General features: G+C 47.3%; 2 protein-coding genes across 2 annotated transcripts; both read left to right on the forward strand.

Moving 5' to 3' along the window:
* The first annotated feature begins 10,588 nt into the window (after positions 1 to 10,588).
* Positions 10,589 to 665,450, forward strand: HARS1 (histidyl-tRNA synthetase 1). The gene is made up of 13 exons (XM_069654217.1): positions 10,589 to 10,746; positions 99,036 to 99,125; positions 191,756 to 191,875; positions 298,607 to 298,702; positions 350,358 to 350,483; positions 405,404 to 405,511; positions 405,768 to 405,866; positions 470,340 to 470,433; positions 495,756 to 495,883; positions 495,967 to 496,233; positions 577,039 to 577,155; positions 642,789 to 642,935; positions 664,760 to 665,450. Exons 1-13 carry the CDS (start codon positions 10,729 to 10,731, stop codon positions 664,817 to 664,819), a joined length of 1,470 nt encoding a protein of 489 aa, XP_069510318.1. The 5' UTR covers positions 10,589 to 10,728; the 3' UTR covers positions 664,820 to 665,450.
* A 365,255-nt stretch (positions 665,451 to 1,030,705) lies between these two features.
* DND1 (DND microRNA-mediated repression inhibitor 1) lies at positions 1,030,706 to 1,100,330 on the forward strand. The gene is made up of 5 exons (XM_069652851.1): positions 1,030,706 to 1,030,807; positions 1,069,829 to 1,069,946; positions 1,070,209 to 1,070,670; positions 1,084,298 to 1,084,723; positions 1,098,965 to 1,100,330. The coding sequence occupies exons 1-5, from the start codon at positions 1,030,778 to 1,030,780 to the stop codon at positions 1,098,979 to 1,098,981; spliced, it is 1,053 nt and encodes a 350-aa protein (XP_069508952.1). The 5' UTR covers positions 1,030,706 to 1,030,777; the 3' UTR covers positions 1,098,982 to 1,100,330.
* The last annotated feature ends 53,103 nt before the right edge of the window (positions 1,100,331 to 1,153,433 follow it).

Below are 1,153,433 nucleotides of genomic sequence, written 5' to 3' on the forward strand. Positions count from 1 at the left end.
TTCATTTTGCAAATAATTATTTTCATCATTCATTTTATTAATCACCTCCTGCATATCGCACATTTGCATTTGGCATTCATTGAACTCTTTATTTCTCTTGTCTCTTTCTTGAATCATTTTAATCATTTCTTGTTCTGCACTCTGGAGATCACCTTCTTTTTCGCAATGTTCTTTTTGTAAAATCTGCATTTCTGAAACAACCTCATCTTTATCCTGCCTAATGTGATCCACTAAGGCTTTTAAGTGTGCCAATTCTTGCTCACTATCTTCAAATTGTTTCTTGCTTTTGGATAACTGAGTATCAAAGTATCTGCATTTTAATTGCATGTCTTTTTGGCATACATCCAATTCTGCTCTCAACATTTCCTGATTTTTACTTGCCCCCTCTAATTCAGTCTTTAACCTGTTAATTAGCTGAGTATCATTCTCTTGCATTCGCAGGGATTTGTTTAAAATAAACCATATTTTGCCGCATAGCCGTATTAAACAGTCTTTCTCTGCACTTTTATCGGCTGCATTCAATAATCTTGTAAGACAGACCTGAATTATGCTGCCTTCTGCAAAAATATTGTCTAGTTTTTCTTTCTGCACCTCACCCTGAATGCGGTTACTCCATTCTAACGTGCTATTCGAAGACCAATTCCCATGTGCAAATAACTTTGCCTCTAAATATTGCACTAGATCTGAGAATGTGGTTTCCCTTTGTGACATTCTGAAATTCGTTTTTAGTGGCACACTGCTATTATAAAATGGGTTCCCTTTAGTGTGCAAATGGCAGTGTGAGACACGCTTGCCACGCCCAGTAGGTACTCTAGGATCACTTTCCCGGCCTGCAACGCACCATAAATATGTAGGGTATTTTGTGGAGATTTGGGGCCTGACGGTATTTTATTACCGCCGAAAAATAACTTAGCAATAATCACTCTTTGTATTCAGATTTGGCCATGTGCAACAATAATACAATGGACATGCATTATTTCAGCACCCAGACCTGCATATTTGGTATACGTGGTTGGTGGTATTTTGGTGAGCATAATTCCCTTGTTTTATTTGTGGCCCCAATGTCCAGAATCCCTTATCTTTGCTTAGATTTTTCGTGTGATCACTAGAGAGACCCCAGACCTACATTTTAGGAATACCACATTTTTCAGTGATAGTGTTGGTGTGCCACCATGGGCGAACTCACTGACTTATTTACGACAGAGAGCTATATATGGTAGTCTTGTGGTAATTTCCACTACCTTATATACGGTAGGGAGCTATGTTCAGAGAGTCTCTCTTCCCGTTGGCTCATGTACCTCCAACGAGCTATGCTACAGTCACTCACAATTATTCATACTGATTCTGACATGCACACATCTGTCTTAAAATGACCATTGGACTGTTTAAAAATCTCCCCACATCATCGGCATTGTAATGGTAAATAGTAAATACACCACCCGTCTGTTTTCAACTATTTTTCTGTATTATACAAGTTGCATTTAAACACGATCTCATTCTTTACAGAAATAAATAAAATGGTACAGTAAAAGCATTGTCTATGACACACTGCAAAGAGAGTGGCGGAGAACAGAACTCAAATTGCAACATTGGTATTTGATTAAGACACGCACAGGAATCCCCTTTCCTACACTGACTGCATATTTTCGTGCACACACGGCTCCCACGCTCATGTAATTACCTTATCTGTTCAGAGTTTTCTTTAGCTGTTCTCCTTCGGAATGTGGTTCCCTTGAAGATTAACTCCAGCAAAAAGGAACGCTTGCCTTCTCAAACCGGGGTCATTGCCTGGAATTCTCAGCTTTTGCAGATAGGAACGCCTCGGCCAGTGGAAAGGTCCTTCTTTCAGCTCTCCCCAATCTCGACTGCAGCAGGACGCAGGAATCTGCATTCAGTCAGGAGTCCCACAGCCAGGTCTTCTCCCCAGTAGTGCAGAAAAATGTGTGCCTGTCTTTTTCCCCGATACTGCCCACTAAAACTTTCATCTCAGCCCTCTGTATGACGTGTCCCAATGAAATCCATCATCTCTCATCCTCCTACTCTCAACAATAGCTTCGCTTATACATTTGCAATTGTTGCAAATCTGACTTCCTTCTTCCTGCAGTTACTGTGCACAAAAACACGGAGAAGCAGGCAAAGAAGAGAAGAAAAAAAAATCTGCACACACATTTAAATGGCTTTCAGAGTATGCCTAATTCTGCAGTGGAGAACACATTTTATTAGTGGGTTATGTTAAATAAGGTTTTATTAGTCAGGTTAATGGTTAATAGGTTAGCTGTTAATTTTCAAATGTGTCTCTCGCACCATAGGCATTTCAGGTGAAAAATAGTGTGCATTTTTAAATGAGCATGTGTGCTTTTAACTGTAAAAATAGATTTGCATCTTATATGTTAAAATCGTTTTTGACTGAATAGCCTGTCTTTCCTTGTTAATCTGGTAACCCATATAGCAATGCACCGCACCCTTGTGGTGGTGCTGCGAAAAAAAATTGCTACCTGTGCAGTAGTGCTGTACTCTGTGCTGTTTGCTACCTGTGTAGTAGTGCTGTACTCTGTGCTGTTTGCTACCTGTGCAGTAGTGCTGTACTCTGTACTGTAACACGCCAAATATCCTTACAGTCCTCACATCCCGTCAGTTGCTTCTTTGGCCTTCATCGACGTGTTCCTTCACACGCAATCTCCTGTAGCTGCCTTCAGCAGATTTTGTGAGCGTGTCTTCTCACACGCGGGTTCCTGTTTCATGTGTATGCTGTTTTCCTGTCCGCGTGTAAGTTTCCGCTTTCATTCCCACGCGGATGCTGAAACTCTTCAAGCGCGGCTGTCCTGGCTGCGTGTACTTGGTTCGTGTGTAAAATCACACGCGGACACTGGAACTCTTCAAGCGCGGCTGTCCTGGCTGTCTGTACTTGGTTCGCGTATAAAATCACACGCGGACGATGGAATTCTTCAAGCACGGCTGTGTGTACTTGATTTGCGTGTAAAATCCTACGCGGACGCTGGAACTCTTCAAGCGCGGCTGTCCTGGCTGCGTGTACTTGGTTCGCGTGTAAAATCCCACGCGGACGCTGGAACTCTTCAAGCGCGGCTGTCCTGGCTGCGTGTACTTGGTTTGCATGTAAAATCACACGCGGACGCTGGAACTCTTCAAGCGCGGCTGTCCTGGCTGCGTGTACTTGGTCTGCGTGTATCCAGCACACGGTTGCTTGGATCCTGTGAGGAAATAACAGGTGGACTCATTTCAATTTGTTTTGTTCCTGGTGGGAAAGGAAGGTGTATCTACAACTTTTATTTGAAGGTGTCTGTGCACAGAACTATGGACGCTATCCTGTGGTGCACCAACCCGGTATCTAGCGAGAGCCTTGTGCCGTTCGGGATAAGTCTCCTTTACTAACCTTCCCTCCTTTGTCGTTGGTTTTCTTTCCTGGATTTCTTCATTGACTTTGGTGGATACTCCAGTTCTAAGCCTACAGGTTAGTGTTGGAATTTGCATTATTGCCATTCTATCAGAGAGGTTAGTTGATATAGTTTCTCATGATGCTTTATTGTTCCTAGGCTGCCTTCCTATTACTCTCCCACGCCCTTTCCAGTGATCCTTCTCTCTGCCTGTTTTACCAGTCAGAGAGCTGTATCATTTGGAAGGTCTAAATTGACATCACTTCTATCAAATCGTGTGAATTCAAGGATCCGTAAGACCCCTATCAATTGTATCCTTTTTGGTTACTGTATCCTTTTCATAAGATACTTTGGGGATTTATGACATCCTCTGCCATTTCCATGATCTTTGCAGTGGACCAATCACGTCCAGCATTTAGTTCTGGCAAGAGCGCCAGGACCTGGCTAAACCTTTTTTAATGTCTTTAACATATCTCCCCATAAATGTAACCATGCGGTCGTCAATATCTGGGGTCCCTGCTATGCCTTCCGGCAGATGTGGCCTAGGGCATTCCGCCCTCAATTTACTTCTGGCCTCCTTCTCCAATGGTGTTCTGAGTCTTCTCTTTATGTATGCTGCTATTTTAGTCAGCGGTTCCCATTCTGAGGAACGTGGATGGACCAGGGCATCCGGGACGAACTCGTCCCCGGCTTCTTCCTCCTTGTCCTCACCTCTCCTTTTCTTAGAAGCTCTAGTACTTTCTTCTTCATCTGAGGATATAACCTAGACTTCCTCATCTGACGATTGGCTCCCCCAATCATCCTCTTCATAATCTTCTGAGCTTGCATCTCGCCATCTGTGCTCTTTATTTTTAAGGCTTCCTGCCTTTCTTTTGCCCTTTCCTTTGTGCGGCAAGCCCGTGGGGGTATTGGCCTTTTTTGCCTTACAGGCTTTCTTTCTTCCCCCTTTTTCAGTTCCTTGTCCACTCGCCCCTCTGAGTTCTTCCATACCCTTGGAGAACTTTAGCCATTCCTCCATAATTGCCAGCAGTTGTGAGCTGTGTCCAAGACTCTGTCCCAGAACTTGATGGAGTACTGACCCATACTGGGTTCTAATCTTTTTTGACTCACTTGAGCACATCCCTCTTCACTGGAGCTGGAAATCGCAGGGCTTATAATAGGACAAAGGTACCACTGTTTTAATAATCAACCAGGTGTCTCGGGCCTGTGCCCATCAAATGTATGATAATAGAGCAGAAAAAACTTGTAGCACTTTATTTGTTAACAGTTTTTAGATTGCCAACCTCTGCCTCACGATCCAATCTCTCTGGCCACCAGGTGGCGCCGATCACTGCATTGATAGACATCTGAATAGTCTCTACATGCGTAACGCTCCGTGTATTCTGAGACTACTAATACATCTATATCGTTGGTGCCTCTCCGGGGGGCTGTACACTGAGATACCGGTCACAGAATTTAGAATGAGGAGCACCAGAAATATGAGAGGTCCCGTCTCTCGCTCATCTCACTTCTGTGACTGCAGTGCCCCCTTTGTTGTCAATTACCTATTGCAGCCGCCGGAGCTTTCCTTCCCGTAGCGGGCCGCTAGATGTATCGTTAAAATACTTCCTAATCTTGCGGATATGCTCCGCCACACCTGACTAACGCTGCACTCTCGCACTAGTGACGATATCTGACAAAATTAGTATTCCCAATATCATAACGATTAACATTCTGCACAAACAATGAAGTGACCAAGGATTTATAGAGATGGACAGGGGCTATTGGTTTATTAAGATCACATGTTTGGAAGACAAATAACACTACCGACAACAAAAAACTCTGAATTTATGGGGTTTGTAGTTTTCGCATTTTTTATATGTTACTGTTATTGTTTGATGATGCTGCTCGAACAGTAAATTTGAGAGAAAAAGCATAATCTGAGCCTCTGGGTCTTGACATAGAATTAATTTCTCTGGATTTCTGTAAAGAAATGCCCCAGGTGCTTCTGAATGTTGCTATGTATGTGATATGCAAAATAATATTTCTCCTTAGGGAAAGGTACAGTGAGCTAAAATGTGGTTGCAGACCCTCCTGAGTGGAAACCTACCCATACTTACTCTGTGTTCTCTCCTCCTCTCCCTTTCTCCCTTTTCCTATCTCCTCCCCTCCTCCCCTTACTTCTTCTATGCACTTACTCTATCAGAATTGTCCCTGGACCTAGTATGATAGCAACCTCGTCTTATATAATTGTGTATCTATGGCTTATGTGATGACATGATCCACCATCAACCCACCCACAAAAACACTCCCAACGGACAAGCACTCCAGGTAAGCCAGCAGCTTTAGCTGTGGCACACTCGCAACACTCAAAACACTCTTTTTTGGGGGGGGGTTTAAACTTCGATTTTTATTGGCATTCTGTTTAAACAAAAACGTTTACATTAATTATAGCCACATAACTGCAATTGTCCCCCCCCCCCATCCCTCCCCTCGGATGAGACTTTCTACTTGGGCCCGGCCTTGGCCATCACTGTGCTGTGGTCCGTTGACTAGGAGTCATATTACATGCGTTATTATCACTGCTGGCGCTTGGGTACTTTCCCGGATGGCATATTTTCCATTGTTGCTTTTAGACTTTAGCTTCGTGCTTGGCTGAGGCTCCTTCTCTCTGGGCATATCCCTCTCGTACCTTTCCCCTTTGCTCAATCTTCATTGTCAATATCTTCCTCTGATCCTACCCCTCCAACGGAGGGTCGATTTCAGTACACCTCCCAGCTACACCTCCCAGCCCCAGGACTGTTTCACCCCATCCCAATTTGTTCGGAAGGTCTCCTGGTCATCATTGACCATCGCTGTCAGTTTGTTCATGAGGAACATTTGTTTTAATTTAGACTGCCATTCTTTTTTACTGGGGGCGTGCTCACTTTTCCATTTTTGTGCTAAGGCCACCCTCCCTGCTCGTAGCATTGTTTCCCACATCTTTGGGTACCTATATATGTCTGAATCCTTCTGCAGGTGGCCCAGTAACATGGTCAGTGGTTCTTGTGGTAGCCGTGCCCCAGAAACCTTCTCCATCCACCCCGCTAAGTCTTCCCAGTACCTCTGTATCACTGGGCAGGACCACCACATATGTTCACTAGTCCCCGTCTGGCCACATCCCCTTGGGGACTTCGGCGAGGCCCCTCCAAACATCATTGACAGTCTCTGTGGGTCTCTGTGCCATCCTTGTAGGACTTTGAAATTATGCTCCATGTAAGCCGTGAACAGATTTCTGTGGAAGGCTATCTGGGACACTTTCTTCCACGCCTCCTCAAAACACTCTTAACCTGCATCGCTCACTCAAGGAAGCTCTCAACACTAGCAACTTCCCACTACTAAGGTATTCCCAAATATAGGTACAACAAACCATCAATTTCTGTACTATAGGCTGAAGCCTACAGCACTGTGAAGCCTAGATGCCCCCCCACGCCCACCATGCAGGATTCTCAAATCTAGGTGTATCCTCCTCCCTGTTTATTATATGATGAGACCTACTGCATTTTGAGACCTAGGGTTCCTGCACACTATACAGGATTCACAATTATAGGTGTAGGCTCCATCTCTGTTTACTTTAAGATTAAACATGCTGCATTGTAATACCTGGGCCTCTCTTCCCACTGTACAGGATTCTCAGATCTAGGCGTAGCCTCCGTCCTTGTTTACCATATGCCTAAACCTACTGCACTGTGAAACATAGGCCTTTCTCCCACTATACAAGATTCTCAAATATAGGTGTAGCCTCCAGCTCTCTTTAATATATGCGGATACCTGCTACAGTATGAAAGCTAGCCCCCTTGGTATAGGACTCTCACTTCTAGACCTGGACATATATTGCCCCAGCCGAACAACCTTGCAGCCTACGATAGGTATATCTTCACTCCACTAGTGTGGACACAGGCCGCAGGCACAGCCAAGCATCCATGCACGATAGAATACACCTATGTCCAAAGACATCCGGTCTAGTGAACACATAGCCATCCAGACTGAAACACCTGACGTACCTCAACACTTCTGCCACTAGCATACAGCGACCACCACCCAAAAGGAAACCGGTATAGCTGGCCACACATAGACTCTCTCAACAATAGCAATCTATCTTTAACCCTCAACAGCACCCACCCATGTGTCTGACCTCTCTTGGGCTGCTTAGTCGAGCCTTGCCAGCCACCCAAGTCCTAGAACAGCAACATGCACACATGCATCTTCTAAGCTAAACTCTGTAGAATTTCCAACCACATCGACTACGGTCACTAAGGGCGTTCAACCGAGGAAAAAAGAGTATTGAGGCCACACAAGTGGGGAAAGAGTACTATATAAATAGCCAAATACAATACAATACAATACAGATCTCATGTATCTAATGTAATTATTTCATTGTAGTCTTCCATAGCTCCCAACACACCCGCTTTTGTCGGGTGTCACCCTCCTTGAAAGCAGATGAATCACCGCCAAGTCCCTCATACGCCCATTCACTTCTATGGGCCTCTCACCCGCCAAAAAGAAAATCGGGTGTTTTCACCCGCCTTGGTGACAAAAAAGGTTGGGAGCTATGAGTCTTCATACACACGCCTTAGTTTAGCTCATTGAAATATTGCTTTTGCAGTTATGATTAATATATTTATAGTCTATTATTCATTACTTCCACGTCCACTCTTCTTCGTCCCAGTACTTACCTCATGAGGCCCCTGCCTCCGACACAGGACCTTCTTTTATTTCTTTTTATTTCTATAACTCCTCCCCCACACCCACGTTACTTAGTTTAATTTTTCCTGCCTCTGGCAGGTTGGGCTTGTTTTTTCTTCCCGGCGCTGGTTCTTGGGGAGCTCCGGATGCTGGCCCCTGGTGGGGCTGTGTGGCGGGGCCTTCGGCTCCCTCAGGTGCGGCGGGACTCCTGGGTTCCCTGCGGGGCTCGCGACCCAGTCGATTCAGGCTGCCTTGCCTGGTTTCTGCTGGGCTTTGGCCGGTGCAGGGCATCGTGGCCCGGGTCCTTGGAATACGGACCCGGGTCGAGACATCTGCCGCTGAAGACTGCCTTTGTGATTGCCATAACTTCTGCCCGTAGGCTTGGGGAGATTGGGGCTCTGTTATGTCACCCCCCTTTCCTGAGGGTTCTGCCGGACTCGGTGGTGCTGAGGTGTGATCCAAAGTTTCTCCCTAAAGTTGTTTCTCGTTTTCACACCTCTCAGGATCTGGTTCTCCCTGCCTTTTTCCAAAATCCGCAAACGCCAGAGGAAGTGGCTTGGCATAACATTGATGTGCGGCGGGCGGTGTTGGAGTATTTGGCTAGAACTGCCCCTTTCCGCCACTCTGACAGTCTTCTGATTACTTTTGGCCCGGCTGGGGCTGGGCGTAAGGCTTCTGTAGTGTCCATTAGCCGATGGATCTGTGTTGTGGTCTCCATGGCCTATGTGGCTTCTGGCCTGCCTGTGCCTGCGCACGTTCAGGGGCGGTCCACCAGAGGTTTGGCGGCCTCATGGGCCGATGCAAGGGGGGTTTCTCTACAGGAGATATGTAGAGCTGCCACTTGCGCTGATCAGAGCACCTTCATCAACCACTATAGGTTGAATGTCTCCCACTCAGGGGTTGGTTCCTTCAGGGTTGGAGTTTTGTCTGTGGGGATGTAAATTTGGAGTTATTAAAGGTGTGTGTTTCTGCACTGTTTTGACTCTGTGTCTCATTGGGACCTTTTCCCTGTTTGTTGCTTTGGTATACCTCATGAGGTAAGTACTGGGACGAGGAAGAGTGGACATGGAGGTAATGCTCTGATTACTTACCAATGATCTTCTTTACTCCTAGACCTACTCTTCCTCATCACAGTACTGACGACCCTCCTCACCCTCCCTGCGGGGAAGGTCCCATGCTATGGCTTGGTAATATGAAACTAAGTAACGTGGGTGTGGGGGAAGAGTTATAGAAATAAAAAGAAATAAAAGAAGGTCCTGTGTCGGAGGCAGGGGCCTCATGAGGTAAGTACTGTGACGAGGAACAGTAGGACTGGGAGTAATGAAGATTACCAGCAAGCATACATGCCAGCATTCAGACACAGCTGGGAGGGAGATTTCCAAAGGGAAATCGGGAGACCAACATTTCCCGATAGGAATGCATTGGGCTACAGCTATTTCAGGCGGGAAACAGTGAAAAAGAGCACGATTTTTCGCTAAAAAATCGGGAGTCTCCCGCCTAAATCGGGAGGGTTGGCATGTATGCCAGTAAGTAATCCGAGCATTACTAGTGACAAAGGGTTGGAGCTTGTGGGAACTGTGGATCTCTGTGCTTTATTGATTGCTCTGTTGTTTGTATGTACTTCCTTCTTTGGTCTGCTGCCTGTAAGGGGATCTCAGAGAGACACAGCTCCTGCTGCCCCAGTGTTTCCTTGGTAATTGCTATGGTACCTGAGATCCAACAATCCTACTCATGCCTACAAAGTTTGGAAAATAAACGTATTAACACCAAGCACCACTTGGCCAGAGCCAAAGTAGTATTGTTGGATCTCAGATACCATAGCTATTATTCATCACTGTTTGTGATACTTTATTTCTATCGCGCTCTGAAACACTTGTGTACAAGCGCGATCGAAATAAAATATCAATTCAATTCAGTATTTCTTTTATCGTTTGTATTGTACTAGTTCATAATTAAGCACTCGAAGGTGTTTTTATAAATGCGGCTAGTTTGTAAAAATATAGGATGTATTTATACGATAGGAACTGCTTTTAAAATATTATTGTAGGATTTCTTATCTAGAGGTATGTCAGATGACTCATTGTAACATGGCCGCCAGATTGATCACCAAAAGCAGGCACGAGCGGAGGTATCGGCTACTTGTAAAATTGAGCGGCCATCTTGAAATCTATTTGTAATATATCTCATTTGTTGGCCTCAGCTTCAACTATAAATTCGTATATTATTCAATTAGATTTGAAATATTCTCACGAATATACTGTTTTATAGGTTGTGCGCTACAATATTTAAATAGTTCACATTGTATCTTAATTATATAACACATTAATTTAATTTTACTCATTTGTGACAACTGATTTTTTTTTATTTGATCATCATTTCATTATCGACTTCGAGCTGCGTTATCGCTAGCCGGGTTAGAAGCCTGACATTATGGATGAACAAGGGAGGCAGGAGGACGTTAAAATATATAGTGTTGTCCCTTTTCTGTCTCCAGTGTGAAGTTGCATCATAGTGCGTTAAGTTGCACTATTCGCTACGGTTTGGTTTGCATCTGCTGTGCCGAGTCCGCTCTATGGTTCAGCGGGCTTCCTTTGCTGCACCGGTTTTCTGACAACCTTTTTCAGCCCTCAAGATGGCATCAGTTAGCGAGGTAGGCTCGGGGGCTCACACGTAGGGTGTGAAGGGGCAGCAGGGGAAACTGTCCAGGTGACACTACAGCACATGTGGTGTCATCTGCTGTCACCGTGGGCTTCAGAGAAATAAATAGCCAGTGTAATGAATGACACGTGTTCTCACAGCTTAGTATGTTGGGCAAATTGTACTGCTATATTATGTATTACTATCGTAGCAGCAGTGGGAGAGCATCCATAGCTATTTGAGAAGGGCTAATTCACGCCGCATGGTGCCAGGACACTACGCCCCACCCCTTGTCAATTGTCGGCTGAAGTGGACTTTTACAACCACACCACTGTATTGGATGTATTCTTGCACCGCAGCGCGCAGAAATAATTGTCTTAATAATGTACCATGAAACATGTGTATTGAGTTTCTGGGACTAGGCGTGATACTACACCGGGCGTTAGTAATACAGGTACATCTTGCCACTACAATATCTCACGTTTACCCTTACTGTAATTCCCCATTACCTCCACGTCCTACTCTTCCTCACTTCCCACTCCGCCTCAGTTGCTCTGTCCCGTCTACGGTTGTGGGAAGATGCTGTTTTGCACTGCCCACTCTTTCTGCAGGTATCAATGGACACTAGTATACCGCATTCCTAAACTATAGATGAGTGAGGAGTGCCACCGCTCGTCCAACATGCAGAGAGAACCCTCTCGGAGGGATGTGACACTACCCGCAATTTTAATAGCGGGTACAATGCGGCATATGTTGTAGGTACACTTGTAACATCCACAATATTTTCACAGCTGACTGCGCTTTTTATCGGGTGTGCTAAGAAAATCCTTCTTAGTGCGTGGGGGCATCGTATAGCTTAATATTTTTGTTTTCTTAATCATTTGTGATACAGCCTAATAGTCTTTTCATACAATCACAAAACCGGCACACATCCTCATCAACAACATCTTGGATTTCCTCTCATTATCTCACACTCAACACTGCTAAAACTGAAGAACTCCTCTTCTCTTTTTTTTTCTTTTTTCTTATGCTACTATTCCTTTCCCCTTCTTAACCCCAGCATCTATACACTTTCCACCCTCTAACCTCCCCATTACATCAACTGTTTGTAATCTGGGACTTCACTTTGAGTCTGCTCTATCTTTCAAACATCAAATTTCAAGCTCTTGTTGTGCCTGCTGCTTTCACTTATTCAATATTCTTAAAGTTCACTCCTTCCTAACTTTCAATGCTACCAAAATAGTGATGTGATATCTATAATTTGTTCACGTCTCTTCTATTGTTCCACTACGCTTTTTGGTCTTCCAGTTTCTCATCTTGTCCCTCTGAAACCTGTCTTCAATGCCTCGATTCGTGTACTTTTTGTTTGACTTCACATGATTCTATTTCCCCATCTCTTCTCACTCTTGGTTGCCTTCCTTTCCAGGCTCAATTTTAATTCAATTTCTTATGTCTTGTCTTCAAATCACTCTATGGTCTTGCCCCGAATTATTCATCCTTACTTGTCTCATTTTATACCCCTTCACTTCGTTCTGCTCTCAATTTCGTCTTATAGTACCAGCCCCTCTTTGTGCCCAGTCACGATTCCGTACATTCTCTTCTCACTCCCCTACATTGGAATGCTCTTACTCTTTCACTACAGTCTATCTCTGTCTACTCTTTCTTTCGTAAATCATTGAAAATCCATCTTATCCAGCAGGGTTGATATTGGCTTTTTATGTAATTCCTCACACTATTGTACTTATGTAAAGCGCCTTGGATTAGGGCGCTATATAAATCATAAATAAATACAAAAATACAAATAGCTTGAAATGTTGCATTTTTTACAAAGCTAACAATTTTGCTTTGCATATGAGAACAAACCAATTTCTGGTCCACCCATTGCCCCCTCTCCTCGTACCAGGCAGTCCATTGAAGCTGTTCAGTGTGTCCATTCGTTTGCAAAGAGTAGTTGGTGAGTGGAGAATTAAGTTAGGGTGCTGGGATATTTACAGTGAGCCATGAGGTAATTGATGATGCACAAACCAGCTGCTGATTGAAATGTTGAGACGTGATGAAAGAGACCTACAGTTTATTTATTATTGTGGATTTGTTAGGCGCTTATACATCAAGACAGTTGTCCTGATTCATGGATTATTTGCGCCGAAAAAAACGGGATTTGTGCGCCATTCTGCCCGCAAATCCCCATTTAACAAATGGGGATTTGCGGGCAGAATGGCGCACAAATCCCGTTTTTTTCGGCGCAAATAATCCATGAATTACCCCCAGTGTTTCAAAGCATTGTAGATATGTACATAGTATCTAAATAGCATGCTTTTGAATACTGCAAAGTCCTGTGCAAAATAGTGGACAACTTGGGCGTTACAAAGCACACCTTTAATGTACTGAATTAAACGCGTAGTTGCTTTATGGTATGGCTGCCAATGTGGTGGCAGTGGCTCCGTAGAGGGGGGAAGGCTTGGAGGCTCAACGCCCATTTAAACTGAAGTGCATGAAAGGGGTGTTGATCCATGGATGGGTTTAAAGACTAAGAGGACGTTTGAACAATGTGTAGTGGTTACAGAGGGTCATGGAAAAGTGTGACTTTTGAAGGCAAGTCCTTTTTTATGCACACCCCACAATAAATACATCCCTCTAGGGAAATAGGCCAGGAGATAGCGTTGCAAGGATAACACGGTTTAATTGTACAGATTACAAATATCAGCAAAGGACTCTGCTGCTCGAGAGAAATTTGGTTAATCTAACGACAAGCAGAAACTTAAAAGGCTTTGTGGCATCATCACATATAGTAGAAACTGGCGCTACTGATTGGCAGAACCCTATAGATGGGCCAGCTCCATAGGGGATGCCAGGCTACAATTGGTTGGTTCTGTTACCTTCGATCAGTATTTACGTGGGTCAGCTGGGCTCATCTCAGACTTGGAAGAAGGTCAGGGTGCTCGTATAATACTTTTACAGCTAAATTAACTGGGCGGCACAGTAACTGGTGCCAGGGGGGAAGGGAGGATAACATAGTCCTGCTGACCCACACATTCAGGGCTTCGTTGATACTGCATTTCCCGCACTCAAGGTCTCCACCCTGTGTTTGATCTTTAATTTATCCCTCCCTGTACCTCGTGTTCCAAAGGTTGTGTTTTTTGCTGGAAGAAATACAGTTGCGCATGCTTGGATCTTATATGGCCATTTGATTTGTGTTATGACGGGAGGGTTGCTTGCTTATCAGAGAATGCAGAGGTGTGGGGGTCGAGTCAGTGGTGTGGGCCTTGCTTTGGGCTCGCTGGGTGGGAGGTAGGGGCCTATTGGCAGTTTTGTGGAGAAGAATGGATGCTTCACGGAGCCTGGTGATGTCTCGCGCTCTTGCAGGGTGCATTCCTTTGAAAGATACTAAATGTTTGCAACGGTGGAGGGACAAGGGGGAAGTGAACTTTGTGAGAACTGGTTGTCTGAATTCATGTTGTCTTACTGAGGTTGGGTCTACTGAACTGGGTTCATGGAGTTTGGCGGATGCAGCGCGATCATGCAAGCATACGCTTCATGGCCTACTACAAAATGGAGTTTTATTCTATGTGTTTTATAGTGCCTCTCATCTACTGTTGACGCTACGTTACTTCTTCAGTGTATTTAATATTACAGCTTTCTCCTCCTTAAACACTACATCACTTCATATGGTTCGCCTCACCTGAAAGCGCCTGGGGGGGTGGGATATACTAATTTCCATCCCAACAGTCCCCCCTTTCAGTACCTCTACAGTAACAAATCCTCCTGCCCCGTATTTACGCTCATTTGCGTGCCTTTCTGCTTCGTCCCATGCTGGTGTTCCCTTAATTGGCATCCACGCTCTACACACATGTTGTAATCTTTCCCCTCGTGCATATTGTTCAGGTGTACATGTCGGGTAGATGCACCCTCCACCACCTGCCAGATCCTCCCATACTTCCTTATAGTTTCTGGGGTCAAGAGGAGGAACAATGGTTGTGTGATATGAATTATCAACTATATCTCCAATAGGAATAGGGACTATCTGGTGAACAGGGCGGTCATTTTGCTCAGTTTGGATCTCTACTTCTTTTTATCACGAGGTACCTTTTAGTATTCCCGATATTAACCATCCTCATCGTGCTATTTGGCACAACTATGGCACAAAAACAGAGACCCAATTGGCACGTGCAGAAGATCACTAGAATAACCACGATGATGAGGACCAACATCTTCACCAATGTTCCAAGCCATGATGAGACCCAGCTGAAGGCCAGGTTCAACCAGTCTTCTTCTTGGACTCCAGCTTTTTTTTTCATTATCACCCCTAGTTCATGTACTATTGCAATGACGTGTAACAATGACCAATTTTCAGCGTCTTCAGAAGGTACGAATGGGAAAAATTAACCCCCGATCTTTTTGTAAACACCTCCTTCCATGGTTGTCAGCAGATCAGCACATAGTGGTTCTGCATTGTCATTAGTCTAAGGGCCCTTACTTCCACTTTTATGACATTGAACCCTTGCTCAGTATCATTAGCCAGCTGGATCAGCTCCCATCGCACTATTTGGAGCCATTTTGCATTGGCCTGTGTCTGGATGCTCAGTACTAGAGATGAAAAAAGTCTTTGCTGAATTATAGAGCTTATATTCGTCAGGTATTTTGCGAAAGCAGTTCAGACGAGTCGTTGGATATGTAATTTGAGGCTCTCTTCGCAGCGGGTCATTGGCTCTTTCTTAGGGAGGATGCGAAAGGTTGGTGGTGGCATTGTGTGTCGTGCTTCTACTGTCGAGGGCATGGTGGGAGTTTAGGATAGGAGTCCCCCCTTCAGGTACTACCAACAGGGCAGAGGGTACCTTTGCTAGCAAATAGTAGCCCCTCCAAGAAGGCGGGATGTGCAAGTATGCTTGCTGGCCGCAGATCCAATAATATCACAGCAGCACGTTTCTTGAGGTTGGATACTATGACAGTTCAGTTACATTGTTCGTTTGACCCGATAGAAATGTTTCACTGAAAAAACACAGTTCATCTATGATTTTTGGTTGGTGCGCCTTTACTGGTCTCTCGAGGGCTGCAATCCATGTTAGTTTGGTGATGTGCTCTGCCCAAGCTTGTGCACATGTCTGCAAATTGGAGATACTTATGCAAACATTTTCGACAATTTCACCGGGTCCCTGTGCCATGCCATTAATTGTTATGTTCTATTGTAGAGGTGAACAACCTTCTCTGGAAGACCACTCTATATATTTTTGCCCATTCCTCCTCTGGGATCTCTTCACCCACTAACTCCACCCAATATCTCTGGAAAGTTTGCCTCCCCTGTAGGCTGGTCTCGTTCATCGCCTTGTATAATTTGGACAGTATACCCTTCCTTGACACTGACTGGTCCAGGACCTTTTCCACTGGCGTTAATACTCTATCCACCCTTCCCCCATTTTGGGTCTGTCAGGATACCCTTAATACAGAGATATTCAAATATTATAATTGAGTCCCCTCCCAGTATGTCCCGCACCTTACCCCATTCCTGGAAGCTCCCTCCCTCAAAGAATTGTCCCACCGTCTCAAGTCCTGCATCCGACCACATCTGCGAGTGCTTGAATCTGAAACGGTGGCCCCCTTATTGAGGACATAGGGGAGGGCCACGATGTATATCCCTGTGCATCTCTAGAGTCCTGCCAGACTGATCCAAAAACTCCCAAAGTAGGGTAGGACCGCATGCGTTCCGGTATTGATCTGGGCGGGGACCAAAAGTAGTCCCTAACCTTCAGAGGATGTGCAGCCAGATCCTTCAAGTAGGTCCAGTACGTCCTCAGAATTCCTCTGATCTGTGCCACCTTGTAATATAGGCGGATGTCCGGAAAGCCAAACCCCTCCACCCCCACTTTGTCCCTTGGAAGAGTAAGGGTTGCCATTTACACCCTTGGGGTCGTATTTTCCCCATATAAACCTACAGAGCTCTCTTGTAACGTCCAGGAAAATCTTTTCTAGGCGCTCACTCGGGATGGCTGCACACAGGTATTACAGTCTGGGGAAGACATTCATTTTTATAGAAGTCATCCTTCCGTACCAGGTCAGTATCAAAGGGAGCCACCACTTCAAGTCCGCCGTGAGCTGGGTGCGGAAGGGATTATAATTAGCCACCACCATTTCTCCCAGATTCCTCATTACCGAGGTATCGAATGCTTCTCTGATTAACTGTCATATCCAGGTAACTCTTTTTCGTGTCTAGGAAGGGGCTTTGTGCCAGTAGCGGCAGGATAGCAGATTTTCCCTCATTAATTTTGAGTCCCGAGAGGCAGCCTTATTCAACAATCTGGGCCATCAGGGCTGGAAGGGAGACCGGAACGTAGGCCAATATATCGTCCGTGTTAGGGAGAATTCTCTCTTTAGGCTGAATTTCCTAACCTAGTGAGTCCCCCAGCAGCTTTGCTGGATTTCTGGAGTTTGTTTTTTTCTCCTGCCAAGAGTGAGACTCTTTTTCTCCCACTCTTGGACATGATTTATGGTGTTCCTTTGACTGTTGTGTTTTATGGGCTATGGGGTCCTTTACTCCATAGGGTCTCATGTGTTTTTCTTATGTGTGTTACACAGCACCCTCCGTGCAGTAACACAGGGGTGTCATAGTGACACCCCACCATAGACTCCATACCCTGGGACTGACTACTGTCTCCCAGGGCATGTAAAGTCACCATTGCCTTTACTAGTCCCAAATTATTAACAGAAACCAGTATGAACCATCATATTGTGGACATACTGGTTGGGGCAATTCAATTGCCCCGGGGTCTGTTAGTCGAGGGGGCACGTCTCCGTCCCCCCTGATCGAGTTTTGGCTGGTGGCAGTGGATACTACTTTTTATATTCGACCGCGAATATATCCCTATGGGATTTTCCCATTGTTCGAGACTACCAACTTTAATGATTTAATTCTGATAGCCTCGAACATACCGCCGGTTTATTTATTTAATATTAATTCGCCGGTTGCTATTTTTTGCCAGGACTCTATTCTAAAATGGCGTTTGTGTTCTCTTCTGTGACTCCAACCCAAGCCGAGCCCTTTGTTCCACTTTTTGGCGGGCTTCTCCACAGAAGCCTCCAAAAGTGGTGCCACTCTGTCTGGGTACCACAGGGGGGTGTGGGAGGGGTTTTAGGCACCCTGGACTTAGTTACCTTGGTAACTCAAGTCGCACTCTTGTGTGATTGGCCCAACCACTTAGCATGTTTGATTGACAGCTAGGCTGAGTAAATGCGGGTGTGCTGCATAAAAGCAGGGCTTTGGGGACTGGAACTTCAGAAGTCGCCACAGGACCTGAGAATCCAACGAGGGAGAAGCTGAGCCGACCTACCACGACGACCGGTGGAGCCCTGCGGAACCGACTCACCACTTCCCGACGACAGAGAAGATCTCCCGGCTGGAGAGCCTTCTTCCCCTGACTGGTGGGCACAACCAGTCTACCTTCTTCTCTTCGCATCCCAGGCCGTCTTGTGGTCGAATTGCCCGTGCCAAGCACCCCGGCAACCGGATAGCCACTTGCCACTGGACCGCGAATAAAGGGACCGCTCCTTTTACCTGAGAACTCCACGGCTGGTTTCTTCCCTGGCAGTGCAACGGACTCCTGTCTTCCTCCCCGACGAGATCCTCTCTTCCCCCGGACGAAGCACCGACTTGCATCCGCTGCCAGGAACAACTGCCCCCGCTGGAGTATTCTCACCACTTTAAGGTACCGTGTCCGCCAGGCCTCCCTTTCTAAAGATTGCTACAAGGTAATAATAATCTCTTAACCTTCTGGACTGGGCTGGCCGCCTTGACCTTCTAACAGGTCCCTTTCTTTGGTCCAACTCTTTTTGAACCTTTTCAAGACTTTTGTGCACTGCAACCGTGTGATCTTGGACACATTTCGTTTTGATCCACTTAAAGTGGATCCGGCCTACTGAACTCTAAACTCACGGTTTTACTTTGCCTTCCTCTCTTGTTGTGTTCTTGCAAAAGTGTTGGGATCTGTTTCAATTTATACTCTGCCTTTAGTGCCATCTGCGCTAAGCGCTCACCGCTGTCTGAAAATAAGTGGGGCTTTACTAAAGAATTGTCTAATATTCTCTTAAGGAGTGTATATCTTTTAGTGACCGTGTTTTTGAATTGCTTACTATTAGTGCCTGTGTGTTTTTCTAGATGTGGTTTTAAATAAATAATTATATCTCTTTTACACCAAGCTCTGGTCAGTGTTTACTTGTTCTACTGAGTTCTTTTGACCTATTGTGGATACTCGGTATGCTGCCTAACTCTTCTTGAGGGAGGTCTGACTGCTCAGCCACAGCTACCAAGTGAATCTGTGTGGTCCAAGTGGGTTTACTGCCAAACACCTGTAGTCTTAAATCTTTTGCAGTGGTCCCAGAGGGAACTGCACAGGTTTCTGCCTAACAGTCCGCAAACAGTGAGATTTTACATTCTAGTTCTTCCCCACGATACCCTTGATCTGGTCATTCATTTGGATTGCAATTGCCAACGGTTCCATAGCGAGGGCTTACAGTAGCGGTGAGAGTGGACATCCTGCCTGATCTCTCTCGTGAGCTCAAAGGTCTCTCTAAGCCCCCATTTATCCGAGCCCTCGCCCTGGGCATGTTGTATAGTTGTGTCACCCATTTCAGGAAGTTTGCTCCCAGCCCCATCCTCCCCAGGACCTCATGAATAGCCACTCAACCCTATCTCCAGCGTCACTAAACCTGCATCCAGGCCTCCCATCTGTGCCCCATGAATCAGGTTGAGTGTCTTCCTAATGTTGTCTGATCCTTGCCTTCCCCTAATAAATCCCACCTGATTCCCCCATGCACTAGTAGTGGCTCACCCTCCTCCAGTCTTGTTCCTAGGACTTTTGCCAATATCTTCACATCACCATTAAGGAGGGAAATGGGCCTATAGGAGGAGCATCTGGTAGGGTCCTTCCCTTCCTTTGGAATCGCAACAATTACTGCTGCAATCTTCGTGGAGGGGCGGGTTCGCCCTCCAAGCATGTGTTGAATACCTTAACTAGCATTTCGGTGCTGGACTGCCACACCCTAAGTTACCAGGGGACTCCAGACGTGGACCCCTTGCTCACTGCTCTAAGAGAGACACAGCTTCAAGGTTGAAACACGTGTATGGGATTGCTGTGGTACTCTTGTTCGGAGGAGAATTGCCTAGCATTTCGGTGCTGGACTGCCCCTGGGCAGGACAAAGACTGATATGTGGGGAAATTTCCTCTCTGTGAAAAGAACAGTGAGCTAAAGACTTGGTTGAGACTCTCCCAGGGGCCATCCACCCAAGAACAAGTCAATGGGTTGTGTTCGTGTTGGTATTGAGTTTCCCAGACGCCCCCCTGTTTTGAATACCTTAACTAAACATAGAGCGAGTAAGGATCTAAATAGTTTATAAAATGTTATAGTAAATCCATCCTCCCCCCGGGGCATACCCCCATTTCTTTCCCACGATGGCCTGCATGATTTCCTCTCCGGTTATAGGGTTCTCTAGGTTTTCGCTATTTCTTTGGGGAGCCCTGGAATTGGTAGCATATTCAAGAAATCATCTTATTTGGGTCTCGTCCCCCGCCCATTCCACCCAATAGAGGGTTCTGTAATACTCTACAAATTCACTTCCTATACTCTGGACGTCATGTAGGCACCTATTATCCTCCGTCCTAATAACCCCAATTGTCCTCCTCCTTTTTCTCTTCCCTCAATCTCCATTCCAGGATCCTGTCTGCTCGGTCCTCCCTCTCGTGATATTTCTGTTTCAGGAACAGGATTTTTTTTTTCCCATATCCTGCGTCAATATAGCTTTCACTTGAGTCTTATAAAGTCAGAGCTCTGGGCACCTCCCAGTTGTATCTCCTCTATTTTCTTACAGAGCTTAACCTCCTTCTCCTCTTTCTCTCAGAGCCTATTCTCATCAGGGTCCCTACTATGGTTGCCTTGGAACTATCCCAGACAGATTGAATCCCCACATCCCCCGTGTCGTTGAAACAATTACTCCTTGATTCCCCTAAGCAATTCCTGTTGCACCGCTTTACCCTTTAGCAGGAAATCTTTGCATCTCCAATTCCCCTAGGGAATTTTCAGTCCACCCCCCCTTCATCCCCCCCCGTGTCAACCGAAATTGTGAACATATCATGATCCGATCACAGAATCGGTGTTACTTGGGATTATAAGACCTGATCTGTGTCATCTGTAAGATCGAGTCTATACGCGAGAAGGAATCGTGGACCGCAGAGTAGAAAGTGAATGGCATGTCCCCTTCTGGCGCCGGGTGGAGGGAGTCACATAACCCTAATACCTCATTAACCGTTTTAAAACGCTCTGAATCATTTACGTTGGTTCTGCTAGTTTTTTTCCCACACCCCATCCTCTTACGATCCCTCAGCGGGTCCAACACCATGTTAAAGTCCACACCCACCACCAGTTGACCTTCAACAAATTGAATTCATTTATCTCGGACTTTCTTCCAGTGCTCACATTGCTGCATATTCGAGGCATATACTGAACTAATCGTAAACTTTTTTTTTAAACAAACAACCATACAAACTTTTAGGACATTCACAATCAAGATTAATGCGTTCTGTTATTAAATACACTTTACTGTCCTCCCCCCGTTAACTCGAGCCGTTCCATCTGTGTCATCCACCTGAGCCTTTCCCTGTGGCTCTGCCCTCATCCCATCCATGTTATCTGTTTCACAGTCAGCCTGGTGCGGGTTCACCATTGAAGCCACCATTTGCCTCCAGGCCATCAGTGGACCCACCTCCTCGTCGCCACCTCTAGTGGCTGCTTCATACCAGGCCACCGATTCTGCCTCTGCCCATTTCAGGAGGTCCGCCCACCACATCTCTACTCTGGGCCGGTGAGCTGCCTTCCAGCCCATAGCAATTCTGTGCTTGGCCAAGATATAAGCCAGATCCTTCATCTTGCTAATATGCCTTAGGTTACGTGGCCTGGGGAAAATCCCTAGCATGCATGCCCATGCAGATCCCACTTCAAGCAACACCCCACTGCCAGCCAGTCTTGTTTTCAGTTCTATCCAGAATCTGCCTACCTCTGGCCAGGCCCAGAACCTATGCAGCAGCCCAGCCTCCGCCTCCCCACACCTGGGGCATAGCTGTGCAACCGAGCCCCCAAATCTGGCTATTCTGCCGGGGGTCAAGTACGCCCTATGGGTGACATATAGTTGGATCTGCTGGAGTCTTGCATTCCGGGAGACCTTCATATGGTACCTTTTGGGCCCTGTCCCATTGGCCGTTGGTCATGGGCTCTCCCACCTCCTCCTCCCAATCATGCCTCAGTTGGAGCAGTTCCCTTCCCGCCTTCGTGCTCATTAGCTCATATATCCGGGATATTTCGTGCCCACCCTCCGAGACATCGTACATCATTTCTATGGTAGCATCGGGTTGTTCTGCCAATTTTGTCTCTGGCCACCTGTCTCTCACCCGTTTCATAATTATGGAGTACGTTATGTGTTGGCCTTTGTGCACCCCGGTCTCCTCCATCAGCCTCTGGAACCCTATCGCCTCCCCCTCCTGCCACACGTCACCCAAGGTGGCCAGGCCCACCAGTGCCCACCGGTTCCCAGTATCTGCGAACTCAGCTGGGAGTCTCCCCCACACAGCGCCACTAGCGGGACCTGTTGGGAAAGCGGGTCCGGGTCACCCACGGTTCGCCATGCTATACGCCAGACCAGCCCAGCCCCAGCAGCCTTCCCTTCCCCGCCACTTTCGTTTTAGGCAACCACACTGTCTCTCTAAGAAAATACGGAGCCAAGTCAAAAAGCGTTTGGGGATCAAGTACGGGATATTCACGAAGAAGTGCAGCAATCTGTGCAACACAACCATCTTAAGCAGCGCTGCTCTTCCCATCATGGCTAGGGGTAGTCTAGACCAAAACACCATGCTGTTTCTAATGCCTTCATTGCCCTCTCCGTGTTGCCTTTATTCTCTGCCTCAATACTATGATATACATTTATGCCCAGGTATCGGAACGTCTCGGTCTGCCAGGGTATCTGCAAAATGGGTAATGTATCTGGTGGAATGCCCCTATATCTCCCCAAGGGGAACACACTGGACTTCCCTGGATTTACCGATACGCCCGAGAGGGTGGCGTAGCGCTCCATCACCTCCAGGACATACTGCAGGTTCTCTTCTGGGAAGCGCAGGTAAAGGAGAATGTCATTGGCGTATAACGATATCAAATGTGTGCCTCCTGCCGTTTGAATACCTACCTCCCCGTATTGTTGCCTAAGGCAGATTGCCAGCGGCTCCAGCGCGAGAATATATAACATGGGCAACCATGGGCATCCCTGTCTGGTCCCTCTACTAAGCTGCCATTTGTCTGAAATTATGGCGCCTGTCTTGACCCTGGCGATTGGGGAGCTATAGAACATCTTGACCCATCTCATATACCCCGGCCCCATCCCAAACCCACTTAGGGTCGCTATAAGCCAAGGCCACCTAACTTGAGTCGAAGGCCTTGACTGCGTCCAATAACACAATGGCCAGGTCACTCGGGTCCCTCTCTGTTTGGTCTATAATATGATGTAGCCTCCTATGGTTGTCAGTAATATTTCTGCCGGGGACGTAACCCGTTTGATCTGGATGTATCAACCTGCCAATTACTCTCTTAAGTCTGTTAGCAAGCACCGCTGTGAGTATTTTGCTATCCTGGTTGAGCATCGATAAGGGCCTATATGACCCACAGTCTGCCTCCGGTTTGCCTGGTTTCAAGAGCTGAATAATCACAGCTTCTCGCAAGGTCTCTGGCAGCTCCCCCCTTTCATAGGCCTTGTTAAACGTGGCCAGCAGCGGCTGGAGCAGCTCCTGCCTATACGCCTTGTAAAATTCGCTGGGTAGCCCATCTGACCCTGGCGCCTTACATGTAGGCAGATGCTGGATCACTGTGTCCAGTTCGCCCGCGGTGATTGGGGCCTCCTAGGTCTGCTCGCTCCAGGTCGTCCAGAGTAGGCAGGCCCATATACTCTAGTGTTTCTGCTATTTCTTGGCCCATGTCTCTGCCTGTGCCCTCGTACAGGTGTTTGTAGTACCTAAGGAACTCTTCATTCACACCGTCTTGGGTATCATGAATCTGGTCATCCCCCCCCTTAATTACTCTAATCACTGATCGGGGTGTCTCTAATCACTGATCGGGGTGTCTCATTTTTATATAACCAGGCCAGCAGTCTGCCTGGCTTGTCCCCGCCCGCATGCTGCCTTTCCACGTATTTCCTGTAATTCAACTTGCATAGCCTGTTCCATAGCTCAACGCTAGCGCCCTGCAACTCCCCTATCCTTGCCAAGTCTTCTCGGGTGGTCCCCCCCCCCCTTTCCGCATCAAATCCTCTAGCTCCTTCTCCGTGGCCCGCAACTCCCGTTCTATGCCCCCTTGGAGCCCCTTGGACTTGGATATGGCAACCCTTCGCACCACAACTTTGAATGCCTCCCATACCGTTCCCATTGATTGCACGCTACCAGTATTTATGTCAAAGTATTCCGTGATGGCCTCTCTCAGTCCTCTCGGAATCCTGAGTCCTGTAGGGCCTCAGCTCTAAGTCTTCACGTCGGGATACGCATTCTGAAGGGGTGGTATCGCCACTCTAGTACCAGCGGAGAGTGGTCGGAAAGCACCCTGGCCTTATATTCTGCTCCCACCATTTCTCCTGCTACCTCTTCAGGGGCGAACATATAATCCAGCCTAGTATGCAGGTCGTGTGGCGCTGCGTAATGTGAATAATGCCTATATGTTGGGTGCAACCTTCTCCATACGTCAACCAGTTTGAAGTCCGACAACAGTGCCCCGAGCGCCCTAGCCGCTGGGGTCGGTTTATCCAGCTTACTGTCTGACCTATCCATCTTGGGGTTCAGGGTGCAGTTGAAATCGCCTCCCCACAGTATCACCCCACCTACCACGGGGCTAATTTTACCATATAAAGACCTAAAGTAAGCCGCTGTGTCTTGGTTGGGGGCATACAGGTTTATGATGTTCACTTCTCGATTCTTCAGGAGCCCCTCCACCACCACCATTCTATCTTCCGGGTCTATAGTGGACCTAAGCAGCTGAAACGGCACTTGCGGCGCCACCCATATAACAACTCCCCTTGCGTACGCTGAGTATGTGGTTCCTGTGACACTTCCCTTCCATTTTCTCTTAACCATCTCCAGTTTCTCTTTGGTGAGGTGGGTTTCCTGTAGTAATGCAATGTCGACCCTCATTCTTCTTTTTTATTTTTTTAAACATTTGAATTATTTCCGAACAAACAATACAAACCAAACTTGCAGTGCATACGTGACATTTCAATTATACGTCACTTTATCATGTCCACTGCAGCCCTTAACCCACCCCCCGTACGATCCTACTTCTATACACCTTCTGCTCCTGCATCTTGTGTTAGGGTATCTCCTTCTATGAGTTCCGTTGGGTCTTGCCTTGATCCAAATAACTCTGCTATTAACAATTTCCAGGCCATCAGGGTCTCTGTCTCTTCCTCCCCCCCTGTACTGCTTGATCCTTGCCATACCATAGTTTCTGCCTCAGCCCATTTCTGCAAATCTTTCCACCATACCTCTAGCCGTGGTCTGTGGCATGTCTTCCATCCCATGGCAATTCTCCTCTTTGCAAGCACGTATGACAGGTCTTTTAATTTACTCACATGTTTAAGTTTTGGTGATCTAGGGAACCCCCCCCCCCACCCCAACAAGCAGGCCAACACTGTATCAACCACAATCTTAATGCCTGTTTCTGCTAGCTTGTGTGCCACCTCGCTCCAAAAACGCTGGATAACCGGACATGACCAAAACCTGTGCACCATGCCAGCATTCTCTTCGTCACATTTGGGGCATGCTTGCCGTCCTACATTTTTAAACCTGGCTATTCTCTGGGGTGTCGTGTACGCCCTATGCGTGATACACAGTTAAATCTGTTTCAATCTTGCATTTCTCGACACCTTCTTATGATACCCTTGGGCTCGTTCCCACATCCCATCATCCATCGGGGCACCCACTTCCGCCTCCCAGTCTTGTCTCAATTGTACTACTTCCTTCCCCACTTTAGACATCATCATCTCGTATGTTCTAGATATCTCATGTCCCCCCTCAGCTATATCATATATCGTGTCTATGGAAACATCCGGTTCTCCCTCCAATACCACTTCAGGCCATGTTAAAATCTATTATAGCCCCCTCTTGCCAAATATCCCCCATCGTTGCTATCCCAACATATTTCCAGTGGTTTCTGATTATCATCCTAAGTTGCTTATCTCCCCCCGCCAGTGCCACTAATGGCACCCGCGGGGAGCACGGGGAGCACGGGGTGGGATTTTGTATCATTTGACATGCCCTACGCCACATCTTCATCCGACTACCATCATCCTAGGACGCCTCTCCATTTCTGCCTTGGGCAACCACATAAACTCTTTTAAATAAAATGGGGCACAATCTTGTCGAAACAGCCTGGACTCGGAGGTTGTCTCCTCTGAGAGCCATTTGGCCACATATTGCAGCTGGCTCGCCACATAGTAAGCTTTGTAATTAGGCAGTTTTATACCCCCTTTCTCATAGAAATTCTGCAGCTTTCAGAGGGCCACTCTATTTGGTGTGCCATGCCAAAGGAAGTCTCTACACATACTGTGCAATCTAACGAAGAACTTCTTAGGTATCAAGTACGGTATATTCCCAAAGTAGTGCAGGAGCCTAGGCAGGACCACCATCTTCAACATCGCCCCACGTCCCATCATTGCTAAAGGCAGTTTCACCCAAAACCTCATACAGTTTCCGATTTTCTTAATGGCTACCTCTGTATTGCCTTCGTGCTCCTTCTACCGTGTAGTACATATCTATCCCTAAGTAGCGAAATGTGCTAACCTCCCATGGTATCTGCAGCACCGGTAACTGTGTCAGTGGGATCCCCTTATAACCACCCAATGGGAACATACTAGATTTCTGAGGATTCACCGCTTTGCCAGACATCCCTGCGTATCTTCCCATCACTTCCAAAATATATTGGAGGTTTTCCTCCGGATATCGCAAATACAACATGTCATCCGCATTTAATGAAACTAGATGGCGTTCCCCTCCCACAGCAATGCCTATCGTGTCATATTGTTGCCTCAAGTATATCGCTAAGGGTTCTAGGACCAATATATAAAGCATGGGAGACCATGGACATCCTTGTCTGGTGCCCCAACGGAGTTGCCATCTTTCAGATATCCCTGCTCCTGTTTTGACTCTCGCCAGCGGTTCGCTATATAACATTTTTGCCCACTGCAGATACCCAGGCCCCATGCCATACCCAGCCAATGCCGCCAGCAGCCATGGCCACTTGACCGAATCAAAGGCCTTTATTGCGTCCAGTGATACAATTGCCATTTCACTTTCATCCCCATTCCCATGCTCAATAACCCGATGGAGTCGCCTAAGGTTATTGGATATGTTCCTATTTGGCACATAGCCCGTCTGATCTGGATGTATTAATTTGCTAATAACCCTCCTCAGCCTATTTGCCAGAACAGCCGTCAGTATTTTGCTGTCTTGATTCAACATTGATAGAGGTCTGTATGAACCACAGCTATGCCCAGGCTTGTTGGGTTTGGGCAGCGGTATTATAACCGCTTCTCTAAGTGACTCTGGCAGTCTGCCCAGCTCATATGCCTCATTCAACATTTCCAAAAGCGGGGGGAGCACTTCTCCCCTAAATGTTTTATAGAATTCGCTTGGGAGTCCATCAGCCCCTAGAGTCTTGCAGATGGGTGACTGCCTCACCACTTCTTCCAATTCTTCCAAAGTAATTGGTGCATCTAGCTCCTCTCTTTCCTCTGCACTGATCTGCGGCAATCATATGTCCTCCAATGTTTCTACTATCTCTGTGTGATTGCTCACCCCGTCATCCTCATATAATAACTTCTAGTAGTCAGCGAATTCTTGGTTAACTCCCTCCTGGGTATCAACTACACTTCCATCTTCCTTTGTTATCGTTCTAATCATGGGTCTGGGGGTTTCACTCTTGTATAGCCATGCCAAAATCCTTCCTGTTTTATCCCTTCCCGCATGCTGTCTTTCTATATATTTTTTATAGTTTAGGTTACACAGCCTTTCCGACCCTCATTCTTCTTAGATACATCATCACTTTATTCCGTTTAAGGTAACTATTGAGGCCCCGCACATTCCAGGTCACCACCCTGAGATTACCCAGCGCCATTGACATGGTGTCCTGCCTCTCCTCTTAGCTTCCCGTTTCGCTCCTGATAACACTGAGTCTGGCTCTTCACCCTCCCAGCCCCAACAGCCTCCCCGTCCCCCACTATCCCAACTACCCCCCCACTGCACACAACCCTCCCCCGTCCCCTCCCAAATGCCCAGCTCCATCCCTGGATCTCAGGCCCACCCGCGTTTGGCCCCTCCTCGGAATAGCCGAGGACAAGAACCCAGCAGGGTGTCACTGCACTACCGGCGACCTAACTTAAGCTTAATGCTATGGGGGTATAAGGGTTGGTTCCCAGGAGCTAATATATAATTAGGATTATTCAGATCAACCAGATCTTATGTGCATGTACATCCTCCATCAACGCCTTCCCTGACTATATTCCAGTCCCAGTGTCTTGCATAATGCCACCCTAGGTGCCACTGTTATATGTTACTTCTCTCCTTCGCCAAAAAATAGGGTTTTGTTCTTGTGGAACACCTTCAGTTTGGCTGGGTAAAGCAGCATGTATTTGTGGCCTGTTTCTCGCAGTCTTCTTTTCACTGTCCCAAAGTTCATCCTGCTGCGCTGCACTTGCAAGGTGTAGTCTGGGTATGCTGTTATCTTTGCTGCCCCCTTTTCGATTGTTCCGCCCTTCCGGAAGAATTCGAGGATCTTTTCCCGATAATTTAGGATCTTCGCAATCATTGGCCTGTGGGGGATCCCCGGTGGCGGTTTCCTCATCAGGGCGCCTTCTCAACAGCAAACCCTTGGGACACAACCCCTCCAGTTATTTCCTGCAGTAACATAGTTTCAACGTATTCCGTTGGGTCGGGCCCTTCGGTTCCCTCAGGCAAGCCGACAATGCGGATGTTTTTCCGTCGGGCCCGTCCTTCTTCCTCCTCAGCCCTGCATTCCAGGTTGCCCACTTGCTGCACCAGGGCATGAAGCTCCGATTTGTGAGTGGTGCAATCCACTGTATTCGGGGCCATCTCCTTTTCCAGGTCCCCCGGTGTGCTCTTCCAGTGTCCTAACATCTTGCCTAAGGAGGTTTTTCTTCCTGGACCGCCCCTACCTTAAGGTCCAGGGCCACCTTGAGCTCGTTCATGGCCAGTCCCAATTTAGTTTCCCAGGCAACTTTCAGGTCCGCAATCGCTGCAAGCACCTCCTGGATCGTGCCTGGCGCCTCTGCGTTCCCTGCGGCCTGTTTATCTTTACTCCTGGCCACCTCTGCCCCTGGCGATGTCTTGGCGTAGTCATCTAGTGTGGGCTGCTTGCTCTTTGGTCTGACGGGCTTGTTAGACATCGTGCTGTGCCGACCAGGTGTGGGCTGACATGACAGCCTTTTATCTTGCAATCTTGCTCCGTGTTGAGCGGTTCCCAGTGTTTAAGGCCTATCCGGCCGTACCAGGGGTATGTCCTGATTGCCTGTGGCCCACACAGGGTGGGCTGTGACCACACGCGTGTTAGTGCAGGCTTGGTTAGTTCACTTGGGCTATGATCCCGGTTCCTCCAGTCTCTTGTGCCCAGACACCTAAATGGCCCCTCTTGCGGCAGCTCAGGGCCCCGACTAGGCCCTCCAGCTACTCAGCCGGCCGTGATGCTCGTGGCAATTTCTCCGCACTTCTTGCAGGTGCAGGCTGCTACGGGCGTGCCTCCGAATATGTGGGGGCCCGTTACGCAGTGTTGGCAATATCCGTGTCCCCTGTGTGGGGTTGGGCTCTCAAGTATGCCCCGGCATACAATTTGTAGCGTTGCTGGCCCTGGGACCTCTGTTTCGTTCTCAGTCCCTGCACCCATTCTCCCCTTCCAGCCAATGTCCCCGACCATTTTCACTTGATTGCTGCCGAAATAATATTGTATGGGTCTATGCCCTCAGGGGCCCACTCCGTGCAATGATTAGGGCTGCGCCGCGTATCACAAAATCCCTCACCGTTTGGTAGGGCACTACCATCGGGACCTAGCGGCACAGCTCTGGGTGTCTCAGATCATGGCCCGGCTCGCTCCTGCACTCGCCGGGCTCCGGCGTGTCCGCCACTGTCACAGCAGTGCGGCGCCACCCGCTCCGTCCAGCCCGCTCGGAGGCTGTGGGGGCCCCCTCTCTTCCTCGAATCTTAGGGTCCGTGTGCGGGGCACTGGGCGTTTATTATTTTAATGCGCTCCGGCGATCCTTCCCGGCTCTGCGCGTCGCCACACGGCCGCCCAGGCTGAACTTCCCGTCACTCCGCCTCGCGCCACGGGCCGCGGTCTTCACCCCCTCTTCAGCGGGGCCCCCCTCCGCTCGGGTACACCGGGTGGCTCCCGAGCTGGACGCGCAATGTGCTGGGCATTCACTGCTGGCGTGATTTCCACCTTGCTGGCCTGCCCTATCCACTGAAGGGTTGCTGCTATTTTATGGCCCTTTGTCCGTCTCCGGCCATCTTGTGGACTCTCAAGTCCCAAGCTCTTCGTTTCTTCCAGCAGCTACAGCTTTGCCATCACGCCGTCGATCGGGCTGTAGTTACTCTCGATCCATGCCCTCAACATTCATATGTCCTCATGTGTGCTGTGGGCATGCACATTTTTCATAAAACCATAGTTTTCCCCAAATATCAATGACGGATCCTCGGGAGCTCCGCCAAGGCACGTCTCTTCAGGCAGCCATCAAGCCACGCCCCCACCCGTTCCGAACACATACCTCCCGTTGTGGTTAGTCAGAACCGCCTCTATCGTGAAGCTCAGCCGGTTTGATACCATTACAGCAACCCCCTGCCTCTTTTTTGCATCAGAGGCCATAATCACCTCCCCCCACCTCCCGGGAGCGCAGTCTGGGTTCCCTTCCCTTCTTCCAGTGTGTTTCCTGTAAACACATCCAACCAAGAATGGACCTCTTGAGCTCACGTAACACCATAGATCTTTTGGAGGGTGAGTTGAGGCCCGGATATTTAGGGAGCCGATCTGCAGATCACCCTTACCAGACGCCACCTTTTTCCTAGTGGAATACTCTATTCCCCTCTCTCCTGAGACAAGACACCATTTGGCACACTATTAACCGGATCTCAACACCACACCATTAATTTAGAACATGCACATCTTGAACATAAGCCCCTCTCCCCCCACCCCCTCACTCTCTCCCACCGCCCCCTCACTCTCTCCTCCCATCCCTCCCTCTCTGTATCCAATCCCACCCAGAACCATCTCCCCTGACGAGATTGAATTACCAGTGGTCCCCCCCCCCTTCTCGGATGGGCCCAACCAAGCTCTATAGTTCGAGCCCCAACACTGCTCTTTCTACTATCTACGTCTACTTCACCCAATGATCTTACCCCCCGTCCCCCTTCTTAATCATTGAAACACTATGCAATAATCCCCAACCGGTCGCACGGCTCGGGAGGGGCCCGCCTGGGGTGATCCATGCTTCCTGAATTTCCTGTATCCCGGGACTTTACGTCTATTCGGACCCTGTATGCGCCAGCGTCCGTCTTCCTGGCCTTTGTATTTGTCAGCCTGTTCTGGCCCGTCTCCTCCCAGTAGCTCTTCCGTTACCCTTCTAATATCTTCCTCAGTCACCAGTTTATAATTGTAGCCCTCAACTTCAAAGGATATGGAAAAACCCCCATCAATATCTCTTCCCCCCCCTTCTAGTTAAGCTACTTCGTGAGGGGGGCACAAAGGTGCCTCTCCGCCAGGGTAAGTGTCAATAAATCTTGATAGATTGCCACCTTCCTGGTGCTCAGGGTCAAAGAGCTCACCCCCCCCCTTACCTTCTCAAGAATTTCTTTTCTATCTGGGAACCGTGCAAGCACTGAGCGCGGGCTCCACCCAGTCGCTCCTGCTCTATGGACCCTCTCATGTTTTCCATCGCCAAACGGCGTTTTCACCACCTTGTGAATGGTTCTCTGCAGGTCTCCTTTCGTTTCACCTTTTTTTTCCTGAAATCCCAAAAAATATCGGGTTGTTCCTTCTCTCTCGATTTTCGAAATCGTCCATCTTTCAGGCTACCTCGCCCTCCTTCCTCTCAATTTCCGCTAACCTCATGTCCATCTGTGTTTCCAAAGTTTTGAGGGATGTCTTATTGTGTTCGACCGCCTGTAACCTCTCCATGTTGTCAAGTCTCACATTTATTCTGTCTACTTTTCCGCCAATGTCTGCCCTCATTCCTCTAATCTCCTCCAGGAGGGAGGTGATATCTCTCTTGGTGGACATGGCGTCGCTCCCTGCCTCCGACATGCTGGGGTTGGATTTTGCACTCCCCACCTCTGATTCTTGGTGCTCAGTGTTCCAGTTTTGCCCTCCAGTCCATGAGCGGGTCAAGGGACTGAGTTATTCTAGTGGGTCGTGTCACAGTCCCAGTTTCCTCGTGATTAGTCTTGCTTGTTATTGAGGACCAGCTCGCCCTCCTCCGAGGGTCCACTCGCTGTCGTCTGTCTCAGTCGCTGTCTTTCGATCTTACAGTCCGGGTTACATGGGTGCTCGTAGTATGTGAGGGGGATTGGGTGCTGCGGCCACCTTTTTCCTTCCTCAGTTTTAGGTGTGCAGGTTATCGTCTGTTCCCGTACTCTTCCCCTAGATGTAGGACACCAGGCAACTGACTTCTCAATAGGGCGGGCACACGCTCCACGAGTGAGTCCTGGGACCCTCACTGTACCTGGTTCCATTTGGCCCCACCAGGGCCCCACAGGTTGTGCAGAGGGGGGGGTGCACTCCGATCCTTCTCTCGTGGCGTCCTCTCTCTTTCTCCACCATGTGACTGTGGCTGTTTCTCTCAGAGGGTAGAAGCCACCTGCAGATGCTCCCTAGAAGAATTGGGCTCTCAAGGTTCCCCACTTCATTTCCCGGCTTACTTTGGATTTATTTCCCCTAATCGAGCGCTTTCTCTGGGCCTCACTCTTCTCCCCCTAGGCCTTCCTTTTTTCACCATATAGGGGGGAAAAAGGTGTCCCCTGGCCTGCCTAGCTAGGGCCCCAGCAGGGCGGATGTTGCGGGCACCTCTTGTGGGTCGCTTCTAACTATGTGGGATTTGGGACCTCCCCTATGGCCACCCAATGGGGTCCTCCCACTGGCAAGTGGAGTGTCTTCTTTACTGCTGGGGGGGGCACATCGCTGTGTACTAGGGCCCCCGTGGGGGTGGGGGGACCTCCTCTTTCTAAATGCCCCTGGGTCTTTTCTTTATCCCCCTCTTTGTCCTGCTGGCATTCCTGGCAGTGTCCCTTCCTCCTTCGTATAGGGCTTTGTATCAGGCTGTGTTAGTGCCCGCTTATCAAGGTCTGTGCTTCACCCAGGGCGGGGGCCCCCTTGTGCGGTGCCAGGTACAGGCTCCACAATCCCTGGGTCCTGCCCAGAGGAACCCCCTGCCTCGGAATTGTTTGCAGGGCCTCATGCCTGCTTTACTATGCAATGGGGGGGGCCCTTACAGGGCTTTTGTGGTCTCAGCCCTGCTCCGCTAACCCCGCTGGCTCCTTCCTTGCTCGTTTCTGCAGGAATCCTGTGGTCTTCCTTAGGTGCCCTTGGTGGCGCAGAGCGGGCCTCCGCACTCGCTGCTGCTTTGATGGAGGAAACTCCTCCCCCAGGTGACAGATTTTGGGGGGGGGGGGAGAGCCTCTCCGCCCCAACTCCTGTCTCCTCGGGCCCCTCCAGTCTCGACGGCTCCTCCATCCCTCACGCTCCGGACTCCCACGGTCCTCCGCAGGTGTCTTTAGCGGCGTGGAGCAGGCCTCCGCTCCCGCCGCTGGTTTGATGGAGGAAACCCCTCCCCCTGGCGGCCCTCACCGCCTCAACTTCTCTCTCAGGCCAGCCCACCGAGTGGGGGGCAAGGTGTTTCCTCCCCTCCAGTCTCAACGGCTCCTCTGTCCCTCACGCGTCGGCTCCTCTCTTCTCTGTGTGTGTATCCTGAAGCGCCAGCAACACTGTGTGGACTGCCTTCATTTCTGCTTGTGGCCTTCTCGCTTGAATCTCCACAGAATCGGGCCAATTTCGCCCTCTTTCGCCCACAGTTGCCACCAGTGTCTATCTTGCTGGGGGTAAAATCTGTGAGATGGGGGTGGGGGCCTCTAAGTGAGGGCTCAATCTACTTTTCCGGGCCCTGATGCGGGAGAGCTACGCTGCTGCTGCTTCCATCAGCGCACCCGCTGGTGGCCTCCCCTTTCCCACCCTTAATTGCACATCCCTTTTTGCGTGCCAATGCTATTCTGCTGAACCTTTCCCTTAATCTTCCATCTCATAGGCTCTCTAATCTCGGTGTGGTCTGAGGCGCCTGCTCGGCCCTCCCTCTGTGTCATCAAAGTCACTCCAATATTCCTCGTCCCCTCTTCGGGACCCTACATTCTCATATCCCAAGCTGTCTGTTTCCCCAACCTGCTCTACATGCACTGTTCTTATGGGTGCACTGTCTATTCTGAACAGGAAGTCGCCTGAATTCCATTCATCCCCGGGTGGCTGTTGCGGCGATCCTCTGCCACCTTTGTTGCCTCACATGCCGCCCGTAATCTTGCCAGTTTTGTGCCCGTTGAGGCTAATGCTACCTCCAGGTCTCTTGCGCTCACCCCGGTGTGGGCCGATACCTCTGGGGGTGAGACGTATGGTGGGGAAGGTGCCGTACCTGGTGTGGCCAACATTGCGCCCGCCAACACATATGTCGGGCGCGTTGCTAGCGTGTATATTCCCTTTTTCATCTCCCCATTTTTCCCAGTCTCCTCTGTACTCTTCTTCTTATCACTGTCGGACGTTGCCCCCTCCCCTTTGGGACCTCTGTTTCTTCGAACACTCTCCAGAGGTCTAACATTTCCCATCTATTCTGCAATGGTGTCCCCTTATACCTTGCGGTCAAGTAAGTGGACATATGGTCCAGGGCGCATCGGTCAAAAGACCAGTGATCTGGCCAGGAGTAGGGCATTCCTTCCCCTTTTGTCGCAGTTACCCACTGATTTTGGTACTTTTTAATTTTCTCACAGTGTAGGGGCAAGGCCCTACATATATGGTCTAGGGCCGTGTCCGTTCCCATGATCGTGTCCGGAGAGTGTCTTGTGTCGGGGCTATGCTTTTACTGCTGGGCCACAGTTAAAGGAATGGTTCGGTCAAAAAATGTTATTGGCCCTACGGGTCGGCCATGTGTTTTTAAGCCTAAATCGCACGATTTTAGAGAAATGTCCTATGGACCATACCCGGGTTTTTGTCCATTAAACGCATGCGAAAACAGGCACCAGGGCGCTGCCATTTTGTGATAATCCTATCACTTGCCCCATCGCCCTGACTGACCTGCTTTTGCTGCACTAAATCATATCCCCCACCCCTGAGCCTGACATTATCAAAACATTCTTATTCCCCGCCTCTCTCCGTGACGTTACTGTGCTGCGTAGGCAAACGCGCCCAGTCGTCTTCTACAGGACTTCACACAGAACCCGAAAACCAACACAGATCAACTCGCAACACAGCATGCCACAATTCGGAATATGAAACTGTACTTTAAAATCAAACAGCAACACGGTACATTTGGTAAAGTACATTTATTTGACATTAAATGTTTATAGAATATTCAGCAATTGGCATATTAAATCGGAATGTGATTCTTTTTTTTTTTCTGTTCTCTATCCGCAAATGCTGTTCCGTTTTATCGTGAGTCACGCGCTGTTCCTTTATGGTACACAGGGTGTTGGTTTTCGTTGAAAAAAGCACTTTGGTCGCACGGTGAACCGCAAGGCTGTTCCATCAACTAGGAACTAGGCCAGCGTAAAGGTTGATATGTTGTTTATAGCCGCTAGTACCGCGTAAGAGCTTATGGGCCCTTGGCGATCGTCCCATAAGATTGTCAAAGTGGATGTTTACGAGAAGCTGCAGCTGGCGGTTGAAAAAACCATCTGCCGGGGTCTGAAACTGTAGCAGTAGGGTAGGATATACCTGTTTTGAAAACATAAAAATTATAAATAGTCTTGCCAGCCGATCTTTATTACTATTATTTATTTTATTTATTATGGCCGATCAGAAACTATTTGCTTGCAAGGATAGTGCAATGGCGTATGTTCGGCTCTAAAATCAATACGAAAACTAACGAAATAAATCGAGGTTAACACACAATGAGAAACGACTGTTTGTCTACATGCTTGTGGAATGTGGACCTGCATGCCCATGTGCCCGGTACAAAGACGATCCCACAAACGTTTTACTTGCTATTCATTCATTCATCCATTAATTAATTCTTCATTCCGGTATAATAGTGTCTAAAGAGTTACTTTCATTATATTTGCAATTTCCATTGTGTCTCTGCTTAATGCAGTCTGTAAATCCCACTGTGCTCGTGACAACGATTTTTCATATACTGAACTAACATGAAACTCGGTCTAGTTTCCGAATTTTCTGCCTTATCGTCTCTTACGTTATTGCACCCCTCCTTCAAATGATGTCCTTTCGGCATGATCTCTGTCTCTCAAGGTCAAAAAACAATAGAACCTTATAATGCCAGTGCGAGTTGAGGGCCTCTTCAGGCCGTGAGCTGAAAATCAAAGCCGCTGACCTTCACTCGAAATGAGCATACATTCTTACTTTGCAACATCCCGTAGTAAAGCCATCTGTGAGAACTTGAAATTTCGAATCCATCTATGTACTGGGCCTCAATGTGCAAATGCGAACTGGCTTCTCTCCCATCTGCAACGGCTCGCTTGGCGCGTTCTAAGGCCCCCAATTTTGTCCTCGTTGTCCGCGAGCTTTGCAGCCCTAGAGAACCATACCTATGGGGATATTGACTTTTTGGGGGAAGGTCAGGGAAAGTATAAAGTACCCGAGGAGTTGAGTTGAAAGTGAGATTTATTGTTTGTTTGTTTTATTATTTGCAATACGCAAGCCTCCCCTCGGTTAACCGTGCGCAGCATTTAAATGAGATTGCGAAACTTAGTTACATCAACAAAAATATATACATACACATATTGACAAGGTCAGCGATATGAGGTGAATAGAGAGAGAAGTCAAAGATGACACCCAGGTTGTTCGCCACCCAGGATGGTGAAGGTAGGGGTTAGGGTTTGCATACTTTGTATGTACACTGTACAATAACATTTTTTTACAAAAAGACAATCGGATTATAATGATTTAAACCGGGATTGGTACTTCTCAACGAGTTCTTCTTTGGGTGGACATGGCACAGTGGCAATGTTTGGTGGCAATGCATCAGTGCTCTGCACAGAAATGCTCAAAATTCCATATCTGTGCTTCTCGAGTACAGCAACAATAAGGCCTTTAACAAAGTCGAACTCCATTTCCTCATAGACTGGTTTGATCACCCATTGCTTAATTCTTTTTGCAAAGGCCGTAGTGTAGCGAAGCATCCCTACATTACCTGTAGTTCTAGATTGTTCACGGCACACATTCTCGTCATGGGCCAAGACCGCAAGTAGAGTCCTATGTTTCATGCCCTGGATGCTGAAATGCAAGCGCTTTGGCCTGTACTTTAGGCACATATTGTGGAACACTTCCAAAGCTCCTGTGTGACAGAATTCTGTCAGCCCCCTCAAATCTCTTGATAGAGTTTTATCGAAAACAATCTTCTCAATGGCTTTGTGTGTGGGTGAAGATGGAACCAACCACTTCTTCTTCCGTGCCTCCTCTGGGGACAAAGGGCCATGGTCACATTGGTGGAAATGTAGGTTTTCTGTCCAGCGGTGAACGTTGGCACAGTGGTGCATCAGTGACTGCCATTTTTCAAGTAGGATTTCCACTGACCCTTCACAAGTTTTGGAGCTCCACCAAAGATGGTTGCTGATAGACTGGGACCACTGTGAAATACTTTCCAAACCTTTTATTTTCCCTGCAGCCGAGATTTTCTTATTGATTGATTTAGCAAGATGCCATACATCAAATTGATGTTTAATATGTGGGAACTGCTCTCTCATTGTCTTGGCAATTGAAACGTGTCTGTCCGTGGCTATGAGGTCGTTGTGCATTCCCCTCGATTGAAGATATTCCACTGATTTTATAAATCCTAGTTTCTCCATGGCCACTGAGGATTTACATTGGGACACCTGCACGACCACCAAACTCACAATTTTCTTACTATCCATGTCCTGAAAGTGGTAGGTGCAGTACTTGGCAGAAAATCCAGGGCTGTCGCACTGCCCATCACCGGCTAGCCTGAATTGTTTGCCTTCGAATGTACTTGCTAGAGACAATTGTTCAATTTTCCATGCATCACTAATGGCTGGAAATGGATAATCATGTTGGAATTTGTAGTACTGTGTTTTAGAAATGAAATGGAGTCCCACAAACTGAAAGACTCTAACTTTCTAAAACTGGACCCACTAAAAAGTGAGGCAGCTGCACACAGTAGATTGCCTGCTGGCAGCTTCCCCAGCATCGGTTGTGCAGACCATGAGAACGCATGATTTAATCTACAGGCGGCATGTATTTTGACGTTACTGCCTTGTTTGTGATGAGTCACATGAATCAATGGCTCCCCTCCAACTGAATGCCCACATTCCAGCATACTTATAATATCCATCAAACAACTGTCCAATACTATGTATTTGCCCTCTTTCATTAGACTGTCATCCGGCGTGAAAGTTGTTTCGGACTGTGCCGTTGAGGACATATCAACACATTTGAAAGAAATATCGCCGATATCAGGCCCTGATGCGTCGGTGAATGCTGCTGCTGGTTCATTCTCTGTTATTTCAACATCTGTTAATTCAACATTGATGGGAGAACACAACAATGTGGACAGCTTTTTTGGTGGCATTTTTTTGGCGGGTGTAGTTTGTGTGAATTGATCTGCGACTACTTCAGAGCTATCTTCAATGCATTCAGTATCATCTGCTTGTGGTGTTGCAGTCGCACTGTAGCAATGGTCCTTTACAACTTTACTGGATTCTCCGGACACATTCATTTCATGTTCTGGCCATTGGACATGAGCATCTCTAGTCTCAACATGCGGCGTCTGAATTAATAGTTCCTCCATAGTGTAAATGGTCTGGCAAGCAACATCTCTCATTCGCTTCACTGTCTGTGTATGTATAGTTCGTACACCCACGGGTAACTAGAGGACATATTGGAAAAGGATTGTTCAGTTTAAACACAAGACAAAGTGTAGTACAATTGACTGGAAAAAAACATAAAATAGTCCCCAGCACAAAAACATTTCTAAAGTTATAACCTGTTTGTAACTAACCTTATTTTTGTTTCTTTTCTTTGCAACTTATTTGACTCGACCTTCAACATCTGCACGCTGTAGCTCCGATTCGTTTCTGCATCTCTTCCCTTCCTGTTGCGCTGACTATATTTTCTGTATCCGCATAGACAGCACGGAATGAGGCTCCATCGACTCCCTGAAACACAGTACTTTCATTACTATGTATCACAATATTGTTAGCATAAAATACACGTGAGGACGAACACACAGGTACATCTCAATAGCTAAACACGATTTAAACATTGTGTAGAACAATCAAACAACAAGTATTCGAGCTCTGATGACCTGGTTCGATGGAACTGTCAGTATCCATACCTCTGGCTCTGCATGGACTGCCATGAATGATTGTATTGGAGAGGATGCATCAGCAACTCCCTGAAACACAGTACTTGCGTTAGTGTGGTTTTCAATATTGTAAACATAACACACTCTTGGGGTCGACGGCACAGGTACATATAAAGAGATGACCACAAATGATGCTTTGTCTAAAGGAGTCAAGGAATATTTAAATATGATCAGATTTAATCGACTTATTTCTCCGATTTCTTTACATCTGCATCATCTAAATTGGATGTTGTTATTGTAGTGGAAGCTCCATCGTCTCCCTGAAACACAGTACTTGCGTTAATAGGGAAGAAAGTATAGCAAATGGAATCACGTTATATGATCACGGTCGATGGAGCTGTCAGTATCCATACCTCGTGCTGCTGAAGAACATCTAGGGCTGTTGTCAATGTGGTGGACACTTCAGCATCTCCCTGAAAGATAGTACTTGCATTAGTATGGCTAACACTAATTATAACTGAAAACAAACACCAGGGGACGACAACTAAGGTGTATATCAATTGGAAAGCACTAACCAAACAATTGGTAAAATAATCACACGATACATAAAAACTATTACTTGACATGCATAAAACAAGTCTGTAGCGGAATAGCCAAGTAAGATTACCTGATACGCGCTAGAAGTGGTTGATGACTGCGAGCACGTCACGGAAGTAGAATGTTCTTGCTTCAGATTCAAGGGATAGTCAAGCAGTTGTAAAGGTAAATTATTGTTTGATAATGAAATGCCAATATTTAAAATTGCCATGTAAGGAGACAGAATACTTGAGTAATGCTATTGAAAATGGGCAATATAGCACAGTTCCCTGTGCCCATATATAGATTTCGTTTGTGGGTTATGAAATCTAAAAATAATATATTGATGAATGTCATTATTCAAAAAGCTATACACTCATATCAATGTCGAAAGTATTGGAAACAACACCTAAAATATCAATTAATCCGTTCGGCTACCTACACACTACCGCAAGGCCTAAAGCTAAAAACGGACACTTGAGTCACCAGTGGCGGAATGTGGACGAATAGAGTGGGAATAGCGTTTGTGAGCAATTTTCGTCTCATTTGCCGTTTATTCTTCTTTATTACCCAAGATGTGGCGTACATGTTCGAGGGAACGTGCCGGCTGCAGATGCGGCATCGATCACCCCTCTTGTCCTCAAAGACTTGTTGGACTCTACTTTCAAGCTCATGCAGTGGATATCCGCAATGTCTGACCCATTCTCTTATTCGATCAACAGTTTTCAGGAATACATGCATTGTAGTGCCTTCAGATTTAGCATGGGTCTTCGAAGGGCAACCGCTAATCGAACAGGCAGGCATTGTTGAAAATTCTGAAAAGTAAATATCGACATTATTAAACAATCTTGATGAATAAAAATGTGATACAAAAGTAAATGAACCATACAATGTTCAATGCAAAGTTTGTTTTACTCGCCGGAACTATACCAGTTCATCATGTGCGGCTTAGTGTTTGCATAAATTGCAGAAATTTGTAAATGATGTGACTAAACTCTGAACATGTGACTCGTCCCTTGGATGTTCTGTCTTGCACGAGAAGGAAACATGCTTACATTATAGACTGGACCCTCGAAGGATGCAATTTGATGACAATTGACACACATGAAAATAAATAGATCTATCGATGGCATAACAATTGAAACTCAAGTCAATAGCAATGAGCCAAATGAACATAGCACTATTGGGTACTCTAATCGCAAATAGATAGAAATTTAAAAATGACCGAAATATGACTAGGATACATGGCCTTACCTTGACCAACAAACAGTTGGATTCAGCAGGCCGAGCAGTATGTTGCAGGAGAACAGGTAGATGGCCATAGGTAGCACACTGACGAGTTTGCTCGAAGCGGTCACAGATAGCACGACAACGAGCAGATTAGCATAGATCTCAGTGCTTCTCAGGTAGAACGTTCAGGAGTTGACTTGCAAAGCACAAAGATGTTCTCATGAGACATATCAAGTGGTTTATAAAGTATTAGAAACAGGGGTTTGTTAGTGAATGAATGACGTGTGTATGTCGTTGTATTATGTGGTTTGCAGGAGGGCGGCCAGCGGCAGGCGTGGCCTGCCTGGAGACACGGGGTCTGATGAGGCCATGTGAGCGATTGCCCCTGGGCGTGGGATACCTTTTGAAGTGTACATGGTGTTTGGCACCTTGGCCGTTATCGCCCCTGACAGAACACCATGGCAGCGCTCATCCACAGGTGCGAAATGCCTTTGATAAGGGAGGGGGGGTGGATGGATGGGCCGGTGGGCGTGCAGGCAAGTGTGTGGCAGCGAGGGGCCATCAGGCCCCTCTCATCCTTTACTTCTCAGTAGAAACTCGGACCAAGTGCCTCCAGTAGTGGGTTCGCCCCTTGCCCTTATGTGATGTTAACTTTGGTTGACATTCGCGTAGATGGGACCACTGAGCAGGACACGGGGCATCCATTTTTGTACCCCCTTTCGACTCCATCTTGGTGACCAGGCCTCACTGCGATAGTACAGTGCGCAGAGCACATGGCCCCACCCTCGGCCCCACTCTGACTGGAAAACTCCAGAGGTATTTACAACAGCTAATAAATGTAACGCATCACTCTTCCTCTGAGATCACTGTCCTGCATGTGAACCAGCCTGAACTAAGCACATAGCTCGTTCATCTCCACAAACGTGTCCTTGCCCACGCACCCTCGCCAGTGGAAACTTACATTCTGACCCTGTGTCCCTGCAAGGTATTCTCTTCATGTGCCAGACCACTGACCACGCCATGATGCCCACCTAGCAGATCCCCAACTAACATTAGACCCCTACCACAGTATATCGTTGCCCATCAATAACAAATGACACATACCGGAGATTCTTGTGAGCACAGACCCACACTTCAACCAGTGTATTATAGTGGTCAAGACCCTTCACCTAAGGCCTGTATAATCCAATGTTAATTGATAGTATAGATATATGTGTGACTTTTATAGAAACATAACCTAGTGAAAGACTTTGAACAAGTGTTATTTAGTGCATGCATTATTGAGAATATATTATGTTAGCTTAGATAGTGACCACCCCGCTTCACAGCGACCTGACCTTCACCCATTCAGAGCACAGATGTCTGACGTCCATCCTTGAATGGAGACACACTTCATTCATTTAAAAAAATCGAAACAACCGTTGTTGAAATATGTGGTGTTTTATTTTGTATCTTATTTTGATGGCACAAAAATTCAAGACTTTATGCATTGTACAGGTCAGGTTGCAGCACAGCGAGGGGAAAATTCCCCTGTACTGACCGCTGTCACTCGGGAAAGTTTCTCTTATGGCACGAACGGCACAGGCGGGTATTACTCTTCGAACACGGTGTCCAAGCCTCCCGTGAAGTCACCATGTAAAGGAACGATAGGCCACCAGCCGGTACCACCTGTGAAAAAGAATGATACAAACTGTTTTTAAATGAACAAGATAAGTTTATTAAACGTTTGTTGTCAATGACAATTCTTGTAACTAATGGCATTCTGCTTGGACAAATGCTATCTAGAGACTGCACACTATTGAACGACTTTCATGCGTTAACATAAGTATATGTCATTTTGGATATAGTAGAAGACCATGAAATAGGAGTGGCATCACAAGCAGAGTATACTTATTTGTTACTCGGATTATGAGGACGAACAGTTGCGCGAAGTTCGTGCATAAGCACCATTATCCTCAACACGGACCGTGTGAGGCAGGCTGCCCTGAAGTCTGGCAGCTTGGTGATGCATTGCAGCCGTGGCTCGACTTTCGAAATGTAGGCCACGTATCCTGAGTTTTCACAGCAGCAGCAGTTCTCGTCCTCGGTTGGCATTAGCTCGCACCGATTGCATGTGCACCAGGTGGAAACACCGTCCATGCGACTAGGTCCAGTGTCTTCATCCGTTGATTCGTCCTGCCACCTGCCGTCCAAAGCCCCATCGTTTTCGCATGTTTCCCTTTCCAGTAGTTCCTCCTCGGTATACTCGGGCTCGTACATGTAGGGCATTATTGTAGCCATTGTGTGGTAAACCAACGAAAATAATTTATAGCGGTGGTACTGGTATCTGTTCACACGGGCTACAAGCAACGAAGGTAGCTGACCAGAGCACAGAAACGAGTCTCAGAATACTCAAAGTAACACAGAGAGAGGAATGGAATCGAAAATCTGCTGCTGTGTTGTGAAACGGTCTGTTTATACTTATTGAGTAAAGAGGCTTCCTGCCGTTTCCATGGCGACACGTCATTAGCTGAAGCGCAGCGATTGTTGACACTTGACGTGCTTTGGCGTTGTGAAATGGGCGGTACCTGTCTGGTGATGACAGGCTCAGGGGCGGGGATATGATTTAGTGCCGCAAAAGCAGGTCAGCCAGGGCGATGGGGCAAGTGATGGGCACCACGGCGCTGCCATTTTGTGATAATCCTGTTTTCGCGTGCGTTTAATGGACGAAAACTCGGGTAAGGTCCATAGGAAATTTTTCTAAAATCGTGCGACTTGGGCTTAAAAACACATGGCCGACCTGTAGGGACAATAACATTTTTTGACCGAACCATTCCTTTAAAACAGAACTTCGCCCAATACTAGTCAAAGCATATACACCTTAATCGTGTCTTTGGTACAAGTCAGTACAGTCAATAATTTCACAGAAAAATAATCCCTTCCCTTTTCCCCCTCCCAAGTTTCCCACTAGAGCTTCTTCATACCCTCCCTCCACGCTTCCCTGATGTGCTCACACACACCCCTCCTGGGCCTCCTCCATGCATGTTAAAATACACAAACAAAACAAACTAAAATAATAAGCTAAAATAATAACCACTACTTTTCCTGAGCTCTCTAATTATATGAAGCTCTTATATTTATCTCCCACACTGGTCAAGACCGTGCACGTGGCTTTCCCTCTGAATCCCCCCTTGTTCGGGGGGATTTGGAGGGGTGTGCCGTATTATATTTTCCTTATCCTTTAAAAAAGTAAATTAAAAAATGGCCATAAAAAATCACCACAATTTACAAACCAAAATGCACTCACTTTCATCAACAAGGTTGCGTACAGTATTAATAGAGATTGAATAAAAGTTTTTTTGAGCACATGCTAAAACCATCTTCTGTGTATCTTGATTCGCCCACAAAGCATGAGCTACCTCTTGGAATGAGGAGACAGTGCATAGTGTGCTGCAGATCTCACTTGCACATTAGATGCAAAACTATCACTTTTGTCAATTATTTGTGAGCCAATATGTGTTTAAACGTATTTTCCTACGTAATGCCCTTTTTATACACGTTCCCAAGCACACGGAGCGAATGCCACAGAGGTCAGTTTGTAAAGCACCAATTTGTCTGGGGAGTTTAAAGTACCTCCTGTTAACTGTTGATTTTGAGGTAATTGGGCTCTTCTGAGCTATTTATTTTATTCTTTAAAGTGCGGAGCTAGCTCCAGAGCAGCGGAGCACTGGTTTAAGCGGGAACTTAACATCTCACAGCAATATCGATTTATGACATTACATTACACAACCTTTCCTTTAATACTGACACCAGTGAACTGTGACATTTCACACCTGTGGTTATTGCTACCCGGGGAGGCCAGTGGGTTTCCAGCACGTACTTTGAGACGTTCCAGTGAATTCCGATTTTCAACACATTCCTTAAACAAAGTCATAATTCTATTAAAGACATAGAGGCGAAGTATTATGCTTCTCTTATACTTTACTTAACTCGAGCAGCATAACAAAAATAAACAATTTGAACAATAAAGCGAGGAAAAACGACATGCTCCATGAAAATTGATTCTTTAGTAGTTCTCATGCGGGCTGTCTGTCTTTTGTCCCGTCTATATACGCTTGTAAACACTGTACCAGACATAACTTTGGTTGACCCGTGAATGATGCAAAATCTATTGTTCTCAGAGTTGTTTTAGTTCTCCTAGATATATAGAAAGTCACTGCTGTGGGTGTAAATGTTTTCCTATCGACCTCTAGTGCTCTTACGTCAGATACTCGTTTGCATGATAGTAAACATAATAGCATTGTCACCGTGGCTGATAACGCCTTCCTGGATAGCTCACCGTTGTCCAGCCGTGTCGTGAACAACTTTAATACTATCTACATCCCATTACTGGTTGTATTTTGCGTTGGGAGGTCTAATCAGTCTGACATATTTCAGTAGTCTGCATGTCCGTGGCTGCCCCCCCTCCACTGCACGCCCTTCTAACTATATGTGCCCCGCTGAAATCTATCAGCGGGCAGTATTAATCGTCCTATATGCCCTGCCGTGTGCTGCCATCTGCGCCAAAAAATCTTTACATGCACTATATGATATATTTTATTTGTATCGCGCCCATACATGTTTCAGAGCACGACGAAGCGAGGAAGGGGAAACAAGGGAGGACAAAACAACTATTTTACTAGGCCCAGTGACAATGAGAAAGTGCAGGGGAGAAGAAAGGGGGGTGTGAGGCACGTGATGGAATAAAAAAGGTAGCGCAGCTAGCAGGTGATAAGTGCAAGAAAAAGGTGTAGACAACGGGTGTCTGATGGGCTGTAGGGTAGCAGATATAGACCCAAGTGCAAGGGTTGCCAGGAGGCAGTGCGGGTGTGTGGCTGGGTGGGCAGGCATCTGGGCCCAGGCTCACAGGGTAACCAGGTGCCTGATGCCAAAAGCAGACAGATTAGCAGGGGAGAGGAAGAGCGAAGGCAGAAGCAAAGAGGAAGGTCTCGAGGTGTTTCTGGAACTGAAGATGGTTCTCCTCAATTTTCAGAGAGGCTGTTCCAGAGGGAGGCCCCAGGCGAGGAAAGGGATCTACCCCCAACTTGTTGCTTGGAGAAGCGACTGACCCTGAGGGAGTTGGAGGTGAAGGAAGAGCTTGAGTAGGAATGTATCTATGGAGGGAGAGTTGAAGGTATTGTGGACCCAGGCCCCAGAAAGGGACAATGCAAAGGGTCTTGAATTTAATCGTTGCAGCCACTGGGAGTCAATGGAGAGATTTCAGGGCTGGAGAGCTACAATTCCAGGGCTTGAAGCCCAAGGACAAGTGTCGCAGTCCTGTTCTGGATGAGCTGCAGGGGGCAGAGAGTGGTTGCAGGCAGATTTAGAAGAGGCTGTTGCAATAGTCCAGCCTGGAGAGAACCAGAGGTCTGGAGACAGCAAGCTTCTGGGGGGAGGAGAGGAGAGGAGAGGAGAGGAAGAATACCTCTTAGGAGAAGTTGGTAGTTAGACTTTTTTGAGACATCAGAGATGTGTGGAGAAAAGGAAGTTGTGGAATCGAAGATCACCCCAAGGTTCTTAGCCCTGCAAGTGGGAGCAGGGAGAGGGCCAAGGGAGGCCGGCCAGACAGTGACAGGAAAGGAAGGTGCAGGTGTGCTGATGAGGAGGATCTCTGTCTTACTGGCATTAAGGCAGAAGTCGTTGGCGCTGCACCACTCCTGGATTGCAGACCGACAGTCGGAGATGAGGGTGAGAAGAGGCAGCAAAGGGGAGCCTGAAAACAAGTTGGGTGTCATCTGCATAGCACTGAAAGTTTGAGCAGAGAGCAGTAATGCAGTGGGCGAGCAGTGCCAGGTATTGGTTGAAAAGCCAGGGAGAGAGGTTAGACCCCTGGGGAACACCAAAGGTAGAAAGTGAGATCGAAGAAAGGAAGGACCGAAGTTGGACCTCAGAGGGTCGATCAGAGAGCAAAGAGGCCAGCCAGGCCAGGGCCTGATCAGTGATACCCAGGTTATCACAGAGGTGATTGAGCAGGATGACCTTGTTGACCGTGTCTAAGGCAGAAGAAAGATCGAGAAGGATGAGGAGGGATGGGATATTAGAATCAAGGCTGGAGAGCAGGTCTTCACAGATGTTCAGGAGAACAGTTTCCGTGCTTCTGGCAGCTCTAAAGCCAGACTGATGGTCATGGAGACAACCAACAGAATCGATGTGAAGATTAAGCTGGGAGATGGCTAGCTTTTCCAGCAGTTTGCCCAGGAAATGGGTGATGGAGATCGGTCGATAGCCGGGCAAGAGGGGTCGGCTGTGGGCTTCTTGAGAAGAGGGTGCACAAGAGACTGCTTCAGAGGGGAGGGGAAGGCTCCAGAGGAGAAGGAGCGGTTGCAGAATTCGGCCAGAGCAGGAGCAAGGGTGACGATGTGGTCCTTGATGGTTTTAGATGAACAGGGAATAACCTGTTTTGATGGGACTTTCTTAGATCAGACTTGCCTGGAAAGCTTGTCAGGGGAGAACGGAGGAAAAGATGAGAAAGAGGGAGGAAAGGCGGCTGCAGGGGGGCCAGAGGTAGCGGAGAGAGAAGAGGCAGGAGGAGGAGAGGACGAGGGGGTGGACAAGATGTCCTGGGTTTTCTAGACGACATGAGGCAAGATCCGTGCCGAGGGCCTGGGAGGTGACAGCAGAGGTGGAGACTGCAGCAGGGCTGGCCAGCTCCTTTTTAGATTTTAAAGAGTTCGGCCGAGTTGTTAGATGCTGCAGAGACGCAGGCTTGGATATGGGCTCTCTTCTTAGTGCGGACAAGGAGCCGGTATTGCCTTTGGAGCAGGCGACAGGCCAGTTTGTTAGAGGATGCACAAGAAGCCCGCCATTTCCTCTCAGCCACTTGTGTTTAAGGGTAACTAGGTCAGAGTCGTACGAAGAGTTGCACTTGGCTTTGGGCTTCAAGCGGATCCTCATGACAGGGGCAAGAACATCAAGAGTATCGGCGATAGAAGAGTAGAGAAGGCCGGGTCAGAATGTGAGTCAGGCAGGGGAAGAGAAAGTGGTAGTGAAAGCCTCAACTGGTTCACGCTTCATGGGCTGGATGACCGAGAAGGTAGGTGGCAATGCTGTAGTTGGCTTGGCATAAAGGGTAGAGCGGGAGAGATGGGAGGAAAGGAGAGAGCAAACACTCCAAGAGAGAATAGTGGTCAGGGGCATAGATGGGGCGAGGTCTGAAGAGATCAGAACATCGAGTGTGCCCAGCAAAGTGAGTCGGGCCAGAGGGGAGAATAGAAGGAGAGTTGCAGAGGTCGCAAAAGAGTCCAGTTGAGGGACAGGAACCATCCGGGTGGATGTTGAAATCTACAAGGAGGAGTTGAGTGGTCGAGGACAGGAGGGAGGAGGAGAAGAAGTCCGCCTACTCAGATGGGAAGGAGGTGATCTGACCAGGTGGCCGATAGATAGTAGCCACGGTAAGAGAGTGGCAAGGAGAGAGCGAGAGCCTGCAGACAAGGCATTTAAAAGAGGAGTAGGCCTGCATAGGAATGACAGAGGCAGGAATGCACTCCGGGAAGATCAAGGCTACACCCCCTCCAGAGCGGTTGGATCTGGGCGAGGAGAGGATCTTGTAGCCATCAGGGAGGAGAGTGTCAAAGCTTGTGACAGAGCTGGCCGTGAACCATGTCTCGGTGAGATCGAGGACATCTAGGTCAAGTTCTTCCAGGAGGCGGCAGGAGTGTTTAACAGCTGAGCGAGAGTAGAGATTGGCAATATGGAGAAGGTTGCCATCCTTGAAGGACTTCCGCGGAGGGGTACAAATCGGAGGTACACCCTGCAGAGGTGTAGAAGGAGCCCGAGGGGAGGGGAGGGCAGAAGGAGGCAAGGGCAAGGTAGCCAAGTAGGAGGTAGCGGGGTGAGGCAAGGAAGCTGAAGTAGAGAGACGGGACAGCAGGAGAAGGAAGGAAGTTGATGAGGCGCAGTAAGTGTATCAATGATATGGCATTTGTAACGCGCCTATACACAAGTGTTTCAGAAGGAGGAGGTTGGCCCGAGGGCCTTGGACCATGACAGTGCCATTAAAGTAGACATTAATGATGACCTTAGAGGAGTAGAAGAGGTCAGGAGTGCCTCCCACCGGGTGCCACCATTAATGGGTGAAGAAGAGCAGGGAGAGATCAGAGACCATATGAGGAGTCCAAAGGTCTGGCGAAGGAATGACCGAGGATGTCGGTGAGGGTCTGTCTGGAGGAAGCGCTGGAGTAGGTGTCGGCGATAGGGAGACCAGGGTTCGCGGCCAAGCTATCCTTTTTGTACTACTTCCTACCGGACCTAGTGAGGATAGGATAGTCAATGGAGAAACAGTTAGAAAAAGTAGGAGAGACGGAGCATGCCATAGGTGTCGTGGAGGTGGGGGAAGAAAAGAGCGAGTAATGAAGAGGGAGTGGGGAAAAGGCAGTCACTGGGGACAGCCAAGGTAAAAAAAAAAGCAGAAGATGGTACAAATACTGGCAAACGGCTAACTACAAACAAAGCCGAAAAATGCAGCAGATGGTACTAACATAACTTTTTTTTAAATGGCAGCGAATTATACAAAATGCAGACCAGTCACAGGCAATAAGCGTGAGAGCAAGGGTGAGATGGGGTGAAGGTGGAAAGTAAGGAGTGTAGAATGTCAAGATAGGGTGACTAACGCTTGGTTGCAGAAGTGATCCTGGCACAATAGTTTGGGTTCTGGGAAATTGTGAGGGATGCCACCTTCAAGGTGCTCGAGAGGGAGACCTCCAAGGAGACCTCGGGCCCCAAACTGGCAGCAGACAGGGGCCTTAGGTAGTGGGCCTCTGGTGAGGGGGGCTGGCTAAAGCCTGTCGGTCCTCAATAGGCCACTTCAACAGTGTCCAATGGTATGCGAGGAGGCAGGAAGAGAAACACACGGCCAGCCTTCCGAGCAAGGCAGATAACTCGGCCATTTTGAAAGTTGCCACGAGGATGGCAATGCAAAGTACAAAATGTTGCAGCCTCAAAGCAGCAAGGCCCCGGAGAAATGAGGGCATCAGAAAAAATGAATTCGGAGCAGCGCAGCGAAAACGTGCATCGTTTCAAAGTGGTTTGCAAATTTAAAAGTGAAAAAGTACAATGTGGTGCTATGTCTCCAGGCTCCACAGATCCTCCTACCTCTTTGTAGGGTGGTTGGCGGCAGGCACATTCTCCATGCATACTACCAGCCGGTCCAGATGGAGGGAGCCGACATCCTCGAGCTGCAGCAGGTGGGAATCAAACATGTCACTTGATTGTCTCTGTCTTGACACATTATGCAAATGTCATCTAAATAGATAATCATGCGGACCTATATGCCTATTCTAGCTGGAAGAATGTTCCTCTCCATACACTAGCTGTGCAATTTCAACCATGCTGACCTATATGCCTTTCTGGTCCCCGGAGCCCAGGATTCCTCAATGATGTGTTCAGCCTTGCTCGATAGTCCCGGCCTAGCCCAGGCTCCCCTGAGATCGCCCACGCAAATAAGGCTGAGGATGGTTGTCCTCTCCACCCCCCCCCAGACTCCCCTTGGTTCCGAATGATCGTTGTGATCATCAGCAGTGCAAACAGAATGTCGTAGGCCATCCCCAGTAGGTCTGGGAACCATGCTTGACCCATCCATGCCGGCGTCCACAATATTATTGATACCCGTTGCCTCCTCACCTGCGCCAGAGTTCTTGCTATCATCTAGAATGGTGGGAACGCGTATTCCAGACTTTGGCCCCGTATTCACAGAAATGCATCCATTGCCTCTGGGTCTGGTCTCCAGCTGAAAAATGAGGCATTTGTCTGTTCAGCCTTGATGCAAATAGGTCCCTCTGAAATGGGCCCCACTTCGACCACAGTCCTAGGGACACTGTCTCGTCTAGCTTCCAATTGCTGGCATCTCTTAGGAACCAGGGGTTAAAGTCTGCTACTTCGTTCAGACTGCATGGCAGGTATTCTGCCATCACTGATATCCTTCTATGGAGACATAAATGTCAGAACGCCTTTGCTAGATCCGCTAGCATTTTGGATCTTGTGCCGCCTAACATGTTTATGTATCTCACTGCAGACACGTCCATTATTGGGAGAATGCTACATTGAGCTCTCCTGTGTCCAACATCTAACTGCAAAACAAGCCTGTCGGAAGCTCTAGGCAGTCGATATGTAGATCTAATTCTTTCTCCGACCATCTCCCTCCAGTTGTGAAATTTCCGCACCGGAGTCCCCAGCCCCATCTGCTAGCATCAGACTCTGTTATCAGGTCTGGGATGAGCCAAATATTGCCCTCCCGTTGCCTCCATATGCTGTAACCGCCACTCCATCTCGTCTCTGACCTCCTGAGACAGGGATACATTTTGCTTGCAAGACGCGCCCCTCCTGAGATGTTGTATTCTTTTTTCTTTTTTCATAATTTTTATTAATTTCATAACCAACAAACAAAACTTGCAGTACATGTCACAATATTTCAACATTTTAGTTATGCCAATCAATGACTACTGCCTACCCCATTCCCACCCTCCAACTCGATCCTACTACATTCCGTCCATCTCTGTAACATTCAATTTGAGTTCTCTTCCGCCGAGTCCTGGTCTATAGACCAGTCCCGGGCGGGCTCATACAGGGTGGCTATCAGACATTTCCAGGCCATCAGGGATTCTGCTTCCTCTTCCCCTCCTTTGTCACCCGCCTCCTGCCATACTGCTGTTTCAGCCTCAATCCATTTCTGCAGATCTCCCCACCAGACTTCTACCCTTGGTCTGTTACATGCCTTCCACCCCAGAGCTATTCTGCGCTTGGCAAGTATATGATATGATATGATATGATATTTGTAACGCGCCTATACACAGGTGTTTCAAGGCGCGACGAGGCAGGGAGGGGAGGGACAAGGGGAGAACAGACAACGATCCTACTAGGCCAAGTGTCATTCAGATCGCGCAAGTGCAGGGGTGGGGGAGGGGGAAAAGTGCAAGGGGAAGGGGAGGGGGGGGGGGAAGTGCAGTACAAGGTAAGTGGCGTAAAGTAATAAATAAATAGGGCCAGCTGGTGGCAAGTGCGAGGTAAGTGCAGAGCAAGTGCTGGGGAAGGGGGGGGGCTGTAGGGATACAGAGACAGTCCCGCAGTGCAAAGGGGTTCCAGGGCATCAGTGCAAGTGGAGAGTGGCTGGGCCCAGGACCGAGGCCGTTTAGAGTGGTCCAGTTGCAGGATCAGTGCAGTTTCAGTGAAGAATTAATTAGCTGTTCAGCAGGGGAGAGGGAGAGAGAAAGCAGAAGCAAAGAGGAAGGTTTTGAGGTGCTTCCGGAACCGGAGATGGTTCTCCTCAAGTTTCAGGGAGGCAGGAAGGCTGTTCCAGAGGGAGGCCCCTGCCGCGGAGAGAGATCTACCCCCAGCTCGTTGCTTCGAGAAGCGGCTAACCATGAGGGAATTGGAGGCGGATGAGCGAAGGGCTTGGGAAGGAAGATATTTGGGAAGAGAGAGTTGAAGGTATTTAGGACCCAGGCCCCAGAAGGCCTTGTGGACAATGCAGAGGGTTTTGAACTTTATCCTCGCAGCCACTGGGAGCCAGTGTAGAGATTTCAGTCCTGGAGAGATACGGTCCCTGGGCTTGAGGCCAAGGACAAGTCTCGCAGTTCTGTTCTGGATGAGTTGCAGAGGGCGGAGAGTGGAGGCAGGCAGGTTAAGATAGAGGCTGTTACAGTAGTCCAGCTTCGAGAGAACCAGGGCTCGGGAGACAGTGAACTTCTGGGGGAAGGAGAGGAAGGGAAGAATACCTCTGAGGAGGTGCAGCTGGTAGTGTGACCTCTTGGCGACGTCAGAAATATGAGGAGAGAAGGAGAGTGTGGAGTCGAAGATGACCCCAAGGTTTTTTGCCTTGCAGGTAGGAGCAGGGAGGGGGCCAAGGGAGGCAGGCCAGAGAGCTGCAGGGAAGGAGGGAGTGGGAGTACCGATGAGTAGAATCTCAGTCTTACTGGCATTAAGGCAGAGGTCATTGGCGGCACACCATTCTTGGATAGCAGACAGACAGTCAGAGATGAGGGAAGGAGAGGGGGAGGCTGAGGGTAGCCTGAAAATGAGCTGGGTATCGTCCGCATAGCACTGGAAATTAGGGCAGAGAGCGGCGATGCGGTGGGCAAGGAGTGCCAGATACTGGTTGAACAGCCAGGGAGAGAGATTAGATCCCTGGGGGACACCACAGGTGGAGAAAAAGATGTCGGAGAGGAAGGACCCCAGTTGGACCTGGGAGGGTCGATTTGAAAGGAAGGAGGTCAGCCAAGTCCTTCAATTTGCTTACGTGCTTCATTTGGCGAGGTCTGTGGAACCCTCCCATCATGCATGCCCACACTGATTCCACATTTAACTTGACCCCTTTCTCGTCTAGCCGTTGTGCTATTTCTGCCCAGAACTTACCAATTTCCAGGCATGCCCAAAACATGTGCGTCATCCCAGCATTTTCCTCTCCACATTTGGGGCATGTTTGTTGTTCTGCGTTTTTAAATTTGGCTATTCTTTGGGGCGTCATATATGCTCTGTGGGTTACATATAATTGTATTTGCTGTAGTCTTGCATTTCTGCACACTTTCTTATGATAGCCCTGCGCTCGTTCCCACATCCCATCACTAATGGGTTCCCCTATTTCTTCTTCTCAATCGTGTCTTAATTGGACCATTTCCTTCCCCACCCTGGACATCAAAAGCTCATGTAGTCTGGAAATCTCATGCCCTCCTTCCGCTATGTCATATATTGTTTCAATGGCTATATCGGGTTCCTCCCCAAGTCTTATTTCGGACCATGTCTCTTTGATCCGCTGTGTTATTCGATTATATGTGATATATTGTCCTGCCTGTAGCCCAGTTTCCTCCACCAGTGTCCCAAATTCCTTTATTTCTCCTTCTTGCCATATGTCCCCCATTGTTGTTATCCCCACTGGTTCCCAGTACCTTTGGGTCATTTGCATTAATTGCCCATCTCCTCCCATCAGCGCCACTAACGGCACCTGCGGGGAACACAGGGTTGGGTTCTCCATCACCTGACATGCTTTCCGCCATATTTTCCATCCCAATATCATCATCTCTGAGCGATCTTTCAATTGTGGTTTAGGGAGCCATATTATTTCCTTAAGGAAGAACGGGGCACTCTCTCTTCTCAGCAATCTCGATTCTGAGGTCGGGTCCTCCGACAGCCACCTCGCTACATATTGCATTTGGCTGGCCAGATAGTAGACCTCATAATTGGGTAACTTAATGCCCCCTTTATCATACATATTTTGCAGCTTCCAAAGGGCAATTCTGTTCCTAGTTCCATGCCATAAGAATTCCCTGCATATACTCTGTAGTTTAGTAAAATAAACGCTTTGATATCAGGTATGGTATGTTCCCAAAGAAATGTAATAGCCTCGGCAGTACCACCATCTTCAACAGTGCCCTCCCTCCCCATCATTGCCAAGTGGAGCTTGGCCCAGAACATGCGATTGCTAATGTTTACTACCGCCTTTTCCGTATTGTGTTGATGTTCTGCCTCCACCGTGTGATAAATGTCTATTCCTAGATATCTAAACGAGTCTGTCTCCCATGTTATTGGCAGGACTGGCAGTCGTTCACTGGGGACCCTCACGTACCTACCCAAAGGGAATAAATATACATGTTTTTTGGGATTCGCTGCAATGCTGGATAGTGCCGCAAAGCGTTCCATCACTTCTAGTATATATTGGTTTTCCTCCGGGTATCTTAAGTATAGTAGCATATCATCTGCGTACAGTGAATTAGATGCCGTTCCCCTTTCACGTTGATCCCTATTTCCTCATATTTCCATCTCAGGTATATTGCTAGCGGTTCAAGTGCTTATATGTATAGCATCAGTGACCAAGGGCATCCCTGTCTGCTGCTCCTGCCTATTTGCCATCTCTCCGAAATGATCGCTCCTGTCTTGACTCTGGCTAGCGGCGCACTATACAGTAATTTGACCCATTTGCGGTACCCCGTCCTATCCCTTAGCTAGTCAAAGCTGCACTTAGCCAAGGCCACTTGAGCGAGTCAAAAGCTTTTATGGCATCAAGTGATACAATTGCAATCTCGCTCGAGTCTCCCTTTGTGTGCTCTATAACCTGGTGTAGTCTTCTAAGGTTGTCAGAGATATTCCTGCACGGGACATATCCGGTCTGGTCCGGGTGTATCAGTTTGCTTATGACCCGTTTCATTCTGTTCGTCGGCACCGCCGTGAGTATTTTGCTGTCTTGGTTCAGCATCGATAGCGGTCTGTATGATCTGCAATCCTCGCCAGGCTTATTGGGTTTGGGGAGTGGGATAAGAATTGCTTCTCTAAGAGATTCTGGTAGTCTCCCTATTTCGAATGCCTCGTTTAACATTGCTAGCAGCGGGGGGAGCACCTCATTTCTATACATTTTATAAAACTCACTGGGGAGTCAATCAGCCCCCGGGGTCTTACTGGTGGGCAGTTGCACTACCACTGCTTCCAACTCTTCTAGTGTGATTGGGGCCTCTAGGTCTTCCCGTTCCTCCGCGCTTATTTGTGGCATGCCTATATCCTCCAGTGTGTCAATCATCTCCCCGTTGTCGCTCCCTCCCTTATCCTCATACAAGTGTTTATAATATTCCAGGAATTACTCCCTCTTGAGTGTCCACTGTTTGCCCGTTCTTCCCCATTATTGCTCTGATCGGTGATCTGGGGGGTCTCGCTCTTATACAGCCAGGCCAGCATCGTCCCTGGTTTGTCTCCTCCCGCATGCTGTCTCTCTACGTATTTTTTATAGTTTAAGTTGCATAGTCTTTCCCAGTGTCTTGCGCATTCCTGTTGCAGTTGGTTTATGGCTTCTGCTTCTTCCATGGTGCTGCCCCTATCATTGTCTCTAACTCACTCTCCGCCTTTTGCAGTTCTCTAATTATCCCTCCCTGCCGCCCCTTTGAATTGGCTATAGCTATTCCTCTCACCACCACCTTGAATGCTTCCCATAATGTACTGGCCGAGTCCACACTTCCAGTATTGTCTTCAAAGTAGTGTGTTATCTTTTCTCTTCAGTCCTCCCTAAACATTGTCTTTTAGTGCTTCTGCTCTAAGCCGCCCCGTTGGGATCCTAGCTCTTGGGGGCCGGTATTGCCATGTTACAACCAGAGGCGAGTGGTCCGACAGAACCCTTGCTTTGTATTCGGTTTGCGTTATGTCTGCCAAGATGTCTTGTGTGGCAAACATATAGTCTATCCTAGTATACAAGTTCTGAGAGGCGGAATAGTGCGAGTACCGTCTATCTTGTGGGTGTTGTACCCTCCATGTGTCCTCTAGCCGGAAGTCTGTCAGCAAAATCCTCTTTGCCCTGGTCGCAGGGGCAGGCTTATCTATTTTCTTATCCGACCTGTCTAGTGTGCAGTTGAAATCGCCTCCCCAGATCATCGCTTCCCCCAGGTACGAGCTCGGTTTGTTATATAGGGTCTTGAAGTATGTCACTGTATCTTGATTCGGGACGTATGCGTTTACGATACATAGTTCTTTATTTTCCACCAGCCCTCGTATTTGCCACCATCCTCTCCCACTGTGGATTGCAATAACTGGAATGGGGCATGCAGTGCCACCCATGTAATCCTCCCTCTGGCATAGGCCGAATACGTTTTCACCATAAACCGTCCCCTTCCACTTCTTCTGTATTACCCCAAGCTTTTCCTTTGTAAAACGAGTTTCTTGTATTGGGGTTGTATCTATTTTGTGCTGCCTTAAATACATCATTACCGTGTTCCTTTTTAAGTAGCTATTGAGCCCTCTGACATTCCAGGAAATGACCTTAAGGTCCCCCATCGTTCAGCCTTGTCCCGCCTCCTCCATGGTGTTCCTTCTCTTGCTGCTTAAAGTGCCACTTTCCATACACGTAGGCTCGTTCCCCACCCCTAACTACTCCAGACCCCCAACACTGCAACTTTCCTAACTTTCATCCCTCTCTACCCAACCCCAACTTCCCTTCCCCAACAGTTGCCCAGCTCCATCCCTGGATCTCAGGCTATCCCGCATTTAGCCCTGCCTCGGCTAGCCCGGTGCCAGGACACAGCAGAGGGTTGCCACTCTAATGGCAATCTACCTAATCTATCTACTGGGGTATTAGGTGGGTACACTGCATCTCCTGCATCAATGCTTATATATGCTTGCCTGCCTTCTACATTGCCCTCATGCTGACTGTCCAGCACAAGTCTATATTCCAGTCCCAGTGTCATTGTTAATACAGCACCTCAATCTTGATGACCGCCGCCTCGTTTGCTCTTTCCGCCATCTTGGTGGTCGCTCGTTTCCAGCGGGCCATTCTGTGCATCCAACCATTCCATGGCTTCCTCCGGGGTTTCAAAAAATAAAGCTTTGTTTTTGTGAAATATTTTCAGTTTCGCTGGATACAACAGCATGTATTTATAGTTTGTCTCTCGCAGTCTTCTTTTCACCACTCCGAAGTTCAGTCGGCGTCTTTGCACCTGAAGCGTGTAGTCTGGGTATGCCGTTATGTCTGCTGATGCCCTCCGAATCGTACCTCCTTTCCGAAAGTGTTCTAGAATCTTTTGCTTGTCCTGGTAATTTAGTATCTTGGCGATGATCGGCCTTGGGGGGGTGGGGCTCCCGGTGCAGGTTTCCGCATCAGTGCTCGGTGGGCTCTTTCCACTGCAAATCCTAGGGTCAGTGCCCCTCGTCTATTTCTTGCAGCAGCATGTTTTCAATGTAGTCTGTGGGGCTGAGGCCCTCCTCGCCTTCCGGGAGCCCTATTATGCGCAAGTTATTTCTTCGGGCCCGTCCTTGAGATGTTGTATTCTTAATCTCTGTAGGGCTCTGTAATGGAGCGGACCTGGGAAAATCGCCTGTATCAATGACGCTAATTGTCCCACTATCCTGGCTATCTCTCGAATCAATATGGCTTCTCTTGCTAAAGCATTCTAGATCTCCTTTTTGATGTAGTTTACCTTGTGAAGCGGTAGACTCACTGTACCCCGAGGGGTGTTTATCAAGAATCCCAGAAACTCAATGGACTTTTCTGGTTTCAATATTGACTTTCCCAGTCCAGGAAACCCAGCCGTCCTAGCAGCTTCAGAGTAGTGTCCACCTGTCGCTTGATTGTCTTTCTGTCTTGACACATTGTGGAAATGTCTAAATAGATAATCATGCGTATCCCCTGTTCTTAGATACGTCTCTACTGGTTTCATCAGCCCCATTGGGCTGACGCTAGCCCAAAGGGCAAATATGTGAATTCCCATATCTCCACTTCCATCTGAATCTTAGAAATTCTGTCTGCTCTGCAGAAATCTTCACCGTCGAGTGTGCATCCCTGAGATCTATCCTTACTAGCCAATCGTCATGCTGCAATATGTCTCTCAGGAGGTGAATACCCTCCATCCTGAAGTGTCTGTACAGCACAAAGCTGTCCAGTTCCCTTAAATGTATAACTGGTCTCAGCTTTTATTTTCCTTTCACCAAAAACATATTGCTTTACAAAGCTTTCTGTTTGATCTGAAATCTGTCTTCTGGCCGCTTTTTGCACAAATGCCTTCGTTTGTGTCTAGCAGTACTGTATGCTGCATTCTGTACCAACTCGTTTGGCCATCTTGTTTGCCTCGTGTAGGAGTGAAAATCGATTCAAAACCCTTGAACTGTATTTATGAACCATGTGTCGGATGATAAATCGTGCCAGTGTTCTATGCATTGCGCCAGTCTCATGCCTACCGCTGGCACTTTCTATCACACAGGATCTCTGATTCAATGTTCTCACCTGAGTTCGGCTGTTGATGGCGTTTTGGTTGCCTCCTTCCTCAATGGGGAAAAAAGGGTTGAGTTTTTGGTCCTCTTGCATCCAGTGACTTCTGTCATTGAAGAACCTGTTGTGGATATACCGGCTGGCTGAGCGGCCGCTTCCTCTGCCATCCCATCCAAAAATGTTACCATCTTTTCATCTATTTCAGGGGTTTCAGCTTTACTCTCTGCAAGATGTGGTCTTGGAAATTCCGCCCCAAGCTTGTTCCTGGCCTCTTGTGTTAAAGGGGTTCTCGGCCGTCTCTTGAGATATGAGGCTATTTTCACCAGTGGCTCCCATTCCGCAGAACGTGGGTGTATTAGTGTATCTGGGTCAAAATTATCCCAGGTGTCTTCCTCTAGTTCTGTTTTTTCTTTTTCTTAGAAGCTCCCTCTTCACTAGATGAAGATATTCCACCTCCTCTGAGGATTGCTCTTGCCACTCGTCATCCTCTTCTGTGCTTTCAGAGAATGTGTCCCGCCACCTCTTCACTCTTCATTTGGATCTCACTGCTTTTTTCACTTCTTCTGTGGCATGCCCGGGGGCGTCTTGGTATGTTTAACCTTACAGGCTCTCTTTCCCCTTTCTCTGTCCCATGTCCACTTGCTCCTCTGAGTTCCTCCATACCTTGTGAGAGTTTTAACCAATCCTCCATAATGGCCAGTTGGTGGGGTTCGCCAACACTGGCCCCCAGAGCCTTGTGAATAATCTGACCCATACCTGGATGGCTCCTTTTCTGGCTCACTTGAGCTGTACCCTCGTCGCTGGAGCTGGTCATTGTAACCTTCACTAAATATTTGCCACAGATTAAAAATAGCTATATAATTATATAGGAACAGGTTTCTTGGGTCTGTACCTGTCACAATCCACCCACAGCAGTGTGTGCCAGTCAATTCGTTGCTTTTATGCAACTATTTCTTTCGCCACTAGCTGGCACTACTCCGCTCTGTCGAGCGTTTAAAACAACAGAAGCTCACAACTTCAGGCTTGATTGTGCGTACTGTGCGCCGCTCTCATCCCTTCCAGCAACTAACTGCTGTCGGGCTGGGGGACAATAAATCTTTCAAAAGCGTTTCACTCCCTCGTCGCTGCAGGCTATGATGTAGACACGGTTTGCTCGGAGTGGGGGCGCAGCGGAAATGCGTTTTCCCGACGCGCGTCTCCCAAATCATGTCTACTCTGCCCCGTCTCACGGAGCTGCTTGACCTGCAAATTCAACTGAAACCTCTTCTAACACTGCAGATATGCTCTGCCTCCTTCAGTAAAGTCGAAGCGCTCGCGGGAATAAACCTACACGTTTGTGCTGCTTTTAACCATATAATACCAACATTAACTTTTTACATACCTCTCAACCTTTTTTGATACCAAGGCGGGTGAAAACCCAGAAAGGCCATAAACATAAAAGTAGGACTGCCGTAAAAACATGAAACGGCAGTCCTACTTCTATGTCGCTGACCTTTTACGGGAAGGGGGTGGGGAGGAATGCTCCCAGGCACAATCCTCTCATTGGAGGAGAGCGCCAGGGAGGGGAAGGGGGAGGAAATGGGGGAGTGAAAAGCATGACACTTGCTTTTCACGCCTCCATTCGCGCAGGAAGAGTCGCGCCGGGACCCGATTTCGGGATCTCGAAATCGGGTCCCGGCAAAAATATGAATCGTAGCTCCCACCTTTGCCAAGGCGGGTGAAACAGATGAGCTGGCGGGTGGGCGGGTGTGTAGATGCTTTGGCGGGTGACACCCGCCAAAAGCGGGTGAGTTGAGAGCTATGTCAAAATATCAGTAAGCAAAAATGTCACTTAACTGGCTACCCGAGCAGCAAAGAGAGAGGAGGTTCTAAAGATGGTGGACAGATTTATGGATGCGATGGACTATTGGCGGAAGAAGGTCACATGTTTGTTTAAGGACCAATAACATGAGATCTACTAACTCGATTTTCATGCAACATGTTGTTTTTCTCACTCTATTGTTCAAATGGTTTGTTATTGTTATGTCCCTCGAGTTAAATAACATATAAGAGAAGCATAATCCGAGCCTCCTGGGTCTTGACAAAGAAATGAGCTGTGAGAGAAGGTGTTTTATTATACTGCCCACTAGCGTAATGCAGGCAGCCGTCCACAATGTAATATCACAAATATTTTCACAGTGGAGTGAGAAATATTTTCCTCCAGCTGTGCTATGATGCCCCTGCTTTGAGATGTGGTTAGCTTTGTTATTAAATACAATTGGGCTTTGCAATATCTCATGTACTCGCAGGTGCAATTATATTGGAAATTCTCTTAAGGATCTCCCACAAATCCCATTATCTGTGCTGTGAGTTAGTGCAGGTGTTTTGTATGCAGTGCACTTTTCTTGTCTTAGTGCAGTTGTAAGCAGCTAAACAAAGACCAGAGTATGGTAACTGGTGTATGGATGAATGGTACCCTCCATGCGCATTACTTGCATGTGTTGACTAGCGAGCGTGAGGTCTGGTTGGAGGGATGCTCCAAAATGGTGCAAAATTGATACTGCAGCTAGGTCGCGATGAGATTGCCTGTGAAATAAGTAGAGCGTGCAGTGTACAGTGTAATGTGGGCCAGAACTCCTTTGGCGTGGTTGATAACCTTCCAGTTTTAGTGCAGGGGTAAAGGGTGTAGTTAAGAGGCATGTGTGGTAGAGAATCTGTTATTTGGAGAGTGTCTAGTACAGAATATATGTAACCAACGGACGAAGATAAAAGCATATGATACAGATGTGCAACTGTGCGGGACTGAGCATGGTAAGCAGCTGTCGCTGCATATGTTTGTTATTGGTATAAGAGTGAAATTAGCAAAGAGCTTTATGGAATTGTGGCATGATTCACAAATCGCTCATTGAACCATCAAGAAGACCGATGATAGCAGCTGCGTGGTGCTTAATGGAACCCGTAGCACATTAGGACTAGAAGGGTTTATTCTAGAGATTCTAGTGGGAGTAGAGAGAGTAGATGCGAGTCAAGTATTGATGGGAAAGGAGAAGCTGAGTGAGTAGTGGAAAGATGGAGATTAAAGTCTACAAGTAGAACATGCAATTTAAAGCAGCTGCAAGGCAACATGTACCAATCCACATAAATAAACAATACGTGTAACGTGATCTATAGTCCATCACGATCGCCTTAATGTCCAAATGTAAAACTGCAAATGTGGAATAAAACATGGCTCCCCCAGCAGCGTAACTCAATACAAAAACTTAAAATAGCTCAAACTATGTAATACACATTGAAAAAGTGTCAACCATTTGCTTTTCGGAACTTTCAGACTTTAGCAGTACCCCATCCCTCACACAACCCCTTTGCCACGCTCACAGCTTATAGCAGAACCCACGTACTTCAAGGCAGCTCAGTCCAAGGGAAGCCACAGTTTGAAGTCCATCCTTATTTATGAGAGCCCATAGTTTCCCACTCATAGGACCCGACTGCTCATGGACTAGCGAGTAAGCAGTAGGGTACTGCCAGACTCAGCACAGTCCTTTGTCAACTAACAGATGGTTTGAAACTCATGGCACACATGATATGATAGGTTATTTATAACGCGCTTAATACCCAGGTTTCTAAGCGCAGACCATGGGATCGAACCTGTTTTGCTCTGTCGTCTTGCTTCCAAGGCGAGCACGTTGCATCTGAGCTATCCTCCGATGATATCAAGAGAGATTCCACATTTCATTTTTTGTTTCGGCCAATAACTGTCCTATCTCTAAGAGTGCCAAATTTTGCAAGCATGAAAACTGAAGCCCATCGTCCTTTATGGTTGAGGGACCAGGCCACCACCAGTAAGGGAACACTCCCGTAGGTCGTCCTTTCAAATACAAGACATAATAACCAATCAGCCGATCAGACAGCGAGTCCAGGCTCCCACCCTGACATACTTTAAGGCACACAAGTGCTGTGAAGTACCCCTGCACTCTTCTTGTAAACCCTTGGGTGAATCTTCTATGTACAGCACTCTGCTGATTCAGAGCTAGGTTTGCGTTTTATAAATCCCATACATGTAATGCTATGCAAAACACCTCAATAAACCAATAGGAACGCAAATGAATTTGCCCCGATAGCTGAGCCGACCTTTATAGACCAAATTAAGAAAATCAGTTTTGTAGAACCATACCTAAACAAGCTTACTTTCTAGCCATATTTACTCCGTAGCCAACCGTGTTTCACTACTTTGAGCTTTCTCAAGGCATAAACGGGTGTGATCTGTGCATTCTTACATTTCATTAAAGGATAGTTCCGGGACTTTTTTTTTATTGTCCCTACGGTTCGGCCATGTGTTTTTAAGCATAAATCGGTAGATCGTAGAAAACTTTCCTATGGACCTTACCCGACTTTTCGTCCATTAACGCACTCTGAATCAGCCGCCATTTTGTGATAATGCTATCACTTTCGGCATCGCCCTGGCTGACCTGCTTTTGCGGCACTAAATCAAACCCCCCGCCCCTGAGCCTGACATCAGCAGACGCGTACCGCCCATTTCCCAACGCCAAAGCACGTTTCGTGTCAACAATCGCTGCGCCTCAGCTAATGGAGTGTCGCCATGGAAATGGCAGGACGCCTCTTTCCTCAATAAGTATAAACACACCGTTTCACAACACACAGCAGCCGATTTCCGATTCCATTCCTCTCTCTGTGTTACTTTGAGTATTCTGTGACTCGTTTCTGTGCTCTGGTCAGCTACCTTCGCCGCTTCTAGGCCTTGTGAACACCTGTACCATCTCTGTAAATTATTTTACTTTCTTTACCACACAATGGCTACAATAATGCCGTATATGTACGAGCCCGAGTACACCGAGGAGGAACTACTGGAAAGACAAGCGCGCGAAAACGATGGGGATTCGGACGGCAGTTGGGAGGACCAGTCAACGGATGAAGAGCCTGGACCATGTCGCATGGGCGGCGTCTCCACCTGGTGCACGTGCAATTGGTGCGAGCTAATGCCAACTGAGGAGGAGAACTGCTGCTGCCGTGAAAATTCCGGGTGCTTGGCCTACATTTCGGAAGGCGAGCCAAGTCCGCAATGCATCACCGAGCTGCCAGAGTTCGGGGAAGCCTGCCTCTCACGGACCGTGTTGAGGATGATGATGGTGCTTATGCACAAACTTCGCGGCACTGTTCGTCCGCGTAATCCGAGTAACGAGTAAGTATACTCTGGTTGTGATGTCAGTGATGCCACTACTATTTCATGGTCGTCTCCCACATATAAAATTACATCTACATATCATTCGAACGCATGTAAATTGGTTCCATTGCATCTTTCTTTTTCACAGGTGGTACAGGCTGGTGGCCTATCGTTGCTTCACTTGGTGGCTTCACGGGAGGCTCGGACACCGCGTTCGGAGAGTAATACCTGCCTGTGCGGTACTTGCCATTAGACAACATTTCCCCAGCGACAGTGGACAATACCGCAGATTTTCCCTGGATGTGCTGCAACCGGAACTTTACAATGTGTAATGTTTATTATTTATGTTCAATTGAAATTAATATCTAAAATAAAACCCAACATATATTTTAACAATGGTAGTTTTGATTTGATTAGATCCTGCAGCCTGCCTCTTACATGCAGTTAGATGGCCTCTCCTTGGTGAGGCCCTGCGGCAAACGAGTCTTGTCTGCACGACCAGCGCCCCAATCCACCCCCCGCCCTATCAAAGGCAGTTCGCACCGGGGTACTTGCGCTGGCAAGTGGAGCTGTCAGGGAGCGATAAAGGCCAAGAGGTGCCAAAGACCATGTACACTTCAAAGTGGTCTATAGAGCATGGGTTGTTGTTCCCATGTCTACCTCCAGACCCCGTGTCTCCTGCCAAGCATCCCCTCTCACGCTGGACGCCCCCCTGCAATCCACATAAGTGTGTCTCCATTCACGAGTCTTCCTGTGTCTTGTCTGCACGACCAGCGCCCCAATCCACCCCCCGCCCTATCAAAGGCAGTTCGCACCGGGGTACTTGCGCTGGCAAGTGGAGCTGTCAGGGAGCGATAAAGGCCAAGAGGTGCCAAAGACCATGTACACTTCAAAGTGGTCTAAAGAGCATGGGTTGTTGTTCCCATGTCTACCTCCAGACCCCGTGTCTCCTGCCAAGCATCCCCCCTCACGCTGGACGCCCCCCCTGCAAACCGCATAATGCCACGACATATACACGTCATTCATTCACAAACACACCCCTGTTTCGAATTCTTTATAACCCACTTCATATTTCGAATGAGAACTTCTTTGCGCTTTGCTAGTCAACCCGTGAAGGTGCTGGTTATCTGCTCTTCGTCTCTGTGAACTTCCGTGACCACTTCGAGCAAACTCGTCAGTTTGCAACCTGTGAACTGCTCCCTATTCTACGACAAGAAACTACTCTGATCCCTGCATCTAACTGTTTGTTCGTCAAGGTAAGGCCATGTACCATAATCATTTTGTGTCCAATTTTTTAATTTATATCTATTTGCTAGTAGTCATCAAATTGCATCCATGTTTTCTTTTCGTTCAAGACAGTACATGCAAGGAACTAGTCACATGTTCTGAGTTTAGTCAAATTATTTTTCTATTTTTTTAAAGTTATTCAAATACTTATCCGCATGTGAATAACGTGTATAGTTCCAAGAACCAAAACGAACCTTGCATTGGACCTTTTATGTGTCATTTAATTTTTTAACACATTGGTATTCATTGAGAATTGTTGATCTTTACTTTTCAGAAATTTCCACAATGCCTGCCTGTTCCATTGGCGGTTGCCCTTCGAAGACCCATAATAAATCTGAAGGTACTATAATGCATGTTTTCCCTAAGACAATAGATCAGATAAGAGAATGGGTCCGATATTGCGGATATCCACCGTCTGAGCTTGAAAGTAGAGTCCTAGAAGTCTTTGCGGACAAGAGGGGTGATCGATACCGCATCTGCAGCAGGCACTTTAGCTCAGACATGTACTCCACATCATTGCTAATAAAGAATAAAACACCGCGAGCGAGGCGAAAATTGCTCTCAACCGCTATTCCCACTCTATTCGTCCACATCCCTCCACTGGTGAGTCAAGTTTACGGATCTAGCTCTCGGCCTTGCGGTAGTGTGTAGCATTAGCTAACAATAATTTCCCCATTTATGTATCCACTCAATATGAAGGCGGAAGATTCTCCATCCGTGTCGTTATTGCAGTCATCAGCCACTTCAAGCGCCTATCGGGTAATCTTACTTGGCTATTCTGCCACTGACTTGTTTTAGGCATGTAAATCAATAGTTTTAATTTATCGTGTAATTATTTTACCTAATGGTACACCCTAGTACTCGTCCTCTAGTCTTTGTTTTCAGTTATAATTATTGTTATCCAAAATAATGCAAGTACTGTCTTTCAGGGAGATGCTGAGGAGTCCAACGCATTGACGACAACCGTTGATGTCACTCAGATGCTCGAGGTACGTTTCTGGACAGGTCCATCGATGGAGATCATCAGATCTTGCATTCTTGTAGCGTGATTGTTACACACAATGTTTCTTTCGTTTTTAGCCATTGATATGTCCTTCTGTCGTCGCCCTCCTATGTGTCTTCTTTTTTCAATATTGTGTTCATTACTAATGAAAGTCCTTTGGTTCAGGGAGTCGATGGAGCATTAGTCCAAGAAGAAGGGGGAGCATGCAGTTACGGGTCGGCGCAACAGCTTGCAGAAGTGTGCACCGCAGTTACAGCGTCCCTTGATGTTCTTATGCATTTCGAGGTATGGATACTGACAGTTCGATCAAGCGAGATCATATGACGTGATTACATCCGCTATACTTCCTTCTTTATTAATGCAAGTACTATGTTTCAGGGAGATGACGGAGCTTCTTCTACAACAACATCACCCCTAGTAGTCGATGCAGATCTCTGGGTGGTGACACTTCCAACGATCGAGCAAATCGAATCATATTTAGATATCCATTATTTATTTTTGACAACTGATCATTTGTGCAGGTCTATTTAGATGAGCCGTTGACGCCTGCACAAAGTTTGTTCTTTCCATACTAATGCAATTACTGTGTTTCAGGGAGTTGCTGAAGCGTCATCTTCAATAATATCATCAATGGAAGTCTATGCGGAGCCCGAGGTATGGATCTTGACAGTTCCATCTAACTAGATCAACAATGCCTGAATAATTGTCGTTTGAATGTTCTACACAATGCGTTCATTCGTGTTTTGCTATTGAGATGTACGTGGGTATTGGTCCCCAAGTACATTTTGTGTTTTCAATATTATTATACATACTAATGAAAGTTCTATGTTTCAGGGAGTCGATGGAGCGTCAGTGAGTGATGGATGTGCTTATCGTGAAAATATAGTCGTTGCATCACTAGAGGAAGTGGAGACATGCACACACGATTCGGCGCAACAGCGTCCAGATTTTGAAGTTCGAGGCAAGAAAGTTTCAAAGAAAAGAAAGCAAAAGAAGGTTAGTGTCCCGGTCACTATATTATGTTGTTTTTCACTGTTAATAGTTCAATACTGTAAGTTGTGTTTAAACTGAACATCCCTTTTCCAATCTATCCTCTAGTTGCGAGTGGGTGTACGAACTAGAGCTACACAGACAGTGAAGCGAACGAGAGATGTTGCTTGTCAAACCTTTTGGCAGGGACTTGAGACTGGAGATGCATCGTGCCAATGGGAAGAATATGAAGTGATTGACAACGGAGCTATACCACCACCAGCCATTGATAGTGAATGTCCTCCTGGTAGTTCGGATGCAGTCGGAGATAAATTCACAGAATCCACACCCGCAAAAACTAAGACCGCGAGAAAGTTGAAGAAATTGTTTTATTCTCCCATCGCCGGAGAAGGAACAGATGTTTCAATGGAAGAGAATGTAATGGACACCAATGAAACACCATCAATATCACTGAACATAGCGGAAGACGATATCAGAGATTGTACCTTTACTGTGAGTGACATGTCGTCAACGTTACAGGCCGAACCAGCTGGGATGCAGAGTGACAGTATAAGGAAAGAGGCCAAATTCATTGTATTCGATAGTTGTTTGATTGATATTATTATTATGCTGAAATGTGGGCATTTGGTTGGTGGGGAAGTATGTGGGGAGCCATTGATTAATGTGACTCGTGCAATTCGAGGCACTAACCTTAAAATACATGCCACCTGTACACAATATCATCCGTTCTCATGGTCTGCACAACCCATGCTGGGGCAACTGCCAGCAGGCAATCTACTTTGTGCAGCGGCCGCACTTTTTAGTGGTTCAAGTTTTAAAAAGTTACAGTATTTCTTTCAGTTTGTGGGAATCCATTTCATTGCGAAAACTCAGTTCTACAAATACCAAACCGATTATCTATTTCCAGCCATTAGCGCAGCTTGGAGAATTGAAAAAATGTCTATTGAAAGTACATTCGCGGGCAAACGGTTCAGGCTAGCCGGTGATGGACAGTGCGACAGCCCAGGATTTTCAGCCAAGTACTGCAACTACCACTTTCAGGACATGGAAAGTAAGAAAATTGTGAGTTCGGTGGTCGTGCAGGTGTCACAATGTACATCCTCGGTGGCCATGGAGAAAGTTGGCTTTGTAGCATCATTGCAAGAACTACAATCGCGGGGAATGGTGATCGACCTGATAGCCACGGACAGACACGTTTCAATTGCCAAGACAATGAGAGAAGAGTACAAAAATATAAATCACCAATTTGACGTATGGCATCTTGCAAAATCAATCAATAAAAAAATGTCGGCTGCAGGTAAAAAAAAAGATATGCAAGGTATTTCACAGTGGTCCAAGTCAATCAGCAACCATCTTTGGTGGAGCTCAAAAACATGTGAAGGGTCGTTGGAAATTCTACTGGAAAAATGGCGGTCAGTAATGCTACACTGTAGCAACGTTCACCGCTGGAACACGAACCAACATTTCCACAATTGTGAACATGGCCATTTGTCCACAGAGGAGGCACGGAAGAAGAAGTGGTTGATTCCTTCATCACCCACTCACAAAGCCATTGAAAAGATTGTATTTGATAAAACTATAACAAGAGATTTGAGGGGGACTCACGGAATTCTGCCGCACAGGAGATTTGGAGGTGTTCCACAATATGTGCCTAAAGTACAGGCCAAAACTATTGCATTTTGGCATGGAGGGCATGATAAATCGGACTCTTCTAGCGGTCTTGGCACATAACCATAATGTTGGCCGACAACAAAGTAGGACGACCGGAACTTTAGGGACGCTTCGCTACAATAAGGCCTTCACTAAAAGAAGTAAACAATGGGTGATCAAACCAGTGTTTGAGGATATGCAATATGAGTTTATTGAGAGACTTATTGTCGATGTCATAGATAGGCACATACATGGAGTTGTGAACGAACCTGTGCAGGGAACAACTGCATTGCCACCCAACATTGCCTCTGTTCCATGTACACCTAAAGCAGAGCTCATTGAGAAATACACATCACGGTTTAAATGATTGTAATTTGATTGTCTGTTCTCTCGAGTCTCCTCATGTCGCAGGCCCATTGAATATGTGTATCTATGTAATATGTAAATAAAAGTGATTGCTCAGTGTACATGCAATGTGTCTCTCCACCCTTGCCCCTCCCTTCACCGTGCAGTAGTGCGAACCACCTGGGTGTCACCTGTGACTTTGCTCTCGAGTCTCCTCATGTCGCAGGCCCATTGAATATGTGTAGCTATGTATTGTGTAAATAAAAGTGATTGCTCAGTGTACATGCAATGTGTCTATTCCACCTTGTTCATTTGCGCATTAAGTTAAACCAAACAGTAATATAAATCATTTTTCAAAAAATATAGAATGTCTCCGTATTTATGGTTTTCTGGGGCTGCAAAGCACGCAGACAAAATGCAAAGATGCAGTGTAAATTTCAAGTCCTGTGAGATGGCCTTACACTGAATGTAGCTAACTAGGAATGTGTGCTCGTTCAAAGTGAAGGTCAGCTGCTTTGATTTTTTGCTCGGGTGCCGGAATGGCCCACGACTCAGTATAAAGTTCTATTGTTATTTGACCTTGACAGGCCAGGACCATCCCGAAAGACTTCTTTTTGGGGGTGTGGTGCAATAACGTAAGAAACGATAATGAATAAAATTTCAGAAACGATAGCCATTTAATGTTCGTTCATTAGAAGAAATAACGTCGGCATAGAAGGAGTGGTATTTCGGGGCTGCCCTACGCACAGACACAATGGAAAATGCAAATATAATGTAAGTAACTCTTTAGTTGAGTTTATACCGCAATTTAATTACTATACAGTAGCTTTAAAGACGGGTTAAGTTGTACTTGTTCGTTCTATGTGGCATATTGTTTTGTACCGCGCACTATCTTGAGGAGAACCATCTCCTTTTACGGAAGCACCTCAAAACCGTCCTCTTTGCTTCTGCTTTCTCTCTCCCTCTCCCGTGCTACAACTGGTCCACTGTCTGCGACCTCGGTCCTGGGCCCTTCCACTCTCCACCTGCACTGCCTCCCTGTCAACCCCTGCACTGGGGGACTGTCTCAGTATCCTACAGCCCCCCCTTCCCAGCACTTGTTCTGCACTTACCTTTCACTCGCCACCAGCTGGCCCTATATATTTATTATTTTATGCTACTTACCTTGTACTCCACTTCCCCCCTCCCCTTCCCCTTGCACTTTTACCTTCCCCCTACCACTGCACTTGCGCGATCTGAATGACACCTGGCCTAGTAGGGTCGTTGTCTGTCTTCTCCTTGTCCCCCCCCCTCCCTGCCTCGCCACGCCTTGAAACACTTGTGTATAGGCGCGTTGCAAATGCCATATTATATCATGTCAGTGACGAAGTGGTCCACTGGCGCTCAGGCGGCTCTGAAAAAGGCGGAGGAGAGGGGGTGGGTTACTGGAAATGACGTATAATACCCAGTTGCACTGTCCTAGCTATGAAATAATTTCCCGACCTAATATATAAAATGAATAATTTTAATAAAGATCTGATGGTGAGACTAATTTCATTTTTTATGTTTTTAAAACAGGTACATCCTACATTATTGTCCGTGTCACGAGTACCAGACACCGGCGGATGGCTTTTACAGCCGCCAGTTGCTTCTCCGCGTGAACAACGTTACCACCCTGACCATTTTATGGGACGATCGCCAAGTACAAGTATGCCCTTACGCGGTACTAATGGCTAGATGCAACATACATACCGTTGTGGTGGCCTAGTGCCTCGTTGTTGGAACAGCCATGCGATTATCAGTGCGACCGAAGAGCTTATTTTATCGTAAACCAACACCCTGTGTACTGCACACGAACATCGCTTGCCTCAAGACGAACTATTTTGGATAGAGAGCAACGAAAAATGCAAATGCTGAATATTCTCTAAACATTTGATGTCCAATAAATGTACTTTACCAAATGTACCGTGTTGCTGTTTGATTTTAAAGTACAGTTTCATATTCCGGATTGTGGCGCGCTGTGTTGTGAGCTGATCTGTGTTGGTTTCCGGGTTCTGTGTGGAGTCGCGTAGAAGACGCCTGGGCGCGTTTGCCTACGCAGCACAGTCACGTCACGGATAGAGGCGGGGAATATGAATGTTTTGATAAAGTCTGTTTCAGGGGCGGGGGATTTGATTTAGTGCCGCAAACGCAGGTGAGCCAGGTCGATGGGGGGAAATGATAGGATTATCACAAAATGGCGGCTGATTCCGAGTGCGTTAATGGACAAAAAGTCGGGTAAGGTCCATAGGAAAGTTTTCTACGATCTACCGATTTATTAAAAACACATGGCCGAACCATAGGGACAATAAAAAAAAAGTCCCGGAACTATCCTTTAAACTGACCATTTTTACTCTTGTAGTTCACTTTTGTGGAAACCACAGTTGAAATTTAAGTAGGCATATGTTGATATTGTTTGTTTCAGAGGTTTCTGTAATAAAGAAACACATTCTCGTTTAGACACCCTACAACACTAATGTGAACACATACACAATATTGTGCACTTGATTTGTAAAAATGGCACAACGTGGGGGCGTGGCTTGGAGCGCCAGCGATATGGTCGCTCCGCTGAAGCTGCCCGTGGATTGCCCGCTGCCGTAGCAGAATTCATGCGGTTCCCTTGGCTGAAATGACTCGCCGACATTAGCAATAAGGAGCGGAACCGCCAGAGCACAAGCGGTCTGAAGATGAAGGGCCTGCAAGGAAGCTCTGCGCCCGAATTCGTCGTCTGAAACATAGCTCCCTGCACCCCTCGGAAGAAGCAAGATGGCGGCCGCACCCGCAAGCTCAGACACAGCCAAGAAATGGAGGCGGATCCTACGCTGACCCAGGACTCGAAACGGAGAAGAGCCCGGGTGCCGCCTGCAGCCGGAAGCCGGATGCACAACACGACCCAGACCTAACATAACGGTGAGGGGGCCAGCGGAGCTTTAGCCGGAGGGAGCACCCCCGACGCCCAAGCGTGACGCGCAGCAGTGGAGCTCGCGGCGAGCCCGCACTCCATAAGCATCTTGGAGCCAGCGGGGCGAGTGCCGCCTGCCCCAGGGCACCGGGCACCGAAAAACAAAGACTCTGGACACAGAAAACCCTGGCCTCCCCCACCAGCCTACTCCGCCGGAAGACACCAGGACCCCGCTCCAGCGGGCAGTCACCCTCAGCTGCAGACCCACACGTGTGGACTGGGAGCACCCTAAAACCACGCGCCCCACATAAGGTCCCCCTGGCTGTACAACGAAACCGCCGGTGTAAGCCAACGACCTCGCCGCGACCTGCCTCCCGTGGGTTTCCTGGGGCGCCCCGGCCCACATCCCTGCCCAACTTCATTGCCTGCAGAACCTCTGCCGCAGCCGCCATGACGAAACAAACGAAAGCCGGCAAAAACTCGGACATAGCTACTATGTTCTCGACAACAGAAAAGGGTAAGAAACAGGACCCTCCCAGACTTGCCCCGCAAACACCCCGTGGAGGAGAAGAAGCCCTCGCGACCAAGGGAGACCTGGTGGCTTTTATGGCAGACATCAAGTCCGAATTACGCTCATGCCTAGCAGAACTCTCCACCAAAGTGTAACAGACCGATCAGAGGGTGACTGAGGTAGAGCAGAGGCTGGGCGAGGTCGAAGATCGCTCACTGGAACATACGACCACACTAAAGGGGGTGCAGCGCTCAATCGGAGCCCTACAAGATAAATACGAGATCCTAGAGTATAAACAAGAGGACCTCGAAAACAGGGCCCGTCGGAACAACCTCTGGATCTGAGGAATTCCGTCCTCTGTACCCGACAAAAACCTGGCGGAATACGTCGGAGACTTCCTTCGGTCCTTGCTCCCAGATCTCGATAAAACCCAACTCGTATTAGACCGCACCCATAGACTGCGCCGACCCCAGGGAATAGACTCGGATCTCCCCCCAGACGTCATCACCAGGGTCCATTTCTTCTCTACTAAGGAGGCCATCTCGGCGATTAGCCGTACCGGGGACAAACTCTCTTTCCAGGGCTCTCCACTTCAAATTTATCAAGATCTCTCAATGCTCACCCTCCAGAAAAGAAGGGCGCTCCGACCCCTGGCACTCTTTCGCCAAGACCAAAAGGTGCGTTACCAATGGCTATTTCCAACGGCCTTGCAGTTCTCATTCAAAGGCGTGGTGCGACCTATCAGTCACCTGGAAGATGCGCATAAAATCATGCACCCAACCTCACCTAGAGAATCCGCCTCACCAAACTCGGAGCCAACTGCAGGCACAGACCCAGCCCCTCTCCCCCCGAAGCCAAGGCGGCCATCATGGTCAAAGGTGCAGCGGAATCACCGGAAGAGATAACTGAAGATATAGGCACTCACCACACATTTCTCACCAACCACTTGACCCTGCCCCGCAAGGAACCATCATCTCTGGAGTAAGGAACATGCGCCATTAACTACGGCAGCGGGCAATATCCACGGCTCATGCCCGTTCCAAGAGACGTTCCAACTCTGAGTCCTTGGAAATTCACAGTACTGTATTGCTTGTTGGCCCCGTTGGCCAAGGGTGGGACCACTCACACATTGTCGGCCCACCCGCTAGTTAAAGTTACGGCCCCCCGTTGGGGGCTCGTGTTAAAATCCCAAGTGCAGGTTGACCCCTTCTTATCTCTCACAAGCGATGGCGGTTGACCCAGGCGCCATCGACCCTCCCCCCTCCACACCCCCAATCCAGTTAACGGGGGAGAATCTGGCCCCGGATCACTAAAACCTAAGACTCCTCTCCCTCAATGTCAATGGGCTGAACTCTCCCGCCAAACGGAAGAATATCCTGCAAAAACTCCGAGGAGGCTGCGGTGGCCATGCTGCAGGAGACCCACCTGCTACGAGCAGACTTTGGGCGTCTCCGCTCCCGGATGTATCCACTCCAATTCTTCGCCTCGGGAGAGTCTAAAAAAGGAGGCACTGCAATCCTCTTCAGGAGAGACCTACACCCTCAAATCCTGGACACTAAAACGTGCTCAGTAGGCCGGTTCATAGCAGTCAAATGCCTCCTCCTTGGTGACTTATATACCTTTTGTCTCCGTGTATGCGCCTAACTCTGGCCAATCCAACTTTTACGACTCTTTGAGCACGTCTCTTTCACGCTTCATAGAAGGCCAGGTGATAATAGGAGGGGACTTTAACGGAGTACCAGACCTGATAAGAGAGAAGTCACACCCTCCGACTCCGAACGACTTCACCCAGGCTCTGAGCCTCCTACACCTCTTCAGATCCCTGGAAGTAGTGGACTCATGGCGGGTCCTACACCCCACTGAAATAGACTCTTTCACTCCTACGTCCACCGAACCTTTTCGCGGATCGACCTCCTCCTGGCGTCCCCACAAACTCTCGCCTTCGTCAAAGAAGTGTCCATTGGTTCAAGAATTCTATCTGACCACGCTCCAGTGATCATGGAGATCCGGGCCCAGAACCCCATCCCTAACGCTGCCCGTAAATGGTCATTATATGACCCGATCCTCAATGACATTTCGGTGAGAGACAGAATCACGAAGGCGATCAAGAAGTTTCTTGAAGAAAATCCAGCTTCTGATACCTCCCCAGCGAATAACTGGGACGCCAAGAAGGCAGTGATCAGAGGCGTCCTGATTGTACAGGGAGTAGCCTATCATCGGAACAGGCGGCAGACCAGGACAACCTTGGAGGAAGAACTGAAAGCGGCAGAGGAGATCCACAAAGAAAAAGGCTGGTCCCCCAAAACGCAGCGAGCCCTACGCATGTCCAGAAAGAAGCTGGAAGCCCACTACGCGGAACAGACCGCACAATTAATGGCCATGGCCAAGGCCAAACAATCCTACTACGCAAAAAATAAGGCAAACAAATTCTTGGTAGCCAAACTGGCCAAAATAAAACAAACTAACACCATCTCTGGCCTGCGCGACCCCCAGGGAGTTGTCCAATATTCAGAATCTAATAAACAGCAACTGGCGGTAGCCCACTTAAGGCAGGTCATGACGGCTACTCCGCGAGACCGGCTCAAACAGAAGGAATACCTGCAGAGCGCAGCACTGCCCCAACTCTCCACCTCGGCAAGGGAATCTCTGGAGGCACGGATCACAGAAGAAGAGGTTGAGGAAACCATCAAATCGCTCCAGACACGGGCCCCAGGCCCAGATGGATTCTCGACGAGGTACTACAAATTATTCAAGCACCAGCTAACCCCCCCCCTCCTAGTAACTCTCTTCAACTCCTTCAGAGATTCTGGCTCGGTGACCCCCTGGATGCAGGAATCAACCACTGTTGTTCTACCCAAGCCAGGGAAAGACCCGAGAGACCTAGCCTCCTACAGACCGATAGCACTATTGAACATAGACGCAAACCTGTATTCCAAAGTCCTCGCGAATCGTCTGGGTCGCATCTTACCAGAGATAATCCAGCCAGACCAAGCAGGCTTCATCCTAAATCGGTCGGCAGGGGACAATATCCGGAGAACTCTAAACTTGGTGGACATTGCCGCCCGAAACGCCCAAAAACTAGTATTGATGGCACTGGATGCCACCAAGGCCTACCAAGGCATTTGACAAGGTGGACTGGCCATTCATGAAACGCACCCTGGGGGCCTTTGGCTTTGGAACAGCTTTTCAGACAATGGTCCTGGCCAACTACAAAGGACCCAGACCATTCCTGAGGACCAACGGATCCATCTCGGCCCCAATCTCGCTGTCCTGTGGTACGAGGCAGGGCTGCCCATTATCACCTCTGCTTTTTGCACTTACCATGGAGCCCTTTGCCCAGAAAATGAGACAAAACGCCCAGATCACAGGCCTGCAGGTCGGCCCCTCCCAACACAAAATCGCCTTATATGCTGATGATGTCCTGCTAACGATCTCAGAACCCGGTCCTCCCCGAGGCATGCCCTGGCAGAAATAAGCAGCTACTGTGAGGTATCCGGCTTTTCGGTTAACTTTGCTAAATCAACAGCCTTGAGCATTGGCCTCGCCCCGGAGGAGCGGGAGACACTGATCAAGATGAGCCCGATCAAGTGGGAAAGCAGAGCCATCCCCTACTTGGGGGTCTGCATCCCGGCGGACCCAAAAGAAACATACCAGACCAACTTTCCCCGGCTATTTAAAGAACTGGAGGGAGACTTGAGACGTTGGACGACCCAGGAGATCTCCTTAATGGGGCGAATAACAACCTGCAAAATGAACCTTCTCCCGAGGTTTCTCTATGCCTGCTCCTCCCTCCCAGTGGCAATCCCCGCACCAGCCCTTCTAGACCTACAGAAGAAAATGGTGAAGTTCATATGAAGGGGTAAAAAACCTAGAATTCCTTGCAAAACTCTACTGGGTGCCTCCAGATTGGGAGGGCTCAGAGTCCCGGACTTACAGGCCTACAGAGTGGCGGCCCAATTGGCACACATTCACGCAAGGCAAACACTCACAAACCGCCCCAGATGGGTAGAACTGGAACAGTCACGGCTGCCCCTAACCCTGCGATTCCTGCCACACATCCCGGCCCCCCTTAGGACACATTGGGGAGATCTCCTGCGGGCAACCAAACACACCCCGAGTGCCTGGGACTGGGCACTAAAACGGAAGGGCGTCCCGAGAGGCCTGAATCCGCAATCGCCGATTTTCCACAATCCAGCTTTTTCACCCGGATCAAACCCGCGCAATTTTCAATGCTGGATAAAGGGAGGCCTTGAGACCCTGGCGCAGATGTACGAGGGGAACGCGCCATGCACGTTCGAAAGATGCAAGGAGAAGTTCCAAATTCAGGAAAAGGACAGATTTACCTACATACAGCTGCGCCACTGGTGCTCACAGCCCCAAATCCTACAAGCGGCAACGTGCGCCCCGACTTCACTGGAACCATCGCTCAAGGACCCCCCATCTCGAGGTAGGATATCTACCTTTTACAGGCGCTTTTTGGGCAATTTCCTGGTCGAGAGAACCCGCTGCATGGCCCAGTGGGAGGCCGACCTGGGGCACCGATAGACCAAACATGGGTAGACATTTGGACCGAGCACACTCCTCGTCCTCCTGCGTCACCAATAGGGAATGTGCATATAAAATCATGCTGAGGTGGTACTACCCGCCTCTTAGGCTGCATCACATGAATCCCACGGTGGACCCCTCCTGCTGGAGAGGATGTGGCCACCCAGGCTCCTTTTTCCACATGTGGTGGACGTGCCCGAAAATCCAGCGATTTTGGAGACAATGCTTGGGGACAATTACACAAATCACGGGGGCAACGATTCCACTGGAGCCAGGACCCGTTCTGCTGGGGGTTCCAGTCCCGGCGATCTACCCACGCTTCGGGAATAAGGCGAAACTGTTGACCCAATGCCTTTTAGCCGGGAAATCGGTGCTGGCCCGCTACTGGAAGTCCCCGGACAGCCCCTGTTTAGCTCATTGGTGGACAAAACTATGGGACATACCGATAGCGGAAAAGGTGACGGCAGCAAAGGCTGGGGTCCTTCACCGGTTCCAGAAAATTTGGGGGCACGGTACTGGAATATGACCAGCGATTTCCCGCCCTGACCTATAAGCCTATCAATGCCCGATGGACCCTGGAAACCCGGGAGTAACCCGAAGGGGACACAAACTATGGGGCCGCAGAGAGAAGGGCACGGAGAGTGGAGACCTTGCAGGGGAGTGGAGGGGAGGGGGGCGGGTACAATGGGAGGGGGCTGGGGTAACACGACTTTGCTACTATTTACGATGTATGCTTGTCAACCTACCTTGACTTAAAATAAATGTTAACATTTTTTTTAAAAATGGCACAACATGTTTGGAGAACAACCTATTTATATTGTTTGACAACTCGTTATTTTAGAGTCAGAATAAGTGTTTGGTATAAAGCTGCATTGTTCATACTTCCACCAGTATGTGCGGGTAAAATTGTGGGTGTTTCGAATTTGAAAAGAAATGGGGGAGAGCTATAAGAGTATCCAACATCCTTAAGGTCTTGAATGAGCCATCACAAAACGTTTTTTCATAACCATTAAACCCACTGATGAAGGAGGAGCCATGGTCATCATGATATTCAATATTATGATAAAGAATGTTACAGACTTTTACATGATTGGACAACCTATCTTCAAATTGAAACAGATCCTACCAGTACTGTTGCTGAGTTAAGACTGTTAATTGAGCCAGAAACCAATGACTGGATTATGGAAAATACCAAGACATTTCCAACTAATTCCAATCCGATTATGCTGGTTTTTTACATCTTACTGAAGATTCACAACACCTTGTGTTCCCCTTATTCTGTCTCACCTTATTGTTAAGAAGGGTGGGCTCTCCATCCTGCGTCGGAATGTAGGGGTGTGTTGAAACTTGGGAATCCAGTTAACTTCACGGATTCCGTAATCTTATGGCAGAGTCCCAGACAACAATGACTCAGAGGTAATTCTTATGCCAATCCAAAGTAGCATGCCATGCTTTAGAGTTCAAGTTGTCTTACAGTTCACTCTTGTACCTTTTCTTTGTTTCTTCATCTTGCAGAATTGCCCAAGACAGGTGTCTCTTCTCCGAAAGAAACGAGGTAGCGCCAAGGTAAGATTCAGTATTTGCACCAAGCAAAAAAGTCTTAGCACGCGATATTGTTCATTCGTGTGATTAATCAATTGTCCTTTCTTTATTCTGCAGGTGCGGCGCTTCCCTAGAGTGAGGAACGTATGATGGTGACTTGCGAGACCTCGAGCGAGTATTGCCTCGGGTAAGTATCTTGCGGTGCGAGGTCTAATTTCTTTTAGCGAAGCGCAGCTCACCTGTTAACTTATCTTTTGCGGATGCTCCGAGCGGCGATCTCATCAGAGTGCCTCGCTGGATCGCATGGATGAATGGAGCATCGGTGAGTACCCCGTGGCGCTGCTGCTGACTGTATAGCGCGGTAACTGGTGTTCCTTTTCTTGCAGGTGCGGCGACTCCCGGATGATTGCGATGACGAATGCTAAGGCTCTTGTTCTAATCTGCTTTTCTTTTTCTTTGCAGGTTCGGATCGTGAAGAACAAGACGGGCGTAGCGGAGGACTGGATACTGGAGCTGCAGGCACAGTGAGCGTTACGCTGCAGGAGTGCAGAATAACGCGAAGCGTGTTCTGTTCTCAGGGCGTGGTTTAAATAGCCACCCAGAAGTAGTCCCCAGGTAAAGTAGTCCCAGTACCACATCCAAGGCAATAGTCCCTTGAATAAAGTAATCCCTTCAAAGGCCTCAAGGTGGCCTGTACATGATTTCTCCACTTGATGACCTAATTTGCCTGAAAAAGGCAATATGGGCCTGGCGCCAACAGCGCCAGGACTGAGTCCAGGAAGCCCTTAGGCAATCCTTTGGGGCCTTACAGGTCTCCATGGGTGCCAGTACTCTGGGCAGACTGGTCTGCTCCTGATGTCTGGGGGCAAGCATCGTGACAGCTGCAGTAGGGTTGGCTAGTTCCTTGCAGACTTTGAAAAGTTTGGCCATGTTATTGGGTGCTGTGGAGATGCGGCCTTGAATAAACACACTTTTCTTGGAGCGGATGCAGAGTCTCTACTGCTTTTGGACTAGGCGGCAGGCCAGTTTGTCAGAGGGTGCACCCGAAGAATCCCATTTCCGTTCGGCTGCCATGCACTTGGGTTTAACGGCAGCCAGTTCGGAGTCATACCAAGAGTTGCACTTTTTGGTAGACTTCAGTTGTATCCTCATGACAGTGGAAAGAATATCAGGAGTGTTGGAGATGGAGAGGTTTAAGTTAGAGAGGGCTGTGTCAGGGTGGGAGTCAGCCGCAGGAGTGGAAGGAGCAGAGTAGGTAGAGACAAAGGCAGCTACTGGCACTCTTTTCATGGGTCGGATGACCTTGTAAACGGGAGGCAGTGCAGGGCTTACTAATGCAAGAGGAGAAGAGAGCTTCAAGTGAGGAGAGAGTGATCAGTCCAGGAAAGAGAGGTAGTGAGAGGGATAGATAGAGGAATGTCAGTTGAGATGAGAGCATCCAAGGTATGGCCAACGCTGTGTGTTGGACTGGAGGGTAAGATGGAAAGAGAGTCGCAAAGAAAGGTCCTGAGGAATCTGGTGAGTCGATATGGATGTTTAGATCACCCAGTAGGAGGAGTGGGGAAGAGGAGGAAAGGAAAATGACCAGGTGGTCGATAGGTGGCCGGCAGGAGTGAAGAGCTAGCAGAGAGGGAGCGCCTGCAGTCTAGGCACTGAAAGGATGAGTAGGCCTGAGTGGGAATGACAGACACATGGATCCACTCAGTGTAGGTCAATGCTACTCCCCCACCTGGTCTGTTTGGTCAAGGAAGAGAGAGTATATTGTAGCCTTCTGGGAGGAGTGTGTCCAAAGCCATGACAGAACTATCCTTGAACCAGGTTTCATTGAGGGCAAGAACATCAAGGGCCTACAGTTAAAGGAGGTTGCAGATGTCTGATGCGTGTTTGACAGTAGAGCGAGTGTTGAGCGCGGCAATGTGTAGCAGATTACCATCAGTGAAAGACTTACGGGAGGGTGCAGGGGACCAGTGATTCCCCCCCCCCCAATAAGTGTTGAGAGTGCCAGAGGTAGAAGGGGCGGAGGAGCCAAGGCCGGCAAGGGAGCCGGGACCGTAGTGGTTGATAAGGGAGCCAGTGCGGGAGGGGCTGCAGGGGGCAAGGGAGCCCCAGGTACAGTGTTAGTGAGTGGCCGTTCGCAAAAAGAGGAGGAGGCTGTTGGGGTAGTCGGTGTGGGAGGTGGCAGCAAGGAGGCCATGGCGCATGGTAGAAGGGTGGTTAGGAGCTGGCAAGGGAGCCAAGGTGGGCACAGCCGACAAGGGAGCCAGGGATGCCGAAGGAGCAAGTGCAGAGGGGGGAGGGAGGTTGATAAAGCAGGGTAGGAGCTTTTCAAGGAGTAGAAGGCTGGGTTGAGGACCCTTACCATTATGGTAGACTTTGATGATTACCCTGGAGGTGGAGAGGGGAAGGAGGACCTCCCAGTGGGTGTCACCATTGATGGGTAAGGAAGAGTAAGGAGAGAGAAGAGCGATCATATGGAGAGTGCATAGGTCGGGTGAGGGAACGAAAAAGAGGATGTCAGTGAGAGTCTCTCTGGCAGAGGCAGTGATGTAGGTGTCTGCACTCGGGATGCCTGGGTTAAAACCCTGTATGTCCTTTGTTTGAGAAGATAGGAGAGATAGAAAGTGTGATGGCAAACTGCAGAGAGTGAGGTACACTTAACCAGGCTGAGGCCCCACAGGCACGGGCAGAGCAGTAGGTTGGGAGGGGATGGGGCACAAGACAGGGAGAGAAACACTGGGAGCTTGGAGGAGGTAATATGTACAGAAAACAGTGACCCGCAGAGGAAAGGGGGTAGCGAGTGTAGGGCTGAAGGGAATAACAGAACAGACAGTGGGAATTGAGGGAGGGTGAGGGAACAGGTAGCAGACTAAACCGGGTACAGAGGGGGTGAACTTGCCAGCACATTCTCAAGAAGCAAGTTATGCACACAGCTAAAAACGAGGGGAGGTAAGTCCATGAAGACGTGGGTGTTAGGTTTGGTGTTTTTGAAATAAGAGAGGGGAAAGGAAAAGTGTCTTCTGAGGATAGTTAATGGAGGTTATCAGGAGAGGCACGAAGTCCAGAGGATGTTGCAGGCAGCATAGACAAGGGCCACACTTGCGTGATCTCTGAGCGTGCCAGGTTAGGGCCCTCAATGTCCAAGTGCATAATGAGGGGTTGGGAAAAGTGGGGGGGGGCGCAATGCCCAGCCAGGCCTGGATAGGCACAGACATAAGCCTTACAGTGTGGGCCTTGGAGGAGAGGGCTGGCTGTCGCCTTCCCGGTGGTCCTGATTGGGTGAAGTAGCCAGGGGCTACCAATCGGAGAGGCTGCAGCCTCACTGTATGTTGGAGTCTCCCCACGAGGAGAAGGTGGCCATCTTGGGAAAGGAACCTCTGCTAATGCAAAAAGTACATTTGAATCAGGCTGCAAAGGTGTAGATTTACTGTGGTACACCCATGAAGTTGCTGTGAGGGTGGAAGGACTGCAGTTGTGATCACACCTTAAAGTAGCGGGTCGGGTGCGCTACAGCAATTTTTCCAAAATGAATTTTTAATTTTTTAGAATGAGCATGATAAAAGCCCTACAGGGCTTACTTTTCATGGGGGGTGGGCCACGTTGCTCATGTGGTGCGCATAGCAGCGCACAATGCCGGTGTATGTCCTCTGGAGCTGCAATGAGTGATAAGGCATCTACGTTTATCAGGGCTATTGGCCTATACAATGTGCATTCAGTGGGATCCTTGTTGGGCTTCAGAATTTGAGTTATTTTGGCTTCTTCCATTGATGGAGAGATCCTACTTGTCCCCCTGCCCCCGGAAGTGGTTGAATACATTTGTTAGATGGGAAACTAATACCCCAGCATAAGTTTGATAGCACGATGCTGCGAATCCATCGGGGCCCGGTGCTTTATTTGGGGGAGGCCTGCTATGATCCTCCGACCAACTTCCATTATAATTTCCTGGTCTAGTGTCTCCCGCTCAGCCCCTTCCATCCCCCTTAATAATCATGCCTTAAGCGCATTCGCCTTGTTGGCCTTCGTGTAAAACATCTGCCGGACGAATAATGGTGAACCTTCTGCTCTTTGTCCCGAGGACACCCAGTTGTACCACTGCCCGTCTATACACACTCATTGAGTTCCTAGATGAAGCCTCCTCCAGTTGTACCTCCAGGGTCCTCAGCTGCCCCTCCCTTTGTGCCTTTGCAGATATATATTCCCCCCCTTATTGTTGCCTTAAATGCACCCCAACGGATGCTCTCTCCACTGTCCGAGCTCCTTTTGAGCTACAAAAAAAGCCCTCCAAGTCCTCCCTGACAATTGGATCTTGCAGCAGCTCCCTCGGGAACCTCCACCTCCAAACCCCCATCTTGGGCCCCGGTAGGTGCATCTTCATAGACACTACCTCATGGTCTGCTATTCCCAGGGGCCTTACCTTGACCCCCTCCACTGTTCCCATCAACCGGGCAGAGACCCATATATAGTCAATATGGGATTGTGTCCTGTGAACAGTGGACAGGAATGATTATCCCTCATTGTCCCTGATCACCCCTCTCCAGACATCGCGTAGTCCCAAGGTCTCAAACCTCTCTTGTAGGGCAACTGAGTCCCCTACCGACCTCTGCACAATCTGCCACCCGAGGACCTCCGCACAATCTGCCACCCGAGGACCTATCCCGAGCCCTATCCCAGGCTAAATTGAGGTTTACCATTAGTATTGTATGTCCCCTCGCAAATCCTTCCAGTGTGATAAGTTCCCTTAGGAATGCCTCCTGCCCCCCGAGGCCATTGCGTGTCATTCCCAGAAGATCCCCTACTATTAAAATGTATATACCACCTTTATCCACCTTAGTATCTTTCACCTTAAAATCTACTCCATTCCGGATGGCCAGGGTGACTTCCGCTGTTTTGTTTGGTCCCGAGGCCTGAAAAACTTGGGAGAACCCCCTCAACCTAAGTCTTGCCTGATCCTTTTTCAGGAGGTGAGTCTCCTGAATCCCCAAGACATCCGGTTCAGAGCCTCTAACAAACTGCGCCTGTTTTTTCCTCTTCAAATGGGTGTTTAACTCCCTTGCATTATGTGTTGATCACTTGAATAGGAGCTAGTCTCATGCTCTGCCTTTTCTCGTCCCTCCTCCCTTCTCTCCCTTTGTGATCCTTGGTGCCTCTGTCCCTTTCTCCTTCCATGTAACCTTTCCCTTGTGTCCCGGACCCTAAACCCCATGAACCCATCACTCCCTCCCCTTCCCCTATTCCAACCCCCATACCATTTCCCAACTTGGGAATGTCTGCCGCCCTCCCCTCCCCTACACTGCTGAACTCTCTCTCCCCATCCCCTGGGTCACCCCACCCTTACTGAAGCCAAGATGGGGTGTCCTCCTGCACTCCCTCCGCCCAAGATCAATCCTTTGCTTCCACCGCTCCCTTGCATTTGTATATGTACCAAATCCATCGGTCAGACCCCTTATCCAACTGTCGGCCACCCCCCTTTGTCTCTTCTCCAGATTTTGCATGTGGACCTCGCACCGTGGCCCTCCTACTACCCTCTCTGCTTGCGTTGATCACTCCCAAGGCTCTGGGCCTTGGGCGGTTCTCATTTTGGGAGGGGCCTTCTCCTTGCCGGTCCAGGGTCGCGTCCAGCTGCAGGAGGTTGGCTTCGTCCTGTGCTGAAGAGATCTGCTTCTGGACCCCCTCCCATTCAAACAGCAGGCCAAAATCTGCATCTCCTTCCACGCCAGGTCAGGTCCCTGACCACCGGGCCCATCTGCCGTCTCTTGAGTAGGGTACTGGCGGCCAGATCCTGAAATGGGGAGATCTGAGTACCGTTATACTGCACTGGTTATACAGCACTGGCCCTTTTGCCCTGGCAGCGTGTATTATCGCTTCCTTTTGTCCATATCTTGAGAAGGCTGCCAGGACGTCTCTCGCTGTGTGTTGGAGCCTTTCGCCAGTCTGCCTGTTCTGTGGATCCGATCCAGTTCTATCCCTTCCGGCTCTTCCCCTTCTAACAAGCCGGCAAATCTGGGCTACTCCCTTCAAGTATCTGTCCCTCACAGTTTTTTGCAGATCTTTAATCCGTATGTTGACCCTCCTTGATCTGTTCTCCATGTCCTCCATTTGTATCTCTAAATTCTGGGCAGCCACACTGAGACGTTCTATGGCCTCTGTTCTCCGTGGCATCTCCGTCCACCTCCTGAAGGCCCCTCTCTAGGAGATCTGTCCTCTCCCCCAGCTGGCCCACCTCCTGCCTCATTTCCACCAGAGCCATCAGTTGGAACTGATCTTGAAAGGCCTAGTAAGTGTCGCTTGAGGTGTCTGGTCATTATGGAGGTCCTGCCTCATTATGGATGACCCAGTCTCTGATTCTGTGGGCTCCCTTTGGTAAGTTGGACTCGGGGGTACTCGTGCCCAGGTCTTTCGCCTCATTTGGGGCTCATATGGTAGGGGGAGTACCCGGCACACCCCCCATTGTTGGTGCTTGCTTCGAGGCCCTCAATTTGGGCTTGGACATTTGCCTTGGTGTTCCTGGGGGATGCCACCCGTCAATCGTTTCCGGTGGTGGGCTCTCCCCCACTTCTCCAACGTTTCCCGCTGTGTCCCTCCAAAGTGGAGCTGGACCCACAGTCCCTAATGCTGTACTAGGGGTCCGGGGAGTTTCTTCACCTCAATGCTACCAATTATGAGTCTGTCCTGGTTGGGGCTCAAACCTGGTGTCTGTGTGGCCGCCACTGGCAGGTTCCTCACACTGGGCCTAGATGCAGACTGTGTAGCCTGCCCCTGCCAGTCTTGTGTCACCGGCACTCCGCGTCCGGGGGCGTGTGTGCACTCTACCTGGACCCCCAACTCTCCCTACATGGGGTACCCCTCACGGTGAGTTGTTACGCAGGGGGCCCCCTCCTCCTTTCCTGCCCCCTACGAACCCCCCCCCCCACCCCCCAGGGACCTCACTGTATCTTCTTCACCTCTGGTAGTGCACCAGGAAGGACCTGCATGTTGCCCTCCCGGGGGCCATACTACTGCTTCCTCTTCTGCCCCGGTGACAGGATAGACGCCGGGTCTCCTGCAGCTGCCTCCATGCTGGCCCTCCAATGCCCCTTGGTGCCACCGGGACACGAGCCAAGAGCGTCCCTCAGGCTCCAACTGCTGCTCCAATAACCCAGTCTGTTTCCCTCCCCGCGGGGTCTGCTCCGCTCTCCGGTCTCACCTCCTTGTTCCTCCAGCCCTGCTGCTCAGTAGTGCAGGGCACTTCCAGGCCCACGGCTGGTGGCATCTCATGGGGCGCTAGTCCCCATGCATTCGGGTCGGCCCATTTCCTCTTCAAGGGGACCGCCCCCTCTCTGGCCTCCTCTCAGCTTCACTTCATCGCTCGCACTGTGGGGGACGCAAGTGTATCCTTGCATTGCCCGCGGAAGATCCTATGTCTCTGCTGTTTTTAATTTCTTTGGAGTCACCAGGGGGACTCATTCCCCCTGCTGACTCAGCTTCACCGCTCTCTGGGGGTGGTGGATCTGCCGTTCGTAATTCGGGTTCTGGAGCACCTGCCGGCATGTCTATCTGTTGTCAGCAACCATCTTGGAATCCACAGATTAAATATTAAGTGATGCTTCTATGGTTATCCCTAGTAAAGGTACAGGCAATGTTTTTGTAATATTTCTGAACAAATTGTTCGAGCAAAGAGATGCTGCACAAGATAATGAGGATATAAACTCGTATCTTGATAATCCTGCCCATTTAAAAAATAACTTATGGTATCAACACATAAAGAAGGAGGGAGATAGAACATCAGATGAAAGCTGCTACGTGTGTTCTCTCATCCCCTATGCCACGAACGCAGCCAGAAGGTTTGTTGCAAGACAAATACCTGCATATGATGCAAAGCGCCTCAGCCATCTAGCAGCTTGCACAACCTGAGGACAATTCGATGGAAGGTGGGCAACCCTATGATGGTGATCAAGGAGGACATTTCCATATGAAGATGCTTATGTGAAAACACAAAAGATGGAAAAAGAGAGAGGCTGGACGAGCAAGATGCTTATGTATTCTTCCCTGGCTGGAGAGCAAGTAAAGGTTGTTGAAGAGGCTGGATTGTTCAGACATGCTGGAAAAATGAGTACCACCAGGATGCTGGGAGAAACCTCAGCTATTGGTATATGGACGAGTTGCCACCAATACAGGATGGGAAGAAGGAATGTTATCTTGCACCGCACGCTTATTAAAGAAGGAACCAGTAAGCATAGAATAGTAAATGACATATGCCTAAAGTCATGGGCTAAGTATTCTAAGCTGCTAACATGGGTGTTCATAATACCTATACAGAATGCAACAACATGCTTCAGGAACAACGGCCAGGTTCTAGTTGGAGAAAATAAAGGATGCAAACAGGTACTCTAAGTGCCATGAGTGAATGGTGGAACTGCTGTACTAATGAATCGCTTTTGGTCCTGTGGATCCAGAGCTTACATGCAGCTGCCTAAAAACTGCGGAGGAATATGCTCTATAGTACTCATACATGTTCCTGCATTAGTAGTTCCCTAAAGTGATCTTCAGAGTGAAAAAATGTTTATGAAAATGGATGAACACCAGAGAAAGAAGTCACTCACCCTTCTTCGCCTGAAAAGAGAGAACAACTACTCAGCAAAATCAATACAAGCTTTTGATCGTATTCCAGATGAGCATAAACTTTTTGGCAAGACAGCAATGATACTTACATCTATAGTTATGCCAGGACTCCAGACTGCACTGAATGCAAAGTCATTACAAATCACCAGATGAGAGCTGCTACAATCAACATGACAATAAAAGGATTCAGCGCGATTTGAGAAGAACTGAGGGCCATTCGATGGATGACCCCCCAGAACAGGTATGTCCTGGACTTGATTACAGCAATGGAAGGTGGAGTGTGTGGCAAGATTGGGCCACCTTGCTGTACATTCACACCTGCCCTTGATGGAGAAAATGGAACCTTGTCCGAAGCAATAAACATGCTGACAACTCTGCATATGAAAATGGAAGAAGTAGACGAGACTGAAGGAGATGACTGGTTCTCATCCCTGGTTTCATGGATTCCGACCTGGATAGCAAATGCTTTCAAATTATTGGGAACAATACTAGTGTTGATATTGCTGGGATTCTGCGTTGTGATAATCCTCATTGGACAATGTCAAAAGACAGCACAGAAAGCTATTGGGATGAAGATAATGATCGATATAAATGCTGAAACTGTTGAGCACATGCAAAATGAGAGCAGCACCTGTGAGAACATAAAAGGAAATCTCCCTGCCAACCCCAGGAACGAAATTCTATTATCCTAAGGATCATAAGACATATGTAGGACGGTGGGTATTCTGTCTACCATCCGTGGAGTGCTGCTATATGACTTGGAGTGTGGATGAAAACGTATAAAGCATGCAGGTCACCTAAGAAGGGTGATGAGGATATGGATCCTAAAGAAGCCACAGTGTGAAGAAAAGGTGATGAAGGTTGAGGAGGTGGTCAAGGACTTGACCAGAGGGGGGAATGTAGAGGAGCATATGAGAGCATCTCTAGTGCCCACCTCCTCACATCCGTCATACTGGAAGCAAAGCAGGGAGACTCTGTGCATGGCACCAGGTATCGTCCCAATACCACACCAAAGATATGAGAGACGTTATGCACTCAGACAACTGTATCGAATGTACCCTTGCACTGAAGTGGTGGAAGCATGTCAGCATACACCATCCGACCTAGAATAGATACAAGTGCTAATGGACAAGAGTAAAGTGATGTCATAGAAAAAAAGACACAGTGACGCACAGAAACGATATAAGAATACTTAAAGAATGAAAGTGTCTAATCCAAGTAACGAAGTAATCCGTTATTAAGAGATGAAGAAATCTTCTATGCCGAGAAGACAAGTGAGATGAAGCTCATTGAATGTATATATGCAAAAACGCAAGGTAGATGAGTTACATAAAAGCTTACTGCAGTAGAAACTATAACATGAGTAAAGCGGCCGTGATGGAAAGATGGACGTCGGATTGTGTCAAAACTGCCTCAGAGACAAACCAGTGCCGCAGATCAGAAATGCTGCAGAAAACATCTTTCTGCGAGGAACAAAGAATATCTGTTTTACTAAGACTTTGGATGACACAGCAAAACATAATTGGAAAGTATAAAGGGAGTAAACCAGGATAAGCTATTACCGAAGGGCACATTTCTCTTCGATTTAAGCACAAGTGAAAACATCTTCATGGGCCAAGTATTGGACAATTAAGAGTGCAAAAAGCACGAGTATGACGGGGCAACTAGAGCCCAAGAGGAGTAATGGCACCCAGCATGATTAAATCAAATAGCAGTAAATAACAGACCGAAATGGACAAAATCGTGGTCCCCTCACAAGTCAAAAACAAGGTCTATTCATTAAGCTTCAGACAAAGTCAGTGGTGTACCCTGACTCCCTTAAAAATTTCAGAGAAGAAAACCGCCAGCAAGGTCATCTACAAAGGAGAGCCACTGGCTCATGGTCTAGCTGATGAGAGACGGTAGGCTAATGGACTAATGTGGGCAGTGGTCTGACGTTGTTCTCTGGACCTGGGTTTTGTTCTGTTCACCTGCTGCTAGCAAACCGAATGTCCAAGGCTGGGAGAGTATGCCAACTCATCATGATTGGCTAAGTAGTGACATGCTATACAATGTTGCAGAAGCCAGTCTGCTGTTTCTATTTGTATATTCAGTATTATACATATTTCGAGGCGTGCCTACCAGATAAGGGGCAGCCACTCATGTTATTAACACTTGTACATACTATTGGTATATATGTTCCCCTAACCAATCCCTCCCCTCAATAGGTTTTACTGTCTGCCACGCAGTATGACGCCATAGCTGGCGTACATCAAAGTATAAAGTCTTTGTGTAAGAGAAAAGTAACTGTGAGTGTGTGAGCAGCGACTTATGTTTGCCAGATTTCCCTACTTTATTTGAGCTGACAATAAAGTACTTTGCCATATTCTTTGAGTCTGTCCGGTTATTTGGGTCTGAGGTAATTTATTATGGTAATTCCATTCTGTGCATGCGATACGCTCCAAGGTGCAAGTGCACACTGTGCTCCAGATAAGATTTTGAAGTGAGAGTATTTTTATATTTTTGGGAGTAAAATGATTTTTTAGGGAGTAAAAATGGAAGTCCAATTCCCAATGGGAGTATTTTAAAAGCGAGTACAAATATGTTTTAACTGGGAAATGGAAATGTTTTTGTATTCATTATTTATTTGCACCTTGTTGTGCATACAGAATAAAAGATACATGTTCACTTCTTTCGATCATGCAGTAATAATAGCAATTTATTCCTGTGGTACTACGTGCACTGCTGGTCCTAAAATATCCATTGAGCTGTGCGAGTGAAAGCAGGGGCACAAGGTCATATGTGTCTGTTTCCCATTTTTTGTTTGGAGTATTTGCCTATTTTTAGGGAGTAAAAGTGGCCAATACACCCCTTATTTGCAGGGCTGGCATCTGGTTAACTGCTGGTGGTCAGTGTCGTTCCAGGACCATCCGGTCCATCGCTACGGTCACACCACCATCCGGGTCCTTCTGTCATGATGCCTACCCCCGGGCATCCGGATCGAGTCCATCAGCCCCGGGAGCAGGCATCCAGATACTCATTAAAACCCCAACAGCCGCGGCTGGGGGCTGTTTGGATTCAGTCCTGGCGCCTTAGGCGCCAGGCTCATCATAGAAATAGGTCCTGGCGCCAGGCTCATAGACTTTACTTACCTTATGCAGACCATGCTGCAAATGAGTCCAAGCCAACGTGAGGCCTGGATGGGACTATTTTATTACAGGGACTATTTTTTACTCGGGTGTGGTTCTGGGGAACTTCTTACCTGGGACTACTTTGCAGGCTATTTAAACCATGCCTGAACAGCAGCTCATGCTTCGTGTTATTCTGCATCCCGCAGCGTAACGCTCACCGTGTCTGCAAGTCAGCATCCAGTCTTCTGCCACGCCCGCCTCGAATCCAGAGCTCCTAGACAAAAGGAAAAGAAAGGAGAAGAGGTTAGGTCACGGACATTATTTGATTCCTTACCTGATTCCGGACCCAGCACATCTCCGAGCCTGGAAAGGACATTATTTCAGCACGCGTCGCTTCGCCAGCAGCAGCGCCGCGTTATATTCACCAGTCCACCGCATCTTTCAACTCGGCGCTGCCTCCATCATTTTCTTCGTCAAAACCCAGCACCTGGGGGGGAAAACAAAAGGAATAACAAGGTGAGCCGAGAACATCGACAAAGACAATCTCTTTGCCACGATAGGCTTACCTGCTTTACCACCGGAGGTATTATCCTTTAATTCGCTGCATCTTTCTATGCCGCACCTATAAAGGGAGAGAAAACAGCAAGTTAAACTCATGCAACTTTTACCGGACAGTGTTTGGTAATACAGACTCTTACCTGAACGCCATCAGCTGCCTCCAGGCAATATTCTTTTGGACCCAGCTGCAACCTAACGAGGGAATGGAACAAGAGTGAACATCGGACATATTGAACTCTTTGATCTTTATAGACACTGGAGTCAATATTTCTCCGGAATTCCTCCAGTACCTTCAAACCAGTGAAGTAACTGGTATCTACGCGCCCCTGCATGCCATGCAGGATGGAGGGCTCATCATTTAAAAACATAAGGTGAGGTTACCAAGAGGGGATATCGGAGGTGATTAGTGGGGAGAACGAGAACAGTTGGGGGGGCCATCACTAAAGTCCACGGGTGGCTAAATCCCTTTCTCCACTTGCAGGAGAATACTTCTACGAGTCCAGCAGACAAGATTAGGTGGGCCAGTCCAGACTGTCATCTCTTCACTAAGCATCATGTTGGTGGAGACCGCAGCTGTCCGGGTGCGATCGATGCCCCTGTGGGAACCAGGTGAGCTTAACACCTTCTCTGATCTCAGCATGTCTGCTCATTTCAGAAACCGTTCGACCTGCTACTTGTCTCCCTCGGTTTGCTTTTTCCCTCTCGAGGACTTGTCCGGCTTCTGCTTCAAAATGCCCAGTTCGTACTTAACGGGCTTTGCTCGGGGATTTGCGTCTTCCGCAATGGGTCTCTTTCTCTTTTATGTTGCTGACGCCTTTGTGTAGCGTCAGTCTTGTTGTGAACTGTCTCTTTGGTAATCTTCATGCCTCTTGTGGGCTACCTCATCACAATACTTTTACAGGTTTGCATACTGCTATTCCATAGGGTTGTCCTGCTCTTCCTCGTTCCAGTACATTCTCCACTAGGCACAGCCATGGTTTCACAAAAACGCATAGTTATACTATAGGACAAGTGATGACCATGAAGGAAGGGGATTATGTGATAGGGTTTGTAAGAGACTTTTCCCCAGGTGGATGTCCTTGTCCTCCCGCATACTACCACCCCTAGGTGGTATATTGGGTAGCGTCCTCACCTCTCTAGTCTCATAGGAAAGGACTTCCCCCTGGGGAGAAGTGACATCCTCCCATGATTCGTGCCCCAGTTCATTGGAACTCTCTTCCCATCCCAAACAGACATCCCGACTGGGCATCTCTTCAAAGACTGGTTAAACCTCTCCTCTTACCAACGAGGAAGCTCCCACCACTCCTCTCTTTTTACACCCGGCCCCATCACTCTTTCTCCAGTGCTGCACAATGTCGTTTTGCACATCTGGACAGTACTCCTCTTCAGTTTTCAGCACTTGACCCACTAGGTTAATATTACGTTTGTAAGTCACCTATTTATTTTTTGTTATGGTTCACCACTTGTTCTCATCTTTGTACTATCGTTCAAGAACCGTTCCTGTGAATGCCTTTGCCATCTCTAAATGTGGTATTGCAAGTCCTTTCTGATCAGAATTGACATACCAGTTCTTCACTTCACATAAAACCTTATACAAGGACACATTTGAATTTCCCAAATGTTTTGGATACAATGGAACCCTGGACCCTTCTCTGCTGTTTGTTCTTTCGAGATTTCTTCTAGAACTAGAATTTCCTGCATTGTCAATGACAAACCTCTCCTTTTCATGTTCCTCTGAGATGGGTTTTAGGACATGACCTGATTGAGATGGGGGGGTGAGAATGGAACTCCAGCTGATATCCAAACCAAGCAGTTTTGCTGCCCCACACCTCTGAGGAGAACTCGGACCAAGTCCTGAAAATAATTATGAAATCTGCCCACCCACTGGTGAAACACGGTTGTCAGGATTTCTGCAACATTTTAGGAGGCTTCCCTGTGCCTTTGTTGTGCTGGAAGATATTCTATTGTCCTGTGACCCAGATTGAACCTTGATGGAGGACACCTGAGGCTTTTCAGCTGTAAGTACACGTGTTCTTCTTTTGAAAATGTATCCATGTGTTTGGCAGCTTTGAACACCATGTGTACTTTCACCAAGATGTTCCCAATAGATCTCCTCAGATGCGCTTGTCTTCTGTGCAAGATTGCCTTTGATGCCCATCTGACTTCATCAAAACCTGGTTCCGACAACCTCTCCACCTGTTTCTGCATGTCACATAGGATCGGGGCACAGGCTGTCCCTCCTCAAAGCTTTATGAATTTTATTAAAGACACTATACTAAGGTCTGTCTCAACAATGCATGAACCATATGTGTTGGCCCTGAAGTATAGAAAAGCCTCAGCATTTGATCTATTGCAGGCTGAGTCTACTTTTCTGCCCACTTGATTCCGAACTGCTACTTCCAGCTGCCATAGCTGTTTAACCCAGCAGGCTTGATTGATAGAATCACACAGACTTCATTGAACTCCCAAAGTGAAGCGGTCTCCGCTTTCAGTGGGTGGAGCTAAGACAAATCTATGCATCACAATATGCTCCAGCTCTCTGCCGCCTTCATTATCTTGTCCTGTCCTTCAATATTTGTGATCAGTGGAAGGCCAGACTTGCGAAAGTGTTTGTACAGCCTGTTTTGTATGATCTGCTTATGGGCTGTGATCCACTCTTATCTGTTAATCCCACAAAGTTGGAGACTTGCTTCAGGACTTTATTCACCTCCTCTCTAGCCAAATATTTTCCTCATGGATCATTCTCTTCCCACGAGCCAGAGCATGGTGTAGAGGACAACGAGGTGCAGGATTTAGAGGAGGAGGTGGTTGAAGAAGATGGGCATTTTCTCTTCCTTCTACCATGCTTTTGATTCTGAAATGACCGCCTAGCAATCTCCTTTACTTCTTTTCTTGACATGTCATGCTTTAGTCTTCCACTTTTATCAGACTTATGCGTCTTAATCCTGTTCTTTTTCTGAGGTTGAACTTTAATTGAAACACCTCTTGTGCTACCTTTTCCTATACTCTAAGGCTTTTATTGTGCTATAAGTTCTGCACCAGTCAACAAATTGGTGTTCTGGTTTGGAACAAACGCACTTCTGCGTTTCAAGCAATTTTTACAGCAGGGACCACCCACCTATGCTCTGCCATCCCAATAAAACATAATGGCCACTCTCTTATCTGACAGTTGCCAGGCTGCTGGCCATTGACATAGATTCTATTCTGTAGGGCAATCTATATGGAAGAAACATATGCAAAGAAAGAAGGCACCAGTTTTGCAAACAAACATGTGATCTACGGCCGGTGCACAGCATCTATGAAAAACACTGGTGCAAGGAAATGTACATTGTTTGCTGCCCATCTACATCAGAATGTATGTCCTAAGTAACTGAAGCCAAGAAAATAAGTCCTTCCACATTACCAGAAAGAATCCAGCAAACTCCTAATAAAATGGAGAACTGTTCCATCTTAAATGAAAAGCACAGCATTTGAGGAAAAAAAGGAATGGGGCCTTGCACTGTGTTTATTTCCTTTACATGATTAAGGATGTTTTTTTTTTTTTTTTTAAATCTATGGATGTTGAAAATGTCTTTGTAAAAAGAGTTTTTTTGCAAAGAAATATATACATTGCCCGGTTTTGTGAAAATGTAAAATCAAGGGGGAAATAAAATGTAATTTTAAAGGCTATAATTGTGAATGGAGTTAGGTTTAATTTGCCAAAAGGTACGCTTTCCTTCCTCAACTCATAGCAACACCAGGACTTAAGGTGGGGGATGCAGGTTTGCCTTCACACGAGGACATGAAACGTAAGGCTTTAGAAACTGGGCCATAAAACCTTATGATGGCCTGAAGTTACTTCACATGATTCAGGCCCTGCAGTAAAAACAAATGCCACCATTTACAACTTCCATCTGTTTCTGGGCTTGGACTAAATGCCTAAAATCTAAATTGGATTAATTGTGAGCATAGGTCAGTAGTGGTCACTACTCCAATAACCACATCTCACAATCAGTCATGCTTTTCCTGAAGGAAGGAATTTAACACCTTTCAGAACTGAATGTCTCCCTCAAAGGGGCCGCCAGGTCCTGGAATCACCGAAAGAGGCAGGATTGAAGCCTGACCGCTTAACTACAGTGAACATTTGCCATGTTCACCAAGCATTCGCAGGAGTTATAAACTCCCTAACGGGATGGAACACCAGATGTTCTGTTGCTATGTAGATTAACTGGGGTTGCCATATATTATTTAGTAAATAAGAAAAGAAATGCATTTTTGAAATTACATTGGATTTACTTTATCGCTTATAACTTACAGACAAAAGGTCGTACAGACTGCATTTTGTTAAAAAGAATTCAGCTTAAAAACGCTATTAGATGGATTAAAAACTTTTTTTCCTTCAGATTATATTAATTATGTAAATTAGGCAAATGTGGATTATTTCACGCAGTGTTGGAAATATGCTGTTTTAGGAAGTTGCAAACGTTTAATGCAGAAATCTCCAAATGGCATCACATCAGGTAGGAGGTGAACTGGGTTTGGAAGTTACACCCATCAGAGTGTCCTTCATTAATATGCCCAATGTCCACAAACGGGTTGGCTTATTGTGATGTCACTTTTGGAACACTATCCAATCGCACACATTGATGATTAGACTAGAGAAATGATGCACACCTTCAAGGGGTGTAGTTTCTGCTCTATAAAAGTTAAAACCCATAGATTCTGGGTACAGACACGCTCACTTAATCAATGATGCAGAGGAAGAAGGCGAGAAAGGAGAATTGATAACAGAAAGGAGAATGGAATAGATTGTCTTCCTTTTTTCGACCAAATTTTATGGATTAGAATTAGAGCAATGTGGATTTAAAGACCCATGCCTCTTTCAGTAGAAGAGACACCAGGCGGGTGAGTCCCAGTACAGAAAGGGGAGACCAGGCTGTGGAGGGAAGCTGGTTCCATCCTGCTGACTGATGCCCACTTATTTGTAGAAGGTGAGAATTGAACCAGCGAGGTTGCCCTTCTATCTGGGATAACCGCCAAAAGAAATTCATATGCAATCATAAGATAAAGGAGAAATTATCCTGAGGGGCGTGATAGTATGTAGGGAATATTGATTAAACTCTGGCCCCTGTCATTTTTAAGTACTGAGGGGGAGATATACAAGTTGACTGTACATCCTGGGAAATTATTTCAGAAGTTAATTTGTTTCTGGAATTAAAGATTTGATTAACTAGATTTTATGTTCTGTACACTACAAGATCCCTAGACTCCTTTCTGTATTGCACAAGCACAGAAGAGTGAAGGACATCTCACTGTGTGCATGCCTAGAAAAATAAAGTAATTGAAGTCCTTTCCTGGTTTCATCACCAAGCAAGGTTCTGTTAACTGGTTCTGATCCATTCAAGAAAAGAAGAAAGGGTTATTAACCGCTACCAATTTTTCTGACTAGAAGGTGTCCATTGAAAATCAGAAATGTACATGTCATGTTTTTAGATTAATGCAATACAAACAACACAGAAGTAAATTTAGCAAACACATTTTTTTTGTCTTGTAAGTGATTCGTATGTGGGAATCATATGCAGCTTGTTTTTACTTTTTTAGCACATGGTTTGAATTTCTCATAAGTTAATTGAGTGGGGGGGGGATATTTATTTGCAATGATTAAGAAGTAGAGGGATTTGGGTAGGCAGGGATGGTTTTCTATAAAATGATAATTTTATCCGTAGTTCTCATTCACTGTTCAACACATTGTGGATGCATGCTCAGGATAATTCAAATGGACACATGGTTATGCGTGTGTTTTTAAAAGTTACTTTTATAACGCTGTTTGGATCATTTGTTAGGATTTCATGGATGCATAATTTGTGTTTACCTAAATTGATAAAATATATTGGAAAATTCCCCTGAATTACATGGCACCAGATTAATACATCCTACAATTCCAACATGTGTGCATCCTCGGCGACTGATTCAGCCTGCTATTGGCCAGAGCTACGCTCCTGGTAAGCCGATTGCATCTGAATCAGCAATGTTTGCTCCTGGCCCCCAGACTGTGACTGTGAGCATAGGGAAGCTTGCCACCATAAATCGTGCTATTGTTGCTAGCTTGCCTTATTAAGCCAGTTGACCCTCCAGCATGCCCTTACCTCATGTCTTGGCTCATAGCAATTTCCTGGCACGGATGTGCAGGCTGATGTCCCGCATCCCACCCCCAGATTATTCATCATGGCTACAGCAGACCTCCACACTTTACCAACCAGGCCTCCTTGCTCCACAGGAGTTCCAAGGGGACGTCCTTAACACCACATTGCCCCATAGGAAGGATCCAGAACCTTTCCTCTCCAAAAGCCCAGATGTAGGACTTTGCAAAGAATTTACTAACGGGCAGCCTATCTTGTTCTCTGTTTGGAGGACAGGACGTTTTTAACAGGGTCAAGAAGCAGGACTAATTTGATTTAGACTAGGTCCTGTCATGGAGGTTGATGCAGTGTAGGCAAGTGCTGGGACGAGGAAGAGGGACATGGACGTAATGTACCATGGGTGTCTCAGTAAAGGCAGAGACATGAGTTTAATCTTCCACTGTTGTTCAAATTAAAAAGTAATGTCACTTAACAATGAATTGCTTGCATAGTAATTATCTATTTGTATTCAGCCTTGCTTTTCCATTAAAATCAATTTTGAAGTGTTTTATGAAAACGTTGAAATTGTTTTTTTATTGTTTCTATTAAAATCACTCAACATGTTGACTAAGGTTGAGGCTTGTGAGAACATTTTTGCACAGCACCTCCTTCAGAAACTAGCGTTCATTCACTTTAAAGGCCATTATTCATCACTGTAACGTGTTACATAGAGAAGTCATTGGACAGGGGCATTGGCAAACACAGCACTGACCTAACCACATTACTGTATTCATCTTAAAATCTATGAATCTGTGTAAAACTCGTTTTGTCCCCCCCAGTAGTGTCTTCCTTTCAGCATGCCACACACTACGGTTATACTGTTCTATGCGGTCTGTGGCTGGCTGGTGCAATGACACTAATAAGAAAAATAGCTTCTGCTATTTTATCTTTTTTTATTTTTAAAACAGGAGGTTGTGCACCCTCCTGGGTGATGTGCAGTGAACCACCACATTAGTGGTCATAATTGTCAGCAGTGTCCCTGCTGCAATAGCACTGTGACCTACCCTGGAGCAGAAGATCCTCCTGTAAGGACCAACCTCTAATAAGAACGGTCTATTGTGTACTGCTAATTGGTAGCTGCTATATCCAATGGATCAGTTCTCCTTTTAAATAGTTTAGAAAGGTAAAAAGCTGGGACTGGCCGTATCCAGTTTCAAACTATTCCAATTTCTTGCGTCACTTTTTTAGCATACCATGCAGGGTTTGAAATTGAGATTCGATGAGCAGGAGCGAAAACTGGCTCCTGGGTGTCGGGCATCATCCTGTAGGTAGGCGCTACTGCAGGGGAACCAGGAGCCACCAGAGATTCTGCTTTAACTTTTTGTCCTTTTTGTATGAACCATTGTGTTTAAATGAGTATTAGATGTGTTCTCATTCTTCTTTATTAACATTCTCAAATACTCTGTCACATTTACATGTTTGGAAGGCACCAGTTGTGCCCTAGCAGCCAAAAGTAGCTCCTGGTGGCTGTTGGTTTCAAGCTAACCAGGCACTACTATGCTAGAAGCAGGAACTAAATAGCTTCCAGCTTCCCTCAATTTCAAACCGTGCCATGTCATTTAACCATTGTTTGAATACCAATAAGGGAGATGGGGACATTGGATGTTGTTGCACTTCTTTGCAGATTGATAAATATTGGGCACTGTAGATCGGACAATCTAACCGTCTTTGATTCTGAACCTCCATGATTTATATCCTAGCAGAGAAGTGTTTGTCTCTCTGGAGCTATGTCTCACAGCCTTGGGCACACCCCAGACTCCCTGCATAGGGAGGATCTTCTATATTTGCTGTTTTTTACATTTGAAAAGTTCATTCGTTTTCAGTTTGTGATTTCTTTATATTTGTAGAGCATAGACGACGTTGCAAAGCTTCTGGACCGAAAGGCAAGCGTGAAAGGCGATGAAGGGAAACACAAATTTGTTCTCAAAACGCCAAAGGTAAGCTGCACGTTTTGTTCAAACAGTAACACGTTGAGCTCCTTATGGAGCTTAGGTTTTGAGTTGTAATTGTCACAGAGAAAAGTGAACATAATGGTCAGCCTGATGATTGTGAATGTAGTTTATAGGCAACAATGCAGTGTTTGGTGGAATGTACCGGGTGGCAGCTGCCTTCCACTGAAGTTAATAGGCCAAAGTGTCAGATGGCTGTCGGGACAGGGAAGTGTAAAAGCGGTGCCATATGGTAGGAGGCAAACAGTGATAGCATGGAAGCTGAGGCAAGAGTCAGAGGAGCCAGCAGGGTGCTGTGACTACAGGCATGTACCATTCATTGCGTGAGGCATGTGATCTGTGCACTGATTGGCTAAACGCTCCTTATCATGTGACAACTATGCAATAATGTCATTTTTCATGAGCTGTAGCAGGTGGTAGCAGACTGAGCTTCTTTAATGTGGTTGGCTGGGCATTTCCACTCTGTACTACGTTGTACCAAGGGCCCTTTTTCTCTCACTCGCTTAAAAGGATCAGGGTGTTACTCACCAGCTCGCAGGAGGGAGTGATGAGAGAACCGACGTTCCTTGGGATTCAATCTATGAGCCAAGGTTTCCCTACACCTGGGCCTCCTCAACTTGAGGGAGCTCTTCTCTAGGATACGCCCCTCTGCTGGACTAGTCAAAACAGACAGAGGGGTAAATCAAATAAAAGAGCGGGGAACACCCGCACCGTCAGGAGACCAAGCAGAGAGAAACAGGTCAACAAAATGTGTAGTGGGGAGATACTTCCCATTTCCTGTTCTCCCCTTTTGGTAATTACCTTCTTTCTCTTATAGCTAATGCAGGGCTTGAAGGAATTCGGTTCTCCTATGGGAAATTAACAACCAGAATTAAACCCTTACACTAGGAAGAGGAGTATGATTTTACAAGGAGAGCTTACCACTGTAGAAGAAGAAAAAGAGCCACTGGATGTAGTCTGGTAACGACGACAGAAGAAAATAATAAACTTGGCGGTGCACAATTGACCTAATTATAGTGGTCCTAATTGACCTTCTGCACAATTGACCTTTTATATTATTTTAGTTCTTTTATATATGTATTGTGTTTTTTTTGGATTATAAATAATATAAGGGGATTGGGTGAGGGGTTGCAGGGGTTTTTGGATTGGGTGTAGGGTTGCGGGGGATTTTCTCCCCCGCATATATGTCCTAATTGACTTTCTGAATTAGGTCAATTCTCCTGAGGTCAATTGTGAAAAGGTCAATTAGTATACAACCTAGTAGGGTAGACACCCGGGCAGCACGAGGGTGTAGTCCAGTAGTAGTATAGATGGAAATATCCCTTTTTGTGGAGTCTGAAGTTAAGTGTAGTTGAAGGTGGGCGTGGAACAGAGGAGTGCTTGATTCTGCAGTGGAAGATGATCAGCGTGAGCTGATGGTAGGCGGTATGATGCGGAGTGCTGTACTTGGATGCGTGATAAGGTGAGGAATACGTGACCCCCAATACAGTGAAAGAATCAGGAAGTCTGAAAGCAGACTGAAGCGGTACAGACAATGTCTAACAGGTACCTGGGAGAGGCAGAGGAATCCGGAAGGCAGGCTGGAGTCGGCAATGGCGAAGACCAAGCAAACAAAACGTCAGGCAGAGGAAGTCTGAAAAGCAGTCCGGAGTCAGCAACTGCAGGTCAGAAAGGCACCAGGCGTTGGGCAAATAGGAAGTCCAATAACAAAACAAGGTTTGCACCGGAAAGCAAGGATTCAAAGGCAATAGTGAGGTAACTCTACAAACAGAAGCAGCGAGTGTTAGAAGGATGCTGTATTTAAGCACACCACCTGGGGCGGAGCCTCTGAGGCCAAGTAGCGGCCGTGGTCTCATGACGCGCCGTCCCTGTAGACGCTATGGAAATGGCTTTCCTCGCACGGACAGACGCCGTGGTTAGTTGCCATGGCAAACGCCACCGCTGCAGTAATGGAGCAGCCAAGCGACGACGTATACCATGCTTAACCGAGGAAAGTAGTGGAAATGGGGTATGCACACGGGAGCGGAGAATCCCGAGGACCCCAAGGTGTAACACAGGGCAGAGCGTGCAACCCACTTTTTTCATTAAAAGAAAATATTACAAGCTAGATGGCCACCACGTATATTGTGGTCAGGAACTCCCCATGAATCCCTTCCTCCACTCCCATGGCTGGTCAGCATGTGCGTGGCGAGTGTAGAGGATGGTGTCTGCGCAGCCGAGTCAGGTAAGTGGGTTTTTCATTGTTGGCAAATGGCATGATTGGGAGAGTTTGCCGAGGCTGGCTCGGAAACTGGGAGCTGGTCCAAGAAATTGAGTAATGCTTGTGATCTGAAAAGCCTGATTGGCTGAGCATCCTCTTCAGGGCGCTAATTGTTATAAAGATCCATATTCTTCCTTTGGATGGTACCATGTTTTAGACCCAATAGCCTGCTATCGGTAAAGAGGGAAGTTACTCCAACCAAGTTGTTTCTATCTTATTCTAACCATCAGAATGATTCGTTCTGTTAAAAGATCTTGGTGTTCTTTGTACCATGAACTCGAGCTCAGTTCCAAAGGTATGACTATAGTAAACCTCCTGGTCCAAATGATGGGACATCTTTTGGCCATGGGATATCCGTAGTCGATATTACATCTCACAAGTATTGTGCCACTGGAGCTGTGGTTGTTCTGAAGAAACCCTAATCAACAACCTCATGGTCGGGTGATACTTGGACCAATAGGAACAAACCCGTTCCAAGCCTCCTAGCTGGCCAAACAGTATTTTAAATTACAGAAAGGTGACCTCTTAAGTTCTACAAAACACAGTAAAAAATAAACTAGCTTTCCTACAGTGATCACTTTGATGTATATATGTTAAACTGCTTTTCTGAGTAAACTAAGTGGCCTTCACCGTTTGCAAAAGGGGGGTTCGATTTTTTGCATACTTAAATGCCGCAATAGTAATTAATCTCTTTTATAGTGCTTGTATGATATGATCATTTTCACCATTCTAGAATTCAGACCATCAGTCCCTCTTAACCATCCATTTTGCACAACTTTTTCCAGGCATACCGCTTTTGTGAATTCATGCGTTTTCTATATCTGATGCTTAAGGAAATTGCAATGGAGTAATACCACAGCGTGGGTGATGTGCATTTCAGCTGGTTCAAAATAGTTTTTATGCAAGATTGATGCATCTTTGCGATTTGGTGACTATTGTTTACAAATAATCTTACTGTGAGAAGCTATGGAGTTTTAGAGCCCAGACATGGATGCAGATGTTTACCTCACCTCCTTTCTCTTTAACCTTAGGCTGGAAAGGCACTATACACTCGATATACATTTTTACATACAAGTACGTAACAAGTTAAATGTGTGGTTCTTGTGCGAAACACAATCCACCTGAAGGTAATCATAAGGGCCACTGCGGGTCAATGTTGTTCTAAGAATGAAGTAGTGCAATACATTGAAATATTGACTGAGTTGCCTCATGAGGATTGCCAACCATGGCTATTTCTTAGCTGTGCTTTGACCGTATCCACTGACAGATTACACATATTGACTACATAAATATAGAGACAATGATGTCCACTTCTAAAATATAGAATACAAAATGTGGCTTATGTTTGGGTTGTGGGGGAGAAGGCTGCTGCCTTGAAAGTCTGAGGGACCCCAACTTGGTTGGCTAAGGGGGAAAAGTGGAAGGCTGGGAGACGTTTGATGACAGAGTTGGGGAATGCTTGTATTGATAGCTAGAGGGGCAAAGTAAAAACTTGATTATTGGCAAGTTTAGGCCCTCTCCTGCTGCATGCATTGCCAGTACATGCATTCAGAGGGTTTGCTTTTTTCTTAGCACTGGGAACGTGGTGTGTTAGATATCTTGGCATTTTATCCTTGACTTGATCTTTCAGGGACACCTTACCGATTTTAAGTCTTTTTGAATTGTCTGCAAGTTTTTTTTTTTTTTTAATCCACTATTGTGAGGAGGTTATTCCAAGTATTTACTGACTTTCAATGGGGTGCCAGACTGGAAAATAAGATGCCCACAAAATAGTGGCGCTTGGGTGACTGCTACAATAATCCTGACTAAATACTCTAATCTACAGCTGGTGAGAATAAAGTGCTTGCCCGACCTAAGACTAAAAATGCTAGATTGACTGCCGCAATGTCTCTGGAAAACTCAGCTGAAAAGGAATGTCACACTGGTTTTTCAGAGTCTCCTGTACGGGAGGTGCTCCCCTGAACGTCTCCGATAGATCTGCTTGCTGCTAGTACTGCCTATCTATCAGAGGAGGCATTGGGTCCTGGTGATGTATGCTGGATAAGGGCATCTTTACATCTGTTTGGGACCCACGGGTAACTGAGGGGGGAATTGGCAGAGAGATGTTAGTGAATCGACAGAAGCTGATCATAAATGGCACGTGAGCTTCAGAGCTAGATTTGGCTTACATCTTGGCTATCACTCTTGAGCTGTGTCTGGGCGCCCCCACTTCGGGACGGGATAGAGGAACCACTGGCATTTCAGCTATGGTATGAGGCGGGCCTCAGCAGGGCGGGTCAACTATGGGTGGGTGATGCTTCCATATCTCTGGGTGATTTGGAGGAGGCCCGGAGTCTGCGTGGGCTGACGCTTTTCCGCTTTCTGCAACTAAAAAGGGCCTTGTCAGAGTAGAGGTGGGGGATGAATCTCAGAATGGAACTAAAGTATTTTGAGAAATATGGCAGAGAGAAAGGGACCAAGTTGGACCTGGGAGGGGCGGGCCAAGAGGAAGGAGGTCAGCCACTCCAGTGCTTGATCCGTGATGCCCAGGTTCTCATGAAGTCGATTGATCAGGATGGCGTGGTTGACTGTGTCGAAAGCAGAGGAAACATCGAGGAGGTGAGGACCGAAGGAATGCTGGAATCAAGGTTGGCGTTTACTTTTTCTCCAACCCTTATGTTTTCTTGCTACCTCTACCTGTGTCTCGTCGTATCCCTACTGCTGACTATTTAAGTTTGAGTGTTTAAATGTGAGCACAGTAACACATTAATTGCGTACATCAACACATTACAAGTACTTGATAGAACATCATTTTAATGAACTTCATCCTCTGTGTCCTTTTCTACTGCATCACTTTTAGGGTCCATGTATTTCAATTTTACACTATTATAATCAAAGCTAGCGTCCGCTCACTGTGGATGCAAAGATAGTTCATGCGGTTGTGCTCCAGGTAGCACCAGAAGCAGAATGAGAAAGTGAAAAGAACTTTAATAGCAATGGGCTTGATTATTAGTTTGTAAGAATCTGCCGATTTAACCCATTGAATTTACTTGGCATGTCACGTCAAATGTAATGCAAAGGGGGGACCATTCGGTGAGCTATTCCAATGCCTTTTTCTATTGATTAAGCTTGACTTTTACTACATATAAACCATTTTATTTTGCATTGGGCAGTCTTTGCATCACTGATAGCAATTTAAGTTCTCCCCTTAATGGATCAGCGCAGCCCAATCAAAATGTAATTTATACTATAAATGTTTTTCGTAGTTCATTACAGCAGACCAATCCACTATCATTCTCCATCCTGGAACTTGGAGGGGTTGGGGGGGAGGGGTGACTGTGTTTTATTTCTGTTCTCCTTTTACTCTGCTCTTTCCACTTCTCCCCCTTTCCTTGCACTTTCCCCCCTCCCATACACTTGCGCGTTCTCAATGTCACTCGGCTTAGTAAGATTGTTGTGTTGTTTCTCCTCTGTTCCCCTCCCTCCCTTGCCTTGTCACGCTCTGAAACACATGTGTAGGAGTACGATAGAAATAAAATATCAATATCAAATTTGAGCTTGTCTTTGTGGTGCACGCAGCTCTCATTTAACAAACATGTTGTTGCCATTTGACATAAGTCCCAGCAGACTCTGCCTGCGACAGTCAATATGTGATCAGTCTTTTCCTTTTCCATACATTGGATTAGCAGAGGCTCTTTCGGCCACAAAGATAATTCTGTCTCTATTCTGTTCAACAAATCCAACATCCATTTCAGGTACACTCTGCATGTAGCGACTTGCATCACCTGGAACCTGCAAATGTCTTTATACAATACAATCCCATTTACAGCTAGCCCAAATTCCTAGCCACCCAATATGTCAGACACATTCTTCATCCTGGCCCCTATGCGCTGAACAATCCTCCTGTTCCCTCGATATCAGTCCCAGCTTGCAAACTACCATACATGTCTCCATGGCCACAGCGCTTATGGGACTCCTTAATCTTCCTGTGGCGCTCTCATCCGGGACTTGTGGCTGATATTGCAGATTGATCTCCGCTTTTCGTTCAGGTAATCTTGTACTTCTCCACAAGCGATATCCCATTCATTCTTCCGACTGCGTCTGTGATGTTAGAAATAAAACAATGGCACATTTTGCGTTATGCTCCGATGTTCAGTAAGGTACACTTCTCCTAAACTTGCATCCACATTGGTCAGTTGTGACCTTGTCACAAGTCTCGTTATTTATTCCAATTCTGTTTTTTCCCCCATCATATATGCTTCCCCAGTAGATCTTGAATTGGACCTGTCCCAGAGTCTATGCTTCTATGACTTTACTTTCTTTCAGACATGTCCTTTTGCAGGGCTAATCTGATTGCAACACCTGTTGCAAGTATTGTTTTAATTTTCAAAACTGTTCAAGTTCAATTCCTCTGATCAGTCCTATTGTGCACATTTGTAGACCCCTGAGGTTGTATTATGATTACATCTTCCAGGATTTGTCTCTCTAGTATGATAAAGTACTTTCTGAATAACAGTACATATGTTTGTTCTTTACAACGACCACATGTACCACTCAAATTTCCAATGTCCCTCCATCTCAATCCCCGTCAGATTGGCCTCTTCAAACTCAGTCCTATGCAAGGTTCTCTCATTTCTGTCCCTCCACCCTCAATCTTGTTTGTGCACATGTGGTCGCATCTGCAATATTTGGTCATCTGGACTATTGCAATACTCTCTCACTCAACCGGGGTTTTTGCTCCACCAGCTCTTCAGAATTCTACTGCCAGGGTGGCCTCTGCTTCCCCGTATCGTACACGTATTTCTCCCATTCTTCATGGCCTACATTGGCTCTCTGTGGCTGGCAGAATTAAATGCAAGACCCTCTGAATCATCCATTATGCCTTTTATGGTCACGTGCAGAATTCATGCAGGGCAAACTCCGTCCTTATGCATTCAGGTTCCTTGGTTCTGCCGCACTAGAGTCAGTGGGCGGGCCTTTTCAGTCACAGCATCCACCCTCTGGAAATCACTCCCATTTTCTATCTGCTCCATTGAAGACCACCTTGTGTTCCGTCGCCAAGTTCAAACATTTCCCTTCTAATTTTATTTCACTCGCTGCCTGTGTTTATCCTGCTTCAGCGCCTTGATTTGCTCGGGCGACGCCGCTCTTATCAGATTCATATAACATATGTTATGTACCGTAAGTAAAGAGACGGACACAGGTTGGCTTTCTTCAAAACGAACTAATGTGACCGTCATCAGGATGTCAAAATAGAAGTCCACAGTCCTGTGTCCCAAAACCTATTCTGACCCTTTCAAACTGCTACTACCAGGGAAAATAATATATATACTTGTCTGCTTTATGGCAGCGTTCTCTACTCCTAACTAAAAAAAGTTCCAAATAGATGAATGAACCCATAAAGTATTTCAGAAGAAAGTGCCAAGGGGGACCGTCCACTTCCCCAATGTCTTCTTAACTCTGTTCTCAGTCTCCTAAATACTGTCCTCTAATATCTTGCTTTAAACTATTTGCAAGGGGGACAATCCTCATCCCTGGTCTTTTTCCTGTTTATTTTAAATGCTATCGACTTAATACTTTTCTGTTTCTTTAACAAAAAAGGATTGGGGTTTCTTATTTTTCTCTGTGCCTGTATTATCAGCCCTTTTACTAATAGTTCCACCCAGCTTTACTCATCACTGGTCTTCCCTACAGACACGGGCTGCTTACCTGTTATCGCTCTCATCTGAGCAAGATGCTTCTTTGCTGTCTCGGTACTTCTTGGGAGCTTTAAGCTTCCCTGCGACCGCTCCGCTGCTTTTCTACATTTCTCTTCCGGAGCCTGTGGGACGAGCTCTTTCCCGGCACCACCCTCTGGAAGGTGAGGCCTTATTCTTCCTCCAAACGCTGGCTTTGCTGGCATTCACACCAGTCGGCAAAGCTGGTACTCTCACAAGGTTGTGTGTCAACCTCAGGGTAAACGGTGCTTGCTTTTAGTGATGTGGCTGTCTGAAGCCAGCGGTGCTACAGTTGCGGGAAGCCCTGGTTTCTGCCATCACTTGTGCTCCCGCAGCGGTTTTCTTCTCGGCTCAGTTTGTAAACTGGCTTACATGCTGAACAGCTGATTTTCTATAGCCGGCTCCTCTCTTTCTTGCCTCCTCGTTCCTAGGCAGACTGGAGGCTCTTCTACACCCTCCTGCATATTTACTATCCCTCCAAATGTGCCCGTGCTCCTATACCGGTGTTCACACTGGACCACGACGCCCCAACTCGTATGACTCTTTGCCACCTATGAACACTATCCACGTTCCTGCATCAGCCCTGTGCCTCTTTTACTGGTGGTGGGCTGTTCGCAAGCCTTTCGGTTTCCTTTATTTAAGCTTGTCCTTTCAAGTGTTTTTCTCCATAACTTTGCCGGCCACTCCAACAACTGTTTCTATTACGTCCATAGCGACCACTGCTGCTGCTACCACCTGGACTTCAACTACTACTTCCACTACACCTAACCCACTCTGGTCCTTCTTCTCTTGCATGGATCAGATGGTTGTGAGGCACAGAAATAGGACTATAGTGTTTATTCTGGTCCTGTGCTCTTCTCTCCTCTGTAAGTAGTTTCTTCGTCCCAGTTCCAACTACATGTAGTTGTACTTCTCCAGCATGGGGTCTGGCTTGGATTCACATGCTCATGAATATTCCCCGTCGTCAGGCTGGGAATCCTCGGTAAAGAAAAAATCAGTATCAGTTTCATTTCTGATCTGTCTTTCTTAGTAGTAACCAATCACTGATCTCTGGGTCATACTGCCCCCAGCCAATGACTGCTCTCGAGTTTTTTTACTGCGTTTTCACGCTTTTTCAGGAGAATTTCTCATTTTTTCGGTTTAATCGAGCCTCAAGCTCCACCGTTTCTACTTCCGATAACGGGGACCCGCTTCGGAAATTCTTCTACGCCCCTCAAGGGTGAAGTCTTCGTCGAGTTTACACTTCTTGGAGGATTCCGGAAGATCTGCGGCCTACTTCAACGGACATGGCCCAGGACAAGGGGAGCTCGACGCCCAGATCCAAGCTTTTCAGGAACTGCCCTGGATGCAGATTATGTAACGTTTTCAAGGAGGTCGAGCATTTGCGATGTCTCTACTGCCTCCATGGGGACAAGACGCATGTGGAGAAGGACTGTGCGTTCTCCAAGAACCTTTCGGAACGGACCAAACAAGATCGTCGTTCCCGCCTCGCCACCTGGCTGGAGAAGGGCACAGCAAGTGAGAAGACGAAGAAGTCTGAGCGGGCTTCTAAGTCCTTTGAGGGCGCCGCAGTGACGGGGGACCAACAGAAGGCCAAGCACTGTGAGTCCGCTGGCTCCGGTAGCGCCGAAAGGTTGGGGCTCTTCGGTTGCCAAGCAGGGCGCTACTTCCCTGGCACGTTCAACCACGAGTCAGTGCTCTGGTTTGGGGAAGAGGAAGTCCGAGAACCCGGGTAGGCCGCTGGAGCGGACCCGGTCGATCTCGAAGGGGGAGCGAGGCGCTGACCCCCCAAGGCGAAGGCCCAGGACGCACCCAAGCTGGTGAGGGCTTTGATCCACCCGGCTAAGGCCTCTAGCGAAGTGGTCGCTGCGACCCTGGCGGAGCCGGCTGAGACTACGCCAATGGAAATGGCCTCTGGGCCCAGAGTATCCCTGCCGCCGCGGAGGGAATCCTCTTTCCAGCCCATCGCTAAGACCCCCGTGAAGCCCCCGGCTGAAAAAGAGGGGGGGGGGGTGGGCGGTGGCCATTACAGATTCGGAATCAGCCTCTGAGGAGGAACTGGTGGAGACCGAGAAGGGCCTCAACGAAAGGTCCATAGGCCTGAACGAGAGGTTCATAAACCTCAACGAGCGGTTCGAGAAGGTTCGATCCCAGGGGGCTGTCCCTGCTGACCTGATCGAAGATGGTGACGACGACGAACAGGGCCCAGTGGAGCAGCCATCCCGTCCGTCGCAGCCATTGCCCGAGCCCCAGGATAGCTCGGCGGCCATTTTGTTGGCAATCCAATCCTTATGTACCGAGATAAGAACGAGATTACCACGCACCCCGACGGAGGAGCCAGAACCAGGCCCATCGGGAAGCCCTCCGAACAAGCAGAGGAGAGTCCACCCGCTCCGCCCTTCGTGCCTGCGAGACAGGTGGAAACCCTCATCCCCCCTCGCCGGACCCTAGAGAGGATACGGCGACGGGAACGGACGATGACAGCGGCATGACACATCGCACATCCCGTCGTCACCCCCCCCCCCCGCGGGCGTCCCCAGCCGACGAGGTTGGCTCTTTCCACGCCATGATAACCAAGGCATCCGAGCTCTTCCAGCTCTGCCCTGAAGAACAGAAAAAGGAGGGGTTTCTGTACCAACGACGAGAGGCTAAGAGGAAGACGGTCCTCGCGGTGCCTTTACTCGACGACATCTGGGACGAGGGGCTTGCTGTGCTCAAGAACCCTGCCACGACACCCGCCAAGATGGACAGATACGAGAAGAAGTACTGAGTCCCCGATGCCGCCCCCTTGTGCCTCGGGGCCCAGCCCACGCCGGACTCTGTTGTCTCGGCAGCGGCTAGGAAGGCAGCGGGCGCGGCGGCTTCAACTTCCACTTCCCCGCCGGACAGCGAGGGCAAGAAGTTGGACTCTATGGGACGAGTCATCTTGTCGGCGGTGACGACGATTTAGGCGGCCAACGCCTTAGCGATCGCGGCCCACTACGACGGGGAGCTCTGGTTCAAGATGGCTCCCCTGCTATATTTCCTGCCTGATGACAAAAGGGCCGAGGCCCTAGAAATTCTGCAGGAGGGCGAGGTGGCGTCGGATCACGCCATAACGGTGGCAACGGACATTGCTGATACCGGATTTCGCCAACTGGGTAACAGAGTTTGCCTCCGACGACGAGGATGGCTCAAGGCGACAGACTTTCGCCAGGACGTCCAGACCAGAGTGTTGGACATGCCGTTCGACAGCAACAACCACTTTGGTAAGGTGGTGGATGAATCTCTACAGGCCATCAAGACCGACTCGGAGACGGCCCGGGCCCTTGGGGTGCTTCAGCAGCGACGGCCCTTTCGGAGCCCCAGAGGCAGACAGGGTGCCTCCAATGGATCCAGCGGTGGCTCCTCCACTTACCGCCAGGCGGCCCGCTCCTCTTCCCAGGAGGCCTACAGAGGTCACGGCAAGCAAGGGGGTTCCCGCCGTCGTCGCCAAGGAGGCAAGGCCGCTTCCAAGCAAGACTGATCCGGCCGGGTTGTCAGGCCCCCACCAAAGCACCACTGTGGGAGGCCAGCTGACGAAGTTCATTAGAGTGTGGGAGTCCATCTCCACCGACCGTTGGGTGCTGGACACCCTGGCCAAAGGGCACTCGCTGGAATTCCAAAAGAAGTGTCCTCGCATTCCTCCCGTGGCAAGGAAGGAGAATCACGTCCCTCAACTGCTGTTGAAGTAAAAGCGATGCTCAAGAAAGGTGCCATCGAGCTCGTCCCCAGGAGGCTCTGGGGCTCCGGAGTGTACTCAAGGTACTTCCTCGTCAGAAAGAACACAGGCGGTTGGCGGCCCATCTTGGACCTGCGTCGGTTAAACAAATACATCAAGGCACAGAAACTCAGGATGGTCACCCTCCAGCACGTGCTGGGACAGCTGGAGGAAGGCGACTTCCTATCGATGTTGGACCTGGAGGATGCTTACTTCCACATCCCCATTCTAAAAAGGCACAGGAAGTTCCTCAGGTTCGTGGTTCAGGGACGCCACTACCAATTCAGAGCCCTACTGTTCGGATTAAAGTCGGCACCCAGGGTTTTCACCAAGTGCCTGGCACCAGTGGCGGCGCGGCTGCGCCTGCAGGGGATCCACGTCTACCCCTACCTGGACGACTGGCTAATCCGGGCAAGGTCAAGGGAACTCGCCGTCGATCATACGGCGAGGACCGTCCGGTTGCTCACGGAGCTGGGGTTCGCCATCAACTACCCCAAATCCCACCTGGTTCCATCGCAAGTAGCACTGTTTTTGGGAGCGAAGCTCGATACAGTGGAGCAATTGGCCTCCCCTTCAGAGGAGAGGACCAAGACCATCCTGGGCAAGGTGCGGCGCCTGTTAGCCACGGACCTGGCCAGGGTGAGGTCCATCAAGTCCCTTCTCGGGATGATGTCCTCATGCATCTACCTTGTGCCCCTTTGCAGACTTCGGATGCGTCCGCTACAGGAGTTCCTTGACGCCCGCTGGTTTCAGGCGAGGGGCTGCTTCGAGGACAGGATCCCTCTCGACGAGGAGTTCCGTCGGGCGATCCTATGGAGGGGAACCCGTGCTCCCCTCACTACAGGCACAGACTTTCAAACCCCGGCGTTTCAGGAGACGGTGACGACGGACGCCTCTCTGGAGGGTTGGGGGGCCCACACCGGAGATCTCCACGCAAGAGGCCTTTGGCTCCCAGAGGAGAGGTCTCTTCACATCAACATCTTGGAGCTCCGAGCAGTGTTCTGGGCGCTCAAGTCGTTCCTCCTGTCCCTCAAGGACAAAGTGGTGAGGATCTTGACTGACAACACCACCACGATGTTATACATACGGAAGCAGGGGGGCACCAGATCCCCAGCCCTATCCAAGGAGGCCCAGGATATGTGGCACTGGGCCGTCGCCCAGGGGATGTTTCTGGTTCCCTTCCACCTGGCAGGAATAAAAAACACCATCGCCGACTCACTCAGCAGGGAGCTGCGCTCGTGCCACGAGTGGGAACTGCGCCAGGATCAAGTGGATCGGCTCTTCCAACAATGGGGCAAACCCCAGATCGACCTGTTCGCGACGGCGACAAACTCCAATTGCCGGAGGTTCGCCAGCAGGTTCCCACAGCCGAGGAGCATGGGCGATGCTTTCTCGTTCCCTTGGGACAGCCGGTTTCTATACGCGTTCCCTCCATTGCCGTTTGCTTTTCTGCCTCATCAACCAGCTCAAGAAGTCCAGGTGCAGGATGATCCTCGTCGCACCGGCGTGGCCGAGGCAGATCTAGTTCCTGGACCTTCTGGACTTGTCAACGTCCCTGCCAGTCAGGCTGCCGGCGGACGTGGATCTTCTCTCCAGAGAAGGAGGCGCCATTCTTCACCACGACCCACAGTCGCTGAACTTGCAGGCCTGGCTCCTGCAGCACTAGAGTTTGGAGGGTACGATATCCCGGCTGATTGCAGCGAGGTTCTTGCAAAGGCCAGGGCGTCCTCAACTCTGAAGAGGTTCTCTGTCTGGTGCCGTGCACAGAAGATGAACCCTCTGCGAATTACGGCCCCTCAAGTGCTGCCGTACCTGCTGTCGCTGGCCAAGGCTGGACTGGCTCACGCCTCCATCAAAATACATCTGGCTGCCATCTCCCGATATACCAGGACGACGGGACGGGCGTCCTTGTGGTCTCATCGCCTGGTGAAGGAGTTTATGAAGGGACTATTCCGATCATTCCCTCCGGCAGGCCCTATCTTGCAAGCCTCCATACTTGACTTTTCATGACACGAGGGTGGTGCTGAGGACGCACCCCTCCTTCATGCCCAAGGTGCCGTCGGACTTCCACCTCAACGAGCCCTTGGTGTTACCTGTTTTCTATCCGTCGCCTTAGACGCCGGCCGAGAGGGCTTTGCACTCACTGGATGTAGCTAGAGCGCTGAAGTTCTACGTGGACCGCACAAAGTTTTCGGAAGACGTCACAACTGTTTGTGAACTTTGGGTCTGTGAATCAAGGGAAGGCTCTCTCGAAGACTTCCATTTCCAGATGGCTCCCCGGCTGCATCATGCATTGTTACCGGTTGGCAAACCGACCGCTGCCCGGCCGTCCGAGACCCCATTCGACCAGAGCGATCGCTGCTACCACAGCGTTCCTGTCTGGTGTGCCCCTGCTGGACATCTGCAGGGCTGCTACGTGGAGGTCGAAGCACACCTTCACAAGATTCTACTGCGTTGATCGGGACTCCAGGGAGGAGTCCAGGGTCGGCCAAGCAGTGCTGCGCAACCTGTTTGCTTAAGGTGAGCCTGGTGAGGGAGGAGGTAAGAGATGCTTAATGAGTTGTTGTATTGCTTAATGTTGAGCCTGTTGCCACCTCCCGTGGTTGTGCATGTGTATACTGCTATGTATTCTTTTATTCATGGACATGTGAATCCATGCCAGACCCCCATGCTGGAGAAGGAACAAGTTACTTACCTGTAACTGTTGTTCTCCAGCATGGGTCTGGCATGGATTCACATGCAAGCCCTCCCACCTACCCCTCTGCGGCTCTTCAGTTGGTCATACTGCCACTTGGCGTGCTACCAAATCTGAGGATGGCTGCCAGGGGCGGGGCTTGGGGAGAGGGCAGTCATTGGCTGGGGACAGTATGACCCAGAGATCAGTGATTGGTTACTACTAAGAAAGGCAGATCAGAAACGAAACTGATACTGATTTTTTCTTTACCGAGGATTCCCAGCCTGACGACGGGGAATATTCATGAGCATGTGAATCAATGCCAGACCCATGCTGGAGAACAACAGTTACAGGTAAGTAACTTGTTCCTTGTGTGGTTTTTAAATTGGTCGAAGTGGCTTGTTTTGATATCTGCAATACTAATGCTGTGTCTAAAAGAGAAAATGTAGCGACGTAACTCCTGGGTTTGTCACACATAACATATAACATCTTAAAGTAATGACACACTGTGTTGCGTGTCACAAAAGTATTTGCATTGCCCTGTGATTCGCGGACACCACTTCCACAACCCCTTCATTTGGGTTTCAAAGTTCCTCTCGCAGCCACTGCCCCCGAGCCACCCACAATAATGACTCCTCGCCAACACCAACCCTTGCTGTTGCTACTGCAAATTCTTTCATTGAAACGTCATTAGTTTGCACTCATTCATTGCTTTTTCTCTTGACAAACTCTAATTCGCCATAGAAATCTGCTCCAAGCGGAGCTTTGTTTGCCACCCCACACATGCTGCTAAGCTGCATTTGTAACTAGTGCAACAACCCTTGTACAAAGGCAGTCGGTACAGCGTTCTGTGTTGTCTCTGCAGGCTGGTTTATACCAGAAAGATGCACAAACACAACCTTCAAATGATCCAAGTAATCTGCAACAGTCTTCTTTCTTTTCTCTGCAGTTATTAATTTTGGCTCAGTCGGTCTATCGTGTGCAGACTATGGCAATCTTCTTTATCCATGCATCTCTAGCCGGAACCAGCTTCACACCATGCCCATGTCCTCAGTAGGCCGCCATTCTCTTCATTGAACTGCTGGTGTACCTCCGCAGGCATAAACGCTCTCACAAGCTCATTCATATCAGCCCATGAGGGATGAAAGCACTGCATCACAGTGCTCCGTTAACCTTTCTTGTTCATCTCTCACTAGGACATTCCTTACAGAAATTCCTCAGATCCTCAGGTGTCAATGGCACATGAATCGCTACCAGCCTCGCCTGGAGTAGCGCCTGAGGAGGAGCAGCACATTGATCGAGTGAAACTGAAGGTGATTTCATCGACATCATGAACGCTGTGTTGTATCCACAAAGGAGGAACACCAAGGAGGTAAACCACTACCGAATGTAATTGTATTGGCAGAATTTAAATAATGACGCTCACTCGGACGCATGCATACTATTAGATGCGTGCATCATCTACGCATGACAAGTCCGAGGAAATGACCTTGCTGTTCCGAACTAATTGCTTGGCAACAGCCTCAGCATCCCCATCTCCATGGTGCGGGCACTACCTGGCAGTGCCAAAATTGACCGCAGTCAATAAAACACGCTGCAAGGAGGAATATTGTTTAATAATTGCCCAACTTTGAAGACAGTAGCTATAAAAGGCACAAATGTGGATAAACTGCTACGCAAGATTTTCCGGGTCCTATGGTATTTATGCCAACGCCAGGAACTCAAAGTAAAATGGTGCCAATGGAAGAAAGGGTTCCTGCATTAATTTAGAACCACTGTGGAAGTGGGTTCGGAGTAGATGTGGGAGAGGGAAAGTGTCCCTCCTGATCCATTGTTTGGGGTACGATGGTCAAAGAGTCGCTACCTGACCTGTTGGAAGATGTCTCAGCTGGGGAAGGATTCATGTTGCATTAAAGAAACTATGCACTCAGTTTGGCTTTCTATTCCTCTGACACCATTCCAATCACAGCGTTCTCTGTCCAAACATACTATTTTATTCAGAAGCAACCCAACCTCTAATATACACAAATGTGTATTCAATTATAACATATATGCATTATGTATATTACATTATTACATTATATACATTATGCATTATAACATAACATTGATGCATTTCACATAATACAATAACAGAAATAAATTATTTTAACAGCTTTGTGATGAAGTTAGTAAAGTGCTCCAATAGTATGATCTCATTAAACTAATTTCTTCCTTGGCAGAATTCCACTAACGGAACACCGCATCGGTCTGCACTAAAGTGCAATATCACTCATGGATGACTGTTTTAAGTGAACACAGTCAAAACAGTCACCTGAATCGTCTAGCTATTTTGGCCAAACCTGGTTGGCACACACAGAAGGCCAAAATACAATGATTGGCTTCCTGTTTAATGTCTCAGACCACTCTAACTTAGTTATGCAATGTGTTTTTAGAAAATGGTGTCTCTTCATAGGGGGCACGGGATGACTCTTCCCCTGCATTTCCCTATTCACACAATGTTTTACTTCACGGTTTCAAGGAATATGACTCCTCCCTTAATTTCCCCTTAAGCACACAGTTCTTTTGAATGTTTCAATCTCTCGCACTCTGGATCTCCGTTATCCTTAAAGGGGTATGGTATGGTTATTCCCCTTTTCCATTGATGGTCACTGTTTCACAATTTCAAGGAGGGGTTTTCACCCCTACGCTTTCTCAATCCTTTTTCTACTCCTGGTGTACCCTCCTGCAAGGGTACTTGCAGCTTTATTACTTATCTCGTTCTCTTTTAAATCTCTCATTCTCTGTTATCCTTTAAGGGGTATGGTTCTTCCTTTTTCGTATTTGTATTTGTATTTTCCATTCATTGTCACTGTTGCACATTTTCAAGGAGGGGTTTTGACCCCCTGACCTTTCTTAACCTTTTTTTCCACCCCTTATGTACTCTCATGCCAGAGTATTCACAACTGTTACCTGGTCTTAAAAGGGGTAGAGTTCTTCGCTATTTTATATAGGTTATCACTGTGCAACAATACCAGGACAGTGGATTAACCTCTGACTTTTTCTCACTTCTCTTCTTACCCCTGGTTTACTCTCCTGCCAGGGATCGCACTTGGGCACGGGTCCCAGACCTGCAAACTGACTGGTTTACATTCCTGCCAGGGACTTTTATATCCTCTCATGGTGCGAGTCCCGGTCACTCTCTTGCATCCAGGAAATAACGCTTTTCAAGTATTGGGTCACTGACCCTTTCTTAACAATGTTCCTGTGAACTATTCCAGTTCCTTTTAATTGGGCTATCTCGCGCTGTCAAATCCCCTGCTCTGGAGTGTGCAGCCCAGTGTCCCGCTTACTGGATTTCTTGTATTTTTAAAACTGCATATATCACCTTACAGTGAAGTGCATTTAACTGCTTTGTATCCTTACCTTTTCTTTTGTAACTTGTGGTTACAAATGCAATGTGTCCAGGATGGGCTGTTACCAGCAGATATTTTAATTCTTTTACTTGTGCACTTTTGCTGCATAATGCCATTAAGAGTACCATATACTCTAAAATAGCTGTGTTATGAAAAGTGTGCCTCTTCTTTGACCATGTTGTCCTTTGGCCTTCTTCCTGCCCTCTCTGGTCTGTAATTGCCATATATGGGAAGCCCTTTCCCGGTAAAGCTTCTGCTTTCCCGGGCAAAGTGACTGACTGTGTGTGTCGCTGGATGTGCGTGCTGGGACTGTTCTGTGAGCTGATTTTCCGTTGCTGGGCAGATTGTGTGACCAGTGGCTATTCATGATTGGGTAGTGTGAGAAAAGCATGGTATCAAGAGATTGACACAGACAACAGAAGTATAGTTTTCAAAACTTGTATTTAAATTGTCAGGATGGTGTAACTCCTATCGTGCCCTATAGCTATGGTGGGGATCACCCTACCTAAATAAACGAATGAATGTCGAAGTCCAAAACAAGTCTGTGTGTCAAAACATATGCTTTCCCTCACTTGCAATATGTAAATGTTGTGTAGGGGTGGTCTAACTAAAATGGCGACCAACATAAAGTCTGGAGCTATCTCTAGACTCCCTTTTGAAAGTTCAGACTACAGTCCATTTTCGATGTCAGCTTTTGAAAGGTTCCTTCTTGAAGTATCATGTTATGAAACGATATTCCACAGAAGCTCAGGGGTTCCCTTTCCCAAGCTTCTTGTCAATTTAACAACTATTCTCAAGTTCATCAGTCAGTGTCTTTGTAGGCCTTCAGTTTGCCAACTTTCACTTCTTGTCAATATTGCCCATTCAGCGTTTTGCTCACTTTTCAATGGCTCCCCTCGGGATTCTTATGCACTTTTCTTTTTCTATGTTCGGACGCTTTTGAAAATGTTCCCTCTGCCCACGACCACTCCGCTACTCTGCATTAGTTCCTTTCACACACCCACCGGGTTTCTCTCAGACTTAGAAACGCACCGGTAGCAGTGTTCGACGTTCTTCATTCCTTGCTGCAGTCTGCCCCAAAGACACCCTTAGACAGTTGCTTCCAGTCATGGGGACGAGCATCTGTCAGTCACAGAAAAGGGACTGCCTGCTTACAAGGCTCCCTTTTCCCTCGTTCTCCGGCTCCCTGGAGACACGGCTCCATTGACACGCAAGAGCACTCTGCTAAAGTGTGTCTTCCTCCAATCTCTCTGCGTCCCGTTCTCCTTTGTTTTCTCTGAGGGTGTGCTGACCTTTCCACTCTATTCTCTTCAGCTCACTGTGCTGGAGGTTCCCACACCTGTGGCCGCAATATGACCAACCTGCCTTGGGCCTCGCATGTCTCCTGGTATCTTGGCTGGCGACCTGGCTCGGGTCCCAGTCGCAACACGGCTGCCTCCACACAAAAAGGGATCCTCCTGCTGGACTCGGTGACGCAGCCTCCCTGTTGCTCTGCTGACTGACTCACTGTTGTGTGCTACACCTTTTATACACCTGAGCCCTGTCAAGGGGTTTCAGGTGTGTCCTTGGCCTTCTCTGCTTGACTTGCCTGACTCCAATTACACCAATTATTGGGACATGCCTGACCTGTAGCTCTGTAGTTTTCAGGACCCCACGCCGAGTTACAGGCCCGAGTAATGAGAAGGCCTTAACGTTCTCCCTCTGGCATTACCAGTCCCGTTACTGCCACCTCCCGGAACAGGTTTATTGCAATTTAGCATCCTGGATTAAGTGTTTTTTTAAAAAAAATGTTTTAAGTTGTTGAGAAACGGTGTAGCATTTCTTAAGTTAAATATTCTTTTTTTTTTTTTAATTTTTTTTTTTACAAACCATTGCCATGACAGCGGAAGTGCCAGGAACCTTGAGGGTAAAGCCCCCAGTTCCAAGCTTCCTGATAGGCTGGGAGGCCGTCAGACCCCAACCCTACTAATCCCACCCCCCCCCACCCTTTGTCCCAGGCTGTGAATTTGTAGATTGTGTGTGTGTGTGTCTCTCTCTCTCATTATAGCACTAGACCACACTCGTACCCATCCGGAGTATAAGCCTTGCTGCTCTGCAACCTTTGGCTGGACAGTGTCTTTCCTGTTCACCATAAAAGGTTGGCCTCCCAAAATCCACCAAACGGTGGATTTTGGAAATCCCTCTCAACATAAGCCATGCTCCTCAAAGGGTAACGTGGCAGACCACCCTAGGCCTAACTCTTGAGGTGAGAAAGGTGCTTTGAAGGCACAACAAACAGTTTAATAACTACACAATAAAAGATTGTCTGCTCAGTGTATTCTTAGACGAGAAATATAGATGTAGCAAAAAAAGAGGATGGAGAGCACTTTTAAGAGGCAAGTAAAACGTTTGCTGTCTTCTTAGAATGGAGTAAAAAAAAAAAACAGTTCAACTGACGTCTTTGGGACAAAGGCTTGTGAAAAATCTATGCTCTTTGAAGAGGAAGGTCTCACCTATTCAAAAACAAGTTAGTCCCTATATGCCGGTCAGATCTGAAGCCATGGATGTGTAAGGCAGTCCAGTGGACCAGGGGTTTGCACCCCAAATCACAGCTTAGACACATGGCCCATCAAACCCTCCCCTTGCAATGACTGAGGACTCAGCCATGGGGGAAAGCAGAAATGTCTTTTATTTTACTAACAGACGGGGATCATACAGAAAACACAATCTCCAGCAATTACAGCAATTACAGCTCCTGTCACTAGTTTTTATCCCGTAATGACATCACAATCTCTAACCCTTCCCCAAAACCTGAGCGGGTAATAGCACCTATTTATGTCCCCTATATGGGTTGCCTAACTGGTGCTGCCATGTCGGGTGGGTTTGCCATAGACTTACGATCTATTACATTGTGGCAGGGTCGCAGGACTACCATTGGCCCATGCCCCATTACAAACCATCCCAGGATTTGTGCACTCTGATTGGCTGGAGTGGGTCTCCTCAGGCCTTGGACCATAGCGCTCTGTGTACCTTTGCAAGGTAATGACAAAGACCCTGTGTCCCCCTCCCCACCTCTTTCCATTGTTGCCATTGGTATAGCCACCTTGCCTGGGAGAGTGCCTGCAGGTTGCAATGTTCAGTGGACAACACATGTAACAATTCTGTCTCTTTGCTGGGGACCGCTTCTCTTCCCACCGCGGGTAAATGGCCATTGTTCGGCTTGGCTGAGTAACGTGGTTGAGGACCGCAAAACTGAGCTTTTCAATCTGCAATTAGTGAGGATTTATTATGCTATTATGCAGGTGGCTCCCTTCCCCCGGGAGCAAGGAATGTTCCACTCACCCTTGTCCTTGGCTGCGAGTCCTGGCCCTGTGCTTCGTGCTGCATTCTGCATCTCTTCCCTTAGTCCGAGGCCTGTGGCTTCACTAAAGTCATTCTATGGTTTCCCTACATAATATATTGTATTATTCTCCTTGGGAGTTAGTAGTATTCATCTCTTCCAGGTTCTTTAAATGTCCCTGTAGTTCTATATGGTTAGTTGCAATAAAGCGGTTGCAAGCCTGTGTGACTCTTGCTTTCTTGCGTTTCTGCGTTTGGCTAATGAAGAGGAAAGGCTTCTAACAGTATGCAAATATATCTGTCCTCTATCTCCAGAGCTGTGAATGCATGTTCTTCGTGTGTGCACGTGTAACTTCGTGCAGGGATGAGAGTTTGCTTTGTGACTAACATTGCTATGTCGTGTTGTCACTAATGACATCAGCACAGCTGGATATTTCTCATTAGTCACCATGTTCCAGTGATGGGGCACCTGTATCCGTGAAGGCATCAACTGGATAGGGTTTGAACGGTTACCTAAGAGAATATCTGCTCACATACGTGGAATGCACCGGTCCACCTGGGGGTTGGCCAAACAGTGACTGACATCTGTAATTTCTCGTCCTTCGGGCAGCCATGCGAATGGGGACCACGAGGGACATTCCAGAGACCCTTTGTTCAGTCCCCCCTCTGTTTGATCTGTCGACCACGTCTCCAAACCTATTGACCATTGCCCTTGGCAACCAAATGTTCGTCATTCCTCCCAGGTGTCCATAGAACCTCACATGATCATCTAAACTCCATTTGACGTACCAGCAGCCTCCTTCCGGGTTGTACTACACCCATATTCCCCAATATTCTTTGTAGTTGTTAAGATCTTCAAACACTATTCCAGTTGGGAACAGTGGACACCCTGTTATTTGTGTCCTCATGGTATCTTGTGCTTCTATTATCTTCTTCAGAAGTTGTTTTTACTAATACTTTCATTCCTACATGTTTCTCAGTCATCTTTTGGCATTGTGTGATGCATATCCTGATGTCACAGTGTCAGTAGCACCAGTATTAATGGTGCTTGCAACACCTTCAGTACGTTCTCCATCCATATAGGTATCCATTAGAATATATGACAGCCAACCCTCCTCTTTACCTCCACCATTTGCTTCTTCCTACATTTTGGCATGAATCTGCGACAATCTGGTAACTGCCTCAGTAAGGGTCCTGTTAACTTGGCGCAAACTCCACCGTCCATTGCTGTGAGGAGGTCCAGTGCCATCAACATTACTGCTCGGAGCGCTTCTTTGATGGCGTTGAAGCCGTTAACTGTTGAGTTTGTCTGCATCAGCTCCCACCTCGTAATCTTGAGCCATTTTGCGTTTGTGTATGTCTACTGCAGGAACTACTTATGCGAATAACATCTCTGTCCTACTGAACAACCGGTGCTCAGTTGGCATGTCATTCAGAGAGTCTTCCATTGCTGGGGCTATGTAGTTCCCCCTTTTCACCCCAGTTAATTCTACTGACCTCTTCATTCTTCTCTCATCATCCATTTTAGGGAAGTCCTCCGTTTTGATGTCTTTCTGTGGAACTACTAATGCTGGGGTGTTGATGTGTGCCAGTGAACATACTCCTCCCCAGTTGGGTGGCAGCTTCTCATATGCCTTTGATCCACAGGCCCAGTAATGATTCATTAATACTGCTGTCCCCGCTTTCATGCCTGGAAACCCTACTGTCTGTTTGCATTCCTTGTTTTCTCCAACTTTTACTGCTCCATCATTCTGGAAACACAATACTGCTTTCTTCAGTGGTATTATGGGTATTGGTCCAGCTTCATTCTACACCCAGGTCAGTAACTTCGCACTTGCTTCCCATTCCTTCTTCTTGAACTGTAAGAACTGGAACTGTTAGTGTATGTGCCTTCCTCCCCACTACTACTTCTTTCCATCCTTCAGCTGTGTGTACTTGGTCATATGCAAGCATCTGTGGTCTTTTCCAGCATCCTGGTACTCCTCCTATCTCGCTCCGCCCTTTCTTAGGGCATGGGAATTCTTTCAATGTCAATGTTTTTGTCTCCCCCTTCTGTGGGCCGTCAGTGATATATTGTATAGCCTGGTCTTTTTCCAATAACTGTCCATCACGTCTGGTGCCTTTTATATAGGGAAGTGTTACTTTGGACATCCATCTTAAGGTTGCTGTCTTCCCTTGGAATCTTCCTCGGGTGGTAAACATTGCTATGTACATAAGGCGCTGTGCTCTTGTTGCTGGTATTTGTTGCCACAAATGTTCTGGAGGCACTCATGGCGTAGGGGATAAGAGAGCAGACATAGCAGCTTTCCCCAGTGGTCTGCTTTCCTACTTGGTTGTGTTTGTACCACATGTTATTGGATTCTCGAGCAGTATCCGTTAGAGATCAACCCCACCTACATGTACATTAACACTGCGTCTACCTCTCCTTACTGATCTGGCAGTGTTTACCTCACCACCTGACATGGTAGCCATACCTGCCAGAATTGGGGTTGTTAGTATGGGTCACAGGTTTATTTTCTATAACAAAAAGACATTTGCCAAAGAATAAGGGCAAAGATAACAAATTAAAAGAAAACACAAGACCCCATTAGCCCACTTTTAGTAATGGCATTCGTTACTTACTCTGCTTCGGAACCTTGTGCAGCTTTGAAGATATTGATGAACTGCCTGAAATGCTCTACAAATGCATTATGTTGTTAGTACGTATTATTTTTAAGCTCTGCGGTCACTATGTTGGGCTAGTGCAATAAAGAATAACTGTTCCCACACTGCAAGTACCAATGGATTCCCTCTATTCAGTTGTGGGTCTGTTTGGGACATGTAGGCCAGGAAAACACAGAAAAATAGGCTGAAAGAGGATCTTCCTACACAGTTGGAATTCCTAACAAAAAGGACAAATTGGCCTTGGAAGGTCGCAGGGAGAGGATCTTCCGGAAGCATGGGACAATGAAGGAAGAACGCTTGCAACTTTCACGATGAATGCTGCAAGTGTGCGAAAAGAAAGATAATAAACTAACAGTGAACCCTCACTCTGGATGTGTAGGAAGTCCTTTCCCTGTCTCTCTTGCTGAGGAGCAAGTAAGCATGGGTTGGCCTCTGCTGGACTGTGACGCTCCTAGGTGATTCTTTTGCTCTTCTTGTGGATCGTTGGCCCTTTTGCTGTCTTTGCTAGGCAAGGTCGTTGCTCGATCGGGCTTGACCTCCCGATGTAATTCCGCACTCTTTTTCCATTGGAGCTTTGCTGCTCGATCTGTTACTTCCTCGATTGTGTGGGGTCCTGGAAATCTGGGCTTAAACCATGTTCTGGTGAAGTCTCGCAAAAGGACTTTCTCACTGGGATAAGGTTGTGGAGGCTTTAGTCATTCCTCATTTGTTTCTGTATTGTTGCTCTCTTCTTTCCCTTTGGGCCTCTTCCGTTGTCCCTGCAGTTGGCGAGAAATGAGGTACAAGCCATCAAGGAAGCTGTGCACGAGCACATTTCTTGTCCCAATACATCACACATTTTTTTCTGCATCCTTTAGCGCCCTAGTGGGAGGAGCCAGGGGAAGTCACATGCGCTGCCCGGTTACCACCTAATGTGGGGTTGAATGGTGGTCGGACCCTGGTTTGTTGCGCACTACAAATAAAGCCATAGGTGAACAGTGTAGACGGCATTTATTCAACATTTTCTTTATCTTGGCAATGTTTTCTTTGAGCAGCCTGTTGAGGCGATCACACACCCTGTTTTCCTGTGGTGATACGCACACAAGAATTTGTGTTGTATACCTAGCAAGGTTTTGATATGATGAAAAATCTCATTGGCTAAGAGAGGGCTGTTGTCAGACCGCAGGACCTCACACGTGCCCCATCATGGGAAAATTTCCCGAACCAGGAATTTTGCCGCCCTAATGGCATGGGAACAGGGACTGGCTTCGATCAATCGGGAAAATGGGTGCCTAACTACTATCCTGTAGGGAAGCCTTGTCCACATAATCGACATGAATGTGTTGGAATTGACCCATCGGGTGAGGTATGGCTACTATTTGTGTATGGCCTGCTGTGAATTGCTTGCAAACAAGGCAATTAATCATACTTTCTGCCACATGTTCCGCCAGGTTAGGACAAAAACAGTCTTCTCCAATATGAGCAGCAAGTACATCTTCCCCATGTGGGTTGGATGGCGCAGTTGTGCCAGTGCTGTGTGTGTGATGATGATTATGGCATCACCACCTTCTCTGTGTTAGTTTGCCGCCATAGGGCGTCTTTCGGGGAAGTGGAACATCCCCTTCTCAACCATAATTCCTTCTCTTCTCTTGGTACAGCTCCCTGTAATTCCATAATTTGTGTCACTGGTAGTGTTATACCCCTGCTTCAACACCATATTTCGTATATGGTTACTTGCCTAGGATGGGGTGTCCATTTCTAAGATGTCATTAGAATATTCACCGCATTTTGCTTCCACGTCTCCTGCCTCATTGCCCCTGGAGATGGGATGCCTCTCTCCCCCCCCCCCACCCCCTTGTGTGGGCTTGGCACTCCGCAGTCTCTATCCGCAGTGGGAGTTGGAGCTATTCCATCAGTCTGCCCAATAGGAGCGCATGCTGCACCTGTGACACGTCAGCACGTCGGAAGCCCCTCCTTAACCAGTGTGACAGCCCAGAATGCACTGTAGACGTCACGCAGGCAGAATCTGAATATATTGTCACTTCCTTGTCTATGGGCTCGGCAACGAACGTCGCCGGGTTTACAAGTTGGCACCTCACTACCTTGCTAGCTGGATTTGACAGTATCGCCTCATATATCCAGAAGTGTAACGCTCACCTGATTCTCGCAGAGGCGCCGGTCTTGACTGGGCGACTACCGTATCTTCAAAAGTGATGTGTAGCACCCGGTTGGCTCTTTGGGCTGGACCTCTGTGCACTGTATGCCTGACTCGAAGAGTAAGATGTCTGCAGATAGAAAATATGGGATTAATGAACTGGGGTTATTTGGGTGTCCATATCTCTTTCCTTTTCTCCTCTCCTGTAGAACCCCAAAGGTTAACGCTCTCACCTTAGGTAAGTGAACGCCGAGCTCTCCATCTGCCTCGGGGCAGGGTGCTGTAACCAGTTTCTTCACTGGATAGGTAGCGCAGGCCTCTTGACTTCAGAGGACTGCTGTCCGTCGTTTACTTCACGAACGGTGAGTTCCGAGTATTTCAAATGTCTTTAAAAGTCTTTTGTAATGCTGTCTCTTATTTTGCAGGGTTCCGGCGATGGCGGTTGACTGGCTGAAGTGAGTTGAGGATGGACCCGTATGCGGAATAGAAGCGCCTGGAAGCGCGTAAGTAAGCGCTTGTTGCTTGCTTCACGAGCGTGCGAAGAGTTGGTAAGCTTTTGTCTTTCAGATGCCGGAATGCAGTGCGATGACCTCCGGAGCGCGTGAAGAGTAGGTAAGCCTTTGTCTTTCAGATGCAGGAATGCTGCGCGAGGCGTTGATGACAGCCAATGGACCAGGTAAGAGCTGCGCTGTCACTGAAGACCGTAGTGCTAACCTGTTCTTTCTTGTCTTTATAGATGTTGCTGAAGACTGGATTCAGGATGGTAAGCCTTTTTCCTTTAGGCCCAGGATCAGATGCAGAAGACACGATGAGCGTTCTGCTGCAGAGGATGCAGAATAATGCAAAGCAAGATTCATCCATCGGGTGTGGTTTAAATAGCCTCCTGTAGTGCTTAGGTGTCTCCTTCCACAGCCACGCCTAGGTAAGAAAGGAGTTCCTGCTTTCCAGAAGAGTTCCAGTGTTCTGAACCTAGGGAGTGGCTCCTGCCCCACCCAACAGGAAAAGTAGTCCCAAACAGAAGAGGATCAGGGGTTCAACTGGCAGGTAAGTAAGCAGCATGGTCTGCTGCAGGTAAGTCCACCCAAGCATTATGAGCCCGGCGCTTGCAGCGCTGGTTCTGGGCATATTTATGAGCCTGGCGCCACTGGCGCCAGGACAGGGTCCAAAAGGTCCCAATTGGGACTGGCTGGCACTCGGAACCTGGGTTATGGGTCTGCTTCCAAGGGAGTTGGGTAAGTCCTGGCCTTTTGGAAGCAGAGATCATGGCAAGAAGCCCTTTATGTTGTCAGTGTACTTTTTGGTCACTCTAGTATTGCGAAGAGAGCATGCTCCACAAAAAGAGTGGTGTTGCATCCCATGGTAATACCTGCTGATTTCTCCACTGCAAATGCAGTAGCAGCTATTGCCTGCTCGCAAGAGTAGTGTGCTCTTATCACTGTCTAATTTCTTGCTGTAATATGCTAATGGTTTGTGACCCATGGTTGTTTTCTGCGTCAGTACTGCTGTCATTACTACTCTGTGGAGTGTGAGCATAAGTAAAATTCCCTTTGATGGTCTAGGATCCCTAACACTGGAGCTGTGCATATTGCTATTTTCAGCTCTTCAAATGCCTCAGTCATTTCTTCTATTTCAATGTACTGTCCCACCTTTGTGCTTCTTTCAGTGTGCTCAACAAGGGTCTGTTGTATGTGCTGTAATAACACCCATGCTCTGCAGTAATTACAGATGCCTAGAAATTGCTGCATTTGTTTTATGGTTGTGGGTTTCAGGGTCTTACGAATTGCCTCTGCCTTTTGTGGTGTCACTTTCCTTGCCTCTTGTGAGATCATTTGCCCAATGTATAATACTTCTGGCAATATTGTAGTTTGACCTTGTCTACCTTGTTTGTCTTGTCTGCTAATACAGTCAACATGTGCACAGTCATTTCTACACTGTGCTTCTGTTGTGTTGCAAATTAAGATGTCGTCTACTTATTGTATAATACTTTCTAACTGCACATTGCTTAAGTCCATCTGGAGGACCCTGTTAAATATAGACTGAGTCTCGCAGTACCCTTGTGGAAGACGAATGTGTTTCCACTTCTTATTTCTGTATAGGAACGAAGTCAAATCTTGTGAGTTTGGATGGAGTGGTATGGAGAAGAAGGCATTCTTCAAATCTATAACCGTGAAATGGTTGCTTCCATAGGAATTTACACACATTTGTCGCTGGTTTCGGAATGAAAGGAAACTGTCTCAGCAATATGGGTCAAAGGGGGTAAGTCTTGTATAAAATGCTACAACCCCCCGTTGCCTTTTTCACAGTATACTGTGAGAAACCAGAAGGTGTCTTACCCACTAGTCCCCGGGGATCTGTCATCCAGGTGGCCAGGACACGGCATCGCATTTGGATCCAGTTCTTGGAAAAGTGCAGGAGGATCAACTGGGTGAGGGGTGGGGACACCGGATGGCGAGACGCGGTATCCCTTTCCCTGTAACACCTTTACCCCATCCTACCAGGTAGGATATTTAAGAACTCCAGCACCCCCCCTCCCCCACCCCCCAGTCCCTCGTCTGCAACACAAACACTGTCTCACGGTCTGCCAGCTATGATAGAAAATAGACTAACACCCAAGCCGTATATCTGACGTGTCCCAATACACTTGTCAGGCAATTACTGACCATCACACACACCTGTCTTCGATTAAGCTTCCCCACACGGATAAAAGGTAGAGCACGAGAGCACACTCTAAGCGAGGCAAAGCACACAAGGAAACAGCAGTTTATAGACGACAGCTGAACGAGAGAGTAAAGACAGCAAAACAGAAGGGGATCTCAAGGAGGGAAGTTCCCTTGACCTTTTTGACAAGGAACCGTTACTGTCCAGAGACTTGGAGAATAGAAAGCATAAGACCAGGAAACCAGGCTGACGAATCCTCCATTGTGTGTCGGAGATACCCAGGACCCTCCTGCATCAATAATCAAGGTGGGAGAAGTGCCAGCCACCGTGGTACCGTCCTTGACTCCAAGAACAAAGCATCAGGGAATTAACACAGTCGGTGAGTTGGGGAGACCGATACAAGACTGGTCTGTGTTGAGGCCAAGGTTGCAAGCAGCAACATTGTGTGGCGAGTGCTGGAACGAACTTTGTTAAAATGCATGTGATAAGTGACGCAAGTAAAGTTGAACTTCTGATGAGTGACTGAACTTTAAAAAGCAAGATAAAATACCTTTGACAGAGTGGTCTGGCGCCGTGTGGGTGCTCAATCGAAGGTCTCTGTAAGGTATCCAGCTGAGAAGTGGCAAAAGGGAAAGTGAGAAAAGTTATACCAAGAAGAGAATGAGTAATTGTGAATTGAAGTGGTCGGGTCAAGCAAAATCCTGTGCACAGTCGAAAGTCTTTGATTTTGATAAAGTAGAGAAATTTTGTACGAGCCCGGCAGAGGGGGGGGCCAAGAGTGAACAGTAAATCACCCGAGAAGTTGCAAGTGAAATTCTATGAAGTAAGGAACTTCGTGTTGCATCAGGCCCTCAGGAAATAAGAGACTTTCAATGGTAAAGATACTTTGTCACAGAAGGCCCTGATGTTGAAGTTCTGAACTGCATCCTCTTGCTAGAGAAGCCAGAGAGTATGCTAAGCTCAAGTGTGCCGCCTTGTCCCGTGCTGAAAACATGGTGAAGGGAAGCCAACGGCTTGAATATCCGGACATATCATTTCTTGAACATTTTCTTTTGCATAACCTTGTTTCCAACACTATTTGTATTTAGAAGTAGATTGCCAATAGGTTTATTAGTATAGGCCCTTTTGCTTTGACTAGGGCTGCGTTATTTGATGGTCGTAGCTTGCTCTCATCTTTAGATGGAATGCGCCATAACTTTCCCTGTATCCCCCGGGGCCATGCTATTATCACTTCAGCTTCATATCGGAGTAACTTCATCTGCTAGCACCCCCCTCTGTACCTTGCATCCGCAGTAGGCTTGAATAATTTCTCTCACGTTTAGCAGGTGAATCCCGGTGTGGATGTTACGCTCACCTGGACCACACAGGGGTGTCGATCGGACCCGGACAGCTGCGGTCTCCTTCAACGTGATGCGTAGTCAAGAGATGACTGTGTGGACTGGCCCGCCTAGTCTTGTCTGCTGGACCCGAAGAAGTATTTCCCTGCAAGTGGAGACAGTGATTAACCACCTGTGGATTTTAGTGATGGCCTCCCAACTGTTCTCGCTCTCCCCCATTAATCACCTCCGATATCCCCTTAGTAACCTCAACCTCACCTTATGTTCGTAAAAGATGAGCTTGCCATCCTGCGTGTCTTGCAGGGGCGTAGATACCAGTTACTTCACTAGTTTGAAGGCGTTGGGAGAGTTCTGGTAAGTATTGACTCTGAAGTCCCTGGCGGGATTGGTAAGTATACGTGTTGTTTTTCTCCCTCTTTACAGATGCGGCATATGAAAATGTGGAGAGTTATGGAATAATACCGCCAGTGGTAAATCAGGTAAGTCTATGGTGGTAAAAGGTTGTATTTGTTGATTCCCTTGGCTCGCCTTGTTTTTTCTTGTGTCCCCTAGGTGCCGGATTACGGCGAAGAAATGATGGAGACAGTGCCGGATCGAAAGATGCTGTGAGAACTGGAGAGTATGGCGCCGTGCTGGAGCTGGCGAAGCGACGCGTGCAGGACTGATGTACTTTCCAGGTCCGGAGATTAAATGGTTCCGGAATTAGGTGAGGAATTTGAAATAAGTTCGTTTTCTAACCTTGTCCTTTTCTTCTTCGTTATTCTAGGAGTTCCGGATTCGAGGCGGGCGTGGCGGAAGACTGGATGCTGGCTGCAGGCACGTGGGCGTGGCAGAAGACTGGATGCTGGCTGCAGGCACGGTGAGTGTCACGCTGCTGGATGCAGAATAATGCGAAGCATGTGCTGCTGTTCGGGTGTGGTTTAAATAGCCTCCAAAGTAGTTCCAGGTAAGAAGTTCCCTAGAGCCACGCCCGAGTAAAAAATAGTCCCTGTAACAAAATCATCCCATCCAGGCCTCATGTAGGCTTGGACTCTTTTGCAGCATGGTCTGCATCAGGTAAGTAAAGTCCTAAGGCGCCAGAACTGAACCCAGACAGCCCCTAGCCGAGGCTGCTGAGGTTTAAACAAATGTCTGGATGCCTGCTCTCGGAGCTGAGGGCCTTGGTCCTGATGCCCCGAGGTAGGCATCATGACAGTGGAATACACTCTTGGTCAATGAATGAGCTGGTCATGTTGAGCTTGCTTGCTTGTAATGTTTACCGGTGTCTGTTGGGAAATACAAGAAGGGTAAAGCAAAGTCATGCTTCCCTGTAGAAAGTGTAAGATCGTCTGTGAAAGGAACCAACTCTGTTGCCCCAGAAAATCCCTGCACATTCATGGCGTTTCCTGACACTGGAGACCTTCCCTGCCTAATATAGGACCTTGTTGCCTCTGTGTTTATAAGAAAGGAAAATATCTTGTCATCTTTCGTCACCCCTACACGTGGTTCCTCTGCCGGATTGGGTGTAATCGATAGGATGGAACACATCAGGTCTGTCTGTGGGCTGTCCTATTGTGGGTATATTTATTTATGTACTCATAGCCAAATGGCTTTGTATATGCCGCACAGTACAATATTAACACAAATAAGTAAAGATACATAAAACAACAATCCCATAATCAATATCATCATCAATAATTCATCCGATTAGATTAATTATCTGCGATAAAAACATGAATGGGAATTTACAGTTAAGATCAACACCATAGGAGGTTAAAAATCTCAACACAAAACCAGTAAAACTTCACCATGTAAAAAATCTAATTGGTCTGATGCTTCTTGGAAATAGAACCAGAGAGAAGACATGTCAGTACAGTAAAAATAATTGTTATAAGATTTCAAATAACTGACTCAATATGGAATAAGCTCTCACATTTGATTACCAAGTGTGCCAAGGTATCAATGTCACCCGAGCCATATAGACGGCATAACCGATCGAAGCGTACAATGCCATTGAATGCTCCATTTGTTGCAAGTGTAACACTTATGTTGAACTTGAGGAGTAAATACTTCCTGATAATGGCACTGTTGAGAAATGCAACACAGTAAGAGGGTTTTAACAAGCGTTGAGAAATATACTCTCAGAAGGAGCCACTGTTACTTTTGGTGTGCAAATTCACAGGATTTCGTTCTTTGCTAATCCTAAATCATTTCTGTTTCAGCTTAGTCGTAGCAAGGTAGACCCTCTCTCCCCCCCCCCCCCCCCCCCTGAGATCGAGTGAAACAACCTGCATTCCACTTGGAAAAGGTGATAGCAATGAACCCAAACTGGCCACTGATTTACAATTCAATTATCAAGTTCTAAGAATGTACACCAGAATGACCATCATCGTTCCGTTATGTAGTACACAGAGATGTTCATATGACATTACAGATTTGAGATATCAGTTATGCGTTATGCAATTGATTTTCAAAATCTAAATAAAGCTATTCAATGGGCAAATCTTGGGCATTCGAAGGAACTTGCGCAACATGGAACCTTCAAAGCTTTTCAGTGTCAATAGGTAATGATATCCCCACACCTCAATACCATAATACAGAATAGAAAGCACTTTTGTGGGATAAAGCGTTTAAATTGTTGCGATGGAGTAGCCTCCCTGGCGTCCAATAAAGTGACCAATTGCACTGATCACTGCCGCATTTTATTTTTGTTTCGGTCCAATGCAGAGACCATTTCATGGTATTCTGGACATGTAGACCTAAGTATTTATGAGGTGGCACATTCGAGCGGGATTACATGGGCGGCGGGAAGGATAAAATATCATAGTCTTAGTTTTTGCAATATTCACTGACAAACCGTTAAGGTCTGCAAACTCTCCCAGTGCCATGATCAGTGATTGTAGCCCCTTCGGGGTATAGTTAATTAATAGTAGATTGTCAGTGTAAGCCAACCAGCTAGTCTGGTGGCATCCCACTTTCAGTGGGTTAGTAAGTAGATTAGTAAATGCCAACGGGAGACCTACTAAATAGAAGTTAAAGAGTCGCTCCCACAATACATCCTTGCTTTACTCCACGGTACGTAGGTATCCAGCTTTTGCTCACCATTCAATCCAGTCCTGACTGTGGTTTCAGTGTACAACATGAGCATTCTAAGGAGACCAGGAGGTATTTTCCATGGCGTCAACTTTTGCCACATTCTATTCCGGTTGACTGAATCAAATGCTACAGAAAAATCAATGAATGCCCAATATACTGGGCACTCTCTGCGTAGCCACTCATATTCAACTGAGGATACAGAATCGGGTGGTTGTGATTTTAATAAAACCCATTTGATTGGGTGGGAGAATTTCCTTCTCCACTATCCATTGATTTAATTCTAACAAGAGTACCTTGGCGAATATCTTAAGCTGGAATATCAATCATGGCTAACATTCGATAGTTTGTTGCCAGATTCCAAGAGCCTTTTTTGTGTACAGGTAGTATATGGCTTTCCCGCCATGTATCTGGAATGATACAATATGAGCCTATATGTGTGAATAGCAGATGCAACACATGCACCCACATGCCTGGGGATAATTTAACCAAGGGTATAATGACATTCTGCTCCCTGTGAATAGGTTGCCCCACCACACTCGCCCCTCCTAATTTCCAAATGGGAGTCATTCCCATAGGGTCTGTTTGCAGTAATGTCCCATCATGCTTCTGTCGTATACAGTGACTGTGTACTATTCTGCAACTGGGATGCAGATGGTGCCTGTGGGTATGGATGTGCGGGCGCCTGCATCTGGGGTGTCTTTGTCATGGGTTGGTATGCCTGCTGGTATGTGTTCAAGATCTGCAACCGTCGAACACGTGTTTGGTCCTGAGTGTAGTACTCAATCTATTCTCCCTGATATGTGGGCTGATATTGTATCCCTCCCGTCTGCTTCTATAAATACCCTGTCCCATCTGTCCACACACCCAGCACTGGGGTGGTTTCCTCATTTGTTTAGGGTACCCTCTAGAAAATCCCTCTGGGGCTTGTTGTATGGGGTGCCCATACCCTCGGCCCCTCAGTGCCCCCCCTCTCCCTAGGAACATGTGATGCGCATTGCTCCACGAAATTTCCCCCGTGGGCAGCGGTTCGTACTGCGCATGCAGTGCACTCTGTCCTTCCGCCCTTCTCCAGCATGGGGTCTGGCATGGATTCACATGCTCATGAATATTCCCCGTCGTCAGGCTGGGAATCCTCGGTAAAGAAAAAACCAGTATCAGTTTCGTTTCTGATCTGTCTTTCGTAGTAATAACCAATCACTGGTCTCTGCGTCATACTGACCACAGCCAATGACTGCCCTCTACCTAAGCACCGCCTCTGGCAGCCATCTTCAGATTTTTACCGCACGTTCATGTGTTGGGATCCTCGTGCTATTGCTCTCGAGCGTTAGTGCTATTTTTTTGCGCTTTTCACAAAAAACTTCGATTCTTTCGGTCAAAAGAGCCTCAAGCTCCACCGATCCTACATCCGATCAACGGGGACCCGTGTCGGATTCATCTGTGCCCCTCAAGGGTGAAGATTCGTCGAGCTACACTTCGGAGGACTCCAGAAGCTTCTCAGGCCCGGTCTCGGAGATGGCCCAGGAGAAGGGAAGCTCGACGCCCGGAAAGCTGTTCAGGGTCTGCCCTGGATGCCAGCTGCAGAACGTCTTCAAGGAGGACGAACACTCTTTCTGCCTTTACTGCCTTAATGAGGACAAGACGCACGTGGAGAAGGACTGTGCGTTTTGCGGCAACATGTCGGAACGGACCATGAAGGACCGCCATCAACGTCTCGCCAACTGGCTGGAGGGTAAGAGCCCGTCTGGCGAGAAGAAGAAGAAATCCGAGCGGTCTTCTAAGACCTTTGAGGGCGCCCCGGCGACGGGGGCCCAACATAAGGCCAAGCACCGCGAGTCCGCTGGCACCGGGAGCGCCGAACGGTCGGGCTCTACGGGCGCCAGGCAGGGCGCACCCTCCCCGGCACCATCAACCACGAGCCAACGCTCTGGGTCGGGTAAGAGGAAGGCCGAGCACCCGGCGAAGCTCCTGGAGAGGCCCCGGTCGAGCTCTAAGGCAGAGGAGGAGCGTGGCAGTGCCCCCTCCCTCAAGGATAAGGCGGTGAGCGCACCTAAGGTGGTGAAGGCCTTGATCCATCCGACCAAGCCCTCTATCGAAACGGTCGCGGCGGCCCTGGCTCAGCCTGTGGTGGCTGCACCAGTGGTGGCGACCTCAGGGCCCAGAATCTCCCTGCCTCCTCGGAGGGAGTCTTCCTTTGTGCCCATCGATAGGACCCCCGTGAAACCCTCCGTGGGGAAGAAGAAGGGGGGGGGCAGGGCGTCGTCGTAGAGTCGGCCTCAACCTCAGAGGAGGAGCTGATCGAGGTCTTAAGCCACGGCCTAGGCGTGGAAGAAGGCCAGCCCGTCGGAATGGACCCCGACGCAGGTGACGACGACGACATGGCTCGCCCGTCGGATTCCCCTCTGCCAGCGCCGCAAGACAACTCGGCGGCCATTTTGTTGGCCATACAGTCCTTATGCTCCGAGATAAGGACGAGGCTACCGTTACCGACGGAGGAACCTCTCCCGTCGGGGGATCCAGAACCGGGACCTTCTGGTGTTCCCCCTACCAAGAAAAGAAGGATCCATCCACCACCTCCTTTTCAACCGTCGCGCCCCTTCCAGCCCTCCTCCCCGTCCACCCGAGGGGATGATACGGGGACTGACACGGCAGCGACGGGTACGGACGACGAGGCATACGACGAGGATTTTCCGTCGTCGCCTCCCACCAGGGCCTCTCCGCCCGACGAGATCGGATCTTTCCACTCCATGATCTCCAGGGCTTCCGAGCTTTTCCAACTCTGCCCTGAGGAGAAGAAAAAGGAAGGCTTCCTTTATCAGCGGCGCGAGGCCAAGAGGAAGACGGTCCTCGCAGTGCCTCTGTTGGACGACATTTGGGATGAGGGCCTTTCCCTCCTCAAGAACCCTTCCACGACGCCAGCTAGAAGAGACCGGTACGAGAAAAAGTACCGGGTCCCGGACACGGCCCCCCTATGCCTCCGGGCGCAGCCTACCCCGGACTCCGTCGTCTCCGCGGCAGCCAGGAAGAAAGCGGGGGGGGTGCGGCCTCCACATCGACTTCCCCGCCGGACGGCGAGGGAAAGAAATTGGATACTATGGGACGTAGAGTCATCTCGTCGGCAGCGACGACGATTAAAGCGGCCAACGCCTTGGCTATCGTGGCCCGCTACGACAGGGAGCTCTGGTACAAGTTAGCTCCCCTGCTGGATTTTCTGCCGGACGACAAGAGGGCGGAGGCCCTTGAGATCCTGCAGGAAGGTGAGGTGGCCTCGGACCACGCCATCACCGTGGCGACGGACATCGCCGACACTGGGTTCCGCCAGCTGGGCAACGGCGTTTGCCTTCGACGTCGTGGATGGCTCAAAGCTACGGACTTCCGGCAGGACGTCCAGACCAGAGTCCTGGACATGCCCTTCGACGGGAACAACCTGTTTGGGAAGACAGTGGACGATTCCCTTCAGGCCATCAAGGCGGATACTGAGACGGCCCGGGCCCTTGGAGTCCTGCAACGACGGACGCCCTTTCGGAGCGGCGGAGGCAAGGGCGCCTCCAAAGGTTCCGGCGGCGGTTTCGCTTCCTACCGTCAAGCGGCCCGCTCGTCGTCGCAAGAGGCCTACAGAGGACGAGGCAAGTCTAGCGGACCCCGCCGTCGTCGCCAAGGAGGTCAAGGCGGCAAGGCCGCGTCCAAGCAGGATTGAACCGGCCGTGGGGTCGGGCCCCCACCGAAGCACCCCGGTGGGAGGCCGGCTGGCGGGCTTCGTCAGCGTGTGGGAGTCCATCTCCACCGACCGTTGGGTGCTGGACGCCCTGGCCCGGGGCCACGCGCTCGAGTTTCAAAGAAGGTGCCCGCGCGCCCCCCCCGTGGCCAGGAAAGAACTTCACGTCCCTCAACTTCTCCTGGAGGTAAAGGCGATGCTCAGAAAGGGCGCCATCGAACTCGTCCCAAAGAGGCTTCGGGGCTCCGGAGTCTACTCGAGATACTTCCTCGTGAAGAAGAAGACGGGAGGATGGCGCCCCATCCTAGACCTGCGACGTCTGAACAAGTTCATCAAGGCGCAGAAGTTCCGGATGGTCACCCTCCAGCACGTCCTGGGTCAGCTGGAGGAAGGAGACTTCCTATCGTCGTTGGATTTGGAGGATGCCTACTTCCAATTCACCAAGTGCCTCGCACCGGTGGCGGCGCAGCTGCGCCGCGAGGGGATTCACGTCTACCCCTACCTGGACGACTGGCTCATCCGCGCCAAGACGAGGGAGCTCGCCGTGGTCCACACGGCAAGGACCGTCCATCTCCTCACGGACCTGGGATTCTCCGTGAACTACGCCAAATCCCACCTGGTGCCCGCGCAAGTCGCACTGTTTCTGGGAGCGAGGCTCGACACAGTGTCCCTTCTGGCCTCCCCGTCGGAGGAGAGGACCAGGACCATCTTGGGCAAGGTGCAACGGATGTTGGTGGCCGACGCGGCCAAAGTGAGGTCCATCAAGTCCCTCCTCGGGATGATGTCTTCCTGCATCTACCTCGTTCCCATGTGCAGGCTCCGGATGCGCCCGTTGCAAGAATTCCTGGATGCGCGCTGGATCCAGACGACGGGCAGCTTCGAGGAAAGGATCAAGCTCGACGAGAGTTTCCGACGAGCGATACGGTGGTGGGGCACCCGCGCGCATCTGACGGCGGGCATGGACTTCCAGACCCCAGCTTACCAGGAGACTGTGACCACGGATGCCTCCCTGGAAGGGTGGGGAGCGCACACCGAAAATCTGCACGCAAGGGGACTCTGGCTCCCGACGGAGAAGTCCCTGCATATCAACGTCCTGGAGCTCCGTGCAGTGTTTTGGGCCCTCAGGTCCTTCCTTCCGTCCCTCAAGGGCAAGGTGGTGAGGATCTTCACCGACAACACCACCACCATGTTTTACATCAGGAAACAGGGCGGAACCAGGTCCCCAGCGCTGTCCAAGGAGGCGCAGGACCTGTGGCATTGGGCCGTCGCCCAAGGGATTTTTCTGGTGCCGTTTCATCTGGCAGGGATAAAAAACACCATCGCCGACTCACTCAGCAGGGAGCTGCGCTCGTGCCACGAGTGGGAACTACGGCAGGATCTGGTGGATCGCCTCTTCCGACGGTGGGGCACACCCCAGATCGACCTGTTCGCGACGGCGACGAACACCAAGTGCCGGAGGTTCGCCAGCAGGTTTCCCCAGACGAGGAGCATGGGCGATGCTTTCTCGTTCCCCTGGGAGGGCCTGTTCCTCTACGCGTTCCCTCCCTTGCCTCTGCTAATCCGGCTCGTCAACCAGCTCAAGAGGTCACGGTGCAGGATGATCCTCGTCGCACCTGCGTGGCCGAGGCAGATATGGTTCCCGGACCTTCTGGAGTTGTCAGCGTCCCCGCCGATCAAGCTGCCGGCGGACGCGGATGTACTCTCCAGGGAAGGAGGCGCCATCCTCCACCACGACCCGAAGTCGCTGAACTTGCAGGCCTGGCTCCTGCAGCGCTAGAGTTTGGAGGATACGACATACCGGCCGATTGCAGAGAGGTTCTTGCAAAGGCCAGGGCGTCCTCGACTCTTAAATGCTACGGACACAAATGGAAGAGGTTCTCTGTCTGGTGCCACGCACAGAAGATTAACCCTCTACGGATTACGGCTCCCCAAGTACGGCCGTACCTGCTGACGCTGGCCAAAGCTGGTCTGGCACACGCGTCCATCAAGATTCATCTTGCTGCGATCTCCCGATACACCAGAACCACGGGGCGGACGTCCTTGTGGTCTCATCGTCTGGTGAAAGAGTTCATGAAGGGACTGTTCAGATCGTTCCCGCCGGTGAAGGCTCCGGCCCCGGCGTGGGAGCTCAACGTGGTGCTGACCAAGCTCATGGGACCTCCGTTCGAGCCTCTGCACTCGGCCCCGTTGAAGTTTCTATCGTGGAAAACAGCTTTTCTTGTGGCCATCACCTCCGCACGACGAGTGGGAGAGATCCAGGCCCTTTCCTGCAAGGCCCCGTACTTGACTTTCCACGACACGAGGGTAGTGCTCAGGACGCACCCCTCCTTCATGCCCAAGGTACCGTCGGACTTCCATCTCAACGAACCCTTGGTGTTACCTGTGTTCTTCCCGTCGCCTTCGTCGCCGGCTGAGAGGACTTTGCACTCGCTGGATGTAGCTAGAGCGCTGAAGTTCTACGTGGACCGCACGAAGGGTTTTCGGAAGACGTCACAACTCTTTGTGAACTTTGGACCTGTCAATCAGGGGAAGGCTCTCTCGAAGGCTTCCATCTCCAGATGGCTCTCCGGCTGTATCATGTGCTGTCACCGGTTGGCAAACCGACCGCTGCCTGGCCGTCCGAGAGCCCATTCCACCAGAGCGATCGCAGCTACCACGGCGTTCCTATCTGGTGTGCCCCTGCTGGACATATGCAGGGCTGCTACGTGGAGGTCGACGCACACCTTCACGAAATTCTACTGCGTCGACCGGGATTCCAGGGAGGAGTCCAGGGTCGGCCAAGCAGTGCTGCGCAACCTGTTCGCCTGAGGTGAGCCTGGTGAGGAGGTAAGATGCTTAATGTTGAGTTGATGTGATGCTTAATGTTGAGCCTTTGCCACCTCCCGTGGTTGTGCATGTGTGTACTGCTATGTATTCTTTATTCATGAGCATGTGAATCCATGCCAGACCCCATGCTGGAGAAGGAACAAGTTACTTACCTGTAACTGTTGTTCTCCAGCATGGGTCTGGCATGGATTCACATGCGAACCCTCCCGCCTACCCCTCTGCGGATCTTCACTTGGTCATACTGCCACTTCACGTGCTTCCAAATCTGAAGATGGCTGCCAGAGGCGGTGCTTAGGTAGAGGGCAGTCATTGGCTGTGGTCAGTATGACGCAGAGACCAGTGATTGGTTATTACTACGAAAGACAGATCAGAAACGAAACTGATACTGGTTTTTTCTTTACCGAGGATTCCCAGCCTGACGACGGGGAATATTCATGAGCATGTGAATCCATGCCAGACCCATGCTGGAGAACAACAGTTACAGGTAAGTAACTTGTTCCTTGTCAGCATTGCCCCTCTATTGCATATTTGGACAACTTCTTCTGCACTAACTTTGCCGCTTCTTGCTTCCTGTCCTTGTTCGTTTTTCCTTTTCTTGCATTAGCCAATAGTGTACTTTAGTGAATTGAATTTCTGACTACGGTTTCTTGATCTGTTTTTGCACCTGCTCCGGCAACCCGACATAATATATGCTAGAATAATACCACTGTTTGTCCCACAGTTCTCAAGTTTCAAGTCTCCATTTCTCTTGAATGGCTTGGATATATTGCAAGGGGTCTTCGTGTTCCCTCATTTTGCGTGTCATGATTGCACTAATTTCTGAAGTGTCCAGATCCTGTACTCGTAGAGCGCTCCACAATACTGACGGCAGTTGTTAAATGGTGAACCATTGTGCGCTGTGTTCTTGACGGTTACTCCTGGGTAGCCAGCCCTTTTCCATACGTGATTGGCAACCTCCCTGAGAATTGCCGAAAACGTTTTATATCCCCCACCGCCAGTGTCGTGCCTGCTGTTAGTCTTTCTATCTCGTATATCCATTTCCCCGCACCCGCAGTCAACAAAGGTAACTTACACATCAAGTTGTCTTTGTCAATATGGTATGTATTGAGGTTGTCCCCCTCCCATTTCCGATGAGGGGAATTGCGTAAATCCACTCTTCCCGCCCTGTCTCCCTGTTTCTTTGGTGGCAGTGAACACCCGTGCCAATTCCCCCCTTTATTTCCCTGACCCTCTGCGTATATGGAGTTAAGCTATCTGCGCTGCGCAATATAGCCCTAGAGAGATGCATCCTCTCATCCTTGTCAACAGGTAGTTCAACAGTGCCCTTGTTGGTTTCCCATGTCGTTTGTTGGTCTGGGCTCTCCCTATAGACCGCTGAGCAGGTCGCCCTAACTCCTAGTCCTCACTCCCTACTAAGTCATCGTCCGACCCGGTGTCTTCACCATCGGTGTTATCCTGGAAGCTCAGCCTCGTTAATACTGTGCCTTCCTGCTGCCCTTCTCCTAGGTCAATCGCGCTCCTGAGCCCCCCAGCTCCTCATGGAGGACCCGGTGTCTCCGACTGGCAGCGTGGCTGCCCTACCATCTCTCCTGCCTTGGTCTTGCTCCCCTTGCTCCTCGTTGTCCCAAAAACATGCTAAATACAACTTTACTCATACTTCCCTCACAGCGCGCTCATCCTCTTCCCTGCGCAGTCGCTCTCTAGCGAGCCATTCCACATCTAACTTCCTCTTCTCCTTCTTTATCTGCACTTGCTTTTTCCCTTCTGCCCTTTTCCTTGCCATATCCTCGATCTCTCTCTGCCTCTGCATCTCTCGCTGTTCGCTCTCTCACGCTTCTGCCTTCTGTTTTTACCCTTCACATTCTTTCACGTTCCTCCCTTTCTTCCTTGTCTCTCTACTTCTTCCATTAACGCTGCCCACTCCCTTGCTTCACTATTGCTTATTGGGAGCTTATGCTTCTCCCACTACCTTCAGTCTAGTTTAAGCAGTATTTGACCGCATACTCATTTGTTCGATGTTATATTCTCTGGTCTTTCCTGTCTCCCTTCCCTCCCCATGTCGCCCTCTTTTGTACGTGCCTGGATCTCGCTGCACACTCTTTAAAATAAAAAAAATAAAAGTTTTTTTTTTCCACCTCCTGCACTGCCTGATCCCTCTACTGCCTGTCCAGCCTTGCTCTGCCCCTGCTGTATGCTGCATGTGCAAATATTGGATTTGTGTACCCTGCCACCGCTCTCAATTCCCTTGCTGAGTAAACCCCTGCTGTTGCACCTCTGATTTCATGTTCAGGAGGTGGAGGGGTGGGAACCGAGGGGGTTTCGCCCGCGGCCTCTTTCAGCTTCGTGATGCCGCGCCACATCCCCCTCCATCGTCCTGAAAATGTTCCACAATTCATATTGCCATTCGCTATTCAATTTCTTCCCCTTGTAAATCTTGTGTATATGCATGTGTAATGGTTGCTACTCCAATTTGGAGAAGCTCCCACCTTTTGGCCATGGCTTAGGCAGTTTGCCCTCTGTGCTTAGTGTCCATTTACAAATGTTGCCCTTGTATTGCGGAAGGGACCTGCACATATGCTGTAGGGGTGTGCCCCCCACATTGCTCCCACAAGACATTACTAAAATACTTACTTGACCCCAGGTCGGGGCTTTCGACACTTCAGCTGTTAACAAACAAATGCGCTTTACTTTATATTAACCTCAAACTTCCAAATAACCGTTAAATACACAGTCACAAGCCTCCTCAAAAACTCCACATCTTCTTCATTCCTTGATCCTCAAAAAAAGGTTCTGCACTTCCTCATGCTCTGCGTTATATACACATCTCCCGGGTGATGTCACCTCTATAATACATAAGTGAAGGACACAAAATCGCTAATTCCCGTCCACTTACAGCATTGCCAAAAACATTTCTCAATGACAAGACCTCGATAACTACAAAAAACATATATCCACAGCAGTCTTCCCGCCTAACGGGATACCAATATTACACATGCTCAATCTGTACCTACAACGTCGCCTTGGTGATAAAATGCCTCTACGAGACTTAACCTGAGGCGCGCCTTCCGCAATTCAAGTTAGCTTTAATTGCCAAGCCCTATACAAAGAGGATACCATTATCTATGACCTGAGCTACAACACCCACAGGAAATCCAATATTTACATAACTTCTGTCATCCATACCCTTCAGTCGCTAGTCTAGGCCACCTGCCGCAACTAATCACCTCAAGATCGAATACTCGCTAGCCACAGATAACTAAAGTCCACCTCCTTTTCATACCACCCAATAGTCAACACCGCCCGCACCCAACAGTTATTTAGCACTTCCCTTAAACGCTGCCCGGCCACCAGATCTGTCGAAATCTGCCACTCCAACCTTCTGCTCTGCTGGGAGTTCCACGGACCGCAAGCAGGATTTCCCCCAAGGCGGGTACTGACGGCCTCTTCACTGGGTGCACTCGCCGTGTGGTCCTCGTTTTCCGTGGGTCACCTCACAGCCCTCCAGGCATTGCAACGGAAGAGGCGGCTCTGTGCTGATCGAACGTAGCAACCATCCTCTGCTACCAATTTGTAAAGAAGTCCAGAGGACTGGGGTGGGGGTCGCACCACAAATCACAGCTTAGCAGAGTGCCCAGGGCGGTACGACGTCCTTTCATCGCAAGATCTTTTTTCGCAAGGTTTTTTACCGTGAATTTTTTTTACGAAAAAACCCATCAAATTTTTTAGGGGGGGTTAAAAAATTATATATATGGGGTGTGGGTGTTTAGGATACATCAAACATTCAACGGAATATGGGGGAAACCACCCCAAAAATAATTTCACAAAATTTGATGGGTTTTTTCGTAGAAAGAGATCACGGTAAAAAAAACCCACGAAAATACATCCCACGATGAAATGACATGGAACCCCCAGGGCCCATCGAACCCTCCCCAGGCAATAACGGAGGACTCAGCCATGGGGCAAAGCAGAAGTGTCTTTTATTTTTCCAAACAGACAGGGATCATGCAGGAAACACAAGAATCTCCAGCAATCTCGGCTCTTGAGCCTGTGTGATGAGCTTTTATCCCGTAATGACATCACAGTCTCTAACCCTTCCCCAAAACCTAAGAACTCCTTCTATTGAGTAGCTCAGGTAATAACACCTATGTATGCCCCCCATATGGGTTGCCTAACTGGGCCTTCCGTGTCAGGTGGGTTTGCCTGAGACTTCCCCAAAAACTATCTTTATTTATTTATGTTTGGTTTATTTCAAACCTTTCATTTCAATTCCATCCACAATACAAAAACAAAATCATTACAGTATGAACCAACAATTTCCATTCCCAATTAGAAAACCAAAATTAAAATCACAATCATAGCCTTGTTTAAAATTTGTACGGTTATTGTTTAAAATTCATATTCTCCAATTAGCTCATAGCCACCCCCTCTTAAGGTCCAAGGCCTAGTCTATGAATTTCATTACCCCTATGATGGCCGGTTGGGTATCGCCTATCAGCAATTTAGACCACCATTTCTTTGGAGACAGGGACTTAGTCTTTGACTATCGCCTCCATGTAATTCCACCTCAGCCTTATTAAGACTTTACAATCTAAGAACATGTGTTCGAGCGACTCAATCCTGGACCTCTGGGCACAGAATCTACAGTCGGAGGAGTGTTCTTTCAGCATCCTTCTTTGTCCCAATACCTCTTATAGGTAAAATATTCAACCTCAACCTTTGATAGAGGTTGCAATATCGAGGACAGGGGAATTGTATCAAGCATATCAGCAGTTGATTTAATCCTCTACCTTCAAGTTCCAGGTTTCGCTCTAATTTATGTCGATCTCTGGGTCAACGTGTCGATTCAGTCTTGACATGAAATTTGGCATTTAATTTTCCCGGGGTTTCACAGCAGGGCCCTATTGGAGCGATCTATCTCTCCCATCCAGGAGGTAGAATTCTTTACCCACACCGCTAGGTAAGCCCCCCCATTCCCAATTAGCCTCTAGTTTCAGAATAACAGAGGGTGAGGGGTAATCCCTATCTATGCATTTAGCATACAATGCCAAGGACCTCCACTTGATCATCAAACTGATAGATTGGAGCCCCAATTTGAACCTGATAATTCCATTAGGTAGAGAGTTAAGAAGTCGCAGCACTCTTTGCCAGCAGTAGCCCTCCTATATACTCCCAGAAGTTTATTGGCAAGCTTTGTATGATTTCAGCACCATAAATCAGAATGGGAACCACCTTTTTATTAAAGAAAGTCACAACTGGTTGTAAGGAACATTTCCCAAATCTCTTATGGAGAATGATCCCCTGGTTAGTGAGACGCTTAATTTAAGTTTGACATTCGCCATCCTTTGTTTCTCACGGGTGCTATGGTTTACCAAGTCCCCCAGATAAGGCAGTGAATCAGCCTGCTCCAAGATGTCCTTGCCCACACACCATCTGAATCTCGCACCTCTTTTCCCCTTTTTGTGTGTCAGGATCATTATTTTGTTTTTTTGGTATTAATCTTTACACCATTCAGCTCCAGGTATTTGACTTGTTGAGTTGTAGTCCACGCTGGAGTTCATTTTGGGTCTGGTCTAAAATGACAGTGTTGTCTACATAGGACATTATTGGAACAGGTTGATTTACTTATTTTAGGGGGGAAAGTCTTAACCGCGTCCTGCCCCTCCTGGATATCAGTCAGGCAAAGATTGAATAAGGCAGGGGCCAAGGAACAGCCCTGCTTCAATCCTCTAGAGGTAAAGATTCCCTCAGACTATTGGCCCTTGGTAGAAAGTCTCATTCGTACAGAAGTATTAGAGTGTAGAGCCATGATTACTTCAACCAAGTCTCTCTGGCAACCCCTGGCCAAGAGCTTCCTCCATAACCTTTCTCTGCTGATGCTATCGAAGACCTGCTCGATGTCAATAAAGGCCACAAACAGCCTAGATTTTGTCCACAATGTTTACGTCTTTAGGATATTCAACAGGAACAAGTTGAGGTTGGTCCCCACTCCCTTGATAAATCCTGTCTGCCTTGGATGGAGGAGCCTGGCCTCTTGTGCCCATTTAAATAGGTGCCAAAGCAAGATGGAAGAGAGTAGTTTCCCCAACGTATCTAAAAGGGCAATTGGCCTGTAATTTTTTTGTTGTCCCGACTGCCCTTCTTATGTAGCAGGACTATCAGGGCAGATTTCCATGATTCGGGAACCACCCTGTGTTCTAGAATTGAACAAGAAGCAAAAGTCAGCCCACATCAATGGATTTTTGTTATAGTGTTTGGTTATTTAAGCCATTTCGTCCAGCTGCCCTAGACCTATTCAATTTTTTTATTAGGGCCACTATGAGGTCTTTATCGAAATCGATGTCCCATTTGGAAGGGGTCTCCATGTTTTTCTCAAGATCTTTATTCCCCTCTTTTACCTCCACTGAACCAGACGGACAATACCAGATAGTCAATCTCCCTTGAAATCCTTCTGGCAAAAAGCTGAGAAAATGATTGAACCAGTCGGTTTCCTACACTGAGGTCAACATGCTAGCAAATTGGAAGACCTTGTTATTATTCAAGAAGGCCCAAAGATGATCTGTATTACTTTTGGCAATGACTTTAAGCATTTCTTCTGCATCTTGCTGGAGGCGCAGGCCTTCGAAACGAGTAGCCAGTTGCAATATTGTTGCTTCCTTTTCTTTATCGCATCCAGTCTCTCCTCTGTCCCCATCTGGCTAAACTTTTTCAGATCAGCACGGTACAGCTTTCGTTGATCTACAAGATTTTTTATTCTAGAAATGGAGTCTAGTTACACCATGCCTCGGGCCTAGATTACATTTTACCTGAAATTGTACGAGTAACCCCTCATAACGCAGAAATGCTCCTTCAGCCGAAGTCAGCTGCTTCAACTCTTCCACTAACAAGGTGACTTCCTTCTGCTGGATTCTGGGTCTAATACCGGAGAGTATCAATGACCTTTGTTGGCATAGAGGTACCCACCCAACTCCATTGTAGCATCACTAATTATTATACCCATTTATGAATACTGCTGGAAACAAAATAGTCTAAATAAGAGTGCTGGCCACCCTGAGCCCATGTATAATTAGCTGGTATGTCTCCACTGGTTTGCCCATTTAACATACGGATGTTACGCTCTTTGAGTTTGGTTACCCATAGTAGAGCCTTTTGCTCGATCCCGGGCAAAGAGAGCAATTTGCCTGTCTCATCGAAGCATTTTATGTTAAACTCACTGCACAATTGTAATGGGCATTGTTGTTTTTCATTTAAACATTGTCAATCAGTCCTAATCATGTTTACAAACAAGCTGTCTGCAATTAAAAAAAGTGGTTACAGTATATTGTTAAGATGGCTAAAGTGGAGTTCTTAGAGCCCCCCCCATTTCCTTCCAGTTTATTCCAGTTTAAGGTGGTCACTTGGACATATGGGTTTGGATTTATAGATCCCATTATAGTCATGCCTCTACCCAGCTTTATCAAAGTAAGCAGACCAGATGACTTCAAACCCATTGCATATTGGTGGGACAGAGAGCCACGTCTCTTGTAGGCAGATGGCCTCATACTTTTCAAGTGTCAGTCCATCCTTTTGAAATAGATGGTGGTGGCCCCTAGTATTCCAAGAACACCAGCATATGGGAGGACCTTATTCTTTCCATCGACATTAATCCTCTGTTTTTCAAGATAGAGTGCCTGCCAACCAAGACCAATCATGGCCATTTTATTCTTGGCACTTGTGCTCTTGGTCCATCTTCATCTGCCTTTTGCCCTGCATAGAGCAGTCCGTAGTGATTTGTAACGATGGAAAATCTCGACTTGCCAGGAGATGGGTAAATCCTTGAGTATACTTCTTGGGGCCGGCTCCGAAATCCTGGAGAAAATTACTTCTCAAGATTTTTGCTTTTCCATAATCCTTTTGGGCCTTCCACACTGTGGAGATCCAGATGTACTGGTCCTCAGGAACCAGAAGAGGCTGACCCCGAAATTTCAAATCGCGAAGGAAGCAAGTCTCCTGCAGATTCCAGCAGGACACTTTGCACCAATCTGGAGTGTAAGTGCAGTATGAACCAGTCCATACTGGACTTGTTTACAAATTGCACTATTTTGAGATCTTCTGATGTGATGTTCCTCTGTTTCGGGGCATGATGCAAGAGTCTTAGCACGTTTTCCCGATTTAATATCAAACCATCCTTGCCTGGAATAAGTCTTTCAATTGTCACTATTGGATTGAGTGTATTCTCAGAGGCCATTGGTTTGATCACTTTCTCTTTCAGTTCCTCTCTGGGATTATGAGAAGATTGTTTTCCAGCTACCCATGTAGCGCCCCCTTTAGAACAGGTTGTCACTTTCTTCTTTCCTCCAAAGTCACTGGGAGACGGACTGCCCTCCAAGTTTGATTCACGTAGTTCATTTAAGGCTCTAGCGAGGGAATACGCATGGTGACCATTGGGAGGTAGAGATTGATTTGAGCATTCATCGCCTTGTACTATTTCCTCCTCTGTAACCTCCGCATTGATTGGATCGTCGGAGTAGGTGGAGAGATCTAGGCAACGAAGCATCTCTTGGTCCATAATCACATCTTTATCAAGCTCACTAGTTGGATCACCTTTTGCCATTTCTTTTTCAGTAATCGATGGATTTACTTTCAAGGTCCTTTCTTGCCTTATTTTGGTCAGCGGGATTGTTGTCCGTTTGCGCATAAAGGATCTAGATCCATTCAATTTGAGCTTTCTCACATTGGGTAGATTTTTTGACTTTTTCGATGTTGTACCTTTGCCTTTTTTTGCCCTTTCTTTGTTTATAGATTTCTAAAAGATTATAGGGTTTATAGCCTTGACCCTTGGCTTGCAGCCCTGGAGATGAGTCCCACCCCATCCTTTCTTCTGGCACTTAAGTTGTTTCAGCGGATGCAAGGTCAATTTCTTCTGGAAGGTGGTTTACCACAACATCCTCAGATTGGATGGTGGACAAGTCCATGGGTATAACTGGCAGTTGGATAGGTGGAGTGGGGACTGCCTGTATAGTTGCAGGGATGGAGACCTTTAGGCCTTTCGGCCAACTCCTGGGACTTCCTAGCCCAATTCAGGGTTTCCAGGATCCTCAACAATTGGACATTATTTTTCATTTGCTTCCCGCCTTGCAAGGTCGAACAGTCTTTCCTGCCACTGTGAGGAGGTTTCAGCCTCCCTATCCAGTCGGCTTTTTACCACTTCTAAGAATGATTCGGGGAGTAGTCGTTTTTTATTGGATGTTGACAGTAGGGTGGCTTGGTCTTTCATACCTTCATTGAGGGTCTCATAGAGCTTGACAGAGGGATTTAGGGACACTGTCAGACTTGATGTTATAATGGTCTGGATACTTTCCAGGGAAGGAGCAGCCATGTGATGGCTCCTAAGAGTCATATTTTGGCTGTGGAAGGAGCAGTCCAGATGTTCCGGGTCCGAAGAAGACGAGGCAGGTCTCAGCAGGCTTACTACTTTCTCAGTAATGGTCGTGGTGGAATTTAGGAATATCAGTGTATAACTCTGCCTCATTGCTTCTTATGTGGGGCTACAGTTGGTTCTACCCATATTGAAAGAGACTTGTTTTTATACCACATTCCTCTCCTATTTCCCACCAAGCCTTCCCTATCCAGGTTTATTTTAGGTGGGCCTGGGGTCAGAGGCTGTAAATTGTGAATGTCGCTAAGCCTTCTCTTCCCTTCCAATGTATTTTCCATTGCTGCTCTGTCCCCCGCGAGTTTTGCAGCTGTAGCTGAGTGTTGGAGCTCCAGATCATCAATCTCAGAAAACATTGGTGGCAGGTCCAGCTTAGAGATGCTTTCAACTCGGGATTTTGTTATCAGGGACTCAGGGTGAGTAAATACGTCCTCCAAGTATGCCGGATCCAGGTCACCTTCGGATATGTCATGCCACTGTAGGGTTTTTGGTCCGGTAACCGCATCATCTGGGTACTTTGAAGCCTCTGGGTCTCCGCCATTCCCAGTCCAGTCTGGCTGGCTTAGACAAGGGAGGAAGGGGAGTATTTATTGGATCGGTAGGTGTTTCTGCTGCCACCAGGGTGCTATTCCAGTTTCTGGCCCCTCCACAAATGGCTTCTCCCCACTCCATATGGATTTTTTTCCCCCTGGAAAGACTCCCCTCCCAGTTTTTGATGATTAGTCTCCAGGGATTTGGGATTGTGGCAGGTTGGTGGATCCAACAGATATAGTACCGCCTTATTAGATGCTTTGTTGGATATTGAAGGACAGATGTGGGACACTTAAGGATATTTATCTTAATCGTTGGTAGTATTTACGTCAGCGTTTGACTCTCTCAAGATGTAAAATCCCTCCTTTGCATTTGCTCCTTGAATCGATTCATCCAGCAGAGGGGGGGGGGAATTCAACGGATTATGAGTGGAGCCAGGGATGCCAGGAGCTAATGTCAGGGAGAGCACTTCATCACGTGTTCACCCCTGCCTGCGCGTACAAGGACGCTTTAGAGTCATGTGCAACACCAACTCAAAATGTTGCATGCAACAAGTGGGGGATATGGGGGGCCCAAGCCGGGGTCATGAAAGAAACCGGGTAATGGGTAGGTTGCGTGTGGCTGCAGAAGGAGAGCATCAGGTGAACTGTGGATTCCCGGTGCCGGTATCAAGGAGTCACTGGGTCACAGAACAGAGGAGAACAGGGAAGCAGACGAAAGACATCAATCAGGAGTCCCTCACCAATGTTGGCTGTGGAAGGTCCATTGCTTGTATCACATTACATCATGGGAACTCTTCTTTACTCCCTCGAATGGCGCCTTAGCTGCACAGACTGCTGACACTGCACCACTCTGCGGCTCGCTCAGCGAGGACAATGCCGTTTTGTACAGAGATCCGCCTCCAATGCAAAAGAGGGTAAACTGACTCTCTGGGTCGCTGCTGAGACTAAACCACTCTGCACACACTCCGCCTACTATCTATTACATTGTTGCAGGGTCGCAGCACTACCATTGGCCCTTGCCCCATCGCATACCACCTCAGGATTTGTGCGCCCTGATTGTCTGGAGCAGGTCCCCTCCGGCCTGGGAACCTGTTCTGTTCACAGCGCTCTATGTACCTTTTCAAGGTAATTAGACTGTGTCCCCATTGTTGCCACTGGTATTGCCACCTAGCATGGGAGCGTGCCTGAAGGTTGCAATGTTCGTTGGACAACATATGTAACAATTCTGTCCGTCTCTGCTAGGAACCTCTTCTCTTCCCACGGCAGGTAAATGGCCATTGTTTGGCTTGGCTGAGTCACATGGGTGAAAACCGCAAAACTGAGCTTTTTTCAGTCTGCAATGTGAGGATTTATTCTGTTATTTTTCAGGTGGCTCCCTGCCCCGGGAGCCAGGAGTGTTACATCTGCCCTTGTTCTTGGCTGCGAGCGCTGGCCCTGTGCTTCGTGCTGCAGAGTCTGTATCTCTTCGTCCCTTATTTCTGAGGCCTGTGGCTTCATGCGACTTCACTACAGTCGTTCTATGGTTTCACTACATATATATCATATTATTCTCCTTGGAGGTTGATCGTATTCGACTGTTCCAGGTTTCTTGTATGTCCCTGTAGTTCCATATGGTTAGTTGCAATAAAGTGGTTACAACCTGCTCTGTGTGACTCTTGCGTTTCTGCGTTTGGCTGGTGAAGAGGAAAGGCTTTTAACACTATGCATATGTATCTGTCCTCTATCTACAGAGCTGTGCATGCATGTCCTTTGTGTGTGTGTCTGTGTAATTTAGTGCATGGATGCAAGTTTACGTCGTGACTACTGTTACTATGTCGTGTTGTCACTAATGACGTCCGCACAGCAGGATATTTATCATTAGTCAACCTGGTCCAGTGATGGGGCACATATATCCGCGAAGACATCAGCTGGATAGGGTTTGAACAGTTGCCTAAGGGAATATCTGCTCACATACATGGAATGCACCGGTCCACCTGGGGGTTGACCAAACGACGACTGGCATTTGTCATTTCTTGTCCTTCGTGCAGTCATGTGAATAGGGGACACGAGGGACATTCCAGGGACCCCCTCTTGAGTTGCAAAGATGGAAAACCCAAATGAGGACGAAGACCGCCTCCAATAACGCCAGAAGAAAGAAAAAGGAATCCCAGAGTCCAGGAACCAATTCCAGCACTTGGGCTGCGTTTGGTTCCACAGGCAGTTGTAAGGAAGACATGATATCAACCGTAAGACCGGCGATAGGGACACAGTTCAAGGGTGTTTATTGAACTTAAATTGGGTTTGAAAAGTGCCCATCTAATCCTAAATCTAAAGATGGGAGCAAGCTACGACCATCAAATAATAGCGCAGTCCTAGTGGTGTCTTGTCAAAATAAAAGGGCCCATACTTCTAAACCTATTGCCAATCCTTACCTCTAAATGCAAATATTATGGGAACTAATGTTATACAAAAGAAAAGTGTTCAAGAAACGATGTGTCAGGATATTCAAGCCGTTGGCTTCCCTTACCCACGTTTTCATCACGGGACAAGGCGGCATACATTCGCGCTTAGCACAGTTTCTGGCTTCTCAAACACGAGGGTGCAGTTCAAAACTTCAACATCATGGCTGTCTGTGCCAGTCTCTTTGCCATTCAAAGTCTCTAATTTCAGAGGGGCTGATGCAACAAAGAAAGTTCCTTTCCTTTATGTATTTCACATATACCCAATTTTCTTAGATTTACTATTCACCTCGGATCCCCCTGCGCCGGGCTCAGAGCCACTTGATCCACTTTTAACACAATGTTCTCAGGATTTCAGGTTCTCAGGATCGTATCAAATTTCTCATGTGATTCACGGTTCACCCCGGATCCCCTTCCGCCGGGCTCAGATCCACTTTGACACAAAATCTTCAATCAGTCTCCCTCTGCTGGGCTTGAACCAATTTATCTACTTTAACACAAACTTGCTTTAACACAAAGCTTTCAATTGATCTCCTGCTGCCGGGCTCGGACCAACTTTATCTAATTTGCCATCTACTTTCTTTACTGTATCAGCATCAAAGATTTTCGATTGTGCACAGGATTTTGCTTGACCCGTTGAAGGACCACTTGAATTCACAATTCTTTGCCACTCTTTCACTTGCTCTCAGCTGGATACCTTACAGAGACCTTCGATTGAGCACCGACCCAGTGCTGGACCACTCTGTCAAAGGTATTGTATCTTGGTTTCAAAGTTCAATCGCTCATCTGCAGTTCAATTTCACTCATGTTGGTTATCACACGCGTTTCATACAATGTGCATTCCAGCGCTCGCCATACAATGTTGCCGCTTGTAACCTTGGCTTCCACACAGACCTCTTCTATCGGTCTCCCCAACTCACCGGCTGTGTTGATTTCATCGACTCTGCTTTATTGTTGGGGCCAAGGAAAGTACCACAGCAGTTGGAGATTCTCCCTGCCTTGATTATCGTCTCAGGAGGGCCCTGGTGACCTCCCAACACACAATGTACGATTCCTCACCCTGGTTTCCTGGTCTTACACTTTCTTTTCTCGTGGCTTTGTGAAAGTAACGGTTCCTTTTCGAAAAGGTCAAGGGAACTTCCCTCCTTGCGATCCCTTTCTGTTTCGCCGTGTTTCTCCTCGTGTTAAACTGCCATCTTGGAACTGCTGTTTCCTGGAGTGCTTTGCCTCTCTCTTTGTGCTGTCATGCTCTGCCTTTTATCCGTGTGGGAAAGTGTAATGGAAGTCGGGTGTGTGTGATGGTCAGTAATTCCCTGACCTTGCCTGACCATTGTATGGGGACATGTCAGGTATACGGCTCGGGTGTTAGTCTGTTTTCTCTCATAGCGGGCTGTCTGTGAGAAGGTGTTTGTGTTGTAAAAGGGGAGGGGGCTAAGTTCCTAAATATCCTATCTGGTAGGATGTGGTCAAGGGGTTACAGGGAAGGGGATACTGCGTTTTACCATCCGTGTCGCACTCCCCAAAGGAACCTCTCCCAGGTGATCCTCCCGCACTGGTTTACCCCCAGGACCTGGTTCCAAAAGCGATGGCTGTGTCCTGGCCACCTGGATGACAGATCGCTGGGGACTAGTGAGCGAGACACCTTCTGTTTTCTCACACAGTCCCGAGGTGTAAGGTTCGCCACAGACCACCGAAGGCTTCAGTGATGGTGCCCCTGCGTGGAGGCACCAGTAAACTCCTGGGAGGACGAATGATGAGAACTGTAGTTAACAGTTACTGGGGATGCTTGGTTTCTATGTTGTCCACAGGCTCCGGAGCAGGATTCAAATGATTGAGGGGGTTGGGGGGGCACTCAGCATCAAAAGATCTGAGGGAATAGTAATAATTATAAGTGAATCCTCCTCTGGGTCACACTGTAGAGGAGGCAAAAACCAATTGAGTCTTCGGGTTGCAGGGTTGATGAGGCAGCAAAGGGTAGCACAATTCCCTGGAGCTTCCCACATTGGGGGGATATGGAAGCAGGGCACTGGCTAGGTGTCCCCAGATAAAGAGATTCTGGTCCAGGGGTCGTGGAGGAGCATCTGAAGCAAAGAGTGTATTACTTCTGGCACTGGTGATAAAGGCATGGATGAGAGGGAAGGAGTGACAGTCGGTTCCTTCTTGGCCACTGAAGAAACCGAACTTTGCCATCTGATTCTTTTGAGTGCCTATGCTGGTGCATGCCTTCAGTCCCCCTTCTTCGAGCACCGGGCCTTCCAGGTGTACAGGTTTGGATTTCAGCAGCAAGTACAGGTGAGTGGTTAAGGGGTCCACCTTTATCCCCACCTGGGAGGCTGAGGGTGCTCCCAGTCTATCTCACAGCAATCTACATTCAGTCATTTGGTGAGTACTGATCTGCTTGTCCTGAGTACTAACCTGATCCACTTGCTGTGACCTGTAATGCAGCCTGGTAGGACTCACATGGAGCTGGAGCTGGCCTCTGTTCTTTATTCTAGCGCCGGATGATGCTTCTCGTGACCTTAGGGTTCCCTTACTGTATGGTTAGGGCCACGCTGTGGCCTGGGGGTCACACACTGCCAAGATACAATGTGGTAGGCTTATGTCGCATATCAGCTGCCACGGACCCTGCTATATCCAGTGGACTGGCTCTGCTAAACTCCTCTGATCTACTGGTTCTGTGCTGCAAGGCAAAGACCAGCGAGCCCTGAGGAGAAGAGTCAGGCTCTCGGTGTGCTCTTCCTGCCCTGCTAGCTACCAATTAACGCCTCACGTGAATGACAGTAGGAAAAGTGCGCCAGGCCCCAGAGGGTCGATGTCCAAACTTTCCTCAGATTCATAAACGGAGACCATGACACCTCGTACTGCTCCACTACATCTCCCATAGTGGTTCATGCGATGCTGAGACACAAAGGGTATCCCAGCACCGCTCCAGGCCATTCTGATGGAGATGAACAACACCGGATGGCGCACACGCGACTCATTGCACGTTCCAGGATATGATGAAGGAGCTCAGGGATATTAACAGCGGACTTGACTTGCATGCTGAACTGACCACAGACCAGGGGAGGTGCATCAGCGTGCTCGAAGATGACCACGAAACCACTGCCACGTATGTCCACGCTCTCATTAAGGAAGTCCAGCGGCTAGGAGGTAAGGTAGAGTCTCGGGGAAAATAGTCCCCGCTGCAACAATCTGCGCCTGGTCAGAGTCCGTGAGAACATGGAAGGTGCAAACATTGAAGCTTTCTTGTATGACTTCTTCCGGGACAAGCTAAACCTAGCTGATTTACGCAGCCTCAATATCGATTGAGCCCACCAAGTGCCTCTTCCCAAACCACAAATTGGTGAATGACCCTGAATTATCGCACTCCGCCTCCTCAACTTCCAGCACAAAGTGACTATCCAGAAGGCATACCATGCGGTGGGCACAGTGCAGCTGGACAAGGCAACGATCTGCATCTTTCGAGACTACTTCATAGAGGTCTCGAGGCTTCGCAGAGGCTTCAACTCCATATGACGTTTTGCATGGCTTGGACATCCGTCACTAACTGAAATTCTTGGCAGAATAGAACGTCCAAATGGATCGTCCGTGTCACTCTTTTGATGACCCTAAGGAGGCACGGCAATTCCTAAAAGAAACCAAACTGGTCACCACAGACTCCATCCTTGAGCAACCTGAATGCTTCACTGCTCAACCCTCTGAACCTCTTGCTCGTACTCCTGGCAACATGTGCAGCCGTTGGAAGTGGGCTGGTTGGCGCCCAAAGGGGCTGGTGCAAGGCCCATTTGAAGGAGGGACGAGCTACAACCGGACACTGGCCCATGCCCTATGACCTTCTATTATCCCCTACAGTCTGATTCCGTCTGCCCTTGCTCAAGGGGTTTTACCTTGTCTACTTCCAGTGCCTGTGCCAGCTGGTGCCATGCCGCTGCCATCAGTGCCCCGCAGGTGTGCCACACACTCGGCTATCATGTTTCTTGCCTCTCAGCACATCTTTTCGCGATCTCGCATATCGATGAACAGACCTTGCGTGCTTCCCATCCTTCACCCCTCATTTGAGCCCCATTATGGGGTGAAATAGCTGCCCGGGTCTTGGGATTGTCCCTAGGTGGATCTGTCCGTTCCTACGGCACTGGCTCAATTCAGATTATATTGGGTCAATTTTCTTAGGCCCTAATGTTCCTATGTTTTGTTTACTGGTTATTTTTTGGGGGGTAATAGTTTATCTGACAGTGCACAGATTGCAATTGCAAGCTGGATTGGACACCATGTCTCTCATCCTCGGTAAAGAAAAAATCAGTATCAGTTTCGTTTCTGATCTGTCTTTCGTAGTAGTAACCAATCACTGATCTCTGCGTCATACTGACCACAGCCAATGACTGCCCTCTACCTAAGCCCCGCCTCTGGCAGCCATCTTCAGATTTTTACCACACGTTCAAGTGTTGGGATCCTCGTGCTATTGCTCTCGAGCATTAGTGCTATTTTTCACGTTTTTTCTCTGAAAAATTTCTCTTTTTTCGGTCAAAAGAGCCTCAAGCTCCACCGTTTCTTCATCCGATCAACGGGGACCCGTGTCAGATTCGTCTACGCCCCTCAAGGGTGAAGATTTCGTCGAGCCACGCTTTTGGAGGACTCCAGAAGTTTCTCAGGCCCATCTCGGACATGGCCCAGGAGAAGGGAAGCTTGACGCCCGGAAAGCTGTTCAGGGTCTGCCCTGCATGCCAGCTTCAGAATGTCTTTAAGGAGGACGAACACTCCCTTTGCCTTTACTGCCTACATGAGGACAAGACGCACGTGGAGAAGGACTGTGCGTTTTGCGGCAATATGTCGGAGCGGACCATGAAGGACCGCCATCAACGTCTCGCCAACTGGCTGGAAGGAAAGAGCCCGTCAGGCAAGAAGAAGAAGTCCGAGCGGTCTTCTAAGACCTTTGAGGGCGCCCCGGCGATGGGGGTCCAACAGAAGGCCAAGCACCGCGAGTCCGCTGGCACCGGGAACGCCGAACGGTCTGGCTCTACGGGCGCCAGGCAGGGCGCATCCTCCCCGGCGCCATCAACCACGAGCACCCGGCGAAACTCCTGGAGAGACCTCGGTCGTGCCTTAAGGCCCCATCGGAGGGGGAGCGAGGTGGTGACCCTCCCCCCAAGGAGAAGGCGGTGAGCGCACCTAAGGTGGTGAAAGCCTTGATCCATCCGGCCAAGGCCTCTATCGAGACAGTCGCGGCGGCCCTGGCTCAGCCTGTGGAGGCCACACCAGTGGTGGCGACCCCGGGGCCCAGAATCTCCCTGCCACCGCGGAGGGAGTCCTCTTTCATGCCCATCGACAGGACCCCCGTGAAACCTCCGACGGAGAAGAAAAAGGGGGGGCAGGGGGTTGTCGTGGACTGGGCCTCAACTCGCCCGTCGGATCTCCCTCAACCAGTGCCGCAAGACAACTCGGCGGCCATTTTGTTGGCTATACAGTCCTTATGCTCGGAGATAAGGACAAGACTGCTGTTACCACCAACGGAGGAACCGCTCCCGACGGGGGACCCGGAGCCAGGCCCTTCTGGGAGCCCTCCCCCTAAGAGAAGGATTCATCCTCCACCTCCTTTTCAGCCATCGCGCCCTGTTCAGCCCTCCTCCCCGTCCATGACACGTGGGGATGATATGGGGACTGACACGGCCGCAACGGGTACAGACGACGAGGTTTACGACGAGGATCTCCCGTCGTCACCTCCCACCCGGGCTTCCCCGCCCGATGAGATTGGATCGTTTCACTCCATGATCGCCAGGGCATCCGAGCTTTTCCAGCTCTGCCCGGAAGAGAAGAAGGAAGGTTTCCTTTATCAACGGCGCGAGACCAAGAGGAAGGTCCTCGCTGTACCTCTACTAGACGATATTTGGGATGAGGGCCTCGCCCTCCTCAAGAACCCATCCACAAAGCCGGCTAGAAGGGATCGGTACGAGAAGAAGTACCGGGTCCCGGACGCGGCCCCCTTGTGCCTTCGGGCACAGCCGACCCCGGACGTCTACGAGGCGGCCAGGAAGAAAGCGTGGGGGGCGCGGCCTCTACGTCAACCTCCCCGCCGGACGGCGAGGGAAAGAAATTGGACACGATGGGACGCAGTCATCTCGTCGGCAGCGACGATGATTAAGCCGGCCAACGCCTTGGCTATCATAGCCCGCTACGACAGGGAGTTGTGGTACAAACTGGCCCCCCTGCTGGACTTCCTATCAGACGACAAGAGGGCGGAAGCCCTAGAGATCTTGCAGGAAGGAGAGGTGGCGTCGGACCACGCCATTACGATTGCGACGGACATCGCTGACACTGGATTTCGCCAGTTGGGCAACGGCATGTGCCTTAGGCGGCGTGGATGGCTCAAGGCTACTGACTTCCGTCAGGACGTGCAGACCAGAGTCTTGGACATGCCGTTCGACGGAAACAACCTGTTTGGGAAAACAATGGACGATTCCCTTCAAGCCATCAAGGCGGACACGGAGACGGCCCGGGCTCTTGGGGTTCTCCAGCAACGGCGGCCGCCCTTTCAGAGCGGCGGAGGCAAACAGGGTGCCTCCAAAGGTTCCAGCGGCGGATTTTCCACCTACCGTCAAGCGGCCCGTTCGTCGTCACAGGAAGCTTACAGGGGACGAGGCAAGTCAGGCGGCCCTGCCGTCGTCGCCAAGGAGGACAAGGCGGCAAAGCCTCGTCGAAGCAGGACTGAACCGGCCGTGGGGTCGGGCCCCCACCGAAGCACCCCGGTGGGAGGCCGGCTGGCGAGCTTAGTCAGCGTGTGGGAGTCCATCTCCACCGACCGTTGGGTGCTGGAGGCCCTAGCTCAGGGTCACGCGCTCGAGTTTCTAAAGAGGTGCCCGCGCGTCCCCCCTGTGGCCAGGAAAGAACATCACGTCCCTCAACTTCTCTTGGAGGTAAAGGCGATGCTCAAGAAGGGCGCCATCGAGCTCGTCCCAAAGAGGCTTCGGGGCTCTGGAGTTTACTCAAGATACTTCCTCGTGAAGAAGACTGGAGGATGGCGTCCCATCCTGGACCTACGACGACTGAACAAATTCATCAAGGCACAGAAGTTCCGGATGGTCACCCTCCAACACGTCCTGGGTCAACTGGAGGAGGGCGATTTCCTGTCGTCGTTGGATTTGGAGGATGCCTACTTCCATATTCCCATCCTAAAGGGACACCGAAAGTTTCTCAGGTTCATGGTCCAAGGGCGTCACTACCAGTTCAGAGCCCTTCCCTTCGGATTGAGGTCGGCACCCAGGGTGTTCACCAAGTGCCTCGCACCGGTGGGGGCGCAGCTGCGCCGAGAGGGGATCCACGTCTACCCCTACCTGGACGACTGGCTCATCCGAGCAAAGACGAAGGAGCTCGCCGTGGAGCACACGGCAAGGACCGTCCAACTACTCACGGACCTGGGATTTTCCATAAACTACGCCAAGTCCCACCTGGTGCCCGCGCAAGGCGCACTGTTTCTGGGAGCAAAGCTCGACACAGTGTCGCTTCTGGCCTCTCCGTCGGAGGAAAGGACGAGGGCCATCTTGGGCAAGGTGCAGCGGATGCTGGTTGCGGACACAGCCAGGGTTAGGTCCATCAAGTCCCTCCTCGGAATGATGTCTTCTTGCATTTATCTCATCCGCCTGTGCAGGATCCGGATGCGCCCGTTGCAGGAGTTCCTGGACGCGCGCTGGATCCAGACGACGGGCAGCTTCGAGGAGAGGATCACACTCGACGAGAGTTTCCGACGAGCGATCCGGTGGTGGGGCACCCGCGCGCATCTGACGGCGCGCATGGACTTCCAGGCCCCAGGCCACCAGGAGACAGTGACCACGGATGCCTCCCTGGAAGGGTGGGGAGCGCACACCGAAAATCTGCATGCGAGAGGCCTTTGGCTTCCGACGGAGAAGTCCCTCCATATCAACGTCCTGGAGCTCCGTGCAGTCTTTTGGGCCCTCAGGTCCTTTCTTCCGTCCCTCAAGGGCAAGGTGGTGAGGATCTTCACCGACAACACCACCACCATGTTCTACATCAGGAAGCAGGGCGGAACCAGGTCCCCAGCCCTGTCCAAGGAGGCGCAGGATCTGTGGCATTGGGCCGTCGCCCAAGGGATGTTTCTGGTGCCGTTTCATCTGGCAGGGATAAAAAACACCATCGCCGACTCGCTCAGCAGAGAGCTGCGCTCGTGCCACGAGTGGGAACTACGACAGGATCTAGTGGACCGCCTCTTCCGACGGTGGGGCACACCCCAGATCGATCTGTTCACGACGGCGACAAACTCCAAGTGCCGGAGGTTCGCCAGCAGGTTTCCCCAGCCGAGGAGCATGGGCGATGCTTTCTCGTTCCCCTGGGAGGGCCTGTTTCTATACGCGTTCCCTCCATTGCCATTGCTGATCCGGCTCATCAACCAGCTCAAGAGGTCACGGTGCAGGATGATCCTCATCGCACCTGCGTGGCCGAGGCAGATATGGTTCCCGGACCTTCTGGACTTGTCAGCGTCCCCGTCAATCAAGCTGCCAGTGGACGCGGATCTTCTCTCCAGGGAAGGAGGCGCCATCCTCCATCACGACCCGAAGTCGCTGAACTTGCAGGCCTGGCTCCTGCAGCGTTAGAGTTTGGAGGATACGACATACCGGCCGACTGCAGAGAGGTTCTTGCAAAGGCCAGGGCGTCCTCAATTCTTAAATGCTATGGACACAAATGGAAGAGGTTCTCTGTCTGGTGCCACACACAGAAGATTAACCCTCTACGGATTACGGCTCCCCAGGTACTGCCGTACCTTCTGACGCTGGCCAAGGCTGGACTGGCGCACGCGTCCATCAAGATTCATCTTGCTGCGATCTCCCGATACACCAGAACCACGGGGCGGACGTCTTTGTGGTCTCATCGTCTGGTGAAAGAATTCATGAAGGGACTGTTCAGAAGGCTCCGGCCCCGGCATGGAAGCTCAACGTGGTGCTGACCAAGCTCATGGGACCTCCGTTCGAGCCTCTGCACTCGGCTCCGTTGAAGTTCTTGTCGTGGAAAACAGCGTTTCTTGTGGCCATCACCTCCGCACGACAGGTGGGAGAGATCCAGGCCCTTTCCTGCAAGCCCCCGTACTTGACTTTTCACGACACGAGGGTAGTGCTCAGGACGCACCCCTCCTTCATGCCCAAGGTGCCGTCGGACTTCCACCTCAATGAACCCTTGGTGTTGCTTGTTTTCTTCCCTTCGCCTTCGTCGCCGGCCGAAAGGACTTTGCACTCGCTGGATGTGGCTAGAGCGCTGAAGTTTTACGTGGACCGCACAAAGTGTTTTCGGAAGAAGTCACAACTTTTTGTGAACTTTGGACCTGTCAATCAGGGGAAGGGTCTCTCAAAGGCCTCCATTTCCAGATGGCTCTCCGGCTGTATCATGTACTGTCATCGGTTGGCAAACCGACCGCTGCCTGGCCGTCCGAGAGCCCATTCCACCAGAGCGATCGCAGCTACCATGGCGTTCCTATCTGGTGTGCCCTTGCTGGACATCTGCAGGGCTGCTACGTGGAGGTCGACGCACACCTTCACGAAATTCTACTGCGTCGATCAGGATTCCAGGGAGGAGTCCAGGGTCGGCCAAGCAGTGCTGCGCAATCTGTTCGCCTAAGGTGACCCTGGTGAGGAGGTAAGATTTGCTTAATGTTGAGTTTGATGTAATGCTTAATGTTGAGCCTTTGCCACCTCCCGTGGTTGTGCATGTGTGTACTGCTATGTATTCTTTATTCATGAGCATGTGAATCCATGCCAGACCCCATGCTGGAGAAGGAACAAGTTACTTATCTGTAACTGTTGTTCTCCAGCATGGGTCTGGCATGGATTCACATGCGAACCCTCCCGCCTACCCCTCTGCGGCTCTTCACTTGGTCATACTGCCACTTCACGTGCTACCAAATCTGAAGATGGCTGCCAGAGGCGGGGCTTAGGTAGAGGGCAGTCATTGGCTGTGGTCAGTATGACGCAGAGATCAGTGATTGGTTACTACTATGAAAGACAGATCAGAAACGAAACAGGGAATATTCATGAGCATGTGAATCCATGCCACACCCATGCTGGAGAACAACAGTTACAGGTAAGTAACTTGTTCCGTACCCCTGCCCCCCCGCCCCCCTGCCCCCCTCACCTGCCCATGCTTGGTTGCTAAAGGGATTGCTGTACCACGCTACAGGTCCAATGTTCTTCGTATTGGGCTGCTGCACACTGTCGCTGTTTTTATTTTTCTTGTTTTATGTTGTAGAGGGAATTTTATTTATTTGTGCACCATTTCTCGGCTCTGCTGCTACCCGCAACTACCACCGCATGATATTCTCTCTCAGCCTACCCGTGCTCGTTGGCACAGGGTTTTCTGCTCCCCACAATGCCTCAGACGTCATGCAGGGTTGTGTTGTCCTCTGGCCCCCGCTACATGCACCGGGGGGCTGTGTTCACGACTGTATAATAAGGTCCAGTTCTCGCTCACCAGCCCTCTATGGGGCGACCTACTGTTTCATAGGGCCTGATGGTATTGCTTAACTGTATTACCCTGAATATGTGAGGCCTGGACCCCCACTTTAAGCAACAGCGCCTCCTTAATTATGTTACAGACCTTAATGGTGATGTTTTGTTGCTCCAAAATACATATTTGAATGCAGCAGAATCTAACAGGTTGGTTCGGGGTGGCCGTTCATTCCCTGTTGCCCTGGAAGCATGGCGTATCCATTCTTGTACACAAGCGAATTCCTTTTACTATTGTCAGTACTAAAACAGACAAGGAGGGCTGGTTTGCCCTGCTCCACGGCACGGTCTTTCATCAGCGAATTACTCTCCTGAACATATATACGCCCTGACCACGAATACCCCTGGCTTTTTCACCCACACTCTAGCCATCTGTGGGCCCTTTCTTGGACACCTGACACTAATCAGTGGTGACCTTAATGTTGTTCTAGATCCGACGATCGACAAACAAGGGATCACCCACATTATACCACAGCCAATGAGACAAATGCACTGACACTTCTCTCAGTAATGACCGAACTCCGACTGACCGGTGTTTGGCGCCACCTACGTAGGGAGACGAAGAACTATACTTTCTTCTCACACCATCACTAAAGCTATCCCAGGCTAGATTACTGGTTCCTTCCTAGCAATACAAAGAGGGATAGAAAGTGCACACTCTCAAATTTATGATTAAGAAGTTACAAGTTTTAAGGAAAAGAGGTGGAAACTTATGGGTGCGGGGGAGGAAAAGCTGCCCTGGCACAGGGCCACCTAAATGTACAAAAGCGAAGAAAAGAGGATCCAAACTGGAGCCCTCCCGTCCCCTGCAAACCTTTATGTTGCGTCGAAAAGACGCATAAGTATCTATTCAAGGAAATTTATTGGCAATACAATTAGAAATATTCAATTGAAAAGCAGGTTTAGCCAATTATTGTAATACAGTCCATTGTTCGAGTATAAAAAACAAGTATTGTTTATTCCAAACGCAAATGACAGAGAAGGTTCAGTTCATTGAGGACGGCTAACGTGTTTCGAGAAGCAAATTCTCTTCTACATGAGCCAAAGATCGTGCAAAAGAACTAAATGTAGAGAATATAAAAATAAAAGATAAGGGAAGAAAATCAGGATTGTATAGCTATCAAGCCAATTCAACAACATGTTATATTCATAATTGCACAGTTGCATTTTATCGTTATGCTGTATGTCACAGTCTGCTTACAGTCACAGAAAAAAAACATGATTGAGTTTAATTTTTACAGTGTTTGTTACATTATATCCAAAGCCACAGGCACCCCAATCTAAAATGGTCTCACTAGTCAATTGTCAGAGGAATTATAAATAGTACAGTTCAACGAAGGAATACAGGGTATTTGAGGAAAATAAGAGCTAAAGGTACGCTCACCATGACCAGAAGGTCCCTTTGTGCTGTTGCGTTTAGAAATTTCTTAGGGAAAAAGGAATTCGATCGAACACGGAACACTTAATTGATCAGGAATGAAGTTGTGCAGGAGCCCAGTGCCCTGCAATAGACAAAGCAGGTAATTAATTATATGAATGGCAAGACAGAGTGGCAACAGAGTAGCCACAAACTAAGTAAGGTTAACAAAAAGGTAGGGACTCACCCTGGCGCGGTGAATATCCGTCAAGGTACAATGAAGTCCTGGAATCTAGGTGCTGAAGATAGCGTACAGTCTACGATCAAGGCTGGCTGGGACACGGTGCCGGGGTCTGTGGACGGCCCGAAAGAGCTAGGAGTTAGTCTAGGTGAATGATTGAAGGGACAAACAACGATTAACAACAACAGTATATGAGTGAAGGAGCTTACTGTAGTGACAATGTTGCGCGGACTCCAGTAGCAGAGATCTGTGCACGGCGTGGGGTTTTATCTTCAATACGGATCGCGCATCCAGGCCGAGGGTACTCGTGCTTGGATAGGAACTGTTGCTAGGCCAGGGACGCTCTGAGTGGAGCGAAGGGTCCTCCTGTGCGCATTAGACTGAACGTATGGTGCGTTGTCCATGAAGACAAATGACGGACTACCATTGGAACTAGTAAAAGGTATATAACTCACAGGAACATGTACATAGCGGCGGCCATGTTGTAACATATTCTAAATGCGAATGGAAATCAATGAAGTGAACTATGTGGAGGCTGATAAGGGAGTGGGCTTACAGTGGCATATGGTCGATAGAAGACAGGTCATTCAAATTGTAGTTGGGTGGCTTTGGATTTACAGCATAGAAAAAAGAAGTGAAGGAAGGGAAACATAGTTGGTTTCACAGATCCATATCTGCTGTGCATAATAAATGTTTCACAAAGTGCTGAGACAAATGATCACTGTCTGTATAATTGCATGATTATACAGCGCATCCCAGTTTGTAAAGTTCATAAATAACAACGCAACCTTCTTAATGTTGCTATAAGATAGGCAGACTACACAATAGATACCTAATTTTTTAAAAAAAGTAAAACGAATTCCTCATGCCTCTTTAGATGAAGCATTTCAATGAAAATTCATTGTTGAGGCCCCTAGGGAGTAGTGTGTTCATTGTATGGATCCAGTATTTCTCTCTACGAGAGAGTATTGTATGGTAATCACCACCTCTATAGTGTTTTTTGACTACTTCTAAGACCTGAAATTTAACCTGGGCCACAGTGTGGTTGTTCTCCGTGAAATGTCTCGAGAGGGGTGACTTCATGTTTTTACACCTGATATTCGATTTGTGCTCTGTGAGCCTGTCTTTAACAGATCTTGTCGTTTGCCCCACGTAGAGTTTGCCGCATGGGCATTTAATCGCATAGATCACACCAGTGGACATACAGGTGGCATAGTGCCGTAGTTTGATTTTTTTTTTGACCGTGTATGGATGAGTAATACTGTCACCTTTGGTGACATTGTTGCAGTGTGAGCAGCAGAGGCAGGGGAAAGTTCCCATTGTTTTCGTTTGTAGAACCATTTGTTTGTCCTTTGGCAGTATTTCTGCTCTGACAAGTTTGTCTCGAGGGTTCTTGCCACACCTAAAGGCCATCATGGGTGCTTTAGGGAATAACTCCTTTAGTGTATGGTCATTGTGGAGAATATTCCAGTGTTTTCTGATGGTTTTCCCTACTTTAAACTCTGTCTTGAATATTTGGTAATACGTAGAAGTGGTGTTTCTTTGGTTTTTGTTCTTGGGATGAGGAGGTGTTCTTTGCTGATAAGCTCAGATCTTTCTTTGGCTTCATCGAGAATTGTGTCTGGATATCCTCTGGCTTCAAATTTCTCCAATAATTTAGTACTTTCTATGTCAAGACCTGCAGGGTCCGAGATTATGCGTTTAAGTCTCAAGATTGGACTAAATGGCAAACTTTTCAACATGGATTTGGGGTGATGACTTGTAAAGTGTAGCAAATTGTTGGCATCGGTAGGTTTGTGGTAGACGGTGGTACTGATGCGATTGTCTTTGATTTACATGTCCACGTCCAGGAAGTGTAAATGCGGTGTTCCTACCTCCATGGTGAATTTAATGTTATCATGGATAGTATTCATGTAATTAAAGAAAGAGTCCAGTTCTTCTCGTGTCCCACACCAAATACCGAAAATGTCATCGATGTATCGTTTCCACATTAGAATCTTGTACGACCATTCAGGGTGGTCCCAACACATGTTGGTGTTCCAATTTATACATAAAAGTATTGGCGTATACCGGGGCCATAGAGGAGCCCATAGATGTGCCAGTAGTCTGGAAATAGAATTTGCCCTGAAATCTAAAATGGCTATTGAAGAGTATGAGGTCCGAAAATTTCAAAATCAAATTGGTATTCCCTGTGCTGGTTGAAGTATTCGAGATTAACCATTGTACTGCTCTTATGCCTTCTTCATGGGGGATGGACGTGTATAGACGTCCATAGTGAAGATTATGCACTCGGGACTCAATGCTGTGATGTCTTGAATACAGTTTAGAAAATCTGTCGTATCTCTCAGATATGTTGGAGTCTCTTGAACCAGTTTTTGAAGTGATCTGTCCACGTAGATAGCCAAAGGATCGAAGATGCTGTCTGATCGAGCTACTATAGGTTTTAGCGGAGGGTAAGTTGGATTCTTGTGAATCTTCGGAAGACCGTAAAATACCTGTGTAATCGGATGTTGATTTATTAAAAATTTGCCTGTCTGAATATTGATCCAGTTATGTTCTAATGCTTCGAGGACTACCTCGAGGACTAAGGGTTTATCTACGCCCAACTCTATGCAGTGAAAACAAACCGTTGAAAAATGGGATCAAATCCTAAATAAGTGTTCTCTCGACTTGATACTCTGTCAATCTCTGACACCAATTGACACAGAAATCACGACATTGAAAACCCAACTAAGTGAATTCAAAACACCTGACAAACTTTCTGAACTTTTAATTGACATCAACTCTAAACTTTCAGGGTATAAACAAGATATAGAACAGCGTAAACTTAGGAAATTCAAAAGTGACACTTTTGATTACCTCAACGAAATTGTATATACGTGGCAAGAATATTACCACCACCGTGACCAACAGCGTAAATCCCATCACCTGAATAAAACCAATTCCGACCGTGACAGCAGTACTAGCAGTATTGGGGAACCGATTCAACCTGAGGAGAGACGACATCCCACTGATAGGGAAACTGATAACACCGACACTGAACTTAGAGCCTCTGCTCCTGCAAGCTCAGTAACCCCTCCAACACCAGCCAGCCCAGGGACATCTGGTGTTTTTTTAGGAATAAGACAAATCGAGAGAAAAACGAGGAGAGGGAAAAGGTCCAAACAAAAGAAAAAACAAATGATTGAAAATTTGGTGGTCAATATATCCAGTAAAAATCTGACTAGTGGTCAGTTAGATATGCTAAACCGTGTATTATCATGTGTACCAACAAGCAACACCACACTCTTTGAGGAAAAGGTGTGTTTTTGCAGACTATTGAGAAAACTAAGACTCAAACTCTTTTTCAACACAGATATGGATGTGGAACAACCCAGCGCAGAAACTGACACCCTTGAATTTCGTCCAAAGAGCAATTTTGATCCTATACACAAAATTCAATGCTTAATCTATTCGAGAAAATGGTGATCAATGACCTAGAGAGAATCAATTACCAGAAGACTACTCCATTCAATATTAAAAAATGTCAACTCGAGCACATTGAAGCATTAGCAAAGGACGAAGAGGTAACTATCAAACCTGCTGACAAAGGGGGAGCAATCGTAATCATGGACACAAAGGACTATACAACTAAATGTCTAACCCTCCTTAATGACGACAACACCTATACCAAATTAGATGGGGATCACATACAGAAAATCAAGCTTCTCATTAAGAATACGATTGAAGAAGCATTAGAACATAACTGGATCAACAATAAGACAGGCACATTTTTAATAAATCAACATCCGATTCCACCGGTATTTTACGGTCTTCCGAAGATTCACAAGAATCCAACTAACCCTCCGCTAAGACATATATAGTAGCTCGATCAGACCGCATCTTCGATCCTTTTGCTATCTACGTGGACAGATCACTTCAAAAACTGGTTCAAGAGACTCCAACATATCTGAGAGATACGACAGATTTTCTAAACTGTATTCAAGACATCACAGCATTGAGTCCCGGGTGCATAATCTTCACTATGGACGTGTGTAGTCTATACACGTCCGTCCCCCATGAAGAAGGCATAAGAGCAGTACAATGGTTAATCTCGAATACTTCAACCAGCACGGGGAATACCAATTTGATTTTGAAATTTTTGGACCTCATACTCTTCAATAGCTATTTTAGATGTCGGGGCAAATTCTATTTACAGACTACTGGCACATCTATGGGCTCCTCTATGGCCCCGGTATACGCCAATACATTTATGTATAAATTGGAACACCAACATGTGTTGGGCCACCCTGAATGGTCGTACAAGATCCTAATGTGGAAACGATACATCAATGACATTTTCGGTATTTGGTGTGGGACACGAGAAGAACTGGACTCTTTCTTTAATTACATGAATGCTATCCATGATAACATTAAATTCACCATGGAGGTAGGAACACCGCATTTACACTTTCTGGACGTGGACATGGAAATCAAAGACAATCGCATCAGTACCACAAAACTACCGATGCCAACAATTTGCTACACTTTACAAGTCATCACCCCAAATCCATGTTGAAAAGTTTGCCATTTAGTCAAATCTTGAGACTTAAACGCATAATCTCGGACCCTGCTGGTCTTGACATAGAAAGTACTAAATTATTGGAGAAATATGAAGCCAGAGGATATCCAGACACAATTCTCGATGAAGCCAAAGAAAGATTTGAGCTTATCAGCAAAGAACACCTCCTCATCCCAAGAACAAAAACCAAAGAAACACCACTTCGAATGGATGGTCCTCCCACGTATTCCTCATCTTGTGATAAATCGTTATCTCCAGCTTTGCTGCTTCGGAAACATCTTTTCTCGGCAGAGGGCGCTGTGCTCGAGCTCGTGGCGTTGATTGTCCCTCGATGTACTCCGTACTCTGTCGACAGCACCGATGGTATAAGTAGCTCGAGCCGCGCCCGTTGCTTCAGTTCCGTTTTTCCGATCGCTTCGCTATCGAGAACGGCGCGCTTCTATTTTCTGTGAAGAAAATGTCATCATCTTCGACACCTTCGACACCCAGAACTGGGTTTAAAAAGTGTGCAGATTGTGGGTCTAAGATGTCGATTACTGATCCCCACCGGATTTGTCTCTGGTGTCTCGGTTCCAGTCACCGAACCGACAACTGCGGGTCCTGCCAATCGATGACCGAAAAAGCTCTTCGTGAGAGCAGAGGTAAACTGTCGGTGGGGAGGGAGGCCTCAAAAAAGGTTTTGTCAAAAAGACATAAGAAAGCGACTGATTCTAAGGGATCGGATCGCCATAGGCACTCGAAGAGATCTCGATCTAGGAGTATATCGAGACATTCTTTGTCATCGAAAAAAATGAAGAGGAGACATAGATCTCCCTCATCTTCTTCAGAGTCGACCGAAGAAATTCGTTGTCCGACTAAATCGGATTCTCCCAGTAAGTGGGAAGAATTCCGCAAAAAGATGGAGGTTTTCGAGAATGCGGCCTTGACCCCCTCGAAAGAACCTCAAAAAAGCCATACCCCTTAAGTCGCTCCATTGGACCACAAAGGGAAGTCCAAGGCTACTATGGCCAAGACCAGTAGCGTCGAGGAATACAAAATAACCTCGAGTCAACGTAAAACAGTTGAAGAATCTTCGAGAGTCGAGCACCTCTCCAGTGCCGGCCAAGGAACAGAAATCGTCGACTTCGACAACTTCGTAGATGCCCTCGACGTCGATAATTTCGACACCAAAGCCAAATGCGTCATCGACGCCATTATCGAAGTCATCTTCGAAAACTTCGAAGACACCTTCGAAAACTTCGAGGGATTTGCCATTTCCTTCGAAGCAGATGGAAGAGGAAGAAAGGAGATTCACTCCTTTGCCCAGATCAGACTTTTACAAATCTGTCTGCAATCTATGAAGAGTCTGCTTCACAAGAAGACGAGGTTACTCCTTTGGGAGTTACTTATGGTACAAGACAAGTTCCTGAAGAACTTATTGACCAGGAATCTAGAATGAGAGACCTGAGTGATACTCTACATTCTGCCAGTGGAGTTGACACATCCCTAGAATTGGAGTTCGCCAAACCTGATCCTGCAGAGCATGCAGATGCTGGGTACAGGGGTCTTATGACCAGGGTAGTTGAATACATGTGTTGGGGTAATACTTCACCCATTTTTGAACAAGATGACATGACGGATATTATCGTCAAGGGACCTCAGAAGGATCCTGTTCTCCCTTTTCACAGGGCCCTTCAAAGGACTGTGGAGAAAAACTGGGAGAAACCAGAAACCATTGCTGCTGCAGATAGCACTTTTCCAAGAAAATATAGACCAGCTGGATCGGATCCTGAATATTTGAATAAACATCCGACTCCAGAGCGTTTAGTCATTCAAGCAGCATCCACTTCAAAACAAACTGCTTATCCAACTATCCCTCCAGATAGAGAGGATAAAAAAATGACGCCTGGGCACGTAAAGTTTTCACGTCAGGCAGTATGGCACTTAAGTCGGCAAATGTCACCTGTACCCTAGCCAGGTTTACCCATACCCTGTGGGACTGTATTTCGGCGGCTGCTGATCATATTCCGGAAGACGAGGAAAGGGAAGGCTTCCTGAATATAGTCAAAGACGGGAAGGAGGCAATGGGGGAATGCCTCCAGTCTGGACTGGATACTGCTGATAGTATCAGCAGATCCATGGCTGCAAGCGTTGTGCTACGCAGATTTGCGTGGTTGAGGAAGTCGGGATTTGCACCGGACGTGCAAGCTAGACTCCTCAACATGCCCTTTGATGGCTCGAGGCTCTTTGGCAGAAAGGCTGATGAAAGCCTAGAAAAACTTCTGACCTCGAAAGCGGCAGCTAAATCACTTAGCGCCTCTTTGCGCCAGCCTCTAAAACCCTATTCCGGCTTATCTTCCTGGAGGGGTCGTTCTTTTCGATACTACTCCTCTTTTGGTAGAGGAAGAGGACAGGCTTCTCAAAGGGGCAAAAGGAACTTCCTTCCTGGAGCACGGGGAAGAGGTGCAAAATCAGCCTCAGGAGCGGCATCTGTACCCTCAGCCACTCCTGCACCCGCCTCCAAATCCCTCTGAGACCTTGTTACACAAAACACCAGTGGGAGGCAGGATCTCCATCTGAAGGAATTGCGGGGCATTAGCTCAGATGCTTGGGCACTGGAAACAGTAGCCCAAGGTTACTGTCTCCCCTTTCTAAAAAGGCCTCAGAATCATCCACCGGGAGCCAACTCCATCAAAATTCCGGATCCGCTCCTGTTGCAGGAAATTTTAACCTTGAACAAGTTCCTCAGGAAGGACAAGTTCAAGATGGTGACTCCTTCTCAGATCCTTCAGGCTCTCCAACTCCAAGATTGGTTGGTATCATTGGACCTTCAGGATGCTTACTTTCTGTGCTTTGAATGGAATGGCACATGAAAGTACCTGAGGTTCGCGATTGGCAATTCTCATTATCAGTTTCGAGTTCTGCCATTCGGGTTGACCTCCGCCCCAAGGGTTTTCAACAAACTGTTGGCGGTTGTGGCAGCAAGTCTCAGGAAAGGAGGTATTCACATATATCCCTACCTGGACGACTGGTTGATCAGAGCAAGTTCTCCAGAACAAGCTCAGGAACATCTTTCGATCACCTGCCACTTCCTCCACAAACTGGGCTTCTCCCTCAATTTCAAGAAGTCCCACATGATACCAGCCCAGAAACTCCAGTTTATCGGAGTAGTCTTGGACACTTCATCGGGAAAAGCCTCGCCTCTCGAAGTGAGAGCTCTCCACAACCAGCAGATGGTAACAAAATTCCAGAATGCCCAACGTCTACCGGCCTTCGATTTTCTCAGGTTGCTCGGCCTCATGGCATCCTGCATTTTCTAAGTACCAGAGGCCAGGTTGAGAATGAGATCCCTTCAATGGGCACTCAGAACTCAGTGGTCCCAGTTCTCAGGGAATATGTCGGATCTTCTGCAAGTCCCGAGCGCAGTTGCTCAGGATCTTCTATGATGGGCTTGCAACAACAACATTCTCAAGGGAGAGTCTTTTTGGCAACCATGGCCGGAGATAACGGTAGTGACGGACGCCTCACTCACGGGGTGGGGAGCACACACCAACGATCTGACAATCAGCGGTCGTTGGTCTCCATCGGAGTCCAAACTACACATCAACCTATTAGAGCTGAGGGCAATCAGACTAGCTCTGAAGGCCTTTCTGCCCTCTGTACAGGGAAAGAATGTTCTGATGATGACGGACAACACAGTGGCCATGTACTATCTCAACAAGAGGGGAGGTGTAGGGTCACTGCCACTGTGCAGAGAGGCAATGCAGCTCTGGTTCTGGGCAATACGAGAAGGAATCTCTCTGTCGGCAATTCACCTAGCCGGAGAGAAGAACACGGTGGCAGACGCTCTGAGCAGGCAGAGCACGGTCTCTCACGAGTGGGAGCTGGCTCAGGAAGTCCTTCTAGAGATCTTCGCCCTTTGGGGAACCCCTCAAGTGGATCTGTTCGCCACCGCAATGAACCAGAAGTGCGATCAGTATTGCTCAAGGGAATTTCCTCAAAGAGGAGCTCTGGGAGACGCATTCGTAGTGGAGTGGAAGTTTCCACTGCTGTACGCGTTTCCCCCAGTCCCCGTGATTCCTCAAGTAATCAGGAGGTTGAGAAAGTTCAGGAAAACCATGATCCTAATTGCCCCGGATTGGGCCAGGAGGACGTGGTATCCGGACCTTCTAGACATGTCCATCTGCCCTCCAATACGTCTTCCGCAAAGAGAGGATCTTTTCTCGCAAGAGGAAGGTCGGGTTCTCCATCCAGAGGTCAAGACACTCAACCTTCACGCATGGTTTCTGAGAGGTTGAGATGCAAGGATTGAGATCTTCCGGATGACGTAATGGAAATCTTGCTTTCGGCCAGAAGACCAGCAACAAAGTCTTTGTACCGATGTCGCTGGAATAGGTTTAGTAACTGGTGCAAATACAAGGATGTGGACCCTTTTCAGTGTGGCACCCCAATGGTGCTTTCCTTTCTGCTACATCTAGCTAATCTGGGGCTCCAGATAGGAACAATAAAAGGATACCTTGCTGCACTGTCCATTTTCAAGCGCTCCTCGGAAGAGGTTTCATATTTCAAAATACTGTTAATTCAATTCTTAAAGGGGCTCACTAATGTATACCCTCCAGTACCTTTTCATGTACCAGCCTGGGACTTCAATTTAGTATTAAAATTCTTGACTTGCATACCTTTTGAGCCTCTGCACTCATGTCCATTGAGGCTTTTGACTCTAAAAACTGTCCTCCTTGTGGCCCTATCATCAGTCCGCAGGGTTAGCGAACTTCAGGCTCTCTCATGCAAACCACCATATGCTATTCTTTATAAAGATAAGGTAGTCCTTAAAGTTAAACCTTCATTTTTGCCAAAAGTAGTCTTGGACTTCCATTTGTCACAAAAATAGTACTTCCTACGTTTTATCCTCCTCCTCACCTGGGCAAAGAAGAGGAGAGATTACATAGATTAGATCCCAAGAGGGCTCTTAGTTTTTACATCTCTAGGATGGCTAAATTGAGACAAGATGACCAACTGTTTGTGGGTTACACTGGTCAAAAATTAGGCTTACCTGTAACAAAACAGACCATTTCCCGCTGGATCATATTAGCCATAGTCGAATGCTACAGACTAGCGGGAAAAGAACCACCAGATGGGCTCCGTGCCCATTCTACAAGGGGAATGGCTACTTCTGCGGCTCTAAAGAGGGGAGTCCCGGCAGCAGACATTTGTGCAGCTGCAACCTGGAAAACACCTTTGTTAAACATTATTGTTTGGACACTGCCTCCTCTAACGAGGGTTTATTTGCAAAGGCAGTTCTGCATTCTGTCCACGAAAACTGAAATGGTACTCCCACCTCCCTAAAATTGATACTGCTATGGGAGCCTATCACAAGATGAGGAATACGTGGGAGGACACAATCCATTCGAAGAACAAGTTACTTACCAACTGTAACGTTCTTTCGACTGGATGTTCCTCCCACATATTCCTCATTGACCCTCCCATCCTACCCCACAGTACAGTTTACTTTTTCTTACTTTCCTCTCACGAAGAATGTATTGGTTATGGGACACGCCTTGGTGTTCCTCCTATATATATTTCATCGAAAAAACAGAACTGAAGCAACGGGCGCGGCTCGAGCTACTTATACCATCGGTGACGTCGACAGAGTACGAAGTACGTCGAGGGACAATCGATGCCACGACCTCGAGCACAGCGCCCTCTGCCGAGTCATTTTTTTTCCGAAGCAGCGAAGCTGGAGATAACGATTTATCACAAGATGAGGAATACGTGGGAGGAACATCCAGTCGAAAGAACGTTACAGTTGGTAAGTAACTTGTTCTTCTACATATTACCAAATATTCAAGACAGAGTTTTCAAGTAGGGAAAACCATCAGAAAACACTGGAATATTCTCCACAATGACCATACACTAAAGGAGTTATTCCCTAAAGCACCCATGATGGCCTTTAGGCGTGGCAAGAACCTTCGAGACAAACTTGTCAGAGCAGAACTACTGCCAAAGGACAAACAAATGGTTCTACAAACGAAAAAAATGGGAACTTTCCCCTGCCTCTGCTGCTCACACTGCAACAATGTCACTAAAGGTGACCGTATTACTCATCCATACACGGAACAAAAAAATCAAACTACGGCACTATGCCACCTGTATGTCCACTGGTGTGATCTATGCGATTAAATGCCCATGCAGCAAACTCTATGTGGGGCAAACGCTCACAGTGCACAAATCGAATATCAGGTGTAAAAACATGAAGTCACCCCTCTCGAGACATTTCACGGAGAACAACCACACTGTGGCCCAGGTTAAATTTCAGGTCTTAGAAGAAGTCAAAAAACCCTATAGAGGTGGTGATTACCATGCAATACTCTCTCGTAGAGAGAAATACTGGATCCATACACTGAACACACTACCCCCTGGCGGCCTCAACCATGAATTTTCGTTGAAATGCTTCATCTAAAGAGGCATGAGCAATTAGACTACACAATAGATACCTAATTTTTAGAAAAGTAAAACTATCTGCCTATCTTATACCAACATTAAGAAGGTTGCGTTGTTATTTATGAACTTTACAAACTGGGATGCGCTGTATAATCATGCAATTATACAGACAGTGATCATTTGTCTCAGCACTTTGTGAAACATTTATTATGCACAGCAGATATGGATCTGTGAAACCAACTATGTTTCCCTTCCTTCACTTCTTTTTTCTATGCTGTAAATCCAAAGCCACCCAACTACAATTTGAATGACCTGTCTTCTATCATCAGGCTACCTGATTTCTATCGACCATATGCCACTGTAAGCCCACTCCCTTATCAGCCTCCACATGGTTCACTTCATTGATTTCCATTCGCATTTAGAATATGTTACAACATGGCCCCCGCTATGTACATGTTCCTGTGAGTTATATACCTTTTACTAGTTCCAATGGTAGTCCGTCATTTGTCTTCATGGACAACGCACCATACGTTCAGTCGAATGCGCACAGGAGGGCCCTTCGCTCCACTGAGAGCGTCCCTCGCCAAGCAACAGTTCCTATCCAAGCACGAGTACCCTCGGCCTGGATGCGCGATCCGTATTGAAGATAAACCCCACGCCGGGCACAGATCTCTGCTACTGGAGTCCGTGTAACGTTGTCACTACAGTAAGCTCCTTCACTCATATACCGTTGTTGTTGATCGTTGTGTGTCCCTTCAATCGTTCACCTAGACTAACTCCTAGCTCTTTCGGGCCGTCCACAGACCCCGGCACCGTGTCCCAGCCAGCCTTGATCTTAGACTGTACGCTATCTTCAGCACCTAGATTCCAGGACTTCTTTGTACCTTGACGGATATTCACCTCGCCAGGGTGAGTTCCTGCCTTTTTGTTGACCTTACTTAGTTCGTGTCTACTCTGTTGCCACTCTGTGTTGCCATTCATATAATTACCTGCATTGTCTATTGCAGGCACTGGGCTCCTGCACAACTTAATTCCTGATCAATTAAGTGTTCCGTGTTCGATCGAATTCCTTTTTCGCTAAGAAATTTCTAAACGCAACAGCACAAAGGGACCTTCTGGTCATGGTGAGCGTACGTTTAGCTCTTATTTTCCTCAAATACCCTGTTGCTGGTTCCTTCGTTGAACCGTACTATTTATAATTCTTGACTAGTGAGACCATTTTAGATTGGGTTGCCTGTGGCTTTGGATATAATGTAACAAACACTGTAAAAATTAAACTCAATCAGCCCACGACCTAGACGACCTACTAGAACGTATCCCTATGACTCATTTCCCTAAACACCAGAGAACAATTGGATGCTCCCTTCACCTTGGATGAGATAGTCCAGGTGACTTCCGACCTTCCTAAAAACAAGGCCCCGGGTCCCGACGGGCTCACATCTGAGTTTTATCAGGAACATGTCGCCATTTTGGCCCCCATATTGTATGGGGTCTGGTCCGACTCGCTCCGTTTAACTACTCTCCCTCCCTCTTTGAGAGAAGCCCTAATAACAGTCCTTCCCAAGCCAGGGAAACTCCCAGATGAATGTGGATCTTATAGGCCCTTATTGCTCATTAACACAGACATGAAAATATTTGCCAAAATTATAGAGAACCGGTTCCTCCCAATCATGCCCCATCTGGTCCACGCAGACCAAAGTGTATGTGTCCCAGGCCGCTCTACTGCACTTAATATCCGCAGGCTTTTTAATGTGATGTCCAGAATTGACTCTAAAGCTGATGCAGTGGCAGTCACACTAGATGCCCAGAAGGCATTTGACATGGTCTCATGGCAATACCTATGGGCCGTATTAGAGAAAATGGGAATAGGACCAAATATGATCTCCTACATAAAACTGCTATATACAGGACCGATGGCCAGGGTGCTAGTTAATTCCACTATCTCGTCCCCATTTGAATTACACAGGGGCACCTGACAGGGATGCCCGTTCTCCCCCATCCTTTTTCGCACTCGCCATTGAACCCATGGCGGACTACGTCAGGGATCGACACACCCGCAGAGGTATCCTCCTACAGGACACACCGGAAATCATCTCACTGTATGCTGATGATGTACTCCTGTACGTCAGAGACCCCTTAGTACACCTAGACCCGATCATCTGCGACATTACTAAAATTGGCACGTACTCCGGCTTCACCATCAACTACTCTAAATCGGAAATATTCCCCCTCACTGCAGCAACTCAGCAACCGTCATGTGAATTCCCCCTATGCTGGTCCCCAGGGGGTATCCGATACCTCGGAGTGCAAGTGTCACTAACTAAAACCTCCCTGTTGGCGGATAACTACCAGGCCACGGCACAATTAATTGAATCCAAGATGCTCAAATGGCGCAACCTCCCACTGTCCCTGGCGGGCAGACTGTCTCTAATTAAAATGATTGTGGTCCCTAAGCTCCTCTACATTTTTGCCAACATACCAGTGTGGCCCGGGAAGCACTACTTCAAAAGGCTCCACTCGGCGGGTGCCCAGTTTCTGTGGCATTCGGGTGCTGTCTTGAAGAAGTAGCAATACATGACCCTACTCTATGAGTAGGGGGTTTCAATGCCCCAGACCTTACGTTGTACCGGATCGCAGCACAGGCCCAACACGCCACACACTGGTACGCTCACTCTAACCCGCCCCCTCACGTCAAACTGGAGAAACTGGTAGGGGACGGGACCAACATCATGACCTAAATACTTCATCGAACATTCCAAACAGACGCCCCGTCAGACCCTGTGGCTACCATGATTAGAGCGTGGAATTACATTCTGAATTCGGATCAAGAACATTGCCCATACTATAAATGGCTCCCCATATGGCAATTTCCTGGACTCTCCCCCACACACGACCAACATTTTCTGCGTCACTGGAAGAACCTGGGCTATTGGGCACTTACTGATCTATATCCCGACGGTAAATTCATCACCCCTCAAACGTGGCGGCCCGGACCTTCCATCTCAGCACTGGAGCTGCTACAATACTTCAGGTTACGCGCAGCGGTCCGTGCAATGTGGCCCTCCTACCCAGACGAGCCCCTGACTCTCCTGAACTTCAATACATTGCAAACTCCGCAGGCGGCAGTGGCATAATATCCTCTCTGTATAAAATGCAATTGGAAAAAGTGGAGTATGGGTCCCTCAAACCACGGGAGGCATGGGCCAGGGAGCTAGAAATGGAAATCACTGATCTGATGTGGAAGATAATGTGTGCTCACACATGCAAAATTTCCCTGAGCCCCAGATTCCGCTGCATACAATATAAACTCCTTACCAGGCTTTATTATACACCTCAGAGAGTAGCAAAGTTCACACACACCCCGACCCGCACATGCCCGAAATGTAAATCGGAAGCAGCTGATCATATACATAAGTTTTGGTCTTGCACCGTGCTAAACGCGTTTTGGACAGAGGTGACAACAGCGCTATCGGAGATAGTCGGATCCGCTGTGGACCTCGATCCTTTGGCCTTGTTGTTTGGTACATGGGCTGGTGAAAATGCAAATAAAATGTCAAGATTTTTATATGAAAGTGCTGCTGTCGCTAAAAAGTGCATGTTACAGTGTTGAGATGTGGTTGAAGGCACTCACATGGGTACAGGTGTGTGAGGAGGAGTATATTGGATCCCTGCCCATGCCTTCCCGCCTACAAAATGGGTGGACCGAGTTTTGTAGCTACCTGAACAATAGACTGGGTGGAATGGAGCTCCACTCCCCTGCCTGCTCCGCCTGATCCACCATAAGGACTGATCATTTCGCCCTTTTTCGTGCTATCAATCCTCCTTCACCCCTTACTGAACGGATTGTTATGTTACATAATGTAAAGTCTAAATATGTGATTGTAGTTCCTGGTTGCCTGGGTGCAGTGTGTGCTATGCCTGTCTTAACTTTCTGCCAATAAACAAAAGTTAAAAAAAAAAAAAAAAAAAAAAAATTAAACTCAATCCTGGTTTTTTTCTGTGACTGTAAACACTGTGACATACAGCATAATGATAAAATGCAACTCTGCAATTATGAATATAATGCATGTTGTTGAATTGGCTTGATAGCTATACAATCCTGATTTTCTTCCCTTATCTTTTATTTTTATGTTCTCTACATTTAGTTCTTTTGCACGATCTTTGGCTCATGAAGAAGAGAATTTGCTTCTCGAAACGCGTCGTTCAATGAACGGAACCTTCTCTGTCATTTGCGTTTGGAATAAACAATACGTTTTTAATACTCGAACAATGTGACTGATTTACAATAATTGGATAAACCTGCTTTTCAATTGAATATTTCTAATTGTATTGCCAATAAGTTTCCTTGAATAGATACTTATGCATCTTTTCGACGCAACATAAAGGTGTGCAGGGGACGCCAGGGCTCCAGTTTGGATCCTCTTTTCTTTCCTTCCTAGCAATGCCATACATATCAATACGAAATGCCCTATTCTCCCTAAGGTACTGTCCGGTCATGGACCTGTACTCATTAATTTCACACTATCAACCGAGGTCCAACGCACCCCGTCCTGGCATCTCAACCTAATGGCCCTTAACCACCCTGACGTTATACAACTTCTTATAGACGATGCAGAAGAGTTCTGGTGCACCAGTCTCGCTGACGACTTCCCTGTCTTGCGGTGCTGGGATTCCTTTAAGGCTTACCTACGAGGACAGTGTATCTCACGATGGGCATTCAAGCTACACATCTGGAAAATCGCAGGAGAAATTGCTCTGTGCACCTCTGTCAGACAAGCGCACACACAAAATCTCTCAAAATACGTATGGTTTGTACCAGATCTGAACTTCCACAGCTGTATACACTGAGAGCTCAGAAAGCATTTAGTAAATGGGCCCATATGATGTACACGGAGGGGTACCGCCTGCTCCGCCTACTGGCCCTAGCGTTGCGGGGGAGAGCAGCACCCACAAATGGACATCATAAGAGACAGCGCAGGAAACTCCTTGGTAAGGGATAGAACCATTAACGAGCGATTTGCAGAATATTATAGGGAAATATATGCTTCTCCGGAGAGGGATATGGGTTCAATCAATGACTTCCTACGCCCACTCAGACTCCCGACTGTCACAAGATGCCCTGCAGGTGATCAACACACCCAAAACGGTGAGGAGTTTGTCCATACAGTTAGCAGACTTACAGGCAAGCGTCGGTCCCTGATGTCCTGCCCATTGATATATACATGCAGCTGAGCAATGTTGTTGCCCCTAAACTAGTTTAGAGAGGCGACCGAAGCAGGGCATTGTTGTTTTCCACAATAAGGGTTGTGACCCACAACACTGCAGCGCATACAGGCTCATCTCTTTAATAAACGCTGATGTAACAGGCTGCTGGATAAGGCACAAGTGGGGGACAACCTTTCATACATGGACAATTGGGCAACGGATTTGAATGGGCTCAAATTTGGAGGCGAGCACATAAAACTTCCAGATGCACTGCCATCAGAGAAACGGCATACGAAATATGTTTTAGGTGGTACCATCCTAGCATGCTGGTGGATAAAAATTCGGAATGTGGGGGCCATGAAGACGGACAGGCACCAAAAACTTCGGGCGGTATGGGACCTCTTTCTTGCGTTTGTCAGAGAGAAGGAAGGACAATTCTATAGACCGGCACTACTGAGAGCACCGACGGTGTTTGTTACATCTAAGAAGGCACCAATCTGCCTATTTTTTAGCTTGAGCAAACCGTTTTCGTCCTACTTCCCGTTAGTAAAAATAAGTTCTGTATGGGAAGTCGTGACTGTATTGTCTTTGTGTTGTCGGAATAGGAATCTGTCCTCTTCCTTTTTGTCATTTTTAACCCTAGCAACCCAGGGTCAGTGTGACAATCAATGGGTTATTAAAGAATTGTCTATACCATTAGATGCCACACGAGTCTCTAAAGAGGAAGAATCTATCCTCTTTACCCCCCCTGGAGTGCTTCTTTTACTTGTATTCTCTTCCGATTTAAACTAATCTGGAGGAGAGTGGTATTGGATTTACAAGGCTGAATGTATTACACATCATAGAAGTTGGTAATTTCATTCTTATTCTGTCACTATTAGACGGGCGTAACACCGCAACCTAGTTGAGAGCGCACTGTAGGCAGGGATAGCATTTCTTTTTCGCTCTATCCTTCTGTCTTCTTTCACAGCCTTGTTACCCACTCTACTAATAATAATCAGGGCCCATACCACAGTAACTCTTGGGTTTTGTTTTACCAACTGGAACTCTCTTGGGTCCCTTTTTTGGCTGCTAATAACTTGTAACACAGATGTGTGTTGCCTACTCCTTTTGTGTTAACATGATCTACTAAGGGCTATACCCTTAGTAGATAATGTTCTCCAGCATGGGGTCTGGCATGGATTCACATGCTCATGAATATTCCCCGTCGTCAGGCTGGGAATCCTCGGTAAAGAAAAAACCAGTATCAGTTTCGTTTCTGATCTGTCTTTCGTAGTAATAACCAATCACTGGTCTCTGCGTCATACTGACCACAGCCAATGACTTCCCTCTACCTAAGCACCGCCTCTGGCAGCCATCTTCAGATTTTTACCGCACGTTCATGTGTTGGGATCCTCGTGCTATTGCTCTCGAGCGTTAGTGCTATTTTTTCGCGCTTTTCACAAAAAACTTCGATTCTTTCGGTCAAAAGAGCCTCAAGCTCCACCGATCCTACATCCGATCAACGGGGACCCGTGTCGGATTCATCTGTGCCCCTCAAGGGTGAAGATTCGTCGAGCTACACTTCGGAGGACTCCAGAAGCTTCTCAGGCCCGGTCTCGGAGATGGCCCAGGAGAAGGGAAGCTCGACGCCCGGAAAGCTGTTCAGGGTCTGCCCTGGATGCCAGCTGCAGAACGTCTTCAAGGAGGACGAACACTCTTTCTGCCTTTACTGCCTTCATGAGGACAAGACGCACGTGGAGAAGGACTGTGCGTTTTGCGGCAACATGTCGGAACGGACCATGAAGGACCGCCATCAACGTCTCGCCAACTGGCTGGAGGGTAAGAGCCCGTCTGGCGAGAAGAAGAAGAAATCCGAGCGGTCTTCTAAGACCTTTGAGGGCGCCCCGGCGACGGGGGCCCAACATAAGGCCAAGCACCGCGAGTCCGCTGGCACCGGGAGCGCCGAACGGTCGGGCTCTACGGGCGCCAGGCAGGGCGCACCCTCCCCGGCACCATCAACCACGAGCCAACGCTCTGGGTCGGGTAAGAGGAAGGCCGAGCACCCGGCGAAGCTCCTGGAGAGGCCCCGGTCGAGCTCTAAGGCAGAGGAGGAGCGTGGCAGTGCCCCCTCCCTCAAGGATAAGGCGGTGAGCGCACCTAAGGTGGTGAAGGCCTTGATCCATCCGACCAAGCCCTCTATCGAAACGGTCGCGGCGGCCCTGGCTCAGCCTGTGGTGGCTGCACCAGTGGTGGCGACCTCAGGGCCCAGAATCTCCCTGCCTCCTCGGAGGGAGTCTTCCTTTGTGCCCATCGATAGAACCCCCGTGAAACCCTCCGTGGGGAAGAAGAAGGGGGGGCAGGGCGTCGTCGTAGAGTCGGCCTCAACCTCAGAGGAGGAGCTGATCGAGGTCTTAAGCCACGGCCTAGGCGTGGAAGAAGGCCAGCCCGTCGGAATGGACCCCGACGCAGGTGACGACGACGACATCGTCGAGGATACCGACGGGGCCCCTGCTCGCCCGTCGGATTCCCCTCTGCCAGCGCCGCAAGACAACTCGGCGGCCATTTTGTTGGCCATACAGTCCTTATGCTCCGAGATAAGGACGAGGCTACCGTTACCGACGGAGGAACCTCTCCCGTCGGGGGAGCCAGAACCGGGACCTTCTGGTGTTCCCCCTACCAAGAAAAGAAGGATCCATCCACCACCTCCTTTTCAACCGTCGCGCCCCTTCCAGCCCTCCTCCCCGTCCACCCGAGGGGATGATACGGGGACTGACACGGCAGCGACGGGTACGGACGACGAGGCATACGACGAGGATTTTCCGTCGTCGCCTCCCACCAGGGCCTCTCCGCCCGACGAGATCGGATCTTTCCACTCCATGATCTCCAGGGCTTCCGAGCTTTTCCAACTCTGCCCTGAGGAGAAGAAAAAGGAAGGCTTCCTTTATCAGCGGCGCGAGGCCAAGAGGAAGACGGTCCTCGCAGTGCCTCTGTTGGACGACATTTGGGATGAGGGCCTTTCCCTCCTCAAGAACCCTTCCACGACGCCAGCTAGAAGAGACCGGTACGAGAAAAAGTACCGGGTCCCGGACACGGCCCCCCTATGCCTCCGGGCGCAGCCTACCCCGGACTCCGTCGTCTCCGCGGCAGCCAGGAAGAAAGCGGGGGGGGGGGGTGCGGCCTCCACATCGACTTCCCCGCCGGACGGCGAGGGAAAGAAATTGGATACTATGGGACGTAGAGTCATCTCGTCGGCAGCGACGACGATTAAAGCGGCCAACGCCTTGGCTATCGTGGCCCGCTACGACAGGGAGCTCTGGTACAAGATAGCTCCCCTGCTGGATTTTCTGCCGGACGACAAGAGGGCGGAGGCCCTTGAGATCCTGCAGGAAGGTGAGGTGGCCTCGGACCACGCCATCACCGTGGCGACGGACATCGCCGACACTGGGTTCCGCCAGCTGGGCAACGGCGTTTGCCTTCGACGTCGTGGATGGCTCAAAGCTACGGACTTCCGGCAGGACGTCCAGACCAGAGTCCTGGACATGCCCTTCGACGGGAACAACCTGTTTGGGAAGACAGTGGACGATTCCCTTCAGGCCATCAAGGCGGATACTGAGACGGCCCGGGCCCTTGGAGTCCTGCAACGACGGACGCCCTTTCGGAGCGGCGGAGGCAAGGGCGCCTCCAAAGGTTCCGGCGGCGGTTTCGCTTCCTACCGTCAAGCGGCCCGCTCGTCGTCGCAAGAGGCCTACAGAGGACGAGGTAAGTCTAGCGGACCCCGCCGTCGTCGCCAAGGAGGTCAAGGCGGCAAGGCCGCGTCCAAGCAGGATTGAACCGGCCGTGGGGTCGGGCCCCCACCGAAGCACCCCGGTGGGAGGCCGGCTGGCGGGCTTCGTCAGCGTGTGGGAGTCCATCTCCACCGACCGTTGGGTGCTGGACGCCCTGGCCCGGGGCCACGCGCTCGAGTTTCAAAGAAGGTGCCCGCGCGCCCCCCCCGTGGCCAGGAAAGAACTTCATGTCCCTCAACTTCTCCTGGCCCTCCAGCACATCCTGGGTCAGCTGGAGGAAGGAGACTTCCTATCGTCGTTGGATTTGGAGGATGCCTACTTCCACATTCCCATCCTAAAGGGGCACCGCAAATTCCTCAGATTCGTGGTCCAAGGGCGTCATTACCAGTTCAAAGCCCTTCCCTTCGGACTACGGTCGGCACCCAGGGTATTCACCAAGTGCCTCGCACCGGTGGCGGCGCAGCTGCGCCGCGAGGGGATTCACGTCTACCCCTACCTGGACGACTGGCTCATCCGCGCCAAGACGAGGGAGCTCGCCGTGGTCCACACGGCAAGGACCGTCCAACTCCTCACGGACCTGGGATTCTCCGTGAACTACGCCAAATCCCACCTGGTGCCCGCGCAAGTCGCACTGTTTCTGGGAGCGAGGCTCGACACAGTGTCCCTTCTGGCCTCCCCGTCGGAGGAGAGGACCAGGACCATCTTGGGCAAGGTGCAACGGATGTTGGTGGCCGACGCGGCCAAAGTGAGGTCCATCAAGTCCCTCCTCGGGATGATGTCTTCCTGCATGTACCTCATTCCCATGTGCAGGCTCCGGATGCGCCCGTTGCAAGAATTCCTGGATGCGCGCTGGATCCAGACGACGGGCAGCTTCGAGGAAAGGATCAAGCTCGACGAGAGTTTCCGACGAGCGATACGGTGGTGGGGCACCCGCGCGCATCTGACGGCGGGCATGGACTTCCAGACCCCAGCCCACCAGGAGACTGTGACCACGGATGCCTCCCTGGAAGGGTGGGGAGCGCACACCGAAAATCTGCACGCAAGGGGACTCTGGCTCCCGACGGAGAAGTCCCTGCATATCAACGTCCTGGAGCTCCGTGCAGTGTTTTGGGCCCTCAGGTCCTTCCTTCCGTCCCTCAAGGGCAAGGTGGTGAGGATCTTCACCGACAACACCACCACCATGTTTTACATCAGGAAACAGGGCGGAACCAGGTCCCCAGCGCTGTCCAAGGAGGCGCAGGACCTGTGGCATTGGGCCGTCGCCCAAGGGATTTTTCTGGTGCCGTTTCATCTGGAGGGGATAAAAAACACCATCGCCGACTCACTCAGCAGGGAGCTGCGCTCGTGCCACGAGTGGGAACTACGGCAGGATCTGGTGGATCGCCTCTTCCGACGGTGGGGCACACCCCAGATCGACCTGTTCGCGACGGCGACGAACACCAAGTGCCGGAGGTTCGCCAGCAGGTTTCCCCAGACGAGGAGCATGGGCGATGCTTCCTCGTTCCCCTGGGAGGGCCTGTTCCTCTACGCGTTCCCTCCCTTGCCTCTGCTAATCCGGCTCGTCAACCAGCTCAAGAGGTCACGGTGCAGGATGATCCTCGTCGCACCTGCGTGGCCGAGGCAGATATGGTTCCCGGACCTTCTGGACTTGTCAGCGTCCCCGCCGATCAAGCTGCCGGCGGACGCGGATCTACTCTCCAGGGAAGGAGGCGCCATCCTCCACCACGACCCGAAGTCGCTGAACTTGCAGGCCTGGCTCCTGCAGCGCTAGAGTTTGGAGGATACGACATACCGGCCGATTGCAGAGAGGTTCTTGCAAAGGCCAGGGCGTCCTCGACTCTTAAATGCTACGGACACAAATGGAAGAGGTTCTCTGTCTGGTGCCACGCACAGAAGATTAACCCTCTACGGATTACGGCTCCCCAAGTACTGCCGTACCTGCTGACGCTGGCCAAAGCTGGTCTGGCACACGCGTCCATCAAGATTCATCTTGCTGCGATCTCCCGATACACCAGAACCACGGGGCGGACGTCCTTGTGGTCTCATCGTCTGGTGAAAGAGTTCATGAAGGGACTGTTCAGATCGTTCCCGCCGGTGAAGGCTCCGGCCCCGGCGTGGGAGCTCAACGTGGTGCTGACCAAGCTCATGGGACCTCCGTTCGAGCCTCTGCACTCGGCCCCGTTGAAGTTTCTATCGTGGAAAACAGCTTTTCTTGTGGCCATCACCTCCGCACGACGAGTGGGAGAGATCCAGGCCCTTTCCTGCAAGGCCCCGTACTTGACTTTCCACGATGCGAGGGTAGTGCTCAGGACGCACCCCTCCTTCATGCCCAAGGTACCGTCGGACTTCCATCTCAACGAACCCTTGGTGTTACCTGTGTTCTTCCCGTCGCCTTCGTCGCCGGCTGAGAGGACTTTGCACTCGCTGGATGTAGCTAGAGCGCTGAAGTTCTACGTGGACCGCACGAAGGGTTTTCGGAAGACGTCACAACTCTTTGTGAACTTTGGACCTGTCAATCAGGGGAAGGCTCTCTCGAAGGCTTCCATCTCCAGATGGCTCTCCGGCTGTATCATGTGCTGTAACCGGTTGGCAAACCGACCGCTGCCTGGCCGTCCGAGAGCCCATTCCACCAGAGCGATCGCAGCTACCACGGCGTTCCTATCTGGTGTGCCCCTGCTGGACATATGCAGGGCTGCTACGTGGAGGTCGACGCACACCTTCACGAAATTCTACTGCGTCGACCAGGATTCCAGGGAGGAGTCCAGGGTCGGCCAAGCAGTGCTGCGCAACCTGTTCGCCTGAGGTGAGCCTGGTGAGGAGGTAAGATGCTTAATGTTGAGTTGATGTGATGCTTAATGTTGAGCCTTTGCCACCTCCCGTGGTTGTGCATGTGGTTACTGCTATGTATTCTTTATTCATGAGCATGTGAATCCATGCCAGACCCCATGCTGGAGAAGGAACAAGTTACTTACCTGTAACTGTTGTTCTCCAGCATGGGTCTGGCATGGATTCACATGCGAACCCTCCCGCCTACCCCTCTGCGGCTCTTCACTTGGTCATACTGCCACTTCACGTGCTTCCAAATCTGAAGATGGCTGCCAGAGGCGGTGCTTAGGTAGAGGGCAGTCATTGGCTGTGGTCAGTATGACGCAGAGACCAGTGATTGGTTATTACTACGAAAGACAGATCAGAAACGAAACTGATACTGGTTTTTTCTTTACCGAGGATTCCCAGCCTGACGACGGGGAATATTCATGAGCATGTGAATCCATGCCAGACCCATGCTGGAGAACAACAGTTACAGGTAAGTAACTTGTTCCTTCGTAGAATTTGCCCTATTGTATGGTTATAATACTACTGAGAGCACTACAAAACTGAGGACACAAATCCAGGTCTAGAGGAAACCCGAACCAACGAGCTATGCCTACTAAAAAGTCACATTGTCTCTACCGAGCAATGAACCAGACCAGATCAACCAGGGGACGGGTTGGAGGGGGAGGTAGGGACGGGGATAAGTTGTTGCAATGTTGGATTAAGGCAGATCAATTCACAGTCGGCAACCTAAGGGTGAATATGTAAAAGTGACTAAAATAAACAGTCTGTAACACCAAGGCACCGATGTCACTGTTGATACGAAACAATGATTGTGATAGAACAAATAAAGTTTTGAAAAAATAAACGCTGATGCGAAAATCCTAGCAAAATGCATAGCAAAGTGCCTCGAGAAATATATGCCAGCACTGATGCATCAGGATTAGGCAGACTTTATACATCACTGTCACTTGTCGTACAATTTAACAACCATTAACTTCATGTAATCAAGGGGCCCTTCAAACCAGATGACATAGTCCTGTCGCTAGGTCCTAAAAAGGCGTTCAATCGGGTGCAGTGGGACTATATGTTCATGGTCCTCAGGGGTGTGGCCTAACCGGACCAATCCTGCCCATGATCCAACTTCTATATGACATTCCTCGTGCCAATGTTGTCATTAATGGGCATACTTCTGAGCCTTTCCTCTTTTGTATGCATTAGCGTTCGAGCCACTGGCATTGAAGCTATGGGGGGGATGGACTGAAGAGTATTGAATCTCCCTCTATGCAGATGACCTATTACTGTATATTAGCGACTGTGCCTGCTCCTTACCCCGCAACCGAGCAATATTGCTGGAGTATGGGCCGATGAATTGGGGTAGAAGGACGAAGTTAATGTTTGAGGGAGAAAAGATAATTTTTTCGAAATAACCTTTGTTCTTTTCTCCCTTGAGCATTTCTGACTTTGCCACACACACCACACACACACACCACACACACCACACACACACCTTACCTTGCCTCCAACTCGCTGGTCCCTGCAATGCCTGTTCCCTTTCACTTCAGTGATCGGGGACCGCGACTTTTTTTAAAACACATTTATTTTTGGGACAGCTGCGGGGGGGACACACTCTCACAATACAGCGAGCAAAGGTGCGGGGGATACCCCGGCAGCCCACAGCACTGAATGCGTGATTTGTTAGAACTTTTCAGTCGCTCAGAATTGGGCTAACTCACGCATTCGGGCATATTTTTTTGGTAATTTTGGGTGAACCCTGGCCGATTGCAGGCTGTGTCAATTGGGATTAAGCCCTTATGGTCTGACGTACCCTGGGGCCAGCCCTACAGATAAGGTGTGTATCATCCACCTTTTCTCACTACAAATAGACAAATACTCCCAACAAAAAATAGGAAGAAGACATGTACAACCTTGTGCTCCTGCTTTCACCCTCACAGCACCATGGATATGTATGGACCAGTAGTGTATGCAGTACCATTTGGAAGAAAATACTTTTATAACTGCCTGATCAGAAGAAGTAAACATGTATCTTTTAATGTGCATGAATAACTAGGTGCAAAGAAATTACTACAAAAACATTTCCATTTCCAGTTAAAGCATATTTTTACTTAATTATAAAATACTCCCTGTTAGGGAGAATTCTCTGTTTAGGCTGAATTTCCTAACCTAGTGAGTCCCCCAGCAGCTTTGATGGATTTTTGGGGTTTATTTTTTTTCTCCTGCCAAGAGTGAGACTCTTTTACCCTCACTCTTGGACATGATTTGAGTGTATTCCTTTGACTATAGATGTGTTTAATGGGCTATGGGGTCTTTTACTCCATAGGGCTTCATGTGTTTTTGTGATGTGTGTTACACAGCACCCTCCGTGCAGTAACACAGGGGTGTCATAGTGACCCCCCAGTATAGACTCCATACCCTGGGTCTGACTACTGTCTCCCAGGGCATGTAAAGTCACCATTGACTTTACTAGTCTTGAATTCTGAACAGAACCAGTACAAACCATCATATTGTGGACGTACTGGCTGGGGCAATTCGATTGCCCCGGGGTCTGTTAGTCGAGGGGGCACGTCTCCGTCCCCCCTGATCGATTTTTGGCTGGTGGCAGTGGATACTATTTTTTATATTCAACCGCGAATATTTCTCTATGGGATTTTCCCATTGTTCAATGCTACTATCTTTATTTATTTAATTACGATAGCCTCGAACATACCGTCGGTTTATTTATTTATTATTAATTCTCCGGTTGGTATTTTTTGCCAAAACTCGGTTCTAAAATGGCGTTTGTGTTCTCTTCTATGACTCCAACCCAAGTCGAGTTCTTTGTTCCACTTTTTTGGCGGGCTTCTCCACAGAAGCCCTCCAAAGTGGTGCCACTCTGTCTGGGGTACTTAGGAGGGGTGGAGGGGGATTTAGGCACCCTGGACTGAGTTGCCTAGGCAACTCAAGTCGCACTCCGTCCTGATTGGCCCAAGTGGTGAGCCGGCCGGCTCACCACTTAGCATGTTTGAGTGACAGCTAGGCTGAGTGAATGGGGTTTTGCTGCATAAAATCAGGGTTTTGGGGACTGGAACTTCAGAAGTCGCCACAGGACCTAAGAATCGGACGAGGGAGAAGCTGAGCCGACCTGCTACGACGACACCACCGGTGGAGCCCTGCTGAACCGTCTCACCACTTTTCCCAACAACAGAGGAGATCTCCCGCCGGATAGTCTTCTTCCTTTGACTGGTGGGATAACCAGTTTCACCGTCTTTTCGCCTTCCCGACGCATCTCGTGGCCGCCTTGCCTGTGCCAAGCACCCCGGCAACCGGAATACCATGTTTTACCACGACCGCGAAATAAAGGGTAATACCTTTAACCGGGAAACTCTGCGGCTGGTTTCTTCCCTGGCAGTGCAACGACCTTCATCTTTCCTCCAAGTCGAGATCTTCTCTTCCTCTGGACGACGTCGAGACTTGCACCCGCTGCCAGGAACAACTGCCACCGCTGGAGGATCCTTCCCACTTAAGGTACCATGTTCCGCCTGGCTTCCCTTGCCACCGACTGTACGGGGTAGATTTAGCCCCCGGCTTTCAAACCTGGGTTAGCCTGGGACACCCTGGCTAAACTTTTCTGAGCATCTCTAAACTCTTTTCGAACTCTCTGCAAGACTTTCAAAGCCTAGTGTAACTGTGTGATCTTGGGCGCATTTGTGCTCTGCTCTCTCTAAGAGTGGGCCTAGCCTATGGACTTTGGCTCGCCAGTGACTTTTGCTCTTCTGCCTTGCTAAAAGTGTTCCTAAATCTTAGAGTGGTGTATCTTCACTTATTCTGTCTTTTTCCCTCCCTTTTTCGTGAACTTATTGGAGTGCCATCTATAGTTAAGCGCTCACCTCTGTCTGGAAATAAGTGGTGTTAACTAAGACTTGTCTGATAAGGAATAAGGGTTGTATATATCATAATAGTAACTGTGTTTAGAGTGTTTTACAATAAGAGTGCTGGAGTGTTTCAAATAGTGTGTTTTTTAAATAAATAATTATATACTTTGATACCAAAGCTCTGGTCAGTGTTTGCTTGTGCTATTGTGTCTGAGTGCCTATTGTGTATACTTTGCATACTGCTTAACTCTTCTTGAGGGAAGTCTGACTGCTCAGCAACAGCTACCAGGTAAATCTGGGTGGTACAGACTGCTACCAAGTGGGTTTACTGCTAACACCTGTAGTCCTAAATCTTTTGCAGTGTTCCCAATGGGAACTGCACAGGTTTCTGCCTAACACTCCCATTGGGAATTAGACTTACATTTTTGCTACCTAAAAAATCATTTTACTCCCAACTTCAAAACAATAGGCAGTAACATACTCCCACTTCTAAATCTTAACTGGAGCACTGCCTGGGACCCTGGTGGCATTGCACCTTTTAGGCTGCAGAGCCAACATGTGAAATACTTGGGAAGCAACGTGAACACACACCTCTCTGATTTAGCCGATCTGAACTATCCCCCAATCCTGCTAAAAATAAAAGCATAACTTGACAGAAGGCAGGCTTTCCTGCTCTCTCATTGGGAGGATAAACGCCATAACATGAATTTGATGCCAAAATGTATCTAGCCACTATGATACCCTTGCACCCTCGTAAACAGCTTCACAATGACTTTGACAGGATGGTGGTGAGATTTATTTGGCGGTGAAAGAAAGCGCGCCTCAAATCCGTTCTCCAGACCTCTAAGGCCAAAGGGGTGCTGGCCCCTTCCTTCATGGAAAGCCTACTACAATAGTGGCTCAGGTATCTTGGGCCAAGCGCTGTCTCAACCCCTCGGTTAGCTGGCGAACCATTGTGCTCCAGGTATTGAGCCCCTACAAACTTGAGGAAATAATTGCCATCTCACCTAAATGGCTTCCGACTGGGATCAAAACCCACCCTATCATAGGCCCCACAGTTACCCAGTGGCATTGAATGCGCACAATGACCGTGATCAATGTTCACAAATTCCTGCACTGGCTTAACCTCAAGGCCTTGATGTGCTTTGGTCCCTCCTCGCAGACAGTGGCCGGCAAACCTCTTCCTGGGGTGACATACGAGATATGGACCTATTTGAAGATGAGACATTACGCCCATTCCCGGCAGTCGGGGATAAATTGCGTCTTGCCCTTTAGGACTGGCTGACCTACTACTCCATACAGTCCGTGCTATCCAGATTCACTATGGCAGAATCTAGAGCTAAAGAACAGTCACCTTGCGGAGCAGAATTCGGATTGGCATGTGTCGGAGTTCCCTAGACTTCGAATCTTCTATGACTTTTTTTCTTACCACACAACCTTAAAAGGAATGTCTCACTAGCTGGATTGTGGGCTGAAAACAACTTTGCGCAGACAATATGTATAGCGTTTTCGATGCAATTAGAGTGGTGTCCTGTAGTCTCAAACACAATCCATTAACATTTTAGTTTAGGAAGGTAAACCCCTCTGTGGGAAGGTTAGCTTTTCTCTTTAGGTTCATCTCAAAAACGTCTGTAAACCGATGTATGCCACCTGTGTCGGTCTCCCCATGCTGCACCCGTAACCGTGCCAACCATCAGTGGACTGAATGCAGGTTGAAAATACTGATTGTGCATTGTCGTGTCCTAATGCTGGGTCTTTGATTTCTTTTTTTTGTTGTGGTTTTCAGCACTAGAAGTAAGAGCTGCATTTGCCCTAGTTTCCTTGATCTTTTCCTCTACAGGTGGTTTAGATGGCAGACTAGTGTTTGAAGGTTCCTCGCATGGGTGGTGAGCATGGTATTGAGCAAAAAACAAATGCACAGTTTGAAGCGGTAACGTATTGAAGTGCTTTATAAAATGTTTATTTGTACATTCCCGGTTATAAAACAATATGCATTTCTGTTTCTTTTCTATAGGGCACTAGGGATTACAATCCCAAGCAGATGGCTATACGAGAACGCGTCTTTAACACCATAATCAACTGCTTCAAGCGTCATGGAGCGGAGACCATAGACACACCGGTTTTTGAGCTAAAGGTAGGGTCTTGATTAGTTTAAAAAAACAAAAATTGAATAGCCAGTATGTACCGTTTTTCATTTCTTCAAAGTGCATGTTGAGTTCACTTAGTTTGCACAGGGTCGTCTAGCTTTGGGCCTTCTGTGACTCTTGGGCGTCTGTTGGTGTGAGTTTGTTCATTTTTATGTTATCAGTGAGTGGTTCCAATGGCCATGCTGCTCGGGTATGGGTCTTCTGCAACTTCGGTATGAGATGGTTTCATTTGTAGCATTTGGGTCTCCAGTAGAGAACATGTGCAGCTGTGCTTCTCCATTGGTTCAGCAGGGGACTGGTTTAAACAAGTGGCAGTCAAGGTCATGAAATGCAACATTGCCAAAAAAGGGGTGCTGAGGAGAGGCAAAGCTACACAAATAAAGACACCAAGAGTTATGGGGTCCCACCTGTACTCATGCACGCAAAAAAAAGGATTTGAACAGAAGACTGGGTTCGCCTAGTAGCATAAAGAAATGAGACCTGTCAAGAGATTTGGAAGAGCGAGAGGGTGAGCGGTGCAGGGAGCGGAGAACAGGGTAACAGACGGAGGGCATGCAGGAAGGGGCTTGTTGGGAAAGATTTCTCAATTGATAACTTTCACTCCATAGTGTTTTATGGACCCCCCAATCTTTTTGCTTTGTTTTTTAACCTGTTCTGACTTTTTGAGGGCAAGTAAAGCCTTCATCGTCCCTTTCACTGCCTTTATCTCATTTGTTATTGGGAAACCTCATCAGTCCTTCGGGCTATCACTACTTGGAAAGTGTTTCCATTTTATTGTTTACGTTCGGCTAACCTTTTAACGTTACTCACAGCATCTTGAAATGCAGTGCAATGGGGATACTTTTGTATCACCCTAGCTTTCTACACTTGGGATTTCTGGTTACTTTTATGTCCCTAAAGACAAGCTGGTGGCAGCAGATATATATTTGTACCATTTGTGCGTTCTTTCCAGTGTGTACATTCACGTTTACTGCATATGGCTACTAAATGTAGCTAGTGCCACAAGATTTTTGCTTGTTCTTTTACCATATTGTAGTTTGGCCTTCTACCTGCCTTGCCAGGTCAGGAAATCCTATATAAGGGCATGCACATGCTTGGGGAAAGCTGCTGCTTATGTGTGTGTGTGTGTGTGTGTGTGTGTGTGTGTGTGTGTGTTAGTTGTTGTCTGATCCCACTTTACATCCGTGGTGCCAGAGAGTCTAGGTGTGGGGCATTAGTGAGACCCATGGTTCTATGATTGGGCAACTACTGGCTGTTTGAATGGTGCAGAGCCTTACCATTGGGGGGCTTGGACTTGCTTCCAGGCTGGATTTTTGATAAGAAGAGGACTCCTGCAGCCATTTCTTAAGATCAGTGTTGGAGCCAAGACTCCCTCGTAGACGAACAGCCGACTGAAGATCCGAAGAAGACTCCTGACGAGGCCTGGCATCCCTTCTTCCATCTGGCCCATTGAAAGCCTGTTGGACTACTTGATCTTTGAAGACCCGGAGTGGTGCCTCAGCCGTTGGACTAGTGGGACCAACTAGTCTCACCGCCTTCTTGAGAATCCAGCCATCCTGAGACTTTGGAAGTGTCCCTGCACCCAGAGGCATAGCCAGGATTGTTTACAAATGGGGCTTGAAGCTAATGTAGTTGGGCCACCGCAGAGACATTAACCTCTGTTGTGGTGGCAAGGAATGAAGACTGACCAAGTGGTGCCATAGTGGTTGCTATTGACTTTTATTAAATAGTAAACCAAACCTATCTTTCGAATGGATTGTGTCCTCCCACGTATTCCTTATCTTTGATAAATCCACTTCCAGCTTGCTGGCCTCAAAACATTTTTTCACAGTAGAAGGCGCTTGCACATTAACGTCCCTCGAGTCAGTGTCCCTTGAAGGCCTCCGTATCGGCACCAACGTCACCATAGGTATAAATAGTCTTGCGCAGCGTCCGTTGCTTAGTTCAATTCTTCTGCACTTTGTATGCCTCAGATGCAATGCTCGGTCCCTCAGTAAACTCTGAGGAAAAAAAAGCTTGGATTTCCTTGAAAGAAATCTTCAATTCTACGATGGCATCTTCGTCCGCTTCATCGACACCATGATCTGGCTTAAAAAAGTCGGGATTGTGGAAAAAAGATGTCGTTAACCGATCCTCGCAGGATCTGCCTGTGTTCCCTGGGCTCAGAGCACCAGTGTTCGGAATGTGAGGAGTGTATGTCCATGATGGCGAAAGCCTTGAGGGAGCTTAGGGGGAAGCTGGAAAAAGGTAAGCCCGTTAAATCCTCTATCCCTTCGAAATTGTCCTCGGTCGAGACATTCGTCTCCTCGCCATCGGAAAATACATTCCTGCTCGAGATCTCGAAAGGGGTTCTCACCACTCATCTAGATCGACATACTAAGAAGAGGCGTCATAGATAATCTTCCTCTTCATCTTCTAGCTCTCCAGAAAGGGTCACCTGCCCCACTAAAGACAGCTCTCCAGCTAAGTGGGAGGAATTTCACAAAACAATGCTAAGGGTCTTCGATAACGCGGTCTTGTCCCCCTCTGAGATGCCTAGATGTGATGCCCCGGGTGAAAAACCCAAAAGTCGACCTCAGCGACTAAAAAGTGTCACAAACCCTTGAGTAAAGACAAGGACCCTTCGCATAAAACTGCGTCATCAAAGCCATCGTCGAAGGTGCCTTCGACACAAGTCTGTGTCATCGTCTACGCCGTCGTCGACCCCTATGAAAGAGATGCCTTCGAAGCCTCATGCCCCAACTGCACCATCAGCACTCTGGGCATCTAACAATCCTTCGAAGACGTTGAAAGTGGCGTCGACCATATCGACAACATCGAGTAGAATTCCGATTCTCTCGACGACATCGAGACCATACTCGAGTATATCGACACCGTTTGTAAGTTTGTCGAGACCTATGACGTCTACATCGACAACTACAACCCTATCTCAAGCAGCGTCGACCAATTTGGCTCCCTCATCTCTTGAAGTGGGTTTTGCCCCTTAACCACACTCTGACTACTTCAGAGCTTTGTCATCTATCTATGAAGAAGAAGACTCTGATAATGAGAGGCCTTTTGGCTTAGACTACAAGGATTCCTATTCCGGAGGAGCTAATATCTGAGGAAGTTAGATTAAGAGATCTTCAGGAATCTTTACAAGATGCCAGTGGCATAGATACCTCTCCAGAGTCTGATTTTGTCAGACCAGAACCTGGAGAGCATGCAAAAATGTCTTACAGGTCTCTTATGGCAAGAATTATGGAGTTTATGGGGTGGTCAACACCTGCACCCTCTTTCCAAAAAGATGACCTAACGGACATCTTAGATAAAGGGCCTCAAGAACGCCCTATAGTCCCTTTTCATGCAGCATTACAGAGGGAAATAGCTACAAATTGGGAAACACCAGAGGTTATCCCTGCAGTAAATAAAAATATCTCTGCGAAGTACAGAGTGTCGGCCTCAGATCCTGTATACTTAAGCAAGCATCCAACCCCAGAGAGCTTAGTAGTGCAGGCTGCGACATCGTCAAGTAGTAAATCGGCATATCCCACTATACCACAAGATGGAAACGACAAAAAATGTGATGCCATGTCTAAAAACATCTTTTCGGCATGCAGCATGGCACTAGAGTCTGTTAACGCCACTTGCATGCTAGCGAGACTCAGCCACACCCTTTGGAAGTGCGCTTCATCGGCGGCTGACCGTCTCGCAGAAGGGGAGGAATCATACGCATTCTTGAATATCATCAAGGATGGGAAGGATGCGATGTGGGAGTCCCTCCAAACAGATCTTGACTCTGCTGACAGCATCGGCAGAGCCATGGCGGCGAGTACCACAATCCGCAGATTTGCGTGGTTACGGAAATCTGGTTTTGCTTCCGACATACAAGCCAGACTTCTGAATATATCCTTTGACGGCACCTCTCGATTTGGCAAGAAAGCTGATGACAGTTTGGAGAAATTGCAAAAATCCAAAGCGGCAGCCAAATCCCTTGGGGCTGCAATTTGTCAAACTCCAAATTGCCCCACAGGTACGTTCTGGAGGGGGAAGCCCTTTTTGCTGCTTTACCCTCAGCATCTGCGTCAGACGCTCCTAAACCCCTCTGAGGTCTCTCCTCTCAAAACACCAGTTGGACGCAGGTTAACTCAACATCTGACGGAATGGCAGGCTATTACGTCAGATGCTTGGGCATTGGAGACAATTGCCTAAGGTTACTGCCTGCCTTTCCTACATACTCCTCAGTCATCCACCGGGGAACAACTCTTTGAAGCTTCCAGGCCCACTCCTTATGCAGGAGATCTCAGACTTGCTAGAGAAAGGTGCCATAGAACCGGTACCTATAGCGGGGAGGAACAAGGGTTGGTACTCCCGCCCCCCACCTCCTAATTCTAAAGAAGGACAGAGGATTGAGACCCATTTTGGACTTGCGAGAATTGAACAAATTCCTCAGGAACGACAAGTTCAAGATGGTAACCCTTTCTCAAATCCTTCAGGCCCTCCAGTTTCAGGATTGGTTGGTATCTCTGGACCTTCAGGATGCTTACTTTCATGTGCCAATACATTACAAGCACAGGATGTACCTGAGGTTTGCCATTGGCAGCTCACACTATCAATTTCGGGTTCTGCCATTTGGGCTGACCTCCGCCCCGAGGGTCTTCAAGTTAATGACGGTCGTGACAGCAAGTCTGAGGGAAGGGATTCATGTCTACCCCTACCTGGACGACTGGTTGATCAGAGCAGTGTCCCCGGAAAAAAGCTCAGATCCATCTAGATTGTTTGCCACTTCCTCCACAAGCTTGGCTTCTCCCTCCACAAGCTTGGCTTCCACCTCAACTTAAAGAAGTCACAGATGATACCATCACAGAGACTGCAGTTAATTGGAGTAGTCCTGGACACATCCCTGGGAAAAGCCTCGCCACCAAACATGAGGGCTCAAGATATTATTCAGATGGTGACCAGATTTCGAAATGCCCAGCGTCTTCCAGCCTTCGACTTTTTGTGGTTGCTCGGCCTCATGGCATCCTGCATTTTTCTAGTGCCAGCAGCTAGCCCGAGAATGAGATGTCCCAGTGGGCGCTAACGACCCAGTGGTTGCAATTCTCAGGAAGAATGTCAGATCTCCTACAAATCCCGAACAGAGTAGCACGAGACCTTCATTGGTGGGCCTGTCGGGTGAACATCTTGAAAGGAGAACCGTTTTGGCAACCATGGCCGGAGTTAACAGTAGTCACGGATACCTCACTCACGGGGTGGGGAGCCCATGCCAACGACTTAACCATCAGCGGTCGTCGGTCTCCATCCGAGTCCGGACTACACATCAACCCATTAGAGCTGAGAGCGATCAGGCTAGCACTGAAAGCTTTCCTGCCATCGGTACAGGGAAAAAAATTCTGATAATGATGGACAACACAGTGGCCATGTACTACCTCAACAAAAGAGGCGTAGGGTCACTGCCACTGTGCAGAGAGGCAGTGCTGCTCTGGTTCTGGGCAATTCAAGAAGGAATCTCTCTATCGGCAGTTCATCTAGCCGGAGAGAGAAACACAGCGACAGACGCTCTGAGCAGGCAGACCAGTCTCCCACGAGTAAGAACTAGCTCAGGAAGTCCTTCAAGAGATCTTCGCCCTTTGGGGAAACCCCTTAGGTGGATCTGTTCGCCACCAGGGTTAACCGGAAGTGCGATCAGTATTGCTCAAGGGAATTTCCCCCGAGAGGAGCTCTAAGGGACGCATTCGTGGTGGACTGGGAGTTTCCACTTCTGTACGCGTTTCCTCCAGTCCCCGTCATTTCTCAAGTGATCAGGAGGTTGAGGAGATTCCAGAAAATCATGATTGTAATTGCCCCGGATTGGGCCAGGAGAACGTGGTACCCAGATCTTCTAGACATTTCCATCTGCCCTCCAATTCGTCTTCCACAAAGGTAGGATCCTTTCTCGCAAGAGGAAGGTCAGGTTCTCCATCCGGATATCAGGACTCTCAACCTTCATGCTTGGTTTCTGAAAGGTTGAGATACAAAGATTGGGACCTCCCGGATGATGTAATGGAGGTGTTGCTTTCAGCCAGAAGACCAGCAACTAAATCTTTATACCGCTGCTGTTGGAACAAATTCTGCAGCTGGTGTAGAGAAAAGGATATTGACCCTTTTTCATGTAGTGCACCGATGGTGTTATCTTTCCTACTATATTTGGCAAATTCAGGCCTTCAAGTTGGCACAATAAAGGGTTACTTCGCCACGCTATCAATCTTTAAACGCACTGCTGAGGAACCTTCATATTTCAAGTTGCCCCTAGTCATTCAGTTTCTGAAAGGGTTGACTAATGTCTTTCTCCCAACTCCTTTTCAAGTTCCCCTGTGGGATTTAAATCTAGTATTAAAATTTCAAATGGGTACTCTATTTGAATCTCCTCATTCCTGTCCGTTAAGGTTTCTCACTCTAAAGACAGTCGTCATAGTGGCTTTAACTTCTGCCAGAAGAGTGAGCGACCTACAAGCTTTATTTTGCAAACCTCCACATAGTCTTTCACAAAGATAAGGTAGTTCAAGTGAAGCCAAATATCCTCCCAAAGGTTGTCTCAGAATTCCATATCACACAAACAATAAACTTGCCTTCATTTTACCCTCCTCCTCACCCAGGGAAAGAGGAAGAGAGATTGCACAGGCTGGATCCAAGGCGTGCCTCGAGTTTTTACATTAACAGACTTGCAAGGATTAGACAAGTCGATCAGTTGTTTGTGGGGTATGCAGGACATAAACTAGGTTTACCTATCACGAAACAGACCATCTCAAGATGGATAATACTGACTATCATAGAGTGCTATAAATTGGCAGGAATAGATCCTCCTCAACACCTCGGGGCTCATTCAACCAGGGGTATTGCAGCCTCGTCAGCTCTCCAAAGAGGAGTTCCAATTAAAGACACATGTGCGGCTGCCACATGATTGTCTGCACATACTTTCACCAAATCTACAGTCTAGATTTCTCCACTAAGCAGGAGATCAAATTTGGGAAAGCTGTGTTGCACTTTGTGCATCTTTAAAGAAATCATTACGTTTTACTCCCGCCTCCTATACACATTACTGCTTTGGGAGTCTATCAAAGATCAGGAATACTTGGGAGGACACAATCCATTCGAAGAACAAGTAACTTACCAACTGTAATGTTTTTTTGACTGGATGTTCTTCCCCCCCCCCCACGTATTCCTCATCGCCCCTCCCATAGTTGCAGCCTACGCTCTTTCAAGGGTACTAACCATCTCATACTGGGCAAACACAGCACCTCAAAACGGAACTGAGCAACGGACGCTGCGCTAGACTATTTATACCTGTGGTGACGTCAGCGCCCATACGGAGGCCTTCGAGGGACACTGACTGTGAAAAATGTTTTCCGAGGCCAGCGAGCTGGAAATGGATTTATCAAAGATAAGGAATACGTGGGATGAACATCCAGTCGAAAGAACGTTACAGTTGGTAAGTAACTTGTTCATCCCTAACTAACTAAAGAAAAGCTGGTGCTCGTCAGGAAGTCTGTGTGAGTCAAAACAAAAAGTCCCTGTCACAAAGGCTCCTACTCTATCCCTGTCACTACAACACAACATCATAAAGTCCAGCTACTGTTCGTAATCCAGGAGAATGACTCCGTTCTCCTGGCTGAAAAGCATCCAAACGCCTCTCAGATTGTTCAATACAAAAGTTCCATAAAGGTTCTGTGTAGTCTGTAACCCAACTGAAAATCAAACAATCACATTGGGCTAGGAGAATGACTCCCTTCTCGTAGCTAGTTCCCCAATGTCTTTCACAGTTATCAGTAAGGTTTGTAGCTCCCTTAGGAAGGTTTTCACAATCTTTTTTGCCCAATTCTTGATCCCCCCCCTACTGGGACGATGAAGCTGTTCCTGAAGTTCTCCCCGATGTTCCGGCACCACACATTTGTGGAACTCGTCTGGGAACTGTATCACAAAATGATTTAAAATCTGTTTCTTTATGGTTTGTAGCCTTGTAACTTCCAGGCCCCCTCCCGGACTTGTGCATGTTCCCGTTACCTTCCCAAGGGGAATCTTGACCAGTTTCACCAGGGGGTCACAGGTTCACTTTTCCTTCTTCAACTTCTTTGTTCTGTAGTCCTCTGTGTCTCACCTCTCTTCCTGGTCTTATTGTAGACTGCCTTGGCGTAGGTTTCGGACCTGCTGCTGTGATGGCTTGACCCTCCACGTCAGTCTCTCGCTCACTCCTGATGGTCACCTGCGTGGTTTGACTGTAGGCTACAGTAGGCGGTCTCGGCACCATTGTTTGAACCAACTTTCCACCCACTACTGGTCATGCCACCGCCTTTAAGTCTCTGTAAGTCTATTGTGCTGGTTCCCAACTGAATTGCAAGACATTTCCTGGGTGTGACGCTATTTTTCATCTCTGCCTCAGAGACGACTCTGGTTGCCATCTGAAGCCCTGCTCCAGCTTTCCAGGCTTCAATGCAGCCTCCTCGAACGACTGGTTCTCCCTCTGGTTGTATCACAGCTTCCAGCTTGCCTGAACCACACAGGGCCATTGCCAGAAAGGTAGAAAGATGACGAAGAACAGTCCTTCTTTGCTGTTCAGTTTTAAACAGTGGGAACAACCCCAGCGTATCCTCCTTCCAATTGACAGCAGCTGCTCTATCCTTCATCCCGCACAAATGTAGCATTTTTGAGCGCTTCTTCGTCTTATTACTTATGTCATCAGGTGGATTTGAAATTTCACAATAACACATAGTTTCGGAGGAGATATTGCGTTGATGAGATTTGGGTGTCGATGTCATCCTACGGTGTGGGATCGTAGTCTTGCCACCCAATTGCGTTTTTTATAAGAGAGGAGTCCCTCCCCATGAGATCCTCCCACACGTTACCACCCCTAGGGGGACTATTGGTTAGCGGCCTCGCCTCTCTAGCTTCATGGAAAGGGTTTCTCCACTGGGAGAAGTGACGCCATCTGAAGGATAGTCGCACTGTAAATGCCCACACAGCTCTGCTGAGTGGTGTGAGGGGTCAGAAATGTGAGGTGGACAACTTTGTGAAGATTTTTCAAAAGATGCCTTTTTATTAACTCAAAAGGTTGCATACACACCTCACTAGCCCTACACTGATTTCCCTGCCTAAAATAAACTAAAGGACACATTCTGACAAAAGAACTGTCCCTCACACTTATACATACAACAACTTAATACAGCAATATATGTTAAATGTTAATGGTATTTGTACCGCGCACCGTCACCAACGGAATTGGTCCCAGGCACTCATATGGCAGGTCAAACCAAACAAATGTGTTGGTTATATTCACAACCTGATAACCGTCTCTCCTTATAATCTGGGTGAATTCCCAATCCGCCAGATTTAAGCAGGGTTTGTTTTATCAGTGCCAAAAAAATAAGGAAATGCTGTTTTGTAACAAAGTTCCACTTCAGTCCTTTTTTGGTTCCAACTTGATACTATAAAGTTCCAACTTGAGTTCAACCAACAGTTCATAAATGCTCAACAATGTTTTTCCTCTTTTCACTTGTGACAAGAGTTCAAAAATAACTTTTTCTCATCAACAAAGAATACTTCTCTCCTTCATTGATTTCAAACAAATTGTCTTTGTCAAAATATTATGCACCGTTTCACAAAATAATTTTATATAATTCTGCAGCAGTTGATACAACACTTGCTTCAGTGATATAAATTGGTCAGCATGGTTCTGTATCCGCTCACAAAAACATCTTATTGATTCTGCCACTTCCTCTTTGAGACGCAAGGTTCTCTGGTCTGGTATACTTTCCTGACAGGACAGAATAAACGAACTACAAGTAATTATCTTCCAACAAGTTGGCAATGTCTTTTGCTTCACCACATTGTTTATTTTTAGTCTGGGAAACAAACACATCGGTGCTATTTATTAAACACTTGTGATTGCCACACGCAATGCACATTCTGATGCTTGCTAATCTGCTTAGAATCACATGCTGTGCATATGGTCCGACATCCAGTGGTAACCGCAGAGTATTTCATCTTGTCTTTCGGGGACCGAAAGGGGACGTCGGCATAGGCGTGTCTGTAACACTATCCCTATTGTGACGTGTGTAGTACCCAAAATCCCTCACGTGCCGAGGTCCCTCAGATTGTTTTTTTCCGCCCGGATAACTGGTCGACCTACAGCAGAGCTCTTAAAAGAGACATTGTTTATCTTACCGAATTGTCGGTTTATTCCCTGTTAAGTCACTTCGCCCAACAAGAACATCTTCGACGAAGACTAGGGGGAATCGTCTACGGCTGTGGATTCCGACGCCTAAGATCCGGCGTCCGGACTTCCACGTCATCGGGCCCTCTCTCCGGCCTATAGAGTAGGGAGAGTGGGCTCGGGGTAGCCATATTGTTATTATGTCTTTCCTGCTTTCCACTGCTTTCCCTTTTGGTCTGTTCACCCTTCCCTTCTGCTATGGAAAGGACTCCATTTAGATTCTGCCATGTGTGTAGGGTCAGATATCCTTGGAAAGACGAGCACCCGACGTGTAATGCTAGTCTCCCCCTACAGCACGACGAAAGGCGGTGTTGGGCGTGTAAACTCCTTAAGCCTAAAACCCTTCGGGGCGCCGGTTAAAGCAGTGGGCCGCGTACGGCATGTCACACATGGAGCCTCCCCCCCCTACCGCGACACCAGCCGAAAGTGACGGGGGTACTTCGGATGACCAAACGTCCAATGCGGATGTTATAGACCTTGAGGTGGACACTTCTAGGTCTGCCACCCCCGTTCCCTGACCCTTCCAGGCTCGACTCTGGTCTTGCTACAGGGACCACACCCGGCAACAGGGGCGTACAATCGCACCGCATCACTAAGCACACAACCCATACGCCGTCCTCGACAACATCGACGAAAAAGGCGAAGCGCTAACTGGCCCGCTGGAAATTTCGGCAGTGCCCTCGGATCGTTCCGATACAAAGCCTTCCCCGCATCTGCAGCAGCGCATGACGACTGGGCATTACAAACCTTCCGAGGGGATTGGGTCCTCCGACGTATTCCATATCTATGACAGGTAATCACCACAGCTGTGCTGCTTCGGAACATTTTCTGCTTCATGCGGCAATGATGTCGATACGCCGTCCTCGAGGACCTCCTCCGACGGCCGACGTCACCGGATGTTATAAGTAGGATGCACGACGCCCGTAGCCTCAGTTCTGTGTTTCCGCGAACGTGTTCGCTTTGTGAATCTCGGTACGCGTCGACTCTTTGGAATTTCGGTTCTTCTAACCCTGTTCGTTTTTGTGAAGTTTTTCTCGGGATGTCTTCCTCTTCTTCCACCCTGCGCCCGGTCTTCCAAAAGTGTGGAGAATGCGGGTCCAAGATGTAGGTGACTGACTCACACAATGCCTGCCTTTGGTGCCTCGGGGAGGCCCACAACGCAGATGATTGCGTCGACTGCCTGTCGCTTACGTCCAAGGCCTTGCTGGAACGTAAGAAGAAGCTGTCGGTCGGTAAGGTGTCCGAGCCCCGGAAGTTGAGGTCCACTGGACTTTCGACGGACGATTTGAGGGGCGACTCTTCGCATCATCGTCGTAAGTCTAGGGGATCTCGGTCCCGGAGTGGGTCCCGCCACTCCTCTGCCTCTTCGAGGCATTCCCGGAAGCGCCGTCATCGGTCGCCTTCCCCTACCTCGTCCGAGGACTCCACCCATCGGCGGGTTTCTTACCCCACCAAGCGTTTCTCTCCGGAGGAATGGGCTTCCTTCGGGAAGAAAATGTTGGCGTTTCTTGAGTGCCATGGCTCCGGTCAGTCCGCGCCTCCGAGTGGGGTCGGACGTGTCCGTACTAGAGACACCGCTCGTATGCCTTCGGGCTCGGGTGGTCGGCACGACTCGCGGGAGCGGTCCCGCTCGGACAAGGGGAGTCGTTCTAGTCATGCCCGTTCCAGGTCCCGGTACTCGACACCCTCGAGACCGCGTGCACCTGTGAAGTCTTCGAAGAAGACATAGATGCCTGTGGTGCCGAGGTTGTCGACGGTCTCTCTCGAGGCCCCGCCTCCGAGGAAGTCGTTGATGTCATCGACGTCTAGGTAGTCGAGGGACACGCTCCGGCCTCGAGGACTGTGTCGATGCTGTCAGCACCACGCTCGACGTCGACGCCAATTCCGTCGACGCTCTCGACGCCTTTCGAGGCTGTGATGTCGGAGATTCCCCGTGGCACGGTGGATCCTCTGAGGAAGGCTCTGGCCAAGGCTAAACATGTCCATTCGCATTATTCAATGCCCACTTTCCAGCCAATGGATTATATTTCAGAGGTGGAAGAGGGCTCTGAAGATGGGTTGGTTCCTCGCATGGTACCAGATGACATTTTTTCTGGTCATAGCCAGTTTGAGGACCTGAGACAGACACTGCATGACGCCAGTGGTCTGGACACCTCTCCGGAGGTGGAGTTCTGTAGGCCTTAGCCTGGCACCCATGCCGAGTCATCGTACCGGCGCCTTATGTCGAGGGTCACAGACTACTTGGGGTGGTCCGCGCCCCCAGTTGATTTTGTGCAGGATGACCTTACGGATATCCTCGATCAAGGTCCACCCACTGACCCGGTTCTGCCTTTCCACATGGCTCTGCAATGAAGGGTGGCTCCGGCTTGGACTGCCCCGGAGAGTCTCCCGGCACTGAGCAGGTCTTTGCCACGAAAATACCGTCCGGCCAGTGGCAACCCCTGCTACTGAACTACACACCCCACTCCGGAGAGAGTTGGTGGTGCAGGCGGCTACGGCCCCAGCAAAGCGGGCGTCGTATCCTACCATCCCTCCGGATAGGGATGACCAACGTTTTGATGGCTGGGCGAAGAAAGTGTTTTCTTCAAGGGGTATGGCCTTCAGGCAGCCAACTTAGTCTGTGGAACTGTATCTCTTTAGCGGCTGAACATATTCCCGAAGGGGACGAACGGGATGGTTTTCTTAATCTTATTCAGGATGGCAAGGATGCCATGTGTAAGTCCGTTCAGTCGGGTGTGGACAATGGCAGACTTGAAAGGGGCCCCTAGGGGTCTCTCACGTCTATGGAAACAAGGCAAGTCACCACACACGATTGATACGGCAGACACGAGGTTGTATTCCCAAAGCTAGGGTTTATTGCAAAGCAAATAGTCTCAGTTGGCCAACTCGGTCTCACGCCCGGGACATGTATCTCTAGACCTCGAGGGACGCAAGAGAGCGAATTACGTACATCAGTTACATATAGACAAAATGCATATCATACAATCAGCTGTGACATGTTTAACACCCCCCCTTATTGGGTTTCTTTGAACTTGGTTTGATGATGGACACTTTCGACGAATATGACACCTTCAAATGTCTATTCTAGTAACAATATGCAACTTTGCAAGTGCGGAGACATCTTTTCTTTGTTAAACAGAACATAGTGCTTCTGTTCTTGGAAGCAAGCTACATACGGGGGAAGAGTCACATTCCAGACCTTGCTATTTATGAGGTGCTATTCGCGTCCTGGGAGCCGACACGCTCTACAGGGCTCGGAAAAGGGGGGGGCTGTAAAAAGAGCATAATTCAAGCCTTTAGCTGCTTTATTCTAACATATTCTACCATATAACAAGACTGGCTGGCAGCTGTGAAATGATTAAATGCCCTGTGGCTCTGCTTCAAGGCTGCATTTGGCAGGGAGCCGGGCATTCCTTCCCGGCGCTGCCTACGTTGTGTTTCAACGAACTCTTATTAGCCTCACGGCCCTGCGGCCTTGTCCTTTCACATTCAGACAACGTTAACAGTCGAGCAGTGTAAGCAGAAAATGTGCTGCGAAGCAATTTGAACAGAAAGCAATGAGCAATTGTTGGAAAACAAAATGGCGATCCTTGTAACATCAAAATGGCCGTTCATTGGTAAACTAGGAAACCTGTATTTCTATCGTTTTGTGCATGAGACGGTTGGCCTTCGGCCACCAAAATACGTTTGCCATCAATAATGAGAGGTATCCATTTTTCTAGACACTGTTTCAGCCGGTCCATGGCGGCAAGCACTGTGTTCGCAGGTTTGCGTGGTTGAGGAAGTCGGGGTTTGCTCCTGATGTGCAGGCCAGGCTCCTCAACATGCCCTTTGATGGGGAACATCTTTTTGGCAGCAAGGCTGACGAGAGCCTTGAGAGGTTGCAGACCTCCAAGGCTGCAGCGAAATCGTTGGGCGCTGCAGTCCGACAACCTCCGCCTTTTCATCCTAGGGGACCGCAATGGAGGGGAGGTTCCTTTCGTTATTACTCATCCTTTAGTAAAGCGAGAGGAGCTGCGAGTCAAAGGGGCAACCGTAGGAGTGCCAGAGGTGGTAAACAAGGTACTCGGGGTGCCAAGGCCGCGCAAGCTGTTGCCTCTTTGCCCTCAGGCAACGCCGCAGCCGCTACTGCTCAGTCATGAGGCCCATTCTTCACCGGTTGAGGGAAGGCTGGCGCAGCATCTTGTAGAATGGCGTGCCATTACTTCAGATGTGTGGGTTCTGGAGATCATAGCCCACGGCTACTGTCTTCCTTTCCGGCAGAGACCTCACGACAATCCACCAGGGAATCTCTCTTTGAAGAGTCCGGATCCGCTCCTTTTGCAGGAAATTCAATCCCTGCTGGAGAAAGGCGCCATAGAACTGGTGCCTGTAGCGGAGAGGAACAAGGGATGGTATTCCCCTTATTTTTTGATTTCGAAGAAAGATGGGGGATTGAGACCCATCATGGACCTGAGCGGTTTGAACAAACTCCTCAGGAAGGACAAGTTCAAGATGGTTACTCTCTCAAGTCCTCCAGGCCCTTCAACTTCAGGACTGGTTGGTGTCTCTCGACCTCAAGGACGCTTATTTTCATGTGCCGATCCATCCCAAGCACAAGAAGTACCTGAGGTTCGCGGTTGGCGACTGGCACTTTCAGTTTCGGGTCCTGCCGTTCGGATTGACCTCTGCCCCGAGGGTTTTCACCAAGCTCATGGTGGTGGTGGCAGCGCATCTCAGGCAAGGGGGGATTCACATCTACCCCTACCTGGACAATTGGTTGATCAGGGCGAGCTCTCCCGAGCAAGTCCAAGATCATCTGTCCATCACCTGCCACTCCCTCCACAGGCTGGGCTTTTCCCGCAATTTAAAGAAGTCCCACTTGATGCCAACCCAGCGGCTCCAGTACATCGGAGCAGTGCTCGACACATCCCTGGGGCAGTGTTTTCCTCCCCAGGTGAGGGCTGTTCACATTCAGCAGATGGTACACAAGTTTCGACATGCCCAGAATCTCCCGGCGTTCGAGTTCTTGAGGCTGCTCGGTCTCATGGCATCCTGCATTCTTCTGTTGCCAGTGGCTCGACTGCGGATGAGATCTTTGCAGTGGGCCCTCAAGATGCAGTGGTCACAGTCCTCCGGCAGGATGTCAGACCTCGTTCAGGTACTGGCTTCGGTCGCCCAGGACCTTCTGTGGTGGGCCGAAGAGAGCAATCTGATGAGGGGGGGCTCCATTTTGGTTGTCTTGGCCGGAGGTGACGATCGTGACGGACGCATCCCTCACAGGATGGGGAGCCCATGCCAACGAGTTGACAGTCAGCAGTCGTTGGTCTCCGTCGGAGTCCAGACTCCATATCAATCTGTTGGAGCTGAGGTCCGTCAGGCTTGCCCTGAAGGCTTTTCTGCCGACTGTGCGAGGATCTGACGGACAACACAGTGGCCATGCACTACCTCAACAAAAAGGGGGGGCAGGGTCACTTCTTCTGTGCAGGGAGGCGATGCAGCTCTGGTTCTGGGCCATCCAGCAGGAGATTTCGATCTTGTCAGTTCATCTGGCCGGAGACTAAAACGAGACGGCGGATGCTCTGAGCAGGCAGAGCGCGATCTCTCACGAGTGGGAGCTGGCTCAGGAGATTCTGCTGGAGATCTTTGCCCTTTGGGGGACCCCTCAAGTGGGTCTCTGCGCCTCCAGTGTCAACCGGAAGTGCGAAAGGTTCTGCTCGTGGGAATTTCCTCCAAAAGGAGCCTTAGGAGACGCGTTCGTGGTGGAGTGGTCCTTCTAACTGCTGTACGCGTTTCCTCCAGTTCCCGTCATCCCGCAAGTGCTGCAGACGTTACAGAGTTTCGGTTCCCGGATGATCCTCATTGCTCCGGCGTGGGCCCGGAGGACGTGGTACCCGGACCTTCTTGACTTGTCCATCTGCCCTCCACGTCGTCTTTGTTAGGAAAGATTTCTTAATTGTGGGTAATTTTCCTTCCATGTGGCAACCTCTAAACATTTTGCTGTTGTTTTCACCAGGATCTAGACTTTGCCAGAGAAGTGCAGCCTTCTGACGCACTCCTCTGGGCTTTTGCTCCATTCTTACGGGGAAACTGACATGCCCTTAAGACAGTCAGTACCGGGAAATGTTGTTTTCCATAGTTTCTTTATCATGTTGCAGCTTTCGTGCAACATGACACAAGAGGGCACTGTAAACTAAGTTACTGCTCTCTTGGGTCTCTAGTCTTCTACAGGCCCTAGATACTCTTTTTGGATTGTAAATGATCGGTGCAAGTGAATCACGGACGGGACTGGTGGCAGCGATCGTTTCTTGTGTTTTTTGAGCTCCTTTTGGTGTTTTAAGCGCGTTTCTCGCACTTAACCCAAAATGGTGGCCTGGCTCCCAAAATGGCCAGACCACGAGGCTCTTTGTCCTGTCCGCTGACCGGCATGCCCCCTTCACCAGGTCGAGCCGACCCTGGGCCTTCCTTATTTGGGCATGTACTTTCCTGCGAAACACAGATGCTTTCGCAGGCTTCTACAGGCCTTGTGTGTGCCTCCAGGATGTGGGCTGGGATGTCTGGTCCCAATACACATCCTGGGTGCCAGAGAGTCTAGTGTGGTATGAATGCCTGGGACCACAGTTGTCGTGATAGGTCCACGTATGGTGTGAGTTTTTTGTGAGCAGATCTCCCATTGGGTCCTCTCCGTTTTGGCGCGAAGGGAACCGTGGATAAGAGGAGGCCGGAAACACCACTACGAGGTCGATCTCCTGAGTTCTTACGAACAAAGGGATACAGGAGCCAAGTATCCTGCAACCACGAGGCTGAACCAAGGAATCGATGGTGACCCGCTGAAGTACTGCTCCTCTGCACTGCTGTCGCTTTGTGAAACCCTTTCTACCTCAGATCGAACAAGAAGGCCTGTACTGGTACTTCGACCCTTGGAATAGCGGGGACAGCTATTCTCGGCACCTTCACCATCTCCTGCACGTTAGCCTTCGGAAGTGTCTCTGGGCCATCCAGCAGACTGACCAGCCTACCCAGGAGTCTGGCTCTGTAACCGCCGTCAGGTTGTGTTGTATTTCGAGTCCTTGTCACTCTCACACGATTCGTACACTTGCCATTCACAGGTCTGAAGTGAGTAGTGTACATTTGGCGGAGAAACACACGGCCGCTCCGTTGCCCTGCTGTGGTAACAAACTGTGCGGGTTCACTGCGTTTGGGACGCCCTCAACTCAACTCTGCTGTTGCCGAATCTAAACGATGACGAGGCGTCCCCTGCTCCTATCCGAACCTGCCAGCACTGAAACTGACGCGGAGAAGCCTGGGTCTGCCTGCATCGGGGACCGGTGAGTAGCATAGCTAGGAACTGGTCGCCCTCCTGCAGTAGCCCATAGCCTATCCTCGCTGTGTCAAACAGCACGCCTTTCCGTACTCGCGCTCTGCTTCTGCCCACAGTGGAGGCGGCGCTTGAGTCGCGGAGCTCTGTTCATCTTCATTTGTTCACTGAACTGCCTGATTCCCTCGAAGAGACTCCCCTTTTTGCCCGTTAGCACCAGCGTGTGTAGGTACTTTTGAGCACAAGGCTCCACTCTTCGTAGGGTTTGGACTTCCTTTTAGTTAGGTGCCTCTGAAGGCAGACTGGGTCTGATTATTATTCGCACTGCCTGTTTTCCTCCCCATCTAGGTGGTCTACACATTTCGTGCGTCTAACGCGTTAGACTCGTTTGTATTTGTATATATATTGTATTGGTTTGGTATGTGTTGGTTTACTAAAGTTTTATTGTGATTTCTCGCTACGGTCATTGTTGCAAAGGCCTTGGAATAAATGTGTCTATTTTTAATATAACACCTGTTTGGAGTAATCTGTAAGTGTCCTTGCTGTGTGTGTGCGCTCATTGTGGGCTTTCAGTCACCCTCACCCCTCTTGAGACCTAGTCTTGACCGCTGCGATCGCTACCCTGATTGGTCTGGCTTGTCCAGAGGTTACCCTGTTCCAAGAAATTTGGCTGCCCTTCTGAACCTCTGCCCCTCCCGGACAGAGTTCAGAAATCCGTCTTAAGTCTTCCCTACCGAGACGATCTGCTCTCACGGGAGGGGGGGGTCAGGTTCTCCATCCCAAGGTCAGATCCCTCAACCTTCACGCTTGGCTTCTGAAAGGTTGAGGTATAAGGATTGGGACCTCCCTGAAGACGTGATGGAGGTGTTGCTTTCGGCGAGAAGGCCAGCAACTAAGTCCCTGTGCCGTTGGAGAAAGTTCTGCGACTGGTGCAGGGTTAAGAATGTGGATCCTTTTTCTTGTGACATTCCTATGGTTCTGTCGTTTTTGCTTTCTTTGGCCCACAGGGGCCTGCAAGTGGGTACCATCAAAGGTTACCTGGCGGCGCTGTCTATCTTTAAGTGCTCATCGGAAGAGTGTTCATACTTTAAAATTCCGTTCATTTCTCAGTTTTTGAAAGGGCTCACTCATGTTTTCCCTCCGTCACCTTTCCAGGTGCCCTTTGGGATCTGAGCCTTGTTCTCAAGTTTCTAATGGGTGCTCCGTTTGAGCCTTTGCATTCTTGTCCTTTGAGACTGTTGACCCTTAAAACTGTATTTTTAGTTGCGGTCACTTCCGCTCGCAGAGTGAGTTACAGGCACTTTCAGTTAAGCCACCCTTCACTGTGTTTCATAAGGACAGGGTTGTCCTTAGAGTTCGTCCTTCCTTTCTTCTGAAGGTGGTGTCGGAATTCCATTTAAGCCAGAAAGTTATTCTTCAGGCATTTTATCCTCCTCCACATCCTGGTAAGGAAGAGGAGAGACGCCATAGGCTGGACCCTAGGAGAGCTTTGAGCTTTTACATTTCACGCATGTCCCGGGTCAGAGTGGACGATCAACTCTTTATTGGTTACGCCGGAAGCCATTTGGGTCAAGCCGTCACGAAGCAGACTTTGTCTCGATGGATCATCTTGCCAATTTCTGAGTGTTACCGCTTGGCAGTTAAGGACCCTCCGGTTGGCTCACGGGCCCATTCCACTAGGGGTATGGCTCCCTCTACTGCCCTGCAGAGGGGTGTTCCTATTCGCAACATCTGTGATACAGCCACCTGGGCTTCGGTCCATACATTTGTACGTCACTACTCCCTCGATTATATTCGTGGGCAGGATCTGGCCTTTGGCAAGGCGATCCTTTACTCTGCAATTTGATTGGGCATTCTAAATTTGTATATTCTTAATTCTTTTCCCACCTCCTTACGTTGGTACTGCTTTGGGAGTCTGTCATAGATATGGAATACGTCGGAGGACCCAATCCCCTCGAAGAACAAGTTACTCTCTTACCTGGTAACGTCCTTTCGATGGGATGGTCCGACAACGTATTGCATATCGCTCCCAGCCTGCCTTCTCCGCTACAGAATTTCTTATGCGATTGCAGCTTACGTTTCCGCAAGGCTTTCTGTGGTCAGACTGGCAGATGATTGGTGCCACACGTTCTGGGAAAAAACTACAACTGAGGCTACGGCATTGTGCGACCTAGTTATAACATCCAGTGCCGTCGGAGGAGGTCCTCGATGACGGTGTATCGACGTCATCAACGCAGGATGCAGCCGCCGAAAATTTTCCGAAGCAGCACAGCTGTGGTGATTACCTGTCATAGATATGGAATACGTCGTCGGACCATCCCATCGAAAGAACGTTACCAGGTAAGAGAGTAACTTGTTCAACAAGGGCACTACCCCCCCCAAACGACACGCGTCTAAGTTTCCGGACAAGAAACTTAGACTATTTCCAAGGCCCTTACTGGCCTGAAAACTATGACTAGGCTTCTACCCGAGAAACCGTCCGCTGGCCCTTCTGGCGCTGCGGAAGGAATTTCCACTGCCGACCAATCATCGGAGGCTTTGTCTCTCGACGATTCGGTTACTATCCGTAAGAGTATCAATAGGATCGCAGCGGCGTTGGGTCTAATGCCGGTTCCGCCCAAAGTTATGGGCCAACCCGCCGAAAAGTTTTCCATGGATTTGGGCCACGATCCCGAAGATACTTGCAAGGGCATCCAGGAGCCCCTCTCAAGCACCCTGAGAAGATCCTCAACGCCTTAGAGCGGAGAACGTGGTTTCTACTCACCCTGATCCATTTGGGTCCTCCAAATGGACTACGGAGAAATTCGAGGGGTGTATGGATCGGCTGCAGCACTTTTTCAGGGCTTCTGATCAGCCTCGCCGAAAAAGGCTCAGGTAGACCCCAACCCTCACACACAAGATGTTCAGCCCCACGCCACCGATTAGGAAGATGTCCAGATGGACACATATAGGGACATCTTTACGGAAGAAGAGGAGTCCTCTTTTCTCGACAATTATGGAGAAGATCAAGATGCAACGGACAACTGGGAGGAAACCCAGCAGGATACACAGGATCCTTGGTCACTTCAGGATCAGGACTCTGATATCGTGTGCGTTGATTCTTCCCCGGCTTGACAGGCCTCCCCGGTGGATGACCAAATGGCTTTCAACTCAATGTTGAAACAAGCAGCGGAATTCTTCAAAATTGCCACGCTAGAGGCCCTGCCCGAGCAGGATTTTGTAGAGTATATTATCATGGAAAAACCTCCGGCAAGCCAATCTATTCCTCTCCTGAACTCTGTAAAGAGACGAATAGCTACATCCTTAGTCACACCCGCTCAGACTAGAACTGTGAACCCGATGGTCGAAAAATTATTCCGGCCCTCCCCCACCGACTCTCTCTATATTAGAGGACACGCCGTCCCGGACTCGCTGGTGGTGACAGTGCAGGGGTTCCCCTTGCCATGGGAGTCCAAGAAATTGTATGCCTTAGGCAAACTGGTCACGTCAGCAGTGGCTTATACTGTGCGGGTTGCTAAGAACACCACACTACTAGCAAGCTATGCTGACGCCCAATGGAACTTGCTCCAGGAAGGCCTCCAAGAGGTTCCTGAACCAGCCAGAGCTAAGCTTCTCGCCATTGTTTCAGAGGGGAAACTTGCCAACCAGAATGTGGTGAAGAATACACTAGACACCGCAGAGACAGCAGGCAGGTCTCTTGCACAGGGTACTCTTCTAAAAGAGCACGTCGGCTTCAGGCCTGAGACCCAGGCCTCCCTTATTAACAAACCCATTAAGGAGACTAACCTCTTCGGGAAAGCGGTGGATGAAGCGTTGGAGACAGCCAAGAAGGAGCACGAGACTAAAGTAGAAGCACGGCAAAGGTAGAGGCAGAGGCTCCAATTCCAGAGGTGCCTCAACATCAAGTCAGAAATGACCACCAAGTCCAGGTCTCCTCCCATGTCTCCCCGGTCGGGGGTCGATTTACATCTTTCCTCAAGGCATGGGAGGGGATAACTTCAGACCAGCGGGTCTTAAAGACGGTTGCCCATGCGTACTGCGTGGAATTCGCCCGACCTCCACAGTTCAGACCGCAGCAACCACGACGCCTTTCACTGGAACATCTGCAGAGCCTGATCTAAGAGGTGGAAGCGCTGCTGGGAAAGGACACCATATAAGCCGTCCCGATTCTTCAGGTAAATGATGGTATCTATTCAGTGTACTTCCTTGTACCCAAAAAGGATCTCGCCATGTGTCCTGTTCTAGACCTGCGCCCAGCAAACAAGTTCATAAAACCCCAGATGTTTTGCATGGTAACACTGCAGGAGGTGATTCCATTGCTGAAACAGGGGGACTTCATGCCAACATTGAAATATGAAAGTATGCATCTTTCATGTCCAATGTTGCCAGCGCACAGGAAATACCTATGGTTCATGATTCAGGACAAACTACCAGTTCAAGTTACTCCCCTGCAGCATCGCCTCAGTGCCAAGAGTTTTTACCAAAGTCCTGGCAGTGGTAGCAGCACACCTGCGCAGAGTATCAGTTCCAGTTTACCCTTACCTCGACGACTGGCTCATCACGGGGGACTCGTTCGACGCTTGTTTTTCGAACACCCAAATAACAGTAGATCTCCTTTTCAGTCTGGGATTTTCTATTGACGAAACAAAATCGAGCTTAGACCCCAGCCAAGTAAAACAGTTCCTGGGGGCACTAATTCGGACGGAAGACGGTCTGGTCTTCCCTTCCAGCGAGAGGGTTCAGAACATGCTCTCTCAGGTTCCTCAGTATGTAGCCGGGCGGGAGGTGACGGTACTCGAAGCCATGCGTTTGCTAGGGATGATGGCGTCATGCATATACTTTGTTCCCCACTCGCGGCTGCGCTTGCGTCCCATTCAAGAGTGGCTCAACAGCCAGTGGTGTCAGGCCAGCGGACAATGGGAAGATCTGTTAGTTGTTTCGCCAGCCCTCGTTCTCTCTCTGCAGTGGTGTTCAAGAGAAAACCTCTTGATGGGGAAGACCTTCACCACCCCTGCAGTGGAAGCCACTCTCACTACAGACGCATCTCTCATGGTGTGGGGGGCTCACCTGCTTCAGCAGACAGCACACGGAGTGTGGTCCCCTCAAGTAGCGGTCAACCATATAAACTTACTGGAGCTACTAGCAGTGCTCAAAGCATTGAAATATTTTCAGGAGCAACTGCAAGGGAAGACTGTGCTGATCCTAACCGACGGCACTACAGCAATGTATTACCTGAACAAACAGGGGGGAAATCGCTCTCCCGGGCTATCCAAGCTGTCCCAAAACATTTGGATATGGGCTCTCAAACACAGGATGTTTTTGTTGTCCCAACATGTTCCAGGGGAACTCAATCTTCTGGCAGACGTACTCAGCAGAGATTTTCCTCTGCCAGAAGAATACGAATGGCAACTGCACAAAGACATTGTCTCCAACGTCTTCGCAGAATGGGGGTTTCCAGACATCGACCTGTTCGCTACTCAGGAGAATGCCCAATGCCAAGACTATGCCTCCAGGTACCCCCAGAACCGATCCAAGGGGAACGGTCTCTGGATAACTTGGTCGAGGAAATTTGTCTACGCTTTTCCCCCCCGACTCCCCTTCTCAACAAGATGGTGCACAAGATGCACCAGGAACCAGTTACCATGATACTGTTGGCCCCCATGTGGGCCCGCCAACCCTGGTTCGCTCACCTGATGGAGATGTCCCTCTCCCCACAAGTCAAGCTGCCCTGCCTGTACAACATGTCTGATCTTAGCAGCCTGGCTCCTGAGGTCATAGAGTTTGGACATCTGCAACTCCCTCAAAGATGCATGGACAATCTGTGGGGGGCGAGAAAGCCTAACGCACGTTACTGCTATGCCAGCAAATGGAAACGTTTTGTCATCTGGTGCACTTCCAAGGGCATCAATCCCATTGATTGCTCGCCCTCACACATTGTGTTGTATCTAACCCATCTGTTGGACTCTGGGTTAGTCTTCAATTCCTTAAAGGTTCACCTAGCTGCACTGTCAGCCTACACCACATTACAACAAAAAGTGTTGTGGTGGAAGATGCGAGTAATTAAGGCCTTTATGGAAGGGGTTAATAGGATTTATCCTTCCATCTCTCACCCAGCCCCGGGGTGGGATCTGAATGTGGTTTTAACCAGGCTCATGGGACCCCCCTTTGAGCCTATGCATAAAGCAAGTCTGAAAGACCTGACTTATAAGACAGCCTTCCTAGTGGCTATCACTTCTATCAGAAGGGTTAGCGAACTACAGGCTCTTTCTGTTTTAGACCCCTTTGTTTCAGTCCACAAAGATAAGTAGTTCTGCGCACACATCCCAGGTGTGTGCCGAAATTTATTTGGAAGGGCCATGTTAACCAGTCAATCTAACTACCCACGTTCTTCCAGAGACCTACTAACATGGCCAAAAGAAGCCTTCACACACTAGATGTGCGCAGGGCAGTCATGTTCTACATGGATAGAACTAAACCACTGAGAAAAACTAAACAATTATTTGTTTCAGTGGCAGCTGGTAGAGAAGGGAATCCTGTCTCTAAGTCAGCAATCTCAAGGTAGATTGTCAAATGCATCACACTATGTTTCTCTCTTGGAAAGAGAGAACTGCCCTTCAAGCCTAGAGCACACTACTCGAGGCACTGGGGCATCCATAGCATTCATTGCAAATGTTCCCCTAGAGTCCATTTGCAAAGCGGCAACCTGGAGTTCTGTACACATTTTTACAAAACACTATTGCCTAGACACTCATTCTAGGTCTGATTCTCAGGTGAGACGAGCAGTACGAAGACATCTTTTTTCTACTGTTCCTTCTCACAACCCACCTCCAACTCGGGTACTGCTTGCTAGTCTATGCACAGCATGTGATTCTAAGCAGATTAACAAGCATCAGAAGACATGCATTACTTACCATAAAAGCATTTCTGATGATTGTATCTGCTTAGATTCACATGCGCCCTCCCTGCCTCCCCGCATGGGGTGGAAGGAACATAGACTTCTTACTACTTTCTCTCTTCATGTACTCACTCACTATAGCCTTGGGCTCCCTCATGGCAGAAAAAATACAATCGGAGGGACCTCGGCGCGTGAGGGATATTGGGTACTACACACGTCACAATAGGGATAGTGTTACAGACACGCCTATGCCGACGTCCCCTTTCGGTCCCCGAAAGACAAGATGCAATACTCCGCAGTTACCACTGGATGTCGGACCGTATGCACAGCATGTGAATCTAAGCAGATGCAATCATCAGAAATGCTTTTACGGTAAGTAATGCATGTCCTATGCTCCACTCCTCCTGAATACTCTGCCAGAAGGGCAGCCACCCTGCCACTCTTGTTTCCACACTTCTGCATTAACTAAATGCTGATGATGATTCTTTCACACTTTCACACTTTGTTGGCTTTGGCAATGTGCGTTTTTAAGCCATTTCTTAAGACCTTGTTAACTTATGGGCAATAGTGTTTATAAACACTGGAATTCTTAATTACCCTATTTTGGCTTGGGTAATAGTGGTTCTTTATACCTTGCCTTGGTATAGTTCTCTTGTGGCTTTGGCAATATCTGTTTGTATTTGATTCTCAGGTTATTGCCCTCCCCTGTTGTTGGCTTTTCATTTTCCCCACAAAGTTACAATCACATATTTCTGGTCTGAAAGTTAAGTTCTTGTTCTGCCACCTGCTCCAGTTTGTCAGCTTGGTTTTCCACAGAATAATTAGCCTGCTTTAGATCAGTTCGGTATTAATAATACATACTTCTCCAGCATGGGGTCTGGCATGGATTCACATGCTCATGAATATTCCCCGTCGTCAGGCTGGGAATCCTCGGTAAAGAAAAAATCAGTATCAGTTTCGTTTCTGATCTGTCTTTCTTAGTAACCAATCACTGTCCTACTGCCCCCAGCCAATGACTGCCCTCTTCCTAAGCCCCGCCTCTGGCAGCCATCCTCAGATTTTTACCGCACGCTCAAGTGTTGGGAGTCCTCGTGCTTTAGCTCTCGAGTTTTTGCTGCGTTTTTGCGCTTTTTCAGCAGATTTTCTAATTTTTCAGTTTAATCGAGCCTCAAGCTCCACCGTTTCTACTTCCGATAACGGGGACCCGCTTCGGAAATTCTTCTACGCCCCTCAAGGGTGAAGTTTTCATCAAGTTTACGCTTCTTGGAGGATTCCGGAAGATCTGCGGCCTACCTCAGCGGACAAGGGAAGCTCGACACCCGGATCCAAGCTGTTCAGGTGCTGCCCTGGATGTGGATTACAAAATGTTTTCAAGGAGGACGAGCATTCCCAATGTCTCTACTGCCTTCATGAGGACAAGACGCACGTGGAGAAGGACTGTGCGTTCTGCAAGAACCTTTTCGGAACGGACCAAACAAGATCGTCGTTCCCGCCACGCCGCCTGGCTGGAGAAGGGGACAGCAGGTGAGAAGGCGAAGAAAAAGTCTGAACGGGCTTCTAAGTCCTGTGAGGGCGCCCCGGCGACAGGGGCCCAACAAAAGGCCAAGCACCGCGAGTCTGCGGGCACCGGGAGCGCCGAAAGGTCGGGCTCTTCGGCTGCCAGGCACGGCATGATTTCCCCAGCACGTTCAACCACAAGCCAGCGCTCTGGTTCGGGGAAGAGGAAGTCCGAGAACCCTGGTAAGCTGCTGGAGCGGCCCCGGTCGATCTCGAAGGGGGAGCGAGGCCCAGGACGCACCTAAGGTGATGAGGGTTTTGATCCAGCCGGCAAAGGCCTCTATCGAAGTGGTCGCTGCGACCCTGGCGAAGCCAGCTGAGACTACGCCAGTGGAAACTGCCTCTGGGCCCAGAGCATCCCTGCCACCGCAGAGGGAATCCTCTTTCCAGCCCATCGTTAAGACCCCCGTGAAGTCCCCAGTGGAAAAAGAGGGGGGGGGGCGGTGGCCATTACATACTCGGAATCAGCCTCTGAGGAGGATCTGGTGGAAACCGAGAAGAGCCTCAACGAGAGGTTCATAGGCCTCAACGAGAGGTTCGAGAAGGTTTGATCCCAGGGGACGGTTCCCGCTGACGTGATCGAAGATGGCGACGACGAGGGCCCAGTGGAGCGGCCATCCCGTCCGTCGCAGCCATTACCCGAGCCCCAGGATAGCTCGGCGGCCATTTCGTTGGCGATCCAATCCTTATGTACCGAGATAAGGGCAAGATTACCACGGACCCCGACGGAGGATCCAGAACCAGGCCCGTCGGGAAACCCTCCGACCAGTATGACCCAGAGATCAGTGATTGGTTACTCCTAAGAAAGACAGATCAGAAACGAAACTGATACTGATTTTTTCTTTACCGAGGATTCCCAGCCTGACGACGGGGGAATATTCATGAGCATGTGAATCCATGCCAGACCCATGCTGGAGAACAGTTACAGGTAAGTAACTTGTTCCTTCTTCACTTTTACTTCGTTTTGATTATTTAAGTGTTTGAGGCCCCTGTACTTGGCCAGTGGGCGGTTATGGAATGCTCCAGGGTCACAATTTAATAGGGAACAAATTGGTCTGGTGTGCGTGTCTGTTCGCATCGCTGCCTTCAGGTCCTCTGCGTCTGTTTTCCTGTGTGGCCTGGCCACCTCTCCTTCACGGCTTCCTGCTTATCGCACCAGTCGACCGAGGAGCTCTCCTTGCTCCTACAGCTCTCCGGTACTCAACTGAACCAGGGGAAAGCTTTCAAATTGTGTGCTTTACGCTGCGCGGCCTCTGCAGCTGCGAGCCTCAGGGGGAAAGCCTTCAATGTCAATGCTTCCTGCTGAGCCCCCTCAGCATTCAAGGTCTCAAGCATAAGAGACCCTCTCTGGACCCTCTCTGGACTGGCATCCGTTCAACAGACGATAGTGGTCCCGGTATCTCTGCTAATAATAATAATAATAATAATAATTTCGCATTTATATAGCGCTACGAACCCTCAGGTATCTGAGCGCTGCTTATTATTACCCACGGTGTGTGGTGCTCATTTATCGACCTCGGAAGGATGAAAGGCTGAGTTTGGCCCTGCCGGGACTCTGCACGGATACCAAAGTGAGCGCTCTACTCGCTGTGCCACTTGACCGGCTAACTTCTGCTTGTGCTGTCACGTGGGGGTGTTATAACTACCCCACCTCATGCTACTGTTCTTCTTTATGGCCTGCACCTGATGGGGCCTTTTATGCCTCCAAGTCTCCGTCAGGTGTTGGTCATTACCACTAATAGGCTGTCACATGCAGTCTCGTACCTCTGCAGCCCTCGTCTCAGTACTTTTGGAATTATGGTATTTGGAGTTCACGGTGTAAAACTCGGCTTTCTCCACTTCTTCAATGTTACAGTAGTCCATCAGAAGGGTAGCATCTCTGGGGGAAGTTTATTTTCCCATTCCTCTTCACCTGTTAACCCTCCCATGTGATCCTCCCACAGACCACCACCCCCAGTGGGCATTTATAGATTTTGGGTGGGCCTTGCCTGTTCAGGCCCTACCCTGGTCTACTCCTCTTCCTGGACTACCTGATGAACTGACCATCTCTCTCTCGTGGGCTACCTCGGCCAAAGTCACCGCCCTGCATTTGCACCTGGAACTTTGGTAGTAACCAGTTTGTGGAACAAGGTTTGCGTGCCTGCAATTTCAGCCTCTCACCCTGAAGGTAGCCTATCCTGGAGAAGCTTCTTCAACCGCAAATGGAAGGATGTCTACTGTCGTCTGTGTGCCGTGGCCATCGCTGGAACTCTCCTTACCCCGTCCTGTGAAGTATCCTGAAAGAGGTCTGCATCAGTGAACCTTGCATTTCTTCATCACCATGGCTTTCTCGCCAGGGGTTCCATCTGGACCCGACCGGAAGAATCGTTGCATGTGCAGCTCCTGGGCATCTCGCCAGAACCAATGGTGAGAAATCCAACTTCCAGCAACCTCCACCCACAGTCGACCAATCAAGTAGGGGGTTAAGTTAAACGCAAAGCATTTCTCTCCCCACATGACCCCCCTAACCCCCCAAGTGTCCACCATAGGAAAACATTGGGAGCAACTCACTTTTGAATCTTAACATTTCATTCCACTGCCTTTTGGTCGGCGACCAAGGGTAATGCCATCTGAAAGATGAGTTACAACCAAGAAAGTGATGCGTGGAAGGTTTTGAATAAATCTGAACCACTGGCACTGCTCTGGGCAACCTTCCACACCACTGTTCTTTAGTCCGTCTGTGCCATTGCAGAAGGGGTCCAGCCATATGCAATCAGTCAGGTGCTGCCACCAATGGTAGTATCCCAGCCCAAACTGCTGCTAGTCCGGGTCCCCTCTACACGGAAACACAAGCAACCCCAGACTTGCTTGTGGTCTTGTGCAGAACGGATGTGAACAAGCAGTTTGGGCTGGATTGCACCTTTTGGGGTGGGACCAAGCCTGGTTTGCATATGGTCTTTCCCCTTTTGTAATGGCTTGGCAGGTGAAGAACGATGGTCCGGAGGTTTGCCCAGAGCAATGCCAGAGGTTAAGATTAATTCTAAACCTTCCAGCCATCGCCTCTTTTTTTGCTTTGCATCTGAAAGGTAAGAACACAACTTACCCAGTAACCGTTGCATATCTTCTTTGAACTCCCCAACACAAGTACAATTATAACTTACTTGCTATGGATACATTGAGAAGCATAGTGGCTCCTGTGACTTTTGGGCAAAAGGTCACATTCTTCTTGGACTGCTGAAGTTATGGAAAATCTCTTGTGACTTAGTTTAATCTTTTTAATGCATTATTTTGCTTACCTCGTGGTGCTTAGTGAGTTGAAGGAGTTTTAAGAACTTATGGTGAATGTATATATGTTTATTATTGAGTATTGTGTAATAATATCACCTGCTAGTTTCATTTTTGTTAGTGTGTAAAGGCCTAGACTAAATATTTGTATTTTTTTCATTCCTGTCTAAATAATTTGTGTGGGCTCATTGTGGAGCCCTGACCATGCTCGCACTCCTGAGAATATCCTTGACGGGTCTCCACGTTTAACTTGATTGGGTTTTGGCTAACCTCCAAGTTCCCTGTTCACTATAACTAGAGTGGCCTCCTAAAATCTGTCAACCAGGCCAGATTCTAGCAATCGAACATAATGGGTCAATGAGGAATAGCGATGGAGATGGAGAAGCTGGGGAGGGGAGGGGAGGGAGCGGCCGCGCATAAGACCCAAACACTTTTCCAAGTGATAGCAAGAAATGTGAGAGGCCAAGGGCAGTAGCACAGAATTGCTGGCAGGGAGGAAACAAATGCTGTGAAAATGTGTCAATGCAAAGTTCATGGAAAGTGTGATGGTGAGGTATTTCGAGGGCGATTGGAAGTGAGGTAGAAGCAAAAAGGTGTTTAATGTATTGTGAGTCAGAGTGAGTTACAATGTGAGGTCAAAGAGGTTACTGTTGTGTGAAGTAATAAGTGTGCTGTGCGTTATGATTGAGCTGTGGGACAGATATTACTGTGGCTAGGGTGGGACTAGAGAGGGTGTGCTGGGAGTAGATGGTGTAGTAGGGAACCACAGTGGCAATAGAAATTGCAGTGTCGAAAAATGTAGGTGTAACTGGCGGAGAGGTGCAGGAGTGATGAGGGTTTGGGAAGTCACAGGAATGCAGGATGAAGGTAATTTGGTTAGTTAAGGTCTTGTGGGCATGATGGCATTGGGAGAAGAGGTGTGGCATGGAGTATGATGGTGTGGAGGTGAAGGTGTGAAATGGTTAGCACTGGATAGCCTAGAGGTAGTTTGTTATTTAGTAGTAAAATGAAGCAGGTAATTTGTTTCTCAAAGGTAGGTCTGCTGATCAGACCTTTTCTCTCCCCCCGCCACTTTTTCATAATGTTTCATGCCAAAATCCTAGTGCACTCATGTATGTTTTCTGTGAGCAGCCTCCTGACTAGCCTACAGTGACAGCAGGGTTGCTACAGAGGTAATGTGCGTTCCTGACCGCTGCTGGAATGCAAAGTTCAAACAGTGAGCATTGACTTTTGACCTACTACCCCTCAGATTAAAAATTTAACATTTGTGTAGCTGAGCTAGCCTCATGGCACATTAAACTATAAATATGTCATGCCTGTTAACTAGATACACACAATTTTACAGCCACAGCATTTGAATGTCATTTTAGTGTTGGCTCGTGAGCAGTGTTTTAGTCGTTAAAGGATTGAATTGCATTAGCAGTCTGGTCCGTGTGTCTTAGCAACAGCCATGTGGGGAAAGGCCCATGAAGATACTCTTGATCCCCAGAAGGAAGGCAACACCCTCCTCCCAGGGCAGAGGAACCCTGAACAGGAGGTTCCCCAGGAACCAGTGCTTTGAAGACTTTTCCGACTTAGCAACGCCACTCTATCAGGGTGGAGCCAGAGGAAAGGTGAAGTGAACCCTGCTCTGGACATTTTTGCTGCTGCCTGTGCACTGGAACCAGGATCCTGCTTGCTGGAGTTGAAGGGCACCCTTTAGGGGCCAGGCAAACGTCCTGAAGTGCATTACAAGGGACTTGCCTTGTTGCTGGAGACCCTTCATTGGGCCTAGCAGCAACTCTGAAGTCCTGAAGCAGCCTAGAACCCGGCTTACCCCCTCGATACATCTTTGAGCCAGCTCAACCATGCTCGACTCCCTTTGAGCAGCTGTGAAGTTTTTCTTCCACTCCTATCACACATTTTTGATTTGTATTTTTGTCCATATATTGCAGATTATCATTCGCTAGTGATCAAGTAAAAATTACATGTTTCTGCTGTTCCACGCATGCCTCATTAATTCATGTCCGTATTTGTTGTTGAATTCTGTGTTAAGGCTAATTTCCCAAACCTAGTGAGTCCCCCAGCAGCTTTGCTGGATTTTTGGGGTTTATTTTTTTCTCCTGCTAAGAGTGAGACTCTTTCTCCCACTCTTAGGCATGATTTGAGAATGTCCTTTGACTTTGTAATGTGTTTTATGGGCTATGGGGTATTTTACTCCATAGGGCTTCATGTGTTTTTGGTATGTGTTACACAGCCCCCTCAGTGCAGTAACACAGGGGTGTCATAGCGACCCCCAAACATAGACTCCATACCCTGGGAATGACTACTCTCTCCCAGGGCATGTAAAGTCACCATTGGCTTTATTAGTCCAAATTTGTGAACAGAACCAGTACAAACCATCATATTGTGGAAGTACTGGAAGGGGTTAATTGGATTACCCCTGGGTCTGTTTTCAAGGGGGCACTGTGCAGTCCCCCCTTGTTGAGTTTCTGGCTGGTGGCAGTGGTTACCACGCAAAATATTCCTTAAGAATATTTACTATGGGATTTTCCCATTCATTTTAAACTTTTTTTGGTGCAATGTTAAAGATACCGCCGGGTTATTTATTTAATATTTATTCCCCGGTTGGGTCTTTTTGCCAGGACTCGGTTTTAAAATGGTGTTTGTGTTTGCCTCTGTAACTCCAACCCAAGTCGAGCCCTTTGTTCCACTTTTGGCGGGCTTCTGCACAGAAGCCTCCAAAAGTGGTGCCACTCTGTCTGGGGAGTAGGCACCCTGGACTGAGTTGCCTTGGCAACCCAAGTCACACTCTTGTGTGATTGGCCCAGTGGGGAGCCACCCGGCTCACCACTTAGCATGTTTGATTGACAGCTAGGACTGGTGAATGGGGGTTTTCTGCATAAAAGCAGGGCTTTGGGGACTGGAACTTCAGAAGTCGCCACAGGACCGAAAGAATCGGAAAAGGGAGAAGCTGAGCCGACCTGCAACGACGACACCACCGGTGGAGCTTTGCTGAACCGACTCACCACTTCCCAACGACAGAGATGATCTTCATCCAGGAGAGTCTTCTTCCTTTGAGCTGGTGGGGTTAACCAGTTCGCCTCTCTTTCGCCTCCGGGACCATCTCGTAGTCGAATCGCCCGTGCCAAGCACCCCGGCGGCTGGATAGCCACGCTTCACCACTACCGCGAATAAAAGGATCGTACCTTATAATCGGGAAACTCTGCGGCTGGTTTCTTCCTTGGCAGTGCAATGACCTCCAGCTTTACTCCACGTCGAGATCTTCTCTTCCCCTGGACGAAGCACCGACTTGCACCCGCTGCCAGGAACAACTGCCCCGCTGGAGCTTTCTCACCATTTCAGGTACTTTGCCCCGTCTGGTCTCCCTTGCAACAGACTGTCCAAGGTGTCCCGTAAATCCTTGACTCTCTATCCTGGGGTGACCTCGGACCTGTTAACTAACTTTTCTGAACTGATCTAACTCCTTTTTGAACTATCTGCAAAGACTTTTAAAGTGTACTTCAACTGTGTGATCTTGGGCACATTCCGCTTTGCTCTCTCCAAGAGTGGGCCTGGCCTATGAACTTTTTGCTCTACAGTAGACCCTGCCTTACTTGACTTGGTGTGGTTCTTTAAAAGTGTTGGTATTGTGTGCTTTCCTAATTCTGCCTTTTCCCTCCCTTTTTAAATAATTCGAGTGCCATCTTGGTTAAGCGCTCACCTCTATTTGATAAGTGGTGTTCTTTTCCTAAGACTTGTTGAATAATTAATCAGGGAGGTGTATATATTTCTAGTGACTGTGTTTGAACTTACTTGACATATTAGTGCCAGTGTATTTTTTACAAGTGTGTTTTTAAATAAATAATTATATACTTTTATACCAAAGCTCTGGTCAGTGTTTGCTTGTGCTACTGTATTTTTGTACCTAATGTGTATACTCTATATACTGCCTAACTCTTCTTGAGAGAAGTCTGACTACTCAGCCACATCTACCAGGTAAATCTGGGTAGTACAGACTGCTACCAATTGGGTTTACTGCCAACACCTGTAGTTTTAAACTTTTTGCAGTGGTCCCTAAGGGAACTGCACAGGTTTCTGCCTAACAGTCCTGTCGACCTGAAAGGATTGGATACAAATACAGCACCTTTATATTTGCCAAAAGGTCCTCCTCCTAACTCTTGCGGTCGCAGCCAAAAATAAACCTCTTTCGTCAATACCCTCCTACTGATTAACAACACCTCGAAACAAGGGAAGTCTCAGGATGAACTTGATGTGCAAAATAGTTGTAATACCATAGCACCAACAATCAAAGTTATTTGGCACACTAAGGGCAATATGGTGTTTTCTTACAGGGAACAGTGGAAAGGATTGATATTTGTAGTGTAAGGAAGGCGTGGTATCAAACAGTGACACAGGAGATCACAGTTCAAGAGTGTTTATTGATTTTCAATGGGTTGGTTGAACGACTATCTAACCTCAATTTAAGGATGGGAGCAAGCTATGACCATCAAAACATAACGCAGTCCTAGTTAAGTCCTAGTTAAGTCTGTCAAAATAAAAGGGCCTATACTAATAAACCTATTGTCAATCCTTATTTCTAAATGCAAAACTGCGTGGGACAATTGCACATGCAAAAAGAAAAGTGTTGAAGTAATGTCAGGATGGTTGAGCAGTTGGCTTCTGTTACTCACCGACAAGGAATGTCAGTAGGCAGCATCTGGTCCAAGGGCAATGAATGGGGATGATCATAAAGTGCGGAAAAAAGGCGAGATGCCAGTCGCAGAGTGTACAGAGTTATTGTACGCAAACTGCATGGGTTGTAACACAGATAACCATGTTTCCTGAAACAGCACGGCACAAGCACCTTAGGTACTGCTCCAGAATGGCATTGACCCTCTCGTTCTGCCTGTCTGCGGATGGTGGGCAGTGGAGTACCTGTTGATGGAAAACTTTGAACTCCAGGTCCTCCAGAAGTGAGAGGTAAATTGGGTACCCCTGACCGTGATGATGATCGACGGTAACCCCAAGAACCAGAAAACGTGCTTCAGGTAAAGATTAGCCAAGATCTGTGCCAATGGAAGACCCGCACAGGGAACAAACAAAGCCATTTTTGTGTAGTAGTCCACTACGACCCAAATCGTATCGAAGCCCCGGATAGGCGGCAACTCGAAGATGAAATCCATAGATGTCATATGCCAGGGCTTGTGTGGCACTGGGGGAGAGGCTGTAAGAGACCCACCGGTTTGTTCCGTGTAGGCTTACACTGTGCACAAACAGAACAGGAAGAGAGGTGATCAATGACGTCTCGGGACATGGAAGGCCACCAGGACCATCAGCGTAGGAGTTTCAGAGTCTTCTGCCTGCCCGGATGTGCCGCAATCCTGAGACCAGCGGAGGGCATGAGCATGGGCTTCCCCGGAGGAATGAGTAATCTGCCTTGGATGTATGGCAGGCCCTGAACGACATCCAGGTTCAAACTCAAGACCTCATCCTGGTGGGTGGATACCCAGTCCTGTATTAGCACTCTGAGGGAAGGCTGAGGGGTACAGCCATAGGCAACCCGACTGAGAAGAAGCAGGGGAACCTCCCCGCCGCCAGTGCGGGTCTCGGGATGCAGACAAAGTGCGTTCGCACAGGCGTGGAGATAGGCAGGATGGTAGGTGATCGTGAAATCAAACTGTGAAAAGAAAAGATGCCTGGCTGTGAGGCATTTCATAGACTTAAAGGACAGGAGGCTTTGATGGGCCAAATTGACCGTGACTGGGTGACGGGCCCCCAATAGATGATGCCTCCACTCAGAGAAGGCGTCCTTGATGGCCAGCAGCTCCCGTTCTGTAACGGTATAGTTCAGTTTGTATGACGTTGGCTTCCTAGAATAGAAGGCTGCGGGATGTATCTCCCCAGAGTCGGGACACAGCTGGGAAAGGATAGCACCCACCTCTAGACTGGATGCATCAGCTTCCACATAAAAAGGGAGCTTGGGGTTGGGATGCTGCCGAACCGGGGCCGTGGAGAAGGTGCTTTTAGGGTCCCAAAGGCTTTCCATGCTTCGGGATTCCAGTGGAAGTACTTTTTAGCACCCGTTAAGACCGTCAGTAGGGCAGCAATGGAGGAAAACGAGTGAATAAAACAGCGATAGAAATTAGAGAAGCCAAGGAAAGACTGAAGAGCTTTGATCGAGGTAGGCTCAGGCCAGTCCAGTACTGCTTTGACCTTGGATCGTTTCATTCAGATCCCATGGTTTGTTAGATCATACCCCAGGAATTCCACTTCCGTAGTGTTAAAGACACATTTCTCAGCCTTTACAAATCCCTTAGCCATTGTAGGACAGAACGAAAGTGCGTGATGTGCCGATCGTAGGAAGGAGAATAGATGTCGTCGAGGTAGACAACAAAGTATGGGTTTAGTACATTGTGGAAGAAGTAATTCATAAAAAACTGAAACGTTGCGGGAGCATTGGCCAGACCGAAGGGCATAACAAAATACTCAAGCAGCCGGAAACTGGTCTTGAAGGCGGTTTTCCGCTCATCCCCCTCTTTTATGCAGACCAAGTTGTAAGCGCCTGAAAATGGCAGATGAGCCTAGATGAAACAGAAAAACCGAAATGAGGGGCAGACGGTATTGGTTCTTGATGGTTATCGCGTTCAAGACCCGGTAGTCTATACAGGGCCTGAGGTCCCCCCTTTTTTTGGAACAAAGAAAAGGGGCGGGGCTGCAAGGGATTTGGAGCCTTATCAATCTAGTCCTTGAGAACCCGATCTTCCTGAAGTGTGAGGGAGTACACCCTGCCGGAAGGGATTTTGGAACCAGGGACCAGGTCGATTGACAAAAGGTAAGGCGGAAACATTACTGCCCCACCGACCTTACGATTGTCCAAAGACGTCCAGAAACGCAGAATATTCAGGTGGGATGTGAGGTACTGGCTTGGCCGAAAACAAACGCTTGGCAAGGTGCCCTACTAGTAATACCATGTGACTGGAAACACTTGTCATTGCAAACAACCGAAGGAAACTGGAAGGTCCTCCAGACCCAGTCAATGTTTGGGTTGTGTAGATGCAGCCATGGAAGGTCCAGGATGACCTTCAACTGGGGGTTCAGTGATGAGGTCAATGGTGATGTCTTCAGCATGCCCTCCATTCGTCCTCACGTGGATCGGTGTGGTCTGCTGGGTTACCAAGCCTGACGCCAAAGCAGTGCCGTCCACGTTTACTGATAACTGGTTTGGATTTGGCCATGATGGGAATCCCACAAGCGAGCATGTATTGGAGGTCCATGTAATTTCCAGTAGCACCCGAGTCGATGACCACCAGGGCCATAAAGGACTTGTCGGAAGACACTGAAAAGACCACGGGGAGACAAAACAGAACAGAGGGAACAACATCATGGGAGTCCAAAGGTGGCACTCCTGGCATAGGGACCCCTTCTATTGCCAGGGTTTTGGTGTTTCCCGCCTTCCGTACGGATTTCCTTGTGCAGTCCTGGAGTAGGTGTTCTGAGGACCCGCAGTACATGCATAAATTATGTGAATGGCAGAGTTCTCTTTGAGCAGGAGTTAAAGGTCCCTGAATAGCCCCCACCTGCATGGGCTCAGGCGGAGGATGCTGAGGGACCGCCGAATCATGAGCCGGGTTGACGGGTAGTACCGGCTTCCTTTCACCTTTTTTTTCGGCTCTGCAGGTGTCTGTTGCAAGATTGGATCCAACAATTCCGGAAATGCAGTGGGGACAACTGGAATGGTGGCCAATGTGTCTTTCAGGTCTACGGTGAGACCTTTGTAGGAAACCGCCACCTTGTTCTCCTCGGGCCAGTCTGTCTCTGCGGCTAGCTGATTGAACCTGGCCAGATAAGTCAACAAGGGCATACTCCCCTGACGGAGGTTCAAGAATTCCAAGTCTGTGGCCTGGGTTTTGTAACGGGTGTGATCAAAGCATCACAATTTTATAAGACAAAACTGTTTGTTTCCAGTAGGGGATTAGCCCAGGCAGCAGCGGTATCCCCAAGATTAGAGAGGACAAATGCTGCTTTTGTGGTGGAGTTCGGAAAGGAGGTAGGGCGACCCAAGGAAGTGCAACTTGCATTGGTTTATGAATGTGCAGTAGTATTTGGGATACCCAGTGAAGCTTTTGGGGGGGCGCCAAAGGGAACTGGCTAGACATGAGAACTGGTGTTGGCTCCTGTCTCGGTAAGGGATAGCTGGAACCACAGGCAGCCACCCCGGACTTCTCACCCACCTGGATACGGGATTGGGCCAAATCCTGTAGAAAATCGATCCTGTGGTGTAGAGCATCGTGTGCATCGGATACATCTGTCAGGAGGTCGACAACCTTCTGCATCAGAGTAGCCAGTGTGTCAGATAGGTCCATGGCTTCTGATTCTGTTACTCAGCGAACCTTTAGGAGAAGGTACCAGCTGAGTACTGTGGTCCTGGCTAGTCCAATTTGATTGAAGAGCATGGGTTATTCCCTAACCCAAGCCTCTTCACTTGAGGGAACTCTTTTGCCTGATACACACCTCTGAAAAGGGCAGGCAGAGGAGCAGATCAAATGAAAGAGCGGGGAGAACACACCGCCACGATACCAGGCTGCAAAGGAAAAACACAAAGGTGAATGGTATTCAGTGGGGAAGATATCCGACTACTCTCTGTGTATGAATTAACCACCTGTTTCTGTTCTCTCGAGTGTTCAAAGAAAAGCTGGAAGATAACTGTTTCAGGACCCAGATTCCTAATGGTAACAAGAGGTATTTATTACCTTGATATGCAAGGATGCTATGAATACCGTATGGGTGTAGAGGAGAGAGGTTTTCTTACTAGTGCCTAGTGAGGATTAAGGATGACTGTTGGAGGAGGACTGTAGAGGGAAGCAAATCCAGCAATACAAATAAAAAGTTGAACAAATACGAAAAAGGGAGCAAACAATAAAAAGGAAGGTTTAATAAGGTTCTGAGCCCAGGCGGCATGAAGCATGCACTAGTGCTGAGGTGGTGCACAGATATGGATGCAGAGCTTCCCGACAGTGCACAAGGTCCCAAAGATGAAAGTCCCCAACAGTGAGCCGTCTGATTCCGTGAGGATGTCCCGATTTGGCAACGGCGTGCAGGAAGGTACAGTATTGAAATGTGGAAGAAGTCAATGAAGCATGCGACAGTCGGTAACTGGTTAGCAGGCCGGTACAGAATCAATCTGCAGAAGGAGTCCGTGAGGCAGGCGAGAGACTGCAACGGCTTGGCAGGAAGGTACAGAATTAATATGCGGAAGGAGTCTGTGAAACCAGGCAGAAGTCAGGGGAGCTCACAGGAAATATCAAACAATGAATGAGTACAACCGAAGCGAGCAAACTGCAATCAGAAGCAGCGATTGCTGAGAGACCTTTAAGTGAATGCAGGAGGCAGAGCCTGCTGCACTGACCAGCTGACTCGATCACATGACTGTGTAAGCGGTGAAGCTATGGTACCATGGCTCTCTGAACGGAGCGTTGCCGCTGTGCATTTCCAAGGTAGCTTCCAGCGGTGGTAAAATGGGGAAGCCAAATGCTGTGTCCTTCGGGAAGCGGACATCCACACACGTGGTTGTGAAGCTCGAATATGGTTCCACGCTCCCGTGCCCATAACAGCTTTTCTTCCCCCATGTTTTCAGCACGGGGCAAGATGGCAGGTTCGAGCTTCGTACACACTCTGGCTTCATAGCCACAAAGATACAGTTCAAAGCATAGGAATCGGGGCCTCTTTTCTAATAAGTCTCTTAGTATAGAAGGCCTGTCGTAACAAACAGTTATCAAAGTTCAGGATCTTTACATGCACAAGTTCTTGATTCGAGTGTTCATTATGGGTCTCCCTCCTTCAGGCTTGGACCCCCTTTTTACCACAGTTTTTTCACTTGGTCTCCCTCGTTCGGGCTCGGACCATGTAATCTCACTTTCTCTGGTTTCCTCTTGATATCAAAATCACTTTCGAATGTGTGATGGGTTTTGCTTAAACCGTCGCAGGACCACTTAGATTCACTGCACACAATGTTCTGATAAATCTTCTACTTTTGTTTCTGCCACTACCTTAGCGAGACCTTCGATTGAGCATATTCTCAGAGCCGGACCACTCTTGTTAACGGTATCGTACCTTTCCTTCTCAAGTTCAAACATTAGTCTTTCATCACACGCGTTTAACAATATTTGTTCCAGCACTCGTTATACAATGTTGCCACTTGCAACCTTGACTTCAACACAGACCTGTCTTGCATCGGTCTCCCCAACTCACTGGATGCGTTGATATCTTTGGCGCTTCTTTGTTCTTGGAGCCAAGGACGATACCACAGCGGCTGCTGGTACTCCCCGCGCCTTGGTCGGTTACGCGGGAGGGCCTCCAGTATCTCCGACACACAATGCAGGGTTCTTCGGTCTGGTTTCCTGGCTTTACGCTTTTTGACTCGAAGCTTTCTTGAAAGTAACAGTTTCTTGCCAAAAAAGTCATGGGTGTTTCCCTCCTTGCAAACCCTTCTTGGTTTGCTGTCTTTCTCCCCTAGTTCAGCAGCCGGCCCAAAACTGCCGTTCCTTTGTGTGCTTTGCCTCGCTCAGTGTGTGCTCTCGTGCTCCACCTTTAGTCCGTGTGTGGAAGTTTAATGGGAGCCGGGTGTGAGTGATTGTCAGTAAGTGCCTGACTTCCCCTGACCATAGTAGCGGGACATGTCGGGTACACTGCTCGGGTGCGAGTCTGTTTTCTCCCAGAGCGGGCTGTCGGTGTGAAGTGTTTGGGAAGGGGGGGTAAAGTTGCCATGTATCCTACCTGGTAGGATAGGGTAAAGGTATTACAGGGGGAGGGATACCGCATCTCGCCATCTGGTGTCCCACTCCCCGAAGACCCTAACCCAGGTGATCCTCCCACACTGGTCCACCCCCAGGGTCTGGATCCAAAGGTGATGGCCGTGCCCTGGCCACCTGAGAGAGCAATCCTCGGGGACTAGCGGGTGGGACCCCTTTTGGTTTCTCACAATACCTATAGATGAGAAGCAAGATCTGGCAGTATTCATCTTTCAGTTTTTCAGTGATGATGATCTGTGCTGTGATGTCTGTCTTTATGCAGTTGCATATACTGCATTTTATTCTTATTATTAGAAGAATATTTATTGAGAGCGGACCTACCTTTGGGAAGCAACAGAGTGCTTTCCGGTCATAGGGGGAAGAATACTGTGAGGGAAGTGTAGAAAAAGGTAGCGGGGAGCTAACAGGAGGGCGAGGGTGTGCAATTGGCAGCAAGGGGATCTACAAGCACCAAGGGTGGGACACAGTGCTGAACAGATCAGATTCTCAGGTAGGGTATGGAGTGCAGGCCGTGTGGACCTAGGTGTTGGGAAGGAGTCCTGCCTTGAAGTTGAAGGTCTTGAGCCCTTTTCTGAAGAGTAGAAGCAATGGGGCTAGTCTGAAGTTGATGGGGCGGAGGTTCCAAAGTCTTGGGGGGTGTGGACCGAGAAGGCCTGTCTACTGGTTCTTTCCTTTCTGCACCATTGGAGTTCAAGACTGTACATTTTCTTACTTCTGGTGGATTGCAGGCCACCGGAGATGCTGAGTTTCTCAGTGAGGTAGCTAGGGGACTTCACGGGGACAGCCTTGTAGATGATGCAGCAGGAGCAGTGCAGTTTACTGAGGGTTGAGGGATGATGTTGCCATATTTGCAGAGTCCTTTGAGCCTTGCTGCAGCATGCATGCAGGACACACCTCAAGGGGTGCCAGGATAGTCACCAGAAGGCCTTCCAAAAGGGCATTGCCACAATCCCGGTGGGAGAGTACCAAGGCATGGACAGAAGATCTGAAGTTTTCTACGATGAAGGGATTGATTTTCTGCAGGAGAGTAAGTTGGTACCAAGCTTTTTGTTGTCTTTGCTAAGTGCTGTTTGAACATGTGGTGTCTGACGATGTTGAACCCAACGGACTTGGCACAGGTGGCCAGATGGGGTGTGAAGCCCTTGGGTTTCATAGCAGAGAGCTAGGTCTGGATGTCTGGGTGTTTTGTGGTGTTGGTCAGCAGTAGGAATTTGGTCTTGAGAGGTTGAACTGCAGGTAAGCACTGGACATCCAGGACTGGATCAATGGGAGGCAGGCAATGAGCTTATGAATGTCTTCAATGGAGGCAATCCTTAAAAAAAAATGTATTTATTTATTCCCCCCCATTTTTTTTGTGTTACAGCAATAAAATGAAAATTATATAAACAGGTAGGCATACCAGCAAGCATGATTCTTCATATCACATACAATAATATATACTAAGTGCGCGACACAGGGCACCGTACAGGCCCATACACCAATCTTATCACCTGCATTTATTTATCACAGACTTCCAGACAACTACTTGTTAGAGGTATACATGTCTACATCAACTATCATGTAGGCACGACTACAGTAAACAACAATAGACCAATAGGATAGAGGATGACAGATCATATGCATTTATCTTTTTACATATACCAATAAATGTCCCAGTACAAATTAATTTTACTTTTTATTATTGTAATCATAAAGATTAATCACATATTATGTAATATATCTTCACAATAAAATTCAATATATTCAAATTAGGCCCACACACATTCATTCAACCAGTTATTCACTTTCACACTCTCTATCAACAGTTTATTTCATATGTGTACCATTGACCAATTTGGTCACCATAAACGATATTCAATATAAACACTTTTCAATTCGCTCTGCCTGTTGTCAGGTGATTTAATCTGTATACAGTTATTTCCACAGATATAATCGTCGATACTTATTTCGGTTGTCTATAAGGATTTCAACAATGTCCACTTGGTAACACAACCTTCGTCCGGACAAAAACAGGAAATTCAATGGTTCCCATTTCGCAATGTAGGGTGAGCCACACCACTTGTATTATGCCGCAAGGTGCCTTAGGTCGCCTTCTGGTCAACAACGGATCCTTAGTGAAGAAATGGCTCTTATTCCAACCTCCATCTATACTTGGAGTGTTTTTACATTTCCAATGCAAGCACCATCTGTTTAATCTCTTCTCCATTTCTTCATCACCACTACTATATCAATATAGATAGGGCAACTTCTAAACCTCTATTTAGGTTGAATCATCTACTTTTCAGATATAAGACCTGGAGTCACTCTCCATGGTGTCCCCTCATTATTTTCACTGTCAGTCTCCTCCTGTCACTTCAGTTTTGTTGCTCCAATTTTCACACCCGCCTAATGTCTCACGATACGGACTGGATCACATCTATTGCTTCTCACAGGTTATTTCCACTGCCATCTTGGTCGCGGGCGGTCGTGTGCACTACCTGTACGTCGACCTAAATTGTTGAAGAAACGAGAACAGTGCTATCACAGATTAAAGTGGACAGCAAACTGGATGTGATTAACAGGACAGTTCAGCATATATGTGTATTAACTAGTGTATCTATACCGCTACTGTAGAAGTTCTTACTCCTGCTGTGAGTCTGCTGTAATAAGGAGATGGGCTCAAAAAAGGGTCTGGTAATCCCTTAGACATGCCGATGGGACCACCAATTCTCTGTATGTGCCCTCTTCATTGCACCAGGCAAGATCCTTCAGCCACTCGTCTACTACAGCGTTGGTGATCTTAAACAAGTGAAACATGTGCCCAACCCATGTTTTGCGGTGGATTGCGATGCCGTCCGTATACTAGCCACGGAAGTGGGTAAAGGGTTGAAGTATCTGGTCCATCAGCCACTGAAAGTTTGCTGCGGCCCCATGAAGTCTTAAGGGAAGGACTTTGAAGTGCAATAGTCCTTTTGGGGAGGAGAAAGCAGTCTTTGCTTTATCAGAGGGGTTCAAAGGCATCTGCCAATAACCCTTGGTTATATTAATTGTGGAGATAGACAGCCGATCCCAGTCTAAGAGGTCGTCAATCGGAGGCATCGGATAGTTGTCGAACTGGGACACAGCATTCAACTTCTGGAAGTCTGTACAAAACCTCCATGACTGAGCAGGATTGGTCACAAGGACTATTGGCAATGATCATGGTCTCTGTGATGGTTCAATTATATCTGAGGCTAGCATTTTGTCCACCTCCTGTAGGACTATCTCGATTTTCTTTCTTTATTTTTTTTTAATTTTTTTTTTTTTTTGCCTCCAGAATTCGATAAGGCCTCAGATTAATCACTTTGGTTGGGGGTGTGAAAATGTAATGTTTAACCTATTTCACTCGCCCGGGTTCACTATTGAAGACATCCGGGAATTAATCCAGTAAGTCTTGGATGTCTTGTTATCGCTTGGGTAGATCAGAGGGGACCAAGCTACATTCAGACTTTTCTTCAGATAACAAGGTGGCCATTAGGACCGAAGAAGACTGTACTGGGTCCACCTTCCACTCCTTTAGGAGATTGACATGGTAGAAATGTGTTTTTAGCCTTCTGTCTGGCTGAGCGACTTTCTGGTTGTAGGGACCTGTCCTTTCTAATATTTCATAAGGTCCATACCATTGCTAAAGCATTTTCTGCTCTGAGGTGGGTAAGAGGACTAACACTTTTTGTCCGATGGAAAGGGACTTTGGTACCGCCTTCTTGTTGTAAGGGGTCTTTTAGCATTCTTGGGCCTACCCTATATGTTTGTGCACTAGGTGATGCACAATGGTCATGTGCTCTTTGGGACTTCGGTAACACTGCCTCTTCCCTTTCTTCCATGGTTTCCCAGAGCATGTCCACTACATCTCTGGGGCCGTGTTTGTATAGGAGCTCAAAAGGAGAAGACTCTAAGGAGCACTGGGGCGCTTTTCTGATGGTAAAAAGGGCCCATGGGATCATTTATTTGTTTATTTGTATAGCGCCGACCGCTCGCAAGCATCAGGGCGCATATGTAGAGACAAAGACAGACAAAAAAATGACGAAACCAGCGACGGGACGTGACAATTACAGAGGGATTCAGAAAGCGGTGGTCAGGAATATTACCAGTGCTTATTTAAAGGGTATACACGCATTTCACCGCAGTATTTTTCATCGCATGTTTTTTCATCGCCGTTTTTATTTCGAAAAAACACTCATTGTTTTTTTTTGGGGGGGGGTTAAAAATTCAAATTTTTTTTTAATTTGTTTTTGGTTTATGAGAAAACCTTTACAAAAAAAGAATATTAAAAGTTCACATTTCATACAAAAAGCAGCATTTCCTGCATATTTAAGAGTACAGAAAGTGAAAGAGTAAAGCAACAAGATAAAATAACAAAGTAAAATAAAGGCTCAGAAACCAAGGATTTAACTAAATAGACTGATCCCCTTGACTGGAGGGTTCAAGAACATGGCTAGTCTGTTGATAGTTCCTTAAGATAGTAAGCTTCTCCAAAATGTTTACTATCTCAGCAGTTAGCATGACTTCTTGGCCAGAGATCAGTCTGTCCCAAAATGCATCCTGAACTAGGCTCTCCTCTATAGTTACAAATCTCCCCAGTGATGATACCCTGATCGCCCATGTGCCTTCGCACTCCAGCAGTAGGTGTTTGAGGGATTGTAAATTCGGAGAGGCACAGATCTTGCAAAGGCTTATTGCCTTCTCACCCTGGTTTCTTTAGTTCAGTATTTCACCCGTGTGGGCTATATTCAGTCTGAGCCTAAGAAAATTGTTTCTGATTCTTTGGTCCGGGAATTTTTCCAGGTAGTGCGGGATGGTGCCAAGCTTTCTGTCCGCTGTCAGGAATAGGTTTGGGGGGCTAAGCCTTCTGATTCCCTCGATCGGTCTAATCCAGTCCTCCGTTTCTAATGTTTTTTTGACTTTCTTAGGATTTTTTATGAGAGTTTCTATTGTTAATTCCAGCCTATGTAAAATGCAGCCAATCTTTTCTTCCAAGCCGAGGAGTTTTTTTTATTTTGACTTTTTTAGATGTTGGTTTACATCGAAGAAAAGGGTGGATACATTGGCTGTAATTATGTTACGATAGAGGGACAGTAGATTCCACTCCGCGCGGCAACTCAAAGAGGTCAGACCCAACGCAAATCTCAGGCTAGCGAGATGAGGGCACGATGGGAGATGAAGAGAAGATTTCCACAAAGAGCCCTCAACTTTGCTCCAGTCATAGTTCCACAAAAGAGGCTTTGCCTCAAGGCCGTAAAGAAGGACCGGGACGACTTTGCCTATGTAGAACTTCTTGAGCGGAATTATAGAAAATTTGCAGAATCTTCAGTTCAGATTTTTCATTTGTGCAATAATTTTTGATTTCTTCCCAAGAATGGAGTGTATCACCTTGTTTGAGGTTGGGTGAGCAAGGATTTCATATCCCAGGTATGTTAACTCGTCCACCCGTGGGATTGCTTTGCTGTCCAAAACCCAGTTTCTTGAGGTCACCTTTTTTTTTTTTTGCATGTTTAAAAATAAGGACCTTAGATTTGGATGGGTTAATTATGAGGCCGTTCAGTTTGGCATAATCGTTAAGTTTGGATAGGAGTTGTTGCAGCCCTATCGCTGAGCCACCAGTAGCACCAAGTCATACGCATAGGCTAACCAATGGAGTTTTCTTCATTAATTCTCGGGCAGATTAATGATGCAGATGCTAGGAAGTCTCCAATGTCTGAAAGAAACAAATTAAAGAATAACTGTGCACCCAAGCAACCTTGTCGCACTCCCTTCAGGACTTGGATTGTTTCATATAGATTGCCTGGTTCGTCCAATCTCACTCTGATGTAATGTTCTTGTGGAGTTCTATGAGCATTGCAAGAAGGCATGCCGGAATCCCCCAATTATTTAGTTTCTGCCAGAGGAGGGATCTGTCTACAAGGTCGAACGCTTTTGATAAATCGACCCACGCCCCGTATAGTGGAGAACCTTCTTTCTCATTTGAGCTTTCGCTCAACAGGTTCAGGATGAGTCCATTAAGACTGGTAGAAAGGCCTTTCCTGAAACCTGTCTGCTGAGGGGGAAGGATGTGTCTAGAGTCCACCCATAAAGTAAGTTCTTTCAATATTAGTCTCATAAAGATTTTGCTGTCTATATCCAAAAGGGTGATGGGTCGATAACACGCTGGGTTTCGACTGTCACCCCCCTTGAAAAATGGAATAATAAGTGCGCTCTTCCACGATGGTGGGAAGACTTTATTCTTTAGAATTTCTTGAAATAAATGGAAGAGTCATTTTGCCCATAACTTTGGTTGGTTTTTAAGCACCTGATAAGTGAGGCCATTCGGACCTGCTGCCTTACAGACAGAGGAGGATGTAATAAGGTCCTCAATTTCTTCCTCAGAGAATGTCAGTGACCAGGTTACGTTTGGGTGAGGATGATCTCGGAGTTCAGTTGCTTCAAAGTTTTTGGACAAATATTCCACCCACTTGTGCTCATGCACTAAATTGCAGAGTGTGCTATTTTGGCCGGTTTCCAGTTGGTTTAATGCCGCCCAAAAGTTCCTGCAATTATTTGCATTGAGGAGGAAAAGCATTCTCTCCCCGTCTTCTTGACGTTTTTGATGCTTGTGATTCTTTGACCGATTCCGATATGTTTGTTTAGCCTTTTTGAGCTTTTGTATACAGCTGGGCTGGTCTTCTGCTTCATTTTGTCTTATGTGGCGTAATGTTTGGTGCAGGATTCTCTTCTTGTTGAATGTTTCCTCATCGAAATTGTGAAGGTGCATTTGTTTCCCTGCAGTCTTTCCTTCACTTGGCTGGAAGGTGTACCACACAAATTTCCCAAATTTTTCTGGGTGCATTTCATTTGCCCATATAGCAGGAGGAACTGCCTCCAGAAGTTTGTTTAACTTATTTCCCCCATTTCTGTATTTGACCACTTTCAATTTACCTTTGTGACCCTCCAATTCCTGTGTGATATATAGGTTGGAGGCTCTCTGAATTTTGGGGAAGAGGAGTTCCAGCCTGGCGTGATCACTCCCCCCTTCCCAATCCAGAGTAAGACTGGGACAAAGTAGGGTAAGAGATGATGAAATGAAGATGTAGTCTGAGGTTGATTGCAAAGCCCCTTGACGCCAGGTTGGTCCAGCCACTTCCACAGACCTAATTGTTTCATTCATCATGTCCAGGTCCCATGACTGGAAAAAATCCCACCATTACTTGCCTTTCCGTATAGTACTTTGTTTAGTTTGGCCAGACCTCACATTCCTTGAATTAATACAATCAGTATTCAGGTCCCCTGCAATGATGATATGAGCTCCCTCATATTTGCTCTTAGCCGTTGACAGTAGGGAGTGTAGGGATTCTATGAAGTCTTGGAGTTTTGACCTAGCAGGGTTCCAGTAGACGTTAACCAGGATTAGGGTAAGCCGAGAATCATTCGGTCCTATCTCTGCTTTGCAGGCTTGAATGCCCACCATGTTAGTGCATAGTGGAATGATTTCTTTGACAGTAGAGTTTTTGGTTGCTATTAGAAGGCCTCCTGCTGGTCTCCCTTTAAGTTTTTGTGTGGCCTTAAGATTTAGTATTGTAAAGCCTTCTATTTCAAGACCCCTTTGTCTAAAGACTGTTCTGCTCCTCGCCTAGTTTCAGGAAGATTTGTGTGATAATTTCTGGGATTTTTGCTAACAGGTTCTCATTTAATTTGGGCCCGGGTGAAACTTTGCTTTGGGGCTCTCTTATCGCTCTGGTAGTGCCCATAGAAGAGGATGCATCCTCCACTCCTGTCTGTTTAGGACCTGGGCGATTGCCATACCTTCCTTCCTCCTTTGATTCAAATACCCAAAGACCTTCTTTAGCTAGATCGTGTTTGTTGGTGATGAGGGCCTGTTTCGCCTTTCTAGAAGTGAGGGCTATTTCCACAAAGAATTTATCTTCTCTGATCGGAAATGAAAGGTACCCGATGTCTTCTGAGGCAAAGAGAAACAAATTGTAGTTCTTTTTAAACTCTGAAAGTAGAACTGATATGCTAAGTGATGTTTCCTTATTTTGTTTTTCTAATCTCAGCCACACTTTTGGAATGGTAAAATTAGGCTTCACAGTTTCTTCTTTTCTTATGGGGGAGCAGTACTGTTTTCTTTCCAGTTTCTCTCTGCTATCATCCTGAGGAGGAATTGCAAGATTTATGAATTTCCCTAATCCATTCCGACAATCAACTTCATTAATTGTGGCTCTTGGTGGAATTGCTTCTTGGGCAGCTATTAAGGGAGAAGCATTGGTGAGAGCGAAGGTAGAGCCTGTTTTCCCCATCGGTTTTAAGAAAATTGGCGCTAATTTTACAGCAACTTGTTTTTCCTCCAATTTACCCTCATTTGCTTTTCCCTTGTTCGATTTTTGTTTCAGAAATATTGGGGCAATTTTGATGTTTGTATGGGCTGATTTTTGATTTTTGTTGTTAAGGGCTGCAGATGGAGATGTTATAGAGTCCGTTTGCATACCAAAGTTTAAAGTTTGAATTTTGATGATACTGGGACCTTCCTTACAATTTAGGCCTGCCTTTTTCTTCCCTTTTTCCCCCGTTACACCCTTATTGGCTTGTGAAGTAAGCGAATTTGTGGTCTGAGAGGAATTGGAAAGAGGCAGAGCAGCTATGCTAGTTTCCGCTGTCTTTTCACCAGACGGAGTGGTCAGATTTTTCAGAAATGTGTTCTTTCCTGTTTTTTTAGGAACGTTATTTCTCTGGTTCTTTGATTTCTTCGTATTTTTGTCATGTAAAGTATAGAGAATGATCTCTTTAGACCTGCCCCCTTTTTTCGCCACTTTTTGCTTTTGGTTTTCAAGGATTCTTCTGGGCTCTGGCTCCCACTGCCGGTCAGTTGGTTTTGTATATTATCTCCGTCAGTTTTTTAGACGCTATCGCCAGTGTCTTCAATGACGTCAATGTCGACATTTGCCAGTCTTCGAAATTCTTCCAGAATAGAGTCTGAAAGCGGAGTGTCCTCAAAACAATCTTTTGCACCCTCCCCTGTTGGGATCTCATTCTGGTTTTGGGAGTTTTGTATTTCCAGAGGGAGCTTCTTTAAACGTTCTTGAGTTGTAACACTGCTTTTTGCTCCCTCTTTCAGTAGATTATGGATTTGGGCAATATCTAACCCTTGTTTGACTCCCTCAATTTGAGTTTCTTTCAGAATTGGTATCAAAATTGCGTTCAAGATGATGTTTGTGGCGACCAGTGCTGATTCATTCTTCAGGATTTCATTATCTCCAAGAGGATACCTGCTTGTGTTTGTACCTCTGTTTTAAGAAGGTCAAATACTGAGACCAAAGAGTTTAAAACAAAGCTCAAAGCTGCCAAAGTACTTTCTCATGGTGGGGGAAATCTTTCAGAAAAGATTGCTGTTGGATCTTCCAGTTGGTCTTGGTGGATTGGCGAGCTCGCCCTATTATCTTGAATGGTATTTACGGGCGTTTGATTATTTTCTTCACTCTCTATTGATGGGGTATTTTCCAAATTCGTATGATCGTGGGAGGGTGGCTGCCAGATGGAATCGATAATGTCAAGCAGGTCGTTGGCACTCTTGTTTCTTTTTCTACAGAAGTGGTCATTGATTCTGCTCTGAATCTTTCGTGTCGTCAGGGTATACTCCAGCCCTCGTTTCCAACCTTTCTGGATATGGAGGTTTGGGAACAACCCCTCAGGGGTTTGCTGACTCTCTATATTACTGAGAGCGTAGTTGGTAGCGCATACCGGCTGAGCTATAACAGGGTCAGAAGTGGTAGATGCCCCCTGCCCAGCCTCGCTCCCTGCCTCCAGATATGACCCATCCTGTCCAGCCATCTCTTCCTCAAGAGGTGAACTCCGTAATCTCATTACAGGCCTCGAACAAGAAAACATGCTTATAACAATTAGTGGAGAAGCTTTTGGATTTGTTTACCTTTTTGGTGCGGCCCCAGTGCGCTAAACAGTCGCTCAACAGTCCCTGGGCTTTACTCCTACCGGGCTTAATGCCGCAAGGGTGGTAGCCTGCCTTCTTTGAAGCGGCCCGTAGTCATGTCACCGGGTCACGTGTCCCTCTCGCCCCGCCTCCTCCAGGAAGCGTGATGTTGCGACGCCTGCAAGAGCCCAATGTTGCTCGCAGTGCAAGGCACACAGAAATCAGCCTCTGCACAATCAAGAGTTCACCTTGCAGAGCACGTAGCAAATTCAATATATGGTTGTGGGTGTAAGGGAATAAAAAAAATTAAAAAAGGGGGCTTCGGTGGGTAACCCCCCCCAAAAAAAGATGAGTTTTTCGATGAAAAAACAAGCGATTAAAAATACCGCAGCGAAATAACGTAGAACCATTTAAAGAGCATAGTTTTAAGTTTTTTGCGAAAGGAGTAGAGGTTTGTTTCAAGCCTGAGACAGGTCGGTAGTTTGTTCCAGCTAGCTGCCGCGCAGTTAGGGAAGGCTCTATCCAGTCCGAGTTCTTTGTTTCAGTGTTGTTATCAAGCCCTTAGCTTCTGATCGTAATGTTCTGGAGGGGTTGTAGGGTGCGAGTTTAGCCTTTAGATATGCGGGTGCTTTGCCATATAGACACTTATGTGTTAGGCATAGGGACTTTAAATGTACGCGGTCCTCCATTTTCACCCAGTGGAGGTTACGTCTGGCTTCGCTGATATGATCTTTCCTTGATTTTTATTTAATTACCCTGATCGCATTATTTTGGATCAGTTGGAAGTTGTGAATGTTTTGCTTGCCAGCACCTGCAAGGAGTGCATTTCCATAATCTAGACACGATAGAATGGTGGCTCTAGCAATAATGGCGCAATTCTCTTCAAGTAGGGGTCTGATTGCTTTAAGAAGTCTAATGTAGTAATTACAATTGTTACTAACCTACATTACTTGAGCATCTGCATTAAGAGATGCTTCCGGGGTCATACCGAGTGCTTTGACCTTAACCACTACTTCGATCCGGGATTCGTTGATTTGAAATGCCTGATAGTCGGCGGAGAGTTTGGCACGTGCCTGAGTGGATCCGAAGACCATTAGCTCGGTTTTATTGCTGTTAAGGCACATCCAATTGTTGTTCATCCACTCTTCTATGTTCTTGTAGAGGGTGTTCAGTGTCATACTATCTTTTGCGTAGTCCCCGCTTAGTTCCAGAATCAGCTGGATGTCATCAGCGTAGTTGGTAAAAAAACACCTGGCGTTGTTCTAATAACTCACACAGGAAGCGTATGTATAAGTTAAAGAGCAGGGGTGACAAGCTAGCTCCTTGTGGAACCCTGCATAAGATGTTGTGTTCAGAGGAGAATTTGTCTCCCCAGTGGACTCGAGAGATTCTATTTTCGAGAAAGGAGGATAGCTAGCTTATTGCTTCCTTGGAGCAATTTGCAATTTTGGCTGGTGCTTGTTGTGGTAGCTGGTGATCTAACAAGTCGAAGGCAGCACTTAGATCTAGAAGCACTAATAGGCCGGTTTTGCCCTTGTCCAAGATTTCCAACATTTTCGTTAGTACAGAAACAGCAATGCTAGACTTACAATGTGCAGCTCTTAACCCAGATTGTTGTGGATGTAGGATCTCGTGTTTCTCTACGTATTCCTGGAGTTGTGCTGTTGCTATGTTATCCATGACTTTGAGTGTGAAGTTGCAATTCGTGATTGGCCTCAGGTTGTTAGGGTCACGTTGGTCTAAATTGATTTTTTTTTACAAGCGGGGTAATGGTGACTTTTTTTATGTTTTCCGGAACCGTTTTATCACGGAAGGATGAGTTAACAATTTTAGTCAATAGTGGGGCAAAGATGTCCGGGTGTTCGAGAATTATCTTGGGGAGAGGGGGTGGTGGGGAGCTTGGTTTCATGGATACTAAAGTTTTCATCATGGCATTGTCAGAGATTTGTTGGAATTGGAATTTCTTTTCCCCTTGATAGTCGTCAATTCGACTGGGGGGTAAGATTGGGATTTGATCTCAAGAGCGTAGGCAATTTGTTCCCTAGCTTTGGTAATTTTATTAGCAAAAGCTATCTGTGTGTTTTCACATTCGGTTTGGGATGGAGTGAAATTGGGAGCCAAGGCCTGAGGTTTATCTATAGATTTAAGGATGTCAAAAAGTTTACTAGCTGAGTTAGAAGATGCTTCGATTTGGCTATTGAAGTAGTTCTTTTTGGCCTCGTTAATGTTGTTCTTATAAGATTTTTCTATTGATTTCCATCTGATCTTATGGTCATCTGTTGGATTTTTTTGCCATTGTAGTTCACTGTGTTTTTTTTCCTTTTTTTGGTTGGCTAGCTCTGGTTTGAACCATTTTTGATGGTTGATATTAGGCCTGTTTTTTCGCGACTAGGAGCTTTCTGGTTAATCAATCTGAGCATCTGTTGGTCACTGGAGCATCCAGTTACGTCCATCTGCTTCCACCAATTTATTTTTTAGAACGTTTGTTTTATTAAAACACTCTACTAAGCTGTCTGTTTGAGGATGACAAACAGATGTGCATATCTGTAAGATCTCCTTTAGTTCCAGCATCAACTTCGACATAAAGGTACTCCTTTGATCAGTCCATATTTCCCTCGGAAAGCCTACCAGTGACAGAAAATGGTTAAGGTGTTTTAAGAATCTGTTGTGAAGAGGTATTTTTCAACGGGAAAGCCTCTGGATACTGGGTAGCATAACCTAGAATTACTAGAATATACTTATTCCCTAGTTTGGATGTTTTAATGGTCCCACTATATCCATGCCAATTCCAGAGAACTGTACCTGTGTTATAGGGAGGGGTTGTAGCGGTGCAGGTGGAGGGGAATGCGGAGCATTTTTCTGGCATATTGGACATGTGGCTATGAAGTTTTAATATCACTGTAAACCCCTGACCAATAAAAACTGTTGATATTCTGCCCCAGTGTTTTTGCCATTTCCAAGTGTCCCGAAGTCAAATGGGCATGAGTCATTTTGAGGAAAATCCTCTTATGACTTCTTGGATTGACATTCTGGGTCCTGGTTAAACCTTCTGCTGTAAGATCTCTCCTATGATATGATGAGGCATTTATAACGCGCATATACACAAGTGTTTCAAGGCGCGACAAGGCAAGGGGGGGAAACCGAGGGAAGACAGACAACGATCCTACTAGGACAGGTGACATTGAGATCACGCAAGTGCAGGGGGAAAGGTGAGGGGGCAGTGCAGTAGATAGGATAACAGTAGTAAATAAAGACAATAAATAAGGGCAGCCAGCTGCTGGCCAGTGCAAGGGTAACTGCAGCCATCAGGTGTCAATTGCTAGTAAGGGCTGTAGGGATACAGAAACAGTCCCAGAGTGCAAGGGATGCCAGGGGGGCAGTGCAGGTGTGCAACTGGTGGGGAGGGGACCTGGGCCCAGGATCAGAGGGTAGCCAGATAACCAGTGCAAGTTCAGATTCGGCCAGGAGATCAGCAGGGCAGAAGAGGAGAGAAAGCAGAAGCAAAGAGGAAAGTCTTGAGGTGCTTCCGGGACCGGAGATGGTTCTCAAGTTTCAGAGAGGCAGGGAGGCTGTTCCAGAGGAAGACCCCAGCAGAAGAAAGATCTGCCACCAACTTGCTGCTTGGAGAAGCGACTAACCCTGAGGGAGTTGGAGGCGGATGAGTGGAGAGGTCAAGAAGGAAGATATTTAGGAAGAGGGAGTTGAAGGTATTGAGGTCACAGACCCCAGAAGGCCTTGTGGACAATGCAGAGGGTTTTGAACTTAATCTTCGCCGCCACTGGGAGCCAGTGCAGAGATTTCAGTCCTGGAGAGATACGATCCCTTGGCTGGAGGCCAAGGACAAGTATCGTAGTCCTATTTTGGATAAGTTGTAGAGCGCAGAGTAGAGGCAGGCAGATTTAGAAAGGGGCTGTTGCAGTAGTCCAGCCTAGAGAGAACCAGAGCTCTGGAGACAGAGAGCTTCTGGGGGAAGGAGAGGAAGGGAAGAATACCTCTGAGAAGGTGCAGCTGGTAGTGTGACTTCTTAAAGTATAAAGAAGACCGTAAAAAGAAAAAGTGGCCCGTCTTTAGACCTTCTATCTTGTTCTATTGCCCGAAGGCTTTGGACAGAATAGGATCATTTCGCTGAGCGAAAGCTAGGTCGGGAATTAACGGTCTCTCTTCCCCAGTGTTTCTCACGGTTACTGGGGTTACAAAAGAAGGGGGTTCTTAATCAGCCTCTCCAAAACATAGTGCCTCTTTCTGTGAGCTCTTGTCCTGAGCCTCTACGGGTTTAGGAAAGAGAGCTGCTTCTAAGATTCCTTCAGTGATTTTTCTCCCCATTTTCCACATGGTATGTTTGCTTCCCATTATTCTCCATCAATATGTTTGTCACCCCTTTAGTCTGCATCTATTACTTAAGCCATTACCTCCAGGCCAGACCGGATTTGGACACTAGGCGGATGTAGGTACCCTTGGGAGGTGACCGAATTAGTGGGGATCAACTACTACTGTGAAAGTCAAAACGTATAGATTCACTAGTAGCTACAGTGGGACCAGTGGACTGACTACTTGGAGTATTTCAGGCTTCCCCAATTTATATCAGCTGAGCCAGATCTCACTAATGACACCATATGTAAGGGTGTTGAATGCATGCAGCTGCCACAAAGGTGGCATGGTTGTGGATATAAACCTTAATTTGTGCAGAAAAAGGCCCTCACTATCCCCATCTTCTGTGAGGGGGTTCCCTGCCTCCAAACTAATACTAAAGGTTCTGTCAGAATATGCAGCAAAATCAACTCCACCGTCCTGTGTCACAACCTTCTTCTATCCCTCATACTACGACTAAAGAATAAGCTAGCAAAGTTCCTGTTCCAGGGGAATCTCTCCCTTATCTTGATGCTTGGATAGTGTTAAAGTTCTCTTGCAACAAAAATGCCATGGGAAATGACTCCCTTCCCATGGCTTGCAGGTTTCACGCGGCCTTTATACAATTCCACATCAAAGAGAGTGGCTCCCTTCTCCTGGTATAGATCTATTCAGTTTCCAATAAAGTCAGGGAGAATGCCTCGCTTCCCCTGGCTTCTTTCCTACAATCTTCAGCTTGATGTACACTTTGCTGCTCTGTTTTGGTTTGTTTTATTTATTTATAGAGCGCTCCACACCCGGAGGTATCTGGGCCCAATTACAAGAATATGCAGTTTTTTTGGTTACAATAGAGGTCATAGATCTACAGTTTCTTGGTTACAATACATAGAAATACAGTGATAAGACTACGTGGTGAGAAGATACAGAAGGAGGAGGATGCAGGACATTGAAAAAAGTGGTAACATCTATAATATATAAGAGCAAGGGGATACAGTTGTATGTATACTACAGCTGGTTTCACAGCAGTTAAGGGAACAAAAACTGCCAGTAGCAACAAGTGCCTTGTGTGATAGTTTTTTTCAATGGAGGTCTTGTATGTACAAGTTAAAAATCAAACAAAAATTAAACACTGGAATATTTTCAAAAATGACACGAGTACAAAACTTGTTTACCGAATTACCTGTGTTTGCATACCAGAGGAGTAGGAATCTCGGGGACAAACTTGTACATACAAGACCTCCATTAAAAAAACTATCACATAACGCACTGGTACATTTCCCTGCCACACTGCATTAATTGCAACTCCGTCATTAAAGGCAATGTAATCTTCCATCCACGCAGAGGCAAGAAGATCATCCTCAAGACATTTGGCACATGCGACAGTGCCAACCCCATATATGGCATTAAATGTCCTTGCGGAAAATACGTCGGCCAGTCAACTAGAGCAGCCAAAATCAGATGGAACGAACACCGGCCATGCATTCGTAATTCCAACCCTAATTCGGCCGTGGCTCGCCACTGGGCCTTGAACAATCACAATCTTTCACAAATTAAGTTTCTGATTCTGGAAGTTCTCACAAGAAATAATCCTCATGAAGATTCAGGTCTGCGCCTCAATCGCAGAGAGGCATTTTGGATTGATAAACTCTGCAGTTTGGTCCTGACTGGTTTGAATGAGGAAACAAATTACCACGGTTATATTTCATTGTGATACCACTGTTTTTTTCTGTGTCACAGGTGTATGCTTTAACATGTTTTCATACGTAGGGGTCTCTTTGCCCTGTGCTCTAATTAGACTTTTTATTGCATTTGCTACTTCGTATGATGCTCAGAGTAATCTGTGAATGATGTTCTGAACATTTGGATACCATCTTTGTTGTATGGTCGCCCCATGTTGACACCCTTTGAACTTTAGTTGAACTTGACCTTTGTAGCAATGTTCGAATCGCTCCACCTTACGTGGTCTACTCTTGTGTAACGTAGAAGCCTTTTTGCTCTATTTCTTAAAGGATAGTTCCGGGACTTTTTTTTTATTGTCCCTACGGGTCGGCCATGTGTTTGTAAGCATAAATCGGTAGATCGTAGGAAACTTTCCTATGGACCTTACCCGACTTTTCGCCCATTATCGCACTCGAAATCAGCCTCCATTTTGTGATAATCCTATCATTTCGCCCCATCGACCTGGCTCACCTGCCTTTGCGGCACTAAATCAAATCCCCCGCCCCTGAAACAGACTTTATCAAAACATTCATATTCCCCGCCTCTATCCGTGACGTGACTGAGCTGCGTAGGCAAACGCGCCCAGGCGTCTTCTACGCGACTCCACACAGACCCCGGAAATCAACACAGATCAGCTCACAATACAGCGCACCACAATTCGGAATATGAAACTGTACTTTGAAATCAAACCGCAAGATTGTAAATGTGGTAAAGTACATTTATTTGACATCAAATGTTTAGAGAATATTCAGCGATTTGCATTTTTATTTGCTCATGTTCCAAAAAGTTCGTATTGAGGGAAGCGATGTTCGTGTGCAGTACACAGGGTGTTGGTTTACGATAAAAATAAGCTCTTCGGTCGCACTGATAATCGCATGGCTGTTCCAACAACGAGGCACTAGGCCACCACAACGGTAGGTATGTTGCATCTAACCGTTAGTACCGCGTAAGGGCATACTTGTACTTGGCGATCGTCCCATAAAATGGTCAGGGTGGTAACGTTGTTCACGCGGAGAAGCAACTGGCGGCTGTAGAAGCCGTCCGCCGGTGTCTGGTACTCGTGACACAGACAGTAGTGAATGATGTACCTAAAAACATAAAAAATGAAATTAGCCTCACCATCAGATCCTTATTAAAATTATTCATTTCATAGCGAGGACAGCGCTACTGGGTGTACACAAGTGTTTAAAGGCGTGGCGAGGCATGGAGGGGGGGGGGGAGTGGAGTACAAGGTAAGTAGCATAAAATAATAAATAAATAGGGCCAGCTGGTGGCAAGTGCAAGGTAAGTGCAGAACAAGTGCTGGGAAGGGGGGGGCTGTAGGATACTGAGACAGTCCCCCAGTGCAGGGGTTGACAGGGAGGCAGTGCAGGTGGAGAGTGGAAGGGCCCAGGACCGAGGTCGCAGACAGTGGACCAGTTGTAGCAGGGGAGAGGGAGAGAGAAAGCAGAAGCAAAGAGGAAGGTTTTGAGGTACTTCAGTAAAAGCAGATGTTTCTCCTCAAGATAGTGCGCGGTAGAAAACAATATGCCACATAGAACGAACAAGTACAACTGAACCCGTCTTTAAAGCCACTGTATAGTAATGAAATTGCGGTATAAACTCATCAAAAGTTACTTACATTATATTTGCATTTTCCATTGTGTCTCTGTGTAGGGCAGACCCGAAACACCACTCCTTCTTTGCCGACGTTACTTCTTCTAATGAACGTGGCTCATCGTTTCGTTTCTGAAATTTTATTCATTATCTTTTCTTAGTCTTTCGGGATGGTCCCGGCCTGTCAAGGTCAAATCACAATAGAACCTTATACTGGGTCGTGGGCCGTTCCGCCACCCGAGCAAAACATCAAAGCAGCTGACCTTCACTTTGAGCGAGCACACATTTCTAGTTTGGGCCTGCAACATGAGGAGACTCGAGAGAACAGACAATCAAATTACAATCATTTAAACCGTGATGTGTATTTCTCAATGAGCTCTGCTTTAGGTGGACATGGAACAGAGGCAATGTTGGGTGGCAATGCAGTTGTCCCCTGCATAGGTTCGTTCACCACTCCATGTATGTGCCTATCGAGGACATCTACGATAAGTCTCTCAATAAACTCATATTGCATATCCTCAAACACTGGTTTGATCACCCATTGTTTACTTCTTTTAGTGAAGGCCTTATTGTAGCGAAGCGAAGCGTCCCTAAAGTTCCGGTCGTCCTACTTTGTTGACGGCCAACATTATGGTTATGTGCCAAGACCGCTAGAAGAGTCCGATTTATCATGCCTTCCATGCCAAAATGCAATCTTTTGGGCCTGTACTTTAGGCACATATTGTGGAACACCTCCAAATCTCCTGTGTGGCAGAATTCCGTGAGTCCCCTCAAATCTCTTGTTATAGTTTTATCAAATACAATCTTTTCAATGGCCTTGTGAGTGGGTGATGAAGGAATCAACCACTTCTTCTTCCGTGCCTCCTCTGTGGACAAATGGCCATGTTCACATTTGTGGAAATGTTCATTTGTCGACCATCGATGTACGTTGCTACAGTGCAACATTACTGACCGCCATTTTTCCAGTAGAATTTCCAACGACCCTTCACATGTTTTTGAGCTCCACCAAAGCTGGTTGCTGATTGACTTGGACCACTGTGAAATACCTTGCATATCTTTTTTTTTTCCTGCAGCCGACAATTTTTTATTGATTGTTTTTGCAAGATGCCATACGTCAAATTGGTGATTTATATTTTTGTACTCTTCTCTCATTGTCTTGGCAATTGAAACGTGTCTGTCCGTGGCTATCAGGTCGATCACCATTCCCCGCGATTGTAGTTCTTGCAATGATGCTACAAAGCCAACTTTCTCCATGGCCACTGAGGATGTACTTTGTGACACCTGCACGACCACCGAACTCACAATTTTCTTACTTTCCATGTCCTGAAAGTGGTAGGTGCAGTACTTGGCTGAAAATCCTGGGCTGTCGCACTGTCCATCACCGGCTAGCCTGAAGCGCTTGCCCGCGAATGTACTTTCCATTGACATTTTTTCCATTCTCCAAGCTTCGCTGATGGCTGGAAATAGATAATCGGTTTGGTATTTGTAGAACTGAGTTTTCGCAATGAAATGGATTCCCACAAACTGAAAGAAATACTGTAACTTTTTAAAACTTGAACCACTAAAAAGTGCGGCCGCTGCACAAAGTAGATTGCCTGCTGGCAGTTGCCCCAGCATGGGTTGTGCAGACCATGCGAACGGATGATATTGTGTACAGGTGGCATGTATTTTAAGGTTAGTGCCTCGAATTGCACGAGTCACATTAATCAATGGCTCCCCACATACTTCCCCACCAACCCAATGCCCACATTTCATCATCATAATAATATCCATCAAACAGCTATCGAATACAATGAATTTGGCCTCTTTCCTTATACTGTCACTCTGCATCCCAGCTGGTTCGGCCTGTAACGTTGAGGACATGTCACTCGCATGAAAGGTACAATCTCTGATACCGTCTTCCGCTATGCTGAGTGATATTGATGGTGTTTCATTGTCGTCCATGTCATTCTCTTCCACTGCAACAACTGTTCCTTGTCCGGAGATGGGAGAAAAAAACAATGTCTTCAACTTTCGCGCGCTCTTATTTTTTGCGGGTGTGGATTCTGTGAATTGATCTCCGACTGCATCCAAACTACCAGGAGGACATTCACTATCAATGGCTGGTGGTGGTATAGCTCCGTTGTCAATCACTTCATATTCTTCCCATTGGCACGATGCATCTCCAGTCTCAAGTCCCTGCCAAAAGGTTTGACAAGCAACATCTCTCGTTCGCTTCACTGTCTGTGTAGATCTAGTTCTTACACCCACTCGCAACTAGAGGACAGATTAGAAAAGGGATGTTCAGTTTAAACACAACTTACAGTATTGAACTATTGACAGTGAAAGACAACATAATATAGTGAACAGGACACTAACCTTCTTTTGCTTTCTTTTCTTTGAAACTTTCTTGCCTCGAACTTCAACATCTGGACGCTGTTGCTCCGACTCGTGTGTGCATGTCTCCACTTCCTCTCGCGCTGCAACGACTATATTTTCATGATAAGCACATCCATCACTCACTGAGGCTCCATCGACTCCCTGAAACATAGAACTTTCATTAGTATGTATAATAATATTGAAAACACAAAATGTACTTGGGGACCAATACCCATACGTACATCTCAATAGCAAAACACGAATGAACGCATTGTGTAGAACATTCAAACGACAATAGTTCACGCATTGTTGATCTAGTTAGATTGAACTGTCAAGATCCATACCTCGGGCTCCGCATAGACTTCCATTGATGATATTATTGAAGATGACGCTTCAGCAACTCACTGAAACACAGTAATTGCATTAGTATGGTTTTCTATTTTGTTTAAAAGAACATAAACTTTCTGCAGGCGTCAGCGGCTCATCTAAATAGACCTGCACAAATGATCAGTTGTCTAAAATAAATAATGGATATCTAAATATTATTCGATTTGCTCCATCGTTGGAAGTGTCACCACCCAGAGATCTGCATCAACTACTAGGGGTGATGTTCTTGTTGAAGAAGCTCCGTCAGCTCCCTGAAACATAGTACTTGCGTTAATAAAGAAGGAAGTATAGCGGATGTAATCACGTCATTTGATCTCGCATGATTGATCTGTCAGTATCCATACCTCGAAATGCATAAGAACATCAAGGGACGCTGTAACTGCGGTGCACACTTCTGCAAGCTGTTGCGCCGACCCGTAACTGCATGCTCCCCCTTCTTCTTGGACTAATGCTCCATCGACTCCCTGAAACATAGGACTTTCATTAGTAATGAACACAATATTGAAAAAAGAAGACACATAGGAGGGCGACGACAGAAGGACATACCAATGGCTAAAAACGAAAGAAACATTGTGTGTAACAATCACGCTACAAGAATGCAAGATCTGATGATCTCCATCGATGGAACTGTCCGGAAACGTACCTCGAGCATCTGAGTGACATCTACGGTTGTCGTCAATGCGTTGGACTCCTCAGCATCTCCCTGAAAGACAGTACTTGCATTATTTTGGATAACAATAATTATAACTGAAAACAAAGACTAGAGGACGAGTACTGTGGTGTACCATTAGGTAAAATAATTACACGATCAATTAAAACTATTGATTTACATGCCTAAAACAAGTCAGTGTCAGAATAGCTAAGTAAGATTACCCGATAGGCGCTTGAAGTGGCTGATGACTGCAATAACGACACGGATGGAGAATCTTCCGCCTTCATATTGAGTGGATACATAAATGGGGAAATTATTGTTAGCTAATGCTACACACTACCGCAATGCCGAGAGATAAATACGTAAACTTGACTCACCAGTGGAGGGATGTGGACGAATAGAGTGGGAATAGCGGTTGAGAGCAATTTTCGCCTCGCTCGCGGTGTTTTCTTCTTTATTAGCAATGATGTGGAGTACATGTCTGGGCTAAAGTGCCTGCTGCAGATGCGGTATCGATCACCCCTCTTGTCCGCAAAGACTTCTAGGACTCTACTTTCTAGCTCAGAGGCTGGATATCCGCAATATCGGACCCATTCTCTTATCTGATCTATTGTCTTAGGGAAAACATGCATTATAGTACCTTCAGATTTGTTATGGGTCTTCGAAGGGCAGCCGCCAATGGAACAGGCAGGCATTATGGAAAGTTCTGAAAAGTAAAGATCAACAATTCTCTATGAATACCAATGTGTTAAAACATTAAATGACACATAAAAGGTTCAATGCAAGGTCCGTTTTGGTTCTTGGAACTATACACGTTATTCACATGCGGATAAGTATTTCAATAACTTTCAAAAAATAGAAAAAGTAATTTGACTAAACTCAGAACATGTGACTAGTTCCTTGCATGTACTGTCGTGAACGAAAAGAAAACATGGATGCAATTTGATGACTACTAGCAAATAGATATAAATTAAAAAATTGGACGCAAAATGATTATGGTACATGGACTTACCTTGACGAACAAACAGTTAGATGCAGGGATCAGAGTAGTTTCTTGTCGTAGAACAGGGAGCAGTTCACAGGTTGCAAACTGACGAGTTTGCTCAAAGTGGTCACGGAAGTTCACAGAGACGAAGAGCAGATAACCAGCACCTTCACGGGTTGACTAGCAAAGCGCAAAGAAGTTCTCATTAGAAATATGAAGTGGGTTATAAAGAATTCGAAACAGGGGTGTGTTTGTGAATGAATGACGTGTATATGTCGTGGCATTATGCGGATTGCAGGGGGGCGTCCAGCGTGAGGGGGGATGCTTGGCAGGAGACACGGGGTCTGGAGGTAGACATGGGAACAACAACCCATGCTCTATAGACCACTTTGAAGTGTACATGGTCTTTGGCACCTCTTGGCCTTTATCGCTCCCTGACAGCTCCACTTGCCAGCAGCGCAAGTAACCTGGTGCGAACTGCCTTTGATAGGGCGGGGGGTGGATCGGGGCGGTGGTCGTGCAGACAAGACACAGGAAGACTTGTGAATGGAGACACACTTATGTGGATTGCAGGGGGGCGTCCAGCGTGAGGGGGGATGCTTGGCAGGAGACACGGGGTCTGGAGGTAGACATGGGAACAACAACCCATGCTCTATAGACCACTTTGAAGTGTACATGGTCTTTGGCACCTCTTGGCCTTTATCGCTCCCTGACAGCTCCACTTGCCAGCAGCGCAAGTACCCTGGTGCGAACTGCCTTTGATAGGGCGGGGGGTGGATCGGGGCGGTGGTCGTGCAGACAAGACCCGTTTGCCGCAGGGCCTCACCAAGGAGAGGCCATCTAACTGAATGTAAGAGGATGGCTGCAGGATCTACTACATGGAAGGCAGGGGGGTGAGTTTATAAATACCTCACCCTCCCAGGAGAATATATGGGGGTCATCTCTGTACCCGGTGCCCAAAAAGAGGATTTATTATGATCAACCATATTTATTATTTACCTATAACCATGTTTTGTATCAATAAAATCCAACAGCTTTTTATTGCCAACGCTTGATGCCAACCCACAAAATAATATATGTATGACTGCTGCATATATGGGTTCAACGGTTATGTGGATTGAAGGTGTGCGGCCAGCGTGAGGGAGGATGCTGGCCGGAGACATGTGGTGTGACAAGACAAGGCACTGGAAGGCTATTCAACCGAGACACACTAGATTCATTTAAAAAATCAAAACAACCATTGTTAAAATATATGTTGGGCTTTATTTTAGATTTTAATTAAACATAAATAATAAACATTACACATTGTAAAGTTGAGGTTGCAGCACATCGAGGGAAAATCCGCGGTATTGTCCACTGTCACTGGGGAAATGTTGTCTAATGGCAAGTACCGCACAGGCAGGTATTACTCTCCGAACGCGGTGTCCGAGCCTCCCGTGAAGCCACCAAGTGAAGCAACGATAGGCCACCAGCCTGTACCACCTGTGAAAAAAAAAGATGCAAACTGTATTAAACTGACCAAACTTTCTTATCAATGTCGATTCAGGTAACATGTCATTTTTCTTAGAAAAAAATTATATCTAGAAAATGCACTATATGGAACCAATTTACATGCGTTCGAATGATATGTAAATGTAATTTTATATGTGGGAGACGACCATGAAATAGTGGTGGCATCACTGACATCACAAACAGAGTATACTTACTCGTTACTCGGATTACGCGGACGAACAGTGCCACGAAGTTCGTGCATAAGCACCATCATCATCCTCAACACTGTCCGTGAGAGGCAGGCTTCCCTGAACTCTGGCAGCTCGGTGATGCATTGCGGACTTTGCTCGCCTTCCTGCAGACTTTGCTCGCTTTCCGAAATGTAGGCCAAGCACCCGGAATTTTCACGGCAGCAGCAGTTCTCCTCCTCATTTGGCATTAGCTCGCACCGATTGCACGTGCACCAGGTGGAGACGCCGTCCATGCGACATGGTCCAGGCTCTTCATCCGTTGACTGGTCCTCCCAACTGCCGTCCGAATCCCCATCGTTTTCGCGTGCTTGCCTTTCCAGTAGTTCCTCCTCGGTGTACTCGGGCTCGTACATATACGGCATTATTGTGGCCATTGTGCGGTAAAGATAGTAAAATAATTTACAGAGATGGTACAGGTGTTCACACGGGCTACAAGCGGCGAAGGTAGCTGACCAGAGCACTGAAACGAGTCACAGAATACTCAAAGTAACACAGAGAGAGGAATGGAATCGAAAATCTGCTGCTGTATGTTGTGAAACGGTCTGTTTATACTTATTGGGGAAAGAGGCGTCCTGCCATTTCCATGGCAACACGTCAATAGCTGAGGCGCAGCGATTGTTGACACGAGACGTGCTTGAAATGGGCAGTACGCGTCTGCTGATGTCAGGCTCAGGGGCGGGGGATTTGATTTAGTGCCGCAAAGGCAGGTGAGCCAGGTCGATGGGGCGAAATGATAGGATTATCACAAAATGGAGGCTGATTTCGAGTGCGATAATGGGCGAAAAGTCGGGTAAGGTCCATAGGAAAGTTTCCTACGATCTACCGATTTATGCTTACAAACACATGGCCGACCCGTAGGGACAATAAAAAAAAAGTCCCGGAACTATCCTTTAATTACTGTCTGGTACATGCCACTTCGCATTTTGTTTAATCATGTTTAGAGCATTCTAATAACAGCCCTAGTGCATGTGCCGGACGGTGTCTGGGACCCAAGGGGCCGCCTCACAGCGACACCTTACGCACTGACTTCAACTGTTTAGCAACGTTTGAATAGTCCCACCTTTTGAGGTCCACTGGGGTCCTTCCCAGTTTTTCTACTGTTTCCCATTGCCCACCATGTTTGTTTTTACCTTACATTACCTTTGCTTAATTTCATTACGTCTTGCTGTCCAGACAGCCACAGGACCTGACAGTATTTTTTCCTGTGTGACCCAGTATTATTACTTGGTCTTTTGCATGTGGGTCAAGAAAGACACCTGGATCACAGACTCCATAGACCAATTAGCATCTGCAGAACTCTTCAAAGCCCACCCCAAAGAAAATTGCAGCAAGCTCGTTCACTGAAGAACTGAGGGAGCTAAAAAGAAAAACTTAAAACTAAATCACTACAACCAATCGGATACAAACAAATACTGATGACAAATCTGACTTTACAAATCAGCAGTCCTGAAACCAAAAAAAGCATAATACATTACAAGAATCCAATCTGTAACAAACTCGCAAAAAGAATTATTCAAAATCATCAAGGAAATTAAAAACTCAACCTCATGCAACAAATGCATCGAATATCACAATCCTTAATGTGACATCACAACCCAACGAAGAACAAAAATAGAAGTAATACAACAGACCATCAATTCAAGCCGCCCCACCAAAACATGCTCCCAGAACTGTCAGAAACCAGTGTGCCGACAACCACCACAACACTCAATCTTTTGGCACTTATAAGCGAAGAAACCTTCAACAAACTAATAAGACACCAAACTTTCTGGATCCCCCAGTGACCCATGCCCACCGAACATCTTCAAAGAACTCTTCAACCACAGAACGCCAACCTAACAACTACAGACTTATATTGAATATACCTTATCCAGCAACAATCCTTGAGAACCACATCTACAAAGTGCTACTCAACCATGTAGAAAGCAACGGAATACTCAACCACTCCCAAGTCTGCTTCAGCACATTAGAGGAACTGAAACCGTTCTTCCCTCCATATGGGACGATCTAAAAATAAATGCAGACAGCACCCAATCATCCCTCGTGCTACTATACATATCAGCTGCATTTGACAGTCCGGCACACAACATAATACACATACTGGAGGAATGCGGCACAAAAAACTCTGCACTACAATGGCTGAATTCTTTCCTCAGCAACCGAACAGAAAGAACACACTGCCATTTTCACCTGCGGCGTGCCACAAAGATCAAACCTCTCCCCGCTCCTCTTCGATATTTACATGTCCCCCTAATGAAACTCATTCAAACCCATGGACTGACCGCCTACAACTAAGCAGACGATACTAAACTCATCTTAAGATAACCTCCGACCAAGACCTAAACACCCTCCACAAATGCATCATGGACATATACACCTGGATGACAAACGGAATATCAAGCTAAATCCAACCAAAACAGAAATAATGATCTACCCTCCAGAAGACAATGCAACACAGACTTACCTGAGCATGGCACCCTGCGTGGGAACCCAACCGGAGACATCCTCTCTGATCAAAATAAAAAAACCTGGGAATCCTCATGGACAACAGACTTTCTCTAGATCCATAGTCGATGGAATAGCAAAAGAATGCTTATACCTTCTGCGACTAATAAGAGGGATGCTCCACTACCTCAACTTCCCACACAGAACCCTTGCAATCATCTCCTTGGTACTTTCAAGACTAAACCTACGCAACAGCCTCTACCATCGAATGCCAGAACACCTCACAAAAAGAATGCATCCAAAATACTGCAGCAAGACTACTCCTGCGACTAAATAGAAGAGACCACATCATAGCAGCCCATAGAAGTTTAGTAAAAAAACGGATTAACTTAAAAGCCCTCTGCATCACCCGCAATCCCTACAAGGACAAGGAGTTGAATTTCTCCAAGCTAAAATCAACCGCTGTTGAGATGGATTTATGAACTCTGACCTGGTGGACAGAAGTTCAGAAGGCCAGCCTAGTTTCTTGGAACAGGGTAACCTTTTGGACAAACCAGACCAATCAAGGTAGCATTGGCGGCAGTCAAGACTAGGTCTCAGGAGGGGTGAGGGTGACTGAAAGCCCTCAATGAGCACACAGAGTAAAGGACACTCCCAAATCACTCCCACTCAAATATATTTATTTATTTATTCAAGGCCTTTGAATTTCAACACACAGTAATAATCACAGTAACACTAATAAACCAATACAATCCTACCAAAATAAATACATACAAGACCAATGGGCCTAAAGGGTTAATGCACGAAATGGGTCCACAACCTAAAAAGGGAAGGAAGTAGGTAGTGCAAAGAGTCTTAGGCAATTCTGCTGTAGTCACAATCCTAACTGAAAGGCAGTCCAATCCCTACGATGAGAGGAGCCTATTGCTCAAATGTACTTCCAATGCTGGCCCACGCAGTAGTGCATATGGGCGAAGCAGGGGCTCTTGTAGGGTCTGTAGCAGCTCAGGAAGGTGGGTGAGGTGATGCAGAATAAGTTCCCACTATTTGAGGAGGGTCTCCCCAAAAGGGCAGAGCAGGTTCCAAGAATCGGGAATGGTTTGATAGCACAGGTTATCTGGGAAAAGGTGAGTGGCCTTCAGGGGACATTCGTGCGTAAAAATGAATGGATGTGCTAGGGGCCACCGGTAAGGGTTGCTAGTACTCACCGACCCCTGGCGCACTCCGGACCAAACTTCGGCATTCGAGTCCACTTTGTTGCAGCTTCAACTGCAGCAATTCTGCGGCTTTCAGCAATGAAGTTACATCACGATTTCCAAACGGGACAGTGGCGATTTCTCTGCTCCTGGTGGATGGATCAGGCCAGTTTCACTGTAGGAGGCTTCAGGGGCAAGAGGAGCACAACAGCAGCACACCTGCAAAGTTTGTCACCACGGCTGGGCGACACGGTAACCACGTGTACTCTGGTTCAGGCTCTTTTTTTTTACTCCAGACCTGGGAACGCCAAGTTTATGAAATTCGTTGCAAGAGTGCCGTGACCACAGAGCTTGCAATGCACCAAGTTTCAAGGGCCCCCTCGAAATGGCAGAAGTGACGGAGAAAAGGTCTTGCGCAAGCTGGTCAGCCCACTGGTTGGCTCAGAGACACTTCTGAGAAGGCTTACTTGCAGGGATTGATGAAGGTGCCGAAAATAGTTGGTCCCACTATTCTAATGGGTTGAAGCGTCTTCGCAGACCCTCTCGTTCGATCAGATGCAGAGGGGTCCAGCGGGACAACATCGGGCTGGGGTGCCAAACCTTCCAGTGGGTCAAACGCTGTTCCTCGACTCGGCTTCTTAGTTTCAGGATACTTGTATCCTATCCTTCGTTCAGTGAGAACTCAAGAGATCGAAATGGTATGGGTGTTTGGAGCCTTCCAGGCATTCAGAGCACACGAGACTCTCCTGCGGGCACACACACACACACACACACACACACACACGAAACATGTGAAAGCTGGCCGTCTCGCAGGAAAATGCATGCCCAAATAAGGACTGCCCCGGGCCGACTCGACCTGGGGAAGGTGAAGGAGCAAGATGGCCAAAGGACAGGACAAAAAACCTTGTGGCATGGCCATTTTGGAGCCAGGCCACCTTTCTGTGCCAAAAGCGGTTAACGTGGTTTGCATGGCAAGAAAGGGTTAAAAATACATGAAAAGATAAGCTGCCACCAGCCCTGTCCAAGGCAAAATCCCTATGAGTGTCTATGGCCCTTGAAATTGACTAGAGGACCCAAGCAAACTGTAAGGTATATTGCAGAAAAGTTGAAACATTAGCAAGGACAAAGTCGCTGTTACGCTTCGGCAGCGCTGCTCTCGCCAATCTCCCTCTGCATTTACACCGGCTTACACAGTCCGGGGAAAGACATCGGTGTGGCAGCGTTATCGGTTTCCATGGAGACTGTATGGACGTTGGTATCAGCCGTGTCAGCTGACACGCTCATTACGCACAACGCGTACACCGATGCTCTGCCCCTTGCCTTCTTAACCCGGTTCCTCTCGGGGCTCGGTGCTGCTAATTATAGACTACACGTACCCTTACATGTTTAGCTCCCGAGCTAATTTCCTTCTTCAACCTTCCAACGTGTTTTCCCTGGTTTCGACTTTGCCTTCCACTCGGACTGCTTACGGATTGCCCTGTTGTCTTTGGTTCTCCATGCTGTTACGACTCAGAACGTTTCCTGGATTGTTGTCGGCTTCCTGTCAGAAGTCGTTTTCCTACGCTCCGTAGCTTTTTGGTTCCTTCCGCAAGGGCTGTATCGGAGCAGTCGCCCCTGGCTATAACTGCCTTCAGTAAGTGTTCCTTCATTCTAAACTGTGCTCATTGCTTCCTGTGATTGCTTGTTCTTGGATAACACTGCCTACCCTCGCTGTGAAGAAAACTACACGTTACCTTGGACATTGTGCTGGATTTGTACTCTTATCTTACAAGTGCTGTTCAGGACGCTTTCCAGTTACTTGCACCAACCCGTACCTAGTGCGTCCCTCGTGCCGTTCGGGTGTATCCTCCCTCACTAACTTCCCTGTTTATTATTTTCTCCTGTCGTTGGGTCCTTTCCAGCAGGATTTCCCCTTTTGCTTCTTAACCATCTCCTTCCAGGTTAGTTGTGCATTCTCTAGGGTTCAAGGGGAGTCCTTAAGTCAGTTAAGCTAGTTCCTTCTGGTCTTTTGCATTGTCCTTCTAGGCTCTATACATACACTGCTACTCCAACCAACTTGTTTTTCAGGTATTCATGAATTGTTGATTGTCCTACAATTGCTATTCTTATCTGTACCGTGTATAACCCTTTCTGTGGTTTCTTTTCAGCTGTTGGTCTAGCGGTGTGTGTGTGCGTTTACCCCGCTCTTTTATTTGATTGATACCTCTGTCTGTCTTATCAACACAGCCGAGGGATACATCATAGAAAAGAGCCCCTCTTCTTGATTAAGCCTGATTCACTGAAATCAGGGTAGCTGAGGTTCAGACTGGTTGCTCCGAGAATTCCACCACTACTGCCTTTGCGGTCCGGTTCCAATCTTCCGATCCTTGGTGTGGTGAGTAACAGTCTCCCAGTACTGACTGTCTTTAAGGGCATGTCAGTTTCCCCATAACGAAAGTGAGCGAAAACCCAGTGGAATGCAGCAGAAAGCTGTGCTCCACTGGTAAAGTCAGACTATGGTGTTTAAACAAAGCAAAAAGTTGAGAGTGTACACAACTGGAGGGAAAACCACATAAATGGGAATCTTTCCTAACAACCAATACCAACCAGGAAGAAACCTAAGATCGAGCAACGGCGTGGGCTCGGGGTTGGGGGGGATGGGGCGGATGGCTCAGGGGCAACATGCTCATCTTGGAAGCAAGATGATGCGGACCAACACAGGTTCGATCCCCGGGTCTGCCCTTAGAAACCTCTGGGTATTAATTATAAATAACCAATTACAAAATAGAAGCAAAACACTACAAGGCAGAGCAATGTGGCGGAACCGCATTCTTCTATTTGATAGCCAAACTATGGAACTCGGTATCGAAGAAAATAAAAATGACAGACCACCACCGAACTTTCAGATAAGGACTGAAAACCTGACTATTCAACTCACCAAGGCAGGCAGAAAAACACATACCCTCACAAATCAAACTCTACCACCAAAGCAAAAATGGGAGAATATGGATTGAAGAACCAACAATAAAACAACCACACACCCAGAGCCAAACGCAAACCAACTAACCACCCCCTCTGCTTTTCCCCACCTGCATACCTCTCCTGTACTACACATGCACAAAAGGGCCAACAAAACTACACACAAAAACACGCATCCACTGCTAACCACGCCACAAGTCTGCACAGTTGCAAACCACCCAGACACTGGATAATACCCCTATGTACACAAACCCAGTGCACACAATAAAGCACACCCAGAAAGCTGACGGGCACAGACACCAGTTTCCCCTGGTTCTGCAAGCATCAACAGAAGAGCACAAGTTATATCCTATCACTTTTCCCTCACTTAACAACCCCACTCACTTTTCTTACAGGGACACGTGAGCACCTGGAGACCATGAAAATTGCAACAGTGCGTGGTGTAAATTATCATAATATAAGTGCTGTATGGTAAATGTCCGTAAACACTTTCGCAGATCCGTACATACAAACTCTCATAACACCCCCTGGACACCATCTGAACTTCAAGTTGGTTTGAACCTGGGTAATGCAAGGTGTAAGTGGAAAAAGTTCAGATCTTGCCCAGTAAATCAGAGTCCAGAAAACAATCTAAATTTCAGAACTGCTTCAACGATCGAGTCGATATTGTTGGCAGCGTCTGAAATATAAATCGAGATCTGCATAGACTGAGACCAAGACTTTCTCTGTATAAAAGATATGGCCTCTAACTGTTCCGTACGCAACAGGCAAGCAAAAAGCTCAATAGCTAATGCAGAAAGCAGATGCAACAGGACAGCCCTGCCTCGTGCCTCTATAGAGTTCAATGGGAGCGATAGTCACTCCATTGATCAATAGTTTAGCTACAGGTTTAGTATAAAGCAAATTGATCAATGAGATCAAGTAACACTCCACTCCCATGCGCTGCAGGATGGTAACTGAAAGGGACAGCTCGAGGAGGCAAACGCCTGCTCAGTGTTTTAAAGCATAGCGACTGCTTGGAACTCTGGGGCCCATCTGTGAAAGTATTGCAAATAAAAGCCTACTCATCAGAGGGGATAGTTTATTGGCCAACAGCTTGTCCAAAATTCTGTTGTCAATGTGATCGGCCTGTATGAGACACACATGCAACTGTCTTCCCCCGGCTTCGGTATTAGTGTAATGACTGCTTCTTAGACTGCGTACGGCAACATTTACTTACCCAGGGCTTCTCAGTAAATATCTACAAGCAATGGGGCCAGTGAGGTGCCAAATTCCTTCTAATACTCTATTTCTATACCATCAGGACCGGTTGTCCATTTGGTAGATCTCTCATAGCTTGCATGATTTCATCAGTCGTGTTAAGGACATTGAACAGTTCCTGGTGTCCCTCAACTACCCAAGCCAATTCGACCCTCTCAATCTAGCAGCCTATCACTAGGCACCTCAACAGGATCACTATATAAAACTGAATAAAATCTAACAAAAGCCTTCATTATGGAGCTCTGATCCCGAAGTATCACTCTGTCCTCCTCAATTTCTGAAATCTGCAACAAGGTTTTCTCAGCACTGAGTGCCAAAGAAAGGATTTATCCTGGCCTGTCTCATTCACCAATGCCGCTTGGCTGAGACTCTGCGTCCAAGAAACCGTAACTCCCTGTTAGCAGCATTCCAGAGCTTACAAAGCTTGACCTTAATTGCAGCCAATGTAGAGTGGTCTCTAATGTATTCAGTTTCTAGCATTTCTTTAAAAATGTTGCCTGCTCAGTACTGTCAAGAATGCTCCTCAATGCCCGAGCACACCATTTTCCTTAGAAATACAGACCCCTCTCAAATATTCCCAGAGTGATGCTACCTTGGTTACCAAATCCTAATTTATGGCCAAGATTCCTGACGTCTCTATACGAAGGTCAATTAGGAATGCCATGTCATGCAAAGAATCTGGGTTACATTTCCAGTTTCTACTAAACTGACAAACGTCAAGGAGTAGTAGTTTCAGTGTTACCTGGGAGTGATCAGAAAGAGTACATGTTAAAATATCACATTGTTTCACCCAAATCCCCATGCATTTAGATATGAGCCATCTGTCTAAATGGCTATGCACCTAATGGATAAGACGTGTAGTTCTGAGTTTTCCTGGGTCTGCTTCGCCACACATCCAGCAGGGTATATTTATCACTGAGGTTGAATAGCGCTCTTGCAGCACAGCTCAGGGGTCTAACTCTGTCTGTGGATCTATCTACTGAGAGATCAATCACTGTTACTCCTACGTCCCGTCCTCTTTCCTCCATACTTATGGGAGATCTCTCTGTCCTGTGGGACGGGACCGGAGCACTTTGTAAAAAGCATCCAAAAATTTTGCAAAAAGTGGTGTCCTTCCTCTCTTTCTTGCGCGGGGCCCAGCATGCGGCCGTAACCCCGCCCACCTTGGCTCTGCCCCACGCATAGCCCATCAGTCCTTTTCGCTGCTCGTTCGGGACTGGACGCACTTGCATCCGCGGAATATTTTGTTCCCTTTTTCCTCTCTGGCTCCCGCTAGCGATCATGTACTAGTTTGTCTGTCGTTCAAACTAGACTTTCCTGATTGTTCATCGTGTCACCGACGCTTCGCGAGGGCGGATCCCCATCCTCTTTGTTTAGACTGTTTGGGTCGGGATCACCGTTGGGACTCCTGTTTTTACTGTGATTCCCTTTCGGTCCGGGCTCTTTAACGTCGGTTGGAGCGTTGGGAGGAGGTGTTCCGATGAACTCCCCCTTCGCATTTTCAAGCGTTTATCGACAAAAGAAGAAGCACCCGGTACGTTCTTTACTTTTCAGAGCACCCCGGCCGGGAGACACCTTTCTGGGTTCTTCCCGAGCCGGGAGGGGCGTTGATTGCTCCGTCACCGGGGATTGTCCTGAGGTGCCCGTTGGGCCTAATAATTGTACCAGAGTTTTCTCCGAGGGTCTCCGTAAGGGGCCTGTGGATACCGGAGCACGCTCCGAGGCCCCCTCCTGTGGGGGCTGCTTGTAGACCCAGTTGTACTGAGTCGTGGGGTACCGGAGCTCGCTCTGAGGCCTCTCTATCAGCTTCCCTCAAAAATAAGACCGGGGTGCGCCCCGAGGCCTTGATTGGGCTTGGTGTTACCGAACGGATGTTCGAGGCCCGCGCTAGTAAGGCTGTTACCGGACCTGGGTCCGAGGTTCCTCGTACTGAGGTTAAAGCTACCAACATTTCTGAGAGGCTTGGCAAGGCCTTATCGGTGAAGGTTTTCTCACTGCTCCTGCGGCAACACCAGATCTGTTGAGGGGGCAAAGAAGGAAAATTCTTCTTTTACCGGCAGTGCCGAGGTCCTTCCTGGGAAGGCTGATTTGGCAGTTGGTATGTCGCAGAAACATTCCAGGCCTCATAGTACCGGCTAAGCCGAGGATCCTTACGTTAAGGCTAAACTTAAGACCCCTGATACATCGACAGGGACCCCTGCCTCACTTCCTCACGTGCCGCAGTTCCCCTCAGGTGATGACAAAATGGTGGCTGTTCCTGCCACGACTGCGGTGGCCATTTTGGGTGCTACTCCTACAACTACGCCATCGGCCTCAGGTGTAGGACTTGGCTCTGGGAGTGAACCTAGAGTTCCTTGTGCGCATCCTTTTCGGCCAGTCTATGACTGGAATACTCGGATGCCCCTTCCGCACAATGTTTCGTTGCCTGTGGGGTCGGCACCTTTGATTTTTGTGGATACTTCGGGAGATGGGCCGGTGTGGCAACCTTCCCCGTTACGTCCCTGGAATTATCCTCCTCATGAGAGGCCTCCTCCGGTTCCGAAACAGTCCTCGGAGGAAGCCTTTTTCGGCAAATTTCAGACGCTTATGCGCACCGACCCCATGAGTGAATATTTCAAAGGGCTTTTCAGAGAAATATGTCCACCTGCGCCTCCGGCTCCACCCGTTCCTCCAGTGGTTCCACCGGCGGTTCCGCCGGCGCCCCCACCGGCGGTTCCGCCGGCGCCCCTTTTCCCAAGGTGCCTTCTCCTACTCTTCCCCCTTTGCCTCCATTGTCCCACATGGGCAAGGCAGCACCTGACACGGCTCAGTAGGATCCTGACCTGTTGGATGATGCGCAGGGCGATCAGGACAACGAGGACCTGCCCCGCTCCATTAGAGCTTTTCATGACCGGGTACTGGACATGATATGCTTCTTGGATGTTCCGGTGCCCGAGGCACCCACTCCGCAAGAGGGCGTGCTTTCTGGGGCGTTGACCCTGTTTCCTTTGGAGCGTACCGGCTTGTTCTTGCAGAAGGGCGTTCTGGCCGAGGTCCGCAGGGTCTGGGAAAAGCCACCCTCTGGACTTTTCGTCAATAAGAAAATTGACGCGCGATACAGGCTGCATTCTTTGAAGAGGTGGCCCTGTCGTCTTGTCCGCCCCACTCCTCCACAGTGGTGGCTGCGGCCACTTTACAGTCCAGGCCTGCAGCATCCTCTTCCACAACGGCTACTCGGGTTCTGGGAAAGGAGGATAAACTCCTTGACTCCTTTGGGAGGAAGATTTTCGCCAACTCGGCCTTGCAGCTCCGGCAGGCCAATGCCGAACTGGTGTAGTGGGGGCTAATATGCGGATGTGGAAAGGTCTGTCGGAGTTTGAGGAGTTCATCCCGGTCGAGAAGCTGGAAGACTTTAAAGCGGGATTATCCGACGCCAGGGTCTTGGCGCAGGATCTCCTGGAGGCTGCGGCTCATCACGTAGACACCTCGGCTCGGGGACTTATGCTGGGGGTTGATACCCCACGACATGCATGGCTGCATGCCACCAAATTCTCAAAGGAAGTACAGGACAAGGTGTTGGACCTTCCGTTTGATGGTAAGGAGCTCTTTCATTCTACAACAGATGTAGAGCTGACCAAGACGAAGGATAGCACTCAGACAATTAAGTCCTTGTCGGTGCTGGTCAAAACTCCTTTTAAAACCCAGAGACCGTTGACGCAAAGTCGACCCTCCTGGCTTTAGGGGCTTCCTAGACCGGAAATCTCAGAGTGGATAACCCTTCCGGGAATAACCGCTGGAGGCAACAACGGACTTGGTGTTTCTCCCGCTCCTCAGCCTCCTCCTCAGGTGGCAACATCACCGAAAAACCTACAAAATTAGGGTTCTCCGCGCTCGCACGAGACCCCGGTGGGAGGACGCATTGCGTCTCATTGGGAGGCGTGGCAGACAATCACCGAAGACAGATGGGTCTTGTCAGTAGCTCGGGCGGGCTTCTGCTTACCCCCTACCCCACCCTTCAACCCTCCTTTTCAGCTGTCGGGATCGCCCTCCCTCAAAGCCGAGGTTCAGAAACTTCTGGACCTCAGAGCTGTAGAACCCATTCCCCTTGGGAAGCGAGGGGAGGGCTTCTACTCCCGGCTGTTTACGGTGCCCAAACCCAACCAGGCTGGCCTGCACACCATCCTAGACCTTTCCCAGTTCAATCTTTTCCTACCCCAAGAGAAATTCAAGATGATCACGCCCAGCCAGATACGGTCCTCCTTGCAGATGATTGGCGATTGGCTCAGCGTGGTGGATCTTCAGGATGCGTGCATGCATATTCTGATTCGGAAGCCACACAGGAGATATCTCTGTTTCTCTTTGGGAAAGGAGCACTTCCAGTTTCGAGTGCTTCCTTTTGGCCTCAGCTCTGCGCCGCGTGTCTTCACGAAGATGATGTCAGTGATTGTGGCCTATCTTCGTCTGCAGGGTATCCATGTGCACCCTTGTTTGGACGACTGGCTCTTACGCAGTCCTTGCCCGTTGAAAGCAGCGTGCACTCTTCAGTCTCTCCTTCAGCTCCTGTTCCATCTTGGGCTGTCGGCGAACTGGTGGAAATCTTCCATGACGGTCTCGCAGGACTTGATTTTCCTGCGTTTTTGCTGGAACACGATCGACTGCAGAGTGCACCTGACCGGGGACAGAATGGCGGATCTGTTAGCCACGTGTCAGATGTTTGCACAGTCGGAGAGCATGTCGGCCTGGTGGTTCCAGAGGCTTCTGGGCCTCATGGCCTCGTACGTGTTGGCTCTTCCTCTTGCCTCATCTCAAGATGAGGCGGACTCAGATGGCTCTTCGGAGTTCTTGGCGTCAGGCTGTGGACCCGGATTCCAAGTTGATAATGATTCCGGCTTCCATGAGAGTGGACCTGGAGTGGTGGTCATCTCTCAGCAACCTGTCGGTGGGTGCGGGGTTCCAGGACCCAGCTCCTATGGTGACGATCACAACAGACTCCTCCCTTGTAGGGTGGGGTGCGACGTTAGATCCTCTTCAGGTGTCGGATCTCTGGTCACCTCAGGACAAGCTCCTCCACATAAATCATTTAGAGCTAATGGCGATCTTCCTAGTGCTGAGGGCGTTCAGACCGATCATAGCCAACAAGGTGGTCTGCATACGCACAGACAATGTGGTGTCGATGTATTACATCAAGCAAGGGGGAACCCAGTCTCCCCCTCTCGTGGACCTGTCCATCCAGATTTGGGAGTGGGCTGTGCTTCATGGTGTTTGGCTGCTTGCAGTGCACATCCCGGGCCAGCTGAATGTCGCAGCGGATGCCCTCAGCCGGCGGACAGTGGTCAGCTACGAGTGGGAGTTGAAGGCGAGGTCCTCTCATGGATATTCTTGCGTTGGGGCACACCGGAAGTGGACCTCTTCGCTACGGCGGTAAACAAGAAGCTATCTCAGTATGCCTCCAGAGGGGGTGCTGGGAGCCTCCTTTCTCGGGGATGCTCTCGAGATTCCATAGCACAACATGAGAGCCTACGCCTTCCCGCCTCTGCCTCTAGTTCACCGAGCAATTTGGAAGCTGAAGAACTCTGTGAACTGTTCCCTTCTACTCATAGCCCCATGGTGGCCGGCCAGGTTTTGGTTCTCAGAACTTCAATACCTATCGGTGTATCCGCCGATCAGGTTACCAGTGACCCCCGATCTTCTTCATCAGGGGGAACGGCAGATGTGGCACCCCTCCCCACAATCGCTCAGCTTGGTCGGCATGGTGCCTGAGTTCAAGTCTTTAGAACATCTTAACTTGTCTGCGGATAACATGCATATTATCCATGCAGCCAGGAAACCCTTGACCAGGTCCCAGTACAGAAGTAAATGGCTCAGGTTCTGTCGTTGGTGTTTGGACAAGCAGTTGGACCCAAGGGGGGCTACAATTGACACCGTTTTGTCCTTTGTATCCTTAGCAGAGTCGGTGTCCATGTTCTGTCATGCAGAACTTAACTTTCAGCGGTTTCCGCTTACCTTTCTACGGACCAATGCCCTTACTCTCTGAGTAACCCAGTGGTTAAGAGGCATTTTGCAGGCTTGACACGCCTCTATCCTCCAATTCGTAGTCCGCACCCGTCGTGGGATCTAAATATAGTCCTGACAGCGTTGTCATAAGCCTTTTGAGCCAATGGCCACAGTGGACCTCAAGTACCTGTCCTGGTAAGTGTCCTTTTTGGTCGCCGTTACGTCAGCAAGGCGGGTGAGTGAGCTCCAGGCCTTGTCGGTGGAGCATCCCTTTTTGGTCTTTCACAAGGATAAGGTAGTCATACGGACGAATCCTGCTTTCCTGCCGAAGGTGGTATCTGAATTCCATCTGAATCAGTCGATCTTCCTGCCGGTCTTTTTCCGAACCCTACCTCAGAGGCAGAAAGGGTTCTGCATTGTCTCGATGTCAGAAGGGCTCTTAAGTTCTATCTGGACAGAACATCCGAGTTTAGGAGTTCTTCTCAACTGTTTGTGACTTTTGGTAACACTCAGGGTAAGCAGGCATCTAAGGCGACTATTTCTCGGTGGATCGCCGCCTGCATTAAGGGAGTCTTTCACCGTCCAAGGGCTGAAGCCTGCTAAGGGTATTCATGCACACCTGGTGCGGGGCAAGGCAGCCGCAGTTGCTTTTCAGAAATATGTCCCGTGGGAGTCCATCGCTAGGGCAGCTACCTGGGCCTCCCATCTGCTTTTTGTAAGCATTATTGTCTTGACATGAGCTCAAGAGCTGATGCTCAGTTTGGTCAGGCTGTGCTGAAGAGCCTGTTTAAGTAAGGGGTATTTCCATCCACTCGTAGTTCCTGTAAGGAGTGCTTGGGAATCTCCCATAAGTATGGAGGAAAGGGGACGGGACATAGGAGTATAACCAGGTTACTCTCCGTAGTGACCACCTTACTCCTTGTCCATAGTCCCTTTTCCTCCATACGCTCGCCGTCCCCTCTAATAAGGTTCCTCTGTTATTGCTAATAGGTCTTAGACCTGGCGATAGAAAAGGACTGATGGGCGATGCGGGGGCAGAGCCAAGGTGGGCGGAGCCAAGGTGGGCGGGGTTGCGGCCGCGTGCCGGGCCCCGCGCAAGAATGAGAGGAAGGACACATTTTTGCAAAATGTTTGGATGTTTTTTACAAAGTGCTCTGGTCCCGTCCCACAGGACAGAGAGATGTCCCATAAGTATGGAGGAAAGGGGACTATGGACTAGGAGTAAGGTGGTCACTACGGTGAGTAACCTGGTTAATTCATATCACCAGCAAGAAACACAATAGTCTAAGAATTCATGCAACCTGACCGATGTTATAAACAAAGCTCGGGTCATCTATGTTAAGAGCATATAGGTTAACCAGGACAAGCTGATGACCAGAAATGCAGCCAACAAGATTGATAAATCTCCCCTCAGGGTCAAGTACTACTTTGTGCTGTTGAAAGCCTAGAGTTTTGCACAAGTGTCATGTCATGACTCCCCGTCAGTAAGTGGTGTATGAGAGAGCCATCTCGAGTAAGCCTTGGACTTCCAGAATTTGGGATATCCTTGCTGAGTAAGGTTCGTCTCCTGTCATATAATGATGGAGATTTGATGTCTCTTAAAGTATGCTATTATTTTTTTTGCTGTGTAAGGGTGCAGACGTAAGAGTCTGACACAATTGTGCCATGGTGATTAGTAAAGGCTTTTATTCAGGCAAAAATAAAGAGGAAACCTAACTCTTAAGAGGGGTTTCCCTGCCTCTAATTAGCAACTACTGAGTCTGTTAGAATGTCCAAGTAAATAGTCTACTGTCGTGTCACAATACCTACTTCAATCCCTCACACTTTTAAATAATAAGAAAAAGGGTCGTCTTCGTCCAGAAGAATGACTCCCTACTTCTGGACGATGAGCCACAGTTCCAATCGCAGGGGGATATCGCTTGTCAGAATGACTCCCTTCTCCAGGTCTCAGTTCCTTTCTGAGGAACATTTTTTCCAGCTTGTAGCTTCTTAAGGGTTCAGTTCAAATGCAAAAGAAAAAAAGTCCCAATTTAAACATTTCTTCTTCTCCATGTATATGGTTCTCAATGTCCTCACAGAGCCCTGGGAATGACTCCCTTCCACTGGCCTTCTTTTGACTGGTTTCACAATACCCAATCTTCTGGGAAGAGAGCAGGAGGTATTGTCTCCTTCTCCTGAGGGCTCCTTACTTTCCAGTTCACAAGAGCTGGGCGGAATGACTCCCTTCCTGCAAGCCCTTCTTAGACTTTCACAGTTCATATACAATCTCCTGGTCAGGAATATGTTCTTAAGGATGCAGGTCCCAGCCCTGTGTTCCTTCTGACTGGGTGGTCAGTCCCTGGTTCTGTGACTCTGAAGATGACTTTGGTAACTCTTCATATAAGGATGCAGGTCCCATATCCTTGGAATTCTCTCTCCTTGGTGTGGCGGTTCCTTTTTTCGCTAGGGGTCTTAACTTGTACCTGAGGGGCTTCCTTTAGGCCCTAATATCATAGCTCCAGCATCTCCCAGTGCCTTCTAGTACCCCTTCCAACCAACCCGGTAGCCCTTGTACCTTTAGGGTCTCTACCTTCCCGGCCCAGTTGGTATTGGGATTCTCTGCTCTTCCAGTGTGCTATGGTGTCTCTGCGGCATTCGCAGATTCTCAGCGGATACACCTTCCTGCAACCGTATGGCCCATCTGCTTGGCTGACCAGGACGTCCGCTGCTCTGCTTCTCTGGATGGGAAATGATGGACCAGGTAAGAGCCTCTCCGAACCCCCTCCTCAGATCCCCTCCCCATAAGCTGCCCTGCAACAGCTCAAGTCCTTTGCTCAGCTGAGTGTTCCCCACTCTCGTGGTTCCTCCAGGGAGCGCCTTGCTCTATATCCGGGTTTCCCGCTTCAGCTTTGAATGGGTCTTGCCCAATTAACTTTTGCGAACAACTAGAGTTTTCATTCAGGTTCCCATGAATGCTCTCTATGCTTCCCTACTGCTGCTTTGTCCCAGTGCAGATCTTTAGGTCTTCCAGTGAGTCAATCGGTCTCTCCCTCGTCTCAGTACTTAAGGGATACATGCTCCTTGAGGAGTCAACTCTTCCTCGTCCAAGTACTTCCTATACTGGTGGAATGACAGAAACCTATAGGAACACTAGGGAAAGGGTTGGTGAAGGGGGTTAGGAAGGTGCGTTTAGGGTTAGGTGGGCTATGGAGAAACCATGTTCTCCCCAGGTCCTCGCTAATCCCATAGGGGCTTCCCTCCCCATGGGATCCACCCAATGAGTACCACCCCTCGGCGAACTATCGGGTAGCAGCTTGACATTATTCAGCCCCCTGATGTTCCAAGTTCATAGAGTGAGGTTGGATCTATTTGTTACATCATTAGGAGCCATAGTAGTAGCTGATATCGTCCTGGCTACACTACTAAGAATACCATATCAAAACAGGGTCTCTTAAAGTACGAGCATGCCGGCCAATCATCGGCCTAAGTAAAATTTCTCCAGTAACACTTAGTAAACAATAGTTTGCCCCCAAACAAACAGCACAACCCCGTCCCACCACCCTCACTGGAACAACCCCATCCTCCAGTGCAGCATCCAATAATTCCATCTTCGAAGAAAAAAGTAAAACCCCTAATAAATCAACCAAAATAACTAGTGCAACTCGCTATGTGGGTGGGCGCATTATGCAAAATCCCACCCAGAGAACCATTCACCATATAGGGTTATACAGTAGTGACTGCAAGGAGCATGTATCACCCACACCTGGTACTGGGTTGCGAAGAAGTTACTCTCATCCAGTGAATATCAGAATAGTAGGACTGTATCACAGTTGTGAGAAACCTGAAGTGTCTCCCGTGACCAGTGCCTGAAGATCTGTCATCCATTTGGCCAGGACACGGCCATCTCTATTGGATCCTGTTCCTAGGGGTGGACCATTGAGGGAGGATCACCTGGATGGGGGTGGGGGGGTACTCGGGGAGTGGAAGTGGGACACCAACAGGTGAGACGCGGTATCCCCCTTCTTTCAACACCTTTTCCCCATCCCCATAGGACATTTGGAAACACTTCTGCCCCCCCGCTTTCCAACACGAACACTTTCGCACACCACGAAAGACAATGGACTAACACCTGAGCCGTTTACCTAACATGTCCTGATACAAGGGTTTGGCAAAGTCAGGCAATTGACCACAATCATTCACACCTGATGCCCTTTCCCTTCCCCACAGGGATAAAAAGTGGAGCACGAGAGCACACTACGAGCAAGGCAGGACGCACGACGAGACCGATATCCCAGTCCGGCAACTCAAGAGGAGGAGAAAGGCGGCGAGAACCGAGAGGGTGACAAGGAGAGAAGTGACCTTGCCCTTTTCGAACCAGACCCGCGAAACCTCCAAAAAAGGAATAGTAAGACCGCAGACAATAGCCAGCGCGTGTTGCAGCAGATGCCAACGGTACATGGAGCATGTCTACGCTGATAAGCACGACAGAGAAAGATGCCTGTACCGTGGTACCGTCCTTCGCTCCAGATACAAGAAACGCCAAGCGGTTCATCACAGCCGTTAAGTCCAGGGGAGAGCTGATAAGAAACCGAACTGTTGAATGACGGCCGCAAAGTAGTACCTTTAAGGGAAGTTCAAAGAGCTGTTAACATTAAGGGAAAACCAGCTGCAGAAAGGTCCCGCACCACGTTGGTGCTCACTCGGGGGAGACTGGTTGATCCCGTGGTTGTTGAAACTACTGATACCAGAAGGCTGTTGGGAAAGCCGCAAGGAATTGTATGGTGGGCAAGAGTGAACCAGATGGAGGGATGCCCACCGTGTGTGACGTAAAAGGACATAAGGTTTGGGAATGACCCAAGAGAAAATGTACTGTGAAAAGCCGCAGTGAACCTGACAGTGGGAGGCTAACAGTAGAGAATACCAGCAGACCTTAGGAGGGTTGCAAGGGAACGGTCAAAGTGGTCGTATAAGGGTCTAGCAAAATCCTCTATACAGTCGAAAGATATGACCGACAAACCAAAGAAGGTACGGGAGACGAATCCCTTGTCATGAGAAAAGTGATGGCACTGTGTTTGGCAAGAGTGAACCCGACGGAGGGATGTCAACAGTTCATTGTTTAAAAAGACATTAATATTTGGGATTGTAACAGGTCACAAGTGTTTCGGGCAATAGCTAAGTCGAGGCGGGTCTGAGACCGGCAGATGGGGATGCTGGGTTAAAAAGCGATCACCCAATGATACATGGAATAAAGGCGGTTGTGACCCCAATAGAGGGAGGCTGACATTCGAGATGGGTCTGCGCTAGGAAGAGGGGGGATCCTAGGCTGAAGAATCATCACCCCAACTACAACTGGATAGTAACTTTTTATTTATTATTTTGAATACACCATATCCTCAAAGGCAAGAGACTTTTACCAGAAAAGAAACTTGGCCATTGAGGCTCCTGATAGGTGCGACCGGAATTGTCGTCTCGTGCTGGGAAAGTTCGAGAGTGTGCTGTGCTCAAAGGTCCCACCTTGTCCCGTGTTCAAAACGTGGGAAAAGGAGACCCCGGTTACTGCAGCCTGACATATTATCTGTGAACACTTCTTTCTTTATCATATCATACACTCTTTGTATTTAGTTGTAAGGTTTGGCAATAGTTTTTTATTTAGTATAAGCCCTTTTGATTTGACAAGACTCCACAAGGACTGCCTTATTTTTCATTTGATGGTCGAAGCTTGCTCCCCTCTTAGATTTAGGTTTAGATTAGGCGTTCATCCAACCTGCATATTTAGTTTAATAAACACCCTTGAACTGGGATCACTTGTGTCTGCCTTTACTGTTGCCACCATGAGTTTCTTACACAGTGAATCTAAACATTTTGAGGCATCTTGTGGTGATGCAAAGAAAATGTGATTTGTTCCCCTGGATCACTTTCAACTTGAATGGAAACAGCATTTTATATTTCAAGTTCTTCTCTCTTAGCCTGCACTTGACATCAAAGAAAGTTTGCCTTGTAGTCTGGACAGCAATACTGAAGTCGGGATATAAAAAGAGACTATCATTTTTCGAATCGGAGCTCCCCTTTTTTCTCTGGCAACCATGAGTATTATATCCCTGTCCCTATAGTTTAGGACATTTGCGAGAACTGTGTGGGATGGGCAAGACTGGGTACCCCAGAGTTATTAGCAGCTGCTTTTCTAAGATCTCTAGCGGGCCCTTTGCAGCCTTTTCCGGCAGTCCAACGATTTGTATATTAATAGGGAGAGCCCTGGATTCCAAATGGTTATTTCCTGCACTGCCTTCCTGTGTTTTTCCACTCATGCTACTCTCCCTTCCATGATAAGTTTTCAGTTACGCCGACGCCTCTGACATATGGCCACAGAGCAGTTAAATCTTGTGTTGGGAGCTCTCCATGCTACTCGCAAGCATGTCCATTTTCTGATCCAGCGTTCAAAGGGCTCCTTTAATCTCAGCATAATATACTGTAAGTCAGCCGCCTGCTGCTTCATAGGATGTTTGGGTTTACTAGTGACTGATTCAGAAATAGGTTTATGCTTCGTACTAGGGGTACTCTTGGCAAACTCATCCAGTGGGCTCTGCTTTTTGGAGTTAGATCCATGCATTCCCCCTGACACACCGGAGGTGCCTTTGTGGAGCGCAGCATTCAGAGAGCCAGAATGCCGGGAATAATACTGTTGCAGCCCAATGACAAGAGGCTGCTCTTTGCCTGCTCTTATGTCACGAAGATTAGAGGCACAACAGATTAGAAATAACATCACGTGTGAGGTTACAGCACAGGGGTCAAATACATAGTCTGCAGTACCTTCGTATCACAGAAGGGATCATCGATATATCAGGGCTGTCAGTCACAAGAGTGCCAGAGTCATAACGGGGCACAGCAAATGAAGGGAGACGGCACACAAAGCCCCCCCACCAGTGATTCAATGCATGTGTGAAGTCAGCTCTCCATGGAAACAGCGCGTTGACAACCAATGCATGAGAGCTGTCTAGCTGGAAACCGAGCAGTCCCAGCTGACAAGGTGCAGTTAGCCCAAGGAGGGAGCCTCCAGAGCAGCCACGGGCCACCCTCTACAACACGCACCATCTACGAGAGGAGCGCTGCAAGGCCTATGGTACCACCACCTCGCGCACAGCAATCCGTGTACTGACATTTTAATGAAGGATCAGGGAAGAAGCGGGGCAGATATGGTAAGAGGAGCTGCACCATCTGCTCAGTCCCTCCTCTCACCAACTGCATATCAGAGGCATAGAGCAAGTGGCGCCTCAAACTAATGTAGTTGGGTCCCCCACAGTGACATTAGCATCTGTAAATGGCCACACAGTGCTGCTGAGTGGGCATTTACAGATTTTGGGTGGGCCCTGCACACTCAGACCCTACCCTGTCTACGCCTCTCCCATAGATTAGCCGTCTCTTTCCAGTGGCTGTACAGCTACCACGGTTCCCGACGCCCCAGAAGGAGTCGGGGATGCTGGCGGCATATCGCGCAATATGGCTAGTGCGGACCGTCCAGGTCCAGTGTATCCAGCCAGCTGAATTCGGGTGGATTTTCACTTACAAGACTGATCTTCGATCCTGTGCAGATTTCCGCCTTGCGTACAATTGCAACAGGTGGATACATTCAGTCCCTGCTTCGCAGAAGAGGATGATTGCAGGTTCTCTAGCGGGCCCTTTGCATCCTTTTCCGGCAGGCCAACAATTTGTATATTAATAGGGAGAGCCCTGGATTCCAAATAGTTTTTTCCTGCACTGCCTGCCTGTCCTTTTCCAGTCATGCTACTCTCCCTTCCATGATAAGTTTTAGGTTAGGCAGCCATTACAGCTTACGCTCTTTAGCACCTCGCCCCCTCCCACTCCAAATGGAGGATATCTTGAGGTAGATATGTGTGTCATCTGCGTATTGGTGGATGTGGTGTGGAGCAACAAGGGTTCCATGTGGTTGCATGTAAAGATTGAAGATCACAAGGGACAGCATGCATTTACATCTATTTTTGTTCATTTTTCTGGAAAGAAGCAAAATAATAGGAGTAACAGTTAAAATGTAGGACACGGTATAGGCTCTTTTTTGTTTCTAAAAATAAAATAAAAGGCAAATAGGATAAAGATGTAAATGCAAAAACATTGATGCCCAGTCTTTGTAAAGCACATCTGTCACAGTCCTGCAGTGAATGCCTCTTTCCCTTTTACAGTAGTGACATCCTTCTTGGACCTTTTTTTCTCATGCCTGAAGTGAAGGCAAGCTACAAAGTGCATTGAATCCTGTCTTGCACTCAGGGTCATATTTCATTAGTAGTGCCTTGTTCTGTGAGCGGTCAAATTGTTTTAAGAGCTGTAATGATTCACTTGTCAATATTGAATTTATTAGGTCCTTACCTGCAGACTTGTCATGCTCATCTGTGAAGGTAACCTTTCAGTATTGTCATGCTTGGCGTCCTTTCCTGGGTGATGATCTTTTACCTCAGAGCTGCAGTGAGGTTCCCCTTTTAGTGTTGCATTGGAGGAATCTTGTCTGATGTGTGGTGCACCAGATTCAGTCCTGAAGCCATTCTCTGTGTTTCAGTCCTGAAGCCATTTTCCAGCTATAACTTTTCCAGTGGTTGTGGCCTGTGCATCTCATTTCCACAGTGATGGTCTACCTCAGTATTGCAGTATGAGGTGTACTTGTTGTAGAGGCCACCTTGTAAATTGAGGTGGCTAACAGGTGTGATGCGTGAAATACCACTGTCTGACAAATTAGAGGTTCATTCCATTATGATGAAGAGTTGCATGCAAAATTCCAGTTGTGACCTTCCCACAATGCATATTCTGATACCTAAAAGGCGAGTATTGTTTGAACAAGTGTACGTGCACGCACACATATACACTGTGCTGATGTGCCCTGGCTGCTTGTGTGTGTGTTTTTTTTTTTTTGGGGGGGGGGGGGGAGAGGAGCAGGTGGTGCGGTGACTCAAGCTGCCAGGACCCACCACTCGCTATGTGAGATTTTGCCTCATCTGCCCACATCAATGGGGACTGGGGCACTTATATTAAATCCACTGCCACTACTGGCCGTTTAAAGAATCTGAAACAACCTGCAGCATTGAAATCCACAGCCATTGCCCATTTGAACTCACTGGGTTTGCATACTGATAATGGGGTGGTAGAGAGGGCGAGTTTACTAACCTTTGTCTCTGTGAATAAGTCACTGCTGCATGTGCACCAACCCACTGGCAGGATGCAGAAGAGTTGACAGTCCTGCCAACTGTACACACATTCAGAGTGCAAACACAAACTAATTATCAGACAAAGGAGCAATGTGTAAGAAGATCCACCCAGAATGATGGAAGGGAACAAACCCCTATAAAAGCCTGGGCAGAGAAACCGATTGTGTGAGCCTTTTTGTAGTGGAGCGATGATGAGGCAGAGATGAGGAGTTTGGGGGTGCTGGAGGAGTTGGGGATTGTGGCAGGGTACTGGAGATGGTGCAGAGGGTGGTGACAAGGCAGGAGAAGTTGGAGAAGGTTAAGATCTCGGAGCGGGAAGGGAGGAAGAATGCAGGATGGTTTGGAGGAGGGTAATATTTGGAAATGGAGGGAGATGGAAATCATTTGCAGAAAGGAAGGCAGAGCGGTTGGGAGGAATGACCAGTAGTTGGAGGATGTTAAAGCAAAATTCAATTTTTGGAGTGATATTTTACCTGACTTGATGGGTCCCTCCTCATTTTTGTTGGATTCCTTTGCGTTTTACTGCCTTGTTCTCCCAGCCGGATTTAAAAAAGGGGCCATTCTCCCAGTCAGGTTTTGGATTGCGCTCTGTCTCACTAGCCCTTTAGACTTGTAAGGTTGGGGTACCCAGAACGGTGCAACCTAGTGTACCAGTAAAGGTACGCCTTATCTATTACTTATAACGCTAAGCTAGTGGTGGATTTTTTGCCTGTGTAAGTATGGCTCCACTAGGAGGAATTATTTTACCCGTCTGGTTTCTTTTTGACCCCCTCCTCCGTTTCATCAAAATGGAGGTTGTCTTTGTCTCCGTTAGGGAGATTTTTATATTTGCAATTCGAGGGGATTGGGTCCTCCGACGTATTCCATATCTATAACAGGTAATGTCCACAGCTATGCTGCTTTGGAAAATCTTTGGCGTCTGCGTCCTGCGTCGAGGACGTTGATGCGCCGTCCCCGAGGACCTCCTCCGATGGCTGACGTCACCCGATGTGATAAGTAGGACGCACGACGCCCATAGCCTCAGTTCCATGTTTTCCGCGAACGTGTTCGCTTCGTGAATCTCGGTACGCCTCGACTCGTTGGAGTTACTGTTTTCTTTCTCGGTTCGTTGACCCTGTTTGGTTTGTTTGTGGCGATGTCTTTGTCATCTTCGACCCCGCGTCCGGGCTTCAAGAACTGCGGGGACTGTGGGTCCAAGATGTCGGTCACGGACTCGCACGACGCCTGCCTCTGGTGCCTCGGGGAGGCCCACGATACGGACGACTGTGTCGACTGCCAGTCGCTCACTGCGAAGGCCTTGCGTGAACGCAAGAAGAAACTGTCGGTAGGTCGGGTGTCTAAGCCCCGGAAGTCGAGGTCTGCGGGGTGTCGTAGGGGCCCCGTGGCAAGGGGTTTGCCCCTAAAAAGGCTATGGCTAAGGTCCGGCACTGCTTTGGTCCGCAGAGGTCTTCCTCTCCCCACCTGGAGTACATTTCAGAGGGTGATGAAGGCTCTGATGGCAGTCTGGTTCCGGTTACGGTTCCAGATGAACTTATCTCGGGCCATAGTCAGTTTGATGACCTGAGGCAGTCCCTGCATGATGTCAGTGGATTGGACACCTCTCCAGAGGTGGAGTTTTGTCGGCCGGAGCCTGGCGCTCATGCCGATTCGTCATATCAGCGCCTTATGTCTCAGGTTACCGAGTACTTGGGTTGGTCGGCTCCCCCAGGGGAGTTAGTTCAGGATGCCTTGATCTCGGTCCACCCACTGACCCGGTTTTGCCTTTTCATATGGCTTTGCAGAGAAGGGTGGCGGCCGCTTGGACTGCTCCGGAGAGTCTCCCGGCAGTGGGCAAGTCTTTGTCGCGAAAATACTGTCCAGCCAGTAGCGACCCCTGCTACTTGTCTAGGGACCCCACCCCGGAGAGTTTGGTGGTGCAGGCGGCTACGGCCCCGGCAAAGCAGGCGTCGTATCCTACCATCCCTCCGGATAGGGACGACAAACGTTTTGACGGCTGGGCGAAGAAAGTGTTTTCTTCGGGGGGGTATGGCGCTTCAGGCAGCCAACTCCATATGTGCCTTGTCTCGTTTCACACACACTCTGTGGAACTGTGTTGCATTAGCGGCTGATCATATTCCCGAAGGGGACGAACGGTATGGTTTCCTTGCTATGGTTCAGGATGGCAAGGATGCCATGCGTGAGGCCGTTCAGTCGGGTTTGGACTTGGCGGATTGTGTCAGCCGGTCCAATGGCGGCGAACACCGTAATGCACAGGTTTGCGTGGTTGAGGAAGTCTGGGTTCGCTCCTGATGTGCAGTCCCGGCTCCTCAACATGCCCTTTGACGGTGAACACCTTTTTGGCAGCAAGGCTGACGAGAGCCTTGAGAGGTTGCAGACCTCCAAAGCTGCAGCAAAGTCGTTGGGCGCTGCAGTTCGCCAACCTCCGCCTTTTCGTCCTAGGGCACAGCAATGAAGGGGGGAGGTTCCTTTCGCTATTACTCGTCCTTCAGTAAAGCGAGAGGAGCTGGCAGTCAAAGAGGCCATCGTAAGGGTGCCAGAGGTGGAAACAAAGGTACTCGAGGTGCCAAGGCCGCTCGGGCAGTTGCCTCTTTGCCCTCAGGCAACGCCGCAGCCGCTACCACTCAGTCATGAGGCCAGGTCCCATGGTTCGCCGGATGGGGGAAGGCTGGCGCAGCATCTTGTAGAGTGGCTGGCCATTTCTTCGGATGTGTGGGTTCTGGAGATCATAACCCACGGCTACTGTCTTCCTTTTCGGCAGAGGCCTCACGACAATCCACCAGGGAACCTCTCTTTGAAGAGTCCGGATCTGCTCCTTGCGCAGGAAATTCAAGCCCTGCTGGAGAAAGGCGCCATAGAACTGGTGCCTGTAGCGGAGAGGACCAAGGGATGGTATTCCCCTTATTTTTTGATTTCAAAGAAAGACGGGGGGATTGAGACCCATCATGGACTTGCGCGGTTTGAACAAACTCCTCAGGAAGGACAAGTTGAAGATGGTGACTCTTTCTCAAGTCCTCCAGGCCCTTCAACTTCAGGACTGGTTGGTGTCTCTCAACCTCAAGGATGCTTACTTCCATGTGCCGATCCATCCCAAGCACAAGAAGTACCTGAGGTTCGCGGTTGGCGACTCGCACTTTCAGTTTCGGGTTCTGCCGTTCGGATTGATCTCCTCCCCGAGGGTTTTCACCAAGCTCATGGTGGTGGTGGCAGCGCATCTCAGGAAAGGGGGGATTCACGTCTACCCCTACCTGGACGATTGGTTGATCAGGGGGAGCTCTCCCGAGCAAGTCCTGGATCATCTGTCCGTCACCTGCCACTCCCTTCACAGGCTGGGCTTCTCCCTCAATTTAAAGAAGTCCCATTTGACACCAACGCAGCAGCCCCAGTACATCGGAGCAGTGCTCGACATGTCCCTGGGGCAGTGTTTTCCTCCTCAGGTGAGGGCTCTTCTCATTCCGCAGATGGTGCACAAGTTTCAGTTTGCCCAGACTCTCCCAGCGTCCGAGTTCTTGAGACTGCTCGGCCTCATGGCATCCTGCAGTCTTCTGGTGCCAGAGGCTTGTCTGCGGATGAGATCTTTGCAGTGGGCACTCAAGCTCCAGTGGTCTCAGTCCTCCGGCAGGCTGTCGGACCCTGTTAAGGTGCCGCCCTCGGTAGCCCGGGACCTTCTGCGGTGGGCCGTCGAGGGCAACCTGATGAAGGGTGCCCCATTTTGGCTGCCCTGGCCGGAGGTGACAATCGTGACGGACGCATCCCTCACGGGATGGGGAGCTCATGCCAACGAGCTGACAGCGGTCGTTGGTCTCCGTCGGAGTCCAGACTCCATATCAATCTGTTGGAGCTGAGGGCCGTCAGGCTAGCCCTGAAGGCTTTTCTGCCGAATGTGCGCGGGAAGAGTGTCCTGATTCTGACGGACAACACGGTGGCCATGCACTACCTCAACAAAAAGTGGGGGGGAGGGGCAGGGTCACTTCCGCTGTGCAAGGAGGTGATGCAGCTCGAGTTCTGGGCCATCCAGCAGGAAGTTTCGATCTCGGCAGTTCATCTGGCCGGAGACAACGAGACGGCGGACGCTCTGAGCAGGCAGAGCACGATCTCTCACGAGTGGGAGCTTGCTCAGGAAATTCTCCTGGAGATCTTCGTCCTTTGGGGGACCCCTCAAGTGGATCTCTCCGCCTCCAGTGTCAACCGGAAGTGCGAAGGTTTTGCTTGTGGGAATTTCCTCCAAAAGGAGCCTTAGGAGACGCGTTCGTGGTGGAGTGGTCATTCCCACTGCTGTAGGCGTTTCCTCCAGTCCCCGTCATCCTGCAAGTGTTGCAGAGGTTACGGAGGTTCGGTGCCCGGATGATCCTCATTGCTCCGGCGTGGGCCCGGAGGACGTGGTACCCGGACTTTCTAGACTTGTCCATCTGCCCTCCACGTCGTCTTCCCTACCGAGACGATCTGTTCTCACGGGAGGGGGGTCAGGTTCTCCATCCATAGGTCAGATCCCTCAATCTTCATGCTTTGCTTCTGAAAGGTTGAGGTATAAGGATTGGGACCTCCCTGAAGACGTGATGGAGGTGTTGCTATCGGCCAGGCGGCCGGCAACTAAGTCTCTGTACCGTTGCCGTTGGAGAAAGTTCTGCGACTGGTGCAGAGTTCAGAATGTGGATCCTTTTGAATGCGACATTCCTATGGTTTTGTCTTTTTTGCTTTCTTTGGCCCACAGGGGCTTGCAAGTGGGGACCAGTAAAGGTTACCTGGCGGCGCTGTCCATATTTAAGCGCTCGTCTGAAGAGTGTTCCTATTTTAAGATTCCTTTAATTTCGCCGTTTTTGAAAGAGCTCACTAATGTGTTTCGTCCGTCACCTTTTTTGGTGCCAGGTTGGGATTTGAACCTTCTTCTTAAGTTCCTTATGGGTGCCCGTTTGAACCTTTACATTCTTGCCCTTTGAGGCTGTTAACTCTGAAAACTGTGTTTTTAGTTGCGGTTACTTCCGCTCGCTGAGTGAGTGAGTTACAGGCACTTTCAGTTAAGCCACCCTTCACTGTATTTCACAAGGACAGGGTTGTCCTTAGAGTTCGTCCTTCTTTTCTTCCGAAGGTGGTTTTGGAATTTCATTTGAGCCAGAAGGTTGTTCTTCCGGCGTTCTATCCTCCTCCACATCCTGGTAAGAAAGAGGAGAGGCTCCATAGGCTTGATCCTAGGAGAGAGTTGAGCTTTTATATCTCGCGTATGTCCCGGGTCAGAGTGGACGATCAACTTTTCATTGGTTGCGCTGGAAAGCGTTTGGGACAAGCTGTGACGAAACAAACTTTGTCTCGTTGGATTATTTTAGCTATCTTCGAGTGTTACCGCTTGGCGGGTAAGGATCCTCAGGCTGGCTTGCGGGCCCATTCTACAAGAGGAGTGGCTGCGTCTACTTCCCTGCAGAGGGGAGTTCTTATTCGTCACATCTGTGATGCAGCCACCTGGGCTTCAGTACATACTTTTGTACGTCACTATTCCCTCGATTCCATCAGGGGGCAAGATCTGACCTTTGGCAAGGCAGTTCTCTATTCCGCTATTTGATTGGGCATGCTAAATTTGTATTCCAAATTCTTTCCCACCTCCTTGCTTGGTACTGCTTTGGGAGACTGTCATAGATATGGAATACGTCGGAGGACCCAATCCCCTCAAAGAACAAGTTACTTTCTTACCTATTAACGTTCTTTCGATGGGATGGTCCGACGATGTATTCCATATCGCTCCCTCCCTGCCTTCCCCGCTGCAGAATTTCTTTTGCGATTGCAGCTTGCGTTCCACAAGGCCTTGTGTGTCTGACGCGCAGAAAACTGGTGGCACACGTTCTGGGAAAAAACTATAACTGAAGCTATGGGCGTCGTGCGTCCTACTTATCACATCGGGTGACGTCGGCCGTCGGAAGAGGTCCTCGGGGACGGCGCATCGACGTCATCGACGCAGGACGCAGACGCCAAAGATTTTCCGAAGCAGCACAGCTGTGGACATTACCTGTCATAGATGTGGAATACGTTGTTGCACCATCCCATCGAAAGAACGTTACCAGGTAAGAAAGTAACTTGTTTATCTCCCCCTTCTGCCCCACGACACTAGTGGTGGACGTTCTGGATTTATTCATTGACTTTGATGGTGAGCAAGGTTTTTCAACCTCACTCTCGTTGGCTACATTTATTTTTGTTCTTGGGATACTTGGTCACCTTTTTAGGTTACCAGTACTGGGGGATCTTGCCCATTGCTCTGGCATCCACTGTTCTTATAGCAGCACTCCTCACACTCTGAAGTTGCGTTAGGGGCTATGTTCCTACGTTGTGTTGGTTGCACTGTGTAACCCATGTGTGCACAAGTGTAGTGGATGCCAACCCCTCATTATGGCACATGCATTTTTCCTATGCAGCACAAGCCCTCTACCATGAAGTGCTGTGAGGACATTATGTCCCCTTTATATTGTTAGACGTAGCATGTATTTTACCTTCCATGCTTCTACTGAACAGGCTGGCGACAGTTCATAGATGTTTTGCCTTATTCTCACGGAACATCACATGCTGCCTTTTTTAGTTTTGATAAGGCATTTAAGAGCACTATATACTCAAAATGACTAATCATGCTTTGAGTCCTGTTCAAGATGGCAGGTGGGCGAGGGTCTCCGTCTTTCATGCATCCATGTAGCTGACAGGAGGTGGAGAGTGGGCCTGTCTGCCCACACACCACATTCCTCCAAAGACATTACTGTTGTTGGGCCAATCCTGGGATGCTGGCTGTCCATTGTTGGACAGCCACCTTCAAATTGCAATGTTGCAAAGTCCCTTATTGGAGCGATGGGCTAACACCAGCCTGATTACTGCATATGAGGGAAGTTGTACCCATGAAACAAGCCGACCATTGGAACTGGAAGAGATCCAAAGAAGATAACTAACTGGAGGACTGCTGCAGGAACAGTATTGGCACATCCATAAACCACTGAGTTTTGGACCTCGACTTTCTGCTCAATAGGTGAGCTCTTTAGACTGGTGGGGCTAACCTGCATTGCCCTTCCACACCATAGGAGAATACATCTTAGCAATTTGCCTGCAACACGTGCTACCAACTTTGTTTTTGCTGCAAGGACATCTGTTCATCCTGGGTGCCGGAATCTCTGTGGGCATCCACAGTGCTCTGCTCGACACTAAGGCCATTCTGTGCCGACCCTCACTAGAAGAGGAGCATGTCAGGAATCCAAAGTCTTAACTGCCAAGATCCTGCTGGCAAGGTCCGTGGTCAGTGCAAGACTCACATCTACACATTAATTCAGGAGCGTCAGTGCTATGTTGTGGGACTGATCCTGGGTGCTTCCTTCACTGTCCGAAGTCACGAATAAACAGAAGACAACTGCTGGTGCATTCCCTTGAAACCGTGGCATAGCACAATGCTAAAGACTGTCAGGCAGGTCTTCCCTGGCGATTCTGCTTCAACTGTTGGTGTTCCCTACTTTTGTGGGGGCCCGAAGGGCTGAGATTCCTAATCTCCTGGACCACCCCAAGCTCATTGTGTTTGCACTAGGCGCAAAGTCCTGCTTACCTTTTCTCTATCTGGGGATGACCCAGCAACATCCCCTTGTGAGTAATTATTTTGGCTATAAACTGGCTTCATATTAGTTATGGCCACCCTACCAGAGGTCTCTGCTTGAACTGCTCACCTGGACTCTAAAGAACATTTTGGGAAACGTAAAGTCTGAGGCTTTATAGGGATTGGACTTCTCAAGCTAACTACACTGTTTTGTGACTTGCCTTATAAAAGTAAGGTCTATGTGTCTGATGTTCTAACAACTTTTCCCTACTAATAGTGCAACAAGGTCAGCAATCTGACCTTGTCAGGAGAGGATGGGTACCCTCTGACCCTGGGTTGGGAGGCATTCCAGGGTGCAAGCCAGAGCCATTCCTACCCCATAAGGGGCAAGATGGCAGTTCCTGTCCCCTACCTAAGTGCCTGCATGTATGGCCGTAGTACCATTGTAGATCATCCTATACCTCCGGAACGCATTGCTGGCCAGTTTATTTGTTTGCCTTTCAGATCACACCAGCATCCAACCAATCCATCAGCCCACCAGAGATGTTCAGCCAACAACTCCAGTCATTCCATTTGTACAGGCAGCAAGAACCGTAAAAGCCATAGATCCTAAGGGCAGAGAGCCTGCAGAGCTGCCAGGGATGCTCCACACCGTTTGCCACCTTTAATGGGCACCTTACTCTTACAGCCACAATGCAGTCTTCTATATGTGGTCAGGAACTTGCACCAGAGTGGTTCCCAAACGTAAAGAGACATTCAAATAATCGCCTCAGACTTCGCTGCAACGCAGCGCCATAACACAAATTGCAAGACTCTCCAATGTGGGCTGCTGTGATTTCCACACAGCGGCTGCTCATTGAAGAAAAAGGGTGTGGCTTGGCACCTATTTGTTTATTTTGACCATTGTAACACTTCCTGATTGGGAAGTTCAGGGTGAGATTGGTTAGGGGAAGAGTCCCAGTGAGAGAAGGAGAAGGGAAAATGAGAAGGGGGGAAAGGCAACAGGAATTTTTGGGCTGTTTGGGTGAGGTCAGAGGAGGAGGTGGCAGTCCAAGAGACTAGAAGGAGGAAGGATTGTGGACATAAGTGTGTAGGTGTCTTGGAGTAAAGGTGAGTCATTGGTTGGTGAGAGCAAGTGATACTGTGTTGTAAGTGTAAGGTGAGTGAATTTGCTAAAGTATAGGGAACAAGTAGGAGGGGCAAATTAGTGGATAGGGGGAGTAGTGGTGTAGTGGAAAAGGGGGCGGGAGTAGTGGTGTAGTAGAAGAGCGGAGACGGAGTGGAGGGAGTAAAAGAGTGCAGCATTGGAGGATGGAGGATAGATAGATGGAGGGAGAAGAGAGACCAAAATCATAGGGTTAGAAGGAAGCAGTACTAGGCGAGGAGGTGGGGGTCCAGTTGGAAGGAAGGGAGTTGTGGGAGGAGGGTAGGATAGTGGTACGAGATAGGGAGGGGAACATCAATGTGTGAAGGGAAACGGATAGAGTGGGGCTTGAGTGTCAGAAAGGAACATCCCTACAACTCTGTAGAACTAACATCAAAGATAGAGTAGGTCTAGTCTTGGAAGGCTTGGAGGAAGATTAGACCGGTAAGGCAATTAACCTTAGGCCCTCATTTATGGAAAAGTCAGAGCTGTAGGGGTCAATATGTTCTAGATACTAACCTGGGAAGTAAGCACGCCTTGTTTAGAGAGTAAACAGATTATTTAAGGTGAGTGATTGAGGGACACCCCGGAGTGGTGTTAGTAGAAACCATTGAACCATCTCTGGGAGTTGTGACAATAGAGTACATGTGTGATCTGTGTGCAATCCTAAAGTAGTGGGTAACCCATAATAGGTTGCCAAACTGTTTTATTTATATATATATTTCTGATGTTTGTTAATCTGCTTAGAATCACATGCTGTGCATAGTCCGACATCCAGTGATCACCCGGAGTATTGCATTTTGTTTTCCGTAGTTGAAAAGGGGACGTTGACAAGGCGTGTCTGTAACACTATCCCTATAGTGACGTGCAATGTACCCACAACCCCTCACGCGTCGAGGTCCCTCAGATTGTTTTTTTATGCCCAGTTATTGGTTGCCTTTATGCGGAGCTCCTCGAGAGACATTGCGAAATCATTTCCTCGACCATTGGTCGTTTATTATTATTAACTAGAACACCTAGATCCCTCCCTCGACGTAGCTGCCAAGCTGTTCTCCGCCGAGCAAGATCTTCAACGGAGGGACGAGCGGAGGAGATCCTTTGGCGCAGCCGAACACGTGGCCGGGCCTCGTCGGCCTAACGCATTAGGGAGAGTGGGGTTGTTGGTCATTTCTTTAACACTCTGAGAATGCCTTTCTTTCCCCTCCCTCTCTTTTGAGGTCGTAACCACATTTCATGCCCTCAGCAATGGAGAGGGCGCGCCTTAGGTTTTGCCCGCGTTGCAAGGGCAAGTTTACCTGGAAGGACAAGCGCAAACGGTGTAACCGTTGCTTGCACCTCGATCACAAAGAGGACAGCTGTGCGGCCTGTGAATTACTTAAACCTAAAACTTTAAAGGACCGCAGGGTCAAAAGGTGGGCAGCCTATGCAATGTCTAGGTCTGACTCCTCGCCAGCTGCCGCCGATTGTGACGAGGACAGTCATTACACGGCCTCCGCAACGGAGGTTGTAGACCTCTCGAAGGAGCGCTCCCTCCCTCTCTTCGTCGTCCGTCCCCGGCCCCGCTTATGGGGATGAACACCCCGGCGACAAGGACGAACACAGGAAAACACATAAGCACATACCCCACGGCATGCATTCGTCGAAGACGAAGGCAGCCATAGCGTCAACGGAGCGTCGCAAGCCCTCCCCGCCACTGCTTCCGTGACTGGGCTTTCTGTAAATAAGGGCGCTAACCTCAAATCCTCAGGCGACGCGCCTCGCAAGAGTGCGTACTTTGCCAGTAAAGACTCGGCACCGCCTAGCGCGACGGCGAGCGATCCCTCGACGGAGAAGCTGATCGCCGAAAGCCTCGCGCGTATAGCTTCTAAAGACGGCCAGAGACGGACGACGGTTGACAGGTCGAAAACCGCTCACAAGGCCAAAGAAACGCAGAGGACGCCGGAGGGTAGGCTGGGACAGTTCCCACCGTCGACAGAAGACCCTAGCCAGCGAGAGGGTTTCTCAGAAGGCGAAGGGACTCTATCTTCGACGCTATGGGACAGAACTAAGCAACTACAGGGAGAGGGAACTCCCTTTTCACTCCCAGACCGCTCTGGCCTACCTTACTGGACTGCAGAGAGGTTCCAGTCATGTATGGACAAGCTAGACAGGTTCATGGCCATCCCAGAAAATAGGACACCCAAGAGGCCAAGCGAGGTACTCCAGGAGGCGCCATGGGCTAAATACCCAAAGCTCTTTAACCCCCTACAGGAAGACATGAACTCTTACGACCTCACTGAAGAGGACTCTCACTTCCAGGAAGAGGATGAGTTTGTGAATAATGAAGACCAACAAGAGGGAGAAGGTTTTCATGATGACACTAACCTAGGTGAGGAGGGCTACGAGGATGACCCAGGTGAAGGTGGCTTACAGCCTGGCAGTCTCCATTAGGGTCTATAGATCTCGACATTATAGAAATTTCTTCTCCTCAGACCACACCGGTCAGGAACCCGTCTCCAGTAGACGATCAGCCCACCTTCAATGCGCTACTGAGGAAGGCAGCAGCGCATTTTGAAGTTGAAACTGGGGAAGTCACCCCAGATACTGATTTCGTCGAAAGGATTATTCAAGGAAAACCTCCCACTAGTAACTATTCCTATCCTATCCTCGCCTCGGTTAAGAGACGACTCACCCAATAGCTGTCCACCCCCGCGCTGGTAAGAGGGGTCAATCCAAGAATCGAGAAACTGTTCTCACCCTCTGTCAGACCCATTATATATCGGGGGTCACTCAGTCCCGGACTCCTTAGTGGTGACTAACACAAGGAAGAGGGCTTGGGTTCCACTGTCAACCAGCGAGGCACCCCCAGATAAAGAAGGGAAAAAGCTTTATGCCTTGGGCAAAAGAATTTCGACCTTGGCAGCGTTTTCAATTAGGATTGCCAATAATAATACATTGTTGGCAAGCTATGCTGATGCTCAATGGGGAAAGCTTAAGCAGGACATCGAAGAAGCCCCTGAACCTTTAAGAACTCGCTTATTGGCTACAGTTACAGAAGGAGCTCTGGTCATCCAGAGCATCATTAAGAACACTCTTGATGCGGCAGAGACTGCTGGCCGTTCTTTGGTGCAGGGAATTATGCTGAAGCGTCACATCTGGCTTCGCAATTCCGGTTTCAAGGCAGAAACGCCGGCGTCACTCATTAATAAGCCAATAGAAGAGTCAAATCTCTTTGGAAGGGCAGTGGACGATGGACTGGAAAATGCGGAGAAAGAATTCGACACCGTAAAGACCATAGACCAAATCTCAAAGCCTCCAAAAAGGCGGGGATTTGGGAACAAGCGCTTTTTTCATGGCCAACGCCAACAGCAGCAACAGCATTACACTGCGGGCAACTGGCCCTCTAATCAGGGTACCAGTAACCAGTATAACCAAAGAGGACAACGCCGTGGCAAGGGCAGAGGCCGAGGCTCCAGCCCCAGAGGCACCCCGGCAAGTAACACCAAATGACCCGAAGGTTCGGGTCCCCTCCCATTCGTCTCCGGTTGGGAGACGGTTAACATTGTTCCTTTCAGCATGGGAGGGAATAACATCAGACCGGTGGGTATTGTCAACCGTAGCCCACGGGTACTGTATAGAGTTCAATCGGTTCCCCACCTACAGACCTCCAAGGGGACGACGCCTGTCACCAGAACACCTCGTCATCCTCCTGCAAGAAGTAGAACAGCTGCTACAGAAAGGAGCAATAGAGGTCGTGCCTCTATCTCAGGTAATGGAAGGTATTTATTCAGTATACTTCCTTGTACCCAAAAAGGACCTAACCATGCGCCCTGTACTAGATCTGCGCCCACCGAACAAATTTGTAAAACCACAAAAATTTTGTATGGTAACATTACAGGAAGAAACTCCCCTGATATCTCACGGGGACTACATGACAACACTAGACATGAAAGATGCATACTTTCATATTTTGATGTTGCCAGCGCACAGAAAATTCCTCAGGTTCATGATAGACGGCAAACACTACCAGTTCAGAGTGCTACCCTTCGGCATAGCGTCTGCACCGAGGGTATTCACAAAGGTACTGGCAGTGGCAGCGGCCCACCTGCGCAGGTTGTCCATACCGGTATACCCTTACCTCGACGATTGGCTCATAACAGGGGAGTCCTACAAGACATGCTTCTCAAACACCCAGAAGACAGTAGACCTTTTGTTCCAACTGGGCTTCTCCATCAACGAGAAGTCCAGCTTAGACCCCAGCCAAATCAAACAATTCCTAGGGGCTCTAATTCGAACAAAGGACGGCCTCGTCTTCCCCTCCAATGAGAGGGTCCAAAATATGCTGTTTCAGATCCCTCAATATGTGGCCGGTCGAGAGGTGACGGTACGCAAAGCAATGCGCTTGCTAGGAATGATGGCGTCCTGTATTTATTTGGTACCTCACGCGCGCCTTCGCATGCGCCCAATGCAAGAGTGGCTCAACAGCCAGTGGTGTCAGGCCAGCGGACAATGGGACGATCTAGTGGTGGTCTTGCAGGCCTTGGTTCTCTCGCTACAGTGGTGGTCGAAGGAAAACCTGGTAATAGGGAAACCATTTGCCACCCCCGCAGTAGAAGCCACTCTACCCACAGACGCATCCCTCACAGGATGGGGGCACACCTATCCCATCAGACTGCTCGTGGAGTCTGGACTCCGAGCGTAGCTTCCAAGCACATAAACTTATTAGATCTACTTGCAGAGTTCAAGGCACTAAAAGCCTTCCAGACACACCTACAAGGGAAGACAGTGATGGTCCTCACAGACAGCACCACAGCCATGTATCAACAAGCAAGGGGGCACTCACTATCCAGGACTGTCCAAGCTGTCTCAGAACATCTGGAAGTGGGCTCTCAGACACGTGTTCCTATTGTCACAACATGTACAAGGGGAACTCAATATGCTAGCAGACGTACTCAGCAGAGACTTCCCTCTGCCCTCAGAGTACGAATGGCGGTTACACGAAGACATAGTCTTCGACGTCTTCACCCAATGGGGCTTCCCAGAAATAGACCTGTTCGCAACTCTGGAGAACTCGCAATGCCTAGGTCGAAAAAAACAATCTGAGGATCCTAGACGCGTGAGGGATCTTGGGTACAGTGGACGTCATACTAGGGATAGTATTACTGGCACGCCCTGTGTCGACGCCCATTTTCGAGTTTCGAAAAACAAACTGTAATACTCCGCAGCTTCCACTAGATGTCGGCCTATGCACAGCATGTGAATCTAAGCAGATACAAGCATCAGAAATACGATTACGGTGAGTAATGTATTATATATATATATATCGGGAGCTTGTAGATCTGCTTAGATCACATGCTCTTCATAGTTTGACATCTAGTGGAAGTCGCAGTGTATTGCAAGATTTGTTTTCCTAATTCGAAAGCGGGCGTCGACAGGGCGTGTTAGTAATACTGTCCCTAGTGTGACGTGTACTGTACCCATGGTCCTTCACGCGTCTAGGTCCCTCAGATTGTTTTTTTCCGCGATCGAAGTCGATCGCAAACACAGAGTTCTCTTCCAGGCTAATGCCTTTGAATAGATAAAGTTGTAATTATAGACTTTCTTTCCTTTATTGTTCGCTTCGCCACAGACCACCTGACTGCTCGACGGCTTTTGACGAACACCCTCATCATCGACGAATGACTGATCGACCAGATGTGGCCTTCACGGGCCTCTTGTGACTTCAATCCATTACAGTCAGGAAATAGGGGGGGGAGGTTCTTCATACTGACCTCTTTAGAGAATGCTTATTCTATTATCCTCTTTCTTCTTCTCGCCAATCTGCCCTTTTGAAATATAAAGGACAAAACCACTTTTAAATTTTGCCCCTCCTGCCACCGAAAATTCCTGTGGAAGGACACGCACCAAGTGTGCAATCAGTGTCTCCCGAGCCATCACCCGAAAAGGATTGTAAATCCTGTAAACTTTTTCGGCCAAGGATCATAAAGGATCGACGGACCAAACGCTGGGCTGCTCACACCATGCAGGCCGAGGCCTCCATCGACGTAACGGAAGACTCCATTGAGGGTAGAATCAGGGTTATGAGTGATGCCGAATTTGAGCGGGGTCTTTCGGAACCCTATGTGCGGCCCGGCAGCTCTGTGATGGCGAAGATACCCAGCGGCCAGGGCACACACAAACACACTTGGAACATACCCCACGGCCGACTCTCAACGGTACCGTCACGCGTCGAGGCCCATGCAGTTTCCAGGGACAAAACCTCAGGTTCTTCACTGTCCTCTGGGCCATCGCGTACGCTTTCGCCTCCCGACAGTTCCCCAAGACCGAAAGTGAAAATCGGTTCAGACACCGCACATAAAAAGGCCCTCCTATTGCATGCCGAAAAACAGGCAGCGAAAGGCGTTCCGGAGTCCTCCAAGAAAATGCAGGAACTAATTAAGAAGAACGTCCGTGCTTCCCTGCTTAAAGCTAGGTCGCCGAAAAAGACACATTTTTCAACGCCCATTGCCCCAAAAGACACACACAGGGCTTTCCACCCCCTAAGACACCCTCCCATTGGCCATGCACCACAAGGATGTAACTTTCTCCCAGGCCACCCCCGTCATGTCGGGCTTCCTGCCCTCATGCGAATATACACCTGAACAATTCCATTACATTATAAGGAGAATCTCTTGTTTCGTAGACTTCATGGACAGAAATCCTGACCAATTGACAATTCTTAAAGATGCCTCACAGCCAGGGCCATTTTACCAACATGTCTGGTTTTTTCATAATGTCTTTGTGACGTGTCAGAAGTAGAATCACAGACCCAGGCTTGGGGTGTCACCCCACACAGCCTTCACAGTGGCCTCTGCTGCACAACTGACCCCTCCTGTAGCCACCTCTTCCTTTCTCCCAAGGATAATGACCTTTCCACTCCCTCTATGGGTACCCAAGTCTCCAACGATTCTGGAGAGTCTACCTTCAGTCTACCTTCAATTGAGGAAGCCATGGGGGACAGAAATCAAAGCTAGAGAAGGATGACCCTGTGCCTATGTCAAGAGACTTCTCTCCTTCAAGGAGAAGTAATCAACAAAGCTGAATCCCTTTTACACATCAGGGTTAAACTCAATTTGATCACAAGAACCCTGGAGCTGGATCCCGTGTAGTGGTGAACAGAAATACCATAAAGCGGTTATATCGGCCAAAAGCCTGACTTTTCTGTGTTGAAGGACAGCCTATCATAGACCAGATGGAGGATTCATCTTCTAGAAGTTCTGAACATCTGGCAGGGCTGAAGAACCTGTGATCCTTGAACATCCTGAGTAAAGTGGTCAAGGTACAACTGGCTGTCCTAGGACAGATTTAACACTGCAACCTTCTAACAAGGTCCCTTCTCCAAGAATTTGTAACGGGCGTGGACCTGAAAGCTTTTTTATGTACTTTGAGCAAACTGCCAAAGATGCTCATTGGGAAAGGACGTGCTGGTCGCAATACTTCACGACTTTGAGCAGGGATCTGCAGACCTATCGAGTCTTGATGCAGATGCTCAGACTGATTATAAAACATTACCATCTGTGTGCATTTAATTCCCTACACCCTTACTTGCAAAGACTAGTCCGCGGACTCCACAAGCCCAAGGTGGAACAGGCCATCCAGACAACTACCAGCTTCCAGAGAGCTTAGCAGTGCTGGTCCTTGGGACAGGGAATGTTCCATAGGAAGACACTTGTTGGAACCACTCCGAAGGAAATTGGGCAGAGGTCCAAGGAAAACCATGGCAGAAGGTCTGGACCATCAAAAAAGATACCAACCCATCCGAACCCACTTTAATGTGGATTAACACCTGTAGCAATCAAGTAGCCCCCATTGGCCGTGATGGACAAAGCCCTGATGTTCTCTTTTGCCTGTGGGCAAGGGCGAACGTTTGTCCGTACATTGCCTCTCTTACGGAGCTCAATGGAACTAGCAATTGAGCCTTGACAAAAGAACAAAAATGGGGGAGGAAGACATCTTAGTGGATCCTGAGCCCAGTTCATGGAAATTGCGTCTATCGAGAAAGGTAGACAGAATACTTGCTCTTTATTGGATTCTGGGAGTTGACAGTTGGCAAGCTGAAAACCCGAATAAGTGTCCTAACACCTGTGTCAATTGTGATGGAGAAGTCATTAAGAACTATAGTGTGACGAGGCCAGTACACTGGACTCGATCAAGAGGGGATGTGTACCCCTCTAAGCTGGGGGGGTGGGAGGCTTACAGGGAGAAATCAAGAGCCATTCGTATCCCTGAATTGGACGGTGGCAGTTAAGAGGGCCCGCTTCCTGTCTCTTCCACTCATTGTGCTAGTCTGTTTTTAAGCAGTCCGTCTCCTACCATACTTCCAATATCATATGTTTGCCAGTCTTTTCAGATTTATCCTAGTGGCAACTATCTGGAAAGTAGAAATCAAGACCAGCAAAGCAAGAGCCTGCACCAAATGAAGCACACCACACACAAGGAGCCGCCACTCGTCCATCATCAAGCTGTCCCCTAGAATCCAGTGACTGGATGCCGACAACGGAGACAAAAGAGAGCAGCACAGCCGTAACACCCACATGCAGTGAGAGGGGAGACAGAGCACTGTTGCAACGCAGTGGCAAGCTGCTAACTTCAACAATGAATGCACTACATTACCAGAGACCAAATAGTTGAAAGCCCCAACAATAGCAATAATTACCTGTGGGTGACCAAGCCCCCTAACCATCTTGGAAAATGTGCCCTTCTGGGATGCCATTGCCGTTCTCTGCAGAGGAAGTGCGTGGGGCTTGGCACACTATTCATAGGTTTTGGCACCTGCACCATGTCCTGGGAAGGGAAAACTGGGCCAGATTGGCCAAGGAGAGAGGCCCTATGCTGACGGGAGGGTAAAAGACTGCAATAGGAGAGGGCAAGTGAGGGTTAGTCGGTTCAGAGGAGGAAGAGGAAGAGTTTTCAGCAACAGATGAGGTATCGGCTAGCGAGTGGAAATGGTAGGGCTCTTTGAGTCAGGGTGTTTGTGTGGCGAAAGTACTTGGAAGAACTAGAGCGCTGCGTGACTGAAGTCGATGTAACTGGGCGAAATGAGGGTGACTGAGTAGCAGGTGGGTGGAGGAGGTAGTAGTGTTGAGAGAAGTAGCATGGAGGAGTAACGCGTGGAGTTGTGAGGATTTCAGAGTGGAAGTAGTCGGAGGGAAAGCTGATGGGAGGGAGGAGAGTAGGAGAGAGAGAGTGGGCGTGGTGGAAGGGGAATGATTCTAACCGAGTGTAAGGCACAATTTCCCAAATCACTGTAAACCACTGAAAACTGGTTAGAGTAGGGATAGTTAAGTTCCTGAAGGAGTTCACAGAGGTGAGGCCTAGGATCTTTAGGTTAACATATCAGTTCATTTAGCAACAAGCATTCAGAGGGAGGAGCACTCACTATATACCAACCTGGGGTTAAGGACGTCTAGGCGTGGGAGGAGGTGGTTTGAGCCCAGGGAGGGATTGCCATAGGGCCCATTGAATTATCAATAACAACCATTGAATGCCTCCGACACTTGTAGTGGTTCTTGTGAAATCTGTGACACCATGCTGGGAGGGCCTTATTGCAAAATACGTAAACCTGTGCTATTAGAAACTGATGTTCTGAAGTTTCAGAGTTGGTTTCAGCAGTCTTAACAGGAAGATGCTATGGCTGGCTGTGAACAAAGCAGACATTTTATCAGACTGGCACCAGGGCAATGGTGTGATGGCTGTGAGGGTAGCTAACATTGACTTTTTGATTTTTATGGGCAAAGTTCCAATGCCCCCTCTTCCCTAACTACTAATCAATTAGAGAAGGTTTGGGGCCCTACAATACCTGGGCAGTGCTCCCTAAACAGCTACTTATCCTGAGAAGCTACTCTCCCAGCTAGTCTTTATTCACTGCAACAAATCCTTGCTTGAGACTGTCTGTAGCACCGGTGAGCGACGCTGAGAGAGACTATTTTGAACCAAAGACGACATCTTGTGGCAAAATGGAAAACACTAAGTTTGCCTCGCATCTTGGACAACACGCTCTGTAGAGTAATTAGCTAATAAAGAGACCCTGAGAATTAATTACCTGAAATTCGTGGGGAAATTTGAGAATTAGACATTGAAACTACAGCTTTATGGGTGAGACGTTTTACAGACATACTAATACAAAGGGGGCATGGTTGCTTGGTAGAATGCATACATGGCAAAGGGGAAAACTAAGGTATACTTGTTTGTGATCATGCCTTACACGGAACTGTACACGTTCAAGATTTTGTATACGCGGTTTATTAAAGGTAAAGATTGTCCATGTATCTGTATTTATGTCTGTGTCAGTCGATCTCTGTGTGTCTCTCGCTCTAGTTTACATTGTTCATGCAAAAGCTGGTCCATATTGATCCAAGAGTTTCCATTTGCATTGTAAACTGTCCAATACAATACTGCATTATTTATATAGCGTTGATTTATAATGTACAGCATTCATACTCTGAACACTTTGTGGCAACCCAAGTGAAGGTGGGCTGGGGTGGTGGTGGGTAACGGTGTTAAGAATAGAAGCAAGTGGCAGGCGGAAGAGGGATAACGAAAAGGTTATCTACCCAGAGGGGAAAGGAGAGTGAAGAAGAGCTAAAGTGAACCAAATATGTTTGCATAAGAGTAGACCGTTTGAGGTTCAGAAAGTGTCCAAAGGTGCCATCAAGACAACACCATAAGGTGTTGATACAGGCAGAGAACCAAAATCACAGCGCATGTTTACCAGGAAGAAGGGGATTCGGACCGAGGCCATCCTCAGCACCTATCCATGGTCCCGAACATAGGGGCAAACCCGATCGGGAGACTGGGTAAACCTATTTGAATAGGTGAGTCTTGAGCCTTTTTTCAGAATTGTAGGTGGGTTTTTTTCTAAGATTTAATGATATACAGTAAGTTATTCCTGAGAACTATCTGAAGTACCAAGGCAAAGTTATGAACTGAACACAGACTGCTAATCTAAGCAAAACCATGTCTTCATCCCACATAAAATGGCACTACTTACGTAAGAGCATTGCTGCAGACTTTAGGGCACTGAAGTCGGGCAGAAATCTTCACTAAATTGGCAGAGGAGAGGGGAATAATTTTGTGGAGCCCAGGGCACCCACACTCCCTTTCCACTTGCATTAAGACATCCCTACTTTAGCCCGTTTACAAATTCAGTGCCATGATGATACCAACTTTTCCCCCTGTTCAACAGCCATTCAATTCCCTTAGCCCTGTAACCTTTTCTGGTTGCAGGAATTGAGCTTTATGCTTACTGCCTAATCCTTGTTTTCTGCAGGAGACGCTGACGGGCAAATATGGAGAAGACTCAAAGCTCATCTATGACCTCAAGGATCAGGGTGGAGAACTACTGTCCCTGCGCTACGACCTGACTGTATCCTTTTGCTAGTTGATCTTTTTCTACCCACTTTATTCACTAGGCATTTATCTATCCGAAGGTATTTCCTTTCTTTTCTCCGCATCAGAGGCATAAATGCTCATTTGCTAGACAATGTGTGCTTATGTGTTGTATCACAGTAATTGGCTTTTAATTGTCCTCATTGTTTCGAACATTTTCCACTTCTATATATGGCAGTAACATATGACATACACCATCAATTTCATCAAACTATAGTGCTGTATCCAGCTGTGGTTTATGGGTTTTTTCTATAAACCATGGTCAAATAATATAGATGCTGTTGGTTACACAACTTTGAAATAGAGGTTTGGAAAAGAGCGAGTTAGCAGGATATTTGTACCAGCGCACTACGAGAAACTGGATGAAAACAAAATGTCAGCAGTACTGCCAATTGTGGAAAATGCCAAGAGCAGCTTGATGTGAGAAAAGATTTTTCTTTTTGCAAAATTGAACCCCCAGCTATTTGGTTGTGACTTGAACCCTGACTTGACTGCAGGTACGTATAGCCTTTTTGCTTACTTGGCTTGCTAAACTCATTTATTTTGGAGCACTGGTCAGCCTTTATGGCCACCAGTGCAGGGGACTATGTCCCCTTTCGTAATTCCGGTGTTAATGTTTTGCACATAACCTTACAGTGAAGTGCTGCAGGGGTACTTTGTATCATGTTTTCTTTGTCTTTTGTAACATCGTGTTACCTTTGGGATATGCTTGGGACAGGCTGATAGCAGGAACCTTGTTTTACTTTTTTTTCCATTGTACTCCCTTGTACGATCATTTATTTTCACATTATGCCATTTTGAGACCATGTAGTCAAAATGGGCGTTCCGTCTGGGTTACACCCTGTCCCATCTTGCTGTTTGGCCTTCTTCCTGCCCACTTAAGTCCAAAAAAGCCATATAATGTATGCAATGTTGTGCTATCCAGCTAGGATTTCCAGGCAGAGTGCTGGGTGTATCGGACCTGGCAGAATTCGAGGTTGGGGCTTGTCTGGTCCCAATCAACATTCCTACAATAGCATGTCTGTTGCTGGGCAGACGTGGGTTTGAGGCAGTCCAGGATTGGACAGCCCTTACATTTTTCAATAGTGCATGTTCTTGCCTTTGGTGGGTGGGGTAGACCCCAGTGCAAGATTTGGATCAGAGTGGGGTGTGACAGGGGTGGTAGTCCAGCAGCTGTGCATCAGTTCATCCACTGTGGTCAACACCCAGAAGATGATTCCATGCTGAAGACCTGGAAGATTGCTGCTATGAACAACATGCATTACCAATGCCGTCCCTCTGGAAGGCCCTGCTGCAAACCTAAAAGTCCTTGGCCAATGCTTTGACACTTGTACTGGAGCAAATAATCAGTCAAGACCCCTACAACAGAAGCATGCCATCAGTGGCCCTTGGACATGTCCTGGGAACATCCACTAGGGCTACCCATCCTTGCTGAGGCTTCTCTGCTCCATAGAGTTCCTGTTCCAAGCTGAAGCTTGCCACTCTGCAGTTCATTGACTGGCGGCTGTGAGTCTGTCGGAACCTTCCCAGAACCAGAGATTAGAACCACCAAGTATCTGGACCCACTCCGACGACCTCTTTAGCCACTGCACCCGAGGCCCCTCGACCTCTGTCGACATCGTCACTGACAAAAGTAAGTGTCCCCAGTGACTGAGTACCCTAGAAGTGGTCACTCAGAAAATCTGCATACACCTTTCGAGTGTACTTCTTGTTTGTGCCCCCCCCCCCCCACCATATGGATTTTATGGGCACAGTTGATTCCCTAACACCCTATTGCATGGCTGTGATAGGTGGGGTTTAGCCAAGGACCCACACCCAGGGAAGCCCCTAGTGTGGTGGGAATGAGAGTGTACCCCTAAAATTCATACCTATCATCCTAATCCAATGGCGCTTATAAAATACATCCTCTTACAACCTGTTGGCTTTGCCAAAGATTGTGCAGGATAACTCTTGAGACTTCCTACCACCCTCTCAGATACTCCCCAGGAACTTTGACTCTGATACACTAGGCCTACATTCCTGATACGGAAAGACTGTGGAAGTTGGGCATCTGCCTTTTTAAGTCATGACACATGGTTGTTGGTTTAATGCATCTGGCTTTCCACTTCACTTGCTACAGTTGTATTGCTTTACTTCATTGAATTGCTTTACCGTGCTATTTTAAAAATAAATTAGTTATAGCTGAAAAAACAGCCTTTCAAATCTACAAAATTATATTTCGAATGAATTGTGTCCTCCCACGTATTCCTCATCTTGTGATAAATCGTTATCTCCAGCTTCGCTGCTTCGGAAAAAAAAATTCGCAGCAGAGGGCGCTGTGCTCGAGGTCGTGGTGTTGATTGTCCCTCAACGTACTCCGTACTCTGTCGACATCACCGATGGTATAAGTAGCTCGAGCCGCGCCCGTTGCTTCAGTTCCGTTTTTCCGATCGCTTTGCTATCGAGAACGGCGCGCATCTATTTTCTGTGAAGAAAATGTCATCTTCGACACCCAGAACTGGGTTTAAAAAGTGTGCAGAGTGTGGATCTAAGATGTCGATCACCGATCCCCACCGGATTTGTCTCTGGTGTCTCGGTTCCAGTCACCGAACCGGCGACTGCGGGTCCTGCCAGTCGATGACCGAAAAAGCTCTTCGTGAGAGGAGAGGTAAACTGTCGGTGGGGAGGGAGGCCTCAAAAAAGGTTTAGTCAAAAAGACATAAGAAAGCGACTGATTCTAAGGGATCGGATCGCCATAGGCACTCGAAGAGATCTCGATCTAGGAGTAGATTGAGACATTCTTCGTCATCATCGAAAAAAATGAAGAGGAGACATAGATCTCCCTCATCTTCTTCAGAGTCGACCGAAGAAATTCGTTGTCCGACTAAATCGAATTCTCCCAGTAAGTGGGAAGAATTCCGCAAAAAGATGATTGAGGTTTTCGAGAATGCGCCCTCGACCCCCTCGAAAGAACCTCAAAAAAGCCATACCCCTAAAGTCGCTCCATTGGACGACAAAGGGAAGTCCTAGGCTACTATGGCCAAGACCAGTAGCGTCTAGGAATACAAAAAACCTCGAGTCGACGTAAAACCGTCGAAGAATCTTCAAGAGTCGAGCACCTCTCCAGTGCCGGCCAAGAAACACAAGTCGTCGAAGACTTCGACAACTTCGTCGACGCCCTCGACGTCGATAATTTCGACGCCAAAGCCAAATGTGTCATCAACGCCATTAGCGAAGTCCTCTTCGAAAACTTCGAAGACACCCTCAAAAACTTTGAGGGATTTGCTATTTCCTTCGAAGCAGATGGAAGAGGAAGAAAGGAGATTCACTCCTTTGCCCAGATCAGACTTTTTCAAATCTATGTCTGCAATCTATGAAGTCTGCTTCAGAAGAAGACGAGGTTACTCCTTTGGGAGTTACTTATGGTACAAGACAAGTTCCTGAAGAACTTATTGACCAGGAATCTAGAATGAGAGGGCGCCTCCATGCGTCAGCCTCAGAAACCCTATTCCGGCTCATCTTCCTGGAGGGGTTGTTCTTTCGTTCTTTTCGGTAATACTCCTCTTTTGGTAGAGGAAGAGGACAAGCTTTTCAAAGAGGTAAAAGGAATTTCCCTCGTGGTGCACGAGGAAGAGGTGCAAAACCAGCCTCTGGATCAGCATCTTTGCCCTCAGCCGCTCATGCAGCCGCCTCCAAATCACTCTGAGACCTTGTTACACAAGACCCCAGTGGGAGGCAGGATCTCTCAGCATATGAAGGAATGGCAGGGCATTACCTCAGATGCTTGGGCACTGGAAACAGTAGCTCAGGGTTACTGTCTTCCCTTCCTAAAAAGGTCTCAGAATCATCCACCGGGAACCAGCTCTGTCAAAATTCCAGATCCGCTCCTGTTGCAGGAAATTTTAACCCTGCTAGAGAAAGGTGCCATAGAACAAGTAGCTGTAGCGGAGAGGAACAGGGGTTGGTACTCCCCATACTTTTATCATCCCAAAGGAGGACAGTGGATTGAGACCCATCTTGGACTTAAGAAACTTGAACAAGTTCCTCAGGAAGGACAAGTCAAAGATGGTGACTTTCTCAGATCCTTCAGGCTCTCCAACTCCAAGACTGGTTGGTATCATTGGACCTTCAGGATGCTTACTGTCATGTGCCAATCCATCCCAAGCACAGAAAGTACCTGAGGTTTGCGATTGGCAATTCTCTCTATCCGTTTTGAGTTCTGCCATTCGGGTTGACCTCCGCCCCGAGGGTTTTCACCAAAATAATGGCGGTGGTGGCAGCGAGTCTCGGAAGAGGGGGGATTCACGTCTACCCCTATCTGGATGATTGGTTAATCAGAGCACGTTCTCCCGAACAAGCTCAGGAACATCTTTCGATCACCAGCCACTTCCTTCACAAATTGGGCTTCTCCCTCAATTTCAAGAAGTCCCACATGGTACCATCCCAAAAGTTCCAGTTTACCAGAGCAGCCTTGGATACTTCCTCGAGAAAAGCCTTGCCTCCCGAGGTGAAAGCTCTCCACATTCTGCAGATGGTAACAAAGTTCCAGAATGCCCAGCATCTGCCGGCCTTCGTTTTCTGAGGTTGCTCGGCCTCATGGCATCCTGCATTTTCCTAGTGCCAGAGGCCAGATTGAGAATGAGATCCCTTCAATGGGCACTCAGAACTCAGTGGTCCCAGTTCACAGGGAATATGTCGGATCTTCTGCAAGTCCCGAGCGCAGTTGCTCAGGATCTACTATGGTGGGCTTGCAAAGGCAACATCCTCAAAGGAGAATCTTTTTGGCAATCCTGGCCGGAGATAACCGTAGTAACAGACGCCTCACTCACGGGGTGAGGAGCACACACCAACGATCTGACAATCGGCAGTCGTTGGTCTCCATCGGAGTCCAAACTACACATCAACCTATTGGAGCTGAGGGCAATCAGACTAGCGCTGAAGGCCTTTTTGCTCTCTGTACAGGGAAAGAATGTCCTGATAATGACGGACAACACAGTGGCCATGTACTATCTCAACAAGAGAGGAGGCGTAGAGTCACTACCACTGTGCAGAGAGGCAATGTAGCTCTGGTTCTGGGCAATATGAGAAGGAATCTCTCTATCGGCAGTTCACCTAGCCGGAGGGCAGAACACGGCGGCAGACGCTCTGAGCACGCAGAGCACAGTCTCCCACTAGTGGGAGCTAGCTCAGGAAGTCCTTCTGGAGATCTTCGCCCTTTGGGGAAACCCTCAAGTAGATCTGTTCACTACCGCAATCAACTGGAAGTGCGAACAGTACTGCTCAAGTGAATTTCCTGGGAGACGCATTCGTAGTGGAGTGGAAGTTCCCACTACTGTACGCGTTTCCTCCAGTCCCCGTGATTCCTCAAGTAATCAGGAGGTTGAGAAAGTTCTGGAAAACCATGATCCTAATTGCCCCGGATTGGGCCAGGAGGACGTGGTACCCGGACCTTCTAGACATGTCCATCTGCCCTCCAATAGGTCTTCTGCAAAGAGAGGATCTTCTCTCGCAAGAGGAAGGTCAGGTTCTCCATCCAGAGGTCAAAACTCAACCTTCACGAATGGTTTCTGAGAGGTTGAGATACAAGGATTGGGATCTTCGGGATGACGTTATGGAGATTTTGCTTTCGGCCAAAAGGCCAGCAACGAAGTCTTTGTACCGATGTCGCTGGAGCAAGTTCAGTAACTGGTGCAAAGATAAGAATGTGGACCCTTTTCAATGTGGCACCCCAATGGTGCTTTCTTTCCTATTGCATCTAGCCAATCTGGGGCTCCAGATCGGAACAATTAAAGGATATCTTGCTGCGCTGTCCATTTTTAAGTGCTCCTCAGAAGAAGTTTCCTACTTTAAAATTCCATTAATTATTCAATTTCTGAAAGGGCTTACTAATGTATACCCTCCAGTACCTTTTCATGTCCCAACTTGGGATTTAAATCTAGTACTTAAGTTTCTAACTTGTATACCTTTTGAGCCTCTACACTCTTGTCCCTTGAAGCTTCTAACATTAAAAACTACCCTTCATGCGGCCTTAACATCAGCTCGCAAGCTTAGTGAACTACAGGCTCTCTCATGTAAACCTCCATATACTACTTTCTACAAGGACAAGGTAGTTCTTAAGGTTAAACCTTCCTTTTTACCAAAAGTAGTTTCTGACTTCCATTTGTCCCAAAAAATGATTTTACCAACATTCTATCCTCCTCCTCATTTGGGCAAAGAAGAGGAGAGACTGCATAGACTGGACCCTAAAAGGGCTCTCAGTTTTTACATTACAAGAATGTCAAAATTGCGTCAGGATGACAAACTTTTTGTAGGTTATACTGGCCATAAATTGGGATTAGCAGTGACAAAACCAACCATATCCCGCTGGATCATTCTGGCCATCATTGAATGCTACAGATTGGCGGGAAAGGAACCTCCAGATGGGCTGCAAGCCCATTCTACTAGGGGAATGGCTACTTCTGCGGCTCTGAAGAGGGGAGTTCCTGCAGCAGATATTTGTTCAGCTGCAACATAGAAATCGATGCATGCTTTCATCAAGCATTATTGCTTAGATGCTTCCTCCTCCAATGAGGGGTTATTTGGCAAGGCAGTACTTCATTCTGTCCATGAAAACAGTATCTAGTACTCCCACCTCCAAAATTGCCACTGCTATGGGAGTCTATCATAAGATGAGGAATACGTGGGAGGACACAATCCATTCGAAGAACAAGTTACTTACCAACTGTAACGTTCTTTCGACTTGATGTTCCTCCCACGTATTCCTCATCGCCCCTCCCAACCTACCCCGCAGTACAGTTTGCGTTTTCTTACACTTTCCTCTCACGAAGAGTGCATTAGTCATGAGACACACCTGGGTGTTCCTCCAATATTTCATCGAAAAAACAGAACTAAAGCAACGGGCGCGGCTCGAGCTATTTATACCATCAGTGATGTCGACAAGGTACGGAGACCGCCGAGGGACAATCGACGCCACGACCTCGAGCACAGCGCCCTCTGCCGAAAAAAAAATTCAGAAGCAGCGAAGCTGAGGATAACGAATTATCATAAAATGAAGAATACGTGGGAGGAACATCCAGTCGAAAGAAAGTTACAGTTGGTAAGTAACTTGTTCTTCTCGGGCCGGTTGCATCATGTTTATTCACCAGTGAAAAGAGGCGATGTAAGTATTTGTCTATCTCCTCCCTCCAGCACTCCAGGGTGGGTGGTTTATCTAATTTGGACACAGCAAATTCATTGACCAGTGGGTCAATAGCCCGGACCGCTATCTGCGGGACTATCTTCAGGACCGGGGGATAAGCTAAAGAATCAGCAAGCTCACCTCTTGCTTCTTCATTTGAAGGGACGTTTTCACTTATAATCTGTATTTCGCCCATAAACCAATCACTGTCCACTGGGTCATACTGCCCCTGGTCAATGAGTCGTCTCCCTAAGCCCCCCCTCTGGCAGCCATGTTCAGATTCTTGCATCATGCTTCAGTTTTGGGAGTCCTCGAGTTTGCTCTGCGAGCTACTTCTACGTTTTTTAAAATATTTTTTTATATACAGATAAAGGTTGTATTTTTGTTCCAAAAGAGCATGTGTGCTCTTCTCTCCATCTGCAGGCATCTGTTGTCGGCGAAGTCAGCGCCCCTCAAGGGTGAACATCGTTTAAGTTTCCAGAAGGCCATCGGGCCTACTTTGTGCCCTCCGACCATGGCACAGGAGAAGAAAGAAGGAAGATCCCTCTTCAAGTCCTGCATCAAGTACGGGCTCCGAAATGTGTTTGTGGAGGACAAACATCTGCAATGACTCTACTGCCTGCCTCTGGACCACAAGGAAGGAGATTGTGAAATATGCTGCAGATTCTCCAAGAAGATGACAAAGGACAGGCACAGTATACTGGCGCCATGGCTGAACGCCAAGGCCTCTGCCCCGTGCAGGGGCATGCTTCGCCCAAGGCCAGTCGGTCCGATGAGCAGGCTTCGAAGTCCTGTGAGGGTACCTCATCCGTGGGGGCCCGAGATAAGGCCAAACACTGCAAGTCCGGTTCCACCAGGGTCACTGCGGCAGCAGGCCCCACGGCGGACAGGGCGCAATCGACATCACCCTCCGCCTCCATTGCCAGCCGGCAATCAAGCTCCTCCTCAAAGAGGAAGTGTCCAACACGGCTAAGCTGGGGGCGAAGCCAGAGAAGCCACAGACCGAGGAGAAGGCAGAGCTGCCCAAAAAGGCCCAGGCAGCAAACAAAGTCTTTGTTGGCGATAGAGCTGGTGGTGGCTGCTCTCTCCAAATCTAAGGGGGCTGACCCTGAGACAGTAGTCCCCCACAGTGCTGAAGGAATCCCTCCCTCCCAAGGTGCAAAGCCACCGTGGTGACTTTGACAAGGTCTGCAGGCACGCCAGAGAAAGGGACTCCGCCTAACAATCCAGTCCCAGCCATGGAAATTTCATCCACGGACAAGTGCTCGAGTCCCTACACATGGTACACAAAAAGACATGGAAGAGGACAACGGTGGCACTGAGGGCAACGGCAGAGCTGGGCCTAGTGTTCGGATCACAGTTCCGACGAAGGATGTCTATCTGGACATCCCATCAACCGCCCACACCATCCGACGCCCCCGTATCAGTATCCACCTTGGCTCCCATCTCTCCCAGTATACCCAGACACAGGGACGGAAACGGCCGCGACGACGGATGACGACGATATCGTTGGAGCAGACAGTGGGTCCCGCAGCCTAAGGCGTCCCCACCGGACGAGGTTGGTTTGCTTCCATGATCGCCAAAGCCGCCGAGCTGTTCCAGCTCATGCCCGAAGAAACCAGGAAGGAGTGTTTCCTGTACCTAAGGCACAAGGTCAAGAGGAAGACCATCAGGGTGGTGCCCCTCCTGGACGACATGTCGGAGGAGGGCCTAGCCCGCTTGAAGAACACTTGCACGCCTCCAGCCAAGCGGGAAAGGCTGGAGAAGAAGTACCGGGTACCGGAGTCCGCACCCAAGTGCCTGAGGTCTCAACCATCGCCGGATTTGGTGGTTTCGGGGACCGCGAGGAAGCAGTCATCTAACCCGTCATCACTCCGGCCATTGAGGGTAAGAAGTTGGATGCCATGGGGAGGAAGGTGATTTACACCGCGGCACCCACCATCAAGGCGGCCAACGCACTGGCAATCCTAGCCAGGTACGACAGGGAGCTGTTGTACAAGCTGGGTCTGATTGTGGAGTTCCTCCCTAGGACAAGCGGATGGAGGCAATCGCACTCTTCCAGGAGGGAGAGGTAGCGTTGGATCACGCCATCACAGTGGCGCTGGACGTTGCCAACACAGGGTTCCTGCAGTTGGGGAACAGTGTCTGCCTTCATCGCCAAGGCTGTTTGAAGGCCACAAATTTCCGCCAGGAAGTCCAAACGAAGGTACTGGACAGCACCGCGCTTTTCGTTCCTCCAGAAAAAAGTCAGGCAGGACTTTGAAAGGTTTCTCGTCCTCGTACCATCATCCTTCCAGATCCACTACCAAGGAAGGCCACAGAGGCCGTTCCCAGGTTTACAGGGAAGGGGTGCAGCACCGTCGCCAACAGGGTGCCGAAGCAAGCTTGAAGCAGCCTAGACATCGGGCCTCCACCCATGCACCCCAGTGGGAGGATGGCTGACTATGCTCTTCCGCGAGTGGGAAAAGATCACCACCAACAGATGGGTAATGGATGCTCTCGTCCATACCCTGGAATTCCAGCACAGGTGTCCGCGGATCTCGCCGGTGGCCTGTTTGGCAGAGCACGTCCCTCAGCTTTTGGAGGATGTACAGACCATGCTACGAAAAGGGTTGATAGAGCTGGTTACCCAGCGACTCCGGGGCTTTCGAGTCTACTCCAGATACTTCTTGGTAAGACAGAAGACTTGGGGCTGGAGGCCCATTCGAGGCCAATTCTGCAACATCTGAACGAGTACCTCAAGTCTCAGAAATTCAGGTTGGTCATGTTGCAGCACGTGCTCGGCCAACTGTAAAGGAGGGATTTCCTGATGTTGGTGGACCTGGAGGATGCCTACTTCAAGGTCCTCATTCACAGGAAACACTGAAAGTTTCTACGCTTCGTAGTGCAGGGACAGCACTACCAGTTCAAGGCCCTACCCTTCGGCTTGCAGTCGGCCTCCAGAGTGTACACGCAGTGACTTGCACTGGTGGCGGCCCATCTGCGCCTACCAGGGATTCATGTTTACCTCTACCGCGACAACTGACTCATTCAGGCATGTTCGGACACGCACAGACTTCCGTCAGGCTGCTGGCAGATCTGGAATTCTCTATCAACTATACTATCCAAAGTCCTGCTTGACACCATTGCAGAACGCGCTGTTCCTGGGGGCCAGACTAGATAGTGTCCTTCCTTGCATCACCCTCGGAGGTGAGGGTGGCGACAATTAAGTAGAAGGTGCAGCGGCGGTTGTCGATGAGACGGCCACGGTGCGGACCTTCAAGTCATTGCTCGGCATGATGTCCTGCATCTGGCTCTGCAGGTTACAGGTGCAACCTCTTCAGGAGTTCCTGGACGCTCGCTGGATACAATTGTCCGGAAACTTCGTGGACAAGATTACTCTGGATGACGAGTTCCGTCAGGGGATAAGGTGGTGGGGCGACTGCTCCAGAATGGCCGTGGCATGGGGGTTTCAGAACCCTCCATTCCAGGAAATGGTCTCAATGTACGCCTCCCTGGAAGGCTGGGGATCCCACACCGGACATCTGCACGCCAGAGGCCTGTGGCTACCGAAGGAGAACCATCTCCCTATCAACATCCTGGAGCTACGGGCAGTGTGCTGGGCCTCTCAAGTTGTTCCTTCTGTCTCTGAAGGGCCAAGGTGGTGAGGATCTTCACGAACAACGTCACCACAATGGTCTACATCAGGAAACGAGGGGGCACTCGATCCCCAGCGCTCTCCAGGGAAGCGCAGGGATTGTGGTGCTGGGCCATCGGACAAGCAATGTTCCTCGTCCCCCTTCACCTAGCGGGAGTCAAGAACACCGTTGCAGACTCCCGCAGCAGGGAGTTGCGGTCCTGCCACGAATGGGAACTTCGGCAGGACCAGGTGGACTCCATCTTTGCTTAGTGGGGCAGGCCCCAGATCGATTTGTTTTCGATGGTGCAAACTCCAAATGGCAGAAGTTTTCAAGCAGATTTCGCCAGCCGAAGATAAAGGGGGATGCATTCTCCTTCCCGTGGTAAGGGTTGTTTCTTTACACGTTTCCTCCGTTGTCTCTCCTGCTACGAGTCAACACACTCGGACAGTGTCAGTGCAGGATGATACTAATCGCCGCAGTGTGGCCGAGGCAGATTTTTCACCCAGACCTGCTCAGCCTGTCAGCGTCGCCACCGGTCAAGCTACCAGCGGTCCTGGATCTTCTCGCTAGAGAAGGAAGCGTAATCCTGCATCAGGACTCATGATAGCTCAATCTGAGGGCTTGGCTCCTGCAGCCCTATAGTTTGGAGGATATGAGTTGCTGGCATACAGCAGTGAGGTCCTCGCCAAGGCCAGGGCATCGTCGACTCTGAAGTGCTACGGTCATAAGTGGAAGCGTTTCGGTATGTGGTGCCAATCGCAGAAGATAGAGGGTCACGGCCCTGCAGGTTCTTCCATACTTGCTTTCCTTGGTCAAGGCTGGACAGGCGCACACCTCGATCAAAGTACATCTGGTGTTTTTATTTTTTTTCTTCAATCTTTCCCACTGGTGAAGGCACCTGCCCCGGCGTGGGAACTCAACGTGGTTCTGACGGGGCTCATGGGGACTTCCTTCAAGCCTATGCATCAGGCCCCTCTCAAGTTCCTTTCATAGAAAACTGCTTTCCTTGTGGCCATCTCCTCTGCCTGGAGGGTGGGTGAGATCCAGGCCCTAACCTGTAAACAGCCACAACTGACTTTCCACGAATCGAGGGTGGTGCTCTGGACGCATCCCTCTTTCATGCTGAAAGTTGTCGGAATTCCACCTCAACGAACCTTTGATGTTACCTTTTTTTTCTTTTTTTCTCTGAAGCCTTCATGTCCGGCTGATAGGGCCGTGCACTCGCTGGATGTTGCTCGTGCCCTGAAGTTCTACTTAGAACGCACAAAGTGTTTTCGAAAGACTTCACGGCTGTTTGTGAACATTGGTCCTGTGAGCCATGGGAAGGCCTTGTCCAAGCCTTCCATTTCAAGGTGGCTCTCTGGCTGCATCATGCACTGTCATGGGTTGGCCGCTGCCCGGCTGTCCGAGCCCACACCACCAGAGCGATCGCTGTGATGACGGCGTTCCTGGCTGGTGTGCCCCTGCTGGACATCTGCAGGGCTGCTATGAGGTCCATGCACACCTTCACAAAGTTCCCTGCGTCGACAGGGATTCCAGGGAGGTGTCCAGAGTCGGCAAAGCAGTGCTACGCAACCTGTTTGTTTGAGGCAAGTCTGTTCTAGAGGTAAGAGTGATTTGCTTCTGTTGAGCCTTGCTACCTCCCGTGGTTGTGTAATGTTGTACTGCTGTGTATTCGTTATTCATGAGCATGTGAATCAATGCCAGACCCCATGCTGGAGAAGGAACAAGTTACTTACCTGTAACTATTGTTCTCCAGCATGGTTCTGGCATGTATTCACATGCAAACCCTCCCTCCTTCCCCTCTGCGGCTCTTCTTGGTCGTGCTACCACTAGAGTAAGTGCATAGAAGAAAGTAAGGGGAGGAGATGGGAAAAGGGAGAAGGGAAAGGAGGAGAGAAAAGAGATTAAGAGTGGAGAAGCAAGCGTGGAGAACGAATACAATTGCAGAAGTCAGTAGTAACACATAATGTTGCAAGCCAGGATACAAGATGAAGATGGGAACAGCATGATTCAGGGTCACCATGAGTACAAGATGCAAAGGAAGTCCAGCATGAGAGTTGAGAAAGAGTGATGCCCCGTGAATGAATGAAGTCCATAAAAGTCAAATCCAGCATTGGCCACAAGACAGTGATGGTGAAGGAAGGCACCAGGTGGGTGGGGCTTGCTAAGTGGTGAAAAAGAGCAGCAGACAGGAAGGTACCAGGTGGGTGGGGCTTAGGCCAGGTGACCTAGATCCACTTGCATCTGCAGAGAGTAACTTGTTCCATCTTGTATGTAAACTTAAAAGCTTGCAAGTACCTGGGCCGGAGGGACTGGCTAATATTGCACTAAAAAAGAGCCCTGGAATTTGGTCTAAGCTACATCAGTACTATGAGAAGATATTGGGTAGGTCTGTTATCCCGTGCTCCTGGAAGCACTCCATAACGGTCCCCGTACATAAAAAGGGTAGCAAAGCAGATCCACTAAATTATCGGCTCTTGACCATCCTTAATGTCACAAGTAAAATGTTTGCGAGCATATTATGTAAAGAGAACAATCAATGGATAACTCAGCCGACATACTATCCCCTTTTCAAACAGGCTTAGGAAAGGTTATAGCACTACATAAATGTTCTTATCAAGAGGACGCTTATAGCTGGCACTCGCCTCGCTACACCACCCCCCGCACCTCATATTTTCTGCATTTATAGATTAGACCACTGTTTTTGATCATGTTTATAAATCCCTAAACAAAACTGCTGATGGGTTCGAAATGGTACCTGTGCGCTATTGACCACTCTAAAAGTATGGTCTAATATAGAGACCGGCTGTGGTCACCCTTCCACAATAACCCACCCAACTGGGGTTAGAAATGGTGAACCCAAAAGAAAAGCTGACGAGGGTGAATCGTCCACTGGTTACTAATATTCCTGTCATGTAAATATTCAAGCTATAACGACAGGTATCTATAATAGAAAATTATTTATTCTTGATGAGAACAGCCGACATATGTTTCGACCTTGTGGCCGTTATCAATATCAAGGCTGTACGATTAAAGCAGCAAGTAATTGAACAAATTGCAAAATGAAAGCAAAAACACAAAAAACTTGAAAAACATGGATACCATGGGTACAATTCAGTCATTGCGAACATATAATAAGAATATAAAAAGGACATACCATATATCCATTTGGCAATGTGGGATATTGCAGGAGACATACAACAATATAAAGAAAAAGCATATTAACATGTTCAGTACATTGTTTGATGTAACAGCATGGTGCCTTCAGGTTAATTAGCATCTCTAACCACATAATGTCTTCACCTTAGTAAGAACCTCCTAACATCATACCAACCGATAAGCACACAAACCATTGCATTGAGAAAAGAAAATTGTTCAAGCATCAAAATGATGCACTCAATCGTCTCCAAGAATAAGAGGTGATTCAACCCTGAATTAAGAGTATCTGTGAAAAACCGAAAACGTGATGGTGTGGAATACAGATGTTTTGTCCCATGTCTGCTAATAATCAATGATTTGTGAATTTAATTATTACTATGCATCCTCACCGGAGTACAGAGTGGCCAATAATCAGAATAACTTACCCTTTCCATTTTGAGGGCGTAAAGACCACCTAAATTGCAAAGCAGGAGTCTAAATAATTGGGAAATGCTCAGCACCCAGTATATAATTGGAGAGTCAAGTTAAGGGGGACTGAAATTGGAGCCTACCATATCAATCCCGAGTTACTCTTGGGATGATGGAGGTAAGTTTAGGAAGTACGAGTCCAATAGTTTGCATTCAGTCAATAAATGATATGAAATTCTTGCCAATGTCCTGTGATGGGTTACAAGAAAAACATAGTCAGAAACATATAATGGGTAAGTGTGGCAACCATTTACTAAAATGATTTCTACTCTCAAATTGTATCTAGAGTCATCCCCCTTGTGTATTGTTTAGCATACCTAAAAGCAAAACAAAAAAAATACCTTGTTAGACCTGGTACAATCCTGGGTCAGTTCCTGAACAAAAATTGTTTGAACGTGCTCGCATTGGCGAGTGCCTTAAGATCAGTACTCCCATTTTCGGTTGTGGTTAATCAGTGTAAATCAACGGTGATTAGCGCAGATAACCTGTCGGGACTAATGTGACAGAGGAATCTCAACTACTGCTGTTAACACCTTGAAAAAGTGCTTGTGAAAAAGGAGCCACTGCCACTGTACTCCCCTATATAATGTGGAAAATATAACAGTTTTAAGCTTGTGTGCGTTGCCTCTGTGCAAGAAAGAAAATACATATATATATATATATATATATATATATATATATATATATATATATATATATATATAAATGTGTGTATGTATAAGGCTTCCCCATGTATAATAGAATGCTCAGAATCCACCAGCTTAACTACAGGAGCAATACCCTTTTCACTAGCCCACTCCTCACCCGAGGTATCTGAGATGTTGTCTTCGGAGGGTTCCTCAGAGGATGTCTACGCTCCACTCTCTCCAGGCACTGGTAGTCCTCTTCTTTGATGTTTTTCCTTTCTTTTGGAACAAATGAGGACGGGCTCCCCCCGAGTCCACTTTGCTTAGAAGGCGATTTGCCCGGCAGCGGGGACTCTGGGGAGCCCACCCCTAACCAGAGAAAAGCAAAGGCTAAAAAACCCTGGGGATGTCTATAGTGGCGGCTGGTGGTGGCTGGAATGTGCTGTAGCTGTGCCCGTCTCTTTTGTTTTTTCTACTGGGGTATCGTCTTGAAAAGCTGGTCTGACACTACAAGTTCCTGCATGCCTCAGGAGCCAGTAGAGCGAACGTAAGGTAATTAAAGTCCAATTCTGGAAGAAAGGTCTGTATACTCCCAGAAGAGGGAACGGAGCAAACTATGAGAAGTCTGCTTCAGAAGGAGGGTAGCAGCGCGGTCAGGATGCCGGAGGTGACCGCGCAGACACAGTAATCCAGGAGGGAGAGAAAGGCAGCCACGTGAATGCGGAGGGAGAGAAAAGGTGCCATATGGGTCACGGAACAAACAGAAGGTAGGAACGGGAACAGGGAAGAAACAAGGTTAGCAAACAAGTAGGACAGGTTGAAAGAACAGAAGACTGTTCTACCTGAACGAAGCGTCAGTATACACAGAGTTGCAACGCACCGGCATGTACTCGCGGTGACTAGATATTCTAACGGTGGCCATGTTGAAAGACTAGCCCGCTGCCCCGCGTTCTGGAAGTAACGTGGTGGAACACTCAGTAACCCCTCCAGCGGTCCCATACTTTCCAGGGACGGATTGTGACAGTATGACCCCTTCTCAAGCCCATTCCAGTTTACCGGGATGCAGCCTGTGGAATCGTTGGACTAGTCTGGGAGCATGTATGTTCCGGACTGGTTCCCAAGAACATTCCGACATTGGGTACCCTTTCTATAACACCAGATACTATAGTCCCCCTCTCTTTTCCAGGTGGAATCCATTAGTCTGGAGACCTCCTATTCTTTGGTAGGATCTGCTGACGAATACAGTGTATTCTTGATTCTCCTGGCATGAGGACCCGGCAGATAGACCTTCAGTAAGGCCGGATGGAACACCGGATGTATGCTTCTAAGTCGATGAGGAAGAGAAAGCCGGTATGCCACTGGGTTTATTCTTGTCTTGATCGTGTATGTACCAATATACTGAGTTGAAAACATCCCAGGATGGACCCACCTGGATAAGAATTTGGTGGATAACCACACTTTTGTGCTAGGTTCCCATGCTGGATTGGGTATTCTCTTTTGATCCACCCATCTTTTTTAGTCTTGGCGGTTCGCTTGTAGATTGTATTTTTTTCTTGTGCAGCTGTCTTAGGTGTCCAAAAGGTGTTCAACCGTGAGTAGTTTGGCAGATAGTGGACCTGACAAAGGTATATGTCTGGGGTTGTACCCATAAGTGCAACAGAAAGGGCTCATACCAATGGCAGAATGTTTGGTGGTGTTTGCCATGGGAAGAAGGCTATACCAATCACTCTGTTCTTGGTTACACAAACACCTGATGTACTGCTCCAGTTTGGCATTAAGGCATTCCGTTTGGCCGTTGCTTTCTGGATGGAAGCCGGATGAGAGCTCATTGAATGTTCAGTTGTTTGCAGAGGGTTGTCCAGAACTGGGAGGTAAATTGGGTGCCTCTGTCTGAAATTATCGTTTGAGGAAGACCATGTAGCTTAACTACGTCTCTTAGAAATACTTCAGCTGTAAGGCAAGCAGAGGGTGTACCTTTCAATGGTGAAAAGTGTGCCAGTTTGCTGAACGAATCAACAGCGACCATTTTGGCTGAGTACCCCTGGGAAAGGGGAAGGTCGACTATAAAATCCATCGAGGTGTGTTGCCATGGTCCTGCTGGTGGTAGTTCCTGCTGCAGTAAGCCTAAAGGTTTCCAATATGATTATTTGTGCTGGGCACAGGTGTGGGGCATGTTGCAACGTATTCTTTGACGTCCTTGGTCATCGTAGGCCACCAAAAGTGGCGAGTAGCCAATTCCAGTGTGATCGACTGACCCCCATTTCCTGCAGTGGGGAGGTCATGACACTAGGACATGGCTAAAGTCTGTCAGGACTTGGTTGGTAAATATAACAATTCGTCCTGAAAGTTTCGCCCTTCCAGGTAAATTGGGATCTGAGAAGAGGATTCTGTGCCTTCACTGCGGTTTGTACTTGTTGGAGGAAGGTATTGATGGCACCGATTAACCTCTTTCCAGCTAGCAGTATTTCATGTCCCTGGTATCTCCCAGAGTCTTCTCCCACACTGCGGGACAGCGGGTCCGCCAGCAGATTCTGCTTTCCAGGCAAGTATGTTATCTCGAAATCAAACTGTGAAGAAAAATGAAGCCCATCTAGCGTGCCTGTAATTGCGCCACTCCTTTTGTTGCAAGACACGGAGATTCCTGTGGTCTATACGTACTTGGAACGGGTAGGCATCCTTGGAGCAGATGTCTCCACTCCTCACAAGCCTGTCGGATTGCTAGAAGTTCTTTTTACAACACTGATTAGTTCCTCTCACTGGTGTTCAGGCTTGTGGAATAATAGGCAAAGGGTGCTCTAGGTAGTCTTCTTTGTTTTGGAGTAAAGCAGCTCTAATGGCTCCTCCTGAGGCGTCTGTTTCTACGATAAATGGAAGTGATTGGTCTGGTTGTCTAAGAATGGCTGCTGATACAAAAGCTCTTTTGAGTCGACTGAATGCCTGTTCAGCTTTCTGGTCCCTAGTGAATCTCACCCATAGTAGGGCGTAATCGGGAGGACTATGTCAGAGAATCCGGGTATAAACTTCCTATAGAAGTTGGAGAGTCCTAGGAATCTCTGTACCTCTTTGACTGAATTAGGTGCTGGCCACTGTGTGATCGCCTTCCTCTTGTCGGGATCCATTTGTATTTGATTGGCTGAGAGGATAAAGCCCAGATAGGGTACTGTGGAAGCCTCAAACACCAATTTTCCGTGTTTAGCCAGTAAACGGTTCTGGCGGAGTCTGTGAAGCACTTGCTTGACATGACCGGTGTTCTTAGAGTGTGGAGAAGATCAAATTGTCGTCTAAATAGATGACGACCGGTGAGAAGAGTAAGTCAGCAAAGATCTTCTCCATAAAGCGTTGGAACTGGGCTGGTGCGTTGACCGAACTGAAGGGCATGACTCTATTCGTAGTGGCGTAATGGTGTTCTAAAGGCCGTCTTCCATTCATCCCGCTCACGGATCCGCAGCAGATGATATGCCCCTCTGAGGTAGAGTTTTGTGAACAAGCGAGCCCCTTGTACTGCCTGTATGATGTCTTTCATCAAGGGCATGGGATATCTATCCCTGATCGTCCGGCTGTTTAGACCCTGAAAGTCTATTCAAGGCTGTAGTTCCGTTGTTCCTTTCTTGGAAATGAAGAAGAGTGAAGCGCCTGCTGAAGAGACAGATTCCCTTATCAAGCCATTCTGAAAGTATGTTGCCAGGTACTCCTTCAGTGCTTCCTTCTCTGGTAGGGACAGTGGGAATATCCTTCCAAATGGAACAACTGAATCTGGTAATAAATCAATCTTCCAATCCTCCTTCCGATGAGGGATAAGCTGTATGGGTTGTACGTCCGCAAAGACATCCGCGTATTGCTGATAATGTACTGGTAGTGAGTTGACACCTGGAGTGGGTACCGGTATTGTGATACCTATCCTAGGGTTTTCTTCCTCAGAAGAAAGGCAGTTCTGAGAGCAATAGTGGGACTGGAACTTCACAGTATTGAGTTCCCAATCAATACTCTGGTTGTGCCTTCTGAGCCACGGAATACCCAGTATGACTGGAAAATGCGCTGCTCTTATTAAATCAAAGGTTAGATGCTCGTGGTGTGAAGCCATTCTGACTCTTAATTCCTGGGTCTCGTGGATTATTGGTTCTGATTTTAAGGGTGTGCCGTCAACTCCTTCAACTGGAATGGGCTGATCTTGAGGCGTCTCGGGATCAGATGGTCCATAGCCCATTGGTCGTCCACAAAATTACCTGCAGCACCACAATCCAGCATAGCCAGGCATTCCACTGGTTTTCCCCCATTCCAGTCTAGTAATACGTTGATAACCATGAGATGACATAGGTCTTGGATATTGAGCTGTGTATTCTCACAGGGACTAACTATAGATACCCCTTCCTTGTCCCTGGTCAGGGTCGGGGCCTGTCGTTTCCCTGTCTCCTGGGAGGATGCTCTGGGCAGTTGCGTAGTAGATGGACGTCTGAACCACAGTAAATGCAAAGTCCTAGGTCTTTACGTCTTTTCCGTTCTATGGCGGTAAGCAGACCTCTAGCTGTTCCAATCAGCATCGGTTCATCGGCCGGTGCCTTCTCGGGTAGTGAGGATTGGCTAGGGGAAAAGGGCAGACTGGATCTTGGTTTCCTCTTCTCTGCCTTTCTTTCTGCTGATCTAAACTCTATTTGTAGTGACAGGGAGACTAGTTCCTGAAAAGAGGTGGGTCTTTTGGCGTTGCAATCTTTCAGAACCCACCGGCTTAACTACAGGAGCAATACCCTTTTCACTAGCCCACTCCTCACGTGAGGTATCTGAGATGTTGTCTTCGGGGGGGTTCATCAGAGGATGTCTCGGCTCTTCTTTCTCCAGGCACTGGTAGTCCTCTTCTTTGATGTTTTTCCTTTCTTTTTGAAGAGATAAGGACAGGCTCTTCCGGAGGCCACTTTGCCTCGCGAGTGCCTTCGCAACATGTAAGCTGGGATTTGAGCCAAGGACTTCCTTCATGTGCCTTTTTATGGTGTTTCAACAAGTAGCATCTATTCCTAATTGTGATGCCGGCATTTTCTTTGTACAGGATAGTGTTTATGAACGGGTTGATCACTTTTTTCAGGCCCAGACAATGCTATTGTACATAGACGGTTTGTTCATTGCACAATGGGAGACGTCACCATATCACTTAATCAATGATGGTCTTTTCTGAATCGATTGGAGATATATATATATTTTCTGAGGCTTGTTGAATCTGCTTAGATCACATGCTGTGCATAGGCCGACATCTAGTGGAAGCTGCGGAGTATTACAGTTTGTTTTTTGAAACTCGAAAATGGGTGTCGACACAGGGCGTGCCAGTAATACTATCCCTAGTGTGACGTCCACTGTACCCATGATCCCTCGCGCGTCTAGGACCCTCAGATTGTTTTTTTCCGCCATACTGGTCGGAAGCATTCCGCGGAGTTCCCTGGCTTTAGCCATACTTTTGCTAAAATATTGTTATATTTCCCCATTTCTCCACCCCAATGTCGAGTCACAGAACATCCATACTCGACGCCGGCATGGAGAAGGAATCGCCGTTGAGAGCTGCACGACGGATTTGGGCCTTGGAAGGCCTCTGGCCTCAGCCCGGGCCTAGGAAGGCCTCTGGCCTCGGCCCTGCAAGTAGGGAGAGTGGAGGATGGACATACTCTACACTCTTTTGGTATATAGGTACATTCTTATATATTCCTACACTTATTAGCCCGCTGCCACAAGGTGCGTGTGGAGGGTACCCCTTTCCAATTTTGCCCCAAGTGCAACCCCAAGTACCCTTGGGTTGACAGGCACGCCACGTGCAATCTCTGCTTACCGAGGGACCACCCCGAGGCTAACTGCAGAGCGTGTAGTAGGTTCAAACCGAAAACACTCCAGGACCGTTCGATCAAGCTTTGGGCCCACCACGCCAGGTGTCAAGAGGCCATGGCAGCGGAGGGCGCCTTCAGCGATGGCAGCGACGCCGTGCTTTCGGACGGCGAGGGTAATGTGGCGTCAATTGACAGCCAAGACCAAGTCCCCGACCTCGGAAGGTCATCCGGCAGGGCGGCTATGGGGAAGACCCCCGGCGACACAAGCGCTACCCACAGCACTTCCACAAAACACACAAAGTCCAACCGAGACTCGACGCGCACGCCAAGTACTCGGAAAGAGGCACATACAGAACGGTCCGATTCGGTGTCCTCTGGGCGTTCTCGATCTAGATCGCCGCAGGACTCCAGGCATCCATCCACTGTTGCCAGAAGTGCCTCGCTCCCCAAGGTAACGGAGGTCAGAAGACGAAGCCGACCTCTATCCCCAGTCCGCACTCCAGGAGTTGGCGTCTACAGGCCGCGCAACGGCTGCTCCCGAGTCCCAACCTCCACTACACAGCGATAGGGACACTACCCCCGAACCTCGGCGCCAGGCGTCGAAGGACTCCGGAGGGGTGAAAAAACAGGGTAAACACTATTCCACACAAATGGGGAATGTGGAAAACAGAGGAAGCAGTCTCAGCCTACTTCCACACCTCAAAGACTTTCTACCCCGCTTAAACAGATGGACAAGTCTCGGTCTTCTGTTACCCCTAAAACCCCTGTTCAAACAGTAGGCCTAGTCTAGATAAGACAGGGAAAGGCCTTCAAGAAAGAATCATTCCCAGTTCAAGAGAGTGGTCTACTGAGGAAATGGACAGAGTAATGTCAAAAACCCTGAACACTTTCTCTCTTTTACTCCAGACGGGTCAACTCCCTCAGGCTCTAGGGATCCGATTCCCCCAAGTAAGAAGTCCCGGGTCGAAGCTCCTACTTCAGACCCCTTCAGTATACAGCCCTATTCTCATTATCAGGGAGATCCATCCCTTTATGAGGATCCAGATTTGGGCATGTTGGAAGAACAAACTGGGACAGGCTACTATGGGGATGACGAGGACCAAGAGGAAGAGGAGGAGGAGGAGGAGGAGGAGGACAACCCAGAAACCTACAGGCTAGATTCCCCAGTAGATAAAGAACCCCCGGTTACCGACTCCCCTGTCGATAACCAGCCTCTTTTGAATGAAGTGCTCTCCAGAGCGGCAGAACACTTCCACATTGACACCCAGGGTGCACAGGAAGAGAGGGATTTTGCCGAGGAGTTAGTGGGAGAAAGGAGACCTGTTGCCCAGGCCATTCCTATCCTTAAGTCTATACAAAGGAGGCTAGACCCTTCCCTTGTTAATCCCTATCTCACTAGGGCGGTAAACCCCAGAGTTGCGAAGCTTTTCAGGGCAGCCCACACAGACCCACTGTACATAAGAGGGCATCTGAAACCGGACTCCCTGGTAGTTACAAACACCCGTAAGAGGGCGGGAACACCCTTGTCATCATCCGAAGCTCCTCCCGACAAGGAGAGCAAGAAGATTTATGGCTTGGGCAGGAAAGTAGCCTCCACTTCCGCCTACCAGGCAAGGAATGCCAACTCCACCACCCTGCTGGCGAGTTACAACTGCCACCAGTGGGAAGAAGTCGCGGCACTCATAGATTCTGCCCCAGAACCCTTAAAAAGCCAGTTGGCACGAGTTTCGGCGGAAGGGAGAGCCGTGTCCAGTTGCATATTAAAAGCAACCTTTGATGCCGCGGATAACGCCGGCAGATTGATAGCAGAAGGTACTGTTATCAAAAGGCATGCTTGGTTGCGACAGTCTGGGTTCAAAGCCGAAACCCAAGCATCATTGATAGATAAACCGGTGGAGCCGGATCTATTGTTTGAAAGCCAGTCGCGGACGCGCTGAAAAACGCCAAGGACGAGTATGAGACACTCAAATCCCTAGGCCAACTAACCAATAAACCCCCTAATCAGAGAGGGAATGGCAATTTTCATCGCCCACGCGGACGAAATTCCCAGAGAGGATCTAACTATTCCCAAGGGCAGGGTACACCATGGAACAATAACAACCAGCAGTCTACCCAGGGTTATGGCAGGGGTAATAAAAGAGGATGTGGTAAAGGTAGATGCAGCCCCAGTAGAGGCGGCGGCACGCCTCCACCAAAACAGTGACGTTCCGTTCAGGGTCCCTTCTCACACATCCCCAGTAGGGGGACGCATTTCCAACTTCACCCAAGCTTGGGAAGGGATCACATCAGACAGATGGGTGCTGTCCACAGTATCCGCAGGGTACTGCATAGAACTGTTAGTGTCCCCAAAACCACCCTCCACGACAAAAAATACATTCTTTGGACCACCAGAAGATCCTCCTCGAGGAGATCTTCAATCTGCTAGCAAAGGACGGGATAGAACTCGTCCCAGGACACCAGGTAAACAAGGGTATTTATTCAACTTACTTCCTTGTGCCAAAAAAAGATTTGACAATGTGCCCAGTATTGGACTTGCGGCCTGCAAACAAGTATGTCAAGCCCCAAAAATTTTGCAGAACTACTCTCCAAGAGGTAATCCCCCTCCTAAAAAAGGGAGATTACATGGCAACATTGGACATGAAAGATGCCTATTTTCATATTTCCATGTTCCCAGCGCACAGAAGATTCTTGCGCTTTAAGGTGGACAGTCGGCACTACCAGTTCAAGGTGCTGCCCTTCGGGATAGCCTCAACTCCAAGGATATTTACTAAGGTACTGGCGGTGGCGGCGGCACACCTACGCAGGGAGGCAATCCCGGTGTACCCTTACCTGGACGACTGGCTCATCACGGGGGAGACCCCATTAATTTGCAGAGCAAACATTCAAAGAACAATCAGCCTCCTCCTCGAATTGGATTTCGCCATAAAGGAGAAAAAATCAAGCCTGGTGCCAAACACCTCCAAATAGTTCATAGGAGCTGTCCTAAACACTCAAGAGGGGTTGGCCTTTCCATCGGAGGAAAGAATTTGTAATCTACTACTGCAGATTCCTCTATATCAGCCCGGTGCCAGATAAGGGTGCGCAAAGCGATGCGTTTGCTAGGCATGATGGCGTCATGTATTTACCTGGTCCCCCACGCGCGCCTGCGCATGCGACCCATGCAAGAATGGTTGGCGAAACAGTGGTCTCGGGCAAGTGGTCAATGGGACGATCTAGTGGTCGTTTCGCCAACACTTGTACAAAGTCTTCACTGGTGGACAAGAGACAACCTGTCAAAGGGGAAACCCTTCTATGATCCAGAGGTACAGGCTGTAGTCACAACAGACGCATCCCTGTCAGGGTGGGGAGCACACCTCCATCACCACACAGCTCAGGGTCTCTGTCATGATCCCTGCTTCCAAGGGGTCAGGGCTTGCCCCACGACCTTGGAAGCAGGCCCATGACTCTGATCCCAGGAACCAGCCAGTCCCCATAGGGACCCTCCGGACCTTGTCCTGGCGCCAGTGGCACCAGGCTCATGATGGTGACTGGTCCCGGCACAGGAAGCGCCGGGCTCATATTGGATAAGAGTGCTTGGTGGACCTACCTGTGGCAGACCATGCTGCTTACTTACCAGCTAACTGGTCTCCTGATCCTTCTCTGCCTGGAACTACTTTTTCTGTCTGGGTGGAGCAGGAGCCACTCCCTGGAAGCAGAACACAGGAACTCTTTTAGAAATCTGGAACTCTTTTCTTACCTGGGTGAGGCCGTGGAAGGAGACGCCTAAGCACTACAGAAGGCTATTTAAACCACACCCGATTGGTTTCACGTGCTTCGCGTTATTCTACATCTGCAGTTCTGCATCTGCAGCAGGACGCTCACCGTGTCAGCTCCAGGAAACCTCCAGCTCCAGATCCTGTGAACACGAAATAACCTGCTGGAATCCAATCTTCAGTCTTCTTCAGTCTTCTGCAGCTCCTGCAAAACAAAGGCACAGGTTAGGCTAAAGTAAAGGCAGTGAATCTACTTACCTAATCCAACGGCAGCATCCAAGGCGCCTTTTTCTGCCTTTCTCTTCCGGCATCCGACATCTGCAAAGAGAGAGAACATCGGTCAGTAATATTCGACTACAAGTTCTGCTTACCTGTGTTACGCCCGTTCCAACTCAGCTCGCGCTGCATTCCGGCACCTGTAAGGCAAGATACATCGGTTAGTAACGCTTAGTTACAAGACTGCTTACCTGTGTTATGCTCGCTTTCAATCTGTTCGCGCTGCACCTCAGCACCTGCAAAGACAAAAGAGACATTACGGAGCATTCTCCAGCGCTAGTGCAGTCTTTCTACTTACGTGCCATTAGAAGGATAATCTTCATCGTCACAGCATCTGAAAAGGGAAAGACATAGACTTTACAGACTTAAGACTTTTGAAAGAGAAGAGAACAAGGCAAAAGGAACTTTAATACTTACAAGGCACGCTCGTGCATTAACGGCGTCTTCGCTCTCAGCAAATCCTCTGCTATCAAGAGGCAGAGCTCGCATCCAGTGAAGCAACTGGATCCAGCGCCCCTGCATAAGACGCAGGATGGAGAGCCCGGCATTTACCTATATAAGGTAAGCGCAATATCACCCCAGTTCCACGGGGAAAGAAAGGGCGAGAGGGGCTAGGAACTTTCCGAACCTTCCAAACACTAATACCTTGGTTTACCCTTGCAGACACCTCACTCTTCAGCTTAAACTGTCGGCGGGAAGGGGGCCCAGTCCGGGAGCAAAACGAACCCTGCGCCTAACACTGAAGACAGTATCCTCGCCAGATCAAGACCTGCGCCTCCGGGGGCACCAGGTGAGCGTTACAGTCTCTGGTCTCGCACAGTGGCCAAGAATCATATCAATCTGCTAGAGCTTCTGGCAGTATTCAGAGTGCTTCAAGCGTTTGAGCCCCACCTGTTGACCTGTCAGTGCAGATCTTGATAGACGGCACAACAGCAATGTTTTACCTAAACAAACGGGGAGGGACTTGCTCGCCAAATCTGTCCAAGCTTGCCCAGAATATTTGGATATGGGCACTCAGACGGAACATTTACCCGTCATCTCAACATGTTCCAGGGGATCACAATTCGCTAGCGGACGCTTTGAGCAGAGATCACCTCCCAGAAGAACACGAATGGTGTCTACACAGAGAATTCGTAGAAGACATCTCACAGTGGAGGTTCCCCACTACAGACCTATTCGCCACAAGCGAAAACGGGCAATGCCCAGGATTCGCATCCAGGTTCCCTCAGCCAGACTCCAAGGGGAACGCCCTGTGGATGAACTGGTCAGGGATGTTTGCCTATGCTTTTCCACCAACCCCTCTCATGAGGAAGGTGGTCAACAAGATGCACAGGGAATCGATGACGCTCATCCTAGTTGCTCCCATGTGGGTGAGGCAACCGTGGTTCCCACACTTACGCAGACTAGCGGTGTGCGAGCCCATCAGGCTTCCATGCTGGTACAACCTTCTGTCCCAGCACCAAGGTCAAACAGTGCATCTTCAACCCAGCTCAATGAACTTGGCAGCATGGCTCCTGAAGTCATAGAGTTTGGACATCACAACTTACCACAGAGGTGCATGGACATCCTAAAAGAATCTAGGAAGCCAAACACGAGGCACTGTTACTTTGACAGAAGGAAAAGGTTTGTTATCTGGTGCCAGAATAAACAAATCAACCCGGTTGATTGCACTCCCAACATTGTCACCTACATGCTCCACTTGCCGGATGCAGGGTTGGTATTTAGTTCACTCGAGGTACACCTGGCGGCGCTGTCAGCCTACACCACCTCCCATAACAAGGTGTAACGGTGGAATGTGCCAGTTGTCAAAGCCTTTATGGAAGGGGTGAAGAGACTCCACCCTCATGTCTAACCCACCACCAGGTGGGACCTTAATGTGGTGCTTGCTAAACTCCTTGTAAAACTGCTTTCTTAGTAGACATTACATCCATAAGAAGGGTCAGTGAAATTCAAGCTCTGTCAGTGCAGGATCCTTTCTTTACTGTACATAAGGATAAACTGGTTTTACGCACTCACCCTTGGTTCTCACCTAAGTTCATTTCGAAATTCCATGTTAACCAGTCCATTGAGCTACCGGCCTATTTCCAAGAACCCAAAAGCTAGGCTGAGTTGAAACTCCACACACTAGATGTGAGGAGAGCGGTCCTCTACTACGTAGACAAGACCCGACCGCTAAGAAAGACAGATCAACTGTTCGTCTCCATAGTTACAGGCAGAGACGGAGATCGCGTCTCTAAAAGTGCCATCTCTAAATGGATAGTCAAATGTATCCAGCTGTATTACTCCCTTTCAGAAAAGACACTGCCGTTTACGCCAAGGGCCCACTCTACAAGAGGTACTGGGGCCACTCTGGCTTTCATTGCAAGTGTACCCCTTGACACCATTTGCAAAGCAGTTACATGGAGCTCAGCACTACTGCATTGACACTGATTCCAAGACAGATGCTCAAGTGGGACAAGCGGTTCTAAGACATTTGTTCGCTCATGACCCTTCTCACATCCCACCTCCTTCTTTTAACCCTGCTCACTAATCTATTCAAAGCATGTGATCTAAGCAGATTCCACAAGCCTCATAAGGGATACATTACTCACCATAATCATACTTCTGATGCTTGTATCTGCTTAGATTCACATGCGCCCACCCTTCCTCCCCTCTGAGAGAAGGCGCATGGATGCTTGTAGTCTTATCTATCTTATCTGTTTGGATACTCTGTACTCGCGCTACTCCTCATGCTACCTCATGTCAGAAAAAATACAATCTAAGGCTCCTACACGCGTGAGGGATCATGGGTACAGTGGACGTCACACTAGGGATAGTATTACTGGCACGCCCTAGTTCGACGCCCCTTTTCGAGTTTCGAAAAACAAACTGTAATGCTGTAATACTCCGCAGCTCCCACTAGATGTCGGCCTATGCACAGCATGTGAATCTAAGCAGATACAAGCATCAGACATACCATTACGGTGAGTAATGTATCATATATATATATATATATATATTTATGCACACTTATTTTCTTTCTTGCACAGAGGCAACTCACGCGAGCTTAAACTGTTATATTTTCCACCATATATGGGGATTACAGTGGTAGTGGCCTCCTTTTTTTTTTCACAAGCACTTGTTCAAGGTGTTAACAGCAGTAGTTGAGGAGATTCCTATGTCACATTACTCCAGACAGGTTATCTGCGCTAATCATTGACCTTTACACTGATGAACCACGACCGAAAACGGGAGTACTGATCTCAAGGCACTCGCCAATGCGAGCACGTTCAAACAATTTTTGTTCAGGGACTGAACCAGGATTGACCCAGGTCTAACAAGGTATTTGTTTTATGTTTTGCTTTTAGGTATGCTAAACAGTACACATGGGGGGAATACCTCCAGATAAAATTTGAGAGCGGAAATGTTTTAGTAAATGGTTGCCACACTTACCATTATATCTTGAGGACTGTTTTCTTGTAACCCCTCACAGGACATTGGCAAGAATTTCATATCCTTTATCGACTGAATTCAGACTATTGGACTCATACTTCCTAAACTTACCGCCATCATCCCAAGAGAAACTCTGGATTGATATGGTAGACAATTTTATTTCCCCTTAACTTGACACTCCAATTATATACTGGGTGCTGAGCATTTCCCAATTATTTAGACTCCTGCTTTGCAATTTAGGTGATCTTTACGCCCTTGAAATTGAAAGGGGTAAATTATTCTGATTATTGGCCAGTCTGCACTCCGGTGAGGATGCACCTAGTAATAATTAATTCACAAATCATTGATGAGCAGATATGGGACAAAACATCTGTATTCGAAACTATGACGTTTGCGGTTTTTCACAAATACTCTTAGCTAAGGGTTGAATAAGCTATTTTATTCTTGGAGACGATAGAGTGCATCATTTTGATGTTTGAACACATTTTCTTTTTCTCACTGCAGTGGTTTGTGTGCTTATCGGTTGGTATGATGTTAGAGGTGCTTACTAAATTGAAGACATAATGCGTTTAGAGATGCTAATTAACCTGAAGGCACTATGCTTTTACACCATACAATGTACTGAACATGTTAATATGCTTTTTCTTTATATTTTTTGTATGTCTCCTGCAATACCCCACCTTAACAAATAGACATATGGTATGCTCTTTTTATAATCTTATTATATGTTGGCAATGACTGAATTGTACCCATGGTATACATGTTTTTCATGTTATTTGTGTTTTTGCTTTCATTTTGCATTTTGTTCAATTACTTGCTGCTTTAATTGTACAGCCTTGATGACGACCACGAGGTCGAAACACGTGTCGGCTGTTCGCATCAAGAATAAATCATTTTCTGTTATAGATACCTTTTGTGATAACTTGAATATTAGTAACCAGTGCACGGTTCACCCTTGCCAGCTTTTCTTTTGTGTTTATAGATCCCTGTTGTGGTATACATTTGGAATATGGGGATTACCAGCAGGAATACTGGATCTTGTGGCCCAGCTGCTGTTGCTGTGAAATTGGACAAAGAATGCCAGTGCACTCGTACAATAGATACCGATAAAGGGTTAAAGCAAGGTTGTGTATTGGCCTCAGTGCTATTTAAACTTTACATGGCAGAAATAGAACTGGCACTGAAGAACATAATTACCTTTCCACGTAAACTGGGGGATCAACATTGGATTAGTTACGTTGTGTTTTTAGATTATACACTATTGGACAAGCAGGGCATTTCAGGCATTTGGTCAATATTCTAGGGAGATCGGCTTCAATATAAATATCGCCAAATTGAAGGTAATAAGCTTTGCCAAAGGGAAAAGGGGCTCTTCCTATAGATGGTATATTGAACAACAAGAACTCATGCAAGTGGCCTCATATAACTACCTGGGAGTATTACTATCTAACTTAATTGAAGGTGCACAGAGGGAAGTTTGTAATTTAAAGGTAATGACAAAGGCGGCTACTTTTAGAAACTATGTAAATCAGCATGGTGGTTATAGCCTTAGTGGTTTCCTTATTGTCAATGGTCCGTCAAGTGCCCCCCAATTTTATAGGGGTATGATGCCTACTCCGGCAGTGAACACACATGGCTCGACCAGTTAGAAGCCAAAATATGGAGCTATTGGCTGCTAGTATCTAATTCGGTACTGCTGGATTTCCTTAGATTTGAACTGGGAATTATGACCTTAAGCACACAGTCCATTGTAAGTAACTGTATTCTATACATCAAAATGAATGTGCAATCTTATTCGTACTAAGTATTCTACGGTTCTAAATGACTTTCTTGCTTTGGTAGGTGATTCTTTACATAAATTGAATATTAAACAGACTGGATCATTGATGATAATTACCTTAGAAGTAATTTGGTAACCAAAAGTTGCTCTTGAGATTATTTACAGAACCTAGAAAAAGCCAATAAGAAAAAAAGCATTCAAGAGGTGGTTACATGGACCTACATTTTTGGTTCTGCAAAGCCGTATACAAAGAGGTTCTTGGCGCCGCACATTGGGAAGATGTACATGCTGCTCAGACGTAACCAACTGCCACGTTTGTTGGTATTGAATCCCTTTTGGGGTGTGCCCCTGGAAAAGAGGATATGCTGAATATGTAAAAAAAAGGTGGTATAATTGAATCTGCAAGGCATCTACTAATGAACTGCGATAAGATTTGTGGTGGAGCGTTGTGACCTATTTCATACATTTGTACACAGATATGAAATTGTTCTAACAGATGAATGTTGCGTACGCTGTTGGCAGGGAACCAAATATCACGTATTGTTGCTGCAGGGGAGATGTGATATATAATACATAAGAGATTGAATGATACAGCATGAAATAGAAATGTCTATTAAGGATCCATTTAATTTTAAATTTGGTTGCTACTACATTCATAAGAATAGATATTATATTAATAGTGTTTTATTGTTTTGTATGTGATATGTGTTAAGATGTATTTCTACACTCTGGCCTGGTGGACCGTGTTTAGGAGGCCACCCTAGTTCTGGTGAATAGGGGAACTCCTTGTTAAGCCAAACCAATCAGGCTAAGTGTGGAGAGTGGTCAAGGCCAAGTCTCAGGAGAGGTGAGTGGGGTCAGAAGTCCACAATGAGTCCACATAGTGCAATACACAAAGATTACACTTGGTAAGTAAGTAGAACAATACTGTATTTATTATAGGCCCAAAAACACACTAGAAAAATGAATTGAGCCAGTAATATTATCACACAACACTCTAAATATAAAACATAAATACAGTCACAGTCAATACGATGAATACAATTCACCACAAATACCTGAAAGAGGTTGCTGCTACTCATCGCCGATACTCTGTTTTTCCCAAAGGACATGGCAGGGTGACTGGTGGTTGGTGCTGGTAGGTTTTCCCACCGTTGGTTCAAGTAGAAGATACCCAGGATCTGCGGGTGCAAGCAAGGTTCAGAGGGGGTCCAGGAGTGGAGTGCAAACCTTTGAGTGGAGAAATGCAGCAGGCACTGATGCAAGAGTCTTCAGGACACACTACCAGACGGGGCATGGCTGGTTCCGGCGACAGTCACTGTACACGGGTGACAGGAGGCATCTCAGTTCTCGCGAACAAAGGAAACCTTCCAGAACAGGACCTGTTGATGCTGGGACGCTGAAACTTGGGCTTTAAGGCGACTTGCAGGACTAGCTGGAGACCCCCGAAGTTCTGGGCCAAAACATGGAATGGTGACGGTTGTAGCACGGTAGCCCAAAACTGAGCTGGTTAGTCCACCGGGCGGTCCAGGGACACTTAGAAGGCTCCAGGCTGCAGGATCGTGAGAAGGCGTTGAGACTGGTTGGTCCCACCAGTCCAAAGGGTCGAAGTGTCAGCAAGGGTGTTCTGAAATCAGGTAGACCAGCACAGTGTCACCGGGACAGCAGCAAGAATGGTAACCAGGCCTCTTCGGGATTCGTCCTCCGATCACAGCTACATAGGATACTTGGCTCCTCTTCTGATCTGCTGGAGTGGCCGCAGGACTCCTCTTCGTATTCTAAATTTAGGTGAGTGATCAAGCTCAACCCTCCAATAGGAAGATCTACACTACTCATGTACACCAGCAGTGGTCCAATCGGGGACCACTGTGGAGCTGGCTCATGCATGCATTCTAGACCTACTGGTTACCAGTATGTGGATTGGGACCAGACAGTCCCAGCCCACTTCCTGAGCCCATACACACATGGCATGCACTAGACCACAAACCGCTGCTTTCCCGGGCAAATGCATGACCATAAAAGTTAATTCCTGACAACGGAAGGCAGGAAGAAGGCCAAAGAACAAAATGGTCATTCAATGACAGCCCTTTAGGATAGTCCTAGGAAGAGATCCTTCATCAGGCCTCCACCAACCAAAGTGGGGAAAGAGTGATTTAGGGATTGACATTTACACCTATGTAACCCTATGGAGAACAGGGGGGACAGAAAGAGCTAGGATAACTTACGCCCCTGATTCAGAGTCTTCCAAAGACCGCTGCTTATGTTCAGAAACCCTTTGGGGACACAATCTTCTGTTTGGTTATGTTGAGGAAGGTCCAGGGATTGCGGATGCAGAGGTCACTTTCGGTGTTGGGGATTTAGCTTTGATCGGTCGCAGTGCACGGAAATCTGTTCCAGGCAGCTTCCAGAAGAACAACCAAATTAGGAAAGATGAAGACTTCTGTGGGACAGACCAGCCCAGGAAACCTCACAGGATTGAAGGTGTGTTGCAATGGGAGTCGCTGTTGGAAAAGATTTTTTTTTGCACCTTCCGCACCATACATTTCTATGGGACACTTTCTTTTTGCTTGTTTTGAACCCTGCTCTGACTTTCTGGATAGAAGTAACACCTTCTGCTTTACTTCCCTTGCCAGTTTTGCTAATTCTTATGAGAGACTGTCTCTTTCTATGAATGTTTGTATTGTTACTATGATATGATTGGTTATTTATAACGCGCTTAATACCCAGAGGTTTGTAAGCGCGGACTCGGGGATCAAACCTGTGTTGCTCCGTGTCATCTTGCTTCCAAGGCGAGCACGTTGCCGCAGAGTTATCCTCCCAAGACTAAATTGGATCGATGTGATCACTACAACCCCCAGAATTCCGGTGGCCGAAAATGCTGACCTTTTATTTTTTAAACCCCCTTTAAACTACATACATATACGGGGGTAGCCCTACTTCTCTGTCCTTATGTCAAGAAGGCCTTTGTTGGTGCTTCGACTCCTGGACTGGTGGGAACAACCAGTCTCGACCCCCTGCTTGAGGATCTATGCCTGCTGAGCCTTCGGAAGGGTCCCTGGACCAACCGGTGGACTGATGTAAGGAAGGCATGGTATCAGACAGACACAAGTGATCACATTTCAAGGGTGTTTATTGAACTTCTAGTGGGTTCGAAAAACGCCTTTCGAATCCTAAATCTAAAGATGGGAGCAGGCTATGACCATCAAATAAAATAACGTTGTTCTAGTAGTCTGACAAACTGAAAGGGCCTATACTAATAAACCTATTGGCAATACTTACTTACTTTTAAATACAAATAATGTGGGAAATAAAGTTATGCAAAAGAAGTGTTAAAGAAATGATATGTCGGGATATTAAGCCGTTGGTTTCCCTTCTTCATGCTTTCAGCATGGGACAAGGCGGCATACTCCAGTTTAGCGCACTCTCTGGCTTCTCTAGCACGAGTATGCAGTTCAAAACCTCAACATCAGGGCCTTCTGTACCAAAGTCTCTTTGCCATTCAAAGTCTCTTATTTCAGGGGGCCTGATGCAACACGACAAAGTGCCTTTCTTCTTAGGATTTCACATATACAGCTCCTGGGGTGATTTTCTATCCGCCCGGGTCCCCCTCTGCCGAGTTCAGACCCACTTTGACACAAATCCTTCAATTGGTCTCCCTGCGCCAGGCTCTGACCAAATGTATCTACTTTTTCAGACCTTCTCTACTTCATCAAAATCGAAGACTTTCGACTGTGCGTGGGATTTTGTTTGACCTGTCGCAGGATCACTTCGATTCACAATTACTCGTTCTCTTCTTGGTATAACCTTTCTCCCTTTCACTTTTGTCTCTTCTCAGCTGGATACCTTACAGAGACCTTAGATTGAGCACCCACGCAGTGCCGGACCACTCTGTCAAAGGTATTGTATCTTGTTTTTAAAGTTCAATCACTCATTACACAAACTTTACTTGTGTCTCATCACACGTGTTTTAACAATGTCCGTTCCAGCGCTCGCCATACAATGTTGCGGCTTGCAACCTTGGCTTCAACACAGACTGGTCTTGTGTCCGTCTCCCCAACTCCCCGGCTGTGTTGATTTCACTGATGCGTCTTTATTCTTGGAGCCAAGGACGGTGCCACAGCAGCTGTTGTCTCTACCCGCCTTGTTTAATGACGCGGGAGGGCCCCGGGTATCTCCGACACACAATGCAGGATTTTTCTGCATGCTTTCCTGGTCTTATTCAATTCTTGAGGTTTCTGGAAAGTCCCGGATCCTTGTCGAAAATGTCAAGGGAATTTCCCTCCTTGCGATCCCCTTCTGTTTTGCCATCTTTCTTCTCTTGTTCGGCTGCTGTTTCGAAACTGTTTCCTCGTGTGCTTTGCCTCGCTCAGTGTGTGCTCTCGTGCTGCGCTTTTATCCGTGTGGGGAAGTTTAATGGAAGTAAGGTGTGAGTAATTGTCAGTAATTGCCCTGCCTTGCCTGACCAATGCATTGGGACATGTCCGGTATATGATAAGATAGTTTATTTATATAGTGCCTATAGACAATGTGTTTCAAAGCGCTTCAAGGCAAGTGAGGGAACAAGGGAAAATACAATGACGTTCTTACGGGCCATGAACAGTAAGGATGTAAAATTAAGTATCGTACTCGGCCTGACGGCATTTCAGATAGTGCAAGAGCTAAGACATAGATAAGGAAGGGAGGGGGAGAGTGGGATGGAAATGGAAACAGACAGGCGACTACCGTACTAGGCCTGACAACATTTCTGGTAGAGCTGGAGAAAAACAAAAGGTGAGCGAGACGGTGCAGAAAGGGAGGGTAGGAACAAAACAAGCGACTATCGTACTAGGCCTGATGACATTCATATAGTGCTGGAGAGGGAGGGGGGGGGGACAGGAGATGGACAAGGTTGCTGTCATACTAGGTCCAGGGACGATTCAGATACAGTAAGTGCATAGAAGAAAGTAAGGGGAGGAGTTTGGAAAAAGGAGAGAGGAGAGAACAGAACAGAGAGTAAGCAGTCAAAAAGAGTGAAGAAGCAAGAGGGGAGAGCAAATACAATTGCAGAAGTCAGTAGTAACACAAGATGAAGATGGGAATAGCATGATTCCGGTCCACCATGAGTACAAGATGCAAAGGAAGTCCAGCATGAGAGTTCATAAAGGGTGACGCACTGTGAATCAATGAAGTCCATAAAAGTTAAATCCAGCATTGGCCACAAGACGGTGATGGTGAAACCAGAATGTATCGGGACAGACTCCTACAGAAGTAGGTCGGAGTGGGCGGGAGTGGGAGCAGGGTAGAAGAATCGAGCAAAACAGGCAACACCTGTGTGCGGGAAGGGGGCGGTACAAGGGAACATCATTGGGGACCAGAGGGGGCGGGGATGGCCTGTGAGGACAGAGGAAGTAAACACGTCTTGGTGCATGCTTAACTGCTGTCCGAGCACGGGGTCGGGCCCTGGGTCCTCCTTGTCCGGACAGGGCCAAACAGGAATTGCCTTTTTCTTCATCTGCCCTTCGCTTCAGACGCCCCGGTGAGAGACGCCCTTGGTCTAAGAGTTAAGAGAAGGAAGGAAGAGGCAGGGCTAAGAAGGTGGGTGGTGCTTAGGTCAGGTGATCTAGATCCACTTGCACCTGCTCCCCATCTGCAAAGGAAAAGAGGCGGGAGGGCTCCTTAAGTAGGGAAAAAGAGCGACATCCAGGAAGGCACCAGGTATAAGGCTCGGGTGTTGGTCTGCTCACTCCCATAGCAGGCTGTCCGTGTGAAAGTGTTTGTGTTGTGAGGGGGGGGGGTAGAGTTCCTAAATATCCTACCTAGTTGGATGGGGTAAGGGAAGTGGATACAGCGTCTCACCATCCGGCCTCACACTCCCCGAAGACCCCTCACCCAGGTGATCCTCCTGCACTGTCCACCCCAGGAACTGGATTCAAGAGCGATTGCTGTGTCCTGGCCACCTGGATGACAGACCCCCGGGGACTAGTGGGTGAGACACCTTCTGGTTTCTCACAGACCAACTCTCTCCTGGGATACCCCGCTTCAGCCGTCGTTCCGAGTAGAGCCTTGAAACTTGGCAGATCATCCTCTTGTGCCTCTGGTCACAGGCTCCTGCATTTTCAGCTGTCTGACTCCAAGGGACACTGTGGTGGGGCTGCTCCTGTCTTCAACACTCGACGGCCACCTGTTGCCACCTGTATGTTGGTGACCTTCATTGGATCTTGTCCTCTTTGGGTCCCTGAGGTGTCCTGTGGCCACCTCTCCAACAGATGTCTTCACTTGATGTCATTTGGGTCTTCAACTGGGAGCTGTCCCGAAACTATTCCTGTGCATTGCATTGGACCAAAACGAAATCCCATGAAACCAAGTACCTCTTCTGTTAAGACATCTAGATGACCCTTGCGGTAGGAACAAAGACGCAAGAACAAACTTGGAGAAAAGTCTGGCACCTCCAACCGTGGAGGTCTATAAACCGGTCTATATATACCTGTTGAGTTCTCACCCGGTCTCCCAAAGGGGAAGTAGGGCGTAAAGTCACGATCATAACTCAATATGACCAGACCTTTGGTGGTAGAACCTATGTTATCCATCCTTATATAGGTCTATTCTAGTGTGTTGGAATGAGTTGATTACTCACCTGAACTTTACTTAAACTTTTGCCTAACTTTCGAAATCTTTTTTTTAAATTTTTTTTTTTTTTAATCAGAACAAAATTGCCACTGCAAATCTCTAAATAATTTTACCTAAAGTAGTGCATGCTTTGGAACTGGTGACTTATAGTCACAAGGCCCCAAACCATTTTATGGTTGGCGATTGAGGGAAGCTGTTTTGTGTTAATTCTAAAAGAGTTCTGACTATTTCTATACATCAGACTAATCTCCTGTATTGCACTGGAGTTGATTCATATTCAATTCTATTTCTCCGAAGGGTGGATGTGTGTTTTATAAGGTTTTGTGTGACAATCTGAAAGGTTGCGGGCTAGTACCTCCATTGAGCCAAGGTCTATGTATTAAGAGGAAGCTATTCTGTTACTGTGGAGTGTGTTTCAGCCTGCTTTGGTCATATCGCGTCTTCCTCAGGGCTAAATTGGTACTTTTTAGCCCTGAGGAAGACCTGAGATCTTTTGGCTACCTATTTAAAACCGAAGTGCCCCACAATTTCAGTCATTGTTGATATTAAATGTGATTACCAATGAAAGGGCACTTAACATTTTAGGATGTAGCGCTCTGGTTTCATAGCCCTTCATATGCTTTTTTATGTGACACTGCTTACCATTCAATTTTATCTGCTTAGTGTGTAAACTAAAGGCCTACAAAATGATTTTTTGTTTACTTACTGTCTAACTGGAATTAGTAGTGTTGCTCTTTGTAGACTCATTGTAGCCCTAGACCTAGCTCACACCTTCCTGAGACTAAACCTTAGCCGCTATGCTACCTCAACTTGATTGGGTTTGGCTGACCTCTGTGTGTTCTCTGTTCACCATAATAGGGTGGCCTTTAAAACTAGGCTTTAAAGGTTGTAGGCCTGTAGAAGTTACACAACCTATATTTCAGTATGGAGACATAAACTAGTACAACTCTTGCTATGCACAAAGTTGAATACTTAAAAGAAAATGTGTATAGAGAAGGGTTTACCTATCCCTGGTTTAAAAGCCGATCTTGTGCAGAAAGCTAGGAACACATCTTTACCTGGATCTAGTTGTGTAGAAGATGGAGGGAGAGGGCCTAGCAGTAGTAATGGTCCTGTTCTAGATTCCATAAATGGCACACGTGAGGAAGAAGAGAGGGCTTCTCAAGCCTCTATTACAACATCTGAAGCAGAAGTTACTTTTGAATTGATAAAGGTGGAGCTGATAATAACTCAGTTATAACATTGCCCCGATGGAATCTGATAAAATTGAGGAAGAGAAGGATTGAGCATTACACCCGAGTTGGCCAGACTACAAGGGTCTTCAGGCTCCTCCAGAGGGTCTGGCAATGGTTCTGGGTCCTCCTCTAATCCAAGATTTCCTAAGGATATGTTACATGTTTGATGAAGAAGTGGCATTGATTGGTTGACTGCTTTTGAGTACGCTTGTGAAGAATGAGCCTGATAAAATTGCAAGGTTGCACAGCAGACGTCCCCAAAATGGCTTCAGTGCTATTATGGAGTTGTCGCAGCCTGAGAGAAAAGACTGACAAATTAATGCAAGGTGTGCTCTTAAAGTTTACGAAGACTGCTACCCAATAGAGGTTTAGAGATCATAAGAAAAAAAGGAATAATTCCTGGGTGACTTATGTGAATGATTCTTTAAAGAACTTCATTGGCTAGGTGTAAGGCCATAAATCAACCACTTGTGATGGCAAGATAAATCTCGTTATGCTTGAACATATTTGTGATTCTAGTTCCCCTAATCTGAAACGGCATTTGGCAGATTCCAAGGAATTGAATACAACGAAAACTGGCCATTGCGGCTGATTTATGGGCATCACATATTGTCCCATACGGACAAGGGCGATTCTGGTACGCATGATCGGGGAAAAGCAGAGCAAGGGTGGGTATACTGAAGAGCCTGCATTCTTTAAGGCTCATAAACGTTCCATAACGGGGGTAGGTCACATGGAGATAGCATCCCTACATACAAAGGTCCTCAGGATCTTCTGTAACCTGTGGTGCAAGTTATCATGTGAAGGGGGACCCCAGATGTAAGGGTAATACTTTGGGGGTCCATTCTGTGAATCTGGCATTCCCTTATGACGAGGGAGAGATACCCACAGGAGCATCCTTCTCCTTGCCCAGTGGCATTGGATCAGAAGTAGTTTGAGTATCCCTGTGATCCTGGGAATGTAGAGTTACTGTAACGTATGCTTCTATACCTGATAATCGTATTATTTCAAGGATAGTGTACTGCTATCAGGGACACTAGGGCCAGTGGAACTGTGGTGGATTCCACTCTGGTAAAATCAGAGGCTCTGGCGCCCATTAAGTTGGTCGATTGTCCCCCTCTTAACTTCCCAGTAATGGCCGTCACTCTAGTATATGATATGTTCTTTATAATGCACTTACTACCCAGTGGTTTCTAAGCGTAAACACAGGGTTCGAACCTGTATTGCTCCGAGTCGTCTTGGTTCCAAGGCGAGCAAGTTGCCCCTAAGCTATCCTCCCAAGTGTAGTAATTGGGGGAGTGATCAGGATTGTTCAGAGGCATGTGCCCAGTAGTATTCAGTTGTGTAAGGACCTCAGAGACTTTAGTCTTGTGGGGGATAATCGAGCAGAGCTAGCACGTACTAGGTTTCAAACAAAGAAGACTGTCTTAGCCAAGCCTTAGGGGAAGCCCAAGCCAAAGGGGAAACCCAAGACATTGAAGATTACTAAGAAGGGGGAAGAACAGGTCCTCCCTTATTATATCTACAACTGAGCTTGAAGTAACTTACCAAACCTTTAAACTTGTCGAGGAAGAAGGGTTCCCTGAAGTGTTCAATCCCCATGAGAACCCTGATCTGCAAAGTTTGCTTGCAGAAGGGGGAAGGGGGGAACCTTCTACCAATTTAATTTAGGAAGGATCTGAGAGAGTGTCCATCTATAAAAGGTGTTGGGCGACAGGCCTGCCCCCAGTTGGAGGTTGAATCCTCTGGGAAGCAAAGAATCCATTGGGAGGGTGGAGGTGTGGTTGCTGTGCAGTGAACCATAGTCCACAGGAGGCATCCATAGGAGGTTGGTGGTCTTTCGGTATGCAAGGCCCTTCCTCCTGCAGTTGGCACATGCAGTCCCCTTGCAGTTCATCTTGGTGTTAACAGGACTAAGCAGAGGTTATCCATGCATTTTTGCTTGCATAAGATGGGGGTCCAGATAGAAAGTCACTGCAAGAGTTTCACAACGTGTCAGTTCTCTGGCAAAAGTGGAAGAAAAATTCAAATATCCAGGGAACAGCTTCATCGTCCCAATGGGGACGGATCAAGAATTGTGAAAAACCTAGAGATTGTGAAAACCTTCATAAGGGAGCTACAAACCTTATGAACTGTGAAAGACATTGGGAAATCAGCTAGGAGAAGGGAGTCCTTCTTCTAGCCCCACAAGAACTTATTGATTATTTTGATTTTCTGTTGGGTTACAGAGACCCCAGAACTGTTATGGAACTTTTGCTTTGACCAACCTGGGAGACGTTTGAATGCTTTTCATCCAGACGAAGGGAGTCCTTCTCCTGGATTGCGACAGTAGCTGGACTTGACAGGGATAGAGCAGGTGCCTTTGTGACCAGACGGTGCCTTTTCTTTTTGACTTGCACACATTTCTTGACAAGCACCAGAGTTTCTTTAGTTTAGGTAGGGAAATCCTTAGAGTTAGGGCTAGATAGGTTTGTTTTATAATTTAATAAAAGTCTGTAGCAAACACTATGGCACCACTTGATCAGTCTCTTCCTTCTTTGCTGCCATGCCAGTCACAGAAAAAGGTCCCACAGTGAAGACTACAGTGGTGCCATCCAGGATGGTCCTGAATTACCATACCTTAATTCACCAGGGAACATTAATTTTCTTTAGAAAATGAGACCATGAGTGCCAGATGGACGGCCCCCTTCATTTGTATCATGTTAGAGAGGTCTGTTCTTCAGTGTGAGTCTATGTTTGGAGTTAGCTTCTCTAGTGCACAAACCATTCATGTATGTCTTATTGTTAACAAGATTTTTACTTTCCTCAGAAAACAGTTTTTCTTGTGGCTATAACATCAGCCAGACGAATTTGCAAACGCCAGGCTTTCTTCCACAGAGCCTTTCGTGCCCTTTTCCAGGAACGTGATGGTAGATCATACAGCTCCATCCTTTTTTTCTAAATTTCATCTCATTTAAGAGCTCATTCCTCCAGTCTTTCAATCCAGCCGCCCTGCTTCCTCTGCTGAGGAAACGTAAGGGAAAGCCAAATTTACTTTTTTGGTCGCTGGTATGTGGTGCTTCAAGCATGCTTTTATTCTTCTTTGAAGCTTCTTACAGTGAAGGGTAACTGGACATTTTTTGTTAATGCTCATGGAATGATCTGATAGCTCAACTGAGCTTTGAAGGGTAGTAAATGAAACCAGGGGGCAGATCCCTGCCATATCATGACAGCACTTCAAACAGGAAAAGAATAGGCCATTTTAATGATACAACTTCTCCTGACGGGACAATGGTGCATGCTGTGCTTAAAAGAAAGTGAGAGATTGCCATGAGTACCTTTACTGCTGGTTCATGTCTAAATACAGTATTTGCCAATACCTGATCAGGTCCGACAGCATCAATCTCTCAATTTAGAGCAACAAGTCCTACGGCAAGCAGTGGACCATGCCACACAAACCGGTATCCTTTCTCGATAACCCACCATTGTAATGTCAGAAGCATGTCATGAAATGGAAGAGACCCCAGAAGTATATGTAATGCCAAAGGGCAAGAAAATGAACCGCCTAATGCAGACAACAAGGTCCTGTGCACTTGCCTGGGTAAATTACTGCACTTTGCAAATGCAAACTATTATGTTATCTTTCACATTTACAATGCCATTGGAAGGATTTGAAACTATAAGTGTGTACAGTACCATCTTGTGTTCTTGCTATTACAGCTCTTTCACTTCCAAAAGGCCCATTCATTTTTTATTGTATTAGAAGGACTTTGTTGTACTGTTGTATTATTCTCATTTGTTTCAGCCGTGACATTAACGTATATTTATTTTAAAGCTATTAAGACAGAATTCCTATTTTTCTGGACTGTAAGAAGGCCACTTTAGGACACCTAAACCTTTAGCTTTTTTCCTATTTTTTTTTTTTTTTGCATCACTGATTTATTTATGGTTGCCAGTGGGACTTCTCCTGTCCGGATGTTTTTCCAATGTTTAACTCTCATTTAGCCATAACGGCTGAATGTAGTAGTTGGGGCATATCCCATTTTGGCTATTCTGCTCCTGGAGGTCCTTCCTGAATTCTCCTGCCTTCCCTCATGCGCTGGGTGGGCTGGTTTGCATTACAATGAAGAGGCGGAAAGCGAGGCCACCGGGTTACCAGCTCGAAGCTTATCCTGCTAACTAGCTAGGACAGGGAGTAAAGCAAGACTGACCATGTAGGCATGTTGCCTTGTTTTGCGCCTACTCCCATAGTTCATGCCATCGAAGCGCTTTTACCTGTCAGAGGCAAAGGAGGAGTATGACAGCAAATCCAGCCATGAGGGAGGAGTAACGTCAAAGTAGATGGTTGGGATGAGGGTGAGGGATAGAGAAAGATTCGCAAGAAGGTATGAGAAGAAAAAGGTGGAAGACCTACGAGTATGATTGGACCGGCACCGAAAGGAGAGCTAGCTGGAGAAGTGGTGTTCGCTGCGCCGGGGGGTATGTTTGGAATCTACTCGCTGCATGGTGAGCTCGGGCATGTTCAAGCCATGCTCAAGAAAACACAAGCGGCAAAGTCCTTCTACTTACTTCCAACAACATTTGGCAGAGGTTGTAAGACAGAAATCCGAATTTGACAATTTTGCAACAGCTCCACCTTTCATATAGCATGTGTGAACAAGTTTCTTCTTGACGCATCAAACTTTCTTTCTGATTTCATTTGAGTCAGTGTGACTTCAAAATAACAGCATTTCTTTTAGAGGATTTAGGGGTTTATTTATTTTATTTATTTATGTAATTTGTGAAATGCCCAAACCCAGGCGTATGTTAAATTTTATGCTCAATTAGTTACATACATGTTTGAGCAATTGCATACAGGAATAATCAGTTACAGGAAATGTTAAAGAAAACGAAGTACATTTCAATCCGGTATAAAAACAATTACAGGCAAAATAGGGGAGACAGACCGTGCTTAGGAAAAGTAGAACTAGTAGTAACCTAGTTGTATTGATCGAAGAGCTAGGTCTTAATCTGTCTTAATCTGTCTCTTGAAATGCTGGTGGGATGGTACGTTTCTAATGTGGGTTGGGAGGGAGTTCCAAAGCTGCAGGCCTACGACTTCTTAAGGTTGTTCGGTCTCATCGCATCCCCGCATCTTCCTAGTGCCAGATGCACACCTGAGGATGATATCCCTTTAATGGGCTCTAAACACTCAATGGTGCCAGTTCTCTGGTCAAATGACGGAATTTCTTTAGATTCCGAACAAGGTTCGGCAGGATCTTCTGTGGTGGATTTGCACAGAGAATATCCTAAAAGGAGAACAGTTTTAACAACAATGGCCGGCGATTACAGTAGTGACGGACGCCTCACTCATGGGGTGGAGAGCTCATGCCAACGATCTGACAATGAGCGGTCGTTGGTCTCCATCGGAGTCCAAACTACACATCAACCTTTTAGAGCTGAGAGCAATCAGACTAGCGCCGAAGGCTTTTCCATCTGTTAGAGGAAGACATTTCCTGATAATGAGGGACAACACAGTGGCCATGCATTATCTAAACAAGAGGAGGTGTAGGGTCACTACCTCTGTGCAGAGAGGCAATGCGGCTCTGGTATTGGGCAATTCAAGAAGGACTCTACTTAACGGCAGTTCATCTAGCCGGCGAGGAGAATATGACGGCGGACGCTCTGAGCAGGCAGAGCACGATGTCCCACGAGTGGGAACTGGCTCAGGAAGTCATTCAAGAGATCTTCGCCCTTTGGGGAACCCCTCAAGTAGACCTGTTTGCAACCGGAAGTGCGAAAGGTATTGCTAAAGGGAATTTCCCCCGAGAGGAGCCCTAGGGGACACGTTCGTGGTGGAGTTGAACTTCCCACTATTATACGCGTTCCCTCCGATTTCCGTCATTCCTCAGGTCATCAGGAGATTGAGATGGTTCGGAAACCGCATGATCCTAATTGCCCTGGATTGGGCCAGGAGAATGTGGTACCCGGACCTTCTAGACATGTCCATCTGTCGTCCGTTACGTCTTCCTCAGAGAGAGGACCTTCTCTCACAAATGGAGGGCCAGGTTCTCCATCCAGAGGTCAAGATTCTCAACCTTCATGCTTGGTATCTGAAAGGATGAGATACAAGGATTTGGACCTTCCAGATGACGTCATGGAGGTGTTGCTTTCGGCAAGAAGGCCAGCAACAAAATCTCTATACCGTTGCCGTTGGAAAAGGTTTTGCAACTGGTGCAGAGAAAAGAATGTTGATCATTTTCTATGTTCCATTCCAGAAGTATTTTCATTTTAAAATTTGTTTATTGGCATTTATGGTTAAAAGCGTTTTACATTATTACTGGTCAGGGCCTTTATTCAGGATACCTGACATACTTATTGCAGTTATGCCTTGTTATGAAACAAATTAACAGCATTCATACAACAAACTTAACATTAACAGTCTCCTTACAATGGGCGAATGGTGGTTGGTATTGTCGGGAAGGGTGAGTGTAATTTCCACAGGTGAGTGGGAGGAGTTCTTTCTGGAGTAATTCAGAGTTTGGGGGGTATGTAGGTGCGGTATAATACATTGATTTGTATTGATCGAAATCTTTGGTTCCTGGAGACCTCTTTTGGGAAGGACAGTGCTCTGAGCCATTCACTTTCTGTCATTCCGTGTCCCATGTCCGTTTCCCAGTGGGTCTTTAGTGCAGCACTGCGAGGGTTGGGGATGTCCCTTAGAAGACTATATATTTGAGATATCGCTTTTCCTCCTTCATTTAAGTTGTACATCAGTGTCAAGAAGGGGTCCTCTTCGGGTTCCTCTGGCCAGCTGGACCATCTCGTGCGGGCTATGTTGCGGATCTTTTGATACTACAGGAATTGACCAGCCTGGATATCTTCTACCGCCTGCAGCTCGGGGAATTCTCTGAATGTACCGTCGGTATATAGGTCACCCCAAGTATATAATCCCTTTCCTTTCCCATAGCCTGATGTTGTATAGGTTGGTGTCTGTTTTGTCGAGCCCTGAGATGATTGGCACTTCTCGGGAGTATGGATGTTTCAGGCGCAAGACCGTTATGGTTCTGTGCCATATCTTCTTGCCTAGGGTCGCCAGTAATGGTGGTCTATGTATCAGTTTCTGTGGGGCCCAAAGCCATTCTTTCAGCTGGATCGGGGCAATCATGGCCTGTAGCAGGGGGGTCTCGGATGTGGCTTCATCCGCTAGCCATTTGGACACATCGCACAGTTGGGCTGCCAGATAGTATTTTTCTAGATTTGGTAGTTGGATGCCACCTTGGTCGTATGGTAGGACTAGCGTGGATAGGGCTACCCGGTGTCTGCCCTTCCCCCATAGAAATTCCTTGATTATTGTGTCAAGAAGTTGGAAAAAGGGTTTTGTGATATAGAAGTGGACATTTTGGAATCCGTACAGGAATCTGGGGAGAATGATCATCTTGGCTATCGAGGCCCTCCCTAGCATGGATAATGGAAGTTTCGCCCAGAATCTTATGGATTTGCGTAGTGCGGGTACTGTAGCCTTCGTATTGTGTATGTGCATTAACTCTGGGGTGTGCATTATTTGGATCCCTAGGTAGCGGAAGGAGGTCGTTTGCCATTTTTCGCCCACTTTGGGGAGATCTTCGCTGCTTCTGTTTTTCAGTCCTGCCAGAGGGAACAAGCAGGATTTAGTTTTGCTAAACTTGATGCCAGAGTATTTGGCGAAATTGTCGAGGACTTCCAGTATTGTCGGCACATTTAGGTGGGGATTGTTGACATATATTAGAACATCATCAGCGTATAGTGAGATGATATGGTCGATTCCCGCCAACCTGATCCCTGCATTGAAAAATTGCTGTCTGAAATAGATTGCTATAGGTTCCAATCCTAAAACATAGAGCATGGGGGAGAGTGGGCAGCCCTGCCTAGTACCCCTCTGAATGTCCCATGTTTCAGACACGTATTTCCCAGATTTCAGCCTGGCCTTAGGTTTGTGGTACAGGATCTTGACCCATCTGATGAATCCCTGGCCAATTCCGAATCCCTCCAGGACTGCTATTAGCCACTCCCAGTATACGGAGTCGAAAGCTTTAATGGCGTCTAAGGATAGTAGTGCTAGTTGTTCGTCGCATGTGTCAGTCTGGGCTATGATATGTTGGAGCCTATGCAAATTTAGGGATGTGTTGTGGCCGGGTATGAAGCCGTTTTGGTCTGTATGTACTATTTCTCCTATCACTTTGGATAGTCGCTTTGCCAGGATCGTCGTTAATATTTTAACGTCGTAGTTAAGCATGGCGAGCGGGTCGATAAGAGTCGCATTTGTCGGGAGGCCTATCAGGCTTGAGCATTGGGATCACTAGGGTCTCTCTCATACTGTCTGGAACGACGCCTCTTTCGTATGCCTCTGAAAAGACTTGGTGTAGTAGTGGCGTTAGGGAGGGTTCGAATGCTTTATAGAACTCAGGGGGGAGCCCATCACTTCCCGGGGTTTTACATTTGGCTAGTGACCGAATGGCGTCTGTTATGTCTTCTGGTGTGATGTCGGAGTTCAAAGTGTCGGATTGTGCTGGTGATAGCTTAGGTAGGCCTATTTCCTCCAGTGTATCCGCTATTTGTTCTGGTGGGATCTTGTCCGCATGGAGTATAGATCTGCCTAGTAAAGTTTAAAAGTGTTGTTGATACTCTGCTGGGTTCTGTGCTCCGTGTCGTGTTCGTCCCTTAATATTTTGGTGATCTGTCTGGGGTGTTCTTGTTTACACAGCCAGGCCAATAACCGGCCTGGTTTGTCTGCTTCTGCGTGTGTTCTGTCGGTCCTGGCACTAAAATCAAATTTGGCTAGTCTGTTCCACGCGCCGGAGCAGGCATCTCTAAGGGTTCTAAGGTAGTCTTCCCTCCCGGGGGTTTCTGTTGGGGTGGCCTCTAGTTTCTGGATCTCGCCTTCTCTCTGTTCAAGTTCAGCTCTTAGTGTCTTTCTGATGCCTCCCGCTTTCGCAATAACTTCCCCTCGGGTGACTACTTTTAAGGCCTCCCAAACCACGCTGATGTGTTCTACGCTACCTGAGTTTTCTGCTATGTAATTCTCTATGGATTCTTGCAATTCCTCCCTAAAGGCTGTGTCCTTCAGGGCATTAGTAGGCATTCTCCACATGGGGATGGGTGGTCTGGGACTGTTGTGCTGCCAGTCCATCAGGAGTGGGCAGTGGTCAGAGATAGACCTCCCTAAATATTGCATGCCCCCTACTTGTGGCAGGTGCTCCTTGCTTATGAAGAGGTAGTCCAGCCTAGTGTGGAGTTTGTGGGGGGATGAGTAGTATGAATAGGCTCTCTCGTCTGGATGTAACACTCGCCATGCATCTGTCAGGTCTAGTTCCTTGACCAGGGTGGCTAGGGACATGGTGGCTGTGGAGGGGCCTTTCACTGGAGGCCAGGACCTGTCCAGCACAGAATCGTGGACACAATTGAAATCTCCACCCCACAGGAAAAAGGCCTCTAAATTGCACCATCTTGGCACTTAGTGTTTACAAGTGGGAAGGGATGTTATTGTTGGGGAAATATGAGTTCACTATGCAGATCTCCCTTTGCTCGAGAGTGCCCCATATTATTAGGTATCTGCCCTCTGGGTCTTTTTCCATATTAGTCAAGTGGAATGGCACTTGGGGGTTGATCCAGGTGTAAACCCCTCTGGCGTATTTGGAGTAGGACGCTCCGAAACCTTGTCCTCCCCAGTGTTCCTTCAGTTTTGCATTGGTTTCTGTGGTGCAGTGTGTTTCCTGCAGTAGGGCAATGTCCACTTTTTTCCTGCGTAAGTAGGATTTTATCCTATTTCTACAAAGATAAGTGCCCAGGCCCCTCACATTCCAAGTTAATATCTTAATGTGCTCCGCCATCTTGGTACTGCTGGAGGGTTCAGGAAACGCTCGCTTTCCCCCGAAGTGCTTGTAGCCTCGTCTAGGGCCCCAGGGTCCTCGCCAGCTCGTGGATTCCAGCCCTCCTCGACCGCCATTCCAGCCCGCCAGATCCCTGGTTGCATTTTACTGTATGGAGACTTACTGTTTTAACTGTTATTCCGTGGAATGAATTAACTAGGAAAAACAACAAAGAACTGCCCCAGCAGTCGTTTCGAACTGACAACGCTCGGGGGCTCCCGGGCCTTCCAGTCCTGTCCAGGTCTTTCGGCTCAGGTAGTGTGTAGGTTTTTTGCCTACTCCTTTCTGGTGTGGGGGGGGTCATCAGCGGTCTTGCGATTGGGCTTCCAGTTTCCTGCCCAGTTGTGATATTTCCTTGATGCGGCAGTAGATTTGGTCTCGATATTTAGGTGCATGTGGGGCCTTTGTGTGGTTTCATCCTTTGTTGTGTTTCATCAATTCCTCAGTGTCTTCTGCAAGGTTATTGTGTTCAAGCCATAGATTTGCTGCGGCCGGGGTCTCTAGGAAAATGGCCTTTCCCTTGTATAGTATTTTAAGTCTAGCCGGGTATAGCAGCATATATTTAAGGTTCAGTTTTCGTAATCTGGCCTTTATGGGAATGTAGGAGTTCCTTGCCCGTTGTACCGCAGGGGTATAGTAGGATATATGACTATTGATGCATTGCTTCTTTTGATCTCACCTCTCTCCCTCGAGAACCTCAGTATAGTCTCTTGGTCTCTGAAGTTCAATATTTTCGCAATCATTGGTCTTGGGTAAGACCCGGGAGGTGGTCGCTTCTGAAGAGACCTGCGGGCCCGCTCCACAGAGAACCCCTGGGTGAGATTGCCCGTTCCAATTTCCTGCATCAGCAGTGTTTCTATGAACTCTGTGGGGTTTGAGCCATCCATGTCTTCCGGAACTCCCAGAATTCGGACGTTATTTCGTCGGGCCCGGCCTTCCGCATCCTCGGAGCGTGCTTCCAACCGAGCCACTGTTTCCAGCTCTTTAACTTTCGCTATTAGCTCCTGTGTGGTCTCTGTGGTTTCCTGTAGCGTGGCTTCTGTGGCAGTGACTCTCTCGGCCAAGTTGCGGGCGTCTTGCCTTATTAGTTGTAGTTCCGATTTTATTTCTCCTCTCATGTCTTCAACAGTTGTTTTTAGTGCTGCAATCGCCTGAAGGATCTGAGAGTCACGGGGGTCCTCTGGCAGGGTCGGTGGCTCGGTCATGGTGTCCCCTTCTTGTGGCATATGTGTCTTCGGTCGAGCTGTAGTGAACGAGTCCATCGTTACGGTTCTGGACCTGTTTTTGGGGGGAGACATCGTACCATATGGGGTGTCCGGGTTCTCGTGTAGTATGATGTTAGCTTTGGCAGTTTTGGTCTGTGGCCTTAGTTTGATGTGGGGAGCCCACCTCTGGGGGACTCTGCGAGTGTGAGGTTGAGTCGTGCGCTGATCTGACTCCTCGGTGGCTGACCCTATGCGGTAGTTAATCGGAGGCTGGCATGAGGCGCTTCCCTTAGCACAATACCTAGTTCGCTGGCCACGGCCTGCGCAGGGAGGATAGTTGCCCCCGTATAACTGGTGACAGTGTGGGGTAGTGAGAACTTAGATGGGCAGCCACTTACTTCATTTTGGGTTGGGTGGGTCCACAGGTGTCGTCAGGATTCATTTGCTTGTGCCTCGTGGTGGCCGTCGAACGCCGCGTGGGTTCCTGTCTGCTCCCTCGTTTGGATCTACCCGTACTTGTTACTTGGCTTGTCTCTCGAATTGTGGGGCTTCCTCCGCAAGCGGGCTAGGATGGGGGCCCGCAAAGCTCCAGCCGGGGTCCACGGTCACACTGAGGTGGGTTGCTTCAGGGGCTCGCTCTCCCAGGAGAGCCGGCGGGTCCGGCTGCCTTCCGCCACCCACAGGCCACCGCAGGGATCTTTCCCCTTTTACCCACCGCAGGGTGGGGTAGTGGGAGCCTGATGGGGGTATTGTTCGCTTCAGTTGCTGGGTCAAGCTGTCCGTGGAGGCCTGCAATCTCCGTTAGCCTCCGCGATCCGCTCTGTCACAGGCCGCTCGGTGCGACCATCATCTTAGGTGTCGTAAGGGGGGAATCTTAGGGCGCTTCGTTTCAGGCGCTGGGCGAGTCGGTTCCCCCGTGGCTCCGTTTGATTTCTGCTCTACCAGGCCCTCGGCTCCCCAGCCGGGCCTCCCGGTCTCGTAATGGCAGGTCACCCTCGGGAGCACTCCCGCCGAACGGCCCAACAGTTAACCCCCGGGTCCCGCCGTCCGCTGCCTCTCCCGGGTCACCTCTAGCGTCTCTGCTCCCCCTTGCCTTGGGATAGAGCTGTGGGAGCCCGATGGTGGTGTTTCCGGTCGAGGGGAGGCAGGTTGTTGTGGCGTTCAGCGGAGGCCTGCGGGTCTCGTTTCTGTCCCGCCTCGCCTAGTGGGTCTCTCCGTTGCGGGCCGCCATCTTGGATGTCGCAGGGGGGAAATCTCAGGGTGCTTAGTTTTCAGCTTTGCCTACACCGATTTTCTCCGGTATTTCGGTCGGGTACGCTTGAAAGGTTCTGTTGTGGCTCGGTCAAATTTCAGCCCTGGAGCTTCAATATTTTCGCCGTTATTACTTGTGCTGCAGGATCGTGGGCAGGAGCTCTTTGGAAAGCCGCCTTCACTACATGCGTGCTGGCCACGCCCCGGGCTCCATTCCAGAAGTATTGTCCTTCCTCATGCCCCTAGCACATAGAGGTCTAAATGTTGGGACCATTAAAGGTCATCTTGCATCGCTTTCCATTTTCAAGCGCTCGTCGGAAGAATGCTCTTATTTCAAAATGTCTTTAAATAGTACAATTCTTAAAAGGACCCACCAATGTGTTTCCTCCTTATCCCTTCCAAGTACCAATTTGGGATCTTAATCTGGTTCTAAAATTCTTAATGTGTGCCCCTTTTGAACACCTTGCACACTTGTCCATTAAGATTACTAACAGTGAAAACTGCTTTCCTAGTTGCTTTAACATCTGCAAGAAGAGTGGGCGAATTGCAGGCACTGTCTTCTGGGCCACCCTATACTGTGTTCCATAGGGACACAGTGGTATTAAGGGTTAAACCCTCATTTTTACCTAAAGTTGTGTCCGATTTTCATTTAAATCAGAAAATTATTCTACCCGCATTCTACCCTCCACCTCATCCTAGTAAGGAGGAGGAAAGATCGCACAGGTTGGACCAGAGAAGAGCTCTAAGCTTTTAAATTTCTAGGCTTTCCAAGCTTAGAGTGGATAATCAACTTTTCATTGACTACACCGGAAGGAAATTGGGTCAATCGGTGTCAAAACAAACCATATCACGTTGGATTGTGCTTTGCATTTCAGAATGCTACAGATTGGCGGGAAAAGACCCACCAGAAGGCTTAAGGGCCAATTCCACCAGAGGCATTGCCTCTTCCACAGCCCTTCAAAGAGGTGTTCCCATAAAATACATTTGTGAGGCAGCAACTTGGTCATCGCTGCACACTTTTTCAAAATTCTATAGTCTGGATGCTTCCCAGTCTAAGGAGCTGGCTTTTGGTAAAGCAGTGCTATATTCCGCCATATAATGGTATAGAAAATCTACTCCCTCCTCCAGAGAATTTTCTATACTGCTTTGGGAGTCTATCTAAGATGAGGAATACATTGGAGGAACATCAAATCGAAAGAACGTTACCAGTTGGTAAGTAACTTGTTCTTCTCGCACTACAGTAGAATATTTGTATTGAGCTTTGCCTGCATTGCATGGGCTATCCATTAACTGAAATGACTTCTATTGGACAAAACTAGCTACATTATAGTAAAGGATTTACACCTGATTATCTTTGAAGTGTCATTTAATCCTTCCTTGACTCCTCTGCTGCCAGGTACCCTTTGCACGATACTTGGCCATGAACAAAATCACCAACATTAAGCGTTACCACATTGCCAAAGTTTACCGTCGAGATAACCCAGCCATGACGAGAGGACGCTACAGGGAGTTTTACCAGTGTGTGAGTAGTTGCAGTACCATGTTTTTGAGGTCTTCTTTGCAGATGGTATGAATATTATTTTGGCTCTGTACTACTCTTGTTTATGTCAAAGGTTATCTGTGTGCTGAACTCTTCCTTCGCATTGTTCTGCAATTGGTTGAGTAGATGACTCTTCTACCAGCATATTATTTGAAGAGTATCTCCTACTGTAGAGTGAAGGTGCACTTTTAACTGTCTAATGACTTGAGAAAAAAAATCATACATGCAGACACGTATACATGGCTCTTGGCATCATGCTCATCAATGCCATGTAACATTCACACTGGTTTAGAACATAAGAAAACAATATAGGTTGCCACTCAGTAGTTTAGACTGCGCTTCTCCAGTTAATAATATTCTATATAATAATTAAAACAGTGCAGTTATTAGCCAACAGTTATTACCAATGAATCGTATTACAAAAAATATTCATCATTGTGGATTATTATGGGGAGGTAAAAGCACCCCATAAACACAGTCGAAAAAACATTGATATTATTCAATTTCAAGCATAATTTCAACGTGTCAAATTATAATTAAATAAAATCATCCATTGTTGACATGAAATGTGTTTGAACAGAAAAATAATCATACATACTAAATTATGGGTAACAGTTGTAGATAAAATTAAAAGTGCGAAGAAAAGAATATGATCTAATATTGGGGCTAAGACATTAAAGGAAATTACAAACCTTACTTTGGGTCTTAACCAACAGATTCAAGCAAATTCGTGGCTGTATAACTGACAGCACAATGAATCATCTTTCTTTATGATACAGGCTTTATTTGTCCTGAATATCTAAAATACCTGGACAAATTATCACTTACAGGACATGCGTATAGGGTGAATCAATAATTCAGCTATTATAAGCATCACCCTACAAGGGATACTGGTTGATCAGATATACTCTTTCATGCTGGGTGGAACTTGACATACTGGATTAATGCAATTTGATTAATCACCTGGAGGCGCGGTTGCACAGCTATATTGCTCATAACTAGATTACAATTTATTTAGTTGAGATCATGGAATGACAAGGTACAAAGGTGATTGATTTATCAGGAATTGTACGCAAACATTAATTGATTCTGTTGAGTAAGAAAATGATGTTCAAATTCTAAAATAGTTCATATTCTTTTCTTCCCCCTCCCATTTTTTTCTATTGTTTTTTACTTTTCTTTAATTGTGTCTACAACTGTTACCCATAATTTGGTATGTATGGTTATTTTTTCGTTCAAACATATTTCATATCAATGGATGATTTTATTTGATTATAATTTGTCCCATTGAAATTATGCCGGGTATGCTTGAAATTGAACAATATCAATGCTTTTAGACTGTATTTATGGGGTGTGTTTACCCCCCATAATAATCGACCATGATAAATATTGTTCGTAATATGATTTTCATTGATAACTTTTGGCTATTGTTAGCGCATCTGTGAAGCCTTTAGAACGACTAGATGTCGAAGCACGTGTCGGTTTAGCGCTATTATTGACAAATATTTCTTACAAACAGCACTGTTATATTCTAATTATTATATAGAATATTGTTACCAGGAGAAGCACAGTCTAAACTACTGAGTGGCAACCTATATTGTTTTCTTACCATGTATTAGGGCATCGGGGCAGAATCCCTGCCACTCACGGACTGCAGCTATCCCAATCGATTGTATTTCATAACTGAATTTCAACATAACCTAAGCGAACCAGACCCAGTTCAGCCCCAAAACAGACACACTGGGTTAGAACATAAGTTAGGCTAAAAAACACAATCTAACCTTTGATTCTAATATGTAGAACGTCGCACCCGACTGTCCAGCTTTCAACATGAATTTATCCATTAACAGCTACGTGCACATATTGAGAGGTGCTAGACCATTGATTCTCATATGTAGAATAACACACCTGGCTGTCCAGCTTCCCACACGCATTAATCCAGTTATGTACACATATCGAGAGGTGTTGTGGCAAGGTTAACCTCTGCAAATAAAAATGCAGCAGATCTTCGAACGTACACAGACCAGTCTAGGGATGGGTGTATGATGTGAATGCAATATTGCACAGCAGTTTATTGGCAGCATGCTGCACCTTTGGGAGCTAGATGGGGATAGAATATGCTTTGTGTATTGTGGCTAAGCGCCGCTTTTTTAATTGTTGGTAACAGAGAAGTCTTTCTCTGTCCACCTAACTGGAGATGCAGGCACTTAAAATAGTGAGCTGGTTTAAAAGTACATAAAATTACCTAAATTAACAACCAGCAGGGGGATGTCCCCATAATACATCTGTAACCAATGCATTCATTATAATGACGTTATAGGTAAGAATTAACTGAACAATATGGCGATATGTTCACAATAAAATAACTTTCAGAAAATTGATAAACTACCCCCAACTCCTAATAAGTCTATGGGCTAATAGGAAATAATGGACCAATGTTATTGTACGGAATCAAGTGACAAGTCTGCACAGGGCACTGAAAGTTCGGACTCAAAGAAGACTCCAAGTGGCATCTGAAGAATCCCCAGAGGCAGCCCAGTTCAAGAGTTGCGCAAACCACATCTCAGGTTGGTGGCTTGCAGAGCTGAGTGATGACATGACCAGCTTACTTTGTGATCTCCGGCCAAAAAAGAACGTTTGTTAGGAAAAGTACCCTACATAGTCATTCCCAGTAGCCACCCAATGTCACTGACAGGTAGCAAATCACAGTTGCCGGATTACTGGATTTAACACTAGAGGCTCCACTTTAGAAGCCTCCTGGAAGAAAATCCTTCTTTTGAGCCAAAAGGGCTACAACTGGTGAAACCACTGTATTAGAGTAGCTCAACGCAGGAGCCCAACATTCGCAAATTAATGAATGAAACGTACCCTCAAAGGTGAATTGATGGACTTTCAACCGGATTTCCCAATGAAGGAAATACATTCAGATGGTCCAGGGTAGTGTCTACAGTTTGAAGCCCTTGGATCAGCAGCAGGGATGGCTGCGTTTTGACAGCTGGATGGGCTGGATCTACAGCAGAAGCTACTGACGCCTGACCCTCGCGGAATGGACACCATCTGTGGTCAGAGGGACCCCTTAAAGAAGTACAGACAATAAAATGACGATACAGCTTCCGAAAAACAAAGATTTGACGACAGTCGTGAGTCACAGGTCGCAAAGTGCAGCAAGACACTTCATTGGAGAGCTCCACATTGGGAGTATAAAACAAGGGTCAGAGTGTACATACGAACCATAGTTTTCAGCATGGAGGATGCCGTGCTCGGCTCCAGGGGTCGGAGAGTAGAAGCTAGTCCTGAGAATGGAAGTGCCAAAAAACACCTCTTGGAGAACTGATTCCACTGTCCCCATTGGATTGGAGGGAAGAGGCACCAGACTTTTTCATGCTGGTCAGGAAAAGCGAGAACGACATCAGAGGTTCTTAGAAAATACACTGGTTAAGAGCTTCCATGGTAGTTCCTAGGCCAGTCATGCCTCCTGGATGTTTGAGGGTGGAATCCCAGCAATTGATAAAACTGGTGCAGAGTATCGCATTTATGCCAAAACAGAAAGTATAGGGTAATTGTTTGGAAAGATGTTCTTTTTGCTGCTTTCCTCCCATAGACTTCTATGGGACACCCTTTCTTTTTGCTTTGTTTTGATTGCTGACCTCACTTTTTGGAGGTAAGCAAAGCCGTCTGCTTTACTTCCCTTGCTTTGTGCTAATTGATATGGGGAACCTGATCAGTCCATAGGGTAATATTGGCTGTTAAGGTCCATGTACCTAACTCCCTCTGCCCTGCTGTCTGGTAGTCGAACCTGGGCTAAGGATCCTTTCCTAGGTCATAACTTCTGAATAGTATTTACCAAATCTGATCTTTGGTAAATACTTATCTAATTTGTAAAAATGTTATTGTACGGAATCAAGTGACAAGTCTGCACAGGGCACTGACAGTTCGGACTCAAAGAAGACTCCAAGTGGCATCTGAAGAATCCCCAGAGGCAGCCCAGTTCAAGAGTTGCGCAAACCACATCTCAGGTTGGTGGCTTGCAGAGCTGAGTGATGACATGACCAGCTTACTTTGTGATCTCCGGCCAAGAACGTTTGTTAGGAAAAGTACCCTACATAGTCATTCCCAGTAGCCACCCAATGTCACTGACAGGTAGCAAATCACAGTTGCCGGATTACTGGATTTAACACTAGAGGCTCCACTTTAGAAGCCTCCTGGAAGAAAATCCTTCTTTTGAGCCAAAAGGGCTACAACTGGTGAAACCACTGTATTAGAGTAGCTCAACGCAGGAGCCCTACATTTGCAAATTAATGAATGAAACGTACCCTCAAAGGTGAATTGATGGACTTTCAACCGGATTTCCCAATGAAGGAAATACATTCAGATGGTCCAGGGTAGTGTCTACAGTTTGCAGCCCTTGGATCAGCAGCAGGGATGGCTGCGTTTTGACAGCTGGATGGGCTGGATCTACAGCAGAATCTACTGACGCCTGACCCTCGCGGAATGGACACCATAAAAAGCTTTATAAAGCACCACCAACAACCCACTGCATAATTTCTGAAGAGGCTATATATTGGAACTTGTGACTTTTGTGCACAAGGCCCCAAACTATTTTAGGGTTGGCCTTCATAAGATTGAGAGAAGCTCTACTTGTGCTTTATTCAGACTACTTCTAGCTGTTTTCCTTGCATCTGGGTAATCCCCTATTACACTGGTAACTAATTCATATGCAATTTATATTCTCCTATTGGTGAACGTGCATGTAAGGTGTATATATGGTTTTGATTGACAATACTTACCTGTGATTTGTGTAACCAGGCCTAATATTTAATTGTATTTTGAAATAGTTACTGTCTAACTTGAATTAAATGTTGCTCTTTGTGGACTCACTGTAGCCCTAGATCACTTTTGCTGAGACTAAGCTTTGACTGCTCACCTACCTTACCTTAATTGGGTTTTTGCTAACCTCTGTGTCTTCCCTGTTTACCCTAAATAGGGTGGCCTCCCAACAGGGATGATTTTGGAAATCCATTTTAACAAATGTATTGCTGATTACCTTTAAAACTATTAAGCATTAGTTAATTAGAGATAAGTGTTGAGGTTCTTCTTGGAACCCACAAGTGTGAATGTATATATGTATTTCAATGCCCTGGTGATTTCTTAGAGGTTGTATAGATGTTCTTCCCATCTGCTGCTATGAATCATGATTTCATCAAGGTAGCCCCCCACTCCCACAAATGCAGAAAAGGGTTTTTAGCACCTTATCCATCAGTCTTCAAAATGTGGCTCTGGTACCCTGAAGGTCAGAGGGTAGGACAGTTAATTGAAACCGCCCATGAGGTGTTTGGAAGGCTGTCTTTTCTTTGTCAGAGGGATTCAGAGGGACCTGCCAATAACCCTTTGGTGAATTCTAGGGTGGTGATATATTTAGCATTTCCCCACCTCCATGAGTGAATCTATTTTTGGTATTTGATAATTATGAAAGTTAAGTCTTCGAAATTCAATGCAAAAATGCCAAGAACTATTTGGCTTGTTAACCAGCACAATTGGGGATGATCCGGGCGACTCTGAGGGCTCTATCACTACCCAACGTTGGCATGTTGGTGATTTCCTCCCTGATCTTTCCACTGCTTCAGGGATACGATAGGGCTTGGCATTAATAGTTTGCCCATGAGCGGTTTGACTACAGTGAAAACATTCTTTAATGCAAGTGAAGATGCCATTGGTCCGGATACCTTGTTCAACCTGCATGTTACCCATAAACAGTGAGGATGTAATGGGAGGTGGGATGAAATTGTTATTCTCGTGCTCCTTGTCCCCAGAATGGGGGGCGGGGGTCTTTCTCTTTTTCATTCTTCCTCTTGTTCTTCGGCTCCTTCCCTTCCCTCCTCTCTCCCCTCCTCTCTAACCCAAATGCCCCTGACCCCATATTACTAGATATAGAAAATTGACCCCTACTGTCTACATCTGCCTCATATTAGTTGAGATTACTTTAAGGCAGATTGCCTTCTCTTAACTCCTTCATGGGCTTCCTAACTGTCCCTACTCCATCTATTTGTTGGTGTTCTATAGGGTAATTGTACCTTACAGACACCTTGCTGGATTGAGTCCTTCTACCACGCTCACTCTCTGCTCTCCCTCTCCTGTCGTCTTGCTGCTCTCTTCACCAGCTGCACCTCCTCTGAGGCATTCTCCTTTTCCTCTCCTTCCCCCAGAAACTGTCTCTCCCGAGCTCTGGTCCACTCCAGGCTGGACTTCTGCAACAGCCTCTTCCTCAATCTGCCCAACTCCTCCCTTCCCCCCCTTCAACTAATCCAGAACATGACTTCAAGACTTATCCTTGACCTCAAGCCCAGGGACCACATCTCTCCAGCCCTAAAATCTCTCCACTGGCTCCCGGTTGCTGCGAGTATCAAGTTCAAGACCCTCTGCGTCATCCACAAGGCTTTGAGGGCTGGGACCCCTCTAAATTCAACCCTCTCTCCCTAAATACCTCCCTGCTAGAGCCATTTGGCCGTCTAGCTCTAACTCTCTGCAGATCAGATGCTTTTCCAAGCAGAGTTTGGTGGGTCGATCTCTCTCCTCCACGGGTGCCTCCTTATGGAATGGCCTCCCTGCCCCTCTCAGACTTGAGCTGGATCTCCTTAAGTTCTGAAAGCTTCTCAAGACCTTCCTTGCATCTTCTTTCTTCCCGCTCCCCCTCCTTAGCTAATGTCCCCGTCTTCCTCTTGACTGGCTACCTGGTTCCTTCAGGGTGATACAGGGCACGAGCCCCCCTAATCAAGTCTACCTCTGCATTTGGTCTCCCCTCCCCCACCTCAACCTGCACCAGCCTGTCTGGTCCGCACCCATGTATCCTTTCCAACTGCTACCTCGCACTTATCTTGTGGACCTTCCTTCCCCTGCACTATCTGCTTTCCCCTGGCTCTGTCCACCTGGCCTCCCCTGGCACTTACTTTTTCTCACAAGCTTTTCTGCCCTAACCAGCACTCTCTAACCCCCTACAGCCCCCACCCACCACCACCACCTCTCTCCTGCACTTCTCTTTACTACACTTGCACAAACCGAATGTCATAAGGCCTAGTAGGATCATTTTTGTTTTGTCCTCCCTCTTGTTGCGGCTCAAAACACATTGTGTATAGGCGCATTATAAATAGCCTATTATTATTATCCTATCTCTTCCCTACTGTCCCTCAGATATCTCACTCCTTCAAGGCCTCACCTCCACCCTTTGATATTACTGACTTCTTTAAGATCAAACTACTCCCCCCTCCACACTACTACTCCCCTCCTCCACAGGACTCTTTGGTAACCCTCCTTTCACCTAGTTGGATTCACTTGATTATCACTCATTAGACTAAATTGTTTAACCACACTTGCCATGCTAAAACGCACACTCACACTGCAGTACAACTGCCAGACACTAACCAATACCTCACCTTCTCCAGAAAACTCCTCCACAATCAGCTCTTGCTGGTCTCTTGGTCCTCCACCTCTTCTGACCTGATCCAAACAACCCACCCTTCCCATTGCTCACTTTTATATCCCCCCTCCTCACTCCATTGTTCCACTTTCCTGGCCAAAATGCCCCGGTCTTCCTCACCAGGCAGGTGAGACAGTCCACAAAATCTTCAAATAGCAGGCCATGCCCCGTCCCAAGCCTCCCTTTTCTCCACATAGGCCCCTCGCAAAATACTGATGGCAGCCCAGGGCATTCAATGTCTTTGTTCATGTTTAGGTAGTTCAGTTCCAGGTTCCCCCATGTAAGTGCCAATGCCTTGAGGGTCGGAAACCTTTTTTCCATGTACCGGGTGGTCTATGGAGTAATCCACCAGTGGCGGGGTACTTCTTCCATCGCCTGGGTGTGTTGTGCAACTCTGTTCACCACCTTCTTACAGTGGCACTGCCGGTGGGCTCTCTTGTCCTCAGTCTCTCTTGTCCTCAGTTTCTCTTGTCCTCAGTTTCTCTTGTCCTCAGTCTCTCTTGTCCTCAGTCTCTCTATTAGCGCGGAATGAAGGTAGCACTAGGAGCGGCAGGGTTGCTGCTGTTCACTCTTGTCTAGGCCTCTATTGATGTTAGCATCGTGGATTGTATTGAACAGTTTCTTGCATTCTGCAGTTGCTAATTGTTAGGGGAGTTTTCCCAAAGTCCACTGTGAGGTAGACTCTTTTTAAAAAAAAAAAAATATATTTTATTGCTTTCAATACAAACCTTTCAAATATTACAAATCATTAATCACATAACATCATAATACATTCCATGTCTCATATTCCTACATATCCGTGTTCGGGGCCCAGTCCTTAAGGATGTGATAAGATTTATTCTCATGTCATCATAAGCCTTAAAGGCCTCCGAGATTTGTACGCCAAACACCGGCGTATTCCCTTTACTGTTTATCGATCCTTAGGACTAAATCGACATTGACTTTAACATGGTTTCAATCTTCGCAAACAGGAGTGTCCGTGGCATTACTAATTTCATGTCAGTGCCATTGAGCATTCTTTGCCACCAATCATCAGCACACAAAGATGAATGTTGTTCACTCCAAGGACCCAAATTGATTCATCTTAAGTTTTTCATTTTACTGCAAAACAGCACGAGGTGTTTCAGGGACTCATTTTCACATGCGTAAAATCGACAGACAGGGTCTATGGCTGCATTACAAGCCCATGTGCTAAGCCGTTCTTTGGTTTTGAAGGCATTTAAACGAAACAGCATAAAAAGTCTCCTAGCATTGGAGTCTGGAAACAGCTGTATGTATTTCTGTAACACATTGAAGCCTCTTGCTTCCATGGGCAGGTTAACCATCAGGCTATTCGCAGATCTCTCGGCACATGTCATCTCCTAGTCCGCGCACCAGATTTTGTTTTGCTGCATTTGGCTTATCATGTAATGTTTCCAAGTTAATATCAAACTCTATCATCAATCTTTCACAGCGCATGACCCACATTGATGTAGTGTTGTCACCAGCGGAGGATGCCCCATGCAAAATTTGAAATTGCAGGATTTTCTCGCGTGCTCTAGTTTTACGATACAGAGCCAGCAAATTCCAGGTAATTCTGGCCTGTAAGGATATTAAGGCTAGCTCATATCTTATGCGCGCCGTTGGCAGGCCCTTTGGTAAGCCTAACATCTTTGACCAAAACGTGTTCTCAAGCGTAGACCAGAGCATATGAGAACATCCTAAGGCATTTTCTGCTCCATAGGATAAGATTGGAGATGCTTTTTGTTGGTAAAAATTCTGAAAACTTTCCAAATTTTTTTTGCAACAAACGTGCTTGACAGGCCAATTGCAAGCATTTCCGCTCGGTTTCACCCACCCACGACCGTCACAGATACTGGCGCTTATCTGCATGTCTAGATATTTCACGCTGCTAGATATACGCAGGGTTTCTTCCCCCAGTTTCCAGCCAAAGTTTTTGTTTCGTCTAAGAGAGGCAATTCTTAGATCTTCGAGCAGCAGAATTTTCCATTTTGATGTGTTGATTTCTAGTTGATTTAAAGTCACATAATTCTGTACTGCTTCCAGCTTTCTTTGAAGCCTGATTGGTGTTACGTCTAATATGATTAAATTGTCCGTGTATAGTGTGATGCTGGAAATGCATCAGAGGGACAGGGCCTCTGAATCCTTGTCCTTTACTGCTTTTTATCGTGTGTTCTGTTGTGTTTTCTGCCCAGGAGTCCATGTGGGACTCCTGGCAGTGCAGCTCTCTTTTGGTTTGGTGAACAGACCCATGGGATACCCTTATGGCACCCATGGGTAGGGGTACAACCCTGTGCCCCTAGTGTATGTTTTTGGGCACCTGTGGGTGGCCCACAGAGCAGGGTATGGGCTGGTGGCAGCTCCATGCTGAATTTGACAGGTGCTCTGGGTGTCCTCCATTTTGGGATACCCAGGCCCTGCCATTGGGATCAGTTGAATCCTGATAGGAAACAAGATGGCCCCTGTGGCCTCTTGCTTTCTATTGCCTGTTACCTTGTTTTCCCAACGTCCTGGGAAGCCCTGACTCTGTCCCTTTCCCTGACTGGCTGTTGGGTGGAAGTTCCATATATGGTGGTGTTGTGAAGGCCCAGCTAGACTGACTGGAGCCTTCCCAGTGACTGTATGTTGTGGGTACCTCCTGTGGGTGGGACCTGGGTGAATGGAGTGTGTGACCAATATACACTCCTTGTTGTGGTTGTCTGGTTTCTGGCATGAGAGACAAAGACTGAGACAGCCCTGCCCGAAACTGGCCTGAATGCAGTGTGTAGTGTTGAATGGCTGTGTACTTGTCCCAATCCACATTCCTTGTTGTGAGTGTCTGAGAGGGAGGAGTGTGGCCTGAATGCACTGTGTGCCTGATTGGCTGACTGACTGCATGAATGCCCTTCTGTATGATTGGCTGCTGAGTGTGTGCCAGCAGTGTGGATGAGAGACAGAATAGTATATCTGGGGACCTCTCACCACTGTTAATTGTTCAGAAGCTGAGTCTCCACTCTAAGAGTAACTGGAACTGCTGATCCTTGACGCCCAGCTGGAAGAAGAAGACTTGCTGTTGCACTTGCTTCGACCGATCTGAAAGCTGTCGAATTCGTCGAGGACTGACCCGAGAGAGGACCTGGTAAGGCACCCTCTTCCTGTGCTCCGAGGGATCATCGAGCACCGCTACATCTTCGCCGAAGCGCCCTAGAAGTCAGACCCTCGAAAGGCTGCCGACCCGAGACGGGACCACCGAGGGGATCGAAGTGAAGCACCCGGACATCGCCGCCGTCGAAGTCCATTGCCGTCGACCAGGGTCCGCAGGTCTGTGTAACCGCTGGAGGCCCGTCGAAGTTGTGTTGCCCAGCCGTGGGAACCACTTGACGCCGTGCCGCCGACGACCGGAGCCGTCCGCTCCTTGCCTAAGAACATTTGAATCGAAGGACCCCCTCGTCCGCACCGTCGACCGCTTTATCCTGCCGGAGAAAGTCGAGGACGACCAACGCGCCGACGAGAAACCTGCCGGTGGGTTTCCCGCCACCCGAAGACCACAAAGACTTGAACGACTCAACGCCCTTGCTGGGCCCCCGTCTTCACAATCTTTGCAGTCCAGAACAATTGTCATCGAGGTGCCCCGCACGCCTCTGCCTTGCAGGACGCCAACGCTCCGTCGTCGACGAGCACCGCTTGGATCGAAGCTGCCGCCTCATCGACGCCGTTCTACCCTGTTTGTTGTCGAACGTTCGACGCCCCGTGTCTCCCGCTTGAAAGGGAAGGCATTCAAGAAGGGCCGTCGATTCCCCGACGCCGAGTTCCTCGACGGACGTTCGACGCCCCGTGTCTCCCGCTTGAAAGGGAAGGCATTCAAGAAGGGCCGTCGATTCCCCGCCGCCGAACGCCAAGTTCCTCGACGCTTCTCGACGCCTCTCGACGATCCGTGACTCCCGCTTGAAAGGGGGTCGCTCAAGAAGGATCCGTCGACGCCTCTTCGAAGAACTCGACTCCACCAGGTACATTGGGGGGGTAAAAACATTATAGGAGGGAATAAGACTTGCAGAACAATATATGGACTGGGCTTGTGCTATATCTTTATTTTACAGGTTGCCCAGGTGGGGGGGGGGGGGATCTCCACACAGAACTGTGTCTAGTGGTAGGGGCCAGTATTCTGCCTATTGCTCAACCATCTTATTTTCTCTCCTCTCTCTATTGCTGGTTTCACTCTATTGATCTGTGTGACATTGTTACAGTATTGTTGATGCACTTTAATGAGATCTAATACAAAGGGTGGTACCACTGTAGAATTGTATATATTTGCCATTGTTGATTTTCCTAAGTACAAAGTGAGTTATTATGATAAGTGTACATAACCTTGAATATTGATTATATAAAGACTGTGTTCTAACCAATACAGTGTGTGGACATTCCTTTGTGGAGGCTTGGGGACTACACTGTACTTAAGAACCAGCCTGCATCACCTCCTGAGAAGCTAGGCCTTGATTGCTCGACCATAGCTACCGAATAGAGAATCTAGGCTGGGGTCCTCTGTGCCTCCCCTCTACCATATAGAGAGCAGAAGTACAGACCACCCCCTACCAGTCTTTACATATAGCAGCCAACTAACGTGCGAAGTATGCAATTTAGGAGGAAATGATTGCACGAATTTATGGCTGCACCAATATCTGAGATGAAAAGACTAAACATTTGCCGCAGCTAAGGGGCATCCTTGCTTTACCCCCTTATAGGTCTTAATCTCTGCTGACAAAGTGCCTGATTGATCTAAGCGAACTCTGATGGAATAGCGGTTAGCAGGTCAGGTGGACAGCCCCAGGCTTGCAGTTTTTGCCAGAGGATTTCTCGGTTGATGGTATCAAATGCATAAGAAAAGTCGATAAAAGCAAGGTAGATTTTTGTTTTTGAACGCAATGCCTCCATCTTCAATAAATTCAAAATTAAAAGATTTAAGGAGCATCCCACGTTTTTGACGAAACCAGCTTGTCTTTCGTCTATACATTGCGCTTGTGTCGACCATTCAATCAACCTTCTTTGAAGTACTGTTGCATATATTTTACCCAGCACGTCCAACAGTGTCACTGGCCGATAGTTTTTTGGGCAGGCTCTGTTCCCCTTTTTGAAGATGGGCACGATTATAGCAGATTTCCATGATGTCGAGGTCTGTCGTTTTAAATTTATTCTTGCGAATATCTCCATGCAGAAATCGGCCCAGACTTCCGGGTGCTGTTTAATGGTGAAATTTGTGAGACCATCAGGTCCCAGGGCCCTAGAATTGTTTGCTTTTTAATTATCTTCATAATCTTATCTTTTACGAATTACAGTTCCCATGGTGAATCGTTTGAGGCCGATGATAGTAAATCAGCGTTAGTTTTACTGTATAGGGTCTCAAAATGCGTTATCCATTTAACCTCTGTCACCAAACATGCTTGTACAGCATTTTGTGGGGCCTCCATGTTGTTGATGATTCTCCAGAACGCTCCACTGGTCTTATATTTTAGGGATCTCATATACTCAAGCAGCATGCTGTAGCAGCAGATGTTTATGCCCCTTTAACCAGTTTTAAAGGTTTGTTTTGAGGCCTGATTTCTGGATGATCGAGCCTGACAGGACAGTTGTTTGTTCTGGCGGATCTCTGCATGCATCAATCTTTTCCTCCTTATCACCTCCAAGTCAAAGCAGTGAGACTTTTTGAGAGATAGTTGTCTGAGTCCAGTATTTTTTGGTTTGAATTGCATTAAGAGTATTACGTATTCAATGGATGATCTTTCAAGCCGAAATTGGGTGGATAAATGAGCCACCTCTGTTACATCCAAACTTAGTCTGATTCTATTAGGTTCGACCTGCACCTTTGTCAGCCATTTTGGGCCGGTCCGAAAGTTAGCCATTAGGAGCTCCATTTTTACCATGTCATGATCACTGTCATTCATTTTTGAAACCATCAAGGATTTCACTCGCGGGTGGAGGGTGTCGGATGTAGATGCAGTCAATTGTGGACGCTTGTTCACCCCGGTGCCAGGTTGGAGCCAGAGGTATGTCACCGCATGTGCATCCATTTAGCGTCAATAGGTCTCTTTCGTTTCATTCGGCCAACCATTCTTTTAATAAACTGGCTTTCTCAGAGTGCAGAGGCTTAAAGTGATCCATATTTATGTCTCCGCGCACTATCAGACTTACACCTCATGTGGAGTCTATCAAGTTGTCAATAATTGATGCGACTTGATCTATAAAGTAGTACGTTCCTGCCCTGTCGTGGTTCCAGTACAGGTTTACTATTTTTATAAGATCCGCACCATTCTGTGAAAGGTTGATCTTTCCGATCTCGGAGACTTGAATATAAGGTGAGTGGTTTGTTGATTTTAGTAAGTGATAACCAGAGGAACGTTTAATCAAAGTTAAGAGGCCAGCCATTGGACGCCCCTTCTCCGATTTAATGGCAGGGTTAAAGGCACACTCAAGCTCTGAGACAACTGGTAGTACACTCATCCAGGTTTCTTGTAGACAAGCGAAATGGACATCCAGGTGGAGTTAAATAGGTGAATTTAGCCTTGTGTATTCCATGACACAAAGGTACAGACCTGCGCGGGTTCTTTTGTCTGGCATTAACTCTGGGATTTAGAATTTAATGATCTTGCAAGCCAATTCCACTCTCCCTTTTGATCTGTTGGAACGAGGCTGCTCAAGGAAACCACTCCGGAAGGATCGACCCCATTTGATCCCTTTATAGTAATACTGATGTTATCCATGGAACCAAGCATAAGAGCTGAATGGTTGTCAACAAATGACAACCTTAGTTGGACGAGACTAGAAAGTTTCATTTAATTTCCGAGGTTCAACTGTCGAGTTAGCTGTTTCTAACGTTAGATCGACAGGAGAGAAATGCTGAGGTTTTTCGGATGCGGGCTTTTGAATGCCGCTGGGCCTTTTTACCAAAATAGGAAATGTCAAGGGCTCGTCCGCTTTCTTTGACGAATCATTTTTGATTTTATATATTTCAAAGCCCAATGAAAGAAGCGCATCTGTAGCGTCCAAGATGGTGGCAGCAATGATGTTCGAAGCTAAATGCAGCACCACTTTATCGTTACTTTTCATCAGGGAACTCAACGATGTTTATATCCCATGATCCCAGAGCACGTAGACGAGGAATGTGATGCAATAGTTGTATCACATTTGTGCGATTCAAAATCAATTTATCACACAAGTCTATTCTCTCCAGCATAATCTTGGGCAACATTTTTGGGTCCCTATGTTTTTCCATTATACATGCTGAACGTAGTGTGGCAGTCTTGCCGACTGTTTTCATTTGTTGACTTTCCGAGTTCTGATTTATTGAAATTTTTAAGGGTCTTGAGCTTCCTGGGAGATCTCTCTCACCTTAGAGTCGGACTTCCTCTAGTGAAGTTTGAGTAGTTTTCAAGATGCCTGCGTGGTTCCTTTGTAGAGATTCTGTTATGAGATCTCTTTTTTTCTTGTAACGTAAGAAACACTGGGCTCTACGGGGCTTGCTCAGGTGGCAATATTACCGGAGGCTTGAGAATTATTGAGCATGTTCTACCGCTATTAGCGGCCATGGTGCTCTTTCACAGGTTTGTAGGTCGCAGGAGCATGCTATTCTCAGTGTTTGCGACGGCCCCATCTATTAGAGATTTTGATGTAGCGTTTCTGCGTGCTTCATTTTGATTGAGTGGGTTAGGATCGTTGGTTCTCGATGACCCGAGTCCAGTGTCCACACTTTCATCCCCAATTGAGTCCTCATACACTGATAAATCCAACAACTCTTCCAGAGTTTCAGGTCCAGCCTCGTCACTAAGGACCACCACGTCCTCGTGCTAAGACAGAAAGGACTTTTGGGATATTTGTGCTCCCATTAGTAGGAGTCTGCAGCCTTGGCTGCTCGGTCTCTGCTTTATCTGTTATACGTGTCACTTTGATGTTACTCAAAAATTTGCAGGCCCCTCTTATTTGAATCTTCTTATGACCTGGAAGGTTTTTGGTTTTCTTTATTTGGGGCTGCTGTTGTCGTTTTTGTTTTGTAGATTCCTTGCAATATGTGTTGCACCATTAAAGATAGAGAAAACTTCTGTTGTTTTGGTGCTCCCAACTAGAGGGATATCACTAGCGAAGGTAGTGACTGATGGCTGGGTTTGTGTTACAGAGGGACCTGCGATTTGTTTGTCCAGACATGCCATGTTGTCTGCACTCCTTGCTTGTTGAAAAGCGGTATTAAATGAAATCTCAGCTGCGTTTAATTTTGGAGCGTTTTCAGAATCCGGGTCACCTATGCTTGATGGCAAAGGATCAATTTTTGGATCATTGGTTTCTGATCTTTTCTCCAAACCAGGAACTGTTGGAAACACCCTTACAATTTCTGCTGGTTTGTTGGCATTAACAGCCTTGCTGTTAGCAAGAGAAGCAGAGTGACATTGTAAGGTGGCAGTATCCACATCCAGCGCAATCGTTTGCATCTGAAGCTGTTCATTAGGTAATTGAGTTGGATCTTTATCCACTAAGCGTGTGACCTTTGACTGGTGAAGTTGGTTGCTCACTGGTGTTTCTGTCTAGGTATTGCGAAAGAGGGCCAACGCCTCTTTTGCTACTCCCGCAAATAACTTTTTGTCAAAGATATCATTACGACGATCTGTTCACTCGCCGAAGAGAGTGCTGCCGTCACCTTCTTAGTAACCTCGTCCTGTCTGTTGTTAATCTTATGTAGCTCTTCAAGATGCAGTAATTTTGAATTCATCAAAGCTACTAAGGTCGTTAAATCCTTTGTGGTATCATTGAGAGACTCATAAAGTTTACTAAATGGTACCAGCGAGATTGCCATTGAGGAGAGCAAGACTGCTTGTAACTCATTGATAGGCACATGTTCACAAGAGGGTACACAAGCACTGTTATCAATCCTTACTTCTTCAATAGGTCGTGATTTTCGAGAACCAGCTGGATTAAATCTCCTTATTTTTGGAAACGGCCGGTCCACAAACGAGGAATCTGTAGATGTACTGTTGTCAAAATTTGATTCTGAGCTAGATTGTTGGTGTATTTTTTTTGTGGATTGATGGCGACTTTGGAGGTGAGTCTTCAGGTTAGCGTTGTTTCTTTTCTGAGATTCTAGCAAATTTGTTGGGGACCCCTGGGTGTTTTCAGTGTTTTGAGCAAGTTCGCCAGTTAGGCCACAAGTAGGCAAGTTATTGCTAAGTCTCGCGCGTTTATAATTGACACTCTGCCATATGTCCTCATTGGCATCTGTTAAATTAGTACGGTTTCTTTTTAGCAATGTTTTTACAAGAGACTCCTTTTCTGTAATTGGCTCTTGCACGTGGTTTAGATTGCGTGCTTTATTGATAGAAAGCAGGTTTTGTAAGACGTTATTTACCACGTCTAATGAGTTTCGCCTGCCAGATTGCACCTCACGTGGCAGCAATAAATCTTGTGAGGGGCTCATGCATTTGAGTGTAGAATTAAGTTTCAATGTAGGCAGCTCAATAGGAATTGGTGCCGAGTGTGAAGATGAAAGCAGGACTATGTTGAACACCTCATCATCACACTCTAACTCGCCCTGATTAGCAGGCACGTAGCTCACCATAGGTGGCGCTACTGTCCCAGTCGGAGCAGAGACTCGAGATTCTCGGTGCACGGCGTCCTCCATGTCAATCGCCAAGTCCAATACGGCATGACCATGGGCGGCTCCGTACAGCCATGAGGCTCCGAGAGTCAGCTCCCCCGCGGTTCTGCTGACACCGCTGACCTCCGTCTCGGGGCCCCCCCCAATATTTGTGCGCAATGGATTCACAGCGCACACCGGGCGGACGGCACCAGCAACCAGGGAGGTCGCCAGCTGCGCCAGCTCATGCAATGATTCAGGCGTTCCACCGCGCAACGGGACGCCAGCCCCAATCGCAGGCCGTGGGTCTGCCGCGGCGCTTCCCGCAAGTGAAGGCAGTCGGCCCTCCCCTACCTCAGAGGTAAGGAGAGGCAGTGAGAGCGCCTCTGGATCGCCGCTAGGATACGTGCTATGTATGATATGAATGTTAGATACTTCGCCTCCATTAATGAAATCGAACACGTTTTCCACATCGTCGTTGTAAGAGACTGTTACGTCTGAATCTGTGGGCAGTATAGAGGCATGGGTTTCAACCATCGGAGAGTTGTCATTTTCTGAGATACAAGAATAGTATCGACTTACTTGGGCCTGTCTTGAACGCCCCAAACCACATTCATCCGACCTTGCTGAACATTTGATGTGTGCTCGTGTCCGTGGTGAAGCCATCACAGCTTTCTGTCGCTCCGCTTTCCTCCGTGACAGTATGAGTTATTTACCAGGCGGCACACGCCGCACTCGCCACAACCAAACAGGAAGCTTGCCCTTTCTCCTCAGGGCTTATGCCGCAAGGGCGTATGAGGTGGCCTTTTAAGGTCAGCTGGTTAGAGACCTTGAAGGCACAGGCACACGCACCTCAGAGCAACAAAGTTCCAGGAAGAAATGGATCTTCTCAGTTCACTCGCCACAGCCAAACAGGAAGCTCGCCCTTTCTCCTCAGGGCTTTCCTGAGGTAGACTTTACAAAACTATCCCAATGGTTTGTAGATCCCCAACTCCTAATTAGTCAGTATTACTCATGGAGCCTTGTTAGTAGCAGAGCACTCGGGCTCACCATAAGAGGAAGATGGGAGCTGTAGGTAAGTACAAAGAAACCTAGTTAGTAATGCACATCAAAGAAACTTACACATACATTTTATAGTAAAATATAATTTATCATTTTCACACAAGAATCACTTTTAAATACTTAGCACAATAAATCAAAACACTTGGGATAGAATACGTTTCAAAGGCCACTGCTTGTAGTTGCTTGCGGTTACAATCATTACAGCTTTTGACAGGAATTACAGTTCTGTAATATCAGTAATAACTCACGCTCTCGTGAATATGGCAAGAACATTAACTCTGCAAACGCACATAAGATAGTGACTTTTAGGAAGGAAAATAGTTGGTTAGTGTAACACTAGCAAGGCTTAAGTTTCTAGAGGCAGTTTCTTCGCACAGCAAGTCTTTTAAAGTCCAGAACGCAAACCCTATCTAAAGGCATTTCGGAGAGGGCTCAAAGTCGAGCAGAACGACGACAACTCCTGTGGATATTTTCTAGTCCCCAGTCTCTAAGATACAAGAGGATACTACCAATGTTGGAGACCCTGTTAAAGGACTTGCTAAAGGGACACAAGCAGTGGCTTGGTCAGAGGTAATAGGTGGTTGCCCTGGACACCTCAAAAACTTGGAACGATTTACCAAAGAACATACCTAACACAAGAAATCACCTACTATTCAGAAAACTCCTCAAATCCTGACTCTTCACCTCCTAACTAGAAGAACGCCTGCAAGGCATATACACAGCTGAAATGATGAAGGAAGAAACCGATTCCGGATCCCCCCAAGCTATCGTCTATAAACCGAATCTAATTAAGACATTCTATGACATGCCATACTTACCAACTGAGAGATAGATATGATAGGACGAACTAAAGATTGAATACACAGCTAGATTGTGCCAGAAGGACAAGGGCAATTTATCAATGGCACCCTGGCCTCAAAATTACACACAAGCACCAATAGAACACCAAGGGAAATAGATAACAAAGGAGTAGGTGACTGTTAATTTACAGCACCAAAACCAGAGGGTGGGGACTAGACACACCCTGTCCCTCTACACCAAGTCCTAATACAACACAACCGGGAACGCGCCACTACTCGCAACAATTAGATCAACAAGAAAGAAAAGTGGAAATTAAGCCTACCTACAGGAATGCTGGAAACAGAACAAAATCTGCAAGAACTGGGCTATTTAACCCACTAACCCCAAGCTCAAATCTCTCCATAGCTAATTCTCCCGAAAATCCACACAACCATCTTCTCGCTCAGCAAACCACACGCTCCTCACCACACCACCACAACAAACAAACCACCAACACATAAACTGCACCAACAGCACAAAAGGTCTTGCATCGGTCCGATACTCGCACCAAAGCTCAGTGCACAGTGAAAATGGAACTGAAGCCGCCAACAGCACACAACTTCTCTCACTTTACTACTCCCTCTTCACCCGACTAACCTAACCTGCCTTCTTATTTACAGATCCGCCTGGGCACCAATTTCGTTGGTGACGCTGCGCAGTATAAATACCTTTTAACATTTAACCTCTACGTACACTCCCACGCTCTCTAGCGACTTTTCGGATTAAGGTAAGCAATACCTTCTTTCCCACATTGCCTTTGGTTTGAAAAAAAGTGTGTGGCTGGATTCTCTTCGATGTGGCAGCGCTAAACCCGACTTCCGGGTTCCTTGATCTGGTGACGAAAGGCAGTACAATGGACAGGATCTCTCAGCAGTAGTCTTGAGGGAGGACCTCTGGCAAGGATTTCAGCAACTTCTCTGTTCACTCTGCGGTTTTGGTGCCTTTTCTGCAGCACCAACAAAGGACGCTATTTGCCCGGTCGATCTTCTTCGGTTCCTGAAGTCCTGCACTCTGCTGAGGCGACTTGGACAGTCTGGATTGTGTCTCTGGAGGTTCACCTGGAGCTCAGCAAAGTCTTGGCCGGATTCATCCTTTCCACGACTATGCACTTCAATTGGGTCGGATGTCTCCTGGTATTGGGGTTCCACAGCTCTGGAAAGTCACAGGACCTCGGAAGATGGCTCTGATTAAAGTTCATCTTGGGACTGGTTGTTCCCACCAGCCAAAGGGAAGGAGTCCTCTTGGGAGGTCCTCTATCGCACAAAAAACGGGGTCAGGACAGCAGTGATCGCTTCAGTGTTGCGAAGGGTCTGCAGGCATCTTTGGTCGTCTTTTTCTTCGGTTGCTTCAGTTTCCAGTGATAGACCACAGCTATCGCGAGTGCGTTTTTTTTCTCCACTCATTGAAACTGCCCAGCATTCCTTTGCGCTAACCGATGGAAATTGTGACAGAAGCTGTCCAAATACTTTGGTTCTCTCCTTGGTCAAGCCTGGGCAAGAGGATGTTTCAAAGTTTCAACACAGTCATGATCTTTGCAAAATCAGCATGAATTGGCGTCAACTTTGGTTTGTATTGCGATGATCTCGTTTGTAGGTAGGTTTAGCGGTATTCGTAGAAATTGGTCACGGTGAAGTCTGTTGCGAAACTTTGCCAGGTATCCTGGAAGTGTGTTTAGTTTCCCTTTTTCCAAAGGAAGGTGTGTTGACTGGTAGCCAGCAACGCTGGCGAGAGTAGTTATCCAGTTGCTTTCTCCTAGCTTTTTATTTTACTCACTAGGTTTATTTCAGGTAATTTTCAGTAGTCAATCATCTCCAGTGTGTGTCTGTTTTATTTTGCCCAGTTCTCCAGCGTTAAGTTAGACTCTCCAAGTAGTTCTTTGTTAATAATCTGGAAGACTACCGCTGTGGAAATAAGATGATTTTACGGAACAGTTAAGCTGTTCCATTACACCAGCTCTAACGGACCAGCTCACCGGTCCAGATCATACGGACTCTAGCTCTCTCCGTATGATCTGGACCGGTGTTGGAAGTGGGGACACCCAGCACTCTCCAAGTCTGGGACATGCTTTCTACAGTATGTTTAACATGGCCTCTGCACCGTAGGTCAGCGAGGGGATTACTTTTGATTTATAGAATTTCAGCTCTGGCTGTATGAAAAGCAGCCATATTTCTTCAGGGCCACGGCTTGACTGGCCAGGTTCTTGGCTTTCTCTGAGGTGGTCTACCATCAGTATTTCAACTGTGCTGTTATTTAGTAGCTGATTTTGGTGCGGCACAAGAACCCTGGTAATTTCTCATTGTGTTTTTTGTTCTTTGAAAACACATCATTTTTGTTTTCCCTATGTTGATTTCCAAATCGTTCTGGTTGATGTTTTTGAAGGCTATCCAGCTGACGTTGGAGGCCCACCAGAGTCTGATCAATTAAGACTAGGTCATCAGCGTACAAAAGACGATTCCCCCCTATGGTTGGGGTTTCGGGGGGGGATTTTATCGAAGGCTCAAAATGCTGGATGTCTGCCAAGAAGTTGTTGAACAGTGCCAGGGCAAATGGGCATCCTTGCTTTACGCCTCTGGCTGTAGGGGTTTCACTTGATAGTAGGCCAGATTGGATAAGTCGCACTTGGTGTTTTTAGAGTGAAGAGCCATCAGAGGTTCTAAGATAGTTTGGACAGTTCTGCTCGGCCAGTTTCCCCCGCAGGCGTTGTTGATTGACTTTGTTGAAAAGCTTGAACCAAGTTGGTTTGCCCGTTCGCACCGCTACCTTCAAGATGCTCAGAAGAAGGATTTTTGCAGCTGTTCTGATGTCCTTGACGAAACCCGTTTTAAATGGGTCATTACATCCCACCACCTTAGTCCAGTCTTGCAATTGTTGCAGAATGAGGGAACCATAAACCTTCCCGATCACATATACGAGGGCTATGAGTCGGTAGTTCCTTGGGTTCTCTTTCTCCTTTTTTTAAAATTGGGACAACTGTTGACTTCCTCCAAGAACTGGGGATCGAGCGGTTTTGGGTAATTTGCTCCATCAGTTTGTGGATGAAGAGAGCCCATGATTCTGGGTTTTCCTTCAACATGCCATCGTGTCCGGGAGCCCGCGAGGCATTTAGCTTTCGTAGTTTCTCCCTAGATGTTCTACGCCATGAGGGTTGTCCCATGGTTCGATCTTACTCGCTGAAGGGAAGGTCTCCTGATCTGCCTTCATGTAAAAAAAGGTTAGTGAAGTGAGTCACCCGGACCTGTTCTTTGGCATTGTTCAATGTTTTGGCCTGCAGTGGACTTGACTAATGACCAAAAATCCTTCAGCTTTGTTCCGCATATCATTCTTAACATGGTTTCTGATGCTTGTTAATTTGCTTAGAATCACATCCTGTGCATATAGTCCGAAATCCAGTGGTGACCGCAGAGTATTGCATCTTGTCTTTCGAGAATCGTAAGGGGACGTCGACATAGGCGTGTCTGTAACGTGACGTGTAGTGTACCCAAAATCCCTCACGTGTCGAGGTCCCTCAGATAGTTTTTTTTCTGGCCAGTTTACTGGTCTCCTTATGCAGAGCTCTTCAAGAGACATTGCGATATTTACCAAACTTGAAGTTTTATTTTTTTCATTATCGTCCTTTCCCTCGACGGCTGATTCCCGACCTCCGCCGAAGCCTGCTACTACGGACCTTTGACGGCAGTTGATCCGGTCGGCGCTGCGAACCACGTGGCTGGGCCTTCTGGCCGGCCTACTCAGTAGGGAGAGTGGGGAAGGGGAGGACATTTCCTTTTTAAGAATGCCTTTCCCTTTCCTCTTTGTTCCCTTGGTCTTGTCGTCACTGTATTATTCCTGCGCTATGGACAGGACTCCATTTAGATTTTGTCCTTCATTCCTGTGGAAAGACAAACGCCTTAAATGTAATAGGTGTTTTCCCCTTGAACACAACGAGGGGGCCTGTGTGGCTTGTAATCTCCTACGTCCCGAGACCCTAAAGGAGTGCTGTGTGAAGGGGTGGGCAGCCTACGGAATGTCGCCGGCCGAGAGTATTTCCACAGCCGCCGAGTGTGATGAAGGGCGTAGTGATGACCAGGGCTCCAATTCGGAAGCCTTTGACCTCACGGCGGAGTTCTCGCGCTGCGTCGTCCGTCCCCGTCCCCAATAGGCACGACGTGAGTCCTGCTATGGGGACTGTACATCCCGGTGACAAGGATGCACACTCTTCCCACACTAAACACACGACCCCCGGTCTGGCTTCGTTGAAACAGTCGAAGCGTTCCAAGAGCCAACGGGCACACCAGATAGTTTGATCTGTGTTACGCTCACCTGGCTCCCACAGAGGCGTCGATCTTGCCTGGACTGCTGCGGTCTCCACCAATGTGACGCATAGGGGCGAGATGACGGACTGGACTGGCCCACCTAGCTTTGTTTGCTTGGCCCGTAGGAATATTCTTCTGCAAATGGAGAAAGGGAATTAACCACCCGTGGAGTTGAGCGTAAATCCCCCCACCCCGCTGTTCACCCCACTGATCACCTTGGATGTCCCCTCTTATAGTCTCACCTGATGATTTGAAAAGATGAGCTCTCCATCCTGCATTGAGCACAGGGGCGCGTAGATAACTAGTTGCTTCACTGGTTCGAAGGAATTGGTGAGTTCCAGGACAATATTGACTCCGATATTCCCGGCAAGACGCCATAAGTGTGTTGTTCATAAGAGTTCAAATGCCTGACTTTCACTCTTGTCCGATTCCTTGCAGGTTGCAGCTTGACCTGTCAAGGATGGCACTCTATGAAGAGTGGCACAGGACACCCAGGAAGGGTTTGGGTGGTTGTGCCAAAGTAAAGTGGACAGCGAAGTACACACACAGCTGAAAGAAAGGAGAACGAAGAGTAGGCAAGTGTAGTAAGGGAAAAGGTACAGAATGGATTCCCTCTTGTGGTGTATGCAGATATAGGAAAAGAGTATTCCACGAACATAGGAAAACTCTAACCTTCTGCACAGTTTGCTTTAACAGAGGCCCACGCGGTTTGCTCATGGCTTGGAACAACAGCTATGGGTGTCTGTAACGTAGAAACTAGACCAGGAAAGGGGCAGAGGTTGCCTGACGGAAACCAACAGACAAGCTCTGTACAAGGGGTCTACAAACAGTACAAGAGAAGACACTAACAGATAAATCCAAGGAAAAGGAAGTCGAATAGCAAACTAGCAGAAGGAAATGAAGGGAAAGCCGTATAACAGGATTGGATAGGGAGAAAGAACTGAGGGTTGAAAACAAGGAAGAAAGCAAGGGAGAAGCAGTCAGGAAACGGGAACTGTAATAACTGAAAGTAAATAATGAAGGTAAACTGATGTGGATAGCAGTGGACGGTAGGGTACAAGGTAGAAAGCTCAGAAAAGCAGGGAAGCAATGGGCAAGCCCAAAAGGAGCAGGGCTGTAAGGAAGGAACCCCCGAGGGAAAGGGCTTAGGGCAGCGGAGTGAAGCAGGCTGCATGGCAAGGAGCCCAGAAGGGCCGGGCAGCAAGGAGAGAGCCCAGAGGAGTAGGGCCGCTGACTGTAGAAGGCTGCAGGAGGATTGTAGAAGGCTGCTAGACTGGAAGCCCAGCGGACGAAGACTGTAGGTTGAAGGCAGTAGAGCGTGATCTGCTGTAAGGCAGGAGCCTGGGAGGCAATGGCGGAAGGTAGCAGCGGAGCGTGATCGGCTGCAAGGCAGGAGCCTGGAAGGCTATGGCGGAAGGTAGCAGCGGAGCGTGATTGGCTGCTTGACTGGAGCCTGGAAGGCAAGGACGGAAGGTTGCAGCGGAGCGTGATCGGCTGCAAGGCTGGATCCTGGAAGGCAGGGACGGAAGGTAGCAGCGGGGCGTGATCGCAGGCATGACATGACCCTACTGAAGAGTTCCTCGTGGCAACCGGTAATGTTCTGGTAAGGATTTGTATTATCCAACACAGTTCGATAAAATAATGTCCATATGTAACCTGTTGCTTTATCCCTTATTCAGGCGCTGAGAGAAAGTATGAAGTCTCGGGGAATAATGCCTCTGGTGGTAAAATCAGTTAAGTCTTTTGTGGTGAGGAGGGTTCCCCTTGTTAGTCCCTTGTTTCACCTTGCTGTCCTTTTGTTTCCCCTTCGGAGCCGGGGTTCGGCTAGGATGCAGTGGAAGCTGCGCCGACCTGTGAAGAAGAATAGTACCCCCGGTGGTAAAATCAGGTAAGTCTATGGGGGGTATTCCTCTGTGTATTCCCTTGGCTCACCTTGCTATTCTTGTCTTCTCCTTAGGTGCCGGAGTGCGGCGGGAACATGCAGAAGGGTGCGGTGAAATGTGAAGATGCTGAGAAAGGCCGGTGAGTTCAGCGCTGCAGCAGGCGACGCGCATAAAATAACTTCTTTCTTCCAGCTCGAAGGCGCGATGGATCAGGAATTCAGGTAAGGATGAAAGGTATTGCTCTTGTTCTAACCTTTTCTCCTTCTTTCTCCCTTTTTCTAGGAGCTCCAAACTCGAGGCGGGCGTGGCAGAAGACTGGATGCAGACTTGCAGGCACGGTGAGCATTACGCTGCTGGATGCAGAATAACGCGAAGCGTGTGCTGCTCTTCGGGCGTGGTTTAAATAGCCTCCAAAGTAGACCCAGGTAAGTATTCCTCCCCAGCCCCACCTGAGTAAAAAAAATAGTCCCTAGGTAAAATAGTCCCTTCCAAGCCTAGTTTGGCTTGGAGCTCTTGCTGCATGGTCTGCATCAGGTACGTTTGCAGCATGGTCTGCATCAGGTAAGTTTTAATCTATGAGCCCGGTGCCTATGGTGCCAGGACTGACTCTCCATATGAGCCTGGAGCCATAGGCGCCAGGACTGCACCCAAATAGCCCCTAGCGGGGGTTGTTGGGCTTGCTTGGGGTAACTTGATGCCTGCTTCCGTGGTTGCTGGACTTGGTCTGGGTCCCCGGGGGTAGGCATCATGACAATTGGCAGCCCTCCCCGCAACCATAGGTGCGGCATGCGTCCGGGCAGTCTAAAATCAAAGGGCGCTGCCACCAATGTTCATGGGACCGTCGAGACTCATCAGAAGAAGGTACCGGCGCCGCACACGGCCCCTGTTGCACCGAAAACAACCGTGCAACCGCCGGCCCAGTCCAAACATTTTCCTGTGACCCCTGAGTATTACCGAAAACATCGCTAAGATCGTTGAGGCGGGGAAACAAAGAGAACTGTCGAAAGACTCGTCAAACCTAAAGATAGGCCTACGGACACGTCCAAAGACATGCCACAACCGCCCGAACCGCAAAGACTTTTCAGAAAGCTCTGTGTCTTTCTTCGACGTTAGGGGAGAAATCTCGGCGTTCTAGAGAAGGAGATCAGTTAGAAGAGCCTTTTCCTCCCCTAGACTCCTCTGGTTCCTCATTGTGGACCAGTGAGAAGTTTGGGGGGTGCATGAATAGGTTGGAGAGATTTGTAGAATTCTCAGAGAAGTTCATACCCAAAAGGCCTCAGGAAGAGAGCCCTTTTACTCCTGTAGCAAAATTTCAAAAGACCTTTTGATGCCTCTCAGGAGGAAGAGACTTATGACCTCACTGAAGATGAGATCCCTCTAGACCAATTCATTAAGGATGAATACCCCTTTGGGGATCCTGTGGATGATCCCATCGTCCCCGCAGAGGGTTGTGAAGACGACCACGACCGGCCAGTTGACCTTCAGCCTTGGGCATCACCTACCCCAACACCGGACCCTGCCGCCCTGTGCATGGTTTCCCCTCCTACCACGCCTCTCCAGTTGACGACCAGATGGCGTTTGACGCTATCTTAAAGAGGGCAGCGGAACATTTCCAGATTGCCACTCAGGAGGCTGTGCCAGAGGCTGATTTTGTCGAGGACATCCTAAAAGAATAGTCACCTGCCAGCCAGGCTATTCCATTGCTGATTTCTATCAGAATTGGCTCCTTCATTGTTGATGCCCGCCCAAACCAGGGCTGTCAATCCCAGAGTGGAGAAACAGTTTTGTGCCTTCCCCTTCTGATCCCTTCTATATAAGGGAGCATGCTACTCCAGATTCCCTGGTGATAACTACAACCAGGAAGAGGGCGGGGTCCCTCTGTCCACAGGGGAAGCACCCCCTGATAGAGTGCAAAAGGTGATATGCACTGGGGAAAAGTCGCGACTGCTGCAGCATTCTCCAGTCGCATAGCTAACACCACATTGTTGGCTAGCTATTCAGACGTACAATGGAACATGCTACAAGAGGGCCTTCAAGAAGTCCCAGAACCATTGCGGGCTCGCCTGCTTTCCATTGTAGCTGAGGGCAAACGGGTTAATCACAGTATTCTCAAAAACACTTTAGATGCTGCAGAAACAGCTGGCAGGACCCCTTAGTACAAGGTACCCTCCTAAAGAGGACGCCTGGTTATGAAACTCTGGTTTCAAACCAGAAACCCAAGCTTTGTTGATAAATAAGCCGGCGGAGGAGACCAACTTATTCGGGAAAGCCGTTGATGAGGTGCTTGAAGCAGCTAAGAAGCAACACAACACCCTCAAGACCCTCAATTAAATCTCCCAGAGGCCTTCCCAAAGAAGAGGGGCCGGTTCTCTGTGTTCCTTTCGTGGCCAATCTCGTTCGCCTCACAACTAATGTGGCTCCGGAAATAACTGGTCCTTGCCTTAGGGAACCAGCTACACCACTCTGTATCCCCCAAGAGGTCAACGATGTGGAAAAGGAAGCGGCCGGAATTCCACCCCTAGAGGCTCCCCAGCCTCAGGTCAGAAATGACCAGCAGATCGGGTCCCCTTCCATGCCGCCCCGGTCGGGGGACGTCTAACATCATTTCTTTAAGCATGAGAGGGGATAACAAGACCAGTGGGTACTCCAGACCGTGTCCCACAGGTACTGCATAGAATTCTGCCGAACCCCCCCAATTCAGACCTCCAAGATCCAGATGCCCGGAACATTGTGCATCCCGCTGAAAGAGGTCGAGATTCTGCAGGAAAAGGGCGCCTAGAAGTCGTACCTCTTTTATAGGTAAACAAGGGTATTTATTCAGTGTACTTCCTTGTACACAAAAAGGATCTCACCATGCACCCTGTGCTAGACCTGCGCCCAGCGAATAAGTTTGCCAAACCTCAAAAGTTTTGTATGATAACTCTGCAGGAAGTAATTCCCCTGCTCACACAAGGGGACTACTTGGCAAAATTGGACATGAAGGATGCATACTTTTATATTTCAATGTTTCCAGCGCACAGAAAATACCTCAGATTCATGATAGCAGACAAACGCTATCAGTTCAAGGTACTACCCTTCGGCATTGCCTCAGCACCAAGGGTATTTACAAAGGTAGTGGCAGCAGAATACCTGCACAGGCTATCCATCCCAGTTCATCCTTACCTCGACGACTGGCTCATAACAGGGGATTCCTGCGGAACATGCCTGTCAAACACTCAAAAGACGATAGACCTCTTATTCAGCCTGGGATTCTCCATCAACAGGAAGAAATCCAGCCTAGACCCCAGTCAAGTCAAGCAGTTCCTAGGGGCTCTAATTCGAACAAAGGACGGCCTCGTCTTCCCCTCCAACGAAAGGGTCCAAAACATGTTTCAAATCCCTCAATATTTAGCCAATCGAGTCGTGATGGTACGCAAGGCTATGCGACTGTTAGGAATGATGGCATCCTCCATTTACTGGGTTCCTCACGCACGTTTGCGCATGCGTCCAATGCAAGAGTGGCTCAACAGCTAGTGGTGTCAGGCCAGCGGACAATGGGATAATCTAGTGGTTGTCTTGCCAGCCCTCGTTCTCTCTGCAGTGGTGGTCGAGGGAAAACCTCTTGAAGGGAAAGTCCTTCACCACCCCTGCAGTAGAAGTCACTCTCACGACAGACTCATCTCTCACGGGGCTGGGGGGGCTCACCTGCTTCAGCAGATGGAGCACGGCGCTTGGTCCCCACAAGTAGCATCCAACCACATAACTCTGTTGGAGCTGTTGGCAGTATTCAAAGCACTGAAAGCCTTTCAAACACAGCTGCAGGGAAAGATGGTCCTAATCCTCAGACAGTACCACGGCCATGTACTATCTGAACAAACAAGGGGGCACTCACTCTCCAGGGCTGTCCAAACTGTCCAGGAACATTTGATATGGGCTCTCAAACACAACATGTTCCTGTTGTCACAACATGTTGCAGGGGAGCTCAATCTTCTGGCAGACGTACTCAGCAGAGATTTCTCACTACCCATGGAGTACGAATGGTGATTACACGAAGACATTGTCTCCGACGTTTTCGCAGAATGGGGCTTCCCAGAGATAGACCTGTTCGCAACTCGGGAGAACGCTCAATGCCATGATTACGCCTCCAGGTACCCCCAGAACTGTTCCAAGAGGAACGGTCTCTGGATCACATGGTCAGGGAAATTTGTTTATGCTTTTCCCCTACTCCCCTACTCAACAGGATTGTGCAGAAGATGCACCAGGAACCCGTCGCTATGTTATTGATGGCCCCAATGTGGGCTCGCCAGCGCTGGCTCGCTCATCTGATGGAGAGGTCTCTCTCTCTCCCCCAGTGAAACTACCCTGCCCATGCAACATGTTATCTTAGGACAGGGGAGAAACACTTCACCCGTGCCCGCAAACTCTGAACTTAGCTTCCTGGCACCTGAGGTCATAGAGTTTGGGCACCTCCATCTCCCTCAGAGATGCATGGACATACTTAGAGAGGCAAGGAAACCTAACACCCGATATTGATACTCCAGTAAATGGAAGCGCTTTGTCATCTGGGGGAATTCCAAGAGCATCAGTCGCGTTGCCTTCTCTCGTACCCACATTGTATTTTACCTGACTCACTTGCTAGACTCTGGCCTGGTTTTCAACTCACTAAAGGTTCACTTAGCTACTCTCTCAGCCTACACTACGTCACAACAGAAGGTGTCGTGGTGGAAGATACCAGTTATTAAGGCTTTCATGGAAGGGGTAAAAAGAATTCAACCCCCCATTACTAACCTGTCTTCCGAATGGGACCTAAATGTGGTGTTGACTAGATTTATGGGGTCTCCCTTCGTGCCCATGCATAAAGCAAGTCTTAAGGGTCTTACCTACAAGACCGCCTTCTTAATAGCTATCACTTCTATAAGAAGAGTCAGTAAAATACAGGCCCTTTAAGTTCTAGACCCCTTTGTTACAGTTCAGAGATAGCAGTTCTGCGCACTCACCCTAGACTTGCGCCTACATTTATTTCAAATTTCAATGTGAACCAGTCCATTGAACTGCCAACCTTCTTCCAGAACCCCTCTAACGTGGCAGAAAGAAGCCTGCACACACTAGAGGTACTCAGGGCAATCGTGTTTTACCTGGAAAGAATGCGACCACTAAAAGACAAACCAGTTTTTCCTTTCAGTGGCAGCTGGTAGAGCGGGAGACCCTGTCTCCAAATCAGCTATCTCAAAGTGGATTGTCAAATGCATCACACTCTGCTACACTCTTGCTAAGGGAGAACTGCCCTTCAAACCTAGTTCACACTCTACTCGAGGCACTGGGGCTTCCATAGCATTCATTGCAAATGTTCCCCTAGAGTCCATTTGCAAAGGGGCAATCTAGAGTTCTGTACACACCTTTACAGAACACTATTGCCTAGTCACTCATTCTAGGTCCGATTCCCAGGTGGGACAAGCAGTACTAAGACATCTTTTCACTACTGTTCCTTCTCACAACCCACCTCCAACTCTGGGTACTGCTCGCTAGTCTATGCACAGCATGGGATTCTAAGCAGATTAGCAAGCATCAGAAGACATGCATTACTTACCGTAAAAGCATTTCTGATGATTGTATCTGCTTAGATTCACATGCGCCCACCTTTCCTCCCCGCTCGGGTGGAAGCAACATAGACATCGACTGCTTTTCTCTCTTTTCTGTACTCAATCACGATAGTCATAAGGCTCCCACACGGCAGAAAAAATACAATCGGAGGGACTTCGACACGTGAGAGATTTTGGGTACACTAAATGTCACGTTAAGGATAGTGTTACAGTCACGCCCATGTCGTCGTCCACTTTTGATTCTCGAAATACCAGATGCAATTCTCTGCGGTTACCACTGGATGTCGGACTATATGCACAGCATGTGAATCTAAGCAGATACTATCATCAGAAATGCTTTTACGGTAAGTAATGCATGTTGTCTTGGTACATTTGTGCTTTGTGCGTAATTGACCAGTTTTTATAGGTCTTAATTGCCACGTTTGCCTTTTTTATATTGTCAGGGTAATTTGTCTTGGCTGCTGTTCATCTTTTTTTGACGATTAGGGCATCGTATATGTGAGGATTTTAGGTATCCGGATCTGTGGCCCTCGTTTGGTGATGTGAAAGCATTCAAGCAGGGGGCTGTATTCCACTTTTGACTCATCTTCATTAATGGCGTTAGACCTTAGATTTTCTATGAATTTCATGGTTAACTCATCAATTGCAGGCTTAGCCATTTTCAAACAAGTGCCCCGGTTGCATACTGTTACTGATGATGTAATTCTTGGTCTTTCTCGTTGCATCACGGCAATCCAGCTTGTACACAGCAAGTTGTGGTTACTGTTAGCCATCCTCACTACTTCAAAAGAGGAAACTAATGGCAGGAGATTCCTTGATACAAAGATGTAATTGATCACGGCTGACTGGTCCTCTATTTCCCAGATCTCCCTCGGGGGGTATGTCCCCTGCGATTTCACCGTTTAGCATGTGCAAGTCACGTGAAGCCATGAATGACATCCACAAAGTTCCTCTAGCCACGGAGGCAGATGTTCCTTGAATCCCCCCTCTTCTACAATCACCCTTTATGCATCTGGCATTGAAATCTCTGCATAGAATGATGTACGAGTTGTGCTGGTTAGTCTATGCATCATCGACCACGCTGGCGGTCTTGTCCAGAAATGCCAGTTTTGAGATGCCATGGGGGTTCCAGTAGAGCTGTAAAATTACCATGGTAGTTGGTTTGTCCTGAGTTACTAGAATCACTGGGTTGCTCCATTCCACCAAAAGCTTTTGGGCTAAAAGATTAGAGAATGTTATTTCCCTTAGATTTAGGTCGCTGCCAGATCTTAGTGCTGTAAATATGCCTGATTAGGGTCTTCCTTTCTCCCCCTTTGCTGCGGGGCTCAGTCCTACTTTGCATCCATTCTTCGTAGATTTCTCGCTCAGCCAGGTTTCCTTGAGACATACCAGGTCAAAGGCCCCCAGATTAGTGACACTCTGTAATGTAAAGTGTTTAAAACCTCTAGTGTTCCAAGAAGCCATCTTTAAACAATTTTGACGAAGGCGTCCAGAGGTTGTAGCAGACTGTATTTGTCCGGAGTGGCATAGGCAGCAGGAGTGGCTATGTGTGGTCTTGTTGGCCCAAGGCTTCCGGGAGGCCAAGACCAGTTACATTTGTTCAGGCCATGGTTCTGGGCGATTGAGGTAGTTATCTCTCTGCCTTGAGTCAGCTGCTGTTCCAAAACGGATTTTCACGCTCAGGTTGGGTCTGCGGCCCTCCGGGGCACATCCTGTCCCCAGTGGATCTTGCAGAATTTGTATTTCCTTTGTTCTTTTCTCCGTTACCGCCCCAGTGGAGAATGAATCATTAAGACCTTCAGCTGTCATACTGGTAGCCCTTGTACCCCCTGCTGTTTTCCATCGGTTGGGCAGGGAGACTACAGGGTCTTTGACTGGAGTTATTTCGAGGCCTAGCATTAACAGGCTTTCTTCTGCATCCAACAGCATCTCTTTTACCACAGGTGACGGTATGTGGAGAAATATGCTGTGCATCCTCTGTTCTTCCCAAATTCGATGATCTTTAGGTCTTTTTATAGGACTTGACGTAGATTTGGGACGCAGTGAAAGTAGTTCCATGACGGTTGTCCTGTTTAGGATCAAGTCATCCCCTTTGTCCTGGATTCTCTCAAGTTTTAACGATCGTAGGCTGTGTTGTTTGCGGCTCTAGGTTGCATTGCTCGATTTACGAGGGCCGAAGCCTTCGTCCTTGGTTGCCCCCACAGCTGAGGCTCCTTGCAAGCCAAATTATCTCCTGCCATTTCGAGGCAAGTCTGTGGTAGAGTTAAAGGCGTCTTCCCGATGATGGTTAATCCGTCTTCGGTTCTGGGCTTGTTGGAGCAGGGTCAAAGCCCTTTTCCTCCCCTCCGAGTGGGTGAGCCATGAGAGTTCTGTGGTGAGACTTTGGTCTGGGTTAGATGACTTATGTCCCAAGGTCTTTACTGGGTCTCCTCCGCACTTTCTTTTTTCCGAAAGTGTCAAGAAAACGGGAGACTCTAGAACTTCAGAAATAGGCATAAGGGTGAGTATGTACATTCCGTTTTCCTGTGCTGACACTGGGTGCCCGGGAGTCTGTCCTCTGCGACCAAATCGGATTCAGAGGCTTCTATAGAGTGTAGGGATAAATTCATCAGCTCCTGCATTGTTTTGTTTTCGTCACTTGCAGGTGGTTCTGTGGCCTCCACATTTCGTGCATATAAATTTTTTGGAGGTGATAAAAGTGCTTGAGAGGCTTCTTTACTCTGGACTTTACTTGGAGCGGGTTTGGGAACTGCTTTGGCTTTTGTATTTGATTGGGAGTTCTCAATATTAATTATAAGGTGGACGTTTCGGAGTTTAACCAGCTTCATGGTTAACGTGCTTGAATTAGCTTTCTTCTTATTCCTCTGGAGGAAGATTGAAAAGTCTTAGTTGTTTGTGGGAGCGTTGGGTCGTTTCTGACTTTTGTTTGCTTTCCTTCCCCATGGGGTTGGTAGCTGTCCAGAGTCTGATGGTTCTGCAGTTCCAAAGGCCCCGTCTTGGGTCTTATAGAGGCGACTGTTAAGGTTTCCCTGTCCCTGAGGAATACTGAGGAGACATCCCCACGGACCTGTTCGTTGAATTAGTTACAATAGGGTTCATAGTGACCTTTTCTTCACCTGTGAGGTTCACTTGTATCTGATCGGGTGCTTGCGTCTGCGTGGATTGAGGACATGTTATGCATGGTGGGTGGATGACCCTCTTACTTATAGTTTCCGGGTGAAGGGAGCTTATTCTTGGATTAGAGTTCCTTGAGTCTTCGGTTGTTTTATACCCTTCAGAAACAGAAGTTCTGAATGCTTCATTGCCATCAAAGTCGTGTGGTCCTTTAAAGTATAGTTTAGTGATTTGTATAGTTTAGTGAAAGGGGCCAGGGCGATGGTAAGGGATGACAATATAGTTAAGTCTGGTTTGTGTTTGTTTTTTCCCACTGACTGCTTGGTTTGCTCAGGCCGTTTGTTCTTTTCCTGGCAAAATGAGGTAGATATCCAGTGAAGAATCGGATATGTGAGGATCAGATAAATGTTCTTGTAGAGTCCCGGTTTTCTGAAAGCTAAGGTCACTAACGAAAGTACCATGGCCAGGTCTTGTAGTTGTGGCTGGCTCGTTGAGGTCACTGGTCCACGAAAGCTTGCTGGCCTTTGTGTTCTTCTCGGTCTGTGGTTTATCTCGTGGGTCCTCATTAGTGAGTGCTCCACCCGTTCTCTTGGGCACTGGACCCAAAGGGCCATTTAGATGTGTTTTCTTCACAGGTGTTACATTGTGGATAGTTGTTTGTTGAGGAGCCGTCTCGTTGGAGGGGTTTCCCCCCCGGCCTCTTTCCTGCACATGTCTTCCCCTTCGTACAAACAAGTGGGATGAGGGTTTATGGGTGCAAAGGTTCTCGCAAGGTTGACTCGCGGCGGGGAGTTCAATGGACTGCCGTAGCGCATCGCGTGGGCCGCCTGTTGGGCTGGTCCAGCGGAGTCGAGTGAGAGTGTGTTGTCAGGTGGATGTAAAGCTAAAGTCTTTTTAGCAAAATCCGGCTCATACAAGTGAGGATTGTGCACCTCGGCTTGAACCATAATCTCGGGTTTAGAGGGCCCCACTGTAGTTTCAAACGGGGTGCTTGAGAGCGAGACAGCAGAGGTACTCGGAGGTTGCATCGATGGAGGGTGTGGGGCCGAAAGAGTCAGCATGTTGGTACCACGAGCCGGAGATGAATGGGCAACCTACCTGCCACTCTGTTTCCCCTGTTTCCCCTCTGATGTTTTCATGAGCACCTTTTGAGATTGCTGCTGGAGTCATTTTTTTGGATTATGGTCGCAGAGGATATTTGGGTTGGGGTGACCAGCATGTGATTTGGTGCATCCCGATGCTCCGAGTCTCTCAGGGGCTATAATTGTCAGTTGGTCACTTGGCCAGTTTCTTTTCCAAAAATAAATAAATCTGATGACACTGTACTGCCGGCGGGCTCCAGACCGTTTTCTTTGACTATTTCAGTTGGAGAAGAGTGGATGGGTGGAGTCGGTGATAACCGCAACGCAGTGGGGGGTAGGGGTTTAACTGGATCTCGGTTCAAGGAATATAGGCGGGAGTTGTTGCTAAGAGACAACGAAATATTAAGAGGTGGTTCTGTTTTTTCGCTTACCCAAGGGGTATGCTGATTTGCCTTTGGGTAGGTGAATGAATGGTGGGACTGCTTGAGTGACCAGATGTTCTCCTTCCTCTTTTCTACGAAGTATGGAGCTCCGGAGATTGCATCCTTCTACCATCGTGCGAGACATCCTTGTCCCGCTTGCTCTTCACCATTCTGCAAACTTGTCTGCCAACTCTGCGGTCGCTCCCCAGGAGAAACCAGTATTTGTCAAATGCTCCTCCCCTTCCACTGCGTCAGCACAGCAACAGCAGGGTAGAAAGACTGCAGCAGACTGCAAACTCGTCTGCCAACTACGCACATATTTGCATGCTCACTATACTATGTACTTGACCTTGGTAGCAGACACTGAGTTTATGGTGAAGGTGGGCGCATGGCATATGGGCAATGTTTTCGTGGATGGCACATGCTGAATCCCTACTAATTTACCTGTATATGACAATATTATTGAATTGCTGTCTTAGATGATTTTTAATTTTATATCATTATTTTTCCTCATGTAATTTTTGTTTGCAACTATTAATTGCAAACATTGTGCCTCTGCTTCAATGGTAATGACATTGGATACATCTGATTATGTTCTTTGTCCTCAATGTTGCCTACCCGGTTTTCTTCTTTTCTGGTGAACCTAATCACCAACTTTGTATTGATTCATGGGATTTATTGAACAATTATCAAAATAGTGATTTGGGATGCATCACTAATCGCGTATGTATTTTTGTATTTGCTAATACATAGCCTTGAAAAGGCTGCATAATGTCGAAACACGTGCTGACTGAGTTAGAAGACAGCATGGTTTTTGTTTGAAAAATTTGTATTTTCTATTGACTTTATACCAAAATTAAAATTGCTGAGCTCAGCGCATGTGTTGGATGTTATCATAGTTACATATTCTCATTAATAATTACATATTCTTAATTCTTATTACTAAAGAGGATAGGGCAATACATCTTGAAAACCGAGACAGGCTGCGATCCATCAATATATAGAGGTGCGATAAAACCTAACAAAATAATGATTATACATAGGCATGCTAGACACTTGACTTACCCTAATTAGTGATAATCTGATATCAAGGTATGGTGACTATGGATTCTCCCCATACGACCCTTTGTCCAGCGGTAATCACCCCCAGAACGTCAAATGCGCATCATTCGTCACAAAAAATAAAAGCCGAATCCCATTGTACGGAACAAAGGTTCTGTACAATGATTCCATCTTTAAAACAAATGATCCCATCTTTATACAATGGGATTCGGGGACTGCCAGACTCCCTCAATTTAAGACGGAAGGAGTGCGGCGCAGGTAATAACAAATCACTGGTAAAAAAAAGACCCTGTGGCGGAAGTCCCGACTCTCTTTAGGGTTGGGAAATTTCCACTGCAGGGACTTCCACCACAGGGAGACTGGAGGGAGAATCGAGGTTGGGGAGTGGGGAAGCGGAGGAACAGGTACGTTCGCTACCAAGGGTAGCCGGTAGGTTTAAAGCTGGGACCAGGTGTTCCATGTGATGGAGCGCATGTTGTTCGTTGGTGTTTTTTTCATTTTTCGTTTGTGCTTTGGTGTTTTCGTATGCAAAATTTTGAGCCGCATAATTTTAACGTAGAACCTGTCCAACATGCACTGTCTCGCGCTGGCACCCGACCTACTGAGTTATCACTTTGCTCGCTCACAGAACTAAGCTGGGTACTTATTACACTTGTGTGACTGGAGCCTGAAAATGCCTGGACAACCACCACAGTGAGTGTTAGGGCAGAATTCAATTTTTTGGGGTTCTGCTGTCCCATTTCATGGGACCACTAAACGTTGCAGTGGGAAGGCTGCATCCACTTTTGACCTACAATCATTGGCCCATGCTTTTGTGGTGCTGTGTTTAGATGAGGGAAATGTGCTTCATAGAAAGCTGCCTAGGTGACTAGCACGCAAATAGCAGCTAGTACAAAATAAAGCTGCTCGAATGTTGCAACACGTTTCGTGCTGCAAGCATTTCGATTTGATATGATCTGTGAAGTACAAGCTAGCCTTAAATGCATTTAAATGTCAGCACTGACAAGGGCCACTCTGTCTGCACTGATTTCACACAACCTTAGGTCCTCGGAGATGCCCATCTAGCCATACCAAAGGTGATTAATCTGACACTAATAGGTTGCATCGTCCCAGGTGTGTTCAGAGGTTTGGAATGTTCTGCCTTCGGATGCACACTGATAGCGTCTCTGTTTCAGACTCATAACGCATACTTTTTTTCCTGATGTTTCTTTTGTAGTATTGCTACCCTATTAAGTAGAGCCATTTTACACCCTAAAATAATACATTTAAATTACTCCTTAATAATGCCAATTATGTGTTTTCATGGATTCAAGCTTGATATTTCAGAGGCCAGTCCCTAAAACAATACTGAAATATCACATTACAAAAAACGCAGGTGCGTATAAAGAAACTAAAAATAATTAACGTTCATTGAAACATCACAAAAATACCATTAAAATGACAAAACCTCAATAATAAATGCAAGCTCAAATGTACAAACTATATAAAAATCAATCCTATGAGTGAATTAATGCAAGTTAACCAATGCAACTGAGATGTAGCCAATGTTAGGTTACTCTTTCTCTTACCCGAGCATACTCAAAACTAACTTACACTAAAACATCCTAGTAAATCTGAATGTTTTAAATCAAGTAACTTATGAAAGGGTTTAGCAGCAAACCGGTGTAAATATCGCCATTTTATCATGTGGGATACAAGGGGCCCGAGTTCATAAATTCCCCAAATTCCTTTATAAATGCTTCGGTATCTAGACCTCAAGGTCATGCCTTACTGAAATATTTAGCTACCCCAAAGGTTACATAGTTGTCTGTGGCACAGCAAAGGAAACGTGCCTTGTGCAATTTTCTCATAACAATCTCAACACTTGTGTCAATTGGGTGATCCTTACTCTGCCATATAAAACGCAGACATTACTAGATCTTCCCGGGGTTATACAATTACTGCGCCGCGTTTACTGCGACCCTCAAATGTACATTTTTAAAAAGTCGGCTCCCCCTTGTCAATCCATATATATGTCGGAGAGATGATTACAGTATATAATGGGTGAAGGGGGGCTGCAGGGTTCTCAGCCCGCATATATATGGGGTGAAAAGGGGGGTCGAAATAAAGTCTGCATTTTCAGAGGTCGCCGTAAACGTGGTGCAGTAATCACATAGGTCTGATCTTCTATAACATTTGTACGATATGGACACCTGTTAGCAGATCATTGACTTCATATTGACGAAAAGGCAGCCAAAGGTGGAATCCCTACATAGGATTTTGTATAATGTGTTTTGGTAGTGAATGGTATAATGATGTTTCTTTCAGCTACCAACTCACTTTGTCTCATGATAAACAGATAAACTATCTTTCCAAATACTAGTTGTCATTGTTTTCAATCCCCCTTTCATAGTATGCTTTGTCATTCTCTTTTTTTTTTAGTATGTGGCCCTACCTTGGGTGGATCCTCCCATATATAGCTGTCTCTCCTCCCTCCTCCAATTATTATAGGCCGGCAGTTGCAAGGGGTGTTTGGTAACAAATGAATGGTTTGACGTGGCCATGGTTAATGGACCCAAAAGAAAGATATTGGTGCAACATGCTCAGATGCCACGGCCGAAGGCCATACTAGTGTGACGAATCTCCAGATGTTAGGAGGCCAGAGAGGTGAGATTGCTACCCGATAGTCTCCCTGGGGGTGGTACTCAGCGGTGTATCTCATGGGGAGGGAAACCCCCTATGGGACTAGTGATGACCTGCGGAGAACATGGTATCCCCATAACCCACCTTACTCCTGACACACCTTCCTACCCCTACGACACCAACACTATCCTATATGTTTTTGTAGATCTATCAGTATAGGAAGTACTGGGACGAGGAGGAGTGTAGGCTTCACCAAGGAAGAGTGTCTTTAAGTACTGAGGCAAAGGAGAAACCAATCGACCCACTGTAAGGTCTCAAAGTTGGTACTAAGATGAGGCGCAGAGCCACGCAGATGGCCCCGCAGAACAAAAGAGAGCATTCTAGCTGCAACAGAGGAGCTATGAAACAATCTGGCAATAAAAGAAAGACACCCATTGTTGTCAGACCCACCCTTGAACAGAGAGATCTGAAGCAGACAGACCAGAGAAGCAAGGAGAGCGGAGACCAGGATGCTGTGGACGAACTGGCAAAGGAGGAGAAGCAACGGGTGACACATAGCCTCAGAACAGAGGAACACTGCAGAGCCGCTGCAGCCTCTGGAGAAGCAAGAGAGACCCGAACGGGAAGGCGGAGAAGTACACAAAAGACCGGAGGACGACAGTAAGCACCCTACAGAGCTCTGGGTGGCCGCGATGGTTGGTGGGCCCCCCAAAGGGTGGAAGACCAAAGAAAGACTAGTTTGGGACCCACAACCCATAAATTACAACCTACTAAGCCAGCTTCCTCGTGTCGGTACCTGGCAGGCTAGTGAACCAGGTATGCCAAAACCCTGAGGTGGAAAGACTGGTCTGGGACCCGCACTCCAAAGAAAAAATCTCTTAAACCATCTTCTTCACAGTGCCTGGCTAGGTAGTGAACCAGGTCTGCCCACAGCAGAGCGAGAAAGCAATACCGGTCTGGGGACGCACACCCATAGAATTGAGAAACCAGTGGGAGATTTGCAAGCCAAAGCAAAGGGCCAGGGTAAGGGAGGCATTCCTCCCGGCATTGTGGACTACTTTAAAAAATAAGACCGACCAGTGGCAATGAGTCATTCCCCCAGCCTGCCTGAACGGTGTTAAACAGCCAGGGAAAGGCCTGGGGAAGAGGGTCATTTACCCTACCACAGTGAAACTGCAAGCCAAGTGTAACCGGGACGGAAGCCATACCCACCTCGTATTATGAAACCAAGCAGAGGAAGACCCGGGGGAAGGTAGTCCTTTCCCTGGCACAGTGAAAGTGTTTAGAACAAGCTACCTGGAGATGGGAGACTTTCTCTAGGAACCCAATAGGAGGAAAACTATGGGCAATGAGGAATGATTTTGATTCGGAACTTTCATTTAAACTGAGAATTTAACAGCATCTCAAGCTGGAACTTTTTGTTGTCTCATAGGCGCAGTTCCCACCTGCCAAATGGAACTTTAACCCAGTGTCCAGGGGAAGGGAGTCATTCTTTTGGACCAAGAAGATCCAGTATTTCTTTAGTTGCTAGTGTAAGGTCTAGAGGTAAGCATTTTGACACACAGCGGTGGACTCTTTTTTTTTTTTTAATTTACTTGGACATTCTGACAGATTCCTTAGTAGAGGCAGGGAACCCCCTATTGGAGTTAGGGAGAGAGAGGTTTCCTCTTTATTTTGAACCAATAAGTCTATGCCAACAAACATGCTACCTGTATGTCAGTCCCCTCCTTCTACACCCTTACATTAGTGAGACCTCAAACTATGCAACATGTCCAGCCGTGGCCACTGGCCATGGCTGAAGGCCAAGGCTAGTGGGCCCTGAGGAATCTAAGGCATATCAAAACTTTTGGAATTCAGTGAAAAACCATTTAAGATAGAGAGGGTTATGGTGACCAGTTTTAACACAAAAAAACCCTGAAATTCAGCACTCACAATTCAATCAAGTCCACCTCGGAGAAGAAAATGCGTGGCGCGAACCAAACAGTGATAGGGTTTGTCACGAGAGGTTCGGGGAGGAAAAAAAGCAATTGAGGTGAGTGGGGGAACCATTGAAAGAGGAGGTGGGCACTTGGTTGAGTGCCTGTGATGACAGACAAGAGGTTTGGATTTTTGAAAGTAATTGGGGAGAATACTTGGGAATCCTGAGGACATGGGTAGTTCAATGGCGCTGTATGTGTAGTTTGTTGCCATTATTGGGTGAATTCCATGGGACGATGGTGAAAAGAAAGTAATTTTACACTTTAAGTGATCACATCTCCTAGGTAGGGGCTAATGGGTCTCTGTGCCAAAGGTCATGCCTCGTGGGGCCCAAAGAAACCAGATTGGTGCAACATGTACAGTGGCCATGGCCAAAGGCCCCCAAAGCAACCTATTCATGCAACATCTACATTGGCCATGGTCGGACGAAACTTCCTAAGGGAATCCAACTCTGGTAAAAATACCCAGCAGGGCCTTAACCAACTGCCTCTGCACTAACAGTGGGATGGCTTTGAGATATCTGGTGATGTGGCCAACTCCCACCCGGATATACCTATACCTGAGGCTGTAGGTGGGTCCAGGGGACAACAATGTCAATACCCCACCTTCTCAAAAGGTATCCCACCACAGGGAGGGGCACCAAAGGCATCTGATGTGGCTTCCGGGTGCAGTCATGCCTTGTCGGTCCATGAGCATGCTCCCACTGAAAGAGGTTGAGGTCCTTTGAGAATGCCCCTTCCAAGGGCATTCAAAAGAAGACGCAACATTACACATCTGCCCCCATGAAGGTCATCGCTGCTGCAGCATCTCGTTCGGGAAGGGCTGGCTCCCCTTGGAATGGATTGTGTCCTACCACGTATTCCTCATATTAGATATTCGTATCTTCAGCTTTGCGGTTTCTGGGAAAAAAATCGCAACGGGGAGGCTGTGCTCGAGGTCGCAGTGTTGATGTCCCTCGAGGGCTGCCATCGAGCGTCGACTTCATCCTCAGTATAAAGGGCTCAAGCCGCGCCCGTTGGCTTCAGTTCTGTTTTTCCGATAGCTTTCGCTTCGTGTTACGAAAACAACGCTTCAGTTCTTCTAACAATGTCTTCCTCATCGAATCCTTCCCCGCCCAAAACTGGCTTTAAAAAGTGTCAGAAATGCAGGAAGATGATGTCAATCACTGACCCCCATCGAGTTTGCCTCTGATGCTTGGGTCCGGACCATCGGGTTGACGAGTGCGGTTCCTGTCAGGCAATGACCAACAAAGCTCTTAAGGAACGAAGAGGTAAATTGACGGTGGGGGAGGAATCCTTGAGGTCTTCTTCGAGAAAAAAGAAAGACTCAGTTGAGTCGAGTGGTAAATCGCGACACAAATCGAAGAAATCGAGGAGTCGGTCTAGGAAATTGTCCTCTTCTTCATCAAAACAATCGAAGAAAAGGCGTCACCGATCTCCCTCTCCCTCTCCCTCTTCTTCATCGTCTGATACAGGGGTTATCACCTGCCCTTCAAAGCATGATTCCCCTAGAAAGTGGGAGGCTTTCATCAAGGCCCAGACTCCCTCGAAGAAATCGTGTGAAGACCATGCCCTGGCTCTTTCTAGAAGTGACAGAGGGAGGTCAGAGACCAAACGTATAAAATCTGCAAAAGATCGTCAAGGGTGTCGTCTGAAGACATTTCTCAGATACCTCCATTAAAAAAGCAAAACGGGCCTACCGGTGCAATAATCTGAGGCAAGACCTGACAAAATGACACAGAGTACCCATCCGCCATCAAAGTCTGTGTCGAAGGCCTCCTCAATGCCACTGTCGAAGGCTTACTCGACGCTCGTATCGAAGGTGGCGTCGACAGCTTACTCGACGGCGCTTACATCGAAGGCTCCTTCGACCGCGTTGACGACATCGTCAACGCCTTTGTCGAGGCCAGCGCTAATTCCAGCACCCAAATCGACTCCTTTGTCGAAGCCAAGATCTATGCTCACAACATCCTTGAGTAAAATGTATCACCCTGAGCCTAGACAAGATTTTCTCAAATCTATGGCGTCCATTTATGAAGAACAATCCTCGGAAGAGGACATTTCCCCTTCTGGTGTAAGATTTGGGACAAGAGATGTTCCTGAGGAAAATGGCTGAGTGTCTACAAGACAGCAAGTGGTCTGGACACGTCTCCTGAATTGGATTTTGACAAACCTGACCCTGCTGACCATGCAGACTCCGGATATAGGAGACTTATGAATAAGGTGCAGAATTCATGGGGTGGAATAGAAATTCCCCTATTTACCAGCAGGATGACATGACGGACACTCTCAGCGAAGGTCCTCAAAAGGATCCTGTCCCACCCTTTCATGTAGCAATTCAAAAGAAGGTTATGACTGCTTGGGAAGCCCCTGAATAGGGACCAGCGGTAAATAGAAAATTCACAAGCAAGTACAGGCCCTCTTCTTCTGATCCTGAATATTTGATAAAACATCCTTCACCTGAAAGTTTAGTGGTCCAGGCAGCCACATCCAATAGACATTCGGCATACCCTTCAATTCCCCCAGATAGGGATGACAAAAAGATTGATGCATTGTCTTGCAAGATATTTTCTTCGGGAAGCATGGCCTTAAAATCAACAAATGTGTCTTGCACCCTTGCAAGATTCACATACACCCTGTGGGATTGTATGACAGCGGCTGAACACATTCCTGAGGGCGAGGAGCGAAAAGGCTTCCTTGTGATTGTGAAAGATGGAAATGAGGCTATGGGGGAATGCCTTCAATCAGGACTGGACACTGCTGACAACATCAGCAGGTCCATGGCATCTAGCACAGTGCTACAGAGGTTTGCGTGGCTGAGGAAGTCTGGCTTTGCACCGGACGTGCAGGCCAGACTACTCAATATGACATTTGACGGCTTGAGGTTGTTCGGCAGCAAGGCGGACGAAAGTTTAGAAAAGCTGCAGACCTCAAAGGCAGCGGCTAAGTCACTTAGCGCCTCCATACGACAACCTCAGCAACACTCCTACTCAGGCTCATCTTCCTGGAGGAGTCGTCCCTTTCGATTCTACTCCTCATTTGGGGGAGGAAAGGGGCACGCCAGTCAATGAGGACAGCAAAGAAAATGTCCTCTGGGTGGAAGAGGAAAGAGTGCTAGATCAGCCCCAGCAGCTGCAAATGTCCCCTCATCCGCTGCTGCAGCCGCTGCAAAGCCACTCTGAAGCCTTGACCCACAAGACCCCCGGTGGGAGTCAGGATCTCTCAGCATCTGAACGAATGGCGGGGCATTACTTCAGATGCTTGGGGTTCCATGTGTTAATATGCCTGCAAAAATATTGCAATACAAAAATTGCCATATTTTTGTGGTGATATTGAGCCATGGTCCCTGCGGGGGGTCACCCCCGCAACCCCTGAATTACTCCCACAAATTACCCCCCCTAAAAATATTGCCTATGGTGACACAGACCATATATACGGCAATATTTTTGGTGGGGATAATATGTAGGGATACCATGCTTGGGCACTTGAAACAGTAGCACAAGGTTACTGCCTTCCTTTTCAACAAAGACCTAAGGACCATCCACCAGGAGCCAACTCGACCAAAATTCCAGACCCACTCCTTGTGCAGGAGATTTTAACCCTGCTAGAGAAAGGTGCAATAGTACATGTACCTGTAGCGGAGAGGAACAAGGGTTGGTACTCCCCTTACTTTCTCATCCCAAAGAAGGACAGAGGATTGAGACCCATCTTGGACTTGAGAAACTTGAACAAGTTCCTCAGGAAGGACAAGTTCAAGATGGTAACCCTTTCTCAGATCCTTCAGGCTCCTGAACTCCAAGACTGGTTGGTATCATTGGACCTTCAGGATGCTTACTTTCATGTGCCAATCCATCTCAAGCACAGGAAGTACCTGAGGTTCGTGGTTCTCACTATCGGTTTTGAATTCGGCCATTCATGCTGACCTCTGCCGCAAGGGCTTTCACCAAGCTGATGGCAGTGGTAGCAGCGAGTCTCAGGAGAAGGGGATTCACGTCTACCCTTACTTGGACAACTGGTTAATCAGGGCGAGCTCACCACGAACGGGCTCTGGAACATCCGACCGTGACCTGCCACTTCTTACACAGACTGGGCTTCTCCCTCAAATATAAAAAGTCACAAATGATAAAATCCAAAAAGCTCCAGTTAATCGGAGCGATCCTGAATACTTTCTTGGGGGTAAAGCCTCGCCGCCCGAGGAGAGAGCTCTACACATTCTGCAGATGGTGACCAGGTTCCAAAATGCCCAGTATCTGCCGGCCTTTGATTTTCTAAGGTTGCTCGGTCTTATGGCATCCTGCATTTATCTGGTGCCAGAGGCCCGTTTGAGAATGAGTTCCCTTCAATAGGCCCTCAGGACGCGATGGTCCCAATATTCAGGGGACATGTCAGATCTTCTGCAAGTTCCGGCCAGAGTGGCTCAAGATCTGTGATGGACTTTCAAGAACAATATCCTCAAGGGGGGAATCTTTTTGGCAACCATGGCCGGAGATAACGGTAGTGACGGACGCCTCACTCACGGGGCGAGGAGCCCATGCCAACGATCTGACAATCAACAGTCGTTGGTCTCCATCGGAGTCCAGACTACACATCAACCTGTTGGAGCTAAGGGCAATCAGACTAGCGTGGTGGCCCTTTCTGTCCTCTGTACGGGGAAAGAATGTCCTGATAATGACGGACAACACAGTGGCCATGTACTACCTCAACAAGAGAGGGGGTGTAGGGGTCACTGCCTCTGTGCAGAGAGGCAATGCAGCTCTGGTTCTGGGCGATACAAGAGGAAATCTCTCTGTCGGCAGTTCATCTAGCCGGAGAGAAGAACACGGCGGCGGATGCTCTGAGCAGGCAGAGCAGTCTCCCACGAGTGGGAGCTAGCTCAGGAAGTCCTTCAAGAGATCTACACCCTTTGGGCAACCCCTCAAGTGGATCTATTCGCCACTAGTATCAACCGCAAGTGTGACCAGTATTGCTCAAGAGAATTTCCTCCAAGAGGAACTCTTGGAGACGTGTTCGTGGTGGACTGGCAATTTCCGCTTCTGTATGAGTTTCCTCCAGCCCCCTTGATTCCCAGCGTAATCGGGAGGTTAAGAAAGTTCAGGAAAACCATGATCCTAATTACCCCGGACTGGGCCAGGAGAACGTGGTACCTGGACCTTCTGGACATGTCCATCTGCCCTCCAATATGTCTTCCACACAGAGAGGATCTCCTCTTGCAAGAGGAAGGTCTGGTTCTCCATCCAGAGGTCAAGACACTCGGCCTTCACGCATGGTTTCTGAGAGGCTGAGATACAAGGTTTGGGACCTCCCGAACGAGGTAATGGAGATTTTGCTTTCGGCTAGAAGGCCAGCAACAAAGTCCTTGTAACGGTGTCGGAACAAGTTCAGTAACTGGTGCAGGGACAAGAATGTGGATCCTTTCCTATGTAATATTCCTATGGTACTTTCTTTCCTTTTTACAGTTGACCAATTTGGGGCTCCAAGTTGGTACGATAAAAGGATACTTAGCAGCGCTATCTATTTTTAAGCGCTCCTCAGAGGAAGTGTTTTACTTCAAGATGCCTTTGGATACTCAGTTCCTTAAGGGTGTCACACATGTGTACCCTCCAACCCCTTTTCAGGTACCCGTTTAGGATTTAAATTTAGTTTTAAAGTTCCTTGCATGTATTCCATTTGAGCCCTTGCACTCTTGCCCGCTTAGGCTCCTTACTTTAAAGAAAATCCTTCCAGTGGCAATTACATCAGCCCGCAGGGTGAGTGAGCTACAAGCACTCTTGTAAGCCTCCTCAGACCATTTTTCATAAGGACAAAGTTATTCTTAAAGTCAAACCCTCTTTTTTGCCTAAAATAGTCTTTCACCTGTCTCAAAAAATCATTTTGCCTTCCTTTTATCCTCCTGCAAGTAAGAAGGAAGAAAGACTGCACAGACTGGACCTCAAAATGGCTCTGTTTTTATATCTGTAGATTGGCAAAATTTTCGACAAAGTGACCAACTGTTTGTTGTATATACTGGACATAAATTGGACCTGCCAGTAACAAAACAAACATTATCCAGATGTATAATTTCGGCAATTACCAAATGCTACAGGTTAGCTGGGAAAGAACCTCCAGATGGACTAAAGGCTCATTCAACTAGGGGCATGGCAACTTCAACGGCTCTTCAGAGGGGTGTCCCGGTGCAGGACATTTGTGCAGCGGCCACCTGGTCATCTAAGCACACTTTTGTGAAGCACTATTCTCTAGAGTCAAACTCATCACAAGGGGGTCTTTTTGCTAAAGCCGTCCTTCTTATACAGTCCTTGATTAATAATATCTGTACTCCCTCCTACAAATTCATACTGCTTTGGGAGCCTATCTAAGATGAGGAATACGTGGGAGGAAACAATCCATTCGAAGAACAAGTTACTTACCAACTGTAACGTTCTTTGGATTGAATGTTCCTCCCACGTATTCCTCATCAACCCTTCCAGCCCTACCCCGCCATACAGTTTAGGTCAATTGCACTCCATATTCCTTGAGAGTTGAGGTCCAAGAACGCCTGGTCAACTACTCATCTGGGTATATCAAAAAAACAGAACTGAAGCCAACGGGCATGGCTCGAGCCCTTTATACTGCGGATGACGTCGACGGCAGCCCTTGATGGACATCGACACCGCGACCTCTAGCACAGTGCCCCCTGGTGTGAATTTTTTTTTCCCCGAAGCCGCAAAGCTGAAGATACGAATATCCAAGATGAGGAATACGTGGGAGGAACAGCCAATCGAAAGAATGTTAAAGTAGGTAAATAACTTGTTCGTCTACGGTAAGCCTACCAGCTAGTGGGGTTTCTTCCGCAAGGAAGACCCTGACCCCTTCCAAACACAAGTCCTCTTCCAAGGACAAGTCTTCGGAGAAGAGACCTGCGGGTGGCCCGTCGGCGGCTCACTGGTCTTGGTCAACTTCACTCCCAAAGACCCTGTCGATGACACCCTCATCAGCCAGGGCCACAGCCTTGTTATCGACTACTTAATCGGCTAAGACCTCCACCTCGTCGGCGCCCCCTTCATTGACATCCACGACTCTGACTACTACCACTTCGGTGATGACCTTGTTGACGACCCCGTCGACATCTACCACCACTTCATTGACAAGAGGTTCATCGGCGACCGTCATTTCTACAGTGAAAACGACAACAGAGGTGGCTTTTCCTCTGTGGCCTCAGTCTACTGTACTGCTCCGATTTTGTAAATTCCAATCATCTCCCCCTTCCCGAAGGATTCTGGTAGGGTGAGGGAGTTGCTACCTCTGTCAGACCCATGAGGGTGTCTCCACCTGCTTCAGTGGGGTCCCCAAGGAGACTGCAACTGCTCCAGCTCCTGGGCCCTCCGTCCTCCCATGCCTACTACCAGGAGTCCCCCTACGCCAAGGCCTCCAAGGCCACAGCGTCAGCCAAGACGAAGAGTCAGCCGACACCAGTGGAGGAGGAACCACCCCGTAGGGCCATGGTACCAGTGGAGGAGGAACCACCTTGTGCAGACACTGACAGACACCACAGCAACTGATACGGGCAAGTTTCATGATTGTGCCTGCTGACACAGAGCCTTTGGGTACCGATGAGCCCATCACGGCTTCTCAACCGGATGAGATTGGGTCCTTCCATGCCATGATCACACGGGTGTCCAAATTCTTCGGTTTGATGCCGGAGGAGGAGGACGAGGAGGAGGAGGAGGGATTTCTCTTTCAACGCTCGGGAGTCCTCGAGAAATACTGTTATGTCAGTCCCATTGCTAGATGATATCTGGGAGGAAGGATTAGCCCTTATGAAGGTGCCAAGTACCACACCTTCCCAGAGGGACCGCCTGGAGAAGTAGTATTGGGTCCCAGACTCGGCACCCAGGTGCCTGAGGTCGCAGCCCTCTCCAAACTCTGTGGTGTCAGCCGTCGCCAGGAAGCGCTTGTCCAATCCTTCACCCTCTTCCATGGTGCCCCCGGACCAGGAGGGCAAGAAACTGGATGCTGTGGGTAAACGCATCATTTACATCGCGGCTTCCACCGTCAAGGCCGCCAATGCTCTCGCCATCCTGTCGTGTTACGACTGGGAACTTTGGTACACGCTCAGGCCGATATTGGATTTCTTACCGGATGACAAGAAGGCTAAACCCCTGGCCAGGTGTTGTCTCTGATCATGCTATCACGGTGGCGCTAGTCATAGCAGACTGTGTTCCGCAAGATGGGCAATGGAGTGGCCCATTCGATGCCAGGGTTTGCTGAAGGCCACAAACCTCTGAGAAGACATCCAGTCCAAGGTGGTGGACATGCCTTTTGATGGGGACAGCTTGTTTGAGAAGGCAGTAAATGAGACGCTCCAGGCAATCAAGACTGATATGGAGACAGCACGCTCTCTAGGGACCTTACAGTAGAGGTCGGCCTTTCGTTCCTCTAGAGGGGAGGCCCCCAGGTCATCCAGGGGTACACCCTCCCCCCCCACCTCCACCCTCCCTTTTGACAGCCCTGCCGCTCCACCACCCAGGAAGGCCAACAGGGGCTGCTCCCAGGCCTACGGCAGCAGAGGCCAGTGTTGTTGCCCACAAGTCAGGACGCAGACCCCCAAGCATGCCTGAACTGGCCGTGAACCCGAGCCCCCACTTTCGCACCGCAGTGGGAGGCCGGCTATGGAACTTTGTCGAACAGTAAAAGGCATTATCACAGAAAAATGTGTGCTGGACGTTCATCAGCAAAGGCACACCTTAGAGTTTTAACACAGGTCTCCCCACAGTCCTCCTGTGGCACGTCAGCAACTGCATATGGCTCAACTGTTGCAGGAGGTGCAAACCATGTTGAAGAAAGGGGCAATAGAACCTGTCTCTCAGCGATTCTGGAGTGTATTCCAGATCTATCTGGCTCGGAGGAAGTCAGGAGGGTGGCAGCCCATCCTAGACTTAAAGGCGCCTCAACAAGTACTTGAAGTCCCAGAACTCCAGGATGGTCAAGTTGCAGCACATGTTCGATCAGCGGGAGGAAGGAGATTTTCTTGCAACTCTGCACCTGGAAAACACATACTTTAACATCCCCATTTACCGGAAACCTCGGCAGTTCCTGTGTTTTGTGGTCCAGGGGCCAACACTACCAGTTCAGGGCTCTGCCTTTCAGCCTAAAGTTGGCTCCAAGAGTGTTCACAAAGTGCTTAGCCTCAGTGGCGTCACATCTACGTCGCAGAGGTATCAACGCATACCCTTATCTGGACGACTGGCTCATCCACTCCCGGTCGCGTGCACTAGTGGACCAGCAGACGACAGAAACCATTCTGATGGCTCTCAGATTCTCCATTAATTATCCAAAGTTCTGTGTAGTGCTATCACCGAGCCCTCTGTTCCTGGGCACCCGCCTCAACACGATCGCATGCCTAGCAACCCCCTTGGAGGAGAGGGTAAAAGCCATCCTGTGGACACTTAAGCGGGTGTCAGCAGTACCTGTCGCTGTTGAGCATGATGTCCTCCTGCATCCATCTCGTTCCCTTTTGAAGGCTCCACATCAATGCGTCTCCATGAGTTTCTCTATGCCAGGTGTCTGCAGGTCCCAGGTGCTTGGACAGACCAGGTCGCCCTCACCTAGGGTTTCTGACAAGCTCTGCAATGGTGAGGAATGCACCCACATCTCATTCATGGAGCCCCCTTTCAAGCTCCACCTTACCAGGCCACGGTCACCTCAGATACCTCCCTGGAGGATTGGGGCCCATACAGGGCAGTTTCACGCCAGAGGAATCTGTCTCCCAGAGGAGGTGGACCTCCACATCAACATCCTGGAGCTCCGGGCAGTCTTCTGGGCTCTCCAGTCATTCCAACCCCAGCTGTGAGGGAAAATCGTGCGGACCTTCACGGACAATACTACCGCCATGTTCTACATCTGGACGCAGTGCAGGACACGCTCTCCTGCTCTCTCCTAGGAAGTCCAGTCCCTGTGGTGCAGGGCCATTCTTCAGGACATGTCACTTGTCAGGTGAAAAGGGACGAGGAACAAGAACACCATAGCAGACTCGCTCAGCATGGTGCTGTGATCCTGCCACAAGTGGGAGTTTCAGCAGGCAAATGTGTAACCCTTCTCTTCCATAAATGGGGTCGACCCCTGATCAGCCTATTTGCGACGGTGGCTAACTCCAAGTGCCAGAGGTTCACCAGCAGTTATCCTAGCCGGGGAGCCTGGGGGCTGCCTTCTCGTTCCTGTGGGAGAGGTTCTCCCTGTATGTCTTCCTGCCAATTCCACTGCAGCTATGTGTGATCAACACTTGGATATTGCCATTGCAGGGGGATCCCCATTGCTGTGGTGTGGCCACAGCAGATCTGGTACCCGGACCTGCTCAGTCTGTCAGTGGCTCTGTCCATCCGGCTGCCTCCACTTCCAGACCTTCTCTCGTAAGAAAACTGAGCAATACACAGCCCAGCGTCCCTGAGCCTCACGGCCTGGCTCCTGCAGCCCTAGAATTTGGGCATTATTCCCTGCCGCTGGAATGCAAGAAGATCCTGTCGAAGGATGGAAACTGGTTAGTGTGGTGCAGGACTGCAGGAAGATTACGCCTCAGAAGGCTGCAGCTCTCAAGGCTGGGCTGGCTCACGTCTCTATCAAGGTGCATCTAGCTGCCATATCCAGGTGCACCTGGGCACCTGGCAAGTCGTCCTTGTGGTCGCACAGGATCATTAAGGAGTTCCTTAAAGGCCTCTTCAGGACCTTTCCACCATTGGAGGCTCCTGCTCCGGCTTGGGAACACAACATAGCTTTGACTAAGCGCATGGGGCCTCCAATTGAACCAATGCATCACGCCCCTCTGAAGTTTCTCTTGTGGAAGACTGCTTCCCTAGTTGCCATCACCTCGGCTAGGTGGGCCAGGGATATCTAGGCCCTCTCCTGCAAGCAGACGTACTTGACCTTCCATGCTACAAGGGTGGTGCTGCGGACTTACCCCACCTTTATGCCGAAGGTTCCCTCAGAGTTCCATCTCAACGAGCCTTTGGTTCTGCCAGTTTTCTTTCCGAACCTGTCTATGCCTGCTGAGAGGGTGTTGCATTCGCTGGACATTGATTGTGCCTTGAAGTTTTATGTGGCACACACAAAAGATTTTCAAAAGTCTTCTCAGTTGTTTATCAATTTTGGACCTGTGGGGCATGGGAAGGCCCTCTGTAAGGCTTCCATATCCAGGTGACTTTCCGGCTACATCATGCAATGTCATCGTGTGGCTAACAGACATCTTGCAGGTCGGCAGAGAGCCCATTCCACCAGAGCCATGGCAGCAACAATGACATTTCTCTCTGATGATCCTCTGTTTGACATCTGCATGGCTGCTACGTGTAGGTCCATCCACACCTTCACAAGTTTCTACTATGTTGACAGGGATTCCAGGGAGCAGTCCTGGGTTGGCCAAGCGGTGCTACGCAACCTGTTTGCGTGAGATGAGTCTCTTCCATGGGTAAGTGTATTGCGTCTGTTGTGCCTTGCCATCTCCCGTGGTGTACTGCTGTGTAATCCTATTCATGAGCATGTGAATCCACGCAAGACCCCATGCTGGAGAAGGAACTTACTTACCTGCAACTCCTGTTCTCCTGCATGGGTCTTAGATGGATTCACACGCAAACCCTCCCTCCTTCCCCTCTGTGGCTCTTCTTGGTTCATACTGCCACTTTACATGCTCTACCAAATCTGAAGATGGCCACCAGGGGTGGAGCTTAGGAGGATGAGTGTCATTGACTAGGGGCATTATGACCCGACAAAGTTGCCATGGTTCATGAGGGCATTGTCAACAGGGTCTTTGGGAGCAAAGCTGACTAAGACGAGGGAGCCGCCAACAGACCCTCACGCAGGAATCTCCTTCAAAAACCTGTTCTTGGAAGAGGACTTGTGTTTGGAAGGGGTCAGGGACTTCCTTGCAGAAGGCACCCCACTAGCTGGTAGGTTTACCGTAGACTGTGCCGGAGATGGGGAGCTAACCTTTCCCGAACTAGATCCCAAAGCAGCAGTGACTTTCGTGGGGGCAGATGCGTGAGGTTTCGTCTTCATTTGTATCCCCTCTGAAGGAGCATCCTCAAAGGACCTCAGCCTCTTTTTATCATAGGGAGCACGCTCATGGGACTTGCCGGTCCTCGACGAGGCATGACTGCGTCCGGAAGCCACGTCAGATGCCTTCTCCTCCTTGAGCCAAGCCACCAACCTGTGATAGCGGTCTCTTGACCTTTGCTGGAAAACCACGGCAGATCTCGCATCAGTCTTCATTGTGGTCCGGGTGTAGACAATACAGGCGCTTTAGGTGCCGATTCTCGACATAAACCTTCAGGCCACAGGATACACAAGCTCTGAAGAGACTTCTTTTGCCCGTATCGGAGATAGTCGAGGTGCGATGTAGGCACGCTGGAACTCACTTTTGCCTGACAACGAATCCACACTGCCTCTAGTCAACGCGCATGGTTGACAAGGAAAAGCTTTGAGAAAACTTATCAAAACTAGCAAAACATTCAAAATTCTCAAGGTGAAAAGCAGAAGGACTTCCAACACTGAAACGTGTGGGAAAAATCTGAAGATGGCCACCAGGGGTGGATCTTAGGACAAGTGTCATTGGCTAGGGGCAGTATGACCCGAAGGACAGTGCGTTTTCAGTCTAAAGCGGAACTGCTTTCTTTTTACTGAGCGTTCCCAGCCTGACTGGGAATATTCATTAGCATGTCAATCCATGCAAGACCCACTCTGAAGAACAGGAGTTACAGGTAAGTAACGTGTTCCTCTTTATAGTTGTGTGATGTTTGCTGTTTGAAAGATTGGTAACATTTCAACATTTCATCTTCAAAAGCATCAATGGGGATAATTTCAACTATTCTGTCGGAAAGCCAATATATGATTGTCTATGTAAAACGAAGTTATTGCAAGATTTTATTTTTTTAATAGTCCCAACTTTTAAAATGTATTAACTCATAACTTTAACAATAGTTGGAGGTTATTTAGATTTTTAAAGCTGTAATAAGAATTTTAGAAAGGGTGGGCCTATTTGTTAGGCTTGCATTATGTCATCAGTTATTTCTGACTTTTTTGAAATGCTAGCCTGACTTTTAAAAAAGTTGCTCAATGTTGGAGAGGTTACGCAGCCGGGGGTACCCTGTACCACCTAGTCTGGTCTTGTCCAAAAGCAGAGGAATACTGGAGGGAGGTGACCACCCATATCGGAGCAATCACCGGGCTGGCGATTTCATGGGATCCTGGGATTATACTGCTGGGAGAAACAGGGGAAGGGGCCTTTCCACTCTCGGGCGGCTGTCTCATTTATGCACTCACCTCTTGTTGGCTGCAAAAGTTGCAATGGCACGACTCTGGAAAGACAAGGACGGCCACTCTGCCCCGCTATGGTGGTCAAAGTGCAGGGAAATAGTAGTGGCAGAAAAGGTATTGGCGATCCGCTCGGGTAACCTGAACAATTTCTTGAACACTTGGATACCCTTCATGGACTATATTTACAGGGCGGAATGGACTGAGCGCCCATGGAGTGAGACAGGACAAATCCGGGCCCCGTGCACTCCCCCGTCGTGAAATAATACGGAACGACTGCACCAATAACGCTTCTCCCAGTGGGATAACCTTGTCCTTTGCTCTGTACGATAGTATGTATTGTTTGAAAATTCTATGTTGATGTCGATGTGTATTGAAATCTGAATATTCTAATAAAATGTTTATTTGGGAGATTTGTTATTGTAGCTACCAGTTGGAATTCGATGGACCCTTCTGAACCCCTCCCCTTAACCAAATAGAATTTGGCAGTTTCTGTTAGCAATGGAAGCAAACACTGTTGCTTTCTCTATGCTTTCCATGCTAGTTCTACTGCTTAGGGGGATTGTACCTGAATCTTCACTGAATCTTCATAAGTTCTACCTTTTCACCTCTAATGTACTGATCTTTTGCTTCCAGGATTTTGACATTGCAGGTCAGTATGACGCCATGATCCCAGATGCTGAATGTCTGAAGATTGTGCATGAAATCCTGAGCGAGTTGCAGCTGGGAGATTTTCTCATTAAGGTAACTACTCAAGATGCTTGCCCGTCAGTCTACCGCTGCTGCTGAAAATTATAGAGCTAGCTTTTCTCAGAGAACTGGGAAGTTTCTTGGCTGATGTCGAAGTTCCCCAGTTTAGAATCAATGTAAGATCAATGGCTATGAAATGGCTCTGTGGAAGCTGTGTTTGGCTTTGGTTACTAACTTTCAGTGGTGGTTGTGCATGTTTACAACTGTCTAAGTACAGAGCCATGCATCTTAAAAACGTTCTCCATTTTAGGTGAATGACAGGCGTATACTGGATGGGATGTTTGCAGTTTGTGGTGTCCCAGACAGCAAGTTCCGAACCATTTGCTCCTCTGTTGACAAACTGGATAAGGTAACATTCTTCAGTTTGTAGTTTGTTTGCTGGGTTGGGAGCCAGGTTTGAGTTTGGTAGATTCTTTCCTTTCCTAATAGTGGCCAAGCAGAGCATCACCAAGTTAGGTTGAAGAAGGCAACATTTTATGGCTCCTATCAATATTTCATGCAACAGTGTTCATGTAATTCCTCTTCTCCATCTTCCTTGTGAACATCCTAATGCTTGGGACAAGCGGGTTAGAGTAGTCACAATGTCTAAAAAGAAAAGCTAAAACTGAAGTTGTCTGTGATGTTAGTTTGTAAATGAACGCACATGGAATACATTTTCTTATTGATTCAGTACTTTGTGGCCCTAGTAGAAAGCAACGTATCGCCCACCCAAGAAGACTGTGGACACCAGCCAGTGATTTTTCTGCATGGGTTACAGGTTCCGTCCTTTCATCAGACACACCTGTAGCACTTGAATCAATTGTATTAGAAATCAATGTTTCTGCCAAATGTATTTAGCGCATGTGTGAGATGACATATGGTTGACATGGTAAAATCATGTCCTATCCTAATGGTACCCTCTACATAGTGAATGTTTCTATTTACACTGATATCGTCAGTACAATTTGTATTATAGACACATTGGTATTCCAGGACTCTGTGTGGTTTACAGTACCTAACTTGTAACAACACTCAGGTCTTAATTGGTGTTCAAATGCTTTTCTTGTCTGTTGCCATTGCATGTTTATTTAATCATCATGCTGCATCTATTAAATGTTTCTAAGTACAGAGGTTAGTGTGGGTTTGTGTAATTTCAAACCATCCCAACTTCTGTCAACCATAGGCTCACCCAATAATGTTAGGCAAGTTTCAAGTGCCAATTTCTCCATCACCGGTTCATGTTTCAATTCATCTTTGTGATGCTTGCATTTAATGTATATGCATAGGTAACTACCTCCAATATTGCCCCTGGTGCTCCTATACCTTACAGAAATGCTGGCCATGCCTGCTCCTTTCCAGTGTGCTCGCTGTGTGTGGGTTTGGTAAATCTATCCCTGGGTTTTCTTGTGTGCTTTATGAAGAAGGAGGTATTACATCATGTGCCCCATGTTGAAAGGAGGGGGGGTGTTGCATCCTGTGAATGAGTGCTGCTGTAATGCACAAATGGGTCTGCATGGAACGGGTCAGAATATTGAATGGTTGCCTGGGTGAATACCTAAGTGTATGTTGTATGAAGGACAATTAGTGCCAGGGAACTGAATGAGGGCGTGGCTGGTTTGTCCTTTCCTAGGGTATCCTTCCAGTATTTACCAATTCTGTCTGTCCATGAACCATCCTGGACCTACCACTTGTGACATGTACTAGAAAAAAAGCAACTTGTAAGAAGAACTTTGGATACTCAACACATGATGAAACCAGTGTATGTGTAAAAAAACAGCAGTGGTTGGTTAACGATCCACCCTGACTACTGCATGTGAGAGACCACTTTCTGCTGATAGTTCTACGCATTTAAGCAATGGGGTGGGGGCAGACAAGGGAACCCAAACATACCAAAACATACCATTTACACAGTCATGATCACTCTCACGATGCTCCATATACAATCACAGTATTCCTGACCCTCCAGCACATAGTACCATGATTAATCTAAATACATTCTATTCAGTAGCACATAGTCCTAGAGCGATAAAAGGCAGAACTGCAAAAATCATACCAAAAGGCCCAAAGGATAAGAACGTGTTTAGTTTTATTCTACCATCACATTACACTCCTAGGAAAAAGGGATAAAGTATACTCTTAAGTAATACAATGTAACCAATTATTTCACATCGACAGGAGTGGAATGAAATACTTAAAAATATGGAAGTTGTAACGCTCACCTGGTTCCCACGGGGGCGCTGGTCTAGTCTGGATTGCTGTGGCATCTTCTAGCGTGATGCGCAGGAACCGGAACACCGATTGGACAGGACCTCCAAATCGTGCTTGCCTGGCCCGTAGGAATATCCTTCTGCAGATGAGAAAGGGGATTAACAGTCTGCAGAATAGTGTGCTAGCTCCCCCCTTTCCCCCTTGGTTCCTCTCTAACTTCCTCCAAACCCCGGTTTAAGGTCACCTTATGGTTTGGAAGGATGAACTCTCCATCCTGCTTCTGGTGCAGGGGCGCGCGTTCGTCCAGTTACTTCACTGGTTTTCAGAATGGCGCTGGCAAAATCCACTTGACTTTCCTGAGCGATGCGCCGTAAGTATGAAAGTTCAAAGTTCAAGTGAGGCCCCCTTTATGTTGTCTTTCTAACCTGTGATCTGTCCTTTATTTCAGGTGCAGAATGAAGGCGATGCGTCGAGGGGTTAAACTGCCGAGGTGAGTAGTGATGAGGGCGATCCCTCTAAATGTCCTTATCATTCCCCAGAAATGTCTCTTGTCCTTTCCCCATAGGGGCCGGGGTACGGTACCTGCCAACGGGGCAGCGCCAACCCGAAATGTGGAAGAAAAGCCGGTAAGTATTATGGCTGTTAATCAGGCTTTCCTTCTGTGTTCCTTCTGCTCACCTTTTGTTTCTTCCTCTCTCCCCTAGGTGCAGAGATGTGGTGTCCGATGCTGACAGCCGCGATGGAGCCGGGAGATGTCTCGAGGACAGGTGAGCGAAGCGTGGCACTGCAGCGAGCAACGCGATGCTTTTAAATGCAAGTCTTTCTTCAGGGATGCTGGCGAGAAGATTCCGGATGCAGGTAAGAAGTTTGAAATAGTCCTTGGTTTTCACCTTTCTCTTCTCTTCCTTCCTTGCAGGTCTTCCAGGTTCGAGGCGGGCGTGGCTGGAGTCCAGGAGCAGGAGCAGACAAGGTGAGCGTTAAGCTGCAGGAAGCAGAACAACGCGACATGAGCTGCTGTCTGGGCGTGGCTTAAATAGCCCCCAAAGAAGTCCCAGGTATGTATCCTTCCCCAACTAGGTATGTATCCTTCCCTGGCCACGCCCGAGTGAAAAAATAGTCCCTATGAAAAAATAGTCCCTTTCAGGTCTCAGGGAGGCGTGAAGCGTGCAGCATGGTCTGCATCAGGTAAGTTCACAAAACACCTCCCTTTATGAGCCTGGCGCCTATGGCGCCAGGACTGAGTCCAAAGAGCCCCTATAAGGGGCCGCTGGGCTTTTACCCGAGGGCATGATGCCTGCTTCCGGGGGTGCTGGGCCTGGCCTGGTGCTCCGGGGGTAGGCATCATGACCGAAGTCAAGGGGAAATGCTAAAAATCCAGTCTTTGGTTTAAAACTTGTACACCAGGAAAATACCCAGAGTATCTCTAAAGTCACTTGCAGGAGACAAGCAATTTCTTAAATGTCATTGTTGAGATGGATTTCTAGAATCTGGTCTGGTGGACAGATTTGTAAGGCCACCCTAGTTATGGTGAAAAGGGAGCTCTGCGGGTTTAGCCAAATCACAATCCATGAGTCAACACAGAATGGCACTGCGATGAGGCAGATGAAGTTGAGGTACCTCGGAGTCAATTGAATAGTTAAATCCCATCGAATCCTTCTGTTTCCAGGAAGAGTGAGCTGGTGATCTGATGTCATAAAGGGTCTTGGAGGGAGGGCCTTCTTTATTGAAAGACAAGCAAATGCTCCAATGAGAGAGAGAGTGGTGTTGGAGGAAAAGGTGCTCTTCTTTAATACTGGACTTTTGATGTTCTCTGATTTTCTAGATGATGAGGGGCGAGGAGAAAAGGCTCCCTTCTGAAGGAGAGGCAATTTATGAGTGGTCCTATTGACTAAACTTGCCCAGAGTTAAGGCGAGGCATGCTCCTGTTGAGCGTCTCGTGAAGTTGCGTTTTATTTAGTTCAAGGCGTGTTGAAAAGTGAGACAGAGAAAGGAAGTGTGCAGAGGCCAGGAAGTTAACTGTCAAGCGTCAGACGCTAGACACCTCCGAACAGCTGCCAGCACGATCAACTAGCCTCCAGAGGATTGGAGGGGCGGCCTGAGCGGTCCGGAGGCCTGAGGCAGTACTGGCCCAAGCCCCTAGTCAAGAGACTGTCACCGCGGACCAGACAGAGCCGACTGAGCAGCTGAGAGGAACTGCGGTACGGTGCACGCATTGGTGCACGCATTGGCCCAGCCCCTTCCGAGAAAGAGCCGGTCATCGCAAACCCGGCTGGAGCTCACAGATCAGCTGGAAGGAGCGGCGGAGCGCTGACCCAGCCCCCACCGTTGCGGGGGCGGAGCCTGGCTGGAAGCGAGTAGCCAGCCCTCCAAGAGGCTCAGCGGAGCACCGAAGCAGCCCCAGCGCCTCGCATGAAAGTACCGCAGGGCCTGAGTAGGCACAGAGATCCGAGGAGGAACCGTTGTTGCTCTGACGGACAACGAAGGAGTCCGAGAGCCATCGGATGAGGTGAGAAGCTTGTCGATTGATTTAGCAAGAGCAGCACCGCTTCAAGAGTCAAAACTAACGTATGAAAAGCAGAGAGTAGGAATGAGAGGGTTCTATTAACGGAACTTTGAGACAGTATTCATTAGGCTCTATACATGAAGAAAGTAACCCGTAGAAAGTGAACTGATCTGCAATTTAGTCTTTAATTTCCCAAATGATACACCGTTTGGCTAGCCACGCTAAAGACAGCAGGGGAGTTTACAAGAAGGCAAGTCCTCTTTTTGTCATCTTCTATAACCAATCAAAGCATAAAGACTCTCTCCTTTGAACAGCACACCTGATGGCCGTCATAACAAAGCAGAGGAAGTCTGCCTGATGAAGTACAGGCCCAGAAGTAGCCAGTGATCCGTTGAACACTGTTGTCATAAAGCTAAAAGAAGTTAATTAATAAATACAGTTCAAAACAAAGCGTATACTGTCTGGTCTATCTCTATCTGCTCTATCATAGGCACACAATAATTGCACGCTCTGTCGACGTCCCTTTTCGAGTTTCAAAAACAACAACTGTAATACTCTGCAGCTTCCACTAGATGTCGGCCTACGCATAGCATGTGCATCTAGGCAGATACAAGCCTCAGAAATACGATTACGGTGAGTAATGTATCCCATATACAGGATGAACAATGCTCTTTTGATCACAAAAAAAGTACAATAGAAAATAAATCCTATTTGACAGGAAACAGTGAGCTTCTTACAATGTGGTGAGTTTGAGGGACATTCTGATCAGGTTGTGGAGGGGAGGAAATGGAATAGTCACCAGGGACAAATAGGTAGACATACATGGATTAAAGACCATGAACATTGGACATTTTTAAGTGCAGGTAAGCGGTACCGCCAGCTGTGCTGGGTATTTGACCATGATGGGTTAAGTGCTAGAGAGGAGGCCCAGGAAGTGAGGGACAGAAGCAGGTTAGCGGTGAGAAACAATGTTGGCCAGTAGGCAGATGAGGTAGATTAAGATTGCAACTCTGAGTGAAGGAGGTAGGCTTTTAGTTTGGTTTCAAACAAATCTGTGTGGACTGTTTCTCGTATGTCTGGGGGAAGAGAATGCCATGCAAGTGGAGTAGGAGGATACAAGGAGTGGAAGTGAGAGGAAGCACAGGAAGGGCGAGGAGCCACAGGTGTAGTTGATGATGCAGAGCAGAGATTACGAGAAGGCTTGTAGAGTTGGATAGAGGTGAATACACTGGTGCATTACCGTAGATACATTTGTGAACCAGGTGAAGAAATTAAAATCCAGCCCTCTTTTGCATCGTCAGCCATCCATTCCGGTGTCGGTAGGAGGAAATAGGTGTGAAGTGGGGGAGATCGACGAGAGTCCTGGTAGCGAAGTTAATGATCTTGTCGAGGGGATAGAAAGCATAGTTTGGGAGACCAAAGAGGATGCTGGACGAGTGTTTAAGAGATGCTTGGCGGTGTTGAAAGGAAAGTGGTGTGTTTTTCTAATATTCAGGAGGTTGAGGCGAGCTGCTGTTCCAGGTTTGGAAATGAAAGTAGAGAAGGTGTGAGAAGGGTCATAGATGATGCTGAGGTTGCTAGCTGAAGAAGAGTATGGGAGAGTGTCTGGTGGGAACTGGATAGACGGAGGAAGGGATGAGAGAGAGCTTTTGGCAGGGAAGAAGAGAAACTCTGTTTTGGTAGAGTTTAACATCAGAGAGTGCAAAGCCATCCAATATTTAATAGCAGAGAGACAGTTTGATATTTTGATAGAGCGGTCCGGGGATAGTTCAGGAAAAGAGAAGATGATTTGGGTGTAGCCTGCGAAGAGTTGGTATGAGAACCCAAAGGAGATAAGTGCCCCAAGAGCAGAGGTGTAGAGTGTAAAGTGGAGCGGACCCAAGACAGATCCTTGTGTAACACCAACAGTTAGTGAGTTGAGATGTGGTGTTGCGCCAGGAGACAGGGAATTGACGAGGTGAAAGGTAGGATTCTATCCAGGCAAAGGCTTGTTCACAAATCCCAATAAGAAAGAATATTAAGGAGATCCGAGTGATGGACTGTGTCAAAGGCAACTGACAGGTCATGGAGAATTATGATAGAAGTTAAGTTGGAGTGCTTAGCAGAGGCGATTCATGAGAGCAGTTTTTGTGGAGTGACAGGAGCGGAAACCTGCTTGTAGGGTGTCTCGAATGTTATGGATGTCTATGAAATTGGAAAGACTGTTGAACATAATCCGTTTGAGCAATTTAGAGTAATTCGGAAGGAGAGACACAGGGCGAAAGTTAGCCAGCAGCTTCAGGTCAGCCCCTAGCTTTTATTTATTTTTTTATTTTTATTTTTTTTAAGGAGAGGGATGACCGTGGCTGTTTTCAAAACAGAGGGAAAGCAAGCAGAGTTGAAGGGCAGGTTGTAGAGTTCAGCTAGGTCCAATGCCACTAAACTGGCAATAGTCTCAACTTGATGTTGAGCAATTTGGTCCAGTGGGGCACAAGAGAGGTTAGCCTTCCTCAGTAAAGATGTCACTTGGTCAGTTTTAGTGTGACTAAAGTGGGAGATGGAGGCAGAGGATGATGGCGTAGGCAGGGTGTAAAATGTTGGAGGAGGGAGAATGAGGAAGGTCGGGAGAGAGTATAATTTTGGAAATGTGTGCAGCAAAATATTCAGCTAGGTCATTAGCTGTGAGAGTGGAGTTAATGGTCATAGACTTTGGAGGAGTGAGTCCTAGGGTGTCCTGTTGCCGGCGAGAGTGGTTGGAGTGAGTCAATTAGGGTTGGGTAAAAATCTTTTTTTGCTCTATCAAGAGTGGACTTAAGTGAGTTCAGGGCAGATCGGTAGAGTTGCAGGTCCTTATGTGAGTGGGTACGCCTCCATTTGTGCAGCAACCAACACATGTGTGCGGAGTGCATATGAATGGGATGGCCATGGCTGAGGATGCTGAGACCTAGGGGTGAAAGTAAGCAGTGGGAAGTGAGAGAAAAATGAAGGTGTCTCCCTGGCTAGTCCCCAGGGAACTGTCATCCACTTGGCCAGGACACAGCCGTCTCTATTGGATCCAGTTCCTGGGGATGGACCAGTGAGGGAGGATCACTTGGATGGGGGCGTCCTCGGGGAGTGGGACACTGACGGGTGAGACGTGGTATCCCCCTTTCTTCAACACCTCATCCCCATCCTACCACGTAGGACATTCAAAATCCCCCCTTCCCCCTTTCCACCATCAAAACTTTCACACAACACGCAAGAGAACGGACTAACACCAGAGGCGTTTACCTGACATGTCCCAATACAAGTGTCGGGCAGTGTCGGGCAATTGAGCAGAATCAGTCACACCTGATGGCCCTTTCCCTTCCCCACAGGGATAAAAGGTGGAGCAAGGGAGCACAGTACGTGCAAGGCAGACCGTACGAAGAGACAGCTGTCCAAGCCCGGCAGGAGGAGGAGAAAGGTGGCGAATATCGAGAGGCTGACAAGGAGAGACTCGACCTTGCCCTTTTCGACGCAGACCCGCGAAACCTCCGCAGAGGGAATTGTAATATTGAGGACAATAGCCCAAGTGTGCTGCAACAGATGTTGATGGTACACAGTGTGTGTGGACGCTGATAAGCGGGAGCGAGAGAAACTCCTGCTACCATGGTACCGACCTTGACTCCAGTTACGAGGAAAGCCAAGCGGTTCATCAGAGGCGGTGAGTCGAGAACCGATAAGTGCCGGGCTGTGGTGAATGAAAGTCGCAAAGTGGCAAGTTGAACCAGTTGCAGAGGGAACCAGCACCACGTGGGTGCCAACGAGAGAGACGCTGGTTGACCCCCATCTAAGTGAAACTACAGATACCAGAAGGCTGTAGGAGAGCCGCAAAGATGGGTCAAAGTGGTCATACAGGAGGTCAAGCGTAATCCCAATCCAGTCGAAAGCCTTTTACCTAAGAACTGTGGAGAAAGTAAGGGTAGTGAATCCCGCAATCATTGAAAGCAAAGTGAATTTGAAGTTGGCAAGAATGAACCCGACCGAGGGATGCCGATAAAAAGGGGGCAAAATCTAAAGTCCCAAGAAACAGTGTGTTGACAAAGGTGAACCCTGCAGAGGGATGTCGACGAACTGTTTAAAAAGACATTAAGATTTATGAAAGAAGGATAAGCCTTAGTAAACCGGCAGGAGGGAGGCTGAAAGTACGTCAGGACCTCGAAGGCAAGAGGCTTTCAGGAGAAACGAGACCTGGCCATAGACCACCCTGAAGGCTACAAACGGAACGGTCGTCTCGTGCTGGGGAAGCTCGAGGGTGTACTGTACTCCAAGATCCTACCTTACGCGATGCTCAAAACGTGGGGAAGGGAGACACAAGCTACTGCATCCTGACATATTATTTGTGAACACTTCGTTCTTTTCTTGAAAACTATCCCACACCCTTTGTTTTAGTTGTAAAGTTTGGCAATAGGTTTCTTAGTATAGGCCCTTTTTATTTGACACAACGCCACTAGGACTGCCTTATTTTAATTTGACGGTCGATGCTTGCTCCCACTTTAGATTTCGTTTTTCCAACCTGCATTCAGTTTAATAAACACCCTTGAACTGTGATCACTTGTCTCTTTACTTTTGCCACCATGAGTTCCTTACAGAAGTGAGAAGCGAATGAGTCATATAGTAAGGATTGGAAGCTGGAGAAGGCTGTGCTGGTGGAAGAGGAATCGGATGTGAAGGAGGGGAGGGAGAACTGTAGGTCAGAGAGAAAGGGGAGAATGGCAGAAGGTTTACATTTCCTTATTGTAATGGGTGAAGCGAGTGGCGAGGAAAGGTCAGAGGGTAGAAGGGAGATGGTGATGGAAACAGTTGAGTGATCAGACATAGATGGTGTGACAGTAGTAGTAGTAGTAGTAGCTGAGAGAGAGGTTGAGATGAATAAGAGATCCAAAGAGTTACTACGTGTGTAGGTAGGTTATGGTAGAGTGTCGAGGAGAATCAGGAGTTGCCCAAGATCATCAAAGAATGGTCCAGTGGGACCAGGAGGATGAGAGATGGAGCTGTGAACTGAGTAAGGCAGACCAATAGTAGAGGTGGTGAATTCAAAAGAGGTAGGAGAGGACATGGCATTGAGAATTTGTGAGGCATTGAGGCAGGAAGAGAGTAGGTGTCTGCTTCCACCTCTGCCAGTCAGTCGAGGAATGTGAATGAAGGATAATTCTGAAGTTGTATAGGGCCGCCAGAGTGGCAGTGTCAGATGGAGGAATCCAGGTTTCAGTGATGGCAAGAAGGTCTAGGGGATGAGAGCTGGCATGAAACTCAGTAATAAAGGAAGTTTTGTTGCATACAGACCTAAGCATTCCAGAGTGCAATGTTCAGTTGATGATGTATGGAAGTGTAGAAGTTGAGTCTCAGAGGAAGAGATAGGAGGATTGGTTAGCTCGTTGATTGTGTTTGTTGGAACGAGGTGGAAGAGAGATGGTGTAGTGGGAGTTTAAAGTTGTGGGTTTTATAATGGGGCTAGGAAAGGAGGAAGTTGTAGCGTGATTGAAGAAAGCGTAGGGAGAGATGAGTAGGAGGAGGAGCAGGAGTTGAATGCATTATGGGTGAGGAAGCTGGGGGTGCCCACAGGTGCAGGTGTATGCAAATAGTTGTTTTAGTGGAGTGTTGGAGTTAGAGTTTAATGTTAGTGTACTGTATGCAAAGCATTTGTGTGGCAATCTGTGGCTAACTGGCAACAGAATGAAATGGAGAAGGATATAGTAGAAACCCATGGCTCTGTTTTCCCTTGACAGGGAACACAGACTGAAATGGAGTAGGATATAGATGCAACCCTTAGCTCTGTCTTACCTTTGCTGTGGACGCCCAGGCAAATGGACACCCAAAGGATAGTGCTTATATACCCAAAGTAACCTGGCAGTAACTTTGTCAGAGGTCACAGGGGCGCAGTCCCTATATCGATCCTGGATGCTTCTCAGAACTCTTCACCACTGCAGGCAACCCCATGCAGATGGAAAGAGGGCTTCTGGTGGTGTTTGGGTGAGCTCTGGGTTGCTCCCAGCCCAGTTGAAGCCCCTTTTGGACGGGGGGGAGAACCATTAGGTTCACCTAATAGGCATCATCAAATAACGTATCTGTCATGAGCACTACTCCCGAGGAGCCAGGACTGGCCCAGCGCCCCCGGAAGCAGACCCTTCTTCCGCATCTCCGGACCCAGCAGACCCGTACAGGGGCCCTTTGGACCGTGTCCTGGCGGCTTTGGCGCCAGGCTCATAAAGGACTATGGCGCCGGGCTCATATTGATAAACTGTGTAATAATGCTTGGGTGGACTTACCTGAGGCAGACCATGCTGCATACTTACCCAGAACAATCCAGTCTGGCTGAGTCCCCAGCCATCAGGGCTGGGAGGAACTATTTCCTCTATTCAGGAACTCTTTTCTTACCTGGGTGGGGCCGGTGGAAGAACACACACCTGAAGCACTTCTCTGCTATTTAAACCACGCCCGATGGAATACACGTGCTTCGCGTTATTCTGCATCAGCAGCAGGACGCTCACCGAGTCGGCTCCTGCATCCTGGCTCCTGACACGCCCGCCAGCACCCCGAACACCTGCAAACAGACAAGAAAAGAGAAGGCGAGCATTAGAAATTATACTTACCGGAATCCGGCCTCAGCAATCCTACCTCCGACGATCCTGCAAAGGAAAGGTACAAGATTAGCAGCGCTCTCAAACGCTCGCAGCCGCGCCGCCTTGCCTTACCCATCCATGGCCTCGCCGAACTCCACCGCGGCCACGACGCCAGCAGCATCTCGGCACCTGAAAGACATAAAAAGACAATCATTAGAAGTAAGCAGTCGCTTTTCTTTCACTTACCTTCCTCCACCGCGGCCACGACGCCAGCTACATCCCAGCACCTGCATAAGAGGAATACATGGTGAGCACTAACTAAGCGCGGAGAACAAATACTCACCAAGAGCCTTACCTGCTTTAGGTTTCTGGGCCCCGGATCCTGTGGAGAAAAGACACTCATACTTACGGCTACCGCAGGAGAGACGAAAGGACACAGTGTCCGCAACTATTACCCATCCAGTGACGTAACTGGATTCTACGCACCCCTGCACCTGAAGCAGGATGGAGAGCTCATCTTTACAATACCTAAGGTGAGAGCTTGCAGAAACCAAGTTGGGGGTCAAGAAGAGTGAGAAACGGGAGATTGGTGGGAACACATATCCACCCCAGCTGGTAATCAATCTCCTTTCTTCCACCTGCAGAAAACTTACTCTACAAGCCAGGCAATCCAAATTCGGAGGCCCCGTCCAGAGCATCTTCCGGGCCCTGCGCCTCACCATAGAAGAAACGGTAGCAGTCCAGTTCGGGTCAGCGTCTCTGTGGGAATCAGGTGAGCGTTACAGTATCAAGCAATGCAGGTAAGTACAGTAGATGCAATGAAATGATGGGAACCAGCATCAAGCATAATATCCTAACTTTAGAAGTCTAAACCCTAACATGAATGGGGCCTTGTGTCCAAAGGTCTCACAGGGTCCAACACGGTTTCTCACAAGTATGTGTTCTCTTTAGAAATGAAGTTCAATAGCAATTTACCCAAGAATACAAAGTTCTCTCCTTTTCTCCAGACTCAAGAAGGGCAACCCCAGGGCAGGGTTCCAGACTCTCGTTCAACCAAAGGTGAGTGGAGGCAAGACTGTAGATAAAGGGACGTGTCACAATGTTATTCTATGGCGGACAGTCGGTTTAGGGCATACGCACACTGATGCATATCAATCGTCCACCCAAGACTCAGATTTCCCCAGCTGTCATCGTGGATTATCTGGGGTTTCTGGGGGCTTCATCTTCCAGTCTTTGTTTCAGTGAGAGGTGCGCAGGAGTTGCTGGTTCAAGGATTCTACCATTCGTGGGCAATTGCAAGATACAATCGCTGCTGGTGAACCAATTCAGAATCCAACATTGCAGACCTCTTTAGAACACTTCACTGGACGGAGGAAGGCGAGTTACAGTGACGATTAACGTTTGCAAGTGACAACAGGCGTCCTTCCAGTTGCAGTCACAAGAGGTGGTCCAGGACAGGTTCTGTTGAAGATAGGAAGTTGGAATTTGGGGAGAAGTAGACTTGTGGCACACGCTGGCGACCACCAAAGGTCCAGGCTCCAACTTGGAATGGTGCCTCTTCTGATGAGGTAGCCCACGAGAGAGCTGTTCAGTCCACTGGGCAGTCCAGGGACACTCCCGAAGGTTCTGAAGGGCTGGATCCTCAAGAAGGCGGCGAGACTAGTAGATCCTCACTAGTTCATGGGCTGAAGCACGCTGAGGGTCTTCAGGGATCTGGTAGAGGTGCAGGGCTTCAACGGGCTGGACACTAAAGGGGATGGTGGAGCACTTCAGGAGTCGTCGTCAGATCCTCAACAGTCTGCTCTTCAAGGGATTCTTGCCTCCAGCATAGATCTGAACAATGTCTGCAGGAGTCCTCCTGTTATCCAAAATCCAAGATGGAAGCAAGTCCAAGCACACCAATGGTATGGTTCTCCAGCATGGGGTCTGGCATGGATTCACATGTTCATGAATATTCCCCGTCGTCAGGCCGGGAATCCTCGGTATAGAAAAAATCAGTATCAGTTTAGTTTCTGATCTGTCTTTCTCATTAGTAACCAATCACTGGTCTCTGGGTCATATTGCCCCCAGCCAATGACTGCCCTCTCCCTAAGCCCGCCCCTGGCAGCCATCCTCAGATTTTTGCCGCACGTTCAAGTGTTGGGAGTCCTCGTGCTGTAGCTCACAAGCTTTTGCTGCGTTTTCGCACTTTTTTCAGGAGATTTTCTCATTTTTTTGGTTAAATAGCGCCTCAAGTTCCACCGTTTCTACTTCCGATCAACGGGGATCCGTTTCGGAGTTTCTACGCCCCTCAAGGGTGAAGATTCTGTCGAGTTACGCTTTTGGAGGATTCCAGAAGTTCCGAGGCCTACCCCGGACATGGCCCAGGAGAAAGGGAGCTCGACGCCCGGGAAGCTGTTCTGGACCTGCCCTGGATGCCATCTTCAGAACGTTTTCAAGGAGGACGAGCATTCGTTATGCCGCTGCTGTCTCCATGAGGAAGGAAAAGGACTGCGCGTTTTGTGGGAACATGTCAGAGCGGACCATGAAGGATCGCCACCTCAGTCTCGCCAACTGGCTGGAAGGTAAGCGCCCGCCAGGCGAGAAGAAGAAAAAGAAGTCCGAGCGGTCTTCTAAATCCTGTGAGGGTGCTCCGGCGACGGGGGCCCAACAAAAGGCTAAGCACCGTGAGTCCGCGGGCACCGGGAGCGCCGAACGGTCGGGCTCCTTGGCTGCCAGGCAGGGCGCATCCTCCCTGGCGCCATTGACCACGAGCCAACGCTCTGGCTTGGGTAAGAGGAAGTCCGAGAACCCGGCGAAGCTTCTGGAGAGGCCCCGGTCGATCTCGAAGATTCCGGCAGAGGGGGAGCGAGGCTCGGACCCTCCCCCTAAGGTGAAGGCCCCAGGCATACAGAAGGTGACGTTGGCCTTAATTCACCCTGCTAAGACCTCGATTGAAGATGTCGCCGCGGCCCTGGCTCAGCCTGTGGGGGCTACACCAGTGGAGGCGCCCTCAGGTACCAGTCTCCCTGCCACTGCGGAGGGAGTCGTCTTTCAGGCTCATCGAGAAGACCCCCACAAAGTCCTCGTTGGAAAGGGTGGGGAAGGGGTTGGTGGCCGTCGTGGATACGGACACGACCTCTGAAGAGGAGCTCATCCAAGTTGTGGAGGAGGCCCAGCCCATCGGGAGGGATCCCGGCGAGGGCGATGGTGACGCAGACGAGGCTCCTCAAGAGCCCTCGCTCCCGTCGTTTCCAGCGCCGCAGGACACCTCGGCGGTCATTTTGTCAGCCATCCAGTCCTTATGCTCGGAGATAAGGACTAGGTTGTCCCTTCCCCCGACGGAGGTACCTGAGCCAGACCCGATGGGGGAACCGGAGCCAGGACCTTCGGAGAGCCCACCACTTAAGAGGAGGAGGACGCATCCTAGGCCTCCTCTCCCGCCTCTGCGGCCTTCTCTGCCTTCCCCCCGGTCCACTACCCACGGGGATGATACAGGCATGGATACGACTACGACGGGTACGGATGACGACGGAGGCGACGACGGGACGTGTCACCCCCTGCCCGGGCGTCCACGCCCGACGAGATTGGATACTTCCATGCTATGATTTCCAGGGCATCCAAGCTCTTCCAGCTCTGCCCCGAAGAAAAGAAGAAGGAAGGGTTCCTTTACCAACGGCGCGAGGCTAAAAGGAAGACGGTCCTCGCCGTACCGCTTCTTGATGACATCTGGGATGAGGGGCTTGCCCTCCTCAAGAACCCTGCCACGGCTCCTGCGAAGAGGGACCGGTACAAGGAGTACCGGGTCCCAGACGCTGCCCCCTTGTGCCTTAGGGCGCAACCTACCCCGGATTCGGTCGTTTCGGCGGCGGCCAAGAAGAAAGCGGGGGGGCATCGGCCTCGACTTCAACCTCCCCGCCGGACGGCGAGGGTAGGAAGCTGGATGCGATGGGACGACGGGTCATATCATCTGCAGCGACGACCATCAATGCGGCCAACGCCCTGGCCATCGTAGCCTGCTACGACAGGGAGTTATGGTTCAAGATCGCCCCTCTGTTGGACTTCATTCCGGACGCCAAGAGGACTGAGGCCCTGGAAATCTCACAGGAAGGTGAGATTGCCTCGGACCACGCCATTACGGTGGCTACGGACATCGCCGACACCGGTTTCCGTCAGTTGGGCAATGGCGTTTGCCTGAGACGACAAGGATGGCTCAAGGCGACGGATTTCCGCCAGGACTTATAGACCAAGGTTTTGGACATGCCCTTCGATGGGAACAATCTTTTTGGCAAGGCGGTTGATGAGTCCCTTCAGGCGATCAAGACGGACACAGAGACGGCCCGTGCACTGGGTGTGCTCCAACAGCGACGGCCGTCCTTTCGGAGCTCCGGAGGCAGACAGGGTGCCTCCAAGGGAGCCGGCAGCAGCTCCTCTACGTACCGTCAAGCGGCAAGATCTTCATCGCAGGAGGCCTACAGGGGACGCAGCAAGTCAGGTGGATCCCGCCGTCGTCGCCAAGGTGGTCAAGGAGGCAAAGCGGCCTCCAACCAAGATTGAACTGACCGTCGGGTCGGGCCCCCGCCGAAGCACCCCAGTGGGAGGCCGGCTGATGAAGTTAGTCGGCGTGTGGGAGTCCATCTCCATCGACCGTTGGGTGCTGGACGCCCTGGCCCTGGGTCACGCCCTAGAGTTCCACAAGAGGTGCCCCTGCATTCCTCCCGTGGCCAGGAAGGAAAACCACGTCCCTCAACTGCTGTTGGAAGTAAGGGCAATGCTCAGGAAAGGTGCCATCGAGCTCGTTCCAAAGAGGCTTCGGGGCTCCGGAGTTTACTCAAGATACTTCCTCGTAAAGAAGACAGGAGGATGGCGTCCCATCCTGGACCTGCGACGACTGAACAAATGCATCGAGGCACAGAAGTTCCGGATGGTCACCCTCCAGCACATGCTGGGACAGCTGGAGGAGGGCGATTTCCTGTCGTCGTTGGACTTGGAGGATGCATACTTCCACATCCCTATTCTAAAGAGACACTGAAAGTTCCTCAGGTTCGTGGTCAAAGGGCGGCACTACCAGTTCAAGGCCCTCCCGTTCGGATTAAAATCGGAGCCCAGGGTGTTCACCAAGTGCCTAGCACTGGTGGCGGCGCGGCTGCGCCTGCAGGGGATCCACGTCTACCCCTACCTGTACGACTGGCTCATACGGGCAAGGACAACGGAGCTCGCCGTGGAACACACTGCGAAGACCGTCCAGCTGCTTACGGACCTGGGGTTCTCTATCAACTTTCCAAAATCCCACCTGGTCCCGTCGCAAGTCGCCCTGTTTCTGGGAGCACAGCTCGACACAGTGGCGCGGCGGGCCTCACCGTCGGAGGAAAGGATAAGGACCATCCTGGGAAAGGTGTAACGTCTGCTGCCCACGACGTGGCCAGAGTGAGGTCTATCAAGTCCCTCCTCGGAATGATGTCCTCCTGCATTTATCTGGTGCGCCACTGCAGACTTTGGATGCAGCCCTCGCAAGAATTCCTCGACGCCCACTGGATCCAGACGACGGGCAGCTTCGAGGACAGGATCCCGCTCAACGAAGCGTTCCGTCAGGCGATACGATGGTGGGGTGTCCGCTCTCATCTGACGGCGGGAACAGGTTTCCTAGCCCCAGCCCACCAGGTGACGGTGACGACTGATGCCTCCCTGGAAGGTTGGGGAGCGCACACCAGGGGTCTCTACGCGAGAGGCCTTTGGCTCCCGGAGGAGAAGACTCTCCACATCAACCTCTTGGAGCTCCGTGCAGTGTTCTGGGCCCTCAGGTCCTTCCTTCTGTCCCTCAAGGCAAGTTGGTGAGGATCTTCACCGACAACACCACCACAATGTTTTACATTCGGAAGCGGGGCGGAACCAGATCCCCTGCCCTATCTAAGGAAGCCCAGGATCTGTGGCATTGGGCCGTCGCCCAAGGGATGTTTCTGGTACCCTTTCATCTGGCAGGGATAAAAAACACGTGCCACGAGTGGGAACTGCGCCAGGATCAAGTGGACCGACTCTTCCGACGATGGGGTGAACCCCAGATCGATCTCTTCGCAACGGCGGCAAACTCCAAGTGCCGGAGGTTCACCAGCAGGTTTCCCCAACCGAGGAGCATGGGCGATGCTTTCTCGTTCCCTTGGGACGGCCTGTTCCTTTATGTGTTCCCGCCGTTGCTACTCCGGCTCGTCAACCAGCTCAAGAGGTCCTGGTGCAAGATGATCCTCGTCGCACCGGCGTGGCCGAGGCAGATCTGGTTCCCGGACCTTCTGGACTTGTCAGCGTCCACACCAGTGAAGCTGCCGACGGACGCGGATCTTCTCTCCAGAGGAGGAGGCGCCATTCTTCATCACGAACCAGAGTCGCTGAACTTGCCGACCTGGCTCCTGCAGCACTAGAGTTTGAAGGATACGACATCCCGGCCGACTGCAGAGAGGTAATTGCGAAGGCCAGGGCATCCTCAACTCTCAAGTGCTACGGACACAAATGGAAGAGGTTCTCTGTCTGGTGCCGTGCACAGAAGATTAACCCTCTGCGGATTACGGCCCCTCAAGTATTGCCGTACCTATTGTCCTTGGCCAAGCCTGGCCTGTCTCACGCTTCCATAAAGGTACATCTGGCTGCCGTCTCACGTTACACCAGAACTACAGGACGGGCGTCCTTGTGGTCTCATCGACTGGTGAAGGAATTTATGAAAGGACTGTTCCGATCATTCCTACAGGTGATGGCTCCTGCCCCGGCGTGGGAGCTCAACGTGGTGCTGACCAGGCTCATGGGGGTGGCCCCATTCGAGCCTATGCATTCAGTGCCGTTGAAGTTTCTGTCGTGGAAGACAACATTCCTCGTGGCCATCACCTCTGCACGACGAGTGGGAGAGATCCAGGCCCTGTCTTGCAAGCCTCCATACTTTACTTTTCACGACACGAGGGTGGTGTTAAGGACGCACCCCTCCTTCATGCCCAAGGTGCCGTCGGACTTACACCTCAACGAGCCCTTGGTGTTGCCAGTTTTCTTCCCGTCGCCGGCTGAGAAGACTCTGCACTCGCTGGATGTAGCTAGAGCGCTGAAGTTCTACGTGGACCGCACAAAGAGTTTTCGAAGACATCACAGCTGTTTGTGAACTTTGGACCTGTGAATCAAGGGAAGGCTCTCTCGAAGACTTCCATTTCCAGATGGCTCTCCGGCTGCATCATGCACTGTCACCGGTTGGCAAACCGACCGTTGCTAGGCCGTCCGAGGGCTCATTCGACCAGAGCGATCGCTGCTACTACGGCGTTCCTGTCTGGTGTGCCCCTGCTCGACATCTGCAGGGCTCTACGTGGAGGTCGACGCACACCTTCACGAGATTCTACTCCGTCGACCGGGATTCCAGGGAGGAGTCCAGAGTCGGCCAGGCAGTGCTGCACAACCTGTTCGCCTAAGGTGAGCCTGATGAGGAGGTAAGAGTTGCTTAATGTTGAGTTGTTGTATTGCTTGATATTGAGCCTTTTGCCACCTCCCGTGGTTGTGCATGTTTATACTGCTATGTATTATTTTATTCATGAGCATGTGAATCCATGCCAGACCCCATGCTGGAGAAGGAACAAGTTACTTACCTGTAACTGTTGTTCTCCAGCATGGATCTGGCATGGATTCACATGGGAACCCTCCCGCCTACCCCTCTGCGGCTCTTCACTTGGTCATACTGCCACTTCACGTGCTACCAAATCTGAGGATGGCTGCCAGGGGCGGGGCTTAGGGAGAGGGCAGTCATTGGCTGGGGGGCAGTATGACCCAGAGACCAGTGATTGGTTACTACTGACAAAGACAGATCAGAAACGAAACTGATACTGATTTTTTCTATACCGAGGATTCCCGGCCTGACGACGGGGAATATTCATGAGCATGTGAATCCATGCCAGACCCATGCTGGAGAACAACAGTTACAGGTAAGTAACTTGTTCCATCTGCACCATTCAGACTGCCAGTAGATGTCCAATCGGGGACAACTGGTTACACATCCGCCCCAGTAGCGGGCTTTCTGGCACCAGTAATGTGGCCTAGGACTAAACGGCCCCACTGCCCTTCCTGGGCCACAAAATCACAAAGGCTCACTAACCCACGAAAGCGGCAGCTTTCCCGGGCAAGTGCATGACTTTCCTGACCTGAGAAGGGCATTTTAGGGCACTCGCCACGTTTAGTAGTCATATGCACTAAAATATGAATGTGCACACCAGAAATAATGCAGAAACTTAACTGCTGCCACCACCACCAGCTTGTCTTTAGGCATATATAAAAGTAACTAAAAGTCCCATCTGTAAAATGATAGTGATACAAGTATTCCCATTTTACTGCATTGTAAGGTGCTGTGTGCAATTGTAAAAATACAAGAATTCAAAAGGGAAACCGTGTTTCCCAGTTCTGATGGCCTGAAGCCAAGGGGCGGGCTTGAGATAATGTAACGGAAATTAGTCAAACGTTCAGGAGTAAGCCTTTTAGAGGAAAAAGCACGATGGCGAGAACAATATGGTTTGACGCAAAATGCAAACTGGCTAAAGAACTGCTTCTTCCTGTCCTGCACGCTCAAAATCGATCTCGGGAGGATATAGCAAAAGCCACAGTATCTTGTAAGAAGATGAGAAGGTTTTAAAAACTAGGAAACTAGAGGGATCTAGGAGGGTGGCAATCCAAGGTGATTTAAAAGCATACTGGCAAATGATTGCTGCTGAATTAAGAGCTAATGATATACTTTTGTACACAAAGATAACGTGGGTGAATCCAAGCGGACTCAGTACTTTTCATTGCTATACAACAAACTTAATGGCGAGGTGCAGACAAGTAGTCTAAATCATAATCAGTAGCAGCATAGTGGTTCCAGTTTGGTGGTTTTAAGAAATGAAGTAGAGCTCTTCCGAGGATGGTTAATGGCTGCAGGACCAGACTATTCTGATGGAGTTGAAGAGGAATGGGGACGTCTACCGCCACCTCGCCATCCCATGAAATTCATGACCCGGAAGGCCAGGAAAAACGCAAACACCCATTCTATTTCAGACGAATCCCCAACGGACTGATGGTTGACAAGTATGTCGAAGTATACCCTCAGCCAGTACAGACCAGGTGCGGTACAAATTTACCCCAGAGTGGAAGAGGAGCCCCATGCTGCAACTAAAGACACCTCACTTGACAGTCTCGATTAAATTGCCAAGAAGCCATGTTGCTGACGTCATTGGAGACACCATGACTTAGCAGCGTTGGACATGAAGCACACGTGCCATCCACACTGCGGGACATAAACACACTCGAATACATGAACACGAGCGTACAGTTCTATAGTTAGAGGACAGACACATATACATACTGTCATTGCTTTTATTATTTTTGCCATTAGCCAGACGCATCCACGCAGAAACCGCAAGAAGCAAGGGATCCGGAGCGAAGCTTGCAGATGCTTACATGCAAATAAACTTATGGAACTGCAGGAGCACCAATGGGACCAGAATCAAGTGTGACTAACCTATGTAGAATATAGTATAGCACAGACACTGTAGAAACCGTATTATAATGGTTTAGGAAATTACAGCAGGCCACAGCCCTCTCACCAAGAGCGGAGCTGAATTCAGGCTGGACAAAGAGCAAACGTGTCAGACAGGACCCGCTGCCAAGGCCACAAGATAGAGATGACATTCCATTCCATGAACGACAAAAGCACTAGCTGCAGTAAATACGAGAAATTCCTCATTATCAGAGCTGCACCGCGCAAAAACATGGTCTCGGAAGCACGTGACCCAGCCGACGCAGACAACGGACAGCGACCAGCACTGGGAAAGGGAGACGATCTCAGGCTACTAGACAGAAGACGGCAACAAAGATGCTACAATGTAAGACTAGTGTTGCACCGAGCAAAAGAGCACTCTAATAGACTAACGCGGTACATACAAGTTCAAATGCAGACATAGTATTTCTTATTACCTTCAAAAGGTACACCAAGAGCTGAGAACCTTTGCAGATCCCAGGCCTGGGGATGTCAGCTTTAGGCAACCACAGTTCAGTATCCTAGGGGTGGGTAGCCACGGGGAAGAACCAATGGCAAGACACACTGCAACATTATTATAGGTGGGGACTCGGGGCTGGACCAGGCCAGCCACCTGACATGTGAGAGCCAGTAGAATAGCACGTATAGGTGACCATATGGATTATTAGGCTTCTGACGGCCCATCCCACACGTTGATAGGTTTCTGGAAAGAGGACGAAGTAATGACGGAGCAGTGACGTAATTTTGCATCCGAACTAGCCTGCGAGCCAGGAGTTGAGTTGGGCATGGATTCTTCCTATTTCTGTGCTGATCCCTGTTGGTTTTGTTTTTAATAAACTGCAGTTTGAACTTGCCATTGAATGAGTCCTCCTTTTATCCTGTGGAAGGTGTTTGGCCTTCCGTGAGTCCGCAAACTCTTAGTGGCCCTCTGGCATACCTGGGAGTTTTTCCCAGCAAGCTGGTAGCAGAGGCTTGGTTGGCTGTGCCAGCTCAGCACCAGGTCGTCTCCTTTGCCGCAAACCTGAGAGGCTGCAGGACCCTCGCATATTTCGAGAAGACAGGAAAACGCATGCCTGTGTACAGGTTGTCTGGAGCCCCTTGAGAATCATCCTGCCCGAAGCAAGTGAGTTGTCCACGCAGACCAAGACGGGGAGGCGAGCACCTTGATGGGGAGCCAGCAGCCGAGCAGCGCTAGCAAACCACGAAGTGTAGGTATTGACTCAGTCTAACGGCAACTGTGGGTATGAGGGAGGGTGTTGAGCATTGTGGAGTATTGTCTAGTACTGTTGAGTATTGTCAAGGTATTGTCTGGTATTTTTAGAGTGAGTAGGGACGGGAGCAGAGGTAGAAGTCCTTTTTCTATGTTTAAGGCACATTCGGTCTTGGAGGTAAAATGTTCTGGTGAATAACCTAGACTATTGACTTGAGGACTTGGATAACAAAAAGATATGTAAATAGCAGTATTCCTGTGGGTTGTGTGATTTAGCTCGGGCCATAGATTATGGTATCCCTGTGAGGTTTAGCAAGGGAGCTGGCCTAGATTGCGGAAAGTTAGTTGACTGGTTAAGTCCCCTGGAGTGAGGCGTTTTGCACGTTAGGCGACGCAGCAGGTACAGTTCGATCACAAGAGAATATTGGTATACTCTGCCTGGAGTGCAGGAAGACAGTTGTGGGGTGTTTGTGTGGGTTGGGAGTAACAGACTAGTACAGTGTGCATGCGATATTTGATTTTCCTATGCTGTTCTGGTAGCTTGGTGATGTCACCCTAGGGTTGGACATAGGTCACGGAGAGCTTGAGACATTGAGGCGCTAGTATTGGAAACTTGGGATTTGCAGAGGTGGTGAACCACTGGCGGTATGTGGAAGGCGCATGCGCAGGATTGCCTGATGAGGCAGTAGTTGTGAAGGAGGGGCTGTGCACGGAGCACGCCGGATAAGTTGTGGAAACAGAGATGCTTGTAGAAACGAGAAAGTATTCTCATTGTATTGTGCTTTTCTCCCTAAACAGCGGACTATCGAAACCCTCGACTTGTGGTCAGGTAAACGTATTGAGATGCATCCGGGCAAATTCGGGGGGATACGACCCTCAGCACTTGTGTAAGATCCGTCCACCCTATAGGAAAAACATTTGTAAATATCGCATACAATGGTCTAAAAGTACAGAGGGAAAATTAACTAAGCCATGGCTTCCTTGTGGAAGTTTCTCCAAAGACGTGCAGCAATCACTATTGGCACAAATACAGGGTACCTACAAGGGGAAGAAATTGACAAAATGCATGGCCGTATTCGAGCTGTGGTGCATGTTCCAGGAGGGCGAGGGGACCGCAGCGAGGCGTCAGCGGATTCTTAGCCAGCAGGAGGTGAAGGACCAAGTTGCCCATCACTCTGCACCTCCCATTGCCCCTCCAGTGTAGCATCCGACGATACAGATGAACAGGGAATGTATCCAGTGAGGAAACTAAGGGCAGCAGAGGGGTATTCAAACCCGACATACAAACCACCATGTTACAAGTGCGGATAGGAACAGACCATTCAGAAGACTGGTTAACTTGAAAACTAGGTTTATTCTTAACAAATAAGGGTCTTCAACAAGATAGGATAAACCATAGTTCAATAACAAAGGTTTATGAAAGTCTCCTTAGCTCAGTAGCTGTTGGCTAATATTCTTCACCTTAGCAGGACTGCCAAACAATGTTGCAACATACCAAGTGTCTTTTACCAAGTTGAAATTAGCCGGATTGGGCTTTTCTCCACAGGTTCAACAACTGTAGAAGTATTAGCATTATGACCTAATTCGTAGTCTTTTTATATGTTCCTCTATTTGTGCTGGCCAAGGGATAAAGTCACGTGTGACAAAAGGACTATATTCACAACTGTCTTGCTCTTATAATAGTTTGTATCAGCTTTGCTTCTCTGCTTTACTAACATCAACTCGAGTTGCCAGCTGCCTTCACGTTCTATGGTTCACTCTTTTTCCCAACCTGATAACGTTGAGTCTCAATGCTGCTCATCTTTCTTAACAGCTCGTCGCTCCTCTCGGTGCTCCTCGGAACTGCTCCGGCCCCTCCTCCGCAGACCAGACTGGGCGCGTCAGCTGTTACAATTTTAGCTACCGCCTCAATGATTATTGGTTGATTCGGTCGGGCCCCTCTCTGTAGCCGCTACCCAGGGGGTGTGCCGCTGCAGCTCCTCCTCCGGGAAGGTGGGGTTAGACGCGGATTCGTGTAATCTTTCCCTGCTGTTCGGAAGAACGGCAAAGGATTTCTCCTTGTTTGCTCCTTCTCTGGGAAGGTGGGGGCTGTGAGGGTAGCCGCGTACACGGACGCAGCTGATCAGCCAGGCTTCCGAAGACTTCCACACTTCGGTTAGGCCTCAGCAGGTTCTCGATTCGCCTCGTCAGTATCAGAAACGCTTCAACTCAGACACAAACAGTGCCAACAGAAATCTTCATGTTCCGCCCAACGGGTGCAACGCCTGCCTTATCTTTCACGGCAAGTTCTTCTTCAATAAGCCCACTCATAAACAGCTTCTTCTTCAGGGGAACACCTCTCCTGTTCGTTCTTTTTAGAAAAAAACATAAACATACACAAGTCCAGTATTAGAGAAAGGTACCTTTCAGAAAAATCCTTATCCCTCATTGGAGGAATCGCATGTCTTTCACAACAGAAGAGACTCTCCGTCATGATATCATTCACTAACCCTTCCTGGTTTGATGATCCAGTAAAAGGGGCTTTAATTGGCTCTGATTTTCCTTTTCTTCCACCTTATCACCTTATCGCGCACCACCATACTGTTAAATGACTTCAATTCAGCACTCCAACTAAGTGAATGCCTAGTCTGAGATGCCCAAGGGAAGCCCTTATTTATATATTTTTATGACAAGTTCATAGATCTGGATGATAAACCCTTGTATAACGCCCCTCTCTTTGAATCCCCCTGACCTCACTGAGCCAAGAAGTAGGTTTATTTTGAAAATTAAAAGATTTATTTGAAAAATTAAACCATATATATATCACACTTTTATGAATAAATAAATATTTGATAGCACAGTTATGAATATAATGTTGATCAACAATGGGAAATGTTACAATTCAACACTCTTTTCAATTAGTGAGGAGTTAGTATAGAAAGGATAAGGTAGAAGAGAATACTTTTATGGTTTCAAGGAAAAGCAATGATGGAAAGAATGCAGCACAGAAATAAACTGATATGGTTTCAACAAGAGATAATATGATCACTTTTTCTTTTGACAATTCACACCCCCTATGCAATATAAGGAGATGGAAGGAGAGCACACAGTTTTCAGGAGTACAATCAAATGCAATACAAATTCCAGTTCCCCCCTAGCAAGCTAAGAGCAACCGGTATGCTTTATAACAGGCAGAAATACTTTTAAATGTGATTTGCAATGAAGTGAAAAATATGCTAAAAATGATTTTAATTCCCTATAGGAGATTCAGGGTGGGTTACAGCTACTTTGAATTAGTTCAGGTCAACACTAGCAATTAATCAGGAGTGATTATCAGATTGAAAACGAATTTCAGCAGTTGCAAGCAAAAGGACAGCTATTTTTGACAGGTGGAGAAATTTAGTCAAATTGCAATTCGCTGCACTTTTTCCGAGCGCGTCGATCGCGATTACGGAAAAACTATAAGGAGTAGAAAGTCCTTTGGGCTTGTTGGAAAGCTAAAGTTCTTAGCTTTAAAAAGAGTTAAATCTCGCTCCTAGGACATGCGGTTCAAAAGATACGGACAATTTAGTGGAGGTAGATTCTCTGAAATAAAGTAAGATTCTAATGACAAATGACACTTTCACAGGTTTGAAATGACAGAATGGACACACAATTTCTATGCAGTTCTAAATAGGTTGAAATGGATGGGATGAGATTATTTTAGACTAAGAGATTGGTTCTGCCCAATTCTGGCTGGATACTCGCACTATAAATTTGAAATAGGTCGTCAAGATCTGGTCAACAGGTTTAGACTGGACTTCTAGAGGGTGGTTCTGAAGTCGCAGCTATCTGGGTCAGCTCTGCTGGTCTGGATCTCTGGTTCTGGCAAAATTTCTTGGCACTGCACAGCGGTCTGGTCTGGTCTGCGGTTCTGGATACAGCACTGCTCTCTGGGTCTGGCAAAAGTTCTTGGCTAGAATCAAACAGCACAGCCCGGCTGTTTTATTCTGATGTGCCCCCTGGAAGTCTCGGATAAATCAGTTTGCAAAATTGTAAGGCCAGCTGAGAATACTTTTAGCTTGCAGTAGGCCTTCTGCTTCAAAGTTCTGGAATCTGGAGTCTTGTTTTCTAAGTTCTGGTCTCTGAATTTGAAGTCGTCCGTCAAAGTGCTTCGCAAGAAAGTGGAAAGAGCCGTCCCTACCTAGGACTCAGTGGCTCTTTTTATGTCTTTTGAAAATGGGTGGGAAGGCTAACTTTCTATGCCCAACCCACTAAGGATCCTGATAGGCTAGAGGATTTTCTGTCCTTTAACTGGATAACTAAGTTGTGAGTCAGAGTGATGCTACCCTTTTACAATCTATTGAAGAAACGCCCCTTTCCTTTTACTTGGAAAATGAATTTTTCATAACAAACAGGTTTCCCAGATACACACGTGGTTCATAATACATATACACATCACAGATGAATTAAGACAGGTCTCTGTTCAAGCCCCATGTTCCTGTGAGCTTGGGTTCAGAAACGACAACATTTTGCGCTTTCAGTGGGTTTTGCGTGGTCGGTTCGGCATCAAATATTCCCCGGAGGTACACCCACTCTCTGGGCACCTTACAATAAGTTTTCAATTTTCTGAGATAACCACAGTGTCTGTAATATTAATAATCACGGGGTTCGGTCTCAGAACATCACACAGAGTTCAGCTTAGTCTCAAATTGTGGGTACATTTCTCATATTAAGAATCCCCAAATTGTACATTTCTGTCAGCTTAATACAATATTTTATAAGCAATTTAATAAAACCTACATTTGCTCTCAATTCAGTACACCCATTTGTTTGCCCCCGCCCGTAGCCGGCTGAGTCAGATGTCACATGGCCTGTCTCTCCCAAAGCAGTTGTTGTTGACAGTTCACACCCAAAATCAGCATACCCCATTCAGCTGAAGGCATCCTTCGTCTGTTTTTTCCTGCTAGCAGGGCATCAGTCCTGGGTGCCACACTCCATTTGATTAACAAACTTGTGATTTCCTCCCTTCTGGTGTGGAGTTCTGAGGTGTGACAGCTTCCCATGGACAGAGGCCTCTTGAACTTTTAATTAAATCAGACTGCCTTCTAGTATAGGGCCCGGGAACAGTAGGTGTTAAGAATTCTCATTAACCAGCAAGGCTTTGAAGTCCCAGCTGGCTTAGGTTCCTTTTCAGCTCCTGAAATACCGGTCTCCTGTCAGTTTAGATCGCTAGCGCCGGTTAGTGTCAGACACCGGTACTGCACCTATTTTTTTTGGCAGCTGTGTTGAATCAATGCATTTCCAAAAGGGAATTTTTACTTGATGGCATATGATCCTTGCTAACATTGTATTGATGTAGATTCTGCAGTAGAGTACTGTAGAACACCCAACCAGAAGTTGGATTTTTGTTTTGTGGTTTTGTGCCCATGATTTTAGCAATTTATTTACATCAATTAAAACGGATTTTGAACAGCACCATATTCCTTTGCACTGATTTCGCTCTGTGTGCAGCCAAGGGATAGGGTCTGCCAATGGTCTCCTGTATTAACTATCTTGCAATGTTTGAAATATGCATTTTGAGCTTGCATTCAGAGAAGCAAAGGTGATTTCAAAGTGCTTTTTGAGCTAACAGGCACTGCTGTTTTTCCTTCGGCACCACGTTTCACTCATGGCGCTTCTGGACCATCATGCTCGCACTGGTGGGTGGTAGGTCAGGCGACCATTTTGGTGTGCACAAAACTGCGCGGTTTTCCTAGATTCTGGCGCAAATGTGGGCATTTCGGCCATCTTGGATTTTCTAACCCCACAGCACCAAATGTTCTAGCATAATAACTCGAACATGGGTCAATACACCTGACAATAAACAAAGGAGGAGAAGCCAAAAGGCACAGAGCACCCAGTTAGTGACCCAGAGGCGGGCAGTGAGGCGCAGCAGGTCATGAAGGAGGTGCTTGAGGGCATAACTGCGAACAAGTGGATAGCGGCACAGGTACTCCCGAAACCTCAAGGGAAGACAAATGGAAAGGCAGAAGGGGCGACCAAGGCGATAGAAAGCCTGAAGAGGAACAGCGACACATCAGATTGGGCAGAGACAATGAACGAGGAGGATAGGAGCTAGAAGGACAGGGAGGTGAGGTTGGAGTGCAACGACAGAGAGAGGAGGAGGGAGGAGAAACTGGAACATAGGGAACGAACGAAGTAGGGAGGAAGAGAAGGAAAACCTGGAACGGGAAGAGAGGATTGAGAGAGATCTCGAGGAGCGGAAGGGGGCGGAGAGAGAGATGAGGGAGGAAAGGGAGCTGGAGAAGGCAGAAAGGCTGAGAAAGATAGCAGAGCAAGAAAAACACAAGTTAGCAGAAAGGGAACAGAGTAAGTTACAGTTGGACAGACTGGCAAGGGAACGAGCGCGCAGGGAGGAAGATGAGCGAGCAATATGGGCGTTGAAGACAAAGGTAGCTTTGATAGGGGACGGAATAGATTTGAGGAAGACAGATGGGCAGAACCAGACAGCACAAACTCACGGGACAGGGGCGAAACTGAGTTAGGAGGAGCAGGTCTAGGGGCCTGGGCAGGAGGTAGCAGGTTTTTAACGTGAGAGACATCGATCTCAGCGTGAGGCCCAACACAGACTTGACATTGAGGAGACTGAGTTTTGTGGACGATTTCTGTAGCAACATGGACACAGGTCTGAAAATGAGGACAAATGCAGTGGGGACGAGTGGGGGAGCCGGATCGATCTCAGTCAGCAGGAATGGGGACAGACAAACGGGTGTCTTGAGAGTTTAGGACGCATACAGAGGGAGAAGGGGAAGGGGCTCAGATGAGCAGACAGAGCAGGTGCCTCACACAGCTCCTATATCAACAGACTAAGGGATCTCCCAGGACGAAGGGGAGGGGAGATGGCCATAGCTTGTTCGAGGGGACGACTGACTAGGGCTTCTGAAGACAACAGGAGAGTGCCCACATTGGAACCCTTAGATGTATGCACAGGCATTGAGAGCGAGAGGGGGGGGGATCGACGAATTAGACTGACTAGGAGGACACACAAGGAGGAGACGGCATACACACAGATGCCCTCATTGGAGAGAGGAGGGGTAAGACTTCAGTACGTGCCATGGAAGCACACAGACAAGGATAATGTAAAGTGCAGGCTACCATTGTTGCGTGCGGGGCCAGGGAAGTAGATTTATGAGATGGAGAAAATGACAGCTGGCCATAGGTTGGCAGTGGGTGACGTGATGGGACTGTTAGTATCGATATTAGGAGACGCAGCCGATGATGTATGGAAGAGGGCGGGTTTCCCAGAGGTGACGACACAGAAAACCGCACACGACGGGTCGCCATTTGCAAACTGCAGGGCAGCAGTATGGCAAGAATTGAGAACACAATATCCAGACACGTCAGGCATATGGGCGATTACGTCACGCAAAATGAGGGAGGATGAAGATTCTGTGCAGTTCATTCAGGAGATGAAAGAGCTTTGGTGCCTCGAAACGCGAGAGCCTTGTGACAAAACAGTAGCAATATTCTACCACATATTAGTGCAAGGACTACCAAAGCAAGTTCAGAAGAGTTTGAGGAATTTGGGAGGGATGGAAGCGAAAGGATGGCCTGAGGTACAGTTCACGATGGTGCACCATTGTAGACTATGGCAGGAGAAGGTTAAGCAAAAAGTAGAGGACAGGAAGGCACATGAAGCAAAACTAGTACAGAGGAAGCTACCGAAGTAAGTTTACACCAACCATGGGAGGAGGGTACATGGGGCGTGGCAACCCGCAACAAGGGTTCCAAGGAAGGTGGGGGTTCCAGCAGGGTTCCGGGGATATGGACAACAGGTGCAGCAGAACCCAGGGGACTTTTCCGGGGGTTTTCAAGGACAAAGGAGGGAGCCACCAGAGTGTTGGACCTGTTGGCAGCTAGGACACATCTCAAGGGTATTTCAGTTCAGAGGGATGCAACAGAATTGGGGAGCACAGGGTCAGCAGCCATATCGCGGGAACCAGGATGATTAGTATGCACAGGACCAGCAACCACAAGGGCAGACAAAGGGTACATATCAACAGATACCACAAGCACACCAGCACAGATGCCAGCAGCAATACCACAGTATCTACATGCATCACAGATTAGAGGCACACAACAACTAGCACAGATACAGAATGATGACTCACCAGCCCACGTGGACACAGTGGCGACAGTACCCGGCAGACGACTGGGGGGGTAGTTACCATGGTGGGAACAACCCCTTTACAGGAAATGGGTTGCCCCTGTACCCTCTATAGGACAGCCCACAGACGAACTTGATGTGTCCCATCCTGTTGTTCACACCCAACCCTGCGGAGGAACCTTGCATAGGGGTGGCAATAGGTGACAAAACCTTTTTTCTTTCTTGTTGACACTGGGGCGACTAGGTCATGCATTCGGGAAGGAACATTTACATTGTCGGGGGATGCCATGAACACTCAAGGATTTTCTGGGGCTCGGGAAGTGGTTCCTTTTACAGATAATATCTGACCATCTATCGGAGATCACACTATATCACTGCCTTTACTTTACTCTCGACACCTGTAAACATACTGGGACGAGACATTATGAGCAGAGTGAACATGACCATCTCATTCACAGACAAAGGTATAGTGTGCACAACCCCAGCTATTCACATGCTAAATGTAAGGCAGATTGTTCAAGCATATTGTGTACAAAGGGGGGTGCCAGTGGACTCAGATGTTCCAGTATGGGACTGACCTTGCCATTGCATGGCTTACAGGTATTGCGGGGAAAGTGTGGCAAGTTCCAAACGAATACCTGTTCAGGCCAGAAACACCATTGGACGAGCCAGAAGGATCATTAGTGCCCATAGAAATAGAGGCAGTGGTGGCAAGAGAGGATTGGATTGCAGTACACGGGATGGATGACACAGGGTGGGCATGGAGAGCAATAATTGCAGTTGCCGAGGGATACAGGCTAACCACAGTGACGGACAACATACTATTCAAGGCGGAGAGAAATTAACTGGAGATGGTGTTTGAAATGAGTGTAACATATTGCTTACAGAAACACTACAGAGAGGTGCCACCGAGAATGGCGATGGCACTGGAAGCGCTGCCCTCATTCTGGGAGGAGGACATGGCCAAGGTACCCAGCAGTTTATGGACCACAAGTCCTTATGATGTGGAAGGCATAACGAGCATACGGGAGTGAAGATCTAATTGAAGCCAGGATCGATTTTGCCAAGAGTAAAACAGTGCCCCCTAACAAAGGAAGCAGATGAAGGTGTTTGAGACAATGACCGCTCTGATTGAGAGAGGCATTCTGGTACCATCAGAATCACCATGTAACACTGCAGTGCGCAAGGCAAATGGGGGTGGGGGGTCATGGCATTTCATTCAGGATTTAAGACTGCTTAACCATATTGTAGAAGCAGAGTATCCTTTAGTTGCAATCCCAGCGACAGTTTTGTGCAGCGTTCCGGTTGAAGCTGCCTGTTTCACGGTCATTCGTTTGAAGAATGCATTCAGTGCCACTGCACCCAGACTCACAAGACTTGAATAGCTTGATGTATAGAAATCAGAAGTGGAAGCACACTCGTTTACCACAGGGGTACTGCCAGTCACCATCTATCTTTAACAGAGTGATACAGATGGATCTAAGCAACATACAGACGGAAAGCACAGTTTTACAGTATGCAGACGACATTTTGATTTACTGGAAGACAGAAGATCAGTGCGGGAGGGAGTCCATGCATATGTTGACAGTGTTGGCTGACCAAGAGTACAAGGTGGACAAGGCCAAATTACAATACTGTCAGAAGGAGGTGCTATACATTGGACACACGATATCCAAGGACAGCTGACAGTTCACCCCACATCGATCACTGACAATACGCAAAACACCTCAGCCAACCACAGTGGGGGAGATGTAACAGTTCTTGGAGTTATGCAATTATTGCAGTGCATGGGTCTTTGACTACAACACATACACAAGGCCACTATTGTGCTCCCTGAAAGAGGCACAGAGGGGAACACAGACACTGATGTGGACCACAGAGATGACTGAGGCCTTTGAGGAACTGAGGGAAGCAATAGGCACTGCCCCAGTGCTACGGATCCAAGACTACAAAAGGGGAATTTTGTTTATTCTCGCACACTGACGGTGTTACGAAGGTAGTACTGACACAGAAGACAAGGCTGGGTCATAAGCCGATAGCTTACTATAGTGGACAAATTGACCCAGTGATGACGGGACATTATCCGTGCGAACAAGCTTTGGCAGCTGCAGCCTTCGCAGTGGAGAAATCAGCCGTAGCAATGGGGTGCACCACTGTTTTTGTGGAGCACGCCTTCTTTGCGATACTGCAGAAGCCAAAGAGCACACTGACCACACAGAGAGCATCAGGGCACGAGGTGATACTATTGAATGTAGGCTTGAAGATAGTAAGATGCAAGACTGTAAACCCAGTGACATTTTTGGCAGATGTTCTCAAGGCAGACTATGCACATGACTGCACAAAGAACATAGAAATGTTCAGTGAGACACGCAAGGTAGAGGATGACGCACTTGAGAGGGGAGACGCGCTCTACATTGATGGTTCTTTGACAATTGATGAAACTGATGGGTCAGACACACTGGGACTGCAGTGGTCAGACTGAAGGAGGGTGGGATAAGTGAGGTGGTCACAAGTGCACAGCTACCATCTCATTATTCAGCACAAGCAGCAGAACTAGTGGCTTTCATATTAGCACTGGAAAGCAGCGTAGAGAAGGTGGTGAGATTTATTCTGACTCTGCCTATGTGGCATCAACAGTACACCCAGGACTGGCACGATGGTTCAGGCGAGGTTTCAAGAGGGCAGACGGGACCCCAGTGCAGCATGCACTGTTATTGGACAGATTGATCGAAGTGAATGCCTATCCAACAAGGGTAGCAATAGTGATGTGCCAAGCCCACACAAAAGAGGAAGACCCTATTTGAAGAGGAAATGAAGCAGCAGATTTCGAGGCAAAATGCACAGTGTATTTTGGGCAATTGTGGGAACTTAGAGAGACAGAAGGCTCAGGGAGGGGTGACAAATATGGTGCTGAAAGAGGGTAAGCACAAAAGTGATGGGTGGAAGGTTTTGAATGAAACTGAACCACTATCATTGCTCTGGGCAACCTTCCACACCACCATTTTTTAGCCCGTCTGCGCCATTGCAAAAGGGGTCCAGCCATATGCAAATCAGTCGGGTACTGCCACCAATAGTAGCAGCCCAGCCTGAACTGCTAGGCCAGGTCCCCTCTGCACAGAAAAACAAGCAACCCCAGACATGTTTCGGCCTTGTTGGGCCTCCTCGGTGAGGTGCAGCTTGGTTCCCTATGGCGCACCGAGCAAGGGACCCACGTCTGGACATACCCTCTCTCACATAGTGAGACAAACAGTAAGCACAAAAGTGATGGGTGGAAGGTTTGGGTGGAGGGTTACAATGTATTACCAGAGACACAGATTATAGAGATGCACGGAGCTGGAGGAGGAGGAGCCATGGGTGAAGAGATGGTTCTCAATGACTCCGACAGATGCCCTATGGCGACAGAACAACACCGGGAAAGTGGTCATGCCACTAGCACTACTGAAGACCGCATTAGCACAGTTGCACTTTCCCACGCTCCCAGGGAAGGAGGTCATTGCTACACACATTGGAGAAACGTGGTTCTCCCCAAATTTGAATGTACTTGTTACTGAGTTTGTGAGTAACTGCTTGACATGTCAGCACTTTATAGCAGGGCATACCTGTAGAGGGGTGAGAGGAGCCATGCCAAAACCTGTATTTGCCCATATCGGCATCTGCACGTGGGCTACGTGGATATGATCCAAGTCTGCCAAGGATACCGCTACAAGCTGGTGGTTGTCTGCCCATTCTACAGGTTGATCGAGGCAGGCTCCCGTTCACATGCTGATGCCCTTAGAGTGGCCAAGTTTCTGGTCAGGGAGGCTTTCCCGATATGTGAGGTCCTGCGGTCTGACAATGGCCCTCACTTCGCCAATGAAATGTTCAGGCACATCACAAACCTGCTAGGCATTCAGCATAAGTTTTCCTGGGCGTAGCACCCACAAAGCAAATTGGGTGTGTGAACGTCTGAATAGACTCCTAAAGGAGTGCATAGCCAAAACACAGCAAAGCACCAAGAAAAATTGGTTGACTGTTTGCTCCTTGTCTTGTTTGTATTGTGAAATAAGCCAGGGTCAGACCACCATTTAACGCCCCTTGACTTGATGGCGCATGCACCTTCCCCTGGCTCCTCCCACCACGGCACCGAAAGATTGTGAGTATAGCGGGGATGTGTTGGGACAGGAAATGTATGAGTACATTACTTCTCTGGTTGCTAGCGCTTCTTTATCTCTCGCCACATACAGCGAATCCAGGGAGGCCCAGAAGGCAGCAAAAAGATCGACTGCGGGGCACTACAACACTGTGAACTGAAACTCCCTGTGAAAGTGGGCGATATCAAGCTCTTGAGAAATGTTATCCAGCGCTGGAACGCACTTAGGTTTACTGGACATGGTGGAGGAGGTGGGAGACTGTGCTGTCAAGCTGGTCAGCAAAACAGTTTGGAACCACCTGCTGGACATCAAGCCCTACAAAGCAGTTGCCTCACCTGGCAACAAAGTCTCCTTGACCGACAGGGCCAACGTTCGGCACCTATATGAGCTGCAAGTGTGTACTGAACTTACCCGACTAGGGAGACCCGGACACCTCATGGTCACACAATCCCGTCATGGTCACACGATCCCAAGCAGCAGAGGCAGCGACTGTAATACTTGTACACATCGACTAAGGATACACTGTCTGTTTGGTATTTTCCCTTTCTGGACACAGTGTCTAAGTGAATGTCGTGGGGATTGTTCTTTTTGTTTCACCCATGTTACCTTCCACCCGCCACCCAGATACCCTCTCTAATCAATTTGTTCACGCTATGAGGAGACCCAATAGATTCAGAGCACGAACCCCTGGAGTATATTATCTTGTTTTTGTAAAGTATTTGGCCCAAACATACCCACAACTATAGCACAGTGAGCCCTCAGTGCTGGCCATATTAAGAGTTTCATCAGTAAGAAAGGTCTGGTAGGAGGTGTTCGCTTTCGCCATCAGTGATTATTTGGTCCGCTGGGCTTATGGGTACTTGCAATACTAACAGAAAAACACATTTCTTTGTGCATTTTAGGGGGGCAACTGTATCACCAGGCGGCAAGGATCAAGCAGCGTAAGTGGAAATTAAGGGAACAATAAAGAACATTATCGTTATGGCGTGTCTATTAATTCCCAGTGGATTGATACGATTCATATTTTGGCAGTTATATGCTGTTGTTACTGCTCCCGCTGTACCCTCTACTAACATTCCCCTGACCCAAGCAGGTGTAACGACCATGTTAGGTGGACGAGAGAACACTGCTGATAAGCTAAGGAGAGGTAAGCGCATTGTCGACAGACATGAACGGAGTAGACCTGCATCTCACAGACAATGCATGAGTGTCTAACAACATGTGGTACAAACACATGACAAAAGTAGGTAAGGAAACCACCAGAGAGCGGGTATGTCTGCTCTTTAATCCCCTACGCCATGAGTTCCTCTAGAATGTTCATAGCAACTGAAATACCAGCAGCAAGAGAACAACGCCTGATGTATCTTGCGATGGTGCAAACGCAAGGATGATTTCAAGGAAAGTCAGCAACATTGAGGTGGATGTCCAAAGGAACGTTCCCATACGAAGATAATTACATTAAGACATTAGACATGATGAACAATTATTGGTAGGTAGATGAAGCATACAGTACATAACTGACGGACCTGAGAAGGGAGAAACTAAGACTATCACATTGAAGGAACTGCCATGCCCCGGGACAAGAGTGAAGGAGATAGGAGGGGAGCCTGGATGCTGAGAAAGACCACATATAAGTGTGCAACTATGGTTCCCAATGGACAGTGGGTGAACATGGTTGCCCCCGCGAGGATTATCAAGGAACTGCAGCAAGCAGGCTACCTTCAGGGCGGGGTCCGCCCCTAAGGCACCTGGGATACCTGCCGGGTATTTAAACCACGCCCGACCCGGGGCACGCGCTTTGCGTTGTTCTGCTTGCAGCGTGACGTTCACCGAGTCCTGCTCTGTATCCTGGCCTGCTCAGGCGAACAACTGAAGAACATCGTTATTCTTACCTGCTTAGCTCCAGCTCTTCATCCAGTAGAAGCCTTCGAGGACTTTTCCATCGCTCCTCCGCCACTTATTCAGGACTAAAGAGGCAAGCATTAGAAACTTCTTACCATCGCACCTGGAAGGCCTCTGTCATCCGAGCATCTCTTTTGGCGTTCTGTCCTTCACTCCATCATTGCTTCCAGGAATTCTTCACGACCTGAGAAGAAACAAAGCACAGGTCAGCACACTTACAAGGATGCTCTCAGTGCCGCAACTAGCGCATCCTTACCTTCTTGAATTCAGTAGTCGTCCTCAGCTTTCTCCATCAGCCTCTGCAAGACAAAAGAAGGTTATTCGAACAATTATCAACATAGACTTTATTCTAAAAACTCTAAAGACTTACCGGAAAAGGGGGAGTCGCAGCCGGTCTGGACTCCAGGTTAACGCCAGTGAAAGGACTCGGCGGACCAAGCCAACAACGACGCGCCCATGCCTTGCTCAGCAGGACGGAGAGTGCGGCATTACGAAAACCAAGGTGAGCAAAGTCCCAAGGGGAAAACGCGCAAGGGAAGACTGGGAGGTGTGCCTCGGGAGACGAGGAGAGTCGCTAAAACATCCCTCCTATTTCCTAGAACTGATCCAAGCCGAACTAAGTCCGGGGGAGTTGCTGAGAGCCCAGCAGTGTCCCAGACCAGTCCAGAGGCATCCCTGTGGACACAAGGTGAGTGTTACACACTGGTCCAGTCGTCAGTGAACAAGGTGCATGAAGACAATGACAAGTGCCTGAAGTAATGTGACGTGAGTGTACAATAATTACTGACATGGGTGGAAAATGAGGCTGGACCAATGCCGATAATCCCCCTTTAGTCACCAGCCCTGTGTTATCAGAATAATGGTGAGGTTTAAGTTGGCGAGAACGTTGGGTGCAAAACAATTGAACAACTTGCAGCTATGATGGCAGGAACAGCAGTACTAATGGATCACTACTGAGCTTACGGATCGAAAGCATATGAGAAGCTGCCATCTGAATGAGGAGGCGTTTGCTTGTTGGTACACATCAATATGCCCTCGTTGGTAGTACTGAGGAAGGATGTAAAGCTTGATGAATTCCCAAAAATGAACAACAACAAGAGGAGGCGGAGAATAGGGAAGTATTGAGCAGAGTGAAGAGGGGAGGGAATTATTTCTCAGAAGCATCAGAAACTGCACTAGATGAGATCCCAGAAGAGCACAGGCTGTTCAGCAGGACGCAGATTTTCTTTGCATCAATAATACCATCTGTGCAGACGTACATGAACGCCAAGTGGTTACAGATCACTCACTGGGAGCTGATGGTAACCATTAACTCTACAGTTAATGGGTTCAATGCAATAAAGGAAGGGCTCAGAGCAATAAGGTTGTGGTGCTCCAGAATAGATATGTTCTGGATCTCCTCACAGTTTTAGAAGGAGGAGTTTGCGCAAAGCTAGGGAGTTCCTGTTGCACATTAATACCTGCCAACGACGAAGATAACGGAACTCTGTTGGATGCAGTGGCACAACTGGCACAGGTGCATGCCAAAATGGAAGATGAAGCACAGGGAACCAGAAAGGACAAGAGCTGGCTGACGTACATATGGTAATGGATTCCATAGTGACTGTCAGACAGACTGAAGGTGATAGCAGGAGCTCTTGTGCTGGGAGCAGCATCCATGTGCGTGATCAAGATATGCACGGCAAGGTGCAAGTAAACAGCAGTAGAGGCTATTGGAATGCAGATACTGATGGATGTAAACATAGGGGGAACAAAAAGATGAGATTGTTGCAGAACGAGACAGGCTCAGATCGGAAATTGCATTGTCAACTATTCCCAACTGAATCCATGAAGCTGGGCAATTCGCACAATACCAAGTACTCTGAAGGAAGGGTGGATTTGGTGTAACCCCGAAGGAGTGTGCCATTACATGCACTGGTCGTTCGACCATACAAACTATAATGGACACCTTGGAGGAATAACGAAGATATGGCAGCCCAGAGCAACAGGACTGTCATATAAGGATGTGGTTGACTGGTCGACCTCAGGGGGGACTGAAGTGGGATGGGGAAGTCTGCTTCCACCTCCCCCTCCCATGAAATTCATAACCTGGAAGATCAGGAAACACTGCAATCACTCATTCTATTTTGGACGAATCCCCAACGAACCGATTGTTGACAAGTATGTCGAGGGGTACCCCTTCAGCCAGCCCTACAGGCCAGGTGCGGTACAAATGTACCCCAGCGTAGATGAGGAGCCCCAGGCTGCAACTAAAGGAGTCTCGATTTAAAGCGCCAAGAAACCATGCTGCTGAGGTCGTTTGAGACAACACTCCAATACCTTCACAGAAACTATGGAACAACCTGGCAGACCATTTAAAAAATAAAATCAACAACATCCGACAAATCATACAAAACAGACCGACCAATCCTAAAACGCACCCAACCGGATCCAACGAGGAGCCTAAGCACCAACTCCAAAACTTCCTGCAAATATCAGTGGAGACATCCGTCCAGCTGGTAAAGCATAGCAAGAGAGCAGGCTCGCCCATGGATCCCTGCCCCCCAGAAATCTACAAATCAATCCTCGCACAAGGAACGCCATCTGAATATTACAGACATCTCTTGAATCGGGACCGTACCACGATCCTTCAAATCAGCATATATTAAATACTTAAGAACACAAGTGTCGACGTGGAAGACCTCTCCAACTGCAGACCCATTTCAAACATCCCCTACCCGGCAAAACTCCTAGAAACCTACGTATACAAACTAACCCAAGAGCACATAGAAAAACACCCGTTGCTGGACCAAGCACAAGTTGGTTTCAGACCCGCAAGAGGAACATAATCGGCACTCCTATCCATCTGGGATGACCTAAAGACAAACGCTGACTCCAATACAACCTTGGCCCTGATTCTGCTCGACCTCTCTGCAGCATTAGACACAGTAAGCCATGATACCCTTATCAAGAGATTAGAAGAGATGAGTATAACCGACTTAGCACTACTCTGGATAAAATAATTCCTAGCAAATGGAACAGAAACTGTCTGGATAAAGCTGTTCACATCTGCTCCGCGAGACATCGACTGCGAGTACCACAAGAATCCTCACTATCATCACTGTACTTCAACATCTACCAGACTCCGTCAATCAAGATCTTCAAAAAATTAAATCTTACATGCTATATGCAGACGACACTCAAATCATCTACAAAATAGAAGATGCACAAGAAGAACACTCAATTCTAGGAGAATGTCTCAAAGAAATCTATGACTGGATGAACGCCAACAACCTGAAAATCAAACCAGCAAAGACAGAAATCAAGATTATATCCAAAAACCAAGAGACCAACACCTACATACCGTAGCCGATAGAATTGGGAACCGCGACACACCATCAAACGTAGTCAATAACATGGGAGACTTAATAGACAATGCACTAACATTAGAACCACAAGTAAACGCAATCATTGAGAAATGCTACTTCCTCCTTCACTAAACAAAAAGAATCCTACCATTCCTGTCCTTCACCCACAAAACAATGGCAATCACCGCCCTCATCATGTCAAGAATCGACTACGCCAACAGCCTCTACCTCGGAATGCAGGATCACCTACTGAAGAAACTGAAACGCATCCAAAACGCAGTGGCTAGACTCTTCCTCAAACTATCTAGAAGAGATCACAACCGCGCAAAAAATGCTACATTGGCTTCCAATCGAACAACGTATCACGTTCTAAACAATGTGCATAACACACAGCGCAATCAGCGGCCAGGGAGCAGTATTCCAACAAAAGAAAATAACCATCTACAAGCCGACGAGACTCCTTAGATCAAGCAATGAAATCCGCCTTAAACCAAATCCATACGCCAGGAAAAAGCTTGGGGGCTCCTCTTTCTCCCACCTGTCGGCAAAAACCTGGAACAACCTCCCGAAAGAAATAAAACACCAAAGCCCACCTAAAATTCAGTAATAACCTGGCTCTTCAACACTTCGGAACCAGACGGAAACAACGGAAACAATAAAACCGAAAATGCAAAGAGAACCAGTTGACCGAACCCACGACGGTACAGATAACACCTAGAACTGACAGAGAGGGAACACCCACAAGAACAAGAGAGACAATGCTAGGCGGAACCGACCACGAGCAACAACCCAATCAGGACAGAACAATGGCTAACAAGGCTGACACAAACGGGCACAACCATCAACCTTACCCACTAGCAAACATACCCCTGACAGACATGACTACACAAACCTTGCGTAAACCCCAATCCCAACGCAATTGTGCATCCACACTATCCAACTACTACCTCATGCTCACAAGACAACCATCTGCAAACCAACCCCTCCATATAAGCTAAGCCGCCAGCCAAATGAGACCACTATCGCCACACTAAGAAACCCACACCTAAGCTAGTAAGTAAAAGACGGAATGCACTAGACCGTCATACACGATACCCCAGCAGTATTCCTGGAGATGTATTGACTTCCTAACGATTAACCCAACACACACAATAAAATCATCTGAGACATAGGTATTTAATTTTAAATTTGTTTATTGGCATTTCTTAATGTTAGACATGTCATCAAATCAGAGTTGCATACCAATAGTAACGTTTTAACACAACAAATAACCAAACAATACAGTTGAACTGCGGTGTTCTCCGGTGTGTAGTTCTTGTTGCAGCTATATAGGTAGGTGCGGTGGGCGCCCGGAGGATCCGAGCGCGGTACCAGGGGGTGAAGGGAGAGGAGAGAAGTGAAGAGGAGTGGGTGACTTGTGTGCCGCGCTACATGGGTAGGCTATCCTGGGGGTGGGATGTCAGCGATCCGTGGGGTTGTTTGTTCAAGGCGGTTTGTCGTCTGAAGGGTGGAACAACTCTTGTGTCAGGGTTTTCCATGCATCCAGTGCAATGCTTGCATCATCTGGGGATCTGAGGACTCCGTCCTCCCAGGCCTGAGTCTCTGCCTCCACCCATCGTTTCATTCCCCGGTGCCATGTCAGGTGTTGTGGGCCACCTGCCCACTTCCAGGCCATTGCGATGGTTCTTTTTGTTAACATGGACCTGGCTTGCGTGAGTTTAGTTGCATGTTTTATCTTGGCTAGACGAGGGTATGTGCCCAAGAGGCATTCCTTGGGAGACCAGTCGTATCTGGTCATGCCAACCGACCTGCATGTTTGCTCAACTCTGGCCCAGAGGTGACATACCCTGAGACATAGCAATCCAGACATCCTGGTAAGGACTGAACTGTACTGCGTCGCACTCAAGAGCTATGGGTATGGGCATAGGTCACAACTAGATAGATCTGCGGGGACCAGCTTGCATCAGGCACAGACTGGTATATAGGGCCTGGCTGGAGTAAGAACAAATATAGAATTGTACAGCTTAACTAACGCAACATAGGAGCAGAGATGACAGCCTTGTCTGCTGAAACTAGATCAATATAAGGAAGAAATGTTGCCTAAATCTCGACAATGAGTGTGTTTCTCCAGACAAAAATGCCAATAACCAACCCTACTAACACCTCACCCCTCTTTGCACACCTCTCAAACCCTAACTAAACACAACCATACCTCTTAAACTGCAGCAACCCGCATGTACTTCACCACACCGCAACAAACACACCACACAGAGCCTTACACAACAGCACATGACTGACTCCGACTGGATACCACACCAAAAAGCTCAGTGAACTGTGTTAACGGAACTGAAGCTGCCAACAGCACATCACTGCTCCCTCGCTCTTTCTCCAAACTTTGTGCTACTAACGCGCCCCCCTTTCTTTCCGATCTGCCCGAGCGACAGAGGACCACTAAGGTGGTAATAGCACATGGTATAAATATCCCTTAACATTAGCATTGGCACACGTGCCATCCGGGACATAAACATACGCTTGAATACATGAAGAACACGAGCATACAGTTCTATAGTTAGAGGACAGTCACATATACATACTGTCATTGCTTTTATTATTTTTGCCATTAGCCAGACACAGCAACGCAGAAACCGCAAGAAGCAAGAGATCCTGAGCAAAGCTTGCAGATGCTTACCTGCGAATAACCTTATGGAACTGCAGCGGCACCTGTGGGACCTGACGGAACCAAGTGTGACTAACCTATGGAGAATATAGTCTAGCACGAACACTGTAAAAACCGCATTAAAATGGCTTAGGAAAATTACAGCAGGCCACAGGCCTCTCTGCAAGAGCTGAGCTGGAATCGGGCTGGACAAATAGCAAACGTGTGAGACAGGACCCGCTGCCAAGACCACAAGATACGGATGACATTCCATTCCCTGAACGACAAAAGCACCAGCTACAGTAAATACGAATAATTCCTCATAATTCAGAGATGCACAGCTCAAAATCCTGATCTCGGAGCACATGACCCGGATGACGCAGACAATGGACAAGGACCAGCGCTGGTAAAGGGAGCCAATTTCAGGCTACCAGACAGATGACAGCAACAAAGATGCTAAAGTGCGAGACAAGCGTTGCACCAAAGCAAAAGAACACTCTCATAAACTAAGGTGGCGCACACACGTTACAATGCAGACGCATAGTATTTCTTATTACCTTGAAAAGGTACACCTAGAGCTGAGAACCTTTGCAGATCCCAGGCCTTGGGACGTCAAATTTAGCCAACCACAGTTCAGTATCCTAGGGGTGGCTAGCAATGGGCAAGAACCAATGGCAAGACCCAATGGCAAGACCCTCACACTATAACATTGCTATAATACATAGTGGCTCAGGGATGGTCCAGGCCAGCCACCTGATATGTGAGAGCCAGTAGAATAACATATATAGGAGACCATATAGGTTATTAGGCTCCTGACAGCCAATCCCACACGTCGATAGGTTTCTGGAGAGAGGCCTAAGTTGTGACGGAACAGTGATGCAATTTTGAGTTGCGCATGGATTTTTCCTATTCCTGTGCTGATCCCTGTTGGTTTTGTTTCCAATAAACCGCAGTTTGAACTTGCCGTTGAGTCCTCTGTTTATCCTGTGGAAGGTGTTTGGCCTTCCGAGAGTCTGTAAACTCCTAGTGGCCCACTGGCATTCCTGGGAGTTTCTTATTGAAGATATGTCACATACAACAGTTATCTGTGGACTGGGTATCGGACAGGACAGCAGCCAACTGTGCCCACCCGACACAATAAACGTCTTCAAGTTGTTTTTTCCCAATTTCTCGCCCTCCCTTGGTACAACTTTTCCCCTTCTCAAAATACACCTTAAAACCTTTTGTCAATTTAACACGTTAATAATTAAGCACTATGGCTACTGGCTTCCTATATGGTGAGCCCTCTTTCATGTACAGTTGACATGACTTCCCTGTTTCCTTGTTTGTCCAGTTCCATGCCTACGGGATCCCCCCACTCGTGCTACAGGCTCAGTCCTTTGCAGAATCTGGTTCCGGATCAATCTATTTTGCAATTAAGTCACTGCACTCCATCTCCAGGGGGCCAGCCAGTCCGTGGAGCCCCACTGTGATTCTTTTTGCGACATTGGTCCACTACCTTTTGCTAGGAGGTTGTACATTTTTCCATTTAGTAGCTAAGCATGCCCTTGCGGCCAAAAGCTGCAACCCTTTTTGGGAGTCTGACGTAGTCCGTCATCCTCCTCCATACCAGACAAAGCCAACATGGGCGATTTGATTCAAGCAATACCATCCAGGTCTTTAATCCACCCCAGGATCTCGTCCCAAAAGATTTCTGCCCTCTGGCACCCCCACCACATGTGCCACTAGTCTTTTTTTTCTCTCTCTCTCCAAAACCCTTCCATCATGCGGGACTAGAATTTTGAAACCTTTTCGAAAGTCTGACCGGGTCGTATTGCCACCTGTGGCATAGCTTAATGGAATGCAGCTTATATTGTCAGGAGATTGATGTTGAGATACTCCCCTGTAGAGTCTCCCCCATACGGCTGAGTCTATTTTCACCTCCAACATCTCGCTCCCATCGACGCCTCAGTTTCTCAGTGGACCTACTACCCGACCCCACCAGGGCCCCATACATTGCCGAAATCAGCCCCTTCATTTCGGTCCTCTTATCTAGGAGTTCTTCGAAGGGGGTGAGGTCCCTCTGGATGTTTTCCTTGAAGCCTGTCTGTGTTAGGACCCCCTTTAGCTGTAGATACGAGAATACCAAAAGTGTGCCTATACTCAGCGCCTCCTCTAGCTTGATTATGGTGATAAAATGACCCTCCCTCCAGAGCTGGCCAATCCTTTCCAGCCCAACCTCAAACCATTTCTGGAATCTTTCAGAGTTCAGTATAGCAACCCTAACTCCCGTTAGATGCCCCATGAGTGAGGGCCATGTAGTTGCACCCTTCATTTCACCCCTTGTCTTCATGGTATCCAGTTAATGTCAAACATTTTTTCGAATGACAAATATGGCGAAAACATTTAACCAAATTTTCTTTTCTCGAATGTATTATTTTTTAATTTACATGTTTTTTTTGTTTCGCGAGTAAAAAAAGGGTTAAAAAAAGGGGGGGTTAAAAAAAGGGGGGGTTTAACCCCCCCCATTGCAAACAAAAAAAAGACATTCAAATTTATTTTTTTTTCAGTAAAATGTTTTCGACATTATGGCATTCGAAAAAATGTCATTCGAAATAGTCACTAGGAACCTGTCTCATATCCCATATAGTGGCCCCAAAAGGGTGCTCCCGGATCCTACGTGGGAGTTTACTTCTCAGCACCCACAACCATTCCCCAACTGTGGCAGGGTGATCCATTTAGATCCCTGTGGGACCAAAGGTGGGGCACAAGAATTCTGAGTGGAGCGGCTTTGTAGTAGAGCTTCACGTCTGGAAGGGTAAACCCCCTTTATCTTTGGGTAGTACCAGTACGTCACTAGGAATCCTCGCCTTTTCCCCCTGCCACAGGAACCTCAGTAGGGAGCCCTTTATCTCTCGAAAGAATGAGTCTGGAATCCGGATGGGAAGCATTTGGAACACAAAGGATCCTCAGGAAGACCACTATTTTCAGAGAATTGAGGCCAAGCCAAGCCAGCCAAGATATTGTTAGCTTGTGCCATTTTGCCAAGTCCGCCATTTATTTTGGCCATCGGTTTGTGGGGGGGAGGGGTGGTGGGGATTTCGAGAGTTTGCCTTAAATAAGTTGCCAATCTCCCTTGTGACATTTATACCCAGGTATTTGTGTTTCCAGGCTGACCTGCACCACTAGAGATGTGAACCTCCCAGTTTCATCTCCCGGTTTCTCTCTAGGGGGAAAAGGACGGATTTGGATCTATTGATTTTTAGTCCCACCCTTCAGCCAAACTGCTCGATCAATTGAATCACTGCCGGTATGGAGTTCAGGGGATCCCTTATGCGTAGAAGCATGTTGTCTGCATATAGAGCGACTTTGTAGTCCCTCCCATATCCCCCACTGAGAATCCCTCCACACGTGGGTCAACTCTGATCATCTGGACAAGAGGTTCTAAATAGAGTGCGAATAATGTCGGGGAGAGAGGGCAACCCTAGTTCCCCTTCCCAGTTTGAACCAGCGGGAGTATCCACCATTAACTGTAACACACGCTTTTGGGGATGAGTAGACTACCATTATCCCTCAGAGAAGCCTTTCCCCTATTCCACACTTCACGAGCACTGCTTTGAGAACCCCCACTCCACCCTATCAAATCCCTTCTTGGCGTCCACTTACAAGAAGGATGTGTCCCCAACTATCCCTTGGGCTGCATGTATTGGGTGTAAGGTTTTCCTCATTGTATCCGCTCCTTGTCGACCCTTAATGAAGCCCATTTTTGTCCGGGTGGATCAGTCCCGGCATGTACCCTTCTAATCTAGTCACAAGCACCCGGGTATATATTTTATAGTCTGTCATGCTTGGGGATCCCTACCCTCCTTATGTATCACTGTGCTAAGTGCCCTAGTGAAGGACTCCGGGGCCTGCCCGGTGTTCAGTGTATCGTTGAACAGTTCATCATAAAAGGAAGTAAGGCATAGAGAAAGGACTTATAAAAACCCCACCAAGAACCCATCCTCCTGGGGGCCTTTCCCAGTGGTAACCTCGCCACTGCCTTTGTAATTTCTTCTTCTGTTATGGGGTCCTCCAATAGGCTAGTCTCAGTTTGAGCAGTTGAATATCAGCTAGATACAGGTCTGTCTCCCACCTCGGGTTACACCTCTGACTCGTACAGTTACTCGTAGAAGGCCGGGAAGGACTCCGAAATCCTCTCCACCAAAGTTTCCTTTATCCCGTCCGCCCCTTCGATTTCTGCAACCCCTCTTTCTGCGCGCTGCCCACTTAGTCTAGCCACTAAAAGTGTGTCCGCTTTATCCCCCTTCTCATAGAATGTCTGTTTCAGAAATTGCAAGTTGCAGATTGTTTTCCCCTCTTCCAAAAAATGCAGCTCCTCCCTTTTCCCCCCCACTCCTCCAGTATACATTCCTATGGCCTCCCCAAAGGCTCACGCGCCCTTTTGTCCAGTTGTTTTATCTCTTCGCATAGCCTACTTTCAACAAGTGACGCTCCCTTTTCTTCCTCGCTCCTTCCCCGATCAAGATCCCTCTCCATGTAGCCTTCCCTGTTTCCCACTCAATTCTTTTCTCTACCTCGCCCGTGTGATTTGTTTTAAAGTATTCCACAATTTTCTTGCCCATCTCTGAGTGGAATACGCGGTCCTTCCACAGGGATTCGTTACACCTCCATTAAACACCTTTGGGTGTCCGCCTCATCCAGTGTAAGTCCACTGTCACCATGTCATGGTCAGACCAGGCAATCGGAAGGATCACAGAGCCCTGTTCTTCTTCCCATAGGTCTCTAGAAATATAGATATCAATTCTGGTGTAAGTTCTGTGTGGGTGCGAATAGGAGGTATAACCCCTTTCCTGTGGGTGGAAGTGGTGCCATGTGTCTCTCAACCCATACCCCTCCAATGACTCCTGGAACTCCTGATGGCCTATACAATAGATTGCTTTTCTCCCACAGCTTGCTCATCTGAGAGTTTTGCTGCATAGTGGACCTCGACCTGGCCGTCGACCATCGATCTGTCTTGCTCGGCGTCTGGTCGTCGGCTCCAGACATGACATCAGGCGTCTTATAAGTAGCACGTCACTATTCCTCAACCTCAGTTCCTTTTTTCCGCGCGCTAACAAGCCGATTGGGATCACAGAGCTTCGACTCTTTTAATATTTTCCTCAGGAAACGTATTTTTTTGTAAATCCTCGACGGAAGCTGTTGGTCGCGCGGGTGTTCGGTATCAAGCAGTGTTCCGATTGTGGCACCAAGATGTCCCTCACCGACCCACATGAGTTGTGCCTCGTCACAGGACTGATGGCTGTCTGTTGTGTGCGAAAATGCAACCAAAATCCCTTTACAACCAAGCTGCAAAACTCGCTTTTGGTCGACTGCCCTCAAAATCTACGGCCCGGCCAACAGATCGGTGTTTGATGGCCGAAGAAACACTGGCGGAAGAAAAAGTCTCTCTTGAGGCGCCACTCTTCCCTGTCCCGAAAAAAGAAAAGGCGCCACCGCCATTATCTGGAATACGAGTGGACTGAAAAAGCTAAGCGGTTGTCAGGGCCTACCACCAGCCAGGAATGGGAGGATTTCAAATCCTCGATGCTTGCAATGTTCAAGCAGCATGCTGCAGTTAGCGCGGGTCAAACTCCCACGCAGCATGCTTCAGAGCCAAGAGCGGCGCTCTGTGTACCCGACCCCTCTAGTGCTGCGGTACCGACTATGTCGACGCCGAAAAATCTTTCCACGTTGAAAGAAATTGTCATGATCCCAGTCAGAAAACATGGTCTTCACTTAGACATTCAGGCTAGGCAGAACACATTACATCAATCAGAAGGTGAAAGGTGAGTGCTAGCCTGGCACATATGGCATTTACACCATTCACAGCATCCAATCCCATAGACTTCCATGGGTTTCAATAGTAATTCCATACTCTTAAGATGGCCGCCCAGAGGATCTTTTTACAAGCAGCAGCACAGGACTATTAATTTGTCATAGGGTGCTACTTAAGCCCCTGCTCCGCTGACAGCGGTGTAATGCTACCAGCGTTTCTCCTCACAGAATCTAAAGAAATGAAAGGTAAGAGAAATATTAGTTCTTACGACAAATTACAGAGCATCACAGACCACAGAAAAGACTTACCTGACGGACGTTTTCCTCCGATGCTTTCTTTTTCTTTGAAGATGATTTGCTGGTTCGCAGCATCTCCTCAGTCAAATGTTTTCACTCGCAGCCGCAGCATCTTACGAAGGTCTTCCCTCAGCGTTCCAAAACCCTACAGAAAACACAAAATGTATTTAATTACAAAAACAAACTTTACAGACTAAAAGAGAAGACTTTTTTTAATGCGCTTACGTACCTGAAGTTTCATCGAGTTATCACCTCCTAGTTGTTACCGCGCTCCACTTTTGAAGGTTGCAGTTACTCTGAATTGGCGAACTTACGTTTTAACGTTTTCTCATCCTGAGTAACTCTGCAGCCATCCGAGCATCCATAGTTCCTTCTTCATATAAGAAAACTCATCTGTCAAAGTGCGCATCATTTATAGTCCGGGCTCCAAAACCCTAGAACCTGAAGAAAGGGGAAAAGACAAAAGTAATTAGCATGAGAGATCTCTACAACGTAGGAATCATTTAAAACTCTTAAGGACTACAGTATCTTCATCTGCTTACCTACCTAAAGTCTCATTCTTTAAAAGATAGACACTCCATCAAAGAATTATCGAGTTCTTCAGTATGCCAAGTTGCAATTGTTTCACCATCTCAACGTGACCCTGTTGAAAACCGGATGGAGAGCTCCACAATTACCAAACACAGGTGAGAAGGGAATTTAGCAGTAGAGTTAGAAGAGAGTACATTTTTAGGTGTTTATACACAACTCATCTAGCAGGTATCACAGTTAATAGTTTTTATAGCATATCTATTGTTATCTGTCTGTCCTAACAGAAGAAGACTCCTAAAGGCTTCAATGTATCAGGTCTGCAGGCTGAAGGAGTATTACGCCCCCGAGGAGTCCAGGTAAGCGTTACAGAAATACTATGGAAGCCGGATTAGCCCTGTGCATCCAAAGATGTTGACGCTACAGCGTCTCGATCGATACCGACATTCAATTCACCATCACGGCACCGAAAGACAAACCCTCGATGTCGACTGTTGTCGAGAAAGTATTTACTCCACAACCCCGGTCCGGATTTTCCGAGACCATGGCGGTTATCTTTGGCAATATGATATGATAGGTTATTTATAATGCACTTAATACCACAAGATGAAGCTATCCTCCCGATCACGACATCGATGACGAAGGTGTTGACCCAATGTTCTTGGGTTCAGGAGGGGTCGACTATTTTGACGACCAGAATAAGCTTCTACAACTGACTCAAGGCCTCAAACCACGGACGTCTTGGGACACCACCTGACCTTGAGTTTCAGCAGTCTGAGCCCTATCTTCACAATGTATCTAAATACAGGACTCTGGTAGAAAGGGTTATTGACACCTTGGGATAGCACTCATCAGTGACGCCTGTACAGGATTATGACCTTACCAACATCCCAGAGGAAGGTCTTACCACTGAACGGAATATGCCTCTGAACCTGGCCATTTCTGGGAAGTACAGGCCGGCTAAAGGAGTCCGCTCAGACCTCTACTCTCACCCTTCCCCGGAGGGGTTTATTAGGCAGGCTGCTACGATCTTTCCTAGACCTGCATCATCTACATCCACTCTGCCTCCAGACAGAGCAGCAAAAAAAGTAGATGCCTTGGCATAAAAGACATTCACTTCAGGTAGCATGGCCCTCAAAGCTACTAATGCGGCAAGCAGTTTTGCCAAATACTCCTTCGGTCTATGGATAGCAGTGGAAAATGCTGCTCAGTATTCCCGGAAGAAGGAATACGCGAGGGCATCTGACAACTAGTGGAGGATGGGAAGGAGTTGGCCAAGCAGTCGCTGCGAACGGGCTTGGACATCGCCGACTGTGTGGGTCGATCTATGGCTTCGGCCATAACACTGAGAAGGCAGGCCTATTTGAAAACCTGACATCCAAGTAAAACCTTTGGACATGCCCTTCGAGGGCGATCTTCTTTTCGGCAACAAAGCTGACGATTCCTTAGAAAAATTCAAGGAATCAAAACTGCCAAATCCTTCGGCCTAGCTGCACAGCCGGCCAAACCTGCTTCGCCTGTAGGGCACGGGGCTACAGGAGATATGCTCCTTATGGCAGGAGAGTGCAGCTCCCGCCGGCCAGGCATGGGCAGAAGTGTTTCTTGTGCTCTGGGGGTGGGGGAGTAGAGGGGCTTCTAGAGGCCGACGGGCAGCGCCAGAGGCGGGTGCGGCTCCAAGGGCCACTTTGATTTCCCCTCTCACAGCACACCGGTTGGAGGACAGTTGATGGAGCACTTGCTCCAGTGGCAGGGAATTACTTTCGATGCCTGGGCTCTACAGCTCATGCAATGGGGTTATTGTGTGCCATTTCTAAGAAAACCACCGGACAGATCACCCCCACCTCCAATCCAACAGGGACAGGAGCTCCAGGATGAACTGAGGGCCCTATTGCTGAAGGGTGCCGTGGAAGAGGTACCACCCGAGCAGAGAGGATCGGGCTGGTATTCCCAGTTCCAAATAAGGAGGAGGTCTCTGTCCCATTCTGGACCTCGGGGCCTTGAACAAGTTCTTGACGAAAGACAAATTCAGGATGGAGACGTTGAGAGATTCTACACGCTCTGAAACTATAGGATTGGCTGGTGTCGATAGACCTACAGGATGCCTATTTCCATGTGCCAATCCATCGAAAGCTCAGTAAATTCCTAAGGTTCACCATAGGAGATATGCACTATCAATTCAAGGTGCTTTCCTTTGGTCTTACCTCTGCTCCAAGGGTCTTCACCAAGCTCATGGCGGTAGTTGCTGCTTACCTCAGGAGATCCGGAGTCCACGTATTTCCATATCTGGATGACTGGCTGGTCCGAGGAAAGTCTGTAGTGCAGGTCTTGTCCCATTTGCAGGACACCTGCTCGCTTCTGCACAGGCTGGGCTTCTCCCTAAACTTAAAGAAGTCCAACATGACACCAGCGCAACGGCTCCAGTTCATCGGAGCAGTCCTAGATACCCGGGAGGGGAAGGCCTTCTCTTATGAGGAAAGAGTAGTCAGCTTGACACAGATGTTGTACTTGTTCTGGAACAATGCCACTCTTATCAGCAGCTTCCTTCCTCTGCCATCTAAACCTCATGGCTTCCTGCATCTTTCTAGTGCCAGAGGCCATGGTGGGCATGAGAGCCCTGCAATGCTTACTGAGGGATATGTGGTCTCAGTACCTCGGCACGCTCTCGGATCTCCTCAGTGTCCACATCAGTGGTCAACGACATGTTCTGGTGGGCGGACCACAACAGTCTTTTGGCGAGGGAACCCTTCTGGCCTTCTTGGCCTCAGCCCTGAGTGGTCACGGGTGCATCCTTGAAGGTTTGTGGCGCTCACTGCGAGGATTTGTAGGTGAGTGGCCTCTGGTCAACGAAGGAAGCAAGGTGGCACATCAACAGGCTGGAGTTATAAGCTATCAGGCTAGTCCTGAAAGCATTTGCCCCGTCTTTGCAGGAAAAGCATGTCCTCGTTCTGACGGACAACCCAGTGGCAATACAAGGTGGTTTGCATTTCAGCCTACTCTGCACAGAGGTCGATGATGCTTTGCTTCTGGTTGCTGGAGAACAGGATCTCGGTCTTGGCAGTTCATCAGACGGGCACAGAGAACAACTTGGCAGATGCTCTGAGCAGGCAGAGCATGGTCTCACACAAGTGGGAAGTGTGCCAGGAAGTCCTAGAGGTCTTCACTCTCTGGGGTACCCCAGCAGTGGATCCATTTGCAGCGGAGTCCAACAGGAAATGCAAACTGTTACGCTTGAGGGAATTCCCACCCAACGGTGCACCGGGGGACGCGTTTCTGATGTATTGGACCATTCCTCTCCTTTACGTGTTCCCTCTTATTCCTGTAATTCAATGTGTTCTCCGGAGGTTGAAGAGGTTTCGAGTGACCATGATCTTGATCGCCCTGGACTGGGCGAGGAGGATGTGGTACTCTGACCTCTTGGATCTGTCCACCTCACTGGTTGCCTCAGTGTCCGGAACTCCTAACCCAGTCGGAAGGCCGGATACTCCACCCAACCCCGGAATCCCTCAACATACATGCGTGGCTCTTGAGAGAATGAGATCTGATGACTGGGACATCTCTGAGGAAGTACTTGAGGTGTTGCTGCTGCACACAGACCATCTACAAGATCTTCGTATGTATGCAGGTAGATGGAGAAGATTTGAGGCATGGTGCAGGGAACACGAGATTGACCCCCATCCCTTGCCCCCCACTAAGTGATGGCGTTCCTTCTGTCACTGATCTCTGCAGGACTTCAGGTCCTTACAGTCAAAGGATATTTGGCAGCCTTGTCTGTGTTTAAAAGATCCCTGGATCAAGGTTAATTTTTCACGACCCTGGTAATGGCACAATTCCTGAAAGGCCTTGTAAATCGGTTTCCACCAACTCCCTTTGTTGTCCCAGATTGGGATCTTAATCTGGTTCTAACATTTCTGATAGCGGCTCCCTTTGAGCCTATGTACTCTTGTCCTTTACGGCTTCTCTCATTGAAAACAGCCTTCTTGGTGGGTGTTACATCCGCCAGGTGGATGAGTGAACTACAGGCCTTATGCTGTAAGCCACCCTTCCTGCGGTTTTTCCTGGAGAAAGTTTCACTCAGAGTAAGGTCTGGCTTCCTCCCCAAGGTTGTATCAGAATTTCACTTGTCACAGTCCATCGACCTTCCGGTTTTCTACCCTCATCCTTCTAAGCAGGAGGAACGGTTACATCGTCTAGACCCTAAGATGGCATTGAGTTTACTATATCACCAGGACAGCTGATCTCAGAAGAGCTGATCAGCTCTTTGTGGCTTTTTCCTTAGCCCGTAAGGGCCTGCCCATAACGAAGCTGACTTTATGCCGTTGGATAGACTGCATAGATGAATGTTACCAGGCCGCTGGGAAGGAATTACCAGCAGACACCGGGGCCCATTCCACAAGGGGGGGGGTCTCTGCATCCTCTGCATTGCAGAGGGGGGTGGACCCTGTCCATGAGATGTGTCATGCTGCGACATGGTCAGCTTTGCATACCTTTGCAAAGCACTATAGCCTGGATGTGACTCGTACTTCTAATGTGCGTTTTTGCTGGGCAGTGCTGCAAAATAATGTAATATAACTTTCTGCCCACTTCCTTCTTACTGCTTTGGGAGTCTATCAGATGAGGAATCTGTGGGAGAAAAGCAATCCATTGAAGGAGAAATTACCTTACCGTAATGTTCTTTCTATGGATTCTTCTCCCACAGATTCCTCATCTCCCCTCCCATCCTGTCACGGTGCATGCCCCCAGACATCAGGAGCAGACCAGCCTACCCCAGTTACTAGCACCTATGGGGACCTTTAAGGCCCCAAAAGGTTGCTGCAAGACTTCCTGGACTCTGTCCTGGCGCCGTTGGCACCAGGCTCATAATATTCTTTCAAGTAAGTCAGGTTGCAGGGGAAGAGGAATCACATTCAGTCCAGCCTGAGGCATGGCTGGAGGGGACTACTTTACCTGGGACTACTTGTGCAGGGTGTGGCTGGAGGGACTACTTCACTTGGGACTACTTGTGTGAGGCTATGTAAACCACACCCTACGGACAGAACACGCTTTGTGTTATTCTGCACTCCTGCAGCGTAACTCTCACCGTGTCTGATAGCTCCAGTCAACCTGGTCTTCAGCCACGCCCGCCTTCAGAATCACGAACCATCACCTGTGGAGAAAGAAAGGAAGGAAGCTGAACAAACTTGACCGCAGCTACTCGTCTTTCGCCATTGACAACAACACAATCCGCTTCTCCAAGGAGATAAAAACCCTGGGGTCTACCTCAATTCAACCCTTTCCCTCAGAAAACAGGTCAACAGCATTGCATCCTCCACAGCCTACACAAACAAACTTATTTATAGTTGCAAAACCTTCCTATCTACAAGTAGCTGCCTAACTCTAGCCAGAGCACTCGCTCTCTCCAAAATTGATTATTGTAACACACTATTCCTCGGCACTTCGGAACATAACCTCAACAAACTTCAGGTGGTCCAGAATAACTCACTAAGAGCAGCTCTCAGCCTCCCGAGATCCTGCCACATCTCCACACACAGACAAAACGCTAACTGGCTGCCCATCCGCGACAAAATCACCCTTCGCACCCTGGCCATCACGCACAAATGCCTCACCAATTCCGCACCGAAATATCTCGCAGATAAACTCTGCCCCCACCAACCCACCCGCATCACCAGATCTTCCAATTCTTCAAACCTAATGATCCCAAGATATATCCTTAAATCAGCAGGCAGCGCCAGTTTCCCAGTTCAAGCAGCTAAACGCTGGAACGCCATCCCCATCACCCTCAAACAGGAACCCTCCTTCCTCACCTTCAAAGATAGCATAAAAACGTGGCTAACCAACAACCCTTCCCAGTAAGGGACCAGCCACCTCAGTTACAGATCCCAATACAACCATCTTACACCGTTGCCTATTATCTGTGTATCTTGTGTATCTTGTAAACCGACCCAACTGTAACCAGGGTCACTGTAACTTGTTATAGACCCAACTGTAACCAGGGTCATTCCTTTTGTTATTTATTGGCATAACCTTTTGCAACCTGTAACCTACATTCACAAGCGCCCAGTTACCCCTGGGTTCGGCGCGCGATACAAGTAATAAACAAATACAAACAAATACAAAAAAGAGAGAGATTGAGAACAAGAACAAGGACAGCAGTTAAGTTCTTAACAGAAGCTCCATCTGAAAAGCTTCCTCTTCAGTCGCTCCGGAGTCACTGCACCTGCCGAACAGTAAAGAAACATCAGGTTAGCCGCGCAGGGAAAAAGAGCCATATTAAAGACATTTCAACTTCGCGCTAGCGCTAATACTCACACGGAGGCTGCACTCTCCTGCGATCCATCGAGGCGTCCTAACGCGATCGCCCCGGAGTCACCGCACCTGCAGAACAGAAAAGGAACAGCAGGTTAGTTGCACAGGGGGACAAGAACCGTATTTTAAGACATTTTCACTTCGTGAGGACTTTGGCAACATGAACTCTAAGCAAAACTATACCAAGAATCTATTGGCATAGAGACTTACCTACAGAGTCACAGTTGTTCAAAAACTCTACAGCAGCCCGTAGGATCAGTGAGGCAACTAGATCCTATGAACAGCAACGCACCCCTGCATACAGTTGCTGGAATAGAGTCTTCCATTAATAAATCTAAGGTGAGCCATAGTAGGGGGGTGCACAAGGAGGTCACGGGAGGTGGGAGTCGGTCCTCCCCCTTACGGCTAGTTAATATATTGTTTCAACATTCCAGGCAAACCTTCACTCCTGAAGGAAGGGTAAAAACAGAGAAGACACGTGCAGCCATTCACCGCTCTGCTTCGTGTGACGCTGGTGGAGACAGTCACCGCTCAGTTTCGTTCAGGGCCCCTGTAGAGACTAGGGGAGCGTAACACATCCATCCCCGCTCAAAGTCAGTGGTTGGTGCGCATCTTTCGATTTCACAATGACTTGATGATGGTCCTCTGCGTCTGTTTGTCTTCCGGCCACATTCTTAAAACAAAGATTTTTCTAACGCTACTTGTAGTGTTCTTTTTCAATTGTTCCTCCTCTGGAGGTCTGTTACTTTCTTTTTAAAGGGCTCATTAGCCTGTTTGTTCCCTCTGTTTTCTTGTGCAGTGTCTGGTGCTCTGGAAAAAAGGGGGGACTGAGGTTGGGGCGTAGTGACGTGCTACTTATACGACACCTACGTCATGTCCGGCCCAGACGCCGAGCAAGACGGATTGAATGTCAACGGCCGGGTCGAAGTCCACTATGCCCCCTGTGGAAAATTTCCAAAGCAACAAAGCTGGAGGGAATATTTATCAGATGAGGAATCTGCGGGAGAAGAATCAATAAAAAGAACATTACACTAAGGTAATTTCACTGTCTTGGCAATTCCTGTTCCCTGGCATGCAACCCTTGTCTGTCTAACTCAATATCCACCCATATATTAAAGTCCCCTCCTGTGATAAGATGTCCTGAGGTTTCTATTAATATTTTTGCGAGTGTATCTTTCAGAAATCTTAAATGTTCCTGGTTTGGGGCGTAGACCGTAGCAAACGTCAAGTGCAACTTCCTGATGGTGCCAGAGACCAAAAGAGCCCTGCCCTCCACATCAAACCAGACCTTGGACATTTCCACCTTAAGCGATTTACTGATGTGAATATGCACCCCTGCTTTCCTTGGAGGACCTGATCCCCCGGTATTCTCAGCCATCTAACCCACTTGGGATCCTTCTTTCTTCCCCCTTAGTAAATCTGGTCTACTGGAGGAACAGGATGTCTAATTCCGACCTCTGAAATTCCCTTGCAACCAGTGATCTTTTCGTAGGTGAGTTCAATCCTTTCACATTCAAAGTGCCCACCCTTAAGCGGTCATCCCGTGGTCCTATCTCTACTGTCGCCATCATGTTATCCTGATATGGGAGCTCACGTATGCCAGTGCGAACCTTGCCATAAATGGCAGACAATAGGGAGAAGCCTGTACCTAGGTCCCAAACCCCCCCCCCCCGAACCACTCTTCACAGTTCCTCCGTCCTCCCCAGTTAACATCACCAGGTTGAAACCGAACCACCACCGGCACCTGTTCAATTGGATCCCTTTCCTAGCAATCAACTTGATCTAGAGCACCCCCCTTCTCGCCCTTACTAACAGTTTCTTATGAAACATCAGCAGCAACTCCCCTTATTTCTCAACCCCTGCGTAGCTCCATTCCCAACATTGACATGAGTGGGTTTCAAGTGAACCATAACTGATAGCCCCCTGACGTGGGCACCTCTGATTGTGGTGGTCCTCTCGTGTCCACTGTAGAAATGTGTCCTGGTGATGTATCAGGTCCCTGCACCTGGGGGGGTGTTCGGCTTCCTGAACTTCCGGGAGGCTGGAATAAGTCTCCTTCTGATGTTTGTTAATCTGCTTAGAATCACATGCTGTGCATAGTCCGACATCCAGTGGTCACTTCGGAGTATTGCATTTTGTTTTTCGTAGTCGAAAAGGGGACGTCGACAAGGCGTGTCTGTAACACTATCCCTATAGTGACGTGCAGTGTACCCACAACCCCTCACGCGTCGAGGTCCCTCAGATTGTTTTTTTCCGCCCAGTTATTGGTCGCCTTTATGCAGAGCTCCTCGAGAGACATTGCGAAATCATTCCCTCGACCCTTGGTCGTTTATTATTATTATTAACTATCACATAGATCCCTCCCTCAACGTAACTGCCAAGCTGTTCTCCGCCGAGCAAGATCTTCGATGGAGGGACGAGCAGAGGAGATCCTTCGGCGCTGCCGAACACGTGGCGGGGCCTCGCCGGCCTAACACAGTAGGGAGAGTGGGGTGGTTGGTCATTTCTTTAACACTCTGAGAATGCCTTTCTCTTTCCCCTCCCTCTCTTTCGAGGTCGTAATCACATTTCATGCCCTCAGCTATGGAGAGGACGCCCTTTAGGTTTTGCCCGCGTTGCAAGGGCAAGTTTACCTCGAAGGACAAGCACAAACGGTGTAACCGTTGCTTGCCCCTCGATCACAAAAAGGACGGCTGTGCGGCCTGTAAGTTACTTAAACCCAAAACTTTAAAGGACCGCAGAGTCAAAAGGTGGGCAGCCTATGCGATGTCTAGGTCTGACTCCTCGCCAGCTGCCGCCGCTGCCGAATGTGACGAGGACAGTGATTACACGGCCTCCGTAACAGAGGTTGTCGACCTCTCGAAGGAGCGTTCCCGCTCCTCGTCCGTCCCCGGCCCCGACAAGCCTGGCTCACGCCCCACTTATGGGGATGAACACCCCGGTGACAAGGACGAACACAGAAAAAGACATAAGCACATACCCCACGGCACGCATTCGTCAAAGACGGAGGTAGCCATAGCGTCAACGGAGGCATCGGGTCCACCGGCATCTTCCGCCGACCGTAAGGGTCGCAAGCCCTCCCGGCGACTGGGTTTTCTGTAAATAAGGGCGCTAACCCCAAATCCTCAGGTGACGCGCCTCGCAAGAGTGCGTACGTTGCCAGTAAAGACTCGCCATTGTCTAGCGCGACGGCGGCCGATCCCTCGACGGAGAAGCTGATCGCCGAAAGCCTTTCGCGTATAGCTTCTAAAGACGGCCAGAGGCGGACGGCGGGTGACGCGTCGAAAACCGCTCACAAGGCCAAAGAAACGCTGAGGACGCCGGAGGGTAGGCTGGGACAGCTCCCACCGTCGACAGAAGACCCTAGCCAGCGAGAGGGTTTCTCAGAAGGCGAAGGTTCTCTATCTTTGACGCTATGGGACAGAACTAAGCAACTACAGGGAGAGGGAACTCCCTTTTCACTCCCAGACCGCTCTGGCCTACCTTACTGGACTGTAGAGAGGTTCCAGTCCTATATGGACAAGCTAGACAGGTTCATGGCCATCCCAGAAAATGGGACACCCAAGAGGCCAAGGGAGGTACTCCAGGAGGGGCCATGGGCTAAATACCCGAAGCTCTTTAACCCCTTACAGGAAGACATGAACTCTTACGACCTCACTGAAGAGGACTCTCACTTCCAGGAAGAGGATGAGTTTGTGAATAATGAAGACCAACAAGAGGGAGAAGGTTTTCATGGTGACACTAACATAGGTGAGGAGGGCTACGAGGAGGACCCAGGTGAAGGTGGCTTACAGCCCTGGAAGTCGCCATCAGGGTCTATAGACCCCAACATTATAGACATTTCTTCTCCTCAGACCACACCGGTTAGGAACCCATCTCCAGTAGACGATCAGCCCACCTTCAATGCGCTACTGAGGAAGGCAGCAGCGCATTTTGAAGTTGAAACTGGGGAGGTCACCCCAGATACTGATTTCGTCGAAAGGATGATTATTAAAGAAAAACCTCCCACTAGTCAAACTATTCCTATCCTCGCCTTGGTTAAGAGAATACTCATCCCATCGCTGTCCCCCCCCCCCCCGCACTGGTAAGAGGGGTCAATCCAAGAATCGATTAATTGTTCTCACCCTCTGTCAGACCCATTATATATCAGGGGTCACTCAGTCCCGGACTCCTTAGTGGTGACTAACACAAGGAAGAGGGCTGGGGTTCCACTGTCAACCAGCGAGGCACCCCCAGATAAAGAAGAGAAAAACCTTTATGCCTTGGGCAAAAGAATTTCCGCCTCGGCAGCGTTTTCAATTAGAATTGCCAATAATAATACATTGTTGGCAAGCTATGCTGATGCTCAATGGGGAAAGCTTAAGCAGGACATCGAAGAAGCCCCTGAACCTCTAAGAACTTGCTTATTGGCTACAGTTACAGAAGGAGCTCTGGTCAACCAGAGCATCATTTAGAACACTCTTGATGCGGCAGAAACTGCTGGCCGTTCTTTGGTGCAGGGAATTCTGCTGAAGTGTCATGTCTGGCTTCGCAATTCCGGTTTCAAGGCAGAAACGCAGCCGTCACTCATTAATAAGCCAATAGAAGAGTCAAATCTCTTTGGAAGGGCAGTGGACGATGCACTGGAAAATGCGAAGAAAGAATTCGACACCATAAAGACCTTAGACCAAATCTCAAAGCCTCCAAACAGGCGTGGATTTGGGAACACACGCTTTTTTAGTGGCCAACGCCAACAGCAGCAACAGCATTACACTGCAGGCAACTGGCCCTCTAATCAGGGTACCAGTAACCAGTATAACCAAAGAGGACAACGCCGTGGCAAGGGCAGAGGCCGAGGCTCCAGCCCCAGAGGCACCCCAGCAAGTAACACCAAATGACCCAAAGGTTCGGGTGCCCTCCCATGCGTCTCCGGTTGGGGGCCGGATAACATCGTTCCTTTCAGCATGGGAGGGAATAACATCAGACCGGTGGGTATTGTCAACCGTAGCCCACGGGTACTGTATAGAGTTCAATCGGTCCCCCACCTACAGACCTCCAAGGGGACGACGCCTGTCGCCAGAACACCTCGTCATCCTCCTGCAAGAAGTAGAACAGCGGTCTACCGGGGTCAGAAAGTCCGTGCCTCACTACAGTCACAGACTTTCAGACCCCGCCGTTTCAGGAGACGGTGATGACGGACGCCACTCTGGAGGGTTGGGGGGCCCACACCGGAGTTCTCCACGCAAGAGGCCTTTTGCTCCCGGAGGAGAGGTCTCTCCACATCAAAATTCTGGAGCTCTGAGCAGTGTTCTGGGTGCTCAAGTCGTTCCTTCCGTCCCTCAAGGACAAAGTGGTGAGGATCTTCACTGACAACACCACCACGATGTTCTACATACGGAAGCAGGGAGGCACCAGATCCCCAGCCCTATCCAAGGAGGCCCAGGATATGTGGCACTGGGCCATCGCACAGGGGATGTTTCTGGTTCCCTTCCACTTGGCAGGAATAACAAAACACCATCGCTGACTCACTCAGCAGGGAGCTGCGCTCGTGCCATGAGTGGGAACTACGTCAGGACGAGGTGGATCAGCTCTTACGACGATGGGGCAAACCCTGGATCGACCTTTTCGCGACGGCGACGAACTCCAAGTGCCAGAGGTTCGCCAGCAGGTTCCGGCAGCCGAGGAGCATGGGCGATGCTTTCTCGTTCCCTTGGGATGGCCTGTTTCTATACGCGTTCCCTCCGTTGCCGTTGCTGCTCCGCCTCATCAACCAGCTCAAGAAGCCCAGGTGCAGAATGATCCTCGTCGCACCGGCGTGGCCGAGGCAGATCTGGTTCCCAGACCTTCTGGACTTGTCAACGTCCCCACCAGTCAAGCTGCCGGCGGACGCGGATCTTCTCTCCAGAGAAGGAGGCGCCATTCTTCATCACGACCCAGAGTCACTGAACTTGCAGGCCTGGCTCCTGCAGCACTAGATTTGGAGGGTACGATATCCCGGCTGACTGCAGAGAGGTTCTTGCAAAAGCCAGGGCGTCCTCAACTCTCAAGTGTTAAGGTCATAAGTGGAAGAGGTTCTCTGTCTGGTGCCGTGCACAGAAGATTAACCCTCTGCGGATTACGGCCCCTCAAGTACTGCCGTACCTACTGTTGCTGGCCAAAGCTGGACTGGCTCACGCCTCCATCAAAATACATCTGGCTGCCATCTCCCGATATACCAGGACTCCGGGACGGGCGTCCTTGTGGTCTCATCGCCTGGTGAAGGAATTTATGAAGGGACTATTCCGATCGTTCCCGCCGGTGAAGGCTCCTGCCCCGGCGTGGGAGCTTAATGTGGTGCTGACCAGGCTCATGGGGGGGCCCCATTCGAGCCTATGCATTCGGCGCCTTTGTAGTTCCTGTCATGGAAGACAGTGTTCCTCGTGGCCATCACCTCCGCACGACGAGTGGGAGAGATCCAGGCCCTATCTTGCAAGCCTCCATACTTGACTTTTCATGACACGAGGGTGGTGCTGAGGACGCACCCCTCCTTCATGCCCAAGGTGCCGTCGGACTTCCACCGCAACGAGCCCTTGGTGTTCGACGCCGGCCGAGAGGACTTTGCATTCGCTGGATGTAGCTAGAGCGCTGAAGTTCTACGTAGACCGCACAGTGTTTTCGGAAGACTTCACAGATGTTTGTGAACTTTGGGTCTGTGAATCAAGGGAAGGCTCTCTCGAAGACTTCCGTTTCCAGATGGCTCTCCGGCTGCATCATGCACTGTCACCGGTTGGCAAACCGACCGCTGTCTGGCCGTCCGAGAGCCCATTCGACCAGAGCGATCGCTGCTACCACGGCGTTCCTGTCTGGTGTGCCCTTGCTGGACATCTGCATGGCTGCTACGTGGAGGTCGACGCACACCTTCACAAGATTCTACTGCTTCGATCGGGACACCAGGGAGGAGTCCAGGGTTGGCCAAGCAGTGCTGCGCAACCTGTATGCCTAAGGTGAGCCTGGTGAGGAGGTAAGAATTGCTTAATGTTGAGTTTTGGATGTAATGCTTAATGTTGAGGCTTTGCCACCTCCCGTGGTTGTGCATGTGTGTACTGTTATGTATTCTTTTATTCATGAGCATATGAATCCATGCCAGACCCCATGCTAGAGAAGGAACGAGTTACTTACCTGTAACTGTTGTTCTCCAGCATGGGTCTTGAACGGATTCACATGCGAACCCTCCCGCCTACTCCTCTGCGGCTGTTCACTTGGTCATACTGCCACTTTGCTTGCTACCAAATCTAAGGATGGCTGCCAGGGCGGGGCTTAGGGAGAGAGCAGTCATTGGCTGGGGGCAGTATGACCCAGAGATCAGTGATTGGTTAGACAGATCAGAAACGAAACTGATACTGATTTTTTCTTTACCGAGGATTCCCAGCCTGACGGGGAATATTCATGAGCATGTGAATCCATGCCAGACCCATGCTGGAGAACAACAGTTACAGGTAAGTAACTTGTTCCTTTCCCGATATTTAGGAGGGGCAATAGGGCTGATTCTTCCAACTATCACCCGATTGCCCTTGTGGATATGCTGGGCAAATTGTACGCCTCAGTAATTCTCCTAAATCTTGAAGTGGTTGAAGCTAGCGAATAGGATGGATCCCAGTCAATCCGGTTTCGTAAAATGGGTCGGAACGGACCTCAACTTATTTCTTCTGAAACTATTAAAAGTGGAAGGTATGTAAACAGACAAACGTGTATCTAGCCTTCAATTACTTGAAGAATGCGTTTGATAGTGTTGGCAGAGAGATTCTGTGGTTAAAATGAACAGCATGGGGTTGCCCCGCAGACCATCTTAGGACAATGAGGGCATTATACACTTCCACTAAGGTGCGGATCCGGTTGAACATGCAGGGGGCATTAATCAAAGAGATCCCTACATATAAGGGTTCGAAGCAGGGATGCCCATTGGCTCACACCCTCTTCAATCTTTTTTTGTTGGATTTGGCAAACACCTTGAAGATGTTGAGATCCTTTCCACCAAAGATGGGCAATCAAGACCTAGAATGGTTGCTTTAAGCAGATGATCTGATCTCGAACGACTACTACTAGTGCTTCAGAGATATATGAGGGAAAATAGACGAGATAAATACTGCAAAAACAGACATCTCGATTTTAGAACGCTGGAGAAACAAACAAAAAAGTCTTTGTTGGCATTTAGGTCTGGATATTCTATGCGAAATCCTGCATATCCTCTATTTGGGTTCCTGTGTAAGTGTCAGCATCTGTGATGCCCCTTGTCAGATGGATTCGAAAACAAGATTGAAAAATTTGACAGCCCAGGGACGGCTGATACACAGGAAATTTTCTATATTCCTGGTTTTTTATTTTTATAAATCTAAAGTGGTCCGAACTCTACTTTATTGGGTAGAGGCGTTCTTATGTATCCCGGCAAAGCTATGGAATGCTTTTGGGGGTGCGTTTTGGATAGCAATCTTAAGATCCCTATGACGATAATCGGGTATCAGTTGGGTCTGACATCCTTGTACGCTGGAGTAATTTGGAAAACACTGGCCCTGTATTGCAAAAGTACTACGCTGGCTCTGCTGCTTCCATATTCTATTTTAATTGAGGGGCTGGCCAGGGGCTAGGACAGCTTAATGAGCTATTGGGCTTCCAGATGTTCTGCCATTTTAGAGTCCTTTGGGGGGAGGCGTGGATCAACTTACTCTACCTACAAATCCTGAATGAGTAAAAAAAAAAAAGCTGTGGCAGCAAGACTAGATGGCAACTCTAGAACCGGAAACTAAATTGCGACTATATGGCGCCCTGAAACTAGAAACAAGGCATATAACGATCTACCAAAGCACCATGAGGAAAGTCCCATGTCCTAAGTACAGAGTGGACATCTTGAATTTTCGGATAAATGGTTACCCAACTAAAGAGGTTTTGTAGCTTTACAATTCACTAGACAAAGATTCTAGTTGTAGATTTTGTGACATAAAGGGAGAGGTTGAATCTCTAAAACATGTGACTTTGCTCTATACCAGTTTGACAACTTGTAGGACACGATACATTGGGGGGGTTTATTGAAATGAAAAAAACATTTACCGCAAATGACTGGTGGTCGGTTTTGCTTTTGGGAGAGAATTTTTCATGGACCTTTGCCTTAATAAAGTTTCTTAAAGAAGTATTGCCAGTCTGATCAAGGATGTGTGTAATATTGTTTGAACTGTTTTAAAGTAGAAAATGTAAGTGGGAAAAGGAATAAGTGATGTTAAGGGAAATGTATGATGTACGGTTTTGACAAAGGTTTGTAATACACCATAAGTGGAAGAAAAAAGAATACACACACCCCACACACACAATTTTGGACGATTCTGTAAAGATTATTTTCTGTATTCTTAAATCAGTCTATATCTGGTCTCTCTGGCACATAGAAAGTCTTTGCATCGTGTTTGTACAGATGTTTCTTCTAACGTTTCTGTTAGTGCCAAACAAAATAGCAAACCGTGTGTTGAATAAAGGCAGAGCCATGACAGTATCTTTCTAACTATCCATGATAATAGCATGTTCACAGATGTCCAATGAGGGAAAATGCTTGTAAAGGTAAGTAACTATTTCAGTCACATTAGCTAAAACAATCGAAATAGTTGATAATGAAATATATTTTAGGGTTATTTTGTTTATGTAATTGTAGTTTTGTACAAAGTCTACGTAAGAAAAAAATAAAAGCAAAAAGTAAATGCCATGAACAATGTTGCTCCTTTTTATATTTTGTTTTGCTTTCATTTCTGGTTTGTGTTTTGTTGTTTCAGACTCCATGGCAGGATGTGAAGAATGAAATGGTTGGAGAGAAGGGCCTCCTTCCTGAGGTTGCTGACCGGATTGGAGAATATGTTCAGAAGAATGGTGAGGTCCCAGATTATCCACAGATATATCATAGAACTTGTTTTTGGCACTTTTTCACTTTTTCTTTTTTTTTTCTAACTGTCTTTATCCATCATGCCATTAAAAACCAAAAAGAAAGCCACCCAGTGGTAGGGCATTGGATCCCCATTTTACATGAAACATACACGTTCCCATCAAATACGTATCAATTTAACTAATCAGCCACACAGAGCCAAATCATACAGACATCAATACATCCCACATATTTCAGCCAAAGCATTATAGATAGGTGTTGTAATTTAAAATTTGAGCAATTGCAGCTAAATTGCATCATCAGATCCTCCAACGTACCTGTCCATCAGAAAAAGCCTCTTGGGTAACACCAAATATCTCTGGATCTGGCTACTGGATGTGATAATTCCCGGTACATTTCCTCGCCTTCATTTGCTCTGAAGCTGCTTGTAATATAAAGTTTATATTGTAGAGTTCTTAAGATATGTTAATGTATTAATTGATTGATTTAGAAAGGAATTTTGATTCAAATGTTACATGTATAATAGTATTCATTGATTTCTTTTATTGTATTGTGAAACTAATAAGTGTTTTATTTTTAAATGGTAGATAGGATTTATGGTCTTGAGGGAGCTTATTGGGCATTGGTATTTTAATTTGTTTATTTGTAACGCACCGGAGACCCGAAAGCACCTAGGTGCACATGAACACAATTAGACAAACATATAGACAACAGGAATCAAGAGCAATTCATTCCTAAGAGGACCATAAATCACCCTAGACAAAGAGTGGTAATAGTTATTTGAAAATAATGGTTTGAGGGGATTGTGTCCTCCGACATATTCCACATCTATGCAAGTAATCTGGTCTTGGATGTGATTGGTGGATGGTTGTGTTACAGCTTAGCTGTATGCAATCAGTGAATGGCACCGAGAGTGATGTGGAAAGGGTAGAAGGGCTGGCTAAGAGTTACGTGCTGCGCGTACACCGCAGCTGTCCGCGGATATGGCATGCCACATCCGGGGTTTTCTAGCAAATACAGTATGGAAAGGGGACTGTAGGGATCAGCCAATCAGATGTTGACGTTGTGGATATGTGTCGAAAGAGAGTATGTGTGTGTAGTGAAGATGGCAGAGGTGGAGAAAGTGAGGGTTTTGGTGCTCGGAGATATGTTTGTACATGATTTACAGCAGTATGCTCAATGCAGACATGTGGCAAACCATTTCGATGTTAAAGGAGTGGAGGTGGTGTGGAGCGCTGTGCCTGATTGCAATGTAGAGGGAATTCTACAAGTTTGTGAAGATATGCGTAGGATGAACAGTCCCCATCTGGCAGTTTTGCACTATGCTGCTTTCCATTTGGGCTACGTCGGTGCCCTTACTTTGTTGGAAACGTTGGTTCAAGCAGTAATGAACATCCTTCCAAATGCCAAAGTAATTTTTTCTGGATTACTACGTAGGGCAATATGGGACAATAATTCTGTTTTTTGTCCTCAGCAAAACATTGCTAGGTGTGCAATCAACCGAGGCATGTTTGCTTTCATGCTTGGAGCTGGTATGTTCTTTTGTAATAATGAGAACATTGATTCTGGTAATGTTGTTTATTTTAAAGAAGATGGCATTTCTTTATCTTTTATGGGAAATGCCATGCTGTTTTGGAACATAAGGGTTGCTTTGGAGAAGCTAATGTGAAGATTTTTGGATGACAATAAGAAGAAAAAAAGAAAACAATACAAAATAAAAGGTGTTTCTGAAGCATCTGCAAAAAAAGGCTCTTTTCAGAGCCAACCTCAAAGGGGAAATGGGGCACACTAAATTTTAATTCCCCGCGTTCAGATTTTTCGATTTGTCCGCTGACACCGCGGTTGTCCGCGGACAACGCGTATTACATACAGGAATTTTAGGGTTGAGAGGCATGCAAATGCGACTGAGCAGTGCAAGGGATTGGTTAATAAGGTTTACTGGGTGTTTTGTGTAAGAAGAGATTTTGTCAGTAGGTCTTTTCCCTGAGAGAAGAGCAGATGTCTATGGCTGTGTGTTGCAGAATGCAGATTGTTTGGATTTTGGGTGATTCTTGGATAAATTGGTTGGAGGTGCATGCAGATCGCTGTGGAGTGGCTGCACATCTTGGATTCTCTCATGTGGAAGTGCACTGGCGTGGAATGAAGTGGCTGGATTTGGTACCTCTCTGTGCTACTTTGGTGACAAAGCGTCATCCAGACATTATTATTCATTGTGGGGGAAACAGTTTAGGACATGTGTCTGGAATCTCTTTGCAATTTGCAATGAAAGAAGGACTTGGGGAAAGTCATGGACATGTATCCAAACTCCAGAGTAATTTTTTCCTCTGTTGCGCAGAGACAAATGTGGCTGGATTCTGTTTCATTTGGTCCACAAATGGAGAAAGCAAGGCGCAATGTTAACAAGGGTGTTTGTGCCTTTTTGAGAGATGTTGGTATGTCCTCTTTTCAGAATGAAAACATTATGTTTCGTAGCACACACATTTTTCGAAGAGATGGAGTACATCTTACTTATGCCGGCAATCAGATTTTTCTGCGAAATATACAAAATGCATTGCAACCTTTTTTGGAATTACAGCAGTCCATTTTGCAGTAGGTGTTGACGATTTGAAGTTTTTGGAACACAAAAAAACACCACAAAAAGGCTCTTTTCAGAACCACCACTTCCTCCTATAGAAAAATGCAATGGTCCTGATAGGGCACCACCCCCAAAAAATAAATGTCTGCGGAATTAAAAAAAATACACAGGGCCCTGCACTATTTATTTGTCAGTTCTATTTTTAAACTGTGAAAGGCGGCTCTGAAAAGAGCCTTTTTTTTGTTTGGTTTTTGATTTTTATATATTTTTTTGTTTTTTTTTTTAAACACGGCACACAAGGAAAGGAGGGGAAAGGAGGGTAAGGAAGGGACACCAACCACGGGGATAAGAAAGGGCAGGTGGAGAGAGGAAGATGCAGGGTGGGCCTTATTGAGGTAAGTCGCAGAACTTCCCATACTCCTTGACCGCAGTCTCGAAAGCACTCCGGCGGTTCTCCCCCCTGCAGAGTACTGCGTCGCAGTACATGCACAATATTGTGACCCTCGAAAGGTAAGGGTCAACAGCATCATGAATGGCCTGCGAGGCAGCTGGAGAGATGCACTGTCCCACAGGAGTGTCTTTTGTGGTGACAGGAGCGGAAAACGGAGGATGCTGCAGAGGAACTCAACCTACTACGTTTATCGCAAGGTACAACCTTACGAATAGCCCCACCGTAGAACGACTTTAGGTGTTGCTTCATTGATGTAGTACCAAAGCTATACGTACCAGGCTTTCCACGACTCAGCACCATGCGGCATTGAGTGCAGATCACCTTGTTCGCATGAGCTTTTGCCTTTCCATCAATGGTGTTAAATAACCACCACACCCAAGACTCATGAGGAGTGCTAGTAGTAGGGACTTCAATTACCTCATCCTGTTGATCCTCTTCAACCCTCTCTGCATCCTCACGCCTGTTCCCCTCTGCAGGCCCTTGGGGACGTGGTGCTGGTGGAGGGGGTGGGGGTGGTGATGCCGAGGCAGTAGCAGCAGAAGCAATTTGGGATGCCATCTGGAAGGTTAATAACCAGGAACCAGGAACAGCACCGTGCACAATTGTCCTGTTGTAAATCTTTGAAATCCAAAAGCAGAATGAGGATCATCTCTGGGGTGTGGCCTTTTATAGGGGTGCAGGTGCACTTTTCGCGAGCACCTGCTCTGTCCCAGGACACTTTGAACACCAGGACAGGGCTAAAAAAGTTCCAACAAGTATGTAGATCGGCAGGGACATTGGCTGGGACATGTGCAAAGGTGAATTTATACTGTAAAATACCCTGGATTGCTCAAAAAAGCACTTTTTAAATGTCCAGGGGGCCAGGACAGTGTCCGCAAATAAGGACACACGCTCCATGTGGGTGCGGTCACATGATGACGTTGCAGACACGTTCGCGAATGGGACGGCTGTCCACAGGACACCAAATGCGCAGTGACGGTTTTGCGCATGCGCGCATGTGTTCTATGAACAGTGTTGAACTCCCTGAATAAAAATAAATGTGCGTCAAAACTTTGTGGACGGGATATGTGTTCTACGGATATATTAATTCTGGTTGCAGACATTACGAACACCGGGGGGGGGGGTTCTTAGGACACCCCTATTTTGGGTGATTGCGGACATCTTGTGTGTTCTAAGGACACCGCCATTTTAATTACGAACAGGTATATTGTCCTTGGGACACTCCCATTTTGGTTCATTACGGACAGGTGGACATCTTGTGTGTTCTATGGACACCTCCATTTTAATTAAGGACAGTACAGACAGGTATAGTGTCGTTAGGACACCCCCGTTTTGGTTAATTGCGGACATAAGGGACACCTACGCTGTCCGCGGACACCCTAACTGCCTTTTTTAAAAAAAAATAAGATGCAGGCATATACTAAGAACACACTTAAAATGTTGTTATTGTTTAACAGTATATAAATTATGAAAGAGAGGGGGAAGCAGAAACTGAAACAAATACAGGGGATTTAGGAGTTTGGACATGATGTATGGGAGGGGAGGAAGGGATGGAAGTCTCATCGTAAAGTTTTTCTTGTTGGGGAGGTTTTGGGGATAGTTGGCTGGGACATGGAGAGGGGGAACAGGTACATGTGGGACAGTGATATTTAATGTTTTCTTTAATGTGGTTCACAGCACACTGTTTTAGTTGATTGAAATTTTTCATTTTCATTAACAAATCAATTTTTAGTTCCATTCATTTCGGAGGATCTTCTAAGGTCTCTCTTGGTACATTATATTTGTCTGTCATCATAAAAAAATAAATGTGTTACGTACACATAAATTAATGGTTATTAATTGGTTTATATAGAGAAATGTGTCTACCATTAGTATCACTTTCTTCACTCATTTCATCTCAGGGGAAATTTTCTTCCAGCCATTCCAAAGTACTGGACATTTCTGTGTAAAAAAATAAATAAAAATAAAAATAAATTTGTTTGTGTACCTAATACAGAAAATGTATAAATATATGAAATAAATGTAGTGTACTTACTAGTTTCTTACAAACCTTTGGTGTTACTGCTGTGTAAGTATACTCTTTCTTCTTGCTGTGCAGTTTATGTGAGGTAATTCTGTTGGAGGCCTATTTATTTTGTTTTGGTATATTCCATTATATTGCAAACGCTACTTCAGTGGATGGTTGGTGTTTTACATATACAATTTCCACTTCTTATTTATCATTAAATGTAATGTATTTATGTGGTGCTTTTTGAACATGTTTTATGTTTTTATTGTAGGATACAACAATGTAAGATACCCCCTGAGTTTTTGGATAGTGTTGATGGTGACCGCGTCTGTCGGCGGACATGCGCACGGTCCTGCGCACGGTCCGCGGACATCAAAATCACTAGTGCGGCAGGGGGTTTAGTATTTTGTTGTATGTATGTATGGTAAGGGAGTCTTAGTAAACATTTATCATATTACATTATCTATATCTATATTCAGTGAAAAAAAAGTTGTTAAAGGGACATTATGGGTAAGTTGCGCTACTAAAAACCTATTACATTCGATAAAAAAAACTTTGTTAAAGGGACGTTCTAGTTCCAAGTAAATATGAAAAACCCTTGAAATTTGCCAGTTATGGTAAGCTAAGCAACCATAACTCGCGCCACCAACGTGCACTGCTAAGACTAACACCAGGACATCCAAGATGACATCACAAATGTCATTGATGACATCACTGATGACATCACATGTGCATTTACTTTTCATGGAAGGTCTGTACAAGGGATTCTTATAGTAATGTTGATAATGTGTGAAGGATTATTGGAATAAATATCATGAGGTACGTTGTGCATTAAGTTATGCATTGATACGAATGCCATTCTATTATCAGGTTCTTTCCAGTATAGTAAGCTACTCATGTAGAAACATAGGCATTGTGTATATGATGGATATACAATATTATTAATCTCACCATGTTGAATAGTAAAATAACTGCTTTTTATAACAGTTTTGCCTACTGTGCAACATTGAATAACTAGCTAATAAAACCCACTTACTACATAATTGTATTATTCGAAACAAAACACAAATAACACATACAAATATGAGCATATACAGTATCAGCCAATATTCATACCCTAACTGATTAACTTTTTACACAGAAATGATCGCTCTGCTTCAAAGCTACTACTTCGCTATGTATAACTATCATATAATGTGACTTGACCCGAAGGAGAGTAGTGTGCTTACAATGTATGCAAATATGAGCATATCCAGGAAAGTAAAGTTATAAAATAAAAGGCAGAACTATAAGAAAGTGTTGATAACCTTACTGATCATCTTCATACATAGAAAGCATTGCTGTCTTTCAAGTCCGTCTTTTCCCCTATGTATATGTTTCATATGCTGTGAGTGAACTCCAAGTAAATTACTGTAAGAACATATTTGAAGTATAAGTCTACAAATATAGTATAGTAGAATGTTTACTTCCTGACTGTTAATGGCCTAGATATGTCAGTAAAGGAAAAAAGTGAGCCAGACATGATTCCATTTGTGATGTCATATTTGATGTCCTGGGTGTTAGTCTTAGCAGTGCACGGTGGTGGCGCGAGTTATGGTTGCTTAGATTACCATAACTGGTGAATTTCAAGGCTTTTTCGGTTTTACTTGGAACCATAACGTCCCTTTTAACAAAGTTTTTTTCACTGAATATGTATATTTCAGTATCCCAATGGGGCAGCGGGCGAGGAAGAAGAGGTCCCGGAGGCCTTCATGGACTAGGCAGGTCCCATTGTCCCTGATCCAAGAGGGAGGCAAAAATATCATACCAGAACTAAAACTGGCAAGGAGGAGGGTCAAAAGAGAACAAAAGCATATTTCCAAGACCCTTTTTTCTTCCCCTGGGTCCGACCATATGGAGTACTGTAAAGACCTGTACTTTCATGGCAGGATGTCTGGAGTAAGGAGTAACCTAACACAAGGGGAATCAACCCTAGTATATAAAAATAGGACCAGAGGATCCCCCTCTCTCCTCAGTCAGTCACCTTAAAATAACCCAACATGTAAATCTGTTTCCCTCTTGCCCTGTCTTTCCCATCCCCATTTCCAACAACTGCTCGGATGAGGAAGAAGCGACCGGGACAAGTGAAGATTACCCATAGACATAATAGTGAGAAGCAGAGAGGGGCCTACTACATTACACCACTAGGCTGTCCCACTAATAGCCAGGCACTTTACTTTGATCATTCACACCTGACTCCACTTGACCCTAAATTGGGGTATAAAAGGTGCGGATCTGCCCAAGAAGTGGGGCGAGCTGGTGCTGCTGGTTGGAACGTGGAAGCTGCAGCACGAGAAGCCTGGAAAGTCCAGGGGAGAGCGGGATACCGAGACACTGACCCTGTGTGGCTGGAGGATTGCAGTGTGGCGATGTAGCCATGTCTCCAGGGAGCCGGAGTGAGGCGAGTTGCTAATTAGTGGCTATGTCCAGGCCAGTGTTCGTTCCCCTGGGACGTGTGCCGGTCCCAGGGGCATCTGAGGGGCAGGTGGTGAGAACCTGACCTCGGCCCACAGATCCCAAGAAGTTGCCTGCCACAGCTGCGCTATCCGGGTGAGTCTCGTAGAGAGAGAGAGCTAGACCGACCCCCAGTGGCGTGTGTGTGGCTGGAGCGGGAGCAGAGATTTGAAAGTGGAAAGCGGCACAAAAAAGGAACGCAAGGAACACAAGGTGCGCAAGCGGAGCAAAGATACAGAAAGACAGAAGGGAGGGGGTACGTGACCAATAGTAGAAGAGGGTGCGAGTGACCTGAAAGACAAGAGTGAATTTGAAAGAACTGAAAAGCAAAAAGCGAGTGCATCGACCAGAAAGTAAGAAAGCAGGTGCCCGGGGCACAACAAAGCAAGAGGAGTGTGCAAAAGACTCAGCAAACAGAAATAAGGTGCAGGAGTGCACTGCCAAGTGGAAAGAAAGGGCGAAGTGAAACAAGACAGAAGAAAAGCTACAAAGCGTGAGGAGAGTGGTCGGAAGTCAGTGGACGCGCAGTGGTGGAGCAAAAAGCCCAGCGTTTTTGAAAGTTTCTGACACTGCCCCATGAAAGGAACTGTGTGAACCCTTTGAGTCCAGAGGGGCCTAAGCTTGGGAAAGGGAACCCTGAGAGGCCTGACAAGAACAGTGTTTTTTTTGTTTGGAACTGGAAGGAGTAAGGTTTGGGGAAGGAACCCTAGGTAAACCAGAGTCATTGTGAACTTTATTTGCTGCAAAAGCCCAATGTGGAAGGGTCCGGGGGCATCCCTTTTTGTGTTAAAGTATCTCTTTGACACTGGCAGAACTACACATGATGGTAGGGCCACCTGAAACCAGTCGTGGTTTACATTTCTTTTTGAGCCACTATTTTTTCTTTAAGTACCCAGAACACATTTTGTCTTAGAGTGAGGGCAAGCACAGTTTTGACACAGACAGTCTTTGGTTTTGGACTTGGGGACATCGACGACACTTGGGAACATCAGTTGAGGGAACAACCCCTTTAGAGATGGGGCCAGTTAGGCATTGCACTGACCCAGGAAAATTTGAGAATAAAGGTTTTCAAACTGTTACTTTTGAGTCTGTTTCCCTCTCTTCTCTCGATACCATGCCGGTCTCACAGAAGGCATGGCCCAAGCAGGATGAGGAAGATTGGGGGAAGGACGCCCGCACCCAAAATAAAAATGCAAACCGGAGCACAGGCAAGAGTTTTGCAAGACCGGGTCTTGCATCAGCTGCAACGGTTTTCGGGGGCAAAGTTGTCTAGCAGGTAAGCCAACCTGCTTAACTTCAGAAATCTTGCAGAACTGAGTGTAGGAACAGGGCTTACCTTATGTGTACCTTGATTCACAGGGACTGGCTTCTGCCAGCCCACTAATCCCATTTGGGGATTTAAAACAAGTGTTTTGGTGGCTAGCCATCAAGCTGGTCCCAAAAACCACCAACACCCGGGTCCACCCCTATAGGAAGCCCAAGGCTAAGAGCTGGTCTGGACCAGCTCAAACCACTGTCGAGCGTGCCATCTTGGGTTCACAAAGAGCCCACACATGCACAGAGGACATTTTAGGCCTGCCTCATATGTTTCCTGAACTAGGAATGCTGCTAAAACAAAGTGGCCAAGAGTAAGACTTTAAAATAAAACACATCAGTAATCCAATGGCTACTATAAAGTTATTTTGGGCTGCAAGTGCTGTAAATCTGCTTGCACCTCTGGTGATGCAAAATTAAATATTAGCTGCACCCAGCCTATCCCCTATACAAATGTGGGGTGATATAATCACCCCAGGGTGCAAAGGGGATGCTTAGGATGCACCAATGGGCCTGGGAGCCATATGGGTCAGGAGAAAAGAGACCAAGGCTTATGAGCCATCAGTGTGAACTGCATACCCTGATGCCCAAGAATGGTTAATCTGTTTCTAAAAAAATTCCTTCTGTTTTTTTAGAATATCAAATCAAGTAGAAAACATTCTTTCCTGATCATTTGTATCCAATCATTCGTTTTTTAATCTGATAAAATAAACCAAAAAGTGGTGCTTTTTTTTAAAGCAAAGAGCAGGAATTGGCCTATGCATTTCAGACCATCCGTCCTTCCTCGGGGTTCTCCTCGGCGGTCTCTGTCTCCGGTCGGCAGCCTGTCGAGGTTCTGACTTCCAGGGAGAGTCTGACTTCCAGGGAGCTTCGGCGAAGGTTAGCAGTGCTCGATGGTCCCTCGGAGCACGGGAAGAGGGCACCTAACCAGGTCCTCTCTTGGATCAGTATCAACGTCACAGCGGCTTTCAGATTTCGGCAAAGGGAGATAGCAGTCGACCACCTTCTTCAGGCTTGGTTGTCGAGATTAAGCGTCAGTTTCAACTTCAGCTTCTGAACGAATTCTAGCAACCAATCACTCAGAAGGGCATTCAGCAGTCAGTCAGCCAATCGGGCATACAGTGAATTCAGGCCATCTTCCTCCTTCTCAGACACTCACAACAAGGAATGTGGATTGGGACAAGTACCCAGCCATTCAACACTACACACTGCATTCATACCAGTTTCGGGCAGGGCTGTCTCAGTCGTGTTTCATACTAGAAACCAGACATCCACAACCAGAAGTGCATATTGGTCACATACTCCATTCAGCTAGGTCCCACCCACAGGTTGTACCCACAACATACAGTCACTGGGAAGGCTGCAGCCAGTGTGGCCTGGACTTCACAACACCACCATATATGGAACTTCCACCCAACAGCCAGTCTGGTGGAAGGGACAGCGTCAGGGCTTCCCTGGACTTTGGGAAAACAAGGTAACAGGCAATAGAAAGCAAGAGGCCACAGGGGCCATCTTGTTTCCTATCAGGAATCAACTGATTCCAATGGCAGGGCCTGGGTATCCCAAAATGGAGGATACTCGGAGCACCTGTCAAGTTCAGCATGGAGCTGCCACCAGCCCATACCCTGCTCTGTGGGCCACACACAGGTGCCCAAAGACATACACCAGGGGCACAGGGTTGTACCATAAGGGTATCCCATGGGTCTATACACACCAAACCAAAAACAGGAGTCCCACATGGACTCCTGGGCAGAAAACAATACAGAACAAAAACGAAAAAGGACTACAGGACAAGGACAGGGAGGCCCTGTCCCTCCAATGCATTTCCAGCATCACAATTACTGCACAGGATCAACGTTACAGGGTGAACGTTCTCAGCAATGAAAGATCTCATGGAAGGGGATAAAGATAATACAGATGAGCAGATATGGTGAGCAGTGGTTGTCTAGTTTTGGACAACCCCTGGTTGTTTGAATGGTGCATATCCTTACCATCGGTGGGCCTACGCTTGCTCCCAACCTGAATCTTGGATAAAAGGGGGACTCCTGGAACTGTTCTTCAGATCACCGTTGATGCCAACATTTCTACGAAGACGAGCAGCCTGCTGATGACCCATGGACGACCCCTGCAGCTGACCAGTGATTGGCCCAATGAAGCCCGGCTCTTCTGTCTGATCTCAAGAAGACCCTTGTTGGTGCTTTGACCCCCAGACTGGTGGGAACAACCAGCCTCAACCCCTGCTTGAGGATCTGTGCATTCGGAAGTATCCCTAGACCAATTGGCAGACTGACCAGCTCTCTTCTGGGCTACTTCGATGCAGTTGTCATCGTCCCAAGTAGAGCCTGTATTTCCAGCTTCACTTCAAGGGAAGCTGTAATGGGGCTGCTTCTGTGTTCGCTGCTGGACGATCGCCTGTCACAGTCTGAATGTGGTTACCTTTATTGGAACACTCCTTCAATCCCATGAGGTGTCCTGAGGGGGTCTGCACAACAGAAGTCTTCATCTTTCATAATTTTAGGTCTTCATCTGGAAGCTGTTAACCGTTTGCTGTACATCGAGACAGACTTCCGGCACCAAAAGTGATCTCTGCACCCGCAACCCCTGATCCCACTCCATCCTTTCTAAAGAAACTTGCCTGAAGAAGCTATATTTTAGATAGTGACATTTGGGCACCAGTCCCTATACCATTTTAGGATTGGATTTTAGATTGAGGAAAGCTGTTCTTGTATTGCTTCTGAAGAGTTCTGCCTATTTTTCCTTGCATTGGACTGCTTACCTGTCTTTGCACTGGTAATAAATTCATATGCAATGCTATACTCCTAATGGTAAATATATGGTTTTGTGTTGCAATACTTAGCTGTTATTTTTATATGCTTGGTGTGTACCTGAAAACCTTATAAATAACAAATAACTATTTGTATATACTTACTGTCTACCTTGAAGTACTGGTGTTGCTCTGTGTGGACTCATTGTCGCCCTAGATCACTTCTCCTGGACTAAGCAATGGCTGCTCAGCTACCTTACCTTGAATGGGTTTGGCTACCCTCTGTGTCTTCGCTATTTACCATAAATCGTGTGGCCTTCCAAAATCCTTCCATCCGCCAGCTCCAAAAGGATGGATGCAAAGCAGGATTTGGGACCAATACAAGTCGGTGGTATTGCGTGGTGGGGGGCTGGCCTGCAATACCCCACTACTCCTGTACCCATGAAATCTCCACGACGACAGTTCCAAAGAATATATCAGGACACCAGTACCTGGGGACAAGTACTTACTGTGCCAGTCACTGTGGATTCAGCTCTGCTATAGCAGGCGAACCTAGAAAGTTCATGGCTTCTTTTACAGGTCAGGAAAAGGGGTCTGGTGTCTAGTGACATGAACCCTCAACCCGCATTTAACCCCAGAAAAAGAAAAGAAGAATCAATGTATCCAGGATTGTGACCCGCCAGCCAGAAGCAGCAGCAGTGACAGAGACGGTAATAGGAAGATAGCTGACTACCAAGGGGATGTAGTCACCTTTAGGAGAAAGAAGGGCCAGCCAGCTAACAAGAGAGGGGCCAGAGCGAGAGAGAAAGATCGGGGCCAGAGAGGGAGAGGGCAGAGAGGGGGGAAGGGAGGAGAGACACAGGGAGAGAGGGGAGGGAAAGCGAGGGGGAAGGAGAGCGAGGGGGAGGGAAGGAGGGAGGGGAAAGAGGGAGAAAGACTAAGGGATAGAGGGAAAGGGAGAGAGGGTTCAAGGGAGAGGGGGGAAAGGATCGAGAGAGGGATGGATGGATGGATGGATGGATGGATGGAGGGAGGGAGATGTATAGAGGGAGGGAAGGAAAGAGGGAGAGAGGGAGGGAGAAAGGAGTGGGATAGGGGAAGGAGAAGAGAGGGAGGGAGGGAGGAGGAAGAGAGGGAGGAAGGGGGGGAAAGGGGGATAGAGGAAGATAGAGAAGGAGACTGACACGCCAAAAGAGGAGAGATGGGATGTAAAGACAATGAGCAGGAGCACACATATTGCATGCCTGAAAGGTCATTTAAGAAGGGGTGAAGATACAAAGACTAGGCGAGGCATTGAGGAGGCACAAATTGAGGTGGAGAGAGAGTGGGAGAATGGGAAGATTACGGGAAGGGCAACCAAGGCACTTTGAAGGGCAATGCTATGGTTATGAGGAGGCAATTGGTTGTTTGGTACTAGAACCATGTTGGTAACCGACACCATACAATCCTGCCGTGGTCCAACCCATAGGAAAGCTGAACTCCAGAAGCTTTTAGGATTACCTTGGTGTCACCCAACCCTAGTTTCGGCCGTCTACTCAACTTAACGTGAATCTGCATGTGGGGTCCTATGACCCAGGTTAAGGGGTCTCCCCCCGGGAATCCAAGAAGTGAAGTAGGGGAGATGAATCAATTGAACTAGGAGTCAAGAAAGAAGTGTGAGGAAACTCAAACACCGAAATTGTGAGTGATGAGTGACTAAGAATTATCGCTAAATACTGGAGGGAAGACCTGGATTAAGGATAATGGGATCCAAAGACTTTTTGTTAATGTAGAGACTTTGTTGACCCCAGGGAGATTCACTGAATGCAGGGTGCTTGTGGTTAGAGCCCTATTGAGATGCCACCTTGCTCCTACATTCCATTGGTTATGTTTATTATAAATAAATGTAGGTTTAAGGCGAGCCTCCGAACTGGGATGCAAATCCCAGCTGAAACCTCGCAAAGTCATACCATTAATTCCCTTCATTAGTTTTAAGCATAAGAAAGCTCTAGACTCTGGAAAGTGCTCAGGTTAAATTATTTCTTCTGAACATACATGTGTGATCATTCTAAGTAAAACTGCATTTTATTCCTTTATTCCATGTCAGTGTGCCTTTGATCCCACTCAGTTCATGACACGAGAGAACGCGGCACTCCCCCTTAGGAGCCCTTTTCAGTGGTCGTCTAGGATGTTTTCCATTGAGTGGAAAGCAGCCTTTTCTTGTCTGGCATGGCATATTTTCTGAAGAGGTTTGCAGATCTAGTCAGCACATTTCACAGATGCTCTGCTGGACCCTATGGGGATTATGGTATCCTCCCATTTGTCGTCGGTGTCTTGAGGAGTGAAGAGTAGCAGATTGGGGAACCATTGGGTCACACTTCCCCCTTCATGGATTCCTCAGGTGACAATATTTTACCCTACTCCTTAACTGTGGAATTCTGTATAGTGCTAGGGGACGTGGCTGAAGGGGGAAGTCAGTGATGAGGGACCTCAATGTTCCAGGTGTGGATGCATAGGTGCAGCGCCTGAAGGTTCTGCACATGGTGCTAGAACTGAAGGGTCAGGCATTGTGTTTGTCGGTACGTTGTGAGGTCCAAAAATAATAGTATGTCCTGATTCCAAATCTTACCTACTCTGACCCAACCACTAATACAAAACTAAAATCCAGGAGAATCACGCCCTTCTCCTGGGGCTGCTTTCTCAGCAGGTTTCCATCAATATACAATATTCAGATAGTTCTTGGCCATCATTTGTATCAATTTGTTTAATTCCCTTACTGTCATGGCCATAGGCCCGGAACCCCAGACCCTGCACCATCAGGGCACGAGAGCAAGTGGTAACAACATTTGATTGTCCCTTTGGGACAATGCAACATGGAGGGCCCAGCTGGACTCAGTCCTGGCGCCTTTGGCGCCAGGCTCATAAATAAATGTGCACTAGCACATTTTTATTTGGTGCAAGTACTTTGTTTTCCCTGCAGGGGCCCCCACATGCATTCGGTCGGGCGTGGCTGCTGGATAGAGTCAGACTGCACGTGTAAGCATCCTTTAGGAGTGGCAGGGTGGGGCCGATGAGTCATGGCTAATGGGCATGGCCAGAGCTAGGCTATATAAGCCGGCTCAGCCCTCATGCACGCGCTTCGTGTTATTCTGCTATTGCTGCGTAACCCTCCCCGCCGCCTAAGCGTATCTTAACTGTTTCCAGCTACCGGCCTGAGCGCACCTTACCTGTTTTTAGCTACCCGCTAGAGCTTCATCATGGACTCTGGCATTCATCTTCCATCTCCAGACCTCCGGAAAGCAGCGCTCCAGCCCGACGTTGTGACAGACGGTGCCTGCAAGAGAAAAAGATAAAGACAAGGTTAGAATTCGCAAAGACATTACGTTTAAGGTCGCAGTTAGACAAACCCTCGCGCTTAACCTTAAACCAACACTCACCTGCTGTCAGAGCATCACAGACTCCATTCTCTTCCCATTTGGCCTTGATTCATGCACCGCAACTACCGCTGACCCGCATATATTTATTGGGAGAAGGCAGAGGAAAGACATCATTAAAAGGATACGGACAATAATCAAGAATCAACATTACAATATTTTAAAAGCCATAAGACACCTTCAGGAGTGGTTCAGCCACAGCCAGTCTGGGCTGCCACGCACATGGGCCAGTGAAGGAACTCAGTCCATCAAAAGTGCCCCTGCAGTGAGAAGCAGGACGGATCAATCAACCAGAGCAGTGTCAACAACCAGCGCAGTCCACAGCACACGAGCAGGGGAAGAAGCCTGCCAAGGGGATTCACTTCCAGGGAGGGCTGCAACCGTGCCCCAACGTCCCTGCAGAGACCAGTTCAGCGTAACAGAACGCAAAGCCTTTACGAATCTCTGCCTGGGCGTTATGGAAACCTCAGAAACAGACAAGTTGGCCCAACTACTGGGGTAATTACGGGCTGAAGTCCATGCCTAATGCTTTAAGGAGGGATCTTATTGTAACTCGTGAACGAACTGACGACTTGGCAAGACAAATGCTTCAGTCCCACGCGGGTCAGGTCCCACTACCAGGACTTGCCCATCCTCCCATGCCTCAGCCATCATCACCAGTTCAAGTGGTTCTCCCAGGTGCAGTGCCATTGGCCCCGCCCGAACGCTTTACTGGCGACCCTAACAAGTACGCTATATTCATGAACCAATGTTGCCTCCATTTTTTGTGCTGGCCTGGGGCTTTTCCTAATGATCAAGCCAATGTCGCATTTGTACTCTCATATTTAGCAGGTAGCGCAGCGGACTGGTCGATACCATTAGTAAACCAGGATGATCTGCTACTTCGAGACTTTGGGGAATTTCAGCGGGAAATGGAGAAATTGTTTGCTAGGCATACTCAAGGACAAGCTTTGGACAATGAATTACTGTCATTCAGACATGGAAACCAAGACCTTATTGACCTACATCGCCACTTTCAATCCTCTTGTAGCACAGACAAACTGGGCAGAAGAAAAAAGAACTACGCTCTTTTATCGAGGGTTACATGGGGAACTTAAGGATGTTTTAGCCCAAGTGGTCAAACCCTCCCCCTCCCCCGAGGCATGTGCAGAATACATCAACTTGACTGCAGCTCGATCACAGATTGCAGAATCGAAAAATGAATCGCACAAGAGCTGAAGGGAGGTCGGTCTATATGCGACCCCGGGACAATCGAACCAAAACCCACGAACAAACTGAACCAATGCAGATTGGTGGATTACGAAGTCCTATCACCAAGGCTGAAAGGGAGAAAAGGAGCCAACAGCAGCTCTGCTTATACTGCGAGAGAGCAGGACATTTCCTCCGAGAATGCCCGGTGAAACCACCTAGGAAATTAGTTGGAGCAACGGACAATGGTGGCAAGGAAACAGAACAAGATTCGGGAAACTCCAACGCCTGACAAGTGTAGGGGTCCACTTGTCGAGTGAAAAGAAGGAATCCGTACAGACCTCACATCTAGTCATCCTGGTACTTTTGGTCAACCACAAACAACTGTCAAAGATACATGCCTTGGAGGTATATATTGATAGCAGAGCTGTGGGAAATTACATTGATCAAGATCTGGCTGCACGAATGGGCCTTACTCTCCAACAGAAGCTGAAATCGGAAAACGTCACCGCAGTGGATGGTTCTCAGTTATCATCCGGGCCAGTGACGCAGCATACCGAAAGTCATGCTTATGTGCCAGGATGGTCATCAAGAAGACTTCTCCTTCGATCTCATCGGTGCTCCTCAGTTCCAGATATTAGGAATGCCTTGGCTGGAAACCCACAACCCTAGGATCGACTGGAGAAAACAAGTTTTTACCTTTCCTAAAGAGTGTGCTAACGCTTGCTACAACCAAGGTGTGAGAAACCTGAACCCAAAGACAAAAACGGTTCTGGGACTCGCTGGTTCCTTACCACCTGAATATCTGGATTACCAGGATGTTTTTCAGATGGAGCAAGCGAACGCTCGGCCTCCACACAGGCCTTACGATTGCCAAATTGATCTGGTGTTCGGAGCCCAAATTCCATGCAGTCAAATTTATGCCCTAACGGAGCAGGAAGACCAGCATCTAAAAACGTACCTGGATCAGTATCTAGCTAACGGCTTTTTCCGGCTGTCTAAGTCCACTGCCTCTTTGGCTCTCTTTTTTTGTACCTAAAAAAGAGGATGATTTAAGAACTTGTTTTCACTATAGAGCGCTTAACCAGATCACGGTAAAAAACAGATACCCACTGCCACTTATTTTGGAGCTTCTGGGTCAGGTAAAGAATGCCCAAATTTACACAAAACTGGATCTACGAGGAGCCTGTCACCTTGTAACAGTTAAACAAGGGGATGAGTGGAAGACGGCATTCTGTACCAAGTATGGTCTTTTCGAATACCAGGTTATGCCTTTTGGGTTATGTAATGCCCCAGCGGCATTCCAATTTTTTATGAACGATGTGCTTCGAGAATTATTGGACGTTTGTGCACTTGTCTACATAGATGACATTCTCATTTCTTCAGCTTCCAAGGAGGACAACGTCGGCCACGTAAGAGCAGTATTGGAAAATCTTCGACAGCATCGGCTGTTTGCGAAGTTAGAAAAGTGTTTCTTCCATGTAACAGAAGTTGAATTCTTGGGTTTTATGCTCACAACACGAGGCGTACACATGGACACACACAAGGTGGATGCTATCCTTCAATGGCCATCGCCGACATCCACAAAAGGAGTACAAAGTGTGCTCGGATTCGACAACTTTTATGGTCGGTTTATTCCTAGGTTTTTTGCAGATAGTTCATCCAATTGCCTTCCTGCTGATAAAAAAAACAAGAAATTCCTTTGGTCTCCAGAAGCAGAGAAAGCCTTCCAGGAGCTGAAACTTGCTTTCACCACAGCACCAGTTCTCCGACACCTTCGACCAGATCTGCCATACGTGGTCGGGACAGATTCCTCCAACGTAGCCATGGGGGGGCGGTATTATCACAAAGAGACCCCGACACTGTACAATTACATCCCATAGCGTTCTGGTCCAGTAGGTTTTCTGCACCGAAGTTGATCTATGCAATCACGGACAAAACTACTAGCGATTAAAGGAGCCTTCGAAACATGGAGACACTATCTTCTGGGAGCGAGACATACAGTCACTGTCATCACGGATCACCGCAATCTGCAATACTTGAAGACCGCCAAGGCCCAGTCCTCTCGCCAACTTTGTTGGGCTCTCTTCTTTGCGGAATACGATTTTATCATTGCCTATAGACCCGGAGTACGCAATGGGAAAGCAGACGCTCTGTCACGCTTGAGTGAGGACCAAGAAGCTTTTACCACTTCTGAGCCTGTGGCCATCATTCCTGAAAAACAAATCCAGAACAAAATTGCTGCAACCACCTGTTTGGATGACTTGAAAACCGATCTCCAATCTCAGATGAACCAAGCAACACGATAGGAGTGGCTATCAAGAGGGGACCAATACACCATTGAAAATGATCTGCCGTATTTTCAAGGGAGGTTTTACATTCAGGACAAGAAGCTACAATACCAAATAATAGCTAACTATCACGATTCACTAGTAGGACATCCAGGGATTGCCAAGACTCCAGCTAAAATTCAAAAAGGCTATTAGTGGCCAACTTGGACAAAAGACATTGCCCAATTTATTGCAACCTGTGATGTCTGCGCTCAACACAAATCTCAGAAGCTGAATCCAGCTGGGTTACTGCGTCCATATTGACGGTACCACCAGCACCGTGGCATACATTGTCAATGGACTTTATCACAGATCTTCCTCCCTGCAATGGATATAACACCATTTGTAGATTTGTTCTCAAAAATGGCCCATTTTATCCCATTAAAAGGACTCCCCACTGCTTCCGCCCTCACCACCGTGTTTTTGGAACAGATTGTCAAATTACACGGATTCCCATCAGTACTAATATCAGATCGTGGAACTCAGTTCGTCTCAACACTCTGGAGGAAGTGCTGCAAAATTGCCAAAATTGATCTCCGGTTATCCACTAGTTACCATCCTGAAACCGATGGACAAACCGAACGGACCAACCAGACCTTGGAGCAATATCTGAGGTGTATGTTGCAACTAACTGAGGAATCCTGGAAAGACCTACTTTGGTTGACCGAATTCGCCTACAACAATTCCATCCACACTAGCACCAGACAGACCCCATTCTACACGGCGCATCGTCGACATCCTCGAACGTCCACTTTTGATCCCCTTGGTGAATTGGAAATGCCAGCAGTAACAACCTTACATAAGATCATCACTCGGATTCTTAAAGAGGCAGCTGAACATCTGACCAGAGCTAAAGAAAAACAAAGTTTGCAGACCGACACCAAAGGGAGGCCCCACATTATCAAGTCGGAGACGAGGTTTGGTTAGCATCCAAAATAATACCCTTGAAAGGACCCAGAAGCCTTCCGTCGCAGGTATCTGGGGCCCTATTCCATCAAAGCCGTGATAAACCCATCTGCCATGAAATTGGAATTACCATCTAATATGCAAATCCATCCAGTATTCCATGTTTCACTCCTGAAACCAATGAAACCAGGTACTGGAATTGAAGCACCACCAGAGCCCGACATCATAGAAGGAGAACCGGAATACGAGGTCAAAACTATTCTGGATTCCAAAATAGTGCAATCTAAATTGTACTACCTTATAGACTGGAAGAGTTATGGACCTTAAGACCGGACATGGGAACTCGGTGAATTTGTCCACGCTCCACGACTGATCATACAATTCCATCGCAACAATCGCACCAAGCCAGGACCAGGAGAAAGAACACCTGTGAGAGGGGCCTTGAGGGGGAGTGCTGTCATGGCCATGGGCCCGGAACCCCAGACCCTGCACCATCAGGGCACGAGAGCAAGGGGTAACACAACCTTTAATGCAACATGGAGGGCCCAGCTGGACTCAGTCCTGGCACCTTTGGTGCCAGGCTCATAAATAAATGTGAACTAGCACATTTTTATTTGGTGCAAGTACTTTGTTTTCCCTGCAGGGGCCCACGTGCATTCGGTTGGGCGTGGCTGCTGGGGGGAGTCAGACTGCACGTGTAAGCATCCTTTAGGAGTGGCAGGGTGGGGCCGATGAGTCAAGGCTAATGGGCGTGGCCAGAGATAGGCTATATAAGCCTGCTCAGCCCTCATGCACATGCTTCGCGTTATTCTGCTATTGCAGCGTAACGCTCACCGCCGCCTAAACGCATCTTACCTGTTTCCAGCTACCAGCCTGAGCGCATCTTACCTGTTTTCAGCTACCAGCCGCAGCACTTACCTTGGAATCTGTTTCCTTCAGCACGCATCATCGTGGACAATGGCATTCATCTTCCATCTTCAGACCTCCGGAAAGCAGTGCTCCAACCCGACGTTGTGACAGACAGTGCCTGCACGAGAAAAAGACAAGGTTAGAATTCGCTAAGACATTACGTTTAAGGTCGCGCTTAGACAAATCCTTGTGCTTAACCTTAAACCAACACTCACCTGCTGTCGGAGCATCGTGGACTCCATTCTCTTCCCATTTGGCCTCGCTTCATGCACTGCAACTACCGCTGTGCCGCATATCATCTATTGGGAGAAAGCAAAGGAAAGACATCATTAAAAGGATACGGACAATAATCAAGAATCAACATTACAATATTTTAAGAGCCATAAGACACCTGCCTTCAGGAGCGGTTCAGCCACAGCTGGTCTGGGCTGCAACGCACATGGGCAAGTAAAGGAACTCGGTCCATCAAAAGCGCCCCTGCAGTGAGAAGCAGGATGGTGAGCTGGCCATCATCAATCAACAGGAGCAGTGTCAACAGCCAGTGCAGTCCACAGCACACGAGCAGGGGAAGAAGCCTGAGAAGGGGAATTCACTTCCAGGGAGGGCTGCAACCGTGCCCCAATGTCCCGCAGAGGCCAGGTGAGCGTAACACTTACGGGATTCTTCCAATTCTCTTGGCCTCTCTTCCCTTGTCCTTTCAAAATACTCTTTAAAGGTATTTCTTTTCACTCTGCCTTTATCACAAAATTGTGAGTCTTTATCTGACAACCAACCTGTATATTGAGTACTATAAGCAATCTTATTCTTCTCAGAGTTCTGAATCCTCTTATCACTTGGCTTTTCACTGTGAGGAGGATGAAAAACCCAGTGATTCTCTCTCATTATTATTCTGCTTCTCACTGAGATGAGTATGATGAACCCAGTAATGACTCTTACTCTTCTGGTTACTTTGTCTCACTGGGATGAGTATGATTGACCCAGTGCTGATTCCCCTCTTCCGGTTACTTGGCATCTCGCTGGGACCAGTATGATGGACCCAGTAATTACTCTCACCCTTCTGGTTACTATGCGTCATACTGAGACGAATCAGAGTACAGCATTCGTTATACTTGCTACAATCCCTGGGTCTCCCGCTCTTCCCGTTACCTTTGTGGTGTTAGGACTGCGTCACTGGGTTGGTAGTTCACCTTTTGGGAGTCTTCTCAGTGGGCGTGGATGCTAACTTCATCTGCCTCTTTCTTGGACACCCTCCACCGTGTCGCTTTGTGTGTGGCTTTGCTGTCTGGGAAGTGTTTCCCAGTACACTTTCCTCGGTCGTTGGGTCTTTGTCTCTTCCCAGAGACATCCACACGTTCGCTTGGCTCTTCAGAGTTTAGCCATTTCCTGGTGCGACTCGCACACCACGGTGTCCAGGTTTCCACCCTGTGTAGGAAATCACACCTTTTTTCCTCACCTCTCCTCTCAGTCCGCTGCCATAGCAGCCTTGAACTTCCCAAGTTTCTCTCACTGACACGTCTGCCTCCAATACTTACAACGCTGCAATGGGGTTTCACCTGCATAATGTTACAGTCCGTCTTTTTTGTTGGACTGGTGTTCATTATTGTTCCATTGGTTTTCTTCGTCACAGTACCAGATAGGTACTTCTTCTCAGGTGAAGTGTCACAGTAGCAAATATAAAGTGATTAGTCCTATTTTCTTCCAGCAGGTTTGACTAACTTTGGTTAAGATATATGGGCTGGGAGTTTGTTGAAACGGGTGTCCTTGTCTCCATGGGAGAAGTCTCTCCCGGTAAGGTTCCGCTTGCCTCTACCCCAAGGGAGGGTATCACATAGCAGGCTTACCTCTCTAGCCCCATAAGGAAAGGGTCCTCCCTGGGGAGAAGTGACAGAATCCCACGATAAGTCACATGCGAGAGCCAGGGAGGTACTTGTTAATGTGGCAGAGGCAATCCGCTGTCCGACTGCGTTTCAAAGGTTTACAGAGACTCCAGTTTCTGGAGTAATAACATGTGTGACTGTGGTTAAGAGTCCAGCTGAGATTAGGATTTTGACTGCTGCTTGCGCTCTGGTCCAATTTTCTCCTCATCCAACTACCTGGAGAAGCAGTAAGGCTCTGAAAACTCCTGCAAATTCTGTTGAGCAGCCACGTCATTTTATTATGTATTTCTATAGTGCAACCTTAGCTCGGGAGCACTGCACAGGTAATGGAGCAAAACATTGGTAGTGACAATTTAACAAGTCATCATTAGTAATAATCATCACAGTACAATATATAGATGCTGGTTTGCACAAGATACCTTGAAACAATGTTTCCTTCAAGGTGGTGTTGGAAGAGCCAGCTTGTCAGTTATTTTTCTCTCGCCCCTCTCTCTCGTTCTGGCCCCTCTCTCTCGTTCTGGCCCCCCTCTCTCTCTCTCTCTTTCTTTCTTTCTTTCTTTCTTTCTTTCTTTCTTTCTTTCTTTCTTTCTTTCTTTCTTTCTTTCTTTCTTTCTTTCTTTCTTTCTTTCTTTCTTTCTTTCTTTCTTTCTTTCTTTCTTTCTTTCTCCCTCTTGATCTTTCTCTCTCTCTTTCTCTCTCTTTTTCTCTCCCTCTCTCCCTCTCTCTCATTCTGGCCCCTCTCGCCCCTCTCTCTCCCTCTCTCTCGTTCTGGTCCCTCTCTCTCGTTCTGGTCCCCCTTTCTCTCTCTCTCTCTCGCCCCTCTCTCTCGTTCTGGCCTCTCTCGCTCTGCCCCCCTCTCTCTCTCTCGCTCTGCACCCTCCTCTCTCTGCCCCCCCCTCTCTCTTTCGCTCTGCCCCCCCCCCTTCTATCTCGCTCGTTCTTGTTAAGGATTTAAATCGTGCAAAACACACCGTAGCAGGACCCTTGCCCTTAGCCTTGGAATGCTTTCTCTTTATTTTCTGGTAATTCAATTTGAGATGGCACACACCACGTCTCACACCCCCTTTTTCAAATACCCCAGGTCACAATGGACCATGAACCAAGCCGGTTGGTGGGAATGCAATATTTATTTATTTTAAAATTCAAAGAAATCACACACATTTTAATATTGGGCAGCAATCACCATTGAGGTGGTGATTACAATGAAAACCACTGAAGTCGTTTTTAAATACGGGTAGATAGCACCTGAGTTAAGATTTCCCCCTGCAATGCTCTCCCAAACCCCAATGAATCAAATTTGGAGTGGATAGAAAGAAGCAGCAGGGAGTCGCGGATATGAGATGGCAAACTGAATCAAAATCTGACCTTCCCTCACAAAATAAGTGGATTTTAAAGCCCTTTGCAATGGCATGAAATGACACTCGGAATTTGACAAAGAATCAATCTACGGTTAAATCAATGAGGCAAATGTGATTTCTCACAATAGCAGGAATGTATAAACCCTAGCAAGCAACCACAAGGTAAGGGATCAACAAAAGGCATACAGTTCAAAAGCAGGCTGAAAGTAGGAACACGATGCAGCCGAATCACACGTTGGAAAGTTGCATGTTTCTCAATTGCAGTTTTAAATGTCACAAGTTGTATTTAAGATAAATGGGTCAAATACTCGAAATCGGAATGCGGTCTTTGGGCTGGGGAATAGATGCACATCACAGGGACAATATAGAAGTAAAAGAATGGCTATAGCTGAATAATTGGATGATATTGGCAAGATAAAAGGATGTTTGGTTTTGGAAAAATAAAGCCGTTAAAGAGAGAAAATCGGGCTGGAAAGAAAAAGATAAAGTTTATTTATACTAGATTATCAAGAGGATATCGCTGCCCATGAAACAGGTTAAGCGACAGGATTAACCCGCTCTATGCCGCGTTTCTCTTTATGTGGAAATTACTTAAATTATTCCAAATATTACTAAGGAGTTACAAGATGGGGTGAATGAAAGAATGGCGCTAAGGCTAGGAAATCACAGACAAGATGCACAGAGAATTCTAACAGTTGGACAATTTACCAAGGCATGGATAGGGTTGCTTAGAGAGTGGAACAAAGACAAAGGGTCAAGATGGGGTAGGCTATGTTGCTATGGGATGGGGAATACTCACAATCCGCTCTTGAATTTGGGATTGGGAACAGTCAGCCGGGTTCTGGACTCCAAGGCTCGGGTCACAAGATAGCTGCGGACTCTCCTAGCAGAACAGCTGGATGGCAGGGGTACAGCGGGCATGCAGTTAGTGGGCAAAAAGCCGGTCTGGTCACAGGATGTTCCCCAAAAGGGTACCACAGCCTTTCTCTTTGGTAACTGGGGTTTTAGTGGGATTTCTGGATCAAGGCCTTGCTGAGATGGGGTCAGCTATGCTTTGGCCTTGCAGTGGAATCTGGAATCTGGCAAGATGAATGTAGAATATCTGGATACGCCGGCGCTGGAGACTCAGGAGGGTGTGTCTGCAGAGTTATGTCAGCCGCCCTTATTTATAAGGCTTGGTGACATCATAGGATCATATGGTGGGGCAGGCTTAGCTGGGCACGCCTCTAAACAACTGGATTGTTCAGGGGTGATTGTTACCGCCTTGCTGTCAGCTGGTGGATTCTTAGGGACATGACATCAGCTTTATGATGTGGCTTTACAATGCATAGGATCATCACACATTTACTTTAGCTAAAATCATTCTTCACATAACTCACACATTTACGCAACTCTGGCCTTTTTACAAATGATCTAGGCAGATTACATATTTCACACGGAGTATGACAGTCCAAATCTCTAGTATGGTAGTGAAGTAGGCTAGTAAATGTTTTGGTACTTCGGCACCTCCCTTCTTGTATTTCCCATATGGTCACCTAGCATACCAAAGATCTCTAGGTGATAATGAATTATGATTGCCATCCAGTTGGTTTGGATGCAGACCTGCAACCTGGAGGCGAATGACTTATTTTTGCATCAAACCATTGAATATCCCTGTCTGCAAGCTTGTATGCTGAAACTGTGTCCTGAGTGAATAATTCAACTGTTATTATGATACCCACAGGTGGACTAGAGATGATTGAGCAGCTGTTGCAGGACCCCAACCTCTCCCAAAACAAGCTATCCCTGGAAGGTCTTGGAGATATGAAAACGCTATTTGAGTACCTTACACTTTTTGGTGTGACAAGTCAGGTGCGTAAGCATGATTGCCAGAAGACAGAGATGTGTTGTCCTGCTGATGTAGTTCATGTCTGCTCTCATGTTTGGTCCTACAGATCTCCTTTGACTTGAGCCTGGCTCGAGGTTTGGATTATTACACCGGAGTCATCTACGAGGCCATCCTAACCCAGGACCAGAAGGAATCACAGGTTCAGCAGCAAAACGACCACAATGAAGAAGCCCTCAGTGTGGGCAGTGTTGCTGGTGGAGGCCGTTATGACGGGCTGGTGGGAATGTTCGACCCAAAGGGCAGAAAGGTGCCATGCGTCGGAGTCAGCATCGGAATTGAGAGGATCTTCTCCATCATGGAGCAGAAAGCCGAGGTATGTTATAAGTGGTGTTTTCTTCATATTAATGATTCTGAATAATGTAAAAGTTGTACATTCTCCACATACAAACATATACTGCTTGCCCTTTGCTGCATTCTCCCTATTTTATACATCCCCCTCATTTCCCTGCAACTGTTTAACTGCATTTTACTGTGGGACATTTCACTGTGAAATGTGGTATATGGCTGGCGGGTATAGGGTAAAATAAGGAGGGGTAGGTGAAAGGGGTGAGAGGAAGGTCGGGGAGCATACAGGGGTTGCCCCCATTAAAAAGTGAAATGAGGAATGTTATGGATCCATTTGCAATTAACACCATGTATTTGTCAGTTACGGAAAATGTTTGTGTTTGCCTTCAGAAAGTTATGCTAATCCTTTTTATGATTTGTGTCTTTAAGCAACAGTATGCTAGGCAGTGGTACCTTCCTGGGGATTTTTTTTACATAATTTTAAAACGCAGTCTGCCTGGTATGCCCTCAGGCACTGGCTTTTACAACCGAGTTGACCACTGATCTTATTAGCCTTTTTAGTCATGTGCTTTGAAAATAGATTTCTGTAAACATTTTCTCAACAAAATGCATAATATATAAATTTAAAAAAATTAAACCATAATCAAAGAAGTAATAAAGATCCACATTTTAAATTGGTCTCCCATTAAAATGTTCATCCGAACGTAGTGAACAATACATTTACAGAGCTGCATGAGATAATCTAGCAGACTGAGAAAGACAAAAGACTATCCTCTCACAAAGTGGTTCTGAAAACAGTATAGTTTTGAGCTCCTTGCAAAAACCATATTAAGTGAGGAGCAACACGAATATTCATAGCAAGGGCATCCAAGATCCTATGAGTATTGCTTGAAAATGCCCTTTCTAATGGACCCTCCATCTCGGGTATTCCCCATTGTGAGGAAACATCCTGGGGACTGTTAGGGATATTTTTACAAACATCCAATAGTGAGGATTTAGGAAGGCCCCTTTGTAGTGCTAGTTAGGTATTCTCGAAGTTGTTCTGACTCTCCCAGTGGAAGCAGAGAGAGCCGCCAATGCTTTGCTCTCAGGAGCCCTGAAGGGTGGCAGTGAAGTACAATGTACACACACACATCCAATCAATAAAGGAGTGTCTAGAATGTATGTATCCCTATTGAAATATATACCCGTTAAATATAAAGCTGTGCATGAAAACATATATCTACGTAGCAGTTAAGTACTCAAAACTAGAAAGAGCACATTAAAACATTAAATGTATCCTTAAGGGACACACAGGACACTAATCTAATAAAATATTCAACTGATTGTTATATGTAGGTCGAATCTTGCAATATGGCAGTTTAGATTGGGTTTGCTTGTAAATTCAAATAGGACAAAGTCAATAGGCAGCTCCCACTTATATGGGGAAAGTGTACTGAGTTCCGCAGAGCTACAGAGGAAGCAGCCTTTGGTCCATTGATGGCAAGGAGGGACCCCACAAGAGTAGATCCAATTCCAGAGTTGTTGCTGAAAAAGCTCACAAATGAAGTCTGCAGAGAGGTGACTTCAAGAGTTCATTGCAAACAGTTGCGGGTTGTTGTGCCAAGGAGAAATATCTGCAGGCAAATCCCTGTCACAAACAGAAAGAACAACAGATAACGTGTGAACCATATATTCTGTAACTAAAAGGCTTAATTCAGTTCAGAACACAAGGGTTGACGCACAGGTGTAACCAAGACAGTGATGTATATTGCTGTATAATAGGGTAGCATCTATGAAAAACACAATTCAGTAAGAGGAATATACAAACCATAGTCCTTTGTTTTGACCGTGGTCATGAATCCATGTTCCCTAATCTACAACGGTTCCCAGTTACGGTTGTAGAGCCCTGAATGCTTCACATTGTCATAAATAGTTCAAGTGTGAGACCTGCAAAATTAGTAATAGGCCATGAGTGATTCACACAGTCACTCAAAGTTCTTGTGGGATACCTAAATCCACTGACCCATCTGTGGAGTTTGCTGGTGAGCGATGGCCCTCCTGAGCAGTGGTCGCTTGACTTCCAGGTGGCAGTTAATTTCTCCCATGACCCGGGTACATTTTCAGGGTGCAGTCAACGTTGTTTTGCCCCCCACCCCAGCCAAGAGTGGAGTGTTTTTCACTAGTCACTAGCTCAGGTTGATAAAGATATATGGTTCTCAGTGTTCCCTACTGGCTCAGATTGTCTCTGATCATTCGTAGCTTGAGTTTTCATTGAGAAAGTGCTACTTGGTTTTCTTGGTGGACTTGCCAGTCACACAAGATTCCAGACCATGGCTCCCAGCTAGCTGCCTCCTTTCACCATCTACCACACCTTTTTGTTCTCTGCTCCCTCTCTCTCACCTAGCGGGTCTTAAGGCTTTTGCCTTACTAATCTCTGGGCTTGGGCAATATTGACTCTCTAGTAGTGCTAATAGCCTAGATGCATCCTATCTTATGCCCCACTGATCCTACCACCTGCCCCTCAGCACCCCCTTTTGTCTTTGGCCAGCTTGGCTTGGTCAGTGCTGACTGGGCTGCTTTGGACCTCTCTACTCTATGCCTTCCCCGCCTCCCTTGCACTCCTCAGTCGCCAACTTCTCCCTGCTTCCAATGTTGTCCTTCCTCCTTCAGCTTCACGTCCCTTGCCTTTTGCTCCATGTTATGGGGGAACTGATCAGTCCTTCAGACTATCAGTAATGAAAACGGTTTCCCTTTTGAATTCTTGTACTTTTTAACATTGCACACACCACCTTACAGTGCAGTGCAATGGGGATACTTTTGTATCACCTTAGCTTTTTACATTTTGGATTACTTTTATATGTGCTGTGAGAAACACAAGTGTTCTCCCATCTGCTCCCCTGGGATCCTCTACGCAGGTGGCCAGGCAAGGGCCATCACTTTTGGATCATGACCTTTGGAGTGGACAAGAGAGGGCGGATCACCTGAGTGGAGGGTCATGAGGGATTGGGAGGAGAACACCCAAGGGTGATGCATGGTATTCCCCCTTTTCCCAGTAAACCTTAAAATTAAAACCCTCCCCCTTAGCTTTTATGGGATATTTCCAGTGCCATTCCATCCCCCCTCCCACCTACCAATTTCCAACATGTACTGAGACGAGGAAGAGGCAACTGAGAGCAATGAGGATTACCCATAGGCACAGCATGGAGATGCAAAGAGAGGCCTACTACATAACACTCATTAGGCTGTCCCATTAATAGTCAGGCATGGTCAGGCATTTTACTACAACTGTGCATACCTGACTCAGTTGACTCTCCACTACACTATCAAGGGTGTGGTTCTGCCAGAAGCAGTGAGCGAGCTAGGGTTGCTGGTTGGAACTTGGAAGCCTGGAAGAGCCGGAGAAGAGCTGATCGCAAAGACTCTGACCTGGTGTATCAGAGTGGTTGCAGCGTGGCTAGAGAGCCGTGTCTCCAGGGAGCCGGAGTGAGGCGTGCTACAGGCTGTTGGCCGCATCCAGCCCAGTGCTCGTTCCCCGGGAACGTGAGCTGGTCCCAGGGGTGTTTGAAGGGCAGGTGGTAAGACCTTGACCTCAGTCTACAAGATACTGAGGACCCGCTTACCAGCGCTACTGGGTGAGTTTCAGACAGCAAGAAAGCGAGAAACTCCGTAGTGTGCAGGTGGCTGGAGCGGGAGGAAAAAGGAATGAAAGATATGAACATTGTTAATCGGAAAGCAAACAGAAAGCAAGGAAAGCTAAAGAAGCATTATTAGTCAGATAGCGGAAAGAAAGTACGAGAAAAGCCTGAGAACCATTGTTGCACAGAAAGAAGCAGGAAAGAGGGCACGAGAGACCCGAAAGCCACAAAGGGGGTCTGACTGATCCCAAAAGCAGGCACGAGAGACCCAAAAGCCAGAAAAGGGGTACCAGCTACCCGAAAGAAAGAAAAAGAAGGTGCAAGTGTGCACAAGCCAAGTGGAAAGATTGAAAGAGGGGGCAAAGATGCACAAGTAAAAGAAAAGAGAGGTGGAATAAGAGCAGAGTGGAAAAAAGATACTGGAGGAGAAAGGTGCCAGAAGAGAGATTTGAACTGTAAAGAATTCAGAGTGGTTGCTCGGGGGAGGAGAAAAACGCCTGGTGTTTTCGAAAAGTCTGACACTGCCCCTTGAAAGAAGTATATGTTGATGAGACCAGAGGGGCCTAAGCTTGTGGAAAGGAACCCTGAGAGGCCTGCAAAGACACTTTGAACTCTGCATAAGAGGCCCAGATGGGGAAGGGAGCCCTGAGAGGCCTAATGGATCTGTGTCCTTTTGTGTGGAACTGAAAGGATCAACGCGTGGGGAACCCAACCTCAAGAGGCCCAGAGACAATTGGAACTTGATTGATGTACTACAAGAGCCCTAGTTTTTGTGAAACAGGCAGAACTGCACCTGAGGGTAAGATTGCCTGAAACCAGTTGTGGTTTACATTTTCTTTTAAACCACAATTTTTCCTTTAAGAAGACCCCGCTCACATTTTATCAGAGTGAGGGCAAGCATAGGTTATGACACAGATGAATTTTGTTTTTGGACTCTGACATCGACGGCCTTTAGAAACATCAGTTGAGGGAACAAACCCTTAGTTAGGCCCATTTAGGCATTATACCAACTCCGTAACATTCTTCAATACATGTTTTCGAACTGTTGAATTTAAGTCTCTGTCTCTTGATACCAAGCCTGTCTCATAATGCCTAAAGACAAGCTGGTGGCGGCAGATACATTTTTAAAGTTTTTGCAATATTTTTAGTGTGCACATTCATATTTCCGCATATGGCTAGTAAGCATGGGTAGTCCCCTAAAATTGCCATGCCGCAAGAATTTTCGCTTGTTCTTTGACCAACTTGTTCTTTTGGTTTTATTCCTTCTTTGCCAGGTCAGGAAATCCCATATAAGGTCATGCACTTGCCCGGGAAAGCTGCAGCTTTTGCATGCTAGTTATACCTTTGTGGGTGTGTGTGGCCCAAGAAGAGTGTGGGACTGTCTGGTCCCACACCTCATCTGTGATGCCAGTGAATCTAGGCGTGGAGCATGAGGGAAACCAATAGTTGTCCCTAATTGGACAACTACTGGCTGTTTGAATGCTGCAGATCCTTACCATTTGTGGGTTTGGGTTTGCTTTCAGGCTGGATTTTGGATAAGGACGACGTCTGTAGCCATTTCTTCAGTCCGCGTTGGAGCCAAGAATCCCTCGTAGAAGAACAGCCGACTAAATATTCGAAGACTACTCCCGAAGAGGCTCAGTATACCTTCCTGCTTTTGTCCTGGTGAAGCCCTGTTAGACTACCTGATCTGCAAAGGCCCTGTGCAGTGCTTCAACCCCTGGACTGGTGGGACCAACCAATCTCAACATGTTTTTGAGGATGCAGCTGCCTGGAGTCTTCGGAAGTGTCCATCGATCGCCTGGTGAACTGTCCAGCTCTCCGCTGGGCTACCTCACTAGAGCCATGCATTCTACATTTTGAATGGATTGTGTCCTCCCACGTATTCCTCATCTTTGATACTCGAGTCTGCTTGCAGCTTGCTTTGGAAAAAAAGTTCGGAGAATCGGCCGTGACGTTGATGCTGGTATAAGTAGCACACCTCTGTTCTGTTTTTCCGCATGCCAGCAAGCTTTGGACAGTTCTCCAGCATGGGGTCTGGCATGGATTCATATGCTCATGAATATTCCCCGTCGTCAGGCTGGGAATCCTCGGTAAAGAAAAAACCAGTATCAGTTTCGTTTCTGATCTGTCTTTTTCGTAGTAATAACCAATCACTGGTCTCTGCGTCATACTGACCACAGCCAATGACTGCCCTCTACCTAAGCACCGCCTCTGGCAGCCATCTTCAGATTTTTACCGCACGTTCATGTGTTGGGATCCTCGTGCTATTGCTCTCGAGCGTTAGTGCTATTTTTCGCGCTTTTTCACAAAAAACTTCGATTCTTTCGGTCAAAAGAGCCTCAAGCTCCACCGATCCTACATCCGATCAACGGGGACCCGTGTCGGATTCATCTGTGCCCCTCAAGGGTGAAGATTTCGTCGAGCTACACTTCGGAGGACTCCAGAAGCTTCTCAGGCCCGGTCTCGGAGATGGCCCAGGAGAAGGGAAGCTCGACGCCCGGAAAGCTGTTCAGGGTCTGCCCTGGATGCCAGCTGCAGAACGTCTTCAAGGAGGACGAACACTCTTTCTGCCTTTACTGCCTTCATGAGGACAAGACGCACGTGGAGAAGGACTGTGCGTTTTGCGGCAACATGTCGGAACGGACCATGAATTACCGCCATCAACGTCTCGCCAACTGGCTGGAGGGTAAGAGCCCGTCTGGCGAGAAGAAGAAGAAATCCGAGCGGTCTTCTAAGACCTTTGAGGGCGCCCCGGCGACGGGGGCCCAACATAAGGCCAAGCACCGCGAGTCCGCTGGCACCGGGAGCGCCGAACGGTCGGGCTCTACGGGCGCCAGGCAGGGCGCACCCTCCCCGGCACCATCAACCACGAGCCAACGCTCTGGGTCGGGTAAGAGGAAGGCCGAGCACCCGGCGAAGCTCCTGGAGAGGCCCCGGTCGAGCTCTAAGGCAGAGGAGGAGCGTGGCAGTGCCCCCTCCCTCAAGGATAAGGCGGTGAGCGCACCTAAGGTGGTGAAGGCCTTGATCCATCCGACCAAGCCCTCTATCGAAACGGTCGCGGCGGCCCTGGCTCAGCCTGTGGTGGCTACACCAGTGGTGGCGACCTCAGGGCCCAGAATCTCCCTGCCTCCGCGGAGGGAGTCTTCCTTTGTGCCCATCGATAGGACCCCCGTGAAACCCTCCGTGGGGAAGAAGGAGGGGGGGGCAGGGCGTCGTCGTAGATTCGGCCTCAACCTCAGAAGAGGAGCTGATCGAGGTCTTAAGCCACGGCCTAGGCGTGGAAGAAGGCCAGCCCGTCGGAATGGACCCCGACGCAGGTGACGACGACGACATCGTCGAGGATACCGACGGGGCCCCTGCTCGCCCGTCGGATTCCCCTCTGCCAGCGCCGCAAGACAACTCGGCGGCCATTTTGTTGGCCATACAGTCCTTATGCTCCGAGATAAGGACGAGGCTACCGTTACCGACGGAGGAACCTCTCCCGTCGGGGGATCCAGAACCGGGTCCTTCTGGTGTTCCCCCCACCAAGAGAAGAAGGATCCATCCACCACCTCCTTTTCAACCGTCGCGCCCCGTCCAGCCCTCCTCCCCGTCCACCCGAGGGGATGATACGGGGACTGACACGGCAGCGACGGGTACGGACGACGAGGCATACGACGAGGATTTTCCGTCGTCGCCTCCCACCAGGGCTTCTCCGCCCGACGAGATCGGATCTTTCCACTCCATGATCTCCAGGGCTTCCGAGCTTTTCCAACTCTGCCCTGAGGAGAAGAAAAAGGAAGGCTTCCTTTATCAGCGGCGCAAGGCCAAGAGGAAGACGGTCCTCGCAGTGCCTCTGTTGGACGACATTTGGGATGAGGGCCTTTCCCTCCTCAAGAACCCTTCCACGACGCCAGCTAGAAGAGACCGGTACGAGAAAAAGTACCGGGTCCCGGACACGGCCCCCCTATGCCTCCGGGCGCAGCCTACCCCGGACTCCGTCGTCTCCGCGGCAGCCAGGAAGAAAGCGGGGGGGGGGTGCGGCCTCCACATCAACTTCCCCGCCGGACGGCGAGGGAAAGAAATTGGATGCTATGGGACGTAGAGTCATCTCGTCGGCAGCGACGACGATTAAAGCGGCCAACGCCTTGGCTATCGTGGCCCGCTACGACAGGGAGCTCTGGTACAAGATAGCTCCCCTGCTGGATTTTCTGCCGGACGACAAGAGGGCGGAGGCCCTTGAGATCCTGCAGGTGAGGTGGCGTCAGACCACGCCATCACCGTGGCGACGGACATCGCCGACACTGGGTTCCGCCAGCTGGGCAACGGCGTTTGCCTTCGACGTCGTGGATGGCTCAAAGCTACAGACTTTCGGCAGGACGTCCAGACCAGAGTCCTGGACATGCCCTTCGACGGGAACAACCTGTTTGGGAAGACAGTGGACGATTCCCTTCAGGCCATCAAGGCGGATACTGAGACGGCCAGGGCCCTTGGAGTCCTGCAGCAACGACGAACGCCCTTTCGGAGCGGCGGAGGCAAGGGCGCCTCCAAAGGTTCCGGCGGCGGTTTCGCTTCCTACCGTCAAGCGGCCCGCTCGTCGTCGCAAGAGGCCTACAGAGGACGAGGCAAGTCTAGCGGACCCCGCCGTCGTCGCCAAGGAGGTCAAGGCGGCAAGGCCGCGTCCAAGCAGGATTGAACCGGCCGTGGGGTCGGGCCCCCACCGAAGCACCCCGGTGGGAGGCCGGCTGGCGGGCTTCGTCAGCGTGTGGGAGTCCATCTCCACCGACCGTTGGGTGCTGGACGCCCTGGCCCGGGGCCACGCGCTCGAGTTTCAAAGAAGGTGCCCGCGCGTCCCCCCCGTGGCCAAGAAAGAACTTCACGTCCCTCAACTTCTCCTGGAGGTAAAGGCGATGCTCAGAAAGGGCGCCATCGAACTCGTCCCAAAGAGGCTTCGGGGCTCCGGAGTCTACTCGCGATACTTCCTCGTGAAGAAGAAGACGGGAGGATGGCGCCCCATCCTAGACCTGCGACGTCTGAACAAGTTCATCAAGGCGCAGAAGTTCCGGATGGTCACCCTCCAGCACGTCCTGGGTCAGCTGGAGGAAGGAGACTTCCTATCGTCGTTGGATTTGGAGGATGCCTACTTCCACATTCCCATCCTAAAGGGGCACCGAAAATTCCTCAGATTCGTGGTCCAAGGGCGTCATTACCAGTTCAAAGCCCTTCCCTTCGGACTACGGTCGGCACCCAGGGTATTCATCAAGTGCCTCGCACCGGTGGCGGCGCAGCTGCGCCGCGAGGGGATTCACGTCTACCCCTACCTGGACGACTGGCTCATCCGCGCCAAGACGAGGGAGCTCGCCGTGGTCCACACGGCAAGGACCGTCCAACTCCTCACGGACCTGGGATTCTCCGTGAACTACGCCAAATCCCACCTGGTGCCCGCGCAAGTCGCACTGTTTCTGGGAGCGAGGCTGGAAACAGTGTCCCTTCTGGCCTCCCCGTCGGAGGAGAGGACCAGGACCATCTTGGGCAAGGTGCAACGGATGTTGGTGGCCGACGCGGCCAAGGTGAGGTCCATCAAGTCCCTCCTCGGGATGATGTCTTCCTGCATCTACCTCATTCCCATGTGCAGGCTCCGGGTGCGCCCGTTGCAAGAATTCCTGGATGCGCGCTGGATCCAGACGACGGGCAGCTTCGAGGAAAGGATCAAGCTCGACGAGAGTTTCCGACGAGCGATACGGTGGTGGGGCACCCGCGCGCATCTGACGGCGGGCATGGACTTCCAGCCCACCAGGAGACTGTGACCACGGATGCCTCCCTGGAAGGGTGGGGAGCGCACACCGAAAATCTGCACGCAAGGGGACTCTGGCTCCCGACGGAGAAGTCCCTGCATATCAACGTCCTGGAGCTCCGTGCAGTGTTTTGGGCCCTCAGGTCCTTCCTTCCGTCCCTCAAGGGCAAGGTGGTGAGGATCTTCACCGACAACACCACCACCATGTTTTACATCAGGAAACAGGGCGGAACCAGGTCCCCAGCGCTGTCCAAGGAGGCGCAGGACCTGTGGCATTGGGCCGTCGCCCAAGGGATTTTTCTGGTGCCGTTTCATCTGGCAGGGATAAAAAACACCATCGCCGACTCACTCAGCAGGGAGCTGCGCTCGTGCCACGAGTGGGAGCTACGGCAGGATCTGGTGGATCGCCTCTTCCGACGGTGGGGCACACCCCAGATCGACCTGTTCGCGACGGCGACGAACACCAAGTGCCGGAGGTTCGCCAGCAGGTTTCCCCAGACGAGGAGCATGGGCGATGCTTTCTCGTTCCCCTGGGAGGGCCTGTTCCTCTACGCGTTCCCTCCCTTGCCTCTGCTAATCCGGCTCGTCAACCAGCTCAAGAGGTCACGGTGCAGGATGATCCTCGTCGCACCTGCGTGGCCGAGGCAGATATGGTTCCCGGACCTTCTGGACTTGTCAGCGTCCCCGCCGATCAAGCTGCCGGCGGACGCGGATCTACTCTCCAGGGAAGGAGGCGCCATCCTCCACCACGACCCGAAGTCGCTGAACTTGCAGGCCTGGCTCCTGCAGCGCTAGAGTTTGGAGGATACGACATACCGGCCGATTGCAGAGAGGTTCTTGCAAAGGCCAGGGCGTCCTCGACTCTTAAATGCTACGGACACAAATGGAAGAGGTTCTCTGTCTGGTGCCACGCACAGAAGATTAACCCTCTACGGATTACGGCTCCCCAAGTACTGCCGTACCTGCTGACGCTGGCCAAAGCTGGTCTGGCACACGCGTCCATCAAGATTCATCTTGCTGCGATCTCCCGATACACCAGAACCACGGGGCGGACGTCCTTGTGGTCTCATCGTCTGGTGAAAGAGTTCATGAAGGGACTGTTCAGATCGTTCCCGCCGGTGAAGGCTCCGGCCCCGGCGTGGGAGCTCAACGTGGTGCTGACCAAGCTCATGGGACCTCCGTTCGAGCCTCTACACTCGGCCCCGTTGAAGTTTCTATCGTGGAAAACAGCTTTTCTTGTGGCCATCACCTCCGCACGACGAGTGGGAGAGATCCAGGCCCTTTCCTGCAAGGCCCCGTACTTGACTTTCCACGACACGAGGGTAGTGCTCAGGACGCACCCCTCCTTCATGCCCAAGGTGCCGTCGGACTTCCATCTCAACGAACCCTTGGTGTTGCCTGTGTTCTTCCCGTCGCCTTCGTCGCCGGCTGAGAGGACTTTGCACTCGCTGGATGTGGCTAGAGCGCTGAAGTTCTACGTAGACCGCACGAAGTGTTTTCGGAAGACGTCACAACTCTTTGTGAACTTTGGACCTGTCAATCAGGGGAAGGCTCTCTCGAAGGCTTCCATTTCCAGATGGCTCTCCGGCTGTATCATGTACTGTCATCGGTTGGCAAACCGACCGCTGCCTGGCCGTCCGAGAGCCCATTCCACCAGAGCGATCGCAGCTACCACGGCGTTCCTATCTGGTGTGCCCCTGCTGGACATATGCAGGGCTGCTACGTGGAGGTCGACGCACACCTTCACGAAATTCTACTGCGTCGACCGGGATTCCAGGGAGGAGTCCAGGGTCGGCCAAGCAGTGCTGCGCAACCTGTTCGCCTGAGGTGAGCCTGGTGAGGAGGTAAGATGCTTAATGTTGAGTTTATGTGATGCTTAATGTTGAGCCTTTGCCACCTCCCGTGGTTGTGCATGTGTGTACTGCTATGTATTCTTTATTCATGAGCATGTGAATCCATGCCAGACCCCATGCTGGAGAAGGAACAAGTTACTTACCTGTAACTGTTGTTCTCCAGCATGGGTCTGGAATGGATTCACATGCGAACCCTCCCGCCTACCCCTCTGCGGCTCTTCACTTGGTCATACTGCCACTTCACGTGCTTCCAAATCTGAAGATGGCTGCCAGAGGCGGTGCTTAGGTAGAGGGCAGTCATTGGCTGTGGTCAGTATGACGCAGAGACCAGTGATTGGTTATTACTACGAAAGACAGATCAGAAACGAAACTGATACTGGTTTTTTCTTTACCGAGGATTCCCAGCCTGACGACGGGGAATATTCATGAGCATGTGAATCCATGCCAGACCCATGCTGGAGAACAACAGTTACAGGTAAGTAACTTGTTCCTTCTTCGCCTCAAGGATTCTAACTGCATTTATCCTATCTAAGTTATCAAATAATGTCGACACTGAAGACCGGGTTCAAGCGGTGCTCCGACTGTGGAGCGAGATTGTCCATAACTGACCCGCACCAAAGCTGTTTGTGGTTCCTGGGGTGAACGACAGAGTTGGTGACTGCGGCGCCTGTCAATGACGGTGAAGGCCTTGAGAAAGAAGGGGACGCTCGTGGCAGATAGGCCCTCTTCAAAATCCCCTTCTGTTACCCCCTCTAAAAGGAGGTCTTTGGATGACTACAGGGATGTTTCCCCAGAGTAAAAGTGCATAAAACACTGAAAGCGCTCAAGTTCTCGACACTTGTCATCCTCCCATTAAATAAAATCAAAAAAGCGATGCCACAGATCACTGTCGTCTTCTTCCTCCTCACGTGACAGAACAGTCTCTTTCCAGAGTAAGACGGCTTTCCCCGCTGAATGGGAAAGGTTTGATTGAAAATGTTGAAATTCTTTCAAAAGGCGGCCCGAGTGCCCCTTCGAAAGAGCTAAAGAAGTCTTTCAAGTCCACCGTGTCTGACAAGACCGGCAAGGACGCCTGTTGAGTTGTACTCTTGCGCGCCATCGAGCCCGGTCGGTAAGCCTCCTCGACATATGTCGGAGTCTTTTTCGAAGCACAGGCAGAAGTCAAAGTCTCCTTCGTCTTCTGAGAGGGTTCATGTGTGGGGCCTTCAAAGTCCCTGTCGAAGCATTCATCGAAGTCTGTGAAACCGTTGACACCATCTACGTCATTATGGACTCCAATGCCATCTGCACCTTCGAAGATTCCCAAACCTGTGGTCGAGGCTTCGAAGACTTCTAAACCCATTCCCAAATCTGTTTTCCTCAGGACCATGAGATCTATTTTTAAAGAGGACCACTAAGATGTGCCTTTTGGATACCAGTATGGTACACAAAATGTACTTGAAGAGCTAATCTGTGAGGAATCCACAATCCAGAATCTGGTAGAGACTTTGAAGGAGGCACGCGCACTAGACACTTCCCCGGAAAATGATTTTGCCAACCCAGAGGTCTATGGTCATTCTGACCCTTCTTATAGTGCAGTAATGAGCAAAGTCACGGAGTACCTAGGTTGGGGAAAGCCTGTAGCCATTGTGGAAAGACGACCTCATTGACATTCTTGACAGTGGTCCTCCGAGAGAGGCTGTATTGCCCTATCATACCGCTCTGAAGACACGGGTATTGGAGAACCATCTTAAGTCAGACTCCACGCTGACGGTAAATATAAATTTCACTAAAAAGTGTAAGCCTGCCTCTCTTGACCCAGAATTCCTAACAGGGCACCCTACACCAGAAAGCCTGGTGGTGCAGGCAGCAACCTCCTATTCAAGGCTACGGCATATCCTTCCGTCCCACCACATAGAAATGACAAGAGAATAGATAACTTGGGGAAAAGCTTTTTCAGTGCAGGTAGAGTCTGGCCCTCAATTCAATATATGCTACTTGTGCCGTGGCAAAATACACCGACACATTATGGGATGTTATTGTGTTAGTGGTGGAACACATCCCAGAGGGTGAAGAGAGATAGCTTCTTGAACCTGGTGCAAGATGGCAAAGATGCCATGTGTCAGTCACTGCAGTCCGGTTTAGACTTGGCAGATTCAGTTAGCAGAGCAATGGCACCCAGCATAATGGCCAGGTTTGCATGGCTTAAAGTCTGGTTTTGCGTCAGACGTTCAGGTTTGTTTGGACATGCCTTTTGGCGGTTGTCGGCTATTTGGATCAAAAGCTGATGAAAGCTTAGAAAAGCTACGAGCTTCTAAAGATGTAGCGAAATCACGTGGAGCAGCTATTCTTTAGCCAAACCAAAACCAAGGGCCCTCTAAGGGGCAGAGAGGTTGGCCCTTTCATTTCTACTCGCCCTTCACATGGGGAAGGGGTCAATATTCAGAGAGGCCAAAGGAGAACTCCTTCTGGTTCCAGAGGCAGAGGATGTAAAGCTTCCATCTCAGCCTCTGCTGCTTTGCCTTCAGCCTCAGAAGCACCTTAAAAACCTCTCTGAATCCTTTGCCCACAAAACTGTGGTGGGAGGCAGGCTTTCTTTGCATCTGGAGAGTGGGCGGGGCATAACCTCAGATGCTTGGGCGCAGTAGACGGTAGCCTATGTCTACTGCCTCCCATTTCCGACAAGGCCCCCAGATTGTCCCCCGGGAGTACAATGGTTATTGAATCTGGATCAGCTCCTCTTACAGGAAATGTTTACCCTGCTGGAGAAAGGTGTGATCAAGTTAGTACTTGCAGCGGAGAGGAATCAAGGTTGGTACTCTCTATTTTCTAATCCCCAAGAAGGGCAGAGGAGTGCGACCCATCTTGGACTTTAGACGCTTGAACAAGTTCCTTAGGAAGAACAAGTTCAAGATGGTAACTCTTTTGCAGATCATTCAGGCCCTTCGATTCCAGGATTGGTTGGTATCATTGGACCTTCCACATCGTTACTTTCATGTGCCCATTCATCAAAAACAAAGTGCCTGAGGTTCGCAGTTGGTGGTTCTCGGGATCAGTTTCGAGTTCTGCCATTCTGTGCTCACCTCTGCCCCGAGGTACTCACCAAGATTATGGCAGTGGTGACAGCAAGTCTGAGGGAGGGGATTCACATTTTAGGACTAGTTGATCAGAGCTTGCGCTCTGGAACAGGCTCAGAATCACTTCAGTCGCACTTGCCACTTTCTCCACAAGATGGGCTTCTCCCTAAACGTCAAGAAGTCCCACTTGACACCATCACACAGCTTCAATTTATTGGAGCCGTCCTGGATTCATTCTCTGGAAAAGTCTTGCCACTTGATTTGTGGGCTCAACTTCTCTCGCAGATGGTCCAACATCTTCCGGCATTCGACTTCCTATGGTGGCTCCGCCTCATGGTATCCTGCATTTTTCTGGCACCAGAAGCCTGTCTGAGAATGAGATCCCTTCAATGGGCTCTCCGATCCCGGTGGTCTCAATTCTCCGACAGAATGACGGACCTGCTTCAAGTCCCGAACAAGGTTGCCCAGGATTTCCTGTGGTGTGCCTGCCGTCAGAATATAATGCGAAGAGAACCTTTTTGGCAACCATGGCTGCAGCTGACAATTGTGACTGACGCCTCCCTTACAGGTTGGGGAGCCCACATGAAAGACCTTTCAATCAGCGGTCACTGGTCTCCGTTGGAGTCCAGACTCCAAATCAACCTTTTGGATCTGAGGGCAATCAGACTAGTGCTGATGGCCTTTCTGCCCTCAGTATGGGGGAAAATGTCCTTATAATGATGGGCAATATGGTGGCCATGTACTACTTCAACAAGAGAGGCAGTGTAGGGGTCACTACCCCTGTGAAGAGAGGCAATGTAGCTCTGGTCCTGGGCACTAAGAGAAGGAATATCTCTACGGGCAGTTAATCTGGCAGGAGAAGAAAACCTGATTCGAGGAGATTGGGGTCCTCCGACGTACTCCATATCTATGACGGGTAATCACCACAGCTGTGCTGCTTCGGAAAACTTTCGGCGTCTGCGTCCTTCGTCGATGACGTCGATACGCCGTCCTCAAGGACCTCCTCCGACAGCCGACGTCACTGGATGTTATAAGTAGGACGCACGACGCCCGTAGCCTCAGTTTCGTTTTTTCCGCGAACGTGTTCGCTTCATGAATCTCGGTACGCCTAGACTCTTTGGAGTTTCTGTTTCGGTTCTTCGAACCCAGTTAGTTTTTGTGAAGTTATTCTCGGGATGTCTTCCTCTTCTTCCACCCCATGCCCGGGCTTCAAGAAGTGTGGAGAATGCGGTCCAAGATGTCGGTGACGGACTCGCACAACGCCTGCCTTTGGTGCTTTGGGGAGGCCCACGACACGGATGATTGTGTCGACTGCCAGTCGCTTACATCCAAGGCCTTGCGGGAACGTAAGAAGAAGCTGTCGGTCGGTAAGGTGTCCAAGCCCGGGAAAGGTGAGGTCCACTGGGCTTTCGACGGACGATTCGAGGGGCGACTCTCCGCATTGTCGTCGTAAGTCTAGGGGGGTCTCGGTCCCGGAGTGGGTCCCGCCACTCCTGTGCCTCTTCGAGGCACTCCCGGAAGCGCCGCCATCGGTCGCCTTCCTCGTCCGAGGACTCCGCTCGTCGGCGGATTTCTTACCTCTCCGGAGAAATGGGCTTCCTTCGGGAAGAAAATGTTGGGGATTCTTGAGTCGCAGGGCTCCGGTCCATCCGCGCCTCCGAGTGGGGTCAGACGTGTCCGCACTAGAGACACCGCTCGTACGCCTTCGGGCTCGGGTGGTCGGCGCGACTCGCGGGAGCAGTCCCGCTCGGACAAGGGGAGTCGTTCTAGTCACGCCCGTTCCAGGTCCCGGTCCTCGACGCCCTCGAGACCGCGTGCACCTGTGAAGTCTTCGAAGAAGACATCGACGCCTGTGGCGCTGAGGTCATCGACGGACTCTCTCGAGGCCCCGCCTCCGAGGAAGTCGTCGACGTCATCGACGCCTAGGTTGTCGAGGGACACGCTCGGGGCTCTGGCCTCGAGGACTGTGTCGATGCTGTCGGCGCCATGCTCGACGCCGATTCCGTCGACGCTCTCGACGCCTTTGAAGGCTGTGGTGTCGGACGTTCCCCGTGGCACGGTGGATCCTCCGAGGAAGGCTCTGGCCAAGGCTAAACATGTCCATTCCCATTATTCAATGCCCACTTTCCAGCCAATGGATTATATTTCAGAGGTGGAAGAGGGCTCTGAAGATGGGTTGGTTCCTCGCATGGTACCAGATGACATTCTTTCTGGTCATAGCCAGTTTGAGGACCTGAGACAGACACTGCATGACGCCAGTGGTCTGGACACCTCTCCGGAGGTGGAGTTCTGTAGGCCTGAGCCTGGCACCCATGCCGAGTCATCGTACCGGCGCCTTATGTCGAGGGTCACAGACTACTTGGGGTGGTCGGCGCCCCCAGTTGATTTTGTGCAGGATGACCTTACGGATATCCTCGATCAAGGTCCACCCACTGACCCGGTTCTGCCTTTCCACATGGCTCTGCAACAAAGGGTGGCTCCGGCTTGGACTGCCCCGGAGAGTCTCCCGGCAGTAAGCAGGTCTTTGCCGCGAAAATACCGTCCAGCTAGTGGCGACCCCTGCTACTTAACTACACACCCCACTCCGGAGAGTTTGGTGGTGCAGGCGGCTACGGCCCCAGCAAAGCAGGCGTCATATCCTACCATCCCTCCTGATAGGGACGACAAACGTTTTGATGGCTGGGCGAAGAAAGAGTTTTCTTCAGGGGGTATAGTGCTTCAGGCAGCCAACTCCGTCTGTGCCTTGTCTTGTTTCACGCACACACTGTGGAACTGTATCTCCTTAGCGGCTGCACATATTCCCGAAGGGGATGAACGCAATGGTTTTCTTGCTATTATTCAGGATGGCAAGGATGCCATGTGTGAGTCCGTTCAGTCGGGTTTGGACATGGCAGATTGTGTCAGCCGCTCCATGGCGGCAAGCACCGTGATATGCAGGTTTGCGTGGTTGAGGAAGTCGGGGTTTGCTCCTGATGTGCAGGCCAGGCTCCTCAATATGCTCTTTGATGGGGAATATCTTTTTGGCAGCAAGGCTGACAAGAGCCTTGAGAGGTTGCAGACCTCCAAGGATGCAGCAAAATCGTTGGGCGCTGCAGTCCGACAACCTCCACCTTTTCGTCTTAGGGGACAGCAATGGAGGGGAGGTTCCTTTCGTTATTACTCATCCTTTAGTAAAGCGAGAGGAGCTGCGAGTCAAAGAGGCAACCGTAGCAGTGGCAGAGGTGGTACACAAGGTACTCGAGGTGCCAAGGCCACGCAAGCTGTTGCCTCTTTGCTCTCAGGCAACGCCGCAGCCGCTACTGCTCAGTCATGAGGCCCATGCTTCACTGGTTGGGGGGGGGAGGTTGGCGCAGCATCTTGTAGAATGGCGTGCCATTACTTCAGATGTGTGGGTTTTGGAGATCATAGCCCACGACTACTGTCTTCCTTTCCAGCAGAGGCCTCGCGACAATCCACCAGGAAATCTCTTTGAAGAGTCCGGATCCGCTCCTTGCGCAGGAAATTCAATCCCTGCTGGAGAAAGGCGCCATAGAACTGGTGCCTGTAGCGGAGAGGAACAAGGGATGGTATTCCCCTTATTTTTTGATTTCGAAGAAATACGGGGGATTGAGACCCATCATGGAGCTGCGCGGTTTGAACAAACTCCTCAGGAAGGACAAGTTCAAGATGGTTACTCTCTCTCAAGTCCTCCAGGCCCTTCAACTTCAGGACTGGTTGGTGTCTCTCGACCTCAAGGATGCTTATTTTCATGTGCCGATCCATCCCAAGCACAAGAAGTACCTGAGGTTCACGGTTGGCGACTGGCACTTTCAGTTACGGGTCCTGCCGTTTGGATTGACCTCCGCCCCAAGCTCATGGTGGTGGTGGCAGCGCATCTCAGTGTTAGGCAGAAACCTGTGCAGTTCCCTTGGGGAACACTGCAAAAGATTTAAGACCACAGGTATAGCAGTAAACCCACTTGGTAGCAGTCTGCACCACCCAGATTTACCTGGTAGCTGTGGCTGAGCAGTCAGACTTCCCTCAAGAAGAGTTAGGCAGTATGTAAAGCATACACAATATGTACTCAGACACAATAGCACAAGCAAACACTGACCAGAGCTTGGTTTCAAAAGTATATAGTTATTTATTTTCAAGAACATATAAGTTGAAAACACTCTAGCAAAAATATAGTAAAACACTCTAAACACAGTTATATGGAAAGCAGTCCCAATCCTTATTCCTATCTAGACAACTCTAGGTTAACACCACATAATTCAAACAGAGGTGAGCGCTTAACGTTAGATGACACTCTAGTAGGTAAAAAGAAGGGAGAAGGAGCAGAATTAGGTTAAACACACCACTCTAAGGTCCAGAACACTTGCAATAGGCTCAAAGAAGTACCAAGTCACAGGTGAGCAAAAGTCACTAGGCAGGGCCCACTCTTAGAGTAGCCGGAGCGGAAAATGTGCCCCAGATCACACTGTTATTAGGGATTCAAAGTCTTGCAAAGAGTTAGAAAGAGTTTAGAGTGGCTTAGAAAGTTTAGCCAGGGTGTCCCAGGCACTCCCAGGTTCGAAAGCCGGGGGCTAAATCTACCCCGTACAGTCGGTGGCAAGGGAAGCCAGGCGGAACACGGTACCTTAAGCGGAAAGGGTCCTCCAGCGGTGGCAGTTGTTCCAGGCAGTGGCAGCAAGGCTCGACGTCGGTCAGGGGAGAAGAAGTTCTCGCTGAAGAGCAGAAGAAGAAGGTCGTTGCACTGCCCGGGAAGAAACCAACCGCGGAGTCCTCCGGTTAAAGGGTTGTACCGACTTTCGCGGTTAGGGGTAAAAAATGTGGTATTCCGGTTGCCGGGGTGCTTGGCACGGGCAAGGCGGCCACGGGATACCTCGAGAAGCGAAAAGAAGGTGAAAACTGGTTGTCCCCACCAGTCAAGGGAAGGAGCCACTCCGTTAAGAGTTCTCCTCGGTCGTCGGGAAAAGTGGTGAGACGGTTCAGCAGGGCTCCACCGGGTGGTGTCGTCGAAGCAGGTCGGCTCAGCTCTTCCCTCGTCGGATTCTTGGTCCTGTGGCGACTTCTGAAGTTCCAGTCCCCAAAGCCCTGCTTTTATGCAGCAAACCCCCATTCACCCAGCCTAGCTGTCACTCAAACATGCTAAGTGGTGAGCCGGCCGGCTCACCACTTGGGCCAATCAGGACGGAGTGCGACTTGAGTTACCAAGGTAACTCAGTCCAGGGTGCCTAAATCCCCCTCCACCCCTCCTAAGTACCCCAGACAGAGTGGCACCACTTTGGAGGGCTTCTGTGGAGAAGCCCGCCAAAAGTGGAACAAAGGGCTCCACTTTGGGTCAGAGTTACAGAGGCAAACGCCAACGCCATTTTAGGATCAAGTTTTGGCAAAAAGTCCCAACCGGAGTTATTATAATAAATATATAAACCGGCGGTATGTTTAAGGCTACCGTAAATAAATAATTAAATGTGTTAGCCTAAAACAATGGGAAATCCCATAGGAAAATATTCGCGGTCGAATATAAAAAGTAGTTTCCACTGCCACCAGCCAAAACTCGATCAGGGGGGACGGAGACGTGCCCCCTCGACTAACAGACCCTGGGGCAATCGAATTGCCCCAGCCAGTACGTCCACAATATGATGGTTTGTACTGGTTCTGTTCAGGATTCAAGACTAGCAAAGTCTTTGGTGACTTTACATGCCCTGGGAGACAGTAGTCAGTCCCAGGGTATGGAGTCTATGTTGGGGAGTCCCTAGGACACCCCTGGGTCACGGCACAGAGGGTGCTGTGTAACCCACGTCACAAAAATACATGAGGCCCTATGGAGTAAAAGACCCCATAGCCCATTCAACACAAGGTTTAACCAAGAAAACACACTTCAACATGTCCAAGAGTGAGGGTAAAAGAGTCTCACTCTTGGCAGGAGAAAAAAAGAAACCCCAGAAATCCAGCAAAGCTGCTGGGGGACTCACTAGGTAGGGAAATTCAGCCTAAACAGAGAATTCTCCCTAACACTCAGGCAAGGGGGGATTCACGTCTACCCCTACCTGGACGATTGGTTGATCAGGGCGAGCTCTCCCGAGCAAGTCCGAGATCTGTCCGTCACCTGCCACTCCCTCCACAGGCTGGGCTTCTCCCTCAATTTAAAGAAGTCCCACTTGACACCAACCCAGCGGCTCCAGTACATCGGAGCAGTGCTCGACACATCCCTGGGGCAGTGTTTTCCTCCCCAGGTGAGGGCTGTTCACATTCAGCAGATGGTACACAAGTTTCGACATGCCCAGAGTCTCCCGGCGTTCGTGTTCTTGAGGCTGCTTGGTCTCATGGCATCCTGCATTCTTCTGGTGCCAGAGGCTCAACTGCGGATGAGATCTTTGCAGTGGGCCCTCAAGATGCAGTGGTCAAAGTCCTCTAGCAGGATGTCGGACCTCGTTCAGGTGCCGCCTTCGGTCGCCCAGGACCACCTGTGGTGGGCTGAAGAGAGCAATCTGATGAGGGGGGGCTCCTTTTTGGCTGCCTTGGCCAGAGGTGACGATCGTGACGGATGCATCCCTCACGGGATGGGGAGCCCAGGCCAACGAGTTGACAGTCAGCGGTCGTTGGTCTCCGTCGGAGTCCAGACTCCATATCAATCTGTTGGAGCTGAGGGCCATCAGGCTTGCCCTGAAGGCTTTTCTGCCGACTGTGCGAGGAAAGAATGTCCTGATTCTGACGGACAACACAGTGACCATGCACTACCTCAACAAAAAGGGGGGGGGGTCACTTCCTCTGTGCAGGGAAGCGATGCAGCTCTGGTTCTGGGCCATCCAGCAGGAGATTTCGATCTCCGCAGTTCATCTGGCCGGAGATGAAAACGAGATGGCGGATGCTCTGAGCAGGCAGAGCGCGATCTCTCACGAGTGGGAGCTGGCTCAGGAGATTCTCCTGCAGATCTTCACCCTTTGGGGGAACCCCACAAGTGGATCTCTTCGCCTCCAGTGTCAACCAGAAGTGCGAAAGATTCTGCTTGTGGGAATTTCCTCCAAAAGGAGCCTTAGGAGATGCGTTCGTGGTGGAGTGGTCCTTCCCACTGCTGTATGCGTTTCCTCCAGTCCCCGTCATCCCGCAAGTGCTGCAGAGGTTACGGAGGTTCGGTTCCCGGATGATCCTCATTGCTCCGGCGTGGGCCCAGAGGACGTTGTACCCGGACCTTCTCGACTTGTCCATCTGCCCTCCACGCCGTCTTCCCTACCGAGACGATCTGCTCTCACGGGAGAGGGGTCAGGTTCTCCATCCAGAGGTCAGATCGCTCAACCTTCATGCTTGGCTTCTGAAAGGTTGTGGTATAAGGATTGGGACCTCCCTGAAGACGTGACGGAGGTGTTGCTTTCGGCCAGAAGGCCAGCAACTAAGTCCCTGTACCGTTGCCGTTGGAGAAAGTTCTGCGACTGGTGCAGGGTTAAGAATGTGGATCCTTTTTCTTGCGACAGTCCTATGGTTCTGTCATTTTTGCTTTCTTTGGCCCACAGGGGCCTGCAAGTGGGTACCATCAAAGGTTACCTGGCGGTGCTGTCTATCTTTAAGCGCTCGTCTGAAGAGTGTTCATTCTTTAAAATTCTGTTAATTTCTCCGTTTTTGAAAGGGCTTACTCATGTTTTCCCTCCGTCACCTTTCCAGGTGCCCGGTTAGGATCTGAACCTTGTTCTCAAGTTTCTAATGGGTGCTCCGTTTGAGCCTTTGCATTCTTGTCCTTTGAGACTGTTGACCCGTAAAACTGTATTTTTTGTTGCGGTCACTTCCGCTCGCAGAGTGAGTGAGTTACAGGCACTTTCAGTTAAGCCACCCTTCACTGTGTTTCATAAGGACAGGGTTGTCCTTAGAGTTCGTCCTTCCTTTCTTCCGAAGGTGGTGTCAGAATTCCATTTAAGCCAGAGAGTTATTCTTCCGGCATTTTATCCTCCTCCACATCCTGGTAAGGAAGAGGAGAGGCTCCATAGGCTGGATCCTAGGAGAGCTTTGAGCTTTTACATTTCACGCATGTCCCGGGTCAGAGTGGACGATCACCTCTTTATTAGTTACGCCGGAAGGCGTTTGGGTCAAGCTGTCACGAAGCGGACTTTGTCTCGATGGATCATCTTGGCAATTTGAGTGTTACCGCTTGGCGGGTAAGGACCCTCCGGTTGGCTTATGGGCCCATTCCACTAGGGGTATGCCTGCCTCTATTGCCCTGCAGAGGGGTGTTCCTATTCGCAACATCTGTGATGCAGCCACCTGGGCTTCGGTCCATACATTTGTACATCACTACTCCCTCGACTCGATTTGTGGGCAGGATCTGGCCTTTGGCAAGGCGATCCTTTACTCTGAAATTTGATTGGGCATTCTAAGTTTGAATATTCTAAATTCTTTTCCCACCTCCTTACGTTGGTACTGCTTTGGGAGTCTGTCATAGATATGGAATACGTCGGAGGACCCAATCCCCTCGAAGAACAAGTTACTCTCTTACGTGGTAACGTTCTTTCGATGGGATGGTCCGACGACGTATTCCATATCGCTCCCACCCTGCTTTCCCCGCTACAGAATTTCTTATGCGATTGCAGCTTACCTTTCCGCAAGGCTTTCTGTGGTCATACTGGCAGATGATTGGTGCCACACGTTCCGGGAAAAAACTACAACTGAGGCTACAGGCGTCGTGCGTCCTACTTATAAAATCCGGTGACGTTGGCCGTCGGAGGAGGTCCTCGAGGACGGCGTATTGACATCATCGACGCAGGACGCAGACACCGAAACCTTTCCGAAGCAGCACAGCTGTGGTGATTACCTGTCATAGATATGTAATACGTCGTCGGACCATCCCATCGAAAGAAGGTTACCAGGTAAGAGAGTAACTTGTTGTTTGGGATGTTCCTAGCAGGCAGAACACGATCTCCCACGAGTGGGAGCTGACTCAGGAATTCCTTCTGGAGATCGTTGCTCTTTGACGAATCCCTTGGGTGGATCTGTTCACAACCAGTGTCAATAGGAAGTACGACCTGTTCTGAACCAGGGAATTTCCTCAAAGACCTCTAGGGGTCGCGTTTGTGGTAGACTGGGAATTTCCACTGCAAATGGATTGTGTCCTCCCACGTATTCCTCATCTTTGATATTCGTTTCTCACCAGCTTTGAGTCTTCGGAAAGATAATTCTCGGCAGTGGGCGCTGTGCTCGATGTTGTGGCGTCGATGACCCTCGAGGGCTGCCTTCGAGCTTCGACGTCAACACCAGTAGTATAACTAGCTTGTGCAGCGCCCGTTGGCTTCAGGTCAATTTTTCCGAAAGCTTTCACCTCGAGTATAACAGCGTGCTTCATTTTCTCTCAAAATATGTCTTCATCTTCAACCTCCAAAGTCGGGATTTAAAAAATGTTACGACTGCGGGCGAAGATGTCAATAACCGATCCTCAACGTGTGTGCCTTTTGGTGTCTCGGTTCCGGGCTCTGTACCGATGACTGCGGATCTTGTCAGTCCATGATAGAAAAAGCTCTCCGGGAAGGCAGAGGTAAATTGGCGGGGGGGAGGAAGGCTTTGAAGTCTACTTCGAAGAAGGAAAAGAAGTCCAGGGAGTATGGAGACTCCACTCGGCATGAACATTCAAAGAAGTCCTGGTCCAGGAGTCGATCGAAGCAGTCTTTGTCTTCTTCGAAGAAGAGACGTCCTAGGTCTCCCTCTTCTTCAGCAGATTAGTCTACGGAGGTTATAAGGTGCCCGACTAGGTCTGATTCCCCACGTTAGAGTGTCAATGATGCTGATTTTTGAGAATGTGGCCTCAACCCCCTCAAAAGAATCACACAAGAGCCATGCCCCCGGCGCTCCTTGACGACTCGGGGAAGTCAAAGGCTACTTCGCCAAAGCCGAGGAAGCTGGCTGGTGGTCGAGATTCGCCACCGCATGAAAAGACGTTGAAGGTATCGACTTGCGAATAGAGTGCTTCTCTGATGCCGTTGAAAAAGTGTTAATCGTCGGAAGTCTCTGATGATTGTGTCGATGCCATCAGCGCGGAGTGCTTCGATGCCAAAATCAAGGGCGATTCCTACCAAATTGACACCTTTTTCGAAGCTGTCTTCGACATCGTCGACGGAATCTTCGATCACATCGAAGTCCATACCGGTTCAGGAAAAGACCTTTAAGCCTGTACCGAAAAAATATTTTTTCAAGTCAATGTCCTCCATCTATGAAGAGGAGAGTGCTTCTGATGAGGAGACTTTATCATTTGGGATGCAGTTGGTACTCAAAATGTACCTCAAGAGCTCATTGACCCAGAGTCAAGGATGAAAGACCTCTGTGACTCCCTGCAATCTGCTAGTGGACTGGATACTTCTCCAGAACTGGAGTTCGGCAGGCCTGAACCGTCAGAGCATGCTGATTCAGGTTACAGAATCCTTATGAACAGAGACAGTATATGGGGTGGAGTAGGGCTTCCCCAACATATGAGCAGGATGACATGACGGACATCCTAGATCAGGTACCTCAGAAGAACCCGATCCTACTGTTAGACAGAAACCTGTGCAGTTTCCTCTGGGACCACTGCAAAAGATTTAAGACTACAGGTGTTTGGCAGTAAACTCACTTGGTAGCAGTCTGTACCACCCAGGTTTACCTGGTAGCTATAGCTGAGCAGTCAGACTTCCCTCAAGAAGAGTTAGGCAGTATACAGAGCATACATAATAGGTACAGAGGCACAATAGTACAAGCAAACGCTGACCAAAGCTAGGTGTAAAAGTATATAATTATTTATTTAAAGGACACACTCATAAATTACACTAGCACAGAAAAGGTAAATAAGTCAAAACACAGTCACTATTACTCATATGTACATCCCTAGTTATTTGTTGGACAAGTCTAAGTTAACACCACTTATTTCCAAACAGAGGTGAGCGCTTAACGTTAGATGGCACTCCAACAAGTTAGTTAAAAGGGAGGGAAAAGGCAAAAGAAGTGAAAACAGCAAGGCAAAACACTTTTCAGAGATTCACAGTGAGTGTAGAAAGGCAGTCTATTGAGGAGCAAGGAAGTTCGGTTGCCAGGCCCACTCTAGGGAAAGCCAGGCAAAAAGATGCCGAAGATCACACAATGTCACAAGTCTTTACAGGTGAGTAGAAAAGGTTTTTCCCAGTTAAGAAAAGTTTAGTTAGGGTGTCCCAGGCTTACCCTGGGTCGAGAGCCGGGGGCTAAATCTACCCCGTACAATCGGTGGCAAGGGAAGCCGGGTGGAACACAGTACCTTTAAAATGGAAAGGATCCTCCAGCGGGGACAGTTGTTCCTGGTAGTGGGTGCAAGTCGCGGCGTCGTCCAGAGGAGGAGAAGATCTCGTCGTGGAGGAAAGCTGAAGGTCGTTGCACTACCAGGGAAGAAACCAGCCGTGGAGTTTTTCCGGTTAAAAGGATGTTACCCCTCTTTCGCGGTTGAGGTAAAAAGTGGTATCCCGGTTGCCGGGGTGCTTGGCACAGGCAAGGCGGCCACGAGATACTTCAGGGCGGCGAAAAGAAGGCAGAAACTGGTTGTCCCCACCAGTCAAGGGAAGAAGACTCTCCGGCGGGAGATCTCCTCTGTCGTCGGGAAAAGTGGTGAGATGGTTCCGCAGGGCTCCACCGGTGGCGTCGTCTTGGCAGGTCGGCTCGGCTTCTCCCTCTTCGGCTTCTTAGGTCCTGTGGCGACTTCTTAAGAACCAGTCCCAAAAACCCTGCTTTTATGCAGCAAACCCCCTTTCATACAGCCTAGCTGTCACTCAAACATGCTAAGTGGTGAGCGGGGTGGCTCACCACTTCGGCCAATCACACCAGAGTGCGACATGAGTTGGCAAGGCAACTCAGTCCAGGGTGCCTAAACCCCCTCCCACACCCCCTGTGTTACCCAGACAGAATGGCACCACTTTGGAGGGCTTCTGTGCAGAAGCCCGCCAAAAGTGGAACAAAGGCTCGACTCGGGTTCAGGGTTACTGAAGTGAACCTAGACGCTATTTTGGCAGCGAGTTCTGGCAAAAAATCCCAACCGGTGAATTTATATTAAATAAATAAACCGGCGGTATCTTTAACATTGCACCAAAAAGTGGTGCATTAAAATCAATGGGAAATCCCATTGGGAAATATTCGGGTGGAATATTTCCGTGGTATCCACTGCCACCAGCCAGAAACTCGGCGGGGGGGGGACGGGACAGTACCCCCTCGACAACAAACCCAGGGGCAATCTAATTGCCCCTACAAGTACTTCCACAGTATGATGGTTTGTACTGGTTAAGTTCCTAAGTTAAGACTAGTAAAGTCAATGGGGACTTTACAGACCAGGGAGACAGTAGTCAGTCCCAGGGTGTGGAGTCTATGTTTGGGGGTCTCAATGACACCCCTGTGTTACTGCACTGAGGGTGCTGTGTAACACATATTCAAAAACCAATGATAGCCTATGGGGAAAAAATACCCCATAGCCCATAAGCGCATAGCAAGTCACAGAAACACTCTCGTCATGCCCAAGAGTGAGGGTAAAAGAGTCTTCAGGTTACAGAAACCTTATGAACAGAGACAGTATATGGGGTGGAGTAGGGCTTCCCCAACATATGAGCAGGATGACATGACGGACATCCTAGATCAGGTACCTCAGAAGGACCCGATCCTACCCTTCCACAAGACCCTTTCAGAGGAAGGCTGTTGCCAATTGGGAAGCCCCAGAATCTGGACCTGCTGTGAACAGGAATTTTTCTAGGAAGTATAGACCCTCGAGCAGTGATCCAGACTACCTCACAAAACATCCTACGCCTGAGAGTTTAGTAGTTCAGGCTGCTACTTAAACCAAACAATCAGCCTATCCCTCTATTACCCCGGATAGAGACGACAAGAAGGTCTGGTGCAGGGAGAAGAATCTTGATCCTTTTACTTGTAACATTTCCACTGTATTATTGTTTTTGCTTCATCTAGCTCATCTTGTGATCCTGGTCGCCACGGTCAAAGGATACCTGGTGGCGCTTTCTAATTTCAAGTGGTTGCCAGCTGAAGGCTCCCATTTAAAGGTCCTAGTTGTAATCAATTTTTGAAGGGTTTGACTCATCTTTTTCTCCAGGTCCTGATTATTGTACCAGTTTGGGATTTTAATCTGCTATTAAGACATCTAATGGGGAAGCCCTTCGAGCCTCTGCATGCTTGCCCTATCAGAATGCTGACTCTGAAAATTGTCTTCTTGACAGCAATAATATCTGCCCACAGGGTGAGTGAGCTGTAGGCTCTTTCAGCCAAGCCACCATCTAACACAAAAAATAGTGCTACCTACCTTCTATTCACTGCCTCACTCCTCTGTGGAGGAGAGATTGCACTGTTTAAACCCAAGAAGGGTTCAAGAATGGCAAAAGTCGGGCAAGATGACCAACTTTTTATAGGCTACTTGGGCCACAAATTAGGGTAGCTGTCACAAAACAGACTATTGCAAGATGGATCATTTTGTGCATTTCAGAACGCTATTCTTTAGCCGGCAAGGACCTGCCTGATGGACTAAGGGCACATTCCACTCGAGCAATGGCTACTTCTTCGGCCCTTGAAAGAGTGGTACCCGTGCAGGATATCTGCAAAGTGGCTTCTTGGTCATCTTTACACACCTTCAGTAATTATTACCTAGACTCTGTATCAGGTCTGGAGGCCACATTTGGCAAATCTGTACTTCACAGCATCAATCAAAAACAATTCCCACCACCCACCCCCTTATATTGACTGCTTTGGGAGTTTAGCAAAGATGAGGAATACGTGCACGGATACAATCCATTCGAGAACAAATTAGTTTAGTTTATTTACTTATATAGCGCACCTAACCCAGGGGTATCTGGGCGCTTATACTTGGATACATGGTATGTTACAGATCACAATACAGATAAACATAGCATTTTTTCAGGGGTACAAAGTCAGGCATATTCCATATTTACACTAGATTTACAGTAGTTACAATAACCGGGATACAAAAGTATAAGAGCATGTGCAGTTTATCTATACAGATATATACAGTAAATTGAGTGAGTGAGTCACTTCTACTAGATGGTAGTCTGGGCGAAGAGCCAGGATTTAGTCTTAGCTCTGAAGGACCAAAATGAGGGTTCTGCTCTAATGGCTGGGCGGAGAGAATTCCAACATTTGGCCGCTAGCACTGGGAAGCTGGAACCTCCTGCCGTTTTAAAGTTATATTTTGGGATGGTAAGTTGGTTGAGGTAATTGGATCTGGTAGGTCTGTTTGACTGAGATCTAGAAAATGTATCTGATATTTGGGCCATGTTAGAAAGACATTTGTGCGTGATGACTAGAGATCGTAGTGTGATTCTGTCACGCACGGGTAACCACAGTGCCTCCCTCCTGAAGGATGAGATGTGACTGGAGCGTAGGATGTTTAGGGCCCATCTTAAGGCATTGTTCTGAAGAACTTGGAGTTTTTTTTAATTCTGTGAAGATGTGCTAAGCAAAGCAATAAGGTGTTACAATAATCCAGCTTCCAGAGGATCGGTGCTCTGGCTAATGTAATACAGCTGTTGGTTGATAAGAAAGGTTTGCAGGCATTTGAGTTTGTTGGTGTAGGCAGTGGAAGAGGCTGTGTAATTGACTTGTTTTTTAAGAGGGAAGGTGGAATCTAGGTAAACCCCAAGCGTTTCCACTTCACTGGAAACTTTTATGGTGTTTCCATCGATGATGAATGCAGAGTAGCGTTTGTCTAGTTTGTTTAGATGAGCTTGGGAGCCAATGATCATAAGTTTGGTCTTCTCATCGTTTAGACATAGACTGTGAGTGGCCATCCAGGCTTGGATTGTCAAGACTGTCAAAAAGGAGCTTAGTAAATATATTATAGAGCTTAGGCGAGACGCAAGAACCCTGCGGAAACTCCACAGTGGATGGGAACTGGTGGCGCTGATGTTGAAGGCGCAAAAACCCTTGTGCTTCTGTTTGAAAGGAAGGATTGGATCAAGCTAGCAGCATTTGGTGAGAAGGCTGCTGCTGAGGTTAGGTGTTTGGTTAGGATTTTATGGTCGACCAGGTCGAAGGCTGCTGAGAGATGTAATTGAAGGAGGATGGCCAGTTTGCCTTTGTCTTTCAAATTAACCATCTGTATTTTTAAGTCTAAGAGAGCCATCTCAGTACCGTGTCTCGGTCTGAAGCCAGACTGTCGAAGGCCTAATAGATCATTATCTTCCAAGTGTTTTTGAATTTGGAGATGGGCAGCGCAGTCTAGAATTTTTATGAGAAAGGGAACCATTGTAATAGGCCTATAATTGGTAGGGATGTTCGGGTCTAGGTTAGGTTTTTTCAGAAGCGGCATGACCCACGCTTCGTTGAGGTTATCAGGAACTGAGCAGTTTTTGAAGGAGGAGTTTATCAGGGTTGTTATGAACTGTGCTAATTCTCTTGCTCCATCTTTGATGATCAAGACTGGGCATAAATCACCCTGGCAATTAGAGGGTTGTATCCCAAGGATTATGTTTTCAACTTCTTTGATGGAAACAGGAGAAGTGGAAGGGGGTGCATAGCGGAGGTTGGTGGGCGATTGTTTCATTATTATTTGATCTCAAGGGTAAGTTGTTTTTTTTGTTTCAATTTTATCTTGTATAAGTGCTATTTTGTCTGTGAGGGCCTTCTGAATGTTTGCAAACCTGGCGGCATCTTTCAAGCACGATTTAATTCGAGGTGCTGTAGACTCTAGTTCCCAGAGAATAGTCAAGAGTTCCTTTGCACTTGACTTAGCGTTCTGAATTCTCTTGTACATTTTTCTTTTGGTGCTGAGAATGGCAGCTTTGTAGGATATGGCAGCAGTGACAAATTTCTCTTTGTAAAGGGCGAAGGGGGTCTTTCTCCATGTGGTTTCAGCTGATCTTTTTTCATTGCGGAGCAATTTCAAGTCGGCAGTAAACCATTTATTTAGGTGGGTTGTTGGTTTGGCCTTTCAAAGTTTTATGGGAGCCATCTTGTTTATTTGATCCATAATGTTATACCTTTCAACTAGGTAGGTGGGGTCCTCATCAACATAGAGGGGAAGATTGGCAATGGGCTGTAGTAGGGGCAATAAGTGATCAAAGGTTAAGTTACGCTTGTTCCTGGACAAGATAGGGGGAGCAGTAGTTGTGCCCGAGTTGAGGCAAGCTTTTTCCTGTATGGAGAAAGTGATGCAATAGTGGTCGGACCATGCACATAGTTCATTGGTAAGGATGGTGGTGGAGCAGTTGGTCTGCCAACCAGTGCAACGTTATACCTTTGCTTTGGGTGGGGATCATTGATGCGTAGTTTTAAGCCAAGGTGTGAGAAGGTATTCTCAGGGGAAGTGGCATTTGAATCTTTAGGGTCGTGGAGGCCTAGGTTCAGGTCTCCTAGCAGGATGATCTGAGAACCGGGATTAGTATTTTGAGTGAGAAGGGTTCAGATATCCGCCTCAAAAGAGGAGATAGGGCCGGGTGGTCGATGAGATGCAGGAGTAGGGTGCGGGTAGGAGTGAGTGGTAATTTGACTGAGAGTAGCTCACCTGACGGTAGTGGAGTGCTGGAGAATTCTCTGAGGCAGACATGGGCTTTGGCAATAAATGCGACACCGCCCCCTTTACCAGAGGCTCTATTAGCTCTAGTGATAGTATAGTTGTCAGGGAGGGCTAACGCTAGAGAGGGTCCTGTGGCTGGGTTAAGCCAAGTTTCTGATATGGCCACAAAGTCTAATTGATTGACGATGATGAAATCCGCAATATCGAGGGAGTGGGCTAGAGCGTTAAGGGCTCCTTTTGATGTCTGGTGGGGCAAGTGCGTGCCTTTGATGTCGTGCAGCAGTAGTGATAACTGGCATTCTGTCCTTGGATGAGGTGGGAGGCGCATATAAGGTGGTGGGTGACTGTGCGGAGGTGGGCCTGGTAGTGATCTGGGGAGTGATTAGTCTACTTCTAGATTCCTTATGACAAAAGCGAGACTCTAGTATTGCATTCCTCATGGTAAGTGAACAAGGGACCAGTGGCGTAGGTTGGTGAGGCGAAGCGAAGGATCCATTCCTCTGGAGTAAGTGGGCAACCAGGGATTGGGGGGGGAGGGGTTCCTGCCAGCAGGAGGGCTGTTGATCAGGGTGGAAGGCAGAGAGTTGGTGGGAGTGATGGTGTGGAGTCTTGGTAGAAGAGTGGCCATTATGAGAGTTACGCTGCAAAGATAGGCCATTCGGGAGAGTTCTGAGCACAGTGTTAATTGGAGGCGTAGGTAGCTGTGCAGTTCTCGAGTAAGTAATGCTAGGGGGCAAACCTGGAGGGCAATTATAAACTGGTATGCGCTGTGCTGCAGAGGCTAGCGAAGCAGGACATGCAACTCTGCAGCCCTGGGCAAAGCAATGCCCCTCAATATAGGTACTATTGTCGAAGGCTAGTAATAGAAAATACCTTAGCTGGCAGATCCAGTCAGGTTACTATTTAAAACAATGCAAGCAGCAAAGGTAAGCAGCAAGGGGCAAATTCTGAAGGCTGGCAGAGCAATTCATGTTACCTATGTAAACAGTGGCAACAGCAAAGGCAAATTCTGAAGTCTGGTAGAGCAAGTCGGGTTGCTATACAATATAGGGGCAACAGCAAAGGGCAAATTCTAAAGGCTGGCAGAGCAAGTCAGGTTGCTCTACAATACATTGGCAGCAGCAGAGGTATGATCTAAAGTCAGGGTGCTCTAACTGAGTGGATGAGCTGTGAGAGTTAACATAGACAATGGTATAAAAAATAGGCACCATCATAACACAGTAGTGAAGGATGTTGAGTGATAGGCAGATCGTAACATACAGTATAGACACAGTACTGACTAGAGTACGGCTTATCCTGTATGACAATGAATGAAGAATGCTGCATGAAGCGCACGATAGTTGTCTAGGTTGAGGGCTGACTGGATCGAGTGATGAAGACTTTGTCTGTTGGGGAGGCTGTGCGTGGTGCTAAGGCACAAGGGGGTAGTTGTAGAGAATGCGAGGGACGCTATGCAACGTGGGTTAGAATGCTGATAGAGGGGACAAAGCTAAATCTTTGAGGAAAAAGGGCTCACCGTGCTTGATGACGAGAGAGATATATGCTGCGCTTAAATGGTCCGGGATCGGTGTAAGGGCACTTGATCGGGGGCGGTTGGTCAGCTTAGCTTAGCCTGTTGGAAGTCCGGACCAGTAGGAGTCATTGGACGGTTATAGCGGATGAGGCTGGGATCAAAGAGCATGTGGTCGCATGTCGCTCGTTACGCTCGGACAGCTCAATCGGGAGCCTTATTCGAGGGGCCGGCTTGCGCCAGCCGGTGGCACTTGTTTGGATAAAGGGAGGCAATTAACCAAGCTGGAACCAGAGGCACTTTTCCAGCTCTGGAGGTGCTAATTACGTGCCGACGGCCATCTTAAAGTATGCAAGCCTTGCGGTTTGCCAAGATTGAATTTCAGTGAAAATCTGCAAAATAGGGCAATTGGAATATATTGAGCTTGTAAGGCGGTCTGCAGGAACTTTGTTGATTTATAAGGAGTGCAGGTCGTAGTTATGATGTAGCTCGAAGATCTTGATCAGGTGCACGCAAATAATGCCATATATCAAACGGTTTTACAGGAGTGATGCTAAATTACTTACCCCTGTTAATGTTCTTTCGACTGGATGTTCCTCCGACACATTCCTCAGCGCCCTTCCATTCTTCCCCTCTTACTTGCCAAGAATATCTGTTATTACACCTTCCTCTCGTTCAAAGCAGGAATGGTCGCCACTCGTGCTACTTATACCAACATTGACATCATGGCCGAGGACAGGGCGGAGGCCGTCGAGGGCCAGGACTCGATCCTGCATGGCGACCAATACTATGACAATTTTTCCAAAGCAAGCTGCAAGGAGACTCGGGTATCAAAGATGAGGAATACGTGGGAGGAACATCCAGTTGAAAGAACAATACCAGGGGTAAGTAATGTGTTCTTCTCTATCGCCAAGGGTTGCACTCTGCTCCTGGACTCGTCCGGAAGAAACCTTGCACCCGCAGCTCCTGTGCACCTCTCTACGGAACCAATGGTGGGAAATCCAACCTCCAGTGACCCCCACCAGCAGAAGTAGCATACCTGCATCTGATACATTCAAATGGATTGTGTCCTCAAAAGTATTCCTCATCTTTGATATTCTCGTCCAGCTTCTGCTGCATCGGAAACATTTTCTAGGCAGAGGGCGCCGTGTGTCAAAGGCGTCGAGTCTGTCTCTCGGAGGCCTCTGTTGAGGGTGACGTCATAGAGTATGCAAGTAGCACGAGCGGCGCCCGTTGGCCTCAGTTCAGTTTTTCTGCAGAACGTGTTGCTTCAGAGACTCGGCACGCCTAGTTTACTGTTTTCTGCTAGGCAGTTCCATTCTCATAGAAATCATCGAAGATGTCCTCCTCATCGACCCCGACTACCTTCGCTCGGGTTTCAAGAAGTGCAAGGTGTGCAGTTCTAAAATGTAGATCACAGACCCTCATCGATCATGCCTGTAGTGCCTGGGAGAAGGCCATGACACAGAGGCCTGCTTGAAGTGTCAGGCGGTGACGGGTAAAGCCCTGCGAGAGAGGAAAGGGGAAATTCCAAGTGGGTCGTAAATCAAAATCCGACTGATCCTTGACCGTTGAGGTGAGGGTTCATTCCCCTCGACAAGGAAGGAAGGAAGAAAGGTCGAGATCGTTCACCATCTTCATCATACGAATCCCCAAGCAAGTTTAAATGCCCCACTAAACATTCTTCTTCGAAGAGTGGGAGGCTTTTCGATTAAACGTGATGAAGTGTTTAAGAAGGCCAAGCCTCAGTCCGTGCCTTCCTCGGAAGTCGGCCGAGAGCGTTCCTGTACCGACACTTGCGCGCCCTCGAGCCCGGGTGATCGAAGAAAAAGAACAGATTGTGAGCCCTCGAGGTCTCTGATAAAAAAGTGTCATACGAGGCGTGACGTGCGCTCGAGGTCTTTGACGCCGTCCAAGGCTCTGCACATTCTTAAGGCGAAACCCTCGAAGGTCATCATCGAAACCTCTACGCCTTCGATGTCATTTCCACCTTCGGCGCCATTTTCATCGACGCCTTTGTCGACACCGAAGCCATCCGCGCCGAAGATTCCTAAGATTTCTTCTCAGTCCTCTGAGCATGTTGTAGCAAAAGATAAAGCTACTAAATCAAAACCTTCCACAAAACCTATTCCGCCTGAAAAATCTTACACTCCTGTGCCCAGAAAGGAGTTCTTTAAATCTTTGTCTTCAATTTTTGAAGAACAGGAAAGATCTGAGGAGGAGGTGGTTCCTTTTGGTATGGAGTTTGGTACTCCTAATGTGCCAGAGTGTTTGATCTCTGAAGAGAGTAAAATGAGGGACCTCATTGACGCTACATAATGCTAGTGGTGTAGATACATCGCCAGAGACTGAGTTTGGCACCAGAGCCGGGAGAACATGCTGATTCCTCTTACCGGCAACTGATGACAAAGGTGGTGGACTTTTTAGGATGGGCTAGACCACCAACTCAATTTATTGAAGATGATCTGACAGACCTTCTAGATCAAGGTCTGTCTACTGACCTAATTTTACCCTTGCACGTGGCCTTGCAAAATAGGGTGGCCAATAATTTGGAGTCCGCGGATTATATCCCAGCTGTGGATAAATCCCTTACTAGAAAATATCGTCCTTCCAGTAGCGACCCCGGCCATCTGTCCAATCACCCCACTCCAGAGAGTTTGGTGGTCCAGGCAGCCACAGCTACATCTAACAAAGTTGCGTACCCTACCATCCCTCCAGATAGGGACGACAAGCGTGTGGATGGATGGGCACGCAAGGTATTTTCAGCGGGGAGTATGGTCCTAATATCTACCAAACTCCACATGTGCCTTAACCACATTTTCGTACACTCTGTGGGAGTGCATCTCCATGGCGGCGGAGCACATAGCGGAAGGGGAGGAAAGGGAGGGTTTCCTAGCTATCGTTAAAGATGGCAAGGAGTCCATGCATGAATCCCTTTAGTCTGGTTTGGACACTGCAGACCGCGTCAGCATGTCCATGGCTGCGAGCACAGTTATGCGCAGGTTTGCATGGTTGCGGAAGTAGGGTTTCACACCAGATGCGCAGTCCCGTCTTCTGAGCATGCCATTTGATGGGCCTAACCTTTTTGGCAACAAGTCTGACGAGAGCCATGCGAGGTTGCAGACCTCAAAAGTGGCTGCCAAATCTTTAGGGGACACTGTTGGGCAACCTCAGCCTTTTCGTTCATCAGGACAGTCTTGGAGGGGACGATCCTATCGTTACTAATCCTCATTTGGAAATGGGAGAGGAATGGCCAGTCAAAGAGGCCAAAGAAAAATCCCTTGTGGTGGACGAGGTAAGAGTGCTAAGCCAGCTCCAGCTTCCTTAGAATCAGCAGCTGCAACATACGCCCCAAAACCGCTTTGAGAGCTTGCGTCACATAACACCAGTGGCAGGCAGACTGTCTCAGCATCTGAAAGAATGGCGAGACATTACTTTAGATGCCTGGGCTCTGGAAAAAATAGCCCAAGGTTACTGTCTTCCATTTTTAACGCAGCCTCACAACAATCCACTGGGGAAAAACTCTTGACGATCCCAGATCCGCTCCTACAGCAGGAGATATTTGTCCTGCTAGAAAAAGGTGCTATAGAACCAGTACCTCTAGCGGAAAGGAACAAGGGTTGGTATTCCCCATATTTTTTTATCCCCAAAAAGGACAGAGGACTGAGACCCATGTTGGACTTGAGATGCTTGAACAAGCTCTTCAGGAAGGACAAGTTCAAGATGGTCACACTTCTCAGATCCTTGAGGCCCTTCAACTTCAGGATTGGTTGGTGTTGTTGGACCTTCAGGATGCTAATTTCCATGTGCCCATCCATCTCGAGCGCAGAAAATACCTCAGGTTCACGTTTGGCAGCTTGCACTATCAGTTTCGAGTCCTTCCATTCGGGTTGACCGCTGCCTGAGGGTCTTCACCAAACTGATGGTAGTGGTGGCAGCGAATCTCAGGAGAGGGGGGATTCATGTCTACCCCTATCTGGACGATTGGCTGATCAGAGCACGCTCTCCCGAGCAAGCCCTGGACCATTTGAAAATCACCTGCCACTCCCTTTACAGACTGGGCTTTTCCCTCAATTTCAAGAAGTCACAGATGACACCTTCCCAACAGCTCCAGTACAAAGATCTCGCCACCCAAGACGAGGGCTCAAGACATTCTTCAGATGGTCTAAAAATTTCAGAGTACCCATAATCTTCCAGCATACGATTTCTTGAGGTTGCTCGGCCTCATGGCATCCTGCATTTTCCTGGTGCCAGAGGCCTGCCCGAGGATGAGATCCCTTCAGTGGGCTCTAACAAATCAATGGTCCCAGTTGTCAGGAAAGATGACGGACCGACTTCAGATTCCAACCAGAGTCTCACAGGACCTTCTGTGGTTAGCCTGCAAGGAAAATATTCTGAAAGAACCCTTTTGGCAACCATGGCCGGAGATTACAGTAGTGACGGACGGCTCACTCACTGGGTGGGGAGGCCATGCCAACGATCTGACCGTCCGTGGTTGTTGGTCTTCATCGGCGTCCAAACTACATATCAACCTTTAGGCGCTGAGGGCAATCTGACTAGTGCTGCACTATCTCAACAAGAGAGGAGGTGTAGGGTCACTACCTCCTGTGCAGAGAACCAATGCACCTCTGGTATTGGGCAATTCAAGAAGGAATCTCCTTATCAGCAGTTCACCTGGCCAGGGAGGAAAACACGACGGCGGATGCTCTGAGCATGCAGAGTGCAATGTCCAACGAGTGGGAACTAGCTCAGGAAGTCCTTCTAGAGATCTTTGCCCTTTCGCGAACCCCTCAAGTAGACCTGTTTGCGACCGGGATCAACCAAAAGTGCGAAAGGTATTGCGTCCCTATTAAATCAATTTGTGATGCAGCAACTTGGTCTCCAATGCATACTTTCACAAAGTATTACAGTTTAGATGCCTCCCACTCTCAGGAAAGTTTTTTGGTAAGGCAGTACTATATTCAGCGCTGTAAAATACCATCAATATACTAGATTCTACTCCCTCCAAATTTCTTCTACTGCTTTGGGAGTCTATCAAAGATGAGGAATACGTTGGAGGACACAATCCATTCGAGGATCAAGTTCCTTACCAACTGGTAACGTAACGTTCTTTCGACTGGATGTTCCTCCAATGTATTCCTCATCGCCCCCTCCCATCCTACCCCTCTGTAGAACTTCCTATGTTGTTACTACTTCAGCTCTCGCAGGGCTGCCTACACTAACATGAACAGGAGAGAAAAACAGAACTGAGGCCAACGGGCACCGCGCGTGCTACTTATATAATCAAGGACGTCACCCTCAACGGAGGCCTTCGAGGGACATCGCCTCGACGCCTTTGACGCACATCGCCCTCTGCCGAGCTAATGCTTCCGATGCAGCTGGATGAGAATATCAAAGATGAGGAATACGTGGGAGGAACAGCCAGTCGAAAGAACGTTGCCAGTTGGAAAGTAACTTGTTCTTCTGGGGAGAAGCATTGTGATTTGGGCACAGGGTTCCACTCTTCTTAGGGATTTGGATTGCTGAAGCTAGGGAATATCACCTTGACTTGGCTCCATTTTACTGCATCAATTTTCTTACCTCCTTTGGTGATTTAAATCATTGAATGCATTTCGATAAACTATGGCGACTGTATATATGTTTATTGAGTGTTATGTAATATCACCTGTTGGTTTCATTTTTAGTGTGTGTTTAAGGCCTAGAATAAATACTGTTTTATGCATTCCTGTCTACATTGATTTATTGTACGCTTCTCTGTGTGGACTCTGTGGACCCCTGACGCCACTCACGCTCTCCTGAGAATAGACCTGACTGCTCTTCATTGCTACCTTGATTGGGTTTCGGATAGCCTCTGAGTTCCCCTGTTCACTATAATTAGGATGGCCTCTTAAAATCTGTCCACTAGGCCAGATTCTAAAAATACATCTCAACACACACATGTGCCACTTCTCCACCCCCACGAGAGACACTAGCCTTCCAAGCATATTCCATACACCTTGCAAACGTGCAGTCTTCCAAACAGGTTAGGCCAGCCTCCCTGCTGTTTTGAAGGTACACACAAGGGAATGTGGATTGAGGTGTTTAGTAGCCTGCCCCCCCCACCCCCCAACCAGCGCAAACTGTATTTCATCCAAGGAGAGAAGCCTTTGGGAGCTCCGAGTCATTGCTCATGTAGGTAACATGGGCGCAATGACCTTTCCCGCCATGAAGCATGAACTAGGACCACAAAGACAATGGGCCTCATTACGAGGTTGGAGGTAAGGGATTACCGGCACCGGTAATCCCTTACCTCCATATTCCGAGGTCCCTTAGCGGGAGCCGCTATGGGACCAGGGAGCTAATAACGGGCCCGCTGTTAGCGGGCCCGTTATTAGCTCCATCCCCATTCCCATTGAGCCCTATGGGGGCTCGAATGGGAATGGGGGAATGGTTCTCAGAATGGGGACTTACCGTGTCCTCCCAGGTTGGAATGACCTGGTAAATCCCTATTTCGAGAACCCGGACCCGGAATGCAGTAAGGGGGTAGCCATGGTGCTAATAGCACCATGGCTGCCTCCAACTTTGTAATGAGGCCCAGTGGGCAGGTTACAAAAAAGATAGCCATTTTGCTCCTGCTCATGGCATGAGTGGCTATGATTGCGTTAAAGGGGTACACCGCAGTGCAACTAGATAGGAAGTAAACCTTGCCACCAGTCTGTGACACTGACGCACTGGATTACAAAACTTGCATAGTGACAAAAAGGAGCACCTTTGTAGTACTCTTGAGCCTACTAAACTTAGTTCTAAGGGGACAGATTTTTGCCCAAATAGTGACACTGACACCACTGGCACTTGAAGTGACATCACAGATGTATGTATTGGCTTAAGTATATTGCTTCCTTTCCATTTATGTATTGTGGTGGGTATTGTGGTGGGTCGAAAGGAGTTGGGCATGTTAAGAACGTTTTAAGGGTTCTTTTATTTAAACAATAAAAAATGTCTTTCTCTATAGCTAAAGGGATTACCCTGCCTTTCTAAACAACTAAGGGGTGCTAGTCTGTCATCAGGAATCCAAAATAAATGTCCTAGGTCCAAACCTAACTATACCTGACCCTACCACTAATAGGAACAACTCAAAGTAGGCCAAAATAATGTCTCTTTTGAATGGATTGTGTCCTCCCATATATTGCTCATCTTAGTTATACTCTGATATGTTGCTTACAGCTCGGAAACTTCGCAGCAGAGGGCGCCGTGCGTCGTCAACCTTTTTGTCCTTAGATGGCCTCTGTCCTCCCCAGTATGACGTTGACGCTGGTTTATAATGCACATGCTGCGCCTGTTGCCTCAGTTCAATTTTTCAGCACAGCTACTCGAAACACTTCTTTGCCTCAGCTTGTTGAATAACTGTGTAGTTTGCAAGTTTTATCTGAAAATGATAGGTGTTTGAGGAGGTGACGATATCATCCCCTTTGAAGAAGTCGCTGAGGGCCGAAGGCACTGAGGGAGTTGCGCGCCCACGGCCCGGACAGCAGGTCGTCGAAGACTTCAAAGGATTCGAAGTCCGTGAAGGCATCTCGTGCTTCACTCCTAGCCTCGACGTCGCAAAAGGATACCAACTCAACAGTGTCGAAGACCTCGTAGTCGAGTTCATCGACATTGAAGTTGTTGGAGTCGAAGTCCTCAACATCCTTTTCGGAACTGTATAAGGTTTACAAAACAAAAAATGAGACTATTTTAAGTCTATGACCTCTATTTATGAGGAAGAAGGCTCTAATTATGGTTTTGGCCTGGAGTATGGCACTCCTGGTGTTCCAGAGGAGCTAGTATCCCAGGAATCGAGAATGAAGGAGCTTGTGGACAGGATGCCAGCGGTCTAGATACTTCTCCAGAAGTTGAGTTTGGCACTCCTGAAGGCACAGGACACGATGATGCTTCTTATAGATCAGTGATGGTAAAGACAGGTCGTCTGTTGATTATGAACAGGATGACTTGACTGATAGTTTGGATAAGGGGCCACCTAAGGACCCAATCCTTCCTTTTCATACCACAGTCAAGAATAGGGTCTTGGAGGATTGGAAAAGACCAGATGCCATCCCTGCAGTCCATAAGGACTTCACAAAGAAATACTGACCTTCAGCAATGGATCCAGAGTTTCTTTCGAAAAATCCAGGTACACAAAGCCTTGTTCAAGCAGCCACTAAGGGAGTAGCCTATCCCACGGTTCCTGCGGACAGGGAGGATAAAAGGCTTGATGCTATGGTAAACATGAGTTTTTTCTTTTGCTGGTAGTATGATGCTGAAGGCAGCCAATACAACTTGTGCACTAGCAAAGTTCACCTTCACTTTGTGGGAGGTGATTGCTATGGCATCTGAACACATCCCAGAGGGTGAAGAAAGGGATGGTTTTATTAGCATTATTCAGGACGGAAAAGACGCTATGTGTCAATCCTTAGTCAGGTCTGGACACTGCGGACTGTATTAGCCCTCTATGGCTGCTGGTACAGTGTTTAGACGATTCGCCTAGCTACGAAAATCAGAATATGCTTCTGACGTGCAATCCAGACTGTTGGATATGCTGTTTGAAGGTTCTTGTGTTTGGAACAAAAGCAAACAAAAACCTTGAGAAATTGCAGTCGTCTAAGGCAGCGGCAAAATCTGAGTCTGCCCATTAGGCAGCCCCACCCGAGTTGATCGACTCAGTCTTCTAGCCAGGGATCGAGAAACCATTAATTTCGGTACTATTCCTCTGTCTGGAGAACAAGAGTTCACCTTACACAAAGGGAACAGAGGATGCAACCAGAAGGCGGCCAAGGTCGTAGCGGCAGAGGACCTGCTACAGCATCCGCTTCTTTGCCTTCTGCACCAACCAGTGCCCCAAAACCGCTTTGAAGACTTAAAGCATTTGACTGTCGTGGGAGGCAGGTTAAACCAGCATCTGAAGGAATGGCAAAGCATTACAACAGATGCTTGGGCTCTGCAAACTGTTGCCCATGGCTATTGCCTCGCCTTTCTGAGAAAAAAACTGTCCCCCACGAAGCCAGTTCTTGAAAGTACCCGATCCGCTCATCCTACAGCAAGTTCAGATACTGTTGGAGAAGGGTGCAATCGAACAGGTACCTGTAGCGGAAAAAGGTCAAGGCTGGTACTCTCCTTATTTTCTGATTCTGAAAAAGGACGGAGGGTTGCGACCCATTTTCGACTTGAGATGCTTGAACAAGTTCCTCAGGAAGAACAAGTTCAAGATGCTCATTCTTTCACAGATCCTCGAGGCCTTTCAACTCCAGGATTGGATGGTGTAATTGGATCTTCAGAATGCTTATTTTCATGTGCCAGTTCATCTCAAGCACATACAATACCTTCGATTCACCATTGGCAGTTCTCAGTTTTGGGTACTGCCTTTTGGGCTAACCTCTGCCCTGAGAGTCTTCACCAAGCTTATGGCAGTGGTGGCAGCAAATCTGTGGGGGCGGGGATTCACATCTACCCCTACCTGGACGATTGGCTGATCAGAGCCTGATCACCCGAGAAGGCTCTGGAGCATCTAGACAGAACCTGCCGCTCTCTCTCTCTCTCTCTCTCCACAGGCTGGGCTTCGCCCTCAACTTCAAGAAGACCCACATGACATCTTCCCAAAAGCTGCAATTCATTGGAGCAGTCCTGGACTCTTCCTTAGGACGAAAGCTTTGCCACCCGAGGTAAGGGTTATCCACATATCGCAGATGGTAAAAACATTTCTCCAGCATTGGATCTTTCATGGATTCACATGCTGTGAACATTTCCTGTCGTCAGGCTGGGAAACCTCTGTAACTTTAACCTAGCGTTTTGACACCCTGGTGTCCTATCAACATCTTTTGGGGTGCTTTAGGCTACACCAATGGGACGTCTGGTATAAATAGCCCCGCCCCCGCGGCTTCCCTTCAGATTTCAACCGTCTCCAAGCTGTTGGATCACCTTGTGTTTCTCTTTGTGTTTTACGCATGCTTTTTTCGTACTCTGCCAGTATGTCATCGGTGGCCCAGAAGAAATCTCTGTTTAGGCCTTGCGCCACCTGCGGCCTAAGAAGGTCTTCGAAGTGGACGGACATGTGGACTGCCTATACTGTCTGTACCCCCATCATTCAGCGGATGCCTGTGAGATATGCCAAGGGTTTTCGCAGAAGACTTTGAAGGACCGTAACCGCCCGCTCATCTGTTGGCTGAGCGAGGGCACTTACTCAGCTTCAGAGGTTGGGTCGGCACTGGGAAGTCAGTCTTCGGTGACGGCGGGGAAGTCATCTACTCACCACCAGGCGGCATCGGCGGAACCCCCGCTAAGAAGCAGCAGACGGAGAAGCCTGCGTCTGAGGTGGGGAGAGGCAGCAAGTCCTCTGCCTCCAGGTCGCATCACTCCAAAGGGGCGAGTGGCTCCTAGCTGTCCCCGTCGGATCGGCTGGCCAAGTCAACGGGGTCCGGTGATAGGCCTGAGAAGCCTAAGGTGATGTCGGATAAGGAGAGGGCGATGCAGAGAGTCTTCATCCTCGAAGCACTCTTCGTCTAGTGACCAACGTAGATTGTCCAGCCATTACTCATCGAAACACTGGTCAGGCTCTTCATTCGAAGAAGTCTGTTTCGCCGGTGAAGTCTAAGCCGGTGGAGGCCTCAGTTCCGATGACGAGATTGTCTTCGACGGTGGTTCCCTCGTCGACGGTGGTGGTGCTGCAGGCTCTTTTCCGTCGACGGTGGTGTCATCGGCTCCGTCCACGGCAGTGAGTGAAGGTGATTCGCTGTTTCCGTCTGCGCAGATGGAGTTGGAGGGGTTGTTGCCGATGAGCAAACCGTCGCAATCTGTCGACTTTTCGGCCCAGGCTTCCAGAGGACATTCTGCAGCCGGAACAGCCAGTTTATTCTGCTTCCTTGGGACTGGAGGAGGAACGGGAGCCGGATTTCGATCTGTTGGCTCTAGGTCTGCAAGAGTCCCGCCCGCTACGTTGAGTGGGGTGGGGCCTGGGCCGCCCCTTTACCCGTTGGTTAATCCACAGTCCCTGTTGTCCACGTCTATGCCCGAGTCCTTATTGGGGCAACTGGATGCAGGCTTCCTCCTCCTGTGAGCCCGGACATGGAAAGTGTAGCCCCTAAGTCGTCGCCTCGTTGCGGTTGCCTTTGTCATCGCTGGTTGGGCTTGACTGTCCCACAAGCCATCCTGAAGAAGGGGAGTCGCCGGAGTCTGATCAATCGAGTGCTCCGCGTGATACCCTGTCGATAGTGTCGTCTTCGCCGACGAGGGCGAAACGTGGGATACAGACCCTGAGGTGGAACGGCCTAGTAGCCCGGCTCAGCCGTCTCCTCCGGATGATGTTGTGGCTTTCCACGCCATGATGCTGAAGGCGTGCCAAGAGTTTGGCCTGGCCCCTGAAGAAGAACGAAAATAATGTTTTCTATTCGACAATATGGGGAAGCGACAGATGGCGGTCTTCTCTGTTCCCATTCTGGACCACGTGTGGTAGGAGGGTCTGTGCATGATGCGCCACACATTTTCAGAGCCTGCGGTGCAGGGGCGTTTAGTGAAAAAGTTTAAGGCTCCCGAATCCACCCCAAATGCCTAGTGTCCCAGCCCATGCCCAAGTCTGTGGTCTCAGCGGCTGCTAGCCATAAGGCTCAAAGTCAACACAAGTGTGTTATGCCTCCGGACAGTGATGCCAGAAGGCAGGATGTGTTTGGGAAGAAGGTTCTGACGGCGGGCGCTACTACGGTGAATGCCGCAAATTCCTTGGCTATTATGGCCAGATATGACCGGGATATGTGGCACAGGCTGGCCCCGATACTTGAACATCTCCCGGAGCAACACCGCAAGGAGGCAATGCTGCTGGTTCGTGAGGCGTGAGGGGGAGGAGGCCTCCACCCACAGCATCAACATTGCTGTGGACCTGGCTGAGTCAGGTTTTAAGCATATCAATAATGGTGTGGTGTTTTCGGCTGCAAGCTTGGCTGAAATGCACAGATTTTCGACCAGAGGTCCAGCATAGGGTCGTGGACATGCCCTGTGATGGTAAACACTTGTTTGGGGACAAGATTGACGAGGCCCTGAAGGGGATGAAAGAGGACACTGATGGCGAACTCATTAGGTTTCCTGCAGACGGCCGTTCTTTTCGGGCCTTTCGTGGAGCGTCTGGTAATGCCTGGTTTGCCGCCTGCCGAGATGGAAGTAACGGGCGTTCTGGCTATTTGTCACAAGGTTACAGGCGCTCCTTCCAGTCAGCGCAGAAGAGTTGAGACTTCCAAGCTCAGCGAAAGATGGGCTCACACGTCACGGCTGCTAAAGTTAGGCAGTCAAAGGCTCAACAATGACTGCCATGTGGGCATTCTGCTGGGGGGCAGGCTGGTGAACCATGTCGACGAGTGGCGGCTTATCACTTCGGACCGCTGGGTGCTGGATACAGTACGTCTCGGCCACTCATTGGAGTTTCGGCGTCCTCCGCTCCCCATTCCGCCCATGTTTGTGGCACAACCCCATCTTCAGGTCTTGCGCCAAGAGGTGGTACTCATGCTGGCGAAAGGGGCAATAGAACCAGTTCCGGTCTCGGAGCAGGGCCAGGGGGTGTACTACCAATATTTCGTCGTGAAAAAGCCCAATGGCAAGTGGAGGCCGATTCTAGATCTTTGACGGCTGAACAAAAGTCTGCAGCACCTTAAATTCAAGATGCTCACGCTTCATAATGTCATCCGCTCGGTACAGGCAGTGGAGTTTGTACTTCATTTTGCGGTCGGGAAGGATCATTATCAGTTCCGGGTTCCCCTGTTTGGCCTGAAGTCGTCTCCCAGGACCTTCACAAAATGCCTGGCTCCGGTGGCTGCCTTCCTCTGCAGGGAAGGCCATCATGTATATCCCTACCTGGACGATTGGTTGGTAAGGGGTATGTCGCCGGAACGGGCGTTGGTGTCTCTCAGGGCGACTATGGGACTGCTGCAACGGCTGGGATTCGCCGCCAACTTCGCAAAATCATATCTGACGCCGTCCAGGGAGTTAATGTTTCTTGGGGCTCAGTTTCTTACCGAGGACAATCTGGTGAAGCCTTCCGGAGAAAGAGTGGTGAAGTTGCAGTCCATGGTTCGGTGGTCTCGGTCCGAAGTTACATGTCACTTTTGGGAGGAATGTGGTCATGCATTCCACTCATTCCAAATTGCCACCTGTTCATGAGGCCAGTGCAGGAGTTCCTCGCAGACCGGTGGTCGCAGAGTCGAGGGTTGTGGTCGGACAAGGTGGTAGTCTCCCAGGAGCTAGTGGAAGCCCTGCGGAGGTGGATTTGCACAGAAAATCTTGTGCGGTGCATGCCCCTGCTGGAACCAGACTTTCAGTTCACGAATGTGTCGGACCCCTCTCAGGTGGGGTGGGGGTGCACTTCGACGGGTCGCAAGTAGAAGGCCTGTAGTCTCAGGAGGAGACATTGTTGCATATCAGCGTGCTAGAGTTGAGAGCGGTGCACTGGGCTCTGAAGTCATTTCTGCCTCGCATTCAGGGGGCAGTGGTGCGGGTGTTGATGGACAATACCAGTACAATGTTCTATTTGAGGAAGCAAGACGACACGCATTCCCGGATCCTGTCGAGAGAGGCTCAGGAGGTCTGGCTTTCGGCCATTGCTCAGGGTATTCACATTACGGCTTACCATCTGCCGGTGGTTCACAATGTTCAGGCGGGACTCCAGTGTGTTGCACCAGTGGACGCTGAAGAAAGAGCAGGTGATGAGAATCTTCCGGAGGTGGGGGTCGCCACCGCTGGATTTGTTTGCCACGAAGGAGAACAATCAGTGTCTGGAGTTTGCCAGCAGAATGGCTCATCCTGAATCGATGGGGGAAACCTTCTCTTTCACCCGGACGGGCCTCTTCGCCTATGCGTTTCCGCTGATTCGGAAGATGATCCAGTTGGTGCGCAGGTACCCATGCAAAGTGATTTTGGTCATACCTCTGGCCCAGACAGACTTGGTTCTCAGACCTTCTTCATCTCACAGTGGAAAAGCTGCTTCTTCTGGGAACGGAGCAGGACCTGCTTTCGCAGGACGACAGCACCATGTGGCATCAGATCCGGCTTCTCTCATCCTGGCGGCGTGGCTCCTGACCACTCGGAGTTCAGTCAGCTAGATATCTCGCAGGAGTGTTGGCGTATCCTGGAGGCGGCAAGGACACCTTCCACGAATGTCTTACTGTAAGAAATGGAGAAGTTCTGTGCCTGGTGTGAAGGGCAGGCGGACATGCAGCCGTTTGACGTTTCTCCGGCTCAAATTCTTCCTTACCTCCTACAACTGGCGCAGGGGGGCTGGCGTTGTCATCTATCAAAGTGCACTTGGCGGCAATCTCCAGGTTCACAAGAAGACGTCATGCTGCTCCTCTGTTTAGTGACAGGTTGGTGACGCATTTTCTTAAAGGACTTTTTTGGACTTTTCCCCCCAGAGAAACGGTTTCCCCCGGTATAGAGTCTCAATGTGGTTCTCTGCTCTTATGAAACCGCTGTTTGAGCCTATGTCGACAGCGTCCTTGAATTGCCCCTCGTGGAAAGTCGCATTTCTGGTTGCTATCATGTCGGCCAGGAGGATGTCTGAGCTTCAGACGCTAGTTATTGACCCGCCGTATCTGCGATTCATGACGGGCAAGGTTCTCCTGGCTACTAATGTGCACTTTGGCGTTCCACAAACACGCTTTGATTGCTTTGCCCTTGTTCTTCGCTGAGTCGGCCACGCCAGCGGAAAGAGCCCTGCATTCCCTGCAAGTCAAGAGGGCATTGAAGTTTTATCTGGCTCGTACTCGGGACTTCAGGAGGTCGAAACAGCTGTTTGTGGCTTTAGTTCCAGCCCACAAGAGGCAGGCTATTTCCAAGCAAGGCCTTTCCCGGTGGGTTTCGTCTACGATTTCCTTTTGCCATGGGAAAGCTGGCAAGCCTTTGAGAGGCAAGCCTACGGCCCATTCTACAAGGCCCACAGCGTTGTCGGCGGCGCTATGGGCTGTGATACAGCTCAAGGACATTTGTCAGGCGGCTTATTGGCCGGTGCCGCACACCTTTACCAGACACTACTGTGTGGGACAGCAACACGTGGAAGATGTGCAGTTGGGACGGGCGCTCCTCCAATGCCTATTCCAATAAGGTGTTACGCTCACCTGGCTCCCACAGGGACGTCTATCTAAACTGGACAGCTGAGGTCTCCACCAATGTGACTCGTAGTGCCGAGATGACGGACTGGACTGGCCCACCTAGCTTCGTTTGCTTGGCCCGTAGGAATATTTTTCTGCAAATGGAGAAAGGGAATTAACCACCCGTGCCGGAGTGCTGCGGGAACATGCAGAAGGATGCGGTGGAATGTGAAGATGCTGCGAAGGCTGGTGAGTTCAGCGCAGCGCTGCAGCAGGTGAGGCGACGCTCATAAATAACTTTTTTCTTCCAGCTCGAAGGCGCGATGGATCGGGAATTCAGGTAAGGATCAAAGGTATTGTTTGTTCTAACCTTTTCTCCTTCTTTCTCCCTTTTTCTAGGAGCTCGAGGCAGGTGTGGCAGAAGACTGGATGCAGACTTGCAGGCACGGTGAGCGTTACGCTGCTGGATGCAGAATAACGCGAAGCGTGTGCTGCTCTTCGGGCGTGGCTTAAATAGCCTCCAAAGTAGTCCCAGGTAAGTATTCCTCCCCAGCCCCACCCGAGAAAAAAAAAATAGTCCATAGGTAAAGTAGTCCCTTCCAAGCCTCTTTCGGCTTGGAGCTCTTGCAGCATGGTCTGCATCTGGTAAGTTTTGCAGCATGGCCCGCATCAGGTAAGTTTTAATCTATGAGTATGGCGCCAGGACTGACTCTCCATATGAGCCTGGCGCCATAGACGCCAGGACTGCACCCAAATAGCCCCTAGCAGGGGTTGTTGGGCTTGCTTGGAATAACTTGATGCCTGCTTCTGGGGTTGCTGGACTTGGTCTGGGTCCCCAGGGGTAGGCATCATGACATAATGTAGGCCCTGCTGCTTCCAGGTTTTCTTTGGTTTGCTCTATCACTTGCTGGTTTATTGTCATGCATGTGGTTGTGTAATGTTCTCTGGGTTCATGGCCGAGGGCATGGGGTTAGTTTGTCTGTCATGCTCCTCCACTTGAGTTTTTCATACTGCTATGTAATCTATTCAAAGCATGTTAATCCATGAAAGATCCAAAGCTGGAGAAAGGAGTAGTTTCTTACCTGTAACTCAATTTCTCCAGCGTTGGTATCTTTCATGGGTTCCCATGCGCCCGCCGTCCTCCCCCTGCAGGCAAACTGTACCTCTGGTGCCTTGGCTTTGGAGGTTAAAATCTGAAGGGAAGCCGCAGGGGCGGGGCTATTTATACCGGACGTCCTATTGGTGTAGCCTAAAGCACCCAAAATCTTTCCATAGGAACACGCTAGGTTAAAGTTACCAAGGTTTCCCAGCCTGACGGGAAATATTCACAGCATGTGAAGCCATGAAAGATACCAACGTTGGAGAAATGGAGTTACAGGTAAGAAACTACTCCCTTCAGAGTGCCAAATATCTTCCGGCCTAAGATTTTCAGAGGTTGCTCGGTCTCATGGCATCCTGCATTTTTCTGGTGCCAGAGGCCCGCCTTAGAATTATGTCCCTTCAGTGCGCTCTCAGGACTCGTGGTCACAGTTCTCTGGCAGGATGACGGATCTGGTACGGATCCTGAGCAGGGTTGCTCAGCATCTCCTGTGGTGGGCTGTCAAGGAGAATGTATTGGTAGCCCAGGCCGGAGATTACAGTGGTTACAGATGCCTTCCTCTCAGGTTGTGGGGGGCACACCAACGGTTTGACGATCACCGGATGCTGGTCTCTGTCGTAGTCCAAACTGCATATCATCCTTTTAGAGCTGAGGGCAATCAGACTAGCGCTGATGGCCTCTATGCCCTCTGTATGGGGAAAGCGTGCCCTGAGAATGACGGACAACACAGTGGCCATGCATTACCTCTACAAGAGAGGGGGTGTAGGGTCACTACCACTGTACAGAGGCGACGCAGCTCTGGTTTTGGGCACTGCAAGAAGCGATCTCTGTTGGCAGTTCTTCTGGCCGGAGAGGAAAACACTGAGGCGGACTCTCTGAGCAGGCAGAGCACTGACTCCTACAACTGGGAGCTAGCTCAGGAAGTCCTTACAGATCTTCGTCCTTTGGGGAACCCTTCAAGTGGATCTGTTTGCATCCAGTGTCAACAGTACGTGCAACATGTTCTGCTCCTGGGTATTTCCTCAGAGAGGAGCTCATGGGGAGGCATTTGTAGTGGACTGGGAATTTCCACTTCTGTACGCGTTTACACCAATCCCCGTCATTCCTCATGTTCTCAGGAGGTTGAGGAAGTTTCGGAAAATCCATGATCCTGATTGCCCCGGACTGGACCAGCAGGACGTGGTACCCATAACCTCTGGAAATGTCCATCTGCCCTCCAATTCGTCTTCCCTAAAGGGAGGATCTCCTCTCGCAAGAGGGAGGTCCCATTTTTCATCCAGAGATCAAGACCCTGTGGGATGTTTTTATCCACGTATCCAAGCCCTACCTCAAAACTGTGCAGTACTGACATGGAAAACATCATGATGGCCAGAGCTTCCCAGAAAATGCACAGGGAAATGCATGAAGAATAGGCTGCCACTCATTTTTGCCGATGTTATGGGCACAGAAGGACATTGCCTAAAACCACCATTGGACTACCCACACAGTAGTCTGAAACTATTGGGAATGGCAATGCTGATTGCCAAAAGCAAACCCATAACTGTTGGGAATTCATTTTCTTAAATCCTAAAAAGGGGTGCAGTACCAGTACTCACCACTATCAAAAAGCCGGCGTTTTAAAACAACACCAGATTTTACTTTTTTGTGTAAAACTGAATAAATGAACCCAAAGCAGGCCAAAGAAAGACTGACTGAGAGGTGGATCCAATGTAAAGTTATATTCTGAAGTGACTTGAAGGTTTATAACAAGACTGGCTGAGCTGTGGATTTCAGCAGTTTAAGCAAATTTGGACTGAAAGACACTAAAAATCTAAATGTTTAAATTAACTGAGTGACCTACTTTTGAGTGTCACATAGGTTTCAATTGTTTAAATGTCATAGTTTTAAACTTAGAATCAGCATTCTAGCTGCATATGTAAAAATGTTTAGTTTTATTTGAATGCAGAAAACTGGGGAACAGAAATGACATGTAGCTAAAAACTGGCTTAAAGAGATTCCAATTTTGCCTGGCAACTACCCCCCATCAGGAGTGAAACTTGAGTCACAGCTGTGTTCCCAGGCCTATCTGCCTTTTGCTGGCCACACTAAGGATATGCCATATCTCTGATAATTGAATTAAGGGGAGCCCCCACAGAATACAGGAGCTCTGAACAAAGCCCTGTCCTGACTCAGGCAAATGTTTTATTGGCGGGAGTCGTAAATGGAGCTTCCTCCTGGAAGGACAGGGGAGGGGCACTGCCTGTGAGAGCAAGCTGGCTTGGCAGAACTGGAAAAACCAGAAATTCAACCTTGTGCTGGGGGGAAGCCACACCCCTTTGGGGCCAGAACATAACTCTAAAAAGATGAATAACTCATAGTACGGACTTGTGAAAATTATTTAAATGATACCATAATTCTTGTGATTTTTCTGCCCACATTTTAAGACGTGTTAGGACCCGGTGGTATGTTCAGGGGGGTTTTAGCGGAAAAGAGGATATTACTCAAAATGTGTGCATGTGAAAAATCTGACACTTCATCAACTAATGTCCATACTCCTTGCGCACATGTGTGTAAATTTGGGGTAATGTCCGGTATTGCAAACCAGTTAAAAAGTGCAAAATATTGCCATTTCTGAATGCATTTCTCCAGGAAGAGCAGAGTTTGAACAAGGGTATACCTCCTGTGATATGTGAGGGGTGCGTGTAATTTTAAACAAATGTGTACCTGTGCAAATATGTTTTTTGAGCAAATATAGATTGTGTGTAAAGTTGACAGGGGTGGGTTCTCTGTATTATAAACAGACCTCATCATGATGACACTTCATTTCATTCCCCCAATCAAGTGGAAGCGGATGAAGTGGCCAATGACAAGTGGAGAGGGGTAGAGCCTAGTGATGCTGCACACACACCCATTTTAAAAACAGATAAAAGCAGACAGACAGGACAGATAGGGACCTTCAAATCCATTTGCAGCTGGAAGCTCTGCCGGGAAAATCCATACTTTACCTCCATCAACCTTCAGAGAGCCAACATAGAGACTTCAAATCTATCAAATTTCCAGAACCAGAGAGAGAGCAGAGCTGACCCAGACCACTGTTAGCAGAACCAGAGACCCAGACCAGACCAGAGTCCAGTCTAAAACCTGACCAGATCTGTGGCGAGGCCCATTCTATTTCTAAATATATTGTGAGTACATAGCAGATCTATGCAGAACCAATCTCTTAGTTAAAATAATATAATTCAATCTATTTTAATCTAAGTAGAACTGCCTCCTAACTGTCACATGTCATTTTCTAGTTGCAAGCTGCACTTGTCTTTTTGAACTTTAAAATTTCAAATCTGGAAAACGACCTTTATTTAATCGCTCATATCTCTGTGACCGTTTGTCCTAGAGACTTGCAGTAACTTTCATCTGGAAGCTGAGATCCTAGGCTGTCCTAGGACCCCCAAACGATATTGATAGTCCTTGTAGTTCCTCTGTAATCGCGCCGGGCGCACTCGGAAAAATCTGCCGCGATTTGACATTTTGCCGCGATTTGCAAGTTTCTCCACGTGTAAAAATCTGCTGCTGCTTACCTTCCGTTAAAGAAAAAATTCGTCTAACCTGCTAGTTACACCCTAGATCCTTGCTAAAGTGAGCCTGGACTAATATTAACTTGATACCACTCACCCTGAACCTCCTAGAGGGAATTAAAAGCATTTTAGCATATTTTTCACTTCATTGCCAGCACATATAAAAGCATTTTGGGCCTGTGTTTCCAACTTCTGTAGTGTAAGCTTGCTGGGGTGAACTGAATTACAGTTGATTGCATTTCTGAGAACTGTGTGCTTTCCTTCCATTTCCTTGCATTGCATAAAGGGGGGGAGGGGATTGCCAGAGAAAAGTGATTACATTGTTTTGTTGAACGCATATTGAGTATTTTCTGTACTGCATTTTCATTCCACCTTGCATCCATTTGAAACCATAAAAGTATTGTTGCTATCTTATTCATCCTATAACCACTCATCATTGATTATAAAGAAGTGTGCTAGTGCCAGACTATCCATTATTGATTACTGATCAGATTAAGTGTGATATTCAATTATTAATTTATTCTACAGTGTGATATATATATCTATTGTTTAAATTATCAAATAAACCTTTTAACTTGCAAAACAGAACTACTTCTTGGCTCAGTGGGGTCAGGGTTATTCAAAGAGAGGGGTGTTATATAAGGGTAGTCATCCAGAACGCATGAACTGGACATAAAGATATATCAATAAGGGTTTCCATTCAGTATCCCAGACTAGGCATTGACTTGGCTGTAGTGTTGAATTGAATCCTCTTACAACCCTCAACCTCCACGCATGATTTCTGAGATGTGGAGGTACAATAATTGGGACCTTCAGGAAGACGTCATGGAGGTGTTGCTTTCGGCCAGAAAGCCAGAACCGGAATCTCTATACCGCTGCCGCTGGAACCAATTTTGCAGTGGGTGTATAGATAAAGGAATTGACCCATTTTCTTGTGACACACTGTTGGTTTTGTCTTTTATACTACACCTAACCCATCACAGGCTTTACGTTGCTATGGCCAGGGGCTATCTGGCTGCGCTGTCCATTTTCAAGCACCCTCCAGAACAAGGTTCTTCAAGGTTCCAATTGTCATCCAGTTTTTAAAAGGGTTGACAAATACCTTCCCGATGGTTTCATTCATTGTTCCGGTCTAGGATCTCAACCTGATTTTAAGCTTCCGAATGGGTTCTCCTTTTGAAGCATTACATTCCAATTGGGATGTTGTCTTTGAAAACAGTATTCTTGACGCCCATTACCCCTAATCACCGAGTGAGCGAGCTCCAGGCCTTCTCTTCTAAACCACCATTCACAGTATTTCATTCTGGTAGGGTGTAATGAAGCTTTATAGACCTAGTCCGAGGGCCATACTGGAAGCTAAAGGCTCGAGTTCAGTGAGGGTGTTTCGGGTTTTTTGGGCCCATAACTCCCAGAATGGCCTGAGGGCATGGTAAATAAAGTTATGTCCCTTTAAAAAAAAAATAAAAGTCAATCTACCTTGAGTAGTTGCTGGGAATAGTTCCCAGCAACCACATTCAAACGTGATGAGGAAGAAGGGGCAGGGTTTAGGAACAAGCTGGACTGCGTCTGCCAGGTGTGGCATGGCGAATGCTGCAGTCAGTAAGGAGCCACCCCGCACATTAAGAAGCTGGGGTAGAAAGGGCAGGTGATTTCGGTGTCAGTGCTGCACCTGTCAGGTGCAGCCTGGGTGAGGGGAGAATGGCACTGTCTGGGGGCTGCTGCCTCCCATCCTAAGAAGGTAAGGAGCAGGGCGAGGGGTGATTTCGGTACCAGGGCAGTGTCTGTCGGGTACGACCCAGGCTTGGAGGAGAACAGCACTGACATCTTAGCTGTCAGCACGGCACACCCGAGAAGTGAGGGAGCGCCATGCTGATATCGTTGCAGGCCGCTCAGCGAAGTGCTCCTGTGATCAGCGATACCTGAGGAATGGCAAGGCTTCCCTCATTTCCAGGCTATACTGATTTTCTGAGCCATACTGGCTTATATTGCCTGAAATTGGCCAATGTGGGAGTGCCATGTCACTCGCTCAAGGTATAATATATGATTATACAATTTACAGCTTTTCTCAACCTAGCTTGCAGTCATTTAACAAATAACAAACACTTTAAAAATATTATTGAATTTAATTCCAAAATGTGATTTATGAACAAGAAAATTGCTTCAAAAGCTAAATGATAACAGCGAATTATAAGAGACGTTCATGCAGATATTAAATGATCACAATTCCAGTACATTCAGATTGCTCGGCTCAAAACGGAGGATTGCTTTTCTGTTCATTAAAATGTGTGCGCAATATGTTTCAGGCTCTGCTATTTTTCAATCATTTAATTAAATCTTTTCATTGCAAAAGGTTGACAAATGATTTGATCACAGTACATAAATCACTAATTCAGGGATTCTCAAGCGTATGTACGACTGTCTTCATAAAGGCACTTAATGGCAAGAAAACATTGTTGAAACGTCTTTAATTTTCCTCCCCTTTTCGTATTAAGCCAGGACCTTAACAACAGAAAGGCAGTGAGGTAATAAAATGAGTGTCTAGGTAAACGCAGCCTACTGGCCGCTTGGTGGACGCTATTCAGTTTTGTTCACCCAATACAGTGCTCCAGCTTTCAACGATATGTGGGCCAAACTGGCAAATGCACGTGGACCCAGGACCAAGAGCCCACCAACTCCGAGGGCAGAAGCAAATTACCTGTGTGCAATAACTAAGAACCATCACACCTTTAGGGGTGCAAATAATTTGAATTAATCATCAACCACACTGAGGAGGAATCCCGGATTCCGATTTCCAAGATAAAACAAAAGAGCTAAACTGCTACCCCAAGGAGAAGCCAACTGGTTTCTGTTGGGACGTTACTTTGCATAATTGTAGCTTGGCCAAAACATTGTACATAAATATATTTGCTTAAACAGTTGTGTTAATCTTGTGTTGATCCTACTTGGCTTTGTGACCATGATCAGGTATGGAAGTGATCTTCTTAAATCGCAAGATCTGAAAAAAGATGCAAAAAACATGCAAAAGTGAACTTGAGCAGTATAAAAAAACAATTCTAAATGATCGGTAGCTAGGCATTTCACTTCAACAGAATTCAGTATCTGAGCTATAATGTTTAGTCTTGGAAAATAGTCAACAATACGCCAGCTGAAGACACTCACAAATAGCGAGAGGTGATTTGGGTACATTTGAACAAACCGCACAACTAAGGGGACTCGATCATGATTACGATCTAAAAGTCTTTGTTTCAATGCATACATCGACTGTGTTTCAGCCACCAGCAAATAACATAGCATTTTGAGAACCTAGAATTGAAGGCACAGATAGTCTTTTAGGGGAAAGGAACATGAGTCATTTTGCAGACTTCTACACTTGTATGTCGAGCGATCAGAATAATGTTAACCAGTATAATAGAGTATCATACATTAGAATGTTAATTTCATGGACTTTATGTAGGCTAGCAAGAGCAGGCATTGATGAAGTCCTGATGCCTGAAACGATTCTAACGTGCATAATAATTCATAGAACCAAAGGTTCTGTGCAACATCTTTTAATATATTTTCATGCAACAGTGGAAACAACATAATTGTAAAGTTTATTTAAAACACAGCAGACACTAGCTCTCTAGGTAAGAAGAGTGGGAAATGTTCTATAAATGAGTGGATTTATTAATATCAATCATTGGGGTTCACGCTTAGTCACCAGAAGAAAGATGACCCAAACTGGAAAGGGAACTGAACATTTTTATGGAGGGTACAAAGGTATTATTGGAAGGCAAACACAATTTAACTAGACTGGAGTTCATAGGCAGGAAATGCTATTGAAGTGCTGGGATGGGCGCGTGGCTAGCAAGCGACCAATGCAGCCATGAATCTTCGGAGCTCCCACTCCAGACCGCGTATCATCCTATTTTCATCCTGCAGGAAAGCACTAAAATATCACTAGTGCACCCCAGCGTAGACCGGAACACCCAGATAATCTGGGTAGAACAACGGTGAGAAGGGAAAGGGGTTGTTTCCACCCATTCTGACCAAAGATCAGAGAGCTGAGTCTACAAGAGCAAGATGGCGGGGGGGGCGCATAAGCTCTAGTCGGGAGGACCCCGACAACAAACACCCACTCAGCCTTGGGACACCGCTGGCAGGCAATCGCTGCACTCCCCAGACGACACCGGGGAAGCGCAAGCATGTGCGGAACAGCAACACAACAGCGGTGTGAGGCATGCGACCAGCAAGTGAACCGCACATCGCATAATCCAGTAGTAGTCACGGTCTACTGGCATAGTGCGGACCCGACCGCATGAAAGCAACGCCTCAGTGGAGTGAGGGCCGCGGCCAACGGGCACTGCTAACCGGTAGAATGTAGAACCTGCAATGCAAGAAGAGGGTGACCGACGGCGCTGACGCGGAGCTGAGCTGCCACAGCTATACTGGCAAGCATCTACACTAGGAGCAGGGAACGTATCGGGAGAGACATGGAGGAAAGCGCCAAGGAGAAATCCCGGAGGAGGGAGAGGAGACCCTGCAGTAGACTAGAACAACGCGGGAGCAGCGACAGGAGAAGCTAAAACACAGGCAAGTGTCTGGGACCCCGGTTAATATCACGCATCACTATTCAGCTTGAAGAGACACGCCACCTCTCCCCCCAGGAGGTGGGGATGGCGATACCCAGAGGCCCGAGGGCAACGAAACCAATGTAGGATTAAAGGCTGTGGACTGGCCAGAGAAACCAGAAGAGGAGCACCGTACAGACCATCTAGGGGACAGACTCCTTGGTGGAGTGCAATCAGGATGATAGCAGGGGAAAGCAGAACCCGGGATTCCCCTCCGCGTGCCACACAGCACACAGGTACCGAAGAGGGAGGGAGCGGAAAGGCGCAACACAACCCAGCAACCTTAGAGAAACAAAGAGGAGGTGAGGAAGGACCCCCGGTTGCGAAAGGACCCCCGCAGGCCATGCACCCAAGACCGAAGTTATATGCACCGAAGTTATAAGCCACCATGGGTGTGATATGCTGCGGTGGTTGTGGCCAGGGCCTAGAGTCTTGGGTGCATGGCCGTAGGCCATGCACCCAAGACTCTAGGCCCTGGCCACAACCACCGCAGCATATCACGCCCATAGAATCGAATATCAAATATTTGCAAATCTACAGTTTGTGTACTGTTTGATTTGTATAGTTTGTATGTGAAGTTTTGGCTACGTCATGTCATTGATTGTAGAGTTTAACAAGCACTACAGTATAACATATCCATAGAAGTAAACATTTTGAATTGTGGTGTATGGTTAGATGTTTGCTTCAATGGTTCTGTTATGCAGCACTATTTATGTGTTCTATTAGAATATACTTAGTTTGATTTTTTGAGATTGGATATATTTGTTTCATGAGTTGGGTAACTGGAGCACATATTCTTTTTTCAATTTCTGTGATAAAAGAAAAGATCATGTTAGTGTAGGTCTTTTATAAAGACTTATTACATTGCAAAATAGACATTTCAGCCCTCATATTTAGTAGTTTAAAAACCAGTGTACTATACAATTTGCTCAGTTTCTGTGTTTGTGTTTTAAATCATTGGGTCTGTGAGAAACAAAAATCCATGTTGGATTATAAAAAACCCTTTTTTTTGGCATGCTACAGTCTATTTGTTTGTTTGTTTTCAGTGTTCACTTGTTTCTTGCTAATGTTCTATCTGTTGGCTTGTTGCATATTTTTGGTGCAGTTCGATACCTGTTGGCGTATTCTAACTGTTTATTTATTGTTAGAATTTAGTGGTATTCATTTATCTGTTTGGTTGTTATAGAATCTGGGGGCAGTTAGATACCTGTTGGAATATTCTGTTCATAGTTTTTTAATTGAAGTTTTGTTAATGTTTAAGTACAGATTAGTTATTAAATTTTGTTGTTATTAAGCTTTTTTATATATGCAGTGTAGTGACCTGCATTGGTTGTGGCTCCTGCGTGGTAGATTATACCTATTGTTGTGAAGGTTTTCTTACCAAGTGGTACTTAACCATGTGTGAAGCCAGTCAGCTTGCAGTTGTTTTTGGTACCATCCGCATTGTAACGTAGAAGCATTAGTATTACATATTTACTATGTGTTTGTATTAGTAAGGTGGAGCGATTATCTGAATTGCAGGTGGTACATAATTTACCGTGGTTTGCATTTTGTACAAGTTGCTGAAATGGAACGGATTCACAATTAGGTATGGATACATACACGAAGCGCTCATTAGGGATTTGTTCCTGTGCCACATTGTTGGAGAGAGTGCATGTATGTTTCCACATGTATGAAATCTGTAAGATTGCATTTATAGGTATGTTTTTGTTTTCCAGTACTTGTAGTAAGTACATTAGAAATTCTTGTGGATCTTCTTGTGAGTTTATAGTGAATTTCACCATTCCAGCACAGTAGTCCAATTCTTGTCTTATTCCATGAACACTATATGTGTTGTCAGTATTATTTGTTGCATTTCTATGAAGGACTAACATTTGCAAACACAATTGGTCTGTATTGTGTAAGTAAATGTTGTCATCAATTGGTAGCAATTGAAATAGAATATTCATTGCTACATTTGCGTAGCAACTTACACCAGTTATATTTGAAAATTTGAATGGACCAGATAGTTCTGTGTCCAAGTCATTTTTTCGGAGTGTGTGTTGCTTCTTTGAAGAAGTACCTGAGTTACTTGGAGTAATAGGATCTTATTTGGTTGTGGTAATTGATGAAGCATTAGCTTCTTTTACTCTTTGGAGGATTTGCAGTGAGATCCTGTTGCATTTCTGTTTGAATTAGTTTTCTTTTACAACGTTTACCTTTTTGTGGAACAGGATAGGATTGTGGAACAGGGGGGGTATAGTGAACGTAGTCTATTGTATTCTAAAATGCAAGGAATATCAGCGTTTACTTTACTTGCATCAAAGTTGATTAGAAATAGACCGTCAAGTGTACGTAAGCGTGATAGCGCTACGTAGCACATGCCTTCTTTAAAGACTGTGTTCCCAATATCTATCTATGCTTTGTCTAGGATAAGTCCTTGTGATTTGTGAATGGTGACTGCGTATGGTAGAGTTAGAGAAAATTGTTCTCTGCGTAAATACATGTCTTTGAAGAGAAGGAATCGAGCTGTTGAGTGCACTTTTTTTACTTCTGAAAGTTTATCAAAGAGAATATTGACAAACTGAATGTTGTTGTCATGTGGGTATGTTTGAAAGCCAATAACTGTACCCAGTGCTCCATTAACTAGTCCTTGCTCCACGTCAAAGTTACGTTTAAGCATTACTCTACAGTTTAAGGATAATTTTTAAAATTGTCTCCAAACCAGCTGTGTTGGAGATAGAATATTCTAAGGTATTTAGTCTTGTTGTGGCTTGTTGACACATGGGTAGTGTCATACCATGTACGTCCAGTTTGTCTGTGGCGCAAATTTCAATTATTGGTTGCATTTCTTTTTTCAACATTGTTTCATTGAATTTGAAACAGCTTGCCAGAGTTGGCATTAAGGACATACAATTGACATTTTTGTGTGCTAATTGTTCCATGACATCAGTAACACATGAGTTATGGCCATAAAGTGCATGGATGTGCCGGGATTTTAATATTGCTTGTGCTTCTTGAGATAGTACACCAACTCTAATACTTTTAAAAATGTTGGCGTAAGTGAGGTCTGCAGATTGGCGCACGTGTTCTGTTAATTCTCTGGAAATGTTGCCAAAGGTTGACATTTCCTATGCTGCCAACAGTTTTACGGCAGAGTTTGTGTCCTAAGGTTTTAAAAATAGGTTCACCTTTCACTGGTGTCAATTGAAGATCTCCGAAAACAATAATGTGTTTTCCTCCAAAGAGCTCTTCGTAGTTTGTTTTAAGTACTTCTTCCAATCTGAGGTGAATCAAAGCCAACATTAGGTTGGAAACCATGCTCACTTCATCTATTAGTAGCACATTTTATTTGTTTTAACACTCTGCTTAGTTCCATTGCAGCTTCTGTAGAAAGTTTCTAATATTCTAATTTGTTTTGGTGTTCTACTGGAAGGAGTAGTAATCGGTGTAAAGTGACACCACCTATGTTGTAGGCAGCTAAACCTGTGGGGGCAGTTACAACAGCTGACAGTGTGTTTTGTCCGTTGTTGAAGGAACTTGCTGATGATTTTCATTAAGAATGTTTTGCCTGAACCAGCTTCACCACTGACGTATAGTAGTATAGGTTTGTAATTTTGGCAGGTACATTCTTTATTTTCTTGTTGTACACCATGTGCAATTTCTTTTGTTACTTCTTGAAAAATGGTACGCTGCCCTTTGTTCCGTTTTGATTGTAGTACATTTAAGTTTTCTGTATCTTCTTCATAGTGACACGTGGTGTTCTCTACTTCTGTCATAGCTAATTATGCCTCATTTGCTATTAGTGGCTGTCCCAGTGGTTCTTGGCTTCCTGTTACAGAAGGTTGACTACTGTCGGGAGTGTCCTTATCTAGTTGGGCCTGGAGTTCTTCTTCGTGTTGCTGTTCATTGTGCAACATTGTTTTTTACTGTGTAAAGTTTACATCAGTGATAGTACTTACATTTGCTTTGAAAGCGTCTTCATAGGAGTCATAGTTTTCTAGTATCTCTTCTTCTTTTCTCCATGGTTTAAAAAGTTGTAGCAGGGACATTTAATATAGTTCTTTATGTTGAGGAGTTTTTAATGACAATTTGATATGATTAATTAAGCTTTGTTTGGGAAGTTTCACTAAGCTGCCTTCACAATCTGTCACTCTACCTTTTTTTCTCATCGGGTTTTATATTTTTGTATGTGAAGTTTTGGGCAATGTGATATAGACACATGGTTTCCAAAGTGGTACTCCTGCTTGGGTAGTATGTGTCTAGTAAATTGTTTTTCGAAATATCTTGGCTGTTGGGATCATTTTTGGCTATTGTTTGTATGTCGTTGTCTGATTTGAGAACTCTTTTTCTAGATTTAGCAGGACCAAGACTTAGCCATATTATATTTTCAGATTTTCCATACAAAGCAGTACCGGTTAAAAGATCTGCAGCTTCATGGGAGCCACATTCTCTGAGAGAGCATTTTTATGCCTAAGCTGTACAATTTCTGAGGTGTTTTGTCCGATGATGGGTCATTCCAGAGATCTTGAAGCTCTGTTTTTTCTCCTTTTGTTAAGCAGGCTGTAACATATCGTGCAACTGCAGTGGAATTGTCTGCAATGTACTGCACATCTATGTTTGCATTCCATAAGAGGGCAATGATTGCATTGTAATCATTGATATATGTTGCTTCTTCTGTTCTTTTTATGTAATACGTGTTCTTAAGTGATTTACCTTTAACACTAACTGAAGACATGAAGTTGTTCACTTCACCTGTTTCTGTAACTGGTCTAGGGAAACCAAAGCGGCATTTGGTGTTGTATTTCCCTTTGTTTTTGTATTTGCGACGACAATATTTGCCACATTTGTGTCTTTGAAATTGTACAATTTGTGCATGAAGATCACTATTTGTTGCTTCCGATGGAATTTCACAAGTGACATATTTTTCGATAAACTGTAAAATAGTGTCATCACTATCTTGACGAAATTTAGGAGCATTTTTATTCCATGAAAGCATGTGGATATGTGGTGCTCCTCTGGTTTGGTATTCTTTTCTCCAAAAGAAGTGTTGCACTTCTCCGAGGGGAGGAACAGTTTTATTACAAATAAAGTGCAGCATAGCAATGAAACTATGATGGAAATATCTTGAAACCTTAACAGGATCTAGAGAGCAAAGTTCTCCAGGTGTTAGTATATCTGTTTGTTTTGATTTTGTTTGATATGCGTAGGAAATCATGTAAATCTTCCCATGCATATCCTGCACAACTTAATGTAACAAACCAATTGGGTGGGCCAAGGTTTCTTATACAATGTACATCTCGGTGACGTCGGAACCAGTACTCTTTCGTACCACGCATATTTGCTAACAGATTTGTAATGCTTGATTGTAAAACCTCATCTTTTCTTGCACTTTTTGTATTAATTGCGTAGCTGACATATTTTGAAAGTGGGTTCCTGCTTTGAATGTGTGTGCAACTCCGTAGCATAGAGTTGCTAGTTCACTTTCAAAGAGTAGGTGGAATATGTATTCCCAGATTTAGACAAAATGTGGATCTTCAGAATACATTCGTAACGAGCGGTATTCTGATGCTGTTATCTGAGTGGGTCTATCATCATACCTTCCTCCTTTGCCAGTAGGAAAGAGTAGAGGAAAAGCAGGTGCTTCTATACTTTTTTCCCGTATGCTGATTGGTGATCCTTTGGTTTGTCGCTTTTGGTACATTTCTAGTGCATCATCTATGGTGTCATTAGAGTGTAATCGATGAATTGTTTAATGGTCTAAAATATTGGATACTGTAGCAGGATCTAGATGTTCAAATTGACCAGTTTCTGGTGACTTGAATTATTTCAATTTGTTTCCCTTAAGTTTTCTTCAATATTTATTTCTTTGTAGTATTCATTATTGTCTTTTAGATATTGCAAGGCTTGTCTAACTTTATGTAAGTCTACGAGTTGGTGCCAAATTGTTTTGTCTTTTGTAGGTACACCATTTACTAAGACAATTAAAGATTCCTCTATTGGACGTTGCACTCCCAGAGTGTGCACATTTTCTTTCAGATCTAATGGTAAATAAACTACTTTGCCACAAATGCCTTTCACCAAATCAGAGGGAGGTAATTTTGCTGTTTTTGGTTGAAGCCGTATTATTGCTTGAAATGGGTGCACTGTTTGAATTATGATGCTCGCATATAAATTGAGTTGTTGCAGGGGTTTTGGTAGTGGGAATAATTCCAAGTTATTTGTGATAGCACGTGAAGGAGTTTGGTTGTTGTCAAGTTTTGTAGTGCAGTAACTGCAAAGTATTAAGGGGTCAGTTATTTTGTATTTGTTTTCTGCTATAAGGTAGAGAGCTAATTCAAACCATTTGGAATCTTCATTGTCTTCTATTTTGTATGTTAAGTCTAGTTTTGTGTTACTTTTATAAATAGTTCTGCCGCAACACACACACACTTGGTTTGGTACTTCAGCAGATGTACTTTTAAATTTTAGTATTTCTTTTTTGTATGTGTGTAGTAGAAGGTTGCCATGTGTAGAATTGTTGCTAGTCTGTTGCAAAGCTATTGCATTTTGTAAGTGGCTTTCACTTCCAAAACATTTTTTCTGGATATGGTCGATTTCTTCGAGTAGGTCTTTGGCTGTACCATGTAGAAGAGTGTTATTTAAATTGGCTAGTGCTAAAGCAGTACTTTTAGCATTGTACCGTTTATAGACTAGATTTCTTATAATTGAATGATGTGTTGCTGATATTTTGGTATGATGGAAGGTGCTTTTGCAAATAGGTCCTGAAATGCAGGCTAATTAATGTCCTTGTAGCCCTGTGTATTTGCGCACTGGACAGGTATCCATATTTTGCAGCAGTTTCATTTTGATTTTGTCTTTGCCTTTCACATACTGATTGAGGAACTGGCGTAAAAATTTGAAAGATTTTTTGGGAATGTTACACATTGACGTGCATGGCCATTTGTATACTGGAAGTTCTGGCTTAGTCGAATGGAGAGGTTATTCTGAGTTGTCTGGGGATATTTTTGTAAGCAGTATTTCTTGTTCCATTATGGTATTAAGTTTTTCATAACCTCGTCCACTGCTATGTATGGCAATTGTTTGTTTAGTTTGTATGCTTCTTCATTAAAATATTGTTATGTGCTCGTGGTGTGACTCCATTCACCTCCACAGATATTTAAGAAGTTATTTTTGTTGATATTCCGTTAATTGAGAAGTCTTTTCTGTAATTTAGTAGTTAGTTTTGTTAGTGCTTTCATTCTGTTTAACACTAAAATGAATAACTTTTGAGAAGGATTGCACCGTCTATCAAAGCTTCTAAGATTAATTTTCTACAGTAGGTTTGAAGGGTTGTGCATGATTTGTCTCCTGTTATCGGAAGATTCTGAAGGACTCTGTGGCAGAACATTTTTGCTAAAATATTTCTTTTGGTATGGTTACTTGCTAGTATATAAAGATTTATAGGAGCAGTTTTAGCAGTAGTGGTAGCTGAATTCTTGTTCATTTTCTATTTAGTTTTACATTTTGATAGAGGAGGCAAAGTTTCTGTACTGGAAACCTGTTTTGTTTCGCTAAATGACTGTATTAGCTGTTTTGTTTGAACTTTTTCTACAAACTCTGGTAGAGATAGATGCTTATTTTGGACATTTTTATTTTCATTTGCTCCATTTCTGCGTTGCTTTCTACGGATTTGTTTTTTGGTAGGCATTCTTTGGGGTCTGTTAAAAAAAAAAAGAGGAGGTATGGGTTGGGCCGTTCTGCAATGTATGTGTGCTGTGTGCATGAGTGTCTGAGTATGATGGGAAAGATGTATGTGGTGGTGTGTGATTGTGCATTGGGCAGCTACAATTAGTTGGGAAGGCTATTCTTCTATTTGTGTGTTACTATACTGTGGTTCAGATGAGAGTAGAAAGTGAGCTAGTGATGAGGAGAAGCATTAATAGTAAACGTGATGGTATAAATTTAAAACGGTTCTTTTTTTTGTAGTACTAACATTCTAAGGGTTGAGTATGGTATTTGTGTTCCAAAAAAACGGGGATTTGTGGGCAGAACGGTTCAGAAATCTCCATATTTTTGGTGCGCAAGTTACATGAATGAACCACACAGTGTGTTTGAGGAACAGTATGAATATTAAGGTAGTATTGTACGTACTTTTTTTTTTTTTTTTTTTTGTGGAATGAGCAGGTTTCTTCGTATATGTTTGTAGTTCGGATGCTGCTGATTTTTAGGAGAGTGGTCGTCACTGCAATTGTAAAAGAAAGGAGTTAGTAATTTTGTGTGTTTATCGCACTGATGTTAATTTAGATGTTGATTTTTATGGTTTTGTAGTAGTATTCTTGTTTGATATCTGAACATAGTGTATGCATGCATTTCATTTGACTATGTGTAGCCTTTATATTTTATTTACATTATGTTAGTTCAACATGCTTTGCAAATGAGTAGAATTTTAAGTGTATGAAATTCACTTGGTTTTTTAAAGCTGTGTTGTAGATAGCAGACAGGTTTGGAAGTGGCAGTTGATCATAGTAGATGGGAAACATTTCAATAAGTTCATTTAATAGGCAGACATGCCAACATTCGGGAGCCCCTGAGAGGGAGATTTCACCACAGCAATCGGGAACATTTATTTTTCCCATTAGGATTGCATTGGGATTAGCATTCATTTAGGCGGGAGACAGTAAAAAATGGTGTGATTTTTCAATAAGGTTTAGTGGCATTACTGTTTTTATGCATTCATAAGAGTTGTACATGTACTGTGAATAAAATATGCATACCTGTAGTTTGTATTCATGCATGTGGATATGCATGCAGCTGTAAGTAGAAATCTTGGAGACTTGTAGAGTAGTTTTTGTAGTAGGTGCTTTCCAATGATATGAGACTTGTGCTCTGAGTGATCAACAGTACATTTGAAGTGCGGAACTCTGATGATGGAGTTAGAGCTCTTGGATGTGATTGGTGGATGGTTGTGTGACTGCTTAGCTGTATCCAATGAGGGAATGGCACCGAGAGTGATGTGGAAAGGGTAGAAGGGCTGTCTAAGAGTTAAGCGCCTCGCGGACACCGCGGATAGGGCGTGCCACATCCGGGGTTTTCCTGCAAATGCAGCATGGAAAGGGGACTGCAGGGATCAGCCAATCAGATGTTAATGTTGTGGATTTGTGTTGAAAGGGACTGTGTTTAGTGAAGATGGCAGAGGTGGAGAAAGTCAGGGTTGGTCCTTGGAGATATGTTTGTGCATGTTTTACAGCAGTATGCTCATTGCAGGCATGTGGCAAACAGTTTCGATGTTAAAGGAGTGGAGGTGGTGTGGAGCTCTGTGCCTGATTGCAATGTACAGCGAATTGTACAAGTTTGTAAAGATATGGGCAGGATGAACAGTCCCCATCTGGTAGTTTCGCACGATGGTGCTTTCCATCTGGGCTACATCAGTACCCCTACTTAGTTGGCAGATTTGGAACAGTTGGTTCAAGCAGTAATGAACATCCTTCCAAATGCCAAAGTAATTTTTTCTGGATTACTACCTAGGGCAATATGGGACAATAGTTCTGTTTTTTGTCTTCAGCAAAACATTGGTAGGTGTGCAATCAACGAGGCATGTGTGCTTTCATGCTTAGAGCTGGTATGTTTTTCTGTAATAATGAGAATATTGATTCGAGTAATGCTGTTTATTTTAAATAAGATGGCATTTCCTTATCTTTTTTGGGAAATGCCATGCTGTTTTGGAATGTAAGGGTCGCTTTGGAGAAGGTTATGTGAAGATTATAGTAGTAAAGTAAGAAGAAAAAACCCCCCAGAAAATACAAAATAACAGGTCTTTCAAGCATCTGCAAAAAAACCCATAAAACAGCTCTTTACAGAGCCAACCTCAAAGGGGAAATGGGGCACACTATTCAAATTTACATTCACCACGCTCAGATTTTCGATATGTCCACGGACATGGCGGTAGTTCGCGGACAGCGTGTATTACATACAGGGATTCTGGGGTGGAGAGGCATGCAAATGAGAATGAGCGGAGCTAGGGATTGGTCAGTAAAGTTTACTGGGTGTGTTGTGTAAGGAGAGATTTTGTCAGAACGTCTTTTTCCTGAGAGAAGAACAGATAGCTATGGCTGTGTTTCCGAAAACAGATTATCTGGATTTTGGGAGACTCATGGATACATTGGTTGGAGGTGCATGCAGAGCGCTGTGGAGTAGCTGCAGATCTTGGATTCCCTCATGTGGAAGTGCACTGGCATGGAGTGCGTGGAATGAAGTGGCTGGACTTGGTACCTCTCTGTGCTACTTTAGAGACAGAGAATCATCCAGACATAATTATAATTCATTGTGGAGGGAACAGATTAGGACGTGTGTCTGGAATTTCTTTGCAATTTGCAATGAAAGAAGGACTTGGGGAGGTCATGGACGTTCCAAATTCTCAAGTAATTTTTTCTCGTATTGCGCAAAGACAAATGTGGCTGCGTTCTTCATTTGGTCCACAAATGGAGAAAGCGAGGCGCAATGTCAATAAGGCTGTTTGTGCCTTTCTAAGACATGTTGATATGTCCTTTTTTCACAATGAAAATATTATCTTTCGTAGCACATACATTTTTCGCAGAGATGGAGTCCATCTTACTTATGCTGGCAGTCAGATGTTTCTGAGAAATGTACAAAATGCATTGTGACCTTTTTTGGAATTACAGCCATCCATTTTGCTGTAGATTTTCAAACACAAAAACACCACCAAAAGGCTCTTTTCAGAGCCACCACTCCCTCCCAGAGAAAAGTGCATTGATTTTGCTAGGGCAACACCCTAAAACTTTATATGTCCTAGGACTGTCCGCGGGCTTCCAAAAAATGCACTTTTTTTCAAAAAAAAACTTTGGGGGTTTTTTACACATGACACACTAGGAGAGGAGGGAAAAGGAGGGTAATGAAGGGACACCAACCACGGGGATAAGAAAGGGCAGTTGGAGAGAGGAAGATGTAGGGTGGGCCTTACTTAGGTAGGTAGCAGGTCTTCTGGTGCTCCGTGACCGTAGTCTCGAAAGCACTTTGAAGACTCTCCCCCCTGCAGTACTGCATCGCAGTACATACACAATATTGTGACCCTTGAAGGGTACTGGTCAACAGCATCGTGAATGGCCTGTGAGGCAGCTAGAGGGATGCGCTCTCCCACAGGAGTGTCTCTTGTGGTGAGAGGAGCGGAAACTGAGGATGTGGTAGAGGAACTCAACCAACTACCTTGATCACAAGGTACAACCTTGCGAATGGCCCCACCGTGGAACGACGTTGAGTGTCGCTTCATGGATGTCGTACCAAAGCTGTATGAACCACGTCTCGAATGACTCGGCACCATTTTGCACTGTTTGCAGGTGACCTTGTTCGCACATGCTTTTGGTACGTTACCATGAATGGTAAACAACCGCCACACCTAAGACTCCTGGCGAGTGCTGCTAGTAGGGAGTTCCTCTACCTCATCCTCTTCATCCTCGTTCTCTACATCCTCACGCCTGTTCCCCTCTGCAGGCCCTTGGGGAGGTGGTGGAGGGTTTGGGGGTGGTGCTGAGGCAGATCAGGCAACAGGAGCCATGGATGCCGGTATCCAGTCAGTATGTCGAATGCATTTTATCAAAATGCAAATATGTCAAAAAAAACTGTCAAAAAAAAGAATTTCGAATGTATTATTTTTTTATTTAATATATTTTTTGGGTGTTTTGTAAGTAAAAAAAAAACTGGTTTGGGGGAACCCCCATTAAAAAGAAAAATATGTTAAAAAAAAAGAAACGTACACATTTTTTTTAGACTAAATGTTTTCGACATATTTGCATTCATTCGAAATACTCACTATAAACCATTGATGCCATCAGGATTGATGAGACAATCTCAGCAAGAGCAGCAAAGGCAGCAAAAGTCAATCTGCAATAGCCAGAAGTACAATGAAGATCAGCTCTGGGGTGTGGCCTTTTATAGGGGTGGAGGCGTGTGTTTCGCGGACAGATCGACCACCCAAAAAGTTTCAAAAAGTATGCGGAAAGCCAGGGTAATTGTCTGGGACGTGCAATTGTGACTTTTTACTGTAAAATAATTTGGATTGTCTGAAAAGTTCTTTTAAAATGTTGGGGAACCGGACAGTGTCCGCAAATTAGGACACACGCTGAGCGTGGGTGTGGTCACATGATGACGTCGGGAACACGTCCACGAAGGGAACGGGTGTCCGCAGGACACCAAATGCACGGGAACGATCGTGCACATGCACGCGGGTGTTCTACAGCAGTGTTGTGGTCCTCAAACAAATTAAAAGTGCGACACAAGTGAGACGGACAGTTACGGACAGGCGCAATGTTCGCAGGACTTACGGGTGTGGTGCGCATGTGCGCAGATGTTCTGCAGACTGTACAGACAGGTATAGTGTCCTTAGGACACCTCCATTTTGTTTGACTACGGACATCCCGGACACCGCTCATGTTCTTAGGACAGTGCCATCTTGGTTGCGAAGGGTACAGACAGGTATAGTGTCCTTAGGACACCCCCATTTTGTTCATTTACGAACACCCCGGACACAGAGTGTGTTCTAAGAACAGTTCCATCTTGGCTTGCGACTGGTACGGACAGGTATAGTGTCCTTAGGACATCCCCATTTTGTTAATGACGGACCTTCCGGACAGGCGCGCTGTCCACGGACACTTTAACTGCTTTAAAAAAAAAATAAGACACAAATGATTTAATTAAGACACATCATATTTTTTTTATTATATACAGATACACAATTTATGAAAGAGAGGGGGAAGCAGAAACTGATACAAATACAAGGGAATTAGGTGTTGGAGAGGATGGATGGGAGGGGATGAAGGGCTGGAAGTCTCATCAAAACGTTTTTCTTGGTGTTGAGGGTTTGGGGATAGTTGACTGGGACATGGAGAGAGGGAACAGATACATGTGGGATAATGGTATTTATTTTTTTCTTTTATGTGGTCCTCCACAAAATGTTTCAAAAGATTGAAATTTTCCATGAGCATGTCCATTTTTTGTTCCATGCACTGCAGAGTATTTTCCAATGTGTCTTTTGGGGTATTATTTTCAATTTTTGTATGGTCTGTTAAAAAAAATATTTGTCAAGTACACATAAAGTAATGATTATTAATTTGCTTATATAGAGAAGTGTCTACCATTAGTGTCACTGTCTTCAGACATTTCCTCACGTGGAATTTTTTACTCAAGCCATTCCAAAGTACTGCACATTTCTGTGTAAAAAACAAAAATATATTAATTTTAGTGTACCTAATACAAAAAGTTTAGAAATATATAAGAAAAATTAAGCTTACCTACTAGTTTGTGGTAAGTTGTATTCTTACTGTTGTGTAGGTCTACTGTTGCTCCTAGCTGTGCAGTTTCTGTGAGGTAATTATGTTGGAGGCATATCTTTTTTTGTTTTGGTATATTCCATTTTACTACATATGGTATTTAAATGGATGGTTGATGTGTTTCATATATAGGTTCCACTTCTTATTTATGATTACATATAATGTGTGTATGTGCTGCTTTTTGAACTTGTGCAGTGTTTATATGGCATGATAGAACAATTTAAGATACCCCCTGAGTGTTTGGGTAGTGTTGATGTTGTACGCGTCCGTTCGCGGCCATACACACAGTCCGCGAACATCAAAACCATTAGCAGGGGGTTAAGTATGTTCTATGTTACATGTATATAAAGTAAGGGATTCCTAGTAAACATGTATCAAATTCACACTATGAATATGTATATTCAGTAAAATAAAATTCGATAAAGGGACGTTATGGTTAAGTTGCGTGTAGCACCAGAAATTTTTTTGGCACAACCTGGGACTCAAACTTTTTCGTGGGAACAATGGCTAGACAATTTCCAGGTATACATGAGGGCCATTGGCGGTGCCAAGTTCAGCGATGATTTAAAGGAGGCCACTTTCCTCAGCTGTATTGGGGCTGAAGCCTTAAGAATATTTCGGACATTACCTGATGGTGGTGAGACTGCAAGTGGTTCTGGTGATTCTACATCCAGTTCTAGGAAATATGATATTGCTTTGTTGAAGTTAAGCAAACATTTTGGAAATAAGACTAATGTGGTTTTGGAAAGATACAGATTTTTCACCCGGAAACAACTCAAGAATGAGACTATTGACATGTATGTTGCAGCTTTAATAGGTCTCATAGCTACATGTGAATTTACCGGGTTAACAAATGAATATTTGAGAGACCAGATCGTTCTCCATGTTGCTGATCCCAAAATACAACAAAGACTTTGGCAAGCAAAGAATCCATCTTTAGAACAAACTTTGGAAATTGCACGCTCCATTGAATTGGGTGACAAATGCATGAGAGAAGTGCAAAATAAACAAGAAATGTTTGACAAAGGCCCTATCCAGGCTGTAGCAAATGATGAAATGAATAAGGATGAAGAGACATTAGTTGCCATGGTGAAGAAAATTGTAAGGTCTGATCTGAATAGGGGTCCCAGGCAAAGTAAGGAAATGTTACCATGGACTCAAGCCAACTGCGGTAAGTGTGGTTGGTACAAACATGTGAATCCAGATAGAGACTGTCCAGCTAATGGTGTGGAGTGTTTCAAGTGTGGCCAGATAGGTCACTACGGCAAAATGTGTAGGAGTGTCAGAGGAAGAAATATTATGCGTGGAAGTGGCAACAGAAATTATCGTCAGCCTACCAGAGGCAACATGATGGGGGTGAGAGCTGTGGAAATGATACATGGATCTGATGATGCGGTAGCAGTTACAAAGGAAATTGATGATGTAGTGCAGATTTTAACTCTTTCTTCTAAAGAGAATAGGATAGGCTCATGGGTACCAATGTCTATTGATGGGATTACTATAGAAGTGATGGTGGATACGGGATCTCCATATACCATAGTGGATGAAGACACGTTCCAAAGACTCCTTAAAAAAAAACGTGAGGATCTATGTCTGAGCAAAGTCAAGGCGACAGGATATGGCAAATCTCCCATAGACATTATTGGTTATATCTGGGTCCAGTTGGCCTTTGAAAGGAGACAAACATTGCAAGTTGAATGTCGCCCGTGAAGGATTTGCTATAGTCGGCTGGTGGGAACAAGCGGCTTTGAAGATCAGAATTCATCCGGGGGAAAACATTCCCATCATGAGTGTCACAGATAAGTGCTGTAATTCAGATGCCAGTTTGGTGAAGTGTTTTCCAGAGGTGTTCAACAACAAAATAGGTTTGCTCAAGGGTTTTAAACATCGAATTATTCTAAAAAGAGGTGCTAAGCCCATTGTACATAAATTAAGGAACATACCGGTTGGTACCCGTGAACCTTTGAAGAAGGAGTTAGAAAGATTGAGTTCTCAAGATGTTATTGAGCCTATAGAAAGCTCTGAATGGTTATCCCCAATTGTGATAGTGCGGAAGCCAGGGGGAGAAATTTGCATGTGTTTGGACTTAAGAGATTTGAACAACAGTATATGGGTTGATCGCCACCCCCTACCAAACATAGGAGAGATGCTCTCCACAATGGAACCTGCTAGATACTTTACCACACTTGATTTATCCTCTGCATACCATCAAGTGGTGTTGGAAGAAGAGTCTAGGCACCTTACATCTTTCATAACCCCCTTGGGTGCTTTTCGTTTTAAAAGAATGCCATTTGGATTAGCATCCGCAGCTACTGTTTTCCAAAGGCTGATGCAATGAATGCCTTTTTGAAGGTTTGCGGGGCGTGTATTTTTTCCAAGATGACATCTTGATATCAGCTGTATCAGAAGAAGACCATGATGCCAAACTTATTGGTGTTCTACAGATTTTGCAACAAAAAGGACTCACATTAAAAATAGAAAAATGTAGAATCAAAAGGAAGGAAGTAACATATCTGGGCCATTGTATTGATGCGGAAGGAATAAGGCCTAAAGAAAGTCTTGTGGATACAATACTGAAAATGCCTGACCCATCCAATAAGGATCAATTGAGGAGCTTAATGGGTTTAAAGGAATATTACTCCAAATGTATTGATCACTATACTCACAGGACGAGCCACATGAGTTTGATGAAGAAGGGTGTGAGTTTTGATTGGTCACTTGAATGCGCAAATGAACTACAAGATATCAAATTGTCAATAAACAAAGCTCCTGTTTTGAAGATGTTTGACTGCAGAGCCAAGTCCATCATATCAGTTGATGCAAGTTATGTGGGCTTAGGAGGTGTGTTGGAACAAGTTCAGCATGGAATAATAGTCCCGATTGCCTTTGCCTCTAGGACACTGAAGGATGCTGAGAAATATTATTCTACAATTGAAAGAGAGGCTCTGGCGGTGATGTGGATATTAGAGCATTTTAAAGGGTTGATTTGGGGGAGCCCCATTGAAATCAAAACGGATCATAAGCCTCTCATTCACATTCTAAATCCCAAAAATTCGCATTTAATGTCTCCTCGCATCAGAAGGTGGATTCTAATCATAATGCAGTACAATCTTACGGTTAGCTTTACTCCTGGCAAAAGGAACAGAGTTGCCGATTGTTTGTCCCGCTTGCCATGTTCCGCAACACACGAAGTAGCCAAGGAAGAGGAGATGGAGATGGATTGTGTGATAACACAAATACACCCTACTTTCTCCAAAGAAGAGTGGGTTGAAGCTAGTGAGAGGGATGTTGAACAAGAGCAGCTTAGGAGAGCAATTAAAAGTGATTGGAAAGAAGTAACAAAGTATTTTTTCTTGGGAGAATAAGAAAGATGAAATGTCTTGCGATGAATTGTGTATATACTGCGGAGATCGCATAGTTCCACCTTCAAGTTTGAGAGGGAGGATAATGGATATAGCACATGAGGGGCATATTGGAAGGAACTTAACAAAAAGAAGAGTAAGAGAGACATTCTGGTGGCCCAATATATGGAGTGACCTAGAAAACATTGTAAGAGAATGCTCTGCATGCGCAGTGAGTGACAAAGGAAAAGTGACTAGAGCCACACCGTTGCAGCCTGTAACAATACCAGATTCAGTGTGGACGAAGTTGGCTGTTGATATTTCAGGCCCATTTGAAATATTGGAACCCCACAAAATTTATATCATTGTGTTGGTTGATTATACTTCCAAGTGGGTAGAATGTGGCATAATGGAAGAGTCAGTTTCAGCCATGAAAATTAAAAAAATTCTGGAAGAAATTTTTAATAGAGAAGGGGAACCTCAAGAGATGTTATCGGACAATGGTGCACAATTCATGTCGATAGAAGTGCAAAAGTTTCTCAAAGAAAGAGCTATCAAGCACAGAACCACAGCTCTATATCATCCCATAGGGAATGGGTTGGTAGAAAGAATGAACCGCTTTATTAAGGATACTATTCAACTAGCTTTAGCTAATAATTTACCCTGGAGAGAGAGACTCTCAAAGAAGCTTTGGTTACATATGAGTCACACCACATTCTACAACGGAGGAAGAGCCATTTACGATGATGAGAGGAAGGATTGCTACGAATAGATTGAGACCAGCCTGGTTACCGTTGAAAAAGAATAAAACTGTGGATATGGATGCAGTTATTAGGAGAGTAAAGGATAAACAAGAGAAGTATAAAAAATATTACGATAGCCAGAAACATGTGAAGGAAAATAGGATCGAGGTGGGTGACTGGATCAGGGTGAAAGAACCCAGAAGAGAGTTGAAAGGAGAATCTAAATTTCGTCATCCACAAAGAGTGGTGAACTGTTGAAATAAATCTGTGATATTAGAGGATGGAAGTAAGTGGTCATGTGATGATATTATTATGACCAATGGAAGAGTAAAGCAGATGGTGGATGACAACAGGATGGAGAGGAGAGACATGCTGGAGGAAGAAGAATCCACATCATCCAAAACTGCATGCTATAGCGACATGATGAACAAGGATGTCTCTGGTTTGAGACCCAGGAGAAGAGTGCCACGTGTGAAAGAAGACTTAATTTATTATTATTGAGCATGTTAGATAATAAGACCCAATGTAACTTAAAGAAGACAAGACAACGTGTATCCTTTCACTTACTAACTCTTAAGAGTGTTGACCCTTATCCTATGTTTTGTGCTGTTTTTATTTTTCCTTTCGCCCATGCCTTCTGTTTGTAATTATGTATTGATATTAAGGGAGGGAGATGTTATAATGTGAACGTTAATAGAACCTTCATGAACTGTGGTTCGATGGGGCGTTCCTCAGGCTGAGATTCTATTCTTGAGGCTCAGCTGGAGGAAGGCGGACAGCGCACCATGGTGAGGGAACTCTCCAGTGTGAAATAAACGAGATACGAACTGACATAAGTGTACGATTACTTTATCGGTGATAATCCACTTAACATTGCGCTACTAAAAACCTATGAAATTCTGTAAAAAAACGTTGTTAAAAGGACGTTATGGTTACAAGTAAAACCGGAAAAACCCTGAAATTCGCCAGTTATGGTAAGCTAAGCAACCATAACTCGTGCCACCACCGTGCACTGCTAAGACTAACACCCAGGACATCAAAGATGACATCACAAATGTCATTGATGACATCACATGTGCATTTACTTTTCATGAAAAGTCTGTACAAGAGATTCTTATTATGTTGACAAAAAAGTGTCAAGGGTCATTGGAATAAATATCATGAGCTAATTAGTGCATTAAGCAATGCATTGATACAAATAGCATTCTATTATGAAGTTCTATCCAGTATATTAAGCTACTCATGTAGAAACATAGGCATTGTGTGCAGCATACATGATGGAGGTGCACTATTCATAATTCTGCCATGTTGAATACTGAAATAACTGCTTTCTTATTAGAGTTTTGCGTACTGTGAAACATGTAATAAGTAGCTAATAAAACCCACTTACTACATAATTGCATTATTACAGACAAAACACAGAGACAACAACACATACAAGTATGAATATATACAGGGAAAGTGAAGTAAGCAAAAAAGCAGCAGTAGTAGCAGAAAGTGTTCATAACCAAACTGATTATCTTTATGCAGAAAAATGATTGCTCTGTTTCAAAGGTGCTACTTACCCTATGTATATGTCTGACATGATGTGACTGGACCCTAAGGAAAGTAGTGCGAGTACAATGTATACAAATATGAGCATATACAGGGAAAGTACAGTAATAAAAAAACAGAACTATCAGCAAGTGCTGATAACCCTACTGATTATCTTCATGCACAGACAGGATTGCTGTCTTTCAAGCCTGTGTATTCCCCTATGTATATGTTTCATATGATGTGACCGGACCCTAAGGGAATTACTGTCAGAACATACTTGAACAATAATACACACTAACGTCTAAACCAGGGAAGAAAAAAAACGAAAGGACTCTGAGCCTATCTGCTAACACTGAGGGGGTACCAATTGGGGGGCACCAACAGCTGCAATGACCCCCAACAGGAACACTATGCTCAACCCAGACCTACCGCACAGATCAAAGGCAAACGGTAAGGGAGATGGCACTGGGTAGCGGTAACGGATCAAAGAGGGAACACCAGAGACAATACAGGTGGTCTCCTCCCACAAAGCTTCATAAGGAGACCGTGAAGAACAAAGCCAAGAGAGCACCTTGCAGGAAACCAACAGCTGGGAGAGCACAAGATCAGAGATCTGTTAGGAACCGCACTCCGCTTGGGATCTCTAAACGGGAACTATGGTGAAGGGGCAGCAGAAAATGGATCACTACACTGCCACCAAACAGAAGCCCACTAAGCCAAGGGGGGCGGAGACACTGCGACATCCGAATATGGAAGGAGAAGCAAGGGGTTGGGGGAGTCGCAATGGAAGGACTGATGGCAGCTATGCAGGATGCTAGATCATCTCTGGAGGGCAAAATCCAGGAAGTAGGAGTGGATGTATCGCTGGTGAGAGCTGACCTGTGCGAAGTCAGTAAGCGCGTGACAGAGGTGGAGCAACGGGTGGTCAGTGGAGGATGACCTGGCCACCCTCAAGAACCAAGTGTGTGGCCTAGTGGGTGCGACACAAGGACTGGAGGCTAAGACAGGATTTCAAAGGCCGATCCTGTCGAAATACCATCTACCTGGTGGGGGCCCTGGAACGTCAAGAAGGGCAGAGTACTGAGCTGTCCGTGTAGAAACGAATCCTGGAATCTCTACAACCCAAAAGTCTGTCGTAGACGCAGAGAGTCCCGAGCAGATCCGCCCACTCCCCTGCCCCCCTCACACCCCCCCACCCATCACACACCTCTGGGAAGACAGCCCAGAGTGATTGGATTGTGGCCAAACTGTTAAACTACAGAGACACAGTATTGCAGGTGGCACACAAAGCTGGGTACATAGAATCGGAGAATGCCAAAATCCTAATCTTTCCTTCACACAGGAAGTACAGAGACAAAGGATCATTTGATTCGGCCCGTAGAAGACTTCGGGAATTCAATCTGCAGGATATGACCATCTTTCCGTCAAAGCTACGAGTGATGGAGGGGGGAACTCCTTTCTATTTACTTCCCCACAGGAGGCATGGGACTGGCTGAACAGGAAAGTACTGACAAGAGCACCTGAAGACCTCTGGGACCAACAGCCAGGGGACAATGTGAGTGGTAGAGTGGAGAGTTAAATAGAAACAACCAAAATAGGTGAGGGTGGAAGGTATGGTCTGAGGAGAGAGATTATGCAGAAGATGTGAGTGCTTGAGCATAATGCATAGCAGCTGGAGTGGGCACAATCTAGCCCTCCCCCAGATATTGAGATCCCTCTGACCACACTGTGAACTGGTGTGTAATGGAGGCTGTTCTCGGTTGGCATAGGTTGTGGGTGAGGGCAGCGAGGGGAGAGTTTGGAAGGGGTAGTTTGATGTTGTGGGGGGTTGGTTGTGTTGATCGAAGGGCAGAGGATCTGGTGCCACAACAAGCATCAGAAGGGGAGGCGGGATCTTAAGTGTACATACTGTACTCGATGGCACGGACGCAATCCCCCTTAGGATAGGCACGCGGACTGGGGGCAACAGGGGAAAGAGAACGAAGGTGAGTCAATATTTCAAGAGGCATACCATACAGTTGGCACAACTACAAGAAAGTCCTATGCAGGGGGCAGATCTAAAAGCGCTAGAGTCCAAATGGGGAGGGCAGATATTCGGCTCCTCATACTCGACATACGCAAGGGGAGTACTAATATGGGTAGCACCGGGGATCCCCTTTGAGGTGGGAAACATGGAAGGGAGGGCAACTGCCATTATGGGTCAATGGGAAGGACAGGAAATCTGCGTAATAAACACGTACACTCCGAATGTAGTCGGCGGGAACTACTTACCCTCAGTGGTAAAGCTGACAGGAGGTTAACGCACTAGGCTATACATTTGGGTGGTGACTTCAACTGCGTCCTGGACCCGGGGCTGGACAGAACAGGGCAAGGGAGTGCCACGAAACCACAGGCAGCGTTAAGCCAAATCCTTGGGGAAATCGATCTAGTGGAGATATGGTAGGAAACTCACAGAACTGAGAAGGGGATACTCCTATTACTCGGGGGTTTATAGCTCATACTTGTACTGGATTACCCATTTTATGGGTAGGGAGCACTTTCATTGGTTCGCAGCACCACATACCTAGACAGGACCTTGTCCAATCACTCACCATTGGTGATGAGGCTGAGAGTGGTGGGGACCCCTCGGGGGGCCATGTTATGGAGGATGAGGCAGGGGTTACTGGAGGATGTAGCCAACACACAAACCTTGGGGGAGGCTACATCCTCTTTCTTTGACTTGAATGAGGGATCAGTAAGTGATGTGGGAATACACTGAGAGGCATTCAAAGCAACCCTGAGGGGAGTGTGCATGTCCCAGACGGTGGGGGTTAGGTGGACCCTAAATAACTCAATGGAAAATCTAGAGAGATCCAGGGACTAGAAGTAGATTTGGCAAAGGGGCAGCAAGTCGGCAAACTGCTGGCAGAAAAGATGTTGGCACACAGGGAGGTCCAGGACGTTCTGGCACAGCTTGACTGAAGAAGTTACACTGAATGCATACTAGGAGGAGGTGATGAGGCGGGCCGGCTGCTAGCATGGGTAATACGACAAGAACACCCAGGGAGGGCGATCACGCAGCTGCAAGACCTGACGGTACACCTAGTGGTCACACAACGGGAAATAAACAAGGAGTTCCATGAATATTATAAACAATTGTATACAACGGAAAGCACCTATTCGGAACTAGATGCCTCGGTTCTGCTGGATCTAGTACAGCTGCCCAGGCTAGAGGGCGAGACAAGGGAAACGCTAGAAGCACCGATAGAAGAAGGGGAGATACAGCCATAAAATCAATGCAGGTCAATAAAGTTCCGGCGAGCAATGGGCTCCCAATAGAATTTTATAGCAAGTTTGAAAACATCCTGGTCCCCCAACTGAAAAGAGTATACGACAAATCGCTGGGATATTTTAGATCATACATCTTGGAAGTCGGCATATTGGCTGGAGGGACACGTTACAATATCTCCCTTTACGCAGATGACATTTTATGTTGTTGACCCACTTGGCAACATGCCTATAATATTAGAGGTGCTAGACAACTTCTGCCAATTATCGTGTTATCAGATTACTCGAGAAAAGTCGCTACTATTCCCATTGGCAGCACTGAGAACACAGGGGAAAGACACGCTTCATGATTGGGGTCTCCAGTGGGAGGGAGAATCCTTTAAGTATTTGGAGATCCAGGTTTTTCATGAAGTAGAGGAGACATTCACATACAGCACAGGGTGGGCCATCTTGTGTATTGGGAAGGCAGTACAATTCTGGAAGAGGCTACCTCTTTCACTGATGGAGAGAAGTATTTTATACTTACTTCACAAACATCCCATGTGTCATCAAAAAGGTGTTATTTCAAATGCTGGGCAAGACATTGGGAGAATTACTGTGGAACACGGGGCAGAGTCGAGAGGCCATGCGAATGCTGCAAGGGAGTCAGGAAGAAGGAGGGTTGAACATGCCCAGTTTTAAACTATACTACATGGCGGCACAGCTTCAAGGGATGGCACACTGGCCAGTGACCCTGGTAAGTGTGAAGGGAGGGCTACTGGGAGGACTCAAAAAAAGAGAGACAGGGAGTGGAACTGCTGGAAGGACCCATAGGGGGCAAAGGGGATACAAAGGTTTTCAAGGTGGTACAAGTAATCTGGAAGAAATTGGTAGGGTCTCTGCGGGTGAAAGGGTTATATAGCAGGGATTTACCAGTAGGCTTTGATGCCAACATTAAGGTAGCGTTGCAGGGCATAGGACTCAGAATCCTAAGAGCGCGACAGTGCACCTCGCCAGGGGACTTCTTTGTAGGGGGCAAATTACTAACATTTGAGTAATGGAGACAATCATACGTGCTGACAAGCGGTCACTTCCTGACATATGCAAGGGTGGTGAGGCGAATGGCAGAAATATGGGAAAGGTTTTCCGGAGAAACCAGAGAGCCCACATAAGCAAACAATACTGGGTCTGGAAGAAGGGGGCAAGAGGATATCCCGGGTATATGGGGCACTGCAATCAACAAAACAGGATGGGAACCTGGCAGTCAATGGGAAAGGGATTCAGGGGTCGCCATAACAGGAGCAATGGATAAGAATGTGGGAACAAGTCAAGAAAACGTCCAGGAGTGCACAAATCCAACTCACCCAGTACGAATGCACAAACGAGGTGTCTTTGTGGGGTTTACTACTTCAGTGAAGAGATATAAAACACAAAATAAAATTGCGAGGTTCCTTCTGGGGCTGGACAAATGGTGAATAGCGATTGCGTGGAAAAGACCTGAGGGCCCATCACTGGGGCAATGGCTTCAAGATGTACGCAGATGGGGTTTTGCTGAGGTGGCCTACTAAAAAAGAGAGAACGCTCAATTGGACTGGGGCCAATTAATGAATGAACTAGCATCCACGCAATATTTAAGACCCCCCATGAAGGTACTCTCATGCAGTTTGGATAAACGGAGACCGGGGGAAGGGAAGAGTAATGACCAAAATATAACTGACCGCAACAATCTACAAGCATTAAGGGATGTGGAGTCGAGGACTGGTGGCACAGGGGGAGGGAGGGGGGAAAAGTAAAGAGGAAGTTGGGGGGAGGAGGGAGGGAATGGGGGAAGTGGCAGGGGGGAACGGGCTGGAGATATGTTGTACGTGTTTCGTACTGTTTGCTCCCTATGTGAAAACTTCAATAAAGAAATGTATTTAAAAACAAAAAAGTGCTGGGGTCTGCACCCTGCATATGAGTACTAGACATTTTGCAGGGTCTAGTAAGTGACGAAATCCACCTTTCTCAGTAGTTGCTGATTTACCATTTCCCTTGCTTCAGTCTTCAGATGAAAAGATTCGGACAACAAACACACAGGTCCTCGTAGCAGCGGCACAGAAGAAGCTTTTGGAAGAAAGGCTGAAACTCATCTCTGAGCTGTGGAACGCTGGCATTAAGGTAAACCACGTGTTGCTCTGCTCAGTAAAATTGAGTGATTTAGTAATCTATTCCATTCAGCCAGAAACTACCATTTTGTTTGCTTTGCCTATTTATTACTTGCTTAAAAGATGACTTTGTAAATTAAAATATTTATTTTCTTTTCACGTACTATGTGCTTGTTGATTTGTAGGGCGTTCAGTGTGGAAAGAATTACTTTTGTGCTTGAGGGGGTGAGGCAGGAGCTGGGGGAATGGAAATGGTAGAGAGTATAGTTTAGATACCAGGGATAAGGGTTTGCATAAACCAGTTTAACAGACTAGGGTCGGCATTCCTGTTTGGTCATTTACATTTATTAGAGTACCCACATTCCAGTTTAACTCTGCCTTTATCGCTAGCTCGGGATATATTCTCCCCTCATAAATGGCTGTGATACTCTACTAATACTAAACAATGTTATTTTCACTACATTCTACAAAGATTAGTTCCTCTTTAACCTGTTCAGTAGTGCAATTTCTTCCTCATTAATTTGTTGAGTAGTGCAACATTATATTCAATATAAAACATCTCTACTGCATTAACTCGATGTTACAGATTAGTAGATATGTGCTGAATGTTTCTTTGACATATCTGACAAATGTGCATGTGATGACATGTCAGTAATTTCTGCATGTAATCTATAGCAGAGCCCCAAATGTAGTTTCCCTTGGGTTTGATAGACTAACTTCTAATAGGCTGCTCCACCTTTAGCACCGTGACCCACAGAATAGGGTGGAATGCCATCAACATTTCAGTCCATCAGTCAGTTATTTTATGTTGATTTATACCACGCACCGCTACCACCCAAGGGCAGTCTCCAGGCGCTCACGTGACTCTGCAAGAGAAGAGGGTTGGGTGTGTTAGTGGGAATAGGATGATAGGATAGATTCAGAACCAGAATGAACTGGCGTCTGAGAGTGTTGGCTTGCGTGTGGGAGTTGGTTCGGGAGGCCCATGTGTTGTAACCGTATGGGTAGGACTCAGTGCCTCAGATGTGTGCTAGTGTTTGTGTTGTGTGATGTTAGAGTGGGGTTTGTGGTTGTGTGCACTCTTTGGTGTTATCCATAAGGGGTCCAGAGTCGCAGATGGCTGTTGGGTGCATTAATATATTGTGTTGGTGTGCATTTGTGTAGTGTTGATGGGTTTATGGACTATGTGTAAGGGTGTTCCCTCTAGTGTTGTTTCCAGAGTCTGAGTTAGTAGGGTGTGAACACTAGATTAATTCTTGGTGTGTTTGTGTAGTGTGGCTAGCCGCTAGTCCCGTGTAGCAGCGTTGGTTATGTTGGAGGAGCAGGAAGGTGGAAATGGGTTAGTATGTCCATCGGTTTGACAATGCCTCTGGGGTGAGTCTTTGGTTGCTGCTCGATGGCATCTACCAACCTTCTTGGTTGTAGTTCGTCGGCCAATCTCACCTCCTCTACAGGCCTGGGGGCTGACTTCCCCTGCAGGTTTAGTGGCAGAGGGTTGGATTTTACTAGTGCCTTCGTGATTAGTCATGGCAGTTGGGTTGACTGCTGAATGGGTGCGTAGCTGGTGTTCTAATAAATTGAGGAAGTGGTGCTCAATCGGACGGCACTAGTTGTGTGGGTGGTCAAATTAGGGTAATGCTTAGGTTTTCATTCTTCACCTTTCGGAGTTTACCTCGGTGTATAAATTGCACTTTGATGTTATCCCTAAATTTGACTGTTGATTGGGCAGCATTCTCTTCGTTGATCACTCTAGTTGTTGGGCATGAGGGTGTAGAGGGTGACCACAACTGTCTGCACCACAACACTCTGCACGGCTAGTATAGCGTCTATAAACTAGTCACCTCTGCTATTAATGGAGCAGCCACCTAAAAGGACCATTCACACCACAGTTCTTCTGGGCTATAAGAATAGGAATAGGCATTATGCAATTATCAAGATACATATTTCAACTGGCTGAAAAGTGCTACTCGAGTCTGTATTTTGCAGTCTCCAGTTACTCATTCTGGTAGGTGGGCAAGGAGACCACTTCCAGACTTGTTTGATTTCCAGTATTTCAGGTGCTAGTTTTCTTCATTTTGGACCGCCTCAAGTTGTCTTGCAGAGTTGGCTCAGTGGGGACCCAAGGCATCTCCTTCGATGTCATTTTCAATGAGGGCTGTGCAAGGGTTCCTTTTGGTGGCTGATCTATTGTACCCAGCGCTGGTCAATGGGCCAGATCTTGCCAGGTCCTAGATCTGGCATCGGATGTCTCCCGGATCTTGCTAAGCTACTGTTTCTTCACCTGACCTGTATCCTTGGGACCCTCCGGCATAAGCCAGGGCTGGATGTCTGTTCTTTGTACTGAGTGCCCAGAACGCTCTAGAGGAATTGGGTTAAGGAAGCCTTTACCACATATGCTTCATCTATACTGCAGACCGCAACCCAGTAGATTTTTAAGTGTCATGGGACACACCGAGGAAGAGACTGGAGGCGGACTGCAGGCTTGCGGCATCCACCGAAATTCCCAAGATTAGTGTGGAATGTTACCTACAGAGAGAGTAGGAAGCTGAGTTCTCTGACTGGCAAGCTCAGAGGGGTGGAACTGAACAGCTCTGCACTCTGATTTCCAAAAGGACACTGAATGCCACACTAGCATTCAACGTTATGCTGGAAAGTGGAGGTGAACAATTTGGAGAGATTTATAGTTAACCAATCACAGAACAGAGCTAACCAGAAGCCCATAAATGGAGACTGTTTGAATAAAGGGCAGAACCAATCAAATGCTATAGTTTTAATGAACACAGGCAGCAACCTATGGGGATAAAGAGAGGGAGACCGGTTCCTCTCGCAACACTAAAAAGAGGGTGCGAAAAACCCAGTTAGGTAGAGAATCCCAAAGGACATGGAGGGGAATCAAGGAAACATGCAAATTGGAGTGTGTGAACCTGATGAGACACCTAGAGGAAGGAGAACACAAACACCAGAGAATGAGTGTCTCGGAAACCCTGATATAAAGGGAGATGATCGGTCAGCTGGGCCCACCAGTCCAAAGGCCACCTGGTGAAAATGCTGAGATTTTGGAGAAACCCCGAGAAGCTGCTTGCTGAAAATCCGAGGAGAGGAGAACAACTTTACATCTTGTGGAAACTGCCAGTCCACAAGCTTACCCTTTCACCCGCAACCCCAAGACCAAGGGAGTAATGACCGACCCGTGGTAGGACGGCATGAAATATATAGTCTCTCTGACAAGTACCCTGGTAAGGGGTGGGGTGGTGGATGACTATCCACTGCATGGAAGACTGACGTTCTCGAATGAGACCTATAAAAGCTATGGTCTGAGTGACCCATGAAACTCAAGATATCTAAAAAAGCCTACGGTCTTGAGATACGGGTAAAGTGCCAAAGGTTTATGAATAGACGTATGGAACTGAAGGTCTGGCAAGAGCCCCACGCTAGAACCATGACCCGAGGACTGGTTGAGGGCCTGGGTTATCTCCAGACCAAACCGGACTGTCTACCCTCTCTCCCCCAGGCACAGAGTCTGCCGTCATCTCTGCAGCTTTGTCACAGGGCGACTCTCCCTTCTTTTCATTGGCCCCAAAGCAGGTGATTGTCTCTATCCTTCAAGGAGGATAAATTCATGGAAGCTTTGGGCAAAAAGATTTATTCAAACAATTCCCTGAATCTGAGCCGGGCGAATGATAGTGCCGTACTTGGGCGTCTGCCATCTCAGATTTTCGAAAGAGCTCAGTTTGCTCTGAGCCTGCCTCCAGAGAATAAGGTACAATTCTTAGTGTCCCTGGCCAAAGCCAAGTCGGTGGCCTACGATGTATTGGAATTTGCAGCGAGTCGTGTGAATACAGCGACCAGGTGTATTGCCCTCAGACTGGACACCAAACACGTAGCTTGGCTGAGAGGCACCAGTCTTATACCGGAGTGCCAGGAGATTGATGGGGCCTTTCATTTTGATTGGGAGGCATTATTCCACCCATAGATCGATGTCCTCTCGAAGAAGGCCCACGTCAAAATCACTTTTGAGGTTCGCCAAGAAAGTTAAAATCTGCCATTTCATATTCGTTCATTAAAGAGGTGTCTTTAGGTCCTTCCAGGCTGGATCATATTGCCTATTGCTCATCCGACAGTTCTGTTTTTTTCTCACACTTCTTTGTAATTCCACAGAAAGGGAAAAGGCAGTGCACAATATTCTGTACCTCTCCTAGCTTTTTCTATTCTTGCCACTGGAGACTTGCAAGATGGTCACCCACGATTTTGACTTCACTTAATCTGGGGCTGGTTTTGCACCCTGGTATTGGAGGCCACTGAATTACACTACCTATTTGGGTTTCCCACACTAATTATCTGTGGTTTGTCCCACCAGCCAGCCCTACCAGTGTACAGTTTGCCCCTTTGGGATGAATCTTTGCTGAGAGTTTTAACTATGGTGATGGCAGCAGTTTGCACCTCTGCAAAAATGGCATTCATAGCTACCCCTCCTTGGACCGTTGGCTGGTGGAAATGGCGAATCCAGAGAAAGATATTCTCTATGTGCAGATTGCACTGACCTGCCAATAAATCACAAGACATTTTCACTTATTACTTCCCAAACCATTCAGTTTATGGACTCAAATGGGAAACCAGTCAAGGCAGAGCCTTCCCTCCCCTAGAGAGCATGTAGGAAATGTACAAGCTTTGCAACTGCCTCTTCCTCAGCTCTCATGTTTTGGTCCTCCTCTTTCAGAGATTGTTGGGCCTCATTGGATCCTGATCCTGGATCCCTCCTCCCACCCGTCCAGTACAGTACCTTGCATATTGATATTTCCAAACTGAAGGCAATTCTACAGACAGTGAAACCACCATGTTCTGTGTTAACAATCGGGGGCAGAATATTTTCTCCACCCCTTTGCCAGCTGGCTGTTGAGTTGTGGCATTGGTGCCTCTCAATGGACTCAAGTGGCAACTCGTTTGGTTGGGAAGCTCAAAGGTAAGGCAGACTCCTCCAAGTAAATTCTCAAGCCCATGATGAGTAGGACCTCTATCAGGATGTCCTTGTCAAATTTTCAATCAGTGGCGGTTTCCTTGGCTTGATCTATTTGCATCGTAGACCAACAAGAAGTGCTCCCTATGCGCTTTGTGGAATGGACGGGGGAATGGAGCCTGGGTGATGTCTTGCTCACTCCTTAACATGGGCACATGCCTTATCTGCTCTCTTCCCCACCCCTCTGAATCGGAAAGTTCTCACAAACTCCTGTTTGTACCTCCCCATTGGCCCACCAGTATTTGGTTTTCAGCGCCCCTCGAGTTGAGTTCAGATGCTCTGTTTCTGTCTTGGAGACGGGACCTTCTGTCGCACAGGCGGCACAAGTTCTTGATCCTGCCTCTCAATTGCTTTCCTTAGCCTGGCTCCTGAGGGCCTAGTATTGGAGTCTCTGCTTACCTCAAGAAAACCTGTACGTTAAGTGAACGAGTAAAATTAACTATTTGCTCTCAGTACATCAGCAAATGAACCCCTTTCTGTTCTTGGATCCTGGCTAAGGGTGATCAGCCTCATATGCTTCCCTGGACCATTTCCTTTCGTTCATGTCCCACTTGGCAGTTGGGGGGCAGAAGTCTCACTGGATTCCTGCTTCATGTATCTTTATGGGCTCATACACCCACATGGGGTAAACGCATGCCAACAGGCCCGATTAAGTTTGGGAAATACTAGCATGTTCTGGTTGTAACTTTGTATTCTGGGACTTGAAGTCCAAATTCTCAGAATGGAAAGCTAAAACGAGGACTGGACGAGCAGCTCCCAAATGGAATGGGGCATGCTGCCTTGTATGGGTTTGAGGAATTCAACCATCCACACAGTTGGTGTGTGCTCGCCCAGGCTTTTTGGAAATCTTTAATTAAATGGAATGATGGTAGACAGACCTCAGGAAAATGTGTGGGGCTGATCCACACACATTTGCCTATGCTCACACCACAACAAAGCATAGACCTGTGTACTCAGGGCTGGACAACGCCTACATGCCCCGGTCATATTTAGTTGATATTTTATTTCTATCGCGCTTGTACACAAATGTTTAAGAGTGCGACAAGGCAAGGGAGGGGAACAGTGGAGAACAAAACAGCGATCTTACTAGGCCCAGTGACATTGAGAACGCGCAAGTGCACGGGAGATGGGGAGGGGGAAAAGTGCATGGAAGGGGGAGAAATGGAAAGTGCGAAGCAGAGGAGATACAGATAAATAACAATAAATAATAAGGGCAACAAACAGTGGTAGTGCAGCCAGCAATTTGCAAGTGCTAGGTTTAAGGCAGCAGACAAGGTAGGTCTGATAAATACAGGAAGAAAAAGGGGGGGCTGTATGGGTACAGATACAGACCCCAGTGCAAGGGGTGGCCCGGAGGCGGTGCGGGAGGGTGGCGGCCAGGTGCACAGTGCCAAGAGAGAACAGATCAGCAGGGGAGAGGGGGAGCGAAGGCAGAAGAAAAGAGGACGGTCTTGAGGTGCTTCCGGACCCAGAGAGAGTTCTCCTCAAATTTTAGAGTGGCAGGGAGGCTATTCCAGAGGGAGGCCCCAGGCAAAGACGGAGATCTACCCCCAGCTTGTTTCTTTGAAAAACGACTGTCCATGAGGGAGTTAGAGGTAGAGGAGCGAAGAGCTCGAGAGGGGAGGTATTTGCGGAGGGATAGCTTAAGGTATTTTGGACCCAGGCCCCCGAAAGCCTTGTGGACAGTGCAGAGGGTTTTGAATTTAATCCTTGCATCCACTGGGAGCCAATGGAGATATTTCAGAGCTGGAGAGATACGATCCCAGGGCTTGAGGCCAAGGACAAGTCTCGCAGTCCTGTTCTGGATTAGTTGCAGAGGGCGGAGAGTAGAGGCAGCTGAATTTAAAAAGAGGCTGTTACAATAGTCCAACCTAGAGAGAACCATGGGATACCATGAGCTTCTGGGGGAAGGAGAGGAAAGGCAGAGTACCTCTGAGGAGGAGCAGTAGGAAATGTGACCTTTTAGAGACCTCAGAGATGTGGGCGGAGAAGGAAAGGGTGGAGTCAAAGATGCAGGTGGGGGTAGGAGGAGGGCCAAGGGAAGCCGGCTAGAGAGTGAGAGGAAAGGATGGTGAAGGTGTGCCGATGAGGAGGATCTCTGTCTTGCTGGCATTCAGACAAAGATCATTGGCGGCACACCAATCCTGAATGGCAGTTAGGCAATCAGAGATGAGAGAGGGGGAGGAGGTGGCAGAGGGCAACCTGAAAATGAGTTGTCAGCGTAGCACTGGCAATTTGAGCAGAAAATGGCAATGCAGTGGGCAAGTGTTGCCAGGTATTGGTTGAAAAGCCAGGGCGAGAGGTTAGACCTGTGGGGAACACCACAGGTAGAGAGGAAGATAGATGATAGGGAGGACCCAAGTTGGACCTGTGTCGAAGGCAGAAGAGAGATCGAGGAGGATGAGGACGGAGGGAATGTTAGAGTCAAGGTTGGAGAGCAGATCTTCACGGAATGTTCAGGAGGGCAGTTTCCGTGCTTCTGGCAGCTCTGAAGCCAGACTGGTGGGCATGGAGACAGCCAACAGAATTGGAATGAAGGTTAAGCTGAGAGATGGCCAACTTTTCCAGGAGTTTGCCCAGAAAGGGAGTAATGGAAATTAGGCGATAGTTAGCTGGACAAGAAGGATCAGATGTAGGTTTCTTGAGAAGAGGATGCACAAGGGAGTGCTTCAGAGGGGAGGGGAAGGATCCTGAGGCAAAGGAGTGGTTGCAAAAATCAGAAATGGCCAGAGCGAGGGTGTCAATGTGGTCCTTGATGGTTTTAGAGGAACGGGGATGAACCTGTTTTGACGAGGCTTTCATAGATCGGATTTGTCTAGCGACCTCGTCAGGAGAGAAAAGAGGCAAGGACGAGAAGGATGGTGGGGGGTGGCTAAAGGAGGGGTCAGCAAGCACAGATGGCGAGGGGAGAGTAGGGGTGCGGGTGGAGAGGGTGGACAGGATGTCCTGGGTTTTTTAAATGAAGTGAGAGGCAAGGGCATTGCAAAGAGCCTGGGAGGCAACAGGAGGGGTAGAGACTGCAGCAGGGTTGTCCAGCTCCTTGCAGATTTTAAAGAGTTCGGCCGAGTTGTTAGATGCCGCAGAGACACGAGCTTGAATGTGGACTCTCTTCTTGGTGAGGACGAGAGTCGGTATTGCCTTTGTAGCAGGCGACAGGCCAATTTGTCAGAGGTTGAACAGGAAGCCCTCCATTTCCTCTCAGCCGCCCTACACTTACGTTTAAGTGTCGCTTGGTCAGAGTCATACCAGGAATTTCACTTGGCTTTGGACTTCAAACGGATTCTCATGACAGGGGCAAGAGCATCAAGACTATCAGAAATTGAAGAGTAGAGCAGAGACAGGGCTGTGTCAGGATGTGAGACAGCCAAAGGTGGAGGGGGGGGGAGAGAAAGTGGCGGCAAAAGATTCAACTGACACACGCTTCATGGGCCGGATGTACAAGAAGGTAGGTGGCAGTGTTGGGGTAGGCTTGGTTTGTGGGGAAGAGAGGGAGAGATGAGAGGAGAGAGTGATCACTCCAGGAGAGAGGAGTGGTCGGAGGGATGGAGAGGGGGAGGTCAGAGGAGATCAAGACATAGTGTGTGCCCTGCAGAGTGAGTCAGGCCAGAGGGCGGATGGAAAGGGAGAGGGATTCGCAGAGGTCACGGAAGAGGACAGAGGAGGAACAAGGAGACTCTAAATGTATATTGAGGTCACCGAGGAGGAGGAGGAGGAGTTGAGTGGTAGAGGCTAGGAGGGAGGAGGAGAGGTCCGCCTACTCGGAGAGAAATAAGGTGATTTGACCAGGAGGTGGGTAGATGGTAGCCACAGTAAGAGAATGGGTAGGCGAGAGAGAAAGCCTACAGACAAGGAATGCAAATGTGGAGTAGGTCTGAGTGGGAACGATAGAGGCAGGAATCCACTCAGGAAAGATCAGGGCTACCCCCTGTCCCCCCCGCCCCGGACCGGGAGGATCTGGGTGCGGAGAGGATCTTGTAGCCATCAGGGAGGAGAGTGTCAAAGCTCGTGACAGAGCTGGCCGTGAACCATGTCTCAGTAAGACCAAGGACTGCAAAGTCTAGTTCTTCGAGGTGGCAGAGGTCAAAGGAGTGTTTGGCAGCTGAGCGAATGTTGAGAGTGGCAATAAGCCTTAAGGACCTTCCGGGGAGGGGTACAGATCAGAGGTATGCCCTGTGGAGGAGAAAGAGCCCTAGGAGAAGGGGGGGAAGAGGAGGAGGAGGAGGCCTGAGGGCCTTGGACCATGACAGTGCCATTTAGGTAGACCTTAATGATGACTTTAGAGGAGTCGAACGAAGCCATGAGAACTTCCCAGCTAGTGCCACCATTAATGGGAGAGGAGGAGATGGGGCAGAGCACAGAGATCATATGAGGATTCCATAGATCTGGCAAAGGAATGACAAAGAGAATTTCGATGAGGGTCTGGAATGTGACAGCCGAGGAACAGTCATCTCCAGGAAGTGCAAGGGCCAACCTTCACCCTGCCATGGCCAGCCTGATTAACTAAGAAAGGCTTCATGGATCCACCCCGCTCTTTTGTTAGGCACTGCAGCTGGAGTCAGCAATTATCATTCCAACGACGAGTATATCAAATAGGCCCACACAGGGCTCAGCTGCAGAGGATAACAAAGGAGACCGGAAACCCAACAACCTTTCATATGCAACTGTGTGAACCTGAAGCCAGCTCCCACCTCTCAGTATCATTGGCAATGTACTGTCATGCCTGGGTCTGTTGTTTACAGTAGGCCACCCTGCTACGGGGACCCCATTCATAAGGTACGAGAATGTGGATTGCAGGAGCCAGAAAGTCTGGTCTCGCCCCAGCTTCAAGCGAGACCTGCCTCTTTAATCAGGAACCACAGAGAGATCCATTAAACAGAGAGACTCTTTGTGGCCTGATATCTTACTGTTGAGAGAAGGGTTCCACCATTAAGTTCTGGGACACCTTGTTCCAGTTTTCACCCCTTTACCTTTCCTGTTGCAAAGCACTCTGGTTATGACCCTACCAGGAGATTGTTGGTAGGGACCTCAGGATTGGTTCATTAAGGTAGGCTTAGCCTACACCAACCACTTGGCTTTAAACGAGGGCTCAGTCCCTCTTTTGGCAGCTAATCTGATGACTTCACCAGAACTAACAAAGAAAAACTCAACCTTGGACCCTAGCTGAAGGTAAAATCAGCCTTACAAGGCCAGGACCTCCAAAGAGGGAAGCAAGTTCCCTCCCCTAAAACATCACCCAGGGAAAAGAGGGAGATAAAGAACACTGAGGACCTTCTAGCTGCTCCAGTACCCAGCCAGCACACAGCATGCCCAGCTAGACTCTTCAGCAAGCTTGCTGGGTGGGAAGTACCAGAAGGTTGCTGAACTTAAAACCAAGGACCAGGTAGCTGCCTGCAACACACGCCTCAGCTGTGGACTGTCCACCTTACAGGATGACACAAGCCCGTGGAAGAAGGTGGGAGAAGTGCCTTGATGAGCGTCTTATCGACATCCACCTTAAAGGACGTTTCCGAGCCAGTCAAGTTCATTGAGCTGCAACCGACTGCAGCGCTAACAGTTGTCAAGCTGCAGGCACTTTAATACATCCAAAATGGCTCGACCAGTGCTTTAGAACTGCCGATCAGCGTTGAGACGATTCCTGACCCCGATCCACCGTGTAGGTCCAGCTTCGCTCGCTGAAATGTCTTGCCGCCTGATACCCGCAGCTGACTCCTGTCTTGAACTTTGTCATAGAGGCCTACAAAGCGCCTTGAAGCTGTGGTTGTGGTTCTGTCCCCCTGGCCCTTCCCAGAAGCCCCTAGAGACATATTAAGACCCATTGTTCCATTTGTGCTGAAGCCAAGAAAACGTAAACTGTTGTGGTTATTAACCATACCGACTAGCCTCCTGTCAGTATCTAGAGTGCTACCCTTTTCCTTCTTTGGAACTGTCTGTCCTCTGCATTCCGAACAGGGTGGGTTGTTTTCATAGTGTTGCTAGAACTGTCTGTAGTGATATAAATAAAGTAGATATTTTTGGTACAACCTTGACGGGACAGTACCTTTTATCATTGGGTAGTAATTGTATTTTCGCTGTTGCAACTAACCGACGATCCACGAACCTTCGGCGATAAGCCTGCTGTTCGTCCACGTTACCAAAATTGGACATGGAAGTTTATAATTTGCTTCATATTGTGATCTGTTCGGATCCGTTCTGGTCTACTAGAGGTGTGGCACTGATTGATGGTTTAGAAACGGATATGCACCCCTGGACCACTGGTGCCCCGGAAGTTGATTCGTCACAATGGGTATACTTACTTCATAATGGTTACCCAGTGTTCAAGAAGCAATTAAAATGGCCTCCTTCGAATTATTCCGCCTCCACAAGCCCCTCATTCTTCTTGGGACCTCAATGTAACACACTCTTCTCTAGTTCATAAGATTTTCTATTCTTGGACCTCGGCTGACAGTCACTTAGTGTTCTGGGAAAGCAGCCTTTCGGGGTAAAGTCAGTTCAGCTTGAAGGATTGGCCAGATAAAGTCCTCTGGGCCTCAGCGCCTTATGTCACTTTTAAGAGGGACTCTTCAGATTAGTCCTTCTGTGTCCATAACGTGGTGTAATCTGTTCACCTTTAATTAAGAAATATTTTTACCTGTATTTTTCCAGAAACCTTTTCTTGCACATATATTTCATACTCTGGATGTGGCTACAGCACTCAATTTTTACCTAGAGTGAATCACATTTTTCAGATCGTCTCACCTCTTGGTCCCATTTGGGAGTCCTTCTCCTGGCACTAAAGCAACTAAGGTTACCATTGCCTTTTGGCTTGCATTCTAGAATATTATAATTTCAGAAGTGTGCTCCTAAACGTATCCGTGCTGTGACGAATCAAGGGCATTTGTCCCTTCTTCCCAGGGGGGATCCACCTCCTTTGAGACTAGGGATGTGAGCCTGCTCCGCAAGACTCTCCCTAGGAATCTGGGCAAGTGGAACCTCACTGGGAGTGACTCCCCCTTAGGGGACAAGGACTCCAGTTCCCATGGGGGATATCGCTAAGCCAACCACCATATCTGCATATACGGGACTGGCTTCCTTGATGAGAAGGATAGAGCAGGATGAGACTGTCTCATCCTTCTATGTTTCTCCAGGCAATGGTGGATCAAATAAAGGCAAAAAGAGTATCTTTCTAAGAAAAGGCTTGTATTTAACTGAGATGGGTGGATCACAAGAGGAGAGAGAGTCTGTTGTGCAGGGAAGCCCCCTGATGTTAGCACACCTTGGAGAGGTGAAACTGGAGGCAGCCACCGAGCCCGTAGCAATTTGAAAGCTACAGAAAGCCAGCTTGGGACGCTGGGGAACTGGCAAACAAAGAAAACTGGTAAACTGTTGTAGCACCAGGGAGAGAGAGCATGTCTGCCGTGGTGGTGTGACCACAGACCTACCGTGGTGGGCCAGAAGCCCTGCGAACAATGCCAGTATCATTACTGCAGGGAGCGCTGACGGCTCCTAGCCGCCAGCATCCATGGAACGCAACCTCTTGTTGAGATGCAGAGTACGAGACACGAGCGAAACGGGAGACGGAAAAGTCAGAAAGCCGAACTGATAACCTGAGCGAGTGCCAAGCCCCGCAATGTCACACTGGAGAAACAGTTATCGGGGTGAACAGGAAGAGTGGGAGGCCGCCAGGGCAACCAGATGTAAGAACTGGAACGTGTGAAAGACAGGAAGGTGACAATTCCATAATAAACCAGCATAACTGGAGACATGAAATCATAAAGAACATAACGAAAAGAGCTGTTTGGGAAAAGGGAAAAGAGAACCCAGGGTAAGAGGGAGAAGACCCCCATAGCTCGGATGTTAAAGAGTGGGGAGAGGACCCCGGATAGTGTCCCATTTGTTGCGAATGAAGACTGTCAAGTGAACATAATGAGGGACATAAGCCAATAGTAAGATCCCAGCAGAGGGGAACTCCTACTACAAGTAAGAGTATACAACACCTAAGAAAGGTTTAGAATAATGAGGGTGTGAATTTAATTCTAAGAGCCGCTTGTAAATGTCAGAGATTAAACCGTGTTGTTGCAGTGGTTTTGGTCATGTATGCTTCAAAGTCCTCGAGTTCTGCTGCAACCAGTGTCTTAGTTGAAGGTATTGTAATCTATCGGGTTCAGTCATTGTAATTCATGTTTGCATTCTGCAAATAATTTGATCTGCCCATTACTGAAGAGATTGGATATACACCAAACCCAGTTATCTCGCCCACGGGGGGGGAAATACCTTGGGGTGAGATGCCAGGGAGAAGTCTGAGTTATCATGTATCTGGGTCGGTGAGAAGGGAAATGTCATGCCTTTTTTTTTAGGGTAAGTGCATCCTAGTCTTCACAAATTGTTTTACCGAGTAGATTAAAAGTGGTTTGGGTCGGTTTTGTTTTGGTAGCCATAATGCTCTCCAGAGTGGTAGTACACATGTGGCTGTGTTCCATCTGCCACCAATATTTATCAGAGTGAATTAGGAACCATTATCCCAACATCAAAATAGTAGAACAGTATACCTGGAGTTTGAAGTCAGCCCCCATTGTGAACGCATCGTGATTTTATCTAAAGCAGAGTCTACCTTTCTAGCCTCAGATAAAATTATATAGATCTCTTTGCAATCTGATTATGTGGTTTTATTACAAGGGTATGGAATCGCTTGAATTGTACCAAACCAGGATAGCGTGGCAACCTTCCAACGCACCACATCTTTACTTCTTTTTCTCAGCAAATTTAAAGGGTGTGTTAGATTGGAGAGATTCAAGCTCTTCTTGTGACGTAGTTGGATACAGTATTTTTGACTTACCATTATTAACTTTGAAGCCAGAGACTAAGCCATAGTTTGTTAGCTCCTTTAGGAGAGCCAATATAGAGAGTGGGTTTTTGCAGTGTCAATGGGACGTTGTCTGCAAAGATTGCCAACTTTTATTCCCTCCATCCAAAGCTGATTCCCTGAATTTCACTGTTCTCCCAAATTCTTTTGGCCCTGACTCAATGGCGAAGGTGAAGAGCAATGTAGAAAGCGGGCACCCTTGTCTGCTACCCTGCTCCAAGTCAAATTCCTTTGAGATGCGTCCTTTAATTGTAATTTGGAATTTAGTGTGTTCATATAAAGCAAATATTGAGTTCATATAATGGTCTCCAAACCCCATCCCAATAGGCGTTGGTTTCAAGAAGGTTCAGTTCACTCGAACAAACATGTTTTCCGCATCTAGGGATAGGAGAATTGAGGGGGCTTTGGAAAACCTGGTAGATTTATTAATTAAATGTGCACTTTTCTTATGTCTGACACCCCTTATTAACCCTGATTGGTCTGGGTGAATAAGATTGAGCCTAAGGGCTTCTAATCGGGAGGCCAGAATCTTTGCATAAATCTTAGCATCTAAGTTTAGTATTGCGATAGGAATACAAGAACTGCATTCTGCCACGTCTTTCCCCACCTTAGGGATCAGGGTGATTGTCCCCTCCCGTTTAGCTAGAGACTTCCCTTGTACTCCCTCTGCTAAGGAACAAAGATTGGAGAGGGGTTAATAGCTCTCTGTAGAAGGTTTTGTAGGATTGATTGGTAAGACCATGTTGTCCTGGGCCTTTATTATCCGTCTTAATGGACAAGGGCATAAATGCTGTTGCTTTCGATTGAGTGGCATGCTAATTCGTAGTGTTTCATAATATTTTCAAAGCAGATTTAATTTGGACACCTCGTAGACCCTATTGCCGTTGGGGTTCTTGATGGAACAGGTGTAGGATTAACTTTTTATTTCTGAGCGCATTGGATAGGAGATGATCTGCTTTGTTGCTTTTAATATGTACATTTCAGATTCAGTAATGCTCTTTCTGCCTTATTGCTCGCTAGCAAATTTATCTGCTGTCTGATCCCTCTGAGTTGGATTTATGCTTGGTTTCCAACTCCTGTAGTACCTGCAATAAGCACTTATACTCTGTTTCCATGGTTCTAGCTTTGTTTGTGCTAGCTGCTAAGATTGTCCCCCTTATCACTGGTTTAAAAGCGGCCCAGACATTGTTGAGGGGACTCTTCTGGTTTATTTAGTTCAAAATATTCTATGATCTACTTCTTTATTTCATCCCGGACTACTCGGTCCCTAAGTAAATGTCGAGGTATGGTCCAGGTTTTGGTTAGGTGAGGTGTCGAGACTGTAATGTGGCCCAAATCCGGCGATGGTCTTAGATTATACTATTGCCCATTTCTGTTGTGTCGATATCTGGGTGAAGCTGTGCTGACAACCAGATATAATCAATTGTGCTATAAGTTCTATGGACGCTGGAATAAAAGGAATAGTCCCTTTTGTTCTGGCTGGAATTCCCTCCAAGCGTCTTGCAGGCCCAACACCTTCAGCTCCCTTTTCAGCTTGACTGATGCCTGTTTTATTGCAGCATTTGGGGCAAGGGAGTTGTTCAATGTTGTGCCCATTATTACATTAAAATCCCCTCCAGTATTAATCCTCTTTTTTTCAAATTGACCTAGTTGACACACAATCTGTTAGAGAAACTCCTCCTGTCCACCGTTGGGTGCATACCTCGAGTCACCGGTCTGTTGCTAGCACAAACCTACCCGGTGGGTCAATTAGTGTTTCATCTAATAAGAAAAGGGCTCCCCTCTGGCAAAAACTATGTGAGTGAGGGGTCAAGAAATGTGAGGCGGATATCTTTTGGATGATTTCTCAAAATATACCATTTTATTAATTTATAGGTTTCATCAAATGCCTCACTATCCCTACACAGATGAGTATCCTGCTTATCAAAACTTTACAGTGAATATCTGGCACTCACACTTCAGCAGAAAATACACAAGAAAATATATTGAAAATATATTGCGATTCACAACAAATCTCAATTGTATTTCAATTGTATTTCAATTGTATGCACAGTCTCTCTTTGTAACCTGAGTGAATTCCCCTTCTCCAGGTTTCGAGTTGGATTCAGGTCCATGTTTAACAAAATGAAACAAGGAAATCCGAGTTTACAAGTTCCAATTCGATTCTTGGCTTCTTTACTTTATCAAAAGAAAGTTATGTTAACCAATGTTCAACCAACAGAAAGATTGTTCCACTTCTTGAATAATAATTTCCATTTCATCAAATAGCTTCAATGATGTTCTGGGTCAAAATGCTTTGCCACAACTTACACATGTCAAAGAAGAAATCCAGTTCCATGTCAGATTCAAAGAAACACAACTTCTCCAGTCTCCCTCTATTGCACCACGAATCACAGTTTGTATCTTTGTCAGGATGACTTCACAGTACAACTGCTTCCACCTGGATAACTCTCATGCCCGGTTAACTTCTGTAAGCATTTACTATGCGGGTCCACTCTCCTGCCCCGATGGTGTGCCACTTTCAATTTTGCTCTTGAAATTTTAAGTTCACTGACAACTAGCGGTTTTACCACCGATTCAATAGTTTGCAACTTTGTGACTTTTAGCAATTTTTAGAAAAGACAATATTCACATTAGTGTGCTCCTCAACACCTTCATGAAGGCAAGACACTCTTGCTCTGAACATTCTCCTTTCAGAAGTGAAGCCTCTTTGCCACTTGTCTTTCTGCTAAATCAATATTTATCACAGCTTCAGCAGTTTGCACCTTTTGTGAATTTAAACAACTTTTCAGAAAAGACGATATTCGGCTTTAGTGCCCCTCAACACTTCCAAGTAAGCAAGGCACTCTTCTTCTGAACATTCGCCTTACAGAAGGGCAGCCTCTTTGCCACTATTGTCTTTCTGCCACATCAACAATTAAAATGCCTTTAAGGAAGTAATTCTACCTTTCCTCTTCTTGGCTTTAGCAATGGGAGTTATATCAACTTTCTAGAGAACAATCGCAAACCGCAAGCTTCTCCTTTTACAACCTTGCTTTTACAACCTTGCATTCGCCTCTTTGCTTCCTGCCAACCAGAGTAGTTTAATTGTAGGCCTTGTTGTCAGTCTCTTTTGGCTTTAGACCATGCTTGTTTCACTCCTGGATTGGACAATGCATGTTTCACTCTTTGCTTGGGCAATGCTTGTGTCTCTAGAACTCACAATTATCAATGTTCAGTCACTTCAGTGTTGTATTCTTTTCAACTGCTTCACAGTTGACTCTTCGGTTAGCTTTTACCTCGGAATCACTTTCAAGCACACGCAATCAGTTTTTTATCTGTTTACAGGAGTTTTAGTATTCAATTAACGTGGTTCAGAGTGTTTTATTCTTACACAAGTGCTATAATAAGTTCACTCATATGCGAGTGCTACTTTTGTAACTTCCCATTGTCCGACAATCAGCGGTCAGTTTAATACTGCTTTCATTCGCACTCAAGTGACTCTACTTGGATACAGTTGCCTGCAGTTGCCTGCGCCTTTGTCTGTGCCTTTGTTCGTGCAAGGGATCAGAATGCTTGGTAACACTCAATGGCATGTGATGCAGGACTTTGAACTGCTTCTGGCTTCGTTTGAACATACACCCTTCCTCAGTGAAGGTTTCTCTGTTTCCACCACTAGGACCCTCGGCTGTACACCATCTTTCAGCCATGGTCTCCAGCACACTTCCTGCTGCACAATCTCTGCAATCTGGGTCACATGGGGAAAAGCAGCCTTCCTTCACGCCTTATACTGCGCAACCTCTGTACTTCAGATTTAGGGGGAACAGGACCCTCTCAGGACAGGCAGCTGACATCTGCTTGCTTAAAGTCCCAGCGTCCCTTCTTTCCACTGTATGCTTGGTTTGCCAACAACATGCTCTCCAGCTCCATCTCCATCTAATGGCTTGCACCTAAGGGGTCCTTTTAAACCTCTCTGCTTCCCTCAGTTGTAGGTCATTATGCTTAGCAAGCTGACTACTCCTGCAATATTGCCCTTGAGCCCTCGTCCCAGTACTTGGGAAATGATAGTACTTGTAGGCCCCAACAACAAAATTAGTTTACAAAATAGAGTTTACTTGAAAAGGATAAGGCAGTTCATTTATGCCATTATGTATAGGTTTCCTTTCACAGTACCTCTGGGGGTAAAGGCGACATTTAACCTTAGAAGTGTCAAACGGTCTTTCCTTTCTTGGTGTATTTAAAGATGGCACACACGCTTTACCCACATTAACAGGCTTAATGTGTGGTTCAGATACATCATAACGACAATTCAGATACATCATAACGACAATAAGCCATTACATGTCTTGGTACTTTTAAAAGGTTCTTCCCTTTTAGAGATAAATACTGTCTCATCCCACAGGATCTCCTCACCACCCTGGGCCTTGTCTCCACCCTGGTGATTCCCACAGTACACCACCCCCAAGGTCAGGAATAGGAAGCGTCTGCCTTTCCCTTGCCACCTGCGAGGAGGTTCTAGGCAGGGGTTTAGGGCGGGATCCGCAGGATTCATCACAAATGACAGCCCTGTCACTTTCCGAATGTGTAAACAAATGTATTATTTGAAGGTTAAAGGATTTTGTGTCTTTCCCTATGCGTCTTTGCTTAGTTTGCATCAGAGCAATATCCACCTCTTCGTCATGGAGCATCGAGAGAAATTGGAACCTCTTGTTTGGGAAATTTAGACCTCTTATGTTCATCGATGAGACCTTCCTTTTGTGAGCGACTCATTCAAAAGTGTGTGCCTAAAATGTGTGCTCATTCGTATAATTGTGTTAGAAGAACAATCCCCAATACACCCCCAACCGCCAAAATAAGGCTATCCTACCAAGCAATGATAGGAAGAGCCCCCTGACCGGCGTTTGTGCAAGGCTTCAGCATGCCCCCCAAACCCCAGGTTATAACTATAGCAGCTAGGTAAAAGTAGCTACTCTGGTTGAAGAGAGAAATAAGGAAAGACAAATTCCTAAACTGGATCTGAGCTATGTCTCTTCTTATCCTGGTCCCATATGGCAGGAAGTATATGCTCCAAGACATAATCTGTCTTTTGTTTTTGACTCGACTCTTATTCAACTATTGATTTATACATGTCACACTGTATGTCAAGAAACCGTGTGGTGAAATATAAAGTAAAACAGTCTGGGTCAATGGGGCCCTCCGGAATATATAGGCCTCAAATGGTTAATCAGTTGGATGGGACCGAATTTACATCCTCATGGCATTTTAAGCAAGCCCTTCCCAGGTGTTTAGCCTTCTTTGACATGCCCATGGCTGACCACAGTTCCTCTCTCGCAGACTTCGGGATCAGAATGTATCCTTGCCTTGATTCAGCACTGTGAGCATTTTTCAATATCTGGCAACCTTGTTCCGGGGTTGTCACTGTGTAGCTTTCTTTGAGCCATCTGAATCTTCTTTTTTCTTAGATATGTTTGTTTACGATGAGCTTCAACTCTCATCTCTTCCATAGAATGAATTTCGATAAGTATTGAAATGGTTGTATCTGTGACCCAAGAAAGGAGAATTTGCCTTTCTCCCTGGTGGCTTTGAACAACTTTTCGTTTACAGTTAAGCTATGTGGGCAAAACAGAATGTCCCTTGAGAAGATCTTTTAACCAGGATTTAACCAGGTGGGCCCACTCAATGCGCCCTGTCGATCTTCATGTTGTCTAATGGTTTGTCAGGGAGTAGGTCAACAAAGGTTTTTTCGTTAAGCTTTTAAGGCTGGATGGTTCACTATTTTCCCTTGGGTATTTATGATGGATGTTACCACCCCTAGAGCGGTTTTTCAGGTGGCTATTTTTATTTGGTATTTATTGAACGCGGACGTAGCTTCGAGAAGCAACGGAGTGCTTTACAGAGGTATACAACAGTACAGATGCATAATGGAGTGTTTTTCAGATAAAACAGAACAGATCTACAGCAGGGTTAGAAGCACAGAGGAGGGGTACAGCTGTACCAGGTGGCGGGGAGTAGAGGGGTGGGTGTCAATGAGCGAGTCGGGTTATGCGAGGGTTGACGATGGCCTAGGTGTTGAGGGGGAGAGACTCCTGGAAGAGGTGGGTCTTGAGTTCTTTTTTTAAATGTAGGCACATGTGGGCGATTCTGATGCTGACTGGATGGAGGCTCCATAGTCTTGGGGCATAGGCAGAGAGAAGGCTTGTTTTCTGGTCCTTTCCTTTTTGCAGCAGTGGATTTAAAGTATGCACCTGTCCTGGCTTCTGGTGGTGCACTGTCCACCGGAGATACTGAGTTTCTCTGCAAGGTAACTGTGTGTGACCTGTGAGTGACTGCCTTATTGATGATGCTGCAAGACTTGAAGGTAATTTGTGCCTGCAGTGTGAACCAGTGAAGGTCGATGAGGGGCCAGGGTGATGTGGTTGTATCTGCGTAGATCCTTGATGAGGGGTGTGGCTGCATGTAGGACACTTCTCAGGGGCATAGGGAGTACCACAAGAGGCCTTCGAGGAGTGCATTGCCCCCATCCAGGTGAGATGGGACCAGTGCTTTAATGGTGGATCTAAAGATGTCCGGGGCGAGAGCCGATACAAAGCTGTCTGAGCTTTCTTAGATGTGTGTCTTGAAGGAGAGGTGTTTGTCGAACCCTAGGGACTTGGTGCAGGAGGTGAGCTTGGGTGTGAAGCCCTCAGAGTTCATGGTTGATGGCCAGGTCTGTATGTTTGGGTGTTGTTGGTGAGGAGTAGGAATTCGGTCTTGGAGGGGTTGAGCTTCAAGTATGCACTGGACATCCAAAACTGCATCAGCGAGAGGCAGGTTTTGAGCTATGGATGCCCTTGGAGTTAATCTTGAGGTATAGCTGTGTGTCGTCAACGTATTGGTGGATATAGTTGTTTTGTGTGGCTAGGAGGGTTCCAAGAGGCTCCATGAAAAGATTGAAGATCAGTTAGTCACATCTTGTGGAGAGTTCTGGCACTGTTTGGTGCAGTAAGGCAATGCCGTCTTGCTTTAGGTTATTCCATCACTAGATCTTTTTTTTAAAAATAAATTATTTTTATTGATTTGCAACCAACTAGGACGGGCATTCCCATCCTTCAAACAACAAACATTGCATGCGTAATAACAGCTGAAATGTCAGTGGGTCTATCAAAGAGGAAGCGGGGGACCGGTGGATACAACATTCAAGCTACTGTGGTTTGGGTTATTATACAGTGCGTAGTTCCACCATTGGGGTACACAGTTCCGATACGGAGGGGGGGGGGGTTTCCCCAGGTGGGGTGGAGGTGTCAGTGCTTATGTCCAGGTGGTGCTCAGGGAAATCCAGGTATACAGTGCCAGTCCATTTTCCCCATACTTTCAGGAATTTACCGGGGCAGCCCCGGGCAGAATAAATATGTTTCTCCAGGTCCATCTCATTAGTCCATCTACTCAGTGTGGGTCCTTCGATTGCACCCCATGTATTTGTATTTCATTACTTGTATTGCGCTCCAGACCCATAGGTATAAGGGCGCATTGCAGAAGAAGACTTACAGCTTAGTTACACAGCATTATCATGTTATCCATTTACTCAACACATCAACGTTAGAATGACATAGTATCGTACAGTTGCCGCTCGTCTACCCAGTAGACAGGAAAGTATACTTGTTTCTGATGTTTGTTAATCTGCTTAGAATCACATGCTGTGCATAGTCCGACATCCAGTGGTCCCCGCGGAGTATTGCATTTTGTTTTTTGTAGTCGAAATGGGGACGTCGACAAGGCGTGTCTGTAACACTATCCCTATAGTGACGTGCAGTGTACCCACAACCCCTCACGCGTCGAGGTCCCTCAGATTGTTTTTTTCCGCCCAGTTATTGGTCGCCTTTATGCGGAGCACCTCGAGAGACATTGTGAAATCATTTCCTCGACCCGTGGTCATTTATTATTATTAACTATAACACATAGAGCCCTCCCTCGACGTAGCTGCCAAGCTGTTCTCCGCCGAGCAAGATCATCGACGGAGGGACGAGCGGAGGAGATCCTTCGGCGCTGCCGAACACGTGGCCGGGCCTCGCCGGCCTAACACAGTAGGGAGAGTGGGGTTGTTGGTCATTTCTTTGTTAACACTCTGAGAATGCCTTTCTCTTTCCCCTCCCTCTCTTTCGAGGTCGTAATCACATTTCATGCCCTCAGCTATGGAGAGGACGCCCTTTAGGTTTTGCCTGCGTTGCAAGGGCAAGTTTACCTGGAAGGACAAGCACAAACGGTGTAACCGTTGCTTGCCCCTCGATCACAAAGAGGACTGCTGTGCGGCCTGTAAATTACTTAAACCCAAAACTTTAAAGGACCGCAGGGTCAAAAGGTGGGCAGCTTATGCAATGTCTAGGTCTGACTCCTCGCCAGCTGCCGCCGAATGTGAAGAGGACAGTGATTACACGGCCTCCACAACGGAGGTTGTAGACCTCTCGAAGGAGCGCTCCCGCTCCTCGTCCCCGGCCCCGACAAGCCCGGCTCACGCCCCGCTTATGGGGATGAACACCCCGGCGACGAGGACGAACACAGGAAAACACATAAGCACATACCCCACGGCACGCATTCGTCGAAGACGAAGGCAGGCATAGCGTCAACGGAGGCGTCGGGCCCACCGGCGTCTTCTGCCGACTGTAAGGGTCGCAAGCCCTCCCTGCCACCGCTTCCGCGACCGGCAACTGGGCTTTCTGTAAATAAGGGCGCTAACCCCAAATCCTCAGGCGACGCGCCTCGCAAGAGTGCGTACGTTGCCAGTAAAGACTCGGCACCGCCTTGCGCGACGGCGAGCGATCCCTCGACGGAGAAGCTGATCGCCGATAGCCTCGCGCGTATAGCTTCTAAAGACGGCCAGAGACGGACGACGGGTGACACGTCGAAAACCGCTCACAAGGCCAAAGAAACGCCGAGGATGCCGGAGGGTAGGCTGGGACAGCTCCCACCGTCAACGGAAGACCCTAGCCAGCGAGAGGTTTTCTCAGAAGGCGAAGGGACTCTATCTTCGACGCTATGGGACAGAACTAAGCAACTACAGGGAGAGGGAACTCTCTTTTCACTCTCAGACCGCTCTGGCCTACCTTACTGGACTGCATAGAGGTTCCAGTCATGTATGGACAAGCTAGACGGGTTCATGGCCATCCCAGAAAATGGGACACCCAAGAGGCCAAGGAAGGTACTCCAGGAGGGGCCATGGGCTAAATACCCGAAGCCCTTTAACCCCCTACAGGAAGACATGAACTCTTACGACCTCACTGAAGAGGACTCTCACTTCCAGGATGAGTTTGTGAATAATGAAGACCAACAAGAGGGAGAAGGTTTTCATGATGACAATAACATGTCAGGAGGGCTACGAGGAGGACCCAGGTGAAGGTGGCTTACAGCCCTGGCAGTCGCCATCAGGGTCTATAGACCCCGACATTATAGACATTTCTTCTCCTCGGACCACACCGGTCAGGAACCCATCTCCAGTAGACGATCAGCCCACCTTCAATGCGCTACTGAGGAAGGCAGCAGCGCATTTTGAAGTTGAAACTGGGGAGGTCACCCCAGATACTGATTTTGTCGAAAGGATTATTAAAGAAAAACCTCCCACTAGTCAAACTATTCCTATCCTCGCCTCGGTTAAGAGACGACTCACCCCATCACTGTCCACTCCCGCGCTGGTAAGAGGGGTCAATCCAAGAATCGAGAAATTGTTGTCACCCTCTCAGTCAGACCCATTATATATCAGGGGTCACTCAGTCCCGGACTCCTTAGTGGTGACTAACACAAGGAAGAGGGCTGGGGTTCCACTGTCGACCAGCGAGGCACCCCCAGATAAAGAAGGGAAAAAGCTTTATGCCTTGGGCAAAAGAATTTCCACCTCAGCAGCGTTTTCAATTAGGATTGCCAATAATAATACATTGTTGGCAAGCTATGCTGATGCTCAATGGGGAAAGCTGAAGCAGGACATCGAAGAAGCCCCTGAACCTCTAAGAACTCGCTTATTGGCTACAGTTACAGACGGAGCTCTGGTCAACCAGAGCATCATTAAGAACACTCTTGATGCGGCAGAGACTGCTGGCCGTTCTTTGGTGCAGGGAATTCTGCTGAAGCATCACGTCTGGCTTCGCAATTCCGGTTTCAAAGCAGAAACGCAGGCGTCACTCATTAATAAGCCAATAGAAGAGTCAAATCTCTTTGGAAGGGCAGTGGACAATGGACTGGAAAATGCGAAGAAAGAATTCAACACCATAAAGACCAAATCTCAAAGCCTCCAAACAGGCGGGGATTTGGGAACAAGCGCTTTTTTCGTGGCCAACGCCAACAGCAGCAGCAGCAGCAGCAACAGCATTACACTGCGGGCAACTGGCCCTCTAATCAGGGTACCAGTAACCAGTATAACCAAAGAGGACAACGCCGTGTCAAGGGCAGAGGCCGAGGCTCCAGCCCCAGAGGCACCCTGGCAAGTAACACCAAATGACCTGAAGGTTCGTGTCCCCTCCCATGCGTCTCCGGTTGGGGGCCGGATAACATTGTTCCTTTCAGCATGGGACGGAATAACATCAGACCGGTGGGTATTGTCAACCGTAGCCCACGGGTACTGTATAGAGTTCAATCGGTCTCCCGCCTACAGACCTCCAAGGGGATGACGCCTGTCGCCAAAACACCTCGTCGTCATCCTGCAAGAAGTAGCAGAGCTGCTACAGAAAGGAGCAATAGAGGTCGTGCCCCTATCTCAGGTAATGGAAGGTATTTATTCAGTGTACTTCCTTGTACCCAAAAAGGACGTAACCATGCGCACTGTACTAGATCTGCGCCCAGCGAACAAATTTGTAAAACCACAAAAATTTCGGATGGTAACATTTCAGGAAGTAGTTCCCCTGCTATCTCAGGGGGACTACATGACAACACTAGACATGAAAGATGCATACTTTCATATTTTGATGTTGCCAGCGCACAGAAAATACCTCAGGTTCATGATAGAGGGCAACACTACCAGTTCAGAGAGCTACCCTTCGGCATAGCGTCTGCACCAAGGGTATTCACGAAGGTACTGGCAGTGGCAGCGGCCCACCTGCGCAGGTTGTCCATACCGGTATACCCTAACCTCGACGATTGGCTCATAACAGGGGAGTCCTACGAGACATGCTTCTCAAACACCCAGAAGACAGTAGACCTTTTGTTCCAACTAGGCTTCTCCATCAACGAGAAGAAGTCCAGCTTAGACCCCAGCCAAATCAAACAATTCCTAGGGGCTCTTATTCGACGAGAGGGTCCAAAATATGCTGTTTCAGATCCCTCAATATGTGGCCGGTCGAGAGGTGACGGTACGCAAAGCAATGCGCTTGCTAGGAATGATGGCGTCATGTATTTATTTGGTACCTCACGCGCGCCTGCGCCCAATTCGAGTGGCTCAACAGCCAGTGGTGTCAGGCCAGCGGACAATGGGACGATCTAGTGGTGGTCTCGCAGGCCTTGGTTCTCTCGCTACGGTGGTGGTCGAAGGAAAACCTGGTAGTAGGGAAACCATTCGCCACCCCCGCAGTGGAAGCCACTCTAACCACAGACGCATCCCTCACAGGATGGGGGGGCTCCCCTATCCCATCAGACTGCTCGCGGAGTCTGGACTCCGAGCGTGGCTTCCAAGCACTATTCCAAGCAGTGTTCAAGGCACTAAAAGCCTTCCAGGCACACCTACACGGGAAGACAGTGATGGTCCTCACGGACAGCACCACAGCCATGTACTACCTCAACAAGCAAGGGGGCACTCACTCTCCAACACTGTCCAAGCTGTCCCAGAACATCTGGAAGTGGGCTTTCAGACACAACATGTTCCTATTGTCACAATATTTACCAGGGGAACTCAATATGCTAGCAGACGAACTCAGCAGAGACCTCCCTCTGCCTTCAGAGTACGAATGGCAGTTACACGAAGACATCGTCTTCGACGTCTTCAACCAATGGGGCTTCCCAGAAATAGACCTGTTCGCAACTCTGGAGAACTCGCAATGCCTAGATTACGCCTCCAGATACCCACAGAACCTCTCCAAGGGGAACGGTCTCTGGATACCATGGTCAGGGAAATTTGTCTATGCTTTTCCCCCGACTCCTCTGCTGAACAAGATAGTGCACAAGATGCACCAGGAACCAGTCACCATGATACTGATAGCCCCGATGTGGGCCCGCCAACCATGGTTTGCGCACCTGATGGAGATGTCCCTGTCCCCACCAGTGAAACTGCCCTGCCCGTACAACTTGCTGTCACAGGACAAGGGCAATACACTACACCCATGCCCACAGAACATGAACTTAGCAGCCTGGCTCCTGAGGTCATAGAATTTGGCCATTTACAACTCCCTCAGATGCATGGACATTCTCAAAGAAGCTAGAAAACCCAACACTCGCCACTGCTATTCTAGCAAGTGGAAGAGATCTGTCATCTGGTGTAGAGGTAAAAGCATCAACCCAGTCCACTGCTCTCCCACACAAATTGTCCTTTACCTGACCCATTTACTGGACTCGGGTCTAGTGTTCAATTCTATTGAAGTCCATCTAGCGGCACTTTCTGCATACACCACCTCTCAACTTAAGGTGTCATGGTGGAAAGTCCCAGTTATCAAAGCCTTCATGGAGGGGGTAAAGAGAATACACCCTCCGATAGCAAACCCAGCTCCCGGCTGGGACCTTAATGTGGTACTTACCAGGCTCATGGGCTCACCCTTTAAACCCGTGCACAAGACAACTCTTAAGGACCTCACCCTTAAGAATGCTTTCCTAATAGTTATCACCTTCATTAGGAGAGTAAGTGAACTACAGGCTCTTTCTATTCTAGACCCCTTCGTAACAGTTCACAAAGATAAGGTGGTTCTACGCACACACCCAAGGTTTGCACTGAAATTCATATCGAAATTCCATGTCAACCAGTCAATAGAACTACCAACGTTCTTTCAAAACCCTTCCAATTTGGGAGAAAAGAGCCTGCATACACTAGATGTGCGCAGAGCTGTCATGTTTTATATGGAAAGAACTAGGCCACTGAGAAAGACTAATCAGTTCTTTGTCTCGGTGGCAGCAGGAAGAGAAGGGGATGCAGTCTCAAAGTCCACTATATCTAGATGGATTGTTCAATGCATCACTCTGTTACACTCTTGCTAAGAGAGAACTACCCTTCAAGCCAAGAGCACACTCTACTCTAGGCACTGGGGCATCCATAGCATTCATTGCAAACGTTCCCCTTGAGTCCATTTGCAAAGCGGCAACCTAGAGATCTGTACACACCTTTACAAAACACTACTGTCTAGATGCTCACTCTAGATCTGATTCCCAGGTGGGACAAGCAGTATTAAGACATCTTTTCTCTACTGTTCCTTCTCACAACCAACCTCCAACTCCAGGTACTGCTCGCTAGTCTATGCACAGCATGTGATTCTAAGCAGATTAACAAACATCAGAAGACAATGCATTACTTACCGTAAAAGCATTTCTGATGGTTGTATCTGCTTAGATTCACATGCGCCGCTTGGATGGAAGGAACATAGACATCCTTCTACATCTCTCTCTTTTCTGTACTCACTCACGTATGGAAGGCTCCCTCAGGGCAGAAAAAAAACAAACAGAGAGACATCGACGCGTGAGGGGTTGTGGGTACACTGCACGTCACTATAGGGATAGTGTTACAGACACGCCTTGTCGACGTCCCCTTTTCGACTACGAAAAACAAAATGCAATACTCCGCGGTGACCACTGGATGTCGGACTATGCACAGCATGTGAATCTAAGCAGATACAACCATCAGAAATGCTTTTACGGTAAGTAATGCATTGTCATACAGGTTAAATACACATTATACATAGTCATATAATACAATTTAATTTAGATAGTGTACCACAATTGCAGAGTGGTTCATGAATCTCAGTGGTTAGTCAGGAGGGGAGTGACGTCGGTCATTGTTTCAGAGTTTTTGAGCCATATTCTGAAGTTCTGCCGGAATTTCAAGTAAGTTTGATCCGCGTGCACAGGCGGGGGTAGAGAATTCCAGAGTGATGCTGCTTTAACCTGGAAGCATTGTTCCCCTACTCTGGACAGTCTGAATCTCGGTACAAAGAGACAGTTAGAGCTGGATGATCTAGTATGCTTGGTGGGTATGGTTTTGATGAATCTGTCTAAAAGGTAGCAAGGTTCTGCATTGTTCAAACATTTGAATGTGAGTGAGGCAACTTTAAGTTGGATTTTATCTTAAGTAGAAAGCCAGTTATTTAATTTGATGACTTCTGATATGTGCTCTCTTCTGGAAATACCAAGAGCTGCTCTCAAGGCATTATTCTGGAGGATCTGGATTCTTTTAATGGTAGCCTTATTGGCTCCAATGTATAGCGCATTGCAATAGTCCATCTTTGACAGAACAAGCGCTCTTGCCAAAGTAATACAACTGTTGTTGGAGAGGAATGGTTTACCTGCTCTGATTAGTTTGCAGGGGTATGCGGTGGAAGAAGCCATCCAATTGACCTGTTTATTAAAAGAGAGGGTAGTGTCTAAGTATACACCCAGGGTTTTCTCTTCATTGGCGGTCTTAATAAGGTTGTTGTCTGTGTTGAAAGAAGAGTAACTGGGTCCGAGTTTTTTTAAGAGTGGAGGGGGTGCCCAAGATGATAATCTGTCTTGTCATCATTCAGGCATAGTCCATGAGTGGCCATCCATGCCTGGATGATGAGGTACACACTGTTCACCAAAGCCAAATCCTTTTCATTAATCACCAGAAAGAGGTAGGAGAATCAGGGTATCATCTGCATAGTTAGTGAAGGTGATACCAAGATGGTCCAGATCATCGAAAAAGGGGCTTCGTGAAAATGTTGTAATGTGTGGGAGAGACACATGAGCCCTGGGGATCTCCACAGGTAATGGGGATAGGACCTGCTGAGGCTGTAGTCCTATTATTGATAAAGGATTGGATCCATAGCACAGCTTCGGAGAAGTAGGCAGCCGTGACTAGGTGGCTACATAAGACCTTATGATCCACAAGGTCGAATGCCGCTGACAGGTCCAATAAGAGGAGTAAGGCTGATTTACCCATGTCCCTAAGCTCATCAATTTGGGCCTTAAGGTCGATTAGAGCTGTTTCAGTTCCATGCTGAGGGCGAAAGCCGGACTGTCACGCTCCTGAGATTCCAGGTGGGACTGTATTTGTGTGTTATGCCATTTTGTCTATAATCTTTAGGAGAAATGGCACTGTTGTAATTGGACGGTAATTAGTGGCTACGGCAGGGTCAAGCGTCTGTTTTTTGAGTAAGGGTAGTACCCAAGATTCTTTAAGGTTACTTGGTATGGTGCCCGTGGAGAATGACGCATTCATAAGTCTAGTAATAAAGGGAGACGGATCTCTAGCTGCATCCTTTATTAGTTGGGCCAGACATTGGTCTCCTTTGCAATTCGAGGTTTAAGTGAAAGGATAATTTAGTGGCTATGAGTCTTTTAGTGAGGCCCAGCGCAACGGCACAGAATGTCCTCCCCCCCCCCCCCCCTTGTGTGTTCATCTTCTCCCTAAACCCTCAGCAGCGCAGCCTTGGGTTCCAGCTGTGTAGGCGTATCTAAGACTGTGTTGATTTCATGAATGCATTCATCCCAGAATCTGTGAATGACCTCACATTCCCACAACATGTGCTAAAAGGTACCCGTCACCCTACGACATTTAGGACAGTAGCGTCCTCCACTAGCCCCCATTTGGCCATCGCTGCCCGCAGGTAGTATATCTGGTGTAATATTTTGTACTGTATGAGCCTTAGTTTGGCGTCTGCCTATTTTGCGAGGGAATATTAGGGCTTCCACCCACTCCTCTCACTCCAGGGGTCCTACCAACCGTTCCCATCTCTCCCTCAGACGGGTTAAGTCCCGAGGCCCCAAATGCAGTGATTACCTGTACAACGTAGATGTGGATTTCGTCAGAATTCTTGCATGTAGGACGTTCACCTCCAGGGGAGAGCTTTTGGGGATGTCTGAGAGTACGGGGAATTAGGCATGTAGGGCGTGTGGGAGTTGTATGTACTTGTCCATTTGTTCTGCAGTGTTGATTTGCTCGCCTAGTAAATCAAGATCTGTTTGCAGTGATGTCACGGACCCGGTTACCTCAGTCTTCAACTCGGCCCATTCCTTGGGGGTGTTATTCTGGAAGTTGTGCAGGCAGGATAGTAATTCCACCATAGCGAAGGAAAATGGTGTCTGGTGTGGAAGCTCCGAAGTTTGATCAGCGGCACCACTTGTGCTGGTTGTACAAATTGATCCTTATTACTGTTGTGCCCATTTGTGTATATCCAGGGTCTACTGTGCTTAAAAGGCTGACTTCACCACCCCTGTTGCCTGTACACACTGCTGCATGGTTCCTACTACTTCTTTTTCTACCTCGTTAAGAGTCAGCATCCAGGGAGATGTCTTCGTGGGGTGCTCTGGAGCGACATCCCATCCCGGGTTCTCCTTTGACTTTCCGCTTTTTTTTTTTTCTTTTTTTTAGGGCATTTATCCTCTAGGATAGCGCCAACAGGCATGGGTGCCAGGCCGAGTGTCATGGAGCCCCGGTGCCAGGCACGACACATGCACTTCTCACCGCTAAGTGCAGGCATTTCACCTCTCATGTACCAGTGTAGTGTCCGCACGGGTGCCCTCCGATCCCTGATCACAACCCCTGCAGGAACGCTCCCTTGCTCCTGGCTCATCCGATCCGTGGAGGAACCAGCGTGGCAACCCCCTGCGTCTGCATTGCATATAGGCCAGTATGGTGCTTCGTGACTCTCAGTGGGTGCCTGGTGGATTTCCGATATTTCTATTGATCCCCATCACCACGTCTATCCTCTGTCCGAGATGCAGCTACCTCGAATTGCGGAAAACACCATTCATTTTGGATCTGAAGCCTCACAGCACCTAGTCTGCTTGTGCTGCCATCTTGGCTCCTCCCACCCACTTTGCTCTTTTAGTGCTTGCATGGATGAGCCCCATAATATCTGGTCCAAAAACTGCCATTATATCAACCATCATGCTCCTTGTGTTCTCAAATGTAAGCCCATTTGTTTTCCTCTATTGTTACGGCTGTATTATCAAACTTTCATCATAAATAAAATACAATTATTCAACATTACAGATAAACATGATCCTTAATCCTTGGATATAAAACGGCTCTCCAATATACACCTATTGGTTACACCTCCCTCAAACTATGTTACTAGCAGTGACAGGCGTTTATCAGTGGCCAGACTGCGCCTCTAGAATTCACTACCTTCCCAAATCCAGAATGTGAATTCCCTCCCCTTATTTCCAAAGAATGGAAATATCTGCTGTTTCGATGAATCTGACCCTTTTTCTTTTCTACAGCATCTTGTTCACCTTCTAATTACAGCTGCACCAGATGCAGTACCCGCTGCCCGACATGTTCAGACGTTATACGCATTACAAACATAAATCAAAATCAGTGCTGGAAATTTGGTTGGGACTTTTGGGTATTAAGCCCTTATATACATTTGCCTCTCAGCCCCTCCAGAAGATTAATCATTCGCACCTGGGGAAGGGTTCTCAGTCAATCAGGTGGCTGGAATAGCAGGCGAGAATACACAATCCCAGCCACCCCAGTCCCTTCCCCGGTGGAGTTTTTTTTCTCCATTTTTTTTCATTGTGGGGAGGCAACAGGGAGCCGCCTCCTCCTCCTCCCCTTACCTGTGGGACCAGAGCTCCTCCCGTCTTTTTTCTGTTTCTTTGGGAGATCAGCTGTGCTAGCAGCGTGGACCTCTCGATGAAAATTTGTAAGAGCCATTTGCTCCTCTGACGAACCCTGGGGTGCAAATGACTTTCATGCCCTGCCAGGGGATACATGGTCTTTAACGACCCACAGGCCGAGCTGTGGTACTCTCTTCGCTTGGGCCTGCCTTAGCTCGTGCTAGCAGGCTGTTAAAGGCCATGTCCGCACTCCCTTAAGGGCATGAAAGCCATAATTAATCATGAACACCTGGAAAATAGCCCAATCTCTTTTAATGTTGCTAGCAAAGTATAAAATATGCATACCTTTTAAACCTAAGAAATGTACATCCATTTTTTTTTGTAGCGTGAACAAGGGGGTTCACAAGGCTCCTGTTCAGACCCTCAAGTGGTCTTGTGGGAAACTGTCTTGCCTCTCACCCTAGCGACCACGATTCAAAACCGGCCCTGCGGCATATTTTAAACTGATCATTCCACAGCATTTTGAGTGCACATGGATTTCCCCGGTTTGGGAGCGAGATGCGAGATCAAGGGAGGCGGTTTTCTCAGGTCCCGGTTCTGGACAGATCCAGCCCAATGACTGCACTAAATCAAATCCATAGTGTGAAGTGAGTTTTTGTAGCTATTGCAGACAGTTAACATTTACATGGATAACCGTGTTGACGATTTTGCCTACTCGCCCAATGACTGCAACATGCAGCCATGGATTTGAGCGCTGGTGTAACAGTTTGAGAGGCCACCCTCAACACGGGGAGTTCCTTCCCTCCCTAATCAAGGTGTTGCCCAAAAAACTGTTTAATGTCATTTCTTTACTCAACCTATCTCCAATTCGTCTCATACCGCTTGGATCCTTCCCCCTGAGCCACCAATGAGCCAAGAACCAGGCCAATGTACAAGAAATATATTTGGATTTATTTGAATGATAAATAATGGAGATCACACTAAAACGACACACTAGACCTTCTTTGTGGCTCACAATTAAACTTCCTGTTACACAGATAAATCACACAAGTTGGTTGGGAAAAACACAAACAATTCTTTACTTTCTACATAGTTCACTTCAAGAAATAATCAAAGTGGGCAATTAACAAACTCAATTGCATATGCAATGCTGTGCAATTTTGTTTACAGATTTGTACAAATGCATATTGCAATTATTATTTCACCCACAATTTTCCTTTAAAATAAACACAGGCTGATGTATCAGTTTATTATTAAGACTGCCCACCACACCCCCCTTTTTGTTTGTGTTGCGGAAGCTGGACAGAAAGGTTGGGATGATTTTGAGGAATTTTGGATGTCAGTAAACCCCTCCACTTAAAGGCCTGTGTTGGGGAAGCTGGACCTATAGGATTGCCCAATTAAATTACAGTACAGCACACTGGGAATGAGCTTTGTTAATGTCGAACTTTAGCACAAATTACCCCGTGGTGTTCAGCCAAAGGGTAATTAATGTAATAATTGTTTAGGTTAATTAGGCTAAGGATCTACACCGTATTGCCCCCCCCCATTCCCTCCACCTACTATAAAAGGAAAGGATTTAAGGCAAGCAGACTCCCCCCACCTTTTTGTTTGAAATGACTCAAGTCGACTTAAGTTAAAAACCTTTGTTTAAAGTTCAGGAAAGAATGAAGTAAACCCCATGTCTCTACCTGTAAATCTCACACTGGCACCCTCATTATCCTCAAAAGACTCGCCCATCAAAAAGAACTCAACGACACAGACCAATGGGCCAGAGATTTACAACATCTTTACACAGCCCTGCAAGAACGCCCAACTCAAAATAAACAAAGACCAAGCCAAAAAAAATACAATACTGTTCGCTAGCTTTTCTGAGAAATCTCACTACTCCCAAAACTTGCACCCAAAAAACCCATCCGACAGGAGACAATCCTTTTATTTATTTATTTATTTTATTTATTGCATTTGATTAGACGCCCAAACCTTTAGGTATCACGGCGTAGTTACATACATCTTAGGAGCTTGTGAAGTTGCATTTATTTTGAGTATCTCGAGCAATTACATTCATCATAGGTGTCTTAAGCAGTTACATGTATTTTGGGCACTTACAGACAGTTGCATGAATCTTGGGTGAAAAGAACAGTTGCGTAGGTAAAATATGCTGTAATGGGCTTGCAATGTTAGTATTTATTAAATAGCCAGGTTTTAAGTAACTTCTTAAACTTCGGGAAGGAAGCTTCGTTACTAAGGTGGGTGGGGAGAGTGCTCCAGACACAGGGAGCTGCTACGGGGAAGCTAGCATTATCTGCTCTGGAGGTGGTGAACCGTGGGATGTGGAGATGTGTGTTGGCACTAGAACTGAGCGTTCTGGCTGTGGTTTTGTGGGTGATGCTTTGGCTGAGGTAAATTGGGGGTGTTGTTTGAGATGCATTTGTGGCGTGAGCATCAGAATTTTCAGGTGGGTTTGAGCCCAAGACTAAAAGTGCTTCATTTACAACAAGAACATTATTCTTTGTGTGAACCGTAATGACACATTAAAGGCCCGGATTTGAAAAAGGCGCAGGTTGTACGCCGAAAACACGTGCCATCCAAAAGGGGCTGAAAATTCAAAACAAAAAACGTTATCAAATACAACAACTTTTGGGTTTGTCATTCATAGCAAAAGGAAATACACCAGTAATTTATCTTGGCGCAAATAAGTGCAGGCACAGTTGCAACTTTTCCTACTTAAAGATATTTCCAGTACGGCAAATTAGAGACACCTCCATGAGACTATGATTTGAACCTACTGCCAACACGAGAAATCTGTAAAGCTTGGGTTCTCTAATGATGACTCTGACATCTTGGGATGTACTAGTAACTTTTTAAATTAAGTTCTTGTACATTTTTATTAAGTACATCAAGTCGGGTACATTCAAGCTTAGGGCAACATGCACCGGCATCCTCTCACTCAGGGGTCTACATCGCCAACTGACTCTCACAGAACACATTCACACATCAACATTCTCTCAGGCTGAATTCTCTGTCACTCACTCCAACATACCAACCATTCAGCTCAGGATCCAGGAGAAGCTAGTCACTACATAATCCCGGCAAAAAGAAAAATGATTGCGGATGATCAGCGGCACTGCCGCTTTTGCAGACAAAGAGACACAATTGAAACAATACACCATATAATAATGACTTGCACAGCCTTGGCAGAAAAGAGAAGCCTGTTTGGAGACATATATATTAAACCATCAATACAGCTAGATCCATCAGAGAGATGGGCTCAAATTCTACTGGGAGATAACTAAAAATGTGTCTTCGCCATTGTCCAATTCTGGAATAACATCATAGAAGACCCAGAAAAAGCCTGTTGTCATCCCCAAACATCTTAACAGAATATGCAGAACAGTGAACCATGAACATCCTAGCACCGCGCCTTGATAAGCAACCTGTAGATTTTGAAAGAATTGGAATGATTCACATCACTCTACTTACTTATATTCCCGCAAGACACTCCAAGCAGAGTATTGATGACGAGATCAATAGATGAAAGGTTTATAAAAAAAAAACATACAATCGAAAAAAAGAAAATATGCACATGCAATTTACTCTCCACATTCCTAATTTTACCATCCATTAGTTCACCAACTCTTCAATTCAGAACATGTTCAGAGCAGCCAAGAACAGCTGGCCATTACAATTCCCTAAATCGCAGGTGGATGAATTTTATTTCAACAAAATTGCATGGAAATTATCACTAAAATGGAACAGAAATTAAGGCAGTACGAGTTATGGTTGCTGAGAAAAATGTATGTGTTATAATAGTCCTTTAAAATTAATAGGAAACCTTCATATTATGCAAATTGGAGCTCTCCTGTCTCCAGGCCATTTGCCCCTCTAGGCCAGCCTGTGACCCGAGTTTTTTATTCACCTCTTTGTTTGAAGTTTTGTTTAAAGTTGCTGGCTGCCGGTCATAAACACTAGGAGGCCTTGGCAACACAGAGATCCCCCCCCCCTGCCCACATTCCATTTGTGCACTGGCTAGGACATTTGGCCTGCACAGAGCTGCCTTCAGAGCAAGCAAGTCTTGGGAAACTTGGTCAGGCAGGCCACATTTTATTGCAGCTGTAATTAGTGGGAATGCATAAACCAGGCTTGCAGTGGTGGAAGCCATTTGCAAATTCTGCCCAGAGACCCACTCTTTGTCCTTGGCTGAAAGAAACTCACATATTGCATTTTCTAACATCAGACTTTATTCTCTGGCATACTTTGTGTTTAATGGATATTTGTTTACTTTGCTGTTGCATCAATGAATTTCTTCTTTTCACACAACATTGTGTTTTTTTTAAAGATGACAGCTCAAAGTACTTGGCTGTTCCTTTCAGTCATGAATAAAATACACTTTTAATGATCTGTGGTTTGTTTTCATGCTGAAAAGTGGGTCTGAATTGTCACAGTGCACCACCTTTTGATGGGGACAGTTCCAGTTAAACATGCTGCATTTATTTCTCAGCCACAATATGATGTGCTTTACCCATCTGCACTCGGATTACTTTGTTTTAGTTTTCGCTGGATTTCCACTGCAGAAAGACGCACACAATGTCTGCCTTAATAGCCACATTTTTAGTGTGCAGGTTTCTGAATGCTTGCAGGTCATTTTTCCAGTGGGCCCTTCAGTTCCATCGGTTTAGGGCCTTTGATCACATCCCACACTGGATTGCTTCTTTGTTTCTGTAGCCCAAACCCAGAGTGATTAACTGTGGCAGCAGCAGACAGAGCACAGTCCTCAATGGGTGATTGGCGACCATTAACATGTTTAGAGTGACATTCCCACCTGCTGTCACATGCTGTTAGGCCCTCATCACAAAATTGAAGAGCCTCCAGTATCTGCTCCCAGTTAATCAGCCCTGTTTTCAGTTAAAGAAAAGTTTTACTTTGTAACTACATTAACGGCTTAATTCGCAGAAGTGTTTTATAATGGCGAAACCCCATTGGAAAATGCTCTGTGAAATGGGCCCCAAGTCTTTTTTTAAACGAAAGCATCTGAAATACCTTGTTATCAAAACTAACAGAGCAGATTGTGTTTAGCTTTAAAATAAATAACAGGTTCTTCAGAGTTAATACCTTGCAGACAATTATGCATGAGAACACAATATTATGACTCCTCCCAAAAAATAATAGGCTACGCTACAATGGCCTGTTGTAATGTATGTTACAAAGTAAAACCGTTTTCTTAGTTGTAAATCACTAATTCTTTCTGTAATTTTCTGGATATTTGGCTTTTGTGGGAATGCAAATCCACCACGCCCATCACTTAGGACCTGCCCCTTGTTAGAGACCCCCGACCCACCCTCTGAATTTCTCAACCCATTTAAGGCACTGACTGACCTATTTGGAGATTAAATTTGCAACTAAGTTTAGGCATGATGTAATTATATTGGTGAGGGTGGTATAATGAGAAAGGTGTGAAATTCGCAATGCCGCTCGGACATTCAAAAATTGAATCTGAGGCTAATTCGCGGCAGTAGACCTCGTGCACCCAGAGTAGAACTAGTTGGTCTAACTCTCTCGTAGGCCGAAGATTACTCCAGGGGAGGAATTGGGCCGGAAACAAGACTGCACTCCGGCAAAAAGTGTCTTGCCGGTGCGCTGTTCCTTGTAGACTATCAAAAACATGTTTGATAAATTGGTGGTCATTCTTATGTTCCCAAAATGCACTTGGTTTTTATGCAAAGCAGCCAGTGCCCTATATTCAGGGCACCCACATTATTTGACACTTAGCTCATTCCCGTCCGCACCATAGACAATCCATCCCCACCTCCCCCAATGCGTGGAAGGACGGAGGGTTCCTCCAGTAAATGTTGTCCATTGCCAGCACTGGACTATTCGCAGAAGGATGATTATTCATGAGGCAGTTTGGCTTGGAGCACGGGTGAAAGTGGCAAGAGTCTGCACCTACTTTGAAGATTCGAAATCTTTCGATTTAGAACGAGCTGTGTTATCATGAAGTCTGAAACCCACATTAGTACCCCGGCGAGGGTCAACTAGAATATAACACACTTTCTGATTGGCCCTCGCCGAGGCATTACCCGGCTGGGAATCCCTCGGCCGGGATTCCACTCCTTTGTCCCGGTTGGGGGCGTGGTAGCCACTAAGCCAATGAGGAGGCTCGAAGCGGGGCATTAAGATGTATTTTTTTTTTCGCCTTCCCAACCCCACTTAGCTTCTGATTTTTCCTTTTTTCTGGAGCCAATGCGCTGGCAACAATTCTGTTCCCAGCGCGTCCACTCCCGATGGCCACCATGGAAGGGGAAAACGGACTCGATTTTCCTTTTCCCGGTGGCCATTTCCTTGGACATTTTCTTTTTTTTTTTCTTTTTTTTTTCTGAAATGCAGCGTTTCGGAACAGAAAATAATGCTATTAGTACCCCGGTCTTGCGGGCAGGGATACTAATAGCAATATGCCCCTCACTGCCGGGGCATTACCTGACTCGGTAAAGCCCCCGCGGCTCGGGGCATATTGCTTAAATAAGGCATAGGCATGTCCAGGGAATGGTCTCGGGTGCACGTGCTCCCCCTGGAAACTGATTGGCCACTCTTGGTGCCACTCCATTACCCTAAATTATGTTCATTAAACTTTAAACACAGGAATGAAAGACACTAATGCTAGTATTTAAAGTAGATATGGGTAGTGGAGACACATAGTAATTTCATGCTATTCAGACGTGTGTGTGTGCGCGCTCGTACTTAATGCCACCACTGCATAAGTCAGTGCCCCACTTGCGCCACCGCAGTCAAAAGTCTTGACACGCCACTGCAATAATGCCCTATACAACATCAGCAAAACAGGTTATTGTAAACCTATGTGTAAGTGAGAAACATGCAACACTTCTTTAAACCGTAAATAAATGCACCCTACAATTATCTGACCATCACAGTAGGTTACTAAATCATTACTCTTGGACGCATGACACCATAAAAAGCAGGCAATGTAGGGTGGTAACTCGTTGAGATGAACCTATATTGCGTTGAAATAACCGTCACTATTTCGCATGTAGCAAATTACATGGGCGTCATTTTACAGACTGGACGCGGGAGTGCAACAACATTAAGGCGTTTTGACTTTTGAAAGAAGTAGTGCAAGCAAGCATTTCCCATAGAAGCACAACGCATCCGCTTGTGATTCATGAAAAGCCGCTAGAGGGCAGTATCTTCCCATCAAGCAGAGCGATTTTAGCAGGCACTAAGAACTAAAGTAGAAGCAATCTATGAGGTCTCTTTCCTCCTACAGGAGTACTCTAAAGAAAGGAGCACGTGACAAATTGGATGAATTTAAGCATATAAAGAGTGAACTATAATAACATCATATCCTGTTCCCCGGATTAAGTGAGCAAGAAATGGTTGTGTTAGGGGACCCACCAGCCCTCTGACTTATGTAAGTTTTCACAGTACTTGCATTGAGAGGTGTGGAGTTTGCAACATTAATTAACAAATTATTGAAAGGAGGCCATTTAGATGCTCAGTAGGGGAAGAAAGAGACGTTTAGCCTGACCATGGTGGGCTTTTCCCTCTAGCCGGAAATGCTGTCTTGCAAGAGGATAGTTCCATTTCTTACGGCTGGCCAAGTAAGAGTGTTGGTTCTTCCAAAGATGGAGTAGCCGCCCCCGGCCACATCCACATCAATCCCAATCAATTAAAAGCGAGCATCATCCTCTCAGCAGCCTGAGATGTCGGTGAATAATCTGTGCGTCATAATGCTCAGCAGGAGGGCAGCTTCTCTCTACACAGTATAGACCCTGTTTCTTAAAACTGACTGGAGCGATCAGTTTGTAATCGGAGATAGGATTTTTCAGTATTACCCACTTTTGCGCAAGTACACGTTCACCTAACGTCTTTTTTTTACCACGATTTGTTACCCTAAAAACATAATTCCTATTTTTCACTTCCAGTATGGATGTCGGATGGGGGAGGCTATATATGAACGCCCTTCCGGGAAGGAACGCTACTACTGCAAGACCCGACCCGCAATCCCCATGAGAGAAGAGAGCATTGCAAGTAGTACCCCCTGGTCCACGGTATCCCAGAGATGGAGGAGCATGAGCAGGCAGGCACCTGCACCATCCGGCGTGTGCACATTGCCATCTACCCGCTGGACTGACTGGTCCCTAGGCAAAGTGGGAATTGCTTAGGGACTATCGGTCTTCAATCTGCGTTCTCCATTGCCTCCTCCCTATTTACAGCGCTCTGCCGAAGGATTGCACATTTCAGTTTACTCTCACCTCCATCAGGATGTAAATGGAAGTGCACAGCCATGGGGTAGTGTGCATTGACTTCTTGGATTGCCTTGAAATATTCTTGAATTAACTTTCAGCTTTCGGTTTGTGCTGCGCATGTATGTTTTTTATTTTCTCGGGCACTTCAGATCCTGAATTATATATTCATTGTTGCAATTTATCTCATCAATGGGCTACTTGTTATGGGTTTTTTCTCCACAATCTACACCGCTGTAACGTTCTGGGGAAGTCAACCTTAGTGGAACTACAAAGGTTTGACACACAAGTAGTAGCTCTCTTGCTAACACAAATGAGCCTTTCGGCAGATACCTAAGATGCCAGGGGTGTGTGCAAAGTACAATTAACACACACCAGAGCTTGACAAGCATAGAATGTTTACACACGTAAAACAAAAATCCTCCTGTGTAAATCGTTATCTACACATGGAGAAAAACGCAGTTAGGTGTCCCCAGTGGGAACTCGCCACCCCACTTTAGAATCAACAGTTTTAAACAATAGGTTCAACAAAGCAATACTGGAAGGAACAGAATCTAAAGTGGGGAGAAAATCTGCTAGACATTTACATAGGCTTTTATGTTTTAGAAGACAAACCAATACATCAAAACTAAACTTTCAGTCCAATTCCTACCCTAGAATCATTGTCTCTAAAGTTCAAGGTAAATAAACCAGTTCTTGGCTGCTTTAGTGATAACTTAACGTTCTCACATGGAAGAGAAAGGGGCTTGATGCAAGCCTACAGTCAATCCAAGAATTAAATCAGATTTCCGGTGAAAGGAACGGGCAGCTACTTATCCCAGTGCTCCTGGTGGGCTGCCGGAGGGATGCCCAGACTTGGGTACCATCACCAGAAATGAGGCCCAGATACCTGCAGGAGAGGCCATCACGCCCGTAGTGATCAACCGTGACCACAAGAGCACCAGAACAGGTATGCACCCAAACTTTGAATGAAGAAAACACCCACAGGGTAACTTGGGACCATTGGGGACAACTGTCCTTGCTCTTGGTCTGTGCATATGAGACCCCATGGACTCGGTGCAGTATTCACGTTCAGTGATTGGTTTGAGTCCAGCTGTGTGGTGACTCTGATCTCTATCCCACATCCTTGCACGTGCAATCAGGCAGTACCTTAACGTTCCAGGTATGAATGGCCTTTTCAGAGAGACAAGACCTTGAAGATGCATCACGCAGTTGAAAAGAGCCCTCCAAATGCCCGCAGGCTTCAGTAGGCAGAACCGGTAGACTCAGTCTGAAGCAGACCGAAAAATACCACCAGCAGGCAACGAGGGTCCAGTCCCAGGATGAGTGCCCACGAAATGTCCATCCCCACGACCAGGTAAGATGTACAAAGGATGCACGCCAGCCACAGGCTCAGCAGATCTTCTGAGTTCCTGTATGTGCTAGAGATGAGGATAGTAGTACTCGGGACTAGTTGTTCTCACTAGTCCAAGACAGGGGGGCTTTAGGCGCAGTTCTTCCCTCTTTCAGGAGAGGCAGAGCTGTATGCACCTTCGATTGGCTTGGCCAATGCAGTCTGCAGCAGTATTCCTCTGGAATCTATTTGGAGTTCTTGTCCTAAACTCCTTGCTCCATTGGTCGACTGCAGAATGTCTTTTTTCCTGTTCCGTACATTTTGTATTCAGAGATGCTCTGTAATGGATATTGGGTTGAGTTAAAATTATGGCAACTGTAGTTTATGCATTAATCAAGTTGGCCTTTCAGCAAGTGTTGTACTTGAGATCTTTTTTTGCAATTTACTGCTAGCACTAGCCACTTTAGTATGGAGAGTGTTTATTCTTTATGAATGATTTCATATTAATGCATTTTGTGTTATTTAATGGTGTATGCATTTTCTTTTTATGTTCACAAAAGATTTTTTTTAAATGTTTCTCTTTTGGAGTACGATCTCTGAAATAAAGTGGATTGAAAGAAGAATGGCTTCAGACCCTATCCAAAGGAAGGGCCTTCAGCCTGCAAACTTGGGGTGGCTGCCCAATGGTGGAAAGCCAGCAGCCTCAGCACTGCCCAGCAACATGACCTCACCTACCTAGATTGTGTGTTGGGGCCAGACCGATCCTCAATCCAGTTCCACTCACACTGGTCCATCTTCCTGGGCTGCTTGCAAGCAGCCTACTCGTGCACGGCCCTTTATGACTCCGGCAGAGTGGCGCAATGCTGATGCACAGGGCAACAGGGCAATCAAAGGCTAGATTTAAAAACACAAGGTTTAGCCATCTTGGGTCACCACTGTGGTAAAATGGCTATCTTGCAGTAAAAATACATGAAAATGGTTGAGGTGCTATTTCCAACAGGCTGTTAACATTGCACTGAAACACGTAACTTAATACAGTAAACAAACAGTAAAGGGAAAAGCGTGTTTCTCCAGCATGGGGTCTTGCATGAATTTACATGCTCATGAATATTCCCAGTCGTCAGGCTGGGAATCCTCGGTGAAAGAAGAAACCGTTTCACTTTCCCTTACAAACTGTATTTCGAAGGGATTGTGTCCTCCAACGTATTCCTTATCTTTGATAATACGTTTCCAGGTTGCTGGCCTCGGAAATATTTTCTGTAGAGGGCGCTGCGCGTCGACGTCCGCCGAGTCGATGTCCTTCGACGGCCACCGTATCGGCGCCGACGTCACCATGCCCATAAATAGCCACGCGCTGCGTCTGTTGCTCAGTTCTGTTTTTCCGTGCTTCGTGGGGCCTCGGAAGGTTGTTGCTCAGTTCAGTCAGGATAACTATCTATTTCTACTTGAATATACCTTATCTTTCTCGATGGCTTCTTCATCAGAACCGACGATGCCGCGATCCGGCTTCAAGAAATGTCGAGACTGCGGTAACAAAATGTCAATAACGGATCCACATAGGATCTGCTTATGGTGCTTGGGATCCGAGCACCATTGTTTGGAGTGTGAGGACTGCATGTCCATGACGGTGAAAGCCTTGAAGGAGCGTAAGGGGAAGCTCGAGAGAGGTAATTCAGCCAAAACCACCTCGAAAGTTTCATCGGCTGAGTCAAGGCATTCGTCTCCTCGCCATCGAAAACATTCCCATTCTAGATCTCGAAGCAGCTCCCACCATTCGTCGAGATCAAGACACTCAAAAAAGAGACGTTGAAGGTCCCATTCCTCGTCTTCTGTGTCCCCAGAAAGGGTCTCCTGTCCCACTAAACACAGTTCTCAAGCTGAGTGGGAGGAATTCAGAAAGAAAATGTTAAGCGTCTTTGAGAACGCAGCCTCGACCCCCTCGAAGACAGCTGAGGGTGATACCCCGGGTGAAAAACCCAAAAAATCAAAACGCCGCGAGTCGCAGCACCCGGCGAAACATTCCACCCAAGAGCGCCATGAGCCATCAGGTAAGAAGGCACCGTCTTCGCCGTCGTCGAAGATTCCTTCGACGCACGGATCGGCGCCATCGACGCCGTTGTCGAAGGGTTCCTCGACGCATCGGTCGATTGACCAAACGCCATCGTCGACGCCGATGAAAGAGAGGACCAAGGCCACTCCACAGCCAACGGTGATTTCAAGGGCCTCCGGCATGACGCCGAGACCGTCGTCGATGCCCTCGAGTAGGATCCAGATCCTCTCGAGTTCTTCGAGACCCCTTCCAGTTTTTTCGACGCCGTTTTCGGCACCTTCGAAGCCTGTTATATCGGCGTCCACGACATTGACGTTTTCTCGTCCAATAACGACGAGTTTGGCGCCTTCTGCGTTGGAGATGGGTTTTACTCCATTTCAGAGGTCAGAGTACCCTGGACTTTCTTCAATTTATGAAGAGGGGGAAGATTCTGACCAGGAAACATTCGGGTTACAGAGGACCACACTGCCAATTGCATGAGGATTTCACCTCTGAGGAAAGAAGGCTGAAGGACCTACAGGAGTCACTACATGAGGCAAGTGGGCTGGACACTTCCCCAGAAGTGGAATTTGTTAAGCCAAACACCCTATAGAACCCTGATGGCAAGAATTATTGAGTTTATGGGTTGGTCTGCGCCTTCACCTGTTTTTCAACAGGATGACCTAACAGATATATTAGACAAAGGCCCACAGGAGGACCCGGTAGTCCCCTTCCATGCAGCCTTACAAAGGAAAATTGCATCTAATTGGGAAACTCCCGAAGTTATCCCTGCAGTCAATAAAAGATTGTCAACCAAGTATAGGGTAGCGGCTGCTGACCCGGGTTACTTATCAAAACACCCAACTCCAGAGAGCCTGGTGGTTCAAGCGGCAACTTCATCTAGCAGTAGGACCGCTTACCCTACTGTCCCACAGGATAGAGATGACAAGAGGTACGACTCTATGGCGAAGAAAGTTTTCACTGCCTGTAGAATGGCGTTGAAGTCCATCAACGCCACCTGTACGCTCGCCAGGTTCAGTCACACACTATGGGAGTGTGCTTCATCAGCGGCTGACTGCATACCCTAAGGAGAGGAAAAGGAAGCCTTCCTTAACATTTTTAAAGATGGCAAGGATGCCATGTGCGAATCACTTCAAACTGGCATTGATTCCGCTGACAGTATCAGCAGGGCCATGGCGGCAAGTACAACAATCCGCAGGCATGCGTGGTTGCGAAAGTCAGGCTTTGCTCCAGATGTACAGGCCAGACTTTTGAATATGCCCTTTGACGGCTGTTCATTATTCGGGAAAAAGGCTGATGACAGTCTGGAAAAGTTAGACTTCTAAAGCAGCAGCAAAATCTTTAGGAGCTGCTATCCGCCAACCTTCTTTTCGCCCCTCAGGAACCTCTGGAAGAGGAAAGTCCTTTCGCTATTATTCTGCATTCGGGAAAGGCAGAGGACAGCCGGCTCAAAGAGGCCAAAGGAGATCCACCCGAGGTGGACGGGTCAAAAGTACTAAGGCCGCAGCAGCAGCAGGTACCTCTTTACCCTGGGCATCTGCATCAGCCGCCCCCAAACCACTCTGATGCCTTTCCACACAATACACCTGTAGGGGGCAGGTTAACTCACCATCTGACGGAATGGCAGGCTATAACGTCAGATGCTTGGGCATTGGAAACAGTTGCCCAAGGTTACTGCCTACCCTTTCTACACATTCCTCAGAGTCATCCACTGGGGAACAGCTCTCTGAAAGTTTCCGATCCGCTCCTCTTCCAGGAAATTATAGACCTGCTAGAGAAAGGTGCCATAGAACCGGTACCTGTAGCGGAAAGGAACAAGGGCTGGTACTCCCCCTACTTTCTCATGCCAAAGAAGGACGGAGGACTGAGACCCATCCTGGACTTACGAGAATTGAACAAGTTCCTCAGGAAGGACAAGTTCAAGATGGTAACTCTCTCTCAGATCCTTCAGTCCCTCCAGCTCCAGGACTGGCTGGTATCTCTGGACCTTCAGGATGCTTATTTCCATGTGCCAATCCATCTCAAACACAGGAAATACCCGAAGTTCGCAATTGGCGACTCTCATTATCAATTTCGAGTTCTGCCATTTGGGCTGACCTCCGCCCCGAGGGTCTTCACCAAGCTGATGTCGGTAGTGGCGGCGAGTCTAAGGAGGGAAGAGATCCACGTCTACCCCTACCTGGACGACTGGCTGATCAGGGCTGTATCTTCGGAACAGGCCCAGGCTCAGCTAGATTATGTCTGCCACTTCCTTCACAGACTGGGCTTCTCCCTCAATTTAAAGAAGTCACAGGTGATACCATCACGAGACTCCAGTTCATTGGAGCGGTCCTGGACACTTTCCTGGGAAAAGCCTCGCCACCAGAGGTGAGGGCTCAAGATATTCTACAGATGGTCACCAAGTTTCAAAATGCCCAACGTCTCCCAGCCTTCGACTTTTTGAGGTTGCTAGGCCTCATGGCATCCTGCATCTTCCTTGTGCCAGTGACTCGCCTGAGAATGAGATCGCTTCAGTGGGCACTGAGAATTCAGTGGTCGCAATTCTCAGGGAGAATGACAGATCTCCTCCGGATGCCGGACAAGGTAGCCCGCGACCTTCAATGATGGGCCTATACAGAGAATATCTTGAAAGGAGAACTGTTTTGGCAACCATGGCCGGAGATAACAGTAGTCGGAGACTCCTCACTCACGGGGTGGGGAGCCCATGCCAACGACTTGACCATCAGCGGTCGTTGGTCTCCATCGGAGTCCAGACTACACATCAACCTATTAGAGCTGAGAGCAATCAGACTAGCGCTGAAAGCTTTCCTGCCATCAGTACAGGGAAGAAATGTCCTGATAATGACGGACAACACGGTGGCCATGCACTACCTCAACAAAAGAGGAGGCATAGGATCACTGCCACTGTGCAGAGAGGCGATGCAGCTCTGGTTTTGGGCAATCCAAGAAGGAATCCCTCTATCGGCTGTCCACCTAGCCGGAGAGAAGAACTTGACAGCGGACGCTCTGAGCAGGCAGAGCACAGTCTCCCACGAGTGGGAGCTAGCCCAGGAAGTCCTTCAAGAGATCTTCACCCTTTGGGGAACCCCTCAGGTGGATCTGTTCACCACAAGCAACAACAAAAGAAGTGCGATCTGTTCTGTTCAAGGGAATTTCCCCCGAGTGGAGCTCTAGGAGATGCGTTCGTAGTGGACTGGAAGTTTCCACTCCTTTACGCGTTCCCTCCAGTCCTTGTTATTCCTCAAATGATCAGGAGGTTGAGAAGATTCCGGAAAAACATGATCCTAATTGCCCCGGATTGGGCCAGGAGAATGTGGTACCCGGACCTTCTAGATAGGTCCATCTGTCCTCCAATCCGTCTTCCACTCAGAGAATCTTCTCTCGCAGAAGGGAGGTCAGGTTCTCCATCCAGACACCAGAACCCTCAACCTTCACGCTTGGCTTCTGAAAGGTTGAGGTACAAGGATTGGGATCTCCCTGATGACATCATGGAGGTGTTGCTTTTGGCCAGAAGACTGGCAACAAAGTCTTTATACCGCTGCCGTTGGAACAAATTTTGCAGCTGGTGTAGGGAAGAGACTATCAACCCTTTTTCATGTGGTACACCAACGGTGTTATCGTTTCTACTCTACTTGGCAAACTCAGGCCTTCAAGTGGGCACTGTAAAAGGCTATCTTGCAGCACTTTCTATCTTCAAGCGCACTGCGGAGGAACCATTGTATTTCAAAATTCCTCTAGTGGTACAATTTCTCAAGGGACTAACTAATGCTTACCCTCCAAAACCATTCCAGGTTCCCTTATGGGACTTAAATTTAGTCTTAAACTTCTTAATGGGCACTCCATTCGAACCACTTCACTCTTGCGCGCTGAGATTTCTCACGCTTAAAACTGTCCTATTGGTAGCACTAACATCTGCTAGGAGGGTGAGCGAGCTACAAGCTCTCTCCTGTAAACCCCCACATACAATCTTCCACAAGGACAAAGTTGTCCTACAGGTGAAGCCTAATTTCCTCCCAAAGGTGGTTTCTTTATTTCATATTACTCAGAAAATTATCTTGCCTTCGTTCTACTCTCCTCCCCATCCGGGGAAAGAGGAGGAAAGGCTACATAGGCTGGACCCTAGGCAAGCTCTCAGCTTTTACATCAGCAGAATGGCTAGGATCAGGCAAGCAGACCAACTGTTTGTAGGATACTCGGGTTACAAGTTGGGACTACCCATAACAAAACAAACCATCTCCAGGTGGATTATTTTGGCCATCCTGGAATGTTATAAACTAGCAGGGAAAGAGCCACCACAAAATCTCAGGGCTCATTCAACCAGGGGTATCGCAGCCTCTTCGGCTCTCCAAAGAGGGGGACCGGTCCGGGACATATGTGCGGCTGCCACATGGTCATCCGCGCATACATTCACAAAATTTTACAATCTGGATTCCTCCACTGCTCAAGAGACCAGATGTGGCAAGGCTGTATTACATTCGGTCCATCCCTAAAGGGATACATAACGCTCTCCCTCCCGCCTCCAATTACATGCCACTGCTATGGGAGTCTATCAAAGATAAGGAATACGTCGGAGGACACAATCCCTTGGAAGAACAAGTTACTTCTTACCTGGTAACGTTCTTTCGACGGGATGTTCCTCCGACGTATTCCTTATCGCCCCTCCCAACCATCCCTGCAGTGATAACTTCCCTTGTGGTTGCAGTTTACGCTCCTTCAAGGTCAATAACCAATTCAGGCATGACTTTTCTTGTGCTACAAAACGGAACTGAGCAACGGACGCAGCGCGTGGCTATTTATGGGCATGGTGACGTCGGCGCCGATACGGTGGCCGTCGAAGGACATCGACTCGGCGGATGTCGACGCGCAGCGCCCTCTACAGAAAAAATTTCCAAGGCCAGCAAGCTGGAAACGTATTATCAAAGATAAGGAATACGTCGGAGGAACATCCCGTCGAAAGAACGTTACCAGGTAAGAAGTAACTTGTTCTCCTTTAAACCAATCACTGTCTTCTGGGTCATACTGCCATGCAATGACAGTCCTCTCCCTAAGCCCCTCCCCTGGTAGCCATCTTCAGATTTTTTTAGGCATGCTTCAGTGTTGGGAGTCCTCGAGTTTGCTCTGGGAGCTACCCCTACGTTTTTTCGTATTTTCAATGAATGGAAAAGGGTTCTGTTTTTGTTCCAAAAAGACTCGGTGTGCTCTTTTCTCCATCTGCCGACAGCGGGGACCCGTTGTCAGTGATTTTCAGCACCCCTCAAGGGTGAAGCTTGTCAAAGTTTCCAGAAGGCCATCTGGCATACATTGCGCCCTCCGACCACGAGAAAGGAGGAGGGTACGGTCCCTTTCAAGTCCTGCAGCAAGTGCGGTCTACAGAACATGTTTGTGGAAGACAAGTACCTACAATGCCTGCACTGCCTGCCCCCGGACCATAGGAGGTGGAGTGCGAGATAGGCGTCACATTCTCCAAAAAGACAAAGCGGGACAGGCAGAGTAGACTGGCGGCGTGGCTTAACGCTAAGGCCTCTCCCCCATGCCCCAAGCAGGGTCATGCCTCACTGAGGACCGGCCGGTTTGAGGATCGGTCTTCTAAGTCCTTTGAAGGTGCCTCATCCGTGGCGGCCCACGACAAGTCCAAGAACTGCAAGTCAGAGTCCACCGGGGTCACTGCAGAAGCGGGTCCCAAGGTGGATAGGGCACGATAGACATTACCCTCCGCCTCCATTGACAGTTGGCAATCAAGATCCTCCTCAAAAAGGAAATCTACCTTGGCTAAACTGCAGGAGAAGTCTGAAGCCACGGACGGAGAAGGCCGAACTGCCCAAGCGGGCACAATCGGCACAGGCTAAGATTTCGCCGACGATCGAGTTGGTGGCAGCTGCTCTCACGACGATTAAGGGGGCTGACCCTGTGAAGGTAGCCCCAGCAGCGCAGAAAGTATCCTTGCCCCCTAGGCGCAACACCGCAGCTCTGACTTTGACAAAGTCTGCTGGCACGCCAGAAGAGGGGAATCCAGCTCAGGCCCCGGTTCAAGCCCCACAGGGAGGAAAAAGATGGGGGTGGGAGAGGCGAGGCGAGGGGGCCCCGAAACAGCCCTCCCAGGCTGTGGCACATCCATGGAGGTCTCGTCCACAGACGAGGACCATAAGTCCTTGAGCACGATCCACAAGGATGTGGAAGAGGAGAACGACGACGGCTCAGGGCCTACTTCTCCGATTCCGCCAGCTCAACTGAGCGATGTGTCTCTGGACATTCTGTTGATCCTTCACACCTTGGTGTCGGAGATCCAGAAGAGGATGCCACCAGGCTCAGTTCCAGTGCCCCTCCAGCCCCCCGTTCAGCCTCCAACAAAGAAGAGGAAAAGTCATCCGACACCCCCATTTCAGCCTCCACCTCGGCGTTGGGCCCCTTCTCCCCCAGCAGACCCAGACACGGGTACGGGGACAGATACGTCCATGACTACAGACTGAGACAAGGAAATCGTCGCAGCAGGTGGCGAGTCTCCACATTTGGATGCGTCACCTAGGGATACCCGCACCGGACGAGGTGAGGTCGTTCCACTCCATGATCGCCAGAGCCTCTAAACTTTTTCATCTTGTATATTAAGAAACCAGAAAGGAGGGTTTCTTGTACCAGAGGCACGAGGCCAGGAGGGAAACTGTCATGGCGGTGCCCCTTCTGGCCAAAGTGTGGGAAGAGGGTCTGGCCCTGATGAAGGACCCTTGCACGGCTCCAGCCAAACGGGATAGGCTGGAGAAGAAGCATCATGTACTGGACTCTGCACCCAAGTGGCTGAGGTCGCAACCATCGCCCTTTCCCCCTTGCAATTCTCCCTTCCCCTCTACCCATGCACTTGCGCGATCTGAATGACACCTGGCCTAGTAGGATAGTTGTCTGTCTCCCCTTGTTCCCCCCTCCCTGCCTCGTCGCGCCTTGAAACACTTGGGTATAGGCGTGTTACAAATGCCATATATCATATCATATATCGCCGGATTCGGTGGTATCAGCGGCTGTGAGGAAACGGTCGGCTAACAGGTCCTCGCCGTCTTCAGTCCCTCCGGACAGCGAGGGGAAGAAGTTGGACGCCATGGGAAGGAAGGTGATTTACACTGCAGCGTCCACTATCAAGGTGGCCAACGCACTGGCGATCCTAGCCAGGTATGACAGGGAGCTGTGGTAAAAACTGGGCCCTATTCTAGAGTTCCTACCGGATGATAAGAGGATGGAGGCTATCACTCCTTTCCAGGACGACAGTTACGTCTGATCACGCCATCACACTGGCATTGAACGTCGCCAACACGAGGTTCCGGCAGATGGGGAACAGTGTCTGCCCTCGTGGACAAGGATGGATAAAGGCCACACATTTCCGGGAGGACGTCCAGGCGAAGGTGGTGGACATGCCCTTCGATGGAAAGAACTTGTTCCCGCCAGGCCATCAAGGCGGACACAGAGTTGGCCCATTCCTTGGGCACTTACCAGCAGCAACGCTCTTCTTTTCACTCCTCCAGGGGAATGTCGAGCAGGTCTTCCAAAGGTTTCTCCTCTTCGTACCTTCAACCTTCCAGATCCACGACCCAGGAAGCCTACAGAGGCTGTTCCCAGGCCTACGGTAGCAGAGGACAGTGGTGCCGTCGCCTACAGGGCAGGATGCCGGTTACGAAACAGGCCTGAACCGGCCGGGACATCAGGCCCCCACACGTGCACCCCGGTGTGCGGCTTGCTGACGAGGTTTGTCAGCGAGTGGAAGAATATCACCACTGACAGATGGGTTCTATAGCTCTCACCCAAGGACACACTCTGGAGTTTCAACACAGGTGTCCACGGATCCCTGCGGTGTCCGGTCAAGAGCAGCACATCCCTCAGCTCCTGGAAGAGGTACGGCCATGCTGCGGAAAGGGGCGATAGAGCTACTTCCCTGAAAGACACTGCGGTTCTGGAGTCTATTCCAGATACTTTCTGGTCAGAAAGAAGACAGAGGGCTGGAGTCCCATCCTAGACCTACAACGTCTCAACAAGTACTTAAAGTCCTAAAAGTTCAGGATGGTCATGTTGCAGCACGTGCTCGGCCAACTGGAGGAAGGAGACTTCTTGACGTTGCTGGACCTTGAGGATGCCAATTTCCCATTCACAAGAAACATCGAAAGATTCTGCGTTTCATAATGCAGGGCCAGCACTACCAGTCCAAGGCCTTATCTTTCAGATTGAAGTCGGCCCCCAGAGTGTTCACAAAATGCCTGGCACCGGTGACGGCCCATCTACTACTGCAGGGTATAAATGTATACCCATACCTCAACGACTGGCTCTTATGAGCCCGCTCGTGGGAGTTGGCCGTCGGACACATGGAGGCGACTGTCGAGCTACTGGCGGATCTGGGATTCTCCATCTATACAAAGTCCTGCTTGACACCATCTCAGAAGGGCTGTTCCTAGGAGCCAGACTCGATACAGTGTCCTGCCTGGCATCACCCTCGGAGGAGAGGGTAGCGGCCATTCAAGGGAAGGTGCAGAGGCTGTTGTCGATGAAGACGGCCACAGTGCAAACAATCAAGTTGTTGATCGGCAAGATGTCTTCCTACATCTACCTCATTCGGCTCTGCAGGTTACAGATGCAACCTCTTCAGGAGTTCCTGGATGCTTGCTGGATGCAGGTGTCTGCAAGCTTTGCGGAAAAGATCCCAGTGGACGTCAAATTCCATCGGGCGAAAAGGTGGTGGAGCGTCCGCTCCAACATAGCCCAGGTCAAAGGGTTTCAAAATGCTCCATACCAGGAGACTGTCACCACGGACACTTCCCTGGAAGGCTGGGGAGCCCACACCAGACGCCCGCATGCCAGAGGCCTGTGGCTGTCGGAGGAGAAGGATCTCCATACCAACATCCTGGAGCTACGGGCAGTGTTCTGGGCCCTCGGGTCATTCCTTCTGTCTCTGAAGGGCAAGGTGGTGAGGCTCTTCATGGACAGCACCACCACAATGTTCTACATCAAGAAATGTGGGCACTCGATCCGCAGCGCTCTCCAACGAAGCGCAGGACTCGTGTCATTGGGCTGTCGGACAAGACATGTTCTTTGTTCCTCTTCACCTAGTGGGAGTCGAGAACACCATCGCAGACTCCCTCAGTAGGGAATTGCTACCAGCAGGACCAGGTGGACGACATCTTCGTCAAGTGGGGCAGGCCTCAGATCGATCTGTTTGCGACTGCGGCGAACTCCAAATGCCAGAAGTTTGCCAGCAGATTCCTCCAACCGAGGAGTCTGGGGTACTGTTTCTGTACGCGTTTCCTCTGTAGCCTCTCCTGCTAAGTCATCCACACATTTAGACCGTGCCAGTGCAGGATGATATTCATTGCCCCGGCGTGGCCGAGGCAGATTTGGTACTTGGACCTTCTCAGCCTGTCAGCGTTGCCTCCGGTCAAGCTGCCAGTGGTTCCGGAGCTTCTCACTAGAGAAGGGGGCGCAATCCTACATCACGATCCAGGATCGCTGAACCCAAGGGGTTGGCTCCTGCAGCCCTAGAGTTTGGAGGATATGAGTTGGCAGCGTACTGCAGGGAGGTCCTCGCAAAAGCCAGAGCGTCGTCGACCTAGACGTTCTATGGTCACAAGTGCAAGCGTTTTGCTGCGTGGTGCCGGTCACAGAAGAAAAACCCTTTGAGGGTCACAATCTAACAGATCCTGCCGTACTTGCTATCCTTGGCCAAGGCCGGACTGGCGCATGCCTCCATCAAGGTGCATCTGGTGGCTATCTCCCGCTACACCCGGTCACCAGGGAGATCTTCGCTTTGGTCCCATTGACTCGTCAAGGAGTTTCTCGAAGGACTTTTCAGATCTTTCCGGCTGATGAAAACTCCTGCCCCAGCATGGGAACTCAACGTGGTTCTGATGAGGCTCATGTGGGGGAAGGGGGTCCTTTTGTGCCTCCATCAGGCTGCGCTCAAGTTCCTCTCGTGGAAGACTGCTTTCCTAGTGGCCATCACCTCTGCCAGGAGGAGTAGGTGAGATCCAGGCCCTGTCTTGCAGACAACCATACCTGACTTTCCATGAATCGAGGGTGGTGCTACATACGCACCCCTCCTTCATGCCGAAGGTTCCATTGGAATTCCACTTCAATGAGCCTTTGGTGTTACCTGTTTTTTTCCCAAAACCTTTGTCGCCGGCGGAAAGCATTTGCTGGACATTGTTCGTGCCCTGAAGTTCTATGTCGCACTCAACAGTTTTCGGAAGACTTCACAGCTGTTTGTGAACTTTGGTCCTGTGAACCATGGGAAGGCCTTGTCCAAGACTTCCATTTCAAGATGGCTCTCTGGCTGTATCACGCACGGTCATCGGTTGGCTAACCGACCACTGCACGGCCTCTGAGAGCCCACTCCACAAGAACGATCGCTGTGATGACGGCGTTCCTGTCTGGTGTGCCCCTGCTCAACATCTGCAGGGTTGCTACATGGCTGTCCACTCGCACCTTCACGAAATTGTACTGCATCAACTGGGATTCCAGGGAAGAGTCCAGAGTCTGCCAAGCAGTGCTACGCAATTTGTTTGCTTGAGGTGAGTCTGTTCCAGGGGTAAGTGTAATTGCTTCTCTTGAGCCATGCCACCTTCCGTGGTTGTGTAAGGTGTACTGCTATGTATTCGTTATTCATGAGCATGTGAATCCATGCCAGACCCCACCCATGCTGGAGAAGGTTTGTTACTTACCTGTAACTATTGTTCTCCAGCATGGTTCTGGCATGGATTCACATGCAAACCCTCCCGAGCCCTCTGCGGCTCTTCTTGGTCATACTGCCACTTTACGTGCTTACCAAATCTGAAGATGGCTGCCAGGGGTGGGGGCTTAGGTAGAGGACTGTCATTTGATGGGGGCCGTATGATCCAGAGGACAGTGATTGGTTTAAAGGAGAAATACAGTTTGTAAGTGAAAGTGCTTTTTCTTTTACCGAGGATTTCCAGCCTGATGACGGGGAATATTCATGAGAATGTGAATCCATACCAGACCTATGCTGGAGAACAATAGTTACAGGTAAGTAAATTGAACCTTCCCTGCACTACTCCCCTAGGTAGGTGTTACTGCGATACCAGAGTGCATAAGGGACCACCAAAGTTCCCCCTGAAATGTTAGTGATTAGAACTGACCACTGCCTCCAAAACAAACGAGTACAGCCAGGGAGTCAGAAAATCCGTCCAGGATATCACAGGCCTTTGCAAGATATGCTGTGGGTCCCACAGATGTATGCGGGAAATCTGCAAAAAAGAATGATTTCCTAACACTCCTTTGCAGCCAACTTTATTTCAAGAAATTTTTGATCTTAAGACTATATTTGCATACTAAACAACTTTTTTCTAGAATAGAATCCTCTTTTCAGTCAGCATTGTTCTCCTTTCTGTTCAATTAGTCATTTGGCCCTGAAGTCTCAAGTCTTCTGAAAGATATGACCAGTTGTTCACTGAGATGTTCCTACAGGTCCTCCTCTAATCCGAGTCAATGACTGTGTTTTGCATACATCTTACTCACATCCTTTGCCTGATTACTTAAGGTTATCACAGTCTATATAAAATTGATTTCTTTCTTTATTTGTGGGGCATCTTGTTTGTTAGTTTTCGATAAGAGTTCTTATTCACATCTTGCATCCCTTCCTTGGCCTTTGTTCGAGTCCTTTCTAAGTACTTTCATTCACAAAAGTGTGCGCCTGTGGCCTCTTAATTGTTTTTCATATTTGTATCTATAGTATTATAGCCCACTATAAGTATTGTTAATTGAAATTGATGTTGTGTGAGAACATTTGGGGTGCAAATAGTTTTATGCTGATGGTTTTCCATAGACATGTTTCAAACTATATAGCTCCCCTCACCCCCCCCCCTTAACCACCATATCCAGGTACATATTAGCCACATCTTTTCCCCATTCCTGTGTGTGCTGTTGATTTGAAGGGATGCAGCAAGTGATGTTACCATATGGAAGACCAGACTCTGTAAAATGTGTTTCTGCACCTTACTCGTGCTATTTCGTTCTGTGCCACCTTGCATTTGGCGGCTCTTTTCATAAGACTGAGTTACTTCTCAAAAATAACATAATATTGTTGGAACAGGCAGAGTATGATGGTAGCAGTTGTAATCTGTTAACTCCAACTTCACTACATCGTTAAGGCCCAGATATGGCCTCCAGAAAGGGGTGAGTGCAGGGCACTATCTTATCTGTGTGGTGTACTTGCCACTGCTGGTAATACCATGTTTGGCGATTCAAACCACAAAAGCACTATACAAAGTATAAAGAGATGATAACGCAGAATAATTGGATAGGGTTCCGTACCAGTATTCATTAAACTCAATTCAAGCGTATATAGACAAAGATTTAAGTGTAGTCCCAAGCCAACATCATCTAAATGGCAGCACATGCTAATGGATCTCCCGTGACCGAGCTTTGTCAAGGCACAGCAAAAATTGAACAAATGTAAAACTTATTAACCAGTCTAGAAGTACAGGTTATGTCCTTGATTTCAATATCATACAGTATGTCCTTAGTTACAGTGTACTTAACATTCCATTGGTCGTCTATCCATCCTGACATTGTTACTTCACAATCTTGGACGTAAGCAATCATTATAATCGTGTCCCCTTTCCTCCATCCTTGTGGGCGTCCCCCAACATGGGGACGGTACCGGAACCTTTGGCGGTGAAACATTTTACTTAGCCTTTAAATTTAGTACATCACACAGGGGGGGGGGCGGCGGCGGCCTCGGGTGTGAGAACGCACTGCCGAGGCCCAGGCGCCTCACCCCAGTACCTTTTTCCACACGGATCGTGTCGAACCCGGCAGCCAGCGTGGAGTCTTTTTAGCTCTCCACTTGCTCACCGTTCTGTTTTTTCAATTTTATTTGCACTTCCCTTCGGTGCCTTGCCTCCCCCAGTGCATGTCGGCTGCAGTAGGATTCATGCGACCACTCGTTCCCGGCCCCAGAGCCCCATGCACTCTGCCTTGAGTGTTTTGGGGCCCAACCACCGCTGGGATGCTTGTTCGGCTTGCAGCACTCTCGGTCACAGGGCATTGAAGAATCGTTTGTCGCAGTGGAGGAAGATCTTCAACACTTCTCCCCCGCCCAACCTTAAGGACTTTGTCTCCAGGACCTCATGTCAAGACAAGGTAGGGCCTCTGGTCAGCATGGCTACGCAGTATGACTCCTTCCCCAGGATTTCTATGCATAGGGGTTCTTTAGATTCAGGTTCTGGCAGGCATGAGGCCTCTAAGGCTACCGGCTCCCAAGCCGAGGGGCCCATGTGTTTTTCTGAGCGTTCCAGGGACAGACCTGAGGCGGTCCAGGCTACCAGCTTCCAAGCTGAGGGACTCGGGTGTTGGGGGGGAACTACCGGGCTGTCCTCTGTGGGGTGATAAAGTTCATCCTCCTCTTTACCCCCAAGGGTTAAGGGATTGTCGAGTGCCACCTCCAAGAGCCTCCCCTCAGGATGACCAGCACGACTACCGGCTCAGGGTTCGATGGCGCTCTGCCTACCGGAGCTTGCTCCGAGGTCGTGAGTCAGGGCTTTACGACTGCCGGCCAGCTGGCCGAGGGCTCAGCTCCTACCAGATTGATCTGAGGTTGACGCTTCTGCTTTTGGGTGCAAGACCCAAGATGTATCCTTCCATGTCTGAGGCGCCTCATGGCTCAGGGCCTTCGCGCCCTTCTGCCCAGGGCGTGGCACAAGGCTTCAGAATGGCAGAAAGGCATGTGGTGGCCATCTTGGATCTGACTATGCGCCCGCCCATGCTCTCGCCCATCGAATGGGCCCTGTAGGATGATCCCAGTCCCCTTCCCTCTGGAAGCGGCAGCGGGTCATATGGTACAGGTTTCTGGTCTCCTCAGGATACATCTACCCTTCGCAGCCTTAGGGCTACATGGTACAGGTGCCTCAGCGCTTTGACCAGGAGCGGAGGCCCTGTGCCTCATAGGGCCGGGCCCCTAGGGACCCACCCCTTGAGAACTGTTTCCCAGAGCGCTTCACTTCCTCATGCATTCCCCTACAGATGAAGGGGCTCTTGAGTTATATTGTGAAGGAGGTCATCCGGCAGGTGGAGCCCTCTAGGCCCCCTCCTTTGGGGACACCTCCCATTCCACCAATGTTGCTGGTTGCAGTGTCGGTCCCTCCCCTGGTCCAGGCCCTACCAGTCGTTCAGACCACGCCACCTCCTTCTGTACCCCCAACGCCTCCCCCTCAACAGCTGTTGAACCAGTCTTCGGCTCTGATCTTGGGGTGGGGGGGAGGGGCCCAGTCGGCACCTGTACCCAGGGCCCTGGACTCCACTCGGCCTGTACAAAAAGAGGGTTAGGGGGGTGATGATGATGACGTCCAGGTTTATGAGCCCTCCGCATCTGTTAAGGCCTTTCATGACCACCTTCAGGGCCTGGCAGAGTTCTTGTGGGTCCCTCTGCCCGAGGAAGCCCCTCAGGAGTCGGGGGTGCTAGCAGAGGTCTTGGGTAACGATCCGTTCTGTCATCCCTCTCCAGAAGGATGTCCTGCAGGTGGTGCAAAGGATCTGGGAGAAGCTCTAGGCCGACGCCCAGATGAACAAGAAGTTGGACTGCAGGTTTATGCTAACAAATGGGGCGCCAATCCTCCTGGCCTCCCAACCGAAGCCGCATTCTTCAGTGGTGACTGCAGCCCCCCTAGATTCTAAACCATTGTCTTCATCATATTCCTCTACGGGAGTCCCTTCCAGTTGTCTCAAGGTCTTTAAGTCTCGCTGTTGTTCCATCTCGGGACTGCATCTGCAGCAAGCCAACACAGACACCCTCTTGGCTGCGGCTAACCAGAAGCTGTGGCAGGAGCTCAGGGTATTTCTGCCCAAACTCCCCTCGGACAAGCAAACCTCCTTCAAGGCTGGTCTGGTGGATGCCCGGACCATTGCACAGAACCTCGTGGGGTCTTAGGTCTCCCACATCGACACAGCCAGCAGAGGGCTGTGCCTTGTTGTCGAAATGAGAAGGACGGCATGGATGCACGTGCAGGAGCGGATCCTAAATTTGCCCTTCGAGGGTGGGGATTTTTTTCATTCATCAACCGATGAGTTGACGTAGAAGAAAACCTCCACTCAATCCGGCAAGTCCTTGGCCATCCTGGCAAAGCCTGGTCAGAAATCCTTCCTTCAATCCCAGGGCAGGACCGAGTTCAAACCCAGTGCTTTTTCCGGCTTCAAGGGGTTTCGGGACAGCGGCACGAGGAGGCCGAACAGGTCGCCCAGTGACAACAGAAGGACGCAGCAGAGGACTTTGCGCAGGTTTTTCCGCTCCCCCTCCTCAGCCCTCCCTTCTGATGCCAAAAAGCAGTGGCGTCAAGGTCAGGAATCACAGCTCGTCTGTGGGGGGGCCACTTGGCTCTTTTCCAGGTCACCTGGAAGCGTCTTTACAGCAACCCGTGGATTCTATCCGTAGTCTCCACAGGCTTCAGTCTTCCTCTTCCTTTCCTCTACCATTCTCTCCTCTTCTTCATCAGATCGGTTCCCCGGCTCTCTTATGGGAGGTCCCCTGTCTCTTGGAGATGCTGGCAACAGAACCGGTTCCTCTTTCAGACGGGCTACGGGTACTATTCCAGGATTTTTGCGGTACCCAAGAACAACCAGGCTGGCCTCATGGTTGTCCTGGACCTGTCATTTCTGAATCTGTTTTTACTGCTGGAACGCTTCAAGATGATTACTCCTGCGCACACAGCCGAGTCTGTGTGCAGGGGACTGGATGTGTTCCCTGGACCTCAAGGATGTGTACCTGCACGTACCCATCTACCAACCGCATCAGAAATTTCTGCGGTTCACAATTATGTCCTACCACTTCCAGTACAAGGTGCTGCCCTTAGGCTTGAACTCGGCCCCTCGTGTCTTCACAAATTTGATGAACGCAGTGGAGGACCTTCTCTGCTTCGAGGGCCATCATCTGTACCCTTACTTGGATAGCTGGCTGGCAAGGGCTGGGTCACCCTAGAGGGGGGGGCCCACTCGTGCCAGAGACTGGTGCATATCCTGCATCAACTGGGGTTCTCCCTCAACCAGAGGAAGTGACAGTTGCGCCCATCTCAGGCTCTGATATGATATGGCATTTATAACGCGCCTAAACACAAGTGTTTCAAGGCGCGACAAGGCAAGGGAGGGGGGAACAAGGGAAACAGACAACGATCCTACTAGGACAGCTGTCATTCAGATCGCGCAAGCGCATGGGAAGGGGGAAAGGGAAAAGTGCGAGGGGGAAGGGAGAGGGGAAAGTGCAGTACATGGGATCGTAGAATAAATAATAAAATGGCCAGCAGGTGGCAAGTGCAGGGTAAGTGCAGACATAGGTGCTGGTAGGGGGGGACAGCAGGGATACAGAAAACAGTCCCCAAGTGCAAGGGTTGCCAGGGAGGCAGTGCAGGTGGGCAACTGGCGGGGCCTGGGCCCGGGATCAGAAGGGTGGCCAGGTAACCAGTGCAATTCCTGTCAAGAATTCAGCAGGGGAGCAGGGGAGAGAAAGCAGAAGCAAACAGGAAGGTTTTGAGGTGCTTCCGGAACCGGAGATGGTTCTCCTCAAGTTTCAGGGAGGCAGGAAGGCTGTTCCAGAGGGAGGCCCCTGCCGAAGAGAGAGATCTGCCACCAACTCGTTGCTTGGAGAAGCGACTGACCCTGAAGGAGTTGGAGGCGGATGAGCGAAGAGCTTGAGAGGGAAGATATTTAGGAAGAGAGAGTTGAAGGTATTGCGGCCCCAGTCCCTAGAAGGCCTTGTGGACAATGCAGAGGGTTTTGAACTTAATCCTCGCAGCCACTGGAAGCCAGTGCAGAGATTTCAGTCCTGGAGAGATACGATCCCTGGGCTTGAGACCCAAGGACAAGTCTCGCAGTCCTGTTCTGGATAAGTTGCAGAGGGCGGAGAGTAGAGGCAGGCAGATTTAGATAGAGGCTGGTACAATAGTCTAGCCTAGAGAGAACCAGGGCTCTGGAGACAGTGAGCTTCTGGGGGAAGGAGAGGAAAGGAAGAATACCTCTGAGGAGGTGCAGCTGGTAGTGTGACTTCTTAGAGACGTCGGAGATGTGAGGAGAGAAGGAGAGTGTGGCGTCGAAGATGACCCCAAGGTTTTTGGCCTTGCAGGTGGGAGCAGGAAGAGGGCCAAGAGAGGACGGCCAGAGAGCTGCAGAGAAGGAGGGAGTAGGTGTGCCGATGAGTAGCATTTCAGTATTACTGGCATTAAGGCAGAGGTCATTGGCGGCCCACCACTCCTGGATGGCAGACAGTCGGAGATGAAGGAAGGAGAGGAGGAGGCCGAGGGTAGCCTGAAAATGAGCTGGGTATCATCCGAAAGTTGGGTCAGAGAGGCGCGATGCGGTGGGCAATGAGTGCCAGGTATTGGTTGAACAGCCAGGGAGAGAGGTTAGATCCCTGGGGGACACCACAGGTAGAGAAAAAGATATCTGAGAGGAAGGACCCAAGTTGGACCTTGGAGGGTCGGTCGGAGAGGAAAGAAGTCAGCCACGCAAGAGCCTGACCAGTGATACCCAGGTTATCACGCAGACGGTTGAGCAGGATGGCATGGTTGACAGTGTCAAAGGCAGAAGAGAGATCAAGCAAGATGAGAACGCAAGGGGTGTTGGAATCAAGGTCGGAGAGCAGGTCTTCACGGATGTTCAGGAGAGCAGTTTCCGTGCTTCTGGCAGCTCTAAAGCCAGACTGAAGGTCATGGAGACAGCCAACAGATTCAGTGTGGAGCACAGCAGGTGTTCCCTACGCCCGAGAGGCTCCTGTCCCTCTGCAGGGCGGTATGGCATTTTCTGGTCAACTCTAACACCTCGGCATAATGGTTCCAGCATATTCTTGGCCTAATGGCCTCCTGCATGCTCACTGTACAGCACGCTTGCCTCAAGATGAGGTGCATTCAGTTCCACCTAGCGGCCAGTTGGGATCAGGAGACAGGGTCTCAGTCGGACATGATCCCAGTACCACTGCTCCTGCTACTTGATCTCCAGTTGTGGATGATGGATGGCAATGTTTCAATGGAAGCCCTGTTCGCCTGCCCGGAGCCTACCTTGGTGGTGACGACAGACTCTTCTCTTTCGGGCTGGGGCTCTACTCTGGAGGGGTACGCGATTCATGGTGCAAGGTCCAGGACGGGAGCCCTCAGATCATTCTGCTTGAGCTCAGGGCAGTGGGCCTGGCCCTCAAGGCATTTTTGTCCCTCATCAGGGACAGGTCTATTCTGGTCAGGACAGACAACTTTACCACAATGATTTACCTGAACAAGCAGGGTGGCACCCGTTCCCCACCCTCCCCCTGTATGGAGACGGTGGTGATCTGGGAATAGGCCCTGACAGAGGGAGTTTGGATTTCAGCAGTCCACCTCCCGGCAGACGGCAATGAGCCGCTTGGGGTTCAAAACCTACGAGTGGGAGTTGCACAACGACTCCTTGTTGCCCCTGTTCCAGCATTGGGGTATTTGTGGTCCTGGATTTGTATGCATCCTCTCTGAATTACATGTGCTCCTAGTTTTCTTCATGGGCAGGACAGGGTTGGGGGTCTCTGGGAGATGCCTTCCAGATCTGTTGGCACAGACGCGGGTGTCATGCGTTCCCACCCACCCCTCTGCTCTAAAGGACCCTCTGCAAGTTTCAGGCATTTGTGGGTTGCAGCCTCATCCTGATTGCCCCCCACTGTCAGTCAAGACCCTGGTTTTCGGATCTGCTCAGTTGTGCTCCCAGGTCCCTCCCGCCCAACTTCCGATCTCCAGCAGGGGATTCCTGATGCAGCAGGATGGGGCGGTGGTACATCCGGACCCGGCCAAGCTGGTTTCCTGGTTCATAACCAGCTGAGGCTTCAACATACTAAATTTTCGGATGACAACTGGGACATCATTCAGCAGGCCAGGAGGCCCTCGACTCGGTCCCAGTATAGAGTAAAATGGACTAGGTTCATTGACTACGTTCTGCAATTGGGCTCGTGACAAGGGTCTGGACCCTGTCACCTGTCCTCTGGATGACGATCAGGCTTTTTCGGCACACCTGGCTCCTTCTGGATTTCAGGCGGATACTTGCCGCACTTATTTGGTAGCCATTGGGGCTCACAAGAATTCCCCTGAGCATGTGTTTAAAGCCCACCTTAAGGGGTTGTCTAGGCTTTTTACGCTGGTGCAGTGGCCTGCACCCAGTCTGGGACCTCAATGTGGTTCTTGCAGCTTTGCAGCGCAAACCTTTTCTGAGCTTATGGCCTCTGTGGACATCCAATTGGTGACAAGGAGACAGTTCTAGTGGGGGCTCTCAACTCTGCGTGCAGGGTTAGTGAGCTGCAGGCGTGGTCTTCGTGTTTGCCCTTCACCACGTTTCACATGACCAGGTCATGTTGCGCACTTATCCAAACTTTTTGCCCAACATGGTCTCCTTATTTCATCTGAATCAAGAGATCTGCCTGCTGGTGTTCTTCCCGAACCCGCAATCAGATGCAAAGTGGGCACTGCATTCTTTGGACCCCAATAGGGTCCTCCAGTTTTACCTGTCTGACAAAATCCTTCAGGAAGTACAGGCATTGTTTGAGACTTTTGGGGGCTCCTCTCAGGCTTCCAAGGCATCCATCACCCGTTGGATGGTTCTGGCCAATTCAGAGGCATACACGGCCATGGGCAAACGCATTCCTGCAGGGATTCATGCCCATGCGGTCAAAGTTAAGACCACGGCCGTTGCATTTCAGAGACATTGGAAAGGACTAAGGGAAACAAAGTCTCCCAGTACTGACTGTCTTTAAGGGCATGTCAGTTTCCCCATAATGAAGTGAGCGAAAGCCCAGTGGAGTGCAGCGGAAGGCTGTGCTTCACTGGTAGAGTCAGACTATGGTGTTTAAACAGCAGCAAACAGTTGGGGGGTACACAACTGGGGGATAAAATTACACATAAATGGCAAACTTTCCTAATACTTAGAGAAATAATGAAAGGTGTATTCTGTCACAATCCAGAAAGCTGCCGCATGGTAATGATTTCCATACAGTCGGCAGGATGTTGCATACATTTTTACTCTCTTCAAATCACATTTACTCTCAAAGTTTAAAAATAGGGAGTAAAATATTCCCACCTCCAAAATCTTATCTGGAGCACTGTCTAAAATTGTCAGGATGGCTAAACGACCAATGCAATGTTAAGTACACTGTTGCTAACGAAGGACATACTGTATGATAATGAAATCAAGGACATAACCTGTACTTCTATGACTGCAGGTATGTACCTAAGGACAGAAGTTTTTTAATAATACATCTTTTTTGTCTATAGCCACTTGAATTGAGTTAAATTAACACTGGCGCGGAACCCTACCTAACTATTCTGCCTTTATACTTTCTTTCTTGGGCTGACTAAGTTAATATCAGTCATAGTTGGGCATCTGCAGCCAAGAACCTCCTTACATTATATTTCAGACCTATTATAATTGATTACTTTTTGAGTGGCACACAGACCTATTACTCACTCAATCATTCAACCTAAAAATAGATGGACTGCTGTTTTAAAATGTATGATCATTCATTGTGTTTTACACGAACATAAGAACTTTAATACATGAACAAACACAGAAAACAATGACCACTGATATAAGATATTAATCCATTTTCATCATATGATCAGCAATATTTGTGCAAAACACCATAAACTGCAAAAGTTGCTTGATACCCAAATAAAATAATATAAATGCAAAACCTCTCTAAATGGCCCGCCTCAAAGTATTGGACCTTCATCAGAGGCTGAAAGATTCAAGGGTCAGCAATTTGTTATATCATTTAAAGACACCTTTATATTAAGACATGCAATGAATTAAGATTTTCCAAAAATGTACAAGATATATTAACACTCCCACTGATTCATATTTTGTCAGAGCAACATATCTTAATAACATATCTATGAAAATTGCAGCTTCTGTCTAAAGTCTGTTTCACAGTGTATGCTGGTCTTCATTTGCACAGAATACTAATATCTATAACCCCATGTGGTCAGCTTATTCCATATACAGAACTACATGTATACCAAATTTTTTGTAGCATCAGAATTGAGTCTTACCAATTGCCAAAGCTGTGCTAAGCAGTCCACCTATTAAAGGCAACAATGACATCAATTCGTCATAACGCTAAATGTTTAACTTACTGGGATAACTTATAACAAACTTAGTAAGAGCTTTACCTCACAAATTAGTTCCACTTCGACAAATGGTATTTTGTGCTGATGCTACCCCTATTTTTTGGGAGCCTGTTATCCAAAACACAACCTTGGTAGGTAATACTGGCACGGTGCGGTTCAAGATCTTGGACATGTTGAGGCTTGGGGCCCTGCAGACAACCAACCTCTACCACTACCTTGTTGGCAGGTGAAAGCTTTTAAACTGCAACTAAGTTTTCTCACCCTAGTCATACTGCTCTAACATTACTGTATGTTGGCTGTTTTTGACCCTCTTTAAACCCAAGCCAAGGGTTCGTCTCCCTGCACAATCGTTTTGGTGTCTAAAGTTTGTGCATTTGTAATGAATCATGTCTTAATATGGCAGTGATTGGGAAGCGCAAGCTCACGAGTGTCCTGACTCATCTCGCAGCCTAACATTTATCAATAATCCTGCTCCAAGTTGGACATCCTGAAGACAGCTAAAGGAAGGACTCAACAAGATTGCAGCATGCAACTCAAATTGTATTTTACTATTTGTCTAGTCTTGTTGTCAAGAGGCATATTATTATATTGGCTCCTATCTTCCATCTAGAGGGAAATCAACACACAGTGTGATGCTTTTGGCAGAATTACTTTGAAACAATGGCTTACTTTGACTTGAGATATTCTACCAGGCCACACATGTCTGACATCCATGACTTCTCTCATATGGATACAGCAATTGGTCACTTCTGTGTTCTGGGGTTGAAGCTTGTCCTGATTTGGTGAAATGTATTTGGTAAATTGTACTTGATAGTTTGGCCTGAATGGCATCCTAATTTTGGGTAAAGCAGCTCCCAATCATTGTGGACCCTGGAACTGTTAGTCTGCAATCCCTGCATTATTGCCATCCACAGCTTTTGTTTAATGGTTCTGACCAGTTATTGGAATGAGAGTGGTGCCCGCAGAAGATGTAAAGGGCATGGGACTACATGGAAATGGTGCATTGTCCATTGTCTCCTGATCCGGGTCTTGTTTAATCGCTTACCTGCATCAGGAATTGTTACTGCAGTGCTCAGTGCATTCATTAATGAGCACCTGAAGGATGCATACACTGTCTCTAGGATTCCATTTGGAATGCGGTGGATGAAGAGTTCTATATGCTTAGAAGAACGGTTGCCGTTTTTGCAGAGTTTAACTACCTCCAAGTGAAACAAAGCTTACAATAGTCTGGAAATCTGAACATGTATGCTATGATTGCTGGAAAATTACAGGTGAGTGATCTATTCCTTTATGGCCATGTTCATGGGGCTTTATTCTCACTTCCGGACTTGCAATCTGCTGCTGTGTGTGAATGTAGACATTGGCAATATATACCATGAGCTTCCCTTGTTCCCTGCAGGCAGAGATGCTTTACAAGAAGAACCCAAAACTGCTGAACCAGCTGCAGTACTGCGAGGAAACCGGGATCCCACTTGTTGCCATCATTGGGGAGCAGGAGTTAAAAGACGGAGTAGTCAAACTGCGTGTTGTGGCAACCCGGGAAGAGGTAGGTTTTGTGTTCACCCATGGAATACCTTGGCACTACTCCAGTAATATAACTGACAAGACACGATGCCTCTAATTAAAGAGCCCTAGGGTTTATGTCTCAGTTGAACATCAAAGGCAATCAAAGAATCTGAGGTAGCGCCTTTCAAAGCATGAAGAGGAATTCCCTTCCTGACAGGCCAGATTGAAACATGAATTAATTGTGAACGTATTGAAGTAGCTAAAATGTGGTATCAATGCTACCTTGAAGCATTGCTCACAGGCAAAGATATGCATACAGGAGAGTGACGTGATTACATTTAATTGACTCTCCTTCTGCCTCCCCTTAACCCTTTATTATGCCTTCTCCCTCCCGCCCCAGTCCACCTCACTGATTGGGTTCTGTAACCAGCCCCTTGATGCCCAATGCACAGAAATAAATACCTTTATGTAGTTCCATCACAGTTCTCACTGCTGTAATCTGGGCACTCTGTACGCACTTCCTTAAGTGAATTGAGTGTACTGCCTTTTCCACACTCTGCTCACAACTCCCATCACCTAGTACTACTGTGGATGCTATCTATGTGGATCTGCTCCCTCAAATGTGTCCTACTGGTCTTTCATCCATTAATGGACAGGGACCACCCAACCCTCTGCCTTCACTATCATCACTCCCCCACCCTCATACTCCGTGGTCAGCAGTTTACTCAATCCCCATCCCCTGTGCAGCCTTGCACTTTCCCCTTCTTGCTCCACACCATTGGCACTATTTACCAAGGGATTTCAAAGCCATTTCATGGTTGGGTGCCTTCAAGATTACTCTAAAAAGGCAACTCTGTGCTTTAAATGGCAGCCTCCTCTGTACCTAATACACACCTCGCTTCCTCTCCACCCATTCCCTATTGTCACCCACCTGTGAATAACTAGAAGTAATAGTATTAATATTAATTATACCATTGTATATATGATGTTGCCAGGTTCCTGTTATGTCCTCCTGCTATTGTCCCCGCTTTTTGTACCACCACTACCACGGGTTACTGTGTTCACCCATACTCCAACCTCCATCATGGTAAGGCAGCCCCTGAGAGTGCCATGCCCCCATGTGTATTTTGTAAATAGTTCATTTTCAAATCTCCAATATATGCAAATACAAAAATACTTTGAATAATCTAATCGGACAAATATGAAATAAATAGATCCCACTTTATGGATAAGCGAAAGATGGACAACAGTACTTAAACTGAAACCTACAGTATCTCACTACAGTCCGAAAGTGGGGTTGTATTGAAAGAATAGGGTCCAGTATGGCCCGAGGTTCCTGATTTGAGAGATGGGATTTAGACATGATCTGAAAATGTTTGCCCTAAAGCAAGGGTTCCAGGAACTGTAGTGAAGTGCAAAAATAATAACCTCTGTTTTAGAGTTCTTCAGTTGTAGGTTTGGTTTTCAAAAATGTATACAAAACATGATACAATTAGAAATGTGGAAGTATGCACTTGAATATCACTATGCAAATTCATAATCTCACGTACAAACAATATGTGACAAAATTGCTAGATATCTATTCCTCCAATGAAAAAATTTAAATTACCATAAAAGATGTGGAAATAGACTGAAGACTTATATACAACAAATCTACCTTGCAATCTTAATAGCTAAAAATAACAAGCCCAGCAATGCTCAAATACTGCGGCCCTAACCCAATCTGGCCTTAACTTTCCAGGCCCTCCATGAGTAGGAAGCTACTTCAAAAACAACCAGATTGGTTGAAGTATCCGTAGCCAACCTTAAGGCCTTGTCAGATTCTGGCTGCCGTCTGCATTCAATAATGTTTCCATCAACCAAAGGTAATGAAAAACCTTATATTAGGCACCAAGGTATTAAGGACGTGAAGCAACTAAAGGTTATAGCAAACAATGATTACTTCATACCTAAAAGAGAGCAGACATGCAATATCCGAAGAGCGATTGAAGTAGTAAAGGCTGTGGAAATGGACGGAAAGATCAGAGGCATCAATTTAATTGGGAAAAACCTAGTTAAGTAAAAAGACCAACAATACGAAAATTGCTAGTTATAAGCCAACATCAAAAACACGACTGAAAGAAACTGATAATTTAAAAGTAGCCAGCAGTGCAAATATAAAATGTTTTATTTGATGGATAGGCTTCATTACAGTGCCTGATCACTACCAAAGCAGTTTGAGTGCCAATGTTTGGCCATGGAGTGGCGTCAATAAAATAAACGTGTTGCTACCAAAACGGATCTACCTTTCTCCATTCCTGCCTCCCCTCAATAAAATGAAGCAAGGTGATTTGGCCATGCAGGAAATCCTTGGACAGTCAATCCCAAAGATAAGTGTTGGTCTGCCTTGAAGACTGACCTGGCACAAGCAAGAATACCTATCCCTCAAACCCCACTAGGGCCACTAATTCTAGATACAATGTCACTTGCTCCTCTGGGAAACATGAAAAGCATATGTGGCGGTTCAGTGAGCAAGACGTGGTCGCTGCACCAGGTCAATGCTAATAGCATGTGTGGATGCTTAGTGAGAGAGGTATTTTACAAATAAATGTATGTAGAATTGTTTCCGATAGTCCATACACAATTATGAAATGTTTGAAAATGAGTATATGTTAGTAGATATAAAAGCACTTTTATGTTTGAATACCTTTCGAAATCTATTTTTGCAAGTTTATATATGTACTGTGATGTGTGTAAATATTTTTCAAACATCATGGAGTATAATAAATACGTTGTGTATTGTATTTCAGCATAAGAGGTCTTTCTGATGACATAACATTCCTCATCAGTTGGGATGTGTTCCACTGGTTTGTGTATTTTAGATTGCTATTGTTCTTCCAGAAGTAACCTGGCAGAGCAGTTTACTGGAAGACCTTCCTATTTGTCCGATGTTATGCACCTCTCAGTGGCATGGCTCTTTTTCTCACCTAGTGGAGCCCAGACAGGCTGTGAACACTCATGTGGCCCTTTCTTTCAACCAAATACCAGCATACTGGGCATTGCAATACTCATTCTTTGAAGCCATGTCTTTGTGCTCCACTGTCATTTGGAATGTGTTCCGCCTACACCCATGCAGGGTTAGGATGTGGATATGGGCATCATCTTTGAGCTCCAGCCAGAGCTGGGAAGTAACCTCTGTATGTGAATTCAAATTATTTGGACTCGGTGAGGGTAGCAGAGGGCCCCAATACACATTCCAAACTTTGCACAAGTCATCGCTGTACCTGGGCTGACTGGTAATGACTGGACAGCAGCTCACAGTTTGTGGCTAGTCCTTTTATTGTTGGGCTTGGGCACCCAGAATTTCATATAGAAGATGGGGAGCTGGAGCCATTAGCCAGTTGGCTCCTGAGATGAAGAGGCCAAAGAGGGAAACAAGAGGACTGATTCTGGGACCACCATTGTCCTAGCCATCCACTGTGAGGTGAAGCTCTTCTTTTCCACCAAAAGAGGAGACCTTCACCAGGGACTGGTGGGCAGTTCAGAGTCTTGCATTGCTGAGGTCATCCTCCTGGAGTTCCAAAGACTCAAAGCCCTGTATTTGTAACACAACATCCAAAGTTGCGACTTCTCTGGGATACCATGCAGCTTGGCGCTCTGAAACATGTAGGACATCCTCGTCGTGGGCCTGGGACCTTGCAGCTCGGCTACTTCTGCCCTCTACCAAGAAAGGGATTCATGGTGGGGTCCACCAGGCTAGGTAAGCAGCTGCATGTCCCAGTACTCCAGGACCAGGTTCCACCACCAAAAGGAAGGACAAGGTAGCTGCAGGACTTTACACCCATTGGAATGAATGAGAAATAAATGGCATCAAAACAGGTAAGTAGCTCAGCCCTCGAACACAAGACGGACAGCAACCCCCAGATAAATAAGGGCTTTGCGGACAACTGCTCTTACCGTTAATTCTAGCATTGGAGTTCCAGGGGGTTGCAAGAGCAGAGTACTTCATATGACAATTATGACCGCGTTGTCTGGTGATTCGGCAGTTCCCATCTTTGGTAACATTTCAAAAATGGACCACCACCTGGCTGGACTTACATGAAGCCACAGGAATACATCTGTGATGACTCCCACGGTGTTGGAAGACCCCCAGGAAACCGCTGGCATGACAAGCAGTTAGTTGAAGTGGCCCCAAACCTTTTCTGCAGGCAAACAAAGGATCAAAGGACAGTGGCCCCACCAGGACTCCATGTCCTGTGTCATTTTGCCTTGCAAAAATAGGAATTCGGTCTTAACAGATGCCCTCCACAGACTTTAACATGGGCTAACTAATCACTTGCTGGGTAAGTGCCTTGGTAATTAGTTGGTTAAACTCCCAGTAAGGGCAGAATAACTTGTTCGATTCCTTGACTATCTTTGTTGAGGGCCAGTCTTTGCAGATTGGTTCTTTAAACTACCTTTGGGAATTTTCTTTCTCTTGGGGGAGGGAGGATTGTTTCAAAACCTGTACTATACTTTTCTGCAGAATCTTCACTAGAAGGCACTAATGGTCCAGGAGGACTTCCGTTTTGGATGCCATCCGCCTTCTTGAAATACCCCTCTGCATCTCCTTTAGGGCCAGATGGTATAATAAACGGTTAACTGCTAAAGACTTAGGAGGGGAGCTATTTCCTCTTTCCTTTGGACTTGGGCAACTTTTCAGAATGAGGGGGACGCTATTAGTAAGCCAACGCTTTGTATGAGTGAACTTTAACTTCACAATTCCTGGGATGAGAGTGGTTCCTTTTGAATATAGCTCTCTTCCAAGTCATTTTTAAGCAGATCTTTGCCAGGGTCTTTCTCTTGGACAATAACAGGGTGAGTTAACTCCCTATTAGCTATCTGAAGGTAAATGTTAATAGTTGGGACAGTCTTACAGGCCTGCTAGACAGCTTATTGGCCTGCAGAGGACTATTTACTAGAACCTCTAAGAAACTATAATGGAATGGACATACATTGGGTTATTGGTGGGCATGGGGGGAGGGGGGACCACAACTTCCTTTCTGGAGCTTAATGCCCCCACTCCGATTAAGAAAAGCTGGAGAAGGCTCTGGGGTGTCTGCCCAATGGCAAGTCTCTCAGTGTCCAGAGGCAATGCTTAAGGCTCTCACTACAAGTCTTTAGCTGTAGATAGCTGAGCTGGACTGACCTCTGAGATGGTCAGACGTTCCATAGTTCCAGCAAGTTCCTCAGTCTGGGAATTGCTGAGGTACCACTACCTACCTTTGGGTTAGTGGTGCCATCCTTACTTTTGAACCCTGCCACAAGAGGTTTACTCACCTCTACCTTGTGGACCTGAAAGGAATGTAAATTTTGACCTGACTTACCTGGCCCCTTGTCTTTGTAGTTGACTCTGAGAGACTCACAAATCATCTCTTTTTGCTAGTTCCCTTGAAATCATCCAAGTGCTGACTCAACTCAGGGGAGCAAGCATTCATGATATGCTCCAGCATAACTAAGCTCCCCTTAGTCATTTTCCCTTTTAGCCATTCACCCAACCATTCAGGGAAGCATTCACCCATGACACACTTTGAACATCATCTGCCTTGTGCTCCCTGAAACTCCTCGGGTTCGGAGTATTGAGTCTTACTAATTCTAGATAGAAGAGCAGCTTTCACACTTCACTATCTCTTCTGCATGCAACACAGAAATAACAGCACATGCCATCTGGGGCAGGTGACAAAGAAGGCATACAATCTTCAGACACATTACACTCCACAGGTAAACTTAAGGACTGTTCAAACACTCCAAAACATCCATACCTTTGCCATACATCAGTTCTTTGGAAACTCAGATTTGAGGACAAGACCCTGAATACAAATTTGGGTTTTGAATATTCTCCAAGCCTAATCTCTTGAGTTCCAGCTCATGAGCTTGGATTTTCTCCTACTTAATGTTCTGCCTACTTCTCACTAGCTGCCAGTTCTGCCTCCTATCCTTTTACGGCCGGCTCCTGAGTCTTGTACTCTCTCCAGCTGAGTTCACCTCAAACTCGGAGTGTCTCTCTTTCTCTAAAGATGAACAGACCCCATCGGTAGGGACAGATGGAGAAATTGTCGCAGGGGAGTAAATCTCTTACGCCTGTAAAGCAGGATTTTTAGATTGATATTCCTGAATATTTTTAATGAGGTCTGCTCTGGTACCCGTAGCAGTAAGACCTCTGGTGTACAAAGGGATATTAATCTCTCAGCATTCATTTTGCGCAGAGCCCCACCTCTGTGGAATTCCATCCTAATAACAAAAAAGGTTAGTACCCCTATAGAACCACTCTGCCTGCCCACGAAAGATCGATCGATAGCAAACTTTGCCTAAAGGGATGTCTAACCGACCGTACCGTTATCTGACTTTTTTGTGTTCAAAGTTCCAGTTCCATGCAAGGTGGACCAGAGAACTTAAAAACAGCCCAAAACACAACCAACAGGTAAGTGCACACAATGAAGGTTGGCAGTAACCAACAGGACAGTGAGTTATGTTACTAAGTTCAAAACCATTCACATTTAATTTAATAAAACAGTTTGCATTTCAGAATTAAGGTGAACACGTGTAAAATTGTTTTTGCAACACATTCGAAGCCACTTGTAGGAAAGAATTAATGATCACCAATTCACATAAGCAAAAGTGAGGCTCCAGAACACAAACCTTACATGCAGTAAGTATGTAGTTTTACTACTTACACAAGGAACATTTGTCCTCCAGAAGCTAATGTGCACAGGTCCCAAGTATCATGGATACTCCATGCTGATCAACACTTTTAAGGCGGTTTTTGTACAACCCTCTGATGAGGGATATACAAACACTAACCTGGGGTGCCTAACACACCTGACAAGAAGGGGATGCCACACCCCTCCTAAAGGTAGATAACGTGGACAGAGCAAAAAGGCTGAACTCTCAGGTAGGGGTAGCAGACTGACACATGTACAATTAGCGCGCGCGCACACACACACGCTAATCTCTAGAAAAATACATCTCACAGATATACTGACAAAAAAGATATACCTTTAATATGGCACACATATAGATCTATACAAGCACACAATAAACAGTATTAAAAAGTGCCAAGTATATGTATAAAATCAGTAATGAATTTGAAGGCTCCCCCCCTCACCTCCAATACTTAAATGTGGGTCCACTATCAGAGATGGGCAAACATAGTGACAGGGTGGTGGGGTACACAATTATGTAAAAAAACAATGGAAAGTCCCTAGTGTCTGCACAATGCTTAGTACTGTCCACTAAGCACCACACGTATAGATGAGGGATGAAAAAGGAACCGTACATTTTACTAAACACAGTAAGTCATAGAGGCCCCTAAGGCCAATACTGATACTCCACATTCATTCTGGCTCTTGGTGGCCTGGTATCTGAATGACACAAATGCACATATTATAATAGTGCTAGAGGGGGAAAACATCAGGGTAGATTTTAGAAACTATTGCTGGTGCAATACACTTCAGGGAAATATAGTTGCATAGTCGCCAACATTAGCTACAGTGAAAAAGTGCATTAAATATGCAATATAGAGCAAGACTAAAAGATACAATCCCTGCAAAATTGTAAAAATCCGGCTCTTGGCCTTGAACTCACTGATCCCCTTGCAGGTACAGGAAAAATATCCACGGGCAGGTAGATATAAGAAGAATGTCCATGGGTAGGTAAGTACTGCCAAAGTCACTTTTAGGAGAGCTCCAGTGTAAAGAGAATGTTCAATAGACATCAATGGGTCTTCCACTTTTAAGGCAAAAAGTAAGGTACGTCTGTTTTACTCCACCTGTGCCGATTCCATGGCAAACAAACCCAGGGATGACCCAAAGAGACCCCAACCAAGAGCTCCAGGTTGGTTGAAGAACAAACCACAGAACATGAATCAAAGCAAAAGAACCACAATGTTAGTCATTGGGCCATGCAATAGTCTCTCCAGAAGAATCTGACCCCCCTCCGACCAAAGGGACCCCTAAGGGCGAGTAGCTCAAATAATTGCCCAGCTCAGGACCCAGAGGAAAGGAAGTGGCTATTTTAGCAAAACAAACCGGAAGGATAAGTACATGCTACCTTGTTAAGTGCTGTTTGCAAGATCCGGTGCATAGGTGCTTGAACCCTGAGCCAATGAAGAGCCCCATGATGGAAAAGAACAAAGACCTTCCTACGATGGAGCCCCTTGAGCAAGCAGTGAAATTACCAGCGGGTAAGACTTGGGGGAAGGCGAAGAAACCCATCAAAGATGTCTGTGGTGGCTCTGTGTGGGGAAGGGTGGCGCAGCCACAACAAACGTTCCTACAACTAGTTCGAAGGTGGGGGTGACCCCGGACTTCATATGGAGGAAATTAAGTGCTGTAGTGGGGTTCCACTACCCATTTAGACAACAGTAGCGACCCACGGCAAAGCAAAAGACTGGTAGAAAACAGTGGGAAGTGGTGGTAAACCGCTTGGAAAAGAGTCCCAGGAAGGAAGCCCCAACTCTAAACATTGGTGGAGTAAGATGTGATGTAGGAAGCCTGGGATAGAGTTCTCAGAGCAGGAAATCCCAACAGGGAAATGCCCTAAACACTTCACCCAGCCAGTATGGCTAAGTGAAGGCTTCAGAGGGCAAAATTGCTGTGATCTTCAGGAAAACTTCTCAAGCAGGCCGATAGACCTGCATCCTCAAGCTTCCAGGACAGAGCAGCAAGAAAAAGAGGCAGGGACCAGACAGAGCTGTAAGTAACAGTGCAAAAAGGGGTTGGCCTACCAAATCACTAGAGAAGGCTGTAGGCAAAAAGCCTGATAACCAACCATACTGGTTGGTCGGTTTCATTTATTGCTCAGCCTTACCCCACAGGAAGTGAGGAAGAGGGCCCAGGGACCTACACTGGTATACACAGTTGGGACCAAATCATTTAAATAGTTTCTGGTTTTTGAATTTGAGTGGTAATCACAGTGGGAAGTGTGGGCACTTTGTGTATGACACAAAGTTTCAGAAAAGTGTGTCTTTTACCCAGGTTCACTGCATCTGGGGTGCACCACTCCAGTGGGACCATGGCCTTTGGCTCAAACACATTTACTGCATAAGTTATAAACACAGTATGCAGCCTGTAGCTGTGCACTGTGGACACCATGCATCTAGCATGGGCCAGAGAGAAAAGCGATCTACACACAAGAACTTTACATAGGATGTAGCTGATCGTTGTGAGCAATGTGTAGTGAATGTGGGTGTAACCAAAGTGTGGAGTATCTTGCTGTGCATTTAGGAGGCCACTCTGATATTCAAAACCGGTCATATCTTTTGGCTGCTTCTGATGACTGGGTGGTACAGTACATGGCCTGCTGCTGTGTAACATAATATAATGTTGCAGCAGCGGATAGGCTTCTGCAACAATGTACAGTCCACCATTACATAGGCCCTCATGATTGGTTGGCACTCTCTTCCAACCTTGGACATTTGGCTGTTTAGCAGCATGTAAGCAACGAAACCCAGGTACAAGGGAACAATGTCAGACAACTGCCCTCATTAGCTAATTAGCCTACCATCTCTTATCAGTTAGGCCCTAAGCCAAGGCTTCTTCTCTGTAGTTGAACTTGCTGTCCGTTCTTTTCCTCAGAACTTTAAAGGGAGTGAAGGTACATTGGTATCTTTGCCTGGGGCTTTATGAATAGGCCTCGTGTTCTGGTCTTGTACCACGTGTGAGGAGAGCATGATTTTGTCAATTCTGTCCTTAATTCTGTCCTTCTATTTGGTGCTATTTGATTCAAGTATATTGGGTGCTATAGCTATCCTCTGCAAACTTGGTTGCTCCGTCTTGCATGTGCTTTCTGCATCTGTGATAGTACAATACTTGGAAATCAGTTATTCACTCCTTTACTTAATTTAAGAGAAATATGTCCTGCTTATGTAGCTTATCCTCTTCGACTCCTTTTGTGTCTCACAGTTGCTTCTTGCAGCAGCATCCTTGATTCTGAGCCAAGCAAATATCCTTTGTGCTGCACAAATTTGCATGTCAGCACTGCAGCTTTGATTTCCCTTCTCGAGGCTTCTAGCTTACTATTATACGATGTTGTGTATAATACTTGCGTTCTATTTCCTACTCCAGCAAGCTTCTACATTGTCTTATCTACCTTGCGTTTCTGCGTTTCTCCAGCATGGGGTCTGGCATGGATTCACATGCTCATGAATATTCCCCATCGTCAGGCCAGGAATCCTCGGTAAAGAAAAAATCCAGTATCAGTTTCGTTTCTGATCTGTCTTTCTTAGTAGTAACCAATCACTGATCTCTGGGTCATACAGCCCACAGCCAATGACTGCCCTCCCCCCAAGTCCCTCCCCTGGCAGCCATCCTCAGATTTTTACCGCACGTTCAAGTGTTGGGAGTCCTCGCGCTATAGCTCTCGAGCTTTACTGCGTTTTCGTGCTTTTTCAAAGAGATTTTCGGTTTAATCGAGCCTCAAGCTCCACCGTTTCTTCTTCCGATTAACAGGGACCCGTATCGGAATTTTCTATGCCCCTCAAGGGTGACGTTTTCATCGAGCTACGCTTCTCGGGGGATTCCAGAAGTTTCTGAGACCTACCCCGTGGACATGGCCCAGGAGAAAGGAGGCTCGACGCCCGGGAAGCTCTTCAGGAACTGCCCTGGATGCAAGCTTCAGAACCTGTTCAAGGGGGATGACCACTCGAGGTGCCTTTAGTGCCTTCCCGAGTACAAAACGCACGTGGAGAAGGACTGTGCGTTTTGTACGAACATGTCGGAACAGACCATGAAGGATCGTCAGATCCGTCTCGCCAACTGGCTGGAGGGAAAGAGCCCAGCAGGTGAGAAGAAGAGTAAGAAGTCCGAGCAGTCTTCTAAAGTCCTGTCAGGGCACCCCGGTGACGGGGACCCAACAGAAGGCCAAGCACCGGGAGCGGGCACCGGGAGCGCCGATCATTCGGGCTCCTCGGCTGCCAGGCAGGGCGCAACTTCCCCGATGTTGTCCATCGCGAGCCAACGCTATGGCTCGGGGAAGAGAAAGTCAGAGAACCCGGCTAAGCTTCTGGAGAGGCGCCAGTCGATCTCAAAGGAACCGGCCGGAGGGGAGCAAGGCGGTGCCCCTCCCCCTGTGGTGAAGGTCGCAAGAAAGGTGGTGAAGGCCTTGATCCAGCCGGCCAAGGTCTCCATCGAGGAAGTCGCCGCGGCCCTGGCGAAGCCTTTGGATGCTGCCCAGTGGGGGCGCCCTCGGGACCCAGAGTTTACCTGCCTCCGCGGAGGGAATCCTCTTTCAAGCCCATAGAGAAGACCCCCGTGAAGACCCCAGTGGAAAAAGAGGGGGGGGCAGGTGGCCATTGTGGATACGGACACAGCCTCCGAGGAGGAGCTGGTAGAAGTCGAGGAGGGACTCGACAGGAATTTGGAAGAGGCCCATTCCATCGGGCAGGATCCCGACGAAGGGGACGAGGAGAGCGAGGGTGGTGACGAGGCTCCCGTGGACGAGGAGCAACCGTCGTGCCCATTGCAGCCACAGCCACGAGACAACTCGCCGGCCATTTTGACAGCGATCCAGGCCTTATGCTCAGAGATGAGGACCAGGTTGCCCCTTGCCCCGACGGATGAGCCGGGGGGTGATCTTGAACCACAATTCAAGAGGGAAGCCCTCCAAACAAGAGGAGGAGAATTCATCCGGCCCCACCTTCTCAGCCCCCACGGCCTTCTCAGCCCCCACGGCCTTCTCAGCCCTTGTCTCCTTCCCCGAGCCCGAGGGATGACACGGGAATAGATACGGCCACGACTGGGACAGATGGCGGCGACGACGGAACTCCCGTCGCCGATTCCACGGGCATCCCCGCCCGACGAGATCGGCTTGTTTCACGCCATGTTTGCCAGGGCATCCGAGCTGTTCAAGCTCTCACCTGAGGAGAAGGAAGGCTTCCTCTACCAGCGGCGCGAGGCCAAGAGGAAGACGGTCCTCGCGGTGCCGTTGCTGGATGACATTTGGGACGAGGGACTGGCTCTCCTGAAGAACCCGTCCACGACGTCTGTGAAGAGGGACCGGTGCGAGAAGTAGTACCGGGTCCCCGACGCTGTCCCCTTGTGCCTTGGGGCGCAGCCTACCCCGGATTCGGTCGTCTCGGCGGCAGCCAAGAAGAAAGCGGGGGGCGTCAGCCTCTGCGTCAACTTCTATGCCGGACAGCGAGGGAAAGAAACTGGACGCGATGGGACGACGGGTCATCTCGTCGGCGGTGACGACGATTAAGGCGGCCAACGTCCTGGCGATCGTGGCCCGCTACGACAGAGAATTGTGGTTCAAGATCACCCCCCTGTTGGACTTCCTTGCGGACGACAAGAGGGCGGAGGCCCTGGGGATCTTGCAGGAAGGTGAGGTGGCGTCGGACCACGCTATAACGGTGGCCACGGACATTGCAGACACCGGTTTCCGCCAGTTGGGCAACAGCGTTTGTCTTAGACGGCGAGGATTGCTCAAGACGACTGATTTCCGCCAAGATGTACAAGCCAAGGTTCTGGACATGCCCTTCAACGAGGACAACCTGTTCGGCAAGACGGTGGATGAGTCCCTCCAGGTCATCAAGACTGACACGGAGATCTGGTAGTGGCTCCTCTACTTACCGCGGCCCGCTCCTCGTCGCAGGAAGCCTATAGGGGGCGAGGCAAGTCAGGCGGATCCCGCCGTCGCCAAGGCGGCCTCCAAGCAAGATTGAACCGCCCGTGGCGTCGGGCCCCCACCGAAGCACTCCGGTGGGAGGCCGGCTGGCGAAGTTCGTCAGCGTGTGGGAGTCCATCTCCACCGACCGTTGGGTGCTGGACGCCCTGGCCCAGGGGCACGCTCTCGAGTTCCTAAAGAAGTGCCCCTGCATTCCACCCGTGGCCAGGAAGGAAAACCACGTCCCTCAACTACTGTTGGAGGTAAAGGCGATGCTCAAGAAAGGTGCCATCGAGCTCGTCCCAAGGAGGCGCCGGGGCTCCGGAGTGTACTCAAGGTACTTCCTAGTAAAAAAGAAGACAGGAGGATAGCGCCCCATCCTGGACCTGCGACGACTGAACAAGTACATCAAGGCACAGAAGTTCCGGATGCTCACCCTCCAGCATGTGCTGGGACAGCTGGAGGAGGGCGATTTCCTGTCGTCGTTGGACTTGGAGGATGCATACTTCCACATCCCCATTCTAAAAGGACACCGAAAGTTCCTCAGGTTCGTGGTCCAAGCACGGCACTACCAGTTCAAGGCCCTCCGTTCGGATTGTAGTCGGCACCCAGGGTGTTCACCAAGTGCCTCGCACCGGTGGCGGCGTGGCTGCGCCTGCAGGGGATCCACGTCTACCCCTACCTGGACGACTGGCTCATCCGAGCAAGGACAAGGGAGCTTGCCGTAGAGCACATAGCAAAGACCATGCTCACGGACCTGGGATTCTCCATCAACTTTCCCAAATCCCACCTGGTCCCGTCGAAAGTCGCACTGTTTCTGGGAGCCAAGCTCGACACAGTGGCGTGTCTGGCCTCGCCGTCGGAGGAAAGGACGAAGGCCATCCTGGGCAAGGTGCAGCGTCTGCTGGCCACTGATGTGGCCAGGGTGAGATCCACCAAGTCCCTACTCGGGATGATGTCGTCCTGCATATATCTTGTGCGCCTGTGCAGGCTTCGGATGCGCCCTCTGCAAGAGTTCCTCGACGCCCGCTGGATCCAAGTGACGAGGACAGGATCGCGCTCAACGAGACCTTCCGACGAGCGGTCCGGTGGTGGGGCACCCGCGCTCATCTGACGGCGGGCACAGACTTTCAGACCCCATCTCACCAGATAACGGTGATGACGGATGCCTCCCTGGAACGGTAGGGAGCGCACACCGGAGAACTTCACGCGAGAGGCCTTTGGCTCCCGGAGGAGAAGCCGCTCCACATCAACATCATGGAGCTCCGTGCAGTGTTCTGGGCCCTCAGGTCCTTTCTCCCGTCCCTCAAGGGCAAGGTGGTGAGGATCTTCACCGACAACACCACCATGATGTTCTACATCCGGAAGCAGGAAGCCCAGGAGCTGTGGCATTGGGCCATCGCCCAAGGGATGTTTCTGGTGTCTTCATCTGGCAGGGATAAAAAACACCATCTCCGACTCACTCAGCAGGGAGCTGCGCTCGTGCCATGAGTGGGAACTACATCAGGATCAAGTGGATCGACTCTTCCGACGATGGGGAAAACCCCAGATCGACCTGTTTGCGACGGCGACGAACTCCAAGTGCCAGAGGTTCGCCAGCAGGTTTCCCCAGCCGAGGAGCATGGGCGATGCTTTCTCGTTCCCCTGGCACGGCCTGTTCCTATATGCGTTCCGTCCGTTGTCGTTGCTGTTCCGACTCGTCCACCAGCTCAAGAGGTCCCGGTGCAGGATGATCCTCGTCGCACCGGCGTGGCCGAGGCAGATCTGGTTGCCGGACCTTCTGGACTTGTCAGCGTTCCCACCAGTCAAGCTGCTGACGGACGCGGATCTTCTCTCCAGAGAAGGAGGCGCCATACTTCACCACGACCCGGAGTCGCTGAACTTGCAGGCCTGGCTCCTGCAGCACTAGAGTTTGGAGGGTACGATATCCCGGCTGACTGCAGAGAGGTTCTTGCAAAGGCCAGGGCATCCTCAACTCTCGTGCTACGGACACAAATGGAAGAGGTTCTCTGTCTGGTGCCGTGCACAGAAGATTAACCCTCTGCGGATTACGGCTCCTCAAGTGCTGCCGTACCTACTGTCGCTGGCCAAGGCTGGACTGGCTCATGCCTTCATCAAGATACATCTGGCTGCGATCTCCTGATACACCAGAACCACAGGATGGGCGTCCTTGTGGTCCCATCGCCTGGTGAAGGAATTTATGAAGGGACTGTTCCGATCATTCCCGCCGGTGTAGGCCCCTGCCCCGGCGTGGGAGCTCAACGTGGTGCTGACCAGGCTCATGGGGGCGCCATTCGAGCCTCTGCATTCGGCACTGTTGAAGTTCCTGTCCTGGAAGACTGCGTTTCTTGTGGCCATCACCTCCGCACGACGAGTGGGAGAGATCCAGGCCCTATCCTGCAAGCCTCCATACTTGACTTTTCATGACACGAGGGTGGTGCTGAGGACGCACCCCTCCTTTATGCCCAAGGTGCTGTCGGACTTCCACCTCAACGAGCCCTTGGTGTTACCTGTTTTCTTTCCGTCGCCTTCGTCGCCGGCCGAGAGGACTTTGCACTCGCTGGATGTGGCTAGAGCGCTGAAGTTCTACGTGGACCGCATGAAGAGTTTTCGGAAGACATCACAGCTATTTGTGAACTTTGGACCTATGAACCTAGGGAAGGCTTTCTCGAAGGCTTCCATTTCCAGATGGCTCTCCGGCTGCATCATGCACTGTCATCGGTTGGCAAACCGACCATTGCCCGGCCGTTCGAGAGCCCATTCGACCAGAGCGATTGCTGCTACTACGGCGTTCCTGTGTGGTGTGCCCCTGCTGGACATCTGCAGGGCTGCTACGTGGGGGTCGACGCACACCTTCACGAGATTCTACTGCGTCGATCGGGACTCCAGGGTCGGCCAAGCAGTGCTGCGCAACTTGTTCGCCTGAAGGTGGGCCTGGTGAGGAGGTAAGAGTTGCTTAATGTTGAGTTTATGTAATGCTTAATGTTGAGCCTTTTGCCATCTCCCGTGGTTGTGCATGTGTGTACTGCTACGTATTCTTATATTCATGAGCATGTGAATCCATGCCAGACCCCATGCTGGAGAAGGAACACGTTACTTACCTGTAACTGTTGTTCTCCAGCATGGGTCTGGCATGGATTCACATGCGAACCCTCCCTCCTTCCCCCCTGCGGTTCTTCACTTGGTCATACTGCCACTTTACGCGCTACCTAATCTGAGGATGGCTGCCAGGGGAGGGGCTTGGGGAGAGGGCAGTCATTGGCTGTGGGCAGTATGACCCAGAGATCAGTGATTGGTTACTACTAAGAAAGACAGATCAGAAACTAAACTAATACTGATTATTTTCTTTACCGAGGATTCCCGGCCTGACAACTGGGAATATTCATGAGCATGTGAATCCATGCCAGACCCATGCTGGAGAACAACAGTTACAGGTAAGTAATTTGTTCCATATACATGTACTGCATCTCGTTACGTATCTTCTAAGTGTATATGGTTTTCTTCATATTCGCATATATATTTACTTCGTCATTTTAATCACATCTTCATTCACTAGACATCCATACATCATTTCAGTGCGTCCATGTGTCTTCTCTTAATGACGTCACTTTGCACCTGTCAGGCTTCACTTCTAGTTCTTTTATGTCTAGTGGTGTCTGCAGACTCATGTCTACCGCATCAGTTTGGGAATACATTCAATGCGGTTATCTGAGTGCATAATGTCTCTCTTACCTTCGATTTGTTATTGGGAGGATACCAGGTGTCATCCACAATGTCCTCTTGCTGGGACTACAGCTGAAGGCTGAATATGTCCAAGTTAATTTATTATATACCCTGGCATTGTCATTGTATTCCCTGTTACTGCTAGCCAGGGCCCTTTAACTGCCACCCTAGTTGCCCAGGCACCGTTTGTGTCCATTAAGTGCTTCCATATGACCTGGCACTGTCAGCTCATGCATGTGAAGTGTCATCCTGTACCGTAGCACTGCATTGAAATGCCCTTCAAGTGTCCTCATATGCCCGGCTTTGACAGCCTATCGGAAAGTATTGCCATTGTATGTGTTAATTTGTTTGATTGCAGACCCATAGCCACTACTACTAGGTTATTCTCTGGCACATCAGTCAAATGCCTGCTTTGTGCAAGTGTATGCCCAACTATGGCTGTCGAATGCTTGGCACTTCATTCAAATGGAAAACCGGCACAATCCAGGTTCACCTTATTTTCGGGAAAACACACCAGTCATACAACGAGGGAATGCCATGCCGACTCCTTCCTCCAACACAATGCAATCTGCTCACTGCAATACTTTTGTGCCGGTAACCCTACAGAATAACAGATTTGGTGGTTCCGTGGCATGTTATCCTATGTCTTGTTCACATGTGGGCCTTTGCCCCAAGTGTCATAGCATATACCACATAAAGCAAAAACAGACAATGACACTATACCTGCTCTCGAATGCTCGTACTGCATCCTTTTCTAACCCCTGCCATGAATCTACACAAGTTCCAGCACGCTACACCTAAACCAACCGAGCCACTTGCACACGAAGACCTTGTGAAACCAGCCCTACTGTGACAAGTCCACACCGACCATGAAGAATCCTAACCCACAACTACTTACTCAACCCAAGAAGATGAAGTAATGAGGCTCAAGCCCCAGTATCCAATAATCACAGCTGTTGGATATAATCTATCAGCAAGAAGAAGGAAGAACAGGGGCTTTTTATGGGGACAGGAGTGCTGCATAACCTTTTTTTCCTTTCTCCCCTGCTGATCTCTCCTCGATCGCCGCTGAGATGCAGCGCCAGCCCTGCCTCCAAACGATCACTCGCCTCATCCCCAGATAAAAGTTCAAAATTGAGCTCTGTTGCTTGTGGACAGCAAACTCATCCGGGGAAGCCATATTGAGAATACTGAGCAGAAGGCAACAGGAAAGCTGGCAGCGCTGTACCCACTCCTGCAGACCAAGTCCTTGCCCCTCCGGACAAAACTCAACGTCTACAAGGCGATCATCAGACCTACCCTACACATGCCTCCCTAGCATGGATGACCTGCCATGAGCGACACCGGAAAAGTCTTCATAGTCCAGAACAAGGCTCTGCGGATATCTTCTGGAGTTCCACGCTTCACAAGGATAGCAGACCTTCACAGAGAACTGGACATCGAGATGGTGTGCGAACGTCTAGCGAAGCTGATTAAGAACTTCTGCCAAGGACTGGATCAGAACCCAAACCCTCTGATCAGAAGACTCACTGCAAACCCCTTTGACCACTACCAACGGCCCATCACAGCAAAGACCCTGTGAAACCAGCCCTACTGTGACAAGTCCACACAGAACAAGAATAATCCTAACCCACGACTATATACTCAACCCGAGAAGATGGAGTAATGAAGCTGAAGCCTTTGTCGTCTTCTTGCTGATAGATTTTATCTATCAGCTGTGATTTTCGGATACCGAGTGTTGCCTTGTACTGAGCCCTGCCCGCTCACCTGGCATCTCGAGCCGCTCCTACGGCAGCACCCTGGAGCCTCTCTCAGTAATCTTTGCATTATACTGCCGGTCCCCTTCAGCGACCTGTTTCTGACTAGCTCGACTCTTACCAGTTCCCTCTGTCCACATACTTCCCTGACTGCCCTCGAGCGTACTCTTTGACTTATCAATGTAACCCCCTCTTCATGTGGTGCTGATGGTCTATTTCTTTACCGCATTTACCAAATTGTTCCTGCATATTATTGTGACTCTTACACCTCCCTCTGCAGGAACGTTTATTACCTACTGTTACCTGTTAACATTGCGCCTTGAAACAATTGTGTATAGGTGCGTTATAAATGCCATATCATATAACACTGGCTTGCATTCTCAGCCCTGCACAGCATTGTGTTTCTGCCTAGTGATGTAGCCCACAACCATGCGATGAGACTTTCCCAAATTGTGCACACATCCGAATGCTGCATTTTACCTAATTGTCCTTGCACTGTTGATGTAGCCCCCTGCACCATAGGGTGAGGCTTTCCCATTGGGCACCCCTCCATTGTCGTTTCTTCATTCCAGCCTTGTGTTGTGTTGAACCTTATACGTGCACTTAATAAACCCCTTTCCTCCCTCTATCCTGATCGTACTCCTACCTCCATACCCTGCTCTTCCACTCCTCCCTCTCTACTCTCCTTCGTTACTGCACTTTACGATCCAAATTGTCTCTAGACTTAGCAGGAACGTTATTGTCTGTCTTCTTCCATGTTCCTCCTCAACCTTCACTTCCACTCCTGCCCCTTTCCCCTCTTTCTGTTACTGCACTTGCATTCTCCAATTGTCTCAAGACCTACTAGGAACATTGTTTTTGTTCTTTCTCCCCTGTACCTTCCCCTCCCTTGTCTTAATGCGCCTTGAAACACCATTTGCTGTATATGCAGCGCTGGTCATTGGGCCAGCTCTTGCCAGATCCGGCACCAGATGTGTAGCCGGATCTTAGGATACGGCCAGAGTCAGCTGCCTCAAACCACTAGTCTGGGAAGAAGAAGAAAAAAAGTGCAAGCGAGCAAACTAACTTCCTCGGGTGACCCCATGCAAGAGGTCACAAGAGGAAGTTACAGTCCTCAGCCACAGCCCAGTTTATTTATTTATTTATGCAATATTTGTCGGATAAATGGACCCAGATTAATTATTTATGCAATGTTTGTCGGATACTTGTATCCGACAAACATTGCATAAATAAATAAATATACAGGTATCCGCAGGGACGTCATTTAGGGGTTGCAACTGCGACCCCTGAGGTCTCCCTTGCCACCCCTGTGGTCTCCCTTGCTACCCCTAAAATAAAAACAGGTCCTGGGCTGTGGCCAGCGCCATGTGGCTCTTTGCTTATTGAGTGGCTGGCTTTCTTGTTCAGGCCTCTTAAAAAATAAAAAAGAACAGGGTTCCACAAGTCTAACGCTTTCAGCAGTGACCCTAAATAAGAACGAATGGGAATACCAGATAATTTGTCTTTCTAGAATTCTTTACAATAATTGCTAGACTTATTAAAGGTTTATTTCAGGCACACTTCAGGGGGTAAGTCACTGATTTAGTCTGTTCTTATACACCTCAACTCAACCTTTCATCCTTCTGAGGTCTATAAATGAGTACTAACACAGGTTGGGTGATATTGTATGTATATCTTTTCTATATAAAGCGCTTAAGCGTAAGTACTATATAATAGCACATCATTATCATTTGGCCATGGACGTCTGCTTGCATTCACAGTAATTTGGTAATACGGGATGGGCCTATACACACTGATCTTAATGATAAATATGGCAATCCATTCTTGTATGAAATGTATATCACAGTATAGTGATATTGTAACCATATTCTTCATAGTGTGCTTACGGACAATGCTATGTGATGCCACTTCCTGTTTTGTCAAGGGGTGAAAGGTGATATCATTACAGGGGGCGGGGGTCCAATGACGACATGTCCTATGATGTCATCACAGGTCAAGAGTCGTGTGATGTCACTTCTGCTACCCCTGGCATTTTGGTGAAATGACGTCCCTGGGTATCCGACAAACATTGCATAAATAAATACCCCTATTAACATCACACATGATGCAGCCACCCAACTGCTTTCAGAGGGAAGCTGCAGGAGCTGTGCCGGGTGGGGTTCAACTAAAGAAAAACGTTGCGTATGGTGAACAGAAATCACTGTGTTTAAATATACCCAAGGGGAAGTTTTTTTAATCCAAAGCAATGCAAATTGTGCATTTTAAAGAATATTTACTCCGCAACACTGGTCAAATCTATTATCCGCATAGTGAAGTAACTCATCGCCAGTGCAAGTGGAATTGGTATGTAGTTTGGTAAAGAAGCAGCATGAAAGAAATAGTGCCGTTTTAAACTAATATTTTGGACATTTCCTTTGATCGGAGGACAATTGCAAGCTCTGCCCTCTTAACTCTGCCTCCTCAGGCACCGCCCGCACAAACTCCGCCCCCACCCCGGCTCTTGTGGTATCCCCCACCAATTCTTTTTCCATTTCCACCACTGTGTCTAGGTGCATTATAAATGCACAATAAAAAATAAAAAAAATCTGCACTGGCATAATGTTGGTGACTACAAGGCCACTGAGGGTAAGGGGCAGCACAGATCACCGTGCAACATCAGCTTTGCAAAGCGCTCGTTTAATGTTTAATGGACTGAATCAAAAAAAGTGTTGCTTTTATTATAAGACTGGCAACACGGGGGAAGCAGCTCGAGGCCCAGTTCAACTAAAAAGGTTGAAAAGCACTGACACCGTTTCTGGTAATAACATGTGACATGACATCATATGCACTGGAACTGCCATCTTATGTCGCTGTATTGCTTCCCTTGTATGCCCTGGGACGGCGGCACTTTATGCCAAAGTAGAAAGAATGTCTTTCCCCAATTGCAGTACTACGACTTAGACAGATGCATACAAATGGCGTTTCAGCATTTTTATCATCCTATCCGCTTTTGCAGAAATAAGACACTGCGATTGGCCGGCCCTACCTGAAGAGAGTCGGGGCACTTGCTTCCAGACCCCAAGTAGGCCCAGCTAATGCATGTTACCCCACGCTTGGAACAGTTTTCACATCTATACAGTTAAGACGTTGTGATGTTGAGTTCTCATGGGTCACAGTGCCAGATTCTTCGCAGAATTCCAGTAGAAAGCGCCTCAAGTCAGTTTAGTTCCCAGAGCTGCACTCTACACGAGTGTTTATCCAATAATTAATAATCGGTTGATTATTTTCTTGTAAAGAGAGTTACCAACAAACGGTTCTCTGTACGGGAGCTGGGCTGGCTCCCGTGAATGGGCGCCGCTGTGATTGTCAGCCGACTGATTCTTGCCTTCTGTGATACAATCTTGGTTTAGTCGAATTCCCTCATGTTTGAGTATATTAGCATGCTAGTTGCCACCTGCTTTAGAATATTGATACATTGGCGTCGTTACCCTACCCTACTGCACGCAACTGAGGGAAACGCGTCAGCAGACCATGATGGAAGAGTGTGAAGTCTCCTTTAACCCACAGACTTTCATTGATCTAAGTCCGAAACAGCTGGGAGGGGAGTGCTCGTGGCAGTTGTTCTAATCATGCTCAGTTAATGTGTTTTTGTCCCTCTCGTAAACCTGTCGAAAGTGACGCGAAGCAGCAGCCTTCCCTTTTGGGGCTAGAAGAAGGGGCCGCTGTGCACTCGTCACAACTGGTGTTATTGCCTTGACCCTGGATGTTATCTCTTTTATTACAGGTGGATGTTTCCAGGCTTGAGCTGGTGGAGGAGATAAAGAAGAGAACCTCCGCGTGCTAGAGACCTACAGAGCCACTGCCCACCATTTGCTGTCAACTCTCAAGAAACAATGCGGACTTGTATTTTCATTATTGAGGCCGAACGAGTTCGGCGATGACTTTTAAGGAAGTAGTTTCACTTGCAATTCATATTTGTAGTCACCAGACAAGACGACTATTTTATTGCAAAATGCATCTTTACAGGACGTTTTACGGGTTACAGTGGGAGTACGATGGAGCAGGTCCAGTGCTTGAATTATTTCAAGCCACAGTTGGTTGGAGATGGGACCGGCCTGTTGGGGAAAAGTCCTCAAAAGGCCAATATCTCTGTGGCCGGTAGGGCAGAGGAGGATCGGACCTTTTATGCATGACTGACGCATGCTTTACTTTTCCCAGCCCTTCCCTTCCTTTCAACATCACCGTCCCATGTGAACATGTCCCCGACTTCCTTGTAGGCCTGTCTTCTGCTTTGGAGTTTTATGAAGGCAGCTCGGGTAACGCTGCTCCACGGAAGACTCAACCCACAGTCGTGAAGGTTGCGTCCTTTTATCTATTCCAGTAAAAGGTCCTTCATGTTTCAGAAAGTAGTTTCCTAGCCTGTACAATCAAATGACTGTAAAAAAGATAACTTAATAAAGAAATTGGAGTCTCAACAGTTGTGTCCGACTTCCAGTAAGGGTGAGTGGTCTCTTTGACTGTGTTGGTGGATATTGGAAATTCTTGATTCTCAGAAAACAGACTACCCAAACCCCACTTGCCTCCAGGGTTTGTCAGATGTCCAGCAGTCTTCCTTACCGGATCCATACCCTATACTGGTCAAATGTGACGGCCTCAGTGGAGTAACATTGCTGAAAATGTTGAGGGGGACATGACAACTGAAGGAAATGGGCGGATGATAGCTCAGAGAGATAACACTAAACTACTACACCACAAGAGTCCCTTGCCGCTCTGTTATAACTTTCAAGACTGGTGGAGTATCTTTACAATTCAATTCTAAACACACACCAGTCTTCTGAAACTTATAACACCAGAGTAAGTTTTTAAAATTCACTGTATTGATGTACCTCCAACCCAGCAAGGCAGAGAACGGCATGCCCCCCACACCACCAGAGTTGCTGACTGATGATAATGCCAGTACAAAATCTCATGTTAGCCAGTGACACAGTAAGAAAGGGCTAGAATGGCTGCCCCAAAATGCCAATTCTAATTAATTGACCTTGAGGGAGAACTTCTGTTGATGTACTGGACTTAAATCGATTTCCCTTCTCTTAATCTAGTTTGTTTTTCTGTTTGGTAACTATGTGTGTACTATTTTAATGTTCTCTTAGCCTGACCTCATCACCACTCACAAACTAGACATGTTAGCAGTATCCGAAACTTGGCTCCATGAGGCATCCAACCCATCCCTACACCTTGCCCTCCCACATGATTACACCATCCTTAGGCAGGACCGCAAAACCTCTAAAGGTGGGGGCGTTGCCTTCATCTATAGAAACTCACTTGCCATTAGGCTGTGTAACCAACATTGGGACAACAACGCTGACCTTCTCTACGCCAAACTAGCTTTCTCCCTAATTGCACTATCAACCTCTTAGTCACATACAGACCACCAGGCTCTCCTCCGGACGTCCAAAAGCATCTCCTCCAAATCATTAGCAACAACCTGAAGAGCTCCACCAAAACCATTCTACTTGGTGACCTTAACCTTGACTTAGATGACCCCAAGGACAAATCTGCCACACACCTGGCCAACGATCTTTCCAACATGGGGTTTATCCACAAAATCACCAAACCTACTCACTGCAAAAGCCGGTCCATCGAGTGGGTAGCAGATAACTGTTCATCATCCATCACCTCCATCTCAGCCCTCACCTGGACAGATCACCATCTCACCCAATTCTCCATCCCCATCACACCCACCCGTAAAATCCTTACTTATGCACCCCCTGCCAAAGTCAGAAGCTCCAAAAAGCTCACAGCGACCAATCTCGCTCCTCTTCTTGATATCCCTGAACTCCAGCATCCCTTTATCCAAGATCCCACCTCTCTTGCTAACATCTACAACAACGCCCTCACCCAAGCCATTGACTCTATTGCCCCGCTGGAAGACAAAAAAGGAAAAAACTCCATGCACCCCAACTCTTGGTTCTCAGAAGAACTATCTGTCTTGCGCACCTTGAAGCGCAAAGCCTTATCCAACTGGCAGTCTACGCCCAACCAATCCTCTCTCAACGAGTTCAAAGAAATCTCACGGACCTACAAAAATGCCATCTTCGAAGCTAAATCTGAATCATACAATCAAAGAATAACCAAATCCAGTTCCAAAACCAGAGAAATATTCTCTATTTTCAAAGAACTCACCACTCCCGAGTCCAGCCCGGACGCAATCATCAAGGATGAAGCTTGGTGCACAGGCATCCAGATAGCCCTCCTAAATAAAGTCAAAACGCTTCAAGACAAAATTGCATCCCAAGGTAAAGCACTCAATACCTCTGCCACGCCTCCCTCTCTCCCCCCTCAAAACCCTCACCCACAAATACCCCTCTTTGCCTTCAGAGAAGTTACATAACTAGAAACCGCCGCTCTACTCAAAAACATCAAACCTTCCACTTACAAGGGAGACATATGCCCTCCCACTATCATCAGAGTGCGCTCAGAAGCCCTCACCCCCATCATCACAGCCTTCATCAATGCCTCCTTCTCCTCAGGAACCGTACCTCATTGCCTGAAAGAAGCTTGGGTTCGCCCACACTTAAAAAACCCTCCTTAGATCCCACCTTCCCCAGCAACTATCGCCCCATCACCACCGTCCCCTTCCTCCTCAAAATCCTTGATAAAGCAGCCCACAACCAAATTCAGCAATACATAGAGACCCATTCTATCCTAGGCAGAAGACAATCAGGCTTTCGCAAAGGCCATGGGACCGAAACTGCCCTACTAGATTTTTTTTATTATTTTATTAATGTGATACAGTTTTAAACAAATGTAAAAAACTTTACACATATATTTACATCAAATATCTAAAGTGCAAGAATACAATAAAATTCCAAATCTTAATAAAATCCTTAATACGATTTCTAGATAATTAATTTGTGTATGGTTTCAGGTCACGGTCTGAGAGAAGAGAGAGAAACATCCTGTTCAAATTCATAATTAAAATAAAACATTTCATATTTGCACAGCAAGAATGTCATTACTTATCGGGGAAGGACCCCCTTGAGTTTAAATTCATGAGAGCAACTGCCACTCGCCAAACCTGAAAGAGTGCTAAATGCAATTTAGGATTATAGGTGTTAACACACTGCTTCCAAAAATCTGCCTGACTCATATAGTCTATATTATGAACAAATTCGCCAAGATACTTAATGTACTCTGTTCTCATCCTGCAGCAACTCGTCAGCACATGTCGAGCCGTCTCAGGTTCGGTAGGGAGATCACAGATCCTGCAATATCTTTCTGCTAAGCTTAGCCCCAGTTCAGGGCCCTGGGTAGACAGGATCGGTAGGTGATTGAGGCGCATTAATAGAATAAACCGCCTCAGGTGTTCTGATGGGCACTGATTTAGATAGAGTTGTGCCTTTCCATAGGTATATAGCACAAATAGAATGAAGCTATAGCTTTTCAGGCTATTAAGATGATTAAAATTATTCTGCCAATCCCACAGGTTGAGGCGATTGCGCGTGCTGGTAATCAGAACTTCATTTTCCCGGCCCCATTCTGGTGACCAGCTGATTTCTTCAGTCAAAGACCGAATCTGGCTTTCAAATTTAGCCTGTCTACCAGCCGCACAATCTTCCTTAATCGTCAGAAATAGACTGTTTGTTGGTTTATTATTAAGTCTGATATGGAATTCCATCCTCTTCCTTAATACCATGGCTCTAAGGGAGAAGATTCCTAGCTCAAGTCTAATAATTGCCATGGGGATACACTGTGGAAGGCCGAGGATTTTTCTCCAGAATTTACCCTCTATCAGTTGTAGCCACCCTAGGTTCATATTTATCAGTGGGTCTAAACCATACGTCACCATAGGAGCCAAACATTGAATATATAACTGACGTGCTGCCCAAATTGAGAATCCACACTGTTCTCGTGTGAATTTATAGACTAAAGCTGTGAGTTGAGCAGCTTTTGTTTTGCGCTCCTGGATGCAAGTGAAATAGTTTCCTTTGCTATCAAATTCTACCCCCAAATATCTATACATGTACGTGTATTCAATTTCGATCGATCCCATCATCATTCTCGGTCTAGCCACTCTACCAGCAGTGTATAACAGCTTAGTTTTACTATTGTTAATGACGAGTTCATTGCTTTCTGCATAGCACCATAGCTGTTTGGCCGATCTCAGGATACCACTAAAAGTGTGATCCATGATCACCAAGTCATCTGCGTAAGCTAGAAGTGGGCAGTGGCAAGAACCTATCTTAGGGGGACAGTTATTAATCCCGAGGAGACATTTGGGTATATCTGAAATAAGCAAGTTGTACAATGTTGGGGCAGTAACACATCCTTGCTTTACTCCTCGACTCTGGGGGATGGGTTTGGTCACCGAACCCAGATTGTCCAACCTAACTTGAACAGTATTATTTGAATGTAATAGCTCCAAGTAATACAATAGAGGTTCAGGGCAGCCCAAATTCCTCAATTTGTTCCATAAAAGGGAGCGATTGACCGAGTCAAAAGCTGCCTTAAAATCTATATATAGTGCGTATAGAGGGGGATTTGAACGAGACAGAGCCTAAGTCCCACAGCAGCTCCCCATGTTTCTCATTTCCAAAAAGGAGATCCATTTATCACACCCTATAGGATTAACCATACTGGATAGGGTTTTCCCTTTCGCCTTCCCCAGTATGGACCAAATTTTACGAGTGTTCTTACCACATAATGTTCTGACTGTATGTTGCCACCTCTCTACCTTCCTTGTGTTTTTATGTATTTTTAACCATACTTGGTAAGTAGTCTTCAGCTTTCTTATTTTGAGAGCAATCACCTTTTTGGGGTCAGGGCCATTTCTTATATACCTCATGTCTCCTCTAAGCTTGCGTTTCCTATCTCTGATCGCATGGTCGTATTTTAATTCGTTTGAAGCCTTGCCCACCATCAGGCCCATTTTACGAGAACCTTGTAACTCAGAGAATTTACTTATCCAGTTTTCTATTTGTTCCGGTGACTTTTGCATAAACATATTTAATTGTTCGATACCCCACTCATCGGACGCCCTTGTGGCCTTTAGAATATTATTCGCTGACCAGGTAAGACGATTTAGGGAGTGGTTGATTACGAGGTCTCCCAAATTTGCAAATGCAGCGTTAGGGTGGCTGTGTCCCAATGATAATATCAGCGGGTCGTGATCACTCCATTTGTATTCGCTCACCTTCATATCTTTAACAATTAGCGCAATCTCTACACTAGTATAGATATAGTCTAAGGTGCTCTCGCTACTCACATTCTTCCAGGTGAATTTACCGGGGCTATCGTTTCTAGTTCGTCCATTAATTATTTCAAGGTCCCAGCATTCAAAGAAGCCCCTCCAGCACATCCCCTCTTTATCCGTAAAAGCCTGATTCCATATACTGTTGCTCGTTAGAAGCTGATTATTGCTTGTACCACCGCCACTGTTGATTCTACAGTTTAGATCCCCGGCCAGAATTACAAAATCTCTGCCGTTGGTTAATTTCAAATCGCTTAAGAGATTGTGCAGGGTATCTTGTATACTTTCTCTATGCTTTGCGCCCGGGGATTATATATATTTATTAATAATATTTCTTCCCATCTTGCTTTAATTCTAAGGGTCAAAGCAGCAGCACACAGATAGTTACTATCCACTGGAATCATTCTACTTTTCAACTTATTGGATATCCCTATAGCTAAGCCCCCATAAGGTCGTCCACGTATGCCTTTCTTCGCAAGGGTATGGTAAATAATATACCCGTCCATGACTGTCTGCTGCAGCAGCCAAGTTTCTTGCAATAAAAAAATGGGGTATTTACTTATCATTGATAGGGAGCCCTTGTTGGTAAGGAAATGCTGATGACCATGAGTATTCCAACTTAGCAGGGTTTGATCTCATGTTTGTTGTAAAACTAGAGGCAGCGAATCTGCCAGCCATTTCAATGTATTTTGGATATCTGACATCTGTACATTCTTTCCCGTTTTTTGAGTGGGTATACCACTCTTGTTTGGCGCTGCCGTTGGCTCAGTGCTTGGGAGTAAGGGATCTTCCTTCTCTTTACAGGCATCTACTTCCACCCCCACTTGTAAAAGACATTGTTTATGAGATCGAATCAATTGAGCAGATGCCAGGACACAACAATGGAGGGCTGTAACATTGGGATTGCATACAGTAAGTGGTTCCATAAAAGAGAAGTCCTCCGAGCGGATTACCCGCAATTGTGGAATCAAATGCAATTTATTCAAGACCTCCGTTCTTGTCAGCCACTTATCCCTCTTCTTTTGATTTAAGTTTTTAATACATATTTTACTTGTATTAGGGATGTCGATTTCTGTTGTTTCCAATGGATTAGGAGGTCCCTTGTTGTCCACATTATGTTGCCCATCTTGGTTCGAGCATATAGTGTCCTCTTCAGCTAAGCTAGTAGAAAGGTCAGAGTTCGGGTCCTCTATAATCGTGCTGGTGATTTCCTGTGATATATCCGGGATGATCCAGCTTGTTAGGGTCCCCATTCCTTTCTTAGCATTTTTCTTGGTTTTTTGCTTCTTGCGTTTTGATTTTTTAGCACGTGTTGCTGGAACGTTGGTGGCAGGTAAAGGGGAGGCTATTTCAGCCACCAAGTTTTTTGAGGCTAGGCGTCTTTGTTGTCGTCGCTATTTTTTTGTCAGAGGTATTTCCAAGGCTTTCTCTATAGACTTATCTAAATTGTCGGGAGCCATCTGTGGATCCAATCCCTCAGCTCCATTAGGGGGATGCTGATTGGGTAGATCTTGCCCCATGGGTATGATAGGATTGGGTAGCCCTAGCTGTATTATCGAGTTTGCGTGGATCCTCCCGCATAGTTTTAGCAGTATTTTCATGGCGAATTGGAGAGATGCCACTGAGGCTTGCAGTTCTATGATGGCTAGGTTGTTACAGTCCTCGGAGTTTCCGCTGTCTCCTCTGTCCATGCGTTCCGGATCTTCAGAGCTTATATAAAGATTTGGGGAAGTTGATAGCCGTTCCTCTGATAAAACCACTGGAGAAATAGAGGAGGGGCGCATGGGAAGGGTGCCCGATAAATTTGATGTTGAGTTGCCTGGTTGTCTTGGGCTAGTAAATCCCCCAGGCTTTTGCTGCTCCCCCTGAGCTGCGTTTAAAACCTGTGCCTCAATCACAAGTGGACAATCGTTTGATACAGCGGGGGGTTTGTTTAATGGGGCCATTGATTTTTGAATTGATAGGCATAGATCTAGAAGAGAGTTATTGTCAATATCATTGAAATTAGTATTATCCAAGGAAATACTGTTATTATGTTGGAATGGTGGTTGAAAGTTACTGGCTTCCGTTCTTGGTTTATCCCCAGCAATGGTTGCCTTGGTGTGGATTTTCCCAAACCTAGCTGGAATAGTCCCTTTAATCGATCTACCCACCTCCTCTCTAGGATTGATATTCTTATTTTCTTTCTGCAGTAGAATGTCCCTAGGCCCTTCTTGGCCTTTACGTAGGTTATATCGAGTTTTATTCTGCCTTGTTTTGGCCATGAAGTTTGGTGGATTTTAACCTCCCTTCTTCTTAAGTGGGGGTAGTGATGGTGAAATAGGTACAGCCGTATAGGTGCTGTCTCACTTAGATTATATCAGATTCCACAGTGTGTAAGAGCAAGAGTACACAGGTACACTGTGTTTATAGGTATATACTATAAATGGCTCACCTCCTCAAGTTCCAAGTTGGCAGTAGCGCCACAGCACCAAACAGTCACGAAACAGTCGGCGCCCTTCACCCCTGTCGGGCTTAACGCCGCAAGGGTGTTAGCCTGTGTCTTTTGGCTGTTCCTGAAGTCACGTGATAGATCACGTGTCGTGCGTGGCTCCGCCTCCTCCAGGAAGCGTGTGGCACGGCTGACAGCGGCAAGAGTCGAGGAGCGACTCGCAGTGCCGGTCTGTGATCAAGGCTCCAGTTGATGCAAATTTCGCAGTTCCAGGTAAAGGCACAATACTAGATTTAAAAAATCAAATCACCAAAATAATGGACACCGGCAAACCTGCCCTCCTCCTGCTACTCAACCTCTCTGCAGCATTTGACTTAGTGGACCATGACATCCTCACATCTCACCTTTTTAATGCAGCCCGCTTCTCCATTAAAGCAACCTCTTGGATCACCTCCTTTCTAGGAGGCCGAGCCATGAAGGTGTATTCTGACCAGGCCAATGCTCCTCCGACCACCATAAGTTGTGGAGTCCCACAAGGGTCATGCACTGCACCGACTCTATACAACCTCTTCACTAAACCCCTCTTCGACCTTCTGGACTCCCTTGGCATAGCTTACACTAACTATGCCGATGACACACAAGTCCTCCTCCCCCTCACTGGAGACTATGCCCAAGACACAGAAGCCCTCCTTAACATTTACTCCACGATCCAAGCATAGATGGCGATCAACGGCCTCTGCCTTAACAGAGACAAAACAGAGATCATCATCCTGGCCACCAGCGAAATCCTTTTCAAACTCAGCCAAAACTACTCACACATAACCATCGACAACACCAACATACCTGTCTCCACTGCTGTGAAGACCCTAGGAGTATACTTAGACGCTACTCTCTCCATGACAAGACAGGTCAACGACATCTCCTCCTCCTCCGCACTAACCACCAAACTCATCTTCGCCATAAAACCCTATCTTACCACTCCCAACTGCCTCTCCATCGCTAGAGCCACCATAGGAGCCAGGCTAGACTATTTCAACGCCCTCTTAGCTGGCACTTCAACTAAAAATCTAAATAAGCTCCAAACAGTGCAAAACAATGCGCTCTGCGCTGCCCTGCACATCCCCAAATTCGACCATGTGTCGCAGGCCAGAAGAAATGCTCACTGGCTCCCAGTTAAAGAAAGAATTAACTTCAAAGTACTCTCCCTCACACACAAATGTATCAATCATACCGCTCCCTCCTACCTAGCAGAAATCATCACCAGGAAATCCTCCCTTCGTCCTATAAGAACCCTCCATGACAACCAACTCCGAGTTCCCACCATAAGAAGAGCTAAAGCTGGAGGCATTGGCTTCCCACACATAGCACCTAAGCTCTGGAACAACCTCTCTAACTTTCTCAGAGCGGAACCTTCACTATTTTCCTTTCGGAAATCCCTCAAAACCATGCTCTTCACATAATCGCCTCCTACGCTCCCTTCCGGCATGAACGACACATATTTTAAACACCATGATGTCTGCACTGCTAAGTTTGTAACTAAAACATCATACTGTAAATCTAATGCAATGCCTTGTAAACATATATATCTAAAACATGATACCGTAATTAAATATGCCTGTAAACTTTAACATCCTTCCTTCTGTATACAGCCAAATGCTTATATGCAACAGCGCCACGATGCCCACGGGCTGAGCGTGCGCTTTAAAAATACAAATAAATAAATCTTTTAATTATCTGTATTACGTGATTACTTGAAATTATGTTTTGTAAAGGTGTGAACTAACCAAATACAATAAAAACAAAAATGCCCATTCTAGCCAATTAATAACACATACCATGATTGCTTTAGCAAGATGCCCAGAACAAAGTAATGTCCCAGTAAGGGCTAGACTGGCTGCCCCAAAAAGGACAATCCAGCCATGTAATATTTCATATTTGCCTTCTCGAATTCCCCAAAACAAATACCATGCCTGCCAAGCACCTCTCGCACACACACACATATATATATATATATATATATATATATATATATATATATATATATATATATATATATATATATATACACAATTCATACCCAGTTATACCCATTCAACATGGATGGCATCGGGGCCTTTCAACCTTTTCAAATGAAAGGGGCATTGCGCCTCAGAGGTGCCCCCCCAGCATCTGCCCCCATGTTGCTGAAATTCTGGGCTATGTTGACTTGACCTGGTTAAACTACAAAGCCATGGCAGGACAGGGCCTGACGATAAACAGTGCTTGGGGTGGTTGCACTTTTAACAAAGGCCTGGCAATTACTAATAATTGAACACATTTCATTGCTAGCACCTGAATTTGAATGCATACATTTTTAGGCAATTGAAATCATGATGGGTGACTTGGTGCTTGCACGTCAATGGAGTGAGAAGGGAATGAGAGACGGAAGACCGCTCATTCTCACAGCAGTTAAATGTGTGTTTCCGACACAGAGTCACCAACTTTTAACATTTAATTTAAGCTGACTAGAATAGTGTCATTAGAATATGTTAACAGTTAGATGCATGCAGCCATCAAGTTGGCCCCACTCCCGGCGACTCCCGCAGTCTCAAAGTCATATGACGTTATTTTTAGACGTCCGGGGGCAAATGCAACTAATGATAATGATTTGGTATTTTTTTATCGCTTTCGCCAAAGCACTGTACAGAGAATATATATAAATATATCACCCAATCAAAGTTAGTACTCCTTTATCAACCTGAGAAGAAGGAAAGGCTAAATTAGATTTAGGATTTGAACTTGTGAACTGCAGATTACACTCAGGTTATAGTAGTGAGTGCTCAACCTGCTGAGCTCTTGTAGCAGCTAGCCAGTAGGGACATGTTTTCTTACTGTGGCATTGTTCTTTTTAACCAGCATTAAGGCAAAGCCAACAGGAGCATGTTCTTACTTGGGGATGCACCATATATTGTCAGAGCCAGGCCAGCATGAGCATGTTTTGTTATAGTATTATTACTGGCATCACGGACAAAGCAAACCTGAGTATTTTCTAATGTGGGAATACTGGCATATATAGGTGCAGCGGAAGGGACATGTTTGGGCACAATCAGTTTGAAAATGTTTTTTAGACATGCATAGTACTGGCATACAGTGGGCAAAGGCATTATGAAAATGTGTTTGAAAATGCTCCTGTGCATTGTTGATGACTTGGCATATAATGGGCTTTTCCCATGTCTTACCCTACAAAACTGATTGTGAACTGTGTGACATTTTACCTAATGTATCACAGAAAGTGTACTCTAGAATTCACCATTTTAATCCCTTATTGAAACATTTTTCTCGGGGGAGAACCCCTCCAAACCCATTTTAGTTGGTACTCTCTCTTGCTACGCTCAGCAGCTCCTACGGATTCGGCTGGGGGCAGAACAAGCCCAGTTCCCTCTTCGAGCTCACGTTAGCGTGAGCCCTACTACATTAGCTTGAGGCCCCACTTGTTAGACAATCCTGAATATGCCCCTGGTGAGTGTGGGTGAAAGATGCATTTAATGGGTCAAAGGCAGATGTAATATCTATTCAACCTCCTGGGATCAGGGTGGGGATCAATAGTACAATAGGTTCACTCATTTCCAGATTTTAAAACTGCCATCCAGCCACCCTCAAATGTTTGTGGCTGGCTCCGGCCCTGCCTGCATTCTTCTTTTCCCTCATTTAAAGTACAGAGTGTGGTGTACATACTTTGCAAAGGATATGGTCCCGGCTGTGAACAATCTTGATACTATCTCTCTTGCATGCTCTGTACAGACTATCGTAGGTGCAAGTGGTTTACACACTCTGCACATAGTTCCCGCTTGGAATAGTGTACAATCTACCCCAATTGCGAACTATGCACAGATGATTCCATCTATGAGCTCAGTACAAACTGTCATGTTCGAGCGGTATATAAATAAAACCGGTGTTGGCTACTGTACACTGTTTATCCAGATGGATGCAGTGCACTAATCACTCCAACTGTTGGCTCTCAACAAACCTGCTACCCAAAGTGCACTGCCACCTGACCTGTGTTCAGATGACCCCAAGTTTGAACTGTGTTCACACATTGTCCAAATGTCACACCTCACTAGGGTTAGCCGGGGCCCCAGCTCCCCAACACACATACAAACACACACAATTTAAAAAAGAAAAAAAAATACTTGCCTCTGCTCTGCTTTTGAATGCCTGGCTGCATCCCAAGTTAATACCTAGCTAGCCCAGTTAATACTTGCAAACCCAAAAAGCGGCACTCAGGGGCTCTGCCCTGCGGATGTGCTGTGGTGCTGACCGCGTGATGACAGCGCAGGTGCCGGGCCCTGCACCACCCAGTCCAGCACCCTAGGACAGCCAGGGTGAAGGACTGACTTGTGCAGATCTGGCCCCGAACATGCGGCCACCTGCAATCATCAATGAATGTAATGAGACAGCGTGAGCCTGGCTGTGCACCCCAGCCAGGCTTGTGCTGTCAAATTACATAATTGATGATTGTGGCCCCCAGCCCTCCCGCCAAAAGATGGCGGGAGGGGGACAAAAGCCATGCCACAATAGTTGGGGGGGGGGGGCAAAACCCCCTGGACCCCCCCCTATAATTATGCCCATGGTTGGCCTGTTACCTTTGCCATTGTTTAAATAAAATGGTGCAACATTTCGACAGTGATTGTATGTCTGCTACAAATATTGAGTCCTGTTGCAGCAATTTGTCTGCATCTCCCTAAACCTAGTTCACCAAATTGTCATTACCCTCTTCTCCCGCACTAATCCTACTAAAACGCTCCATACCCTTGGAAATACACCACATACTATCCAACCACGACACCCACACATGGCAACGATAACACTCCACAATGACCTGAAACACCAAAACTCGACACCTCCTTCAATAACTCACACAATATCAACATAGTGCGCCACAAGCACACAAGGCCCCCCACACTGACTGAAACACCTGCATGCCCGCAAACCCGAACAGTGAATTCTTTTTTCCGAATTGCAACTACCAACACAACAGCAAAAACACTTGTGTACTCTCCCTCTCTTCCCACTAAGAAACCCACCCCATTCTCTTATTTTCAGATCTGCCAGAGCCTCTGGAGAGCATGCAAACGGCAGCTGTGAATGGACAAATTCCATTAATGTAACATAACATTACTGTGAACATTATTGGTGAACAGGGTTAATGCTTCGAACAAAGAGCGATACACAGACCTGCCTACATTTGAAAGGCAAAAACCTGGATATCTATGTCTCAGGACGCCACACCCTTACTTGCACGAGACTCTAAACATCCATCCCCGCCTGCATGTTGGGGGGATGGGTGAGGTAAGCTCAACACTACATGGTATGGTGACGTAGCGCCAGAAATGTGCATGATTTCCGCACCATACAGTGTCTCGGCCAACACTCCCATGTTATTGGCCACTAATGGTCATTTTGTAGCTATTTGCATGGATGGGCGGGTTTTACTGGAATGCCTGGAAATCCAAGAAACTCCATGCTCTTCCCTGGAGAACTGGAGAAGAGCATGGAAACCCGGAGACTAGGTAGGTCTGGTGATACATGGGAATAACTGTGACTGGAGCATTCTAGGTGCTTTACATTATGACTGAGTGATACATGTAAAGACTGGAGGGGGTATCTGAACTCCGGCCCTCCATATGGCAGAGTAGAAGCACAGCGCACCCAGCCAGGATTCTCTATAGGGTAGCTATGGATGAGCAATCAAGGCTTAAACTCTTAGCAGGTGATGCAGGCTGGTTCTTAAGTACAGTGTAGTCCCCAAGCCCCCAGCCAAGGAATGTCCACACACTGTCATGTGATAACACAGTTCTTTATATAAATAAGGTTCAGAATACATACAAAATCAATAACACACTTTGTGCCTTGGAAATACTAATATGGTAAATGTGTACAATGTCTATGTGGTACCACAGTTAACTCTTGACTCCTTTAAAATGCACCAACCGCAGACAGTTTCAATGGCATACAAGTCAGATAGCAATGTGAATCAACAATTGACATGGGAAGGAAGAAAAGTTGGGTGAAACAAATGGCAGAATTCTTTGTCCCTACCAAAGACACTGTTCTGTGTGAGGATCCCCCCACCTGGGCAACCTGTAAATAAGGTATGCCTACTATCTACAGCAGGGGTGCACAACTGATTTTGACAGAGGGCTGAAAGTACCCTACATGATGGCTATAGTGGGCCGAAAAGTAAATGTGGGTGAGGTGGTAGGCGCGGTGGGGCGTGGCATGGCAGGAGGCTTTTTCAACCCCTAATTTTTATTAAACACTATGCCCCATAGCCCCCACCCCTCAAGCAAACACTATGCCTCATGGCCCCCACTCCCCAACCAAACACTATGCCCCATGGCCCCCACCCCTCATGCAAACACTAGGCCCCAGGACACCCACCCCTCATGCAAACACTATGTCCCATGGCCCCCACTCCCCAACCAAACACTATGCCCCATGGCACCCACCACTCATGCAAACACTATGCCCCAAGACACCCACCCCTCATGCAAACACTATGCCCCAAGACACCCACCCCTCATGCAAACACTATGCCCCAAGACACCCACCCCTCATGCAAACACTATGCCCCAAGACACCCACCCCTCATGCAAACACTATGCCCCAAGACACCCACCCCTCAAGCAAACAGTATGCCCCATGCCACCAAGCATGCACCATGCATACATACTCATACAGACCCCAACCCCCCCGACCCCTGCATACAAACGAACAAGCATACACCATACACCCATACAGACCCGAACCCCCCACCCCAACTCAGCACACAAACCCACAAGCATATATCATGCACCCATACAGACCCTAACACCCCACCCGCAACTCAGCACACAAACTCACAAGCATACACCATGCACCCATGCAGACCCCACCCCAACTCACCATACAAACTCACATTCATACACCAGGCATCCATACAGACCTGAACCCCCCCACCCCCCAACTCGCCAAACAAACTCACAAGCATGCACGCATACAGACCCAGACCCCCCACATCTCAACATACACTGAACGTGCACACAACAACACACATTCAGGCAGACCCGACCCCTCCAAACCCCCCCCCCCCCCCCAGCATCTCAACATACACTTCACTTGCACACAAACACTTTCAGGCAGACCCGACACACACCCCACCCCCACATCTCAACATACACTGAACTTGCAGACAAACACATTCAGGCAGACCCAACCCCCTCCCCCCCCCCCCCTCCGCATCTCACCACACAATCCACTTGCACACCAACACATTCAGGTAGACCCGACACACACCCCACCCCCGCATCTCAACATACACTGAACTTGCACACAAACACATTCAGGCAGACCCGACCCCCACACCCCCTCCGCATCTCAACACACACTGCACTTGCACACAAACACATTCAAGCAGACCCGACACACCCCCCACCCCCGCATCTCAACATACACTGCAGACATACAAATACAAACACACCCATACACACCCGACACACCCCCCACCTCCATATCTCAACATACATACAAAAACAAAAAACAGTCAGGACGGACCCCAGACAGACAGACAGACAGACAGACACACACACACACACACACACACACACAAACATACAGCCCCCCCCCACCATGTACTTACCCAGACGTGCTGGAACACTGGCGAGGCTACTGGCACTACGGCTGGCGTGGCCAGCAAGGCTGAAATGCCTTCCGGAATCAAGCCTTACTGGCCACGCCAGCCGTAGTGCTGGCACTCCATTGGTGCAGCACACACGCACTACGTGGCTCGTAGGAGCTGCGTGGTTCGTTTGCACTGAACCAATGAGGGCCAGTGTTTTGTCCGGCCCGGAAGACAACAAAGACTTTCCTAATGGAGAGTGGCCGATGCTGCTTGTGGGCCGCCCTCCATTGGAAAGTCTTTGTTGCTGGCGGGCCAGACAAAACGGCATGGCGGGCCGCAACTGGCCCACGGGCCGTATGTTGTGCACCCATGATATACAGCCTACGCTCTATGCCTACTACCTACTACACAGAGACTAAGAACCACAACAGTCTGGCCTCGCCCAACTACCCTCAAACCTAACTCGCCTCAGAATTCCGATCCCATACTTCCACACACTGCCTCTAATCAGAGCAATCCGGAAACAATACAAGACCACCCCCCCACTACAACAACTACAACCACTGCGAGTCCCCAAATCAAGGGAGCCCTGATCAACGCCAGATCATTAGTAGCTCATGCAACAGAAATTGCAGACCTGATCATCAAAGAAGACCTTGACCACCTTGCTATCACAGAGACTTGGCTATATCCGGCAGCAGGCCCTATGCTCATGCTAGCAGTCCCAGATAATTATGCCATCTTGAGACAAGACAGACCCAATTCCAGAGGATGGGGTGTTGCTGTTATCCACAAATGTAGTCTTACCATGAGATTAGCAACCCCCTATCAACGTCCTCTCATGCGTACTACTCTCTGTTAAAGTTCCACTTACTAATGCCCAAACTCTCAACATCCACTTGATCTATCGCCCGCCAGGCCCAATAGGCACATTTGATGAGGACATTACCATCATCCTATCCAGCAACCTTAAAAGTTCCACTCAAGTACTTGCCCTTGGGGACTTTAATATGGGCTTCAACGACCCGGAAGACCAATTTGCCAGTGCTACGCTTAATACCCTTTCTGAATTAGGATTTACCCAAAGTACGGAACCCACACATGCCAAAGGCAGAATACTCCACTGGGTTGCCGACTACAACTGTCTAGCTAACATCACCACCATTTCACCTTAGCCTGGACTGACCACCACCTGATATCGTTCATGCTTTCTACTACCCGACCCCCACCCTTGCCGGTCAGCAGGGCTCCACCCACATTCACGAGAAATAAAGAGCATCACTGTGGAGAGACTCATCCCGAATTTACTCCCCACACTTAACACACTCCCTGACAACTCGGATCCTGAGACCTTGGTTGAAGAGTACAACAAAATTATGTCCACTTCGCTGGACCTAATAGCCCCCCTCAAACTCAGACCAAGTAAGCTCAAAACGCACTTGAACAAATGGTATACACCATTACTTAAAAACCTAAGGCAGCAAAAAAGAAACTGCGAGGCCACCTGGAAAAAACTCCCTTCAGCAGCTAATAAACTCAAATTTACTAAACTCGCAGCCCTCTACAATAAATAAATTTGCCTAGCAAAACGAACCCCATTCGACTCCCGTATATCCCATGCCAAATCAAACATGAAGGAATTATTCTCCATCCTCAAAGAATTAGAGACCCCTTTAGCACCACCAGACACTTGTACCAAAGATACAAAGATAAAAATTGGTGCTCAGAAATCCAAAATGCCTTAGCTAACAAGATTGCTACCCTTCAAAACAAAATCTCCTGTAAAAAAAAGCCTCCTTGAATGACCCCCTTCCTTCCAAACCGACTGAGAAGCCTACGTTAATGGAAACCACCCGCTTCAACTTCTACAAAGTCCCCACACTTGAAGTAGAAAAAATCATTTAGTCACTGAAACCCTCCAACTGTCAGGGAGATCTGTGCCAGGGAGATCTGCAGCATTCGACCTGGTCGACCACTCTGTCCTATGTACCCACCTCAACACATCAGCTCACTTCTCCATTGAGGCCATCACATGGATTAGATCATTCCTTAACAGAAGAACCATGAGGGTCTTTTCACCTACAGCAGCAGCAGACCCCATACCTATCACCTGTGGGATGCCACAGGGCGCCTGTGTCTCCCCCACATTGAACAATATATTTACCAAGCCCCTTTTCGATGATCTGGATCATCTCGGTATAACCTACACCAACTACGCAGATGATACCCAGATCCTCCTTCCGCTTTCTGGGGATTATGGTAAGAATTTGGCCTTGGTGAATAGATGGATGGATGGCCACACATGGACTATGTCTGAATGATGATAAAACTGAATTTATCATCCTGGGTACTACCTCTAGTTTAAAGAAACTAGGCCCTCTCTATTCTTCTTTCACAATTGATGGCAATAGCATCAAAGTAGGACAAGAGGTTAAAACACTAGGCTTTTATTTGGACTCTAACTTCTCCTTCAACAGACAGGTGAAATCCCTAGCGTCTTCCATGGCTTACACGTGTAAACTGATCCGTGCAGTTAAATCCTTTCTGTCCGACACCAGCTGCTTGACCCTCGCCAGAGCCCTCATATTATCCCACCTGGACTATTGCAATGCTCTTTATCTTGGGTCCTCCAAAGCCACCACTAGCAAATTACAAACTCTTCAGAATAACGCTCTTAGAGCGGCATTGGACATCTCCAGAAGAGATCATATCACATAGCCAACAGAATAATTGGCTCTCTATCAAAGACAAAATCCTCCGAAAAACTGCGTCACTTGCTCATAAATCTCTTAACGCTGCCCTGATCTATTTGATCGACAGATTTCATAGACAAACCTCCCTGAGACCCACAAGAACAGTTTATAAAGACTGCCTTTCTGTCCCCAACTTTAAACGTTCCACCATAGGAGGCAACAGCTTCCCAGTGAAAACAGTTAAACTGTGGAATTCCTTACCGCCAACTCTCAGAATGGACTTCCCTTATCAAAACTTCCGATCTAAGGTTGTCCTATGGTTGAAAACGTAGGCCTTCTAACACATCCAGGTATCAAGTCCTTCACTTTCCTGCCATATGTACATACCGTACCCATATGTGTTTATCTGTCTGTATATATGCATATTATCCTGCTATTCTATTACTGTGTGTTTGGATATATTTTTTGTTGTTGTAACCAAGCTTTGCATATTCATGTAACCTGTTACCTTACGGTATGCTCGCGCATTACAAATAATAAAACAGTGTATCAACAAGCCCAGTCCATTAATAAAATAGTCTTGTTGCCTGCTAAAAGATTCTACTACCCCAATGTACCAGAGTTTAGCAAAGTTCTTCAACGAATCCCTCTTGAGTGGACTCCCTTTAAGGCATGGGCCACGGGTCGTCGAGATTCCTCGAAGAAAAGGTGAACAATGACATTGAAGCCGCAGCTTCGGCCTTTGCGGTGCTTGTCGACAATCGGTCGTGGACATCCTGCGAAGATGAGGCGTGCGGGGCATCTCGATGACGAGAGTTCATTGCCACAAAGCAGATCTATGAAAAACGTAGGCCCAGCAAGGGCGTTGGGTCGTCGGCATTGGCGTCGATGAACGGGACTCATCCCCGGCTGGCGTTCGGATCGTCTTCAGTGTCTATGTGGACTTTGGGTGGCGGGAATCCAACCGGCGGATTCTCCTCAGTTCGTCAGCAACCTTGACTTTCTCCGGCGGGATAAAGCGGTTGACAGTGATTGCAAGGCAGTCCTTGATTTCAAAGCGTTTTAGGCAATGGAGCATTGCGCTCCGGTGGATGAGGTAACAGCGGTCCTCCGAACCCCGGTCGACGGTGATGGTCGTCGACGTCCTGATGCTTCACTTCAGATTTCTCGGCTGTCTCCGGTCGACAGTCTTTCGGGATTGGCTTCCAGGGAGCTTTGGTGGAGATTAGCTTTGTGCATGATGTTCCATCATAGCTCGGGGAGAGGTCTCCTAGCCAGGTCCTCTCTTGGATCAGTCCTTGAAGACACGACAGCTTTCAGATTGCGTCGAAGGAAAGCAGCAGCAATTCTTCTTCCAGCTTGGCTTCGAGGATAAGTAGCTTCGTTTCGACTTTAGGTTCTGAACAATTCTGTTAAGTGAGAGCTCCCCAGACATACTGTTCTGTCTCTCATTCACACTGCTGAGCCAAGCTCAGGCAGCCAATCATTCAGAAGGGCATTCATGCAGGCAGGCAGCCAAACAGGCTCACATTGCATTCAAGCCATTCACTTCCACCCAGACACCCATAACAAGTAATGTGGATTGGGGAAAGCACCCAGCCTTTCAGCACACCACACTGCATTCATGTCAGTTTCAGCAGGGCTGTCTCATTCTTTGTGTCTCCCAGATACCAGACACCCATAACATGGAATGCATATTGGTCACATACTCCATTCACCCAGGTCCCACCACCCCAAGGGTGTACCCACAACATAGTCACTGTGAAGGCTCCAGCCAGTCTGGCCTGTACTTCCCCACAATATAATATATGGTTCTTCCACCCAACAGACAGTCAGGGGAAGGGACAGAGTCAGGGCTTCCCAGGACTTTGGGAAAACCAGGTAACAGGTAATAGAAACCAAGAGGCCACAGGGGCCATCTTGTCTCCTATCAGAAATCCAATGATTCCTATGGCAGGTCCTTGGTATCCCAAAATGGAGGATACTCAGACCACCTGTCAAATTCAGCATGGAGCTGCCACCAGCCCATAATCCTGCTCTGTGGGCCACTCACAGGTGCCCAAAAACATACACTAGGAGTACAGGGTTGTAGACCCACCCATGGGAGCCACAAGGGTATCCCAAGGGTCTGTTCACCACAACCAAAAAGAGGAAGAGCTGCACTGCCATGGTCCCACATGGACTCCTGTGCTGAAAACACAGAACACACATAAGGGAGTAAAGGACAAGGACGCCCTGTCCCCTCCAATGCATTTCCAGCATTACAATATACAAGTATGCTGTAAATTAAGATGGTGAATGGAGAATAATATTGGAATTGGCCCAGGGAAAAGAGGCACCATACATAAGGTTAATTCAAAGTAGACCGATAATTACGAGCAGAGGAAGTGCTTGTCTGGGCTGACCATGGATCTCTGCACTCCTAAAATAGCCCACCTCTCAAGAAGTGAATGCCTGTTGTCATTAAAGCAGGTTTGTTGCACAACGGCTGCTGGGGAGAGGCTAGACAACACTTTGGAGATTGAACTAACCTGAGTTTCCCTAAACGACAAAAATGATAGTGTATAAACATTTCAGCACAGTTAATACACTCCCACATTTCCTTCATGTTCCCTTACAAAGCCATCACCCAAAATACAAATGGTTTAGCCCTATAGAAGAAAATCTAGTCCCCACAATCTCCTTGGCTGCCTTCACTGTGGCACCATGCCCTTAGGCATACAATTTCATGACATTTCAAACACAAACCCAACCCTCTTCTTGGGGTCCTAGCTGGAGAACACACAACCCTAACATGGGCATACAATACAGTTTTAATACTGATTCCACTTGGTCACAGACCTGTCATGCTAAATCTGACATGCATGGTTTATGTATGGGCACTTCACTTTGAGGCTAGAGAGAGCTAACAAAAGGCTCATTTGATCAGGCACTAACTCTTAATTTCTCCAAACACTTTTGACACCCTGGATATTTATTCTTGGCATCCTCTCGCGCCCTTTCATTATGCGACCACCATTTTAATCCATCTGGCCTCCGGTCCCATTATACTTTTTTTCTTGCTAATAGACTCTATTAGCCCTGTGGTCATCTTCGCTTCCAGTCACCCTTCTACAGTTTTAGCCACTAATCCCAGATTGAGCCTGCCAGGTTGCAGATGCTTCTTTGGCCACTCTAACAGGAATTTCCAAGCTCAAATCGTGAGCCCAACGCTCTTCATTCTATTTCAGCTCCAAATAGCTGCTCCCATATTGTTGCAGCTGTCCCTCTGCCTATCGATACCTTCCCCTTTAGCCAGCCAGTCTTCCCAACAAGCTAGAAATCTATTTCATAAAGCCAGGCCTGCTGAAATCTGTGGCATCCAATCTCCCCATGTATTTCCCTTGTGTGCATGTTTATATTTATGTACTTCTGTTCAAAACTACCGCATCCAGGGGGCGTGGCTTGGCGCCATGGTGAACAGTCGGGTCCGGTGAAAGCTCCCGGCCGCGACCGTGTGTTTACCAGTAATGCCCCAGTAAACGAAGGTTGTTGCGAACGTAATCAGCACATCGCAGAGCCGTAAGGCTGGGGCTGCCCATGCCTCGTCCTCGCCGCACTGAATCCGAGGGGGACCGAGTTTGAGCTGCAATTCCCCCTGCGCGAGTGGGGCAACCCAAGATGGCGGTCGGCAGAACAGAGTAACCCGCCCTCCTTACCAGCGGCCGAGCCGTGCGGGAACATTGGAAGTCCAACGCAGTGCCGATCCTGATCTGATGCCGAGGCGGCAAGCTCCGGAGCCCTCCTGCATCCCCGACTCAGGACGCACCTGGTGCAGCGTCCGATCTCGAAGGGAATGGGCCCCTCTCCCAGACGGGGGCCTGGCAATCCCCCCTGTCTCGGGCGGGAGGGCTGAGGCACCGAGACTGAAAGGCAGCAGTGGCAACGGGGCGAAGCCCGCTACGCAGGGCGGTAGCGCGAGTGTGCTCCTCCCGCCCTCCTCGAGCTCAAGACCTCTTTTCTGCCCGCAGCCTGGTGGAGCACCTGCAACGGCCGCTGTGTCCGCAGCTCAGGCAATAGTGCCCGCCCCTGAAACTAGCGGGCACTGCCTCTTGATAAGGCCCACCAAATCCGGCAGCTACCTGCAGCGGCACGGGGAGGGGGAAAAAAAACTAAAAGAAAATAAGCCTGCCGCCCCAGCCTCACAGACTTCCCTCTCACCGCTGCCTGTGGGAAAGCAGCAGTCCCGTCAAAGGGTGCACAGCAAGCACCACAGTTGCGCCGACAGAGCCCGGAGACCCACCCCCTCCCCGTTTGGGCGTGAGGGGGCCGGCAGCAGCTGAGGTGGGCCCCGCCACGGGGGAGTGTGGCGTGCGGCTCTCCCCTCCCCCCTTACCGGCTCCACCAGCTTTCCAGCCCCTGCAGCTACAGAGACCGCGGGTGGCCCGGGGCCTCCGACATATCGGCTGGTGCTGGGGATGCGAGGGCCCACTCCGCAACAGGCCACCACCAGCGACACCCGAAAGTCTGGGAGGAAGGTAGGGCGGCACCTGCCGCAGCATATAAGCACTCCGTGGGCCTGTAGCTCGACTTCCCCGTTCCGGCTCCCAGGCGAGTGGCGAGGTGACCACCCAGACAAGGACAACCTAGATACAAACGGGAGGGGAGCCCGGATCCCTCCTCCAGCACGGAGTCCCGGTACCCCAGGGGTCTTTCCCCCAGAGGCACAGCTCGGCCTCCAGGGAGGGACCCTCCTGTGGGGGGCCCACGGCCCTATTGTCCTCCACCACCACCAACACCACCACAGCCATCGCCGGTCCCCCAAGACACTGGGAGAACACAGCAGGCGATTACTTGGCTCACGCCATAGCAAATACTCCACACGGATCTGCCCAGTCAGGGAAACGTGGTCAAAAAGAGGTCCCAGGCGTCTCACAACAACCCATCTCGGGTGGGGACTGGACAAGCTCCTGCTCAAGGCACAAGCGTAATGTCCAGACACCCTAAATCATCCAAACAAACCGACATTGCGACCCTGCTATCCAACAACATGGGAGAAAAAACTAAGAAAGGGGAACGTAACGACACCCTGCCCCCCCAGACTCCAACACTGAATTGCCAACCCAAGCAGTGACTAAAGCTGACCTCCAAGAGCTCCTTTCTGCCATAACCAAGGAGTACCAAAAAGGGACAGAAGAGCTAAAGGGCGAAATCTCCTCCCTGGACAAAGAGGGTGGGGGAAGTCGAAACCAGAAAAGAAGAAATTGAAAACACCCTGTTGGAGCAAATTTTCGAGATTGGGGAAGGGGCTGATAGACTCTTGGCGCTGGAGGCCAGGTGTGAAGCCCTCGAAAACAAAGAAGAAGAAGCTGAAAAGGAGAGGAGAACCTCACAATGAGGGAAGAACGGATGAACTCAGCACTGGAAGACAAGGAACAAGAAATCTTCAAGGAAGACTCCAATCCGACCTACTTAGAACTCAAAGGATGGGTTCAATAGACAAAACACTAACTATCCCGACCTGGAATGTGCAGGGGCTTAACGCACCAAGAAAGCGGAAGTCAGTGGAGCACAAACTGGACCAATTAGCCACGGACATTGTCTTCATGCAGGAAACCCACCTGATCGCGGAAGACAAAAGCGACTACGGTTCCGACACTACCCGAAATGCTATTTCCCTTCTGCTACACAGAAAAAGAGTTGCTAAATTGCTAGGTCAAGACCTCCCTCTAACGCAGATCACCACCAAAAAAGATCCAGAGGGCAGATTCCTACTCCTGAAGGGCCTCCTAGTCTAATTACTGATCACTCTGGTGGCCATCTACGCACCAAACAAAGAGCAAGACCAATTCCTCCATAATCTCCTCCCAACCATCATGGCCTTCTCTGTAGGCCACTTGCTAATCGGCGGAGACTTCAACATCCCCCCCCGATCCGAAGGTGGATAAGTCGCTCCCTGCCTCGAGGGAAGACTTTGGCAAATCCCTGGCCCTGGCGGAATTCCTGCGGGAAACCGAGACGATCGACATATGGAGACTACGCAACCAGGGAGAAAGGGACTACACCTTCTTCTCGCATGTACACAGAGGCCACTCGCGTATTGACCTCTTGTTAACCGCCAACAACTGGGCGCCCTGCTTGGATAACATCCAAATCAGACCTATCGCAATCTCGGATCACGCGCCCGTCACAATGACGCTGCTTCTTCATGGAGTCCCGGAACCCAGCCAGAGGCAATTGAAGCTGCAAGATTATATCCTTACTGACTTAGCGGCCAGCTCTGACCTCACGGAGGCGAGTCAGAATTACTTCACGGAGAAAACAACCCCAGACTCCTCAATGGCAACAGTGTGGGATGCCATGAAACCGGTGATCCGAGGGGTGGCAATGGACTCAACAGCTAGACTCAAGCGCCAAGACCTGCTGAAGCAACAAAAGCTCGAGGAAAGACTGACAGAATTAGAAAATAAGCTCAAACACCGTTACACGAAAACAACTCACCGTGAACTAAAAATAGCTAAAAGAGAGTTGGAGATCCACCTAGCACACCAGGCCGCCAAAGCACTAATCTATACTAAACAGTATTACTACCTTAACAGTAATAAAGCGAACCGGCACCTAGCAAACAAACTGACCTGGAGGCTCCGATCTCAGCGGAGGAAGTCAGCGAAACAGTCCGCCACCTGAAAAACACAACGCCCGGGCCAGACAGGTTTTCCTCAAAATTTTACAAAAAGTTTGCTCACCTGCTAGCACCACAACTGGCAAACCTATTCAATTAATTCCTCTCCACCGGCTCTACGACTGCATCCATGAATGAGTCGATAACAGTACTGATCCCTAAACCAGGGAAAGACCGAACACATTGCGCATCATACAGGCCCATTACACTCCTAAACATCGATGCGAAAATATTTGCCAAAATCCTGGCAAATCGGCTAGCCCCGTCCCTCCCAGAGATCATCCACCCAGACCAAGCAGGCTTCATACCGGGACGGGGCACCCAAGACAACATTCGCAGAACCATCAACATCATTGATTCAGCGAACAGGTTGGGCTCAAAGCTAGCAGTCCTCTCCTTAGATGCGCATAAGGCTTTCGATATGCTCGACTGGGGCTATGTGGAGGAAATCCTTAGACACTTTGGCTTTGGGCCGAATTTCGTAAAAATGGATCCTAGCCATCTACCAAAGCCCCTCCACAAAACTGGGCCAAATCCAGTAAGATAAACATAACCAGAGGCACGAGGCAAGGCTGCCCACTCTCCCCACTTATCTTTGCCCTATCAATGGAGCCATTTGTGTACAGGATCCGTCGAAATCCATCAATACATGGCCTCACGATCAAAAAAGAATCCTACAAAATCGCCCTATACGCGGACGATGTGCTCCTTGCACTCGCCCGGCCAGCAGAATCAATAAGAGCACAATGGCAAACGCTTGAAGAATTCCGCGCAGCCTCAGGGTTCACAAGAAATATCTCCAAATCAGTAGCAATGGGCATCAATATCCCAGGAAAGTCCAAAGCCAACCTCGAAGCGAAGTTCCGGATCCCCTGGGCAAGAAATGACATCAGCTATCTGGGAGTTCAGATACCCAACAAAACTGAAAAGATGTATAGGACAAACTTTCCGGCACTCTTCAGGGACCTGAAAAACGACATCAACTGATGGAAAAAACAAGAAATCTCCTGGTTCGGCCGGATTACGGCGATAAAAATGAACCTAACTCCACGGCTGCTATACTACGCTCAAGCTCTGCCGGTGACGATTCAGGAGAAAGCCCTAAGAAAGCTGCAAAGAGAGATCTTGAACCTGGTCTGGGAAAGAAAGAAGTCCCGTATCCCGAAACGCATCGTGCTCCAAAGCACCGCTCTGGGTGGCCTAGGGGTCCCAGATATTGCAAGGTACTGTCTCGTAGCCCAGCTAGCCCCTGCCTTTGCCTGGAAGCTCAGTGCCAACCGTCCCCGGTGGTTACAACTGGAGGAAGATTGGAGCAAGACCCCACTTGAATCTCTGCCTCACTCCAAAGAGCCCAAAAGAACCCAAGACCCGGGCCCCCTACCAGCAACAAGAAACACGGTCGCCAGCTGGAAAATTACGGCCCAACGGTGGTATTGCAGAGGCACAATGGGTCCCCTTACGCCAATCTCGGACAACCCCGACTTTTCCCCCAGAGTCTCACCAAACCAGTTCATGGAGTGGAGGGCCGGGGGCTTGGAAACCATATCCGATCTCTTCGAAAACAGCCTCCCCTTAAACTTCGAGGAGAGTATAGTGAAATTCAAGATCCCGTAAACTGAAAGGTTTCGCTATACGCAACTGAGACAATGGCTGTCAAATCCACAGGTTAGAAAACAGGGCAGCAGAGAGCTAACGGCATTAGAACTTACCCTCTCAGCAAACCCTCTGAGAGGAAAAATCTCAGCACTGTACAAGATCCTGGACAGAACAGAGCCCGCCCAAAAAGAACCATATATGCTGAAATGGGAAGAAGACATCGGAAGACGGATTGAACCAGAGGAATGGCACCACATCTGATCCTGCGCCCAGAAAACCTCAAAATGCGTAACGAACAAAAAGTGTGTTTAAAGTTTGCTACAGATGTTATATAACTCCTGCAATCCTAAACAAATGTAACTCAGCGATCCCTGCTCAATGCTGGAGGGGGTGCTCGGACCGAGGAACCCTGTTCCACCTTTTCTGGTCTTGCCCGAAAGCTTCCCTATTTTGGAAGAATATCTTGTAAGAATATGTTGTAACAAGAATATCTTGTAACTGGACTCACCATCCCCTGGGACCCAGGTATTGCGCTGCTGGGGGCGACAGGAGACGGCCAATTCCCCCTAACAGGTTGTCTGGCAGACCTCTGCTCCCATCTCCTTACAGCCACCAAAATTACCATTGCCAGACTCTGGAAAAATGCGGAGGGTCCATCCACGCAGATGTGGTGGTCCAAATGCTGGGACATTGTTGCAGCTGAAAAATTTACAGCCATCAGACTAGGCAATAAACCCAAATTCAATCGCATATGGGCCCCCTTTTTGGACTATGTGCAGCAATTTCCCGGAGTCTCGAGGCAGACCCCATCCCTACCCTGGTTGGAAACTCAAGACTGAAATTCACTAAGCAGGAACCAGGCCGGAAAAGTGACGGGGCTCCTCTTCACTCATGTACTCCTGTGCCGTCAGGAACCACCAGGACAGGCTCCTGAACCTTGAAGGGCCTGGGTCGAGGACCTCATCCTAAACCCAGCCAAAGAGACAATCCAAACCCTTGAACTATTCCTTTGTTGAAAACAGTCTTCTACCCCTAATGTGTGCACAGCTCCTTGTCCCCCATCCCCCTTACCCCCTCTTCAGTTATGATTTAACAGTTTTATTTTTTAAGAGAACGCATGTTTCGCTAAGTCTTAGCCATATAAAGAGCTGTTATCTTCCATTAAATGTTTTAACACGTTTGCAAAGTATGTAACACTCAAAGAATCTGTATGACTTGTTTTACCAAAACAATAAAAACAATGTTGGAAAAGAAATACTGCATCCCCACATAATGGGTTTCCCATTCAAGAGCCTTTTCTCACTTTGTTTGAAGCTCTGCGCTCTAAATCTCATTGTGGTAAGTTGCACAATATTATGTTGCTAAGTGTATGCAAATATAAATGTATCATACTAGACGCAAATTAACACTAAAAGTAACCTTTAACAAACCTCAATTAACTATTCTAGATAAATGCGAAACTGCAATATTGGAACAATAGCGCATCCATTCTTGTCCCATCATAGCATTAATATAGTGTGTGCAATTTGAACCTCTCCTTTCTATTGGGATGAAATCCATCTACCCCAACATTTCCCCTCTTTAGTTAATTCATTAAGTACTACATTTCCTGGACACAAATCTGCAGTTTGACTACCCACATGGTATGAAATTGCAGTGGCCCTAGCTTTGGACAGGTTAGCAGACATTTTTTCAGCAGTTCTTGGCATGCTAAAGGAATAGCGTCTACAAAAGAACTTGACAAAAACAGAAAATGCACAGTAGAAAAACGATGATTGGCATTGGGATCTTCATTGCAAGTCCGATCCATGACGGAATCCACGTGAACCAAGAGTCCATCACAAATCTCATTTAATGCCAGCCTCACTTTCCATGGCCTGTTTCAGGATGTGTACTGCAGTAATAGTCTGTGCAACTGTCTCATTCTCACAATCGTATGCAGGTGCGAAGGTGCAACACGAATTACCAATTTTGCTACAAACCCCACCCTCTATAGCAGTGAGGAGGTCGAGGATGTAGCAATTCTGTTATGTCATAGGCCTCAAAGCACACATTTCTTCCTTTATGGCTATTAAGGCCAACTCTGAAGACTTTACCAACAAAAGCAGTTTGACTCTGGTAATCTGGAGCTACTTTGCATTTGCTCTGGCTTGAACAACACGGGCCAGGAATGAGGGGAACACCATCTCAGCCTTGCTAACACGTTTATACTGCTCAGGAATTCTGTTAAGTGCTTCTGTAGATACTGCTGAAACATAATTTGAGCGTTTGATCCTACTAGGAAGTTCCATCTTCATAGGCTCAGAAATAGTTTGATGTACTGTTCTCATCCGGAAACACACAGGATGCAAGGGTCACAAATGGCAAGGTAGGCATAGATAGAGTTTTTAACACCGTACTTCCAAACGTCAAGTGTTTTCTGTAACTACGTAGATGGGACATTCTGTGTAGCCAAACTGCAGACATCCCACCAGGCTGGAGGCAATTGCTGATAGGAATTTGCTCCACAAGTCCGAGCTGTGTCAAACAATGCAGATGTTCCCCCAGCCAGGTTTTATATGCAACTGCAATTTCCATTAGTGCCCACAGGCACCGTGCCATTGCCCTTAAAACACAGAGAAAAACATGCAAGTAGCTGATTCTTAACAGGTTTCTCTGGCTCCTTGAGCCATGTCAGACATCGTATATTAGGATTCCAGATATTTCCACAATCTTCATTAATTTGTGTTACCATTTCATCAGTATAGCCCCTCATTCCACAGGCTCTACAACTCTTCACCCCTTACTCCCATTGGTTTTCTAAGTCAATAGAGCCTTTGCATCTTCATCAGAAATTCCTGAAGCTGTAACAGACTGCCCTCGAAACTGCCCTTTAACCTGACATAAGGCTAGGTGCACCAAACACTGTGCAACTCTAGATTCTTTCCCCTACAATAAATAATCTAGGTATGCCAGAAGCGTGGGGAATGAATGAGCATATATAACAAGATCCTTCATATTTCTCTCTCCCCACCTCCTTCACATGCCCATAGTGAACATTCTCGGCAGCAAACTCATGCTTGTTTACAGTCTATCAAACTTTGGTTCATCATACATTTTCACATATTCTATTTCCAGGTCTCTTTGCGACCGTAACAATATATTCATTAAATTCTATACCCCTAAACAACTCATGAATATTTACAGTTTCTTCTTCCTGATCTGTTCGAATACAAAACTAAAGAAAAAAGAAAACCTAAACAACAAAACATCCTAGTAACCATTTTACACTTGATATTTCTCTTAACACTAATGAGGGAATATACTCAGAATTTTCATCCGTCTTGTACTGGTCGGTTGGAGTGAAAGGAGATTTTTGGGCATCTGCTGCAGCACATACAGTGGTAAATCCTATGCCATGGGATTATCTGATGTGGCAAAAGGCAATTATCCTTTCCCTGCTGGTTCCTCAGATGGAACAAGGCCACTAGTAGGCAATGCAGCCAATTTGTCCCCTTTCACTGCATAGCTTAGAAATCTTCATCTTTAATAAACCATTTAAACTTGCCACAATTCCGTTGGCCTGGGGGTGATACACAGAGCACAACCTGTGCTTGATCCCCAAAAGTGAAGTCATTTCTGCAAACAGTGTGTTAAAGAAATGGGTTCTATTATCAGACTTCAAAACCTCACGGATTCCCCATCTTGGAAATACCTCCCTCACTAAATCTTTGGCTGTCAACTCTGCATCATGGTGTACACAGGGACCAGCTTCAAGGGATCAGGAAAATGGACAAACAATGACAATAAGATATCGAAAATTACTGCACCTCTCTATCATGTACACAAAATCGATATGCAATTCCTGGAAGGGTCCTGAGGATGGGGTATGATTCCTCTCATTGCTTTTATTATGGTTTCAGGATTAAACTCTCTACACATGATGCAGTTCCCTACACATTTACTTACCTGCTCTGGTAGGTTTAGTCCAAACCAACATTCCTGGAACTTTGCTATTTGTCATCTAGTAGTATGCACCAGGTAAGGTAGTTGCTCTAAAACCACAAGAAGTAACTCTACAAGCATCACTACTTTCCCCGCGAGCTCCTGTCTCCACAAAATTCTGTGGGCGAGAGCGCATCCCCTCTTGCCCAGAGCACTTTCTCCTTCGGAACTTTCTCTTGCCGCTCAACAATTTGAAGGAAAGGGACTGCAGTATACGGGACTGGCAACTGTACCTGCTGAGACATCAATTCTTAGTTCTGGGAAACTTAAAAATGTAAATACTCTGCCTCTTTGGCTGCTTTGTCGGCAGCACTATTTCAAAGCAATATTTTGTCAGTGTTAGTGTGAGCAGCACATTTAACCACTCCTACCTCTGGTGGTAAGGTTAACGCACCAATTAGTCGGGATAGTAATGAATCATGCTGGACAGGGGTCCCACCAGATCTCTTAAAATCCCTTTTATGCCATCTCAATAACTGTACAGTGGAGGTTACGAAAGCTGAGTCAGAATGAATAGTGACTGCCTTACCCTCTCTCATCTCCAATGCTTCTATGAGGGCTATCAGTTCCGCCGCTTGCATGGAATAATGCAAAGGCAACCTCTTCATTCTTAACTGGTAGTACCCACCCACAAGGCCCACAACGGCAGCACCTGTATGTCTTTCCCCGGTGTCCTAATCAATTGTCGATGAACCATCAATGAAGAGTACTGTGCCGCCTCCTCCTTAATATGTGTATCCTCTTCTCCCTCATATGTTGCGCAGTCATGGACAATGTTGTCAGGTTTTCCTGGTTCAGTCACAAAAGTTGCGGGATTGACTATGTGACACGGTACAAGATGTTTGGATGCATTTGACAAAATGATCTCATAGCCCGAAGCCCTCGGTGTTGTAAGTGTTGACTTAAACTTTTCCAGAATTGCAAAGACTGCATGCTCCACATAGTGTTATCGGACAGCCCATAGTAATGGTGGAGGACATATGTATTGCAAAAGCCGCTGCAGCTAATGCTGGTTTGCAAGGGAAAAGTCTCTGCATGACTGGATCTAGAATCCCGCTGTCGTAAGCCAAAGGCTTATGTCCCAATGATGTTCTGTGTCAAGACCGCTGTCATTACTTCCCCATTTGAATGTGAAATCAAAAAAAATGGCTTCTTGTAATCCAGGGTTGCCAAGACTGGAACATTGCTGATCATGGTCTTGAGTTCCCGAAAACTAGCCACTATTTTGTCAAGACCATTCAATCAAACCCTCGTGCTTCCTTGAGTCCTAGTAGCAGGGGCCTTTTGTATCTGAAGTTGTCAAAAATCCAGGATCTACAATAGTGAGTCCTAGGAATTGGTGCATTTGTTTCACTGTACGTGGTTGAGGGGTGTTTTGAACTGCTACTTCTCGCTCGGGCAATACTTTACTTCCTGCTGGCGATATTATTTACCCCAAATATACTACCTCTGTCTGACAGTACTGCAGTTTCTCTTTGCCCACCTTATACCCTTTCTAGAGTGAGAAACGTTATTGAATCGCCTCGTCACTGCTCCATTGAAGTGCTGCAAACCAATAGATCTATGTACTGAATTACTGCACTGGACTCGTGTACGTTTCCCAAATGCATTTGAACCACCCGATTAAAAATGCTTGAAGATTCACAATACACCGGAGGTAACCTTATATGCTCGAACCTCTAGCCACAATATGTGAATGCAGTAAGGTACTGAGAATCTGGGTGTAATGGAACCAAGAAAAATTTGTTTTTCAAATCAATCACTGTAAAGTGGGACAACCAAGTAGGGATGTTACTTAGAATGGTTGCAGCATTTGGAATCGCTGGAAACTCTGCTTCAACAATATTATTCAAAGGACGCAAATCCTGCACCATTCTCCAACTGGACCCTTGCGCCTTTTTCACTGGTAGATGGCCATGTTGCATGGTGACATGGAAGGTTGAATTATGCCTTGCTTCCATAATGGTTTCATAAATCCACTTGTCTGCCTCTTTAGACAAAGGGTATTGTTGCACATGTGGCAAAATTGCACCAGGTTTCAATTTTATCTACACTGCTCCCATGCTTTTCAATAGCCCTACATCATGACAATTGCTAGTCCACAAATGGCTCGGCACCTTTTCTAAATCTTCCTTCCGATATGGTGAAGTGGTTCCTATGACAGACATAGTTTGAGGTACCTCCCTATGTTCTACTGTAATCTGGCAAGGCACTCCAATCTGAAACGATCTATCCTGTGTTTTCGGGGGTCCCTAAACAACTGCTCGTCAGACACCACCCTGAGCGATAAGGTTGGGCGAATGCACAAAACTGTGCACCATTCTTCACCTTCCTCATCGAAGCCTGAGAGAAGCACCCTGTCTTTTTTTGATAACCACTGCCACTACAATTATATTAACAATGATACCTGGTGTCATCTCTTGTGATTTTGGAGGCTGAAACAGAAATTAAGGTGGTATTCACCAAGTCCTGTCCGAAATCCCAGGGACCCATCCTTGCACAACCATGCATGACCCATAAGAGCAGAGCTCAATTTTGAGGCACCACCCTTATCGCGCTATCACTGTAACGTGCATGCAGAAGTGCTGTTCTTACTGGGTACAGCCATGGATTTGAGCATACCTTACCTTTCTCTGGGAATGCAATGGTCATATTTAGTTTGCTGAGAATCTCTCTGCCCAAAAGATTCACTGGTGTATTTGTACAATATAAAAAGGGAGCCAATACATTAAGGGATAAGTGAAACTCGCCTTCCTTGATATAAGATTTTGTAGCCCCTGTGTCGATCATAACTGAAAAAGTGTGATCTCCTATTCTTATACCTACCTGGAGTTCCTCTTCCAGATCAGTAGTAAGAGACAGGACTAGACATGCTGGAGATTCATGTGGGCTTTCCTAATATGGATACACATTGGCACTCGGCAGCGGGAAAGGATTCCCTCCCAAAACACTCACTCCAGAGTAATGCGACATTGTTCTTTGAGGTAAATGATTCTTTCTGTCTGCCTCGATGCCTATGCTGGCATGACCCACTGAGGTATAAAGTTCTGTGCAACTTCGGTCCCAGGGTTCTGACCAGCCCGAACCTCCTGTGGTTGTACAGATTCTGGGGCATATGGCAGGGTTGGGGGCTGCATCTGTTGCGAAGGACGGCAAATCCCCCTGGATTATCTTGTGAATCAAAATAATAGAGAGGTCTACTTCGATAATCTCTCGACACGTCCCATTTTCTGGCAAGACCAGCATAGCACTCCATACAACCCTCCATACTGACCTCCCGTCGGCCCGATCAACCGGGTCCTTATCCCACCAAACCCGCCAAATGCACCATTTCTTCTCGGGAATGCTCCTTTTCCACTCATGAATCCTCCCATCTGCCTTAAATCAGGAGCACACCCATCTGTCCATCCTGATTCAAAATGTCCTGGTTGTTGTGATCGTCCCTGCTGGTCCTACGCAGAGCCGTTAATCGCTGCTCCTTCCAGATTAATTTTAGCTAATTTCTTCTGGACAAACTTAGCTTCTGCTTTTTGTGCCTGTTCAGAATTCTCCTTTTACAAAAATGAATAATATGCACCTGTATTTCTGGCCACCACTTGGCCTCTATCCCTACAACCTTGTCCAAATCATCCTGAACCTCTTGGCAAACCCCTTTTTCAACATATGATAACAAATTGCTATGTTCTTATCCCATGCTTCTCCTGTTTCTGCTCTCCACATTCCTGAATTGTCTGAATATGTATACTAGGATCATCTTCCAATTCCATAGTTTCAGTTAAAATTTAATTAATGTCTGGCGTATCGGGGTACATTACCCATCGTGCCTTGCACACATCCGCCCTACAAAAATATTGATCAATCATATTAATTCGATTCTAGTTTAACTTTGGGATACCCTGCTTTCCTTCAGAAATCTTCTGATTGTTCCCCAATTAAAGCTGAAAATAAAGTTTTCATGTCCCCATTAGCTAACATGACCCCAGCAATATGTTTTTCTAAACGATAAATCCACTTCCTTTCTCCTGCAATGAGGTGGGTGCCTTCATTAAATTATTCTGGCCTATGTGCAACCAGTGGACATAATAAACGCTTCCTTGTCCTTTCTGAAACAACTGAAATTGAGTTTCTTATTTTCCATGTTCTTCCATTTTTATTAACAACCGCCTTGCGGCGACCACAGCTCGTCCTAAGACCCCATGGTGTGGATTCTGTGGCTGCTGCTACAGGGAATTCTGGGGCTGCTGCGCTCTAGGCTCCTTCGCCAGTCACATCTTCCCAATTCTCATATTCGTCTTGTATTACTGAATCCATCTCTCTTCCTTCTTGTTTACATCCTAGACCTAAAGCAGCACTATTCTCATCAAGGTCTACCTGAACATCTTTGATGGAAGATTTATCAAGTCTTAAAAGTACTTGCCCGTACCTCCATTCCTCCAATCCAGCCTCTCGCTTCTGTCTATTCCCTTGTTCCCTGCCTTGCTGTTGTAGTCCCAATACAGCCTCTTCTCTTTGTGACTGTTTCGTCTCAATCTCTTCACCTCCGGTTTTCAAGTTCCCTTCTCATCCTATTTTCTATTCTGGCTGTCTAAGGCCCTTCCAGTCCTCTACCATCGGTCCTACCCATCGTTGACCTTCTCTTATCTTACGCGGTTATTAATTCGACTAACCTTTCGGTCAGTGGCATGTCCACCATTCTCTCCAATTGGACTTATCCGGAAGCCTCGCCCTTTCAGGCGTAACCCTCTCCTTTTCTTCTAGTCCTAACCTCTCAGCTGTCCAGGCTGACAAAGGCATAATTTCTCCTCTACCCCCTTTCTCAATCTTCCATAGCCCCTCTCTGAAGGCGTTGGTTCTTGCCTTCATCTATCCACAGCCACTGGAGTAATTGCTGGCGGCTCATACTCTGGATTGGAGCATGCTTCGGTGGGCAGAGAGGGATAACACCCATATGGTGGTGGTGCGAAAGGACCCCCTCTGCGCCTGTCTGGGTTTACCCCTCTTTTTCTTATGATGTATGTTCCATAACTTTAAAATATTACATTGCCTTTCTAATTTAGAACCCTTATACCGCATAGCTAAAAAGGTATGCATGTTTGCTAACTTCCCTTTATCAAATGTCCCTCCCTCTGGCCATGATTTAAACATTTTCCCCTTATCTTCTCGTGCCCATTCCCTGTGGTAATTTAGAATGTTTACTTTATGCCTTGGAAACACCTGGCGCAAGTGATCGAGGAGAGTCTCCTTACTTGAATTGATCCGGATACAACAATCTAATTCTACCAAAACGTAACAGCTGAACCTGCGGCACAAAAATCTAATCGAAACCCCAGCACAAAGCCAATTAGTTTCTCCCAATTTCTTAAATTTTCCCCCAATAATTCATTAGCCACACGAAAATTGTCTCACTAACTTTTTTCTATTCCTTTCCAAGACACTCATACACAAATAACACCATGTTATTACACCGCCTTTGCCAAAAAATCCTATTTATTGCTTCATCGTTTACATTGCTGTCAACTATATCTCTGCCTCTTTCTGACTACAGAAAAACTCCCAACACTACTTTGACTAACCAAGAAAATAAAATAATAAACTAAGTACAAAAATAGAATAAAATGGAGTAAGATTTACAACATATAACAATTCATTCACTACGCCAAACACTTCTCACACAACCACCCTGTCTGACTCCATGCAATGAATCCCCAATTATCATTTGCCAAAAAGATGGAATACAAAACCCTTTCAAAACCCCACTTGGTTTCTTGCCAAAGTGCACTCACATAAACTAGACATTTTGTAAAGTTTTTTTTTTAACCAAATACAAATTAACAAAAAAAAAAAAAACTAGACATCCTCCGAAGCTCTCCGTAGTGGTGCGCCTCTCAATCGGTACTATGTGATATTTCCGCATTTTAAAGGGCAAACACAAAAAAGACTGATTTTGTTTGGCCGTTTTTGGGTGGCCTTTAAAATGCTCAAATATCTTATTCCCGTGCTCCCGTTTTCCCCCTCGCCCCCACCCCTTATTTCTCAACGGCCATAGGCTAGACAACTCCTTTGAGATTCAACTAACCCGAGTCGCCCTGAACCACAAAACAGATACAGTATATACACATTTCCAGAACAGTTAACACACTGCAACATTTCCCTCATGTTCCCTTACAAAGTCATCACCCAAAATGCAAATGGTTTAGCCCTATTCAAGGAAATCTAGTCCCCACAATCTCATTGGCTGCCTTCACTGTGGCACCATGCCCTTAGAAATACCATTTCATGACATTGGAAATACAAGCTCAACCCTCTACGTGGGTTCCTTCCTGCAGAACACACAACCCTAACGCCCTTTCATTATGCGACCACCATTCCAATCCATCTGGCCTCCAGTCCCATTACACTCTTTTCTTGCTAATATATTTGGCCCTCTAATGGCCCCACGCTCATCTTCTCTTCCAGTCACCCTTCTACAGTTTCAGCCAATAATTCTGGATTGACCCTGCCAGGTGGCAGATGCTTTTTGGGCCACTCGAACAGAAATTTCCAAGCTCAAACCCTGGGCCCATCACTCTTCATTCTATTTCAGCTCCAAATAGTGGCTCCCATGTTGCTGCAGCTGTCCCTAAAAAAGAAAGCCTCAGCCTACACAGCCCAAACCTGTGGCATCCAATCTCCCTATGTATTTTGCATGTTTATATTTATGTACGTGTGTTCAAAACTACTGTATCACCTCATAATGGTTTTCCCATTAAAGAGCCTTTTCCCACTTTGTATGAAGCTCTGCTCTTTAGATCTCACCGCGCTAATTTGCACAATGTGCTCTCATATTAAGTTGCTATGTGTATGCAAATCTAAATGTATCATACTAGACACAAAGTAACACTAAAAGTAATCTTCAACAAACCTCAATTACCTATTATAGATGCATGCAAAACTGCAACGTTGTAACAATAGTGCATCCATTCTCGTCCCACCATAACATTAATATGGTGCACACAATGTGAACCTCTCCTTTCTATCGGGACAAGATCCATCTATCCCAACATGCACAGTAGCTACAGTAAGGCTTAGGATAAGATCAGCGGAATTGACTGAGTGGAGTGGCACCCTTTGAGGTAGAAAAGATGGTGTTTCAGGACTTATTTGAATGAAAAGATGGTGGTAGTGTTTTGAATTGAAGGGGGAATGGCTGTCCAATGCGGTAGGGCAAGTAAGGCAGAAGATCAAACACTGGAGGCAGCACAAGGGAAGTCAGAAACATAGTGAATCTGGCACAGGAGCAAAGGATGAAAGTCTGAGAGTAGTTGATGAGTTGGCTAGATCTGAGGGGGCTATACTGTGAATAGATTTGAAAATGTGTAGCAATTTGCAGAAGCATTGTTGCTGCATAGGGAGCCAGTGACCAGAGGGTGGTGGAGGTTGTAGAGAAAACCGAACCTTGTAATACTTTTGAGGATGGAAAGAATAAAGCAGGATGTCCAGTAAGTATATTACAACAGTAGTCCAAGTGACTCACTACGAGGGTAGAGATCAGGTCATTTGCAGTGTTAAGTTATAAGCTGGTGTGTTTTTCGGGTGTTCAGTCGGTTGAGCCTTGCAGCTGTTTTGGTTGCAGTGATAAATTGGTGAAGTTTGAGATTGCTGTCAGAGGATTCCGAAGTTGCATGCTCTGTTGGCTGTTTTCCCATTTGGCTTGATATTGTGGGTGTCGGGTAATATTGTCCCCATACATAATGTCTCCGGGAAAACGTTCTGGCGACATCATATATGGTGACCATATATGGGGTCGGGGAGCGGGGGTGTCCCCCGCTCCCCTTGAAAACAAAATGGTTTTAGGGGTTGCGGGGGTGTCCCCTGCATGTTCCATGTAATAATGACTGTGCAAAAAACAGCAATTCTTCCACGATTATTTTTGCCATGTGACATTTTTGCGTGGGACATTATCACATGGAACCATATTTTGGGACATGACAACTTTGTTCTTGAATCTTGAGCGGGTTTCGTTCATGGTCTGAAATCTGGAAAACCGCTCAAGGAAGCTAAATCAATTGGAACATTGCCCCCATGGGTCCACTGACTCATATACACAAGTGTTGTCCTCAAATATGGAGTCTAAAAATTTACAACAAACGCTGAAGCCCTGAACTGTGCCTTGTATCTCTCAACCTTTAGGAAAATGGGTAATTCTGGAGGAGCTTGTCCCAACACACTCTAGACCTTTCCTGAATCGCTCTTGCCTCTTGTCTATTTTTGAGCAAATTCCACAGCTTGCACTTCCCCCGCTTGGCCGACATCGCCCACATTGAACTTCCCTACATGGGCAGCTCAACAAACTGTATCCTATTTGAATTATCTTCTCTGCTAGTCGTGTCTATGCTCAAATCCTGTGCAGCGGCCCTGATGGACCTTGGTCTGTCACTTATCTGCTGCAAAGCAAAACAGAATGCAGATTTGGGGTGGTGCACCAAAACCAACAAAACGCCCCCCCCTACCCCCTCCCCACTCCACAAAGTGCAGAAACACATCAGAAAGAACTACCCTGCGGGATTTGCGAACAAATATGGAACAGGCTAAGATTGACGAACAAACTGGGGTTTTTTTGGCAGCCTGACCGTGCTGCAAATGGGGCAAACTGACTTTTCACATTGGACCATAAATTAAATTGGTTATCGTGGAATATGCGTGTCTACCATTCTTTCCTCACTAACCCAGAGGGATTGGAGACCATCGTAGCCACTGACATTTTCATGTTACAGGATACCTGGTGCACTCACTCGTTCAGCATTAATGGTTTCCAAATCATACAAAATGGGGCACTTCCTTGGATAGAGGTCGGGCCAGTGGGGGCCTCATCATAGGCGCTAGACTTGCACATTCCCTTGTGCAGTTTCCCAGTAATCTTCTGTCACCCTACATTTTTTTCTGCTGTTCTCCAGGTAGCAAATAAAATAATGGAGCGTGTTCTGATAGTGAACACATACAACCCCCCCTTCCCTCCCGGCAACATACACACCAAAGCGATCCAAGCCATTATTGACGAAACAATTATTCAATGGCACGAAGTTTCAACGTCGGGGGCCATCTTTCTTGTTGGCGACCTTAATGCTAAAGGTCTCTTAAACGATCACTCTAAGCCTCACCGTTTCACTCATCAATGGTCACAAGATCTTAAAGCCTTGGATTTGGTCCACCTCCCTCTTGCGAACACTACCAAAGATTGCGAAACGGTAACCCGCCCCTTATTGTAGCCCCGTCACGATTCTTTTTAACAAACTAAGTGACCACGCCACACTGAGCTGGTAGAAGCATGATATGATATGATAGGTTATTTATAACGTGCTTAATACCCAGCATGCAGAACTCTGGTTGCGATAAACCACGGCAGCACAAACGCACAAGGAAACAGACTACAGTGGTTGTGTGCTAATGTCCGGAACGCAAATACCTCACTGTGGAAAGACCAACAAAACATAGAAACTGCACTAACATCCGCAAAGTGGGATCTGGAACACATGATGAGATCCAGAATGATAGATTCCCATAAACTCGGTTACAACGTGGTACGCCACAGCCACACAATCAAAAGATCACTTATTGACCCTCTTATTGCAGCTCGCAAACAATTTCAAAGAAATGCACACACTCAAATTAAGCATGATTACACTTCTTGTGAATCAACCAGGAATACCCTTCTCAAAAAATTGCCCATTGATTACAAAAACTAGTTGAAGTCACATAAAATCGACAAACACATCGAATTGGTTATTAATGTTCACTCGGCTGAAAAATAACGACTCTTGCAAATTCTTGTCTCATTTCAGTGAACATCTCAAATCACTAACGCCGCTAGACATAAACCCCATACTGGAAGGAGTATGGCTCAAACATATAGATATGCAATACAATGACTTCACATTGAATGAACACTCGCGGAAGACACACTAGCCAACATAATCACTCACTTAAAAAGCTCCAGTGCACCCGGCCCGGATGGCATTCCCAACATCATCATGAAAGCTGACCCAACTCTTTGGGCAAAAATATTGGCCACCTTACATAGACACATCCTCTCATCAGGAGTTGATCCAACCCAGCTGGCGCAGATCCATTCTGGTCCCAATATTTTAAGAGAGGTGAAAGATTGGACCCATCAAACTATCGGCTCCTCACTATGTTGGATGTGAGGCAAAAGATCTTTGCAGCCGTACTACTTAAAAGCCTCACCAGATGGCCGGAAAAAGCAAGGCTCCTGAACATCTGCCAGACAGGCTTTAGAAAATCTTAAAATACATTAACCAAAATATGTGCACTGCCGTTCCTCACAGCAGTAATATCTCAACCTCAAAAGCGACCATTGTTTTGCTGCTTTGTTGACTTTAGCAAAGCATTCAACGTTATCCCCTGGCACCTACTGTGGCAAAAACTGGCAGGATGGGGGCATACACCCATACTTATTACACTACTAAAAAAGCTAAATAGAAATACAGAGATCTCAGTCGGCTTAAATACAGCCGGTGCCTAAAAGCAGTACCGACAAGCAAATTGCGGTCTTAATCAAGGATGCGTGTTTGCTCCTACTCTGTATAATCTGTTCACTGCAGACTTTGCTTCAGCAATACAGAAAGCCAGAAATGTTCCACCTAAAATAAATGGCACACACACACTGTGGTTTGCGTATGCAGATGATATCATTCTCATTGATCAGACACAAGTACGCCTACAAAGATCGCTGGACGCACTCACTGAATATGCAAGGCAAAACCGAATGGTCATAAATATCAATAGGACCAAGACCATGATCCTGGGAAGGTCCTAGAGGACAAAAGTGGAGACTGAATGGTAACCCCTTGGAAATGGTTAAAGAGTACTCCTACATTGGTTTCCCCATCACTGCAAATCCCACAGCTGCCTATTATAGTGAAGTAATTACAGCCAAAATTTGGAAAAAATGGCTAGCAGTGAGGCACTACGTTATCCATCAGGGTGGATATAAAATTGAAGGCTTGCTCGAGAACTACTGTACATCCATCACACCCAGAATATCACACGCTCTTGCTGCATTACCACCCCACTTGACAGCTGGGCTTGATGGGCTACAAGGGAACATTGTACTCAGTGATAAATGTTCAAAAATCAGTTCTGGTCAAGTCATTAAGACTGGAATATGGCCTAACTTCATTGACTACTAGTTGGTCTTCTCAAATATCCCTGCTGTACTTGATACTCTTGCCCATATGCCCTAATTCTGACGCCTGACTGTATTTTTTGGGCTCAAATATAGCCTCAGACAGTTTAAACCTGTTTATCAAAGAGCTGGAATCCTCAGCCACGACACATCTCGAGGCAATAGACCTGGATGTGGATATTATTAAAACGACCCAAATTACGAAAATAAGATCAAAGCCAGATCGGCTAAATGGGACATAACAAAAAACATTGAAAGCTTACAGGGTCTTAGAAGGCGCAACGAGTACTCCCACCAGAGCTTCTTACCTCACAAACCACGCTCCTACTTAACCAAACTCTGCTCAAAGGAACTCAAACGTTTCATAATCCGCCTCCGTTTGAACCACCTTCCTACCATGGAGCATATTGGCACCTGGAAAAACATACCATTGGAAAAACGTATCTTGTGCTTATGCCACCCCCAAGTAGAGACTTCCAGGCACCTACTGACCAATTGTCTGCTCCTTAAACCACCCTATTACAACGGATACAGTAAATTTGTTAGTAACATTGAGGATGTCGCCCACGACCAATTCTGGGCGTCTGTTTGGAGCAGAGTCCATTGTCATTACAGCAGCTGCCTACGAGATATGGAATGAAGTATACATTTTTGGTTTACACTCATGAATCTGTGAATTTTCCTAAAAGAAATTTTTACCCTTTTAAACATGAAATGTAGTAAAAATGTCTATTCTCTCTTCTCCACTACATGCAAAATTTCTCTTTTCTTTTGAATGCTTATTTTTACTATGAAATGTGTTTAAAATGTATTTTTTAAACTAATGCACACATAAAAATAAATATATATATATATTGTTGGTGTCCGGTCAAAGGATCGAATCAAAAGGATCGAATGACCTTTTGTCCGTATCCAAAAGGACCGAAAAAAAGTTGACTTTTTTAATTTGTATATTTTTTAAGTTTAGTGTGCATAAAAAGTTATTTATAAAAAGAAAACGGGGGGTTGAGGGGGAACCCCCCATTAAAAAAAGAAAAAAAAATTGACCCTTTTTTTCAGTCCTTTTGGTGTCGAAAAAAAGGCATTCAAGCCTTTTCTTTTCGAGCCTTTGACCTACAACCTATATTGTTTACAGTAAAGTTTACACTGCACCTGATTGCCTTTTATTTAGTTCCTGGAATCCAATCCTGTTCCTCTTGGTTGTTCATAGATCGGCAAGAAAGTTGAACAGCAGTGGCTTGCGCACAAAAATTGCAATGTGCATAATTCGGAGTGAAACACAACACCCAGGGTTTGGTGGAGATCCAACAGCACACAATACTTTCATGGGGATTCTTTCCTCCCTCTTTTAGGGACTGTAATAATTACACAATAAACCCTGAGGCTGGGGTCCTTACCGCCTGGTATCTGCCAGGTACCAGGTGACCAGAACAGGTGGTAAAGCGCCTCCTAGCAGGAGAGCTGAAAAGTAAGCGCCTTACTATGCAACCACTGTAACTTTGTATTTTTTTCTCTAAACAGAAAAGGTCAACAATTTGCCACCAGAATACTGAATTATAATAGAATGAACGTATATCATGCATTTATTGTAGGACTGCAAGTAAAAACATGGTTTTCCAAGTTGAATAATAGCTACACTTTCACCACGAGTGCACCACACATGTTGTATTGCATTTCCTTATATACCGCTTTGATTTAGCAGATTGTGTTTGTTTTCCAGTTGCTCACTTGCAAATAAATAAATACAAATGCCCACCAATTGGCATATTTCTTTATCCTTTCCCGGATTTCCTTCTGTCTAAGAAATTGCTAAAAACTCAGCCGACAGTATTTCGGCAAGTCCACCATTTCCACGATGTGCGATTGGTGGAGGGGGTAATTCTACCCTTCTTGACGGAATAAAATCACAAATATTTTTAAGGCAATTTGGAATTTGCTACTCTGACTCTGAGGCAGTGGTAAAAATAGTCAGACTTTGGCAAAAAAGGGCTGGAGTCTGTTTAGTTGGGTTCCTGGCCAAGCATGACACTGACACCAGTGTAGGAACAGGAAACATCTTTACTAAGTTCTGGGTACAGGAATACATTTAGGCCACACCAGGTAAGTTACTAGGCGAGACATCCACCGGCATCCTGTCAACCCATCTTCTCAACTGCACATTCACAGAACCATTCAAACATAAAATTTGAATGGATTGTGTCCTCCAACGTATTCCTCATCTTTGATATACATATCTCGCCAGCTTTGCTGCTTCGAGAATGCAGCCTCAACCCCCTCGAAAGAATCGCACAAGAGCCATGCACCGGTTGCCGGCTATATGTTAAGATAATACTGGACCCGATGAGAAGGCGTTGAAGGTATCGACTCGAGTCCGTCCGCGATACTGTCGAAGAAGCAGAAATCGTCGAGACCCTTGTTTAATTTGTCGACGCCATCAGTGTCTAGTGTTTCAGCGCCAAAATCGAGGGCGATTCCTACCAAATAGACCCCTTTTTCAAAAGCCGTTTTCGATTCGTTGACGGGAACTTCAATCTCATCGAAGCCTGTGCTAATTCAGGAAAAAAAGTATAAACCTGTTCCAAAAAAAGATTTTTCTAAATCTATGTCCTCAATATATGAGGAGGAACTTGTTTCTGATGAGATTTCTCCATTTGGGGTGCAATTTGGCACACAAAATGTGTTTGAAGAGCTCATTGAACCAGAGTCAAGAATGACACACCTTTTTGACTCCCTCCAGTCTCCTAGTGGTCTTGGCACTTCGCCAGAACTGTACTTTGGCAGGGCTGACCCCTCAGAACATGCAGATTCTAATTACAGGAATCTCATGTATAGAGTCACGAATATATGGGTTGGAGTAGAGCTTCCCCGGCATATGAGCAGGATGACATGACTAACATCCTGGACCAGGGACCTCAGAAGGACCCAATTTTGCCCTTCCATAAGGCCCTTCAGAGGAAGGTTGTGGCCAATTGGGAAGCTCCAGAATCTGGGCCTGCTCTGAACAGAAAGTTCTCTAGGAAGTATAGACCCTCTAGCAGCGACCCAGAGTACCTCACCAAGCACATTACGCCTGAGAGTTTGGTAGTTCAGGCTGCAATTTCAGCTAAACAATCTGCCTATCCCTCCAACCCCCCTAATAGCGATGACGAGAAGGAAGATGCCTGGGCACACAAGTTTTTCACTTCAGGCAGTATGGCCTTGAAATCTACCAATGTCACCTGTACCTCGTCTAGATTTTGTTATACCCTGTGGGACTGTGTTGCCATGGCCGCTGTACACATCCTGGAAGACAAAGAAAGAGACAGCTTCCTGGCTCTAGTAAAGGATGAAAAGGAGGCAATGGGGGAGTGTCTCCAGTCAAGATTGGATACTGTTGACGGCATCAGCAGATCCATGGCTGCAAGCACGGTACTGTGCAGGTTTGTGTGGTTGAGAAAGTCGGGGTTTGCACTGCATGTGCAGGCCAGACTGCTCAACATGCCCTTCGACGGCTCAAGGTTGTTCGGCAGCAAGACGGATGATAGTCTGGAGAAGCTGTAGACCTGCAAGGTGGCAGCTAAGTCCCTTAGCGCCTCCATTCGTCAACCTCAACAACCCTATTCAGGCTCATCTTCCTGGAGGGGTCTTTCTTTTTGTTTCTACTCCTCAGTTGGTAGAGGAAGAGAACAGGCCGGACTGTTATGCTCACCTGGTCTCTGCGGAGGCGTTGGTGCATGGTTGCAGCCCTCCCGGGCGTGAGGTTGCTCGGGTCCGACTTCGCCCTCTGCGCTTATGTGGTGACTGGTGGTAATAGGTGATGCTGCTCGGAACTGATCCAGCGTGGAGAATAGGGGGCGTGAGTATGCCAGCTTGTGCGCCTGATCCCCTTCCAGACCCCTTCTCCCAAACTGTGGTCCCCATGGGATGCGCTGTCCCTGGAAAGTTCACCTGTTGATTAGTTTTGGCGAGCACTCCGTCCTGCTGCTTCTGGCAGGGGCACTTGTATGATCTGGACTGAGTTCCTTCACTGGTCCCTTGCACGTGGTAGTCCAGTCCTGCTGCGACTAAGCCACTATACTTCAGGTAAGTGTTCCTGTTTGCCTTTGCCTTTCCTTGTCTGTTTTTGTTGTATTGTAAGGTTTGTTGTCTTGTATTGCTGTCCGTTCTGCTTTTGATGTTTGCTCTTTTGCTTTGCTTTCTTCCCTTGCAGGTGATGTTGTCGGCCTGGCAGAAGCTGCGGAGCTCGAGGCGGCAGCCGGAGGGAACGAGGAAAGAAGGTGCAGCGGTACAGTAGCTAGTAAGTCATTAACTTGGGGGTGCGCAGGGTTTAAATGTGGCGCGGCCCTAGGACGGATTGCTAGGCCATAAAGACTGCATATGGAAACTAAGGCACAATAACCATATACTATAATGATATATCCGACGCGAGGTTCGTTTTCCAAACAAGTCTGGTTTAATTCAAAGTTTCCCAAACACAGTGAGATGCGAGAGAGAGCGAGCAGCGCTCAAGCAGCAATATATATACACATTAACAGTATCTTTTCGTAAAGGCAATTCGACCGTCCTCGTACATGTCATACAGGCTAGGGTTCGGTGAATGACAATTATGACACGTTATGACAAGTCTTCATTCAGTCTAAACATAGTTATTCCAGCAAAGGCAGCAGGTACAGCTTTCTGTTATGAGGAACATGGGGCTCTGGCTCGGTAAGGTTATCTTGTTCTGAGCAGAGAAACATTCCATACTTTATTTATCTGTGTGTTACGGCTCATGAGCTAAGGGTCAGATAGTTCTGAAGCAGAGAATACTCTTCTCCGTTAAGGAGCACCGCTAGGAGAATATAATTCATGTTTAATTGCCTTTACCATTGCTTGCAAGACAAACCGGCACCTGGACTAACCGAGTAGATGCGGCTTCTGCTCGACTTCAAGGACTTAGTGAGAGAGGAAAACAATGTATTTCTGCACAGTTTGACATTCCTGTCTGTTTTAGCATTTCAGAGTTCAAGCCGTGGCCTCGCACTGTGTGCGATTCTAAAGCATAGAATATGTTTGCAAAGCGCTTAACAGAAAAAGCAAATGGCCGACATTTCACAAAATGGACGCCCTTTGGTTATACTGACGATTCTTGGATTGCAAAGTTGGGAACATGATGCGATTCGCTTCTGGCCAACATACTATACGTATCATTCGACTATGGGATTACTTTTCTGGTCTAACAAACCCTCCTTTTGGCCTTAAGCCAATAGCATCATCCATACATTGCTTCTTCATCGGACCACGTGTCCAATTCCGAACTACTCCTATCGCTATAATCGTCATTAGAAATATGAATTGCCATACATTCTTTAATTATTTCGGTTTTGTGTTGTGTACCATCACTTATCATGTGAGGAGGAGTTTTCGTACTGATTACATGTACACACTCATTTGTGATTTGGGAGCAGAGGATTGGAAGGCATTGTATGCAACAACAGCAGAATGAGGGTTCCAAATATCATAATCAAGATTGCAATTAGTTTCCATCCCCATGATCGTAGCAGTTCCCAAAACCATGAACTTATATTCAGATTCCAACCACCTGTGGGGACATGAATTTCGGAGCTTAGGACATGCAATTTTTTAATTGCTTCAAATATCGTAGGGGAGGAATCACTTAAAAATACACAGCACGCTGATCTCACCAATTTGCATACTCCTCCGCGATCAGCCAAAATAATATCAAGCATCATTCTATTTTGCAGTGCAACTAGTCTAATTGCTTTTTGTTCCAATGTCATATTATAGAGTATATCAGTGGTTCCATTTATATTTTTTTTTAACACCGTGGACAGTTTTCTTATATTCCATGAATGTATTGCTTGTCCCCAAAATGGTATAAATGATTTCGCTATATCCCCAGCAATCTGCTTGGCAGTATCATCTCATTGTGGCCGAGATCTAGATATTTTTGCTATTTCAGAAGTTTTGGCAAGAATTACACCAGGTAAAAGTATCCCTAAATAACAGGTCCCTTCCCACGTTCAAGGTAACCATGGATAGGCCTGATCTCCACATATAAAATAAACAGAACCTCCTATATATAGTGGTTTTTCTTCTTGTTCAAGCACAGCAGTATTCATACATCTAGTAAAAGTTCCCACTGGGTGGGAACCCTTTTTTCGTAAGCAAAATGGGACAGAATGTAGACTATGATCAATAGTATATGAGGGAGGCACAGCATCTTTGTTTCCTACCGGAGCCATTTTAAAAGTGATTATTAGGGACTGGTAAGGCCTAGAGAATCTATCTATTGGACTTGTTCCCGGTTTTAGATGGGAGTTTCTTCTGCTTGTAAATACGGAACAACCCAATGGTTCCAATACCAATCTTTCAAATTCATTTATATTCGTTCCATCAAATTGTCCAGTGACACTATCATTCAATTTTCTGAAAAATAGCGCTCTTAATGATGCATAACAGGCAGTATTAAGCGGTAAAGGATGTACATACCAACCCATTCCTCTTTCTCCATGCTTGGGTAAATGGGAACAAACCCAACAATTGGACCTATTCAGGATAGCATGGGTCATATTCATAATCAGCAGTAATGTGTTATTATCAAATCCTTTTCTATGTTTCACTTCTTGTGATGGAAGAGTATATGAGAACACATGTACCGGGCTGCTCATTGTAGGAGCATTCATAGCAGACGAGAGAGTTTAAGGGATGCAGAGTCTCCAGATACCAAAACATTGGGATCAGTATAATTAAAATGCAAAGCGGTATCATAATCAAAAGCATATTATTCTTTCTAAACCAAGTCTTTCTTGGAGTAGGCTTAATGTCAATCTTTATATCATCAACAGCATTGGTGCAGGCAGGAGCGAATATAGACATTGTCTATAATGTTTATTTCAGCAAATGTTTTTCAATGTTCATTGGAAAAGTTCTCCACAGCAACACATGTTGGCAACAAAATTTCAGGCCAATCCAGGTTAGCCTGCTTACAGATGACATCAAGCTAATGTTGACTTTCACAGAGCTCCAAAAGGCAGGAGCAAGTAGCAATTTTATAGTGTCGGTATCATTTTGCCCCTGCTTGTCCGTGCAAATGACCTCACTTTCAATGGTAGCACCGGGAAACCGCGTGTCAGAGCTCTCAACTGATACAGCTCATACGCTCCTTTTCCCTAGGCCTCCGTTCCCAGCTCATCCGTGAGACAGAAACGAAGGCAAAATAAAAGCTGATCACTTCCGGTTTTGTGAACGTAGATTGTACCTTACGGCTCCAGGTACAGCATGATCGATGAACAATGCACTCTCATTTCCAGATGCAGGATCGGTGCCAATTTGTGATGCAGTGAGTGATGATGAGCAATGTTGAAGCAACTTCGGCCTTTTGATTTTCGTGGTAATCTCCCCAGGCCCTTCCTCTGGCTTAGGAAGCACTTCTGACGGGGATTTGGCGATGATATCTTTGTGATCAGGTACAGCTGTCGTGGTTTCGACGTCAGGATCATCAATCTCTTTCTCATGTGGCAAAGGAAACAGAACTCTTTTTGTGAGTGTTGCGTGGATCCAGTGTTTACGTCCATTCACTTGGACTGCAGTCTGCGTGGCCAGTAGCACCTGGAAAGGTCCCGTCCATTGCTGTGCAAGTGAAGACTTTATTTCAAAAATGTCCAATCACCTGGCTGCAGACAATGTCCTGGGCCTGTATATCTGACAGGAAGAGCCTCCTGCACCTGCTGATGAATCAAACGCAAGTTTTGAGTCAACTGTTGGCAGTAATCAATAAGCAATGGATACTTAATGTCCCTCAAACGTTTTGGTCAGAGCACATTCCAGACATTGGCTGGTCTCCCCATAAGAATTTCATATGGAGACAGACCAGTCCTTGCCTGTACAGCCGTTTGTATGCATAGTAAAGGTAGTGGTAATGCATCGGCCCATTTCAAATTGCTCCCTGTGCACATTTTGCTCAACTTGTTTTTCAAGATACCGTTTTGGGGTTCTACCAAACCGGCACACATCGGGTGTCTGGCCATATGAAATCGCTTATCAATTTGGAGACCTGCACAAATTTGCAATATCATGGCCGCAATAAAATGCGGGCCATTATCTGACCATATGACATGGGGTAGTCCGAATCGGGGAGAATACTCTTTTAGCATGGATTTAGCTGTGGACATAGCTGTACAATCTTTCAGGGGATAGGCCTCTACCCATTTGCTGAATGTGCAGACTACTACGAGGACATACTTATAGTTTTGGCACCTCTCCATTTCTATGAAATCAACATGGATGACTTCAAATGGCACAGACGGTGGGCCAAAACTTCCTACTGGCGTCACTGTTCCCTTCCCAATGTTATGTTGTAAACAAATCATGCAATTCTGAACCAATCTTTCAGCAGTTTTTCTGACGTGCAAATTCTGCCATACCGAATCCAGGTGCTGAATCATTTTTCTAGCACATATGTGTGTCGGACTGTGAGCCATAGTGACCATTGCCATTACATAGGCATTTGGCAACATCCATCGGTTATTTTCTTTGTCCACCCAACAACACTCAGAATCTAATTCTGCTGGACCCTCAGACCATTTTTTTTTAATTTCATCTAGAGTAGCTTCTGCTTGTATTTCTTTAACTGTTTAAATTCCATTTTCTATCATGCAGGACACTCCTATTTTTTCATCATACATTTTTATGTGCAAATCAGTGGCAGTTTGTTTCGCAATTTTGTCTGCAAATGCGTTTGCCTTTCCTACATTACATGTAACCTTTTTATGTGCTTCACATTTCATTATTGCTAATCGCTTAGGAAGCGCAAGTCCTGACAACCGTCTCACTATCAAAGTGCCATGTTGGATTTTGGTTCCATGTGATGTCAGGAAACCCCTTTCAGCCCATAATCGACCAAAATTGTGTACCACCTCAAAGGCACACTGACTGTCAGTATATATGTTTACATTGAGGTTTGCAGAAATTTCACATGCTCTTGTTAACGCTATTATTTCTGCAGCTTGTGCTGAGTTATATGGGATTTGCTTGCTCTCTATAATAGTTTTCAGTGTCGTGATGGCGTAAGCAGCAGTTGATGTGTCATCTGGTAATTTAAAACAAGAACCGTCACAAAACAGTTCTCCATCTGGCTCTTTCTGTGGAGTGTCAGTAAGATCAATTCTTCCTTTTGTCTCTTGTTCAGTAACCATTAAGCAATCATGTGAAAATTGTTTGTCACCCCCTTTTTCACTGGGAGGAGGCATTAACTCGGCCGGATTTAAAGCACAACATCTCTGAATTTGAATATGCAGTGCAAACAGGACAATTTCATTCCTTGGTAATCTGGCTGATGTGAAATGTTGCATCTGCGTTCTATTTAAAAGAACGTCCACTGAATGAGGTACCATTACGGTTAAAGCGTGACCTAAAACCATTCCCTCGGTTTGTTTTACTGATGCAGCGGCTGCAGCAACTGCTCGCAAGCAACGTGGCAAAGCACATGCAACAGGATCTAACGTGGAAGAGAAGTAGCAGCATGGTCTATTTCTCCTCCTGTGTTCCTGAGTCAAAACAGCCAAAGCACATCCATTGTTTTCATGCACAAATAACTTAAAACTCTTGTCATAATTTGGTGTGCCCAAAACTGGAGCTGAACATAATGCAGCTTTGAGCAGGTCAAATGCTTCTTGACATTCCATATTCCATGGCAAAGGTAAAGTAACATCCTTCTTTGTCAATGCCACTATTGGTTTCACAATCATCGAAAGGTTAGTGATCCACTGCCTACAATATGAAGCCATGCCAATTAAAGCCCTGACTTCTTTCTGTGTGTTTGGAATAGGCATATCAGAGATGCTTTCTATTCTTTTTGGTGTCGATCTTCTTCCCTCCTTCGAAAGAAGGTAGCCCAAATAGGCCACTTCCTTTCGACAATACTGGAATTTCTTTAGTGAAGCCTTGTGTCCATGTGCAGCTAAATGTGTCAATAATGCAACAGTGCTTTTTTTACAAATATCTTCTGTGTCTGCTGCTATGAGTAAGTCATCGATGTATTGTAACAATACACACCCTGTTGGTAATTCAAGCATGTCAAGTTGTTCCTTCAATGCTCTACTATAAATACTTGGATTTTCAGTGTAACCCTGTGGAATACGTGTGAATGTAAACGAACGTCCTCCTAGTGTAAAAGCAAACAAATATCTACTATCTGGATGCACTGGGATACAAATAAATGCGTTTTTCAAATCAATTACACTAAAATACGATGCAGAAGCTGGAATCATAGTCAAAATTGTAGTCACATCCGGGACTAATGGAAATTGCGGGTCAACCAGTTTATTTACTCTGCGTAAATCAATTATAAAATAATAAGGTATTTCATTACCTCCTTTTTTTGTAAACGGGAAGAATCGGACTATTGCAAATACTACCAGCAGTTTCTTCAATTACGTTTCTTGTAATTACAAGTTGTAATTGTGAGCACCAAACACTGTGGGTAATAATAAGCAGTGCTCAGATGCTCAAGGGTTTGTAGCGCTATATAAATATTAAATTATTATTATTATTGAATCTGATGCAATGCATTTCAACATGCTTTCTCCCTCAGTCGAAATTTTATATTGCGGAATACGTGGCAATGTAATTACTTTTTTCAATTTTTTTTTTACTAGTTCACTTTCAAATAACCAACATCATTGTCATTTACTGCCCATGCACAAGCCGGTATTTTACTCAATTCAGTCGGTAGTGGCATAGATACAAATTGTGAAACAGGAGTCTTTTGTGGCGAAATCGTCAAATACACTCCATTAGGAGAACAATAAATGACCACATTCAATTTTTTCAACAAATTCAATCCCAACAAATTTTCCCCACAATTTTTCATCAAAAGAAATGGGCAAGACTCTGTAAATGGACCTATTGTTATAGGTACTGGTTGTGAAACTAGACTAATTACTGGCGTACCTGAGAACCCTACTGAGAAATTTCTATGACCTGACAGTGGTATTTCTGGAACCCGCTGATGGTCAATTGAACATTTTTGTGCACCCGTGTCCACAAATAAAATGTGCTCCCTATTCCCGACCTTCATTTCTATGTAGGGCCCTTTCTGGTCTACGGGAATAGGTACTGGTTCCAACCCCTGTTTCGGGCTGTCCTAGTAGAACAATACATCGTCTGATGTAAAATCTCCAGAGTAATATGCATTGGACTGATTATCAAAAATATTTCCACCATTATCCGTATTGTTTCGTTGTTGATTCTGATTACCCTGATTATCCTGAAATTGTGACCCCTTTTGGTTTCGATTCTGCCCTAGTATTCCTGGACGACCTCTATTCTGTCTTCTTGAAATAGTCCCATTTCTATTCTGTATCTGTGGGCACTATGCTTGCCAATGGCCTTCTTGTCTACAATAGGCACATTGATTGATTCCTATTGAACCCCCTTGCATATTGGACGTTAATGCAAATGCTGTAGATGGTGCGCTCCCACCACCTCTATTATTGTTCGCCACTTGCTGTAACAAAACTCTTGTTTTCAAACCTCCTTTATCCCTAAATTCCTTGTCCTTTTCTGAATTTACTCTGTTCTCATAATATTGGGCCATATGTAATACTTCACTTTGTGATTTTCGCTTGCCATGCACTTTCAGATGTCATTATTAAAGTTTGAATTTTCGGTAACAAGCCTCGCACAAACGTATCAACAAATAGTCTCTTCCCGGGTTCGGTACTTAGATCTTGACCACTACAATCTGCAAATACTTCTTCAAACCGATTAAAATAATCCGTCACTCCTTCTTCTTTGCCTTGTAAATAAGCAGTCAATTTATCCCAAACTATTCTCTTTTCAGGCACTAAAGTTTTCAATTTCTCTACTATTTGCGATGGCAAGGCCAACATTACTTGCGGTGGATTTTCTCCAGCCTTTCTCTCACTATCAATTTTAATCGAATTCTCTCAGGTATCGCCTAATATCGGTGCGTCATTTATATTTCTAACATGTTTCCATATATCTACAGGAAGAATCACAGGAAACAGTAAATCAATGTCACTCAATGTACGCCTAATATCGGTGCGTCATTTATATTTCTAACATGTTTCCATATATCTACAGGAAGAATCACAGGAAACAGTAAATCAATGTCACTCAATGTAAAAACAGATGAATTTAAAACAGATTCAATTTCCTTATGGAATCCTGCCGGGTTTTTCCTAATATCAGGGACTGTCTGTTTTATAGTATTTACTTCTTGCCTAGAAAAAGGGACATGTACAAACTGTGCGATATAATGGGCTTTTATCGTTCGCGCCGGAATCACTCCCTCAGCAGCAACCTCTACTTTCGGGACAAACGTGGAAGGCACCTCCCTCATGGGTATTTGCAAACTAGGGGTTTCTTCATTCATTTGTCTATTAAGCAACAAAGATAGATCAAGTGAAAAAGCAGTTGTTCCAGATTGAGGTGAAAATGCTTTTATAAATTGTCATTAAATCTGCGGGACAACATATCTTGTTCTTCATACATTCATCCTGTAAATACTCCACCATAACTTGTAACACCTTTCTCTGCATTTCTGGTGTATACTGACTAAACGTATCATGCACCTTAATTGGAGAAATGGCGGCATCCGTAATCCATCTAAGCGCATCTCGTGTACAAATTCGCATCTCTTCACTAACAGGTTTCAACGGCGGTAAAAGCCGTTTCTGAATGTACGACATAGGCAGTTGATCTTTTTTCAATACTACTTTATGCAATCGGTCAAGTTCTCGCTTAAACACAAATATTCGGACAACGTGTTCTTGTACTTTCGCCGCATTATCTCGCAATTTTGAAAGAACAACCAAATCACGCAACTCTTGTGGTACCACTGTATCAGTCAAATCACTCCATATTTTCACCAGATAATGCCCCATAAATTCTAACAATACCTCTTTTTCACCAAGACCTCTTTGATCAGATATGGAACTTTGCACAGCCACTTCATTGTCATCATCAATATACGTTTCGGCCCATTCTTTCAGTTCTTCTTTCCTTCCTTTGCTAATCGTACTAAGAGTCTATCTAATACTTCCTTGTGCAGGCCCCATCTCTGTAGAACTGCCTGCTAAAGCGGCTAACTCATGCTCTGAAAGCGGTGGAGGAAATGATGACACAGGAGCAGGGGGAGAGGAACTGCTTATTGCAGGTGCGGATGGAATCACGGGAATAGGAGGTACATAGGGAGGAGGTGCAACTGGGTCAGTACTTTATTAGCTCATCTGATACATGCAAATCTTTTGAAGGATATATTTTCTGTACATCTAATTGGAAAGCCCTATCCATGTTCCTAATGGCTTCTGTCTGCTGATGCTGATCATGCTTTAGCGCTTTATCTACATTTGTTTTATGTCTACGTGCGTGTGTCTCCCTACTTCTCAGACGGAGATTAGCTTCCTTCCTCCAGTCTCTTACAACGTCGAACGCTGCAGGTCTGGCTTTTTTGCGCAGCAATACTGATTCTAGGTGCTCTATACGTGCTAATTCAAAACTCCCATTATTAGGCCACTGAAGGTCTGATACACGTCTGGTCTGCTTATGCCAAACCGCATTAAACACTATTGCCCCTATTCCATACTTGATGTACATTTCATGTGCTGGCGACCCTTCGGGTGGTGCGATCTGGCCAGTTTCCAAAGATTGTCTACCGCAGTGAAAAAATCTCACTAAACAGGAAGACAATTTCCCAGGCATGGTTAATTCTTACCCTTTTCTTACCCTCGGCACGACTCACCTGATCAATTCTTCACTCAGGACACAATTTGCCCATGTACAGACGCAACCAAAAATCATTGCGACTGCGTGTCGGGCTTAATCTGCCTCGTTTCCAGGACCCTCGACTTGATGCTCTCTGGACGCTGCTCGTCGATCAGGGATCGGCTGTATACAGATCTGCGGAGGAGTCTTATCCCTTCTACAGGGGCACCCCGAACACCTTCCAATCCCGGTCCGACGGCTTCATCCTCGACTCATTTTTGCCTTACTTCAACGTATGCGATGGAGCATTAATGGGAGGGTCCCTGTTCGGGCGCCATATCGGCTAGGCCATAAAGACAGCGTATGGAAACTAAGGCACAATAACCATATACTATAATGATACGTCAGACGCGAGCTTCGTTTTCCAAACAAGTCTGGTTTTATTCAAAGTTTTTCAGTTGGCCGACTGGGTCTCAACACCTCACAACGTGTGTTCCCAAACACTGTGAGATGCAAGAGAGAGCGAGCAGTGCTCAAGCAGCAATATATATACATTAACAGTATCTTTTCGTAAAGGCAATTTGACCCGCCCTCATACATGTCATACAGGCTAGGGTTTGGTGATTGATAATTATGACAATTGACACGTTATGACAAGTCTTCATTCAGTCTAAACAAAGTTATTATAGCAAAGGCAGCAGACACAGCTTTCTGTTATGAGGAACATGGAGCTCTGGCTTGGTAAGGATATCTTGTTCTGAGCAGGGAAACATTCCATACTATTATCTGTGTGTTACGGCTCATGAGCTAAGGGTCAGATAGTTCTGAAGTAGAGAATACCCTTCTCCACGAAGGAGCACCGCTAGGAGACTATAATTCATGTTTAATTGCCTTTTACAACAGTGCTTGCAAGACAAACCGGCACCTGGACTAACTGATTAGATGCGGCTTCTGCTCGACTTCAAGGACTTAGTGAGAGAGGAAAACAATGCATTTCTGCACAGTATGACATTCTGTCTGTGTTAGCATTTCAGAGTTCAAGCCGTGGCCTTGCACTGTGTGCGATTCTAAAGCATAGAATGTTTGCAAAGCGTTTAACAGAAAAAGCAAAAAAGCAAATGGCCGTCATTTCACAAAATGGACGCCCTTTGGTTATACTGACGATTCTTGGATTGCGATGTTTGCGATTGCTTCCGGCCAACATACTATACCTATCATTTGACTATGGGATTACTTTTCTGGTCTAACAGGATGTTCTAACCTTGTCTTTCTTCTTTACAGGGTCCGAGTTCGTGGATGCGGAGCGCAGTGCTGCGGCGTTGGGATCAAGATCACTGGATGTCAGGAGATGAGTTTGCAGATTAAGCGATGAAGCACCGTTTTCCTGGAGGTGAGTATGCAGGAGAATGCCTGGTTTCAAAGGCAAGTAAACTGGTCCAAGCGGCGGTGAGCGCCACGTTGCACGCGAGTGCACAGTAACGCAAAGCACCGGCCTTAAGGATGGAGCAGCTTATATAGCTGAGCTTTTGAAGCCAGGGCCCCTGTGTTTATGGGTCCTAAAAGGACATAAGTGAGTCAAGTGACCCTTTACCCCCATCACTAGATGATGTGGTTTTTGTGTTCTGGGGCCTGTGGCCATGTCACGGACAAAGGGGGCAAAGAAGATTCCCTCGTGGTGGACGAGAAAGGGGTGCTAAATCAGCCCCAGCAGCGGCAACTTTACCCTGAGCCACCTCTAAGCCTCTCTGAGGCCTTGACCCACAAAACCCCAGTGAGAGGCATCTGAACGAATGGCGGGGCATTACTTCAGATGCTTGGGCACTGGAAACGGTAGCCCACGGTTACTGCCTTCCCTTTTAAAAAGGCCTCAAGATCATCCACCGGGATACAACTGTCAAAATTCCAGATTCGCTCCTTGTGCAGGAAATCTTTACCCTGCTAGAGAAAGGTGCTATAGAACATGTACCTGTACCGCAGAGGAACAAGGGTTGGTATTCCCCTTACTTTCTCATTCCCAAGAAGGACTGAGGATTGAGAACCATCTTGGACTTGAGATACTTGAACAAGCTCCTCAGGAAGGATAAGTTCAAGATTGTTACCCTTTCTCAGATCCTTCAGGCTCTCCAACTCCAAGACTGGTTGGTATCATTGGACCTTCAGGATGCTTACTTTCATGTGCCAATCCATCTCAAGCATAGAAGGTACCTGATGTTCGCGGTTGGCAGTTTCGAGTTCTGCCATTGATGGCGGTAGTGGCAGCAAGTCTCAGAAGAGGGGGATTCATGTCTACCCCTACCTGGGCGATTGGCTGATCAGGGCATGTTCACCCGAACAGGCCCGGGAACATCTCAGTATGACCTTTCACTCCCCTCACAGACTGTATTCTCCCTCAATTACAAGAAGTCCCATATGATACCATTCCAAAAGCTCCAATTCAACGGAGCAGTCCTGGATACTTCCTCGGGGAAAGCCTCGCCTCCCGAGGTGAGAGCTCAACACATTCTGCAGATGGTAACAAAATTCCAGAATGCCCAGTATCTGCCGGCCTTCGATTTTTCTGAGGTTGCTCAGACTCATGGTATCCTGTATTTTTCTGGTGCTAGAGGCCCGGTTGAGAATGAGATTACTTCAATGGTCTCCCAAGACTCAGTGGTCCCAATTCTCAGGGAATATGCAAGTTCTGAGCAGAGTTGCTCAGGACCTTCCATGGTGGGCTTGCAAAGATAACATTCTCATGGGAGAATCTTTTTGGCAACCATGGCCAGAGATAACACTAGTGACGGACGCCTCACTAACGGGGTGGGGAGCCCACACCAACAAACTGAAAATCAGTGGTCGTTGGTCTCCATCGGAGTATAAACTACACATCAACCTTTTGGAGCTGAGGGCAATCAGACTAGCACAAAGCCTTTCTGCCCCCTGTACGGGGATTGAATGTCCTGATAATGATGGACAACAGAGTGGCCATGTACTACCTCAACAAAATAGGAGGTGTATGGTCACTACCACTGTGCAGAGAGGCAATGCAGATCTGGTTCTGGGCAATACAAGAAGGAATCTATCAGCAGTTCACGTAGCCGGAGAGCAGAACACGGCGACGGATGCTCTGAGCAGGCCGAGCAGTCTCCCACGAGTGGGAACTAGCTCAGGAAGTCCTTCAGGAGATCGTCACCCTTTGGGGGACCCCTCAAGTGGATTTGTTTGCGACCGGTACCAACCAGAAGTGCGAACTGTATTGCTCAAGGGAATTTCCCCCCAAGAGGAGCTATAGGAGACGCGTTTGTGGTGGATGGGAAATTTCCACTCCTTTACGCCTTTCCTCCAGTCCCCGTCATTCATCATGTCACCAGGAGGTTTAGAAAGTTTGGGAAATCTATGATCCTAATTGCCCCGGATTGGGCCAGGTGGACGTGGTACATGTCCATCTGCCCTCCTATAAGTCTTCCACAAAGAGAGGACCTTCTCTCACAAGAGGAAGGTCGGGTTCTCCATCCAAAGGTCAGGACACTTAGCCTTCATTCATGGTTTCTGAAAGGCTGAGATACAAGGATTAGGACCTTCTGGATGATGTAATGGAGATTTTGCTTTCGGCCAGAAGTCCAGCAACCAAATCCTTGTTCCGGTGTCGTTGGAATAAGTTCACTAACTGGTGCAAGGACAAGAATGTGGATCCTTTCCAATGTGGCACTCCTATGGTGCTTTCTTTTCTATTACATATGGCTAATCTGGGGCTCCAGATTGGGACCATAAAGGGATGTCTTTCCATGCTTTCTATTTTTAAGCGTTCATCTGAAGAGGTTTCCTATTTCAAAATACCCTTAATTGTTCAATTTCTGAAAGGGCTTACAAATGTGTATCCCCTGATTCCGTTCAATGTCCCGGCTTGGGATTTAAACCTGGTTTTGAAATGTCTAACTTGCATCCCTGTCAATCCTTTACATTTGTGCCCGTTAAGGCTCTTTACTTTGAAAACTGTCGTACTTGTTGCATTAACATCAGCCTGCAAGGTAAGTGAGTTGCAGGCCCTTTCATGCAAGCTTCCTCATACTACATTCCATAAGGATAATGTTATAGGGTAAAACAATAATTCCTACCGAAAGTAGACTCAGACTTCCATCTGTCACAGAAGATAACACTACCAACATTCTACCCTCCTCTTCATTTCGCCAAAGAGAAAGAGAGGCTGCATATGCTGGACCCAAAAAGGGTAAGCTTTTATATTGCAAGAATAGCAACATTTTGCCATGATGATCAACTTTTTGTGGGATATACCGGCCCGAAATTGGGCCTGGCAGTAACTAAACAAACCATATCCAGGTGGATTACACTGGCTATTGGAGAATGCTATAGACTTGTGGGAAAGGACCAGCTGGAAGGGCTTTGAGCTCATTCCACAAGGGGCATGGCAATCTCTGCGGCTCTCCAAAGGGGAGTCTCTATAAATGACTTCTGCTCAGCGGCTACTTGGTCGTCCATTCATACATTTGTCAAGCATTACTGCTTGGACTCCTTTTCCACTAAAGGAGGTCTTTTTGCTAAGGCAGTCCTCATTTGATTAATTAATTAGTTCTCCCTCCTACAAATTGTCACTGCTTTGGGAGTCTATCAAAGATGAGGAATACGTGGGAGGACACAATCCATTCGAAGTACACGTTACTTACCCCTGGTAACGTTCTTTCGACTGGATGTTTCTCCCACACATTCTTCATCGCCCTTCCCAGCCTACCCCGCCATACAATTTACATGTATTACACTCTGCGTTTCCTGAGAGCTTGCGGTCTGGGGTATGCCTGGTTATTTCCTCGATTGAGGGGAACGAAAAAACAGAACTGAAGTCAATGGGCACTGCACAAGCTATTTGTACTGCCGATTGCGTCAACGCTCAACAGAAGCCCTCGAGGGACATTGATGTCACGGCATCGAGTACAGCGCCCTCTGGCGAGAACATTTTTTCCGAAGCAGCAAAGATAGCGAGATATGAATATCAAAGATGAGGAATACGTGGGAGGAACATCCAGTTGAAAGAACATTACCAGGGGTAAGTAATTTGTTCTCACACAAAACATTCCATGTCAGTCACTCCTATCATTCCATGCATACCTGACAGGTCGCATGGAAAGAAAAGACACAACAGAGTACTTTACCTCTGTTGGTATAACATTGGAACAGCACCAGAGATAATACCCACAATCCCTGAATCCGGCAGACACTAATTCAGAAGTATTTTGGAAATACTGCTGGAATTGCTGTGACCACCAAACTCTTAACCCCCTTAATTACCGAAATGCTGGACCAAAAGCAGCCCCTGGGTTTCGGACATCGCCCCATTGGGGGTGCTAACCCTGGGGAACTAGGATTCAGAAAATACTGTCTTTCACACGAGATGCAAACTATAACTTTGTATCCAATAAATGGGAACCATTCTGCTTTGTCTACTTGATGTGTCCTAATGCTACTTTAAACACGTTCCCAATAACAGAATGAATGTCACATCGGTCTGTTCTATGGCACTAGTTGCTCTGGGCAAGCAGAAGTAGCTCCTGGTAGCTGCTAGTGTTCGGCTAAGGAGGCTTTTCTGGATTACAAGCAGGAGCTAAATAGATTGCAGCAATTTTGATCCCAGCTGAAATGTAAGGTAATGTAAAGTGGTCTTCGTACCTGAGCGCTGGGTTACCAAATTGTTCCAAAATGTAGGTATTTGATTAAATGAGGGATTTGAGCCAATTAGTTGGTGCTATGTTTATTTTTAGAAGTCGGCCGACATGTGTTTCGCAACTATGGGTCTTTTTCAAAGCGTATGGTATGATGGTGCAGTCATTGCTGAAGGTTGTTGGATTGGGATCCAAGGTACATTTTTATGTTCTTGCCCCGGTATGGTCTGGTTACCAGTGTAGTACCGATTTTGAAAGATCGCTGTGACTGCAGCACCTTCCACCTCAAGCCCAACCGGGCTCACAGCTGTGATAACTAGCATACTACCGTATTGCACACTGCTTTGGGCTATAGCTTGGACATCGGTCAGCTTTTCTAAACTGGAAATACAATAGTAACCAGACCATACCGGGGCAAGAACATGACAATCCAACACCCTTTGGCAATGACTGCACCAACATACCACACGCCTTGAGAAAGACCCGTAGGATCAAAACACGTGTCGGCTGACTTCTCAAAATAAATATAGCACCAAATAATTGGCTCAACTCCATCATTTCGTCAAATACCTACATTTTGGAAAAATGTTGTGACCCAGCGCTCAGGTGAACAGGGATCAATCTCTTTTCTGCAACATACCATTTGGAGAAAGAAGGGCACTTTCTCATTGGAACCCCATCACCAGGGTATTTTATCAGGGTCTAAGATCAAGCACAGTGATATACCTATTCTAGTGCCCCACAACTACTTCATAGTCTTGGATGCGCACTGCAGCCATTGTGGCGGCTTCCCTGCACGAAATAGGAAGACGTGTATATAATTCATTGACAGTATGCTTTTATTTTGAGTGTTATTTATTAGTATGGTGTACCTGCCCTACCCATATACAATACATGTTTGATACTGACTCTGCAAAATAGCTATATTTTCAAATGTTTGCTTCAGGTGCACCCAATGGCAGGTTACCATTATGTCTAAGACTATGATTTTCAGATATGCCCTCGATGCGAATAGTGGGGCAAGCTCCAAGTGAAATGTCCAGTGAATTGAGAGGCACAATTAAGAGGGGCCATAAAACGTGGCTTTATAATATAAAACACAGGATAGCCTTAATGTCCATCTGATCTATTCATGGCATAGCCCAACCTAACAACTCTTGTTAGAATGAAGTCTGGTTTCTATACATGGCAAAGAACTGGAACACATTCACCAGTATCTATATTTCGGAGTTCCAATTGTGAATCAGCATGATAAAGTCCATCTGGCAGCCTTGGAAGTCAAACTGGGCATGTTCACCTCTCAAGCTAAGATTATTCAATATAGATACGGAAAGTTTTCATTGACACCTGTACTGACGTTCTATTTACAAAAAGTAACGCCAGTTCTACTGTATGGCTCTGAGACTAAGAACACTATCTCTGAATTGGTGTGGATTAAACTTGAGGGTAAATTCTGACAGCGATTACTTAAACTGCCTAATTGTGTTCCAATTGACTGGATTAGAAATGAGCTGGGTCTTATCTCTTTGTATTCGAGGTACTTGCGGCAAATTATTGCATTGTTTAGGAAGTGCATTTTAGCAATAGATTCAACTATGTTGAACGGCATACTCTCAAGAAATGTTTTTACATCTGAAGATGTGTCCATGCGAAAATGGCGACTTCTGGTAGTGCAAGTCTTGGCACATGCTGATGTTTCACTCAATGATTTATTGCAAAATCCTGTGAGGGTGAAAACCAAATTATTTCAATGGGATTTGATTAAAACCTGAGAGAAGTGTATGCGTTACCAAGACTATAGGGACAATCCTTTCCATCATAAAAAGCAAAGTGCCCTAGAACTGTACCTGAAAAAATCCCATTCACCATCACATAGAGCAGACTTTATGCACTTAAGTTTCAATTTATGCAAAACTAAGGACATTCAGGCTGAATGGAAACTTATTTTGCCTGAAGATAATGTTTGTCGCTTTTGTAAAGTAGTTAATCAGCATGAAACTTTACGACATGTACTAATTGACTGTGGTGCTTTAAGATGCTTACATGTACAATATTTAAAAACATCTGTACGACAGTACAGAGAATTGTCTGCTGACTTGTTATGGCAACTGATATTTTGTGGTAAGATATCGCTGAGATTCGGGGCTGTTGCCTTTCTGAATGTACTAAAGTTCAAAGACATGCATACAGATAGTAGAACGAAGATTGAATACGTGTAGACAACTAAGAATCATGAAAGTGACTTCATTTTAAACAATTTGTGGAATCACACGAGAAGAATGTTACTATGTTGAAGAATGTTAGTAAATATTCATTGAACTTTGGAACATTCGTGATTCTCGAAGTTATTTTTATGGAGTCATGTGAAATATTCCTTTTACTTATCTTGATGATGAAATTGTTTGGACGAAGATGTAATTGAACTTGCATTGTAATTTTATATATTATCTTCTCCCTCTTTTCAATATTTTTCTTTTTTTTTTACATTTTCTACATGGGATTATGCTATAAATATTGTAAAGTTGATGTAAATCAGCAGAATCAATAAAAAAAAATGAAGTCTGGTGTCTATGAAAGAGTCATCCTTCTTGGTTTCAAGGGCCCAAGCACAGGACAGCAAACCATGCAGTGGAATACTTTTCGGGGGTTGGCTTAAGCCTATTGTGGCCCATTGCGGCATGCTATGTCATCGAGAAGTGACCAATATGTTGCAGATGGGTGAAATGCATTCTATTTTTAGGAAAAAGTGCTGATTTTGGTCAAGGGATTTGCAGAGCCAGTGGGTGGTACTGTGAACCCAAAGTTGATGTTTGCCAATTCTTGCCAAAATGTAGGGAGGGCTAGAAACATGTCCTGTAGGTTTGCTCAGCTGGAAGCCAGTCTGCAAACCCAAGTGAAATTATGCCATTGCCACGGCCAGAAGGATAGCTGAGGGGGAACGCGTTTGCCTTGGAAGCAAGACAACGCAGAGCAATATTAACTCCCCTTGAAACGGATCCTGATATGTGGTGTCCTGACTGAAGGTGACAAACTGTGCTCGGCTTCCACCCCACGCGATGGGCGGGGGAACCAATTGACAGGTAATGAATAACTTAAGAGTGCATTAGGGTGCTCAAAGCTTGGGGCATAGCTGCTTGCCATGCCCAGTAGGCACTACAGGTAGGCTCAATGTGTCCAGTGACCAATCAGGTTGCTCGGATGCGTCCCCCCACCCCGCCATCTTCCCTTCACACTCCCTTCCCTTTCAATTTCCCATCCCTCCCCACGCCCACTTACCTGATGCCTTCCGCCCCAGCTGCCGCTGCATCATCCGCTTGGAGCCCCGTCTTCCAGCTCCATGGTGGCCATCTTGGATTTGTTTTTTTGCATCATCCCGTTCATTCATACAAAAGACATGGCTATCAGCACCCCGGGTTACCGGATTGGCTAGCTGGGAGGCTTCTAGCAACAATCACCCATTACATGTGCTGGAACAGGTGGTAACAGCACCGGGGACCCTCGTTAAAGGCCCTTGCTACACTTGGGCCTATTAACTAGTTTGCTGAAGTGTGATGCTTTGTCTTGCGTACAAATATAGAGAAGAGGAACCCCCAGAACTACTAAAACAGGCAGTAGTCTTTCTACCTTTTGTTTAGGGGAATTTAAAGAGACCATATATAGAGCAACAAGGTAGGGTTTTACAAAACAGCACTTCCACAGAATCAATTGATACTTACAAAACATATACATTTTATTCATAATCCATAAAAAACACTAAAAGATAAGTTAAACATTTATAAAAAACAAAGTGCTAGTGACATAGAAAAAGGTAGTGCTTTAGTAGCAACAAATCATTCCTGATGTCAAGAAATGGTATCAGTTTACTTCATCCTTCTAATTCAATCAACATGTAGAGATGGAGTGTGATCAATAAAGATCTCAATACATAACTAGTATAGTCAATTACTAGTATTATGTCTTGTGTAACAGTTCATTGTAAATTGTGCAAAGCAGTTAGTACTTTTGCACACATAGGAAGCTCTTTTTGGCATTGTGTAGCAATAAATGATAGCTCAGTGAATTAAGTGCTTACCACTAGTCATTGTATTCCTCCTGCATTCCAAGACAATAAATCATACTTGTTTTACCCAACAGATTTTTTTGCATATGTTTGGTGCTTCACATATCCGCTTTAATAAATAATGGTGTCTGTGACTAATCAACTTCCGTGGCACCAGTGGTCCAGGGATGAATATCGATTCCTAAACCATCAATCAGCCCCACACCTCTAACAAACCAGATGGGATCCGAACAGATTGGAAATAAGCAAATTGTAAACCTCCTTGTCCAATTTTGGTAACGTGCATGGACTGGAATGCTTATCTCAGAAAGGTCGTGGATCTTTGATTGGTTGTAACACAGCGAAAATACACTTATTACCCATTGATAAAAAGGGACTGCCCAGTCAAGGTTATAGAACAATATCGACTTTATTATTATCACAACAGACAGTTCTAGCACACTACAAAATACAACCCACCCTGTAAAGGAATGCAGTGGACAGACCGTTTCACAGAAGGAAAAGGGAAACTCTCTGGATACTGACAGGAGGGTAGTTGGAATAGTTAATAATCGCAACAGTTCAAGAATACTTTGTTTCAGCACAAAGGGAGCAATGGGTCATAAAATGTCATTATGGGCCTTCATAGAGGACCAGGGGGAAAAAACCACATGCACCTTGTGCTGTAGGAGTTCTTGGTGCTCGACAGGGTCGAGTCGGTTTGCAGCTTCTGCGACAAAGTTCAAGCCGAGAGACAGCTGTGGGTATCAGGCAGCAGGCAGTTCGGCGAGCAAATCTGGATGTGGCAGCTCAGGGTCAGGAATCGTTGCCTCAGTGCTGTTCAGTGGTTCTGAAGCACTGGTTGAGTTGTCTGACAGCTTTAGCGACTGCGGCGTAACAGTCAGCGGTGCAGTCGGTTGCAGCTTGAGGGGCTCGACTGGCTCAAAAATATCCTTCAAGGCGGACGTCAGTAGATTCTTGTCGATGCACTCCTCCTAGCTTCTTCACTGGGCTTGTGTCGTCCTTTAAGGCAGAGTAGAGTGTTGAGGAAGCTGCCTTGTCCATGGTTTGTTTCAGAGACTCTCTGGCACTTCCCACCTAGGAAACTTGCTGCAGAGCCTGGCTGGGTACCTGTTCTGGAGCTGCTGGAGGGTCCCCATCTTCGTGTCTGTGGTGGATCAAATTGTTGCTCTGGTTGATGGAGCTCTCTGTGGTTCCTGATTAAAGCAGCATGTCTCCCTTGAAGCTGCGGCAAGACCAGACTTTCTGGCTCTGTCAATCCACATACTCAAACCTTCCGAATGGGGTATCACTATGGGGATCACTGCTGTACGCACGCAGTCCTAGACATGACATTTGACTGTCAATCGATACTGAGTGTGGGATCTGTCTTCAGATTAACACGGTGCATATGAAAAGGTGTTGGGGTTACCTCTCTCCTTTGTTAGCCTCTGCAGCCAGGCCCATGTGGGCCTGTTTGAATGAAACTCTGATTAGTATGTGAATGCTACCACCAGCTACCGGGTTTTAACAAATGGACATGGCAGATCCATGGAGCCTTTGTTCGTTAATTAGGCTCGCCATGGCAGGGGGGAAGGTTTGGCCCTCCCCCATCTTAGATGACATGGTGTACTCCTGGCGGTCATATCCCAACTAAATATGACCGGGGGGACTGCCTGTAGGCTTTATCCATCCAGAGTACACAGGTCTGTGCGTATGTCGTTCGGTGAGCATAGGAAAATGTGTGCAGATTAGCCCCACACATTTTCCGGAGATTGATATACCATCATTCAATTTCATTTAAAATGTCAAAAAATCCCAGGCAAGTGCACACCCACTGTGCGGATGGTCGAATTCCTCCCATGCCCGCAAGCCTCAACATGTGAACCACCACCCTACTGAGGGTCTGTGTCATCATCAAGGCAAATCTACCGGCTGAGACCATCTACATTTCCATGCTGGGAGCCTGGCTTGTGCTAGATGTCAAAATCTAATCCCTGTAGGTATATGCCCCAATGCAAAAGCTTAGGGTTCTCCTCTTTTATAGCCATTAACCATCGAAGAGGCCGGTGTCTGGATCGTAAAGTTCAACCCAAAGATGTAGGGTTTCTGCTTATCTACGGGCCACATGACCGCATAAGCCTCTTTTTCAATGACAGCCCAGTTCCTTTCCCTTTTGGTCAATTGCGTGCTAAGGTAGGCAACAGGCTGCTCTACCCCTTGAGAATTCCGCTGCGCTAACACTGCTCCAATCCCAAAATCACGGGCGTCTGTCTGGATAATGAACTCCTGGCCATAGTCTGGCACATTCAGAACTAGGGCCCTGAACAATCCATCCTTTAAATCCTGAAAGGAGGTTTGACAGGAGGTGGTCCGAGTTAACTTCTTCAGCATTTTCTTGGAAGTTACATCATTCAGGAGCATGGCAATGGTCCCATATCCCTTGATGAACAACCAGTAGTACCCAGTGAGACCTAGAAAGGCTCTCACCTGCGTCTGCGTGATTGGGATGTCCTAATCCTTCACAGCCTGTACCTTTGCTTTGAGAGGTTGTTTCTTACCTCCACCGACCGTATGGCCTTGGTAAGTCACTGTGACCTGCGCTATCTGGCACTTCATGGCCTTGATAGTCAGACCTGCATTCTGCAGCACCTGAAGCACTTGTTTCAGGTTGGATAAGTGATCCTCCCAGGTGTGGATGAACACAGCAATGTTGTCTAAAAGGGCAACACTGAAGTTTTCCAGTACAGACAAAACCTGGTTAACCATCTGCTATAAAGTGGCAGGGGCATTCTCAATCCAAAGGGCATCACAGTGAACTGATAATATCCTCCTGGGGTTTAGAATGCTGACCTCTCTATCGCTCCATTTATCAAGCCGACCAGCCAGTACCCTGCCATGAGGTCAAAGGTACTTTTGTACTTGGCAATGTTGAGCTTGTCAATGAGCTCATCTGCCCGAGTAATGGGGTAAGCATCTGTCTTTGTGACAGAATTGAGACCCCTGTAGTCCACACAAAAGCGAACTTCAGCCTTCCCACCGCTGGTCCTTTTTGGGATCAATACCACTGGGCTAGCCCAGGGGCTGTGGGATGGCTCTATCACTCCTAGGAACAGCATCTTGCAAACTTCCTCCTTGATGGTGTCCCTGACCTTTTTGGACATCCAGTGAATCCTACTCTTCACCGGCTTACTGCCTCCAGTGGCCACATCATGGGTGCATCAATCTGCGCAACCTGGTGTCAGCGAAAACAGACCGGCAAACAGTCCCAGTAAACAACCATAGTATGTCAGTTGCTGTTCTAACTGGTCCGCTGCAACGTTGACACCTTCAACTGACCCATCTGCCTTCAGTGTGCAGTAGGTCTGGGAGTGGATCGGTCTTCTCCTCAGTCTCTCCATTAGTCACTAAGGCCATGCCCAAGTCAACCCAGCTATAATGGGGTTTTAGCCGGTTGACCTGAAAGACCCTGCACATCTGTTTATCCTTTCACATCAATGAGATAATTCACCTCACTGACTTTTTCCAGCACACATTAAGGCCCAGTCCACTTGTCTAAAGGGCACTGGGTTTGACAGGCTCCATATTCCACACCCACTGGCCTGGAGAATAGACTGTCACTGTGGCCTTCTGGTCGTGCCAGTGCTTCAACAGCTCCTGACTGGCCTTTAGGTTTTTCATCCACTGTTCCATGTACTATGTCATTCTAGACCAAAGACCAAGTACATAGTACACCACATCTCGCATAGGGGACGAGGGGGTCGCCCTCCCATCTCATTCACTAGACTGAGGAGACCTTGTACAGGGTGTCCAAACAGAAGCTCAATGAGGCTAAACCCTTTGCCGTTTTCGGACACATCCCTCTAGGCAAACAATAGGCATGGCAGGAGAATATCCCATTTTCTCCTCAGGTGCTCTTCCAAGCCACCTATCATGCCTTTCAGGGTCTTGTTGAACTGCTCAACAAGCCCATTTGTGGAAGGAAGGGTGTAGAGAACCAGTAGGTGACTTCACACTCTTCCCACATAGCCTTCAAAAACGTGGATATGAAGTTTGATCCCCTGTCAGAAACTACTTTCTTGGGGAATCCAACACAGGAGAATATTCCAATCCAAGCCTTTGCAACCACAGGGGCTTTGATGCTCATCAGAGGGACAGCCTCGGGCTACCTTGTGGTGTGGTCTACCACCACCAAGTGTATCTGTTCCCTAAGCTGGTTTGAGGATCCAAAGGACCCACATGGTCCATGCCTATTCTCTCGAAAGGCCCCCAACCACGGGTAGTGTAATTAAGGGGCCTTTGTGGCATCACCTAACTTGCCAGAAGCTTGACAAGTCAGGCAGGACCGGACAAATTCCTTAACTTTAACGCCAAACTGTGGTCAGTTAAAGTGCACAGACAACCAGCCAGTCTGATGTCTTAGTCACTCCCAAGTGACCCGCTTATGGAATTTGGTGAGCCAGATCCAAAAGGAACTTTCTGTTGCATTGGGGAATCACCAACCTTCTGGTGCCCTCATCCTCCAAGTCTTTTGGCTCACTGCACAGGAGACCATCCTCCCAGTACACTTTGAACAGTCCAGGGGCCTCACCCTTAGCCTGCTCCTCCGCCTGCTTCCACAGACCTGCCAGAGTGGGACACTCTTTCTGGGTTTTAAACATGTCAGTCTGATCTGGGCCCCTAGCTGATGCAAACTAATCCAGCTTGGGCAGACCCTTAGGATCTGCACTCAGCTGGCCCTCCACTTCAGGTTCCATTGCTCTGCCACGCACCTCTTAAGTCACTTAATCCTCTGCTATCAAAATAGGGTCATCAGTGGCTACTGGCCCCTCTCTCGCAGGAGTAGGCGACTCAGCAGTCTGTGGAACTGGACCCGGGGCTACTGGCCACACTGGTCCATCCAACAAGCCCTCCAGAAGCACTCCAGGCCCTACGGCTCTGAAGTGTTCAATCTAGCAATCTCTTTGGCCCTCGATCGGTTATCAGGAAGATAATGACCCAACAGACAAAGGACAGCGATGGAGTCTTTCACTGCTAAACGGTGCAGGGTCGTTTCACCTTGTCAGCTGAACTCTGTCTACGAGGGGTACTTACTCGTTCTATCAAACCCACTGACACTACAATCTTGCCCATCGATACACTGGCCTGGCCCTACCCACTGCCGGTGTCATGATTCCTGTCCCTCTTGTCCCCAGCCCTCCAAGTTGTCAGGCTGGAGCCAGGCCACAATCACCTACATGGCCCTCAAGGGCCTCTCCGTCTAAAGACTCACTTGGAGTCAGACTTGGCGCTTGTGCACCAGACTCACTCACTCCCATAGGATAACATTGGGGATTGGACTTGTAATGCAATGATGGGGACAAGATGGATGCCCCCACATATTTGGGTTCCCAGAACTGCATGTGCAGTCTAGTCTTTTGGGTGTGGTTCAACCCAGAGGCACCTGGGATACCCAGAGACTTTTTAAGCCACACCCAGGCTGAGAAGCATGCTTTGCGTTTTCTGCACCTGCAGCGTGACACTTGTGTTCGGATCGGTCTCCAGTGGGCCTGCATCTTTCTTCTGCGCTCAACTCCTGCAAGAACACCATTAGGAACAGCCTTACCTTGCAGCCCTTCTGCCCATCATTCAACGCTCCTTCCTAATGAAGACGAAAAAAACAGAGAAAAGGCATTAGTAAGCATTTTACAGCTCTTCGCTTATTTTTTTTCAAATACAGTACGAGCTTCAAACGCTTACCTGAATCCCAGCCACTCTGGGGGAACTGTGTCTCCGGAACTTCTCATCCATCTGCAAGGCGGAAAAGACACTACAGGTTAGCGTGGAAACCTCTAGAGGCGCTGCATACCGCGCTTACTCACCGCATTTGTTCTTCATAACCGGCATCCACGCTGACATCGCGGCACCTAAAAGACACAGAAAAAGAACTCCGTTCAATACAAATACGAAAAGGGTGCATCGCGCATCATGCTCTCACTCACCTTCAGCGCCACTCATCTCAGCAGCACGCCACCATCCCCGGATGCCGGCCATCATCTAAGAAGGAAAGGAACAAAATTAGAGAACTGTTCAGACTCATTATACTTACCAGTCGGACTCTCGCCAGTGAAGTAACTAGGCACCAACGAGCCTGCATCAATCAACACGCCCCTGCGCTGAAAGCAGGACAGAGAGCACACCATCCAAGAAAACAAGGTGAGCTCTGGATCAAAGGGAAGGGTTGGACCCCGGGGAGGAAGGGGTTCAAGCACACAGAAATGATAGGGAGTTAAACTCTACCAATCCTGTGTTTCAGGCCCAGTCGCCAGTCGAATAGCCTCCAGGGAAGGGTTCGAGGTCGTAAGAGGCCAGGACCGGCTAGGACCGGCTGAGTGATGTCCCCGTGGATACCAGGTGAGCGTTAGAGCCGGGTGACAGCAGTGAGGCTAGCAGCAGTGTCTCAGACCGCAGGAGTTTTGTGTTCATTCACATACATATGTTCTGGATAGAGTTCAGGGATCTCTTCTGGAGACTGGGTACCGTTCCCACTCCAACCAATCCACATTTTGGCCACTCATTGGCTTAGTGGGAAGTCTTCCTCTAGGAGGCCCACAGTAATGACGGCCTCCTCCACAAGTCCACTATTCAATGTGGCTTGCTTGGGTAAGCCCTTGCAAGCAGGATCCCCTTTCCTATGGACAAGCTCCTTAAACGCGAAACAACCTTTGGGTGGAGAGAACACAGGTGTCCCAATGTTAGGGGTGACCCACTCTTGTTTATTCCATATATCACATGTATACAAAGAACAAGAAAAGATGTGAAAACACCAAAAAATATAATACATTGATGAGTAATACACAGGACAAAAATTGTGGTTCATCACATACATGTACAGAATAGTAACAATTATCAAAAACACATTTATAACTCGTATGAATGTGATACAACACATAATCAATTTCTTGGAATTGTGTAAATATAGATTCCACATAGGATGGTCATTATACAGAGTTATAAATACACCCTGCCATTTCCTAGAGTTGTTAAAACAACTGTGTTTCGTCCTGTATAGAGTTTTAGGGATGCCCTCATTTCAGCAGCCTTCATCGGGAAAGAAGATGATTTCAGTGTCTCATTCAAAGAGGTAGTCTATGGTCAAGGATCTAAAACATAAGCACAGTGTAGATCTAGTATTGAATGGGGTCTTATCTGGGTTATATTTGAAAGAAGCATGCTTGCTTATTTATTTTATTCCCCACAATGGGACACTTACCGTGCATTGAAGTATCATGCACTCTGCGAGAGAGGTCTGGATGAGTTTTCTGAGTTTTCTGACATTCTGTATGGGATCTGCAATAGCGACATGCAGAAAAGATTCAGACTATGAACCCTATCACAAGTAGAGGGGACATGCAATAAGGTAGTCCAGTTACCTTCTGGTTGATGGGTCCACATCTACTGATGTATAGGCTCCAGAGAGTGTCTCGGGCACTAGTCCTGTAGAATAATTACATATACTATTGATACACTTTTTGAGTCCCAATTGTTTGTTGTGTTATACAGTATAAGGTGTGGTATCTGAGTAATATGTTATGTTTTATACTGTCACAAGTGTGTGAATGCTCCAAATGTCTGGCCACTTTTCTTTATGAGCTCTCTGAAGTTCTTGAGGGGTTTTACAGAACTTCCTGAGGAGGGCTGCCTTCATGCTCACACAAATTGATCTTTCCTCAGGAGTTAACTGAAGAATTGCATCAGTCCCTGGTGTAGGTAAGCGACTCATCAGGGCTGCACCCCACAGTACCTGGTCCACCTCCTGTACCTGAAAAGCAAGCTCGAGGGCTCCAAACCAGGTCAAAAATATCCTTCCCAACTTCGTAAGCCTGCACTAAGCTTTGGGAATGTGGCGCCGGTATATATCTGGGCACCCTGGTTTGAGCCATTACTGCTGCTTTTGGTAGAGGTGGGTCTGTTGGCCTCCTTCTTGTCAAGTGCCAGAGTGTGGACCTCTCCCGCCCTGTCCCGCTCCATTGCGACCTTGTCCCACTCCATTGCGACCTTGTCCCTGTTTTTGTTCCTCCAGCTCCTCTCCTCCAACAGGAGCTTTCTAGCTATATTATATCATTAACAGCCGGGACAATTATTGGGCCACTTAGAGACTGTACTGAGGCCTGGGACATGTGGGATGCCGCACTAGCCCCTGACCTCCTTGGTACTCTAGAGTGTTGAGAAACCATGCATGCCCCCCAGTGGGATGGTTGGCGAGAAACAATGCTCTTGCTGTCATCCTCGTCATCTTCCACTACCCCTGCCGGAAGGTGGTCTTCATTTGGGTACACAGGGTCTAACCCATCTCCTGGGGTGGGGTCTTCTCCCCAACCACCCTTGCGTCTAAGCATGGAGGCTGGCCAGAAGCTAAGGTTTATTAACCTTAGTGCTGTGGGGAAGTCCCCTCTCTTGACACAGGCCACGCTCGAAATCCTTGTCCAAGCCTTTCATAGTCTCTGCCAAGATCCATGATTATTGAACAATACCTAGCAGAGTCTAAATGTTGCCTCCAACAGTGCATTTATCGTTGGGTGACTAAGCTGTGAGCAAGACTTCAACTCAATCTGACCACCTGCCACCAATGTGACGAATCAACTTACGTGGCACCAGTAGTCCAGGGATGAATATCCGTTTCTAAACCATCAATCAGCCTCAAACCTCTAGTACACCAGAAGGGACCCAAACAGATTGGAAGCACAATCAAATTTTAAACTTCCTTGTCCAATTTTGTTAATGTGACAGTATCCACACGTAAGAACATACTCCAGTTGGCTTTACCATTAAAAATTCTTGCAAAAGTATCAACACATGCACAAACTGGCTGTACTAAAATGCCAGTCGAGCTACATAATAACTTATCATGCTTGCTTTATCAAAGATGCCCAATACAAAATGTAATACCACAATAAAAAATGACTAGATTGACTCCATTTAAATGTCAGTCTAGCAACATAATAACACTTAGGCTTTTTTTTATCAAAGATGCCTAGTACAAAATGTCATGCCACAGTAGGAATAATACCACTGATCCTGGTGGTTTATCAAAGATGCCCGATAGAAAATGTCATGCCTCAGTATGAAATGGCTAGACTGGTTGCATATAAAATGACAGACTTGCTTCGTAATAACACTTATCATGCTTGCTTTATCAAAGATGCCCAATACAAAATGTTATGCCACAAAAAGAATAACACTGATCATGCTTGCATTATCAAAGCTGCACAATATAAAATTTCATGCCACAATAAGAAATGCCTAGACTGGCTGAATTAAAATGCAAATCTAGCTGCATAACACTTATCATGCTTGCTTTATCAACCATGCGCAGAAAAAAATGCCATGCCTGCTCCATGGTGTGCCAGCGCCTTGTAGTCAGACATAATCACATTAATGATAAATGTGATTATGTGTGATTGCGAGGGGCTGGGTGGCACAGAGGGCAGATGTGTCAGAAGCTGGGGTCCCAGGGTACATTTGTGGCATTTTTTATTGGGCATAGATGCAAAGGAAAAACTTCCACGGCCACCCCCTGAGGCCGAGTGCCTCACAGGCACACATTGTGTGCATGTGAGGTGCTGGGGGGCCCAGTGATGGTATTTTTTACTGGGCATCTATCAGATGCCCATTAATAAATGCCATTCCTTCCCTCATTGCCCTCCAGCGCCTCATATGCCAGATAATCAATTGTATAAAACTAGATTAGCCACGCCAAAAGTCATCATCCAACTGACCTCAAGAAGTCCATACCTTATGGGGAATTCTTGAGAGCTAAGCGTATATGCAGTTCAGATAACGATTTCCTTAATGAAGCTAAACTCATTGGCAAGAGATTTTTGAGTAGATGGTATGTCAAGAGCTCAGTGGTTGAATGCTACGATAAAGCAGAAAAATCCAATAGGATCGACCTCTTCAAATCCAAAAATAAACCTGCAGATAAAACAATCAGATTTATCACAGGATTTAATAATCAGGCACAAGCAATCAAATCCATCAGGCACAAGCACTGGAAGGTATTGACTACAGATGATGATCTATGTAAAGTTTTGAACTCAAGACCTAATGTTACATTTTGGAAAGCAACTACTTTAAAAAACATCTTAGCCCCTAGACACACAGAGTTGGCTTCGTAACAACAGTCAAAATGTAGGTTTTACCAAATGATGTAACTGCAAAATGTGTGATTATGTTTCAAAAAAATCATATGTCAGTTCTAATGGGCTCACATGGAAACATAAACATAGAATAACATGCATCACAAATTCGTAGTGTATGCTGTTATATGCAGTTGTAGATTCACTATATTGGATCCACGATAGGACCTCTGAAATTGCGTATCCTTCAACACTACAGAGCGACTAAAAACAAAGACCTAACCTCCTTGCCCATGCATTTTGCTGAGAAGCACAACAGTAGTGTCAAAGATATGTCATTCTTAGCTTTACCCCATGTCCCCCAACATAAGAGATTGGGCAACAGAGCTAAAACTATGCCAACTTGAGGCTAAGTTGATCTGCATATTTGACACCCTGAAGCCGAATGAGCTAAACATTGATTCCGAAATGTATGTCTTTTTACATGAATAAGGTGGACAGTCATGAGATCAAATAAGTAGAATTCTACCATTATTCCTGAATCACCATCTAATTGAGACTGATTGTCAGGTCCTTATGAGTGTGTAAAATGAGAGAGGTTTAGAGTATGATACTGGTACAAGTATAGCTCTCAAACATCCTTTATCGGCAAAAATATATATCTCTCTCTTACATGTAATTGTATCACTTAATATTCTTCTTTGTTTACTTTTTGTTTTGTTGCCAGAATAACTACTTTTCATTAAGTCTGTGACGGTTTAGTTGGGTATAAATATACCCATGAGTTCTTAGGTCATCTATTTAGGCCATGATGGTAGTGAATCCTCACTGGAGGAATTTAATGCTAAGAGCCATGTTTACAGTACTTACATTTTATATGCACCTGTCCTGGTTCTTTTGGAGAATACATTGCCCCTTAGATCCCCATGCCCACTGGCTGTGTTAACTAGGGTAATAATGAGTTTGAAAGCACTAGCACTTTAGCCCTTTTGAATACTGTTTAACTGGTGTGTTACATTATGATCTGCTATTTAATGGATCAAAAGCACAGACACTTTATACGTATAGTGCTATATAAACTATCTGCGAGTTATCTCATTGTAGGTAAAATTACTTCTGAATAATAGCTCGATAGTTCTAGGATGTATCATATCTTGTCATTGGAGAGAAATGTGTATATTTTTATGTAGATAGCACCAGCACTTTAGCCCATTTGTTTATTATACAATGTGTTGGTTACATCTTGATTCGTTATTAGATGGATTCAAGCATAAATACATTTTTTACAATGTGTATAGCAGTTTAATACATGCATTGCAGATCGAATTTTCGATACGCACACTGGGCATTGCAATTCAATTACTGCATTGGTACGAATCCGCATTGCAGTCTACCATGAACATAGCTGGTAAACAGGCTTTCTTGGGTACATAGGGTGGTAATGGATGCTGCGCTTTTTTCCCTTTTTTTTTTAAACTTGCACGATTGGGGATTGATCGACTGCCGGATGGGAATGTACTCCCAGTCTGTGCAGCCGAGTTTATACCAAAGAGCACATTAGTGCATATCTCGCACAAATCTTTTATAAATATATTGTTCCAAAAAAGAGGCGAAAAATCATGTGACAGGAGACAGCCCACCATGCCATTTATAGATGCATTCTTATAATAGTTGCATTCATCTATATAGTTTGATAGAATGTAATCTTTCATCATTTTATGGAGTTTTAAAACAGTCCAATATGGTGGATTTCGTAGTCTTAAAGATCATAGAACTCTAGATAGGTGGAATGACCTCCTGGTCACATGACTAACCAGGCAAAGGTGGGCGGTGCATGTTACCCAATTTTCATTTCTTTAAATGTATGTGTGAGCAAATAAACAAATGGATTGAGAACAAGCCTGAAGAAGCTCGTGGAACGCTTGGCGTCATCCACGTTCCTGGTGAAAGTTTCGAATGCCATAGTTTCGAATGGCAAAGTTTCGAAAATAATGCATCGAAAAAATGCATTTATTTATTTATTTTTTTAATGGGAGGGAGGGGTCGCCCCCAAGCCCCGTTTTTTTACCCCTTAAAAACCACTATAGGAAAGAAAAAAACTTTACCTAAACATTTTTTCGATGCATTTATTTTCGAAACTTTGGTATTCAAAACAATGCATGGATACCGTCATATCCACCCGGTTGGGTGAGTTTTGTGCTACACCTGGTCTGCATTAATATGATGGTGTGTTATTTTTTAACCATATATGTGATGCGCATGTTTATATGAATTAAAGAAATTCTTTTTTGTTACACCAAGTCTGGTCTAGTGTGCTTGGGCGTCTGTTACAGTTCCACAATTGCAGTCTACCAACACTCTTTAGCTGCTGTGGATTTCTGTTGTTTTTTTTAATAGATAATCAAGTGTGTGTATATGCGAGGTGCTGGGGGGCTTAAGGGCCGGGCTTGACATTGCATATGAGGCACTAGGAATCCCAGCGGATTGGGCTGGCATTCCTTACTGGGCATACCCAGTAGAAAATGCCATGCCTGCCCACTGTCCCCCAGTGCCTCACACAATTAATGTAATTGTGTGTATGCGAGGCCATGGGGGACACTGGGGTAAGGCATGTTTTTTTTTTTTTTTACTGGAAATCTATCATAGATGCCCAGTAAAAAAAATGACACGCCTTTACCTTGGATTCCGAGCCCCTCACACATGCACACTATCAATGTGGTTATGTGTGTATGCCAGTCACTGGGGGTCCTGAGGGCAGGGATGGTCTTTAAAAAAATATATCATGCCTGTCCCCTGGGCCCCACAGCACCCCTTGTTGGTGGGAAAGGAGATGTGCAACAAAGGAATTTTTAAAATGGCCTTGTTGTACAAACCTCCTACCCCCACTCGACAAAATCATCTCGGAACAGCACAAACGCACACACTTACACAGCATGTACACAGCAAGCACTCGCTGTCTCATTCACAGTCACCCAGACCCACAGTTATCACAGCGTTTGTACAGGGTAATAACAGAATAAATAAAGTAAAAACTTTACAGATCATTGTGTTAGTAGGCAGTAGTACAGGCAAAGTAGGAGACAGTCCATGCTGAGAGTGTTAGTCAAACTTGTTGAACATCCAAGTTTTCAACAGTCACTTGAATGCTAGGTAAGAGGGCTAATTTCTTAAGTGTGGAGGTCAGAAGCTCCTCGGGGCGGGGGCTGTGGTGCTGAAACTAACCTCTTCCTGCTCTGGCTAGTTTGAAACTTGGAACAACTAGGGTGAGCTGGTGAGAGGAGTGGAGTGAGCGACAGTGCTGTTTCTTAGTGATGCAATGGTTCAAGTACATTGTAGATGCATCAGTGCGCGATAGTCAAGGTTTTGAAGTCAATATGTGCTTTTATTGGTAGCCAATGGACTTCTCGGCGAGTTGCAGAATGGTGGTCCGATTTGCAGAGGCCCAGAGCTGCTGCCCAGAGCTTTGTTTTGAAGCAGTTGTAGCTTTGCTAGATTGTAAGTGGCGTGCCCTTGAATAGGGCCTTGCAATAGTCTAGTTTGCGCAGGATAATGGCTCTGAAGAGCGTGAGGCAGTTGTTGGGGCTCAGGAATTGTTTGCTTTAATGAGATAAGTTTGGCGGTGTGAGAGGTTGAGGATGCCAGAGCATTGCCAGGCCTCGTCATGGTTAATTCCGATCGAGGTAAACTCCCAGGGTTTTTGCATGTTTGAGGTCAGGGATGGTAGAGCCGTCAATCGTGAAGGAGGCGTAGGAGGGGTTGAGAGCTTTGAGCCAAGCGGGAGGGCCTACAATATGTCTTATCATTGAGGCAAAGGTTATGGGTAGCCATCCAAGACTGAATGATGCAATGACTTTGTTAATGGTGTTAGAGTCATTAGTGTAGTTGCCGGAGGGGGGGATGAGAATTTGCTTGTGGTCCGCAAAGTTGGTGCAGGTGTTGCTTAGGGTGTCAAGTATGTCAAAGAGGGGTTTAGTGTAGGTGGTGTAGAGGGTCGGGAAAGGCAAGAGCCTTGTGGGACACCAAGAGGGACAGGGATAGGATCAGCTGAGTGGATGTCAATGAGTACTCTGGAGGTACGGTCACTTAGGAAGGATTTGATCCATCGGACTGCCTCGGGTGAGAAATGGAAGATTCCGGGAAGGTTGTGGCAGAGTAGGTCATGGTCCACGAGATAAAATGCAGCAGAGAGGCCTAGGAAGAGTAGGATGGCAGCATTGCCAGCATCTCTAATGCTGCCAAGTTGCAAGCTATGACCATCAAATAATAACGCAGTCCCAGTGGGGTCTGTCAGAATACTAATAAACCTATTGCCAATCCTTCTAAATACAAAATGGTGTGGGATAACAGTCTTCAAGAAATGATCGGTCAGGATAGTTGACCAATTGGCTTCCCTTCCCCACGTTTTCAGCACGGGAAAGGTGGCACGTGCGGGCTTCGCACACACTATGGCTTCTTGGCCATGAGGTAACATTTCAACACGTAGGCATCAAGACCTTCCGCCAAAGTCTCTATCGCAATGACAGTCTCCTATTGTAAAGGGCCTGATGTAACAAACAAAACACAAAGGTTCCTTTCCTTTGTCAGGATTTTCACTTTCACAAGTTCAAGACTGGTCTCCTCCTTCGGGCTTGGACCACGGGTCCCCCTCGTCCGGGCTCAGACCCCTTTTCTACAATGTTCACAATTTGGTCTCCCTTCTTCGGGCTCAGACCATGGATCCCCCTCGTCCGGGGTCAGATCCTCTTTTCCACAATGTTCACAACTTGGTCTCCCTCGTTCGGGCTCGGACCATGGATCCCCTTTGTCCGGGCTCAGATCCCTTTTGATACCAGAATCGAAGTCTTTCTAATGTGCGATGGGTTTTGCTTAAACCGTTGCAGGACCACAATTTACACTTCACTTCAATGAAGAGGAGCAGCTGCATGCCTCTGCAGGAAATCCTGCCCTCTATCCCCTATATGTTGGAAGCCTGAGATCGTGCCATGCTTAGCACCAGCAGTTGTGAACATTCCACAGCAAGTATTCGAAAGAAGGTACCCTCTGAGAAAGCCCTATAAAATGTATCCCCGAATAGACTACAAGCTGAGGGAGGAACTCCCTGAAGGAATATGAAAAAGAGTGAAAGAGAAGCCGGTGACATCACAAGTGATGAGTGTGACATACAGAGAATACTGGTTGAAGAGAATGTACGGAAATTGATGATGAGGTTAAGAGTCAAGTGAACTTCCATATGCAAAGAGAAGATTGCGCGTGTGCGAAGCACTACAGAAAATGCAAACCATTTAATAACTGTACAGATGCTGTAACGCAAGTAGATTAAGTAATCTTAGAAGCTGGCTATATGTAGTGAATAGGCTGCAGGCGAAGCCGCCACTGTATAGAAACTGGAAATCAGTGTCATGAATTTAGTAAGCCAGGACCCATGGAGAGAGAGGCAGAGAACTGTGTTGCAGCAAGCATTAACTGAGATTGTGGAAGCAAATGGAGAGGCTGTCTGGTATGGTATCAAAGCTGAAGCTGCCAAGATCGGTTATCTATTCTTGAAGGCAGTGGACCTGTGAAGCTGAATCATCCCTTGTTACGGTGCAAAGAAAGAACACCAAGCGTGCCAAGTTTTATTCGTTTAAGACATTTCAATGCTGCAAAATGGACCAAATCGTGGTCTCCTGTAATGTGAGCCAAGAATGGAAATAGAGTTGAGCGTGGAGCCCTGGAACGACGATAGTGCGTGCTCGCACTCCCATATATTCCCATGGACAAGAATACTTTGCAAGGCCAAGTTCAAAGACAGTCTTTATGGCAGAAGGCATGGGTGATGAGAGAAGTTGGGCTATTTGGGTGGGGGGGTAAGGTCAAGTCCACCTCCTAGCACCTGGGTCTGAGCATACGTGGTGCTAAGTGAACCGAATGTTCCAGAATGGCACGAATGTGCCAACCAATTATAGAGGGCCGTATAACGAAGGGCCTTATAGTTTAAAGACCAATGATCTACTGTGTACTTAATAGTGTTGAAGATGACATGTTTTTAGAGGTAGGCATAAGCTGTCCACCTGACAGTAGATATCTAATCACAATCCCAACCCTTATAGAAAGTATACTTATATATATCCTTGAATATATCACAATCCTTCAAAGGTTTTTCTATCATTTGCCACATAGTATGATGTCACATCTGACGTATTTTGTGCATCTAAGGATGTTTTTATCAGAAAAGGACTGAGAGCTCAAGCGAATGTCTGTTGGTGTCCTTTGTAACTCCCTGTTTTAGATAATTGTTATTAAAACAGCACCTTTGCCATCTTCCTGAGTTCAATCATTTGGTGTCCGAGTTATTCTGCATCCCCAGCCATTGCATGCACGATACCCAAAGGGCCATAGCCTCATCATTCTTCTACTTTTGTTTCTTTTGCCACAATACCGTACAGAGACCTTTGACTGAGCACATTCACAGTGCCGGACCACTCTGTCAATGGTATTGTATCTTTCCTTCTAATGGTTAAATGTACACCAGCAATTTAGCTTCACTCGCATCTTTCATCACACATGTTGCTGCTTGCAACCTTGACTCCCCCAACTCACTAGCTGTGTCGTTTACTGTTGCTTATTTGTTCTTGGAGCCAACAACGATACCATGGTGTCTGCTGCTCCTCCCCGCCTTGGTCAGTTACACGGGAGGACCCTCGGTATCGACGACACAGCATGCAGGATTCTTCAGCCTGGTTTCCAGATCTTATGTTTTTCTGCCTTGAAGGTTTCTTGAAAGTAGCAGCTTCCTGGCAAAAAGGTCAAGGGTGTTGTCTCTCTCACAAACCTCTCGTGTCTGGCCATCTTTCTCCCCTCATTCAGGTGCCGACTTGAAACTGCTGTACCTTTGTGTGTTTTGCCTCACTCAGAGTGTGCTCTCGTGCTGTGCCTTTTATCCGTGTGGGGAAGTGTAATGGAAGTCAGGCGTGAGTGATTGTCGATAATTGCCTGACCTCGCCTGACCATAGTATTGTGACTTGTCAGGTACACGTCTCAGGTACAAGTCTGTTTTCTCCCAGAGCGGGTTGTCCATGTAAAAGTGTTGGTGCAGGAAAAGGGGCCGGGGCTTGAGTTTATAAATACCCCATCGGGTAGTATGGGGTAAAGGTGTTACAGGGGAGAGGGGGATACTGTGTCTCACCATCTGTTGTCCCACTCCCCGAGGACCCCTCACCCAGGTGATCCTCCCACACTGGTCCACCCCCAGGGTCTGGATCCAAAGGCAATGGTCGTGCCCTGGCCACCAGAGAGAGAGATCCGTCAGGACTAGCGGGTGGGATGCGTAGGTTTGACAGTGAGTAGGGCTTTCTTAGTCTTTTTTTTTGTTGCAGAGTAATTTGATTTTGGTAGTTAGAGCTGTTTGAATATTAGTGCACCATGCTTTGTCAGGCTGAACTAAGGAGGTTTGTGCCCAAGTGTTTCCTAATTCGTGCAACATTGCGAAGAGTTTCTTGGTGTTGGAGCTTACCATGCTAATTCGGTTGTCATAGGAGGCAGCTTTAGTCGGAAAAATAGTGGCCTTGTAGGTCTTGGAAGTGGTGGCTAGTAGGGAGGCATTCTTGGGGGCGAGGTGTTTCTTATGTAGATGCTCAATGGCTCTTTTCTGTCTGCAGAGCAGAACTAGTTAATCTGTGAACCAGATGTTAGTGGGTTGGAAAGGTTTTAGAGCTTTGTTTTTAAAGGGAGCATGTTGATCTAACATGACTAGGAGACTTTCATGGTAGTGGTTGGCAAGGACAGTGGGGGTCTTGCAGTTGGGAGGCCGTGTTTCAATGAGAGTAACCAAGGTGGGTTTGAGAGTTTCATGAGTGAGCTTCCGAGTGCTACTCGCTAGGATTTGGATGGATGGTGGTCTGGTTTTGTTGTTCGGAAGTTCATGTCGTGGAGGGCTTGGACCGCAGTGGTAGCTTTATAATCAGCGGTATCACTGAAACCCAGATGGAAGTCACCTAAAATTATGTATTTGGTGGCTACTTTGAGGAAGGGTGTCATGAGGAGGTGGATTTCAGAGTCCGGTGAGCTGGAGGCATTAGGTTGCCTGTAGAGCAGGAGAATGGTGGACGAAGTCTGGGGCTTAGTCTTAAATTCAAGTAATAGCGTTTCATATCCCTCAGTAGGAGGCAGAGAAATGGAGCGCATATGGAGGTCAAATTTGTAGATGACTACGACTCTGCTACCAATGGCGTTAGCATGGTTGGTTCTGTGGATCGAGTAGTTAGGGGGAATAGCAATGCTGTGCATAGGACCCAAGGCACTATTTAGCCAAGATTCTGTAATGGCTAGTAGGTCAATTTGGTTCTCCAGCATTGGATCTTTCATAGATTCAGATGCTTGAATATTCCCCGTCGTCAGACTGGGAATCCTCGGTGATAAATTAAATAATAATAATAATAATACATTTTTTTTATATATATATATATATATATATATATATATATATATATATATATATATATATATATACCTACACTGCCACCTAGCAGTGCATGTACATAGCCCATTATAGCCTATGAGCCACTTCATTGTGTAGTCCCTCCACCTCACTTTGGTCCTTTATGGCCCCAGCCAATGAGGTGGCAGGGCTTAAGCTCCGCCCCCGGCAGCCATCTTCAGATTTTTCACCGCAGTCTATCAGACACAGGGAATCCTCAAGCTCTCTGAGCTTTTCCAAATTCTTTCTACTTTTGTGTGGAATATATTTATAAAATATATTCCATCTTGTTCCCCTTCCTAGGGGCTTTCTTTCCAATTAACCTTGGTGGCAAAACTTGTTGTTTTCCTCTCAAAATCGTCGACTGAACTTCTCTTCAGAAATGGAGGCACCTCAGGCTGTCAGGAAGCCTTCCCTGTTCAGGGACTGCACGAGGTGCAAGAAGAAATTGGTTTACTACAAGGACCCCCACGAGCATTGCATTTATTGTCTGTACCCACATGACATTAAAAAATGCGAGATTTGTAAAACTTTTTCCACCAAGACCCTTCATGACAGGCATAGAAGACTCCTTTCATACCTGAAATCCAGGGATCAATCTTCGGACGAAGAGTCTGTTAGAACAGCTCCTGTCCAATCCAGCACTCCATCTGAGAGGCAAACTTCAAAGAGAAGGGCCTCTTCAGTGGAAAGGAGTTCCTCTCCCAAATCCAAAAAGAGGAAGCTGGAATTGATACCCTTTCTGCCTCCAGTTGACCTTTCAAGCCAGAAAAAGTCAGCAAAATCTGCCTCCAGAGGTAAGGAGGAGTTTGCAAAAAACGGGGGGGGGGCAGTCGTCGGCGGGTAAACCGCCCACGAATGAAGGGAAAGGTAAAGGCCCGTCATCGGCCATACCGTCGACGAAACCAGCATCGACGACGTCAACGCTTAAGACATCGTCGACAGTTAGATCATCGTCATCGGATGTGTCGACCACGAAGCAATCGTCGACGAGCAAGAAACACCACTCGTCCACGAAGCATTCATCCATGACACAGTCGTCCATGGAGCACACTCCACATTCGTCAACGAAGCCCTCGTCGAAGGGAAAATGTCAGTCGTCGACGACGAATCTCTCGTCGACTGGAAAATCTCAGTCGTCGACGGGAAAATCTCAGTCGTCGGCGAAGCCCTCGTCGACGGGAAAATCTCAGTCGTCGACGGGAAAATCTCAGTCGTCGGCGAAGCCCTCGTCGACGGGAAAATCTCAGTCGTCGACGAGAATAACACCATCCATAACGCCTTCAGAGGCACCGCAAGTTACAGAGGAATTACTGCCTCTTACTCTGGAAGCTCCTGTCATTACAAGCAATATCATTGAGAAGAATACTGTAACTGAACCTCTGGTGCAACAATTTTCACCTTTGGGGCACATGGCAGAACTTCCGGATATAATTCTTCAGGAAGAATTCTCCGATGCAGAAGTGGCGGAAGAGTCCAGCGGTCCCTTACCGAAACAATACAGCCCTCCTTGGCACCCGTCCACGGGAGAATCCGAATATCCTCATGACCCGGTGCTCATGTTATCCGTGCAGAGGATTGTAGAAGAATTTTACAAACGGCAAAGGGAGAAGCAAATTCCGATTAATCCCATTCCTAGAGAGTCATCCCCGATTCCAGGCACATCGGGTTGCTCTCCTTACAGGAGTAAACCGCAAAAACGGATGAGATCACCTGCTCAAAGACCGAGGGGCAGCACTCACAGTGCTTCACCTACAAGAGTCCCGTCACCACAGTCATCGCACAGACCGCGATCTCCGGACGTAGATCCCACCATGGTACCGTCCACCATCTCGGTATCAGACTGGCAGGAGGATCCTTTTGGTGAATTTTCGGAACCAGAAGAAGGAGAAATAACTCAGGAGCCAGACGCACACAGTGATTGGGATGACTACGTCGTCGAGAAGCCCAGGAGGAGAGACTCGCCGGGCAAGGCCTCACCACCGGATGATCTCGTTTCTTTCCACACCATAATAGGTAAAGCCGCAGAACTGTTTAAAATTCAGGTTTCTTCGGAGGAAAGGCAATCAGTGCTCTATGAGCACAGGGACAAACGAAGGAGGACAGTGACCACAATTCCCCTCCTCAATACCATCTGGGATTCCGGATCCAAGATCCTATCTACGCCCTTATCAACTCCGGCGTTGATGTCCAGGCCAGAAAAGAAATATAAAGCTCCGGATTCGGCACCGCTTTGTTTAAGGGGTCATACGAAACCGGACTCAGTTATTACAGTGGCGGCCAGAAAGAAACTCGCCAACCCCTCCTCACCTTTGTCGGCACCACCGGATAAGGACGGACGCAAATTGGAAGCCATGGGCAGGAAAGTTTCATCTTCTGCATCACTTACAATCAGAGCGGGTAATGCACTGGCCATGACCGCATGATTCGATCGCGAGCTTTGGCTCTGCATGTCTAACTTGGCGAAACAATTACCACCGGAGCTCCAGGAGGAGGCAAAATCCATTATCGCGGATGGTGAAGCAACATCGGATCACATGATCGACGCGCCAGTTGATGTGGCCGAATCGGGCTTCAGGCAGATGGCACACGGTACAGTGCTCAGAAGGCAGGCCTGGATGAAGGCTACTAACTTTAGACCCGAAGTTCAGGCGCAGATTCTGGACATGCCATTTGACGGTCAAGATCTCTTTGGGAAAAAGATAGACGACCATTTGAAAGCAATCAAGACAGACACTGACACAGCCAGAGCCATCAGTTCTTTAAAGGACAAAAGTAAGGACCATCGGTCCTTTCGGCCCTTTAGAGGTTCATCTTCCAAATTCAGGGGATACAGTCGTTCCTCCTCCTATGGTCAGAAAGCACAAGGCGGCACGTACCAAGGCAATAAATATCAGTCATCCAACAGATACGCCCATAGAGGCAGACGTGGCTCCGCCCAAGGGAAGTCGCAAGGCAAGCAGAACTGACGACCAATCCCCTCCCCCCCCTTCGCCACGCCCCGGTGGGGGGAAGGGTGAGCCAGTTTTTCCAACGCTGGCGGTCAATTACGTCGGACAAATGGGTGTTACAGGTGATCCGAAAGGGTCACACCTTGAAATTTCTGGACCAACCTCCTTCCCTGCCTCCAACTCCCCGCAGAGTGCATATACTAAGACAGGTCATGTCCGAAGTGCAAAAACTGCTCCAGAAGGCAGCAGTAGAGCCGGTACCCTATTCTCAGAGGGGAAAAGGTTTCTACTCCCGATTTTTCCTCGTCAGAAAGAAAAACGGTCAATGGAGGCCCATCTTGGACCTGAGGGCTCTCAACAAGTTCATCAAGCGCATAACTTTCAAGATGGTAGCTCTACAAGGGGTGCTACCTTGGTTAAACAAGCACGACTTCTTGGCCACTTTAGACTTGGAGGATGCATACTTCCACATTCCGATCCATCCAGCACACAGGCAGTTCCTCAGGTTCACAGTGGGAGGGCTCCACTTTCAGTTTCAAGTGCTTCCGTTCGGTCTAAAATCGGCACCAAGAGTTTTCACGAAGTGCCTGGCACCGGTAGCGGCAAGTCTCAGGAGAGCAGGAACGGACGTTTTTCCATACCTGCCTGATAAAGGCAAGTTCAGCTGCAAAGGCTCGTTCGGCAGTGTCGAGGACGGTCAACCTTCTAAAAGAGTTAGGTTTCTCCATCAACCAGACGAAGTCCTGCCTCGTTCCCAGCAAGGTAGCTCTCTTCCTGGGAGCCGAGCTCGACTCCAGCATTCCCAGAGTGAGACCATCCTCAGAGAGAATAGCAGCGATTCTACGCTCAACTTCGAACTTCCTACAGAAAGAGACAACATCTGTACGCTCTTACAAATCCCTATTGGGCATGATGTCATCGTGCATATTCCTCATACCGAACTGCAGGCTTCGCATGAGGCCGATTCAGGAAGCTCTGGACCACCAATGGAAACAAGCTTTCGGATGCTGGGAAGACATTGTCCAGATTCCATCGACATTGCACAAGGCCCTTCGATGGTGGAACGTTCCGAGGAATCTTCTACAGGGAATGCCGTTTCGGGCACCGACATCGACCCTCCTGCTGCGGACGGACGCTTCCCTATCAGGCTGGGGCGCTCATCTTGCGGACCTCCAAACCAAGGGATCCTGGTCGGCACAAGAGTCCCAGCTCCACATCAACGTGTTGGAGCTCAGGGCCGTAAGGTTGGCGCTGAAAGCCTTCCTACCGGTTATAGCTGGTCAAGTTCTTACGGTCCAGACAGACAACACGACCTCCATGCACTATACAAACAAGCAGGGAGGCACGAGGTCTCAGATTCTGTCGCAAGAAGCCCAACAGCTATGGGCATGGGCCTTGCGCTATGGGATACAGATCAGGGCAGAGCACCTTCCAGGAGTAGACAATGTCCTAGCGGACAGATTAAGCAGAGAATACACAGCGTCACACGAGTGGGAGTTGGACGACAGAGAAACCCGACGGATATTTGCCTTATGGGGCCATCCGCAGATCGACCTTTTCGCCACCAGGAACAACAAAAAATGCAAGAGATTTGCGTCAAGATACCCCGAGCACCAATCGCTGGGAGACGCGTTCTCAGTGGATTGGTCGGGGAAGCTCCTCTACGCCTTCCCACCCATTCCCCTCATGTCGAGGGTACTTCGCAGGGTGAAAGAACAGGATTGTTCCTTGATTCTTATTGCACCCGATTGGGCACGGCAAGTCTGGTACCCGACGCTGAGACATCTATCCTGCAAAACCCTGATTCGTCTCAAATCACATCAATATCTACTGACACAACAGAACCGCAAGGTCCTCCACCACGACCCGAGGAGCCTGTCCCTCAAAGCATGGTTCCTGAGCAGCGTAAACTAATGCACCTAAAGTTACCATCAGAATGCTGGGATATCATCAGTGCCGCTAGAGCCCCGTCCACGCAACTCACCTACACCAGAAAATGGACCAGGTTTTCCAAATGGTGCGAGACCTCTGCGATCGATCCCCTCACGGCCTCGGTTGATCAAATTCTGCCTTACTTGTTGCACCTGGCTAAATCAGGGCTCTCACTGTCCTCTATCAAGGTCCATCTGTCAGCCATAGCGGCCTACACAGTAACCGCGGAGACGCAAGCCTTACTCTCCTTACCGGCGATCAAGATCTTCCTGAAAGGGCTGATGCGTACTTATCCGCCTACACCTACACCAGTTCCGGACTGGAGCCTCAACACCGTCTTAACAGCCCTCATGCAACCTCCCTTCGAGCCCATACATAGATGCGATATGAAATTCTTGTCCTGGAAGACATCCTTCCTGGTAGCCATCACATCGGCCAGAAGGATCAGTGAGTTGCAAGCTTTGTCTTCGGAACCTCCATTTACCTTGTTCCAGAAGGACCGCGTCATCTTAAGGCCTCACCCGAAGTTCCTCCCCAAGGTACTTTTGGAGATGTCGTTCACTGAGCGCATTGTTTTACCAACCTTCTTCCAGAATCACGCTTCGGAAGCGGAAAGGACATTACACTCTCTAGACGTTTCTAGGGTGTTGAAGTTTTACTTGCAAAGAACCAAGGAGTTCCACTCCTCAAACCGGCTATTCATTTCCTTCTCTGGCCGTACCAAGGGCCAACATATATCCAAACAAAGTCTGGCACGCTGGGTATCGTCCTGCATCACCCACTGTCATCAGTTGAAAGGCGACCCTTTAACTAGACCGCCGTCTGCGCACTCCACCAGAGGAAGGGCGGCGTCAACAGCATTTCACGCAGGGGTGGCTTTGAAAGACATATGCAGAGCTGCCACGTGGAGCACTCTACATACTTTCGCGAAACATTACTGCCTGACTGAAGATACCAACAAAGAAACTGCAGTTGGACAGGCAGTGCTCCGCCATCTCTTTGTATAAGGTAGGACCAGCCTCTATTCCCACCTTTCCCGAAGTATGTAACCGTTGTGTTGCTGCATGGTAAAGGTTTGATCAGAAATATGTTTTTCTGTAATTATGCATATCTGTTTATAATGGTGGCATGTTTTAACTGCTTGGTATTCTATTCAAGCATCTGAATCTATGAAAGATCCAATGCTGGAGAAGTCTTAGTTACTTACCTGTAACTGTATTTCTCCAGCATTGGTATCTTTCATAGATTCACATGCACCCGCCTGCCTCCCCTGAGAGGCTGCTCCTATGCTCGGCATCCATCATACTGTAATCTCTACGGTTCAAAATCTGAAGATGGCTGCCGGGGGCGGAGCTTAAGCCCTGCCACCTCATTGGCTGGGGCCATAAAGGACCAAAGTGAGGTGGAGGGACTACACAATGAAGTGGCTCATAGGCTATAATGGGCTATGTACATGCACTGCTAGGTGGCAGTGTAGGTATATATATATATAATTTTTTTTATATATATATATATATAAAAAAAATTATTATTATTATTTAATTTATCACCGAGGATTCCCAGTCTGACGACGGGGAATATTCAAGCATCTGAATCTATGAAAGATACCAATGCTGGAGAAATACAGTTACAGGTAAGTAACTAAGACTAGTCGATGATCAGGTCTTGAGCTTCTATAGCGTGGGCGCCCAGGTATCTGATGTTAATAAGGGTGCAATTAAGTGGTTTATTCTGGTCAGTAGGTGATTGGTTGCCATGCAGACTCATGGTAGGCGGAAGGGAGGTGGCGAGGTCCGGCTGAATAGCCTAAGCAGTCTGTAGTTGGTTGTGATAGGGTAGGAGAGCTGTTGGAGATCAATGGGGTGCCGGGAAGTTCTAGAACTTAGGTTGTGTAATCTTTTGGCTTCTCGGGGGGTGGGGGAGTAGTCATGGGTTTAGGTCTGGGGGGTGAAAGTCATTTGAGGGACAGAGCAGGTGGAAGGGCACTCATGGGCTTGGGTAGCACATGTGGCAGGGCACTCATGGGCTTAGAGCTGGTAGGTGACAGGGCGCCAGTGACGCTTAGTGGGCTTGGGTTGCTTGCAAGCTTTGACAAGAAGTAGCTTGGGTAGGGTGCGATTGCATAAGAGTTGGGGAGGAAGTGCGGGATGTTAGACTGTATGAAGGGTTTAGCAGGGGCCAGGAAGGAAGTGGGCAGGATATGTGGGTCTGTGGGCATATCTCCTACACCAGTAAAGGTGTTCAGGGCTGGTACAGAGATGGAGTTCCCAGAGGAGATGAGCAAAGCAGGTGGGCCATACGTAGAGACTTCATAGAGGCTTTATTGCCAGAACTACACTGGGAGTCAGAGCATGTCCACACGTATCCTTCCCCTCCGGAGAACTCCTCACAGTCAAACTGCCACTTTCACCTTCACATACCATGACCTTACACTTCATATATCGGCCTCCCGGTCCTATCTCGTCCTTTGAGGAAGATATCTCCTCCTTACTCTCTTCTAACACCAAACCTAATTTGCAGATCATAATACTAGGAGATTTCAACCTAGGTCTCAATGACAACAATGCCCTAACATTGGCTAATACCATCACAGAACTGGGTTTCACACACTGTATCAACCTCCCTACCCACAATAAAGGAAGACAGTAGACTGGTTTTGCGACCTTAATTGTGATACCAAAATTATCACTAATGAACAATGTGCCTGGACTGACTATCACAATCTCATTACCCTACCTGTCAAGTCCCAAGTCACAATGAACCCCATAGACCGCCCTCACCCACACTCTGACCAGAAACAAACATAATATAACCGTGGATAGTCTACTACCATTACTCCAACCCATTACCAACCTCACACTCTCTAGTTCAGACCCCACAATGCTTGTTGAACTCCCTCAACTCCTGGTTCACCCCCAACCTCAAAGCTTTGCGCAATGAGAAAAGAAGGGCAGAAACCCTCTGGAAGACCAACCTGTCAGATCATAATGAGGAAAAACTGGCTCTAATGACCAAAAACTTAAGAAGGATATACTCCAAACGAAAAAAAGACACTTACAATGACAGGATCAACAAAGCAAGCTCTAACACTAGAGAACTGTTCATCATTTAAAAGAGCTAGAGTGACCTACCCCCAATCAGAAACCTGCACCAAGGACAAGACTTGGTGTACTAATATCCAAACCGCACTAGCTAACAAAATCGTCCTACTTCAAAAGAAAATAGAAAATAAAAAACGTAAAATAGCCAAGGATTTACCTGCACCAAATTCGCACTCAATCCCGGAGAAATCCTGCAACCGTTTCAAATTCACCCCCGTCTCCATCAATGAAGCAACGGAAATAATATCTTCACTTAAACCATCAAGATGAAAGGGTGACTCTTGCCCTGCACCAATTATCAAAGAGGCCGCCAGAGAGCTAACGCCCTTCATCTTTTTTTTTTTATTGTATATGGTTACATAAAAAACTTTACAATACTTACAGCTGAGAAAAAAGAAAAATGTTATATAGTTATAATTCAAGATTAAAATTACAATTTCCATAAACAACAAGAAGACACTATTCTACATTCAAATTAATAATCAAAAGTAGGCCACTGTATACAAAACGCTAGCTCTAAACTGTTAAACCAAAATCACAGATTCACTCAAACAGTCATATTACTGTACCCTTTTTATATCTTCTCCTCAGTTCCCTGAATGATATTACAATTTTTCAGGACCCGAACTATAGCTGCTGTTAATGCTATATTATGGCCTGAAATGAGTCTGTCCCAGAAGTATTCTGCAGTAATTCCCTCCTCCTGAATCAGAAAACATCAAAAATTAGCCAATCGAGCATACCAGGTTTCCTCACATTCCATCAGGAGGTGTCTCATTATTTGGGGGAAAGGAACATAATTTTATAGTTTTGTCCCCCAAATTCCATTTTGCCAATACTTCACCAGTATGTAGAAGGTTCAACCTAATCCTCAGAAAATGTCACCATGCAATGTGGAAGATAACCTTGTTTTTTCTCCACTGCAAGAAAAGGATTAGGATTAGAGGTCTGCCTCACCCTTTCAATTGTTGATATCCAATCTAGGGCTTCAAGTTCTATTTTAACCTTCAAAGGATTTGTTATAAGGGTCTCCATATTTAAATCGGCCCTTACCAAAGCTTCTTTTGCTGTATTTTCAAGGTTTGACAAAATCTTCGAACGGGAGTGCACAAAATGCATTTTAATATCCCCGTAAAGTTTGGTATTTTGACCTGTGATAATCTCCCAATAAAGAGTAATCAACTTCCAATTAGCAATACATTCCAGAGATCTAAGACCTAATTCAAAACGCAAACTCCAAAATGGTGTACTTAATGGAAGACCCAAAGCCCTCTTCCACAGTCGTCCCTACAGTTTATTCCAATTTGTTTTCCAGAGAAAGGGCATTGCCTCAAGGCCATACAAAATAACCGGGGTTGCTTTTATCTTATAGAATTTAATTAGAGGTACAATGGAGAATTAGAAGAATTTGATGTTTATTTAAACCATCTGTGGTGCAATTTGCAATACTTTCCCCATTATAAATGACTCTGCCTTATGACACGCTGGCTAAGCAAAGATTTTATAGCCCAAGTACGTCAGTTCTTCTACCCTTGGGATCGATTGGCCATCTAACACCCACTTTGAAAATGTTATCTTTTTCTGTGGATGTTTAAAAACGACTATCCTTGAGTTCAATGGGTTTATAGATGGTTTGTTTTGCACAGCATATTCACCCAACTTAGATAGAAGTCTTTGTAGACCTATAGCTGTTGTATCCAATAGGACAATGTCATCCGCATAGGCCAGCCAATGGATCTTGATACCGTTTAACAATGGACTGGCTAGAGAGGACGAGTCTAAATAAATTCCCATGTCGGCCAAAAAGAGGTTGAAAAGAGGGGGGGGGGCCCAGGCAACTCTGCCTGACCCCTCTCTCAACCTTGATTAACTTGGAAAGGTGCCCTTGGTTATCTAAGCGGACCTTCAAGGAAGTGTCCTTATGTAACTCCACCAGCATAACTAATAGAGTTTCCGGGAATTCCCCATCCCCTTATTTTGCTCCAGAGCAATGCCCTATCCACCTGGCCAAAAGCCCTGGAGAGATTCACCCAAGCTCCATACAATGGTGCATCCCCCTTCCCCTTGGTGTATGCACTCACCAGGTTTAAGGCCAAGCCATTCAGGGCAGTGGAAAGGCCCCGTCTAAACCCTGTCTGAAGATGGGACAGAATCTGTTTTTGCTCCACCCAAAATCATAATTCATTCAGCAAAAGCTTCATAAATACCTTACTATCTATATCAAGGAGGGCGATCGGACGGTAACTTACTGGATTTAATTGATCCCCCCCTTGAATAGAGGTATAACTAATGCCGTCTTCCATGAGGGAGGGAACACTTTCCTGCCCAGAATCTCCCTAAAGAGGTGGTATATCAAAATTGACCACAATTTTAAATCATTTTTAAGGACCTGATAAGTGAGACCATTGGGACCCGCAGCTCTTGATGATTTCAAAATAATTTCACTAATATTCTCCTCATTAAAATGTAGCTGCCAAGGTACATTAGAAACTGGGCCATAAGAGTACCCTTCTGGGCTGCCAAACACTTCTGTCAGGTATTTTACCCAACTTGATTCTGGGACAAGATTACACAGGGTATTACTGGACTGAGATTCTATCTGTCCCATAACTGATCAAATGTTCCTGGAATTACGCTCATTCAAATGTTGGAACATATGTTCCCCATCTCTTTGGAGTCTTTAGGGATCTATGATTCCCCGGCCAATGTTTATAATTCGCTTTTAATCTTTTCACTTCTAATCTGTAAATCTCCAGGTCGGAGTGAAGCCCCCTTAAGACCGTAAGGCTTCTTCTAAATTCTCTTTTCTTTTGCCAAGTCACTTCATCAGAATTGTGTATTTGTTTTTGTTTAATCTATGGTACTGAGTCTGTGGGGGGAAAGGTGGACCATATAAACTTTATAAATGTATCCGGATGGAATTGAGTCTTCCAGACATAATTGGGAATTTGCTTGAGAAGGATATTCAGATTTTTTACTTCATCTCTGTATTTAATAAGCCTAATTTTTCCTTTATTACCAGAAATATCCTGTGTATTTGTTTCCACAGATGAGTCTGATATGTCTGGAAAAGACAATTTCAGCCGGGAGCGGACACTTCCGCCATCCTTCACTATTGTCATGGATGACGGGTGTGCAAATAGGCCAGGGGAAACAAATATATAATCCAAGATTGATAAAGAATTAGCTCTATGCCAAGTCGCAATGGGCACAGAGCGCCCCCCCCCCTCTCCCCATACAACCATTTAGGATCTTCAAATCCCATGACTCCATAAAGTATGACCTAATCCGACCATTTTTTGAGATTCTTTTGGTGGCTAGGCTGTCTTTATGCCTGGGTAACTGCACACATTCTGTGTTCAGATCCCCTGCGAGGATTATATTGGCTCCACCAAAGTCTGTTTTGACATTTAATAACAAGGAGAACAATGCTGCCAAAAAAACTGAAAAAGTTCTGAACAGGCGGGGTTCCAGTATATATTGATAAATCGCATCCGGAAGTGTACGCAAGTGTGTTGGCTGTTGGGCTGTTCCTTAAGCCCTGCGTTCCGTGCTGCTCTTTGAAGTCTGTTTTTTGAACTTGGAAAGAGAGACTCCACGACTCTGCGCTAATTAATCACAATTGTTGTACTTTATTCAAACAGGTGCCCTTGATGATAACACGTGTTTCGGCTCAGCAGAGCCTTTCTCAAATCTGGGCTAATGTTCCAAACTATATTTTCAATTTGAATTGGAACTATACCAATCGTAGAGACCAATGTATTTTACGTCTTCTCGCTCATTAAGTTAGAAATGTTCTTTTCCCTTGGGATTAATACCAGAATTCCTTCCTTAAGCAAAGTAATCCCTCGCGTTGGCTAGACTTGGATTGACTGAACGTTCAGAACGTTCAGACATTAGCCCAGATTTGAGAAAGGCTGTGCTGAGCCGAAACACATTTTATCATCAAGGGAACCTGTTTGAATAAAGTACAAAAATTGTGATTGATTGGCGCAGAGTCGTGGAGTCTCTCTTTACCTCTCTTTAGGTTCTGATACCTCAGTTATGTTAGGTATTTTTTATAGCATGATTCTGCTCGAACTACGAAAGCAGACGGCTGCTATTAGTAACTTATCTGTTGAGGTGGGTAAGCTACCCTTTAGAATGGGTGAAGCATTACTACTTCTTGTACCAAAGGATGCATCTGTCAAGCTCCACGTAGAGAAGGGGGATGGAACCACTGGAAAGATGTCCAGTGGGTGAGTGGTCCCATCAGAAATAGGAGAAATGATAATTCCTTTAACACAGGGAGGGGAAGGGGTTCAGACAGCTCTTCATCCAGTGCGAGATACAGGTGAAAGGAATAAGGTTCTGGGAGATGAAGGCAACCAGCCAATTGGTGGGGAAGGAATCCCGAATCAGGTGGTTATCGAAGACTTCCACATTAAAACGTCTAAAAGACAGGGTAAAAAATTTGCCAAATAAAAAAGTGAGGCAAACAATAAATCATGAAGAAAATTCTTGAGGGATTATGACCTCAAACACACCATTCAAGAGGCTGTGGATGTGATGTTCGTGCCAGAAAGAACAGTGGAAAGGCCAAGGAAGGGTATGATTGATCCAGGTCCACAGTCTCATCCCAAGGTAACCTCTGACCAAGCCTCACAGAGCATATTTTCAGAGGGCGATTATGCGCTCTTTGACGTAATGAAAAAGAAAAGGGACAATGTTTTTGACATTTTCAAAAACTCGACCCTATCTACTAATAATTTTGAGACAATTAACCTCAATTATGAATAGGGGTCTAACGGCTCTAGTAATCCTTCATTGGCTACAGCCATGAAGGATAGAATGACTCAACACATTGCCAACATATGTGACTCATCTGACCCTCTTAACAAAGCAGAAAGAATCACCGTTAATACAGGTCTTGGCAATTCAGAGTGGAAAGTCTCTCACGACACAACCTGTATTAATTTGACCACAGAATCAGATCACGTAGTCACTCAAGATAAAAATGGAGACATATTGGCCCTAAACTTAACAAAAGACGTGCCCAAGGATGAGCAACATAACAAGGAAGATAATCTGCGTCAACTGATTCTTAAGATGTTTACAGAAAATCTTATCCCTTTAGAGAATAGGCGTAACTTGGTTGACACAGACCCGCCAATTAAAACAACAGAAACCAACTTAAGCAAAAAGAAGGGCTATGAGGCTGATGGGAATAAGGATGTTGGTCTATATGAGAATGTGAATGAATATGGAGGGGCAGGGTTTTGACGGTATCAACAAATCAGGAGACCGATCTGAGAAAGCCCGCTAACCCGCAGTTACCTGGGTTGATTATAAAATCTCTCTTCAATGACACTGGCAACATATGCTCGAATAGACCTTACATTCTATCTTTATTTGCATCTATTCCCGAGTTAAGTCTAATCACGTCAGCAGATATACATTTAGTTGCCTTCATTCATAAATTCAGATAAGACTATGTACGTCTGGTTATATCCTCCCCCTTGGTGAGGTCACTTCTTTTGAAAGAAGCTGAATTGTTGCAATGTAGAGGCTTTGACATTTTCGAACAGAGCTTTAAGATTTCTACTACTCAGATTAATGCACAAGGGTCAACGAAGAATGAACGGGGTTACCAAGAAGTAAACCGTGAGAGGGCAAACTGTAACCTGGAACCCAACTCGGATAAATAGGACTGGAGGTGGTTGGCTCTGTCTCTGCGTGAGTCAATTGACACGTTGAAACAGTTGGGCAAGCCCCTTTAGCTTTTAAAATAGTTTAAAGTTGCTCAGTTGGAATTCGAGAGGCTGCTTTAATTTAATGAATAATGAGAAATTGATGTTAGATTTGGCACAGTTCGACTTTATTCTCATCCAAGAGTCGTGGTCTAGAGAGAAACTGTATTGGGAAGGTTTTACTATGTCTACACTTTGTGCCCATGGTGGCAATAAGGAATGTCTCAAGGGTGGTGTTATCATAGCAGCTAAAGACTCTAACCGACTGTTTAAAACAGGGGAATGGTGCTTTTCACGTTTCTTTCTGGTGGTGTCCTTTTTGGTGGGGGATAAAGAAGTGGGTGTACCACTACTCATTGTGAATGTGTACTGGAATCCCAGTGAGCAGTCTGATCAACAACTAGAGAATGAGCTGACCAACCTGGGCTCCTCTATTGAAGTATGGATTCAAGAGAACCCAGGGGGGCAGCTTGTTATTGCTGGCGACATGAATGCAGACTGCTCGGTTGACTGTTTGTCTGGGGATGTGATATACTCTAACACTGTCACACAGGTCAGAGTTTGGGGGGACTCCAAACTGCAAGGGAGATTATGGACCCATGTTGCTGATTTATTGGGGCTTGATCTGTTGCACAATGACCATTTCACCTGGAAAGCCAGGGGACATGAGTCAACAATAGACTATATTTTCCTTTTGGGTGGTTTGGCGAATCACCTTGTGAAATTTGAAATAAAAGGAGTCAGCAAGCAGTGACCACTGTATTCTTACCATTGAAATATCGGTTAATTCTCAATGTTCAACGGTCGATACTTATAATGAAGGTATAACGTCAAATAATATGGTGACAGAATCAAATGGACCCAGAAAAAAAATGTAACATTTACTGCCACTATGGTAAGAGACTATGATGTACTATCTCATTATAAGCGGGCGGATTATTACTCAGCTACTACTTTCACACACTATATAACAACCACTACCTCAAAGTTGGAGGACAGCTCATCTAAGAGGATAAGGTTAAATAAAATGCATACTCATCACACAGACAGCGAGGTACACAATCTTAAATGTGTCCTGAGGAAAGAATTAAGGCACCTATTTAAATCCGGGCTACCGGAAATTAGTGTTTTGACTATGAAAAAAAAAATCAAACAAAGATACTAAAATTGGATGATTAATCACAGAGGGCGTAGATCACAACTGGATGGTGAAGCGATGTTAAAGTCTTTTCGGGGGGCTAATTCCTCCAACTTCTGGAACCTGATTAATGATTTAGAAAGACCTCAGAAGGATTCAACTTTGAAACCTGTTACAGAAGATATATGGTTAGGTCATTTTTCTAAGCTTTATAAAAGCAACAAGTAGAATGAGGGGGCGGGGACAGATGTCAGACTGAAGTGAACCCTGGACCGTTCTCTGTAAAATATTGTGGGTTTAAATAAAAGATCCAAAAATTCGGGAGCTCCAGGTCCGAACAACTTATCTAACAAATTATTGAAGTTAAATCCAGTGTTGTGGGCCAAAATATTGTATCTGCTATTTGATAACATCTTGTATCCCAAACATATCCCACAGTCTTGGAGAGTTTAGATTGTTATACCTGTGTTTAAAAAGGGATCCCGCCTGTGCCCTTCTAGTTATAGGCCAATTGCCATAGCAGATCCAGAGTCTAAATTGTTTGCCTCTTTGGTGCCCCTTGATATACAGAAATTGATCTCGAACAATCATATTTTGGACCCCAAACAAATTGGGTTTAAAAAGAACATTGGTACGGATTGCGGAGGACTAATTCTAAAATGTTTAACTTTGAAATCGATGAAAATAGGAGCAGGGCCCACTTTCAGTACGTCAATGGATTTAAGTATGGCCTTTGATCTTGTCGATAGAAAGACTCTATGGCAGCTGTTGAGAGATCTAGATATGCCAAAACACCTCTTAGACATCGTAATTGCTCTTTACTCTGATACCAGGTTGAAGGTTTGTTTAAACTCTGAGGGACATCTTTCTACAGAATTTAAAATACCGAATGGTCTACGCCAGGGCTGCATGTTGGCCCCCACGATATTCAACCTGTATCTCAGTGGTGCTGAAGTTGCATTGTCTAATAAAGGGTTAGTTTCCTCCAAACTTAATGTTTTTCACGGATGGCCTACGCGGTCGATTTCCTACTGATAGATAACCCAAAGGTGGGTCTCCAACGACTAATAAAAGCGTTTGAAAGGTTTGTGTCTAATCTATCACATAAAATTAATCCAACAAAAACAATCATTGTTCGCTTTGGCAGACCTAACGAGGCAAAGTGCCTTCACTTGGTCATGTGAAGGTAAATTGATTAGATCTCAACCCGTTTTTAAATACTTGGGTTACCACTTTTCGGGGGTGGGCTCCACTGCCCTAATCAAAAGCCAGCTTGAATTAAAAGCGGAAGTTGCAAATGCGCTCTATAGAAATGAAATTTGGTAAATTCTCCATGGTACCTTTGAGGGAATTCTACATTATGAAAGTGATACTGAGACGTGTATGGTATGGAACGGTTTCCAAATGAATTCATGGATTACTTGAAGTGCTTGGAGGGAAACATTTGGAGGACTGTGTTATTTTTCTTACCAAATGTATCCCAATTGAACTCATAAAGTACGAATTTGGCCTACAATCCCTTTCTCAACCTGTGTAATCTCGAAAAGATTGTGTTTATGGAGAAAATGCAAAATGTCTAGTGAGGGTGAACTATATGCGTGTGCAGGCAAGGGATTTACTAATCCTTTCATAAATGCCTTACATACAGAGACAATGCCATCTCTTAGCAACCTGGGTATGTCTGTCACATCAATGCTTAACAAACCTAGTAAAATCAAAAAAAGCCTTATGGGCTTCGATTGGCAGAATACTGTGAACAGAATTTTAGAGACTCAACTGCATAATCAGGTTTGCTCGACATGGAAATGGTTTCCAGCTATCAAAGGATATTTAAAGAAATATCCTGGCAAAAGGCTACACAATGACTTTATCGTTTTAGATTTAACGTGATCCAAACCAATCAAATTAAGAGTATTAGAAACTGTTGTTCAGAAGATTGGCAATGGTGTCGATTTTGTAAATTTGAGGGGGTTGTCGAATCACTCCAACATATTCTTCTTATATGTCCAGCACTTAAGAATCAAAGGATTGTTTATTTTGCGCAATTTGTACGATCAACTGAAACAGTTAATGGGGAATTTATTTGGAATAGAATGTTGCATGATAATTCTACCATTCTAAGTATACGAGTAACCTCCTTTTTGAGAAATGTTTGTGATTTGTGCTAATATTGTGTTTTGTTTTTTCGGGTCATAAAGATTCAAGTATTGATGAAGGTTTTCTAAGTTTACTGTGGAGTTTATTAGTATAATTCAAATTTTCAAAGTATTCACAGTCCGAGGCTGTATAGAATGGGTATTTCATTTGATGTTTGTGATACCTATGCTTTTAATGGAAAGAATTGTAGGTTCTGTAAGATTATTGTGAAGTTTATTGGTATATCTTACATTTTCAATTGAATTATTGTTTTTCTTCTATGGTTTTGTATATATGTTTAGATTGTGAAATTGTTCTTTGAATTTTGTAAAGGTTTATAATACACCAAAACAAATAAATAATAATAAAAAAAATATTGATTAATATCCAAATATGGCCCAGTATGTCACTGTTTATATGCACTCTACATGCCTGAATTCCCAAAGTATTTGTGAATAAAAGGAATAGTAGTTTTTATTGTCTGATTTTTAAAGGCCATCAGGAGACCACCTGATGGTCTTCCTTTTGGTTGTTGTAGAGCTGATAAGCAGTGAATAGTATACTATTCGATGTTTATAGGGTTTACCAGCTACGTTTCATGGAATAGGAGGATATCATATACATGAAACAAATAATCCTGCATCTCTCTGGCTTTAAAGGTATTGGAGCCCTGCGTGTTCCAACTAACTAACTGTAGTCCATATCTTCTAAAGCTGCTGCGTTCCCACTCCCAACTTCAGGAGAACTTGAGTCAGAATTTCTGGTAACAGACTCAATGATTTGTCATGGGAAATGTCTTTATTTACTAGCATCTTTCATCACTTCCATCATAAACTCGTCATTTGACTCTTGCTCCGTCCCCGCCAGCCTAAAAGATGCATGGGTACTCCCTCTTCTAAAAAAAAACAAATCTAGATCCCAACATACTGACCGATTACAGACCCATAACCACTGTCCCCTTCCTTTTCAAAATACTAGACAGAGCTGCCATCCTCCAGATACAGTCTTATCTAGAAACTAATAACCTCCTTGGTCTGCGTCAATCCGGTTTCAGACCTAAACACGGAATAGAATCAGCCTTAATTGATTTAAAAAATCAAATGGACAACTTAAAGGACAACGGGAAACTGGCTCTCTGCCTGCTTTTAGATCTCTCCGCCGCATTCGACCTAGTTGATCACAAGGTTCTTTGTAACCATCTAACCTCTGCTGCACACTTCTCCAATGAAGCTACGACCAGGATTCAGTTATTTCTGGATAGCCATACTATAGGAGTCTTTTCACCCAATGCTTCAGCCAAACCCATACTCACCACCTGTGGAGTTTCACAAGGGTCCTGTGTCTTGCCAACCTTATATAACATATTTACTAAGCCCCAATTTAATGATCTTGATAATCTGGGTGTCACCTACACTAACTATGCGGATGACACTCAGATTCTCATACCCATCACTGGCAACTACGAAACCGACTCTACCTTCCTTAATACAATATATCTGATTATCCAGGCATGGATGGCCACCCATGGCCTCTCCCTGAATGACGAGAAGATGGAGTGTCTCCTTGTTTGTTTGCTTATTTATTTATTGTGCGCGCTGGACACTGGGGTAGCAGGGCGCATGAGACAAGGAGATTTACAGATTGATTACAGAGGTTACAGGTTGCAGAACATGAAAATAAACCAAGATATTCTTGGCTCCACAGGGTGAGACAAGTACAAGTGCAGACGATACGCAGTCAAGTAGTCAACTTATAACTAGCGTTTACATAGTAGCAGGTCAGTCTATATCAGGTGCAATACATGTGGAGGTAAGTGTGAGAGTGCCGGTTATATAGTATTTTCGGTGAGCCATTTTATTGTGTTCATTCTGAATTTGTTAACCGTTAGGTCAGATCTAAGTGCCTGAGGTAGAGAGTTCCACAATAGAGCTGCCTTGACTGGGAAGCTAGATGCTTCGATAGTGGTTAGTTTAAATCTGGGCACTAGAAGGGAGTTAGGGCTGACTGTTCTTGTGAGTCTAGTAGGATTTTTTCTAGTAAATCGTTCTGTAAGGTAGTGGGGGGCTTTGTTATTTAAGCATTTATGGATGAGGGATGCAGATTTAAGGTTGATTTTTTTCTTGGGTAGAAAGCCATTTGTATTTACGTCTTATTTCAGAAATATGTGCTCTTCTAGGGATACTTAGGGCCGCTCTAAGTGCATTGTTTTGGAGCACTTGAATTCTGTTGATTATTTGTTTGGTTGTCCCTATGAAGAGGGAGTTGCAATAGTCTAATTTTGATAAGATGAGGGCTCTGACTAGGATAAGACAGCTGTCATCTGATAAGAATTGTTTCCCGGCTCGTATTAATTTACATGTATAGGCCGTGGATGAGGCCAGTAAATTCACCTGTTTGGTAAAGGATAGAGTCGAGTCAAGGTAAAAACCTAGAGTTTTTACTTCTCTGGCGACCTTAATAGTGTTCCCATCGATGATAAATGCTGAGTAATTCCGTTTGAGTTTAGAGATGCGAGCTGCAGTGCCCAGGATGATGAGCTCTGTTTTGTCATCGTTCAAGCATAGGCCGTGGTTGGCTATCCATGCTTGAACGATGCTATAGACTTTGTTCACCAAAGCCAGATCTTTCCCATAATCTGCGGTAAGTGGTAGGAGAATCTGGGTATCGTCTGTGTAGTTGGTGTAGGTGATACCCAGATTGTCAAGATCGTCAAAAAGTGGCTTGGTGAAGATATTGTAGAGTGTTGGCGAGACGCAAGATCCCTGGGGCACTCCGCAGGTGATGGGTATCGGGTCTGCTGCCGCTGAAGGGGAGAACACCCTCATGGTCCTGTCACTCAGGAATGATTGTATCCAGAATATAGCCTCCCCTGAGAAGTTTGGCCGCAGAGTCCAGGTGATTACATAGGACTGTATGGTCCACCAGGTCAAAGGCGGCTGAGAGGTCTAGTAGGAGGAGGAGAGCTATTCTACCCTCATCTCTGAGTAAGTCTATTTGGGCCTTCAAGTCAATAAGGGCAGTCTCTGTGCCGTGTTGGGGTCGGAAACCGGATTGGCGGACGCCAAGGAGATGGTTCACCTCAAGGACGTTCTGAATTTGGGTGTAAGCTACCTTGTCTAGTATTTTTAGTAAGAAAGGCACTGTGGTGATAGGCCTGTAGTTTGTGGGAATGTTAGGTTCCAGTGTTTGTTTTTTCAATAGGGGGAGTACCCAGGATTCCTTTAGGTTGCGTGGAATGGTGCCCGCAGTAAAGGAGGCATTGATAGGTTTTTTGATAAAGGGAGCTAGATCTCTAGCAGCGTCCTTGATCAATTGTGCTGGGCATTGGTCATCTTTGCAATTAGATGGTTTAAGAGCCAGAATAGTTTTCTCTACCTCGATCACTGAGACCTTAGAGAAACTGAATTGCGTACATTCTTTAGGTTTGGGTATAGGAGTATTGTCCAGGGGAGTTTGGGTTTGGGCTGGTAATGAGGCTTTCTTTAGGGCAATTTTAGTTTGGAGGTTGGACACTTTGTTGGTAAGAGCTAGCTGTATGTGTGTGCACCAGGTTTTATCTTTAATGGAGTCATCCTGTACAGCGATAGGAGTTTCCAGTTATTTTAGTCTTTTAGGATGGAGAAGAGCTCCTTCATACTGGAATTGGCTTGGTTAATCCTGTTATTATACGTTTCTTGTTTGGCCAAGATGATGTCCTTTTTGTATTGCGTGGAGATGTTTATTAGATTGGTTTTGTTTTCAGCAGTAGGATGTAAGTTCCATATCGTTTCACATTTTCTTTTCTGTAGTCTTAGGTTTTTTAGGTGGGGTGTAAACCAAGAGTTTAGGTGCTTTTTTGGTTTACTATTCCTGAGTTTAATCGGAGCAACACTGTCACGAGCAATGGTCATAACATTATTGAATTGCTCCACTAGAAGGTCTGGGTCAGTATATTCTGGTAGAGAGTTAAGTTTGGGTAGGATATGGGGCATGATATTATCCGTTGTGATATTTTTCTTGTTACTGGTTAAAGAGGATACGGCTGGGGGGGGGTGTTAGAGCTATGGGTCTTTTAGTATTGATAGTAAATGAAATTAGATGGTGGTCCGTCCATATTTGGGGGGCAATGGCTATTATGGATGGGTTACAGTTGTGACTGGCAAACCAGTCGAGAGTTCTCCCTTTGGTATGGGTGGGAGTATTCACCTTCTGCGTGAAACCTAGTTCTGATAGGGTATTGGCTACGGCAGTGGCCTGGTGATCATTAATATCATTGTAACCTAGGTTAAAAATCTCCTAGCACTAAGGTTTGTGAGGGTTTTTTTAGCTTCTCAGAGATAACAGTGGTGATATCTTCGTTGAAGGAACTGATAGGACCTGGGGGTCTGTAGAGGAGATGGATGTTTACTGTTTGAGAGTTGGCGGTGGCTAGGTTGATAGAAAGAAACTCACAGAATTTAAGGTTCGGTGTGGAGGTGATTCTCATGGAGAGATTGGTTTTGGCAATAATCGCTATTCCTCCACCGCGTGCATCTGGTCTGTCAGCTCTGAGGATTGTATAATTGTCTGGGACTACTAGTGTAAGTGCAGGACCTGGTGCCTCGTGGAGCCATGATTCAGTAATGGCGATGAAGTCAAGGTCATTTTCCCGGATAACGTCAGCTACGTCTGTCGCATGAGCGACTAGTGATCTGGCATTGATTAAAGCAGCTTTTAGTTCAGGTTCTGGCGGTACTGTAGGAGGCAGGTTAGCAGTGGGCTTATTTCTTTTAGGATGAGGTTTGTGGTTGGGAGGGACGGTGGTTTCCAGAGTGGAAGTAGTTTCGGACGATTAATGTTATATTTATTGATGGGTCCGAATATTTTGGGTAGTCGAGCCCGGAGTCTATGGTTCCTCTGTGCTAGGTTGCAAGGGGTTTTGGAGATAGATTGTATGTGGGCTCCTGGGCCCCTAGGGGCTGGAAAGTTAGCATGGTGATGTAGGCAGTAGTAATGAGTGTAGCTATCAGATTAGAGAATGATACTCGGAGGACTAGGTTTGGCAGGTAAGAGTACATAGTGTTACTACTAGTTGAGCTACGGTCTGTTATTCCCTGCATTGATCGAATATTAGCCTTGGCAGGGTAGGCTGGGTGTTAGGGAAAGTAGACTAGATGCGGCAGTTGGATACTGGTCAAAGTGGGCTAAGAACAGCCATCAAATAGTATGCAGAATAGGCTAAGTGCAGTGACCAAAGTATTAGGGGCGAAATAGGCTAAATGCAGCAATCAAATACTGGGCTAAATGCAGCAATCAAATTCTGGGCTAAATGCAGCAATCAGATACTTGGCTAAATGCAGCAATTAAATACTGGGTTAAATGCAGCAATCAAATACTGGGCTAAATGCAGCAATCAAATACTTGTCTAAATGCAGCAATCAAATACTGGCTAAATGCAGCAATCAAATACTGGATAAATTCAGCAATCAAATACTGGATAAATGCAGCAATCAGATACTTGGCTAAATGCAGCAATCAAATACTTGGCTAAATGCAGCAATCAGATACTTGGCTAAATGCAGCAATCAAATACTTAGGCAAGAATAGGCTAAATGCAGCAATCAAATACTTAGGCAGGAATCGGCTGAAGCAGCAATCAAATACAGGGCAAAAATGGGCTAAATGCAGCACTCAACTATTGGGCTAGATGCAGCAGTCAAATACTAGTCAATCAAATGTTGGGCAAAAGATGGCTAAGGGTAGTGATCAGAGTATTAGGCGGAATAGGCTAAATGCAGCAATCCTTGTCGGATCTTCAGTAAGACTAAACAACCTAAGTAATCAGTTTAAATCTTTCAATATCGACCGTAACAATATTAACGTTTCCAGTGAGGTGAAAACATTGGGATTCTACCTTGACTCATCTCTAAATGTAGAGCGACAGGTCAATGCCACATCATCAGCCATGGCTTAAACCTGTACATTAATGCTTGTAAGCCCTTCCTCTCTACAGCCAGCTGTCCCACACTGGCTAGAGCTCTAATTCTAGCAAAAGTAGACTATTGAAATGCCTTATATCTAGGCTCCAGTAATTACAACCTAACTAAACTTCAAACCCTACAGAATAATGCGCTAAGAACAGTGTTCAACATTCCCAGAACTTGGCATATCTCAGCTGTCAGACGCAGTACAAACGGGCTTGCAGTCTAAGATGGAATTAAATTCAAATCCCTAACTCTCACGCATAAATGTCCAGCTAATTCTGCCCCTAAATATCCAGCTGATAAATTCACCAAAAAAACACCAGAAGGCCCCACGAGAACTATACACTCACATTGCCTAAATGTACCTAGATATAAACTACAGAAAGCAGGAGGGAGTAGCTTTCCAGTGATAGCAGCAAAAGTCTGGAATTCATTACCTGTTAACCTTGGAGCCAAACCTTCCTTCTATAGTTTCAGCAAGAACACGAAATCCTGTCTCCTGTCACTTGATGTATAATTGTTTTCTCAGTTCAAGTACCTTGTATATATCTGTATGTAACACACGTTATTACCTGTAATTATTTTGTAGATACTCTGATTGTTTCATTAAGGATCTATATGTAACCCTTTGTAACGTGCCCAGATACCTCCGGGTTTGGTGCGCTATATAAATAGACAGGTTGCTGGGGTGCATATTGTTATTGGGTGAAACACCCATCGCATAATCCTGGGATGAGGCACACAGAAGATTGTAATCAGAAGGGGCATACCAAGGCAGTGGCATCATGCAAAACACATACTTTGTAGTCAGGTTGGGCACATATCAGGCAAACATATTGGGCAGCACACATGACAGTGTTGAGAGGATGGGCACGCATCACTTTGTAGTGAAGTGGAGTATGTAACCAGCTACTAATTGGAGTGGCTGAGGCGCGCAAAGCAGTAACATCAAGCGAGTCATGTAACAAAATAGAGGTAGCATCAGGTGCATTTGGAGCGCCAAACGATATACAAGGGTTGAAGGCATTTATAGATGGTTTCATTGTGCGATCAGCTGTTGATGATTTGGGGGGAATGGCAGGTGTCGGGGTGAAGGAATGCAGGCAGTAGGGTCACGGAATATGTTGGGTAAGGGTAGAGAAGGTTGCTTCTGAGCAAGATTGTGTTTGCTGGCCAGGGTGGTGACTTGATGTGTACCGCTGGGAATAAGCGATGCTGAAGAGTGCAACACTGTGAGGGCAGCTTGGGCAATGGACGGGACTGATTGATGCAGTGTGTGCAGCTGAGAGAGAGGGTTAGGATAGCGTGCAGAGAGTGGGTGGTAGCGTGCACACACAATGTGAGTGGCGGAGGGGCAGGTTTTGTGTTGGGGTAAAACAAGGAGCCTGGGTGTAAGGGGTGAAGCTAAGATGCAGTGGACTGACAGAGGCTTGTATGAATCAGCATGGGCGTTACCTTTGTCAGAGACCATGGAGGGGCCACCGCATCATAGGATTTTTCTGGTAGACCTTCAGAGAAGGACCAGGGGGACAGAACCACAATATACCTTGTGCTGTAGGAGTTCTTGGTGCTCGGCAGGGTGAAATCGGTTTCAGGGCACTGTGCAGCTTCTGCAACAGAGTTCAAGATGGGAGACGGATGCGGGTACCAGGCGGCAGGCAGTTTGGCGAGCGAAGCTGGATGGGCGGCTGCAGGCTGGCCTGCACGGCGGCTCAAGATCAGGAATCGCTGTCTCAGTGCTGATCGGCAGTTCTGAAGCACTGGTCAAGGCGTCTGACAGTTTTAGCCATTGCGGGATAACAGTCAGCGGTGCAGTTGGTTGCAGCTCAAGGTGGACGTTGGTAGATGCTTGTCGATGCACTCTTAGCTTCTTCACTGGGCTTGTGTCGTCCTTTAAGGCAGATGGCCCAAAGCTGAGGACAGTGTTGAAGGCAGCTGCCTTGTCCTTGGTTTGGTTCAGAGACTGTCTGGCACTTCCCACCTAGGAAGCTTGCTGCAGAGCATATCGGGGCATGCTGTGTGCTGCCTGGGTACAGGTTCTAGAGCTGCTGGAGGGTCCTCTGGATTCGGTATCTCCCTCTGTTCCCTTGGATATGGTTAGGAGAGGGATCTTGTTTCCCTTTTGGAGGTCCAGGCAGTCTGTACCTTCAGCCAGGGTCCATTGATAGGTTTTTCCTTCTGCTTCTTGTGAAGCCTTCAGATGATCTGTCAAAAGAGGGGCTTGGCCCTCTGTTAAAACCAAATGCATCACAGGGATTGGTGTAGGCTAAGCCTACCTTAATGAACAAATCCTGGGTCCCCACCAACAATCTCCTGTATGGGTGAGGTCATTTTATTTTTATATATTGAGTATTTGAAAGGCGCTGATACAACAGAGTGTTTCCCGGAACCACAAGGCAAAAGGGCAGGGGACAATGGAATATACAACAAATGGCAATAAACAACAATAATGGTCCTACTAGGCCATCTGACATTTGGATTGTGCAAGTGCAGTACCGAGAAGTGTAAGTAGGGGTAGGGTTGGCCCTGGGCCTAGAAACTGCTAAGAGGGGCCCATGGGGTAAGTGCAATGGGGTGCCGGAGGTGAGGGCCACAAACTAAGTGCTGGGGCGTGGGTGAGAGAAATTCAGGGGGGGCTAATAAGGAGGGGGGCCAATAGGGCAATGCAGATAAGGGGAATGCTGGTTTGGACTGGTCAGAGAGTGCCTGGTAGCCTATAGGGTTCATAAAGAACCAGGCCACCAGTCGCAGCGGTAGAGGAGGACTCAACAAGGAAGGGAGAGAGGGAAAGAGGTAGAGAATAAAAGGAGAAAAGGGTCTTCAGAAGTTTGCGAAACTTAAGGAGGTCTGGCTCAAGTCTGAGAGCGGCAGGAAGGCTATTGCAGAGAGAGGCACCTGGGAAGATAGATATCTACCCCCCACTCTCTGCTTGGCTTGGAGAAGCATCTAACCTGCAGAATGTTTGAGCTAGAGGACCAGAAGACTATAGCAGGAAGGTACTTGGGGTGTGAGAGTTGGAGATAGCAGGGACTCAGGCCCCACAAGGTCTTGTGGATGATGCAGAGGGTTTTGAACTTGTTCCTTGCAGCCACCGTGAGCCATTGGATAGATTTTAGGGCTTGAGAGATGCTGTCCCTGGGCTTGAGGCCACGGATAAGTCTTGCAGTCCTATTCTGGAGTAGTTGAAGGCAGCGAAGGGAGGAGAGAGGCAGATTGAGGAAGAGGCTGTTACAGTAGTCCAGCCTGGAGAGGACCAGAGCTCTAGAGACATTGTGTTTCTGGGGGAAGGTGAGGAAAGGGAGAATGCCTCTAAAGAGGTGAAACCGAAAGTGGACCTTCTTGGTGAGGTCCATGATGTAAGAAGAGAAGGAGAGAGGGGAGTCAAAGATGACACCAAGGCTTTTGGCCCCACAATATGGTGAGGTGGAGGATCCAAGGAGGGTGGCCAGAGAGTGGGGGTGGGGAGCAGGAGGCACAGGTCCGTATGAAAAGGATCTCAGTCTTACTGGCATTAAGACAGAGATTGTTAGCAGTGCACCATGCCTGAATAGCAGTCAGGAATTGCTGAGGAAGAAGGGGAGGAGGAGGAGGAGGAGGAGGAGCGCTTTGCAACAGAAAAGGTAAAGGGGTGAAAACATGTAAAACTAAGTCCCACCCATCTTCCTGTCTGTTGTGGATCAAATGGTCCCTCTGGTTAATGGAGCTCTCTGTGGTTCCTTAATAAAGCAGTAGGTCTCCATTGAAGCTGCAGCAAAACCAGACTTATTTGCTCTGTCAATCCATATAATCCTACCTTCTGAATGGAGTCTCCCTGCGATAATCACTACTGTACACACGCAGTCCCAGCCATGACATTTCACTGTCAATCGATACAGCATAGGAAAGGGTGTTGGGGTTTCCAGTCTCCTTTGTTAACCTCTGTATCCATGTGGGACTGTTTGAAGTAAACCCTGATTAGTATGTGAATGCTGCCGCCAGCTACAAGGCTCAACAAAAGGACCGGATGGACCCATGGAGCCTTTGTTAGTTAAATAGGCTGGCCATGGCAGGGGAAAGACTCGGCCCTCCCCCTTCTGAGATGGCATGGTGTACTCCTGGTTGTCATATCCAAACTAAATATGACAGAGGGGACTGCGCCGGTAGGCTATGTCCACCCAGAGTACACAGGCCTATGTGTAGGTCGTGTGGTGAGCATAGGAAAATGTGTGTGGGTTAGCCCCACACATTTTCCAGAGGTTGATCTACCATCATTCAATTTTATCAAAAATTTCAAAGAAAGCCCAGGCGAGCGCACACCGACCATAAAATGGTGGAATTCCTCACAGTGTCTATGAAATAATTGAATCCAAACGTATTTGTTTGTTGGTTGAAAATTCAAGATGGTAGTTGATGTGACCTCCTGGGTAAATTGGAGACAGTGAAATAGGCACTTGTCCTGGCTTCACCTGACCAACATGTGTGTTCCTGGGCAAATCGTTCAAGTCATAAGGACTAACGTCTCAAATTGAGACCATCAAAAGTGATTCAGTTAAGTTTGCACCATGAAATAAACATGTTAATCATGTATTAGGGCGATTACGTCTGCACTATAGCGTTACGACCCAATCTGGTGCGTGGGGTCGGGTGTTATCGGCCGGGGGCCCTGCGTGTTAAGTCCTCAGAGAAGCGATGGCTTTTCACAAAGGTCCCTGGGCTGATAACACCCGATCCCACCTGCCGGAGAGGATCTTAAGGCTATTAGCACCCCTGGTTTCCTTGTGGAAACCAGGGGTGTTAAAAAAAAAAAGAGAGAATTTTTCCTCCAACGAACGGGACACGCACAGTGTCCTGTTCATTGAATGAAAATACTGGCACAAAATGGCCACCATGGATATGAAAGGTGGGGCTCCTCTTCCATTCCCATGACGGCCACGGAGTGGAAACGGAAGCGAGACGACAGCGGCAGAGGGTGCTGCCGAAGAGAAGTTGAATGTCGGGCAGAGGGGTGAGGGGAACGTAAAAATAAAATATAAATCAGGGTGGGGGAAAAAGCCTTCAGGTTCTGTGAAACACGGGCTGAGATTAGCAGTTTCCGCCCACCATCCAAGGAAGCTGATTGGCTGCTCCCTCTGCCCCGGGTGCTAATTGGTAATGAGCACTGCACAGCACAGGGCTTGTGAGGCTGTAGGTGCCATTTGATGACTACATATATTGCGTGAGGCTCAACTTGAAAAATGGTGCTACATGGGATATGTGGTTGCACTTGGCATTTTACAGTAGCGCCTGGCATGCAAAGCTTTAACAGATATTAATAAAATGGCAGTGACTAGCCATATGAGACAGTCCTGGCTTAAGAAAGCAGTACACCTGACCTCTGAAGGTTCTTCTGGGTGTGCCCCTGGCATATTATGAACGTCCCCATTACATATTGGTACAGCACCATAGTTAATATATGGTTTGAAAACAAATAGCCTTTTTGTCCATGTTAGCACTATTACATTATTTTTATTAATAATGCACTTATTGTAACATGTGTTTGTACTTTCTAAGGGTTACTACCTGTGATGTCAGCCAGGAAAAGGGTTTTATGGCATCACTTCCTGTGATGCTATTGGGGGCAACTGCAATATGGTGTCACTTCCTGTGATGTCACTGGCACGTCCCTACTGGCATTTTGATGAAATGAAGTAGCTGATATTATTTACATTATTAAATGCCTTGAGAAAACACTAGCATGGCAAGACGTATGTCAATGTCCGAGCACTTAATCTGCTCAGCAATATCCTGAAACAATATTGATGAGAATGGGGAATGGTTCGCTGCCAGGAGATATACCGGCTGAGCCTACATCGCAAAGAGGATCCTCGAAAGCACCATCGATTATATATTCCTCTCAGAAGATCTATTTATGAGGGCAATGAAATTCGAAATCTCAAAACAGACTACAAGTGACCACCATATGTTAACTTTAACTTGGTCTTGGGGTGATGAATCCATTACACAACAACAACAATGGATGGCAAAGAATCTCATTATTAACAATGCCAAATCCCGCTTTAGGTGGGCACATGACAAACTAAATATGCTGAATTCTGCACTACAAATCTATCAATCAGGACCCGATTTTGAGTCATATGTGGGCACATTAGAGCCGTTTAAAAATCTGATTAACCTTCAAGACCTTAGGACAACGAAACAGAGACATACCTATGACTATCACCTTTCACATATAAAGACAACTTATAGAAAGAATCTAAGATCTGTCTGCAAACTTCCACATGACGAAAGACAACAAGCTAAAAAATCTATCAAATGTAGATATAGAAACTGGATTCGTTCATACAAGGCTAATATGTTTCAAAAAGACAGCGAAACGTTCATGTCTTCAATCTGCAGTAAAAATGTTTCACAAATATGGATGCTGTTAAATGAAAGAACAGGGCAAAAATAAGTGGTCATGCAGCTGAATGGTGTTTCGGAAGCTCAATCGGTAGCACATTTTTCTGCATTATACCTAGATGAAAGATTTGATCATTATCAATACACAATGCAATCTGACTCACTGTGGAGCCTGGACTGCTCGGAGGAAATCATGGAAGAGTTAATAAATAAATCCTCTAGCTCGCGTGCAGCAGGCCATGATGGCCTCACAAATTTTATGTAAAAAGAACATCCGAAACAGTGGGCCATCATCCTCAACAACATTTTTAAACATATACTTCAAACCCAAAGGATCCCAGGTTCATGGTGTACATCTCTCATTGTCCCCATCTTCAAGAAAGGCGATCGAGGAGTGCCGTCAAATTATCGCCCGATAGCACTCCTCGACACTCCTGGGAAAATCTTTACACGCCTAGTATTGCGAGATTTAAATATTTGGTTAGATGAAGCCAAACAACGGTATCCAAATCAAACAGGATTTGTCGCAGGTATGGGGACCGCGATTAACCTCCTCACATTGAATGCATTAAAAAACAAGCTCATAATTCCAAAGTTCCTATTTACTTTGCTTTTATTGATTTGCAATCCGCTTTCGATTCCGTATCGAGAGTATAATTAATGGATAAACTCATCGAAGCACAATGTCCATAAAGTCTAATAGATATTATTTACAAACTGCACTCCACTACATCGGTGCAGATTAAACTATCAATAATGGGCCTTCTATCATCAGCAATTTGAACTGCAAGAGGGCTGAAGCAAGGTTGCATACTTGCTTCAGCCCTATTTAATTTTTTCATCCATAATGTAAAAACAACTTTTACAAGTATTGATTCTGATTCCCCGAAGATGCATAAAGTGGTGATACAAGCTCTTTGGTATGCAGACGATCTCGTCCTAATATCAAAGACCCTGACTGGGCTTTAGAGGTTACTCGTTGCTCTTACCCAATACTTTGACAACAATGAACTCGTCATCAATTTAAAAAAATCTCAAATTGTTATGTACGCACCTAAATGTTCATCTCGAAATAGGATGGAATGGAAAGTTAAAAATGTGAATTTAGAATTTGTACCTAATTATACTTATTTAGGACTTGCCCCAACTGCTAATTCACAGATGACCATTATAGAAAACAAAGTGACACCAGCCATATCTCAGACCAAGCTAATTTTATACAAATTTGGCAAATTTTCCATCAGTCCAGCAATTCTATTCTGGCATCAGAAAATCACTCCTACGTTGCTGTATGGCCTTGAATCAAGCACCATTGTTAAAGGCAACTACTTTAACAAACTTGAAGCCAAATATTGGCAACACATTTTGAGTGTCCCCCAATGTATTCCGGGACCATGGCTGAGATATGAACTGGGTCTCACGTTGTTACAAGCTAAATGCCACTGGCAACTATGTGCCCTGTTTCGCAAATGTCTGATATACTCTGATACAGTATTAACAACAGTTGCAAATTACATGTTTTCATCTAAGCATCAATTTGTATAAGAATGGACCAGAAATGTTATGGAAATCATGGCGATTGCTGATGTGTCTTTGGAAATCTTGATTACTGACCCTGACAGAGCCAAAAAGAAGATCCTTCTACAAGACTGGATAAACACACGATCTATTTGTCTAACCTATAAACACTTCAATCAACAACATTTTGATGAAAAGAAACTTGGCACTGTAGAGCCCTATTTGTGCAAGGCTCCTAATCCTCAAATACGTTCTGCCATTTTGAGATTACGCTTGAATTTATGGCCTACCCGTGATCTCATGGCACAGCGAAAACAGATTAGTCAAGAGGAAAATTATTGTCGATTCTGTGCCAATGTATTAAACAAAGAGGCCCTTGAACATCTGGTCACAGTTTGCATAGCACTGTCTGATTTGAGATGTAAGCATTTTGTAAAACATATGGTTCAGATCGCAAATGTGGCCCCTGAACATAGATGGACCATGATAGTAGCAACAAGAAATATGAGTATACGTATAGCAACAATCAACTTCCTTAATGCATTGCATTTGCATGATGCGAATAACACTGCAGAAATGTGAATACCGCTGAGTGAAGACATTGTTATAGCATGCATAATGTAATCATTGATTGTGTATACAAACGTTTATACAACCTATGATTGAGATGAAGAACATGTTCTGATAATCCTGAGTGATTATGGTGAGGAGAAATATAGAGCACCATGTATACTTAGCTGGAAGGAAGAGAACAACTCTAATGTTATTAATATCATTGTTATTAATCACTGATTTATCATTTTGATGCTGTATTTTTGTCATCGTGATGATCACTACATTATTGTAAGATAAGTGTGATTTTTATTATAATTCATTTTTTATATAAATTGAAAAGTTGAGAAATCTGCTAAATCCATAAATAAATACAAAAGTAGCTGATGTTATTTACATTATTAAATGCCTTGACAAAACACTAGCATGGCAAAGCGTATGTCAATGTCCGAGCACTTAATCTGCTCAGCAACATCATGAAACAATATTGATGAATAATTTGATGGGAGCTGCATCGTTTACACATTGGAACGAAATATACGTATATTTCAGAAATACTCATGAATCGTGAAATGCCAGCAGTGGGAGGAGCTCACAGATGAATTTGATCACATTTAGGGGACGGCACTGCCGAGTCCATGGAGCGCCTGTAAACTATCCTTAATCTCATCTCGGGTTTGGGTTAGTCCTGTGCCTAATGTTATGCACATTAAAGGAAGGAAAGGAAAAGCGGACGTGTCTTCTTATAAACGGGATAAAGATCAAAACGAATCGGAAGTGAGAAGGAGGTTTGTGACATTTATCAAGAAAACACGTTTTAACTTTGTAATAGTGAATCCTGCGTGCTGGGGCTCGCCCCTGCGTGTCTTGTTATGCAAGTCTACTCCCCCCCCCCCCACCCCGCCCCCGAAACACGGGCTTAATTAAGCGAAAACGACTCGCAGTTCGAATGTCAAAAGGGAAGTAATTCATTACCGGCTCGTGGAGTAATAAACACCTGTCCACTTTGGCCAAGGCTTAACTTCTCTGATGAGCGCTAACGGTTGTTGCCCTCTCGTAAAACTGTCGAAAGTGACGGGAAGCAGCACCCTTCTGGGCTGGAGTCACACGCGCTGCCCCCACCCCCTTGTTTTTTTGCTCTGACCCTGTGTGAGATCTCCTTTATTGCAGGTGGGTGACTGCAGGTGGGGGGAGAGCAAAGAAAGGCAGCCGCAGTGTGCTGCACGCCAGACGGCCACTTGTGGACATTTGGCCTCCACTACAAATGTGCCTTTGTCTTTCTCGTTATTGTGTCTTAATACAGTTGATTTAACACCTTCCAAGAAGTGTAATATTCTGCAGAAAGTGTTTTCCTGTCCGTACAAACAATTGACATCCCTGTGAAAAATTCAATTTCCTTAATGTGATGGCAACTGGACATGTGCGAGGGATCTCGGTTTCACTGTGTTGATGAACTCACTGAAAACCACCTCCTAAGCCCCCATCTGGGTCTTCCTAATTCTGAGCAGACCAGACCAGTCATTGTCTCATGGCCGTGTGGAACTGGGGCAGCCTAAAAAGTAGCTCACAATTTAAAAAAGTGGACCACAGGCATGCTTACATTTGAAAATCAAACACCCTGAGATGTCTGTGGCCTGCGGGCGTTGTGGCACCTGTAAGTACTCTAAACTCTATCGATATATATCCCCTATGTGTGAGGGTTTGTGTCTATATGTTATAGGGCGGCTAAGGTGAGTCGGACTCCCATAGGAAACCCTTAAAATGTTATTGTTAATAACCTTTGATTCGAGGAACGGATTTGACCGAAATTCGCAAGTAATTAGGGACTTGTACCTCCTGGACCACTCCCCAGACTGCAAAGTTTCATAAAGATACGTTAAGAAATAAGAAAGTTGATTCCAAGATGGCGGCCGCGGTGTAGAGACTTATTCAAGTGTCTCTCCCGCCGGGCCGCCTGCATAACGGGGAACAATGAAGCCAGTGACCTGCCTGCAGTGAGCCTGACTTTATCTCCCCCTGTTCTTTCCGAGCCGGGGACCCAAGGGAGTGGTGGTGAGGTCCCCTCGGATCCTGGCGAAGGTGCTCTCTGGGAGGTGAGAGTCTGGGCTGTGGGGGCGCCCATCCCCCCAACGCTATAAAGGAGCGGCACGGCCGTGGCAGTGGTGCTCCGCTTCACCGGAGGGATACTACAGGCCCCCAACGCCTCCCTCAGACACTATAACATCCCCGCGGAGGGGGAGAGGTCGGGGGCGCGACGCCGTGGACGCGGGGCCCATGGCGAGCGCCAGCGCCGCTGCACCGGGCGTCGGCCGGCGCGGGGGGGGTCCCACCCCACCCCCCGATTACAATCAGCAGTTGGAGTGGTGGCTGGCGGCCGGGAAGCAGTGTTTGCGGGTGGCCAGTGTAGCAGACCCGCGGGGCTTGTCGGGGAGTGGCTCCAGGAGGGGCACGCTGCTGACATTGGAGCAGGCATCCATTGGAGAGAGGATACCGCTCGGAGGAGACCAGCGACGCGCAGCAGCCCACCAGATAAGGAAGGGGACGGTGGTGGGGGGCCCGCAGCACATGAGGGGGCCTGGAGTAGGAGGCGGAGCGGGTCGCACAACCCCACTTGCCCACAGGAGCTGAAGTGGGGAAGGACAGACTGGAGTGGACTCCTCTAGTGGGGGCAGACAGCCGGTGCAGAGTGGTGGAGCTGGGGTGTGCTCCCCCCTCCACCTAAGCTGAACACAGTTCCCCATTGGAGTGCTGGAAGACGGGGTTGGTGCTTCCCCACCCTACAATAAGAGAAGGTGGTCCCCCCCTTGAGCCAGGCGGCGGCACTTTGGAGCCCAGCCAGAGCAGGAGTCCGGGCGGCAGGTCTTGGAACTAAAGGAGGGACCCCAGGTGGGAAGGAAGAAAGGACCTGTACTCTAAAGTTCACGGGGGGTGGGGCTCCCCTCGCATAGAATGTCCAAGTCACGGGAGAAAAGTGCTGCACCCAATGCGCAAGCCACGCCACCAAGCAAGACCTGAACTTGGTCCAGATGTGGGCATCGGAGACGGTGACAAACCCGAAAGGGGCTAGTCCGGAGGGCATACAGGCGGGACAGGCCTCCCCATCACGGGCCTCAAACTCGAAGGAGGAGCTACACTCATTCTTCAAGGAACTACAGGAGTCATTTATGTACACAGTGCAGGAGCAATTTGGTTCCCTAAGAGACGACATGAAGAAAGCGTTACAGGAGATTAGAGCCGATGTCTCCAAACTGGAAGAATGGTCAGACGTACTGGAGAGAACAGTTCAAGGCATGGAGGAGGACATCCAAAGGAACGGGGAGGTACAGGAGCACCTTGTGAACCTCACTCACAACTTGGAACTACAACGTGAGGATCTGGAGAACCGGTCTCGGCGATCAAATATAAGGATCAAGAACATGGTCGAGTCAGTACTGGATAAGGACCTATACACCGCCGTTCAGGAGGTCTTCAGGGACATCCTGGGGGCTGACGGAGAGGAAGAAGTGGAAATAGATAGAGTCCACAGGGTCGGCCCGAGGAGATCGGGCAAACCCGGGGAGCATCCTAGAGACGTGCTGGTCGCTCTCACCTCATACCAGCAAAAAGAAAGGATCCTGAGGAAGGCACGAGATATCGAACATATCCGGATGAACGGAGTGGACATTCAATTGTTCCAAGATCTTGCTCTGGTCACGTTGCAGAAGAGACGAAGAATGGCTCCTGTGATTAAAGAATTGAATGCAAGAGACATTAGATACAGGTGGACCTTTCCATTTGGTCTTCTGTTCATGTGGAATGGCAAGCAGAAGAGAGTGCAAACGTGTGAGGAGGGCCTGCCGATTTTGGGGCTCCAGAAAGCGTGTGATGGGGAAGACCTCCGCCGGGAGAGGGAGGCCCGACGCAGAAACCTGTCCGGATGGAAAACCGTGCAGAACAAGAGCAAATTGCAAAAAGGGGGGGAAAGGAGGGCGGGACCTGATGTTTTCTGAAGAGACTTGGGGTCCCCCGGCATGGCGAGGTTGGGACTTACGGGGACTCTCGAGCGGGCGTCGATGGTTTGCTGATCGATGGATGGCGGCCCGGAGGAGGGCTGCAGAACTGGAATCCAAATACTAGAGGTAAATGCAGGGTTTAGGATCCCCCGCGCAGTTATACCCCAGTATGTAGAGGGTCGGGGGCGAAGGGCGAGACGCCCTAGCTGTGTTAAATACCTGGTCCCTTCTTGGGTTTGTTGTGGTTGTTTGGGGGAAGTTGGGGGGCGGGAAGGAGGGCGTGGAGGGGGATAGTTGTTGAGAGTTGGGGAGCGACAAGGGAGGGAGGTGGGGGACGCCGGAGGGGAGTTCTGAGCGGGCTGGTAACAGGTGATAGGCCTCCATCAGGATATAAGACCAATGGGTAAACTATGAATACTAACATTTAATGTCACAGGGCTTAACCACCCGGTTAAAAGGAAAAAGGTAGAGGGTTTCCTGCAAAGAGACGGGGTGACATTATTATGTTGCAAGAGACCCACATTAGGTTGCGGGATAAAAACAAATTGAGAATAAAGGGATATGACCTGTTGGGACAGTCTAACGCTCAGGACAAGAAGGCAGGGGTTCTGATAGCAGTGCATAAACACCATAATTTCCACCTTCACGGAACGCTAATGGATAAGATGGGGAAGTATATGTTTGCAAGGTTATCGATAGATGGGCTTCGCTGCACGTTAGCAACTATATATGCGCCAAACACGGGGCAAGACGGATTTCTGAGGGAAGTGGTTGGGAAATTGGAGGGTTACGCAGAGGGGGAAATCATTCTGGGGGGTGACTTAAATTTAGCCTGGAACCCGTCCGTAGACAGGAGCTCGCGTGGCAGTCAGGATATGGGGGCCCCTCAAAACGGTTCCGGCAGTTAATGAACCACCTGTCACTGGTAGACATGTGGAGAGAGCGCAATGCTCAACAAAGTGGTTTCACTCCCTACTCACATGTCTATGACTCAATGTCACGAATAGATTACCTTTGGGTGATGACAGGGCTGTTGGGGAATATTTTGGACATAGAAGTAGGGCCGATTTCGATCTCTGACCATGCCCCCTTGTCCATGGAGGTGAAACTGCCACACAGGCACTCGGGATTGTGGAGATGGAGACTCCCGCAGGAGATCCTGCGGGACACGCTACGGGCAGAGGAAATCAGGGGGCAGATTCAGGAGTTTTTAACCATCAACGATATGGGAGAGGTCAGGCTGGGAGTTGTCTGGGACACTCTAAAGGCTGTTATAAGGGGGCAATTTATTGAAAAGAAAGCGACCAAAGACAAACAGAGGGTGGCTTGGGAAAGAGAGCTGGAAAATAAATTAACAGACATACAACAGGAATGCGCAAAAAATCTGACACTATCTTTGAGAAGGGCTATGAGGCACGTGCAGGGGCAGTTAGACGTACTACGCACAAAAAAAAGCGGAGATGAGTCTTCTACGCCTCAGACATTGGTAATATGCTAGAGCTAATAGAGCAGATAAACTGCTCGCGAGACAATTGCGCGCACAGCAACAGAAGGGGACGATCAGGGGGAAAGGCTCACCACTACCACTGACATAGGAGAGGAGTTCAGAGCCTTTTATAAAGATTTGTACTCCACCGAGAGACCGGACGGGGTTGATCAGGACAGCTACCTTGACTCTCTCCCTCTATCACAAATATCTGAAAAGGATAGGGATGCGCTGGATAGCGATATAAGGAAGGAGGAGGTGCGCCAAGCTATTCAGAGTCTACAGACGGGTAAGGCCCCGGGGCCTGACGGCTTTACGGCGGCCTTTTATAAGAAGTACGCAGATGTCTTTGTCCCTTTTCTAACCAAGATGTTCAACTCCTTCAGAGAAGAGGGTAATGTGTCCCAGACAATGAATGAGGCAAAGGTGGTTGTTTTTCATAAAGCAGGGAAAAACCCGACCTCGGTGAGCTCGTATTGTCCAATCGCCCTTATAAACCAGGACGCTAAAATCTATACTAAAATCCTGGCCCTTAGATTGTCTCTGTTACTTCCCGAAGTGATCCATGCGGATCAATCGGGTTTCATCCCGGGCAGGCAGACCCATGATAACCTTAGACGCATGGCACACCTGGTGGAGAAAGTGGGTATTCAGGGCATCCCTGCGTCTCTTCTAGCGGTCGATGCTGAAAAGGCATTCGATCGGGTGGAATGGTCAATGCTATTTAAAACATTAGAGCAAATGGGTTTTGGAGATAACTTCCTCAAAATGATCAAAGCCAATTACAATACTCCCTCGGTCAGGATAGCTGTTAATGGGGAGATCACGCACAGGGTTGACCACTTCCGAGACACCAAACAGGGGTGCCCTCTGTCCCCGCTACTGTTCGCCATTTCTCTAGAGCCGCTGTTAACAAGAATACGGGAGTCGAGTGTGATAGAGGGGATAGTGATGGCAGGGAGGCAACATAAAGTGGTCGCTTATGCTGACGATTTGATGTTGATATTGGGGGACCCGGTCCGTACTCTCCCGGTGGTGATTACAGAGTTAGAAGAGTTTGGGGGCACTAGCGGGTCTAAAAATAAACAGGAGTAAGTCAGTGGTTCTCCCGCTGGCGAGGGACATGGGGGAGTTGGAGAGTAGCTGCGACAATGGGGTTGAGCAGTGCGGATAAAGGTATAAAATATCTGGGCATTTCCCTGACGCGGGAGGTGGAGTGTTGGTATGGCGCAAACTTCCCAGGGCTGCTGGGGGAGATTAAGAGAGACCTCGAAAGGTGGGAATCACTGGTGATTTCGTGGATGAGGCGAATGGCCATGATTAAAATGGCATTACTACCGAAGCTGCTTTATTACTTCCAAGCCTGCCCGACAAAGATCCCAGGCTCCTTTTTCAAGGCACTGACCTAAGCTACTACTTCCTTCATTTGGAGGAAGAAAACCCCAAGGATCTCGAGGATGGTTTAACGGCCCCAGTGGAAGAAGGAGGGCTGGCCCTCCCGCATTTTTATAAGTACTACCAGGCAACACAGCTGTGGGTGCTCAAAGAGTGGTTGGGGAGGAGCAGCTGAAGGTGTGGGCCGTACAGGACCGGGCGGTAGCTAGAACTTCCCTATGGGAACTCTTATGGAAAGATACCCGGCATAGGCACGTTAACCCATGACTGAGTGCGGTAATGAAAGTCCCCATCAGAGTGTGGGACGAATTGACAAAGCGGGGTGTACTATCAACTGTACCGGGTCCTTTCACCCCTATGTTTGGGAATCCAGACTTTTACCCGGGGAGGGGTGCATACACAGATTGGGGACGTGCGGGATGCTCGATGATAGGGGAAATGATGGATGGTTCAGAAGTCTTATCCTCTGAGAAGTGTGTGGAGAATTTGAAGATTAAACAGGCAGATAGATTCAAATATGAGCAACTAAAGCATTGTCTGAGTCCCCCCCCCGATAAAACAGCCGGCCACACGGGAGCTTAAGCGTTTTGAGACCTTTGCGATAACCTACCCTGGCACAAGGAAATTAGTGTCCACCCTCTACAGGTTGATTGTTGGACATGATGAAAGTCAGCTGGACATAAATGAGAAAATGGAAACAGACCCTGGGGGAGCCCATCGCTAGAGACCACTGGGAAGTGTTGTGGGGTGAAATTCAGCAGTTGACACGCTCAGTGCAGATGAGGGAAATGTGGGTGAAGGTGATGACGCAGCGGCATCTAACCCCAGAAAGATTACATGTGATGTACCCTCGTGTTTCCAATCAGTGCTGGAGGGAATGTGGAGGCGTGGGCACCTGGAAGCATGTTTGGTGGGAGTGTAACAAGCTGCAAGGTTTCTGGGGGGATGTAAAGCTACAACTTCAGAGGATTTTTCCGAAGACCGCACTTATGGGGGAGAGAGTGTAGTTGTGCGGCCTTAAGGATGCTTCAGCTAAGGGACTTTGCATGGCACATTGGAGATGTTTCATGGGCCTACTGATAGCGGCTTGGGCGGCCATAGCACAGAACTGGAAGAACTCAAACCCCCCTCTGATCTTTAATTGGCTGCAAAGGGTATGGACACTAATTACGATGGAAAAACTGTCACATTCCCTGAGAGGGGGAAATGAATGCTTTGAAATGGACTGGGGAATAGTGTTGGAATACCTCCAATCGGACTATATGGTGCAATGGTGCCCGCACAATATTAGAATTCTGGACCTATTTCGGGCGTGAGATGTTTAAAACACTCCAAGAGCGACCTCTGGCGTGGGGGGGTAAGTCATTTGTTGTTGTATGTTATGGAAATTAAAATAAAAGTTTTAAAGAAAAAGAAATAAGAAAGTTATTACAACAGCAAAAAAAGTTTTTCCAAAGTGGCGGCCTAGTTCCCATTAATTTTCCCCTAGACAAGGTACATTTTTGCCAAAGCGCACTGCTTAAACTGCTGGACGGATTTGGACCAGGTGCAAAACAACTTGGGCACAAAGCGTATAGAAGAGGCCAGAAAGAAGAGAAACTCAACACCCGAGGGCAGAAAACAGGCAGAAACAGTGAAAGCTTCTGTCAAACGCACCAGCAGTTGACTTTATTTCCTTTGTTCACTAGAGTTGATCTGGCTCATAGTGACCTGAGTCTTGCTTCAATGACCCAACGGTCCTAATGCTCCCAACACTCCAACACACAGCGTCCTTTTTGTGGTTTGGGGTCATTCTGTGCAGTAGTTATTTAAATATTTGATGGAGAATGGGGTGCCTGGTTTAAAAAAAAATGGCTATATCTCAGGGATTTACGCCAAACTGTGTGTTTTTCTCTCGATGTGAGAGATATTCAAGGTTATAGCTGAGGTTATGGGAAAATTAAACGTGGGAAAAAAGCCATTTGCAGGTCACGAAAAATGCAAACGCCATCAGGCTAGAGGTGGGGAGGAGGGGTGGTTGCTGGCTACAGGGCACCAAGTTAAATTTGGGAGTTGGAGGGGGTCTAGGGACTGAGTTGGCAACACAAAGCTTTCTGTAGCCTCAGATATAGCCATGAATAGCCGACATCGCAAAGCAAACTGCATCAAAGAAACAGTATGTGCTGTGGGGGGGAGAGGACAGGGGAGGTGAGGAAGCCACCTGGGAGTGGGGAGAGCTGGAACAGATAAGGGGGGGCCTTTGGTGAGGGCCTGGGGGTGGGGCAGGAAAGGGTTTTTTTTCTGCCTGTTTTTCCGATTGTCGTGGCTATATTCGAGGCTATAAAGTACAACGGATATCTGAGGGTATGTGTATTCAGTACCCGCGGTTACAGTTTTTTGGTTGTTTTTTTTTTTTTTTTAAAAAAGATATTTTTACAGCTATAGTGACCTCAGGGGTGAAAATGACGGACCATGGCCAGTGACAGGATTGCCATCCAGGTGTTCCATCCATGCAGTAACCAGGACAGACCCTGCTTAGCTTCAAATTGAGGAAGGCGCCAGCCTACTGAGGCCATGTTGCCCGATAAACGAGCCAAAGTTACAAGACCACTTAGAGAAACAGGCCGGCCCTTTCCTTGCTTTGAAGCTAAGCAGGGTCAGTCCTGGTTACTGCATGAATGGGCGGTCAAATGGGCATCCAAATTATTTATTTATTTTAAAGTGTGTGACGCTGTGTGTTGGAGTGTGCAGTACTGGCAATACAAAAAGGCGATGGCTGGAAGGTTTTGAATTAACCATAACCATGGGCAGAGCTATGGGCAACCCTCCAGATCATCGTTTTTCAGCCTGCAAAGCCATTAGAGAAGGGGAAAAAACCACATGCAAATCAGGCTTGCTCCTACCCCAAAAGGAGCAGTCCAGCCCGAACTGCTAGGTCACATCCCTTCTGTACAAGACCACTAGCATCCCCAGACATGTTTCAGCCTTGTTGGGCATCATCAGCGAGGAGTAGCGTGGGTCTCTAGGCCAGGCAGTATCGGGACCTCGGGACCCACGCCTGGGCATACCCGTCCCACTCAGGTTGAGTTTAGCAAAACAAAAAGGTGATGGCTGGAAGGGTTTGAAAGAATCATAACCACAGGCACAGCTCTCTGGGCATCCCTCCAGACCATTGTTTTTTAGCATGCCATTACCTGTGCAGATTTTTGGTATTGGCGGACTTGCACCTTGAGTCCCTCTTCAGTGCTTACCTCTAGAGGAGGGGCATTTTCTACAAAATCACATCGCTGGTGCAGAGCGTGCACGGTGTGCGACGCTGTGTGTTGGAGTATTGCTCCAGTCAAAAAATCACTGTTTGAGGATTTCAAAGTGATATGTGGGGGAAAAGGCCTCTCCGACCAAGAGAGAACTGGAAGAACTATGCTTGGTCTTACTGGCCAAAATTGGTTGTGAGACTGAAGATCTTATTGGTAATCGATCCAGAGTCAAACAAGCGTTATATGACCTTGACTGGGCCCACACTGTGGATGAATTCCATCACTACCCCTTGATGGGCCATTTTAGGGGGGACCACGAAAAGCAGGGTGTGCTTGCACCTTTCTGTCCATCTATTCTGACAGGCACACTCTGCAACTTTATTTGACGTTTTGTGGAATTTACTCCATACAAAGGTCATTTTAATTCACTATGGTCTTGTTGGAGAGGAGTCGTGGGCATGTAGTTTTTGCCAAGAAGGGGAACCTGACACATTAAAATATGTGTACATTTATTGAAGCGCACTCCAAGGAGTGAGAATGCATGTGTTTCGAAAGCTTTGTCATACAATTAATGGTAGTGGTCTCGGGCTACTGTGGGATCACTGCTTGTCTGGTTCTACCCCCTCTGTGGTCATAGCGGTTGTAACCTTTCTTAGAGTTTTAAATATGATCTCTGATTTTTAAGTGCATCTTCTCTATTGGTGAATATAGTTCCGTTTACTTTTGTAACTCCATGTTTTTCTTGATATTATTTCTTATTGTAAGCTAACTTATTTATTTCTTTTTTCTTTTTTTATCTAATTTTTCTTTTTCCCTTTTTGCTTTTCTGTTTTTCTTTTATGAAGATGAATTTTCTGATAAATGTTTGTTAAAAGTGTAAAATGTGAAAGGTTAAATTGTTCTCTTTTTTGCGTTTTTCTGAACTGCATTCTGGTATTTGTACGGGGAATAATGCCACAATTGTACACTTTTTGCGTAAAATTGTTCTATAAAGATTTATATATTTGAGTGACACTATGGTATGTGTACATTTCAAATTAGCTTTATTAAACAGAGTATTGTTGAAAGCCAGGTATTGTATTGTATTTTGTTGTTTATATAGCGCTCTTTCCCCACTTGTGTGGCCTCAATGCGCTTTTTCCTTGGTTGAACACCCTTGGTGACCATAGTCGATGTGGTTGGACATTCTAAGGGGTTTTCACTTGGGAGATGCATGTATGCATGTTTGCTGTTCTAGGACTGGGTGGCTGGCAAAGCTCGACTAAGCAGCCCAAGAGAGGTCAGACACATGGGTGGGTGCTGTTGGGTGTTAGCGATAGATTGCTACTGTAGAGAGAGTCTATGTGTGGCCAGCTATGCCAGTTCCTTTTGGGCGATGGTCACTGTATGCTAGTGGCAGAGGTGTTGAGGTACATCAGGTGTTTCAGTCGGTTCTACGTTATTTTGCTGCAGGATTTTTCATTGCAGGATTTTTCATCACCGTATTTTTATAGAAAAAAACTTTTTTTTAAGCGGGGGTTACCCCCCCAAACACCCCCATCATTTTATTTTTATTCCCTTACACCCACAACCATTTATTTAATTTTTAAACCCCGCCCAAAAAAAAAAGCGATGAAAACTCCTGCGGCAAAACAACAGTATACCTTTCAGTCTGGGCGGCTATGTGTGCACTAGGCCGGATGTGCTTAGCCGTAGCCGTATTGTATCGTGCATGGACGCTTGGCCGTGCCTGCGGTCTGTGTCCACGCTAGTGTGAGGATATACGTACTGTAGGCTGCAAGGTTTGTCCAGGTCTAGAATTCAGATTCCTATACCAGTGGGCATAGCTTTCCATATTGTAACGGGTATCTGCATATATTAAGCAGAGATGGGAGCTGAACCCAGACATGAGTATCCTGTATAGTGTGCAACAAGCCCAGGTCTCAGAATGCAGTAGGTCTCGTCATATAGTAAACAAGGGATGTGGCTACACCTAGACTCAAGAGTCCTGTATCGTGGGGGGGGGGGGCTAGGCTTCCCGGTGCTGTAGGTTTCAGACTATAGTACAGTAGGTTTTGGGAGGTTTTGAGTACAAGGCTGAAAACAGCTAGACCTGAGAGTCCCACTCAGTGGGAGAGAGGCCCACACCTAACACTGCAATCTGAGTACAAGGCTAAACACAGCTAGATTTGAGAGTCCTGTATAGTGGGAGAGAGACATACCCCTAACAATGCAATTTGGCTAAACACAGCTAGTTTTGAATACAGGGCTACACACAGCTAGTTTTGAGAGCCCTGTATAGTGGGAGAGAGGCATACACCTAACCATGCAGTTTTAATACAAGGCTAAACACAGCTAGTTTTGAGTACATGGCTACACACAGCTAGATTAGGGAGTCCTGTATAGTGGGAGAGAGCCCTACACGTAACAATGCAATTTGAGTACAAGGCTAAATACAGTTAGATTTTAGAGTCCTGCACGATGGGAGAGAGGCCCACACCTAATAATGCAGTTGGAGTACAAGGCTGACCACAGCTAGACCTGAGAGTCCCCCACAGTGGGAGAGAGGCCCACACCTAACACTGCAATTTGAGTACAATGCTACACATAGCTGGATTTGAGAGTCCTGTATAGTGGGAGAGAGTGAGGCAGAGGTATGTAATTACAGTATTGTACAGGTGTAGGTAAGTTTGCTAAGTGGCTGCAATGATAGAGTAATTGCTCTACTCCCCACCCAGGCCAGTCCTACCGTACTACTCCTAGTTGCCGCTGGTTGACGGCTGGCCACTGGCTTCCCCTGCTGACACCTGCAGACACCTGCAGACACGATATTGAGCTGCATCTGTAGGAGCCGCCCTTTGCCTTGGGGCCCTAAGCCTTGGGGCTGCCGGGCAGAGGGCTGTCCTGGAAAGGTTGTTTAATACCATCTATTGGACCAATCACGGGACGGGGCAGGCAGGGAGGCGGGAGGAGGGAGGGAAAAGGAACTGGAGGCAAGGGGACGATCGGGAAACAGCGGGGAATGGGGGGGTCAAATACAAATATGGAGACACTGGAAACAGGGCCATGGGTCCCAAAAAGTACCGCACTCACCTGCAATGGCAAGATGGAATCAGGCGTGCAAGGAGCGGTGGGGAATATGGGGTTGAGGAGGGGAAATGATGAGGGGGGGGAGTAAGTCATGAGTGTTTGCCCATGATATGGCAAGCGGTTTGCAATCCTGGACACTGGTGCAGTTATTTTCCCCTGATTGTGGCTGCTTTTCAGGGCACCAGTAAAGGACACATGGATGGACAGCGTAACATTTTTTCAGAGGGCGGATGCAACCCCTTGAGTTTTTTTAGGTTGGCAAGCTTGCGCTAGTATTTTGATGCCAGGATTTTACTCAAGATGTCGTGCACCCAGTGCAGACGCTTACCCACAAGACCACAAGAACTTGATTTGTATTAGGATTTTGTTTTTCATGGAATCTTTCACTACGGATTGCTGGGTTTAAAAGGTGAGCACCTTTTTATATTTTGCCAGCATATTTATTAGAAGATTTCCTCTTTCTCAGGTTATTTTCCTGGTGTTAATTACTTTTTTAAAAGTCCAATGCTATTTTGTATTGGACACTTTCTTCGAAACTACATTTGTATATTTCATTTTGAAATATATGGTCACTTACTGGTGTATATTTCAGCCAGGGTTATAGGTGCGTCTTTTGAACTATACATTTTCTGTGCAATGATCATATTATTATGCGGATGATACAGCTCAGAATTTCATTTTTGTTTGTCATTTTATGTGCTTTGGTGTTCCCTTGTTTCAGTTTTGAAGGCCGGCTTAGTTTGATTTTGAGCTTGTAAAAAAAAGTACGCGTAGCCGCGGCTACAACGTAAGATTTATATCCACGTCCAATAGCCGCAGCAACAAGAGATGCTGGGCAGATATAAAATAGATTTCTGTGAGTTTGATTGTTTGTTATTGGTTGTTGTTATTGTTTTATTTGTATAGCTGTCTGTGATAGGTTGTAGTGAAAGTGTGTCATCTATTTTAGTGGTTTTGTTTGAATTTAGTTCTCTTTTTGTGGTATTCATTTTGGAAAGTATAAAAGCCAGCATTTTGAGCAGTATTCTTATTTTGATTGCAGAACTCCACAGTACAGTATGCTGAGTGTGTGGCTGTTGTGCAGGTAATCACCAGTAACATTTTACATATTTAAGTTTATTTGGAGTGTTATGTGTCAGGTAAGTTTCCACTGCTATCAGATGTATATATTGCCACTATTTTGGGCTAGTTAGATTAAATGGTAATTTATTTTCCTACCTTTTACTTTAATTCTGCTTAATAAAATGTGTGTCAGTTATATTTATTAGTTTGGTACTATTTTTCATTTACTCAGATGTAGTAATAGCAGTTAATGTTTGATGTTTTTTTTTAACTTTTACTAATGTGTTGCTTACATTCAACAGTATTTTTTATTAATCCGTTTCTTTTATGTATGCAGGTTTTTTAGGGTATTTGCTGTAACTGTGTTGAACAAGAGCCTTCCTATAGGGTTCTTCCTTGTCACATGAATGGACCTGAGCAAGGTGCTGGATGGCAGTTGAGGCTGTCAAACTTTGAGATGGCGTATTGTACAAAAAGTATGCTGCACTTCGTGAATGTCTTTCTGACTATGTTGCTCCTTGATCCGAAAATAGTGTCATTTATTAGCTACAGTTTTCTGAGCATTTGGATTGTTTTTTGTTTGGAGGTAAAGCAGAAGCTACCCACACCATGTTTTTATGAAGTTGTTTTTTTCAATCCACCATGATTTTTTCCCCAATAACAAAATGGTTCTTTTTTGTCGTGTTCTTAGCGGTCTTGTAGATCTGGTGTAGACGAGATGTGATGAGTTTGGGAGGAAGGGGCGGTGGTGGCAGAAGTGGAATTTAATGGTTCACTGCCACTATGTTTTTTTTTAATCCACCTTGAATTTTGTTTTCCCAATGATTACTGTGTGTGAATGGAACAGTGTTGTATGCACACATTTTGTATCTTATATAGTGCATGTGATGCACCAGATATGAAATATGAGGGTCATAAAAACCTGAGAATTAAAGTGTGTTTCTTAAAGTGTGTGTGTTCTGGAACTAATTGTTTTCTTTTTTTACAGATGGAAGGAAAATATCGTATCTTCCATTTCTTTATTTTTTTTTACAAACTTTCTTTTATTTTCAAGAGCACAAATTACAAGCATCATAAGCATCATTTTAAGCCACAATGTTGTCGCACAAGTACTCATGAATGTAACTATTATAACACCCCTTCCCCCCACTCTCCACCCCCCCCCTTTGTCGTATAACTTCCAACTTTGGTTAAGACAACACAACAGTGTCCAGTTCAGGAAGATGCATTGTGCACCAGTGCATATTGTTAATGTGCAGAATTCATAAAATAGATACCCTGCGGAGGAGATTAGGCTTAAAGTACATTTGCTCCCTGTCCTTCATAAAGTCGTGGAGCGGCTGCCATATACTCTGGTATTTTGAAATCGATCCATACGCCAATGCTGTTACCTTATCCATGGCCATCACTCCCCACAGTCTCACCCACCATCTGGCCACTACCGCCCCATGCTTATCTTTCCATGCTTGTGCTAGGGTGATTCTAGCCAAACTCAGCATATGGGTGATAAGAGCAGCTCTATTCCCAGATTTCGCGTAACAACTCTCCACCGCCTTTCTCAACAGAACTACCAATGGATCTAAGGGGAGTTGAACGGCCACCACTTCTTTAATATGGCTCAGCATCTCCTTCCAATATGTCTCCGCTAATGTGCAAGCCCACCACATATGAATCATGTCTCCAACTTGTCCACACTCTCTAGGGCATACTGGGGGGTACTCCAGGTTAATGGAATGCAGCCTCTGCGGCGTCATATACCACCAGAGGTGTAATTTGTACACCGCCTCTCTAGTTGCAGCAAACCTAGAGCCCTTTGCGAGCCGATGCCATATTTGACTCCACACCTCCCCAGGTATTGGCTCCCCTCCATCCTGCTCCCATTTCCGCATGTGTTGTAGGCTCTCCTCTGGGTCTGCCTCGCTCATCATCTTATAGAGCCTTGACACTCCTTTCTACGACCTCCCTTCTTTTAAGGTGAGTTCTAGACTTACTGGGTCCCGGGTTGCCCCTTCCCTTGTTTTGGAGTTTGTGATCCAGTGTCTGACTTGAGTATAGCGAAAGCGCTCCCCCTCGGGTTTTGGAATTTATCCCTACATCCTTCAAGTGTCAAGGGTACTCCCTCCTCGTACAAGTCCCCCACTGTCAGGGATTGCCCCCCTCCCCAATGTGTCCAAAAGCCAGGCTGCAGTCCCAGCGTAAAATTCGGGTTGTGCATCACCGGCTCAAGAGGGCCTCCGCCTATTTTTATCCCTTTCCCCCGCAGAACCTTGTCCCAATACCATAATGTGGCTTTGGTCGTTTCCAGGAGTGTTTCTCCATTCCCTCTATATCTAGCTGGCAGGAAACCCAGGCTCTCCAAAGGGATCCTAGTTGCCTCCCTTTCCACCATTATTCACCTATTTTGGTTCTCTTCCGGCGCCCACTGCAGCATTGGTGCCACTTGAGCTGCCCATAAATATCTGCAGAGTTATGGTACCGCAGAGCCCCCAAGCCGGTGGGCGATACAGCACCTTCCTAGGAACCTGGGGCTTTTTCTTGTTCCAAATAAAGGACATCACTTTTGTAGGTTTTTAATCGCTGGGCCCGATACACGTATTGGGAGCGCCCCCATCACGTACAGCAACCTAGGGAGAAGGGACATTTTGACTGCCGTTATACGAGCAAGCCAGGATAGCTCCTGCCTATCCCAACGCCTGAGGTCTGCCATCAGCGTTTTCAGTAATTCCGGGAAGATAGCACCATATAGTCTCCCATGCTCAGATGTAAAATTTATCCCCAGATACCTCACTGATTTGCCCTCCCATTTCATTGTATACCGCTTTTCCCATTCTGGCACGCGGTATGTTAAGGGCCTTAGATTTAGAGTAATTGATATGAAACCCGCAGACCTTGGTGAAGTTATCAAGCAGCTTTATGGTCGCAGGGAGCGAGTACGTTGTATCTTAAGAACATCAAGACATCATCCGCGTAGAGTGCAATTTTCTGGGGTACCCTATTTCCTACCTCCACCCCGCAGATTTCCTGGTCATCGCGTACTTTCTGCGCTAGAGGCTCGATGGCCATCGCAAAAATCAATGGGGACAGTGGGCACCCTTGCCTTGCTCTCTTACTAATCAGTATGCTGTCCGTAAATTGGCCTTTAACCATTAGCCGAGTGGAGGGATTCCCATAGTTAGCCAGGAACATACGGGTGAAAATTGGACCGCACCCAAATTTCCCAAGGCTAGTTGTAAATACTTGTCACGATGCCTGCCCCCGGGAAACCAGGTTTGGCCCAGCTACCCCGGAAGCAGGCATCATGCCATTTAATGCAAGCCCATGAACCCCAATTAGGGGCTATTTGGGTGCAGTCCTGGCGCCTATGGCGCCAGGCTCATAAGTTCAAAATCGGTCCTGGCACCATGGGCGCCAGGCTCATGGTCAAGGGCTTACCTGAAGCAGACCATGCTGTTAACTTACCTGAGGCAGACCTTGCTGCCAGTGACCAGAAGTCAAATGAGGCCTAGGAGGGACTATTTTTCCCTAGGAACTATTTTTTACTCGGGTGGGGCCGTGGAAGAATACTTACCTGGAACTACTTCCAAGGCTATTTAAACCACGCCCTGACAGCAATCCATGCTTCGCGTTATTCTGCACCTGCAGCGTAACGCTCACCGTGCCTGCAGCAGCTTCCAGTCTTCAGCCACGCCCGCCTGGATGCCGGAGCTCCTGAAAACCTGAAAGAAAGCAGAGGGAAGGTTAGAACCGGAGTTTTTGCCTGCAATCCTTACCTGAATCCTGAATCTTCTTGGCTCTGACCTAGAAGGAAGAAATCATCAGACGCGCGCCGCTTCGCACCCTGCAGCGCCGCGAGGGAACTCACCTGAAGCAATCCTCCGCATTCCATTGCACTTTTCAGCCTCCAGCGGCCGCTCTCCAACACCTGTGGAAATAAAGACAATAAGGTGAGCAAGGGAGCTTTCCCAGACAATAAAGGCAATCCCCAGGACTTACCTGATACCACAGGGGGTACTTACCTCATCTCGGGTCGGCGCGGCCTCCACAGCTTCTGCGCCATACCCCGGCCCCAAAGGGGAAACAAAAGCAACACAAAAGCGCAAGTAGGGGAAACCAAATTCCGCTACAGACTTACCTGGTTACTGCCTGAGGCCGCAATCACCGGAACCTCCACCGATTCAGCTCCTGCAAAAGGAAAGGGTCACAGGTTAGACCAGGTCCTCATTATCGAACTGAACAGAATCCATAAACACTTACCTGCATCTTACTGGTTGCCACTTGGAACTCTTCTCAAGAACTATTAAGGCAACCTAGGGAATTTGGACAGAGTGAAAGCCAGACGTTTTTGAACTCTTTTTCAAACTATTTCCTTACAGAGTCAATACCGTTCTGCAACTCTCCAACATCCCACACCAGTGAAGTAACTGGTCATCTACACGCCCCTGCGCTCGAGGCATGATGGAGAGCTCATCTTTCCAAACTATCAGGTGAGAACATAGCAAGAGTTCGGAAGTAATTTGTGGGAAGAGATCGCAGGAGTGGGGGAAGGTGGGGTTGGCGCCCAGTCCCCGCAGGTGGCTAATTCCCTTTTCTCCATTACAGAAGAATATTCATACGGGCAAAACAAGCTAAGCTGGGTGGTCCGGTCCAGTCCATCATTTCGGCGCCCCGTGTGTCGCTGGAAGAGGTAACCACAGCCCAGTTCAGATCGACGCCCCCGTGGACACCAGGTGAGCGTAACAGAACACGAAGCCTACCCACAAAAGGCCACCTGGGCGTTATGGAGACCTCAGAGGTGGATCAGTTAGCTAATTATTAGGGGAGCTAAGAGCTGAAGTGCACTCGGCCCGCCAGGAAACTAATGCCCTTAGAAGGGAACTGATAGTTTCAAAGGAACGGACAGATGATTTGGCCAGACAGTTATTGCAAAACCAGGCGGGGCAAACACCACTACCTGGACTCGGGGTTAGTCCAGCTCCTGTACCATCTAGTAACCCAGTAAAAATACATTTTCCAGGAACTGTTCCATTGGCTCCGCCCAAACGTTTTGCCGGAGACCCTAAAAGGTTTGCCGTATTCATGAATCAGTGCCGCTTACACTTTTTATGCAGACCTGCAGCATTCCCAAGTGATCAAGCCAAGGTAGCCTGTACTGTCCTATCTCAGCGGCAGTGCAGCAGATTGGTCCATTCCTCTAGTTAATCAGGATGACCCAATTCTTCGGGATTTCCAGGGGTTTCAAACAATCATGGAAAGACTTTTTGCCCGACACTCCCAGGGTCAGGCCCTGGATAACGAACTTTTTTCCCTAAGACAGGGGAATCAGGATCTTCTTTCTTACATTGCAACCTTTAATAGACTAATAGTAGAAACCGAATGGCCTGAAGTTAAACGAATCACATTGTTCCATCGAGGGCTTCGAGGAGAACTCAAAGATGTCTTGGCCCAAATTGTGAACCCGCCTCAAGATTGTGCGGAATACATCAACCTAGTGGTCCAACTAGATCACAGACTTCAAAATAGGAAGGCCGATCGAGCCAAGTTTGAGAACCGAGTGTTGGTCAAGACCCACGTCAGTTCCAAGGGAGCAGAAGCCTCAGAACCTATGCAAATCGGTAGGTTGAGAGGACCCTTGACTCAAAAAGAGAGAGAAAGGAGACGGCAAATGCAGCTATGCTTATATTGCGGGAATACTGGTCATTTTCTGCAGAACTGTCCTATAAAACCGCCTAAGAAGGTCGTGGGGGCAGCAGATAAAAACTCTGATCTCGCCCGGCAAGCATAGAGGTCCGTTTGCCGAGCTTAAAGAAGGACACTCAGACCTCGCATTTCATCATTCCAATGGTCCTCGTAGATCCAGAACAGCCATCTCGGATGCATGCGGTAAAAGCATACGTTGATAGCGGAGCCATAGGAAACTACGTGGACCGTGAATTGGCTTCCAGGATGAACCTACCTCTCGCCCAAAAACCACCTTAAATGTCATCACCACAGTTGATGGAACGGAAATTGCCTCTGGTCCCGTAACTCACTCCACCACAGAGATGACATTGCTGGCGCAGGATGGGCACCGAGAGGCTTTGGTGTTTGATTTAATCAAGGCCCCGCAGTTCCAAGTAATACTGGTGATACCTTGGTTGGAAAAACATAATCCCTGCATTGATTGGCGAGAGAAGAGAATCACCTTCCCAGAATGTGCGCACACCTGTTACCCCAGGAAATCTCAGAACACAGCCCTGGCTTCTGTAACCCCAGCTGCCATGCAATTACCTGCGGAATATCAAGAGTTTCAAGATGTCTTCCAAAAAGAGCAGGCAAACACCTTACCTCTGCACAGATCGTATGATTGCCAAATAGATCTCATCCCAGGTGTACAACCCCCTTGCAGCAGAATCTATGCCCTTACGGAACCCGAAAACCTTCACCTACGCCAATACCTGGACCAGTACCTTGCTAATGGTTTTATTCGCCCGTCTAAGTCCCCTGCATCATCCGCTTTGTTCTTCGTGCCCAAAAAGGAAGGTGACCTCAGAACATGCATAGACTATCGCGCACTGAACCAGATAACCATTAAAAATCGGTACCCGTTGCCTTTGATCCCAGAATTACTAGACCAAGTGAAAGAAGCTTGCATTTATACTAAACTCGACCTCTGGGGGGCATATCATTTGGTACGTGTCAAAGAGGGCGACGAATGGAAAACAGCCTTTCGCACTAAGTACGGACTATTTGAGTACCAGGTGATGCCTTTCGGACTGTGCAATGCACCAGCAGCCTTCCAGTTCTTCATGAACGATGTCCTTAGAGAACTCATTGATGTTTGCGTTGTCGTTTATATTGATGACATCCTAGTATATTCTTCATCAGAATCTGATCATATCAAACACGTCTGAGCAGTTTTAGAAAAATTACGCCAGCACAAACTTTATGCCAAATTGGAAAAATGCATTTTCCACACCACTGAAGTGGAATTCCTAGGATTTAACCTAACCCCGAGAGGAATCAGGATGGATACACGAAAGGTGGATGCAATTCTCAAATGGCCTTCGCCAAGTTCTGTCAAAGGTGTGCAAAACATGCTCGGCTTTGCCAACTTTTACCGCAGGTTTATCCCAGACTTTTCGCATATTGTTCATCCCATTACGGCGCTCTTACGAAAAAACAAACGCTTTATGTGGACAGACGAAGCGGAAAGCGCCTTTCAAGAGTTAAAGGCTAAATTCACATCTGCACCAGTCCTAAGGCACCCGCGTCCTGAACTCCCGTACATTGTGGAGACTGATGCATCCAGCTTAGCAATGGGAGCCGTCCTTTCTCAAAAGGACCCCGAAACTAACCAGATTCACCCAGTGGCCTTTTGGTCAAAGAAATTCTCAATTCCTGAATTAAACTATGCCATTACTGATAAGGAGCTGTTAGCTATCAAGGACGCCTTCAAGGCTTGGCGGCATTATCTACTCGGAGCCAGACATACCATTACAGTCATCACCGACCACCGAAAATTACAATATCTAAAGACAGCTAAGGCCCAGTCTTCTCGCCAACTGCGTTGGGCACTATTCTTCGCCGAATTTGATTTTGTAATAACCTATCGGCCCGGTTGTAAGAATGGTAAAGCAGACGCCTTATCCCGAATAGGGATGGGAGAAGCAGAAGTGACCCTGGAACCCGTACCTATAATTCCTGAACAGCGAATTCTTGGCATAACATCTGTACAGACGCTGGAAGACATTCAAGAAATTATCCAACAACTCTTTGATCCTCTTGCCTTACAAGACTAGGCTAAGAAAGGCCCAGACTTCTCCGTCACCAATGAGCTACCATATTACAGAGGACGTCTATTTCTGCCACAAAAGGAACTAAAAGAGCTAGTCGTCTCTCGTTACCATGATACGTTAATGGAGGGGCATCCTGGTATTACAAAAACGGAAGCTAAAATCAAGAAACAATTTTGGTGGCCCACCTGGCGAAAGGACATTAAGTCGTTTGTCCTATCTTGTGGCATTTGTGCCCAAAACAAGAGTAGAAAAAGAAGACCAGCTGGTCTATTACAACCTATGGACATCCCACCGATTCCTTGGCACACCTTGTCATTAGACTTTATCACAGACTTACCCCCGTGCTATGGTTTCAACACTATCCTAGTTATTGTGGATCTTTTTTCTAAAATGGCCCACTTTATTCCATTAAAAGGGATACCTTCAGCTGCAGCCCTGGCCAAGGAGTTCCTTGAAAACATCGTTCGCCTACACGGCTTCCCATCCGTGTTAATTTCCGACCGAGGGAGTCAATTCATCTCGCACTTCTGGAGAAAATGTTGCCAACTGGCACAAATAGATGTTAGGCTTTCAACTAGTCACCACCCCCAGACCGATGGTCAAACTGAGAGGACCAATCAGACTCCTGAACAGTACCTGCGTTGTATGCTACATCAGTCTGAGAGCAATTGGAAAGACATCTTATGGATCGCTGAATATGCGTACAATAATTCAGTACACTCAGGAACTGGACACAGCCCCTTTTATACTATATATGGACATCATCCTCGAACCTCGGACTTGGATTCACCCCAACATTTGGAGATGCCTGCAGTAGACCATCTCCACACCGTCATTACACAAACCTTTAAGGAAGCAACAGAACATTTACAGAGAGCTAAGGATAAATACAAGAAAAACGCTGATCAATTTAGGAGAGAAACACCACAATACCAGATAGGAGACCAAGTATGGCTATCTACTAAACACATCCCACTCAAGGGAACACAAACCTTTAATCCTAGATATTTGGGACCCTACTCGATCAAGACCATTATCAACTCAGTGGCCGTCAAGTTGGACCTGCCCGCCCATATGCAAATTCATCCCGTCTTCCATGTCTCTCTCTTGAAACCAGTCCAACCAGGAACTAGATTGACCAAACCACCAGATCCCATCCTCATTGACGGGGAACCTGAATTAGAAGTTAGACATCTTGGACTCAAAGAGGGTTAGGTCAAAACTCTTTTACCTAATCTATTGGAAAGGATACGGACCCCAAGAAAGGTCCTGGGAAAGTAGTGACCATGTGCACGCACCCCAATTGGTGAAGAAATTCCACCGGGAGTTCCCTAACAAACCAAAGCCCAGAGGAAGAACGACTTTAGGAGGGGCCTTGAGGGGGAGTGCTGTCACGATGCCTTCCCCCAGGAAACCAGGTTTGGCCCAGCTACCCCGGAATCAGGCATCATGCCATTTAATGCAAGCCCATGAACCCTAATTAGGGGCTATTTGGGTGCAGTCCTGGCGCCTATGGCGCCAGGCTCATAAGTTCAGAATCAGTCCTGGCGCCATGGGCGCCAGGCTCATGGTCAAGGACTTACCTGAAGCAGACCATGCTGCTAACTTACCTGAGGCAGACCATGCTACCAGTGACCAGAAGTCAAATGAGGCCTAGGAGGGACTATTTTTCCCTAGGAACTATTTTTTACTCGGGTGGGGCCGCGGAAGGATACTTACCTGGAACTACTTCCAAGGCTATTTAAACCACGCCCTGACAGCAATCCATGCTTCGCGTTATTCTGCACCTGCAGCGTAACGCGCACTGTGCCTGCAGCAGCTTTCAGTCTTCAGCCACGCCCGCCTGGATGCCGGAGCTCCTGAAAACCTGAAAGAAAGCAGAGGGAAGGTTAGAACCGGAGTTTTTACCTGCAATCCTTACCTGAATCCTTAATCTTCTTGGCTCTGACCTAGAAGGAAGAAATCATCAGACGCGCGCCGCTTCGCACCCTGCAGCGCCGCGCGGGAACTCACCTGAAGCAATCATCCGCATTCCATTGCGCTTTTCAGCATCCACCGGCCGCTCTCCAACACCTGTGGAAATAAAGACAATAAGGTGAGCAAGGGAGCTTTCCCAGACAATAAAGGCAATCCCCAGGATTTACCTGATACCACAGGGGGTACTTACCTCATCTCGGGTCGGTGCGGCCTCCACAGCTTCTGCGCCGTACCCCGGCCCCAAAGGGGAAACAAAAGCAACACAAAAGCGCAAGTAGGGGAAACCGAATTCTGCTACAGACTTACCTGGTTACTGCCTGAGGCTGCAATCACCGGAACCTCCACCGATTCAGCGCCTGCAAAAGGAAAGGGTCACAGGTTAGACCATGTCCTCATTATCGAACTGAACAGAATCCATAAACACTTACCTGCATCTTACTGGTTGCCACTTGGAACTCTTCTCGAGAACTATTAAGGCAACCTAGGGAATTTGGACAGAGTGAAAGCCAGACGTTTTTGAACTCTTTTTCAAACTATTTTCTTACGGAGTCAATACCGTTCTGCAACTCTCCAACATCCCACACCAGTGAAGTAACTGGTCATCTACGCGCCCCTGCGCTCGAGGCAGGATGGAGAGCTCATCTTTCCAAACAATCAGGTGAGAACATAGCAAGAGTTCGGAAGTAATTTGTGGGGAGAGATCGCAGGAGTGGGGGAAGGTGGGGTTGGCGCCCAGTCCCCGCAGGTGGCTATTTCCCTTTTCTCCATTACAGAAGAATATTCATACGGGCAAAACAAGCTAAGCTGGGTGGTCCGGTCTAGTCCATCATTTCGGCGCCCCGTGTGTCGCTGGTAGAGGTAACAACAGCCCAGTTCAGATCGACGCCCCCGTGGACACCAGGTGAGCGTAACAATACTCCCAATTTAGGCTGTCAAAAGCCCTGGAGGCATCCAAGGTCAACACCAAAAACCGCTGCCCCGTCCTTCGCCCCCATTCAATGATGTTAATTGCCCTACGAATGTTGTCATACGTGTGACGCCCTTTCACAAATCCTGCCTGATCCGGATTAATTATTTTAGGGAGAATGCTTACCAATCTCCAAGCCAAAATTGTGGAATAAATGTTTGCGTCTCCATTCATTAACGAGATGGGGCGATAGCTCGCACAGTCCGAGGGATCCCTATCTGGCTTTAAAGGGAGAACTGGAGTGGCTGGGCCCATGTCCCGGGAGGCTCGTCCTGATTCCCTTATATCGTTGAACAGCTTTGTTAAGGGGCCTGCCAGGGTGATCCTGAATGTTTTATAGTCTTCATTACTAAATCCATCCAGACCAGGGGACTTATGCCCTTTCAGGGCGCCTATTACCTGTCCCACTTCCTTTTCCGTTATGGGTGCTTCTAGCATTTGCTTATCCTCCTCTGTGTGTTTGCGGCAGCTCCACCGGTCTCAGAAATGCCTCCTGTTCCTCCCGATCCAATCCATCCCCCTTCAGATTTTGCTCGTAGTATGAGTGCATTGTCTCCCTAATCTCTCTTTCCTCCCTCAATAGGGTACCGTTAGCGTGTCTAAGCTGGGTGATGCGGTTCCTATTTTTCTGCATTCTTAATTTAGTCACGAGGAACCTGTTGGACTTATCCCCATGTATATAATACAACTGTTTACAGCGTAGAATGACTTGAGCTGATTTGTCTGGCAAAATGCGCCTCTAGGGCCGCCTTGGATTTTTAAAGTGTCCGCCATGCCTTCTGTGACCCTTTACTTTTATATTGTGCTTCCGCTGCTCTTATTTCTGCTTCCATGTCCCGCCTCACCCTCTCTTTCCTCTGGACAAAGTGTGCCGTATGTGCTATGAACTTGCCCCTCACCACCGCCTTACTGGCGTCCCATATCGTTCCCCAGTCAACCCTCTGTGTGGTGTTTCCTTGAAAGTAATTATTTAGAGAACACTCTATGTCTGCCCTCAATGCCAAGTCCTTTAGAATTATTTCATTTAGTCGCCATGGTCTCCAGGTGTGCTGCAGGGAAGCGGGTAGTTCCACGCTCAGGGAAACCGGTGCGTGATCAGTTAAGCAGCGCACCCCTATTTCTAGCCCTGTAACTTGTGGGACCAGGGTAGATGAAATTAGCACCATATCGATCTGCAAATAGCTTTTATGTGCAGCGGAATAGTGAGTGTAGGCCTTGTCCTGAGGACGGAAGAACCGCCAGGTTTCGATCAGGTTAAGTTCTCCAAGGAACTGAGCTAGGGCTAGCCTGTAGGTGTTGTCATGAGAGGTGGCAGGGAGGGTTTTATCCATCGGTGCGTCCATCACGCCATTAAAATTTCCCCCTATCAAGATTTGCCCTATTCCCCACTCAGCATCCCTGGGCAACAGCTCCAACAGAAACTGATCCTGCCTATTATTGGGGGCATAGACTGCCACCAAGGTAACCTGTTGGACCATCAGCATTCCCCCTACTGCTAGATATCTGCCCTCTGGGTCCCTTTTTATAAAGTACCTCGCAAATCGGACTCCTTTGGCTATCAATAAGCCAACCCCCCTCTTCTTGGTCCCACTGGAGGCCAGATACTGCATGGGAAATGCTCTGTGTTTTAGCCTGTGTTCGTTGTCGGGGAGCAGGTGTGTTTCCTGTAACCACACAACTCCGGCCTGGAGATCCATAAGTCTCCTCATCATAGATTTCCTTTTAATCGGGAAATTAAGCCCCTGAACATTTAATGTCACAAACTTTAACTCAGCCATGGTTGAGATACCGGCGAGAGTCTATTAATCTGCTATAGAACTTATCCATTATCGTATTCATTAACCTTACCCTCAACCCCCAAACTTATAACAACCCCCCAACCTTTAACAGCAACTTCCACCATGCTTACCACAGTGGTTCACTGGGTGTTCGTGTACCCCCGGGACTTTTGGGGAATTCAAGCTCCCCCCCACCCCACACACCCCTCGGCATATTTCCAATGCTAATTCTTCCCCATTTGCAATTTGTATTCACCCTCACTGCTGGTATTATGGGCCTCCACAACCCCACCATGTCATGTCCCACCAAACTTGACTTGGAATCCCCCTGATTGTAACTCCTGATGAACTTTGCTTAAGAGGTGCTCATCTAATCGCTCTGTCTGCCGCTGATTCTCATGTAGGGTCAGGCGCCTTGGGAGCTGTGTATCAGCCCTTCAGCCGGCGTCGTGCTGGTCTCCATCGCTCCCTTTCTGATCTGACCCCACCTTCCTTGTTTGTGGGCAACTTGTCACCTTTGTCCCCATTCCCGGCTTCGTCGTCCTCCCTCATGAGGCCATCCATCTCCTCCTTCTTCCGGATTGTATGTCGCTGCCCCTTCCACTCAAAGCGAAGCCCTGCTTGGAATGCCCACTGATATCGTACATTTCTGGTTCTGAGCCAATCCGTGACTACCCTCAGGCGTTTTCTCCTCGCAAGGGTGGCCTGAGCCAAGTCCTGATAGAGCTGAATGGGCACAGATCGGAAGTTTGTTGGCGCTTTTCCCCTTGCCGCTCGCATGATGTCCTCTTTCAATTGGAAGAGATGAACTCGGGTCAGCACATCTGGGGTCAGGTTTCTGCTGAGTTGGAAAGTGGAGTATACCGATGTGTGCGGTCCAATACGATCTCTGTGTCCTCCGCTGCCCCGAGTATCTGCCTGAACAGGTCTATTACATATTGCTGCAAGTCGGGATCCGCTACTGATTTTGGGATCCCCCGGATACGTATGTTGTTTCGCCTAGACCTGTTTTCAGCCTCCTCCTGTTTAGTCTAAACCCAGTCCATCTTTTGTTTCAGTTCAGCCACTCTCCTGGTGAGTTCGTCATGTTCTTGCCCCTGCTCTGCCACTGCTCTCTCCATCTCATCAACCCTTTTCTCCACCGCTATGACTCCCTTGCTGAGATCCGCGATTGACTTGGCCACCTCGGAGGCGCTATCCTTATTGTCTCTTTTAAGCTCTTGGAGCATTGCCATCAGGTCCGACTTCCTAATTGGAGGATCCTCCAGTTTGCTGGCGCTTTCTGGAGGTGGGAATGGATCTGCGCAATTGCCCGTTGTTGGCTATGCTTGTTGGCGTCTGCGGACTGCATCAGGGCCTTAATGTCCCCAGAAGCGGCACCTTTCAGCTTTGCTGCTTGCTTGGACATGGTGGCTTGTATAGCTACTCCTCTTACCCTCGTACCTCAGTGCCTGACTTGTTCAACAGTTCTGTCCCAGCTGTCAGCCCACTGTCACCTTCAAGCCTGTGGGAGTGCAAGGGTGCCCTTCAGCCCCGTCTCAGATCTTCCTCCTTATTCACCTCCTTATGGGTGCCTCTCGTGCCACCACGCTCACCATACCTCTGTCATGCCTTCCGTCCTCAGGGGTCAGAGACCCTGCTGCGGATGCCCACGACTTGATGCTGTAGGAGCTAGCAACTCTTGGATTGCAGGGATTTATAGGTGGCAGATCGTAGAGGGGAACCTTATCTCCTCTGCCCTTACTTCCATACCCAATTGTGCATTATCCTGCAGGGCCGGGAGTTCATGCTTGGCTCCTAAATGGTGGCCGTTAACAACGCCAGGTGTCCAAGTCCAGGCTCTCTGTGTACCATTTCATTCCCCTAAGGGGGTCCAAGCTGTTTATGTGCCTGTATCCTTTCTTCGGGCAGTGTCCTTGCAGCTCCCTTTCTTTTATAACGAATGTCTGCTGCCTCAATTGCAATCCCTATTGCCGGCTGTGTAACTGAGTGAGGCCCCTCTCTGTTGTGCTCTGGGCTCACTGTCCGCCTCCCCAGCACCTCCACCTCCCTGGGGGCCGCCTCGCTCCTTCAACGCTCCCCCAGAGCTGTGCTCCGGCAACACTGCTTTCCGGGTCGCTCCCCAGCTTTCCCTCTGGCTGTGCTCACGGCCCCTGGAGCCCGCCCGACACCTCCTTACTTGTGCCGGCGTCTTGCTGCTGCTGTCGCTCTGGCCGTCTCTCCCACGCAGTCCGTCCTCCCGCCGGCCATGCGGGGATGGGGGAGGGGTGCCGAGCAACCGGCCCGAACAAATCCACTGAGCCTGGAGAAACCTGGCTTCTCGCTGTCCTCAGCCGCACACCTCGCGGCCCTCTGCCGATCAATACTGGGCTCCTTCACCTTCGTCGGGCCGTTTCCCGGGCCCCCCGAGGCTCCTCTCCTCTACACTCTGGGCCGCCGGCTGCCATCTTGGCACGAGGGGCGACCCACACTGTGGGATTTGTTGTGGCTCCCAGCCACAGCAGGGCACTACCGAAGGGCAAACTCACCCAGTGGGTGCACTAGGTGTTCAAACACCGCCAGACTCCTTCATCTGAGGGTGTATCACTTGCTGGAAGAGTTTCAGGGCCCAGGGCTGGAGGGGAGGACAGAGCTTAGCTAGGAGGCATCCGTCAGCGTCCTGTGTCGGCCGTATCTTCCCATTTCTATATGTACTGAATTCATTCACAGATTCTGTACCTTAGAGATTAACTATGCTCCCACCTCTTTATTCTGAATGACTTTACACATGTGTGCAGTTTTATTTAATTTTTTAAACATAGATCATACCCCCGATTACCGTATCGTCCAACGTGAATCCGGTTTTTGGCGGCGCGGGTAATCGCAGCAATGACTCGAGGTTGTATTCCCGGGTTCAAAGGACTTTACCCACATCCATTGGAAAAAGTATGCTTTGTACCTGAAAGAGGCTTTTTTAAGAACTATTACATAAATATGTTTATATTCCAGGAACAAACCTTTGTTGCAGGGACCTTAAGGTGAGAAATACATTGTACGAAAAACCTTGAAATCCAAGGAAAAACTTTAGTTGCATGGATGTTAAGGTGAAAACTTAACACAACAAAACCCTTGAAATTCACCTAAAGCCACCTTAACTTTGTTCCCCCATGTTGGGCAGCCTATGACCACCATGATGACATCACAGATCACATCATTGTATATAACAGATTACATAAATAATGGCATTAGACATAGCATGATTAATATGTTAGTTCATAAAAACTTTGATTTTATTAATAGCAATTTAGGCCATGGACTTGGCCATGACGAAGGCTGTGCTCACTGGCCATCACCAAACACCATAGCTAGTGGTCAGTCAGTGTTGCAAAATCCTAATGTGCATGGTTAAAAGCCATGCCTAGTGGCCCGTCACTGTTTTAAAATATACAGTGGGCAACGTTAAAAGCTGTAGTCAGTGATGTAAGGAAGGCATGGCATCAAAGCAAGACAGACACAAGTGATCACAGTTCAAGGGTGTTTATTAAACTTTAAAAATGGGTGAGATAAACGCCTACTCTAAACCTAAAACTAAGATGGGAGCAAGCTACGACCATCAAATAATAATAAAACAGTCCTAGTGGAGTCTAGTCAAATAAAAGGGCCTATATTTAAAAAAAAAACAATTGCAAATCCTTACCGCTATACTACAAAAGAGTGTGGGATAATGTTCACAAGAAAAGAAAGAAGTGTTCCCAAAATGATAAGTCAAGATGTTATAGCCGGTGTTTCCCTTCCCCACGTTTCAAGCACGGGACAAGGCGGGACTCTCGAGCAATGCACACTTCTGGGCTTCTCCAGCCCGAGAAGCCCATGCTCACTGTTCCTTTTCCTTGATAATAGGGCCTTCTGTGCCTAAGTCTCTTTATGTAAAGTCTCTTGCATCAGAGGGCCTGATGTATCATAAACAAAATAAAAGTTCCTTCTATCATTGTTCACATTGGGCAATTACTCCTCACCCATGGATCCCCTTCAAAACGTCAGCCTCCCTCAACCGGGCTCAGACCGATAATTCACCCTCAGTCGGATTCATATCTGTCACCACAATGCAGTTCACTTTAGCTTTTCAATTTATTATGCCCTTGTAATATTCAGGAGTCTCAATGTCTTCTTAGCCAATCCTATGTGCTACCTTCTTCTCTTTCTATGCGTCCCCCCTCATCTGGGCTCAGACCTTCCTTCACCTCTTTCCCAAAACACTTGCCAATTCATAGAGACGTCCGAAGGGTGGTCACCGTTAGGAAAGTTTCCCATTTATGTGGTATTTTCCCTCCACCATTTTGCTGCTGTCTGACAAGCCTAGCCTGACTTTTGCCAGTGGAGCACAGCCTTCAGCTGCACTCCGCTGAGTTTTCGCTCACTTTGTTATGGGGAAACTGACATACCCTTAAAGACAGTCAGTACTGGGAGACTTTGTTTCCCTTAGTCCTTTCCTATGTTGCACCTTTTCTGCAACATGTTACAAGTGCACAATGTGCATTACAGTACAGTGCGCTTGGGTCTTCCTTTCATTTCCAAAGTGCAGATGTGCCTTGGACAGGGCTGGTTGCAGCTTTTACTTTCACATAGTTTTACCCTTTTTAGCCATGCAAACTGCATTTACCGCGGTTGGCACAGGAGGATGGCTTGGCTCCAAAATTGCCATGCCACAAGGTTCTTTGTCCTGTCCTTTGGCCATCTTGTCCCTTTGCCTTCCCCAGGTCGAGCAGACCCGGGGCAGTCTTTATTTGGTCATGCATTTCCCCACGAAACGCTGGCTTCTGCATGCCTTGTGTGTGTGTGCTTCCAGGATGTGGGCTGGACCGTCTAGTTCCAATACACACCCTGGGTGCAAGAGAGTCTTGTGTGCTGGCAATGACTGGGACCACCGTGGTGCGTGACTGGTCCACATCTGGTATGCCTGTATGTGAGCAGATCTCCCATTGAGTCCTCTTCGTTTTGGCGCAAAGGAGATTCTGGATACAAGAATGCTCCAAACACCCATGCCAGGACGATCTCTTGTTCTCACTGAACCTAGGATAGGATCCAAGTATCCTGAAACTAAGAAGTCGAGTCAAGGAACCACTGATGACCCGCTGGAAGGTTTGGCACCCTGAGCCCGCTGTTGTCCTGCTGGACCCCTCTACATCTGATCAAACCAGAAGGTCTGCAAAGGCACTTTGCCCCATTTGAATAGTGAGACCAACTATTCACGGCACCTTCATCTTAACCTGCATGCGAGCCTCTTCGGACGTGTTCCTGGGCCAACCAGCGAACTGAGCAGCTTGCACAGGATCTTTGCTCTGAAACCACCGCCGTTTTGAGTGGACACTTGACACTTGGTGGATCGTAAGCTCTGTCCACACGGAACTCTCACACCGAATTTCGTACACTTGGCATTTTCAGGTCTGGAATAAAGAGAGAGCGCCCAAACCCAAGTGAATGAGGTCGCTGTGTCGCCCAGCTGTGGTGACGAACTGCGCAGGTGCCTTACTGCTGTGCCCCTATGTGCCCTGAATCCTGCTGCAGTGAAACTGGCCTGATCCCTTAACCAGGAGCGGAGAAATCGGCACTGTCCTGCCACCCAATCATCGCTGTATCTCAGCCGCAGAGCCGCACATTTGCTGCATTTGAACCTGTAACCGAAGTGGACTTGACTGCCGAAGTTTGGTCCCGAGTGCGCCGGGGGTCGGTGAGTACTTGCAACCCTTACCGGTGGACCCTAGTCCAGCCATACATTTTTACGAACAAGTGTCCACCCTATTTCCAACTCCTGGAACCTGTTCTGCCCTTTTGGGGAGACCCTCCTGGAACAGTGGGAACCTATTCTTCATTGCCTCACCCACCTTATTGAGCTGCTTCAGCCCCTGCAAGAGACCCCATTTTCGCTCCTCTGCACCATCGCGTGCACCAGCACCTGAAAGTACTTTAGAGCGTTAGGCTCCACTCTTCATAGGTATTGGACTGCCTCTCAGTAAGGGATTGTTCGATGAAGAACTTCCTAAAGACTCTTTGCACTGCTTGCTCCCTTTCGTCCTAGGTTGTGGACCCATTCTGTGCACTAACCCTTTGGGCCACTTGGTATTGTATATATATATGTATAGTAGATAATTGCTTTGTGTTTGATTTCAAAGGCCTTGAATAAATGTAGATGTATTTTTAATATATACACATGACTGGAAGTGATGTGTAGTGTTGTTTACTGTGTGTGCTCATTGTGGGCTTTCATTCACCCTCGCCCCTCCTGAGACATAGTCTTGACCAATGCCAATGCTACCTTGATTGGTCTGTCTTGTCCAGAAGGTTACCCTGTTCCAAGAAACTAGGCTGGCCTTCTGAAGCTCTGCCCACCAGGTCAGAGTTCAGAAATCCATCTTAACAGTCATGTCTCACTGGGTCGCTCTGTGATTCTATGGCATGTACAGGTTTCAACTTATCACAATTTACACGGCATTCCCCTCCGTAACCAAGTTCATTTCACAACATGTCAAAGACTTTCAACTGTACAAAGGGTTTTGGCTTGACCCTTGTATGACCACATTGACCTCTCATGCTGGCCTCCCCTAGGGCCTCTTGGTTCTCGTAGTTTTCTCAGTTCAACATATTCTCCTTGTTCAGGAGTGGGGTATTCGGTAGAGTCTGTTGAATGAGCATCCACATGGCCGCAGACCACTGTAACCGTGGTACCTTGTTTGCTCACAAAAAGACATTTGTCTATTATCTTCTTTTTTTACGCAAACTGTTGCCACTGCAACCTTGAGCTTAACACAGTCCGGTCCACTATCTGTTTCTTCCGACTCACTGGCTGTGCTGAACTTGTTGGCTTTTCTTCTGCTGGAGTCGAAGACGGTAGCATGGCGGAAAGCTCTTTTCCCCACCCTGGCTATCGGTGTGGGGGGCCGTGTGTACCGTTGACATCTGTCACACTGATTGCCATCTGCGATTCCCGGTCTTATGGTTCTTTTATCGAAAGCTTCGCGTATCTGGGTTCAAAAGGGCAAGGGCAACTCCCTCCTTGTCGCCCTTTCAATTTCCAACTCCTTTCTCCTCCGTTTGACCTGCCGTCCTGGAATAGCTGCTTCCTCGTGTGTTCAGCCTTGCTCAAAGTGTGCTTTTGGGCCCTGCCTTTTATCCCTGTGGGAAAGGGAAAGGGCCGTCAGGTGTGTCTAGTTATTGGCAATTGCCTGACTTTGCCTGAACCTGGTGTTGGGACATGTTAGGTAAACGGCTCTCATGGTAGTTCGTCGTCTTTTGCAGTGTGAGAACGTGTTCGGGTAGGAAAGGGGGGGGTTAGAGTTTCTAAATATCCTATGGGGTAGGATGGGTAAAGATGTTATAAGGAAGAGGGTACCACGTCTCACCCTTCACAGTACCACTTCCACTCCTCGAAGCCCCCCCCCCCCATCCAGGTGATCCTCCCGCACTGGTCCACCCCCAGGAACTGGATCCAGGTAGCCTGGCCACCTGGATGACAGTTCCCTGGGGACTAGCGAGACACCTTCAGGTTTCTCACTGTGGCCATAGCGAAAGGCCATAGCTAGTGCCCATTTATATGTTAGAATATAAAGTCTGCAATGGCCAAAGGCCTTAGCCACTGGCTAGTATTGTATACAGTGGACACGGCCGAAAGCCATACATAGGGGCTGGTTAGGGTTGTAAAATACACAGTGGGCACATCTGAAGGCCATCACTTATGGCATGTTAGTATTTTAAAATATCCAGTAGGCATGGCCAAAAGGTGTACAAACTGCTTGTGATGCCCATTTATATATTAGAATACATAGTGGGCACAGCCCAAGATTGTGGCCACTGGCCATTATTGTGCTAAAGCCCATGGCTAGTGGCTGATTAGTGTATATAATATACAGTGGACACAACTGAAAGCCGTAGCCACTGGTGAAGCCAAAGTGTATGGTTGGTGGCCTGTTAGTGTTTTAAAATATACAGTACACATGAGTGAACACTGTGGCCTGTGTCCATGAGTTAAGGCTATGATTAGTGCCCATTAATGTGTTAAAATATATTTGGCCATGCACAGTGATCATGGCTGAAGGCCACCCTTAATGGCAGTTACTGTTGTAATGTAATTAGAGATATCAGTGATGTGATCTGTGATGTCATTATTGTGGTCAAAGGCTGCGCAACAGATGGGGGGTGAAGTTAACGTGGCTTTAGCTGAATTTCAGGGGTTTTGTTCATTAAGTTCTCACCTTAACATCCATGTAACTAAAGTTTTTCCCCTTTGTGTGTGTGTGCGTGCGTGCGTGCGTGCGTGCGCGCGCGCAGGGTTAGGAAAAAAAATCGTACAGTGATTGCAACTTAGTATTGCTAATTTATTTCCGTCGGGGTAAAGATAAATATTCCTGTTTTTATAATATTGATCTTCAACTGCACACGTGTTCTGTTTAAATATTACACCATCATCGTTTAAGTACACACGCAAGACTTACAGAGTTTTCATTACAACTCCATAGATAAGGTAGTGTGAGGTAACATTATTTGCCCAAAATTGCACGCTTTCGTTAAGTGGTTGGTGAATCCGGGGTTTGGGACCAGGCTGCAATTTAAGCACTTGACCGCAAACCTCAGGTCTATGTGAGAGGAGCATGTGTTAATGTTTGGCTTTCAAGAATCCTTTACTTCTCACTAACCATTAGCAGCGAGGCGTGAAGTGCTTAAACGCCCCTGTGGGAGCCTTGTGGTCTTTGCTGCCAGAGCAGTGTGACCTGCTCCTCGGAGGCATCCCCTGATCACTGCTGAGGGAATACAGATGCTGCAGTCCAGTGCAATATATTTTATTGCAGGCCCTTCCCCAGAGAGCCCCCCATGTTTTAGTGAACATTGGAAAAAGCCAGGGTTTCTTTATTTAATGAATTCACTAGCTTTTAACAGGAGGGCTATGTTGCCAGTAGTACTGCACCCCGGCGGTCACTCTTTCGCACCCGGGACAAACATTGTGAGTACAAATGGCCTTTTCAAAACGGAGGAGCAGGTGAAGAACGTCTGCCATTCGTCGTTAAAATTGTCGACGCATATGATACTTTCGGCCCCAAAAGAGATTACCTGATGGAAAAAGAAGCACAGCCCATTTATCCAAATGAAAACTACCCATTTGAAAATAAGTGCGGAGCTTTTGCTGTTCGAGGGAACACAGAGTATTGTAGTAGTATTTCGAATACATAATTGCAGAGTGAGAGTGTGAGGCTCAGCATAGACACACTGTGACGTTTGTCATGAAGGCACATTGCCTATTGGCATCGTGTGTGTATGCCAGCAGGGGTGCCCTCTCTGAACCATGCTTTCCTAAATGCAGATCCTGAGGAACACGTGTTTCTCCTGAATATACAATCTGGCTTGCTATCAAGTATCTGTAAAGGTTGCTCTTCGGCCCAGACGTCCCTATGTATTGAAACCAAACTTCCCTCGTTCTCTTTCTCCGTGTCCACCAGACTCCACTCTCGGTGTGCATTTTACAGAATGTTAGTGGCGCTGCTTCAACCTGCTGTACACATTTTTTGTGCTATTGCCCAACTAGCCAAAAGTCGATTTCCAATCTTTACCCTTTTTTTAACAGAAGTCTTACTCTCCAATATGTATGTTCTTGTTTATTGTCGCGCCTATGCCTACAGTACGAGTGCATGGATGCAGTCTAGGCATGCTAGAATAAAAGGTGCACACCTTTTATTCTAGCCGAAACTTGAGCATCTCTGCATGATAAGACCGCAACCACTTTACTGGTGGCGTTACGCCTGCACTTTCAGGACTACTGCATGCCTATGCATGTTAGCTTTGAGTACCCCCTAAAAAATCCATTTCCATTCCTGTTTGGGGGAAGGAGAGGGATTAGGCGTACAGAAGCTGGATATACCACTACTGGATGATGTACATTATTACACAAGAGGGTCAATAATGACCCGCCTGTTCCTGTGCATTAGATTGAAAAACAGTGGGAGAAGCTGGATATCTGAGATGCCCATTTTACTGCCCTCAGTATTCTACACAAGGTAAATTCTATGTGCCCTGTAATCAGCCATATACATATACAGGTCACTTTCCTTGAAGAGAGTTGTGACCCCTGTGTGCAGTGCTTGGGCCATGTCGGCCCCTATTTTTAACCTTTTGTCCACTTCGTCACCTACAGCCAGGCAGCAGATGATTATTAATGTCTGGTGGGACAGTGCAGGGAAAAATAAAAGAGATTATGACTGGAAGGTTTACAAGTGATCCAAAAACTCTGGCAATTGCGCTGGGCAACCCTCAAGACCATTTTCCTTCAGCCTGACAAGCAACTGCAGAAGTGAGAAAGACCATATGCAAATCAGGCTCTGACGCCGTCTCTGCTTATCATGCGCTGATACCAGCTACAGTAGGAAGACTAGGCCCATCACGAAAGCACTCTCAATTCTAGACCCGGACAAATGAGCAATCTTGCAGCCAACGGTACATATTGCTCACACCACTATCGTGGACACAGGCACGGCCAAACATTCATGCACGATGGAACACGTCTACGGCTAAGCACATCCGGCCTAGTTTCACACATAGCTGTCCAGACTGAAACAGCTGACGTACCACAACACTTCTGCCACCAGCATACAGCGACCACCACCAGAAAGAACCCGGTATAGCTGGCCTCATATAAACTCTCTCAACATCAGCAATCTATCTCTAACCTCAAGAGCTCCCACCCACGTGTCTGACCTCTACTGGGCTGCTTAGTCGAGCCTTGCCAGCCACCCACGTCTTAGAATGGCAAACATGCACACGCGCATCTAAGATAATCCCCTAGAATATCTATCTACTTCAACTACGGTCACCAAGGGCGTTCAACCAAGGAAAAAACCACACAAGTGGGGAAAGAGCGCTATATAAATTACAAAATACAATACAATACAATACATCCCTTTTGCACAAGACCACAAGCATCCCCAGACATGTGTTGGCCTCATTGGATGTCATCAGTAAAGTATAGGTCGGGTCTCTAAGCCCAGCAGACTCGGGATCAATGTCTCGAGGTGACAAAGCAAAACAAAAGAGATAATGACTGGAAGGTTTAGTATGAATCTTAAACCGCTGGTAATGTCTCTGGGAAACACTCCAGACCATTGTTCTTCAGCCTGCCAAGCCATTACAGGAAGGGGAATGACCATATGCAAATCAGGCTTGGTCCCACCCCCAAGGGCAGTCCAGCACTGAAATGCTAGGCAAATCGCCTCTGAACAAGAGTACCATCAGCAACAGTAGACAAGTGTGCTAAAACATGGTTGTAGATCCTCCTTAGTAAAAGAAATGTCATAGAACAGGGTGTTTGATCCATGTTCTTTCTCATTAGAGGGGCTCCCACACTCCTTTTCAGTTAGGATCTAGGCCAGGTTTTTCAAAGATAGGGACGACAGTAGCCGACTTGTAGGATGATGGAAACGTGGCACTGTCCACAGAGGAAGAGGGAAGTGAGATCTTGAGCTATGAGTTTCACTATGTGTGGGGATAGAGGGTCGATGGGCGGGCACATGGAGGGTTAGTCCTAAGGAGAAGGTCAAGAATCTCATCAGGGTTAGTGGCGGCAAAGGAAGACGTAGCAGGAGAGGAGAGATGATGGTCAGAGCGAGTTATTAAGGAGAAGAGAGCTAAAGTCAGAGGTTAGAGGAGTGAAGAGAAAGAAGGGGAGGTTAAAGTCACCAGTGACAATAAGGTGATGACGGGGAGGAACAGAGTCAATCAGTGGGGAGACGCGGTCAATAAATTGGCTAGCAGGACCAGGTGGAGAGATATAGTATGAATGCAATAGGGAGCATTGATCTTCTCACACAGTTTATTTTGGTCTGTGATGTAAAATAGCTCAGTTGGATACATGTTTGCTGCTGAGATCTGTGTGTGATCTGCAGGTCACAGGTTATAATCCCAGCAAAATCATCTGAGCCATGTGTCCTTCCGGGTTTGCCAAGGAAGTACCAACTTCAGTTGGGTAATGATAATGGTATATAGAAATGGTCTATGTGAAGAGCTTTCGCAGATGTGCTGTATTAGCACATTTTAATATAGACACCAGGCTAATATTTAATCTTGAAAACACAGCTGGGAAATCCAGACAGGACTTTTTAGGATGCAATTAGTTTGCATTCTTGTACTTGTGCACTTCCATTCAGAATGTGGATAATAAAACAACAATATTACTGTATTTGCTTGATATGTTTCTGTACAGATTTATATGTGTTGGGTTGGTTTATTATGTGATCAGTGTACTTTTTAAATTATTTCTATAAGAGAGTATTATTTTACTCTTGAAAGACAAACATGAACACATATTTAACCACCTAAAACTGTGAAGATATGTAGTCAAGTGCCTGAATTGCAGATTGGGCTCCAATCCTACCTTCACTACTATCGGGTGTAATTCTGGGAAAATCATTTGATGTCATTGTGTCCTCGAGCTGCAACCGACTGCAACGCTGATCGTTGTTATGCCGCAGTCGCTCAAAGACATCCGAGACTTCTAGACCAGTGCTTCAGAACAGCGAACAAGCACTGAGAGAACAATTCCTGACCCCAAGCTGCCGTGTAGGCCAGCCTGCAGCCGTTCGTCCAGCTTCTCTCGCCGAACTGTCTTGTCGCCTGATACCAGCAGCTGTCTCCTATCTTGAACTCTGTCACAGAAGCCTTCAAAGCGCCCTGAAGCCGACTCAACCCTGTTGAGTACCAACAACACCTACAGCACAAGGTGTATTTTGTGGTTCTGTACCCCTGGTCCTTCTCCGAAGGCCCCTAGAGACATTTTAAGACCCATTGCTCCCTTTGTGCTAAAGCCAAGTAACCTTGACCTGTTGCAATTATATACCATACCGACTAACCTCCTGTGAGCATCCAGAGTGGATCTCTTTTTCTTCTTTAAAACGGTCTGTGCTCTGCATTCCCTTACAGGGTGGGTTGTATTTTGTAGTGTTACTAGAACTGTCTGTTGTGATTATAATAAAGTCGATATTTTTATATAACCTTGACTGGAGAGTCCCTTTTATGATTGGGTAATAATTGTACTTTCGCTATGTTGCAACTAACCAACAATCCACAACCTTTCTTAGATAAGTCTGCTGTTCGGTCCACGCTACCAAAGATTGTACAAGGAGGTTCATAATTTTAAAAAAAACTTTATTTAGGTCCAGCAGTCACATTTCAGAAAAGTATATAGACATCATGCATGTATTATTCAGATATCTCACTAGTCACATTGCATTATGTGGCTTTGTGACTATTATCGGCCACAGAACTGAAACAGCCCTGCTCGACTGCTCGTCTTTACCGGACAACTTTTCAACATCTCAGACTCGCTCGGCATTACTTACGCTAACGACACACAAGGCCTCCTCCCCTTATGTGGCGACTACGAGGCAGACGCTAAGACCCTCAACTCCGCCTACTGCACCATCCACGCCTGGATGGCAGTGAACTGGCTATGCCTGAACGGAGACAAGACAGAACTACTTCTGATTGGACCCACTGAAACTCTAAAGAAATTGGATAACCAATACTCATTCTTCACTATGGACAACATCCTAATCCCAGTCTCCCAGGCTGTAAAAACTCTCGGAGTTTACCTGGATTACAACCGCTCCATGTCAAGGCAAGTCAACACCATTGAGTCCTCCACAGCCTATTACACAATACTTCTAAACGCAGCCAGACCCTTTCTGACCACCGAAAACTGCCTTGCCATTGCAAGAGCTATAATTGAGTCTCGAATAGAGTACTGCAATGTCCTCTTCACAGGCAAGTCAGCAAGAAACCTTGAGAAACTCCAAACCATCCAAAATAGCACTCTCCTTGCTGCTATTGGCATCCCCAGAAGGGATCACATCTCAGCTGCTAGAAAGCAAGCCCACTGGCTACCCATTAAGGAACGTGTCCTCTTCAAAACACTTGCCCTAACTCACAAATGCATCAACCAGACAGCCCCATGCTACCTATCCCAGAGAGTATACCGATCCCTCTCCTCCAGACCAACTAGAACACCCTACGCCAACCTAATCATAGTGCCCAAAGTGAAACGAGCCAGAGCGGGCGGCACCAGATTTCCTTTCATGGTCACGAGGCAATGGAACTCCCTGCCACTCCACCTTAGAGCTAAACCATCCCACCTCGCTTTTCGCAAAGCTATCAAGACACTGCTATTTGTCTGAACCTGCAAGCTGAACAGCCAACGCACATAATATGTTATGTAATGTACATTATAACAATACGCATTGCAATGTAATGTCCATATATGCAACACATAATGTATGCTCCGTGTAACTAAGTCGTCTCTCCATGTAACAGAGCCTCGATGCCCTCGGGCTGTTTGTGCGCTTTATTCATGCAATAAAAAAATGAATAAATAACTGATCATAAAGAGTTCTCAGGGCGCATACACTATACAGGGTTATCAGTTTTAGCTAAGTATGTGCTGGACTCACCCCATATATCTTTGGGGCGAGTTTTGTATGGTTGTGTCAAGGCGTTAGTATCTTTACACTCATTAACCCAGGTCAACTCTCGTAGCCATTCGTCGGTTCATGGTGAGCAGCTAGCTTTCCATTTATTTAAAATACTTCTCTTTGCCACCATGCATCCCACATTCAGAAGCGCTCTTACCCGTCTTTCCGGTATGTCCTGCCAAATTCCAAATAGTGCGGATATCGGAGATGCAGTCAGACATTTCCCAACAATCTCAGTCAATGTCATATATATCCGTTCCCAGTATCGCATTACGTCGAGGCAATTCCATAGCATGTGTATATATCCTGCCCTCCCCACCCCACATTGTGGGCATAGGCCAGATTGGTCCAGGTATATCTTTTGAGGTTTATATGGCGTGTAGTGTAGCATGTGTAGGATCTTGTATTGAATGAGCTTCATCCGCATATTCATAGATATCACTGTAGTGAATCTGCACATAGTCTGCCATTGCCCCACTAGAGTTCGAGATGTAAGCCAGTCATTTATTTTCTGGGGGTTCTAGCGGGTAGCATTCCCACCTTTCTTGTACTGCTGCTCGCAGTCTGTAAAACTGCAGCAATTCCACTCCCTTATCCCCATGTTTACGCTTCCAGTTCTCTAGTGTCCAGAACTTTCCATCAGGGAATAGGTCTCCTACTGTGTGGTAGCCTAGCACCCTACACGGTTTACATATTGCAGTATCCCACGTGGAGGAAGAGGTGAGGGTAGTTCCATATTGGTCACTCACGATAATATTGGGCTTTTGTATCTGTTCTATGAAAAATTCACCTCCAGGCTTCCCATGTGACCAGTACAGGATCAAATGGACAGTCATCCCTGTAAGCATTGTCTAGCATAAGCGACCTCATTTCCGAACCGCCTGTAGCATGCCGCTCCAATTTAACGTGAGGTGGGGCCTCATCGATACCATACAAAAAGGTAGCAAACAATGCTTGGGGCCGCTAGCCAGTACGCTTCAATGCTAGGTCTATGAAATCCCCCAGATCATATGGAAGTGCCATTGATTCCCACTATTTCCACACTGCACCCATGTGCCACAAGAATTGAGACATGTTTTTATGGAGATACGTGAAAAAGCAGCTGCCAGGCCATATCGGTACACTATCAAATATGCACAGTATTTTAGGAACTAATATTATAATTAACCCCAGTCTACCCACCAGGAAGATGGGCATCCGCTCACATTTAGATATTTTAGTGTTTGCATAGTTTGCTACGGTCTCGTAGCTGTCAGTAAATAGAGTATTCTTGGATCTAGACACTGTGATGCCTAGATATGTCAATGTGTTGGGCGCCCACCTCAACGGTACATTCACTTGGGGTTTGGGGTGTCATCTGTCAGTGGAAATATCTCAGACTTCTCATAGTTCACTGTGAACCCGGAATGTTTTCCGAAGCTGGTAATGTCCTGCATGATAGGTTCTAGGTTATTCTGTTGGTCTCTAACATATAGCAGAACGTAGTCCACATATAATTATATGATTTTGTGGGTCCTGCTTATTCGTATACCCTTTTCCCTATGTTGTGAACGGATGAGAATCCGCCATGGGCTCTAATACCATTGCAAATATCAGGGGCGACAGCGTCCCTCTCCCGAGCTCAAATGGGGCTGATTGGGTCATGTTGGTCCTAACCATAGCTATGGGTCTCATATACAAGGTCTTGATATAATTTATGAAAGTGTCACCCAGTCCACATTTCCGGAGCACTGCAGATAAAAATGGCCAGAACACCATATCAAATGCCTTTTCAGCATCCAATGTGACGGCCACTGCTTTGGCCTTAGGGGATATGCGAGCCATGATGTTAACGAGCCGTCAGAGATTAAGGGACATTGCTCTGCCTGGGACCAAAACTGGCTTGGTCGCTATGTATTAGGGCAGGCATTAAGGGTAGTAGTCTATTGGCCAGCACCTTGGCCTACACCGTAGTGTCAATATTCATCAATGACAGTAGTCTATAGGAGCCGCACTCGTCGCTTGGTTTGTTCGGTTTAAGTAGTACAACCACAACAGCCTCTCCTAGCGTCTGCGGTAGTTGCTCCTCTCGCACGGATTCCTCCCATAGCTTTGACATGGGGGACGTCAGAAGCGCCCCATATTCCATATGAAAATTCTGCTGTGAGTCCATCAAGACCCCACGCCTTGTTCCCCGAGAGTTCTTTAATGACACGCAATATTTCTTCCGCCATGACCAGAGTATTTATGTTATGTTACTTTGCATTTATATAGCGCCTTATGTATCATTGATATGATCTCAAGGCGCTGGTAGGTTGAATGCCCTCGGGAACTGTAGTTCAAGTCAGTAGAGAGAGAGAGAGAGTCATAAGAGGCGTGGGTGCACCGGATATGTGTGCAGCTGATGTGGCACTTGCATGATAGCTACTTCTTAGCGGTAGGTGTGGTGGTTGGGAGGTCATGAATATGTGTTAATTCTGGTGGGTTGATATCCAGACTGGTTTCTGGCTGCATTAGGCCTGAGGAGACGCTTAGGCTAGCGGTGTGTGCTCAGCTCGCTGTGTTTAATTAGGATGATGTGGATTATGTGGCGGGTGTTAGTATGAGAACAGCTATACCGAATGTGTCATAGTATCGCTGTGTTCTAATTGAGTGGTGGTGTATAGGAGAGAGTATGGGTGGTAGTGTGATATGGTGGTTTTCAGTAAGGCGCTTGAGATCGAGCGCTCATCTGTACCATCTATTCTATCCATTTTATTCACTCTGTCCATTCACACAGTTTCGTCTGTTCATACATTTCGTCTGGTTCATCATTTAGTTTACTAGTCTTTCCATCCACTCCATCATTCGATCATTCATCTACATAAACTACTCCATCCAATCATTGATCCATTTCATCCTTCCCATCTGTTTAGTGTGTTCCATCAGTTTTATCCTTATTATTCGTTCAAACTGTTCCATGTGTTTTACTCACTTCATTAGTTCCATCCGCTCCATCCGTTCCATCCACTCCATCCGTTCCATCCGCTCCACCCGCTCCACCTGCTCCACCCGCTCCATCAGTTCCATGCACTCTCTCCGTTCCATGCACTCCATCGGTTCCGTCGATTCCATTGGTTCCATCTACTCCATCGGTTCCATCCACTCTATCCATTCCATGCGCTCCATTCTTTCCATGTACTCCCTCCGTTCTATGCGTTCCATGCACACCATCCGTTCCGTGCACTCCATCCGTTCCGTGCACTGCATCCCTTCCATGCACTCCAACTGTTCCATCGACTCCATCCGTTCCATCCACTCTTTTCGTACCATCCACTCTATCCGTTCCATCCACTCGGTGCGTTCCATTCACTCTATCCGTTCCATTCATTCTATTCGTCCATAGACTCTATCCGTCTATCGACTCTATCCGTTTCATCCACTTTACGCATTCCATCCACTCCATCCGTTCTATCTACTCCATCCGTTCCATCCACTCCATCCGTTCCTTCTGCTCCTTCTCCTTATGTAGTTGAGTCCTGGCGCTTGATGACAGTATGGACATGGGTATGGAATCGTATAGTCCCTCAAGGGATTGGTCATTGCCCGACCCTTGTGCTTGGTAGAGTGTTGCATTGAATTGTAGCAATATTGCATTGATTTCCTGCTCTGAGAGGCACAGAACTTGTTGCTCGTCCCTAATTCCTGTTATGTAAGTCCAACCTCCCTCCTGACGAACCAATCTGGATAGTGCTCTTCCTGCTCTCTCGCCCTTTCCATACCGTCTAGCCAGGAGTACCTCACCTCCTGTCCGCCAGCTGCCGGAAGTCTTCTAACTGCGCTTTTATAGCGGCTAGCCCAGAGTGGGTAGGAGCGGTCACATAGTCGAGATCCTGTTTCTTAAGCTTGTCTTCACTATTGGCTGTTTCTCTGCGTATGGTGCTGAGTACCCCAAATTCACGGGACACGGGACACGGCCATACCCCTGATGCAGGCCTTAAACGCCTGCCAAAGCGTAGCTTGTGTAACATGCCATTGTCATTTGTTAGAAAGTACATGCGAATGTCAACCTCCAAGTCTGTTCGGTAGACCAGGTCTTGTAGGGCCAAAGGTTCAAATCGCTACAGATTGCGGCTACCAGAAGTAAATCCCCCAATTCAGGGATAGCCTAATCGGAGAATAACGGCCCTCTGGGTCTATGTGCGATTGCAGCAGGTTGAAAGCAACTCGCTTATGTATAATTGTCATCACCTCTCTGAATTGTGTTGAGTAATCAGTATAAAATTGATTCACCCCCCATCCTCTAGCAAAAGTAGCGTTCATGTTCCCCTGTGCGCGGATTTCCTGCAGAAACAGGATTTGGATGTCTTGCCGGTTCACCTGGGATATCACTCTCCTTGCTTTCGCATAGTTTCCCAATCCACGCACATTCCAACTTAAAACATTAAGTGTCACCAGGGTAATTGAGAGAGCATACATTTCTGTAGCCTGCGTAAACAGGCCCATGTACTCATACGCCAGGTCGCACATAAATACACACTCCGTTTTGTGATTGACTGGACATTTTTTTAAAGATATTTCCCCCTACTGTCTCATTTACTCCCCCCCCCTTCCGCCCTCCCAATCAGGGCCAAGTATCCCCTATGGCCCCCTCCCCTCCTTCTCTAACTGTTGCACACAGCCCCAACACGCGCCAATGCAAGTCAACCATCGACAGCAACCTTGCCTCCCGGGGAAACTGTTTCCACATCTGAACACTCTGGCAACGGCACGCCCATCAACACTTGTACATATTCAAGGAGTCACGAGCCCATAGTAGACAGATACAGTGAACAATGTGAGCATGCTTAGGTACCAGGTCTTAAGGGGAGTCTCAAAAGCGACGTCTGGCCAACAAGTTCTGAACGGATCAAGATCAAATTCAACAGTGCGTTTACATAGGTCCTCATGCCAAAGACAAGCCTCTGTCAACACCGTTCATCGGCAATCAGAGAGGAATCAGTATGTTGGCCTTTATGTATTTGTATTGGTATTGTTTATTTATATAGTGCCTATACAAAAGCAAGTGTTTCAAAGCCCTCAAGGAGGGTGGGAACACGGGGGGAAAAAACAACAGTCGCTCAGAGCCCTTGAAAATCTGAGACGATAATTGTCTGCACAGGCAGAGTAAGTGCATTAAATACATTTAACAGTATGGGATATAGCAGATGGTGATTCTGCAATTTTAACAGTACAATTAGATGTGAAGACAAACAATTAGATGTGAAGACAAACAGACAGACGATCTTCAGGCGTGGTGCATAAGGATTGTGCAAGTGCACAGAGGGTCACAGGGAGGGGAGGATCAAGTGCACCCAGTCGGTTGAGTGTGGGGTAAGTGCAGAGAGAGCTACTCTATTGGGTTAATTTCTCAGTGCATTGAGTGTGGGTGGGGTGTAGGCCCCTAAGGCAAGTGTGAGAGAGGACTGGCGGGGGTGCCGGGGACCAGTGAGACTCTGAGGTACACCAGCAGCCGACTTGTTTGATGATGGAAACGTGGCACTGTCCAGAGAGGAAGAGGGAAGTGAGATCTTGAGCTATGATTTTCACTATGTGTGTGGATAGAGGGTGGATGGGGGACACATGGAGGGTTAGTCCAAAGGAGAAGGTCAAGAATCTCATCAGGGTTAGTGGTGGTAAAGGAAGACATTGTAGCAGGAGAGGAGAGATGATAGAAAGAAGAGAGTGAGTTATTAAGGAGAAGAGAGCTAAATTCAGAGGATAGAGGACTGGAGAGAGAGGGGAGGTTAAAGTCACCAGTGACAATAAGGTGATGACGGGGAGGAAGGGAGTCAATCAGTTGGTAGACACGGTCGATAAATTGGCTAGCGGGACCCGGTGGCCAATAGAGAGCTATAATAGGAATGCCATAGGGGGCAGTGATCTTCTCACACAGTTATTTTTGTTGTGTGATGTAAGATAGCTCTGTTGAATGTGTGTTTGCTACTGAGACCTGTGTGTGATCTGCAGGTCACAGGTTAGAATCCTAGCAAACTCATCTGAGCCATGTGTCCTTCCGGGGTTGCCAACGTATTAACACATTATAATATAGAGAACAGACTATTATTTAATCTTGAAAACGCGGCTGGGAAATCCAGACAGGACTTTTTAGGATGAAATTAGTTTGCATTCTTGTACTTGTACACTTCCATTCAGAATGTGGATAATAAAACTGCAATCTTACTGTGTTTGCTTAATATGTTACTGTACAACTGTATATGTGGTGGGTTGGTTTATTATGTGATTCGTGTACGTTTTAAGTAATTTCTATAGGAGAGTATTATTTTATTATTTATTTATTGTGCCTTATCTTGCAAAATTGCGAACTCCTGGAAGCAAATTCACTTCACATCTTCTCTCATGTGACTCCATGTAGAAAAATACAAGAGACAATTAATGTATTGCACTTTACAATTGTATTTGTCTCATGGCTTACTCAAGTCAACTTCTTGTGATGTAACTTCCCATTGCGCTCTTCAGTATCTGAGAGTGCTGCAATTCTCTGTAACTGTATTTCCTGTGATGTCACTTCCAGTGAAGCGAATACAGGTGTACATTAGGGGGCCGGTACATGTTTTTGCGCAGGGGACTTCGTACCCTACAGATAAAACGTGTTATGCATGAATCAGTCTCGTATTCCTGCCTTTCCAGTATTCTTTTTCACAGCCATTTTGTCGCCTTAATATGTCCAGTTCCATCACGTTCAAGGATCTTTTCGCCATACCGCTATTGAAATGAAACAGAAATTAAACCTATTGCGCCTGAAGCTGCGAGAAGCCATCCCTGCGAGCACCAGACGACCACAACGCTACTTCTACATCTTTATTAGGCCTGCCACCATTGCTAACCACGAGGCTCAGCCACTCCAAAATGGCTGCCCGTGATCCTGGCTTCTTTGGACTTGCCTAACATCCTCCTGCTGAGAGGAGTGCGACGCGATTGGCCCGCTTCCAGCTCTTGAAGCTTATCACATCGCCGGCTGGCGAGCGCCGGCCCACCAGCCAAAGTACACCTCTAATGCTACAACCCCTGTCGTGAGCCTGTCAGGAGCCGAAAGAGCCGTGGTCCCGTGTCATCAATGGACTTCTGCATCCAGCCTCGAGAGTCATTGGGTAAGCCCCCCCCAACTTTGCAGCGCGCGCACACACCGCTGTTCATGCTGCTTACCTTGTCACTTATAACTTTCGCAATGGCCTGCCCTCTGACACTCTGCCTATTTCTCAAACTGGCACTGGGCTCACGAGTGCACCGGCATCATACTCCCTACACACTCAAGCACCTAATCCACGGATCATAACAGTCACCTTGCGCTGCCTGTAAGTGCCTGGGCCAGCTGCACAAACACGCCGGTACACGTGCCCCCACACACTGTTCCCCTGCACTGATACGAGTCACTACAGGGTATAACAATACCAGGGACTCCTTGCCTGACTACTAGTCTTTCACCTCTACCCGATTGTGCCCTAATAATAAAATCCAACCATTATTGCTACATGCCATTTTTCAGTAATTGCAACTGTTTGTATTTGAGTATGTTCTAGCAATGTCTATTCTGCCACACTCACCTATGATTGGCTACGCTACTACAACTCTTGAGTATACATTTCGCCCAGTGGCTACACTAATCTAATGTGCTGTCAGCTATGTTGCAACTAGCCCCTTTGGTAAGAGCAACTTAGTGCACCCTAGCCATATCGTATCCATAGAATTGACTACTGCCTGCTTTTTGTGCTGTATCTAGAATCTATGCTGTATCTAGTACCCACTGCATCTAGTATCTACTGGCCCTGCCTTCTAATTATTGCATCTGCACCTAGCTACATTACCTTCCGACTGTCTCCTTAGCATCCAAGTTGCATCTAGCATCCACTGGCCCTGCCATCCGATTGTTGGATCTGCATTGTTGCAACTGTGATTCTCAAATTCAGATGGACCTTGTTGCTACATGGTTTCTACCTGTGTGCTCATTGCATTTTAGCCTAAACCGTGATTTTGAATTTAGATGGACCTTGCTGCTATATTGCTCCTACCTGTGTGCACTTTGCATTTTAGCCTAAACCATGATTTTTGAATTTAGATGGACCTTGCTTCTATATTGTTCCTACCTGTGTGCACATTGCATTTTAGCCTAAACCATGACTTTTGAATTTAGATGGACCTTGCTTCTATATTGTTCCTACCTGTGTGCACATTGCATTTTAGCCTAAACCTTGACTTTTGAATTTAGATGGACCTTGCTGCTATATTGTTCCTACTTGTTTGTACATGTATTTTCAGCCCAAACTGTGCTTCTGAACTAAGGTGAACCCTGCTGCTAAATTACCCCTGTGAGCACGTTGCCAGTACTACCTATATCATGCCCAGCTTGCCACACTTACGTACTTTACTTAGCCTATGTGTGCCAATACAAGCTGTCTCTTTACCTGCCTCAGAGCGTTGCGACTATCGCGCCGCTCTCTGCTCGCACACTCTATTATACAGGCACCAGCGCCCATTCTGAGCTCACTCTCTATGGTACCCCTACCATTAGCTAGCCCACCTCCTCATAAATTATGTATTTGCCAGCCACCTATACAGTCCTTCTGAGGACTATCCTACACTTACTCATCACAATAGATGTCAACATGCCTCACTCTCTGCCCTCCCTGGCATCTGAGATTCCCCCAAACGATCTCAAAAACCTAAATAATATGATCACTAGACCATGTAATCTCTCCCAAAGAAACCTCAAACTTCGTGCCAGACTCCCCAAAATTTATGAACCCACAGCCAAATCTCTAGACCTCCTCTCTAACAACTTGGCTAGAAACCTAAGAAGTGCCCAGCCTAATATCAAAATATCTCTGCATAACTTCACCAACACTCAGCACCAACTCCAGCTCAACAGCCAACTCTCTCGAGTCCCCACTACTTGCCCAAAACCCCACAATACTGCGATACCACCCACTGCTCCTACACGGCCAGGTATAAGAGGAGCCTTAATAAATGCATGATCTCTGGTGGCACATGCCACAGAAATAGCGGACCTTATCACTACTAAAAAAATGGACTTCCTCGCCATTACGGAATCCTGGCTGCATTCAGCAGCCGGCCCAGCAATAATGCTAGCTATTCCTGAGGACTACACTCTTTTAAGAATAGACCGCACCTCCTCTCGAGGCGGTGGCCTAGCCATAATTGCAAAATCTAGCCTAGCACTGAGACTGGCTACCCCACTAAAGGTAGACTCTTGCGAACTCCTGACCACCAAACGAACTACCTCAACCACTCAAGCTATATCTATCCACCTTATCTACAGACCTCCAGGCCCTTTAGGATCCTTTGAAGAAGATCTCACTAACATCCTTTCGCATAACCTCAAAAATACATCACCAAGCCTCCTCCTAGGAGATTTTAATCTTGGTCACAAAGACCCCTTAGATCCTAATGCCACACTAATCAACGATTCCATTGAGGAATTAGGCTTCACCCAAAAGGTAACAGGCGCCACTCACACTAAGGGCAGAACCCTTGATTGGATAGCGGAAACCCATTGTGCAACATCCATTAAGGCCATAACACTTCTGTCCTGGGCTGACCACCTCTTGATCTCTTTTGCCCTTGAAGCCACAGCCCCCTATCATACCATCAACATAGCTCCTGCTATTCCTACAAGGAACAAAAAGAACATTACAGCTGAAAAACATATTCCTCTGATCATCCCTACCTTGAATTCCCTCGCTGACTCTGCAGACCCATCTACCTTGGTCGAAGAATACAACAGGGTAATGCTATCTGCCTTGGCCACCATAGCACCTTTGAAAATCAGAAAATGCAAACAGAAAAAACATGTTAATTCATGGTTCTCTCCCCACCTACAAACCATTAGACTTAAGAAACACAAACGTGAACAAACATTTAGACTAAACCCTTCTGATACTAACAAAAAACAACCTCACTAAACTAGCCTCCCTATACAAAAAATAAATGATCCTTGCTAAACAAGAATCCTACAATTTGCGCATCGCCCAAGCTATTTCCAATACAAAAGAATTATTCACAATTCTTAAATAATTGGAAACACCTATCCAAACCCCTGACACCTGCCTTAAAGACAAAACCTGGTGTACTAGCATTAAGAGTGCTTTAGCTAATAAAATAACGACCTTGCAGGCTAAAGTCAGCAACAAAAAAGAATCCCTCCTCCTCGCCTCCAACTCTAATAATAATACGGCCACTGTGCCCCCGAACACCTCACCTCTCAACCTGTTTGAAATACCTAAACCCCTTTTTAACTTTAAGAAGGTATCAATTCTAGAAGTCGAAAAGGTCATCTTAACTCTCAAACCTTCCAACTGCCACAGTGACCCTTGCCTGCACAAATTATAAAGGATGCCGCAAGGGACCTTTCCCCATTCATAACCAAACTTTTAAATGCTTCATTCTTTTCCGGCACCATTCTCAACAATCTGAAACAATCGTGGGTCCTCCCACTTCTGAAAAAACAAACACTTGATCCGACCATTACCACACATTATCGCCCCATTACGACAGTGCCATTCCTGCTACAAATTCTGGCAAGGTAGCGTACCTCCAAAATCAACAATATTTGGAATGCAACCACCTCCTAGGAGTATGTCAGTCAGGTTTTAGACCACAACACGGAACGGAAACTGCACTGATTGACCTTAAAGCACAAATAGACACCTTGCGAGACAATGGTAACACAGCACTACTTCTGCTGCTCAACCTCTCCGCGGAGTTTGACTTGGTGGATCACAAGACTCTTTGCCACCACTTAGACTCAGCTACTCACTTCTCACAAGAAGCTATAGGCTGGATTCAACCCTTCTTAGATAATAGAACCATGTGGGTCGTCTCACCCTCAGCAGCCACAGACCCTATTCCTATCACCTGTGGTGTGCCTCAGGGCTCATGTGTCCCGCCCACTCTATACAACATCTTCACAAAGCCCCTTTTTGATGATCTAGACGGCCTGGGTATCACCAACACTAACTATGCAGATTATACACAGATCCTCATCCCGTTGACGGGAGATTATGACAAGGATTTGGCCTTTGTGAACAGAGTATATCTCATCATCCAGGCATGGATGGCCTCTCATGGACTATGCCTGAATGATGATAAAACCAAACTCCTCATCTTGGGCACTACCGCTAATCTCAATAAATTAGGCCATCTATATTCTAACTTCACCATAGATAACAACAACATCCCAGTAGCCAAGGAAGTGAAAACTCTTGGCTTCTACCTAGACTCCACTCGCACCTTCAAAAAACAAGTAAATTCCATGGCCTCGGCCACCGCCTACACGTGCAAGCTAATTAGAGCAGCTAAGCCATTCCTCACACCTAACAACTGCATTACTTTAGCAAGAGCCTTGCTATTATCTAAACTGGATTAATGTAACGCCCTATATATAGGATGTAACAAATACATTACCGATAAGATCCAAATCTTACAAAATAATGCTTTAAGAGCAGCCCTCAACATTCCCAAGAAAGCCCACATATCTGACTTTAGAAGAGCCAACAACTGGCTCTCCACCAAAGACAAAATCCTCCTCAAATCAGCCTCCCTAACTCATAAATGCTTACACATGGCCGCCCCCCAGGACCTTAATTGCAGATTCCGGAGACAATCCACTAACCGCCCCTCCAGAACAGCTAATACTAACCTACTTCAAGTGCCTAGATTCAAACGCATGAAGAATGGTGGTAATAGCTTCCCGGTCAAAGCGGCCCAAAACTGGAACTCACTCCCACCCTCTTTAAGAGAAGACTTGCCCTACCCATGTTTCAGATCTAACCTCATCCATTGGATTAAGGAGCATGTCATTTGACCCTCTACCACACTGCCACACCACTGTCCACCACCGCGTATAACTGTATATATATATCAGTATCTGTATAATTGTATATATTGTATATAACTGTTGCTCGATGCTCTGTGCTACCTCTTGCTTATCTATATGATTTAGGCCAGCACTGTTTATTATTACTTGCACTGCAACGCACAGCAATGTAACCTAAGCTGAACAATCCTCTTTTCTTCTTCTGTGCCCTAATACCTTTGGGTCTGGTGCGCATTATAAATAAATAAACAAACAAACAAACAACAGCAAAAGGCAGGGGGAAACACTGGCGTAACAGGGGCCCCCACACCTCCTGCAGTGCGGGGGGCCCTGCGACCACATGTTCTGGAAGGGGTCCCCACTTGGAGTAAAAAGAAAAAGTTTTTTTTTTTTAATATTTTCTTTTTGAATTCACTCTGCATTTCTAAAGAAATGATTTCTGTAACAGAGATAATTTCTTTATGAAGGCAGAGTGAATACGAAAAGTCCGGTGGCTACCCCCACCCCATGACATAAAGACCCTAGGCTGAAGGCCTCTATGTCATGGGGTGGGGGAAGCCCTATGACTTAAAAAAAAATAGTTTATTTTTGAAGTCACTCTGCCTTCATAAAGAAATTATTTCCGTTATGGTTCAGTCCTTAACAGAAATAATTTCTTTATGAAGTCAGTGACACTTTAAAAAGAAACAATGGGCCTCATTACGAGCATGGCGGTAGCCGTGACTGTATGGCAGGCACGGCTTCCGCCATGCTCGCTACCGGCACCGCCTCCCGCGATTGGGCAATAACTGGCCCATTACACAAAATGAATGGGCCGGTAATTGTCTATTCGCGGGTGGTGGTATTGCCGGGCTCCCGATCCCTATTCTGCCCAATAGGACAGAATGGGGGTGAGGAGCATGGTTGCGCTGGCACCGTTGATAATGGTGCTGGCGCAATTACAAGTTATGCTCGCGGGTGCCGCTGTAACGCTCACCTGGTTCCCACGGGGGCGCTGGTCTAGTCTGGATTGCTGTGGCCTCTTCTAGCGTGATGCGCAGGACCCGGAACACTGATTGGACAGGACCTCCAAATCGTGCTTGCCTGGCCCGTAGGAATATCCTTCTGCAGATGAGAAAGGGGATTAACAGTCTGCAGAATAGTGTGCTAGCTCCCCCCTTTCCCCCTTCGTTCCTCTCTAACTTCCTCCAAACCCCGGTTTAAGCTCACCTTATGGTTTGGAAGGATGAACTCTCCATCCTGCTTCTGGTGCAGGGGCGCGCGTTCGTCCAGTTACTTCACTGGTTTTCAGAATGGCGCTGGCAAAATCCACTTGACTTTCCTGAGCGATGCGCCGTAAGTATGAATGTTCAAAGTTCAAGTGAGGCCCCCTTTATGTTGTCTTTCTAACCTGTGATCTGTCCTTTATTTCAGGTGCAGAATGAAGGCGATGCGTCGAGGGTTTAATCTGCCGAGGTGAGTAGTGATGAGGGCGATCCCTCTAAATGTCCTTATCATTCCCCAGAAATGTCTCTTGTCCTTTCCCCATAGGGGCCGGGGTACGGTACCTGCCAACGGGGCGGCGCCGACCCGAAATGTGGAAGAAAAGCCGGTAAGTATTATGGCTGTTAATCAGGCTTTCCTTCTGTGTTCCTTCTGCTCACCTTTTGTTTCTTCCTCTCTCCCCTAGGTGCAGAGATGTGGCGTCCAATGCTGACAGCCGCGATGGAGCCGGGAGATGTCTCGAGGACAGGTGAGTGAAGCGTGGCGCTGCAGCGAGCAACGCGGTGCTTTTAAATGGAAGTCTTTCTTCAGGGATGCTGGCGAGAAGATTCCGGATGCAGGTAAGAAGTTTAAAATAGTCCTTGGTTTTCACCTTTCTCTTCTCTTCCTTCCTTGCAGGTCTTCCAGGTTCGAGGCAGGCGTGGCTGGAGTCCAGGAGCAGGAGCAGACACGGTGAGCGTTAAGCTGCAGGAAGCAGAACAACGCGAAGCATGAGCTGCTGTCTGGGCGTGGCTTAAATAGCCTCCAAAGAAGTCTCAGGTATGTATCCTTCCCTGGCCACGCCCAAGTGAAAAAATAGTCCCTATGAAAAAATAGTCCCTTTCAGGTCTCAGGGAGGCCTGAAGCGTGCAGCATGGTCTGCATCAGGTAAGTGCACAAAACACCTCCCTTTATGAGCCTGGCGCCTATGGCGCCAGGACTGATGTCCAACATGAGCCTCGCGCCAAAGGCGCCAGGACTGAGTCCAAAGAGCCCCTATAAGGGGCCGTTGGGCTTTTACCCGAGGGCATGATGCCTGCTTCCAGGGGTGCTGGGCCTGGCCTGGTGCTCCGGGGGTAGGCATCATGACAGCACTCCCCCCCAAGGCCCCTCCCAAGGTCGTTCCTTCTGGAGGTTTCGGTTTGTTTGGGAAATTCCGATGGAACCTTTTTACCAGCCGAGGTGCATGTACGTGATCACTGGGTTCCCAAGACCTTTCCTGAGGCCCGTACCCTTTCCAATCAATTAGATAGAAAAGTTTTGATTTTGAGATCTTAGAATCCAAAATGTTCTTCACCTCGAATTCAGGCTCCCCATCTATCTGAATCGGTTCTGGTGGCTTTGTTAATCTGGTTCCTGGGTGCACTGGTTTCAAAAGTGACACTTGAAAAACGGGGTGAATCCGCATGTTAGCTGGTAGATCGAGCTTGACTGCCACTGGGTTGATTATAGCTTTGATCGAGTAAGGGCCTAAATACCTTGGATTAAAAGTTTGAGGCCCCTTGAGTGATAGGTGTTTGGTAGCCAACCATACTTGATCCCCTATTTGGTATGGAGGCGCCTCTCTTCGATGCAGATCCGCATTCTTTTTGTATTTCCCTTTCGCATGTTGCAAATGTGCAGTTGCATCCTTGAAGGCTTGAGTAATCGTAGAATGCAAATGATCCACTGCGGGCTTTTCGAGGCTCAGATGTGAGTCCGAGTCTGAAGTACGAGGGTGATGTCCATATAGGGTATAAAAGGGGCTCTGACCAGTTCCAGAGTGTATCGAGTTATTGTATGCATATTCAGCCACCCATAAAATGTCCTTCCAATTACCCTCCGATTGGTGCAACATACATCGTAGATATTGTTCAAGGGTCTGGTTCGTTCTCTCCGTTTGACCATCGGTCTGTGGGTGGTGGCTGGTCGAGAGTCTTACGTCGATTTGTGCCAGTTGACAACACTTTTTCCAAAAATGAGAAATAAACTGGCTTCCCCGATCGGAGACTAGTATGGACGGGAATCCATGCAAACGGATGATATTTTCGAGGAATTCCTTGGCAAGAACAAAGGCTGAAGGTAATCCTTTCAACGGAATAAAGTGGGCCATTTTGGAAAATAAATCCACCACGACCAGAATAGTATTGTAACCATTACAAGAGGGCAGGTCCGTGATAAAATCTAGTGACAGAGTGTGCCAAGGTGCTGGTGGAATGTCTAAGGGCTGAAGAAGACCGGCGCGTCTTGTCTTTTGACCTTTGTTTTGGGCACAAACTCCACAGGACATCACGAAAGATTTAATATCCTTTTGTCAGGAAGGCCACCAGAATTGTCGTTTAACCTTTTCCTCTGTTTTGGCAATGCCAGGATGTCCTTCCATCAGGGTATCATGATGACGGGAAATAACCAGTTCTTGCAATTCCTCTTCTGGCAAAAATAAGCGTCCTTGGAAGTAAGGTAAGCCATCCTTGACTGAAAAGTTAGACCCCCTTTTGATCCAATCCTGCAAGGCTGAAGAGTCCAGGAATTGTTTCACTCGTGCTTGAATGTCTTCAAGGGTTTGTAAAGTGGTTATCCCCAAAATTCTTTGTTCGGGAATTATTGGCACAGGTTCTGAGTTTGTGTTTATTTCTTCCATTCCAATTTGGGATAGAGCATCCGCCTTACCATTCTTATAGCCGGGGCGGTAGGTGATTACAAAATCGAACTCAGCAAAGAACAAAGCCCATCGGAGCTGTCGAGACGATTGAGCCTTGGCAGTTTTTAAATATTGTAAATTTCGGTGATCAGTGATCACAGTGATGGTATGCCGGGCGCCGAGGAGATAATGCCGCCAAGCCTTAAAGGCAGACTTAATGGCTAATAGTTCCTTATCGGTGATCGCATAATTTATCTCCGGCGGCAAGAACTTTCTGGACCAAAATGCTACGGGGTGCAGTTGGTTGGTTTCAGGGTCTCTCTGAGACAGGACAGCTCCCATGGCTAAGCTGGACGCGTCGGTTTCGACTACATATGGGAGATCGGGACGCGGGTGCTTCAAAATAGGTGCGGACGTGAACTTAGCTTTCAACTCCTGAAAGGCCTGTTCGGCTTCCTCGGTCCATTCAAAACGTTTATTTTTTCGCAAGAGTGCAGTGATGGGTTGCACCACACGTGAAAACTCCGGGATAAACCTGCGATAAAAGTTGGCAAAACCAAGCATGCTTTGGACACCTTTCACCGAACTAGGTAATGGCCATTTCAGGATGGCATCCACATTCCGTGAATCCATTCGGACCCCTTTAGGTGTCAGGATGAATCCGAGAAACTCAACCTCGGTGGTATGGAAAACACATTTTTCCAGCTTAGCAAACAGTTTGTGCTGGCGCAGTTTCTCTAGGACGGCCCTGGCATGCTTTCTGTGATCAGATTCCGAAGAGGAGTACACAAGAATGTCATCGATATACACGACAACATAGACATCGATGAGTTCCCGAAGGACATCGTTCATGAAGAATTGGAAGGCTGCAGACGCGTTGGACAACCCGAAAGGCATCACCTGGTATTCGAATAGTCCATATTTTGTACGGAAGGCCGTTTTCCATTCGTCGCCTTCTTTTACTCGTACCAGATGATAAGCCCCCCGGAGATCTAACTTGGTGTATACGCAAGCGTCCTTCACCTGGTCAAGGAGTTCAGGGATCAGAGGCAGAGGGTAACGGTTTTTAACAGTTATCTGGTTTAATGCGTGGTAATCGATACAAGTTCTAAGGTCGCCTTCTTTTTCAGGCACGAAGAACAAAGCTGAGGATGCCGGGGACTTTGACAGGCGAAAGAAACCATTGGCGAGGTATTGATCTAAATATTGTCTCAAATGCAGATTCTCTGGTTCAGTAAGGGCGTAAATCCTGCTACAAGGGGGTTGTGCACCGGGCACCAGATCGATTTTGCAATCGTGTGATCTGTGGGGAGGTAACGTGTTGGCCTGTTCCTTTTGGAAGATGTCCTGAAAGTCTTGGTACTCTGGAGGTAGTTGCACGGGGACAGAGGTTACTGATGCTAGATTAATCTTTGGATTTTCTGGGTAGCAGGTTTGTGCACAATCCGGGAAGGTTATTCTCTTCGCTCGCCAATCAATTCGAGGATTATGTGTCTCTAACCAAGGGATTCCGAGAATAAGCTGAAACTGTGGAGCCTTGATTACATCAAACACAACTGCCTCCCGATGGCCATCCGGACCTACAAGTGTCACCTCAGCTGTGGAATGTGTTACCGGTGCAGAGGCAATTTCGGTTCCATCTACTGTGGTTATGACATCTTTGTTGGTTTTAGGACGCAGAGGGAGGTTTATCCTAGAGACCAATTCTCGATCCACATAGTTTCCTATAGCCCCGCTATCGATGTATGCCTTTATAGCATGCAACCGTTTAGGCTGTTCCGGATCTACGAGGACCATTGGCACAATGAAATGCGAGGTCTGAGAGTTAGTTTTCAAGCTCGGCAAGTAGACCCCTACGCTTGCCGGGCGTGGTCGTTTCCCGATACAGAGTTTCCATGGATTTTATCAGCGGCTCCTACCACCTTCTTGGGCGGCTTAACCGGGCAATCTCGTAGAAAGTGTCCAGAGGACCCACAATAAAGGCATAATTGCATCTGTCGTCTTCTTTCCCGTTCTTTTTGAGTTAGGGGTCCTTTAACTCCTCCGATTTGCATAGGCTCCGAGCCATCAGCCCCCTTGGGGTTAGCGTGGGTCTTGGCCAACACCCGGGTTTCAAACTTGGACCGATCTGCTTTTCTGTTTTGCAGCCTGTGATCCAATTGGACCACTAAGTCTATATATTCAGTGCATTCTTGGGGCGGATTTACAACTTGTGCCAGGACATCTTTAAGTTCTCCGCGTAGACCTCGATAGAATAACGTGATTCTTTTATCCTCTGGCCAACCAGTTTCCACAATTAGTCTATTGAAGGTTGCAATGTAGGATAGAAGGTCTTGATTGCCCTGTCGCAGAGATAGAAGTTCGTCATCCAGAGCCTGTCCCTGGGAGTGTCGAGCAAATAACCTTTCCATGCTTGTTTGAAATCCTTGAAAATCACGAAGAATCGGGTCATCTTGAGTTACCAGTGGGACTGACCAATCGGCAGCACAGCCGCTGAGATATGACAACACAAAGGCTACCTTGGTCTGATCATTAGGGAAGGTCCCAGGTCTGCATAGGAAGTGCAAATGACACTGATTCATGAATATGGCGAATCGTTTGGGGTCCCCAGCAAAGCGTTCAGGTGGGGCCAGCGGCATGTTTCCAGGTAGATTAATCTGCACCGGGTTACTGGAAACCACAGGAGCGGGGTTCCCCCCGGAACCGGGTAAAGGAGTTTGTCCAGCTTGACCTTGCAAAAGCTGTCTAGCCAGGTCATCAGCTCTATCCTTTATTACAATCACTTCCCTCCTGAGGGCACTAGTCTCTTGACGAGCGGCGTGTACTTCGGCCCGTAATTCCCCCAGTAATTAGGCCAACTGGTCAGTTTCGGAAGTTTCCATAGCGCCTGGGTGGGAATTTGTAGGAAGGCTTCGCGTTCTGTAACGCTCACCTGGTTCCCACGGGGGCGCTGGTCTAGTCTGGATTGCTGTGGCCTCTTCTAGCGTGATGCGCAGGACCCGGAACACCGATTGGACAGGACCTCCAAATCGTGCTTGCTTGGCCCGTAGGAATATCCTTCTGCAGATGAGAAAGGGGATTAACAGTCTGCAGAATAGTGTGCTAGCTCCCCCCTTTCCCCCTTCGTTCCTCTCTAACTTCCTCCAAACCCCGGTTTAAGCTCACCTTATGGTTTGGAAGGATGAACTCTCCATCCTGCTTCTGGTGCAGGGGCGCGCGTTCGTCCAGTTACTTCACTGGTTTTCAGAATGGCGCTGGCAAAATCCACTTGACTTTCCTGAGCGATGCGCCGTAAGTATGAAAGTTCAAAGTTCAAGTGAGGCCCCCTTTATGTTGTCTTTCTAACCTGTGATCTGTCCTTTATTTCAGGTGCAGAATGAAGGCGATGCGTCGAGGGGTTAAACTACCGAGGTGAGTAGTGATGAGGGTGATCCCTCTAAATGTCCTTATCATTCCCCAGAAATGTCTCTTGTCCTTTCCCCATAGGGGCCGGGGTACGGTACCTGCCAACGGGGCGGCGCCGACCCGAAATGTGGAAGAAAAGCCGGTAAGTATTATGGCTGTTAATCAGGCTTTCCTTCTGTGTTCCTTCTGCTCACCTTTTGTTTCTTCCTCTCTCCCCTAGGTGCAGAGATGTGGCGTCCGATGCTGACAGCCGCGATGGAGCCGGGAGATGTCTCGAGGACAGGTGAGTGAAGCGTGGCGCTGCAGCGAGCAACGCGGTGCTTTTAAATGGAAGTCTTTCTTCAGGGATGCTGGCGAGAAGATTCCGGATGCAGGTAAGAAGTTTGAAATAGTCCTTGGTTTTCACCTTTCTCTTCTCTTCCTTCCTTGCAGGTCTTCCAGGTTCGAGGCGGGCGTGGCTGGAGTCCAGGAGCAGGAGCAGACACGGTGAGCGTTAAGCTGCAGGAAGCAGAACAACGCGAAGCATGAGCTGCTGTCTGGGCGTGGCTTAAATAGCCTCCAAAGAAGTCCCAGGTATGTATCCTTCCCCAACTAGGTATGTATCCTTCCCTGGCCACGCCCAAGTGAAAAAATAGTCCCTATGAAAAAATAGTCCCTTTCAGGTCTCAGGGAGGCCTGAGGCCTGAAGCGTGCAGCATGGTTTGCATCAGGTAAGTGCACAAAACACCTCCCTTTATGAGCCTAGCGCCTATGGCGCCAGGACTGATGTCCAACATGAGCCTGGTGCCAACGGCGCCAGGACTGAGTCCAAAGAGCCCCTATAAGGGGCCGCTGGGCTTTTACCCGAGGGCATGATGCCTGCTTCCGGGGGTGCTGGGCCTGGCCTGGTGCTCCGGGGGTAGGCATAATGACAGCCGCACAGTCCGCCAGGTAAGACCTGGTGGGCTGTTAGGAACCCGCGAGCAGAAATCGTAATGCGGGATGGTATGAACGGTGCCGGTCCCTTACCGGCACCGTTCATACCGTCGCCGCCAGGGTCCTAATGAGGCCCAATGTATTTTTGAAGTATTATGGCTCCCCTCAACCCATGACGTGTGCGTGAGTGTATGGTGAAAGAGTGCACACAAATGTATGGGTGGCTGGGTATGCGTGTGTGCGTGTACGGTGAAAGGATGCACACTGAAATGTATGGGTGGCTGCCTGGGTGTGCCTGTATGGTGAAAGTGTCCACACTTAAATGTATAGGTGACTGTCTGTGTGTGGGTATGGTGAAAGGGTGAACACTTAAATGTATAGGTGACAGCCTGTGTGAGTGTATGGTGAAAGGGTGAACACAAATGTATGGGTGGCTGGGTGTGCGTGTACGGTGAAAGGATGCACACTTAAATGTGTGGGTGGCTACCTGGGTGTCCCTGTATGGTGAAAGGGTGCACACTTAAATGTATGGGTAGGTGCCTGGGTGTGTGTGCCTGTGTGGTGAAAGGTTGCACACTTAAATGTACGGGTGGCTGCGTGGGTGTGCCTGTATGGTGAAAGGGTGCACACTTAAATATATGGCTGGCTGGGCGTGCGTGTGTATATATGGTTAATGGTGTGTGTTCTTGTGTTCAGGGGTGCAACAAAACCTACATTTCAGGGGGGCTAACTTTTCAAATGTTGGGAGAGATGCTAACTTCACGTGTGGTGGGGAGGAGCAAACTTATTTGTGTGGGGGCATCTAACTTCTTTACACATTTTAATGAGACTATTCTAGTGCTCTCTCCTTTAGGTCTGAAAGCACTTATGGGCTGCTGTGAGAATGACTGGTCTCCTGTTTACGCTCTACCCTTCCAATCACTCCGCTGGCATGCAAGTACTAAACCCACATCACAATTTCAATTGCTTAAACAATTTGGCATTTGAATGCAGGTACTAACAGTGAAATGATGTACATTAGTAATTGCTGGGCTGGGCCCTTGTTAATGGCAAAACCCAGTTGCCGTTTAACATCTGTGTCCTTTTCTGTCCGGCGACTGCTCTGAAGGTCAGCCAGGTCAAGTCAACATAGCCGTCAATTTCAGCGGGGGGCGAGAGGTGCTGAAGCCAGTCAGCTCAATGGTGTTGCACCACTATTTGTGTTTAATGCCTTGATTAATTATTGGTAATCTTCTTGACACCTAGCCCTATTCTTCCTCATCCCAGTACTTGTGTATGATGCAGTACTTGTGTATGAGGCATGCCTCATACACAAGTACTGGGATAAGGTAGAGGTACATGAAGGTAATGCCTGACTTAGCTACCTGTAATCTTCATTACTCCTAGTCCCACTCTTCCTCCAGTACTTACCAGTGAGGCAAGGAGCCTCATACGTAAGCACTGGGACAAGGAAGAGGATCGTGGGGGTAATTTTGGGCCAATGAGCTGATTTTGTAGGTTGGGGTAGGGGATGGGAGGGAGAAGGGATGTGTAGGGGTGGGGTTGTGCAATAAATCATAATGGTTGTCCATGTCCATGCTAAGCAGGCATGATATGTGGTATTAGTGGCTAGGGAGGCATTTTGGTGCAGCCAGTCTAGTCATTCCTCAGTTTGGTATGACTTTTTTTAACTGGGCATTTCTGATAAAGCAGTCCTGCTAAGTGTAATTACCTGGCTAGACTGGCATTTGGGTTCTGCCAGTCTAGCCGTTTCTTACTGCGGCACTGTATATTTTTCTGGGCATCTGCGATAAAATGATATGTTATGATATGATAAGTCATATAAAACGCACCCGTACACAAGTGTTTTTAGGCACGACAAGACAAGAGAAGGAAAACTGAGGGAGGACAAGACAAATGATCTTACTAAGTTTTGTGTCATTCAGATCGTGCAAGTGCGAGAACGAGAAGTGCAAGGGGAAAGGGAGGGGGGAAGTGCAAGGGAGAGGGGAGGGGAAAACAGTACAGGAATTGCACTAAGTAAGTGCCGCCAGGGCAGCGCAGTTCTGGATAGTGCAAGGAGAACAAGGGACTGTAGGGTTACAGATACAGCCCCTAACTGCGTGGTAGGCCTGGAGGCAGTGCAAGGGTGACTGATCAAGAAAGAGCCTGGACTCAGTGAGACAGAGGGTAGCCAAGCAACCAGTTGGTACAGTGGACAGGTAGGTCAGCAGGGGAGGGAGAGAGAGAAAGCAGAGGAGAAGAGGAACGTTTTGAGCTGCTTCCGGAACTTCAGGTGGTCCGGCTCAAGTTTGGGAGGGTCAGGCAGGCCATTTCAGAGGGAGGCGCCAGCAGGGGAGAAGGATCTACCCCCGCCCCCACTCTCTGCCTGGAGAAGTATTTAACCCTTAGGGCTCAAGAAGGAAGCTATTTTGGAAGATAGCGTTGGATGTAGTGCAGGTACCAGCCCCAGAAAGCCTTGTGGACAATGAAAAGGGTCTTGAACTTGATCCTTGCAGCCACCGAGAGCCAGTGGAGAGATTTCATGGCTGGAGAGATACAGTCCCTGGGATTGAGGCCAAGGATAAGTCTTGCAGTCCTGTTCTGGACTAGTTGCAGAGGGTGGAGAGTAGAGGAAGGCAGATTGAGAAAGTGGCTGTTGCAGTAGTCCAGCCTAGAGAGAACCAGAGCTCTGGAGACAGAGAGCTTCTGGGGGAAAGTGAGAAATGGAAGAGTCCCTTTGAGGAGGTGCAGCTGGTAGTGGGATTTCTTGGCGACGTCCGAGATGTTAGGAGAGAAAGAGAGAGTGGAGTTGAAGATGACACCAGGAATGAGCGAGAGAGGAGAGTAGGCTGAGGGCAGCCTGAAGGAAAGCTGAGTGTCATCAGCATAACACTGTAAGTTAGAGGAGAAAGTAGAGATCAGCTGGGTCAACGGGACCAAGTAGAGGTTGAAAAACCAGGGTGAGAGGATAGAGCCCTGGAGAACGCCACATGTAGAGAGAGGTGGTGGAGTGAAAGGGACAAAGTTGGACCTGGGAGGGGCGGTCCAAGAGGAAGGAGGTCAGCCACTCCAGGGCCTGATCAATGATGCCCAGGTTCTCACGGAGACAATTGATCAGTATGGCATGGTTGACCGTGTAGAAAGCAGAGGAAAGTTCCAGGATGATGAGGACAGAAGGAATGCTGGAATCAAGGTTAGAGATCAGATCTTCACAGGTGTTCAGGAGAGCAGTTTCCGTGCCTCTGGCAGCTCTTAAGCCAGACTGATGGTCATGGAGACAACCAACAGATTCAGCGTGGAGTGCAAGCTGGCAGTTGGCCTGCTTTTCCAAGAATTTGGGAGAGGGGAAAGTTCCAGTGGCAAAAGAATGATTACAGAAATCGGCCAAGGCTGTATCGTGTCAATGTGGTCCTTGATGGTTCTGGAGGAGCAGGCAAGCACCTTTTTCGACGACACTTCCATAGATGGGACTTGTCTAGAAACCTTGTCAGGTGCTAGAGAGAAAGAGGAGAAAGGAGGAGGAGAGGGAGAGATGGCCAAAGGGGGCCAAGAGAGGAAGAGGGAGAGGAAGAGGAGATAGTGGACAGGATGTCCTGAGTTTTAGCAGAGAAGCGAGAGGCCAAAGCCGTACAGAGGGCCTGCTGAGGGAACAGGAGAGGTAGAAACCGCAACAGGATTGGCCAGTTCCCTGCAGATTTTAAAGAGTTTGGCTGTGTTGTTAGAGACTGTAGAGATGCAGGCTTGAATGTGTGCTCTCTTCTTAATGAGTCTTATTGCTTCGACTGGCATTTTGGTGCAACCAGTCTAGGTATGTCTTAATGTTACTGTAATGTTATTATGTGTCTACACTGGTCTACCTTGTGCAGCCAGTTGGACATGTTTTTATTGTGCATGTCATTTTTAATAGCAAAGAATTAATGTTCCTGTGCACTGTTGGTGGCTTGCATGTTTTGGATTGCTGTTACCCTACACAACAATAGCAAACACTGTGGCTTTTTAGTCCATTTTTCTCAAAGTGTGATGTATATTGCATTAAAACACATATTCATATCTTTCTCCTAGTGCTTTCTCCTTTCTTACCAAGCTTGAGCAACACGTTTGTGCGTATTGCACAAGCTTGGTAATCTAGGGCCCTCAGCATGGTTTGCAGGGGGGCCCCCAGAGCTTGTGTTATGCCACTGGAGGGAAATAGTGTTCATTGACTAGGACAATGCCGCTCTGAAGCGCTCTCTAGTCGAGCCTTGCCCCAAGGCAGTGGGCGCCTATATCTCGAATAGTGCAACACTCTCGAACAGTGTAACACCGACAGAGCCACGCGCGCGGGCTGCAAGCCTTCTTTGATCAATGACGCCCCCCTGTCCCCTCTGCCGCCCTCCCCCCCACCCCCCTCTGAACAGGGTCACGCTCTCAGTTGTTGTTCGAATGTCAAAGAGAAATAATTAATGACCCCCCCCCCTCCTCCCAGTAGGGTAATAAACACCCGTCCACTTTGGCCAAGGCTTAACTTCTCTAATGAGTGCTAATAGCTGTGTTTCCCTCTCATAAAGCTGTCGAAAGTGACAGAAGCAAGCTGCAGACTTCTGGGCTGGAGTCACAAGCGTCTGGCATTCCTGTGTTTTGGAAGTGAAGGCACGTCTGGTTTTATGGCCCTTTGCCTGTGTGAGATCTCTTTCATCGCAGGTGGATGTCTCCAGGCTGCAGGTGGAGGGAGAGATAAGGAAGGCGACGAGCACCAGACTAGTCCATCCGGGCCACTTCTCACTGTATGCCAATAAAACACGTCGGCTTAGATCTCTTTCATCAGGTCTAAATGCGGGGATGGGAGGCCTTGCATCACGTGGTTCTGCTGGCAAGTGATATTTCTCCGAGTTTGGCTCAGTCGCTAGTTCATCACTAGACACTAACACGAGAATCTACGGGCCATTGTCGCTTCCGAGAAATGAGGTCTTGTGGATGTCTCTTCCCTTGTGATGTTTATTGCAAGTGCTGCATTTGCACACAACCTGAAAAACGTTCCCACGGCCAAAAGGCCGCACTAATTTCTCAGAGGCTGGTCTCCCATCATTCATTTTCATATATCAAAAAAGCCCAGGCGAGCGAGCGCACCTGTGCGGATAGTCGAATTCCTCACAACTCCCCTCTTACTTCGCACCTCCTCATCTCTTCGCATCTTTCAAACTAGTCTTAAGCTCTACCTTCTATGTCTCTTGCTTCTTAAAATTCTTTGCTCGCTCTGTCTGCTGATGTAACTTTTACTCATACCTAATTTGAACTACTTTGAGTTGTACTGTTTTTGGAGCCTCTTTTATTGTTCAGCGCCTTTGGCGAAGGCTCGCTATAAATTCAATAAATATAAACACAAATACAGCTCCCGTGCTCTCAGCACAGCAGGTGCAGAACACTGTTTCGCTAAGGGGGCTTCATCTGTAACCATTGGGGTACTTTGATGGGTTCCATGTCATGACTTCCATCCGGAGCCAGGTGAGTGTGCCCCCGAGAGCCTAGAGCTCTCTCTGCCATCTTTAGGCCTTGGGGTCTTAAACACCCATGGCCACAAGAGGCCATAACCTGCCTGCCTCCCCCCAACCCGCTCCCCCTTCCCGGCGAGAGCCCCTCCGCCTCCCGAACCGCACCCCCCGCCCTGATTGGAGGAGCTGCATCTTGTTTCCTGGTCTAGCGACCAGCAGGGACCTTGCCTGCTCCACTTCCATCCGGAGCCAGGTGAGTGTGCCCCCGAGAGCCGAGAGCTCTCTCCGCCATCTTTAGGCCTTGGGGTCTTAAACACCCATGGCCTCAGGCCACCTGAGGCCATAGCCTGCCTGCCTCCCCCAACCCGCTCCCCCTTCCCGGCGAGAGCCCCTCCGCCTCCCGAACCACCCCCCGCCCTGATTGGAGGAGCCACATCTTGCTTCTTGGTCTAGCGACCAGCAGGGACCTCGCCTGCTCCACTTCCATCCGGAGCCAGGTGAGTGTGCCCCCGAGAGCCGAGAGCTCTCTCCGCCATCTTTAGGCCTTGGGGTCTTAAACACCCATGGCCTCAGGCCACCTGAGGCCATAGCCTGCCTGCCTCCCCCAACCCGCTCCCCCTTCCCGGCGAGAGCCCCTCCGCCTCCCGAACCACCCCCCGCCCTGATTGGAGGAGCCACATCTTGCTTCTTGGTCTAGCGACCAGCGGGGACCTTGCCTGCTCCACTTCCATCCGGAGCCAGGTGAGTGTGCCCCCGAGAGCCTAGAGCTCTCTCCGCCATCTTTAGGCCTTGCGGTCTTAAACACCCATGGCCCCAGGCGACCTGAGGCCATAGCCTGCCTGCCTCTCCCAACCCGCTCCCCCTTCCCGGCGAGTGCCCCTCCGCTGCCCGAACCGCCCCCCGCCCTGATTGGTCTACCAGAAGGCCATAACTGATCCTCCCAGGGCAGCCCTCTGCCCGGCAGCCCCTGTGGCTAAGGGCGGCTCCGACATTGGCGGCTCCAAGATGTGTCTGCCGGTGTCAGCAGGGGAAGCCAGTGAAGCCAGCAGTCAACAGACACCAACAAAAACTGTGAGTGTGGCATGGGTGGGGAGTAGAGCAATCACTCTACTCCAGAAAACCCCTGCCACTCTATCTTACCTCCCAATAACATAGACTGCCACAGTATTAGCATGTCCACACCTGGTTAGAATCATGAATATTAGCATGTCCACATTCAGACAAAATTGTGAATATTAGCATATCCACACCTGGTTAGAATTGTGAATATTGGCATGTCCACACCTGGTTAGAATCGTGAATATTAGCATGTCCACACCTGGTTACAATCATGAATATTAGCATGTCCACACTCAGACAGAATTGTGAATATTAGCATATCCACACCTGGTTAGAATTGTGAATATCAGCATGTCCACACTTGGTTAGAATCGTGAATATTAGCATGTCCACACCTGGTTAGAATTGTGAATATTAGCATGTCCACTCTCAGACAGAATTGTGAATATTAGGATGTCCACACCTGGTTATAATTGTGAATATTAGCATGTCCACACTCGGACAGAATTGTGAATATCAGCATGCCCGCACTCAGACGGAGTTGTGAATATTAGCATGTCCACACGCAGACAGAATTGTGAACATTAGCATGTACACACTCAGATAGAATTGTGAATATTAGCATGCCCGCACTCAGTCAGAATTGTGAATATTAGCATGTCCACACTCAGACAGAATTGTGAATATCAGCATGGCCGCACTTGGATAGCATTGTGAATATTAGCATGCCCGCACTCAGACAGAATTGTGAACATTAGCATGTACACACTCAGATAGAATTGTGAATGTTAGCATGTCCATACCTCGTCAGAATTGTGAATATTAGCATGTCCACACTCAGACAGAATTGTGAATATCAGCATGGCCACACTTGGATATTATTGTGAATATTAGCATGCCCGCACTCAGACAGAATTGTGAACATTAGCATATACACACTCAGATAGAATTGTGAATGTTAGCATGTCCACACCTGGTCAGAATTGTGAATGGCAGCATGTCCACACCTTGTCAGAATTGTGAATGTTAGCATGTCCACACCGGTTAGAATTGTGAATGTTAGCATGTCCACACCTGGTCAGAATTGTGAATGTTAGCATGTCCACACCGGTTAGAATTGTGAATGTTAGCATGTCCACACCTGGTTAGAATCATGAATATTAGCATGCCCGCACTCAGACGGAGTTGTGAATATTAGCATGCCCGCACTCAGACGGAATTGTGAACATTAGCATGTACACACTCAGATAGAATTGTGAATGTTAGCATGTCCACACCTGGTCAGAACTGTGAATGTTAGCATGTCCACACCAGTTAGAATTGTGAATGTTAGCATGTCCACACCGGTTAGAAACATGAATATTAGCATGTCCACACTTGGATGGAATTGTGAATATTAGCGTGTCCACGCCTGGTTGGGGTTATGGATGTTAGCATGTCCACACCTGGTTAGTGTTGTGAATGTTAGCATGTCCACACTTGATTGGAAATGTGAATGTTGGCGTGTCCACGCTCGGATGGAATTGTGGGTGCTGGCCTGTGTCGCACCTGGATGGGACTTTGAATGTTGGCGTGTCCACACTCGGATGGAATTGTGGGTGCTGGCCTGCGTCGCACCTGGATGGGACTATGAATGTTAGCAGGCCCGCACTTAGATAGAGTTATGAATATTAGCATGTCTACACTTGGATAGACATGTGAATACTGGCCTGCGTCGCATCTGGATAGGACCTCGAAGGTTAGCATGCCCGCACTTGGATAGAGTTGTAAGTGTTGGCATGTCCACACTTGGATAGAATTGTTAATGTTGGCATGGCCACACTTAGATAGAATCGTGAATGTTAGCATGCCCACACATAGATGGAGTTATGAATATTGGCCTGCGTTGCATCTGGATGGAACTTTTAATGTTGGCATGCCCGCACCTGGGTGAAACTTGAATGTTGGCATATGCCACACTTAGAATTGTGGATAATGGCCTGCGCCGCATCCGGATGGGACTGTGAATGTTGGCATGCTCACACCTAGATGGAATCCTAAACATTGGCCTGCGCCACATTCTGATAGAATTGTGCGGGTCAACAGGTGCCACACATGGACAATACTGTGAATGTTAGCATGCTAAAGGTCAGGTAACCCACTAACCAATATAAGCTCAAGCTCTGCATACTTATCTCACTCAAAAACTCACACAACCATCTCTCGCACAACAAGCCACATGCACTTCACAACACTGCAACAACACATAAGCCGGAGTAACAGCACACGCGGACTGACACCGATCCAATACCCGCACCAAAGCTCGGTATCTGGTGTATACCGAGCTGAAGCTGCCAACAGAACACCACTCCTCTCACTGTCCTACTCCCTCTTCACCTTACTAACCCATCCCACCTTATCATTTACAGATCCGCTAGAGCGCCTGGGGACCAATTCTGTTGGTGACAGTGCGTGGTACAAATACCTTTAACATTTCATTTCAGGATGTTTTTTCGCTGGGTTTTTTACCGTGAATTTTGTATGGAAAAACCCATCTAATTTTTTTAAAAATTTTTTTAGGAGGGTCCCCCCTCAACCCCCATTTCCTTTCAGTTTTTATCTATTACCAAAAACCCACATCCCATATATATATTTTTTTAACGCCCCCCCCCAAAAATTCGATGGGTTTTTTTGATAAAAGAATCGCGGTAAAAAACCCAGCGAAAAAACGTCCCACGATGAAAGGACGTTGTACCCTTTGATGGAGCAGGGATTGATTTGGAAAGCCTGTGAAATTACTGTTTTAAGATGTTTCTTTCTTATTAGCAGTGCCTATTCTAATATGTAAATGTTTAATTGGAGTTGTGATGGAACGTTTTCGACTGAAAACTCGCACACAGCTCCAGTTACCTACCGAATTTCTTATTAAGCAATGAAAGCAAGCAATGATAAAACACTCCTTCTAAAGCTTAGTTTACAGCTATGATATCTGCTAGTTGGATACGTAAAAAAGGAAATCTCTAATATAGATATTCAAACTTTCTTAACACAGTGCATAACAACAAACTGGATGCACTGCTTTACCAAAGTGTGTGCTCCATGGCAAATCATTTAATCGCACTGGGCATAGCATGCAAACAACAGGGTGTGCCTAAAAGGCACCTATGCCCAAAGTGCTGCGCCAAAACGGCTGGCGCCAAAAGCGCTGCACTGGAATGTCCAGCTTCGTATCTTGGTGAGTACCTGCACTTTTAAAGCACTGATTCTTGGGGAACAGTCCATGAGGAAATAGTGCAGGATTATCAGATGAAATACCTTCAAAAATTGCTTCTAATTTTTTTCCCCAGCAAAAAAAGGGGGAGCACACACAATATATTCAATCGAACAACGTGGTGCAGTCTGGTTTAAAAACGAATACTACATTCATTTATTTTAACAGCTTATTTACCATCGGCATAGCTCTCAACTCACACGCTTTTGGCGGGTGTCACCCGCCTTGTAAAGGGCTGGATCACCCGCCAAGCCTACTGCACGCCCATTCATTCCAATGGGCGTCTTGTTACGGGGCCATGCTACTGCAGGGCTCCTGACTCCTTAAGAGAATACAACTCTACCACGTGAGAGACATCACGTGGGACGTACGTCAGGAGGAGGGGAGGAGCTTGCAGGGCAGTTAGTACATGTATGCGAATAAAGATAGACGTGTATTCTCCATCGGTGTGCCTGTCCTCCTTTCGAAGACCCAGTCCGGGCCTAACATTTGGCGACGAGTTGACCTACCAGACCACCGAATCCTCCTCCTCCTTTGCGAGCAGCGATCCCGCTCTGATCCGCGCCACGGGCACCTTCCAGCCCGGCGCACGTGCCTGATCCCAGGCCCGCCTCCTCCTCACCACTCCGACAGCGTGTCCGCGCCGCGGCCTACTCCGCACCCGGCGCCCAGCCTGCCTCCTCCTGCCGCGCAAACAGCGCGTCCACGCCGTGGGCATTTTCCGAGCCCGGCGCCGAGCCTGATCCCAGGCCCGTTTTCTCCTCACCGAGCGGACAGCGCACCCGCGCCGCGAACTGGTCCGTCTCCTCCACCCGAGTGAACCCAGCGTGTTTCCTGCAAAAGAACTGCACCACCACGCCACAGAGAACCCACGTGCCAAGCACCACGCGGCCTACGCTGACTATACAACGACCCACCAGCAGACGCTACGGAAGCCTGGAAGCCATACCAGGTGGGTCTAACAACACTGCTGCCACACATAATCTGAGACGCACGGACTGCTGTATAATCCCTCAGCATGAGCTCACCTCAGGCCCATCAACCACCAAATGCCCCAGCCCCTGCAAGGAACACAGCAACTACAGCATGGCGCATGCCACCCCCATTTTCAATGATGCCACAAGCAGACAAAGGTCCAAGATGGACTGATTGGCTGGAGGACTTTAACACCTTCATTGATGCTGCTGGGGAAGACAAATCCCCTCGGCTACGCAGCATGTTCTTAAATCTGGCGGGCAATGACATCAAAATCCTTACCAAGACCATTCCCCCCGCTGAACAAGCTGACTTCCCAACACTAATAGCGGCCATAAACAGAAGATTGGTAATTGAACCCAACAGAGACTACGAAAGATACGTATTTAACCTATGCACACAGCGGGTCGATGAAACCATTGATGAATTCATAACCCGCCTACGAATTAAAGGGGCCAACTGTCAGTTCGAAGCCTTCTCACTCGACGAAGCCATACGGTTGAGGATTATTGAAGGCTGCTTGTCTCAAACCTTAAAGAAACAACTCCTCAAAAAACCTATCACCAGAGAGGAAGTGAGCCAGATGGCCAGAATTCTAGAGAGGGTTGAAAAGCAAGTGTCCCAAATCTCGAACACAGCCTCGACGAGACAAGAGAAAACTGAAACCGTTGCAGCGCTGCAGGCCAGCAACGCAAGACAAGGGATAAGGGCGTTAACCCCAACTATTCCACGACGCCGAGGACCCAACACCAATGCTACCGCTGTGGAATGTCCTTCCCTCATGCAGGAACCTGCCCCGCCATTTCACAGAGATGCGGCAACTGCGGCAGAGAGGGACACTTCCAATCAGTCTGCAGAGAAGGCAGACCGTTCCCCACACAAAAGTTCTCAATTGCCCCTCAAGTCAGAACGCCGGTCAGAAACCCCCTAACCCAAGCCTATCAACCACGTCCATACGCCCAAAATCCACAGAGGTACGTCAGAGTAGTCGAAGAAGTGTACCCCATGGATAACAGTCAAGAGCCCGAAGGTGAAGAGCAGGTCTCCCACATCAGAGACGAATATGACGGGCCCCCGGAACAATTCTCACAATATGAGGGAGGATCTCAAGGGGGCCTACAGGAATTCGACCACTACAATCAGTATCCACACGACGAATATGTGAACCTCATCATGGATGAAGGCGAGGCCCGTGAGGCACCCAAGATTCCCGTTGACATAGCAGGACAACAATTCTGTTTCCTGGTAGACTCGGGAGCCACCGTTAACATAATGGGCGAGAAGGAGTTCAATCAGATCACCGACCGGCCGCCCCTGACACCCTCAAACTCCAAGATCTACCAATGGGGGGCCACAACTCCTCTGCAGTCGATTGGATTTTTCAGCCGTCGACTCATCCATGATAACCATTCCACCACGACGGACATCCACGTCATTCGCAGCCCTACCAAAGGCAGATGCCTGCTCAGTTACAGAACGGCGTCGTGCCTGGGACTCAGACATACACGTCGGCGAAGGGGACAAAATCTGTTCGACAGACCCAACTCTGGAGGCGCGGGAGAAAGTGTTCGTCCTCGCATCAGCGCCTGCCCAAACCGGAATGATGTTGCGTGATGACATCCTAAAAGAGTTCCCTCTTATCTGCAAAGGCCTTGGTCAACTGAAAGGACCACCCGTGAAACTCCACATAGATCCCACCGTCCGACCTGTACCACAACACCCGAGAAGAGTTGGGTTCAATCTTCAGGCCGCAGTCTCGGCAGAACTCAATCAACTCCTAACCGACGGGATAATTGAACCAGTCCGACTCCGTGGGTATCCCCGTTGGTAATAGTACCAAAGGAGGGTGGACGGCTTAGACTCTGCGTCGACATGCGCATAGCCAATACAGCAATCCAACGTGAAAGGCATCCTGGGCCACGAATTGAAGATATGATAGTTCAATTGAACAAATCCACCCTCTTCTCAAAACTGGACTTGAACCAGGGTTACCACCAGATGGTACTCCACCCGGAATCCAGAGGGATCACCACGTTTGCCACACACGACGGGCTGTATCGGTACAAACGCCTAAACTTTGGGATTTCGTCAGCTGCAGAAATCTTTCATGAAGCCATCAGGCAACTCATACGTCCAATCAAAGGCACGCTGAACTACAGCGACGACATACTGGTATTCGGGCGCACCCGTCAAGAACATGACACAGCCCTTCGTGCCACGTGCAAAGCCATCCAGGACGCAGGCCTCACGCTAAACGTGGAAAAATGCAGATTCAGCAAAAGCAAGTTAAAATTCTTTGGACACATCTTTTCGGCCGAGGGGATGACACCAGACCCTGACAAAGTGGCCACTATCTTCAATCTGCAAGCCCCAAGACAGTTAGCCGACGTCCGTTCCTTCCTGGGTATGGCCGGGTATTGCGCCCGATACATACCCCACTATGCCACCATCACGGAACCTCTTCGGAAGTTACTCCAGAAAGACATGCTCTTCGCCTGGACCACTGAATGCCAGGAGGCATTTGACTCCATTAAACAGTCCCTAGCAGAAGCGCGGAAGCTGGCCTACTTCGACCCGGAGTGGCACACTGAAATAGTGGTCGATGCGAGTCTGGTGGGACTAGGTGCTATACTCGCCCAGACCAACGGCACCGGCGCTCTCCCGAGGCATGTGGTGGCATATGCCAGCAGAGCACTTGCGCCCCCCGAGGCCGCATACTCCCAAGCGGAAAAAGAGAGTCTAGCAGCAGTCTGGGCATGTGAACACTTTCACAACTTTATCATTGGGAAAAGATTCACCCTTATAACGGATCACCAGGCCCTCCTGTCGCTATTTGGGAACCCACGGACAAAAATGCCCCCCAGAATCGAACGATGGGGCATCCGGCTGCAAGAATATGACTTTCACATCATTCATCGACCGGGGGGCGAACACAATCCAGCCGACTATCTGTCGAGACACCCCTCCGGAACGTCGACGCCAAGACAGGGCGACATAGAATACATAAGCTATGTCACCACCAACGCACTACCTCCGGCAATGTCACTAGAAACAGTGGCGCTCGCGACAGCAGCGGACCCATCCATGGCCTTGGCGATCGAACTCACAGAGCGCAACAAGTGGAAAGACTACAAAAGAGCATTGTCAACACACCCAGGAGCAAACCGAGACGAAGTGGAAAGGATTGCTAGAATTCACTCAGAGCTGGCGGTACAAGACAGCACCATACTCCTCTGAGGATGCAGAATAATAATCCCAACGGCCCTGAGGTCTGAAATAATCAAGACAGCACACGAAGGACACAGAGGCGCAGACAACACCAAGCGCCAACTACGACGCCACGTATGGTTTCCTTTTCTCGATGCCTTAGTTGACCGATGGGTTAGAAACTGCATTGCATGCCAATGCACGGCCAGAGAGGAGGCACCTGCACCTCTACAAGTGACACAGATCCCAGAACGCCCCTGGGAAAGGGTGGCGGTAGACTTCTACGGACCCCTAGAGTCAGGAGAATACCTACTCCTGTTCATTGATGAACACTCACGTTTCCCCATTGTCAAAAGGTCATCATCCACGGCATTTGCACAAGTAGCGGCACTCTTTGATGAAGTAGTGAGCGAATGGGGCATACCAGACGTAATCAAATCTGACAACGGACCCCCTTTCTGTGGACATGATTTCTCAAAGCTGGCAAAACACCTGGGGTTTAAACATCAGAAAATAACGCCACTCTGGCCCCAAGCGAACGGCATGGCGGAACGATTCATGTCATCCATCAAGAAAACAGTACAAAGAGCCAAGCTAGAAAATGTAGATCTCCACCAAGCTTTGTGCAGAATGCTTCGGGACTACAGGAACACACCGCATGAGGCGACAAATAAGACCCCAGCTGAACTTATGGTAAAATACCAAGTTCGCACAAGGATCATTCAACATCCGTTGAACAGACCGGACACAGACATGCAACTCCTAGAGAGAGATGCGCAGAGAAAAGAACGAGCCCGCACCCAAACCGATGAAAAGCAGCGAGCACGTCCGAAAGACTTTCAAGTAGGAGACGAGGTCTTCGTCCAACAGCCAACAGTAAAGAAGAGTGACCCTAGATTCTCCCCGCAGACACTACAGGTCACGGCCGTTAGAGGAACAATGGTGACCGCCGAAAATGAAGAGAGAGAAATCACAAGGAACTGCTCAAAGTTCAAGTTGGCGACAACCACATATTCCGAGGGACCACAAAACCCAGACCCTGAAGCGATGATAGTGGATGGGCGAGACACACTGTGGACACCTCCAAGGTTCTCTCCTCGGCCAGGAGTCAAGAGGACAGAGAGACCTGAAGAAGATCCTCAAGAAGGTACCAGCACCCGGCCCCAACGTGCCATAAAGAAACCAGCTCGCCTGGTTGAAGAGTGTTGAACTCTATGCAAGGACATTTCGTCCGGGGGTGATGTTACGGGGCCATGCTACTGCAGGGCTCCTGTCTCCTTAAGAGAATACAACTCTACCACATGAGAGACATCACGTGGGAGGTACGTCAGGAGGAGGGGAGGAGCTTGCGGGGCAGTTAGTACATGTATGCGAATAAAGATAGACGTGTATTCTCCATCGGTGTGCCTGTCCTCCTTTCGAAGACCCAGTCCGGGCCTAACACGTCTCACCCCCAAAAACAAAATCGGGTGATTTCACCCGCCTTTGCAGCACAAATGGTTGAGAGCTATGCATCGGGAACAAATCATCAACATTTTAGAGAGTGTAACTAATAACTATTTATGCAAATTCCGGATGCGAGAATAGATGTGTGAGAAAAGGGTGAGTGCTAAACAAATGGCTACCTACCTGCCCAGAAAAGTTTAACAAAAAACATATAAGTACCGTTACGTAACATGAATGTATGAATCATAATGAGTCTTAAAAGAGAGCACTACATCTCCGAAGCGTCTACACGCATGTTTTTGACCCTTTCGGGTGTAATTTTAAGGGTCTTCGCGAGGACGCCAGGTCCGCCCTGAATCGGTGAACACCCGTTCTACGGCATACTTTCATTCATAACATTCTTGACTTCGTCGTTATTTTCATGGGGTACTGCATCGCTTCTGCATTTTTTTCAAACTAGTGTCTTCACCACATGGAGTATTAACTTCCGTAGGTGAACCAATTTCTGTTACTTCCGGAAACGCAAACGGGTGCATCCATTTTGAGTTCGCTTTTAAAATGGTCTCCAAATTCATTTGTCCATGACGCCACTTTTCCTGACTGAACCCGTTCCTGTTCACGTGATAAATTACATCAATAATCAATATACGTGGCTGTTTATCGCGCGCGGTAGCGACACTTGATACTCTAGGTAATGTTTATGATTTTTTTCACGATGGCAAATAATATCCGTCCATTTTAAGGGACACTGAGGGGGGCACTTCGATGGGGGAACTTCCGAAGGCCAGCTTCTCACCCCCTTCCTATGAAGACACAGAAGCTCATCACTGACTCGGCTCCCATCACTGAGAAGACCCTTGTGAAACCAGCACTACTGTGACAAGACCACAAAGACCAAGAAGCACCCTAACCCACGACTCTACACTCAACCCGAGAAGAGTAAGGAGGCTCAAGCCTCGGTTCCAAAAACACAGCTGATGGATTAAATCTAACAGCAAGAAGAAGACAGCCAGCGCACCGACTCTGCTGTGCCAGACTGGACACTGCAGTGTAATGGCATCCCAGGGACTACTGCATGCAGTTTTTCGGGAATTCCGTGTACCGCCATAGTGTGGATAAAAGAACCGAACTCGGCGAGCCTCCTTCTTCTTAATTATCGGAGGCGTGCGGTTTCTGCATGCAGTAAGGTTCATTGCTACATGCAGAAAGGGGAGTTGCAGATCTGCACGAGTCATAACGAGCCCTTTGGTCTCCAACTCAGCCAGTCACACTATAGCAGCTTAAAGCAGCTTCTGTTCTGTAATCTTTGAACTTTTGACAAATCACCAGTTCAATTAAATGAATGAACGATAGGTACAATTCAGGTCACCACAATTCATTAATTTAGACTGAAAAGTTTTCTTTGGGGGCGTGGGGACATAGTTCCCTCTTCCATTCAGACACTTAAAAAGGAACCCAAAAAAGCTATTTCTTACAATTATGTATTTTCGGTGTCTTTCTGCGTTTATGGCATTTGATATAAACTCCCCTGGTGTTTCATTGTCAGGTGTCAGCCTCCTTTGCGCTTCCTTACTCTTAAAACATAGCAACCGCACCTGACTGTCACTCGGAATGAATCAAACTAAATATAAGTTTCCTCAGTAGAAATGAGCACGCCCACTGCGTGTGCATGACCTCTCCTAGCGAGCATTATAACCAATCAGTGGCTTTATTTATTTATTTGTACTTCTCATGAGAGAGGTGACTATTAGTGGCCAGGGAATCCATGTCGGTGCAGTATACAACACAGGTTCTATCAGTGAAATACACATTTTGTAGAAAATGCTAGGCTTGGTGGAATCCAATTTCATAAGCAAGTCACACTTTATTTTTTATTCTTTTTTATTTATTTATTTGTAGAGCGCCGTAGCTCGCAAGCATCAGGGCGCTACATATACACAAGGGACTTAGAAATGCAGAACAAAAACACAGACGTCCAGGAAAACTAGGTTACCAATTGGCTAGTAATCAGAGAATGGAAAGTCAAATGGATATGTTTTTTTAAGGCTTCTGACACACTAACTAGCGTGATTCTAAGCGAAATGCCAAAGCAAGTGTATTCCAAGCTTGAGCAGTAACGACAGGAAAAGATCGTCCAAGCCTCTGATTTTGTTGGTTCTGGGAACGGTCAGCAGTCCACTCGAAATGGAACGAAGTTGCCTAGGGGGGAACATAAGGTTTCATTTGTTCCTTTAGGTAAGCTGGAGCATTGCCGTGAATGCATGTATGGGCAGTGCCGTCACTAGGGCGGTCTGGGGGGGCCAGCCCCCCCTGTGAAACCCTGTGCCCCCCCCTGTTGCCCTCTACCTAAAACGAGCAGTGACCATGTTCTCCCCCTACATTTGTCTGTGCCCCCTACTTTTGTCTTTGGCTCCCTCTGTGCCACTCCTAAATTTGATTCCTGTCGACGCCACTGTGTATGGGCCAAGGAAAGGGCATTGAAAAGTGTTCTTGCCGACACAGTCAGCCAATGGAGTTTCTTCCTAGCATGTGAAACGTGCTCCCTCTTGGGGATATCACAAATGATGCGAACACCTTCGTTTTGAAGCCTGCTTCCAGGGGTGCTGGGCCTGGCCTGGTGCTCCGGGGGTAGGCATCATGACAGCACTCCCCCCCAAGGCCCCTCCCAAGGTCGTTCCTTCTGGAGGTTTCGGTTTGTTTGGGAAATTCCGATGGAACCTTTTTACCAGCCGAGGTGCATGTACGTGATCACTGGGTTCCCAAGACCTTTCCTGAGGCCCGTACCCTTTCCAATCAATTAGATAGAAAAGTTTTGATTTTGAGATCTTAGAATCCAAAATGTTCTTCACCTCGAATTCAGGCTCCCCATCTATCTGAATCGGTTCTGGTGGCTTTGTTAATCTGGTTCCTGGGTGCACTGGTTTCAAAAGTGACACTTGAAAAACGGGGTGAATCCGCATGTTAGCTGGTAGATCGAGCTTGACTGCCACTGGGTTGATTATAGCTTTGATCGAGTAAGGGCCTAAATACCTTGGATTAAAAGTTCGAGGCCCCTTGAGTGATAGGTGTTTGGTAGCCAACCATACTTGATCCCCTATTTGGTATGGAGGCGCCTCTCTTCGATGCAGATCCGCATTCTTTTTGTATTTCCCTTTCGCATGTTGCAAATGTGCAGTTGCATCCTTGAAGGCTTGAGTAATCGTAGAATGCAAATGATCCACTGCGGGCTTTTCGAGGCTCAGATGTGAGTCCGAGTCTGAAGTACGAGGGTGATGTCCATATAGGGTATAAAAGGGGCTCTGACCAGTTCCAGAGTGTATCGAGTTATTGTATGCATATTCAGCCACCCATAAAATGTCCTTCCAATTACCCTCCGATTGGTGCAACATACATCGTAGATATTGTTCAAGGGTCTGGTTCGTTCTCTCCGTTTGACCATCGGTCTGTGGGTGGTGGCTGGTCGAGAGTCTTACGTCGATTTGTGCCAGTTGACAACACTTTTTCCAAAAATGAGAAATAAACTGGCTTCCCCGATCGGAGACTAGTATGGACGGGAATCCATGCAAACGGATGATATTTTCGAGGAATTCCTTGGCAAGAACAAAGGCTGAAGGTAATCCTTTTAACGGAATAAAGTGGGCCATTTTGGAAAATAAATCCACCACGACCAGAATAGTATTGTAACCATTACAAGAGGGCAGGTCCGTGATAAAATCTAGTGACAGAGTGTGCCAAGGTGCTAGTGGAATGTCTAAGGGCTGAAGAAGACCGGCGCGTCTTGTCTTTTGACCTTTGTTTTGGGCACAAACTCCACAGGACATCACGAAAGATTTAATATCCTTTTGTCAGGAAGGCCACCAGAATTGTCGTTTAACCTTTTCCTCTGTTTTGGCAATGCCAGGATGTCCTTCCATCAGGGTATCATGATGACGGGAAATAACCAGTTCTTGCAATTCCTCTTCTGGCAAAAATAAGCGTCCTTGGAAGTAAGGTAAGCCATCCTTGACTGAAAAGTTAGACCCCCTTTTGATCCAATCCTGCAAGGCTGAAGAGTCCAGGAATTGTTTCACTCGTGCTTGAATGTCTTCAAGGGTTTGTAAAGTGGTTATCCCCAAAATTCTTTGTTCGGGAATTATTGGCACAGGTTCTGAGTTTGTGTTTATTTCTTCCATTCCAATTTGGGATAGAGCATCCGCCTTACCATTCTTATAGCCGGGGCGGTAGGTGATTACAAAATCGAACTCAGCAAAGAACAAAGCCCATCGGAGCTGTCGAGACGATTGAGCCTTGGCAGTTTTTAAATATTGTAAATTTCGGTGATCAGTGATCACAGTGATGGTATGCCGGGCGCCGAGGAGATAATGCCGCCAAGCCTTAAAGGCAGACTTAATGGCTAATAGTTCCTTATCGGTGATCGCATAATTTATCTCCGGCGGCAAGAACTTTCTGGACCAAAATGCTACGGGGTGCAGTTGGTTGGTTTCAGGGTCTCTCTGAGACAGGACAGCTCCCAAGGCTAAGCTGGACGCGTCGGTTTCGACTACATATGGGAGATCGGGACGCGGGTGCTTCAAAATAGGTGCGGACGTGAACTTAGCTTTCAACTCCTGAAAGGCCTGTTCGGCTTCCTCGGTCCATTCAAAACGTTTATTTTTTCGCAAGAGTGCAGTGATGGGTTGCACCACACGTGAAAACTCCGGGATAAACCTGCGATAAAAGTTGGCAAAACCAAGCATGCTTTGGACACCTTTCACCGAACTAGGTAATGGCCATTTCAGGATGGCATCCACTTTCCGTGAATCCATTCGGACCCCTTTAGGTGTCAGGATGAATCCGAGAAACTCAACCTCGGTGGTATGGAAAACACATTTTTCCAGATTAGCAAACAGTTTGTGCTGGCGCAGTTTCTCTAGGACGGCCCTGGCATGCTTTCTGTGATCAGATTCCGAAGAGGAGTACACAAGAATGTCATCGATATACACGACAACATAGACATCGATGAGTTCCCGAAGGACATCGTTCATGAAGAATTGGAAGGCTGCAGACGCGTTGGACAACCCGAAAGGCATCACCTGGTATTCGAATAGTCCATATTTTGTACGGAAGGCCGTTTTCCATTCGTCGCCTTCTTTTACTCGTACCAGATGATAAGCCCCCCGGAGATCTAACTTGGTGTATACGCAAGCGTCCTTCACCTGGTCAAGGAGTTCAGGGATCAGAGGCAGAGGGTAACGGTTTTTAACAGTTATCTGGTTTAATGCGCGGTAATCGATACAAGTTCTAAGGTCGCCTTCTTTTTCAGGCACGAAGAACAAAGCTGAGGATGCCGGGGACTTTGACAGGCGGATGAAACCATTGGCGAGGTATTGATCTAAATATTGTCTCAAATGCAGATTCTCTGGTTCAGTAAGGGCGTAAATCCTGCTACAAGGGGGTTGTGCACCGGGCACCAGATCGATTTTGCAATCGTGTGATCTGTGGGGAGGTAACGTGTTGGCCTGTTCCTTTTGGAAGATGTCCTGAAAGTCTTGGTACTCTGGAGGTAGTTGCACGGGGACAGAGGTTACTGATGCTAGATTAATCTTTGGATTTTCTGGGTATCAGGTTTGTGCACAATCCGGGAAGGTTATTCTCTTCGCTCGCCAATCAATTCGAGGATTATGTGTCTCTAACCAAGGGATTCCGAGAATAAGCTGAAACTGTGGAGCCTTGATTACATCAAACACAACTGCCTCCCGATGGCCATCCGGACCTACAAGTGTCACCTCAGCTGCGGAATGTGTTACCGGTCCAGAGGCAATTTCGGTTCCATCTACTGTGGTGATGACATCTTTGTTGGTTTTAGGACGCAGAGGGAGGTTTATCCTAGAGACCAATTCTCGATCCACATAGTTTCCTATAGCCCCGCTATCGATGTATGCCTTTATAGCATGCAACCGTTTAGGCTGTTCCGGATCTACGAGGACCATTGGCACAATGAAATGCGAGGTCTGAGAGTTAGTTTTCAAGCTCGGCAAGTGGACCCCTACGCTTGCCGGGCGTGGTCGTTTCCCGATACAGAGTTTCCATGGATTTTATCAGCGGCTCCTACCACCTTCTTGGGCGGCTTAACCGGGCAATCTCGTAGAAAGTGTCCAGAGGACCCACAATAAAGGCATAATTGCATCTGTCGTCTTCTTTCCCGTTCTTTTTGAGTTAGGGGTCCTTTAACTCCTCCGATTTGCATAGGCTCCGAGCCATCAGCCCCCTTGGGGTTAGCGTGGGTCTTGGCCAACACCCGGGTTTCAAACTTGGACCGATCTGCTTTTCTGTTTTGCAGCCTGTGATCCAATTGGACCACTAAGTCTATATATTCAGTGCATTCTTGGGGCGGATTTACAACTTGTGCCAGGACATCTTTAAGTTCTCCGCGTAGACCTCGATAGAATAACGTGATTCTTTTATCCTCTGGCCAACCAGTTTCCACAATTAGTCTATTGAAGGTTGCAATGTAGGATAGAAGGTCTTGATTGCCCTGTCGCAGAGATAGAAGTTTGTCATCCAGAGCCTGTCCCTGGGAGTGTCGAGCAAATAACCTTTCCATGCTTGTTTGAAATCCTTGAAAATCACGAAGAATCGGGTCATCTTGAGTTACCAGTGGGACTGACCAATCGGCAGCACAGCCGCTGAGATATGACAACACAAAGGCTACCTTGGTCTGATCATTAGGGAAGGTCCCAGGTCTGCATAGGAAGTGCAAATGACACTGATTCATGAATATGGCGAATCGTTTGGGGTCCCCAGCAAAGCGTTCAGGTGGGGCCAGCGGCATGTTTCCAGGTAGATTAATCTGCACCGGGTTACTGGAAACCACAGGAGCGGGGTTCCCCCCGGAACCGGGTAAAGGAGTTTGTCCAGCTTGACCTTGCAAAAGCTGTCTAGCCAGGTCATCAGCTCTATCCTTTATTACAATCACTTCCCTCCTGAGGGCACTAGTCTCTTGACGAGCGGCGTGTACTTCGGCCCGTAATTCCCCCAGTAATTAGGCCAACTGGTCAGTTTCGGAAGTTTCCATAGCGCCTGGGTGGGAATTTGTAGGAAGGCTTCGCGTTCTGTAACGCTCACCTGGTTCCCACGGGGGCGCTGGTCTAGTCTGGATTGCTGTGGCCTCTTCTAGCGTGATGCGCAGGACCCGGAACACCGATTGGACAGGACCTCCAAATCGTGCTTGCTTGGCCCGTAGGAATATCCTTCTGCAGATGAGAAAGGGGATTAACAGTCTGCAGAATAGTGTGCTAGCTCACCCCTTTCCCCCTTCGTTCCTCTCTAACTTCCTCCAAACCCCGGTTTAAGCTCACCTTATGGTTTGGAAGGATGAACTCTCCATCCTGCTTCTGGTGCAGGGGCGCGCGTTCGTCCAGTTACTTCACTGGTTTTCAGAATGGCGCTGGCAAAATCCACTTGACTTTCCTGAGCGATGCGCCGTAAGTATGAAAGTTCAAAGTTCAAGTGAGGCCCCCTTTATGTTGTCTTTCTAACCTGTGATCTGTCCTTTATTTCAGGTGCAGAATGAAGGCGATGCGTCGAGGGGTTAAACTACCGAGGTGAGTAGTGATGAGGGTGATCCCTCTAAATGTCCTTATCATTCCCCAGAAATGTCTCTTGTCCTTTCCCCATAGGGGCCGGGGTACGGTACCTGCCAACGGGGCGGCGCCAACCCGAAATGTGGAAGAAAAGCCGGTAAGTATTATGGCTGTTAATCAGGCTTTCCTTCTGTGTTCCTTCTGCTCACCTTTTGTTTCTTCCTCTCTCCCCTAGGTGCAGAGATGTGGCGTCCGATGCTGACAGCCGCGATGGAGCCGGGAGATGTCTCGAGGACAGGTGAGTGAAGCGTGGCGCTGCAGCGAGCAACGCGATGCTTTTAAATGGAAGCCTTTCTTCAGGGATGCTGGCGAGAAGATTCCGGATGCAGGTAAGAAGTTTGAAATAGTCCTTGGTTTTCACCTTTCTCTTCTCTTCCTTCCTTGCAGGTCTTCCAGGTTCGAGGCGGGCGTGGCTGGAGTCCAGGAGCAGGAGCAGACACGGTGAGCGTTAAGCTGCAGGAAGCAGAACAACGCAAAGCATGAACTGCTGTCTGGGCGTGGCTTAAATAGCCTCCAAAGAAGTCCCAGGTATGTATCCTTCCCCAACTAGGTATGTATCCTTCCCTGGCCACGCCCAAGTGAACAAATAGTCCCTATGAAAAAATAGTCCCTTTCAGGTCTCAGGGAGGCCTGAGGCCTGAAGCGTGCAGCATGGTCTGCATCAGGTAAGTGCACAAAACACCTCCCTTTATGAGCCTAGCGCCTATGGCGCCAGGACTGATGTCCAACATGAGCCTGGTGCCAACGGCGCCAGGACTGAGTCCAAAGAGCCCCTATAAGGGGCCGCTGGGCTTTTACCCGAGGGCATGATGCCTGCTTCCGGGGGTGCTGGGCCTGGCCTGGTGCTCCGGGGGTAGGCATAATGACAGCCGCACAGTCCGCCAGGTAAGACCTGGTGGGCTGTTAGGAACCCGCGAGCAGAAATCGTAATGCGGGATGGTATGAACGGTGCCGGACCCTTACCGGCACCGTTCATACCGTCGCCGCCAGGGTCCTAATGAGGCCCAATGTATTTTTGAAGTATTATGGCTCCCCTCAACCCATGACGTGTGCGTGAGTGTATGGTGAAAGAGTGCACACAAATGTATGGGTGGCTGGGTATGCGTGTGTGCGTGTACGGTGAAAGGATGCACACTGAAATGTATGGGTGGCTGCCTGGGTGTGCCTGTATGGTGAAAGTGTCCACACTTAAATGTATAGGTGACTGTCTGTGTGTGGGTATGGTGAAAGGGTGCACACTTAAATGTATAGGTGACAGCCTGTGTGAGTGTATGGTGAAAGGGTGAACACAAATGTATGGGTGGCTAGGTGTGCGTGTACGGTGAAGGATGCACACTTAAATGTGTGGGTGGCTACCTGGGTGTCCCTGTATGGTGAAAGGGTGCACACTTAAATGTATAGGTAGGTGCCTGGGTGTGTGTGCCTGTGTGGTGAAAGGTTGCACACTTAAATGTACGGGTGGCTGCGTGGGTGTGCCTGTATGGTGAAAGGGTGCACACTTAAATATATGGCTGGCTGGGCGTGCGTGTGTATATATGGTTAATGGTGTGTGTTCTTGTGTTCAGGGGTGCAACAAAACCTACATTTCAGGGGGGCTAACTTTTCAAATGTTGGGAGAGGTGCTAACTTCACGTGTGGTGGGGAGGAGCAAACTTATTTGTGTGGGGGCATCTAACTTCTTTACACATTTTAATGAGACTATTCTAGTGCTCTCTCCTTTAGGTCTGAAAGCACTTATGGGCTGCTGTGAGAATGACTGGTCTCCTGTTTCCGCTCTACCCTTCCAATCACTCCGCTGGCATGCAAGTACTAAACCCACATCACAATTTCAATTGCTTAAACAATTTGGCATTTGAATGCAGGTACTAACAGTGAAATGATGTACATTAGTAATTGCTGGGCTGGGCCCTTGTTAATGGCAAAACCCAGTTGCCGTTTAACATCTGTGTCCTTTTCTGTCCGGCGACTGCTCTGAAGGTCAGCCAGGTCAAGTCAACATAGCCGTCAATTTCAGCAGGGGGCGGGGGGTGCTGAAGCCAGTCAGCTCAATGGTGTTGCACCACTATTTGTGTTTAATGCCTTGATTAATTATTGGTAATCTTCTTGACACCTAGCCCTATTCTTCCTCATCCCAGTACTTGTGTATGATGCAGTACCTGTGTATGAGGCATGCCTCATACACAAGTACTGGGATAAGGTAGAGGTACATGAAGGTAATGCCTGACTTAGCTACCTGTAATCTTCATTACTCCTAGTCCCACTCTTCCTCCAGTACTTACCAGTGAGGCAAGGAGCCTCATACGTAAGCACTGGGACAAGGAAGAGGGACGTGGGGGTAATTCTGGGCCAATGAGCTGATTTTGTAGGTTGGGGTAGGGGATGGGAGGGAGAAGGGATGTGTAGGGGTGGGGTTGTGCAATAAATCATAATGGTTGTCCATGTCCATGCTAAGCAGGCATGATATGTGGTATTAGTGGCTAGGGAGGCATTTTGGTGCAGCCAGTCTAGTCATTCCTCAGTTTGGTATGACTTTTTTTAACTGGGCATTTCTGATAAAGCAGTCCTGCTAAGTGTAATTACCTGGCTAGACTGGCATTTGGGTTCTGCCAGTCTAGCCGTTTCTTACTGCGGCACTGTATATTTTTCTGGGCATCTGCGATAAAATGATATGTTATGATATGATAAGTCATATATAACGCACCCGTACACAAGTGTTTTTAGGCACGACAAGACAAGAGAAGGAAAACTGAGGGAGGACAAGACAAATGATCTTACTAAGTTTTGTGTCATTCAGATCGTGCAAGTGCGAGAACGAGAAGTGCAAGGGGAAAGGGAGGGGGGAAGTGCAAGGGAGAGGGGAGGGGAAAACAGTACAGCAATGCTCTAAGTAAGTGCCGCCAGGGCAGCGCAGTTCTGGATAGTGCAAGGAGAACAAGGGACTGTAGGGTTACAGATACAGCCCCTAACTGCGTGGTAGGCCTGGAGGCAGTGCAAGGGTGACTGATCAAGAAAGAGCCTGGACTCAGTGAGACAGAGGGTAGCCAAGCAACCAGTTGGTACAGTGGACAGGTAGGTCAGCAGGGGAGGGAGAGAGAGAAAGCGGAGGAGAAGAGGAACGTTTTGAGCTGCTTCCGGAACTTCAGGTGGTCCGGCTCAAGTTTGGGAGGGTCAGGCAGGCCATTTCAGAGGGAGGCGCCAGCAGGGGAGAAGGATCTACCCCCGCCCCCACTCTCTGCCTGGAGAAGTATTTAACCCTTAGGGCTCAAGAAGGAAGCTATTTTGGAAGATAGCGTTGGATGTAGTGCAGGTACCAGCCCCAGAAAGCCTTGTGGACAATGAAAAGGGTCTTGAACTTGATCCTTGCAGCCACCGAGAGCCAGTGGAGAGATTTCATGGCTGGAGAGATACAGTCCCTGGGATTGAGGCCAAGGATAAGTCTTGCAGTCCTGTTCTGGACTAGTTGCAGAGGGTGGAGAGTAGAGGAAGGCAGATTGAGAAAGTGGCTGTTGCAGTAGTCCAGCCTAGAGAGAACCAGAGCTCTGGAGACAGAGAGCTTCTGGGGGAAAGTGAGAAATGGAAGAGTCCCTTTGAGGAGGTGCAGATGGTAGTGGGATTTATTGGCGACGTCCGAGATGTTAGGAGAGAAAGAGAGAGTGGAGTTGAAGATGACACCAGGAATGAGCAAGAGAGGAGAGTAGGCTGAGGGGAGCCTGAAGGAAAGCTGAGTGTCATCAGCATAACACTGTAAGTTAGAGGAGAAAGTAGAGATCAGCTGGGTCAACGGGACCAAGTAGAGGTTGAAAAACCAGGGTGAGAGGATAGAGCCCTGGAGAACGCCACATGTAGAGAGAGGTGGTGGAGTGAAAGGGACAAAGTTGGACCTGGGAGGGGCGGTCCAAGAGGAAGGAGGTCAGCCACTCCAGGGCCTGATCAATGATGCCCAGGTTCTCACGGAGACAATTGATCAGTATGGCATGGTTGACCGTGTAGAAAGCAGAGGAAAGTTCCAGGATGATGAGGACAGAAGGAATGCTGGAATCAAGGTTAGAGATCAGATCTTCACAGGTGTTCAGGAGAGCAGTTTCCGTGCCTCTGGCAGCTCTTAAGCCAGACTGATGGTCATGGAGACAACCAACAGATTCAGCGTGGAGTGCAAGCTGGCAGTTGGCCTGCTTTTCCAAGAATTTGGGAGAGGGGAAAGTTCCAGTGGCAAAAGAATGATTACAGAAATCGGCCAAGGCTGTATCGTGTCAATGTGGTCCTTGATGGTTCTGGAGGAGCAGGCAAGCACCTTTTTCGACGACACTTCCATAGATGGGACTTGTCTAGAAACCTTGTCAGGTGCTAGAGAGAAAGAGGAGAAAGGAGGAGGAGAGGGAGAGATGGCCAAAGGGGGCCAAGAGAGGAAGAGGGAGAGGAAGAGGAGATAGTGGACAGGATGTCCTGAGTTTTAGCAGAGAAGCGAGAGGCCAAAGCCGTACAGAGGGCCTGCTGAGGGAACAGGAGAGGTAGAAACCGCAACAGGATTGGCCAGTTCCCTGCAGATTTTAAAGAGTTTGGCTGTGTTGTTAGAGACTGTAGAGATGCAGGCTTGAATGTGTGCTCTCTTCTTAATGAGTCTTATTGCTTCGACTGGCATTTTGGTGCAACCAGTCTAGGTATGTCTTAATGTTACTGTAATGTTATTATGTGTCTACACTGGTCTACCTTGTGCAGCCAGTTGGACATGTTTTTATTGTGCATGTCATTTTTAATAGCAAAGAATTAATGTTCCTGTGCACTGTTGGTGGCTTGCATGTTTTGGATTGCTGTTACCCTACACAACAATAGCAAACACTGTGGCTTTTTAGTCCATTTTTCTCAAAGTGTGCTGTATATTGCATTAAAACACATATTCATATCTTTCTCCTAGTGCTTTCTCCTTTCTTACCAAGCTTGAGCAACACGTTTGTGCGTATTGCACAAGCTTGGTAATCTAGGGCCCTCAGCATGGTTTGCAGGGGGGCCCCCAGAGCTTGTGTTATGCCACTGGAGGGAAATAGTGTTCATTGACTAGGACAATGCCGCTCTGAAGCGCTCTCTAGTCGAGCCTTGCCCCAAGGCAGTGGGCGCCTATATCTCGAATAGTGCAACACTCTCGAACAGTGTAACACCGACAGAGCCACGCGCGCGGGCTGCAAGCCTTCTTTGATCAATGACGCCCCCCTGTCCCCTCTGCCGCCCTCCCCCCCACCCCCCTCTGAACAGGGTCACGCTCTCAGTTGTTGTTCGAATGTCAAAGAGAAATAATTAATGACCCCCCCCCCCTCCTCCCAGTAGGGTAATAAACACCCGTCCACTTTGGCCAAGGCTTAACTTCTCTAATGAGTGCTAATAGCTGTGTTTCCCTCTCATAAAGCTGTCGAAAGTGACAGAAGCAAGCTGCAGACTTCTGGGCTGGAGTCACAAGCGTCTGGCATTCCTGTGTTTTGGAAGTGAAGGCACGTCTGGTTTTATGGCCCTTTGCCTGTGTGAGATCTCTTTCATCGCAGGTGGATGTCTCCAGGCTGCAGGTGGAGGGAGAGATAAGGAAGGCGACGAGCACCAGACTAGTCCATCCGGGCCACTTCTCACTGTATGCCAATAAAACACGTCGGCTTAGATCTCTTTCATCAGGTCTAAATGCGGGGATGGGAGGCCTTGCATCACGTGGTTCTGCTGGCAAGTGATATTTCTCCGAGTTTGGCTCAGTCGCTGGTTCATCACTAGACACTAACACGAGAATCTACGGGCCATTGTCGCTTCCGAGAAATGAGGTCTTGTGGATGTCTCTTCCCTTGTGATGTTTATTGCAAGTGCTGCATTTGCACACAACCTGAAAAACGTTCCCACGGCCAAAAGGCCGCACTAATTTCTCAGAGGCTGGTCTCCCATCATTCATTTTCATATATCAAAAAAGCCCAGGCGAGCGAGCGCACCTGTGCGGATAGTCGAATTCCTCACAACTCCCCTCTTACTTCGCACCTCCTCATCTCTTCGCATCTTTCAAACTAGTCTTAAGCTCTACCTTCTATGTCTCTTGCTTCTTAAAATTCTTTGCTCGCTCTGTCTGCTGATGTAACTTTTACTCATACCTAATTTGAACTACTTTGAGTTGTACTGTTTTTGGAGCCTCTTTTATTGTTCAGCGCCTTTGGCGAAGGCTCGCTATAAATTCAATAAATATAAACACAAATACAGCTCCCGTGCTCTCAGCACAGCAGGTGCAGAACACTGTTTCGCTAAGGGGGCTTCATCTGTAACCATTGGGGTACTTTGATGGGTTCCATGTCATGACTTCCATCCGGAGCCAGGTGAGTGTGCCCCCGAGAGCCTAGAGCTCTCTCTGCCATCTTTAGGCCTTGGGGTCTTAAACACCCATGGCCACAAGAGGCCATAACCTGCCTGCCTCCCCCCAACCCGCTCCCCCTTCCCGGCGAGAGCCCCTCCGCCTCCCGAACCGCACCCCCCGCCCTGATTGGAGGAGCCACATCTTGCTTTTGGTCTAGCGACCAGCGGGGACCTTGCCTGCTCCACTTCCATCCGGAGCCAGGTGAGTGTGCCCCCGAGAGCCTAGAGCTCTCTCCGCCATCTTTAGGCCTTGCGGTCTTAAACACCCATGGCCCCAGGCGACCTGAGGCCATAGCCTGCCTGCCTCTCCCAACCCGCTCCCCCTTCCCGGCGAGTGCCCCTCCGCTGCCCGAACCGCCCCCCCGCCCTGATTGGTCTACCAGAAGGCCATAACTGATCCTCCCAGGGCAGCCCTCTGCCCGGCAGCCCCTGTGGCTAAGGGCGGCTCCGACATTGGCGGCTCCAAGATGTGTCTGCCGGTGTCAGCAGGGGAAGCCAGTGAAGCCAGCAGTCAACAGACACCAACAAAAACTGTGAGTGTGGCATGGGTGGGGAGTAGAGCAATCACTCTACTCCAGAAAACCCCTGCCACTCTATCTTACCTCCCAATAACATAGACTGCCACAGTATTAGCATGTCCACACCTGGTTAGAATCATGAATATTAGCATGTCCCCATTCAGACAAAATTGTGAATATTAGCATATCCACACCTGGTTAGAATTGTGAATATTGGCATGTCCACACCTGGTTAGAATCGTGAATATTAGCATGTCCACACCTGGTTACAATCATGAATATTAGCATGTCCACACTCAGACAGAATTGTGAATATCAGCATGTCCACACTTGGTTAGAATCGTGAATATTAGCATGTCCACACTCAGACAGAATTGTGAATATTAGCATGTCCACACCTGGTTAGAATCGTGAATATTAGCATGTCCACTCTCAGACAGAATTGTGAATATTAGGATGTCCACACCTGGTTAGAATTGTGAATATTAGCATGTCCACACTCGGACAGAATTGTGAATATCAGCATGCCCGCACTCAGACGGAGTTGTGAATATTAGCATATCCACACTCAGACAGAATTGTGAACATTAGCATGTACACACTCAGATAGAATTGTGAATATTAGCATGCCCGCACTCAGTCAGAATTGTGAATATTAGCATGTCCACACTCAGACAGAATTGTGAATATCAGCATGGCCACACTTGGATAGCATTGTGAATATTAGCATGCCCGCACTCAGACAGAATTGTGAACATTAGCATGTACACACTCAGATAGAATTGTGAATGTTAGCATGTCCACACCTGGTCAGAATTGTGAATGGCAGCATGTCCACACCTTGTCAGAATTGTGAATGTTAGCATGTCCACACCGGTTAGAATTGTGAATGTTAGCATGTCCACACCTGGTCAGAATTGTGAATGTTAGCATGTCCACACCGGTTAGAATTGTGAATGTTAGCATGTCCACACCTGGTTAGAATCATGAATATTAGCATGCCCGCACTCAGACGGAGTTGTGAATATTAGCATGCCCGCACTCAGACGGAATTGTGAACATTAGCATGTACACACTCAGATAGAATTGTGAATGTTAGCATGTCCACACCTGGTCAGAACTGTGAATGTTAGCATGTCCACACCAGTTAGAATTGTGAATGTTAGCATGTCCACACCGGTTAGAAACATGAATATTAGCATGTCCACACTTGGATGGAATTGTGAATATTAGCGTGTCCACGCCTGGTTGGGGTTATGGATGTTAGCATGTCCACACCTGGTTAGTGTTGTGAATGTTAGCATGTCCACACTTGATTGGAAATGTGAATGTTGGCGTGTCCACGCTCGGATGGAATTGTGGGTGCTGGCCTGTGTCGCACCTGGATGGGACTTTGAATGTTGGCGTGTCCACACTCGGATGGAATTGTGGGTGCTGGCCTGCGTCGCACCTGGATGGGACTATGAATGTTAGCAGGCCCGCACTTAGATAGAGTTATGAATATTAGCATGTCTACACTTGGATAGACATGTGAATACTGGCCTGCGTCGCATCTGGATAGGACCTCGAAGGTTAGCATGCCCGCACTTGGATAGAGTTGTAAGTGTTGGCATGTCCACACTTGGATAGAATTGTTAATGTTGGCATGGCCACACTTAGATAGAATCGTGAATGTTAGCATGCCCACACATAGATGGAGTTATGAATATTGGCCTGCGTTGCATCTGGATGGAACTTTCAATGTTGGCATGCCCGCACCTGGGTGAAACTTGAATGTTGGCATATGCCACACTTAGAATTGTGGATAATGGCCTGCGCCGCATCCGGATGGGACTGTGAATGTTGGCATGCTCACACCTAGATGGAATCCTAAACATTGGCCTGCGCCACATTCTGATAGAATTGTGCGGGTCAACAGGTGCCACACATGGACAATACTGTGAATGTTAGCATGCTAAAGGTCAGGTAACCCACTAACCAATATAAGCTCAAGCTCTGCATACTTATCTCACTCAAAAACTCACACAACCATCTCTCGCACAACAAGCCACATGCACTTCACAACACTGCAACAACACATAAGCCGGAGTAACAGCACACGCGGACTGACACCGATCCAATACCCGCACCAAAGCTCGGTATCTGGTGTATACCGAGCTGAAGCTGCCAACAGAACACCACTCCTCTCACTGTCCTACTCCCTCTTCACCTTACTAACCCATCCCACCTTATCATTTACAGATCCGCTAGAGCGCCTGGGGACCAATTCTGTTGGTGACAGTGCGTGGTACAAATACCTTTAACATTTCATTTCAGGATGTTTTTTCGCTGGGTTTTTTACCGTGAATTTTGTATGGAAAAACCCATCTAATTTTTTTAAAATTTTTTTTAGTTTTTTAGGAGGGTGCCCCCTCAACCCCCATTTCCTTTCAGTATTTATCTATTACCAAAAACCCACATCCCATATATATATTTTTTTAACGCCCCCCCCCAAAAATTCGATGGGTTTTTTTGATAAAAGAATCGCGGTAAAAAACCCAGCGAAAAAACGTCCCACGATGAAAGGACGTTGTACCCTTTGATGGAGCAGGGATTGATTTGGAAAGCCTGTGAAATTACTGTTTTAAGATGTTTCTTTCTTATTAGCAGTGCCTATTCTAATATGTAAATGTTTAATTGGAGTTGTGATGGAACGTTTTCGACTGAAAACTCGCACACAGCTCCAGTTACCTACCGAATTTCTTATTAAGCAATGAAAGCAAGCAATGATAAAACACTCCTTCTAAAGCTTAGTTTACAGCTATGATATCTGCTAGTTGGATACGTAAAAAAGGAAGTCTCTAATATAGATATTCAAACTTTCTTAACACAGTGCATAACAACAAACTGGATGCACTGCTTTACCAAAGTGTGTGCTCCATGGCAAATCATTTAATCGCACTGGGCATAGCATGCAAACAACAGGGTGTGCCTAAAAGGCACCTATGCCCAAAGTGCTGCGCCAAAACGGCTGGCGCCAAAAGCGCTGCACTGGAATGTCCAGCTTCGTATCTTGGTGAGTACCTGCACTTTTAAAGCACTGATTCTTGGGGAACAGTCCATGAGGAAATAGTGCAGGATTATCAGATGAAATACCTTCAAAAATTGCTTCTAATTTTTTTCCCCAGCAAAAAAAGGGGAAGCACACACAATATATTCAATCGAACAACGTGGTGCAGTCTGGTTTAAAAACGAATACTACATTCATTTATTTTAACAGCTTATTTACCATCGGCATAGCTCTCAACTCACACGCTTTTGGCGGGTGTCACCCGCCTTGTAAAGGGCTGGATCACCCGCCAAGCCTACTGCACGCCCATTCATTCCAATGGGCGTCTTGTTACGGGGCCATGCTACTGCAGGGCTCCTGTCTCCTTAAGAGAATACTACTCTACCACGTGAGAGACATCACGTGGGACGTACGTCAGGAGGAGGGGAGGAGCTTGCAGGGCAGTTAGTACATGTATGCGAATAAAGATAGACGTGTATTCTCCATCGGTGTGCCTGTCCTCCTTTCGAAGACCCAGTCCGGGCCTAACATTTGGCGACGAGTTGACCTACCAGACCACCGAATCCTCCTCCTCCTTTGCGAGCAGCGATCCCGCTCTGATCCGCGCCACGGGCACCTTCCAGCCCGGCGCACGTGCCTGATCCCAGGCCCGCCTCCTCCTCACCACTCCGACAGCGTGTCCGCGCCGCGGCCTACTCCGCACCCGGCGCCCAGCCTGCCTCCTCCTGCCGCGCAAACAGCGCGTCCACGCCGTGGGCATTTTCCGAGCCCGGCGCCGAGCCTGATCCCAGGCCCATTTTCTCCTCACCGAGCGGACAGCGCACCCGCGCCGCGAACTGGTCCGTCTCCTCCACCCGAGTGAACCCAGCGTGTTTCCTGCAAAAGAACTGCACCACCACGCCACAGAGAACCCACGTGCCAAGCACCACGCGGCCTACGCTGACTATACAACGACCCACCAGCAGACGCTACGGAAGCCTGGAAGCCATACCAGGTGGGTCTAACAACACTGCTGCCACACATAATCTGAGACGCACGGACTGCTGTATAATCCCTCAGCATGAGCTCACCTCAGGCCCATCAACCACCAAATGCCCCAGCCCCTGCAAGGAACACAGCAACTACAGCATGGCGCATGCCACCCCCATTTTCAATGATGCCACAAGCAGACAAAGGTCCAAGATGGACTGATTGGCTGGAGGACTTTAACACCTTCATTGATGCTGCTGGGGAAGACAAATCCCCTCGGCTACGCAGCATGTTCTTAAATCTGGCGGGCAATGACATCAAAATCCTTACCAAGACCATTCCCCCCGCTGAACAAGCTGACTTCCCAACACTAATAGCGGCCATAAACAGAAGATTGGTAATTGAACCCAACAGAGACTACGAAAGATACGTATTTAACCTATGCACACAGCGGGTCGATGAAACCATTGATGAATTCATAACCCGCCTACGAATTAAAGGGGCCAACTGTCAGTTCGAAGCCTTCTCACTCGACGAAGCCATACGGTTGAGGATTATTGAAGGCTGCTTGTCTCAAACCTTAAAGAAACAACTCCTCAAAAAACCTATCACCATAGAGGAAGTGAGCCAGATGGCCAGAATTCTAGAGAGGGTTGAAAAGCAAGTGTCCCAAATCTCGAACACAGCCTCGACGAGACAAGAGAAAACTGAAACCGTTGCAGCGCTGCAGGCCAGCAACGCAAGACAAGGGGATAAGGGCGTTAACCCCAACTATTCCACGACGCCGAGGACCCAACGCCAATGCTACCGCTGTGGAATGTCCTTCCCTCATGCAGGAACCTGCCCCGCCATTTCACAGAGATGCGGCAACTGCGGCAGAGAGGGACACTTCCAATCAGTCTGCAGAGAAGGCAGACCGTTCCCCACACAAAAGTTCTCAATTGCCCCTCAAGTCAGAACGCCGGTCAGAAACCCCCTAACCCAAGCCATTCAACCACGTCCATACGCCCAAAATCCACAGAGGTACGTCAGAGTAGTCGAAGAAGTGTACCCCATGGATAACAGTCAAGAGCCCGAAGGTGAAGAGCAGGTCTCCCACATCAGAGACGAATATGACGGGCCCCCGGAACAATTCTCACAATATGAGGGAGGATCTCAAGGGGGCCTACAGGAATTCGACCACTACAATCAGTATCCACACGACGAATATGTGAACCTCATCATGGATGAAGGCGAGGCCCGTGAGGCACCCAAGATTCCCGTTGACATAGCAGGACAACAATTCTGTTTCCTGGTAGACTCGGGAGCCACCGTTAACATAATGGGCGAGAAGGAGTTCAATCAGATCACCGACCGGCCGCCCCTGACACCCTCAAACTCCAAGATCTACCAATGGGGGGCCACAACTCCTCTGCAGTAGATTGGATTTTTCAGCCGTCGACTCATCCATGATAACCATTCCACCACGACGGACATCCACGTCATTCGCAGCCCTACCAAAGGCAGATGCCTGCTCAGTTACAGAACGGCGTCGTGCCTGGGACTCAGACATACACGTCGGCAAAGGGGACAAAATCTGTTCGACAGACCCAACTCTGGAGGCGCGGGAGAAAGTGTTCGTCCTCGCATCAGCGCCTGCCCAAACCGGAATGATGTTGCGTGATGACATCCTAAAAGAGTTCCCTCTTATCTGCAAAGGCCTAGGTCAACTGAAAGGACCACCCGTGAAACTCCACATAGATCCCACCGTCCGACCTGTACCACAACACCCGAGAAGAGTTGGGTTCAATCTTCAGGCCGCAGTCTCGGCAGAACTCGATCAACTCCTAACCGACGGGATAATTGAACCAGTCCGACTCCGTGGGTATCCCCGTTGGTAATAGTACCAAAGGAGGGTGGACGGCTTAGACTCTGCGTCGACATGCGCATAGCCAATACAGCAATCCAACGTGAAAGGCATCATGGGCCACGAATTGAAGATATGATAGTTCAATTGAACAAATCCACCCTCTTCTCAAAACTGGACTTGAACCAGGCTTACCACCAGATGGTACTCCACCCGGAATCCAGAGGGATCACCACGTTTGCCACACACGACGGGCTGTATCGGTACAAACGCCTAAACTAAACTTTGGGATTTCGTCAGCTGCAGAAATCTTTCATGAAGCCATCAGGCAACTCATACGTCCAATCAAAGGCACGCTGAACTACAGCGACGACATACTGGTATTCGGGCGCACCCGTCAAGAACATGACACAGCCCTTCGTGCCACGTGCAAAGCCATCCAGGACGCAGGCCTCACGCTAAACGTGGAAAAATGCAGATTCAGCAAAAGCAAGTTAAAATTCTTTGGACACATCTTTTCGGCTGAGGGGATGACACCAGACCCTGACAAAGTGGCCACTATCTTCAATCTGCAAGCCCCAAGACAGTTAGCCGACGTCCGTTCCTTCCTGGGTATGGCCGGGTATTGCGCCCGATACATACCCCACTATGCCACCATCACGGAACCTCTTCGGAAGTTACTCCAGAAAGACATGCTCTTCGCCTGGACCACTGAATGCCAGGAGGCATTTGACTCCATTAAACAGTCCCTAGCAGAAGCGCGGAAGCTGGCCTACTTCGACCCGGAGTGGCACACTGAAATAGTGGTCGATGCGAGTCCGGTGGGACTAGGTGCTATACTCGCCCAGACCAACGGCACCGGCGCTCACCCGAGGCATGTGGTGGCATATGCCAGCAGAGCACTTGCGCCCCCCGAGGCCGCATACTCCCAAGCGGAAAAAGAGAGTCTAGCAGCAGTCTGGGCATGTGAACACTTTCACAACTTTATCATTGGGAAAAGATTCACCCTTATAACGGATCACCAGGCCCTCCTGTCGCTATTTGGGAACCCACGGACAAAAATGCCCCCCAGAATCGAACGATGGGGCATCCGGCTGCAAGAATATGACTTTCACATCATTCATCGACCGGGGGGCGAACACAATCCAGCCGACTATCTGTCGAGACACCCCTCCGGAACGTCGACGCCAAGACAGGGCGACATAGAATACATAAGCTATGTCACCACCAACGCACTACCTCCGGCAATGTCACTAGAAACAGTGGCGCTCGCGACAGCAGCGGACCCATCCATGGCCTTGGCGATCGAACTCACAGAGCGCAACAAGTGGAAAGACTACAAAAGAGCATTGTCAACACACCCAGGAGCAAACCGAGACGAAGTGGAAAGGATTGCTAGAATTCACTCAGAGCTGGCGGTACAAGACAGCACCATACTCCTCAGAGGATGCAGAATAATAATCCCAACGGCCCTGAGGTCTGAAATAATCAAGACAGCACACGAAGGACACAGAGGCGCAGACAACACCAAGCGCCAACTACGACGCCACGTATGGTTTCCTTTTCTCGATGCCTTAGTTGACCGATGGGTTAGAAACTGCATTGCATGCCAATGCACGGCCAGAGAGGAGGCACCTGCACCTCTACAAGTGACACAGATCCCAGAACGCCCCTGGGAAAGGGTGGCGGTAGACTTCTACGGACCCCTAGAGTCAGGAGAATACCTACTCCTGTTCATTGATGAACACTCACGTTTCCCCATTGTCAAAAGGTCATCATCCACGGCATTTGCACAAGTAGCGGCACTCTTTGATGAAGTAGTGAGCGAATGGGGCATACCAGACGTAATCAAATCTGACAACGGACCCCCTTTCTGTGGACATGATTTCTCAAAGCTGGCAAAACACCTGGGGTTTAAACATCAGAAAATAACGCCACTCTGGCCCCAAGCGAACGGCATGGCGGAACGATTCATGTCATCCATCAAGAAAACAGTACAAAGAGCCAAGCTAGAAAATGTAGATCTCCACCAAGCTTTGTGCAGAATGCTTCGGGACTACAAGAACACACCGCATGAGACGACAAATAAGACCCCAGCTGAACTTATGGTAAAATACCAAGTTCGCACAAGGATCATTCAACATCCGTTGAACAGACAGGACACAGACATGCAACTCCTAGAGAGCGATGCGCAGAGAAAAGAACGAGCCCGCACCCAAACCGATGAAAAGCAGCGAGCACGTCCGAAAGACTTTCAAGTAGGAGACGAGGTCTTCGTCCAACAGCCAACAGTAAAGAAGAGTGACCCTAGATTCTCCCCGCAGACACTACAGGTCACGGCCGTTAGAGGAACAATGGTGACCGCCGAAAATGAAGAGAGAGAAATCACAAGGAACTGCTCAAAGTTCAAGTTGGCGACAACCACATATTCCGAGGGACCACAAAACCCAGACCCTGAAGCGATGATAGTGGATGGGCGAGACACACTGTGGACACCTCCAAGGTTCTCTCCTCGGCCAGGAGTCAAGAGGACAGAGAGACCTGAAGAAGATCCTCAAGAAGGTACCAGCACCCGGCCCCAACGTGCCATAAAGAAACCAGCTCGCCTGGTTGAAGAGTGTTGAACTCTATGCAAGGACATTTCGTCCGGGGGTGATGTTACGGGGCCATGCTACTGCAGGGCTCCTGTCTCCTTAAGAGAATACAACTCTACCACATGAGAGACATCACGTGGGACGTACGTCAGGAGGAGGGGAGGAGCTTGCGGGGCAGTTAGTACATATATGCGAATAAAGATAGACGTGTATTCTCCATCGGTGTGCCTGTCCTCCTTTCGAAGACCCAGTCCGGGCCTAACACGTCTCACCCCCAAAAACAAAATCGGGTGATTTCACCCGCCTTTGCAGCACAAATGGTTGCGAGCTATGCATCGGGAACAAATCATCAACATTTTAGAGAGTGTAACTAATAACTATTTATGCAAATTCCGGATGCGAGAATAGATGTGTGAGAAAAGGGTGAGTGCTAAACAAATGGCTACCTACCTGCCCAGAAAAGTTTAACAAAAAACATATAAGTACCGTTACGTAACATGAATGTATGAATCATAATGAGTCTTAAAAGAGAGCACTACATCTCCGAAGCGTCTACACGCATGTTTTTGACCCTTTCGGGTGTAATTTTAAGGGTCTTCGCGAGGACGCCAGGTCCGCCCTGAATCGGTGAACACCCGTTCTACGGCATACTTTCATTCATAACATTCTTGACTTCGTCGTTATTTTCATGGGGTACTGCATCGCTTCTGCATTTTTTTCAAACTAGTGTCTTCACCACATGGAGTATTAACTTCCGTAGGTGAACCAATTTCTGTTACTTCCGGAAACGCAAACGGGTGCATCCATTTTGAGTTCGCTTTTAAAATGGTCTCCAAATTCATTTGTCCATGACGCCACTTTTCCTGACTGAACCAGTTCCTGTTCACGTGATAAATTACATCAATAATCAATATACGTGGCTGTTTATCGCGCGCGGTAGCCACACTTGATACTCTAGGTAATGTTTATGATTTTTTTCACGATGGCAAATAATATCCGTCCATTTTAAGGGACACTGAGGGGGGCACTTCGATGGGGGAACTTCCGAAGGCCAGCTTCTCACCCCCTTCCTATGAAGACACAGAAGCTCATCACTGACTCGGCTCCCATCACTGAGAAGACCCTTGTGAAACCAGCACTACTGTGACAAGACCACAAAGACCAAGAAGCACCCTAACCCACGACTCTACACTCAACCCGAGAAGAGTAAGGAGGCTCAAGCCTCGGTTCCAAAAACACAGCTGATGGATTAAATCTAACATCAAGAAGAAGACAGCCAGCGCACCGATTCGGCTGTGCCAGACTGGACACTGCAGTGTAATGGCATCCCAGGGACTACTGCATGCAGTTTTTCGGGAATTCCGTGTACCGCCATAGTGTGGATAAAAGAACCGAACTCGGCGAGCCTCCTTCTTCTTAATTATCGGAGGCTTGCGGTTTCTGCATGCAGTAAGGTTCATTGCTACATGCAGAAAGGGGAGTTGCAGATCTGCACGAGTCATAACGAGCCCTTTGGTCTCCAACTCAGCCAGTCACACTATAGCAGCTTAAAGCAGCTTCTGTTCTGTAATCTTTGAACTTTTGACAAATCACCAGTTCAATTAAATGAATGAACGATAGGTACAATTCAGGTCACCACAATTCATTAATTTAGACTGAAAAGTTTTCTTTGGGGGCGTGGGGACATAGTTCCCTCTTCCATTCAGACACTTAAAAAGGAACCCAAAAAAGCTATTTCTTACAATTATGTATTTTCGGTGTCTTTCTGCGTTTATGGCATTTGATATAAACTCCCCTGGTGTTTCATTGTCAGGTGTCAGCCTCCTTTGCGCTTCCTTACTCTTAAAACATAGCAACCGCACCTGACTGTCACTCGGAATGAATCAAACTAAATATAAGTTTCCTCAGTAGAAATGAGCACGCCCACTGCGTGTGCATGACCTCTCCTAGCGAGCATTATAACCAATCAGTGGCTTTATTTATTTATTTGTACTTCTCATGAGAGAGGTGACTATTAGTGGCCAGGGAATCCATGTCGGTGCAGTATACAACACAGGTTCTATCAGTGAAATACAAATTTTGTAGAAAATGCTAGGCTTGGTGGAATCCAATGTCATAAGCAAGTCACACTTTATTTTTTATTCTTTTTTATTTATTTATTTGTAGAGCGCCGTAGCTCGCAAGCATCAGGGCGCTACATATACACAAGGGACTTAGAAATGCAGAACAAAAACACAGACGTCCAGGAAAACTAGGTTACCAATCGGCTAGTAATCAGAGAATGGAAAGTCAAATGGATATGTTTTTTTAAGGCTTCTGACACACTAACTAGCGTGATTCTAAGCGAAATGCCAAAGCAAGTGTATTCCAAGCTTGAGAAGTAACGACAGGAAAAGATCGTCCAAGCCTCTGATTTTGTTGGTTCTGGGAACGGTCAGCAGTCCACTCGAAATGGAACGAAGTTACCTAGGGGGGAACATAAGGTTTCATTTGTTCCTTTAGGTAAGCTGGAGCATTGCCGTGAATGCATGTATGGGCAGTGCCGTCACTAGGGCGGTCTGGGGGGGCCAGCCCCCCCTGTGAAACCCTGTGCCCCCCTTGTGCCCCTCTACCTAAAACGAGCAGTGACCATGTTCTCCCCCTACATTTGTCTGTGCCCCCTACTTTTGTCTTTGGCTCCCTCTGTGCCACTCCTAAATTTGATTCCTGTCGACGCCACTGTGTATGGGCCAAGGAAAGGGCATAGAAAAGTGTTCTTGCCGACACAGTCAGCCAATGGAGTTTCTTCCTAGCATGTGAAACGTGCTCCCTCTTGGGGATATCACAAATGATGCGAACACCTTCGTTTTGAAGTACTTGCAGTCTCCTTACTCGCACCAACCAGGAGGGCATTACAGTAGTTTAGGGGAGGCATAATGATTGCCCTAACCAGAGTTAGGTGGTTTTTGAGAGACAAAAGGGGGTTAGCATGTCTTATCACCTTCAGATGGTGCTGTGAGCTACCAACTACTCCATTAACATGATCGTCGAAGCCGAGGAATGCATTCATGTGCACACCCAGCGCTTTTACTTTATCAATGATCTAGATGTGGTTGTGTTCCATGTTCATGTCTGAATATTCAGAGCCTAGCTTGGCTCTGGCCTGCGTAGAGCCGAAAGTCATAAGTTCAGTTTTAGCTGGATACAAGCACATCCAATTATAGGACATCCAACCTTTCACAAGGCCACTCATGTTATTAAGCCGGGCTGAGTCAGACCCGTAAACTCCACATGGAGTTGTGCGTAATTAGTGAAGTGGATGTCCAAGACGGTAAGAAGGTTACATAGCAGAGTATTGGCTGTAGAATGCAGTTCATATTTTGAGTCATTGTTTTTTAAAACTTATTCTATGGAGCCCTTGGAGTGAATGAACTTGTGGCAAAGTCCAAATACTCCAATATCAGAAGAAGCGTCACCCCAAAACACTCGTGATTTCCTATTGCTCAGAAGAAAGCGGATCCAATTTGTCTCTTCTCTGGGGCATTCACCAAAAGTAGATAAGGAGTCCAGTCAGCGCTTGTGATCAAGCAGATCGAATGCAGCAGATACATCTAAAAGTATTAGCAGCCTTGATTTGCTATCATGCATGATGTTAAGCATGGGTGTCAGGAGATCTAGCAGGGCATTTTCTGTGCCATGGTGAGCATGAAAGCCAGATTGTTTTGAATGGAAAATGTTGGAGTTTTCCAAGTGTTGTTGGAGCCGCAACATTGCGATTATATCAACGATATTCAATAGGAAAAGTGTGTTGGTGATGGGGTGCAAATTGCTTGGATCGTTTGGGCTGAGGCCAGATTTATTTGGTAGGGTGGTGCCCACTACATGTTTGATCTTGTCTGGGACGTTACCATGACTAAAAGAAGAATTTACAAAGCGTACCAAAAAGGGAATGAAGATGGGATTTTGTAAGATGAATTTGGGAGGAAGGATCTCCCCTAAACAAGATGCAGGGCACATAGATTTAAGAATCGTTTGCAACTCCTCTTCCGATACATCTGTAAATGAGAAAGCAGAGTTTGGAACAACTTCACTTTGGGAGGTCAGAGTCGAGTAATGAGTGTTGTGATTCAGGAAATTGGAGATCTTGCTGCTAGCAGACACAATTTATCTGCAAAGGTCTGCTGCACCATGTTACAGTCCTAGTCAGTTGGCACAAACAGCTGAGGCTGTAATTTTGGTTCCTCAATACTGCTGTAGATTTCAAATAGTTTCTTCGAGTGGTTCCTGCAGACTCGATTTCGTTATTGTAAAAATTCCTTTTTGCCTCGTAGATTGGTTGTTTAAAGGCTTTTTGTAATGATTTCCATGTTTCCTTGTTTTCACTAGTTTGATTTTTCCCCCCAAATCCGTTCAACCCTTCTCTTTTCAATGTTTAACTTAGTCAGGGCGGGAGTGTGCCAGGACTGTTGGCATACCCTGCCTCTGGTCAACTTGAATTTTAAGGGGGCAACTCTATCCAAAAAACAGTGTGAGTATTATAAACGGTCACCAAATTCTCAGAGTCAGATTCGCGAGTGAAGTCCATAACCTGCTTGAGGCATTGTTCTAGTTCCCCTAGGTTGGCTCGGAGTTGAGAATTGTGAAGTCCATGCTTATAAGGAATCTTTCTAGCACACAAGCATCCTTATCCTCAGGTTACCCAGCCAGCCATGTATGTCCCCAAGTAGAATAGTAGAACTGTTAGGTTTATTGGGGTGGGCAGGTAGGTGTATCAAGTCCTTGTTAAAGCTTGGCATGGTCTCAGGTGGATGGTAAATCAAAGTAAAATGAAGGCAAAATCTGGTCTTTAATATGCACAGGGTTGAATGTGGCACATCAAGCTTTTTCCTGAGAATCTGACCGTGGGGGCAAACTGTTCGGACAATTATTAAGGTTCTGGACATTGCAGGCCATCCAAACAGGCTGTGCATGCAGGAGCTGCCGCTGGGATAAAAGGGGACTACGTGGGTAAAGCATCCGCGATCAGCCCTGAGGGTTTTAACGGGTTAAACGCCTCCTTGAAATTGTGCATGACATCATGCTCCTTGTCGGCAATATACTTCCAATACTAATCTCTTGCGCCGCAATTTCTGGGCAGCAAGTAACAAGGCAAGCTCAGAGTGATGACCCATAGTTAGGGAGAGTAGGCAGTAGAGCAAACCAAGAGTATAGTCTCACCTGGCAAAAAGTGAGAGTGCTTTATATATCAGCTCGCGTCAGTGCAGAGATATCAATAATGCAATACAGTAAAAGACACACCCAGTCAAAGGCTCAAAACACTCAAGCAATTCAATACAGTGAATTTACATGAAAAGAAACAACATGCATTCAGCCAAGAGCATTACTACCTAGAAGTAACAGAGTCGATAAGCACTGCTGCTTATAAACTCAATGAAATACAATTGTGCAAATACCCAGGCTTGGTAATGTGCAAAGTGAGTTAAAAAGCACTGACTAGTTAGAATGTATTTTATGAAAAGGTATTTCCATTTAGTGCAATACAGGTTGGCCCGTCCCATCCAGATTTGGTGGAACACAGTTTCGGTGTTTAAGGTCAGATCATGTGCGTACCAATTGACACATCACTCGTCAGAACTTGGATTTACACAAGTACTCACAACTAACGCACTACATTTTAGTCCCATCATTTGACACTGGTCTTTCAATCTAATCTCCCATCAAGTATCCCAGCACTGCAGGTGTGACTCTTGCAAGATTCAGATGATGCCTTCTTCCCCTTCTCTTTCCTGTTGTGTTCCTTGCATTCACCTTTACAACTCTTGGTTCCGGCACTCCTGTCTGTTGGCTTGGCAACCCCAGTTTATTCTTCTGTTTTCCCGTGAAGGATGCTTGAAAACATTGGGCCTCATTACGAGTTCGGCGGGGCGGTAACAAGGAGGCAATCATCCCCTTACTGCCAGTTTTACAAGACCACCAAATTCAGAGTTTGGAGGTATAAATGCTAGAGGTGAATCCTCCACACGCCAGAGGTGAATCCTCCACACGCTAGAGGTGAATCCTCCACTTTACCTCCAAAAATCAGGATATGTACTGCGCATAAATCTGCCAAAAAACCCTGGGGTTTTAGGCTGAACACAACCAGCCCTATTTCACACACGCTGCCAAATGTATATGTGGACAATGGAGAACCATTGTGATGTACCAACGGGGGCTGTGCCAGGGCAAGAGTCTTTGCTGGCAGATTCCTTAGTGCTCATACCAGGCAACAGGCGTGAACTGGGGCATCCCCTAATTCTATCCGGGTGCCCTTTCCTGACTGGTCTGTTTTGGATTTTCCCATTTACGTTCCAGTCTGTACTACAGTAGCCATAGAGTTTCAAAAAGCATCCCCCAAAATGATCCCATTTGGAATTTGCCACCAGTTCATTCACTCCAAAGGCTCCATAGAATGAATTTAAAAACAATGACTCAAAATATGAACTGCATTCTACAGCCAATACTCATACTAACTTCTCCAGCTTACTCACACATTCGAGTGTCGGGGGGCATCACCTGGCTCCTCACCCCCTCCTTGTAATGCTCCTGCTACCAAGAAGGGGGAAGACCATGTTTGATAACCCTCCATTCTGGAAAAGAATGAGATGAACTGAGTCATGACCCCTAGAATACCCAACTGACCTCCCCTGCGATCTATTCCCCTTAAGCAGCAAAAGGCAAACTGCTAGTGCAATGGAAAGGAAGTCAGGAAGAATTGGGAACCAAGCCCCCACAGTTCCTCTCGAAAGGGTGTCATCTCTTCATCCACAGCTCGTGTTAGTGACTGGAAAATCCTGCCTTTGGCAACGAGAGAAAACACTGGCCGCATTATTTCTTACTCCAGGCACAGGATGTGCCTTGAACATGAACTTACTCATAGGCGTAGGACATGGGGGTACAGGAAGGACATATCCCCCCCACAATTTTAAGTGGGGGATATAATGGCATTTATCCCCCCCAGAATATGTGAGTGTTGTCGTGCACAGTGCATTGCATTGTGTCTCTGCACTGTCTGCAGTTGCATCATGCAGCATGTAAAAATACGTCTGCAGGCTGGAGCTGTCAGTGTGCAAAAGTAAAAGTTCTGCAGACTGTCTGCAGAATAAAAGTACTTCTGCTCTCACAACACATATTTCCCAGAATGGCCACTGGAAATCCTGTCCATGGCTGGAAACAAATGTCTTCACCCACCCCTCTCCCTTCCCCTGCTGACCCCCCCCCCCTCCTCCAGTCTGATTCAGAGTAATGCGATGGAGGACTGAAGGGAGGCACCTGACCCCTCACCTGTGTCTACAGTACATGCATACTCAAAGCCCTTCGATGAAGCAATTGCTACTGCTGCCTGAAGGTAAGTGCAAAGGCAAATGTGTGTGTGCCTGTCTCTGTGAGAGAGAAAGCAATACTGTTCATGTGCAAGTGCTATAATGGTGTATGAAGGTGCGATGTGAGCACGGTCAAACTGGGCCATCAAATTGGCTCGGGCACCAATGAAAAAGTGGCCCACAGTTGCAAATGGTTAATAATTCCTTTTGTGACACGGTTTGAATATTAACCAAGTAGGAGTGTTTTGATAACGTGTGATGCAAATTGTGCATTTTAAAGAATATTTATTCAGCAACACTGGTCAAAACTATTAGCTGTAGAGTGAATAAACTCATCTACTGGCCCAAACTGGCCAAAAAAGTGGCCCATTTTGACCAACAACTGGGCCACACCAGCATTTTGTATTTTTGGTTCGGCCATGGGCCTATGCCATATAGGCCAGAGCGGGCTTGGATGTGAGCATATTTGTGTGTTCAAGTGTGAGTTTGTGTTAGAGTATTTGTGTGTGAGATTGTGTGGTTATGAATTCTCAAGTGAGAGTTAGTCTGTGTGGGGATGTTGTGTTTGTGATGTGATGAAAAGAGATAGGGCGCTGCGGGCTGTGATGGAAGGAGCTGGTGCATGGCCACTTTGCGAGAGGATGGTGATTGGTAAATGTGGACAAGCATTGATCTTTTTTTAATGTGACATGGCAATATTATTGCCATTATGGGAAATGACAGCATGACTGTTCTTAAGGGTGTTATTGCCTATGTTGGCATAGCTTGCATGAACATATTTATATACAATAGCCTGGCAATGTGGCTGGCATTATGGGCCAAGCCAACATGAGTGTTCTTATATGGGTAAATATTACACAACCTGCATGGACATGTGTACAGTGGCAGCATGGGCATACTTTCTTCATGTGTCATGACAATAATACTGGCATTTTTGGCAAAGACAATGTGAGCGTTCTTAGGAGGGACAATGGCCTATAGTGGCATAACCTGCATGGAAATGTTTATAATGCAATGGTAATATTATTGGCAAAAGCATCATGAGGGTTCTTCCATGGAGATACTGGCCACTATTGCGACAGCCAACATTGACACTTTTCTAAATCTAGTTACATGGCAGTATTGGGGTATTATGTGAAAAGGCAATTTGAGTTGTATTAGATAAGGATATTGCCCTTAATTAGCACAATTAAGATGTGGCAAAAACATTATCGGCCAAGCCATTATAAGTATTCTTACATGGGAGTACTAACATATGTGAGAATACTGCCATATATGAGTCCAGCCAGTGTGAACTTTTCTTATTACTGTGGCATTACTGGCATTATGGGCAATACCGACATGAGTGTGTTCTTATTTTTGGAATACTGGCGTACATTGAAAAATGGAGATTGAAAATGTCTTTTGACACTAGCAGAATACAGGGATATATTGTGTGCAGAAGGATTTGGAAATGCACTGAACAATACTCTTGTGTACTGTTGGTAACCTAGCATCCAATTCTTGTATTGCATTCATGTGATAACCCACACAACCAATTGTATGTTTTATAGGTATTTACCCATTGTTGCATGGCCAGCTGATTGCTGGCCATGCACTGGTTAACTCTCTTAAAAGCGTCCTCGATGTTATTCATCTCAATGTAGATTTGAGTGTCTTCAGCGTATGAGTGAAAGCTCAGCCCGTGACTCCTCACTATATTTAAGAATGGACGCATATAGAGGTTAAAAATCAAAGGGGAGAGTGATGATCCCTGTGGGACACTACATCTGAGAAAAATGGCCTGAGAGGTGAAGCCTCCAATTAGCACCCGCTGGACTCTGTCCATCAGAAAGGATCTAAACCAAATCAATGCTTGTTCTGAAGCCTTTCCCACTTTTCTAAGGCGATCCAACAAAATTTGATGATCCACTGTGTCGAAGGCCATGGAGAGGTCCAACATCAACAAAACAGTTGATCTGCCACCATCCGTGACCTCCAGCAAGTCATCATGAACTGCCAACAGTGCAGTCTCGGTCCCATGTTTAGGTCGAAATCCAGATTGGAGTTTGTCCAACAACCTTTCTTTGTCCACAAATACTTGAAATTGAGAGGATACAACTTTCTCCAGCACTTGCACTGGCCAGATCAAATCGGCCACTGGCCGATAGTTTTTAAAACGGCTGGATCTAAATTCAGATTTTTTTCAACAAAGTTTTAACTATTGAATTTTTTTTAGTGCATCCGGGACCCGACCTTGGGTCAGGGATTTATTCACGAACATGGCCATAAATGGCATGATATTTGAGGCTAGCCGCCTGGCTGCGCAAGCAGTCAACACAAATGCCAAACTGTCGCAATATGGCAAAATACTACTTTATTATCAACTCAATAAATTAGGGAAACCTGGTGAGTAAACAGATTGCAGTTCACACACTCTGGAATACATTTTGATACACAAAAGCTTTACACCTCAAAGTACGTCAGCTATGATGTCATCCTACGTGGCAAACAGGTAAACCTATAAAACGGAGGGATTTGTTAGGGGAACATTTTTACCTATTATTTAGATGTTAGTAACATTTTTGGCTGTCCCTTATATGGTAAACACGCCTTGAACTACCTGTACCTGAATATAATACAGATAATAGCAGAATAACAGCAGCGGATTGGCTTCTGCAACAATCCATCATTGCATAGGCCCTTATGATTGGTCGGCATTCTCTCCCAACTTTGGGCATTCGGCTCGTTAGCGGCACGTAAGCAAAACGTAACCCATGTGCGGGAACAATGCCAGACAACTGCCCACTTGGCAAATTAGCCTACCATCTTTCATCAGTTAGGCCCTAAGCCAAGGCTTCTTTGTAATTGACCTTGCTGACTGATCTCTTCCTCAGAACATTAAGGGGAGTGAAGGTACATTGCTATCTTCGTCTTGAGCTTAATGAATAGGCCTTGTTTTGGTCTTCCACCACGAGTGAGGAGACCATGATTTTGTCCACCCTGTCTGTCAGGTAAGATTTTCATAGTAATGATAAATCTTTCTGACCTGTGTCAACCCCAGAACCTTTTGATTTTACCGGTGGATTATTTTTCCTTATACCTCTGTGAGTGGGAACCTATTTCTCACTGTTTTTATTGGTGTCATTTTTAAGACTCTCCATAGTGTCTTTTAAAAGTTATCCTCTTTGACAACTTTTTGGCAATATGATATGACATGATATGATGTGGCATTTATGACGTTCCTGTATACAAGTTTTTCTAGGCACGTCAGGACAAGGAGGGGGAAACAAAAGCAGCACAAAATAACGATCTTAGTAGGCCTTGTGTCATTCAGATCATGCAAGTGCAGTGAAGAGGGAAGGGGAGTAGTGCCAGGGGTAGGGGAAGGGGAAGGGGGAAGTGCAGTTAACTCACAAGTGCAGCCAACGGGTGTTTTCCTAAGTGCAGATAGAAGGGAATGTAGGGTTGCAGATACAGGCCCTTAAGTGCTGGGCATCCCAGAGGCAGTGCAACGGCAAATCGTCATGCAGGAGCTTGGGCCCGAGTTCAGAGGGTGACCTGGTTATGAGTGCGCAGAGCAGTCAGGTACTTCACCCCCGGAGAGGAAGAGAGACAACGGAAGCAAAAAGAAAGGTCTTGAGTTGTTTACAGAACCGGAGGTGGTTCTGCTCAAGTTTGAGAGAGGCAGGGAGGCTGTTCCAGAGGGAGACCCCAGCCGAGGAGATAGATCTGCCCCAACTCTCTGCTTGGAGAAGCGTCTGATCCTCAGAGAGTTGGAGTTGGATGAGCGGAGAGAGCTCGAGGAGGAATATGTTTTGGAAGAGAAGGTTGGAGGTAGAGCATTCACAGACCCCAGAAAGCCTTGTGGACGGTGCAGAGGGTCTTGAAGTTGATCCTTGCAGCCACAGGGAGCCAGTGAAGAGATTTCAGAGCTGGAGAGATACAATCATTGGGCTTGAGGCCAAGGACAAGTCTCGCGGTCCTGTTTTGGATAAGCTGTAAGGGTCGAAGAGTATAGACAGGAAGGTTTAGAAAGAGGCTGTTGCAATAGTTCAGCCTAGAGAGGACTAGAACTCTGAAGACAGTGAGCTTCTGGGGGAAAGTGAGAAAAGGAAGAATATCTCTTGGGAGGTGCAGCTGATAGTTTGACTTCTTAGAGACGTGAGTGATGTGAGGAGAGAAGGAGAGGTTGGAGTCGTAGATGACACCACGTTTCTTAGCTTCACAGGAAGGAGCAGGAAGAGAGGCTAGAGTGGGCGGCCAGAGAGAGAGAGGAAAGGAGGGAGCGGGTGTCCCACTGAGGAGGATCTCAGTCTTACTAGCATTAAGACAGAGATCATTGGCAGCACACCATTCCTGAATTGCGGCTAGACAGTCTAGTATGAGAGAAGAAGCAGAGGTGGATGAGGGGAGTCTGAGAGAGAGCTGAGTGTCATCCGCATAACATTGAAAATTGGAGCAGAAAGTAGTGATGCGGTGGGTAAGAGGTGCCAGGGAAGAACCAGGGAGAGAGGTTAGACGCCAGGGGAACACAAGCAGAGAGATAGAAGAGAGCAAAGACCACAGTTGAACCTGAGAGGGTCGGTCGGTGAGAAAGGAGGTCAACCAGGACAGGGCCTATTGTTGCTGGGTTGCACTTGTGGCTCCCATTTTAACTTTCTCTGGCTATCCTTGTGAGAACTACAGCCCCCAAGGGTAGAAAGGATCTTTGGACAGCTTTTACATTTTATTAAGTGAGACCAGCACACCCCCATCTTAAGTGGAGTTCTGGGGAGATGCTGAGTATCCCCTTTCTCATTTTAAATGTAACATTTATGTTACAAGGACAAACTTATGCCTGGTGGAAGTGAACCGTTTTATTAATTCTGTGCATCTTTAGCGCAGGCTGTTTGCACAACCCCGGGAAAGGCACTCATGGGCCCTCATTTTACAAAAATGGCCCATGTCTTGTTTTTTTGCCATTTTATTATTCTTTGTTGTTCCTTCCCCTGACATCCAGGGTGGGAAATTCCTTTGTGTGATTTTTATCTTCGGCAGGAGTCCTGCAGACTCCCTGCCCAGTCTCCAGAGTGTCTTTGAAGACAGGAAGTGAGAAAAGAGTTCAAGCCAAAACTCTGCATCTCTTTGTCTTCCTACTTGAGTGCAAGATTCCATTTCAAACTAGAAAGCTGGCTGTCCTGAAAGGATTGCCAACCCCACAAGTTTGAATGTTGCAAGGCTGTTGATTGGCTGGGTTCCTGCATAAAAGTCTGATCTTGGAAGCCGAAGAGGTAGTCGACCACTGGGATCATAACCAAAGAGGAAGATGAAAAATTCACAGCGGAAACAATTTCCAGCGACCGGAGAGCCTGCTGTGTAACCGGAAACCTCTAGTAGCCCTTCCTTCCAATCAACCTCAGGACTCCGAAAATGACGACCCTGACCCAGAGCTTAGTGAGACCCACTAGACATAAGAAGCCCTGCATTTTGAGCCATCCCACGCCATGCTGCAACCTTGCGGGGCGGCAATACCCCAATTCCCTGGGGCCTCGAGCCATTGTGTGGTGCACGATCTTCCGAATTCCGACTCTGGCTGAAACTTTGTCGGCATCCTGCTAGATCACCAGAGGCACGATTCCAGTTTGAAAAGTCCCCTCACCAGAGTGATGGACCTTGGAACCAATGTCAATCCGACTGGCAATATTCTGTCTTCTTCTGCGCTCCTGAAAAAGGTGCCAAATCTACAGAGCCACATCCAGCCATGAGGAAACCTTGCCTAGAGCCTTCCCCATGATCCTTTCTGCAAAGGTCCTTCCAGTGTCCTGTCTTCTGTCTTCTTGATGAAGGAATTTAACAACCAGGCTTTTGGCTGCAGATCCTGAAGTCCTCTTGCTGCAAAATCTTCTTCTGTGCTGAGATACTGTGCTGGCATGGGTATTTACTTACCTTAAGCCTCTTGTGATTCCTGTGTAGTTTTGGGGTGTTTTCTGTGATTGGGAGTCCTCTTATCCAGTGCACCGAGGCTCCTGCTGGAATCCTCCTAGAGTGTCTTCTCTGAAGCCCCTGGACCCTCAACGAACTCTAAAAGTAAAGTATTTACTTGTTCTAACAGTCTTCCTTAGGAACTCTGACATGTCTTAATTAAGAACCTATCCTGACCTGCCTGTTGGACACTACACCCTAGTGACCCCACCCCCCCTTCTGCCACTGAGAACACTCTCTGCCACTGAGAACACTCATGCTCCAAGAATAAGGGAAAGACTCTAAGGATTGGGCCTTTTGCCTAGAAAAGAGAATACGTGTTTAAAAGTTACTTGCAAAAGAAGTTGGTTGGTAACTGTAACTCTGCGACTGAACATTTACAAAAGTTATTACTTACCTTAGAAATGTTCCGCCACTCTGAAAAGCATATATATGGTTGTTTTACTTACCTTAGAAATGTTTTGCCATTCTGAAAAGTATATGTAACCTCTTTCTTTCCTTAGAAACTGTGTCACCATTCTAACAGAAAGTAGATATAAGGGTATATTACTCACCTGTGATTTGGTTGTGCCTCTTCCCAAAAATAATGCTGCTGGTTTCAGTTCACTATTACTGTTAGGATGAATGTATGAGTGTCCCCAACTGGGTCTTACTTCCCCTGACTTGCTGTTAGCCTGTCCAGAATAAGTCTGCCTTAGGTTTTACCTCTCAAAAATAACCTTTGAGTCATTCATAAAGAGTAACATTGGGTTTTGGTTTACCTGGTCTGTTTGTCGTCAGACACAAAAACCGTCTTAAGTTTATACCTGCCTTTACGTTGCTTATAGCTTGGGTGGGCGCTGTTGCGCACACTGCTGGATGCCGCGTTGAGAGCGAGCTCCGAGGGCATGTTGAGGACCGGGATTGAAAACTAGTGTAAAATAACCCGGTTTTCGACAGAATTCGAAATTGGGCCAGCGATTCCAGAGATATAGCAAGGGATCTGCGCGGTCTGGGTGGCCATCTGAACGAGCCCGGAACCAACTGCAGGCACCGCCCATCGCAGCAAACACTGAAGCCGTGGCTGTGAGCAGGCGAACAGACACCCGCTCCGCCATCAACAACCAGCTGACACAGCGCGACACGGAGACCTGGAGCCGGCGGGAGCACCCTGGCCTGCAGGGCACGCTGCTTCTGTCCTCCCGAATCCCTGGTGTTAGCTGGAAGCGGGGAGGTCGGAAGAGGCACCGGGGGACGCCCCCACCTGACTGAAAGCCGCCCGACCACTCCTTCAATACAGGTCGGCCCTGCGGACATCTCCACGTGTGTACAAAAGGGCTACACCAGCAACAACGAGAGGCAGGGTAAGCCGGGCAACGAGGGGGAGACAAATCAGCACACGTGAACAGCCTGACCAGCAAGCGCCGACCCCCCACCCATGCCATTCCTATGATTACCCGAATCGGGGCCTGGACAGGCCTCCAGCACCAGGGACACCTAGGTGCAACGGGGCACCACCGATAGGCAATTTGCACCATTCATAACAAACCTTGGTGCGAGACGGGGAGACACGCACCATCAGCAACGTGAATCACACGGGCGAAGATCATATCCCCTAAACGCAAGCACTGAGGGCACCATGGATGCCCCCTGCCACAGCGGAACCACAGAAACTATCGGGGGACTGCACAAAGCTGTAATATCTAAGGTCTCCAGCCCAGCATCAAGAGAGTGGCGCTACCCGCCGTGTAGGCCTGCAGGAAAGAAGAAACAACTTCACTTTGGAGGGAGCGGAGTGTACTAATCATTCTTCTGCCCCTAAAGAGTAGCCACTGCCCTAAGCGTGGCTAACCAGTGATCTGCAGCAACAAAAGGGGCACACAGATAAAGATACGTGGCCACAAAGACTCAAGGGGCAAGACAGTAACCCCAAGAAGACGTGCTCAAAGGCCTGATGGAACTGCTCAAGGAATTGCTTGGAGATCCCGGATGGTCAGCAATGTTTGTTGTAGAACATGCACACAGATCGCTTGCCCCATGCCCAAAACGGGTGCCTACCAAAGGCCAATTATAGCGAGACTCATGAATTATAGGGACAGAGATCTGGTGCTGCGAGCCGCAAGAGACAAACAAGAATTGAAGCTGGGCTGCAACGTAATACGTGTCTTCCCCGATTACACTCTAGCAGTACAACAGGAAAGACAATCATTTACAGGGGTCAAGAAGATGCTCAGAGAACATGTAATACCCTACGCAATGCTGTACCCGGCCCGGCTGCACATGCAGAACAATAACAAAACATAACTTCTTTACATTTCCGGATGAGGCTGCTACCTTCATTGAGGCGAACATTGAGGCGAACATACCACTCCAGGACAAGCAGACAACTGGTGGCAACGAAGGTCCCACGAATCGCTCACCTGTGGTCGTCCCAGATTCGCGCCAGTAACAAGCCCATGTAGGCGACAGGAACTGTGTTCAGCCAGCTACAATTGGAAATACAACTGGAAGATATTGACTCAAGAATGGTGGTCGGCACACCATCGCGTGCCTTATTTCATTATATGTACTGGTAACGTAGTTAAGATTGGAAACCGTTAAAATGGAGAGTGAGACCCTGGTCCTCGGCTGCCACTGAGGCGGCCCCCACATGCGAGTGCATGAGTTTGTTAATTGGGTGAAAGGGGAGATGGAGGGGAAGATGATGGGGACTGCATAGTTGAAGTTCGGGGAACTATGAGGAAGGGGGTGGGTTGAGGGTGACTCCCCCGAATACTACACGAGATCTCCCAGAAATGTGCTAAATTCCCAACAGCCCAAATCATATACTGGATCCAGACATTGACAGGCCATCGAGCACTCCTCGGCCACAGACTGGCACAGCCCGTGTAATTGGACTACACATGGAAGACCTGAGATTAATAGATGCCTGGCGTGCAACACACGAAACACAACAAGCAAACACCTGTGCATGACATGAATTCCAAAATCGATCTTTGCTTGATATCTCAGAGGGTGGCGGGTTGAATATCACATCTCACATTGTTACCTAAGAAACCAATATTACTGACATTGGCCATCCCAGAGGTACCCCCACTCAGAACACAATGGCGTTTCAAATCAGCTGCACTGTTGGATCCAGTATATAAGGCAAGCCTGACACAGCATGTCAATGAGTACTTTGAACACAATGATGGGCCGGTCACTACTCGCGTCATATTATGGCAAGCCTTTAAGGCATATATAAGGGGCGTTGCCATGTCCACTGAAGCAGGAGTACTGAAGGACATACGGAGAGTGCTGAGGAGAAAGGGAGGGGAAATAGCTGAACTACAAGAAAGGTATGCGTCCGCCCCGCTGGAGCAGACAGCGTCTGCAGTTAAGGAACATTTAGATGGTTACCGGGCCGCAGCTGATCGGGAAATCCAGTATTTTGATAAGCCGGCAGCGGCGCGACGGTATGGCGAGCAAGAAAGGCCAGGCAAACTGCTGGAGCATATGGTCCGGGGTAAGAGAGTCACCACGAATATACCTTATATAGCCAGAGAAGACAGGGTTGTGGTAACAAGACAGGAAGATGCCAGTAAGGTCTTCTTTGACTTTTACTCCACACTGTACTCCCCCCAAGTACTGCTACGGATACAGAGATAGACAATTACCTATCTAAGATACTGATAACACTGTTGTCTGGTGAAGCTAGGGATTCCCTTGATGCCCCCCTGACACTTAGCAAAATAAAAGAAGCCATAAAGGCACTACCGGGCGGGAAAGCCCCCGGAAATGATGGCCTAAGGGCAGAATTCTACATAGATTTTATTGACTTACTGGCCCACGCCTCCTCGAGCTGTGGAACGAGGCGCTAGAGTTGGGGGAACTACCAAATACTACTCGCAAAGCAGTAATAACTCTGCTTCTTAAAGCAGGGAAACGGCCAGAGGACTGCGGTTCCTACCGCCCTCTGTCCCTCATATACACAGTTGCGAACGTGTTGACTAAGATCCTAGCCCCCTAATGCCATACATGGTTCACGAGGACCAAGCAGGGTTTGTACGGGGCAGGTCCACAGCGACCAATGTACGTCACTGCTATAACATCAAAGCAAATATCCAGAGAAACACACATCTGTACCTTCCGTAATATCCACACCATCCATTCTATCCATTCATCCACTCTATCTGTTCCATCCACTCTGTGTTCCATCCACTCTATCCGTTCCATCCACGGCCTGTTATTGCCAGTGGGGGGATCCAGCCCACATGCACAACGCACCCACACCGGGGTCTGTTAACTCCATGGCCCAAAACGGTGGCCCTGCCTGGGGTCTCCCACACATCCTTCCCCATTTTGGCCTGACTCCTACATCCACAGTGGCCATAACAATAAGACGTCAGTAGCATGGTGTGATTATGTGATCATGCAACACGATTATGTGGTGTAGCGCAGTGGCCATTTTGAATTGCACTGTCTACCTACGGGAAGCTCATACACACTGTTCATGGAGAATGCAGCAAAGGAGCTCGTAAGCGGATTTGGACAGCAGCACAAAGCAGGTAAGGAAGTGATGTTGTCCTATTTGAGGGCAGGACTCTAAGAGTGATATAAACTTAGAGATGTAAAGCAATTTTTGTAATCTTTTTTTCCCCGTTCATTTCTTTCTCATTCCTAAGAGAGGCCTCGCATTTGAGTCAAGAAAAGAAGAAGAGTACCATAACAACTAAAGAAAAGGCTCATTTGACTTTGATGAATCTGAAGCAAACTTTCAATTAAATATCGTTCGAGGCATCACCAAAAACAAGGTATTTGTATGCGTGAAAAATAAATATGATGCCTAAGCAGATAAAAGGGGGGTCAAAACAACGATCTTACTAGGCCCAGTGACATTGAGAACGTTCAAGTGCAGGGAAGGGGGAAAGTGCGAGGAGCGAGGGGGAGTGAAAGTGCTGCACATGTGATAGAACAACAGGTGGTACGGCCAGCAGGTGGTAAGTGCGAGAAAAGGTTGTAGACAACAGGTGTCTGATAAGTGCTGGAAGGGGACTGTAGAGTTGCAGACACAGACCCAAGTGCAGGGGCTGCCAGGAGGCAGTGCCGATGTGTGGCTGGGAGGGCAGGGATCTGGGCCCGAAATCACAGGGTAACCAGGTGCCTGGTGCCAAAGCAGACAGATTAGCAGGGCAGAGGAAGAGTGAAGGCAGATGCAAAGAGGAAGGTCTTGAGGTGCTTCCGGAACCGAAGATAGTTCACCTCAAGTTTCAGAGAGGCAGGGAGGATGTTCCATAGGGAGGCACCAGCCAAGGAAAGGGATCGACCCCCAACCCGTTGCTTGGAGAAGAGACTGACCCTGAGAGAGTTGGAGGTGAAGGAGCGAAGAGCTTGAGTAGGAATGTATTTACGGAGGGAGAGTTGAAAGTATTGTGGACCCAGTCCCCAGAATGCCTTGTGTGCAAAGGAATTTAATCCTTGCAGCCACTGGGAGCCAATGAAGAGATTTCAGGGCTGGAGAGATACGATCCCAGGGCTTGAGCCCAAGGACAAGTCTTGCAGTCCTGTTCTGGATGAGCTGTAGAGGACGGAGAGTGATTGTAGGCAGATTTCGAAAGAGGCTGTTGTTATAGTCCAGCCTAGAGACAACCAGAGCTCTGGAGACAGTGAGCTTCTGGTGGAAGGAGAGGAACGGAAGAATGCCCCTGAGGAGGTGCAGTTGGTAGTTAGACTTGTTTGAGACATCAGAGATGTGAGGAGAAAAGGAAAGCGTGGAGTCAAAGATGACCCAGAGGTTCTTAGCCTCACAGGTGGGAACAGGGAGAATGGCCCAGGGAGGCCATCCAGAGAGTGACAGGAAAGGAAGGTGCAGGCGTGCCATTGAGGAGGATCTCTGTCTTACTGGCATTAAGACAGAGGTCGTTGGCAGCGCACTACTCCTGGATTGCAGACAGACAGTCGGAGATGATAGCGGGAGAAGAGGTGGCAGAGGGGAGCCTGAAATCAAGTTGGGTGCCATCTGCATAGCATTGAAAGTTTGAGCAGAGAGCAGTAATGCATTGGGCGAGCGGTGCCAAGTATTGGTTCAAGAGCCAGGGAGAGAGGTTAGACCCCTGTGGGACACCACAGGTAGAAAGTGAGATAGAGGAAAGGAAGGACCCAGGTTGGACCTGGGAGGGTCGGTTGGAGAAAAAGGTCAGCCAGGCCAGGGCCTGATCAGTGATACCCAGAATATCATGGAGGCGATTGAGCAGGATGGCATGGTTGACTGCGTCAAAGGCATAAGAAAGATCAGGTAGGATGAGGACGGATGGGATATTAGAATCAAGGTTGGAGAGCAGGTCTTCATGGATGTTCAGGAGAGCAGTTTCCATGCTTCTGGCAGCTCTTAAGTCAGACTGATGGTCATGGAGACAACCAACAGATTCAGTGTGAATGTTAAGCTGGGAGATGGCCAGCTTTTCCAGGAGTTTGCCCAGGAAAGGAGTGATGGAGATTGGGCGATAGTTAGCCGGGCAGGAGGGGTCAGCTGAACGTTTCTTAAGAAGAGGTTGCACAAGGGAGTACTTCAGGGGGAAGGGAAGATTCCAGTGGCGAAGGAGTGATTGCAGAAGTCAGCCAGAGCAGGAGCGAGGGTGTCAATGTGGTCCTTGATGGTTTTGGACGTACAGGGAAGAACCTGTTTTGACGAGACTTTCATAGATTGGACTTGTCTGGAAATATCGTCTGGGGAGAACAGAGGAAAAGATGAGAAAGAGGGAGGTGAGGAGGCAGCAGAGGGGCCAGAGGCATCAGAGGGAGAAGGGGTAGGAGCAGGGTCCGACTGGGACAAGAAATAGGCCCTGACACCCAAACAAATGTGGGCCACTCCTCGCCTAAAGAAAAGTGGCCCTAAAAACCATCATCTGTGAATCGTGTAAATTCACGGCTTTACAGAAAATGCTATCCTAAAAACTCACACCTGGATGAATTGCCCTTTGCAATAGGGTGGCCAACTTTTCAAAATGGCTTTGCAGGACACTTTACGCGTGGAGGCTCAATAATGGTTTGTAGCGCGCAAGATTTTATACAACGCCATTTGTTCACACCAACATATGGATACTTTTGTTTACATATGACTGTTGTGATGTTTAAATGTCCTGTCCTGCTGGGCATCTATGTATGCTCAGAGAATGTTGGTGCTTGGAATGACTGACAGCGCAGGGGAATGTTGATGAGTGTTTGCTTTTGAACGTTCTGTGAGTGTCAGTTGGGGGCCTGAGTGAGCTGGTGTGTGTGAGGATGGCCGGTGGTCTGTCTCCTTGCATATAACGAAGAGAAACTGGAACCCATGCATGTATGTATGTAAATAAAGCTTACATACATGACAACAATGACACTTAAGCACATAGTTTGAAGCTTGCATTACATAACCATGAGACACGGGCAGAATTGTGATTGTGAACAGACTTGCACATCATCCTTAAGGAATGGAAATATTCTGACACGTACTATCCTCTCAAAACACATGTCCATGCATTCTCTGTAGATAATAACAGGTTTCATTATGGTTGTCCCACCACTTTCTGCGGATTTATAAACGGAAACGGATATCAATGGGTACAAGAACACTATCACATAAGCAAATATAAAAAATGTTAAGAGAAATGCACATGCCGCCCCAGCACTCAAGCCTGACAATTCAACAGGGCACTGCGTGAGAGGCCTGAACACACCATTATAAATGGTGACCGCCCCGGGTGACCCTTCCATCATCTCGCCTTTGTCAGACTGGGAATAATGCGCAGCCAAAAAAGCAAAGGAAACGCTCCGTAAAGGACTGCACTGATAAATCTACAGATGGGAGAGTCAGTCAGCAACGTTTCATATTTCTGGACTGCGAGTGGGACATACGGTTTACTGAAATAACCCACACACCAAGAGCACGCTTCGTCATTGCAAGTTTCTCTGGCATTTCAAATGAATGCAAGAAGATTCCTCTCACCTTGCCATCGTGGCGTTCAGCAAAGGTGCAACCACTGGCGTAGAGAAAGGCAGGTGATGACGACTGGTTCCTCTTCTCAGGCAAACTTCTCGCCACTGACTCTAACTGGGCCTTTCCCGCGCTGGGCTGGAAATAAATGTTATCCGACCCCATCCAATCAATGCAACCGCAGCTGCTGACATGACAGGCCTGCTGTGCAGATCAGGTGCACTGTAAGTGCGTCGCCTGGAGTACCGCTTTAAATGGAGGTGGGATCATCTAATAGGATCGGAGAGGGGGACAGATACATACATATCCCGCGCCTGGGCCAGCAGAAGTTGCCAATCACAGTGGCCGGCAAGTGGCAATTGATCTGTGACACATGGATTGATTGGACTGCAATTAGCTGTGGCCTGTGCGCCCTAATTGTGCTCGAGGAATCCGAACCTAGCAAGTGGGGACAACCTCCGTCCCGCACAGCCAGTCTGCAACTGACTGCGGGACCTATGTTAAGTTACAATTCACTGGGAGCGGGCCTGGCTGAGGCAGCCCCGGCCAGCTGACTTGTGAACCTGGCGGCTGGCGCCATGGTGTCTCCGATGGCAGTGGCTCAGGGGCCGGGCTGCCTGCAGCAGGCACTCTGCGTCTACACACGGATGGCAGCCGCCGGCCGCAGGCGGAGGCATTCATCAAAGAAAGGTAACTCTTCGGTGTTACCCTTCTCTGATGATTAATGTATCCTCGGTGGGCCAACGCGGCGGCGCCACAAAGGAAAGCAATGTGGAAAGCAAAATCAATGTAACCTACGTTAAATAACATACGTTAGTAAGTTACATTAAACCCAAACCGGCCCTGGTGTGAGCAGAAACCGGCCCCAGGGACTCGCCCCCTACAAATGATTTCTGCCCAGCCCCGGGCCGAGTGGCCGATGGGCCGATCCGACCCTGTGGAGGAGGAGGAGAGGACAAGAGGGTGGACAGGATTTCCTGTTTTTTTTTAGATTAAATGAGAGGCAAGAGCTGTGCAGAGGGCCTGGGTGGCGACAGGAGAGGTAGAGACTGCAGCAGGGTTGGCCAGCTCCTTACAGATTTTAAGAGTTCCACCAAGTTGTTACATGCCGCAGAGACAAGGGCTTGGATATGAGCTCTCTTCTTAGTGCAGACAATGAGCCAGTATTGCCTTTGGAGCAGTCGGCAGGCCAGTTTGTCAGAGGATGCACAAGAAGCCCGCCATTTCCTCTCAGCCACCCTACACTTGCGTTTAAGGGTAACTAGGTCAAAGTCGTACCAAGAGTTGCACTTGGCTTTGGGCTTTAAGCGGATCCTCATGATAGGGGAAAGAACATCAAGAGTATCAGAGATGGAGGCGTAGAGCATGGAAAGGGCTGTGTCAGGATGTGAGTCAGCCTATACAGACCTATACATATTAGAGTTTTACCCAGACAGTTGGAGTTACAAATTCTGGAATATTCAGAGTCATTCTAGAGAAAAAAAGATGCCATGTAATGGAATGGCTTTGAAGCTGTTTATTTAAAGCTTCTTCCAGGCAATTATGCAGCAGTAATATGGATATTGTATCGTGTGATGAGAGCGCTAAATGGTGGCTTCGAGCTCAAACCTCCCTGGTTCCTGTCTCCACCCCTTCTGTCTTGTGCACTTTTCTGTGAATGTCTGTGCCAATGCGCAGGGCAGTACCCAGTGATGGACTAGCTTTAAGAAAAATCTTATGTCTGTTTTCTGTTATGTTTAACTATGTAGTCATCTTTATATAATTTCCACCATTTGGACCGATTTTCTTCAAATGTTGTTGTTGGGGGGGGGGGAAACCCTACATAGATGGGGTTGTTTTGCTCTCTACATTCACCTGGGAAGTGTAATATGGGGCCACTTTGAAAAACATTTCCAGGGCCACTTTTGGTTCCCAGTCCACCCCTGGCTGTGCATGCCAGGGTGCTAAAGGTTAAAAGGGACACTGCACTCTCCTCTTCTCTTGAATAAAAAAAAGGTGCATCAGCCCAAAACATAGTTCTTAAATTGCAGGGCTATTATCTGTTCCCTCTTAGGTCTCTTGGAATCCCCTAGAATGGGTGTTTTCCCCTTGGATGTTCAATGGCTTCATTCTCCTCTGTGATGAAGTCCTTAAGTATTTCAGTTTGTTTTTACTGCTCAGCCTTCCATGTGTAGGGGGTTTCAAGATGGTGGCTTTCTCCATTTTGGGATACTTCCTTCTCCTATTGTAGTTCCTCAGTCATCGTGGGTTGTCGCGGGGACAGAGCCACCCACTCCATGCTCCATGATTTCCTGTCAGCAGTCTTGGTGTAGGTTTCTCAAGCTTTGCACGCTTGCACAGGAGGGCTGTATTTTGGCTGGATGAGTCTGTCCTTACTGCAATCTTATTCTTACTGATCCCCCGGAGTTCATTTCCTGGAATCATTAAGTGCTTTTCTCTTGTCTTGTGCTTCCTTTACTTGTCTGGGCTCTGGAGCTCATTTTTATCCCGTAGTACTGTAAATTAAATGCCTAAAAAAAGGCTTTTATGCATTTAATTTACAGTACTCCATATTTCCATTCATTAGTATGGCGTAGAGGATGGGCAGAACGTAAGTTATGATTCCACCGCCTCCTTCCTATCCGCCATACAAATACTCCAGCATTTGTGCTGCCATGGGTTTTCATGCACAAGCAAAAAGCAGACGGACTCCATAGGAATCCATTGTAAACCCCACCTGCCGGCTTACTTCATTTGCACAGCGGAGTGCAAAAGGGCGGCGTACAAGCATGCATGCTGTCGTTTTGCCCTCCGCTTTTGCACTCCGCCGTGCAAATGAGGAAAAATCAGTGGTGGGGACCCATGTACGTGAAAGTGTACACATAACAGGTCCATGACTGCCACCGAAATACGGGCAACTTCAATATGAATCCCTCTGTGTTTCGGCTCAAACACAGTTTCAGGCCACAAGGAGCAATGCACAAAAGGGTGTGCGTGGGTCGAGGCACAAGAGTACTTTGCGCTTAACCTGGGTGGCAGGGCTCGTCAGGCCCAGGTCAGTGGGGATTAGTGTGATGGGCTGAGGAAGTGAAATGGAGGCGAGCAGCAAGCAACCTCGGGAGGGGCAGTAAGTGCTTTAAGTGGGCCAGGGCCTGCTGCCCCCGGCAGTCTCCAAAAAGTGGGGCTGAACCGGGGCCCTGCGGGGGCAGGGGGGCATTTTTCGAGGTTTATAAAAGATGGCTTGAAAAGTACACAATTCAAGCCATCTTTTATAGCAAAGCTTTATAAAAGATGGCTTGAATTGTGTACTTTCAAAGCCATCTTTTATAAACCTGAAATGTTTAAAAAGATGGCCTGAAAACTAGGAAAACCGTAAGGTATGCCCACAAATATATATATACATGTTACATATATATCTGTGTGCGTACCTTACTATGGTTTGTGTACTTTGCAATCCATCCTTTCTAAACACAGAAATATGTTACATCCTTTGCAATGTTACATATTTCTGTTTAGAAAAGATGGCTTGCATAGTACACAAACCATAGTAAGGTACGCATACAAATATATAACATGTATATATATTTGTGTGCAGTGGTGGAAATGGAAAAAATGTGGTAGGGGATCCCACAAGTGCGGGTGGGGGAGGAGTTGGGGGAAGAGGGAGCGTGGTCTAGAAGGGGCAGGGTTGGTAGTGGCCATCCGATCAGATAAATACTTAAAAAAAAAAAAAGTGCCCACAAAGGCAACATTGCCTTTTACCACCGACCAGGGCTTTAAGTGGGATGGGGCCGTTGCTCCGAAATTTCAATCTGAGGCGGGGCCCTGTGGGGCCCACTAATCTCCCCTGCCAGCCCCGGCCACTACAAGAAAAGGATTTTTTTCCGAAGCCTGAAGCTCTCGCTCGTGTGTGAAAGCTTCAGGCTCCAGAAAAAAATGCCTTTCAGCCATAAAGGTGGCGCCGCACCTGCGAGGCATGCCTTTAAGCAGGAGATGCCCGTGGGCCGGTGCCACCATTGTGGAGAGAAACGTGAGGCCGCTGGAAGCTGAGGCCGTTTTCCTGAAGACTGAAACTCTGTGAGTTTCAGTCTTCAGGAAAACGGCCTCAGCTTCCAGCAGCCTCACCCCTTCAGCCTTAATGGCGACGCTGCCCCTCCCCAGCTGCCGAGGGGAAGCGCCACCATAAAGGCTGAATAGGCGAGGCGCTGTCCCCTGCCAGGCAACCCAATAGAAAATAAATGCAGAGATCAAGGGGAGAGGGTGTTGATCACTACAAAAGGCTGCCTGGCAGGGGTGCCAGTAGCCCATTGAGCCGGGGGGGGGTCTTCAGGGGGGCGTGGCCTAATGGGCCAGCAGGACGCCTGCAGTTAGGCCAGGCCCCCTTGATGAGCCCTGGCTCATTTTGTTGTGCCATAAAAAAAAACACCCGCGAGGGCAGCATTGCCTTTTACGCGGCTCTGGCGTGTAAAGCACAATGCTCGCTACATGTACAACTGATTCCTTTCAGTTGTACATGTAGTGAGCATTGTGCATTACACATCAGTGCCAAAGCCGCGGTAAACGGCAATGCTGCCGTCGCGGACGCTTTTTTTTTCTTCTTTCTTTTTTCCAGCGCGGTTCATGGGCTTGGGCGGCTGACTCTGGCCGGATGCCGAGATCCGGCTACACATCTGGTGCCGGATCTCGGATCCGCCGAGATCCGGCCCAATGACCAGCACTGTTTGTGTGCATACCTTACGATTTGCGTACTTTTTAGGCCACGCCACCAAATGAGAGCCCCGCCCTCCTCGATTTCTTACCCCACTTAAAGCCTTGCGGGCAGCAGTCCTCCGCAAAATCGCTCTTTTGTGAGTGGCATTTGGGCATAGATGCAGTTGGTCTCACTCGTTCCTCTCAGCTTGTTCGGCCATCTTGCTGAGCGGTATGTGTTTAAGATCTTCTGCGCTTTAGGAAGAACGCGGATTCTCTTGTGAGAAGAAGCAGGGGGTCCAGAAAAAGGGAGCACCCGCCCAAAGCCACCCAATACGCATCATCCGCCACTGCATAGAGACCGTATACGAGACGTTTACCTCTTTTTCTTTTAATTTGAATGCACGCGGGTTTACAGAATACATTGCTGCCATTTAAATACGTCTGCTTGACGCTGTGTTCTTTTTATCTTTCGTTGGGTGCACGTTCATAACTGCCCCCACTCTCCAAAGAAGCCTTTTACATAAAGTAAGCGAATCAAAGGACAGAGCCCCTCAAATAGAAAGTTTGGCAGCTTCTGTCAACAAATCACGGCACAGCGCGTTATTGGGCCTCAGATAAAACGCGCGACGCCGACGCCTCCTACAGGTTGCATAACACATTGGGCCTCATCACGACTTCGGCGGTAACCCTTAAATCCGACGGTAGCGCTATTACCGCCGGATTTAAGGGTCCGCCAAAGCAGGACTTCGGCGGATTTCTCCCCAGCTCTGAGCTGGGGGGAAACCCGCCGAAAATTCGCGCTATTACCGCCGGCGGGAAATCCGCCGGCGGTATTAGCGCGAAATTTCCCCATTGAGCCCAATGGGGAATGGGGCATTCCCAAATGGGCTCATTGGGTAATGGGGATTGACATTACCGCCGAACTCGTGATCCGGCGCTATTAGCGCCGGGGAGTTCGGCGGTAGGGCTAATACCGCCCGCGCTAATAGCGTTACCGTTACCGCCCAAGTCGTGATGAGGCCCATTGAATGTATATCGAGTCACCTTCGTTTTAAGGACCCTTGCAAAATAATATAATAATAATAATATTGCTCGTTTGCTAGTGCTTTGCCATCTGGGGTAGGGCTCTATGATCCATTTGTTCGAACGCCCTACTTCTGATTGACTGGGCCAGAGCAGGGAACAGTGCCCGCTCGCAGTTGTTGTTGTAACTGGAGTGTATGGAAGTCATAAATACCCTTCCACTTTCGCCACGGTTTCACTTCTCTGATGGACGCTAATTGACACTAAATTGCGGGAGATGGGCCTGGATTCGGAGGCCGCGGTGTGCTTGGGGTGAAGTGGGGCTTCCCTGGTGTTATTGAGCTGAGTCTGCGTGCAGAGACGTTTTTATGGGAGGGCAAAGGGGGCACTTGCCCCGGCCCCCACCGTGGAGGGGGCCCACACAAGGCTGCCTGATCTAAAGAAGTTAGATTGCATTGTTCACCAGACCTCAATAGCACACGTCACAATATTTTATGGCATGCTGCTGAGGCTCTAGTCTAAACCTATTGCCTGTCTGTTTTGACAAATACATTCTGCCTTGATCAATTAATCATATAATGCTTTGTGTTCACTGTGGTATAAGTAGTTTGTGCATTCCTTATAGCACAACTCCTGGAGCATTCTTTCCTTCCTGTTGGAATTATGTTGATCATGTGCAATAGTAAACATTTTAAATGCATATTGATAAATTGAGTGTCACAATGGTTCCAAGGTTAGCTCAGTGTGTAAAGCACTCATTGCAGAGATATGTGTTCATATGCAAGATTAGAATAGCACATTCCTTTAAGGCTGGCTGAGCCTCTCCTATGTCTGAAGTTTATAAACCTGCATGCATATGTATTTGGTTGTGTAGCACAACAGGTGCTATTATCAGCAATCTCTATAAAAAACTAACATGTGTGGTGAAGATCTAGAAATTTGGTCGTTCAGATGGGGTGTTGTAGAACCTAGGCAATCACCTCCAACGATGAGCATAAACTGTTAGTCCAAGAGGTGAATAAGTATCCAAATTTGGAGCCAAAGCATTCATGCTGGTTTCCTGGCTTTGCCAGCAGACAATAGTGTTTCTGGTCATAGCATATAATATCTCGTACATTACTGTGCTGTCTTCTGTCAAGTTTGCCTTCTTGTATGCAGGTGGCATCATTTAGCCCAATTCTTGATCTTTATTCTTAGGTATCTAATGCTGAAATTGCAGCATTGGCACAAATCCCAGCTTCGCCCCTTAACCAATGTGTGATCCTGGGCATCTCATTTAATCTTGTATTCCCTAACATCTCAAAATTGTCAGTCCCTAAACCTTTCAAAATTGTCAGCCCTTCAGAGTGATTTCCTTCTCAGGGCATGATCTTCAAAGCAGCATCTTTCATGGTTTTACTGGCTATAGTGTTGCTTCAACTATATTAGTGAGAATTTATATATTGCACATCACAGACACTTGTTTCTTTGATCTCAAACAGCAACACTATTTGAAAACCATGTCCCATTTCTAATCGCAGTCCGTTGGGATACTGACACTTTCCTGGTAGCTTCTAATCTGCATTCACTAACCATGCTAGAGTATGTGTAGCATTCTCCTTCCTTCCAATTGGTCTCCTCTATTCATGCGTGAGCATTTTTGCATTCTGTGAGGCAGCTAATGTGAGTTCTCTGTCTATTCTGAGTTACACGTACCTGTTACACACAGTCATGCATTAATACTACAGGCTGCATAACTTCCTGGATGCTATAAATATCCTGCATCTATACTAGAACAGAAGTAACCTCTTTGTAGACTGCTAATGTTGGCCTTCAAAAGCTGCTTGTATATCATTCTGATAAGAGCAAGAATGGAGAGGGTAAGGTGACTTAAAGGGATTAACATGGTTATTTTGAATGCTGTGAGGCAGCATATCAACCTAGGGGTTGTGATCGTGACTGGGGAGGGGAATGAGGGGCAACCAGATATTCTTGATCACTTACTTCCTTTGGTTGTGTGGAAGAGGGCTCCAAAGATGTCCATGCCCAGGGTCCCAAAAGTACCAAAGATGGCCCTGCCTGCGTGTGGTCTGTTCTACTGCAGGTGGCTGCCAACTCATGGCTGGAGCTGGTGGGAAAGATCATGAAAACGCAGAGCTCAAGGCCGAGCCACTTCTCACTATTTGGCATCAACTGCCAAAATCATGTGGACTTGCCGTTTTTATTACTGGGCCACAAACGGGTTGATGAAAGGCTTGTGAGGAGGACCAAAGAGGCATGTGCCCCGGCCCCCCACCGTGGGATGGCCTCCCTCATGGCTACTAGTGCACAGTTGTTGAAAATTTAAGTCTGATACCTGGGAATTGTTAACAAATAAGGTACTCAATTACAACCCCGCTAATCCCACAGCAATTTAACATCAATTGACATCCATTCACAAAACCAGTCATTTAATCCCTATCATTCTTATTCCTTATCTTTCACATTGATTCTACCCAACCAAGGCACCTAGTACAGAGCGTCCAGGTCACTGCTTAATCTTCACAACTAATTCATTCTCAAAGGAGAGCCACATTTTTGTTACCTCAATTGTCAGCGTCATACTATGCCCCAAGACACAATATAACCACAAAAATAATCCTCTTCCATATTTTGTAGCCCATCAATGCTTTTCTTGTAGTGGTATCTATTTATAAGATTAATTGTGGCAAAAATAATAACCCCACTATGTAAACTTTGATTAGTGTAGCGAATCTCACTTGGCAACCTAATGACCTTGAATACTTGTAAGTCTGTTTCTCTTGCCATCACTGAAACTGTAAACATAAACGCAGGACAGATCCTAGGCTTGTTCAGCACCTATGTTGGGGGATGGACACATTGGGCATCATCACGAGTTGGGCTGTAGCCTTTAACTGTGGCAGTAACGGTATTACTGCCGCATTTAAGGGGTTTCTCCATCACGAGTTGGGCGCTAAATGGGCTGTTTTACCTCCAGCTTTTTTTGGGAGGTGAAAACCCCATTTAGCGCCCTGTATTACTGCCGGCTGTATTAGCGCGTGGTATTAGTGCCGAAATGCCCCATTGGATCCAATGGACCCAATGGGGAATGGGGATTTACCGTTAACGCCCAAACCGTGATCCGGTGATAATACCACTAGACCGGTGGGCAGTAATGCTATTACAGTTGGGTGGCATTACAGCCGGGGTACCGCCCAACTTGTGATGAGGCCCATTGAACTTCCATATGGCAGAACATTCCATTAAGACATGACGTATAGTCTCAATTTTATTTACCTCTTTACAGAGTCTACAGAAACACTTTTCTGTAGGAGTTCAAGTCCAAACCCCTACACATGCCAATACTGGTAGTTTATTTAGTCTGATTGACATAAATGTTCTCCTCCAAGAGGGCGGTGAAAACCGATACAGGTATTTTTGAGGTTTCAAATAGGGAAAATGCATTTTTGCAAAAGTACTCAGTGATGACAACCTATTGACGTGTTCAAAGTTTCTGGACCAGACCCAAAGCTTTGCTCTATTCTTAATGAGAGGGATTAAAGCCCCAACTACATATGACCACTCTGGAGTCCACTCTATCTGTGTAAAAAAGATCTCATTAGTTTGAAGAAATTCAGCTAGGATTGAACTTGCCCTTTTAACAATTTCACCTCTAATCAGTGACAGCAGAGAGTTGTTTCTGCGCACATTATATGAATGTACAGTGACCCTTTCTGGATCTCAATAATTGTGGCAAGTGCTGTTGGGGCCAATTCAAGGTTGATTGCCTGGATCGACGTGGAATTAGAAAGGCACAGTATTTTACGCCAAACAAGGCCTTCTACCTTGTTTGCCCAACTGTCCCAATTTCCATAGAGGCATCCAGAGCATAGTTTATGTTAGCCATCAGCTTTTGTTTGTACACATAAATTATACTGGCAAGACTATATCTGGTGTCACTATACACAAATCTTTTAAATGATAGCATAATAGCTAGACCTTTGTTCCGGCGTCTCCTAAACATGTCAACTTCCCCTTTCTGTTTGCATACATCATATACCCTAAATAGCGTTTTTGAGTCACTGTGCCACAATACAGTGACTACAACTACTTATACCTCAAGTGCCTCCAAGCACCTTCCCCAGTGGCCACTAGCCTCGCCTCGAACACACCTTCAACCCATGTCTCCAAGCTACATTCCACAGTGACGGTAGGCAGCAGTTGGCTTCAGCTGTGGCTTTGCTGCTCTACTGCTTCAGAGGTTGAAACTCCCGCTAGGTTAGGCACGTGTCGGATCTGTAGTTCCGCATTCGTGCTTGCACCATACACCAGCCAAGCATAACAAAGTCAAACCTTGAGAAAAGAACCTTACTGTGTCATGCTGCACAACACATAGACTAGTGAGCAGCCGCTTCCGACACTGACTCTGGCTCCATGCCTATGCAGGAAAAGGGCACATCAATGATAGGTAAAGGATGCAGTGGAGCTAGCGGGGGTATTCGGGAGCTAGTCTTTTGACACAAGGCACAATTAAGCACAATGTTTTCCACTTCGGCATAAATTCCAGGCCAATAGAAACTGTGTATTACATGTGCCTGTGTCGTCGCTGTTCCTAAGTGACCCCCTGTTAAATTAGAGTGAGCAATCTCTAATACCATCCACTTGAGACTTTTAGGCACCGTTGTCTGAGACCTAGGAATACCATAAGGGCTAAGATCACCTCTGTACAGCAGCCCATGCATTAAAAAAAAGAATGGTCCCCCTTTCAGCCTGCCTTCTTTTTCTTCAGATACTACGTGTCGAAAATCCTTTGCTAATAAGGGGTCATTCCTTTGAGAAAATGCAAAGTCAGGAATGATTTTGGTTTCCTCGCCCAGGGATTTTGGTGGTGCTGCCTCAGATGTTGTCTAGGAATTTTCATCTGCCTACCCAAAGCCTTGTCTACCCCTCTCAGTTTTAATAGCTTTCCTGATTTCTTCCACTTTGGGAAACAAAGTCCTCTCCATGATTCCCTGAGCTATTTGTTTTCCCGTTTTGACCTGATATGCCTCTTACCCACTGTTCTGAATCAAAATCTTTACATCACCTCTATAGTTTGGGTCTATGCTAACCCCTGCTAAGACATCTAGGCCATATCGCCAGGCCCAATTTAGAGGCAGGCCTAGTATAGGTACCAGGGGGTCATCAAGAACAGGCCAGTGGGAAGTAATATTATGTCTTTGGGTTGTACCAATTCTCCCCTACTGCTACATAAGTCAAATCAAATAGAATTTCCTTTAGCGTCTCTGTTACAATGTTTTTCAAATCTGAGGGTTCCCCAGTTTGTATCAACTGAGCCCGATCCCACGTCTTACACCATATGTGAGGAGCCAGGAATAAGACGCGGACACAGAAAGCTCATAGTTTTGGCTATAAACTTTTATTCAAAATAAAAGGGGGTTTGAACAGGCCTCGCTGTCCCCATTCTAGGAGGTGTTTCCCTACCTCAACCAAAACTAAGGGTCTGTTCGTTGTCAAGATGTTCAAAGCAAAAATGTCCTGTGCATGTAATACTAGTCTGGTCGCACCTTCTAAAAGTAATTCTAAAGTGAAAAGGGTGTTTGAAGTGCACAAAATGTTCAAATTCAAACGGAAAAGACATAAATCCAACACATACGTTTCCAATGGGTACAGTTCACAGTTCCAGGGGATTTCTCCCTTCACTGGGTTTTCTCTTAACAATACTTAAAACTCCTAAGGGTATGAGTCTTTCTTGGATTTCTCTTGATCAACAAAAAACAACTTGTATATTAAACAATTTGGCTGTTAGTCTCAATTTTACAAGATACCTGGTGTACTCCCCTGACAGATTTATTGTCCACTTTAGTGTAACATTTACCTCACATTCTAGACTTTGCCTGGTGTCTTCTTCTGCCAGGACTTCCTCATGTGCTTCACTTTACATAATTAGCAATTTGCCTTTGCCTGATATACTCTCCTGCCAGGGCTTTCTCATGTACTTCATTTAACAAACTTGCAAACTTGACTTTGCCTTTACTCGACTGCCAGGGCTTTCTCATATGCTTCACTTATAACACTTGACTGTGCCCGGTATACACTCCTGCCAGGGCTTTTTATGTAATCTTCTTTGCACATTTGACTACTTGATTCAGAAAAGTACTAGGTGGCAGGTTTGTTTTTTATTTTTTATTTGTATACCGGGGGTATCTGGGCGCCTTTCACATAAGAGGTTACAAGTATACTTTCAGCTTAGTTACAGTGGATACAGGAATACAACAGATACAGTGAATTATATAAAGAAAACAATGGTAAGGAAAATATATACAAATGTACAAGTACAAAAGAATTACTAGGTAGTCAGAAGAAGTTACTTGGCAAAGTCATAGAAGTCAGAGAGGTCAGAGATCCTCATATGTGCAGGGCTAAAGCTAACCATTTGTGTCATTTGTGACAAGCCACATTATGCTGTTGCGCCTCAATATGAAGAAAGGTTGGTTGGCTCTCAGTGAGGGAGGTAGGATGTTCCATGCTTGCGCAGCCATGACAGGGAAACTACTTCCACCTGCTTTTTTTAGCTTAAATCTAGGCACAACCAGACATGCTGAATTGACTGTCCTTGTAGGACGTGCTGTGGATCTTTTAGTGATTCTCTCAGAGAGGTAGATAGGGGCTGCTTGATTAAGGCATTTACGCCTTAGTGATAAAGTTTTAAGCATCATTTTGTCCTTGGTAGAGAGCGATTTGATCTGTTTCATCAGGTGCGAGATGTGTTCTCTCCTTGGTATGCCATCTAAGAGCATTGTTTTGCAGAATTCGGATTTTGTTGATGAAGTGTTTGCTTGCCCCCAAGTACAAAGCATTACAATAATTCAACTTGGAGAGGATAAGTGCTCTCGCTAGGATTGTACAGCTTTCTTTGGACAAAAATGGTTTGCAGGCCCTGATCATTTTACAGGTGTAGGCTTTAGAAGATGCCATGACGCTGACTTGTTTGTTGAGTGTGAAGGCAGAGTCGAGGTAAAAACAGATTGTTTTGACTTCTTTTACCACTTTAATGGCATTGCCATCGATATTGAAGGTGGTATAGTTCGAGCTCAGTTTGGTGAGGTTAGTTGTGGAGCCGAGTATTAGAAGCTCGGTCTTATCATCATTAAGGCATAGGCTGTGTGCGGCCATCCAGGCGTGGATGATAAGGTATATTTTATTCACCAAAGCCAAGTTCTTGTCATACTCACCAGAGAGAGGTAAGGGGATCTTGGTGTCATCTGCATAGTTAGTGCAGGTGACACCCAGATGGTCTAGGTCATCGAACAATGGCTTTGTGAATATATTATACAATGTAGGAGAGACACAAGAACCTTGTGGCACACCACAAGTTATCGGGATTGGGTCAGCCGCTGCTAGTGGCGAGAAGACTCTCATAGTCCTGTTGTTCAAGAATGATTTAATCCAGGTGATGGCGTCTTGTGAAAATTGCACCGCTGAGACCAAGTGTTTTCAAAGAACTTGGTGATCCACCAGATCAAAGGCGGCCGAAAGATCAAGAAGTAACAGCAAGGCTGTTTTTCCTTTATCCTTCATTTCATATCTCTGTGTTTTTAAGTCTATTAGAGCTGTCTCGGTACTGTGATGAGGTCTAAAGCCTGATTGGCAGGCTCCAAGGAGGAGGTTGGACTCTAGGTACTCCTAAATTTGGATGTAAGCCTCTTTGTCAAGGATCTTGAGTAGAAATGGTACAGTGGTGATTGGCCTATAGTTGGTCAGGATTGAAGGATCCAGAGACTGTTTTTTCAGGTGGGGTAAGACCCAGGACTCCTTTAAGTTGCAGGGGACAGTACCAGAGGTGAATGAGGAGTTGATTAGTTTGGTTATGAAAGGCGCCAGGTCTCTAGTGGCGTCTTTGAATATCTGCGCCGGGCAGCTGTCTCCTTGACACCTAGAAGGTTTGAGTGAAAAGATGATTTTTTCTACCTCGTAGGTCGAGACTTGGGAGAAGCTGAACTGGTTTGGAGGTTTGCTAGTAGACGTTATGGCTGCACTTTGCTTGCCTAAAATGAGTAGCTTAGCTTTTTTATTGGCAATCTTACTTTGGAGCAGGGAGATTTTGCTCTGTAAGGCACTCTGGATACTGCACCAGAGTTTGCCCTTGAGACATTCGTCTATCTGAGGAATGGAGCTTCCATTTCCCTTAGAATGGTAAACAGTTCCTTAGAACTTGAGCTAGCTTTGATGATCCTCTCATTATAGGATTCTTGTTTGGTATGTAGTATTTCCTTTTTGTAGAAGGCAGCTAGGTTGATCAAGATAGTTTTGTTTTTCTCAATAGGAAGGAGTTTCCACAGAGATTCAAGCTTTCTTTATTCCGTTCTCAGAGTTTTTAGGTGGGGGGTGAACCATGAATTCAAATGTGCTTTAGGTTTGCTTTTCTGCATTTTAGGTGGAGCAATAGCGTCTAGAGCTTTCGTCATAGTGACATTATAGGCATCTACTAGGTTATCTGGACTAGTTTAATTTGGAAGTAGGTTGAGAGTGGGCATGATGAGTGGAATAAGCTTATCTGCAGTAATATTCCTTTTATTCCTCATAGGGAGGGGTGGTGCAATTAGATTGACCTTGGAATTAGAGATATTAGCTGGCAAGGTAAATGAGAGCAAGGAGTGATCGTTCCAGGTTTGAGGTGTTATCGATGTGATAGATGTTGCACAATTGAGGTCCGCTACTCAGTCAAGGGTTCTCCCTTTGTCATGGGTGGCCTGGGTCACTCTTTGGGTAAGCCCTGTAGTATATTTTAGCGTGTTTTGGAGTGCAGCGCCACTGCATGGGCTATCTATTTTAAAAGCACACCATTTATTTTTTCTCAATACCTATTTAAAAGCACACCAAATTTTATTTTCTCACTTGAAATGCCTCACTTACAGGAGACACATTAGATACTTGATTAATTAACTTAACTAACAAATACTAACACGATTCTAACTCCTTAACATTATATTGTGTTCTCCATGTGCAAAATGAGGCATGCTGAGATTCATTGTTTAAACGTGCAATTTTTCTTTGCCCTGTTCACTGTTTTTGCAGGAAGCAAAATTTGAATGCCAGGAAATCAGTTAGATACAGTTGCTTTCTGTAAAAGTGAGCTATTGTTGAGGAAGGGGGAGGCGATACTATGAATTTTGATTGGTGCTATGTAAATTTAGGGGAGGTAACAGAGGTTTTTTGGAATAGCTCTGACAGATTTACGGGGAGAAGACATTTTGCGGAGCTACAGTGAGGTCACTTGGCTGGAGCTGCTGTGAGATCGCCTGGCTGGGCTGCTGGGAGGGGTCGTCCCAGTTGCATTGCTGACCTTCAGAGACTGGGGTTTCCTAGTCACTTGGCACTGGCTTGAGAATTCTGTGTTCTCACTGTGCACTTCAAACTTCAAACACAAAGAAAACCCTGGGCTCATTCATCAAAGGCGACTGGCCAAGGGAGATCGCGTGTGGAAGAGCTACAAATAGCTGGTAAATATACAAATGGAGTGAGATTATTGTGACTGCCGGACGAATGATTTACTATCAGGCAGGCAGGGTAGCGATAGGGAATTGTCCTGTGTTTAACTGCCACGTTATTATGTTGCAAGGCAAATGATGTAATCTTTCTTTTTCTTGTTGCAAACATGAAATGAAATTCGTGGTGTTATTGCATTTGTTTCTCTTATGTTTATTTCAGAGAGGATTGTCTCACAAGAATGGTAATGTATCATTTTGAAATTGTGATAACACACAGTCTGCCTAAGAGTGTTCTTGCCTCTGTTTGATGCCTCTAGAAAAAATACTCTGCAGAAGAGGGAAGGATGTTTAATGTGCCAAGTTTCCTATACAGATGAAGCAATGTCATGAGCCATTATAAATAGTTGTGCGCGTGATTCCACTCAGGGTATGTGTGTGTGGCTTCTGAGTGGAATATAATGCAATAGCCTGCTGAGCGTATATGAACCACAGAGAGAGGCCTGGGGAAACATAGCCTCACTAATGTAAATAAATTAATGATAATACCACATGTTATTGTGAATAATTTATGGAAACATAGCTCACTGGTGTAGATAAATCAGTGATAACAGCCGTAGGTGGCAATCTATATGAAAATGTCGTGTTTCTGAATAATGTAGGCCCAAGGCGCCTCTAGTGATCACACGAACAGACCAAGCAAGAAGAAGGGGGTTTTGTATATCAGAGCCACAAATAAAAAAGAAAGCTATGCTCATCACTATACCACAACAAAATGCATACCAACAAAATGTATTTGTGTACTGAAATAATGCATCATCACTATACCACCATAAAGCCAAACCCAATCTAAATTCAAGGAGTAGTTATTGCTAAATTACCTTTGTTTTTGGCGGTAAGAAAATACCGCTAGGCCCCAAATTTACACAAAATACCCTACATATTTATGGTGCGTTGCAGGCCGGGGAAGTGATCATAGAGCACCTACTGGGCATGGCAAGTGTGTCTCACAGCGCCATCTGTACATTAAAGGGAACCCATTTCATAATAACAGTGTGTCACTAAAGACGAATTTCAGAATGTCTCAAATGGAAGCCACATTCTCAGAGCTAGTGCAATATTTAGAGGCAAAGTTATATGCACATGGGACGTGGTTATCGAACAGTGCCTCAGAATGGCATGACCGCATTCATGGTGAGGTGCAGAAAGAAAAAATAGACAATATTTTTGCAGAAGACGCATAATTCAGGTCTGCCTTCTAAGGTTAATAAATGCAGCTGATAAACATGCAGAGAAAGATTGTCTGATACGGCTATGTGCCAAGATCTGGTTTATTTTGAATAGGTCCCTGTGAATGCAAGAAAATGATACTAAGCTGATTAACAGGTTAAAAGCCGAACTAGATGGGGCAAGCAAAAAGGAGGAAATGTTAAGAGCAGAATTAGAAGGCTGTCAGAAAGACATGCAGTTAAAATGCAGAGATTTTGATATTCAATTGTCCAAAAGCAAGAAACAGTTTGAGGACAGTGAACAAGAATTGGTACACTTAAAGGCATTGGTGGAGCATATTAGACAAGATAAAGATGAGATGGTTTCTGAAATGCAGATTTTACAAAAAGAACATTATGAAAAAGAAAGTGATCTCCAAAATGCAGAACAGAAAATGGTTAAAATGTGTCAAGAAAGAGACAAGAGAAACAAAGAATTTAATGAATGCCAAATGCAAATGTGCGACATGCAGGAGGTAATTAATAAAATGAGTGATGAAAACAACTATTTGCAAAACGAAGCAGACAGGCTCCTTAAAAAAGTGTAAGGACTTGGAACAGCAAATGTGCATTCCCAGGTCCCAGGAGATGCGGCAAGGTATCACATTCAATGGAGTTGAGGTGAATTCTATTTCTACCCAAAGAGCTAGTGCCCCAGTAACTGGGCCGGAGACTGAACTTGGTTGCAGCGCTCTTGGGGGATTTGACACTTCCATTGGGGGCCGCCACCGATCCCATACACCTGGAACCAGGGTTGAGTCACCAAGTAGTGCAATTCCATGCATTGCAACGAGTAGCCCCATAAAGATAATGAAATCCATTAAAGCCCTGATCAAACCATTTAAAAAGGGAGGGGAATTCTGCATAGAGGATCACTTAGAAGCGGTTCATCACATTTTTAAAGCCCTCCAGATACCTAAGGAACAGTACAGGCAGTATTTTCATTTAACTTTAGATGCTCCGACGGCCAGTATCATAAGAGGATTGAATGAGCAGCAGAATATGACATGGGCACAGTTTGAAAAAGAGATTAGGCGTCATTTTTCTCCTTTTCAGTCATTGCAGGAGGCAAAGAAAGTCGCTTACACAATCACTGCTGGGCCTAATACATCCCCTCGCCAGTTTTTACAAGACTTAAAAAGAACATTTTCTCGCTTTGATGTATCTTTTGACCCAAATTCTAATGAGTTTAAAACTGCATACTTCTATGGGTTACAGAAAGACATTATATCACAACTGGTTCGGCAATTTGATCGTGACAAGTCGCTTGAATGGGTTGTACACCAAAGCACAAAACTATATGAGGTACTCTGTTGTCAGGGTAGAGAAAGTGATAAAATGAAAGATACTAGACCTAAATCTAAAGAACCCTCAGCAACAGTGATGGAAATCAGGTCAGCCAAAATGTCCCTTGAGTCTGCTCAAAGTCCAAGTAAAAATAATTTGGCACCTGAACAAAGGGGTAATCAACAAAGATCATCAGTTCCTGTACCAATGTTTCAATCACATGATCCTAGTAATAGGGAGAGCTACATCAGCCCCAGGTACTTAGGAGATAGGCCCCGGGCAGGCTATCAGCCTGATATGTCAGGTATGAACAATAACCAGAGACAAAATCAGGATCAAAGAAATGATGGTCCCCATCAGACATTGGGGACACGGATCAGATTTTACCCCAATACCATGATATATGATAATCAGGATAGACCCCGATATGTGGATCGATTTGCTGATAATGGGAATCAACATAGAGGCCAGTACCGACAACCTGAGAGACAGGACATGAGGCAGAACATGAACTACACTCCACGTCAGTACAATGATTCCCCACCAGGGGACTACAACCAAAGGATGGGTGCACCCCGCTCCCCTCCACAAATGAATCAAGAATTCAGGAACCATCCCAATAGAAATCATTCTCCTGAGAGGTACCAGAATAGATCCAATCAGGGGGAAAATAACCAATATCGATCTAGGCCACAGAGAGAGGATTCTAGAGAGATGGAAAGGTTCCAGTTTCTCGAGGCCCAAGTGAAAATGTTAGCTGAACAAATAGGAAAGCTCTGTACAGCGCAAAAACAGTCATCCAAGGAGGGGGCAGAAGGCCCTAGCAATGACCGGGGGGTTTCTGAAAAGTGACTAAGTACTTATGATACCTGCAGTGTCAAGAAAACAGATTGTTCTGATGTGATTTTCCATAATGACTCTGAGATGTATAAAGATTCAAAAATAAAGATACCAGTAAATGAACATGTGACAGAAAGTGCAAAGACCCTTATGAAAGAAGTTCGGTTTAACCTAGAGCTAAATCAAACATTGGAGATTTGTACAAATGAAAAAGAAACACCTGAAATTCCAAAGGAACAGAGAGACAGATTTAAGAAAAGTGACTCAATCATGGGGAATACCAATGAACAGGGAGTAAGTGGCGATGATATAACTCCTTCCCTGGGCAATCAGAAACAATGACCAAACACAGGAAGTAAAAAGAAATACTCAAAAGGAGGGTACATGTCAATCACCTGAAGAATTCTTCGAGCCACATATTTTTGAAGAGGGTAAAAAGGCTGGTACTACACTAAAGGATCACAAATGCACAGAATTAGACAATGACAAATTGCCAAGTGATGTTGTTACACATGTTCAGTTGGAGGGTTGTAATGTGGTCTCTGATGTTACCCAGATGGATGGGCGAACGGTGGCCACTGGGGAAATGAATAAAGTCTCTCACACAGAAATGGGCAAAAAGGAGGGAAAATGTCTTTCCATTTACCAATGTGCTTATCCAAAAGTGAAAAAAGGCCTGAGGAAGGTGAGCCCTGAAATCAGTAAGAATTTGCACTTCTTATGTGTGTTAGAGGAAGTTGAAGACAGGTATTATGCTCCCATCACTGTAGAAGAAAAATGCAATACATTTGCAATGATTGACACTGGCGCACAGGCCACAATTATGTCTAAAGAATTGGTAAAGAGTATCAACGAAGTGAGATCCCCACAGAATCAGATCACAGTGAGGGAAAATCAAGGTCCAGTGCATAATTTTAACGGGGAGGAGGTGCCTGTTATAGGCGTCACCGCGGTTGACAAGCTAGGTAAACACAGAATGAAACAGGAGGTATTGGTCACATCCATTTGTGATATTCCATTTCTGATGGGAACAGATTGCCTGAAAAGATTGTCTCCTCTCATAGATGGGGTGAATGGAGTACTGTGGTTCTTAACCAAAAAAAACATTGAGACCTAAGAAATTAAAATCACAAAACAGCAACATAAATGAATGTCACACCGTTGCCAAAACAAATGATGCAGTGGAGGTATATCTCCAGAATAGCTGCATCCCTAGCGTCACTGTTATATTATTGTGTCAAGATAAAATGCAGAGTGAAGATGAGAAACAATCTGTACAGATATACTTGGACCCAAGGAAAAGATGGCAAACTGCCATAGATGAGCACACATTACGCTTTTATTTAAAAGAGAAAACATGCAAACAGAATATTGCTACTAAAGCAGATTCAGAAAAACACATCACCACTCTTGCTGAAATACACATAGAAGATGAGCAACCATGGGTTCACATTGGTATAAATGACTATTCTAAAACAAAAAAAGCCACTTTAGCACTTGAGCAGGAAAGGAGTTTCATTAATGAGAAATTGTTGCAAAAAATAATGGAGAGGGAGGAGATCCCGAAATTTAGAATGAAAAACCAATATGTCTCTGGTTTGGACAGTCCAGACTTTGAAAACCGAATTGCAGGAAGATGCATGCTAAGAATTAGCATTGGGCAGAAAACAATTTACCATAATGTATGGATAGTGAGTGGAACACAAAATGACTTTTACATGGGCAATGATATCATGCACAGAATGTGTATGGTGTTAGATTTCCTTAATCAAAAAATATGGTCACGCCTAGGTGGGCTTGCACCTGAATTTGAAGACAGAAGAAGGGCTTATCATTGCGCACAGCTGGTCCCATATGCAATTGAATTACAACTGAGGAAGGATACTATTATCCCTGCATTCACCAAACAGGTTGCAATAACACTGAAGTGCAAACATGGACAGCAGAGTAAATATTCTGATGCATTTGTGTGCTTGAATGAATCCATAAAACAGCAAGGCCTGGATTATGAATACATTCCATTGGTAGATATTGGTGAAGGGTCTGTAAAAATCATGGTGAATAATAAAAGTTGTCAAGATATTCATTTAGAGGAAAACTCCTCATTAGGAATGGCCATACAAAAATCACATTATACTGCAGATCTGAATAACATGGTGATTGGAAATATACCTGAAAAGTATGCAGATGCCAAGGGTGAGTTGCCAGAACACCTGAATTCTCAGTCCAAAGGAATATTTAAAATTAATTCTGTGTACCCTTATGATTCAAGTGAGACAGTGTGCTGTCATTAAGAGGATTGCATAACATTTAACTTAAATGTAAATGAAATAGAAAATCAGCCCATTGAAGTGGAAGCTGATATGCCAAAACATTTAAAAGTGGCAGCTTTACAGAGAGACACAGACACACAGTTAGAGGAAAGCGCAGAGAGTCCCCTTCCAGCACATTTTGCAGAATTCTCCAAAATGGTAGAGGAGCAGATTTTATGAGCGAATGCATGTGACAGCGAAGAGGATAGAAATGAACTGAGGAAGATATTTATGAAGTTTAAAGATGTATTTGCAAAAGATGCTTATGATTGCGGTCTAACTGATTTACATGTGGCCACGCTACCGGAAGGGTGTAGCAGAAGCCCAGTATTTGTGCGCCAGTATAGATTACCACTGGCATATTTAGAGTCACTGGCAGAGATTATTAAAAATTTGGAGTCTCGGGGAATCATCAGGTCTATTCATAGCACATCCAACACACCTATTTTAGGTGTGTTGAAGCCAAATGGTCAGTGGCGGCTATGTGCAAATGTGAGGGAGTTAAATAAAAGAGTGCCAGTATCCAGATGGCCACTGCCATTCATTGATCAGGGCCTAGCTCAGGTACATGGTTCAAAAGTGTTTACCACGTTAGATCTCACCTCTGGATATTGGTGCGTGCCATTGGCAGAGGAGATTCAGAATTTATTTTCATTTTCATTTGATAAGACGCAATACGCGTGGGTTAGAGTTCCATTTGGGTATGTCAATAGTGGGAGTGAATTTGAAATATTTTTGAGAAAGGCCATGCCTGATGCAGCGGAAAGAGGTACCATAGTTTATGTGGATGATGTACTGATAAAAATGAAAGCTTGAAAAACCATTTTGATGAAATAAGACATGTTCTTGGCCAATTGCAGAAAGCAGGCGCCAAAGTATCTTTACAAAAGGCACAATGGTGCAAGAAAAAGATGAATATTCTAGGCCATGAAGTGACTGAACATGGATTAAACCCACAAAAGAAGAAAGTGGAGGCTATACAAAAACTAAAAGACCCTAAAAATGTGAAAGGGGTAAAAAGTTTATTAGGAATGACGGGCTATAACAGGAAGTTCATTGAAAATTATACTGAAATTACTCAACCATTAACTAAGCTGTTAAAGCTGAATACACCCTGGAAATGGGAAAAAGAGCAGTCTGAGGCAGTGGCTAAATTAAAGGAATGTCTTGTAAAGGCGCCATGTTTAGCATACCCCATAAAGGATAGGGATTTCTTTATATAAATAGGTTTCTCTGAACAGTGTATGTCATCAGTGCTATCATAAAAACATGATTTGAATCACAAAACCATTGCCTATGCAAGTAAGGCGTTTTCCCAAGTTGAAATTAAATTCAGTGAATGTGAAAAGGCCCTTTTGACCACTGTGTGGGTGCTACAGCATTTCCACCCCATTGTTCAGGGAGAAAAAGTAATTATTGAGACCAATCATCAACCATTGCAGTTTTTAGAGAGTAAAGGAATCAGGTCAGGTAACCTAGCACAGTCCAGAATCACTTCATGGACACTAGCATTACAAGGTTTTCCTGTAGAAGTGAGATATGGCCAAAATAAAAAAAAGCCCAGTTGCTCAAGGTTTAGCAGATCTACAAGACTGTGCAGCTGAACATGTATCAAACGAAGTAGCAGTGGAATTTAGTTTACAGGATTTTGGGCAATCACCACACAAATTGATGAAAAGACATGCAAGGATTTGCCAACTGTATATGTTGATGGTTGTGCTTTTCACATTGAAAATGACAGTAATAAACAATTAGTGTCAGGAATAGGAAATGTCTGGTTGAAATGTGAAGGCGTCCCCAGTATAGGGATGAGAATTGGAGCTAGGAGCAGTCAAGTAGTGGAATTGGCAGCCATTTATAAAGCAATTGCTACTGCAGTTGATAATACATTTAGTGAAATTGTCCTGGTGACTGATTCTGACTATGCACGAAATAGCTTTGTGGAGTATTTACCTGGCTGGAAAGCGAGAGGCATGATTGCATACAACAAAAAGCCACTTAAACATGGAAAAATGATACAAGCCATAGTAAAATTGGTGTCAGAGAATGATTTAACAATATACTGGAGGAAAATTCGTGGGCATTTAAAAACTCCAGGTGAGGATAAGGAGGGGAATGATAAGGCAGATCAGCTGGCTAAAATTGGGGCTGTGAAGGGAGAATTGCTACCTATTGAGCATTTACTTGGTGAAATACAAATCGATGCAGTAACACGTTCTAAAGCACCAAAGGAGATAGATCAGCCAGTGGTACAGTGGAGTTATGATACACCAGATCAAGATCTAATTGAGGCACAAAAGGATGATCAAATTTTGGGAATCTATTATAATCATTTGATAGATCCTGAACAAAACCCTTTAACAGAAAATGATTGTATGGGAAAAGAAGAGTTGAGGGTGCTATTAAAGAATAAAAAATGAATTAGACTACAGGATGGACTCATGATTAGAGAGTCCATAACAGGACAGATACAGTGGGTGGCACCCCTTTCATTCAGAAGGCTAATGCTACACCATGCACATGATGCAATAACTGCAGGCCACAGAGATTCACAAAAACATTGAAAATACTAAAAGATTATGCTTACTGGCCACATATGTCCCAAGATGTGGAATTATATACTAGAGGATGTCTAGTATGTGCCCAATTTAAACCTGCTTCACCAATGCATAGAGCTCCATTAGAGGAACCGTTATATTTTGAGTGTGGTGTGTTTGATTTCGAAATGGATTGAGTGTATTCCTGCACCAGATTGTAGTGCGCAAACAGCAGCTGCATTACTGGTGAATCATGTGATTTCAAGGTTTGGGTAACCACAAAGAATAGAATCAGACAGAGGAAGTCATTTCACAAGTGCTCTAATGAGTAAGGTATGGCAAATACTGGGTGTGAAAAGGAAATTACATATTGCATACCGAGCTGCTTCTACTGGGGGAGTTGAACGCTGTAATAGGTCTGTTGTGGACATATTAAAGATATTTGTAGCAGAAGCAGGTTCCAGCTGGGATTCACGTTTACCTTTGGTTTTGATGGCAATCAGGTCAACTCCTGCCAATGCAACAGGTGTTAGCCCCCATGAAATTTTGACAGGTAGGAAAATGGTGTTACCACAACACCTGCTATACAGAACACATGAGCAGACACTTGTGAGCGCATCCACAGTTCATGAATACATTGATGAACTGAGGAAGCATTTACAAGATGCATTTGCTTTTGTACAGCGAAATCTAGAAAGAGCTGCTGATAGTGCAAAGTCATATTATGATAAAAAGACATCAGTGAAAGAGTATTGTGTAGGTGATCGGGTGTATAAGTTTCATTTTGGAAAAGGTAAACAGAAAAATTCCAAATTTCTAGCAGCCTGGCAGGGGCAATTCCGAATTATAGATAATGTATCTCCTGTAGTATACAAAACTTTGAAAACTGAAGGTGGAACAGCAACAGAACAGTTTGTTCATGTAAACCATATTAAACCCTGGCACCCCAGACACAAAATGAAAAGGCTTGAGCGTGTAGAAACAGATAGAGCACCTTAAATACATCAAACGAGATACATGAGTCTATTCATGGAGTTGGTTTGCAAAATGAAAATGTATTACATGTTGAATGCTATTTTATGTATGCTTGTTTTCTCTTTAACATGTGCTTAATTTCAGAAAGCGAGAGGAAGAGGGCAAAATGATTTATGGAGTGCATGGATATATATTTTTGGCAAAAGGGTGAAGTTAGTATTGTGCTATGTACTTAATTTCTTTCTTTTCTATTTGATTTAGAATATTAACATACATTTAGTCGGAGGTTCCAGGACTGGAGGACACGGGAGATGATGGAGTCCTGGAATCCCCTGGATGAAGATCAAATGATGCCTGCCTCCGGGTGGAGGTGAAGACAAAGTAACCAGAATGCCAAAAAGAGACGACTCCTATGGAAAAAGGATCCAAGAGTGCCAGGATGAAAGAGTATCCGAATGAACCAAATGATGTGACATCGCTGGTCTGGACATATCAGAGGCAGACAAGTGTCCTGGAGCATGGAATTCCACGTATTTATTATTTTAATTAATTATTTTAATCTGTTATGTTAATTGTTCATTTTAACTATTTGTATGTATGTATGTATGTATGTATGTATTTATTTTTGTATAGCGCCGGTAGCTCGAGGGCATCAGGGCGCTTGAACATTACAACATAGAATAAAGAGAATAAAGAGGACAGACATAATATGACACAAGCTGTTGGTTCAGAAGACCCAACAGCCACTAGCACCCCCAATCTTATCTGAAGAGGTGTGCCTTTGTCCGTTTCCTAAATACAAGGTGGTTTGCTTCTGACCTCAGAGAATCAGGGAGGGTATTCCACAATTTGGGTGCCAGCACCAAAAAAGATCTACCCAACCAAGATTTCAGCTTGAACTTGGGTACAACCAGCAGACACTTTCCTTCAGAGCGTAGTCTTCTCCTGGGTGTGCAGAGGACTAGGCTGTTTTTCAAATACTCTGGTGCTTTACCATAAAGGCACTTGTGGACCAAGGAGAGGGCCTTGAACTGTATACGTTCCTCTACTCTAAGCCAATGAAGGGAAATCCTATCTGAGGTGACATGGTCTTTCTTCTTCAGATTTTTGACTAGCCTAACCGCATTATTCTGAATCACCTGACATCTAGATAAGTCATTAGACAAGGCCCCTAACAACAGTGCATTGCCATAGTCGAGCCGTAACAGGATAATGGCTCTGGCTATGGTGGCCAGGTTGCATTCATTAAGGAAAGGCTTGATATATCTCATTAGCCTAAGATAATAAGCCGTATTTTTTTGGAGATAGCTTGTCTGGGCATGAGAATCAACCGCAGAGTTAACCATCATGCCCAAGGTTTTCACATTAGGGGCCACCGAAATGATGGTTTTCTTAATTTGGAAAGATTTATACTCTGCCCCTAGATTAGCCAACTGACGACTGGAACCAAACAGCATCAGTTCGGTTTTTGAATCATTCAGGCACATCCAATTAGCTTGCATCCAGTTGTCTATTGTCTTATAAACCCTTGCTATCACTTCGCTGTCAGCGGCGTGTTGGCTACCCTCCAGTTCTAAAATAAGCTGGGTGTTGTCTGCGTAATTCGTAAAAGACACACCAGCTTTCACCAAAATGCTGCACAGAGTGCGCATGTATATGTTAAACAGCATTGGTGACAGACTGGCCCCTTGGGGCACTCCGAAGAGGATGTTGCAGGGATCAGAGAAGTTGCTGCCCCAATGGACTCTGGCTTGGCGGTTCGATAGAAATGACAATGACCAGTCAATGGCTCCTTCGGCACAGCCCACATTCTCTCTGAGTGCCTTAATGAGGAGTTGATGATCTACCAGATCGAAAGCGGCGCTTAGATCAAGAAGCATAAGCATCCCTAACTTATTTTTATCTAACAGGCTCAGCATCTGATTCTGTAGGTCCAGCATGGCTGTTTCAGTACTATGGGACGCTCAGAAGCCTGATTGTTGCTGGTGCAAGGCCTCCTGATTCTCTACAAAATACTGTAGTTGCTGCGTTGCTACCTTGTCCAATAATTTAAGACCAAAATTTGAGTTTGTTATTGGGCGCAGGTTAGCTGGGTCCTTTGGATCCAGGCCAGCTTTTTTTGCAAGAGGGGTGATGGTGACCTTCTTAAATTCCTTAGGCACTACGCCCTCCTGAAACTAAGCATTCACTATTCTCAGGAGAATGGGGGCAACAATGTCTTTATGTTGGAGAATAATGCTAGGTGGTAAAATGTTTTCTGCACAGGTGGTGGGTTTCATATTGTTCAGCACCTCTAATAATTCTGCTTCTGTGATGGAGTCAAATTTGGATAGCTGTTCTGTAATGGTTGCCTCCACTTCTATAGATTGTCTATCCTGATTAACAGAGGTTCTATCCTTGATAATATTTTGTCGTGCTTTCTCTGTTTTAGCTTGAAAAGCATTAGAGACAGTATTACAATCCTCCTCTGTGGGCGTAAACGGGGGTGTGAGACTAGCAGGTTTTTCAATACTCTTCATTATGTTGAAGAGTTTACTAGTCTTGTTGTCAGCATGTTCAATCTCTGAATTAAAGAAGTTGGCCTTGGCTGACTTGATTTTGTCTCTATATTCCTTGTCCTTTATTTTCCAATTGTTTTACTATCCACTGATTTATCTAGGATCCATTTCTTCTCCAAAGTTTGTTTTTCCTTTTTTAATGTGTGGAGCTCTGTAGTTAACCATTTTTGGCAGTTGTTGTTTTTTCTAGCTAATTTAGATTTGAGAGGAGCCTCTGCCTCCACCAGCTTAAGAACATGCTTATTGTATTTGTCTAAGAGAGTTGCGCACGAATCGTGATCCTGAAAGGAGCACAGTATTTCATCAGCGCATGACTTAGACTGTGCCCTGTTTAGATTTTTAAAGTTTCTATTAACTACTTGGATATGGGGATTCTGTTGAAGTACGTGTATTGGCAGTTTTAGATTAGCAGATACCAGATAATGGTCGCTCCAGATGCAGGGCGTGGTTCTGAAATCTTGCAGGGATACATTATATCTACACAGCCAGTCTAACTGGTTTCCCTGAGGGATAGTGGGATCCTCATTGTAAACTTTAAAGTCAAGGTTGTTCAGCACTTTTTCCAAAGCAATGGCTCCTTTATCCTTCTTATTCCCTCGCCATAGGTTAAAGTCTCTCATAACAACTGTGGACACATTAACGGATCTTAGGGTGTTTAAGTGTAAGCAAAGTTCCATTGAGAAATCTGAAACCAGCACGGGTAGTCTGTAAATGACTACTAGATTTAGGGAGTTGTTGGGGGAGAACACCAGTTTCAGGTTCAATGCTTCGCACACGCTACAGCTTAGAGTCACCTTGAAAAGTTTAAGTTTTGTTTTATTTTATTGTTTTGTGATTGACTTCAAGTATAAAAGTAAGACACTGAACTATGGACACTTCCATTGGGAAGAAATATGTAAAATATTTTATAAGAACTGATGGACTCAGAGATTAATTTTGATATTATGATGATTGAACAGTGATTTTTCAATTTTCATTTTTCACATTGGATATTCATTTTGTTGGATTGCTACATTTTAAAAGAAGAAAGGGAGCAAGTTGGGTTTCATCCAATTGTGGCTTGGACCATGGCCAAATTCTCAGAAAAAGGAGGGGATATGTAGTATATTTTAGCGTGTTTTGGAGTGCAGCACCACTGCATGGGCTATCTATTTTAAAAGCACACCATTTTTTTCTCACTTGAAATGCCTCACTTACAGGAGACACATTAGATACTTGATTAATTAACTTAACTAACAAATACTAAAACGATTCTAACTCCTTAACATTATAATGTGTTCTCCATGTGCAAAATGAGGCAGGCTGAGATTCATTGTTTAAACGTGCAATTTTTCTTTGCCCTGTTCACTGTTTTTGCAGGAAGCAAAATTCGAATGCCAGGAAATCAGTTAGATACAGTTGCTTTCTGTAAAAGTGAGCTATTGTTGAGGAAGGAGGAGGCGATACTATGAATTTTGATTGGTGCTATGTAAACTTAGGGGAGCTAACAGAGGTTTTTTGGAATAGCTCTGACAGATTTACAGGGAGAAGAGATTTTGTGGAGCTACACTGAGGTCACTTGGCTGGAGCTGCTGTGAGATCGCCTGGCTGGGCTGCTGGGAGGGGTCGTCCCAGTTGCATCGCTGACCTTCAGAGACTGGGGTTTCCTTGGCGCAGGCTTGAGAATTCTGTGTTCTCACTGTGCACTTCAAACTTCAAACACAAAGAAAACCCTGGGCTCATTCATCGAAGGCGACTGGCCAAGGGAGATTGCGTGTTGGAGAGCTACAAATAGCTGGTAAATATACAAATGGAGTGAGATTATTGTGACTGCCGGACGAATTATTAACTATCAGGCAGGGTTGCGATAGGGAATTCTCCTGTGTTTAACTGCCACGTTATTATGTTGCAAGGCAAATGATGTAATCTTTCTTTTTCTTGTTGCAAACATGAAATGAAATTCGTGGTGTTATAGCATTCGTTTCTCTTATGTTTATTTCAGAGAGGATTGTCTCACAAGAATGGTAATGTATAATTTTGAAATGAAATTGTGATAACACACAGTCTGCCTAAGAGTGTTCTTGCCTCTGTTTTTCATTTGATGCCTCTAGAAAAAATACTCTGCAGGAGAGGGAAGGATGTTCAATGTGCCAAGTTTTCTATACAGATGAAGCAATGTCATGAGCCATTATAAATAGTTGTGCGCGTGATTCCACTCGGGGTATGTGTGTGTGGCTTCTGAGTGGAATATGATGCAAAAGTCTGCTGAGCGTATATTAATCAGCAGAGAGAGGCCTATGGAAACATAGTCTCACTATAAATTAGTGATAATACCACATGTTATTGTGAATAATATATGGAAACATAGCTCACTGGTGTAGATAAATCAGTGATAACAGCCCTAGGTGGCAATCTATATGAAAATGTGGTGTTTCTGAATAATGTAGGCCCAAGGCCTCTCTAGTGATCACACGAACAGACCAAGCAAGAAGAAGGGGGGCCACAAATAAAAAAGAAAGCTATGCTCATCACTATACCACAACAAAATGCATACCAACAAAATGTATTTGTGTACTGAAATAATGCATCATCCCTATACCACCATAAAGCCAAACCCAATCTAAATGCAAGGAGTATTTATTGCTAAATTACCTTTGTTTTTGGCAGTAAGAAAATACCGCTATGCCCCAAATTTACACAAAATACCCTACAACCCCAGTTCTGTTAGTACATTAGAGATTGCTAGAGTGTGATGATCATTAGGATCGTTAAATCCTAAATTGAAATCTCCTAGGAGGAGAATTTGAGAGTTCAGTTTGGTGTTCTCGGAGCAAATTACATAGAGGTCTTCTTCGAATGACCCAATCGGTCCTGGTGGTCTGTATATTAAGTATATTGTTATAGTGCCAGAATCGGAGATTGGTCATTTAGCTGTGAGTAGTTCACAAGAGCTAATGGCAGGAGAGGGGGCTATTCTCATAGCTACGTCAGACTTGGCAATGAGAGCAATGCCTCTGCCTCTAGAGTCAGATCTGTCTACTCTTATGATTTCATAGTTATCAGGTATTGCTAGAAGGAGGGCGGGGCCAGTGGCAGCGTGAAGCCATGATTCCGTTATAGCAAGGAAGTCGAGGTTCTCAGCTGTGATCAGATCTGCTATTTCTGTCGGATGTGCCACTAGGGATCTAGCGTTGATTAAGGCGCCCTTGATATGCGGGGGGTCAATGTCATTAGTTGCTACCTACAGTTGTCCTTGCATGTTTTGGTATGAGGGTGGATGGTGTCGTTGATTGCAACAGGTGATTTAACCTGTCATGTTTTGAGGATTGAGTCTGGAGAGGAGGGTAGGTCAGATTTTTTATTTCTGTCGTAGGTTTTAGTTATGTTGTTGTTACCTAGGTTTATTTTAATAAGGGAATTGGTTGGTAGTTCATGGAGTTAAGTTAGTCTAGCCTAAAATGGTAAGGCACAGAGATATTGGATGGTTAGAGGGAGATGGTCGCCTTTAAACTGAAGGCACAGTCTGGGAGGTATAGTTACTGTAAAGAGTTTGATATCCTTACTAGTCAAAGCAGCCCTGTGGTATTCACAGTTGTTTGGGGCTGGTAACAACAGATGTTGAGAGCGTACATAGTGCTAGTAGTGGGCAGTGGTGTTGTAATCAAAGCATGGTGGGCACGATTGCTAGGAGAAATGGAAGAGAGTAACTGAACAATTCAAATACAGCAGGGTCGGAATCTTACAATTGGTGGAGAACACCAGGAATTCATGGAGTCAATGGAACAAGTCTGTATCACAGTAGGTTCAGTATAGCATTGCATAACAGAATAGAGCGCAAAGGTGGCTAGCTGGATTGAGAGTATGATACAGGGCAATAGCCAATTAGCGAGAGATGACCACAATAGGCTAGGTGTATCAGCTGTGCATACAATATCATGAAATATACTATGTTTAGAGCAGATTCGAGCCGATGAATATAGCACTGTTGAGGTAAAAGAGAGAAGCAATGTAATCCAAATCAGTGTGAAGCTCAAATATCAGTACAGAAATGTTGGCAAGGACATATATATAAGAAGTTAAACCAATGAGTGAAAAGGCAGCAGTGCATGCATATGATACAATATACAATACATGTATACAATACAGTGAATACAGTAACTTATATATATCAGAATCCTGTCAGCCTCATGTGTTAGAGGTGTTCGACCTGTACTAGAGGTTTGGTGGCTGTCACGCAACAGGCCATGGATTAAATGTTCGTATTGAGCGGGCTGGCTTGCGTGGTTGAGAAATGTACTAAGCGGTGTCGTGGCCAGTGGAGTCGCTTCTCTTTGGAGAAACCTTGCACGAAGACTGGTGTAAGAGTAGTGGGCGAGGCGGGGTGGAGTCGTGCGGATGCGCGATGACCACGTATGTAGCCTCGCTGCAGATAGCCTCTGGAGGAGGGGTTTGTGATTAGAGGGGCTGCAGGAAGTAGTTGATGGGGGATAGCAAGGTGCAGCTGGTAATCTGAAGGTGTGCGCAATGAACAAGGCAAAAGAAGGCAGAGAGGACAGGCTCTTACCTGGACTAGCCCTGGAACCCTGTGGCGAACAGGGGCAAACAGGGCCTTTTTCTGGCCTTATTCACTGCCGGTGCTTCCGCCTGCCGCCGGATCTTACTGGTTGATGTACGGCCTACTTGCTAGGCAACGAGGCATTAAACAGCCTCACATTGGCGCTGCGTCGTGCCTGACATTTTAAAATCAAGCAACAAAGGAAAAATGGATTGGTTGAACGTATCAAGTCGGGAAACGCATTATATGCAGGTTAGAAGCTAACAGGCTACAATGGGCAGTAGAATGGGGCATATTAGAGCAGCTTTGCCTCACCATTCAATTCAAACGAATAAGTCAGCGTAGATGCAAGGCAGACAGCAGGATTCATCGGGTCCGCAGCGTGTGATGAAGGTGGCGCTCCTGGTGGTTCCTGAAGGGTGGGGGGCTCATGTCCTCTCCACCTCGCAGTGAAGGTGTTACTGTAGGTCCCAGGGGCAAACAGGGCATTTTTCTGCCTTATTCGCTTGCTGGCGCTTCTGCCTTCTGGCAGATTTTACTGCTAGGCAACGAGGCATAAACAGCCTCACTTTGGCGCAGCGTTGCGCCCAACATTTTAAAATCAGGCAACAAAGGTAAAATGGATCGGTGAACGTATCAAGTCGGGAAACACAGTATATGCATGTTAGAAGCTAACAGGCTTCAATGGGCAGTAGAATGGGGCATCTAAGAGCAGCGTTCAAAATTAGGTTTTGCCTATTTCCATTACAACGACTTGGCTCCCCTCGTTACCAATCTTCGTTATGTTTTATTTGGTTTATTTTCTCCCCTGTGGTCCCTCGGCCCATTACTCTTGTTCGCGCAGGGTTTCCTGTGACCTCCCGGACATTCAACACCCGTCCCTCCACACCCGTGTACCTGTTTCTCTGGTGTCTGGTGCGCGGGGAGAGGTGCTTCCTCCTGTTTGATAGGTGGCGTTTGCGTGCCTTCTGCAGTCAGCGGCTTCTCTGCCGCTTGCTTCTCGTTCGGTTCTCCACCTGCATCTGTGTTTTCGGCTGCGGCTGTCTCTGCGGCTTGTTTCTCGTTCGGCTATGCACCCATGTCCAGGTGCTCAGATGCAGCTGTCTTTGCTGCTTGTTTCTTGATCGGCTCCCCCCCTGTGTCTGGGTGCTTCGAGGCGGCCTTCTCGGCTGCTTGTGTCTCGCTCAGGATATCATTCCCCTGCCACAGACTAACCAGAGCTTTACCAGAAGGTTGCTTTGGGAGGTCCTCCTCCTCAGATCTCGCGCTTGCCTTTATTCCCTCTCAGAGTTCCCGGTTTCACAGGACTCCTCCAAGCAGCGTCTCTCCCAGTCATGCTGGATGCAGCTTTTAAATGTCCCGGCACCTATCAATTGTTCATACCAACTAGACCATGTCTTGTGCTTTTCACATTCATGGATCTTCATTGCTCTTTTCAGCTTTCTCATCGCAGTACTTTCACATGGATGGAAATTGTAGTCAGTTCTTGGTAACCTATGCACAGAACTTTGAAAGGTATCCTCAGCACCTTCCATGGGTTGATGAAGGGAGTCATGACAATATGCCATTAAGGCATGGGGAACGGAAGGGGTATCCCTAAAAGGGAAAGGGGGATACCATGTCTCATCTGATGATGTATCTCCCCTCGGAGGTCACCTATCCCTCATATAGCCGCCCACAGGGCCAGCATCAGGTAACGGATGCCTTTCTCCTGGCCAAATGGGGAGAGGTGACCGTTGGGAAAGGAGTGATGACATCATAAAATTCCTCAAACAAGGCCTTGGCTGACCTGATCCAAAAACTGTTTTCTTAACCTGACCAGCTGGACCAAAAATGATGAAAATGCTGTCAGACCAAGAAAGACCTTTCCAAATAATTCAGGACCACCCTCCAGATGTCTTGACAATGCCAACTATATTTCTCAGGAGATGAGGTCCCAGGAAAGAAAGTTGGTAATACAATTTCCTGAGCACGATGAAAAATGGAACAGAACATTAGGCTGTAAGAAGGACCAATATCGGGGCTTGATGATACATCTTCAGAAATGTTTCCTTGTACAACAGAGCCTACATCTCCCACAACCCGCTGGCCGAAGTTCTGGCTACTAGAAATATAATTTTGAAAATAAGCAGCCTCATCTGAACAGAAGTTATTGGTTCAAATGGACACCCCTAAAGAGCCATAAGAACCTTAGGACGATCCTAGGTGGATCCCCTGAAGACACAATAGACCTTGACAGTAATGAACCTATCAAAAGCCTTCTCACTGGCCTGGTCACATTCAGAGGACCTACCCCAGGTTTCCCTGAATGCCCAAACAGACTCCCACTGAGTCTTTAAAGTAAAAACAGGAAGCCCTGAAGAGATCCCTTCCTGAAGAAACTGAAGAATTGCTTGGAGATCATTTAGGAGAGCATCACACCCTCTCTGAGCACACCACTTAAAGAGGGAAGATGAGTGTCTATTGTAGACCTTTAAAGTGGCCATCCTTCTAAGGAAACCTGAGTGGAAAGCCCTAGCGGCTGCAACCCTTGGCTTTCAGTCTGCAGGCCAACAATTTCCAATGTACCCTTTGTCAATCCCATTGATAAGCACTAAGAGGATGCAGGCAATGCCGTAGTCATCACAATTTCCAATAGAAGAAGAACAAGCACCTCTGTGGCAAGAAGGGAACCACCAGCGGGAACTGTTCCTCAGAGCCCCTGACCTTTACAACAACCCTGAGGAGTAAGGGACTGGGGCATAAAGAAGAGAGTTGGACTATTCAATCGCCATTGGGTCCACCTCACATGCACGTGCAGTCAGAAACCGGTAGCAGATGTCTTGGAGCATCCTGTTTTCAGAGGAAGAAAAGAGGTCCCAAGTCGGAGTTTCCAACCAGGCGCACAACTCCTGAAAGACCTGATGAGACAAAGACCACTGAAGTTGTCCACACCCCAAATATGATCGCCATCAAACATGCCAGGTGAGTTTCTGCCGATGTTCCTATCTTATGAGCTAGGGACCTCACTGGGTTGAACATATTGCTGAACTAGCAATTCACATAGGATGTATCAGTGGTGTTATCGGTCCTAATCAAGATTGAGCCCCACTGGATACGTGGGAGAAAGACCTGAAGAGCCTGGAAATGTTTTGAAACTCCCTCCAGTTTGATGTGCAACCTGCCACCACATCAGACCACCTCTGCTTGACTGAAAAAATTCTTCAGAGTTGCCACCCAACTTGTGCCACTGACATCAGTAATATTGATGGTCTGCGAGGAACAAAGAAACCCTTCATCAGATTCCGCTTTTCAAGACACCACTGCAATGAATGGTATAGAGAACTTGCCCCCAGTATCAATATTCTTGGAAGTGTGTGGGCCAATGTCCATGCAGATGGAAAATAAGAAAGAACTTGTAGAAACATTTCAGCCAATGCTACCATCCACTGTAAGAGGATCTGGATCAGCTTGTCCTCTCTATCTTCCAGGAGAAGAATGAATACTCCCTGTAGCTGTCATAAATGGAGCCCTTATGAAACTTAGGTACACTGAACTTTCACTGCAGGATGTCTTCCAGTTTATCAGGAGTCCCGATGACTGGGGAACCTGCCAGAACCTCTGGAAATTAATTTACAGAGCTTCAATTGATGGAATGCTCAGGAGCCAATCATCCAGGGATGGAGAGACATCGATGCCCTCTAGATGTATCCAAGCTACCACTGGTGCCAGGCTCTTTGTAAAAACCCTGGGGGCTGACTTCAACCAGAAATGAAGGGTCCCAAAATTAAAATGCTGGTTGTGAAATGCAAGACCCAAATTTCCTGTGAGGCCTCCTGAGTGGAACATGAAATAAGCATCCTGGAGGTCCACTAATGCCAGAATATCCACCCAAAACCAAAGGAGAGATCTTCTGTAAAGTTTCCATTTTGAAATCGAAAGTAGGCACATAATGGTTGAAGGCCTTCTAGGACCAAAACATAAAAGAAATTGCCTTGGGAACAAGAAACACAATGGAGTAACACCCCTTTCTCCACCTTGAGACATGGGAAGAAGCCTTCTTATCCAAGAGCACTGCTATCTCGTAGGCAAAGGATCTTCTCCTGACCAAGTCACTGGGAAAAAGGGACTAGATTGTACCTGCGGGGAAAATCTCCAGCTTGTAATTATGCCTGATTATTGTTCTGACCAATGTGAAAGTGGTCATCGTGCACAAAGCATCCAGAAAGAGCAAGAGTTGTGGCTAATCGGAAGAAGGACACAGACTCACTGAGGACATGGTTCTGTGTGTTTTATTAAAATAAAAAGGATACAGCCTATCTTTCCCTAACACTATAGGTGTTCCCTACCTATGTTATTAACTAAGGTGCTCATCAGTCAGTCGTGAATCTCCAAATGATAAATCTGCTGTCCAAAACTGTCCTTACTGACCCAACCACTATGAAAAACGAACTCAAGTCAGGAGAATGGCTCCCTTCTACTGAGGGTACTTCTAGTACCAGTTTTTCGTACCAAAAGTCTCTGACGACTGCTTGGACCACAACTCCTCAGTTCCTTAGTTAGGTTATTGGACTTTCTAAAGTACATAATCTGCAAATAGTTTCTTGTGACTTCTTGGATCAAACTCTTTAGTTCCTTAATTGGGTTATTGGGGTTTCTCTCCTCTTTGGGGATCCTCCTTGGGGATCTCTCATTAATTCATCTTTCTTGGTGGCAGCTCTCTGAGCTGTGTTGTGCTTTACTTGGTATGTGATTCAATTGTTTACTTTCACTAAGCTCTCTGCCATCTCTGGTTTTCTCTTCAACACTATATTAGCTTTGTACAGCATGTCGAATTACTTCCACCCTTTCCGAGGATATTTTGATCCTTTCTTCTCTTCTTTCATTATTCATTTGTTCAACAGTTATTTCTCTAGAATTACAATATTAGTATCTCCTTTGTTTCATGTCTAACTCTGTTTCATATTTTCGACTGGGGCGTGTTAACTGGGCGGTATAATGATTTCTTTGGTCCTCCCAGGCTTCCCGTTTTCCCCACTACCTTTGTTTTGATTGGAAAACGCCTTCAGGAGCCTTCTTCCTCTGAGTAATTTTCTCGGTTCACTGACTGCCGTAGCCTTCTCTTCCCTGGTGTCGCTCTTGTTGTGTTTTTTTGTGTCGTCGGCGTCCTGTTTTTACAGTCCTCTGTTGCCTGACCGAACACCCTGCTGGCTTTTCTGGCTGGTGTTATCGGCAACGTTGTTTGGACCCGAAGTACACCACAGACTCTCTCTCTTGGTCTCACCGCCACCTCGTATTGGACTCCTGCACTTGCATTCTCTTGTGCATTGGGATCGGCCGTAGCTCCGGCGTACCGTTGTGTGATGCTGAAACTCGCAGGCTTCCTGATTTCCTTCTCCGTCAGGATGGATGCAGCTTGGGACCTCCCCTGGCTTGCGTACCTGGTTCTCTCTCCCCTCTCCATCTCCTTCTCCCACGACTCTCTGTGAGTGCACCTTTATCCACATACTCATCTCAGTGGATGGGGCATTCTGATTTAAAGAGATATGATCTTTTTTCATAAGATTGCAGTATCTATTAGGAGTCTCTTCATCCCAGGATTGATACTCTGTTATTGTGGTTTCTTTGTCCGAGTCTTCATAACATACAGGACTTGGTATATCAAAACCTCTCATGTAGGACACAGTATGTGTTGCATGAGGGAGTTCCTCACGGCAACAGAAGTCCTTGTCACCAAACGGGCAGTCTCTCCCGGTGAGATCCCACGTGCCTCTCCCACTGGGAAGGTTATTGCAGAGTGGGCTCACCTCCCTAGCCTCACAGAAGTTGACAAATTCCCTTGAATCGTTACAGAGTCTATTTCCCACTTGGCCCAATGGCCTTTCCAAGACAGTCAGGATTTCTGGTTCTGCCTCTGGGAAGACTGGGTCTTCTGATGGTACCGGACAAGCCTCTCTCTGCCTCCTTTAGTGTGAAAGCTCTTGGTTGACAAATGCACTTCAACATTGCTTTTCCCCCAAAGGGTCTGAGTGAATTCCAGTGTCCCTGTTTTTTCTGCAGGGCTTGTCAGCATGCTTATCATTCTGAAAAACCCTATGTACTGTCTCCTGAACGCGATCTCTGAATAGCATGCCCCTGTCACTCCCAGAACCGCTGCACTGAGGCCTTAGCTGTGCTCGATTTAAAAAGGAATTGAAAACATTTCTGTACCTATTCTATCTACTATCTTTAATATATTGGACTCTTGGGGTGCAGCTTCACTTATCCTGGTATGACTGAGTGCTTTTATACCTTTGGGTTTTAGTTGTGCAGAATAATTATTAACATAACAAAGGGGGCCTTTGAGGCCACACTTTTCTCCGATCCCTTAGTTGTCCAATCATGCACATTAACGTGACTCTTGCATGTCACCGCATGATTCAAAATTGAGGGGCGCTGGGAGCTATTTAACTCTTGCTTGTAGCATAGAAGAGCTTGGTTAGCTTGACATCAACAGCCTCCAGGGGCTACTTTTGGCTTCCCAGGCCAACTGATGCTGAACAAACACACCTAAGGGAATTGTGACAAATCTGAGTATATCGTCCCTTCTCCTCTATGGGGAGATCTTTTCCATGGGGGTAGGGCTGTGCATCCACAGTACAATAGTCCACCTGGGGGTGGTGCACTGAGGGAGTACCAAATGGGGAAGGAATCCCTCTATGGGATTAGGGACGACTATTATCAGAGAACACGGTATGACACTGCTTTAATACACTCAACACCTTTTCCAACCCTAAATCCTCCTTCCCACTCTTTAGATAGAGCCAATGTCTTTTGTTGTCAAGTCAGTCAATCCAACATACCTGACAAGACTGAAAAACCAGAAAGTACAAAGTATCAAGAATTTGGTTTTGAACCTGGCACTGTGAAGAAGATGACTGAGCCCAAGAATCACTCCTGTGAACCAATTTGAGTGGTCTAGTTTCCCAAAGTCACTGATGAAGGTGTGTGCATGGCAAGGTAGTAAACAAAGCAGACGTTACAGTTCAGTGCGAGTCTGGCACCCGCACACATATGAGAAACTAAAGTTAAAAGTGACAAACATTGAGAAGGTCTGGGACCCTGCGAGAGAAAGGGACACAGTCAATGAGAGGACACTGGCTTGGCAGGAGACTGAACCAAGCTGTGTAAAGTATTGCAAGTCTGGGACCCACACCCACATGAGAGTGTGAGAGCAGGATGGCCAAGAACCCTGGAACTGCGAGTCCATGTTAAAAGGAATCCTATGCTTGGTTGCATAGTGTGCAAAGTTGGTGGGATAAAGAACAGCGAGTCCATGTTAAAAGGAATCCTATGCTTGGTTGCATAGTGTGCAAAGTTGGTGGGATAAAGAACAGCGAGTCCATGTTAAAAGGAATCCAATGCTTGGTAGCAGAGTGTGCCAAGTTGGTGGGATAAAGAACAGCGAGTCCATGTTAAAAGGAATCCTATGCTTGGTAGCAGAGTGTGCCAAGTTGGTGGGATAAAGAACAGCGAGTCCACGTTAAAAGGAATCCTATGCTTGGTAGCAGAGTGTGCCAAGTTGGTGGGATAAAGAACAGCGAGTCCACGTTAAAAGGAATCCTATGCTTGATAGCAGAGTGTGCCAAGTTGGTGGAATAAAGAACAGCGAGTCCATGTTAAAAGGAATCCTATGCTTGGTAGCAGAGTGTGCCGAGTTGGTGGGATAAAGAACAGCAAGTCCATGTTAAAAGGAATCGTATGCTTGGTAGCAGAGTGTGCCAAGTTGGTGGGATAAAGAACAGCAAGTCCATGTTAAAAGGAATCCTATGCTTGGTAGCAGAGTGTGCCAAGTTGGTGGTAGCAGAGTGTGCCAAGTTGGTGGGATAAAGAGCTGTGAATCCAAGAAGTAAATCCTTACGAGTGACGAAGAGACATTTTACTAAAAGGGCAAAAGGTGCCAAGGAGCCAAAATGAAGGAAAATAAGATACAAAGAAGTCTAGGGGAAAGGAGCAAAATTTTAGCATTGGAATAGCATATTTTTGTACATTCACATCACTTTTTATCAGCGGTACTGGGGACTTTTCTGTCGTTTGACACCACAAACTAACACTATTACTTTGAGAAGAGATCATCCTAGTACAGTTGTTTTAGATTATTAGTGTTAAGGATAGAGGTATGGTTTCAGACACAACAGTGACAGACTTTTTAGTTTCGGACTTAATAACAATTAAAATAGTTTCCTTTGAGGTATGGAAACCTCTCTTAGTTTTAGGGATAGATGAGCATTTTTCCAACACTTTCTTGATTAATAAAAGTCTATACCCAAATGTATGCCACCATTGTCTCTGAGCCTTACTTCTTCAGCCTTATATATGGTGTCAGTGGTGGGATCAGACCCAGTTGACACAAATTGGGGGACCCTTATGATTACCAAAGGTTTCAGCGAGGTAGACATAGCAGTAATTGGCCCTGAAGTGGAAAAGATTCCCCCCAGTGAGGTAGAAACTAAAATCATTCCTGATTTAGCCTTTGCACAGCGTGATGACCCAGTGCTAGCAAAAGCCCCTCTTCAAGATCATTCCAGAGGAAGAGGAAATAACCAGAGAGGGTTCATTTATTTCCTTAGGCATGATTATGATATGATAAGCAATTTATAACGCAGCTGTACACAAGTGTTTCTAGGCGCGATGTTGCTATATAGGGGCGATGTTGGACCTGATGGGGCTCCTCGCGCCTACATTGTTGTGCCACACAGTCCTAGGAGAATGGTTCTTGAAATTGCCTATGTCCACCTACAGCTGGACATTTAGGAGCTGCTAAATCACAGGCCCAAATGCAAGTCAATTCTACTGGCCAGGGGTGTATGCAGAAGTCAATAATTGTATTCTGTCTTGTCAACTTTGTCAGAAAACCAGTACTCATACTCTCCCACCAGTTTCTTTACAGGCAGTCCACATTAATGATGCCCCTTTTTCAAGAATAGGAATGGACAATGTTGGAACTCTGGAACCTTTCAAACTAGCGAACCAATTCATCTTAGCGATAGTAGATTAGGCCACCGGATACCTAAAGGCCTTCCCTATGAGGTCCAACACTACACAACAAATCCTCAAACACCCTTTTCCCTTCTTGTTCCGAGTAGGTTTCCCTAAAGAAATCCTGACTGACCAAGGATCCACTTTCATGGGCTGGCTTATAGCCAAAGTAAAGGAGGTTTTGCAAATTAAGACCCTCAGAACCTTTGTCTATCACCCACAAATTGATGGGTTAGTAGAATTATTTAATAAGACCTTGAAATGCATCCTTAAAAGTTGGTTGAAGCAGATGGGATTAATTCGGACACTATGGTACCGTGGGCCCTGTTTGCTATTCCAAAGAACCCCCCAAGCCTGCCTAGGCTTCTCCACATTCAAGCTTCTGCATGGACGAGACCCTAGGGATGTTCCCGATATGCTAAGCGAAATGTGGGAAGAAGCCACGCTACCCTTATCCCAGACCATTCAATATCTAAAAGAACACATGACCTTACTTAGATCAATAGTACACTCCCATCTTAGTAAATCCAAGAGCATCAAAGAGCCAACTGTTACAGGAACACAGTCACCCGTTCCTTTTCTATTGGGCAGAAAGTGTTGGTAGTGCTAGCCACCTCGGAACATAACATTCTTTCAGGTTACATGGTCCCTGTGAAATTCTGGAACAAACTAGACCCTGTAATTATCGGGTGTAACAACCAGATGGATGGGCCAAAAGACAGATTTATCACATCAATCTGTTAAAGGAGTGGAGGGAGGACCCAGTTGAGACTGAAAGGGGCCCTTACGTCTATGGAAAGAAGGCAATTCACCACACACGATAGATACGCCAGACACGAGGTTGTATTCCCAAATCTAGGGTTTATTGCAAAGTAAATAGTCTCAGTTGGCCAACTCGGTCTCACGCCCCGCGACGTGTATCTCTAGACCTCGAGGGACGAAAGAGAGTGAATTACGTACATCAGTTACATATATATAGAATGCATATCATACAATCAGCTATAACATGTTTAACACCCCCCTTTTTTGGGTTTCTTTGAACTCGGTGTGATGATGGACACTTTCGACAAATATGACACCTTCAAATATCTATTCTAGTAACAATATGCAATTTTGCAAGTGAGGAGGCATCTTTTAGTTGTTGAACAGAACACAGTGCTTCTGTTCTTGGAAGCGAGCTACATACGGGGGAAGAGTCACATTTCAGACCTTGCTATCTATGAGGTGCTATTCGTGTCCTGGGAGCCGACACGCTCTACAGGGCTCAGTAAAGGGGGGCCATAAGAAGAGCATAATTCAAGCCTTTAGCTGCTTTATTCTAACATATTCTACCATATAACGAGACTGGCTGGCAGCTATGAAATGATTAAATGCCCTGCGGCTCTGCTTCAAGGCTACATTCGGGAGGGAGCTGGGCATTCCTTCCTGGCGCTGCCTATGTTGTGTTTCAACGAACTCTTATTAGCCTCGCGGCCCTGCGGCCTTGTCCTTTCACGTTCAGACAACAATTTTAACAGTCGAGCAGTGTAAGCAGAAAATGTGCTGCGAAGCAATTTGAACAGAAAGCAATGAGCAATTGTTAGAAAGCAAAATGGCGATCCTTGTTACATCAAAATGGTCCTTCATTGGCAAACTCGGAAACCTGTATGTCTATCATATCGTGCATGAGACGGTTGGCCCACGGCCACCAAAACACTTTCGCCTCCAATCATGAGAGGTAACCATTTTTCTAGACTGACAAGACAACTTCCGTAATGATGGCCAATCTTTTGGTCGACGAAGAGACGGGATCAGTCTAGTTCCTACTGATCTGTCACCCAGTAAGAAACAGGATATACAAACCCTGTTAGACCAGTTCCCAGATGTCTTTGACAGCGAACCAGGAAGAGTAAATGTTTATTTCACTACATCCGTACTCCTCCTGATAAGGTTGTCAATCTAAAACCCCATCAAATTCGGGAGGCCCATAGAGAGATAGTCCGACAGGAAGTGTAAAAAAAGCTGTCTTCTGATATAATAGAACCATCACAAAGCCCCTGGTGCTCGCCAATAGTATAAATGAGGAAACCGGATCAATCGTGGAGATTTTGCATTGACTTTAGAAAGTTTAATGCATTATGCCAGTTCGACAACTATCCCATGCCTAGGATAGACAACCTTATTGATTGACTGGGATCTGCAAGTTGTATCTCCACAATTTATCTAACTAAAAGCTAATGGCAAGTACCAGTAAATCCATCAGACAGGGAAAAGACAGCTTTCTCCACTCCTGTGGGCCTATTCCAGTTTAAAGTTCTACCGTTTGGTCTCCATGGGACAACTGTGACCTTTCAGAGATTAATGGACCAGGTTCCTCGACCATTCTCTGGATTTTGCAGAGCCTACTTAGATGCCATAGTTATTCAAAGCAAAACTTGGGAAGAGCATTTGAGGCATCTCTATGAGCTGGTCTTAGTGCCAACCCCGAAAAATGCCATCTGGCACAATCTGCTGTTAAGTATTTGTTTTTTATGTGGGCAATTGACTTTTGGAACCCTAAACTGAGAAAGTTAGAGCAGCAAAGGTACCCAAAACTAAATGAGACCTAAGAGCCTTTCTCGGGGTGGTGGGCTATTATAGACAGTTTATACCAAATTACTCTTCTATCAGCGTCTGTCTCACCGACAAATTAAGAAATGCAGCACCACAAAACATTAAATGGGATAAAACAGACCAGGCCTGTTTCAATACTTTTAAATCTATCCTTTGTAGTGCCCCAGTATTGAAAGTTCCCAACTTCACCAAAGAATGTATTCTTCAAACAGATGACACCAAGGTTGGCCTAGGAGCCGTTTTGTCCCAGGAGTATGAGGGAATAGAGCATCCGATATTGTACATCAGCAGGAAACTCTTCCCTAGAGATAGAAATTATGTGACAATTGAACTAGAGGCTCTAGCCTTAAAGTGGGCTGTGGGGTATTTGAAGTATTAGCTTACTGGTAGGACGTTCTGGCTAGTAACTGGCCAATCACCCCTTACTTGGATGTGTCTCCATAAAGACACAAACCCCAGAATTGTTCACTGGTGTCTTGATCTCCAACTTTATTGCTTTTGTGTGGAAAGGTAAGGAGCAGGGCAATGTAGACTTTTTGCCCCGTTTTCTTCTTTGAGATGAGAAAACCAGCAGCATAAGAAGTATGTGACGAATCTGAGGATGTCAGCCCTTCTCCCCTAGGCGGAGACCTTTTTCATGGGGCCAGGGTGGTGCATCAACAGTACAATAGTCCCTTTGGGGGGGAGGGGCGCAAGGAGGGAGGATCACATGGGGAAGGAATCCCTTTATGGGATTAGGGACGACTGTTATTAGAGAACACGGTAAGACCCCACTTTAATACACTCAACCCCTTCTCCAACCCCAAATCCTCCTTCCCCTCTTTAGAGAAAGTCAATGGGCCTCATTCTAAGTCAGCCGGTGCTGTAAAAAAGTGCTTGTATTCATGGATGCTAGCATTTTACTGCACCGGCCGACTACGGGTATGCCGGGGGGGCACCTGGGTTACCTCCAGCTAAATGCTGGAGGTAAGCCACGCCTCCTAACATCAAAAAAGCTGTAATTACCGGCACCGGCACAGCAAATCCCCTCATGGAGTCCTAGGGGACTCCATGAATGGGGATTTACATCGTCACTCCGGCACAGTAACTACAATTGCCGGTATCCTGGTGGCTCTACCACAACAATCCATAAATGTTTGTTATACAAAAGATAGACCCCAAAACACATGGAAACTAAAAATATTTACATTTGCACATCCATAATCACAATAAAAGAATTGGAAAGAAAACATATAAAACTACTTCCAGTTGTATCCTAACTGGCCCTACATGTTTCTGTCCTCTTACACAACTAAATTGCACTGGACATTCATCAGGGGCTGAAAAATAAATGATGACATGAATTCAGAAACGTGTGTGGACATCAAAAGGTGAATCCAATCTACTTAAAATACGCATGGTATCTTCTGAGATCCTCTGGAGAGATGCTTCCCTTACGTGGCCAGGGAAAGGAAGAAGCTGTCTGACTCTAACCCTGGGGGTGGCTATCTGCAGGAGGACCATGTAACGGAGGACAAACTCCAAAGAGCCAGAACAAGAACACTGCATCATAATAATCCTTCAGTTCAGCTGTATTTTGTTATGGCACGTGTGTGCCTTTGCAACATTCTTGTATGGCGTATTGTAATGTAGACAAAGAATTTCCAGATTTCTATAATCAGCAACCTTATTTACACTCCTATCCCCGCCCCCACTCAATAGTACCAAGACGAGGAAGATGGATGGAGTAATGAGGATGACCAGAATCGACAAGCCAACACTGCGTTCTAGCTCTTGGAAAATGCTAACCAATGCCGGGACATTCAAAACTGACATAGCTGAACAGGACGTGAGAGAGAGATTGAAACTGCGGCTGAGTCTGACTTGTTCTGCCGCTGGTTGGAATACGAGAGGCGAGCAGACTGCAAGACACAGCATGGGCAGCTGGAGCTGCCAAATGAAGAGGAAGGCAAAGGGGGAATTAAGCGGCTGACGGAATGCACTTCAGTCAGCGGGTCAAGAGCAAAGAAGAGCAAAGAAGACTGTGAGACACAATGGTTGCTTAAGCCGCCAGTGAAGACTGGTAAGCCCAAGGGGAGTGAATGGGATAGCAGGGTGCTTATGGGGAAATATTGCGCAGAGAGCCCAATTAAAGGAACTGGAATAATTGATACGAATAAATACATTGTTAAGAAGGGGTTAGTAACCAATACATGAAAAGCATTATTTCCTGGATGCGAGAGAGAGCGAATGGAAAAGCCCTCGCAGGATAGTGAACCAGGCAAACAGCAAATCTGGGATTCACACCCATGAGAGGACATAAAAAGCCATGACAGGAGAATAAATCAGGCAGTCTGCGAGTCTAGGACCTGCACCCAAGTAAAAAAGTTACGATACTCTGGCAGGAGAGTAAACCAGGGTTAGGAAAAAGATTGAGAAAGCTCAGGGGTAAACCCTCCACCTACCCCGCCTTTAAATCGTGGAACAGTGACAATCAATGCCAAAGGGAAGAACCTTATCCTTTTTAAGGAAGTAACACAATGTCAATATCCTGGCAGTAGAGTAAACCAGGTGTAGGGAAAGCAGTGAGAAAGCTCAGGGGTAAAAAAACCTCCTTGAAATTGTGAAACAGTGACAATTAATGCAATGGGGAAGAACCATACCCCTTTGGAGGATAATTGGGATCCAGAGAGTGAAAGATTGAATATCCAAGGAACTGTGTGAGTGAAGTGTGTGATAAATCCTACGGAATTCCCCCAGAATCCTCCCAGGTGGCCAGAGGAAGGCAGCTGCTATGTGATCCGAACTCTGGATGGGGTATTAGCTGGGTGGATCACTTGGGGGAGAAAGCAACGAAGGGAATGGGATGAGGCAGTTAGGAGAGATGCAGTATTCATCTTCTTTGCAGGGTGACAATTCCATAATGCCGGAAAACCTAATGGCGTGTTGTCAAAGTAAGGCTTCCCTTCCCAAGATAACCCAAATTGTCAGTTGTGAAAACCCTTATGGTGAACGTGGGAATGATATATGCAAGGATCAGAGAATCAATACCACTAGTACTGATAGTTATAATTCCATCTTAGGTTTTAATTATAAAACCAAGAACCAACCATTAATTCCTTTGAAAGCCTCCCCTAAACTTACATTTTATAAATCATTAAAACAGAGTGAATTAGATAAGGTTAAAAGAGTAAGAACATTAGGGACTTCAAGTCTCATAATGCTCTTAGTACTGAGATGAGGAAGAGGGGCTCAGAGTTGCAGAACTGTAGTGTGCAGTCTAGTGGGTATAATGACTCACACCTGAGAGACACTTTTAAATATTTAAAGCCCCTTCAGGTGCAGGCCATTAGAAAGAATCAGTGGGAGCAGCAGAAGCAGAAGGAAGAGGATGCCGGAAATGCTGCTGTGTTGTCAGCAGGAGGCAGTGCAGAGAGAGTCACAGGTGTCAAGAATCCTGAATGCAGAGAACATGCAGCTGGAAGCAGTGCTGAGACTAGATGTCCCTTAGGAAAGAGAAGCTCTCTGGGTTCTTCATCCTACTCCAGTGAGTGGCCTTCACCAGAGTATGTGAGGAGCAAACAAATGCTCCCGTTGCAGGAGGTGAGAGCAACAGAGGTATTACCGGAGCAGTCAGATGCCCAAACAGTCCACACGAAAGCAGAAGTTAAATGCAGCACGGTGTCCAATGGAAACGCAAGGAAAGACTGGTGAGTTGGCCTTTGCTAGTTAACCCTGGGGCACTCTGCAACAGAATGCTGGCTTAAATCATCCCTTTTGAATACCGAATTGTTTAACTAAAACACTTTTGGCGTAACTCTAATGTTGGGAGAGACTGAGTGAAACAATATTGTAACCACCAATGCCAAATTAAAGAGGGGGTAACATTAGAACAAAGTGAATGTAATCTACAAAAAGGGAGATTACCTGAAAAGAAAGCTACTAACCAGCATTGCCTTAGCCAAAGAACAGCAATTATAGATAAAAGGATACAGCTTTCCTAATGCGGGATACTAGAAAAAGAAATATTACCAGCAGCTGATTGGGGGTGTAGAAGGAACCCAGAGGTGGCAGGAGAAAAGCCCGCTTTGTAGAAATCATCAAGGGGGAGTGGAATATAACCTGCATTGCATGTGGCAAACAAATCGGTGGGCAAAACAATGTCAATGTATATTGTACCCTTGTGGAAGAGGTTGCGAACCACCCCGTTGTTGTTGTTGAAAGTCAAAGGGCCTCATTACAAGGGTGGCGGACCCATAATGAAGGGTGCCGGTACGGGACCGGCACCCTTCATTACGGGAGCACCGATTACGAGGTTCCCTTTGCGGGACCCTGTAAGGATGCTTCGTAAAACCAGGCGTCCTTTCCGGGTCCCGCGAGGGGACGAGGGAGGTAACAACGGGCCAGTTGTAATGTGCCCATTATTACCTCCCTCCCCATTCCCATTGAGCCCTACAGGGGCTCAAATGGGAATGGGGATGGGATCCTGCAAGGAGGAATTACCGGGTCCTCCTATGTCGGAATGACCCGGTAAGTCTTCATTGCAGGAACCCGGTATTGGAGCCCGGTATGGAGGCAGCCATGGCGCTAATAGCACCATGGCTACCTCCATACTCGTAATGAGGCCCAAAGACTTTTTCAAGAAGCAGTTTTCTTTTGATAAACTTTCTACAACTAGGATCTAAGTGTGGAAAGTTTGAAGTGAACCTCACCACAGAGTACTTGTAGTAGCGGTAGGAGTTTTTTCCTGACAGGTGAGTATACCAGGAAAGGGACTATTAGTGGTTAGTCTTGACAGGTTAGTGGACCAGGAGTAGATAATTTAAATACTGCAGTGTGTAGAAGGTTGTGGTAGAAGGTTGTGCTGGAAAGAAAGTGTCAAGTCCACTAATGTGTAATAATGAACTGTGGTAAAACTGTCCTGACAAAACTTTATTTTTTATGAAGAAGAAATGTGAAAGTGGTTATCCTTCAAAGAAGAGAATGCATATTGAATACTGACTGGAAGTGTGAAGACAAAGTCTTTTTGGTGTATCAAGCAAGAGTTTCCGGGAAACTTTGACAATCATTTTGAAGACTAATAAATCCTGTTTATTAATAAGACCATACAAATGCCAAGAGAATGACTTATGGAATGAAAATAATGTTGTGTTGTATTCGGAGCAGAACTTGGCTATTGAAAGAACTTTATTGATTTGAACTTTGGTTTGAAAGATCCTGACTTAATCCTGGGCAAGGGGATCCAACCTTGATTGCAAGGATACATGGTTACAAAGTTTATGTTTAAATGTAACTGTTATTTTGTGGAGTTTAAATGGCCATATGATATCTGTATCATTTTGTTGTATGTAGATGTGTGAGGGACAGATACCTTTTGAAATGAGAGTGTTTTCCTTTAGTCTTAGTTTGACAAGTAGGGAAATCCTTGTTAGGTTAGGGAACACGAGGCAGTTATCTCATCCTTATTATTTAATAAAATGACTACTTGTGAGAAAGCTCTATCTACTTGTCCATCTCACATTCTGACCCCTCACAAGGGAAACCAGGGAAAGAGCTACCCCCCTATTTAGATTGTAGAAGCGTTAATGGTGAAAACTGAAGGAACAAAAGGGAAAGCGTTATTTTCCTTAAAACTGTGGAAGACTGGAACTACATACATGGAGAAACTCAAGGGTGAAGTTGTCCCCCTCTTGAAACTGTGAAGTAAAAATTATATGAAAGGAGAAAAGAGTCATCCCCCCTTGAGACAGTGGAACATTATTGACGTTTTCCGGAAATACCAAGTAGATAGTGCAGGACGAGAAGAAACGTAGGGGAAGGGTAGACCACTTTTCTAGTGGAACTTTATTTTCCTTTCTTTTCTGCACCGTAGAACTTTATTTTTGGAACTTTGAAAAAAAGCTACAGGTGTACAGCTTACAGAAATTCCCGATTTGCACATTATATTGAGTTTGGCGTGTAAAGGTCAGTTTAGGGTTTTGGACACAGGACAGAAGACGCTTTTTAGTTTAAACATCCTAACACAGATATTCCTTTGTTTTGTTGAGGCAGGGAAACCCCTCATAGACTTAGGGACAGGGAGGATTTCCCCAACCACTCTGTGTTAGTGTGTCCAGGTCTTACTCTTGAGGTATTCTTTCGACTTCCAGAATACTTCTTCTGTGCTTGATCATTACACAGAGAAGGAAACAGGGGATCCCCAGTATACATACCAAAGGACCTATTCTACCAAATATATTATTCCAGAAGCCCATACACTTCTGCAATATTTATTCATTTCTCAGGATGTATAGCCAATTTGTATACCTCGCCCCCTTAGTACTTTCATTAGTAAAAAGGTCTGAGACTTCATCTATTCCCCTTCATCGCTCCCCTCAGAATTATTTCCCCTTAATATATTATTATATTATCTTTTGTTTGGCTCACAGGCAGGTGTACATCATTTTAATGACTGGCTCAATCCTCCCTCTCTAGGGACAAGTAGGCATCAGTCAGCAAGATGGGGTCTGTCTGCTGTCTTTTCCACTTAAGAAGGCCTGTGACTTTAACAACAGGCAGGCCTCACTTGCAGTGTACAGCTAGTAATCCAAAATGTGTTCAAAAGGAAAGCATTCTCCTTTCTGCTGTTGCCAAGTCTCCTTTCTCTCCTTTTGGTCTGTCAGTCAATCCCAGTTAGTGAGTAAGCAAGTCAGTCTCTAGAATCTATGGGTTTGAAATTGTATAGAATAGAAACCACTCCCTTTAGAGGTGTGTAATCATTTCTCTAATCCAATTGGCAGAGTATATGATTTGACAATGTTCCAAAAATGACATCACACTAAACCACCCCCTATGTACTCATTGGGCATATTAATAAAAAATGGGCTCTCTAATGGGAGTGATCTCTAAGCCCTCTTTCCCTCCCATTAGATGTGATGTCATCTTGGTGACTTGTACATTAAATAATTGCAATTTTCTTAAATTTCATATTCCTCACATTTCATCATGTTACTAATCAGTTCCCCAGATTTCTCTCACTCAAGTAGATCAAATGATGCTAGTCTGATCTCAGCACTACGTGATGCATTTGTTAAAATGTGTGGCTTTTTACACACTGATACTTTTATACAAAAATAATGTTTCCATCTTATAACAACAGGCTCACTGGCGATGGATGCTACGGTCTATGAATCACTGGCGCATGCCATTTCTGCATGAAAATACCCACATTCACCTTATTTGTATGATTAACATAATGTAAAGAAATCGTTTTACACTCAGTTGATATAGAGATTTTCACCCTGACAAATAAAAAAAATAACTATCAACGACCTTCCCTTCCAAAGTCATGAACGAAAATGTGATTCCATGTGTCAAATTCAAAAGGCAGGTTTGTTTCTTACTTTATCAACTCTAGTTCCTCTGCCTGGTAACAGAATATCTGGTATCATATAATGTTAGTTCCTTTGCATCTTAGAGTTTGGACATTCATGATTCCTGAGCAGTCTGGTTGGCATGGTGCCCGTTCTTTGAAGTTAGGTTGCTGAGAAGGGCCATTTATGACCCAATACCGCCCTGATGAGTGATTCTACTATCTGCCTGTTCCTTGTATCAGACATCAAGTCTCCAAAGGTGCGAATTTCCTTCTGCTGGCTGATTAAAAGATTAGATTATTTGACAGAGGACCACTGCAAACCAGTTCCAAGAGCAAATTAATTGTATTTATGAGGAATTGTTGGTAGGCTCAATGACAAATGGATGGTTAATGTGTAGCATTAGTTTTGCTCTGGAATGCCTGTTCCCAGAGCAGAAGCTCCAGGCAGAGTCATAAAGTTTATGATTCATCTTCAAAGTCTTTGAGTTTCATTTCCTTGCAGCAAGCCATTGCCCCATGTCCTGTAGCTTGTTGAGGAAGGTTTGCTATTTTACTGTCAAAGCCCAAAGCTGCTGTTTGATTCAGAAATGCAGCCTTTCTTTTCTCCATTGCAGTGGCCCCCTTGAACTGCACCACATTATCACTTTTTCTTTGCAATCAAACACCTGCCAAAGGTTTATATTTGTAATATCTCTGTATCCTTCTTTATACAAAGCAAATTATCACTCCTGTAAGAAAAACAGACACAATGTAGAGCCCACTTCAGTTTTTCACTTTCCTAGAAAATGTTGTGCTTTTCGTCCCAGATTGGTTTGTTTCTGCATTCAACAGAAAGTTGCTTTATAGTTTCTGGAACCTGAAAACATTAATTGTTTTGGCATTGCCAGTTACCTTTGACAAATACTCTTGGTGGTGATGGGCTGTGTGAAGGCATCATGAAGTGTGACACAGACAATGGAATCAAGATTCAAAACAAATAAATGTATTACCTCAAATGTCAGAATGGTAGAAGGCCTAACTTGCCTTATGCTAAGGTGGGATTTCCCTACCTGTATGAAACTAAGGAAAGTCTAAGTCAAAGAGTACAACATAAAAGTCTGTCCATGTCCAAACCCTATGCTTGCCCTCACAACTAACACCAAACAACATGTAGGGATATTAATAATCAAATAAATTTTGATCAACATATAGTTCTGAACTACTTCCAGCTCTAGCTTCTTCTTCAGCTCCTTCCCTCCCCCAAGTTTAAAATAGTTCCACAAAAGCTTCAAGGTTATCTTTCTCCAGTTCTAGGACAATACAGTTCCACACAATTCTCGGGGCTCCCTTCACCAAGTTCCAAACCACACAGTACAAAATAAACAGGTCTTTAGGCTCCATCCTCAAGACAGCACTTACAGCTCCTCAAATCTCAGGGTTCTCTACCCCAAGACTTTAGCGTAACGTCCAATATTACTTCTCAGAGTACAACATCAGTCTTGATAAATCCGACCTTCCTTTTAAATGGGTGTTACCAGTTTGCTTGCAGTGCTTCTTCTTGATTATATTTTACAATGCCTTTGGATTTCACAATTCAGGGCTCACTGGTCTAGGCACAGTTGTCAGACCACATGGTCCACTATTACAGGTCATGCAACCAGGATTGCTGAGCGTTTCAGTATTTCCTCTTAGTTTATTACACAATATCTTTGGTTTGCAAAAGAAGGCTCACTGGTCTAGGCTCAGTTGTCACACCGCCCATTCCACCCATCACAGGTCGCTCAACCAGGATCCCTTAAACAAGCTCTTCAGCACTTGTCCCTGTGTTTAGATTCACTTCCTCTTGGCTTCTCTTTGTGGGTCTCTTGATTTTATAGATATATCAGTTTACTCTCTTTAAGTTTCTCTGTGTCAGCCTCTTGGCTCTGCCATGATGTGTTACACACCTCTTGCCCATATATAGTTCACTTTGTGGTGGTCTTGTTCATGTCCAACCTTTCTATGGCACTCTTTCCATATGCTGTTCTCAAATGGGCACTTTGGTTTTCTATGTCCTCTGCTGTTGGTTTTGCCCCTACGATTTTTACTTGATTCAATAAACATAATTGTTAGATCTCATTCAGTTAAGCATTCAAAGGTTTGCTTAATTTGAGAAAATTAATCGTAAGATTCAGTTCGGCAGTCACAAAATAGTTAATATACGTAGTTACAAGTTTTCTCCTAGTTCAATATTCAATATGCATTTGCAGCCCACTAGGAACGCCCCGGTTGTCACATAACTCTTTCCGGCACTCACTGGGTCTTAGCGTTGTTCCTCGTCGGCTCCCGCTGCTTTATTTCAGCTCTGTAAATTGGCGGGTCAGCTCCTGTGAAGCCCGTTCGCATACCAGGCCATCTTGCCCACGCTCGCAGACCCACTGCTCTTCGCACGAACGCAGACGGCGTCCTTCTGTCTCCCTCTCGTTCGCAGCACCTGCGGCTGCTTCCTGGCTGCAGAGGCACCCACACCTGTAACAGTCCCACATCCCAACTTGGCTGGGGCTGTGCAGGTTCTCTGGGCTGCTGGGCGGCGTCCTGGCATCTCCACCTGTCCCATCACAGCTGCCTGCTTCTGAAAAGGGTCTCTCCCCTACAGGCCTCCCTGTTGCTCTCTGCAATGATAGCTAGCCCTCTCTTTATAGACCTTAACAGGTTGCAGGTGTGTATCCTTAATTGGGCTAGCCTGACCATGCTTAAGGGGACATGCCTGACTTTCCCTATGCTCTGCAGGGATCTTCCTCGTCCCAGTACCAAAGTGGTGAAATGGAGGTGTAATGTTCAAGGGGAGATACCATGTCTCGCCGTGGGCACCCCATTCCCAAACCCCAAGGAAACTCCACCCATGTGATCCTCCCTCACTCCCCCCCCCCACGGTCTGATCCAATAGTAATGGCCGTCCCCTGGCCACCTGAGAAGAGGAACCATGGGGAGTAGGAGTGAGTGTACCCTCAGGTTTCTCACAGCTGTTAACATTGCAAATTTCCTTGTATATGTCTTTTTTCAGATGGTGTGCACAGGCTGCAGTTCACATTTGTGTTTTTAAATGTGCTGCTTTTCTCTATATCCTTCTCTTCGGGTGTATATTTCCCTACAATGTTCACTTCTTATACTTATGCCCTTTGCCTTTTTCCTGGAAGAAGTGGAACAGGAGGATTCTAAAGAAGAGTCTGTCATCCAGTTGGCCAGGACACATCCATTGCTTTGGGCTCCAGCTCCTGGGGGTGGACAAGGGCGGGAGGATCACCTGGATGAGGGATCTTCGGGGAGTGGAAGTGGGACAACGGAGGGTGAGACGGGGTATCCCCTTCCTTATAACACCATTTCCCCATCCTACCAGGTAGGATACCTAGTAACTCAACTCCCCCTCCCCTTTTCCGAAACAAACACTTTCTCACGGACAGTTCACCATGAACGACAATGGACTAACACCAGTGCCATATACCTGACATGTCCCACTACAATGGTCAGGTAGGGTCAGGCAATTACTGATCATTACACACACCGGACTTCCATCACACTTCCCCACATGGATAAATGGCGGAGCACGAAAGCACACTGAGCGGGACAAAGCACACAGGGAAACAGCAGTTCCAAGATGGCAGTTTAATACAAGGAGAAAGACGTAAGATCAGAAAGGGTTGCAAGGAGGGAAGTACCCTTGACCTTTAAGGATTGTTACTTTTGTGAGCCTCAGAATGTAAGAAACCTAAGACCAGGAACTAAGACTGACCAAACCTGCACAGTGTGTCGGAGGTACCCCGGCTCTCCCGCGTCGATAACCAAGAAGGCGAGGAGCGATTGCCATCGTGGTACTGTCTTGGCTCCTACAATAAAGTGGCGTCAGTAAAGACAGCAACACTGGTGAGCCAGAGAGAGTGATCCCAAATGAGCTTGTGTTTTAAACCAGGGTTGCAAGCAACAACATTGTATAAAGAGAACAATGTGTGAGGCGTTTGTAACGAGCAGCGCGAATAATTGGAAACCAAAGGAGTGGTTGAACTTTATAATTGAACTTTGGGAGGCCAAGAAAAGATACCGTAGATAGAGTGGTCCGGCGCCACGTGGGTGCTCATTCGAAAGTCTCTTTTAGGTATCCAACTTATGCTGAGTGTGTGAAAAAGGAATATTGAGATTGAAGTGGTCATGCAACGGTCAAGCTAAACCCTGTGCACATTTGAAAGTCTTCGATAGTTTAATGTCCATCACAATTGGTCCGAGCCCGGCTGTGGGAGACTAATTGAGTGAAAGAAAGGGATCTGAGCCCGGCTGAGGGGGATCCGGGGTGAACCATGAGTCATCCAAGAAATAATTCTTTGAACATTGTTTTGAAAGGGATCTGAGCCTAGCTGAGGGGGTTCCAGGAAAAACACCTGAATTGAATACTGTTAAAAGGAAAAGAACGTTGGCGTGTTGTTTTGTATACTAGGCTCTCTAAGTCAAGAGACTTTCAAGAAGTAAAGAGGCTTGGACAGAGAAGGTCCTGAACTGTGAAAATTGAACTGTATCCTCGTGCCGCAGAAGTCGGAGTGTGTGCTTTGCTCCAGTGATCCGTCTTGCCCCATGCTGAAAACGTGGGGAAGGAGGCCAACGGCCCAAGCATGCTGACATATTATTTTGTGAACACTTTTTTCTTTTTCATGAACATTACCCCATATTATTCGTAAATGAGTGGTAAGGATTGGCAAACTTTTTTTTTAGTATAGGCCCTTTTATTTTGACAAGACTCCACTAGGACTACATAATTATTATTATTTGTTGGTTGTAGCTTGCTCCCATCTGTAAATTTAGGTTTAGATAGGCATTCATCACACCCATGGGAAAGTTCAATAAACACCCTTGAACTGTGGTCACTTGAGTCTGTCTTACTGTTGATACCATGCCTTCCTTGCACTCCCCACCCCAAATAAGCATGGCTCCCCAATGACAGGCTTACAAGACGGTTTGGTGAGAGACAACCTTTCTGAGACATAAGCCCTACACATCCTCTGGACCTCCAGCAGCCGACTCACGTCAAGTGCAAGTGGGTAAGTAACGTCTATATCCACCCTAGTGCTTCAGAACGGCTCCTTCTGCTTCTCTTCTTTAATCCATGTGGGGTCCTCATTCTGTTTTCCCAGTACCCGTACACTCAAACCTGCCTCCATGACGCTCCTCATCAAAGTGGCGTGTGCAGACTGTTTCTTACCTCAACATGGGGTCCTCGCTCAGATGGTCGCCAGAAACACCTCTCCAGACCCTCTACATTGATCCTAGGCCAGCAGGATCAGAGGAAGGAGTGTAAGGGGGATGTATCAATCTTGTTTCTCCCCAAATCCCAGCAGTGGAAAAAATGCATAGCGTTCAGGGTCATGGTCCAAATGTCAGTACAGGCCACTGACATAAAGGTAGGACTGCAATTTCACAGTGGCTACCATGACTTTACTTCAGGAATGGGGAAAAAGGTGTACATGTGTGTGTGTGTGTGTGTGTGTGTGTGTCTCTGTGTGCGTTTCTGTGTCTTCATTGAAAATGTGGAGGTTGTAGCCTACTACATGATGTGACATGGTCATGTGACCACAGTTGATAGCATGACAGGCACCGTCATACTGTAGGGGTGCGAGAATTAATAAATATGGGTGAAAGCCTGCCAACAGGACAATGAGTCCCTGACACATACCGAGTGTGCATGTGTATTATTTCCGCGGAGCCTGGTAGCACCCAGGTCTCCTACAACACTGCATTGGTGACGAGGGCAGTTTTTCCAACCCTGCCACCTGCAGTGTTCACAGTATTCCATCAGCTGCTAATCAATGCCTGCAGAAGCGTGAGACGGGAAGCGTTCCCCTCACATAGCAGCACATATGCTGAAGCAGCAGCCACCGAGAGTTCCAGAGGACCACGGCCTGCCTCCCTGCAGCAGCTCCACCTCCGGCTGAATGATTGGAGGCCAGGCGGCACCAGGAGCCGTGATGCTTAGATAACCACTACGGCAACAGTGAGTAGGCGCAAGAGCACCATCCGCTACACCCCCACACTCTGGAGAGTACCTGGCAAGGCTCTGCTGTGACACTACAAACAAGCCCTAAGGATGCCATGCGAGTGAAGAGGGTAGAAGGTGCCTCTGTCACAGGAAAAGTATAAGAAGAAAACAAAATACACACATAGAACACTGCAAAGTGGAACAAAAGCAGGCCCAGCGCTCACCCAGTGGTATGTGGAAAGAAAGAAAAAAAACTAGGAAAGGTTTGAGCACACATTGGCTGTATCTAGGGCATAACAAAGCCCATGGTGTGAGCAAGGCTTAAACACACCCATGTGGTGGCCGAGATAAGGCACCCCTGGGCCAGCATCAGTTTGCAGCAAATAAGGAGATCAGACAGACAGGTGGTAAATCAAGCTTCATGTTTTTATATCGCAAATACACATCATACAGAGACATTATGGTGCCATGATCTCTGGTCTGGACTATGCAGGAGTTGTTCTGGGGGCTGCCCTCGACCACCACCACCAGCCGACTACATTAGGTCCTCATCATACTGAGGGTTCGCTTAAGAAGCACAGCAAACATGTTATCTCCAAAGATGCCAAAATCAGTGGTGTGATTGGGAAGTGGCCTCTGGAAAATCTCTGTCACAGAGCATGACCGTGAACCTGTTTGATTTTCCTCAGTCGGAGTGGTAAATATCAACCTTCTGCTTATGGCACTGTTTTTTTCCTGGCACTGCACATTAGTTTGACTAAAGTAGATTTGCAATGTCTTATATGCTATCTCCCTCTCTCCTTACACTCCCTGATGTTTGTGTTATTTTTATGTGATAGCCGCACGCCAGAGAGTTTCAGCTCTGCTGTGCGCATTCATTGTGTTTGTCTAAGGTCTGTCTGTTTTGGGCTGAAAGGTGCTAAATACTGGCTTTGGTGTAGAGATAAAATTGAATAACTAAGAATGAGTGCAGCAAGCTATCTTGCGCATAACGATTGTTTTTTTATTAGCCATCGACTGAGAGATAGTATTACAAGTTTGTAGCAGGCAAATAGAGAAACATATAGTGTCCCATAGTATAGCAGAGCAGTGCCGCTACATTCGTCCACGACCCCATCTTTCCTGTGTCAGTGCAGCACGATCCAAACGCGGAAAGTGCTGGCACAGCTCAACATCGAAGTCGAATGTTTAATGTTCGTGTTTAATGTTTTCGCCAATGTTCTCGACAAACATAAAACAATTATAAAGTCAAGCTCTGGGCTACAGAAGGCAGGAGAGGTGTCGTCTTTTTTTTAAAGGGCCTTTCTAGCAAAGAACTGATCAATCATGTAATGCCATTTCTGTCTATTTGTCATGTTCTGTGTAAGAAAAAATAAAGTCCTTTTGTTCCTACTATGAGTAAATTTGATATTGCTTGTTGCATTGGCTGTTTGGATTATACATTTGTCATGTTAGGTTTCACTGTTTATGTAGCAGTTTGTTTTGCTGCTCACACAGTTTGAAGATGATGTTTAGATACTCATTGCATTTTCTTGTGATTTAGGAAAGGGGCTGTGTGGTGTCACGGTCGATTTCTAGTTTTGGAGCTTGTGAGACATGATGCCGTCTGCTAGTTAAGAGGGTTCAGAGTCACTGAGCCTGTGGTGTATGTGTGCCACCACATAAACATGGTTCGTAACAAAGGGGACGCGGGGGTCCAGGTTCAGGTGTGTTATCACATGGCCCCCAGGTTGTGATGCATTTGCCACTGGGTGGCTATTAAGGGTACTTTCTCAGATTGATTGTTGTCCATTCCTGTGGGCTGCCGTTTCCATGATTGCAGCTGACAGGATGGTCTTGTGTTTTTTTTTTTTTCTTTCTCTCTACACCACCGTATTATGTTTTCCTTTCACTGGGACCACAGTCTATTGCTGATGGTTACTAAAACATGGGGACTTGTTGCTGCCCCCAGATTGAGTGAGTTGTGGTTTATTGTGGGCTTTGTGAAGTTTTGTGTTACTATTTACCAGCACACTGTCCGTGCTACAGAAATAACTACATGCTTTTCTTCCAGGCATGGTAGGCCGTGATTGACAAGAAAAAAGTTCCTGCTTAACTAAATTTGCATGATTGGCCTTCCACTTTCATTGCTTTATGTTTCACAACACTCAGAGTCCTGCAGTCTATATCCATGTTCTTATTTCAACTATAGAGGTGAAGTGCGCTCTATATCTATATTCCTATGTCTATGTTATCTATAATCCTGCCACATCACCCTGCATTAACTGCATCTAAAGCAAAACAAGGTCCACAGTGTGAGCAACTTGTGACCAGCACAGTCAAGGTCCACCAAGGCGTGGTCCAACAAGAAAAAACACATAAACTATCTATCTATCTATGAAATGTTTATATAGCGCCACTCGCCCAAAGGCCTCAGGGTACTCAGAGAGAACAGCTGGAAGTGCACACCTCCATCACAACAGCAGAGAGGGCCAAGCCACTCCACACCAGGCCACAGACAGTCGCGATTCCCACCTACAGCCTGCAAAGCAGCGACCACACCAGGCATCATGGCAGCAGACCCTTCAGCATTGCCTGCGAGGGTGGGTGCACAGGGACCGTTCCCTGACAACAGCACATGGTTAGGTACTGCACAGAGGACCGTCATGAAGCCTTTTGAGCCATATGGGCCCAGTGCTGCACTTAGATGGGAACTGTCTAAAAAGTTTAAACTAAACACAAAGTCACGACGGTTTTGGACCCTGAAGAGAAGCGAACACTCCTCATACTTAACCTTGGGACCCTTGCACTGGGGCTATTCAACGCCCTACACAAAAGAGGCACAGAGGAGGACTATGACCCGGCTAAGCTAGTGCTCGAATTAAAAAAATCATTGACTTCCACGGCCACCTGCTTGATATGGCGATAGGGTGCGACTTCTCGGACTAATAGTTTGCAGTTTGCCAGCAGATAATTCACAGACTATTGTCAGAAAAATTATGCAGAATGATACTATCAGAAATAAACTTGGCCCTAGAATGGGTGCTCACCATGCGATGTCAACGAGAACAAACGGATGCACATGTGGCTGAAATAGAGTCCATGAACAGCCGACTACCTCTAGTCCAGGAAAATCTGGAGAATAGCATAGCAGGAATCAACACCCTTTGAAAGGAAAAAGACATCTGGCCAGAAACCGAGATGATCTGAACCATACAAATGGTGTGAAAGACCCTGGAATAAAGATTAACCATGCCCAGCGCTAATGGTTACCTGCCACAAGTGCAGAAGCATAACCATTTTGCAGCAGAATGTTTGAGTTCCAATTCCCACGGCCAAGCTGAGCAAAGAGCTGCTGGCCCACCAAAACCCTGGCGCAATGATCCTCACCGAGGGAACAAGCACGGAAACACCCCCAGCAACCAAATACTCTGCAATACTGCACCAACGGAGAAACTGAGGTCCAGCATGTGCAGTGGATGCATATGACGAGGACAGTGAGGTGGAAGAGCACTCAGATGAGGAATCATCCCCCGACAGGCCGTCACGCCATCAGAAGCTGAGGAGAGGAAGAGTGCACATGATTTCAGCTGTGAAACCTTGCTACAGCAAAAATAAATGAGGGACAAACAACACATGCATGATCCTAGTGGACCACAATCCGACAACAATGCTGATTGACACAGGGGCCACTGTCAATGTGATGATGGCAGTCCGGTATGAAAAACTCTGCCCACGCCCGACGCTGCAACACAAGTCAGTGCAACTGTTTGCGTATGGGTGTAAGAAGCCTCTACCAGTGAGGGGCTCATACAAGACAGAACTAGCGTATAAAGGGGAGAGATGCAAGTCACGCATCTGTGTAGTCGATGCAGGCATTGAGACACTTCTCAGCTGTAGGACAGCAGAAACTGATAAATTTTGCTTTCATGGTACGCACCAGAGGAATCAAACGCCTCCTAGAAAAACATGCTAAGTTATTCCAGGGCATCGGGTGATTGAGAAACCGCAAAGTCAAGCTACATATAGAGCCCACAGTCGAACCCAGAGCTGTCCAACATCAACAAGTCCCATTGCACATGAGAGCCGCAGTGGAGGCAGAACTCAAGAAACTCAAAGACCTCAACGCCATAGAGAAAACAACTGGCCAAACGCTGTGGGTATCACCTATGGTAGTAATCGCAAAACCCAATCATGCCCAAGCGTACGAATCTGCATAGACATGCGACTGCCGAACGTAGCCATTGGAAAAGAAAGGCATATCACCCCAAACATAGATGAACTTAGCTTATACCTTACGACGGCAACCACCTTCAGCAAACTGGATTTGCGCTCCGGGTATCATCAAATCAAACTAGCTAAATAATCAAGATATATTACGACCTTCTCATCACACCTTGGACTGCAGAGGTATCTGTGTCTCAACTATGGGATTTCCCCCGCAGCTGAGAAATCACAAAATCAGGAAAGTCCTGCAAGAGCTCCCTGGGTTGACCAATGTCAGCAACAACATTATTGTGTCCGGAAGAACAGACAAGGAACACGACTCCCTCTCGCGGCGACGCTCCAGCACCTAGAAGACTCCGGACTGACATTACATGCATAAAAGTGTAAGTTTGGTAAGAAAACGCTCGGTTTCTGGGGTATGTGTTTACAAAAAAGGCGTGTCTCCACACCCGAGCAAGGTGGCAGACATTAAAACCGCCAAAGCACCTACTAAGGGCACTGACGTTCTGAGCTTTCTCTGGAAATAGCCACCTATTGTGGGAGTTTCATTTCTGACCTGGCCACCACCGCAACGCCACTGAGAGAACTCAAAACAAATGTTTCCTGGGAGTGGGGAGAAACACAAAAAGCCACTTTGCAACATATAAAGGACTCCTTGCTAGGAGATGCGACCATGGCCTTATTCGTCACCGCTCGAGAAACAGAACTACTGGTTTATGCCAGCCCAGTGGGACTGGGTGCTGTCCTGACACAGAAGAATCAAGAGGGGCCTATATACCCCATATTGTTCGCAAGCAGAGCCTTGACCTCCACCGAGAAGAACTAAGCGCATATCGAAAAGGAAGCACTAGCCATCCTATAGGGGTTCAGGCACTTCCACGTGTATATCAATTGGCAACCCAGTCATGGGCAACAAGCCGCTGGTACCGACAGATCTGACCCACATCCTCTGCCACGTTGTCGCCTGCGCCCAACCAAAAAACGATGCGGCTACAAGACATTGTCAAGGAAACAGCCAATGTCACCTTCTCCAGATCACCAAAGAAGCAATCCTGATGGGCCAGTGGAAGAACTACTTGACAGCCATCACCCACCGCACAGTCCAAGCTCAAGATATGCTACAGAGCCTATTTGTCATTCACCATGAACTGTCTGTCTCCCCTGAGGGGCTGGTGGTGAAGGGGCACCGGATTGTCATCCCAACAAGCCTGGAAGAGAGGTCGCTATTTCTGGCCCACGAAGGACAAGAAGGTGCGGTCAAAACACAAGCCTTCCTGAAATCAAGTCTTTGGAAGCCACATATCCAACAAAAGGTAATGGCACTAGAGGAAGCGTGTGTTTGTGTCATGTCAAGCCTCCTGGCACCTGGGACGCTGGAACCGATTGCCAGCCCTCCCCGCAGCCAACACAGGTGGGACGTGGCCAGTATTGACGTCTGCATCATTACCAATGAGACCTATCTTCTAGTGGCGGTGGACAAATTCACCTGATAACCTGATGTATAGCCAGTAAGCTCCACCAATGCGACATCAGTGACCACGGCCCTGGAGAAGATGTTCGCCATCCATGGCATTCCATGAACAATCAAGAGTGACAACGGACCTCCCTTTAAGAGTTGTGAGCTACAACTTTTTTTTTACAACCTTGAAATCCATCACCATTGGATAACACCATACTGACCCCAAGCCAATGGTGATGCCAAAAGGTTCATGGCCTCAATAAACAACGTAGTGTGAATTGCCAAAGACAAGAACAGACCGTGGGTCCCAGAGCTATATCCATTCCTTCGCTCATACCGCCAGACCCCACACTCCTCGACACAGGTGAGCCCAGCGGCACTCATGTTCGGAGTCCCGATCCAAGTGGGGCTCCCTTTACACCACACCTGGAAAGTGCCACCTGTAGATGCTGAGAGGGTTGAACAACACTGCCGAGCATACAACAGGAACGAGAGTCAGGCCCGGCAAGCCACCCCAAGCACCCTCCAGATAGGAGACATGGAGCAAGTGAAGAACCAGGTGACACCAAGGAAACTAGACCTCACGTACAAATCACAACCATGGACAGCCGTGGAGGAGAACCACAGCATGGTAACAGCATCACAAGTAAGCCGAAAGGTGACCAGAAACTCCTCCCATTTCTGGAAAGTCCCGACAACCATGTGGCAAGAGGGGGCAGGAACGACCACGGAGCATCGTACACAGACTCTGGCTGAGACAGCACAGCCATGAGAAACCGAAGGCCATTCCCAGAACACTGACCATGAGCCGCTGCCAATAAAGGAAGGAGAATCAATCCTCCCAAGCACCGACATCACTCCATGAGTATTGAGCCACCATTGCTACTCCCTTGGCAGTAACCAGCGCCGTCTAGCCGGATCAGAGCGTTCGAGCTGCACAGGATATATTGGCGAGCTTGTACACCAGACAATCGTAAGACTGTGAAAAGTTGATTAAAGTTGTTGATTTAAGTTCATGTTAGTATACAATTTGGGGAGGGATGTGAGATGGTAATGTGACCACAGATGACGGCATGACAAACAGCATCATGCCGTAGGTGTGCGAGAATGAATAAATACGGGCGCAAGCCTGCCAACGGGACATTGCATCCCTGACACATAGCGAGTGTGCAGGTGTATTATTTCCGTGGGGCATGGTAGCACCCAGGCCCCCTTTTTAATAACATCACACATGATTGCTGAGATCTGGCTCTAGTATAAATGTAAAATTAACAAACTATAATAATGTTTTTTTTGTTTTGTTTATACCTCTTGTGTTGACTTGTTGGTAGAGTAGCCTTGAGATGTGAGGATTATGTAGTGAGCCCCTTTAAGTGACTGTGCTATGCACACGGTCACATGGTGTTCATCCAATAAAGGTGGGCGCCTGTGGCGTAAGCGCCAGTTGGAGCTGGGGACCCAGTGAGACACAAGCTGGTGTCCGTGTCTTCATTATTGCTCCGGGCCTGACCTGGACCAGGCCCACCACATTGGCAATGAGGCGGGTGATCTTGCATGTGCGCTGGCAGTTCATTCTTGCCTGCTGGATGCTCCTGGCTTGCCTTCCCGCTCCAGCAGCCTTGCGCCTCCTGCTTCACCTCGCCTGCCTCACGGCCCGGGCTGCCAGCAGCGCCAGATGCCAGGAGGTAACTGGGGCAGGGGCACATCAACCTGCTCCAGTCCTGGAGCTGGGATTTCAAAAGAAAAAGAAGAAAAGGGAAAGTGGCGGTACTCCAGCAGATGCCGGATTGCAGTAATCACACATTCGAACGTGTGCAGGGCCCCAGGCTCTCCCCAGTACATGCTCTGGGGTGCGCGCATCACACAGCACTCAGCTTTTCTTCTGAGGGATGTGCGATACATCTATCAGCCCAGCAGAACTCCTACCTCGCCAAACTACATCTCAGCAGCCACCAGCAGAATGGCTACGCTAGCTCTGTTGAGCACTCTTCCCTTGCTTCAAAACTGCTTTTTGCAGCTACAAAATGATGGCTGCACAGTTTCACCAGACACATATGAGGCAAGAGGAAACACAGTACACCTTGAGAATTGCTGCCAGTAATTTCTTCATTTGCACCAGAGAAAAGAAGTCAAGGGCAGTGCTGCTAGGCTACCATCTCAGAATTTCCCATAGAAAAAGAAAGTGTTCTGCAGTTAAAAATGACTGCGCACTGATGCTCTGTCCATCCTTTCAACTGTACACAATTTGGTTCCAGTAAGACCCAGCTATGTTTATCCACCATCAGGTTGTGCTCCAGCAAAAAGGGGCATTTCTCAGTGAATGACAGGCTGTATCAGGCAAGATCTGTGAAATAGCAAAGAATTTCACTCCAAGCCATACGCAAAATGATTTACTTTTTGCAACAAAATATCACTGACAAGCCCTTCACAAGAAGCCCTCTCTCTTTGTACTTATGTCAGATTAATTGGACCCTTGCCTTGGACAGACTCCTGTGTGGTAGAAATGACTAGGGCCATGGAAATGCTCAGAACACAGATGTGAGAGAAAACCGCATTTGAAAGTGACATTTAAGGAAAATTAACCACATGTAAAATTGTGTTTTTAACAAACAAGACAATGTTGGTTTGAAAGTGAAAATGTTGAATTAAGGCCCTGTCCTTGCATAGAAATGTGATGGGGGTTTGTTTTGAAACATATATAGGATATTTAATTCCAGACATTTATATGCTCAGATATTTGTTCTAGACTTGCTTTCTGGTTTAGAAATAAATAAATACATACATTTGCTGAAGCCACAGAACAGGTTTTTTCCTGGCCTGGCTTCAAAGTACTTTGCTTCCTGGGAACTGGATCTGACTCCCTTCAAGTGGACAGCCCCCGGGGCATATGACTAGGCAAGGGTGGTGGATCTCGCACCCTCATCAGACTATGTGGCAGTGCTCCAGCCTGGGACAAAGGAGTTCCAGGACACATAGGTGTGACTTTCTTGTAGCACCTCCCCTCAACTCAAACTGAGGAGCTTCAAAGAAATCGTCATGACAACCTCTGTGCCAGTGGGCCAGAGAAAGACATTTGGCTTGGAGGGTTGGAAGACTGCCCCTCTTTGGGGGTAAAGCTGGCCCACTGGGTTCTAAAGACAATTCTTCTTAAAACTTCTATTTCTGTAACCTGAAAACTTAGTAATGTACATTTTTGACAGTATGAATGTAAAATGTACGCTTGTAAAACAAGACGATCTAGAGCTTTCTGGCAGGTTGTGGACTCAAATGCCGGAAAAATGACATTTCTGGGAAAAGTACAAAGGACCCGTTAATGAAAGTTGGATGTAAATATGACCCACATTAATATGCTTCATTGCACCGAATTGTAGAATTTTAGGTGAAATGGTTCCCACCAAAAATTGCAAAAGATTATGAGAAGATCTAAACCACCTCGTACAAACTTGTGAGTTGGAGTGCCATGATCGTTGTAAAATATGGAATGTGCCTATGTGATTTGCAAAAGTGCCACAACTGTACAAATTTGCAATTTATGTCATAACTGATTTTTGGCAAAATCAACTGTGGGAGGGCTATGGGCGTTGTAAGCACACTCCATAAAAACTGATGTCATGTCCCTGAAGTCCAATCGGCTGACAGGAAGGCGGTGACTGCCACCCCTGGCCAATCCAGTTGTTAGAGGCATGTCCAGGCAAAGCCTGACCCCATAGTATAATCCTGTGATGTCATCTTCCTTATATAAGGTGGAATCTCAGAGAGACAAAGACACCTTCTTCTGAATTTTCCAGCTCCTGCGCATCCAGCTATTCCATATTCACTCTGCAAGATTCCAGATTCCACTGCCAGGCCGGAGCATAGCTAACCATATCCAGGCAGGACCATTGATCCAGAAAAACCCCACTAAAAATCCCAATAACTCAGGGAGAAAGGGGAAAGGTGACTGAATCCTCATTAGGATTATCCAGTGCTACCTGCTTGCCCTGCTACCCGCTTTATCCTGCTGATATACCGCTGTGCCGTGACCAGACCCTTGCCCAGCTGTTTTCTTCTAGGAGAGCCCGCCGCTGTGACCAGTGACAGATATTGCCTAGCTGTCCAGAAACTCGGTCCACTGTCCAAAATACCCCGTTCAAGTGTTTGTTGTGAATATTTCCCTTCCCCAACAACCAGAAACTGCATCCCTTGCTCTGTTACCTTGTATTAGGTCCCATCGCATAGAAATCCCATAACTGCCTTAGCAGAAATCCTTAAAACTGTCAGAATCCTCTGTGTACCGTGTTGTAGGAAAATCTGTAGTGATCTCCATGTGTTAGCGCCATTCTTTCCTATCCTTTTAGTCCATTGTATAAGTGCTTAGTAATATTGGAATAAACAAATTAATTCCCACATAAAGCGTCACACGGCGCAAAGGGGTTACACTTGCAAAGTAACCTGTGTTGCGGCAGCGTCTCTCTTTTCTAGCCACTAAAATATAGTTTCTGTAAAACTTCTCATTTCCTTTTTAAAAACGATTTTTCCCTATCCACTGCTTTCACTTTTCAAACCGAGTTTCCTTTCCTGTTAAGAATCTCATCCAGTCATTCATTTAGAGTTCCCTTCTCACTTTCATATTATCCCTGTGATGTGCATTTGTCCCTCAGCATAAAAACCGCATTCTGATTTGTCTGTTTCACCCGATTTTAAAGGTTTTATGACATTTAAACCTGTGAAAATTAGCAAATGTAATTTCTCCACGTGTGATTTGTTGCACTGTATGTTCCTTCCAAAGTTGATTTTCTGAATCGTATGCCCGTTGCTAGTACATTGCCTTGTAGTTTAGAAGTGTTCTAACTTCTTTGAGACAGTCATACTCACTTTAACCTTATTCATTCAACCGCGCATGTAAAACAAATAATTATTTATTTATTTGTATCTGTAAAGCGCACTACAGCCCACGGGCATCGAGGCATTGAGAACTTGGAGAATACAAGGGCTTACTTAAAGGGTTACAGTGAAGCCGCCCAACAAAGACATTCATTGCTACGGTACATGATTACACAGATAGATACTTGGCCACCCAAAGAGTGACTACAGGTACAGGCAAGTTACACAAACAGGCTGGTTTTGATGGCTTTGCGAAAGGAAGCATGGGAGTCGATTTACCTGATGTGGGGTGCGAAGGGAGTTCCAGGTGGTGGCAGGCACGGCAGGCAAGTTAGAATCACCAGCGCGCATTCTGCGTGTTCTGGATACAATTAACGTGTTGGAGTATCCGGATCTGGAAGGTCTGGAAGCAGCAGGTTTGGAGAACCTATTGACAAGGTAAGGGGGGGCTAAATTGTGAAGGCACTTGTGGGTCAGGGCAAGAGTTTTAAAGATAATTCTTTCTTTAACGGGTAGCCAGTGGACCCTTCTTCTGAGCCCAGATATGTGGTCCCTGCAAGATACACCCGTGGCGGCCCTGAGGGCGTTGTTTTGGACCAGCTGGAGTTTAGCAAACTTTTTGCTGGAGGTACCTATGAGAAGGGCATTGCAGTAGTCCAATCTTGAGCCTATTATTGCTCTGGCGATGGTGAGGCAATTTTGTTGGGACAAGAAAGGTCTTGCTGCGTTAAGGAGTTTGGAATGATAGGCTGTGGTTGATGCAATGGCATTGACCTGCCTGGTCATGGTAAGGTTGGGATCAAGGTAGACACCAAGGGTCTTGACTGTTGGAGAGACAGTGATGGGGATGTTGTCTATGATGAATGAGCTGTATTGCTTGTCCAGCTTGCCCAAGGTGGAGGGGGATCCGATCAGCAGAAGTTTGTTTTTCTCTCTGTTGAGACATAGCCAGTTTTCCGCCATCCAAGATTGGATCATTGAGTATATGGTGTCAAGGGTGTTCAGGTCAGACATGTAATCGCTGAGAGGGGGATAAGCACTTGGGTGTCATCAATATAATTCATGTATGAGATGCCCTTTGCGTCCAGTATTTTGAACAGGGGCCTCGTGAAGAGGTTGTAGAGGGTAGATGCGATGCACGACCATTGTGGGACCCCACATTGGATGATGCTTGGGTCGGCTGATTAAAGGTCGGAGAAGACCTTCATTGCTCTTCCTTGCAGGCAGGAGGTGATCCATTTACAAGCACTAGGGGAGAAATTAGCTGCAGTGGAAAGATGGTGGCAATGGGTCTTATGGTCCACCAAATCAAAGGCAGCAGAGAGGTCCAGAAGGAGAAGCAGTGCAGGTTTGCCAGCATCTCTTATGTCATGGGTACTGTGCCTCGGCCGGAACCCTGATTGCCAGAGACCCAGAAGGTGGTTGTCCTCCAAGAATTTTTGTACTTGAACGTAGGCTGACTTGTCAAGTATTTTTAGAAGAAATGGGACACTGGTGATGGGCCTGTAGTTGCCCGGGATCAGAGGGTCTAGGGAAGGTTTTTTTAGGATTGGGCAAAACCAGGCTTCCTTGAGTCCTGTGAGGACATGGCTGGATTGGAAAGAGGCATTAATAAAGGCAGTAAAGAGGGGACAAGGGAGGGGGCACAGTCCTTGACGACCTGAGCTGGGCAGGCGTCCCCTTGCAATTGGAGGGTTTAATGGAATTAAGGAGGGCGGTGACTTCTGCTATAATCATGTCTTTGAATTCAAAGATGGGTGAAGGCGCAGTGTTGGTGGCAGGAGATGAACAGTGATGGCTCTTTGCTATCAGGTTAGATATGGCCTGTTGGTGAGCAAGGATATTCCCCTTTAGTCACTCCAGCTTAGTCAGCATGGCAGATTGAATAGAGTTGCACCAGGCTATGTCTTTTAAGAGGGTGGGGGGGAGGAGAGGCAGGAGTCTCTAGTCCTCTGAAAATTGAGAGGATTTCTTTGGTGCCGGATTTGGCATGTTATTCTGGAGTTAAATGAGGAGGCTTTAGCCTTGATGATGGCGGTTTTATATTCAATGGACATGGACTTGAAGGCAGCTTTGGTGGTGTCATTGGGGTTGTTTTTCCAGGTATTTAGTGCCACCCTTTTTTGGATCTTAGCAGAGATAGATCTTGGGTATACCAGGCGTTGGCGTGTTTAACTTTTTTAGCTTTTTTGAGGGTGAGGGGAGCTACAGCGTCAATTGCCATCATGATGGTAGCTTTGAAGGTGTTGGCAAGTACCTCAGGATCATTGGAAAAGGGGGGCAGCAATGCATGAACCTGAAGGTTTTGGGTGAGGTTCTCCTTTTACTAATTCTGAGTGCTATTTTGTGCAATAGCAAAGGTTTTTAAATATTGCCTCCCAATTCGTGTGGGAAGGTCGGATTTTAATTCTGTTTGCTGCCTAGTATACCCAACTCCTTGCTATCAACCCAAAATTCAGTTAATCAGGGTTTGAGGGAGCGTTGCAGGGGGAAATTTTAACTTGGGTGCTATCTACCCAAAAAATAATATTGCTCCCATTCATTTGTGCTTTGTGTATGTTATATTAGAAGGTCAAACTAAGTGTATTCTATCATTTTACAGTGTAATTATCACCCCAAAGGTGATAGCTGCGCAATATAAAATTTGTGTGATTTTGATGGAAATTTAAAAAATAAATAAATATTGTACTACCACACACTGGCCTGGTTCATGGTCCATTGTGGCCCGGGGTATTTGTAAAAAGGGATGCGAGACGGGTTGGGTGCCATCTCAATCTGAATTCTTAGAAAATAAAGTAAAAGTGTTTTTTTTATTGTGCACTGCAGCCTAGGCCAATATCAAGAGTCCTGGTCTGGTGTGTGACGCCCCGTTGGATAGCCCCTCAACCCGCACCATGTGCTGATTGCATTTCTTGTGAGGGGCAGCCCCTCCATCAGCACGACGTGCTGCTAGCATTTCTGCTGGGGATAGTCTCTCCTCCAGCACCATGTGCTGCCACCACTGTTTGGGTTGCAGCTCCTAAAAGGAGTGCTTGTGCGCCCAAGCAAGCCACCACCACCCTGGAGGTTGGCGGTGGACAGGGTCTCACAGGGTTGCCGCTCCTGAGGGGAATGCTTGTGCGCCCCACGTTTGACTTTGCCAGTGTATCTCTCGGCCAGGCAACCTTTGGGCCTACTCCTGCCAGGGATCACCACTGCAGTGCCTCATGGGGGAGGAAGACGAGGCACCTGCAGATCCCAGAATACCTCGCTCATCGGAGCATCTCGACCCATTGCAAGAATTTGATGTTGATGGGTCCCAGATGGATCGCATGGGTGAAGTGACTGGACACGTTCTGCAAGGCCACAGGTGAGGACGACGATGAGACAATGACATCCATAATGCTTTACTCGGCTAGTCCACGACATCTTCAAGACTCTGTGGCCCACTGACTTCTAATTTACCACTGCCAAAGCAGGGATCTAAAAAAAAAGTCGGCATTTTCGGCCGTCGCATTTCCCAGGTCGACATTTTTGTACGAGAGGACCCTCATTAGGACTGCTGTACAAAAGGAGTGGGAGTCTCGAGTCCTTTCACAGCAGGCATAGGCGCATGTCGGTGGCATGCGCTTGGCCTGATGTGGAGCATGAGGTGTGCCAGCAAGTTATACAGGGCTGCCTTGCTGTCAAATTGAGGCGCCAGATACTGCGCGAGCCCGGAATCATGCTCGGTCCCACGAGCTGGCAGATGTCCGGGTGGACAAAATGCATTTGGCGATGAAGGTCCTCAAGGTGGAGGACGCCTGCACAGTTGGGCGGAGGCAATTTCAGTGAGGTGGCAGGACCCAGCAGTCGAGCAGAAAAGAAGAAAACGTGGGGGAGATGGCCCCATGCCTCAACTGCGGTTACAACCTGCCTCATCTCAAAGACTACCCAGCAAAGGGTCACGTGTGCGGACACAGTGGCATAGCAAACCACTTTGCGCGTGTCTGCAGGGCGCCGGCGACACACTCGAGGGGGCATGCGTCCATGAGGTCAGTGACTCAGAGATCGCAACGTAAGGTGACCCAAGTGGAACAACCGATGGCAGAGGAGAACGTACCCAAGGAACTAGAAGAAGATGAGGAGGATGTGTTCTTCGTCTCGTGCATGTCTGTGCTGCAATGGTCAGGACGGCGCCAGCCCAAGTGCGTTGTCTGTATTTGTTACTCCCCGGTCCCCGTACTGATTGACACTGGAGTCTCTGTTAGTGTTAGGCAAGATTGTATGCAGTACCCTGTGGGAGATTACACAAGCCTTGTCCTCTTGGCAATAGTTAACCCAACCTTTGGTATAAGCATATACCACACAAGTTGGTAAAGTGACTGAGCAGCGAGGCTTATCTCAAGAGGGGTCAATGTGAGCTGAAGGGTTGTGACACAGAGTTTCACAGTGACAGTTATCCAAATAAACACTTACACACAAGGTTTCTTGATTAAACAATTATTAATTGATTTAACAGTCAGTTGAATAAGCCTTCTTTAGAAGGGAGCACATATATGTAACACAAAAATATACTTCAAAATACACACTCTCAGTTTCAGTAAATCAGTAGATACCCTTGTGGGATGGCACACAGACACTTCCAAGAGGGAGGATGTCTGGGGACTCTTGTACTACAAATGGAAGGTCAACAGCAGCAATGGGCAAACTTCAGATCAGCAGAACTTCGCGGTTACAGCTTCTTGCGGCTCTCGCAAATAGCACCACTGCGGTTCTCGGATGCCTTAATGGACTTTCCTTGTATCTGGGGTCCAGCTCTCTGTTGAGGTGGCTCAGGCTTGGTCAGTCCTGCTTCATAGGAGTCCGGAGGATCTTCCTGGAGCTCGGGTCCAACTTCAAGACATTCACTCGATTCTGGTGTTCCTCTCCCTGGCCATCGGTTCCTGCAGCAGCAATGGAAGTGCAGCCAGCTCCATGAGGATTTCCAGATAAGCTTGTCTTGGGGTTGATTGGTCCCACCAACCCAAGTGGAGAAGTCATCCTTGCAGGGCTTCTCTAGTCGAGGCGAATTCGGAGCTTCAGCACTACTGCAGGGCTTCACCGGGTAATCCAACAGTCCAGAAGTTGCAGGAGGCGTCTCTTCCAAGTTCTTCTTCGGATTCCTTTGTCCAGTGGTCGACTCTACCTTCCAAGCAAAAGACCTTGCCTTTTTATGCAGGTTTCTCCCATTCATTCGCAGCCTATCTGTCAATCACACAGCAGGGTGGCTGTCCTCCAAGGACAGCCAGCCAGCCAACCACCTTTGGGTGTATTCCTGTAACCAGGGGTATTAAGCACAGGGAGTTTCGGGCACCTCCCTCACTTCCTGCCCCTGCCAGACACACTGGAGCAAGAGGTGGGCTTCACCATTGAATCCCACCAAAGATAAAATGAACAAAGGGACCAAACCTGGTTTGGCTCACAGAGTAAATCTCAAGAAGGACCTTTCCAACAAGAAATGGCAAAAAAATCAGACTGGGCCCATTTTGAAAAAATGGGCACCCATGGCTGTCTTACTGGGGCTGCATTTGCAGTCTGCGGTAAAACACACAATGGTAGGAAAAGGTAAACCACTGCCACCAGCCATTAATTGTGGAAAGTGTAACATAAAAATGTTACATGAGAAACTAGAAAAAGGGGATAATAAGTAACCCCTCTAGCACCTTATTGTAAGATAGTGTGTGCTGGGTCTAGAAAGGTACAAATGTAAGTAAAGTCAATTTCACTTCACTGCTCTTGGAAACAGTAGTTTATCCAAGAGAAGGTATTTAAACCTTTGGGATATCTGGAAGACTTCCCTGTGCCACTGCACTGAAGGTGCTGTGTGACACAATGTAAAAAGATGATGCCTATGGAGTTTGTCAGACTCCAAAACCAAAAGAAACACTGTTCAAATCACAGAAAAATACATGAGAGAGTAGGAAAAAGGTCTCACTCTCTCCAAGTTAAAAATTAAAAGTCCTAAAGTCCAGCAAAAAGTGCTGGGGGTCTCTAAGGTAGAAGGCTATTAGCACATTTCTGAGAATTCTCCCTAACAGTTAGCGTAATTTTGAAGGACCATTACCGGCAATTAAACAATGCCCTACTCCTAAGCAAGACAAAGGTGTGCATATTCACGTTCAGAGGGACACACCAACTGCCCCTGGAAGGCGGGTTTGTGGACTGTGTCCGTCATGAGGACGCGTCCATCAGAGCCTGTTTCTTTGTCACCAAGGTGAGCCAAGTGACCCTGCTGGGGTGCATCACCGCTGAGGTGTTGTGCATAGTGAATTTTGCATTTGAGGTGTACCTCAAGGACGTTCAGACCCTGCTCGCCACGTATGCGAGTGTCTTCAACGGAATTGGGAGGCTGGTGGGCGACCTGGTGCGATTGCACATTGACCATGGTCCAGCCCGTTGCGCTGAAGTATCGGAGGGTGCCATTTCATCTGAGAGAAAGTGTAGAACAGGAACTGGACAATCTGGTTAAGTTGGACATCATCGAGAAGGTGGATGGACCAACCCAATGGGCTTCACCCATTGTTGTTGCAAGAAATCCCAAACAACCCGAAGCCATACGCATCTGTGTGGACATGTGCCTCCCAAATAGAGCGGGAGACACATCACGCCCACCCTGGACAACACATTGGCAGACCTCCAGGGTATGTACTATTTTTCCAATGTGCACTTCCATGCCATCAGCTGTGCTGGATCCTGGATCACGCTACATAACCACGTTCTCTACACACAAAGGCCTGTGCAGGTATAAGCGCCTGAGCTTTGGAATATCGTCGGCCGCTGAGGTTTTCCAAAACAGCATCAGAATGGCGCTTGCTGGCTTGAAAGGGGTGATAAATATCAGTGACGACATCATGGTTTACGCTGAGTCTGAACAATGTTAAGGATTCCAGTCGGGTGTCACACACTGGACCATGACACTTGGCCTTAGACTGGGATGTGGTGCTCAATAGGAATGCTTTTTCTTTAATTTCAATTAATTCAAATTGAGCCAGTACCAGACCCGTCTCACACCCCCTTTTTACAAATACCCTGGTTCACAATGGACCATGAACCAGGCTGGTTGGTGAAAATACAATATTTATTTATTTTTAGGACTCACAAAAATCACACACATTTTAATATTGGGCAGCAATCACCAATGGGGTGATAATTACAATAGAAATGGAAGCAAAGCACTTGGTTAACCTTCTAGTAGAACATATCCAAAGCACTTTTTGAATTAGGATAGATAGCACCCAAGTTAAGGTTTCCCCTTGCAAATTCCCTCAACCCGCAAAAAATCCGACCTTCCCTCACAAAATAAGAGGCAAAAGATTCACAAAGTCAACCTTTTCACGCCGGGTTCTGAGCTATTTGGGAATTAATTTAAATGACTCCAAATATCACTAATGAGTAACAAGATAAGGTGAAGGAAAGAATGGCGCTAACACTAGGAAACAAGAACAGGGTGCACAGAAAATTAGAACAGTCTATACAAGTTGTCAGGGTATGGATAGGGTTGCTTAGAGAATGGAACAAAGGGAAAAGTCAAGATGGGGTAGACTATGTGTTATGGGATGTGGGATACTCACAGTCCGCTCTTAAATTTGGGATTAGGAACAGTCAACCAGGTTCTGGACTCCAGGGCTCGGGTCACCAGGTAGCAGCGGACTCTCCTAGCAGAACAACAACTGGGCCTGTCTGGTCACCGGGTAATCAAGGCAGCTGGATGGAAGGGTTGCAGCGGGCATGCAGTTAGTAGGCAAAAGCCAGTCTGGTTTCAGGATGCTTCTCAAAAGAACACCACAGCTTTTCCCTTTGGTTATTGGGATTTTGTGAGTGGGATCTCTGGATTGAGGCCTTGCTGGGATGGCCAGCAATGCTTTGGCCTTGCAGTGGAGCCTGGAATCAGCTATGCTTTGGCTTTGCATTGGGATCTGGAATCTGGCAAGATGAATGTAGAAGATCAGGAACGCAGGCCCAAGAAATTCAGGAAAGAGTCTGTCCAGAGTCCTGTCAGGGACCCTTTTTATAGAGTATGGTGACATCATAGAATTATACAGTAGGGCAGGCTTAGCTAAGCACGCCTCTAAACCACTGGATTGGTCAGGGGTGATACTTACTGCCTTCCTATCAGCTAATTGGGTTTCAAGAGTATGATGTCAGATTTATGATGCAAGTTTTACAATGTCCCGAACCTACCCCAGTTACTTTAGCTAAAATCCAGTTTTGCCATAAATGGCACATTTGTGCAGTTGGGGCCTTTTAACCAATTACATAAGCAGGTTACATATTTTATGCAGAACATGCCAGTCCAACTCTCGAGTTTGTGAGACATTGTTTTGCCCTTCTAATGATTTTTAGTGTGAAATATCGGCCTAAAATTCTATAACTTTACACGTGTGTATGGGATATCATCAGGCATGTCAGTATTGAATTTTACATAGGCATCATGTACACTTTCCTCAGAATACCCAATTCCCTGCCATTTCTGTTCCAAAGGTGGCAGTGAAGGCTACAATGTCTTAAATTAAAACCCACAAAATTACATTAAAACTGTTAACTTATTACATTCCTGCAAAGTCTGGTTGCAAAGATAGAAATCTGAAAAATTTCTTAATAAAATAGCTGTTTAAACCAAATGGTCAGCATTGTCCTCCAAATATGGTCATGCCTTTCCAGGCTACCCCCCTTAGCCCAGGGTTGTCATGGAGTTTTTCTTTGAAGCTTCTTGTAGAAGTCACGGGCCGGTGTGATTTTCTTTTTCACATACTCATGTCCCAGAATTTCTATGGCATGAGGCCTCAGCCCAGACAAAAGTCTGAGGAGTATGTGAACTGTCTTTGTCTTGGTCAGTCAAAGTTTTCCAACCTAGTAATTATCAGCCAAGTGTCCTGGAAGTTTATGGCGGTTCCCTTTTGGGGGTAAGCCTTATCTTAGCCAGCAGGAAAACCCAGTTTTGGAGCTTGCAAAATCAAGCCAATCCTTTATTTTATTTTGTCCTGATTCAAAAACAAGCCTGTTGAATGAAACATCCCATATATGTTTCCCAGCAACAAACCCCTTTAGATTGCTAGGTATGAACAAGTTTTTATTCAACATTGTACTTTTGAAACAGGCCGTTTCTTTTCTGGTTTGCAAAAGCCCATTTTGACATGTGGTGAATGTTTGCAGGATTTCTCTTCCATCTACTTCCCAATATTGTTCTGTAGCTCTAGCCAGCTTCTTTTACACAACAGTCTGTACAAGGCAAAAGTCTCTTGAAATTGACATGTGCACAGAGAGCTAGAATTTCTTTTCAAGCAGTGATTTTTGACATCTTGTAGCAAAAGTCAAGCGATTTTTCCGTGCAGCTGAAGTAACGCTTTTGTTGATTTTCCCAGATTTGAACAACAGCCTGTCCTCCAGGGATACTGCTCTTGTCTGCTCGAGCAAAATGTGAATGTGAATGGGCATGGCAGGGTCTCATTAATAAAAGTATTGTGATGAGGAATCAGAGGAAAAGCGCATCAGAGTGGCATCATTTTTAAATGTAAATATTTACCTTTTTCAATGGGAACTTTGGGCATGCAGCAAAGCAGCACTGCTTTTTCACTCTCCTTTTTGCTTTAGCTGTACGAACATACTGGCAAGCTTTTCTAGTGTGCCCCTTGTTCCATCCTGCCCAATATGTGCTTGGCAAGATGGTGCACCCACCTTTTTGTTGCTGCAAAACGCAGTTTTGTGCAATGGTGCTCACAGGAGCCAGCACAGCCATTGTGTTGGTTCTGCTGAAGTGCAGCTTGGTGATGTGGGAAAGTACTGCTGAGTGGGTAAATATATCCCACAAATCCCCCCCACCCCCGACTCCGAGATTCCTTGTCGAGGGAGAGTAGGGCAAAGTGGAATTCATCAATGGGGCAAAGTGGAGTTCATTGGTAGGGCAAAGCAAGGTTCATCAGGTAGGAGTCCTTCTTCCATCAGTGAGCGGTATGACACAATCCTCCTGTTGTCTCTCGTTGGAGCATGGGGTGACACCCACAGCTGTCCCTGAGGTCTTCCCTTATGGTGTTGAGCGACACCCCCAGCTTTTTCTTTGATTTCTCCTTTCCCGGTCCCCAGGGTGGTCCTCCTTTGTCTATGAAGGGCGCAACCACTATGAATCTATGAAATAAACACAAATCGGTTACTACATTTTACCACTGACTGTCCTCTGGGAAGGTTGATAGCAGTGGGACCCACATGCATTGTAATAATGACAGTTTCAGACAACAAGACCAATGCTCACTCACAAAACACAGATAACTATGGATTTGGATAGAGGTTTTGGGAATCCCTTTCGTCCCGACAATGAAGAGAAAAAAATACTCCGTTAAATAATTATACCTATAACCCTATCTGTTCCCTTCTAGGTCTTCTTTTTCTTATTCTCATGTCTCCTCAATTTTGTTTTCTCTGGGCTCCTCAATTTGCTGTAAAGTATGCCTAGGGTGACAACTCTTTAGCTGATTAATATGGACCCATTTCTCTTCTGTCAGTTCTCCTTTGGGGATATGGATTATTTAGGCAACAGGTGAAAATGTATCTACAATTTCAAAAGGTCCACGCCAGCTGGGAAGAAATTTCAGCTCCTTGGTCTGGTTCCTTTGGAAATTGTACAAGTAGACCCGGTCTCCTACTTGGTATTCTTTTTTGGTTGTTTTGAAGTCAAATTGAGTCTTCCTCCCCTCTGCAGATTTTTCCAGATTCCGCTGAGCGTATGCAAAAGCATGTTGAAGGTGTTTTCTTAGATTCTCAAAATACTCATGTGTTGTGGAGGCGTTTATCAGTGTCTGCTCTTGTGTTCTATAGAGCAGATGCTGAAATAGCACCATCCTTTGCCCAGTCATCAGCTCAAATGGAGACATCTTGGTCACAGAAGAAGGTGTAGATCTGATGGTCATCAGGAGAAGCAGTAACTGGATGTCCCAACTTGGCCCATAATCTGCCACAAACTGTTTTAGAATGCTCACAATTGTTTTGTTGTACCTCTCAACTCCCCCACTAAAGGACAGCGGTATGCAATGTGAAGTTTCCTTTTTACCCCAAGTATCTCCCACATCACTTCGCTGGTGAAGTGACTACCTCGGTCTGGCTCAATCCTTTGGGGTAGGCCAAAACGCGAGAAGATGTGGTTGATCAACAGGGCAGTTGCTGTTTCTGCCTTGCAATTTGGGGCCAGTAGACATTCCACCGATTTGGTGAACAAGCATGTTACAGTTAACATGTACTTGTTCCCCTTAGAGGAGCGAATCACGGGCCCGATGAAATCTACTTGTAAATCTGACCAAGGCATTGTCATCCCCCTCTTCTGGAGGGGAGCTCGGTGTGTGAGTGAAGTTAGCTGAAATTGTGCACACACAAGACACCCCTTCAAGTATTGGTCGAGGTCCTGCCCCATGTGTGACCAGTATGCAACCTCCCGCAAGATTTATAAAGTAGTGTGAAACCCCCAATGACCAGCGGTGGCCACGTCATGGACTTGCCAAAGCATCAGGATTCAGAATGAGGTAGGGACCCCCCACTGGTCACACCCAGATATGGATCTCCTTACCAACAAACTGTCTTGGATTCGGAACATTTGTGGACATTTCATCAACACCCTGAGGTCCTCTTTCCCAATGTAATCAGTGTCCATCAGAGGAAAGTTCTCAGGGTCCTCAATGTGTTGATAACATTTTCCAATAATCGGATCCACTTTTTGTGCTGTGTTTAAATCAGCATATGGGGTCTCCTTACTCCACTAGCATTTTTCCTCACCCAAGCCAGCTGAATCATCATCGCCAATGCCCTAATACTATCCAAACTTGACTATTGCAATGCTCTGTATTTGGGAGGCAACAAGTACATCATTGACAAAATTCAAACATTGCAAAACAACGCCCTTAGAACTGCCCTTAACTTACCCTATAAAGATCACATTTCTAACACTAGAAGGCAATGCAAAGGGCTCAAAATTTGCGACAGAATCTCACTTAAGACAGCATCACTTACCTTCAAATACCTCAATAATGCAGCCCCCACCTACCTGCCAGCAAGAATTGTGAGAAAACCTCCACTTGCCCTACCAGAACCGCCAATTCCTTCTGCCTTCAGATACCCAAATTCAGACTAAAAAAATCAGGTGGCAGCAGTTTCCCTGTTAAGGCAGCCCAATACTGGAATGCTCTCTCACTTGACATCAGAACAGACCAGTCCTACTATAGTTTTAGACAAATTATTCTCGCATGGCTACACTCCAATGACCCCCAAGACTAACCATGCACCAATCCATACCCACCCATCCATACCCACCAACCTGACTGTACATATGTATATTATTCAACCGATTCTTCATGTGATGTAATGTGTATGCTTATACTGTGCCTGCAAGTAAGCTTTTAAGCAACCTTGTTTTCATGTTCTCTGTAGCGCCATGTTACCTTTGGGTTTGGCGCGCCATGCAAAATCAATAAACAAACAAACCTAGCAATAGCAGTGACCTGGATTTCCCCCAACAGGGACTCGATCACAAGGAGATCCCCCTGGATGGCTCTGGTTTTGGCCGGCTGATCACCTAAGTTGTTTCCAGTTTGGTCTGGCCCCTCTATTCTGGAATGACCTTTGATCTTCTTCCAATAGATGGTCATCCCACTAGAGGTGACCAGATCATCAATATTTTGGATTAGCTTGCCATGTTTGAGAGGTTTGTTATTAGCACATAGCATGCCTCTGGTTTTCCAATTAACCAGGTGCTCCACGAACCTGTTCCAGACATAATCTGAATCAGTGATCATGACCAGTTTGTGGAGTTGGTGTTGGACGGCAGTGAAGATGGCCTGATGGACTGCCATCAACTCTGCCACTTGACTACTACGGGGACCAATTTTGTACCCGGCGGAGGGTTCCGGGGCATCTTTCACCCAGGCAATCCCAATGCCAGCCACCAGTTTCTTTTCCCTGTTGTTGTCAACATGGTAGGAGCACCCGTCCACATAAACTGTGGACATTCCCTCGCACTTGTCTTCTTCATAGACTTTGTGCAGGGAATTCAGGTACGCCTCCATGTTGTCCTGGGTTTTGTTGTCCTGGGTTTTAAGACTTTCGTCCTCGAGACAGTTTTCTCTGGCACAATCATGCAAGTCAGCCAGACTTTGCGCTAGGGGCTCTTGTTTTGGCCATATCTGACCTCCACAGGAAAGCCTTGCATTGACAGAATCCAGGAAGTAATCCTGGCATTTCTCACATTTCCAGTCCGGATTCTGTCACTTTGGAGGTATTGCAAAGGCTGGTGTGCTGTCTCCACTATGATGTCTTCCCCCTGGATAAACGGGTGGTAATTCTTCAATGCTCACATCGTTGCCAGGAGTGCCTCCTCACAATCGTTGAATTTTTCCTCCACAGAGGATAATGTCTTACTTGCATAGGAGATTACTTTATTGACCTTGTCATGCTTTTGATATAATACTGCTGTCAAGAATATATTTGAGAACCCTGTCTCCAAGAAGAACTCCTTGTTTTTGACAGGGTAAGCTAGACAAGGCGCTTGTGAGAGGCTTCTTTTGAGTTGCTTTACTGCCTCTGCTTGTTCTGGACCACATTCCCACTGGACTGCCCCCTTCAACAGATGGATCAGGGGTCTCGTGATTTCTGCACAATCCTCAATGAACTTCCTACTGTAATTAGTCAGTCCAAGGAGGCTTCTTAGCTCACAAAGAGTTGTGGGGTCTTTTAGCTTTAGGAGTGCTTCCACTTTCTTCTCCTGGTGACAGAGACCCTCAGGAGTTATCTCATGCCCCAAGAAGTTGACACGGGTTCTGCAGCATTGCGCCTTTTGAAAGGACAGTTTTGCTCCGGCAACCCTCAACTGGGTCAGAACATACCGGATTTCAGCTGTGTGTTCTTCCACAGTTGAGCTTTTTATCAGGACATCATCCACATAGGCCAGGTTACCCCTGTCACCCAAGTCGGGCATGGCCTTATGTAGGAAGATGTTGAATTTGTTGCCGGAGTTTATGTATCAGAAGGGCGTCCGGGTCCATGCATGTGTACTGCTGCCCCCCAGAGGTAAAGGCTAGCTTGTATTGGTCCTCGCTACTGATAGGCACGGTCCAGTACCCATTGGTCAAGTCAATGGCAGTGTATACCCTTCACCCCTGGATCTGGGCCAGCCCCTGGTCAATGGAGGGAAGAGGCCATCGGGACATGGGACCCGTTTGTTTAGCTCCCTAAGGTCTACACAGAGTCTCCATTGGCCATTTGGTTTTAAAACCGGATTATTAAAGGTGCTGTGGACTGGACGAATTATCCCACGGGACTCAAGGTTTTTCATGATTTCTGTCAGGGACTCCATGGATGCGAGAGGCAAGCGATATTGCTTCTCAAACACAGCAGTCATTCCAGGGTCTTTGGGAATTGTTGTTGTATGGATTTCAGTGCGACCACAGTTGTACGAGTCCACTGCAAAGAGATCTTGAAAATCTAAGAACACCCGTTTCAACTTTTGCTTTTTCTCCGAAGTCTCACAGGCATCAGCTAGGTTGACCCACTCTTCAACCATTTGCCTGATGCCTGGAAAGACTTCCGGTTTTGCTATCTCAGCGGCCTCCTCCAGCTGGGTGGAGAGGTCTCTGGTTAGAGTATTGACCTCGACAGACGGTTTCAGGTATGAGAGGCAGTCCTTGTGGACCTGGAAGATCACCTCATCCTGCCTGATGTCACAGGTCACCTTTTCCTCACCGTAAGGGCAGGAAAAATACACCAGGAAATTCCCACCTTGCCGGGTGAAGATCTTGTCTGGTGGTAAGTCATTGTCACTGTCATTGTCCAAACAGTCATTGGGGATTGGTCCTATCAGTTAATTTCCTAGACCCATGGAAAAATGTCGGTCATCAACTGCCATTTCAATAATGGTGCTGCGCCCAGAGTGATACTCCTGAGGTCACTGTTATCCATCAATATTGGAATGGTGTTGTGTTCTACAGTGACTAATGGTGTTGGGTTTAACCCCAACCCCTGCTGTTGGAGATGGGCATTTAGGTGTACATATGTGTCAGGATTTTGCAGTTTCTGTCCTCTTAATTTTGAATTCAAGTGGGAATAGTAGTGTCCATCCTGGGATGGATGACCTCATCTCCAATTTGAACTTCAAATGCATACGGCAGCAATTGGGCTGACCGAAATGCTTTTTCTGAATCATCAAACTTCATGGGATTTCCACGTAGTCGGGACCAGGCTTTGTAATTTATCAGGTCCAGATTAATGGCAAACCGATTGTGAATACAACTGCCTAAATAAAATGCAGCAGGGACATCTCGCACGACCCAACAATTATGTTCTATGCTTTTGTTACCTATAGAAATTTTGAGCATACACCTGCTAGGCAGGAGATGTTTGAAATTGGGAGTTACCAGGCCCTTTTCCCACTTATTGATCAATTTAAATGTGGGAGTGGCTGGATCTTTTGGGAACTGTCTGAACGTGGCTTCGCTGATGAAGCTCTTACCGTTGTTCATGCACACTCGGGCGAGAACAGACTCCTTCCCCTCATTGAATTGAATAGGGATAAAAACTTATTTTCTGAATATCAGCTAAACTTTGAGCTGTTTCTCATTACTTTGGACTATATAATTGGGATTTTCAGATTGTGAATCAGTATAAAATTTCAAAGTATTTCCTTCCAGTGTGGAAAGCCACTTAAAACTGGAAGGAAGGTTGATTTTCAGGAATGGAGAGGAGTTCCCATCACCAGTTTGTTGTCCTACAGCAATTGCTGTCATGTCAGGTATTTGATTGTTCTGGAAATGAAACTAAATATGATCTGATTTTTCTTCAACCATGTGGCATGTGCCATTCAAACTAAAATGGTTGACTCTCTGTTTTAATTTTATTGGCCTGTTCGTCTGAGTCCAGAGGACTTTGTTCACACAGTATATTAGGGGGGACAACCTGTGCAGGATGTCATTCCCTAGTAGACAGGGTGTGCCCTCTGGAGTCACGACTATGACCGGATGTTTAACTTTGTGTCACCCAATTTTTATTCCCAAATCCACTCTCCCCTTGACAGGAATTTCATTCCCGTCGAAGTTGTGGAGTTGTTCAGGAAGAGGGGTGAGAGGGACCTGGTATCTCTTCCCCCTTCCTGAATTTAGCTGATCAAAGGCCCTTTTTGACAGAAGAGTGGCTTGGGATCCAGCATCCACCAGTGCTGAAAATGTGCATTGCCCTTGCTCTTGGACCGGGGCATGAAATCTACCCTCCTTCTTCTCAGGTGGGTAAAGGTAATGTGCATTTTGGGCAAGCTGGGTGGTCATTTTCTTTATTTTGGACTCTGACACAGAGGCATTTTGGACAGTTTTCTATATCAAAGTCTGAAAATCTGTAATAAAAATTTGAAACCTTGAAATAGTGGCGATTTTGGAATCCCGTTTTCCTTAGCTCTGTGCTGCCCCCGCTTACCGGGTGGCAGTCACTACAAACAATTTGTGGGGAGAATCCCTCAATTACCATTTCCTTCTCAGGATGACAATTCTGGGGTTCAGGGATTGGTGACTCTGCATCAGTCCCCACACCCCCTCCAGTCTTCATTTCGATCTCTTGGGACCCATTTTTCTTTGGGAGGAGTTCTCCCCTCCCTGAAGGAGAAGATTGTTTTTCCCAGAATCCTCTAAGGATTCTTCCCCTTCAAATTGGGGGACACTAACTTCCTCCCCAAAATGGGCCTTTTTGGGGTCTATATTTCCCCTACCCACCCTGTTCCCTGGGTTGCAAATTTTCCGGGACAGGACATTTTTGTTCCAGTTCCGGAGTGTCCAGGGGGCTTTTCACAGGTGACAAAGGAAGCTTCCTCTAGGGCTTTAAATCCCCCGTACCCCCATTCCTCCTCCTCTGGAGCCGGTGAATTGTCAGGGGTCCCTCCCCGTCATAGTTCTGGCGTGCCAGACCCTTGGTTTGTGGGGTTCTGAGCTGCCATGTTCATCTGAGGGCTCTGTTGAGCCCTCAACATGTGACCGAGATCCTGGGTAAGGTTCTGGACCTGGTGCTCCACTTGGGACATCCGTTCCGGCTGGTGCGGGCTCATACCTCGGTTGTTCATGGGAAGGGTAACTATCCCTTCTCCCGTAGTAGCCTGAAGATGGTGGATTTTGGTAGCCCTCCCCCCTTGCCCTCCCCTCTCCCGGATTGGGTTCTCTGGGCTCCTGAAACCGGGGAAAGAAAGGAGGGTTGCCCTGCGGTTTGGGGTTTTGAGACTACAGGGGAAAGAAATTTAACCCGGGATTTGAGGGGGTTACTGCCCTCCTGAGGGAAGTTAGGATGGAAGTTTCCTGGGGGAGTACAGACCTGGCAGGACCCCACCCCCCCCTTGGGCTGGAGGAGTCCATACATACCCCAAGATAGGCGGTTGCCCTTGTACCTGGGATTTATATACTCAGGAGAATTAGGGGTCCCATTAGTGAGATTACCTCCCTGATAGCCACCTGTTTGTGGTTGGCCTAAAGGCCTTCTTGGCCTCTGGTTTTGCTGGTTCGGGATTGGTGCATTTTTAGGCTTCCCCATTTCTAGGTCTAAAATGGGGGCAACCTTCACCTCCGCTACCTTATCAGCAGCAGGGGTGTTGGCTGGTTTGGGGTTTTCTGGTCTGATTTTTATTTTCTGCAGGTTTTTGGACTTCATAAATGCGGGTCACCTGCTCTATGACCCAGTCCAGAGATCTTTTATCATGGAAATCTCTCACAAGCTGGGTCATAATATACTTTGGGAGAGCATGAAAGAAGGTAGTTATAAACTCCCTGCTATCCGTGCGCACCCTCATAATGGTTTGTGCAAAGACGCGTTTTAGCTCCTGCACAAATTCTCGTGGGGCCCGATCTTCCCCCGACTGCAAATTTTAGGCCGCTTTGCAGGCCTCTTGGGGATTTCTATGGGCGGAAAAGTGTTTCAAGCTGGCCGCCCAGTAGGTGGACCATCTTCAATGGTTCTGGTCCTCCAGTCCAGCAAAGAAGCTCGAGTACTCTGGAGAGGACGTCCACGTAGCATACTGCATGCAGTTCTGGTTGTATTTAAGTGTCCATCATCTGCTCATAGAGTTCCAAATGTCCCCAGACAGAATATTTTGCATTTTTGTGGTATGGGGTTATGAAGTTCCTAATGGCCTTAATCTGCCTAATGGGGTCTTTTTTCATAACTCTCCATAGTTTATTTGCCTTCTCTGGCCTTGCCACCCGAGTCCACTTGCCCTCAGAGGCGCTACTGTTGGAGGGCCCCTCCTGATCTTCTAGGGGCTCCCTGATTCTTTGAGCTTGGGAGGGGCTTGCAGAATGGTGGGGCCTAGTTTCTACTCCCCTGTGGCGCACGGGAGAGTAGTCTTCTGAGTCCTCCCTGCTTCCAGGGTTGGTGGAGGATCCCCCCCACTGCCCTAATTGGGTGGAGGTCTTCAAAATGCTCTTTTTGGGCCTCATTTTATTCGATTTTTCTACAAATTGAACCAACTGGTCCCTTGGAAGGTAATATTTCTGTAGATCTAATTCCCTGACTTTCCCCTCATAGGAGACTTCCCTGTCAGAGACACCAGCTTTAATGTTTTGGTATCTATACTGGGACACCCGTCCATCCATTTCTGGGGGGCACTGACCTGTCAGATCCATCATACTAAACCTATTTAATTCCGCCGGCCTCATGGTTTCTGGTCTATATGAACCAGTAGACAGGAAGTCAGCAGTGTTCAATGTATTAAATGGGTTCGAGTCCCTTAGTACCGAGGTCATCATACTATGATCATGGGTTGCCCTGTCCCTCTCCACCTGCTCCGGGGTCCCTCCAGTTGGTATTAGATCTAGAATACTCTTTCTCCAACCTTGCTAGTTTTTCCTTCTCAGCCCCTATCATTTGATAATAGACGAAGATCTGAGACTTTTGCTCGGCTATCAGGGTTTTACTGGCCTCCATGACCCGCTCTTGAGCCGTCACTTGTTTGTGGAGTCCATCATTCTCCTCATAGAGGGCCTCATTATCTCTTTGTGCTGCCTGTATAGTTTGGACACCCTGAGCCATTTTTTGTTGTAGGAGGCGAGCCTCCCTTTTCTGCCCATTTAGAGCCTCTATGGCCCACTCTAACTCGAGTTCCATTTGTCTCCTATGTCCCATTAATTTATCATATTCTTCTTTTAGGCCAGTCAGTCACTGAAGGTCTGACTTCCTTCTCTCCAGATTGGTTTTAAATTACACATTTCCTGGTGGAGGGCCTTCTTCTCCTGATACAGAGCGCCCCTTTGTTCTACCAGGTCATCCCTTTGTTGGGTTATGGCGCCTAATTTCTGGTGCTCTTCATCAAATTCTGCTAGGTAGTGGAGGTCTCTCATAATTAATTAATTATTTTCCTATTCCAATTTTTTTATCTGATCTTGTAGAGTAATTATCTGCTCTGCGCAGACTCTCTTGCAGAGAGTCAACCCTTTCCCTACACTCCTCTTTCAATGCATCTAATTGGGTCTCTTGGTCTACATTATTCTGCTGTTGGAGAACCAAGTCCTCTTTTAGCTTTTGAATATAATTTCCAGATTCTGCCTCAAAATCTTGGCTCTTTTGCAATTTAATTTTCCGCTAATTTCAGTTCAGCCTGTATCTGAGCTAAAAGTTAGCATTTATTTTGCGCCAGAGTTGTATTTTCCTCATGCTTTTCCCGCATCACTCCCATATGAAGATACATATAGGCCGCAATTCTGACAATGTTACTCTGCTCCTCTTTAATTTTCAGAGTCAAATATAACTCGCTCAAAGATTGGTGTAATAGGCCACCGTCCTGCCATGTATCCATGTTTAGGGCGGCAACCTGGTGCATTATTTCTTCTAGCCAGACTTTTTCATCTTGTTTTGGTCATTCCCCCCTGACAAACAATTTGTGCAGAAGGTGTTCCCTAGTTATGTTGATCTATACTGTGGCCATTTTCGGAAAGTGTTCTTTCTTTATATTTATTTATGTAAGGGTAATCTGTATTCTATTGCTTTTTGTCTATTTTTGGGGTTGATTTAACTTTAATTTTATACACAGGCCTGGTACTTAGGATTTTTGTTTTGGGGAGGCGCTTCCACAGCGTAACAGTGTTCCAGCCACACAAGGTATTCCTACTTTGAAGGTTAGTCTGCTGTGCTAGGCTGTCACGGTTAAATAAACAACCTCAATCCCCGACTCAAGGCTCTAATTTGTTAAGCATTCCAATCAGGCGTCACACACTGGACCAGGACACTTGACCTTAGCCTGGGATGTGGTGCTCAATAGGAATGCTTTTTCTTTCATTTCAATTAATTCAAATTGTGCCGGTACCCGACCTGTTTCACACCCCCTTTTACAAATACCCCGGGTCACAATGGACCATGTATCAGGCTGGTTAGTGAAAAAATAATTATTTATTTTTAGAATTCGCAAAAATCACAAATTTTTATATTGGGCAGCAATAACCAATGGGGTGATAACAATAGAAATGGAAGCAATGCACTTGGTTAACCTTCTAGTAGAACATATCCAAAGCACAAGTGAATAGGAGCACTTTTTGAATTAGGATAAATAGCACCTATGTTAAGGTTTCCCCTGCAATTTCCCTCAACCCACAAATAATCAAATTCTGAGTGGATAGAAAGAAGCATAAAAGGTAGACATGGATAAGAGGCAGGAAACAGAATCAAATCCGACCTTCCTTCACGAAGTCAACCTTTTCCCACCAGGTTCTGATCTATGTGGGAATTAATTTAATTTACTCCAAATATTACTAATGAGTTACAAGATAAGGTGAAGGAAAGAATGGCGCTAACACTAGGAAACAAGAACAGGGTGCACAGAAAATTAGAACAGTCTATACAAGTTGTCAGGGTATGGATAGGGTTGCTTACAGAATGGAAAAAATAGAAAACTCAAGATGGGGTAGACTATGTGTTATGGGATGTGGGATACTCACCGTCCGCTCTTAAATTTGGGATTAGGAACAGTCAACCGGGTGGGTCACCAGGTAGCGGCGGACTCTCCTAGCAGAACAACAGCTGGGCTAACTGGTCGGTTTCAGAAGTTTCCATAACGCCCAGGTGGAAATTTGGAGAGGCTTCGCGTTCTGTTACGCTCACCTGGTCTCCGCAGAGGGCGTTGGGGCACGGTTGGAGCCCTCCCTTGGCTTGACTCCTCGGAATCGCCTTCCCCTTCAGATAGTGGTTGGACCTGCTGCTCGGAAGATGGGTGTTGCCCCTGAGTGAAGAGGAAAGGCAATTAAAATGGAGTGGGGATATCGTGACTTCCCCCAACCGTTTCGTGCCAAAATACTGTGTGCAAGCACTTTCCCATATAAGCTCACCTGTACTTTTATAATGTTGAGCTATCCATCCTGCTTATGCTAGCAGGGGTGCGTAGAACAGACCGAGTTGCTTCACTGGTCCGTGGGAGTGTTAATCCAGGCCAGCTGCGACCAATCCACCTAGAAGGTAAGTCTTTTGTTATGACTATTGTTCGATTAGATTGTCTGTATTTTGTCTAATAATAATTCTTGCAATGGCTCATTCCATTTACATAGGTACGGAGAAGTAAATCAGGGCCAAAGAGAGTCCAGTCTCTAGAGGCTGATGGAGTTTCAACAGTGACAGGTAAATTGGTCTTTATAAGGAACTCTAGTCTCTTGTATGATGCGGCCGTGCGTTGGATATGCACATGAGTTCTAACCTGTTGTGTTCTTATTTCCCCGTAGATGCAGGCCGACGATGGAGAATGGCGTCCGGATTCTCGATGAAGATTCGCGGTTGCAGGATGAAGACTCCGACTCTGACCGTGATGGAATGCTGGTGAGAGGAAGACTTTGACTCCGACCGCGATGGGATGCAGGTAAGAAGCGCTCTCAGCGATGTAGCAGCTGGCAGCAGGTAAGGAGCGCGTCCAGCGATGTAGCAGCTGGCAGCAGGTAAGGAGCGCCCTCAGCGATGGAGTAGTTGGGTTCAGGTGAATGGCATACACGGCGATGTAGCGGTAGGCTGCAGGTAAGGAGCGCTCTCAGGGACGTCTTCAGGGTGGGGCTGCAGGAATCCAGTGATGCGCAGGTAAGCACAGCGGAGAGCAGTACGCTGCTGAAAGCAGAATAACGCGAAGAGAAGGCACGTGGATGGGCTGGCCTTATATAGGCTGGCTCAGTCCCCTCCCTCCTTTACCGCACCTACTGACTCCACCTTTCCCTTCTTTGGGACTTTGGCACGTGCCTTCCAGTTCTGTTCTATGGCCACGCCCGGCCCAGCTGCACACGCCCTTGACATAGAGTGTGCAAAGCACACTTTTACATGAGCCTGGTTACCAGAGGCCCCAGGACTGGGTCCAATGGGACCCTCGGGATGGGGAAGGACTGGCCCCTTGTCTAGTGGCCATGACAGCACTCCCCAGCAAGGCGCCTCTCACGGGCGATCTTCTCCCTGGTCCAGGCTTAGTGGGATTATTGTGATGAAACCGCGGTGGTTGTTTAATTCTCGTCTCAGGCTTCACAGGCTTTAAGAGGGAAACGTGAAATACAGGATGGATTTGCATATTGTCAGGTAGCTCTAGCTTTACTGCGGCTGGGTTGATGATGGCTTTGATGGGATAGGGCCCAAGATACCTGGGGCGGAAGACCCAAGGCCCTTTTAATGGTATATTTCTGGCAGCCAACCATACTTTATCTCCGATTTGGTAGTGTGGAGCTTCCCTTCTATGCCGGTCAGCAAACTTCTTTTGTTGTTCTTTGGCTTTAGTTAAGCTTATGGTTGCTTCCTTGAGGGTTTGAGTAATAGTCTTATGTAGGGAGGTAATTGCCGGCATTTCTAACTCATCAAGTAGGTCAAAGGAAGATGTCTGGGGGTGCCGACCATTCATGATATAGAATGGGGTTTGTCCCGTGCTAGTGCTGATAGAGTTATTGTAAGCACATTCCGTTAGCCAAAGAACATCCTTCCAGGATCCTTCGGTCTGTTGCAGCATGCATCTCAGGTACTGCTCCAGCGTCTGGTTAGTCCTTTCAGTTTGACCATCGGTCTGGGGTTGGTGACTGGTAGAAAGGCAGAGGTCAATTTGCACTATATTGCACCAACTCCTCCAGAAGGCTGAGACAAATTGTGTCCCCGATCAGAGATCAGTACTGAGGGGAAGCCATGTAATTTGACTACTTGTTCCAGGAACACGATGGCCTGGATTCCAGCATTAGGAAGTCCTTTTAGTGGAATAAGGTGTGCCATCTTAGAGAATAAATCCACCACTACTTAAATGGTGTTGAAGCCGTCACAAGGAGGTAAGTCTGTAATGAAGTCCATGGACAAAGTATGCCAAGGAACCGGTGGTATGCTTGGGGGACATAATAATCCTGCAGGGCTGGTCTTTTGGGATTTTTGCTGTGCGCAGACTCCACAGGTCACAATGAATTGGGCCACATCCTTTCTCCAAGTTAGCCACCAATAATTCTTCCTGATCTTGGCCCGTGTCTTAGTAATCCCGGGGTGTCCCTCCACTAGTGAGTCATGGTAGTTCGCGATGATCTTATTTTGGGTTTCTTTATCCATAATGTATAGTCCCCCCTGAAAATAGGGTAAGTTGTCCTTGATGGAGTACTGTTCTTCCTTGTTCAACCATTCTTGTTGGGCGGTTTGATCCATTTGAGATTGGAGGTCGGCCTTTAATTCTTCCCAACAGGTGGTTACTGCAATCTGGTTCTGAATTTGTTCCTCTGGAATAATGGGTACCAGTTCTGATGGTATAAATGCGTCCTGGTTATCGCCCATTCGTGACAGAGCATCAGCTTTTCTGTTCCGCACTCCCGGTCGGTACGTGATTATGAAATCATACTCCGTGAAGAAGAGAGCCCAGCGAAGCTGACGAGATGATTGGGCCTTGGCTGTCTTTAAATACTGCAAGTTGCGATGGTCCGTGATAACGGTGACAGTATGCCTAGCCCCCAGGAAGTAATGTCTCCAGTTTTTAAGTGCTCCTTTGAGTGCCAACAGTTCTTTGTCAGTTATAGCATAGTTCTTTTCAGGTGCTGTAAACTTGCGGGACCAAAATGCTATAGGATGTAACTGTCCGGTGTCTGGGTCTCTTTGTGATAACACCGCCCCCATGGCCTCATTGGAGGCGTCTGTCTCGACCACATAAGGTAGATCGGGTCGAGGATGCCGGAGAACAGGGGCTGAGGTGAAATCCAATTTCAATTCCTGGAACGCCTTTTCAGCGTCAATTCCTGGAATGTCTTTTCAGCGTCAGAGGTCCAAGAAAACCTTTTATTCTTTCTTAGCAAAGAGGTGATAGGGTGGACGATCTGCGAAAATCCCGTAATGAACCGCCGATAGAAATTGGCAAACCGGAGTACACTCTGCACTCCTTTGATTGATGTCGGAGATGGCCATTGAAGAATTGCTTCCACTTTACGAGTATCCATGTGTACCCCTCATGGGGTAAGCATAAAGCGCAAGAACTCGCCTTCTGTAACGTGGCAAAAATACATTTCTAGTTTGCCGAATAATTGGTTCTTACGGAGCTTTTCCAAAACGGCTATTACATGGCCCACGTGCTCCTCCTTGGATGCCGAATAAATGAGGCTATCATCGATATAAACAAGGATACAACGTCTAGTAGTTCGTGGACTACGTCGTTCATAAAGAACTGGAATGCGGCTGGTGCATTGCATGGCCCAAAAGGGCATAACCTGGTACTCGAAAAGCCCATATTTGGTTCGGAATGCTGACTTCCATTTATTGCCTTTTTTCACTCTGACCAGGTGGTAAGCTCCTGGTAGATCTAACTTTGTATAGATTTGAGCATTCTTTACCTAGTCGAGTAGTTCAGGAATGAGTGGCAGAGGATACCTATTTTTTTACAGTAATCTGGTTTAACGCCCTATAATCTATGCAGGTCCAGAGGTCCCCTTCCTTCTTTGGTATGACGAAGAGCACTGAGGAGGCTGGAGACTTGGATGGGCAGATTAACCCATTAGCTAGATACTGATCAAGATACGTTCGTAGATGAAGATTTTCCTGCTCAGTCAGAGCATAGATTCTGCTGCAGGGAACTTGTGCCCCAGGGACCAGATCGATATGGCAATCTATGTGGTGGTAGGGTGTTGGTTTGTTCCTTTTAGAACACATCCGCAAAGTCTTGATATTCAGAAGGCAATGAGCCCGACACTCCCAGGATGGGCTTCTCCTTGTGTTGTAATTTCCTCACATCCTTAAGGTAGCAGCTCTTGGTGCATTCTCTGGGAAAGGTCAGCTTTCTGGTGCGCTAGTCGATCCTTGGGTTATGGGTTTCCAGCCATGGCATTCCTAGAATCATTTGGAACTGGGGGGCCCTATGAGATCAACGAAATGCTTTCCCAGTGACCATCCTGACATGTCAGCATTACCTTGTCGGTGTGTTGAGCTATTGGCCCTGAAGACAGCTGAGAGCCATCTACGGCAGTGACATTTTCCCAGTGCGGTTTTGCTGAAGCAGAAGGCCTATCCGTGCAGCCAGCCCCTGATCGATGTAATTTCCCACTGCGCCACTATCGATGTAGGCTTCTAGACCATGTACTCTCGATGGTTGTTGGTGGTGGGCTATTAACACTGGAATGACCAGTTGTGAGGTCGTTATAACTTTCTTGATTCCGCTCGACAAGTGGACCTCTACACTTGCCGGGCATCTGAGTTTTCCGGCTCCAGTTCCTTGTCTTTGTTGTCGTTGTCTGTGGCACCTACCACGTTCTTGGGGGGTTTTGTAGGGCAATCCTGTAAGAAATGTCCAGCTTTTCCGCAATATAAACAAAGCCGCTGTTCTCTTCTTTTTTCTCTTTCAGCCTTAGAAATGGGAGCTCGTAATCCCCCTAATTGCATAGGTTCAGGAGTTTCATGACCCCTGGCCTGAGTGTCCCAAGGCCTTATGTAGACTGATCCCCCTTCAGCCCTTGTGCGGTCAATTTTTCGGTCTTGTAACCGGTGATCTAACTGCACAGTTAGGTTGATATAGTCTGCACAGCATTCGGGTGGATTAACAACTTTAGCTAGTACGTCCTTTAACTCACCACAAAGCCCCCGGTAAAACAATGGTCCTTTTCTCCTCTGGCCAGTTGGTTTGTGCTACAAGGCAGTTGAAGGTGGCAATATAAATCAATAAGTTGTGGTTTCCTTGCCTCAGAGACAGTAGTTTCTTATCTAATGCTTGTCCTTGAGTGTGTCTGGTGAACAGTTTTCCAATTCCCGTTGGAATCCTGCAAAGTTCTGAAATATTGGATCATCCTGAGCCACTAATGGTATGGACTAATCAGCTGCACAGCCTCCCAAATAAGAAAGCACAAAGGCCACTCTAGTACTGTCATTCGGGAAGGCTCCTGGTCGGCACAAAAAGTGGAGGTGGCACTGATTCATGAACACAGCGTATTTGTTTGGGTCGCCAAAGAAGCGTTCGGGTGGAGCAAGTGGAACTGCCCCTGGGAGTACCACCTGCACTGGTGGTGAGGGCTGCGGCAACAGAGTTGGTGTTATTCCGGGTAACGGGACTTGTCCTGCGTGTGCCTGAAGCATTTGTCTTGCCAGGTCATCTGTTCATTCTCAGGCTATAATCCGGTCTCTCCTCGGGGAGTCTCTTGTCTTGAGGCATGCACCTCAGCCCTTAGCTCTCCCAATAGTTGGGCTAACTGGTCAGTTTCAGACGTTTCCATAACGCCCAGGTGGAAATTTGGAGAGGCTTCGCGTTCTGTTACGCTCACCTGGTCTCCGCAGGGGGCGTTGGGGCACGGTTGGAGCCCTCCCTTGGCTTGACTCCTGGGAATAGCCTTCCCCTCCAGATAGTGGTTGGGCCTGCTGCTCGGAAGATGGGTGTTGCCCCTGAGTGAAAAGGAGAGGCAATGAAAATGGAGTGGGGATATCGTGACTTCCCCCAACCCTTTCGTGTCAAAATACTGTGTGCAAGTGCTTTCCCATATAAGCTCACCTGTAGTTTTGTAATGTTGAGCTATCCGTCCTGCTTATCCTCGCAGGGGAGCGTAGAACGGACCGAGTTGCTTCACTGGTCCGTGGGAGTGTTGATCCAGACCAGCTGCGACCAATCCACTTAGAAGGTAAGTCTTTTGTTACGACTATTGTTCGATTACATTGTCTGTATTTCGTCTAATAATAATTCTTGCAATGTCTCATTCCATTTACATAGGTATGGAGAAGTAAATCGGGACCAAAGAGAGTCCGGAGGTGTCTAGAGGCTGATGGAGTTTCAACAGTGACAGGTAAATTGGTCTTTATAAGGAACTCCAGTCTCTTGTACGACGCGCCGTGCGTTGGATATGCCCATGAATTCTAACCTGTTGTGTTCTTATTTCCTCGTAGATGCAGGCCGACGATGGAGAATGGTGTCCGGATTCTCAATGAAGATTTGCGATTGCAGGATGAAGACTCTGACTCTGACCGTGATGGAATGCCGGTGAGAGGAAGACTTCGACTCCGACCGCGATGGGATGCAGGTAAGAAGCGCTCTCAGCGATTTGCGGCTGGCAGCTGGTAAGATGTGCGCTCAGCGATGTAGCGGCTGGCAGCAGGTAAGGAGCAGGTTCAGCGATGTAGCGGCTGGCAGCAGGTAAGGAACGCGTTCAGCGATGTAGCGGCTGGCAGCAGGTAAGCTGCGCATTCAGCAATGCAACGGCTAGCAGCAGGTAAGGAGCGCCCTCAGCAATGGAGTAGTTGGGTTCAGGTGAATGGTGCGCATGGCGATGTAGCGGTAGGCTGCAGGTAAGGAGCGCTCTCAGGGAGGTCTTCAGGGTGGGGCTGCAGGAATCCAGTGATGCGCAGGAAAGCACTGCAGAGAGCGTTACGCTGCTGAAAGCAAAATAACGCATAGCGAAGGCACGTGGATGGGCTGGCCTTATATAGGCTGGCTCAGGCCCCTCCCTTTAGCCCCACCTACTGATTCCACCTTGCCCTTCTTTGGGACTTTGGCACGTGCCTTCCAGTTCTGTTCTACGGCCATGCACGGCCCAGCTGCACACGCCCTTGGCACAGAGTGTGCAAAGCACAATTTTACATGAGCCTGGCGCCAGAGGACTAGGTCCAATGGGACCCTGGGGATGAGGAAGGACTGGCCCCTTGTCTAGTGGCCATGACAGTCTGGTCACCGGATAATCAAGACAGCTGGATGGCAGGGTAGCAGCAGGCATGCAGTTAGTGTGCAAGAAGCCAGTCTGGTTTCAGGATGCTTCCCAAAAGGACACCACAGCTTTTCCCTTTGGTTATTGGGATCTTTTCTTTTTGTGGGATCTCTGGATTGAGGCCTTGCTGGGATGGTAAGCAATGCTTTGGCCTTGCAGTGGAGTCTGGAATCAGCTATGCTTTGGCTTTGCAGTGTGATCTGGAATCTGGCAAGATGAATGTAGAAGATTAGGAACGCAGGCGCAGGAAATTCAGGAAAGAGTCTGTCTAGAGTCCTGTCAGGGACCCTTTTTATAGAGCATGGTGACATCGTAGAATTATACAGTAGGGCAGGCTTAGCTACGCACGCCTCTAAACCACTGGATTGGTCAGGGGTGATAGTTACTGCCTTCCTATCAGCTAATGGGTTTCAAGAGCTTGATGTCAGATTTATGATGTGAGTTTTACAATGTCCAGAACCTCCCCCATTTACTTTAGCTAAAATCCAGTTTTGCCATAAATGGCACATTTGGACAGTTGGGGCCTTTTAACCAATTACATAAGCAGGTTACATTTGTTATGCAGAACATGCCAGTCCAACTCTATAGTTTGTGAGACATTGTTTTGCCCTTCTAATGATTTTTGGTCATTTTTTGTCTGAAATATTCGGCCTAAAATTCTGTAACTTTACACATGTGTATGGATTATCACCAGCCATGTCAGTATTGAATTTTACATTGGCATCATGTACACTTTCCTCAGAATACCCAATTCTCTGCCATTTCTGTTTCCAACGTGGCAGTGAAGGCTACAATGTCTTAAATTAAAATCCACAAAATTACATTAAAACTTAACTTTTTACATTCCTGCAAAGTCTGGTTGCAAAGATAAAAATCTGAAAAGCTTCTTAATAAAATAGCTGTTTAAAACCAAATGGTCAGCATTGTCCTCCAAATATGGTCATGCCTTTCCAGGCTACCCTCCTTAGGCCAGGGTTGTCATGGAGTTTTTCCTGGAAGCTTCATGTCGAAGTCATGGGGAGGTGTGATTTTCTTTTTCACATACTCGTGTCCCAGAATTTCTATGGGAAGAGGCCTCAGCCCAGACAAAAGTCTGATGAGTATGTGAACTTTCTTTGTCTTGGTCAGTCAAAGTTTTCCAACCTAGTAATTATCGGCCAAGTGCCCTGGAAGTTTATGGTGGTTCCCTTTTGGGGGAAGCCTTAGCTTAGCCAGCAGGAAAAACCTCTTTTGGAGCTTGCAAAATCCAGCCAATGCAGTTTAATTCCTTTATTTTCTTTTATTTTGTCCTGAATCAAAAACAAGCCTGTTGAATGAAACATCCCATATATGTTTCCTAGCAACAAACCCCTTTACATTGCTAGGTACAGACAAGTTTTTATTCAATATTGTACTTTTGAAACAGCCATTTTTTACTGGTTTGCAAAAGCCCATTTTGACACGTGGTGAATGCTGCTGGGATTTCTCTTCTATCTACTTCCCAATATTGTTCTGTAGCTGTAGCCAGCTTCTTTTACACAATAGTCTGCACAAGGAAAATTTCTCCTGAAATTGACATGTGCAGAGAGAGCTAGAATTTCTTTTCAAGCAGTGATTTTTGACATCTTGTAGCAAAAGTCAAAATATTTTTCCATGCAGCCGAAGTAAAGCTTTTATTGATTTTCCCAGATTTGAACAACAGCCTGTCCTCCGGGGATACTGCTCTTGTCTGCTGGAGCAAAATGTGAATGTGAATGGGCATGGCAGGGTCTCTTAATAAAAGTATTTTGATGAGGAATCAGAATAAAAGTGCATCAGAGCGGCATCATTTTTAAATGTAAATATTTCCCTTTTTCAATGGGAACTTTGGGCTTGCAGCAAAACAGCGCTGCTTTTTCACCCTCTTGCTTTATATGTAAGAACACACTGGCAGGCTTTTTCAGTTTGCCCCCTTGTTCCATCCTGCCCAATATGTGCTTGGCAAGATGGTACAGCCATCCTTTTTGTTGCTGCAATACACAGTTTTGGTGCAATTGTGCTCACAGGAGCCAGCATAGCCATTTTGCTGGTTCTGCTGCAGTGCAGCTTGGTGATGTGGGGAAGTACTGCTGAGTGGATAAATATATCCCACAACAAGAACATCTGGAGAGACTCAACAATGTCCTAAAGCATATCCAACAGTTGGGTCTCTACACTGGGACAAGTGTGCGCTGATGCATAGGAAGATCAAATTCTTTGGATTTGTGTTCCAGGAGGGTCGCATTTCCCCAGACCCAGCGAAGGTAAAGGACATATGCAAAGCCTGTGCCCTGGTGAAAGTGTTGGAGGTGTGTAGCTTGCTAGGGATGGCCACGTATTGTGGAAGGTTCATAAAGAAGTGTGTCCACCCTAGCTGAACCGCTTAGGAGCCTCACGAAGAAGGAATGTGCATGGAGGTGGACGGCACTTGAACATAGGGGCCCTTTTATATTATCAAATGCGCTAACAGCAGAGGACACAATGGCATTTTTCAACCCGGAGAAGAGATCGGAGATCACAGTTGATGTCAGCCTGTTTGGTTTGAGAGCTGTGCTTATGCAGTCGGATGAGAGTGGATCGGATCAACCATTAGCATTCGCCAGCAGGGCGCTGTCGGCGACCGAGCAAAGGTATTCACAAATTGAATGGGAGGCTTTGACGGTGGTATGAGGATGCAGACATTACCACCTATACATCTATGGCAAACCCATGAAAGTCGTTACCGACCACAAGCCCCAGATACCGATCATGACTGGTTCTTCCTCCAAACCGCCGACGAGAATTGAAAAGTGGCTACTCGCTCTGCAGGAGTACGACATCGAACTGCCATTACGCCTGGGATACACCAGCGCAGCAGACTTCCTGTCACACCACCCAGTAGTGGAAATGAGAGTACGGATGAGGCAGAAACAGAGGAATACCTGCACAGTTACGCAGAATCATTGACCCCCGTCTCCATGTCAATTGACGACATTGGAAAAGCTTTGGTCGAGGACGATTGTTTCAAGATATTCCAGGCCACTGGAACAAAGGGTGCATGGCGGAGAGTCCACGGAAGGGTTAACAAACGCACCATAGAAGCGAGAAAGGCGCTAGAGCAGATGTGGAGAGCGAGGGGAGAGCTCACTTTCATGGAAGATGGCCTCATGTTAAGAGGCTTGAAGATGGTGGTTCCTGCCAGCCTCGTGGGCAAATCATTGGTACTGGTGCATAAAAGTCACCAGGGCGTGGCCAAGACCAAGGCGCGTCTACGCATGAAGATGTGGTTTCCGGGCCTCGAGGAACAGGTGGAAGAATTCATGTGCAGCTGTGTGTGATGTCAGGTGGTGTAACCACACCTTTGAGAGCCCTGTATTGAGTCGATGGAGGAACTGTGTGCCCTGGGGCACGATACACATGGACTTCGGGTCGACCTGCAGAGACAATCATTTCGTGGTCCTTGTCGATCAGTGGCCCAGGTACCCTGAAATCGAGTTCATCACCTCCACGTCCTTGGAGGAGGTAATACCGGCATTGGAGAAGGCATTTGCCACACATGGACTCCCAGTGGAAATATGTTCCGACAATGGGCCCCCATGTCAAGGTAGAGGTTTTGCAGAATATTTGCGGGACCGCTGCATCACTTATCGATAGATTGATGCAGACCCTAAATAAAGTCTTCAGGATAGCCCATGGACAGGGGAAAGTGAGAAGTGCGCCCTGTATCAATTCTTGTCGGAGTGTTGTGCAACCCCCCACTGTTCCAGGAGGGTATCCCCAGCTGAGGCACTATTCCAAAGGTGCCCGCGAGGACTTCTCACGGATCACACACCACGAACACCTGTAGTCATTGATGATGACGTGGATTCCGAGGGAAGAAGAAGAGCCAACAAGAGGCAGAACGATCGGAGGAGACTAAGGAGTGAACGCCTGGAGATAGGTGACCGGGTGCTGGTGAGAACTAGAAATGAGAGAGGAGAGTTGTCCTTGCCCCACGAGCTGGTCCCACTCAGAGTGATGGTCATGAAGGGCTCGATGGTGACCACAACGGATGGCAACACAACGGTGACCAGGAACTCCTGCTGTCAGGAAGATGGGACAGTCGCCGGAGTAAAGCCCCGAATGACGTTGAAGGCCTGAGCCTCTACCAAGGTGACCGGGCCTGGACAGCAAGAGAGAAGGAACTAGCCAGGAAGAATCAGCATTCAGTAGCAGGAAGATGGCTCGATTGACCATGGAGGAGGTTTGGGCTCTGCAGAGAACGATCCTGGTGGGGAGAGGCACTATCCTCTACAAGAGTGCCGCAGGCAGCCCAGCTACCTGCGTGACTTTGAAGTAGATCTCCCCTGATGCCTGAGGGCACCCGTTGGTGCATGTAAAGACTGGGGGCGGGTCTGTACTTCTGCTCTCTATATGGTAGAGGAGTGGCACAGAGGACCCCTGCCAAGATTCTCTATTACGGTAGCAATGGATGAGCAATCAAGGCCTAGCTTCTCAGGAGGTGATGAAGGGTGATTAAGTACAGTGTAGTCCCCAAACCCCCACAAAGGAATGTCCACACACTGTATTGGCTAAAACACAGTCTTTATATAATTAATATTCAAGGTTATGTACACTATCACAATAACTCACTTTGTGCTCAGAAAATCAACAATGGCAAATATATACCGTTTTAAAGTGGTACCACAAATATTATCAGATCTCATTAAAGTGCATTAACTATACTGTCAAAATGTCACATAGATCAAATAAAGAGGAAACCAGCAGTAGAGAGAGGAAGGAAAGTAAGATGGTTGAACACTTGGCAGAATACTGGCCTCTACCAACCAGGCACAGTTCTGTGTTGAGATCCCACCCCCTGGGCAACCTGTAAAGCAAAGATGTATCACAAGCCCAGTCCATATATTGTTCTAGGAGTCTTAGTTCCCTCTACAACAGCCCCAATGTACCTGGAATTGTAGCGTTTGTGGATGGGAAATCGACGGCCCTTCTTGAGTGCCCTCCCTTTAAGGCAGGAGTCACAGGTCGTCGAACGTCCGACAGAGAACAGGGTGAACTACGGCGGTGAAGTGGCAGCTTCGTTCCTAGCAGTGCTTGTCGACGACGGAGCATTGGCGTCCTGCAAGGAAGAGGCGTGCGGGGCACCTCGGTGACGATAGTTCTGGACCGCAAAGAGATGATGAAGAACTGTGGCCCAGGAAGGGTTTCGAGTCGTCAGCGTCTCTGTGGTCTTTAGGTGGCGGGAAACCCTTAGTACCTGCCTGGGAACTTGCCTTGAGGACAAGGACCACGGGACTGGACCAGGGACTGGTTGAGGGTTCAATAACACCCAGATCCAACATCGTGGCGACATCAGCCTGGATGTGGTTCTTAACTGTATCTGACATACGGTAGCACCTGCTTTTGACAGGCACACTGTCACCATTGTCAATTTCATGCCTACACCACGGTGGAAGGCCTGGTGTCAGGGAAAGCAGAGAGGCATACTGCTGGAGCAAAGCCCGGCAGGCCCTCTGCTGCTCTGTCGTCAGATATGGAGAGAGATGTACTCCCTCCACTGAGCCATCCTGAGGGTTGCTATGCAGCATATCAGGAAGGGGCTCACTCTCATCCTCTTCTTGCTCTGAAGCTAGCAAGAGACATGAGACTTCTGCTTGCCTTTGGTGGAAAGGCTTGACCCTGGAATACCTGAGGGGCTACCCCTGGGATTCCCATGTCAACCAGATAATTGACTTCGCCCATCGTGGAGATAATCCTGAAGGGTCCAGTCCACTTGTCTGCCAAAGCTCTAGGCTTGGTAGGCTCCATCACAAGGATTTCCTGTCCCGGAGTCCAATCCACTTGCGAGGCTTTAAGGTCATGCCAGTACTTATTTAATTATTGGCTGGCCTTGAGATTTGCTGTTGCTTGACCCATCATCTGTGTCATCCTCCGTCTGAGGCCTAACACTTAGCCCCCCACTTGCTTGGTGGGACCTGGAGGGGTGGCTTCCAAACCTTCTCTGATCAAGGCAAGGGGCCCCCTCACGGGATGTCCAAAGAGTAACTCAAAGGGGCTGAAACCAACACCCTCTTGAGGTACCTCAGCAGGCATGGCAGGAGGACCATTTCCTCCTTAGGGGCTCTTCCAAAGCACATAGCATGCCCTTGAGAGTTTTATTAAATCTCTCAACCAGACCATTGGTCTGGGGATGGTAAGAGGTGGAGAACTTGTATGTTACCCCACACTCTTTCCACATGGTTTTCATGTAACTGGACATGAAGTTGGATCCTCTGTCAGAGACAACCTCCTTGGGGAATCCCACACAGGTAAACATGCCCTGGAGAGCTCTGGCAACCACCTTGGCAGTTACAGTCCGAAAGGGTATAGCCTCAGGGTACCTGGTGGCATGATCTACCAAGACCAGGATGAACCGATGTCCACCTGAAGTGGGAGGGTCAATGGGACCAACAATGTCGATGCCCACCCTGTCAAACGGTGTGCCAACCACTGGCAATGGCTGCAGTGGTGCAATGACACTGCCTCCAGTCTTACCAGACAACTGACAAGTTGGGCAGGTCCTGCAGTGGGAATCCACTTCTACTCCCATCCGTGGCCCAATGGGCAGAGAGCCTCTGCTTAGTCTTCTTGGTCCCAAGATGACCAGCTAAGGGCACCTCATGCGCCAACTGCAGCAGGAAGGGCCTGTAAACCTGGGGTACCACCACCCTCTTGAAGGCACCAGGTTCAGGCTTAGTGGGCTCACTAACAAGGAGCTCACCCTCCCAATAGATTTGGAATGTCCTAGGCACTTCTCCTTGTGCCTGGGACAGGGCCTGTTTCCTCAGACCCTCGAGAGTGAGTGGCATTCTCTCTGTCTCTTACAGAAGTCCGCCCGGGAGGGTCCCCCTTCAGTCAACAGGCATTGAAGGTCGGGGTGGTCCCCTGGGTTGAGAACCTCTCCCACAGGAGAGTCTTCTGTCTCTTCTCCCTCAGGAGTTGAGTTTGGGTTTTCCACTAGACCCAGCCCGTCCGGAGCATGGATCCCAATGGGTGCTGTAGGAACAGCAGGAAGAGAAGGAGCCCCCTGTTCAGAGGTGGCCTTCTTGTTCTTCCTTCTTCTTGCCTTAGGCCTCGCCTTTGGCTCGGGTACCTGACTCACAGCCAGACCATGCGTCACCTGTGACCTAGTGACTGCAGAGCAGTCATGGGGAGACCATCCGAGATCAACCCCAACTCTACTAGATCATTACCTAACAGAATGTTAGCAGGGACATTGTCCTTAACCAGGACAGGAAGCTTTGCTGTCTTGTCTCCAATCATGAGTGTGACTAAGGCTACAGGCGATAATTTGGGAGGCCCACCAGCTAACCTGGTGGTTCTCAGAGGAGCACCTACATAGTCCTCTGGCTTGAGCAGGGTCCTGTCCACCACTGTCATGCTTGCCCCAGTGTCTCTCAAACCAGTAGAAGGCTGGCCATTCAAGAGGACACTTCTCAAAAACCTACGGGTGTTCTGTGGGATAGTCGCCAGTACTTCTGCGTACTGGTTCCAGGCCCCAAGGGACACTAAGGAAATCTCTACAGGAGCACCAAATGTGATTCTTGTAGAGGAGGGGAGGACAGTGGCCTCCACCTCAGACATGGGGTAAGGGTAGCTCAGGCTGACAGCCTGTACTCCAAGTGCCTTACCTTTACACTGGAGTCACCCCTTCTGTGATCCAGAGCCCCACAATCCCAACAAGTGCCGGGAGTGCGGGGTACGGTACTGGAACCACTGGGAGCCTGCTTTGCAGCAGGTGGACCACTATTCTTATTCCCACCCACAGATGACTTATCCCCACTAGATTTTTGGGTTTTAGGAGAGGAAGGTTTTGGTTTACCCGACTGACTGCTTTTGGGACGCCTCAGCTTTCTGAGAGGTCCCCTTTTCTTTGTCCTTGTCCTTCCCACTGGACTCCTTAGGGGACACCCAATGGGAGACCCACTTGCCAGCCAACCTAGCCAGCTTAAAGGGGTCCAAAACTTTCTGGTCAGCAACATACTGGCATAGCTCTGGTGAACAGGCTTCCGAAAAATGCTCAAAAAACAAGAGGTGAGACAATTCAACAAACGTTTTCACTTTTTTGTAACCATCAATCCACCCAATCATGTTCATGTGCGCAGCACTCACCCAGTCAACCCAAGACACATTCTCTCTTTTCTTGAAATCCCTGAACCTTTTAAGGTATTGGGCAGGTGTCTTGCCAAACTTGGCAATCAAAGCAGACTTCATACACTCATACTGACCCCTGTCTTCCACACTCAGTTTCAGAATACAGTCATATCCAGTATGAGGCACTCTGCTTAACAAACTCTTAGCCCAATCTCTCTTATCAACATCATGAATTGCACAAGCCATTTCAAACGCTTCAATCAATTGGAGGATATCTGAACCCTCCACAAACACACCAACCAAATCTTTCATAAACTTGGTGGCTGGGGACCTAACACTCTCACTGGGTTTAGCTGAAGTCTCCACTCTAGCTTTCTCTAGCTGGATTCTCTGACATTCAGTGTCCTTGTCTTTGAGTTCAAGATCACTATTCTTGAGTTCCACTTGCTGTGCCAGCTCCTCTTTCTTAAGCTCAGCTTCTATTTCCAACTTGCGGTATTCAAAGGCCAATTTCATCCTTAATAACTCAAGCTCCAAGGAATTGCTGGGGTTTGGAACAAAGGCAGCAGGAATGGTGGAATTCCCAGAAACAGATTCAGCAAAAAACGCAGGGGCAGAGTCCTTATTGGTTGCATCCCCCCCTTCAAGAGTTTCACAATCAGTCTGGTAGTCCACCAGGGCAGCTATAAGCTCAGCCCTAGACTTATCCACAAAGTCTAACTCCCTGGCTTCACAAGCACTCTGGAGAGCCTCTAAGCTCATACTAGTCAATTTACCATTTGCAATAGAATCCATTGCTTGTAATGCAGTTATTTTGTACACAACTAAACCTTAATTTAATAAAGTGCAGATATTTTGTAAGTGGCACGGTTATACACCGATTCTTAAAACCATAAGAATCCCACCGCTGCCACCAGTGTAAAGACTGGAGGGGGGGTCTGTACTTCTGCTCTCTATATGGTAGAGGAGAGGCACAGAGGACCCCAGCCAAGATTCTCTATTACGGTACCAATGGACAAGCAATCAAGGCCTAGCTTCTTAGGAGGTGATGCAGGCTGGTTCTTAAGTACAGTGTAGTCCCCAAGCCCCCACAAAGGAATGTCCACACACTGTATTGGCTAAAACACAGTCTCCATATAATTAATATTCAAGGTTATGTACACTATCACAATAACTCACTTTGTGCTCAGAAAATCAGCAATGGTAAATATATACAGTTCTAAAGTGGTACCACAAATATTATCAGATCTCATTAAAGTGCATCAGCTATACTGTCGAAATGCCACACAGATCAAATAAAGAGGAAACCAGCAGTAGAGAGAGGAAGGAAAGTAAGATGGTTGAACAATTGGCAGAATACTGGCCTCTACCAACCAGGCACAGTTCTGTTGGAGATCCCCTCCACCTGGGCAACCTGTAAAGCAAAGATGTATCACAATCCCAGTCCTTATATTGTTCTAGGAGTCTTCATTTCGCTCTACAATAGTTCTACAGCCCCAATGTACCTGGAATTGTAGTGTTCGTCGACGGGAAATCGACGGCCCTTCTTGAATGCCCTCCCTTTAAGGCAGGAGTTACGGGTCGTCAAACGTCCCACGGAGAACAGGGTGAACTATGGCAGTGAAGTGGCAGCTTCGTTCCTAGCGGTGCTCGTCGACGACGGAGCGTTGGTGCCCTGCAAGGAAGAGGCGTACGGGGCACCTCGGTGAAGATAGTTCTGGAACGCAAAGAGATGAAGAACTGTGGCCCAGCAAGGGTGTCGAGTCGTTGGCGTCTCTGTGGTCTTTAGGTGGCGGGAAAGCCACCGGCGGATGCTCCTCTGCGCGTCGACGGTCGGGCCTTCTCCAGCGGGATAAAGCAGGCGGCGATGCAGACAAGAGCGTCCTTGGATCAAATGAAGTTCTTAGGCAAACGGGAGAACGGCAGATCCAGTCGGCAACGGCGGTCATCGACAGTGGCAGACAACAATCCGGGCACTTCTCTTTGGGATTCCGCGGCAGTCCCCGTCTCCGGTCGGCAACCTGTCGTAGGTCTGTCTACCAGGGAGCTTTGGCAAAGATCAGCTGGTGCACGATGGTCCTTCGTAGCTCGGGAACAGGGCGCCTTACCAGGTCCTCTCTGGGTCAGTTCTTGGAGACACAGCAGCTTTCAGATTGTGAAGGAGAGCAGCAGCAATTCTTCTCTTCCAGCAGGGCGTCAAGGTCAAGCTTCAGTTACTCCAGTTACTCGTCATAGTGGACTTCAGCTTCTGAACACGAATTCTAGCAGTGAGAGGCCCCCAGATATACTAGTTGATCTCCCATTCATTCTGCTGGGTAAAACTCAGGCAACCAATTGGTCAGAAAGGCATTCATGCAGGCAGGCAGCCAATCAGGTGCATAGTGCATTCAGGCCATTCACTTCTCTCCAGACACTCACAACAGGTTATGTGTATTGGGACAAGTACCCAGCCATTCACAAATCCACAATGCATTCATACCAGTTTTGGGCAGGGCTGTCTCAGTCATTGTGTCAAAAACCAGATACTAGACACCCACAACACAGAATGCATATTCGTCACACACTCCATTCACCCAGGTCCCAACCACAGGGTGTAGCCACAACATACAGTCACTGGGAAGGCTCCAGCCAGTCTGGTCTGGACTTCACAACAACACCATATATGGAACTTCCAACCAACAGCCGGTCAGGGGGAAGAGTCAGGGCTTCTCAGGACTTGGAAAACAAGGTAACAGGCAATAGAAAGCAAGAGGCCACAGGGGCCATCTTGTTTCCCATCAGGAATTAACTAATTCCAATGGTAGGGCCTGGGCATCCCCAAAATGGAGGATACTCGGAACACCTGTCAAATCCAGCATGGAGCTGCCACCAGCCCATACCCTGCTCTGTGGGCCACACAGAGGTGCCCAAAAACATACACTAGGGGCACAGGGTTGTATCCCACCCATGGGTGCCATAATGGTATCCCATGGGTCTGCACACCAAACCAAAAGAGAGAGCTGCACCGCCAGGAGTCCCACATGAAATCCTGCGTGGAGAACATGACAGAACACACGATAAAAAGCAGTAAAAGACAAGGATATGGAGGCCCCGTCCCTCCGATGCATTTCCAGCATCACAGTGCAGCTATCCAGATGGTATCTTTGACCTTGGTTACTTATGTTACATGGTTGTTCTGTGCATATTTGCATGCATTCCGTTTGTTGTTTGTCTGAAAATATGAAAGGGGAGGAGTGTAGTGTGCCGTTTTAAGTGACTGTGCTACGCACACGGTCACGTGGTGCTCATCCAATGAAGGTGGGCCCTTGAGGTGCATGCACCAGTTGGAGCCGGGGACCTGTTGGGACCAAGCTGGTGTCTGAGTCTTCATTATTACTCCGGGCGTGACCAGGACCAGGCCCACCACAGATTACACTCTCCTTGCAGTCGCAGCTGGGATTCTTCCAGTGGTCACCCTCTCTCTACCCAAAACAAGAACATGGTTCTTAAAGAAAAAACTACTCTTGGAGCAGAGGACCAATTCCGAAACAGTCGCTGCAAACCCTCTGCTCACCCCAGAAGGACTACAAAACAAGCATTGGCAATGCCAACAGTTGGGCTTTTGTGTAGTCACAGGAAATGCACGTGCCAGGCACTGTTGCGTCCTGGCTTGCGGTCAAGCAGGCCAGACAACCAATGCTGGGGGCACCCAGCAGACATCCAGGGACAGGGGGCACCCTGTCAGCCCCTGGACACACAGGCTCTTCAACACCACGGACGTCGTCGGAGTTGCCCAGCAGGGGCACCGACACCTCAATGCAGAGTTGCCCAGCAGGGTCTCTGCTGGCATGGGGGGCATCATAGACAGTATTGCCCAGAAGGGGCATTGTCAGGGGGGAGGGATCTTGCAGCAGCAGGCCCTCTACCTGTCACGCAGCGCCAGCATCACGCTGCAGCAAAACACCACCACACGCAGGAGTCAGTTTACATCGACTGACGAGCCGGAAATGGGCCGCCTCTTTTATTGTCCTTTTGTCACATGGTCACAACATATGACCTTGGCACGAGCCCTGGGAGGGACCATTCTCCCAGGAGAGGTGGCACACCACACTCCTCCTTTTCCATAACAAACAAACAAATGGGAAAACACCAATGGAAATTAAACAATTAACAGTCACAAAACAGTAATGCGTGGAATCCAGGTGCAAATAATATTCACGTACATAGGAACTCAGGTTCGGACAATCTCTAACTCCGAAAACATAACACATATACTGAGCATTAGTATACATGTGGTGTGACAGTCAGTGTTGGTGGATAGCTGGTAACACGTTAGAAATTCCACATTTAAATAAACCCTTTATTAAACTGGGTGAGTGAAGTTTAAATCACTGAATGACACCGTCGCTAGCACCTGGCACCATTTACAGCATGTCCACAATACTCAGGATCACAGCTTCACATAGCAACTTGACTTCATTGGGATGGCTACGAAGTCCATATTAAGCATTTGCGGGGCTGCAGGAGACCAGTCCAACTTCCGTTAAGAACATCTTAATGATAATTCATTTGGTTTTAAACTGACTGGTGAATGCAGTAATACTTCCATTAAGTTCCTCAACCTCACAATTCTCATTACAAAAAGGTACTATTGAGACGAAAACATTCCGTAAAGCAACGGAGCGGTCATCTGAAATCCACTATTTTGAACATACCAGCCGGTGAATATTTTAGAGCACGCTGTAACTGCAGTAATGACTATACGTATCATCAAGAAAGAGAACTTTTAGCCAAAAGATTCAAAGAAAGAGGATATCAAGGACTCTCCATCCCTAGAGCCTGTTCCATAATAGACAGGAAATCGAGAACAGACATGCACAAACTCAAGGTCACAAATGTGACAACCAAACCAGTAAGGAAGTGTGTTGATATTATCACACAATACTCACGTGATGCACACATTCTGTACAAGATCGTGCTGAAACATTGGCAAATTTTGAAACTGGATAGGGATATTTCTCCCTTTCTTAATGAAAGACCTTCTTTTATCTACACCAGAGCACCGACACTCAAAAACAATCTTTGCCCATCATTTCTAACAGATGGCAAACCGAAAGGCACAGATTGGTTGCAACCCGCAAAAGGGTTCTACAAATGCGAAATCTGCATGATGTGTGTAGGTTTGCACATACTGATTGTAGGGGGTTTTCCAACCAACAGGGCATAAGAATCAAGATCAATGACTTCATTAACTGTCAGACCAAATGTGTGGTCTATGCCATTGTGTGCGTCTGCCTGAGGGTGTTTGTAGGAAGCACCATCAGGCAGCTCCGCACTAGAATCAGAGAACACATTTCCAGTCTCAAAAAACAGGACCACAGGTTTCTCGTTAGCCCTCCACTGGCAAGAATTTCACCAAATGGATGATGTCAATGACATTACATTTATTGGTCTGAAGAAGGCCCAGTTAGGTAAGAGGTGTGGTGATCTACAGCTTAAGCTAAGGCAAATTGAGGCCAAGTGTATCTGCAATTTTCGGTGTGTTCAAAACGGTCTTAACTCTGAACACGAGATGAAAGTCTTCATGTAGCAAGTTTTTGTAGAACTGTAAATATCTCTCTTTTTAACTATTTTTCTGTCAGCCTCAACATGAATGGAATGCCAGCTTCAGTCTAATACAGCACTGTGGTGCTCATTCACTACCACTGACATTTAATATCATTATTAATCAGGTCCATACAATCTGATTATCTTTACTACTATAATGTTAACAAGATATAAAAGACATGAGTACCTACGTCAATGATAAATGTACGTGATAATTCCTGCAACCTTTTGTCACTCCTTCCTTCAGAACTGGTTGACGGCAAACGGCCTATGTCTAAATGGGGAAAAAACTGAACTACTACTCGTAGGCCCCAAAGAAACCTTAAAACGACTTGACAACACATATAGCTCCTTCATCATCAAAGACACAGTAATTACAACGTCAGCCTCAGTGAAAACCTTAGGCGTCTCCTTAGATTCCACATTATCTATGGACAGACAAGCCAGTGCCATCTCATCAGCAGCAGCTCTCATTTCAAAAATCATAAATGCTGTAAAACCCTACTTATCACAAAAGAACCGCCTCAACTTTGCCAGAGCCACTATAGGCGCAAAACTAGACTATTGCAATATCTTACTCCTGGGCACGTCCACACATAACATAAATCGACTGCAAATAGCACAAAACAATGCCCTCAGAGCGTCACTCAGAATTACCATGAGAGAGCACATCACCCAGGAAAGAAGGGACGCCCACTGGCTCCCAGTCAAAGAACAAATAACATTTAAAGCCCTCACAATCACACACAGGTGCCTCACCCAAACCGCAGCAGCGTACCTAGTAGAAAGAATACACCAGGCGCCAACACACAGGCCAAAACAAAACAAATACTCACACCAACTCTCTGTCCCAGCATTTAACAGAGTGAAAGCTGGTGGAACCAGCTTTGAGTTTCTAGCCCCCAAAGCATGGAACTGGCTACTGCCAAGTCTGAGAAGCGAACCATCCCTCTCTACCTTCAGAAAAACTCTGAAAACAAAGTTGTTCAACTAAACTCTCTAATACTCTGCATTTCCTCCAATACTGTTCCTCTGTAACCACAGAACACCTGCTCAACAATGTTTCTTTATACCTGCATATGACCAGTGTTGCTTCTGTACCAAGCTGAATATTCTGTAACGGCGCCACAATGCCTACAGGCCGCTTGATAAATCCAAATAAATAAACTGTATTGCATCTAATTTTCTACAATTTAATATATACAGTCTTTGACTGCACATGCCCAAGAATATTAATCAATTCCGATGTCACTTAGAATTACATTTCAGACCGCATTTGTGCAGGTGCGTAAAGTCACACGCTACGTGTGACATCACGCACATCATTTAAATCCTTATAGATCCGCAAAATGACACGGGATGCACGATGGAACCATCCCAGGATATCTCAGTATTTTTTCATTAGTTTAACATGTACCCCAGTGAAACATTATTATTATTATCATATTATGATACCTTTATTATTGGGGGTTCGAGATGCTTTTGCGACCACTACCGATTCCACAAAACCTCTGAGACTTCTATAATATGTCCATCTCTTCAAGGTAAGCCTCCTTTTGGGGACCTTACAGGACAACACTCAGTGTTGCAGTTTACTTGTTATTATGATAGATAAAACTCATCAGCCATTTCGGCCTTATACTTTTTAGTGACTGTTGATGGACTTGTGACCTTTTGAGTGACTTTGAATTATGGGATTTACCAGGTCGGACGACCTTCAAGCACTATATTGAAACTTGATTATTACAAGCAAGATTACGGTAAGGATTCTTTCCACACTCTCTCATGCATTATCGCAGCATGTGATGCCTTCAGTACACACACACAGATGTCAATGGGATTCATCCCGTTCCTTTTCTTTTTTCTTGGTTTGGCATCATGCCCATGACTTTTTCGGTGAGTTAATCCTTCCCATTTTGATTTCCGATGCACACTCACCTTTCCACACTAGGGGGCCAACCTTGCTAGTAGTTGGCACCTATAGGGGCACACATTATGACAATCCCGCCAGGGGGTTAAAAACTAACATACCCTATCTGAGGTTTTCACAAATACCATAGAGTTGAAACCAATGTACCCTCTAATTCTTTTTCTCTATGTGCGGAACCGGTTGCCTGTTGTGCGCACATTATTTTCCATGTGCGAACTGACTAATGAGGTAAGCCACTTTGTGAGCTACCATCGCAGAAGAGTTTGGAAAGGAAGTTCCTCTTCCCAGCCACTGCAATTCTTTAAAATTCAAACACAAAGGCTAAAGTAAGTCAAATGTGATTAGGCAGAAAACTCATCAACCAGTCCAAGACTTCAATATCTGCCACAGTACCTTGCAAACTTACTTCTGCGCATAGAAAAATGTCGGCATCATTACGAGTTTGGCGGTAAGTGGTAAAGTTTACTACTATGCCAAATTATGATTTTGGGCCTGGAGTGGAAGATTTGCCTCCAGGAAAATCCTAAAGTTAAATCCTCCAACTGAATGGCGAAATTGTCGGAATTTATGCTGCGGTAATTCCGCCAAAAAGCCACATTGAGTCCAATGGACCCAATATGGACTCAGTATGAATGGGGAATTACATCGCCACCACCAGTTGTAATCCTGTGGAAATTCCTACGGACCAAGTGGCGGAAACAGTAATTCGTTTGGGCGGTGTTCTGGTGGATTTATGCCAGGATACGGCCCCAAGTATTAACGAGGCCCTGTATGTTTTATACCACTGGATAATCACTAATTTGTATTACAAAACACAAATATCTCTTAGTTGTTATCCCAGATATCTTGTGCAAACAATATTTATTCTTAAAAAAAATGTTTCTTTGTATTCTGATTTTTCAAAAAAGGGGATTTTATTCTTGATGCGACAATCTCATGGTCAGCCGACACGTGTTTCGACCCAAGGGGTCTTTATCAAGGCTGGTGCGTTATTGTTCATTGACCGTTAGGTAGGTTGGCTCTTGGTGGTGGGTTGGGGTAGGTGGGTTCCACTCCATGAATAGGATGGCTTGTCAGCCTGTTACTTCGGCAAACAAGGTCCCTGGCGGTTATGGCCTTAAAATATCTCTTGTCATAACTGGTGTGGCTGTCAAGAAACTCAGAACCTCAGCCGGTCAGATAGCACAGCGAGTAGAGCGCTCGCTTTGACATCCGCGCAGAGCCTGCTGATGCAAGTTCGAATCCCGGCAGGGCCAAACTCAGCCTTTCATCCTTCCGAGGTCGATAAATGAGCACCACACACCGTGGGAAATAAGCAGTGCTCAGATACCTTAGGGTTCGTAGCGCTATATAAATGCCCAAACAAACAAATGCCCAAACAAACAGAATACATTTGCCGATGGATTAATGGCAATTAAAAGCAATGTGGCCAAAACATGCTGAAAGGAGTTCAAGTGCCACTTTAAGGAAGTAAATCAAGGGCCAGGAGAACATGCTTCTAATAATTTGTGTAAGGATGATAATTGCATCAGAATAACTGCACCTTAGATTATGATGATCCAAAATTCATGTGCCTCTGCTTACTATCCACATTACATTCTCCTGTGGGTAATGTAACACCAGCCTTAGATCTAAGAGACATATGCACCATGCATTTTTACACCCTAAAAAAGGAAAATGTGCCTAACAAAAACGAGAAACAATGAACATATCAATGCTTCAACCCACAAAGCTCCACTGATATTTTTTAGAATTAGTGACCAGTAGAGCAGTGGCATAGGAAGGAAGGAACTCTAATAATATTAATGCCTGATCTCAAAAGGAATTTTATGGGGAATGGACATCTTTTAATAAGCAGAAAGTATCCCTATTGGCAAAGCAATTACGTTTTAACTCCCTGAAAAATTATTTAACTCCAAATAGGGAGTAAAATCTGATTAGAACCCTGTTTGTAACCCTGACATAGGGAGTTAAATGACAGGGCACATAATAAAATGTATAGTTCTGCCCACCCTTGCGCACCAGGCTAGATAAAATTAAACAAGTGCCTTAGTGAGGTTTATTATGGAGCCCTGTTGAAGAAAATCACAGATATGCCTTTTAAGTTAATTGCATCAATTCATCAGAGATACAACTGATTTAGTGTCTTCTTCTATAACATGGATCCCTCATCTGTAAGATGTAGGGAGGGGCTAGAGACTGCACACACAGAACACATGTTTATATTGAAAAGTCCTCAGCAGTTGAGCATGGAAAGAAAAAGAAGGTGCTGTTGTCTAGATTGGTACTAACATTTCTGATCCTTTAGCAAACACGCTACACATTTCCTTCAGTTTACAGCCGAAACGTTTGACTTGGTCTTTGAAATTTGCTGCTTCGTTCATCACCCGCAGAGTAATGCTACCACACATATCCTTCCCCGGCCCCTGTACATGCCTCCCATACTAGATGATGGAGCACTGTAAAAAGTGAGGGATTGTGGCAGTAACAACTCACTGGGATATTTGCAGACCCACAATACTTTGCAAGAAAGGCATATTTAAATGTCTCAACATATGATGTGTATTTTAAGAATGTCATGACTCTGCACGTACACAATTCTTTTGCAGTGCATACAAGATTGTTTGCAATATACTCCACCCTTATATCATTGTGTAGGATTACACAAGTGCTCAGTGAAACTGTTTTGTATAGAAGCGAGTTACCATACAATGTGTGAGGGTCTGTGCCGAAAGGAACTCTGAACACTTGGAAACGATGCAGATTGTGTGAAAAGCATTCTCCCGTCTGAATATTCGGTGCCCTGATACTGTGGACGAGTAATCCCAGGCATAGTCCATACCCATTATCCCTTGTAGGTTAGGTAAATGATATTGCAATGTTGCTCTTCACTTATATGGTAATGTTAGTAATGCTAAAGTAGGAGACGCTGAGCATCACATTTGTCTTTTCAAAATCTTTGGAGGGCAAATTAATATTTGCGATTTATAATGCGTTAACTTACAAGGGGGCCCCTTCAAAGCACTTGCGTGACATATGTACAAAGAAGAGGAAGTGTGCGATTTGGTTACACATCCCAGTAGCCTGTTTACCTACAGTCAGTATCCGATTTTGAGCTTGTAGTTTATATAGTGTGGGTGACACTACTGGTAAGGCACAATGAGCAACAGAAATTCTGGCACATGAACGTTATTCAAGTTACAATAAACATAAAACAAGTGGAGTAGGTACATGTTTGCTAACCTTTCGCAGAGCCAAGAGAGGAAGAGAAGGTTGACCAGTAGCATCTTCATGGGCTCTTAAGGTAAATGTGTGGTAGAGTCAGGTTTAGGAGTCATGGGTTGGCAGGGAACATTTTTGATTAATGTGTGCAGGCATATCTTGGTTAGATTCTTCTATTCATGGAGGCAGTTTTTCATATTCGTTTTAATCTCTTGTGTTGCATTCTGCTGTTAGGGATTTTAGGTGCATAGTAGAGGAATGCAAATTAGCAGAATATCCCGACTAGGTGCTTATTTTAAGAGAAAGAAAATGTCTGGTAATTGCTGTGGCTTGTGCCTTATTAAATCATTTTGAATAGGTGAGTATTGTCTGTGTGCGCTGCTAAAAATCTTCTGAGCGGCACCCAGAAGGAAGCTGGGCAAGCGCACATGCGCACAGCTTAGAGGGAACATTGGTTGAAACTGACACTCACACATGAGGAATGGCTTTTTCTTATTATTCTGGCACGTTAAGAAATGTATTACTGCCAAGTGAATTCTATGTGGTTTCAACAACATATGTTATAGGACCCAAATACTATAACACCCTGAACACACGGTGTGGTGATTTGGGGTGACTTCCTGGATATGAACTCATTTTTTATTTTATATGTCACCATCTCATCCCTTTGCTCCTGTCCACCCTGCCTGGCACCGATACACGATTAGGTATGTAATTTTGAATATTTGTGTACAATACTTGATTTTGTATTCAATGTGGGTCATACCATAGATGCATATTGATGGAACTTCTTGTAAATGTAAATGTCCAAACAAACATACATCATTCCACAACTTTAACAGCCTTGAGGATGACCGATTGGTCAAAACACGCGTCGGCTGTGGCTGTAACACTAATAAATCATATGCAACTGCCCAGGTGCTACTTTGATTTTGAACAGATTGACAATTTGCATCAGCATTGAAAAACTGTTTTAATTTGGGATCTTTTGCGCTGTTTGGCCACAAACCAATTGTAGTTCTGACACTGTCATAAGGAGGCCTAGGGGGGACCTCTAATGTGGCTGCTGATGCACATGATCATTGTATAACCAACGGAGAACAAGCGCATCTCAGCTAGTTACTCCCCGCTCATTGTCTTTTACTCTGTAATTTAATGTAACTTGGGGTAGCTGCTGTGTCTAGAAGCGTCCCTTTGAACTAAAAACAATGGCAGACTATCTCATAAATAGAGAGGAGGAAAGAGCTGCCTTATTTGCCCCACGAGGAGCACACTGAACCCATTCAAGAGTACATACAATACCACTGAAACACTCAGTCAGAAATTCATTAAATTACAAAGACTGTCCAAAAAAGAGATTAATACATTCTGGGAGCAGGCATCATTAACTAACAAGTTAGAGAACAAGAAGATACCTAGAGGCCTTAGAATACTCATCTTTTCCAATTTTGATAAACAGGAAGATCAGGATTTAGCTAACGAATGGGAACTCAATCTAGATCAGAGCTCCACCAAATTGATCAAACTATTAATAGAACATGCTAGGAGGGAGTACGCACGAACACAAGAAGCTATTGATATACTTCAAGATGAAAAGACCATGCCCAATCCCGAGTTCACTAAAGACAGAAATTATGACAAAATATACCAGATTCTAGGGGTCTATCAAGATGATGTCAAACCCCGCACATTTCTGAAGTATTTTCAGAGATGACAAAGGTTATAGAGAAGATCGTATTTACACATTCCAGGCCAAATTTGACGACCACACAAGGAAATCCAGAGACAACAACCCCAATACTTCCACGGGCAGCTCTGACATTGATTCAGACGGGGATGGTATGAACACTGTAGAACAATCCACAGAACCCCCCCCCATAGTGAACCTGGGGAACGTTTTTTTTAGAACAAATCAAACGTTACCAAAAATGCACCCATCAAGGGGGCAAACAGGTCCGTTTTCAGACACCACTCGTCCCAAATACACCAACATGGAACAACACTGAGGGAGCAGGAGGGGGAGCGGGAGGAGGAATAGACACAAACAGGCCACTGACAGGAATACTCACGGGGGCCGGGTCGAGGAAGCAATAGGGGATCTGATGACTAAAAGCTTGGTGATTAACCTATCTGACAGAACCCTGACCAAATTGGAGAAACAGGTACTTAATAAAGGACTGTCATTTGCTCCCACAGTGGGTTTTGACTTCGTACATTTTCAAATTGACTTATTCAAATTCCCACGCAAACTGAAGTTGAAGAAATATTTTGCCACTCAGACTAAACAATATGTCCCTAAGGCCATTCCGGGTCTTCCGAGTGCACTCACCATCAGGGACATAGAAAATACACATCTTCTTATGTCCCTAGCCTCAGATACTGACACACAGTTAAGTGAGACTTACCAGGAATTGGGTGGTACGACTCTTAATCTACCAGTAGAGGAGCTCAAAATTAAATCCAAATGTACCCCCCAATTAGCTAATGAGAATATCATAGAGACTTTTCAGCAGGCGGTTACAAGGGACATCCATAACCACATAGACAGAATTGGTAAAGGACATTCCCCCAAGTTTAAAGATAACAGTAATTAAAGGTTATCTTTGGACAATCTGAGAAGAGACACCAATTTAGTTATTAGGGAAGCAGACAAAGGTGGAAATGTAGTACTGTTAAACACCAAGGACTATTTGATTATGGGTAAAACGTATCTATTGACTCCAGGATGCTATAACACATTACCGGGCAATCCAACCCCAGCTATCACACATGATTTATATTGATTAGTAGATGACTGGCACAGTAAGGGAACTCTTACAGATGAAGAAAGAATGTGCCCTCATTGGCCAATCTCTTTATGTCAAATTTTGAAGACATCTATGTTCTTAATAATGAAGAGTTTAAGGACACTGTGGTGTTATGGAAACGTTACATAGACAACGTCCTGCTTATTTGGAAGGGAACGGAGGGCAGGTTTCACACATTTGAAGAACATCTTAATGATAATTAATTTGGTATTAAACTCACTGGTGAATGCAGTAATAGTTCATTTTGTTTCTGGAGGGCCAACTCACTTCCCTCTAACTCTATTTTTAATTGCTTACTTCATGGCCTAGGGCATCTCTCTCCTGACTTAGGGTGCCTCTCTGTTCAGCCAGGTAATCCCTTTGTTTCCTGATGGTATGGAATTTCTGGTGCACTTCATCAAATTCTGTTTGAGAGTGGAGGTCTCTCAAATTAACTTATTATTTTCCTCTTTCAATTTCGCTATCTGATCTTGCAGGGTAACTATCTGCTCTGTGCAGACCCTGTTATAGTTTAATTGTGGAGTCAGCTTCTGTTGACTCTCTTCTAGAGAGTCAACCTTTTCCTGACACTCTAGTCTTACTGTGTCTAATTGGGCCTCTTGTCTACATTATTCTGTTGTTGGAGGACCAAGTCCCTTTTTAATTTTTTTATGTAATTGCCAGATTCTACCTCCAACTCTTGGCTCTTGTGTAATTTCTGTTCCGCTAATTATAGTTCAGCCTGGATTTGATTTAATAGCTCAAATTGATTCTCAGCTAGAGTTTCATTTCCCTCATGCTTTTCTCGCATCACTCCCATGTGGAGATACATGTAGGCCGTGATCCTGACCATTTTAATTTGCTCCTCTTTAATTTTTGGGGTCATATATAATTCACTCAATGCTTGGTGTAATAGTCCACTGTCCTGCCACATGTCCAGTTTCCTGGCGGTGACCTGTTGTGTTATTTCTTGTAGCCAGATTTTTTTATCTTGTTCTGGTCACTGCCTCTGATGAATAGCTTGTGCAGTGGGTGCTCCCTAGCCATATTGATTTCTAGTACAGCCATTTTGGACATGTTCTTTCTTTATTAATGTATTTATTTACGTAAGGGTAACCTGTATTCTATTGCTTTTCTCTCTATTTTGGGGTTGATTGCTGTTTTATTTTTAGACACAGAGTATTTGTTTTGGGGAGGCGCTTGTACAGTGTAACCCAGCATTCCCACCACACAAAGTATCACTACCTTGCAAGTTAGTCTGCTGTGTTAGACTGCCACGGGTGGAAACCAAACTCAAATCCCGGCTAACAAGTCCCCAAATTTGTTAAGGATTTCAATCAAGCGACACACACCTCGGTCTCGACCTAGTATGTAGTGCACAATTGAGATGCTTTTCTCCTTATTTTATGCAGATTCACTTTTGAGATGGTATACCACTCATATCACACCCCTTTTTCAAATACCCTGGGTCACAATGGACCATGAACCAGGCTGGTTGGTAAAATGCAATATTTATTTATTTATTTTGAAATTCAAAAGAAATCATACACTTTTTAATATGGGGCAGCAATCACCAATGGGGTGATAATTACAATGAGAATGTGAGCAATGCACTGGGTTTAACCTTCTAGTGCAACATATACACAGCACAGCGGAATAGGAGAACTTTTTGATTTGGGAAAGATAGCACCCAAGTTAGAATTTCCCCTGCAATGTTCCCTCAACCCACAAATAATCAATTCGGCGTGGATAAACAGAAGCAGCAGGTAATCAGGAATAAGAAACAGGAAACGGAATCCAAATGTGACCTTCCCTCCCCAAATAAGAGAGAAAAACGGATTTTAAACCCCTTGCAACGTTATGAAATTACACTCGGAAATGGACAAATAAATAATAAATGTGTGTTAAAAACCTTGAAGAAAATATAATTCCTCACTATGGTAACAATGCAAAGACACTAATAATCACAAAGAATGGATTACTAAGAGCATACCGTTTGAAAATGAGTGGAAAGCTTAAAACAGATTGCAGCGAAATGACACACGGGCAAAAGTTGCATTTTTTCAATTCCCGCCTTAAATTACCCAAACGGGTGAAATATGGGTTTTTGGGCTGGAGGAAAGAGGGAGATCACAGGGACAATATGGAAGTGAAAGTAAGTCTCTAGCTGGTAAATTGGAGGAGTTATACAAGACATAAAAAGGTGCGCTTTGAATAAAATGTAGCTGTGAAATAGGAAAGGAAATCAGTTGTGCCAAGAACAGTTTTACCTTAAACAGAGTATTCAGGCTAGACCACCAAAGATGGACACAGTAAGATCCAAGGTTGATTTGCAAGTTCCACCCTATAACCCCAGCGCCCAACCTTGGCGGAAACCAGTCTGATCACTCGAAATATGACTAATGGCATAGGATTACACAAGACAAAATTGAAAAGAGAGATGGCGCTAGCACTAGAAATCAAGGGCAGGGTTGCACGGATAATTCTGACAGTTTTATAAGTTATCAGGATAAGCATAGCATGACTTAGAGAGTGAGAGAAGGACCAAGGCAAGACAAGATATACAATGGATTTCTATGGGGTGGTGATTTATACCGACAGTGCACTTTTAGTTTTGGGATTTTTGGACCATCAACGGTTCTGGTTACTATACGGTAGCGCGCCTGGCCAATAGCTGGGCAGTTCTGGTCACCGGGTGGCAAGGACTGGAATGGCAATTCTGGTCACTGGATGCTAAAGGTCAGCTGGATTGCAGGATGGCAGCGGGCATGCAGTTAGTGGGCAGCAAGCCAGGCTGGTTCAGGATGCAAAAGGTACCACAGCTCTCCCCTTTTTCATTGGAGATTAGTGGGTTTTCAAAATTGAGGCCTTGCTGGGAATGGGATCAGCACTGCTTGGGTTTTGCAATGGGCCCTGGAGTAGGGTCAGCAATGCTTTGGCCTTGTAGTGGGGTCTGGAATCTGGATGATGAATGGAACAGGAACGTGGGGCAGAAACTTCAGGAAAAGTGTGTGTCCAGAGTCTTGTCAGGGACTCTTATTTATAATGCATAGTGATATCATCAAAGTATATGACTGGGCATGGTCTGCTATACACGCCTCTACCAACTGGATTGGGCAATCAATGTTGGCTGCCTCCCCTATGAGGTGTCTCAGTTTAGGGGTTGTGCTTTTATGAGGTGAAAAGACTTCCCACAGACCTTTTTGCCAAAAATCAGTCATAACAGAATGTACACATTTGTACAGTTGTGGCATATTACCCAATAACATGAGCAGGTTACATATTTTATGAAGACCATTCCACTCCAACTCCGAACTCTGTGAGACATTGTTTCGCCCCTCTGATACATTTTGGTAATTTTGAGTATGAAAGATTCGGCCTAAAATTCCATTACTTTATACACATGTGTGGTTTATCATAAGAGATGTAAGTATAAACATTTGCATTGGCATCATGGATACTTTCCGCATAATCCCCAATACCTTGCCATTTCTATTCCCAAGGTGTCAGTGACTTATACAATGTCTCAAATTATAAAACACAAAATCACTTTTAAACTGCCAGATTTTTAAATTTTTACAAAGTCCTGCTGCAGAAATAAAAATATTTTACATTTCTATTCATAAATAGTCTTTGGAAGCAAGTGGCAGTCCTTTGTCCTGCACTGGACCATTTTTTTTCTTTTTCAGCTACCAACACTGTCACTTCTCCCAAAGGGAGTATGGGTTTTTCCAACTTGATTGAAGGTTTATTGCCCCGTATCCACTTCTCACTTTGATGTCCCAGAATTTTTATTGAAAGAGGTCCCTGCCCAGACTGAAGTCTGATTAGTATGTGAAGTTTCTTTGTCCTGATCAGTCACAGTTTTCCAACCTCGCAATTATCACTTTCGTGTCCTGGAAGTTTATGGTGGCTCCCTTCCTTGGGGGGAAGCCTTAGCTCTGCCAACTAGAATAACTTTTGGAAGCTTGCAAAATCTAGCCAAGTCAGTTTAAAACCTTTATTTTCTTTTATTTGGTCCTGAATCAAAAAATGTAATTCAACATATTACTTTTCCTTTAAAACATGCATTTATTTTTCTTTGATTTGCAAAGCCCATTTTACACATGTGGTGAAAACTGCTAGCATTTTCTTTCAAATTCGATTTTGCCTCCGACTTCCCAATATTGTCTTGCAGCCAATGTTCCCTATAAGCTGTGCGCATGTGCGCTTGCCCAGCTTCTTTCTGGGTGCCGCTCAGAAGATTTTTAGCAGCGCACACAGACAATACTCACCTATTCAAAATGATTTTATAAGGCACAAGCCACAGCAATTACCGGACATTTTCTTTCTCTTAAAATAAGCACCTAGTCGTGATATTCTGCTAATTTGCATTCCTCTACTATGCACCTAAAATCCCTAACAGCAGAATGCAACACAAGAGGTTAAAACGAATATGAAAAACTGCCTCTATGAACAGAAGAATCTAACCAAGATATGCCTGCACACATTAATCAAAAATGTTCCCTGCCAACCCATGACTCCTAAACCTGACTCTACCACACTTTTACCTTAAGAGCACATGAAGATGCTACTGGTCAACCTTGACTCTTCCTCTCTTGGCTCTGCAAAAGGTTAGCAAACATGTACCTACTCCACTTGTTTTATGTTTGTTGTAACATGAATAACGTTCATGTGCCAGAATTTCTGTTGCTCATTGTGCCTTACCAGTAGTGCCACCCACACTATATAATCTAACTACAAGCTCAAAATCGGATACTGACTGTAGGTAAACAGGCTACTAGGATGTGTAACCAAATCGCACACTTCCTCTTTGTACATATGTCACGCAAGTGCTTTGAAGGGGCCCCCTTGTAAGTTAACGCATTATAAATCGCAAATATTAATTTGCCCTCCAAATATTTTGAAAAGACAAATGTGATGCTCAGCGTCTCCTACTTTAGCATTACTAACATTACCATATAAGTGGAGAGCATCATTGCAATATCATTTACTTAACCTACAAGGGATAATGGGTATGGACTATGCCTGGGATTACTCGTCCATAGTATCAGGGCACCGGATATTCAGACAGGAGAATGCTTTTCACACAATCTGCATCGTTTCCAAGTGTTCAGAGTTCCTTTGGGCATAGACCTTCACACATTGCATGGTAACTCGCTTCTATACAAAACAGTTTCACTGAGCACTTGTGTAATCCTACACAATGATATAAGGGGGGTATATTGCAAACAATCTTGTATGCACTGCAAAAGAATTGTGTACGTGCAGAGTCATGACATTCTTAAAATACACATCATATGTTGAGACATTTAAATATGCCTTTCTTGCAAAGTATTGTGGGTCTGCAAATATCCCAGTGAGTTGTTACTGCTACAATCCCTCACTTTTTACAGTGCTCCATCATCTAGTATGGGAGGCAAGTACAGGGGCTGGGGAAGGATATGTGTGGTAGCATTACTCTTTGCGGGTGATGAATGAAGCAGAAAATTTCAAAGACCAAGTCAGACGTTTCGGCTGTACACTGAAGGAAATGTGTCGCGTGTTTGCTAAAGGATCAGAAATGTTAGTACCAATCTAGACAACAGCACCTTCTTTTTCTTTCTATGCTCAACTGCTGAGGACTTTTCAATATAACCATGTGTTCTGTGTGTGCAGTCTCTAGCCCCTCCCTGCATCTTACAGATGAGGGATCCATAGTTATAGAAGAAGGTACTAAATCAGTTGTATCTCTGATGAATTGATGCAATTAACTTAAAAGGCATATCTGTGATTTTCTTCAACAGGGCTTCATAATAAACCTCACTAAGACTCTTGTTTAATTTTATCTAGCCTGTGGTGCGCAAGGGTGGGCAGAACTATACACTTTATTATGTGCCCTGTCATTTAACTCCCTATGTCAGGGTTACAAGCAGGGTTCTAATCAGATTTTGCTCCCTATTTGGAGTTAAATGATTTTTCAGGGAGTTAAAACGTAATTGCTTTGCCAATAGGTATACTTTCTGCTTATTAAAAGATGTCCTTTCCCCATAAAATTCCTTTTGAGATCAGGAATATTATTAGAGTTCCTTCCTTCCTATGCCACTGCTCTACTGGTCACTAATTCGAAATAATATCAGTGGAGCTTTGTGGGTTGAAGCAATGATATGTTCATTGTTTATCGTTTTTGTTAGGCACATTTTGCTTTTTTAGGGTGTAAAAATGCATGGTGCATATGTCTCTTAGATCTAAGGCTGGTGTTATCACTACCCACAGGAGAATGTAATGTGGCTAGTAAGCAGAGGCACATGAATTTTGGATCATCATATTCTAAGGTGCAGTTATTCTGATGCAATTATCATCCTTACACAAAGTATTAGAAGAATGTTCTCCTGGCCCTTGATTTACTTCATTAAAGTGGCACTTGAACTCCTTTCAGCATGTTTTTGCCACATTAATCCATCGGCAAATGTATTCTGTTTGTTTGGGCATTTGTTTATTTGGGAATTTATATAGCGCTACGAACCCTCAGGTATCTGAGTGCTGCTTATTTCCCACGGTGTGTGGTGCTCATTTATCGACCTCGGAAGGATGAAAGGCTGAGTTTGGCCCTGCCGGGATTCGAACTTGCATCAGCAGGCTCTGCGCGGATGTCAAAGCGAGCGCTCTACTCGCTGTGCTATCTGACCGGCTGAGTTTCTGAGTTTCTTGACAGCCACATCAGTTATGACAAGAGATATTTTAGGGCCATAACCGCCAGGGACATTGTTTGCCAAAGTAACAGGCTGACAAGCCATCCTATTCAAGGAGTGGAACCCACCTACACCAACCCACCACCAAGAGCCAACCTACCTAACGGTCAATGAACAATAACGCACCAGCCTTGATAAAGACCCCTTGGGTCGAAACACGTGTCGGCTGACCATGAGATTGTCGCATCAGGAATAAAATTCCCTTTTTTGAAAAATCAGAATACAAAGAAACATTTTTTTAAGAATAAATATTGTTTGCACAAGATATCTGGGATAACAACTAAGAGATATTTGTGTTTTGTAATACAAAATAGTGATTTTCCAGTGGCATAAAACATACAGGGCCTCGTTAATACTTCGGGCCGTATCCCGGCATAAATCCACCAGAACACCGCCCAAACGAATTACTGTTTCCGCCACTTGTTCCGTAGGAATTTCCGCAGGATTACAACTGGTGGTGGCGATGTAATTCCCCATTCATACTGAGTCCATATTGGGTCCATTGGACTCAATGTGGCTTTTTGGCGGAATTACCGCAGCATAAATTCCGACGATTTCGCCATTCAGTTGGAGGATTTAACTTTAGGATTTTCCTGGAGGCAAATCTTCCACTCCAGGCCCAAAATCATAATTTGGCATAGTAGTAAACTTTACCACTTACCGCCAAACTCGTAATGATGCCGACATTTTTCTCTGCGCAGAAGTAAGTTTGCAAGGTACTGTGGCAGATATTGAAGTCTTGGACTGGTTGATGAGTTTTCTGCATAATCACATATGACTTACTTTAGCCTATGTGTTTAATTTTTAAAGAATTGCAGTGGCTGGGAAGAGGAACTTTCTTTCCAAACTCTTCTGCGATGGTAGCTCACAAAGTGGCTTACCTCATTAGTCAGTTGCGCACATGGAAAATAATGTGCGCACAACAGGCAACCGGTTCCGCACATAGAGAAAAAGAATTAGAGGATACATTGCTTGCAGCCATAGTTTGTTTCTTGTACACAACAGTCTGTACAAGGCAAAGGTCTCCTGGAATTGACATGTGCACAGAGCTATTATTTATTTTGCAGGGTTCATTTCTTTGACACTTTGTAGCACAAATTAAAGTGTTTCCCTTGCACGGCAGAAAGTAAAGTTTCTTGGGCCTTTTTTTCAGATTTGACTTAACAGAGCCTGTCATTCAGGGGCCATTTTGGTTTTGCTGAAGCACAATGGGGATATAAAGGTGCATGGCAGGGTCTTATTAATTACAGTGATTTACGGAAGTACAGATGTAAATAACGTCAGAGCCGCATTTTTTTTAAAGGTGAAAAAATTCCTTTTTGATGGGGATGTTGGGGTTTGCAGCAAAGCAACGCTGCCTTTTAACTTTATTCTATTTTTTTTTTTATTTTATTTGTTTTATAACAAACCTTTACAAAAAGATACAAGAAAAAAAATTAACAGCGAATATACATGAATAAACGAAATGAAAAGCACAAACAATATGATAGCGAAAAAAAACCCATAATCTCAAGTGAATTTAAAACACAATTGAATCAGTTTCAGAATAAGATAAGTTTACAAAATAAAAATCAGATAGACAAACGGATTCATTGCTTTGCATAAAATACATATTCATAGTGGGCATAATAGGTAAAGAATCAATAAGATAGCTGAATAGACAAAAGTGTAACAACAAAGATCTTGGTACAGTTCAAACAAGAAAAAAAAAATCACAGTAACTTTTAGAACCTAACATAAAACCTCTTTCATTTACTTAGAAACAGCCCTAGAACAATTTCAAACCAATTTCGAAATAGAGGAGCGCTCTTTCGCCACACTAACATAAATCGCAAACATTTCTTAGAAATGAAGTGACACGGAGGTTCATTATTGTTGAATTCTCGTGTAACATTCTGTGCCATATAAATTCTCTGTTTACCTCATAGATGGAAGGAACAAATTGGGCAAAATAACGTATCCTATAAGGTAAAAGCCCAGGACACACCAACAGAATATGTTGTAGAGTTTCTACAACTCCTTCCTTTTTACAGCAACGACACCATTTCCAATCCCTTGTAGTGCAGTTTCTGATGGATTTAATTTGATTGGTTTGAATTACATTAAAACGAAAACGCATTTAATCGTTCCGCATTTGTTTGCTAGGGTATTTCTTAAGGTAGCTTTCCATAGCCGGAAGCCATTTCCAAACGGAGCTTGCGTGTTTGTATAATTTTGTTTCAGAAATTTTTCTTTTGGTTTCTTGCCAGTCAAAGCCAAGGAGACTGGTTTTGACTTTCTTGGGTTTATTGCAAAGTGAAACTACGGACATACCAATCCTAACTAGACTTTGCAATGTCTCTTCATGTAACAAGTTGAAAAAAGGGTTGACAAGGTCCCTCGCCGCACTTACATACAAAGAGTCCTCTGCCACCTTGTTGCATTTATGCCACAGGTACATACGTTTCCATGCAACAATAGTGGCAAGGGAAGTAAGTCCAAATTCATATTTAATTAGTTCAAATGGCAAACATTTAGGCAGAAAAAGAAAAAAAAAAAAAAAAAAAAAAGAGTACGGACCTCCAAATATTACCTTCTATATAAGTCAAGTATGTGTGTAGATCATCAGAAAACAGTTCCAGCTCATAGGTAAGATGGGGTATGGCTTTACTGATATAGAACTCCCTCATTAGAGTCGCTGAAAACTTCCCAAATTTTGTATCAATCGCACGCATTTGTCTAATCACAATCGCAGCTTTTAGTTTCAGTTGATTTTTAATTAGAGTATTAGACCCTGTCCCAGAGAAGTGGAAGCCCAAATACTTGAAAGCAGATTGGTTCTTGATGGTTTTATTGCCACAAAGCCAGGAGAAAGCGTTTTCCTTATTATTAGGTCTACCAAAGTGTACAATGACCGTCTTGGAAGGATTGATTTTTAATCGTAGGTCACAAATGAACTTCTCAAAGGCCTTGAGCAATCGCTGAAGGCCGACCTTAGTGTTGTCCATAAGGATGAAGTCATCTGCATACGCCATCCAAGATAAACAGATGCCATTCAGTTTGGGACTGATCAAACCCTTATTATTCAAAGCCTTATTGGCACCACTCACATAAAGATTAAAAATCGTATGGGCTAACATGCAACCTTGTCTAAGGCCATTGGGAATGACAAGTTCTTTGGAGAGAAGACCTTCTGAATTTAGTCGCACTCTTATCCTTTAACTTGATTCCATTTCCATTTGTATGTGTCAGAACACACTGGCACGCTCCTTCAGTGTGTCTCCTGGTTCCATCCTGCCTGATGTGTGCTTGGCAGGACGCTGCAGACATTTTTTTTTTGTTGCTGCAAAATGCAGTTTTGAAGCCATGGCGCTCACAGGAGCCAGCAAAGCCATTTTGCTGTATCTGCGCAAATGCAGTTTGGTGATGTGGAGAAATACTGCTGAGTGGGTCAATATATCCCACACTTTTTATTGTTCAATTCACCGCCACTTGGGCCCAGGATTCCACAGAGGGCAATTTTCATGCGACACAGAGCACTATGTTGCTTTCACTGCACTGCCCGCAGGGCCCAGGATCTGGAGGAGCCCTGTTCATTTGATCTTCGCAGCGCCATCATGCAGAGCTTCTTCATTTCACCACCGGGCGGCCCGGGAACATCCTGGAGCTCATTTACATTCTTTCTCTTTCTTGTGCTCTGACGTGGAGCTGCTGCTGAATTCCCCACAACTCACCGCCAATAGGCCCAGGATATAGGGGGGGGCATTCAATTTATGTTCCCAGCGCCATCAAGGAACATGAAGGGAGCGCCGGCCTGGAGCACTTACTTTTTTTTTTTTCTTTTTCTCTTGTAAATATCGAACTCCGAGCTTTTGAAAAAAAACTCACTGCTGAGGCCGGGAACATAATAGGATTTTAGACAGGCGTTTGACTCAGTTTCTTGAGATATTTTATTGACAAAACTACTAGAGGCTAGATGCCTACCACACTTATTTGATATAATTCGCCAATTTTATCTCAATACCTCTATCAAAATCAAACTTACCACGAATGGTGTCCGGTCCAGATCAATTCCAAATAATATAGGATTGAAAGAAGGATGCATATTTGCTTCCATCCTGTTCAACTTTGATATCAGAGACATAGCCTCCAGTATTGAGTTAGTGCGTGCCTTCCCTCTGAAAATAGGCACCAAGGAAATGTCATGGCTTCTTTATGCAGATGATTTAGTTATTTTAGACAAGACTCCTATAGGACTACAGCACAAATAATCCGCCTTAGGTCAGTATGCCCAGTCTAACAATCTTACAATATTTTGATATTTCACCACGCTCTGCCAAAACAAGGATACAAATACAACTGGACGTTATGCCAAACTCCATTGATACAAATGAAACAATATAAATACCTTGGAGTAAATCTGGAACTCGGAAATAGAAGAAAATGCCTTGCAACCCAATGCAAGGCCATTCAAAATAAATATGGACAATTTTCCCTAAAGCCGGCAGTAATTTATTAGAAACAAAAAGTTGTCCCCATAATAACCTATAGCACCTAGTCAAAATACCCATCTAGCAGTCCAAAAGGGGGGGTCCTTTTGGAAATCAGTTCTATCCTTACCCCTCATTGTCCCGATGTCCCAGTGATATTAGACCTATCAGCCACCGTATCCTGCCACACATTAACAACCTATAGGAAATGTCTCATATCTGATACATCAGAACATAACTTATTTCCAGCACTAAAAACAGCAATACTTTCTGATAACTTCTCGACCATTCACCTCTGGAAGGAACACTGCCAATCGACCCTCACAGATGCGGACTTCAGTCGTGAAATGCTAATACAATCACCTTATAAAACAAAGAAGAAGCTTTGGTATCACGACGGGAGCTCTACATGGGACTCCTGCAATGAGTATGTCAGCTTTAAGGCTGGAGCGTTCCTTATGAAATCTCTGCATCGAACTTCATCCTATTTACTAAAATGTCAAAGTCACACATATGTCCATGCTATTCTTCGCCTTCGTTTAGGAGCACCGCAATTTCACCACCTGCAGGGCCTGGGTCTGCTTGATCGCCCAGTGGGGCTACTCCCCACTTCCTTGCCACAGCTCTGATGTCGGAGATAATGCTGCTCACCGCCTTGCCAGCCCGGGGACCAGCGTGCTTATCTCCCAGCTCCGTACGCAGAGCCGACACACCACAGCCGGTATTCTCCTTCCACCATGCAGCGGTCTGGAGCGCACCCAACAGGGCCTTGCTTTCTTCCCGGCAGCTGATGTCGCTTGAGCTTACTTCGCTCCGGGGCATATTTACTGAAATTGTACAGCCCTGACTGGAGTGCGGATACTTCACCGCGGGGGTCCTTACATTTCTCGTCACCAATGTTGCGTCCTGGTTTGCGGTCACGCAGGCTAAGCAACCAATGCAGGGGGCACCCAGCCGACATCCAGGCACAGGGGGCACCCTGTCAGCCTGTGGATACACGGGCACTTCCATGGCCTGGGGACACTGAGGCCAACACCACCGACGGCACCGGAGTTGCCCAGCAGGGGCACCGACACCTCGATGTAGAGTTGCCCAGCAGGTGCTGTGCTGACATGGGGGGCATCATAGACAGCGTTGCCCAGCAGGGGTACTGTGAGGGTGGAGGGCCCTACAGCAGCAGGCCCTCTGCCTGGCATGCAGTGCCAGCATCGTGCTGCAGTAAAACACACACCACAGGCAGGAGTCAGTTTGCATCGACTGACGAGCCAGAAATGGGCCGTCTCTTTTATTGTGCTTTTGTCGCATGGTCACAGCATGTGACCTTGGCATGAGCCCTGGGAGGGACCAATCTCCCAGGAGGGGTGGCACACCACAGGCACTGCTGTAGTGGTATTAACAGCTCATAGATGGTAGCAGGTGCAAAATGTTGCGATTACCCGGGCATCTAATAGCAGTCCCTGGCAAATGCCTAATACTTAAACATAAGCTAAAACTATTGGCTTTGCAAATGCTTGTTTTTAACAGGACTTCTGTTAACGACACGCATTGTGTTTATAAATGGAGTTCCATTTCTCCCTATCTGTATTCTGATGCAATAGTTTCAGCTTTTAGGTAGCACAAGCAATACCTAATAGCCCAATCTAAAAATTAACTGATTGTGGTAAATTTGGGGTGGTTGAGCACGGTTCGGGGAAGGGTACTGGATTTAGGAAGGTGAAAGGTGTGCCTGTCGTGTAGGCCAATACCTAAGTAAGGACTGGGACGAAGAAGAGAGACGTGGAGGTAATGTATATGTTCAGGCAGTGTAGGGCGATTTATTTATATGGAAAGAGGCACTTTAAAATTCCAGTCGTATGTACAAACGGGTGCTCTAGAGGGGAGCAGTTATTCTAATTCTGTTTATACTACCGGGCTGTGGTAGGGATAAAATTTAGAGGATTTAGTAGTGGTTGTTGTATGTGCACACAAAGCAAGTCAGTGGTGTAAGCGTGGTATTTTCGCAGTTAGTTATGCAATCACCTACATGGCGAGCACGGTTTTATGTTTCATTATTGACCGTCGTTATAAAAATAATAACCAGCAGATTGTAACCCGCGCTGGGGTTTGGACGGGCGTGTCAACATGGTCCCTGAGAGCATCTATCCAATGGAGTGTTAGAAATACGACATTCGGGAACTTTCATCCAATGGGGTGCGAGACAGCCTGGCTGTGGGCGTGCACCTCCAGCCCACTGGGTTTGATGGGGGATTTTAGCGCCGGTCGGGCACGTGCTTGTGCAAAATCCTCACTGTGCTCGAAGTTGGCTTTGAAGTTCCGTGAGAGGCCGCGACCACCAGAGCGATGGAGTGCGGCGAGGACGTGCAGTGCGAGGTGAGCCGGGGGTCTAATGTGGGTGGGTGGGTCCTTGGTCTGGTCTTTCGCTCGGGGTATGTGTACGGTAATGATGCGAGTGGCAGAGCCACGCCGATCCGGTGCCCGGAGGGCAGTCTCCTCCCTCAAGGAAGCTGGTACTATTTGTGTACTCGCGCTGGCGCCTCGCCCGAACGGCCTTGCAGGTGGTCGAGACCGTCCCCAGCACCGCCTCCAGCGGTCCTCCTAGCCGGCAATTTCGTTTTTTTTTTTTTTTTTTTAATCAAAGGATTTTTCTCGGGTTGGGTCTTTAAAGAAGTAGGAAGCGGTATAAAACCGTGTAACGGTTTCTCCCCTGCAGGCCTTTTGCGTGAAGAAGTTTGGAAACCCTCTCTTAATGTATGCATGGGGTTGCAAAATAAACTGGGCAGTGTAGTGCACATATGAAGTTCAAGAACACTACGTATATTGTGCGATGTCTGAAATGTGTAGTGGTTTTCTTTGCGATTTTGGTGGGAATAAGTATTGCCATACAGAGTGAGCTACTTTGCCTGTAGAGTGCAGCGCGGCAAAAGTGACCACTTTCTTCCAAGTTGTTAGTGGGTTATTTACGTGTATCTAGAGTACAGAGGGATGCGTACAGCGTTATTCGGCCACATTTAATCCCTAAAACGGTCGTAAAAAATTCCTGTTATTGGGGCAGTAACATGCGGTGTAGCTACTGGAGGAACGTGGTGCTCGTGGCAACCCCTCAAAGGGTTTAGGACTGCGCTGGACAGGCCCGGCTAAAATAAAGCGATGTGTCGCCCGCGTCGTTAACCCGCAATGGGCCGGCACCGGGATCCGTCCTCGGATGTCTGGCCGGCCTTAGCCTGGACCAGGCTAAACCGAGCCCCGGCTTCACCGAAGGCAGCTCGGGGCTCGGGGATCGATTCTGCTCATTTCACCGTTTTCTATGCGTTTTGACTGAAGCGGACACCGCAGGAATCATTAGGCCATGAATATAAGTGGGAGGGGCATCACTTTTGAAAGCGGGCTTGCTACACTCTGGGCACGCTATTTTTTTTCCAAATGTGCATTTCACACTAACGCAGAAAAGCAAACCAGTAATTTCCAATCTTAAAAATGCTGCTGTTTACATTCATTACTTTATTTGAAATGTGTCGGACTACCACACATACTCTGTACTTTGTTTGCCCCTTTGTGTTTTATCACGGGTTAGTCAAAGTGGTTAATCGCAAAGTGCTTCTGTTGTGCTGACAGCAGTTTTTAGGAAATTTTAAAAGTGGGTTCATGGGTGCCATAGATTTTCACTACAGGAGCAGAAATGCCCGCACCTCAGTTCTGCATATAACCAAGCGACCCTAACCCTTGGCCGCACATTTTTTAAGGAATTCCTAAAAGTTATGATTAACAACCAGATTCAATATATAACGATCTCAGCAATGGTCTCTCAACCTGCTCAGCTACCCTGGTAGCCTTCTACAGTAGATCGTGTCTGTGGATCCCATAATGTATTAAAGCACTGCATTACCCACAATATTTTGGGTGCACGACTGCCATGGACGTTATTAAAAGTGGAATGATGTACAGTGGGTTCGGAAAGGAGGAGCAATTTCGGAAAGCGGCAGCATGAAAGAAATTGCCCCATTAATGTATATATTATTTTGAACATTTCCTTTTGAGTGAAGTCAAAATGCCTGCACGGAACCCTCGGCCGCAAACTCCACCTCACGCGGCCCTTGTGGAACCCACTCCCCAAATGTTTCCAATTCTGCCACTAGCAAGGGCATCCCTACTGGTTTGTGTAGGAGGTGGGTGACTACATCCTAGGTTAAACCCAACGTAATTCAGGAAAAAAAGAGATCGCGCTAAAACCTGCTAACGGGTGTTTTTTCAACCGGCTGCTTGCAGTGGGCGGCAGGAGAAGCGCCTGCGAGTAGTTTTTTCGTGTAGCCGACGCAGTGCGGTCCGACGTGTGCACCTCTCAGTGTTTTGCGTCGCCAGGGCGGATGGAAAATCAGCTCAGGTGTTTTCGTTTTGGGGCGAGTGAGCGGGGCCTGCTTTGAGTAAAAGGCAGGTGCGGTGGGACGTGCCGTGTCTGTTTCGCGCATGACGTTCCTACTTGTACTTTCCAATTGACGAATTCCTCTCACCTGCGCGCGCGTTCTTTTTCCTCCGTAAAATTGCAAACCTTAAAGGGAGGAGACTTCCCTAGCGCCCGCCGCGCACCCCCTCCCTCCGCGTAGCCGTGGGTGTTGCCATGACACTCGGGTTAGAACCCGGGGTGTAGTCCAACATTTACAACTTTTGCTTGTCCTTGATGTATCAGTTGCCGTTAAGTATATAAATAAATGGGAGAGATATCTTTCAAGGGTAGCATTAGCAAAGTGTGTGGGTCTGGTTGGTAGCCTTCGAGGCCGCGTTATTCTTGCTTGAACGTCTGCTCTGAGGGAACACCTGCATGCAGTCAAACTGGCGTCAAATAATTTTGCTGGAACTCCACGCCCAATTTACTTGCACCAGCCTGCATTTTTATTTTAAATGTGTTTTCCTAATCGCCGTCCAATGAGGACTGGACTTGAACATTAAAAAATGTGTTTCGGTACCCCCAAGGTTGATTTGCAACTTTTTGCGTACAGTTGGGAATATTTTATTCCGTATCATACATGTCCACGCGTTTAACTTCCAGTCTTCTTGCTTAATCCAAACTGAGATCTTCCATTCCATGTGCTTGTCATATACTTTATGTAGAATGTTTTGAGATTTTGGGGAAACAAAAAACAAGCAGCTTGGACTTTATTGTAGAACAATAGTTTGACATTAATCTTGCACAATAAATAAAAACATATGGATTCTTGCTCGCAGGTTACACTCCAGAAATATTATATTGCCCCACCAATACCATGAATAATGTAATCCTGGATGAAGGCGCTAAAATAACAACTCAGCCTAGAGGATATCTCCCTCGAACTGTTGGCTCGGCGTCCCCGGCATGAATTACAGCAGAAAGACTGGCAGAAAACTACAGAACACAAAGCCAAATATGTGATCAGCATTCATTGCGATGCTGACATAGGAACAATTAACGGACTCCCAAAATACATGCAGCTATTTCCGGACCCTTCTGTCCGTGAAATATTTTTGGGAACTTGTTTGAACATTTTGCCAACCAGAGAGAGACTCGCGGAAAGAAAAGCAGATACATTTATTGCAGATTCTGCAAAGATGTAGAAGTAACAGAAACTTTGTCATTTTAATTATGTCTGTCCTTCCTTGGCACAAAAAGTCCATGTAAGATTCGACAATACAACTGTCTGCTGAAACACGATGGTGATATGCGGGCAAGATAAAACATCAATGTATATACGCTGATTCCATTTCTAGGAAACATTCTTGATCTTAGAATGTACACAAGTTATAAATCGACTCCTCCTTTTTGTTTTTTTACTGCCAAGAGATCTTTTTAATATTCAATAGGATTGAATTTGAATGTAACTGATCGCAAATATAAATATGGAAACTAAATCATTTTATCTAAAGCGTTGTCAATTGCTCTCTGCAGAGTCGCAACTATTTTACAAGCGCCGAATTTAAACTGGTGGCTGCTTTTGTGACATGGCAACCTAAGCGGATTAACTGATTACAGACCCATTGTGATATCATTTGCTTTATTATGGGTCCGTTGTGATGTCACAACTTGTCTTTAATAAGCACATAATTTCCAGGTTTTTATATAGGTATTGCAAGCTGCCACGATAAACCAAACTAGAAGTACAATTTGGGTTCAGCTCATTGTGTTTTGTCCCCCCCCCCCACTGTTTGTCCGGTGGGCGCTTTGAAATGCAATTCCTTAAATGCACAGGGAATACAAGGTTTGTGCCCATAGTGTATAGAATCCTAAACCCCAAATGGCTGTCTTGGTTTTTTTGTAATTGCGCCACGGGATTAGAAGTGCCCAATAGATGCTTCAAGGCTGTCTTTATTTCTATTGGTAACGTAGTAACACCCGTTTTAAATATCACATCTATCAACATCTTTGACCGTACATGCTGTGTATTTAACTGGTTAACTGGTTAGACTAGTGCCGCGATGCCCGTTAATTGTCTTCAATTAGAGACAATTTAGCTCTCGTCAACGAACTTGCCCCGTAACTGCCTGGCAAGTTTGCACAATAGATAGCCATGGTGTCTTTGCTCATGTGAAGCGTACGTAACCGTCCCAGTTTTACACCAGCAACTCGGAAGACACGGTTTTTCTTTAATTGCAAAACGTCTGCCATCTATCACTGCACCCCACACGCAGAAGCCCCTGTCGCTTACCCACCAGTGCCCATCTTAACACGGGAGTGAAAAAGAGCATTTTTGGCTTACTGCACAAAAACCCAGACTCATTTAAAAGTGGAAAAGGTCGCTTTAATGTGACAGGCCAAAGCTTACAATCAAAACGCTTAACTGGCTCCATGGCCTAACAAACTAAATAGCTATTTGAACAATCAAATAAATAACTTAAACATTTCCCATTTTCCACCCAACAATTAAATAATTAAATAACCCATTTCCTCCCTAATGATCCCTTGGATCCTACCGTATCCTTGCCCCTTTTCCAGGTGTCCCGCTTTCTCCCCACGGGCCATGCCCCTCCAGGCTCAATACCTGATCCCCCGGGGTGACCTGCTTGTGCAAACAGCGCCACCCCCTCCTTTCCCGTGTCATTCCCCCATTGTGCTTCCCTCCCCCCACATCAAAAGGGGCCATGCCCCCGGCACCAGAAAAACCCTCCCCCGAGGAGTTCTTTCTGCCCCAAACCCCCCCCCCCCTTTTTCTACCTCAAACTTTTCACCCAGTCTCCCAGCCACAAACCCAAGTCCGCAAGGTAGTAACTGTTCCCGTACATGGACAAGTGTACCCCATCCTCTCTAAAAATAAGAAACCCCTCATATGTTATCTCCTTGTGGTCCATGACCCTCACTTTCACCGACGCACACAATTTTTCCATTTCCCTGTTTATCCCCTTCCTAGCCCGCTCTATTGCTCCCTCATTCCTTGCTCTTCTCGGCAACAACTTCGTCCACACCACCACCGCTTGAGGCCACATACCCCTAATCCAACCCAAATCCCTCTTCATTTTTCTCAGCAGAGCCACCCCCGTATCCCTAACCAGGTCATTCTCCCCAGCATGCAGCATCACCACCTGAGGAACTCCATAGCGTTCCCTCATTCCTGCCAATATGGGCAGCAGCTGATCCCAACGCATGCCCCCCAAACCGTGCCACCTCACCACCACTTCCTTATAACTGCAACCCAGCTGTCTACCAAACACCCTCTTCGCCAGCCCACTTCACAATTGAATGTCCAACAATCCAAACTTGCGCCAACTCCCCCTTCCTTTGCGCAGCATCTGAAACAAAAATTACAACAAATCATCTTATTACAAAACAAAACAACTTGCCCCCCTAGTCATCTAACAACTTTCTTCAGCAATCCCCTTTCCCAAAATCCCTAACGTAACCCTTGTATTTTCCCGACCTCCAACGCCCCAAGCTTTTCACCCTTTCTTCCGAAAAACCCAGTCTGCTACCCTCAGATGCTGCGCCCATCCTAAAAGAATGAGTCCCAAACTCCTCCCCTTTTTCTCCTACCCTATGTCTATGTCTATGTGTTTATAACGCGCCGACAGCCCGCAGGCATCAGGCCAACCATCAGGCCAACCACCCTGCCCAACGCCTTACGCAATACCCCCAGCACCTGCGCTGCTGTGACCGGGGATCCATCCGCATGCTGGAAAACCAAACCTACGTTAACCCCACAGCGCTCCTTCCACACCTTACCCACCTTAATTGGGCATAGAGCCTCGCTCCCTCGACCCAGCAGGACCCAAGAGCCCCTTCCCTTCTGATCCGTCTTGGACCTTTTAATTTTGATGTCTAAACCTTCCTCCGTAATTTGCACATCCTCCCGCCGCAGCCCCCCTAACCCCCCTTTTCCCCCGACCAACTCAGAAACCCTAAAGGCCCCAAAAAATAACCATGTAAAACACGCCGCAAACATTTCCCCTTCCCATACCGACCAGCAAACTCCCCCCAAAACCTCAATCAACCTCTGCAGCAATTCAGCCGATATCAGCCTCCTCTTATCCTTATCCCTCTTACTCTCCCTTGCCCATCCTTCCAACATCCTACTTGCCATCTCCCCCCCACTTGGTTGAAAACCCCAAAACCATTTTCCGTAAAAGGAGATCCCTGCTAGCTTTCCTGTTATCGTTGCCTTTGACCAGCCCCTGTCCATGCACCTAAGCAGATAATTAATAACGTCGTCCCTCCTCCGCTCTTCCGCATCCCATCTACCCCTCCAACTCCTAGCTCCTCCCCTAATAAAATCCTCCCAGGCCCTCCTGTATGACTTCTTGGATGCCGCGGCCAATGAACCCTCCACCAGTGCCAGCGCTCTCAGCTTCCTATCTTCCACAGCTCCTTCGGAATCTGCCGCCCCTCCCGATCTGCCTCTGGAGCCAATCCACGGAATCTCTGCCATTGAAAACGAGATAATGCATCAGCGATGCCATTATCCTTCCCCGGCACATGTGTTGCTTTAAACACCACATTCCATTCCATGCTACGCAGGACAAATTCTCTCATCAGCCTTGCCACCCTCTGATCCCTCGCTGACTGCCTGTTCACCACATGGACCACGCATTCGTTGTCTACATTGAAATTCACCTTCTTATTTCGCAACTCCTTCCCCCACAACTCCAATGCTACTAGTAATGGAAAAAACTCAAGGAATGCTATGCTCCTCCCTTCCTTCAACCATCTCTCCGGCCATTTCTCGGCACACCATTCCCCCCCCCCCCCCCCAAAACACTCCAAAACCACCGGCCCCCGCTGCATCCGAGAGAATCTGAACTTCCCAAGTCACTGGATCTCCCTGCAACCACATTGACGTTCCGTTGAAACTCTCCAAAAAGCGCAACCAAATCCTGCAATCCTCCCTCACTGCCCCCGATAATCTTATCCGGTGATGTGGGCACTTCGCTCCCGCCATGGCCCTTGCCATATTTCTGCAAAACGTCCTCCCCGGGGTCACCACCTTACATGCAAATTCAGATGCCCAACCAATCTCTGCATCTCCACCAGCATCATTTTCTTGGCCCCTACCGCTTTTTCAAACGGTACCACCAATTTGCTCACCTTGTCGTGCGGCAAGCGTGAGGTCATGGCCACTGAATCCAGCTCAATTCCCAGGAATGTTAACACCACTGCCGGCCCTTCCGTCTTGTCTTCGGCTAATGGTACCCCCAGCTCCTCCATCAAGTCTTGAAACAACTTTAGCATTCTTTTGCAATCCTCCTCCCTTTTTGCCCCGCTAATGAAAAGAAAGTCATCCAAATAGTGCAACACACTCTCCCACCCTGAGCTGAATGAGAAAACCCACTGTAAAAAGGAGCTAAATCGTTCAAACAGCGCACAGGAAATGGCGCACCCCATAGGCAATGCTTTGTCTATGTAAATACGGTCCTCAAACTGCAACCCCAACAACCAAAAATCCTCTGGGTGCACTGGCAATAACCTAAACGCCGCCTTGATATCGCACTTGGCCATGAAGGCCCCTCGCTCTTCCTTATTAGCTCCACCGCCTGGTCTACACTCGCGTACACAACCCCGCACTCTTCCGGGGCAATGAAGTCATTAACTGACATACCCTCCGGCCACGACAAGTGATGAATGAGTCTGAACTCCCCTGGGGCTTTCTTGGGCACCACCCCCAATGGAGGTATCACTAAGTCACCTGTTACTTCATCAAACGGACCCACCATCCTGCCCGCCGCTATTTCCTTGCTCAATTTTTGCCTTACCACCTCCGTATTCTCTCTTGCTGACTTCAGATTTTCCGCCCATCGCCGCACCCTCGGACCCTGGTAACCTAATCTGAACCCTTGCCCAAAACCCTCACTCAAAATCTTAGCCCCTTCCCTATCCGGGTAAAATTGCAACCATTCTTCCAACACCCCCTCTTTAATTGGAGTAAAAGCTTTTCCCCCAGCCCCTTTTCCTGCACCTCTCCCCCTTCCCCTATTTCCTTGTTGGAAACACTGCGTGAGAGGGTGTTTTCCCCCGCACTTGCTGCACTCATGCTTGAACCTACACATGGTTCTTGCGCAGCTCTCCTTATTGTACCCCCAGCATGCTGCTGAGGACTGGCCCCTGCCTCCTCCCCCCCCGCCCCTTCATGGGCGGGGCGACCAAGAAAGGGCCGGAAAGGCACTGGCAGCCCGCTCGCCGTGGGTAATGTCGGGGCGGGCCTCGTTGGGGCCATCCATTGCAGCCAAAGATCCATATCTTATCTCCCCCCCAGACCGCCTGACTGTCCTCCGCCATTCTCGCTCTAAATTCCTCGTCATACCTTACCCAGGCAAAGCCCCCAAAGCTCGTGAAAGCCTTCCTTATTACATCCATGTATTTAAGCAGGGCCACGCAACGCTCCGGGAATTTTTCGCAATACACGCTGGCATAAATGATAAACGCCGACGTCCAATTCTCAATGGTCACCGGGACCCTCGGGCGTGAAGCCAGCTCTCTCTCTTCCTCCTTAGACCCCTCTTTCGCTCTCACCTCCCTATGAAGCAATTTGAAGACATCCACAAATTCACCTCCCTGTATCTTCTCCCTGGTCGCTGCCATCAAATGTGCCCCCAATGGTTTCGTTATCCCCATGTATGGCAATTTCTTCTCCTTTACCTCCACCTCCTTTATCTTTTCCCGCCTGCACCTCGAGCCCCAATGGCTCCACCACTTTGTCCGTTTGGACCTCCACTGAGCAAATGTTCTTTTCAACCCCTTCGGCTCCAAAGGCCTGCACCCCGACCTCCTTCATCACACCTTGAAGACCACTCCGGTCATCCCCCAACCGCCTATTTGTAACCCCTCTCTGCCATGCAGATGACCATACCCTTTCCCGCTCACCTCTTTCCACGCCTGCCATCTGCGGCCTGGCATCCACACCGGTGCTCCTCCTCTCCATTCTTAGAGGGCTCCTGCTGCGGGGACAAAACATGTCAGCACAATCACCCAGCCAATTATTCCCTTGACCCCTTTCACCCCGACCCCCTTGTACTTCCCTTTCCTTGTCCCACCTTGAACTTCTTCTCTCCTCCGCCCTTTCCCTATCCGCCCTGTAATCCTCAAATTCCCATTGCCCCCTGTATTCCTCCCAACCAACTTCATCACCCCTTAAATACCATTGAGGATGCGGGCTCCTGCCCGAGATGATTTGCTGATCTTCCTCCGAGCCCGGGGCGTCCGCCCGCCACTCCTCTGACGTCTTCTCGGCGGCGCTGTGGAAACCTCTGCCTGGTCCTCTTCTCTTGGGCGAGGCGTTCCGACCTCCACCCTGACATCCTCGTTGCTAGGGGCTGTGCCGCGCCCTCTAGGCTCTCCTTGCGCTAACCGAGGAGGGGCCGTACCGAAACCCTCACCCTCCATCTGTACAGCGGGGGCTGCGCAGCACCCTCCGCCCCCACTCCTATCCGGGGGGGGCCGTTCAGCGCCCCACCCTCCTCAATTGACGGGGACCTCTCCCTCCTCCCACCTGCGCTCTTCTGCAGGTATTTACCCCCTCTTCCTCTCTGCCCTGCCACCCCCATCTGCGCCCCACCCCTGCCCCCACTGGTGTTCCCTCGGTCCCTACCCTCTCGAGCGCTCCCCTCTTCCCTAGAGCTATCATACCCTTCCTCCCTCCCTGGCTGCCCCCCTGATCTCCCTAAACCCCCATCTGCCCTCTTGTCTATCTCCCTCCTCATCTTCCTGCCCCTAGATTCCCAAATCTCCCCTCTCCCCGCCGTAGGGGTGCAAGCCACCACAGCCGCCAATGCACCATCTGCCGCCGCTCTGCGCTGCGGCCGGCCCCCACCGCTCACCTCCTCTCCCGTAACTTCCCCTACCGCACCTTCCAATTGGGCTTTAGTTGCCCTGCTAATGATTTCCAGGGCCTTCTTCAAGGTCCCGGCATCCACCAGCCCCTTCTTGCTCGCCCCCCCCGGCCTGTCATCGTGCACACTAAAACGCGTGTGCCCAGAAAATATACCCCCTCAAATGCCCTAATTACTCTATGCCCCCGAGCCGGGACCTACCCGTGGACTAGCCCCTTTGGCCCTGAGAAACCTCACAGGAGCTAACCGCCCCCCAGAACCACAATCACAACACACACCTAGTGTGATCCCCTGTAAATAATCTCCCTAATATTGCCAATTAATAAGGCAACACATTTTTAAACTAACCTTCCTTAAATAGTTTTTTTTTTTTTTCTGCTTCCCTACTGCTAAATTGAAAAATATAAACTAGAATATATATATATATATATATATTTTTTTTTTGAACCTGCCAAAAAACTACCACTTTGTACCTTCTACCCTCTCCCTACCCACCACCTAGCCCAGAAACGAGAGCCCTGCAACACCCGAAAGCACGCCCTAGGTAGCACTTGCTAACCGGCATAAAACACTGCCACCTGGCCGTGCCCCGAGCGCACCGCACTCCACCAACCACAACCGGGACGCGGCTCCTTTATGCGCGCTGCCCAGCCCCCTTATGTGCGAGCGCTGAAACGCGCCCTCCGCACACGGGCCAAAACGCACGGAAGCGGAGCAGGAACTAATCCCTTGGGGCGCCGCGGAAAGCCGCTGCCGAGCCACTGAAGCTCCGCTCCCCCCCGGCCCCAACGCCCACACGAACCGCGGGTTTACGCGCGGGTCACCAATCCCTCCCTAAACCCGACAAGAAACGCGGAGCCCCCCGCTCCCCGCTCGCGGGCTACCACTAAAGGAAGACGGAAGCCTGAAGAAAACCGGTAAGCCGCGAGGGGTGTCTTATTTACGGCACCCCTCCTACCCCGCTAACCCAAGTCCGAACTTTTATTTATTTTTTTATTTTATTTTAAATACCTACCCGTCCTCCCGCTAAACTAATCCCCTACCTCACCTGCACTAACTAGACAACTAGGCCCAAGGAACCACAGGGAAGGCTCGGGAGCGGGCAACGGGACCTGTCAATCGCCAAGTCCTAACCGTCGCCCCCCCCCCCCCCCCACTGTTTGTCCGGTGGGCGCTTTGAAATGCAATTCCTTAAATGCACAGGGAATACAAGGTTTGTGCCCATAGTGTATAGAATCCTAAACCCCGAATGGCTGTCTTGGTTTTTTTGGAATTGCGCCACGGGATTAGAAGTGCCCAATAGATGCTTCAAGGCTGTCTTTATTTCTGCTGGTAACGTAGTAACACCCGTTTTAAATATCACATCTATCAACATCTTTGACCGTACATGCTGTGTATTTAACTGGTTAGACTAGTGCCGCGATGCCCGTTAATTGTCTTCAATTAGAGACAATTTAGCTCTCGTCGTCAATGAACTTGCCCCGTAACTGACTGGCAAGTTTGCACAATAGATAGCCATGGTGTCTTTGCTCATGTGAAGCGTACGTAACCGTCCCAGTTTTACACCAGCAACTCGGAAGACACGGTTTTTCTTTAATTGCAAAACGTCTGCCATCAGTTAATTATCTATCACAGCACCCCACACGCAGAAGCCCCTGTCACTTACCCACCATTGCCCATCTTAACACGGGAGTGAAAAAGAGCATTTTTGTTGTTGTATACATTACAAATATCTATGAGCAGGGTCGGACTGGGGCATGACATTGTCTCCGGCAATAATGGAGATGGTGTCCCACAGTTTCAAAAGGCAATTCATTCCTTTTGTGACACGGTTTGAATAGTACCCAAGGGGGGAGATTTTCGATGCAGATTTTGCATTTCAAAGAATAGTTATTCAGCAACAATGGTGAAAACTACTAGCCGTATAGTGAAGAAACTCCTCAAACTGTCCCATAATGGGCATAAAGGTGCCACAATAGCATGTGTGTGCGTTTGGTCCGGGCATTGCCCTATATACGCCAGTCCGATCCTGCTTATGGGAACATAATGCACAATGGCCTTTCTGCTGATTTTGATAGCACCGGTCAAGTGTTGGCAGAACTGCAAGTCGTATATAGAATTTAGGCGGGCTTACTTTTCGGTGACGGGATGCTGGCAGTCCTGCTAAGGAGGGCGAACTGCTTCCCTGCACGCGTTGCTTTCACAGTGCCACTGCTGTTAGCCCTGGCCACAGTCCACGAGTGCCATGTGCGCCTAAACCTCCGCAGCGCTCGCTTCCTTAATTGCCCTAAGAATCACCCTAACGTAATTGGCTAGGGTGGGGGAGCGAGGGGCACGCATGCAGGTCATGAGCTGGGTGCTAGAGGCACGCATTTGTGTCATTCTAACTATACCAAATGCCCACAAGCTGTGCGCTGGCACTCGCTCACTTTTTATTGAATTTGGCCATATCGGCCTCAAAGTAATCTCTCATTTGCCTCGCAAGCTCTGTCAGTGGTGCTGGTTACATTCCGTACGTTTAGGAAATGTTGGGAAGGGCACACAGGCGCCGCACGCACACGTTGACACGTTCTCTTTTTGGATGCCATATCGGCCACATTTTTATTATTTAAATCATAACAAAAAATGAGACTTAAAAACCACACATTACCAATAACAATACCTCCTACTACTGAGATGTGGGCCACGACCTCCGCCCCTCAAGGTGGTGCATGGTGGTGAGGCCCTATCCCGTCCCCACTATCCCCTCCTCTGTATGGTGGGGCGATCCCTGGAGGCTGCCTCTTCGTTACCCAACTTGCCTCCTGCCCCCTCACCGCTGGCAGTTGTCCATGAATTACTGTGTACTGCGCCCTCCCCCCCTCACCTAATTCCAACTCTGCCGTCCCCCAGGAGGGGATTTAAATGTCTCTGTGGTCTCCCCCAACCCGCCCTGCCACAAGGGTGTGGATCCACTGGTCCATGCCACCCAAACATGCACCCATGTTCTCATCACTGCAAAATTCTGCACCGAGTCTCTGGTCCTCTAAGTCCATTCGTGATGATCGCTAGTCGCCCGTTGCATCCAGCAAGCTGGGCCATCTCTCCCTTTTCATTTTTTGTGCTGCAATGTTCAAAGGGCGCGAAGGCACGCTGACCCCCCAATTCGCTCTGTGGTATAATTTGCAAGCAATGTCTTTAAGCAAAATTGTCTAAGCCAACGAAACGGAGATAAAAGGTCCATGATCTGAGCTCTCCCCCCCTCCACCCCCCCCTTGTACCAGATCGTAATGCCGGATCTGGCGACCTTTTCTCTTTCTCTCCTCTTAACACGCAGCCGCCTGCACCAATCCAGTGTATGTCGAACTCTGTCGCGCTTGACAATTCGGCATTGCTCCGCTCCTTTCTCCTTACGCACGAGTGACCCACACCACTGTCTGCACCATCCGCCCTATGCGGGTAGACGCAAGAGAGTATGTTAACACATGATTTAATATCACAGCCGGTGCAGGCCCTTGCCTCCTCATCCCTCCACATAATCACACTGTCCTGCCCCCCCCCCCCACCCCCATCCAATCTTATCTCACCGGTCGCCTGTCATCATGCCAAGTGAGGCCTGATGTATCCTTTGTAATCCCTAGACTTCCGCCCAATTCCTTAATTTTGCTTTCCTTGCACCCAAACCTGGCTGCAGTGGTGGCTGACCCAATCCAGAAGGACTGAATGAATGGGCAAAACCCAACTCCCAGCGGTGTTTATTTTTTTAATTTATTTATTTTTTATTCATGGTTTGTCATAAACCTTTACAAAATATACACAAAATGGAAAGATTAAAACACAAAAAGAAAAATGAACCATTAAAATTTCACACAATCACAGCATAAGAATGGACTTGATTGTACAATTTGGAAGCTAACACTTTACTCTTTGTCAAAGACCAATCCATACCCCTTTATAATCTGTTTGCATTTGATGGGTTTGTTCATAACAGTACACTTAGCAATACCAATTTCTTCTAGCATCAGCTCAATTTCATTGTTTAGAGCAACCATAAAGGTGCAAAACACATCAGCCCCTGCTTCCGCATAAAAGTTGGTGACTCCCAATAATTGGCATTTTCTCCATAACATAAGCCTTTTAGTTGCAACTAACGAGTGGAGGGATTGTAAACCCAATTCGTATCTCAATACTTCGATGGGGATACAATTAGGTAAAAAGAACAAAAGCCCCCTCCAAACAATACCTTCCAATGTTTTTCAGAAAATCATCAATATCAACTGAAAAGATTTCTAGGCCATAAGTGATCCGCGGGACCACTTTACTTAGGTAAAATTCTCTCATTGGTTTCATCGTAAAACCTCTATTTTCTTTCCAGCATTCGCATCTGTTTTAAAGCCACTTCTGATTTTGATTTAAGTTGGTTTTTAAACGGTGTGACCGATTCAGTGCCCATAAAGCAATAACCTAGATATTTGAATGCTTTTGGGGCTTAATTTGTTTGCCTTCACAGAACCATGATCGTTTTGGAGGGATTAATTTTTAGGTATAGATTACTTATAAACAATTCAAAAGTCTTAATTAGGCGCTGTAAACCCACTTTGGTATTGCCCAAGAGGAGAAAATCATCAGCATAAGCCAACCACGAAATTTCTCTTCCATTCAGTTTGGGTGAAACCAGACCCATGTTCATAAAGGCAAATTGAGCTCCACTGACATATAGGTTAAAAATCGTTGGTGCCAGCATGCATCCTTTTCTTAAACCCATTGTTGATTTAAAATTTGGGAAGAGAGATCCCCGACCGTGATCATTCTCACAACTAGCCTAGTGTCTGTGTAAAGTTCAACAATAATGTTCAATAAATGCATTGGCATTTTTAAGGATTTTAGATTATGCCATAGCATTGGCCTGCCAACAAGGTCAAATGCCTTGCTAAGGTCCATAGATGCCACTAAAGTTTGACTCTTCCCCTTAGCCCACGCTTTGCTTTGGATACATCGCAAGACTAACCCACCACAATCCGTACTGCAGTTTTTCTTGAAACCCACTTGGTTCATGCTAAGTATATGATTATCCTCCATCCACCTCTGACATCGATCAATACCAAGGATGCAAATATTTTAGAGTCTGGGTCCGCGATAGCTATGGGTCTGTAGTTGCTGGCCTCCAATCGAGAACCCTTTTTAAATACCGGGATGACAACAGACACCCTCCAAGATTGCGGAATGGTACACACGTCTTTGAAAAGTATACATACAATTCTTGCCCATAAGAGAGGGTCAGCTTTTAGCACCTTATTACTGAGGTTGTTTAATCCAGGGGCTCCTGTATTTTTAGATTTTATTATAAGATTCTTTATTATACCTACCTCACATCTCAATGTCCAAGGTCAAGGACTCACTCTATGAGGTGAGTAACATTGGGCGTTACAACTTAGAAAAATGGCCTGCCCAGATGGCTTCAGGGATTGGATTTATCATTATTTTGACTTGAGTCGGGTCCACATTATTCATTAGTTGCCAGAAGTTATGCGAGTTCACCCCTCTCATTGCTCCTAATATCCGTTGAGCAATGATATACAAAAACTGGCTGAGGAGCCATAGATATGATTGCTTTACTCGTTTAATAGAAACCCAATGATCTGAACCGGCTATAATCAGTTTACGAAGTCTGCGGAGCTCCCTATTAAGTTCTTTTTCTTTCGTGAACATCTATGCCAATTGCATGTTTGTGTTGATTTGTCCAAACAGATCTGCGAGGCTTGTGTTAAAAAAAAAATCCTTAATTTTGGATCTAATGGTGCCGTCGAATTCTTTTACTGAGAACATATGCAAACGTTGTTCCAAATTTTTATTTTCATATTCAGCATAGAGATAAATTTGTGTGTGGAATTAAAGGACCATTTAATCCTATTATTTGCGGTGTTAAGCAAAAGATCCTCCTTATAGCATTGTTTAGCCCTTTCACAGATTAAAAGTTCAAACTCCCATCACAAGCATGCAGTGGTCACTTGTCGAGACTTGCTTCACTTCAAAATTTAACAATGAAAAACTCAATTTGGCAGTTAGAAAAATATGATCAATAGTGGACTTGCAGCCTCTTGCATTCCATGTACATTGGTCATTAGAAATACGCTTTAATCCCCACAATTCGGTTTATTTATGCCATAGGAATCCTCTGAGTTTCTGGCTAATTACACAGGTTGTCATCTTGAGGTGCAAGGATTCTCCCATCAAACTGTCCACATCACAGTCGGCGTTTAAATCGCCTGCTATTATTTGACCAGAAGTGTTGTTGGTAGACCACTGATCTATTTGTTTACCTAAATCAATTAAGTTGATTTCCAGCTGTTGATCGGATAAGACATTCACGTTCGAATACACGTTAATTATCAGTAGTGAGAAGAGATTCAAACCATCTCCCACCGAATAATCAGTTAAGAGAAACGATTGACCTTGTTGCCAAGTGTTTATTTTTTGCAGACCTGGGGACTCCTTTGAAGCCGTGAGTATACCCCCCTTAAGTCTGCCTCTCGCACCTTTTGTGGCACATAAGTCCTCCACTACGAAATCTTCCCAGCCCACATAGTGGTCAGCCAGGTTTCTTGTAACAAAATTAGATCAAAGCCATGTAAATCTAACATGAGAGATTAGTTGTTAAAAAGATTGAAATTGCCACGAGAATTCCAGCATAGCAATTTCAAAGCATGATTTAGTAACTATGCAGGTTTACCCAATTAGATTGGAGATTGCGTCTCGCAAAGAAAGAGCCAAAAATCTCCAATCCTGTTTCTCTGATACATCAGTTTTTTGATTGGTCTGATGGAAACTTCGTTCCTCACTTTCTTGCCTTGTTATCCCACCTCTATCAGTGATTTGTGTTGGAATAGACTGGTCCTTAAATTAGAAGATGTCAAAACCCATACGATGAAGAGCTTCTGCCTCCTTCAGTATCATTGACCGAACCAAGGGGGATGGAATCGCCAATCTGACAAAATCCCATCTTCCCTTATCGATAAAATCGACCATATGAATATCTGCAGAGGTAATAAGTTTGAGTTCAGATATCTCCGCAAATAACGAGAGAATGTAGGGTCTATTTAGCGATTGCATTCTATCATCTTTAAATAAGGAGCATAAAATCAGACTCGGCATATGTGGAAGTGCCACAGGTCTGAGCTCCTGCAGATATTTAATATCGTTAGATGCTTTATCATTATGCCACCTACCATCCCCCCCTTACATATGAGCGATAGTCCTGTTCATTCCTCTCTTCTTCTGATAAGCCCTCATCTTTTTATTGACAGTTCAACAGAGCATCTTTATTTCTAAGCCTCTTATTTTCTTCTACAATGTTGTTCACATTTTTTTTAGGAGTTCACCAATTTGATCATGGTCATTGGCCTTCCGATTTATGCTAGTATCTGTGATCACTGTCTGTATGATATCATATTGTGTACGCCCTGCATTCTGCATCTCAGTAGGAAGTGCAGTTTCCTTCTCCTTTGTACGCAAACTCGTATTCGTGTGTTCCATTACTCTTATCTTGTTCTTTCAATCTTTTATTTTCATTCATCAAATCCTGGACATTTCTGAGTATTTCCTCCACATTTGTCTCAATATCTGTGGGCGCAAGGTGAGGGTTAAGTGCTGCATCTGCACCTTGCAGGACTGATCTCTCATCCTGTTTACTACAAGAGTCTACCATTGTTGTATTTGTAAAAGGTAATGTATTGATATTCGTAGTGTCTTTATGGTATAATCCCGTGTTTACTGAATGTACAATTGGTCTTATTCGTGCTTCACTACCTCCCCAGAGGCCAAGAGTGTATGATTGTTTTTAACCTGTTCTATACCACTCATGTTTTTACCAGATCTAATAGGCTCCTTTGTACTTAGGCAGTCAGCTTTCTTATTCGACGTACTTATTGGACCTTTAAAGATTTTAAAAATGTCATTCAAACCATTTTCCAGTCTACTCGTGTTATCCGTAAGGAAGCGTTTTTTTTTTTCTTTTTCATTCATAACCTCATACATTCCCTCCACTCCTTCATATTCACTCTGAGTTGCCTGATCAGCGGATGTTTTCACAGTTACAGCTGCATTCATCTGTGTGGTTCCACAATTCGATATCACACAGACAACTGCATCCGAAGCATCCTCATCAATCATGTTTCATATCAAGGTCTCTCATAAATTTTCTAGATTTGTTTCTTCTGTTTTTTTTTTCTACTTATTTTTTTTCTGTTCTAGAAGGCATAGTATCCCTAATAGGACCTTCAGTTAAGTCGTTGCCCTTAGAAATAATTTTGGGCGTGACAGTGTCCTTTTTCGCAGAGTTGGCCACAATTTCCGAAAATTTAGGGGCCACCATGTTATTTCTAGATGTTTTATTTTTAAGCGGAGAGGGCACATCAGGCTGACCATTCCCAATTTCCACCCCATTTGTGTGGCGTGTAGATTTCAGATCAGCATTCCATGTTACCATTGTTTCCTTCACTATGGGGACTAACATGTCAGCTAGTCCTATAGGCAAAGTCTCTATACATTTAACAATAGGTATGAGTAAGCTCGGTAGGACTTTGGGAAAATTGTCAATAGCTGTTACCATAGAAGTCAACAAGTCCTTATGTTTTCTAAGTTCAACCAAAATAGCTTGGTTGAAAATACCTATCGTCGTCATGTCATCAGCTGGTGGAAAATCATTTATGCCCTCCGATAGGGTATCGTATATGGGATCAGACATATTATCGTCAGTAATAAAGATAGCCGGAGTGTCAGAGTCAAGAGCGTCATTTCCAGCAACCTTATCCCCCTGATGTGGATCATTGAGTACCCCTTCTATCTCATAGTCACCAAACATTGGTTGGGAAGAGTCCATGACTACCTCCTGATTCCTAATTTCAACTGAACAATCCTGCGCACACTGTAACAATTCCTCTTCATCTGCACACGGTGTAGGCAAAGGAAGTGCCGCCGCACGAGCCAGACTAGCCCTGCGGGTACTTACTGCAGTGAAGAAGTCCGCCCTATGGTCTTGACGTAGGGCGGCTAATTTTACTTTACCCATGTTGTAATTAGTTAAGATCACTCAATACGCTAAAGGACTAAGGTGTTGATATATACAACACCCAACTTCAGCGGTTATGAGGTGTATTTGGATTGCACCAAAAATTTAAATACCTGTTAAAGAAGCGTATTTCTGGTACTTGGTTTATCTTGCGTTGCCCTCGCATCCAAAGCACATAATCGACGGGTCAGTTCCCCCTGCACACACAAGATTGGTGGTTAACCACGCCCGCAACACGGAGCACGAACCGCAAACGGCGTGCTTTGGAGTGCTTCTGTGTGTGTGCGCGCGCGCGCTACACACACTGCTTTTGGGCTTTAGGGGGGCGGGCACAAGGGTGAGCTTAGCGTTGCAAGCCCAATCAGAAAACAGCTAGAAGTGAGTATAAAGGAAAGATTTAGGTCAAGGAAGATTAGGAGGGATAGTAGTGTGTCCTAAACTTACAATGTCAATTGAGAGTGTATATTTACTTTCTGCCCAGATAGGTCCGGCAGCTTCCTGTGTGCCTGTAAAGGACGTCCGCTTCACCGTGGATTCAGCGCTCAGCAAGCGGCGTCCAGTCTGGCAGAATGAAAAGAAAACATCTGTGTCAGCATACAGTTCCAAAAAAGACAAGTCCTTCCCAGCAAACAGCGTGCTTTCAAGTGCTTCCGTGTGTATAGAAATCATTCCTGAAGAGCCACTGTGCTCCGACTCCACGGTTTACACGCCTCTCTCCCTCCCAGCGGTCTTTTTTTCTCTAAGACTTTCCTGAATTGAAATCTAGAGCAGCATAACCCATCTTTGGTGGAACAAGGGACCTCTTTCTTCCCCTCTCAGGGCTAGGATTGCTCCCAGCAACCTTACAGGGCAGATTTCTGCTCTGGCCTGCCTTAGTGATACCCCAACTCCTTTTCCCTCCTGATCTGTTTTGGATTTTCTCAGCCAAAAATGCGGGTCATCAGTTGAGAACCACAGTAGTTTAATCTTCTCCCTGGATGTCCTTAGGTTTACTGTTTTCGTTGCTCTTTTTGGTTCTTTTTGTTTTGTCTTTTTCCGATCGAATACTTGATGTAACTGAATTTGTAAAGTTTTGCTAAAAACAATTAAATAAAAATATCTGGTCCTCCCCATGCCTTGACAGATCCTCACGGGGACACCTAGCTCCCATACCCCCCCCCCCACATCCTGTCCGTTCTGGAGGCCCCCACCAGTTCTCCTGTCCTGAATGCTCTGAATAAAGCAGTGACAGATGCTGCCTTGAACAAAGGTACTTACTATGCATCTATGCAAACATCCCCCAGGTGCCCTCTGATTGCGTCCAGTTTCTCGGGATCCAGAGGACGTCTGCTGTCGCCCTGCAGAGCCTGTATCCTTCACCCGATCAAGGCCTTTTTATCTCGAAGTCCTGCAAAAAATCAGATGGCAGCCGTTTATGTTCTGGCTGCCCTTACTGATTCTCCAAAACCTCGGACATGTCCCAGGAATTGCCCTATGCTCCCGTGGAATACATCACCAAACCCTGATTGTGACAAAACATTTAACATATGTTTTTTTTTTTGTGTTTTCTGTGATACAGATCCATCAATCAGAAGAGCCAACTCATAGTTTCTAAGGAAACAGCGTAATTGTGGGGCTGCTGTGGGCAAACATTGCTAGTGCGTTAGTTTAAAATGTTAGTAACACTGCTTTGCGTTAAACGGAACAAGGCATCGGCTGCATTATTGTGAATGCCTGGCACATGTTTTGCCAAAGCGTACATATGACATCTTTTTGGTGATCTTAAAACCATGGGACACGTGCCTATTGACTGTTAATGGAGCACACCACCATGGGACACGTGCCTATTGACTGTTAATGGAGCACACCACGGACAATGCTATCTGACCAGAACACATCCCTGTCCTTTAGTTCAAACCTCCAAATCTCTACTGCCACTATGGGAAATAGTTAAAAAAAAAAAAAAAAAGTTTTAAAAAAAAATGGTTCCTGGTCAGTCCACGGTCCACCCAACTGTCAGGCCACTGCTGTCTGCACCATTTACCCCAAAATGGCCCCAAAGCCCACACTAGTCGGTGTAGAGGCCCATAAATAAGAAATCGTCCAGGTAAGGCATCACCTGCGCTCCTTTTGTTGCCCACTCTAGAAATGTGCTGATAACTGAACCACCCCATTGGCATGCACTATTGGGAAATGATATGTTGTGAATCAGTCTGAATATCCCAGGCTCCTTTTTTGGGGACTTCCCCCACCAGTGAATGCACAAAATTGGACCGGGACAAGAAAGGTCCTGCCCAACCTCTGTTCTTCAATCACCCTGTCAACCAATCCTGGTTGCCCTCTACTAGTAATTGTGCCTAGGGTACCGATTTGGCCAACTTAGTATGTCCACCCTTAGAGGGGAAAACTCGCTGGTGGCTCCCCCACAGCCGTTTGTTTTTGCATTCTTGACCTTGCCTGATCATCCTACTAAATTAACAAATGTACTTATACTTGCATCCTGGTCGCGCACACGTTATTTTATTCAAGGTCCAACAGGCTCCCTTCCTATCCCCTGATCCTGCGCTGCTTCGAAAGGGTTGCGTCTGTCTCCCTGTCGCAAAATGTCTGCTGGACATATTGCGAACCACCGTGCAGCTTGCCCATCCATCCATTGCCCTGGATCCCCAGCCCATTTGTGTTCCCTTCCTTGGCGTTCCTAAACCTCATCATAAACCAAGCCCCAAAAGCATAATCATGGTACATTGACAACACCAAATGATGATCGGACCATAGCTTCTGGTGTAACTCAGGAGATTTCTCCAGCAGTAGTGCAGAAAATAAAGCGACTAGTGGCCTAATTTATTGGAGACTTTTCAAAAATGATTTCCCATCTTTCCCCTTGGCTCATGGCGTCCTTGCATTCTTTTACTCTTCTGTAATCTAGGAATGAAATCTAGGAATGAATATAAATGTATTTGTCCTTTCAAATGTTTTCTTTTGTGTCCAGTGACACGTGCCATGTAAGCATACCTGGTGTCCTTGTCTGCCCTTGGGCGGGGGCCATCTGGGGGGCGACCCCAGGGTAACCCTGCTGCTGTTGGTGCCACATCTTGTCCCCCTGGATTGTTTGTATTGCTTGCGCCTCCCCCAGCACTGGGTTTCCAGGGGCTTGTCCTGTTTGAACCGCCAACTGGCCCTTCTTCTTTCCTTCTGTTTGGCCCGTACTTGCCTCCCCTCCTCCGTTTAGGTAGTGCCGAGTTATTCTGGCTGTTGAGCTTTTTTTGCTTCTCTTTGCAGTGGGGAATGCCACCCTGGGGGCCACATTGGACCTTCTTGCTCCCCCCCCCTCTTACCTCCTCCCTGGTGGGCTCCCCACTACCCAGTCCTGTTGCTGGATTTCATGCAAGGGAAGCCATGATGGCGTCCAGTTGCCCTGCATCATTGTGATCAGGGCAGCTAACTTGCCTGGATCCATGTCCCTGCCCTCTTTGTGCAGCGCCTTGCGTCAGCAAATCCCTTTCCTATCCCAACAATGGCTGCCTTGCTTTTTTAGACCGTTATAGCGCAAGATCAATTTCTGTAAAAATGCTCCCTTAATCCCTTGCACTTTCCCGTGCACATGTATCAAGGTTGTGCAACCTTCTCCCCCCACCTGTCTCATTTTGCCAACAAATGCGACCTCTCTCCGCCTTATGCAAGCGCTTTGTCCCTAGTCATTGAGCTTACTGAACCATTTAATGTATGGGACCTCTCCCTGCCCTGTATTTTTCGGTCTTCGCTATGTGCATGTAGTTAAAGCATACAATGTCATTTTCTTTGTATGCGACCTCTCCCTGCTCAGTGTTACTCTGTTCTCTCAGCCTTTATCATAAGCAACCTCCCCTCCCTGCTCCACTGCTTTTAGTATTCCACGTCCTTCCACAGGAAGTGACATCACTGGCAGTTATGACTGCAAATTTACATGTAGTCGCCAACTTTGGTGCAACGGCGCACGGGGTCGGGTGTTGGCGCGCGCAGAACAGTGGAAACATTGGCTATCATGTACTGCATATACGAAAGTCAAGAAAGAAGGAGATTTAAGCCTTCGAGTTGCATTCCAGTAAGGCATCACTGCCCCTACTCCACCGCTCTATAATCGTTCAACACGGATGGGAGAATGAAATGCTTGCTAAACAAAGGTACAGCTGCAAGGTGGAGTACCACCACCACCCAAGTTCCCAATGCAAGGGAAACTAGAAGTAAAGACGTTTCCCGATTAAAAACTACCAAGCAAGACGTGTGTGGAGCCATAGTTCAGTGAAACATCAACAATTCAAACTTACAGTAGTGCTGCTGGAGATTGGCCAGTGACATTTGCTCAGATGTTATATCTGGGTAACCAGATATTAGGGGTGTAGCTTAATCTTAAACCTTTCAGTGGACAGATCAGATGTGCTGCTGAAGTATGATGCAATCTTGGCTGATGTATAATCAAGTGTGGTTTCAGATTTGGGGGAGGGGGGGAGAGAAAGAGTGTTAACTGCTTTGATTGTAGTTTACCAGAAATTCTGGTAAAGTAGTGTACAGTTTATAATGTTAAAAAGCAGTTACCCAGGCTCACCCTGCACCCAGGTGATGTTTGGACTGATGGAAGCACTCGCGTCTAAATGTTGTAGCCATGGTTGTCAAAACTCCCACTTTCCAAAGTATACCCCACTTATGCTTAATAACGTCTTACCTTCCAAGAAACCTTCAGTCAAAATTCACCCACTGCAATGTTCCTAAATTCAGATTGCACAGTAGTGTCTGACGGAACCTCAATCAGCTCTTCCTGGGTATCAAATGGAAGATGCACCACCTCCTCTGCCAGAAAAGTCTGCATCACCGAGTCATTAATTCCAGCATTTTCTGCAGGGAAGTATTCATCAAAGCTGGACCTTAATGTTGCTAGGTGGCTTACCCAGCTCCAACTGTTCTTTTGCAAAGGTCTAGCTTCCTCTTGAAGGCAAATACTTTTTTATTCATTCTTTCCTCTGTGTTCCCATGTCCACAGGAATGCCCCCAAAGGTGGGATTGGGAGTTTCTGGGGTGGTGAGTTATAGTGGTCTTAGTTTCCTTTATAAAATACACAAATCACATAGTATGTCAACCAGACAATGTATCATTGTGTACAGCTTAAAGGGGGCCACCTGACCCAAAGCAGCACACTAGGAGATGTATTTTGGAACAATCAACATTGTAAACACACCTCTAGTTTAGATAGTAAAGAGTGCTTGTGCTGCAATTGCAAGCACTCAGTTAATAAAGTCCAGACTTAACAACACTTGATCAGCATTCAGTGAGTAAAATAACCTTGTAAAAATAAAATGCAGCTTTGCATAAAATTACAGAGAATTTTGGGATTATCAATCAGGCACTGGCAAGCGGGCTCTGCTGTTGCTGTGGGAGAAGTGAGACTTGCGACGGCGACACATTTTAAGGTTAATAGCTGCTGTTTATCACAAGATGGCAGGCCAGCACAGATCTTAACCACTGAATGCCCACTGAACAGCTATAAACCCTTCTATGTCAGCAAGGGGCTGATGTAGAGGAACCAGTGTTAGAAAGCAATGAGGTAATTATACTGTACCATATCCCGTGGGAGGTGATTGTTCCCCCCCCCCCCCCCAAAGACTCAGTGAAGGCCCCTCGTGTGAAAAGGTTGAAGTCCTGCCGTCTCAGTCCCCACAGTCCTAACTTCTCCCCCGCTTAGAGTGGAAGCAGTCTGCGGCACACAGCTTGTAATGCAAATCGCACATTTTAAGCGTCAGGACAAAAAACAGAACTGAATACATTGCTGAGGTAAATGAGTTCTGATTGGCAACACTGGTGGCCACATTATCGCACCGCCCAACTATGAGTTTGAGGGCAAAGGTGGAGGAAAATCCTCCAGCAAGAAGCTGGAGGTATTTCCTCCACCATACCGGCCAAAATAGAACAGTTTGGGGTATTACCACCAGCAAAATTACTACCAGCAGTAATACCGCTGAAATCCACCATGGACTCCAATTAATGGGGACTAACACTGCCTACCACCACTTGTAATCCAGAAGTAATACCTCCAGACCAAGTGGCAGTAATGGTAGTACAGTTTGGTGGTATCTCGGCAGATTTACAGGCCACACAGAGACCTCCTCCCTTTCTATGTCTTTTATTGTAAAGTGGATTACCAGGTTTCAGACCTGTAAGATGCCCCTGTCCCTCATGTGACTCAGACCCCCACCATTCCATCCTACATAAACTTGAGGCCCCCAGGCTGTTCTTCTAGTCTACATTTATTCTACCCATGTAGATCCAGGAACGTTATACTCCTGTTACTTTCATGGATTATTTTACTTTCTGTTCCTTAAAGCCAGTGGTCTTAAACATGCGGCTCTCCAGATGTTTTGGACTACGACTCCTATGATCCATCTCCATTGACTATGCTGGCTGGGGCTGATGAGCATTTTAGTCCAACACATCTGCAGAGCTAAAGGTTGCAGAACTCGGTGTCCAAGCAGAGGCCTGGAACTCCATACTTCCACAAGCACCTTATCGTTTGATTCTGGCTCTGAAATAGAGACATTATGCCGGCCCTTTACCCACAAACACTGGTTGTTAATATTATACCTTGGAGCTGCACGCGTTAATATCACTGGTGCAAGAAACAGACGTTCAGGACGGGCGTTAAAAAGACTTCTGTGGGTCGTATGCGGCCTATGAGTTCACAGGGTTTGGTTGACCAGGGAATAGCACGCGAGGCATGGAGTGTGGACAGGTGGCAACCTTTCAGGTGGCAACCGTAAACCCATGAAGGAGGGAGCGGAGATGTGCAGTGCTTCTTTGCCCCCCTGATTCTCTGATTTGTCAGAGCTACATTTTCAAAGCCTCTCTGAATGGAGCATGAGTGCATTCATCTTTCAGTTGACTCAGTTATTCTGTCTGCGTCTTTCATTTGTTGTAAAACAGCACCCAAGGTTGGGGGCTCTCAGGGGGGGTAGGGAGCCTGGGGCGCTCCAAGGACAACAAACTGGCAGCCATTGGGTTTTAGTAATGTGCTACTTTTGTAAACAAAATGAGCCCCCAAAAAATCTTTTTTTTTGTGACTGCAACAGTAAATCATCAAGAATCGATGACTGGGAGAGAGGCTCCAGGAGAGCGATTTATTTTTTTTCTTCCCTTATTTGTAGGGTACAGTAGGTTGGCTCTCGACTTACATCTACCTGTTCAGTAGCACACCTGGGAGTGGGTAGTTGAACTGGCTTTGGGGTCCCCATTTCTCTGTGATAGCATACTCTTGAGGGCATACTTTTTAAAACCTTTAATTGCAACTGCATGTGTATACCAAGTGCTTAATTTGTAAAACAGTAGGTGCCTGTGCCCAATGTTTTAGCACTTATGTGACACTTAGGCAGTTCCACACCACTGCTGCCACCACCCATAGTGCGACAGAGGCCGAAAAAAAAAGTGGCCCACTCCTCGCCTCACGAACCTTGACCTCTGATGACATCACCAGAAGTGATGTCCTTTGACCCCACAGTGACATCCTGGGAAGCAATGAAACACAACCTTTCATCCCTTGACAAAACAGGAAGTGGCATCAAATAGCAGTCCCCCAAGTACACTAAATTACTGTGAACCCAAGCAGACGTCCAAGGCCAAATGATAATGTTATTGTTTAGCACTTACGCTTAAGCTCTTTTGTATAGAACAAATATGCATACAATATCACCCAACCTGTGGTGGTACTCATTTATCGACCTAAGAAGGATGAAAGGCTTTTTGGAGAGAAAAAAAAAAAAACCTTTATCTTTTTTTAAAAACATTTTTTTCTTCTTCTAAATCAGCCCAGGCAACTCCCCAGGGACAATTTTGCCACAGCCAGGGGCCAATCCGACCCTGGCCTCGGGCTCCATTAGGAGCCTATTAATGAAGACAAAAAAAAAAGCACACACCACCTTTTTGCCTTGATGATCATCACGTCAAAAGGTGTGTGTTTTTTCTTTTGTCTTCATAAATAGCCTCCTAATGGAGCCTGAGACCTGACAAAGGCCCGGCCCCTGTCGCACTAAGCATGTGTGGCAGGGGCCGTGAATCGGGCTGCTGCTTGTTAATGAAGCAACAGTCCGACCCTTTAGTCACTTATCCTTTCCTCAAACTGGATGCGCGCCCCCGTGGGCATGAGGCTGTGACCCACCAGAGGGGCGCGCCCCACAGTTTGAATACCGCTGTGCCTAAGCCCTCCCCTCCGGGACCATACACCAATGAGTCCTAGAGTGGAGGGCTTAATCGCACATTTTCGCGACTATACCTGGCCGGAGAGAAGTGATGCAGTATCGATGGGCCATCGATGCTGCATCACTTCTCTCCGGCGGGGGGGGGGGGGGGGGGGCTCGGGCCCCGGAGCCCTTCCGTACTCTGTGCCCCTGAGCGCAGGAACACAGTGGCACAAAATCCTCCCAGGGTAAGGCAGAGAACTGTGCTCCTTTTTATGGGACATTAAGCGCCACTGTTGTCTGTCCAGACCGGCATCCCCGCAAAGGCATGCTTTTTGCCTTTCGTTAGACTCTGATAGTTCACACAGCAAGCCTTTCTTTATTTCTTATTTGTGCAGGTAGGGATGACATGATACCCCAGAACGAGAGTGGAAGACCTTGAAGAGGTGCGGGCTTCTCTGGGACCGAAGTGTGTGAGTAGTTAGTATGACCTCAGCTTCCCTAAAGTTACATCACAAGATTCATTTTTTAGAAGCCCATATTGCTTATGCAGAGACAGCCCGCTGCCAGCTGTTACCTCTGAGAATGATGCAGAACTGTTCTTGCGGATGAAGGGAAACTCCCAAATGTCTGCCATTAGGAAGACCGGGCAGGCGGAAGTGGCTCTCATTCTCTACTTCAAGTAAATTTACGTTGTGGCCCGATTCTGTCAATCCCCCCCCCCCCCCCCCGCCCCTCCAGCTGCTTGGTCATATTTTCAGCTTATGGTCTTCTTGGTTGTCTATAATTGTTGCTTGGCCTGTTCTTTAGATTTTTAGCAAATTTCTTCAGTTGACAAGTTTTGATTGTGCTCTTGCGAATTTTATCTTCTGCTGTCCTAACAGTGGATGCTTTTGGGCCTAGCCAATCTCTTCCCCTTTTAATTTGCAATGCTGTTGAACACGCTGCTGCCAGTTGCAGTTATATATTGTTTCTGTTTGCAGCGCCTAATGCTGAATGGCGTTGAACTTGTTGTTCTTGCACCAGAATTATTCTGGATGTTGCAGCCGGGAGAATCTCCCTAGCTCTGATCAGCATACTTGATTAGGATAGTATCTACGCACACAGTTTGCAGAGGTACCGGTGACAACATTTCTGTGGGAAATTTGTTCCAACACATTTTGCAGGTGGATTGAAGTATGCTAGTTGCCTATTGAAGGTAATGGATGGAAGGCATTTTCAATTAAGTGCTCTTCTAGTCAGTTTAAAACTCCCAGTTGTGCTTATTGAGTCCTAAGTGTAGTTTGCAACATGCTCCCACTTCTTTGGCATTAAACCATCATGAAAATGTGTTGCTGTTCTTTCCTTTCAGTATGGAATATCAGGAATTTAGATTTTCATTTTCATTGCACATGTCCTGTATTCTTACAGGATTGTTTTGGAGACCTTCCCTGACTTGGGGTATGGGGGCAAGCATGATAGGGAATCTGCATTTTATTTCTCACAACTTAGTGCCTGGTTATTTCTCTGGCAAGTAGGGAGATCCCTGTTAAGTTTGAACAGGCTTGTGCTGAGGTTGCACCCTTGTCTCCCTCCCCCTTTTCTGTTCGACTATGGGAGAGTGCAGTGCCTACAATGATTTCTTTTTGGGAATTCAGGACCAACATATATTCCCTTTCGCACTTAAAGAACCCAGCGGTTAATCTTCCCCCTTGCAGCTGCTTCATTTTTATCTGATTGTCTCGATCCTTCCCAGCTGGCAGTGTTAAGGTTTAGTCCTGCATGCCAGATGGAATCCCAATGCTTTTTGGAAATCTATGAAGCAAAGCCAATATTTTCTCCGTTTTTGTTTGCATATTTCTCCAGCATGGGGTCTGGCATGGATTCACATGCTCAAGAATATTCCCCTTTGTCAGGCTGGGAATCCTCGGTAAAGAAAAAATCAGTATCCGTTTCGTTTCTGATCTGTCTTTCGTAGTAGTAACCAATCCCTGATCTCTGCGTCATACTGACCACAGCCAATGACTGCCCTCTACCTAAGCCCCGCCTCTGGCAGCCATCTTCAGATTTTTACCGCACGTTCAAGTGTTGGGATCCTCGTGCTATTGCTCTCGAGCTTTAGTGCTATTTTTTTTTTTCACGTTTTTTCTCAAACTTCTATTTTTCTGTCAAAAGAGCCTCAAGCTCCACCGTTTCTTCATCCGATCAACGGGGACCCGTGTCGATTTCGTCTACGCCCCTCAAGGGTGAAGATTTCGTCGAGCAACGCTTTTGGAGGACTCCAGAAGTTTCTCAGGCCCATCTCGGACATGGCCCAGGAGAAGGGAAGCTCGACAGCCGGAAAGCTGTTCAGGGTCTGCCCTGGATGCCAGCTTCAGAATGTCTTTAAGGAGGACGAACACTCCCTTTGTCTTTACTGCCTACATGAAGACAAGACGCACGTGGAGAAGGACTGCGTTTTGCGGCAATATGTCGGAGCGGACCATGAAGGACCGCCATCAACGTCTCGCCAACTGGCTGGAAGGGAAGAGCTCGTCGGGCGAGAAGAAATCCGAGCGGTCTTCTAAGACCTTTGAGGACGCCCCGGCGACGGGGGTCCAACACCAGGCCAAGCACTGCGAGTCCGCTGGCACCGGGAGTGCCGAACGTTCGGGCTCTACGGGCGCCAGGCAGGGCGCATCCTCCCCGGTGCCATCAACCACGAGCCAACGCTCTGGTTCGGGTAAGAGGAAGGCCGAGCACCCGGCGAAGCTCCTGGAGAGACCCTGGTGGAGCTCGAAGGCCCCATCGGAGGGCGAGTGAGGCAGTGACCCCCCCCCCCAAGGAGAAGGCGGTGAGCGCACCTAAGGTGGTGAAAGCCTTAATGCATCCGGCCAAGGCCTCTATCGAGACAGTCGCGGCGGCCCTGGCTCAGCCTGTGGAGGCTACACCAGTGGTGGCGACGTTGGGGCTCAGAGTCTCCCTGCCACCGCGGAGGGAGTCCTATTTTATGCCCATCGACAGGACCCCCGTGAAACCTCCGATGGAGAAGAAAAAAGGGGAGGGCAGGAGGTTGTCGTGGATTCGGCCTCAACCTCTGAGGAAGAGCTGATCGAAGTCTTAAGCCATGGCGTTGGCGTGGAAGAAGACCAGCCCGTTGGGAGGGACCCCGACGTAGGAGACGACGATAACGTCGAGGGTGCCGACGGGGCCCCTGACCGCCAGTCAGACTCCCCTCAACCAGTGCCGCAAGACAACTCGGCGGCCATTTTGATGGCTATGCTCGGAGATAAGGACGAGACTGCCGTTACCACCAGCGGAGGAACCGCTCCCGACGGGGGACCCGGAGCCAGGCCCTTCTGGGAGCCCTCCCCCCTAAGAGAAGGATTCATCCTCCACCTCCTTTTCAGCCATCGCGCCCTGTTCAGCCCTCCTCCCCGTCCACGCCTCGTGGGGATGATAAGGGGACTGACACGGCCGCGACGGGTACGGACGACTAGGTTTACGACGAGGATCTGCCGTCGTCGCCTCCCACCCGGGCTTCCCCGCCCGACGAGATTGGATCGTTTCACTCCATGATCGCCAGGGCATCCGAGCTTTTCCAGCTCTGCCCGGAAGAGAAGAAGGAAGGTTTCCTTTATCAACGGCGCGAGGCCAAGAGGAAGACGGTCCTCTCTGTACCTCTACTGGACGATATTTGGGATGAGGGCCTCGCCCTCCTCAAGAACCCATCCACGACGCCGGCTAGAAGGGATCGGTACGAGAAGTACTCGGTCCCGGACGCGGCCCCCTTGTGCCTTCGGGCACAGCCGACCCCGGACTCGGTCGTCTCTGCGGCGGCCAGGAAGAAAGCAGGGGGGGGGCGCGGCCTCTACGGCGACCTCCCCGCCGGACGGCGAGGGAAAGAAATTAGATACGATCGGACGCAGAGTCATCTCGTCTGCAGCGATGACGATTAAGGCGCCAACGCCTTGGCTATCGTAGCCCGCTACGACAGGGAGTTGTGGTACAAACTGGCCCCCCTGCTGGACTTCCTACCGGACGACAAGAGGGCTGAAGCCCTAGAGATCTTGCAGGAAGGAGAGGTGGCGTCGGACCACGCCATTACGATTGCGACGGACATCGCTGACACTGGATTTCGCCAGTTGGGCAACGGCGTGTGCCTTAGGCGGCGTGGATGGCTCAAGGCTACTGACTTCCGTCAGGACGTGCAGACCAGAGTCTTGGACATGCCGTTCGACGGAAACAACCTGTTTGGGAAAAGTGGACGATTCCCTTCAAGCCATCAAGGCAGACACGGAGACGGCCCGTGCTCTTGGGGTTCTCCAGCAACAGTGGCCGCCCTTTCGAAGCGGCGGAGGCAAACAGGGTGCCTCCAAAGGTTCCGGCGGCGGATTTTCCACCTACCGTCAAGTGGCCGTTCGTCGTCGCAGGACGTTTACAGGGGACGAGGCAAGTCAGGCGGACCCCCGCCGTCGTCGCCAAGGCGGCAAAGCCTCGTCGAAGCAGGACTGAACCGGCCGTGGGGTCGGGCCCCCACCGAAGCACCCCGGTGGGAGGCCGGCTGGCGAGCTTCGTCAGCGTGTGGGAGTCCATCTCCACCGACCGTTGGGTGCTGGACGCCCTAGCTCAGGGTCACGCGCTCGAGTTTCTAAAGAGGTGCCCGCGCGTCCCCCCTGTGGCCAGGAAAGGCCATCACGTCCCTCAACTTCTCTTGGAGGTAAAGGCGATGCTCAAGAAGGGCGCCATCGAGCTTGTCCCAAAGAGGCTTCAGGGCTCTGGAGTTTACTCAAGATACTTCCTCGTGAAGAAGAAGACGGGAGGATGGCGTCCCATCCTGGACCTACGACGACTGAACAAATTCATCAAGGCACAGAAGTTCCGGATGGTCACCCTCCAACACGTCCTGGGTCAGCTGGAGGGGGGGCGATTTCCGTCGTCGTTGGATTTGGAGGATGCCTACTTCCATAGTCCCATCCTAAAGGGACACCGAAAGTTTCTCAGGTTCGTGGTCCAAGGGCGTCACTACCAGTTCAGAGCCCTTCCCTTTGGACTGAGGTCGGCACCCAGGGTGTGCAGCTGCGCCGAGAGGGGATCCACGTCTACCCCTACCTGGACGACTGGCTCATCCGAGCATGGACCTGGGATTCTCCATAAATTATGCCAAGTCCCACCTGGTGCCCGCGCAAGACGCACTGTTTCTGGGAGCGAAGCTTGACACAGTGTCGCTTCTGGCCTCTCCGTCGGAGGAAAGGACGAGGGCCATCTTGGGCAAGGTGCAGCTGGTTGCGGACGCGGCCAGAGTGAGGTCCATCAAGTCCCTCCTCGGAATGATGTCTTCTTGCATTTACCTCATCCGCCTATGCAGGCTCCGGATGCGCCCGTTGCAGGAGTTCCTGGACGCGCGCTGGATCCAGACGACAGGCAGCTTCGAGGAGAGATCACACTCGACGAGAGTTTCCGACGAGCGATGCGCGTGGGTGCCCCACCACCGGATCTGACGGCAGGCATGGACTTCCAGACCCCCGGCCACCAGGAGACAGTGACCACGGATGCCTCCCTGGAAGGGTGGGGAGCGCACACAAAAAATCTGCACGCGAGAGGCCTTTGGCTCCCAACGGAGAAGTCCCTTCATATCCACGTCCTGGAACTCCGTGCAGTGTTTTGGGCCCTGAGGTCCTTTCTTCCGTCCCTCAAGGGCAAGGTGGTGAGGATCTTCACCGACAACACCACCACCATGTTCTACATCAGGAAACGGGGCGGGACCAGGTACCCAGCCCTGTCCATGGAGGCGCAGGATCTCTGGCATTGGGCCGTCGCCCAAGGGATGTTTCTGGTGCCGTTTCATCTGGCAGGGATAAAAAACACCATCGCCGACTCACTCAGCAGGGAGTTGCGCTCGTGCCACGAGTGGGAACTACGACAGGTCTAGTGGACCGCCTCTTCCGACGGTGGGGCACACCCCAGATCGATCTGTTCGCGACGGTGACAAAGTGCCGGAGGTTCGCCAGCAGGTTTCCCCAGCCGAGGAGAATGGGCGATGCTTTCTCGTTCCCCTGGGAGGGCCTGTTTCTATACGCGTTCCCTCCATTGCTGATCCGGCTCATCAACCAGCTCAACAGGTCACGGTGCAGGATGATCCTCGTCGCACCTGCGTGGCTGAGGCAGGTATGGTTCCCGGACCTTCTGGACTTGTCGCCGTCAATCAAGCTGCCAGTGGACGCGGATCTTCTCTCCAGGGAAGGAGGCGCCATCCTCCATCACGACCCGAAGTCGCTGAGCTTGCAGGCCTGGCTCCTGCAGTGTTAGAGTTTGGAGGATACGACATACCGGCCGACTGCAGAGAGGTTCTTGCAAAGGCCAGGGCGTCCTCAACTCTAAATGCTATGGACACATATGGAAGAGGTTCTCTGTCTGGTGCCACGCACAGAAGATTAACCCTCTACGGATTACGGCTCCCCAAGTACTGCCGTACCTAATGACGCTGGCCAAAGCTGGACTGGCGCACGCGTCCATCAAGATTCATCTTGCTGCGATCTCCCGATACACCAGAACCATGGGGCGGACGTCTTTGTGGTCTCATCGTCTGGTGAAGGAGTTCATGAAGGGACTGTTCAGATACTTCCCGCCAGTGAAGGCTCCGGCCCCGGCGTGGGAGCTCAACGTGGTGCTGACCAAGCTCATGGGACCTCCGTTCGAGCCTCTGCACTCGGCTCCGTTGAAGTTCTTGTCGTGGAAAACAGCGTTTCTTGTGGCCATCACCTCCGCACGACAGGTGGGAGAGATCCAGGCCCTTTCCTGCAAGGCCCCGTACCTGACTTTTCACGACACGAGGGTAGTGCTCAGGACGCTCCCCTCCTTCATGCCCAAGGTGCCGTCGGACTTCCACCTCAAAGAACCCTTGGTGTTGCCCGTTTTCTTCCCGTCGCCTTCGTCGCCGGCTGAAAGGACTATGCACTCGCTGGATGTGGCTAGAGCGCTGAAGTTCTACGTGGACCGCACAAAGTGTTTTCGGAAGACGTCACAACTCTTTGTGAACTTTGGACCGGTCAATCAGGGCAAGGCTCTCTCGAAGGCTTCCATTTCCAGATGGCTCTCTGGCTGTATCATGTACTGTCATCGGTTGGCAAACCGACCGCTGCCTGGCTGTCCGAGAGCCCATTCCACCAGAGCGATCGCAGCTACCACGGCGTTCCTATCTGGTGTGCCCTTGCTGGACATCTCCAGGGCTGCTACGTGGAGGTCGATGCACACCTTCACGAGATTCTACTGCGTCAATCGGGATTCCAGGGAGGAGTCCAGGGTCGGCCAAGCAGTGCTGCGCAACCTGTTCGCCTAAGGTGAGCCTGGTGAGGAGGTAAGAATTGCTTTAATGTTGAGCCTTTGCCACCTCCCGTGGTTGTGCATGTGTGTACTGCTATGTATTCTTTATTCATGAGCATGTGAATGCATGCCAGAACCCATGCTGGAGAAGGAACAAGTTACTTACCTGTAACTGTTGTTCTCCAGCATGGGTCTGGCATGGATTCACATGCGAACCCTCCCGCCTACCCCTCTGCGGCTCTTCACTTGGTCATACTGCCACTTCACGTGCTACCAAATCTGAAGATGGCTGCCAGAGGCGGGGCTTAGGTAGAGGGCAGTCATTGGCTGTGGTCAGTATGACGCAGAGATCAGTGATTGGTTACTACTACGAAAGACAGATCAGAAACGAAACTGATACTGATTTTTTCTTTACCGAGTATTCCCAGCCTGACAACGGGGAATATCCATGAGCATGTGAATCCATGCCAGACCCATGCTGGAGAACAACAGTTACAGGTAAGTAACTTGTTCCTTACTCAACAATAAAACCTACATCTTTCGCAGTCGCTGTTATCTCCTTGTGTCAATGCCACAAGTTCAGTGTTTTTGTGTGGTTTTGGTGAGGTACTTGGGAGGGATTTAAGGTGTAAAAAAATATATAATATATGTTACCCATTTCCCCATGTAGTTGTTGCTTGGGCCACAGGTGTCACTAATCTTTGTAGATGAGCTCTGGAGGCAAGTGTTTGGGGAAGTGCCCAACTTTTAGAATGATAAGTTTCACTGGTGCTTTTTTGAATTTGGTATCTGCTAAGGTTGATCATCTCATTTTAGTACAACTTTCCACTGCTGGGCAGAACAATTTCCCCCCCTCCGCCCCATGTCTATTAAATGGGATTTGTAGTAGCTTCCTGTAAACCTGCCATTCTGTTCATGTTGGTCACAAGAAGGCCTGGCGACCCATGTTTGCTGCAGTCCCAGTGGAACGATGTCTGCTGGTGATCTTTAGAAGGCCTTTGGTGGTACTTCCACCCTTTTTGAGTGTTTGGACCAACCATTCCTAAAGTCTGCTTTGTGCCCAGCCATCTGGTGTCTTGGGGAAGCGTTCCTGGAATCATCCTGTGGACTCGTCACCTCCAGTTAAGGCTAAAGTGGTAGAGGTGTTTCTGTACAGCTTCAACGGGACTAGAGATGGCAGGCAGACTTCTCATCGAAACCAGGTTTTCCGTGTCTGGTCGAGGGCCTAGAGGAGTGCTGCATTGGTGCGAGTTGCATTCATTGACCTGAAGAGGTTCTGAATCCAACTGGGACATCTCTTGCACCCGCAACTGCTGGGCTCCGGCTGAAACCTACGGCGGGAAAAACGTCCTCAGACGTGCTAAAACGGAAGAGAAAATGTAGTACAGGGGGTGAGTAATAGCAATACTTCCCTGCATTTCATGTGTATTGTGCATTCCTCACCATGCCATCCTCCGCACCACAAATACAAATGGGCACTTAAATCCGGCGCAACTTTTCTCCTAGTTATCCCCCAATACAACTGCCCCAGGCTGGGTGGATGGGTGCTCCTTCTCCGTTCAAGCTCCCACCATCCCGCCTTCGCATACGCAGCATTGACAATCACCTCGCATTCAGAAAGACCCTCAAAACCTGGCTTTTCCCCTCCTTCTCTCGAAACCCCTCCCACTCTGCTATGAGTGCTCCACGTACAAGTACTGGACCAGACCCACCAAAACACTTACACGTTCATAGCACCGCGGATGCTGGCAGTGGTCTCAGCGGCACATTAAACTTGCCCTTTCCCCGCAGACGATCATACATCGCCCCCTGTCCGGAGCACCAACCCTAAATGATGTAAACTGGTTACCAAACACCACTTGAAGGTTTCTGGATGGAATGCTCAGACCACACACCGCTAGAGGTAGCAACAGTTGTGGGACCGGTATGGTCACGCACTCAGTTGGATGTCTGTCAAGGGGCTTACCCAAGCACACACATCGCTCAACCCATAGGTTTCACTGGATATAGAAAGGAAATGCCCCAGTTCAACTTGGGCTACTGGGCACAGCATGCAATTTAATGGATTTTGGAGGTAGGAATAGAGATGCACTAAAGACGCTTCTTTCCGATGGGGATGGGAAACATTGGTCTTGGGCCATAGGTGGCAAGGTGTATTTATTTTACCTATTGCATTCAAATGCTACCAGCCACGTCCTTCCAATGGTAGTATTCAAACCCCACCAGAAGATGTACTTGAACAACCAGTCTATTGCATTGAGAGACTAAGAAAATGGCACCGAAGATTAGCACCACGACTGTGGCACACTGAAACACCTGATGTGCCTCAACACCCCCTCCTAATAGTATACGACGACAACCTACATACACATTTGTTCTAGCTGGGCACAGTCTCCTGCACTAGCACTCTTCTATCTTAAACCGCTGAGCACCCGCCCATGTACCTGATTTTCGGGTTGCTTACTAGGGCCCAGCCAGGTCCTCCGCCCACCCCTTCCTCTCCTTAAGTCCTTGCCCGGCAGAATGCACATATGCATCTTAAAGTAAACCTTTTCCTGTACAAGGTGCGAGGAGTTCAACCACCCACACAGGGGGGGTGCGTTGCGCTCACCTGGGCTTTTTTGCTAATGAAAATGAATGATGGTAGATCATCCTCTGAAAATGTGAGGCCATTCTGCACACATTTTCTCTGGTCACTGCATGAAACACATAGTCGCGTGTACTCTGTGAGGACGCAGCCTACAGGTGCCGTACGCACACCTTCCTCCGGCAATGGGCAGCCTAATTAAAATATCACTCTTGTCCTGACCTCATGCATAACAGAACATTATTGGTGGGTACCCGGGATTGGCTCATTAAGGTAGGCTAAGCATGCACATCACTGGGGGCCATGTTGTTTTAAAAAGGAGCTGAACCCCTCACTGAGCAGATCATCCGACGACTTTGAAAGGAGGACTCATTTGGACCTTGCCTGAAGGTATTCTACCATATATCTTCTACCATATATCTTCTGCCAGTGAAGGAAGGCGAGGAGTTCCAAGAGGTAAGCAAGATCCCTCCCCTAAACATCTCCCAGGGAACAGAGGGAGATATGGACTTGGAGGACCTGTCCAGCAGCTCGAGACCTGGTACCCAGCCAGCACACAGCATGCCCTGCTAGGTTCTGCCAGCAAGCTTCCTAGGTGGGAAGTGCAGGAGAGGATCTGAACTAGAAGGGTAAGGATGTTGCTTGCAAACCCTGTAGTAAGCTTTGGGCTGTCCACCTTGAAAGGATAAGAGCCCTACAAAGAAGCTAGTAGGAGTGCCACCTAAGCATCAACAGCGTCCCTCTTTTAAGGGCATTTTTCGAGACAGTGGAGTCCTTGAACCGCAACCGGCTGACGGTTGTCGCCAGAGCCGAGACTCCTCAACCAGCGTTCCAGATCCGACACCAAGGCAACGATTCTGCCCGTCCTCGCTTCTCGGACTAGGAGCTGCCAAACGCCCTGGAACTGCCTCAACGCTGTCGAGCATCAAGAACTTCTTAAGCACCAGGTACATTGTGAGTCTGCCCCCTGGTCCTTCTCTCAAGGCCGAGACAGTTATTACCCTTTGCTCCTTGGTGCTGAAACCAAATAGCCTTGAACAGTAAGACTGATTACTTAACTACCCTCCTGTCAGGAGTACTTCCCTTTCTTTCGTGGCTGGCCGTCCTCTGTGTTCCTTTACAGGGTGGGTTGTATTTTGTAGTGTGCTAGAGCTGTCAGTTGTAGTAATAATAAAGTAGATGTTTTTATACAACCTTGACTGGACAGTTCCTTATCATTGGGTATTGTATATTCGCTGTGTGGAAACAAAGCAACGATCCACTATCTTGCAGAGATGAGCCTGCTGTACCGTCCACCTTACCAAAAATTGGACGAGAAGGTTTATAATTTACTTGTGTTCTAATCAGTTGGGATCCCTTCTGGTGTACTAGAATAGAAGTGTGTGGCTGATTGAGGCTTTAGAAGCCGAGATTCATCCCTGTACCACGGGTGCCCCGGAATCGTCACACAAGAACTTCGGTGCCCGACGGCGTTCCAACCACAAAGCGCATTGAGGCAATACACAGGGGGAAATGGCGCTATATAAATGATGGGTACAATGTAATACAAAACAGTCTACCTGCAGTGAATTTTGGGTAAAAAAAATCACCCACTTTGTAATAACCCTTAAATAAATGAGGATGGGTGCGGGGCTGCTTGGATGCACAGGACACTTAAATGGTAGCTTTTAAGGAAAACGTGTTTCCGTTTGGTGATTTGCTTGGGACGGGGCCTGATGGGTTTCATGCACTTGCCCAGTCATTTGTGTATAAAAACGTGTCTTGGATCAGCGGCTAAATACACCTGCACTTGGTCCAAAATGAAACCTGCCATTTATCTTGCACAAGGAATTGGTGGCATCACCCTTGATTTTCACTAACTGTGCACACTATGTATGTGGCTTTGGGATTGACCGTATTAAGTGATGGTCGTTTGGTTACTTTAAGCAACATGCTGCTATGTGTATTATTGACTTTTGCCCCGGGCGTTTGCACAGCTGAGATCGCACAGGCAGATCTTGCTAATTATAGGTTTTTCTTTTTCGTAGAGATGGATTAATGCAGTGAATCCTGTAAATAAGGCTGCCCTGATGTCCTGGGTCAAAGAAACTGGCACCAACCTAATCCAGATCAATGGCCAGCGGAAATATGGCGGACCTCCACCCGGTTAGTAGAGTTATTCCTTCATCTTGTCCGTGGAGTACACCTGCACTAGTCTTTGAAGCCTGGTTAAAGGGGTGGGGCTGTATTGGTGTTGCAGCTTGACAGATCAGTGCTCAGTGGGTTAATTCACCAGACGTGCAACTGTGGCCACAGGAGAACATCTGAGGAAAGCATTTCAATTAATTTCCCAAGTAACCTTGGTAGCAAGCGCTAAAAGGATTATTGCTGCTGTCATTATAACTATACCTTCATTTTTGATTAACAGATTGGGTTGGTGCTGCGCCTCCCTCTGGCTCGGAAGTGTTCATTGGAAAGTTACCTCAGGACATCTACGAGGACAAATTGATCCCCCTTTTTGAAAGCGTCGGAAAAATCTACGAATTTAGACTTATGATGACCTTCAGTGGGCTGAACCGAGGTTTTGCTTACGCTAGATACAACAACCGTCGCAACGCCCAGGCTGCAATTGCGTCACTGAATGGCTACGAGGTCCAGAAAGGACACCGGATTGTTGTCTGCCGAAGCACCGAGAAGTGTGAACTGTGTGTCGATGGTGTTCCCTGTCGATTGGAGCAGGGAGAACTCAAAAGTGCCCTGCAGGAAGTGACCTCTGGGCTAGTGGACCTTTCATTATACCCAAGCCCCACTAAAAAACGGGAACTCCTCGCAGTAGTGAAATATAACTCCCATCGGGCTGCAGCAATGGCCAAAAAGGTCCTGGTGGAAGGTACGGTTCTAACAGGATTAGTGGGGTTTGGCGCACAATTTTTGTGAAAGACTATTGACTTGTTTGATGCAACGCTACAACTAGGTCTTGAGTACTGGGAACATGATAGCAATGACCTTTCCTTTTAGGGAGTGTAAAGTCGGTCCCATACCAATTCTGTGAACCACTCCAACATCCACTCCTGCCACAACCTAGTCTTTTGTCATTTTTTAATTAATATTTATATTGGTTTTTACAACACCAAAAACACACCTGGCCGTGCAGTGCAAGTTACAAGCTTCCCAGCATCATGTACATTTACGTGTATTTACCATTGCCATCTACTAACCCACCCCCCCCCTTAACTCGAGCCTACTCCACTGCCCCTTCAATTGTCATTCCTCCGGGGGCACTCCTCCTTCCCCGGAGATGTCGTGTTCGCTTGGACTGGCCTGGGTGGACCCAGATTGTGTGGCCACAAGTTGTCTCCAGGCTACCACTGATCCCACTTCATCATCCTCCCTCCCCTATTGGCCACTTCATACCATACTACTGTTTTCGCTTCAGCCCATTTTAGAAGATCATGCCACCACACCTCTATCCTGGGTCTATGGCACGCTTTCCAGCACATAGCTATTCTGCAGAATGTAGGCCAAATCTTTACGTTTGCTCGCATGTTTCAGGTTACATGGTCTAGTGAATTCCCCCCCCCCCCCCCCCCCAACATGCATGCCCACAGGGATCCCACATCTAGCTTAATTCTTTTCTTGGTTATGCGTTGGTTCGCTTCGCCCCAGAATTTCCCAATCTCCGGGCATGCCCAGAACATGTGTATCATCCCTGTGTTCACTTCACGTCCCCACATTTGCGGCATGTTTGTGCCTCTGTGCTCTTGAATCAGGCGATCCTTTGAGGGGTCATGTACGCACTATGGGTTACATATAGCTGGATCTGTGTTGTAGTCTCGCATTCCTGGACATCTTTTTATGATATCTCTGTGGTCTTTCCCATTGCCCGTCTTGCATGGTTTCCCCTGCATCCTCCTCCCACTCCTGTCTCAGCTGGGTCACTTCCTTTCCCACTCGACATTACCAGTTCATAGATCCGGGATACCTCCTGCTCCCCTTCCGAGATGTCATATATTGTTTCTATGGCTGTGTCTGGTTGGTCTTCTAGTTCTATTTTGGATCTTGTCTCTCTTACCCGCCTTACCAATCTAGTGTAGGTGATATATTGCCCCGGGTGTACTCCGGTTTCTTCAACTAGCGTTTGGAATTCCAGTACCTTCCCATCTCGCCACACATCTCCCAGTTTTGCTATGCCCACCAGTTCCCAGTGTCTACGAATTGTCTTTCTTAGTTCATTCACTCCCCACAACGCCACTAGCAGCACTTGCGGGGAGCACGGAATCGGGTTCTCCCAGTTCCAGCAGCTTCATATCAGTTCTTTCAGGAAAAATGGGGCACATTCATCCCTCAACAGTCTGGATTCTGCTGTCTGAAGCGTCTGGGTAACATATGTGGGATATTTGCAAAAAAGTGTAACTGCCTAGGCAATACAACCATCTTCAACAATGCCACCCTCCCCACCATGGCTAGGGGGAGTTTAGCCCAGAACCTCATGTTGTTTTCGATGTTTGCTACTGCTATCTATGCGTTATGTTTGTGTTTGTGATAGATATCGATCCCCAAACATCTAAACGTTCTGCTCTCCCAGGGTATCTGTGAAACTGGTAGGTTTTCTTGTGGGATTCCTTTGTATCTCCCTAGGGGAAATATAATTCTAATTTGCCCCGTTTGACCAACCTTTCGTCGATCAACATCTCGACGCCGAACCGGGGAGGAGATCAACGTCGAATACCCGACGGATTGGGCCTTGAGGCTTCCGCCTCGGCTCGGGCCTGGGCCGCTGGCCTCGGCCCTACAAGTAGGGAGAGTGGGGGTGGTACACTTCCACACTCGACACCTTATTACCTACACACACTTGCCCGCTGCCCACAGGCGCGTATGGAGGGTACGCCCTTTCAGTTTTGCCCCAAGTGTAATAAGAAATACCCTTGGGTAGATAAGCACGCTACGTGCAACCTTTGCCTACCCAGAGACCACCCCGAGACGGGTTGCAGGGCCTGTAGCAGGTTTAAGGCAAAAACTCTTAAGGACCGCTCCACCAAGCGTTGGGCCCACCACGCCAAGCTAGCAGCTATGGAGGCGGAGGGTACCTTCAGCGACGGCAGCGACGCCGAACTTTCGGACGGCGAGGGCACCAAGGCGTCGAAGGACAGCCGAACGCACGTCCCCGGCCTCGGAAGGTCGTCCGTCCCGGCGACTATGGGGAAGTCCCCCGGCGACAAAAGCGTTACACATACACACGCTAAACACAAAAAATCCACCCGAGATTCGACGTCGTCGAAACCTCGGAAAGAGGCACAGAAGGAGCGGTCCGAAAGGACGTCCTCTGGGCGGTCCCGGTCGAGGTCGCCGCACGACGTCAGGCAAGCCTCCACACTTGCACAGAGTGCCTCGACCATTAATATCCCGGAAGATCAATCGTCCGAAGACGAACACGACTTCCACCCCCAGCCTGCACCCCAGGAAAAGGGTACATCACTTGGGAGTAAAGAGGGGCCAGTTTCGAAGGCTAGTTCGAAAGACAGGGATTCCACCTCCGATCCTCGACGCCAGGCGTCGAAAGATAAGGGAAAGGGGAAACACACTTCCACCCACGGGGAAGGGGGTAAACAGCAAAGGAAACAACCCTTGCAGTCCTCCACTACAAAAGAACTGACCAAGTCTTCTCAGGGCCAATCCATAGAAAGTCCCAGCATGGTCACCCCAAGCTCAAAACTCTGGTCATGCGAGGACATTGACAGAGTAATGTCAAGGATGTCTTCCTTGGCGAATTTTTTCGAAAGACACCCTGAACAACTCCTAGCTTTAAACCCTCAGGAAGATTCTCCCTCAGGGTCTAGGGACCCTATCCCCTCAAATAAAAGACCCCGGGTCGAGACACCATTTAGGCCTTTAGACCCCATCGAGGTCCAACCCTATTCTTACCTCTTCCCTACAAACCAAGGAAACTCTTCCCTTATAGAAGGTCAGGAAATTGACACGCCAGAAGATCCTGCAGGATCAGATTATTACGGCGAAGACGAGGATGAGCCAGAAAATAGCCCAGATATTTTCAGTATGGACTCACCAGTCGAAAGGGAAGCCCCAGTGTCTGACTCCCCAATAGATAATCAGCCCCTCCTGAATGAACTGCTCTTTCGGGCAGCTAACCACTTCCACATAGACACACAAGGTGTCCAGGAAGAAAGGGACTTTGCGGAAGAACTAATAGGGGAAAGGAAGCCAGTAGCCCAGACCATTCCCATCCTAAAATCTGTTCAACGCAGAATAGCACCATCCCTTGTCAACCCAAACCTGACAAGACCTGTAAATCCGAGAGTGGAGAAGCTGTTTAAAGCAGCCCAGTCGGACCCCCTATATATTAGAGGTCAACTTAAGCCAGACTCTCTAGTAGTAACCAACACCCGCAAAAGAGCTGGTACACCATTATCTTCCTCTGAGGCTCCCCCCGACAAAGAAAGTAAAAAACTTTATGGTTTTGGCAGGAAAGTAGCTTCCACGGCAGCCTACCAAGCCAGAATCGCGAATTCCACCACACTGTTGGCTAGCTACAACTGTCACCAGTGGGAAGAAGTGGCAGCACTAATAGACTCTGCTCCCGAACCCCTTAAAAGCCAGCTAGCTCGCATTTGTGCGGAAGGAAGGAACGTGTCAGGCTGCACTGTAAAAGCAACTCTGGACGCCGCTGACAATGCGGGTAGACTTATAGCAGAGGGGACTGTCATCAAAAGGCATGCTTGGTTGAGGCAGTCGGGATTCAAAGCAGAAACACAAGCTGCGCTCTTAGACAAACCAGTGGAAAGTGATCTCCTGTTTGGGAAGGCAGTCGAGGACGCTCTAAAAAACGCTAAGGAAGAATTCGACACCCTCAAATCCCTTGGCCAGTTAACTACCAAACCACCTAACCAAAGAGGGAATGGCAATTTTCGTCGCCCCCGCGGCCAAAATTCCAATAGAGGAAATAGCTACTCCCACACCCAGGGTACACAGTGGAACACCAGCTCACAACAGTCTACCCAGGCGTATGGTAGGGGTAGTAAAAGAGGACGGGGTAGAGGCAGAGGCAGCCCCAGTAAAGGAGGAGGCACGCCTCCACCAAAGCAGTGACGCTCAGTTCAGGGTCCCTTCCCATGCAACCCCAGTAGGGGGACGAATATCAAGTTTCACCCAGGCATGGGAAGGGATAACATCCGACAGATGGGTGCTGTCAACAGTATCCAATGGGTACTGCATAGAACTACTGCAACGTCCCCTAAACCATCCTCCAAGACAAAAAGTCCACTCTTTACAACATCAGAAGATCCTCCTCGAGGAGATCGCCATTCTGCTAGAAAAGGACGCGATAGAACTCGTCCCGGGACACCAGGTAAACAAGGGTATCTATTCAACTTACTTCCTTGTGCCAAAGAAAGATTTAACAATGCGCCCAGTTTTAGACTTACGGCCTGCCAACAAGTATGTCAAGCCCCAAAAATTCCGTATGACCACACTACAAGAGGTAATCCCACTCCTAAAAAAGGGGGATTACATGGCAACCTTGGATATGAAAGATGCCTATTTTCATATTTCCATGCTCCCGGCGCACAGAAAATACTTGCGCTTCAAGGTGGACAGTCGCCACTACCAATTCAAGGTACTGCCCTTCGGGATAGCTTCTGCACCAAGGGTATTCACCAAGGTACTGGCGGTGGCAGCTGCACACCTACGCAGGGAGGCAATCCCAGTGTACCCTTATCTGGACGACTGGCTCATAACGGGGGAAACCCCAGGAATCTGCAGGTCAAACATTCAGAGGACCATCGACCTCCTCCACGAATTAGGCTTCTCCATCAACGAGAAAAAGTCAAGTCTGGTGCCAAGCACCTCAAAACAGTTTCTAGGAGCTATCCTAGATACTCAGAAAGGATTGACCTTCCCTTCGGAAGAAAGAATTCGGAACATACTTCTGCAAATTCCGCATTATCAGTCAGGTCAACAGATAACAGTACGCAAAGCTATGCGGTTACTCGGCATGATGGCGTCATGCATTTACCTGGTCCCCCACGCGCGTCTGCGCATGCGTCCCATGCAGGAATGGTTGGCGAAACAGTGGTCTCAGGCAAGTGGTCAGTGGGACGATCTAGTGGTCGTTTCGCCAACACTCGTACAGAACCTACACTGGTGGACAAGAGAGAATCTCGCAAAGGGGAAACCCTTTTACGATCCCGAAGTACAGGCAGTGGTGACTACAGATGCATGCCTGACGGGGTGGGGAGCTCACCATCTCCACCACACAGCTCAGGGTCTCTGGTCTCACTCAGTAGCCAAGAACCACATCAATCTGCTAGAGCTTCTGGCAGTATTCCGAGCGCTGCAGGCGTTCGAGCCCCATCTACTAAACTTGTCGGTGCAGATCAGGACGGACAGCACGACAGCCATGTTCTATCTGAACAAGCAAGGAGGGACTCGTTCGCCAAATCTGTCCAAGCTTGCCCAGAAAATATGGATATGGGCACTCAGACGGAACATCTTCCTGTCATCGCAACATGTTCCAGGGGAGCTCAATTCCCTAGCGGATGCTCTAAGCAGAGACTCCCTCCCAGAAGAACACGAGTGGGTCCTTCACAAAGACGTAGTAGAAGATCTCTTCTCTCAGTGGGGTTTCCCCACTATAGACCTATTCGCCACAAGCGAAAACAAACAATGCCCAGGATTTGCATCCAGGTTCCCACAACCGGACTCCCAGGGGAATGCCCTGTGGATAAACTGGTCAGGGATGTTTGCGTACGCTTTCCCACCAACTCCCCTCATCAGGAAGGTGGTGTACAAGATGAACAAGGAATCGATGACGCTCATCCTAGTTGCTCCCATGTGGGCGAGACAACCATGGTTTCCACACCTACGCAGGATGGCGGTATGCGAGCCCATCAGACTCCCAGCCTGGTACAACCTTCTGTCCCAGCAACAAGGTCAAACAGTGCATCAGGAACCCAACTCTATGAACCTAGCAGCATGGCTCCTGAAGTCATAGAGTTTGGACATCTCAAATTACCACAGAGGTGTATGGACATTCTAAAAGAGTCTAGGAAACCAAATACAAGGCACTGTTACTTTGACAAGTGGAAAAGATTCGTTATCTGGTGCCAGAGTAAACAAATCAACCCGGTTGATTGCACTCCTTCCAACGTTGTAACATACATGCTCCACCTGCTGGATGCAGGGTTGGTTTTGTAACTCTCTGAAAGTACACCTGGCAGCCCTCTCAGCCTACACCACATCCCATAACAAGGTTTCGTGGTGGAAAGTACCAGTGGTTAAAGCCTTCATGGAAGGAGTAAAGAGACTTCACCCTCCTATCTCGAACCCACCGCCAGGATGGGATCTCAATGTGGTGCTATCTAAGCTCATGGGGCCCCCCCTTCGAACCCATGCATAAAAGTAGTCTCAAACACCTGACTTATAAAACGGCCTTCTTAGTAGCCATTACCTCCATAAGAAGGGTCAGTGAAATTCAGGCTCTGTCAGTGCAAGATCCTTTCTTTACTATCCACAAGGACAAACTGGTTTTACGCACACACCCTAGATTCTCACCAAAATTCATATCCAAGTTCCATGTAAACCAGTCCATCGAGCTTCCGGCTTTCTTCCAAAACCCACAGAGCTCAGCTGAGGTGAAACTACACACCCTAGATGTGCGTAGGGCGGTCTTATACTATGTAAATAAAACCAGACCGCTAAGGAAAACAGATCAACTGTTTGTCTCCGTAGCTACAGGCAGAGAGGGGGATCGCGTCTCTAAGGGCGCTATCTCAAAGTGGATTATCAACTGTATACAGCTGTGTTACTCTCTTTCTGAAAAAACTCTGCCTTTTACGCCAAGGGCCCACTCTACCAGAGGCATTGGGGCCACTCTGGCTTTCATTGCAAATGTTCCCCTTGACACCATTTGCAAAGCAGCTACTTGGAGCTCTATTCACACTTTTACTCAGCATTACTGCATTGACACTCATTCCAAGGCAGATACACAAGTGGGACAAGCGGTTCTAAGACACCTGTTTGCTCATGACCCTTCTCACATCCCACCTCCTTCTTCTGGTACTGCTCGCTAATCTATGCACAGCATGTGATCTAAGCAGATTCCACAAGCCTCAGAAGGGATACATTACTCACCGTAATCGTATTTCTGATGCTTGTATCTGCTTAGATTCACATGCGACCCACCCTTCCTCCCCTCCGAGAGAAGGCGCATGGTTGCTTGTAGTCTTACCTTTCTGTCTATCTGCTTGGACTATCTGTACTCACGCTACTCCTCATGCTACCTCATGTCAGGAAAAACACAATCTGGGGATCCTAGACGCGTGAGGGATCATGGGTACAGGGGACGTCACACTAGGGATAGTATTACTGGCACGCCCTGTGTCGACGCCCATTTTTCGACTTCGAAAAACAAACTGTAATACTCCGCAGCTTCCACTAGATGTCGGCCTATGCACAGCATGTGAATCTAAGCAGATACAAGCATCAGAAATACGATTACGGTGAGTAATGTATCCCATATATATATATTTTTTTTTTTTTTTTTTTTTTTAACCTTTCTGAAGACCTGATGGGCTTACTCTCTCCCTTTTATGGAGACTTGGATCTCCATCAGTCCCCAATTATCCGCAAGAGCTATCGGACTTCAATATCTGTGCTAATGACCACAATATGAGAGGAGGTGGCTTAGCTCTGTTGCAGACTCCTAGACTCACATCACCCCCCCACCCCTTATCCATGTCAGACTGGGCGTTGCTAGCTCTTACCTGCTCATCGCACACAATTGTACTAAGATCTCTCCTGCAGCCCGCACTTTGCAGACAAACTCTGCTGATGCAACCGGAACACTGGTTGTAGATCACCTTTTGGAGATTTCAACATCTGGGTGGAGAAAGACCACTCTGAGTCAACCTTGCTGCATTAAGCCTTAAAATGGATGCTACTTGCATAACCAAACACTCTGGTGTTTTCTGTAATGGAATTGGACCCCCCACAGTCTGTTCTCTGGTTCGTTTCCCCCCACTCCCCGTGGAGACCATTTATCTTAACACAATCGTTACAGGAAGGAAATGCACACCATGCCCTCCTAGAAAGACTACAAGCAACCATAATCTACCCTCCCCTCATACCGCTGCCCTTCTTGCCACCCCCTCCTAGATTGATAAATGGACAGCTAGGTGGTTCACTGCAGACTAATGGAAAAAAATACGATTCACACTAGCAAATTCGCCTTCCATCTCAAGTTTTTTTTTTTTCTCCAAAATAGACATTTTATTCATTATTAATCAATAACAGCAGAAGACAAACAACAAAACCGATATCAGAAATGACAAAGCATATAAGGCACAGTTCATTGTAGTGGTAAGATGAATATGGGAAAATAGTGCTAGAAAAAGCAAAAGGAATCGGCCCAAAAATCCATCCCGGGAATACTCAGCTGGAAAGAATCGCTGTCCTCAGGGATTGTCTCTTAGCTAGAGCAGAGCGCTTCCGTGTGCAAATCAGCTCAGCCAGCGGACGCTAGGCGGCTTTAGGGTGAGGGCCGGGTAACGGTCCGCATAGTCCATAAACTGGGCCCAGGTGTTTTGAAACGGAGCAAGGTTACCCAGGCGAAGACCCGCAACTCTTTCTGCCGTGACAATGTCCCAACACTCAACACTTGGCCCACCAAACAGAATAACTGGATCCCACGGGATATTGAGGCCTGTGATTGCTCTGACATGCTTCAGGGCCCGTAAGCTGCTTTAGGGCAGTCCCACAGGAGGTGGAAGAGCGAGCCTTCCCGCGGACCGCCCCTCCAACAATTCGGCGAGGACCTCACGCCTGCTTTATGCAGCTGTACTGGAGTGATGTAGTACCTGAAACAAACTTTATAACCCCTTTCTCTGTTAGTGACGCACTGAGTACTCCTATGGAGTCTTGTCCAAATTTTGTCCCAATCCTCTGGCTCCAGGGAGCGCCCCAGGTCTTTCTCCCAACTCGGCATGTATTTTTCTTTCACATCCAGACTGGATTTCTCCAAGAGTTTATAGAGCGTGGAGATCTTGCCCCTCGGAGGGGGTGCAGTCAGTGAGAGTTCAAGGTCCCTGGAGCCACGCTCCCTAACGATGCGCTGCGAGATCCAGTGACGGATCTGTGTATAGCGGAACCACTCCTCCTCAGTGACGTTGAACTTCGCTTTGCAGTCCTCGAAGGAGAGCAGCCGGCCCTCTATTAGAAAGTCTGAGATTCTATGAAGGCCGCCCTCCAGCCATTTGGCGAAGCTGCAGACGCAGAGACCGGGGGAGAAACCCGGGTTGCCCCAGATTGGGGTTAATGGGCCCAGCGAGCTCTTTGATTTCCCCACTTCCTGTTCACAACTCTCCAATTGTCCAGTGTTATGAGTGGCTGAAAGCGGGCTCAGAGCAGGGGGGGGGGGCCTTATGGGGCTGGATGTGAGGTAAATCTGGCAGGGGATACCTGCACCACGCTTCTTCCAGTTGCAGCCAGGATGGGCGGTCCACGGTGCATGTCCATGCGAAGGCATGTGCGAGTTGAGTGGCACGTCTATATCTGGAAATGTCTGGGACCCCCAGTCCACCCAGCCGATGACTGCGGGTCATAATTTTCCTGGTGATACGGGGTCGTTTCCTCCTCCCCCCCCCCCCCGCCCCCCCGATGAATTTCAGAATGTCCCGCTGTAAGGAGGCGAGGTCTGCTTCCGGATTATGAGTTGGGAGCACATCGCAGTGATAGTACCCTAGGAAGTAAGTTCATTTTCACCGCTGCCGCCCGGCCCAGCCATGAGATCTCCTGCTTACTCCACTGTTTCAGGTCTGCGCGTAGTGTTTTGAATAGCTGGGGGAAGTTGTGTTTGTAGATTAATGAATTGGATTTGGGGATCGGGACCCCTAGGTATTCCAGGGTGACGTTAGCCCATGGGATCGGCAAGTCGGCCATAAGGTGCTTCCCTGACGCCTTGGAAGGTTGATCGAGAGGAATGAGGACTTATCATAATTCACCCTGAACCCAGAGCACGCCCCAAATGCTTCTAATTTTTCAAGTATAGGTTGCAGCGAGCTGTCCGGATCAGTGATAGTTAGAAGTACATCATCGGCGTAGAGCGCCACTTTATGTTCCGTCCCGCCCACTGCAACTCCTTTGATATTTGGGTTGAGGCGGATTCTCGCGGCGAAGGGCTCCATTGACGGGGCGAATATTAGGGGCGATAACGGACACCCCTGGCGGGTCCCTCTGGATATGGGGATGTATGCTGATTTCCTCCCATTTACTCGGAGTTGCGTTGTTGGGTGTGCATAAATTGCATCAAGTTATTTTAAAAAGCAAACTACTTTCCAAGTGCATTGACTAACCACAGTGATGGGGGGGAAAATGTATTGATCCTTTTTAAAAACAAAAATCACCTGCAATGCAATCGCTACCTCCAGCTCTGTGACCATATACACAGCCTGACAAAGAACCTAGACTTCTAGGATACCCTCCAAATGAAGAACACCGATTCCACCAACGCCTCCAGTTACTCTTTCAGGCCTACATGCAACCGTTGAATCGTGCAACCCATGCTGATCTGAGGATCCATGCACCCCCATCTCTACAAAGCCATCATCTAATATTCAGACTTGACAACTATCCCTCCTTGGTAACTCAATCGGTACCAGGAGCTGGAATAGTTCCAGCTCCGTTGAAACTGCATACAAAGCAGCGCCTCTGCTCAAAAGCCCAGCGCTCTCCTATATGAGAGCTATCACACTAACGCACACTTAATCTGGAAACTATTGGAAACATTCATAGTCCACTCCAAGGACTTCTTGAGGGGCACAGGGCATGGATTTGTGCCTTCAGGGGTACAGAATCTGTGCTCCATCTGGGATACACTAAAACATGGATATACATTCTTGCTAGGCATCTTGGCAGCTTTTCACAGTCCTCCTAAAAAGGCTAGGAAGATGTCAGTATTAAAGGAACAGCTCAATGCTGGATCATCTCCTTACTTATTGGTGGAACAAACTATCTTGGGGCCTTTAAAATCCTGGCCTCTACCACTCAAATCTGTGATGTACCCCACCACCCACCAAGATCCACAGTAACTTAAAACCCTCTACAAGGAACCTCTATAGACCTTATTAGTGGATCATAGCCTGATGACACATCAAAAAACCTGTGAATTCCCTCACAGTTCGACACATTAACCCAAAGCAGATCTAATGCAACACTGCAGCTTTTAACATGGGGGAGGGGGGGTCTGCAAACCTTAGGTCTCCAGATGTTTTTTGGACATCAACTCTGGCCAACATATGCATGGTGAGGAATCACAGGAGTCCTAGTCAAAAACTGGAGAGCTGTAGGTTGCAGGTGCCTGTTATAACACCACTATAATATCTTGGCCTGACAGGATTGGACATGGTCCCCATCAACCACAGTAAGGACTCTTGCCACCACAATGGACCACACAACACCCTCACACTTTGCTATGCTGCATTTTACCTTCCCAAATTACACAACTGGGAAACCTTGAATGCAACAGCAAGACCATATCGCACAAGCACACATTGTCCGTGGCTCATGCCCTTTTTCAGAAGTAGGTTTCAACACTTCCCTCGTGACCACTTGGTGTGGTACTAGTGCAGCATTTCTAGACATGACTTCAATAAGAAACTGGAGCATCCTACCCCAAAACACCCATCTGTAAACGGACCAGCTGATGCTAAAGATCGAGTGGTTGAAGAGCAGACTAAAAATGGAACACCCGAACTTTGGCTACTTTGATTCCCTAGGCTGCATGCCAGGACGTTTAGTTTTCAACTTTATACTGTTGTATATCTTTCATCCCAATTAGATGGATGGGGTCAAAGGTCTTTATCTGCCCATGTTTGGCTCGAATTAATGGACCTTCTCTGCCAGCTCTAAGTCACGTGTGTAGGGACTGTATTTCAAATTATTCTGTGCAGTAATTCATCATGGATTTGAGACCTTTTCACTAAGGGTGTCATTACCTCCTTGACCTCTAGAGACTGTTCAAGCTACTTTCCTCTCAGTGTCAGGTCTGAGTTGGTTGGAAACAGACCTTCCAGCAACATTTGTTTCTCCTGATATTTAGGTCCACCGTCTGGGACCTGTACATAGTCTGTACTTTTCCAATGCTGGTTCAAACCTGCCTTTCCGTAATAACCTTGGCAAACTGTGCACTTGCTTATCTGAGCTTTTCAGGCTTTAGCTCGCTCAGCAAGACTGGGTCCCTCTGCAGTCTTAAAGCTTCTTGATATCTCCATTTGATCTCCCTTCACCTTATGTGGTTCCGTCCTCCATCTTGGTTTACATGGCCACTAAGTAAGTCGCGTTTTGCATTTAGCAAGCTTTGTGTTTTCTTGTGAGTCTCGGGTTTCAGCATAGAGGAGAGTACATCTTTTCTAGCCTAATGAATGCAAGCATATTCATTGTAAATGCAATTTTACCTAGTGTTGGTGTATCTTCATGTTGGATGTGTATGTGCTTTGTGTCTAATGCACCTACATGTGCTGGCTTCAGCCGTGATGTCATTTGTCTTTCATGATTACAACTCATCCAGGTACACTCATCGCCTGCAGGTTTATTGCCTCAGTGTGATGTCATCTGGGTACGGTCTGTAGGGCTTCCTCAGAGTAATTGACGGTACAATGGTGGTGAGGGGGTAGATGCCATGAGTGAGGTAACACCATTCGTGTCTGTAACGTCAGAACGGGGAAACGGCCGACGCAATGAAACATGGTCATCTATCGTTCCAACGATATCGAGTTTTATCAGTGAAATCTACCACCAAGAGCCAGGCAGCGACACGCTTGTGTAACCTGTCGTCCCTCAACTAACTCCTCACTACTAAAATCTTAGCACTTTTCCCTTCCTTCACCTTGTCAAACTGACCAGGTCTGATACGCTCTAACCCTACTAGTCTTCTATCAACATCCATTTTTGTCAAATCTGTACCCTACGAGCTGTCCATACAGCCAACCTGCGTGAACTAAAACACAGATAATTTAATTTCTGCACCTAGGTATTTCTGAAATGCATCCAGCATTCCCACAGCTTTCTGCATCTGCCTTTCTGTTACCTGACTAACTCATTGCTGCCCACCTTTCTGAAAGAGCCATGTACAGTGAGGCCAACAATATTGGCAAGTAGGTATCCCATCCCCTCACGCCAATGTGGTGTTGCATGCTAATTGGCAAGAACTTGATGTGTGACTTGGCAGAAAGCTTGTTTTACTAACCTGTCTTGGTCTCCTCCTGCCACCGAGTGGTGCAAGTAACAGATTAACTCTGCTGTGTGTACCATACTATGTGGTCAGACCACTGTAGCATTTGTTATGTAAAATTATTTGGATTTAAAAATTATTCAGCCCGAATGTAATAGTTATGGTAGTGGGAATATTCTATTCCAAACATTAAGCCAGGCAAAATTGAAAAACGGTTGTTGACTTGGGTGTTGCGAAGAAAATCGTTTACTTATTTTGTTTTAATTTCTCTTTTTAGACAGCTTGCGTTTGTATGGACAGAAGCTTAGTGTGGACTGGCTAAAACCAGACATAAAGCAGAAACTACGCAACAGCTCACCGAAAGCTATAATTGCCCATGAAGATCCAGGTTGGACCATCTTGTGTACTCCTGTCGAACAGCTAGTGGACAAGAAGAAAACTGGCCAGCTCAAGACCCGTGGCTGCATGGTTGAATTCCTGAATGTGATTTGCAGAAAGATGCAACTGGGGGCTCCAGTCTTCCTGACAAACCTGGTGGCTGTGAGCCCAGAGGGCGTGATGCGTTTTTGGTATCAGGTCGTCATTCCGCGATATCCACTTCCCTTCAGTGGTTACACCTGGGTTGTACCCGACAAAATGGGCTTGCTAAATGAACATGATCAGGCTAAAGAGTCTGTGGCCCAGCAAGTCCTGAAGACACTTGGTGAGTACGAGGAATTTTAGTGTTCTGAGAACAACCAAGATGATTTGAAAAGCACCACAATACACCATACAGTTGCTGCCTTTCTCCTGTAGATATCTCCTTTCTTCATTTGCAAGCATTTGTTTTTTTAATAGATAACTGTTCTTCCTGCTGCTGCCAATAACGGTCCCATTTCATGTACACTGCTAAAAATGAGCCTGGATGCATCTGCAGCTTGTAACGGAATTGTACTGCTGTCTATCGCGCTCTGCTCACCATTATTTAGTAATGAATACCCTTTAAGGCTGACTCCGTTTTTCTCCATTGAAGAACTAAAAAGCAGACCCTAGGTGTGCATCAATAGCCTCAAATCTCTCAATCGCAGGCCGAGGATTTCAATAACTATTTTACTGATAAAATAGATTTAATGCGAGCTAAAATTGCAGACATTACTCCTGTGGACCGCCCAGAGACAACAGAAGCCACTGGACCGGAAAAGTTGGGGATCCAGAAACCAGACCTGGTTAGGAAGGCAGAGTTGGAGAGTTGGTGCGGGCTTTAACTCGTTTGTATTTATGGAACTTTTGGAGGGTAGGGTTCGTTCCCTTCTCTCTGAGTTAAAGGCCACCAATGATGTGTTGTATGCTATTCCATCTTCAGTAGCTAAACGAGTAGCCTTAGATATTGCCCCATTGGTTACAAAGTTTGTAAACCAATCCTTCACATCAGGCATAGTACCCCCAAAGTTTGATGCAATCGGTAGTAACCCCATTATTAAAGAAAACCAATTTAGATCCTAAGAATCTTCAAAATTATAGGCCAGTGGCAGGATTGTCGTGGCCGGCAAAGATTCTAGAAAAAATTGTGACATCCCAGCTGCAAGAACACGTGGACCGTGAAAACCTCCTGGACCCGTTACAATCTAGCTTTCGACCAGGGTTCGGGACCGAAACCGCATTGTTGACAGGATGAGATGACCTATTGACGGCAGATCAGGTGGACATGTCCTTGCTAGTCATGTTGGACTTGTCTGCCGCATTTGATACGGTAGACCATGGGCTACTGTTGAAGTAGGAAAAGTTTCAGAACAAGCCCTTCAGTGGTTTGAGTCTTTACTGTTCAAAAGAGAACAAAGGGTCCAGCTTGGAGATTTCATGTTGGATTCAGTCTTACTAAAGTGTGGGTCCTTCAGGGATCTTCACTCTCACCTTTGCTTTTTAACTTCTATGTGAAATTGCTTATGGACATACTGAGGAAACATAACATCAACTTTCATTCGTATGCAGATGATACTCTGGTGTTCTCAAAGGTACAGAGTTGAAGATTTGTTTGCAATAGCGGAACAGTGCCTGCAGGAGGTACAGGTCTGGATGTGTGCTAACCAATTGCTGCTGAATACCAGAAAAACGGAAGTATCATTATTTGCTTAAAAACATCATCTGCAACAGAATAAACGGATATTGCCACCATGTTTCCTAGGGGCGCAGCTCAACTTTGCAAAGAAAATTAAAAACTTGGGCTGCGTGTGGGAAGATAATATGGGTTGTGCAGCGCAGATTAGTACAAAATTGCAGTCAGCGTTTTACACACTACGATCAGACACATTCTGCCATTTATTGCAAATGATGATAGAGCAGTGTTTGTAGGGACACTGTTAGGCAGAAACCTGTGCAGTTCCCTTAGGGACCACTGCAAAAGATTTAAGACTACAGGTGTTTGGCAGTAAACCCACTTGGTAGCAGTCTGTACCACACAGATTCACTTGGTAGCTGTGGCTGAGCAGTCAGACTTCCCTCAAGAAGAGTTAGGCAGTATGTAGAGTATACATAATAGGTACAGTAGCACAAGCAAACACTGACCAGAGCTTTGGTGTAAAAGTATATAATTATTTATTTTTAAAGACACCCTTGTAAATTAAACTAGCAGAAAGAGGTAAGTATATTCAGCACACAGTCACTATTATATATATATATATATATACACAACCCTAATTACTTATTAGACAAGTCTTATTGAGAAACACCACTTATTTTCAGGCAGAGGTGGGTGCTTAACATAAGATGGCACTATTACAGTTATTAAAAAGGGAGGGGAAAAGGCAGAGTTATGGAAGCACACAAACTTCTATACTTTTAAAGGAACCACAGTAAGGCAAGAAAGGCAGAGTTCTACCGGAGAGCAAGGAAGTCAATTGCAAGGCCCACTCTTGGAGAGAGCAAGCAGAAGGGGTCCAGGTTCACACAGTGGGGTTATGCCCAAAAGAGTCTTGTAGATAGATCGCACACAAAGGATGAAATTAAAGTCAGGAAAAGTTAGCGAGGTTGTCCCAGGCCAGCCCAGGTTAGAAAGTCGAGGCTTTACTGTCGGCCCGAACGATCTGTTGCAAGGGAAGCCAGGCGGGACACAGTACCTTAAGTGTGAAGGAAGCTCCAGCGGGGGCAGTTGTTCCTGGCAGCGGGTGCAAGTCGGTGTTTCGTCCAGAGGAGGTCTCGCCGTGGAGGAAGGATGAAGGTCGTTGCACTGCCAGGGAAGAAACCAGCCGCGGAGTTCGTTCGGTTAAAACGTACTACCCTTCTCTTCATGGTAGTGGTAAGCCGTGGTATTCCGGTTGCCGGGGTGCTTGGCACGGGCAAGGCGGCCATGAGATGCTCCAGGAAGGTGAAGAAAAAAGGCAAAACTGGTTATCCCCACCAGTCCAAGGAAGAAGACTCTCCGGACTGGAGATCTCCTCTGTCGTCAAAGTGGTGAGACGGTTCAGCAGGGCTCCACCGGTGGTGTCGTCGTTGCAGGTCGGCTCAGCTTCTCCCTCCTCGGATTCTTAGGTCCTGTGGCGACTTCTGAAGTTCCAGTCCCCAAAGCCCTGCTTTTATGCAGCAAACCCCCATTCATTCAGCCTAGCTGTCAAACATGCTGGCTCACCACTTGGGCCAAAGAGTGCGACTTGAGTTGCCAAGGCAACTCAGTCCAGGGTGCCTAAACCCCCTCCCACACCCCCTGTGGTACCCAGACAGAGTGGCACCACTTTTGGAGGCTTCTGTGGAGAAGCCTTACAAAAAGTGGAACAATGGGCTCAACTTGGGTTGGAGTCACAGAAGAGAACACAAATGCCATTTTAGAATAGAGTTCTGGCAAAAAAATACCAACCAGTGATTTAATATTGGATTAATAAACCAGCGGTATGTTCGAGGCTATAGGAATTAAATAATTAAAGTTGGTAGCCTCGAACAATGGGAAAATCCCATAGAGATATATTTGCGGTCGAATATAACAAGTAGTATCCACTGCCACCAGCCAAAACTCATCACGGGGGACGGAGACGTGCCCCCTCGAACAGACCCTGGGCCAATAGAATTGCCCCGACCAGTATGTCCACAATATGATGGTTTGTACTGGTTTCTGTTCATAATTTGGGACTAGCAAAGCCAATGGCGACTTTACATGCCCTGGGAGACAGTAGTCAGTCCCAGGGTATGGAGTTTATGTTGGGGGGTCGCTACGACACCCCCTGGGTTACGGCACGGAGGGTGGTGTGTAACCCACATCAAAAACACATGAAAACCCTATGGAGTAAAAGAGCCCATAAAACACATGCAAAGACAAAGGAACACCTCAAATCATGTCTTGAGTGGTGTGAGTAAAAGAGTCTCACTCTTAGCAGGAGAAAAAAATAAACCCCAAAAATCCAGCAAAGCTGCTGGGGGACTCACTAGGTTTGGGAAATTAGCCTTTACAGAGAATTCTCCCTAACAGACACTTGTAAACGTGCGACTGGACTATGGTAACGCATTGTTGTCAGGAATACCAGCATTCCAGCTGCGCAGGCTGCAGGTGGCCCAAAATGCTTTTACTGTGTAAGGTATCAAAAAAATGCACATATCACTAATTTGAGAAAATCCTTACACTGGCTAGCGGTGAAAGAGCGAATAGAGTTTAAAACTCTGTGCCTGGTTTTTAAATGTGTAAAATAAATTGGTCACCAAGCTATCTTATCTGACAAAAGTAAGAGCTATACTCCTAGCTACCCCCAGGGGAAAAGAATTTACTCAAGTTCCGCGGTTAAAATATGTGAGCAAAGGAGACCTAGATTTGGGGTCTATGGAATAGGCTCCTGGGATATATTAGAGAGGCCAAGACATTTATGACATTCCGTAAGGCCCTCCAAACCCATTTGTTTTGGTGAGACTTCCCATGGGAAATAATTATAGGGGCAATTTACCTACTATATTGACATTCCTAAGTTTCCATCTGCTCCTAAAATACGAGTCTGGTGCGCAATACAAATGATTCAAAGATTCAAAATTCAAATGGTGCTTTTGGAAATGCTGTCAGGATTTCCTGACTTAAAGAGAGGAAATGTATTAAAAGGCTCCTTTGTGTGGGGATAAACATGATTGTCATGGATGTTGGGTTTCTGCCCCTGCCACAATGCAGATCCGTTCGGATTTGCTCCTTAGCCAGGTCCCTTCAGTCTAAAGAGCAGATTGTAGTCTTTCTTCAGCCAGGGAACTTGCTTTTGATTACGGCAGAGGGAGGCGGGAGACAGCCCAGTGTGTTGCATCACTTGCAGTTTTTAGAGGTACATCCTGCTTCAATTACTCAGGAGCTCATGGGCACAGCCCACACCTAGGACCAATCACTGTCACTCCCACTTATAGTGTTCAATCCCATACTCCTGATGCTTGGTTGCGCTCATAAAATTCATGAGCCTGCTTCCATTGGTGAGATTTTATGAAGGATGAGTACCATTTGTATGGTACTCTATCTTGTGGATGAGTCTGGGGAGGAGTGAAGATTGCTGTAAATTTGTATTGTATTTAATTATATAGCCCCCCCCCCCCCCCACTTGTGTGGCCTGAATGCACTTTTTTCTGTTTGGAGCACCCTTGGTGACCGTAGTCAATGTGGTAGAAAATTAGCTTTGGATATCCATGTGTGCATGTTGTTGGTGTAGGACTTGGGTGACTGGCAATGTGAGACTAAGCAACATGAAGAGAGGTCAGGTGGTTTCGGCAAAAAGACTGAATTTGAATGCGTGATTTGGCCGATGGAAAAGTCTGACCGGCTGAAATGTTTGACCAAACAATGCTTTTGGGGCTGTGGTGGTGTCAACCCCCTCGCTGTGGTACAGCACAGGCTAGCAATCGCAGTACTATTACAATGTAGTTAAGCTTGCCAAGTGGTAGGTGTTCCAGGGCAGAGTGAACACTCCATCCTTCACCCTGACCACTCCTACCGTGACTGTAGCTGCTGGTTGACGGCTAGCTTGACGGCTAGCCACCGGCTTCCTCTGCAGACACGATATGGAGCCGCCTCTGTGGGAGCTGCCTTTTGCCTTGGGGCCCTTAGCCTTAGAGGGCAGATCAGTTATGACCAGGTGTGGCATGGCTACATGCATCATTGGTAAAAAAAAAAAAAAAAAAGACACCAATGGGGGCACAGCCCGTGGAATAAACTATTAGCCTGAGGGAGACTCCCACATTAGCGGAGTGATACCAGCGTTGTGTATTGTAATCTAAATGTGGGCATTGATTGCACACACATGAGGCGGGGTGGGCGAATGTTTTACAGTGCCCTTGCAACTCTGCTATTGTTCGTGTGGAGGGGCATCACTCCAGGCTGCCAGACAGAGAATAATTAATACATTTAGTTGGGCTGCCGCCAGCATGGCTCTGCTGTACATGGAGGACAATGCTCTTTCACCTCTGGCAGGGATGGGTGGGGGCCTTGCCTCTTGAGTGACACCTTAAAGACAGATGACATGCATTTCTGCCCCACACTGGGGCGCACTGTGGAAAAAAACACATTTGCTTGGCCAATCGAAGCCCTGCAAGTCTAAAATAAATAAATAAACGCTGGCGTGTCTGATCGCCCTGGTATGTACTTACCCTGCGCTCCTTTCACAGCGCCTAGCTTAGAGAGGCTTGAGAGTGTGTGGTTCCAGTAAGGAGGGCTTGAAAGTCCCCTTCTGGCTTGGCAGCTTGCAGTTCACACGTAGGATTATATCCAACCAAACGGTGCCACTGAGCAGCTGAAGGAGTGACGGGAGGAGAATTCTAGCCAGGTTAATAATTTTTAATGCACTGTTGGTGTCCAAATTATTTTGTTTGGGCCTTTAATAAATACATGTTCATCATTATTTTCACTAGTTTGTAAAGTTGCGATGAAAGCCTCCTTTTTGTAGAAGTTGTTCTCTGCACGGTGCGTTCCCCAACAGATCTTCCCTGCCAGCTGACTAACATCCCTATCACTAAACGCCCACCCCTTCAGTGCATAGAGATGTGTTCAAGATGACCCTTTCACAGCTGTAAGCAGCACTGCTGGCAGATGCTAACTGGCCAATTGGATGCAGCCATCACTCCTCCACCTCCCACACAAGCTGCCTCCACAGAGGACACTGCCCCTCATGTGGCCTGGCTGCTTCCTACAAGGATCGCCACCATGCCTGTGATCGTGAAATCCTGCAGCTGGACTGCCTTTGCGTCTTTTTTTTGTTTTGCCAGTGCTGCTTCTAAGGCAAGTGCTACCCCGCAGTTGTGCTCCAGAGGCCATATTACAATTTTGTAATGCACAACAAGCTTTCATAGTATCACTTTTTTGATCTTTGTTTAAGGCATGGTGATTGTTTACTTATCGATGTCTCTTAACGATTTATTTACACACACAGACTCGCACAACAGCAAACGACGGCTACCGACCGGAAAGCGCCCCAATCCCCGCGAATGGTGTTAACCGGGCTGAGGCTGCCAACAGCACGTTTTTTATTTTTGCATTTTTAAAGTGCTCACACAGCCCACGAGGGGCATTGAGGCGCTGTTACAGGAATAGGTAGTTTTAATTTATTTATTTGGTGTAATTGTATTGTCGTAGTTGCATATTTATAACGCGCTTAAATACCGAGAGGTTTCTAAGCGGGGGCCTGGGGATCGAACCTGTGTTGCTTCGTGTCATCTTGCTTCCAAGGCGAGCACGTTTCCGCTGAGTTATCCTCCCGGGACAATTTCACTGCTCTCTTGCTCTTTTCCCGCTCGCTCCCACTAACTCAACCCCCTTCCCTTGTCAGAGCCGCCAGGGGACCACTCCGGTGGTGATAGTGCGCGGTACAAATATCCTTTAACATAAACATCTTTGTGGGGCCCTCTATTGGAGCCTAACACAATGTCAAAGGACTCGATCATAGAGACGGATTGGAAGAATGGGAAGATGGCTCGGAGTGTTCATTGCTGTGATCTGCAGGTTTAAGTCAATAAATAACAAAACTTATGTTCCATAGAAAGTGCTTTGGTGAAAGCACTGTACAGATAGCACATCATTATGATAGGCAGTGCAAATAGGGTAGAAGCTGCACAGGGTTTTAAATGGGCCGGTTCTAACTGGCTCCTCGGTTCCTGCACTTCTCATTGTTTACCTGGACTTATCCAAGCAGGAGGAGTACCCAGGACTGAGTTATGGGTATAGTTGACCAATGCAACATGTATATTTTCGCTTCCCATGCTCCGTTACAGGTAGGCGCCATAGTTTGGGAAACGAGACGTCTGCATAATGCTTTTTAATGTCCTGTTTCCCAACCTAATTAACTCATACATGTAGCGAAGATGGCTGCCAGAGGAGGGGCCTGGGTAGATGGCAGTCATTGGCTGGGCACAGTATGACCCCCGAGCTCAGTGATTGGTTTATAGGAGAAAAGGCAATTGGGGGTCGGGGGGGGTTGCCGAGGAATCCCAGCCTCACGACAGGTAATATTCATGAGCATGTAAATCTATGCCACTCATGCTGGAGAACAACAGTTACAGGTAAGTAATTTTGTTCATCTTCTGAAAGAGATTGCCTCCTCTCGGATAGAGGGAGCACGCTAACGGTCCCTGTCAGAAATCAGCAGCAAACCTTGCATCCTTCTTCATCATTCCGGATGCAGGCACTTCAGGTGGTGTTCTCCGTAGACATGCCGTAGTCCACATTTGGCTTATATCATGAAGGCTTTTTCTCCTCCGACATTGACAAGTTGCGAAGTAGGACCAAGCCTTTGTCTTCCGAAAACACGAAGAGCGGATATGCGATGAAAGTGAATCTTCGCCGACGGTGGTAGTCGCTATATGGTCGATCGAAAAAAGTCAAGTAAATGAGCACTGAGCTTTACCTAAAAGACAGTGATTGGTTATAAAGGAGAAATGCTCTTTTCAGGCTAAAGTGATTTTCATATTATTTTTATACGAGTATTCCCAGCCTGATGGGGGAATATTCATGAGCATGTAAATCCATGTTGGAGAAAAGTTCAATGCAATTGTACCCTTTTGCTTTGTTATAATCACTTGTGTGGCCTGATATTTTGGGATGGTCCTCTCTGATGCCTGCTGTTCATGAGCAAAATAAAATGTCAGCTTGGTAACGGTTAGTGTGGTTGACGGCACACACTGAAGTCGGCGAATCGCTGAAGGGGCAAATCTACCAGAAGTAGCATTGCACGTATATTCAGATTTTTGTACTAAGCACATCATAAAGTGCTGTTTAAACCCTCCCACTTTTGGAATTTATAATCTGGTTTCATACCAAGAGTCTTGGAACCAGATTAAACTGCCCCTGAGCCACAGCTCACTGATGATACCCACTGTGCCAGAAAGTGTTTTAGGGGTTGCTGGTAGTGGTTCTCTACTTCAGAGGGAGAACCAGCTGGCAGTTCAGTGCTGCCATCAAATGCATTTGGTATGGCAGAGCTATAATATGGCCTAGAGCCTTAGAACCCTCGCATATAACCTGGCCTTGTTAGTTCTCAGTAAAGGGTCTCAGTTACATAATATATTAACCACATTTGAGTGCCAGTCCTCTTGCCTTTGAGAGAGATAATTTCTGTGTAAAAATGGGAAGCAGCAATGCTTGTCCAAGTGTAAAGATCCTCCAGGGTCTTGCGGCATGGAACGTTCACCTTTGCATCACAAAAGATTTTGCAGAATACTATTGCATTTTTGGTAGCAGTTGTGCAGTAATGGGGTTTTTATGATGGGAGGATTGTGCGTTGAAACATGTAGTTTTAAGTACTTACATATGCAAAGCGTTTTATAGCTCTGTTCAAGGACCATGTTCCCTATGCCACATGCATCCTCTAAATAAGCTTGCTTTCAGTTGCTCTAAAAGCCATTTTCATTAATTGCACATGAGCCCCCTGCAATCCCAACCTACTCTTGAGCTGCCTGTCCATGTATTGCTTGCAAAGCCATGGGCAGCGCATGGTTGAAAAACACTGGACTTAATGTTTATTTTTGCTATTTTAACTGGCAATGTTAATTGTAGGGCATTCATCAAATGTTGAACACTGTGTGCTAAAGTGCACACCTTACTCCTTGTAAATCCACAACATTCAAACTTGCTGATTGGTGGAGTGAATGATGTCCTGCCTTCCCATTTTCTCCCGCCCCACCCAATATCCTAGGAACTGTTTTGGGGGTAGAGAGAAGACTAGGTTCTGCTAATTGTAGGCCTGTAGAACCCCAGTGTTCACCACACCTCCCCGTGAGCAGCAACATGCTAGTGCCCCCCCATGGCAACTGAGCCTGGTACAGTGCTCAGAGCTAAATGTATTTTCCAAAATGTATTACATTTTCCAGTGTCGGATAAACGTGAATGGTCTGAAATGCTGCCACCAGGAAGCTGGGACAAGCACATCAACTAGTTTTATCCTACTCACTACTTAAATGTCCCCTAGAACCTGGTGGAGGACTACTGTCGCTCCACCCGTGCCTGTTTCACATTATATAGAGGGCATCATTTAACTCTGATCCAGGCCCCACCAGCTTTGAATGCAGCTCATAATGTGGCTTCACTTAACTGCCATTAGCCACCCTGCAAGGGGATCTGGAAGCTTGGAACATGGCCTATATTCACAGGGATAAACCTGCATCCTAGTAGCCACAGTACTACTTGCAGTGCTCCAGATTGGATTTTGGCGTATTTTACTCCCAGTTTTTAGAATTGGAGAGTAAATCCAATTTCAAAAGTAAAAATAAATTAATTTCTTCCTTTGCAAGAGTTAAAAAAAAAGTGCCTGGCAACTATCCAATTTGTGTCTAAAATTACTGTTTTAAAACATTAGTGATAAAGAAGTTGTCTGCATACTACCCAGCTTCATCTTCATCGTACTTGATATGATATATGATGTGGCATTTATAACGCGCCTATACACAAGTGTTTCAAGGCGCGGCGGGGGGGGGGACAAAGGTAGACAAACAACGATCCTACTAGGCCAGGTGTCATTCAGATCGCGCAAGTGCACGGTGGAAGGGAAGGGCAAAGTGCAAGGGGGAAAGGGAGAGAAGTGCAGTACAGGTTAGATAAATAAGGGCCAGCTGGTGGCAGGATAAGTGCAGACAAGTGCTGGTAGGGGGGGCTGAAGGGATACAGAGACAGTCCCACAAGTGCAGGGGTTGGCAGGGAGGCAGTGCAGGGGAGAGTGGCAGGGACACGGACCGGCATAGGTGAGTGGCCCCTTTTCAGATTCATTGCAGTTAAAGTAATATTAACAGGGTAAAGGGGGAGAGAAAGTGGAGGCAAAGAGGAAGGTTTTGAGGTGCTTCCGGAGATGGTTCTCCAAGTTTCAGAGAGGCAGGAAGGCTGTTCCAGATGGAGGCCCCTGCTGCAGAGAGAGATCTACCCCAACTCGTTGCTTGGAGAAGCGGCTGACCCTGAGGGAGTTGGAGGTGGATGAGCGAAGAACTCGAGAAGGAAGATATTTAGGAAGAGGGAGTTGAAGGTATTTTGGCCCGAGGCCCCAGAAGGCCTTGTGGACAATGCAGAGGGTTTTGAACTTAATCCTCGCAGCGAGCCAGTGTGGCGATTTCAGTTTTGGAGAGATATGGTCCCTGGGCTTGAGGACAAGTCTCGCGGTCCTGTTCTGGATGAGTTGCAGAGGGCGGAGAGTAGAGGCAGGTAGATTTAGATAGAGGCTGTTACAGTAGTCCAGCTTCGAGAGAACCAGACTTGACACCAAAGCTCTAGACTACAACAGATGCTAGCTAGTTACAACATAAATGAAGTCCCTCACTCTACCAGCATCGCTTCTTTGCCTCTTGGGCCTACTGTTGCTGCCTGGCACTAGCTGCTGGACAGCCACTCTGTTTTTGCTCCATCCCTCCTTCCCTTTGCTACTCTGTTTCCCTTGTCTCACTTTCTGATGTTCTGCCTCTCACTCTGCAATGCCACATTTTGAGGCTGGTTGCTCAGTCACTCTTCCTCTCCCATTTCCATTATTGCTCTTTCCCTCCTATGTTGTGCTGTATCGGTCGTAAAACTCCTGTTCCTCTCATGTCATTATCTCATGTCATTATCTCTATTCTGGATTTTCTATTTCCAGATCTCCCTGTCTGTTTGATTTTTCTGTCTTATTTTACTGTCTCTATCCTTCACTCCTATTGTGTCCTATTATTGACTGACTCCTGTTTCCCTTCTCACTTTCTTTGTTGCTCTCTTATGTATCTCATTGGTCTCTTCCTGTTGCTCAAATACCTGTTTTGGATTGTCTAAACACAGCCTCCCCCCTACCCCTCACTTGGTTCTCCTGTATTGCTTATGTTCAGAGTTGCCCGTTCTCTCCTTTGTGTCTTCTGACATAGCAACAATAAATATTTGATAAGCTGAAAGTGCTTACAAATCAGTGCAGATTCACCTTGAGTGCTCCTGTGTGCCAACCTACTTTTGGCTATTAGGTTGGGAATTCTAGAGTCAGGTGTGGGTTACCAGATCCTGTAAGAGCCCAGAGGAGCTGTGTGTTCCGAGCCATTGATGTATAGCGGCCCTCATGGGATGTGCTTCTTCTGAGCCATTACAAGTAATTGTTCCGAGCATTACAGGTATAGCAGGCCTGATGAGAGGGGATATGTGATCACTGCCGATTTTACTACAAGCACCGAAAAAGCAGATTTAAAAAAAAAAAAATCCAACACCATTTTCACCCCATATTATATGCAGGGGGAATCCCCCTGTTACCCCCTACATTGATTATACACTGTACCCATCCCCCCCCCCCCCCCAAGTCAACATTTTCAGCAGTGGTTGCAATAAAAAAGGCTCAGTAATTGTTTTCTCCGGATGAGAGGTGTGTTCTGAATCGCTGACCATTTAGTAGTCCTTCTGATAGTCGAAAGATGAGCCAGCTCTGTTACCATTAAATGTTACCTGCATCTTAAACACATACCTTTGATGCAGATGCATTAACTCGCCTATAAACGGGATTTGAACTAACCGGTTACACAATGGTTTCTGCAGCAGGGTTATTGATCCACTGAGCTACTTTTCCCAACAGGCTGTTAACTTGGAAAAGGTTGGGGCACTGGCAGTTCCATGTGAGGCTTGTCTGACATAACTGGCTTGTCAAAATCTCTCAGCCTGTCTGGACTATCCTACTTTAGTCTGTAGATTCATAATGAGGCTTTGAAATGTGCTAGATATTTGGTAGTGGGACTCAGTAATGTGACATGGGAGAAGCAGAAGTTTTGAAAAGCGCAAGGCAGAGTAGGAGGGATTGAAGTATATGACTGCATTGCCATCTTCTCACACTGTCCGCCAGTGTGCATCACACCAGCTCCGGAGGATGTTGGAAAGTATGCATCAAACACCACTTTTTTGCAAGGTTTAAAATCCTGCATGTAAAACACATTTTCTGTAGTTTTAATGCAGGGGGAAACCGCTCGCAGCACACCCCCTCCACATCCACCCAATTTATTAAATGTCCATACTCCACGCAAGCCCCTGCGCATATATTCTTTGGGGGACATTTTATGTTTTCAGTGCAAGGTTTTCTACGTTGCAGGAATGGGATTCGGGAATTAGAGCTCAGGCTGTTCTTGCTCAGTACATAAGCTCGCTGCAGAAAATGCACACGTTCGTGCTTTGTCATTCCAGAAGCTCTTTTCAAAAATTAAGATACTGCCCCAAAACATGGCAGTCGTGCTTAGAAATGTGGGCATGATGCAATCAGCCCTGCTGTGAATAATTGGCACTGTGCCATGACATGCGTATAGCAGCTCTGCTGATAAATTAGGCTACTTTGCCTGAACATATAGCAGTCCTGTACATCTGTGCTGCTGAAAATGTATACAACACGGCTTCTACTTGCATCCACTATACCCGCTTGCAGTGGGCGGTTGTGTACAGTGCCCTTTGATGCATGCACATGTAGAGCTTAAAACTAAAATAAAAACACATCTTCATATAGAACACCAAAAGCATTTCCTTCTCACAAATGCAAGCCATTGCTTTGCTGGGAGGCTCTTCTAAAACTTCAAGACATCAAACGCACTTGATGTGCTTCTTTGATGAAAAGAAAACAGAGTATGAAATGCCCATGATGTTGCAACTGCGCTTCCTCTATTAAAGCTGATCAAAACCGATGAAAATGAAGAAGAAATGGGATTATCTTGTTAGAATTATTAACAGAGGGTTAAAAAAACAGACCAGGACTCATCCTAGTTGCTTCTTTCAAGGAACTGTGTTGATTGCTAAAAAGTGCACTCCCAGGATTTATGGGGGTGCTTCTATAAATATCCTGTTTAAGCTGTAAGTAAGGAGTGGGGGAGGGAAGGGCCGTATTGACAAGATTTCTGTGCATAAAAAGGCCTGATGCGCACCTTATCTGGAGGGCTGACTACTTAAAGCCTGCAACTTTGTGGGGCCGGGCAGCATAGTAAGGGGTGTTTGTGTGTGTGTGTGTATGTGTGTGTATATATATATATATATAATTTTTTTTTTTTTAAGCACCAGTGTATGATGCATATGCTAATGGCTATCTAACCTGGGACAATGGGCCAACTGCAACTGCAGAGTAACCGCTGCCACATTGAAGCACCCTCAATTAAGTGGCGGCAGTCTACAGGCTGCATGTGCTTATACGCCTCGTGCCTTTAAATTATTCTGGGATTTTGACCCACAATGTTTTATGTAGAGAGTAAATCTAAATCTACCAGCAGTAGTATGAAATGCTTCTATTTTGTGTTGTGTACTGTTTGTCCTCTATTTATGTCCGTGAATTAGTCCTTGCTGCAAACCATGACATTTTATTTTTTTAATTCGGTTGGCAATTCTAGAAATGCTTCACTAAATGTGTGCAAACTTGAATTGGCACACGAGCCCTGCGATTAAATACACCTATATGTAACATTGCAGGAAAATAGCAATTGGTTTGATATTGATGACTCATACTGTAAGTGTTAATCTATTTTATTGTGGAATGCCCAGCTAATGTGCGTTCTCTCTCTCTCTCTCTCTCTCTCTCTCTCACAGGCTGCTCTTTGGTTTAAGACTACGCCAAAAGAAATCCAGAGTCTTTCTGCAATGATCACCTGCACTGTTTATCAGTTGTTTGCACTTGTTTTAATAGTCATTTGTTTTGTAGTGTTTTATTTTAGTGTTGCTTTCTACAGTTTATCACGTGTGCACTTGATACTATTTTGAGTTTAGGGTGGGTGCTCCTCACCCCCTTTGCACAAGTGTTCAGATAATGGGTGCCTGCTGGTTTAGGGCCTTGAACACCATGCAGTTATAATGTTGGGTAATATTCTGATATACCTCATGTTTTAGCTTTCTACCATTGTCCTACAGGCACTCCCTTAGTATATTCTCACCTGGCGGGGAATAGGAGCCTTGATTTCTGTCACGTTTTGTATTTCGTATCGGAATATTTTGTAAAACTACCTTTTTGCTCACTGAGGTTGCAAGCACAACATTTTGTGAAAACATTGGACAAAGGTATGTTTTTGGAAAGGTCAATTTTTAGGCCCTTTTTTTTGTACACTGCACATTAGTGTTTTAACATTAGGTGGTGGGGATTCTTACACATTTTGTAGTTTTGAAGGATCTCATTTTAATACAAAATGTACAATTTGGCACCTTTTAATTTGTATGTGGTACACATAAATGGTTAATGATATATTCTTCAAAGTGATCTACAGCAAGTGGTTTTGTAACTGATTTTTAAATACCCATTTGCTTGGAAATTGTTTAGCAGGCTTTTGTAAGATCATGGTAAAAATGTAAGATTTCGCACTAGACGTGGGGAAGGTGTGCTGCAACTCTGCACAGAAGGGGCTTCTGGGGTCTGGTTTAGTACTAAGAGGATGGATTTGTTGGTCAATAAGCAGCAAGAAAATGCATAGATCTGCCAACGGGCAACGTGGACTAAAGCTGTGGGGTTGGGCATCGTATGCCCAAGTCTTTGATTCCGTTTAGAATAAGATGATCTGTATTTTCGAATTTTTTATTCTTTTGATGTTGCCTTCAGGCCCAGGTTACTGGATTTTTGTTTTGAGCCCTCTAATGAATGGGGTGATGCATGAATGTGTGGTGGGGGTAAACCATGAAACCACTCTCCGTATTTGGTCGCAATAAGCATTTAAGGCAAAGCACGCGTAAGCGTAATGTTAATTATACAAAAAAGTGAAATGTGACTGTGCTGAAGATTTCCAGAAATCATGTCTTTGAATGTTTTAAATCCAAGCTTTTTAAAGTCGCTTGTTATGAACACACAAATCGTAGATTGTTAATGCATACTTATTTTTTATCTTTGTTCTTGCTGCTTGCATATATTTGTTTTTTATTTACGAGGACAATTTAGGTACAAGATTCTAATAAAAATGAACCATTTTCTTTACTCTGCGTCCATTGCTTAAAATTATTCATACTCCACACTGCTGTTAAGTTGGGAAGGGGGAGAACAGGGTTCTGCTATCCTTATAGAAAAACACAGCGTGTCATTTTTACCTTTTTTGCTGTGTTCTGTCTTTTTTTTTTCCTTTCAAATTTGCATACTGCAGTCCATGGAGTGCAAACCATATGGCTGGAACTCGTGACAAACTATGCAAAGCAGGAAAGCTGAGCAATGGTACCCTATTGTAGTGGGGTGCTTTTGGTCACACCAACGTTTTCTTCTGCATTTAGGGAAAGTCCTTACTAGTTTTGCTTGTGTAGTCCAGTGTGAGTCAAAACCAAATGCAAGCAGTCGGACCATGGGGGGGGGAATCAAGACCCCAATTAAGTGCTCTCATCAAGCCAAATAGCATTTCAATTAACATTGGTGGGCGGGAGGGGGGGGGGCTGATCTATTTTCTTTTTTTTCTTCTTTTTTTGTTTTTTTTGGTCAGGGTGAATCATGTTGGTAATGACATCACAACTTGCCCCTGAAAGCGCCCAAGTAGCGATAACTTCTGTTAAGGGAAGGGGCGTGATAATGGTGCAGAGCTAGATCGAATGAGTCCAGCATGAACTACAAATCTTAGTTGTCTAGGGCGGCTAGTTGGAGGTTCACATTAGGAGTTGTGTATGTTTATTGTCGATTGATCATGGATAATCTGCGCAGCCACAGTCATCAGGGCTAATAGCCTTTGGACCATGTTAGGTTATTTAAGTTTTACCTCACATGCATGTTGTTGCCAGGTCGAAAATGTTAAGGTAAATATATTAAGGGAGTCCAAGATTGCCGCCAACGGGAGAGCACCGTGAACAACTCTCTCCTACCCCCTGACATGATGAGCTTTTCGTGACAACCGCACTGACTAGAGGGCACAGAACGGAATCGGGAGACACAGCGGAGCCGAGAGGTGGAGATGAGCCCCGGGAGAGCAACACAGAGATAAACAAGGAGGTGAGACGTGTGACCCTACTCTCCTACTGCTCCCCCCCCCCCCCCCCCCCAGTGCGGCAACAACAGTAACCTGTGGAAATAACCCAAGAACAGGAGTGGAGGACACCGCAGGGAGCATTTGGACCAGTAATTAACCCCCCAGAGGAGGTAGCCTGGAAGCCCTGGGCACATGGAAGAAAAGCGGGACACCCAACCCGGAGAAGGGAGAGGTGCATAACGGTTGGGGATACCTCCAACGTGGTGGACCCTGCTTAAGGACAAAATCGAGGAGCAAGGAGGGAGGACGCAAGGGAAGAGGCCTCTTCAGATTAGAGACAAGAGCCCTCCACAGGGAATGAGAGCCCAGAGTGGGGTGAAACGGAACAATCAAAAGTCACTGGGGTTAGAAGAACACCAGAGGCATATTGGAGGTGCATGGGACTCCCTGCGGGCAGACTAAACAAAAGGAAGCGCTGGTAGCCCCGGAGAGCATCTGTCAGAAAATAGAGGTAATGAAGTGCCAACTGCACACCAAAAAAAAAACGGGTCTACACCATCCAAGAACTATGGAGTAAGGACACGGAAACACAGTCTGAAGTGGAAGAAAGCCCGGAGAAACAGGAAAGCGGGGGGCCTCAAGGAGAAGAGGGGCAAGTCCAAGCAGTCACTCAAGAGATTCTTAGAAGGTACTTCCAAGACTTTGGACACACACTTGCAGGAACGGTCCAGGTGTAGCTAGATGAGATCAGAGAAGATTGGGCGTCAGCTCTTCACGAGGTAAAAGGAGAGGCAAAGGCACTAGAGCAAAGAGTAGACGGAAACGAGACAGCGCTGTAGGATGTGGCAGAGGACGCTGGGAAAAGGGATGAACTTGTGGAAAAGCTGGCGACACAACCTGGAAGTGCAAACTGAGGATCTTGAAAACCGGTCGAGGAGATCGAATGTACGGATAAAAGGCCTGACAGATTATGTACAAGATGATCTCAAGGCGGCAATCTGGAAAATATTTGCGGTTCTAATAGAATTGGAAGGGGATGCAGAACTGAAACTGGACAGAAGTCCATAGGGTGGGCCCACTGAGGAAGGAACCAGGTACCAGACCTAAGGCATCCTGGCGGCCCTTCACGACGATGGCCAGAAGGGGGAGATCCTGTTGACAGCTAGAAAAGTAAACCAGGTAACATAAACCAGCTCGAACTACACATTTTTCAGGACCTGTCCCAAATAATATTCCAGAAGTGAGAAAGTTATTATTGTTGAACCTTCCCCTTTGGCCTAGTATACGAATAGGAGGGCCAACAACACTGTCTTAACTTGCACCGAAGGAGTGGGCATACTCTGCCAAAGCGAAAGGCCAGCAAACCTGGGGAATGGACTACGGTGAAGCGAAGGAACCAGAGAAGGTCTCAAAAGATCCTACAGCCACATATCGGGAATGAAATGGGATCCAGAGAATATCTAGCTAATTGTTAGCAGGGTAATTGCCCGGGGGGGTGTGGGGTAATGCGGGACTTCTGACCAAGAAATGGGGAGAGCCTGCAGTTAAAAGGGCTGGGGTAAGAATTGGGCTCCATCCCCAAGAAGGCAATTCGGGAGGGGTTAAAGGCCGATTGAGTCTTCCCAGAGGGAGGGAAAGCCTGTAGTGCTAAGGAGAGGAGACTTGGAAAGAGAGTTGGAGGGGGAAAACGAAAACCAGTAATGTCCAAGTTGGGGGTCGGAGACAATGGTGAAACCCGAAGAGAGTACAGGGCCATAAGGGGACAACTAAGTATTGGTAACGAGGGAAGCAGAATGTGAATTGCTGCACCTTAGACAGAATTATTATGGATTGGCAAACCAGGCAGACAGATTGCTAGCCACGTCATTAAGGAAGGAAGAAAAAGCCAGAACCAGTTAAAGGAGCAGAGAGTAAAGAGATTTACAAAGTTTTACTCAGTTGTATATAAATCCGACAATCCCCCTAGAACAGACTCAAAAAGAATACTTGGAAAAGTACCATCCTCCAATTATCAGAGCAGCAAATGATGGACCTGGACCAGGACGTTGCAGCTGAGGAGGTTTGCAGGGCAATCGTCACTGCCCAATAATAAAGGTCCAGGGCCTGATGGATTTACTCCGGTGTTCTAGAAAGTTTAGGGAACAGCTTAGCCCCTCACCTGGTCCAGATGTTTTAACAATTTTGGACGAGCCGGGAAAATGACGCCAACAAGGGTAGAAGCCAAGAGTGTCCTGCTTCAGAAACCAGGTAAAGACCTGTCATGTTGTAAATCCTATAGGCCAATCACGCTAATTAAGATGCAAAAATGTACACAAATACTGGCAACTAGACAATCGCCCTCTGACACACATTGGCACAGACAAATTGGGTTTATGTGGGGCAAGACCAGGGACACAAGGATAGCGCACACCTAGTAGAAAAGGCTCTCCTGAGAAAGCGTTTGACCGGGTGGAATGGCAATTCATGTTTGCTACTATGGCAAAAATGGGGTTTGGGGATAAAATAATCTGAATGATCAAGGCAAACTACCCTAATCCCAACCTCCGCTTGATGATGAATGGACAACTAACTACCAATCCGATGTAACGAGTAACAAGACGGGGGTGTCCGCTCTCTCTCGCGCTCCACTGTTAAACGATTCACCTAGAACCGCGTTTGGCCTCTGGAAACCGCAGACCTAGTAGGCAATCCATTTGGAGGGAAATCCCATAAAGTAATTGCTTTTGCACATAAAAGCCAGAAAGGTCCATTAGGGCCTTGGAAAGGGAACAGGTCGATAGTAGGGTTTAAAATCAGCACCCATAAATCGGAGGAGCTGAACCTGACCATACCGAGGGGGAGGAACAGGAGCTAAAGATCTGTTTCATTAGTTTGGCAAGTAAGGCGATACACATTTTGGTGGTCCGCATCACTAACTATACCGATTCATTCTCTGCAGCAAACTGTTTTCCCCCAATTGCTACAAGAATGGGGCCCATTGAGGATATCGTTGATGGGGGAAGGATTAACGAAATCAAGATGGTCATCTCCCCCGAATTTTTTATATTCTTTTATTTACCAATGAAGTTCCCAGGTCTTTTTTCAGTTATCTAAAGGCACTTAAGGAATTTTATTTTGAAAAATAAAAAACCTTGTGTGGCAAGACTAGTAATGCATATGCCGAGGAACGGGAGGGATGGGTGAACCAGATATGCCGGCATACTATTTGGCAGCTCAGATCAGGGTAATTGTAGACTAGTTGAAGGATGATCGACAAAAGGTGTGACCAAATGGTAGCCTGTGTACCTGGAAACCTGACGGGCCACAGAATCTATACTGCAGTTTGATTGGATCACTAGTGGGGGATTTATGGGACGAGCTAGTGACCAAACTAGGATTCACCACCTTTCCTTCATATATATAGTTCATAACCCACAATTCTCTCTGGGAAATGGGAGAGACCAGACCCGGCTTTGCAAATGGGGTAAGGGTGGATGCCTTAAGATGGGGGGGGGGAGAGATATGTTTGAGGGGTGAGAGATTAAGTCCTTTAATCAGTGTAAAGTAGCCTGCTCGCTGGATGAGGGGGAAGAGATTCAGATACACACAAATTAGACATTGGCTGCTGCAGCCATCAGTTAAGAAGGCAGCAATAAGGCCCCCCAACACACCTTGAAAAAATGACTACTAGAGAAGTCTGGGGATAAAAACATACAAGAAATATGGGTAAAACTGATGTGCCAATGCCACCTCACCCCGTGTCATTGCACAAGTTATTCCCGAAGGTACACAAAGGTTGATGGAGGGAATGTGGGGAGGATGGAACATGGAGTCATGTGTGTTGGGAGTGCCCCCGAATTCAAGTATCGCATACGTTAGAAGAAATGGTAGTGACCAAGAGAAAGGGTAGTCTCTGCCTGGCAATCCTGGGCCTAGGGGTTACAAGATCTACACTCGAAAGCACAACAAAAGGTCTACGTTATATTAATGTTGTTGGGGGCGCTGGTGATTGCACAGAAGTGGAAATCGTAATCTCCTACGGAACATGAATGGGTGGGCAAAGTGTGCAAGTTTGTGGCCCTGGAATTGGTGAACTACTCCCTTCAAGGGGATTATCATGGATTTGTGGCAGATTGGGATTTGGTATTCCTACAGAAAGACTGCAGAGGGGCATGATGCCCGAGAAAGATGAAACTGTTGGGTCTAATCTGACCTGGGAACACAGCATGGGAAAGGAGGCTTTATGTAAGCGCAGCGAGGGTGAAAAGGATCCAGAGGGGAGAATGGATTCTGGACTGTACACCCGCAAGGCTGAAAAGAGGGCTGCCTTGGACTTCGGTTGGGACAAAGGGGGGGTTCCAGGTAAGGGGAGTTGCAAATTGTTAATGACCATATTAATAAAAATGTACATGGGGGGGGGGGGGGAACGGGGGAATACTGACTTTTCTGATTGGATAGTAGGATTGTGCTTGCTCATGGAAAACTTTGCAGATGGAAGGGAGCGATGCTTACTGCAGGATCCTTAAAAAGGCCTATTGGCGTTTGAAGGCCATATTGTATGAGACCTGCAGGCATTGCACAATCTGCTACCCGCATTGGCGAGGAGATTTCATGAAGGGCGAGTACTGTGGGAAGTCCCTTTCACATGAATGCAAGATTTAGCCTGGCCTTTGTTTTTTGAGTAAAATTAAAGCGCTATGTGGAAAGTGGCCTACCTGTCATTACCAATGGATAAGCAGCATTTTCTCCAGCATGGGGTCTGGCATGGATTCACATGCTCATGAATATTCCCCGTCGTCAGGCTGGGAATCCTCTGTAAAGAAAAAACCAGTATCAGTTTCGTTTCTGATCTGTCTTTCGTAGTAGTAACCAATCGCTGGTCTCTGCGTCATACTGACCACAGCCAATGACTGCCCTCTACCTAAGCACCGCCTCTGGCAGCCATCTTCAGATTTTTATCGCACGTTCATGTGTTGGGATCCTCGTGCTATTGCTCTCGAGCGTTAGTGCTATTTTTTTCACGTTTTTTCTCAAAAACTTTGTTTTTTCGGTCAAAAGAGCCTCAAGCTCCACCGACTCTCTATCCGATCGACGGGGCCCCGTGTCGGATTCGTCTGCGCCCCTCAAGGGTGAAGATTTCGTCGAGCTACGCTTTTGGAGGACTCCAGAAGTTTCTCAGGCCCGGTCATGGCCCAGGAGAAGGGAAGCTCGACGCCCGGAAAGCTGTTCAGGGTCTGCCCTGGATGCCAGCTGCAGAACGTCTTCAAGGAGGACGAACACTCTTTTTGTCTCTACTGCCTACATGAGGACAAGACGCACGTGGAGAAGGACTGTGCGTTTTGCGGCAACGTGTCGGAGCGGACCATGAAGGACCGCCATCAACGTCTCGCCAACTGGCTAGAAGGGAAGAGCCCGTCCGGCGAGGAGAAGAAATCCGAGCGGTCTTCTAAGACCTTTGAGGACGCCCCGGCGACGGGGGTCCAACATAAGGCCAAGCACTGCGAGTCCGCTGGCACCGGGAGCGCCGAACGGTCGGGCTCTACGGGCGCCAGGCAGGGCGCACCCTCCCCGGCACCATCAACCACGAGCCAACGCTCTGGGTCGGGTAAGAGGAAGGCCGAGCACCCGGCGAAGCTCCTGGAGAGGCCCCGGTCGAGCTCGAAGGCGGAGGGGGAGCGAGGCGGTGTCTCCCCCCCCCCCTCAAGGATAAGGCGGTGAGCGCACCTAAGGTGGTGAAGGCCTTAATCCATCCGGCCAAGCCCTCTATCGAAACTGTCGCGGCGGCCCTGGCTCAGCCTGTGCAGGCTACACCAGTGGTGGCGACCTCTGGGCTCAGTCTCCCTGCCACCTCGGAGGGAGTCCTCTTTTGTGCCCATCGATAGGACCCCCGTGAAATCCCCCGAGGGGAAGAGAAAGGGGGGGGCAGGGCGTCGTCGTAGATTCGGCTTCAACCTCGGAGGAGGAATTGGTCGAGGTCTTAAGCCACGGCCTCGGCGTGGAAGAAGACCGGCCCGTCGGGATGGATCCCGACGCAGGTGACGACATCGTCGAGGGTACCGACGGGGCCCCTGATCGCCCGTCGGATTCCCCTCTGCCAGCACCGCAAGACAACTCGGCGGCCATTTTGTTGGCTATACAGTCCTTATGCTCGGAGATAAGGACGAGACTACCGTTGCCGACGGAGGAACCTCTCCCGTCGGGGGACCCAGAACCGGGACCTTCTGGTGTTCCCCCTACTAAGAAAAGAAGGATCCACCCTCCACCTCCTTTTCAGCCGTCGCGCCCCGTCCAGCCCTCCTCCCCGTCCACCCGAGGGGATGATACGGGGACTGACACGGCAGCGACGGGTACGGACGACTAGGTATACGACGAGGATGTACCGTCGTCGCCTCCCACCAGGGCTTCTCCGCCCGACGAGATTGGATCGTTCCACTCCATGATCACCAGGGCATCCGAGCTTTTCCAACTCTGCCCTGAGGAGAAGAAGAAGGAAGGTTTCCTTTATCAGCGGCGCGAGGCCAAGAGGAAGACGGTCCTCTCAGTGCCTCTATTGGACGACATTTGGGATGAGGGCCTCACCCTCCTCAAGAACCCTTCCAACGACGCCAGCTAGAAGAGACCGGTACGAGAAGAAGTACCGGGTCCCGAACACGGCCCCCCTGTGCCTCCGGGCGCAGCCTACCCCGGACTCCGTCGTCTCCGCGGCGGCCAGGAAGAAAGCGGGGGGAGGTGCGGCCTCCACATCGACTTCCCCACCGGACGGTGAGGGAAAGAAATTGGACGCTATGGGACGCAGAGTCATCTCGTCGGCAGCGACGACGATTAAAGCGGCCAACGCCTTGGCTACGGCTCCCCTGCTGGACTTCCTGCCGGACGACAAGAGGACAGAGGCCCTGGAGATCCTGCAGGAAGGTGAGGTGGCTTCGGACCACGCCACTACCGTTGCGACGGACATCGCCGACACTGGGTTCCGCCAGTTGGGCAACGGCGTTTGCCTTAGGCGGCGTGGATGGCTCAAGGCTACGGACTTCCGTCAAGACGTTCAGACCAGAGTCCTGGACATGCCCTTCGATGGGAACAACCTGTTTGGGAAAACAGTGGACGATTCCCTTCAGGCCATTAAAGCGGACACTGAGACGGCCCGGGCCCTGGGAGTTCTGCAACAACGACGGACGCCCTTTCGGAGCAGCGGAGGCAAGGGCGCCTACAAAGGTTCCGCGGCGGTTTCTCCACCTACCGTCAAGCGGCCCGCTCGTCGTCTCAGGAGGCCTACAGAGGACGAGGCAAGTCTGGCGGACCCCGCCGTCGTCGCCAAGGAGGTCAAGGCGGCAAAGCCTCGACGAAGCAGGATTGAACCGGCCCTGGGATCGGGCCCCCACCGAAGCACCCCGGTGGGAGGCCGGCTGGCGAGCTTCGTCAGCGTGTGGGAGTCCATCTCCACCGACCGTTGGGTGCTGGACGCCTTGGCCCGGGGCCACGCGCTCGAGTTCCAGAGAAGGTGCCCGCGCGTCCCCCCCGTGGCCAGGAGAGAACTTCACGTCCCTCATCTTCTCCTGGAGGTAAAAGCGATGCTCGGGAAGGGCGCCATCGAACTCGTCCCAAAGAGGCTTCGGGGCTCCGGAGTTTACTCGAGATACTTCCTCGTGAAGAAGAAGACGGGGGGATGGCGCCCCATCCTGGACCTGCGACGTCTGAACAAGTTCATCAAGGCGCAGAAGTTCCGGATGGTCACCCTCCAGCACGTCCTGGGTCAGCTGGAGGAAGGAGACTTCCTGTCGTCGTTGGATTTGGAGGATGCCTACTTCCATATTCCCATCCTGAAGGGGCACCGAAAATTCCTCAGGTTTGTGGTCCAAGGGCGTCATTACCAGTTCAAAGCCCTCCCCTTCGGACTAAGGTCGGCACCCAGGGTATTCACCAAGTGCCTCGCACCGGTGGCGGCGCAGCTGCGCCGCGAGGGGGTCCACGTCTACCCCTACCTGGACGACTGGCTCATCCGAGCCAAGACGAGGGAGCTCGCCGTGGTTCACTCGGCAAGGACCGTCCAACTTCTCACGGACCTGGGATTCTCCGTGAACTACGCCAAATCCCACCTGGTACCCGCGCAAGACGCTCTGTTTCTGGGAGCGAGGCTCAACACAGTGTCCCTTCTGGCCTCCCCGTCGGAAGAGAGGACCAGGACCATCCTGGGCAAGGTGCAGCGGATGTTGGTGGCCGACGCGGCCAAGGTGAGGTCCATCAAGTCCCTCCTCGGAATGATGTCTTCCTGCATCTACCTCATTCCCATGTGCAGGCTCCGGATGCGCCCGTTGCAGGAGTTCCTGGACGCGCACTGGATCCAAACGATGGGCAGCTTCGAGGAAAGGATCACACTCGACGAGAGTTTCCGACGAGCGATCCGGTGGTGGGGCACCCGCGCGCATCTGACGGCGGGCTTGGACTTCCAGACCCCAGCCCACCAGGAGACAGTGACCACGGATGCCTCCCTGGAAGGGTGGGGAGCGCACACCGAAAATCTGCACGCAAGAGGCCTTTGGCTCCCGACGGAGAAATCCCTACATATCAACGTCCTGGAGCTCCGTGCAGTGTTTTGGGCCCTCAGGTCCTTCCTTCCGTCCCTCAAGGGCAAGGTGGTGAGGATCTTCACCGACAACACCACCACCATGTTCTACATCAGGAAACAGGGCGGAACCAGGTCCCCAGCACTGTCCAAGGAGGCGCAGGACCTGTGGCATTGGGCCATCGACCAAAGGATATTTCTGGTGCCGTTTCATCTGGCAGGGATAAAAAACACCATCGCCGACTCACTCAGCAGGGAGCTGCGCTCGTGCCATGAGTGGGAGCTACGGCAGGATCTAGTGGATCGCCTCTTCCGACGGTGGGGCACACCCCAGATCGACCTGTTGGCGACGAACTCCAAGTGCCGGAGGTTCGCCAGCAGGTTTCCCCAGGCGAGGAGCATGGGCGATGCTTTCTCGTTCCCCTGGGAGGGCCTGTTCCTCTACGCGTTCCCTCCTTTGCCACTGCTAATCCGGCTCGTCAACCAGCTCAAGAGGTCACGGTGCAGGATGATCCTCGTCGCACCTGCGTGGCCGAGGCAGATATGGTTCCCGGACCTTCTGGACTTGTCAGTGTCCCCGCCAATCAGGCTGCCGGTGGACGCGGATCTACTCTCCAGAGAAGGAGGCGCCATCCTCCACCACGACCCGAAATCGCTGAACTTGCAGGCCTGGCTCCTGCAGCGCTAGAGTTTGGAGGATACGACATACCGGCCGACTGCAGAGAGGTTCTTGCAAAGGCCAGGGCGTCCTCGACTCTTAAATGCTACGGACACAAATGGAAGAGGTTCTCTGTCTGGTGCCACGCACAGAAGATTAACCCTCTACGGGTTACGGTCCCCCCCAAGTACTGCCGTACCTGCTGACGCTGGCCAAAGCTGGACTGGCACACGCGTCCATCAAGATTCATCTTGCTGCGATCTCCCGATACACCAGAACCACGGGGCGGACGTCCTTGTGGTCTCATCGTCTGGTGAAAGAGTTCATGAAGGGACTGTTCAGATCGTTCCCGCCGGTGAAGGCTCCGGCCCCGGCGTGGGAGCTCAACGTGGTGCTGACCAAGCTCATGGGACCTCCGTTCGAGCCTCTGCACTCAGCTCCGTTGAAATTTCTGTCGTGGAAAACAGCGTTTCTCGTGGCCATCACCTCCGCACGACGAGTGGGAGAGATCAGGCCCTTTCCTGCAAGGCCCCGTACTTGACTTTTCACGACACAAGGGTAGTGCTCAGGACGCACCCCTCCTTCATGCCCAAGGTACCGTCGGACTTCCATCTCAACGAACCCTTGGTGTTGCCTGTGTTCTTCCCGTCGCCGGCTGAGAGGACTTTGCACTCGCTGGATGTGGCTAGAGCGCTGAAGTTCTACGTGGACCGCACGAAGTGTTTTCGGAAGACGTCACAACTCTTTGTGAACTTTGGACCTGTCAATCAGGGGAAGGCTCTCTCGAAGGCTTCCATTTCCAGATGGCTCTCCTGCTGTATCATGTACTGTCACCGGTTGGCAAACCGACCGCTGCCTGGCCGTCCGAGAGCCCATTCCACCAGAGCGATCGCAGCTACCACGGCGTTCCTATCTGGTGTGCCCCTGCTGGACATATGCAGGGCTGCTACGTGGAGGTCGACGCACACCTTCACGAAATTCTACTGCGTCGACCGGGATTCCAGGGAGGAGTCCAGGGTCGGCCAAGCAGTGCTGCGCAACCTGTTCGCCTGAGGTGAGCCTGGTGAGGAGGTAAGATGCTTAATGTTGAGTTTGATGTGATGCTTAATGTTGAGCCTTTGCCACCTCCCGTGGTTGTGCATGTGTGTACTGCTATGTATTCTTTATTCATGAGCATGTGAATCCATGCCAGACCCCATGCTGGAGAAGGAACAAGTTACTTACCTGTAACTGTTGTTCTCCAGCATGGGTCTGGCATGGATTCACATGCGAACCCTCCCGCCTACCCCTCTGCGGCTCTTCACTTGGTCATACTGCCACTTCACGTGCTTCCAAATCTGAAGATGGCTGCCAGAGGCGGGGCTTAGGTAGAGGGCAGTCATTGGCTGTGGTCAGTATGACGCAGAGACCAGTGATTGGTTACTACTACGAAAGACAGATCAGAAACTAAACTGATACTGTTTTTTTCTTTACCGAGGATTCCCAGCCTGACGACGGGGAATATTCATGAGCATGTGAATCCATGCTGGAGAACAACAGTTACAGGTAAGTAACTTGTTCCTTATTTTATAATGGGAGGAATAAAAGTTCCCTGTCGCATGGAAAACGGGATTTAAACATTGAAAACAAAAACGGTCTGCACTCTAGGTGTGCAAAAGATTTTTTTTTGTTCAATCTTTTTATTGAACATCATGTAACATAATAGAAACGGAGCCAATTACATAGGGGAGGGAACACTTTTCCGTGTAGCAGATGCGACCGTGCTGAAAAACAATTGCCTTGTTCCTCCCTATGCTCTGGGCTCCCTACCGCTCCTCCCTCTTTCCTCCCGTAGTTTCCTGCCCACAACGCACTAAGCCTTGGCTTCAAGTGTTAATCTCGTCCTATACATAACTAGGCATAAATTAGTTTTGCAAAATTGATTAGCTGAAATTGCTAAGTAAATAATGAGCAATGCAACCTAAATCAGCAATTTTTATATCTTTATTTGTAAAGAAATTGCAACATGGCAATTACCTAAAGGCGCAGTTGCAACTAAAAAATGTTTTACAGAGTTTATCTCTGGGCCTTTTTAACCGTGCAGCGCAGGCACAATTCATTTATCACATGAATATTCGAACAACGTTTAGAAGGCCTAATGCCTGCATGTTATACATGCGGGACATCTAGCAAATGGCTAGGAATAATGCATCTCCAGCTATTCATGGGGCAGGAGAAATATTATTCCCAGACACCACATTGCACACAACCCTGCACTGAGAATACAGCCTGCAGGTATGTCTTGCAGCAAATCACTGCAGTCCACAGGAGGTGTCGGGGCTTTTCAACCTTTTCAGTTGAAAGGGGCCCAAACCTGGGAGGGTCCACCAGCAACTGTCTCCATGTTGGCAGTCAGGAATCTTATGACATTGCAAAATACTTCTTATACTTTAAATGCGTACTTTGCAGTGCACACATTACACAGAACAAGCTGCATTTGCTGGAGTCCTTCAGGCCGTCACCTTTTTTTGGGCTTCCTCAGTATCTAGAAGGGTTATCACATTGTTGCCTTGTAAGCCGGGTGACTTAAGAATAGACCCTTGCTGCTAAAGATGGATTAATAACTTTTTTAGTGGAAGTTTAGTGTTTCAGTTCCCCGCTGTATGGCAGTCCTGTGATATCTGTAGTATTACCCCCCCCCCCCCCGGTCCCTAGATGTATTTCTTTGTCTTCATTAGAATCAAGGCATAAAATAGGCAGTATTGTATTGCAGTTAGCGATACAATACTCCGGTTTTTGTTTTTTACAATAATCATGTCGCATAAACTGCAGAGAAGACGGTGTGATTACATGATCTGCCCAGGATCACACACTTTGGTTAAATGGTGAAACCGGGATGTGGACAATTTAAGCAACTGAGCACATCTTCCCAGGTTTAGTTGCTATAAACATTTGTTAAGGTTTCTCTTTGAATTTCATGTGCCTACATAATACTTTATTTATTGCAATGCCTTGGAAGCAAACACGTTATATGTTTGTATTTATTTGCATTTTTAAAGCGCTCACACAGCCTGGGGGCATCGAGGCGCTGTTACAGAACTTTTTTGTTATTGTCTTAGTTGCATATATTTATAACACGCTTAAATTCCCAGAGGTTCCTAAGCGTGGACCCGGGGATCGAACCTGTGTTGCTTCGTGTCGTCTTGCTTCCACGGCGAGCATGTTGCCACTGAGCGAAACTACCCTTTCATAATTGACTTTACACTATATACATCATTATAGAAATGTATTGAAATATAAGCAGATGGATATATTTGTATTCCCCCATCCTTCATGCAAAGTCACAATAGCGTCATGCTGATTAATGTTAGACTAACAAATCCACCCTGGGTAAAGCCATAGTCATTATTTCATAATGCCTGAAGTATTGTATACCCTTCCCTCCCATGCACATTTGTAGAGGGACAAAGGTCCCTGCTAATAACCCACTCCCTCCCATCAGTGCCTAATGGCTCACGTTAGCTCATGGACCTTGGGGACATTGTCCTGGCAGAGGGACACCTCTCCCCGTTCGGAAAGGGTCGGGTGTCCTGCTGCCAGGACAATGATCATGCTGAGCAGGAATTGCTGAGCACACATTGTTCTCCCAGCGGGACACCTTTCCCGTTGGGCACCCAAATTGAGGTGCCATACAGGAGAGGTGTCCCAGTGACAGAATTCCTGGTCAGCCTCTCAAAAGAGCCTGTGGGGGGCAACTTGCCCTCCCATGCCCCCGATGCCCAGCCTCCCCCACCCCACCGCTCGTACACCTCTGTCTGTAGCTATATGTGGCAAGTTTTGATTTTCTTTGCAGGAGCAGAACCAAATTTCACGATGGGGGGGGGGGGGGGACTGAAATTCCCATACTGTGAGGTGCGGGCCGGATCATCCACCTTTTTTAAAACCCATTTGCAGCATTTCTAGGCAGGTCTAGACCTATAACAATTCAGCAGCAGTCGCCTAAACTGCTGGGCTATCATTGCAGTATTCTGCTTTTGTAATTCCTATTTCCCCGACAGCTCGGCATCCAACAGTTTGGCCTGTCCACCACCTACTCCCAATCGAGGCTGACCACAAAAAGGCAGTCGTACTCCCTTTGAAGTGAGAATCACTTGCTATTTTGCAAGATGCATATTAATACTTCACTAAGCCAACAGGAGAGGATGCCAGTCTCAGTGATTCAGAATAGCATGCCAATCAATCTGGATTCTTTATGGTTGCAAAATGACACTCCTGTCCCTGTTGTTCAAAGAGAACAGATGTGGGGTGGGAGGGGTGACAAGTGCCCCTCTGCCTGAAGGCTTTGCCTTCTTAATGTTCTTTGAAACATGGGAGTACAGTGATTTGTCTGCACATTGTGCTATAAGCAACATTCACAAGGTCCTATGCCTGCAGGCAGACCTGCCTATTTTTGAAAATAAAAAACCCTGTGATTTCTGCAGCCCAGCTTCTATAATTACTATAAACTTGGTCCTGGCCTTTCCCTATATTGAAAAAGGGGACAACCACTTAAAAATAAGCCACAGAATCGGGTGATGTTGGGCAGATCTGCCTGCAGGCTGTATTATCAAGAGATTGTGTTATCAAGTGCTTGGAAATAATATTTCTCCTGCCCAATGATTGGTAGAAGACATATTCTTCCCAGCCATTTGCTAATGGTCATCCTGGCACTGAAAACACTCCCTAAATTCATGTGGCCTTCTAGATGTCTTTAAAGCGCCAATCTGATGTTTGGGGGCCCCTTAGCCTGGAGCAGAGACAAAGTCTAAGGCACCCGTTGGGTGCAAACTTTCACTGCAGGGTTGTGTGCAATGTGGGAATAATATTTCTCCTGCCCGATGATTGGCTGGAGATACATTATTCACAGCCATTTGCTAGACGTCCCACACAGATAACCTGCAGGCATGAGGCCTTCTAAATGTTGTTTGAATATCCATGTGATAAATGAATTGTGCCTGCGATGCATGGTTAAAAAGGCCCAGAGATAACCTCTGTTGCAACTGCGCCTTATTTAGGCAATTGCCATGTTGCAATTAACTGCTCATCCCTTTTAAAAATAGATATAAACATTGCTAATCATTTAGGTTGGATTACTAATCCATTATTTCAGCTAATCAATTTTGCAAAACTAATTTATGCCTTGCATGACAAAAAAAATACAGCATGGCTCCTGTGGTCATAGTTTGGCATTTTACAGCTACTTAGAAGATGCATGGAAACACGGAGGGAAGCTAGAACACCCAACCTTTTGACACTGTTATTTCAAAAAGTGGAATCCCTGTCATATAGTGCACCCACAAGGGCTATTGACTGCACACCAATATATATATATTGTAATCTACTCATTAGATTCAGGGTTGGTTTTTAACTCACTTGAGGTACAGAAGGATAGCTCAGGGGTAACGCATTTGTTTTGGAGGAAATACAACACAGCGCAACACTGGTTTGAATCCCGATCCCGCGCTTAGAAACCACTCATTGGTATCAAGCTTGTTATAAAAGAAAAATTATAATCATCTAGCAGCCATAGCCACTTGTACTACATTTCAAGAGAAAATATGATGCAAAGTTCCTGTAGTAAAGGCTGGAATGGAGGGAGTTGAACATATTCACTCCCCACCCTAGTTACACATCCACCTGTCGGTTGGTATCTCAACACAGTTCTGCAAAGGCTGATGGGGCAGGGGGTCCTTTTGAGCCAATGCATGAGCATTGAGACCTCATATGCAAAGTCACTTTTCTTATAGTAGTCACTTCCTTTGGAAGAATAAGTGAACTGCAGGCTCTTTCTGTTACAGAAACCTTTGTCTCCACTCGCAAACCCAAGACGGTTCTAAGAATTTACCTTTGATTCTCACTTAAATCTCTAAATTGTATGCCAATCCATTGCATTGCTTTCTTTCTTCCATACCCCACAAAGTCGAAGAGCACTGCACACACACTAAATTTGTGCAGAGCTGTAATGGTTTGCCTTGATGAAACAGGGATCGACATTAAGATTTGATAAGCAGATGCTAAAAGCAGCTCCTGAGTATCTAGCATTAATCAGTTACCAGGAGCTACCACTGGGGAAGCAGGAGTTTGTACGTAGCGTTCCACAAGTTTAACTTCCACATAAGATGCGCACACATTATTTATGAACCCATATGCTTTAAATGTTGTATCTATCCCAATTTATGAATTGTCTCAAACGAACCGGGTCAAATCCATGTAGGCTTGTTTGTTTGCCATCAGTTGGAATGGGAAGCCAAAGGTAGCTCGTGGTAACTGTTAGTGTCAAGCTAACCAGGCTCTTCTAGGCCACAAGCAGGTGCTAAATAGCTCCTAGCTCCCCTCAATTTCTATCCCTGATAAAACTCAATCTATAACAAAAACGAAGTCCATTCTGTCTCTTTCGCAGTGGGCTTGGGGGGTGGACCCTGTAACAAAGTCCACAATTACTAGATGGATTGTCAGTGCATTCAGGTATCTTCCAAGGGCTCCCTCTCTACATGGAGCACAGGAGCAACATTAGCCTGTATTGCCAATGAAACGTTTGAAGAAATATGCAAGGCTGCAACTAGAGTTCAGTTCATATCCTCACACAGCACTATTGTGTTAACACACAGGCAAGAGCTGGCATATGAAGGGCAAGCAGTGCTTGGGCATCCTTTCTCTACTGTACCCACTGTTTGCCCACCACCTTTAAAAAGGTACTGCTTGCTGATCTATGCAAAGCATGTGCATCTAAGGTGATTAACACGCACCATAAGATGAATATGATGTACCCAGTAATCCTCTTTCTGTGGCTTGCATCTGCTTAGAATCACATGCCTCTGCCCTGCCTCCCTGCAAGACAATCACCTACTTCAGTTACATAAAAAAATATCAAAGAAGTAAACCAAACAATCCGAGGACGTTGGCACATTCAAGATTGTGGGTTCCTGTACACCTAGGGTAGGGATAGTGTGACAGGAATGCCCCTGTTTACCCCTTGTTTTTCAAGTTTAAAAAATGCGATGCTCCGAGCCAACAACTAGATGTTGGACTATGCAAAGCATGTCAGATAAAAGCCACAAAGAAACAATTACTGGGTAAATAATTTGTCTTATGTTACATGTATATACTAGTTCCTCTGAAGCATTGTATTTTAGGAAAGCTGGTTAGTCTATTCCTTTTAACTGAATACATTGCCCATTTGATTCCTGATCACCCTTTTCATGTAGGGAATGAAAACTAAGGATCACAAACATATAAACGACTGTTGAGTTGTGAAGGTTTGGGGAAGAGGTATTATCTTTTGCTGCATGGGGTTCTCTCTTTGTGGTTTATCTCACAAAGCACTGGCATAAAGATACTTGGGAGTGTGATGGACCAAAACCATCGGTTTCTTTGATACAATATGTTCTTCAGTGTTTGGTAAGTGAACAAAAGTGACCCCCCCCTTAGCTTTCTCGATGTACATTTGGATTATGTAGTTTGCTGGCTGTAACACTCTTGGCATTATTATATGATCAAGCTTGCTTCAACTGACACCTGAACCTGTGATGATTTGCCATTTATAAGGAGTATGTTATAAATCTTAATTACACTACTAAATGTTTAAGTTCACTAATAGATTGATCACCACTGGTATGATGAATCGGTCCTGCCCCTGCAGAGTCATTGGAAGTCCGTGAGGCTTGCATGACATAACTGGGCCTGCTTCCACTCTGCGAAAGATGGCTGTTGCCTTCAGAAGAAGGCCTTTGCTGTTGTGAAAAGGGAACTCTAGAAAGGCATGATTGCATTGGGGGCATGGCCTTTCATGCTAAGGGATGCAAAGGCTTCGGGTTTCTGCATATTCCATCCAATGAAGAGAGAACCACCCGAGATGGCGACTGAGGTAGTCAGCCTTTTTATCCCTGTCTCCCATTTTGTATCTACTCCTCTTGACCCCATATTGGTCCACCCCAAACACCACCAAAACATGTTTTGAAGTTTGTTTTCATGCAGGCTCAATCTCTAGGGACCTAATGTAAAAAAAACTCCCTCCTCGCAACTAATGCTTTGTTATCCACTGGCTGCCCTTATGGCTAACCAGTGGCTCTCCATACCCATCACTAAGAAGCATTTTCATATTGGTACACACGTAACTAGTACTTCCAACCTGCATCCATCAACACTGCAGGTTTCTTTCATCACCTTTCCGGTTATCTTACTAATACTTCCACCCAATTTTCTTAAGGAACTGTGCTCAACAAGGCCAACATTATTAGCAGGATGGTGCTATATAAGAACCCTTACCTTACCAGTCAAAACCCTCTGAGCGTCACATCCCCATGGACTGATTTCATAAGATTGCAGACAGCATCATTTGGAGGACATGGAAAATATTCACTTCTAACACTGCTGCCTGGGGAAGAACAATCAAAATGCCATTATGATGTTAAATAGTTGTCCAAAACATTAACACTGCGGGCACTCAACTCATGTTTGGTGTTTCCAAAGTTCTGTGGGGAACTTCCATATGGGGTACCGAGCTATGGGACTGGGTTATGGCTGTGGTTTACATCGTGTTCACTGCAACGCTGTATTAAACAAGGTATTGGAACCTTAGATCCTAGGGGCGTTTTGGTAAACTTAAGAGTGCTTTTGGCTCCATTGAATAAGACTCCCAGACGGTGATGGCATTCAGCACTGTTGGGAGTTGTAGTCTCGTGTCGAATTCCTCCAGCTCATGAGCCCGGCCCTGTTGGTGACACAGTCCATTCTGTGAGCAGCCCGCGACATGTGCACGTGATGATCACGTCCGCACTGCACATGTGATTCATTGGAGGATGGTGTTTTACTATATTTAATGTGTCCCTGTACACACTCGATCTATGAACCGTGCCACTACTTCTGAAAGGGACAACTAGGTGCCATTTTGAGTTAAGGGAACCGCCATGTTTCTGGTTGGGCATAGAGGCTGTTGGGGATTACTTTATGTGCAGTGGTTGTTGTTAAACAGGAGCGATGATCCAGTGTGTGTGGGGCTTTAAAACAGTGCCTAGATGTGATGGATTTCTTTCATCTTGTCCGGGTCAACAACTTTCAAGATGCCTCACATTGAGCTCTTTTTCAAGGAGCAGGCGTTTGGCTTCTGAGAACATTGGAAGGGGCGAGTGCAGTCCTGAACAGTGGTATACCTTCAGTCTTTTGCCTGTGGATGGGTAAAGGTATGTGTTATGCCTAGGCCTTGGAATATTCACTATGGTGCTACACACGTGGTTTGGAAGGAGGTTGTCTCCCTACTGTCCACTCCTATATCACCCTGAAAATTACTGTGGTTGCTATTTGGGTGAAGGGATGGCTGTCCCTATTAACACTTTGTGGGGTCCAGGCTGATTTCAGGCTTGTGCACTGTCGCACATCGCATGAGATGAGATGGTTTCCTGTTGTCTGCATTCCGCTTGGTATTCTGTTAAGTATAGTTTGTACTTCTCCAGCATTGGATCTTTCATGGATTCACATGCTTAGAATATTCCCCGTCGACAGACTGGGAACCCTGGGTACACTTTCCCATAGGAAAACTTCCGACACTTTTGTGTCCTATCTACGTCGTTTTTGGGGCTGCCCACGCATGCCCCACTAGGACGTAGTGGTATAAATGCCCTGCCCCCGCTGCTCCCTTCAGATTTCAACCGTCTCCAAAGTAGTGGGAGCACCTCGTGTAGTCTACTATTTTGTCTAGGTTGTACTGTGGAGTTTTGTCCTGATGATGGGAAAAGCGCTGTTCCGCCCGTGCGTACGCTACGCGCGGGTTGAAGGTGTATGATGGGGACGGGCATATGGATTGCATATATTGTCTACACCCTCATCATTCGGCAGACAAGTGCGACATATGTAAGGGCTTCTCCCAGAAGACTCTTAAAGATCGTAGTTGACTAGTGGAGCGGGGGCATACCCGCCTTCGGAGGTAGGATCCACGCGCAGCGTGGCCTCAGCGTCAATCTTCATGGGCCCTGCGCCGCTCGACATCGTCGGAACCCCCGGTGAAGAAATCACGACCGGCGGAGAAGGAATAATCGAGAAGCCATTCTAAGGATTCCTCGTCAAAGAAAGCCTGGTCATCCTCATCTTCGATGAAGAAAGACAAAGGAAAAGTCGAAATCCTCCTCGGGCGATCACCATAGATCGACCTCGAGTCGAGAAGCAGAGAAGCATAGGTCAAGTTCAGAAAAGGCGGGAACGCCTCAGGGACCTACACGACCACCACCACCACCGTTGTCGACGGTAGGGCAGTCGTCGACCCCTTATCTGCCACTGACACAATTGGTCTCAACTATTCTTGGGCTGCAGACGGTGACAGCGACGACGACGGGGCCAGCTTTAGCCTCGTCGATGGAGATTCCGCAAGAGGCCTGGTGACCAGAAGTATTCAACCCGGTTTTGCCGGAGATCCTACTGCAGCAAGAGGCGGCCTTGTCGGTGTCCTCGGGAGATGAGGATGTGAAAGTAGCTGGCCCTGCAGACCTCGGATTACGAGGAATTACCAGGCCTCTCTCCGGGGGAGCCAGCATTCCGGGGTCTACCCCTCTTCTCAATCTGCAGTCACTCTTGTCAATGGAGGTTTTATCCATGTTACAAACTTTGCTGAAGACACTGGACGAGAGGCTACCTCAAGCAACTCCGGCCAGGTCGGCCATCGACGAATCGGGCCCGTCTCGTCGGCCACCTCCGTCAACGAGGAGGGAGAACTGATAGTTTCGGACAGGAGAACCTTATTGGATGTCTCACTTTCCCCCTCCAGGGATCCAACCTGGGAGTATGAGGTGGAATTAGAAACCCGGCTCAGCCGTCTCCCCCGGACGACATTGGGTCATTTCACGGCATGATGGCCAAAGCGTGTACAGAGTTCGGGTTGGCCCAGGAAGAGGAGAAAAAGGACTGCTTTCTTTTCGACCACATGGGAAAGAGGTCAGTGTTCTCGGTACCCATCCTGGATCATGTGTGGCAGGAGGGGTTACAGACCATGCGTCACCCTTTCTCGGAACCGGCAATAAAAGGTTGCCTGGAGAAAATATTTAAGGCCCCAGAAGCTACCCCAAGTGTCTGTCCTCCCAACCAACCCCTGACTCGGTGGTGTCAGCGGCGTCGAGAAAGACAAGGGCCCAGCACAAGTGCACGACCCCCCGGAAAGTGAAGCCAGAAGACAGGATGCCTTTGGCAAAAAAGTTCTGTCGGTAGGAGCAACCACAGTGAAAACGGCCAACTCTCTGGCTATAATAGCCAGATACGACAGAGATGTGGCACCGACTGACACCTATGCTGGAGCATCTTCCGGAAGAACATCGTAAGGCGGCGATGTTACTCGTCAGGGAAGGTGAAGAGGCCTCCAATCATGCCATAAACATAGCGGTGGACCTCCCAGAATCGGGGTTTAAACAGGTGAATAACGGCGTGGTTCTCCGAAGGCAAGCATGGCTGAAATGCACCAACTTTAGACCAGAGGTGCAATACAAGGTGCTGGATATGCCCTTTGAGGGAGACTTTCTGTTCTGCGAGAAGGTGGAAGAGGCCCTGAAGGGCATGAAGGAGGACTCGGACACAGCGTGTTCCTTGGGTGCCCTACAGAGTGCTCGGAGTTTCAGGTCTTTTCGCCCCTTTAGGGGAGCATCGGGAAACTCCAGATTCTCGGCATCGAGAGACAGATCCTTCAGTAGGCCAGCGTACCCCTCCCAGGGATACAGACGGGCTTCCCAAGCGGCAAAACGACGCCGGGACTACCAGACCCCCAGGAAGAGAACAGGTTACTCGTCAACGAGAGATAAGTAGACCAAGGACCAGCAATGACGGGCATCGGAAAGTTCTGGGAGGCAGAGTATCGTGCTACATCGATGAATGGGAGCAAATAACAACGGATCAGTGGGTGTTGGACACAGTAAGATACTGACATTCCCTGCAATTCAAAAGCAACCCTCTGCACATTCCACCGGCGTTTGTAGCTCCACCCCATCTGAGCGTGTTGCAGCAGGAAGTGGCACTTATGCTAGAGAAAGGTGCTATAGAATTGGTTCCGTAGTCGCAGAAGGGTCAAGGGGTTTATTCCCGATACTTCGTGGTGAAAAAACCAAACGGAAAATGGCGTCCCATTCTAGACCTGCGCGATCTCAACAAGACGTTGAAAAGCCTAAAATTCAAGATGCTCACGCTCCAGGAAGTGATCCAGTCAGTTCAGGAAGGGGACTTTCTAGCGTCTCTGGACCTGCAGGACGCTTACTTCCACATACCAATGTGTCGGTGGCACAAAGTTCCTAAGGTTTGTGGTAGGACGGACTCACTACCAGTTCACAGTACTTCCTTTTGGGCTGAAATCCTCTCCCAGAACGTTCACGAAATGTTTGGCCCCGGTGGCGGCCTGGCTGAGAAGGCAAGGTCATCCTGTGTACCCGTATCAACGACTGGTTGGTGAGGGGAGTCCTCAAGTTTGCAGGCCACCATGCAACTGTTACAACTGCTGGGGTTTGCGGTAAACTTCGAGAAATCTTCGTTGACGCCGTCGAGAAGCCTGTTGTTCCTGGGCGCGCATTTCGAGACCCAGTCAGGGTTAGTGAAGCCATCCCTAGACAGAATCACCAAACTCAATCGATTGGCAGGTCGGCTGAGAATCAATACCAGACTATCAGTGAGAAAATGTGTTGATTCTGGGCGCTATGGCGTCCTGCATTCCTCTGGTGGGCAACTGCTGCCTGTTCATGAGGCCGGTTCAAGAGTTTCTGGCGGACCGGTGGACGCAGGCCCAAGGGCTCTGGTCGGACAAGCTGACCGTCGACGACAAGCTCCTACTAGCTCTTCAGTGGTGACGGAGCTTTCAGAATCTATCCAGGGGGGTACCCCTACAGGAGCCGGAGTTTCGGCTAACCATAGTAACGGACGCATCCCTGACAGGCTGGGGAGCACACATGGGCACTCTACAAACGCAAGGTCGTTGGTCCCGGAGGGAGTCACTCCTGCACATCAATGTTCTGGAACTGAGAGCAGTGCGCTGGGCCTTGAAGTCTTTCCTGCTGCACATCAGAGGGTCCATAGTGAGAATATTGACAGACAACACAACGACAATGTTTTACTTAAGGAAGCAAGGGGGCACGCAGTCCAGAACCCTTTCCACCGAGGCTCAGAAGGTGTGGCATTGGGCTCTGAAACACGATATATCCATCATAGCTCATCATCTTCTGGGAGTAAGGAACGAGCAAGCGGACTCACTCAGCAGAAAAATGGACCAAATACATGAATGGGAGATAGACATCGTTCAGTTGTCGAAGGTCTTCGAGAAATGGGGACGGCCTCCGCTGGATCTCGCAGTGCGAGATGTATGCCAGCAGATGGCCACAGGAAGGTTCTCTGGGGGAAGCGTTCTCCTTCCCGTGGACGGACAAGTTCCTCTACGCCTTCCCTCCGTTCCCTCTTATAAGGAGAACTCTGCAGTGGATATGCAGGTACAGGTGCCGAGTCATCCTCGTGGCACCGTGTTGGCTGAGGCAGCTGTGGTTTTCCGACCTGCTTCACCTGTCAGTAGATCAACCGATAATGTTCCCGAAGGTTCTCAACCTCCTGTCCCGGGACGAAGGAACAGTGTGGCATCACAATCCAGACAGTCTCAATCTCACAGCTTGGCCCCTGACTTTTTGGAATTTGGTGCCTTGAGCATGTCGGATTGTCGGAGAATCCTGCAAGCAGCACGGGCCCCTTCCACCAACAAGTCGTACGCCGGTAAGTGGAAAAGGTTCTGTACGTGGTGTCAAGGACAGACGGGAGTGCAACCTCTAAGGGTAACTCCGGAGCAACTTCTACCGTATCTGCTACACCTGGCGAAGAGCGGATTATCTTTTTCATCAATAAAGTTACACCTGGCGGCCATCTCTAGGTTCACGAGGAGGAGGCAGTCGTCTCCCTTGTTTAGTGACAGGCTGGTGAAACACTTCATGATGGGTCTGTTCTGAACATTCCCGCCGGTTAAACGTTTTCCACCAACGTGGAGTCTTAATGTGGTGCTAGCAGGGTTAATGAAAACACCCTTTGAACCAATGGCCACATCGTCGATTAAGTTCTTGTCATGGAAATTGGCTTTTCTAATAGCTATAACATCAGGTAGGCGGCTCTCAGAATTGCAAGCATTGGTCGTAGACCCGCCGTACCTAAGGTTCTTTAAGGACAAAGTGGTTCTGTCAACTGATCCTCGTTTCATTCCAAAAGTTCCTACGGTTTATCATAAATACTCGTCCATACCTTTTTCGCGACCCCCCTCATCGGCTGCGGAAAAAGTCCTCCATACCTTGGACGTGAAGAGAGCTCTAAAATATTACCTTCATCGGATTCAACAACTTAGATCTACGCAGAAACTCTTCATTGCATATGGTCCATCGGCGAGAGGAAACGCAATTTCAAAGCAGGGACTGGCCCGATGGGTCTCGTCGACGATTGCCTTCTGTCATTCCAAAGTGGGAAAACCGCTACAAGGGCGTCCGAGAGCTCATTCCACGAGGGCAACTTCGTCTTTGACGGCGTTGTGGGCAGGAATCCCACTGGCAGACATTTGCAAAGCGGCGGCATAGTCAGTGCCTCACACATTTACCCGCCATTACTGCCTCGAACGGCAGCATGTGGACGAGATACAAATGGGAAGAGCAGTCTTACGCCATCTGTTTCAATAAGGTAAGCCCTTTTCAGGAAGGGTCTGTACTTATTTTAGCATATGTATATATGGACGTATATATATATTGATATGTGCATGTACTTTTGCGTATTTATAAGTTGGCAGTTTTACGTAAGCATGGTTCGGTATACGTATGCTTAGGAGGTTGCCGGATTGCATTCACACCTTCCCTTTTCAGGATCACTGCTGTGTATTCTATTCTAAGCATGTGAATCCATGAAAGATCCAATGCTGGAGAAGGGAATAGTTTCTTACCTGTAACTCCATTTCTCCAGCATTGGTATCTTTCATGGATTCACATGCACGCGCCGGCCTCCCCGGAATGCAATCTACTTGTATAACTAGGTTTTCACCCCATTCTGGTTTGGAGGGGTCGAAATCTGAAGGGAGCCGTGGGGGTGGGGCATTTATACCGCTACGTCCCAGTGGGGCATGCGTGGGCAGCCCCAAAAACGACGTAGATAGGACACACAAGTATCTGAAGTTTTCCTATGGGAAACGACTTTATAAGTTTACCGAGGGTCCCTAGTCTGTCGACTGGGAATATTCTAAGCATGTGAATCCATGAAAGATACCAATGCTGGAGAAATGGAGTTACAGGTATGAAACTATTCCCTTTCGGTGTACGGTTGCACGTTGGTGTCTACCTGGACAATCCTGTTGCACTCCAAGGGGTTCATGGTTGTGGGTATGCACACAGAGCCCTGGGTTTGTAGGCTGTTGGTGGCTTCTGTCATTAATGTTTGGCACACGTTTTGCTTTTGGCTTGCGCTCATAGATTCTAGGAGCAGATCTGGTCTTTGCAGTTTTATAGAATGACTGACTTGGAAGGTCAGGGAAAAGTGAGCGTGCACAACCTTAATCATCAATTCCTTAAATCTCTGTAAAAAATTACTTGATAATTCTGCTTGACGTGCAAACCCACTGGTAAGGTACCTCTGTCAAATGGCACAAACTAGAACAAAAACGAGACCTTGGCTGTGAAGCCAGCAGTGTGGGCTGCACTACCCGATACAACTATGAGTGATGTATGTTGGTAATATTGTTCAAATTAAATGTGGTTCACGTAGTAATGTTCAGAATAAAGATCAAGCAAATATTTGTTCTTTCAACTGATTTTGTTTATATATATTTTCTTAGAATACAAAATTTGCAGATGCATCAAAGGTATGGCTTATGCATTTTGGACTACACGTCCTTCGTCAGAGCCAGAAATTGTTTTTTTACTTGTATACCAACTGAATATAGCATTGTCAAATAACAAAAGTCCCAGAGGAATGCCAAATCAATTACATCAAATGTTGTAAAACACCAGTGTTTTCAATGGTCCCCAATATATCAAGAAATTGTCAAATTGCCCACCACATTGAGAGGATAGAATTCAATTGCATACACCATACATTACACAGGCATAGTGACCACCATAGTTGTCGGTGGAATTAAGAGCTCGATTTGAGGTGCTTTCTATAAACCTGCTACAATATGACTAATATGTCTAATTATGAGTTGTCTGCTCCTACAAAGTTGATACAAATGTCTCTTTGCATTGAGCTTTGAGTTTACAACAATTTTTGTTACATTTTCATGAACAACAATATGAATTATATGCCTTTGTGACTTTTCACCAATGTACTTGCCATTACTTCCCACTATTCCACTGATCTACAGATTATGTAAATTGGAGCAAGTCATACTGGTAGGAAATGCTAATCACGGCCATCCACACAGAGGTGAAGATGCACATGCTTGACATTCATGTTAATACACTTTAGGAGATTGGTATATAGTCCAGCACACCAAAAAGTACATTTTGTGCACCAATCAACATACCTTCAATCGACATATTTCAGAAAATGGTTTTGAATAATTTGAAGAAAATACATTTTCACTCACCAAAGAGACATAACCTCAGTAGAGGAGAACTCTCACAGATAAAGTTTATTCTCAGATGAAACCATTACAATTCGACCAGCAGACAAAGGTGGTGCTATAGTGATCCAAGACACTGAACAATATCATCTAGAATGTCTACGTCAACTTTCAGATCATGATACATATGCCCAACTAACACAAGATCTGACAACAGAAATGGAAATCATACTTGACATGGCTGTAGACCGAGAATGGATCACCACCAAAACCAAATCTTACATGCTTACATCGCACCCTAAGATACCTCATCTATATACATTACCCAAGATACATAAGAGAATGGACAACCCTCCTGACAGGACAATTGTAGCCGCAACTGAAAGTATCCTGCAGCTACTAGGCACCTATATTGACTACTTTCTCCAGCCCATAATCCAAAAAACTTTGACTTATGTCAAAGACACGACCCCCTTTCTTCAAATTCTGGACCAAATTGTACTATCGGAGAGTGATACTATTCACCATAGATGTTGCTAGTCTATATACTATTATCTCCCATGATTTGGGACAGATAGCTGTGCAAAAACTGCTCTTACAGGAAGGACCAATGGGAGCAAGCAAAGGATTTCTCATGATATTGCTGAACTTCATCTATGTGCATTCATGCTTTGAATATAATCGAACATTTTATCTACAAACGTCGGGGACTGTCATGGGTACCACTATGGTGCCCTCATATTCAAATTGTTTTATGTATTGCTTCTAAACCACACATGATGGAAAACCAAAGATGGAACCAATTTTTGAAAAAAGAGGTGCACTATATCGATTTTTGGTGTATGGACCGGGACGAAAGAACAGTTGAAAGAATTTCTACTCCAAGGCATAAAATAAGCGGTGTCGCATAGCAATTTCCTATGCAATTCTGTAGGTTTGCTAATCAAATGGACACTTGTGTAGTAAAGTTAGCTATTTAAGTTGCCCTCTTCAATGAAAGCACAGCTCGCCCTGCATTCCTATCCTACCCTCGGTGCTCTCTTCACCCTCTTTTCTCTGTGCACTACAAGTGCTAATGCAGAGAAAGTGCAGCAGTAATAGTCTCCTCCACTCGGGAGTGCATGTGTGGGAGTGCTAGGCAGGATTTTTTAAAATCTTTTTCAAATAATTGCAATCAAGAAGTAACCAGGATGATACTTTTGTTAAGCTTTCTATATCCTGTCTGGCAAAAAGACGTATGTGTCAACTTTATATTTTTTTAAAATGATAGTCCTGCAATTCCATTCCTAAAATGTAAGCTGTTACATAATGCATAATTACAGTATTGATACGGTAAACACTGCATCATCGCCATGCTTTACAGTAATGGTTAGGTTAGTGTATCTAAATGTCATAGCGTCAACTATATTTCATTTTGTTGGGGAAGATGCACCATATTGACGAGTGAACACTTTTGAAAATACAAATGATCACATAATCAAATGCTTTTGATGACAAACCTTGTTCTGTAACCTGCAGGTTGCATAAATCTTGCAACTAGTGCTAAACCCATGAGCGAACCCATACTCCTTGATATTCTATATTATCACCATGTTGCTTTATACCAGGTACCCTGAAAGTGAGATGACCACAAACTACACTATTCCACCTAGTTTGCCCAGTTCTCTACCTGCTACTCAATCCACTCTGTTTAGTCTCTGTCTTGCCCCTTACATAATGAATACACAAAGCAAACTAGATGCTTATGCAAAGTAGTGATCCGTATTTCCATCCAGTCTGTACATCTACAGATATACTTCAATACCAAACACTGTAGTTAGCCTCCAGAGTTCGCTTTGCTTTATGCATATGATTGTATTATTTGAATGCATTATATATTACTACCTGTGGCAGACAACTGGCCAAAATGTTTTCAGAGCCTTTTTGATTATATCTATTTATTTGTGTCCATTCATGCAGCTAACCTTTTTACATTTTACAGACTCATCTATGGCTCGCAAAGTCTTTTTGCCCACTCGCATAGTCGAGTAGGTTTTATGAAGGGCGAGTAGCATTTACAAGAGAAGTTTGAAACTTTTATTTAACATCTTCTTTGTTTGCGGTACATATCAAATAAAAGTTTCACTGTGCATGGCTGGCCTCTGGGAGGCAGCAGTATGCCAAACATAAAGTGGGAGTGTAGTAACATCCACCATTTGACAGAAATTGCATTTTAAATGTGTTGTCTTCCGTTCCTATGGGTGGAGTGCATTTCTCATAGGCTGAATAGGTGAACGAAGTTACCCGACCTGCAGGTCTAGCTGAAATTCAAAGAATTTGCCAGGCCTGACTCCTCTCACTAATGTCATATTTCAACGGTAGGCATAACTACTGTATTGTTGCTCATGTCATTTTGTGGGTACAAATAACGTCTTGTGACATTAACAATATCAGTACAAAATTGCTAATCAAATAGGTCTGTTTGCTAATCAAAAAACATTTAATTAGCAAACTCTGCTAATCAATTTTTGAAAACTAATTTATGCGTTGTAGTCTATCTTAATGACATAGACGGATTCAATTCACAATGGAAATTGGTAATTCCGAATATTCATTATCTGGATGTGCAGATGGATATTAACAACCCTATACACCAAACAAACTGATCGGAACAATCTGCTCCATCGGATGAGCTTTCATCCTCCCAATATCTTATGAAATCTACCATATGGACAGATGCTGAGGATCAAGTGAATTGTTAGCAACCCTGAAGAATGTGAAGCCCAATTACAGAACAAATTGCAATTAAGAGGCTATCCAGAAACAGATTTGCTAGCAGCTCGAACTAAAACTAACGCACAAGAGTGCAACCGACTCTTGCAGAAGAAACCACAATGCACAAGTCCAGATTTAGTCGTCGCGACCAAGTACTCGATTCAAAGCAGACAAATTAAAGAAAGCATCACTAATCAATGGAGTATCCATATAAGTGACAACAGAATTAAATATCTGTTTCCAAACCCACCAGTGTTTGCATATCAAAAAATTAGTAATCTGCGCAACATGTTAGTTGACACACGAGGGAAATCGACATGTAAGATACCTGACAAACATCCGGGAACATATCCATGTATGAGTTGCAGTAATTGTAACAATCTTGTAAAAGGCAGCACTATCTCGCCGAAGAACAGGAGAAAAAATCTACCTCAAGTACCAGGCAACATGTCTATCAGAAAACGTGATCTATGGAATTAGTGCCCATGTGGAAAATACACGCAGGTGAAACATCACGGAAAGTAACGATATGCATCAATGAACATAAATCATGTACTAGAAACCGCAATAAGGCTTCAGCTGTGGCAAGACATTTTAAGGAATATGGCTACTCAATAACACAGCTACACTTTTTGGTACTGGAAGTGGTACAAACCAGAGGTTGCAAAAGAGACATCAGAAAATTAAGAGCGCAACAAAAAGCCTTCTGGATAGAGACATTGGACTCTTTAACACCAGGTGGAATTAATGAAGAGCTGGATTTGAGCTGCTTTCTATAAACCTGCTACAATATGACTAATGGTGATGATATGTATAATTATGATTTTTCTGCCTCAACAAAGTTGATCCAAATGTGTGTCTCTTTGCATTGAGCTTACAACAATTTGTTACATTTTCATGAATAACAATATGAATTATATGCCTTTGTTTGATTTTTCACCAATGTACTTGCCATTAGTTCCCACTATTCCAGTGATCTACTGATTATGTAATTCAGAGCAAGTCATACCGGTAGGAAATACTAATCACGGTCCATCCACACATAGAGGTGAGGATGCACATGCTTGACAATCATGTTAATACACTTTAGGAGATTGGTATATAGTCCAGCACACTTTGGGTTATTTATTGATCATTATGCTCATACTAACGGTTGAGTTTTGAAAACCTCATCTACATAGGAGGATGTACAAACGCAGACAACCCAGTTATACAGATCCAACAGTTTAGGTATCTAACAGCGTTGGGTGGTATTACATGCAAGATCCATCCTCGGCATTAGAATATGCATCTGCAATATGAATTATTGTGGCGCTTCGGGCAATGTAAGTAGAGTTATTCAAACAATATTATTATTTAGTTGATCTTACGAGACATACTTTCCTTTTCTACACACGTAACCATTGCGTACGTGTTAGAAATTCTTCTTTTTCTTTCCTTTTGAATACAATTGAGAAAACACGGTATGACATTCCTTTTACGGTAGTAATTTAGATTTTTCAAGCGCTCTGTCATTCAATATAGTTGAGCAGAGGTATAAAACAGACCATTCTAAGATGGCTGCCACTATCGGGCCACAGCACCATGCGTTTCTATGACAACTATTCTAACAATATCTGTACTTCGTGTGAATGCGTGTTCCCGCTGCGTTCGACCGACACAGTTGCTTTTCGAGCAAGGTACGCCTCAACAAGATGCAAATAGCTTAATCCGGACCACTAGACCGTAAGTGTAAATGCAGATTTATATATATTTTCACAGTTGAATGGCAGCGCTTCTCGAATACGCGAGCACTGTATTTGACACGCAAGACAAGACATTGCATGTTTTCTGGTAAGAAATGCACTCCATGCAGACTTTGCTTTTACCTATACACGAGATCAATTTGGGATACTGACATTCTGTACGCATCCACCCTTTTTTAGAATTTTCACCAATACGACTAGCATCAGGTTAGTGAATACAGCATATCTAAAAGCAGAGCCCTATTGTTGGAACATCCGCATGTTTAATGACTTTTCTCATCTTCTCTTTTTCTTCTCCTCTTCTCTTTTTGACTCAGTTTTCTTTACACTCTATATTGCAACTTTGTCTGACCTTGATAACACGTATGTATGAACAATACTATGTCTTCCTCGAATGATTTAAACGAACTCTATGTTAAATACGTATGACAAAAATGAACATGGGGACAATGCAAATTTTAATTATGACTCACCAGCAACTATGGTGGTCACTATGCCTGTGTAATGTACGGTGTATGCAATTGAATTATATCCTCTCAATGTGGTGGGCAATTTGACAATTTCTTGATATATTGGGGACCATTGAAAACACTGGTGTTTTACAAAATTTGATGTAATTTATTTGGCATTCCTGTGGGACTTTTGTTATTTCATAATGCTATATTCAGTTGGTATATGGGTAAAAAAACAATCTCTGGCCCTGACGAAGGGCGTGTAGTCCGAACGTCATCCATACTAAAACAGCTGAGGGACCTACAAACATCAGTGGCATTTTTGGAAGAGACCCATTTATTAGCCACAGATGAGAAAAGAATGGCACACCGAGCATACCCCAAGCAATACTTTGCATCAAGTGGGACCAAAACGAGGGATGTGGCGATCTTACTGGGGGCCTCACTCCAATTTAGACAACATTTTTGTTATAGAGACCCAGAAGGGAGGTTCCTGGTCCTCAAAGGCACACTGGGAACATAGATGTTTACCCTTGTGGCATTGTATGGTCCAAATGACAAACAGGATAGCTTCTTGAACATGCTGATGCAGAAAATAGGCAGCTGGTGTGAGGGCCAGGTAATAATTGGAGGGGATTTTAACTGCGTTATGGACCCAAGCTTACATAATACGTCCCCCCTCAAACAACGACCACAGGAATCGACAAGCCCTGGGGAAATTTTATAGCAACCTCGATCTAATAGAAACCTGGAGATTCTTCAATAACGACAGGGAATACACTCACTATTCAGCGGTGCATAAAAGTTATTCACGTATAGACATGGTCCTAGTTTTGGCTATTCCAATACCCCAGGTAATAGCCATAAACATAGGAATAGAATACCTATCAGACCATGCCCCAGTGATAGTACAAATCGAAGCACATCCTGATCGCAGAATGGCCAAAAAGCAATGGAGGCTCACTGAGTTCATCTTAAAGGACATTGCACTTAGAGCCCATATGGAAAAAACAATAACCAATTACTTCACCAAGAACGATACCGGAGAGGTAGACTGTCGGGTGGTGTGGGATGCTGGAAAGGCAGTAATGAGGGGGAAACTTATCTTGCAAGCGGCAGCATACGCCAAGGGTAGAGAGGTAACCCGAATAGAACTGGAAAAGGAAATACAAAAGCCTGAAAAGCAGCACAAGGTCAAGCAATCGCAGAGCTCATTGCGAACCCTGCAAAAACTAAGGGGCCCAAATGGAGGCACACATAGTAGAATGCTCAGCACAGACCCTGCTAAATACCAAACAGATCTACTACACCCAGGAAGGCAAAGCTAACCGACTACTTGCGGCAAAGCTAACTAAGAATAATGCACGTAATCACATCACACAACTACAAAATGAAGTGGGTAATTTACAGGTGTGGAGGATGATAACATGAGGAAAAGTTTCCCACACATCTGTTAAAAAGAGACGTTGGATCCGATTCTCCAGACAACCTATATTAGAAACGTGAATCTGCCATAGCTGACTGAAGAAGAAAAGGAGGCCCTGGAGAAGCCTATTATAGCAGAGGAGGTCAACGAGGCTATAGCTATGTTGCCCACCAATAAAACACCAGACGAGTTTGGTAATGGCTAATATAGGACCTTCAGAATGCTATTAATTCCGCCCATGACGCGCCTATTTAATAGAATCAGGGAGGAAGGAACGGTAACAGAGGATATGGATAGGTCCATCACTGTGATACTCCCTAAGCCACGAAAGGATAAAACTGAATGCGCCAATTACCGTCCGATCTCCTTGCTAAATAGCAATGCCAAAATATATGCAAAGATTCTGGCAAGGAGGTTGGCGGTAGTATTACCTAGAATTATACACGAGGATCAGGCGGGATTTATAGTGGGTAGGCACACACAGGATAATATCAGAAGGGCTATACACCTGATAGACCTGGGCACAAGAACAGAACAGGAATTCTTGATAGCGGCACTAGATGCGAGACGAGCATTTGATAGCCTGGATTGGGGGTTCCTAGAACGACTACTTGGGAAATTTGTATGGGGACCAGCATTTAGACAAATGGTACTGGCTAATTTCCAACTGCCATCCACAGGATTTATGGTAAATGGGAAGCTCACAGAACAGATTGACATCCAGAGGGCGACTCGCCAGGGCTGCCCACTATCGCCCCTAATTTTCGCCATGGCAATGGAACTATTTGCAGCCACAATACGACAGGATTTTGAAATTCTGGGGATAGAAACGAAAGGGGGGACGCATAAAATAGCCCTCTATGTGGATGGTATCCCGCTATTTCTGAGAGATACAAAACAGACCCTGCTGAAAGCGATGAATAAGTTTCAGGAATTCAATGAGGTCTCGGGATTCAAGATCAACTTTAACCAATCTAAAGCACTCAATATAACGGATAATCAGGACGAAATCCACGAATTAAGCATGGGTCATTCACTGTCCTGGGAAGATCAAGAGTTAGAGAATTTGGGGATAAGAGTACTCAGATCCTGAAAAATAAGAAGTGCAGGTACTGAGGGCCAGGTAGGACCGGCCCATTTACAGCACTGCTCAGAATATTGCATGAGGCAAATACTTGTTTTTACGGTTAACATAGGCCCACATTGCATGGGATGAACAGCAACATTTCTGCCTCTGGGGTTGTGTCTGCTATTGTGCAGTGTCTATTACAGATATATATTAATAGATCTTGCCCAGAGAATGGAAGGCCAGCAAGGAAGTGGGAGATTCAGCCAAGACAGTACTGGTGTCACTGGAAGGCCTCTAGGGCTGGGGCACAGTCGGTTCCATCTATGAGAATGGCCTTGGGAATGTTTTTCAGGTTGTGTGCAAATGCAGCACTTGCAATAAACATCACAACAGAAGAGACCTCCACAAGACCTCATTTCTCAGAAGTGACAATGGCCCTTAGGTTCTCGTGTTAATGTCTAGTGATCGATCCGGCGACTGAGCCAAACTGAGAAATATCACTTGCCAGCAGAACCACACGTTTCATGGCCTCCCATCCCCGCATTATAACCTGATTTATTTTATTTAATTATTTCATTTGATTACACGCCCAAACCCTTGGGTATCACGGTGTAAGTTACATATATCTTGGTTTACATGTCAGGGTTACATACACATTGTTTTGCAAAGTTTACATACATTTAACTGGCACAGTCATATATGCAACTTGGATATCAATATTCTTAGCCGTTGTCTTGTGATACTGAGAGGGTGACCAGCTCCGCTGAAGAGCTGTTGCCGGATTTTTAGTATTAATTGAATAGCCATGTTTTGAGTTGTTTTTTTAACTTGGGTAAGGAGACTTCGTTAGACAGGTGAGGCGGGAGTGAGTTCCAGATGCGGGGGGCTGCAATGGGGAAGCTGGCGTTGCCTGCTCTTGTGGTGGTGAAGCATGGGATGAGTAGCTGGGTATTGGCATTGGATCTGAGTGTTCTGGGCGAGGTTTTTCGAGTGATGCAGCTATTGAGGTAAGTGGGGGCAGCATCAAATAAGCATTTGTGGGTAGTGTTTTGTGGAGGATTCTTGCGTGCACTGGGAGCCAGTGTGCATCTCTTCTATGTTGTGTGATATGTTCTCTCCTCTTGATGCCCAGTGCTGCTCTAAGGGCTTTACTTTGTAGAAGTTGGAGTTTGATTAGATTATTTTTTGAGGTACCTAGCAGTAAGATGTTGCAATAGTCTATTTTTGTTAAAATGAGGGCTCTAGCAAGCGTTAGGCAGTTATCCGTAGATAGAAGCGGCCTACTTAGAGTGATGAGTTTGGCGGTGTATGCCGTTGAGGAGGCGAGCACGCTAATGTGAGTGTTCATGGTGAGGTTGGAGTCGAGGTGTACTCCTAGTGTTTTGACTTTGTGGGAGATGGTGATGGGTGTGCCATCCATCAGTATGGAGGCGTAGTCTGGGTGGAGTTTGCTGAGTCTGGTCGGGGAACCAATTATGAGGATCTCCGTTTTTTCTCCATTAAGGCAAAGGCTGTTATCCACCATCCAGTTTTGGATATGGGAATAGATGGTGTTGATGGTGGCCTTGTCCTGTTCTAGGTTACCCGTGATGGGGATGGGGATGAGGATCTGTGTATCATCATCAAAGTTTGTGTAAATTACTCCCATGGCATCTAGTGCAGCAAAGAGTAATTTGGTGTAGGCGTTGTATAGGGTGGGGGAGAGACAGGAGCCTTCTGGTACCCCTAATGGTACCGGAATAGGGTCCGCTGCAACTTCTCCTAGGGTGACTCTCAAGGTACAGTCGGAGAGGAAGGATTTTATCCAGGCAGTGGCCTTCTGGGAGAAGTGGAAATTGGTGGAAAGAGTTTGGCATTGTTTGTCATGATCAACCAAATCAAACGCCGCTGAGCGTTCTAGGAGTAGTAGGATGCACAATTTACCAGCGTCCCTGATAGCGTCCATCTGGTATTTTAGATCCAGGAGGGCAGTTTTAGTACTGTAATTGGGGCAGAAGTCTGATTGTCTTTCCCCTAGTAAGTAGTTTTGTTCAAGGTGTAATTGTACTTGGGTATAAGCTATATTGTCGATGATTTTGAGGAGAAATGGCACTGTTGTTATTGGCCTGCAATTAGTGGGGATAGTTGGGTCTAGTCATGTTTTTTTGAGTAAGGGTGTGCCCATGCTACTTTGATGGATGCTGGTATTTCGCTGGAATTAAAGGACTCATTGACAAAGCTAGTGATGGCGGGTGCTAGAGTGGAAGTGCAGTCTTTAATCACTTTGGCTGGAGTGTTGTTGCCTTTACAATTGGGGGGCTTGAGTGAAGCTATAGTTTTGAGGACTTGTTCAGGGGTTACTTGTGTAAAGTGGAATTCTGGTGCGTCTGAGCTAGTAATCCTGGTCGGATGACGGGGGGCGGCGTAGAGTTAAGCTCTAGTATTTTTTGTGAGGCTATTTTATTTTGGAGCATGGTTACTTTGGAGGATAGAGCGTGCTGAATAGTGGTGCACCAGCCTTTGCTTGGGATTATGGGGCTGGTGGGAAGGATGGGGGATTCTAGTTCTCTAATAATAGTGAATGGCTCTTTTATATTGGAGGCTGCGGCCGCTATACGGTAATTGAAGGAATCTGCTTTGTGGGTGAGTATACCAAGTTTGTAGGTTTTAGATATTTGAATGTAGTTTGGTTTGAAGTTCTGGTGAGTTGTTTTTCCTGGTTAGGTGTTCTAATGCTCTTTTATTCTCTTCTGAGTTCTATGAGTTCATTATTGAACCAAGGGGCGCTGCGTTTAGGTTTGGGTACTTTTGTTTTAAGGGGGGCTACTTCGTCAATTGCTAATTTTAGGCATTGGTGGTAGTGCATAGCAATGCTCTCTGAGTTAAGGTTATCTAGTGGTTTAGTGTTGAGTAGGTTCGTGAGAATGGGTTTATGTTCTCTGGGGTGAGATTGCACGCATTTCTGACCTGGATGGGTGGAGGATTACAGGTTTTGGTAGCGTGATCTGTATCTACGTTTATTTTAAAGTTAATAAGGCAGTGGTCGGACCAGTGCAAATTAAGGACATCTGTTATGGATACTGAGGTGTTGAGGGTAAGTATCCAGTCGAGGATTGTGCTTTTGGAGTGGGTGGGGGTGTTCACTATTTGGGAGAATTGCATTTCCTGAAGCGCCTTTTGGCATGCTGCCGCTTTACTGTCAGTGGGATCATTGTAGCCTAGATTGAGATATATTTTGTTTTTAGGTTTTGGTATGGGTGTAATTAGTAAAGGTAGGTCTATGCCTGGTTTGCTTGGGGCGATCGGCGTTCTGTAAACTATTAAGAAGTTGATAGTTTCATGATGGTTGATGGCTAGTTTAAGGGAGAGGGTTTCATATCCACTAAGTGTTTCTGTTTTATATTCCCTAAAGGGTAATGATGTTTTGTGGATGATGGCCACTCCTCCACCTATGGTGTCAGGGAGGTCTGTTCTGAGGAGGGTGTAGTCGGTGGGGACGGCAAGTGTGATCTGTGGTCCTGACGCAGAATGTAGTCAAGTTTCAGTCATTACTAAGAAGTCGAGTTTAAACTCTAGAGTACAATCTTGTGTTTCAATTACGTGGCACCAAGGGATCTGATGTTGAGAAGGCCTCCTATGAGGGGTTGTCTGGTATTGGGGAAAGTGGGAGATTGGGTATGATGGGCGGGCGTGATGATAGCTTTGGTGTTAGAAGGGGGGAGTATAGTTGCTTTAGGAATGGTTGTCTGCTGGTGTCTGGTGATTGCGTTATTCTGGAACTCATGGATTTTGGGTGACAAGGTCGTGCTCAGATGGCAGTGGGGGTGATGGGTATTGATGGGCAGGTGTTGGAGATTGGTGCGAGGTGAGAGTCTGGTGTTTCTTTTAGTGACAGTAGTGATTCTTGTTGGAGTAGTAGTTTAAATGGTTCTAGATGAGAGGCGTGTGCTGCGGGTGCTTCCTAGTATATGGCGGGTTTTGGCATGAGGTTGGGTTGTAAGCGGGAATGCTAGTTGGTTAGGGAGGAAAGGCGTGGGGCATGGCAGAGGACGGTGTCTATGGCAAAAAATACGTGTCGGTCCTGTCTTAAACTGTATGAATGCTCCTTTAGAGCAGGTTGTGTTATCAATGCGGTCGTCCGTTCGGGGGCACAGGTGGGTGATGGCGGGTTTGGAGGTGGTGGTGCTAGAAGGCATGATTTGATGTGGTGTAGTTCTGTATAAGGGGAAGATGAGAGGGCTGAGGATGGCAAAGATGGTGTAGCTTCGGGAGGGGGCTCTCGCAGGGGTATGGTTTGTGCTATTATGCAGGAGTTTGAGGGTCTGGGACTGGTGTTTTCCTGCGTGCAGTAAGGCGTGGGTTGGCATTGGGGCGAGTTTAGGGGTGATGCTGGTGGTGTTATAGAGGTGCACTAGTGATGCTGTGAGCGCGGCTGATGTATGGCCACTGCAAAGTGTGGGCTAGTAGAATGCGTTTTTACGTATCTTTGACTTTCCTACAGTGTTAAGAGGGACCAAAGAACAGTAAAGTCTTTTGTGACACAGACTAAGGAGGAGTGGGCTAATGCGCTCCTAGGCTAGGTCAAAAATGGGATGTTTGGAGGCCTCTGCTAGGTCAGGTGGGTGCTAAGTCGAGGTGAACTATGGCATGCGCATGCTGAATCGTAATAGGCAGTTGCAAATTAACATGCTAAATATTAATGGGCAATTGCAAACTAACATGCTAAATAGTAATATGCAGTTGCAAAAATGGGCTAGGTCAGTATGGAATGATGCAGGATCATGCTAAGTAGTAATGGGCAGTTACAATCTAACATGCTAAATAGTAAAATGCAATTGCAAGCTAACATATTAAATAGGAATAGGCAGTTTCATTCTAACATGCTCGATAGTAATATGCAGTTGCAAGAGATGGGTTAGGTCAGTGTAAAATGTTGCTGACACATACTAGTTATGATCTCGTGCCAAGTCAATATGGGCTATTGCATGCACGTGTTATATAAGGGTCGGCAGATACAGTCCTAGGCTAGATCGGAGAGCGATAATTCAGGTACATCCGCACATACTAAGTATAAGTGGGTAGCTGCCAGCCTGGGCTGGGTGAGGATAGGCTGTTGGATTAGGCCCGGGTATTGCCAGCATCAAGTGGCTTAGAAGAGATCTTAAAAAGAGATCTAAGCCGACGTGTTTTATTGGCATATAGTGAGAAGTGGCCCGTATGGACCGAGCGATAAAACCAGAGGTGCCTTCACTTCCAAAACACAAACAGGCAGCGTGTGACTCCAGCCCAGAAGTCTGCTACTGGCTTCTGTCACTTTCGACAGCTTTACGAGAGGGAAACAAAGCTATTAGCGCTCATTAGAGAAGTTAAGCCTTGGCTAAAGTAGAAGGGTATTTATTACCCCACTGTGGGGCGGTCATTAATAATTTCTCTGTGACATTCGAAAAACAACTGAGAGCGTGACCCTGTTCAGAGGCCTGGGGAGAGAGGGTGCAGGGGGGCGTCACGGATCAAAGAAGGCTTACAGTCCGCGTGCATGTATCCGTCGGTGTTACACTGTTCGAGAGTGTTACACTATTCGAGATATAGGCGCCCACTGCCCTGGGGCAAGGCTCGGCTACAGACAGAGCGCTTCCGGGGCGACATTGTCCTAGTCAACGAACACCGTTTCCCTCCTGTTGTTGTTGTAGTAAAGATCCTTGAATCTGATGGAACCGGACACATTAAGGCGCCAAAATGGCTGTGAAAAAGAATACTGGAAAGTCAGGAATACAAGACGGATGTATGCATAACACGTTTTATCTGTAGAGTACAAAGCCCCCTGCGCAAAAAAGATGGACCAGCCCCCTAATGTACACCTGTATTCGCTTCACTGGAAGTGACATCACAGGAAATACAGTTACAGAGAATTGCAGCACTCTCATAAACTCAAGAGCGCGATGGGAAGCTACATCACAAGAAGTTGACTTGAGAAAGACACGAGACAAATACAATTGTAAAGTGCAATACATTAATTGTCTCTTGTATTTTTCTACATGGAGCCACACGAGGGAAGCTGTGAAATAGAGGCGGAGTGTTATTTTATGACTTAGTTTAATTGTCTTGGAAGAGAACTTGACTAGCAAAATGGAGCTTTGTGGGGGCTTTCCGAATGGGATACCCCATTCTTTCAATCACCAATCCAAAATTCAAAAATAATTTACACATTATCATTAGCTATGGTGATTCTACTCCCCGAGCCATTCTCTGCTCACGTCCTCTTATCTGAAATCACAGAAAACATCCGAATCGAAAACAGCATTGGCGTCATCCATGACATCATTGATTGTTATTGATGGTTCCAGGGATCATGACAGCAGGACATAGCTTATGCATAGTGCCCATGGTGCATGACAGCAGAACCTAGGTTACGCACAGTGCATGACTGCAGGACATAGCTGGTGCACAGTGTCCACAAGGGCATGGCTTCAGGGCATAGCTCATATATAGTGCCCCCAGGGCATTGCTGCAGGGCATTGCTCATGCACAGTGCCCACAGGGCAAGGCTGCAGGGCATAGCTCATACATAGTGCCCCCAGGGCATAGCTCATGCACAGTGCCCACAGGACATGGCTTCAGGGCATAGCTCATACATAGTGCCCCCAGGGCATTGCTGCAGGGCATTGCTCATGCACAGTGCCCACAGAGCAAGGCTGCAGGGCATAGCTCATACATAGTGCCCCCAGGGCATTGCTGCAGGGCATAGCTCATGCACAGTGTCCACAGGGCATGGCTGCAGGGCATAGCTAATGCGCAGTGGCCCCCAGGGCATTGCTGCAGGGCATAGCTCATGCACAGTGTCCACAGGGCATGGCTGCAGGGCATAGCTAATGCGCAGTAGCCCCCAGGGCATTGCTGCAGGGCATAGCTCATGCACAGTGCCCACATGGCATGGCTGCAGGGCATATTTTATGCAAACTATGTACCAAGCATTGCTAATTGTCTGTAGCTTTGGTTAAGTGAGATTCCCTATTAGTGTTTTTTTGGCTTGCAAGTAACTTTGGTCCCCTTTGATATATTGTCACCAAAGTTTCCAAAAAGCTTAGTCCATCTTTGAATTTAATTTGAGAGAGTTTCATGGCGATTTACCAAGGGAATACACATCAAGCTGGCGGTCCACACTAGTGTTTCTGATTGAAAGTCCTATAGGGAATCTTTGCACACTGACAACACAGTTGGATTATGGTGTAGCCACTATGCCACCTTTAAATAATGTTTTGGTTTTGAATGAAAATCTACCAAGTCAATAAATTTGAAAGAAAGCCTGTGCCGTGATTGGTGGAAACCAGTCTGAACATGTGTATCCTCTCCATCATTCTGGGTTGCCAGATCCTATGGTGACAAAGCATTTGAGAAAGACATGTGGGGGTACCAGACCACCAGGGAAGATCTTGGAGCAACACAGAGAGGTGGGAAATGTCACCTTGGAATAATTGAATGAAAAACTCAGGTAAAGGGTCTGTGGACCTGGATCAGGGTATATGACCACTTTGATAAATTAACACCGTTTTTATCAGACACAGTAGTTTCCTCCTTGCAATCTTTGTGCAGCTATCTCAAATTGGGGAAAAGGTATATAAGTTGGGAGGTGGGGACTTTTGAGTTATGTTAAGTTGATTTATAGCGCACAACACTGCCATTTTCATGGTCTCCAGGGACTCTTTGTAATGCCAAAAATTGCATGGATGGCCGGATGCCGTGCTCTAGTCTATGGGAACTCCTGGTCGGCCACCCGCTCTCTGAGCCGAAGAGAACCATTTGCAGTGACCATATTTCAGGAATCGCAACAGATTCTGACATTGGCAGGGCTGGTGCGGACCCAGGCATAATTTGGCTGAGATCTGAGAGCTGGGTTCTGAGTTAAGGACTGGGCCCATCGTCGCTGCCTGAGACACCAGTAATCCGGAACAGAGGCCGGGCCTTGCGGAGGAGAGACACATTGTAATTTGCCTGACCGCTAGAGGCCGGTGCCAGAAGCGGGAGCCGTGCGGATCCTTCTCTGTGTGAACGGAATGAACCTAGGGCAATGGTCCGGCTAAGAATCGAGGAGACCCAGGCAGCAGTCGACTATCCTTGAGGCCGGAGTGTTACGGAAACCTGTTCCAAGAGGCGAGAGGAGGGAGCCGGCAGTGTATCACGCTGCAGAGGCGGCCAGCTCCACACTGGCCTGCCGTTCCATCCACGTTACCAAAATTGGACAAGGAGGTCTTATAATTTACTTTTATTCCAATCTGTTCGGATCCCTTCTGGTATACTAGAGGTGTGGGGTTGATTGATGGTTTAGAAACTGATATTCATCCCTGGACTACTGCCGGAAGTTGATTCATCACAGGAAGAGCGTTCCATTGTTTAGGAGCCAAAAGAGAAAACGAGCGGAAACGAAACGAGGCGCAGTGAGGCTTGGGAACAGTTAAGAGAAATAGATTCTAAGATGTAAGGGGCTGCATGTTTGTCTCTTATTTTGTTCTGCAGGGTGGATCCCAGAGGAGACATTATGGGCACTGCAGGTGGTGGAGAGAGGAGGGAGAGGGCACTGCTTTCCCCAGCAAAGACTGCAGAAGCTTAGTCCTCTATGTTGCGAAAAAGTGAAATGAAAAGCTTTCATTTTCACCTCACAATATAGTTGAGTACTGATACTCTCAGGTGTTGAGAAGTGCAAGACTAACAAGTTATGAGGCACCATACGGGCAAATATCCCCCATCTCTGGAGAGCGCTCAGAGAGGACCTGCATAGATGGGATGCACAAGATCTCTCGTGGTTCACCAGAATAACCATGGTCAAAATGCCAATTATTACTAGACTACTATGTCACTAGCTCCCTTCACGTAAACATACCGGCCAAGATGATAAAAACCCTACAAGATGAGATCATTGCCTTTATCTGGCATAAAAAGAAAGCCCGGATTCAGAGATCGGTATTCCTTTGACCATTGTGGACCGGAGGATTGGGACTCCCTGAAGTGAAGAGGTACATTTTAGCAGCCCATATCGCACCCATGCTACGATGGTCAAACCCAGACTCGCATTAAAGAGGTTGGAGTAAGATAGAACAAGAAGTAACCTCTATCCCTGTAGGTGCACTACAATCTATACACGCCTGGAACAGAGAAGCGGGGGGGCCAGTTATTGAAGGCAACAAAGGACTCTCTACAAAAATGGGATTTACCATTGAAATGGGGGGAAATCACCCACGGGACTGAGCCCGCACAGCCTGATGTGCCATAATGCTGACTTCTCCCCGGAATAAAGGTAGTCTATTGGGAAAGATGGGAGGGACGTGACGCTTTGAAACTAGAAGACTTCTACCAAGATGGCAACCCACGCCTCTTCGATGAATGCAACGCAAATTCCACATAGGGGAGGGAGAGAGGTACAAATGCATTCAGATCAGACACTGGATTACTCAGAGGGAGGTGATGGCAGCGGGTACACGAACAAGGATAGGACTGGAACTGAATATGCATGAAGGGGTAACCACAAAAGAGATCTCGAGGATATATAGGTTACCGGATAAAACGCAATACACAAAGGACCTACCAAATATGACCAGATGGGGTAAAGATTTAGGAGTCGATATCACAGAGGAGGAATGGGGGCAGATCTGGAGGAGGGCTCAAACATTGTCCAAGTGTACAGCTATAAAAGAGTCTGCCTATAAAATCTGCCACATATGGTACCTAACCCCCAGAGGCTGAATGCGATAAATAAAGATAACTCGCCCTTGTGCTGGAGGCAGTGTGGGGAAATAGGAACCTTGGGACACATGTGGTCAGCATGCCCCAAAGCCAAAATATTTTGGAAAAAAATCCTAGCTCACATCAAAAACATTACAGGGGCACAGGTACCTGACTCGCCAGTGGTAATACTCCTGAGGGCAGAGGTGGAAGGTATATATGCAGCAACAGGAGGAAATGAAACCCTCATCACTCATCTACTAACGGCAGCTCGCATGACCCTAGCCCAAAGCTGCACATTGTCAGAAGGCCCGAAAGGTGCTTGCTGGTGGATCAAGATCTGGGGGGTACTGGCAATGGAGAAAGTGTGCGCTCTTAAGGCTGGGACCTATCAGAAATTCCTAAAGACTTTGCTCCCTTTCCAGGAGTATGTCAGGGATAGAGAACATTACTTTCACAAACCGTAAATGCTTAGAAACATAAATGTAATTTGAATTCATGGTGAAGTGTCCTATATAACATGGACAAAGGAACTTAAGACCGACAGACAAGAGAAGAGACTTGAGTCATGATCGCTAATCATGTCCAAAGGGGGAAGGGAGTAGAGGGACGGTTAGGGATTACTTTATTTGATTACTGCAAAGCTCTCGAAATCTACATTGGCCTGGAAACGATGCTACGTTCACTAACCCGCTAAACCATCTTGGCTCAAATTTGATTTTTCTTCCTAAAAAGTAAGTTTGCAGGCCCTGTGGGACTGCATCGTCACAACTGAAGCCTTCTTCCTGCTTCCAACCCTCCTCCCGCCTCACAGCCCACCCACCGTCCCTGACTGGCCTTTGGCCGGTGTTTGCTTGGGTCTAGTGACGGCGTGTGTTGCTGGGCTCCATTTACTGCCTGAGCAGGTGTGCGCCGCTTCCTCTGGGACCCGCTACACTATCTTGGCCCAAATTAAATTTTCCTCCTAAAAAGTAAGTTTGCAGGCCCGGTGTCTCCGCATCTTCCCGGCCGAAGCCTTCTTCCTGCTTCCAACCCTCCTCCCACCCACCGTCCCAATTGGCCTTTGGCCGGTGTTTGCTTGGGTCTAGTGACCGCGTGTGTTGTTGGGATTCATTTACTGCCTGAGTAGGTGTGCGCCGCTTCATCTGGGATCTGCAACACCATCTTGGCCCAAATTTGGTTTCTCGTACTAAAAAGTAAGTTTGCAGGAACTGTGTGCCTGCATATTCCCGACCAAAGCCGCCTTCCTGCTTCCAACCCGCCTCCCGGCCCGCCCACCGCCCCCGATTGGCCTTTAGCCTGTGTTTGCTTGGGTCTAGTGACCGCGTGTGTTGCTGGGCTCCATTTACTGCCTGAGCAGGTGTGCGCCGCTTCGTCTGGGACCCTCTACACCATCTTGGCCCAAACAAATTTTCCTCCTAAAAAGTAAGTTTGCAAGCCTGTGTGTCTGCATCTTCCCGACCGAAGCCTTCTTCCTGCTTCCAACCCTCCTCCCTCCCACCGTCCCAATTGGCCTTTGGCCGGTGTTGGCTTGGGTGTAGTGACCGCGTGTGTTGCTGGGATTCATTTACTGCCTGAGTAGGTGTGCACCGCTTCCTCTGGGATCCGCGACACCATCTTGGCCGAAAAAAGTGATTTGTCCTCCTAAAAAGTAAGTTTGCAGGCCTGTGTGCACGCATGTTCCTGACCAAAGCCTTCTTCCTGCTTTCAACCCTCCTCCCTCCCACCGTCCCAATTGGCCTTTGGCCGCTGTTGGCTTGGGTGTAGTGACCGCGTGTGTTGCTGGGATTCATTTACTGCCCGAGTAGGTGTGCACCTCTTCCTCTGGGATCCGCGACACCATCTTGGCCGAAAAGTGATTTGTCCTCCTAAAAAATAAGTTTGCAAGCCTGTGTGTCTGCATCTTCCCGACCGAAGCCTTCTTCCTGCTTTCAACCCGCCTCCCGGCCCGCCCACCATCCCCGATTGGCCTTTAGCCTGTATTTGCTTGGTACTAGTGACCGCGTGTGTTGCTGGGTTCCATTTACTGCCTGAGCAGGTGTGTGCCGCTTCCTCTGGGACCTGCTACACCATCTTGGCCCGAATTTGATTTTTCCTCCTAGAAAGTAAGTTTGTAGGGCCCATGTGTCTGCATCTTCCTAACCAAAGCCTTCTTCCTGCTTCCAACCCGCCTCCCGGCCCGCCCACTGTCCCCGATTGGCTTTTGGCCCGTGTTTGCTTGGGTCTAGTGACCGCATGTGTTGCTGGGCTCCATTTACTGCCTGAGTAGGTGGGCGCCGCTTACTCTGGGACCCACTACACCATCTTGGCCCAAATTTGATTTGTCCTCCAAAAAAGTAAGTTTGTAGGCCCCATGTGCCTGCATCTTTGTGACCGAAGCCTTCTTACTGCTTCCAACACTCCTTCGTCCTCCGATCCGCCCACCATCCCCGGTTTGGCCTTTGGCCCATGTTTGCTTGGGTCTAGTGACCGCATGTGTTGCCGGGCTCCATTTCCTGCCTGAGCAGGTGGGCGCCGCTTCCTCTGGGACCCGCTACACCATCTTGGTCCACCTTTGATTTTTCCTCCTAAAATGTAAGTTTGCAGGCCCTGTGTGCCCGCATCTTCCCGACCAAAAACGTCTTCCTGCTTCCAACCCTCCTCCCGGCCCGACCACCATCCCCAATTCACTTTTGGCCCGTGTTTGCTTGGGTCTAGAGACTGCGTGTGTTGCTGGGCTCCATTTACTGCCTGAGCAAGCGTGCGCCGCTTTTCTGGGACCCACTACACCATCTTGGCCCACCTTTGATTTTTCCTCCTAAAAAGTACGTTTGCAGGCCCTGTGTGCCCGCTTCTTCCCACCGAAGCCTTCTTTCCTGCTTCCAACCGGCCTCCCGGCCCACCCACCCACCCTCCCCGATTTGTCCTTTAGCCTGTGTTTGCTTGGGTCTAGTGACCGCATGTGTTGCTGGGCTCCATTTTCTGCCTGAGCAGGTGGGCGCCGATACCTCTGGGACCTGCTACACCATCTTGGCCCAAATTAGATTTTTCCTCCTAAAAAGTAAGTTTGTAGGCCCCATATGCCTGCATCTTCCCGACTAAAGCCTTTTTCCTACTTCCAACACTCCTCCGGCCTCCCGGTCCGCCCACCATCCCCGATTTGGCCTTTGGCCCATGTTTGCTTGGATCTGGTTACCGCGAGTGTTGCTGGGCTCCATTTACTGCCTGAGCAGGTGTGCGCCGCTTCCTCTGGGACCCACTACACCGTCTTGGCCCAAATTAGATTTTTCCTCCTAAAAAAGTAAGCTTGCAGGCCCCTTGTGCCTGCATCTTCCAGACCGAAACCTTCTTCCTGCTTCCAACCCTCCTTCCGCCTCCCAGCCCGCCCACCGTCCCCGATTGGCCTTTGGCCTGTGTTTGCTTGGGTCTAGTGACTGCGTGTGTTGCTGGACTCCATTTACTGCCTGAGCAGGTGGGCGCCGCTACCTCTGGGATTTGCTACACCATCTTGGCCCAAATTTGATTTTTCCTCCTAAAAAGTAAGTTTGCAGGCCCGTGTCCCTGCATCTTCCCGACCGAAACCCTCTTCCTGCTTCCAATCCTCCTCCGGCCTCCCGGCCCGCCCACCATCCCCGATTTGGCCTTCAGCCCGTGTTTGCTTGGGTCGAGGGACCGCGTGTGTTGCTGGGCTCCATTTACTGCCTGAGCAGGTCTGTGCTGCTTCCTCTGGGACCCGCTACACCATCTTGGCCCACCTTTGATTTTTCCTACTGGGTAAGTTTGCAGGCCCTGTGTGCCCGCATCTTCCCGACCGAAGCCGCCTTCCTGCTTCCAACCCTCCTCCTGGCCCGCCCACTGTCCCCAATTTGGCCTTTAGCCCGTGGTTCTTTGGGTCGAGAGATCCGTGTGTTGCAGGGCTCCATTTACTGCCTGAGCAGGTCTGTGCTGCTTCCTCTGGGACCCGCTACACCATCTTGGCTCACCTTTGATTTTTCCTACTAAAAAGTAAGTTTGCAGGCCCTGTGTGCCCGCATCTTCCCGAATGAAGCCTTCTTCCTGCTTCCAACCCTCCTCCCAACTCGCCCACTGTCCCCGATTGGCCTTTGGCCCGTGCTTGCTTGGGTCTAGTGCCCGCGTGTGTTGCTGGGCTCCATTTACTGCCTGAGTAGGTGTGCGCGGCTTATTCTGGGACCCGCTACACCGTCTTGGCCCAAATTTGATTTTTCCTATTAAAAAGTAAGTTTGCAGGCCCTGTGTGCCCGGATCTTCCCGACCAATGCCTTCTTCCTGCTTCCAACCCGCTTCCTGGCCCGCCCACCGTCCCCGATTGGGCTTTAGCCTGCGTTTGCTTGGGTCTAGTGACCGCGTGTGTTACTGGGCTCCATTTACTGCCTGAGTAGGTGTGCGTGGCTTACTCTGGGACCCGCTACACCGTCTTGGCCCAAATTTGATTTTTCCTCCTAAAAAGTAAGTTTGCAGGCCCCGTGTGCCTGCATCTTCCAGACCGAAACATTCTTCCTGCTTCCAACCCACCTCCCGGCCCGCCCACCTTCCCGATTCGCCTTTGGCCCGTGTTTGCTTGGGTCTAGTGACTGCATGCGTTGCTGGGCTCCATTTACTGCCTGAGCAGGTGGGCGCCGCTACCTCTGGGATTTTCTACACCATCTTGGCCCAAATTTGATTTTTCCTCCTAAAAAGTAAGTTTGCAGGCCCGTGTGCCCGCATCTTCCCGACCGAAACCCTCTTCCTGCTTCCAATCCTCCTCCGGCCTCCCGGCCCGCCCACCATCCCCGATTTGGCCTTCAGCCCGTGTTTGCTTGGGTCGAGAGACCGCATGTGTTGCTGGGCTCCATTTACTGCCTGAGCAGGTCTGTGCTGCTTCCTCTGGGACCCGCTACACCATCTTGGCCCACTTTTGATTTGTCCTACTAAAAAGTAAGTTTGCAGGCCCTGTGTGCCCGCATCTTCCCAACCGAAGCCGCCTTCCTGCTTCCAACCCTCCTCCTGGCCCGCCCACTGTCCCCAATTTGGCCATTAGCCCGTGGTTGTTTGGGTCGAGAGATCCGTGTGTTGCAGGGCTCCATTTACTGCCTGAGCAGGTCTGTGCTGCTTCCTCTGGGACCCGCTACACCATCTTGGCCCACCTTTGATTTTTCCTACTAAAAAGTAAGTTTGCAGGCCCTGTGTGCCCGCATCTTCCCGACCGAAGCCGCCTTCCTGCTTCCAACCCTCCTCCTGGCCCGCCCACTGTCCCCAATTTGGCCATTAGCCCGTGGTTGTTTGGGTCGAGAGATCCGTGTGTTGCTGGGCTCCATTTACTGCCTGAGCAGGTGTGCGCCGCTTCCCTGGGACCCACTACACCGTCTTGGCCCAAATTAGATTTTTCCTCCTAAAAAAGTAAGTTTGCAGACCGCATGTGCCTGTATCTTCCAGACCGAAACCTTCTTCCTGCTTCCAACCCTCCTTCTGCCTCCCAGCCCGCCCACCGTCCCCGATTGGCCTTTGGTCTGTGTTTGCTTGGGTCTAGAGACCGCGTGTGTTTCTGGGTTCCATTTACTGCCTGAGAAGGTCTGTATCGCTTCCTTTGGGACCCACTACACCATTTGGCCCACCTTTGATTTTTATTCCTAAAAAGTAAGTTTGCAGGCCCTGTGTGCCGGCATCTTCCAGACCGAAACCTTCTTCCTGCTTCCAACCCACCTCCCGGCCCGCCCACCGTCCCCGATTGGCCTTTAGCCTGTGTTTACTTGGGTCTAGTGACCTTGTGTGTTGCTGGGCTCCATTTACTGCCGGAGTAGGTGTGCGCGGCTTACTCTGGGAACCGCTACACCATCTTGGCCCAAATTTGATTTTCCCTCCTAAAAAGTAAGTTAGCAGGTCCTGTGTGCCCGCATCTTCCCGATCAAAACCTTCTTCCTGCTTCCAACAGGCCTCCCGGCCCGCCCACCGTCCCCGATTGGCCTTTAGCCTGTGTTTGCTTGGGACTAGTGACCGCGTGTGTTGCTGGGCTCCATTTACTGCCTGAGCAGGTGTGTGCCGCTTCCTCTAGGACCCGCTACACCATCTTGGCCCACCTTTGATTTTTCCTCCTAAAATGTAAGTTTGCAGGCCCTGTGTGCCCGCATCTTCCCGACCGAAGCCTTCTTCCTGCTTCCAACCCTGCTCCCGCCTCCCGGCCCGCCCACCGTCCCCGAATTGTCTTTGGCCTGTGTTTGCTTGGGTCTTGTGGCCGCGTGTGTTGCTGGGCTCCATTTACTGCCTGAGCAGGTGTGCGCCGCTTCCTCTGGGACCTGCTACACCATCTTGGCCCAAATTTGATTTTTCCTCCTAAAAAGTAAGTTTGTAGGCCCCATGTGCCCGCATCTTCCCGACTAAAGCCTTTTTCCTGCTTTCAACACTCCTCCGGCCTCCCAGTCCGCCCACCATCCCCGATTTGGCCTTTGGCCCATGTTTGCTTGGATCTGGTGACCACGTGTGTTGCTGGGCTCCATTTACTGCCTGAGCAGGTTTGCGCCGTTTCCTCTGGGACACTCTACACCATCTTGGCCCAAATTAAATTTTCCTCCTAAAAAGTAAGTTAGCAGACCCTGTGTGTCCGCATATTCCCGAATGAAGCCTTCTTCCTGCTTCCAACCCTCCTCCCAACTCGCCCACTGTCTCGATTGGCCTTTGGCCCGTGCTTGCTTGGGTCTAGTGACCGCGTGTGTTGCTGGGCTCCATTTACTGCTTGAGCAGGTGTGCGCTGCTTCCTCTGGTACCCGCTACATAGTCTTGGCCCAAATTTTGATTTTTCCTCCTAAAAAGTAAGTTCGCAGGCCCTGTGTGCCCGCATCTTCCCGACCGAAGCCTTCTTCCTGCTTCCAACCCACTTCCCGGCCCGCCCACCGTCCCCGATTGGGCTTTAGCCTGCGTTTGCTTGGGTCTATTGACCGCGTGTGTTACTGGGCTCCATTTACTGCCTGAGCAGGTGTGCGCCGCTTCCTAAGGGACCCACTACACCATGGGTGCACAACATACGGCCCGCGGGCCAGTTGCAGCCCGCCATGCTCTTTTGTCCGGCCCGCGAGGCACAAAGACTTTCCTAATGGAGGGCGGCCCGCAGCCGCCCTCCATTAGGAAAGTCTTTGTTGTCTTCCGGGCCAGACAAAACACTGGCCCTCATTGGCTCAGCACACACACGCACCACGTCGCTCCTATGAGGGCCAGCACTACGGCTGGCATGGTCCATAAGGCTTGATGCCGGAAGGCATCTCAGCCTTGGACCACGCCAGCCGTAGTACGATTCCAGCGTTTCAGCTTACCTGCCGCTTACCTGCCTGCCTTCCAGCACGTCTCCGGTAAGTGTTCTGTTTGTGTTTGTGTGTCGGGTCTGTTTTGCTTTATGACGTTTGTGTGTGTGTGTTGCGATGATGGGGATGGGGGGGGGTGTCGGATGTGTGTCGGATGTGTATGAATGTTTGGATTTTAATGTTTTTTGTGTGTATGTTGAGATGCGGGGGTGGGGAGTGTCGGATGTGTATGAATGTTTGGATTTTAATGTTTTTTCTGTGTATGTTGAGATGCGGGGGTAGAGGGGGTGTCGGATGTGTATGAATGTTTGGATTTGAATGTATTTTGTGTGTATGTTGAGATGCGGGGGTGGGGGGGTGTCGGATGTGTATGAATGTTTGGATCTGAATGTATTTTGTGTGTATGTTGAGATGCGGGGGTGGGGGGTGTCGGATGTGTGTTGGATGTGTATGAATGTTTGGATTTTAATATTTTTTGTGTGTATGTTGAGATGCGGGGTTGGGGGGGTGTCATATGTGTATGAATGTTTGGATTTGAATGTTTTTTGTGTGTATGTTGAGATGCAGGGGTGGGGGGGTTTTCGGATGTGTATGAATGTTTTGATTTGAATGTTTTTTGTGTGCTGAGTTGGGGGGTGGGGGGTTCGGGTCTGTATGGGTGCATGTTTGTGTGTGTGCTGAGTTGGGGGTTCGGGTCTGTGTGTGTTTTGATTTGGGGGTGGGGGGTCGGGCATGCTTGAGAGTGTGTGTGCTGAGTTGGGGGGTGGGGGTTCGGGTCTGGTTGGGTGCTTGTGTGTGTGATGATTTGGGGGGTGGGGGTTTGGAGTTGGGGGGTGGGGGGTTCGGGTCTGTATGGGTGCATGCTTGAGAGTGTGCTGGGTTGGGGAGTGGGGGTTCGGGTCTGGTTGGGTGCTTGTGTGTGTGCTGATTTGGGAGTGGGGGTTTGGAGTGGGGGGTTCGGGTCTGTATGGGTGCTTGTTTGAGAGTGTGTGTGCTGAGTTGGGTGGTGGGGTTTTGGGTCTGTATGTTTGTATGTTTAAGAGTGCTGAGTTGGGGGGTGGGGGTTCGGGTCTGGTTGGGTGCTTGTGTGTGTGCTGATTTGTGGGGTGGGGGTTTGGAGTTGGGGGGGGTGGGGGGTTCGGGTCTGTATGGGTGCATGTTTGTGTGTGCGCTGAGTTGGGGGGTGGGGGTTTGGAGTTGGGGGGTGGAGGGTTTGGGTCTGTATGGGTGCATGCTTGAGAGTGTGTGTGCTGAGTTAGGGGGTGGGGGGGTTTGGAGTTGGGGGTGTGGGGGGTTCGGGTCTTTATGGGTGTATGTTTGTGTGTGTGCTGAGTTGGGGGGTGGGGGGGTTTGGAGTTGGGGGTGTGGGGGGTTCGGGTCTTTATGGGTGTATGTTTGTGTGTGTGCTGAGTTGCGGGGTGGGGGTTCGGGTCTGTATGGGTGCATGCTTGAGAGTGTGTGTGCTGAGTTGGGGGTGAGGGGCTTGGAGTTCGGGGGTGGTGGGGGTTCGGGTCTTTATGGGTGCATGTTTGTGTGTGTGCTGAGTTGGGGGGTGGGTGTTCGGGTCTGTATGGGTGCTGATTTGGGGGGGTTTGGAGTTGGGTGGGGGGTTCGGGTCTGTATGGGTGCATGTTTATGTGTGTGCTGAGTTGGGGGGTGGGGGTTCGGGTCTGTATGGGTGCATGCTTGAGAGTGTGTCTGCTGAGTTGGGGGTGGGGGGCTTGGAGTTCGGGGGTGGTGGGGATTCGGGTCTTTATCGGTGCATGTTTGTGTGTGTGCTGAGTTGGGGGGTGGGTGTTTGGGTCTGTATGGGTGCTGGTTTGTGTGTGCTGATTTGGGGGGTGGGGGGTTTGGAGTTGGGTGGGAGTTCGGGTCTGTATGGGTGCATGTTTGTGTGTGTGCTGAGTTGGGGGGTGGGGGTTCGGGTCTGTATGGGTGCATGCTTGAGAGTGTGTCTGCTGAGTTGGGAGGTGGGGGGCTTGGAGTTCG

Source organism: Ambystoma mexicanum, chromosome 3q (assembly GCF_040938575.1).
Source record: "Ambystoma mexicanum isolate Mex_15411 chromosome 3q, UKY_AmexF1_1, whole genome shotgun sequence".
In the NCBI taxonomy this organism is placed as follows: domain Eukaryota; kingdom Metazoa; phylum Chordata; class Amphibia; order Caudata; family Ambystomatidae; genus Ambystoma; species Ambystoma mexicanum.

Excerpts from the sequence above, each read along its gene's own strand:
- HARS1 (XM_069654217.1), top strand. Across the intron at positions 405,867-470,339 it reads CTGTTGACAAACTGGATAAG|ACTCCATGGCAGGATGTGAA; the intron begins GTAACATTCTTC and ends TTGTTGTTTCAG. Across the intron at positions 496,234-577,038 it reads TCATGGAGCAGAAAGCCGAG|TCTTCAGATGAAAAGATTCG; the intron begins GTATGTTATAAG and ends CCCTTGCTTCAG.
- DND1 (XM_069652851.1), top strand. The coding sequence starts at position 1,030,778 with ATGGAGTGCGGCGAGGACGTGCAGTGCGAG. Across the intron at positions 1,030,808-1,069,828 it reads GCGAGGACGTGCAGTGCGAG|AGATGGATTAATGCAGTGAA; the intron begins GTGAGCCGGGGG and ends TCTTTTTCGTAG. Across the intron at positions 1,070,671-1,084,297 it reads CAAAAAGGTCCTGGTGGAAG|ACAGCTTGCGTTTGTATGGA; the intron begins GTACGGTTCTAA and ends TTCTCTTTTTAG.